General features: G+C 37.8%; 7 protein-coding genes, 2 long non-coding RNA genes, 1 other non-coding gene and 5 pseudogenes across 33 annotated transcripts; 5 read left to right on the forward strand and 10 right to left on the reverse strand.

Moving 5' to 3' along the window:
- Positions 1-19,210: 19,210 nt before the first annotated feature.
- Positions 19,211-67,590, forward strand: DLD (dihydrolipoamide dehydrogenase). Of its 5 annotated transcripts, XM_077165992.1 has the most exons (15): positions 21,776-21,863; positions 22,305-22,383; positions 45,072-45,143; positions 51,279-51,358; positions 52,159-52,227; positions 52,898-52,967; positions 53,977-54,077; positions 55,388-55,531; positions 55,979-56,080; positions 63,938-64,128; positions 64,748-64,918; positions 65,122-65,311; positions 65,749-65,886; positions 66,734-66,823; positions 66,909-67,590. In XM_077165992.1, exons 3-15 carry the CDS (start codon positions 45,122-45,124, stop codon positions 66,972-66,974), a joined length of 1,434 nt encoding a protein of 477 aa, XP_077022107.1. In that variant the 5' UTR covers positions 21,776-21,863; positions 22,305-22,383; positions 45,072-45,121; the 3' UTR covers positions 66,975-67,590. The 5 variants fall into 5 exon arrangements, with proteins under 5 accessions (XP_077022335.1, XP_077022031.1, XP_077022107.1 ...); XM_077166220.1 differs by lacking the exons at positions 21,776-21,863; positions 45,072-45,143 and adding an exon at positions 19,211-19,290; XM_077165916.1 differs by lacking the exons at positions 21,776-21,863; positions 45,072-45,143 and adding an exon at positions 20,472-20,705.
- LOC143688412 (replication factor C subunit 2 pseudogene) lies at positions 56,277-57,687 on the reverse strand (annotated as a pseudogene).
- LAMB1 (laminin subunit beta 1) lies at positions 66,561-160,986 on the reverse strand. Of its 3 annotated transcripts, none has more exons than XM_077165639.1 (34): positions 160,597-160,758; positions 159,403-159,578; positions 156,776-156,911; positions 153,413-153,486; positions 148,026-148,214; positions 147,875-147,938; positions 144,247-144,449; positions 140,852-140,972; positions 139,173-139,361; positions 138,739-138,918; positions 138,466-138,578; positions 135,785-135,864; positions 127,512-127,647; positions 126,971-127,129; positions 124,835-124,962; positions 124,487-124,610; positions 123,863-124,067; positions 123,060-123,203; positions 122,624-122,855; positions 118,134-118,297; positions 116,838-117,062; positions 115,624-115,838; positions 114,776-114,872; positions 99,388-99,757; positions 96,404-96,588; positions 95,052-95,293; positions 91,222-91,425; positions 90,435-90,579; positions 88,296-88,503; positions 87,940-88,081; positions 79,095-79,268; positions 70,595-70,754; positions 70,234-70,406; positions 66,561-69,972 (listed from the first exon to the last, which is right to left on the reverse strand). In XM_077165639.1, exons 1-33 carry the CDS (start codon positions 160,631-160,633, stop codon positions 70,270-70,272), a joined length of 5,358 nt encoding a protein of 1,785 aa, XP_077021754.1. In that variant the 5' UTR covers positions 160,634-160,758; the 3' UTR covers positions 66,561-69,972; positions 70,234-70,269. The 3 variants fall into 3 exon arrangements, with proteins under 3 accessions (XP_077021754.1, XP_077021915.1, XP_077021830.1); XM_077165800.1 differs by lacking the exon at positions 66,561-69,972 and adding an exon at positions 160,964-160,986 and having other exon boundaries at positions 69,981-70,406; positions 160,597-160,719; XM_077165715.1 differs by lacking the exon at positions 66,561-69,972 and adding an exon at positions 160,854-160,940 and having other exon boundaries at positions 69,981-70,406; positions 160,597-160,719.
- A 16,268-nt stretch (positions 160,987-177,254) lies between these two features.
- LAMB4 (laminin subunit beta 4) lies at positions 177,255-328,272 on the reverse strand. Of its 3 annotated transcripts, none has more exons than XM_077166424.1 (34): positions 328,165-328,272; positions 302,705-302,762; positions 297,572-297,635; positions 290,361-290,518; positions 278,200-278,335; positions 268,929-269,002; positions 267,694-267,882; positions 266,793-266,856; positions 266,409-266,623; positions 265,180-265,300; positions 263,628-263,816; positions 258,585-258,764; positions 256,889-256,998; positions 253,774-253,853; positions 253,041-253,191; positions 249,773-249,904; positions 233,980-234,165; positions 232,561-232,670; positions 228,767-228,887; positions 218,547-218,724; positions 217,316-217,459; positions 215,552-215,783; positions 213,285-213,442; positions 211,625-211,849; positions 203,798-204,173; positions 201,739-201,899; positions 198,241-198,446; positions 196,787-196,990; positions 193,406-193,550; positions 189,849-190,056; positions 187,952-188,090; positions 185,652-185,825; positions 181,558-181,711; positions 177,255-177,864 (listed from the first exon to the last, which is right to left on the reverse strand). In XM_077166424.1, exons 3-34 carry the CDS (start codon positions 297,603-297,605, stop codon positions 177,725-177,727), a joined length of 5,094 nt encoding a protein of 1,697 aa, XP_077022539.1. In that variant the 5' UTR covers positions 297,606-297,635; positions 302,705-302,762; positions 328,165-328,272; the 3' UTR covers positions 177,255-177,724. The 3 variants fall into 3 exon arrangements, with proteins under 3 accessions (XP_077022539.1, XP_077022631.1, XP_077022718.1); XM_077166516.1 differs by lacking the exon at positions 328,165-328,272 and adding an exon at positions 308,668-309,547 and having other exon boundaries at positions 302,705-302,809; XM_077166603.1 differs by lacking the exons at positions 268,929-269,002; positions 290,361-290,518; positions 297,572-297,635; positions 302,705-302,762; positions 328,165-328,272 and having other exon boundaries at positions 278,200-278,280.
- On the reverse strand, positions 312,934-328,277 carry LOC143688576 (vacuolar protein sorting-associated protein 26B pseudogene; annotated as a pseudogene). Its single transcript, XR_013178155.1, has 4 exons — positions 328,165-328,277; positions 318,004-318,783; positions 317,809-317,890; positions 312,934-314,238 (listed from the first exon to the last, which is right to left on the reverse strand). The product of XR_013178155.1 is annotated as a vacuolar protein sorting-associated protein 26B pseudogene (transcript).
- A 5,226-nt stretch (positions 328,278-333,503) lies between these two features.
- NRCAM (neuronal cell adhesion molecule) lies at positions 333,504-664,637 on the reverse strand. 9 transcript variants are annotated; one of them, XM_077167345.1, is made up of 30 exons: positions 664,099-664,637; positions 553,657-553,803; positions 482,260-482,337; positions 413,168-413,234; positions 410,701-410,900; positions 405,537-405,642; positions 403,346-403,542; positions 401,003-401,125; positions 396,906-397,076; positions 396,329-396,385; positions 394,328-394,439; positions 390,262-390,446; positions 388,799-388,930; positions 378,919-379,062; positions 377,537-377,648; positions 375,286-375,452; positions 375,044-375,191; positions 373,428-373,552; positions 371,318-371,419; positions 366,354-366,551; positions 366,186-366,256; positions 364,900-365,125; positions 364,392-364,507; positions 362,749-362,953; positions 360,341-360,463; positions 359,515-359,691; positions 352,980-353,105; positions 345,897-346,028; positions 344,986-345,064; positions 333,504-335,999 (listed from the first exon to the last, which is right to left on the reverse strand). In XM_077167345.1, the coding sequence occupies exons 5-30, from the start codon at positions 410,804-410,806 to the stop codon at positions 335,762-335,764; spliced, it is 3,678 nt and encodes a 1,225-aa protein (XP_077023460.1). In that variant the 5' UTR covers positions 410,807-410,900; positions 413,168-413,234; positions 482,260-482,337; positions 553,657-553,803; positions 664,099-664,637; the 3' UTR covers positions 333,504-335,761. The 9 variants fall into 9 exon arrangements, with proteins under 9 accessions (XP_077023460.1, XP_077023079.1, XP_077023003.1 ...); XM_077166964.1 differs by lacking the exon at positions 352,980-353,105 and having other exon boundaries at positions 359,506-359,691; positions 664,099-664,636; XM_077166888.1 differs by lacking the exons at positions 352,980-353,105; positions 664,099-664,637 and adding an exon at positions 554,685-554,826 and having other exon boundaries at positions 359,506-359,691.
- LOC143681455 (U2 snRNP-associated SURP motif-containing protein pseudogene) lies at positions 499,793-502,214 on the reverse strand (annotated as a pseudogene).
- Positions 541,854-541,960, forward strand: LOC143652473 (U6 spliceosomal RNA). The gene has a single exon (XR_013160707.1). It is a non-coding gene; the product is annotated as a U6 spliceosomal RNA (small nuclear RNA).
- Positions 664,638-678,836: 14,199 nt separating the features above from the next.
- LOC143686832 (required for meiotic nuclear division protein 1 homolog pseudogene) lies at positions 678,837-680,033 on the reverse strand (annotated as a pseudogene).
- A 4,012-nt stretch (positions 680,034-684,045) lies between these two features.
- Positions 684,046-769,597, reverse strand: PNPLA8 (patatin like domain 8, phospholipase A2). 4 transcript variants are annotated; one of them, XM_077167600.1, is made up of 10 exons: positions 769,551-769,597; positions 739,083-740,268; positions 738,777-738,926; positions 732,220-732,371; positions 728,942-729,036; positions 726,302-726,473; positions 720,159-720,216; positions 714,827-715,021; positions 693,907-694,102; positions 684,046-685,969 (listed from the first exon to the last, which is right to left on the reverse strand). In XM_077167600.1, the coding sequence occupies exons 2-10, from the start codon at positions 740,172-740,174 to the stop codon at positions 685,695-685,697; spliced, it is 2,385 nt and encodes a 794-aa protein (XP_077023715.1). In that variant the 5' UTR covers positions 740,175-740,268; positions 769,551-769,597; the 3' UTR covers positions 684,046-685,694. The 4 variants fall into 4 exon arrangements, 3 of the variants coding, with proteins under 3 accessions (XP_077023715.1, XP_077023649.1, XP_077023819.1); XM_077167534.1 differs by lacking the exon at positions 769,551-769,597 and adding an exon at positions 761,156-761,280; XR_013178513.1 differs by lacking the exons at positions 684,046-685,969; positions 769,551-769,597 and adding exons at positions 711,954-712,636; positions 761,156-761,280 and having other exon boundaries at positions 693,997-694,102.
- A 53-nt stretch (positions 769,598-769,650) lies between these two features.
- On the forward strand, positions 769,651-832,007 carry LOC143689637 (uncharacterized). Its single transcript, XR_013178881.1, has 3 exons — positions 769,651-769,711; positions 831,066-831,139; positions 831,685-832,007. It is a non-coding gene; the product is annotated as an uncharacterized LOC143689637 (long non-coding RNA).
- Positions 832,008-834,645: 2,638 nt separating this feature from the next.
- Positions 834,646-842,338, reverse strand: THAP5 (THAP domain containing 5). Its single transcript, XM_077167773.1, has 3 exons — positions 842,088-842,338; positions 837,805-837,997; positions 834,646-837,299 (listed from the first exon to the last, which is right to left on the reverse strand). The coding sequence occupies exons 1-3, from the start codon at positions 842,165-842,167 to the stop codon at positions 836,409-836,411; spliced, it is 1,164 nt and encodes a 387-aa protein (XP_077023888.1). The 5' UTR covers positions 842,168-842,338; the 3' UTR covers positions 834,646-836,408.
- Positions 842,339-842,368: 30 nt separating this feature from the next.
- Positions 842,369-847,846, forward strand: DNAJB9 (DnaJ heat shock protein family (Hsp40) member B9). Of its 4 annotated transcripts, none has more exons than XM_077167797.1 (3): positions 842,369-842,519; positions 844,318-844,544; positions 846,227-847,846. In XM_077167797.1, exons 2-3 carry the CDS (start codon positions 844,328-844,330, stop codon positions 846,676-846,678), a joined length of 669 nt encoding a protein of 222 aa, XP_077023912.1. In that variant the 5' UTR covers positions 842,369-842,519; positions 844,318-844,327; the 3' UTR covers positions 846,679-847,846. The 4 variants fall into 4 exon arrangements, with proteins under 4 accessions (XP_077023912.1, XP_077023902.1, XP_077023960.1 ...); XM_077167787.1 differs by having other exon boundaries at positions 842,373-842,515; XM_077167845.1 differs by lacking the exon at positions 842,369-842,519 and adding an exon at positions 842,674-842,817.
- Positions 847,847-892,524: 44,678 nt separating this feature from the next.
- Positions 892,525-894,042, reverse strand: LOC143686843 (phosphatidylinositol 4-phosphate 5-kinase type-1 beta pseudogene; annotated as a pseudogene).
- Positions 894,043-987,369: 93,327 nt separating this feature from the next.
- LOC143686855 (uncharacterized) lies at positions 987,370-995,108 on the forward strand. Its single transcript, XR_013177281.1, has 3 exons — positions 987,370-987,517; positions 992,655-992,705; positions 995,027-995,108. It is a non-coding gene; the product is annotated as an uncharacterized LOC143686855 (long non-coding RNA).
- Positions 995,109-1,089,437: the final 94,329 nt, after the last annotated feature.

Raw genomic sequence — 1,089,437 nt, forward strand, 5'->3', positions numbered from 1 at the left:
AGTTTGAGAAGAGGGCATGATTTCAAGAAGATATAAAACGGGGTAACTGACTGGGCTGGAGACTACATGTGATAAATGTAAACAGGGCGTCTTAGTACAGAAAAGATTTGAAATCCCAGGCAGAACTAGGAAAAGGATAATCTTTCCAACAATTGGGCTGGAGCTCAGAGGCAACAATCCCCAGTAAGGCTTGCCAAGAACAGAAGATTATCAAGGCAGAAGCACACGAGGAGGGGAAGACAGTGGAATGCAGTGGACACTGTGGCACACACAGATTCTCATTCGAGATAAAGTACTTATTCTTTCTTCTGCTGAGCGTGCTGCTGATAGCCCTCACCAACCAACCCTCTCCGGAAGTCGCCCCAGGCTGAAGAGAGCTGCCCAGCCTAAGATCATTGCCCACATCCCGTGACTGTTTGATGTGGGGGTATAAAAAGAATTGCAAATAACTTAATAAGGTCACTAATAAAAGATTTATGGGGCAGGAGAGGTAAGAAAGACCATCCCAGATAGAAGAAATCCTATGTCCTATGAATCAGCATGGTGTTCAGGGAATTAAACTCTAAGTTGTTTATCTCCGGAGTGTGGTAGGCTAATAATGCCCACAGTTCTTTGTCATTCCTTCCATCAAGATGCAGAGTCCATTTCCCCTCCCATGGGGACTCTGGGCTCATCTTGTGACTTTGTTTACTAATAAACTGCAATGGAAATGATCTTATGTAATTTCTTAGGCCAGGAAATTGGGTTATCACCTCTGTAGAGTCAGACGCCATAGAAAGAAGCTTTCTGCTAGACTGCTGAATAGACTGCTGCTGAATGGTGAGGGATGACATGGAGAGAGAGGCCGTGTGGAGAAGCTGTCGAGGCAGCAGTCAGGCCCCAGACATGGGAGCGAGACCCAGCTTGGACGTCCCAGCCCCAGCCAAACTCTCAGCTGAATGTAGCTGTCTGAGTGATACCATTCATTGTGGCTGAACCACCAAGTTAGGTCCAGCCAACTCACAGAACCATGACAAATAGGGCAGGGTTTTTTAAAATCACTTTGTTTTGGAGGGCTGTTACACAGTAACAGATAACTGATGCTTAGAAATCTCAGAGTAGGAGAAGGCATTGGTGGAAAAAGAGAAAAAACCAAACAGATGCTATTTCATACAGGTCCTTACAGGTCATACTAAAGAATGTGGGATGTACTCCTCCTTCCTGATCCTCAAACATGCATCCTCAACAAACATCTTCACCAAACAAATCCACCTCAAATAAGCATCCTCAAACCTTTCTGTCTCGGGTTCTTTGCATTGTTGGTCTTTCTGCCTGGAACGTTCTTTTCCCAAGTTTGATTCATTCATTTATCCTAGCCCACAAGTGATGGGAGCACACATGAAGAAACCAACATTCTGAAGAAAGCCACCAAAAAATATTGTGAGATTCTTTCTGGGGCATTCACAGAGGCAGCATGAACAGTCCTATCACATCAACCGTCTTCTTTACAGTGCTCACCCTCTAAATAAGGAGAGACCTGGGGAGGCGAAGTGTTTTGTGGAGAGCAAGAGTTGAGAGTTCTTGGCCTGGTGGTAGTGAGTTTATTCTTCTAGCCATTGGGAAATTTCTTCTCAACGCCACTCAAAGCAAGTGGGTCTCCGAGAGAATCACTCACAGGCCTGGGTATTGCATAAGAAGAGAATATTGGCTTCTTGACTGCAGGCTGGAGACTTGCTGGATGGCAGTCCCCCCTGGTGCTGCTGTGGGTGGAGAGTTAGTCCAGCAGTTCCTGGGGGAGCTTGATGAGTGCTCCCTGAAGATGAAGGATTTCTTCTATCATAGAGACTAGTGTCCAATTCTTATCTGGACTTTCCTAAAGGCAGAGGATTTCTTGGAATAGCCCTTTTGGCAGGGAGAGAAAGGATTATAGTGTAGTGTGACTGGCAAGAAAATGTTAGGGGGTATCTGTACCTAGTTTCCTGTGGTCTTTGGAAAGCACAGAAATGAATGAGTATGTCTGATATGCTCCCTGTCATATCTGCTCCCCATCCCATACTTCCTTGTAGGTGAAAGACATCACCATAATCCGTCAAGTCTCCCAAGCCAGGAAGCTGAGGGTCAGCTTGTTTTGCGCTTTTTTTTTTATCCTCTACCTCCAGTCAATCACCAGTCCTTTAATTGTGCATTCTCATTGTCTCCTCAATCTCTTTTGTCTCCATCTCTCTGAACATAATTCATGCATTCATCACTTGTTCCCTGGGCTACTTCAAAAGGTCCCTTAACTCTCTTCCAAGGTAAGAAAAGCCCAGACTTTAAGGCTACACAGTTGAGAGGGTGATGGAAAAGTTCTCCTTGTTCTTTTTGATCCCAAAGCCAGAGAAAACTATGCAGTTAGAATATTCCAATTCTTCCCAAATTAGAAGAAATAAAATGCAAACTGACTAACAAACACACAAACAAAAGCCCGCTTCCCTGGATCCATTTCATCTTTGAGCAGACCCTGTCCTACTTTTCTTTTTTGCCACCAAATGTCATGTTTATATTTTTTGCCTATATTTTCTTACCACCCACTTAGTTTTTAATCCCTAGAATTAAGACATTCCCCCTCCTTTGACTGACATCTGCTCTCCAAGACCACCAATGCAAAATCCAAAGGTGTACCCGTTAGGAACCTTTCTGTCGCATGTGATAAAAAGTCTAAACCAAAACTGGTATAAACAAAAAGGGAATGTTTGACTCATAAAACCAATCAGTTCAAGGACAGAACTAAGAACAGACATGGCTTCATCCAGAATTCAAGTAATATCACCAAATCGTCATTTTTCTCTTTTATTTCGTCAAATTCCTTGATGTTTGTTCTATCTTAGGGCCAAGAATGGGGACAAAATGACTGCAATGGCTCCAGTTCCTCTATCTATTTACGTGGACATCAAGAGGGAACAAAAGTGTGTTTCATTCTAATTGCGTCCTAAGTCCCGGCGTCACTCACTATAGAAATGTGTTGCTCTGATCGGCCAGGATTGTCACTTTCTCTATCCCCAGTCTGTGGGCAAGATGTTCAACACAAATATAATGGGGGCCATAACTGTGAGTCAGAGATGTAAGCCCCATATGTAATTTACATTTTTCTGATATTCACATTTTAAAAAGTAAAAAGAAACAGGTGAAATTAAATTTAATATCTACCTTAGTTAACCTACTAGATCCAAAATATTATTTCAACATGCAATCAATATAAAAATTACTGAGATGGTTTATCTTCTTTTATTCAAAAGATGTACTAAGACTTCAAAGTCAGCATTCTAACAAGGCTCTCAAGTGATGATAATAGAGAGTGGGGTCTGTGAATTATACTTTGACAAACACTGTCCTGTAGGCTCTTTTAAAGCTTCTGTGTTCCCCAAATCACATTTAGAGCGGTTGGAGTACTGAGAGCTGTGATAAAATGTATTTGAGCACTTGAGAGTGGACGGCAGGCTTGTTATTTGCAAGAGCGAGATTAGGTAGTGGTAGCGCCATTTTATATTACTGGCATGTTGCTGCCACCTGTTGGTTACAATACGTACTGCAGACACACAAACCGAACCAGTTTTGATCATTTAGCTTTCAACGTTTCTGGCCACACACCTCCTGAACTTCATCTTGAAATGACTGTCCTTTGGAATTTTCATTTATTCTAAGAGCATGAGATATAGGAATAATTTGTATTATGGATTCTCAGACCCATGTCTGCTTAGGATGATTTATTTTCTGTCTGCTGCAGCACACATAGATTTTCCCCCTATTATAACCTTGTTATCCATATGTCAGTAATCCATTTTAATTGTTCCTGTTTTCTGTTTCTGCAGGCTTTATCTTTCTCGCTACAGTTGTGCACTTTCTGAAGGCAGTGACCAGAGCATATGTCTTAACATCTTTCAGGCTTCTTTCCTTCAGCTATCAAATATAGAATAATTTTACTTTCTTCATAGAGTTATTGTGAAGATTAAATTGCATACAGTTTATAGGTTAAAGTATTTGGTACAATGTTTAACATATATGTAGAACTCTATAAAGAGTAACAATACTAATTGAAAATTTGAACGGTGACGGGATATTGGAAGAGATTTTAGGAATTTAAATTAATATTCTGTTTTTAAAATCCTTATGTTAAAAAAACAATCCTTATATTTTAGAGATACACATTGAAATATTTACTAATAAAATGATATTACTACTGGGATTTGCTGGAATAGGAATAGGGAGGACATGGTCAGTGATAGAGGCAAAAAAATATGTGGTCTGTGATCTGGATGTGGTTGACGCTGGGTGAAGGGTAGATGATATGGGTTTGTCTATTTTGTGTGCATTTGAAATTGTCCATGAGAATTAAATTTAAAAAGATAACACACTTTTGTATCCCTCACAGTGCTGTGTATAGTGCTGGACATACTGTGGACATCACTTTTTGATTTGCTAATTAATTGCTACTATGTAGTAGAATTTTGGTTGGGGGGGGCAAGAGAGTTATTGCTGTCTTTTCAAAAAGATGAACTTAAAAGGATTGGCTGCAAATGCTTCCAGAAAAATGTTAGATGGGAGCCTGTTTAAGCCTAACACTTAAGTATCATTTTGTCAGAAGAATATTGATAAAATGTAACGTCAATAAAAGGAATGTTTGCAGTTCTTCCAGAGAGGCAGAGAGGATGACTTGCAGAGATACCTCTTTGAGCTTTGCATTTCTTGATTCTGATAAATAAATGAAGAGAGTGAATGAAAAAGAAATGCCTGACTTGTGGCCAATCATCATTATGTTTTTTAGTTTGTCTTTTGTTATGGTTCATCAAAGAATCCACTAAATGTTGGTTTGGTAGGGACAGCCATATTCCTAGAGTAGTTACATCGCTCGCATTCACACTTTATTTAATCTCATTACATCTAGTTCATTCTTAAAGCCATAAACCTGCCCCCGTGCCCTTCTTCACACCCTGTCAGCTAAGAGCAAGGTCCAAGTCCTTTCTGCTTAATGGATTTACTAATACCCTGCCACAATTGTCCCTTCTTTACTTCTTTCTCTTTTAGTCTTTGGATAAAGCATTGCCCTTCTCACCTCAATGTGTATTTATTCACTTATCTTAAGTGCTTTGGTCATTTATCTTCTTTTTCTTTCAGTTTCTTAATGGTATGATGAGCTCCCTCTTAACAGAAAATGTTAAATGAAATATGTTGAATGAGATAAAGTAAAGAGTATTTCCAACTCATTTCCCCTCAAGTACCATTTCCACTTGAAGGGGTTTAAATTCTGTGAGATCAAAGACTATAAAGAGGAAATCTTTCATAAGCTGGTAGAAAGTGGCCTTAAAAGATACACTCCAGTTCTCCAGTTCCTCTTATCTCAGTCTCAGTTAGAGGAGGCGGTTTAGGGATGGAATAAAGTCCAAGAAGCTATGAGTTTGAGAGTCATGAGGAATTCTTCAACTGATCTAACAGATCAACAATATAATTATGTGGTTCAAATTCCATAAAAACCTTTAGAGATAGAGAAGCATTTAATGAAAAGCGCAATGGATTTGGAGCCTGAAATCCTGCATATGAGTTTTGCTTTTGTAACTGAGAAGTTAGGATTTAAGAAATGATTATGATTACTGAATCATTATATAGAATTTTTTTTATTTTCTAGTATATTAGAATAGACAAAGGCAAATACCTGAAACTACTTAACTGTAATCCAGCTGCCTTGATCCCTGATAATGATTGTGTAACTATGTAGCCTTTATCTTATGATTATAAAAACCTTGTGACTGACCCCCATCTGTACCCCCTTATCTGTTTTTCAAATTTAAGGTGTTATGATCACTAAAGACAGCCCCTAATGTTTATTAATGAAGGGCCTTGCTTCAGCCCAGAGCTAACCCACCCCAACGCCTAAACTGTTTTGCTGAATGAAACTGGATCTAACCAAAATCGGCCCACCTGACATGCGCACTAGTTTAAATTTTAACCTATAAGTGATCTATACTTCATTATAGTACTACAAATGACACCTGTTATCATATTAAGGCCTCCATATTCTTACAGACCTTCTGTGACTAAACGTGTAAGCGATTCGTGCATGCTCAATAACTAGATCATATCTAATCTCAACATCTGGAGCTATAGTGCTCATTATCCTAAAATCTGCCCTTCTTTTGATACTATGAAACTATCAGAGTTACTGCAGTATGGGGACACAGATTTGTAGGTCAATAGGCCATCTGGTCTTCTGCTTATCACTCTATTACTGATTAAACTCTGTTTGAAACACTGGTATCTCATGAGTCCACCAGGTGGAGAACCCACCACTTTTATTGGTATCACTTTAATCACTTATTAGACTTGTGAGCTTAGACGAGGGAGTTAATCTCACTAAAGCAGGCGTTAACTCCCTTATCATCAGTCGTTATGACACTGACAATATTGAAGATCATCACTCTGTTAAAACGTGCTAGTGTGCCTAGGACACGATTTTATAAACTGTAAATGCCATTCACATTTTCACTGTTAGAGCTCCTAAAGACTCACGCTTCATGAGCACAACCAGAATCCATTTTATGGAGATGCTTGAGTCAAGTGACCCAAAATGTGCTTTGAAAGTGAATTTCAAAACAAAAATAAAGACAAATAATAATAATGGGTGGCGGTTAAGGAGTATGGGGTATTTGGGAATTTCTTTTTTATTTTTGTTTCTCTTTTTGGAGTAATAGAAATGTTCTAAAATTGATTGTGGTGATGAATGCACAGCTATAAGATGATACTTTGTACACTCTAGATGGATAATGTGGTGTGTGAATACATCTCAATAAAATTATATTGAAAGATTAAAAAAAAGAAAGTTAATTCAACTTGTTAAGTGCACCAGCATGTTACAAAAGTGTAATAATTTTACTTTTTAATAACCTGCTATGTGCCAGCTGTATTATTTAAGTTTTGTCTAACGCTTTTAAACAACATTCAATGTAAATATCATTTCCTCTATTTTTCAGCTGAGGAAACAATTTAGAGAGATTAGCAAATTTGTCCAAAGGTACAAACAAGTAAATTGCAGAACAAGTATTCAAACCCATAGGTCTGACCCTTTTCCCTCCACCATGCCGTATGTTATTATACCTTTACCCTTTATTCCTATTTAACCAGATGTCTCCATGCTCTGAAATTATGTTCTCCCTGGATTTTCCTCTTCTTTCTATTAAAATCCTACTCACCTTTCAAAGCCCAATTTAAGTAATTGTGTCTTGCATGAAAATGTCCATCCATGCCACAGACCATTATGATCTTTCCGATCTCTAAATTCCTGCAGCACTTATCATCAATTGAATTTACTTTCAATCATTCAACAATTTCTTCGAGAGTCTATTGAGTGCAAGGCACTGGCGTAGGCTTTGGAGACACATTACTGAACAAAACAAACAGAAATCTTAGCTCTGGTGGGCTTAAAATCCTAGCGACAGCAGAAATCTTTATAAAATAAATACAATAAATTACACAATATGTTATAAGGCGATATGGGCTGAGGAGACAAAAATAAAGCTGATCAGGGACAATGAGAGGGGAGGGCAGAGGTGGGGTGTATTGCAATTTTAAATACATGGTCAGGGCAGGCCTCATTCAGGAGGTGATCTTTGAGCAAAGACTTGAAGGAGACAAGGGAATGAGTCATTCTGGCTAATGGCTGCTGGTGGGGAGAGAGGTGCAGGGAGAAAGAAGGCCCAGCTCAGGGGACAAATGTCTCATCGTCTGGCACTTTACTGCTCCCATGCGCGCCTGAGCTCCTCAAATAAATTGTGAGCTTTCTGAAATTGGGGAGGTTTGCTGATAACTTTTTTGCATTCCCTTCAGTGTCCCCACAGTATTTTGTACCTAATAGGAATAAATAATTAACACTTGGAAATTATTGATTTATTGACTATGGCGCATCAGTGCCCTAATACTTTTCTTAATATTGTTTAAGCTTCAATAGTGAACCCTCCATTACGACCCCAACAGCCTATTTGCTTTTTTCAAAAAATATTTTTATTGAGAAATTTTCATACATATACAGCCATACATTGTGTACAATCAATGGCTCATAATATCATCACACAGTCTTGTATTCATCACCATGATCATTTTTTAGAACATTTGCATCACTCCAGAGGAAAAAAAAAAAGATAAGAGAAAAAGCTCATACATACCATATACCTTATCCCTCCCTCTCATTGACCACTAGTATTTCCATCTACCCAGTTTATTTTACTCTTCATTCCCCTTATTATTTGTTTATTTATTTGCCATTTTACTATTTTTTAAAAATATTTTTACTGTAAACAACAAACAGACATTCTTGGCATACAAACATTCTTGATGTGGTTAGGAATCAACGGCTCACAATATCATCACATAGTCATGTATTCATCACCATGATTATTTTTTGAACATTTGCAAAATGAAATTTTTGCAAATTTTTCTCCAGCAAAAGAAAGAAAAAAGAAAAAACTCATACATGCCATACCATTTACCCCTCCCTCACATTGGCCACTAGTATTTCAATCCACTCAATCTATTTTAACCTTTGTTCCCCCTATTATTTGTTTATTTCTCATCCATATTTTTTACTCATCTATCCATACTGTAGATAAAAGGGGCATCAGACACAAGGTTTTCACAATCACACAGTCACATAGCAAAAACTGTATCATTATACAATCATCTTCAAGAAACACGACTACTGGAACATAGCTCTACGGTTTCAGGTACTTCCTTCTAGCCACTCTAATACACTAAACTAAATAAACTAAAAAGGGGATATCTATACAATGAATGTTTGTAAAATTCCCCTGTGAAGCCATCTGGCCCTGGGCTTATCTTTGTAGGCAGATTTTTGATGACTGATTGAATCTCTTTACTTGTGATTGGTTTGTGGAGATCTTCTATTTCTTCCTGAGTCTGTAGCTTGTTTGTGTGTCTCCAGGAATCTGACCATTTCATCTAAGTTGTCTAGTTTGTTGGCATATAGTTGCTCATAGTATCCCCTTATGATTTATTTTATTTCTTTAAGGTCTGTGGTAATACATCCCTTCTCATTTCTGATTTTGTTTATTTTCATCCTCTGTCTGTTTATCTTTGTCAGTCTTGCTAGTGGCCCATCAATTTTTTTTATTTTTCTCAAAGAACCAACTTTTGATTTTACTGATACCTTCTATTGTTTTTTTGTTTTCCCATTCATTTATCTCTGCTTTAGTCTTTGTTATTTATCTTCTTCTATTTGCTTTGGGGTTAGTTTGCTGTTCTTTCTCAAGTTCCTCCAGGTATGCTGTTAAGTCCTTGATTTTTGCTCTCTCTTGTTTTTTTAAGAGAGGCATTTAAGGCAATAAATTTCCCTCTCAGCACAGACTTTGCCACATCCCATAGTTCTGATAAGTTGTATTCTCATTTTCATTCATCTCCAGATAGCTACTGATTTCTTTGGCAATTTCTTCTTTGACCCGCTGGTTGTTTAAGAGTATGTCATTTAAACTCCGTATATTTGTGAATATTCTCATTCTTTCATGGTTTTTGAGATCCATCTTCATCCCATTGTGATTAGAGAGAGTGCTTTGAATAATTTCAATATTTTTAAATTTATAAAGACCTGTTTTGTGCCCCAGCATATGATCTATCCTGGAGAATGTTCCAAGAGCCTTAGAGAAGAACGTATGTCCTTGTGCTTTGAGGGGCAATGACCTATATATGTCTGTTAGGTCAATTCATTTATCAAGTTATTTAATATCTCTATTTCTTTGTTGATCTTCTGTCTGGTTGTTCTATCTATAGAGGAGAGTGATGCATTTAAGTCTCCTACTATTATTGTTGAAACATCTATCACTCCCTCCAATTTTGCCAATGTCTGTCTCATGTGCTTTGGATCTCCTTGATTGGGAGCATAAACATTTATGACTGTTATATCTTCTTGGTGAATTGACCCTTTGATTAGTATATAGTGTTCTTTTTTGCATCTTATGATGTCTTTACATTTAAAGTCTATTTTGTCCGATATTAGAATAGCTACTCCTATTTTCTTTTGGTTACAACTTGCATGGAAAATCTTTTTCCATCCTTCCGTTTTCAATCTATTTGTATTCTTGTGTCTAAATGAGTCTCTTGTAAGCAGCATATAGCTGGATTATGGTTCTTAATCCACTCTGCCAGTCTGTATCCTTTAATTGGTAAATTTAGTCCATTAACATTAAAAGTTATTACTGAAAAGGCGTTTCTGAAATCCACCATCTTGTCTTTTTAATTTTGTCTGTCAGATCTATATATTCTTTTCCCTCTTTCTCTTTGTATTCTTTAAATTACCCTTAGTGGTACTCTTCAGTTCTGTGCCAGACCTCCCTCACCTGTCTCTTTTTTTCAGCCGGCAGAACTCCTTTTAGTATTTCTTGTTGGGCCGGTCTCTTGTTGACAGATTCTTTCAGGACTTCTTTGTTTGTGGAAACTTTAATCTCTCCCTCAGTTTTGAAGGACAATTTTGCTGGATACAGGATTCTTAGCTGGAAGTCTTTCTCTTTCAGGATCTTTAATATATCATACCACTGCCTTCTTATCTCCAGGGTCCTAGTTGAGTAATCTGAACTCAATTTTATTTGGTTTCCCTTGTATAGTAGATTGTTTTTTCTCTTGCTGCTTTCAGGATTTTCTGCTTCTGTTCAACATTTGACAGGCTGATTAGTATGTGTCTTGGAGAAGGCCTATATGGATTTATTCAGTTTGGAGTTTGTTGGGCTTCTCTATCTTATATATTTATGTCCTTTATGAGGGTTGGGAAGCTTTCTTCCATTATATCCTCAACTACTCTTCCTAGCCATTACTCCTCTCTTCTCTTTCTGGGACACCAGTGATTCTTATATTTGCGTGCTTTGTTTTGTCTATCATTCCCCTGAGATCCAACTCAATTTTTTCCATCTTTTTTAGCCATTTGCTGTTTTGAGTCTTCAAAGTCAGTTATCCTGTCCTCTATATCACTTGTTCTTTCTTCTGTCTCTTCAAATCTGGTGTTGTGTGCCTCTAGTATGTTTTTTATTTAGTCAACAGGACTTTAATCTCTGTGATAGCTGCTATTTTTCTATTTATTCTCTCAAATTCCTCTTTATGCTCTTCTACTTTCTTTTTGACCTACTTTATGTCATTTGCTATCCCACTTATTTTATTAAGTAGAGTTATATGAACATCTTTGATCAGTGTCTATATCTCCTCTGCTGTTTTAATTTGGTCATTAGGCAGGGCTGTATCTGTCTGCATTGTGATATGCTTAGTGATCTTCTGCTGTCTTCACGGCATGTAAATATCTTGACTGATTTACTTTGGGAATTGATTTCTTTCAGTAGTCTACTGAAAATAGTCTAACTGTTTGCAGGATGATTGTACAGCAGGGAGCAGGGTACAGGGTGGAGCACTCAGTACAGTGATCTGTTTCAGGGCAGGGATAGGCACAGGTTGGGATGTTACACTGATGCTTGTGAACGTGGGTGCCCAGTGGCCAGGGAGGATGCAGCTGTGTCAGTGCACTGGTCTGGGGGAGCATAACCCTGGTGTGCGCTGGTCTATGGCATGGGGCCCCTTGTGTGCATGCATAGAGCTGTGGCAGCAGGTCAGCGTTATGCCTTCATGAATTGGGTGCAGATGTGACCCAGCTGTACAGGTCAGCACTTTCTCAGAGCTGGGAAGTGAGGCTGAGGGCTGTGTGCATGAGCGGTTCTAGGACTGCTGTAAACGGAGGTTCCCAGAGCTGAGTGACCTGATTGGGGCCCATGCACATGCATGGGCCTAGGAGTGCCGTAAATGGATGCACAAAGCTTGGGGCGGGAGGGGTGAGGCTGTGAGACACTGTGGGCAGGGGGCAGGGGGGCACTGGCAACAGCCTACAGGGAATAAGGAGGGAGAGGTAGTGTTTAGGAGGGGTGCAGGAAAGGTGGGTTGGACTGCACTTGGGGTGGGGGTGGGGGACAGGTATGTGACTGGGGGCTGGTGGTGTAGGGGTGCCTGGAGCACAGTGATGGGGTTCCGGTGCAAGGGGTGTGGGGTGAGTCGTCGGTCATGGGGCTGCACCGGTGAGGGTAGCGTACCCAAGGAACACAGCCTGGCTTACTTCCTAGTCCCCGACTCCCATCCATGCACTCCCACAGGCTCCGCACTTCTGCGCCAGGCTCTAGCTTTCTACCATTCAGTGCCTCAGCCTCTGCTACTAGAGCTGCCCTATGTGGTGCAGGAGGCTCTCCCAGGTCAGCCGCACTCCCAAATCACTACCTCAGTAGCCCTCCTGTCCCTTCTCTAACTTTTCCATGGAGCAGGGCTCGTCTCAATCTTCTCTACTCATCCATATTCCCAGAAGTCTATTTATTTACTTTTTATCCATATTTTAAAATTCATCTGTCCATTCCCTAGATAAAAGAAGCATCAGACACAAGGTTTTCACAATCACACAGTCCAACTGTAAACATTCTATCTTTATACAATCATCTTCAAGAATCAAGGCTACTGGAACACAGCTCAGCAGTCTCAGGTACTTCCCTCTAACCACCATAAACTTAAAAAGGGATGTGTACATAATACATAAGAATAACCTTCAGGATAATCTCTTGACTCTGTTTGAAATCTCTCAGCCACTGACACTTTATTTTGTCTCATTTCTCTCTTCCCCCTTTTGGTCAAGAAGGCTTTCTCAATCCCTTGATGCTGGGTCCTGGGTCATCCTGGGATTTCTGTCCCACATTGCCAGGGAGATTTACATCCCTGGGAGTCATGCCCTGCATAGGAGGGAGGGCAGTGAGTTCACTTGCCAAGTTGTCTTAGAGAGAAAGAGGCCACATCTGAGCAAAAATAAGTTCTCTTGGGGTGACTCTTAGACCTAATTTTAAGTATGCTTAGACTATCCTTTGCAGGAATTAGTTTCATAGGGGCAAACCCCAAGATTGAGGGTTTGGCCTATTGATTTGGCTGTCCCCACTGCTTGTGAGAATGTTAGAAATTCTCCAAATGGGAAAGTTGAATATTTCCTCCTTTCTCTCTAGCCCCTCAAGGGGTCTTTGCAAATACTTTTTTAGTCACAGTCGAAATTACTCTGGAATATATCAGGGCATCACACTAACCTGGACAATCCAACAAGATCTCATGCCCTATTCAAGAGTCCATGTAATTATACTGTTCAACTAAACTAACCATACAAGTTAAATTAGGAAATGCACTACCCAAAATATAAATTTTGCACCCAATAAACATCTCCCTTTAGTCTCACACAGAAGTTGAAGTTTTAAAATATGGATGATCTCATCCTTTGCCCCGTCTTCTGATATACTTTAGTCCTGTCCAGATCAGCTTTATTCATATCTCTACTTAAAGTCTGATCACTTTTTTTTTAAACTTTTTAAACAGTTCCTATGGGGTATTTCTGACTTTCATAGCTCCAGAGCTCTTATTCTGACTCTCTTGTGTCACATAAATACTCGAAGTTTCTGGGAACGACCACATTATATACAAACAGCTTAGTATCTCAGGCATAAGAATTAACATGTTATACCTCCTGAATATATGTGACTGCTGTAAGAGCTTAAAATCTAGGCCCCAACCTGATAACCCCTGCTCTTGACTTTAGTTCACCAAGTTTTTATATTATAGTTAGTCCATATGATTGAGGCATGATAATATTTGCTTTTTAAAAAAATTTATTTCTTAATTTAAAAAAATTAAGGGCAAACAAAAACATTAACATATACTTCCATTCTACATATATATTCAGTAATTCTCAATATCATCACATAGTTGCATATTCATCATTTCTTAGAACATTTGCATCAAGATAATATTTGCTTTTCAAGTTTCATTCTTTGTTGAAAATAACCAAAAGGTGAGTGACTTAATGAGAGAACACTGCCCCCTTCTGGGCAAACAGCTGCTTTTGACTAAATTATTCACTAAATACTGTTAACTACATTGTAATTCATTAGTACCTATTCAATCCACTACAAATGCTTAGACTAGCATTTTGATTCAATTTCATTGTTACTGTCATTTAAGCAGCACCTAAGAGTGAAATGTCTTAGGAGAAAAAGAAGTTGATAAAGGAAATGAAGCACAGTTAATAAAACCACGAAGTACCTAGTGGAGAGGGCTGCATGGCAGTAATTCTAAAAATCATTTGGACTGATTTATCCCATAATAGATAGTGAAACTCAGCCCCAGAAAACTTGGGTTAAATATTTAGGGCAGGTAAATGCGAGAGGTGGAGGCTTCCACTGCAGGAGGTGTGACATAATAGAAAGAGAGAAAGAGAGAGAGCTTGAGAGAGGGAGAGAGGGAGAGAGAGAAAGGGAGGGAGAGAGAGAGAGAGAGACAGAGAGAGAGAGACAGAGAGAGTGAGAGAGAGTGAGAGAGAGAAAGAGAGAGAAGAGACTCTGTGCTTACCAATTAGCACCATGGGTGTCATGAGCAGAAGCAGCATAGAACTGCAGAAAGAACAGGAGCAGATAAACTGGAGTTATCCATTTGTTGGTGTTTGCCCTTAGGTATGTTATTTAAAAGCCCTGAGCTTCTGTTTCCTTTCCTTTAAAACAGGGTTAATAATTCCTGTCTTGCAGAGATTTTTAAAATAGTTCATTTAAAGGGCAGGCCGTGGTAGCTCAGCAGGCAGAGTTCTCGCCTGCCATGCCGGAGTCCTGGGTTCCATTCTCGGTGCCTGCCCATGCAAAAAAAAAAGTAAATTTAAAGTGTCTGGTTCATAGTAACTTTTCAATAAATGGTATATGCCAGTCAGAATTCTGGGTCACGAATAATCTCTGGTTCACTTGTGTAGAAGAGGATTCTATTGCTAGGCTATCAGATAGCCATAGAATCAATGTGAATTTCAAGAAGCCGGCTTGGGCAAACTGACAGGAATCTAGATAGCCCAAACCTCAGCTGAGATTTGCCATAGGACGAGTCTGGCCAGGACACTGCTGTTGGCAACATTGGCCACCATTACCGGAGGCCACTGCTGTTGCCTGTGGGGTAGATACTAAATTGTCCCAGTTTCTCTGTGGCACTCATTTGGATTCATGTCCTGGTGAGAGCATCTAATTGGCAGAGCTTAGACCCTATGCCTGATCTAGCTGCTGGGGCCAGGACAGCAAGGGTGGCCAAGTGGGTTTCCTAGTAGAGTTCGGTCTCCCACTGTAGTGGATCCCTCAGACATGGAACGGGGGCTCAAGGGACGACGGCCCCCAAAGTAACAAGCATCTACTACCAGTAGCTACTGTGACTAGTATGCCATTCTCCATAAGCGAACTCAGTGTGAAGGCACCATAGACTTTACAGTCAGAAGGAATCTTGTAGCCCCTCATTTTAAAGTTCGGGAAACCAAGATCTCAAGAGATGACCTATGCTAGATTACATAGGAAGTGAAAAGCAGTCAGGCCTAGCACTTAGGTCCTTGTTGTCAGCCGGTTCTTCTTATGACATCCCATTCTTTCCTGTCTGTGAAATGAGGATGATGATGATGATGCTTGCTGCCTGGAATATTCTTCCCATCCTCCCTGCCCAGGTGACTTCTCAGGCTTTAGATCTTAACTCAAGCTTCATTCCCTTGGGCAAGACTTCTTTCCCTGACTTGCTCAACTGGGCGAAACACTGTCTTAGATCACCATGCTCCTTCATGGCACTTATCAACATTATGCTTTAAAAAAATTCATTATGAAACTATTTGATTAATACTATGTCCCCATTAGAATATAAATTTCATGAGGGCAGGGGCTGGTTCTGTTTTTGTTCCCTTGCCTCCCCAGCTTTAAGCACAGAGCCCAGAACATAGTGGGCTCTCAGCAACCACTGGATCAGCGAAGGAGTGAGTGGATGAAGATAGCTTGTAAACTAAGAAGCACCAGTCAGGTTATTATTACAGCTGTTACTACTACTGCAGTGGTTATGACTATAATGACAAGGAGAGTGTCAGGTGGCCCTGAGCCAGAGAGAGGCTTTCATCAATCCTGTCTCTTTGATTTCACCTCTATTAGGCTCCTCTCTTTATTCTGCCTATGCCCTTCTCTTATGCACTTGATGCCCACTTGTCATACATTCTGCTCCATTTCCCACCTCTCAGGTATGCCCACTTGGGGAAGGTTCCTACCCTCCAGAAAAATCCCCCCCACTCAGACAGGCATCCAGAAGAAAATTCACTTGGTGAACCAATTCACAGGGCTGCCATAGGAATTGAATGGAGAAATTATTCAAAGCCTCCACTATAGTGTTTAATACATGTGCTCAACAGATTTTAATTCCCTTACAATCTTTTCCATACAAGAAGAATTATAGCCAGCAACCATTAGCTTATTTTGATATAGAATCCTTGGAAAAGAAACAATAGAAATGGATCTCTTCATGGGAAATTTTCAGGCCAGGAGTTAGGGTAGTGGTTGGATATGGTAGAGATATTTTGGGGCATAGACCTTTAAAGGACCCCTCAAATCCCACAGTGTAGGTATCACCAGTTTTGCTTTTATCTGAGGCAGTTTGGAATAGGTTGGCAGTACATATGATGGATTCTTAACAACAGCCTCTTCTAGAGGGCCACAGAGTTCAACTAAAAGTAATTTAAACAATGACAGGGACTTTGCTCCATGCCTGACACTGTGATAGGTGTACAGTCTCTTTGACAACTTCTTCTCAGTTCCCCTCATAAACTCTTTTTTTCAGGTGTTCTCCTGAGTCAGTTCATCTACTCTTATATGTGTGAACCACTATACGTATGCAAGCAAACTTCAAGTTCTTTGTCTAGAGTTTCTAAGCTCTAGACTTGTGAACATCTCCACTGGGTTGTCCAGTTGATATTCAATTCAATGAACTTAACTCATTTTCTTTTCCCCAAATCTGCTCTTCTTCCCATGTTACGTATTTCTGTACTGGTTTCATTATCTACACAGCCATCTTAAACTGGAAGCTTTGGAGCCATTTTCAATGTTTCCTTCACTCTCATTCTCCAATCCAGAATTGATAGGACTTGGAAATTATAGCAGACCTCATTGATACCTTGCCTGAATCCTCTTGGCATTCACTGGTTTTCTGCATATCCATCCAAGATCTTTCTACTATAAGCACCAGACGCTCTGCCTGAGGACTTTCTCTGGCTGCTGGTGCTCTCTCAACCCACCCATGTAGCAAGCCAGAAGTGCTAGAGAATTAAAGCCCCTGGAGCAACCCTTAACCAATGAATGCTGGAAGCTGATGTATATATTTTGGGTAGAAAAAGTCTGAAGCATGCTCTATGCAGTCTCAATGAGGTTGAGCCCCAATTGCCAACAGTGGTAATCAATTCATTAATATACTTGTATTAGTTTCCATCCCTTTTCCACCCCCTTCTGATGCTTCCTTAGATCACCTCTCAAACTACTTGTACTCAAGTGCTTGCCTCTGGGTGTGTTTCTAGGGAAATGCAACTAAAACAGTGATCAGTTCAATATTGGGATAAAGGAAGGAGTTGAAAATGGCTATAATGTTTTAACTGTGGGTGAGTGGGTGAATGGTAACATTAATCAAAAAATGTAAAAGAGAGAATATGAATTTTTATATTTTACATTTTAAATGATTAAAATGGAGAGCCTGCAGGGCAGCCCCGTTGGACATGTTTGGCAGACAATTGAAAATATGGAGTTGGAGATGAGAAGTAGAGATTACAGATAAGAATCAAGGCATTATCAGTTTATGTAGGTATGTGCTAAAGCCAGGAAAACGAATAAGATGGCCAAAATTCTGCACAGTGGGAAGAACAAGAGGTTACGCTTATAAGTGGACATGGCTTCTAAAGCAATTCCGGGCAAGAGAGTGGAGGTCAAAAGCTGCAGAATATTCCAGAAAGAATTTATGACATTTGGTCCATAACTGGAGATGACTACTAAGCAGATGTCAGGTCTGACATAGGCCTGGGGAGAAAGGAATTCTCAATACCTATTTAGCGGTGCTGCTAGCTGTCCCCAATATCTCTTTGTCCCTTCTTGATTATTAATACATTTTTAGCTAGGCACTCAGCTGACCAGACCATGATTCTCAGATTCCCTTGCAGCTAGGTGTGGCTTTGTAACTAGATAAAATGAAGAGGTGATTGCAGAGACTAAAGCAGTGACCTTGAAATAAAACATGCAAGTCAGGCTTTGATGATGGCAGAATCACAAGATAAAAGGAGCCAGGGCTCTGTTATAGGACAGAGCTGCCAGTAATACCTGCTTGGATTTTTTACATGAAAGAGAAATGAACTTCTATCCTGTTTTTTTGGGAAAATTTGTTACAGCAGGCAAACTTACGTGGTAGCTAATGTACCTTTTTTGTATAGTCAGTTTCATTTTGATAGCCAAATGGCAATATCCAGGGTGTGGTAGTTAGATTCAGGTGTCAACTTGGCCAGGTGAAGGTGCCTAGTTCTGTTGCTGGGGACATGAGACAATGGCATGTTAACATCATCTGTCGCTGATTACATCTGCAGTTGGCTAGGAGGCATGCCTGCTGCAATGAATGATGTTTAATTGGCTGGTGCTTAAATGAGAGAGCTCAACATAGCACAGCCAAAGCAGCTCAGCCTAGGCCTTTGGAGATGCAGAAAGAAATCACCCCAGGGAAAGATGTTGGAACCTAGAGGCCTGGAGAGGCCAGCAGAGACCATCCTGTGCCTTCCCACGTAAGAAAGAACCACAGTTGAAAGTTAGCTGCCTTTCCTCTGAAGAACTGTACGTTAACTAAATAAACCCCCTTTTATTGAAAACCAATCTGTCTCTGGTGTGTTGCATTCTGGCAGCTAGCAAACTAGAACATAGGGAATACACGAACATTGCTGTTCTCATGAGGAATAACAACAGTGTAAGTCTTTTTCAAATGACTATGAGAAGTGGACGTAGGGGGCCATGTTGGAAAGAAACAACAGTTTAGTTAAACACCTGAATGTGGAAATGTGAGTGTTCCTATTGCCTATTTCTGTTTAACAAGCCACTTCCAAAACTTAGTGACTTAGCTGTGATCATTCTTATTTTTCTCATAATTATGGAAGTTGTGCAGTGCCTGAGCTGGGAGCTCTATCCTCTGAAGGCTTACTCCCTCACACATGCGGTGGTTTTGTTGGTTGCTGGCTATTGGCTATGACTGGAACACTTACACATGACTTCCTCATAGCATGGTGGCTGGGTCAAGTGTCTTAACAGAGGGAGTACCAGGAGGAGGGTGTATTGCCTATTATGATCTAGCCTCAGAAGTCACTCAGCATTACTTCTGCTGCATTCTTCCATTACAAGAAGCACTTCACTAAAGACAGCCCAGATTCAAGGAGAGGTGAGTTAGGGTCCACTTTTTTTTTTAAATCATGTTTTTTTATTTTATTTTTATTTTTTTTACATGGGCGGGCACCAGGGATCGAACCCAGGTCCTCTGGCATGGCAGGCAGCCATTCTTGCCTGCTGAGCCACCATGGCCTGCCCAGGGTCCACTTTTTGATGGGAGGGGTATCAAATAAATTTTGGACATGTTTTAAAGCCATCACAATTTAAGTTATCCCTTTGACGACTATCAGAATTAATTTAACACATGTTAAATGAGGAAGGGCATTCAACATGGTCAGTGTTTATTGACATGGCCATATATAGCTGCATGGGAGGCTGGAAAAGGTCACCTCTAGTCTAGGCAGCTATGTGTCCAGCTGAATATTCTATACTAGGTGAAAAAGGGAGAATGGATACAGGATGACAACCATCAGTCTCTATAACTAATACAAAGTATCATTCATCTCCTCTCTCCTGAAACTGAGCATGGTTAAGTAAGGGTTAATTTCTAATTAGTGTTTATATTCACAGCACCCAGCATAGTGCCTGGGCAGTAAACATTCATGCAATGTAGAATTAAGTTTTATCCACACCATATAGAGCTATCACAAAACAAGAATCAAACCTCAGACTTGAAGACAATGATTAAACCTAAAATCTCACCCACTACCCCTCCCATTCTAATTTGCTCTACCAGGGAGGTGTGTTTCCCAATTGAGGAGATAGAAAGTAGTGTGTTTTCTACATATTGCCAGTTAGCTCAGGTACTTAGAGCTGATGCTAATGATGCCAATCTGTGCCATTCCTTACATGATATTTAACTTGAGGGTAGAAAGTAAATAGTTACGACCAAGAATTTTGGACTCAGGGATGCAATCATCTTCTCCTTGTGAAACCCTGGGAGTACTGTTTAACTTTTCCGGCCTCTTCCAAGAAATGGTAATACTTCGTAGGGTCGTTTTTTTTAAGGATGACGTGAGATAACGCTGTGGAAAGTGTTGAGGAATACCTAGCACATTCAAGAGTTTGCCAACTTTACCTTCTGTAGCTTGCATAAAGCAAATGGAGTTTTATTTACTTCATCTTCCATGTATCAAATGCCACTACATCTCCTGATATGTTGACGCCACCTCCCCGCGCCTTCCTTCTCCCAGAAAATCCCCCGACGCCCCGCTGCCACAAAGCACTACACTTCTTACGACAGCGCACGACGCCGAGCTGGAACGAATGTGTCTGCGGAGGGCCCGGATGACGCAGGCCAATCGCGCTGCTCCCAGGCAATGAAGTAAACTGCACTCGTGCATGCGCAGGGCGGGGAGACCTTGGCGAGGCGGCAGGGTTGCTCAGCGGAGGTGAAGGCGTTTGCGGAGAGGAGAGTACAGGGCAAAAATGCAGAGCTGGAGTCGGGTGTATTGCTCCTTGGCCAAGGTGAGGGCCGGTTAGGTTTGCTCGTACTGAACCAGAAGCAAAGAGCAGCCTGCTGACAGGGTCCGACAACTCTGATGGGGGTAGGAGAGGCCGGCGGCCTGGAGGGGGCCACCCTCGGCCCCGCCTTGTATCCTCTGGGTCCTGGTCACAGCCCGAAGGCAACCGCTCATTCTCCCGCACTGGCAGCTGCAGCCAAGCGGCGGGCCCGGGCCGTAGTTGTGGAGAATTCTCTCTGCCCTCACCCTTCTCATTGTAGCCATCACTGCCAACAGTCTTTCACGCACCACCTCCAAACTCCGTGTGAGGGGCAGGCAGGCCACATAGAGGCCTCTCCGATTTGGCGGAGGAAGTGTAAGCCGTCCTTGTTTCGTATGGTTTTACTTTTCATACCCTTTACCCTTTTCCTAATCCAGAACCCGGCCCTGGAATGATCCAACTACAGTGGGGCAGGTAACCTTGGGTCAAAGCTTGAAAGATCCAGACCTAGTCAACGCTGATACATTACCCTCGGAATTTCTCTAAGGTCCCTCAGTGTCTGCCACTTTAAACTAGGGCCCGTTGCCATCCCTCAGCTCGTCCAAATGGCTGGTATTTTAAATTGCAGCGGGTTATTATCAGGACAGTTTTCCCTTTTCATCAGTGTAGCAGTAACAGGTGAATTCTATGTGTGTGGGGTCGGGTGGGGGGTACTGTATTGATGGAGAGTTTGAAAGATAATAAAATGATCTAGCTTACTTGTTTCAAAAATGAGCCCGAGTTCCAAAAGTAACATGCTAGAGGTCATGTTTTAAATGAGCGGCAGAATTGGGACTAAAACTCAGGACTGAGTCTACTGTTGTTAGATGTGCTGTCCTGACCTCAGGTACAAGTATTGCCTTGGAATAGAGAACGTTATTACACCAGTGTTATCTTTTGTTACTGCCTTCCTTTGCTGTGATAGGAGCTGTTTTTTAACTTTTACTTATTATTTTTTTTTGTGGCTCACTGGTGTAAGAAAATAGTAGCCATCATATTTACAGATTATTGTGAGGATTATGATGTAAAATGTAAAACGTAGTAACTCCAGAATGAGTACATTACCTAATGCGTTTTCCTAACTTACCTTGTCTAATTTTCTGTTTCTACTTGATGGCTAGGAAACATTCATAGATTTGTTAGGTAAATATGGACTATAGGTACCTGAGAGGATAGTTAGGAAACAGTGATTACAAGAGGATTGTCATAATGTAGGATTATTCAGATACTTAAGTTAGAACTTTAATTTATGACATTTAAATTATGCCTGGCACTAAAAATTAGCCATGTTTTTTGTGAGAGTGATAATATTTACACTATTGAAACTGCTTTTATTAGATTAAGTATGAAGTGGTTTGTTGAATATTCATATAAAAAAGATACTGTCTAAGCTGAGACTATAAAAAGTTTAACTGATTGTTACTGAGAATTGATAGTGTAACCTCCACATGGCAATGGAAGATACTTTAACAATCATTGTTCAATATTGTTTGCCTAAGATTGTCATGTTTTCCTCAACCTTTAGTAGTTTTTTGTTTTGAATTCAGATATTACATAATAGAAACATCTTTTTCTCTCTTCTAGAGAGGTCATTTGAGTCGAATATCTCATGGCCTAAAAGGAGTTTCTGCAGTGCCTTTGAGAACTTACACAGATCAATCAAGTAAGTTAATCTAGTAAAATAGATTTTCCTCAAATAAATGCACAGTCGCATTGTGTTAAAATGTAAAAGAAATGAATGTTAAAAATACTAATAGTAATCTGTTTTAGAATTCATTTGTTCATATATGCACTTAGATGCTTATTGAGTACATAGTGTGTTCCAGGTGGTGAACAAAGCAAAGCCCTACTCTTATGGAACCTATAGTCTGGTGAGAAAAGACAATCACTTTTGGGAGTGATAAGTGAAAATTAAAGCAGGTAACTGGGAGGAAGGGAGACTTTAGATAGGGTGTCAGGGAAGGCCTTTCTTAGGAGATGATATCTGAGTAGAGGCGTGGGTGTAGGAAAGAGTGAGATTTTTCAGGCAGAAAGAAACAGCACTGAGAAGGGTCTATGATGGGAGTTAGCTTGTGAAGTTTTTAAGAAATAGTAAAAAGGATGGTGAGGCTAGAGCAGTTACCTATAGAATGAAAATCAGAAAAGTAGGCAGGGCTTAGATTATAGAGGGTGTTTTAGTTTCCTAAAGCTGCCAGAATGCAGTATACCAAAAATTGCAGGGCATTTAAAAAGAGAATTCATTAAGTTGCCAGTTTACAGTTTTAAGACTGTGAAAATGTCCGAATTAAGGTACCAACAAGAGGTTACCTTCAGTCAAGATAGACTGATGCTGTCTGGAACACTCTGCCAGCTGGGAAGGCACCTGACTGGTGTGTGCTGGGGACTTTTTCTTCTGGACACCTCTGTCAGCTGGGAAGGCACACCTTCTTGTTTCATGAGGCGCCTCCAGGGGTGTATTCCTTCTTCATGTCCAAAGGTCTCTCGCTGTGTGGGCTCTACAGCTTTTCCCAAAATGGTTCCCTCTTGAAGGACTCCTTTAAGTGCCCACCTTGAATGGGTAGAGACACATTTTCATGGAAACCACCTAATCAGAAGGTGCCATTCACAACTGGATGGGTCACATCTGTATGGAAACAATAAAAAGATTCTACCTGTCAGTATTGAATGAGGATTAAAGAACATGGCTTTTCTAGGGCACACAAGTGTTAGACGCACAGAAGGCTTTGTAAGCCAGTGCAAGCAGTTAGGATTTACTCCAAGTGTGATGGAAAACCATAAAGCGTTTTTAGCAAAGAAGTGATTTCATATGTGTATAGTTTAAGAAGTTAATTCTGCCTGCCGGGTAAGTATGAGTATGTTGGTTATTTCATGCTGTGTTATTTCACCATCTCACACAGAATGGTAAGATGATCTTTTTTTTTTAATTTTAATTTTTTTTAAGATGACTTTTTTTTGACATAATGAAAATCTTGATCTGTTTATTAACAGCATGTTTTCAAAGTATCCTGAAAAGAAGCTATTGAATATGGATATTTTGTTTATGTTTTTCTCTCATTTTAAAATTTTCTATAAAGGATGTGTATTTTATATTTTAAGTTTTTAAAACAGGAAATTAATGGACTTGTATTGAGGTATTTTGGACTTCTGATATCAAGGATATTGATTTAAAAAAAATTTTTTTAAGGATATTGATTTTTAGAAATTAACTGTTTTTACATTCACTAGACTCGACCATGTGGATTATCAGTAAAAATTGCATATGATGTCTTAAAGCTTCATTTTAGAAACTATGTTAGATTCAGTTGTCAACTTGGCCAGGTGAGCATACCTAATCTTGTTGCTGCAGACATAAGCCAATGGTACGTGAACCTCATCTGTTGCCAATTACATCTGCAGTCGGCTAGGAGGCATGTCTGCTGCAATGAGTGACGTTTGACTTAATTGGCTGGTGCTTAAATGAGAGATCGCAACATAGCACAGCCTAGCAGCTTGGCATTTGTCATCTCAGCACTTGCAGCTCAGCCCAGGCCCTTGGAGATGGAGAAAGAAATTACCCCGGGGAAAGTTGTTGGAACCCAGGGGCCTGGAGAGAAGACCAGCAGAGACCATCCTGTGCCTTCCACGTAAGAAAGAACCTCAGTGAAAAGTTAGCTGCCTTTCCTCTGAAGAACCAACAAAATAAATCCCCTTTCATTAAAAGCCAATCCGTCTCTGGTGTGTTGCATTCCGGCAGCTAGCAAACTAGAACAGAAACCATTAACAGTGGTAAACCATCCCTGACCATCAGAATTACTACAATCTATGAAATAATTTTACCCTGTATCCTTAAATGTTAAACCATTATCACTTTGGATATTTTACTCCTAGAAGAAGAAAGGGAGAGGGATTCTGATAACCAGTGAGCAGCAGTGAGTGAGTGATTTATCCTAGCTTTGAACAGGTCAGGATATTCCTTAAGAAAATACTTGTTTAACTGTGGGGTAAGGAAAGTTGGACCTATTATATTCTTTGTCTTCAAGATGTTTTTGTTAAACAGAAATGCTTTTTTTCTCAAGAATGCAGGCTTCATTAGGCAAGGACTGTGGATTAGCTTATTTTTTTAGCATGGGCAGGGAACTGAACCTGGGTCTCTGGTATATATTAGCTAGTGTTTTAAGCTGCCAGGATGCAATATACCAGAAATGGAACAGCTTTTAAAAAGGAAATTTCAGAAATGGAACAGCTTTTAAAAAGGGAATTTCGAAAGTTACAAATTTACAGTTCTAATGCTGTGAAAGTATCCAAATTAAGGCACCAAGAAGAGATTACATTCACTCAAGAAAGGCTAATGCGGAGACAGGGAAGATGGCGGCTTAGTAAGACGTGCGGATCTTAGTTCCTCCTCCAGAACAGCTACTAGGGGAGTAGAAACGATACAGAACAGCTCCCGGAGCCACGACAGAGATCAAAAAGACAGCGTACCCCATCCTGGAACGGCTGACTGTCTAGGAGAACCAGCTCCGGTGAGATCGCCGAGGGGCGCGGGGTTCCCCGGGCGGGGGGGCAAAAGCGGCCGGAGTCCATCCCTTCCTCCTTCCTGGGCCAGCTGGCAGAATTGGGCAGGCGGTCCCCTCAAGCTGCGGCGGCTGGCGCCCCCACCACGCGCAGCCCCCCAGACCAACTGAGAGAATTGGATCGGAAATCCCCAGGCCGCAGAGAACGGTGACCGGGGGGGGGGTCCCTTCCAAACACGTGACTCCCTGGTCCGGCTGGGAACGGTGCACTCTCCCGGGGCCGCGGCGGCTGGCACCCTCCCGCCACGCTTGGCGCCCCGGGCCGACTAGGAAATTCGGACGGGCGCTCTCACGGGCTGCGGCGGCCGGCGACCCTCCCCGCGTTCGGACCCCTGGGCCGGCTGGCACTCTTCCAAGCCGCTTCGGCTGGCGAACCCCCCCCCCCACAGCGAGAGTTTTCCAAAGTTAAAGGACCCACAGCACCTTTTACTGGTGGGACCTGCAGACAAACGTGTGCCACGAGCGCCACCTACTGGGCAGGATAAGAAAAACAGAACCTAGAGATTTCACAGAAAAATCTTTCAACCTGTTGGGTCCAGCACCCACGGAAATATGACTAAATGCCCAGACACCAGCAGAAGATAACGGATCACGCTCAAAAAATTGAAAATATGGCCCAGTCAAAGGAACAAACCAATAGTTCAAATGAGATACAGGAGCTGAGACAACTAATGCTGAATATACGAACAGAAATGGAAAACCTCTTCAAAAACGAAATCGATAAACTGAGGGAGGACATGAAGAAGACATGGGCTGAACAAAAAGAAGAAATAGAAAAACTGAAAAAACAAATCACAGAACTTATGGAAGTGAAGGATAAAGTAGAAAAGATGGAAAAAACAATGGATACCTACAATGATAGATTTAAAGAGACAGAAGATAGAATTAGTGATTTGGAGGATGGAACATCTGAATTCCAAAAGGAAACAGAAACTATCGGGAAAAGAATGGAAAAATTTGAACAGGGTATCAGGGAACTCAAGGACAATATGAACCGCACAAATATACGTGCTGTGGGTGTCCCAGAAGGAGAAGAGAAGGGAAAAGGAGGAGAAAAACTAATGGAAGAACTTATCACTGAAAATTTCCCAACTCTTATGAAAAACATAAAATTACAGATCCAAGAAGTGCAGCGTACCCCAAAGAGATTAGACCCAAATAGGCGTTCTCCAAGACACTTACTAGTTAGAATGTCAGAGGTCAAAGAGAAAGAGAGGATCTTGAAAGCAGCGAGAGAGAAGCAATCCATCACATACAAGGGAAACCCAATAGGACTATGTGTAGATTTCTCAGCAGAAACCATGGAAGCTAGAAGACAGTGGGATGATATATTTAAATTACTAAAAGAGAAAAACTGCCAACCAAGACTCCTATATCCAGCAAAATTGTCCTTCAAAAATGAGGGAGAAATTAAAACATTCTCAGACAAAAAGTCACTGAGAGAATTTGTGACCAAGAGACCAGCTCTGCAAGAAATACTAAAGGGAGCACTAGAGTCAGATACAAAAAGACAGAAGAGAGAGACATGGAGAAGAGTGTAGAAAGAAGGAAAGTCAGATATGATATATATAATACAAAAGGCAAAATGGTAGAGGAAAATATTATCCAAACAGTATTAACTCTAAATGTTAATGGACTGATTCCCCAATCAAAAGACATAGACTGGCAGAATGGATTAAAAAACAGGATCCTTCTATATGCTGTCTACAGGAAACACATCTTAGACCCAAAGACAAATATAGGTTGAAAGTGAAAGGTTGGGAAAAGATATTTCATGCAAATAACAACCAGAAAAGAGCAGGAGTGGCTATACTAATATCCAACAAATTAGACTTCAAATGTAAAACAGTTAAAAGAGACAAAGAAGGACACTATATACTAATAAAAGGAACAATTAAACAAGAAGACATAACAATCATAAATATTTACGCACCGAACCAGAATGCCCCAAAATACGTGAGGAATACACTGCAAACACTGAAAAGGGAAATAGACACATATACCATAATAGTTGGAGACTTCAATTCCCCACTCTCATCAATGGACAGAACATCTAGACAGAGGATCAATAAAGAAATAGAGAATCTGAATATTACTATAAATGAGCTAGACTTAACAGACATTTATAAGACATTACACCCCACAACAGCAGGATACACCTTTTTCTCAAGTGCTCATGGATCATTCTCAAAGATAGACCATATGCTGGGTCACAAAGCAAGTCTCAATAAATTTAAAAATATTGAAATCATACACAACACTTTCTTGGATCATAAAGGAATGAAGTTGGAAATCAATAATAGGCGGAGTGCCAGAAAATTCACAAATATGTGGAGGCTCAACAACACACTCTTAAACAACGAGTGGGTCAAAGAAGAAATTGCAAGAGAAATTAGTAAATACCTCGAGGCGAATGAAAATGAAAACACAACATATCAAAACTTATGGGACGCAGCAAAGGCAGTGCTAAGAGGGAAATTTATTGCCCTAAATGCCTATATCAGAAAAGAAGAAAAGGCAAAAATTCAGGAATTAACTGTCCACTTGGAAGAACTGGAGAAAGAACAGCAAACTAACCCCAAAGCAAGCAAAAGGAAAGAAATAACAAAGATTAGAGCAGAAATAAATGAAATTGAAAACATGAAAACAATAGAGAAAACCAATAAGACCGGAAGTTGGTTGTATGAGAAAATCAATAAGATTGATGAGCCCTTATCAAGATTGACAAAAAGAAGAAGAGAGAGGATGCAAATAAATAAGATCAGAAATGGAAGAGGAGACATAACCACTGACCTCACAGAAATAAAGGAGGTAATAACAGGATACTATGAACAACTTTACACTAATAAATTTAGCGTGAATTTAGATGAAATGGACGGGTTCCTGGAAAGACATGAACAACCAACTTTGACTCAAGAAGAAATAGATGACCTCAACAAACCAATCACAAGTAAAGAAATTGAATTAGTCGTTCAAAAGCTTCCTAAAAAGAAAAGTCCAGGACCAGACGGCTTCACATGTGAATTCTATCAAACATTCCAGAAAGAATTAGTACCTACTTCCTCAAACTCTTCAAAAAAAATCGAAGTGGAGGGAAAACTACCTAATTCATTCTATGAAGCCAACATCACCCTCATACCAAAACCAGGCAAAGATATTACAAAAAAAGAAAACTACAGACCAATCTCTCTAATGAACATAGATGCAAAAATCCTCAATAAAATTCTAGCAAATCGTATCCAACAACACATTAAAAGAATTATACATCATGACCAAGTAGGATTCATCCCAGGTATGCAAGGATGGTTCAACATAAGAAAATCAATTAATGTAATACACCACATCAACAAATCAAAGCAGAAAAATCACAGGATCATCTCAATTGATGCAGAGAAGGCATTTGACAAGATTCAACATCCTTTCCTGTTGAAAACACTTCAAAAGATAGGAATACAAGGGAACTTCCTTAAAATGATAGAGGGAATATATGAAAAACCCACCGCTAATATCATCCTCAATGGGGAAAAATTGAAAACTTTCCCCCTAAGATCAGGAACAAGACAAGGATGTCCACTATCACCACTATTATTCAACATTGTGTTGGAGGTTCTAGCCAGAGCAATTAGACAAGAAAAAGAAATACAAGGCATCAAAATTGGAAAGGAAGAACTAAAACTATCACTGTTTGCAGAAAATATGATACTATACGTTGAAAACCCGGAAAAATCCACAACAAAACTACTAGAGCTAATAAATCAGTACAGCAAAGTAGCAGGTTACAAGATCAACATTCAAAAATCTGTAGCATTTCTATACACTAGCAATGAACAAGCTGAGGGGGAAATCAAGAAAAGAATCCCATTTACAATTGCAACTAAAAGAATAAAATACCTAGGAATAAATTTAACTAAAGAGACAAAAAACCTATATAAAGAAAACTACAAAAAACTGTTAAAAGAAATCACAGAAGACCTAAATAGATGGAAGGGCATACCGTGTTCATGGATTGGAAGACTAAATATAGTTAAGATGTCAATCCTACCTAAATTGATTTACAGATTCAATGCAATACCAATCAAAATCCCAACAACTTATTTTTCAGAAATAGAAAAACCAATAAGCAAATTTATCTGGAAGGGCAGGGTGCCCCGAATTGCTAAAAACATCTTGAGGAAAAAAAACGAAGCTGGAGGTCTTGCGCTGCCTGACTTCAAGGCATATTATGAAGCCACAGTGGTCAAAACAGCATGGTATTGGCATAAAGATAGATATATCAACCAGTGGAATCGAATAGAGTGCTCAGATATAGACCCTCTCATCTATGGACATTTGATCTTTGATAAGGCAGTCAAGCCAACTCACCTGGGACAGAACAGTCTCTTCAATAAATGGTGCCTAGAGAACTGGATATCCATATGCAAAAGAATGAAAGAAGACCCATCTCTCACACCCTATACAAAAGTTAACTCAAAATGGATCAAAGATCTAAACATTAGGTCTAAGACCATAAAACAGTTAGAGGAAAATGTTGGGAGATATCTTATGAAACTTAAAATTGGAGGTGGTTTTATGGACCTTAAACCTAAAGCAAGAACACTGAAGAAGGAAATAAATAAATGGGAGCTCTTCAAAATTAAACACTTTTGTGCATCAAAGAACTTCATCAAGAAAGTAGAAAGACAGCCTACACAATGGGAGACAGTATTTGGAAATGACATATCAGATAAAGGTCTAGTATCCAGAATTTATAAAGAGATTGTTCAACTCAACACAACAAAAAGACAGCCAACCCAATTACAAAATGGGAAAAAGACTTGAACAGACACCTACCAGAAGAGGAAATACAAATGGCCAAAGGCACATGAAGAGATGCTCAATGTCCCTGGCCATTAGAGAAATGCAAATCAAAACCACAATGAGCTATCATCTCACACCCACCAGAATGGCCATTATCAACAAAACAGAAAATGACAAGTGCTGGAGAGGATGCGGAGAAAGAGGCACACTTATCCACTGTTGGTGGGAATGTCAGATGGTGCAAACACTGTGGAAGGCAGTTTGGCGATTCCTCGAAAAGCTGAATATAGAATTGCCATACGACCCAGCAATACCATTGCTGGGTATCTACTCCAAGGACTTAAGGGCAAAGACACAAACGGACATTTGCACACCAATGTTTATAGCAACATTATTTACAATTGCAAAGAAATGGAAACAGGGAAAATCTCCATCAACAGACGAGTGGCTAAACAAACTGTGGCATATACATACGATGGAATATTATGCAGCTTTAAGACAAGATAAACTTATGAAGCATGTAATAACATGGATGGACCTAGAGTACATTATGCTGAGTGAGTCTAGCCAAAAACTAAAGGACAAATACTGTATGGTCCCACTGATGTGAACCGACATTCGAGAATAAACTTGGAATATGTCATTGGTAACAGAGTCCAGCAGGAGTTAGAAACAGGGTAAGATAATGGGTAATTGGAGCTGAAGGGATACAGACTGTGCAGCAGGACTAGATACAAAAACTCAAAAATGGTCAGCACAATACTACCTAATTGTAATGTAATTATGTTAAAACACTGAATGAAGCTGCATGTGAGCTATAGGTGTTTTTTTTTTTTTACTATTATTATTACTTTTATTTTTTTTCTCTATATTAACATTCTATATCTTTTCCTGTTGTGTTGCTAGTTCTTCTAAACCGATGCAAATGTACTAAGAAACGATGATCATGCATCTCTGTGATGATGTTAAGAATTACTGATTGCATATGTAGAATGGTATGATTTCTAAATGTTGGGTTAATTTCTTTTTTTCTGTTAATTAATAAAAAAAAAATTCGATTGCTAAAACAGGAAAAAAAAATAATAGGGGGAAGAAGTGTTAAAATAAATTTAGTTTGAAATGCCAGTGATCAATGAAGGCAAGGGGTAAGGGGTATGAAAGGTATAATCTTTTTTTTTCCTTCCTGTGTTCGTTTCATTCCTTTTTCAATTGTTTTTTTGTTTCTTTTTCTGAATTAATGCAGATGTTCTAAGAAATGATGAATATGCAACTAGGTGATGATACATTGCGATTTACTGATTATGTATGTTGTATTTTGTTTCTTATTTTTTAAATTAATAAATTAATTAAAAAAAAAAAGGCTAATGCCATCTGAAACACTTCTGACAGCTGGAAAGGCATGTGACTGGCATCTGCTGGTTCCTTGCTCCTGGGCTCTGCTTTCAGCCTCTGTTTCCTGTGAGGATTCCTCTCTTAGCATGTATGCACCTTCACCTAGCTGTTCCAGGACAAAAACTCAGTTTTATCTCTTAGCTTAGTTTCTGCTGGGGCCAGAGATTTCTTCTGTTTGGGTTCTGGCTATTTCTGTGAGTTCTTGTTTAGCACTCTTTCTGTCTCAATCTCCAAACATCTGCATCAGCTCTGTCAGCTTTCTCTAAAATGTTTCCTCTTTTAAGGGACTCCAGTAAACCAATCAAGACCCCCTCTGAAATGGGTGGAGTCACATCTCCATCCAGTCAAGGTCACACCCGCAGTTGGGTGCACCACATCTCCATGGAGATAATCTAATAAAAAATTTCCACTATATGATATTGAATTAAGATGAAAAGAAATTGCTGCCCTACAAGATAGGATCAGGATTAAAACATGGCTTTTCTGGGGTACATAATAGATTGGAACCAACACAGACTGTGACTTTGGTTCAGCACTGTATTAGCTAGGGTTCTCTAGAGAAACAGAATCAGCAGGAGATATCTGTAAATATAAAATTTATAAAAGCATCTCATGTAACCATGGGGATGTAGAGTACAAGGTCTGTAGGGCAGGCTGTAAGCTGGCAGCTCTGATGAAGGTGTTCTATGAACTCTCAGGTGAGGCTGGCTGGGCAACCGGGGGATGTAAGGTCCAAGATCTTAGGGCAGGCTGCAAGCTGACAGCTCCAAAGAAGGTCCTCAGTGAACTCTCAGGAGAGACTGTGCTGGCTAAAGCAGGAAGAGGGACTCACTCTTCTGAATCCTCCTTCAAAGCCTTTCAGTGATTAGATTAAGCATCACTCATTGCAGAAGATACTCCCTCTAGCTGACAAACACAATCAGCTGTGGATGCAGCCAACTTTGTCATGATTTAAGTCCATGAAATATCCTCATAGCAACAGACAGGCCAGTGCTTATCTGACCAGGCAGCCGGGCACCACTACCTGGCCAAGTTGACACATGAACCTGACCCATGACAAGCACCTAAAATGCTATCTGGTATACAGTAAGTTCTCAGTACATACTTAGGGTATAAATGAGACTTGGGATGATGTCTGTTTTAATTAGTGCTCTATTGCAAGCATCCAGTATGGTTTCTGGCACAAAGTGAGTAATCTGCAATGATAATAATTACGGATGCATTGAGGGCTGTCTTTCTCTCATGCACAATCTAATTCTATAAGAAATGTGGTACTATTTCCTCCATTTAACCGAAGAAGGAGCTGAGTCTTAGATTTCCCAGTTAGTAAATGACAGCTGGGACAATCCGTCTGACTCTGAAATCTACTCTTAATCACCATTCTATGATGTTTGCTTTCCTGTGTGAGTGTTGGTTGACTGGCTTGAGGATTTCAAAGCTTATAATACAGAAACTTGAACCAAAATCATCACTATTTGAAAACTTGTTGATGCCACCTTCCATTTCATGACAATAGACTTGTAGCGCTTAATCACTCAAATTTATTTTCATGTATTCATTCATTCATAATTTAAATAAATATTGAATGTCTACTACATGCTAGTTATTGGGCTAGGAGTTGGGATACAGCAATGAATTTACAATATAGAACAAATAATTACAATTATGATGACAGATTCCAAGGCTAAGTCTAGGGAGCAATGAAAAGTACCTGAATTGGGGATGATAACCAAATTGTTAACCAAGGAAATGATGTTGATATCTGAAAAGGTAGGGGTAGTAATGGAGGGAGGTGTTTCAGGCAGAAGTAAGAGCATGTAGGAATTTTTTTTTTTAATAATTTCAAACTTACAGTACAGTTACAAAGATAACACAAAACCCACATAGAGAACTCCCAACATGTCCCTTACCCAAATTTGCCTTCTGTTAACATTTTGCCAATTTTGTTTCTCTGTTTTCTCTGTCTGTTCCTCTGTTTTCTAAACATTTGAGGGTAATTGTGTACATCACGCTTCCTGAACACTAAGAACAAGGATATTCACTTATGTAAACCTTAAATACAATTGTCAAGTTAAAAAAATTTAACACTGATTTTAGCTTACAGACTATATTCCAATTTTTTCATATGTCCTAATGTCCTTTTGGACATATTCTCCTCCATTATTAGATCCAGTCCAGTATCATGTATTACATTTAATTGTTATTTTCTCTTCAGTCTGTCTTTTTTAAATTGTGGAATTATATGTACAATGTAAACTTTCCCATCTCTGTTACTCCCAAGCATAAAATTCAGTGGAATTAATTACATCCACATGTCATATGTTTTAATTTGTAAAAGCTGCTGGAATGCAGTATACCTGAAATGAAATGGACTTTTAAAAAGGAGACTTCATTAAGTTCTAAGACTGAAAACGTCCAAATTAAGGCGTCCAGGGAAAGATACCTTGGTTCAAGAAAGCCAATGACGTTCACTGCTTCTCTCTCAGATGAAAAGGCACATGGCAATGTCTGCTAGCTTTCTCTCCAGGCTTCTTCAATGGCTTCCCTTGGGTGCTCTCCTTTCTGTTAGGTCTTTTGGTTCTGATGGCAGTAGAGCTTTTTCCAAAATGGTTCCCTCTTAAAAAGGTCCAGTAAGCAACCCCACCTTGAATGGGTGGAGACACATTTCTGTGGAAACCATCTAATCAAAAGTTACCACCCACAATTCGGTGGGTCACATCTCCATGGAAACAATAAAAAAGATCCCGCCCAGCAATACTGAATGAAGATTAAAGGACATGGCTCTTCAAGGGTACATAATAGCTTAAAACTGGCACATCGTGTCACCATTGCTTCTGTCTAGTACCAGAACTTTCCCAGCTCCCCTACGTGGTAACCTGTACCCTACTTCCTGACTCTATGAATTTGCATTTTCTAGTAATTTCATATGAATAGTACAATATCTGTCCCTTTGAAGTCTGGCTTATTTCACTCAACATGGTGTCTTCATGGTTTTCAGCTCATAAACAGGAGTTGACTACAACGTCCAGATGAGTCCCTCGACCAGGTAAATCCTGAAATGCAGAGGGGTCAGCCTTTTCCAGAGCATCAACTAGTTCCATCCCCATCCCATATTATTGTCAGCCCCTTCCGACATGGAAAAGTTAAAATGGGCATAGCCCAAATACCCCTAAAGAGTGAGAGAAAGATCAAAGGTGATGGAGTTATACAGAGAAGGTAGGGTTTAATAAATGTGTATGAGTGCTGAATCATTATATTGATATTTCTTTTAGTCTCCAGTACCTTAGAGCAGCTAGAAGTAAAAACCTAAAATTGTGGAATTATAACCCATACCAAACTCTGAAATCTGTTCTACAGCTAATTGTTGCAATGAACTTTGAAATTTATTGCTTTTTTGTGTATATATTATTTTTCACAAAAAAGGAAAAGAGAAGGAGTATAACAGAGAAGATAAGATTTAACAAATGAGTATGACTGTTGATTCATTATATTGATATTTCTTTTAGTCTCCAGTGTCTTAGAGCAGCTAGAAGAAAAAATGAAAAATCATGGAACTATAACCCATACCAAACTTTAAAATCTGTTCTATAACTGTTTGTTAAAATGTGCTTGGAAATTTTTTGCTTTTTTACATATATGTTATATTTCACAATAAAAAAAAGTTGAAAGGAAAAAAACAAACAGGAGTTGGACACCATGTTCTAAAGTGTATTAGAACTTCATTCCTTTTTACAGCTCAATTATGTTCTATATTCGTACCATATTTTGTCTATCCATTCATCTGTTTATGGATACTTGGGCTCCTTTTACCTTTTGACTATTGTGAATAAAGCTGCTGTGAACATTGCTGTACAAATATCTATCTAAGTCTTAACTTTCTTTTGAGTATTTACCTAGAAGTGGGATTGCTGGGTCATATGATGGTTCTATGGCTAACTTTTTTGAGGACCTGCCAAACTGTTTTCCACAGTAACTGTACCATTTTACAATTGTACCAACAGTGCTGAGGTTCCTATTTCTCTGTATCCTCACCAGCCTGTTAGTTTCTGTTTATTGTTTTTTTTTAATAATAATCATTCTTCTGAGCATGTGGTGATATCTCACTCTGGTTTTCACTTGCATTTCTTTAATGGCTAATGATGTTGAGCATCTTTTTGTGTGTTTATTCGCTATTTGTATACCTTTGGAGAGATGTCTGTTCAAGTTTTTTGCCCAGTTTTTATTTTTATTTTTTGTCTTTTTGTTGTTGAGTTATACAAGTTCTTTATATATTTGGGATATTAAACCCTTATTAGATACAGGTATACCTTGTTTTATTGTACTTTGCAGATAATGTGTTTTTTTTTTTTTTACAATTAAAGGTTTGTGGTAACCCTGTGTTGAGCAAGTCAGTTGGCACCATTTTTCCAACAGCATGCATGCACTTTGTGTCTCTGTGTCTTGTTTTAATTGAAGTATGTACATTGTTTTTTTAGACATAATGCTGTTGCACATTTAATAGACTATACTGTAGTGTAAATATAACTATTACATGCAACGGGAAACTAAAAAATTTGTGTGACTTGGCTTTATTGTGATATTTGCTTTCTTGCGGTGGTCTGGAACTGAACCTGCAGTGTCTCGGAGGTATGCCTGTATATGATTTGCAAGTATTTTCTCCATTCTCTTCATTGTCTTTTCACTTTCTTGACAATGTCCTTTGATTCAGAAAAGTTCATAATTCTGATGAAGTCCAGTTTATCTATTTCTTTTATTGCTTGTGCCTAGGTATAAATTCTGAAAATCCATAGCCTAATACAAGGTCCTGAAGATATTTTCCTCTGTTTTCTTCCAAGAGTTTTATAGTTTTTGCTCTTACATTTAGGTTGGTATCTGTTTTGAGTTAATTTTTATATATGGTCTGAGGTTCGAGTCCACTTTCATTCTTTTGCATGTGTATATCCAGTTTTCCCAGAATCATTTGTTGAAGAGACTATTCTTTCCTTAGTGAGTGGACTTAGTACCTTTGTCCAGAATGAATTGGCCCTAAATGTGTGGGTTTTTTTCTTCACTGTCAGTTTGATTCCGTTGGTCTGTGTATCTATCCTTGTATCAGTACCAAACTGTTTTGATTAATGTAGCTTAGTAATAACTTGAAATCAGAAAGTCTAAGTCCTCCAACCTTGTTATTCTTTTTCAAGATGGTTTTGTCTGTTTGGTGCCCCTTGCCCTTGATATACATTTGATTATTGACTTTTCCATTTCTGCAAAGAAAACTGTTGGAATTTTGCTTGGGATAGCATTGAATCTATATTGTTTTGGATTAGTGATATTAAGTCTTCCAGTCCATGAGCATTGAACAGCTTTTCATTTATATAGATCTTTAATTTCCTTCAGTAATGATTTGTGGTTTTCTGCATACAAGTCTTTTACTTCTTGGTTAATTTTACCCCTAGCTATTTGATCCTTTTAGTTATTATTGCAAATGAAATTGTCTTATTGATTTCCTTTTTGGATTGTTTATTGCTGGTGTGTAGAAACACCATTGATTTTATATATTCATCTTGTCCCCTACCACTTTGTTGAAGTAATTTATTAGCTCTAATGGCTTTCTTGTTGATTCTTTGGCATTTTCCTGTAGAAAGAATCATATCAACTGCAAATAGAGATGTTGCTTCTTCCCTTCCAATTTGGGTGCCTTTTATTTTTCTTTTATAATTACTCTGTTAAGAACATTCAGTGCATTGTTGAATGCTGAAAGCAGGCGGCCTTCTCCTGAGGTTTTTTTTTTTTTTTTTTGGCTTTGACAAAGGGGATTTATTAGGTTACAAATTTATAATTCTGCGGCCATAAAAATATCCAAATTAAGGCATCAACAAGAAGATAACTTTACGCAAGAAATTCCAGCCATGTCCGGGGTTTCTCTGTCTCATCGGAAGACATATGATGTCTGCTGGCCCTTGACTCCCAGTTTTCTTGCTTTCATCTCCTCGATCCAGTGGCCTCCCCTCTGAGCTGTCTGTCCAAGCATCAGAACCCTCTCAGCTTCTGGCTTCAAATGGCACTCTTAGCTCTTGTTTCCACTGGCTTTCTCTCCAAGCATCTCTGGGTCCTCACTTAGCTTCTCCTGGGTAGGTCTGGGTTTCATCTCTTAGCTAAGTGTCTCTAAACATCTGTCTTGATTTCATCCATCTGCTCTCTGTGTCAGCTCTCCGAGCATCCCTTATCCTGTTCTTGATCTTAGGGAGAAAGCTTTCAGTTTTTCACTGTTGAATACTGTGTTAGTTCTGAGTTTTTCTTAATGGTTGGATTCAGGTGTTGACTTGTCTAGGTGATGGTGCCCAGTTGTCTGGTCAGGCAAGCACTCGCCTAACTGTTACTTCAACAATATTTCATGGCTGGTTGATAAACCAGAGACTGGCTAATTAAATAATCAGTCGGTTGATTGCATCTGTGACTGATTACATTTATGACCAACTGAGGGTGTGTCTTCCACAAATGAGAAAATCCTATCAGTTGGATTTGATCCACTCAGTTGAAGATTTTTAAGGAAGAAGAAAAATTTCACTGCTTCCTCAGCCAGGTAAAGTGTTCTGTATATGCGGAGTTCATCTAAATCCTTCATTGAAGTTGCCACCCTTGCAGCCTGCCCTATGGATTTTGGACTCTTAGGTTCCCACGGTTGCATGAAACACCTTTATAAATCTTATTTACGGATATCTCCTGTTGGTTCTGTTTCTCTAGAGAACCCTTACTAGTACATATGCCTTCATTTTGTTGGGAATTTCCCGTCTATTCCTAGTCTTCTGAGTGTTCCATAGGGTACTGGATTTTGTCATATACCATTTCTATGTCAGTAGAGATGATTGTGTTTTTTCCCTTTCATTCTGTTAACAAGGTGTATTATTTGACCGCTTTTCTTATGTTGAACCACTTTTGCTTTTTTGGGACAGATTCCATTTGATCATGGTCTGTACACTGTTGGATTCAGTTTACTAGCATTTTCTTGAGGATTTTCACATCCATATTCATAAGAGATAGTAGTCTAATTTTATTTTCTTGTGGTATCTTTATCTGGTTTTGGTATTAGGGTGATGTTGGCCTCATAAAATGAATTAGGAAGTGTTCCCACTTGAAACACTTAAAAGAGTTTGGTAAGGATTGGCATTGGTTTTCTTTGAATGTTGGGTAAAATTCACCAGTGAAGACATGTGGTCCTAGACTTTTTTCTTTTGGGAAGGTGTTTGATTACTGATTCATTGTCTTTAGTTGTTATAGGTCTGTTGAGTCTGTTTCTTCTTGAGTCAGGTAATTTGTTTTTAGAAAAATGTCCATGTCATCTAGGCTATTTAATTTGTTGGCATAAAACTGTTTTAATACCCTCTTATAATTCTCCTATTTCTTTATGGTAGGTACTCATGTTCCCTCTTTCATTTCTGATTTGTTATTTCCATCCTTTCCCTTTTTGTTTTGTCATGCTAGCTAAAAAGTTGGTCAACTTTATTGATCTTTTCAAAGAACCTTTTGATTTCATTGAGTCTCTGTTTTTCTATTCTGTTCTTCATCTCTAAACCTTAGTTTCCTTCTGTCATCTAATTTTTTTAGTTTTTCTTTGGGTTAGCTTCTTGATGTATTTCGTCTCTTGTAACATTAGTCTTTACAGCTGTAAGTTTCCATCTGTGCACTTCCTTTACAGCATCTCATAGGTTTTGTTACATTGTATTTTCATTTTCATTTGTCTCAGGTTATTAACTTTCCTTGTGATTTCTGTTTTGACCTGTGGTTGTTTAGGAGGGTATTGTTTAATTTACACAAATAGGTTAAAATACCAATTCTCCTTTTGCTTTTGATTTCTAGCATCATTCCATTGTGGTATGAAAAGATAACAATGTATATTGTCAGGTCAGTCTTTTAAAATTTTTTGAGACCTATTTACTGACCTAACATGGTCTATCCTAGAGAATGACCCTTGTGCACTTCAAAAGAATGTGTATTCTGCTGTTGCTAGGTAAAGTGTTCTATGTATGTATGTTAGGTCTAATTGGTCTATAGGGTTGGTCAAGCTTCTCTTTCCTTATTGCTCTTCTGTCTAGATGTTATATCCATTATTGGAAGTGGGGTACTGAAGTCTCCTGTTAATGTAGAACCATCTGTTTCTCCTTTCTAATCTGTTAGTGTTTGCTTCATGTATTTTGGGGCACTTTTGTAGGTACATATCTGCTTATAATTGTTAGATTTTCTTGATGAATTAACACAATACATAGTGTTCTTTTTTTGTTCTTTGTGACAGTTTTTGATTTAGTTTAATTAGTCTGATATTAGTGTAACCACCATTGCTCTCTTCTGATTACTATTTATTTGCATGGAGTATTCCCCTTCCTTTCCCTTTCATCCTCCTTGTGTCTTTGAATTTAAAGTGAGTGTTTTGTAAACTGCATGTAATTGGGTCATGCTTTTTTTTATTGTCCGTTCTGCCATTCTCTGCTTTTTGACTGGATAGTTTAGCCCATTTACACTTAAATCTACTGATAATGCAGGACTTAGTTCTGCCAAGATGCTGTTTGGTTTTTGAAACCTAATACCTTTTTGTCTCAGTTAATCTTTTGCTGCTTTTGGGGGATTGAATTCTATACCCCTCAAAAGATAGGTTCATATCTTAATCTGCATTTCAGTGGGTATGAACCCATTTATAAATAAGACCTTTGAAGATGTTATTGTTAGTTAATATGTAAACTGATGTGTGACTAAGATCTTCGAAGATTCTATTTAAGTATGGCCAAACTGAATAAGGGTGGGCTTTAATCCTCCTGACTGGAGGCCTTGTAAAGAGTGGAAATTCAGACCACTGTGCAGGAGATTCCAGAAGCCAGAAACTGATAAAAGTCTGAACTCGGAAGAAGCCACATAAAAGTCTGCCTTCAGTAGAACGCTATCAACTCTGGGAGAGAGCATGACCTTGCTGATATCTTGATTTAAACTTGCAGGTTTTAAAACTGTGAGTGGTAAGTGCTTGTTTAAGCCCACACATTGTGTGGTGTTGTTTTAGCAGTTCCTGGGAGACTTAGTTTTGGGTTATGGAAAGTGAGGTGTTGCTATGACAAATATCCAAATATATAGAAGTGGCTTTGGGATTAGATAATGGGTAGAGGCTAGAAGAATTTTGAGATAGTTGGTAGACAAGCTTTGATTGCTTTGAAGATATTGACCATAGAAACATGAATATTAAAAGCGTTTCTGATGCAGTCTCAGAAATAAATGAGAGCAGAGAAAGTATCTTTTGTCTTAGAATATACACTCACGTATCCTCATGTCAGAATGTTGGTAGAAATGTGGACATTAAAGATGCTTCCAGTGAGTCCTTAGCAGGAATTGATGAATGTTTTATTGGAAACTGGAGGAAAGATGATCATCATTGTTATAATGTTACAGAAATTTGATAAAACTGTGTTCTGATGTTGGTTGGAGGGCACAACTTGAAAGTGATAAATTTGGAAATTTATCTGAGGAGATTTCCAAGCAAAGTGTGGAAGGTACAGTGTGGTTTCTCCTTGCTTCTTGTAGTAAAATGTGAGGAGGGGAAGAGCAACTAGAGTCTGAACTGTTGAACACAGAGGAACTAGCAATTGAGATTTGGAAAATTCTCAGCCTATCTAGATAGCTTGCTTTGAGACTAGAAGTGGAATCATCTGTATCAGGGCCCTCCCTGAGGTCCTAGGAGGTGAGCCCCAAGAGAACAGGGCCTACAGGAGGGTGTGACTGACTGAACAGCTATTTGCTAAGGAAATTAGATGTATGACTTGTAGATCTGGTCAGCCGTCTCAGAGGAGGTCAGAATTGGAAATGTATTTGTCTAGAAAGTATCTGTGGAAAATCCTTTTGTCTCATGATTTGGACCCTTTTGAATGGTATGGAAAACCAACCCAGTTTTTAAAAATTTTCTATGAGCAGAAGCACTGACAGTCTGGAATGAAAGGGACAGAGATAGGATGAAATGACAGGTGATTTTGGGAGCAGGCACATGGAATCAGAGATCTAGACTGAAGAGATCATCTTTGTCAGAGGAAGGGGCTTCTACCCTAACACTTGTAGGTGGAAGGCTTTCCTCCCTGATGTTAGGGAGAGTACAGCAGCGACCCAGTGTTTGGAGAGGAGGGGGCCTATGTCCCAGCATCCGGGGAGAGCCTGGCTGCCAACTCAGTGCTCAGAGAGGGTGGGGCCTGTGCCACAGCATTTAGAGAGCAAGTCCCCACTCCCCTGTATTTAGGGAGATCATGGTTCCTGCTCTAAGACTGGAAAAGGATGGGGCTGCTACACTAGTAGGCCTGCAGAACAAAGCATTCATTCACAGATGGCTCTCAGACTCTGGAATATAATGTAGTTTGCCCTGCTGTGTTTCTGACTTGCTTGAGACCCATGATCTCTGATTCCTTCCAGTTTCTCCCTTCTTTAATGTGAATGTTTGTCCTCTGCCTATCTAATTATTGTATTTTGGAAGCAGATAACTTGCTTTTTTAGGTTTCACAGTTTCCCAGATAGAAAGGAATTTTGCCTCAAGATAACCCATACTCATAACTTTTCATAAGATTTTGAACTTGAGTTTTTATTGAAATGATGTAAGGCCTTAGGGATATTGGGATGGGTGAATGTATTTTGTACATGGAAAGAAAATGTCATTTTGTGGTCCAGAGGATGGATCATTAGGGATTGAATCATGTACTGCAAAAAAGATGTTCAGGTCTTAATTTGCAGTCCTGTGGGTGTGAACCCATATGTGAAGAGAACTTTTGAAGATGTCATTATTAGTTAAGGTGTGGACTCGTTTGTGAATACCTCTTCAAAGATCCTATTTAGGTATGGCCCTTAATCCTCATGACTAGAAGCCTTATTAAGAGAGGAAATTGAGGTAACTGAATAGGAGAGGCCAGAAATAGAAGCCAGAAACCAGTAGAAATCTGAATTCAGAAGCCAGAGAGGAGAGAGAAATCACAATGTGATGGAGGACTACCATCAGCAGTGTGCTATTGCCTCCAAGAGAAAGCATGCCCTTGCTGACATCTTTTTTTTTTTTTTTCAATTCTAGCTTTCAAAACCAAGATATGATAAATGTTTATAGTTTAAGCAAACCCACGGTATGGTGTTTGTTATAGCAGCTCTGGCAAACTAAGATACTGCTTATTTTTGTATTTAGTTGATTTTTTGTAATGAATCCTTTGGAATCCCTTCTCATTTCTGTGTATGCTTTTCCGATATTTTCTTTGTGGTTACCATGGGACTTAAATAATGTCATTTGGTTTATACCAAATTAACATCAGTGGAATTCACAGTCTATGTCCTTATACCCCTCCGTAACGTGACTTTAATGTAGGTTCTTATCACAACTTAATATATATAGATTATGAATTCAAAATCATTGATTTTTACTACATTTCATGTATTTGCATTTTATAAATCCTGTAGGAAGTAAGATGTGAAGTTAAACAAAACCAAAATTGCAATAGTACTGGCATTTATATTTACTGATTTCATTAACTTTATCAGAGTTCTTAATTTCTTTATCTGACTTTACTGTATTGTCTAGTGCCCTTTCTCAACTGGATGAACTCCTTTTAGTATTTCTTGTTGGGTCAGTTTAGTGGTGATGGACTGCCCAGCTTTTGCTTTTCTGGAACTAAATTTCTCCCTCATTTTCAAAAGATAAGTTTTGGAGGATATAGACTTTTTGTTGGAAATTTTTTGTTTTCAGGGTTTTAAATGTCATCCCACTGTCCTCTTGCCTTCATGGTTTTCAGTGAGAAACCAGCATATGATCTTATTGAGGCTACTTTGTACATGATATCTTAATTCACCCTTGTGGCTCTCAGAATTCTCTCTTTGTCTTTGGCATTTTGACTTTTTTATTATAATATGTTCTGAGTTTACCATTTTAGGAGTTCTTTGAGTTTCTTGGATGTGTTTACTCATACCTTTCCTTATGTTTGGGTAGTTTTCTACAATTACTTCTTTGAATATTCTCTCTGCTTGTTTTTTTTTCAGGGACTCCCATGATGTGTATATTGGTATGCTTGATGGTGTCCCACAGATCTCTCAGGTTTTGTTCACTTTTTTTCTTTCTTCATTTCATTTGTTTTATCTTCAAGTTCACTGATTGTTTCTTCTGCCAGCTCCCATCTGCTATTGAACCTCTGAATTTAAAAATTTGTTACTATGGTCATCAGCTCTTTTTGGTTCCTTTTCATGATTTCTATCTCTATTGATATCTTCATTTTGTTCATATATTATTTTCCTGATTACCTTTATTTTTTTTGTCCATGGTTTCCTTTTCTCTTTGAGCATGTTTAGGAGTATTTTTTTTTAAGTGTTTGGTATGTTCCTCATTAATGGTTTCTAATTCTTTATCCTCCTGCTTTGCATGAGCAACAATTTCTTGTTTCTTTGTATGCTTTTTAATCTTTTGTTAGAACCTGGACATTTTAAAATTTTGGTATTTAATGTGTTATCTCTGTAATTTAGATACTGAGGCACCTGTTCCTCAAGTTTGTATCCCTCTAGGAATTTCCTTGAATGCCAAGAGTTAAAAAAAAGAAGGAAAGGTGTTTTGGTTTGCTAAGCTTCTGGAATTCAGTATACCAGAAATGGGTTGGCTTTTATAATGCAGCAGACTGAAGACAGGCTGCTTGTATCTGGAATACTTCTGTCACATGGGAAGTCACATGCCTGCATCTGCTGGTCCTTTGTGCTGGGTTTCATTGCTTTCAGCTTCTGGGGTCATTGGCTTCCTCTTTTGTTAGCTTTCCACAAAACTTCTCCCTCTTAGCTTCTCTGTGTGTTTTATCCTCTTATAAAGGATTCCAGTAAATGGATTAAGACCCACCTTGAAGGGGGTGGGTCACATCTCAGTTAAAGTAGCCTAATTAAAAGGTCCCACCCACAATAGGTCTACACCCACAGTAGTGGATTAAAAGAACTGCTTTTCTGGGATACTTGGCAGCTTCGGACTACCACAAAAGGAAAGGAAAAAAATACTTCTCCCAGTCTTTTCAGATTGGCCTGTGTGACTGCTCTCTTCAGAGTTTAGCTTTAGCTAACAGTAAGTATAGTGAACACATGAGGTAAAAGCATAGGGTCTTCTCTCTATAGTCTTTTCTGATCATGCATCCTGTCCTGGACAGTCCTGGCCCCAGCTTTTCCCCAGTTTAGGGGGATCTGAATATCCCTTTTCCCCTAGGAAACAATGTTTCCTCTCATTCCTGGTTGCTACACTGTATGTTCCAAAGCTAGCAATCCTTTACCCCATTTAGCTGCATTTTGCCTTTGAGGTTATTCTAGACGGTGGGCCTGCAATGAGTTTTTCATGCTGCCGTCAGACAGATTGGGATAGGCATCCATGCACCTTAATATTTGTATGAGGTTACTTTGGTCCCTCCAGAACTGGGACAAGGGACCTATGAGCTAGTGCTGTGCTGAACTAGCTGAGGGCATGGATAAGGGCCATCAAGTGCACCATGGGATTTCCTGCCATTTTTAAGTTGCTTTTTTCTTAATTCAGTGCTCACTCTATTAATGTAACCCTTTAACTGTTTTCTGAAACTCTGAGAAAGATAATTCTTCTAATTCTTGTTTATACTTAAAGCTTCTATGGGGGACAGAGCCCTGCAGTGAGATCTGGTGACATCTGCCAGCATGTGGGACTATTTTGATATGGGTAGGTGTATTCTTTTTTCTCTCTAATCAGACTGTAAGAACCAGTTCTGTGCCATTTATCTGTATCCGAAGTGCTTAGAATAATGCCAGTAATACTGAAAAGCATGTTGTCAGTATGTAGTTAACTCTAAGTAATGGAACAGCATCTACAGAAGTAGACCAGAGTAATTCTGTGGTTGTAAGCTAATAGTAATTCATTATTGCTGAGGCTTAAAGTGTGTAGTATTTTGGGGTAAGCAGAATGTTTAGTAAAGGTTACTGAAAATATTTGGATGCTGTATTTGGAAACTTTCTTAAAAGAGACAGGGAAACCAGTGAAGAGCGAGAGAATAAATTTGACTTGGGTTTTGTGGTGTATAGCACTAGGGTATAGCAGTGTGCAGAGTTTTGTGTAAAATGGGTGTGAGACTAGACACTGCAAGACATTAAGTTGGGGAGTGGATCTGTAAAAGGAAGTAACATTCTTAGTGTGCTCTGTAAGTACCTGGCACCCGGCCAGGGTCTTAACAAACATTGTCTCTGGTCTTCACAACTCTGAAATTTAGGTATTATCCATATGTTACATTAAAGTTCACAAATATTAAATCATTTGCTCAAGGATTAAGGAGGTGGTAGAGCTTGAATTTGAACCGAGGTTTCTTTTACTTCAAATCCTTTCCTTACTATATTTCTCCTTCATTATGAACTAGTAGTTTGGGGGAAACAGAGTGGAGTATTAGCATTTAAAATTTCAGAGACTGAGCCATTCTTTATATATTGTAGCAGTTTTGTGGTTCAAGTACAGGGAGAAGGTTACTGAGAAAGGCTGAAGATCAAGGCCATTGATAATTCACCCTCCTCCACACCCAAATAAAACCAGAACAAATAAACTTTACTAGGTACCTCTAATCTTATTTCATGAATTTGATCATTTATGATTACTGCCTTAGGATATCTCTTTTCTGATTTTGATATTTTTTTCTTTTAAATAGTCTTGACTTACATATAGTTTGGTGTATGCCGGTTTTCCCTAGTTATATTGTAGGGCTATTGAGGCTAGTGATGATTTGTTCATAGTTTATGCAGTCATGAATATTTACTGATCCCATTTTCATAATAAAGGAACTTCTTATCATTTAGTTGTAATTCCTGATTGCCCTGCCTTGGCGATTATAGGGTCATATGAGTGTTCTTCAAAGGCAGTAGAACATAACGTAATAGGAGGATAGGCTTCATAATTTAAAGGACCTGGTTTGAACCCTATCTAGATTGTTGATTGGTTTTGTAACTTTATACAAATTATTTAGCCACTGCTAGCCTTATTTTCTTCCTCTATTAAATGAACATAATAACCATGCCATAGAGATGTGTAACGAGTCTAAAATGAGACAATACCTACAAAAGCATTTAGTTCGCTGTCTGGCAATTAGTAAATTACACAGATCATAGCTAGTTTTGCAGACTGACTTCTTGAGATACGTCATGTAATGTTTTTATCATGATTGGTTTATAACCTGGCACCTTTTCTTTCAGTGGTAGGCTTGAAACTGTGGTGTCCATATTTTCCTCATAATTATATAATAAGTAACATTTGTAGAGAAACTTTTTTTTGCATGGTCAGGCACCAGGAGTTGAACCTGAGTCTCCAGCATGGCAGGCAGAAACTGTGCCTTCTGAGCCAGTGGCCCGACCTCAGTTCATTTTTAAAGCATTTATTGCCATATCTGTTTTAAGTGGATCACCTCTTATTTTACCTTAGTAAAGTGTCAACCTGATAACTTCTGTTGATATTTCACTGCCACCTGAAATGCTGATTGCTGTGTAGCTGCTGCTATTTTGGCATATCATCTCTTATCTCTCATGCTATCGATTTGTGTATCCTGTTAAGTTTTTCTTTTTTACTCTTAAATTCTGGTGCTATTTTTGTAAAATTTTCCATCAAATTAATGTATTTGATTTAATGCTTTTCTATACCCTGAGTTTATTTTATTTTTTTAACTTTCTTCATATATGGGCAACTAATCTGTAGTGTTTTTTTTTCACCTCCTGATAATTTTTATTTTCTTTAGAATATTCTAAGTTTTTAAAAAATCAAGAGGTTAAAAATTTTTTTCTGACCAAAAAAAATGTTTACTTTTCCTTTACTATCCGTGTAATCTTAGGTCCCTCTGACTCAGTTTCTAATTGGTAAAATTGGAGCTGGTCAACAATTATTTGAAGGCCGTTGATGATTAACTGAGAAATTTGTTCTAAAAACACTGAAGCAGTGGAGACCCAAGTTCAATTCTTGGTGCCTACCCATGTTAGAAAAAAAAAAAAAGAAAGAAAGAAGAAGAAAAACAAAACACTGAAGCACTATCTATCATACAGATTATGATTAACGAAAACCAGTTTATCTCTAACTGTGCTAAGATTTGTATGTATAAAGAAGATGGGTTGAGTCTGAAAATTCTTACCTAGCTCTAGAAATGGGCGCTGTCAGGTCCTGATAGACAATAACAAAGGCAGACAGTCACTGTAACATAGTTGTTAGCTGGCCCTAAAAAGTGGCATCCTCAAGCCCTAACAGCAGCTTATAGATTGGCAAACAATTGCTGAGGGTTCTGGTGCTGTGATATCCTGTAACAGTTCTTTCTCCAAGTGAACGGACTGCTCGCATGGCTCTTATATGAACTTTTTCCTCCACCAGTGGACGGTTTACAAGTGTCGCCAGTTTCCTTTCATTGGGTGGCTCAGTGCACTCTGGTTCAAACTAGCTACACCTTTTCATTCACTTAGTGGTTTTAAGTAGAGTGCCAAATCCTTAACACATTTCTTTGCAACTTCATAGTGTTCGTTCTCACCTGAATTACTTAACTTTATCGACTGATGATCTGGTACCTGGGCTCCAACTAACTGGAGAAGTGCAAAGTTGGCAGAAAGCACATCAATATCTGTGTTGATGGCAGTCAGATCAAAAGGACAAGCTTTTTGGTGAAGTTTATGAAGCAGGTCTTGCGTACAGTGTATGAACAACCTAATTCTGTCCATTGTTACTTTTCACTTGCAATGCAGCCTCTGGTACAGGTGAGAGGTAGTTAGTTTTCCCACTATTTTAATATGAAAATTTGCAAACCTTTAGAAAAGTTGAAAGAATTTCATAGTGAACACCCATTACCTCTTCCAGTAACATTTTACTATATTTATCACTTACTTTATTCATCATATATCTGTCCACTCCTTTATCCATCAATCCATCTGATTTTTTTTTGATGCATTTCAAAGTATATTGCAAATATCTATATACTTCCCCTAACTGCTGGCTTATATTTGAAAGTTTGTCATGAATTATATCTTCCCATATTCTCAGCTGATAAATAAGACTCTTGTTTCTCCCTTAATTTCTGTACTTCCTAGAACTTTCATAGTATTGTTGATGGAATGGTACATCTAGTATCTTCAGTGGCAGGTGAACTGTTTTGAGTTTTGGGTGTTTTCTATAGTTTACCAAAATCCAAGATCACATTGTAAATTGGAAAATAAAACTCCAATTTCTTGTTCACGTCTTTTGACTTTACTTACTAAAATAGGTTCTTTTCTAAATCAAATTTATTTCTCATTTTTATATCATGGATTTACTATATATATTGTTACATATCTATAGCTAAAAATAAAGGTACATAATCAAAAGCTCAAAATCTAAAATACTTGATCCAGTTATATGGGCTGAAGAATTATAATAAAATATGTAAATTAGGATACAAATATGTAGTATGCTCATTATATAAAAGTGAGGAAATAATATAAACTTTTATATGACATCTTAATTTTATAAAAATTTACATGGAAAAAGATAAGAATATATAAATGAGGTTTTCTTTGGTTTGTAGAACATTATGAATGATTATATTTTATTTTCCTTTTCTTTGTTTAGAGTTCAGTAAACTAGGTTTTTAATCAGGAAAGTTCAGTTCAGCAAAGTCTGTTTAAAATAATTTTAATGCAGTTTTATTGCTATATATTATATATTCACATACCATGTAATCATCCAAAGTGAACAATCAGTGGTTCATAGTATCATCATATAGCTGTGCATTCATTATCACAGTTGACTTTTTTTGTGAAAAATAACATTCAAAAAAGCAATAAATTTCAAAGCACACTGCAACATTTAGTTGTAAAACAGATTTCAGAGTCTGATATGTGCTACAGTTCCACAATGTTAGGTTTTTACTGCTAGCTATTCCAAGATACTGGAGACTGAAAGAAACATGTATATAATGATTCAGCAGTCATACCCATTTGTTAAACCCTACCATCTCTATATAACTCCACCATCTCCTTTGATCTTTCTCCCACTCTTTAGGATTATTTGGGCTATGCCCATTTTAACTTTTTCATGTTGGAAGGGGCTGTCGATAATATGGGATAGGGAGATGAAACTAGTTGATGTTCTGGAGAGGCTGGCAGAAGTCCATTTTTGTAGCTGTACTTATATTACTGTCAAATTAAAAATTAGAGCCCAAAGGGGTATTGTGTAAATCATCATTTGGTTCAAGATTTGAAAATAGAAATACGTTTTCAAATATACTTAATTCTAAACATAAATAAGTGAACAAAGCAGGGTGGTCAGAAAGCACAAATAGATAAGTAAAAATTGAAGCAATGCTATTTAGACCAGGAGATAATTTTTGAATAATCCAAATCTCTTCTCCCCTAGGTGTGTGTGGAATATTTGTGCATGTGTGTGTATGCATGTACATGTGTGTGTACAAAATTAAAATTGTCATCTTTTTAGGTCAGAATATAACCATTGTATATTGAATGTTTAGTATGAATGTTCCAGGTACCTTGTTATTTATATATATTACCTTATTTAACCTTTAAGATAGATTTTATTGTAGTCTTTATGTTTTGCAAATGAGAAAACTGAAAGTGAGACATGTTCAATAACTTGCCTAAAGTCACATAGCTAGTAATTACAAAGTTTGATTATTGCTCATGAGGATTTTAGTTTATAATTATTGAAATTGAGGAATGGATAAGTGTTGAATAAAGTAAAGACCACTGGAAGTAGAATCAGAAAGCTTGGTTTTACCTTGTTTCTGCCATTTGCTTTGCTAGATGACCTGGGCAAATTAATTAATTCTCTGAAACTCATGTTTTTTCCTCTGTGAAATAGTCACATTTATGCCATGCCATCTTTACCTTCCTTGTGGGATGTTCTGAGAGGCAAATGTGAGAATGTATGTGAATGTGTAATAAACTACTAAATGTTAGACTTATTGAGGTTATAAGGATAGTGGAAGCAGAGAAGGGAGACTGTCTCAGCTCTCACAAGATGTTGCTATATTTGGAATTGAAGAGAATGGGTGTAATTTTACTTATTTGTACATTTGAATTACAATTCTTTTCCTAAGGCTGCTGATCACAGTTGATTTTCATTTTTCTCTTCATATAATAAATATCCAGAATAGTTAATTGAATGCTCTGGTTAGCCTAATATCTTAAACTATATAAAATTGATCAATATTCAAAGGAGAGTCAAGACAAGCTTAATTTCTAACATTGGGAGACTGATTTTTTTCATGGTAGTTCAGAAGTTAAGGACCTGAAAGGGAAAAGTAGTCTTAAATTTATTGAAAGCACTAAAATATTATACAAAATTATCTTATTTCATCCTAACATCAATCATTTAAGGCAGTGTTATTATCATTCCTGCTTTATAGAAACATTTAGTCATTTGGCCAAGTTCACACAGTTAAGTGGCAGACCTGGGATTTTAAGCCAGATGTGTCTTATTCTAAAGCTCAGATTCTTTCCATCATACAGGCTGTTTTCCAGAGGTTTACAATCAGTGAATACCTGCCTGTTTTCATTAAATAAAACTACAGAATTTAGCAAGATCAGTGGATACAAAGTTAATGTACAGACTTCTGTTGTTTCTCCATATGTGAACATATTGAAAAAGAAATTTAAAAATCAATGCCATTTTTCAGTAGCATCAAAGACCATTCAATACCTAGGAATAAAATAGCACTGTGTAGAATATGCTGGTTTTGTGATTTCTTTCCTGGAGGTTTAACTATCAGAAAAATTTTTGTTTGTTCTTCTAATGAGCTCTTTTTGGTTGATATTAAGCAATTTGCTATTTTATATCAATTTGTTTTTGTTGTAGTTGATGCTGATGTAACAGTGATAGGTTCTGGTCCTGGAGGATATGTTGCTGCTATTAAAGCTGCCCAGTTAGGCTTCAAGGTAAGGTCTGGATTCAAATTAGGTGTTAATTCATTTTTATTTGAGAAGAGTTGATCAAGTCCACAAAATGCTTTATAGATGAAAGCTTGATAAATAATTACTTTTTAAAAAATTATTTATTTTTTACTGATACATAGTCCCATACCAGTTATCATCCAAAGGATACAATCAGTGTGGTTCACAGTATCATATATAGCTGTGCATTTATCACAATCGACTTTTGTGTGTGTATGAAGAATAACATATATACAGAAAGCAATACATTTCAAGGTACGTTGCAACAGTTAGTTGTAGAATAGATTTCAGAGTTTGGTATGGGTTACAGTTCTACAATTTTAGGTTTTTACTTCTAGCTGCTCTAAGATACTGGAGACTAAAATAAGTATCAGTGATAAATAATTTCTTAACTCTGTAAATTATATTTAACCCTAAGACTAATGAAGAGAAGGTTCATTTGTTTGTAGTATTCTTATGGAATGGAAGGTGAAGTCCATTATATTCCCCTCTCCCCAATACTTTTCATTTTGGCTTCTAATCATACTTTGAAAGTTACAGTGAGAGAATTAAAAGCATGTATTTAGTAATGCTAAGCAAAACTATCTGTTAGGATCATTGACTTTCAGGTTAGGCTGAAAGATTTTAATATTATTCAAATAATAAATTATAAAGGACTTTATTTTATTCTCTGTAAAACAATTTAATAAGCATGGGTTTTCTAGAAGATAAGCCAGATTTGAAATTTTAGTGTACTGAAACGTTGCAGATTATGTGCAGTTTAAAAATGTTTTCTTTGGTTGTAGACAGTCTGCATTGAGAAAAATGAAACCCTTGGTGGAACGTGCTTGAATGTTGGTTGCATTCCTTCTAAGGTGAGCATGTGTTTTGCACAGTTCAGTTTTTTATTAGGTACCAACTGGAAGGATTGTTGGGACTAGATTATTAGTTGAGACTAGTATAGAGTTATTTAAAACAAAAAAAATCCACAGGTGATAAACACATTGTTTTCCTTTATAAAACTTGGAGTGCTTGCACCAGTCCGCCATATACATTCCTGAAATATATGTCTTGTCTCAAAATGCTGAGGTTATCCATTCAGACAGGTACTGGCATTCCATTTTTATTTGCTTTCTTTTACTAAAGAGACAGATAACGGGTAGTCATTTCTCCTTTGGAATCTCCGCTTCACTACCCCCTCCCACCCTGAAATGTCTACCCTTGATTTGACAGAAAGAACATCTGTTGGGGTTTTTTTGCATGGGTAGGCACCAGGAACCGAACCCAGGTCTCCAGCATGGCAGACGAGAGCTCTGTCTGCTGAGCCACCATGGCCCATCAGGACATCTGTTTTTCATTTTTGTTTGTTGAACATTGTTACTGTTTGTCTTAGATTAATTACATAATAGAAACTGATTTGATATAGTTCTATGTACTACTACAAATAGAGAATGTCATTTTATAGGTGCTTTTAGATTGGATGTAATCTGCTTATGAACACTTGATGAATGTGAAAAAAAGATGAAATTATTTTATTTCCTTTAGGCTTTATTGAATAACTCTCATTATTACCATATGGCTCATGGAAAAGATTTTGCATCTAGGGGAATTGAAGGTAAGTATACTTTTTGTATTCAGCCATCTTAGCAGACGTACTTGACTTGACTCCTCTAGCTAAAACTTGTGTGTGTCTAGTGTGTGTGTGTGTATTATATGTTCACTGAGAAAAGATTAGGTTAAAAATCTTGAAAAGATAGAGAAATTTACTTCAGAAAGAAGATTTAAATCTGGATTTCTACCATTACACCTTCTGTTCCTTTGACACTTTTACTTTAAATCCCCATTTTGTGTGTGTGCATGCATGCATGCCTGTGTGACGAGTCAGTTTTCATTTCTCTGAAGCCTGGATATTACTAGAGAGGCTGGGTGCCTGGGTACAATGGGCAGATAAAAGAAGAAAGGAGGTCCTGTCTAGATTAATGGTAGTGAAAAGAGCAGAAGAGAGAGAGGGGGTGAGACATATTAGAAAAGAAGTAGTACATTTTATAATCTTTTAATTTGATATGTCTATCTTCTGCCATCCTTTTGAGCTTTTTTTTTTTTCATTTCTGTCTCTTCTCTCTAACTGTTGCTGTTGACAGACTTCCAGCAGGGCAGTCTGTTCTAAGGAGGGCCTGAACACACTTTTGGGTTATTCACGTTTTCTTCATTTGTTTCTTTGCAGCAGTAGGTTTCTGAAAAAAGAGGTTGTTGTGTAAGCAGTCTAGTGGATATAGAACAGATGTATATACACTAAAGCAAATATATTAAACTAAATGAAAAGTACAGTGATGGAAAAAGGAAGACATAAGGGTGGTCAGGAGACCTGAATGGTAGGCAAGGCTCACTTTCAAGCTGTGACCTTGAGTAAAGCAGAAATCTCTCATCCTCTCTATTTTCTCATCTCTAAGACATGCATTGGTTGTGTGAGCTGATTTCTAATATATCCTTCTAAAGCTCTTTTGAGTCTAGCATTTTTATCATTTTTATTATTGTTTCAGAGTTCTCTTCTGACTTAAATTAAACATTTATATTAAGCTTCTCTGTTTGAAAAAGACTATAAAGATTTATATAATAATTTACAGTGCCTGAAGTTCGCTTGAATTTAGAGAAGATGATGGAGCAGAAGAGTACTGCAGTAAAAGCTCTAACCGGTGGAATTGCCCACTTGTTCAAACAGAATAAGGTCAGTGTGTTTAATGTTCATATTTCTGCATTATTTTATATACACAATAAATGTTGCTGTATGCTAATAAAGCAATGATATTTGACTTGGCTACTGGAGGATATTTATATATATAAAACAGTATGCTTTGGAAGATGACTCCCAGAGATGAGCCTGGTCCTGTGGGATTCACAATACTAGTGTGATCAAACAGGGGAATGGAAGTGTAACAAATAAGGTATCAGTGGGTGAGAGAGTTCAATTAGAGTTGAGAGGCTACTCCGGAGGTCACTCTTAAGCAGTTAAATTTCTATCTAATCTAACTAATCTTAAGTTAAATTTGCGAAACTTCAACCAAAACTGTTCCTGCCAATTCTAAAGAACCCCTGGGACATTATATGAGATTCTACAAAGGTTTCATGCAGTAGGGTAACTTCCCAGAAACCTACAACCTCCAGATGGGTCCCTGGACAAGTCCTGAAATGCAGAGCATCCAGCTTTTCCAGAACATCACCTAGTTTCATCCCCCAACCCCATATTATTGACAGCCCCTTCCAACGTGAAAAAGGTACAGTCGGCATAGCCCAAATACCCCTAAAGAGTAGAAGAAATATCAAAGATAATATCAAAGAGTTATACAGAGAAGGTAGTGTTTTAACAAATGAGTGTGATCACAGAATCATTATATTGATACTTCTTTTAGTCTCCAGTATCTTAGAGCAGCTAGTAGTAAAAGCCTAAAATTTTGACATTTTAACCCATACCAAAGTCTGAAATCTGTTCTACAAGTAATTGTTGCGCTGTGCTTTGAAATTTATTGCTTTTTTGTATATATGTTATTTTTCACAAAAAAAAGAGGAAAAAAAATAAGCTTACAGGAAGCACTTCCCATTTGATTGAAATCGGCACAGGAGATAAACTATTTGTCTTCCTGGCACTAGACTGTTTTTCCTGATAATGACTTTTTCTTCTTGCAGAATCAATATGTGTTCATTTAGGCAGATTTAAAAAGTCGATCCTCAAAAATAAGGAAATGAAAACCATCCATTAACATACCACTATTGTTAGCTATTGTTAACATTTTGATGTGTATTTTTGTGTTTATATAGACTTTTTTTAAATGTGGGGGTGGGGTGTGGACAAAACAGTACACTAACCTGAAATTGGTTTCTCAGACATAGATAACAAATTTTTTGCTGCTCCATGTGTAACATTAGCAATCGTGGAAGCATTTTATATTTGATAAAGTTATTTCATAGTGATATTTTTCCATTAATCATTTTATCCAAAAATTTTTTTAACATTATGAATTTATAAACACTTTTATAAAGGTTGTTCATGTAAATGGATACGGAAAGATAACTGGCAAAAATCAGGTCACTGCTACGAAACCCGATGGCAGCACTCAAGTTATTGATACAAAGAACGTTCTTATAGCTACAGGTTCAGAAGTTACTCCCTTTCCTGGAATCACGGTATTTATACTTTATAATTACAACTGTTATAACCTTTTTTGGAAATATAATTTATAGTTTACTTTATTACATGTTATTTATGAACTTTGAAAGATTTTTTTTACCAAAATCTGTGTTTTGACATCAGCTTTTAAAATTTGGCCATCTTTATTTTACAGTAAATTTGAATTACTTTATAGAATAAAGATATAGAAACTTTATATTAAGAGATATGTGACTTTAATATAAAAGTTAAAATTTGCCATTTTGATTTGAATTGCTCAATGATAAAATTGTAAAGTGAGCATTTTACTGGGATTTGATGAAATCTGAGGTATGGATAGAAGTCATAAGATAATTATATGAAAACAAATAAATGACAGTTTTAGTGATTATACTCAGGTCACTGTCTATAACTCATTATGTATTTCTAAGTAATTTTGATTGTATCTTTTGTTTTTCTTATAGATTGATGAAGATACAATAGTGTCATCTACAGGTGCTTTATCTTTAAAAAAAGTTCCAGAAAAGATGATTGTGATTGGTGCAGGAGTAATAGGTGTAGAATTGGTAAGTCTGTCTTTCTGTCTCTTATTACCTCCATTGGTGTGCAAAGAACTTTAAGGTCCCTTGTTGAATTCTTTGTGTAATTTTGCAGACAGATCGATATTTGTTTTTTTGTGTACGTTCAGTTCTCTACCATAACCTTCTTTCCTCTGTTCCTCAGTTATTTGTAGTATACAGGTTCTTCTAGTTTGCTAGCTGCCATAATGCAATATGCCAGAAACTCAATGGCTTTTTTTTTTTTTTTAAGGCCTCGTGTTGTCACTTTATTGGGGACTCCAAATTGTTAGGATTATTAGCTAAAATCCCTCCCCCTACACACACACACACACACACACACAGAGGGGTCAGGTGCCAGGCCCCCAAGGTTCTCCGGGCACTCCCAAGTCAGAGGCTGAATGGGGACACTCGTAACACAGTGAGTGATGTGCCAGAAGCAATGGAAAACCCATGGAAGTTCTACAGGAAGGTGTTTTCCAGCACCTGGCTGAGGCAGCGTGGTTCCCAACTGGAAGGCTGTGCTACCTGCCTCGCAGGAACCGACAAGGACTCCCCTCTAACTGGCCAGAGGGGCCATTGTCTTTTGATACAGCCTGGCCAGGAGCCCTGCCATCTGCAGAAGGGAGTTCACGCCTTCAGCTGTCTTCATGTGAGTGTATCCAATTTCCTTAATAAACTCCAGTTTCAAATATTCTGCCATTTGGAAGGTTTTACACACTCGAAAAATGTTGCCAATGACATCTTATGGTGAATAGCCCAGATGCCACAGGTGAGCAAGAATCTTGTAGGCTTCATCAATATTGGCGTTCACGCAATGCTGGATCATCTCCTTCACAAGTAAGGGATGGGGCTCGTCACAGACCTTGAACACATTCTCACTGTTAATAAAGCCAAATCCTGAGAAGGTAGACTGCAAGTTGTTCAATGCCTGCCGCATGTCTCCCTGGGCGGTGAAGATGATGGCTTCCAGGCCATCGTCCATGTGCTGCACTTTCTCCTTCTCGATAGCATTCATCAGCCTTGCAAGAATCTGCGCATCCGTCAGCTTTGTGTAGCGGAGGACTGCACACCGCGACTGAATTGGCTCTATGATTTTATCCGAAGCATTACATACAAGAGCAAAGCGAGTTGTTTTGGAGTAGACCTCCATAGTTCTCCTCAAGGCTTGCTGGGCTCCATCAGTCATGCCCTCTGCTTCATCCTGGATGATGATCTTATGTCACCCTCTGGGAAGGGTGACCTTCTGCTGGGCAAACATTTTTATTTTATTCCTAACCATGTCAATGCCCCTGTCATTTGAAGCGTTGAGTTCTAGCACAGCATCCTTGAGTGCCGGGCCCAGCAAGGCTCGTGCCAAACACAGGATGCTGGTAGTTTTGCCGGTTCCTGGGGGGCCTGCGATAATAATATTGGGCACATTCCCTTCTCTTGCAAAGACCTCCAGTCTTCTCACAGTATGTTCATTCCCAGCAATTTCATTCAACTTTACTGGCCTGTATTTTTCAACCCAAGGCAGCTCGTAGTGGCTGACGCTGCCGGGGGTTTTGCTGGGGGCTGGGGAAGGGTCCTGGGTCGCGCGCTCGTCAGCGGCTGCTGAGCTCGCCAGGGCCTCCATTCTCAATGGCTTTTAAAAATGGAAATTTAATAGGTTGCAAGTTAACAGATTTTAGGCGTGGAAATGTCTGAATTAAAGCAAGTCTATAGAAATGTCTAGTCTAAGGCTTCCAGGGAAAAATACCTTGATTCAAGAAGGTTGGTGAAATTCAGGGTTTCTCTCTCAAGTAGAAAGGTACATGGCAAACACAGTCAGGGTTTCTCTCGTCTGAAGGCCATATGGTGAACATGGCATCACCTGCTAGCTTCCTCTCCAGCTCCCCAGAAGGCATTTTCCTTCTTCATCTTCAAAAGTCGCTGGCCAATGGACTCTCTGCTTCATGGTTCTGCGGCATTCTATTGTCCTTCTCTGCTCTCTCTGAGTCTCCCACTTTCTCCAAAATATTTCCTCTTTTATAGGATTCCAGTGAAGTATTCAAGACCCACCTAGAATGGGTGGAGACATGTCTCTACCTATTCCAGTTTATATCCACTCTTGAGTGAGTCACATCTCCATGGAGATAATCTAATGAAAGTTTCCAACATATACAGTACTGAATAGGAATTAGAAGAAATGGCTACCTTTATGAAATGGGATCAGAATGTCCTTTCGAACTGTCACACAGGCTCTGTGGCTTTACTGGATTTTCTAGTCCATTGATCCCTCTACATTTTCCCTATTCTACTATTTCCTGTCTTGACTACCTTCCTGATCATCTTAGATTCCACAGTACATCACTTTAACCACTTTCTTAAAAGTGACCATGAGTCCCTTACTTTCACTCATATGTCATACCTACTTGGCAAAACTCTACCTTGTTAAATTCAGCACTCTGTCTTTTTTATGCTATGCCCAGGCTATTGATCACATCTGGAGAAAAGTATACACTCTGCAGATTGGTGCCAGTATAAATTCTCAGTAACAAACCTCAACGGGAATTTCACCCTTGCTGGCAATCCCATTATTTCCCTAGCTGGTAAACTCTCCTGCTTTCTGCAATAATTATTTTATTTCTCATTCTACTCAAATCTCTGCTGATAAATTGTGTTCTCCCTGCAGATAACATTGTCTTCTAAATATCATGTAAAATAATATAAGAATGCCTTCAACTAATGCTATTGGATTAAAAATGTTCTTACCATTGTTACAGTTTTTCTTTTGAGTTTTCATTCTGTTGCTGCGGAAATTCTGTTTTCCCTAGCAAAGACAAACTCATTCACCTGTGCTTGGGGAGCACATCATCTCTTGCCTTCTTAGGGACTTGGTTTTGTGGCTTATATTCTTTTTTGTTGTATTTTTCAGTCTTCAAATTCTTCTTACTTCTGTTTCCTTCTCAGTTGCATTTAAACACATGCATGTTTGTGCACCTATCTGTTATGTACACATTCTTAAATGCCTTAGCACTGGCTTGAATACATAAAAATATGCCTTCCGTTGACCTCATGTTCTCTTCTCATTACTAATTTTCCTCCTTCTCTTCACATTCACACCTCTGTTTTATCAGCACCCACTCATTCCTCATGCCATTGTTTCTTGTGCCATTAAATTACTTCTTAACAAGGACATAAAGGATTTAACTGCTCAAACCAGTAGACTCTTTCTTCACTGCTTTATTTGGCAGCAGTCAACATTGCTGATATTCTTGATTTCGAATTTGTCTCTAGCTTCTTTGATTCTGTACACTGCAGGTTTTATATCTGCACTTTGTGCTGACCCCATCTCTATCTTCCATGCAAGTTTCCCTTTCTCAGCCCTTTAATTATTCATGTTACTTTAGATTCTGTCACAGGGTTGTATCTCAGACCCATTTTGTCTTCCCATCCTGGTTACCCAAGGACTCACAGATACCTGTACCCTAATCCTCCTTGCCTTTGGAGTGTTATATCAGCATCTCTTCTTATATGTCTTAACAGGTGCTCAATTCTTTATATGTATAATTTAACTTTTCCTTCCTCATCCTTCCACTACCATCCCCCAAATTAATAAACAAAACCTATTTTTCTTCTAATATATCCCATCTCAACAAGTATTACTGCCTTTCACTAGAATCCTAAGTGAGAAGTATGAAAGATATCCCATATTCAGTCATTCCCTGGGTCCTGTCCTAATGTGATTCTACTTGATATGCCTTTTTCCCCCTCATTCCTGCTACCTAGATCCTTGTTCAGACCAGCATCATATCTTGCCCTAGGTCTCCCTATCTAGTTTCATCTTTTTCTGATCTCTTCTTCCCAGAGTAGCTGAAGTGATCCTTCTCTAGTAGAAATATAATCATGTTTCTTCCTGATTAAAAGTCTTCAGTGTGGCTCATTCTAAGGTTGTTAGGATAAATCCAAACTCTTTAACATTGCTTAAAGGCTGGCATGATTTGGCTCTAGCTCATCTTGCTAGATGACAACCTTATTGTTAACTCCTCTTCCTTTCAAACTAGGTTCTGGTCCTCCTTATTTGCAGATTCTGTATTTGCAAATTCATCTACTTGCTAAAATTTATTTGTCCAAAATCAGTACTTGTGACACTTAGACAAGTATGCACAGACGTGCAGAATGTCGGAAAATTGGAGTTGCCCGACTACAAGTTCCCAGCTGAGGTGCTGGCTCTGCCATCGTGTTTCATTTCTCATACAGTAAACAGGTATCCTTTTCATAGTATATTTAGTGCCATATTTCTTGTATTTTGGGGTTTTTGTTAGTGATTTCACTGTTTAAAATGGTCCTCAAGCATAGTGCTGAAATGCTCTCTAGTATTCTTAAGCATGGGAAGGCTGTGATTGTGATATGCCTTATGGAGAAAATACACGTATTAAGGTAAGCTTCATTCAGGCATAGAGGTATATTGTTGTTGGTCATGAATTCAATGTTAATGAGTCAATAATATATATTAAGTAAGGTATATATGTTTAATATATATTAAATAAGAAATATACCGAAAACAAGATTATGTATTGATGGGTTGATGAAAATGTTATGACCAGAGGGTCACAGGCAGCTAATGTTACTGTATTCCCTAGGGGAATTTGTTCAGTGTTCAGTTATTCAGTGTTTGCTACCACTTTATAGACTATAACCACTGTGAATAATGAGAATTGACTGTATATAGAAATATCAGTTCCTGAACAAGCCTTGCTCTGTTTGTTACATGTAGGCCTTCCTTCTACTTCAAATGCTTCCTCTTTCCACCAGTCCTTGCACTCCTTTGAGCCCTTCCTTGAACACCCTAGATGTCATTAGGTGCTTTTTTTTTTCCAGTGATTTTTTTTTTTTTATTGAGATATAATCATCCAAAGTGTACAATCATTGGTTCACAGTATCACCTTAAAGCTGTGCATTCATCATTACAGTCAATTTTTGGACATTTTCATTATCCAAAAACAATAAAAATAAAAGTAAAAAAGAACACCCAAAACATCCCTTATCCCCCTCCCCTGTTGTTCATTTTTGTCTTTTTTTTTTTTTCTTACTTATCTGTCCATACACTGGATAAAGGGAGTGTTTATAAGGTATATACACCTCACACATTCACAACTTAAGAGCTCTGTGGTTAGTCACCTTCAAGATTCAAGGTTATTGACTTACAGTTCAGCAGTTTCACTTATTTCTGTCTAACTACTCCAGTACCACAAAAACTGGAAAGGGATATCTATGTACTGCATAACATCCAAAAAGAGTTCTCAACTTTATTTGAAATCTCTCAGCCACTGAAACTTTATATTTTATTTATCTTTCCCCTTTTGCTCAAGAAGACTTTCTTACTCCCATGATGCCAGGGCCAGGCTGATCCGTATGAGTCATGTCCCACATTGCCAGGGAGTTTTACACCCCTGAAGTCATGCGCCCCCATAGTGGGGAGAGCAATGGGCTCACCTGCAGAGTTAGCTTAGAGAAAGAGCCCACATCCGAACAACAAAAGAGGTTTTCTAGGGGTCTTAGTCATAATCTAAGAAGGCTTAGCGTCTTCTTTGCAGGAATGTTTTCATGAGGGAAAACCCCAAGATCATGGTGGGGCACTCCCCAATGCTTGAGAGAATATCAGGTCAGGTAGGGAAGTTTAATATTTTCTCCTTTTCCCAGTCCCTTAAGGACTTTGCAGATACTTTTTACTTCTGCCCAGCTTACTCTGGAATGTTTTGGGACATCAACCTGTAGAAATCCGTAAGATCTTACTCCCTATTCATGGTTCCATGTAATTATGGTGTTTGAACAAGCTGACCATACGAGTTAAATTAGATAGTGTGCTACCAAAAATATAAATTTTGAGCAAATAAACATCTCTCCCTTTGGTCTCACACAGAAGTTGAAATTTTCGAATACCATCAGTATCATCCTTTACGCTTTAGTCTGATTTATCTTAGTCCTACCCATTATCAGCTTCATTCATATCTTTAAGTGTGATCACTTTTTCAGTGTTTTTAACGGTTGCTTTATTAAGTACTTTAGCTATGAGTACCATAGCATCCTGCACTTCTGCTTATTTTAATATTTATCTTACTTTTTTGATATTATGTTCACTTGCCTCTCTTTTATTAAATCATAAATTCCATGAGGGCACAGATAATAGCTGTCTGCTTCACTCTTGTCTTTAGCATCTGCTACAGTACCTGGTATTATAAGTATGCATGTTAGGTTTTATTATTACTCAGTAAACATTTGTTGATATAATATTGATATAATATCCTACAGACATCTGCTTAGAATTAACTTTTTAGTAAAGACTTCTGTTTTAAAGTTTGAGTCTTTCTTGAAGCATTAGTATTCTGTGTCTACATTTCTGTAGCTAATGACAGTACACTGTGTTTAAGTCTGTTCCTTCTACAAGACCATGACCTTCTTGAAGGCAGGAACTGAGTTTTACTCATATTTAGATCTCTATTCTATTGCCTTACTTAATGCTAAGTACTTAGGTCTCATAGAAATCAGATTCATTATTTTGTCGTCATCCTTTTGATCTAGTCTAGTCTGACAAGATCATTGGTATAGTGTTTAAAACTAAACATAATAATCGAGGTTATGGAGGGGACTTCTTTGATATACATAATATGTTTCTTTTCATGTAAGATCAGGTTAGTTTTTTTTCTAACTTTTTATTTTTTTCTCTACCCCCTTTTTAAAAAGCACACATTGAGTTCGTGGTCAGTTGAAAACTCCACATTTTTGCATGCAGAATTTTAATTTTTAAAACCTAAATTAAGGACAAACCGTATCCTTGCTTTAATCTTGTTCACTTGTACTCATCCCAATCTATTTCTTAGTCTTGATTCTGTCACTTTTATTCTTTTCCAACCTTATCAGCAATATGAGAGTTTCAGTTGCTTTATTTCCTCATCAGCACTTGTTATTGTTAATTTTTTTTTTATTTGAGCCATTCTAATGGGTGCGAATAGTATCTCATTGTGGTTTTAATTTGCATTTCTCTAATGAACTATCTTTTTATGTGCTTATTTGTTATCTCTATATCTTCTTTGGTGAAGTGTCTCTAGTATTTTGTCCATTTTTAAAATTGGATGAGTTTTGATAGTTCTTTATGAAGTCCGATAGATTTTCTCCCAATCTGTAGCATTTTTTTGTATTATTAATGTCTTTTGAAGAGGAGTTTTTAGTACTGATGAAGTATACTTTATCTTCATCTTATATCTAAGAAATCTTTGCCTCAGAGTTGCAAAGATTTTTCCTTATGTTTTCCTCCAGAAATTTTTATTGTTTTAGGTTTTACATTTAGCTTCATGATCCAGCTTGTGTTAATTTTTGTATTTGGTGGTTCTATATGAATTTTTGGTGTCACTATTGCATCTAGTAAATTCAACTCTCATCCCCCAAATTCATGAAATATTTAAGATGAATGCACAGACCTAATTTAATTGGAAAGGTAATGCTTATTGGCAATTTTAAATTCAGAGATGATTTTCATATAAATTCTTTCAAAAGATATGTATTCATAGTTTTTCATATTTAATGCTATAGAATTATGTTCATCTTGCCTGTCATATTGTTTATACAATCGTTCAGAAGTTATTGTTAAAATGTAAAAAATACAATTTAAAAATCCATTCTTAATTTAAATTATAATTTGAGTGAAAAAATAAAACATTTCTCCTCCCTTGAGAAAATACAAAACCAGTTTAATGTTTTACAAATATCAGTAATTAGTAGCAAAGGAGCGTACTTCCTCCTCCTTTGGGAAAGGAAGAAAATTATCTTTTAATAAAAAATATGTAACATAGAAATCCTTTTTTTTAACAGTTATTGGTTTATTTTTTGGATTGTTATTTGCAGGGTTCAGTTTGGCAAAGACTTGGTGCAGATGTGACAGCAGTTGAGTTTTTGGGTCATGTTGGTGGAGTTGGAATTGATATGGAGATATCTAAAAACTTTCAGCGTGTCCTTCAAAAACAGGGATTTAAATTTAAATTGAATACAAAGGTTACTGGTGCTACCAAGAAGTCAGATGGAAATATTGATGTTTCGTAAGTATGATACATTTGTTTTTGTCTTTGTTTCTTTAAGAAAACCATTCACATTTCAAAATCATTGTAGCAAATTTTGGTTTTTGTGAAACTCAAGACTATTTTATTGCTTATTAAATTAGTTTATTGAAATTCATGATTAAGTTGGCAATAGAAAAATTAATCTAATGTCCTTGTTATTATAAAATACCTTTTCACAGTGTACATTCAGAAATTTAAAAACTCCCAACATTTAGTAAGCTTAAATTTTTATGTGTATATATGAGGAAATCAATAACCACTATTACTTGAATTGAGGTTGTGCCTAGCACTTTATATAAAAGCATTATTTAGTGAAAAAACTTGCCTAAGGTCACACTGTTCGTGAGTGGCAGAGTTAGTACTGAACTTGGGTCTCTATGACTCCAAGACCTTCTTAACCAGTGTTTTTGTGAGGTTTTAACAGTAGACCTTTACTGAGTGTGTACATTTTCCACCGTTTACCCTGTTATGGATGTTTATAATTAAATAAACTTGTTAGAAATGTAAAAACTTCAGAAATCTCTGGTCTTAAATTTTTCATCATATCAACCATTTATTTAGATCTGTGTTTAACAGCTATACTCTATTCATTGTCTAGAATTGAAGCTGCTTCTGGTGGTAAAGCTGAAGTTCTCACTTGTGATGTACTCTTGGTGTGCATTGGCCGACGACCCTTTACTCAGAATTTAGGACTAGAGGAACTTGGCATTGAACTAGATCCCAGAGGTAGAATTCCAGTCAATTCCAGATTCCAAACAAAAATTCCTAAGTAAGTTGATAATAATGTGCATTTTCAGTAATTAAAAAGTTTACATCAAACAGCATTTTGAATTTTTTTATTAACCAAAGATTAAAACCTGAACTCATAGATATTGAAGTGCTTGTATTTGATATATTTTTGTTACTATAGTATAAATTAAGTGAATCTGAGATTTTAGAAGTTCACTTTGTTTCTTTCAATCTCTGCGGTAGTATCTATGCTATTGGTGATGTGGTTGCTGGTCCAATGCTGGCTCACAAAGCAGAGGATGAAGGCATTATCTGTGTTGAAGGAATGGCTGGTGGTGCTGTGCACATTGACTACAATTGTGTGCCATCAGTGATTTACACACATCCTGAAGTTGCTTGGGTTGGCAAATCAGAAGAGCAGTTGAAAGAAGAGGTAATCCTAAAGTTGGGTTGATTTACATCAATATGTTAATTGAGGTAATGATAAATGAGAAAAAGCCTTTTATTATTGTATTAATGTATTTTAACTGTGTATAGAACATAATTTTTTCTTAGCACAGAAATCATTTGTCAGCAATAGAGAAGTTGCCTTTAGTTCAGAAATTAATAATTTCAAAGCTTTTATATTTGCCTTTGAAATATAAATAGATGGACAGACATTTGCTTTTGTTTGTTTATACCCCAAATTTATTTAATGAACCTTTTGGTCTTTCCATTTATATATATATAAAATGTTTTTTTAAACTTTTTTTATTGTATAATATAACAAATACAAAGCAAAGACACCATAATATATTTTTGTAACAAATTGCCTTCTTGTGATTGTCTGAGCAAATGGAATTTTCACAACACTCATTCTCTCTTTCACAGGGTATTGAGTACAAAGTTGGGAAATTCCCATTTGCTGCTAACAGCAGAGCTAAGACAAATGCTGACACAGATGGCCTGGTGAAGATTCTTGGGCAGAAATCCACAGACAGAGTATTAGGAGCACATATTCTAGGACCAGTGAGTATTGTAAAACCAAAGAAGTCCCATTAGGATTTCTGGATAGTATTGGAATTTATTATTTTTAAATTGGTGTTTATTGTGCTGTTCTGAGTTACCATTTTCATATGGCCTCTCTGTGCTTTGTTTCGAGTAGGGTACCAACAGGACTCACCATCATCACAAACCCTCCAATAGTGCTTTTCAGCTTCTGATTGCTGCTTACACAATCCCACTGAATCTTGTCCTACCTACCTTTCTTATCTCATTTTTACTGCTCTCCACCTTTGCTCACTAGTTCACACCCAGTGGTCCTCTCAATTTCATTAACTGGCCAAGTGTGTTTCCATAGTAGGGCCTTTGTGCTCATAGTTCCTTTTGTTAGGATAGCTCTGTCCAGATCTCAGGTCTCAGCTTAAATATTAGTTTCTAAGAGAAGCCTCTCCTTACCACTCAATCTGAAGTATACCCTTGTCTAGTTATTTGATTTAAGAGTGATAATAATAGAATATTTATGTGCTAACTATGTAATTTTTACTAGGTACCTTAGTTTTATTACACTTTTATAACAACTTGTGAGATAGGTGCTGCTATTATTCCCATTTTACAGGTGAAGAAACTGAATGAAGTAGAGTGGTTCGGCTAGTAGTGAGTGGTAGGATTTGAATCCAGGCCATCTGGCTCCAGAGTCCAGAGTTTTTAATTTCTGTGATACCTTTTCTATTAAGCATTTCCTGAACCGTATAACAACAAAGATTAAAGACAGTTTTAAAAGCTAAGAACCTGATCACTTACTCATCTGCTTATTCCATTAGCACAGAGTTGTTTTTGACATGGAAATGAAATTATTTCTTGGCTTATTTTAAAGGGTGCTGGAGAAATGGTAAATGAAGCTGCTCTTGCTTTGGAATATGGAGCATCCTGTGAAGATATAGCTAGAGTCTGTCATGCACATCCGGTAATTAACACAGAATTAATGGCTACTTATATTTTCTTCTGACTCACATACTTTTATTTTTAATTTTCATTTCTTTCTCTTGTAGACTTTATCAGAAGCTTTTAGAGAAGCAAACCTGGCTGCATCATTTGGCAAGGCAATCAACTTTTAAGTTTTTTTTTTTTCCTGAAGTTTCCTGGGAGCTTTCATAAAGGCCATGTTTCTGAACAGGAAGTGTTTATAGCTCCCAGAATTTTTCGGACTGAATTAAGAAACTTTTGGAAGGCATTTAATAGGTCCAGAAAGAACGGGATAATCTCACATATATTAAGAAAATTTGATATTGTTCAGCACATCAATATTTCAGGAAAATAAAAGCTACTTATAGTAGCATCCTGGACAATTTTCATTAGTTCATGCTGTTCAACTTCACTGAATTTATATTAAGTCTCTTTTACCCCCAATACAGTAAAGTTGAATTTACTTACATGGATTTTTAACTTTGGTTTTCATATTGGAAACAGAAGTCAAGCCATTAAAATGAGATTCACGTATGTATAAACTGAACAGATGTAAATAAAAAAGTCTCACACTTGCTCTAACCTCCAAATTGTTATAGTTTAGAGGCAGAATTTATTTAAGAGATTATTAGGTTCCTAAAGCCTAGAAGTATGTGAAAGATATTTACCTTAATTAATAGGATTTATCTATGAAACTCAGATATTAAATGGAGACTCAAACATATTACAATGGAATGAAGATACAGAAATAAACATGTCAAGCATTCATTTACTGTTTTCTTTTCTAAGTGGATGTCATAAAGGTCCTACCTAGTTTCTTTGACTACCTGTAGTGTGCTTATTCTTTATTGTTGCTTTTATCAGCCTAAATATAATTCTCAGATCGTTTAAATGAACAATTATTAAAAGATCATTACCCTTTCTGTAATGTTTAGCATATAATGTGGGGAAATATATTTCCTTATGTTTAAGGGACTCTTGAAGCTTTAGTCTTTTGTGCTTGCCCTTGTATCCTTGGCCAGATAAATAATATCTTTAGAGAGTACTAGAAAACTAGGTATTTATCAGTAAATAGCTAAGTGTTTGAATAAATGGCCTTTTTACACATCTGAGAGTAACAAAAAGTACAAAGGCCTGAATAAGCTTTTGCACATTATACCCAGATTGACAGATTCATTTCTGATTCATTATGTGATCCTCAAATTTGAGATAGATATTAAGCATAAATTTCTAAAGAGGAAATACGCATTTTAAAATCTTAAATTAGCAATCTGTAAACTAGATGTTCATTTGGTTGCAATTTGAAGGTTACAATCTTAAATTTGGGAAATGTAAATCTATCAGCAAATAGTTGTATGGAGTAAGATATTGTCTGTTGGTCATAGCTAACACCTGTTTAGCAACTTTTGGTTTTAATTGTATTATATATGGGTCACTTTCTGTAAAAGTACATTGATCTTGGATTGTATTGTCATTATGAATGATATATTGTAAAGACTCTGGATTCCATTACATACCTCTGAAGAATTTTGAATTTTTGATTTAGTGGGCAACGGCTGAAATCTCTTTTCACTTGTTTTAGCTTTAGTTGGACTGCCTGAAGTCTGCCTTGTACATGTGTAGTTCAAGAGTCCACCAAGAATTTGGAGGATCTCTTTTTCAGAATTTTTCCCATGTTCCAGCTGTTATGGTTGCCCTGAAATGTCTCACAGATTCCTCAGCCAATAAGATTTGGTTTCTCTCCAACTTTTTTTGGGATCTCCCCTCAACTGACAAGCTGTTTAAAAGGGGACGTTCCCTAGTGCTTTTCCCTTCTTCACATAGTATCAACTATTTTCTGCCTGCTTTTGGTTGCTCTCCAGTGGTAAGTGTTTGTTTAGTGTAGAGTTTATAATTTTTATCAATAGGAAGGTTGATCTAATGGGTGCATCTTTGCCATTATTGGAAATGAACTTTGTAAAGTCTATTCTGAAATTTCAGTATTAAATGAAGTTTTAATTTATTTAGACCTTAAACATATCCTCGAAAACTTTCTAAGTAGGGAGTAGTAAAATACAATTTAATATGAAACTCTAGCAAGAAAGATAAAATAGTTAAACCCAACTTTAAGAGCACCCTTTCAGCATGAAAATGCAAATATATCTCAATGGGGAATAAAATCCGAGCAATAAACAATTTTTAAATGTTCACTTAACTGGTTTTAGCTACTAAGCTCTCAGTATTTTCTTTTATTTTGAAGGGTAGTCTGAGTTAGTTGGTCAGTTCACTGAGCTGATTAAAATTAGTAAAACTTTCAAAGTGAGATCTTTGTTATTTGCAGAAAAGAACAGGTTAGTCATAAAGAAAAGCTGAAAAGAATGTATAATCACGTGGCTTCTACCATTTATAAATCAAATACTTAAAACTGAGGAAAAATATGTAGTTCCTTTGTAGCTGATGAGGTATGACCATTTTGCCAGTTAAGCTTCTTAATCCAAATTAAAATGATGAATAATTGGCTTGGACTAGAGGGACGCTGCCTTGTTTAAATTACAGCTACTTAAATCACTTTTCTCCAGGCCCAGCTTCAAGAACAGCTGTGTTGGGTGGGTGGGTAATTGTTAAGTGGTATAGTCTTGCTCTTAGAAAATGCCTGAAAACACCTTTAGGGGCTGTTATCCAGCTAACTCAGATATAAACTTGATACAGGCTTGATAATTGCATTCCAGCTCTTTATCTTGTACATAAGTGATTTATGTTCACTCATCTGCAGATTATAATGAAGAAACTTAGTAGAGAGCAAATACAATACACTACAAGAGCTGAGAAATTATAGTGTCATTCTGTATTCTTAGTACTGCTGGATTGGCAGAAACAGTGTCTTAAACTCTGGCCTAATTTAAATCTTCCCATCAGCAACTCTGGCCTTATTTTAGGGGTTATATTTTTCAGTTACAATTCACCCACCTGATTTTGAATTAGTTGCTTCTTTTTATGTTCTCTTTCCTACAGCAAGGAATACATGTGGGAGTTTTAGAGATTGGAGCAACTTAAGCAGTCATTGAAATAGTGAAGGCAGCTCAGACTTGAATCCTTTCTCCTTCTAAACTTCAACCTGGGAATCCCACTGGGAGGTGATATTTGGGAGGTTGATTGGTACAGGATGTTAACCTAACAAACAGATGAGTAAACTTTAAGGCAGTACACTTGTTTATAAATGTATCTTTACAGTGAAAATAACATTCTTTGATAAAAAGGACTCAGTGAAAGTTACAGTGGATTTAAGAATTAAACTAAAGATATTAATACAAAAGCACTGTATTTTATTTAACTATACAAAATTTGATAATTAAAAACATTAAATAGGCAATGAGTGTTTTAATTTTGAGGACTTTTCAGTTTTAAAAATGTAGCTATTACTACTTTGGTCACCTCAGACATCTCAAACTTAGAGCACTTCCTCTTTTGTTACAAACAGGTGCTATAAACAGCCACTTTCTGGCTTATGTCCTTTAGGAGTGAACGGACTTCTCCTTCCAGTCGCACTAATTCTTGAGCTTTATCTTCTAAATATTTTTGATTGTCTTCATATTTTCTTTCTAAATCTGTAGGATATAGAAAGGAAAATTGAGCAATTTATACTATGATCTCAAATTTTTATACTGATTTTCTTTGCCTGAAAGGCCCTATTTAAATACCTATGACAAAGTGTGATTTTACCTTAAAAGTAAACTCTGGATGCCTTAAATTTATTTAAAGTTTTATACAAACATGAGCTTAAGTGAATACCTACCTTTCAGTAGTTGCAGCTTGCTGTTTGCTTGAGCCAAAAGTGTTTGCGCCTCATTTTGTAGCATTTCAGCTTTTCTTCTGGCATCAGCAGACTCTTCAGTTTTCTTGGCAATTAAATTTTCTACTTTCTTATACTTTTCATCAAGTTCACCATCTAGAGTCTGCAATTTCCACATTTAGACACAAAGTGGTAATAAAGTTAATGTCAGTAAACATATATAAGCAGTAGTATAATTGGCAAGTTCAGATGACATACATATTAATTTATACATCAAGCATTCTGGATTAAGGACCAATATAGGGTATTCAAGCCTCATCAAGTTATCCAATGGAAAGTAATTTAAATATCCTGAAGCATATATAGAGTGGGATTGAACAAAACATTGGCATGATTTTTTTTTTTTTTTTTTTGCATGGGCAGGCACTGGAAATCGAATCCGGGTCTCTGGCATAGCAGGTGAGAATTCTGCCTGCTGAGCCACCATTGCACTGCCCTGGCATGATTTTTTAAAATAAGATTTCAAATATATTCTGGAGTCACAGCAGGTCTTATTAGCCCTCATACTCTTCTGCTTAGCACTTTACTGTGGAGAAGAATGGTAGTGTTTTAAACTGAAGCAAGGCATCTCAAAATATGCCAAGATCCAAACATTTAGAATGACCTAAAAAGGCACTGTTTGGGTTGCTGTTAGCTCCTGGCAGTCAGTGAAATCTGTCATAACAGTAGCTGGATACGAGCTTAAGTAACAGACACTCCAGTTACTAAATTCCAGTAAATTATTCAGATGTATAGTTTGCTCCAAAAAATTAACAAGATATACAAAGAAACAGCAAACCATGGCTCTTTTAAAAGAAAAAAAAAGCCATCAATGAGAAGATGGTATTTTATGGTATGGTCATAAATTGTTTTTTAATTGTCTTAATATGCTCAAACGGCTAAATGAAAATACACAGAACTAAAGGAAATCAGGAAAATGATGAAAAAAATGAGAATTTCAATAGTGAGAAGTTATAAAAGGGAACCAAATAAATAATAGAGCTGTAAAACCACAATAACTGAGATTTTTAAATCCCTAGGGAGGTTTAGCAGCAGATTGGAGCTGGAAGAATATTCAGTGAACTTTAAGTTAGAACAATTGAAATTATCCAGTCTGAGGAACAAGAAGAGAAGTAAACAAAGCTTGAGAGACCTATGGGACACTGTCAAATGTACCAACAAATGCATTATGGGAGTTCAAAAAAGAAAGGGGAGAAAGAATATTTGAAGAAATAATGGCTGAAAAACTTTGCAAATTTTGGATGCATATATACATCCAACAAGCTCAATGAACTCCACAGAAGATAAATTCAGAGATCCACAATGAAATGTAAACACCAAATGCCAAAAACAGACTACTAAAAGCAGTGAGAAAAGTATCTTGTCATGTATAAGGAAACCTCAGCAAGATTAAGTGCTGATTTCTCAATAAACACTGTGAAGGTGAAAGGCAGTGGGATGACATTATTTTAAGAGCTGAAAAAGAAACTGCCAACAAAGAATTCTGTATCCTGCAAAACTGGCTTTCAAAAATGAGGAAGAAATTAAAGACATTCCCTGATAAAAGCTGAGAGAATCCAGCCCTATAAGAGAAGCTATGGGAGCTCATCAGGTTGAAAGTAAAGGACACAACATAATACATCATAATGTTACATACACCGGGAAGACAAAGTTCTCTAGTAAGGGTAAATACATAGGTAAATGTAGATGTTAGTACTATTGCATTTTTAGTTTATAACTCTGCATTTTAATTGTTACAGAATGTAAAATGCAGATACATAAAGAACAGTGATACATCTATGGTTTTGGACATAGAATGTATAAAGATGTAATTTGTGACAAAAACAACATAAATGGGAGGGTAGAGGAGTAGGATCATTGTGTGTGTGTGTACGTGTGTGTGTGTGTGCGCACGCGCTATTAAGAGTTAAGTGGGTATGAATTCAAATGCGATTGCTATAGATTTAAAATTTTAAATTTAAACTCTATGGTAACCACAAAGAAAATATCTGAAAACACACACACACATATACACACACAGGTTCCCTACACTATATCAACTTAAATACAGAATTAGGCAGTAATAGAATAGTTGAGGAACAGGCTAGTGGGGAAGGAGGGGTGGGGGTGAGGATGGGGGCTGGGCCAAGTTGACCCCTCAGAACAAGGAGATGGGTAATAACTCCTTCTGACTTCTATTCTGATCTGCTAGCACCTCTGGCTCCAAGACAAACCTTTGGGCTTAAATAAATAAAATACCTCCTCCCGTCAGGTTTTTGCTACTGATGAGTTTCCTTCCTGGTCATCCCTTCTGGCCTGCTGCTGTGCCCTATTTCCTAGACTACTCAGCTTTGGAGGTGAATTTAAATCTTTATAGACGGACACGCTGAGTTTGTTAGTATAGGCACGGGGTGTGTGAAGAGTCTGTTCCCACGCGGCCTTTTCCCTAAATCTGGTACTGAATGAGTCAGGGAGCAGGGTGCATAGCATTAGTTTCAGTGTGATTACGCACCGTAAATGTAACATCAGAATGAAAATGAAAGGTTTTGATTTTGGTGTTTTCCTCTATCCTGTCCAACCCCTCCCCTCCCCTCCACTCCCCTCCCTTCCCCTCAAATAGCTAAAGGCTCTTTTATGAAGCAGACAAGGGTTGTTGACATCTAACTCCTTCCATTAAATTAGTAAGTACTGACCTCCTAATATTTAAGTGTTTACTATCTATTGCTGTAAAGTTTTGTATATTTTGTAAACTTTTTTCCCCAAATAGTAGATGTCTAAAATCGTTGTACATCTGATTCTTTTATATTCCATTGTTCAGCACAAACTGTGGTTTTTATTTAGAATAAAAAAGGAAATTTGAAAAAAAAAAAAAGAATAGTTGAGGAACAAAAAGACACAAGACTTAGAAAAGAACAAATAGCACAAGACTTTATCTATCAGTAGTTACCGTGAATGGAGTTAAAGTTCTCTAGTCAAAAGGCACAGATTGGCAAGATAGATAAGAAAGCAAGCTTGATCTAGCAATATGCTGTCTACAAGAGACTCATCTCAAACTCAAAGACAAAAATAGGATGGAAGTGAAAAATCATGGGGAAAATATTCTATGCAAATAGTAACAGTTGAAATAGACTTGAAGTCAAAAACCTGTATGTACAGAGGAAGATACTATAAATTGATAAATGGATCAGTTTATCAAGATGTAATAGTTATGAACAGAAGTGTACCTAGCAAGAGTCTCACTGACATATGTGAAAGGGAAATAGCATTTCCTACTAATGTATACCTGTAATTCATCACTTTCAATAGCAGAACATCTAGACAGAAGAGCAGTAAGAAAAGGAAGGACTTGAATGAAACTATAAACCAACTAGACCGAACGTACATATATAGAACACTTCACCCAATAGCAGAATACACATTATTCTAGTGCACATGGATAATTCTTCAGGGTAGAACATACGTTAAGTCAAAACAAGTCTCAATAAATTAAAAAGTAATGAAAACAGTGGTGCAGAGGTAGTTCAGTGGTTAGAATGCCCGCCTTCCATGTGGGAGACCTGGGTTCAATTTCTGGACCATGCTCCTAAAAATTAAAAAAAAAAAAAAGGATAATGAAAACATACACTGTAACTTCTCCAACCACAGTGGAATAAAGCTAGAAATCAATAACAGGGAGAAATGGGAAATTCACAAATATGTTGAAATTAAATAAGATACTCTTAACTAATGGATTAAAGAAATGATAAGGGAAATTCAGAAATATCTTGAAGTGAATGAAAGTGAAAACAAAAATTTAAGGGATGCAGCAAAGAACACCGAGAGGGAAATATACAGCTGTAAGTAAGTACATTACAAAAGATGAAAGATCTCAAATCAGTCAGTTAATCTCACACGTGGAAGAATCTGTAAAAGAACACACTAAACCCAAAGTGAGCAGAGGGAAGGAGAGAAGATCAGATAATAAGTAGATAATAGAAAAGCAGTAAAATCAATGAAACCAAAAATTGCTTTGAAAAGATCGAGAAAAACTCTGACAAACCTTTAGCTAGAAAAACAGAAAAGTTGCAAATAGCTAAAATAAAAAATGAAAGTATGCATTACTACCAACAGTACGAAGTAACAACTATATGCCAAAAATTAGATAACTTAGATGAAATGGACAATGTTTTAGTTCACAACGGCTACTAGAATGCAGTATACCAGAAATGGAATGGCTTTTCTAAAGGATTTATTTAGATACCAAAAAAGTATAGTTACAAAAGTTTTCAACAAAATACAAACTTAATCTAGCAGCACGTTAGAAGGATTATATACCATGATCAAGTGGGATTTATCCCAGGCCTTCAAGGGTAGTTTAACATAAAACAGTTAATGTAATACCCTATGGAAAGAAGGAAAGTCACATGATCAGCTCAGCACAAAAAAAGACACTTGATACATTCCAGCACCCTTTCTTTAAAACACTCAGAAAACTAGGAATAGAAGAGAAATTCTTCATGATAAAGGGCATATATAAAAATAGCTAACATGATTCTCAGTGTGAAGACTGAAGTCTTTCTCCTTAAGATCAGGAACAAGACAAGGACGCTTGCTTTCAACTGAAATTTCTAGCTAGAGCAATTAGGAGAGAAAAAACTAAAAGTCACCCAAATTGGAAAGGAAGAAGTAAAGCTCTATTTGCAGATGACATAATCTTATACATAGAAAATCCCAAAGAATCTATAAGAAAGGTACAAGAGTTAATAAATGATTTAAACAAAGCTGTGAGGTACAAGAGCAATACACAAAACTCAGTAGTGTTTGTAAACACCAAAGAACAATCCAAAGAGGAAGCAAAACATTTCCATTCACAATATTAAAAAAATAAAATATATAGGAATAATTTAAGAATGTAAAAGACACATACACTGAAAGCTACAAACATTGCTGAAAGAATAAAAAGACCTAAACAGATGGAAAGGTATCCTGTGTTCATGAATTGGAAGATATCAGTACTAGTCAAAGTGATTTACAGATTCTTTTAGTATGATTTATTGTAGAAATGGTAAAACCAATCATGAAATTCATATGGAAGAGTTAAGGGTCCCCAAATAGCCAAATCCATCTTGAAAAGGAACAAACTTAGAGGACTCACAACATCCCAAAACTTACTACAATACAGGAATTCAAAACAGGGTGATACTGGCAAAAGGAGAGATATATCAATATAATAGAATTGAGAATTCAGAAACTTACACATCTATGGCCAATTGATATTTTGAAAGGGTGTCAAAACCACTCATTAGGGAAAGAACGGTGTCTTCAACAGATGGTGCTGGGAAAACTGATATCCACAAACAAAATAATGAAAATGGATCCCTACCTCATTCCATATGCACAAATTAACACAATGAATCAACAATCTAAATGTAAAAGCTAAAACTGTAAAAGTCTTAGAGGAAAACATAAGTCAGTATCTTCAGGATCTTGTACTGAACAACAGATTCTTAGATTTTCAAACAAAAGGAAAATACATATATAAATCATAATTATGTACTTTTGTGCCAAGGACATTATGAGGAATATGAAAAGACAACTTACAGGATGTATCTGATGAGAGTTTAATGTCCCAAATATAAAAACCACTTCTACAACTTAACTAAAAGTGCAACAACCTAATTATAAAATGGGACTTTGTGCTGGTTTGAAAGGAAGCATGTCCCCTAAGAAAAGCCATGTTTTAATATAAGTCCCATTTCATAAAGGTAGAATCATCCCTATTCAATACTGTATATTTGAAACTGAATGAGATCATCTCCCTGGTTGATGTGGTTTAGTCAAGAGTGGTTGTTAAACTGGATTAAGGGACGACATGTCTCCACCCATTTGGGTGGGTATTGATTGGTTTACTAGAGTCCTATAAAAGAGAAAACATTTTGGAGAAAGAGATTCAGAGAGATTCAGAGAGAGCAGAGAATGCTGCAGCACCACGAAGCAGAGAGTCCACCAGCCAGTGACCTTTGAAGATGAAGAAGGAAAACGCCTCCCGGGGAGCTTCATGAAACCGGAAGCCAGGAGAGAAAGCTAGCAGATGATGCCGTATTCACCATATGCCCTTCCCGCCGAGAGAGAAGCCCTGACTATGTTCGCCATGTGCCATCTCACTTGAGAGAGAAACCCTGAACTTCATCGGCCTTCTTGAACCATGGTACCTTTCCCTGGATGCGTTTGATCGAACATTTCTATAGACTTGTCATAGTTGGGACATTTTCTTGGCCTTAGAACTGTAGACTAGCAACTCATTAAATTCCCCTTGTTAAAAGCCATTCCGTTTCTGGTATATTGCATTCCAGCAGCTAGCAAACTAGAACAGACTTCAACAGACATTCTCCAAAAAACATGCACATATGGCAGTAAGCACATGAAAAAATGCTCAACATCACTAGCTATTTGGGAAATGCAAATCAAAACCAAAATGAGACAATATGAGGGTAGTCAGTGGTAGAATTTTCGCCTTCCATGTGGAAGACCCAGATTCGATTCCTGGCCCATGTACTTCCCAAACAAAAACACAGACTCCAACAAAAACAGTTTAAAAAATGGTGCTGCATTAACAGGATACTCACATGGAAAAAGAATGAAATGTGACCCCGCCATACAGCATACAAAAAACAAAACAAAACACAATGAGATACCACCTCAACCCAGTAGAATGGTTATTTTTTAAAATATGGAAAATAAGTGCTGGCAAAGATGTGAGGAAACAGGAACCTTAGTAGGTGTTGGGAATGTAAAATGATACAGCTGCTTTGGATGACAGTTTGATGGTTCCTCAAAAAGTTAAACAGCACCACCATATTTGACCCACTTCTAGGTACATATTCAAAAGAATTAAAAGCAGGAATTCATATTTGTACACCTGTGTTCATTATTCAGAATAGCCAAAAGGTGGAAACACCCCAATGCCCATCAAAAGATGAATGAATAAAGTGTGGTACAATGAATGAAATATTATTCAGCCATAAAAAGCAATGAAGTTCTGGTATGTGCTACTACATAGATGAACCTTGAAAACATCATGTTAAATGAAGTAAGTCAGACACAAAGGGACAAACACTGTATGATCCCAATCAGACGAAATAACCAGAATATACAAATTCATAGAGACAGAAAGTAGATTATTTGGGGGTGGAGTGGGGGTTTACTGTTTAATGCATAGAGTTTCTGTTGCAGGTGAAAAACAGATGGTGGCAGTGGTTGCACATTTTGAATATGACTAGTGCCATTGAATTGTAGACTTAAGGTGGTCAAAATAGGAAATTTTGTACTATATATATGATACCACAATAATTTTTTTAAAAACAAATTGCTCCCTTTTTGAAAAAATGGAAGGGGTATCATCTGAATCTTTAGTAATTTAGTATGTTGGAAACTTGATATCAGATAGTGGAAAAGGGCTGATTTGTCAGAAGATTTAGGAAGGAAAGGCAAACTTGTAATATGCAAAAGATGGGTGTGGATGGGAAAGATTTTTTTCAGAAGCATGGTTCAAACATAGCTATATATATGGAAAAACTTAAGGGATTTTGTTGCTTATTGTCATAAAATATATTTATGTAAAATGCTCTGCCAGAAGACTACTTATGAGATTATGACTTTAGGACTGCAAGAAAATAGACCACAGTGGAAAAACACAGCTGTTTAATATAATACTGTGGCAGTGAACTCATTGTTTTGTTCTCTTCCCCCCAACACAGATGATTAGATTACCATTATGTGATACCTAACCTAAAAACTACAAGAATTTCCAGGAATAATTTTGAATAGTACAGCTATAAGCTGAAATATTTAACAATTTTCAACACACACCTCTCCTAAATTCAAAAAAGTCTGTAAATAAACATTTGCCCACATAAACTCAAATTAAAATTGTGATTCAGTAATTCTTTGGCTTCTAGCTAAAATTTGGGTGGTATGTAATTCTCTCTGCAAAATATTCTATCATCCAATAAGCAGGGAGTAGCTAATTCAAAATCAGTTTGTAAAAGGTAAGATTTCTTTCCCTATTGACTATTTTCTGTAATGAACTCAAAGCTTTTTCTACCTTGCGTTCAATGTTTTCAAATGGCCATGTAACTACTATATGCCATAAAGATCCTCTTTGAAATACAGTACAAAAATACAAGCTCAATATGCTTGTCTTAAGACTTTCATTGCTAAGTTAAATTAATTTCTTTTAAACCCTTCTTTCTCTATGTTTGAATTTAAGGGTCTTAGGTCATCCATACTGGATGCTTGCATATCCAGTCCCAGTCCTTTTCATCTGTCTCTAAAGACTGCTATTTCAAAACAGGTCATTTGAGATGTTTCTAATGAATAATGAAACTATTTTTGTTAGGTTCATGTCTCTTTTTGATCCAAGAAAGGCAATGAGGACGAAAGTTCCTATATCAACATAGCTGAGAAGTTACAAAGATCTACTTACCGTAACATCCTCTGCGCTTTGTTTCAGAGTATGTACTACTTTTTCAATGTATTCTGCTTCCCCAGAGTTCTGAGCAGCCTTCTGCTTAAGTTCTTCAACATTCTTCTCTAGCTCATTGATGCGTTGGGAGGCGTTGTGCAAGGTTTCCTCAGAAGCTGCAGTTTCAGACTCAATCTAATATTAAAGTATAATGTCAGTCACCCAGCAAGCCATGCATTTAAGAAACAGTAGGAAGTACTATAAGTTTGGAGATAGATTTAAAAGGCTACTGTGCTATTTTACTCTAGACTTACTAAAAAAAAAAAGTAATTATTAAACATTTTAATTTCAAGAAAGCTTATATAAGTGCCTAACTAAATAGCCTTTGTTACATCCCCTATATTCACTTTATTCTTTTGGTACTTCTGATGATTTAGGTTGCACTCATGTAAAAAAAAAAAAAAAAAAAAAAAAGCTTATTGATGGGCAGGAACCACCCAGGCAGCTTGATAATGTTGAGAAGGTATTTTAAGGACACCTGCAAACCTTGGCTACTGTACAATGTTCACAGATGTGAGATGGGGGATTTCCACATAACCTTTTAAATTAATGTGGGCGGGAACATGATTTATAACTTCCAATCATTTTTTTCCCCCTTTCAACTCTAAATATTAAATTCTAGTAGTGGAGGTTACGGCACTTCAGAAATTATGTGAAAAGTTAATTTGGGTGTTTTTATCTAATTACTGAAGACATAGAGACCAGGAATGGTCCTTAAAACTGATAAAGTGACTACAGGATTTTAGATGCATTATGGGCTTAGAAAGTTTAGCTGAAAACTATAAATATTCAAAGTTATTTAGGGAAAAAGTAATTTCTTGATCTGGGCAAATGGTGAAGATCTAGATTTGATCTCAAAGTAGGATCAGTAAGTGTTGATCTTTAAAAATCAAAATAAACAGTCTGTCCCATGACAGAAGAATCAATTTCACTGACTACTCAACTTTTCTTAAAAGTGAACTTTGGAATGATTATATGCCATAAAATTAACTTTGAATAACCATACATCATAATGAAACTAATGGATCAGTATAGACAGTTGCTAAACTCCAAATATTTCAATCCAAACGATTCTTGACTCTATAACTTGACTTTTGACCCCATTAATTAACTTTTAAAAATTCTTAGAGAACAGTTATAATTCCTAGAAGATAAGTACTATAGTTTTATTTTTAAATGAGTGAACAATTTCTGACAGGCTTTCATTAGCATTGTTTAATTATAAGTTCTTTTTATTATTATTATTAATAACCTGAACATTTCCTGCCTTCCATATCCTCAAAAAACAAAACTACTGTATTAACTTACATTATTAAGCCAAACATCCCTCCTGTAATTTGATTAATATTTTCAAATTTGCTTTTCAAGACATAATTTTTAAAGAGTCACCAAATGGTAAAGTTCATTAAATGTTAATAGCACACTGAGAAATTTGAAAAACTTAGAGGTAGAAAGAATAAAATAATTAAGGGGTTAGAACATATGGTCCTGTGGAAACAGTTTTTTCTAAACTTGAACAAGGCCTGAAGGTCTTAAATATATGATCAAAATTTAAGAGGGAAAAGGTATGGGGCTTCATTTCACTGAGAGCAACAGAATAAAAGACAGGTTTCTGTCAACTAAAGGTAGGGAAAACATGTTACAAAAACATCTCCCAGGTTTTAAATATAAGAGGTTGTCAGCCTTCTCAGGCTGACAGCATTGAGTACTGAGGGAATCTAATTTCAAAGTGTACTCTGAGAATACAAATAGGAAATGGATGAGTCACCAATTTCTTTCACCCATTTTTTTTTTAACACAAGAACTTTCCTAAAATTGGGGAGAAAAATTTTGCTTATAGAACTGGATTTTGAAACTCAAGAATGAAATAGAATTATGTTTGAGTTATTTAAGAGATGAAGATTTTTAGAATAAAACACTAAATCAATATGAAAAGTTTTCTTAGTGCTTTTACTATCTGGTAGTCTCTAAGTATATTTTTCTCAAAAATTATTGTTTTTCATGCATTCTAAACAAAACTGCTAAAATATCGATATCTATTAAGGTACATCTAGAATTGTGCATTGAAAGCAAGTAGATTTTTTTTTTTTTATTAACGGAAAGAAAAAAAAAAAGAAAGAAATTAACACATTTAGAAATCATACCATTCTACATATGCACTCAGTAATTCTTAACATCATCACATAGATGCATGATCATTGTTTCTTAGTACATTTGCATCGGTTTAGAGGAACTAGCAACACAACAGAAAAAGATATAAAATGTTAATATAAAGAAAAGAAAAAAGTAGTAATAATAGTAAAAAACAACAACAACAAACAAACCAACAAGCAAACAAAAACAAAAAAAACCCTATAGCTCAGATGCAGCTTCATTCAGTATTTTAACATGATTACTTTACAATTAGGTATTATTGTGCTGTCCATTTTTGAGTTTTTGTATCTAGTCCTGTTGCACAGTCTGTATCCCTTCAGCTTCAATTACCCATTGTCTTACCCTGTTTCTAACTCCTGCTGAACTCTGTTACCAATGACATATTTCAAGTTTATTCTCGAATGTCCGTTCACATCAGTGGGACCATACAGTATTTGTCCTTTAGTTTTTGGCTGGATTCATTCAGCATAATATTCTCTAGGTCCATCCATGTTATTACATGCTTCATAAGTTTATCTTGTCTTAAAGCTGCATAATATTCCATCGTATGTATATACCACAGTTTGTTTAGCCACTCTTCTGTTGATGGAGATTTTGGCTGTTTCCATCTCTTTGCAATTGTAAATAACGCTGCTATAAACATTGGTGTGCAAATGTCCGTTTGTGTCTTTGCCCTTAAGTCCTTTGAGTAGATACCTAGCAATGGTATTGCTGGGTCGTATGGCAATTCTATATTCAGCTTTTTGAGGAACCGCCAAACTGCCTTCCACAGTGGTTGCACCCTTTGACATTCCCACCAACAGTGGATAAGTGTGCCTCTTTCTCCGCATCCTCTCCAGCACTTGTCATTTTCTGTTTTGTTGATAATGGCCATTCTGGTGGGTGTGAGATGATAGCTCATTGTGGTTTTGATTTGCATTTCTCTAATGGCCAGGGACATTGAGCATCTCTTCATGTGCCTTTGGCCATTCGTATTTCTTCTTCTGGTAGGTGTCTGTTTAAGTCTTTTTCCCATTTTGTAATTGGGTTGGCTGTCTTTTTGTTGTTGAGTTGAACAATCTCTTTATAAATTCTGGATACTAGACCTTTATCTGATATGTCGTTTCCAAATATTGTCTCCCATTGTGTAGGCTGTCTTTCTACTTTCTTGATGAAGTTCTTTGATGCACAAAAGTGTTTAATTTTGAGGAGCTCCCATTTATTTATTTCCTTCTTCAGTGCTCTTGCTTTAGGTTTAAGGTCCATAAAACCGCCTCCAGTTGTAAGATCCATAAGATATCTCCCAACATTTTCCTCTGTTTTATGGTCTTAGACCTAATGTTTAGATCTTTGATCCATTTTGAGTTAACTTTTGTATAGGGTGTGAGAGATGGGTCTTCTTTCATTCTTTTGCATATGGATATCCAGTTCTCTAGGCACCATTTATTGAAGAGACTGTTCTGTCCCAGGTGAGTTGGCTTGACTGCCTTATCAAAGATCAAATGTCCATAGATGAGAGGGTCTATATCTGAGCACTCTATTCGATTCCATTGGTCGATATATCTATCTTTATGCCAATACCATGCTGTTTTGACCACTGTGGCTTCATAATATGCCTTAAAGTCAGGCAACGCGAGACCTCCAGCTTCGTTTTTTTTCCTCAAGATGTTTTTAGCAATTCGGGGCACCCTGCCCTTCCAGATAAATTTGCTTATTGGTTTTTCTATTTCTGAAAAATAAGTTGTTGGGATTTTGATTGGTATTGCATTGAATCTGTAAATCAATTTAGGTAGGATTGACATCTTGACTATATTTAGTCTTCCAATCCATGAACACGGTATGCCCTTCCATCTATTTAGGTCTTCTGTGATTTCTTTTAACAGTTTTTTGTAGTTCTCTTTATATAGGTTTTTTGTCTCTTTGGTTAAATTTATTCCTAGGTATTTTATTCTTTTAGTTGCGATTGTAAATGGGATTCGTTTCTTGATTTCCGCCTCAGCTTGTTCATTACTAGTGTATAGAAAAGCTACAGATTTTTGAATGTTGATCTTGTAGCCTGCCACTTTGCTGTACTCATTTATTAGCTCTAGTAATTTTGTTGTGGATTTTTCTGGGTTTTCTACATATAGTATCATATCGTCTGCAAACAGTGATAGTTTTACTTCTTCCTTTCCAATTTTGATGCCTTGTATTTCTTTTTCTTGCCTAATTGCTCTGGCTAGAACTTCCAACACAATGTTGAATAATAGTGGTGATAGTGGACATCCTTGTCTTGTTCCTGATCTTAGGGGGAAAGTTTTCAATTTTTCCCCATTGAGGATGATATTAGCTGTGGGTTTTTCATATATTCCCTCTATCATTTTAAGGAAGTTCCCTTGTATTCCTATCTTTTGAAGTGTTTTCAGCAGGAAAGGATGTTGAATCTTGTCAAATGCCTTCTCTGCATCAATTGAGATGATCATGTGATTTTTCTGCTTTGATTTGTTGATATGGTGTATTACATTAACTGATTTTCTTATGTTGAACCATCCTTGCATACCTGGGATGAATCCTACTTGGTCATGATGTATAATTCTTTTAATGTGTTGTTGGATACGATTTGCTAGAATTTTATTGAGAATTTTTGCATCTGTATTCATTAGAGAGATTGGTCTGTAGTTTTCTTTTTTTGTAATATCTTTGCCTGGTTTTGGTATGAGGGTGATGTTGGCTTCATAGAATGAATTAGGTAGTTTTCCCTCCACTTCGATTATGTTGAACAGTTTGAGGAGAGTAGGTACTAATTCTTTCTGGAATGTTTGATAGAATCCACATGTGAAGCCGTCTGGTCCTGGACTTTTCTTTTTAGGAAGCTTTTGAATAACTAATTCAATCTCTTTACTTGTGATTGGTTTGTTGAGGTCGTCTATTTCTTCTTGAGTCAAAGTTGGTTGTTCATGTCTTTCCAGGAACCTGTCCATTTCTTCTAAATTGTTGTATTTATTAGCGTAAAGTTGTTCATAGTATCCTGTTATTACCTCCTTTATTTCTGTGAGGTCAGTAGTTATGTCTCCTCTTTCATTTCTAATCTTATTTATTTGCATCCTCTCTCTTCTTCTTTTTGTCAATATTGCTAAGGGCCCATCAATCTTGTTGATTTTCTCATACAACCAACTTCTGGTCTTATTGATTTTCTCTATTGTTTTCAATTTCATTTATTTCTGCTCTAATCTTTGTTATTTCTTTACTTTTGCTTGCTTTGGGATTAGTTTGCTGTTCTTTCTCCAGTTCTTCCAAGTGGACAGTTAATTCCTGCATTTTTGCCTTTTCTTCTTTTCTGATATAGGCATTTAGGGCAATAAATTTCCCTCTTAGCACTGCCTTTGCTGCGTCCCATAGGTTTTGATATGTTGTGTCTTCATTTTCATTTGCCTCTAGGTATTTACTAATTTCTCTTGCAATTTCTTCTTTGACCCACTTGTTGTTTAAGAGTGTGTTGTTGAGCCTCCACATATTTGTGAATTTTCTGGCACTCCGCCTATTATTGATTTCCAACTTCATTCCTTTATGACCCGAGAAAGTGTTGTGTATGATTTCAATATTTTTAAATTTGTTAAGACTTGCTTTGTGACCCAGCATATGGTCTATCTTTGAGAATGATCCATGAGCACTTGAAAAAAAGGTGTATCCTGCTGTTGTGGGGTGTAATGTCCTATAAATGTCTGTTAAGTCAAGCTCATTTATAGTAATATTCAGATTCTCTATTTCTTTATTGATCCTCCGTGTAGATGTTCTGTCCATTGATGAGAGTGGTGAATTGAAGTCTCCAACTATTATGGTATATGTGTCTATTTCCCTTTTCAGTGTTTGCAGTGTATTCCTCACGTATTTTGGGGCATTCTGGTTCGGTGCGTAAATATTTATGATTGTTATGTCTTCTTGCTTAATTGTTCCTTTTAATAGTATATAGTGTCCTTCTTTGTCTCTTTTAACTGTTTTACATTTGAAGTCTAACTTGTTGGATATTAGTATAGCCACTCCTGCTCTTTTCTGGTTGTTATTTGCATGAAATATGTTTTCCCAACCTTTCACTTTCAACCTATATTTATCTTTGGGTCTAAGATGTGTTTCCTGTAGACAGCATATAGAAGGATCCTGTTTTTTAATCCATTCTGCCAGTCTATGTCTTTTAATTGGGGAATTCAGTCCATTGACATTTAGAGTTATTACTGTTTGGATAAAATTTTCCTCTACCATTTTGCCTTTTGTATTATATATATCATATCTGACTTTCCTTCTTTCTACACTTTTCTCCATGTCTCTCTCTTCTGTCTTTTCGGTTCTGACTCTAGTGCTTCCTTTAGTATTTCTTGCAGAGCTGGTCTCTTGGTCACAAATTCTCTCAGTGACTTTTTGTCTGAGAATGTTTTAATTTCTCCCTCATTTTTGAAGGACAATTTTGCTGGATATAGGAGTCTTGGCTGGCAGTTTTTCTCTTTTAGTAACTTAAATATATCATCCCACTGTCTTCTAGCTTCCATGGTTTCTGCTGAGAAATCTACACAGTCTTATTGGGTTTCCCTTGTATGTGACGGATTGTTTTTCTCTCGCTGCTTTCAAGATCCTCTCTTTCTCTTTGACCTCTGACATTCTAACTAGTAAGTGTCTTGGGGAACGCCTATTTGTGTCTAATCTCTTTGGGGTGCGCTGCACTTCTTGGATCTGTAATTTTAGGTCTTTCATAAGAGTTGGGAAATTTTCAGTGATAATTTCTTCCATTAGTTTTTCTCCTCCTTTTCCCTTCTCTTCTCCTTCTGGGATACCCACTACACGTATATTTGTACGGTTCACATTGTCCTTGAGTTCCCTGATACCTTGTTCAAATTTTTCCATTCTTTTCCGGATAGCTTCTGTTTCTTTTTAGAATTCAGATGTTTCATCCTCCAAATCACTAATTCTATCTTCTGTTTCTTTAAATCTGTCGTTGTAGGTATCCATTGTTTTTTCCATCTTTTCTACTTTATCTTTCACTTCCATAAGTTCTGTGATTTGTTTTTTCAGTTTTTCTATTTCTTCTTTATGTTCAGCCCATGTCTTCTTCATGTCCTCCCTCAATTTATCGATTTCGTTTTTGAAGAGGTTTTCCATTTCTCTTCGTATATTCAGCATTAGTTGTTTCAGCTCCTGTATCTCATTTGAACTATTGGTTTCTTCGTTTGACTGGGCCATATGTTCAATTTTCTGAGCGTGATCCGTTATCTTCTGCTGGCGTCTGGGCATTTAGTCAGATTTCCCTGGGTGTTCGACCCCACAGGTTGAAAGATTTTTCTGTGCAATCTCTGGGTTCTGTTTTTCTTATCCTGCCCAGTAGGTGGCGCTCGTGGCACACGTTTGTCTACGGGTTCCAGCAGTGAAAGTTGCTGTGGGTCCTTTAACTCTGGAAAATTCTCGCCGTAGGGGAGGTTCGGCAGCCGAAGCATCTTGGAAGAATGCCAGCCGGCCTGGGGTTCCGAATGCGGGGAGCATCGCCGGCCGCCGCAGCACGGGAGAGCGTCCGGCCGAATTAGCTAGTGGGCCCGGGGCACCAAGCGTGGCGGGAGGGCGCCAGCTGTCGCAGCCCGGGAGAGTGCACTATTCCCAGCCGACGGGGGAGTCATGTGTTTGGAAGGGATCCCCCGGTCACTGTTCTCCGCAGTCTGGGAATTTCCGACCCAACTATCTCAGTTGTTCCGGGGGGCCTCGTGTGGTGGGGGCACCAGCCGTCGCGGCCTAAGGGGACCGCCTGTCCAATTCTACCAGCTGGCCTGGGAAGGTGGAAGGGAGGGACTCCGGTCGCTTGCCGTCCCACCCAGGAAAGCCCGTGCCCCTTGGTGATCTCACCGGAGCTGGATCTCCCAGATAGTCAGCCGTTCCAGGATGGGGTACGCCGTCCCTTTGCTCTCCCTTGTGGCTCTGGGAGCTGCTCTGTATTATCTCCACTCCCCCAGTAGCTGTACTGGAGGAGGAAAGGTGAGGGCGGCAAGGCTGTAGAGGCTGGTGGTGGAGGAGCCGGTGAAGGCGGGGGAAGAGGACACCGTGGTGGTTGGAGAGCGGCCGGAGCAGGAGGGGGAGGAGGGGGGAGAAGGAGGGCGGGCGGGTCGGCTGCTGCGGGGCGTGGGCGCCGCGTGGCGGGCCGGCGGAGAAAGAGAGGGGAGAAGGAGGGCGGGCGGGTCCGCAAGTAGATATTTTGACCTTTAATTTTTTCAGTGGTTTTCAAAACAAGTTTTTGTGAATTATCACTTCATATATCTTGAGGAACTAGTCTTAACTATGTAGGTTGTATTTGGACTGGTTTATAACAGCAAGACAGTTTTTAAAACTGGATTTTGAAATATATATTATACTTTATGCTACTGAATGGAGTGTGATTTTCTGAACAGGAATCAATTTCTTAGGCTTTTTGAGGAGAAGAAAATGAATGGGATTTAATGTTTCAGTATCTTCAGAGTCCTTTTTTTCCCCTTGAAAACATTTCCAGTCACTTTTAACATCTATGTTAATGAAGCAGTTCAAACTTATATAAACTAGAGGAATTCTTTAATGTTCAGTGGTAAGAATTTCTGTTCATAGATAACTATTTCATATGCATGCACTTTTCTTATAAATGACTGTATGTAGGCGTTTTCTTCTACCAATAAGAATTGTAACATCTTACTGAAGTTAGTAGGTTCTGGGTTCCTTGGATATCTTCATCTGCTTGTTTAATTGCTTTCTCTGCTGCAATCTGGGCCTTTTCAGCTTCTTCCAGAGCTTCCTTTACCATGTCAGCAGTGACTTTAACATCTGTTGCACTTTTGCTGAGTGAAAGAATGAGACAATATATTATGTGAAAGCAAAAAAAGTTCTTCCTCTCAGTGTAAAGAGCATGTCTTTTAAAGAACACTTCCTGAAATGACCCCGAGAGAATCACACAGGTCACTCTTAAAAATTTCATTGGTTAAAGAAATATACTTAACTATTCATGCTAGCTATTCAAAATAACCCCCTAAATGTCAAAACATCCTCAGATACCTGGCTCTTTTAGCTTCTTCTAATAACATCTCAGCTCTGGCAACGTCAGCAGCACTTTGCTGTAGAATAACTTCTACTTGAGAAAGACTTTCAACTCGTTCACGAATGTCTTCTGTCAAGTTCTGTAACTGCTGTGGGGTGCTAGGCATTTCCATTTTCAATACTTCATTAGCAACTGCTTCAATGCTGTCCAAATCCGCACCATCCTCTGTGAAAGGCAAACATAACCCCATAAAGAGATGAAAATCATAGATGGGTTCACTCATTCAGCTGCTTGCTGGTCATCAACTATGTAAACAGCACTGTGGGGTTACACCAGAGATGTGCACTTTCTGATTAAAATTTATAATATATCAGGTGGGGAGATGAGACCTACTCACACAAAAAAATAACTACAGACAATGAATACTACTCGGAGTTGTTGTCAAGTTGGGGACTGAGGGAAGACTTCATAGATGATGAGGGAACTGGTCAAGTTTTGAGTGATAAGAAGGATTTGAAAGAAAGGATGTATTTGGATGGAGAGAGTGTGCAGGTAGAGCATGAGAGACTGTGGAAAACCATAGAGGTCAAGGTATAAAAGCTGGGGTTTGATCTTAAAAGGCAGTGAAAATTTTTCAGATTGGAAGACTAGCTAAGGAACTATTGCAAATGTAGATACGAAGAAGTGATATTCCTTATAAATTATCTAGAGTCAGGAAATTACAGAAAGGGAGAAAATCCAGTCACAGGGACAGGAGAACCAGGATGGTGTATTGTCAAAGAAGCTGTAGTTATCAAAATAAATGACAGAGTTTGAGCTTCAAATACATCAGATCCACATTCATTTTTTTATTTCACTTTTTTTTGTATGCTATATGGCGGGGGGTCACATTTCATTCTTTTTCCATGTGAGTATCCCCTTATTGCAGCACTGTTTGCCAAATTTTTGTTTGTTTGGGAAGTGCATGGGCCAGGAATCAAACCTCGTTCCTCACTGAACTACCCTTGCACCCCCCACATTCATTTTTAAGTTTTTATTTTTAAACTATCAAATTAAAAAATGGACCCCAAGGAGTTTAATCACAGGAAAACATGTTATTGAGTGACAGCTCCCACAGGATATTCCATAAAATTTCCGTAGCAAATACTGTTGGCGTCTTACTCATTAGCCATTCCCTCTTTTCCTTGCTAACAAAATCCTTATTTTGTTCAGGCATCTTCTTCTATAATAAGGTAAAGTTTCATCTCAGAGTTAAATCCTGATTAGTTTGCCAGTTATAGTAATGTCATTTTCAGTGACATTTATGTGTAGGCCTGTGACGTTTCTGGCCAAAGAGATTTATGGGGATAACTGAAGGGTTCTGCGCAAGATTTCCTCCTTTTTAAAAAGGCACAAAGGAATTGGTGCTCTCTTCTTGCATTAGATACTCTTCTGTTTTTATGGAAAGTCTGGAAATTTGGCAGCAACCATGAGGAACTACCGTGAGAAGAAAGATAATGTGCCTAAGATGGCAGAGCAAAAAAAAGATGAGAAGTATGTGAATCTCTGAGCCATGGAGAGGTCCTCCTGTTGGACTTCCTGATTAGGTTAACTTCAATTGAGCATTTTTTGTAATCTGCAGTCATAATCATCCTTACTGATAATACTCAAATTGACCAGTAAAATCTCATCTGGACCATGAATTCCAGAGATTTTCTTTTTTGTACAGGACACTTAAGGTACAGAGCTGTTTAACCACAGTATAATATCCTATAAATAATAGGATTACTAAGCTTTAGGGGCAACAACAAAAACTAATCCTTTGAGCTAAGGTTCTAACGACATTATATATAATCTCCCCAACATAAATTCCAAATTCAATTCTCACAGTAAATGTTTGACTTCCTGATTTGCTACTTGGGCATCTGATCAGTTGTGTCTGTATCTGCATAACACTGGAGAAGGTTATTTGCATATGCATACATAAGTTTAAGAAATGATCCATTTTTTAATGTGGAAGTTTTACAGCTTATCTGGATGTTCTACTTTATTCCCTTCCAGAAATGATTTTCTCTAAAATGTAGACTCATTATAGCCTCTCACTCAGAATCTATGTTAGCATTACTATATTCCAAGATAGGAATAGATATCTAAAAGTAAATGAAAAATTTCCTTACGGGTCAAAAAATTTCTGATTTGCTTGATTAAGTTTCTCAGATCCTCATTGCTCTTGTCCACTTTTTCTTTGGTAGCATTTGTTTTCAACAGAACATCTTGAGCATTTTGTTTTGCCTCATCTGCCTTCAGTTTTGCTTCAGAGACCTACATAGGAGGAACAAATAACCCATGGAATAATTTCACCCTTTCCAAAGCAGACCAGAATATTAGAAAAGGTCCAGAAAATCATATTGAAAAACCAAGCATTTGGATTCATGGCTTTGGAAGCAAATTTCTCCTACTCAAAAGTATTATGTTCCTAAACAGACTGAAAGTATTTGGTACACAGATTCCTATATAAATTGGATTAGCATATAATTTTTTTTAACTTCTCCAAAACATTTGGTTGTCTATCAAATGCTAGTATAAAAACTTCAGTGTGTGTCACTTAAGAAATAAATGCTTTTTTAAATGCTTAGTACAGAATTTTGGTAGATACAGCTAGATGTATTCATAACACTGGATCCATGATAATTAATGCATGGTTATCCCATACTATCAGTCTAAGATTTAAGCTTATGGTGAAGCACGTGTATTATTACACTGAGAGTGAGGAAAAAAGCAAATTCTTAATCTATTAATTAAATCTCACCATCTCTTTTCCTAACCTCACAAAAATATGAACTTCAATACCAGAGTGTGAAATTCTCTTTTCATTTTCGTCAGCATTTAGAATTGCTTTCTCCTTTTCAGATCCTCTCGTCTACAGCTTAAAGCAAACAAACAGCAGGTCGTCCACTGACTTACCGTCTTGGAGAGATGTTCCACCTCAGCCAGGGCACTCAGGACATCTCGATCAAAATCCATGGCTTTCTGCCAGGCACTGTGTGCAACAGTGACCAGACCACCACAGCCAGGCCCCCCACACTTCTTCTGTCCTTCATCAGTTCTGCAGTTTGGGCCGCCACATTCAGTCTCAGAGCAGGAGGCCCCTGGAGGCGTTCCACAGGTCTGTAACAAGCCAAGGGTCAGGCACAAGGGTTCAGCTTATGAGTCTGCTGCAGTACAACAGCTGTGCAGGGCTTGGGTGGCCCCAGAGAGCATGCAGGTGGTCCTCATCGAGGCTGCTTGAAAAGTGTTCAGGATGGAGAAACAAGCATAGAGTTTAGGAATAAGCTAACCTGGTTACCAAGGAAACAATGAAAGTTTACAACTCTTCAACACCTCCTTCCTGCCCTAATGAATTAAAGTGTCATATGGGCTCTGCTTATATTATCTGCTGTATCAAATTGAATTCTGCCAATGTGGGAGCCAAAGAATGCCTCCATTTTCTTTTAAACAAGTTCAATTTAAAAAATAGGTACTGAGAACCTTCTTTGGACCCGGCATATTAGCTGCTCTGATAAATATGGTGACCTAAAAGGCTCACTATCTACTCTTCAAAAATTCTCATCCGGTCAGGAAGATAGAAAATGGCCAAGAACAAGTCAGATGCAGTAAGTATACAGGAAAACAGACTAATGAGGTGGGAGTAGTTGGGGAAGGATTTGCAGGCTGGTAGAATTTAAGCAGGGAAAGTAGGAGAACATTCCAGTGTGAAAGAAAGAGAGAAAACAGTATAAGCAAAGGTGGATGTTACTCTTCCAAAAACCCCATTTCTTCTACTCTCATCCTTTTTTATCTTCCAGAAACTTCATAAAGATCACAGCACCTTCTTGGTATACAAGCACAAATTCAGAAATGACAAGTGATCTATATGCTCAAGGACTGAACTGGAATAAAATTACACTTTGCTATCCTTTTATGGAAAATGCCCGTACTGAAAAGAGGCAGAGGGTTTACTGTAATGAAAATCAGTTAAGAGAATATCCCCAAATAAGGAAAATACCGTTTTTAAGAAGAAGTAGTCTTTGAATAGATATCAACTTTAATAATTTTAAGATCTGTATAAGCCCATTATATCTCAATAACTACAATAATGATCTTTCATATATTGTAATTTAACAGTACATAAAAAGCTTCAGAAAATAAAGCTCTTCCCTTGTGCTACAGGAGAACATGAGCCCTAAGAAAAGTGTAAGGCCTAAGGGATACTTACTAAAACAAACTGACAGCACACTCGATCTGTTTTATTTCAACAGACCCTTGGAAAAAAACAGCATGTTCCAGCTAAATATAAACAAAGATAAAAAGGGACAAAAATCTATCTCTACACAAAGAAATGGTGATACGGAACCTGTAAGGGGAGTTCTCATATGATAATAAATAACTAAAACATATAAGAGAACTGAAGAAGCTGGCTGTTATTCCTTGGTGGAAAAGGAAGCCTGGAAAGAGCACCCTTCACATGGCAGAGGTACTCCTGCCTCCGTGCCACCCACTCCATTACAGGATGCCTTCTGTTAAAAGCTGAAGTCTCCTAGTATGCTTAAATTGCCTCTCATCTTACTTTGCCAAGATTTTGTTTGATTACTGATCTTTAGTAGAACTTGTGAAGAAAGATTTGATACTGAAAGGAAAGAAGATTCCAACAATTTTGTCTGTTGTTAGGTACAACTTGAACATCGCTCTGGACCTCTGACTTCCTTTCTATTAAATGCTGACAAGAGACCTTATTCCCATTTCTACCAGATGGTGTCAAGTTTCATGAGATTATGAATATAAAAACTCACAGGCATCAATAACTCTGGTCACAAAACAGTACAGTTTTCTTTATCTCAAAAAAAAGAGTGGGGGGTTCGATTCCGGGTGCTTGCCCACGCAAATGAAAAAAAAAAAAAAAAAGAGTGGGAGAGGCGGAGAGACAGAGAAGTATTAAGTTTGAACTCTTCAAAGAATCTTATGCACCTTCCCTCATCTTTTGTGTTCTCTCAGTTCCAGAACACAGAGGAATAGTAACCTACAAAAAAATTACCATCCAAATTCTCTGATACTCTTCGGAAAAAAACAAAAAGAAAGCAGGAGGAAGAAATAAGCTCAGTTTGGCTTTTTTTGGCCATCTGCCGAATTTTCATTAATCTCACTACTTAATTTCATTTGGCTTCAGGGTTACTTTTTAAAAGCTTCTGGGAAATGAATCCACTTTCTAGGCTGGTCTCAGGATTAATGTTCACCAGGTAAAGTTACTAGAACAAAGGAACATTTTAGCTGACACCCATAAAAATCCTTTGCTCCCTTCAGTTTTTTTTTAAGGGAGTTCCTCCTCAGAATAATTCTCAGAATTCCTACACTGAGCTGAATTTTGCATTTTGAATCAGAACAAAGTAAAAAAAAAAAAAAAAAATGTCCAGGGTATAAAAAGGATCGAGGACTTCCTGGAAGATGGCGGCTTAGTAAGACGCGCGGATCTTAGTTTCTTCTCCAGGACACCTACTAGGGGAGTAGAAACGATACAGAAAGCGCCCAAAGCCACAACAGAGATAAAAAAGACAGCGTACCCCATCCTGGAGCGGCTGGCTGGCTGAGAGCAGCAGCTCGGGTGAGATCGCCAAGGCGCGCGGGCCTTACCGGGCGGGGTGGCAAGCGGCCGGAGTTACTCCCTTCCCCCTTCCCGGGCCGGCTGGGAGAATTGGAGAGGCGGTCCCCTGAAACAAAGACGGCTGGCGCCCACACCACGCGCAGCCCCCGGACCAACTGAGAGAATTGGATCGGAAACCCCCAGGCCGCGGAGAACGGTGACGGGTGGGGGAGGCCCCTTCCAAACCCGTGACTCCCGGGGAACGTGCACTCTCTCGGGCGGGCCGCTGCCGCTGGCGCCCTCCCGCCACGCTTGTTGCCCAGGGCCGACTAGGAAATTCGGACGGGCTCTTTCCCTGGCTGCGGCGACCAGCAACCCTCCCTGCGTTCGGACCCCGGGCCGGCTCAAGCCGTTTCGGCTAGCGAACCCCCAGGACGGCGAGAGTTTTCCAAAGTTTAAGGTCCCACAGCACCTTTTACTGGTGGGACCCGCAGACAAACGGGTGCCACGAGCGCCACCTACTGGGCAGGATAAGAAAAACAGAACCCAGAGATTTCACAGAAAAATATTACAACCTTGCTGGGTCCAACACCAAGAGAAATCTGAATAAATGCCCAGACGCCAGCAGCAGAAGATAACTGTCCACGCTCAAAAGATTGAGAATATGGCTCAGTCAAAGGAACAAACCAATAGCTCAAATGAGACACAAGAGCTGAGACAACTAATGCTGAATATACGAACAGAAATGGAAAACCTCTTCAAAAATGAAATCGATAAATTGAGGGAGGACATGAAGAGGACATGGGCTGAACATAAAGAAGAAATAAAAAGGATCGAGTTTAAATAAAAAGCCACCGTTAATACAACAGTATGGGGAAGTAGATAATTCTTTGGCAATACCTCAGAGAAACAGCTAGAAGAGAAGGAAGGTTGGGAACACAGATGCTGTGTTTTTAACCTGTCTTGGTCAGGGATACCACATCTTTAGTTATTAATTATCCTAAGAAAACTCCCCTTACAGGCCTCATATCACTAATTCCTTGCGTAGAGACAGTTCAGACACCTGAGCCTGTGAGTAATACTCCTGCTGATTCATTTGCAAAGCAACCAATAGGAGACAAATCAGGATGTTTTTCCTATTAGAGCACCACAGCAGTGAGACCAGCCCCTCAAACCTTACCATTTCAGCTGCAGCTGAAAGGTCTAGACTTTGTAGTTTGCCTGCCAGTTCATCAAGAAGGCGAGACTGTTCCTCTTGTTTTTCCCTGAACTGGGACTCCTGCTCTAACATCAAGTCTTCTACTCTGTCTCGAGTGAGAGCTGACTGTTCCACAGTGCTGTTGGGATCAGTGGTGGAGGCATTCACCCTCTCCTCTGCCTCCAGAGACATCTGGAAATACTTGGTAATGCTATCCAAGGCACCTATGACATGAAATCAAATTGTCCACAGTTAATCCCTTTGTACCTGATCTCCTCCCCAAGCAATATCCCTTTTTGGTGCTTTTGGCCCTAAATTTACTGTATGATTTTGTTTCAAAATCCGAGAAAGAAAATTTTGATAAAGTAGTATAATTTTCTTCTCATGATGAATGAATATATTTTGCTCCCTTTATCATTGAGTTTGGGTCTGAAGGATGCCAAACATCTACATGAGAAATGGAAACTTAAGTCAATCATGCAGCTGTTTCTACACACAGCCAGACACCTAGTTCTTTCTAAATAGGTGGTGTCTGGCAGCCTGTAGATAACTTATCCAGATGTTTTTCCTGTTTCTTAGTCATTTAACTATTTAGAGCCACCCAACTATCTGGTATTATGTACATAAAACATGACATGTGACCTACTTTGGCTTTAGGGATCCAGGCTCACCCCCCACTAGAAAAAAAAAGGGGGGGATTGTACACAAAACAGGGAGACTGTGAACTGACATATTTCTGTTTTCTTTTTTCATGGGGAGGGTTAGAGAGGTTGGGGGGATAGGGCCAAATTTGGTCTATGATATCAGTAAATGAAAGATTTAAGAAAGTTATTTCCTGACTAAGCAACATTCTTGAATGTAAAAAGATTTTCATAAGTATTGACTTAATTCCTAAACTATTCAAGGGGGCCCCCTTCCAAGAAAAACCCAGAGGGCTAAACCACTAACTAGAAATATGAAAAAGTGAAAACTTTACTATGTACTTAGAGGCTCTGTGACCCAGTTCCCACATTTGTAAAATGGGAAGTTCAATCCTCATTTGTTCCAGAGACTCTGAGAAAAAGTTAAAAAATTCTAAAGCATTTAATCTTTTCCTGAAAGTACTGTATTAAAAGATTAGACATATTGTTTCATCAATTATAACAAAAACACCATACTAATGCAAAATGTTAATGGGGAAACTGCATGTGGGAAAGTGGTAGGTATATGAGAACTCTGTACTTTCTGCATGATTTTTCTGTAAACATACAGCTGCTCTAATAAAAATTTTTTTTGAAATGCTTATATGATAAAATCCATTGTCCAGGCTTGAATATTTGCACAAAAATGCTTACCCCGAATATCTGAATTTTTGATAAATTCCAGTTGTTCAGCAAGTTCTTTCACTGTTTTGTCTAGGTTTTCTGCTTCTGTCTGCAGAGAATCCAGTCCTTCAGTTGTGCTATTGCTCTGTGAAGCTGTATCAGATAGTTTCACTTCTATTTCAGCCATCTTTCCTGTAACATCTTTGGTTAGCTTCCTGTGAAGGGAAGGGTTAAGTTTACCTATGTAAAATAAACCAAATAGGAATTTTTAACTTTCATTTTTACATTTTTCTACCAATACTGTATTCATCACTTTCTGTAACTTCAAACCAATTCAGTAATTTGTAACAATTCATCTCTTTTTAAATTCTGGTTTTATTCTCTATCATAAAAGATTGTATTCAATCTAACAGTTTTCTTTCTTCAAAGACATTGAGGAAAACACAGAAGTACGACTCAGCTATGTTGTGTGAAGACATGCCACTTGATGGATTCCAAATCTCTGCTGAAATATGTATATCAGGACACAGTGTGGAATTCCAGCTCCATATATGAATAGCTTCAAGTCAACATAATCGCATAAACTCAGAAGACATAAACAACTCCAGTGCCTCCCTCCCACCTGCCAAAAATTTTCTTCTCTGAGTCTCAGGGATCTCCTTCAAGATGGAACATGTAGATACGAAGCCCTATAGACTACCACAAAGATGTCAGGGTACTGTCAAAAATCAGCTTTTAATATATTCCCCTTCACCTAAAATTTCATCAAAGGAGCCTCATTCTTTCAAACAACTATTTTATTTTCCATAGGGGGAAAAAACTTATTTTCCATATTTCATATCTACTGAGAATGAAATATGAAAGATGTTTAGTTTGTACAGTATTTCATTTTGGAATCTAAATCCAACTTAATGAACAAAATGGTTCTGTATTTTCATATCTCCAAAGCTGTATTTTAGGCACTTATTTATAAGTGTATAGCTAGTGTATGTATACACACAACATATCTACTTATTTGTATACAGTATAGATATAATCACAAAGAAAGTAATATTTGTGAAGACCTAGCTCTATGTATTTATTGGTTCACCTGATAAATATAATTGTTTTCTCAGTATAAAAAAAAAAGCCCCAAAAAACTGGGAAAGTCTGAAGATGCTAAAAGATTAGAGGCCTTTAGAAAAATGATATTTAAGGCTGAGCTATTACCATGACTCAATTCAAAGAAAAAGCATGGATCATTTGCTTTGGTAGATTGTTACTTTAAAAAAAAAAAACAACCCATTTTTTTTTCCCCTGTGGATATTATAAGCGTAATTTCTTTTTGCTTTGTTCTTCTGTTAATTCACAGAAGGCTTTCATTATTTTTCAGCTCTCATGAAAATGTTACAATAAAAAAAATCAAATTTAATGTATAGTTTTTAGTTTTTATAAAAGTCGCTTTGCACCCTAAAACACTCATCCTTGGGTTTTATGTTGAAGAAACTAGTTTTCTTGAGATGATTACCATCTATCTAGTTAAATGAATAGCGAGGATAGAAATAGAGCTGTTTCAGAAATGTAATCTCTCTTCTGGCAGCCTCTCAAAGGTCACCAGATGTTTTTGTTCTAGAGGTAGATAGAACCAGGCCAAGAATCGTTTCCTTAAGGGACTTGCACAGACTACGGCCTTCCAAAACTTGTGATTGCTGTGTATTAAAAGGCCTATTTATTAAAAGACCTTAGTCTTTTTAGTGAGGCAAAATTCATTAAATGCATTATCAGTTCACGTCAGAAATTTTCTAACACCCTGGTCAACAATGTGGCCTAGGGCACAAAGCCTGGGGCTTGAAATCAAGAGATCAGGTTGCCTTAAATCTAGTTACCTGTGGAAGGGCCTCCTACTACAAGTCACTTAAGGTTAGCTGTTCCCTTCCTACTTTTCACATAGTTTTGAGATGAAAAATCCACCTGGCTTCTGAGAAATGTTGAGTTGTTTCCCATCACACAAAAAATATTATTGTAATTCTGTCATAATGTAAAATCCTTCTCAAGGTACAGAATTTAGCTATGAAATGGTCCCACTGCACATGTTTATATAGTAACTTCGCAATAAAAATAAAATAGCATTTAGGGAAACATCTTTCATTTCATACCATTTTCTGTTTGGTCTTTCAGCTCTAAGATCTTATTGTGCTGTTTTGGGGTCCTCTTTTTAGAAAGGTAGTTGGAATGTTTGAGGACAGCAGAGATGAGTAGAGGAGAAAGGATAGACAAATCCTCAAGGAGTTAAGCACCACTCAATTCTCTCTGCTTTCATTGGCAAAACAAGCATTATCCAATCAGAGAGGCGACTACCCAGAAAAGAATTAGGAAGAGGATTTTCCATTGTAGAGAATGTTTCATTTGACGACTAAAGCACTGGTCTAGTTGACCAATGGCTGAGCAGCTGGAATGATCAGAAATAAGTTTTATTGGTGGTAAGACAATTTCCCCAATACTACCAATACTTATATCAAAAATTTATATTTGTAATGTTCTTTACAGCTACATTTCACACACCAATCCTTTAGATACTCTGTAAAGGTTTATTTCATTATCCTTTCTCTCATCTCCCCTCTACAGGAGAGAAAATGGAGGCTTAGGAATTAAGCAAGTTATCCAAGTTCACAAGCCTAGCGCAAACAGCAGAGCTAAGACTTGATGATGGTTCTTTTATCTCTAAATCCAGTGTTTTTGCATTCTACTGTCCAGCAGACCTTTACAAAGAGGAGCAGTGAGTATAACATACATACATTTTGTACTGTAGTCTCCAGAATTGTATCTTCAATGATGTGCAAGTACATGTTCACTCACCCAAATACCCAAAGTAAAGACTGTCAGAAAATAAATGGCCCAGAATTTGTTTTCACTCACAGGGCTAACCAAGCCTTGTGATGGAAGGAAACCTAGTTGGTATCATAACAGGAAACCTTTGCTATTTATTTGTATGGTTAAAATTTAAAAAAATAAATAAATAACTAAGGAACACTTACTCTGCTTCCTCAAAGAGATTCCCAATGTTTTTCAGTGGCTCTGTTGCTGGGCTCTGGGCCAGGATGTCCTTTATCTCATTGATTTTCTTCTCCACTGAGTCCACAGTCTCCCGGTAAGGGCCAATCACTCCACTGATCTTCAAGGCCTTGGCTTTCTCCAGAAATTTGTGGGTCCTGTTGGTCAACTCGGCAATGATCGTGTCCCAAAGAGCAAAGCACTGGTGGCAGGGCATGCAATCAGGGAAGACTCCTGAGTACCCACGAGTACACTTGTCACAGCGTGGACCCTCGACACCCTCAACGCAGACACACTGGCCCGTGGACTGGTCACATTGCGGCGTCTCAATGCCCCTGGGGTCACAGTCACAGGCTAGAAGGGAAATGGCAATGTTTGCTGACCTCTAGATCACAAACCTTGGTGACAAGATCAGTGTTTAGAATCCTAAGACACTGTTTCAATGTGAAGATGTCAATGACATTTACCAAAGGCTCCTTCCTACACTATAAGCATTCCTTCAACTCTTGCTAACCAATTCTTAACAGTCTGATAGTAACAGTATGCAACAACAGCTAACAGTCATTGATGCTTACCATGTGCTGGGCACTGTATAATGTTTTACCTACATCATCTCATTTAACCTTCACAGTTGCCCTGTGCAATAGGTGTTAGAATAAATATTATACAGATGTGAAACTGAAGTTTGGAGAAATTATGTGACCTTCAAGGAAATGGCAGAACCAGGATTATAATTCAGTACTTTGCAACTCTAGAGCCTGTGGTCTTTGCCTTTCTTCTTCCTTGGCGTCCCTTATTGGCTTTCCTCTTACTTTGACACAGATCACACCGGTATAGATAACTTAGGTATAAATCCCAAGGACACCAACAGGCAGCTCCTAAGATAACTGACCCTACCTGATTCACAAAACAGAAGAATAAATGCTTGGTGAGATGCAATAACTTGATAAAAAAAAAAAAAAAAAAAACTAAACCAGAAAAAGTCGTAGGAATTCTAAATATCTAGTTTACTGGCTGAGCCAGTTTGAATCTATTGCGTACCCCAGAAAAGCCATGTCCTTTAATCCTCATTCTATATTGCTGAGTGGTATCTTTTGTATTGTTTCCATGGAGATATGACCCACCCAATTGTAGGTGGTAGCTTTTGATTAGATGGTTTCCATGGAGATGTGTCTCCACCTATTCAAGCTGGGGTTGCTTGCTGGAGCCCTTTAAGAGGGAACTGTTTTGGAAAAAGCTTTAGAACCACCAGAGCCAACAAAGCCCACATGGCCAGAGACCATTGGAGATGAAGAAAATGCCCCCAGGGAAGCTACTGAAGATTCCTAGAGAGAAAGCTACCTGGCATTGCCATGTGCCTTTCCAGCTGAGAGAAAAATCCAAAACATCATTGGCCTTCTTGAACTAAGGTATCTTTCCCTGGATGCCTTAGTCTAGACATTTTTACAGGCTCACCTTAATTTGGACATTTTCACAGTCTTAGAACTATAAACTTGCAACCTAATCAATTCCCCTTTTAAAAAGCCATTCCATTTCGGGTATATCACATTCTGGCAGTTTACAGACTAAAACACTGGTTTTTAACTAATTATAATCCAATTTGTAGGTACCTGCTTTTGTGATAATCCCCACTTTACAAAACCATAGGCTTGGAATCTTATGAAGAGTCAAGCGGCAGAGTGTAATATCAGTATTCTTAGCTAATGGCTATGGCTGACATTACTTACTATGGTGCCTGTATCATTGAACTCAGCTCAGATTCTCAAATATCAGGTGATCAAGCCATTTTTATATCAACACTTGACATGTCATGCTATTTGTATAATGTTTGAATAACAAAAGGCCTGTATGTAACCTTATCTCTAGTCTTAAGAGATATGGTTAACCACTTATGGTTAAAGGTAGGGGTAAATAAGTAAGAACTCAAAACATCCTATCTTATTTGCCTAACTAAACTGTGGACTCCAAAGGCAGGGGACACATCTTAAACTATTTTTCAATTCTCAGCATCCAGTACAGGGTTAACTCGCAATTTGAGGTCAACAGTCTTTGCCGAATGAGGTAACCCAAAGCTCATTTCTGGCATAGGCAAGCAAGGAACTGTTACTTAAAAGGAAAGACTCCTCCTAAGCATGCAATGTCAATTGTGGCAAAGCACAAGAAACTCATGTTATCTTTATAAAATGGCGGTCAACTGTTGCAATTGCCTCTGAAAGATACTCTAAAGAAACATCTTGAACCAGTCTCACTAATGGTCCTAAGAGCTGCTCACCATTCCTCTTTTCTCTAAACCCACAGAGATGTTTTCAGCCTATATCATTCATGTAACTTTTACCAGATTCTGCATCATATTGTTTATCTTTTCAGTGCCTTTGTTCACCAACTCCTGTAAACCCCACATTTGAGGGGTACAGCACTGTGACTAAAAGCACAAGCTCTGGACTCAGGCTGCTTGGTTTTGAATTCTAGCTTCTCACAGCCCAGCTACATGCCCCTGAGCAGTTAGGAAACTGACTTTTGGTTTCTGCCTTGGTAAGAAGGAGTAATGATTTTATCTAATGGGATTGCTTTGAGGATGAAATCAGTTATAAAGTGCTTAGAAAATGTCTAGCCCATAGTAAGCACCTAATAAATGGAAGCTGCGTGGTTTCAAGTAAATTTTTCTATAAACCTAAAACTGTCCCATAAATTAAAATCTATTTTAAAAAGAGAGAGAACCCTAAGAGATATGTAAGTGGTGAATACTGTACTCATTTCATGGATGAAATGGAAAGCCCAGAGGCAAACACTAGCAAGTCACTGCCAGAATGGGCACCATTAGTCTATGCAGCTATTTATCAGACATTAACTTTTCTGCTTTCTTTATATTCCTCCCTCTCTACCTCCAGACCTTCTCTGCCCATTGAATAAACTTTACCCTCAATGATACCAACCTACTCTCGAAACCATGACTCCCTAGTTAGACTGTTTCCTGAGGGCCGTTCTCATAGCCTTGCCCCTAAATCATGTCCTTATCATCTTCTAGCCAGAACAGCGATTCCCTCCGTCTAAATACCAGCTGTCATTGAGGATCTGCCAGGCCTCTAGAAAGAGTAAGGATGCTGGGTCCCACAGGCCTGGCTTCAGATCCATCTTGCCTAAGATAGGGGTTTGCCTTTGAGCTAATCTCTCGATCTCTCCGAGAATTAGATTTGTCAACCATGAAATGATGATATTAGGTTCTTCTATGTCAAGATCAAATAAGACCCAGGAGTGTAAATCTCTCTGGCAACGTGGGACAGAAATCCCGGGATGAGCCAGGACCTGGCATCAACGGATTGAGAGAGCCTTCTTGACCAAAAGGGGGAAGAGAGAAATGAGACAAAGTGTCAGTGGCTGTGAGATTTCAAACAGAGTTGAGAAGTTATCCTGGAGGTTATTCTTATACATTATATAGATATCCCTTTTGGATTATTGTCTATTAGAGTGACTAGAGGGAATACCTGAAACTGCTGAGATGTGTTCCAATAGCCTTCATTCTTGAAGATGATTGTATAACTATATGGCTTTTATAATGTGACTATGTGATTGTGAAAACCTTGTGCCTGAGGCTCCTTTTATCCAGGGTATGGACAGATGACTAAAAAACAAGGATGGCTGATGAACAAACAGGGGGGACAAAGGTTAAAATAAATTGGGTAGATGGAAATACTAGTGGTCAAAGAGAGGGAGGGGTTAGGGGTATGGTATGTATGAGTTTTTTTTTACTTTTTCTGGAATGATGCAAATGTTCTGAAAAATCATGGTGATGAATGCACAACTATGTATTGATATTGTGAGCCACTGATTTATAAACCATGTATGGGATGTTTGCATGTTAAGATTTATTGATAAAAATATCTAAGAAGAGGGAAGATGGCGGCTTAGTAAGACGCGCGGATCTTAGTTTCTTCTCCAGGACACCTACTAGGGGAGTAGAAACGATACAGAAAGCGCCCAAAGCCACAACAGAGATAAAAAAGACAGCGTACCCCATCCTGGAACGGCTGGCTGGCTGAGAGAAGCAGCTCGGGTGAGATCGCCAAGGCGCGCGGGCCTTACCGGGCGGGGTGGCAAGCGGCCAGAGTTACTCCCTTCCCCCTTCCCGGGCCGGCTGGGAGAATTGGAGAGGTGGTCCCCTGAAACCAAGGCGACTGGCACCCACACCACGCGCAGCCCCTGGACCAACTGAGAGAATTGGATCGGAAACCCCCAGGCCGCGGAGAACGGTGACCCCGTGACTCCCGGGGAACGTGCACTCTCTCGGGCGGGCCGCTGCCGCTGGCGCCCTCCCGCCACGCTTGTTGCCCAGGGCCGACTAGGAAATTCGGACGGGCTCTTTCCCTGGCTGTGGCGACCAGCAACCCTCCCTGCATTCGGACACCCTCCCTGCGTTCGGACCCCGGGCCGGCTCAAGCCGCTTTGGCTAGCGAACCCCCAGGACGGCGAGAGTTTTCCAAAGTTTAAGGTCCCACAGCACCTTTTACTGGTGGGACCCGCAGACAAATGTGTGCCACGAGCGCCACCTACTGGGCAGGATAAGAAAAACAGAACCCAGAGATTTCACAGAAAAATATTACAACCTTGCTGGGTCCAACACCAAGAGAAATCTGAATAAATGCCCAGACGCCAGCAGCAGAAGATAACTGTCCACGCTCAAAAGATTGAGAATATGGCTCAGTCAAAGGAACAAACCAATAGCTCAAATGAGACACAAGAGCTGAGACAACTAATGCTGAATATACGAACAGAAATGGAAAACCTCTTCAAAAATGAAATCGATAAATTGAGGGAGAACATGAAGAGGACATGGGCTGAACATAAAGAAGAAATAGAAAAACTGAAAAAACAAATCGCAGAACTTATGGAAGTGAAGGATAAAGTAGCAAACATAGAAAAAATAATGGATAGCTACAATGATAGATTTAAAGAGACAGAAGATAGAATTAGTGATTTGGAGGATGGAACATCTGAATTCCAAAAAGAAACAGAAACTATAGGGAAAAGAATGGAAAAATTTGAACAGGGTATCAGGGAACTCAAGGACAATATGAACCGCACAAATATACGTGTTGTGGGTGTCCCAGAAGGAGAAGAGAAGGGAAAAGGAGGAGAAAAACTAATGGAAGAAATTATCACTGAAAATTTCCCAACTCTTATGAAAGACCTAAAATTACAGATCCAAGAAGTGCAGCGCAACCCAAAGAGATTAGACCCAAATAGGCGTTCTCCAAGACACTTACTAGTTAGAATGTCAGAGGTCAAAGAGAAAGAGAAGATCTTGAAAGCAGCAAGAGAAAAACAATCCATTACATACAAGGGAAACCCAATAAGACTTTGTGTAGATTTCTCAGCAGAAACCATGGAAGCTAGAAGACAGTGGGATGATATATTTAAAATACTAAAAGAGAAAAACTGCCAACCAAGACTCCTATATCCAGCAAAATTATCCTTCAAAAATGAGGGAGAAATTAAAACATTCTCAGACAAAAAGTCACTGAGAGAATTTGTGACCAAGAGACCAGCTCTGCAAGAAATACTAAAGGGAGCACTAGAGTCAGATACAAAAAGACAGAAGAGAGAGATATGGAAAAGAGTGTAGAAAGAAGGAAAATCAGATATGATATATATAATACAAAAGGGAAAATGTTAGAGGAAAATATTATCCAAACAGTAATAACACTAAATGTCAATGGACTGAATTCCCCAATCAAAAGACATAGATTGGCAGAATGGATTAAAAAACAGGATCCTTCGATATGCTGTCTACAGGAAACACATCTTAGACCCAAAGATAAACATAGGTTGAAAGTGAAAGGTTGGGAAAAGATATTTCATGCAAATAACAACCAGAAAAGAGCAGGAGTGGCTATACTAATATCCAACAAATTAGACTTCAAATGTAAAACAGTTAAAAGAGACAAAGAAGGACACTATATACTAATAAAAGGAACAATTAAACAAGAAGACATAACAATGATAAATATTTACGCACCGAATCAGAATGCCCCAAAATACGTGAGGAATATACTGCAAACACTGAAAAGGGAAATAGACTCATATACCATAATAGTTGGAGACTTCAACTCACCACTCTCATCAAGGGACAGAACATCTAGACAGAGGATCAACAAAGAAATAGAGAATCTGAATATTACTATAAATGAACTAGACTTAATAGACATTTATAGGACATTACATCCCACAACAGCAGGATACACCTTTTTCTCAAGTGCTCATGGATCATTCTCAAAGATAGACCATATGCTGGGTCACAAAGCAAGTCTTAACAAATTTAAAAAGATTGAAATCTTACACAACACTTTCTCGGACCATAAAGGAATGATGTTGGAAATCAATAATAGGCAGAGTGCCAGAAAATTCACAAATACGTGGAGGCTCAACAACACACTCCTAAACAACGACTGGGTCAAAGAAGAAATTGCAAGAGAAATTAGCAAATACCTCGAGGCGAATGAAAATGAAAACACAACATATCAAAACTTATGGGACGCAGCAAAGGCAGTGCTAAGAGGGAAATTTATTGCTCTAAATGTCTATATCAGAAAAGAAGAAAAGGCAAAAATTCAGGAATTAACTATCCATTTGGAAGAACTGGAGAAAGAACAGCAAGCTAACCCCAAAGCAAGCAAAAGGAAAGAAATAACAAAGATTAGAGCACAAATAAATGAAATTGAAAACATGAAAACAATAGAGAAAATCAATAAGGCCAGAAGTTGGTTCTATGAGAAAATCAATAAGATTGATGGGCCCTTAGCAAGATTGACAAAAAGAAGAAGAGAGAGGATGCAAATAAATAAGATCAGAAATGGAAGAGGAGACATAACTACTGACCTCACAGAAATAAAGGAGGTAATAACAGGATACTATGAACAACTTTACGCTAATAAATACAACAATTTAGAGGAAATGGACGGGTTCCTGGAAAGACATGAACAACCAACTTTGACTCAAGAAGACATAGATGACCTCAACAAACCAATCACAAGTAAAGAAATTGAATTAGTCATTCAAAAGCTTCCTAAAAAGAAAAGTCCAGGACCAGATGGCTTCACATGTGAATTCTACCAAACGTTCCAGAAAGAATTAGTACCAATTCTCTTCAAACTCTTCAAAAAAATCGAAGTGGAGGGAAAACTACCTAATTCATACTATGAAGCCAACATCACCCTCATACCAAAACCAGGCAAAGATATTACAAAAAAAGAAAACTACAGACCAATCTCTCTAATGAATACAGATGCAAAAATCCTCAATAAAATTCTAGCAAATCGTATCCAACAACACATTAAAAGAATTATACATCATGACCAAGTAAGATTCATCCCAGGTATGCAAGGATGGTTCAACATAAGAAAATCAATTAATGTAATACACCATATCAACAAATCAAAGCAGAAAAATCACATGATCATCTCAATTGATGCAGAGAAGGCATTCGACAAGATTCAACATCCTTTCCTGTTGAAAACACTTCAAAAGATAGGAATACAAGGGAACTTCCTTAAAATGATAGAGGGAATATATGAAAAACCCACAGCTAATATCATCCTCAATGGGGAAAAATTGAAAACTTTCCCCCTAAGATCAGGAACAAGACAAGGATGTCCACTATCACCACTATTATTCAACATTGTGTTGGAGGTTCTAGCCAGAGCAATTAGACAAGAAAAAGAAATACAAGGCATCAAAATTGGAAAGGAAGAAGTAAAACTATCACTGTTTGCAGACGATATGATACTATACGTCGAAAACCCGGAAAAATCCACAACAAAACTACTAGAGCTAATAAATGAGTACAGCAAAGTAGCAGGTTACAAGATCAACATTCAAAAATCTGTAGCATTTCTATACACTAGTAATGAACAAGCTGAGGGGGAAATCAAGAAACGAATCCCATTTACAATTGCAACTAAAAGAATAAAATACCTAGGAATAAATTTAACTAAAGAGACAAAAAACCTATATAAAGAAAACTACAAAAAACTGCTAAAAGAAATCACAGAAGACCTAAATAGATGGAAGGGCATACCGTGTTCATGGATTGGAAGACTAAATATAGTTAAGATGTCAATCCTACCTAAATTGATTTACAGATTCAATGCAATACCAATCAAAATCCCAACAACTTATTTTTCAGAAATAGAAAAACCAATAAGCAAATTTATCTGGAAGGGCAGGGTGCCCCGAATTGCTAAAAACATCTTGAGGAAAAAAAACGAAGCTGGAGGTCTCGCGCTGCCTGACTTTAAGGCATATTATGAAGCCACAGTGGTCAAAACAGCATGGTATTGGCATAAAGATAGATATATCGACCAATGGAATCGAATAGAGTGCTCAGATATAGACCCTCTCATCTATGGACATTTGATCTTTGATAAGGCAGTCAAGCCAACTCACCTGGGACAGAGCAGTCTCTTCAATAAATGGTGCCTAGAGAACTGGATATCCATATGCAAAAGAATGAAAGAAGACCCATCTCTCACACCCTATACAAAAGTTAACTCAAAATGGATCAAAGATCTAAACATTAGGTCTAAGACCATAAAACAGTTAGAGGAAAATGTTGGGAGATATCTTATGGATCTTACAACTGGAGGCGGTTTTATGGACCTTAAACCTAAAGCAAGAGCACTGAAGAAGGAAATAAATAAATGGGAACTCCTCAAAATTAAACACTTTTGTGCATCAAAGAACTTCACCAAGAAAGTAGAAAGACAGCCTTCACAATGGGAGACAATATTTGGAAATGATATATCAGATAAAGGTCTAGTATCCAGAATTTATAAAGAGATTGTTCATCTCAACAACAAAAAGACAGCCAACCCAATTACAAAATGGGAAAAAGACTTGAACAGACACCTCTCAGAAGAGGAAATACGGATGGCCAAGAGGCACATGAAGAGATGCTCAATGTCCCTGGCCATTAGAGAAATGCAAATCAAAACCACAATGAGATATCATCTCACACCCACCAGAATGGCCATTATCAACAAAACAGAAAATGACAAGTGCTGGAGAGGATGCGGAGAAAGAGGCACACTTATCCACTGTTGGTGGGAATGTCAAAGGGTGCAACCACTGTGGAAGGCAGTTTGGCGGTTCCTCAAAAAGCTGAATATAGAATTGCCATACGACCCAGCAATACCATTGCTAGGTATCTACTCAAAGGACTTAAGGGCAAAGACACAAACGGACATTTGCACACCAATGTTTATAGCAGCATTATTTACAATTGCAAAGAGATGGAAACAGCCAAAATCTCCATCAACAGAAGAGTGGCTAAACAAACTGTGGTATATACATACGATGGAATATTATGCAGCTTTAAGACAAGATAAACTTATGAACCATGTAATAACATGGATGGACCTAGAGAATATTATGCTGAGCGAATCCAGCCAAAAACTAAAGGACAAATACTGTATGGTCCCACTGATGTGAACGGACATTCGAGAATAAACTTGAAATATGTCATTGGTAACAGAGTTCAGCAGGAGTTAGAAACAGGGTAAGACAATGGGTAATTGAAGCTGAAGGGATACAGACTGTGCAACAGGACTAGATACAAAAACTCAAAAATGGACAGCACAATAATACCTAATTGTAAAGTAATCATGTTAAAACACTGAATGAAGCTGCATCTGAGGTATAGGTTTTTGTTTTGTTTTGTTTTGTTTTGATTTTACTATTATTACTTTTATTTTTTTTCTCTATATTAACATTCTATATCTTTTTCGGTTATGTTGCTAGTTCTTCTAAACCAATGCAAATGTACTAAGAAATGATGATCATGCATCTATGTGATGATGTTAAGAATTAATGATTGCATGTGTAGAATGGTATGATCTCTAAATGCTGGTTTAATTTCTTTTTTTCCGTTAATTAAAAAAAAAAAAAAGAGAAGGGATAATTGGAGATGAAGGGATACAGACTGTACAACGGGACTGGATATAAAAACTCAGAAATGGACAGCACAATACTACCCAATTGTAATGCAATTATGTTAAAACACTGAATGAAGCTGCATGTGAGGTATAGGTTTTTTGTTTTTGTTTTTTTTGTTTTTTTTCTTTCTATTATTGTTTTAATTCTTATTCTGTTGTCTTTTTATTTCTTTTTCTAAATCGATGCAAATGTACTAAGAAATGATGAATATGCAACTATGTGATGTTATTAAGAATTACTGATTGTACATGTAGATTGGAATGATTTCTAATTGTTTTGTTAATTCTTTTTTTAATTAATAAAAAAAAAGAAAAAAAAATATCTAAGAAGAGATCAAATAAGAATATGTATATAATATGCCTCAGTACTCTGTAAGTAGCCACTAGGGCTTTGTTTAATCTTTCTTTGACATCTTCCCTAATGACTCCACTTCTTCCTGATATTGCCTACTCTGATAACTGAAAAGGTCTCTGCTACTTGTTTCCTACTTCTGCTGCTATTACATTACTTTATGTACATCATTTCTCCAAACAGCCTGCAAGTGCCTCCTGTTCTGGTATCAGCTCTTCTCTGCTTCCTATGTCCCCCTCCCACTATGCACCAATGGGCAGTCACTGAATGTTATGTTGGTTATCCATCTTTCCTTTGAAATTTGAATTTTCCTTGGAACAGGGGAAGTACAACCTAAACTTTCAGAAAACCAGATGACAAATGGCTTTTATTCTCTGCCATGAACCTTGCCTCAAAGTAACATGGTCTCTTGGATTTTGCTATAATACATGCTAAAAGATTTACTGATACTTTATTTGGACATTTCAATTTTACTATAAATGAGGGAAATTTAAATATTTTCTCTTAAATGTGATTTTTCCATTTCTTGATATCCTCTCCTGCCTCTACCTCACCCCCCACCTTTTTGTGGCCTCAGAAATATAACTTCAATTTTGGAATGATCGTTGGAGGATGAATGATTTCACCTGCAGAAACAGGCTGGCTAAGTAGCCCAGGGGTCGGCAACGTTTTCTGTAAAGATCCAGATAATAAAATGTCTAAGGCTTTGCAGGCCATACCAGTCTCTGTCATAACCACTCCCCTCTGGCACTGTAGCGGAGGAGCTGCCATCGACAATAAGTAGAGCAAATGGATGTGGCAGCATTCCAGTAAAACAGGCAATACAGGCAGTGACTGGACTTAGTCCATGGGTATAACCTACCTACCTTCAGTCTAGCCCACCACTTTAGAGGACATATTCTGTTATTAGGAGTATAAAAGACAAGCTTTTACTATACTAACAAGAATATTTGTGATTACAGAATCAAATTAAGTCTGATTTCCTGAGTCACACCAGGAATAGATAAAAATAAGGTAAATGAGTAAAAGAAATCCCAGCCTAAGACAAGAATATAAATGCATTCTAAAGGTTAATACCTCAGCAGGGGAATGTGCTTTGTTTTCTAATTAAAAAAAAAAAATTTGAAATAAGAAACAAGCATGATAGGAAAATGGCCAGGGCCTCTCACTTATGCCCCAGTTCCCATTTGCCTGGGCTTAAAGATTTTGAGACTGGCCTCTTCCCAAAGCCAGAGAATCCCAAAGAAAAAACTTTCCCTTCCCTTGGCTATCTATGAATCAACAAAAAGATTCCTCATGCCGACCCTTTGACTCCTGAAGGGCACAATGCAGAGCTCCAAGCTGAGGTTTACTCCAACACAATCAGCGGTGGGTGGTTGAGATTCTTTCTCCATCCCAGCACAGTGGTGGGCTTGTTCAGATTTGCACAACTGGTCAAGAGCCCTAACCCGCATGGACAATAGGAACATTCAACAATTTGTAAGTTCAAGGCTCAACACATTTGTCTTTTATGTAATCACATTTTTTTTTTCCATAAGGAACATATTTAGCTATGACTTAAGTTTTTCTATAAGCATATTGTTAACTAGGTGGCACCAGAAAGTCTAACTTTGTGCCCTCCAGCAAACCATTTCAAGTGAAATGAGGACTTGAAATTGAAGAAATATTCGGTAGTTATGCAATTTGAGAAGAGTTCACATTCTTTTCCCCACAGTTCCACATAATTTGGGATGACACCACCTCTTGTCCCTACTGATCCCTGGATCCAGTCCTTTCAAGTTCTTATCCTCCCATTTCTACTTAAGACTATATTCCAGTACAAGGAGAATTCTGAATTCTCCATCTTACGCATTTTTACCCTTCCCTTCACCAGGCAGTGCTGGACCTGCTTCTGCCATCCGGTCTCCACAGGCCCTGTGGCTGGCAGAACTCCTGCTGTCAATTCAATCACACTCTCTCTGGGGGCTTTATAGGGTAGGAGTTTCCTCCACAGGGTGTCAAAAGCATCTGGGCAAAACATGTTAGGTATAAATTAAAACAATAAAATAAAAAGTGGGCACAACACATACTTTGAGTGCTGCATGGCATTTAGCCTCCTTGGCTTCTGGGCTCTGAGAGCCCTTAGCAACTGCCTCATGGTGTGTTGAGCCAAAACATTCCACCCCATTTCCAAATGCCCCGGCCTCAGCCAGAACAGGAACAGAGGAGACATGGGGCAAAGCTTTACATGGCAAAAGCTGCAACACAACATTTCATAATTTTTAACTGCCCAAATTAACAACTAGGGTTGAAGAAATGACAATCTGGTAGGAAAGCAAGGGGAGAATGGAGCTCTTTTATCTAGAACCTGATGGATTTCCAGAAGCATTTTTGTTTCTAACTTGAGTCCACATTCTTAGAGAAGAATATCAGACCATTGAAGGACTTGAAACTAATTTTTTACTTGCTCTGGTTGGGCTGAATGGATGTGAAGACTCAGATTATACTCTTAAGGTCACAAATATGGAAAGGTCTGAAAGATTAAGTTAAAAAAGAAGATTCCTGCGTTTGCATATTTTTTAAAACTACATATGTATATGTACAACATATGCATGTAAAATCACAGAAAAGGATTAGTAAAAAATCATACTAAACTGAGAGATAAAGGAGGACTCTGTTTATTCTAATCCTTTAGCATTGCTTGATCTGAACAGAGAGAGCTATGCTCTCTACAGTGGGACCCTTTTATCTGCCCACAGCCTGCTGCCCTTGAGCCACTGGGACCCAGCAGGGATAATAATGTGCAAATCACAAGTCCAGATGTTCTTTATCATTTTTTCATTAAATAAAATTATATTATCTTTAAGAAAAAAATGAAATATTAAAGGAAAGGTGTTGGATGGGGCCTATTTCTACATTCTTCTTATACACAGGCCATACTGCTTCTTTGCAGGATACTTAGTTTTTCTTTTTATTGCTTATTTTTCCTGATTGCGAGTTTCTTATGTAATGAGCTGACCTTTCTTCCAAATAAAAGAAACCAAAAAAGTTGGCAGACATTATGTCATGGATCTCACTCTTCACAAAGTTTCTAGAAGAGGATCTAATTGAGACCCAACAACTTGAACACTGTTCCTATAAAAGCCACAATTCCTCTGACAAATTTGGAGGTGAAAGCTTAAAGAAAAGATAAAAGGGCCAAGGAAGGGTAAAGTTCTGAGTACAGCGTGAAAAGTTCTCTGACTGAATTTGACTCTGGGTAGCACATGCTAGCAAAGCTAAGACGGAGCAGAAGGCCAGAAAGCTTTGGCAGCCAAAGCTAATTTGCCAATGAAAAATGCTGAGAGAATCAGGAATAGGCATGGATAGAACCATTATCTGGAGAAAAACCAAGCCCTTGGGACATTTCTAAGACAAAGGATTTAACAGAATAGTGATTAGAGCCCTGGAGAGACCAGGATTCTGGCAGGGTTTTCCTTTCAAGGGACATCCTGGAGTAACTGGCCCACTGGATGACATGTACCTTCTACTGGAAGTGGTTACTCAATATGAGTAAGTCAGATCCCGTTAGGAACCAACATCTGGACTGAAGAATGATGAATGAAAAAATACTTGTTGACCGAGCAAACATTGCCCTCTCCCTGAAACAAGCCTTAATCTAATCTGAACTCCTGGTACAAACCCTTTTGGCTAAACCTCAATTGAAAAAAACAAAAAACAATAAACAAACCAAAAGACAACAAATCATACACAATTTGCTCTAGTCTTCTGTTTGAATTTTCTGCTGTTTAGATGAGTTCAGACTGAAAGAATACATAATATCTAGGCTTCTGACTTTATAGGGGTTACTGAATAAGGTGCTAACTTGAAGACCTATATTACTTCCTGCTATAAGAAAAAGGTTATTATTTTTTTTTTTACATGGGCAGGCACAAGGAACCGAACCTGGGTCTCCAGCATGGCAGGTGAGAACTCTGCCACTGAGCCACTGTTGCCTGCCCAGAAAAAGGTTATTTTTAATTTAAAGCCCAACAGGGACCTATAATTTCATCATTGAATAGATTATAAAGAAGATATATCAAAGAGCAAATAAGAAACTATGGGAAATTTTTATCCGCAGTTATAAAATGAAAAAAAAAAAAAAAAAAGGAAATAATCCAAAGTGGGAAAGAAAGTATAGGAAGACAGCCTATTAAATCTTTTCTATAAAGGCTTCTACTTTCAGATTTGAAAAATAACATGGCAATTCTAGATATTGCCACAACATAAAGATTAAATAACCATTATGTCACGTGACTTTAAATTTTTAAGAAAATGTCAAGCTTTCCCTATTTTGTCATAAGCCCAAGTGAGAAGCTACGTTTTATTCACATTTAACAGACTCAGAGCTCTGACCACACATCCCCTTGCAGGAAGGCCCTCTGTCAACATCACCCTCCGCTTCTCACTGGCAGGGATGTGATTCTTGTGCACACATGCCAAGGGCTGCAACTGCCAGCCTGTTCACCTCGACACACTGGAGTGAAATCCTCACGCGAGAATAACCATCCAGTGCTGCATATGCTGTCGAGGAAGGAGCTGGCCACAAGATACTGTTCAGTGAAGAAGTCCACTTGCAGAAATATGATTGAGATGAGCCATTCTGGTTTGTAAAACCTTTTTTTTTTTTTGCATGGGCAGGCACTGGGAATCTAACCTGGGTCTCCAGCATGACAGGCGAGAACTCTGCCTGCTGAGCCACCATGGCCCGCTCTAAAGTGTTTTAAGGAGCAACAGTGTATTTTGGGTGTGGAGGTGTGTGTAGGCACAGAGACAAGTGAGTCTTCCTCCTGGGGAGTAGGGTGAGTAGCCCCACTTTTTTCTACCTACACTTCTCTAGGACTAGGCTTCTTGTTTTTTTTAGGCAAGGAACAGGAATTTTATTTGTAATTAAACACAGGCTTTATAAGCAAGTCAGATTTGGACCGCACTTAGTGTTTATAAAGAGCTCTTGCACACGTCTGTTTCCCGCACTCTGATCAAATCCTGGGCAATGCAACACTCACACAGCCTCACCTCGGCATTCCACGTCGGGGTCTCCCCAGAAGAGCTCCTGGCACTTGCTGCAGGTACGGCCTCCAAACCCGGGCATGCACTGGCACTGCCCTGTGAACTGCAGCCAGAAATAAAACCTTGGTCAAGCCGGCTTTAGGGCAGAAGCCAGTTTTCATTTCTCCCTTTTGATTGCCAGTTAGGATAAGAAGACTGGGTTTTGCCTGAGAAGACCTCTACATCCTAACTAGGGAAAAGGAATGTTATTTTGACCGTAGGCACCTCATGCCAGGATCTCCAAACCGCTCTTCTGCAAAAGGAGGTCGGAAAGATCTATAGTATGTCACACTTTGTTTTCATGTTTCCTCATTCTCCTCCTCACAAAACAGTAACAATCCCAAAGCCAGCTTTGGCCCACCTGACCCTGGAAACACTTCATTCTTAGTGTGTCAGGGAACAATGGCACTTTTTACAATGATAGCTGTGGCTATTTGGTTCCTTTCAAGCTGTGAACTAAGGAAAAAGTGTGATTCAGTGGCCAGGTGTCAAAAAGAAACACCATGGCCTTATCCATTCTAACGTGAGTCTGCATTTGCAGCTGGGGCAAGAGATTGAAATGCTTTGGATGGATCAGATGGGACCTCTGTGCAGAGTTATGTAGTCCCAGCCCAGAGGGTCAAGGTGGGGCTGAAATCCAGGGCATGCTGAACTTTCCAAGCTGTGTGCCGGGTGCAGGACTGTGTCCACCAGCAGAGGGTGCTCTTCTCTAATTCAGGCAAAGCCACCGCATAGGCTAGCGAGCAGTCACCTGGGCTCATGAAGTCATCATTCCTTATGCCATAAGGGCCTCAACCCCAGCTACAGTCCCTCACCTCATTACAGGATGGCCCGAAGGAATGAGCAGCATCACAGTTGCAGGGATCACACCCCATCCCGCTGGCCAGCTGCCAGGTGTTGGGTGCACAGCGGTCACAGTTCAGCCCAATCACATTAGGAAGACACAAACACTGGCCCGTGGTTTTGTCACACTGGCAGTCAGAGCCGTTGCAGTGCTCCTGCATAGTGCCCAGGGAATTGCAGACACACTCTGAAACAGAACGTGATCAGATCTTCTTATATTCATAGTCATACAATATAGACAAAGCAAAATTTAGCTACATCCAGGCTGCTAAGATTTTCCCTTTCCAAATTTTGACCCTGAAACGCAAAGTAGCAGAGAAAAGAGGTAATTAAAAAATAAAAATACACAACTCCATAAGATTATTCTTCTGAAGTCCTTATGATATGCTCACAGTTCTGATATTTCTGAAACAGATTTGCACAATGATGTATTTTGCCTAACAGTATTTTCAAAGCACGTATTTAATAAGCTGCTGGTGAATCATTTTAAACCCTGAGGATATGACTAGAAATAAAGGATTCCAGTGGGAATTGAGATACATAATTATAGTTCTTAGAAGGGCAGGGCAGTAATGAATATGTTGGACATGGCAGGCAGAAGCCCTTTAAGCCAGTAAGGCTTTAAGGAATCCAGTCCTGCTGGTCCCCAACATTCCAGGCATGTTTGTATAAACAAAGACGGGGGCCTGGGAGCTTTGCAACAACAGGAGGAGGAAATGCAGGCTCATCTATTGATGAGAGAGAAGTAATGAATTCTGAAAGAGGGATTTCAGAGATGTTATTTCTTTCTTCTTCTTAAACTGGAAAGTGCCACTCTATCAATGACATTAGCAAACTTAGGGCCCCAAGGGGGTCTTTAGCATGCAAGCCCCCCTGACCGGCAAGTTCATAAGCAGAACATAAATACACTCTATTTGGATGGCATTTGTCACGCTGACAGCTACTCGACTTTTCCAATACCTAGTAGGCATCTCCCCCAGGTATTGAGCCAGATCTTGGGACTCTGGTCCTGCTAGAAAATGAAAATGTAAAGAAAAAAGTCAGTCTCATCTTTCTTTTGTTGAGGGAGTTCTCTCTCTCTGAACGAGTGTCCAGATTGTTCCCAAATGAAAATATATGGAGGGAACTGCGGATGATGAAGGCGGAAATCATCCCAATAAACGGGCAAAACAAGTCTGCATCTTACTTCTGCAGTCCTGCTGGAGGGCATCTCCATAGTACCCAAATCGGCAGAGCTGACAGTGCTCCCCTTCCGTGTGGTATAGGCACTTGAGGCAGCTTCCCGTCTCCTTGTCGCAGGCTTCCGGGTCTGTCGTGTCAATGTTGCGGTTACACTGGCACGGCTGGCACACACCCCCCACCTCCAAGGGATTGCCAAAGAATCCTGAGGCACAGTCATCACATCTGGAGCCTATTGGCCAATAAAACCAAGCACAGCATTTTTCGCTTGACTTAAAACCCCCCCAGTCAACTGACATTCCTGCCTAGAGAGAGCCAACCATGGCAAGGAAGTGGTTGCCTATTTACTTCCTTGCCATGGTTGTATTTACTTCCATGCCTTGCCACTATTTACAAAGCCAGATGATCACATCTTAAGGAAATGGACAGGCTTTTAGCTGCGAGGGGGAGAAGTATCCTGCAGTCTTGCAGACTGCCGCGGAAGCCCCAGTGTGGTGTGGACAGTTAGTGTTAAATTGCTAGCACCTGGGAATTTTGCTTCTAGCAACAGATGGAGATTAGGAGCTAAATAATGATCTGACAGTATAAAGTTCAGCTTGATGTTAAAATCCTAATCCAAGGATTAAATAAACTGAAAAATCACTATTTCTTCAGGAGCAACCTATAAAACAGGGTCCTTAAATGATGATCAGTTTCTCTTTCTCTAAGAAATCCAAAAATCACATGCAAGTAGTTATTGAGCTCCTAATTAGTCAAACAAATATCTGAAACATGAAGGACAGAATACAAGGGAGTTTATTTTCACAACTAGATAAACTCATGAACATTGATGGATAACATGAATATAATGAACAATGAAGAGTATGGCTAGCTTTGATGGATTTGGCTACCAGGTGACTCCCTGGATTCTTTTTATCTTTCTGCCCATACCTTTTGGCTACTTCAACTATTCAGACACTTCTGCTGTGAGTTGGATAAAGAACGGGAGAATCCAAATGTAAATTAATCTTCCTACCGTTTAATAACAAATAAAGGTTTTCATAGGGTTTTGATTGTGAATTTAAATGAGCTTGCTATCCTGTTCTGTATTACATTATCATTTTAGACAGTCAAGAATTGCCTCTACCCCATATGGCATGTAGGAAAAGAACCCTCGTAATATTTTAGATTCCTTTACCTTTTAACTAAAGATTATAGAAATGAAACGAAGTTGGCTAGCCCTTCGTCCTTTTTCTTAACAATTACCTCTAAAGGACACGGCTTTTCCTCCCTATTTGCCTTCAAAAGCATGCACTTTACTTACCAACGTATCCGGGATTACAGACACATGCAAGCTGTAACGTAACAGGGTCTTGATAACAGCTAGTGGCAAACTGGCGTCCACTGTCAGGGCCATCTGGGCAAGGGCAAGGGCGGCAGTGATCTCCTGACCCAATGATGGGGTCACCATAGTAACCAGCCAAGCACCTACATCAATTGCAGAAGACAGAGAACCATGCACCATCGCTGTGAAAACCCTGCTACAACAAAAAGTCCTAGCAACTGTCTTCTGTTTGGGAACATTCACGCCCCACACCTCACAACCCCAGGTGGAGGCTGTCAGCAGTGTTTTCCAGCTTTAGCTCCCATCCCAGGCACCTGGAAGGCTTGTTAAAATACAAATTGTTGGAGACTGATCTGAGGTTTTCCCCTCTGTTCTCCTTGCTAGTCGACTATGCAATTAACTTCTCTTCTTGAAATCCCAGTGTCATGGCATGACTTCTGTGTGCATCAGGCAGACAAATCCACTTTTGGCAGCAACAATTTGGCAGCCCAGATGGGGATGGTCACAGAGACCCCTGACTGAGGCTCCATGGCCCCTACAGGATGCAACTCAGGCCCAGATAGGCTGTGACAAAATCGTTCAAAACTGGTGAACATCTGCTTTGGAGCTTACTGCTTAATAAATGTTTGAGGGATGAATTAAGTCAGCCTGATGCTGCCATCTGATTCCACTTCTGTCACTGTGTGCAACTAGAGTCTTCCTGTGAGAGAGGGGTCTAGTTCCAGAATCCGCAGCTGAATCTGCTATGCTGAAACTATTTAGCCTAAGAGAGAGAAAATCACAGTCCAGCAGATCCCAAATCACCTGGAGGGATTAGTAAAGCACAGATCACTGGACCCCAGCCTGAGAATTGCCCATTCGGATGGTCTGACGTGAGCCGAGAATTTGTACTTTTGACAAGTTGCTAGGCACCACTGGTGAACCTGATCTGCTTTGAGAAGCCCTGGCCCTGAGAGTTGTCTGAAGGCTCTGGAGTCATTTCTTGGTCATTTCCCAGCTGTTTCTAGTTTATTATTTCTGTAAGAATGATAGTTTACCCTGTTGCCTTGGCTTTGTAATACTACTTTGTCTTTCATTGTTTTACTATATTTGAGTCTACTTCAACTGGCTCTTATACTTATTAAGTACAACAGCTTGAAAGATGGAGAAATAATAATCCTTTATCCTTTGGGATATGATTACTTCCATCCTGGGTTTTTCATCTGGATTTTGCATTCTGTGATCTTTCCTAGAATGTTTGCAAGGGTGCTATGCCACTTCTTTTGTCTTGTTGATGCTTTCTTTGCTATCTCTTTGCCAGAACTCATGCTAATGTCTTCTTCTTAACCTGTTCACACCCTACTCTAAGCTACAGCCCAGGGTAGTTCCTTCTGATGGTTCCCGGAGCCTCTTTTTATAATCTCCATGACTACCTTCAAATGGGATTGGTTTTTGCAACCAGGTCTCCTGGGTTCCAATAAACCCTGCAGAAGAAAGACATGGAGACCAAAGCATCTTATGAAAGAGGAGACATTTACTTGCTAAGCAGGTTTGCAATGGAATCAAGACTGGCTGGTGACCAAGAATCCTTACTTCCCTTTAGCTTGAGTAAACTTTAGACAGACCTCTCCCTAACTCCAGGACTCTGATTGCCTCCTCCTTATCCAGGTGGCTGAGAGGATCCTAACTAGGTAGATCCTCCGGCGCTTACAGACTCCAGATGGCCTAATTTAGGCAAAGGAAAATATTCTAAACTAAGTGTACCAATTGCAACCTCGGTAAAGCCCTCATCCAACCCTGGCCCCCAGCCCTTAAAGAGCTTGCTGTCTTTTGTTTCAGTGGAGTTCAGTTCTTCTTTCTCCCCTGCTATAGCATCCCCTGAATAAACCTGTCATTTCCTGTACAAAAACAAAGCAAAACCAAATTGCCAGGCTCTACCCCAGAGAGGCCGACTCAGTAGCAGCTATTGCTGCTGATCTGGGCATCAGGCTCACAGAGCCACTGCAGTAGAGGAACACCCCTTGCTCTGCCTGGCTCCTCACTCGCTCCCCTCCAGGGGAAGAGGCATTGTCTCCACATCTGTATTCTCTTGTGCTATCAGCCTGTTGTGAGCAGCTGGTCTGGTCCCTTCTTGCATTAGGGAGACTGTACTTGTGACAGTGGCTTGTCGCTGTCTGATTCTACCTGCACCTGGGAAGTGTCATGTTTGATAAATCCATGGTGACCACAGATCTAAAGATATGATCTGTCACCCAGCTTTTACCAGTAACAGAGCTGATAGGAATAACCGACCGCTGTTTGACAACTGCTTGGGCAGGGAAGAGGGATGCTATTCACCACCCCAATCCAACAATCTCCTCCCTGTACAGATAATTTAACCTTAACGGATTCCTTACTTGTAAAACTCACACAACTAGCTAATAATGAGCCAGAGTGTGAAGTCACGTTTCTGACTTCAGCAAGGAATTGTTTTACTCTGTCATGCAGCTCCTCAAGATGAATAGTAATTAGGTTTTTTGATTATTTCCTTAATATAAGAGCTTGAAGGAATTCTGGAGATCTAATTGAACCTACTTATTCTACTGACAGCTCACCTCTCTGAGTATCCAATATGCTAACTTGATCAAGATTATAAAGCAAGTTAGAAGCAAAATTGGGCCTGGAACTCAGGTCTAAGCATTTCCAATTTAGTTAGTTAGTTTGTTTTCCCTTTTAGGCCAAGGTAGTATTTTTAAAAACCAGGGGAAGCATCAGGAAATAAATGGGGAAAGATGGTCAGAGGAAATTAATCTTCTATTAGAATTTCTAAAGAAATTATTAGCAGTTCTAAGATGTTATACAAGAAATATCCCTTAATTATGTGCTGGGGAAATATGCAGCGATGAAGCAATTTTGTACAATCATTTCTGAGAAAGTTCTGAGGTTTTTCTAGGTGAAATAAATCCAGACACATCACGATAGAAATTTAGCGTTCATTTCCTGCCTGTCCCTACACTCCCTCCCTTGGGAACAATCTGATCCTACTGCTTCTTTTTCAAATTCGCAGGACTGAAACTCTGATCATCTTGGAACAAAGAAAAGAACGAGAAATTGGCTTCAACTAGAGAGCAGAATTCCAAGTACTTTAATAAACTTTTGTTATCCAAATCTAAGGCTAAAACTCTTTCTTCTTCCCATGCCATTTCTTATGTTCCTGTGAGAAATCAAAATTCTTTACATGTAATTTTATAAAAGGCAGCTACCAATATCAATCAGGCCATGCTCACGGGATATTCTTTAAGTGCGTCCCATAGTGAGACCGATTTGGAGCCAGCATGGCGGACAGCCACCTTCTGTCCCCGCGTGCTGCCCGCCCCACCCAGCCCCTCCCCGCCCCCACCCTTGTTCTTTCAATCTGATTTCCTCACCAGTCTTTCTCACTCCTATTTATTCTCCATATCCCATTGAAACAACAATGAAAACCTTATGGACAAAATGACAAAATGATGCCAACATATTCTTTTCCTTTTTTACAATCTTTTATAACTACTTCCCTGTTCTTTTTACAACATATCTTGGGGTTTAGGAAGGAGAATTTAGTAAAAGGAGTAGTCAATGGAACCTCCAAATTCTTGCATACCACTCCCAAATATATCTTTAGCCAAAAATTAACTACCAAATTCAATTTTCACTAACAATTTCTCTGATGTACAACTTTTGCACTGATCGAAGCACATACTGAAGTGTTTCACCATCTCATTATATGCACGGATTTGATATTAGAGGAGATAAAAATTTGTTGACATGGAGAGAGGGAGACAATTATCCCCCTCCCCAAAGTAGTTCTAACAGTGTATCTGCATTTCTTAATTAGTAATGAACAATATAAGTCTGAATATAATTTCTTCACATTGACTAATTCTTGTCCACCGAGCTAGACAGTCACGTTACTGGAGCACATTCTATAAGCTGTTCTCACTCTACCTAGTGCAGTGCTTTGCACTCATAGAAATTATCCAAGTAACACTTGCTAATTAGAGAACAGATCTACTTTTACATCACTTTATATGGTCTCCTAGACATTTTCGTTGCATAAAATGTTTTGAAAAACAAAGCTGTTTAACATGACTAATCCCATGTGGATTTGGTTTCTACTTTGACCCAAATTAGGCATTAACATTTCGCAACTCTCATCCTAGGCCAGAATCTGCTGAGACAGAGAGATGATTTCTATACGGATCTGTGGTGACCCCTAGAATGAATCTCCAAGAGGGCAGAGATTCAGGTCAGTTTTGTTCTCTGCCATAACCCCAGCTCAAGAAGAGGGCCTGGCACATAGAGAGTGTTAAGTATTTAGTGGATTTAAATGAAAGAATTACTAAAAAAAGTCTGAGGTGGTCAGAAATAAAACATCTGAAGCCCAGAGAGATTAATTTTCTGGTTGTATGAAGATGCACAGCCAATGGCCATCTCAGACATCAATTTGATTTCAATAGGCAGAGACCAGGTACCTTTCACAGTTATGGCCTGTGGTATAGTCCTGGCAGCTCAAGCATTCCCCCGTCACCGAGTCGCAGTCATCGGCATGGCCATTGCACTGGCAAGGCTGACAACTTGGAAAGCCCCAGTACCCAGGTAAGCACCGGTCACACTGCCGAGTGTACACCCCCTGGAAACAGTGGCACTGGCCGGTGATAGGATCGCAGAAGGTATTGACAGCTCCTTGCAGATGGCATTCACAAGCTGGAGAAACAGGCAAACCAAGGAACCATCTTGAGAAACTCAGTGAATGGAACAACACCCCTTTTATAAGCACCCCCCCATTTCAGTGTTGGTGGGATCATGTGATCAGTTTCAAAAGCAAAACCTCTTTTGCAGAGATGGAACCGACACCACTTTCTCTCAATTAATCTGAATGCACACATCATACTTCTCTGATCAACTTACATTTGCATCCGCTAGGGCCAAAGCCAAAGGTGCCAGGAGCACATCTGTTGCAGGTTCTTCCAACCACGTTCAGCCGGCACTGGCACTGGCCTCCGCTGGGGTCACAGACAGAGCTTAGGGAACCCTGAGGGTCACATTCACAAGCTGTAGGGCAAAGAGAGAAACTGTGACACTGGCAGGGAAATGAGCCCAGCACATCACACCTGTTTCTGGACTGCTCTTTTGCCTTGGGCTCTCCTTGGTTCTTTCTCCTTTACTACTTTGGCTTATTCAGAGTTCCAATTTAAAATATCATCCCTCTGAGGAGTGGGTGGGAAGAAACAGGAGATGGGGTTAGCAGATAAAAGCAGTTTCTCTACACAGGTGGTCACTAAGGTTTTTCTCTTTATGCTGTCAAAGCTCAAATATCACAGGATATTAGACAAAAGCCCAGTGACCTTTGGGGATCTGTCTGAGCTTTCAAAGCAAAACAAATTTCAGTTATCTGATGCTCTTCTGATTTTTTTCCCCCCTGACTCCCTCCCTTGCCTATGGAAAGGCTATAGTCGCATGGGCTTTTTTGTCCCTAGTCACTATTATCTGTATATTTCTTGAAAATCGATTCTAATTTCAGTGGCACTCAAGTGCTAAAATATTATATGAAAAAAATAAACATAAATTCTAGTCAAGACACTATTGCTTCTGTGTTGGTTACCTAACACACAACGATACCACATGCACTCCTCGTGGTGCCAAAGTATCTGGGCTTTCAAGAAAGAAGAGGCAGAAAGTAGCAGAAGCTGCAGCTCCTGAGTAACACCTACCCAGGCCTGTCTGGTGTAATAGGGCAGAAATACTGAAGATTATGTTTCTGCAAACATCTGTCATTGGAGTTTTCACAACACTTCTGCTATTTTCCAGACATCGGTATCTTTGAAAGGTTTCCCAGGCACTGTTCGTGACTGACCCATCTCCTGATCCTCCAACAGTAAAGATGTCCAGTGATTTACAGTATGGCATGAGAACAAGCTAGGAACAAACAAGAACATCAGAATGTTCTTACGATGTTGTCCCACATCACCAACTAAAGCAAATACATAAACCCCCAAAGTCTTACGCTGACAGCTGAAAAGAGAAAGTTAGACTCATTAAACAACAAAGTGAGAACCTCCCTATTCTTAAATACTCTTGCCAGAATGAAATGTCAATTTCTTTTAAAGGCATTTCATGTTTCCAGAAGGGATCCAACTTGAATAAATCTTTCTTGCAGCTTGAAGTTATTAAATAAGCCCTCAGTGGCCTCTGATGTAAGGAAGAATGATTGTGCTCACTCTCTCGATGTTACCCCTCGACAGAACACCCGGGGATGCAGAGAATGCTTTCTTCCCCCACCCCCACGCCCACGCCCACGCCCTTTCCTGCGCTGTGGGAAAAGACCTTCCACTTACTGAATCGATCAGCGTGTAGGGGCTCTCCACATCGCTGTCGGATGACGTGTACTGGGGCAGCTCTAGCCTCACTGTGTAATTCACACCCCTCTCAAAGCACACAGGGCGTGGAAGGACAACATATCTGCCCCAAAACAAAACAGAATGACAACCTTTAAGCATAAAAGAAAAAAGGAAAAGAAAAACAACAACAACAACAACAACAAAAAGCTCTACATAGATAATTCCAAAGGAAGAAAGTCAATGCAATGTCTGGCTCTGGAGAGGAACCTCTACAACTCACAAGGCAAACAAAAAAATTAATCTGCCAATGAGCTCTGCAGAACTGCAAACCACTGTCACACTGACCTTGAGCCTGGTGATAATGACACCACCTGGTTGTCGTCATCGGGAACAGTGTTACCACATCGGCTGCTGGCTGGGATCCTTCCAGGCCGCTGCACCGTGATGACAGCTTTCTCCCAGTGGTCAGGTAGCTGGAAGAAAAAAACAAGCAAACAAAGCTATCTGCATTAACCTACCTACTGCAGCGCGCCTGTTTCTATGGACTTCTCTGAATTGACCATTTGCTAGATTTAAACAGAAAACCTTGGGGTGCCTTTACCTTCCCTCTTTTCCACTTCTGCTGCTGTTGCACCAGCTCAACCTCTAATCCCTTCTCTGAACAGCCTCCCAACTGCCCTTCTTGCCTCTCCCAGTGCCCCTCTCAGGCCATCTTACAGCATTTCCCAAAGGAACCAGGATAATGACAATCCCCTGCTCAAAACCCTTCAACAGTTTCCTGATAATGAGTCCAAATTCCTTTATGGACCCTAGCATTTTTCCTAGCATCTCCCAACATCTCCCTTACCTAGCTATGAGGCACCACTCTCAAAACACTTCCTTCTCTGGTCATTCAGTGTAGCTCAATGTAATACCCTGATATGTTCCAGAGTATTTTGGGTAGATAATAGAAAAAAAGTATTTGCAAAGTCCCTTGAAGGACTGGAGAAAAAATATGGAACTATTAAACTCTTTCACCTGGGAAATTCCTGATATTCTCTCAAGCACTGGGGACTCCCAATTTAATAAACCATGCCCGCGATCTCGAGGCTGGTCCCTCGGAAACTTATTTCTGTAATGGTGAAGTTAAACCTACTTATAAACACGCCTATGAGTCACTCCCCAGAAAACCTCTTTTGTTGCTTAGATGTAGCCTCTCTCTCCAAGCCAACTCAGCAAATAAACTCATTATCCTCCCCTCTATGTGGGGGCATGACTTTCAGGGATGTAGGTCTCTCTGTCAATACAGGATGACTCCCAGGGATGAGCCTGGCTCTGACATCATGGAATTGAGAATGCCTTCTGGATCATAAAGTGAAAAAGAAATATAACAAAATAAGGCTCAATGACTAAGAGATTCCAAATAGACTGGAGAGGTCATTCTGGAGGACTCTAATGCAAGCTTCAGCCAGACATTACAAATTGCCATGGCATGCCAATCTCTAACCAACAGTCTTCCTGAAATCATAAAAGAAAACTCAGGGCTCTTAGACTTTATAAAAGTTTTACTTAAGGTTATTTTTCAGAAACTTAAACCTCCGGATTGTTCCTATGCCAGCTAAGCCCTGAAACTTGGAAGTACCAGTCTCTCCAAGAACATCAACCAGTCGCATTCCCCTGTGCCATGTCAACATCCTCTTTCAACATGAAGAAGTTGGAAAAGTCACTGCCCAGATATCCCTGAAGATGTTACTGAGAGAATGATCAAATGAGAGGGAGGAGTTTTACAGAGAAGTCAGGATTTAACAAGTGATTATCACAACTGAATCATTATATGGATAGTTACTTTTAGTTTCTAGTGTATTTGAACAGCCAGAAGGAAATACCTGAAATTGTGGAATTGAAACCCAAACTATACTTTGAAATTTGCGCTATAACCACTGGTTAAACCAAACTTCGAAATTTATCACTTTTCGGTATATTTATTTTACAATAAAAATAATATTAAAAGAACACTCTTCTTCTATGCTAATGCTGTTTGTCACTTCTAGATTTCTTTCCATCAATTTATCAAAAGTCCGACTACACTTTCATGCCTAGATCTTATTCTTTATAAATCATCTCAAAAGCCCCCAGCCTGGAACAGCCAACGTGAGCCTTTCCATCTTCTAGCGCCATTTCTACCTCTGTGGCTTCATGGCCCATCTTCTGCCTCACTGCAGGCAGGGATATGTGCCTGGTGGTTGGATGGTGCAATCCACGAGGACATTCCCACTCCGCCCTGGTCCTCAGCACAGGTAAGTGCCTAGCAAGAGGTCACTAAAAGTGTGTAGAATGGAATTCAAGAACAATGTAAGTTTTAACTACCAGGGAGAGGACAGGAAGTCAGAGGTTGATCTGTTCTGATGCAAGTCCCAAATTTCACCCTAATATGATCAGTCCGTTAGAAGTAAGAGTCTTCCACTAACACCCTCCTAACTGTCCACTGAGAGGTTTCTTCACCTGTGGCTCATAACGAATCAGGATTTCGTACTCCATGGAATAGGGTATGTTGTCAATGAAAAACTCCAAATAAGCCCCTTCAGGCACTCGGACGAAGCCTGCTCCAGTCCAGGAAGGTGTCCGGTCTTGGATGTACTGCCGTTCCACTATGCTGACACCCTGAGGACAAGGAAACACAGCTGTGAGGTGGCCTGCTACACAGCAATAGATAACTGAAAGCATCCTCATCTGAATATCCATGCTGCTCATTCAACAAGAGGACTTTGGAGCACAAGTAGAGAGAAAAACAGAAGTTTTTTCTTATTGAAACAAATTTCTTAAAACCAAACCAAAAGTCTTATTAATGAATGCATCAAAGTCCATTTTCAGGCTATAGATTTAGTTTTAGATTGCTTTTCAAGGAGGCATGATCCTGATCATTTGTGCTCCCTGAGAAAAATGACAAAAATCCTTCTGAAGTGGCCTCTTTACAAAGCATGCTTATGCCAGTACTGCCCAGCAGATGCTGCTTTACCAACCTGCCAAGTACTTGCTTACTTACAGGTCCCAAATCAGCTTCTTCTGCTTCATAGATGTAGTGATCCAAGGTGGTAAAGTAATAGCCAGATTCCACCTCATTGCACTGACGCCCGATCAGGTGGGTCCGACACCAGCACTGACCTGACTCTGCAGAGCAGCTGGAGGGCAAGAGGAGCCAGATCAGCTGTGCCCACCATGTGCACCAGCTGACCCACTGGAGGCAGTTCTCCACTTTCCATTCAACATTAAATAGAAGAAAATAGTCACACAGAACTCTCATTTTTTCCTACGAACTTATTTTCTGAAGGAAGTATGACCTATGAAATAACCCCTACCTTCAAAGCAAGACATCAAAAGCTCTCCATGGTCTGGTCTTTTCAGTTTGACCTCCCTCACCCCCCTCTTCCCTTGTGCTCCATCTACACGACGTTGAGGTCTTCTGTGAAGGTTATAAGCTTTCTTGCTTTGATATGTTATATCTTGTGCCTCATTTCCAACCACGACCTCTTCTCCTAGGATTCACACCAAAACAGCCAACTTCCTGATGGTCATCTCTACTTTAGCTGCCCCAGGGGCACCCAAAACAACAGACACACAGTGTTGGCCTACACTCCCTCCTGTGCCTACCTGCTCTTCCCTCCCATGTTCTCTGCTGGGGTGAAGGCACCACCACTTCATCAAGTCAACCAGGTCAGAAACCAAGAAGTTATTTGTTAATTGCCTTCATCATATCTAATCAAGAACCAAATCTGTGATTTTTACCATTTTATATCCTATGGATATATTTACTCCTTTCTATTATGTATGCTATTGCTTTATTTCTCTCTCTTGCTTATGGTAAAAGCAATAAATCTTCCAACCGGAATTCTCATTGCCAGCCTTCTAATCTCCCAACCCAAACAGCCATCCTCCACACAGCTGCACAAATGACTTTTCTAAACTAACGGTATCTTTGCCCAGCACACTGGCCCTGGCGAGGCGGCCAAGGTCTTCCATGCCTTTCCAGCTTCATCTCTGGAATGGCTCCACTGAGCCATTTCTCAAATGTCCTAGGTGATTTATGACTCCTTGTCTTTGCTCCTGTTGGAGTCCCTGCAGCCTGGAATGCCCCTTTCCCTTATCTACCCAGCAGGAATCCATCTGTTCTTTTAAAATTCACCTCACAACTGACCCCTGCTGTGACATTTCCTGACCACCACCCCTCACTCCATACAGTGAGAGTGACCTCTGCCTTCACGCCACCCCCTCTTAGAGGGAGAAACTTTCATCTACTCCTGTACTCTGAACATCTGCAGCAAATCTTGTCTCAGAGTAAGTTTTGATTAAAGTGGAGGCACTCCATCTTCAAATCCTACTTATTCTTCAAAGCCCTCCTCAACTTTCATCCTCTTAATGAAATCTTTTTTTGGTTACACTCCTCTACTGAGACCTCAACTGTTCCTTGTCTACATTGTTCTTATGACATTTATCACTTTCTCCCTTGAATTTTAGTTATCTCAAATTCTCTCTAATCCCCTACTAGACTGTAGACACCTCAAGGGCCTAGACTGCCTTATTCATCTCCGTTTCTATCCCTTACTCTCCTCTTCCCCCCTCCCCCACCCCATAGGGCCTGGACCAGAACTCTGCAGAGTATACTCAATAAACATTGGTTGGAAAAATAAATGTGTGAAGGATACGCATTCAGAATTTAAAAAAAAAAGGAAAAAAGGGAAGATTTAATGTGAAAAGAACTTTTTATTTTTAGTCACTGTCACTTTAAGGAATAATGTCCTCTGGATAGATGATAATGTATTCATTTTATTCTTGGCCTGCTTTGTCTCTTTTTTTTCCCTGAGAATCACGACCTTGTTATAAGGTAAAACCGAATGCATCCATTTTTACTTCATTAAAGACAAGATCTGGTTTGGAATTGTCACTTCAAATCCATTCCCAAAGTTCTATTTAAACCAAGTACCTAAGGCAAGTTACAACTCACAGGAAGACTTGAAACTCAGAGAGTTATTAAAAATGTCCTAAAAGACTTATTATGGTCCAGCTGTAGTCCTTGCTGGATAACATTTAAGTGGTTCTTATCCTACAGGAATATAAATCCTTAACATACTGCAGCCAATTTCCAGGAGAGGAAAAAGCTTGTTCCAATTAGACCCTAGGTCTCTTTTGGCACAGTTCACCAACAAAAGCCATTTTCAGAAATTCATTTAACAGAGATTACATCACATGGACAATAGAAAAATCCTTTTTTCCTCCTCAGCAAATGTTTACTAAGGGAACAAATATCCAAAACATGAAGCAAAGAAGAAAAGGTCTAGATTTGCCACGTGATATCACTAGAGAACAAGCCAGTGGAATTGGGCAGACTCTAGAGGCTATCTTTTACCTGCAGCAGGATTCTCAACAAAAGACAACTAACTCCATGAGAAGCTGCTCATGTGAAAGGAATCTCCTAACATCAGCCCTGGCAATCACATTGTGTGCACAGAGACAAGAATTGTCGTCAGCGATAGATAGGCTTAGCTCCAACTCAACATTTACTCCTGCAGTGAACTCATTCTCGTAGCTTTACCTGCCCCCGTGCAGAAGGTCCTTGCACCTACACAGCTCCTAGCACCGACTCATCAGTTGTACTCTGGTTTTGTATTTCCTGCTCTCAATGGCACATCTCAATAGTCTGTCCTGCTGTCATCTCTGGTCCTTCTTGCCCCATACAGCTTCTTACCCTCTTACAACTGGCTTCTTATCCTCAAACTCTGCTATATCTATCAGATGTTAAATTCTCCTCCTGTTTTAGGTAGGACATAAGCTTTCCTTTCCTTTATCCCCTATACCCAAATCTTATTCTTTCAAAATTTCCTATCCATTATCATTAGTACTATCCTAATCCAACATCATTATCCCATGTCTGTTCCTCTTCACCCTCCCTTGCTTAGTCCATCCTGCTTATCACAGCCAGATCGACCAGATCAAAAGTAGGGGAAGCTACTTTCATCATCACCCCAAACTCCACCAATGATTTCTTCTTACGTATTATATCAAGATATTGAGTTATGATGCCTCTGTGCCTGGCCTTTAGCAGCCTCCATAACCCATCTTCTGAAAACTGCTTCCTCTTCTAGTGCCCACACCTGGCTTTCAGAAGAGACACAATCCTCATTCTCTTTGATACATATTTACAGAGCGAATACTGGCCCTGGAAGCTATGCTTTCTGATGTCAATAGGCTCACATTTTACCCCATTGTCATTTTTTTCTTTTGAATCGATTCTTACTTTCTTGGTAAATCTATTAATTCTAGGTAAAGATATGGAGAAAAAGAAATGGAAAGAAATACTCTGTCCTAAAGAACTTGTTGAATTGATTAGATGAATGATCAAGAAACTGGCTGATGCAACAAATCAAAATGAATACCTACCTACATAGAGCTATAAGTAAAGACTCCAGGATGTAGAGGAACCCAATATTCACCTGACTGAGGAGGCTAAGGGAGGTTTCATGAAAGAGATGGCCTTGCAGGTTAGAGAGGATTCTGAAGACAGGAAGAGGACAGGAATGGTCGGAGCAAAGAGGGACAGTCAAGGGATGGAGCAAGATGGTGCTAGAAAGTCAAGCTCAAGGAGGGGTTTCTGTGTAGAGAAGGGGAAACCTACACGGGTTTTTGAAAAACAGAGTGGCATGGAATAGCCAGAATTAGCGAATGTTAACCCTGGAAGCTTGGGGAAGATGGACCCAAAATGGCCTACACTAAATGGCTCTAGGCCACAGGGGGAACCATGAAGGTTCTGAACTAGGGACCCGAGAGTAAAAATCCCCAAAATATCACCCTCCTTCCCATTTTTGTGCCTTTACTCATCTTTCCCCCATCAATTAAAAGGCCCTCCCAGCCACCCATCTCACCTTTTCAATCTCTCACCCACCTTTCAGTTATAAAGCTCAACTTCTACCTTCTTTAGGTGGCACAAAAGATTTGTTACCTGTAATTCTTCCTTGTGTTCAGGTAAAAATCATATCTGATAGACACAGTTTACTTTACGATTTTATAGGTACCCTCCACAAACTTCCCTGTAATGAGACACAGATTCAACTCATTGAGTTAAGAAGGTAGAATCGTGATACCCAGAACTGTGATAGGCAGAATCATAGCCCCCGTTCCCTGAAAAGATGTCCACATCCTGCTCAGTGGAACCTAGATAAGTTACCTTACGTGGTGTGATTAAAGTTGAGAGTCTTGAGAATTGAGTTTGATTCAGGATGACCTGGGTGGGGGGAGGGAGGGGGCCTAATCACATTCATTCTTAAAAATGGAAGAATAAACAAAAGTGGGTGAGAGAGACGCAACTTGAGAAGGGCTTAACATGCTGTTGCCAGCTTTGAAGATGGAGAGAAGAGCCAGGAGCTAAGGAAAGCAGCGGCTTCTAGAAGCTAGGAATAGCCTTTAGTTTACAGTCAACAAGAAAATGGGAATCTTGGTCCTACAACTGCTATGAACTAAATTCTGCCAACAACACAAATGAGCAGGAAATGAATTTCCCTCAGAGCGTCCAGAAAGGAAGGCAGCGCTGCCAACACCTTGATATTAGTCTGGGGAGATCTGGGTCACACTTCTGACCTACAGAACCGTAACGTAATAAATTTAAGTTGTTGTAAGCCATTAATCGTGGTAATTTGGTATAGCAGCAATAGGAAACTAAAAGCATGGGTGTTTGATAAATATAGAAATGAACTCAGTCTATTGGATGGAAAATTCTATTTCATTTAAGCATTAAGAAAAATATTGCAGAGTCAACTTTTCAATTCTAAGGAGTTAGGCACAAAAAAATATGTTTAAGGGTAAAATGATTAAGCATAATAACCAACTTTTATGTTCAGTGCCGACATTGCTCCATAATTCTGATTACAAATGAAATGGTTCTATGTTGATTAGAAGCAAGCACCATCCATTTTTTCCCTAGGCTTGCCTTCCCCTTCCCTCCTATAACTAGGATACTTTCTTAAAGGGTAGGGACTATATTCTATAATCTCTTTATGTCCATCTGTCATAGTAACTACCAGAGGATTTGATACATCATAATCATTCAATATGCTGGTAAAAATATCTATTAACTTCTGCTCTGGTTACCAAGTATAATAAACTTCATTCACTCACTTAATGAGCACCTCCCAGGCCCACTGTGCTGGATGCAGAGGGACATAAAATAAGACAAGAAAAAATCCTATTCAAATAGAATAGGATTCTATTCAAATAGAATAGGATTTCATACAGCCAACTTTAAGACAAGGCAGAATACAATAGGTGCTGAGCGATGAACCAACAAGAAAGAGTGGAAAATTTAAGTCTAGAAAATGAAGTTTTCAAAAAGTGGTGGTTTTAAAATGAGTATGACTGCTGAATCATCATATTGGTATTCTTTTAGTCTCCAGTATCTTAGATCAGCTAGAAGTAAAAACCTAAAATGGTGGAATTGTAACCCACACCAAACTCTGAAATCTGTTCTACTGCTAATTGTTGCAATGAGCTTTGAAATTTATAGATCTTTTGTATATATGTTACTTTTCACAAAAAGAAAAAACAGTCGATTGTAATGATAAAAAATAAAAATTAAAAAAAAAATCTAATTGAAAAGGGGGGAAAGAGTGGTGGTTTTTAAAGCCAAAGTTCTAAGTTTGACTGATAAAATAATTTGGAAGGAAGCTGTAAGTTTATATTTTTCAAACATTTATAAATAGCACTTACATAACAACGATTGCCACTGATTCTTATTTTACTCATTAAAGCAGGATATAGATGAGACAAAACTTTGCTAACCTGATTTGAATTGCATTATTTAAATTAAGTAGGCCTTACTTCTTTAAAGGTATTCATAACAAGAAACAAGCCTGTGACCTAATAAACATGGATTACTAAGCTTGTATTTTACTACCAAAAGTCTATTCAGCTCACTACACAACATTTAAAAAACTTTTTCCACTTTGAGTGATTTTTACACTTAATTATGTCCCTGACTGACCAAAAGGCATGTCTGGGATCATATTTAGGGGTCATCTCTTCTAAGGAGTGCACATTTACCTTCTAAAAACCTTTTGTTCCTCAAATTCTTTTATTCAATCAACATTGACTCAATTCTTCTTACATAGCTAAGTCAAAGGCCAGTGACATCAAGTGAAAGATATTTACAAATGATTGCAGTGAATCAACAATTCAGCAAATCTTTGCTAAGTGCCATGTGTTCAGCAAGGATTCTCCTAGTAGGGTTAGGGCTTCAGAAGACCCGACCTTTATCACCCCTAAACTACTAGAGACATTCCTCCTTGGAGAAAATAACTTTGGACAGGATCAACATAAAATAGTATAAAGTCACAGGATGAAAGGCATCTTTAAAGGCTTTTCCCCCTACCAATGATGTCCAAACTAGAAAGATCACGATTACCTGCTTTAAAATCTTTACTAAAGATTTGTGTTTCACAAACTCTTTCAGTTAAGACATTCTAATCAATTCTTACAGAGATTAGAGGGCAGACTCGGGGATTGTGTGAGGTAGAAAGAGGAAAGAAGAGTATGGAATAAAGATAAGGAGGAAGGGAGTGTAAGAGGCAGGAACCATTCAGGATAAAGGAACAGAGGACATTCCTGAGTCTATTACATGGTTTGGAGAATTACATATGCCACTTTCATCTAATCAAGAAGGATTTTAGGAGTGATGGTAGCTTTGAAGAGAAGCATCAATTACTAAAAGAATCAACACGTGTTCTGGGAGTCACAAAGGAAAGTCAAGAGGAGTGGTTCTGTGATCAGACTAGCTGTTTGTCTCTCTTCCCTGCTTTTATGGAATTATCTTAGCCTCTTCCGCTCTGGAGGTTTTCTAAGAACAGAAACTCATACTGAAGCTTCAGAGGCTACATGCTGTACTGAATCTATTCTACAATCTGGAACAGAACAAATCCAAATGAAGAGGCCAAATAGAACATGTTCTTACTGCCTAAAATCTCATTCCTTCCCAACAGACTACTATGACGTTGGGAAATAATCTTGAAAGGGAGTCAAATTTTGAGTATGTGAAGCTTGCTCAAATGAATTCAGTGTGTTCTCTCAGGAAAGATTCAGGGCTACAAGGAAACATCTGTCTATTCTCTCAGCAGTCACTTCCATTAGCTTTACCAGATGTTCCAACTCTGATCCAGGAACAGAGACCAAAATTCTCTTTGACTTAAATGTAGTTAATTCAACTCTCACAAATTGAACATCTTACCAAATGTACATGTACAGTAATTTTTGCTAGAGTACTCATGTTTCATCTATTCATAATAAACATACTTAGGTAACTAAAAACTATTCTATATAATTTTTCACTAATGGATTGGAAATTGCAAAAAAGAAAAAAACAAGAAGATCATCAACACTCAGTCAAAATGAGAATCCATTTTCCATCTTTTAGATTGGCAAAAAAATCCAATGATGATGCTACCTGCTAGTGGGATGGGGAAAAGGTACCTACCTCTGTAACCAGTGGTGGGAAAACAAACAGGTACAACAATTCTGGAAAACAATCTACATCCTTTATCAAAATAAAAAAACGCACATACATGCACACTTTGACTTCACTGCAATAGTTTTAAAAAGCGAAAAACTGGAAAAAAAGAAGTCATGATATTTTCACACAATACCAAAAAGCTCTTAAAAATAAAGAGGCATATGAATATGTGCTGACATGAAGAAAGATCTCCAGATGATAAAGGCAAGTTGCAGAATAGTGTGTACTCATATTACTTTGATTTTCACACACACAAAAATGTCATAAAGCTAAGTGGGGAAATCACGGGTTATGTATTAGGCTTTTACTTTGTGCTGGTCTACTTAAAAACATAAAATCTAATGTGTTATTTAAAAAGAAAATTTTACTGAGCACTACTGATTATATTGAGACCTGTTATTAACTTCTAAAGAGACACAAGGAACCTAACATGGGTACTTCTAGGCAGTGGAAGTTTAAGGCAGGAGAGCAGAAGGAACACTGCTCTGTACTTGTTTGTAGCCTTACAAAAGTACTGAGAAGTAAAACTGCAAAAGCAAGTAATAAGAACAAAGAAATAAACATAGTAGAAAATTTTAAAGCAAACTCTCAGAGCGGATACATTTATGAAAACATTGAAATCACTGGTAAGTGATAATCTAGAATTCTAACAAAGTTGAACATATTTTGCATATCTTCCTGAGAGACAAATGAATGTCATACCTCCACTAGAGGTCATCAAGACGTTGCATGGGGACTGAGCACAAGAGTATAAGTGAAGCTCCACTTACTTATTGTTTAATGCTCCCCCAAGGTCACAGTCACAAGGTCGACATCCGTCCAAATCATTGCTTAAACCCCAGTGCTCTGGCTGCAGAACAAAAGATGAAATATCTAAAAGGTGGGTTCCTGTAATTATACAATAGACTCAGCAAGAAACAAGTTACAGCGTGTTTTGGTTGCTCCACCAAATGTTCATTTTCCTGTGAAAGCAGAAAGCCCAGAGAGGGAATTATCATTCTGAAGTAAGAAAGCTAAATTGTGGGTCAGGTTTACATATTCATATAATGCTAGATGACAGAGTGGTTTATTTGCCCTGCAATAGCCTTCATCTAATAATTAATAGGAGCAAGCAGTAAAGAAGCTGACTCTTTATTAGAATTACTCTCGCAGCAAGAAAGTTTTGGCAAATCTTGGCAGAACTTCAAATTTTCCCTTCATTCAGCTTGTCATAAAACTGTCAAAGAAAGCCCATCAAGGATTTATCTGTGTGGAAACAGCACAAAGTTGGGGTTATTCTCACAACTGAAAGGTGAGGAGATTGCCAAGTCTCAGGAGTTTAAGAGACAGAATTATTAAACAATGGAACAGAATGTATACAACAGAGATGACTTTGCACCTCAACAAATGCATTTCTCCTAATGAGCAGTTGAAGTCAGGTTCACCAGTCTCCTTGGGGGAACGGTGAGAAAAAGGAAAAATTCAACTTCTCCATTTGGAGAAGGCCTGATATTCTTGCAAGCAGTGAGGACAACAAAATCAATAAGGCTTAACCCTCAATCTTGGGGTTTGTTCAGATGAAACATATCCAGGCAAAGGATAGGCTAAGCTTACTTAAAATTAGGTTTAAGAGTCATCCCCAGAGAATCTCTTTTATTGCTTAGATGTGACCTATCTTCCAGCCAACACTGCAAGCAAACTCACTGCCCTCCACCTCTCTACAGGGGACCTGACTCCCAGGGGTGTGGACCTCCCTGGCAACGTGGGACAGAAATCCTCATATGAGCTGAGACTCAGCATCAAGGGATTGAGAAAACCTTCTCAACTGAAAGGGGGGAAGAGAAAAATGAGACAAAATAAAGTGTCAGTGGCTGAGAGATTTCAAATAGAGTCAAGAAGTTATCCTGGATGTTATCTTACATATTATATAGATAACCCATTTTTAGTTTAAGGTGTATTAGAGAGGCTAGAGGGAAGTGCCTGAAACTGTGTTCCAGTAGCCATGTTTCTTTAAGATGACTGTATAATGATATAGCTTTAGCAAAGTGGCTATGTGATTATGAAAACCTTGTTCTGATGCTCCTTATATCTACGGTATGGACAGATGAGTAGAAAATATGGATTAAAAATAAAGTAATAGGGGGAACAAATGTTAAAATAAATTGGGTAGAGGGAAATACTAGTGGTCAATGAGAGGGAAGGGTAAGGGGTATGGGGTGTATGAGTTTCTTTTTTCTTTTTATTTCTTTTTCTGGAGTAATATAAATGTTCTGAGAAATGATCATGGTGATGAATATACAACTATTTGATGATATTGTGAGCCAGTGATTGCATACCAAGTATGAAATGTTCATATGTTAAGAATGTTTGTGTTGTATGTTGATTGGGTTTATTAGTAAAATTTAAAAAAATCAGTAAAATATTTTGTTATAAGGTAAAAAAAACTCAACAAGACAAATGATCCAATTTAAAAATGAACAGAGATGAATATATAACTATATGATGATATCATGAGCTCTTGATTGTAAACCATGTATAGAATGTTTGTATGTCAAGAATGTATATGTTTGTTAAAGTTTGACAATAAAAATATTTTAAAAAGAAAAAAAAAAAGCAGGTTCGCCAGTTTTAGCCAGACTCCTAGAAATCTACTCTGAGAATCAGTCTAAGACTATAAAAGCAAATACACATTTTAATGGTTATAAACATAATTTGAGAAAATTCTTATGAAAGCAATAAAAGAATGTTATAAAAGATAGATTACTCCATCCAGAATCGTTTGAGCGAACATTCTGGTGTATTTCCTTCCAGATTGTTTTTTAATGATTTCCTACACAAACCAAGATACTATTCACAACCTGTGTTTTTTTCCCCCACCACAACATCATGAGCATTTCCTCATGTTGTCATTTTCAATGGCAACCAAATATCACATGTATAGAGGCCCCAAAATCTACTTAACTTTCCCACTGTTGCTTCCAAGTCTTTTGCTATGATTAATAAAAGATGCAATGAGTCTGTTGGTGAATACATCTTTGTCCAATTATCTCATTATTTCATTAGGATAGAATCCCAGACGTGGGATTACTGGGTCGAAGGGTATGTACATTTCTAAAGGCTACTGGTACATATTGCCAAAATGCTTTTCATAAAATATGAACCTTTGCATTTCTATCAGCAGCATAAGATACCAGAACCTGATTATAGCCTCACTATTAATAAGCATTATCAATTTTTATACTCTTGTGAATTGCCTATAAAAATAGAATCGTAAATTAAATATGTAGTGAAATAGTAACATTGATGGTGGATTTCTTGTCAAATTACTAGCTAGTTCCCTTCTGTGCATTGTCTGCTCATGTCTATTAACATTTACACCTAAGGGTGGTGCATTTACGGTGGCAAAAGCATTCTCTATTAAACCGTGCCAGGTTCACAAACTACCTGTCCCATGTAATTAAGATCTACCTACCAGACACTGGTCACAATGCTGTCCTGTCACCAGACGCTTGCAGTAGCAGAAACCGGTCTCAGAATCACAAGGATTCCCTCCAGGAATTGTTCCCAGAGGGTTGCAAGCACAAGCTTTATTAAAGACAAAATGAAACACAAACCAAGTGAGTCCAAAGTAGTTTAGATTGAGAAAATTTTATATATTGAGAGAAATATTAACGATGGAAAAGCATGCATATTATATACAGATATAGATATATCTCCCCCAACATTTTTAGCAAAATGTACTTACATTTACAACCAAATGGATCTTCAGCATTTAAGTCATAGAAACCCTCTTTGCAAACATCACAATGCTCTCCTTCCACGTACAACTTACACCGACATTGACCAGCAATGAGACCAGAAGAAAAGTCTGTGTAACTGTCACAAATTCCCCCATTATGAGAACCAGCTGGGTCACAGGTACATGCTAAGAAGAAAAGCACCAGGAAATACAATGCATATGTTAATACAAATATATGTTCCATTCATCCCTCCAAATCTCCCAAAAATAGACAAAAGAAGTCTATACACCAAGTTACTTCCACCCTCAGCATCCTCTATGGCAATTAAAAATAGTGCTGGATTTCATTAGGTTAGACTCATAGAAAAGGATGTTAACTGCCAGACTACTTAATTAGAGAGATCCTAAACAGTCCCACACAGTGGCCCTCCCCAACTTACGTTCACAGATATTGGGATCTCGGGTGTCCCTCTCCGGGTGCTGGTAGTAGAATGGTTTGCACTGCTCACAATTGTGCCCCATTGTGTTATGCTGGCAATTGTCACACACTCCTCCACTGACATTTCCAGTTGCCAAGTAAACAGCCATGTCAAAGTGGCATGAGCTGGAATGTTCATTGCAGTTACACTCTGTGTGAAAAGACAAACATCAAGAGCTCTTTTAAAATCTATTTATCAACGTGAAGGTTGGGAGCTTATTTTTGAAATGAGGGCCAAAGTTCCTGAAAAAGCAATTAACAAGAAGTACTCATGGTAAAAAAGGACCCATCTATTTATGGCATCAGTTCAAACCCCAAGTCATGTTAAACCTTAAAAATGTGAAACATATTAAGTAAATGCAGTCATCTGGCATCTTTGGAAGAGGACCTTCAGAAGGAAGGCTGCCATTGCATGGAGGATGGCCAAGTCCCACTCGGGGTGGGAATAAAGTACATTACCCAAAAGAACTTTCTGGGCAATACATTCCTCAGAGAGTCTGTTTGAATTCCCCGCTTTGAGGAAATGTGAAAGGACTGCTTCTCTTCCCCATTTCCACCAAACTTGGCCAGGCTCTCTATAATGAAGTCTACTTCTCAGCCATCTAGCCAGCCTTCTTGACTGCTGTCTTTGCCTCCCCTAACCCATTTGGCAGTCATCTTGGTCCAACTCTGCTTCAATCATCTCAGGCACCCACATTGATTCCTCATCTCTTCTAACAACACATCAGAACTCGGCATGACCATCAAGGGGCTCTATACTCCAGCCTTCCCATCTTGTCTTTCTCTTGCAACCAAACATCCTGCAGAAGGACTGCAAAAGATATGACTGTGCCTCACCAAGTACTTCCTCATAGGTTGGTTGAATTTAAGCCCCTGAGTTATTCCCCAGCATGTACTGTGTGATGGGCACGAGAATGTCCTTGCAGCCTCATTGCCTCATGTTGTTCTCCTAATTAGAACCCCCTTCCTTCCTCTCTTTACCTAAGTCACCTGAGCTGTTTATCATGGGCTAGCTTGGTCCTACATCCTAACAAAGGTTTGAACACTCCAGCCCTCACTGGTTTCTGAATTTGTAGCACAGTTGTTCTTAGTGGTTCCGTGGGGACAGAGGCAGTCATGCTTCTCAGAGGGAGGAGAGTATATCATGTGTGGTGGGGAGGGGTGGATGACAGCGTGATAGTATTTCAAATTATACCACTGCCCAGAGAATATCACCAATACAGATGGATAGAAAGGAAGGAAATATGACAGAGGCCACAGTTATGCTGGCTTGGAAATAAAGCCAAAAACTCTTGTTGTCTACTTCATATTCCTTAGAGCATAGCGGTCTGCCATGTCATATTTCTTTCATTTCTCCCATGGTCATGTTGCCTCAAAAACAGGGATAATGTTAGGGAGTATCTCAGTCTGCTATATTCACCAAAGTGTCAGGACCACATAGTTGACGCTCAATAAATATAAGTTTATTAATTTAATTGAAGGGATATTGTTGGCCTCCTAGGAGCATCAGGGTAAAGCTGGGAAAAAGGCAGTAACTTTTATTTCCTCTGCAAAATGGTGTATTGCTATAGAACCTCTAGACAGAAGGTGGACACTGGGGTCCCAACTGGTTCAAAATGCTCCCACACTCCTGAGACTTACTTTTACAGGCGTTGCTATTTCGACCTTCAGCAGGTCTCCAGGGTAAGTCATGGTAGAAATCCATGCACAGCTCACAGTTTAAGCCCTTGGTGTTATGCCTGCACATGCAGTGTCCGTGTACCTTGAAAGTTATAAAAACAAGAAAGAGCAACATAAGAGATAATAATGACCAGATTTTCCTCTCTCTCTCTAAGCCCAAATGTGCAAGTGAAACCACTGCCCTACCCCTACATGGGACATGATATCTAGGGATGAAAGTCTCCCTGGCGGTGTGAGAAATGACCCCCAGGGATGAGCCTGGCCCCCCAACACCATAGGATCAACAATGCCATCTTGACAAACAGGAGGAAAAGAAATATAGCAAATAAAGTATCAGTGGCTAAGACAGTTCAAACAGATTCAAGAAGCTATACTGGAGGGCACTCTTATGCATGCTTCAGTTAGACATTGTTACCTATCATAACTTGCTAACCCCAACCAAAACCATTCCTACCAATCCTAAAGAATACCTAGGGCATTATATAACATTCTACAAAGGTTCCATATACTAGGGTAACTTCTCAGAAACCTACAACCTCCAGATGGGTCCCTGGACCAGATAAGTATTGAAATGCAGTGGGGCCAGTCTTTCTAGAACATCAACTCTTCCATCCCCCTATCCCATATTATCGATAACCCCTTGCAACATGAAAAAGTTAAAATGGGAATAGCCTAAATACCCCTAATGAGTGGGAGAAATTTCAAAGGCGATGGTAGAGTTATGCAGAGAAGGTAGGGTTTAACAAATGAGTATGAGTGCTGAATCACTATACTGATATTTCCTTTAGCCTGTAGTATCTTAGAGCAGCTAGAAATAAAAACCTAAAATTGTGGAATTGTAAACGATACCAAATTCCAAAATCTGTTCTATAACTAACTTTTGCAATGTACTTTGAAATTTATTGGTTATATATATATATAACATATATATACATATGTTAAAGAGAAGGAGGAGTAAAACAGAGAGGATAGGATTTAACAAATGAGTGTGACTGCTGAATCGTTATATTGCCGTTTCTGTTGGTCTCCAGCATCTTGGAGCAGCTAGAAGGAGAAAAAAAAGCCAAAACAAAAATCGTGGGACTGTAACCCATACCAAACTTTTAAATCTGTTGCATAACTACTTGTTAAAATGTACTTGGAAATGTATTACTTCTCTGTATATATATTTCACAATTAAAAAAACGTTAAAACAAAACAAAAATTAAAAAATAACACCAGCCAGATTTTCTCCACGATCACTGGAAAACAACCCCCTTTTTATACTAATCTCTAGCTTACATTAAAGGATTTTTTTTTCCTATTGTTCTCTCCATCTTCCTGCCCTACCCCTCAGTGAATTTTATGCCTTCTCTATATCTATAGTCCGTCTTTGAAATAGTTCCTGCTACATAATAAACACGCAACACATATTTTGTTGAAGAACCTATGAAAAATCCCCAACAAAAAAATTATCTGCTTAAAGAGTTCTCAAAGCAAAACTAGTTACTACTTAGGAGTTAAAAAAAAAAAGAGGATTTATTGTAATAGAAGTCTACAAAAGTTATAGTGCAGAACTGAATGTATACACACCAGATGGGAACAAACTTACATTACTGCAAGTTTGATCACTATGCCATATAACAAAAGGGGTTTTTGTTCATGTCTATGCCATAAAACAGAAAGGGTTGTTCTGTGGTTTTTTTTGCATCTTTTAATTTTCAGGAACACATCAAAAAAAAGTTACCAACTTTAACTTTTAATGAGATTAAAAAAGAGAACCATTTACTACATTTAGTTTTTCCTCTAAGTGAGGAAATATAAGACTCTCAGAAAAAGATACAGGTTAATTTACTGTATATAAACCTATGGTGTGGGTGCACAGATGGTTCGGTGGTAGAATGTTTGCCTTCCATGCAGGAGACCCAGGTCCGATTCCTGGACCGTGCACCTAACCTCCCCCCCACCCCAAAATAAACCTATGATCTACTATTTTGCATTGTGCCACTCCAAGACATGCTTAAAACCCCTAAGGCATATAATGATAAATAAATTCAACCCATCACTGTCCTTTAGCACTCGTTTCTACAGAACTAAATTCAGAAACAAGACAGATAGGTCCATCCTGGACCCACCTCTACAGGAGTACAACGGGAAGATTAAAGTGCTCTCTACAAGATAAACATTACAACACTCTGACAGTAACATGACATTTGCCATTACCAGACTGGTTACAATGAAAAGAAAATATAATCTGCCGAGCATTCTCTGAGAGGTGTAGCAATGTATAGAGAGAACAACCATCCCTTCAGCCTGTTAAAAATTCCAAATCATCTATACAATAAAAATTCTAACTAGCCTAAAAGTCAAAAGTTTTAGAACAGCTGAATGTACCCAGGTCCATGCCTTCTTTGACAAGCACTAGCAATCTCTGGAAAGGCAAACAGCAGGTTAGCAACACACGTCTCTATCAAGGGGGCAGGCCTGATATTCAGTGGAAGCCACAATAAGTAGAGTCAGAAGAGCTAGACTGAGTTCTGTCTGCCACTGATTTAGTTAGGACCCTTTGGCAAATTACTTAATCCCTGCTCTCCTCTAATGAGAATGGCTGGTTTGCAATCTTACAAAATCCTTTCTGGTTTTAAAATTCAATGGGGCAGGTCACAGTGGCTCAGCAGGCAGAGGTCTTGCCTGCCATGCCGGAGACCAGAGTTCAATTCCCGGTGCTTGCCCATACGAAAAAAAAAAAAAAATTAAAAAATTCAATGGGTCTATGGGAATTCACCTTCAAACTGGTAAAATACCTTAGTTCTATCTGGTTAGCAAACTGTTCAGATAAATTTTTGAAGCATATAAATTGGAAACAATACGTGGGTAAGAAATGAAATTAGAAGGAAAAGACAGATTGGAACAAAGACCATTTGATTCCTAAATGATAGCCCATGATCCCATGGGTCTGGTTTAAAATTTCCAGGGTTTGGGGACTGGGTTAATTTATGACTTCTAGTACCAAGAATGGAATGCTTGTGGTTTTTAATCTTCATGAGCATAAAAGACTGACACAATTGTCATCTAGACAACCTTTTAATCCTTGTTGACTAAGATATGTACTTTAGCAGCAGCCAGCAGAAACAATTTCCAAACATTAATTCAGTGTCTGTGAAGTGACTAGTCCTTACGTTCTCATATTCAAAGGAGTTTAGAAAAAAAAAAGAGAGAGAAAGGAAGAAAAATCAACCACCAGTAATGGGTACAAATTACTAAATGTAAATCTGGAAAAGTGAACACCTTGAAGTTGAAGATAAGACCAGACTAGCTACAGTTTGGTTTTTAGAGTCATCTGTATAAAGGAGACAGCCTTGGGGCCACTTGCTTACCATTCCTTCTACTTCTTCACTGACTCCATCCACAGGGGCACATTCACTGGCATGGCCATAGCAGAAGCAATTTCCTCGAACCACCATATCATAAACTGCATAATAGTATTTTTCTCTGATTTCCATTCTGGAATCCAAAAGATTATCTCCCAAAGTATGCAGTTTGACAAACTTGATTCTCAAGTTGGTGATTCTTAATAGATCTATGAAGTTCACCAAGAAGATGAAAAGTCTGGTCAAACAAGCAAGAATTCTTTTACAATATACAACAGCATTTTTCTTTATGAGAAAGCATGACAAATGAAAATGGCTTATGTAGAAATAGAAATCATACCCCTTGTATGATTTCGATGACCTTAAGTAAAGCTTAGGGTCATGACATAATTTAATAGCTCCTGGCAGAAGAAGAGGCCACTATCTCATCAGTTTAATCAGAGTGTCCATCCTGTGATGGGTTTGACTGCAGACCAGTGTTTTAGAGGGAAGGGTACAAGTGAAGAAATTATCATAATGCAGTTGCGTGACTGCTGGAACCCATCAGCATACAATAATCTAAACTATGGCAGCATATCTGATTTCCAGAACAGTTTCATTCTTGAAATCAGAAAACTGTATTCAGATGGGAAAAGGTTTAATCAAGGCACTCCAATTCTCATTATTATTCTAAGAGTTAGAATCCCATTTTTCTATCGATTTTTGGAGTGGAAAATACAGTACTATGTGAGGTTTCCTACCACTAAAAGGATATCCAAGTTATTAAAATAATTTATAGAATAACTAAGGAGATAGAGCACATCCAAGTTCTTAAACAACATTTCAACCCATAACTCTTTCATTCCAGTTTTACAGAACATTTCCACATTTACCAATATATATAGTGACATATAGATGAAGGAGCTTAGCACTAGGACATTGGGACGTGTCATTTTTCCTAAATAGATTTTACCTGAAGATCAATTTCTCTTGTCTTGTTTTTCCTTCACCTTCCTGGACCTATAGATCTACACTCATTACAGAAGCTGAGTTATCAAATAAATTTTACAGAGCCCTGATAAGCCTTTACCAGTGTTTTCGTTAATTACTAAGTTGCTCTTGCTTAAGTGGGCCTCCCCAAATTGATTAGTCTACCTGCCCTCTCATTTAGCTCTGCAGCTGGAAATTGCTCCAAAGCATTACTATTATTTGTGTTCATGTGTCCCAGTAACTTACAACTCGTGTAAGACAGCAGGGTGGTGGCCTAGGGCACCAGATACTTTCAAAGCCCAGATACAATTTTAAAAACTTATAATATATACATAGCTTACAACGAACGCTCTAGAAATGGCTGTGGGTTAAAAGGGAAAGTCCATGCATTAAACTTGGGCTCTTTGTAAAATAAAAAACTGAACAGAGAAACTGTGGTACAACTTAGCTGAATGGCATTTCTGAATGCCAACATTTCCTCCTGCACAAATCCTCTTGTATAAAATGAGCACAAGTGCCTATTGTCAAAAGGCCAAACAACAAACTTGAAGAGCAGCTGGAGTATTTAGAAACCCTTGAACTGATCTTGGTGGAAGCTCTCAGAAGAGCAAATGGGCCTCCCCCACTCTCTCCCGCTGGATTTAATGACAGTTCAAATAACAACTAAGCCTCACATTGACTGCTGTTCTCAGAGGCAAAATCACTTTTGAAGTGAGTTTCAGAGGTCTCAATAATAAGGACAGCCACAAAGATGTTGTTTTCTTGATTACAAGGTAAATCAAAAGCATGATCAATTAAACTTTTCCTTAACAGACTTTCTGACACCATCCAACAAAAGACAAGAGAATTATTATGGCAACACATTCCCAAGTCTCACAAAAATCTACCTGCAAAAAGGAACAGACAGTGAGTCCCAGGAAGTCCACGTGGACGTTTCTCACAAATGGATTTGGGGAACATGGAAGGCAGGGCTCACAGAGCTCACTTCAGAAACTGGCACAGGGCTGGGCACACCATCAAATACTTGTTTTACAGTAGAATCAATGAGTAAATGATGGATGAGAGACCTTCTGGGCCCCACATAAAGTTAACTTAAATGGGGAAGCAGTACTTTTCCAGAAGTATTCCCTGGACTTGACTCTCATCTTCCATATTTCAAGTGGTTCCATGGAATCTTGGTTAAAAATAGGGCCATGCAAAGCTCAAAAGATCAGCAAGATCTTTCCAGAGTCTGCTCATCTGGTTGTACCCTAGTAGCAATGGAAGCTCATGTTTTCAACCTGACTTACAGGATCAGTTCTACTTTAGGAACTAAAACACAGCAGATGGCAGTGACATTAATAATAACAGTAGCAGCAGCTTTGACTTATCGAACACCCTCTCTGTGCCAGGAAATTTGGTAGGTCGTTGAAATATGTTAACTCGTTTTCCCTCCATAACAATACTAAGTTAATATTATGAACCCTATTTACAGATGGAAAATCAGAGATTCAAAAAAAAAAAAGTCTAGGTAAATTACTTGCTCAAGGTCACACAGCTGTAATACAATGGGACTGGAATTCAAACCCAGATCTGTCTGACTCCAAAATGCACTCTTTAAACCCCTGTACACTCTGCCTCCCCCGATCAAAAAGTAATTCTGTGATAACATAAATACAGCTGTTGAATGCTAGAAAGAGCTTTGAATGGAGAATCAGAACACAAAAGTTTAAGATCTGACTCTTATACATGTTATCCCAAATCTGTGAACCTTGGTTTATTCATCTGTCAAATGGAAATGCAACCCCCATCTTACTGAGCCTTACTGAGACTTCTAGTTTTCCTTCTTCCTTCTCCCTTTGACAATAAGAACTTTCATCAAGACCTTTAGCAGAGCACATGGTTACCTAGTTACTTCCCAGCATCCCTTGCAGTGTAGCCATATGACTAATTCTGGCCAAGAGATGAACAGATGTGTACAACTTCCATATCTCCTGTCTAAATGGGATCTGCTCACCATCTGCTTCCTCCCTCCCTACGGGTTGGGACAAGAACGTGGTGGATGTCCCGCTCTGACTATGCAGAATATAAGACAAAATGAACCTGGGTCCTGGACCCCTGTTTGCCCAGATTTACAGATTGATTTACTAGATTTAGAAAATAAAAAATCAGGACACTCAGTTTTGAATTTCGGGTAAGCGATGAATAATTTTTTAGCGTAAGTACATCTTACACAATATTTGTGATTAACTTAAGTGTATCCCATTCAATACTTGGCATTAGGACTGTCAACCCTACTTATGGCAACAGAGCTACATTTCTTTTCTGAAGATCGCTCTGAAACTATTGTATCTTGAGCCACTGTATTTTGGGGGACATATGGAAACTAATTAATCACTGTACACAATAATTAATATACTGAGCAATACAATAAATAACGTATTATAATCAGAGTAAATTGTACTAATGTTAAATCTTTTACTCTCACCAAAACTTATTTTCCCCATTAGTGAGGACTTCGGTTACTGCTAATTTCAAGAACTTCTGGTAGGATATTACAGAGGAAGGAAGAAAACAAAGATAGTGGATTTGGCAATGATCATTTAGATTCTGGGTAGTAGAGCTCTGGGTAATAGTTCTTCCATGACTGCTGCTTCCCATCAAAAGTTATTTGCAAACAGCTTACTCTGTATCCTTGGACTATAAGGATCTTCTATTCTGAAAGCAGGATCTAAAGCACGAAATATCACCTAAAAACAGATAAGAGTAATTGGTATTTTTGCAACAATCAGAAAAATGGATGTATACAAATGGAGTATGAAACAAAAAAAGCAAACCTCTCCTTCTGTTGAGGGTTCAATGTCAGAATATCGGGAATCACATATTATATCATCGACTTTTTTCATGGGGCCAGTTGAAATACCCGGAAATGAGCTCTCACAGTCATAGGCAAAGTATCTGTACACACCCCACGTTTTCCCAAAGTCAGACGATCGTTCTATCAGCATAGCAGCTGGACGGAATGTCTAAAGGCAGGGAGGAAGTCACATTTATTTTTCATTGGTAATCTGTAGTTTAAAAACCCTAAGAAAATATTATTTAACTGTGTGCCACAACCTTGACTGCATGTGGTTGGTATTTCAGACTGCAGCTAGATTTCAAATATTTCAAACTGTTCCATGGAGCTTCTTCATGTAAGGAAAGTGTCTAGCCTCTGAGTTCGGCGCTTCCTCCCACACTATCAGATTTGTCAGGTCTGGTTCTCTTTAGAAGCTGATTATAACCAGGTCTTAACAGCATGCAATTTTGGGTATCTTCAGTTACCATTCCCATAATATGGCTGGTTAGTTTGAGCATTCATCCATTTGTTCATTTAATCACTCAATAATGCAGTAACTGCCTACTTGATACCAAACACTGGTTTATATGCTGTTCACACGCTACAAACAGTCTAATGGAGGGTAAAGACAGGATATAAGTGATTTTCAGTACAACATAAATACTACAGAAGAATCACACACTGTGTACTCTAGGAAAGCAAGAGTAAATAATTATTAACTCAAGTAGCTCGGGAATGCTTTGCAGAGAAGACAGGCTCTAGTTGGACCTTAAAAGGATAATAAGTGTTTTCCAGGCAGGGGAGATCACGGGGTGGGGGCGGAGGAGCTGCGTACGACAGAAGAGGCCAACTGAGGATAGGGTAGGAAGGAATTTGTTAACTATGCTAAGGGATTTATTATATCTTTAAGTGGACAGGATGTAATAACCAGATTGTATTTTTGAAAAATAATTCCTGTGGCAAAGTTTTTGGACATGGAAAAAAAGATTGTAATAGAAAAAAAGATGAAGGTATAAATACTCAACAGGGATGAAATTGACTGCTCTGAATATACTGAATTGTATTTGGCAATCAGTTAGATTTCAGTGGAAAGGAAGGGGGGGGAAAGAATCACAGGCACCTTAGATTGGGTAGTTGGGTGACAATGTTGCCAAAACAAACATAAGGGAGAAGAGCAAAGGCTTTTAGTTAAAGACCTATTATATGTGAGGTGTACAGAGGGTATCGATGTGGAGATGCCTCCAAATAACTGGAAACAGTGATCTGGCACTCAGCTGAGAGAAGGAAGTTTGAAATATGGATTTGGAAATCACTGTGTAGAAACAGTATTTGAAAGCTGTGATTTCCCCCGAAAAAGCATAGAGCAAAAACAAAAGAGAGCTAAGGTTAGAGCTGCATAAGAACACATCAATGAGGGGCTTGACGAGGAAGCTAAGAGAGGACTGTCAGGAATTTTCATTACATTATTTCATTTAAATCCTCATAACACATCTGTCTTGCAAATGAAGAAACTGAGGCACAGAACCATGGAAAGACCTGCTTAGATTCACAAACTCAGGCTGAATAAGACCAAATTTGCTTCTCCCTCAGTGGCTCAGTAGTAGGAAGCCATGTAAGACGACTTATCAAGGGGTGTCAAAGAGGAAGGAGAAAAAAGTAAGGAATGCAAAAGCCAAGGCAAGAAGGAGATTTAGGAGGGTGCAGGAAACAGGATCAACTGGAAAAGTTGAAGCAGAAATGGGCACTAGCAGTAGACAAATGGACAAATGCTTCAACACTGATGAACATAGCACATTTGGGGCAGAGAGAAAACCAGGCCACAATAGAAGAAAATCAAATGGCTGGAAACCAGAACTTATATAAAGACATCTACTTTTGAATTAAAACCAATGCTTGATAGAAATTTGGATGAACGTTAATGGTGAAAATTAGTACATCCTCAGATTTTCTTTTTCCTTTCTTATGAATCCTGATGAACTTTTTCTCTGATCAAGGGATCAAGAGCAAGAAAATGGAAGACCGCATTTTGACAGATTCTTAGATATACATAGTTTTCTAAAAATTTTCACCTATTCAAGAATAGAAGAAAAAGATACTTGGTTAAACTCAAGAGAACATTAGACTAAGAATTTTTAAATAAGGGGGAATAAAACCCCAAACAATAAATTGAACCATGTGTGCAAGAAAGTGTGGCAAACTTCCCATTAGACCAGCCTTCCGGGTGGGCTCCTTGGGGAGTGGCAAGCCTTGCCTGATGTCTTTGTGTCAAAGGGGAACAGAGAGGAAAAGCGTTAGAGCCAGTCCTGGCTGTGCTTCTTCCCTCTTCTGGAGACTTCCAAGTCCCATAGGGCCACTGGCAAAGTGACTCAATTTCCTGTGGAATTAAGCTGCTGGAAACTAGAACAACACATCTCACCTAAAGAATGGAAGCCTTTCCACTCGTTGCTTAGTCATCAGTCTTCTTAGGCCTCAGATTTCTGCCCAGTTGTTTCCAAATTTATAATAAGTGAATTTGAAAACATCTGGCTACTGCACAAAAACATACTGTGTGTGCTAAATGAGTTTTGCTAGCTTAGAAGCCCAATCCACTTAGCAATCAAGCACGTCCATGACAAGCACGGGTAAGAACAAACATGTTCTTAATTTTTGTACCCAACCTCAGCTCCTTCCCGGCCCTCAATCTTGTTAGTGGCGTTACCGTCCTAATTACTCAGCTTAGACACCTAAGTAATCTTTGACTCATTCCTTTATTCTTCTTTCCACTGTTCTGCTTGTACTCTTTCTCCAGTTTATGGTTCAACCTGATTCTAAAAGATCCCAATAAATGCCCCTAGAAAACAGAGGCTCCTCACAACAATGATTCTCAGAGACAGTTGTAGCAAAGGATTCAGAGCATGGCAGCAAGGGGAGAAAGTGGGACTTGGGAAAAAAAAAAAAAACCCAGGTAATACCGATAGGACTCCTCAGTTGCAAGGGCTGGTTCCTTCTCATGCAAGAATCACAGCCAGCCTTTGGCATGGACATCAGTGCTCTCCTAAGACCTCCGTGAGCACTTCCCTCAAACAAGACCCTCCTGGTTTGCCCTCTCTCCTCCCTGTCTCAGTTCCTCCTTTGTATTTCCTTTTGGGTCATCTTCCCGAAACACAGCTCTCGTTGTCTTGCCAATGGCTTCCTATTTGCTCTGGAAGTTCAGACTCTGCAGCAAGGAATCAAGGTTCTTCTGACTCAAATCTGTTTTTGTGCTTCCTTCCCATCACTACCCCACACTCTAGGTAAATCTATGTAGCATTTGTTGAACAAACCCTTCCCCAATTATCCCCTCTGCTATGACTCTGCTCTCAGTGTTTCCTCTGCTAAAAATGGTTTTCCTTCCATCTCCTCCTACTGAAATCTTGGGCACCTTTCCTGGCCCATGTCAAATGTGGCCCTCTCCTCTGACCATGAGGCTTTCCCCTTTATTCCACGCTAAAATTAATCTCGCCCTCCTCCGTGTTAAAGCATGTTGTCTGAACATCTACTATTAGATGTAGTTAGCACATTCTGACATGTATGATAAGTTATTTGCAAGTATTTCTTTCTCCACTAAAAGACTGGAAGCTTCTAGAGAGAATAGTAACTATGCCTATTTCTATGATCTCTCATAGGACGTAGAGCAGTTTATGGTTATTTGTTTTTAAACATAAACAAGAGAGTTGTTCAATTCATTTATCCACTCACTCATTTAGTCAAAATTTGTAAAGCAATTACTACATGCCAAGCACACCCACATATATAAAAACTATCAAGTTCCCACTATATGCCCACTATTATCCCTATTTCCAGAGTAGAGGCGTGTGTCCCATAACCCTACAATGTAGGTGTTATTCCCATTTTACCAAAGGGGAAACCAAAGCACTGGTTACACATACCAGTCAGGAGGTAGATTGGGGATTCACATCAAAGTGAGTCCAACCCCAAAGATGCTGCTTTTCACATATGCACTACAACCTAAAGAATCAGTTTCTTTCCACAGACTAAAGTTAAGACAACTTTTACCCATTCATCTCAATTCAATCACTGCCTCCTCTAATTGACTATATGTATTTATGGGCAGAATTTGATCTTTGGCCCATCGTATTCACTCGAATGAACATTCAACTACAGAACATGTGCCCAGAGGACTTTTAGATATAAATGAGCTCCGAGCAACCCATGTATGCAAACAGATGCCTGTTTCCAAACTAAAAGATAGGACTAAAAGGATTAATAAAGATGATTTTGAATATCCTTAGGCCTCATGTAACATGAAAATCCCCATGCATGGCTGATGAGCTTGCAGGCAATGGGTGGGTCCGGGATCTGGGTGACAAGGAATGGATGACCAGTTGTTTAGTGAGTCCTCCCCAATGTGCTCAACATCAGGAATCCCAGCTATGGTGTGACTGTCCCATCCTGGCAGTGACAGTGGGTCACTGGGGAGTTGGCAAGGGCAGAAAAAGCTCAAGACTGGGAACTGCACAGCTCAGTGTTTCTCCTGGTTACCTTTTGACTGAGACTCTGATGAGCTCTTTGTCCTCCCAGGGACTGGCAGAGGACATCAGTGAGATTTTCAACAGGGCTACTTGCCTATACGATACCTATTCCTAACCTGAGAGGGCACAGACAAGGCTCCCAACTCCAACTGAAAACTCTTCTAAAATGATTTTAATCTAGAGAAGCAATAAGTCAATGATGGGTTTTATGTGCACCAACACGTATTTTAAGCCATGGGCAGTCTGTCATTTCCAGGCAGCAGCTTAAGAAAAAACAAAGGAACTTTGTACAGAGACATTCTCTAGTCCTGGGGTCATTTTACATTTCTAAAAGAAAAATAAGAAAATCTACATTTAAGAAGATATACACAGGGCGGGCCATGATGGCTCAGCAGGCAGAGTTCTCGCTGCCTGCCCATGCAAAAAAAAAGATAAACACATTTTATAAAGAACCACAGAAGCATTCCCCCCAAATTTTGCAAAATCTTGAAAACTAAAAATAATGTACTTCCTTTCAGTCACCAAACTCAGCATTAAAACATAAACACAAGGGATCAGAGATTTACCCTCCAGATGTTTTATTGTGGTTTGGGAGAGTCAAAGCTGCTTCTATCCATAGGGAAATAAGAAACCTAATTAAAAATTTACAGTTGAATTACTTTAGAATTACTTCTCTACTTACTGACATGGAAATAGTGGATTTGTTAAATGTAGTTATTCATGCCTCTGTTTAAAAAGTTGCTCAATTATTCTAATTTATGGTAACAATAATATTTAAGTTCCTACTTAAGTCAACGCACAACAGACACCTTTTTTTGAAAGGGAAATTATAGTGTTCTTAGTGTCATTTGTGAGAAAGTTATGGATTCCTTACCTTGAAAGTCATTATGAGATGAGTAAAATGGAATTCTGCTTCCAAATCCAGTTGTATGGTTACGTTTTCCACGCCTATAAGAGATTTTAAAAATAAACAGTGAGGCAAACAGGAACATCTGCAAAGATTTGAGGCCAGGTGCTTAAATTATCTTGATGCTCCCTATAGAAATCCTCTTTGCATTCTATCTTATGTTGAAGATGAAAATAAGGTAACAAATCTTTGTACTGATTTAGCTGATAAAACTCAAGGTAGATCATTCTTCAATCAAAATATTGATTCTACTCACTGCAACAAGACATCTGGTAGAATTCCTCTAGTTGCTGTCAAAAGAGAGACATCTTTTGCTTAGGAAGAGGTGAAACATCTTCCCAGCTCTCTTGAGTCAAGCAACTCTCAAAGGGGGGAGCGAGGGGGGTACTTCCTGTGCACAGTAGGGGGTCAACTTGCAGTCTGAAGCACAGGGACACAATCCTCCAGAAGAAACACAAATGTTCTTTCTTTTCTATGCAGCAGCTAGGAGAATAAGAGTCTAACACATATGTTAGTTATAATGTAATTTTAAACAACTTATTCATGTTGGGAAAGTCTTTGGATGCATTTCTACAATTGAAAAACAATGCCAAAGAAACAAAGAGTCTGTCAGATAAATAAACTATCCCAGAACAAATACTAACATCTCCCCTTTCAGGCCAAAGCCTGAACAAACAAATGTGCCTTTTGCACCAAGCCCTGAGGGTCAACCAGCCTCAGCTTTAAAACACTAAAGACCACAGGAATTCCAGAGCTGGAAAGCACCCCTCCCCAACCCCTACAGCTCTCAAGCGTGCCTGTTGTTAAAGGAGACCTTTCCACATTTCCTGTGTTTGAGAGAGCTTCTGGAGTCCATCTCCCAGCAAAAGAAGTCTTAGACACAGAAAGACAGGAATGTGTCAGAATGAATCATGTCACTAGATGGTGTATTTTCAGGAAATTAGTAGGACCTTTTTTTTTTTTTTTTAAAGGAAAGACAGAGAGAAGGAAGGAAGGATAGAAGGAAGGAAGAGAGGAAGAAAGGGAAACATCTTTTTAAACATTTTCTTGTTTTATTGTATTTTTGTTTCTCCGTTTTCGTTACATGGGCTGGGGCCGGGAATCGAACCGAGGTCCTCCGGCATAGCAGGCAAGCACTTTGCCCGCTGAGCCACCGCGGCCCGCCCCAGTAGGACCTTTTGAAATAAACTTTCCCGCTGGGAAACTGCCAAGTCCATTGTGGGGGGGTGGGGGGTGGAGGGGAGGTGGTCACTGGAACGGATATGAGTTAGTTGGAATGTTAAAGAAAAACATTAAAATCATACTAACTGAACTTATCTAACTTATTTTAAGAAAACCATATTACAAACCTACTCTGGACATTTATTTTTGAGTGAAATGTTAGCTAAGCAACTACGTCTCGTCTTTGCTGGGCTTTTAAAACCCTGCAATATTTGTTCAAAATTAAGAGATAACGAAATAATGTAAAGTGCAAAGCAAGAGTGGCGCCATTTCTGTAACATAAGAACATATGCTGCGATGCAGAAACCAAAAGTACATTCCATTTTAGATTTACAGCCTGATAAAGGACTAGTTTTAAAAAAAATGAGTGGGAAGAAAAATACATGGAGGGAAAAAAAAAAATCATTCTTCGATGGTATTTGATTTATGTCAGACCTGAAACAGATAATCATAAAAGTTAAGTTAAAAACACCTATACATATATTCCAAGCCCATTACTGAGCCTGAGCATTGATACTTTAACGTCACCATGAATAAACACAACTTGTATACAACACACAAAGATAAAACCAAATTCATTAAGAAATTTAACTTTAACTTTAATTGAAAACTATCAAACAATAGAGCGCTGATAGAATACAAGAACAATCAGTCTGACTTTCTAAAGACTAAGCCCATCAGTCTAATCTCACTTAAACCGTGCCGGTAGATTGGCCCAGAACTCAAGCCTTCTATTTGAAAATCTCTTCTTTCCTGCATTTGGCCTTTCTTGTCCCCAAAACTCAAAGTTGTGGAAATCGATACACTCCTGACATAACTAGGTAGGAAAAGCCTTCCTGCAGAACTATAGCACATGACAGTGTTTTACTGTCTGTCGCCTAAAATGGGAACAGTACTGATTTTTACATGCAGGCATCCTTCTTCCGATTGACTTGCCTTTTCACTGGAATAATGTAGGCAGTCAGGAACTGCTCCCTGTCCATGCTCACAAAAAACTCTGTACTATTTCAAAATCCTCTGATTCAAATGCAGGTTTATAGAAACTTTTCTTTCACACAGAACTATCAACCAAGGCATTCTCCTGTAAGAATTAACACCACTGTAAATGATAATTATTTTTGAGGACCAGTCTATCGCAATCAAATTTGTAACCAGTGGATTTCCCAAAGCTGACCAATGAATAAACCTCTCTGAAAACTGAGGGTCTTCTAGAAAATATGTGCAATTTAATAACCATTGACAAGGAAGTCTATTGAGGGAGTTTCTCGCTACAGGATAAATGACTACAAGCATTCAAAAGCTTTCCACACGTATAAATTATAATCTTTTAGAGGTGTCCAGTGCATTTTATGGCCAGGCTTAGTTTTACTTCGAGAGCCTTTAATCTCTTCACCTACACACACACATTTTTAGAAGACCTAATGATACCTATTAACAAGCCATCTATACTTTCATTCCCCAAATTTCAGCATTCAAGCTTGAAACGAATGTGAAACTAATCTGGGCTTGGTATCAGAGCATCAGTAACTTATAGTTAGTGAATTTATTAAACCAAAACCCAAACAGCAAAGAAAAGGGGTTGGAGTCACACACCACTGTTTGACTTGGGATCATGTTCGCATTTACAAAATCTTGGAAAAATTACATCACAGTGCTTATTCATAGTACTTTATTAAATTTTCTCTAGATGGAAAGTAGGGGTGGGTTTGAGGGGTGGGGCTGTCAATCTGCCCTTTCCTTTGGGTTAATCAAAATGAAAGATCCTATTTTTTGTAGATGAATCAGGGTCTGAGATAGTACAAGGACCTGCCATGCCCTCCCCACACTGCCCCCAGCACATATACACACTCCCCCAAAGACTTCCTTAAGGACAAAGGCTACTAAATACTCCTTTGGTCTAGCATGAAAGACTGCTTTCTTATAGAAAGTGCATTCTTCGGGAAGAAAGATCAGATTTTACCAAGTTAGTGCTCCAGGCAGTAAATCTGTCAAAAGCCATGATTATAGGACAGAGAATCCAACTGTAATTACAAACACCCAAGAGCCCGTAAATCCCTTCCAGGTTACCAATCAGACTCCATGAAAACTCTTCCCACACCAGCCACATACCAGTTTCAGATTGCCACCAGATCTTCAGGCGGTTGGGAGCAAATGTAGTGACCACGTTTTCAATGAGATGACTATCAGGATTGAGGGTCTCATGATAAGGGTCTTGCGAATTGCATATGAAGCACTTTTTGTCCTCCTGAAAAAATTTCATGAGTCTGGTCAGCAATCTCACAAAAAAAGAAAATAATCCATCAGGTCCACAATATAGAAGTCAAACCTACTCGTTTCAAGAAAAATAAATGTGCCAAAATTACTTATATAACTTCTATCACATGTCTTCTACTTTTAATTTAGAGAGTCTAAATTCTGCTGAAAATAATTTCCTACTCTCCTGCAAATTCAAGGCCAAAAGTCAAAGAGGGCATTGTTCCCACAAGCTAGTCATTGAACGAAAAAATTTTTAAAAAATCAAATTTCTAGGCTTAAACCTTAATCTCCAACACTAGGGAAGCTAATTCTGAGGTAAAAGCAGAAGGGTATTAGTGAATTCTTGCCCATATAAAGCAAACTGAAAATGAAAGAAAACAAAAACAATTCTTTGGGCTAGACTGTCTAAATCTAAGGATTTCTAAATCTAAAATCTAAAAAAATCTAAGATTTTCTACTCTGCCCAAACAGTCAGCTGGGGGTGGCATGCAGGCTAATCTACACACTGCTCAGAATATCTGGAGAAAGGGGTACTAGGCAGACCCATGAGTTGGGGACCACTATAAACTGGTGACAACCACAGAACCCAAAATGGGCCCACACTCCTGGAATTGAGGTAAACTTATAGATTGCGGGGTAGCTTTGAGTTTCTCTCTTCTCATTTTCGCTCTCCATAAAATGGAAGACACAGCTGGATCAGAAGTGATTAGAGAACCTTTTAATCCATAATGGCAAATTATAAACAACATGGCTTAAGAGTTCCCTTTTACATACAGAGCCTTGTTCTGTGCCTAAGTTTTCCGAAAAGCAGATTTTTGAGTTCAAAAATAATGCTAAGGCTGGAAATAAATAGGCACAATACATCTTAAACAGAGTTGGGCAAGGATAATATTCTTATAAGAAAAAAAAGATCAACTGACTGTACCTTTAAATTTTTATTTAATTATTAGTTATTTCTTTCCTCCAAAAAGGATTTGGAGACTGGCAGTATGTGTTAACTAAAAACAATCAAGCAAAAAACAGAAATCAAAAGTCAGGGATGCAGTGGGACCAGGGAAAACCACTTAGCCTGCTGCCTCAATTTTTAAACCATTAAATGTCTGGGAAAAGTGCATATTCAGTCCCTTCCTTTAGGGCCCTGATAACCGTAAAAAATTATTCCCCAGTTTTTTAGTTAGCGCTTGTTTGTCTTTAAGACAGTCCAATTTTCATTCTGGTCAAAATCGGTTTCAAACTCTGGTGATTGGTTTACAGATGTTCTGGCCTCTGTAGTACATGTTAGCACAACATTTAAGGTAAATTTTAAATGCTAATATTAGAAAAGGTAACATCAACTGCCTTCACCAATTTGTAGTCAAGGAAACTAGTCCTGGAGAACAATTACCAGAACTTCAAAAAAAAAAAAAGTGTAATTATAGCCTCCCTTCTAATCAAGAGGAAGCAGTCTAGACAGCTCTGCATAAACCTGGAAGTAAATGAGTAGAATCCACTTTACCACATTCCTTCAGTTTAATTTATCAGGTCTCCAAACAGGTTCACTTAATGTTTTGTAAAAGTGACTCATTTTAAGGCATCTGCTGTGCAAATCACACAATACTCTGTCCTGCTCCTAAAGAGCAGGTACATAGGTGAGCAATGACCAAAGTCAGAGCAGGTGGCGTGCAACTTGCCCTGCATCTGAGACTAACATCTTCTGCTTGTGGTAGAGGCCAGAGGTTTCAGCCTCTTTAAAAAGAAAAAAAAAAAATCAAGGAAAGGGATTCTGATTCTGAATAGTGAGTACTTTGTATTTCTTTAAAAAAAAAAGCTTTGACCTTGAAAAAACATGACCTCTGATATCTTAAGTCTGGGTCCGTTTTTAGAAATGGCTAACATCCTGAAATTTAATTTTCATCCTCCCCTAGCAGGTACTATGACAGCCAGGGCATTTTGAAAAAACAAAGCATCTGATCCTGATATTTAATTGATATAGACGGGAACATTATTTAAATGAAAGAGAAACATTAACTAAACGGCTAGAATCACTTGGCACTGCCCAACCTGTCTTCTTGGTGCTGGAATACACTTTAACCAAGTGATTGATTCTGGGATAAATTCAAGATTACTGCCCAGGATTAGAAAGAGGTAGAAAAACGAACTTTAACGCACACTTCCCAACAGAAGAGAGGAAAAAAAAAATCCGGGACTTTTGGGAGTCCCTGGACCAGGGCAGGGTGCACGGCAAGAGCCAAATCTGTCTGCAGCCGTGCCTTTCCAGACAGACCATGGCTGGCGTTGGCGGCAGGAAACATTTGGCGGATACAACTGTGCAAACTGAGCTGGGGTGAGAGGGCGAGCTACGAGCCCAATCCCGGGACTCCCTGGCTGGCTGCACTTCCTATCTGGATAACTGGCAGGATGCTGAGTCCCCTGGGCCAGCCCCTCAGGTCTGGACGGAGAAAGCGCGCGCAGGGTTTCGAGGTGGGGCTCTGCGCCCTCACCTGGAGGTGGCTGACGATACAGTACGGCTCGGGCTTGTGGAGCCCGCACGTCGAAGTCACCGACAGTTTCTCCGCTCGGCCGATGAGAAGGTCGCCCGTAGCCGGGTAGCAACTGCCCTCCGCGCAGCCATAACTGAACTCTGGTTCTTGAGCGCACACTCGCGCTCCGCACAGGGCTGCAGGAGGGCCAGGTGACAGGGCAGGGGCACGAGCAGGGATCAGGGACCAAAAGAGAGGAACAAGCCGGAGTGGGGGTAGAACAGATTCAGAAGGCAAAAACGCATAGAAAAGAAACACAATGGAGATGAGGGAGGGGAAGGCAAAGAGGCAGAGAGGAGGGGGATACAGAAAAGAAGCAGATACATCATTAGGGTGCCCAGCAGCCGAAAGCATCACTCCTGGGAGACCCACTAACGCTCTTGCCCACCCAAATATGCCCTGGGGCGGCCACATCACAAAACATGAGTGAGTGCAGGCCAGTCACTTCGACGTGCCTGGAGCTGGGTACAGGGATGTTGGTCGCCCAACGACGCGCGCGCGCGCGCGTGTGTGTGTGTGTCTGCAGCAATGCATCCTCGGGTGTTGGGTGTACACATGGTGAACGCGCATATCTGAGTGTGTATGTGAACATGTGCGGGTTGCTGGCGCTTCACCCAGAGCGAGATAGTCGACTCGCTGTTGGGGCCGCTTTTCCGAGCAAGGGGGCTAATGCACAGTCTCTGCACCTTTTGAGCAGTTTAAATGCTTCACCAATCCCTGGAAGCTCCCACTCCAGCAGTTCTGAGTGCCATCCGTAGGCTAACAGTTAATTAATGCCACATGGCCAGGGTCCGTTCCCAGAGTGAAGCCTGCGCTCAGCTTAGGGTACTTCCCTGGGAAACGGGTCCCCAAGAGCCCTCCACCCCAGGGAACGGACACCCAGCAAGAGGAATCCAGCCTGAATGGGGTGAAGGTACAAAGCCCCATCAGCGGTCATGGGAGCTGGGGTTCTGGGCGTAAATCCCCGGGAATAAGGGTCCGCATTGCTCCACGGGTACCACCTCTAACTATCACTGAGGTGAGGGCGGTGGCATTTAATCCCAGGGACATAAATTCAACCCCAGTTCCTCTCCCAATTCCTTGGATTCCCTAGAAGCTAGAGCAAAAGGTTTTCTTCCCCCATGTCCAATCCCACTCACGACTCCCTGGACTTACCTAAGAAACCGAAAGAGAACACCTGGAGCAGCCCCATGTCTTGTCCCTGCAGCCGAGCAGACACTGCAGCGGAGAAGAGAACACAGCCGCTGAGCCGCCTGCCCTTTCTTCCCGTCTTCCTTTCTGGAGAGGTGGAAGCAAAAAAGGCAAATGTTCAGAGAGAGGAGAGGGGCCCTTCCATTTCCTGCCGCTCCCACGGAAGCGGAGGAGGGTGCGGGGAGGGGGGAAAATTCGCACAGCCACTTTGTTCCCCTCACCCTGCAGTGTGAGAGCCCTCCCTGCTCCAGACAGCCCCCGAGCCCAAAGAAGGGAATTAGAAAGTTCAGCCTTGGGAGGAACCGAGGGAGGTGCCTCTGCTCATGCGCACAGGAGAGTGGGGCCTGAAGGGACAAGCGGCAAGACGCTGTAACTTGTGAGGAGGGAGTGAGGTCTAGGTCCGACTCTTCAGGTGACCCTCTTCTAAGCGCGCCTATGCAGTCGCTTTGGGGTTTGGCTGTGCCAGTTCCCAGGGAGAGGCTGTGGGGTGGGGGTGGGGGCGCCCTGCACTGAGGGAACGGACAGCACCGCACAGGGGGCGGGATGCTTTGGGCTTGGTCTGGGAGGTAGGTGTTCAGATGGGAAAACTGAGAGTCTGCCCCAGACCAACCGAGCACTCCTACATTTACATATGTAAGAAGTGAGTCAGAGAGGTGCTCCAGGCTAGAAACTCTAGTTCTGAGTGCTGGGAGAGCAGATTAACCCTTTAGGAAGGGAGAAGAGCTGCGGGCTCATTCCTGCTAAGAAATGAACTCCCGGCTTCACAGAGCTTGGGATGGGTGCGACATCTAGTGTCTTCACGCAAAGGAAGGGAACTTCTCCCTATGCTTTCTTTGCGAACACATTCATCCAGGACTTGTACCCTGCCCCTACCACTCAGAAAGCCAGGGCATTGAATTATCCATCTATTTGGTTTTTAAGAATTACCTTTCACCTGAATCTTGTTAATGGCTTTAATTCAGATTTTTCCCCCCTAAACGACACTAATAACAGTTTGTGGCTCCTTTTCTCATCTCACCTTGTCATGTTAGACTCAGCCATGAGGCTGGGAGACTCTCAATGTACACACATCTTCACAAAGAACAGGTTGGACAATTCTATAGAGAGACTCCATGTTCTGTAAATGTTGAAGTCTCCAATATAAATGTCTAGGTGGGAAAAGAGGGTCTCAAATAGCACAAATTGGCCAAGAAATGGAAGAGGTCAATGCTTGAGCTTTATAAAGTCCTGCAAAAATGCCTAGAATGAGGGAAATATACTTAGTTGTTTGTCCAGTCAGTAGACTTTGCTTGTTTTCTAATTAATCAATCACCCCAAGGAGAAGGATTTAAGTAGGTTGTTTGTCAGTTTTTAACTCAAATGCAATGAAATAGGGCCTAGGGAAGTTTAATCATTATCCCAGAGAGTAATCTGCTTTACGTTTATAAACATTTGCTTGGCTGAGAAAGGCTAGACCCTCAGGTCTCGATAATGCATTAATTATTCACCAAACTAGCATTTGCCCTGTTGCAGCCCCTTGAGATTTTTCTTCTACTCAAGATCTTTGGTGCTGGTTGGGCAGCCTGGAAAGCACTGTGAAAGTATTGCTGTTGTGATGGTCTAATAAAGCAATGGAGGGTCCTCAGAGTTTAATTAAAGGAAAATTAAAAGCTTAAGAAGAGAAAGATTTGCCTTTTAATACCCTGGGCTAAAGTTGCATATTACCCCTTTCATCCTTACAAATTGCAAGCATCAGTTGGGTCTGCCTCTCTCTGAGACTAGCCTCTGCTCTCATAGCATCTGGGTCCTTGATTTGTCCTCTCCAAGAGTACAAATGGGTTATTCAACTTCGGTACTTTTCTACGGCCTGCTGCTCTCCTGGCTATATCACTCTTAGTAGGTAAACTCCACTGAGAAAAGTAAATATGGTTCAAACATTTTTTTTGCACATGTATGTTTACACACCTCCAACCATTCCATCTATGAATTTGTCTATCTCAATTCCCTCATCATTTCCATCCTAGAAGAATGTCCTCCTCTCATCTGAGAACAATGCTCTTTCTTCAAGCATCTCTATGTTCTCTCTTCCTTGACTTCCCCCACTCAGATACATACTTGTTCAGTTTCACCCATCTTAAAACAAAATAAAAACTTGCCTTTATCTTGCATACCCTCTACTATTGTCTCTTCGGCTCCATAAGCCCAGGTACTTGAAAGTATAGCCTGCTTTATATTCTCTGCTTCCCTTGTTCTCTCCTTTATTCCATTGCAGTATAGCTTCCACCTCCACTATTGCTCTCAGTAATTGCCTCCGATCTTCTAATTGCCAAACACAATGAATATTTCCTGCCATTTTCTTTTTTGATCTCTTTGTGGCATATGATTCAGAGGAATACTCCGGCTTCCTCCTTGACTTCCAGGACACAATTCGCTCAGATTCCTCTACCCACCCCCACCGCCCAACAGGACCCCGATTCCTTTCCCTGGGGTTTTATTTAATTAATTTATTTGCCTTCCTTAAACACGGGTCCTCCCGAAGGCTCTTTCTCCAGGCTTTTTTCCCCCTCTACACAACTTCATCCATATCCAGGGTATCCTCCACCATCAGCTTGGCCTTGGTGGCCCCCACATCTGTATGTCCAACCTGTACTGTGCTCAGAATTTACATCAAATATATAACAACCTCTTTGATATGTAACTTTGATGACCCACAGGTATATGAAATTAGTGTGTGCAGAGTAGAATTCATCTCTCCACCCACTTCTCACAGAACGCGACCTTCTGTTTCCAATTTCAATTATTGTTTCCATAATCCACCCACTAGTTCAGACAGAAATGTGGGAACAGAACCAGCTACACGATTTGCACGGCAAAATGAAAATGTGGGCCCCTTTCCAAAAGTTGAGAATTTCAAGACAGTGACAGTAGAGCATTTAACAAAACACAGGACCCTTCTGAGTGGGGGCCATGAGCACCTGCACGCATTATACAGGCATGAAGTCAGTCCAGCCTGGGAATCATGCTGGGTACTTCCCTTTCTTTAACTCCCCCTCTTCTCTTCGCGCATCAGTCTTATTTCTACTTCTCTAGCAACTAGCTGACAAGCCACATTGCTTTAACCTTGCTGCTCTTCTTCAGTTAGCATCTCCTCCTGTCTGGTCTGAACACCCGCAGGAGTTCCTAGCTGCCGTCCCTGCCTGCAGACTTCCCCTCTCCCTTTTAATCTCCATAATACTGTGAGAAGGACTTTCAGAAGCACAGCTCTGGCCATGTCACTCCCTTGTTCAAAAGCCTTCAATGGCTTCCTCCTGAAGTTCTCTAAACCATGCCTTACTTTTTAATGCCTTCATGCCCTCCCACTCTTCTCTCAGCTACATGAGCCTTACCTGACCCTGTCAACTTAGTAAATTAATATACATCTTCGAAAACATTGCTTAAACATGACTTTCTATGTAGCCTCTCTCCCCAGCACCTTTAAAAGTCTGCTGCAGCATATATGACCTAATGCTGCAACTATGCTTATGCCCTTATCTCCCAATAGACAGTGAGACAAGGCCAAGTAATGTGCAATATTTTTGCATAAACATCAGCTAACATGGGGCACACTGTAGATACTCAATGTTTTTCAAATGAAAGCGAGGTCTAGCCTCTATGTTTTTAAAAGCTTTAAATCTTCAATGTCTCCCTTCTACCCAGCATTTCTTTTTAGCCAAGGAGAAAGTTTATCTCCTATTATTCTATACAACTTCCTCTGGTTTCTGAAGACATTACAAGTTTTGTTATTATAGCCTGCCCAGGGCTTCACTCCTGGGGAGAGCGGGACCCCCTCTCACCTCACTTATGCTTACTTGGCCCCATCTGCTTCAGAGTAAGACAGTCTTTAATGGAGTGTTTGGCAACGCTTTGAATGGCAGATGGGATTTCAAATTGTTGGCTGTTCCTTTCAAATAAGGTGTGACAGTTATCTCCTTACAGCATTTTTTTGGTTTGAAAAAAACAAGAAATAGTTTCAAAGATCACTTTAACTTTAACAGTCTTAGAATGCCGCTTGTGTCTCCCTTAAATCCTAGATGGATAGTGAAACAAGGTGGTGGCATCCTAAACTTTTATCTTTAGGCCCTAAAACCTGGCTATTTGCAAAATATTGCTCTCACCAAAAAATATTACATCTTTCATTTTTTTAAAGTTAGACTTAAACGTACATTGTGAGACTGAAGATTGAAAGCAATATGATACAGGAAAAAATGTCACAGCACTTTATACATGCCTCTTTTATAATAGGAGGCACAGATTTGTAATTATGTGTTAACATATCCTTGTCCCCAGGAACTCTTTAAGGACAGGCACTATTTTTTTCCAACTTTGTATACATCAGGTGGCAGAGTTTCCAGCATCTTTTAGGTACTTAATATCTAGTTGTTAAATGAATAAAATGAGATTACCCTTCCTTGCAGCAGTTAAGGGAGCACTTTGGGGCCATTATTGTCACCCTGTATGTTAGAGAGACCATCAGGGCCTATTATTGGGAGGGAGTCTTGGTATTTCAGATTTTGAGCCATAAAATAGGATTTTTGGCCTGCCAAATATCCACTCCCCCCTCAACTGGTAGTATCACCTGGATTTCCTGGAGGGGACAACTACTTTGCTCTCTTCAGCCCTCATAACTTGAATGAGGCTAACCCCCCTGTCAGCTCCACTGCTAATTAGTACATTTCCATCTTCCTTCTTTCATGAATGGGTGTGTGACTCAAATTTTCCAGTGAGGGAGACTTCTGAATTTGTGGAAACCATTGGAAGAGAAACTCTTCCCCCTGGACTTAGTTATATGAATACTAGCCTGGAATTTTAGAGTCTGCTCGAAAAGGGAACCCATACTCAGGAAAGCAGAACTGAGGGGTATAGAAGGGCAGATAACTAAGGATGACCTTTGAATATCTTGATCCAGTTAAGCCTGCAGCCAGCCACATGGCCTTAGCCAATAATTTTCTCTGGACAGGTAGCATGAGAAAGATATAAACATTTGTTGTTTTTAGCCTGAAATTTTGGATGCTTTTTTTTTTTTTAAGTACTATGGCATAATCTAGTTTATCCTGACTGATACAGGCAGGTTTTCATCAAGACTGTCGATCTACCCTTAAATACCTCAGAAGAGATAGAGGTGAGAGAGTACCCAAGTGTATGTATTTTTAAATAACCATTAAAATAGGCGTAAGAAAGTCTCCAAGCTCTTCACATGCTTTCTGTAAAGCTGCATGCCCACTGCATTTCACAAGAAGGTGGCAAGATGCTTTAGATGCAGTGGGAGATAGAACGACACATCATTTCTACCCATGTATGCCCATGTAACCTCAATACTTTTTAAAGTCATAATTCACTTTTCTTTACTTTTCTTCCCAGTCATAATTCATTTTTAGTGGGAATGCCACAGAAACACCCTGGATGGGAAAGGTTTTTTTCCGTTCACTATTTATTCTTTGTTTTTGCATTTTAGCATCTGGTTGTTAAGCCGGCACTTTCAAAGTGAACAGGAAAGAGATTCATGTCTGAGGTAGGTCTAGAGAGCCTTCAGAAAGTTCTTATAAAAGTTTCATTAGATTCATAACAGGACTAACATAGATGTAGGCAAACACTTTAAGGCTTGAACACTACTCATGAACCCAAGTTTCATTTTTCTGGCATATTATATATTCACCTTCACTGATAAGTGAGTCACCATGTTTGAAAAACACTACTAATGTTAAATTGAATAGGCAGCTGACAATCAGTGGTTGTTAACTTTAAGCTTTGGAAAAATGTTTCTTAAACTCAGCTTCTCTCTTACAGCAATCCACCTAAAACTGCATTTTAAATACTTTGAAAGAGTCACTTCAGCTAATGGTAGTTACTTTCCCCAGCTTTATAAGGATGCTGACATTCAGTAAAGCCAGAGGGCGGCGGGGGTGGGTAGGGGGGGTGGGGGTGGGGGGTGGGGGGCAGGGTGGGAGTGGAGGTGGTGGTGGTGAAGGACTACATTCCAATATTTAGTTTAAGTACTTCTTCCTTTACTCTTTTTAATCCAGATTCCTTCTCCCTCCATTAGAAAGGCCAAATTCAGCTCCCAGCATGCCCCTGAAGTCCCCACCACACCCCTTAATGAGATCCTAGTCTCATGCCTGGAGTGTCTTAGATACTCAGGAAATGCTTGTTGGGCATAGAAAGTTTAACCTACGGTTTGAACCTATTCAGATTCAGGCAGTATCTTTACCAGAGGCTCAAATGGATTTGTAGGAAAGGAGTAGATTAGACTGTTTCCATATTTCTGGGTTAATCTTTACCTAGGGTGACCCAGGAAACTTGACTTAAACTAGGGGCCCATCTGCTATTCATGGTTTATATTGGGAATGGATCCCAGTTCCCAATCCTGTAATCTACATTCAATGTCTTTTTATCCTGGGAAGGCAAGCTCTTCGATATGAGCATATTTCAGAAGTGATAGATACGCTAGTAAGCCATCTCTGTTCTCAAAATAGCAGGCATCTTGCCTCATTTTCTCCAATCACAGTGCCCTTGGCTTCTAGATGAATTAACTCTATAACTGCAGTTCCTCTGAAAGAATTACACTGTCTTCTAGAAAGAGCATTTATTTCATTTTAGTTGTGCTTGCTGCCAAGGCTGCTAATCAGATTTATGAAGGCCAGCCTCCCCAGGACCCAGTGGCTGCATTTGTCACATCAAAAAAAAAAGTTGGCACTAAATTTCACTCCAGAATTAGGTGTTCTTTCCAATACTAAGCTGTTTGCCACATAGATTTAACATGTTTTTGTTCTTTTAAGGATGGATGGCTAGTGAAGTGCCTCAGTTATCTTCCATTCTGACGGGAATCTAAGAATTACCGAAATTTAGCCTATTTGGAAATAATGAAATATGGTGCTGACCATTTTGTCACTCATCCAGAGGGGTTTTTAATCCAGGTAGCAGTATTGCCACTATTGGGTCAACCCTTGACTTTGTCAAGTCTACCTGTCATTCTCATCAGTGCCTTACACTTCAACAGCAGCATTTCTAACCTCAACAAATATTTTTTTACCTTCTCTATACATCAAGCCCTATGCTATGTAGTAATGGTATATATTCCACATTTAGGGAGAACTAAGGTTGTCTTAAACGTATGCACTAATGGTGAAGATCAACAGGGTTACTCTAAGATGAGGGAAGAATACCACAGTTTTGTATCTTCTGTAAACACACATATATGTGAACAAACAATGACAAAGTTCTTGAAGAAGGCTAGCAGATGAGTGACAGCGGGTTTAAGTCCTGAAGTTGGGGTGAAGTTAAAGGGGACTTTTATCTGTAATATCTTTTTTTTTTTTTTTACAAGGGGAATATAGTTCTCTATAAATGGTATAATTAAAAACAAGTTTAGGCTCAGCAGGCAGAGTTCTCGCCTGCCATGCTGGAGACCTGGGTTTATTCCCGGTGCCTGCCCAAGCAAAAAACAAAACAAAACAAAAAAACAAATTTAAACTGAAGGTCTGTTTTCAAGTATAAATAAGTATCACAGTTTGGATAAATCAGGCTATAAATGTTGACTAAGTCCAGATTCTTACTTTGAAATACAAATTCAAAGGCCTGGGAAATTAAAATCAAATATTCATAGTCACTAATGGATTTTCTAAAAGGCTCTTAAAATAGATTGGGACGATGGTAAATCACATCACTTCGGTGTGCCCTAGTTTGCTTGTGTGTGAAGCAATATATAGTTCAGGTGTCTTAGCACAGTATCCAAAGCTCTTTGAAATCTGATTCCATATAATAGTTCTCTGCACTACAGCCCAGTAGCCATCTCTCTCTCCCCCAATGCCTTAGCCTCAAAATACCCCCCAATCTTGAACTGTATTTTTGTTCATACTTCCTTCGGCCTGGAATTCCTTCTCTGCCTGGCAAAGTTTTACTTATTTCAAAGGCCAGCTCTGATAACACTTCCTGTGTGAAGCCTCTCAATCCCTCCACCCAGGTACACTCCCTGGACATAAACCTATTGGAAGAGCTCCTGCTACATTGCTCTAGAAAGGTGCAATATGAGGGCACGGACTGCTCACTGCTTCATCCCCAGTTTAACCCAGAAAATGTTCTAGGTGTACAGTGAGCATTTGTCGAATAGATGGTTAGTGTCTGAATATAATTCCTTGTAAGCCTGATTGCCAGTTCCTCAAGCATACCTTGGTTTCCCCAGCACCAAGCACAGAGCTGGGACCTGGCAGATGCTTACCAGCTGCTTGTTGAAAACATTCAGGAACAAGATAATAAATGTCTAGAACTGTGAAAATTGTGTTCTCTGGGGGAGAAATTCAGATCTTAGCCAGAATAAGTCATATCCAAATACATAATAGTACTTTAAGAAAACTATAGCACATTTCAGTTTAATTCAGTGGAAAGTCTTCTGTGATTGATACTCGAAGTGGTACAGTTCAGTTAATGCCACATAAACTTGTTCAGTGACTCTCTCTACAGAAACTAATGAGGATGTGATCTGCATCAGCATCACCAAGATCATGTTAGAAGCTGCAAATTCAATTTAAAATTTTGAAATTTTAAATCACTGTCCCCATGTTTGTTTAATCTGTAAAATGCTTCATAAGGGTATTAGCATAAGTGATTATTATCAGGAAGATAAAATCTTGCCTTTCTGGAGGGAAATCTGAAGTATGTATTGGAATGTAAAGAATATGATTTTGACTCCGGTTCTACCTTGAGGTATTAATCCTAAGGAAATAACTGGGAAAACAGGCCAAATGATGCACATGGCAGCTTACAATATTGTCTGTAATGAGAAAGATTGGAAAAAACCTAAATGTCCGTCAGTAGGGGGTTAAATTGTTAGATCTGTGTAATGGAATACTAAATTTTCACTTAAAAATATGGGGCTATTTCCATGATAAAAACAGGGTAGGGGATAGGCGTCAATTATGACAAGATGAGGTACATAATATGTACCTACACAATTCTTGGGATATTAAAAAGGGGACCACCTAGAAACTGTGTATATATACCTCCAAGATATTAAGTTTTATTTTATGGTTTTTCTATAATGAAAATGTTTGTTCTATCAAAATATTTCAAGATTAAAGGCATTTCCTCTGGTTGTATTTTCAAAAGTGACACTTTATGTTTAGTTTACTTCTAGACTTTGTAACCCAGATGGGGGTATTAGGCAATGTTCACATCCCAGAGAAAAGAATGTGCCTTCTGGCTAGCTAAATTGATGTGTGCGCACGCATGTAACACCAGTCAAACTTGCCCATATCCCTGGAAACATGCAGAAACCTTATAGCAACTTGACTTGGGTAGGAGGTGTTACCTGTCAGTTTAAGTCTGAATGCAGTTGTTGTTAACTACTTCCTTTATTCCTACATTGTAATCAAAGAATTACAATTCTGTGTTCAGAGTTGAAAGTTCAGTTTTTACAGAAATTTTGTCTAAACATTTAAATATCTCAAATTGTTGGCCTAACAGAGTTGCTTCCCAAAGTGGGATGAAAGAAAATTGGTTTGGGAAAACTAATATATACATTTCTATCTGCTGTAAAGAATGTATAATGGTTGCCTGAAGAGTTGAACAGAACTGAAATTTAGAAAAAACGCCTAAGTAGATTGATTTTACATTTGTCATAATTTTTAGACTCCCTATTTCCAACTTAAAGCAATGTTATCTTAATCCTAAACATTCGATCTTTTCTATTTATATTTTGTCTTACCTAGATGAGTCATAACGCAATATGATCAACATGAGTTGAACCTAAATGTCACAGATACCCCCAAATGTTTATCTCTAGATATGGGATGTTTACATAGCTCTTCTAAGCTTTGAGCCTCTTCCCATGGTACTCCTCTCTGGAATTCACAAACTTTGTTAGATTTGCAGGCTCCATTTAACTTTCATTTCTAACCCTTTCCAAAAAGTTCACAGCAAGGTGATACTTTTAATTAGCTCAAACTGAGACTCAAGAGAAAGATTTAAATTACAATTAGATATTCACTTTAAACAAAGCTAATCTGGGTTGCTGTTCTGTTATTACATAGTCTTGGAAATTGGTTGTATATCATATAGAACTGATTTTATTTCTTTAGTAAACTGTATTACATAATCAAGTGAATTTTATAGAGTAAATACATAAAATAAGCTTAATATCTAAAAAGTCACCCTACTTTTTGATTTTAGGAACTACAGAAAGTTGAGGGCTCAGTTTTTGCCGAATGTGTTTATAACAAACACTTTGTACTTGGTTATCTTCAAAGGACCTAGTAGTCCCATAGGATTTATATTTTGTTCAATAACATCTCAAAAATAAAGTATTTCTATTTGGTTGGCAACTTTGTTCTTTGTTTCCCTTCAAGCAGACTTTCTGTGAAAGTTTAACACATTCAAAATATTTAGCCTATAAATTAGAGCATTTATATACAAAGTTAGTCACTTTAAGAAAGTAATCTGCTGTTTGAAAGCCCCTTTAAATAGGGCCTAAGAGCAGTTAAAAAAAACAAGTCCTCTTGAAAGAGTTTGGTGCAATCAAATTCTTGTCAACAAATATATACTTTCCATCCCAACTGGCTTAGCATTTCTGCCAATGAGCTGTGTGAGCCTGATTGCCACCGTCAGCATTCTCCAGAAAGCAAGGGGGTGGGATTAGGAATTCTTCATCTCTTGCATTTTTTGGGAACTTTGAAATTTCTTAAACCTCTTTTCTGAAGAGGAGGCAACATTAGGGAGTAAACATGAGAGCCCTGTGATAACCTGGCTTCATATTATGGCTGGAAATTTTGAGTTGACCCTGACTTGTGACTATTTAGAGTCAACTTATGACACTAAGGGAACAAATGTCTTTTTAAAGTGCTTACGATGGTGCTAAATTCTATAAAAGACAAAAGTGCCTGATTACATGCCCGATATGCTCATGGAACTTACAATTTACTGTATGGTAAGACAAGACACATCAATCAACTGGCAATGTAAGAAGGATGGGTCAAACTAGAGAGAAGCCCTCAGGGTAAAGTGAAGCTGTCCTTAACAAAACGTTCAATTTGCTGAAGAGATGGCCCTTGGGAGGTGGGAGCAATGGCCCAGAAGGAAAATGCAGGTAACTTACACAATGTAATAATAATCATAATGTCTTGAAGGATTTCTGTAAATATTCACTCCACTCAAAGCCATTTTACTTGAACTAACTCAGTAACCTTAGCTGGCCCACCTGGTATATTTATTTGTGCTTTATAGCTGAAAGAAATAAGGCCCAGAAATTTAGAGAGGCTGTGAATTGCCCAAGGTCACGTAAAGGACAAATAAGGACGTGGTCCTTGGCCCAGTGCCTCCATGCTACCCCACTGTTGTCAGCAGGCTGGAGATTTGACATCCCCTTAGTGCCCCAAAGATATTAGTGAGGACATTGATTGAGCTGCTTTACAAAGACTACAATCCTATTGATTTAGATGAGAGGTTTCTTTTTCTTTCACATACAAGTCCACATTGGTAAGTACCCCAGGAAGTGAGGGACAGGGAGCTTTGATCCACAAGATGCCTCTTCAGATCTACTAGCCCCCTCTTCTGTGCCCCAGGAGGCTGATCTATATGGGAACATCAGCCAGGTCCCTTGTTTTAACCAATGGGAAGCATCGCAAGAAATTGGACTGGGGAAGGAGAGTGATATTGGGATGTTTATTCCCCAATATCTCTGCAGGTTTATCATGGCCTGGCTCCTCACATGACCAAGATTTAGGTTCCTATTGAATTGCCTTCCTACACAATACGTTTTCAGTCATTACCCTCTCACCTCATCCCTCAGGCCTAGGGGTGGAGATGGGCCCCAATCTAATGCTGGCTTCTATTCCTTTTAGTTTTCCTACACCATGCCCATGTCTTTGTAAATAGACCCCTTATTCAATTTCCCTCAGATTATTCAGCTCATATCCTTTGTTTCCTGCTGGAACCCAGACTGGTACAGTTAATCAGGGACCTAGTTTATTCTGTCTAGTTTCACCAGCATTATCCTAATCTCACCATATTTTTGCCCAATTGAAGAGGAAACAGAAAAACATGCACACACAAAAAACATATACATATATTCAAAAGCTCAGCATTCTCAGGAAAGAAGGTTTGGGTTATCTTATGTGGTAAAGTGATCCTTTCTGAAGGCAGTGGGAACATGGAATGAGTAGTAAAGAAAGAAGAACACAAATCTCAGATACGGCATATATATTAGTTTCCTAATGCTGCAACAAGTTATCACAAACTTAGTAGCTTAAAACAACACAAATTTAGTAATTTACAGTTCTGGAGATTACAAATCCCAAATGGGTCTCAATGAGCTAGAATCAAGCGCTGGCACTGACGTGTTCCATTCTGGATGCTCTAGGGGAGCACTTGTTTCCTTGCCTCATCCAGCGTCTAGGGGCCACCTATATTCTTCTGCTCATGGCTCCCTTACTCCATCTTTAAACACCAAAGTCCTTCTCCTGCTGCCATTTCCAACACGTTCTTCCACATCCCCCTTCCACTTTTGAGAACCCTTGGGATTACATTGGGCCCAGCCGGATGATAACTCTCCCATCTTAAGGTCAGCTGGTTGGTAACCTTATTTTCCTTCTTCCATGTATTGTAGCATATTTTCAGGCTCTGGAGATTAGGACATGACAACTTTGGAGAGGCAGATTCTGTCTACCATAGAGGGGACAAAGCTTTCACTTACATCCTCTTGGCCAGAGCCTGTTTACATGGCTACACTGAGCTGCAAGGGAAGTGAGAAATATGGTCTCTCTAGCTGTGAAGGCATGTACCTTGTTAAAACATGGAGGAGTTCTATTACCAAAAGGGAAGAAGAAGAGAACAGATATTAGAGAGCAATTTCCAGCCTGTGCACCGTTGGGCTCTCTTCTTCTTCCTAGTATCTGCTTTCAGTTTTCTTTTGCTTTGTTTTGCCACCTGGAAGCTTTTTCCTACTTGTGCTCACCTGCTAGCTCTGAGCTGCCTTTCACCTGGAATTGCTTTCAAATATGGAAGAAAGCATAGAATTGACTTGTCAAGGGGCCAAACCAGCTATCTCATGATCACTTGTTTCCTGATCCTTATATTGACTTTTCAATGTGACTGTTTCCAAATGCTTGTACCTGGCCTGTGGTAACAGGGTTTCCTACAGTCACTGGCCCACCCATATCATTTGTGACCTACCCAGTCCAATGTCTATTTTCCTGCTTCATCTTCCCCATCCACTGGCTTAGATCCTGCTTGCTTGCCTCATAATTGAATTTAGCCAGTCTTAACCTCATTGTCAACAGGCCTAGTCACTATTTTTGCGCCAAACCTTGGCATTCTCACTTCTGCCTTTCACTCAACTCCTGCTCCAAGATACTCAGAATTCAGTCAGATTTCTCTGTGTTGGTCCCTCATACATCTTATCGGACCTCTCAGTCCTAGGTAGATGTGATTTCAGTTGGCTTAAGTTTGGAAAACAATTAGAATAATTATCATTAATTATTTGCATGCTTTAAGTTATTCAATTCCTTTCTCTTTTTTGGGGGGGGGGGCTTCTCTCATCAAATCCTCTTTCAAAATAAGATGAGAGGTAGGACCGTGCCTTCTACATCCTAAAGGCAAAAATACATTAACCTATAAGTCAAGAGTAGGGAAATATGACTCCGCTCACAGTTATACCCAAACAACTCATAGGCATAATTTTACTTCCTATAACTGTGACTTTGGACTCCGGATTCTAAGGAAGCATGTTTTCACTAGATGATGTAATAGTTGTTCCATTGATTAGGATATGTAACCAATACTCAGCTATTTCAGGCTCTTCCTGCTAAAGATTAGATGGGCAAGAAAGAGGGATTACAATTTTGGCAGAGGTCATTGATCCTATTAAAGGGAAATAGGGCTGCTGATACCCAGTGGGGTCAGGGAGGATGTGACTGAAGTCTAAGAAATCCTAATACTGCCATGTCCAAGGGAAAAATGTAATGTAAGGGTGCTTACCCTTAAATATGTAGGATGTTCAAAAGCTCAGCATTCTCAGGAAAGAAGGTTTGGGTTATCTTATGTGGTAAAGTGATACTTTCTGAAGGCAGTGGGAACATGGAATGAGTAGTAAAGAAAGAAGAACACAAATCTCAGATACAGCCTCTTTAATAGTTGCCGAGATGAAGTCTGCGGCTTCAATCTGTTTTAACTTGTGCTTTAATTTGTACATATATAGAGATTTTTACTAATTTTCTTTCCTTTCTCCACTATTCTATACTTGATGTACATTGGTGGTTAAAGTTTCAATTTAGATCAGAAGTTTTACGGTTATCAAGACAGAAAAGTGGAAACAGAACAGACCTCAGCCTTCAGGCTGGATCCCCTCAGTGACTGATGAGACTTGGGATTGATCTTCCTTGAAGACAGGGCAGACGAGTTTTTAGTTGTCTGTGTGATTGTTATATCATGGTTGGAGGAAGCATTTATTTTCATTTTGAGCGAATGGGATGAAGAATGTATTATGATATTGGGAATTCAAAGAAGTGGACTGTAATAGAGTTTTTTTTTTAAAACATAAGAATTTTTATTTGAAAGAAAAATAGTGCAATTGAGAGAAGACTATACAGCAGATTAAAAACACTAAAAGGTAAGAGCTGTTTTCTTAAAATCCAAACATCTTTATAGAGTTTTGGAAGCTCTGAATGAGGCAATACATAAGTAGCTTACATACCACAAAGTGTGTGTATACAAAGGGATGCCTTTGAATAGGACACATACTGAAAGTTCTCCTAGATGTCACTGCCAAAAACAAAGGAGATGGATGTTTGCTGTCCTCATTCCTCAGCAGTGTAAGCATGAGGTAAGACTCAGCTAACTGGATACTGAGTCACGAGAGAGTGACTAAGTTGCAGGGACAGCTGGACGTTATGGGGATGGCGGAGGGTGCTCAGCAGGGCCAGCATTGGCATCCCACCCTGAGCGACACTGAGGCGTGACCTTAACCATATTGCCAGAGGCGAAGTTGTCCTTACTTACATCTTCTCCTGCCATTTCTTCAATTTTGTGTACCTTCAGTTATCCTTTCATTTCCTGATAAATAAGCTATAATTGTTTTTCAGTGTTTGTAGCCAAGAACTCAGACTGGTAACATCATAATATATCACTGTTATTTTTTTACTATTTGCTATTTAGATTTTTTCCATTTTTAACATAGGAAGTATGGCAATGGGTTATCCATAAAGCTTTTATTTCATACTTAAGATAATTTTCTTGATATAGAGGATCAAAAGTAGAATTTCTGTGTCTTAGGACAGCTCTTGATATATATTGTCAAATTATGTTGCAATGTATGTGAGATACTGTTTCACTGAATCTTTGCCTTGGTCACATCTTGAACTGATACAGCAAGTAATAGAAGTTAGAGTGATTTATCAGTTATTACTGAGGGATGAGGTTTTTCGTAGATGTACTTTTTATTTTTAGATAACCAAAGCACATAATTTTGAACATCAAAGTTCAGAAACCGTAGCTGTAATCTTTCTAAACCACAATCTTTCTGAAGTACATTACATACTTCCAAAATGCCTCAAACTGCGATGCTGCAGGGCCTGCTGGGATGGGGCTTACCTTGCCCTTTCACTCAATTCTCCACATTACTTGGCTCTCCTAATAGCTGGGCACTTCGCCACCCCCCCAGAACTGACCAGCAGTTATTCCTTGCAGTTTGCTGACAGAAACCCTTTCCTCTTTAACCCTTCCAAGTTCCTTGGCCTGGAACTTCAATATGGTCTCTGACCACTGAAAAGGAGGAACAACTAAATGTTGCTATTTAAAGCAGATAACCCAGCTTGTAAATTTAAATCTATCATTTGTACATACAAGTTTGGACTCCATATCCTGACGGGAAAACTGGAGTGTGGTTCCAACCTCTACTTTGGAGTAAAGTACTTAGATTTTGTGACAACTATATTTTTCAACTCTCCAGGACATTTTGTGTACCACTGATGGTGATTTCCTGAAATTTCAGAGGGGGATTTGTGGGCATTACAATAGTATGCTTGGAGAAAGACTTCTGGGATTGTCCTTCCTATAGAAGAGTTTCATTCTATTTTTTAGCATCTCTACATAAATAGGTTCTGCAATTTCCTTAATAAGCTACATTTGAAAGAATTCCATATTTATGTGTATAGAATTTATGTAATAATTCAACAAAGCCCCTTTGTTGAATTTTCAAATCCGTTTCTTCTGATTCAGTCCTTACTAGAAATGATGCCAGCTGCTTTCCCTCTTTCACACATCAGTGTTGATATATATTATTTCTTATTTTAAAATGTGGGACCAAAATCCTTGAAAATTACCCCTGTGAAGGATAGATTTCACAAACAGAAGGCATGTGCTCTATTCTGTAACATACATGTAACAAGTTAAATGTGAAGTCACAGACCAATTTTGAAATAAGATAATCTGATCTTTTATATTAAATAATAACTTGATTGCTAGGTTTTTAAGAAAGTAGCAGATTTTACAGCAAAGTGCCTGCAGGCAAATTACGAGAAGTAGTTCAATATTTGTCTTTTAGAATATTTTTCTAATGCCAATTGGGGAAAACAGAATCCTCTGGTTGAGAGAATGAGTGTGTAGGAAACTGGGTATAAAAGTTACATTTTGAATTGTACATATTTTATTACAAATAGAATAGTAGTTTGCAAATAAAAATAAAAATAGGACAATGCTAGTACATGCCACCCATATTTAGCCCATCTTAGTATCAGAGATATATTTATTTAAATGTTTAAGTTTGTTTGACTGAAAGGAGTGTCAGGAAATAAAATTATTCAAATTTATATTTCTTTAAGTTATAAAGAAAAAGAAAGAGAAAGGCAAGAGCAAAGATTTCCGAAATCAGAGACAATCTTTTTACCTTCCTCTTTCTGCTACACATGAAGTGGCATTTCCTTAACCCCAGTTCTGCCCTCCAGCCACATTGAGCTGATCTGCAGTGAGAGGGTGTCAGGGAAAGGAAAGTAGAAGAGGCTGGCATTTTGTGTTCCACGAGTTCAGCACAGCCCTGCATGTTTGTGCATTGGAAGCAAATAAGGGAGGCATAATCTATAGTACTTAACTTTGCCTAACTATAGCAGGTAGCATATTTATTTTCTTGCTCAATAATTTCATCTTTAATGGCAGTGACCTGATCTTCCAACTGTCTCAGTTGATCAGCTTTTTCTTGTTTACTTAGATTCAAATCTCGGATCTTCTTTTCTAAATCTGAAAGAAGAAAATGAGAGAAATAACATATTTCCTGTTTGTTGGATTCCTCCTGAATTCTCATATCAACATAGGGATTCATGTATCTTTTAAAGATATATTTACTGTTGTAATTTGATTCAATGGAGAAACATCTATTTTCACCAGATTCTAAAAGTTTTCACACAGATCAGAGCTGACAAATTGATATTTTTTGTCTAGAAAATATTTGATATCTAAAGTCATTTATCATTGTGAGTTTGTATCTAGTTAGAATTCATGAGAAATGAAAAGCTATATGACAAGCCTTCATTGGATTTGGTGAAGTGCTGTATTTCCAAAGCTGTGTTCTTGGTATTTTAACCTCATCTTCTAACATGTGTTCTTCCCTTTAGGATCTCCCATTCAGTTAAAGGATGGACATTTTCATTTCTTCAATCTCCTCTGTTGATATTGAAGTCACTGGATAGTAAAAGCAAAGTGATATTTTTCTTGGCTTCACTCTTATCCATCTATCTATCTCTCCATCTATCCATCCAAAATGTATTCATTTATTCATTCTTCAACAAATATCTGGGAATTTTAATAAACCTTAATAAGGGGGCCATAGAGTAGTGGATGGAAAAGACATAGAGAACTGTAATTAAAAAACGATGTGGGGTGACCTTCAGAAAAGAAAGTCTGATCTTAGGTTGAAGTGGAACATCTCGAAGAAGGAAGGTGATTGTCCCACTTCACTTGGTCAGATCACACCTGAATACTGAGTTGAGAGGAAAGGACCAGCAGCTGAAGAAATTAAAAACTGACCTGAGAACAAATGCTGAATTAATTGGTGATGTTTCATATGAAGATAAGAAGAATCAGGGCATGTTGCTCTTTTCAAGTGTTTGTAGGGCCAGCTTAGAAAATCAGAGTAAATATGTTTTCTGTCATTTTGAAGAAATAGAATGATAACCAGCAGGTGAAAGCTCCCTGTCTGAATATAAAAAAGAACTTTCTGGGAGTCACAGATGTCCAAAGACTAAATGACTGCTGTAGAAGATGATGAGATTTCTGTTACTAGAAACTTTCAAATATAAGTCATTTGAAGTATAGGGATTGAAAAGGGGATTCAGCATTGGAAGTGTGTTTGGATCCCCTCCTTACCCCTCCCCCCAAGAAAAAAGACCCCTGTGTTCCTACCAGGTAAGCTACTGTGATAGTGCTGGTTACTTCTCATTTGTCCCAGATCCGTCCTCCACCCTGCTTTGTGTCCTGGAAAGCTAACCTCCACGGACGAAGTCACCTGAGCTCCCTTGCCCCCTGGCTTTCATTCACATTTGGCAGATGGGTGGTGCAGACAAGTGATGAGAGGGTGGGAAGGGTGAGTGGTCTCTGTCCCTGTTTAGCATCAGGCTTCTGGCAGTCATTACATCTCTCAGCTCCAGCTCCTGCCGGGTGGCCTCTGCTTTAAGGCCTTGATAACAATTCTTCCCCTTCAAGCACAGGGACGCTTAAGGTTCATCACCGCTGCTAGTCATCCAGGATCTCAACACCCCTAGATGGTTCCCTTCACTCTTGTGGTAGATTAAAAGTGTCATACATCTTTGTGTTTCCTCCCATCAAGAAATGGAATCACTTTACCACCTTACCCCCTACCCCAGGCCGGCTTTGCAACTTGCTTTGACCAATAGAAAGTGGCAGGAATGATGCTGCAGGAGCCTTGTAGCTTTTGCTGTCATTCTTGGGGGACCCTGTGACGAAAAGCAGCCTGGGATGAAGGCCCTGAAGAAAGAGGTCTGGCATCCCTGCCAAACGTGGCCCCCAGTTGGATTCAGCTGCTTGAATAACCCAGGTGAGCTCTGCAGAACTACCCAAGCAGCCCACAGAAGCATCAAAAATAATACACGGCTGTTTCAAATCATTAAAATTTGGGGTGGTTTTTTTTTTATGCAGTGAATGGATAACTGAGACAACTTGGTTTATAAATACATTATTCAGAATTCTATCCAAGTATAGTTTTTTGTTTTTTGCTGGACTTTAATTGACCCAACACTCAATGGAGAGAGTCCTAGATGCAGCTGAGACCCATTCTCCACTCTCTCAGCTCTGTGCTGCCAAAGATTCCTTACTAGGATTCCTTCGGCATCTCTTCCTAACAGACAAGAGAGAAACACAGTCCATGTGATTCAGCCCCTTTTCAAAAGCAAGAGTAGGGAAGACCAGTCAAATCGATGTTTTATCTTTCTATCATGTTGATTTGTGAAATCAGTCTTAAAGTGTGAAGAAAAAAAAGAAGTGGAATGCTTTATTTTATTTTTAATTTTTTTTTTGCATTACTTTAAACCTTTCTGAGAAGTTCCCTAATTTGTACTTCTCTTCCAACCTAATTTCAATCACTACAAAAATTTTAGTCAATGGGGATAAATGGAAATAATTTGGACCCTGATGTGAGGCATAAGACAGAAATAATCTCCCCATGTTTTGCTTCTATGTGTCTGGGAAAAACATGAACTGATTTTCATGATGTAGTTTTATGGAGTATAAGTTAAAAAGCATTCTCTGACTGTCTTACTGAATCTTTCCTGGCATTTCTTTTTAAAAATTATTAGAAAAATCCCAAATAATGAAACAAATTTTACTTGCATACTCACTACCTTAAAAAAAACAACTATGCAAAATTAAAAAGTAAAGGTTCCCTCCTCACCCATCCCTGCCAAGCCTCCCAGGAGATAACTAACGTGAACCATAGTTTGGTCTTCCTTTTCCCTGCCCATACGCACGTTGCATTTTCATGTCCTATAAGTGGTTGTGAATCCAAAAACTCATTTTATAACAAAGGAACATTTATAAGTGAGGAATTTGTTATTTTAACATTTTGAGATTTCCTTATATTCCAAATGAATATAATTAACTTAAAGTTTTGGGAGATAATATAGCCAAGAATAAAACCATACCACTTGTCATTTGATCTTTTCTTTGTGGATTAGAGGCAATGACATGATGATTGCCCAGAGAAATTACTATGAATTTTAATTTTGGGGAAAAGATCCTGATGAACTTTCTGGTTGTATGTATTCTGTACTTTATTTGATCAGAATTTCAATTTTGATCAAAATCCTTTTCCAGAATATGGTTCCTTTTAGGAACCTAGATGACTCATCACCCTAGACTCTAGATCATAGTGCCCCCCACAGAGTAATGTGCATAAGAGGAAAAATATGCAGCATAGTTTAGGACAGGGTCTTTTTTATCTTGGCACTACTGACATTTTGAGCAGGGTAATCATTGTGGGGGCTGCTGTATGCATTGAAAGATGTTTAACAGCTTCTTCGCCTCTACCCACTAGAGCCAGTAGCACTGCTGAGATGTGACAAGCAAAAATGTCTTCAGATTTAGCCAAATATCCCCTGGGCAGAGGAGAGGCAACGTAACCTCTGGGTTATGTCTAACCACTGGGTTAGGACAAAGCATTCAAAGTGGCCAAAGGTAAATTCAGTTTTTTTCTGATTAATGCAGAGCTGATGTTCCTTCTAGGTAAAACCAAGCAAAAGGTCTGTTACTCTGCAGGCCCCAGAGCACAAGGCTGGTTCCTACTTCTCTTTCCTCAGTTGATTCATATGTGGTTAAACTGGGTCAATGGCACATTCGAATTTAGTGTAAATTCTACCAGGAAAGTAGAGTGTTATGATGCCATTGTCAAATTGGTGGGGTGGGTAAAAAAAGAATAGATACCTGTTATTCTTCTCATCTTGTCCTCTGTATCTCCAGCCAACTTTTCTGCTTCATCTTTTAGCTGTTTCATTTTTCCTAAAGCTTCCTTTGTCAATCCTGTAGTGAATGTCTTATGTTGAAGAACAGCATATTGTTTTTTTAGCTCAACAAACTCCTGCAATAAAGTAACACTCCCATCACTAGAAAATATTTATGCAGCATGCACACATGTATGTTGATTCTCCTGCTACCATTATAAAAGGAAGATGGGGGAAACCATGATCCAGTCAATATGCTTGAATCTCTCATATTTCTAGTCGGGCTTTTATTTGCAAATTTATTTTCATAGGTTGATAAAGCTCAGCTTTAGTTAATTTTTAAAAAAGCGCAACCTCCTTGTTGCAGAATATCAATCATTATTCCATGATAAGGCAACTATTTATGAAGCACCATTTTTTTCCCTGTACTATGTTAAGGTGGGAGATACAAATGACCCAGTCCATGCCCTCGACAAATTTCTGGTTCAGTTGGGTCAAGAAGTTGCAGGTGCAAGATGAAGGTCAGAATGGATAAAGAATTAAAAACAGCAAGGATACATTACTTGGTTCACAGAAAGATTAAGGGGAAATCAAGTAGGAAGGAAGGTAGGAAAAGAAGTGTAAGGTTAGGTATGAAGATCTCCCTTGTGCCCATGTGAAACTGTTGCTTACCCAAGAAAAGTCATGTTCTTTAATCCTTATTCAGTATTGCTGGGTGGGATCTTTTTTATTGTTTCCATGGAGAAATGTGATCCAATATTGCTGGGTGGGATCTTGTTTATTGTTTCCATGGAGATGGGTGATACCTTTTGATTAGGTTTGACTAGGTGGTTTGATTAGGTGTCTATGGATATATGTCTCCACCCATTCAAGGTGGAGTTGCAACAAACCTAATCAAGTTGTAGCTCTTTAAGAGGGAACCATCGTGGAAAAAAACTTAAGTGCTGAGAGAGCCCACAGCCAGAGATTTTTGGAGATGCAAAAGAAAATGCCCCCCAGGGAAGCCTTATGAAATGAGATAAGAAAGCTAGCAGATGTTACCATGTGACAGAGGTGTTCTGGGCTCCTCACCAGCCTTTCTTGAATCAAAGTCTCTTTTCCTGGATGTCTTGGTTTGGATATTTTCATGACCTTAGAACTGTAAACTTACAATTTAATAAATTCTCCTTTTTAAAAAGCCATTCTGCTTCTGTATATTGCATTCTGGCAGCTTTAACAAACTACAACAGATTTTGGTACTGGAGAAGTGGGTTGCTGCTGCAGTTTGCAAATACCAAACATGTTGGAACAACTTTTTAAATGGATAAGGGGAAGATTCTGGAAAAATCATGAGGTGCTTGATAGAGAAGGCCTAGAATACTTTGAAGAGACTGTTGATAGAATGTGGACTTTGATAGAATGTGGACTCTAAAAATACTTTTGATAAGGTCTTAGACAGAAATGATGCATGTGTAATTGCAAACTGGAAGGAATGTGATCCTTGTTTTAAAGTGGCAGAAAATTTAAAAATTGACTGCTGATTTAGATGGAGGGCAGATTTTAAAAGCCATGAACTTGGATATTTAGCAGAATAGACTTCCAAATTAAATGTGGAAAGTGCAGCCTGGTTTCTCCTTGCAGCTTATAGTGAAAAGCGACAGGAAAGAGATAAGCTGAGAACTGAACTCCTGGATACAAAGAAATCAGAAGCTGATGGTCTGGAAAATTCTGGGTTTCCAGAAAGGGAGACCCCAGAGAATAGTGCCTCACATTAAATAGAGGATTTAACCAAACATGGAAGCAGTCAGCCATTACAGGACAAACGAGGATTTGAGATGGAGTTATCCAGAAAGGATTTGTGAAAAGTCCTTTTGTCTGATAGGCATGATCTCAGTATATTAGATAGAAAACCAACAAGAGTGTTATGGGATCTGTATAAATGGAACCACTTTCAATCTGGACTAAAAGGGATGGAAAAGGGACAAATTGAAGGAAAAATAACTTCAAAGCAGAATCATGGACGCTAAGTCTGAAGCCAAGAAACCTTGGGCCAGGAGAGTGGACCCACCCATGTACTTGGAGAGGATGAATTTGTCCCAAAGGCAGAGTGCAGGAGTTTCAGTGCCTCAGGCTGTGGAGAGGGTGGAACACATTCCGTGGGGATTGGGGAGAGCCTGGCTGGCACCACATTGTTCTGAGGGGGTTGTGAGTGTGCCCGGAGATGGCAGAGAGCCTGCCTGTTGCCCTGATGCTTGAAGAGGGTGAAGCCAAGAAAAAGATGGTCTCTCTAGTCCTTCAAGGTTGCAATCTGACCCCAGCATTTGGAGGGAGTCAGGCAGCTGCACAGGCCCTTGGAAAGGGTGGGACTGCTGCTTTCTAAGGCCTGGAGGATAAATGACTCTCAGACTTTGAAATCTAATGGAATTTGCCCTGCAGTTTCTCGAAACTGTTTGGAACAGGTTTCCCCTGTGTCCCTTCCAATTTCTCCCTATGGAAATGGAAACATTTATTCTATGACTGTCCCTCCTTTGTATGTTGGAAGCGGATAACTTATTTTGAATTTTACAGGTCCAGGAGGAGAATTTTACCTTAGAATAGACCATGTCTTTAACTGACCTTGATGTAATTTTGAACTGTTTCTTACTTTGTATTGTTACTGAAATGGTTTAAGGCTTTCTGATATTGTCATGGATGAATGTATTTTGCATATGGAAAGAACATATCTTTTTGAGGTCCAGAGGGTAGAATGTGCTGGTCTGAAACTGTTGTATACTCCAGAAAAGCCATGTTCTTTAATCCTCATTCAATATGGCTAGGTGGGAACTTTTTTATTGTTTCCATGAAGGTGTGATCCACCCAATTATGGGTGGTAACTTTTAATTAGGTGGTTTGATTAGGTTCCCATGGAGATGTGATCCACCCATTCAAGGTGGGATTGCTTATTGGAACCCTTTCAGAGGGAACCATTTTGGAAAAAGCTTTAGTGCTGACAAAGCCCTCATAGCCAGAGGTCTTTGGAGATACAAAAGGAAAATGCCCCCAGTGAAGCCTTATGTAAGGAGAAGAAAAAGCTAGCAGACATTGCCATGTGCCTTCCCAGCTGACAGAGGTGTTCTGGACCCATTGGTCTTTCTTGAATTAAGGTCTCTCTCACTGGCTGCCTCTATGGACATTTTCATGGCCTTAGAACTGTAAACTTACAACCTAATAAATTCCCCTTTTTAAAAGCCATTCTGCTTCTGGTATATTGCATTATAGCAGCTTTAACAAACTAAAATTTCCCCTGAAATTAGAAGAGTATCTTCAGGGTTAGCCTGTGTAGTCAACAACCTAGAAAGTCACAAAGATGGATAAAGCCCAGAGCCAGGAATGGGGATGGGCAGGAAGCACATTTCTCAACCTCTGTTTCATAATGTATGTTCTCAACCCTCAAGTTAGTGGAAAATTTACCCAGAACATTAGGAATTAAAAGTAAAAGAATGGACCAACTGTGAAAACACTACCAGTTTTACTTTTTTTTAAGATACTGCTATATTAATGAGACCAACCAAAGATTTCCTGCTAAGAAATTGAATTGATAGTTTCTCTCAGCAAACTAAATTACTGGGCCACTTTCCAAAACTGTTTAATTACCATATTCTGATTATTGTAAGTTGATCTACACTCTTTCACTAACTGTTTTCTCTATAGATTTTGTGATTTAATTTGAGTAAAGGGTAAATACATACAACAGAGATAAATGACAAATTTTGAAATTCAGCTAAATTTGGAAGTTGAGGAAAATTTTGATTTATGAACTATTTGATCAGGACAGCATAAAGAATACTAAGTTGGGTAGGTGGCAGTAGAAATGTTCAACCACAATTTGGCCAAGAGAAGTTCTTCCTTCTAGAGAGAAAGAGAGTCTTCCACTGAACAATAATGTTCATCTCCATTAGATTTCTTAAGGGCAAACACCATTAAGTCATGGACTGGTACTAAAGGAAATGCTGATAAATGGTAGAAAAATCTGGGCTTAATGGTTTGCCTAAATGTCAAATATTATCCTTCAAAGAAATACTTTAGTCTACTTGTAGTGGCAATGGTAGAACAAATGACCTTCTCAATGCCCCCAGCCTGGTGCTGGGCAGATTCAGCCTGAGCTTTTGCACTCATAGCTTGGTCTCGATTCCTTTGCAATTTGGTATGAAGCAGGGAAAATCCATCCTTCAGCTCTGACTGCTGCTTGGCTCGGTCCAGCTCCTTCTTAGTCTCATTGGCTTGACTCTCAGCCTGTTGTTGAAAAGGAAAAGTCTCTTTATGTAACAAGAAATAAATATAAACATAAATGATAAAGTAATCTCCCAGAAAATAAGCTAGGAGTAAAAGAGAAGAAAATAATGCATTTTATTTTTCTGTTCCAGATATTAAACACGTGATAATAAAATATTTTAGCTATATAAAAGGGTCTGAAAGATAATATGGTAAGTATCCATGTACCTCCAGCCAGTTTAAGAGTAACACTGACAGGACTGTCAAAGACCCCAGCTAACCGCTCCCATCATATTTCCTCCTTTTTCTCTAAAGTTAACCACTATCCTGAACCTAATATTTGTCACTCCCATGTAGTATTCCTGATGATATATAGTATTTTTTATTTTTTGACTTTATATAAATGTACTGTGTATTTTTGCAACTTGATTTTTTAGTTCAAAATTATGCTTGTGCAGATTATCTAAGTTAATTGTGATTTAATTCGAGTAAAGGGTAAATACATACAATAGAGATAAATGTCAAATTTTGAAATTCAGCTAAATTTGGAAGTTGAGGAAAATTTTGATTTATGAACTATTTGGCTAGGACAGCATAAAGAATACTAAGTTGGGTAGGTGGCAGTAGAAATGCTCAACCACAATTTGGCCAAGAGACGTTCTTCCTTCTTCTCTTAAACCATTAAGTCATGGACTGGTATTAAAGGAATGCTGATCAATGGTAGAAAAATCATTTTAAAGTTCATTTTTACCAGTGCATTAAAGCTTTCCATTTTTGAATACACAACAATTTATATTTCTGTTCTCCAATTGATACACATGGCTTGCAATTTTTTCTCCCTATAAACAAAAACGAACATCTTACACTTGCTTATTATTTCTAACTTTATTACTATGACTACACAACAGGCAGCAGTGGGTGGATTTGGCCAATGGGCTGTAGTTTGGTGACCCCTGTTCTGGAATATATGCATAGAAGGGGAAAGCCTGGGGACCCTCTTTTTTTCATTATAGTATTAATTCAACCTCTTAATATCCAATCCTTTCATTTCCTGGTGTACTACTCCTTGTTCTGTTGCCACTTTTCTTTTCAGCATACACGTAGTTGGATATGGAAAACATAAATGTAGTTGTTTTACATACCAACTACATATTAACTAGATGCAGTCCTGTTCTGCCAGACTTCCTCTCCTCTGGTCCATCACATGGATTAAATCGTGGCTTTGCTTCCCCAGAATTCTGGATGGAACATTTTCCTTTAGATAAAATATTCTTTCAATCTTAGGATAGTTGATGAGATTCATGCATATTTAGTTACAAAATCCTTGCAATTATTAACTCTTTATTTCTTTGATTTGTGAGCTTTTATAAAGTCTGTTCCTTTGTCTGGTAGTGAGTTGAATTGAATTGCCCAGAAATATATGCTCAAGTCCTAAATCTTAGTACCTCTGAATATGATCTTATTTGGAAATAGGGTCTTTGCAGATGTAATCAGATGAAATCATACTGTATTAGGATGGGCCCTAAATCCAATGACTGGTATTCTTATAAGAGAAAGGAGAGAGAGAATTGGACACAGAGAGACACAGGGGGAAAAGGCCATGTGAAGATGGAGGCAGAGACTAGAGTTATGTAGCTATAAGCCAAGGAACATCTGGGGCCATCAGAAACTAGAAGAGGCAAGAAAGGAATCTTCCCTAGAGTCTTCAGAGGGAGCATGGCCCTGCTGACATCTTCATTTCAGATTCTAGATTCCAGAATTGTGAGAAAATAAGTTTGTTTTAAGTCACCAAATTTGTGGTGACTCATCCTAGGAAATTAGAATGAACTCTAGCCTCAAATCTACCATTTATTTAGCTGTGTTACCTTGGGAAAGTCACATAACCTCCCTAAGTCTTAGTTTCATCATACATAAATTGGTAGTGGTATTTGCTCTATCCCCCAGGATTGGTAGACAATTAAATGAAATGATGTTGGGAAAGCTCCGTAGTACATTAATTAAATGTATGATACTACCAACAATTTTATTTTGTCCTCAAAATAATGTATCAGACAGGTAAGGCAAGCATGACACTGACATATATAAAAACTACTATGCTATCTTCATACTTAAAATCTATTTCAGGATAGTTCTAAGAAGATAATTACCTGCAGTATATTGTTTTCTATTTTTGCTATCTCAGCAGTCAGCTGCGTGATGGTAGAATTCGCCCGTCCTTGAGTGATTTGAACTAGCTGCAACTTGTTCAACATTTTGTCAAGATTTAATAGAACATTTGCTGTTTTCCTAAAGTAAGTGACATATCAGATTAGATAAATACAAAATCATTCATTTATTTCACCTTAGGGGTTCATTCAATTCAACCAAAAACCTTACTGACTCATTTATAAATTAAATTTGAATTACTTTTAAGTAAGTCAAAGTGCTGAAGTGTTTATTTTGAGAAACACGTGTATTTAAATGCCAGTAGAAACACACATATATAAGCACACCCAGTAGATAAGATTTTGCCGGATATGGAAATGAAGGGCACAGGTGTTGTTTCTTCTTAATTTATCATAAGCAGAGAGATTTGGGGGATATAACTAACACCTTTAAAAGTAAAAACTATCCTCAGCCAATTTCAGTTCCCTAGTTTCTAAAAATTTCAACAATATTCTCTATATCCTTATCGGAGTGGGCGTTGGGAGAATCAAGAATCCACAGAGAGAAAAGAGAGAACTAAAGGGGCTGCATTCTCAGGCTGTGTTTAGTTAGGTTTATTTAAGCTTCCTTGGCATTCCAGACACTCAGTGGCCCAGTCAGAGGTTAAAATCACAAGCATTCTAAGTGATACAGTCTATTTTAGAGAGACAAACTCACCTCAAGTCAACATTCACCAGATACTTAGATTTATGGGTTCAAAACCACCTTTGGAAGAAGTGTACTGAATGAATGAAAAATCAAATTGTCTTTGCAGAGGCATAATTCGAAATGTTTAAGCCCAGTGTAATATTACCTAAATTGAAAAGCACACCCTTCCTCACCCAACCCATTCTCTCCTACCAGTGGTAATATCTTTTTCCACTTCTAAGCTTCTTCCCTTCCAAGCACTGTGGGGTTCCAGAAGCCATCCCGCCTCACAACACCCCCATTTCTGCGTTACTCCTTGGGCAGTAGTATTCATTACTTCCATTTCCCCACAGTTATATATTTTATTACTGTTTTTTTAAAGTATTTCTCATTATAGTAAATTTATAAAGAACCAAGAATAGGTAAATAAGAAGAGGAAAAAGTCACTAATATTCCCACTGCCTGCTAAGATACTGGTGTACTAGTCAGGGTTCACTAAGGAAACAGAACCCACAGGATATACCTATAAATATTACAAGACTTTCATAAGAACTGTCCTACATGACTGTGAGGATAGGCAAATCCAAATTCCATATGGCAAGCAGCAAGCTGGGAACACACCAGTGAAGGTTTTTCATGAATTCTCTAGGAGAAGCCTGAAGTAGAGATGGAAATTCTCTCTTCAGACTACTGAAGTCATCACTTCTGCTTTTAAAGCCTTCCACTGATTATGAGATTTCTCTTATTGAAGGCAATCTCCTCAGTTGATTGTAGATATAATGAGCCACAGATGCAACAGACTTACTGATGATTTAAGTTCACAAAATATCCTCACAGAAACAATCAGGCCAGTGCTTGCATGACCAAATAAATGGGCACCATAAACTGACCAAGTTGACACATGAACTTAACCATCATAGTTAGCACATTGTTAGTATATGGCATATATTGGCATTTGTTGGTGTAGAGGTAACTGACCACTGGAGTTTATTCAGAGTCTAAGAACACAAGAGGCAAGCAAAACTGTATCCTACCTTCCAATTGCCCAGCTTCCTGAGGCACCTCCAAAGGCAGCTTAGCTCTCAGTATGGCACTGAACTATTGGAAGGTAATTTCATTTGAATGTTATAGCTCCCTAGGCAAGTATTCTTCAGATGGTCCTTTAGTAGATGATATGTTAGAGCAAGATAAGAATATTAATATCATACTTACTCAGCTAATGTTGCCTTCACCAAAAGTTTTTGACTTCCAACTGCTATTTTATTTAGCCTGTTTTCATCTGTCCTGTAGTCCTCACAGAGTTGCTTAAGTTTCCTTATTTCGTCAAGTTCTTGAGTTAGATTTTGTGAAGTTATTGGTAGGTGGATGTCAAGAACGCGGTTTGCAAGCTTTTCTATGTCCTCCGGAGGTATGTTTTCCTCTTAAAATAGAAGGTAGGTTTAAGGAAATCATGTCTTCTTATTAAACACTATTATCTCATAAATATAACCACAACAAATTCAAAGTTGAATGAATTTGCGTTTGATTATGTATCCCTACAACGCAGGTATTAGATTGTACATACCCCTTAGACTCTTCCTTTTCAACAACCTCTTCTATCTAAAAGAAACACTGCTTGTTTAGTGCTGAACACTTGCTGAATAAATGTTTGTTAGAAAATGAAAAATAAAGATTTTGAATAATGTGCATGTTCTACAAAAGCGTCCTCCCAAGATTTATTATTATAAGTACACACTCAAAAGCAATTAGAACATTGAGATGGCTGTTATTAAAATTTCAACACATTGAATGAGACAGTGGGGAGGCACTACTTTTGAAGTCAACAAAACTCGATTCTAATCTTCCATGACATTAAAAAAGGCTCACAACTTTGCTCATCTATATAACTGAATAACTATATCTGAGGCTACTAACTCAAAGGCCTGTTTTGAGAACAAAATGAGATAATACAGAGAAAAGTATGAATAATTGAAATATGAATGAAGTATTATAGAGAAACCTTTAAACACATCTATGCCCTACTTTTTGAAAAAATAAAATTGGCCCCTTTTCAAAAGTGAAGCTGAAGAAGAGCTGTTAGTATTTAGCTTCTAACTGCGTACCCACTATGCACAATGCTAAGACCTGTGGGGGAAGTTGGGGTGGATCAAACATGGATTTTATCCTCAAGAGGTTTACTGTTAAATCAGGAAATAAGTTATTGTATACAAATACTGGTAACATAAGAACAAAAGTAGGGTGCCTGGGTGGTTCAGTGGTAGAATGCTTGTCGTCCATGCAGGAGATCTGTGCTTAATTCCTGGCCATGCACACCCCCACCCCCCAAAAAAGGAGGAGTTATAACAGAGAAGATAGGATTTAACAAATGAGTAAGACTGCCAGATCATTATATTGCTATTTCTTTTAGTCTCAATGTCTTGGAGCAGATAGAAGGAAAGACCTAAAATTATGCAACAGTAACCCATACCAAACTCTGAAATCTGTCCTATCACTATTTGTTATGATGTACTTTGAAATTTAGTCTTTTCTGTTAGATTTCATAATAAAAACTGTTAAAAAAAAAAAAAAAGAAGTGGTAGATATAAGATGAAATACCATGGGATTCAAAGGCATTCTAAGCTGAGGGAAAGGTAAAAAAAAAAAAAAAAAAGCTCAGGGTCCAAGAAACAAGCATGGATCACTCATGGCTGGAGCGTGGTGTTTGTCAATTGGAAGAGCAGGAGTTTGGAAAGCCTGGGAGTAGATCACACATGTCCGTAAATGTGAGGCTAAGAAACAGATTTCATTCAGGAACCATGGAAGGTTTTTAGCTGTTGAGTGAAATGACATGGGTATATGGCTTTTCAGTAGTCATATTTTGCTTTAGCTATTTTATTTAATATAATACTAATCTTTCACTTTCTATAGTGTTTTTGGAAAAAAATGTGATTAGAGTTTTGTGAATAAATTATAACCTTACTTAAAATAGACTCAAGAAGTTGGCTATAAAGAAATAGTAACTCTGTTAAAAAAATTCTAATAAAAGTGAATTTAATTTAATTGTTTATTCATTGCATCAGACATTTATTATGAGATTATAAATTCAAAGTTTTATATATGGGACTTTCAGGAGAAGTGGCACATAACTTTGTCAATAAGGAACTGAAATCACAAAGAAGATTCTAAGGTCAAAACGTTATAGTTGTTTTTGAAGGACAGCCAAATAGTGTGGGTGTCATACAATTTAATGGCAATTTTATTTGGGCTTTATAGCTGGTAAAAGAGGAGAAGCAATGGGTGGGGGAAGGGATCTGCAAGGCAGGAAAGCTTCCTATGACCAACGGTCCTGGGACCCTGAGCAGGGAGACATTTCTTTTATGGAGTAGAATTTTTTCTGTCTGTGCTAACTTTTGTTGTGATAATCTGGACAAAATGTTTTCAATTCCTCAGGTTAAAGTGAAATTTCTATTAGTAAATTATTTAACAGCAATATAAAAAAAGAGGAATAATAAGGGGGCAGGCTCCGTAAAACAGTAAACAAGGCAGAAAGCAGTTTGTATGGGACCGTTTCTGGGGCTTATGAGTATATTCCCACCATTTTCACTCAACCTGTTTGGCAATTTTGATTTTGTTTTTGTTTGGTGCCTGAACTGGTTTGTGGCTGCAGAAATAGCTAAAGTATTCCTCAACTCAACCAGTTCCTGGCTCTTGTCCAGTCAGTACCACTCTATCAACTAAATTCACTGAAAATTGATGTTTAAATAAACGAACAAAATGTCCAGTAGACTGATTCCACTTGGTCAAAAGTAATTTCTGCCGAAGTTCTTCTCATCTTGGAAATCAGTACTAGATTCTGCTAATACAATCTCTAGACATTGAGATAAAAAATACTCGGCCACAGGAGTCTCCTATAAATCTTAAACAGATTAATGACAAGATTGTAGAAATTATAATAGACATCAGGATGGTGATTCATTCATGTGGAGAATGTATATGATTGATTTGGAAAATGGCTATGGAAATGAAAGACTCTTGCATTGATTCCACGTAGTGTTATACCCAAACTGCATTATCTGTGGGGAAGAGGCTTCAGATCAACTTCTAGTTGGATTATTTTATTTTTATCTTTAACTGATACTCCACTGGAGTTTAAAGCACCATTCTTTTAGAACAAGGCACACTGAATAATGAATCAAATGGTTCCTTTTGTTCAGTCCCAGAAAGCCAATAACAGGCTTGTTTATTAGTCAATAGTAGTTAATAATAGTTAATAGTGACTTTTTTTAATGTAATTTCACTATAGTATCTGACCTACTAATAAAAGGGTGGCAAATTTTGATTTCATATTCTTTGTCAGTAGTGAAAATTACTGAATCCTGAAGTTGGGGAATCTGATACAGTTACTATGTTGGATGGACTTTTAAAAATATATAATTGGTATCTAATATCTATTTACTTTTTAATATATGTATAATTACATCATTATATAATGTTTATATAACACATATAAAGTTATACAATAGCTTAAATATCCAGTTCATTCGTTTGGATGTTCAACTAAATTCTGGGATTTATTATTAAATTAATATTATTCAGTGAGTCACATTTTATTTGGCACACAGTTAATATTTTAGGATTATTCTCATTAAGAGATTTTAAACCAAAGGGAACATCATGTTTCTGATTCAGGCATATTTCCAATTAATGTAATTTAGAACTGGTTATGATGTTTGAGTATACATTAAAAAAATAAGAAACAAAAACTAGTCCTACTATTTTTTTTTAAGTACCTAACAAGAAGGTTTTTGTTCTTTTGATTAAAAGATTCATTTTTTCTTCTTCTGATGCACTTTGATTTTTCATATGTCCCAGTTTCTCACTTAGTTGTAGGGCATTAGTCATAGAAACTTCTGCCAACGTGCTTATGTTTTTTATCTAGAACAAGAAAAAAACACAACAATGAGGAAAATACAAAATAACTAGGCTCACTTGTGATGTTTAACTATTTAGTTGAACCAAATAAAACTGTTACTAAAAACAAAATAGAAATATAGATACTTAGACCATAGATTCATTTTAAAAGACTCTTACAATGTGACTATAATCTGTTTTCATGAACATTTTTCCTAGTGTGACGACCTTTTAGAACATTATTAGTGATTAAAATTATTTGAAAACAATATTGACGTAGGATTATTGACTTTTCCTGATACAAAGCTAAAACACAGATTCTGTTTTAGTGAGAGTTCAGCATTCTATTATATCAATAATTTTCATAAAATTACCTAGGTCTACTTACCATGATCATTATGTTGAATAAGTTGAGAGCATTTTTTTTTACATAAGTTAAAATAGTTCCTCTTCAAAATATTCCTCAAATTCAAGTAATGTATTTTCTTTGAGAGCTAACAAGAAAGCTTTCCCCCTTTTAATAAATGAGTTTGAACTGAGTGTGGGCTACAAAGATAAATTCCAAACACTTTTTATACTTGATGAAAGAATGATAGGACTAAAAGGTTTGCAAACTAGAAGTGCAAATTCTTAATTGTGTGATTTGAGAAAGGTTATGGACTTTTTCCTGGGATTCCAACAAAGAGGGAGAGAGAGAGAGAGAGAGAGAGAGAGACAAAAAATAGAAAGCAATAGGACAATATCTCCAACAAGCTGAGCTTGTAACTGAATGAATGAATTGTGACAGAAGTAGGGCTAATTAGGACCAAACATAATTGGGAAAAAATATCCCTGTTTTCCCAGAAAGGATGTCTGGTTAATTTGAGCCTACAGGTTTTGTGAAAAAAGGATTTAATTATAATCACTGGCAAATGATAAAGCAAAAAGAAATATTTATATGATTAAAAATATGTATCTTAATTCTGCTTTAATTTGTACCTTTACTTTCCTAGAACTTAATTAACTTTAAAACAGATAGCAGTAAAAGTAGATAGCAGTAAAATAAAAATTCCAGAAATAAATACTCTAGACAGAAAAGCACCAAGTGAAATGTCAGTGTAGATTACACAATGTCATGCTCAGAAAGAGAGAGACTGCTAAATTACTTCACTCTTAAGGCATCTCTCTGCTATCCATCCTCTGTCACAATTGACTCCTGAGAATTCTCTCGCAATCTCTTTTGGCCCTCTTGCCTTTCTAAGCAAGAGGAAAATAACACACTATTTTATCAGCATGACAACTTACTCCACCACTTTCCATCTTTTTCTGGTTTTCCATTTATGTGCTGATTAAACCAGATTCTGCTAATATAGGCAGGGGATATCTTTTAAAACTGATAACAAGTGGCAAAAAAAGGGCTGATTTAAATGGTGCAAGAATTCCTATTTTCTGAGATGGGTCAACACAATTGCTTAAAATTTCATTAAACAATCGACCAGGATTTGCATCTGTCATGTTTATGCTGTAATCCATTCATCTAGATCAATGCTAGGTCCATAGTAGGTATTCAATCAATATTTATTAAAGCAATGAAAGATCACATATAAGCGAAAAACTGTGTAGCAAAACAGAATTGTAACTATGTAAACAAAACTTCTCAACATTTAGTATGTACAGGGACACTCACCAGCTTGTCTCATCAGAGGCTTGCTCCAAACTTGGACTCTGGAACAAGTAGAGCAAGGGCACAGAACCAGCTGGTGCTCAGACCTAATTTGCTAAATATCTTGTGGCAGACTGCTACTGCTTGTATGTATGCATGAACACGTGCATGTATGCATGTGTGCATGCATGCATGCATGTATGTATGGTATGCATTATCTTGGCTGTGATATTCATCTCAAACTTGGCTTTCTATCTTGGCTGCGATATTCATCCCAAACTTGGCTTTCTATCCACCTCTTGATTCCCAAATGTTCTTGCATACATTTCCTTTTTGTTCAGGAGTTTATTTCTGTTGCTTGCAAACAGGAATGCTGACCAATATATAATTCAACTTATATTGGTAAAAAATTAAGCTCTTTTAAAGTTTTTTCTTCTTTGTCAGAGGCTCTATGAATATTGTCAACAAAAGGAATAGACTGGGGAGCACGTTGTTATCTTTTTTCAAAGCTAGAAACGACAATGTTTTTTCAAAAATCCTAAACAAAACTAGCTAATTGAAAATGATACTCATTCATAAATATGACCAGAAAAGTAAATGAAATCATTTAAAATTATTATAGATATAATTATCAAATACTCAATTAAAACAGCATCATCATATCTATCAACATGGTAAGGAGTTAAAGGCATAAGGGCATATTCCCATTAAAGTATTTTCTAATATTAAATTAAATTCTAACATTAAAGTTGGTAAGTTAGTGGAATTTAAAATATACCCTAGAATTTAAGAAAGTTATTCTTTACTTTGAGAGAATTATAGTTTTCAAAACTTCAAAGCTAGGATTTCTGACATTTCTATATGGTGTTTGCTATAAAAAACATCCACACAAGTCTGTGACTAATGATACACTTTGAGTTCTTTCCTTTCTCCCACCTCTCTTTCTTCATCTCCATACACACACCCATCCATACCATGTAGATAGGGATATGTAAAATAGAAAATATATCAATATTCCCATCTATTTCTAAATCTTAGATTATATGCATTTTATATTCTTAGCCTACATTTCTAGGAATAACACATCTAATATATAGAATCTATTCTCTTTTGCTTAGAAGCTGATTTATGATTGAAGTAGATTCAATCATGTGTCCCACAAAGACATGTTCATTTCTAACCCTCAGTCTTGTGGGTTTGGATTCATTTGTAAATAGGATCTCCAAGTATCCTGTTTTTGATGAGGCCAAATTGAATCAGGTTGGGCCATAATCCATATGACTGAGGTCCTTATAAATAAGCAGAGGAAATTTGGATGCAGTCTATAGAAGCCAGAGGAGGAGACACAAGGAGACAGATAGCCATGTGACAGAGATGGAGAGCCATCACCAGAGTGCTAAAGATTCAGGGAGAAAGCATGGCCTTTTGATACTTTGATGTTGGATTTCTAGCTTCCAAAACTGAAACAACACATTTCTATTTTTAAGCCAGCCAGTTTGTGGTATTTGTCATAGCAGCTCTGGGAAAACTAAGACAGAAGTTAAATGGCAGTTTTCAAACATGATTGCTTCTTTATTGCTACAACTTTACAAATAAAGCAAGAGGAGACATTGTTCACCTGATTTTTGAACTCCACAGTCTGGTTGTCCAAATTATGAATCAGAGATTCTGTTTTTTTGGCTTTCTGGAAAGCGTTACTCGAGAGCGCCAGGGACCCTTGACAGTTTGGGCCTCCACAATGTCTGTGCCCCTTAGGGCCCTTGCAGAGTGCTCCACCACAGCGTGCCAGCTCACATGGCATGTTCCCTGGTCTTCCACACACCTTTCAGGAGAAATCTTTTAGGTTAAAAAGCAACATGTTGCAGAGTTCTTTTCTTATGCCTCATAGATCTTATGCCACAATATAGCATGCTAGCCATTCCACTAAATAATGAATAAACATATTCATCTCAAAGGGAATCTTGCCTGTTTTCCATAAATGCTATACTCTAACAATGGCATTTTTGTCTATTACATGAAGTATTTTTTAAATGTATTTTCACAATAGTGAAAATAGTAGATAATCAACTTTTTCTACATGTGGGTTTTCCCATTAAGGCTCATTGAGGCAAGGCACTACGTCATTCATATGTGTTTCTTTAATAGTTGTTTATGCTTAGTATATGGGGGTAACCCATTAAATGTTTCCAAGGTGACTGAACAAATATCTAAATTATGTTCTATCAGTATTGTGCCAATCTATCATTTTTATAGTGGTAGTTTTGGGGAAAAATATTCAAAATTTTAAGGCGTCCATGTTAATTTCATTCTTTAAATATTGATTTTTTCTTTCTTTGCTTTGTATATATGCTATATTAAACAATAAAAAAGTTAAAGAAAATTATATTGTTTCACCAGTTGTAATAAAGTACCACTACTAATCTAAAATGTTAATAATAGGGAAAATTGTGTAGGTGTGTGGGGGTGGGGGCGTGTATGGGAATTCTACGGTCAGCATGATTTTTCTTTAAACCTAAAACTACTATAATTTAAATACATATATGTATATATATATATCAGAAAATAGAAATAATTTAAAAAGAATAACATTAAAAAAAAACCATAAGAACCGTGCAACACAAAAGTGAATCCTAAAGTAAACTACTTAATATCATTCTAGTAATATTAGTTTATCAATTATAACAAATATAGCACACTAATGCAAAATGTTTAATAAGAGGGAAAAATGCCTGTGGGGCTGGATAGGGGAACTGTGAATTTTCTGCATAATTTTGTTGTAAACCTACAACTGCTCTAAAAAATAAAAAACACAGAGAGAAAAAAATAGAAATGGACTTTTACTTATTGGAGCAAGAGGAGTAAATGTCTAAAATCTATACCATTTTGGAAATAGTAAATAATATAAAATAATAATAAAAGTAACCCAAATATGAACTCTTCAATTTTGATTGGATCTTGATTCAAGAAAAACTTTTAAAATAAAAAATGAAATATGAGACAGGGAAATACATTTGAAGAAATATTCATACCAAGTAGAACTCACAATTTTACTATGCAACCATTAATACTTACCTTCTCATTCAATATTTGGATACTTGGTATCTCAATCTGCTTTAATTTTTCCAAAGACATGTTTCCTTTTTCTGAGAGGGTATGTAAGATCGTAAGTAAGGCATTCCTGGTATTTTCAGAGTTATTTAAGATGGAAGTAGCTTCTTTTGATTTCTTTTCAGCAGATGATGATATCTGATAATGCTTCTTGATGTTCTCTGAGTAATCTTTATTAATGAAAGTTGAATATGAATTTTGTGAAAAAAATAAATAGAATTACATACCATCAAGATGATTACTCCACATATTGATTACTCTCTTGATCTCAATTGTCAATACAAAAATTCAATACCCTCTTCCTTGAATTTGCATTTAAGGGAAGGGGAAACTAGGTGTAGCATTGTAGATGTGATAGCTGCAGAGCACTGTGATTTAAATCCACAGACACGGGTCCGAGTCTGGTTTCACCTCTCATTGCCTGGGTATGCTCTTTAGCAAATCAGTTAAACTCTTAGATTTTGTTTCCTTATTTGTAAACTGATAATTTGTGCAGATTAAATGAAACAGTATGAAAACACTTGGTAAACTATTCTAAAAAATATAAAGTAGTAATTATGAATACCTACATGAACTCTAAAATGATAAGCCAACTAACTTTATTTAACTATATAGCTGGGCCTGATAGTAAATGTTAGGCTTTTGGGTCACAGGGTTTCTGTCACAACTGTCAACTCTGCCACTGCAGAGTGAAAGCAACCACAGACAATATGTAAATGAAACTTTATTTACAAAAACTAGGCTGTGGGTAGACTTTGGCCTACGGGCTGTAGTTTGCAAACCCTTGATGTTGAAGCTGATGACAATAGCTAACTTCTAGGGACTATTTTCTATGTGCTTGTACTTTTCACCAATTTTCTTTCTTCCTCAATCTTTATAAAACACTGTGAAATGTGCATATCTAATCATCCTCATCTTAAAATTGTGGAAACCGAGACTCTGATGAAATAAATGACTTGCCTGAGGTGTCATTAAAAACAAGAAATGGAGCCTGGATTTGAACTCAAGTAGTATGATATAGCACCTGCTTTCTTAAGTACTTTACTTTCCATATTTTTATTAAAATACAAATTCAAAAACATAATATGGTTGGGGAATTAATGCTTGGTTAATACAGTTTCTGTTTGGGGTGACGGAAAAGTTTCAGTAATGGATGGTGTTCATGGTAGAGCAATACTGTGAATGTAATTAACACCACCGAATTATGTACTTGAAAGTGGCGAAAATGGGAAATTTAATGTTATATCTATGTTATGACAATAATAATGGGAAAAAGCCTGCTATTTCCCTTCCTGTGGTTTGAAACTCTTGTGTACCCCAGAAAAGCCATGTTCTTTAATCCTCATTCAGTACTGCTGGGTGGGATCTTTTGATTAAGTTGTTTCCACGGAGATGTGACCCACCCAACTGTGGGGTGGAACCTGTTGATTAGGTGATTTCCATGGAGATGTAGCTCTATCCATTCAAGGTAGGGTTGTTTACTGGAGCCCTTTAATGGGAATCATTTTGGAAAAAGCTTTAGTGGTGACATAGCCAGAGATCTTTGGAGATGCAGAAGGAAAACACTCCTGGGGAAGCTTTATGAAATGAGAAGAAAAAGCTAGCAAATGTCTCCATGTGCCTTCCCAGCTAACAAGAGGTATTTCAGACCCATCGGGCTTCTTGAGCCAAGGTTTTTTCCTGGATGCTTTAGTTTAGACATTTTTATAGCCTCAGAACTGTGAACTTACAACTTAATAAATTTCCTTTTTAAAAGCCATTCCATTTCTGGTATATTATATTCCAGCAGCATTGACAAACTAAAATATTCCCATTGATAGGTTTTGTGGCAAACATCAGTAAAGACTGAATGGTTTTAACTACAAAAGAAAAAACAAGTGATATGTTGTGTTTTAATGTAATTTATAGTTTATTATGCATTTAAACAATGGCTCCATATTTTAGGAAGCAGAGGCCCAGCATCTTTGTCTTCACTCCCTACATTTCTACCACAACCCAGATGTGAGACAAATACCTTATCTTTTAAATCTTTCTGGTTCTTATACTAGATTATCTATCATACTCTGAATATACCCTGTTTTTTATATATCATTAAAAAAACAAAAGATGTTCCTATGACTTGGAATCATTTCCTGCCTTTATTTATCTGGAAAATTTATCTTCATCCTATGAAGTCCAAGTCTTTTGTCACCTATTCTCTGAAGCCTTTTCTAATAAACTGTGGAAGAACTAAGATCTCACTACTCTGTTCCACAAGCAGCTTGAAGATTATCTAATATAGACTTTCTGTTATTTGGGGCTTTTTATATGCCTGTTTTCCCTAGTAGATTGGAATAACTGTGGGTAGGAACTTGGCCAGGTTCATCTCCCTTTCTCTGTTGCCCAGCACAGGGTCAGGCACTAAGAAACAGCTCAGTCACTGCTGTTGTACTGCAAGTATGGGAGGATTATCATGAAGACAACTTTGCTTTATTCTACTTGGCTTGAGGGGATATCTGATGGATTTTGAGGTCTCTCAGCAGGAACCTTCTTTTAGATCACAAATCAGACTAAATTCCTTACTCTACATGGCATTTATTGAGCATCATCAGTAGATCTTTGCTAGACTTTGCTGTATGAAATTTAGGGCTCTCTTTATTGTCCTAATTACCATCTATTTTTTTCCAGGTCAGAACACAAATATGGAATAAAGAAAAGCAGCCAATATTTTTGTCTTGAGATGGGTTTCATGTATACTTTCCCTTTTCCTTCCCAGTGGATCAGTTATGCATGAATAAGCTCAGTGCTGCCTTTCTTGGTAGTAGCAGGTTGTAAATTTCCAAACAACAGAGATCTCATCTTTTAAATTTATTTTTATTTTTTTGAGATCACATCTTAAACAAGAGATGAGCTGATCAAAGTTTTGTTTTAGAGTCCATTTCTCTTCTAGGTTGGTCTTGGGTTTGGTATAGCTTACATTCATTTTAAAAAATTAAGTAACATGAATTGAGGGTTTCTAGTATGTGGCCTGACTCCAATCCCTACAAGGTTCTTATGGAAAACACCTTTAATTCTTTTTTGCCTCACATTCCTTTGCAATTGCTGGATATGAACAAGCTTATACCCAGGAAGGGATGGAACATATCTCTCATTTCCTGATGGCCACATTAGGATTTCTAACTTGCTGATAATCCAAGATTCCTTGCATGGTTTAGCATTAGAAGATTACTTTGGGTTTTAAAATTTGTTTAGTATTAGATATTATAAACTTTACTTTACTTGTTATTTTGAGAAAATGCTAGCCAGGCTCTGTAATATTTTAAAAGTTCAAATATTCATTTATAAATAATACCTTTAGTGGGAGTATTTTCATATTCTAAAGCTTTCACATAGTATGTCGGTAAGCAAGAGGACTCTAATGGACTGTATGGTAGATTTCATCACACTTTATGCAAAACAGCTAAAGTGCATTTTCTCTCTTACCCATGATGCTTGCATTATAGGCACTGGAGTGGAAATCAATTTCTTCCTGAAGGTCTTTAACCAAGAGCTCTGCTTCATTCCTTATTCTTTCTATGGTTTCTTTCAGACCTTGAAATTCATATACTGTTTTCATTTGCTCACTTAGCTGTATGATTTGTTTCCTATAGAGGAAAGAAGGGTAATAATGGTTAACCTTGTATTATATTTGATAGGTTGGGGGAAACACACACACAGAATTGTTATCATTAGGTAGCTTCGATTACAAGGGATTTCCCCCCAATTTTCCATTTGACAGTTTATAATTCTGTTTATATCTCTTAACTCTCGTTCCTGTCACTTCTGCTTCCTGGAATATTTTAGCAGGCTTTTAAAATATGACCAGCATAGAAGTTCTGGTTGAATAAAAGCATAAATTTTTTCCATTTCAACAGTTTATCTTTTTCTATCTCCCTTTGTTTTGGGTTTTAAAAAACATGTATTCAGACATGGATCATTCATATCAGGCTAAGAGGGCTGGTCTATGTTAGGCTGTGAACACAAAATAAAGCAGACCCCCTCTTTTGTGTTACTTCTGCACAGGGGTTTCATTTGTAAATGTTACCAGAGGATTTCCTTGTTGGAAAGTACAACCCTAAGTGTGTGCTTTTTCATCCGCCTTCTTTGTTGGCACACACCTTTGCCCCGCTTCAGTATGCTGGATGCAGCACACACCATGGATGGAAGTGAACAATTAAGGTATCCTTCCTGATAGGGAAATTGGGTACAAATCCTGCAAGGTATAGTTGGGGGAAACTGTAATGTGAGTTTACAGAGCTAATTTATCCTGGCAGAGGTGCAAAGCATTGACTTTTGCTTCTTGCATTTTCTCCTCTAACTCTTCCTTCTTATTGAGAGATTTTTCCTTCAGGCTCCAACTGTTAGGGCCATGATTCTTCAACCTAATCACAACAACAACAATAACTGTTATTATAACTGGTATTCCTTTAGCATTTATTATGGGCCAGACATCATTGCTAAGTGGAGTATCTTGAGTAATTCTTACAAGAAAGAATCTCATGAGTAGACAGTATTGTCCCCTTTTTTGAATGAAGAAACCAAAGCTTGGAAAAGTTAAATAAATTGGCCTTATATTTACAAATGTGTTACATACATCATAAAACTCTGGTGCTTCAACTGTTCCTCAATTGAAGCTATTTTCTGGGGGTATAAGGAGTATTTTTTTATATAACTACAGATTTTGGTCTCTTACTAAACTGTGTGCTCTTACAATGGTAAGTTTATTGGGTAGAGTTCATCAATATATCCCAGAAAACTGCACCCAATTTATTCTGGTGTTGCCCAGAGTAGGTTGGCAAACTTTTTCTGTAAAGGACCAAATGGTGAATGTTTTATGCTTAGGGCCATAGCATCTCTCTTGCAACTACTCAACTCCGTCATTACAGAGGGAAAGCAGCCATAGATGATTCACATAAATAAATGGGCATGGTTGTGTTCCAATGAAAGTTTATTTACAAAACAGTTGCTGGTTTGGATTTGCCCTGTGGGTTGTGGTTTCTTGACCCTTGGCCCAGAGTAATGAACATAATCTCAAGAAATGTTTGATGAGTGCAAAAAGGATTCAATAAAATATGATAAAAATGACCTTGCCCTTTAAAGGATTTATCATACTTGTTAATGAATAGGTTTCTAAACAGTTGAGGAATTGGGGAAGATTTAGAAAATTTTTCCTGAGTGCACAGTTGGAAAAAAAAGTTTGTATTAAAAACTACTATTCTTTATGTCCAACTTCATGTCCTTTAGCTGTGCTGCATTTGGGCTTTCTAATGACCTTTTATTGATTGTCTTTTTGTTAGAATCAGTGACATCTGGAAAAATCACATACTATACTACCAGGTAAGAAAGAGACAGACTAACACAATTCCATCTGGTTATTAACTGAATCTTTGCCCTAAAGTCAATGTAGATACAATTCTAAGTTGAAGACAGAGGTTGTAAAAGCTCAGCAGTAGTTAAGGTAAATCAGGAGCTTGGCTGTCTATTACTTGAGCACAAATCTTACCGGACAGAGTCCTGATAATCCTTGACTTTTAAGAACTCTTCAGATGAGAAAACAGAATGTCTCAAAATCCTTTCTATTTCAGAAATGTTCTCTTGGAGGCCTTTGAAGTCTGCCTCACAGACAGGTAGAATTTCTCTTTTATCTTCCATGTTAGCAGCAAGCTTCATTAACCCTTGCACTGCTTCAGAGAGGGAAGAACTCGTGTGGTCCCATTGATCAAAGCACAAGTGACACCGAAGACAAGAAGGGAATTCCCGGCTGTGCCCCTGGGCGCAGCGGTCACATCGTTGGCCACTGACACCTGTCCGGCAGTGGCACACGCCTGTGTCCTGGTCACAGATGGGCTCCTGGGTACCTTCTCTGTTGCAGTCACATGCTAAAAAAGAAGAAAGGAGGAGGTGACAAGGTCACCTGGTCTTTTGTTTATGACTAGCTTAGAAATAATGCCCTCTCTTCTGAGAATCTCCCCAACTCACATTTCTAAGGTAAACATTTTAAACCTGTATGATTTCAGAGCTCTATGCAATGGCCATTTAAGTGTAGCATTCCTGTTTTCATTCTACTAACAAATCAGTTCATGGTTTATATTTGGAAAATGATGTGCCATTTTTATCATGTGGATGTGTGCCTATGCATGTGGGTTCTTCAGCTATTCTAGTGAGGGGTGAGGACCACGCTCCAGAGACTTGCTGCAACTGCTTCCCAGGATGAATCAGGTGTCACAGACTTTCCAAGACTTCCCATGATCACATTCTTTCTTAGTCAAACCCAGAAGGCATGTGCTGACTTATAATGTCTTTCATTATTTTAAGGAGCAATATTCTATTCTCAAAAAAGGGGGCATAAGTGAATTCATTTTGTCTGTATTAAGATAAAGTAACTGATACTACACAGCACTTTGAGTAGTTTTCTAATTAAGCCTGAGATGGAGGATGGGGAGAGCAAGTGAGTTATTGCAATTTCCAAAAAGGATAGGTCATCACCTGTGTAGGTCTTAATATTAATTATGAAGAATTAGTGATTGAAAAGTGCATTTGACAGCTTATCTAAAAATAATGCCAATTACAAGTAAAAACCTATTAGCAACCTAAGCTCCTCAACCAGGTACCATCTATCCAGCACTTTTGGCTTTGATCCAGAAATTTCAGCAGGGGGCCTACAGGGTGGCATTATTTCACTTCACCAGCTGGAGGCCAAGTTTGCCCCTCATTAGTAGCTCTTCCCCAGGTGCTTTAGTACAGCTGTGGCCTGAGCTGACCATTTACAAAGTTTTCTCAGCTGCATGAATACAAAAAATGAGGCATTTTATGACATAAGACTGTTGTAATATTAGAAAGACAGAGCGGAAGCAGCTCTCAAAGACAGATTTTCCAAAAGCCAACATTTCTTCATGGTTTTTAAAGTGGCAATTCCACTTAGCAAACTGAATAGGTAGGACTTGGGAAAATTCATTGAGAATATGCATCCGAATGAGACAAGGAAATGGCAGCAATGTGTTGTGCCATAAAGGCACATTTATAATGGGAATGGAGAGGAGGAGAGAGTTTCCATGAGGGCTATGTAGGGGTGACCATGATGATAAGCTCATCATATCTGATATTTCTTTGGATTCACTTCTTTTGGCATCTGACTTCAAATGGAAATTCAAAACTCCTATCTCCGAGAACCAACCCAGATCTTAAATCTGCACTGTTCAATATGGTAACCACTAACCACATGTGTGCTATTTAAATTAAAATTAATTAAAATTAAATACATAAAACATTCAGTTCCTCGCTTTCTCTAGCCACATTTCAAGTAGTCAATAACTGCATGTGGCTTGTGGCTACTGCTGTGGATAGCACAGATACACAACATTTCTTGCATCCTTGCAGAAAGTTCTATTGTATAGCATTTTCTAAATCCCATAACTAGAATTAAAAATGTGGAATGGAAGATACTGGAACAAAAATTCCACAAGGACAGGGTTCTTGCCTTACTCATTCACTACCTAGGTTAAGTATATTAAGCCTAAGGACATTTATTAAATAAATAGATAAGGGAATACATGATAGACCTGGAGTCATGAGAGACCCTTTGAGGAAATGTCCTCTGTGCTGACTTCCTATGAACCATTTCCCAGTCTATATCTCAATCAAGAGTAGTTGTTTTTCTCAACAGGCTTCCAAATACCAGTAAATTGGCTACCAGGCATGACCTCAGAGGTCAGTTTAATTGTAATGACTTTAAAACATTTAATAGAGGTTAAATTTAAATATTGGCTTAAAGTGCTAATATAGACATAAAAATCTTTTTTTATTGGGCTACAGAAAAGATTATCTTCAAAAGTAGGATTAATTTTTGTGAATTTTCAACTTGAGTCCACATTGTTAGAAGCAACAACTGAAGAATTTAATTCAGTTGGTTCATAGCCTTTGGTAGACCCATTGGTTGTACTCACGTGTTTTTAAAATTATCGATACCTAAAAATGCATTGCCCTAGTGAATCACCATAATAGTTTTCCTTTTATTCTTTGCAGAATTTCCCACCATAGCCTAAGTTACATGGACATTGGCCTGTAAGCTGTGAGAACAGTCATGGTTGAGAAACTAACAAGCTTTATGGTCTTAAAAAATGCATTTTAATCGGCAACATTTTTCCCTCCAGTGATTTAGACCATACAGCTGTGCAAAGGCAGAGGAAGGATGATTCCCATGGCCAGTAAACACCCCCAACAATACCCAGGATCAGCAGTTAATGTTTTTTTGGCTTAAGGCTCTACGATATACCACCTGCTTCCAGCTGTTCAGGGACAAGTGGCTCCAAACGGGAAACATACACAGATGTAAATGAAAACAAAACACTATGGGAAATGAGCCACATTCTTTTCCTCTACCATTATGAGAATTCTCATAAGAAAGAGAGGCCAAAGACCTAGTCTAATACTCATCAATTAATCTGGGAAATAATTTTTGCAATTATGGAATGTAGGATACAGTTTCTACCAATTGGGCTAGTGTTTTATTAAACAAAACAGCATTTTTTTTTTTAAACTCAAGGAGTAATCATTTCATGACAGTCAATTAACTGTATTTTTAGGAGAGAACTAAACTTTTGGCATCCTTCCAACTGGGATTCTTAACTAGCTTTTCTGAAAACCAGATTAAAAGCAAATCACTACTGCTGTAGTCTTAAATTACAGATAACCAAATCTTCTTAGATAACAACTGCATAATTAAGTTTTCAGTGATTGAGTAATTGGATTCATAAAGTAACAGAATCATTTCCACCCATCAACAGAGCCCCTCTAGAACAGCTTCTGCTCAACACAGGGAGTTATAAGGAGCATGTTGCCCCTGAGTCCGTCACATCGCTTGTGGTCTTTGATTGCTGGGCAGTGTTTTCTTATAGTGATGCTGAATCTGCCACCTTGCAACTTGTTCCATTGTCTGAACCTTGTCTTAGCAAGTTGCACAAAACAGGTGGCCTCCCTCTTTCCCCTGTTAGTCCTCCCTATTGGAGATGACATTTTAATTTGTCTTTGTCAGGACAACAATGCCTAATTCCTTCAAGCTTTCATCCTAGAATAGTATAGTTTTTATCTACTAATCCTGGTTGTCTTCTTTTGGACACACTAGTTTGTCAATATAATGTTTAAACCATGGTGCTCAAAAACGACAGTGATACTCCTAGAGCTATCTGGTCAGTGGGACAATAATGCCCCCTGACTATGGATCTGTCACTTCACCTGCACCAAGCTGAACTGGCATCATCCCCTTGGCAGCGCTGACATACTGCTGGATCACTTAAAGCTTGTGTACAACAAAAATCCTCAGATGTTTTTCACAGAGATGGTGTCAAGTTATTACTCCCACCCTATATTTATGCTATGAACTTTTAAAACTCAATTGCAAAACTTTACTTTTACCCTGTTAATTTTTCATTATCTCGTTTCCAGCCTAATGACAACCTCTTAGGATATCTTGAATTGTGTTCTGTCTTTATCGTATGAGCTTACAACTTTGCAGTTTCTGTAAATAAGCATATTTCTCCAACTCCATCCAAAGTGTCGGTGAAAATATTGGCCAGCACACTTTGATCTCTCTGTGGGAATGCACTTGGGAGCACTTTCTGGCTTACACAGAGACATCTATCAGGAGTTGTTTAAACAGCTGGAAATCTGAATGTCCACAGGTTTCCTTTGCACTCTAACGAAAGTGTTTCCTGATCACAGAGAGGAAACTTCTTCAAGAGGTTGCTTAAGGACTAGACTATTCAAAGTGCCATCTGATTTTCAGCTTCATGGGCTGCCCCTAGCCTCCATGACTGTACAGTGTTCTTTGTTGATTATTGCTGCAAATATGATTCCTAAAAGGTCTAAGAAGCATGCCAGGTAGTGAAGTCATGAACACTAAGGGTCCCTCTTGAATGAATTAGGAAGCCAAGAAATTGTGGAGATCTATGAATTTCTTCCATGATTTGTAGCTACAGGTGTGAGAAGAAGAAGGGAGCGTATAAAAAGGGCATATCCACCTAGTACCCAGATTTTGTTTTCCAATAATATCCTCCAATAAAAGGATCCAGGACTCCATGGAGAAATGGCTGTTTCTAGAACTTGGGCAGGAATGAACCAGAAGCATCATATAGTGCCAGAAAATGAGGAAGTGCTCAAATAACAAAAACAAAGAAATCTCACAATGTTAGGATACTATCAAAGGGACACAGGAGCCAACTAAAGGAGCTCCTAATGGCCCAAATTGAACACTTTGAACAAAAGAATCAAGTAGTATTACTTTACAATCCAAACTCTAAATATCCAAGAGTCCATACTGACATAAATATATGATTGAATAAATTAATAAAAGAGGGACAATAAACAAATCTGTGCAGAAGAATTCCAAATAACTTATGTAGACACTCCATTCTCAAATAAGTGTTGCAGAACTTCCCACTCCTTAAGTGTAGGCTGCACAGAGTGACTTCCTTCCAAAGAATACTGTATGAAAAGAGGGGGAAAAGTGTGACATTAAAGTAGAGAAACCTGACAAACACTACTGTAGCCAGGTGGTCTAGGTAACGAGATATGTGCTGGAAATCTAAATGTCCACAGCTGGAAATCTAAATGTCCACAGGTTTCCTTTGCACTCTAACAAAAGTGTTTTCTGATCACAGAGAGGAACCTTCTTCAAGAGATATGACATTATGAAAATGAAACTTTATCTCTGTGGTCTTCCTCCCAAAAAACCATATCCCAGTCTAATCATGGGAAAACAACAGACAAATATCAATTGAGGATATTCTACAAAATATCTGCTCAGTACACCTGAAATGGTCAAGTTATCAAAAACAAGGAGAGTCAGAAAAACTGGCATAGCTAAGAGGACCCTAAGGATTCATGATAGTTAAATGTGTATGCTATATGGGGTCTTGGAACACAAAGAGGAAATTAGGTAAAAACTAAGGAAATCTAAATGAAGGAAAACTAAGGAAATCTAAATGAAGTGTGGAGTTTAGTTAATAGTGACATATCAATATCGGTTCATTAATTGTGACAAGTATATCATATGAATGTAAGATCTTAATTAGGGGAAACTGGGTGTGGAGTACATTGGAACTCTATCTTTTACAACTTTCCTGTAAAACTAAATCTATTCTAAAAGACAAGGTTTATTGAAAACAAAAAGGGGGGAGTGCATGGTGTTTCTCTGTGTGGTTTGGGTTAGGAAGGAGGGTTGGAAAGAAAGGAGAAGAAGATTTGGGAAAACATATACCAGATTTAAGAACTATCTTCGAAAGTTTACCTGTGTAAGATCTGCTCTTTGAATAATCAGTTGAAAGTGGAGTAGAAATAAGAGGTGAGCCACACGTGTTTCGTGAAAAAACTCCAGCTTCTTAAGTTAGCCTTTTAATTGCAATTAAATCCTGATATTTATATTGTGGATTTGATTCTTTCTAAAAAGTCTTGTCATGTTTTTTCAACCCTACCCATCCCCCCCAATTTTTGTAATATGAAAATATTTCAAAGAACATATCCATTAAGCCAAAAAACTAATCATGACACTAACAAATAGTTGTTTCCATAGTGTTATATTCTCTTTAAAAATTCCATGTTCATGTTTGGTTTTTTCTTTTTTTTTTTTTTTTTTGGCAAGGGCAGGTTTCATGGATTTATTGACTAAAAATCACATGCAAGGTTGAGTAGTGTTAGCTGTAATTAAACAGTTTAGTTTGGTTGACAGTACACTATCCTGCAGTCTTCAGAAACAATTGATGTAGGTCTGGTAGTAAATAAGACATCCTATTTTCCCCATATGTAAGGCAATTGGTGAATCACAGGGGAATGATATCCGACTTTTACAATCAGAATTGTGGATTCTGAAGACCCCTGTTTATTTTCATTCAGATTAATAATCAATTGTGTTAGTGATCTATTTCATGGGTCTTCCCTATGATTATGAGTATGAAATAGTGAAAGTTAAGGTTGTCTGTGTTTTGCGGTGCATGACTTTTTACTTTCCCAGTCAACAGGGAGGCCTAGAGAAAACCGAAGTAGACAAAGCTTAACTTTGAGATTCTCAGTCTCTTTTTTAGGTGTTTTTCATTCTTTGACAAATGCTGACTCTCTGTATAAGGCTGATCCTGACTAAAATGTAAAGCGTTCTTTACATATTTGGAAAATATTTCTCACCATTAATTCATATTCTGAGCACACTTATTAGTGTGCTTGGTCAGAACACTTGGTCTGACCTGTCAGACCAAGAGCCTGGTCAGAGTGGCTACTTGAGAGGTTTGGAAGTCATAGTGACATAACTGACACCCTCTACCAGGGACCAGATTCCAGGGTCCACAAGCACAGTGGTCACAGGCCAGGCTGGGACACTCAACAGACATGTGTCCAGTGGCAGGGTCACAGAGGCAAGCTCCCCTTCCAAAGGGTGACACGCAGTGAGAATCATGCCTGAAGGATGGCCAGAGCATCCAGGGACAACAGTGCTATGCTTAGAGAAAAGTCAATGATGATCTGACATTTAACAAACCATGCAGTCAGCATTTTAGACCAGGATATATCATTTCTCCAAAGGGCTCAAGGAAGGAACATCTTATATAAGGAATGTAAGACAGATGAATCCATCCAACTGTTTTTGACCTCCCCAAAGAGCAATTTGACATGGTTCAACTTCCTATGCTTCAAGCGCTCACAGTAAAGATCACCTCATTGCTTACTTTTTCCTCAGGGCACTCACCAAAGCTCCATTTATTTAAATGAGCTGAAAAAAAGAATAGTGTACTACATTGACATAGGTGAACTGAAATTGGTAAAATATCTCCTAAAAGCAAGCAATTTATTCTCCCTCTTTCTTCATCATAGAATCAAATCCTTGTCTTCTTTTAAAACAGTGATTCATACATTAAATTCACTTGGTGAGTATCTTACAATGCAGATTCCCGGGCCTCCCTCCTGGCAATTCAGATTCAGTGGGTCTGAGTGAGGTACAGTCCAGGAAGCTGCATGTTGTTACCCCCTCCCTGACCCTGGTGACTCTGGCACAGAAGCAACGTGGGCCACACTCTGAGAAACAATGCACTGAATTCACCAGGATGGTGAAGGCAATGGCCATAAAAGGCAAATTAATAACACCAGTGAGCACAGTGTGGCTGCAGCCAGAAATACCTAGGGTGGAACTGCACCCAGCGTTTCTACTAATGAGTTCAGTGCAACAGCCCTATCACCCACTGGACCCTGCTTCAGCTTATAGTTTAACCTAAATGAGCACTGGGGAGCTGACACCAGATTTCCGAGCTGCACTCAGCTGCCATACTTCCCGCGGGGAGCTCTGCAGACTTACTTCTGCAGGTCTGATTGAAGGCTGATCCAAAATGACCTGGTTTGCAGAGTTGACAGTTCGGCCCCTCGGTGTTATGCAGACATCTCAGGCACTCGCCTGTTACCTGGCTACAGGATTCTGGATCAGTTACATCTATGTTGTTATTGCAGGCACATGGACGGCAAGGTGCTCCTGAAATTCTTGGATTTCCATAGAAGCCAGAAGAGCATTCACCACAGTGAATACCTGAAAGAGGAGCAGCAGAAAGGAAATGGGGTGAGAGGAGTATGCGTGTGTTTTGGTGGGGGGTGGGGATGGTTTGATGTTGTAAACAGAGAATAATTGGGCTCCTCTAGGCATGATGAGATGCTGTACATTTGCGCTGAAAGAGGAAAAGTACACTAAATTAAAACAAAGTATATGTATTTATTATCATTCAAAAATAAAAAGATTATTCTGAACTAAAAAGACCTTGATGAAGAATGGATCCTAGACTTTCTCCAAAAATTGTGGAGTTGCCTTCCCAGCATTCCTAAATCTTTGTATAACCAGGACGACCCTGTGCCCCAGGACCCAAAACTGATCTCAGACCCTGTTCTCCCATTCTGCTTCCCAACCCTCTCCCATTCCTAGAGGTGAAACATGGTTCAAGTGAACCCCCTGGAGAGCCTAGAAGGGACAGCTTCAAACAGCAACATGCTGGGGTAGGTATGTGTCTTGAAATGAAGATGGGGGCATGTTGCTCTCCTGATGTAAGAGCTCTTGAGGGGATAATTATTAAGCAGCAGATGGAGCATCCATCCCTTCTCCCCAACTCTCTCTGTCCTTCCAGTTACTAGGTAACCACAACTGTTTAAGTCCAAACTACAGGCCGCTCTCCACAATCTGGTTCATCCCAGAAGAAATGCTTTTATAGGCCCAAATATGGTCTCAGTTCTTAGAATCTGACCAATCAAACCAAGCTGTGCATGGAGAAGAGACTACAGGGGAGAGGTAAGAATTATCTAGAGACGTGTAACCTTAGACTTAACAAATAAGATAAAATTAGCCATGTAATTGATTATCATGATGGTAATTATCATGGAAGAAAAGAATATTGCCATATTTTCTAAATGTGATTAAATCAAGAAGACTATGTTTTCTCATTTGCATTACACATTTATACTTGTGCTTTTAAATCCTTCAAAATAAAATTTTGATACAAAGTTTGAATTAAGATTTATTCAGTTCTATACAATGCTCAAATCACTGCTTCAAGACATCAGAAAAAATGTTAAATCTGTGAAACATCAAATTGATTGTTTGGCATTACACAATGAAGGCATTTGGTTGACTGACGTAAATTTTTACTTTTTAATTGCTTATGTCATATAGCCTTATTTAAGATGTGAATGTTTAATTTTAAATAAATTAAGTTAATCTCATTTGGTCATTTGCTTTCCCAGAACATTATTATAAAACAATTACAGTAAAATGAGTTTTTAATTCAGTCATTGCATTTTGAATTATTCAAATACTTTGTTCAGTAAAGTAGCAATTCAGCAAATGGTGCTTGCTACCGTTAGTGATCTCACATTCTGCACCACTCGTTTGCCCAAGGCAGGTAACTTACGAAAAGTGATCATTTTCAGATAGCAATGTGCAGTAGAGGAAAAAACCCCCGATGAACCATACTGCATACCTGCATAACCGTGAAGACAACTGCAGATTACATCTGAGCTCCAAGGATTTTGATAACAGGAATGGGCAAAATATTGATTGCTTGAGGGAACATCTGGACATGGGCAAGGATGACAGGACTGTCCCAAAGAAGGATTTCCATAGTAACCATTGATGCACCTATCAAGGCAATTAATTTCCTTTTACCAGAATATTCCAGGAAAAGCTCACACTAGCTAATATGGATTTATTATGCCTTAAGATGATCATTTATTTGCTCTGTAAGAGGACTCTTTTATTGTTTTGTTTTATATTGAGGGTTCTAAAATATAGTCACTACACTTAATATAATAGCTCTTGATTTATATATCTCATTTTAGGAACACAAAAAGCAAGGTGCTAAGTAACTGTCTGATTTCATCAGACATTTTTCTAGCCCATTAGATTTTTTTAAAACTTTTTTATTGTATAGTATAACCTATATACAAGCAAAGAAATAAAAAAAAGCAATACTTTTCAAAGCAATCTCCAAAAAGTGGTTACAGGACAGACTCCAGAGTTTGTCATGGGCTACTATACAATCCTCTCATATTTTTCCTTCTAGCTACTCCAGAATATAGAAGGCTAGAGGGCTTAAATACTTTTTTATCATCACAATCGACTTTTTTTCCTTCTTTTTTTGTGAACAATAACATATATACAAAAAAGCTATAAATTTCCAAGCAGAGCACCACAATTAGTCATAGAACATATTTCAGACTTTGACATGGGTTATAATTTCACAATTTTAGGTTTTTACTTCTAGCTGCTCTAAAATACTGGAGACTAAAAGAGATACCGATTTAATGATTCGGCATTCATATTCATTTGTTAAGTCCTATCTTCTATGTATAATTCCACCATCACCTTTGATCTTTCCATACCTCTCTTTGGGGTTGTTTGGGCTATGGCAATTCTAAATTTGTCATATTTGAAGGGTCTGTCACTAATATGAGGTAGGAAGATGGAACTATCTGATGTTCTAGAGAGGTTTCAGGACTCATCTGGAACAGGGACACATCTGGAGGTTGTAGGTTTCTGGAAAGTTACTCTAGTGCCTGGAACCCTTGTGAAATCTTATATATTGCCCTTGGTGTTCTTTAGGATAGGCTGGAATGGTCCTGGTTGGGGGTTGGCAGGTTATGATAGGTAGCAAGGTCTAACTGAAGCTTGTGTAAAAGCAACCTCCAGAGTAGCCTCTCGACTCTATTTGAACTCTCTGCCACTGATACTTTATTAATTACACTTCTTTTCCCCTTTTTGGTCAGGTTGGAATCGTTGATCCCTTGGTGCCAGTCTGGATTCATCCCTGGGAGTCTTCTCCTACGTTGCTAGGGAAACTTTCACCCCTGGATGTCATGTCCCACCTAGGGGGGTGGGCAGTGATTTCACTTGCAGAGTTGGGCCTATACCTATAGGCATGCCTATAGGTAGTCTAAGCTTCTATGCTACCTACAGAAGCTTCACAAGAGTAAGACTCATGATCAAGGGCATGGCTTATTGATTTGGGTATCCCTAAAGTTTGACACAGTGTCAGGGGATTCCCTGATGGTAAGGTTTAATAGTTCCATAGTCTTTCTTCGCTCCCTCAGGGGACTCTGCCAATATTTTTGATTATCTGGTTAATATACTCTAGGATGTTTCCAGGCATTACAATAATCTATACAGGATTAAAGGACCTCTTTTTCATTCTGTGCTCTCTACGTTTCAGGTATTCAAATGAGCCATACAGATAGGTTGAATTAGAATATACACTATAGAAAATTTCAGTTCCAGATCAAATAAACCTTTCTTCCATTGATCTCAAAGAGTATGTGTGGTTCTAAAATATAGACACTGTCTTCCTTACCCCTATGTTCTGAATTACTTTAACCCCAACCTGTTCGGCTTGGTTCTTATCTCTAAATATCAGGTTATATATATAAAATAGGCTCTCAAAATCCAGAAATAATAATCACCACTCCAGACTTCTGCTCTAAAAACTTACAATCTAGGCTGCTGTTTTCTTATAAGTATTTTCTAAAGGTGACCATACCATTGTTATTTTTGGCTTATTCTACCTCACTATATATTCCACTGGCCCATTAAATTTTGAAGGATGATGAGATGATCTCTATTTTTCCCTACCCAGTAGCAGTCATTTCACACTAAATTATTGTTGAGGCTCTACTGAGCAGCCCTCCAGAGAGGGTAGTGTGGTCAAAATGAAAGATAAAAACTTGAAACTAGAATTGCACGTCAATTCTGTACCTTTCACAGTTTTCCCCAGCTGTAAAACCTCCACAATTGAAGCAGGACCCTGTCTCTGGGTCACACAGTTCAGCAAACCCATTACAAGGGCAAGGGCGGCAGTTGGGAAATCCAAAATAGCCTGCCAGGCACCGATCACAACGGCGGCCGGCCACCTCTCCGTGGCAGGAGCACTGTCCGGTTATTTGGTCACATAAAGTGTTCTGTGAGCCTTGAGGATTGCAGTGACATGCTGGAGAAAGTAAAAAGAAGGTATGTTGGTGGTGAGGTGCATGTCGTTGGTTGTGAAAAAGTTACAGTTCTGATTTTGCATTCCCCTAACTTACTATATCTTCTCAAAGTGAATAAAGGAAGCCCAGTCTGTATGGTGCTTAGAATTGAAACTGAAATATAATAAGTACCATATAAGTGTTTGTTAAATGACAATTCATTGATTGATTCAATAAACTGCAGTAGAACAGCACACAATGAACAACTGGGCCTTATAAACGTTTGTTGTTTTACAGACAAACTGAACAAAAAACAGGCATTTAATGACTTAAATTCCATTTATCTTAGGATTCAAAATTTGAGATTTAAAAAATAGAAGGAACATAGGACTGTACAACAGTGAACCCTATTATAAATGATGCACTATAGTTAATAGTACAATTACAAAAATGTTCTTTCATGCATTGTAATAAATATACTACACTAATGTATGGTGCTAATAATAGGGTGCTATATGAAAACTCTGTATCTTATGCATGATTATTCCGTAAACATGCAACTTCTCTAACAAAAAAATGACAAAAAATAAAAGGTCAGATTCTTAAAATATATAAATTAGGTCAGATTTGTCTTTTTCCTAGACAAAATAATAGTAGTCCAGGCCTTTTCTGATAAATTATTGAATGTCTTGAGCCTCCTACCATATACAAATATTAAATGCCTGTTGGTTTGAAAGTGTGGCACACAGAAGAAATGTTTGATACTCTGTGTATCTTGATCACTTCATACTTGTTTTTTTAAAAGAAAGAGAAAGGAAAAATGATGCTGAATTTAAGTTTGCTGGGTGGGTAATCACATCCAGGAATTTCATTGACCAGGAGGTTGAGCTATCTCTGAATCATGACTGAAAAGATATGGTTCCCTACTTGGAAGCAGATGAAATATCTGGGCGTTTTCATGGTTCCTAAGGCAGGATTCAGTGGGGAACAGTGTTTTTTTTCTAATTATTTACCACTGTGAACAGATAGGTATAAACCCTGAACAATACAATCTAAGGGCCTAAATCATCAACTATGAATGAACCCTATCTAAGCCCTTTCTAAAGGATGGCTTAAGAAATGAGCTCCAAGCCTGCTTGTAACCCCAGCATCAGAATGGGTAATATCCTCAGCAGGGAACAGCTTACCTGTGATGATAACATTATCCCTTTTCTCAATTTACCAATCTCATCCTTGTGTTAGCCTTTCCAGTGGCAGGGCTTATGTGACAGACAGTAAAGTTTGTTTAGCACAGGCAGCACCCTACATGGCGTTCCTACATTTTATCCTGGATCACAATTTATTTTATACAAAATGCTCTGTACATGGGCAGTGCCCATTGTATGGATGAAGGAAGTATGGTAGAAAATTTTTCAGTACATTCCATTATTATAGACAGACAGTCTGAATAACTTAGTTCAAATTCCCACATTCCCTTCCCCAATCATTTTGCCTGCCTTAAAAACTCCAAGGTTGTGAACAAGCATGTTTTCTCCAACTGTGCTTTGCTACGTACAGTGACAACCATGCTGCCCCAGACCGTAGCTTCCTGCTGAGCACCTGTCACAGCAGCGCCCAACCACGCCAGGTCTGCACTGACACTGGCCTCCAAGCCGGCTGCAGCTGGGCCCAACTGAGCCCTGTGGGTGACACTTGCAGGCTGCAGGGAAAGAAGGAAGGCAGTGAGAGCTCAAGGAAGTGACCAAGATCTGCAAAGATCAACAAAACACCCTCCTCCCTTAGTAACTTTACTTCTTCTCTCTTTTGTTTGGTACATCTCTAATCCTTTATCTTCTCATCTGTGAAATGGGGATAATAATAACATCTGTCCCATGGGATTGTTGTAAAGATTAAATGAAATAATGCCTGTAAAGTACTTAGAACAGTGTTTGGCATCTAGGAAGTGCCCATAAACGTTATTTAAAACAAAAGGCTTAAAATAAATAGTTTTAATAATTACTTGTTTTGATGTTATTATTGGTCTTATCATCACATCTTATTTTTAAAATTTTCTTCATTCCATATCTTTCATGAGATTGTGAGCATCCTGAATCCATAATCCTATTTTGCAATGGAAAAAGCATTTGCTTCATAAAAGAAGCCCAGACTCTCATTTCAGCTGTCATCTATAGAAGTGGTTTTCAACAGGTGGTGTGTACATGTGTGTATATGTGTGTGTGGATTCCTACCCATACCCCTGGGAGACATTTGTCAAAGTTGGAGATGTTTTTGGTTGTCTCAATGGGGGCGGGGTAGGGGATAGGGTATTAATTGGCATCAGGTGGGTAAAGGGCAGGGCTGTTAAACATCCCACAAAGACAGAATTTTTTAGCCCAATAGTGCTGAGGTTGAGATACCTGGCTTTATAGCTAAGTAACATTGACAAGTTATATAACATTTGGATCCTAACAGCATCATTTATTAAACGAAAGGTTGGGGATGAAGGGTGTTGTTTAGACTTCATTCCAGCCCTAAAATTCTAGGATTCTAAACATACATTTTTTTTTTTTTTTTAGGACCAATGTTCTAGCATTTCAGTACTACTGTGAGGCTCCTGTTTCATAGGTATATTGTGCATTGTGATTTAAACTCATTAACAGATGGCATCTAATTATTACTGGGTGATCGATATTTAAATCAGTCCTTTGGCATGCATACTAAAATGAATTAAATCGATTCATTCATATTCCAAAAGCCATTTGTACAGGCAGGCGTTTTGCAGTACAATCTATTAAACAGATACTCACCCACTGCCCCATTGTGGAGCATGGCAGACATGCTGATTACAAGTCTCTCACATGCACCAGGGAGAACTTGAGGTCCTGTTTCAGAGGCAATGTCAACACAGTTGTACAGCTGGTACTCATCTAAGTCCTGCTTGCTGCAGAAATTCTCCAATGAATTGATTTGGGGAATAAGACCAAGCTTTTGAAATAATGAGAAAAGAAGACAGCTGTCGGGCGGGCCGCGGTGGCTCAGCGGGCAAAGTGCTTGCCTGCCATGCCGGAGGACCTCGGTTCGATTCCCGGCCCCAGCCCATGTAAAAAACAAAAAACAAACAAACAAAATACAATAAAACAAGAAAATGTTTAAAGATGTTTCCCTTTCTTCCTCCCTTCCTTCCTTCTCTCTGTCTTTCCTTCCCTTCCTCCCCAAAAAAAAAAAAAAAAAAAGAAGACAGCTGTCCGTTTTGGTAGTAAAAGAAGAAATATTTATGATCTATGATGAATAATGGTTCAAAAAAGACTCAATCCAATCCTTTAAATTGCTTAGGGCTGCAGGTTTTAAGACTTCCAATTTATTTAAGAAATATTTAAATGTTTGTATTTATTAATTTACTGTAAAGAAAACGAATAAGCTTTTATTTTTTACTCTCATCATTATTATATTGTTTACTTTCTAGTAAATTTATCTCAGATTTAAAAAACTTTAAACTAGGTTATTTGTAATAAATTAAGAAATTATGGCTCTGATGATGCATCCCAAAGTCTTACTGTGGAATTCTAATTTCACAGTATCTTCCTCAAAAATGTTTTGCTTTTTTCAATTATATATAGATAGTGGTGCTCTAAATCAAACTATACCTGCCTCTTGGATATTCACAATATAGATTGATGGTAAAGACTCTGAGAGCTCCTGCAGGGAAGGTACTTTTTAAACCCAGGTTTCCACACTTAATTTAACCATTTGGTCCTATATCCAAATAATACTAACAGCCCATAAACTAACATTTGCCAGATACATTTTGGGAATTGCTGACTTTAACCATACAGCTATCTGGGGATAAATGTTTCATTATAAGCTTATTCACAAAGAGGAATAACCTATAGTTTATATTTATGTGTAGAAAAGCAATTCCACCATATTTTTTGAGAAGAGATTATGAACGTAACTTCATGAAGAAGTTATGACCTAATACTACTTAAAATCTTTATTAGTGACTTGGATGTTAGAGTGAGAGTGTTGTCAGTGAAGCATACTGATCCACACCAAGTTGGTCATTTTGAACACTGGTGGAAAAAAATAGCATTGAAAAATTGGTGTTAATCCCCAAGTCAAATTAAGAGACTGTACCTGGCACAGATAAATCCCCTCTGGTAGTCCCCCCCTTTTTTTTTTTCCCATAAAGCAACTGGTTTCCATAACTCCAACCCTCCCCAGTCTTTCCCTAATTGTCCTTTGACACACCCAGTTGGCAGGATATCATACCTCGATGACCATTTCAAAGTGTCTCTTGCTCCTCAAACTTCTAACCTCATTTTCCCTGCACTCTCACATTATGTCATTGCCTCTTACTCCTCTTACTTCTCAGAGAAATAGACCCAAAGGGACTGAACCTCCTCCTGTCTGCTTCCAAAGCTGCAGTCTCACAGGGATTACCTCCTGTTCTTGATGTTTAGTGCTTACTAAAGAAAATATATGATGCAAGAAGCATCCTGCTGCCCCACTCGCCTCAGAAAATTTTTCTGCAGATTATGCTTTCTTTCTTCAATCTCTTCCTCTCAACTGGCATTTAACCATGCTTAAGTCTCTTGCAAAATCTTGCAAAATCCTCCCTTTGATCTCATTCATTCCTTATGCCACAGCCCCCATCTCTGCCCTTCACTCTTTAAGCCAATGCAATTCTCTTTCCCTGCTCTCCCCCCACCCATTCCTCAGGGGTCACTCATCGACCCTTCATACTCCACAGTTCCTTCGTGGGTGACCTTCACATTGCTGAGTTTCAGTTACCATATGTAGGTTGATGACATCTGAATCTACTTCTGCTCAGATCGCAGACAAGAGCTCCAGATCTGTGCAGATCTACTTGCCCACTGGTTGTCCCACAGGCACCGGAAACCAAACATATCTGATGACTGCTTTCCTCAGTAAAGAACTCCAGCAAGAGAATTAACATCAAGAGACTGAGAGAACCTTCTCGACCAAAAGGGGGAAGAGTAAAATGAGACAAAGTGTCAATGGCTGAGAGATTCCAAACAGAGTCGAGAGGTTATCCTGGAGGTTATTCTTATGCATTAAGTAGATATCACCTTGTTGTTCAAGATGTAGTGGAGAGGCTGGAGGGAACTGCCTGAAAATGTAGTGCTGTGTTCCAGTAGCCATGTTTCTTGATGATGATTGAACAATGATATAGCTTTCACAGTGAGACTCTGTGAATGTGAAAACCTTATGTCTGATGCTCCTTTTAGCTACTATATCAACAGAAGAGTAGAACATACGGAATAAAAATAAATAATAGGGGGAACAAATGTTAAAATAAATTCAGTTTGAAATAGTGGTAAATGAAAGTGAGGGGTAAAGGGTATGGTACGTATAGTTTTTTTTTCTCTATTATCATTTTATCTCTTTTTCTGTTGTCTTTTTTTTTTATTAATGGAAAGAAAGAAAAAAAAAAGAAATTAACACAACATTTAGAAATCATACCGTTCTACATATGCACTCAGTAATTCTTAACATCATCACATAGATGCATGATCATCGTTTCTTAGTGCATTTGCATCGGTTTAGAGGAACTAGCAACACAACAGAAAAAGATATAAAATGTTAATATAGAGAAAAGAAATAAAAGTAGTAATAATAGTAAAAAACAAAAAAAAAAACCCTATAGCTCAGATGCAGCTTCATTCAGTGTTTTAACATGATTACTTTACAATTAGGTGTTATTGTGCTGTCCATTTTTGAGTTTTTGTATCTAGTCCTACTGCACAGTCTGTATCCCTTCCGCTCCAATTATCCATTATCTTACCCTGTTTCTAACTCCTGCTGGACTCTGTTACCAATGACATATTTCAAGTTTATTCTCGAATGTCCGTTCACATCAGTGGGACCATACAGTATTTGTCCTTTAGTTTTTGGCTGGATTCACTCAGCATAATATTCTCTAGGTCCATCCATGTTATTACATGCTTCATAAGTTTATCTTGTCTTAAAGCTGCATAATATTCCATCGTATGTATATACCACAGTTTATTTAGCCATTAGAGAAATGCAAATCAAAACCACAATGAGATATCATCTCACACCCACCAGAATGGCCATTATCAACAAAACAGAAAATGACAAGTGCTGGAGAGGATGTGGAGAAAGAGGCACACTTATCCACTGTTGGTGGGAATGTCAAATGGTGCAACCACTGTGGAAGGCAGTTTGGCGGTTCCTCAAAAAGCTGAATATAGAATTGCCATACGACCCAGCAATACCATTGCTAGGTATCTACTCAAAGGACTTAAGGGCAAAGACACAAACGGACATTTGCACACCAATGTTTATAGCAGCGTTATTTACAATTGCAAAGAGATGGAAACAGCCAAAATGTCCATCAACAGAGGAATGGCTAAATAAACTGTTGTCTTTTTATTTCTTTTTCTAAATCGATGCAAATGTACTAAGAAATGATGAATATGCAACTATGTGATGATATTAAGAATTACTGATTATATATGTAGAATGGAATGATTTCTAAATCTTTTGTTTGTTAATTTTTTTAATTAATAAAAAAATAAAGAAGCTGAGATAAAAAAAAAAGAAAAAGAACGCCAGCAAATGCTAAGAAGAAAATGACCCTCTTTGATTCCTGATTGTTCATCATCATCACTCCCCACCTACCCCACACTCCACACAGATCAAATCAATCACAAGTCTGCTCAATTCTACATCTTCCATGTTATCTAGGATGAATTTATTGCTCCTCATTCCCCTGCCACGACTAATTGAGGCCACCTAGATTACCTGAGTGGTGGCTAACCAGACATCCCAGCTTCCACTCCTGGGAGCCCCCAATTTTCTATATTATAGTCACAGTGATACTTTTAGATGCATTTTGTTCCTATTAAAACTTTTCAATGGCTTCCAATTGCTTTGGGATACAAAGTTTCATCTCTTAATTCTGCTACTCCCCATCTCTCCCCACCTCAGCCCACTTGTTCTCAATATGGGAGGCACTATCCCTTTTGGGGCATTTTGGAAATTCGCGTGGATAGCTTTGGTTGTCATAGTGACTGGGTCCGGTACATTACTGATATGTAGTAGGTGGGGGTCAGATATGCCAGACCTCATGCAATGCTCAGGGCAGTCTCACAAAATGGAAAATCCTCCGTGCACCTTATAGCTTTTTTGTTACACTGAACAAGCAGGAAGGTGAAAACCTTCCTTATAACGATCTGAGTTGAGAGTCTAACTCTATGCTTTTTAAACATGTAAAATTATTTTCTTTTCACAGTTTTTATTTTAACTGAATTTTTTCAGGGAAGCAATTACCATCTAAACCAAGGGGAGACTATATTTAATTTTGTTTTGAACTTTACTAAGATATTTTTATCATTTCAGAAAATTGTATCACCAATGGCAATGCTGCTCCAGATACTTGTCAATACAACACAACTCTCTTAACCTGCTTTGCTACCTGTCTCACATACAGTGAGTCTACATGTATGAGCATCCACCAACTTCATTGTGCCTTCTGATGCACATAGACACACTGAAGTACATAAATAATTATTTATTTATTTTTTTCCATAGTCTAAATTAATACAAAGGAGAAATTAAAGGAAAAATAAGTTATATTATTTTTATTTATATTATTCTTTATAACTTATTAATATTAGCACATTACACTGATATTATTTGGAAGTTTTATGAGCAGGTAGGTTAGAATGTCTATGAACTTTATTTTCAGATAATATAGGGTGTTACAAAATATTTGTAATTGAAAGGGGAAGTCAGAGTAGATGATGTTGAGAACCACCGTTTGAGCTTCAGGCAGGCAGGGATGATGTTTGTCTTGTTTACACCTGTCCCTACCACAGGGTTTAATTCGTAGTAAGTGCTTAATAAACATTTTGTTCAATAAAGAAGTATATATACATTTCTACCATTGTATCTATAAGCTGATATTGACATAAATCTGCATTCTCCATACACAAACCATGTGGGAGGAGGTGCAGAAGGAACCTAGATAGGACAGGGCTCAGAGTGAGAACAGCCAACTAGGGACAATTATTTACAGCTATTAGTCAGAGCTGGTTGAGAGTTGGCCACTCCTAAAATCGAGCAGCTGGACTAGATGACAAAGAGTCCCTGTCAGTGAAGTCCCTTCCACAGTTTAAAAGGAGAATGGCAGTTTTATGTTCTAAAATGTTTAATATACTTTTGAGTCTAAGCATATTTTTATGGAAACATGTCATATAACAAAGGTAACTGAAAACAAATTTAAACTATGCTTGCCAGATAAAAGGCATTGGTGCAGAAGGAGCATACAGGATTAGACATAGATTTCATGCCTAAGGTCTTCTTGTCAAGGCATCCTAATATTAGATGTGAATGTTAATCTGGGTAGAGAGAAGAATAAAGTTTGAAACTAAGCTCCAAGCAGTCAAGTATCTAACAAAATTGATGATGTGGAACTACATTAATCTGCAATAATAAAATGTGCAATGACTTTCTCCTATGGACATCCTTGGCCAGGGATAATAGTAGATACTTGGTGCCCTGCCAAAGCTGGTATACCCAACCTCCAGCTGCCATGAACACTGGCTGCTAATGACTCACTGCAAGCTGTCCCCTTCTCTAGAAAATTGCATTGAGTTGCCTTATCCAGGAGTTTATGTACCTCCCAGGGGTAGGGTGGGGGAATGAGCTTGCAGCCAGCAACTTGAGCACAAATAGGCCTACCCCTTTGGCTCAAGGTGGAAACACCTCTGTGTCTGAAGCTACAGTTCAGTAGTTACTTTCTCGTTTCCTTCCCCTGTCTTATCCTATTTCCTTCACTCCTTTTGTCCACAGAGCATACCCTCAATAGAGCATGTGTACCAGAGTACCTGTCTTAGCTTCTGCTTCTAGAGAATCTGAAACAGGGATCTAGAGCCTGTTCTAAGGTTTCTGCTAGTTTGACAATATCAAGTTGCTCTCTTAATTTTCATTAGGTTTCAGGGTGTCTTATAACCATATGTAAGGGAATGATTACTTGAAAACTGATAAACTGGTTATATATATTTTCTTTTTTTACAAGTGGACATATTTTTTTACTTAATTTAAAATTATCCACTTACATTACTGCATTTATTGAATATCATCGCAATGATTAAAAACAACAACAACATCAAAACACATCTGTCTTCTGCACCAGGCTAAGAATTCTTTGAGGGCAGGAACCAGCCCAGTGACTGGCGCGTATACTCTCAGTGAATGGGTGATGAACAGACAATTTGGATGGATGCACGTAATACACCAAGTGATAATCCTTAGAGTATATGGCGTTTAGAAAGATTTAGTATACGGATTCAAAATGAGGAGTATCTTGGTTCTTATATATATGTGTTTCACAATTATTATAATAGCATTCCTTGGTGATAGAACTTCCTTTTTTTTCTCCCTTCCCTCCTCCCCTTTTTTAATGTGCCCAGATTGTAGCATTCATTTCCCCCCTGAAGTAGCCCTGTTACATTAAATTTTCTTCTTTTTCTAACTCATATTTTGGTTCATGAGCAGTTTCATTTAAAGCTCCTTGCAGAGAAGGTAAGTATAGATAAGGAAATAATGATAGTGTTGGGGAAATATAATTAAAATAAAATCTTCTCCCACCCCAGGAAATCCTCCCACAAAGTTAAAAGAGAAAGAAAAATAATTTTATTATTTAATAAGCATTAAACCAGATCACAGGCAATCTGCTAAAGAGACTGAAAAGAAAGAAAGAAATCTCACCCTTTTTAATAGATAAGAGGATACAACCCATTAAACATGTGTTCTCAAGATAAAAGAAAACTAACCCTCCAATAAGAGAATTTACAGTACCATTTGTCATCTACAGCCCATCTTAAATTAATCTGATAATGGGTGGTTCATTCTGTTTGCCAATTGCCTCTATCCTCTATCTGAAGGAATAATAAAATCTCTCATCTCTAGCTGGAGGGAACTGCCTGAAAATAAATGTAGAGCTGTGTTCCAGTAGCCATGTTTCTTGAAGATGATTGTATAATGATATAGCTTTCACAATGTGACTGTGTGATTGTGAAAACCTTGTGTCTGATGCTCCTTTTATCTACCTTGTCAACAGACGAGTAGAACATATGGAATAAAAATAAATAATAGGGGGAACAAATGTTAAAATAAATTTAGTTTGAAATGCTAGTGATCAATGAAAGGGTGGGGTAAGGGGTATGGTATGTATAAATTTTTTTTTCTGTTTTCATTTTATTTCTATTTCTGAATAGATGCAAATGTTCCAAGAAATGATTATGATGATGACTATGCAACTATGTGATGATATCATGAATTACTGATTATATATGTAGAACGGAATGATCAAAATAGGAATGTTTGCATTGCTTTGTGTTTTTTGGTATTTAAAAAAATTAAATTAAATAAAAAAAAATCTCTCATCTCTATATAATAGGAAGAAAGCCACAACTGGGAGCCAGACATCTAAGTCAAACTCCCATGGAGACGGGGTCATAAGGGGGCTATCTTCCTTGATGTTGCATTTCAGAGAGATAGTTTCCAGGTGCTTGAGAGAGACATTCCTGGGTTGTAAAGCTGGGAAAAGGCTTATTTATATTTCTTTCTTTCTTTTTTTTTTAAAAAGGCAGGGATGGTGAGGGCAAAGACTTTTTCCCTTTTTGTACCAGGGAAAATTGATAATTGGGTTGTGGACTTTAGACCCTCTTTGGTTAGACTTGTTAGATGTAGAATGCCCACTTAAATCTGATTTTCAGATAAACAACAAATATTTTTTAGTATAAGTATGTCCTAAATATCGCTCTCAAATAAATGAGATAGACTTATTCTAAACAATTATTTATTATTCATCTGAAATTTGGGTTTAACTGGGTGTCCTATTTCCTTTTTTTGTTCTTCTTGCTAAATCTTGTAACAATACCTTTGGCAAAATAATCTTAAAGCCATGCCTTTTTTATATTGTTGCTATGATAGTTGAAACTTGTAAATCCTTTATACCTGCCTCATATTGAATTCTATAGTAAATGATGATATAACAAAGTTCTAGCACATAAATTTAAAATACTTGATGATTAAAAATTGAACTTAGAAGATGCAATTCATCAGAAATGGAAGTACAACTAATTCAATCAGGGGTTGGCAATCTTCATCTCTACAGGGCCAGATAGGAAATGTTTTTGGCTTTATGGACCGTATGGTCTTGTCACAACCGCTCAGCTCTGTCTTTTTAGCTTGAAAGCAGCCATAAATAACATGAAAACTGATTGCCAGGGGTATAATAAAATTTTGTAGGGATACAGTTTACTAATTAAATCATAATATGAGGAAATTCTTACAAATATTTAAAATAAAATTTTTTAACCTTTTACTGTAGTAGCATATATATGACTCAAAATTTCCCATTTAACTACTTGCACTTGCAAGTGTTCAACTCAATAATATTAATTACATTCACAATATTGTGCTACCATCACCAATATCCATTACCCCAACGTTTTCATTACCTAAAACAGAACTCTGCACTCTGTACCAATTAAGCAATAACTCCCACTTCCATCCCCTCAACCTCTGTAACCTGTAACATACTATCTTTCCCCATGAAATTTGCTTCTTCTAGGTATTTCACATAAGTGAGATCATACAATATTGGTCTTTTTCAGGCTGGTTTATTTCACGCAACACAATGCCTTCAAGTCTCATTCATGTTGCAGCAAGAATAAGAATTTCATTACTTTTTTTTCCCATTATTTTTTTATAATGTGTATATAAACCACATTTTCTTTATTCATTCACTTGTTGATGGGCACTTGGGTTGCTTCCACCTTTTGGCAACTGTGAGTAATGCTGCTATAAACATTGGTGTGTAAATGTCTGCTTGAGTCCCATCTTTCAATTTTTTGAGGAATATACCAAGAAGTGAGATTGCTGGGTCATATGGTAGTTCTATTTTCAACTTTCTGAGGAATTGCTAAACTGATTTCCATAGTGGTTGTTACATTTTAAAATGCCAAAAATGAAATTTTAAACAAAGCACAATTTTATCCACAAAATTATCTTTTTAAAAATGCTATACAATTCTATACAGTTTTTCTGAAGACGGTACTTTCATATATCCCTGATGATCCTGACCATAGTAATTGGTGAATACTTTCCATAAGATAATTTGGCAAGTTATTTTAAGGGCCATAATCCCTTGGATGAAATAAAAAAATATTTTGAAACATTTTAATAATATGTACCATATATACATAGTAGTTAAAATTAGAATCAACTTAAAATAACTATGAGTTGGGTAGTTAGATAAGTACATTAAGTAAATTCACTATATGTCAAACTCTATCCAGTGACAAGCCTGGGCCCAATGGGCTACACACAGTGAGGGCTTTGGAAGGAATTTGGAAGAAATTCTGTGGCTTAACAATGGAGGGGCAAGATACTTCAAGGAGCCACCCAAGGGGATACTAAAATGATAGGTATCATAAAAATAAGTATGAAGACTATACAGCAATAGAAGAAAATGCATATGATAAAAGGTGAATTGAAAAAAATCCATGTATTTAATTATAAGAGTACTCTCGTTATGATACAAAAAGAATAATGTATATAAAATAGGAACATACAAAATGATAATAATTAAGGAGGTAGGATTTCTTCCCCAAACTTTCTATAATGTCAGTGTAGTATAATGACACAGGGCAAAGACTCTGCAACTAGGCAGTCTTGCTCTGCTTCCTCACTCCTCACACACTAAATCTGTGGCCCAGGGCCTTAGTCTTGTCTGCAAATGGGCATAATGGTTCTGTGAAGATGAAATGATGTACTATGTAAAACACTTCAAACCCTTTCTGACACAAAGTGTTGTATAGATTTGCAATTGTTATTAGGAGACTTTAATAATGAGACGTTGGTGATTTATATAATCATTTTATATTTTTCAAGGAACTTTTTACCAGCATCTACAAGGAGAATTGCAGTGAAGCTTAGTTTAGAAGGAGGTACCCATAACGCTACTTACAGAATCAACCAGGATATGTGAATGAGCGTGGGACTGTCCTTCCAAGGTCTGAGAAAAATAGACATCTATGAAATATTGTATGTCTGGTTCTAAACAGATGGGTGTGGGAAGCAGCACAATTCTGTATTAAGAGAAGGAAACTAAAATTCAGCAACAGAAGGGCAGTGCGCCAGTCTGAAGCCATTATGTACCCCAGAAAAGCCATGTTCTTTTTCTTGATCCAATCTTGTGGGGGCAGCAATGTTTCTTTTAATCCAATTCAATATTGCCCAGTGGAAACTTTGATTGCTTTCAGTATGTGACACAACCAATTGCAGATATGACCTTTTGATTAGATGGAGATGTGACTCCACCCATTCAAAATGGGTCTTGATTAGCTTACTGGAGTCTTTTAAAAGAAGAAACATTTTGGAGAAACCACAGAAGTGACAGGGCCAACAGGGGACCCAAATCTTTGGAGATGCAGAACGTAAATTCCCCTGGGGAAGCTGTTTGAAACCAGAAGCCAAACACGCCAGTGGATGCCAGCCACATGCTTTCTCAGCCAACAGGGGTGTTCTGTACCCATTGGCCTTTCTTGAATCAATATATCTTTCTCTGGATGCCTTAGTTTAGACATTTTTATGATCTTAGAACTATAAACTTGTAACATAATAAATTCCATTTTTAAAAGTCATTCCATTTCTGGTATATTGTGTTCCAGCAGCTTTGGCAAACCAATACATACAGTTGTATAACCTAAGTGGTGATGGCATTTGGTGGCATTCCAACTGTGCAGTGAGGTGGGTTCCAGTGTTGGGCTGAGACCAGGTCTAGATCAGCACAGGTGGGTTGGCTGGACACTCAATTCACACTCAGATTCTTGGGGCTTTTCCTTAAGATTGTGCCAAATAGCAAAGCCTCAGAAACTGTTGGCTATGAGTTGCCATGACAGCTCCGGAGAAAGGATGGGACAGGTGTCCTTCATCTTACCTGCCATACTAATATCAACAGGGTCTCTGTTCTATTTTGTCATAAATCTCTGATGAGGTATAATTGATGGCCTTAAAATTAGTAGCTTTTTACCTCCTAAACTCTCAGATGCTTGAGATAATGCAAGCTGAATATTTTACTCTTATTATTCATGTAGCAATTTACTTTCCCACATTCCACGTTCAAGGTCATTTGGGGGATGCAAAAGTAACCTTCAGGATTTAGAGTCAAGAAATCTGGGTTGCAATCCTGGTTCTGCTACACACTAGTTATAAGACTTGGACAAGTCATTAAAACATTGTCTGGTGTTTCCTCCTTATCAGAGGAAGATAATAGCTACCTTTTCTAATTTGCTAGCTTCTTCTGGCTTCCTGTTTCATGAAGCTCCTGGGGAGGCATTTTCCTTCTTCATCTCCAAAGGTTGCTGGCTGGTGGACTTTGCTCCTTGTGGCTATGTCATTCTGCTCTGCTCTCTCTGAATCTCTCATTCTCCAAAATGTTTCCTCTTTTATAGGACTCCAGAAACTTATCAAGATCCACCCAAATGGGTGGAGACATGTCATCACCTAATCCAGTTTAACAACCACTATTGATTAAATCGTATCTCCAGGGAGAAGATCTGATTACAGTTTCAAACATACAGTATTGAATAGGGATTATTCTACCTTTATGAAATGGGATTTTGATTAAAACATGGCTTTTCTAGGGAACATACATCCTTTCAAACCAGCACATTCCACCCTCTTGACCCTAAAAAAAGACATGTTTTCCCCGAATACAAAATACATGCATTTCATAACAATATCACAAATCCTTAAACTATTTCAATAGCAAAACCAAATGAAATACAAAGTTAGAAACAGTACAGACTTCTATCAAAGTTAGTTACAGGCATGGTCTGTTCTTAGGCAAAGTTCTCCTCTGGCTTTGGACCTATAAAAATTCAAAACAAATTATTTGCTGCCAACATACAAAGGAGGAGCATTCTTAGGATACATATACCCATTTCTGTACAGAGGAAGGAACACAGGGGTCACAGACCTAAGCAGTTTCGAAAACCTGCAGGGCAAAGTCCATTACATTTCAAAGTCTGAAAGACATTCATCATCGGGGCTTTAGAAAGCAGCAGTCCCACCCTTTCCAAAGGACTATGCAAAGGCCTGCCTCTCTCCGAATGCAACCTTGAGGGACACTAGGGAGACCACCTTTTTTCTCGGCTCCACCCTTTGGGGAGGAGCCAACTTTGGGGCTGCACCCGGGCTCTCTGCCATCTACGGGGCACATATTCAACCCCACCATGTGGTGGTAGCCAGGCTCTCCCCAAACCCCAAGGAATGTGCTTCACCCTCTCAAGGCCTGAGGTGGCATGACTTCCACTGCAACAAGGTAGAAGGCCCATCCTCTGCGTTCAGGGTAAAATCACCCTCTTCATGGGTTTGGGTGGGTCCGTTCTCCTGGCCTGAGGCTTCTTGACTTCAGACTCCAGCCCCCATGGTTTTGCCTCTGAAGTTATTTTTCCTCCAATGTGTCCCTTCTTTGAACACCCTCAGTCCAGGCTGGTAGCAGGTCTGTTTATACAGGTCCCACAGCACTCTTGTTGGCTTTCTATGCAGTAGTCTTAGATCATGCCCATCAGACAAAAGGAGTTTCCATAAGTCCTTCCTGGTTAACCCCATCTCCAATCCTGGCTTTCTCTGAAATGGCTGACTGGTTTCACATTTGGCTAAATCTTCATGTAGGGCACTATTCCCTGGGGTCACCATTTCTAGAGGCCCAGAATTTTCCAGAACTTCAATTTCTGGTTTCTTTGTCCTTGAGAGTTCAGTTCTCAGCTTATCTCTTTCCTGTCGCATTTTACTGTAAGCTCTGAGGAGAAACCAGGCTGCACTTTCCACATTTAACTTGGCAATTTCTTCTGCTAAATATCTAAGTTTATGGCTTTTAAAATCTGCCTTCCAGCCAAAGCCACTCATCAATTTTGCCAGATTATCTGCCATGTTAAAACAAGGATCGTCTTCCTTCCAGTCTATAATAACACGTACCTCATTTCTGTCTAAGTTTCATCAGAAGTGTCTTTAGAATCCACATTTCTATCAACAATCTCTTCAAAGCATTCTAGGCCTTCTCTATCAAGCTTCTCATAACTCCTTCAGATTCTTCCCCTTATCCATTTAAAAAGCCATTCCAACATGTTTGGTATCTGCAAACTGCAGCAGCAGCACCCCATTCCCTGGTACCAAAATCTGTTCTAGTTTGCTAGCGTCTCCTGGCTTCCTGTTTCATGAAGCTCCCCAGGAGGCATTTTTTCCTTCTTCATCTCCAAAGGCTGCTGGCTGGTGGACTCTGCTTCTCGTGGCTATGTTGTTCTGCTCTGCTCTCTCTGAATCTCTCATTCTCCAAAATGTTTCCTCTTTTATAGGACTCCAGTAAACTTATCAAGACCCACCCAAATGGGTGGACACATGCCGTCACCTAATCCAGTTTAACAACCACTCTTGATTAAATTGCATCTCCAGGGAGAAGATCTGATTACGGTTTCAAACATACAGTATTGATTAGGGATTATTCTACCTTTATGAAATGGGATTTTGATTAAAACATGGCTTTTCTAGGGGACATACATCCTTTCAAACCAGCACACTACCTCATAGAGTTGTTATGAAGATATTAAATGTAAAACATAGTCTAGCACATAGTAAGCCCTCATTAAATGTTATAGTCCCCTTCAATATCCCTCTTCTCCAATTTAGTTTCCAGGTAAAAATTATTGATACATGAACAAAATTCTAAAAAACTTTCAAAGTGTAAGGTCCTAGTCATACCTGGCAGCCACTGGTAAGGCAAAAGACCGAGGCTTTAGGGTCTTGGGTGGACAGTGCCTGCTCCTTCCTGGGGAGTTAACCACGATCCGAACAGTCCAGTCAGCTGTTGACTACATAGGCAAGAAATAAGAATATGTCACTGTGACCATGCATGTTTGGTGCAACACACACATACATAATGGATAGTACATGGAACTGAATGTACATAAACTTATTTGGAAATGAGAATTTTGGAGATGAAAGAAGTCTTAGAGGGTCACTCAAGTGCAACTTTTGGTGTCTGAATTGTGATCCAGGCAGAAAGGATATTGTTTCTGGCTATAGCTACAGCTAATGGCTTGGAAAATCCCTGGCACTACTGACAGGTCTAATCTTTAATCCCTGTCTCCAAAGACTCCACATTTGTCTTTGGATCACAGAACAAAGACTGACAATTTGGAATCCTTCACAGAAGGAGATATGTACATGTGTGTGTACACACCCACACCTACACACACTAATTAACTATACTCTGGAAGCCTTATAATTCGGAAAATCTTTTAAGGCTCTCAGAGATATGTCTTCTCTATGGAAAAGTTAATATATATTTTTCTTTTTAATGGTTTTTATTTTTTTCTATCACACTCACAGGTCAAAGTTCACTGAAGTCCCTTGGCTTCCATTTGTAAGTGAGAAATAGAGAACTATCATAACAAGAGTTTCAAAATGGAGCTGCAGTTTTAGTCATATCATGCACAGTGAATTCCTGCAGAATGTGGTCCCAAAGGGTTTCAGAGGCTCTGGGATCAATCCTGGGCCATATAAAATATTTTTTCAGGGAAGATGGTCCATGTTTTTTCAGATCATCAAAAGGATGGGTATGTAAAATAAAGGTTAAGAACTAATGCTCGAGATCAAGTATTTTTAAACTTTGTTTTTTATTCTGCCTTAGATATTTCCGTAAAGGGAGGAAAGTTGTAGGATGGTAGTAGGAAGCAAGAGAAGCAGTCAGCTTTTAGTCTCTCTTTTTGTTACAGCATAAAATTCAAATGCAAATAAATACATCTTCTGCATAATCTGGGAGTCTGAATATCTATACATGTATTGATTTACTAAATCAAACTATAACTCTCAAGTGGCTAGGGTATGTGTTTAGTTTTTAAAATTGTTCTCATACATTCAATTTCCATTTCCTTTAACCTAGTAACTTAAAAATATAACACCAATTTAGCTTCTCTGTGGGGTAAAGTATGTGTGCACATAGCTCACTGTGATGCTTCAATATCTTTAGGGATCCCTTTAGTTTATAATGCTTTCCATATGTTCTACTTTTGCACATCATTTTATGATGAACCTATCTAGTAAGGCTGAAATAGAAACAGTTGGAGAACATAGTTCTATCCACTTTTTACCATTGAAGAAGTAGGAGTTAAAAGATACCTGAATTTCATAGCCAATGACGATGGTGAAGTTCATGGGAAAGGGAATGTTGTTGATGGAAAATCTCAAGCCAGCCCCAGGGAGAACCCTGGCAAATCCAGGTCCAGTCCATGTAACTGGGCTCCCAGGAACCAACTCTCGGAAAACAATGTGAACAGCAGGTATCTGGCTGGAAGTCGCTGTACCCTAAAATAGGAAAGAAATATATATGGCTGTGCCTACAGCCAAAGCCCAGAATAATTCAGAAAAAAAAGCATTTCTTGATGTGTGTATGACACATCTGAGCCCTGGATAAATTGTTCCAACCAAGATGCTGTCCAGAATCCTGCTAAGGATAATGTGTTGGAACTGCAGCTTTGGGACATCTGTTACTATATAGAAAGACTGATTTAGAGCAGTATCACTGAAAGTCATTTTAATTTTAAGCACCCCACCTGCTAATGAACTGAGAAAATTCCACATTGATGACTTTGGGTTTTCTTAGATATGACTGAGGAGTTCTGGACAAAACATCAGGGAAAGAGAATATTCCTATGCCTAAATAGCAGAGCTTGCACACTTGTGCATGACAATGAGAAAATCCACATGGATTTATTCACATATCTCTTCCATGAAAATATGAGAAATGTTCTTCTTCTGTCTGCTTGGAACATCTAAGCACAAACCCCTAACCCACACTTGATTGACTAGAATCCCTGATGTCTCTATTGGATGTTAGCCTGGGGACATCTGGACCATGTAGATAATAACTCTTTAATTGCTTTTGCATCTGCCTCTCCAAACTCACAGCCTCCACCCTAATTCTGGCTCTTGTCATTTTTTGTCTGTGTTGCTTGAAGTCTCCTGGCTATTCCTTCTGCTCTCTCCCCTGTCCAAGTCATAGTACACTACCACCCACAACACATTTCAAACTCTTCCCAACTATTAAACAGAATAGTGCCCAATTACCCCCAACTAGCTTAGGGTTCAAGTTGCTCTGCGATCTACCTCAAACTGCCCTTCATTTGATAAATGTTTATTTAGTAACAAGTAAGTGTCAATTAAGTGGATAAGGAATGCAAAGATGAAATGGACAGAACTGCTGCCACATTGAAGTTTAGAATCTTGAATTCCAGACAGAAATGCAAACAAGTAACTATACCACCACGTGCTAAGGTTTAAACACATGGAGGTATGAGTAAAGCCATCTACATGCAAAGTTTTTCAAACATTTAAAAAATACCTCAAAATTGCAGCAGACACTGCAGGGTACCCTACACCCTCATCTCCTTTACTTGGCGGGTACATCCCATCCAGCTGCTGTGTGTGTGTGTTGATGGTAACAGCTCATAGTTGTCCCCTTCTTCAGAAAACTGTTCTTCCGTAATCCCCTGTTCCCAGGGTACCTCACAGCCAATGATCATCTGATCCAAGGGTATAAAAGGGCTGGCCCTGTGTCTCATAGGGTGGGACAACCCTGATTGCAATTTATAAACATGAGATGCCCAATGGATCAATCTAAGCTTTATTATACCCAAGACCACATCATTAGTCTTCTCTTTCTGCTTTTCTATCTTGTTTGCTTCCCCATCTTTAAGAGTTTTCCTGAAGAGCACTTCCTTAATAGCAACAATCTGAGTCCCTATCTTAGGCTCTGCTTCTAGGGAACCTGAACTGAGATAGTTGGTACCAGTCTGCTACCTGAGGAGACTCTAAGATGCTACTCTGAAGGTGGATCATTTGCTATCTAGCTGGCAATGAGGACCCCAGGGTGATATATATATTGATGGTCCCTGGCCTACAGTAGCAGGGCAATTTTTAAAACAGTCACCTGTCAACTGAAAAGGATAAATGGGGAAAGGGAGGCTCCGACTTCAGTAATATTTTTGGTATTGAGAGACGTGGTGGGAAATAGTAATTATAAGGATTGGGAAATTGAGTGGGAGGCCTTAACTGAATGTCATTGATGCCTAAATGAGAGAAAATAACAGACTTAGAGCAATCAATCACCAAGGATTTACTTGGCAGCATTTAAAAAGACTCTCATATTCCTCAGATAGAAGGAAAGAAGAGCTAAAGACCAGGCATAAGGTATAATTGTAAAAGTTGCAGAACTTCAGAGAAGGATGAATCCTTAGTCTAGGTAAGTCACCTATGCCAAGCCAGGGCCCTATTGGGAAGCAGTGTGCTTCAGTTTCCTTGGCTTCTTAAGCAAAAACCATGCAATGGTTCAGCTTAAACAATGGGGATTTATTTGCTAACAGTTTTGAGGCTAAGAGAAATTCCAAATCAAGGCATCATCAAAGCAATGCTTTCTTCCTGAAGACTGGCATTCAGGGACTGGCTGCTAGTGAGCTTTGGTCCTGGGCTTCTCTGTCACATGGCAGTATACACGGCAGCCTCTCCTGGTCTCTCTGTTCTCTTCCAGGTTCTGCTGAAGTTCAGCTTCTTGCTTTCTGTGGCTTTCTCTCTCTCTGCCTGAATTTCATTTTCTTATATAGGACCCAGTAATAGGATTAAGATCCATATTGACTGAGGTGGGCTACACCTTCACTGAAGTAATCTCATCAAAAGGTCCTACTTACAATGGGTTCACACCCACATGAATGGATTAAGTTTGCGGACATGTTATTCTGGGGTATGTATAGCTCCAAATACTGTACAGTGGGACCCTGAAACATGGGTTGACACACTTGAACACCTTGAACCTCCAGAGTCTCCTTAACCATCTGCAGATACAGAAATAACATATCTGCCTGTATTGAGAAATTGAGTCCCTACCTTCCACCACCATATTTGAAGACAATGCAGAAATCTTAAGTGATGCAGATACTGTACTAGAAAATGTGTCTTCCTTGAAATCTGTCTGTTTTACCTCTCCTGACTATTTGACCAATAATTAGGGTCAAGTCTTGGCATGACCTGACTTGGAAAGTGTAGGACCTGGAAAACATGTACTAACCAGTAGCAAGTGGGAGAGATGACTTGGTGTGGAACCGGAGGGTACTGGCCGCACCAAGGAACAGAATATGAAGCTGGAGAATTTGTTGATTTTCGACCACCCATGATATAGGATTTAATATCCTGGCAAGGTCTTGGGGGGATGGGTCTCATATGTTGTTGGGATGGCTCTTGGAAGATTGGCAAAAGCCATATCCCAGAGTAAATGAAGCAGAGATGCAAGAACTACTACAGTAGGCTGTGGAGGGAGGGATAAAAGGCTCAGAGATGTTGGCATGCTAGAAGGCACCTAAGATATAAGACCAGAAACCCACATAGCTGATTTAGGGGGTCTGGAAAACATTCCATATACCAAAGCAATAAAGTGTGAACTGGTAAAAGGGACACTGGAATCAATAAGAAGCAAAATATTAGTTATTCTCTGTTGGCCAGTAGGATATACTATTACAAAACTGGGCTAATTAGTATCAATGTGGATTATCGGATCCTGAACTATCAAAGGCTGGGTAACAGCTCTTCACCCTCAAAAGCAAGGGGATATAATTATTATAATGGGCAGCAAGGTTGCAATGGGAGACAAAGTAGCCTGGCCCACAGGAATCTATGGAGATGATTAATAGAACACGGTGTTCTTAGGAGTAAGATAGATGAGCAGCCAACTAAAGTAACGCTTAACAAATATAATCAAAAGAGCTCAAATATGAATGAACAGAAGTCTGGGGTCAGCTGTCTCAGTGGGAAGGCATGATCTTTTGCTCAGTGTCCAGAATTGAGCCACTTCTCAGACCCAAGACCCACTGAGTGAGTGAGAGGGTAGGTCCTCATGAAGAAGGACTTTTCAACACCATGAAAAGTATGATTCTTTCAGTAGATCCCCAAAGAAATCTATATTATTTACTTGAGTAACTGTCTATTGGGGGAAGGGGGATACTCAGATGTTTCAAGGGCTAGTGGAAAAAGAGTCTAAATTGAAACTGATGAGGCAGTTCCAAGATGGCAGCTTAGTGAGGTAAGGAATTTAGTTCGTACCTCCAGAGCAGCTAGTAAATATCTAGGAATAGTACAGAACAACTGCTGGGGCCACACCAGTGACCAGACACACAGTGTACACAAGTCTGGACAAGTTGAACCAGCTGCAATCTTACACAGAACCATAAGTCCCCCAAGCCATGGAGTCCAGTACCCCACCCCCACAGGCTGGTTCCTGGAGGGGAAAGGAAAGAGACTACTAGCAGCTTGGGTTTAGCTCAACCAAGTTCTAATTGCAGAATTAATTAAAATATTCTGACTACTGAAAATAGGCCCCCAGCTCAGATAAACCTCAAATAAGAGTATAGGTACTAGGAGTTTTTGCTCCAGCAGAGAAGGGGCAGGGCTGACAAACAACAACAACAACAACAGCAAAACCTAGAGGTTTTTGGACTGGACAGCACAAAATACTTGAAAAGGGCTGGACTGTAAAAAAAAGGGGGGGGCACATAAAATCTGGAGATACATAGAGCAACATACCAATTTATGCTCTTGATTAACAAACCCGAGGAACGGGGGTCCTGCTCTGAAAAGGATTTTTTTTTTTGCTTTTTTTCTACTACTTAACAACTAATTATATAGAACTACAAGGCTTCTCAGGGTCCAACTGCCCCAGGCAAGGGCAGAATTAATGTTGTCTGAGAGACTAAGAGGCTGGTCAGGTGAAAGGAGTTAATTCCCTGGAGGTTGTGCCTTTCCAGGAGAGTGGTAGGGCCCAGCTCAGGTGGAATTCCCCCTCAAGGAATTCAGACCCCAGGGAATAGAAAACTAAAGCACTTAAAGCCAGTCTACAACCTCTCCTCTGTCTCAACCACACCCCCAGCAGGGAGAGTCAGATGAAGTTAAAGGCACCACATCACTTTATGCTGGTGGGAAACTGCAGGTAGACAAGCACCACATACTGGGCAGGAGAAGAAAAGCACAGAGTCTAGAGTCTTCATAGGGAAGTCTGTCAATCTGCTTGGTCTCACCCTCAGGGAAAACTGATACAGGTGACTCTTTCCTCCTATAAGGAAAACAGTCTGGTCTTGGAAAATCTGACCAGGGTCTATAATATCTAAGTAGACCCCCCTAAAAAAAAAAGGCTCCATATAGGCAGGGCAAGAAACAGAAAAACATGAACTGAAAAATTCTGATCCGTTAAACAAACCTATGCTAGAGGTCTAGAACATGCTGAACTGAATGTCAACACATAGAGAACAAAAAAGCCACCCAGCAAGAAAATCCTAGGTAAAAGAGTGAAAACAATCTCCAGAATAAACTAATTAAGGAAATTAAATGCCTAGACACCAGCAAAAAATAATGAGTCACACTAGGAAAATTGAAGATATGGCCTATCAAAGGAACAAACCAATAATTAAAATGATATACAGGAGTTGAAACAACTAATTCAGGATGTTCGAACAGACATGGAAAAATCCCATCAAAAATCAAATAAACAAGTTGAGGGAGGATATAAAGAAGGCAAAGGGTGAACAAAAAGAAGAAATTGAATGTCTGAAAAAGCAAATCACAGAACTTGTGGGAAAGGCACAGTATAAGAGATGAAAAAACCATGGAAACCTACAATATTTAGATTTGAAGAGGCAGAAGAAAGGATTAGTGAACTGGAGGATGGGACATCTGAAATCAACTTGCAAAAGAAAATACAGGGAAAAGAATGGAAAAGTATGAGCAGGGATTCAAGGAACTGAATGACAACATGAAGTGCATGAATACATGTGTTGTGGGTGTCCCAGAAGAAGAAGAGAAGAGAAAAGGAGGAGAAAGACTAATGGAGGAAATTATCACTGAAAATTTCCCATCTCTTATGAAAGACATAAAATCACAGATCCAAGAAGTACAGCATACTCCAAACAGAATAGATCCAAATAGACATACTCCAAGACACTTAGTAATCAGACTGTCAGATGTCAAAGAGAAAGAGAGAATTTTGAAAGCAGCAAGAGAAAAACAACCCATCACATACAAGGGAAACCCAATAAGACTATGGGTGGATTTCTCAGCAGAAACCATGGAGGCAAGAAGACAATGGTATGATATATTTAAGATCCTAAAAGAGAAAAACTGCTAACCAAAGAATTCTATACCCAATAAAACTGTTCTTCGAAAATGAGGGGGAAATTGAAACATTTTCAGACAAAAAAAATCACTGAGAGAATTTGTGACCAAGAGATCAGCTCTGCAAGAAATACTAAAGGGAGCACTAAAGGCAGATAGGGAAAAACAAGAGAGAGAGGCATGGAGAAGAGTGTAGAAATGAAGACTATCAGTAAAAGTAAAAAGAGAAAAATATTAGATATAACATATAAAATCCTAAAGGCACAATGGCAGAAGAAAGTACTGCCTTTACAGTAATAAAACTAAATGTTAATGGATTAAACTCCCCAATCAAAAGACATAGACTGGCAGAATGGATTAAGAAACAGGACCCATCTATATGCTGTCTACAGTAGACTCATTTTTAGACACAAGGACAAATACAGGTTGAAAGCAAAAAGTTGAGAAACAACCTGTTTCATGCAAACAACAATCAGAAAAGAGCAGGAGAAGCTATACTAAAATCTGACAAATTAGACTTCAGTGTAAAACAAGTAAAAGAGGCAGAAAAGGGCACTGTGTATTAATAAAAGGAACAATTCACAAGAAGACGTAACAATCATAAATATGTATGCACCAAGCCAGAGTGTGCCAAGACACATGAGGCAAACACTGAAAACACTGAAAAGAGAAATAGACATCTCTACCATAACAGTTGGAGACTTTAATTCCCTGCTATCATCAGTGAATAAGAATATCTAGACAGAGGAACAGTAAGGACACAGAGAATTGGAATAATACAATAAATGAACAGACATTTATAGAACATTACACCACACAATAGCAGGATACACCTTTTTCTCAAATGTTCACGGAACATTCTCAAAGAGAGACCATATGCTGGGTCACAAAGCAAGTCTCAATAAATTAAAAAAGACAAGTCACACAAAACACTTTCTCAGATTATAAAGGAATGAAGTTGGAAATCAATAACAGGCAGAGAGTCAGAAAATTCACAAACATATGGAGGCTAAATAACATACTCTTAAACAGTCAGTGGGTCAAGGAAGAAATTACAAGAGAAATCAGTAAATATCTCGAGGCAAATGAAAATGAAAACACAACATATCAAAATTTATGGGATGCAGCAAAGGCAGTGCTAAGAGGGAAATTTATTGCCCTGAATGCCTATATCAAAAAAGAAGAAAGAACAAAAATCAAGGAATTTACTGTCCACTTGGAAGAACTAGAGAAAGAACAGAAAACTAACCCCAAATCAAGCAAAAGGAAAGAAATAGTAAAGATTAGAGCATGTTCTAAGTTTGCTAACTGTCAGAATGCAACACACCAGAGACAGATTGACTTTTAATAAAAAGGGATTTATTTCACTATTCTTCAGAGGAAAGGCAGCTAACTTTCAACTGAGATTTTTTCTTATGTGGGAAGGCACAGGATGATCTCTGCTGGTCTTTTGTTCAGGCCTCTAGGTTCCAACAACTTTCCCTGGGGTGATTTCTTTCTGCATCTCCAAAGGTCTGGGCTGAGCTACGAGTGCTGAGATGAGGTATGCTGAGCTGCTTTGGCTGTGCTATGTTGAGCTCTCCCATTTCAGTACCAGCCAATTAAATCAAACATCATTCATTGCAGCAGGCATGCCTCCTAGCTGACTGCATATATAATCAGCAACAGATGAGGTTCACATGCCATTGGCTCATGTCCACAGCAATAGAACTAGGCACCTTCACATAGCCAAGTTGACACCTGAATATAACTACCACAGAGCAGAAATAAATGAAATAGAAAACAATAGAGAAAATCAACAAAAACCAGAAGTTGGTTCTTTGAGAAAATCAATAAAATTGATGGACCCTTAGCAAGGTTGACAAAAAGAGAGGATGCAGATAAATAAAATCAGAAATGGAAGAGGGGACATAATCACTGACGCCATAGAAACAAAGGAGGTAATGAGAGGATACTATGAGCCAGTTTATGCTAATAAATTAGACAACATAAATGAAATGGACAACTTCCTAGAAGGGCATGAACAACCATCATTGACTCAAGAAGAAACAGATGACCTCAACAAACCAATCACAAGTAAAGGAATTGAATCAGTCATCAAAAAGCTCCCCCAAAAGTCCAGGACCATATGGCTTGACATGAGAATGCTACCAAGCATTCAAGAAAGAATTAGTACCAATCCTGCTCAAATTCTTCAGAAAAATTGAAGAGGAGGGAAGGCTATCTAACTCATTCTCTGAAGCCAACATCACCCTCATATCAAAGCAGACAAAGATACTAGAAGAAAAGAAAATTACAAACCAATGTCTCTAGTGAATACGGATGCAAAAATCCTCAACAAAATTCTTACAAATCAAATCAAATTAAGCACATTAAAAAAAATTATACACCATGACCAAATGGGATTTATTCCAGGTATGTAAAGATGGTTCAACATAAGAAAATCAATTAATGTAACACAACATATCAACAAATCAAAGCAAAAAAACTCACATGATCAATCATCTTGATTGAAGCAGAAAAGGCATTTGACAAAACTCAACATTCTTTCTCTATGAAAACACTTCAAAAGGTAGGAATAAAAGGGAACTTCTTCAACATGATAAAGGGAATATATTAAAAACCTACAGCTAACATCATCCTCAATGGGGAAAGACTGAAAGCTTTCCCTTTAAGATCAGGAACAAGACAAAGATGTCCACTGTCACCACTGTTATTCAACACTGTGTTGGAAGTTCTAGCCAGAGCAGTTAGATAAGAAAAAGAAATACAAGTCATCAAAACTGGAAAGGAAGAAGTAAAACTCTCACTGTTTACAGATGATATGATACTGTATGTTGAAAACCCTGAAAAATCCACAGCAAAACTACTAGAGCCAATAAATGAGTACAGCAAAGTGGCAGGGTACAAGATCAACACTGAAATATCTGTAATATTTCTATACATTAGTAGTGTGCAATCTGAGGAAGAAATCAGGAAAAAATTTCCATTTACAATTGCAACAAAAAGATAAAATATGTAGGAATAAATTTAACTAAGGATACAAAAGACCTATCTATACAAAGAAACCTATAAGAAATTGTTAAAAGAAATCACAGAAGACCTAAAGGGTATACTGTATTCATGGACTGAAAGACTAAATATAGTTAAGATGTCAATTCTATTGTATTAGTTAGGGTTCTCTAGAGGAACAGAATCAACAGGAAATATTTGTAAATACAAAATCTATAAAAGTGTCTCACGTAACCATGGGAACATAGAGTCCAAAATCCATAGGCAGGCGATTCCAATGGAGGGTCTGGATGAACTCCACAGGAGAATCTCGCTGGCCAAAACAGGAAGAGAGCCTGCCTCTTCTGAATCCTCCTTAAGAGGCTTCCAGCGATTAGATTAAGCATCACTCCTTGGCTAATTACAAATGGAATCAACTGTGGATGTAGCTGATGTGCTCAAGATTTAATTCTATGAAATGACCTCATAGCAACAAACAGGTCAGCCGTTGCCCAACCAGACAAGCAGGTACCAACACCTGGCCAAGTTGACACATGAACCTGACCATGACATCTACCTTAATTGATTTATAGATTCAATGCAATACCAATTAAAATCCCAAAAACTTACTTTGCAGAAATAGAAAAACCAATAACCAAATTTATCTGGAAGGGCAGGTTGCCCTGAATAGCTAAAAATATCTTGAGAAAAAAAATGAAATCAGTGGTCTCATACTACCTGACTTTAAGGCATATTACAAAGCTACAGTGGTCAAAACAGCATGATACTGGCATAAATATAGATATACTGACTGTGATAGTTAGACTCAAGTGTCAACTTGGCCAGGTGAAGGTGTCTAGTTCTATTGCTGTGGACATGAGCCAATGGCATGTGAACCTCATTTTTGGCTGATTACATTTGCAGTTGGCTAGGAGGCATGCCTGCTGCAATGAATGATGTTTTGATTTAATTGGCTGGTGCTTAAATGAGAGAGCTCAACATAGCACAGCCAAAGCAGCTCAGCATAGCTCTCATCTCAGCACTTGCAGCTCAGCCCAGACCTTTGGAGATGCAGAAAGAAATCACCCCAGGAAAAGTTGCTGGAACCCAGAGGCCTGGAGAGAAGGCCAGCAGAGATTGTCCTATGCCTTCCCACATAAGAAAGAACCACAGTTGAAAGTTAGCTGCCTTTCCTCTGAAGAATTATACTTTAACTAAATAAATCCCCTTTTATTGAAAGCCAATCCATCTCTGGTTTGTTGCATTCCAGCAGCTAGCAAACTAGAACACTGACCAATGGAACTAAATAGAGTGTTAGATACAGACCCTCTCATCTATGAACAATTGATCTTTGATAAAGTAGTCAAGCCAAGTCTTCTGGGACAGAGTAGTCTCTTCAATAAATGGTGCTTGGAGAACTGGATATCCATATACAAAAGAATGAAAGAGGACCCATATCTCACACCTTATACAAAAATTAACTCAAAATGGATCAAAGACCTAAATATTAGAGCCAAGACCATAAAACTTTTAGAAGAAAATATAGGGAAATACCTTATGAAACTTGTAATAGGAGGCAGTTTCCTAGATCTTACACCCAAAGCACAAGCATTGAAGAAAGAGATAAATGGGAACTCCTCAAAATTAAACACTTTTGTGCATCAAAGAACTTTGTCATAAAGTAAAAAGGCAGCCTATGGAGTGGGAGACAATATTTGGAAACCACATACCAGATAAGGGTCTAGTATCCAGAATATATAAAGAGATTCTTCAACTCAAGGCAAACAACCCAATTAAAAAATGGGCAAAAGACATGAACAGACACTTCTCAGAAGAGGAAATACAAATGGCTAAAAGGCACATGAAAAGATGCTCAACTTCACTGGCTATTAGGGAAATGCAAATCAAAACTACAATGAGATATCATCTGATACCCACTAGAATGGCCATTATTAATAAAACAGAAAACGATAAGTGCTGGAGCAGATGTGGAGAAAGAGGCATATATCCACTGTTGGTGGGAATGTAAAATGGTACAACCACTGTGGAAGGCAATTTGGCAGTTCCTCAGGAAGCTAAGTAGAAAACTGTCATATGATCCGGCAATACCATTGCTAGGTATCTGTTCAGAGGACATGAGGGCAAGGACACAAATGGACATTTGCACACCAATGTTTATAGCAGCATTATTTACAATTGCCAAGAGATAGAAACAGCCCAAATGTCCATCAACAGATGAGTGGCTAAACAAGCTGTGGTATATACATACAATGGAATATTACACATCTGTAAGACAGAATAAAGTCATTAAGCATGTAACAATGTGAATGGACCTTGAAGATGTTATGCTGAGTGAAATTAGTCAGAAAGAAATGAACAAATACTATATGGTCTCTCTGATATGAACTAACATTAATGAGTGAACTTGGAGAATTTCTGTTAAGAACACAAGTTATTAGGAGATAGAAATAGGGTAGAGATTGAGTAACTGGTGCTGAAGGGATACAGATTGTGCAACAGGACTGATTGTAAAAATTCAGAAATGGATAGCACAACACTACCTGATTGTAGCTCAATGTAAGTACACTGAACGAAGCTGAATGTGAAAATGATAGCGGGAGAAGGCCTGGGGGCACATATGAAACCAGAAGTAGAGATAGACGATGAAGACCGAGATGGTATAATTTAGGAATGCCTGGAGTGTACAATGATAGGGACTAAATGCATGAAATAGAAAACGTCTTTGCATGTGGAAGAACAAAGGAATGTCAATATTGCAGGATGTTGAAAATAGATGGTCATTCATATTTTAAAACTTCAACTTTTGTGTGAGACTGAAGCAAGAGATGTTTATTTGGTGCAAAATTTATATTTTGACTAGTGCATTTCCTAATTTAACTTGTATGGACAGTATGCTGGTTTGAAAGGATGTATGTCCCCTCTAAAAACCATGTTTTAATCTAAATCCCACTTCATAAAGGCAGAATAATCCCTACTCAATACTGTATGTTTGAATCTGTAATTATATCATCTCCCTAGAGATATAACCCAATCAAGAGTGGTTGTTAAGCTGGATTGGGGGGAAATGTGTCTCCACTCATTTGGGTGGGTCTTGATTAGTTTCTGGAGTCCTATAAAAGAGGGAACATTTGGAGAATGAAAGAGATTCAGAAAGAGCAGAGAATGCTGCAGCACCACGAAGCAGAGAGTCCACAAGCCAGTGACCTTTGGAGATGAAGAAGGAAAACGCCTCCCAGGGAGCTTCATGCAACCGGAAGCCAGGAGAGAAAGCTAGCAGATGACACCATGTTCACCATGTGCCCTTCCAGCTGAGAGAGAAGCCCTGACATGTACTTCCTTACTTGAGAGAGAAATCCTGAACTTCATCAGACTTCTTGAACCAAAGTATCTTTACCTGGATGCCTTAGATTGGACATTCCTATAGACTTGCTTTAATTGGGACACTTTCTCGGCCTTAGAACTGCAAACTAGCAACTTATTAAATTCCCTTTTTTAAAAGCCATTCTGCTTCAGGTATGTTACATTCCGGCAGCTAGCAGACTAGAACAGACAGTTTAATTGAACACCGTAAGTACATGGAACCTTGAATAGGGAATGAGAGTCTTTTGGTTTGTCCAGGTTAATGTGATGCCTCAATAAATCCCAGAGTGATTTGAGCAGTGAATAAAGAAGTACTTGCAAAGTCCCTTTGGGGGAATGAGGAGAAAGGGGGAAAAATTCAACTTCCCCATTTGGAGACTTCCTGATATTCTCACAAGCAGTGGGGACAACCAAATCAATAGGCCGAGCCCTCAATCTTGGGGTTTGCCCCTATGAGACTTATTCCTGCAAAGGATAGGCTATGCCTACTTAAAATTAGGCCTAAGAGTAACCCCTAGAGAACCTCTTTTGCTGTTTAGACATGGCCCCTCTCTCTCACCCAAAACGGCGAGTCTTCCCTCCCATGCTCTACATGGGACATGACTCCCAGGCAACATGGGACAGGAATTCTGGGATGAGCTGGGACTCAGCATCAAGGGATTGGGAAAAGCTTTTAAATCAAAAAGGGGAAGAGAGAAATGAGACAAAATGAAGTGTCAGTGGCTGAGAGATTTCAAACAGTTGAGAGGTTATACTGGAGGTTATTCTTATATATTACATAGACATCACCTTTTTAGTTAATGGTGTATTAGAGTGGCTAGAGGGGAGTACCTGAAACTGTAGAGCTGTGTACCGGTAGCCATATTTCTTCTTTATTGAAAAAAATCTTCACAATTTTTTTCACAATTAGTGGCTCACCATATCATCACAGTTGTGTATTCATCACCATGATCATTTTTTAGAACATTTGTTTCACTCCAGAAAAAGAAATAAAAACTCATACATACCATACCTCTTACTCCTCCCTCTCATTGACCACTAGTATTTCCATCTACCTGATATATTTTAACCTGTGTTCCCTCTATTTTTTTCTATACCCCTTACCACTCCCTTTCATTGATCACTAGTATTTCAAGCTACTCAACTTGTTTTAACATTTGTATGTTCTTTATCATGAGGATAAATACCCTTCTATTCTTGTTTTTTCTGGTGTGGGTTTTTTTTTTTTTTTTTTTTTTGCATGAACAGGCACCGGGAAATGAACCCTGGTGGCCGGCATGGCAGGCCAGAACTCTGCCTGCTGAGACACCATGGTCTGCCCTCTGTTTTTCAAATCATGAAAGCATGTTGGATTTTTTCAATAATATGTTTGAGATGATCACTTGATTTTTCCCTTCATTCTGCTAATGCTGTGCATTACATTGATTTTCTTATGTTTAGCCGCCTTTATATTCCTGGGATCAATCTCACTTGGTAAGTGTGATAGGTTGAATAATTTAAACCCTCCTTTACAAATAAGTATGTTCTTACTCCCATTCCTCTGAATCTGAACCCATTTTAAATAGTACTTTTTGAAGATGTCATTTTTAGTTAAGGTGTGGCCAGCTGAATCAGGAGGCTTTATAAAAGAGAAAGTCAGGAAGGAACCAGAAGCCAGAAGTCAACAGAACCTGGAATAGAAAGGAGAGGACATCGCCATATAATGGGAAAGCCAAGGAATCCAATGATTGCTGGCCATCCAGAGCGCTGCCGACCTCAGGAGGAAGTATGCCTTTTAGGCTCTGAAATCATGAGATAATAAATCTCATTGTTTAAGCCAGAAAACAAAAAAACAAGGTCAAAGTTAAAATTATTTAAACGTCAAGATGGTGACAGCAGGGCATTAAAGCAAGCAGAGGGTCTTCTAAACTTGGGACCCTGTGCAACACAGTTTGCATGCTCATGAAGCCAGCTCTGCCCATTTGCTTCTCTCATTAAGTTCACTCCACGTAGATACAGCTTCATATAACTGATATGATGACTGATCCATATCTTGGTGGGGGGTGGGGGTTGGAAGGAAGTGATTCATCTCCCACTCTTCTCTTTCAGGTGGACTTCGGATTGAGGAGAGCTATTTTCAACCTCAAGAGTCATAGGAGGCTTCTTGAATTTGTGACATGGGAACAGAAATAAGTAGAGAAAGAACAAAACAGTAATGCTTGGTATGTATGGACCTCCTAGGAAGAACATGCCCCATGAAGCCTTCTCTATCCCTCTCAGCTGTAGGTAGCAATCCTCAATTTGAAGTCCGTACCATGTTGTGTGTACCTTTTATGGTACTTAACCCATGCTGCCATGTACTAGTAGTTTGTATAAAATTGCTCATTTCTCCTACAACAGTTTTAAGGGCAGTCTCCATGTCTAAGGATCTCTGTTTTTATTCAGTTGACTGAAGATTAGATAATATCTCTGCTTTCATTCACTTCTCCAATGTACCAGTCCTTGCATATGCACATAAGAATATTCAATAAAGATGTCAGAACAAATGCATGAATGAACAAACAGGGCTAAAATGACCCAGACTTTGAAGGACTATTAGGCAGGTGGCTGCCAGGCCTTCAGTTCTTCTCTGGCCTTCTGAAGGCATCAGCAGGGCCCTGAGGCAGCCTGCATGTCCTGGTGTTCACACCTGTCCTGACCAACTATGACTGCATCAAAACCTGGAGCCTATTCCTGGTGCCATCACCAGGGTTCCTTAACATGTCTCTTTTCTTCTCCATCTAGGAGGTCAGCCACTGATCAGCTATATACTTCTTACTGAAATGAAAAGAAACTATGAATTCACAAACTTTCCAGCATCCAGCTTTCCAGAAATTTTTTCCATTTTGAAAAGGAATAAAGCCATTTAAGTTTTCCCTAGAGGCACTAATTACTCTGAACTTTGGTGCTTTCTTTCCCCCATTTCTATTCGTGAGGATAGTAAAAGCTTACGTTGCCTGAGCACTTCCATGGACCAGACATGGTTTTGAGTTCTTTAAGCCTATTATTTTGTTTACAGCATAACAGATAATGACCATTAAAGAAAGTTTATTAACAGCAATGAATGACATATTTGAATGTGGGGAAATTCAAATAAGAGGGAAATTTTAGGTTGCATAAAAAACAAACAAACCAGGACTGTACAACACAAACATGGAACCCTAATATAAACTATGGACCAGAGTTAATAGTACAATTATAATAATATTCTTTCATTAGGAGTAATAAATGTACCACACTCATGCAGTGTTAATAACGGGGGGTGGGGGGAAGAAAAGGGATATATGGGAACTCTGTTTTCTGCATGAATTCTCTGTAACCCTTCAATGTCTCCAATAAATATAATAAAAATTTTAAAAAGAAAATAGTTTACCTCATTCTGCTTATCAGCACTCATGCTTTGCCTGTGATTTCTCTTCAGTATTATATTTCCTTTGTCAATTGTGAAATCATTTCCTTGTTGCTGAAAATACACATCACATTCAGGCCAAGCTGTTGCTAGTATCTTAAAAAGAAAAGAAGAAAGACATGGCAATTTAATTAATCATCAAAAATTCAAATTATATCACAGTTCAAAAGTTTCAGATTATACCATAATTTAAATGATAGTCAAGATTGTCAATTAATATCCAGGACTCAGCTTTGCCACAGAAGTGATCTATTTTTGTTTCTCTGTGAAAATGGGAAATTTTTGATGGTTCTAATACCACATGTTGGGTTTTCTTTTTAAAGGATGATCTAAACTGAGAAAATATTTCATTCTTATTCACTTTTTCATGATTTTTTTTAAAAAGTGCAAATTCCATTCTTTAATGTGAAATCTCAGGAGGAAAGTTAAAGAAAATATACAGTAGACATGGCATAAAGAGTCAAAGGTTAGGTAACTTTTGACATAGTCCAGATCAATTGCTCATAGTTCTTGCAATTTGTAAGATTTGGTCTTATCAGTCTTCATAAGAGATTATACAAAAATAGCCAGATTCTACCAGCCACACTAATGCAGAGGAATCACACATTCAAGGATCTCATTTCCTTTTTAAAACTCTATTTGTTTTTCTGGGGGGAACTCCTCTCTTTTATTTCACTTCCTTAGTCATTCAGCTGCCAACTCAGTTAGAATCTCCTGGTGTTCCATTTTTCCAAATTTTTACTGCACTCTGGACATTGGTGTTTGCTTGGTTGATGGTCCATTGTTTGGTCTATAAACTAAATTTCAATTTCACAGATGCCCAGGTTGTTCTTTGGGAATCCCCTGTAATCTAGATTTTACTATTTAGACACTCAGCCATGGGCTCCAGTCAACTCTTGGACCTCTCTATGGCTAAGGATCTTGCAAATGGGCCAATTGGGATTATGTCTATTTGTCATTCTTTCCCTTAACCAATTATGCTCATCTTGAAGGTTAAACACAATTATTTTACTTATTTTGCATCTTCAACTATTTTACTAATTTTATATAGAAAACATATTATGGAATTAACTTTCTCATACTATATTAAATTCAGATAATATTAACTTGTGACTTCAGGGAGTCCAGGGGCCAAGCTGTTCCCTGATTCTTTGTGAAACTCTAAAGCACACAGCCACTTGTACGAACTGGGTCAGTTAATGTTTAAGCTAATCTCTTTATGAAGGAAGAATGCACAGATGAGTAATGTACACAAGAAACCAACTCCCTCCCTGCATAAGATGTTAATGTATACCCTACCTCCCCCTTCCCAGAATCATGTTTACTGTTAACCTATAATCTTTTTCATAAGATCCCCCTGCTGTCTTTGTCTTGGGCCCCTATAACTGGCCCTGTTGATTCTTGCCTAATTTCAGAACACTTTCATACTGGGCTCTGTACCAGCCACCATCAGAACAGCTTGATTTCTGATTGACTGTCTTTATTATAGGTAAGTAAATGCCTATAACAAAGGTTCATGTTACAGTCCATGTCTAGTGCTTTCTTTGTTCTCTCAGCTTGAAAGTCTCCTGTGGGCTAGGACAATTGGCAAGCCAGCCAGGAGGGCAAAGAAGCCCCCAATTCTGACGGCATGAACTTGGGAAAGGGAGATTCCCTGGTCAGGATATTGGGGTAGCCTACAACATCTATGTGGGGAAGGGTGGCCACCCTCCTAGATGAATGGAGTCTGCCAAGAGAATATGGAGATGCCCTCCCCAGCTGAACTAATAGCCCTCCTGGGAACCCCAGGGTAGATTGCAATGATTTCTCCTGTATGTAATTTCCCTCATACCAGGGAGGGAAACTCCACAGGGGTAATTCCAGGGTGGCTGACTTGTTTAACTATGTTGCAGCGGCCATTATATGCAATACAGCCAATTACAGCAAACTGCCCCCAAAAGACAGAGAAATCCATAAGTTGAAAGAAGTGTTACAGTTATAAAAAGATATGTAGACTTCCACCTGTTTAGTAACAGGCCTTTCAGAGCAGTTAGATAAAAGAAATGACGATGACATGGAAGTGCTGGTGTCAAATCAATACAAAGTCCTTTCAATAGTCCCATTTGCCCAGTAAAGAAACCTAATAGAATGTGGCAGATGACAATTGAGTATAGAGAGTTGAACAAAGTAACTTCTCCCTTGTTTGCAGATGTGCCAAACATTGCTACTTTATTATAAGACATAAATAGTCACTTAGGCCAATTTCATTTAGTATTAGACCTTGTTAATACTTTCTTCATTATTTCTTTAGATCCCTCCAGCGAGCCTGCATTCACATTCATGTGTGGAGGACAACCATGGGGCATAGAAACCCCCCAAAAATGTCACTCTATTTCATTACGTTGATGATGTCATGCTAACCAGTAATTCTCTTCCAGAACTAGAAACTGCTGCTAGCACAGTGGTGACCCACCTTGAAAGCTGGGGATGGGCAGTAGACTGAGATTAATTACAGAGGCCTGAATGCTCTGTCAAGTTTCCTCTGCTATCTTTGTCTCAGGCCCCTATAAGTGGCCCTGTTGATTCCTGCCTAATTGTGGAACACTTCCACATTGAGCTCTGTACCGGCCACCATCAGAGAAGCTTGATTCCTGGATTGACCACCTTCTTTCATTCCTGTTAGTAAATTCTTATAATAAAGTTCATATCTCAGTCCAGGCCTACTACTTTCTTTAGTCTCTCTGCTGGAAAGGCCCCTGTGGGCAGGGACATAACTTTAAACTCTCTTGACTCCATAGATCATTTCTGTAAGAAAAGTAGACCAATATTTCCCAAATTGCATGAAACACCTGGGAATCTCATTAAAATGCAAGATTTTGATTCTACTAGTGCTTCTGTGGGGCCTGAGATTCTCCAGGTCTAATGAGCTCCAAGAAAGGCCAACATTACACATATGCACATCACATTTTGAATAGCAAGGACACACATACGCACATACACATGCTTTTGAAGACTCACCAAGAAAGTTAATCATAATCAACGTTCACTTGCCTTCTTTCCTAGAGACTATCTGTTTCTTTACCACATTCTCTAATCTGCAATTCCATGGCATTGTAAACTCTACTCTGACCTACATTGGGGGCAAAAGCAATCTTTTCTAGGTACCTTACCCATGATCTCAAAGGCGTGCTGTAAGTATTTAACTGATGGTCTATCAAATGACTTCTGTAGGGAGAATAAATGAAATACCAACCAAAGGTGCAAGTCCCTGGAGTGGCATGGCTTCCTCTGCCTCATAGAGATAGAAATTCAAAGAAGCAAAGAAGTAGCCAGGGGCTGGTTCAGTGCAGCTGCGACCAGAGATGTGGGGTCGGCATTCACATTGCCCATCCTCAGGTGAGCACCTAAAGGGAAAATGTTCATCATGAACAAAAGCAGAACACGCAGGTGAAAAGTGAAGGAGTGAGGGTGCTTGGCTAAACACTCCCTAATGTTGGACCAATTCTCTTCCTGAATAATCAATCACCCTGTGAGAGGATGCTGAGAGGCCATGGGCTCAACATAACTGATTTTGAAAACTGAAGCTAGATCCATGGATCCCAGGTAGCCACTTCTTCCCCAGTGGCTCTCTAATTCTGCTCTAAAAATTGTGAAAAGGAGAGGGTAGGGATTCTCTTCATGGGAAGGCCAGAGGTTGGTGCTTTAGACAGGTTGAGTCATACATTTTCAGGCATTTACCCCACCAGCCCGTGGGATTCCCAGGCAGTCGGACTGTTTACTTCACCGTTGGAAATATCTGAAGTAAAATACATCAATTGAGCTGTGGCTAATGTCTCTTGATTGTGGCTTTTCAACATTATTTGCTTGTCATGTAATAAAACCCTTCACTTATTCCTATAAGCAAATCAGAAGAAAATGTGCTTTTATGTGGAAATGTGATTGTGGAAGGGTTCAACAAAATGTTATCATTCAGGCTCCTGACTTACACATTAGAATAAGCACCTCCAATGTCACAGTCACAGGGAGAACATTCGTGGAGGTGATTTCCTAGTCCCCAGTATCCAACCTACAAAGAGAACATACTCAGTTGATTACAGCTGTGAAGATAGTTGCTGTTCTGAAGGGCAATATTAAAATTACTACAATTCAATTGATGTACGTCAAATAACCAATGATCTGAACTTTCACACAGAAGCCTTTCTTATCTGGTAATGGTCTCCACAGACACACATCCCCTGTCCCAGGGGGTTAAAATAATAGGGACAGGACAGTTGTCCATGAATTGTTTCAAGCGGAGACACAATGGAAGCCATACACTTCCTCTGACAACAACAATTCATTCTGAAGCTGGATTGTTTAATCCCAGTCCGATAATAAATTTTTCTACCAGTCTGTTTGTAACTACTTTCATAAAATTGATAGATTTCCTTACCACATTAATCCTAGAGATTTTACTCACATAACACTGAAATGTTTTTGATAAAAGATCATCAACTGATTTTGATATGAATGTCACAGGTTAGTAGAACTTTTTGATTTTAAGCCACTTGCTTTGGCATACTATAGGCCCAGCTTGAAAAAGCCAACTCTGTTCAAGACATTTTCCAACACTGCAGCACCTTGACCTTTATTTAATATAAACATCTGGTAAAATATAAACAACCATTTCTTAAATCATTTAGTATGAAATGCTCTGAAAATACTTCCCCCTCAAATCTCAATTTAACACGCTCTGATGATATTTAGATTTATGATAGGCATGAAATTGTCATTTGGAAAAGCTTTAAGTATCCATTTTGTTTTTGTTACCTTATTTTAAAAGTTAAAATGTTACAAAATGCGGCCAAGGACTTTTGATGTTTTTTTCAAAACCAAATTTCAGTTTGGTGAGGGATGGGGGTATGTGAAATGAACTGCTCCACTCAAGATGTGGTTGTGAAATCCCTCTAGGGCAGGCTGTGCTGCCAGATTGGCCACCTCAGGACAGGTCTAGGGCACCATGGGATACAGGGAAGACAGGGAGCACCTGGTGGATCATTGAGCCCAGCAGTGATGGACAATTTCCCCATGGGTAGCCCCTGCTCAGTTTCTGCCCTCTTCTAAACACAGTCAAGCCCCCATTGCACACATAGCATTAATTTGCCAATGAAAAAATCAGCCTGGAATATAAAGTTTGTTCAGAAATATCTGACCTGTTGTTTATTGGTTTGGTTAACCAACTTGCACTCTTCTTTGTGTTGCACACACACATGGCATAGAGCTTGGCAAGGCTGACCCTGGAGTTACCATGTTTCTAGATCTCTTACTCTCTCTCTTATATAAAATTTCTAAATTTCTTGACTTGTCTTATATAAATTTCCTTCTTCATATTTACTTCCTTGCCTTTTTCCCCACCCCTTCCACCAACATGTCCCCTCGTAATATGTTTTCAGTAAAATGACTTAAAATATCAGCACAACTATGCCAAATTGGCATATGTTTCACATTTATCAGCTATATTTCTTCAAACACATCAAGGCCACTGTTCTCTTATTAGGTTGAGTTTTCAGTTTTTCTTTTTAAAAAGGCATGGTGGGCTGCCAAGATTGAAGAAAAAAGGAAAGAGCTGGAAATTGCATGACACATTTCTCATGGAGTGAAAAATGTTTTATTCTACTAATTTTCAAATAAATACTTATATATTACATGCGGTCTATGAAAAATCCAAGATGTTTATTTCCCACAGTAATCCACATTATATTTAAAGCTAAGTTTTTGTTTGTTTGATTTTTAAGAATTTTCATCCAAAATATTTTTTAGATTTGGAGTGGCAAGAGTGGTGAGGAGATCATGTGTAAGAGCTAGAAGTAAGACTCCCTGGTCTGATGGGCCAAAAAGGGTAGATAAATGCTCTTTTATCCCACTGCTCAGCCCTGCCAGGAAAACAATGGAGAAACCTATTGACATCTGGTCCCTGGGTGGGTTCAGTCCAATCCAGTGGTGTGCTGGGAAATATGTAACAACTAGCTCTCTGGTGCAGGGGTTGGGGGGACAGCTCTGATTTATAGTGCTTGCTGATTTCTGGGGTGTAAATACTCCTTTCATAGCCAATTTCAAGCTACCAATACAATGCCACTGAAACTCGGACTTGGGAAGACATGTACAGAAGCCCACCATTAAATAGTCTTTCCACCATGCAGATAGAACGGAGGAAAATAACCTCAGAGCAAAGAAGAAAGTAAAATGTAACAAAATAATCGGGGAGTGATGGGTTTGAACATTTGTTACCTTTTAAAAATAGAATCTATTTAATTATAAACTTTAGAGTTTAATTTTTAGTGACTGTTGTGTTTAACTCTCAAAATTACTGAAAAGTTAACAATCATCTCTAGCAAGCTGATATGCACCATCTGAAGCATAGCACTGGTCCAAGATGGTTCAATTAAGCTGACATGTATATATATATATATTTTCCTATTATGTTCAATGATCTTTGAAAGGTATACCTTATCTTCAGCATTTTCATAGATTTATTAATTTAACAATTATTATTGAGAGAATACACATAAAGTAATTCATGATGTTAAGGAACACATGGTCTAATACCGTGGGGACATAGTGTTGACAGAAATAATGGCAACACAGTGTGTAAAGCAGAATATGATACTTGCCAAAGTGCTATGGGGAGAGATGGAACAATCACATTTCATCGAAGGGATGGGAAAAAGGTTTGTGGAATAAGGCCCATTTGAGATGGGCCTGGAATGATGGGCTTATTTTGACAACAAGATCTGGGAGATAAGCTGTCATCGCCCCAATTTATGTACTTTCCAGTAATGGAAGTCCTTCAGAAATTTTTCTTCCCATCACACTATCCAACCAAGGCCAAAACAGCCTCAGCCAGGGATAGGAAGTACTATTTTTGCTCACTTAAAAGCTGCCAATAAGGTTTACTCAAAGTGGAAAAAACACCAAAGCCTTCTAACAATTGTTCTCATCAGGCATCAAACTGAAACACAATAATTGGACAAGGAAAGCAATTAAGACCAAGTCTATTCTAGGTAATGGCAATAGAAATCTACATCACTGGATATAAAAGGGAAATCGTAGGTAAATACATACAATGCATTCTTCGCAGTGTGGCCCAGTGGCAAATGACTGGCATAAGCATTGGCCTGTCTCCACATCACAGGTTGACGACGTCAGACTCCCAAGGGAGTTACAGTCACAGGCTGAAAGCACAACATACACAATTCTTATTATCCCACTGTTGCAAATGTTTTTAATAGCTTACACTGAGCAAAACACGTGGGCCAAAGAATACAGAGCTGCTTCCCCTGCCAAGTTCATTGTTTGAATGGTGTTGGGTGATTACTGTATTGCATAAACTCTGCACAGGAAATCCAGTGCCAGACAATCAAGTAGTTCTACTGGATGGCAATTAGGAGGAGACAAGTAAGTGCAGGAATTTGTGCAGGCTGGAGAGCCTGGTACAGTTAACCTGAGTGATGATGGCTAGGTCGGGTGACTTAGAGTAGGGCTACTAAGTGTCACAATTATTAATGATGGCTCCTTCTCTGGAAGTACATCTATTATATTCCCTTGTCTTCTCTCTTTTTCTGCTGTTTTATTACTTTTTCCTTTCATTTTCCCCTCTCATTCTCCTCTACTTTTTCCTTTGCCTCAGATATTTCTGAGTCCTGCTTATGCTGTGAAGGTTAAGAAATTATGCTACCAGAATAAGACATCCAATTTCCCTGCTGATTCTACTGCAGGAAAAAACAGTGTTCACAGAAACAACCCAAATATTCTCTCCACTGATGAATGGAGAGATAAAATGTGGTATATTCCTATGTTGGAATACTAGTTGGAATAAAAAGAAATGAAATACTGATACATATGATAGTATGGATGAACTCTGAAATATTATGTGAAGGAAAGAAGGCAATCACAAAGACCACATACTGTATGATTCCACTTATATGAAATGTCCTTAATAGGCAAAACCATAGAGACAAAAAATAGATCGATGTTTATGTAGGGTGAGCAGGGGCACAAAGAGGGTAGGAATGAGGGTTTGAGGGTTGATAGGAAAAGGTATGAGATTCAATTTGGGGAGAGATGAAAGTGTACTAAAATTGATTGTATTGATAGTTGCACAACTCTGTGAATATAATAAAATACACTGAATTGTACAATTCAAAGGATGAGTTATATAGTACATGAATTATACTTCAATAAAACTATTTCAAAAGAAGAAAAACAAACAAAAAACCCCAATGTTCCTGATAACAATGTTCCATATTTCCTTTTATGGACAAAAATATGGAGCATGACGCTGTAACCAAGTGGAAATTATTTACTTGGGTTCTCTGACAAATTTGCAGCTAGTGCTACGAGGTCCAGGAAGCTCTAAATTTCTGTGATCCTATAGATAAGAATCTGCCCATTCAGTCCCAGAAAACTGCTGAGATCCTTTCTATTTTCCCTCAATCCCTCCATTCACTCTTTAATTTTTTCTTCTCTTTGTCAGAGAACATATGAACTAATACAAGGAGGGGTGTAAGAAGAAAGGGGAAAAATAATAAAAAATAAATAAAAGAATTCACTGCCTGAAAATTGCCTAGGAAGCCATCAATTTAATTCAGAAATGTGTAATGCAATTTAATGAATTTGAATATGCCTCTCAGGAGAGTCCTAGTGGAGGCCATTTATCTAAAGGTTTTGCAACATGGCATTACATTTTTTGGGCATTGCTCCCTGTTTGCTGCAGTCACAGAATTTTAGGGCTGAGAGAGATCAGTCCCTATTGACTTACGCTGGCAGCCCAGGGGATCCGTGGCGCTCAGTCCATAGTGATTGGGCTTGCACTGGTGGCACTTGGCTCCTTCTACGTTCTCCTTGCATAGGCATTGACCAGCCACAGACCCTAAGGCACTATCAGAGTGGCTTACACAAATGCCACCAGATATGGTTCCATCAGGGTCACATTCACAAGCTGGAGACACAGACATGCATTTAATTAATTGCAAATGGTGGGAAATTCGAAACATAACCAGAGACTTTTATCACACTACAATTCTTTTATTTTGTTTAAATCATTCAATTTGCTTAAGCAATTAGACTAATAGACAAAGGCTGTTCAGAACTGTCTCCCAAATCTCTTGACTTGGAAAATAAATAACTGCATATATCATATACTTTAAAAGATTCTAAAGTAGTTTGATTCCCAGACCATGCACCCATCCCCACTACACCCCCAAAAAAGATTCTAAAGTAAAAGGAACAGAGGAAGACTGCTACTTTGAAAATTAGATATTAAGAATAGACTAGTTCCTTTTGGAGTGATGAAAATATTTTGGAGCTAGATAAAAGTGGTGGTTGCACAATATTGTGAATGTAATAAATGCCACTGAGTTGTTCACTTTAAATTTGTTATTTTTATGTGTATTTCACCTCAATAAAAAGTAGAAAAAAAGACTCTAAATGTGAAAATAATGTCAAAAGAAGTAAGAGTGGGATGCTATACTGACACACACATTTATATAAAGTTACTAAAAGGCATCAAGGGACATGAGAAAGAAAGAGAAGAAAAATCACATAAAATGGCCACCAAATCTCTTTAACATAGTTTTAAAATAAGTCTGTCTGTTGCCATCACAGAAAAATATTTCACAGGATAATTGCTACCATTATTTATCTATTTATGCTTTCATGGGCAGGCTCTGGGAATTGAATCCAGGTCTCCAGCATGGCAGGCAAGAATTCTGCCACTGAGCCATCGTTGCCCGCCTGTACCATTATTTTTTATTCTTCCTGGAAGGAACACTTACACAAAAAGAAGGGAGAGAACAGTAAGATATTAACAAATGCTCAAATACTTGTTTCTTTTAGAAATCTTCTGGCGGGGCAAAATCTCCGATGAACAGATTCTGGAAAAGAGGATGAAGGGCCAGCAGTAGCAAAGGAGCAATGGAAGTAACAACCTTTTCCTTAGTAAAAACTTAAGCAACTCAAAAAAGGATGCTGATAGTGTGAATAATTCCAGACTAAAATAAGGACCAGAAGTAGAAGTAAAAGTAAAGCTTGATTTAATATAAAGAAGAAATTCCTAAGATAGGGATGTTCAACTTAACAGCAAGCCCCTTGTCACTGGAGGCATCCCAGTAGATGCAGACTAAGCACTTAACTGTGGATTGGCATAGGGGACAAGCGCACTGGTAGACGTTACATGGCCACCAAAGCTCTTTAGTTTTGTAGTGCTGTGCTTCCAAGGGACTCCACTTTTATGAAAGGCAAGAAACATAAGTGAATATCATGACTTTGAGAGCAATCACGTTCACATTTATGTTTGCCCTGATTAACAAAAACAAAATCCCTATGTCCAAAGTCTGGTCTACACAACAATCATTTACTTTACTGAGTTCAGTGGAAAAAATCCAGTCAAATGAGTTATTTGGTGTCACTGAAACAAACAGTTGTCTGAGGGAATCTTCCCATTTTCAATTGTTTGTAATTGCATTGTGACTGGTGATAAAATCACTATGGAAAACAGCATCAGGTTCTGTTTAGTTTGGAAAATACACAGTCTTCTTCTAATTTAAGCCATTTGCTTCTAGAAAGGAAGGAGCAAACTAGATTTACTTTAGAAGCAGCCAAAAGGAAAGAACGCAATGTTATTTGAGAGAAACCTCAAAAAGTCAGCATTGAATCCCAGAGTATAATTTAATTATGCACAGACACATCCTTTGGGAAAAGGATATGGGTGAGTGGATAGTACTTTACTTTGAAATAACCCTCTGTCAAGGCCTTTAAGGGTTGAAGTCTAATAAAATCTCTGTGTCACACAAATTATTTCCAGGGAACTTGTATCAGTTGGTTGAGACCACTAAATCTTTGTTTTCTGTATCATATTCGAATGTGTTTAATTGCAGAAGAGTTAAAATTAGTCAGCATATGTCTGGAATCTATTTATGTAAATATTTAGGCTCAAACAAGAAAGACATAGAGAAACTTCATATGAGAAAGCTAATTGGTCTCCTTAAAATATGTTATTTGTATATACACATACCAATGTGTGTTTAGGTAAAATGGGAGAAGCTGGGAGACTCATTATGGTTACAAGTTTCTCATCTGCTTTCATGGAAAAATACCTTGTTTAGAAAAAATGACTTCCTACTTTCATGTTAGGGGCACTAGTTTACCTTCCTTGGCTTCCTTCAAAAGTTCCATCAGGGTTACTCCTAAGTGGTTCTTAAGTAAGGCAACTTGGTTGATATGTTAAAAAAATTTCAGATTCCAAATTATGTTTCATAACACTGTAATTTCCTGATTCCGCCTAAGAAAACAACTTCTTTTACAAACACATAGCTTTAAAAACATCAATAAAAGTTGTGCATGTGTATCCATGTATGTGTACATGTATGACATCACAGGTTCTGGTAAAAATCATAGGACAATTGGGAAATTTGTTTAAAGAAGTATATTTTCTGAGATCCAGTTTTTTGTATCATTTTTGAACAGGTCATGCAAAGTAAAAATGCTGTACAATCATATGCCTACTGAGGCATCTTGGCAAAAACTTCATTTATGCTTTTTCCACATAGTTTTGATTTAATGTTTGAAATCTAGGGGATTTTATGTATTCAGGGGGCTCCTGTGTCAGTTTTAAAAAATACTTTGTTTTATGTATTACAATGATTTAAAGTTTTAAGTCATGTTTCATAGCAGATATATATTTTTCCTTTCTTACATTGATTACACAGCCTAAGAAGCAGGATTTCTGTATATTAGGAGAAGCAATCTTCCATGTCCTGAGCATCCTGAATGTTGTTAATGAGTGTGCCAACAATGCAAGATCCTGACTGCTCTTTACCAGGTTATTTTTTCAGGGTTATGTTTGCAGCAAGTAACCTTGAGGGATGAGATAACATCTTCCCCTGGACAAAGAGCAGGCTATAAAAGCAACGAATCCTCCAAGGTCAGAGTTTCTTGATTATAACAAAAAACTCACTGAGTGTACAGGATTCAACTGGGCTCCTCTGTGTTGTCTCCAGGGAATTATGGTTCAAGGGGATTCCATGTCAACATAATGTTCTTGCTGCTTGTTATGCCGTAAATAATAGTCTTTTGTCTTTGACCCAGGAGTCTCGTATCTCCCACCAACATCCATGAAACAATTAACAGACCAACTTATTATTTGCAAGTAATGTAAAATCTCAAATCCAGTTCCTAACACTGGATATTTGGAGTCAGGTTGGAATGTATCTGTGCAATAATATATAATAGTGCTGGGATTAGAATGAGGCAAGTAAAGAGCCTAGAGTGTAAAATTTAAGGAAATACTCACTCTTAGGTTTATGTAAGTGTTGAAACTGCATTTACATGATCCTGAGATTGAGAGCTTCCTTAAATCTGGGTCTATAGCTAGTTGCTTCACATACCTTACCCTATTTCTAGTTCAGCAGGGAAATATAAATTTAAACCCTGATGAGGTACCATTTCATTAGCAAAAATTTAAGTTCTACACACCAAGTGTTGACAAGTTATAGAGCAACAGGAACTCTCACACATTGTTGGAGGGAGTGTTCATTGGTGCAACCACTTGGAAGACAACTCAGTACTATTTAGTCAGTTTGAAAAAGTACATACCCTCTGGCCCAGCAAAGTCAGTTCTTCTAAGTACAGATCTAAGTTTTTGCGCATGCACACAAGGTCACATACGCAAGAATGCTTATTGCAGCATCAAATGAAGAATGGACAAATAAATTTTGTCATATTTATAGGAAGGAAATCTATACAGAAATTAAAACTGAAGAGCTTGGACTACCTGAAATGGACAAATCCCAAAAATCTAATGCTGAATGAAGAAGTCAAGTCACTGAAGGATACATACCTGATAATATCATTTACGCGTATTATGTACAGCTTCAAAACATGTCAACATATACTGTTAGTGGATAAAAACATGGGTGAAAGTATAAAAATGGCAATGATAAATGTCAAATACATGACAGAATTTATCCCTAGGAAGAAGCGTAGACAAATGGGATAGAGATACACCTGGGGTATCAGGGTATCAATCGTGCCTTTATGATTTCATAAAGCTGTGTGGTAGGACAGGGCTGTTTATTATATTATTCTCTATTCTTTTGTATATGCTTGAATTATTTCATTATACAGGTTGAGAAGAAAGATAAAAATATCCTTAAAAGGTCAAAAAATAAAAAGAAAAGAAAAAAGCAAGGTGATCCCTTAGCTCATGTGTCTTAATAGTGAAAGTGAATTGCCTATAGTCAGTCAAATGGTTTAACCAATGTCACTACCTTAGCTGCTTCCCTGAGCTGACCTCCAGGATACTCAGGTAATTTGCTGCATTTTCTAAAACCATCTGGCCCCTTCTGCTCGAATCCAGGATAGTTTCCTGATTCACCTGCTGCAGGACTACCAGGTAGAAACTGGATTATTTGGCTCAGTTGTCGGGAGAAAGAAAAGCTCTAAACACTGAAGTGTTTTTGTACTCCCCTTTTCCCAAAACAGGGCAGTTTGGAGATGCTGTTAGGCAGCAGGATCTGGCACCCCTGGTGAGACCTGTCCATCAGATTTCTTTCTTTCCTTTTTTTTTAATATTTAGTAAAATATTGACTTGATTATACCTATTTACGAAAATTAACAGTATCACAATTTAATGGGAAAAAACCCAAAAACTTTCACAATGTTTTGCGTTATCCCAAGAGGTTTTTATATGCTTTAGTATTTGGAATGCTAAATGCTCAAATTATTTCTAGACATTTTTCTTACATCTACTTTCCATCAGAACTTGCTCAAAGGGAAAGGGTAGGGTTAGAGGCTGGAGACTCACGAATGCACGCGTAAGGATTTGAGATGGCCTTGAGGGGGTCCCTGTAGAAGAAGGGTCTGCAGGCGTCGCAGTGTTGCCCCTCGGTGTTGTGCTGGCAGTCTTCACACACGCCCCCGCTGCGGCCGCCGCTCGCCAGGTATGTAGTCATGTCGAAGTGACAGCGCTCAGAGTGGCTGTTACAGTCACACACTGAGAAAGGAGAGGCGCTTTATGAGACTTGGCAGAGGTCTCGGGATAACCGAGCCGGTATCCACCATGGCTTTCACTAATCCCAGATATTTTCTAGCTAGTACACCTTCCTTTTTACAGATACAAGGTTAAATAGGCGATTTAAAACGCCCCTTCTGGCACTGATTCTGTTCACATGCCCTCTAGAAAATGTGTTCCTGAAACATTTAATATGTCGTTTTTAAAAATCAAGTAAATCAAAATAAGCCTCTTGGGTGGTCTAGAAGCCTGTGCAATATTGTATAAAGAATACTTTTACTGATTCAGGTTTTGTAAATCTGATTTTTTTACATCAAATTTTCTGTTCCCATTGGGATTCTCAGATAAGAATTTAGAGCTTGCAAAGTACTGGGATTGTCATGTTTCAGCTTCCTCAGTGTACAGCGGAGGAAACTGAGGGCCTTGGGAGGAGGTGAGTGGTGGTGTCTGGGAATCAGCCAGACCTGGGCCCCCTGCCTCTCTCCCTCATTATGGGCAGGAGGGCTGGAAAGGAAGCTGCAAGGTCTTTTTCTCCCATCTGAGGCTCAGCCTGGAGAATAGAGGGAAAGGACCTCTGTTTGGAGGAGTTTATTTGTCTTCGTGGTGATGTCTGTGCTGTTTGATTTTGTTGTATAAACAGCCTAAGCTCAGGCCGAATTTTGCTGGGGCTTGTATAATGTAACTCCTTGGGATTTTTTTTTTTTTTTTCTCTCATAAGAGTGCTTCTAATGGCCTTTCATTCCCTCGAAACTTACTTGGGAAAAGAAACTGAAGGACAAGTTTGTTTGGAAGTTCATCAAAATTCAGAGGTACCAATTATATTGTAAAAAATTCCTTATTAGACAAAATATTTTATAAAAAAATACAATAGACTTTCAAATTCAATGTCCTGAGAAATGAGAACACTCTCCTATTACCTGACATATTAACATCAGCTTAATAAAATGTATTATTCAGGAAAATAGTATTAAGATCAGCTTAATGAAACATACTATTCAGAAAAACAGTAGGTGTCTCTGTAATGAATCTAGTGTTCACCAAATTCTGGGTGTTGTACCATTCACATGGATATTATCATTACATGGCTTATGGCTATATCCCTTCTCTGAAAGTGCACATTGTTTTATTTTTTAAATTAAAGTTAAGTTTTTCATGTGAGGGTTTGATAAGTTTGTGATTCTTCCATGTGAGCTCACTGAAACCATAAGGATGTCACAAAATTGGATCTGGGAACCACAGGTTCCCATCTTTATTGCCTGCAGCCCCCAGAAACAAGCTAAATTTCCTTCAAAATAAGCAAATGCTGAGCACCCTTAGTCTATGCCAAGGGCTTATTTTCACCCACATCTGCAACTGCTGTCCTGGAAGCCTTCAGCTGGCCTCCAAGGAGCATCCTGGAAGAAGTCCTTGCATCTCTCACAGTTGGGGCCATCTGTATTGTGCTGGCAGACACACTGACCATGAACCTGCATTGTGTGATAAATAGAAAGAGTGTTAAAGGAGAGCTTATTTTTGAGAACTTTGGGATTCTTTAAATGTAAAATGAAATACCAGGCCGGGGACCTCACTGGGTTTGCCATATGTTAAATTGCATATTTGCCATATGTTAATTACAATTTTAACTATGACTGCTTTATTATTTGCTTAACTAGCATTAAATTTTTTTAAAATTTAAGATATTCAGTGAACATTTATAATACCTTTTCATTTCTAAATTCTAGCTTCTGAGAGGCACTTGGCAGCCCTTGCTAAAATGAGGGATCAGATGAGGAGATGTGAGTATGTGGGGTTGTAGTTTAGGAGTATAAAGGAAAATAGAAAGTTAAAAAAGGAAAACAAGCTGGAGATAGGTGTGTGACTTTCTTGGATTTCTACAAAATTCCCTAAATGGCCCAAGTTCAAAAGGGGTAGCTCTATATCTAATGAAAAAGAGAAAGCTGAGTGTGAAGGGGCAGTAGTCTCAATATCAAGCCTTGTAGAATTATGCCTAATAAATAGTTTTAAAGTGTTAGTAGCCACATCCCCTGGGGGCTATACATAAAAAATACAATCCTTCTACTGTGTCAATCTTTTAAGACTAGTCCCAAGAATAGGAGCCATCTGCACTGTGAAGACACAGTCATCAAGTGTAAGATTATTGCTTGGATTGACCATTTTTATGATATCAGATATACTGAAACACCTTAGTAGTGAGTATATCATCTTGCACACTTATAGGCCTGCTGTCAATTTCTGTGAGAGAATGAATGAAAAATTATGATTTCTCTTCACCAAATCTCCAGTCCCTAAAATACAAACTAAAAGGAGCAAGAGAGGGAATGGTGGGCTATTTTGAAATCATTAATCCTGCTTATTAATTCAATGATGCCCAGTATAGGGCAGGAGCCACTTCTGGCTAGAAAGCTGGAAGGCCCCTGGATGACTTGTTGGGCCAAATAGAAAGATACCTGCCCCAGCATGGATGCTGGCACTTTGATTTGCTGGCCTCCATGTAGAGTGCCTGGTCTAGATTCGGCATCAGGACAGGGAAGGGAAAGAAAGAAAGCCAGCTGAATTTGGGGATTTGTAACTCACCATTCCAGGAGGGCTGAAAACATCTCCCCGCACCTTCTGCACTGGGCCACATTCACTAGCATGACCATTGCAAAAACAGCTTCCCCGAACAACCATCTTGTACAGAGCATAGTAGTATTTGTCAAGGGAATCTTTCTGTTTCCTTCCAAGCAAAGTATCCCCAAGGGTATGGAGTTTGGTGAAGTTTATCCTCAGATTTGTTAGTGTCACAAGATCTAGAGACAGGAAAATACTGAGTCAAAGTGCACTTAAGTTGCATTTCGGTTCAAGTGACCCTCTTTGATGGATATACCCTTAGTGCACAGAAATGCATTGAGGACTACATGTCCCTACCATGAAAAATTTTAAAAGGTGTTGAGGTAAAAAATATAAAACAATTCTTACCTTGGATGTAGGGACTGTAAGGGTTTTCTATTTCAAAGTTCGGATCCAAAACTTTTAAAACCACCTGTAAAATAAATGTAGAAAAATTTATTTGCCTGAAAATACCTACAAATGCACATTTAGAGAGATCCTGGCTTTATAAGAAGGCTGAGTTGCATTCCAGTAGGTTTAGGATACAAATTACAATAATATTTATTGCTATGAATAAAAGTATCAAAAGAGAAAGTGAAGGAAAGCTGTTAAATAGAAATTTCTTTTGCCTGTTTATCTTCACCTGGTCCACACAGACAGAAGTGGTCATCCATTCATGAAACAATCTCTTGACTTATGTTGGGGAGGCGTCAAGTGGTCATAATTCAGCAAGCCAGCTTTTAAGCTGGATCTGGTAAGGGAATTCTGAAGCTGCCTTCTGCCATCAATTCTGTCTGATCTACTTGATAAAATAATAACCCCACTCCCACCCTAACCCTCTGCTGGTAATTGGCTTTGTTCAAAAGGGCATTTCTGACAGAGCCTCCCTGGATGGCAGCTTACACAGCATGGGGATTAAACTGCCAGTCCAGGGCTGCTAATAGTTTATATGGCTTCTCTTCAAAGGTTAGAAACAGGCACTCTTTCCCGTGGGTGCCAGGGTGCCCAGAGTATGAGTGGGGCGTGCTGGATTTCAGCCCCCACTCACCGTTAGCTGAGTCTTTGTGAAGGACTATCTCTTATAATGTATTTATTATTTCTTCGTATTTCAGATAATTCAGAACTCTTTACAATTAAGCACTTTTTATTCTTAAAGAACCAACAGCTCAGGTTGTACTTCAGTGAAAACTGTCTAAATTTTTTCATCTAATTTAACCATATTATTAAAAGATCAACTTAAATAAAAGAAATTCAAGGAAGGAAATGTTACCTCACCACCAGTTGAGGGTTCAATATGTGAATATTTGGAGTCACAAACAACATCTCCCACTCCCTGGGCCCGGCCAGATGTTATGTCAGGAAAGGAAGTAGCACAGTCTTTTGCAAAATATTTGAACACTTTCCAGGTGCGTCCATAGTCTGTGGAACGTTCAACCAACATTGCAGCAGGCCGAAAACTCTATGAAAAATGAGGAAAGCTTGTAATGTTTCACAAGGTAAATTTATAAGTCACAAGGTAAACTTATTAGTCACTTCAGGTTGATATTTATATTTTCCAATTTTATTTCATTTTGAATTTTATGTGTATCTTTTAAAAATTTTTATGATACAACAAATACACAGAAAGCTCTTTCCAAGTGGGTACTTATTTATGAGCAAATACTTTGACCTCAGAATCTAATTCCATTTTTAAAATGTTCATGGCTATGTGAATTATCAACTGAAGATGGAAAGACAGCATATAAACAAAAGTGCTAATGCAATTAATATTTTACATGTTTCTCTTTGCTTGGCATGCTTTTTCTCTGACAAATCCTACACATCCTTCAAAACTGAACCCTGACATTTACCCTGAAACTGCAGAGCAGAAGTTAGTCTCTCTGCCTAAGTTTCCCAGCATTCTAATCATACCTCTACTTCTGCACTTACCACTGTGTATTATAATTTTCTATTTATATGTTTGCAGCCATGACTAAAATGTGAGCTCTTTGAGGTCAAAGATTGGTATTTTCATTTTTTATTACAAAAAATCAAGTTTTTTCCCTGACATCTCCTAGATTGAAATTAGAATTTTTATGAATGATTAAAGACTGACTATGGCACTGTGATTTGCTTTGGCATCTGATTAACTTTAGTAAATAGCCTTTGATTTTTTTCCCCCTCTTAATCCCAATCTGCCCATATTCCCTTGCCCTTTTCTCCTAAAATTTATCTTTCAAGCTCTTGTAGTCCCTATTAGCCTCATGCTTGGAATTTTCCTTTTGGATGTGTCCTCTAAGACTGTCTTGTTTGTTTGTTTGCTTAATCATATAGTCATTGACTAACAAATAGTTTTGTGTGTTTTTTTTTTTAACTTCATTTTAGGAAAAAACTCCACATGACAAGTATGAGTCTGGATTTATGTAGCTTTCTGTCCTCTGCAAGGAAGCAAAGAAGTGAAATACCAGGTAAACTCTGACCATTTTGTATGTAGATAAAGGGGCCAATAGGCCTATATATATGTACCTTAAAGGTCAATATAAGATGGCTAAACTGAAATAATGCCTCTAGATCCAATCTGATGCTGACATGATCAAGACCTAAAGAAAAATCCAGAAAAGAAGAAAATCAGTGATTTTTGAGAGACTCCTATTTATCCTATGAACCCCCTGCTATTGTTTGTATGTCATAAAACCCCTCGGAAATCATGGCTGGTGATTACCACTGATTCCCAGTCTGTTGAAGTGAGTGGTTTTCCATGCCCCTCTATGCCCAGGAGATCCATGTGAGAGCAGTATAGGCTTTACCCTGACAGTGCCCACCACGCAGCAGCACTGCGCACCACCAGGAGAGTTCCAGCAGAGGAGAGTTTCCCACAGGTGGAAAGCAAGGGGTCACTTCCTTGTACTCAAATGTTGACTCCATATTAACTGAGCTAGCAAGTCAGAGCATTGCAAAAATCGACACACCCTTTTCTTCCAACAGCTGCTCACAGTCATTTGAACTTTACTGGCATAAAATACAGCTTGAAATATCCCCCTTGGAGTGGGGATTGGTGGGTTTATCTATGACCCAGGAGAAGACAGAATTTTCCTGACAAAGACTTGCACTGAGCTAGTTAGCTGCCATCTATCTCTTGCAAGCACGTGAAGGATCAACCCTATTCTGGATACAGTGGAAGCCTAGATCTCTTTTGAGGAGCACTGTTCAGCCGAAATACAGATCACATAAATAATTTAAAAATTTTTAGTAGCCACATTTTAAAAAAAAAAGAAAAAAATTAAATTAATATATTTAACCTAGTATATAAAAATATTATCATTTTAACATGTAATCAATATTAAAACATTAGAAATGCTTTGTATTAGTTAGGGTTCTCTAGAGAAACAGAATCAACCGGGAACACTTGCAAATATAAAATTTATGAAAGTGTCTCACGTGACCGTAGGAATGCAGAGTCCAAAATCCACAGGGCAGGCTGCGAAGCCGATGACTCCAATGGATGGCCTGGATGAACTCCACAGGAGAGGCTCACCATCCAAAGCAGGAATGCAACCTGTCTCCTCTGAGTCCTCCTTAAAAGGCTTCCCATGATTGGATTTAGCATCACTAATTTTCAGAAGACACTCCCATTTGGCTGATTACAAATGGAATCAGCTGTGGATGTAGCTGACGTGATCATGACCTAATCCTATGAAATGTCCTCATTGCAACAGACAGGCCAACGCTTGCCCAATCAGATGAACAGGTACCACAACTTGGCCAAGTTGACACCTGTCCCTAACCATGACAGTCCACCCCTTGTCAGCTTGGCACATATATATATATATATATATATATATATATATATATATATATCACCTTAGACCATACTTAATTTCCAAATGAAAACAAATAAGCACACATTTTTTCTTTTACCTCACAATACTCAACTGTCCTGCATATAACTGGAAACACATTAAATCTCTCCAGAATAGCGTGCAAATCCTTGGGCAACATTCATTCTTAAACTTGATATCTTACAACTTAAATAGTATAACACAAACAAAACAGCATTACAGTCCTCGTTTCTGTAACTGATCACGTGGTCGAAGTTCATATTTATCACTACCTTCTTCCACTACCCATTCCATGTTCCCTTTCCCCTCAGCAAGCACTTCAGCTGGCCGTGGTTCTTTGCCTGGTGGGGTGACCCAAACCTTCATTCCTGAAGTCTCAGAGCCATTAGTGGTCCTGCCTGGATTGTGTTGTTGCAGTTTTCCATTGATTTTAATCACAGGGCATGGTAGTACTAATAGACGCCCCAGGGGATCTCCTATATTCCAAGAAAACTCTTCTTTACCTCCATTATGTAGTTGCAGTCCTACTTCCTTCTGATAGTCAGGGTCAATTACCCCAGACAATAATGTAATCCCCTTCTTGGTGTGTTGATCCAGAGGCATAAGTAGGCCAAAGTGGCCAGGTGGCAATCTTAACTTCCAGTTCAGTGGTATCACTGTTGTTTCTCCTGGAGAAAGCACACCCCGTTTTGGAACTAAAACCTGTAGACCAGCAGAACTCAGGGTAGCACGGACAGGAAGCAAAAATTTTCCTAGTGGATCACTAGGGGTAATAGTGAGTGGCACCACACCCATTTCCACCCCTTGGTTCCTGGACCCATGGATCCTGGCTATGGGAGAAACAGCACCATATAGCGGACGCTGATTCAGAGCATACACAGCTTCCTGGAGAACATTACCCCAGCCTTTCAAGTTTTTGCCACCTAGTTGGCACCGTAATTGAGTTTTCAAAAGGCCATTCCACCGTTCTATCAATCCAGCAGCTTCTGGATGATGGGGAACATGGTAAGACCAGAGAATTCCATGAGCATGTGCCCATTCCCGCACTTCATTTGCTGTGAAGTGTGTTCCTTGATCCGAAGCAATGCTATGTGGAATACCATGACGATGGATAAGGCATTCTGTAAGCCCATGGATAGTAGTTTTTGCAGAAGCATTGCGTGCAGGGAAAGCAAACCCATATCCAGAGTATGTGTCTATTCCAGTTAGAACAAATCGCTGCCCCTTCCATGAAGGGAGTGGTCCAATGTAATCAACCTGCCACCATGTAGCTGGCTGGTCACCTCGGGGAATGGTGCCATATCGGGGGCTGAGTGTGGGTCTCTGCTGCTGGCAGATTGGGCACTCAGCAGTGGCTGTAGCCAGGTCAGCCTTGGTGAGTGGAAGTCCATGTTGCTGAGCCCATGCATAACCTCCATCCCTACTACCATGACCACTTTGTTCATGAGCCCATTGGGCAATAACAGGAGTTGCTGGGGAAAGAGGCTGACTGGTATCCATAGAACGGGTCATCTTATCCACTTGATTATTAAAATCTTCCCCTGCTGAAGTCACCCTCTGGTGTGCATTCACATGGGACACAAATATCTTCATGTTTTTAGCCCACTCAGAAAGGTCTATCCACATACTTCTTCCCCAGACCTCTTTGTCACCAATTTTCCAATTATGGTCTTTCCAAGTCCCTGACCATCCAGCCAAACCATTAGCAACAGCCCATGAGTCAGTATACAAACGCACCTCTGGCCAGTTTTCCTTCCAAGCAAATGAACAACCAGGTGCACTGCTCGAAGTTCTGCCCACTGGGAGGATTTCCCCTCACCACTGTACTTCAAGGACACCCCAGAAAGGGGTTGTAATGCTGCAGCTGTCCACTTTCGGGTGGTACCTGCATATCGTGCTGAACCGTCTGTAAACCAGGCCCGAGTTTTCTCTTCCTCAGTCAATTCACTGTAAGGAACTCCCCAAGAGGCCATAGCTCTGGTCTGGGAAAGAGAAGGTAATGTGGCAGCAGGAGTGGAAACCATGGGCATTTGTGCCACTTCTTCATGTAACTTACTTGTGCCTTCAGGACCTGCTCTGGCTCTATCTCGTATATACCATTTCCACTTTACAATAGAGTGCTGCTGTGCACGCCCAACTTTATGGCTTGGTGGGTCGGACAACACCCAACTCATGATAGGCAACTCAGGTCTCATGGTAACTTGGTGGCCCATGGTTAAGCGTTCAGTCTCTACTAAGGCCCAGTAGCAGGCCAAAAACTGTTTCTCAAAAGGAGAGTAGTTATCTGCAGCAGATGGTAAGGCTTTGCTCCAAAATCCTAAGGGTCTGCGTTGTGATTCTCCTATAGGGGCCTGCCAAAGGCTCCAGACAGCATCTCTATTTGCCACTGACACTTCCAGCACCATTGGATCTGCTGGATCATATGGCCCAAGTGGCAGAGCAGCTTGCACAGCAGCCTGGACCTGTCGCAGAGCCTCCTCTTGTTCAGGTCCCCACTCAAAATTAGCAGCTTTTCTGGTCACTCGATAAATGGGCCGGAGTAGCACACTCAAATGAGGAATATGTTGTCACCAAAATCCAAAAAGACCAACTAGGCGTTGTGCCTCTTTTTTGGATGTGGGAGGGGCCAGATGCAGCAATTTATCCTTCACCTTAGAAGGGATATCTCGACATGCTCCACACCACTAGACACCTAAAAATTTTACTGAGGTGGAAGTCCCCTGTATTTTTGTTGGATTTATCTCCCATCCTCTGACACGCAAATGCCTTACCAGTGAATCTAGAGTAGTTGCTACTTCTTGCTCACTAGGTCCAATCAACATGATATCATCAATATAATGGACCAGTGTGATGTCTTGTGGGAGGGAGAAACGATCAAGGTCTCTGCGAACAAGATTATGACATAGGGCTGGAGAGTTGATATACCCCTGAGGTAGGACAGTGAAAGTATATTGCTGACCTTGCCAGCTGAAAGCAAACTGTTTCTGGTGGTCCTTACTAATAGCTATTGAGAAAAAAGCATTTGCCAGATCAATAGCTGCATACCAGGTACCAGGGGATGTATTGATTTGCTCAAGCAATGATACTACATCTGGAACAGCAGCTGCAATTGGAGTTACCACCTGGTTGAGTTTACGATAATCCACTGTCATTCTCCAAGACCCATCTGTTTTCTGCACAGGCCAAATAGGAGAGTTGAACGGGGATGTGGTGGGAATCACCACCCCTGCATCTTTCAAGTCCTTAAGAGTGGCAGTAATCTCTGCAATCCCTCCAGGAATACGGTATTGCTTTTGATTTACTATTTTGCTTGGTAGGGGCAGTTCTAGTGGCTTCCACTTGGCCTTTCCCACCATAATAGCCCTCACTGCACGAGTTAGAGAACCAACGTGGGGATTCCGCCAGTTGCTCAGTATGTCTATGCCAATTATACATTCCAGAACTGGGGAAATAACTACAGGATGGGTCCGGGGGCCCACTGGACCCACTGTGAGACGGACCTGAGCTAAAACTCCATTGATCACCTGGCCTCCATAAGCCCCCACTCTGACTGGTGGTCCAGAGTGACGTTTTGGGTCCCCTGGAATTAATGTCACTTCTGAACCAGTGTCTAATAATCCCCGAAATATCTGATCATTTCCTTTTCCCCAATGCACAGTTACCCTGGTAAAAGGCTGTCGGTCTCCTTGGGGAAGACTTAGAGGAAGGTTAACAGTATAAATTTGTGGCAGTGTAACAGGTTTCTCCCCCATAGGGACCTGGCCTCCCCTTCATTCAAGGGGCTCAGGGTCTGTAAACTGTTTCAAGTCTGGAAATTGGTTAAGGGGCTGTGACTCTGTGTTTTTGTAATTCAGGTTAGACTTCTGTTCCCTTGACCTAGAACTCTTTTGTTTATACAGCTCCAACAAGAATTTAGTCGACTGCCCTTCTATTGTATTTCTAGGCACCCCACGATTTACTAGCCAATGCCACAAATCTCTGCGTGTCATATAATTTTGATGCCTCCTTTGAGTTTGTTGTCTATTATAATACCCACGTCTACCCTGTCTTTGGTGATTAAGTGCTGCCACCTGGCTTCTGCCAACTCGGGATCCTGTCATCCCCATTGTGTTTAAGGATTCCAGCTCAGTGACAGCAGTTCCTACAGTAATATCTGACCTACAGAGAAGTGCAACCACAGAGCTCTTGAGGGATGATGGTGCTAGTCTCACAAATTTATTTCTCACTGTTCTGGTAAAAGGTGCATCCTCTGGACATTCCTGGGGTGTAAGAGCAGGCTTTGCATGATAAATCCACTCTAACATCCCAATCTCTCTAAGCCTCTGGATCCCCTCATCTACATTATACCAGGGCAGTTCTGGCATTTCAACCTCAGGTAATGTTGGCCACCTTTTGATCCATGTTTCAACCAACCACCCAAACAAGCTGTTAACACCTTTTCTAACTGCTCTAGCTATAACATTGAATGCAGAATCTCTGCTTAGTGGGCCCATATCAATAAATTCAGCCTGATCCAGCCTTATATTCCTCCCACCATTATCCCACACTCTTAAAATCCATTGCCACACATATTCCCCTGATTTCTGTCTATATAAATTGGAAAACTCACACAGTTCTTTTGGAGTATAACGTGCCTCCTCATGTGTGATACTTTGTACCTCACCTTTAGGGGCCTGTTGGGACTTTAGTCTAGTTATAGTTCTAGAAGAAATGAGGGGTGGTGGGGGTGGGTCATGAAAAGAATTAGAAATATCTTCCAAGCCATTTGCTTCAGGGCTTTCATTTGCAGGTTCATCTGGTGAAACAGGATTAATAACTCTAGGGCTAATCCCTTCAGGAGGAGGTTGGGTAGCCAATTCCTCAAGGCAGGCTGGAGGTGGGGCGGCTATGTCCTCAGGGCAGACTATTACAGGGTTATCTAAAGAAGGCTCAGCATGGTCTAGGGTTTCAACCTCACCCCCAACATCATTATCAATCCATATGTCACCATCCCATTTTTCAGGGTCCCACTCCTTTCCAATCAATGCCCTCACTTTAACGGCAGACACCATGCAAGACTGAAATTTCAGTTTACGTTGTAAAGTTGCTACTCTAACAATAAGATTCTGAGTCTGATTTTCAGAGATCTCAAGTCTACGGCTACAGGAAATAAAATTTTCCTTCAGGATACTCATAGAAACCTCTACATCTTTCAGACGGCACTTAAGCTTCTTGTTTGAAGCCTTAAGCCCATCCCTTTCATCCTTTAATGTAGACAGTGTATCTAACAACAACCAACCAACATCTCTATAACTCTTATTTCCACAAAACTCTGTAAAGGTGCCAAAAACATTATCCCCCAGAGTCTGGCTTCGTACAAGTGAAGCATTAGGAGAATCGAATGATGATATTTTGACTATCTCCTTTGCCAACTCAGTCCATGGATTGGGAGTGTCATTCTGATTATGGGAATCAGAGTCCTTAGTGTCTCTGAGCCCAGTCAGAGTAGAAAACCATTCATAAAAACCCATTTTTAAGATTCTGTTCCTTAAGAACCACTCCCGGTACCAAGATGTATTAGTTAGGGTTCTCTAGAGAAACAGAATCAACCGGGAACACTTGCAAATATAAAATTTATGAAAGTGTCTCACGTGACCGTAGGAATGCAGAGTCCAAAATCCACAGGGCAGGCTGCGAAGCCGATGACTCCAATGGATGGCCTGGATGAACTCCACAGGAGAGGCTCACCATCCAAAGCAGGAATGCAACCTGTCTCCTCTGAGTCCTCCTTAAAAGGCTTCCCATGATTGGATTTAGCATCACTAATTTGCAGAAGACACTCCCCTTTGGCTGATTACAAATGGAATCAGCTGTGGATGTAGCTGACGTGATCATGACCTAATCCTATGAAATGTCCTCATTGCAACAGACAGGCCAGTGCTTGCCCAATCAGATGAACAGGTACCACAACTTGGCCAAGTTGACACCTGTCCCTAACCATGACATGCTTAATTTTACTTTTCTTTCAAGTTAAGTCTTAGAAATCTGGAGTGTGCTTATGCTTACAGACCATCTCAATTTGGATTAGCCGTATTTCAGGTACTCAGTAGTCACATGTGGCTAGGGGCTCCCATATTGGCCAGCACAGTGCTAGAGAATAGTGGCTGGATTACTACAGTGAATTAGTTCTGGGCTGAATGGTTGGAGAATGGCCTTTCCAAAGAGGGCAGCCATGTTCCAGCTTGGTACAGTGTCAAGGTCTCCTAGCCCTTTCCACAAAGGGAGCTACTTTCCCTTTCTCTGAAATGCCTGGTCGAGAAATCTTGTTTTATGTAATTGGCTCCGAAGGAGGGATGTTCTGTTTGTGAAGAGACATGGAACAAATGTTTGGCATGCAGGTCAAAATAAATGTTAAGCTAAAATGTTTTTACAATGAAGATAAGTGATTGTTTATCTATGAAGATAAGTGATTGTGGTAAAAACTGCATCGTTTGCATTAAGGAGATTCCAACAGGAAATCAAGAATTAATATCCCAAATGAACTGGCATTTAGTTAGACACTAATTGTATATTTGTATATTGTATGGATGTGATAGAAAAGAAGCTTCATTATACTTTCCCTAAACTATCTTGTGTTATGGGAATAATCATATTACCTAAGATAGAGTTTAGGTATCTGAACAGAATAGGGGGATTATAATATACAGAGGTGTAATGAATGAAATAATTTTCTGGGGGGTAAAAAAACTGAACACATTATATATGAGTATTGAAGACAGGCCATCATAAGTGACAAATTTGTTTTGGGGAATCTGACCTGGTCGTAAATGCATTTAGGTAAATAAGGCACGAGGCCAAGGGTGGGACATGAGAAATACCTGGTTCAAGTCCAAATTTAGGGGGCCGTGGAAATATGGATGGTCAGGACCAGTGTGGGGTTCAATATTACAATTGTTCATGAATACAGAAAGACAAATATCCAGGAAGTAAAGAACTTCACTCAGGAACTGTGGTAGTTAGGTTCAGGTGTCAACTTGGCCAGGAGAAGGTGCCTATTTCCATTGCTGTGGACATGAGCCAATGACATGTGAAGCTCATCTGTCACTGATTACATCTGCAGTCAGCTAGGAGGCATGCCTGCTGCAATGAATGATGCTTGTTTAAATTGGCTGGATGCTTAAATGAGATAGCTCAGCATAGCACAGCCAGAGCAGCTCAGCATACCTCAACTCAGCACTCGCAACTCAGCCCAGGCCTTTGGAGATGCAGAAAGAAATCACCCCAGGGAAAGTTGTTGGAACACAGAGGCCTGGAGAGAAGGCCAGCAGAGATCGTCCTGTGCCTTCCCACATAAGAAAGAAATTCACTCGAAAGTTAGCTGCCTTTTCTCTGAAGAACCATACATTTCAACTAAATAAATCCCCTCTTATTAAAAGCCAATCTATATCTAGTGTGTTGCATTCTGGCAGCTTTGGCCGACTAAAACAGGAGCCAACTACCCTTTCAACTGAATTTTTATAGTAAAGTCCTTGGCTTGCAACAAGAAGTTAAATGTCCTTTTTCTCCCTCTTTACATGTGTTGAAGAAAGAAAAATCACATGCTGCTAACTCTCAGACTTCTATGGCATTATTCACTCAGTTTATATCAGTATGTTTTATATTAGGCTTAATACATTAACACCCCATAAACTTGCTTATTTTTCACAAAGAAGGACAAAAAGATTCATGGACATGTTCTTCTCCCAGATGGAAACAGTGAAATATTCTGAGTTATGAAATATGCTTTGATTTCTCTAAAGGAAAATATTCTTTCATGAATTGAAAATAACTTTCACTCCTATATGGGGCTCTTTGTTCTTGGTGGATACTATTTCTTTCCAGTAAAACTCCTTGCTGTGACATTATTAAAATCATACAGGGAGAAAGATGCCTTATTAAAATATGAAGAAATAAAAAACTGGAAAGGGACTTAATCATACCGTTTTCAGACTGCCACCATTTCTTTTCTTTAGCTGGTTCAAAACTTGTAATTACATTCTCAATGGTGTGGCTGTTGGGTTGGGTATATGGATCATATGGAAATCTGGAGTCACAGACAAAGCATTTTTGTTCCCCCTGAAAAACACCATCGTTAAAATGAAAAAGAAGGAATTGTAATTACTTATTGTTGATCTGAATTTAAAAACAAGATGTACTTACTATATTTGTCTTTCAATCTGGCTAAAAATAAAAAGCAGAGGAAATAACAAGACATCAATTTTTCCATCAATAGGTGCTTAAATACAATAGCAACTTAAATTTAAATATGACCTAGAAATTTTATAAATTTATACATTTGGGGCAAAACCACACATTTATATGCAACTAATGTTTTTCATGTAAGAGGCAGATGATTTGGAACTTATTTTAAACTGTACAGAAATAATTAGGATGTATTTTTTTGAGTTAGAGTTGTTTCCTAAAGTAAAAAAGAGGAATATTTGGCAAAAAATTTAATGAGGCTATCTGCAACAGCTGTGCTTTCTGTCAGATTTTTTTTTTTACAGCATTTTTGGTACAAAAGATTTTGTGAAATCTTACACATGGATTTTTTAAAAGGTTTTCACTGAATGTAAAACAGAGCGGCCCACCCTCTTGTCTCACAGACTAGAAAGTTGTAGCAAATTGGAGCTTTGCTTGGGATGGCTTTTCAAAGGTAACAGCAAACAAGATTGGCCTGTTGATTGCTTAATTTACTGTGCCCATTTGTAGCAATACTCCTAAGGAATTCTCCAAAGATTTCCAAAGGACTGCCAATGGCCTGCACACTTGTTCCTGACTAGTATGTGCAGGACCCTAAAGGGGCATTTTGCAATGCTCTCAGGAAGCAGGGACTGTTTATTACATTCCTTTGATTTAGAAATTGCCCACAACAGCATAATGTGCCGGTAGGTACAAGGTGAATGTTGTTTGATTGTACATCCTCTTCTTGACTTCTAAAATCCTGCAGATCTTTGCCTTTTTCTCTGCCTGTCGTCCCCTCGTTCACTTGGCTCAAGCCACATTCTCTTCTTGCTGCTCCTGAGGCACATCACGAACCATCCTGCCTTTGGATTTTGGTGCAAGCTGTCCCCCCCTCTGGAATATTCTTATCTCTTACTCCTTTCTTTCTTCTAGGTTTCTGTTTAAATGGCTTTATCTTGGAGAGACCTTTCTTGGCCACCCTATAAAATAGTACTATTTCCTCACTCCCTTGGCTTTCTGCTATTCTCTATCCCTTTGCCCAGCTTTATATATTTTCTAAGTCCTTATCACTACATGAGACAATATTATACAGTTGCTGGTTTATTTTCTATCTCTATTATTAGAATTTAAGTTGAATTAAGTTGAATGCAAGGACTTTGTTATATTTATAGCTGTTTCCCTATTATCTACAATAGCGTCCGGCACATAGTAGATGCTCTATAAAATTTGTTGAATGAATGTATGATGATGACTTTACTGGTTATTTCAGGTAGAGACTGTCAGAGCAAACCAGTCATTCAAGAAATCCATATGATCAATGCATTTTAGAATCATATTATTGGCCATCAAGAGCCTTATAATTGGGAGAAAACCAAAGTGCTCCTTGGAAATTAAGGAAAAATGGAAGCTAGATCAATTCTGCATGTTGGTAGGGTTGCCCCAGACCTGTCTTAAAAGTAACTTGTGGTTCCACAAAAAGAGTCCAAGGGAAAAATGTTTATCTTCAGGGCTTCTTGGCCATTAGTTTGCAAACATTTTAGTAGCACAGAATTGATGGAGCTAGCCACAGAGCATGCTTTGATGTGGCTACTAGATGTAGAGTCACAGTTTAGGGAACATTATGGGTCAATGTTGACTTGAAGCTTCTGAAAAAAATGTTTTGTTTGGTAGTATTTTGGTTGAAAGTGGATGGAAAAAAAAAATCCATGATCCATGCTGCATGAATGTTTATCTACTGGTAGCCACACATAATATTTTGTCAGCCTGAAAATTTTTTATGCATTTTTTCCTTTATTATAGAAGTTATAAATTTATAGAACAATTAAATTCCATGTTTTAACCTAGGGTCTAGGTTTGTGTAGTGTGGTTCCATGGATATTTTTAAAAACTTTTATTCTGTTACCATAGGCACAATCTAACATTTCCCCTTTTAATCATATTCAGACATATATTTCAGTGCTGTTAATTGTGTTCACAATGTTGTCTTACATCAACACAATCCATTACTAAAATATTTCTATCATTCCAAACAGGAACTCTGTACACTTTAAGCCTTAACTTCCCATTTCCTACCCCCATATTGTCACCTGGTAATCTAAATTCTAGATTCTAACTCTATGAGTTTGCTTATCCTAATTATTTCAAATCAGTGAGATTCTACAGTATTAGTGTCTGGCTCATTTCACTCAACAAGATGTCTTTAAGATTTATCTGTGTTGTCACATGTATCAGGACTTCATTCTTCTTGTTTGTTTGTTTTGACTTCATTCCTTTTTATAGCTAAATAATATTCCATTGTATGTATATATCACATTTTATTTATCCTTTCATTGGTTGATGGACACTTGGGTTGTTTTCATCTTTTGGCTGTGAATAATGTTGCTATGAACATTAGTGTGTAAATATCTGTTCAAATCCCTGCTTTCAATGAGTAGTGAGATAGCCAGATCATATGGTAATTCTATACATAGTTTTCTGAGGAACTGCAAAACTTCCACAGAAGCTGCATTGTTTTACATTGCCATCTGCATCCTCTTCAACACATTATTTTCTAGTTTTCTAAATAGCAGCCATTCTAATGGGTGTGAATGGTATCTCACTGTGGTTTTGATTTGCATTTCTCTGATGGCTAATGATCTTGAACATCTTTTCATCTGCTTTCTAGCCATTTGTATATCTTCTTTGGAGAGATGTCTTTTCAAGTTCCTTTGCCCAATTTGTAATTGGGTTGTTTGTCTTTTTGTTGCTAAGTTGAAGAATTTCTTTATATATACTGGATATTAATCCTTTTTCAGATAGTGGTTTCCAAATATTTTCTCCCATTGTGTAGGTTGTCTTTTTACTTTCATGATAAAGTTCTTGAGAAACAAGAGCTTTTTATTTTGATGGGGTCCCATTTATCTATTTTTTTCTTTTGTTGCTTGTGCTTTGGATGTAAAGTTTAAGAAACCATTGCCTAACACAAAGTCCTGAAGATATTTATTTTTCATAAATATAAGTATTGAAGATATTTATATTTTCATTTAGGTGTTTTGTAGTTCTAGCTCTTATATTTAGGTCTTTGATCCATTTTGAGTTGATTTTGTATATGGTGTGAGGTAAGGGTCCTTCTTCTTCTTTTTCTTTTTTTTTTGGAAATGGAGAGCCAGGTTTCCCAGCAGCATTTGGCCAAAAGACCATTCTTTCTCAATTGAGTAGTCTTTGAGACTACTTGTCAAAAGTCAGTTGGCCATAAATGTGAGGGTTGATATCTGAGCTCTCAGTTCCATTCCATTGGTTTATATGATTGTCTTTGTGTGAGTATCATGCTGTTTTGATTACTGTGGCCTTGCAATAAGTGTTAATATCAAGAAATGTGAGTCTTCCAACTTCATCCTTGTTTTTCAATATGGTTTTAACTATTGGGGTCACTTACCTTTCCATATAAATTTGATTATTGGCTTTTTCATTTCTGGAAAGAATGTCCTTGGACTGTTAATTGGATTGCACTGAATCTATAAGTTGCTTTGGGTAGGACTGATATCCTAATGATATTTAGTCTTACAGTCCATGAAAATAGAATATCCTTTCATTTATTTAGGTCTTATTTAATTTCTTTTAGTAATGTTTTATAGTTTCCTGTGTACAGCTCCTTTACTTTCTTGGTTAGATTTATTCTGGATATTTGATTCTTTTAGTTGCTATTGTGAATGGATTTTTTTCCTTGATTTTTTTCTTCTGATTGTTCATTTCTTATCCATAGAAATACTACTGATTTTTGAGTGTTTGTTGATCTTGTAATCCTGCCACTTTGCTGATTCCTTTATTAACTCAAGGAGATTTGCTGTATTTTTTTTCTTCAGGTTTTTCTGTGTATAGGATCATATCATCTGAAAACAGGGATGATATGCATGTCTTTTATTTCTTTTCTTGCCTAATTGCTCTGGCAAGAAATTCCATACAATGTTGAATAACAATGGTGACAGTGGGCATCCTTGTCAAATTGCAGATCTTAGAAGGAAAGCTTTCAGTCTTTCACCATTATGTAGGATGTTAGCTGTGGGCTTTGCATATAATGCCCTTTCTTATGTTGAAGATGTTTCTTTCTGTTCCTAGCTTTCTAAATGTTTTTATCAAGAATGGGTGCTATATTTTGTCAGATGCCTTTTCTGCATCAATTGAGATGATCATATGTTTTTCTTTCCCCTTCATTCTGTAAATATGCTATATTATATTGATTTTCTTATGTTGAACTAACCTTGCTTACCAGGGATAAATTCCACTTTGTATAGGGTATAATTCTTTTAATATGCTGTTGGATTTGATTTGCTAGTATTTTGTTGAAGATTTTTGTATTTACATTCATAAGAGATATTGGTCTGTAGTTTTCTTTTCTTGTGGGATCTTTAACCAGCGTTGAAATAAGCATGAGGTTGGCTTCATAGAATGACTTAGGGAGTATTTATTACTTTTTAGTTTTTTGGAAGACTCTGACCACAACTAGAGTTAAATCTTCTTGGAACATTTGATAAAATTATCCTGTGAATCCATTTGGTCCTGGGCTTTACTTTGTTGGGAGGCTTTTGATTACTTTAATCTCTTTACTGCAATTGTTTGTTGAGATCTTCTGTTTCTTCTTGAGTCAATGTAGGTAGTTTGTGTGTTTTTAGGAATTTGTCCATTTCATCTAGGTCACCTAATTTTTTGGCATACAGTTGTTTATAGTATCCACTTATAGTCCTTTTTATTTCAGTGGGGTCAGTAGTAATGTCCTTCTTTTATGTCTGATTTTTGTCATTTGTATCCTCTCTCTTTTTTTGTCAGTCTGGCTAAAGGTTTCTCAAGTTCCTTGATTCTTTCAAAGAACCAACTTCTAGTTTTATTGATTCCTGCTATTTTTTTTTGTTTTGTTTTCTATTTCATTTACTACTACTCTAATCTTTATTATTTCCTCCCTTCAATTTGCTTTGGGTTTAGTTTGCTCTTTTTTTTGCATTTCTTCCAGTTTTTAGATTAGGACTCTAATTTGAAGTCTTTTTTCTTCAAATATGCTAAATAGTTCTATTTGTCCTACAAGACTTTTTAAAGAAATCACCTTCTCTGATAAATGTTCCTGACTTTCTTCTTTTTCAATGTAAGCATTTAGAGCTATAACTACTTCTCAGCACTGCCTTTGCTGCATACAACAAATTTTGGTAAGTTGTATTTTCATTTTCATTCACTTCAAGATATTTCCTAATTTCCTCATTAACCCATTGGCTATTTAAGAGTATGTTATTTAATTTCCACATATTTGTGAATTTTCCCTTTCTCCCTTTGCTATTGATTTCTAGCTTCATTCTGTTGTGGTTGGAGAATATACATTGCATGATTTTAATATTTTTTAATGTATTGAGAATTGTTTTGTGACCCAACATATGATCTATCTTGGAGAATGATCCATGTGTACTTGAGAAGAACGTGTACTCTGTTTTTGTTGGGTGCAGTGTTCTATATATGTCTCAAGTCTAGTTGGTATAGTCTACCATTAAATCCTGTACTTCCTTCCTGATCTTCTACTAGATTTTCTATCCATTATCGAGAGTAGTGTGTTAAAATCACCTACCATTAATGGAGAATCATCAATTTCTCCCTTCAACTCTGTCATAATTTGCTTCATAAATTTTGGGGCTCTGCTGTTAGATGCATATATATTTATAACTGTTATATCTTTCTGTTAAATTGTCTCCTTTATCAGTATGTAATAACCATCTCTGTCTTTCATAACTGTTTTTGACTTAAAATCTATTTTATCCAATGTTAGTATAGCTACCCCAGCTCTCTTTTGGTTACTACTTAAATTATATATATTTTTCCATCCTTTCATCATCAAGCTATTTGTAACTTTCTTTAAAGTGAGTCCCTTATAGACAGCATATAGGTGGGTCATGCTTTTTTATCCATTTTGCCACTCTCTGCTTTTTGATGGGAGAGTTTAATCCATTTTCATTTAAAGTCACTTTTGATAATATAGGCCTTTTATGCCAGTTTGAAGAGTTGTGTACTCCAGAAAAGCCAAGTTCATTAATCCTCATTCAATACTTTTAAGTGGGATCTTTTTGATAAAGTTGTTTCCATGGAGATGTGACCCACCCAGTTGTGGGTGAGACCTTTTGATTACGTGGTTTCCATGGAGATGTGCTGCTACCCATTCAAAGTTGTGTTGCTTACTGGAGTCCTTTAAGAGGGAACCATTTTGGAAAAAGCTCAGAGCCAGCAGAACTGACAATGCCCACATAGCCAGAGACCTTTGGAGATGAACAAGGAAAATGCCCCCAGGGATGCTTCATGAAATAAGGAGCCTGGAGAGAAAGCTAGCAGACATCATTAAGGGCCTTTCCAGCTGAAATAGAAACCCTGAATGTCACTGGGCTTCTTAAGCCCAGGTATCTTTCCCTGGATGGCTTAGTTTGGACATTTTATAAACTTGCCTTAATTTTGACATTTTCATTGGCCTTAGAACTGTAAACTTGCAACTTAATAAATTCCCTTTTTATAAATTGTTCCATTTCTGGTATATTGCATTCTGGCAGCTTTAGTAAATATACTTTTCCTATACTCCACTGTCCCCCCACCATTTTTTTTCATTTGTTACCACCCATATCTTTGCATACTGTGTGTCAAAAAACCTAGATTTATCATTACTTTTATGGATTTGCATATTTAGCAGCTGTAGGAAATAAGAAGAGAAGTTACATACCCATACAATACAATAATAGTGGTATCTATAATTACCCAGGTGGTTACCTTTACCACAGATCTTTATTTCTTTATGCTGCTTTGATTCACTGCCTAGTGTCCTTTCATTTCAGTCTGAAAATTCCCTTGTAGGACAAGTCTAGTGGTGATGTACTTCCTCAACTTTTGTTTATCTGGGAATGTCTCAATCTCTCCATCATTTTGAAAGAGAGTCTTTCCAGATAAAAAATTCTTGGCTGGTAGTTCTTTTTCTTCAGCTCTTTAAGTATTTCAGTGCATTGTCTTCTTGACTCCATGAGTTCTGATATTTATCAGAAATCAGCACTCAATCTTATTGGGATTCCCTTGCACATAACATGTTGTTTTTCTCTTGCAGCTTTCAGAATTCTCTCTTTGTCTTTTGCACTTGATAATTAATTGGTATGTCATGGGATATATTTTTCTTTAGGTTTATTCTGTTCTGTGTTCTCTGAGCTTCTTACATGGGCATATTCACATCTTTTTGCTAAGTTTGAGGAGTTCTCTGTCACTATTTCTTGACTATTCATTCTGCCCCTTTCTCTCTTTCTTGGACTCAGAAAATGCATATATTGGCACACTTGATTGTATCCCATAGCTGTTAGGCTATCCTTCTCACTTTTTTTTTTCTTAGTATGCTATACGGCAGGGGTCATATTTCATTCTTTTTCCATGTGAGTACCCCCTTATTGCAGTACCATTTGTTGAATTTTTTTTTGTTTGGTTTTTCATTTGTTTGTTTGGAAAATGCATGGGCTGGGAATCGAACCTGGGTCTCCCGCATGGCAGGCAAGAATTCTACCACTGAACTACCCTTGCACTGCCCCTTTTCACTTTTTATATATATATATATATTTATTTCTGCTCCTCAGCCTATCTAATTTCAAATATCTTTTCTTGAAGTTCAGTGTTTCTTCTGCCAATTCCATTTTACTCTTGAAATCCACCTAGGCATTTTTTCATTTCATTAAATTGTGGTCTTCAACTCCAGTAGTTGTGTTTGGCTCCTTTTCCAAATTTTTGTTTCCTTACTTAGATTCTCATATTGTTTTCCTGATGTCCTATAGTTCTTTCTCTGTACTTTCCTTCATCTTCTTAAGCATTTTTTATTCTTTTATTTTTATACTCCCCAGTTTATTTTGAAAACAATCATTTCTGATATATGTCTACATGAATTTGAAATTACAGTTATCTAAAAATATACTGAAATGATCTATATTATCCAAAAATGAAACACTGATAAAAGATCACTTAACATATTATTAAGGACTGCAACATAATAGAATTCTCTCTTTTTTTAGATTTTAAAACTATTTTTTCCATCTAGCCAATCCGTATTTGACATATGTGTCATATGTGCATAAAAAAACAGACACATTTGTCAAATAAAAGAGCATACAGTGAGCATAAAATGAAAGAGCATGCAATGTCCTCTCTGGATATAATTAAATTTTCAGAGTCAAAGAGGTCCAAATGGGAGTAAAAAGCTGACTTCCTTATGAAATAAACTAGATAAAAGTAAGAATAATCAAAGATGTTAAAGATTAATTCCATAAATCATACTCTCTTATCCTTTTAACATACAAGTGTGTACTTCAAGACTGTGAACTCCTATGACCAAGGGAAGTAATTCAATAAAAGGCCCTGGGGTAAAAAGATGATAGGTAGTATTTGTGACTAGAGGGCATTTGTCCATCAAGTTATACATGTCCACTTCTGTAGAGATAGATTATTTAAACATCCCAATTGGGCTTAGATTTTGATTTGGGCTTTAAAATGATGTTTTAATTCAATATTTATTAAGATAATTAGATTAGAATGTTAGCCATCAATGGATTAATACTTTAAGGTTAAACATTGGAAAGAATGTTACAAAATGCACACAAATATTTTATGATGCTACTATTTTATTTGTTCTACTATTTTTGTAACTGAGGTAAGATAAGAAATCCAATTTGTTTAAGAACATTTAACGTACCCTATAAACTGTCTGAATCAAAGATTTTTATTAATTCATTTGCTAAGCACAACATTGATTTCCATCTACAATTTTTTTAAAGATAAGAAACACTAAGTCAATTGAAAAAAGTTGTGGCCTTGAGCTATGAAACATTACACCTCAACACATTGATTGATTGAAAAACCTAAAATTTCGCTGTAAAGATGCTAATCAGTGTTGGCCTTCAGCAATGCGTGGATACAGCTTTACGGTGACTTCTCCAGAAATGCTCTGCAGTACACTGCTGATACATAGTCTCAAATTTGGAGCCTTTCTCATAATAGGGATCCTCAGAAGTTTTTTTTGTGTGTGGGTCATAGCTCCGAAGTAGTTCAATTTTAACTTTGTATTTGAAACTTCATTACCTTTTTTATTCAAATCTCTCAGATTACTTTCATCCATGCATAGTATATAATTAAATGTGGTAAAGTCTTCCTTGGTAACATGCTAGGCAACGTGATTCATAGGAATATCATGCTTCTTCCTGTAATTCTGCCCTCAATAATCAGGAGGGTTTCCTGTCTGTGTATGTTGTGGCACTGATTATCCTCCAATTATCTGAAATATTTTGATCAGTTACAAGTTTTCTAAAAACTGCTTCTATAATGAGTGATCAAAAAATGTTACCCAGACATCCAAACAGCACTGACTTGAGCTCCTGTACTTCCATGTTCTCAGGTGCAAAGAGAAGCAGAATGAGCTCTTTAAGCATTTTAAAAATCAGTTTTTGAAAGGCTTTGCTCAGTATATCCACATTCTTAACTTTTTCATTGGTGTTTGTATATTTTTATCCTCTTCCTTTGGATAGGCCATCATTTACTGTTTATCTGATGATCTTTTACTCTTGTTGCACACTGTACATTTAAATACTTTAAAATGTTAATTCTGGGATTTACCCCCTGAGGTATCTATTTCGTGTTTGTTTTTTTTTTGACTAGCTGATGATAGGACAGAAATTTTCCTGATTTCAGCCTTCCTATTAGGAAGGTCTGCCCAATGTGAATGCACTGTGCATGGTTTTCCCTGTCTAACTGAGCATCTGCCTTGTCCTGGGCTTTTGTGTGTCATTTGTTTTGGCGTTTCCCTGTTTCCAGGGGTTTGATTGTCCCCTCTGTTTCTCAGGGGACAAACTTCATTTTCCCAGCATTTGAAGCTGGCAGTCCATTGTCCCAGACTCTCCACCTCTATAGTTTTTTACATTCCTTTTGCTGTCTGATGCTGCTTTTACCTGGAGGGCGAAATCTGGGAAGAGAGTCACTGTGGGGAAGAATTTCCAAATTCAGTCTTTCTCAGCCAAAACGGGGCCAGGGACTCATGAAGGAGGCACAGACTGGCTCCAAAGTGCCCTGCGGAGGGGTTCAGGAGTTTGCCATAACTTCTCTGATCGCTCCCCAATGCTGAGCTTTCCTGAAGAGCTGCATTTGCCTGCCCAGCAAATGAATGAAACCCTTTAGCTAGCTTTCCTCCTTAGCCCAGAGGAAGCACTGTGTCTCTAAATCTCTACCACCTCTGCCCCTGTCCAAGGCAGACTGAAACAATGCCACCACCTTTGTCCCTCAGAGCAAGAATCCAGCATTATGAATTCTCTTATCAAAAGTGATTGGTTGTGTTCTTGGGGAAAAGGATTTTTATGTCCCTTTCTGTTATCAGCTGCTAGCCAGGGACTAGACCCTGTGGCATTCTGCCATGAGAATGGAGAGTGGATGTTGGTAGATATCATACAGCAAGCAATTGACAGTTTTGACCATAATTTATCAGCCTCTTCTTCCCACTCTTCCCTGGATGCTGTACAGTGTTATTCTGGCCTCTGGAGTTTCAAAATAATTGTTTCAGATAGTTCCTGCCTGTTTAATAGTTGTTCTGGTAGAAGGACTGAGTCCTGGAGCTACCCACTTGGCAAGAAGTAGAGTCTGAAAATATTTTGAGTTTATTCCTAGTTCTAAGATATCTAAAATTTCTGTGATTCTGTGGACAAAAGAAGCCTCTGCAGTTTGATTTATTTTGGTGAGTGGCATAACTGAGATTTAGGAACACCAGTGTCTAATCACTGTCAGAATATGTTGGCTCAAGATTACAGTAAGCCAGTAGTTGAAGAACAAGATGGGTGATGCTAGTATTAGAAAGTTTCTAATATTAGAGTTAAGAATCACTTCTTCTGTCCAGTGAGCCTGAACTTGTATACCCACAGGGTGGGTGGGTATACAAATGCAGCAGCAGGCTAGAAAAAAGCAAATTTTGACTAAATGGTGTAAGACCTTGATTTTTGTGCTGAGGAATTTGAACCTCCTTCTGTAGACATTGCAGAAGAAGGGCCATCTATTCCACCTGGCCTAGAGTTGAGGAGAATTTCTATGTGCGATTCCACAGCACAGGTAGATAATTTGCTTTCTCTCCAAACTTAGAATGGTGCTAAGCACCCAAGAATTGTCTCCTTTTATTTATAGTCATCATCCTTTACTAGGAACCAATTAGGATGCAAAGCATTTCCTAGAGACTTAAACAAGTTGCCTTAAATGAACAATACATGGAAAAGCCTGGGCTACTAACATTAGGCTTATGTCCAACTTCCTTCCTGCACATCCTCTCATTTAAGTGGTTGACGTGATTACCTCAAGCATTTCAGCAGGTAGGATATCCACATGAAATTGGATGCTTGTTCTGCTCCAAGGGCCAAGGGAAGAAAAAAAAACTCTGTAAAGCTATTTGTCCTTTTATAAAACTGTCTTTTAGAGAAAAAAAGCTAAAGTCACAAAATACATTCACGTTATTTCCAAGTGGTATTGTGAAGTCAGTTTATAATGAATTCAAAGTCTTTCACCCCCTCCATCTCTGTCTAAGGCAGAACAATGATAACTCATGTTCAGCATAACAGCCTTGAGGCCCTGAGGGATGGCTGACCTTCACTTAAAGAGTCAATTATGTTCACTCTATGGAAATCACTAAAGCAGCTCAAAAGACCAAGAGATTTTATAGTAATCCTCCTTTGAATGGCTTTTTCTATCATAAATGTTACAAGAAATATAAATTAAGCAAATTTCTTGATTTGTCAAGATTTCCTGGACTCTGAATTATATTACCTGTGTATCCTTCTTTACTGTTGTCTGGGTTACCCCAGATGTACTTAGAAAAATATACATCATTGGTTAAATATTGTCCTAACAAGTAAACAAAGAACCACCTCACCTCCAGGTAGCTGAGGATGCAGTATTTCTGGGCTCCATTCAGCCCGCAAGTAGAAGAGGCCGTCAGCTGAGCACCACGCCCCACCAGGAGATCACCAGTGGTAGGGTGGCAAGCACCTACACTGCATTCATCTTGAGCTTTCAAGTAACTGAGCAATCCTGGAACACAAGAGTGACAGTTTCACAGCAAGGCAGCATAAGGTCTGAAGAAGCACCTGGTTACCTTGGAAAGTTAACAGTCTGTTTATTTTTAATACACTTGTGTTCATCATTAAGACCATGACAGTGGATACAATTGGTGCCCTTACCCTGATGGAAATTACCTATCCTGGGAGGTTATACCATCTGCATTCTCCCATCCTTACCTGGGGCAACTTGGAGTCAAGGACTGATGGACACAAGTTTCAAAATGCTGGCTTCCTTGCATTATGCTAGATCAAGTCTGCGGTACAGTTCATGTTCAGAACCTCCCTGGGGGGCTCATTCTGAATCTCTGATCCATCCTGCAGTCTCCACTTCCCTCATTCTATTACTCCTGCAAGTATGCTCTCAATCACTTGTACACAAACTCCTGTCTCAGGCTCTGCTTCTGGGGAACCTGATCTGAGACAGCTCCCTATTTATTGTCAATTCTTTAAGTGTTATTTTAGTAATGAGGACTAATGCATAGACTAAAGGAAGGAGAATCCTAATCCTGCTTGCTATAACTATTGTCCCTACTGGTACAAAATAAATTAGAGAATTTAAGAAAGACTTAGGTAATCATTTTCTCTTAAAATATGTAAAAGCAATTGAATCCCTTTATAATCTGGATTGTTGGGTTCCAATACACCATGGAACAAATCATGCCCCCCTTGGAATAGAGGGAGGGATAAATTCCCATCTGATATGGCACACTTTGTCCATAATGCCTGCTGCCCAACAGAATGGTCATGAAGGGATTTGGCCACAAGTGAGAAAAAAATCATTGCCGGGACAATGCTGTCTCAACTTTAACTCAACTATCCACTTTACTTTTCATATGTAGTCCCTGAAATAATGCCCTTAAATCTCAGTTTTAAAACTTGGCTTAAATTAAATTTGGGGAATTGATTTGGGGTATAAATCATTTAATTGGGCCTCCAACCAAATGACTGGAAAATTCTATATGCTTCTTATATAGTACAGCATATATAGTTTTGGGTACACAGACTCTGAACATAACGTTTGGGAACCATTGAGTTAGACAAAAGGAAGAGTAAAAAAGGAACTTTTATGTGCAGATAAATGGACATTCAAACCATTCTTGTTTAAGTATTATATCTCTACATGTGAATGTGGGGTAAACTATTCCTTGCCTGCAGAGTTTACTCCATTATGTTACAGCATTATATTTCTGTAACCTATAACATATTAATAGATTTGTCAGGAAGATTAAATAAAACAAAGTAGACTCTTATTCAGGTGAAGGTCTAAAGTTAATACATGTTCATAGCACATATAATCTGAGTCCCTGTAATTCTTTTATACGTAGATATTTAAAGAATTAATTGTTTTTCTTCTTTTAAAAAGTAAATTTGAAAAGAAAGTATATTTGAACAGAAAAGTATATTATTTTAAATTCAATTAGAGGGTTAGAACCCTGTTGGTTTTCAAGGTCAAAATTTTGGTACTAGTTTCTCTTGATTGCAATTCAAATTACAGACATGGTAACTCTGAGGAAATAAAATAGCCTATAGATAGAAAGACACAGGACCTAAAATAGCTAAAACAATTATGAAAAAGAAAAATAAAGGAGAAGTAATCAATTTCCTTGATATTAAGACCTACTTTAGAGCTACAGTAAACTAAACAGTGTAATATTGGTGGAGGGGTAGCCATGTAGATCAGTGGAATAGAACAGAGAACTCAGAACTACACAAATATGTCCAACTAATTTTTGACAAAGGTTCAAAGGCAATTCAATGGAGGAAAGATTGCGTTTTCAACAAATGGCCCTAGAACAATTGGACATCCATAGGCAAAAATAAATAAATAAATAACTGCAGTCAAAATCTTATACTTTTTTTAAGAAACTTTTTTACTGTATACTACAACATATATACAAAGCAAAGAAATAAAAAAGTAATAGTTTTCAAAGCACTCTTCAACAAGCAGTTATAGGACAGATCCCAGAGTTTGCCATGGGCTACCATATGATCCTCTCATATTTTTCCTTCTAGCTGCTCCAGAATATAGAAGGCTTAAATATTTTTATCATCACAATCAACTTTTTTTCCTTTTTTGTGTGTGAAAAATCCTATATTTACAAAAAAGCAATAAATGATTCAGCATTCATATTCATTTGTTAAATCCTATCTTCACTGTATAACTCCACTATCATCTTTGATCTTTCCATCCCTCTCTTTAGGGGTGTTTGGGCTATGGCCATTCGAATTTTTTCATATTGGAAGGGTCTGTCACTAATATGGGGTAGGGAGATAGAACTATCTGATGTTCTGGAGAGGCTGGGCCCTCTAGGTTTCGGGACTTACCTGGACCAGGGACCCATCTGGAAAGGTTTCTGGAAAGTTACTCTAGCGTATGGAATCCTTGTGGAATCTTATACATTGCTCTAGGTTTTCCTTAGGATTGGCTGGAATGGTCCTGGTTGGGGTTTGGCAGGTTATGATAGGTAGCAAGGTCTACCTGAAGCTTACATAAGAGCAACCTCCAGAGTAGCCTCTCGACTCTATTTGAATTCTCTCTGCCACTCCACTGACACTTTATTTGCTCCACTTCTTTTTTCCTTTTTGGTCAGGATGGAATTGTTGATCCCACGGTCCCATGGTGCCAGGGCTGGATTCGTCCCTGAGAGTCATCTCCCACACCACCAGGGAGACTTTCACCCCTGGATGTCATGTCCCATGTAGAGGGGAGGGCAATGATTTCACTTGCAGAGTTGGGCTTAGAGAGAGTGAGGCCACATCTGAGCAACAAAAGAGGTCCTCCAGAAGTAACTCTAAGGCATGCCTATAGGTAGTCTAAGCTTTTCCACTACCTACATAAGCTTCACAAGAGTAAGCCTCAGGATTGAGAACATGGCCTATTGATTTGGGTGTCCCTAAAGTTTGACACAGTATCAGGGGATTCTCTGATAGTAAGGTTTAATAGTTCCATATTCTTTCTCCCATCCCTCAAGGAACTTTGCCAATATTTTTTGATTATCTGCTTAATATATTCTAGGTTGTATTCAGGGATTACAATAATTTTTACAGAACTTAAGGATCTCTTTCTTATTCTGGGCTCACTGTGTTTCAACTGTTCAAATGAGGTATACAGATAGGTTGAGTTAGATTATGTGCTACAGAAAATTTCCATTCCAAATCAAAAAAACCTCATACCTTTTACAAAAATGAACATAAGATTTTATAATATAAAATGATTTTAATATATTATAAATTTCTCTATAAAGGATAGGAGAAAATCGTCAAGATTTAGGACTACACAAGAGTTCTTAGATTTGAAAAAAAAAGGAAAACAGATTTGACAATAAAAGGAAAAATTGATATAACTTATCAAATTAAAAACTTCTGCTCTAAGAAAGACCCTGTGGAAAGGTGAAAAGACAAGCTAGAGATAATCCCCATAAAACACACACACACACACACCACAATAGCCTCTGAATGGTGAACCAAGTAAACTCTACACTATAAAATAATACACACAGGAAATGTTTCACCTGCTTTTATGTACTTTTCCTTTGAGACATGAAATTTTATGCCAACCCCTTATTTCAGCAGGGAGGAGTGAGAGTGATGGGCCTATAATAAAAATAAATAGCATTCTGTGAAATAAGTTTGGTTTCTCCTCAGTTTCTTCAATTATAAACAATAAAAAGAAAAATTTTTCATGGCCTGTTTTACATTTAATGGGTTTCTTTTCTGTAACTTGCCCTCCAACAATATAGACTATTAAAAATAATTTTCTTTCTCTTATGCATACAATCCCCATATGAATTATTTTGATTATTAATCACAAAATGACCAGATTGGGTGTACAGACTGGGTACACAGATTGGATACACAGATTGGGTACCCAATGGTTAAAATTGCTCTTTAACCTCTGTCAAGAATCAGTTGGACATATTTGTGTAGTTCTGAATTCTCTGTTCTATTCCACTGATCTATGTGGCTACCCATCCACCAATATCACATTGTTTACTTTACTGTAGCTCTACAGTAGGACTTATTAACTGTAGGCCTTATCTGTGATTATTAACAGGCACAAAACACACATAGACCATGCATTCTACAACTAAGATATGATACTCAATGTCTCCTCCCCCAAAGGTTTCTAAATGGCCATTGAACAGGGAGTTTTCTATACTCAGTCTATATCATTGCAAAGATCATTTTTCTAAATCAAAGGTACAAAATCTTTTCTTTTTATTTTAAATAGGTACATGAAGAAGTTATTTCCATCATTGTCGTATTTTGTAGTATAATAAATTATTCTAGATTGGCTAATATGGATTTTTTCTTTTATTCATACAACAATCCACATCCTGTTTTCCTTTCCTTTCCTAGAATTTACATTTAGGAAAAATAATTATTCAGAGGTTTGGACTCCAATAGACAGAAGTTTTCTAAACAAAGTCAAGTACAAATCTTTGCAGATGCTACATATGATTAACTCAGACTTGTCTTCCAGGGATTTATCCTCTTAGACAAGTTCCATCCTGAGGTTTTTTATTGAAATTGTTGCCTTAGAGATTTCACATGTTTTTACAACTTGACTAGGCCAAACTTGTTTTGATCAGATATGTATTTTTCAGATAGAAAACTATTCCAGTACTAGGGAAATATAATATTATCAGCGAAAATATGAACTTCTGTTCCAAAATACTTCGTAAAAAGTAGCAAGAAACATAATCAGTTGAAGATTCATGCCTGAACATAGACTCAGCAATATCCTTAAGCAGAAGTTTTCAACTGCCAGATTCTCACATTAGCAATAGGTTGGAATTGATTCAAAGGATACAGATGGTTATATTTTTATACAATAAATGTTTTCCTTAGAAAAAAACCTGCAACTTGAAAATGGAGTCCTATTAAAAATGAATTTAGGCAATTGGTCATTTAAAGAAAATCTGGAGTAAATTATTTTATAAAGTGGAAGATTATTTCACAGAAATTAGTATTATTTCATAATTTCCATTTAATAATATTATATATTGTTATATTAATTTTCTTAAACAAGTTTTCACATACTTTAGAGTTCAGTTCAAAGTTTTAGAGGATATAAATGCACACATCTATTTATGAACTCATGCAAATATTCAGTTATTACAGGTAAGAAACAATACAAAGCATGCATGTCAGATAAGATTTGCACTGTGCATTCAGTTCTCAAAACTCATTGGGTCAATGCATTTTTTTTTTGGCATGGGCAGGCACCAGGAATCGAACCCGGGTCTCTGGCATGGCAGGCGAGAATTCTGCCACTGAACTACCATCACACCTCCCTGGGCCAATGCATTTTTAATGATTCTTTTTCCTTACCTTCCTCAGTCAAAATGCAGGATAATGTGTTTAAATAGGCCCCTAGAATTTTTTTTATTATACCATAGATATAATTGTTAAGCACACATCATCAGCTTGGGCATTTTCCGGATTGGTTAGTTTGACCATGGGCAACCCTAGAGATTCGGATTAGATGAGGAAAGACTCAGGTTTAGAAATTCAGCATGTACTACACTGGGCCTTTTCTGTTCAAGTTAATTTAGTTTTGAAGATCTTCCCTCCAAAGAGGGCTGGAGTGAAGTGGGTTATAAGGTGTGAATAAGTGAAGTGGGTTATAAGGTGTTTTGGAAGGTGTGAATAAGGTTTCCTGTGTAGAGATTTGGGAGGAGGTGCAGTGTCCCTTTGGGGTCCCTCCTGGTTTGGGATATGGTTCAGTCTCAAAGAGACTATTCAGGGCAGATGTAGATCACGCCAACTTTTCTCTGACTTTCAGAGGCCAGATCTAAGCCTCACAATGCTGGGGTGTGGTGTATAAACTGAGGGCCCCATATGGATCACAAGTCTCTGGTCCACTGGCTTGTGGCTCACCCCTCCGAGGCAGGGAATTTTCTACAGAGAACGAATGAGCATCTTACTGGAGCCATTCTTCTTTCCTCTATTACCAGCAAAATTAATTGCGAAATTACCTTAGGGTTGGGAAATGGCAAAATTGCAAAAGGCAAGATTCTTAAAGTGTGCTTAAATGAAGAGACTGAGCATGTATCTGTGAAGAGAAGAGTCTAAGCAATTCCACTAGTACTCAGTAGCCAAAGGCAGGGCAGATATAGAAGAGTCAAGATCAAAGAGAGCAATTGTCAAAACCATCTTCTCTATGACTAATGCAAGTTATATTCTGCTTATTAAGGACAGCAGAGGCGTGGAGAATTTAGCCTTTTAGCATAGGGCTGCTGCTTACTTTGAAGAGTGAATTTTGCCTATAAAATATTCTTTTGTTTTTGCATGGGCAGGCACTGGGAAATGAACCTGGGTCTCCGGCTTGGCAGGCAAGAACTTTGCCACTGTGCCACCATTGCCCACCCTATAAAATATTCTTAAGAACTGAGCATTGGGACAAGTGCTACATTCAAAACAGAGCTATTATGGCAGTGGCGGGGGTGAGGTGGGGAGGGGATAAGGGAAAAAAAAATGGGTAGATTGGAATACTGTGGTCAATGCAAGGGAGGGGTAAGGGGTCTGGGATATATGAGCTTTTTTTTTTTCTTTTCTTTTCTTTTTTTTTTTTGGAGAGATGCAAATGTTCTAAAAATGATCATGGTGATGAATACACAACTATGTGATGATATTGTGAGCCACTGATTATATATTTTAGATGGACTGTATATATATATACATATATGAAGATATCTCAATAAAAATATTTTTTTAAAAGCAGAGCTATTTAAAAAAAATCAAAACACATTATACCTGTAAATTAAGAACCAGAGACTATTTTACTAGCATTATCTGCTGGTAATATTCATTGAAGAGTGAAAAAAATACCTATGTGTGGATACTAAAACACTCGTGTGGAATTTCTAGTTGCTTCACACAGTTATACAAGAGAATAACCCTACAAATCTACAGTGGTACATATAAAAAAAGAAGTGGATGTCTTTAGAAATTATTTCTACTAAATCTTTTAAGAAAATTCAAAACAAGCAGGAAACGGATTTTGCCAGCTAATACTCACCAAGGTGCAAAAAACCGATCAGTTGAAATTCCATTATTTTTCCAGGAAATGATTAACTCCAATTCTACTAGGTTAAAAAAAAAAGTTCAAGTCATGTAACTTAGAGTCAATAATTAACATCATCACATAGTATTTATAAGCCCTCAAATCTGTCTGATGGCTCTTACTTTTAGGGACAGAAAACCTACAATACCTTGATTGTAGATGAGTATATAACATATTTGTAAGTAGAAATATAGCTTGCTATTAATGTTTTCCAAGTTTTAATATCATGTAACTCAATATTTGTGTGAATTAAATATTAATTTCCTTAGAAACACCTGGGGAGATTTTAAAACCTACCAGTGCTCAGGCCCAACCCAGACCTATTAAATCAGAGTTTCTGGTTGTGGGGCCCGGGAGACTATGTGTTTAAAGCACTTCTCCCCATTCATTCATTCTGATACCTGATATGTTGTCTGGGTAAGAACCACTGGCAGTTCTCCAACATCTAAAACTCATTATTCCCCACCCTCCGCCCCCTACTCTCCTCCTGGATTTCATTCTCAGAGGGCATAACCCAGTGTAGCTCACCCCTGAACTTTGTTGTACCTTTGAATCACCTGGGAAGTTTTAAAAATTCTCGTTGCCTGGGTCACATTCCATACCAATGAAATGTGAATAAGTGGGGGTGGTGGGGCCCAGCATCAGTCTCTTTCAAGGATTCCAGTTGGTTTCAATATGCAGAAAAGTTTTGGACTCACCGGCATAATCATGGACCTACCTGAGGGTCATCTTTGATTCCTCTTTGTCTTTTTAAATCCAAATTCTCAGCAAAGTCATTTTATCTTCTTTCATTAAAAAGTGGTTCTCAAAGTGTGGTCTCTGGATTTATTAGGGTGACCAATTCATTCTTCCTTGTCTGGGACTTTTCTGGTTTTAACACTGAAAGTCTGGGATCCTGGGAACCCACCCAGTCCTGAGCAAACCCAGATGGTTAGTTTCCCTAGTGGATCAGCAGCATAAGCAGCACCTGGAAACTTGCTAGAACTATAACTTCTAAGGCCCTGCCTGGGACCTGCTGATTCAGAAACTCTGGGTGTGGAACCTAACATTCTGTGTGTTTTTGAGCCCTCCAGCTGAGTCTGACGTCCGCCCAAGTTCGTCCTAAGTAACTCCAAGTCCATGCTGTGAAGATCGGTGCTGCCACTCCTAAGCATGGCAGTATATATTTATTGAGAACCTACTGTTTTGTTCTTGTTGCATTCTCAGCCCAGGTCTGTGTGCCTGGGCAGTCCCGTAGTTATACAGTACAGGTCCCGGCTGCCATGTTTGTTGTCAGCAGAGCAGGTGGGTGTGGGCATCCTTTGCTGAGCTCTGCCTTAACAAGACCCATTCCTGTCAGAATGTGTATGTGTTTCCTAGCATTTGTTCAGTATAGGGCATCTTTTTCTAGCCCCTCAATATCCAAAACTGATTTTCCTATTAGAATAGGTGCTTTTTATATGACTGATACCTTTCTAGGGAGAAAGTAGAAAAAAAGAATGAAACTAATCTCTCTGAGTGGGGATATTCTGCACAACTTTTATTATCTTTCTAAGACTATAAAATATGTTCTGCTTTTTAAAAAAATAAAAAAATAAAATTATATCTCTGCTTTTTGAGATATAATGCCCTTACCATAAAGTTCACCATTAAGGTATTCAATTCAGTGGTTTTTAATACATTTTTAATATTCACAGAGTTAGGCAACCATCTCCACTATCTAATTTTAGAGCATTTTCATTACCCCCAAAAGAAAATTAGGCTCCTTTTAACAATCATCACCCCCACCCACCATTGTCTTAGCAATGACTAATCAACTTTTTGTTGCTATGGATTTGCCTATTTTGGACACTTCAAACAAATGGAATCATACAATACATGGTTCTTTGTGTCTGGCTTTTTTCAGTTAACATTATGTCTTCTAGGTTCATCTGTGTTGCAACATGAATCACTAATTCATCCCTTTTGATGGCCAAATAGTATTCCATTGTTATGGATATACCATATTTTGTTTATACATTCATCAGTTGATGGACATTTGGGTTGTTTCTGCTTTTTGATCATTATTAATAACACTGCTGTGAACATTTGCGTACACATTTTTGCATGGACATAGGTTCTCATAGGCTTTTTAAAAAAAATTGTATGATGTTGTCTAAACTTCCCTAATAGTTTATAAATACTTGAAGGCAAGTATTTATCTTTTTGTCCCCACAAGTACTTAGATACATGTCAAAAACATTTGTTGATTTGATTTGCTGTGGGTTGCATTTTGTGGGTTAAAATATGTCAGTGTCTAATCTTGATATCAATCTCCTGCACAGTGTTTTCGCTCGATTTTAATTTGCTGACTATTCTACTCACTTCACCTCACCTGCCCTCCCTTGAAGGCCTTGCCTGGCTATGCTCTGGAATTGGCGCTCCCTACCAGGGCTGCTTTTGCCCTCGTTTCAAGCTCTCTGTATCAAATGCTGATCCTGGGGTGCTCCCTGCTGCTGACCTTTGCGCTGCTTTCCCCCCCACAGCCTTGTCTGGCCTTATCACTCATATTTGGGGACTTACCAGCCCTTAACTTTCTCTCAGTCTCACAACCTTTTCCTTCCAGAGCCCCAGTGCGAAACTAGGGCTGTCTTGAAATCTGAAGACTTGAAGATAAGGAGGGCTATAGATAGAGTCGCTCGTCATTATTCCTGAAATTTCTTCTATCATACCTGGGAGGAGCTTGAAAGATCACTTATTCAGGGTCTCCATTTAGAGCTGTTGTTAAAACTCCTATGTGAGACAATCTGATCCTGAACCACTTCCAGGGAAGGATTTATATCTTTCATATCAGAAAAACTGGCTTGTGATCTGATTTATTCCTGCTATGGGTTTCTGCAGGGACCAAATGGAATGATGAAGGGAAAATGGCTCCCTGTGTTCTTTTCCTCCACTCAAGTAGTGGGAGTGGCCCAAAGGAATGCCAACACTGTGGTTTAAACTCCCTTGTACCAGCTATCTCTGCTTTTGAATTCCCTGAGGCACAGGGAAATGAAGTGCTGGATGATTCTGGTTAATACAAGCCCCTAAAAATATTCTCTCTTAAATGGTCCAATAAAGATAGAAAGATGAAAAGTGATGGTGGAATTATACAGAGAAGGTAGGGTTTAACAAACGAATATGATTACTGAATCATTAAATTGATATTTCTTTTAGTCTCCAGGATCTTAGAGCTGCTTGAAGTAAAAACCTAAAACTGTAGAATTGTAACCCATATCAAACTCTGAAATCTGTTCTTCAACTAATTGTTGTGGTGTGCTTTGAAATTTATTGCTTTTTTGTATATATGTTATTTTTCACGAAAAAGAAAAAAAGTTGATTGTGATGATAAAATATATTTATTCCTTGTAGCCACCTATGTTCTGGAGCAGCTAGAAGAAAAAATCTTAGAGATGGTATGTAACCCATGAAACACTGGGATCTGTCCTGTAACTACTTGTTGAAGAGTGCTTTGAAAACTATTGCTTTTTTCTTTCTTTGCTTTGTATATATGTTATATTATATAATTAAAATATTTTTTTTTAAAAAAGGCCCAATAAAATGTGGTCAAGGGACTTAAATCATCCCTGATTTTCTTATTTCTTCTTTTCACCTTACAAATAGACTTTGTAGGCTTTTCTGTTACCTAGTAATTCTTTGTGTCCTCCCTCCCTCAGTTCTACCTCCTGAAGAATGGTCTCCTTCTCAATGAGATGGATTGTGTCCGATCCCTAAAAATACCCAGGTATATATCTGCTTTCCTACTTCCCACTAGCCCAGTAATTCTTAACTGGTGGGGGTTTGCCCTACAAAGGATGCTTGGCAATGTCTGCTGACAATTTTGGTTGTCACCAAAATTGATAGGGGAGGGTGGACACTACTGGTGTTTAATAGGTAGGGACCAGGAATGTTGCCAAACAAACATTTTACAGGAGAGTCCCCACCCCCCAAATAAGGAATTACCCAGTCCAAATTATCCAGCCCTGGAAGTGGCTTCAGTGCCCTTAGCCAAAAGCCTTCTCATTCCACCCTTCATTTCCAAAAACTGCTGATCTCTACTCTTCCTCCCAGTTTTTGATGTCACATTTTGTATATTCTAAGCCCCAAACTAGATGAGTGTTATATTATGCCTGGCAACCTTGAGAAGTTCTGGTATATGAAACCACCTACTCAGGCATTATAAAACCTATAGCTGCACACTTAATACAGTTTCAGAAGTTGTGGTAATCCCGTCCATACCTTTCCTTCATCATTTAATTGGTGCTGCTTCTCTGCTTGGTTTGCTAGAGTGACATTTGTGAAGCCTTACAGGGGCTATGTGAAATTTTTGCCTTGCTAAATTCATTGGTCATATATGTACATGGATAATGATAATAAATACAATTATTTTAGTCCTTAACTCTTTACTTGGTGTGCTTAAAATGGGTAGTTTCATACGTCTGAATGACAATTTTCATAGACCTCTTATGTTTAACTTCTCTTATGTGTATAACACATTTTTCGCACGTGACATCAGGAATCATTAAATATTTTGACTGTGTTTTGTCTAAATTGTATCACAGTAAGGATTGTAGAATGCAAACCTATAAAATTTAATTTTCTTGCAATTACAGGCAGAAACCATGCTTTCCTTAAAATTTAATATTTATAAATATCTATGATACTAACAGAAGTATTTTGAAGATCTAGGTAGTTCTATAAATTTAAGCCTCTTCTAACGTTGTCATGTTATATTACCTTGACAAAAATAATGCTCACCTAATACACAATTTAAAATTGTGCATTTCAACACTACCTCATTTGAAGCTTCCTTCAAGGGACAGAAATACTCAATTCATTGACTGCACCTTATTAATGAACGAAACATCATTTTTGCCAATGGACAATGCATTTTGCTGCAATAACCTTATGTATAAATGCCATCTGATTATTGTTTTGTAAAAGTAATGATTATCTCTATACTGTAATATATTATATTCTATTTTCACCTTATCTTGATTTTCCACATACGCCCCAAATAATACCTTCTTTTAATATTAAAAAAAAAAAACAGGAAGCCAACTTGCTAGGAAGGGAAAAGGCGAGACTTACCGGGTTTGAGAGTCTGTGTCGGAAGCAGAGGCAGCAAACATGGCATGTAAAGGCACACCTGAAAGTGAGAGTCAATTTAAGCAGAAAGTGTTTTCCCTGAGGCACCTACAGGTAGGAAAAAAATGATGAGAGGTATTCCAAAACCTGCCAAAAAGCTGATTTGTGAATTTACTTGCCTTAGGATTTGGCTTTTACACACACCCATCCTATATACAGAGGGATAGAGAGCTCGATTTTACAGTAAATTTTTTTCATTTACATGCAAAACTTCAGAAGGCAGTGATTAAAAGGAGTTGAGATCAGGGCTGCAGCAAACTACAACATTCCTACTGTATTTATAAGAAAAGTTTAGGGTGTAGTTGCTTGAACAGTGAGAAATAAAGGAGAAAGGCTCACAAAGAATAAAAGGCTTAAAATGTATTCACAAAAGCAACCGAGGTGCAATGTCCTCTCAAGGATTGAATTGTTTGTTTTGGAAGAGACACTCTAAGTTTACCTGGGTGAAAGATATAGGTATATTCAGATTAAATAATGCTACTTCCAATAATAATGTTTTGCTAAGTATGTAGACTCTCAACCTGGAAAACAGTAGTTGATCAATGTAGATGTTTTCATTATTCACTAATTTGTATAGTTTTTTTTTTTCTTTAACATGGGCAGGCACCGGGAATCGAACCCGGGTCTTGTGGCATTGCAGGCAAGCATTCCTGCCTGCTGAGCCACCGTGGCCCACCCATCTTGTATAGTTTTTTGAAGGATATGCTTTAGCATCTAAATTTGCCTTTACAAAATCAAGTTTCTGGTCATCTGGAGAAAAAAATTTCTATCTGATGGAATTTACAGAGAGCAATGGAATATTTGGATTTTAGAATTTGAATACATTTATCCTCAACAATTACAACATTAAGACAAAATTAATGAACCCATTTCACGGGTTTAAACTGGTATCTGTCAAAGAGAAGACATAGGTCATTCAAACAAAAAAAAAAAAAAGAGAATTGAGGAGGCTAGATCACAGCTGGGCCATGCACTCTATAAACCTTGCCTATAACTCCTACCCACAATACAACGTGTGCTCATTCTCAATGAGAAAAGGTCAGTCTTTCAGGTTTCACCTAGCCTTGAAAACGTCTCTCTGCTTTTACTGTTTGTCAGATCCTTTGGCACTGCATACTCTTGTATAGAAGTTCTGGAAATTGTACTAATAAGTACCTTCTGGGCTGAGCAGGATAGGCTTAAGTGCTCCATGATTCAACTGGAGTTGAATACCAGTAAGTTAAGGAGCAAACAATTGTTGTTTAGGTTTTCATATCCCAGAGATGAACTAGAAAATATTTGCTTATTTTACTTTCCTTTCAAATGTTGTTACTTCCTCTGGGCTTTATAAGCTGGACATTTCTTTCTTCTTTCTATGTGTGTGCCTTAGGCAAACTCATCTGGATAGTACCATAGCTTAAGGCATTTCTTTTCACAATCTCTAACCCCAACTACCTTCTGAGTTTTGGCTCCATATCTTCCTATTGTCTATTGACATCTGTTTTAGTTTCTTGGCTGCTAAAACAAATACCATACAAGGGGTTGGCTTAAACAATGGGAATTTATTGGTTCATGGTTTTGAGGCTAGGAGAAGTCCAAAATCAAGATATCAGCCAAGCAATGCTTTCTCTCCAAAGACTATGGTATTCTGGGGCTGGCAGCTGGCAATCCTTGGTCCTTGGCTTTTCTCTTACATAGAATGCACATGGCAGCATCTTTTCCTTTTTCTTCTGGGTTCCACTGGCTTTCAGCTTCTGCTTACTCCCTGTGGCTTCTCTCTCCATCAGACTTTCACTCTATTTATAAAGGACTCCAGTGGTCTGGATTAAGGCCCAACCTAATTTAGTGGGGCCACACTTTAACTGAAGTAACATCTTAAAGAGATCTTATATACAATGGGGCCACACCCACCAGAATTGGGACCAAGACCAAGAACTTGTCCAAACTGGGGTACACATCTCAATCCACAATTGAACTTCCTGTTCAAACCTATTCAGCTTCTTCATTTTCTTATCACCTCAGTTAATGTTACATTTTTCCACTCATTTGTTCAAGGCAGGAACCTCATTTATGCTTAATTTCTTACTCTCTCTTTCATTTCCCTGAAACATACAATCAAAATCTGTGAGGCTGGCTACCCTAACCTACTCCCATGGACCATAAGTCCTCAACACCAGACACTTTAAAAGAAGAAAGGGGGTTATTGGTAGGGTCCAGTGACAAAGAGGTAAGTGGCGTCAGCTGTCCCTTCAATCTCTTCCCCCTGGATTCCTATGTTTTTTCCCTCAGGACAGACATGGCTGGTGATTGGTGCAGAATTAGTGACTTCTCTTGCCTGACTTGCTGAGATACCTCTAAGGTCCTTCCAGTGGTCAGTCTGGGTCACAGAGCCTTCTCTAACAGGAAGACTCGGGCTCAGTCCTTATATCACTTCCTTCTTGCCTATATTCTTGAAACTCTATTTCTGCTCCCTCAAGTTTGTTAATCAGAAATACTTCTAAGAGAATTTCAAGAAGAGTGGGGGCTTTTAAAATGCAGATAATAATAGTACTTACCTCAGAGGGTATTGTGAGGATTAAATGTATTAATACTTAGAAAGGACTTGGGAGCCAGCCTGGCACATGGCCATCACTATCATTAATAGTATGCATATTTTGGTATTAGTTATTTAAATAAAATCTAATTATTATTCCTCAAAAAAAAAAAAAAAGAATAGTGGAGGCTTAAGTATTATTGCCCTAACCGCTTCATTGTGTTTAGGAAGACACAATTTAGTATTCTATGGCCAGGTTTGTATGATCAAAACAAAGCTATGTCTACCTCAATTATTTAAAACAGGACATCTTAAAACATGACATTTTCGGTGTGACTCTTAACTTAGCTTTTCCCAAGGTGAGATCATTAAAAATTATAATGAAGGAAATTCCCCAGTTTCCTCCTATCTTACGAATCCATTTATTCTTTCTTCTATAGCTTCACTGTCTATAGTCATTTGAGCTGTCATTTTTTTTTTAACACAGGCTTTCTAACATGACTTTAGTTGCCTTCCAAATCATATTCTCTGCCTTTTCTGAGCCATTATTCTCAGAAAAGCATCTAAGAACAGATTTATACTTATCACTTTGCCTACAAACTTTTCCTGGCTCCCTATCAATTATAGGATCCAAATTTCTCAGTTGCTTTAGTTACGCCTCTGCTAAATCAAAAGCCATATAATGGGGTAGCTTAACAACAGGATTTTATTGGCTCATGATTTCAGGGGCTAGAAGTCTTGCTTCTTCCCAGAGTCAGTATCTTCTGTCTGTCTGGCAATCTTTGGGATCCCTGGCTTTTCTGTCACAAGGCAATGCACATGGTGATGTCTTTTCCTTTCTCTCCTGAATTCTATTAGCTTGCAACTTTTGGCTGGTCACCATTAACTTCTTCGGTGTACACATTCCTTCCTTATAAAGACTTCAGACATATTGGATTAAAGCCCACCCTCATAGAGTTTGGGCACACCTTAACTAATAACATATTAAAAGGTCCTATTTTACAGATGGGTTCCCACCACAGGACCAGGGGTTGGGACCTGAACTTCTCTTTTGAGGGGGCCATGATTCAATCTTCAACATTGTTGCATAAGAAAAAGTTTTTACAATTTGGTCCTAACATCACTTGTGCTGTCCGCATGATAGTTGTGCACTCATTCTGATACCATAAAAATCACTGCTTTTTCAATGGTTGGATCCACTCTATCCAGCACTAAACAGAGAAACGAGTCTCTTTGGTGAGAAGATGAATTTTATTACAGGTGCACATGTACAGAACTGGAGGAAATCTTTCCAAGACCTGTTTGAAGAGAGAGGGGACTCAGGCTTTTGATAATCCAAGGAGACAAAGAAATGGCAAGGGTCCAGAGGAATCCAGAAAATAAGAAAAGAGAAGCAAACTGAGTAATAGTCATAGGATTCATTAAAATTGAGTAATGGTCATTTGCTTCATTCTTGTTTGCTCAGGCCCTCTCTCTTTTCTGACTATTCGGGGGTCTCAGATCTCCACGTCAGGAAGGTACTGACTTATTAGTTCATATGGTGTTTCTGGTGCCATTTCATTCTGCTTTAGGATTTCTCATTCCTGCAAGTAAGTCTGAGGAGGTCTGGTTAATGTAACTAGGAATAGAGAGTAAGCTTTTGAGATTAGATCAACACCAAGCTCTTCCATTAAGAGATTTGAATAAAAAATATTTGAGTAAAGACATTGTAAGAAATACTTTCTAGCTACCAAAGGCTATACTGAGTATTTTCCAGCTAAAGGAATAGTTGACATTTTCCCAACCATCTAGCTAATCATTTCTGACCATGGATATATCATGCAATGTTTTCACTTTAGCCTTCTCTATTTATCTTTTACTTTTGTAGAGCTTTTCTTGACTCCTTCAGGCAGAGTTAGTGGTTCCTCCTTCTTTAGAAGTACTCTGATGAAATGATTTACCTTATAATGCAGTGTTATCAGTATATACTTATATTCATATCAGCCTAGTCCTCTTTACTCTGAGTAATTTGATGACAAGGACCAGAGAGAAGATTCATCCTTATTGCTTCTCTTCTGACCCTGGTCACTGAGCTGCTCATCTTCCTGGGCCCAGAAGCCAATGGCCCAGTTCCAGCATGTGAGCTCATGTATGTCCTTCGATCTCCTTCATTATCAACCAGATCTCCAGGCCCAGTGCTTTAGGTGAGGCCACCAAAGGGCAGCACTCGTCACCCCTCAAGCTTACTTCCCACTTTCACTTGTGCTGGCCCATTCTACAGAATTGGGCTTCTTTCTAGGACTCCTTTCTTTATTGTAGGTAGCCTGGAGCAGTAGCAGGAGGCTTCTTCTACTTCACACCCCCTGAGCCTATCTCCTCTGATTGGGGCCCTAGTACTTGGTCTTCTCCTTTGAGGCTGGATCCCTTTCTATGTCTACCATGTGAACAGATCCTTAATATTGAAGGTCTGTGGATTCTCCACTGCTGGATCTTATTTAATCCCCATAGAGCTGCCCATAACTAGAATTTAGACTGAATTTAGTCTACTCCACTTCTGTCTCCTCCTCTGGTCTTAGAGTATGGACTGATTCTTCTTATGAAGCTGTTGTTATAGCTAGGACAGCTTATCCCCTACTTTTCTATAATGAATAAACTTGAGTGTGACCCTCCACACCACTAGTTTTTTGTTTGTTTGTTGCTAAGGATTTATAATGTTACACTTTAATTAATATCCAGTATCTGGCTTAATCCAGTGCATAGAGTAGGCCCTACCTTTTTGAACAAGCTGACATTAAATTTCTATATGGAGAGAGAAATTTACATCAGAAAAATCTGAATTTTTAAAACTACATTCTAAAATTCAGGGGCATATGATTTGAACTACACTAGATCAGCTTCCATTAGGCATGAGAAATTACCAAAGAAATTATATGGTACAAGAAGATAAACCGGGTGGATTTCCAGGGAGTAAAATGTTCAAGACAAGAGGGTGGCAACTTTCTCTAGTGTCTAATAATTTTGAGCAACCAGAAAATTCTCTTCTGTTCTCTAATAAGGGCTCCTGTGATTTAAATCAACTGTTAGTCCTCCTATCAATGGCTGTCTGCCTTTGTTAACAAAATGTAATTTTCCTTTATTTTATTATTATTTTTTCTTCCCTTAGACCTTCTCAGTTTGCTCAGTTTCTCATTTTCTGTAAAGCCAATTTTAATTGCCAGGGATAATGCAGGGATATTTTGTTCTCTGTTTTATTTAAGATTTTTTTCTGGTTCATGCTTCAGTGGTCATTTTCATGTAACTTGATTATTACCAGCTATAAGATGTGCTAAATTAGAGCGGTTATTTCTGAGAAACAAGAGACTAAACTTGGAAGCAATTTCTCCTACTCACCCCAATTCCACCCAGATCTACTTACATGAGGACCAGGTGGAATATTTCTTTTTACTTGGCTTTCAATGCCCTGTCCAGTCCCAACTGGCTCAGGCTCATCTTAAAAGCTTTCTGTATCTTCTATTCACCTTGTGATTCAGCAGATATAACTATTGTGGGATTGTAAATTTAAGTGGGAAAGCCTTGTGGTTTGGAATTCCATTCTTCTGAAAAACAGATTTATAGGATAGGAATGAAGCAAAAGCTGAGTCTTAAATTCTACTTACCTGTGATTGTATTAAATAATCCATTTCTAATCTCCTGTGTAGGTTCAGTGGGTGAGTTTATTTTCGCTTGAAAGGAAATATTTGGGATTCCTACTAGTTCATGGATAACACCCTCATAGAAGAATAATGGTTGTGAACTAAGCTGAACTAAGTTTACATCTTTACACTATGACAACATTTACAAATTTAGGGATTGGATTTGACAAAACATTCCCCAATCACTGATTTTGTAGACTTTGAGGTGCTTTCAGAAGTATTTTAGAAAGATTCCTACCTGCTATTTAGTTGTGTGCTTTGGCTGATTGGTATATTTGAAATTGATGCAAGTGTTGCTTAAAAATTTTGTTCCCTTCAGGTCAGATCGATCACTTCTGATGCACTAGAAAACAAACTTTTGGAAGACAGAAACTATGTCTTTTCCATTTCAGGACTAAACACAGAGGAAGCACACATCAATATTTGCTGAACTAACTTGTTTCATATCTTTATAAAAGCTAACCACTTCCACAAAGCACCAGGTAACTGAGCAGACCAAAAGTAGCATTTTGTTTTTAAGCAGGAAGTTCAGTGGGGAATTTGAGAGAAATTGAGGAACTTTTTAGTTTGTTCAGTTGATTGGCTGGTGATGTCTTCTTAATCCAATACTATTTTTCCTTAGACTTTTAAATTATTGCACAGATCAAAAACCCTAGAGGCTAAATATTTATATATATTTTAAGCATTTCAAATACTGGAAATTCATTAAAAAGAGTTTTTTCTTTTGAAGTACATGAATTTAAAATGCTTGCTGCATTCTTGAGCAATTTGATTATACCTTGAATGCACTTTTCCCTGATATCTGCAACTCCATTTTTTTTTAACTTTTTTTTTTTTTATAAAATAACACATATAAAAAGCAAAGAAAGAAAAAAGCAATAGTTTTCAAAGCACTCTTCAACAAGTAGTTACAGGACAGATCCCAGAGTTTGTCATGGGCTACCATTTGATCCTCTCAGATTTTTCTTTCTAGCTGCTCCAGAATATAGGAGGTGTCACTCCATTTTATAGAGAAAATCAAAGTAACAAAATATTTCAAATTTCAGAAATTTGTCTTCAAATAACTATGAAAAGTTTAACATAAGCTATTTTCCTGTAAATTAATGCTGTATTCTTAGAATATCTGCCTCCATTTCAGTGTGGCTTAACTAGCTACCTTTTAGCGATTAGGGAGATGTCAGACAGGAGGTATTTTCAAGAAAAATAACCTGTCCATTAAACTAAAAGTTCATCAGAAGCAGTCTCTCAGGACTTGACATCTTTTTTTTTTCCCAAAATGGAAATAGTTTTATTCCCTTTCCTAAAAAAATAATATATGCTTATTTACCAAAAATCAGACAATATATAAAAGTATGAAGAAGAAAGTAAAAATTGCCCCCATAGTCTATCACACAGAGCAACCATCAATGATTTGGTGAGCATTTTTCTAGATCTCTCCTCTTCCTCTCTCCCTCCCACTTGTTTACTTTTTCTTCTCTCAGAAATAGGGGGAGGTAGGAGAGCAGGAGCAGACCCAAACTCAGCAGGGTAGAATCCTAGGTCTATTTCTTAAGTCATAGAGTCCTCAAAACTGGCAAAATGAAGACATTCACATTAGCTATAATTACACACCAAAAAACTTGCTTATTTTCAATGTATAATTCAATGCATTCAGTTGAGCTAAAGTTAAATGTGAGCAAAATGAACATTTCATCTCGTCTGGAGGTCAGGGTATTTCCTCAAGAGTCAGCCTAGGAAGAAATCCCTTGGTGCTGCCTCATGTCAACCAGAACTACTTGATGAGCCTTTTTCAGCTATGGCCTCACCTGCCTTTCCTCCTTGGTTTTCTACCTAATGCAGGCTGAGGAAGCAGCACCTAAAGAGACTTACCCAGACTAAAGGAGGTTTCACAGGGACTAAGGAGTCTTCACTGTGCACAATGAGCCTTGCAAGTCCTAACGGGATATGTGGAGGATTACTAAATCTTAGGAAGACAGAGACGGCTAATCAGGCTTTAATAAGATTCAGTGAACCTGTATGACGCTAAAATCCCAGTACTTAATGGAGCTGACATTCTTGCTAAAGCTCTGAAAGGACAGATGGGTGCGGGCTTGCCTACAATACCCTCAGGCTATGAGGAAGGAACAGAACTCTCCCTGACAGGATTGATGTCAACTACCTTGTGTTACATCAGTGTGACCTGAGGCCAGAGGATTCAAATCCATCAATGAGTTTTTATAATTTCTTTAAGAATTAAAATAATGCATTAAAAGTGACAAATACACGCATTAAAATGCATTTAAATATTTATAGGGAAATGTTAAGATGCACCAAAATTTTAAGTTGTTGATAAATGTGGAAACATGTCATTTCTAAGCAAAAGTTGCTAACCCAGAGTCATGTGTGAGATCCAGCAAGAATTTTAGAGATAATTGCAGCTCCAACCCTTTGTTCTCAAGAGGAAGAAACTAAAGAGTTAAATGACTCATCTAAAGCCATACACTAGTCTATAGCCATCCTCCATCTGGCCATGTTTCCTTATTTTGTTTTTTTGGTTTGGTGGCTTTGTGGCATAATGTCACACCAGCACACCTAAGGTTTCAGTGAGTCCAGGGAAATGGGAGTGTTTTGTAGGAGATTGAGGCAGATTAATAGGCATCTGGCTTAAAAATGTGAGTCATAGTACCTTTGGGGATTTAAGGAGGCCTGAAACTGTTGAAGGAGGCTCTGTAAGTCTTACGATACTGATAGAAATGCAAACTATGTCTTCTGGAAATGCAATTGATTATTGCTCTATATTTACAAATTCGTTTTAGCATTCCTGATGGCCTATACATATGTGTGTTTTAATTCTTTTTTGAATAAGTTGCAACATCTTACTGAATACATTACAATATCTTACCGAAATGATTTATTCATTTATTAATGAATTAAATAAAATATTTGGCACATTTCATTTTATATCTATATGAGAGTCAGTTATGATTTTACATTTTTAAAAAATTAACCTTTAACAATTGTTTGTAGTTCCTAAGTGTTCCTGTGTACTTTTTCAAATACTGCTTTGACTTCATGTCATGCTTTATCTACTTTATCCTGTTCTGTGGTGGGCAAACTACAACCCACATCAAGTCCAGCCTACCATTTCCTTTATATACTCATGAGATAAAAATGGTTTTTACTGGGTGGTGCTACAGTGGCTCAGTGGCAGAATTCTTACCTGCCATGCCAGAGAACCGCATTTGATTCCCGGAGCCTGCCCATGCCAAAAAAAAAAAAGGTTTTTACGTTTTTAAAATGGTTAAAAAATTTTTTTAATATAGTATTTTGTGATAATAAGAAATACAAATTTTAGTGTTCATCAATGAATAAATGAGCCATGTTTATTTGTTTATACATTGTCTATAGCTGCTTTTGCATTGTAATTGCAGAGTTGAGTAGTTGTGAAAGAGTACATACTGCCTGTAAAACCAAAAATATTTATTATCTGTGCCTTTTTCAGAAAAATTTTACTAACTCATGATCTACTTCATTCCTCTAGTTTCTCATCATCACCTCTAGGACACTTTTCCTAACCCTCCAGTTTGAGTTGGTGTGCCAGTTTTAAACTGTTGTATATCCCAGAAAAGCCATGTTCTTTAATCCTATTCAGTAGCTGGGTGGGATCTTTTTGATTGAGTTGTTTCCATGGAGATATGACTGGCCCAATTATGGGTGGGACCTTTTTATTAGGTGGTTTCCATGGGGATATCTCTTCGCCCATTCAAAGTGCATCTTAATCCACCTACTGGAGGTCCTTTAAGAGGGAATCATTTTGGAAAAAATTTCAATATGAGACCTAGATGTTTGGAGATGTGGATAGAAAATGTCCCTGGGGAAGCTGTTTGAAACCAGAAGCCAAAGACTCCAGCAGATGCTTTCCAACTGACAGAAGTGTCCTGGACCCCTCCTTCCTTCCCTCCCTTCCTTCCTCTCTTTTTTATTAAGAAATCTTCAACACACATACAGTCCATACATGGTATATACTCAGTGGCTCACAATATCATCATATAGTTGTGTATTCATTACCATGATAATTTTTAGACCATCTGCATCGCTCCAGAAAAAGAAATAAAAAGAAAAAAGAAAAAAATTCACACATACCATACCACTTACCCCTCCCTCTCATTGACCATTAGTATTTCCATCTACCCAATTTATTTTAACCTTTATCCCCTAATATTTATTTATTTTTAATCCATATTTTTTTACTCATCTGCCCATACTCTGGATAAAAGGAGCATCAGCACAAGGTTTTCACAATTACAAAGTCACATTTTAAAGCTATATCATTACACAATCATCTTCAAGAATTAATGCTACTGGAATATCTTACTTTTTTTTTTCAGGTTGCAAGTAATGGGTCAGCAGAGTGGAGTGTCCCACCCTCCTCCTCTGCCCCCTCTAGCAGCTGGTATTGGTAGATTGGGGTGCTGAGGTTGGAAGCTCAGCCGCATATTGGCCCTAGGGGCCTCATTGCCTGCTGTTGTTGACAGACAGCTGGCTGGGGGGCCCATGCTTCACCCAGGGATGTTGTGCCCTTGAATTGCTGGGAGGTGATGGCTGCCTGATGGGACGCACTCTTGCGTATGATATCACCCTTCCACCACAATACCACTTCCTGCTGTTTGAAGTAGAGCCACTCCTCCTCATAGATCAACATGAGGTTGAGGTTAATAGCTCACAGAGAACTTCTTGTTGATGTCCTGCATGGTGGGTGTCAGCTCATAACCCACTAGGGATAGCTGGATCGGGATGGACTCTCCCCTCACAAGTACCCCATCCATGATCTCATACTTGGCTATGGTGTTGTTCTCGTGGTAGACATTGGGGCCTATTCCTGTCATTTCCTGCTTGATGATATCTATTTTCATGTGCTTGATTTTGATTCTCACTAGAAGAAAGTATATCTTCCCTATGATGACATCTTTCAAGTGGTATTTGGATTTATCACACTCAAACTCAATGTGCAGGCAGTCCTCTATCCCAATCTTCATCTTGATGGAGGAGTTCAGCTCTGGGTACATGCTGAGCCTGTGAACTTCAATGTCCATCCCTTTGACAATGTCATTGAGACAGCAGCTGATGGTGGCATGAAGGAAATACTGTAGCTTCACATTCTGAATATGAGTAGGACTCATATTCTCCACTTGGGTAAACTCAAAGTCAAAGGCCTGTGACTGGGTGATTTCTCCCGGCTGTGCCAAGTCCTTCACCAGGGACACAAACTCAACAGTTTCAGGTTCTTCTCTCCAGCCATACCAATGCACCATAAACTAAAAAAGAAATATCTATATAATTCATAATAATAACCTCCAAGATAAACTCTTGACTCTGTTTGAAATTTCTCAGCCACCAAAACTTTGTCTCATTTTTCTCTTCTCCCTTTTGGTCAAGAAGGCTTTCTCAATCCCATGATGCCTAGGAGTTCTGTCCCATATTGCCAGGGAGATGTACACCCCTGGGACTCATGTCCCATGTAGGCAGTGTGTTCACCTGCCTAGTTGGCTTAGCGAGAGAGAGGCCACATCTGAGCAACAAAAGAGATTCTCTTGGTGTGACTCTTAGGCATAATTATAAGTAGGCTTAGCTTATCCTTTGTAGGAATAAGTTTCATAGGGGTGAATCCCAAAATCAAGGGTTCAGCCTATTGATTTGGTTGTCCTCACTGCTTGTGATAATATCAGGAATATTATCCTGATAATAATAATAACTATCCCAAATGGAGAATTCAATATTTCCTTCTTTCTCCCTAGTTCCTCAAGCGGACATTGAAAATACTTTTCTATTCACTGCCCAAATTGCTCTTGAATGTATCTGCCCATCAGCCTTTCTTGAGTCAAGTTATCTGACCCTGGATGCCTTAGTTGGGCATTTTTATAGCCTTAGAGCTATAAATTTGCAACTTAATAAATTCCTTTTTTAAAAGCTATTCCATTTCTGGCATATTGCATTCCAACAGCTTTAGCAAACCAAAACAGTTGGGTTTCCCCCTCTGTGTGCCTATAGCCCTCTGTGTGTATGCCTCCTGCAGCACCTGCCATCTGTGCTATGATTGTTGACTCTCCCTATGCCTCCAGACCTGGTAAGTTCCTTGAGGTCATGGACTGTGTCCCTTCACCCTCATATTCCCAGTGCCTAAGGTAGTCCCTGGCACATTAATGGACAGTTAATAGTTGTTGAGTGAATGCTTCTCTCATCCTGTATTGGGTAACAAAGGTATTCGTGTATCACAGCATTCATACAGAATAAGTATTTAACATGTTTTAAAATAAAATGACAAATCAGTATTTCTTTTAATTCTGAAATGAAATGATATAGCAAGGAAGCAGGTAAGTGGTAGCACCGAAGACCAGCTTGTTGGGGTCTATCACAGGTTACTGTGCTCTGACAAAGTGGAATATACCTGGGAGAAAGCAAAGGTGTAAAAAGTTTTTGGATGACTGTCCAGTCTAACTGACATCCCAACTAGGGTAGGTCTACCTGCCTGTAGGCAGGTTGCATAACTTCTGGGAAGACCTTTCTCATTGTATTCCATTTATGTCCTCATCCATAGGTTTTAAAGCCTTTCCTCCATCTCTCTGCCTCCATTAATTGTTTTGGATTTTCTGCTTTGTCTTTCTTACCATATCTAGAAAACATTTACTCCCTCACTCCTATGGCATCCTGAATCACTCAACATATTTGATTAAAACGCTCTTCAGAGTTCAATTCTATTTTTTTATGGTAGCTCTTTCTGCTGCTCTGAATTTACACTCCCTGAAGGCTCTATTAGTGCTAAGAGATAAGGGGTAGTGTTAAATAATCAATGCAAGATTTAAGTCATTAAAATAATTTAGAGAATTAAACTATGATTAGGAACAAGATTTGCAGAAGACTCTAAGCACTTTTAAGGAGCTGAGCTTTACTGTTGCAGGTGCCTCCCAAATCAGCATGGCCTCTTTCCTGAATCTGTGGGTTCTCTTCTTCAGCCTTCAGGTTGTGGCTCTCTGCCCTTATCCTTTCCAAGATTCACCATGACTCAGATGATCTGGGAGTTCTCTGGCCCCAGCCCTGAGACCTATGTGGAATGTGATGCTTCCTCAACCCTACTTTAGGCCTAGTAGGTTCCTTAAAAGCAGTGATACCTCTTCCATGACCTTTGCAATCCTCAGACATCTAGTAAATCACAGAAGCTACAGAAGTGGTGACCTTGGCAAGAATCAATCCCCATTATTCCATGGAATGGCATTTTTTCATCTTCCTTCTCCCAATCCCAATATTTGGATTGTGGAACTGTTATAACTTAGAAGCTATTACCTTTTGGGTTTTTTTGACCTTGCTCTTTTTCCAAATTGAATGCTTCCCTGTATTAGTTTTGTATTGCTACTGGAACAAATTACCAAAAATTTAGTGGCTTCAAACAACACATTTATTATTTTATGGGTCTAGAGGTTAGAAGTCCAAAATTGGTCTCACTGGACTAAAGTTAGGTGTCAGCAGTGTTGGTCTTTCTGGAGGCTCTAGGGAACAGTCTATTTCCTTGTGTTTTTTTTTTCAGCTTCAAGAGGCTACACACATTCTTTGTCTTGGCATCCCTTCCTCACATCACTACAATCTCTTGCTTCCGTCTTCATATTTCTTTCTGCTCACTCTGATTCTCTTGCCTCCCTTTTATAAGGGCCCAAGTGATTACAATGATCCCACCCAGCTAATCTCCCCATTTTAAGATTGTTACCTTAATCACATCTGCAAAGTTCCTTCTGCCATGTGAGGAAACATTCACAGGCCCTGGGGATCATTAGAACGTGAATATCTTTGGAGGGTCATTATTCTGCCTATCACACCATCTTTCTGTCCTCTTCCTTTCTACATCCCATTCATCTTTCAAGGTCCTCTTCTGGGACTACTCTATTTCAGCTCATATTGACATCATGTTTGCAGCTATAGTCTATATACTATCACAGGAATTGATTTTTTAGATCACTAATTGTTGGACATGTGGTCACCTAATTTTTCTAATTGTTCTGGGTACTGTAAGTGCAGAGATGATTGTTTACACTCCTCTGGTTTTCTGTATATTGAACCTTGGCTCTGTGCCCATAGGCATAAAAAATCGACTGCTCAATGGAAGAATTCATTCTTACATGATGTACCTAGATGAAGAGCAGCAAACCCAGACCTCCAAATTTGCCCCATCTTTTTCCCCTATTTGCCTACTTTAGTCAGCTGAGCTTGGCCAAGCAGAGTAGAGTGCTGAGGTCCTAAAGTCATTGTCTGCCTGTGAGCATGCTCCCCAGAGTGGAGCTGGCAAGCAGTTAAGCATGACTTTCTTATTTTCATTGTATTCTTCCCATTTCTATGGAAACAGTAATCATGACACACCCCTGCCAATCACTAGCGAGTCCTAACAATGTATAAAGAACTTTATGAAGTGCTATCAAATCTGGGGAAACTTGAGGAAGATTTGGTTTGCCTTTAGGACCATTGGCAGTCTAACAACCATTACAGTTAGGGTGATTCTCAAAAATGGACTGTCCTCAGGTCATGCTCCATGTGCTAAAATCTGAAAAGAGCAAGATGTGGGGCTCTGCTCTTTAAATGTTGGTCCAAGCCTGGGTAGACAGTCTCAAACCCAGGCACCCAGGGACGGCTGTGTTTGTCTCTTTCTCAGCCTTTGAACTGAGATTCTATTGTCTTTAAAGAGAAAAAGACTTTCTTTTCTTTAAAAAAAAATTGGCCTTTCAAAAATGGGCAGCCTTCCATATAGACCTATTCTGTATGGATTTTGTACATCAGACTGTTGGTTTATGTAGTTTAGGTTTAAGGAGAAATAACTTAAAGAGGAAAGGAGCTTAGTCAGATACCTGAGTTCACATACTGGATTTCCTCAATGGCTGTGTGAGCTTTGCAAAGCAACATAAGCTCACTAAACTTCAATTTCTTAATCTGTGAAAGAAAAGAAGTGTTACCTCACAGGATTGGTGAGAATATTAAACCCTCACTGTCTTGTATAAATGAGGGTTATTATGAGTATGGCATCATGATATAGGGTATTTTACCTCCTTGTTGTCCTGCTCCCTCAGGGGATTTCACAGACCAGTTTTTCTTAAAGGGTGGTCCTCAGACCAGTAGCCGCAGTATCACCTGCTGGAAATGTGAATTCTTGGTCATCCCCAGATCTGCTGAATTAAAAACTCTGGAAGTGGGGTCTACCCATCTGTCTTTTAGCAAGCCCCTCTGAGTGATTCTGATTCAGGCTAATGTGCATCTATATACCAGCCACTCTCCTCTCCCATATGCAGGAAGAGGAATAATAAATGCCTGACATTTAATAGGTAACAAAGCCTTGTTAGTTATTTGCTTCTCCCTCCCCAAATTAACATAGGAATTCCCTATTAAATAAAGAAGTTTCAATGGTGAAAACACATATAAAGTTAGGAAAATTCAACAAAGATTGCTTGTATGAATTGCTCAGCATGAGCATTTGAGAGACAAAATGTAAAAGAAAATTAAGTAATTTGAAAAGGATTAAATGTTCATTTTTACCCTTGGCATTTTTTTTTCATTTCAGATTTTATGTTGGGGATTTTAAATTGTCATATAAAATTGCTTCTTTCCTTACTTCTTCTTTCTGGAATTGGCCAGGATAGGAGACCAGAAGGCTGTGGTAGCTTCATTCAACACATTCAACTTCATTTCCCACAGCACTGGAAATACAGGGAGTCTTCCCAGGTCCTCTGATATGCCCGCTGGCTGAGTGAGAGTTCCCTTTGCTTGTTGCAAATAGAATGGAGCTTCTGATGTTACCTCAGAGACCTCATATATACCAGAAATCAGCCCTGGAGAGTTTGGAGAGAGAAGCAGAAAAGAAGGAAGGAGTGAGAAAGACAATAGACCTGGAATCCCCATGTCACTTCCCCTCCGGATATTTTGTTGTCTCTCTATATATCATGCCCTCCCCACTCTTTCTCTTTACTGAGCTGTTAATTGAAAGCATAAAATTCCCAGTCTCCTCTGCTTTTATTTTCATGCTTTTTCAGATATCTATGTAAAAGTGGGTGGGTCAGGGGGCTCAATTTAATGCAGCAGTGCCCAATTCTGAAAACACATTTGATCCCCCTTGCATGGTCAGACTTAAGACTTCTTGTAGCTACTGTAGAAAGTTACCCCAAACTGTATAGCTTAAAACAACAGAAATTTAGTGTCTCACAGTTCTGGAGGCTAGGAGTCTGAAATCACGGTGTCATTAGGGCCACACTCCTTCTGGAGGCTCTAGAGGAGAATCCTCTCCTTGCCTCTTGAAGGTTCTGGCAGCTCTAGGTGTCCCCTGGCTTGTGGCTACCTCACTCCAACCTCAGCCTCCATCTTTACACTGCTTTCTCCTCTCTGTGTGTCAAATCTCCCTTTGCCTCACATGCAAGGATACTTGCCATTGAATTTTGGCCTACTGGTTAATCCAGGATGATCTAGTAATCAATGAATTAAGAATTAACAAATAATATGATTACTAAATCTATATATAGATGCTCTTACTTTCTAGTATATTAGAATAGGCAGAAGGAAATACCTGAAAATACTGAACTGAAACCAAGCTGTCTTGATCTTTAATACTGATTAACTATCTTTTTATCCTTTATCCTTTTAACTATCTTTATCCTTTATCTTGTGATTGTAAAAACCTTGTGATTGAAAAAACCTTGTGACTGCACCCATTTGTACCCCCTAATGCTGTTTTTCAAATTTAGTCTTATAATCCATAAAAGACAGTTCCTAATTTTAATTATCAAAGAACTTGAGTCAGTCCAGAATTAATCAATCACCCCAATTCCTAAATTATCTTACCAAACAACATAGGCTGTAACCAAAATTGTCCCATCTGACATGCGAAGTAACTTAAATTTTAACCCATAAAATGGGTTAAATGTAGGTTTAACCTATACCTCATTATAATACTAAAAATCACACACATCAACATATTAGGCCACCATTTTCTTACATACTTTTTGTAATTAAACATGTAACTGATCTGTGCATGCTTAATAATTAGATCATCTCTAATTACGTCACCTGGAGTCATTGTGCTCATTATTCTGAAACCTGCCCATCTTTTGATACTATAACACTATCAGAGTTACTGCAGTTCAGGCAGACAAATACTTTGGCCAATAGGTCATCTGATCTCCTGCTATGCACTAAGCAATAAACTCTTTCTCTCTTTGAAACCTGTTGTTTCAGGAATTGGTCATTTCAGTGCATGGGGCAGAGAACCCCCTCCCCAACCTCCTCCCCAATCCCCTGTGTTTGATCAGTGTCAATCTCTTCACCTCAAGATTCTTAACTTAATTACATCTGCCAGACAATACACCTTTTTTTAATAAGGTAACCTCACAGGTTCTAGGCATTAGGATGTAGACGTATCTTTTGGGGGTTACCATTGGACCCACTGCAAAATCATTCACATGGCTTTCTGGGGCTCTTGAGCTAAGGTGAGAATGTAAAATTCCCACCCTGATTAAGGGGCCCCAGCAATTAGATGGAATTGTCTGTTAAAATGTCAATATAGGGTTCACATCCTACCTTAAGAAGGTGAAGGGAATATAAAGGAACTGCTCTTAAAATGCTAAAGTATATGGAAAAATGGTTTCCACCTTATAAAAAGAATATGAGCATGGTTGAATTCTTTTATTTTTCTTCCTTAATTCATGAACCTAGAACAGGATCTGGCACAAAAGAGGGATTCAATAAATATATATGAATGAATAAGAGAATATATGAGACTTGGATATTTTGTTCTAGGCTCTAGGTATATGGTGGTGAATATGAGAGCCAGGTCCTGCCATATTCGTTGGGGAATACAGATACTTAGCAAGTAAATAAATAAATGTACAAGTAAATTACAGACTCTAATAAGTGCTATAAAGAAAATAAACAGGGTGATGTGTATGTGTGTACATATGTGTATGAGAGAGAGTGAGGGGGTGGAGCAAAAGAGAGAGAGAGGAAGAGAGAAACAAAAGAGAGAGAGAGAGAGAGAGAAAGGAAGAGAGAGTCTTGTAGACAGACTGTTACGGAAGGCATTATTTTTCTTGCCTAGAGAATAAGGCAGTAGAGCCACACAGAGATCTGGAAGAAAGACCTCCAGGCAGAGAGAACAGAAAACACAAAGCATTTGGGGCAGGAAAGGTCATGGCTGTGTGAGAAAGGGGCCAGAGTGGCTGGACATAATGGGAGGGAAGGAGGGACATTCAATTCAGCTTTATCTGGACCTCTAGCTTAAGTTTTGTTTAACAGAGGAGAATTTTTCAGTTCTTGTTTTGTTGTTTCTTGCCCTGCTTGTATGGTGCCTTCACACCCCCTCCCCTCCCCCTCCCCCGTCTTCCTCCCCCCCAACTTAGGAGGGTCTACTTAGGTATTATAGACTGCAGCCAGATTTTCCCAGACCAAACTGGCCTTCTATCAGAGGAAAGAGTCACCTGCGACGGTTTTCCCTGAGGGTGAGACCTAGCAGGTTGAAAGACTTTCCTGTGAAGTCTCTGGACTCATTTTTCTTATCCTGCCCAGTATGTGGTACTTGTCTGCCTGCAGGTCCCACCAGCATAAGCTGATGCGGTACCTTTAACTTTGGCGGGGGGGTGTGGTGGAGACAGAGGAGAGGTTGTAGACTGGTTTTAATGGCTTCAAATTACCAAGCCCTGGTGTATGAATTCCTTGAGAGAGGGATTCCACTTGAGTTGGGCTTCACCCCTCCCCCGGGGAAGGCACAGTTTCCAGACAAGCCCTCAAATGAGTTTGTTTCTGCCTGTGCCTGGGGCAGTTGCAGTCTGAGGAGCCCTACTGCTGTATCGAAAGGCAGTCAAGCCTTTGTAGAAACACAGCCACAAGACCTCTGTTTCCTTCTTTTTTTTTTCTTTTTCCGTCAGCCCTGCCCCCTTGGCAATGGAGTAAAAATGAGCAACCTCTGCTTTGACCAGGTTCACCTGAGCTGGGGGCCTATTTTTAGTAGTTAGAATTTGTTAATTAATTCCACAATTGGAGTGTGGTTGGGTTCAGCCCCTGCTGCTGGTAAAGTCTCTTTCCTTTCCTTTCCCCTCTGGGAAGCAGCCTGTGGGGGAGGGGCATTAGCTGCTGTGGCTTGGGGAACTCACTATTCTGGGGGAGCTTGCAGCCTGTCCGGCTGGTCCAGATTGGGGTACGCTGTGTGTCCGGTCACTGATGTGGCCCCAGGAGCTGTTCTGTACTGTGTCTGGTTATTTAGTAGTTGTTCTGGAGAATGAACTAAAATGCGCACATTGTTAAGCTGCCATCTTGGTCCGGAACTACCAGCCATTTGTTTTTGCAAATGAAGGCTTATGGGGATACAGCCATGCTGATTCATTTAAGTATTGTCTATGGCTGCTTTCATTCTAAAATGGCAGAACTGAGTAGTCATGACAGACCCATTATGGCTCACTGTTTTGGTTTGCTAAAGCTGCCAGAATGCAATATACCAGACATGGAATGACCTTCAGAAATGGAATTTATTAAGTAGCAAGTTTTCAGTTCTAAGGCCAAGAAAATGTCCAAATTAAGGCACCAATAAAAGGTTACCTTCACACAAGAAAGGCTAATGCCATCTGGAACACCTGTATCAGCTGGGAAGGCATATGGCTGGCATCTGCTGGATCCTTGCTCCTGGGCTCCATGGCTTTCAGCCTCTGTTCCTATGCGGCATCCTCATTTGGCTTCTCCAGGGCTGGGTTTCATCTCTTGGCTTCCCTTGGCTCTCTCTGGGTTCTGGCTTGCTTAGCATCTCATGGGAAGGCACATGGCAATGTCTGTTGAGCCCTGCATTCTCCAAACATCTGGGTCTTGCATTGGCTCTGTCAGCTCTGTTCTCCAAGTGTCTGCAATGGCTCTAGGCTCTCTCCAAAATATTTCCTCTTTTAAAGTACTCCAGTAAAATAATCAAGACTCACCTGGAATGGGTGGAGTCACGTCTCCATCTAACCCAAAGGGCACACTCATGATTGAGTGTGTCATCTTGGTGAGGATAATCTTATCAAAAGTTTCCACCTTACAGTGTTGAATCAGAATTAAAAGAAATGGCTACCCCCACAAGATTGGATCAGGATTAAATATGGCTTTTCTGGGGTACATAATAGCTTCAAACTTGCACACCCACTAGGCCCAAAATATTTACTATCTGGCCCTTTTGTGCCAATCCTGCTCTATTGTGTGGAGGGCAAGAGCAGAAGCAGGAAATCGAGTTGGGAGACTAGAGATAAAGAGATGTGGATGTATTCAACACATATTTTGGAGATAGACCTAAAGAAATGACTTATGGTTTGATGGAGTAGAGGAAGAGAAAAGATGACTCTCAAGGGTTTTGACTTGAGCCAATGTGGTGCTTGCATTGAGACGGCACCTCAATAGGGAATAGTTGGAGAGAGTAAAACAACTCAGGATTTAAACTTTGAGCAGGTTAATTTTGAGATGTCAATCAGACATCACTTGGATTGTAGAATTGAAATGTAGGAGAAGGGTTAGACACAGGAGAGCAAAAATAAGAGTGCTATCAGGAAGGAGTAAGAAAGGTAGTGAAAATCTTGATAGAGAAAAATAAGATGGAGAAAGAGGGATGGCACAAAGTAAGCTGGACACACCAGCAAGTTAAGACTTCAGAAAAGCACCAGCAGTGGCCTTCTCCCAGGCCTGGAGAGCACAAAGGGACTTAAATTAGGAAGGAATTGGCTCTCAGTGCCTTGGCAACTTTTTCTGCTCTTCCTCCCTCTAGTGGTGGAAGGATGGAATAGACTTTGCTCTGACTGAGGCTGTCAGGTCTTAGATGCCTGTGTGTTTGGAAGCAATTTGAGGACACAGAAGCAGGAATTGACAGATGGAGATCAAACATTGCTTTATTCCTGAGATGGGTTTGGGGTCTGTGGATTTGATGGTAACCATATTTGACTAATAGCCTCCTCCACCCCACCCCCCGCCCCTCCACTGCTAGATCTTGGGGAACCCATCTATGGAGATCTGGGTCTGTACTAGAGCCAGCATAGACATACATACTCAGAATGCCTGACACCAGGCATTGACCCTACTACTGAGTGGGGTGGGAGAGAGATGGACCTCTCACAGACGTTTCTGTGACAGGGAGGACTGGGCCCTGACCCCCTGAGTGTATCACATGGAGACAGGAGCAGAGCTGAATGCGCTCCTCTTTGGCCAAACAGACCAGAGAGAAAGAGAAAACCAAGAAGGAGATGAGTTGCTCATTCCCAGTTTCATCTTATTCTTTCGAAATCAACTTTATTGAGATGTACTTTATATGCAATAAAATACACACATTTTAAGTATATATGTATATATCTGTATGCTGTATGGTAGGGGTCACATTTCATTCTTTTTCCACGTGACTATCCCATTATTGCAGCACCATCTGTTGAATTTTTTTGAGGGGGAAGTGCATGGGCCAGGAATCGAACCCGGGTCTCCCACACGGTAGGCGAGTATTCTACCACTGAGCTACTCTTGTTTCCCTTGAGTCTACATTTTGATGAGTTCTGACACAGGTACTCAACCTGTACCCACCACCGTAATCAAGATATGGACCATCTGCACCATCCCCCATGAGTTCTCTTAGCTCCTTAGTAGTAAATCCCTCTGAAGCCCCAAGCAATTGTTGGTCTATTTTCTGCTATTAAAGATTAATTTAGCCTGTTCCAGTGTTTCATATAGACGAAATGCTTTTGTTTGGTTTCTTTCACTCAACAGAAAGTTTACCACTTGTATCAGTAGTTCATTCCTTTTTATCGCTAAGTAGCATTCATTGGTGTGATGAGCCAAAATTATGTTTATCCATTTACCTGTTGAGAGGCATTTGGTTATTTGAGGTTTTTTTTGATGTTAGGAAAAGAGCCTAATTCATTCTTTAAATTAGAGGAGAGGGACCAACATGTAGATTAAGTGCAGTGTTTCTCACACGTTAGTGTGCATCAGAATCACCCAGAGGGCTTGTTAAAGCACAGATGGCTAGACCCCACTCCCAGTTTCTGATTCAGTAGATTTGGGGATGACCAAGAGTTTGCATCTCTAACAAGTGATGCTGCTGCTGCTGAGTACCTACAGTATCACAGATTTGTGGAGCCTTTTTGAGGGAACAGAAAGTTAGGAAGGTGTAGTGCCTTATAATATGGTGCTATATTCATCATAAGCCCCATTTATACACAGCTGAACTCTGTTTCCAGAAAAATACAAGCCCAGGGATGGTTTCTTTTAACAGCTTTACTGAGGTATAATTTATACACAGAAATTTGATTGTTTTAAGTACACAATTCGATGATTTTTAATTTACCAAATTGTGCAATCATCACCAAAATCAGTTTTGGAATATTACTATTACCCCAATAAACTCCCTCATGCCAATTTATAATAATCCTCATTCCCATCTCCAGCCCCAGGCAACCACTAATCTACTTTCTATCTCTATAAGTTTGCCTTCTGTGGACATTTCAAGCGAATGGAATCATATTAACACATGGTCTTTTTTGTCTGGCTCCTTTCACTGAACATCATGTTTCTGAGATTCCTCCACGTTGTTGCATGAATTAGTACCCCATTCCCCTTAAAATGCTGAATAGAATTCCCTTGCGTGGATACACCATATTTTGTTTATCCATTCATCAGTTCATGGATAATTGGGTTGTTTCCACTTTTTGGCTATTATGATGAGTACTTCTATGAACATTTGTGTACAAGTCTTTGTGGGAACATATGTTTTCATTTCTATTGGGTATATAGAAAGAGACAACCTAGTAATGTATATACCTAGGAGTGTAACTTCTAGGTCATCTGGTAAATTTATGTTTAAGATCCTAAGAAACTGCCAAACTGTTTTCCACAGTGGCTGCATCTTTCACATTCCACTAGCAATTTATGAAGGGTCCTGTTTATTGGGACATGGTTTTTTTAATGAGAGGAAAGAAAAGAAATTCATATCAACCAGTAGGCTATATGAAGAAATGTATTCAAAATACTGTATGTTAAAATTTTTAAGTGCTCACACAGTAGCGTGGTAAGTTTTTCTACATTGGTTTCTATCTTGGCTACACATTAGAATCATCTGGGGAGCTTTAAAAAATTCTGATTCCCAGGTCACATTGTGACAATTGCAACAGAGACACTGGGGAATGGAAGCCATGCAGCAGGGTTTTTAAAGCTCCTCAGGTGATTCCAATGTGCAGTCATGGTTGAGAACCACTGCTTTAAAAAGTATTGAGTCACTTACCAAGATAATTAGTTAAATAATTACAGCTGAAGAAAGACAGCATGTGTAAGACAAAATGAGTGAAACTGGGGATGTTTTATGGCTGGAGAAGGAACAAAGAGAGGACTGCCTGGCAAACAATAGTATCTATATTGTCCTCTTGTACTTTTCCTGGTTTATTTCAACTCTTAACCTTTTGACAATGAAGGGGAGGAGATATAATTCAAGGGAGTGTATACTGTGGGCAATCAAAGGTTTCAAAGGTTTTTTAATATAAGGAAACATTTCTGAAGCTTTTATTTAGAAAAACTTCAAAAACGAATAATACCCTTTGTTTTGCTTAAAAAGGACCACCCAATTACATTATTGTAATATCATGAATAAAGAATGTATAAGTGAAACAAACTAATGCGGCTAAAATTTGGAGATTTGCTAATATTACTGATAACATACATCATAACTTGTAGTCCGTCATTTCAGGATAGAGCTAATGATTACCAAAAAAATTTTTCCACGCATGCTTTGGTCATATTTTCTGCATGACTAAATAATTCACAGTCTCTTTTGTCAATATATATAAAGTAGATTGCAAAGCTATACACAAAAAATAAACAAATATTATACTCCTGAGGTAATTTTATCAGTTATCTATATTAATATCTATTTCTATATTTATATTTATCTTTATGTCTATCTGTCTTGTATTTTTTTGTACCAAACCTATCCATTATTTATCTTTGTAGCAATGATGATAGCACAATATTTTTCTTATTTAACGTGAATTTTTTTCTTATTTAACTAAAACTTGCTATCTCTGAACTTTAATGAAATCAAGAGCATTGTAAGTATGGGTATAAAATAATTTAAAAAACATAAACAGGGATAGACAAAAAAAAAAGAAGAAGCAGATCAAGAGACATGTGCTACCATAAAATAACTGCAGCTTCAAATCTTGGATAGAAGGTTTCCCTGCAGATATTCAAAATCCAATCACAAGGGATGCGTAAAGCTGGTTTGAAAAATTCTTCTGTCACAGATCAGCCTACACATGCCAATTAGAAACTGATAGACACTCAGTGTGCTTGGAAGATTAAATACTACATACAGAAACAACAGTTACTAAGCTCCTCAGTAGTTTCTTGTCTTTCTAACGTTAGTCTTGCTGAATCAACCATTCACACAATGCATGTGCTGTATTTGTGGGTCAAAAACAAGTAAATGCCGTATAAAATTGGCAGATGGTTATTTTTCTAACTAAAAGCAAGAAAACCCAAAACCCCAAATTTTTGATAAAAGAGGATTATTTCTCAGATCCCATTCTGAAGCGCAAAATTGATGATCCATAATCCGAAATAGCTAAAACTTCTACAGAATGGAAGGGAGAAACAAGAAAAAGAGAACTAAATTATAGCCAGTACTAAATAATTTAGGAAAGGGGAAAAACATGCCAACCCCAAGTAGGTAAAGTTTATCAAAATATTCAGTGTGATATAGTTTCCTCCACTCTGTCACACATGCTTGCTAACAAGTGTATTCAGTTAACGCCCAATTTAGTCTCAACGCTTTTCTATTTATTAAAATCTCAGATAAATGGTCATATTTAGTACTGAAAAGCAGAAAATAAAATGGGCTATGAAAGCAAAAAAAAAAAAAAAGGTACTTCAACCAAAGATAAAACCTACATACAAGCATGTGTGAAGCTATAAAATTAAAATAAAAAGGTTATTTTATACTTTACAATACTGCTTATTGGCTTCCTCTTGATATGCATTCCCTGTGCCATTCTGCACAAAGGATGAACCAGAACCAAGGCCATAAAAATGGCCACAATATTTGGCATCACCAATACGATCTTCAAAGAACATTTCTTTCATTTTGAAAAAGGCCATCCCTGTAAGCAATGAATCAGATTCTGCCTGAAGCGGTGCTATCGGTTCCCGCTCTAACTGCCCAGCGACTTCCTGTAACCCACCTTTGAGATTTCTGCAACTCTTCATGAGGTACTTCACATCATACATGACAGGAAAAAACAACTGAAGGATCTCAAAAGAAGTCAAGTTTTTCTTCAGGCAAGTTAGAGTTGGTCAGAACTTTGATTAAACAGTCAAAGTCATAACTTCTATGAAATGATAACCATTTGACCCCTTCACAGAGGACTATTCCATATGTCGTGTAAGAAGTGCCCCAATGTACTGGATACTAAATGTTGTTAGTAGCGCTAGAGTCCTGGACAACTATGACCTCCTTCAAATCAAACTGCGACGTCGAAGCTTCTGGAGGATATTCTCCTTGCTCATTCATAAATGTCAGTCCTAGCTGAATAATCTTTAACACGTCTACATTTCATCCCAAGAGTTGGTACTGATAGCATTGCTCCTGAATTCTCCATTACAACCACCCCTGGAAACTCGATGTCCATAGCAACGTAATTATATTTTCGGATAAGTTGGACGAATTTCCTTCATCTCTTCATCCAGGTTGTAAGCCCAAACTTCACACATTCTTTGGCTATGATCTATAGTTGCTGCTGGCATAGCGAGGGCAAAAGGGAGCATCAAAATGTTATACTTGATTGGAGACTTGTTTCATAAAATACTTTATCCTGTATTTGTGTGCTTGTGTCGCTGAGCTCCCGCTCCACCTCCTCTTCCTCGCCATTGAGGAAGCGCCAGCCGGCGCGGGTGGTGGCGGGAGCCCCACAGACACCGCGGGCACGACGGGAAAACGGGGCCTGAGCGGCGTCGCGCCGCGCTGCGCGGTCGCTTATCACACGTCCCGGCGGGGGCGCCAGATGATGACGCCACACGGTTTGTTTTCGATGGGGTAGACTTGAGCACGTTGAAATGTCAATGTGAGCAATCCAGTGGAGCTGGAGAAAGGATAACTTGAGGGGTAAGAATCCACCAACAAATAAGGAGGCTCCTAGGAGCAGATAGAAGGATTGGAGATAGGAGGAAGGATGGCTCCTCTGTTTTAACAGGAGGAAGGAGGAGAGGATGGAAACATGGAAGCAGACATTTTGGCTTGGTAGCAGGAAGAGGAGGCAATCACCATTGATGGCTTTTTTTTCGCCCACTGAATTATGATGTAAGGCCATTTTTCAGAACGTGTTTGTAGGGGTGGATGGGATGAGGGAGCAGAGTGTTCTAGGGGAGCTGAGATGACTTCAAATAGCCATTAATGAGTGTGAGAATGGTGCGTTCACCTGAAAAAGTAGCAGGCCTGCTGGACAATGTTGAGAACTGAACTCTGAAGATGTTTATGAATTTATAGTGATATCAGTCTTCTCCATTCCATCTCTCAGCTGTTAGAGAACAGGTGGGAGAAAAGTGACAATTGACTTTTTCCTGATTCACACCTTCATTCCACAGGTATTTAGAAAAGACAGAAAGAGGGCAGTCAGCGGCGGCTCGGTTGCAGAGTGCTTGCCTACCATGCCGGGAGACCCGGGTTCGATTCCCAGAGCCTGCTCATGCCACAAAAAAAAAAAAAAAAAAAAAAAAAAAAAAAAAAGACAGGAAAGGATTTTAGGGTAAAGAGGAGTATCATTAAAAGTGATGGACTAGGGCGGGCCGCGGTGGCTCAGCGGGCAAAGTGCTTGCCTGCCATGCCGGAGGACCTCGGTTCGATTCCCGGCCCCAGCCCATGTAAAAAACAAACAAACAAACAAAATACAATAAAACAAGAAAATGTTTAAAGATGTTTCCCTTTCTTCCTCCCTTCCATCCTTCCTTCCTTCTCTCTGTCTTTCCTTCCCTTCCTCCCTCTCTCTTAAAAAAAAAAAAAAAAAAAAAAAAAAAAAAAAAGTGATGGACTATAGAATCCATGCTAGAGAAGGTTTGGAATAAAGGAAGGATTGGAGAAAGTATGGACAATGGATTGAAGGATAGGTTGTGGGCGGAGAGTGGGATGCTTGGATTATGTTATTATGGAGGCAGAGCAGTTTGGGTGGCAGTGGGAGACTGAGTTGGACTTAATTAAGTCTAGGTATGGCTTATCCACGGGAGTGATTGTCTCCATTCCCCCACCTTCTACTCCTCAACTCACTCCATTCTGTTACCACACTGTATCCACTAGTTTTACCAAGGTCTCAGATGACCTCCATGTCTTCAAATTCATGAAATATTTCTTGGTCCTCATTTTACTTGATCGCACTGTATTATGTGACACTGATCTTGAAATAGTCTTTTTCTCTGGCTTTCAAGACTACACACTTTTCTAATTCTTCCCAGCTTCCCTGGTTCCTGTTTTTTTGATCTCCCTTAAAGGTTCATCTGCCACTATATAGGGGGTTTCTTAAGGTGGAGTCATCAACTGTCTTCTTGTCTATATTTTCTCTAAAGCAATCCCATTCATGCCCCATGGCTTAAATTATTACTTATCATTTTAGAAGCTTCTTTAAGCCCATATACCCAATTCCCTCTAGTCATTTCCACTTGGATACCTCAGAGGCTGTTTGAACTCATCATTTATTTATTAATTGTTTACTGTGGCAACACATCAAATTCATCATTTATGAACCCAAACTTATAACTTACAGCCAAATCTGGTCCTTTTGCAATGTTCCCACCTCAATGAATGGCAGTCCCATAAAACCAGTTAGGAAAGTCAGAAATCTAAGAGCCATTCTTGATATCCTCCCCATTCTTTTAACTTACTAAACCCAATCTATTACTCCTATCAATGCAGCTTCCTAAATATCTTTAGAATCTTCCAGTTCTCTCCATCTCCAATGCTCTGATCTGGATCCAATTTCAGTCATCTCTTGTCTAGACTACTGTGTAGCGTCCCAATGGTCTTTTATTCTCCTTGGCTTCCTTCTGATTGATTCTCCACACTAAATCCCATAACTCCTCAAACACAAGTCTAAACAAAAGCCCCTTTATTTAAAACGCTTTTATTATTTTTTACTTGAATAAATACTAAAACATGTCCTGTGGTCCACATGATTCATTATGGTCTGGCCCCTCTGCCTAGTGCTTCAGACACACTGGCCTTTATCTGTGCAATGTTTTTGCCCTGCCTTCTTTCTCCTTGGTTCCTATTTATTCCCCAGCTCTCAGTCCAGACATCAATTCCTCCTTCCTCAGAGAAGCCTTCCTGACTACCTCATTCAGGTCAGAATCCTCCATTATTTGCTTTCATGGAATGGTATGCCTTCTCTTCTTAGCTCTTATCTCAGTTTTGGATTACATATTCATTTAGTTGTTTATTTTATTAATATCTGTCTTCTCACACCAGACTCAGGCTCCACGAGAGGTATCACATCTAGTTTTGATCTCCTTGTATCCTCCCTACTTAGCAAATACGTGGCTTTTGGGGTGCTCAGAAATATTTTTGTTGATGGTATTGTTAGGAACTATACTGGTTTGAAAGGATTATGTACCCTAGAAAAGCCATACTTTAATCCTGATCCAATCTTATGGGAGCAACCATTTCTTTTAATCCCCATTCAATAATGTAGGTTGGAATCTTTTAATTAGATTATCTCCATGGAGATTTGACTTGCCCAATTGTGGGTGTTAACCTTGGATTAGAGGGCGATGTGACCCCACCCATTCAGGTGGGTCTTGATTAGTTTACTGGAATCTTTTAAAAGAGGAAGCATTTTGGAAAAAGCCATGAAGACAGAGTCCATCAGCCAATGACCTTTAGAGATAAAGAAGGAAAACACCCCTGGGGGAGCCTGGAGAAGAAGCCTGGAGAGAAAGCTCGCAGACATCGCCATGTTCACCATGTGCCTTTCCAGTTGAGAGAGAAACCCTGAACTTCATTGGCCTTTCCTGAGTGAAGGTAATCTCTTGTTGGTGCCTTAATTTGGATATTTTTTATAGACTCGCTTTTAATTTGGACATTTCCATGGCCCTAGAACTGTAAACTAGCAATTTATTAAATTTCCTTCTTTAAAAGCCATTCCATTTCTAGTATATTGCATTCTGGCAGCTAGCAAACTAGTACAGGAATCATAGAATTTAAGTGGGTAGCGATCATAGAAATAATCTCTTATTTTTATTTTAAAGTTAAGGAAATGGAGGCCTAGAGCGGTGGGAGATTAGGGGGCTTCACTTATACACAACCACAAAGCTTGTTAATGGGAGAGCCAGAATGAGAATCCTGGTCTCTTTTCAATCCAGTGATCTTTCTGTCTTAACCTAGGAACTATCTATTTATTGAATATAAATTTTCTGGTAATATATATATATATATTTTTTTGCATTAAAAATAAAAGCTTCCATGCCTAAACTATGTTCGTGTTGTCTAATCACAAAACATCAAACACTTGGTGCCAGACAAAATTGCATGCTCTGGAGAAGGGTGGGGGTGGTGGAGTGGGGGGCATTTTAAGGACATGCCCTGTCCTTCCCTATCAATTTGTAGCAGTGAAGAAGATGCCCAGTGGGACCCAGGGGGTGTACTCCTCCTGCTCTCTGCTGATCAGCCATGCAGCTGCACAGTCACAACTAAGCTCACACTGTCTCAAACTGACTCTCTGGAAGCGGTGTACTCATAAGAAAAAGTTGCAAATCCCATTTGTTGCAGCAGGTAATCATTTTCTGCACTTTCAGACCACAGTCTGATTATCAAAAGTGTTTCACAAGGTTTTGAGAGGCTTCTTTTTCCTGCAATAACGTGTCCTTTATATGGACAGGAAACAAGGGAGCCCTCTGGTGGGAATTTGTAGGAAAAAACCTCATAAGAGGGAATGATGAGCTTAGTTTAGGTGAGAATTCTCACTGAGTTCCTTGTGCTCCTTTATCTTGTCTACATAGCCACCCACCTGAATCAGTCACTAAAAGAAAGCCAGGGCTATTATAAACCATCCAAACAAGAAGGCATCAACGGACTCGTGTTTTTGTGGTTAGGCTTACATTTTTGCCAGGCCCTGTTGATAAACTGAGCTGTAACAGATGGTAGTCTTAGCCTGTGGACAGTGAGTCTGGCCCGTGGAGCAGAGGCGAGGAGAGGCCCAGATTTCCTGCTTTGAAGAGCTTCTGGCTTTTCGTTAAAAAATTTTTTTGTTGTGCTTTTATTAGCTCTGTTTTACAGTGTATTTAGTTTTGTGTTATTTTTCTCTGCATACAACAGGTAGCCTTTTAAAAGTAAATAAAAGCTCTCTATATTTTACAGTGTGCTCTTATGATGTTAGAGTAGCTGTGTTGGAAAGGGAGCTGAGCTGTGTGCCAGCTGAAGACCTCCATTGAGTGGACAAGTAAAAGCATTTTACTTTTAAAACTGAAAAACTAAATTGACAGCTTTTAAAAATATTAGAAAATATATGTTTGAAAAATTAAGAATCATGAGGAGATCAAAACTGTTTAATTTTTTTTTTTTTTGACGGAAAACCATTCACATTTGCCTGGAACATTACATACACAGTTATTTGGACATTCACACCCCACTAGGAACATGATAAATTACAGAAGAGAAAAGAGCTTTTAAAACCACATTTAATTTATAATACAAATTCTGTTGCACTATTACAGAAGTGACCCCTTCATGCACAGATAAATTTAGCATCTACCATTACGGAAGAGTAAAAACTGTACTTTTGCCTTCCCCCAAAACATGGGCAAATTTATAGTAACTTTTATTTTTGTGCTCTCAGGTACAAGGCAAGACTCTTTTGTCTTTTTGTGTTTCCTGTAGGCAGGTTGATCTATGAAAAGCAAATATGGAGACACAAAAGTATTTTAGGGCCATCTTTACCTGGAATTATTTCAAACTGTGCTTTACCAACATATATCAAAGGTGCCAAGTGACTAGGCCTATTGTGCCCCATAGGCAAAGCTCTGAAGATTTCATCTAGAAACCTGCAATCAATATGTAGAATAGTTCACTATTTCAGTTTCACAGCAAAAAAAGGGGGGAAAAAACCCAAAAAGTATTTAATAAGTAGATGCTTTCCAAACCCATGCACTCCATTAACTAGCTTACATCTTATACAGTACAATATAAACATTGTTTGCATGTTTATTTGTATGTAACACCTATACGCATATAGCATCTACATTTTAAGTGTATTTACAAATTCAACAAAATATCTACATATAAAAAGCTTTACTTAAAATTAAACTTGATGCAAGTTATGAGAAACCAATTTATTGGCAAATGAAACTGAGTATTCTTTCAACCATAGGTTGGTATAGAATTTCATATTTGGAGGTAAACCATTTGATAGATACCATTTATGAATATGACAGAATATAGATTTATTTTTGAAACTGCAGATATAATCCCTCTGACTGTTGGCCTTGTTAATATTTCTCAGATTTCTTAGATACTGAAATGTGTCCATAGCAATTTGCATACCCACTGCTTAATGCTGCAGAGAGTTTCAAAGCTAGCATATAGGTAAAGACTTACAAAAGAATGTATTACTGTTGGCATGCTGTTGTATGCTTTTACTTTTGGAATAATTTTTTTTTTTAAGTTTTCCTACCAAGTTGACATCTTTCTTACTGAATTTAACTTGTTTTAATAGAAGCCATAAAAGACCACAACATCATTATGTGCTTCAATTGCTGATAAAGCTTTTCTTCTTGTAATTGTGGGGGAAATGCTTCTTAAAACAAATGTCTTTTTATTGTTCCCACATTCCCTTTTCTCAGCATTGTGTTTTTCATCTCTGCTTTTTAAAAGTTACTTTTAGACAATGACAGTATCCTAGGACTCAGAGCTGTCCATACCGGCTAATGCAGAATGCAGTATATTATGGAATGCTTCTTGTCTGAAGGCACTGCATGTATTTTGCCTTGTGGTTTTTGGAATAATTTTTGAAATTCAGTTTTAATGGTTTGCTTTCAATCCTTTCTGTATGGCACAAATGCCAAAATGCATTGCAATGCACATTGTTTATGCCTAAAAACAATTGAGCGTAGAGATGATATAAAAAGTAGAACACTGTACTGCTGTAATACCTGGCAGATTAAGAAGGCTATTAAAGTAACAGGAGCAAAGAGCAGGTAACAGAGTCTCAGTAAGCGTCGGCAAATGCAACTGTCATAATTAACTCATTTAGCAAACATACTGTATGTACTGTTCCTACCAGTCTCCCAAAAAGACTAACGACAGCTAGACAGAGTCACCAATTTCACAACAATGTCCACAAAGACATTGAAGTTCTAGAAAATACTACAATAACACTCTTGACAATGAAAACGGAATTCATATTTAGGGGTTCAGCTGAGGACAGTATAAACAATGTATCAAACCATGTTTTGACAACATACACAAGTATGTCCTTTAAGCGTGTAGCATTTTTCATGCATTATATTGAACTGTATCCTTAAGAGGAAATAGCATGATTTGTTGATGATGTTGTATAATTTTATCAGGTCTGAGGAAAAAAAGAACACCCATTATTGAACAAAAAGTATGCACTTTGCTCTCTAGTTCACATTAACTTATCAGTTGACCGAGTTATGTTCTTGTTCTAACTGTTCTCATTATATTAACATAAAGCAGAAAATATGCTTTCTGCCTATATGTTCATAGTATGAGAGGTCTGACAAACAAGTGCTTAAGATAAACATTGTAGAGAAATGGGGTATTGGCAAAGAGCTTAAAAATTAAACAAAGGAATTCATGGCATTGACAGGAGAAGGTGCTTCTGAGCTTTCATTTCCTTCAGCCGGTTCTTTCTCTTTCTTACCGCTGTATTGTCCAATAAAGGAGCCATCCTCATTGAACTGGCCATTTACCCCCTCTCCATAGTCAACTAGGCTATCATCACTGTCTTCTTTTTTCACAGTCCTGTCCGAAGGTGTTCGGCTTCCTTTTTTTAAAGGCTTATGGTCTTCTGCATCACTAGAAAAAGATAGAGAAAATCTTTTTGCAAGACTGGCCTTTAAAGTTTTTATTTTTAAAGATCACGCATGCAAACTATAATAAATTGCATAGAGTTTTGAGTTCCTCTAGCCAAATCTAATTGAAAATGAAATGAAAATCAGGTGCAGAAATGGTTTAATCATGAAGTCTTCAGTAGAGTGGGTGGTTTCTTATTGTGCATGTCAGTTTCAATGACAGAGTCTGACTCTTGATTTGAAAGCAATTCAGAAATAATCACAAGCATTAAAAAAAGGAAGAATTGGGAAAAGTTGCAAAAAATCACTATTTTGAATTCAAAAGGAGGGGGATAAAAGCTCATGACAAGTAGAGAAGTTAGCATGTTAAACTGCTTAATATCTCTGATTCCTTAATATGAATGGAGAATGATTTTGGTTAAATGTAAAACATGGATTTTTCTTTTTGAGCCAGGAGAAGCACAATCCTGTATTTCAAATAATTGTGTTATTGAGTGCAGGCTAGACTTGTAAAATTCAACCTTACCTTTCAAGAGACCTACAAATTCCATTAAAGGGATGCAGAAGAAACAAATGAAAATAGCCTAAGAAAAAAAGCAAAATCCTTATTCTGATAGTATACAGTGTTTTTTTTTGGTAAGAATTTTAATTAATGGTAGATTTATTAACTTGGAAAGAGAAACTGTTGGACTTAAAAGCACTAGATTTGTACTTAATGGCATTTCAATGTAGTCTACAAAATGTGAACAGTTCCCAAAATATAAAAACATCTTTACCCCACTACTGCTCCCTTCTCTCATGTGTGTTATGCATAGAGCCTATTCATGTTGGATGGGAATCCGAGGAGTCCAATTTAATAAAACTTCATAGGGCTCTATTTTTTCATATTTCTCTGTTGAAGCCCTCAGCACAATCTTTGGAAGTAGAAGAGTAATCATTATGCTTACATTACACTTAGAATGGCCACTTGTAGGGTCATGTAACCAGGTATGCACATCAAACTACTCCTTAACAGATAACATTTGGTAAAAAAGAAAAATTAGGGAAAAAGACAATTCAAATTTTGTTTCAAATAACAAAAATGCAAGACAAAGTAAGAAACATATATAACATTAGTAGAAAACAAAAGCCTTAATGCAAAAAAGAGACAGAAAATAATGCTAGCTTAATATAACAATGACATATGCTCTTGGAAATTCACTGTTTTAACAACACAAGTTCTTGTCACAAACTGAATAAACTATATTATCATCACTGCTAATAAGTGACTGGGGATGTATTCCAGACAAAGCCTCTAGTCTTCAGCCTGTTACCAGAATTGCTTGTATAACATCCTTGAGATTTAATCATTATCTTCTAGGTTTTGCTTGAAATTTTTTTTCTGTGAAATAATGACCATGACTTGGTAAGAGAGTTAATTCCAATGAAGAGTTCAATGATGAGCAGAATTTTGCCACGTGGATTCCAACTATTAGTTTTATTCTGCTTTGCAGACCTAGTTTCCCAAGGAAGACATTAAAATCTAAAATTCTAGTCTATTGCATTTTTTTTTGATCTGGTTATCTGTCTATCATCCATCCAATAAATGTTTATTGAGTGCCTACTCTAAGACATTGGGTTTTGAGGATATAGCAACAAAGTAGACTAATTCCCCTGCCCTTATTGAGCTTACATTCTAGGGGGAGAGAATACAGACAATAAATAAGCAACACACAAAAATAATTTATATAGTATGTTAAGAGGAGATTAGTTCTATGGGAAATATAGAATCTGAGATTTAAGGTGTCAGGGGAGGGGATAAAGTGCTCAAGTTAAAATAGAGCTTCATTAAGAAGTGAATTTGATCAAAGACTTTAAGACTTGAATTAGTCAGGTGGATAGCTGGAGGGAGCGCAATCCAGGTATGGGGAACAACCAGCAAAATGACACAAGGCTGGAATGTTTTAGGAACAACAAGGAGCTTGGTATGGCTGGAGCTGAATGAGGAGCGAGAGAGAGAGAGAGAAGTAGGAGTTAAGCTAAAAGGTAGCAGGTTAGATCAGGGCCTTGTGGGACTTTGTAAGGCACAGGAGAGTTTTCAGCAGATGGATGACATATGATCTGACTTACATTTTAAAGGGATTACTCTGTCATCAGTGTTGAGAGTAACTTCTGGAGGGCAGGGGTTGGTAAACTACAGCCAAATCTAGCCTTGCTCATTTATTTACACATTGTCTGTGGTTGCTTTTGAGCTACAATAGCAGAGCTGAATAGTTGCAACAGCGGCTGTATGGACCATTAAGTCTAAAATATTTACTGTCTATCCCATTACAGACAATGTTTGCTGAACCCTGCTCTAGGGACCCAGGGGTGTCTACTGCAATTATCCAGGAGAGATATAACTATAATTGGACCAGGGTAGAACAGTGGGGGTAGTACAAAGTGGACAGATTATGGATACATTGTGAATGTGGAGCTGATAGAAGTTTCTGATGGATTGGATAGGGGATGATAGAAAAAATTAGAAATCAAGGATGATGTTAAGAGATTTGTTCTGAGTGATGGGAAGGGATGGAATTGCCATTACTATTCAGTGGGGCATGTTTGGGGTGGAAGATAAGTAGTTCGGTTTTAGACATGTTTGATATGTCAGAGGAAATACTCCTCTAATTATTTATGAGGTTAGTAAACATTGATATCCAAACTTAACAAGAACACTTAGAGAAAGGAAATTTATAGGCTAATCTCATTCATGAACATAGATGAAAAAAAATCCCAAATTATGAGCAAATAAAATTTTGCAGTCTGCCTAAAAGATAATATATCAAAAAGTTGGCTTTACTCCGGGAATATGTTTGTTTAACATTAAAACACCAATTCATGTAATTTACCATTTTAACAGAAGAGAACAGAAAAATCATATGCTCATTACAGTAGATTTAGAAAAAATATATGGTAAAATTCAAGACCTATTCATAATAAAAACCTTAGCACACTAGGAATAGAAAGTGTCTTCAATAACCTGATTTAGGGTATCTACAAGAAACCCAGAATAAGCATCATCCTTGATAGTGAACGGTGGGGAGAAAATACGGATAATAAATAATAATAATATATTAGTTATATAGTATGTTAAAATGAGATTAATTCTATGGAAAATGTAGGATCTGAGTAAAGATTTAACGTGTCAGGGGAGGGGATAAAGTGTCAAAATTAAAGCCTCATTAAGAAGCTACTATCACCACTTCTAAACAATAATGCACTGTAAGTACTAAACAGTGTGATAAGGAAAAGAAATAGAAGCCATGAGCATTAAAAAGAAAGCTCTCGTTTATAAGTGACATGATAATGTATGCAAAAAACCCAAAAGAATCTACAGGCAAATATTAGAATTAAGACGGTTTAATAGTGTTTCTTGATACGGTTTATCATAAAAATCAATTATATATTTATATGTACTTGTAGACAATTGGAAAATTAAATTTTAAAAATGATTCCTCTTATGATAGCATAAAGTATGAAGTATATAAGAATACATCCAATAAGATGTGAGACATTTTTTGAGAGTTATTAAAGAAGATCTAAGTAAATGGAGGAATATAATTGATCTACAGAATGGAAGACTCAAATGTGGTAAATATGTCAACCTTCTCTATACTGTTATTTAGATTCAAGTTATTTCCAATTAAAATCCAGCAGATTTTTCTGTGGCTCTTGGCAAGCCCACTCTAACATTTATATGGAAATGAATGGGGCCAAGGATATCAAAGAAACTCTTGAAGAGGAACAAAGTGGGAGGATTTGACTTACCAGATATGAAGTCTTATTATGCAGCTATAGTATTAAGAGTGTGGTTTTGGAACAGAGAGAGACAAATATACCAGTGGAATGGAATACAGGGCACTGAAACAGACCTATGAATATATGGACAGAGATGGGAGATATTTTTGTTGGATTTATTCTTACATACTTCATATTGTTTTGCTATCATAAATGGAATCATTTTTTAAATTTCACTTCTCAATTGTTAGCAGGTACATAGAGATATAATTGACTTTTATGTTAATTTTGTGCAAAGTAACATTACTAACCTCTCTTATTAATTCTATAAGAGAGAATAATAAATTCTCTGTAAATTCGTTTGGATTTTTACATAAACAATCCCCTCAGTTATGGTAATAACCAGCCAAGAAGAGGCACCCTGGAAGTATTCATTCCAGCTTACTGGCCACAGTAGATGAGAGAGGATCTGACAGCAGCACAGGCCACCCTTGAAAGAAGAGTAGGAAGGAAGAGGAATGGATTCTCCACAAACAGAGTCTTCCAGGAAAAGCTGTTTGAAGGCAGCAACATATTTTTAAGACTAGTTTTTTTTTAATGGTGTGCTATGCTATAATACTTCAATAATTAGAATCTGCTTAAATGAGAAAAAATTATATAAGGCCCCAGCACAGTGCCCTGGCACATGGTTTGTGCCCAACAATATGTGTCTAGATCCTGTCACACCTCCTCTCTTTATACCAGGCCCCTACCTCAAAAAGGTTTTTTCCCTAAGAAGCACCTTTTACAATATACATACTTAGAACTTTCCAGATGTGATCAGTGGTTACTAGTCTGATGAAGCACTGTATTAGTGCTTATCTATTTCCACTTCAAAGATGGATTTTATAATGAAATAGTAATTGAACTGCTTTTGGCATTGTGCCAAATGAGGTTGCCCTGTCATTTCAGTGTGATAGAACAGTTTCCCTAGTGAGAGGCATTTGAAAGTTATAGATGATTTAAAAGTCATATACTTAGCAGTATTCAAAGCTTATAAAAAAAATTCACCCATGTTTTTATGAAGACTTAAGGACAGCATGAATAAAATGTTAATTTTAAGCCCAGAATGTCAAAAGAGTAAACAAATGTCAAAATTAATCATAATAGTTTATACAGCTACAAAATATATTCTTAATACTTAGATTCACAAGTAAAGTTGGTTGTGTATGGAAAGAAATGATCACTTCACCATGGTCATTTCTCCCTCTGGGAGGTCTTCCTGTGCTACCTTCCTTCTACTCTGCCCACTTGGCTTTGGCTTCCTGTCCCTGCTTTCATGGTACCTTAGTTTATCCCTTTCATACCACTTTTCACATTATGCTCAAATTGTTCTTTCACTTCTCTGTACCCCTAACTAGACTTTAAATCCCCTAGTGGGACTATGTTTTATTGTTTTTTTATATCCCCAGAGCCTGGCATGGAGTAGGCACTCAATAAATACTGGTTGAATTAATTAATTAGAAAACAACAGGAGAATTTTAGAAATTCTTCAGAATTCTAACAAAAAATTGCATTTCTCCTAATCACTTGTGATGTCAAACAAAATACTGGAATATATTCTTTTCCTTTTTTTCCACTAAGAATGAATTTTAGGGATCCAATTCTTTTATTCAACAGCCACCTGTTTCAGGGTTGTACACACGGAAGGTATCCGTTACAGACCTACTGAGTAAAAGTTCAGCATAACAGTAGATAAATCGGTGCTAATTTTGTCTGATATTTCTGTAGGCACCACCCTACCACGGCCAAACCATGCTATAGTTTTATTGATTTCATGGCCCAAACACACTTTCCAAATCCCGTCTCTAAAAAACATCATAATTTATTCTGCTCACAAACCAGCTAAAAAATCATGTTTTTTTTGCAGAATAAATCTAAAGTATATAACAAATGTGACACATTTTAGCATCATTAAAGCTTGATGAGCATGGGATAGCATGCAATAGGCCATGTTCACATGAATGAGAGGATCCCCATGACAAGAGCCTCCATTTATGCATCACGTTATGAGTTCAAGAACCGTGGTATATGGCTAATGACCTAGGTTCATTCTGATTTTAGAAAGAATGGATCTAAAGAATTAAAAATACTTACACGATTGGTTGCATTGTTTCTCTGATTTTTCTATATGCTAGTAAAGATGCAGATCCTACTGTCTGTATAATTAAAGAAACAAACAAACAAACAAAGCTGCAGGCGTCTACCAGAGGATAACTGCTTAGGGGTGGGTATTGGAGTGAGGGCATAGGATTATAGCATATAAAAAAAAAATGACAATTGGCCATTGAAGTTCCAACCCTCTGTGCACTATGTAAATATTCCCTGGCACCAGAGCCAACCATGTAGAAACTGTTTCATTCTCAGACTGGAGAATGAGCAAATGATAAAAAGAATTAATTCATATTAAGGCAGTGGCTTTGATTTTGTGTATGTCTGTGTGTGATCAGCATACCAAAATGTTTTTGGAATGAAAAAGTATAGGAACCAATAACACAGAGTTTAAAAATTCCAGAAGGTGCAAACTAGTGAAGGGATGCTGGCAATATAAGGAAGAGAATGATACATGAATGTATTGTTGAAAAAAAAAAAGATTCTGTAAAAACCAGTTGGAACTGTTTTCACTAATTGTGACATCTAGGAAACTAAAGGTCTTCTTATTTCTTTAAATAGAAAAGAAGCCAAAGGGGAAAAATTCTGAGATTGTGTCAGGAAGTCACAGGATGAAGGGTAGCTGGGAATCTCGGAAGTAATTCCACTTGTGGGATTGTCTTTATGAATTTAAACTTCATTAACAAAACACTGAAACTGTGTTTTAAGTTTAAGACACCCTTGAAGACCTTCTTTACCCTGGCACATTCCAGATAAATGTAATTATAGGTAAGACAAGTATTTTTGTCTTCACACATGAAGCAATTGGATTTGCAAACAATGGACCCAGATGAAAAGTCATTCTCTTTTGCAAAATTCAAGGCAGAAGCTAAAGACAGCCATTTGAAAATGCTTCACAAACACATTACATGCACATTAACATCAAGACAAAGAAATATGACCAAATAGGTTTAAACACAGTGATCACAAGGCCAGTACCCAAATACTTGCTATGTACTGCTCTAGACTCAAAATCATATTAAAAATTATTAGTAGATAGCATGTAGAGAAGCACAGATATCACAGAAGTAGAAAAGAAACCTTTAGATACCGTCTAAGAGTTGAACAACTGTCTAATTTTATAGATTTAAAAAAATTGAGATCTAGAGAAGTGCCATATCCAAAGAAAATATGGAAATGGCCCAGTCAAGAGTAAAATTAACAGTCTCTTGATTCCAAGCTAGTTCACATTCCACATTGATTTTAATCAAGTTTTAATGGTGTAGGTAGCACAGTTACCCTGAGATCACATTTTACATTAGATCATGGTTTTGCATCACTATAATAGCAAGTTGATGTTTGAGATGCATGAGGTGAGAAGTACATTGCCAGATTCATTTAAGCAGGATAGTGTAGAATAGGAACCCATCAGCATGTGGAACATGTACATGGTTTATTTTTCACTACATTCAAGTAAATGGTTTATTTTCACTACATTCAAGTATATACTTTTCTTTCAGGCTATAATAAAGATTTAGCTTTATCACAATAAATAAGGAAATGGCATGCATATCCTGAAGAATTCTAGCCACAAGAACCAAGAACTCTCAAAATATAAGTTATTTAGGAAGTATCAGCTCACCTGCCTTATAGGAGAAACATGTAGAAGAGTGAATTAAATAGTGAAGATTTGTACTCATTCAGTGCAAGATACAGCTGCCTTAAGCTGTGGGCATATACAGGCTGCTCTATGGTGTTAGGAAAGACTTCTGGGTGGATGGGGGAGCCTGCATAAAGTTTTCATAAACTTTCAGCCCCAGAGCTCAGATTTGACACCAAGGTAAACTTCACTAGACACTTTTCTGTGTCGTGAAGTAAGTACAGACATTCTGAGAATTTTAGAAACCACAGTCATCTCTGTTGAAGAGACAATCAGAATATGAACGTGTCGGTCTAACACACAAAAGCATGACATCCTGTATTTACAAAAATGGTATGAAACCAATTTTGTTGAAAAAGTACAACTTTTCTCAGTCAGTTTTATATTTTTCACTCTCGGCATTATTTCATCTTTTGTGATATTGAAATGGAAATACCAAAAGTGAGCTCTAGAGATAAGTAAAAATTAACACAAGTATCTTGTTATCTACAAATGTCATCTGGCAATCACAAGAGTGAAATATTTTGTTTCATCCTAAAGTCTTCTGTGTAAAAAAAGCACCTCCGTAGGGTCTCAGTATATTTTTTAAATATTATATTTTATATATTCAAGAGACCTATAGAAAGAAAAAAAGGTATCAAGAGATTTTATGCATAGACGTATCCTTTGGAACACCAAAATCCTAATCCTAATCTGTTTTTAAACATACCTAAAATAATTATTATTTCTCTTTGAAAAGACCTATTATACTTAGGCAAAAATATCTTTGTTTTAAGAGAAGGTTGTGTTTTCTATGTTTGTTTGTTTGTTTTTTACTATTTAGCACATAGGTTATGTTAAAATATTCCCTTAATGGTGGAGGCATGCCAAGCATCTATTATCAAAGTTCTGTGGGTTAACACATTGCCTAGAGGCCTGTGATAGTTCTTAATAATTAACAGCTTCTAAAATAACCTAGTCATCAATTCATCACTAATGGAAGGGTGTAGGCATTTGTTTTAGAGAAACTAGCTTCAAATTCGAGATTAAAAAGGCTGGTAACACCGGCTAAAAGCACTGCTTAGAAAATGAAAGGTATAGCTTCCTTTACAGGTTTGGTAGGGTCAATTTTAATTCTTATTGTAACATGCCAGTTTTGCTAGGTTGATCAATATATCAGACTCCCCCTGGAAAATATAACAGGGTGGAAAATATTCCACCTCCAAGTCAATGACTAAAATGGAAATTTACTTCTTAATGAAAAGCAAGAATGTTTTAACCATGAGGGACGTATAAACATTTAAATATTGAAGTGTCTCTAATGAAATTTTTGACTGATAGATGAGGAAAATATCAAATGTCAGGGAGAGTGCTTTGCTAGCTGATTCTTACTTTATGAAGAGTGTCTGACAAGTGTTTACAAGGCAGAGAAGGCGGTGAGCAGATGAGAAGCACAGCTAACCTGTATTCTCCAAAAGTTCCATCATCTTCCTTCATGGGTTGGATTTCAGGATCAGCATGAGCATCTTCCTTTTCTTTTACTAAAAATTTCAAAATGACATCATCATCTATTGACCCTGTGCTTCTTTATTCAGTTTTAAACAGCCCACTCTTAGAGATATATAGCAATTGAAAATAAGCCTATACATAGTAGGTGTTATATAACCACTACGTACATATTTTGTGGTCATGCATATATTTTGATGTTTTAGTCACTTTGGGGCAACCTAACACAATGAGCATTTGTTTACACACAAAGTTGATTTCATTTAACCATTTTGGCCTTACTCTCCTACTCACTAGTTGAAGGAATTATTCTAAGTTGCTAAGATCCCTCCCCACCCCATTTTAACAATCTATTTATTAAGTATATTACTTGTAACAAATTATTTTTTTGGTAAATCTGTGGTTGTTGTTGTTTTCATATTTCTTCTTGTATCTGAAGGGAAAATAGATAGATAAGGAAAACATAAATTCACTGGACCCATTAAATGGCATGAACCATTAATGTCAAGGAAAACAAGGTCACACATCACACTATCACGCACTGCTGCCTCTGGGAAAACTTCACGCACCTCCCTCCTCTCCCAGTTGGATTTAGGTGCTGCATTGGCATTCTTATTTGGAGCCAAAGGGAGCAGAAACATTACTATTTTCAGAGAACAGTTGATTTACCCCCCTAAATGCCTTACAATCCTTATCACTATTTAGGTGGCCATTATATTAAAAAGGCTCAAAATTTTGAAGTGAATGTCAAATTTATGGCTCTGGGAAGATATACTTATTGCAATCTACATGATTACCCTCATGCTGTCTTGTCAGTTTAATGGATAATTATTAAATAGTAAAAAAGCAATTTTACTTTTTATTTACCTGGATATTTACCACCCTTGTTTCTTCTGATGAAGCAAACAATCAGCAAAATTAAGATAAGGAGAGCGACAGCACACATTAGACCAATGAACCAGCCCTGAGTTGCAATGTCCACCTGTCGGCTTGCCATTGCTGGAAAACAAATCAATGGTGTCAGTGGGAATGGGTCAAGGAGGAGATGGGAACTATTACAATATCTTGAAATTAAAAAATTGCCATACTATGCATGCTTTTTTATATACCTTACATTCAGCCCCAACATGGTGGAATCTGTCAGTTATCAATGAGGAGTTATACAAATACTTAACTTTGAAAAATATTCACTAATTAAAAAAAAAATCAAGTTTTCCAAACAGAGAAATCTGAATGCTGATAAAATCAAATACTAATAAAGCCTGCTGAAAATTGTGTTCACAATTATTTTAAGTATTTATTGTCAATAAAAACACAGTCCCAAACTAATTTAAAAATTTATGGTTCATAGGATAAAATGTACATTGTTAAATATAATACAAGTATAAAACTGAATTTTAAACAGAACAGAATGTATACATCTAATAGAGTATTTTTCCTTCAAAGGAACCACTTTTAGAGGCTAAAATATCATTTCAGTGATACTGCCATTTTCCAAAATGTTTTGAAAAGTAAACTATCCATACAAGAAACCTGTCCCACAAGAAAATCATCCTAATTATGTTTTATAACACATCAAATTGCACCAAAAATGATATTACCTAGATTTGTTACTCATTTCATTTACAAGAGTTAGCTTGAAATTTCTGAAAAATCAAATCTATCCTTAAAGGATCAATATTTATTATTGCTTAGAATTCATTCAAAAGACTTTAAAACATATCTTGATCAGTGGAAGCATTATGGGAATAAGTGAACAGTTTGAGGAGAAAATACTCATTCAGATGCATTTGAACTCTTTAAGTCTTCATCTATTCTATTTGAGTAAGTAAATGTGAAGCCCCTTATCCAATCAGTCACAGTATGCAAATCTTCTATGAAAATCACAGCATAATTAGCATTTCTGATATCATTCAAAAGTGTCAATCAAAGAGGAATGGGACAAAGTGCAGCATCAATGGCTATTCAGACATGCCCATGCGGATTTGTTTAAATAAACTGGTGTGAATCTTTTTTAAAAAGACCTTTTGTTTTCTCCTCTCTTTTAACCATAAGCTACTTAAGAAAACTAAAAGGTTTTCTGCTTTTGACTTCACAAACATGCTTATATCATGCTTTTAATTTGATTGAATTTCTTTTGAATATGTTTAACACTGTTGTGTAAGGCTTATGTGGTCTCCGGGTGTAATAAGTATGGCAACACGTATCCCAGGTTCTGCTATATGTTACAAGAATAGCATTTTCTTGTTTCATTTTCTCCATATGAACTATAGGGAGAAAACTGAAAAGCTTAAAATGAAGTATGAATCAGAATGCGAGAAATGTGTATGTATGTTTTAAAGAAATAAAATGAGAAGTGGAGATACATTATCTGGAATAAAAATCAAAGCCAGTAGCTTTCACCCAAAGCCCCTTGTGCCTCTGTTTGTGAGAAAGGTCTTGAGTTGTACCATAACTGAAGTATGAGTATAGGTAGTTTCATCTTCCATACATACACCAAAATAATCATGATGATGATGAAAGTGAAGATGATGATCTTCAAAACATTAGTGTTTTGAACCTTTATTATATGCTAGGCTGAATGCATAAATCTTTCATTTTCACAATACTCTAGTGGGGTAGGTATGAGGAGTAAATCCAGAGACGGTAAACTAGAGAGGATAGAAAACTTGCCTAAGAGTTGGGATTTGACCAGGTCAGTTTGACTCCAGAGAACATGTTACTAGCTATTATGCTGTAATACTGTAATGCATTCTTGAAAACATGTCCAGATATAAAATCTGCCAAAGTCTGAACAAAGAATAAAATGTTATCGGGACTTTCAAATCTGAGCCAGGTAAAATTATTTTTAAAAATCCATCACTACATACTCTTTGACAATATATTTCTGAAATTTCACACATGTTGTCTTGCTGTATTTTTTTTACAAAACTGAACCAAGAACCAAGTGGTGTAAGTCTATTGATCACTTGATTGAAGTCAAAGAGTCCTTGTTTTTAGCATGCTTAAAAAAAAGAGTCCTTGTGTTTAGCATTACTACATCAATAAGGGCAAAATACAATGAGATATATTCCAGCGCTAGCACAGGCATTTTCCTACAAAGATCGTGACTACCAAAATTGTACTGTTGCAACACAGTACAACATAGTTGGAAGCAACTATGCAAAAACTGGAGAAGTTTCTTTAGACAATTGATTTAAAAAATCCAATTTGTATTTGAACTTTTTTGGCTCTATGTCTAAAGAAAAAAGTATCTAATGTTTCACTATCACATTATGATGTTATATTTAAGACACAGTCACAATACATAAGTATGCACACGCACACACGCACACAAATGCACCAGAAGTTGATATAAAACAAGAACTGTGTAAGTGAAAATAACAACTTCTATTGACTTCCATCCATATAAGAAGGAACCTAAAGCCCAGAATGAATTTAAGGTTTCACATCTTCTCAGAATAATTTGAAATTATCTTATTTGTTTCATGCAGATGCAAATACACCCCAGGGTCTGAGCATCATTTTGCATTATACACACACCCGCCTCAAATGAAACCTTGGGGTGGGGATGGGGCTTTCTTTCTTGAATCCAAACTTCAATGGATGGGAATTAGGGTTGGGTAGGAGAGTAAAAGGGAATTTTCACTGTCTGAATTGTTTACAATAAAATTATATTCATGCATTGCTTGAGTAATCCATAAGGTAATTGATCACACAAACAAATATAAGCAATGTAAAAAAGGAAAATAAGCCAGAGTTTTGAAATTTGCCTTTTTTCCTAGAAATTATTTTTAACGGTCCTCTGCTATTACATTGCTTGTTGTATCCTGGATAACCTCACAGAAGTGACAAGGTGAGAGAGATGAGTATTCTTTGTATATCATTTGTGAAGAATCCACTATGATTAAAAATTTCCCTTTCACAGTTGAAATAGAAATGCTTAGAAAGGGGAATAAATTACATTGGCCAAAGTCTGGAAGCAGTTAACAAAAAAGCTATTAGGAGGCCTACTTCAGTAAAAACACATCTGCTTAAATCCTTTGTGATAGAAGGGAAGAAGGGACAAAGAGATGAAGGAAAAGAGGCAGGAAAGGAAGGGAAGAGAAGGAGGTGGGTGTGGTGGATGAGAGGACCTATCGGGAGGGTGGGGAAGAAGCACAGCACCAGGACATTATCTATTTTCTTATTCGATTTTTAATTTATGCCACAGGTAGAAATTAGATGAATTTTAAAAATCTAGAATTTAAAAGTCCTATAATCTGTCATGCTAAAAAGATTCATGATTACAAGCACAGATAAAAGTCGAGTCTGGGTTCCTGGAATTAGCAGCATTCAGAGAGAAGCAGTTCATTAATGCAGAGTTAAAAAATCAGCAAAAAGGTATGCTCTCATGCCAACTGCTAATGTTCTTATGCCTCAAAATTCAGAGTGAAGGGGAGGAGGAGCAAGAGTAGTATAATAATTTAATGCTTTTACACTGGAGTTAATCTGCAGCCCCCAAGGATAGAACATTGTAAACTGGGAGAACAAGGGAGTAGGATTGATGTTAAATTGAGGCATTTTGGAATGCTAAGAGTATCTGCTCTTGGAAATAAAATGTCACCTAAGGTCATTTGGGTTTAATAAATATTTATTATTTATTTGATAGTTAGGTTTAGATGTAGAAAGTGATAATAAACTTTGTCCTAGCTCTCCATCACTGACGCATGACAATAGCCCACTCATGATGACTCACCAAGCAGTATACCTATCAGTTCCCGCTGGAATCAAAGTTATAGCAGCACTGCAGGACAGCTAGCAAATGGCCTTGCCAAAAGGTAACAAAAATGCTACTGCTTGATTTTGTGGGTGAGTCAAATTTTAGCTAAACCCACAAGTCAGGAATACATGGCAGTCTCAAAGGGTCCGGAATAGCTGAATGGACCTACCAAGGGCTGTCTGCAGTGGTCATTTTGAAGACTAACTGATCCCTTTGGCTTCACACCCCTTACAGAGGGGTGTAGTGAGATTAAAAGACCTACCTTTCAATCTCACCTCTACCATGTTCTACCTGGGAGACCTGAGCAGGTACTCCAGTGCTCTGAGAGCATTTATTTAGGTGGAAGAGGGGTAATGACAGATTGCTGTAAAGACTGAATAAGAAAACCCATGGAAAGCCTAGTGTAGAGTAGAACTAAATAAATGCTAGTACTTTAATTATTATTAGCATTCTGGAGCTAATAGCATATGGACAGGATATCTACTTGAGCGTTTAATATTTTTAAATCAAAAGATTATTAATAATAGAGCATGTCCATGCCCCCCCAGAGATTATTAATAATAACAAACAAAAGCCTTGTAACAGTAACTGTGGACATTGATTAGACCTTTCCCTTCTAAGTTTAATATAGTGTTTTATCTAGAACTATATACATAAATGGATATGAAGCTACAAGGATTGAAATAACAGAAAAATGCTTTTTTCTTAAGGAATTATGATTTTAGCAAGTGAATACTTAAAAATATAGTTTAAGGATGGGCCTCAGTGGCTCAACAGGCAGAGTTCTTGCCTGCCACGCCAGAGACCCGGGTTCGATTCCTGGTGCCTGCCCATGTGAAAAAATATATACGTATATGTATGTGTATATATATATGTATATAGTTTAGTAAGTTCCTGAATATTATCTTTGGTTTCATTCCTTTTTAAAAATCAATCATGATTGTATATATTCTAAACAATAAGAAATGACTTTAAAAATAAAAATGCTTGGGTAATGAAAGACAAAATTTTGTTGAAAGACACATTTTGCCTAAAGTTCTACAGGACACACATCATTTTCTGAAGAATGCATGAAGTGACTGAATATAATATGTATGTATGAATCACAAAATGAACATGTACCATACAACTCTTATTTAATTTAGAGATTGTTTTCAATCTTGTGAGCAAATATGAATATTCCTGTAGTTGCATGAACATTTTTCTTTATTCTAGAAATTTTGTTGCTTGTATATTTTGATAATGTTCAAATAACTAAAATATATACCAGCAGTCAAATTTGGTATGATAAAAACATAATGTATAAATTGTATAATTTCTTGTTCCATGAAAATTTAATATTTATATCAGTTGTCTAACCAAACTGCAGGGTTCTGCTGGGTTATAGTCCATTTTGATATGGCAAATTGTGATTTTATCAGGATAATTTATTTCAGCTTTAAAAGCCTTTTAAAAATTCCACTTAGTTCTGAGGTAAAATGTATACAAGTAAATAATATGAAAAATTATCTGTTATAGAAGTTTTAAAAAACATTTTTACATCCGTTTTGTAATTTTTTTTGGCAATAATGTGGTTGGAAGATGATTTGCTCAATTCTGTAATTCATTTGGTATGAAAGGCCAAAGACAAAAACCACCACTCCCAACTTAACAGGGCCCCATAAGACATTTGCGGCCCAGACTATAACTCAGCTCTGCTACCCTGTCTTTTCCCAGAGCCTTGGGGGCTTCCACCTCTGAGCAAGTGAGCATAATGTATGCCTCATCTGGGCCTGTCTCAAACACATCCTCTGAACTCACAAAACCAGAGATCCCCCCCCAACTCGAAACTTTGTATGTTGTTCTTGGCATTAGACCCTTTAGCCCAAAGAAGCTTCGGGAACCATTTACGATTTCTTTCCTCCATTTTTTGCCTATGGAAATTGTGCAAAAACAACAAATTTGAAAATTTTAAGAGACCATAAGTCACATAATGCTTCAGAGAGGAAAATTCTTTATAAACTAAAGACAAAATCTAGAATATTTAGGTTTATCATTTAGATTATTATAAATCTGGTCAAGTTAAATGAATCAATTAAGATGAAGAACTGCATGAAAATATCCTCGAAGAAAAACTGACCAAATATCCAGCTAGCATGTTAATTGCATTTATTTCCATTATAGTAAGCCTTATTTATAATACAAAGGAAATTCTTTATCTGTACCTTACTCTACACAACTGTTGAGTTTCAGTAAAGATATTTATAAAAAGAACTACTATAGGGCAGGCAACGGTGGCTCAGAGTTCTTGCCTGCCATGCCAGAGACCCAGGTTCGATTCCCAGACCCTACCCACGCAAAAGAAAAAAAGAACTGCTATACATTAGATAGCTTAAATGAACTGTAGAAAGAATCATTCTTTTTTCTTTTTTAATGCACAAAATTAATCTTTTGGTTAATTTAATGCCTCCAAATTTATCCAATTTATAGATTTACCCTTTCCCAAGCATTGGTTTTCCTAATGGGAGAGTTATTCCTAAAAATATTTGTTTTTATGATAAAGGCCTAAACAGAAAGTTGGACTATGTTCAATAATACGACACAGACATTCATTGGCAGCTAACTTATTATCTGCATTAGGCTGGTCACTGGGTTTTCATAAATTGCTGAAAATTAAAGCTGCCCCATCCTCTGGTAAATGTGGCCAGGACGTAAGCAGAATCCCTGCTTTGGGAATGTACCAAACTTTGGAACATAATGGATACTGACCTAAATTGTCAATTTCCCATAATTTTTGGGGACAAAATGATTACTTTCAAAGTCTGTTTTTTTTTATTTGTGCTACTTCAAGGTCTAATTTGAGCAAATTTTTCTTCTTTTTTATTGTATTTAGTTATAATTACTCATTATTACTATTTCTTACATCCAGTGAATTTTAAAGCCAGTGGTGATATGAAAATAACACAGGCTATGGAATGTATTATGTCCCTTGTTTTTAGTAAAATGCAAAAAGGGAATTCATAGATAAACACACACACACATACACACCATATAGCTGATAAGTCACATCATTTTTTTAGGTAAATCTGATTCATTTAATTGGGTCAAGATATTTTTCAAGATGATACCTAGTAAATCCTTAACAATGTTTTTAATCTCTTGAAACATATCTCCCAAATTAAAAATTGGGTAATGAAATGGTTTCTTATTGCCTGCTACACCATATTCAACGCAGAAGCTCACATGCTCTGGTCCCTCATATTTGCAACTGATAATAGCATAGATTTCAGCAGTTGTAGCAGTAATATTGCTGATTCTAGGCCTTACTGCTTGAACTAAATATACACTAGAATACAAAACAAAAAAGCAATCAAATCTCAGCACTATACACACACATATAAAATAAGTTTAAACTGTGAAATTTTGCAAATAAAATTAAATTGGGGGCGGGCCATGGTGGCTCAGCAAGTAGAGTTCTCGCCTGCCACGCCAGAGACCCAGGTTCGATTCGCAGTGCCTGCCTGTGCAAAAAAAAAAAAAAAAAAAAAAAAAAAATTAAACTGGAATTTACTGCTGAAATTTACTTTGTCATTACAGAAAGTTTTTTCATTTATTAAATTCTAGCATGAAATAAATTAATAATAATAAATAATGATGTATAATATTAAAACTTATGAGTTCTCTTATATGGGTCCCAAGTAATATCAACTATCATCCAGTACATATGGCCCTGGGGAATATTAGTCTTCATTTACTGGTATTTGGCAGGGAAGGGGATTGTTGAATGATGCAAGGACAGTGGTCACAGAATATCAGAGACTGTAAGGTAAAACCCAAAATAATGTAGTTGCTTTTCAATTCTATTTGTTACATCAGTGTGGGTCTTTAAGGAATTTGTATTGGAGTGAGAGAGAATGCTGCTTAGAATGGTGGCTTTTGACCTGTTCTGGGTCACAGACTTCTTTTTGAGAATCTGACTGTGGGGAGTTCATGAACCCTAGGTGAGGTACTCCTGCTTTAGAGAAGGATGGATGGATAGGGTATGCTAGAAGAGAAGCTGCAGAATGAACTGCCAAATATTTTATCAGAAGATAAGAAAGAAGAAAGAAAAAGGGAAGAATGATTTCACTTGTTATATTGCAGAGAGCAAGACAATCTTACTTGCTCATGATATGTCATGTTCTGAAAAATCAGTGCAGCCTAAACAGCTTCTTTAAAAGACCAAATTATGGAGATTCTATGATGCTTGCTATTACCTAAAGACATCTAAAGTCATTAAAAAATATTTGAGTATCTGAGGCTGACAATTCTGTCAGCCCTACCTCTACAGCCTAAACTAAAAAGGACATATTTGCAGACATATTAACTTGGGTAGTTAAAAATAAATGAAAAGGTCACTTTGTTATCTCAGAGAAAATGTCTTAGGAGAATAAATCAGAAAGGGCAATGTGTTTACTCGGACCTAAAATTAAATCTCAAAGTATTTACTCTAGTTTAAAAGCTAAATGCCTCTACTGAAATAAATTTAATGAAATAGCATTTCTTCAGATCAAAAAGAAAAATATATTAAAGAAGTTAAAGTGATATACCTGACCACTGAAATATACTTCAATAACACATGTGCATTATGTGCTCTTTTGTGCGAGGTCACACAGAAAAAGCAGAAACTAAAACTGATTATCAAGTTATATAGAGTCATTTTGTACAACTAATTAATTTTAGTTTTCTAAGATTTTCCTGTTAATGGAATAGATATTGACAAGAATATGGTCAATCAATAGAGGCAGTAAATATGTATACATGTTAAACATCAGTGGCAAAGAACCCAGGTAAAAATTTTTTGTAATCACGGAATTGAAGACTTTATCCTGGAGTAATTACGGATGATGTTCAAGGCAGAAACATAGTAAAATACTTCCAACAGAAGAGCATTTTGCTTATTCTTAAGCACATCCAGAGAAGATATCCTGATACCTTGGGATTGTGCTATTTGGCCACTTTTATCATAAGTTCTAAATTTCCTTCCTTTTAATCCCCATTCATCTACTTCCTCATTCACTGAACAAATACATACTGAGTACCTGTGCCTGCGGGACAAGGGAACCACTGCTGTCAGTTCTCATCTGGACTTTCCCAGCAGTCTGCACCCAGTGTCTCTTAACAAGACTTTCTCTGTTGATAGCCATCAGTGCAGTTTTTAGTTTTCTGAGCTACAGATCTGATCCTGTCACTTTCCTGCTTAAAACCTGGATGACTTTCCTCTGCCCACAAGCAAACCCAAATCTCTGAGTAAGGCATTCATGGCCCTTGAGGGTTGTTCACATCTACTCCACCCACCTCCTCAGTCCCATCCAGGGTTCTCTTTTCTAAGTACTTTCTACATTTCAGTCAAATTGGTTTTGTGGTTATAACCCAATCATCCTGTGGGATTTCAAACCCATGGCTTTGCTTATGCCTCTTAACCAGGAACTCACACTTCTCTCCCCACCACCCTGACAAAATTCCATTTGTCCTTCAAGGCTCAGTTCAATGTTACTTCCACTAGGAAACATTTTCTCATCCCCCTTTATGTTTTGACCACATTTTGTTCATATTACTGGTTTAGTACCTCTAACTCTTTTTATGTGTTGGTCTTTTTTGCCAGATTTTGATCACATCAAAGGCAGGGTCTAAGGCAGGTATGTTTTACATGTTAGATAAACATCTGCTGTTTAACCCAATGAATCTACTATGCAGTCTTATCTCATCAGTCCCTGTGCCCCTCCTTTTTCTTCTTCTTCTTCAGGCCAAATAAGCATGTGATCTTTAAACTTGATTTACTGGTTCTTCAGCTTTTCCTTGTTCTTGGCCTATTGTAGCAATGGACTCAACTCTAGTAGAATAATAAAGTCAGAGTCTGACCACAGGGAGCTTACATCACCAGCAACCTAGTGCCTTCCTCTGCTGGGTCGTAACTGTTGACCACAGCAGGCTAGTAATTAGGACGTCAATCCAGATTCGGTTCCTGTCTAGCCATTTAGTTTCTCCCTATTCTCCTTAGTTTCTCCCCATTCTCTGTATTCCTACACTCCAACTAGTCACACCCAGTGTTCTGACAGTTGGTCCCAAAGGCAAGAGAGTAAACTGCTAGGAAACAGATCTAAAGCCCATTATCTACATGCTGTCTGTTCATTTTCACTGATGCTTTCACATTTCTATTGATAATTTCTCCAGAATTCCAGAACCTGAAATGACTTAAAGTAACACAAAAATTCAACAAAGTACAGCCAAACTACTATGATTCTTAAACAAATACGGAGGGCTCGAACTGAACAAGTGACTGGATCAAAATAAATGGCTCCTGAAGATGTCAAGACCATTCTCATGTTCGATACAAATATATTGAGGAGAATGCTAAATAAAAGGATTAGTACAGTTTAATGAAGTTAATTGAATTATTCTGGCTTCTACTGCCTGGCTTAAATAATGCCTTTGTAATTATATATTTAAAAGCTTGGGTTTTCTTAACATCTCTTAAAATTCTGTAAGAAAGACGTAAAACAGTGAAGCTCAGGTGCATCTCTTTTTTCCTCTTCAATCAGATGTGAATGAAAATCATATATTAGAGACAGATGCTCCATGGCTAAGGCTAGCACACATATTTTCTTGCCATAATTCATTTCTAATTTATTACCTTTCTTGCTGTTTTAAATTAAAATATAAAAGATATATATAAAATACTGAAATTTGGAAGAACGGTGGAGATTTTTTTCTTCTCTCTTACAGAGCATTTAAACTTTGCTTGGAGGTGAGAAATAGAGGAAAGAATTCATTCTTAGAAAAAACAGTATTTTTAAGGTAGGAAACCCTGGCTAAGAAATTATTCTTGAAAAGTTTAAATTCTTACCATGGTCAAATGTCATCATTTTATATGAGCAATATTTAATTATTGCTATAGTATTAAAGAAACAATATAGAAAATAAGATCATATTTAACTTTTTTTAAAATTTAAATACTATTTTCTTACTTATCTGAGAGTCATTGGATTTTAACATTGGGGGCTTAAAGAACTTTTAGACACTCTATTTTTACTTGTCTCTATAATCATAAATCACAATTCAGTAACATTAAACAGTAAAACCGAAACCATTTTAATAATAAAGATTTCTTTTAGTTTTAATTCATTAAAAATGGGGTGAGTGTGGGGAGAGGATGCTGTTTTCTCCAGTGGAATGTATATTCTCTTAAAATCAATGGAAAAGACTGAATTTTGCATTACAGTATAAGTACTCTGTAACCATCTCTCAGGCAAAGACATAGTGATGTGTTCACAGCGATACAAAAACAGCCAGGCTTTTACTGGAATGCTTCAATTAAAGGGTATGAGTGGAGCACAGGGGTAAAACAACCAAGGATTTTAGGTGATATCTAATCATTCCAGGAAAGAAGTATGCATATAAAATAAAGGTTTCCAAGTTTCTAAAATATCATGGCTATTTTGAATTTCAACAACTTTGTCCTTTCAAGTCTAAAAACATATACAATTTATTATTAATTGTGCTGAAAATGCCTACAGCGCTTATTCAGCCACTCCAAAATATGTCTGGTCTGTGTAATTTCCAAGGCTCTGAATAAGAGTAGATTTCTAAGAAAAAGGAAAAGATGCATCAGGCTTAATCTCAGAAGATTTGATTAATTTAGGGTAAAACATTTATTTCTCTTTGCCTTTTTTTTTCTCCTTCATTCCTATTTGTACTCATTTAGTCAGTCTAAGCCCAAGAAAACCCTTGAATCCAGGTACTCCATGTAAAAATCGTGCCCAATCGTGGGGACGCTACTACTCCCCAAAAAGCTGGCTGATCAACATAAAGCCAAATGTCAAAGATTTTAGGCACTCTGAGATTGCCACAAATAGAAGACATATTACAATTTAGTTAAGCACTGTTTTCTCAACAAATCTTTATCACCCAGAGAGGTGTGAAAAATAAAAGGCGACAAAAGTCATCAATTGTGGGATATTGGCTATAACCCAGAAGGAGGAGACTTGAGCAGTTTGGTGAAGACAGGATGAAATAACACAATTGAGCAGAGCATACAGGCTGGCTGGAAGACTCACTCATTGCAGATCCCAGCTGGGAGAATTTTAGTTCCAGGCCAGTTGGAAGGTATTGTTAAACTGAAATTCCAAATGAACAGTGTAATGTAATGCCAGCAGAGTGTACACTGTGTCTATGAGAATTGCAGCTAAATTGGATTAGAATGGGAAGCTCGGGTGATCTGATTTCTCACAGGATGTTTTTATCACAGGACAAATATTTCTGAACACTTAATTCATGGCATTAACATATAGAGGATCTGTGACAAATCCACAGTTTTGGTCCTGTCTGATCTAGCCACAATTATATTATTAAAAGCTAAGATTAGGATTTGTACTAGGGATAAGTCTTGGGTGAAATTTTTGGAAGAATTCCACATGTGGCTTTAAAGAACGATGATGAATCAGTTTTAAAACCAAGACCTGCCAAGATCTTCTCATTTTATTATCTTTTGTTTGGTGTTAAAGTATATTGTGTTTTCTCTTTTTTACCCATGCTGCACTTCCCCATATTTAACATTGTAAATTTCACACATGTATAAAGTCATGCAGATGAATTATTTTACCTTTGCCTGCACCTACATCAGGTGGAAGAATACCAGCTTTAATGAAGGGAAACAGAAATAGGACACTATATAGTTAGATGTAACATACCCACAAGCATGTATAGTGATATAAAAACACATTAAAATGCTAAAGCATGCAAGAAGAATAAAGTTTGTTTGCCATATCAGGTACAGGAGACAAAGATATGTTGGTGTCCCCAAACTTACCTAGTAATCAAATCCACACATTAATCATGCTTATCTATTATCTAAGAAAGCTTAGGATATTTCAAACCAACTTTTGGGAAGAAATGCCAATTTCTTATGCCATGGAAGATTAACAAATGAATAAACAATTCTACAAGTCAGAGACATGCAGGAACAGAAAATATTTTACAACATTTTTGATCATTTTCACTGAATCAAAAATTTCCAAAATGATATTTAAAAGTATGAAAGTATTTATTCCTTTTTAGGGCCTTTAGTGAGGCTATTTTGCTTACTCTGTAAGATGATATACTAAAATCATCATCTAATATACTAAAATACAAATGATGATATACTAAAATACAAAGACTCTTGCTCAAACACAAAATCAGAACATCATTTAGTAACTGTTCTGCTTTCCTTGCTACAAAACCTAAATCAATATGTGGACTAGCAAATTATTTTCTAGCAAATCAGGACTAAAAGGAAAAGTACATATATTTATGTATATAAATGTATGTGTGTCTATTTGTGCATGTATATGTGAATTATATGTATGCATATATATGTATGTGTGTGTGCCTGCACATATATATAAAATTTAAAAAACCTATTGCCTTGAACTTTGAATTCAAGTGTGGCAAAATTGTACTTTTCCTTTCCCACCCCAATATTTTAATTTAACTTTAAAAGTTTCACATGGATGGGAAAAGCAAATATCAAATAGCTATTTTAATATGAATTAAATAATTGACTTTAAAATATATGCAAATGAGAAATTACAAATAAGTGTTTAATTGGGTAAGCTGTATATTCCATGTTGAAGAGGAAAGAGAAAGTGTAAACAACTTAAATTAACTTTAAAGTTTTTGCTTCATGGTTCATAATTATATGAATTTTATACATACCCATCTTACCTTCGTCCACAGTTGTCACTGCTTCCTCTGTTATTTGACTTCCAGATCCTGCTGACGTTTGTGCATAGAAATAAAATTTATATCGAGTACTGAAATTTAAATTTTTTAAAGTCCAGCGTGTCTTGTTGGCAGGAATTTTTAAATCTACCAGAGGTCCTAATTCATGTGTGCTGTTAACTGTAAAGAAAAAGTAACAAACAAGTGCATTCACAATTAATTGCTATAGGAATATTACTAAAACTAAGAGCATCAATCCAAAACATCAAACATGAATTACAATGATTTACAATCCTAGTCACTCTTTGCCTGGCATAACTTAGTGATAATCTTTTATAGCCCCTATATTATGGCATAACAAGGGGAAATATTTTCTTGGTTTATAAGCTGGGGGAATTTTATAGTCAAATCATTATATTATTTCTTATCACTCTGTATTTGCTAGTGGAGATGTATATTGTTAATTAATTCCAAAGCTTATTTTCGGAGGCACCATGCCAATGGAATTCACTTTCTAATCATTTTCTAGTTACAGATACTGCCTAGCTGATCAAATGATAGCACCCACCTTAACTCAAAGGTCTGTTTATTATACAGCCTACTTAATTTTGAATAGCACATAGGACAAACCAATTTTCTTTACAAAGTAAAATTTGAGGTTCTTTCTGGAACAATGCTTGAAGTATATATATATATATATATATATGCATTTATATATATGTATCTTATACACACACACACACACAAGGAAATAACCAGCTTGTATTTTAAGATAAGTTTTTTCTTTTTTTAACTATGTTTCCATTTTCCCTCCTCCAAATTAACTTACTTGGCTGATATTTTAAGGTGTACTCCGTCAAAATGCCATTCGGGTGGCTTGGTGGATCCCATTCCAAAGTGAGAGAGTCAAGAGTTGGATTAACAATCTTCAAAGAGGATGGGGCACTAGGGACTTATAATGAGAACATACAGTCAACACAAAGATTTTTGAAATGTTTCAAAATGTGTTAAAATAATATATTTTACCATATCCACACAATTCCTCATGGCTTTTGTTTTTTGTAACTTATTCTGTTCTCATTCAACTAAAAATACATTAATACAAACCTGCGATGTGTACCCATTTAGCCATTCTCTTCCTCTTTTTTTCTCAAAATTTCCATTAAAAACCTTCCTTTCAAAATACAGAGACTGCTTTCATATAGACCCAAACCAAATATTTTTGCTTGACGAGTGGTGTTTTATTAAAGCAGACTAGTCACCAAGTGAAACTGTTTTAACCAGGCCTTTGAGGGGATGCAGCTGTGTTCTGGGCCATTGAGGCCTGTTTTCCCCAACAAACCAGGTGTCTTCCAAACAGTCAGCGGCACTCTGCCTGCTGGGCATTGGGCAGGGGCCAGCCTGCCCAGGTGCGGTGCTGTTCTAATGTCGAGAGCTGACAGCTGCTCAGGATCTGGATGTGGAGAACAAAAGCCTCCGATGCTGGCACAGCCTTGACCCCGGGGAAGGCCTAAGAAGCATCAGGTTCTCTATGGCAGAGGCTGGCAAATTTCCAGAGAAAAACATGCCCAGTCTTCTCTTATTTACTTCCTCATGAGAATGACAGATGCTGGCAGCTCTCCCTTGTGATGGTCACCCCAACCTACCATATTCCCTAAACCCATCCATGGCACGATTGTCCATCCTATCACTCTGTTCAGAAATCAGGACATCAACCTTAACTTCTCCTTCTGCTTCATTTTCACCAGGTCCTGGGACACTAAATCTTGTCAATTCCACCTCCTTAATAGCACCTGTATCTATTCCCTCCTCTCCACTCTTGCTCCATTTCAGGCCCTCAGTGGCCTCTGCTGGGCCTAGAACAGTGCTTGGCAGAAGGCACACGAGAACATTTTGTAGAATTAACACTCCTAATGTTTCTCATCCCAAGTAGTGGTTCTTAATTTGGGGGATCATAGACCTCTTTGTTAATCTGATGACAGGCATAAACTCTCCCAGAAAAATGCACACACATTTTATATACAATTTTAGGGAATTCATGGAGCTCCAAATTACAAGCCTGTGGCCTCCAGGTTAATAGCTACAGCATTCAAAACCGTCCATGACCTTCTCATCTGGCCCTCCTCTCTTTTCTCCTCATTTCTGTGCATGACTCACAGTTCCTTGAAGGAGCCATGCTGTTTCCTACCTTCACTGAAAGTGTAGGTCTTCTCTGAAATACACATTCCTCTCATTTCTATCCTTTAAAACCCTGGTCATCTCTTCTATGATACCTAAAGGACCAGTGTGGGGTCATACTAGTAAAAGCCTCGAGTGGAAGGATCCCTGATTTTCCATCGAGGCAGGAAGACCAAGGACAGCAGATGTAATGGGATGGGAGCTGGGACACAGGATGACTCTGAGAGACTACCAGGCAGGTGCCAATATCATGGCCCCTTTAACCAGGAACCAGAGCAGGTGGCATCTGTGAGCTGCTTTTATCAAAAATATCTGAGGCACCCCTAGAAGTTAGCTGGCTCTTTTTCAGAGCTGGGCTGATGGAAAATGAAAATAGGTAAAGCCCATTTTAATGCCACTTCAAATCTTTATCTTTCTTACTGTATGGCACCTTCACTCACTCACTCAAGTTCCCCATATCCTTGTGACCAAACACCTAAACTCCTACATCAATGTACATCTGATCCTATCCCTCTGTCAGTGGCCCATACTTGCAATGATTTTTCCCTCCTCTTCCCCACCCATGTTGACAGGTCTTCCAATCTAAAGCAGCTGAACTTCGGAATAAGCTATGAAAATGCCCTGAGAAAGAAGCATTAGAAGTGAGCTACAAGTTATAGAAAATATTCCTTTTCAAGGTATTTTTCTTTGGCTATCACATTTAGTTCTCACATTTTTGAGATAATGACAGTAAGGTATGGAGTTTATATAATTTTCCCCAGGTAAAAAAGTTAATGACCCAAATAAATATCAAATTAGTGAGGTTCAGAAAGTCTAAGTGTACGAAGAAATTTAAGTCAAGGGAGAGAGGATTTTAGCATTTGTGTTCTAAAGTTTTCAATGTATATCTGAGGCCACACGTGAACTGACATTTTGCTAGCTCTATGGGTGCAGTGCTCATCTATGGGGAGACCACATTGGTTTCCAGAATATAATTTATATGGAGATCTTTCTGTCATGTAGAGCCCACCCAGGCTGTGCCATAGGCTCCTGGGACCTCGAGATGTGTCCATCCCATACCTCCTTCTGGAGTGTTAAAGACTCTGTCAGGGCTGGCTGGACCCTCCCCTTTTCCATTGACCACGCGGACGTTCACTGCATAGTGGCTATAGGGCTCTAGCCCAGGCAACATGCCATGAGTCTTGCTGCCTTGGAAGGTGAGGATCTTTTTCTCAATGTGACGCCTGTTTCTTTTAGATGAACTCTGTGCCTTCCAGTAGTAAATCTGAAATGGCAAGAATGAACTTCAGTGATGTGCATAGGAGCAAACAGGATTCTTCATACTCACAAAATTAAAGTTTTACTGTCTTGCCAAGAACACTCCCTTAGTGCATTTTAGATGAAAATTAGTCACAGAACTAACAGATTTTGATTTTGAAGCAAGAGGTATAATGTAGGAGTAGCACAGATAGTAAATAAAATTAAATTAGGAATACATGACAAATTGGGCTATAATATTTTGGAGGAAGAGTATACATGACATAAATACAACAGCATAACACCCCACTGTTCCCTCCAGAACATGAGGCAAATGGATGGCAATAAAAGGATTTAAGTGCCTTTGACTTGCATAAAACACTCAAAAAATGCAAATTAACACCCAATATTTACTTAATTTTTCAGAGTTAAAACAACTTCATATGCAGTATTTCATTTGGTTTAATCCTAACAACCACAAAGAGGCTGAATTATTATTATTATTCCTAAGGTATTGATGAGGCTCTTGGTCACTGAATGAATTGCCAAAAGCCACAGGGCAATCAAGAGCCATAGGGGACCCTCTACTTCCACTCTAGGGCTTTTCCACTAGACCAAACTCCATCACTAAATTTAAAATAATATGCTCTTGGGTGGTGCGACAGTGGTTCAGCAGGCAGAATTCTCGCCTGCCATGCCGGAGACCCGGGTTCGATTTCCGGTGCCTGCCCATACCCCTCCCCCCTCAAAATATGCTCTTGTATTAAATTGTAGCATAGTTTTTGAAGAGATTAACTGGGTAAGCAAATTGTTGATAAACTCTGGTTACCAAATATAGAATTGTTTAAGTTCTTCTTAGAAATTTAAAGATATTTTCAAGAAAATCTGGCAAAGCTATAAAAAAAAATGAACATGATAAAGTGGAAAAAGTGACCTCTAAGGGTCAGGTTTAAAATCAAAGTATTGACTTTTTCTATGTGCAAAACCAGTTCTTGCCAACCACTTGAAATCTCTATGCACCAGTCTTTCTGTGCTTCTCCTAAACAAAGATAATTGATGTTCATAAACATAACCCAGTTGAGATTTATGTGATCTTGAAGTGTAATTTCAATTATTTAAAAAATAAGTCTAAATTACTCTTAGGATAATTTTGTGTTCAACACATGGTCAGTGTTGCTTTCAAGCTAAGTGCAATTTGTTATACTCTAGTTCTTTAAAAATTAGTTTACACGATTTGGGGCACAAACTAATTCTTTAATTAGTAGGATAATAGATCATCTGTGGGGAAAATGGAGAACATTTTTTTTTTCCACTTTGGATGTACTGAGATTTTGATTCATACTAGCTGGGCTCCTTTAGATGTGATCCTGCCTAAGGCTATAAACCAAAGGAACTCTCCAACCTCATGTTGAGTGCCTGATGCCCCATTAGTAAGGAAAAAACAAGATAAGTCTCCCTTCACTTGCCCGATAGCCTTGCAGGTGTCCTCGGATGCTCTTCAGAGGCACCGCGTCCCAGTGCACCTCGGCTAAGGTGCTGTTCACCACATTCACACGCACATTCCCAGGAGCCACCATTGGGACTAGAAGAGGACAGGGAAGGGGTAGGAGCATCAATGTCATTTTGAATTCCATGCAAAAATGTCACTGTCTCTAATTCCTTTGGCTTGAGGCATGCCCAACCCAATTCTATGGACTATAATGGACGGAGAGTAGGTTTTTGGGGTATCTGTTCTTTGGGCTTTCTTAGAACAACATATATTTTAAGTGATCACCTTTAACTTCCTGAACCTCTCTTTCCTACATAGCGGGCTGTTCAAACTAAGAGCTATTAAAGCAAAATAATTGTTGCCTCCGTCTCTCCCAACCTAAGCACCCTTGAAATGGCCTTGGCATGAAACTGGGTAAGTCCATTTGACTTGGGATAAACTTGGTTTTTCATAACAGTATAAATAAAACAGCATCATTTACTTACGGTCTTCTCCAGAATGTCCCATGACCACAGCTGGCTCTGGAGCAAACCCCATGTCATTCAGGGACTGTACTTTTATCAGGTAGGGAACAAAAGTTGGCGTGCCTGAGACAATATATTTGGATACATTTGCCACAACCACAGACGTCCATTCATCATCACCATCTTTCTGGCGCCAGCTAACTTTGTACTGAAGACCTGGCCCATTACATTCGAAACCATTCAAGGGCTACAAGAAAAGCCAAATACCAGAGCTTGTAGAACAGATCCTCTCACAATCTTTTACTAGAATAGCAAATTCAATTCTCAGATCTAAAGAAAGCGGATATTGAAACACTAAAATACAAGTTATTAACAGTGTTCTCCAGGGACCTTTTATGTTATTACATTTGTGATGAAATTCAAAGCTTGTTTTGTAATCAGCGTTTCAAAGTATGCAAATTGCTATCTTGAACCAGTAAATACCACATAAGCCTCTCTAATTCTAGCTCCACAACTAAGAGTGCATGACTCTTAAAATATTTCAGTATAGTTTCCTTTATGTATAATTTTAAATGTTATTATATATAGCATATATTTTGGTATATATACTATATATACATATTTCTTTTATATATGATCTGTGATACATAATTGTCTATTTTACTGGGAGACAAATTGTGAACTCTTTCTCTCTTTATTAAAAAAAATAGTTGACCTATTATTATCCTCTTTCCACATGTATATAATTATGCACATATATGCATGCAATCAGTATGTATGCATGGATTTATCCAAAATAATTTTTAAAATCAACACCACTAAATATATGTTAATTTTCAAAATCTAGACAATGCAGACAAGCAAAAACAAAACGAAACAAAAGTTACCTACTGGGAATAGTTTGGTGTATGCCCTCCAGATGGTTTTCTACTATGATGCTAATATTGAGCACATGTATGTCTCTGGCACTGTTCTCAAAGCTTCAGATGTATTAGTTCCTATAATTTTATGTGGTTGGTTCTATTATTATTATTATTCCCAATATATAAATGTATAATGGAAAGGTTAATTTGCTAAAGATCATGCAGTTACAAAGTGGCAGAACTGGTATTTGCCCCTATGCATTGTGGCTCCAGAGACCAAGCTTTTAACTACCACATAATACTACTCTTAAATATATACAGATAAATAACATTTTTTTCTAACAAATGGGCCAAATGAGATTTAAAAACACACATCATTTTAAAACAACTTTTTTTTTTTCACTTTAAAATATATTGAGGAAAGTGGAAGGCACCATAGCTCACCTTCCACGTAATCACCAAATTATCAGGCTCTGATCCTAGTCCTTCCACAGCAGTGGGATTTTTTTCTGGCTCTAGAAGGTAAACAGCCACATATGTGTAAAGTTTGTTCTTTTTCAAATCGTGGAAAACTTTTCTATTTTATTTCATATCCCAGAAGTCTTACTTTACCTGCTGCTTTAGTCAAATACTGTTCAGATGCCTCACTGGGCAAGCTCCTGCCGATGCTGTTCTCTGCCACCACGCGGAAGGAATAGCTCACATATGGGGACAGTTTCAGCTGGGCTGTGGTCTGGGTTCCTGGAACTTCAGTTTGGTGGTGCCACAGCCCGACCTCGTGCATCGCATCTTCATATTCAATGATGAATTCTGGCCAACACATACAATCCCCAAACAGTGACTTTGGTTACTCAGGGGGTTGATGGCTAGGGATAACTATTCAATCTAACAAGAATAGACAAACATCAATTGTTTTAATTCCCAGAAAAATCCCATTACAATATTTTGATTTCTGAGTTCCACCACATCCCCCAAATTAATGAACACCTAATAATATTTAGCATTCTTTCTCTAGTATCCTGAGAAAATAAAACTGCAATGGAGAAATTAGGATTTAAGGGATGATTTTGATTGTTGAATCATTATATAGATACTCCTTTTTACTTCCTGGTATATTGAAGTAGAAAGAGGGGAATATCTGAAATCTTTAAATAGTAACCCAGTTGCCTTAACCTCTGATAATGATGGAATAGCCTTTATCTTGTGCCCTTATGATTGTAAAAACCTTGTGACAAACCTTCACTTGTGCCCATTTATCCAGTTTTTTGACTTTAGATTCTTGCGATTACTAAAGACAGCCCCTAATGTTTATTAATGAAGGTTCCTAGGTCAGCCCAGAACTAATCCTCCCCACGTCCAAAGTTATCTTGATAACCAAAACTGTGTCTAACCAAAATGGGCCCACTTGACATGTGCAGTAGCTTAGGCCTTAACCTATAAGTGACCTATACCTCATTATAATACTAAAAATCATGCCCATCATCATAGTATGGGCACCATTTTCTTATAAACATTCTGTGACTAAGGATGTAATCATTCTGCACATGCTTGGTAATTAATTCACCTCTATTTACATCAACTGGGGCCATTGTGCTCATTATACTAAAACCTGCCCATCTTTTAATGTTATAAAACTATCAAAATTACTGCAGTTTGGGGAGACAAATTTTTTGTGCCTGGTAATGAACTTTTTCTCTCTTTGAAACCCCAGTGTCAGAAATTGGTCATTTAAATGCATGGGCAAAAGAATCCACCACCTTTGTTCAGTAACAAAACTCTTTAGAAGTGAACCATATATCCCTAGGAAAGTTTAAGTATATGAAAAAATAGTCAATTTTTTCACAATAGAAGAAATTAGATACAGTGAGATGCCATTTTCTTCTTAGACTGGCAAGGATCAAAAAAAATTGTTTTTTGTATGCTGTGTGGTGGGGGTCAATAAATCAACACACATATCATTTAACCATAATCTTAGGTAATCGCTAAAAAGGTATTTAGTCTTCCAGCAGTATCTACCTGAAGGTAATAAAATACTCAAGGCTTGGGACTTGATTGTGTCTGCTCTTTTAAGCATCTCTTCAGTTTTACAATAAAAATTCCAAGAGACCTATAGACTAATTTTATTAAGGACTTCTAGCATTCCGATGGGATGGTCCCTCACCTTATTTTTTTCTATTCATTCTTTTTCCGTGTGACTATAAAATGAACACCATTAACATGTCTTATTGACTATGAAATAGGGAAACATGGAATTTTCCTACTTTGTGAGAAGTATAACTCAGTACAATTTCTACAGAGAACATTTCACGAACATCTAACAATATTTACTGTCACATGCTATTCAACTGAAAAATGTACTTCTAGCAATTTACTCTGAATATAAATGCTTATGCATATGCTCGAAGACACATGAAAAAGAATACATACTGCAAAGTAAGAAAATGCCTGTTTCCCTATGTCATCATCATCTAGTCTGTGAATTATTGCATAATCTCCTAATTCAGAACTTTCAAAACTGTCAGTTCATGTGACAGTATATAATGTACCAATAGGCTCCCATAGGCTAAAAAGAATTGCCTGATGTTTCCACTTAGTAAGTAGTTGGGTCCATACACCTTAATTGATGTCTTAACACTTAACAACCTATTGGGCACTGCACAACTTCTGAAACTTTGTTTGGATACTATCCAACAGATAGATACTATCTTTATTTCCTGTTCCACCCTGATTTTTGCGTGGTACTTTTTTTTTTTTATCACAGCAGATGCCTCACAGAGATATGATGCCACCAAAATATAATGCAGAATATGATGTTGAATTGTACACTGCTTCTAGCTAATAGTTCATGAGGTATCTAATAGCTGTCACTGTTTCCCCCCAAATTTAAAATATCCGGAGGCACCCGTGTGAGTTTGCTGCAGCACCACAGGGCACATCAGCACACAGTTTGGAAACTGTGGTCCTGATTAGTCTCTCTGCTTCTGCTCTTGCCCTTCTGTTGACCATTTTCAACAGAATAGCCAGAGTGATCCAATCATCACATCTCTGTTTTGATCCCTCCAGTGGCTTCCCACTGGAAGCTGAGATGGCCTGCAAAGTTCCACACAATTTACACCCTCAACTCTTTATCCTTTACCTCTTCGACCTTTTCTCCTACTTGACTGCTCCTTGCCCACTTCATTCTAGCCACACTGGCCTCTTAGCAGGAATCCACTTGTTTCAGGGCCTTTCTACAGTACTTGTTCTATGTTCTCCCTGAAACTTCTTCCTCCAGATAACTGCATGGAATGCTCTCTCACCTTCCTTCTTATATCTTTACTTGCATATTCAAATGTTACCTACTTAGTGTGGCTTTCTTTTCCCACCTTAATCACAATTTTATTTTCTCCAAATGATTTATTGCCTCCTCCTGCTATGTTTTTTTTTAATAGTCTGCGTGCATACACACACACACACACACACACACACACACACACAATTTCAAGCCACATCTGTATGGATATTTATGTGTTTTGAGTCCTCTAGGAAGCAGAGACAAAACAGAATTAGAAATGAAAAAGATTTATTTGGGGAAATGTCTGTGGAAAATAAAAGGGAGAGCAAGCAGGAATAAGCAGGGAGTAACTTCAGACTACAATGCAGTTCTGATGTCTGTAAAAGGAGGGAGGAAGCAAGGAGGTAAGTTGGGTAGAACTTCAGCGTAACTCTGAGAAAGTATCAGCCAGGTCAAAAGGAAGCCCCAGAGTAAAGTTTGCCCATTTGTCCTGCATTAGGTGTAGCTCAGCTCCAGTGTTTCCACTGGACTCCATCACTGGCTGGGACTAGCTCAGGGAGAGTGCGGCCTCAGTGTGAAGACTGCAGTAAATGCCTAAGTGTCAGATAACACTCCATGCGGTGTATTATATATATAACTACACATGTGCACACCCACATGACATTATATATAATAATAAAATATACATTATTAATTTTATCTTATTTATGTCCCCAACTAAAATAAAAGCTCCATAAGAACAGAGATTTTGAATGTTTTGTTTTAGAACAATGTCTAGCACATAATAGGCGTTCAATAAATGTGTTGAATAAATGAATGAATGAATGAGTAGAAATGCTTTGGAACCTAACGGTAACCTTTTACCATAGGTAAAAGATTCTCCAAGCATCCTAGAAGACCAGAAAACTCTGGGTGATGTACTGATTTCATAGGAAGGCTTCACGTGATTCAGCGAATATTCTGAATCAAAGACACTGAAAATTCAGTTAAGAAGGAGCACTACTAAGTAATACAAAACAGAGAGGAAGCTGTTGTTTAATTTAATGGAAGTATTCTGCTTTACCAAGAGGTTCAATAAATCAACACACATACCATTTAACCATAATCTTAGGTAATCACTAAAGAGGTATTTAGTTTTCCTGCAGTATCTACTTGAAGGTAATAAAATACTCAAGGCTTTGGATATGATTGTATCTGCTCTTTTAAGCATCTCTTCAGTTTTACAATTAAAATTCCAAGATATCTATAGCCTAATTTTATTAAGGACTTCCAGTATTCTGATGGGATGGTCCCTCACCTTATTTTTTTCCTCTAAGCTGCTATTGAGGGGAGGAGCTGACAGTGTTGAATATGATGCTGCGTAGAGGGGGCTAATGGAAAGAAAGAGACCTAGGCTGGAAGTTAAGGAACATGATGTTCTGTTACCAACTGTGGGTTTGAAAAGTTATTTTACTCACTGTATTTGTTCCCAATTGCTTAAACAAATACCATACAATGGGTTCCCTTAAACAATGGTAATTTATTGGCTCATGGTTTCAGAGGCTAGAAGGCTTTTTCCCCCTGGGATCAGTATCTTCTGGCTAGTTGGCAATCTTTGGGTTTCCTTGGCTTTTCTGTCACATGGCAATGCACATAGTGGCATCTTTCCCTTTCTTTCTTGGGTTCTGTTGATTTCCAGCTTCTGGCTATTTCCCACGGCTATTCCTTCCTAGCGCAATTTCCTTTGCTTATAAGGACTTAAGCCATATTGAATTAAGGCTCACCCTCATTCACTTGGACACACCTTAACTAATACCATCTTCAAATGTCCTAATTACAAATGGATTCACACCCGTAGGACCAGGGGTTGGGATCTGAACATGCCTTTTGTTGGGGACATGGTTCAATCCCCAACACTCATTCAGTCTCAGTTCACTAATATATTAACTGCAGACTATACTACTTGGCCTTCTATCCTTTTCTCCCAGAAGTAATGGGCAAAATTAATAACTAAGGTTCATCTTACTCCCCTGGTAGAAATGAAAAATAGTCCTTATGGCTCTCAAGCACAAACAAAAGTATATTTGCTTATTTCATATCTCCATCAAATAATTTATGCCCCATACCAATTCCTATAGCCAGGAATAACTTTTGTTCCCAGAAGAAGAGAGCCCATATATAAATAGAAGTATTTTTGTTTTATCAGGAAAGAAGTAGAAAATGTCAGCAAATATCTCTATGATGAATTTAACTGGAATATGATGAGGTGCTTAAAAAATAGCCAATAAGTGTATCAATGATGAAAGTAAATGACACCACATACTTGTAATAGGGCTATTGTTGTCATTGCCTGGTGTCCATGACAGCTGAACACTTTTGTCAAGATGATCTGTCAACTCTAAGTCAAAGGGAGGATTTGGGACATCTGTAGACAAAACACATACAAAGTGGTTAACCATCATCTTCATGAGGTTCTCTTGTATTTGTGACAGTAGTCACAGAGGGAACACCTGAAAGACACACCACAATTAATGGTCAATGGCATGCAACTAAAGTGAAATAGAAACAACTGAGGTTGCTGGGAACATACAAACACACCCAATGTAACCCGATTATAAGTTCTACTTGCTTATTTTTCAAATGAGACTGTCTTTTTTTTTTTAAACCAAAATCAGTGAAATAGGGCGATGTGGTTCTCCAGCATTCTCAATGTGTGTCTCCTCATAAACATGAATGAGCACAAGCATAAAAAATCATATCAAAACTTAATTTCTAATAAATGGTAAACAGAATAGCCAAATGCTGAAAAACAAATATTAACAAATAAAACTTACTCTGAAAAAAAGATTCACATGTCTTTTCTTAGGCATGCTAAAGTATAGAGTTTGGGATTCCTGAAGAATATTTTTATTTTTAACAGAATTCTAAAATTGTTGCTATATAGCTAGCCCTCAGCGTATCTATTTAATGCAGAATCTTGGTAGAAGAATCAGTGGGGCACATAGGGAGGTGTGTTTACTCTCAGAGACACAGACAATCAATTAGAAGGTATCCCAGAAGTATGTCTGCCACTTCTAATGGTGGTTCTGAGATTCAAAGAGCTAATGTTCATCTCCGGGCCTTTTCTTGACCTTGCTCCTGGGAGTAACTCTGATTCTTTGGGGACCAGAGGCCATATAAAAATACAGACACTTATTTTCCTATCAATAAAGAAGCAGTGAATGTCTGCAAAGGATGCATCTTCTATAGGATAATTAATGATATATAAAATCCAGGTGAGAGTATGCCACAAAATTAATTTTTGTATTTATATCTGAATAAAGATGACGTTTCTCAAAGGAGAAATATTTCTGGAAATAATTTCTGATTCATTTTCAAGATTCATGAAAATCACACAATATAAGTGTACTCCTCCTCCTTTTGGTCTTTCTTAAGTGATTTATCATTTTGTTAACACCCAGTGAATTAGTTTTCTCAATATGAAGGCCAAATATCTAAATATTCATTTGTTTTTCCTATGTAAGTTTCTTGAAAATGGAATCCCAAAACAACTTTTATTTTTCCAAAACAACTTTTAATAGACTGAAGTAGAAACCTAATTTGTAAAATGATATTTTAAATAGTTTTTACATTCTGTAAAATGTGGATGATGGCTTTTGAAAAAACACCATGCTACTTTACAAAGAAATTACACTGATCAGGACTTTATCAAATGAAATGACTTTATAATAATGTGAAATGTTTAGAAACATCTGACAAGATATAGTCAGTGAAAAAATTTATAGTTATAATGAAGAAATGATTTATACCAGTAAATGGACAACACAACATAACTTTTGCAGAATGCTTTTCCTAGAGGCACAATGATGTGATAAAGAAAAGGAAGTAATAAATAAATAAATAATTTTTTTCTGCAAAGTGAAAGTGTTCGATAGAAAATAGAGAAAGAAGACTATGTTAGTTTTACCGTAAATGGGAGCTGGAGTTGGAGTAGGAGCTAGAAAGAACATTAATATAAAAGATTTTAATCAAAATTAGTAACGGAAAGATACAAGATAGCACAAAATGATAAAGATTTCACATGTTAAAATTATAAAAATAAGTTCTATGTTTAGCTGTGGAGACATGGTAGTGATAAACATGCAGTCATAATTTAGGGAAAAACCCTTGATTTTAAGTAAAAGTAGATTACGTCTTTCAATTTTCTATAAAAATATCACTAATGTCTATGATCACTATTTTATCCCAGTGCTGCCAATAGAGTATATGTACACTGAAATTATTGTCTCAAAGGTACTTTTTAAAGAAGAAAAACTCACTGATAAATTTAACTCACTGATGAAATTATAAAAATGTAATAAGCAAGCATTTAATATTTACAAATTTTTATTTTTTTAAACTAATTTAGGGAAGCCAGTTGTTCTAGTTCTTACCAACAACGCTGAGCACAGCGCTGGCCGAAACATTGTCCAGAGTTGTGTTGGCCACACAGGTGTAGGTCCCACCATCGTCATCACTCACATCATCTACCACCAAATGGTCCTTGTCAATTGTGAACCTGGGAATGTAGCATATTCAGAGACGCTGAAATGGGTACCCAACCACAGCCCAAGAGTGCTTTACCAGCACGAAAAAAATCTTTGAACCTGATGAAGAAGAAAGATGATAAAGATATACTGTATAACATGTACCATGTTAACAATGATTAAAACTGGAAAACAATTTAAATATTTGAATTAGAATCTTGGGTTAGAAGGGATATTAAGTCATCTGGCACCATGGCTTTCAACTGTGCTTCAGGGACATCTGGAAGTGAAGTGGGGTCAGCTTCACAGTTCCTCTTATTAGAGGGCTTCAGTAAGGCTGCTGTTGCTAAGAAACATTTGAAAAACACTTATCCAGTTCAATTTCTAACAAAGTCTACATTTTTAAGTAATTTATTATTTACTGCAGAAGTTTTGTATCTTTCTGCCACGTGCATAAAGTCTCATGGGAAGAAGTAAATGCCAAAAGGATAATCTGTTTTACCACGGAAATAGGAAGCTTTAGATTAGCAATTACCACTAAAAGTTTTCTAAAGGTTACTTATGGGTACGAAAAATTACTAGGTGGGTCAAAAAGTCTATGTATATGGGATTTACGTACGGGTTTTAACGAAGCTGCATAAATCATAAAATGCTTTCTCTGGTAATTTCCAAATCAAAGCTTTAGCAGACTTTAAACTTTTTAGCATTCTTCATATTTCCTTTTTGTCTTTATCAATGCGGATTCCAGAAATAAAACTGACCAATTGAAACATAGAACTAGGTGTAAACTCTAGACATTTAGATGAGAAGGCCACACACTTTCAGGGCCACTAACCAGCTATTAACAGGTTTAGGGCAGAAGCATGAGAAACCTAGAAAACATTTCTACCAGAAGATGACATTCATTCCACTAGGCGGCAATGGTTGTCGTAAACCTACTACTGTAAATTTCATATGTTCAACTCCTGTTGTCAAACTGAGGGTCACAAACAGAAAATGGTTATGAATTTTCTCCCATTCTACCCTATAGGACTGCAATGTGCTTAGGCTCTTTTAAATGCATTACTAGTTTTTTTTCTTTTCTTCTACTGGCTTTAGGTAAAATAAAAATAAAACTTCCTATCTAAATAAAACTAGTGTCTTTTGAAAGACTGACATGGATTCAGGCACATTCTGATGATTAAAGAGAGCATATTTCTACTTATTTGTAGAATGTTAATGAAAACATCTATTGAGACTCCATTGTACAAAGTACAAAACAATGGACAATGTCCAAGGTCTGAAGGGTTTTTCCCATCCCAAATTACACAGAAGACCAAACACAGAGACAAACATTCTTATGTCTTATTTCAACAACTTAATATCTAACATTTTATAACCAGGAGAAAATGAATATCTCTTTATTTTGGAGCAAGCAGGCTTTAGAAGCATTAAAGAAACCACTGTTGGGTCACTATACAATAAATCTTTAAAAAAACAGCAGCTTAAAGAGAATGAAGGGAAAGGAAAGAAATCTTCAATACCTTCCATCATTGGGCAGCTCACTGTTGTCTTTCAGCCAGAGGACAGTGGGGATTAAAGTGTGATCATGTTTCACTTTGCATTCAAAGGACACGGTGCCCCCTCTTTGCACAACTGCATATTCAGGCTGTTTAATGATCCTTGTTGGATCTGAAATTTAAATTTATTATTATCCATTGCCAAAGCTGGAGAATTTGCTCCAAGTCACATTACACTTGAAAAAAATTTGTCAACTGTATCTTACCTTTAATTTCTAAGTGAACTTCATTCTTCGTCATCCCTAACTTGTTCCTTGCAACACACGTGTAAGTTCCAGTACTGTCTCTTTGGGCCACAGGAATTTCCAAAGTTCCATTTTCATGTAAGACATAAATATCTTCATGAAGAGCACTCCCTTTAGTTCCTTTAAACCTTCATTACAGAAATTATCACCATGAGAATAAAATACATCATAATTTGAAATCAGACATAAAAATGCCACTTACATGGTCAACACAACCATGATCTGCTTTAGTCAAATTCAGAGACTCCTGGAACTCTCACAAGCATATTGCATCCTTCTAAGTCAGTGGGAAAAATGTAAAGCTAGAGAATTCAAAGATAAACAGAGCTTGTAGAATGGGGCTGACAGTAAGAAAATATTTAAATTGTAATTTCTGTTATAAGAGACCCATCATTTAATAAAAACATTGTTACCTAGTTAACTCTAAGTAGGTTGATAAAATAGGTAAAATGGAGATTGTTCTTTCTGACATTTTCCATTTTTCCCAGATTGTATCTGTAGGCTATTATTATGAAAGGAGATTTCAATTTCAAGGCCCAAAGGGTTGTACTTTTGAAATAGGAAAATAATCAGGGGAGAAAAATAAATAAAACATATATAGTACGTATACATTCCAATTCTTGGTTAGTGTCAAACAGCAGAGGTAAGGACGGATGAAAAGGGGTGATGGAAAGTCAGTTTAGAAATCTAAGCATTAACACTGTTTTCACTAGGAAATCATCTGCATGAGCATTAGTGGTTTTCTTTTCTGTGGTTAAGGTGGGGACCTGGGAAATTTTCCTTTAATCCTAAACCTGTCTGTATCTCACATCAGTATTTGGGGTGCAGTATGACACCTGGCGCCTGACAGATGATCAATAAATGAATGTTTCAATTTTCTTTCACTCCTTCTTTCTGCGCTATTGCCCTTCCCTGCTTTGACTCTCCCAGCTTGTGCTATTGCCCTTCCCTGCAAAAGTGAACAAGAGAGAGAATGTGGAGGACATATATCAGGAGTGGAATATGAACAGGATGGTCTACGGTGGGGAGAAAAAGGACACAGGAGAGCTTGACTGGATCTTAGGAAGATCAGGTGGGGAGATGTACTAGAGATAAACACTGGTAATAAAGTCTGTTTCTGAGGTTTCTTAGTGGAGGACTAATATTTGTTCTCCTACCCCCAACATTTTATTATCATGGAATGTCCCTCAACGAGTCTCTCCAACCACCATTCACAGAGTTCCTGGTGATGATGCCCATGGCACTGTAAAACACAGCAGCCTTAAAGTTTCATTTTTTCGTTTTTTAAAACATTTATATACAGCTCTGCTGTTGGCAAACAATGCTGCTAAACAGATTATGTATGTGAGAGAATTTGGCACAGAGTAAGTGGGTTAAAAAATATTTGTGGATGAATGAATGGATTTAATAATTAATAGTATGATGGATTCTGTACTGCCTTTCCCAACTCTGTTCTTCAACTAAAACACACAAATTTAGAAATTTGAAGCCTTCAGCAAATGTAAGGTGTGCTGGTTTGAAAGGAAGTATGCCCCCTAAGAAAAGCCATGTTTTAATATAAATCCCATTTCATAAAGGTAGAATAATCTCTATTCAATACTGTATGTTTGAAACTGTGATGAGATCATCTCCCTGAATGATGTGATTTAGTCAAGAATGGTTGTTAAACTGGATTAGGGGATGACATGTCTCCACCCATTTGAGTGGGTCTTGATTGGTTTATTGGAGTCCTATAAAAGAGGAAATATTTTGGAGAATGAGAGACTCAGAGAGAGCAGAGAATGTTGCAGCACCACAAAGCAGAGAGTCCACCAGTCAGTGACCTTTGGAGATGAAGGAAAACGCCTCCCGGGGAGCTTCATGAAATAGGAAGCCAGAAGAGAAAGCTAGCAGGTGACGCCGTATTCGCCATGTGCCTTTCCAGCCGAGAGAGAAGCCCTGACTGTGTTCGCCATGTGCCTTCTCACTTGAGAGAGAAACCCTGAACTTCATCGGCCTTCTTGAACCAAGGTATCTTTCCCTGGATGCCTTTGACAGGACATTTCTATAGACTTGTTTTAATTGGGACATTTTCTTGGCCTTAGAACTGTAAACTAGCAACTCATTAAATTACCCCTTTCAAAAGCCATTCCCTTTCAGTGTATTGCATTCCAGCAGCTAGCAAACTAGAACATAAGGTATGTGAAAAAAGAAAAAAAGAACCATTACTTACCATTCAATGGTAGGAAGAGGAGACCCAAAGAAGGCACAATCGAGTAAAGCAGGCCTGTCTGCAATGACCTGATAGAGTGTGTTTGCAGATGTGAGAATTCGCGGTGGCTCAGCTAAAAACATTTTTAAAAGGTAAAGTAAACATTAAAAATGAAATAAATATTTTAGGCCCATGGTGTATTTATCACACTTAGGGCCATGAGAGTTTATGGTAAGTGCAACCAATATGTCTCTCCCTTTATTTCCCATCAGGGATGACACTAATGGCAGAGAAATACAAATATCCTCCTTTTCCCTCACACCTCACAGCTTCCTTGGTAAGAGTACTATATAAGTAGTATATATAGATAAGTTATATAGATAAGTTAATCAACATTCTATGTTGATTAACTTATCTATATCCCCTACTATATTGTGAGTCCCTTGTGGGCAGCGAAAGGGCCTTTTACTGTTTTATCTCTTGAAACTAGCATAGTAGATGAAACAAAGGCCAAGTACATTCTACTAAATGATTGACATAATACCAGGGTTAAAATGGGGATCCAAGTGGGGGAATACACAAGTTGGCAGAAAAAAAGCAGAGTGCTGATTCGTGTGATTACTAAATAGAACTAGAAGTCAAAGTGCAGCTTAAGTATCTCCCAATACCTTAACTGCTCAGCTCTTCACATGATTTAATGACTTTCATTTCAAGCATGAAGGCAAAATACCAAGTATTGGTTGACTTCTGTATTTTGTTTGAAAAAATAGCATACTAATCTTTAAAATTCTCTGGTATGAAGAAAACAATTATCACCAATTTTTTTTAATTGGTATTTTAGTTGTTTCATCCAATATGAGAAATAAAATATTCATACTCACCATCCATTTCATAGTATCTTTAAGTATGCTATTTGTATGCTTTTCTAAATATAGTAGTGTATTACAAATTGATAAATAAATGTACATCTGTGACTTGGAAAAAGGCCAAGCAATATGATTAATGATGTATTTTTGAAAAAATTGGAATCATGAAATTATTATTCAACCTGTCAGTTTCCAAGGATAGAAATGGAAGCAATATTCAGACATTATCTCAGACAAACACTATTTTCCTTTTGAGGGTTTTAACACTTGGTTTAACCATCTGTGAATGGAACGAATCTATTTGAAAATTTTTCTATTATAAAAACTGTGTCATGAAAGAACATTAAGACCAGACTGTAATATCCTTTAGGGCAGGGTTTGTATCTTATCTTTCTTTGTATATCCTTTATAGTTCCAACTACTGTGCATTCCATGTAAATAAACTCTGAATATATTTTTGCTGAATGAATGGAAAATAGCAGTCATTAATTTAATTTGCCATGTTTTACAGAAAATGTTAGGGATTGAAGAACTTACCCAACACATTTACAAAAGCATTTGCCAATAAATATCCATATTCATTGGAGGCATTGCACTGATACACAGCACTTGATCGTTCTTGAACATTTGAAAAAATAATGGTATCGCCATCTATTTTTCTGCTGGGGTCATCAGGGGCAACTGTTGGGGTGTAACAACAAAAAAGTATATATTTAACTCCTTTTTGCTTAAAAGTGCATATTAAATTTGTAAAGCTTGATATCAACATGGCAGTAAGTAGCACAGAAATACAGATTAATCTAGGTAAATGCAGTAAGAAGAAGATGAAGAATCCAGGCAAACACCATAGATCAGCATGGGTTAGGGTCCAATATTCATCTCAAGTGGATTGATTTTGCAAAGCTGAATATTATTTTGAGAGATGTAGATAATGAAAATAACAAATCTAGGTGAAAATTGCAATACAGATTCAGGAAAACACTGCCTCATTCGCAAAAAAAACTGTGATCATTTATAAAGGAAATAAGTTAATTATCACAAGAAGCACAGCAAAAGCTACTCTCAAGAATACAAGCAAGCTCATCCAAACCTGCTTTTTAAAAGAGGCTGTTATTGAAAGAGAGAAATACGTAAAATAAGTAAGTAAATAAATAAAATAGGGCTAATAATTAAATGTGAAAATATTTATTTTTCTACTTTGGAAATTCCTGCGTCTGAATTAGAAATAAATTGTCTAAAATTTCTCGTAAAGATAGTTCTTTAGCTAAATCCTTCAAGGACTTAAAAAAATGTTAAGACCAGGGTTGATCCTTATTAAAATGGAATGGAACTGGCTGGGTAATATTATATACAAGAATTTAGTCCAGGGCATGCCAAACAATTTGGATTTGCTGTGCTTTTGGAAATAAATTCCTTTTATGGTGAAGGATAGACATTTGGTTGTAAGCTTACATTGATCTAAAAGTACACTAAATGGGGTATATGTATCTGTCTTAACACGTTGGTCAAAATAAAATCTAAATAGCACCTTTTCTCTTTAACTGCTCTTGCAATTTGAACCAGTTAAGTAACATTTACTTTCATTATAAGCAAAATTTCTTTCTCTTTGGTGAGAGAAAATGGATGTACTTCGAAGACACATTTACTGCTACATTTAGTCTTCTTTATTATTTTTGCATGGGCAGGTACCGGGAATTGAACCCTGGTCTCCGGCATGGCAGGTGAGAACTCTGCCACTGAGCCACTGTGGCCCACCCTAAAATCTCAAATATTTGATTCATCCATGGTTTATTTACCCACTTTAATAAGAACAAACCACATTATAGTTATTCATCCTTGTTTTATTATACATATTCAATATTATACTCATTCATTCCATATTAGTTTTCCACTGTTGCTGCGACAAATTACCACAAACTTACTGGCTTAAAACAATGCAAATGAATGGTCATACAACTCTGTACAGTTTAGTCTCCCTAAACATAAAATTAAAGGCTGCACTCCTTTCTGGATGCTCTTGGGGAGAAGCCATTTCCTGGCCTTTTCAACTTCTATAGGTCATTTACATTCCTTGGCTTAACACCCCCTTCCTCTGATTGGAATTGTGAAAGACAGTAATGTTGCATCTTTCTGAGCATTCTCCCATAGTCTCATTTCCCTCTGATCATAGCCAGAAAATGTACTCCACTTTTAAGGACCTGTGATTTGATAGATTGGGTTTAACCAGGTAACTCAGAAATATTTTCCCATCTCATGGTCCGTAACCTTAATCACATGTGCAAAGTTCCTTTACTATGGAAGGGAACATATTCACAGGTTCTAGGAAACATATTCAATGGCATCACTGGGAGACCATTATTCTGCCCACCACACATTCTATCATATTTACAGCCTAAAAGTCTTTAGATGTTTCAGATCAATATATTCTAAAAATGCAACATAAATTGAAGCATTAGAACATGTTTTAACATATAAAACGTGGTTTTATATGTTTATCCTACTTGTGGTTACCCCTCATGGACTGATTAATACCTTCATTACTGAGCTGGCAATATAGATGTTCTTGCAAAAGTAATTGTTTAACATTCTGATCACAATCAATAGCTAATTTATGAAATCATATTTGATACTCCAGTTAGTTCAAGTGATGCCAAGTGATGCCAAGATATTTTGCATACTTCTTAGCTCACATTTGCTGTTTGTGGCTCCAATTTCAAAACTGCCTTAAGGAACACATTCTTCCAGCCAGAAGACAAATACTACTCATTGTTACCTCAATAGGAGACAGATTTCATCAATAAATGACTTCAGGTGACAGAAATGCTACAAAAAAGTCCACTGTCCCAGGTTGTGAACTATAGTTGTGGCTGGCAGCTGTGTATCCCGAGAGTGTCGTGTACTCAGGGCAGCCCATGCTCCTTGTGTCAGATGCCAAGTTTAGCAGGCCTTCCTGAGTCACACAATATCAGAATAATGTCCACTGACTGCCTCTACAAGGGGTGCTGGACCACAGAACAGCACTTGGGGAGTCTCTTTCTCTGTCCATGAATCTTAGCACATTTGGACCCAGTGTTGGGCACTCAGAGTTGGGACTCCTCTGGGGTCTCTTGGCACCCACCATGTACCTGCCCTGATGGCATCTCTGTGGATGTGCCAGGCAGGGAGAGACCATGATTGGGCTGGATCCTTGGATGAGTGAAAGAAAAGGTTTCTTTGATGTTTGAGAAAAGGTCCTCAAATTTTTTGAGTATTTGGAGGTGTTTAAATTAACACCACCATAGATTAAAAATTGGGATGCAGTAGTGTGTAATTTACTGAGAATACAGAAAAGAGTCAGAAAGTGATGAAAAATACAAAAGAAAATAAGAGTTATTGAAGTTATCTCTAGTGATTCATGCCACTAAAAGAAGTTTCAGAAGGGTAGAATAGAGTGAGTAACAGAGAATTCAAATTTGAAGGAATGATGTGGAAGAAATTTACTACATGTAAACTAATTTTTCTCACTTTAAAAATGTCCAATAAAAAAAAGCAAGATGAAGAAATGAAAAAACCCAAAGATAAGTAAATAAATATGTCCAATATGTGCTGAGTAAATAAAATCATTCCAAGCATAAAAAAAGTTACACCACCATAAAAATGGAAGACAAACCTCAATTAACTAACACAGCCAATAGACAATATTCCCCCCATAATCCATTTTAAAAAGTGTTTACGTAGCCTACCATTTTGGTTTGCAAGCTGCTGAATGTGATATACCAATAATGGAACAGATTTTAGAAAGGGAATTTAATAAGTTACAAGTCTACAGTTCTAAGCCTATGTAAATGTCCAAATTAAGGCATCCAGGGAAAGATAACCTTAATTCAGGAAAGGCTGATGAGGCTGGAACACCTCTGTCAGCCAGGTCACTACATGGCTGGCATCTGCTGGTCCCTAGCTCCTGGACAAAATTGCTTTCAGCCTCTGTTTCTGTGGGGATTTCCTCACTTTGCTTCTCTGGGGCTAGCCTTCATCTCTTGGCTTCCCTTGGTTCTCTCCATGTTCTGGCTTGCTTAACATCTCATAGCAACCTCTTCTGGGCTCCAAGTATCTCCAAACATCTGTGTCTCTCTTCTCCAAGTGTCAGCATTTGCGTCAGTTCTGCTCTGTCATTTCTGAGGTTTCTCCAAAATGTTTTCCCTCTTAAAGATTCCAGTTAATTAATCAAGACCCACCTGGAATAGGTGGAGTCCATCTCCATCTAATCAAAAGATCACACCCACAATTGGGCGCGTCACCTCTCTGTGGAGATAATCTAATTAAAAGTTTCCAACCTACACTATTGAATCAGGATGAAAAGAAATGGCTGTCTCCACAAGATTGAATAAGGATTAAAACATGGCTTTTCTGGGGTACATAATAAATTTAAACCAGCATACCTACAGTTACACATTCCCTTGGTTTCAACATTTTGGGATGCTATTCTTCACTTGAAAGGCATATGACTATATCTGCAAGGCATTTAGGAATAAAATAAACCCTTCTGGTAAGTTTAGTGAACAAGCAGGCCTCTCCATGGGGCTTTGGACTACATTTTCCTTAGGCACTTACTAAAGAAACTCTACTAATCACACAGACACAGGAACTACCACAGTGACACATGGAAGCTCAGTTGTACCTGGGCAAAGAATGAAATATCCAGTGCAGAGACATTTAAAGCCTTTGGATGCTACATGCAGGCTACTAGGTTTGAGTAACTCTCTAGCAAAGAGAGATAATAATCCAAATTATCCAAAGGACTAATTAGTTCTGGGAATAATCAATTTCATTTGCTATAAATGAACACTGGAGAAATAAATTTAGGAGCATAGGATCAATGCATAGAACTTAAAGCCCAAAACTGGGTTGACAGCTTTCAGAAAATACTTTCTTTTTACCTAACTCTCCTAACATGGCTGGCCCAAACTACAAGTGTTTCTAACATTTGGATAATGATAATGATGATGATGATGATACCACTTTACATTTGGAGAGTACTTTCAATTTTTAAAATGTTTTTATATCCAATTATATACGTCATTTTATTTAAAAAAATCTTAACTAGATTCCTAGATGTTATTATATGCATTTTGGAGATGAAACACCTAGAGGTATAAGCACTTTAATGGTATGTTTAACATGAGATTAATGCCCAGGTTTTCTGGATTAGTCAATAATGTTTCCCGGAATCTAAATATTTGAACATAACGTGGAGCAAATATCTAGATGAAGAGCTAAATTTTCCCCCTTGTTTGCTAATTCCATTCCCTACAAAAGATGCCAACTGGACACCTTACTTTAAAGAAAAGGAAAAAGGACAATGCCTTGGTGGAACCTCGGCAATGTCCTGGAGGAGGCCTCCATTTCCTGTGCATCGTGTATTACTGTCTTTCGCTCTCTCCCTCTAATGTGTGCACACCATGTATTTGTGGCAAGATGAGTCTAGTCTCAGACCCTTTATTCCTTCCCTTCCTCATCTGTGAAGGAAAGGGTACTTTGAACACAAAAACGGTATAGTGTCATATATGATCCATTGGGAAGAATTTACAGAGTAGAAAGATCTAAGGTTCACTACAACTTTCACGGGGGACAAATATCTGCTAATACTAGACTCTCCACTACTTCCACAGACAATGACAGGAGTCGGGGTGTCCTTGGCCTTGGTCTCACGGAAAACTACAGGACAGGGAAGGTAAGGGGAGGGGAAGGGACTTCTGGACAACCATTTAAGGCTGGCTATGTGGCCCAAAAGGTGACTTTCTGGGAAGAGCAGAGAAATGTTTTGCCCCATCCTGCTGATAGCAAGATCACTTTCTTTCTTGCCCTGGATTCTTTCTCCCAGACATTGCAGGTCACATAATAAAATCAAAGTTCTCTTTTGATGCCAGTTATTTGCAGCAGCGTTCTTTTTCCTGGTTTCTGAAGATTACTTAAAAAAATATTTCAGATGGTTTCAGACAAACTTCATATTTAATACAGCCTGTTAATTTACTTAGAGCAACGTTTAAAGTAATCTGGTCAGTAATGGGGAGACAGAGCTTCAGAAGACAGAGAGGAAACAGCCCAGATGCTCTTTTAGTTAATTCTTCCAATGTTTTAAAACAGAAGGTTATAGGTCTGAATTGCAGTTGCAAATCAATAACGTATATTGCCAACAGGGAAAGAGTCTTACCCCTCCCTTTCCCTGAATCTTTCTCCTTTTACAGTATTTATGGTGTACTTGGCAGCTAGAGCCTGCAGTGAGGAAGGAGGGAGTGTCCTTAAGTGATTGCCCAAAAGTCAGAAATGAGGAGGCTGTGTATTTAGTAGCACAATCCCTTGACAATATCTCTGATGTGTGATAGCCCTCAGGCACCTGGCAGGGACAACGATACTGCACAACAGTGCTGCAGATGGAGAGCTGTTCCCTCATTCTTCCCTCCCATCAGCTGGTTCATCCATAGTTTCTGCAGCCTTTTGGGTGAAGGTGTGTTGTCAAGTCAGTTCATGTTTCCAGCTAACAGAACTGGCAGATTTTGCTCTCTGTTGTCTTGCCTTGCCTCTCTGCAACACTCTGCCATCCTACCCCCGTTCCCCAGCATTGCTGGTTGCATCTGTGATAAGCATAACTCAGCAAACTGCATATGAAAATCAAGCACTGATCCCTTGGTACTAAAATCATCACTAAACCTCAAAGGCAATTCTTTCAGGGGTCTCCAAATTCATGAGGCAACTACCAAGCAAAGTGGGAAAGAAAAGGCAAAAAGCTCCTCAATTTTATGGCTATTTTTCCATAGTTCTTCATTAACTCCTTATTTGGGGTCAGGATAGGTCAACACAAATTGGGGGCAGGTAGGGTTCACTCTAAAATAGGTTTTTAAGATTTAGTGTCCACCAAAGAGACTACTCAGCATAATTTGTGGGTGGACCAGCTGCTAAGGGTGTGTGGTGAAGAACAGCTGTGTCTCTACAGTATCATCTTGTGGGAAGATATGCTGAGTCCCTGAAAGGTCTTTGAAGTCCATCCCCTTTTATCATGCATGGTCCAAACAGTAAGTGATACACTTTTAGTTTGGCCAACAGATGTGGAGAAAGGTACCTTTCCTGAAAGGTACCTTTATATCACTTTGGTATAAATCTAAAGGTATCTGCTCTTAGCACCATTTCTTGCCATGTCATGTGATATTTTTGTCTTTGCCGGTCCACCAGAATGACAGCTCTGAAGCACATCAGAGATCAATGGACCCTGGATCTGTAGAAGCCATGGAATTTTTATTACATCTTTACTTAACCTCCTTTTTTCCTTCCCAAGGGACTTAGACAATACTTTTGTGATAGAAGAATTTAACTAATTTCAAACCTGATTTGGAAGACTTTGTTTCAACTCTTTCTGCTCTGGGCCTAGTCAGATGACTTGAGTTTACAATAGAAGGGCCTAACTTTTCTCCCAGAGACCAGTGCCCACTACAAACATCCAGGGAGAAAGTGGTCACTATCCCAGAGTTTGGAAAGGGTGGGGCAGCTGCTCCAGCAGGCCCAGAGGACAAAGCACCGAGCTACAGATGACTCTTGCATCTTGGAATCAAAGAGTTTGCTCTGCTGGGTGTCAGACATGATTGGGACTTTTTCCTCTCAATTTCTCCTTTTTGGAATGGGAATGACTATCCTATGCCTACCCCACCACTGTATTTTGGAAGCAACCTAGAAAACCTTATTTTCTAGGTTATACTAGTTCACAGATGGAGAGGAATTCTGCTCCAGAATGGACATATATAACTGATTATTTTTTTCTATAACTGATTTCGATGAGACTTTGATGAGTCATTACTGAAATGACTTAAGGCTTCTGGGTTATTGAGATGAGGTGAATATATATTACATGTGAAAGATTATGCCTTTTTGAGGTCCAGCAGGCAGGCCACTGAGGATTGAATTATGTCCCCTGCAAAAGACTTGTTCAAGTCATAATCCCTGGTCCTGTGAGTATGAACCCAATTATAAGTAGGGCCATTAAAGATGTTATTATTAGTTAAGGTGTATTCTCATCTGGGAATAGGCTTTTCAAAGGTCTTACTTAGCTGTGGCTGAATTAAATCAGGGTGGGTCTTAATCCATTATAAGTAAAGGAAATCTGGACACAGTAGTCTGTAGAAGCCAGAAGTCAACAGAAGACAGAAGGCAGTGGAAACCAGAGGAGCAGATACAAGGAGAGGCCTCCATGTGATAGAAGATTGCCAGAATGCCAAAGACTCTAGGAGAAAGCAAGCCCTGCCAATACCTTGAGGTTGGACTTCTAGCCTCCAGACTGTGAGAAAATAAATTCCTGTTAATTAGATCAATCAGTTAGTGGAATTTGTCACAGAAGCCCTGGCAAACTGCAAAACCATTAATGCACTTTCAAAACCCTTACTGTAACTAGAGTTACATAGTTGTTTGTGAGGTACTGTCTGTGCTGAATTTCAAAAAAGGCAAGAAGACCAAATCAGAAGGAAACAACATCCTCATTATTTTATCTCCCCTTATTCTTGTGTTACTAGCCCATCTGTGTTTCAGTTTTCCCCAATTAGTTGCATTCTGGCTGCCGAGCTTGAGGATTTTTATTTCCAACATTCCCTGGCTCTCTCATTTTTCCTGTTGAGTGGCTAGATGAACGTTCTCTCCCATTTTCCAGTTTTTCTGATCCTAGATCTCAAGGCACATTTAGCTTCTCATGAAGCGACATGGAACCTCTGAGCTGAAAAACATGGTGCTGAAGTGCTGAGCATTTCCATCATTTATTACATTCTGTATGCATTCCTAAGAAAGTTATGCATTGTACTATAAAACTGATTTTTTCATTATGGATTTTTTTCCATTTTTTTTCTCCTCATTTTTCAATGGCAAGAACTTCCTGATGAACAACCTCAACATACCCTTTTTGGTCTTTCCTGATTCTAATAATGGTTAAAGTTGGGCATGGAAATATCCAAACCTCATTTGCTGGCCTCTTCAGAATCTGTGTTCTCTTAAGGAACATTTTCTTTTACTATAAACACAGACTGTCTATTAAAGTATCTGACAACCGCTGTGCTACACAATGCAACAAATTCCCAAGAAATATTCATGGATCAGGGAGCTATTATTCAGATTAGACCTGCAGTTGTAAAACCTTCACGGTAAGAAACAGGGACGTGTGCCCTTTTAAATCTGCCAGCAGTATTCAGATCCCTCTTAGGCGGATGATATACTTTAGCTCACAAAACAGAATTTAATAAACCTTTTGGTTATGTCAACATTTAATTTTGGCTTGGAGGCAATGAAGAGTTAAGCTACTTTAAAGTGTGTCCAAAGTCTGTTTTTACTGTGAGAAAGAATAATTTTGCAAATTAACATCACATTGATTGGTAGGGTAAACTTGAGGCTGGGTTTAAAGCAGTAACTGTTTCTTTTTATTTTTTTCCCTCTTTCTCTGCATCTAAGGAAAAGTCTGATCTTCAACAAGGGGACAATGCTCAAAGATTCTTCTTTTGGCAGCCACTGGTAGTGGGTGAGGTCTAGGAAGAAGAGACCCAGTATATTCTTTGTGGATGGGCTTGGCTTATGGAAGCCCAAAAAAGTGAGATGCAATATTCTGTTTTTAAGGTTTTTCCCTCTTTACTATAACTTTCTTCTAGTATCTCCAAACCTTTAAATAAATTTTGTTACACTGGCCATTGCTATGATTTAGAAAATCAACCGAAAGGCCTGTGGCCACTCTTCCAGGGATGGTATGGACAGCGTGGTGGCAGCCTGGAGAAGGTAATAATGAGAATGAGGGGGAAGTAGAGCAGTGGCTCAGGGAAGGTGACTGGGTGAGGTGACAAACAGCACCCAGGGGCATGTACCAATTGCTCAAGAGTGATGTAAACAATACTCAGGGAGGAAAAACTGGTAAAAGATTGGGCTTCCTGCATACGATGGGGGTGAGAGGATGTGCTGTTTTGGAGAACTTGGAAACATCTAGGCAATATTTAGGAATGAAAACTCCTTAAAGTAAGACAGCGATGTTTCATCTTGTTACATTCATTGGCACTATTTCTATTTCCCACCCAGTTCCTCTGACCCCCAGGATGTTTCCACATCACCTTATACAATGAACAAAGAAGATAATTTGAACTTTTCAGTGGTCTTTATTTCTGACTCAATCATTTTCCCCATGATCTATGCAAAAAAAAGGAAATATTTTTCAAGTTCCAAACAACACATGCCATTATGTTCATAACATAAATAAAAAATTCAAAGTCATAATAAAAACAGTATCATCTAATGGTAATTTGGCACTTTTGTTCAATTTATATTCAGCTTCTTTCCTTAACCCAGATTATTTTATCACTTGTTCACTGCTCACACATAGATATGTTACTAAAATATACTACAAATGGAGCCAATCAAGGAAACTTACTTTCTATTGGGACCCCATTTGTTAACCAGCTAATCACGGGTTTGGGGTTGCCATTAGCTCTGCAGGTCAAGGTCCCATCCTCTCCTGGGGACAGCACAAGATTTTTAGGTGCCATGATCCAGTATGGAGCCGCTTTATTAAGGGAAGAAAAAAACAAAAACATCAATCAGAATCAAATAAGTTTTTTTGGAGAAGAATTTATTGAGCTATATTAATAATAAAATAAATATTTTATAAATCAAGTAATAAATCAAGTCGCATTTCTAAACATGAATAGACTTATAAATGATGCTTCAAAGGCCACTTTGGATTTTCAAAAGAATGTTCAAAGGGACTCACTGAAATATATATACATATATATCATCACCTTGTTCTACATTAAAATTAATCAGACATCAGAAAGGTAATAGACTTATCCAAGGCGCAGAGCAACTTACAGGTAGAGGTAGAGCTAAGAAATATGAATTTAAATTTTTCTGAGCCCTGTAGAATACATATAAAAACGGGGCAATTAAAAAAAACTTTTAAGTTTTGAAAAGTTCCTAACTTCACCCGGCTTTCTCTAATGGTATCATCTTACATAACCAACTACAATTATTAAGATAAGAAATTTGCATTGGTATTAACTAAAATATAGACTTTATTAGGATTTCCTTAGTTTTTCCACTAATGTCCTTTTCCTGTCCCAGGATCCTATCTGGGATACCACATTGCGGTTAATTGCCATGTCTCCTTATTCTCTTCCAATCTGATAGTTTCTAGGTCTTTGCTTGTCTTTCATGACTTTGACACTTTTGCACGTAATTATTCAGTTTTTTTTTTTTTTTTGTAGAATGGCTCTCAATGTTTGTGTGATGTTTTCTCATGATTAGATGAGGTTACGGTTTTTGAGAATACAAAAGAGATGATGAATGCTTCTCATCACATTGTAACAGGGAGTACACGACCTCAATATTTATTATTGATGTTAGCCTTGATCACTTGGTTAAGGTGGTGTCTGCCAGGTTTCTCCACTGAGTCACTATTTTCCCCTTCTCATATTCTATGTGGTAGAAGTGAGCCCAGCCCACACTGAAGGAAAGGGGAATTGAGGAGGAGTATCAAAGAATTTGTGGACATGTATTAAAACCTACACAGTAACTAAGAAATACTTGATGCTATGCAAATATCCTGTTTCTCCTTAAAGTTTTAGCATTCATCAGTGGATCTTGTGTGTAGCAGTTGTTTTTGTGGGATTCTAATGGTGATTTTTTAATTTCCTTCTACATTTATTAATAGGAATTCTTCTGGAAGAAAGATTTGAGGAAGTACATTTTAAACCTGATTAAATAGAATGAGAAGAGATTCAAGGTATCACATAAACTCACACTGACAATTATTGAAAAATAAAATCAAAGTATATTTAATTGAAGCTATAGAGCCCCTCATGAAGGCAAGAGCAACATATCTTAAACAAGATATACCTTTAACTGTGACAGAAATGGTATGATGAATGGCTCCTAATGCATTTTTTGCTATACACTGGTAATTTCCAGAGTCTGCTTCTGAAACGTGAATGATCTGCAGAGTTTTCTTGAAGTTCTTATAAAATGTCCGGTTGGCAGGCAGTGTTCCATCTTTTTTCGTCCAGTAAATAATGGGGGTAGGCCTGATGGAATAAAGAAATAGTGATGTTACAAAAACAGAAGTTCACCTGTGACTGCTTTAGAAGGTGAATTTTCATGCAAGTTCATATGTAATTCTTTATATAGAGAACAAGAAATGTAGGTAGATGTCTTAAATAAGCATCATACTTATATAAATAATGCTCAATTCATATAATTATCAAAATATTTATAATTCTTAACAATTGCTCAGTGGAGCAGGCCAGAAAATAATCCATGGCTTTGTGAGATGTAAAACATGATGTTCATGCCCTTATCACATTTCCCTCAGATCATATGAGATGCAGATTAGCATAACTATAAGAAAACATATATTATCAGATTCCATATGTGTTTAGCATCTCCAATTTTTCAAAATGATTTTACATCTTCTATCTCTTCTTATACATCTAGCATGTTTAATTTTAGAGACTATTTCATGAAGTATCTATGTTCGATCACTTTCATTCAATCAAACAAATCAAAACCCATTCTATAATTAATCCCATTTGCATTTATTTATAATATTTCTGAGGGTCTAGACTATACTTTTTCATATTAATCTTCTCAACACAGAGCTTGCTTTGGTATATAATTCAATGCTTACTTTTATTGAATGATTTTTTACTTTACCCTCAGGAATACTTCCTTACAGTTGGGTCTGTAAGTCAGCATTCTCACATAATCAGAACCATACTAATTTATGACACATCCTATACTGGTGCAGCCAGAATCCTAACATCAGTTCTTGACTGAAGGGATCTAATTATCTTCTTCAAAGTTCTGACCAATGAGGAACTCTTGGAAAATTTTAAACAAAAGGTATTATGCCAATCAAAAGAACGGCCCTGATATTAACTGAGGCATAATTTTTCAGCAGGTTGAGTTAAAAATTTACAGAGAAAGAGCTGATATATATATCTGTGCCCATAAATCTTTTACATACATTTCCATATCAAATGAAAAAACTTTTCAATTTTAATCAGAGGCTATGTGATGATTAAGTAATTAGAGGAAGAACATTTTCTCCCTTAATTTCATTATTAGTGATATTTAAAAATATTATAATAATTGACAAAAATAGGTTGAATTCATATGTTGCTCACACTTTCTTACTACCTATGTTTCTTGTTACGTCTTAAGTATGGAGACAGTTGAAAAGCCAGATCACAAGCTAGGGGCTAGAAAGCCTGCTGGAAAGGCCAGCCCTGTCTCTAAGCTGCTCTCTGATCTTGGATTCCTGATATATTAGGGCCTCAGTTTCCTCATCTGCCTAAATGGGGATAATAATGTTTAACTAGATCCTATGACTTCAGGAGGTATTCATGGGGGTAAAAATGCATTCAACACAAAGGAAGCATCGAATTATATACCAAGCAAGCTCTGTGTTGAGAAGATAATATGAAAAAGTATAGTCTACACCTTCAGAAATATTAGAAGTGCAGATGGGATTGATTGATTGTAGCATGGGTTTTGATTTGTTTTCATTTCATTTCAACTGAATGAAAACAACTGAACTTATATACTTCATAAAATAGTGTATCTAAAATTAAACATGTAATATATATAAGAAGAGGTAGAAGATGTAAAATCATTTTGAAAAACTGAAGATACTATACACATATGGACTCTGATAACATGTTTTCTTAGAGTTATTCTAATCTGCATCTCATATGATCTGAAGATGAGAGGAAAATGTGCTAAGGGCATGAACATCATGTTTTACATCTCACAAAGCCATGAATTATTTTTGAGGCCCGCAGAATTATAAATATTTTAATCTATGAGTCTAATGCTTATTAGATAATGGGTGATAGAATCCCAATCATGTTTTACAAAAGTCCAAGGTTTTAAAAATTCTTTCAGTGGTTTTTAAAAATTTTCTAAGTATGACTATATTGTCATGTTTTTTAATTAAATTTTTAAAAAAGTTTTAAAGTACTTTAAAACTTACAGGACAGTTACAAAAATAATGCATACCCTATACAGAGAGCTCCAAGATAACCCAATTCTCCCAGATACCCAGATCTACTAATTTTAACATTTTGCCACAGTGGCAAATTCTTTCTTTCTTTCTTTCTTTCTATCTATCTATCTCTATCTACTATCTGCCTATTTATTTATCAATACATTTTTGGAACACATGAATGTAGGTTGTATATATCATGTTCCTTAAACATTTAATACTGCCACGTATAATTTCTGAAGAACAAGGATATTCACTTATGTAATCATCTTAAGTGCAGTTATCAAGTTCAAGAAATTTAACACTGATATAAAGCTTACAGTTTATACTCCATTTTTTCATATATCTCAATAATGTCCCTTTGAGCCTTTTTTCCTCCCTTGATAGATCCCACCTAGGATTGTGCTTTAATTGTCATTGTCTCTGTAGCTGCTTTTTTCTTTGTTGTTTAAGTTATAGGAATATATATCCAAGATAAATTTCCGAATCTCAGTCATTCCAGAGTATACCACTCTGGGATTGCTCATATTTACAATGTTGCAGCACCCTCACCATCTCCATCACTCAAACTTTCCCATCATCCCAAACAGAAACTCTATATCCATTATACGTTAACTCCCATTCTCCCTGCCCACCACCCCTGGCAACCTGCATTCTACTTTCTGTCTCTATAGCATATTCTCCGATATTTTCTTTGTAATTACCATGGGGTTCTATATTTTTGGTTTTTTTACACAACATATCACTAGTGGGAAGGGAGTCACTAAATTGTGAGAATGCATAACTCTGAACCAAAAAGCTTGAAAGTAAAAAGATTAAACCACTTTCTAACACAATAACCATGACAGCGGGAAACTTCTGTTTGTTTGTTTTTAAAATCTGGCTTTAACATACCTTTAAAAGGAGGTTTGTTAGTTTTTAGTTACTTGAGACTAAGTAATGTGGTGTGATTTTCTATCTCGGCCAGCAGAGGCCTCCACATACCTCCTGCAGTAAAGTTATCGGTGGAGGACTGTTGTAAAGAATAGGAGACCAGTGGCTTCGTATCCACAACAGGTCAGGGATTGCACAGATTACAACTCGTGAGGGAAGCATGTTTCTGAGATTCCCTTCAATGCTTTCAGCAGAGGGGTCCAAAGTAGCTGCTCTGTGCCAGGCATAAGAAGGGGACAAGGTGGAAGCTTATTGCTAACATGTACCTAACACAGCATATTCGGTGTTCTTGGACCTGATCTGAGGCTTCCCTGCAACTTCTGTCAAAGGTACATCTGTTCTAAGGTGTACACAGATGAGACGTTTGCAAAGAATCTGGGCTTGGTCTTGTGACTTGTCAGTAGGAAGTAGTGGGAGGGACAGTGTGCCGATCTGGAGTCTGCTGTCATGAAAATAAGCCAGGGCTGGTCTGCTAGAAGGATGTGAGAAACTCACAGGCAAGTGCTCAGTTGCCCCAACCCATAGCCAACAGACCCTCAGAATTGTAAGCTTTTAGCTGAGGCTCTCTTAAATCAGCCATGATCAGCCACATAGCATTTGCATGAACAACCAGAATTAGCTAAACCTAGGCTATTTCAGCAGAACAGTTCTACAGATCTGCAAACAATCAATAATAATAGCTATTGCTTTTAAGCCACTAAATTTTGGGATGGTTTGTTATAAAATAGCAAAATAATACCTCCTGATTATAATTATAGTAATCATAAGGTGATTACTGATGCTTATTTCCATAATGACAGTACTACAACACAAAATATTTTAACAATAATATGAGATTCATATTGCTTACTTTGGAAGTTAATAAATTTTTCTGGATTCTTAAGAAATTAGTATAAGACGACTCTCTTCCTATGACATTAAGGCCTTTCTATCAGTCTATTATATTTTTATATGAAATGTACATCGAGATAGAAAGTATTAACTCACAATCCTTCTGCAATGCACTCTAGTGAAAGGACATTTCCTCTTAACTCTTCTTTGTTACTTGCATTGCCTTCTGGAGATAAAAATGTTGGTGGCCTCTCTTTACTTGATTTAGCTGCAAATAAGAAAATCAAAATGCATGACAAATTATGAGTATGTATTTATAAGAAACAGAAATACATATTCTGTCAAAATGGCAGCCTAAAATTTTAATCCCTTTTTAAAGTCATTTAGCATTGAGTGTGAAATTTGTTAAGCTATGCATACACATTTTGCCTTGCAAATAGCTGTCACTCACAGTTAACCAGGATTAGAAGCAATTCAGATTTCATGAGCACTAATAATAAAGACTGTTTTCCTTTTGTACAATAACTTAATTTGAATTAGGTTTTATGAATTTTATGTGGGTGGTCAAATTTTCAAAATGTAGACATAGAGAGGAAAATCATGTTATCCAGCTACATATCCCTTAAAGAAATGTTCAGGTCAAACCAAATTAACTGTCAATCTTCTGGAAGATACTAGGTTTTACAGAAATATGACTATGGAAGGGGTATTTTCAGCTTACACTAGAGACAGCGATTTAGCCAAATTTGCCGAGTAATCATGGAGATAAATCTGTGGTGGATATCTAACATATCAAGACCCTCAAACTGCAAGATTTATGGAAACCGAAACAGAACTATAGAGTTACTGACAGAGAAATGTCCAACTGTATGCCATAAATTAAGGATAATGGGATCACTTTTCAGCCTTTTGGCTAAGATCAAGAATAATGGTGAAGTCAAAGAAACTGAAATGACTTTCCTCAATGAAAAAGCAAAAAGGGCCCAAGTTATGAAGAAGCTAACATTTTAGAAGTCAGAGTTCTCAGGGAGATTTATACTGGCAACCTTCTTTTTTATGGAGCCCTTTTCAAAATATGGCCTTATCTCTTGGAGACCTTTCAGCAAAACCTGAAGAAGTGATAACATCTTAAGGTCCTATAGCCCTTTACAGGTTTTAAGATACTTTAAATCATGATATACTTGATTCTTATAAAAATTGAATGAAAAGGTTATCTATGAATTATTCTTAGTTCTCAAAAAGAAAAAAATGAATATCAGACAAGGTTATTTGAGAGAAATTAGAGTTTTCCTAAGATCTTAGCGATTGTGGGGAAATCTTACCCCATTGAAACTACTTTTGGAATAGTTGAGGCCAATATATTTTGTTGGGGGTATATTAAAATGAAACAAACGATGAGAGGGGATGTGACATATCTACTCTGACCACTAAAGATACTTTATGTTTTTGTTTTTTTTTAACCTTATATCTCAAGGGTAGAAGGTATTCTGCCTAATAATAATTAAGAGGATCCATATCCAAAACCCATCATTTTCATTAAAAGACTATACTTTAGAGCCACTTTTCCCTAAAGAAATCAAATTGTTTTGTCTTTAAAAGGATGAAATTAAGTCCTATCTTTTAAAAAGGATGATCTCAACTTAAGATAGTTATTAGTTCTAAAGATAACTGAAAGAAATACTATTGCTAGGTATATTGAGAACGCTATGTGAAAATGGATGGTAATGTAATGACTTACTATGAAAATTTACTTAATGTTAGTGGCTAAAAGTTAGTTGTGTAAATTATCCAACAAGTTAATATACTATGCCAATTGTTATTTAGTTCACAAGAAAATATTTATGAAAAGGACAAAAAATGAAAAATTTAATTCTGAATATACATGAAAATTCTTTTCAAATTATATGAAATGGTTTTTAACATGAAACAGTTAAAATAATTTTCATTATTATACATATACCATGGAAAATGTTTTAGTGACATACGTTTCAAAGTTTATAACTACAATTTAATAAAAACATACATTTATATTAGTGGTATTAGACATGTAACTAGAAATTTCATAAAGAAATAAGGTTAACTAGCCATGGAGGTGATGTTAGTGAACTAAATTCTACAATGACGGAGGGAACATCAGTTACAATCACCATAACTCACCACCATAAAACTCAGTGTCACTCAAATTAGCAGCTATAGTGTCATTCAATTCATCCACTGAAATAAACAGAATATTATGAAGAATGTGCAAAAGTAGGGGAGAAGAGTCAAAAAGTATTGGGCAACAAAGTAAACGTATATAGCTATGCTGATGAAGTGCCATCCCTACCAAATAAAAACAATGCTTTACATTGTACATGATTAACTCATTAATTCACTCAGCTACCCCCAACTAGTATGTGAACATATAACTTAGGCTGCAGGTGGCTAATTAAAAGGTTTCATGTGACTTAAAGCACACTCAAAATCTCAGGACACTAAGTATATTTAAAAAGTTAATAAGAAACAGTAATGACAGTAAAAGATGACGTATGTACAGCAAAAGATGTAAAATACAGTATTTAGCATATGCCCGCTCTTTATAATATACACTGCCAACACTTCAGTGATTATTACAAGTTAGTTTCCTGATCAATGAACCTGTTTACTTCAAGATTAGTATAATTTAATATTTAATATATTTCACACATATTTGTAAACATCATTGAGAGAGAGATGCAGGAAGTAGAACTCCTACCTGAAATCACCTTCACGGAAATAGGTTGCTTCTGTTGTATGGTTTGAGTGTGATTAAATCTGGCATAACAGATATAGTCTTCACGGGTATCCTCTGGGAGGACATTGGAAAAATAAAGATCTCCATTTAGACCTTGGGAAACCCTCTCACTTTGTGGAAGTCTCTGAAAGGCTGGAGAAAGGCAAAGAGATATCCAAATCGTTCCCCATTATTTACTGCTCACTTTCCAAATTACAAGATGAATGTATCTATATAAACATTTCCATAGCTAATTTTTCAAAACATTCAAATATCTTGAATATTTTTCTCTCAATAAATCTCTCTGAGCAAAAACAAGTAATTGTAAAAAAATGACACATTAAAACTCCTACTGTACTTGCCCAATTTCTCTGGAGGCATTACATTCTGTAAACGTTTTACAGAAAAGGTTTCTGTGGCTTTCCTAATATTTAAATTAGTCCCTAGCTATTAAACACATGCACACATATCTTAGAAAACACATTAAAGAAACTTTCAAGGATGTTTAACAGGGGTAGCATCCACACACACAGAAACCCAATCCTTTGAGAGCATCTCACTGTGAGCTCGGCTCTCTGCTAGGTATCAGGCACAGAGGGTCCCTGCCCAGTTTGAGCTCATGATCTAATTGAAAAGTCAGGCTGTAAAGGGGCAATTAATAATAGGGTATGCTAATGACACTTTAATGCTGCAACCTGCCTTTCAGAAGCCCCCTCCTTCCTCATCTCTTTCAACCTGCTCCTTTTTCTTTTCTGGATTACTTATCATTTTCTAAGTGCTGTATATTTCACCGGTCATATGTATGCTTATTGCCTGTCTCCCTGCACTAGAATTTAAGTTCCAGGACGGCAGAGACCTTGTCAGCTTCTTCCACTGTTGTAGCACTGGAACAGCACCTGGCTCTTACCATGGGCTTCATAAATACTTGCTGAAGGAGGTCTGTATTTACTCTGGCGTCCCAGTTTTAAAACATGACAGTTTACTTAGGCTCAGGTACATTGAAAAGGAAATGTCTAGTCTTTATGATGAGAAGTGGATTAACAACACAGGGAAGTAGGGCCACTTATCTGTACAAGAATTTACGCCTGGTTGGCTAAGAGGCAGTGAGAAAGTATGGCACTTCACAGGGCGCTCTCCAGCCCTGAAGTGGGAGAACTAGGAAGAACTGCACATCCCGGTGGCCTTGGGATGGTTTTGTCTCTTGGGAGGATTTCTCCAATTTGAGTCAAGAAGTCATGCTCCTCCTGCCACAGGTATGCTGTCTACATATCATAAAATCCATAATTATGATTAAAAGCCTGCAGCTCCCTCTGGCAGGAAAAGGTCAGGAAACACGGAGCCAGAGCTTGAAAGCACATTGACCAAGTTCTAGATCAAGATGGGGATTTAGTCGGTGGTTGTGAATCCCTGGTTTTAGTCCATTTGATCCCCAGAGAAAGAACAATTTTTAAAAATAATTCAGAAATATAATATACATTTGTTGAATGATTATAAAGAGTTACATAAGCATACATTTATTCTCCTTTGTTTCTCCTGTTACAGTTTATTGTTGATGGCTGTAAGGTAGATCAAATGAAAGGGAATGGAACCTAACCAGGGCAGTGAGGCTTTTGAGTTCCTCTGCACTATATTAGAAAAAGTGCATGGGGATGTGAATAACTTTATAATGTCATCTTGCAAGTAGAATGCTATACAGGGCATTCTTTTTCTCATATTCTAGATGCAATTCCATTTGAAAGGTACAGACGCTTTGCCAAAAGCCTAAAATATATATAAATGACATAGCCAACTGTAGAATGTGGAAGAAATTAGTTATATATCCAGAAGACACTGAGATTTTTACATGTGATATGTTTCTTTATTAAGCTGAAAGGTCTTCATTCCTGAGTAAGAACTAAGGATTAAATATTGGGCCTCATTTGGCAATGACATTTGTATTATTATTCTGGGAAGCCAGAATAAACTCATTTGTACTTGGTTCGTTATTTATTCTTTCAAAATCTGTAAAAGCTTCCATGTAACAATAGGAAAAATATGTTTGTGCATTCATTTATTTATATATTTATTTTTCATTTCTTTTGTGATACTTTGAATGTTTTCATATAAGAGGGGTTAAAAAATGAAAATTAAATTTTAGGGGCAAAATCTCTTTTTAATAACGTATATAGCCTGTGATTTCTGAGGAAATCATGTCACTGAAAATATAACATATTCCTCATAAATATAGTGAATTTCTTCCCAGCATTTCACCTAAATAACTCTTGTCACAGTCATAGTGGCATCATGTTGCCAAATCCAACAGTAACTTCTCAATCCCCAAGCTACTGAATCTGTCAGGGGCAAACAAACCAGTCATTGTTGAAACCCTCTGGAAACATTTCCTGCGTTTTGTCTCTGGGACCTTGCCCTCTCTTGGTTCTCCTTCTACCTCAGTGCCTCCTCCTTCTCAGCCTGCCTTGTTGGTTCCTTCCTGGCCTCAGTTCCCACCTGCTCTTCACCATGGCACTCACTCCCTGCGTTCACACCCTGCCCATTGCGCTAAGGAGCGCCCATGCACTGAGGATTCATGCAGTGCTAAGTACAGCCCCGAGCCCTCCTCCTGACGCATGTATCTCAGCGCTGCCCACCATCTCTACGTGGAATTTCAACAGCCTCTCAAACACAACACACCCACAAGCCAGGTTTCTTAGTCTGCACGAACTATGTGCTTTCTCAAAGGAACATGCCAACCTATTAGCATGGGGAGTCTCTGAAGGGTAAGGAAAGGCAAACAGGACCCTCATGGACAGGGATTAGGGTGGGCAAATTTGAATTTGCCTAATGGATAACTTCATCTCTCTGAGCCTCAGTGTCTCATCTGAAAGGTGGAAAGAATACTAGAACATACGTCTTAGGGTTGTCATAAAAAAATTAATGAGCTAATCCATGTAAACCCCTTACAAGGGGACTTGCACTTGATAAATACCTAAGAAATGTTAGCTGTTGTTGAGGATTTAAAACAAAAAACATAGCACATCCCAAACAGCTTGCTTTCTACCCCTGGTAAATGGCAATTCCCTTCTACCTCAGTGACTACTGAGGTAAGCACTGCTTCAGTAAATGGCAATTTCCTACCGCCAGCTGTTCACTCTCCAAACCTTACAGTTATGATTAATTCCTCTTTCTCATGTCAACCCACAATGTGTAGGCTCTACCTTCAAAATATATCCAAATTTGACCATTTCCTACTTGCTCTATTGCCCTATCCCTGTCCAAGTCATCACCAACTCTTGTCTAGATTACACCAATGGCCTTTTAACAGGTCCCTCTACTCTCTCTTTTGTCCTCTATATTCTCTACACATAAACCAAAGTGATGCTATTACTATTTAAGTCAGATAAAGTCACATCTTCAATCCTTTATTGTACTTACAGTAAAAGCCTAGCCCTTTCTATTGAGCGTCCACATATTTCTGACCTCTCCTGCTCTCCCCCACTGGCTCACTCAGACTGGCCACATTGGTCTACTTGCTGTTTTTTTTTTACACATACCAGGGATTTACTCTGGTTGTTCCTTTCCACCTAGATATCTATGGGACCTTGGCTTGCACTCTCATTCCTTTAGGTCCCTGCTCAAAGGACATTTTATAAAAGATCTTTCCTTATCACCTTACTTAAGACAGTATTCACTGGCACCACTCTTTTTCTCTCTCACTGTTCTATTTTTCTTCATAGTACTTATGGCCAATAACACATTTTCTGAATGCATTTAATGTCTGTCCCTTCCTCCCACCCCATGCCCCACTGCCTAGACTGTAAACTCAGTGACAGCAGGAAATTAATTGTGTTTATTTACAGCAATGCCTGACACCTAGTAGGTGCTCAATAAAATTTGTTGAGTGAAATGACAGGCTTATCTCAATGACATATTTATTTTTGTTGAGTGAAATGACAGGCTTAGTCTCAATGACATATTTATTTTCCTGAGCCATCTCTAAAACATTCTATAATGTACAGACTCACCAGAGGTAGCAATTTATTATAACAAGTAAACAGTCATGAGAACCTTGAAGAAAGCAAGTTCAAAATTTTAAAACTTACAGTTATCCATCCAGAATATGATCGGTGGTGGTAATCCAATTGGAGGTCTGCAGGGAAGTACTAAAGACTGACCATTTTGAAGTGTTATTGGTTCAAGTTTTTCTTTGGTCCACAATGGTGACCCTATTAAATATAATATTAACTTCTAAGTTATTTCTGCATTGGAAAATAAAAAGCACACTAAAAACAAAGATAAACTAAACTTTTGGGGAAACAGTAATTCAGAATTTATGTACATTAAAATAACTGCAAAACTGTTTTTAAGCACAGTATTGAAAAATTTTAAAAATGACTGCTCATTCAGTAAATTCTGAGTCAGCAATTCTGTGTCTAGGAATTTATACTAAGAAAATCATTAGAAAGGTAGATAATTTCACTACAAGCATGTTCTTTACAAAAAATGGAAAACACTTAAATGTCAAAAGAATATTTGTTAAATAAATAATTGTACATCTGCACATTTTAATGCTCTATCATTCTGTATATACTATAGAGTTATACTTATTGATAGGCTTGCCATGAGAATATACATGATATTTTGATGTCATAAAAGGTTAAGGGAAAAATATTTGAGCAGTAATTATATCTTTGAATGGAAAGAATCATGAATAATTTAAAAATTTCTTTTTGTTTATTTATAATTAATTTTTCTACAATAAACAATATTACACATGGAATTTAAAAAGTTTCTTAAATGACCAGAATTGTAAATTGTCACTTTTCATTGTGTATGTGTGTGTGTGTGTGTGTGCATGCCTTACAATGTAATTTATTGAAAGAAAAGCCTGTCACCTATATATAATTATTTGAAATGATGGTGTGAACAGAGAAGCAACTAAAAGAAGACTTTTTAAACAAAATCTTCATTGTAGAAACTTAGTAATTATTTTAATCTCTTCTGATAAGGTGGCTTTTATACTGCCATGATATCAATGAAATTTACAGACAATAAAGCAGAAAAATTTAGCTGAAGAAAATAATTTATCTAATATACAGTAAAGAACTCCCAAATGATTGCCCTCAATTTGGGATTTTTTATGCTAAAGGAACAGTCAAAGCCTTTGGATAAGTTGGTTTTATATGACAAATTTAGAAGAAATTAAGAGCTTTTGATTTTCAAGCACATCAAGGGCCATAATGGTGCAGTTCTCAGGAATTCACCTAATTCTTCACCAAGTATTTTCAATGTTCTTGAAGGCAACAAGCTTAGAGGAGTCTAGAATGGGAGAGTCATGCACAGCATGATTTGTTGAGGATAAAGCCAAATGGCAGAGGGACAGCACTGAGCTGGCAGAACTGCTGGAAAGGCTCGTGGTAGAAATGGGCTGATCGTGGTGCACCATTCTCACTGTGCACTGCTGTGCTCTCTCAGTTGGGAATGGCTGTATTTGTTCATTCCGTGACGTTCCTCCAGATATGGGTGGCAGAACACTTCTTTCTGGGCATGCTCGGCTTCCAGCGGGAGTTGGTTGTATTCGTTCAGTCTCAGAAGGTGTTCAGATTGAGCTGCTAGCCTCTTTTTGTGGAGCGTGCTTCTTAGTGTTACTGGAGCAAATTCCTCACTCGATGACCTGCTGCTAGATTTCCTTTAGGCATCTGCCATGTTCCTCATTTACTTCCTTCTTGGTATCCCTGAGTTCATCACTTCCTTTTTCTCTTAGAAGTTCTCCCTGCCTTTTGCAGTTCATTAATGTATTACTTTATTAATGCTGTTTGTGTAAGCAAAGCAAATCTACTGCTGTTGGGTTCATTTTGAGTTAGTTCTGGGTGTCCAAGAGGGAGTTTAGGCCTGGCAAGGGCAATTGCCACAAGGAAGGTGAGGATAAGAAGCTTCATGTTTGTCAGGGCAATTATAAAACCAACCAGAAGAAGATACACATAGGATGGAGGTGGGGGAGATCACGATTTTAAAATATATTCTTTTAAGGATTTTGGTACTGACCAATGCAAAGAAAAAAGCCACTACAATATCTAGCTATTGAAGGCATTCTATTTCCAATGAAATTTTAAAACAAATATGTTCAGAGAAACTATCCATTTCATACTGAATTTATTTCCATCTGACCGTAGAAGTTTGCTCATGCATAAGATACATGAGGAACAGCTAATCAGCTCGATTCTGGGAAGAAACATTCTCAGTAGCTGTACGGAAGACATACTGGACTGGCAAAGCATTAGGTTGAACTTGCTGGGATAAGTGTAATAATTTTCAGCAAAAGTAAAGTCAAAACGTGGAAGCAATGCCATCATTTCCCAGTAATAGTATTTGAATGGTTTCACAGATGCCAAGTCTCAGAGAAATTCATTAAAAAGTGTCATGTTTGGCTGACAAATTTCACTTACTGGATGGACGGATGACGATATTATTAGAGATTGCAGCCCCGCGTTCATTCCTTGCTGTGCACTGATATATTCCTTCATAAGTCTCTGCTTTCCCTTCAGTCATGATGTTGATTATGAGGGTTCCTGAGCCAGAATTCATGGTGACTAGAGGATCTTTATCAATGTCAAAATGAGTCCCATTGCGTGTCCAGGAGAAACTGTCGAACAAATAAAGGGTTAAGCTTATTAATGATCTAGAAAATTAGGCTTACTTACACTTGAACAAATTCCTGCAAATTATTAGTGGATGTCTAGAAATAATTACTAGATTTTAATATTCAGTAAAAGAGCAATAGGCCCATCCCTAAAATGTTTCATTGAATCACAACTTAGAAAATAGTGCTGGCTATACATTTTAAGATGCATGTCTTCATTTGAACTTGCCCAAGTCTCACTCAATAAGGAAATCATGCCCACAAATTGCCTGTCAATTTTTCAAAGGAAATACAAGTAGCAGGTCGCCCAGGCACACACTCTTAGAGCTTTATTAGCATTTTTATTGTAAACTCCATTGTTCATTGAGTTGATAACCTGTCTATAAAGATTTGCTTTGGGCTGAAATGTGACAAGAAAGGCCTTTGCAAGAACTATATATATATATACACACACACACACACACACACTTAAAATCAATCAGACAGATTTTGAGTTTCCAAAATGCAAAACGTAGGTTGGGAGTAGGGGAAGAGATATGAGTTCATTGGTGTTTTAAATGTTGGTTAATAAAAGTGATTATATTATATAAAATATATTTGGAGAATTTTCAATTCTGAGATAGCTTTGTGAATTCCTTAGGAAGATTCCAAATTGCTAACTGAGACTATTCTTTCTCTGCTTTATTCAAATAAAAGGTTGTCTTCGGAATGACAGTGTTCGTGTAATTAGCTTATAACTAGTTGCAAATGAACAATGGTCATGCGCATGCAGAGGCGGGGTCTTTAAACTTCCCAGTTTTCCAGGCCCATTTGAATTTCCCTACCCACTGCTTGTCCTTACAGCAGTAGCGGTCACAACACGGAGGACGGGGCTTGTGGTACCTAGTGCGTAGATCCCAGGGATGCTGCTATATATACTACAGTTCACATGACAGCCTCCCACAACAAAGAATTATCTAGTCCAAAATATCAATAGTTTTGAGGTTAAGAAACCCTACCCTACAGAGAGGGAAGAGGTATTAAATGAAATGTGAAGCTGAAGAGGAACTCCATCAAAGGACACCACAGCAGAGCTTGAGTGATAGAGGATTTCCAGTACTAACAGCAGAATGTATTGCTTTGAGGAAACCTTTCATGGGAGTTTCTGACATACTTAGGTATTCACTACCAGTTGATTCTTTCTCAGGTGCTAATCTGTAATAGCTTAGCAAGGTCTGTAACAGACAAACTCAGAAATAAAATATTTAGAAACTTTTACTTCTTTACTGCTTAACAATCCATACTACTTATTAATAGCAATCCCACTCTCCAAAATTCCGGCACATCATTGCACAAATTAAAGATCACCTACTAATTACCTGTGTGACCTTGGATAATTTATTTAGCATTACTGGGCTTTAGTCTTCCCATTTGTAAAGTTTATTGGTTGGAACAATATATGTCCCTCTCAACTCTAAAATACTCTGCTGTGCTCATGCCAAGATCCATATGGAGAGTGCTGAATACTTAACTCTGCCAAGTTTGGAAAACCTGTTAGAACAATATATAGACCATTCTGGAGCTAAAAGAGATCTTAGACGTCATCAAATTCATTTTACAGACGAGGAAACAGGCACAGATAAAAATGATCTGTTCATGTTATAAGGCCTCCAATGTCACAACCAGGATTAGAAGACTCTTTCCACATCTCTCACAATGTTTTAGCACTTTGCAGAAAGATATGAGTATAGAAATGAAATAATCAGGTTTTTTAAGAAGAACAAACTGATGTTAATTAAGCAGATAGACAAAACTTAAAAATGATACTTTAGAGATATACAGGACCTGAGAAATTAACTTCAGTGCCAGGGGAGATGCTTAGAGGCAGCCAAGAGTAATCCAGTCACATGCTGGGAATTATTCAACCAAGAAATAAAGTACTCTATATGTTCTACCTTATTCTACAGAAATCTCCTAACTTAATTTCAATACTATAATAAAGCAAAAAGCACACCCACCTTGGAGGAGGTTTCCCTTTTGCCTCACACTGGATTACAATGTTTTCCCGAGGATCAATAATATAATCTTTTGGAGACTGTTGAGTGATGGTTGGAGGTTGAACCACTTAATTGTAGAAAGAACAATATAAAGAAATAAACCATTTAATATCATAGTAACAATAATTTTTTTCACTTGCCCTAGACTAAATATGCTGTATGTTTTTAGTAGTTTCTACTGTGACGGCACACACTTCAGTAGATTTTCAACTTAAAGACTTCTAAAGCTACTAAGTTAAGGCAAAACTTCCTTTTTAGTAACTTTATAGGCACTCAAAAAGTCCATATTTCCATATTTCCTTAAAGTTTGAGGAAATAATGACCAGTTCAAGCCTAACACTATGATAGTTTCTTTTCTGATGTAACAATGAGAAATTCTCCTGAAGGATACTTTGGTTGAATGAAATTTAAATTAGGAGGTAAGTTTGCATCTTACTTATAAAAGAGTAACTCACTTGTAGTTCATCATTGAGAAAATGTTAAGATAACATACTTTGGGAATTAAATTTGAGAAGTTAATATTTAAAAGATTGAATGGGAGACTCGACATGTTTTATTAGAGGTAGGTAAATTAGAAACAAAGATAAAATAATATTATTTAGAAGATAAATGCAATTGGGAGTTCTTTATTATAGGAGTCAAAATTTCCATTGTACTCTCCAAAGTGATATCTGATCGTTCATTAAGAAATGAGGGGGAAATCACTCTGATGCAGAAAAATGTAGTCTGAAGAGATCCGGTATGTATACTTCTAACATCTGCCAAATGTCTCCAAAATCAACGTATCCTTCTCCTTGTGAAATCAGAATCAGAGAGTGTTAGAGAAGGAGGGGACTGAAGAAATAATGTGGCTCTCAACTGGGGGTAATGGTTGGAGACATTTTTGACCTTCACAGCTTGAGTGACGGAGTGCTACTGATATCAAGTAGGCAGAGGCAGGGATGTGTTAAACATCCTTTGATGCTTAGGACAGTCCCTCATCAAAGACTTATCTGGCCCTCATTATCACTAGTGCCAAGCTGGGAAACCCCAGCATGGACCACAATGGTGCAGTGGCCTTGCTCCAGTATGCTTTCCCCTGCAACATGCAACTTTTCCCAAGGTGCTCTCTCCATCTCTCACTCTCCCATCCTTTACTGCTGCATCTGAAATGCTGGATCATCTCAGTTTTTCACTTTCTGGATCATCTCTTTTCTCTTCACCCACTTTCTGTGTTTCCTTTGTGAAACCTCTTATACGTGCCAACCAAGCATTTCCCAAAGGTTAGTCATTGCTCTGTACTCTTTGTCCCTCCTTACTGTCATTAATGGTTGCCAGGGCTAGTAACCTCCATGTTTAATGTCTTATAAATCTGCAAACGTGGTTCTGTTCTCTTGCCTTCTCCAGACATCTCTTACTAAATATCCAAATTAACACCCGAAGTATAGATCAGAAGCTAAACTCATTACTGTCATCATTTATTGTGTGCCTATTATATGTAGGATACCGGACAATATCAATTTCCTATCCCTGCAGCAATATCTGGTCCTCTCCTCATCCTCCAACTAAGCCAGCTGTTCTTCACAGCCTCCAGGACATGCAGGAAACCCTCATTCTTCTAGCCTCTTCAGTTTCCAGTGCTGGCTAGCAGTTTGGTCTGGTGGCTAAGAATTTATCAGTTTGTTTCTTCCTAGCTATGAAACCTCAAGTTAATATGTGTAAATCTTAGCTTTCTCAGGGGAAAAATGGAGTTTAAAAATACTACCTACCTTCTAGGGTAGCTGGGTAGGTAAAATAAACAGTTTGTGTAAAATTCTTAGTACATGCCAATGCTATAATGATTCAGTGATCTTAACTATTCTTTCATTATTATTATTATCATTTTTATTTGGCCTTCTTTCAGCTTTATGTGATTCTTAAAACCCTAGGAATACAAAGTTTGGTCTGAAAGAAAGAAGCCTGGCATTCCATGCCCTGGAATGGTGGCTATCAGTGGGTGGGTTAGGGGAATCTTAGGAGCATCTCAGTCCAGTTTCTTGCACTTTGATAGGAGTGCTAGCGATGCAGACTTGGCGGTTTCAAATGCAAGGCTTCTATCCATGTGCCTGCGGCAGAATTAGTTTAGACGCAGCTCCTCACTGCTAGCAGTTGACAGCCTGCAAGTACCCTTTTGAGCGGTGCTTAGGTCACCTGACTACTAACAAACGCTTTGCAATAATAAAGGGAACAAGTGATTTTACATAGTTTTCCTGGTGAATCCAATATAAAAGAAATTTCAAATGCCTGAAAACTGACTACTTTGTAGTTAGAGGGGATGCTACCCAATTGTCAGGGACAGCAGAGAATTTTGCTTGGAGTAAGCCACTCAGAAACGAAGGGAATGGAGACTGCTTGTCTTTTGCACACTTCAACGCAATTTTCAGATTCACTGGGCTGTTATACAGATGCCATCTAGACAAATAGTGGTCTAAATAGTCATTGTGCATGCACCCATCTTCTAAAAGATTCCAAAAGATGTCTTTATTACATCATTTAATAGCATTTAGAATCAGATTCTAATTCTCCCTAAATGTTGTGAATTTTCTCATTGAGTTACATCAGATATGAATGAAGCTTAGGAGTTAGTAGAGCAGTGTATCAGTAAAAGAAAAAGAGCAATAACCAAATATTCAGAATTCATGCAGGTGATGCATTAAATTTGCTTCTTGGTATAAAAATGCAATGTTAAGCCACAGTAAATACACATGCTTAAAAAGACACCAGCCACAAAACATACAATTGTGTATTTAATTCACAGTATTAATAAACAAAGACGTGGTCAATTTTTCACACTGCCTAGTAATTTATAGGAAGACACTTACAATCTTCAAGAAGTTTTGCTTTTTCCCCATCAATATCAGCAGGTGAGTGGGCAAATAGGATTAAAGAAAACCAAATGTTAGTAATAAGAATGTTAGAACTCTAAAGATCAAAGGTGCATCTGTCTATCTGATTTGACTGCCTCAAAAAACAGTATGGTGTAGGTTCAGTTGTGAATTTATGAGAGAAAGAAACTTGCATTAATGGTTTTACTTCCTCCTGCAGCAGCTATTCACATAAACATATGGAACAACAATAGTAATGCTGTAGGCAAAAATGGTTCTTCCAAGAATAGGAATGGCTAATCCATTCCATACATGCATTGGACAAGTAATTATGTTCAATTTGAAAAATTGCTGAAATCTACAATTAATCTGAGTTGTCACTTACTGAGTAGTGTCTGATCCTATTATCTCAGACATCACTATGCACATGATAATAATACCTAATAATAGGACATTACTACAATGCTTTATGTGAGTAAGCCCAACAATGATTTTAAATTTTTATATTTCCATGGTTAATCACAAAGTCAGCAATTGAACTTTTCAAACTGTTATTACGTTTCTGCTTCAGAATTCCTCAGTCACCCAGGGGTTGCTGGTGCCCTCACTGAGAAGTAGCTCATGTGCTAGAGAAGGGGTGCAAAGAATAGGGGCAGGGAGGAAATTACATTAGCATGCAATTCAAACGATTCCACAGTGCTGCCTGTCATTACTGCTTGCAGAGGTTAATGTAGGAGCGCTGGGTTATCCATGACTTTCTTTTCATTGTCGTTATGCCTCTTCCCCATTAGCAGCGATAATTGAGTTAGCCGTAGGTGACTGTTTCCCTCTGATTGTTAGCTTGAGCAGCCAGATTAAGGGAGAATATATTTAACACAAGAGAAAACAAAAGAATTTCTCTCCAGTGCTTTCCTTTCTCCCATGTATCTTGTAAGGCAAATGCTTACTTAGGCAACCCCACCCCAATGAACTTAAGCATTGTGTGTGTGTGTGTGTATATATATACATACACACACACACATATATATATAGTTGAAACCATATGTAGTTTCATAATATATATGGTTGAAACTACATATATGTATAAACATATAAAGAGTTGAAACTATATATATATATATGTTTGAACATTGAAATTAAGGTCATTGTATTCATATTTTTTAAAAATAAGATATTGCATTTTATTGTACTTTAGATTATAATGGCACAACAAAAGGAAGTCTGCAAAGTGTGGAGCAAACCATAGCTCTTTTTAATGTCTCCCCCACTGGCAGTTGCAACCTCTATAGCAAAAAATGACATCCCTACAGTTGAATAGCCCCAGGAAAGTGCTATCTTCCTTGCACCTTGGTAAGCTTGCCAAACAGATGTTCTATTCAGGAAGCTAATGGATTTAAAGAGGTCATGCAGATTAGGGATAAAGGATAAATCAATCCTAAAGTACAGTAATTGTCCAGATTTGAAATTCTGCTTTCCATTGCAGGATAAGTGACCAGTTGGAACCTAGAATTATCTTTATTGTTTATGAAGAGGCCGCTCAGACCAGAGAGAGTACAGCATATAGTTACTATAAGGAGAAAGTGGGCTAACATAGCTGTTGTTTGTTCTATTTTAGCATTTTTGAAGATTATTTGCCTTAATCTCAAAATTTGCATCTTGGTCTTTGATGATTTTTTTTTTTTAAATCAAAGACGACTATTCAATAGGCTTTAGATTTAGACACACTTCCTAGTTCTTGACTCACATTTAAAATTCATGATTAGAAAGTAAAATTTTCCTTGTCTGAGTCCAGAGAAATGAGTTTTGTATGGTTTGGGGATAAAAAGGAGATAGGCTGGTGGAATGACCATCCACAATCTTTTCTAGGGCACCCTCCGTATATGAAGGGGGAAGGTGGAGAAGTGGAGAGGCCATGACTGGGGAATTCTCATTTATCATTTTAAAGTGATTCATATTATTTTCTTGAAAACTATGGAACTATTGGGAGGATCCGGGCAGCAGCAAAATTCACTCCTTCTCAGGCTAAATCCCCCATGGTACACAAAAGGCACCTGATGGGGAGAAGGATAATGATAGGGAAAGGACAATCTGTCTGTTTCAATAGCCATTTCCATGTGGTGATTCTTTATAAACACCAGGTGCTGAAGGTAAAAGCCAAATTAAGTTTGATTTGCCTTTCAGTATCACACAGACTTTCTCCATTCACATGGTTGAGAGTGATGGTGAATGCCGGGGGAGTTTTTGACTCCTAGGCCCAACAGCTTCAAAACGCTGATACTTACGATCAAGAGGTACTTCCAGTGCACTCATCATCTGGCACAGGAAGAGAATCAGGGGCACTGTGCCTGCAGATAAATGCTTCTTTCTCGACATTATTTTTAGTTGCATTAGCTTAACTCCAGCTGAGACCCACAAACTGAATTTCCTTTATCTCTTTCTCAAAAGATTTTGGGTGAAGTTTAAATAATCTTCATGCAGGGAACTGAAAAAAAAAGATAGAAAAAAATTAATAATTATAATGTATTAAAAAGAAAGAAATGGAGAGCAGAAGTCTGTAGAACAGAAAATCAGCCCTGTATTATACATGAACTCTAAAAGGGAGCTAACTTTTAAACATTTAACTCTCAAGACTGGAATAATCATTTATTCATAAATCAGCTAAAACCAGTTCAGAAATATTTGTTGCAATGTAAAGCAAAAATCTTTCTACTTAACACCCTCATGTTTTTCCATTTTAAATACATCTACGTGCTCTAGGAGGCCAAGATATTTTTCCTAATAGATCAGGAAAACTTGGCTATTAAGCCAGTTAGACAGTGATCCTTGTCCATTCTAGAGTTTATTTCTGGGACATTCAGGGCTTTGTTGCAAATTTGCCTCAAACCCAAAACACTGGTTTACTAGTTGAACCATTGACAATTCAGACTTCTCTTCACTCTTCACTTAGACCATGGAAATAGACAGAGCTGGGCTCTGAGTGCCATGGTTTCCTCTACATAGTTATCGATCTTAACATTGTGGAATTAATTTTTTTCTAAGGTGACTTCTTTGGTCAAATATTGTAAATAGTCATAATGGGACCTACCAAATATAGTTTGATATATCCTTAAACAGATATTCAACAAACCTCAATGATCTGGCCTCATTTATATTACCATTCATTTCTCCTATATTCATATAACTATTTTGTTTGATGGTTTGTTTCTGCTTTTCTTTCTTGGATTGATCAATTGATCTGCTTTGAATTCTCCTACCTTCCTGCCTCTGTCTATTCTATTCCTTGTACTTCAAATGCCTTCTCCATCATATTTCTTTCTTTCTTTTTTTTGGGTGCATGGTCCAGGAATCAAACCCGGGTCTCCCTCATGAAAGGCGAGCATTTCTACCACTGAACCACCCATGCACCCTCCATCATATTTCTTTATCAAGATTCAACCTCTCTTTTATACATCAGCTAAAAGGTCATCTCTAAGAAGCCTTGGCTGATCACCCAAACTAAAAATCATCTCATCCCCATAAGAATTCCTAAACTTCCTTGTTTTAATCATCACCTTTATTAGATAGATAAGCAGACAGATGAGTGAGTATTATTTTTGTGCACATGCTATCTCCCCCGTCCTTCAGGCACTTGTTCTTGTGTCCCTCTCCTATTGCCTAATACATGCCTTGCTCATGGAAGTGCTCACTGTACACTGGAGAGTATGAGACCAAGCAAAGAATATAAAACCCTGTCCCACAGTAAACTCCTACCTGGAACAGCAAGTTTAATCATGTCTTCTCATTGTTCAGAGAAGTGGGGGTGACAAATGGCTCTCACAAGGAGACAGGAGGTTGTTATTATCATGCACTGGGGGAGTTCCCACAAGCTTAATTACTGAATTATTTGGGTAATTATTTTATAATGTCCATCTTTCCCATTAAACTACAAGTCTTCTAAGGACAAATATCCTGTTCACCACTGTACCTCCAAAGTCCACTGCAGTGCCTGCTGCATGGTAGGTAGTCCATAAGTGTTTGTGGGGAAAAAAATGAATGAAGGCAGGAAAGGGAAAAGAAGGGGACATATAAGATCCTGAAGATTAGGTTGCATCCAAATAGGCAGTCTGACTGCAATCTTCCAAGGCTATATTTATATTTATACTACCTGGTTTGAAAACCAAACTCTACTGTCAGTATCGTCAAATTGGTTATAATAACATGTCTGTGTATGGAATAAAGCTTAGATATGTAAAAGGAAAATGAAACAAGCTTGACAACGTGTTTTACTAGCAATTGAGTTTTAATTAAAACTGGTTAAAAATTTAATGGGACACTAACTTGCCAAACAAATACAGAAAAAGAACTTAATATACTAAACATAAACATTATACTAAAATAAATATTATTTTGTGAGTGAAACATCCAGTAGACTATATGCTATGTGGTTTCATTTAAGAGCCAGGAAATCTGTTCTTTCACAGTATAATATATTAGCCTTTATGTCCATTAGAATCAAGAAGCAGGTAGAGAAGCTCGCCCAACCACTGCTGACCAAAATACACAACAGACTTTCTATGTATGCATAGCACATTTATATCATTCACCATGATTTACTTAGGTTGCTTACGCTCGTTCTGTGAAAACACTAATTCTGAATTCACACATAAACTTCAGGAAAATACAATAAATGACAGCGATGTAGATCCCTTGGAAACAAGTTACAATTAATGCAAACATACTGCACATATTGAGAGAAAATAAATGGCATACCTCTTTGATTTGTATGTCACACAAATTGAGTGAATTCAGTTTAAGTGCCTCACTCCCCTAATACCTGCTGGAGAAATAAAATACTTTCTAAACGATGTACTAATAAATTGTAATGTCTGCAATATTTTAAACAGCTACATACAATTCTATGTTATAAGTTCTTTATTGATTACTTATTTTGCCTGGATGACTTAACTGTTCATCCTTTGAAATAGAGAAAACTTTTAGGCAGCTTCATATCAAAGAAAGCATCCCTCAACCTGTGGTACCTTTTCAGAAAACACATGGGATAGAATATCGCACCTTAAACGACAGTGTTTTGTAAAGAAAAAAATGCAAAATTTGAGAAAGCACTTACTTAAAAAGACATGAATAAATCCTCACAATGTTGGGAGGGCATGAACTAAGACAAGTAAAGCTGTGATTTCTCTTCAAAAGCTGCAAGTTAACTGCAAGATTAGCTTAAAAATCATCTCCAGTGTAGGTTCTGTTTGGGGAGGACAAAGCAAAAGCCCAGCCCATCCTCAGACTCCTGCCTGTGGAAAATCACTCACTCCTCCTAGTGTGCCATTGTGGGGTAAGAAATGAATGCCCAAGGACAGGATTAGGTCCCCAACACTCAGTCAAACTGAAAATCAAATATAGCCAAAGAAAATTGAGCTTTTGCTCAGTAGGAGTAATGTACTCTGCACATCTCACAAAGGAAAACCATTGCTTTTGCACTCTCAATATTGATGTCAGAGCACTGTCTTTGAGGAGCCAATGTGCTTGTACTTTACCCTGGAAAATGATGGCCACTCTCCCTTAAATGAAAACCACTCACTAAAACTAAATTGTGCAATTATAGTAAAATGAATAGCATTCCAGTTTGAAATAGCAGCATCATGTTTAGCCAAGGCTAAGAACTGGTTAATGAAGTATAGCTTATAATTTGCAAAAATCATCACAGAAATTTTAAAGTATATCTGAATGAGACAAATGGTCAGTTTACTTTCTGAATATAAATCACCCTGATATTTAAAACCACATATATTATGAAAAGGATCCATATGATGATTTAAACAGTACTGGTTGTTAATATTTCATTTCACTTTACTTCCTTCAAAGAAAATTTTCAAATGTTTACCCACAGAAACTGTAAAACAGAAGGGGAAAAATACCTTCCTTCTTAGTAAGCTTTTCACAATTAGAAAGGAAATGAAATTCAAAGTTTCCTTATTTCTTTTTGCCTAAAATTACTATTAAACCATAGGGTAACTGTTCCTTGAGCTATTTACTATATATTCCAAAAGAAAACCTAAAGTTTTGGCAAAGGATTAATACCAACTGAGAAAGACAGCTCTAATGTTGATTACTTTAGAGGTCTTGTCATTAGAAAATAAAATAAAATCTGTTTTTCTCTCAAGTGAAAGATGAAGTTATTTTAATTTTAAAAAGTATCAGCTCTTTAGCAGAATTGGAAGGCCATGCATTACTTACCAATTCATTCTTCTCTGTTTGTGCTTTTCAGCATCCCAATACCAGTGATTCAATGCTGGCCTCACCACGTAACATGATCTACAGACTCTCTCAGCCAATAAACAAATATGCTTATGTGACTGGACACCCTTTGACACATTAATTATTGCTCTGAGACCCATCAGTGGATGGCTTCTGACTGGATAATTGAATGTGACATCATTTAGACAGTGAAAGAAATCTTTCAGCAGTTAACTCGGGAATGGTCATCTTTTATATTTTATGAATATCTATCACACACATTAACACCCATACCTGACCCATCCTTGTGTTTTTCAATCACAGATTTTGAGTCTGATATTATGGAGGGAAAGTTAGAGAGAAATGGACCATGACTAAGCATAATTGCTGTATCACAAAGTCACAATTACAACCACACAAATACACAACCACAATGCACCCCAGAAAGAAGCAGTCTGGGATTATGTGACTATGGAGATTGTGATGATCTCAGTCCACAAGAAAAACTGTGTGAAGAAGAATCAAGGTATGCATTTGTAATTTCACCCTAATGCAAAGCACTACTGAACAGTGGTGCTTCTGCAAGGAATCTGGTAGCTGAAACCTGGAAAAACACTTTAGGAAAAGTGAACAACTAAGAAGGGGTTTTTACCCAAATAACAGATAACAGAACACACCGATATTATTTCAATCATCAATTGTCAGAGGATTATAATAGTCAGTTATAATATAACTATCTTATCTGATATTCATAAAAACTATAGGAAATAGGAAAACAGTTATTATTAGAATCATTTATTATCCCCATTTTGTTGACAAAAATATAATAGTCATAATGGCTATATTCACTGAGCGCTCTCTGTGCACTAGGAACTGGGCTAAGTGTCCTCTATTTATTAATTTATCTAATCCTTTCAACAACCCCAAAGGTCAGTTGTATCATATTTACCAATTTACTGATAAGGAATCTGAGGGCAGGATGTAAAGCCACCTGCAATAGGATATACACAGACTGTGTGAAGAACCAGAGCTCTAGGTCTGGAAAGTTCTGGAGCTTTCACCTCACATTGCCACAGCAGAGAGGATTCTACCATTTCTCTCACTCCCATATCTTCTTATTTTGAATTTAGCCAATAAGCTATCTGAATTACCAAATTTAGCTACCAAAGCTAAAAAAAAAAAAAAAACAAAGGCTAATGGCTTCTGAATATCTACAGTGACCCTTTTAGTGCTGCCCACACCATAGTTTTGGGGGTCTCTGTATATTAGTCTCTATGGGGAATAGTGCTCCTGGAGTTGTACCATATGCTGACCATAGCCTTTCAAAGAAACAGCAAGTTAGGACAATGTAGACAAGATACACTTTTCAAAAGTTAATTTCAAAAATACACTTTCAGAAGTTAGTTTCAAAAGGAGGCAATATACATATATGGGACAACATTCAAAATGTACAAAAACCATATAATGCAAAACAAGCAACCTAGTTTCTCCCTTGGGAGGCAGTTACTACTACCAAATTCTTGTGGATCCTGCTAAAGATATTTCATGCAAAAAGAAGCGTAAATACATGAAACAATTAATATTTCAAGGATCTTTTGGATTTACAAAACAATTTTAAAGTTTTTTTGACATTAAAGTTACAGCATAAAAATGCTAAGGTCTTTAAAACAATTTATAAATTGCAGCACATGAAATTATATGGATACTGATTTTTTCAAATCTCTTTTACTTAGCATAGCAATTACAAGAAAGGAAACAGTATGATATGAGACAATTAGTTTAACTGAGAGCTTTAAGACAAAGGAAAAAGCATATTAATAAAAAGTCCATATGTGCGAGATGAATGGTGACCCTACCCAAGGATAGTGCCTGTTCCACACTTGTCCAGCCAGTTGTCTGGTGATTGCTGTCAGGATTACCTTCAGGGGAAGAGAGCTGATTGGAAAAGGATGGTTGGAATAAGAGAGAAAGGACTAGTTCCTATTAAAGGAAAGCGAATGCCCTTCCTCATCCCCACTACCAAATGAGCTAAACAGAATGGAGAAGAGACTACTGCACTCTGAATGCCTGCCATGCACATGGTCTCTTTTTAAGGAAGGCAGATTGACCCCACCATCTTGACCAAGGCTAAAAGAATCGGGAGAGGGATGTGACCCAAAGGCAAGCAGCCATCTAGAGTCTGGATGATGAGGAATGACTAAGAGGTAACAAATTCCTCTTATGGGGAGAGTGAATTGGAAGCAGAAAAAGAGAGTGAGTCAACAATTTGGAATGGGAACAAAGGCCAGAGATCACAAAGAAGGAAGGAAGCATGAGAAACCATGAGTAAGGAGAGGATGCGAGATGTCGAGAGCAGCAATAGAAGCAGCAGAAGCAGAGCCAGAGAGCAGACGTGTGACCCCAGCATTGGCGGAACACCTGACAAGTGATAACAGGCATCTGATCCTCTGGCATTAATATAACCAGTCTCCAAAACTCTAGGTATCCCCCAACAATATTCTACTTCTCTATGAAGTTTGCCAGAATAGCGGCTGTAGTTGAGATTTACTCCTGTCTTTCTTCCTTCTTGTGTATTCTAAAACAAACCTTCATAAATGTGGGAGGCAGGCCCCCGACAAAGCACCTCCTAGTATCCATACCTTATGTCACCCCTCCCCATAATGTCTCTGGGTTTGACCATGTGATTTGCTTTGGCCAACAGGATGTTAGCAAGTATTCTGCAAGCAGTGGCCTGATAAGTATTCACACACTGGGGCTTGTCTTCTTGTAATGTTTCTCTGCTAAACTCGAGTTAGATACTGAATGATGAGAGGCCAGTGGAAAGAGACCCTGGAAGACCATCTTGGACTTTCTGGTCCAGCTGAGCTCCCAGCTGAATGCACCTGAATGAGTAACCTCAGTTACACCACAGGAAACAGAATAACCATCTGTCAACCCTATGAATCATGAGAAATGATAAATCATTGCACAAATTCATTTAAGCCATGAAGTTTTGGGGTAGGTTATTACACAGCAATAGATAACTGAAACAATTAAACTGAGATTGGCTCTGTTTTGGGCAAGGTAAAAGATCAATATGCACATTTAAAAGGATTTATGACCCAGTACAGAGGTTCCTTAGCACGATTATGGCTGGAACCACAAGAATTCTAAATGAATAGTTGGGCAATGCAATTTCCCAACTAAATTCATCTATTTTTTTCTAGATATACCTCCTTGTATATATGTTGGTGTGCCTAAAGAGCACATACTTAAATTACATTTCTCGCACAAAATTTAGACTAAATAAAAGACAGTTAACACTGAACTCAAACAAATTTGTTTATACTAAAAGATTGTGGATTATGCCTAATTTAGAGTCTTAGCCTATATATCCATTTATTTCTATAGCAATAAAGCAAAAATTAAACCAGAACACATGGTAAGATACAACTTAATATCACTCTATTCCTATCCTCCCATCTTCATAAATCAGTCTAGAATTCTGACTGAGTTCAGTCCCGCTTTATTCTGGGACCTCTCACTCTCCTACGAAACAGGTCGTCTCAAGAAAGGCAGGGGGGAGACAGGGGAGGGCCAAGTCATGCCGCCAGGTGTACTTCTGCACAAAGCCCACTTTCCAAATGCTTTACTTCAGATTACAAACCAGAAACAAAAATCCCATTTTAAAAGTGGAAGTTAGGGAACTGCTCTAAAGCTGAAATCTGAAAAGTAGAAATTTAATTTTGAATATAGGTCTTGACAGTAATTTATTTGGAAATATTATACAGCCATTGAAACAAGCTTTGGTTGGCTCTATTTACCTCCCTGTAAACTGAAATTTCTACAGATATCAGTGAAAAGATATAAGGATGAGAAATAGTTTATTTAAAACTTCAGCAAGAAAGACCATACGGGATTCTAAATTTGCTATTCCTTACCCGCTTGTCAAAAAAAAAAAAAAAAAAAAAAAAAACCAACAGCACATGGCAAAATGGCTTTTAATAGCAGATAATAGCATTCTGGAATACTTGCCATGCTAGTCAGTTTGAAAAAAAATTTATGACACCTTTCAAAGATAAGAAGCCAGGATTTACAAACCCTATATTCTCGCTGAGCACTGAGCGGTATGAGCCATTCAGGGTGAGGATGCCAGGCACTTGTCAAAACCTCAGTGTGTACGCCTCTCCTAACGTATTTATGGGGGGGGGGGAGGAGATATAATGGGACAGATAATTAGCCACAGTGGTCTGCCTGAGGCTGACAGAGGCTCTATCATTTTGTGATGTTGCCATCTCAACATGTGGCTTTCAGAGTTCCCTTGTCCTCCTCTTCTGCACTTCTCCACCCAGAAGTGATGTACACATCTTTTGCCCACAATCCACTGACCAGAAGTAGTCAATGACTCCAACAGTGGATGTAGACATCAATGTGGAATATTTAGTGAGCGCTACTGTCTCTGCCATAGAGAGCACTGTTTCCTGTAAACTGAAAGCACCTTTTTCTGGGAAGAGTTTCAATGGTGACATTCTACAGGGCACTCTAATTATTTCATTTCAGTGATGAGTCAGGGAGCAGGATGATGGCAGTGAGTAAGGGCTAAGGGATTGCGTGGAGGCTGGTGGGTTGAAGCCACCTCCTCCATTTTCCTTACAGCTGCATTTATGAATTCTTTTTTCCTATAACTGGTTTTTCCCCAGACATGGGCCTGGGCATGGGGGTGGGTGTGTGAGAATGCAAAAGTCCCAGATTTAACAGACCCCTGGGGATGTCACTCCTTCCATGCTGCAGATTACTATATTCTTCACAGAAACATTTCAAACTATAGCTAAGATATCTGGACTCAATGTAAACACAGCAGGACCATGAAAATGAGAAATGGAGACTGACATGACATGAAGAATTGTATTTCCCCGTTATCAGTGCTGGGGAAGATATATTCTAAATAGCTGGAAATCCACCCATTCCAGCCAGAGGCTATTTTATATAAAGAACAAATCTCTTGCTTATATGCATTTTGCATTACAAAGGATTTAGCCGCAAAAACAGCAGAGTAGTGAATTAAATTTTTAACTCTTGGTGCATGTAATTTTCTTTAAACAGGCCATATGAAAATCTGCATTCAATGAAAAAACAAATCAGTGAATAACCATTTGCTTCCAAGATAGTTTGTCAGATTAACTCTAAAGAACTCTCTCCTTGTAAGCATTTAGAATATAATTCAGTTTCCAGGAAGTTGAATATTAACTCCTCAGGAGTCTACATTCTTTATAATAGCTAAGTATACAAAAGTGTAAATGTTAGCAACATTCTCTGTAACGTGAAATGTAATCAACAGTCAAAGCTTTAGGACATTTTGCTGTTTGTGCTAAAAGAGAACTTTCAAGAACTGCATTTTCTGTGAGAGGATCACACTCTATGTCTACTGACACTTAAGTGGACTCTATAAAAGGAATATAGTCCATTGCTGTGGTGTGAAAGCAATGGAAATTCGAAGAGTGGTTTAGGAATGCCATCTGGGAGAAAGTACTCTTGGTCTAGGTGTCCAGTCCAACAGAAGAATTCAGGACAGAAAAGCGTCCGGTTTTCATCAGAGTTGGATGTAAAAACATTAACTATGGAATAATCTATCTCTTGTAATCTATCTCTGTCTCTTCAGCTGAATTTTTTTCTTTATTAGAGAAGTTGTGGATTCAGATAACAATCCTGCATAAAATTCAAGATTCCCGTGTATCACCTGTTGCAGTGTGCTAAAGTGGCTGAAATGCAGACACCATAAAATGGGTCAGCTTTCACAATGAGGATTTATTGACTTATAAGCATACAGTTCTGAGGCCATGGAAATGTCCAAATCAAGACATCGTCAAGATGTGGCTCCTCGGTTCCTCTGCCACATGGCAAAGCACATGACGGGTCTGCTGGTATCTTCCTTCTTTCCCAGGTTTTGGTGCTTTCATTTTTTTCTGTCTGTTCCGTCTATGGCTTTCTTTCTGAGCTTCAGTGTGTTTCTCTCCTTTAGCCTCTGTACTCTCTATTTCCTACTTTTATAAAGGGCTCCAGTAAGAGGATTAAGACCCACCTGGGGCATGCTCAATGGATCCTGCCCCCAATAGGTCTACACCTACAGGAATGGATTAGCTTTAAGAACATGATATTTTCTGGGGTCCATAAAACCTCCAAACCATCACACCACATTATTACTAACACCTTGCACTGTGTAGAACATTTGTTACAATCGATGCTAGTGCATTTTTATAATTATGCTATCAAATATAGCCCATGGTTTCACTTAGAGTTCACTGTGAAGTGTAGTTTCATGGAGTTCTTAAAAAATTTTATTCTGTTATCACATATGCAATCAAACTTTTCTCTTTTTAATCACATTCAGATATATATTTCAGTGCTGTTAATTAAATTCACAAATGTTATGTTACCATCACTACCACCCATTCCCAAACTCCATCATTCCAAATAGCAACCCTTTTAAGCTTTAACTTTCCATTCTATAACCCCACCCTTTCCCCAGTGTGCTGGTTTGAAAGGATGTATGTCCCCTAGAAAAGCCACGTTTTAATCTAAATCCCATTTCATAAAGGCAGAATAATCCCTATTCAATACTGTATGTTTGAAACTGTAATCAGATCATCTCCCTGGAGATGTGATCCAATCAAGAATGGCTGTTAAATTGGATTAGGTGACGAAACTTTTCCACCCATTTGGGTGATAAGTTTCTGGAATCCTATAAAAGAGGAAAGACTTTGGAGAATGAGAGATTCAGAGATAGCAGAGCAGAACGACATAGCCACAAGAAGCAGAGTCCACCAGCCAGCGACCTTTGGAGATGAAGAAAGAAAATGCCTCCCGGGGTGCTTCATGAAACAGGAAGCCAGGAGAAGAAGCTAGCAGACGACATCATACTCGCCATGTGCCCTTCCAGATGAGAGAGGAACCCTGACCGTGTTCACCATGTGCCTTTCCAGCTGAGAGAGAAACTCTGACTGTGTTTGCCATGTGCCCTTCCAGTTGAGAGAGAAACCCTGAACTTCATCGGCCTTCTTGAACCAAGGTATCTTTCCCTGGATGCCTTGATTGGACATTTCTATAGACTTGTATAATTGGGACATTTTCTCAGCCTTAGAACTGTAAACTAGCAACTTACTAAATTCCTCTTTTAAAAGCCATTCCGTTTCTGGTATGTTGCATTCTGGCAGGTAGCAAACTAGAACACCTGGTAACCTAAATTTTAGATTCTAACTCTATGAGTTTGCTTATTCTAATTATTTCTTATCAGCGACACCATATAATATTTGCCCATTTATGTCTGATTTATTTCACTCAACATGATATCTTCAAAGTTCTTCCATGTTACCGCATGTATCAGAACTTCAATCCTTTTTATGGCCGAATAATGTATATGCCATATTTTGTTCAGCCATTTGCTTCCAGCTTTTGGCGATTGTGAATAATGTCACTTTGAGCTTGGTATACAAATATCTGTTTGAGCACCTGCTTTCAATTCTTTGGGGTATATATCTAGAAGTAGGACTGCCAGGTAAAATGGTAATTCCATACCTAACTTTCTGAGGAACAGACAAACTGTCTCCACAGCAGCCGCATCATTTTACATTGCCACCAGCAATGAATAAGCATTCCTGTTTCTCCATAACCTATATACTTTCCATTTTTTGGTTAGACTTTTCCGTTTTCTAATAGTAGCCATTCTAATGGGTATTGAATGGTATCTTGTTTTGGTTTTGATTTGAATTTTCCTGAAGGCTAATGATATTGAGCATCTTTTCATGTACTTTTTGGCCATTTATACATCTTCTTTGGAGGGATGTCTATTCAATTTCTTTGCCCATTTTTAAATTAGTTTGTCCTTTTCTTGTTAAATTGAAGGATTTCTTTATATATTCTGGATATTAAACCTTTATCCAATATATGGTTTCCAAATATTTTCTCCCATTATGTAGGTTTTTGTTTTACTTTCATGATAAAGTCCTTTAGGATACAAAAGTTTTAAAATTTTGATGAGGTCCATTTATCTTTTTTTTCCTTTTGTGGCTTGTGCATTGGGTGTAAAGTCTAAGAAACCACTGTCTAACAGAAGGTCCTAAAGATGCTTCCCTATGTTTACTTCTAGGAGTTTGATGAATCTGACACTTATATTTAGGTCTTTTATCCATTCTGAGTTGATTTTTGTTTTTAATGTGAGATAGAGGCCCTGCTTCGTTCTTCTGCATATGGATATCCAGTTCTCCCAGTTTGTTGAAGAGACTATTGTTTTCCAACTGAGTGGTCTTTGCCCCCTTGTCAAAACTGAGTAGGCCATAAATTTGAGGTTTGATTTCTGAGCTCTCAATTCTATTTTATTGGTTTATATGTCTGTTCTTGTGCCAGTACCATCCTCTTTTGATCACTGTGGCTTTATAATAAATTTTAGGATTGAGAAGTGTGAGTCCTCCAACTTAGTTCTTCTTTTTTCAAGATGTCTTTGGCCACTCAGGGCCCCTTACTTTTCCATATAAATTTGATGATGCCTTTTCAACTACCACAAAATAGGCTGCTGGGATTTTGTTTGGGACTACATTGAATTTATAAATTGCTTTGGGTAGGATTGGCATCTTAACAATATTTTAGTCTTCCAATCCATGAACATGGAATGTCGTCCATTCATTTATATCTTCTTTGATTTCTCTTAGCAATGTTTTCTAATTTTCTTTGAACAACCTGTATATACCATTGGTTAGATTTATTCCTAGAAATTTGATTCTTTTAGTTGCATTGTAAATGGAATATTTTTCTTAATGTCTTCTTCTGATTGTTCATTGCTGGTATACGGAAACACTACTGAATTTTTTTTCTGAATTCATTTATTAGCTCTAGCAGCTCTGTTGTAGATTTTTTAGGATTTTTTTTGTTTGTTTATAAGATCATGCCATTAGCAGATAGGAAGAGTTTTAGGTCTTCCTTTTGAATTCAGGTGTTTTTATTTCTATTTCTTACCTTTTGCAAGACCTTGCAGCACAATGTCAAATAGCAAATGGTCATCCTTGTCTTGTTCTTGATCTTAGAGGGAAAGATTTCAGTCATGATTAAGTAGGATGTTAGCTGTGAGTTTTTCATATATGCTATTTATCATGTTGAAGAAGTTTCCTTCTATTCTTAGCATTCTACATGGGTTTTTTTTTTTATCTAGAAGAGATACTTGATTTTTTCAAATGCCTTTTCTGCACCAATAGAAATGATCATGTGTGTGTTTCCTCCATTCTGTTATTATAGTGTATTACATTAATTGATTTTCTTATGTTGAATTATCCTTGCATACCAGGGATAAATCCCTCTTGATTGTGGTGTATAATTCTTTTAATTTGCTGTTGCATCTGGTTTGGTAGTCTTTTCTTGAGGATTTTTCTGTTTATATTCATAAGAGATACAGGTCTGTAGTTTTCTTTTCTTGTGATATCTTAATCTGGCTTTGGGATGAGAGTGATGCTGACCTCATAGAGTGAATTTGGGAGTGTTCCCTCCTTTTCAATTTTTTTGAAGTTTCAGCAGAATTGGAGCTAACTCTTCTTGGAATGTTTGGTAAAATTCCTCTATGAAACCATCTATACCTGGACTTTCCTTTGTTGGGAGGTTTTGATCACTGATTCAATCTCTTTAGTAGTAATTGTTTGCTGAGATCTTTTAGTTCTTTTTTTTGCAGACTGAAAATATTTTAATTACATTAGTGTTAAATATGCAGATGTACTCATATATTCAGTTTTTTTAAGCATTTTAATTTTTTTTCACAATCACACAATCACATTGTAAAAGCTACATAGTTATACAATCCACTTCAAGAATCAAGGCAACTGGAACACAGTTCAATGGTTTCAGGTACTCTCCTCTAGTCACTCCAGTGCACCATAAACTAAAAAGGGATAACTATATAATGCATTAGAATAACCTCCAGGATAAACTCTTGACTGTCTGAACTCTCTCAGTCATTGAAACTTTATTTTGTCTTATTTCTCTCTTTCCCATTTTGGTCCAGAAGGTTTTCTAAATCCTATTATGCTGGTCCCGGCTCATCACAGGAGTCCTGTCCCATGTTGCCAGGGAGATTTATACCCCTGGGAGTCATATTCTATGTAGGGGGGTGGCAAGGGGGTAGAGAGTGAGTTCACCTGCTGAGCTGGCTTAGAGAGAAGAACAGAATTGAGCAACAAAAGAGGTTCTTTGGGGGGTGACTCTTAGGCCCAATTATCAGTAAGTTTAGCTTCTCCTTTGTAGGAATAAGTTTCATAGGGGCAAACCCCAAGATTGAGGGCTCAGCCTATTGATTTTGTTGCCCCCACTGCTTGCAAGAATATCAGGAATTCCCCAGATGGGGAAGTTAAATATTTCCTTCTTTCTCCCAAGTGCCCCAAGAGGACTTTGCAAATACTTTTTATTCTCTGCCCACATTACTCTGGGATATATTGGCATGTCACACTAACCTGTACAAACCAACAAATTCTCATGCCCTATTCAAGATTCCATGTAATTATGGTGTTCAAATAAACTAACAATAAAGTTAATGTGTTGCCAAAAAAATAAATTTTGCACCAAATAAACAATTCTCCCTTTGGTCTCATACAGAAGTTGAAGTTTTTAAATATGGACCATATCATCCTTTACTCTGTATTCTGATTTACCTAGTCCTATTCAGATCAGCTTCATTCATATCTCTAGTCACTTTTTCAACTTTTTAACAGTTGCTGTCTGGGGTAATGCTGACTTTCATAGCTTTAGAACTTTAATTTTGAGTCTCAGGTGTTACATAAATACTCGAAGTTCAGGGAATGACCAGGCTATGCATGAACAGCTCAGTATCTCAGAATTTAGAAATAACAGTTGTAACTCCCGAATAGATGTGATTGCTGTAAGAGCTGACAATCTAGGACTCTTTACAACAGGCCCCAATGTGATAACCCAAGCTCTGGACTTTAATTCTCCGAGTTTGTATATTACAGTTAGTCCATATGAGTGAGGCATGATAATATTTGTCTTTTTGTTTCTAACATTTCATTCAACATACTGCCCTCAAATTTCATTCACCTAGTTTCAGTCTCACTTCATTCTTTCTTGCAGTCACTCAGTAGTCCGCTGTACATTATACCACAGTTCTCCCATCCGTTCCTTAGTTGTTGTTCCCTTAGGCTACCTCCATTCATTGTGAATCTCAAACACCACCACCATAAACGCCAGTGTGGAAATGTCCATTCGTGTCCCCACTCTCAGTTCTTCCAGTTACATACCTAGCAACGGGGTTGGAGGACCATTTGCAACCCCATCCCTGGTCTCCTATTCATCACACTGCCAGAATGGCTGTCCCTCTCAACTTCCCTACCAACAGTGAATAGGTACATCTCTTTCTCCACATTTTCTCTAGCACTTGTTTTCCTCTGTTCATTTTTAGAGTTTTATTCGCACATCATACAATCCATAAGTAAATAGCCATGCCTTAGCCAAGATAATCTATATGAAGATATTTCCTTCTTTTCTGCAAAGAGTCTGTTCCCCTTTCCCATATCCCATGCTTGGTGACATTTAGTTTTGGCATAATGCCTTCGTTACATTCAGTGGAAGTGTCCTATTTTTCTTGAGTCAGTATAGGTAGTTTGTGTGTTTCTCAGAATTTGCCCATTTCATTTAGGCTATCCAATTTATTGGCATACAGTTGTTCATAGTGTCCTCTTATAGTCCTTTTTTATTTCAGCAGATTCAGCAGTAATGTCCCCTTTACATTTTTGACTTTTGTTATTTGCATTCTCTGTTTTTTTTTTGTCAGTTTAGCTAAAGGTGTCATGTATTGACAGTTTCAAAGTATCTACTTTTGATTTTGTTGAATCTGTTTTCTGTTCTCTATTTCATTTATTTCTGTTCTAAACTTTGTCATTTCCTTCCTTCTGTTCACTTTGGGTTTAGTTGAGGCTAGGTTTCTGATTTGAAGTCTTTCTTCTTTTTTAATGTAAGAATTTGGAGCCATAAATTTGCCTCTCAGCATTCCTTTTACTGTGCCCCGTAAGTTCTGGTATGTTGTATTTTCATTTTCATTCACCTCAAGATATTTCCTAATTTCTCTTGTGATTTCATCCTTAATCTATTGGTTGATTGAGAGCAGCTTACTTTCTATACATTTGTGAATTTTTCATATTTCCCCCTGTTATTGATTTCTAGCTTTATTCTGTTGTGGCTGGAGAAGATACATTGCATAATTTCAATGTTTTTTAATTTATTGAGACTTGTTTTATGACTTAACATAGGTCTGTCCTGAAGAAAGACCCATGTGTACTCAAGAAGAATGTGTCTTCTGTTGTTGTTTGGTAAAGTGTTTTATATATGTCTGTTCATTCTAGTTGGTTTAGAGTATCATTCAAGTCTTGTCTCTCACATTGGTCTTCTGAATAAATTTTCTATCCATTATTGAGAATGGTGTATTAAATTTGCCTACTATTAATGTGGAACCATCAATTTCTCCTTTCAAATCTGTCAGTATTTGCTTTGTATATTTTTGGGACTCTGATGTTAGATGCATATATGTTCACAATGATACTTCTTGTTGAATTGACCCCTTTTATCAGTGTATACTAACCATTCCTGTCCCTCATAAGCATTGTTGCATAAAGTCTATTTTATAGGATATTAGTATAGCTACTCCAGCTCTCTTTTGGTTACTACTTGCATGGTATATATTTTTTCCATTCTTTCACTTTCAATCTATTTGTATCTTTGAATTTAAGATGAGTCTCTTGCAGACAGCATATAGGTGGGTCATGCTTTTTTTACCCATTCTCCCCATCTCTGCCTTTTGATGGGAGAGTTTAATCCAATTACATTTAAAGTCGCTACTGAGAATGCAGGACTTTTGTCTCCCATTTTGATATTTAGCCTTTGTAAGCCATATCTTTTTTTCTCCCTCAATTCTTCCAGTAATGCCTACTTTTATATTTATTTGATTTTTTTGTGTTGTGCCATATCAGGTGTCTCTTTTCTACCTAGATATATTTTTCATAAATTTTCCCTGTGGTTTCCAGGGAGTTAAAATTTACTCTTAATGTTATCTTAGATAGATAACAATCATATTTGGTTTGATACCAACTTGACTTAAACAGCATACACATGCACTGTTCCTTTAGCTCTCCAACCCCCGCCTATTTTTAAAAGTCTAACCACTTATATCTTTGTGCATTGTATGTTCAAAACTATTGACTTATCATTACTTTTTATACATTTGCATTTAGCACCTGCAGGAAGTAAGGAGTGGAATATATACGAAACAATACAATTATGCTGGCATTTATAATTACCCAAATAGTTTCCTTTACTGTAAGACTTTATTTCTTTATTTGAACCACTGTCTAGTGTCTTTTCCTTTAAGTCTGAAGAACTCCCTTTAGCATGGCTTGTAGGACAGGTCTAATGTTGATGAGCTCAATTAGATTTTGTTTATCTAGGAATGTTTTAATCACTGAGTCATTTTTGAAAGAAAGTCTTACTGGAAACAAAATTCTTGGTCAGTAGTTGTGTTCTTTTAGCACTTTAAGTATTTCAACACACTGTTTGCCTCCATGGTTTCCAATGAGAAATTCAAACTCAATCTAATTGGGACTCCTCTGTACATAACATGTTGCTTTTCTCTTGCAGATTACATAACCCTGCCCTTGTACTTGCATTTAATAGTTTTGTTCTAGTCTACCAAAGCTGCCAGAATGCAACACACCAGAGATGGATTGGCTTTTAATAAAAGGGGATTTATTTAGCTCAAAATGTATAGTTCTTCAGAGGAAAGGCAGTTAACTTTCAATTGAGGTTCTTTCTTATGTGGGAAGGCACAGGATGATTTCTGCTGGCCTTCTCTCCAGGCCTCTGGGTTCCAACAACTTTCCCGGAGTGATTCCTTTCTGCATCTCCAAAGGACTGGACTGAACTGCAAGTGCTGAGGTGAGAAATGCTGAGCTGCTTGGGCTGTGCTACATTGAGCTCTCTCATTTAAGCATCCAGCCAATTAAATTAAACATCATTAATTGCAGCAAGCATGCCTCCTTGCCGTCTGCAGATGTAATCAGCAACAGATGAGGTTCACATGCCATTGGCTCATGTCCACAGCAATAGAACTAGGCACCTTCACCTGGCCAAGTTGACACCTGACCCTAACTATCACAAGTTTGATCAGTGTATGACGGGGTGTAATTTTCTTCATGTTTATCCTGTTGATTTTCTCAGGCCTTCTTGGATTTGTATATTGAGCCAGTTTGAAACTATTATGCACCCCAGAAAAGTCATGTCCTTTAATCCTCATTCAATATTTCTGGGTGGGATTCTTTTGATTGTTTCTATGGAGATGTGACCCACCCAATAGTGGGTAGTAACTTTTGATTAAATGGTTTCCGTGGAGATGTGTCTCTACCCATTCAAGGTAGGGTTGTTTACTGAACTCCTTTAATGGAAAGAGTCACCAGAGCCCACACAGCCAGAGACCATTGGAGATGAAGAAAGAAAATACTCCCAGGGAAGCCACTGAAGAAGCCTGGAGAGAAAGCTAGGAAAGGCCATGTGCCTTTCCAGCCGAGAGAGAAAGCCCGAACATCATTGAACTTCCTTGAGTTAAGATATCTTTCCTTGGATGCCTGGATTTGGACATTTTTATAGCCTTGCCTTAATCTGGACATTTTCATGGCCTTAGAACTGTTAACTTGCAACTTAATAAACTCCCCCTTTTAAAAAGCCATTCTATTCCTGGTATATTGAATTATGGCAACTTACAAACTAGAGCAGATTTTGGTAACAGAGAAGTGGGGTGCCACTGCAGTTTGCAAATACAAACCATGTTGGAACAGCTTTTTAAATGGATTAGGGCAAGATTCTGAAAGAACTGTGATATACTTGACAGAGAAGGCCTAGAATGCTTTGAAGAGACTGTTGGTAGAAATGCAGATTCTAAGGATGCTTCTGATAAGTCTTTAGATAGAAATAATGAACGAGTTGCTGAAAACTGGAAGGCAGAATTTGAGAGTAATGAACTTGGATATTTAGCAGAAAATATTTCCAAACTAAATGTGGAAAATGCAATCTGGCTGCTCCTTGCAGTTTACAGTAAAATGTGAGAGGAAAGATATAAGTTGAAAAACTCTTGGGTACAAAGAAACAAGAAATTGATGGTCTGGAAAATTCTGAGTTTCCAGAAAGTGAGACCCGAGTGAATAGGGACTCATGTGAGGATTTAAGGGAACAGAGAGGCAACCAGCCATTTCAGAATAATCCAGGACTGGAGACGGAGTTATCCAGAAAGGATTTATGGAAAATCTTATTATCTGATGGGTATAATCCCAGCATATTCCATAGAAAACCAATAAGAATTTTGTGGGATCTGTATAAACAAAACCACTGCCAGTCTGGTCTAAAAGGGACAGAAAAGGGACAAAAAAAGTCTTCAGAGGCAGAACCATGGATACTAAAGTCTGGAGCCAGGAAACCAGAAGCAGAGGGTGGGCCTTCCACTCGTTACTCAGGAAAAGTTCTGTCACTTTAGGCCTTGAAGAGGGTGGAGCATTTTTCTTCAGGATTGAGGAGAGCCTACCTGCCACCCCATTGTTCTGGAGGGGTTCAGCATGTGCCCCAGAGATGGCAGAGTGAATAGGTGCAGCCCTGATATTTGGAGAGGGTGGAGCAGAGAAAAAGGTGGTCTCCCCAATGTCCTCCAAGGTTGTACACTCCACATCAGCACTTGGAAAGAGTAGGTCTGCTGCTTTCTAAAGCCCTGAAGATAAATGACTCTCAGACTTTTAAATCTGATGGAGTTTGCCCTGCAGGTTTCCAGAACTGTTTGGTCCTGTGACCCCTGTGTTCTTTCAAATTTCTCCCTATGCAAATGGGAATATGTATACCATAACTGTCCCTCCTTTGTATATTGGCAGCAAACAACTTCTTCTGAGTTTTACAGGCCAGAGCGAGAGGAGAATTTTGCCTTAGGACAGACCGTGCCTGTAGCTGACTTTGATGAGATTTTATATTGTTTCTGACTTTGTATTGCATTTGTATTGTTACTGAAATGGTTTAAGTCTTTCTGGTATTGTTATGGAATTAATGCATTTTTCATTTGGAAAGAATATGTCTTTTGGGGTCCAAAGAGTAGAATGTGCCAGTTTAAAGCTATTATGTACCCCAGAAAAGTCACATCCTTTAATCTTCATTCAATATTGCTGGGTGGAAACTTTCTAATTGTTTCCACCCAGCAAAAGAGAAAAAGGTGGTCTCCCCAATGTCCACCCAATTGGGTGGAGATGTGATCCACCCAATTGTGGGTGGTAACTTTTAATGAGATGGTTTCCATTGAAATGTGTCTCCACCCATCCAAAGTGGGGTGGCTTACTGGGGCCCTTTAAGAGGGAACTATTTTGGAAACATCTTTAGAGCCTCAGAGGCAACAGAGCCCACAAAGCCAGAGATCAGACCATTGGAGATGAAGAAAGAAAATGCCCCCAGGGAAGCTACTGACAAAACCTGGAGAGAAAACTAGCAAAAGCCATGTGACTTCCCAGTTGAGAGAGAAAGCCTGAACATCATCGGCCTTCTTGAACCAAAGTATCTTTCCCTGGATGCTTTAGTTTGGAAACTTTTACTTGGACTATAAACTTTTAACTTATTAAATTCTCCTTTATAAAAGTCATTCCAGTTCTGGTATATTGCACTCCAGAAGCTTGCAAACTAAGACACATATGCATGTCTTTTGCTAAGTTTGGGAAGTTCTCTTTCATTATTTCTTTGAATATTGTTTCTGCCCAGTTCTCTCCCTCTTCTCCTTCTGGGTCTCCCATAATGCATTATTGGCATGCTTGATGGTGTCCCAGAGCTGTCTTTTGCTATTTTTGCTTTCTATAATTCTTTGTTCATTCTGCTCCTCAGCCTAACTCATTTCAACTGTCTTGTCTTCAAGTTTGCAGATTCTTTCTTCTGCCAATTTCAACCTGTTGTTGAATCCCTTCTGTGAATTCTCACTTCCATTTTTGTGGTCTTCAACATCAGTAGTTCTGTTTGCTTCCTTTTTAAAATTTCTATTTACTAATATTCTCATATTGCTTATTCATTGTATTCCTGTTGTTCTTTAGTTCTTCTCTGTATTTTCCTTAAACATTTTTAATATATTTTTAAAAACTTTTCTTTAGTATATCTGCATTCTGGTGTTCTTTGTTGATGTTTTCTGGATTTTTAATCCTCTTCCTTTGGATGGGCCATCATTTTCTGCTTGTTTGTCCTGTACTCTTTCGTTGCACACTGTATATTTTTATATTTAAAAGTGTGAACTCTGGGATTTATTCCTCAAGATATTTGTTTTGTGATTTTGTAATTGTTTGGTGATAAGAAAGAAATGTTTTTGAGTTTCAGGAAGGTTTGCCCAAGGCAAATGCAGGGTCCTCCCCATCTTTTCTGACCCTGTGTCTTGTCCTGGGCTTGTTCTTGTTAGTTTTTTGGAAATTCCCTGTATAGAGGAGTTTGAATGTCCCCTCTATTTCCCAGGAAACAGACCTCCCCTTCCTGCATCTTTAATGCAGACAAGCCTTTGCCCCATACTGTCCACCTGTACAGTTTCTTACACTGCTTTCATTGACTCAAGCAGCTTTTGTCTGGATGATAAATTTTGGGAGGTGGGGATGGACTGGAGAGGAGTTCCCCAAATCAGTCTTTCCCCATGGAAACTGGGCCAGGGACCCAGAAAGGTGGTGCAGACCGGCTGCAAAGTGCCCTGGGGAGTGGATCAGGAAGGACACCAAGAGCTTCTTCCTCAACTTCCCAAAGCTGAGCTTTCTGGCTGCCCAGTAAATACAGCCCTTCAACTAACTGTGCCCTGCAGCCCTGAGGAAGCACAGTATCTTTAAGTCTCCCCCACTGCCACCTTTGTCCGGGGTGGGTGGTAACAATGTCAACCTCAGAGCTGGGCCATTGGTGATCTGAAGTCGCTAATCAAAAGCCATGTCCGCCCCTGATCTTTGGGAAGAGGATTTTTATGTCCCTTTCTGTCACCAGTGAGCATGTAGAGAGCAATTTAATGGTCTTTACTGTAATTTACCAGCCTCTTCCTCTAGCTCTTGGATGCTGTATAATGTTGTAAAATGTTCTCTTGGCCTTTGGAGTTTCAAAATAGTTTACAGACAATTGTTCTGGTAGGAGGACTGAATCCTGGAACTCTCTATTCCACCATCTTCCAACAACCCCTACAGTTGTGTTTTCATGAAAAACTTTTGTGGGTAAACTGAGCATTCATTTCCTAAAGACTTATATTTGAACTTTTCTCTAAAGACTGTTGTGGAATAAAAGGGAAAATGTGAACTAGAAGGACGAAGACAAGAGTAGAAAATGTAGGAGAATATCTTTGTGACTTTTGGCAATTCTTTTAGCTATGATATCCAAAGTATGAGTCATAAAAGAAAAAAAATTGATAACTTAAATTTCATCAAAACTAAAAATATTTGAACTTCAAAGATACCAATATGAAAATATGAAGACAAACCACAGACTAAGAGAAAATTTGCAAGTCAAAGATTTCCAAATCATATATCTGATAAAGAATTATATTCACAAAATAAAATTTATAACTAAAAAAAAAGAAGAAAACAATAAAAATGGGCAAAACATATAGTTAGAAGATATCTTCTGCCTCAGAAGATACAGACACAGCACATGAGAAGTTGCTCAATATCAGTTATCTTTTGGGAAATGCAAATTAAAACCACAATGACATGCCACTACACACCATTTGAATGGCTATATTCAGAACAACTGGATAATACTACGTGTGGATGAGGACATAGAAAAATTGGAATCCTCATACATTGCTGTGGGAATGCAAAAAGGTAAAGTCATTTTGGAGGACAGTTTGACTATTTCTTAAATGTTAAACATAGATTTACCATACAACTCAGCAATTCCACACTTAGGTATTTACCCAAGAGAAATGAAGATATATGTCCACACAAAGACTTGTCTGCAAATGTACTCAGCAGCATTATTTGTAATAATGAAAATGTGAAAACAATCCAAATGTCCATCAACTGGTGAATGGATATTAATTTTCATATTCATATAATGGAATTATATGTATATTCATATAAAGGAACATGACCCAGTAATAACAAAGAATAAACTACATGCAACAACATGGATAAAACCCCCAAAATTATGCTAAGTGAAAGAAGCCAGACACAAAAGACCATATATGATTCTATTTATATGAAACTTCTGAAGAGGCAAAAATGTAGAGTCACAGACCAGAACAGTGGCCGCTTGGGGCAGAGGGTGGCAGAATTGATTGCAAAGGCAAGAGGGAACTTTTTTAGGTGATAGGAGTGATTTAAAATTACATTGGGCTGGGGCCACAGGTAGCTCAATTCCTGGCTCAGGCACAACCACCTCCCCCCCGCCCCCCCAAAAAAAAGTGATGAACAAAATTCCCTATTGTATACATACCATATATCTGCCTCTGTATGTGTATATGTATATATATATATAGAAATACAAATAGAATTTGTATTTGTAATTTGTAAATTTTATATTATAAATTTATAATTTTTATTATAAATCTTATATTATAAATTTATAAATTTTTATAGAAATATAAAAAATTATATTGGGGTGAAGGTTTCACAATCATATAAACTTACTAAAATTCATTAAACTTTACTGTTACAACGGATGAATTTTGTGGTGTGTAGACTATATCAATAAAACTGTGGAAAGGGGGAAAAAGCACTTGGGCATTATATTTTTCAAATCAAGGCACATATGACACCTGAGGATACACCCCTGGTCTTTTTTACCCTGCTAAGGGCTTTCACAAACAATATTCAGTCTAGTTCCTGTAATATGTCAATAAATCAATTTCCAAATAAGGAACACTAATCAACGCAGGGGGAAATGGCAGAGAGTTAATTAACTCATGAGTCTAATTAAAAGAGCGATTCAAGAGAAAAAATTTAGAGATAGGAGCTTATTCTAATAAAAGATAAATAATGCCAATGAAAACAAGTTACACTTGTCATTTTCCATGAAAAATATTTCTAACACTATCTGTAAACCAGTTTCCTTAAAAAGAGTTCATAATAGTTTGCAGTATTTCTCAAAATGGCTTTTATGATATATTCTCACTTCTATATCACCTTGATTTCAAATCAAAAGTACTTTTAACCTCACATGCACTTCCATTTCAGGTAAGGCATTAAACCATAGTATAACCTAAGCCAGGCAGAAAGTATTTGCTTCATCAAAAATCTCAGATGAGTGCTTTTGTCCTCTTCTCTACATGCCGCAACTCCTCCTCCTTCCTTCCGGGCGTTTGGCATGGTGAAGATTATGAACACTTTTATAAGTCAATGCTACTTATTTCTATCTCATTAAACTAAAGTAGATTGAAAAAAATAAAATATCAACTCAGACTCAATTTTGGAGACGCTTTCTTCACAAGGAGGAGCCTGGAAGAAGGAGGTGGTTGTCTGTGTGCCGTGATGGGAAGTTTGCCAGAGGCGTCTCCACCCTCTAACACTCTCGGCCAAGGACTGAAAAATGACTGATGCTAGGCTTTGGCGGGAAGCCCTCTAAAATGGGAATAAACCCCTCTGAGAGTAGTTCTTCCTCTTAATTATTTCCACCACCCCCCATCTTCAACCCCATCCTTCTGTCACTCTCTAAGCACTCTCTTCTCTTCCCTTCCTTTCCTTTCCTGTCTAGATGCTGGGGGCCACCTTCATTTTTCTGACCAATCCTCTCATCTCCTTTATCCCCTCATTTTTACATTATGCCTGCCTAGGAAAAACCCCAATTTAGACCAGCCTTGCCTATAATGACATAGAGCCCGAACTCCTCCACCTGGCATGGAGAAGTGAGGTAGAGAGAGAAAGTGGAAAAACCAGCAGACTCGAGTTCAAATCCTGGTTCTGCCACTTAGAAGCTGTGTTGCATTGGTTATGTTAAATAAACTCTCTGTGTCTACATCTCCTCATGTGTAAATAGGGCTACCTTTATGGCAGTTGAGAGGATAAGTAAGATAAATGTGTAATGTGAATAGCAACCTACCTGGCTCTTCATGGATCCTTAGTAAATGGCAATTATTATAATTACAAGGCCTATCATGACATTGCCTCAGCTTACCTTTCTAGACTCCTTTCTCTTTACGCTGTCATGAGCCTAGTGAACAGACACGCTGTCCTCCATGCCTCTATACAGTTGCACCCTCTGCCTGGAACACCTTTCCCACATTCTACTCGATTTCGACTCTTCTCATGGCCTGGATAATGCCTATTCATCCCTTGAGACTTGGGTAAGTTGTTATCCTCTAGACCTGTGCTGAGCCACAGATTACTATTTAATTTTACAATTAATTAAATTAACTAAAATTAAAAATTCAGGTTCTCAGCCATACTATCCACATTTCAACTGCCCAGTAGGCACATGTGGCCAGCTATTGGCTGCCATAACAGACAGCATAGAATAAGACATTTGTATCATTGCAGAAATTTCCTTTGGGCAGCATTGTTCTATAGGAAAATGCTGTGCCAACCCTCTTCCAAAGAACCATGCATACTTTTAAAACAGCACATATCTCTTCATGCTTTGTTTGTTGACTATTTTTCTCTGAAGTCTGCAAGCTTTCTGAAGTATCATCCAAATCAGTTAGAGTTTGCAGGGTTACTGACTGACTGCTTGAAAGCCCTTTTTGTTTGGTTGCTTTTCTACCTTTTAATTGTCTTGGGGAGCCAAGCCCATGAGGAAGAAGCTCCTGATTTCCTAAATTGTTCTGTCTCTCCCTTTATTTCTCAACCCAACCCTAATCCATCTCAATTCTGTTTCTGACCTCACTGACTTCTGACCCTTTGCCTTCTCTGATATATATCCTCCCAGAGCAGCTATCATTTCCTGCTCTAATTAATGTTCTATACTGGCGTCCCTCATCGGGAAGGAAGGAAGCCTTTCCTTGGGTTCTGTTGTCAGGTTACATTTGTTTCTGGCTCCTCTGGTCCTTGACCTGTTCAGACAAGCCAGGCTCTAGATCGTAAGGCCAGGATTTCTATTGTGTGTGTGTGTGTGGGTGTGTTCTGACCTCCAAGAAAGGGGATTAAACAATATGGTTTATGGGAAAACATTGTTTGATATCAGATATGCCATTGAATGTAAAATTCATCCCTGCATTCACAGTGCCTCAGGAGGTACCTAATTATGATTTGTCAAATAAATCAATGAGCTTTTATTTTATTAAGGAGTGCATTCTCAGGGAGCAGCAGTGTGGTGCAAGGGCAGTGAAGAAAGGAGAGCAAATCTGGAGAAGCTTGTTCAGCTGGTTGCTAAGCATGACTGACTGTGAAATCTACAGATCATGCCCTCCACAAGTTTTATAAACTGCACTCAGAACCAGCCTTAGGATGGAGTGAGGAAAGGGGGAAAAACTTATCCCTAGGCTCCTCTGGATCAAAGGGTCATCCCTGCCCCTTTGGGTTTTGCGTTGCAAGGCCTGGACACCTGTTGGGTCTGGCTGTGGTGTCAAAGAAGAGCCATGGGTGGGAAATGAGAGCCCCATTGGTGTTAAATTGGTTAGAGCACACGCCACACAGGAATAAGAGACAGGGAGGACAAGAGGCTCTCTGGTGGTGCCTGAAAGTGTCTGGCACAATGTATATAAATTAATCTTTCCAAATATCTATCCTTCAAAGGTAGGACTTGGAGACCACAGGATAGGACATTTGGGAAAGTTTACATGCAGGGTGTTCTCACACTTGATTCTAACAAGGTTCTAGGTACACCAGAGGTGTCAATGAAAACCAACTGGTTGATTGCAAAGGGGGATCTGAGCAGTCCAGTAGGGTAGGAGGTTCCTGAAGTATGAATGTGATGGAGGGGAAGTGGGTGTGAGATGTTAGGTGGGTAGAATAAGGCTGAAAACAATCTTGATCCATTTTATAATTTTGCCCGAGGTCAAGCTTATTTTAAAAGATTCCCCATATTCATGCCTTTGCTGTAAATCCCAGGCTAATAAAAATCACTCTGGCACTGCCTCCAAAGTTTCACCTTAATAAGATTTTGCAAATTATTATTAAAAAAACACTTTAAGGCTCAGGTTATGGTAGTAGCACTAAGGATCAATTAATTTGACTTTTTATCAGTTGTACCACAAAGCCCAGCAAAACTGCTTCCTCTGTTTTCAGCTAACATGACAGCTATCTAGTTAGATGTGACATTCTCTGAAGAGACACTGGGTATAAGGCTATTTTGCTTCATACATATTTTGCAGATGTCATTTGGAGAATAAAAATAGTAAATGATATTGCTATGATTTTCTGTATCCATTTATATATATATATATTTTAACATGGGCAGGCACTGAGAATTGGACCCAGGTCTCCAGCATGGCAGGTGAGAACTCTGCCACTAAGCCACTGTCACACCACCCCATATTTTTTTATCAAGAGATTTCCAGCAACTTTTGTTTCATCTTCATGGCTCACAGACTTGAAAAGCCAAAGATCTGCCAAGAAATTTACTTTAGCACCTGCTTTCTAGGCAGAAAGACAAAAAGGTATGTCCATAGAATTCTTGCCTGCCATGCCAGAGACCCAGGTTCGGTTCCCAGAGCCTGCCTATGTCAAAAGAAACCAAAAAAAGAGGCATGTCCATGAGAATGATGCATTGGAACCTTTTGTGCACCTCTTCCAAATCCTCTCAGTCGATCCTCTTATTCAGGCCACAGCTGTTAATGACTAGTTCCCCTGCAGGCTTTAAGCAACTTTGCACAGGTGCCACTAGACAGTGGCCTCTCATTCTTCTTCAGGACTCCCTTGCATCCCACCCTGGGCCTCTCTGATCCATGGTGAAGGAGGTCCAGGGATCCAGGCTGCACTAGGGTATGCACAAGCTAGCAGAGCAGGGGAGTGGCGCTATGGGGCCTCTCTCAACCAATGGGGATCTGGAGCTGAAAGATAAATGCATTCTCCTATTACGTCCCACACACCCACACCCACTATACACACACGTGCTGGTGGGATCAAATAGCCAATATAATAATACATCTTTGTGCTGGAGTTTCCTCCTTCCCTGTTTCACTCCTTGTCCTGCATCTTTGGTCTGGGATCATATTTCCAAACAAACTACCTATGCAGAAACCTTGGTCTCTCATTCAACTTTTGGGGGACCCCAAGCTGAGACCAGTGAGAAGTAGTCTTAGACTGGATTTGAAAAGTCTCATATACTGGGTTCATGCCCCAGGTGGAGAGCACTGGTTACTGGCCCTCAACCAAGGACTCCTAACCTGAAATGATTTGTCTCTTCCCAAGGCCAGATGGAGAAAGGGGAAAGAAAGTCACTTTCCTCTAGGTAACTCTTGGAGACTGGCATTATCGTCTTCATACAGGGAAGAAACAGGCTCAGAGAGGCCAGCTAACTCATCCAAGATCACACAGTGAGAACTGAAACTAGGATTTGAACCCATGCTTACGGGTTCAAAACCCTTATTCTTTCTCCTATATAGGCTAAGAGTAGATGAATTCTAAGTACTACAAGTGCTTGAGCACTTTTTCGTCCACATTTATTCTCTAAAGATTTGTAGAACAAGTTTTATGCAAGGCATGCTTAGAGATATACAGTTCCATTCTTTTTTCCTGGGTGATTTCTTCTCAGGACTCTGCATTTAGTTCTACTCAGTTGCTTCAGGGAGCACAAGATGCCAAGATTCTACAGTGGCTCATGTTGATTCTCAGCGTGAAAAGCCTTTATGCTCTGTTGGTTAGAATTATTACCCCTTTTCTTCCTCCTTTGGGTTACATTCTTCCACAAAGGCGCCTGTTGCTCCAGCTTTTTATTCTAACTTACTGGAAACATAACTACACACTCTCATGACACAAATTCCTTCATTCTATGCAGGAGGGCTTCCCCCTGTCTTTAAGCCATAGCACAGAGGAGCATATCTCAGATACATTCAACTTCTCCTCAATCTTGGCTACCAGCTTACTTGGGGGAACACATTGGAAGGAGGATAAATACAACACAGACCATGATGACCACTGAAATAATCCTCATCTTCCAAGGTCTTTAGAGTGAGCTCCTCATCTCTTTAGCCCTCAGGAATCACTGTGATGACTTGGCTGCAGCAAATTCCCAATTTCCTCTCAGGCTCTAGACTCTGTGAGGAATAGCAAAATTACTATTTTTGCTATTCTGTTTGTATCATTTCACAAGCATCTTCACCAAAGAGAATTTCATTGCCTCCCTTGCCCCAGTGTATTTTTGTGGAAATGTTAAACAGTGTTCCTTCTCCATAAGTGTGGAGACACATATAGCCCTGCAAGTGTTAAAAAGAAAGACATCCTTTGCACATGAATGACATAGTCATTCACTAACAGGTGCAAAGCTGCAGAGGAGCCAATTGCAGTTTATTGCCTTCACCCTGAGCTTCCTCTCAGGCAGCTCTGAAGTGGAGACTGCAGGATATGTGTGCTTCCTGCCAGCATCGTCTGGCAGGTGCTGGTGCTTCTCAGCCATGAGGCAGGCTATGTAATTGTTTCAAATGATGGGGTATTTCTCTGAAGCCTTTACCCCTGCCATGAGCACAACTGTCATACAGAAACCACTTAGGAATCATGAAGTCATTCATCTCCACGAACGACCCACTCCACAGAGTCCATCTCAAAGACTTAATCAGAAAAGCTCTTTCCATGTTGGGTGGGTGCCACCAGTAGGCAGCTGAACGTGACCCATTGCAGGCTTCATACTGGTCCAGCAGCCTGGGGCTCCTGAAATTTGTTTACCTTATAATATATTCAGGTCTTATCCTATATAGTCTTTCCACATCGCATTTCCTGCTGTTGTTAAAATTTATCAGCATTTTCTACTATATTTAATGGTCTGTATATGAAAACATAATAATGCATTGCATGTTTTCTATTTCTTGTATAAAGCCCTTTTTTATTTATCTAGGAAAACATAATTAATGCTACATTATTTCATTTCCAATTATGCTTATATTCTTTGCAAACTGAGTTATCCGTCTTCTTGGCTTAAGGCAAAATGACAATCATGGAGAAATTAAAAGAATCTCAAGGTCATTGGTCTCACAGACAACCAGGACTATTCTTCTTCCTGTACTTGAAATCATCACTCCAAAACTGGTCCAACCATTTTGACAAATCGATATTTTGGAGACATATTCATGCTCAATATTGACTGATTCATTACACTTAACTATAACCAGCATCAATTGTCTATATAGTTGTTAACTTTATTAGTCTCTTAACGGCAACCCATTGCTTCTCATCTTTTTAAGACCTCTCAAGGGCCATTTCTCTGTTCCTATGACAATACATATATTCTTTTCCTGGGCTGTGCTCTCCTAACCAGAAATCATAGAGCTTGTTTCCAGTCTTAGTAATTGATCAAGCCCTCATTCAGTTTCTAGGTTTCCAATTTAATGGATTTTGGGGGAAAGAAAAAAGTTATTTTCTTTCCCTGGGCAAGGTATGAAGAAAAAGCAATAATCTCAACACCTCCTGCTCTCTCCTGCTGCAGATGAACACTGAGGTCTTTTAACACATAGGTAATGAGTGCTGACCTTACTGATGCTTAAGAGGGCCTGAGACCTCTGAACCTGAAGCTCCAGCAGTTGTTCCCAGCAGCAATGGCAGCACCCATGTAACCTCCAACTGCTCATCTCAGTTCCATCTTCTGAAAGGTGTGCAGAGCAGAGTGGATGGCAGCCATGGTTTACACAGGGGCTCAGGGGTAGAACTGCAGTGTAAACCTGTGTGACAGTAACCATGCCATGCTCCCAAATGTCCCCTCTATCATTTGTAGAACATGGTGCCTTGCACAGTTCTCCTGGACCCTGTAGTAAATCCTTACAGCTTTGGGATACAAGCTAATGAAATGTTCCTTCCACTGGTGGAAGGTGTCACCAGTGATGGCAGGTTATCTTGTGGATGGCTCCCAATGTCCCTCTGTGACAAACATAATTCCACAGAATGTCTTTGTTGGGACTTATTCTATTCTTAGTTTAACAAGTGGTAGAGGATCCCATATCATTTCCCCATCACTTTTAGGAAATAGTTTCACTTCTCACCTTTATTTTAAACTTTCCAAATTACACCAAACGAGGCTTCCTTCTGGAAACTCTTGATGTCCAATCATTCATGCTTTTACCTGTTCCCTCCCCTATAATAACAGTTAACATCTATTGATTACTTACTATGTTCCAGGCTCAGTCTGTGCTAAGAAATTTGCATACATTACTTTATTTGATCTTAAAGCATTGTCATTTTCTTTATTTTACAGAGGAGGAAAGGGAAGCTCAGATGAGTTGGGTTATTTACCTACAGTCAAAGATCTAAGAAGCAACTAAAGCAGGATTTGAGCCCAGAGTCTAAAGTCAATTCTGTTCTCCTGTCAACTAGGACATACAGTCTTCATTCTGAAGGTGACCTAGGAGGCTCCCTCCCCACTCCTTTATAGCATCTCTTATCTTTCCATATTTGCCTCTTAACCATCTTTTTAAACTACCTTACTTATCTTGCTAGTGCTGATTCCAGATAAATGTGTCATACCCAACTTTTAACCCAGCTCCTTTGGAGCCATGCTTTATTCATACCGCCTATTTCAATCAACTCTGGGACCACCTCTGGACATTTTATGTCTCCCTTGGCCCCAATCCCACTTCCGGCCCCAGCTTCAAAAAAGCCTTAGGCTAGGCTTGAGCCTCAAGACCCCTGCTTGCTCATGAAGGGCACCTGACATGCCCCACAGTACCACAGTGCTGATTATCCTATTTATGTTTGCTCAGGCTGCGATAGTGGCCAAATGCTAGAACTCCTGGAGTTTCATTTGGCTTTTAGCCAGCATCAGAATCTGTATTGGGTTGTTGGGCCCTACCCCTACAGTTTCTGATTCAGTAGGTCTGGGGCGGGACCTGGAAATGTACAGTTCTAACAAACTGCCAGGTGATGCTAATGGAGTTGGTTCACGGACTGCACTTTGAGAACTACTGTTTTAAACACACAAAGAATTGTTAACATAAAGTTGCAGAGATGCTTAGCAGAGTTCCCAAGAATCTACACATATTTTCTTCTCCAAGAGTTAACTGGCATGTGGTACTCTGGTCAGTTTTGAGCAGTCTCTTTGAACCATACCTTCCCCATTTGGAACATCTTTTTTTTTCCTCAATATTTTTTATTGTAAAATATAATGTATACACAAAAAAGCGATAAACTTCAAAGTACATTGTAACAGGTAGTTATTGAACAGATTTCAGAGTTAGGTATAAGTTACAGTTCCACAATTTTAGGTTTTTCCTTCTAGCTGCTCCAAGACACTGGAAACTGAAAGAAATATCAGTATAATGATTCAGCAGTCATACTAGTTGTTAAATCCTATCTTCTCTGCTATAATTCCTTTTGCTCCTTTGATCCTTCTCTCAATCTTAAGCGTTATTTGGGTTATGCCCATTCTAACTTTTTCATGTTGGGCAGGGTTATGGATAATATGGGATAGGGGGATGGAACTAATTGATATTCTTGGAGAGGTTGGCCCTCTGGGTTTCAGGATTTATCTGGCCTAAGAATCCATCTGGAGGTTGTAGGTTTCTGGAAAGTAATCTTAGTGCATGAAACTTTTGTAGAACCTCAGATAAAGCCCTAGATGATTTGTAGGGTTGACAGGAATGGTTTTGGTTGGGAGTTGGCAAATTCTGGTAATTAGCCAATATCTAGCTGAAACTAGAATAAGAGTAGCCTCCAGAAGAGCCTATCAATTCAATTCTACTTGAATTCTCTCAGCCACTGATCACTTATTTTGTAGCATTTCTTTTTCCCCTTTTGGTCAGGAAGGCGTTGTCAATCTTACAGTGCCAGGGCCAGGTTCATCCTTGGGACTCATGTCCCACGTTGCCAGGAAGACTTTTGCCCCTGGATGTCATGTGCCACACAAGGTAATTATTTTACTTGCAGAGTTGGGCTTAAAGAGTAGGTGAGGCTACATCTGAGCAACAAAAGAGGATTTTTGGAAGTAACTATTAGGCATATCTATAGGTACACCTAGCTTCTCTGCTATAGAGATAAGCTTCACAAAAGCTAGTTCAAGATCCAGGTTTTGGGTGGGCCACGGTGGCTCAGCAGGCAAGAATGCTCGCCTGCCATGCCAGAGGACCCGGGTTTGATTCCCAGTGCCTGCCCATGTGGAAAAAAAAAAAAGATCCAGGCTTGGCCTCTTGACTTGGGAGTCCCTAGTATTTCAACATCTTTTACAGTAAAATGTACCACTGAAAGAATACAGAAGAAAATTTGTGAGAGAAAAATAACTGTCCTCAAAGGGCTAGAATCATATGCAGCATTTTGGATAGTTCTGCCTTATTTAATCACGTGAAATATCCCTTCTCTATACATCTAATCTGGTTTTCACTGCTCTTCATGAAATTTCCCCCTTTTAAAAGTCTTAACTTACTGTGCACATTAAAAAATTTTTTTCCCTCTGATATATGAGAGATGCCATTCTGTCTTGCTCTCTGTAATGTTTCCCCACATTTTAAATGCGGCTTTAAATTCCCAAACTTAAGGAACCATCATAAACATTTACAGAGAGGAGCAAATAGCTTTAAACCTCTCAGCAGTTACTAGTAAATTGGCAGTGGCTTCATGGAGGGCTGAGCAGAGAAGCCAGAGGATCTGTTCGATGTAATCAGAGAAAAGGCCAGGGTGAATCAGCTGTGACTGCCATGGGCATTTATAGGGAAAGTGCAGCACAAGTGCTACATGTTGCCCAACCTCAATTAATAACAAAGATAAATACCTTTGGCTCCTTGTGAAGAAAAATATCATCAAGATTCCTGGATGTTTTCTTGTTAGTATTTCTCTGTCTCAGGTGAAACCTCATTATCTCTTTCATCATTTGTTATGTCAAAATCCACAGAAATGGACATTTGGGCCTTCATCTTAATGGTAAATAAATTATTTAGCATTCTTTTTGGTGAAATAACAAGCAATAGAAAGGCCACATGCTGGCTTCCCTACTTAAGCTGATGTGGCCTCAACTCAACCATGTTAAGTGAAGGAAAAGACAGTTCAGTTTAGTCCAGCAGAAACATTCCCTAAAGATGTACCCTTACAAGGAAGGCAGATACTAAGAATTGCTGCTACGATATCATGCTTAACAATGTAGATTTTGAAATCCTGGCCTGTTTAGGCCTGGGCATGATGGGTAAAGTGAGCTGTTACTCCCAGGATGAGGCTATGGTCATCTGCTCTGCCTCTAAGAGTAAGCAGTCCTTGCACACTAGATTTGCCACAGGTCATGGATGCCTTCTAGGTAAATTTAGATGATGCTTTTCTTGGGCGTCTAAGCTAAAAAGACAAAGTCCAAATCAGATCCAGTGCGCAATTTGTCCTTAGGTGCAAAAAGTCTTCATAAAGAGACAAACATCTACACTCTTTAAGAAATGTTCATTATTCTCTTCAACTCATACCACCTTATATATTTAGAATTGGGTGTCCTGCAACCTGATTTAGTAATCTATCAAAATTTTACACTCAGGCCATCTTATACCTACACCCTACAAACACCTACAAACATCCACTTCAGATCGAGCACAGAGAAAAGAGAAAGGGCCATCTTCTTTATCTTTCTTTTAAAAGATATACCTGTCAATAACTGAGAAAAGTCTGAGATTTTACCCTATTTACAAGCTAATAAGTTAACCTGCTACAGTTTTATAGATGCTAGGAGGAGATATAACTTCTGGGTCAAAGAAAAGAGATTTATAATTCACAGCAATAGCAATAGCCAGAATTTTCTCGCACTGTTTCTGCAGGCCCCAATTCCCATGAGGTGATACATAGAGGGCCTGGTAACACCTGCACACACAGTGGGCTGCATTATATGAGTGGAGCCCTGAGCTTAGGGAATCCTAATCTTTTATAATGAGCAGTAAGTATTCCTTCCCTGTGCTCTGGAGGGAAACACTTTGTCTTCCAAGACTGTTCACTAGATCAACATCCTCGAAAAGAGAATTTAGAATAAAGGTCAATCAGTGCCTCTGCTAGTAAGATATACATGGAGAATTTTATCTTGGTTCATTAATATTGCTGCTGCTAGCACAGGCAGAAAGGCATGTGTTGTGTCTATGTAATACAGCAATATTCTTTCAATAGGCATTTACATGTTTTCAGTGAAGGCTCTTAGCTTTAAGCCCTGAGTGCTCCATAATACCCCAAAGAGAACGTAAATCTAAACAATAACATTGGGTTACATTTGTACATAAAAAGGTAGTCTCCTTTAAAAAGTATAGGGTTTTACTGTAACTGCTCTAAACTTAATAAGTGTGCATCTTCAAAGCGAAAAATTTCATGTTATGCTTTATTATTTGAATTGGAACACTGCTTTTTAATTTTAGTTTGTTTGGGTTCTTTTTTAAGAGACAGAACAATTATACTTACATATAATCTTAGAAAATAAAAAGAATTCATCAAAAGAAGATACTAATTCCAACCAAGTGGCCTCTTTTTACAAATTGCTAATTCAAAGCTTGAGGGTAAAATAGGAAAGAACTCATTTATTCACTCTGAGATAAAGCCATGCCATACATGTTATAACATTTTTTTCCCTAGAGCAGTTGTTATATTCATACATAAAATCCATTTTAGAAAAATACACATAATTAAATTCCTGCTTATCTCATAGAGTTGCCCCAGAGTCATGAAATAAATTAGTTCACATCAGGGTTTTTAATTGGAATTTGTATTTGGCCATCATTTTCATATTAATATTTTGAATTACTAAAATGCATTTAAACTGTGTTTCTTTACTTTTTATATTAGGAATTTTTCTGATTACTTTTTGCACTATTAAGGCATAAACACAACACCCTTGCCATGAGACATAAGGTGATGATATTCTCTTCAAAAATGCTTTAATATGAATAAAAATAGGTATATTAAATTTTGCAGAATCATAATTAATAACCAGAAGTTAAAATGGCACTAGAAATAAATATGCCATAAAGCTGGATTTCTGGTGTCTGGCTTTCCCCACAGACACAGGAAAAGGAACACTGGATTATATCAATGGGTAGCCTGACCATGGACTGGTCTGCTTAATCATGCACAGCCTCTGAAAGTAGTACATAAGAAATCCATCAATCAATGTAGGTAGGAATCTAACATACATAACACACACCATCACTGCAATGGTGCAGAAACCTCCCATGGTTGGCATAACCTCAGTGCAAGAAAACCAGAGAGGCAGTAGTCCATGCTTCTGAAACAGCCTAAAAGATGCAGGTGCTGAGGATGATGGTGGACCATAATTCTACCCCATCTTCCTGGTTATCTCATAATAAGAAAATGAGAGGGAAAAATAGGAAATGCAATGAGCAAATTTATCTCCTTTAAACTATATAACCAAATTAGATATAGGATTACCCTGAAGTGTAAATGGAGATTCAGTAAACATGCCTGGGGAAAAAATCCAAAACAGCTTGGTGAATTCCAAAAATTGGAATCTAGTTCATACTGAATCACTTAGTACTTCAAACAATCTAGGGAAGCATTCATTGCATTTATTAACTAAAGATAGAGAGCACTTTGTGCCCGGCATAACTCTGCTGCTTTACAAATATCACTTACTTGAATCCTTGTAACAACCTTGTGCAGTACGAATACCATCCCCACTTTACAGATGAGGAAACTGAGGCACATAGTATAAGCAACTTGCCTAAGGACACAGTGCTTAGTAAATGGCAAAATTAGGACTTGAACCCAGGTAGTTTGTCTTGGTAGAAAGGCTGGGGCTATAGCTGAGTGAGGCACTTACCTTGGGTGCAAAATTTAAGGGGGTGCCAAAAAAAAACTCAGTAATCAAGGTAATTAATATACTACTGCAGTATCTTGTAAAACAAATTTAATGCAAAATATCCATTTGAACAAATTATCAGAAGTTTAAACAAAGGATAATATTAATGATTTTTGAACAGGCAGAAGAAAGAATAAGCAAACCAGATAGGACAATTGAAATCATACAGTCAGAAGAACAGATAGAGAAAATAAAAGAAAAAAATTGAGCAAAGTTTCAGGGACTTGAGTGACAGCATGAAGCACACAAACATATGCATCATGGGAAAAGGGGAAGAAAGAATATTTGAGGAAATAACGGTCAAAAATTTTCCAACATTGTGACATATAAATATACACGTCCAAGAAGCATAACACACTCCAAACAGAATAAACCCTAGTAGAATTACTCCAAGACATATACTAAACAGAACGTCACATGCCAAAAACAATGAGAGAATTCTGAAAGCCGCAAGAGCAAAGCAATTCATCACTTACAAGGGATCCTCAGTAAGACTAAGTAAGATTTTTCATCAGAAACTATAGAGGCAAGGAGGCAGTGTTATATTTAAGGTATTGAAATAGAAAAACTGTCAGACAAAAATTCTTTATCAAGCAAAATCCTTTAAAAATGAGGGAGTATTTAAAACATTCACAATTTGTCAACAAAAGCCCTGCTCCACAAGAATTGCTAAAGGTAGTTCTTCAGGTTGAAAGGAAAAGACAGGAGAGAGTGGCTTGAAGCAATGTGAAGAAGTGAAGCTCTTCAGTAAAGGTAAACAAAAGGATAAATGCAAAACCCAATAGTACTGTATCCTCAACATATAACCCTAATAGTCAATTCCTATAAGAGTCAGGATACAATTGAATAAATAATCATATTTCCTAGTTATGGATAATCAAAATATAAAGAGGCAATGTGGAACAAACAAACAAACATAAATGGGGAAACAGGCAGATATTCAGTGTGTGTACGTTGAAGTTAAGTTGGTATCTTCAGATGACTAGGTTACAGATGTAGGTTGTATAATACAAGCCCCAGAATATAGCAAAGACAATATTTTTTAAAATACAGAAACAGAAAAAGTGATCAGTCCGATATATCACAAAAGATCAACTATACAGAAAAGGAAGCTTGATTAAAAAAAAAAAGACAAAAAAGACATGATAGAAAAACTCCGAAGGACAAAATGGCTAAAGTAGGTACTGTCTTTACAGTAATAATACTGAATGCTAATGCATTAAACTTGCCAATTAAAAGAGTTCACAGGGTGGAGAAAACAGCACCATCCAGCTATATGCCTTTTACTAGAGACCCAAATACTCTGAATCAAAGGATGGAATCAAAGACACAAATACTCTGAAAGTGAAAGGATGGAAGAGATAATCCCATGCAAATAATAACCAAAAGAGAGCTGGGGTAGCTATACTAATATCAGACAAAACGGACTCTAAGTAAAAAACTGTTACAAGAGACAAAGAAGGACACTATATATTAATAAAAGGGCAATGAACCAAGAAGAAATAATGATATAGTCATGCACCTATGATGCCGCAAAAAAACATGAGGCAAAAGCTGGCAAAACTGAAGGGAAAAAACAGACGTCTCCAAAATAATAATTAGAAACTTAAATACACCACTTTCTTTTTTCTTTTTTTTTTTTGCATGGGCAGGCACCGGGAATCGAACCCGGGTCCTCTGGCATCGCAGGCAAGCATTCCTGCCTGCTGAGCCATCGTGGCCCAAATACACCACTTTCATCAATAGATACAACATCTAGACAGAAGATCAATAAGCAAAGAGATTAATTGAATAATATGATTAATGAACTACATCCAACAAGACATACTGAACATTGCACCCCCAAATAGTAGGATACACATTCTTCTTAAAGATCATTCTACAGGATAGACCACATGCTGGGTCACATGACAAGTATCAATAAATGTTAAAATGTTGAAATTATACAAAGCTTCTTCTCTGACCACAATGGAGTGAAGCCAGAAATCAGTAATAGAGAACTGGAAAATCCACAGATATATGGAAGTTAAATAACACATTCTTAAACAATCAGTGGGTCAAAGAAGATGTTACCAGGAAAATTAGTAAATATCTTGAGATGAATGAAAATGAGAACACAACATAAGAAAACTTATGGGATGCAATGAAGGCAGTTCTCAGAGGGGAATTTATAGCCTTAAATGCTATAAAAATCAAGGAATGATAACAAATGTACTGTACTGTATTATATTATTTATGCTGAATTTCTGCTATTGAGACTTCAAATAGCTAAATTAGTATGTTAATACTTTAAAGATAATATAAGCACCTCTGAATACTGAAATTATAATTATACTTATTCAAGAAAAGGCAGTTGCCAAAAAGAAATTTAAAAATTACTATTTCCAAATGTAACATAAAATACATACTTAAAAATATTAAAATCTAAACATTCTATTAAGAGAACAGGGTTCTCAAAAGAAAAAAAATTTCTCCTGCCAGGATATGATGTTTGACATTTGCTTAACATACACATACCTGAATAGTACTCTCCCTTTCTCTTCCATTTAAAAAGATACATTAGAACCTAAGGACCTAAGAGTAACGGTTTCATAAGGCAACCTGAAATTCTCACTCGTTTGTTTCTCAATTAAATATTTAGAAATTCTGGTACTTTTACATTGCTAATATTTCCTGTGAGATGCTTTTTCTTGATCCTGACACACCAGTGTCAAGCATAAACTACCAAGTAAAATTTAGCATATATAGCATACATTACTTTAGGGGGCTCTAGACATACTAGCTAAGCTAGAAGTGATGGCTTTTACCCCCTCAAATAAGAATAATGGTGAAAAAGAGAAAAAGCTATGAATGTCTTTGTACCAATTTTAACTGCATGTTATGGGAATCTCATTTCCTCCTCTGAATCTATTAATTCTGATCTTATCAGTCATCTCAGAGCAGAGTATCATCATTCTGAATCAAAAATTACTCAAGAAGGCATTTATGCTCTCTTGTGAAAATTTTTTAAAGAGTGAATTTCATTACCGTTTTTAAAAGTACCTTTATAGAATCCAAGGAGAATTACAGGTGTGTGTTAAATAGAATTCCTTAATTCACATTATAATTTGTGTATGAGACAAGATCACTTGATTTGCCATTAATTCAGCTACTGTTGGTAGAGAGACGCCATTTTCCAAACATACACATCCTCGAAGCAAGGGTTAGTATAGGTTCACATTCATTTATCCAGAAGATCCAAAAGGCAAGTTTTGGTGACAAGCCTGACCTGTGTATTACGTTCATTTAGCCCACTCAGTGTGAATATCTGCATGATTTACTGCAGAATTACTAATGTGTCTGGTTACAGAGCAGTGCTCCAACCCCATGGGGAGTTATTATGGAATATTTGTATATACAGTGGGTTACCCTTCTAAAATCAAAACTAACTAATTAAACAACTAAATAAATCTGAATTCCAAAATTTATCTCACCCCAAGTTTCCGGAAAAGGAATCATAGGCCTTTGTTCCCACTTTACATAGGAAGCTAAGAAGAAATACATATGAAGAAACGAAGAGGCTCAGAGAGTCAGTGTCTTCTAAGGTCATATAGAAAGAGGCAGACTCCCTTGAAGAGGGGTCTGCCTGCTTTGAATGTCCCCTGTGCTCTTTCTTTATGCCAAATGATAATACATTTCTGAAAAAAGCTCACAGGGTAACAGATCAGATGTTTGGTGTGAATCTGGGTGTGGGCTTCCTGGCATAAGTCTAGCATGACTAAAGAGCTAGAAAGACACTGGTTACTTGGACGAGATAGTGGTAGGATTTTTCTCAGCATCACTCATAGTTTTTTAAAAATTCATTTTGCTTTTATTTCTTATCTTGAAATAAATGAAAATTTTACATACAAACTAAATGGAACTCTGTATTATGTTTCACAATTGCTTCAGTTTGTTTCACATGCTTTTAGACACATGGTTAAAATATTTAAAATTATGCATACGGCACTGGGTAGGCAGAGAGCATTTTAAACTGAAGCACTCTGGGCATTGACAGAGAATGGATGGTTGGGGTCTCACATTTTCTGCTGCACAGTCAGTTAGCTTCAGCAGCAACAGTAGCAACTTTACTATCAAAAACAAAAGTCTTCTGTCTTTTCAGATAATATTTGTATTCACACAACTGAAGAGTGAATTAATAAAAGAAAAACCAGAATGAAAGTTGTTCAGCTGGTTGCCAATGGAACTGTCTGGACTAAGAGCTGGCCCCTCTCAACGTATTTTTTCTTTGACAGCTCAAAATAAAATGTTCTTCCCCTTGGGCTGCTGAGTCTCCCGAGGCCCAGCAAGTCTGACCCTTCATCAGAATGAGGGTAATCGGCCAAAAGCAGGAAGAGGCCAGAGTTTGCATACATGAGGAAGAAATGAGACATTTAATACATGGAATAAAAACTTCTCTTTTTTGTCCCAGAGAATTAGTGGGTTGGGCAACAGCTATCAACCCTCCAGCACATCCAGCATGCTGTCAGTCCATCCTATTCCGTTGTGCTGCAGATCCCTTTTAGAAAACTATTAAAATTACAGACTGTTAAGAGCAGGGAAGCGGCCCCTTCACTGAGCAATAACAACAAATGCACTCAGCCCAAATTCTATCTCGTTAATTTTTTTCATTGAACTGCCTCAAAAATCATGATGAGGTCAACTTAGAACTCCCAGATTTAGTGTCTCTCATGCTACCGGGAACGGTTTGATCTTGGTCCATTTTTAACTGGATTGATGGGAATAAGGAAGTCATTGTATTTTACATAATAAAATATAGTATCTGGTGCTACAGCCAGCAGCCGACATAAAGAAAACACAAATGTCACCTTAATATGATTTCTTAAATATTTAATAAGCTGGAGTTTAGTCTGTGTCTGTATGACCACTAACAACGGGCCAAAAAAAAGAAAAAGATGATAATGAATTTTCTCTCAAGCAAAGACAGGGAATGTAGAGAGGGAAGGAATGGGCCTATTACACTAAAAGCTCTTAAAATGGAGACATTAAAAATAATTAAATATTGAATGATGGAAGACCCACCTTTCAAAAATCCCAATAGTCTTTAAATAGGGTTTTTTTGCCAAAGGAAATAAGTAATTTGCTGCCTGATTTTTGGTATAACACAATAAATATGATAATTACTTTATGGATCAACTTGAATTATTTCAGATAAATTGCTTTAAATGACTGCATTTGTTTCCATCTTAAAAATACGTAAAAAGGGTGAATGACAAGAGTTCTTCAGGTAAGGGAAGACAACACAAGAGGCTAGTACCTAAATAACTGTAATGCAAGGAACAGAGGGATAAATGGTACAGGAATGGTACAACATGCTAGGAGAGTTCAGAGAAAAGGCAAGTTATTTGGGGATTATGAATCAAAAAAGTTTCATGGGGTAGGAAGCATTTGAACTGGGGTTTGGCAAGGATTGGAAAGGATACTGGAGGGTTTCAGCAGGCTGCCCAGGGAGCTGAGGGAGGTTAGAACCTGCTCTTCAGAAAACACTGGTGAAAAAGCCCCAGTGGCAGTTGGAGAACTCAGGAGAGATTAGGATGATCTGGGGTGGCTCTGCCCACGCTTAGCAGGCTTGGGCTCGGGCAGGGGAAAAGCTCTGGTTTTGAATAAGTTTGGCAGGTTTAATGATTAAACTAAACTGGATATAATAATAATTGAACTGAGAAGGATTCAAATGTCTGGAAGACTTTTGATTAAACACAAGTGAGTGGATAAGTGCCAAAGATTTCTTCCAAGAGCAGGAGAGCTGCCCCTACAAAGCAGGTGTGCATGGGTAATCACGAGAAAAATTTAAGTTGCTACATGATTGTACCTTTTAAGTCCTGATCCTTCTGTATAACAGCTACATAAATATGAAAGTATCTTCAGTAACCAGCAGCCATGCATGATCAATTATTGAGTACTTTAAAATACACCTAGCTTGTCATAAAGGAATTATATACATACAAACTTAGTAGTGTAACAAGGTACTGTATAAATAACAAATATATTACTATATCATTTCTAATAAATGACCAAAGTTAAGATTTTTAACAGAGAAGGTAAGAAGGAAATCATTGTTACTATTTACGTTAGGAAACAAAAGTTGGAATATGTATATCTTTACGGATGTGCTGGTCAGTACCTGACTGCTTATCTCTCATTCTCTCTCTTTTCTTCAAATAAATGAATTTTTTATACAATTTTTTTTCTGGGGACTTGATTACCAGAAACATATCATTTTTGGGCAGAGGCATTAAATCGACCTATTTTTATTAGATGTTTTTCGTTAGCTAGAGGTTCAGAAAACAGTTAATAAAAAGCATTAATAATGTTAATAATATTAATGCACCTCAAAGTTTTCTATAATATCAATGTACTTTTATCAAGCTAGATATGAAAATTTTCTATATTCAAGTCTTGTCATTTGCTAGCAACTAGCCAAAGAAACTCATTTATAAAAGAGATTGGTATTTTTCTTCTATAGAGATAAGAACTCTTTTATTTAACAACCCTAGTCATCTTTTGAAGATTGTTCTCTCATGCGTTGGGAGCATCAGAGAAAAAGAAAGAGAATATATTACAATTAAAAACAAATTTCTGCTTTAAAACAACACACAAATTTCCATGCTGAATCAATAAGGCTTCAACAGTAAAAGATGTTGCGAGCTTCAAATGCAATTCATTTAGGAAAAAACAAGTGTTCTCAAACTCTACTGCATATTAGAACTACCTGGGGAGATTTTAAAAATTGCAATGCCAAAGCGATACTACTTAACAATTAAAGGTGAATCTCGGGGTGGGACCAAGGGCATCAGTATTTTTTAAATTCCCCAAGTGATTCCAACGTGCAGACAAGTTTGAGAACCAGTGCTTTAAAATGCTTCTCTGTTTCCTACCCTCTAAGACCACTAGTCTTTTATGATCAAATATAAAATTGTCTACAAAAATGAGCAAACAACATGAGAACATTGTAAGGAGTCAGCCTTACTGATTTCATATCACAAATGATTAAATTTTGTTAAAGTAAACTGTGGTGGAGTGTTGGTTTTAGGATTCTTTAAATTGTCATTGAAAGACCATTGCATGTGTTTAGTATGATACTCAGCTTCCTCACCAGTCTTTTCCTTTACATCCTAGCTGTGCTAGAGACAGACAGACAGACAGATAGATAGATAGATATAGATAGATAGATAGATAGATAGATAGATAGATAGATAGATAGATAGATAGATAGATAGATAGATATAGATAGATAGAGAGCGAGCTCTGGTGTCTTTTTCCAACCCTCTTTAGACTTATCTTCCATACTGAATATGTCTCTCGGTCCTGGAATTCTATGACATTTTGTATAAGTCTTTTGTCCCCAAAAGTCTATCCTATCCTGTCTTTATCTACAAGTGTCCAGTGCTCTAACTACTCCTGTACTCTAACCTGGAATCTACACATCATCCACTATCCTCTCTCCTCCTCCCACATTAAGAGGTTATGCAGTTCAGTAGAGTCTCTCTCTCTCTCAAATTCTCACCTTTTTTAGGTGGCAGCAGCCACCTGACTACTTTAATAGCTCTGACCAGCTTCCTGCCTCCAGCAGTAATAATACCCTCTACACAGCCAGTAGAGCGTCATGACAAAATCGCGATCGCATGATTCCTCTGCTTGGGTCCCAAGGCTTCCCAGGTTAATGTCCAGATTTTCTGCTTAGCACAGGAGGTCCCTTACACACGTACCTGTGGTTCTGCCACCCCAAACCACCTGCAGTTCCTACAGCATGCCATTATTTTCATGTTTCGATGCCTTCTTAAATATTGTTCCTCCTGCCTGGCTCACACTCCTCTGCTTCTCATGCATCAAGTCTCAAATCCTCTCCCAGGCCATCTTTTGGAACTCCTGGCCCTGAGTTAGATGCTCTTCCTCTGTGCCCAGGGCCTGATTTATACTGAACCACAATTGCTGGTTTACTTGTCTGTCCCCAGGATGAGATTTTCACTCATGCAGACAGACATCTATTACTAACCCACCATACTTCACTACTTGTTGACACTCGTCTCAGCTGGGGGCCTGTAAGCTCCTCTCTGGAGAGAGGTAGGTGGGGTGGGGGGCAAGATGCATTTCTTGTTCTGCTTTGTGTTTCATACACTTAGCAGAGTGCCTGGCATGTAATTAGCACTCACTGAGTGAATTGCTGATTAATCAGAGTTGTGCTTTAGAAGAGCTAATTCATCTGTTCATTGAATGACTGAAGCAGTAGTGTAAACAATAGACTAGGGTAACATTTAGAGAGAAGAGAAGAATTCAGATGCTACTACTAAAAGTCTAGAGAGCCAGGCAATTGACAAATGGTATTCTTTGACTTATTTAATTTACTGGCAGCTCAGTTTGACCATCTGAGCTTTAAGTCCACCTAATGGTTTTATTCCTCTATCCTCTCACTCAGTGTCAGTCACTGGATACCAACCACATCACGTCTTACACATGTCTTCTACCCTTTCCTTTTCATGCAGTCCCATTCCTTTAAAGAAAAACACTATACCACTAATCCTCACAGGAATAATTGTAAGGATTTTAAAGAAAAAAACAATAGGCTTTTATTCACAAAACCAGGACTGGCTCCATCAGGGGGTACTATCAGGGAATATATGATCAATTTCAAGCAGTTTCTAAAAATAGCTTTAGGATGGGTTTCAAAATGGAATTCGATCCGGCTAGCACTTCTCCTAAAAAGATACAGTAGAATTCCCAGCTTGTTCAGAGGAGACAGAGGATTTCCCAAGGATAAAAGACTGAGGAAGAAAGGGAGAGGGATTTACATTGTTATTAGATATCTTCTCAAAGGCCATCCAAATTGTTCATAGGGATTGTTTCAAGTGAAACCTTACTGCACCAGCCTCCCCTAGGCAAACACCTTGAATGTTTCACAGATAAAATTGTCTAAAAAGCATTGGGTGACTAGTAACAAAACTCCTTGGATGCATTTATCATTCACTAATTTTTGTCGGGAATTAATGACATGATGAGAAGAGCAGAGAGATGGATTTTTGTCTCTATATATGAACAATTATATCAGAAATTCCATCCTCTAGCTCATTGAATGTTTTCTTCCACATAGTCACCTTGGGAAGTTCAATACACATTCTAACCCTACAATGGCTTCTACCATGGAACTCCCCTTTCAGAGCTGTCTTTACCAGTTAAAATTCACACATGTCCAGTTCCTATAGAATAGGAGTTGGCAAATTTTTTTTTGTAAAGGGTCAGACAATATATAATACAGGCTTTTGGAATATACATTCTTTGTAACTACTCAACTCTGCCACTGTGGTATGAAAGCAACCATAAACAATATTAAACTAACAGGCATAGTTTTGTTCCAATAAAATTTTATTTATGGACACTGAAATTTGACTTATATAATTTTCAAGGGTCATGAAATATAATTCTCTTAATTTTCTTTTGCCATTTAAAAACGTAAAAACCATTTTTAGCTTTCAGGCCATATAAACCCACGTGGAAGGTCGGATTTGGCAGTAGTTAACAGGCCATGGCATTAGCACAATACTCAGCTGCCTCATAGTTTTGAATGGCATGAATCATTTTCCAGAAATCAAATTCAATTTTAATAGGTGAATATCATGGTAGATATTTGATGAGGACAGAGACATCTTACAAAATGATTCCTTTGATCAGGATGATGCTCACTGGCATAAATAAAGCAATGGGTAAAAAGTTAAAAAGGAAGGATTAGAGGTGGGAGGAAATATTCATTGAATGCTTATTACTAGACACTTATAATTCTGTATTAGACACTTTTCTAGGTGTTTGTGTACCTAATTTTATTCAATCTTCATGAAATCCTTTGGCGTTATTCTTTCCATTTTCCAGATGGGGTCATTTAGCTTTTTAACTAAAGAAGCATGATTCAAAGCTAGGCCTATGTCACCCCCTGGCCCACAGTGTTTCCACTTCACTTTAGCATCTCTAAGATTTTTTTATATATATATTATTTCTAGGCACACCTGACATAATGAAGTTCCAATATACTGAGTTTTTAAATCTTAAGAAATCCTAAACAGGTGGGAAATCTTAAGAAATCCTAAACAGGTGGGAAATCCTAAACAAGGTACAAAAAGAGGCTTGTTCACTCAAGCTTTTTACTAAGTACATTTTCTCACATATTTTAATGTATGTGCAATGACTACTCAATGGCACATGAAAAATGTGTATCAGTACAGTATTTTCAGAACTGTGACTAAACTACTGTGAACGTCTCTACATGCTAAATCTAATTTCTGTAAGAAACTTTTATTTTTAATTCACTTCACATATATTCACACATTTATCACATTCCCCTCTCTTTCCTTAACAGCATATTTTACTTTCTCAGATTGGTAGGTAGTTTAATATTACATTAGAGTTTGTCCTTACTGCTAGCTCTACTCTCTAAACGCTCCCCAGCATAAGTTAGCATAGCGGGAGCCCAGGGAAGTTCTCCATTAGCCTTTTGCAATAACAGTAGGGAAAATGTCTCCTCTGCTCATAGAGTTGCCAGATAATTAACCCTATCAGCCATCACTACTGAATTTGCTTGTTATTTTCATCTCTGAGACAGGTATAATTTTCCTTTTCTGCAGGAGAAGATATGAGTTATATCTTCAGCCAGAGCTCATGAAGCAGATCTTGGTCTCTGCTTGCCAACAACAGCTTTCCTTAATTTGGGATGAGGAGAGTGCTGGTCAAGAGCAGATGTTCCACTCTGAGGTGAGATCAGCTTGCTAGGAGTAACATATGAGGTGAATTTGGCCCAGACTTTATTGAAAGAAATGTTATCATGTACTCTGTGTGATCACAGGACATACTCTGCTTGTTTCAAATAATAATACTGAATAACCACTGGAATAACTGGAATAGTATAATCAAAGTAATCTTTTATACTGTTAAAAATCCCTTATATACTAGTGACACTATGGCATGGTAGCATAAACAGATTCTGTCTTGTCAGTGAGGTTATTTAAGTACCTGATACAAGTTTGTAAACTTTTTAAGAGCAGTCTTTGTCTGATTCATCTTGTTTCTCTTCACAAATAGTGTCTGTCAGTGCCAGGCACATAGCAGACACTCAAGAAATAACTGTTTAATTAAATGAATCAGCAGCTAAACCATAGAAATTAAAGTTCAGAGCCCTGTTTAGGAATTCCTCACTAGCAGGAATCATGTTCTAATCCAGTGGTTCCCTAGTGTGGTCTCCACACCTGTTGCACCAGCTTCACTAGGGAATCTATTAGGCAAAATCCAAAACATATGTTGTAACAAACCTTTCAGGTGATTCTGATGTATGCAAAAGTTTGAGAACCACTATGATCTAAACAAAGAGTTATTCTGCGGTTCCTCCTTCCTTGAAAGCAAGTCCATCAAGTAGAATAGATTTGCAGCTCAACATCTGGGGCAAGCTTTATGGTATTCCTAATGATAAATTTGGAAGGTTAGATAATAGGTAGGATTATACATCAATCTCATCAAATTTTTTTTTCTTTTTTTTTTTTTGGGGGGGGGTGCATGGTCCAGGAGTCGAACCCAGGTCTCCTGCATGGAAGGCGAGCATTCTACCACTGAACCACCCATGCACCCTAATCAAATTTTGAAGGCACCGCTTCATCTCACAGTCTTCAAAGTCAATCTTCAGTGATAAATCCTAGAAATTTATCCTGTAGAAAAATAAAACTGTCATGAGACATGTACCCTTTTGCCCTTCCCCATCTTCCTGCATAAAATCTGGGCCCTTTGAGCCACCAAACTGAAAGAATGAAAAGAAGAGGCAAAAAGCAAGAACGATCCTGGGTCCTGACGATAATCTGTGGAGTGCCATATTTTCCTGTGTTACTAAGCACTAGACTTCTTCGACCTGAGAAAAAGTAATATTACCTTGTTTAATTCCCTCTTTTTCAGGCTTCTGTCAGCTGAACAACATTTCTATCTGACTGAAAAGCCAAAAACCATTTACCTCAAACCTTTAAAAAGGCATCACTGATACCCTTAAAAAGTTGAATCAGCAAATATCCGAGTAGGACAGAGCAGGGTCAACAGCACTGAAAAAGCAAGCATTTTTACTCTTTGTGATGACAACTGCCTAAACATTTCTGACAGATTTCACATGGTAATGTTTTTCTGAATGCCATCTTTCAGAAGTTAAACAATAAAGAATCAAAGTCAAAACCTGAAAAAGCTAATCAAAGAAAATGAACTGCCATCATTTCTTTGGAAAGTAAATTACATCAACATTTGAATGTCTATTATTTCTTTTGTCATTTCAGCATTGTGCACTGTCATTATCTATTCTTTCAGAGTTCTAGAAAATCAGCTTTAGAATCTGCTGATTGTCATCAACTAGCTACTGAAGCCACAAAGCTCTGTAACACTGATGGACCATGGCAAATGTAAAAAAGATAGTTAACAACTGCAAATGGAGTTTCTGTTGCCAGATAAACAGCATTACAAAGCTGGAGTTACAGTGCTCACATCTGGGCACTTTCAGAGATCATTCTGTACAAAAGCGTGAACAAAACTGCCAAGAATCAGTCACATTTCCAATGATCCACCATGAAAACAGGCAAATGCAGACTCCAGTTGCTTAGTTGCTGGCAGATGAAATATACAAAATCAAAAGAAAAGGGCTGTGTTTCTAAGCAACTCTTTCCTCTATAGACTCCTAATCCAACACCAAATTAATTTGTATAGAATGAGTGTTTTGAATTAAACATACCATGGAAATATTTTGTTATCTGCTGCATTTACTTTGGGTAAATACTACTTAATTTGACTCCCTTCTGAGTAATTAAAAATACATTATCTCAACAGAGAAATAGAATTAGCTTCACTATGCAATTTATTTTTGAATTAAAAATAGCCAGATAGCAGGCGAATGTTTAAATGTCATAAGTCTGATGATGCATAATTAGAAAACAAGAACTTAATACAATTTGATGATTGGCATAACAACTCAGAGAGAGAAGTCCCTAACAAATAGTTTATTCTTTCTCAAATCTGTCTTTCTTGACAGGAAGCATGAGTCCTTAAGGACTGGCTAATGATAATACCACTGGTTTATTAATATATTTGGTGTACATGCATATATTTAATATATTAAAATGAAGAAATTGAATCAACATTTCTTTTGCCCTTTCAAATTCTCTAACTCAAGGAGAGTAAAAGAAAGAAAAGGAAATCTTAAGGAAGAGACACAATTTTATCATCCCATAAGAAGAGCTGCAACCTGACTATATTCTGAGACTGTATCATCTTTAAAAGTTTATCTTAATTCTAAATGACCAATAATTTTTGAGAAACAATTGGTGTTATAGAAGAATAGAGCTGACAGGAGTTTCAAGACAGTGTTCTCAAAGACAAACGCCTGAGGGTGAGCAGTTAAAGAACACATCCTCTCCTTGGAGGCACAGAGACTTGGTCTCAGCTTAGAGGCTGCAGCTACTCAGGTCCAGCTGGCTGTAGTAAGGGGAATACAGATGCAGTTGCTGCCAGACTACCTGATTTTGCTTTTAAGCCCAGAAATTTAAAATACGATGTGATATCTATTGTTTTAAAAAATGTTAACAACTAATTTAAATGCACTATGTTATCTCAAAACGCTGTGGGCAAAAGAAACATACCCAGGCCCAAATGCCATCTAAACCTTGTGCTTTCACTAAGCAGCTATGGCTCTCTTTGAGACTGCTTCTTTTTCTGTAAAACACATGTCCAAGTTTACCACTGGCACCAGATTCCCATTCCTAGTAAATTTCTTCACTTGTGAGCCTATTTAGAAAATTCAATTCTTGGTAAGCTGGAGCACTGGAATAATAACACAGTCAAAAAAAAAAAAAAGCTAAAAACGCTGATGCAATCTAGCTCTTAGAGGCTTGGTAGCTAATTCATGATATCTGATTTATGTTGCTAAATATGCCATGTGTAATTAGGTGAGCAATCATTATACATGAAGGCGCATGAAAGAAGTTCCAATTTTTGATAGGCAGTGTTGCCTAGAGGTCAAGAACACACTTTGGAGAGCCAGCCTGGCTTTAGTTCGAAGCCTGGTTTCCTATGAACTAACTGTGACCTTAGGCAGTTGCTGAAGGTCTGTGTGCCTCAATTTTCTCATCTGTAAAAGTGAAGATCACAATTCCTACCTCATAGGGTTACTGCAAAGATTAAAGGAGTAAGTGCAAAACGCTTGGAACAGTGCCTGACACAAAGTCAGCATCAGAAAACAGTTATTTTTATTGTTACTAATGTAAAACAGCTGGAGTGTTAAAACCACCCATAGACAGGTAAACCTACCAAATCTACATATGATCAATCAACAGAATGTTGATTATATAATATGTTGAATAGAATGTTGACTATAAAATATCTAAAAGAAACTAAACTTAATCTTCATCTAATGGAAGCCGAAACTGATGGTTTGCTAGAACAACTGCACTGGTGTCTTATAAACGAAGACCTAACATGAGACAATTCGTAGAAATCTAACAGAGGGTCAACTTAGAAAATGCAGGTCAATGCAGTGGAACAGGAGCCTTGCAGAATCAAAGGGTGTAAACGCCTCATCGTTGGTTTCCACCCCCTTGTGATTAATTAACAGCCTTACTGCATCCACCCACCAGCTGTATCCTAGCTCATACTCCTGACCCCAGCCGAGGACTACAACAGTATAATGAAAACTGTGCTTCTAATTGTCCAGCAGGCGATCATGGCTTGGCTAAGAAAGGCTCTTTTCACTCCCCTCCTTTCTGATTAACTAGATGGCTTTATAAATCCCCTTAATAAGTTCATTTGTGTAACCCAAGGCTAGCTGCCCTTCCTTCCAGCTGCTAAGAGGGCTCAGCTGCTTATCTTTGGATGTGACCCATCAAAAGAGAATTGTTGAAAAAAATTTTTAATCTGCTAAATTGACAAGTACCACTGATCTCACATCTCCCCCAATTTAACAGTGTTTTTCTGTGTCATAAAGGAAACCTAAGTGCATGCATTAATTTGTTAGACTGGCCAGAAATCTTTTCTACTTTATAAAAAAGCAAACAGAATTGTCTCATAAGCAGTGGATTCAATAATTGCTTACAGGTATGTATAACGTAACTAATGGTCAGGCAGATCTTCATTGTTTCTAGATGGCTTCCATATGCATTATCTTATTTAGTCTTCCCAGTAACTTTGTGGAATACTACTGTTATAATTCTCATTTTGCATGTGAGAAAGTTGAGGACCAGAGAGGTTAAGTAACTTGCACAGGATCGCATGACTACTGAGTGTTAATATGGTCTTAAATTCAGGTCCTATGATTTTAAAATCCAGTACTCTTTCCATTAGAACATCTGTCAATTGTTCATCGTCTTTCAGTTTGTCTATACTTTGGACTGCTGGGGCAAACTAAATTTCCCACACTCCTTTGCCAGTTGGCCTCCCATTTGGTTATGCTAATTGGAGGTACTGGTAGGCAAAAAGAAAGCACATAAAGAGAGAAGATTCTTGGTTCTGGATCTTAAAATGAGGTAGTTGATGACTGTTAGCAGTTTATCTCTGGGTATCACCTCTTCTGCCTTTTTGCTTCTTCAACCCACTCCCCCTTCTCCTGTTAGTAGTTCTAGCCTATCCAATACATTCTCTTGTTTGGAATACATACAGTGGCTTCCATTTTCCTTTGAACCTTGCCTTACACATCAACCTGCTATGTGGCAACCCTTTAAGAGACTGATCTGAAGTAGAAGAAATTGTCCCTGCCCTGAAGAAATTTATAATCTGAGTGATAGAACTAATATATTTTGAATGGAGTGTAAACAAGATAAAATAGATACTATCATCCAAGGACTACATTAAAGGACACCCAGACTATTAGTGCATTAGGAAAGCAAATGGGTATCCCATTACAAACCCTATTTGCTTGGTAAAAGGAGGGAGACCTGAGCTTATGTTTTTCCTTTGGCATGTGATCAAGTCCATTCTCAGGCAGATCAGAAACAGTCTCTCATCCCATTTACCCCCTGCTCTTACGAAACACTTCCACTTTTCCGGACATGCTTGGTTTTTACTTCCTGCCCCGCAGCCATCTCTGGTGCCAAGTTGTCTGCCCCATTCTTGTTCATTTTCCTGTTCATTAACTTTAGGCTCATTACTACATTAACATCCCTAAAGTCTACATTTGCATCACCATACATAAGAAACTTTTTGTCTCTAGCAAAAAGAAGTACAATTACTATACATATATAATTTGGTACAGGGGTTAAGAATGGGAGAAAAAGTGATTAAATGATTGCTGAGCTATCAAAGTTTTTCAGCCCTCATTAAATCTATTAATTTTACTCTTTTCTCTTCTAAAATTGAAGAACTCTCTATTATTTGGATACTTTGCATCTATTATGTCAATTATACCTTTCCCAAACTAAATATTTTACCGATGAGGAAACTAAGTCAAGTTCCTTCTCCAAGTTATTGGCAAAGCCAGGACCCTGGAGTCTAACTGGGTTGTATGACTTCAGAGTCTGTACACTTAAAGCAACAATATCACTAAGCTGCCCCTATCTCTACAGATGAAAAGCACCATGTGTGACAATCACCAAAGTACTTTGCGCCTTGGGGCAGAGTCTCTATGGGTACAAAGGAGAGATGTAAGAAGCAGGGCTCTGGAATAACTTGGCTTTTCTCTGTTTTGTGTTCTGGGATTCTGCATTCAATTTTATTTGAAAAGGACTCCACTGAACTTGCTGAAGGAGTGCACTTCAGCACTTGAGTTCCCAGGGGTGATTTGGAAGAAGAAAAAGGTTAATTCTTGGTGTCATATGGTTATAGATGGACAGGATACACTTCTCCCTGATGCGCTTTCACACACTTCATAGTTTTAAGTGGGATTGAGAACACATGACAACTACTCAGAAAACCACAGATTTTCAAGCAATTGGCATCCTTCTTGTCTATAACTGGTGGAGAAGCCTGGATCTCAAAGTTGTGACTTTGGACATTTTCTCTGTGGTATTCTCCATTTGTGACCCTTTTCTTAAACAGGTGCTAGCCTTTCCATTCTCCTTAGGTGTTCAATATCCTGATATTTTTTTAATGAAAGAACTGAAATACTGACTCACTAAGTATTACAAGTGGATGAGGTCACTTCAGTGGCAATCAAAGCTTAAAGTCCCTGATATATGGGAGATTATACAGACAACTCAGGTGCTGATGCCATGCCTGGCACGTGAATGAAGCAGCAACTGCTCAACAAATATAGAACTGAATTAAGGAAAACAATCTCTAATGGGAGAAGTTCAGGCATTAGTCAGTAGGTTGGGAACATGAATGCGAAGTCTTGGGGAGGCCTTGAAGATTGAAAAAGATCTTTAAATATTTACTGTACTGATAGAAAACACACAGTTTTCAATGTTACTATGATAAAACAGATCCAGTAACTGGGAAGCTATTGGGAATATTGTTTTGGTTTATATAGTCTATTTCAGCAGTTTTTACCATAAGAAAATTGAATGAATTATATATAAAAAAAAACAATTCCAAGAAACAAATAATGATAATTCTTCTCACCAAATAATGTAAGTTTTTCTCTGCCATTAAAGAAATACCTGTGACTTTGGCAGAATTCTTATCTGAAGAAATGCATTCTTTTAATCCAAAAGAGAGCACTAGCAAAATTTGAATTCCTTGAGAACAAGGGAACTTAAAATATACGCGGTTGGCCACTTAAGAGATTGCTCTGTGTCAGTGCCAGAAATAACTCACAAGCCAAATGCCCAATCAGTCTTTATAAACTTATGATCAACTTTCAACTGAGCAAGGCCTGTGTTGTCACTAGGATACTTGCTTTTGCAGATACTGGTTAAAGGATCAGTGACATACTTCAAAGATTTTGGGAACAGTTTCTGTTCTTTGTGAAAAGCATTTGTTCTCTGAAAAACAAATGCTAGATTTGTTCGTTTGCTCAAAGTAAAAAAAATGAGAGGCACATTTCTTTTGATAGTTTCCCAACACCACCTCCGCGTTTTAACAATAGAAAGCTACAGTACCCTTTACTCCTACTAGCAGAATTGTAAAACAGCAGAGTTCTAAAATATGCCATTTAAACACTGAAACCTTGGAAAGTCAGGGTATTACGCAAAATGAAGGCACAACCTATTTTGCTAACTTGACATTATCTGACAAAGAGCTTAAACTTAATGTTTCCTGAATCTACATTCAGCCATTCATTTACTGAGTAAATATTTATTAAGCACCTACTACATGCCAGTGTTGTAGGTGGCGTACTTGATGCTGAGATACATTAATAAGCAAAACAGAAAAAATTCCCTCCCTTCAAGGATCTAATGTTCTACGGGGGGACAGGGGAGACAATAATAATAATAATAAACAGTAAATTATATGGATTGTTAGATGGCAAGTACTATGGAGAATCATAAAACAAATGAAGGGAGTGTGGCTTCTGAGTGCTGTGTTTGTATGTGTGTGCACTTGATTGTGACATGGTCAGGGAAGATGGCATCAGAAAGTGATATGTGAGTAAAGACTTGAAGGAGAAGTAGTGAGCTATAGGGACCCTAGAGAAAGAGCATTTGTGATCATTAAGTTCATGCGTCACCTTGGCTAAGTTATGTTGTCCAGTTGTTTGGTCAAGCAAGTACTGACCTGATTGTTAATGTGAGGCTATTTCATGGACTTAAATCATCAGTATATTGATTGCATCTATGGCTGATTACATCTAAAATCAAAGGAGACTGCCTTTAGCAATGTGAAACATCTCATACAATCAGTTGAAGGTCATAAAGGGAGAATTTTCTGACAGTTTTCAGCAATCAGAGAGAAGAGTTTCTATTTTTACTTCAGCCAGTCAGCTTCTCCTGGGGAATTCATCAAAACCCTCACTGGAATTCCCAACTTGTAGCCTACCCTATGGAATTCAGATTTGCCAATTCTCATAGTCTTGGAAATCAATTCCAATAATCAATATCCTAGCATTTATATAAACATGTTCTATTGGTTCTGTTTTTTGGAGAGCCCCAACTAATATAGTGCTCTAGATGGAGAGACTCACAAGTGCCAAAGTCTGAGGTGGGAGTGTGCCTGGCTTGCTCAAGGGGCATCAGGAAGCCAAGGTAGCTAGGGCAGAGCTGGGGAGAGGAATAAGATCTAAGATGAGGGTAAGGGTTTTGGCTTTGTACAAGTTTTATTAGGATAAAGCACAAGTAAGTGATCCAGAATGAAGCACTTGATAATTAGAAGAGATTAATAAAATTTAATACAAATTTAACTAAAACTCATGGTACAAAGTCATACTTTATTACTAATGACTATATTTAAAGAAAAAAGCACACATTTGTCATGATCATTGATGACATCACTGAACTTGCTATAATCTATGTAGACTGGGGGTTTCTGAGTAGATGGATTTATGTGTAGTGATTTAAGGGGCTCATGGGACCGAGACTCCCTGTCCAAAAAAAGATAAACCTTCTGTGCTATATTCTACTACCAGAGTCTAATGATAAGGACTTAATTTCCCCTTTGTAGGTATCTTAAGGTAAGTTATTTTCCAGAATCTTCTATTAAAGTACAAGCACTGGGTGAGGAGGGAGCAGGGAAAGATGTAGGAAGTCACATCTACAGCAGTTCTAAGTTAATTTCTTTTGAGAACTGGTAGACCACTAGCTGGCTTCAAATCCTGTAAGACCTGAGAATTTCTTTTGTTGCTCAGATGTGGCCTCTCTCTCTAAGCCAACCTGACAGGTGAACTCACCGCCCTACCCCTCTATGTGGGACATGATTCCGATGTAAATCTCCCTGGCACCATGGGACAGAACTCCCAGGATTTGCTGGGATCTGGCATCATGGAATTGAGAAAGCCTTCTTGACCAAAAGGGGGAACAGAGAAATGAGACAAAATTAAAGTTTCAGTGGCCAAGAGATTTCAAACAGAACTGAGAGGTTATCCTGGAGGTTATTCTTTTGCATTACATAGATACCACTTTTTAGTTTATGGTGTATTGGCATGGTTGGAGGGAAGTACCTGAAACTGTTGAGCTGTGTTCCAGAAGCCTTGATTATTGAAGATGATTATATACAGATATAACTTTTACAGTGTGATTGTGAAAACCTTGTGTCTGATACTCCTTTTATCCAGGGTTTGGACAAATGAGTAAAAGACTTTATATAAAAAATAAATAACAGGGGAGATAAGTAAATAAATTGGCTAGATCAAAATACTAGTGGTCAATGAGAGGAAGGGGCAAGGGATATGGGATATATATATATATATGGGTTTTTTCTTTTTATTTCTTTCTCTGGAGTGATGCAAATGTTCTAAAAATAATCATGGTGATGAATGCATAACTATGTGATGATATTGTGAGCCACTGTACACCATATGGACTGTATGTGTGTGAAAATTTATCAATAAAAATACATATTTTTTAAAATCCTGTGAGAATAAAACACGGCTTCAGTTCCTGGAAAAGAGCTCTAGGAAGTGGCGGGATAATGTGGAGGCAACAAGGTATAAAAATCAAGCTTTAATTAAGACTATTTCCATTAAAGTGAAAATAGCAGTTTACCTGTGAGCAAACCACACTGACAATAAATTTCCCAAACCTTTTTTTTCCCAGATATTATCAGTCACACAAAGAGATCAGCAGAATACTTAACACTACTGAAAGGCCAACTTCATAGCAGGCAAGCATTCTTAACAGACTTGAATTGTCTGGCCTTGAATTTATTTGTCTCTTTCTGGAGCACCCATCTATTCTACACAATACACACAAGCATGGAGAGGATATTTAGAATCACATGTGCTGTGTAACAACCTTGACAGCCTTTAGATTTATTATCTGATGTGAATGAACAGCAGAGAAGTAGCTTTGACTTCCATATGAGACCTTATTTGTCACGTATACATAGTACACTGACATCCCTTATTAACCAATTAAGCATTCTGGTGGGTACATTTCTCACTGGAGCAGTAGTATGGTGTCAATCACATGCACTCTGAAACCTGCCTTATCATTTACTAGCTGTGTATCCATGGGCAGTTTGTTTAATTCTGTACCTCTGTTTCCTTCTCTACAAAATGAGGATAATAACAGGATAATTAATTATGAGGATGGCATGAAAAACTACATATGAAGTGCTTAGAACATGTCTTGTACATAGTACGTGTCAATAAATGATGATTCTTATTACAGCTGAATATAATGGTTTCCATGTAGGTATCACAGGAAACCTCCAATTTCACTATTAAGATATTAGTACCTATCTACATACATAGTCCTTCTCCAAACTGCTGTTGATATTTTCTATAGGCATGGGTGAAAGGAAGAGAGAGAGTGCAAGAGAGTAAGCAAGCAAACAAGCAAAAGAGCAAGAAAGAGGGGGTGGGAAGGGAGGGAGGGAGGGAGGGGAAAAGGGAGAAAGGGAAGAAGGGAATGAGGGGACGGGAGGGAGGGAAAAAGAGAAGAAAAGGAAAAGAAAAGGCAAGGCAAAATACAATGCTTAGGGCATATTTTAACTGTTCGCAATTGTTATTTCAACACTATGATAATTTTACCTTATTAAATATTGAAGACCAGCCATCACCATTAGGAAGACATGTTCAATTATTTGAAATTAAACTAATTTGTCTTTATGGAATACAGCCTTGGAAGATATCAGATGTTATTGTTACATTTAAATCTTTTTTCTAAAAAGGTCTTCACGCCATGCATACATACCAACCAAGGCAGAGACATATAAGACAAACACATCCTTGAGTAGGTTGAGCTCCTTGTGGAAATAAATTCGCCTCCATACTGAACTGAACTGGGACAATACTGAACAGAAATGGTTCTAACAAGCAGTTCTAAGGAAGAATGGCAAAAGTCTAACTTTCTTGAGGCATATAGGCCAGGAGGAAATATGAATTAATAATAAAGGGACTAGGTAAAATTTGTTTCAGATCTGGCTTTACAATCTGGAATTTCTCCATTTTCTTTTCTAATTCTTTCTAAGATTGAATTTGGGGGGCTGGTTTTGGAGCATTAGAAGGCTTTACAGATCAACAGAAGCTCAATCATGAAAAGGATTGTTTTTTAATTCAAATATTTTTTATTAATATATAACGCTATCAGTATATTGAAATATCAGTAACAAAAAGTCTTTTTTTTTAAAGAAGTTCTGTTTTTTTCATATTTTGTTCAGGAAATAAATTTTACTTACATTTAATGTTTTTTAGTGGAACTGGATTTCAGTGACTCATAAAAGCTCCTTAAAAATAATTCTTTATAAAAAGAAATAGGAAATTGCACAATATTTCTGTATTCTATAAATAAAGGTAAAACACCCAATTACAATGAACAAGCATACAAGGCGCAACTATATAATGCCAAGAAAAGAAAGGATAATTTGGATAAGAAGATGAATTTAAATTGTAACGAGCTCTCTATTATCTGCAAAGAATTCTATATAATTTGAATAATTTAAAAATAGTGCTATTGTATATCCTAACAAATATTTCCCATTCCTTTTATCAGAAAGCAAGTTAATGACAGCTGATAGACTTAGTTTCACTACAGATGCTAAAATGTGTTATATGCCAGCCAGACTAAGAATAATGCAAGTACAAGTGTGGGAAAAAACTGTAAGGCTTTTTCCCATAGATAAATGTACTGAAATTAAAATAAGCAATATTTTTCCAGAAAATAGATAGCATGGCCCACACAGCTCACCAGTATGACTTCTTGGACAACAGGAATTAATGAGCAATTGGTACCTGGGCAACTGGGAGGTCATTAGCACCAGCAAGACCTGGCTGCTGTGACATGCAGAAGGAAACAGGCAGCGCTCCCCACGGCATGAGTCAAACACCCACTTATTATCCCTTCCCATGTTTCTGTGGTAAATTAAAGTAGTGTCCACTCAGACATGAGGACTTTTCTGCTTATCCTACGTAAACGAGAGGTAGAAGAGAAATCAGTATTTTTCTATTTTCAAAACATTAAGGTTCTTTTCTATTTGACTGGTTGAAGAGGAGATGAATGAGCCGTGGTATGAATTTTGACTAAGAAATACCTAGGAGTGCAAGATAAAAATTTTATGCATACGAATTATGATTCGGGCATTTAAAATTACGGTTTGGGGCATTAATTATGACAAATTTGTTCAAAAGTACACATGAACTCCCTCTGCAACCAACGCATCACTTTATGACAATATTTCTGAGACTTGTGATTTAACTTAGCACATGTCCGGATAAGCAGTCTTTTATCCAGAAATCTAAAAGAATTATTAAGATGGAAATGTTTCACGGAAATAATCCCCTCAACCATTTTGCATCACCCTTTACAAATAGCAACCATAAGGACAAAACAACAACAACACCAAACTAACAATATTAAAAACAATGTGGGAGTGGTGGTGCTAGGGTAGTTCAGTGGTAGGATTCTTGCCTGCCATGAGGGAGACCCAGGTTCGATTCCTGGCCCATGCACCTCCCAAAAACAAACAAGCAAGCAAAGAAAGAAAGAGAAGAACCCCAAAATTAGACAAATGGTGCTGCAATAATGGGATATTCACATGGAAAAAAGAATGAAATGTGACGCCAGGCATGTAGTATACAAAAAAACAAACGATATGGTTCTTTCCCTTTACATTTGCTCAAATTTGTCTGCTTAGTAATAATGACATATTGTCTCATGTATTGCTTCAAAAAATGTTTCCAGTGGCCCTTGGGAATGCTATGTGCTGTTTGTCTTCATTTTTTTGCCCCTGGCAAAGTTTTCTCTATTCAGATCACTCTTCGAGAAAATCATTTCAGTCAGAATTGTGTGCATTCTAAGTCCCTCAGTTAATAGTTTTTGACCTTTTGGTTGCTACAGCCAGTCCTCCCCTTGGTGATGACTGATGGCATTACTTCACCTCAGATGGGATCCTTGGGAAACCATACCCTCTCTTCAAAAAAAGTGCAGTAATTCTGAGGACAAACTGGGATGATCAGTTATCATTGTACAACCTCTGCCTGTTTAGTTCTCTGAGTTCCAGAGACAGAGGTGTCTCAACTAAGATTGCACACACAGGATAATGGACAAAACCTCTGAATAAATATAAACAAACAATGGGAGCAAGAGCCTTCTGTTCTCCAGAACTAGCTTGTTGGGCTCCTGGCACCTTTCAAAGCCTCTCCCGTGGTCTGGGGTTTTCAGGACTTATGTATCTACCAAAACAATAGATTCCTAGCTTTCCTCATCTTCACTGTCCTTTCATCCTACTTATTCTAAAATACTGATGTCAAATTAACCTTCTCAAAACAACATTGGGCACACATCACTTCCTGCTCAAGAACTTAGGTACATACTGAACATAACTCAAATTCAGTACAGTGTATTCATAGTCAGATATATTTCAAACTCAACATATTCATGACTGACTTCTCTGTTTTCCTCTCAAAAGCAGACCTCTTCCCATCTTCTCTGGTCTATAACACCATCATCCACCAGTTTTTAAAGCCAGAATAGGCCTTGCTCTTTTCCTCATTCTTCATTCCCAGTTAGCACATAGGTCCACACAAATAGACATGCCTCCTTCTCGTTAGCACTCTGGTAGGAACTTGGTTTGGGGTCTCTTGATTCTTATCAGCTCTAGCCTCTTTGGTTTCTAGCCTTCAGTTTTATCTGTATGCCAAGCCATTCTACATAGGGCTGTCAGAGTGTTTGTTCTAAACTCAAATATGATCACATGACTCCTCTACTAAAAACCAGAAGGGAATTCCATAATTTACAAGATAATGAATGCCCAAACTCCTGGCCACAGACAACCTCTCCAGCCTGTCTTCACAGTATCTCCACTTCTGACCTTAAGTCCTACCAAGGTGCTCAGAGTGTTTTCATCTCTTGGTTTCAAGTGGTATCTACTGTACCTCTGCTCTCCCACAGTCTGGAATGTATTTCTCTTTTCTGTCTGACTGGTGTTTACCTACTCATTTCTGATGCTTTTTCTCAAGGATTTTCCTGACGTCACCATGCAGACTTTTGTATTTATCTTTCAACCTCTATTATATTCACACACACACATACATGACTAATTATAGTGTATTGCAATTATTGTTCTGCATACATTCCTTGCATGACTTGTTCACTACTTTTAAGGATGCCTGAAATATAGTAGCTTATTCATTCAGAAAAGCAGGAAGGAAGGAATGAACACCTCTCTACAGTTATTTTTACCACTTCTGAGGTCTTCCTTCTGCTTCAATTGGTCTCCCCCCCCCTTTTTTATCCCTTTTATCTTGCAAATACCATACTTATCCCTCTCTCTCTCTCTCTCCTCTCAATACCTGGCCATTTTCCCCAAAGTAATTTTTACTCTTTTTAACTTACTTCTCCTGAACTACTTTTAGAACTATTCTTCCTTTAGTGATCAGTTCAAATTCTAACCAGCCATAAACCTTTGTCTTCCAGTATCTAGTTATCACCACTTCTTTGAACTCTTGGAGCTCTTTTAGTCTATACCCCAAATTTAATAGTTGGTAATGCTATGCCTTGCTTTCCTTTTTATAAACGTTTACACCTAGAACATACACATGCATGTGAAGTCAGTTAAATGGACATAATTAAAGAGTGTGCATCTCTGAAGGGCAAGAGCCACGTCTTTCGTCCTCTCTGTATTCACAGACCCGCTTACGGTCTCCTACATAGCATAATCGTATATACATGTTCATGAATGATGATGGCCACCACATGGGCACCAAATGCAGGTTCTATACGTTCGTATTTCATTTGTATTAATGAAACCAAATAAGTTCATAATAACACTGATCTATTTTAAATAAAATGCTGAGATTTCGGGTGCAGTACAAGCAGTGATCACACCACTCATTAGGTGATTATTGGACATATTACCTGTAAGGAACTGAACTTGACTCTTAACTGAGGTAAATCTATTTTATAGAAGAAGGTGTTTCAACTGTTAACTATGACAAAGTTCTATACTCTATATGTTGGCTCACTTACTGAGTCAAGGTAGCTAAACTTCAGTAATAAAAAGCAATTTGGACAGAACTACTAAGTCCATTATAATGTAAATATTTGGTATATACTTCCTCACTGAACTTGGGGACTGCTCTGCACAAGAAAAATCACTGTATTCAAAAGGACTGTTTTAAGAAAATGAAAATGTCATTTTACCACAAAGCTGCTGTGGATAACCAACAACTGACAGCAGCACAAGGGAAGACCCAGAGAAAATATTAGGGAGAAAATTTTCCCAAGGAATGACTTCTGGTTTCAATATATCACAGGTATTCATTGCAATTCGACAAATATTTACAGGGCATGAACTAGGTGACCAGGTGGTGCCAGGGACTAAGCCATATTTAATTTTTCTACTCCTCTATGACAAGAAAGCATTTGCATTTGAAAATACTTACCAATGAAATAATTAATTTTTCACACCAAATTAATTTAAAGCAGTTTTGTATTGAATCATATTTGTAGTTAGATATGGAGGGAAATGTTACATAGTGTAAAAATATTTTACTTTGTGGTAAATTGGTAGACATTTTCATTTTCCTAAAAACAAACCTTTTGAACACTAAGATTTTTCTTGTGTAGAGCAATCACCAAGTTCCCTCTAGAAGAGGGAAATATTGTATAATGAAGAAATATTTTATAGGAAACTTAGAACTTGGATATATAGTCCAGGTTATTTGAATCATTTAAATATGGTAGTTTTGTGTAGTTATATTGATCAAATTCTTCTCAGGTTTTTTTTTTTCCCCAGGGAAGAAACAAAGCCATTTTGGAAACAATATTAACTACCTCTTTTCTGTGCTTATTGACAAAATAAAGAAATAGTAACTTGCATAAACCATTTTCGTCATTCTGTTCTCTATGCTGGACTGCTCTACATTCCATTTTCTCCTTTCATAACCTGTTTCTACGGTCTTTCCTTCACCAGACTGACAGCTTCTGTCAGCAAGGCCTTTATTCAGTACAGTATCAAAAGCTTTGCAGAAAAACGGATTAATCATGTTCACTGCTTCTCTTTGTTTACCCCTTCAATTCTTGCAGAATACAAGCAAACCAAGAAAATGCATGTCTAATCACAAATGTGAACTCCCCTTTAGCTAGTTCTCTTATGCATTTCTCTTTTAAACATATCATATAATTAAATGTTCTCTGAACGTCAAATAAGAGGACTTTTCCCAAATATATCTTATACCCAGTTCATAATGATTTGAACACATATTCTGCATATTTCAAGTTCCAAAAGAGTTTATCTCTAAACAGGAAAATACCAAATAGGTATTTCACTATTTCTCTTTTTTGATTTTTCACAATGATTCTTTGTGAAGCAGACCTAACTAATCATTTTAAGATAACAGTAAATTTGATGTTCAAATAATAAAAGTCATACATTCTACGAACCCCCAAAGTGGACCTTTGAATGATCTTGTCAGTGATAAGCCTAAATGGAAAAAAGAATCCTAAACTGAAGTCTTAGTCCTAAAAATATCAAAACATTATCCTTCATGGTTAATCTCCTGTCAATAACTAAAGCATAAATATTGGTAACATCACCACTTTTCCATATAATAGTTTTATACATTAATTCTATAATATATGGCAATTTTCTCTTGTTCAGGATGAACCTGTTTGCTTTGTTTTTCCCAATACTAAGTGTAGCTTTTCTAGGGTGGTGTGATGGTGGCTCAGTGGCAGAGTTCTTGTCTGACATGCTGGAGACCTGGGTTCGATTTCTGGTGCTTGCCCATGTGAAAAAAATAATAGCTTTTCTAGATAATTAAAAAAAAATTTAAATAATGAAGAAACAACAAATAACAACAACAAAAGTAGCTCTTCTGAGAAGCACTGATGGTTTCCTTGGTTGAAATAGTGTAGATGGAGCCTCAAGGCACAGCAGCACCATTTCTCCAGTATCACTGGGCTATTTCTTCTATGCAAGGAAGCCCTCTCACCATTTTAGTACATGACTTTATTTTTTCATCTTGCTGAGAATTCTACAGTCAGAAAATTTGAAAGTAGCAGTAGAATTATTATGGACAAATAACAAGTAAAAGATATAATTAAATAACTTTTAAACACTTTTCTTCAAACCATTAGCCACTTGGAACCACATCACGATGAGTCTTTTTGGGACCCAGGGATGAAAAACAGTGTGATTTAATGGGAATTCATAATATAGCAAGGAAAATCACAATGCTGAACAAAGCAGACTGAAAATGGAATAACTCGCCTGGGCTGATAGGAATCCCTGCTTCCAGGAATAGTGGGTTTCCATCTGAGATGCCAAGTTCACCAAGTGTCTAATGGCACATTTGCCTTCCTGTATTACTCAAGTGCAAACTGCACTCCATAAGTATTTTCAGCTTTTTCTCTTTACAGAAACTGTGACTGACAAGAACAAAAATGAAACTCAGGGAAGGATCATCCATAGAGGACACAAATGTCATCCAATGTTTATACTTAGCTGGAAGAACATTTCCTCCTATGGATGTAATAGTTTATGAAGTCCTTACTAAATCGTGGTAGACATATAGTGAGAGAAGAATATTTATGCAAAAGAATTCTAGAGCCATGGTTTTATTTATAAAAGGCACTAGTGTGAAATACACACACAGAAGGCCCATGTGTAAATACGACCACGTGAACAAAGCAGCAACCAGAGAGGAGGCACCTTAGACACACCTCAGGTGCAGTTGTGGCTTAAGGAGGTATCCCAGGAAACATTAATCAACACATTCAAGGAATGCATTAATCAATGCTGCCAAGTCGGCTGGCATGCCCCATTGTTTAACAGTAGCATGCTAAAGAACACGAAGCAGCAATCTGAATGTGAATTTCCACCATGCTGCAAGAAACAAAACCCTTTTCAAGACTTGCCCCATGCACCATATCCTACTCAACGTTTCAATAGAAATCATTCTCTCCTGTATGCCTGAGAGTTTATGGACTTGCTTTCTCTAACAGTCAACCAGAAACAAAGAATCTTTGCAGAGCAACTCAGTTTGACAAAAGCTGTAGAATTGCCTTCTGCAGATATGAAAACGTGAATCTTTCCAAGACATTTTTTTCTTTGCCTTATAAAACTCATGCTTTTATGAAAGGCAAAATAAAATAAAATATAACAAAGCAAAGCCAAAAAAAAAAGAAAGAAAGAAAGAGAAGAAGAAGAAAGAAAAGTGTGTGCAGTCAGATATGACAGCAAATTTCTGCATTACTAGCAATGGCCTGTTCCTGGCCTCCGGTGCCACACATGGCTTCATTTTCCTCCTAGGTAGTTCCCTAGATAACCCTCTTATCGGGATTCCACTCCTTCAAAGAGCAGCCAGGGATGAAATGTCCAGATGTTGGAAGGAAGGGATATGAGAAAGCTTCCATGCAACCTATGCACACATTCTCCCTTTGTGTACCCAGGGGATATAACACTTAAGACGATATTCAGTATTTTTTGTTGTGCGTCGACATTCAGAGTATCTCATTTAGTAAGTTAGGGTACCCAATTAAAGTTCAATGAATATTGATTTTGGTGAAGACAATGCTGAACTTGAAGACCATAACACTAATGAATAAGGGGTGTCATTTTTATGTATCACTCTGTATAAGCTCTGCTTTAATTTCCTGGGCTGCTCAAGCAAATACCGTGAAATGGGTCAGGTTAAACAATGGGAATTTCTTTGCTTATGGTTTTAAGACTAAAGGAAAGTCAAATCAAGGCATCAGGCAATGCTTTCTCCCCCCAAAATGGTGTTCCGCTGGCAGATCCTGGGTTTCTCTGTTATCTGGCCAGGCACATGATGGTGTCTTTCGGTCTTTCCCTTTTCTTCCAGGTTCCATCAGTCTCCACCCTCCTGCTTCCTGCAACTTTCTCTCCCTCTCTCTGAATTTCATTCTCTAATAAGTGACTCAAGTAGTAGGATTAAGGTCCACTCTGATTGAGGTGGGATACACCTTAACAGAAGTAACCTCATCAAAAGATCCTACTTAATAGGTTTATAACCACAGGAATGTGATTAAATTTAAGAACATGCTTTTCTTGGGTACATACAGCTTCAATCCCATCCCTTCCTCCAGCCCCTTCTCAGGGACTGTTACTTCGTGAGAAGTACAGAAGTACAGGGACTATGTACTTGCTGGTAGTGAGTGCCACAGTTCAGTTTCATGGCACTGTTCAAGTAATTTCAGCGAGTCCCCAAATTACAGTCCATTACCCTCTGATTTAACCTTATCTCATTACCAGCTATAATTCTGGTCACCATAGAAAGCACTTAAAAACTACAAGCCATAAGTGAAGCAGAGAAAATAAATCTGATCGAGTAAGTATTTGCAAAGGTCACTGCACCAGCCCTTTGGTGTATAAAATGTTAAGTTGCTACACACTTTCTATACTGTAGTGACGCAGGCATTTTTACCCTTCCAGTTTCAAAGTGGCTATTTCACCCCACTAGACCCACTGTACGAGGGAGGAGGAACATATGTAAGTTGCAGAATTCCTTCTGTTGATTACTGGCACTAATTGTTGCTGCCACTAAAAATATAATTCCACCTCCTCTTCATCCTCTCACCCTGGCACCACCTCACTAGACCAAGGAGAGAATGCTGATGCCCTTCTTCAAATATCTTTCATCATTTCTTTCTGAGTCTTCAGAAATTGCTAGTACACTGAGCAGCCCAGAGAGGTGGGACTCGTGGGAGGGAATGGAGTGGGCTGACGAGAGAAAAATCATTGTGTCCCATAAGAATTACAAAGACAGGATGCAATGGGCAGAATAGGCTTAATCAATAAAGGCATCTCAATCGTGGGTGTCATAACTCAGTGGAGAATATCAGGAAATATACCTGAACCTCCCTAGAGAAATATGAAATTTAATACATGAGATTTAATGTGTTTCTACTGAACCTCAGGGTGCAGGGCATCAATCAGACTCTACAGAGAAATGGAAATCTGGGCAGCCCACCAGGATGGGAGAACAGAACATTCCTTCTCATTCTGTCATCCATCGTCCAGGAATGCTGTACTTTGACGGTGAGTCATTTTGTGAAGAAATTTGCCTCCGTCACATTAGAGGGACTATCCAAGTGTACTCAAGTTTCAAGAGACGTTGTCACTGAGTTGAAATCTGGAGCTTGTCCTCACGGGATGGCAGGATGAAGAGAGAATAAGATAACAGATGTAAGAAGAGGCTGTTCTGGTTTTCCAGCTGATCAAATAACCAATCCATCTTAGCTGGCATAAGACAATAAAGAGTTAAATATCATTTGTTTAGATTCATATCCCCCTAGGTTTCCCAGGCGTCTTAGTTTGTCAGGGCTGCTATGACAAATACCACATTAATGGGTTGACTTAAACCACAAGCATTTATTGTCTCATAGTCTCGGATGCTAGAAGTCCAAAATCCAGGCATTGGCACGTCTGTGCTTTCTTCTGGGGTCAGCAGCATTCTGGCAATGGCATTCCTGTATCACATGGCAAAGTCCCTGGTTTCTCCCTGTTTCTTTCTCTGACCTCTGGCTTTTGGTTTCTTCTCCTTAAAAGGGCTCCAGTAATATGAATTGATACCCACCCAATTCATTTGGGCCACAACTAAACACAGTCTTATAACATCCTGTTCACAAACGAGTCCATACCTTAGCTGATAACACATCTTCAAGAGGTCCTCTTTACAGTGGGTTCATTCCCTCAGGAACGTGCATGAATGTTAAGGACATGTCTTTGTTGGGGTACATAATTCAATAGTATTTGTACTACTCACCTGGTTAACTATTTTATCTATGACCTCTATTTTGTGAGGTGAATATTCCTTCCGTGGATAGTAGTGTTTTCTAGATTTGACTGGTATGAAGTAACATGAGATAAACTTTAAAATTAAACTTTAAAATATAAGATAGTTTTAAAATTATACCATGGGACAAAATTTTGATAGATCTTTTTACTGCTAAATAGAGTTAAAAATCATAATATTGGGCTTTTTCATAAAACATTGGTTCAATTTACAAATCAACTTAAGAGTTATATGATAATGCCTTTTTACTGCTATTAGTTTGCTACTCAGAATATAAATACCATTCTTCTAAAGTATATGCACAATTTTTAAAACTTAGTACTACGAGTCCAAGGGAAAGAACAACTTTTAAATCACCAACCAAAAACAGTCAGTAAATAACTCCAATAACCCGTACGATTTTTCTTTTTACATAGCTTGCAAGTGTGAACATGCTTTAAAGTGTCACTTTTTCTTCATGTTCGTTATGGTTTCCACCAGGGCCAACTTACAGGAATGGTGCCAGAGAAGAAAGCCATTTATACAGAGTGCCTTCAGGGATGTCCTTCCTCACTCCGGCTGATCATCGAAATCTTACCATTTGCTGTCCTACATTTCAGTTAAATGTTTTCAACCCAGGTTGAAGGCATATTTTACAAATGAGTGATGAGGAATGTGAATAGTTTTTCTGTGCAACACTGGACACCTGTGAAGGCCAAGCAGCAGCACTTCCTAGAAGGACGGATGGGGGTGGAGATACCTAGTCCACAATTCTGATTGCTCACATCATTTGGACACCATAACACAATAGTAAACGTGGGAAATGCTACTGAAAACTCCAAGTAGTTACAAAAAACTTTCTTACTGTAATGTCAGAGGCTGAATTCTTGAATAGCCTGGGGACATTCTCAATACAAGTGTGCTTTAGAATTCAGAAAGTTTCAGCAAGTCTTTGTGAAGCAAGGGAAAGAAATGGGGAAGACATTCTGTATTTAGTTTCAAACAGATTAAGCCACTTTACCAAGATAAGATGGGATATTTTAATGGTTCTAATGGTGCCTAACAACTAAAAGTTCACTTTAGTCACTTAACAAAAGGCTAGCCAAAAAGACGGTCAAGAAGTACATATTGAGAAAGGTGGAACTGAACCTTTTCACTTGTTGCTTTAGAAGACAGATTTTAAATCAAATACCTCTCGTGCAACACATAAAGGAGAAAGCGATGCACTGAGCCAGGAAAGCTCCCTTAGAAACCACCAGTGTGTTTCCTCAAATGTGGGAAAGTATCTGTTTCTAAGCCCCATCACTGCTCACTTTGAAGGGCACCGTGCACTTCTTCATTGTGGTCCCTTTGCTTGCCTTCATCTTCATGCATTTTACTCTTTTACTAGAAACCACCATTTATAAATAAGCTCCTACTTGCTATTTCTCTACCTCTCTAAGGTACCACAATATATTATCTACAGAAAAACCTGCTCTAACTTACTATAGATACTAGTATTTTATTGGTAGGCCTCTTTGCTTAACATCATGACAACTATTCCTGATCCCTAACAATTGAAATTCTGTATATACTTACTTTCATGTTCCTGTCTGAATGGATGAAGCTTACCATTGCCTTGCTTTACCTTACAGGTGCTCTTTATATTATGAAATATTGGTACTTGGGAGTGGGGAGTTAAGATACATCAAAGCATTACAATATAAGTTAATATTACATTAACTAAAAGAGCTTTCAAAGAAAAGAGCCATTTATACAAAATTAAAGCTCTTTTGGTATTGGACATAATTACTCAAATGATCAATTTTGATAGTCTTGTTAATTTTCAGTTTTCAAGGACTCTTCAAGCAGAACAAAACATGTGCTGTTTGATATACAAAGCAACATTCTTAGTTTCCAGGCTACTGATTTGGGGATTGCAGATGGTATTTTGAAACACCATAAGAACTAGTTAGTCATATGAAATCTGTTTCAATACAACACAATAGAAGCAAATGCAACAGAGGTATGAATCATTTCCTTTTAAATACAAAATGACATCTGAATGGATCGACTAAAGATTCTCAGGGACATACTCAGAAGATTTTACCAACACAAAATCTTGCAAACAATCTTCATTTTTCATTAAAGTCCATGAGAGTTTCTTTATATGTGAAATGAAACCGACGAGGTAGAGGACTAAGTGTCTGAACAATCATGCTCTCATAAATTCCTTAAGAGTCATTATTGGTTGAGATACAGTTCTCTGAACTGTGTTCAAGATCTCCTAGTAAGATCTTTTTCATCAAATTCAATGCTATAATTGATGGCCTTTCAGAAGCCATCACCAGCCTGGCATGGTGGGTTCTAGAGCTGATAGATCTGAATGAAATAAATGGGGTTGGGGTAGGGGGTGGGGTGGGAAGCAAGGGGAGGGAAAGGGATTTACAGATCAGAAAGCACATATCAAAGTAAAATGTAAACTTTTAAACACAGTTTTATATTATTTGACTTTCATTGTGAAAGAACAAAAATCATGTACGGCCTGTATATCCTCAAGAGATTTTTGATATGTGATTGGGTCAAAAATAACATGCTTCTTGTAAATGATTCACTATAATTTTTAATCTTTAGTGTCTTCAGAATTTTGCTCTTTACTAGTAATGGTTTACTCTGCTGTCTATTTTCTGAGCTTTAGGACTCATAATTTAGTAAAACAAAAATCCCATTACTATGAAAGGTCACAAAGGGTTGGTTTTCTTCCCTCTGTATTTGATGCACCCTCCTTGACAAGCGGTATGATTAATGTTTTGCATCTATAGTTCTGCTCCCTGTTTTTTATTTTTTAATACTCTCTGCATTAAAAAAAAGAATAAATATGGGAATCATATTACATAACCACATCATTTTATTCCATTATTTAACTATTAACTAATTTAAACATTTTAAGGAGACAAATTCCTACCTCTGGAGAAGGGGTTCTTATCCGGAAAAGCTGTTCTTCTGTCTAATTCTTTAAACCAAAGGTCTTCTCAGCATTGATCTATGAGTGAAGAGTGGGGGGGGGGGGGGGGAGGGATGTTAACAAGACAATCGTCATCGTCAATCACAGCAGAGTCAATACATTAACTCTGACTGACTCCCTGATGGGAAACACAATTACAGAGGGAGCTCTGCAAGAAAGACAAATTATGAATAGATTTGCCAAAACATATCTCGCTGTCTTCAATCAAAATTGACAGCACAGAGGTAACTGGGGCTCATGGACATTCCTTTTATGGCTCCCAGCATAAAGAGTCATGTCTGATTCTGTTTTCAGTTTAGGGAAATAGCAGATTATGTTTTTTTAGTGAATATATCCAGTGTGGCTAAAATGCTTCCTTGCTATGGTTTTAAAATTTTCTTTATTTACATTTTTTTATTTAGCAGCACAGGAATTCTTTTGACAGTATTTGAAAGACCCCTTGTTTTCATTGAGGACCCTGAAAAGATCATGGGAGGAGCCAAGATCTGAGGAGAGAGCCTGACCTGGGCTATGACAGAGGATCAGCTATCCACCACTCCAGAGCTCTACAGTCTCCAACCCTCTCTCCTCAGCCTCAATGTTCCTTTGCAAATATTCCAGCTGAGAATTTAGCCAGAAAAAAACAGCATGGATAGGAAGTAGAATAATCACAGCTGAGCACATTAAGTTTCATTCTTAGACAACCAATTCAGTAACACCCAGGGTTTTCTGAACGGAGGATTTGTGATTTTGGGACTTTAGATTTTTGGAAACAGAAGTCGTACTATGAACCTCTGAGAAATCTTTCAGAAAGAAAAACAACTGTCAATTTAGGAAGTTAGCTACTGCCTAATATCAGAACAACTATGAGATGCAAAATTATTACTAAAATAAAAAGATGTAATAATACCAGATGTGTTTGTTTATGCATGTGCTATAAAATATTTTCAGTGTTAAACTGAAAATATTTTATTTTAATTACATATACAGCCTGTGCTAATAGATTTTTATTGCATTTGATGCAATAGCATTTTATCTGGAAAAAATATTAATGTTGTTGAGGTTAGTGATTCTTCTTTGGAATTGAAGTCAACTTTATGGTAATAAAAATTTCTTTTCCTTGTCATTTAATACCTACTTCCAAAAAAATCTCTAGAGATGTATAGGAGAGAGTTTACAAGAATTTTAAGTTATATCTGCAATAACAATCGAAACTGAGCATTTAATGTGTACATGTCAACACAATGAATAAATATCAATAAGGAAAACAGAATAAAACATAAGTAAGACATATTTCCTACCATAAAGGATCTTAGTCCACACTGATAGGAAAAACAGCCAAAACTACCACTCACTACCATTGAATGCAGTATTATAGAGTATTGGGAGATGAGAGGGAATAACAATTAATTTTACAAAGAGGGCAACAAGGAAGGCCTCTCACAGGGAATAATACTGTAACTGAACCTTAAAGATGGATAGGAAGGGCATTCCAGGTAAAGGGCAGGGCACAAGCAAAGGAATGGCAATGGCAAAATGTGGAGGATGACCAGATAACAGCAAGTGAGCAATGAAACCACAGGCATGGGGGATAAAAGAGAGTGGAGATATGGAAGAGGGGAGGCTACCAAGGTCATTTTGAACCAGAATAGGAAGGGCCTTGAATACCAAGTCTGGATTTGAACTTGAGAGCAACAGGAACCCCACAAAAGGTTTTTAGGCAAGAGGAAAGAAAACTCACTAGTGTGGGTGACTGAGTGAGGAAGGGTAGAAATTGGAAAGAGACACTTTTTAGGGGGTGTTTCAGTAACCAAAATACAAGATTCTTGGCTGCTAAGGTAACCTCTGCCTCCTGCCTAAGCCCACTCCCAGTGGGTCCACATTTGACTCTTCCTCAGATGAATCAGAATACACAGAAGGGAATAATATAAGGTTAAGGGACATTGACTAGACTGTAACACCTGACATTACTTCATATCTTTTTTTCAATGGAACAATTCTGTGGTTGTTAGTTGTCCTACTATGTGACTGCAGCTTTAGGGGTGGAACTTGATACCATAAGCACGTGGTATAGCCATCTCTCATCTCTCTTTCCATCTTCTGACTCTCTCTCCCCAGGGCAGCTCGACTCTGTGCTTCTAGTCTTGCCCAGGACCTGAGGCAGTTGGGTTAGCCCCATGCAGTAGTATAGTACTTGAAGCTAGGTAAAACCCTCTCTCAGGGTCCTTTTACTCCATTATTGGATCCATGACTTGGACCTTTCTCATCACATTGCAGTGTCCAACAATAGTAACTCCTTTGCCTCCAGGCCATTCAAACTGACCCCAGTTAGAGAAAGGAGCCTAGTATCTGATCCAGCCTAGTATACTAGAGAGTGCTCCATCAGGAGCAAAGCCTTGACTGATAATACATTTTTATCTTATCTTGCTTTACCAATGTTGCTATTAAACTTATCTCCTTTGGGAACCTCACAGGTAGAGCAGAATTCTTGGATCCACTGGCCAAAATATACCACAGCCCTTCGTCTTCAAATAATTACTGTATGGCCAACATGGAACTCAAACGGATCACCCATTCCTTCTTCCTTAAAGCTGCTTCTAAAGCCAACCACAGAAACTGAATGAGTGCTTTAGTTTTGCTGGCCCAAACTCTTTAAGGGTGTCTTTATCCCAACTATCATGGCACCCTTTTCTTAGTATTCTTGGTGTCTGAAGTATCGACGACACTACATTGCTGTGGAGGTGGAAGCTATTGCTGAAAATTTGTATTGCAGAAGACTAGAGGCTACAGCTAAGTATCAGGGAATTAATCAGAGGCAATTGTAACTTTTACTTGGAGGAGGTAAGAGAACGAATATTTAATGAGCTTTTGCTATGTCCCAGGATCTGTACTATATAAACGCATATATATGCACATGTATATAATCACAGGTGCTATGCAAATTTAATGAGATAACGATTATTACATCTTTGACACAGACAGATATCTAAGCAGAGAAAGGTTAAGCAAATGACCCCAGTCACACAGTTAGCAAATAGTAAAGCTAGAAAATAAAACACTTACGTCTGAATCCAAAGCCTGTGCTTTTTCTGTTTCACCCTATGGTTTCTCAGAGAGAGCAGGGATAAAATTTGTTGTGGTTGGTACCACTGACATTTAAAGGGAGAACAGCAGAAAAAGCAGCTGTTGGAAAGTTGCTAGATGAGAGAGAGGCATCAAGGAGGCCAAGAAGAAGAGTGTCAGGAAGGGAGGGTGATTCAGAAGGTCAAAAGCTAAGAAGGACCAATTATAGAGAACTCTGAAGCTGTCAGTGGAGAGTTCCCTGCAGCCCTGAGCTGGCATTTTCAGTACTACTGTTATCATCCATGGCCTATGGTTTAAAGCTTTCAGGGACTCCTACCACATTATCATGTCAGCATCGCCCCTGTTAAGGGTCCTCTGTATTAATAATGTATCACAAAAGGGGAATCCATGCTTTTGAACATGGATTTCAAAGGGAAGTAAAAGGAATATGGTTTTCTGATAAGTTTTAATAATTTCCATTATAATTCAATTCAGACCAAAACGCTCTGAAAAGAGCACATACATAATTTTGCATAGGTTCCCTAGCATATGGGAACACTACTTCATCCTTGCTTACATGCATTATTGATAGATCACTGCCACAATTTTAACCTCCTTGTGACGATTTGAACCCCTAAACTTTTACAAGGACTACCAGAAGACTATGGATTAATCGTATTGCCCTGTCAGCAATTATGTCAAACATTTCTAGGGAATGAATTTTTGTTAGACTCATTACTCTTGCTTTGACAACTGTGTCAATGTACTTTCATCATGCTGAAACACATTTACGTTGGCAGAATAGGGTAATACATCATTGTTAAGGGTTACTTTTCCAATAACAAAGAATTTAATTTTTTAACCAAAACACAATCAACTTATCCCATTAAATAAAACCGGTCCTAAGTCAAAAGGTCAAGGTGAGATTGATGTGTTTTAAAAGTAGCCGTCAGAAAAGATGAATAACATCTAGGCGAAAACTGTAAGAAACCCAAAGGCCATGGTATATATAATAAACCAATTATAATAAAAGTAGTTCAATGGTACACAAGTGTAAAATTAAAAATTCAATAATTCAAAATAGTAAGTACTTACTTTGGGCGCTCATGGAAAAATAAAATAACAAACTTCCTAACTGCCCCAAAGCACAAACTATTGACTGGCATGAATTCTTTTGCAGGTTTTTGTGGTCTGGTTTGTCTTTGTGTTAAAATGAGAAACCACAACATAATACAACTGAAAATCTGCTATTGTACACACTATTAGGTCAAAAGTATATGCAAGAAAAGAGGTTCAAAATCTAATTTAGTTTATGCATTCTGGCACAACTGTAAAGATATTCAAAACATTTCACTTTGATTTCTGAGGTAGATTGAGTCATGTCCCCCACAAAGATGCACTGAAGTCCCAATCCCTGGATCTATGAGTGTGAACTCAGTTCAGATAAGATCTTTGAAGATTCTATCATGAGGTCAAACTGAACCCGAATGGGCCTTAATCAAGGTATGGCTGGAAGACTTTATAAACAAAGGCAATTTGGACATTGAAGTAGAAACCAGAGGAGGGGACAGAGGGCAGATTTCCTTGTGATGGAGGCAGAGGTGGAGTTATGGATTACCAGCAAGCCACCACCACAATACTAGAGACTTTGGAGAACTCCTGATCCTTTCAACATCTTGACTATGAATTTCTACCTCCAAAACAGTGAGACAGTGAAGCCCTGTTATTTAAGCCAACTAGTTTGTGGTATCTGTCATAGCAGCCCTAGCAAACTAAGACAGTTCCTGTGAGGCCACTGTCTAAAAAACTGGCCCTATAGACAATACAGCAAAAGGTAGATTACATCAAAACATCAAGCATTGGACCCCTTGAGCCAATCCCATTTTCAAAAGTGCCAATTTTCTCTGTGTTTATACTATTTAAAAATTAATATATTTGAGAAATACTTCTAAAACATCAATTCAGAAAACTTTATCATTTGAAAAGAATTATATATATGTACTACTATATTTACAGAGCATGAAAAATTGCTCTGCTCTTTTACCACTACAAAATAATAGTAATTTACAAACTTCTTATTTTCAATCTTTGGCCTTAACAAATCTTTATCAGAAGCAAAATCACAGACTAGGCCAAAAACACTTCTTTTTTTCTTAACTTCCTGCCTTTGACATAATCCTTGGACTGAATCTGGGCTCCATTCATAATCATTAACTGGATAAAAAAAGGGATAAATAAACAGCCCTGTTGAAATTGGCATTTATCTTTGGTTCCTTTGGGGTATGCCTATCATCCAAAAGCCTCATTCAGTTTGGCATGGCAAAAAGCCAAAATCATCTTGGAACCTAGTTCTCCCCATTACAGCAGCCTATGAAACAAAACGTATTTCAAAAAGCAGAGTATGACCTGAAATAACAAAGTAGGTTCTCTTATTAGTCCCTCAACCAGAGAGCATCAGGAGGGGAGCCACCTCGACCAAAAATTGGCTGGCTGGGGTCCAGGAGACACAGGGCCCTGGCTTTCAGCACCTAGTTTAACACCAAGTTCAGAATACTCTCCAAGACTGGCAAACTTTTTAGGACTTGGGATCAATTCCATAATATACACCTCTTAAAAGTCAGAGTTGAAACAAACAACAAAATAAAAGTCAAGGTGGGAGCAAGGCAGGGATCCACTGTGATGGAAAACTTGCTGTGAGCATGCTTCCCTTTCGAAGACATGAAACCACTGGTCTCTTAATAAAAAAAAATTAAACAGACTGAAGGCTTGTCTTTCTAGAAGATTTGGATTGCATCAAGTGACACCATTATTTGCTACCTTGTCGATGGATGTAAACATGCAATTGTAAGCAAATTACAATGATCTATGGCATATTGGATATATACCATCTTACTTCTCCGTGCATTAGCAATCGTTTTGTCGTATACATCATTACTGTAACATTTCATGGTACATAGTAATGGTATGTTTCATGCTTTTATAAGAGGAAATAATACAATTGCAAAAACTTGGAAATTCAGTGTGTCAGCAATGGCTAGTTGTCCACCACAGTCCTGCCCCTTCTGTCCTGAGTGGCTCTGGGGAAGAGGCTTCTGTCTGAGGTCTACATTTCTAGGTCTCTTTGTTTCTAGGTGGGGCCATAAGATGAAAGGGAGGCAATATATATCACTTAATTACCCAGATGCTTAAAAACCAAGTGTGTGTTTTCCATCCTCTCTTCTCTCTTCATGACTGGCTGGATGTTGGGGCCACACAGCATGGCTTGAAGGCCACACAGCATGGCCTCGGTCAGCATGTGTTCCCAAAGGTGAAGAGCAGGAATCTGTCCTGCCACACTCCTGGCCCAAATCACCTGCACTGAACTGTTACGTTAGCTGGAAAGAAACTTTAATTGTGTGAGTTTCTAAAATATTGGCATTTGTTACTATTAAAATTCATGGTTATTACAACAGCTAGGTTTATCCTATCTTATGGCATCAGCATGTAGTGAACATAATAGAAACTTTAAGTTAAATCTAGTCCCCATTGGTCTTTTTTCTCCCTATAATGCAAAAGGAACGGATTTAATTTTAAAACATTAGTGTATTCATTTCTCTCTAACCCTCTGGATCAAGAAGGTTTTCTCAATCCCTTGATGCCAGGTCCCAGCTCATCCTGGGATTTCTGTCCCACATTTACAGGGAGATTTATACCCTAGTAGTCATGTCCCATGTAGTGGAGAGGGCAGTGAGTTTACTTGCTGTGCCGACTTAGAGAGAGAGTCTTGCTTTCACATTTTTGTGAAAATCTTGTGTCTGATGCTCCTTTTATCTCGGATATGAACAGATGAGTAAAAAGTATGGATAAAACATGAATAAGCAAATATCAGGGGGGATAAAGATTAAAATAAATTGAGTAGATTGAAATACTAGTGGTCAATGAGAAAGAAGGGTTAGGGGTATGGTATGCATGAGTTTTTTCTTTTTTCTTGTTTCTTTCTTTTGCTGGAGTGATATAAAGGTTCAAAAAAATGATCATGGTGGTGAATACACAACTATGTAATGATTTTGTGAGCCACTGATTGTACACCATGTATGGAATGTTTGTATGTCAAGAATGTTTGTATGTTAAGTTTTTACAATAAAAATATTTTTAAAAAAACATAAAAAAGTTAGTGTATTCAGAGCATAGAATAACCATCATTAAAGAATATTAAATATGTCCTATTAGAAAAAATTAAAGTAATAGTGTTTTCATTGCTTACAGAAGAAAAAAGCTTAAAAGAGGCTAAACTATCAACGAATATATGAAGGTCCTAAAACTATTATATAGCAGATAGTGAAACTATATTTCAACTTCACTAAATAGAAAACAAATATAAAAGGATTTATGTGATGGTATATAAAATAACACTGTACTTAAGACTCAACAGGGATGATTAAGAATATAAACCTGGGCAGGCAACAGTGGCTCAGCAGGCAAGAGTTCTCACCTGCCATGCTGGAGACCTGGGTTCAATTCCCAGTGCCTGCCCATGCAAAAAAAAAAAAAAGAATATAAACTCCCAGAGAATTTGATTGAGCAGGTATAGGCAGGCCCTGGAAATCCAATTTTCTAACAGGCAACTCCAGAGGATTCTGCTGCAGCTGGTCATGGGCCACACAATGAACAACATGGTTAAAGAATCTCCCCATAATGATGATGTTTAAACAGTGAACTAAGCTCCTCTGCAAGGGTGTCAAATGTTCTTCCTGGAAGAAAGTAAAATTAGAATAGTGTCACAGTTTTCCAGGCTGCTTGGACAGATACCACACAATGGGTTGGCTTCAACAATGAGATTTTATTGGCTCATGGTTTTGAGGCTTGGAGAAGTCCAAAACTGAGGTATCAGCAAGGCAATGCTTTCTCCCCAAAGCCTATACCACTCTCGTGCTGGCTGCTGGCAGTCCCTGGTTTTCTCTGGATTGTATCCCTGCCTTGTTCTCTCCTTTCTCTCCTGGGTTCTGTTGACTTCCGATTTCCAACTCCTCCCTGCGGCTTACTCTAACCATGTATGAATTTCTTCCACCTATAAAGGTCTTCAGTAATCTGCATTAATCTCACCCTCTTTCAGTTGGTCCACACCTTAACTAAATAACATCTTCAAGAGATCCTATTTACAATGGGTTCATACCCACAGAAATGTGGATTAAGTTTAAGAACATGTCTATGTTGCTGAACATAATTCAACTTACTACAGATAGTTCCTCATTGACAGGATGGAAAACATACTCTGTCTACAAACATCACTGAGCCCTAGAATTTAGTTAAGTAAGATGTGATCCCAATCCTTAAGCAGCTCAAAGTCCTGGGGCAGGGACTACAAATGTCTATCGGTGTGTGTGTGTACATGTTTGTTTGTATGTATATGTATGTGGGGGTATGTAGAGGAGTTGGTGATGAGGAGAAGGAGGAAACAAAAATGACCTCCAGATTTGATTCCACAGAAATGAGATCTCATACACGGGAAGCAGATGTACCTCAGCATGGCCCCAGATGCTCCTGTCCTCGCCTGGATCCTTGTGCTGGAAAACAGTCTCTAGATAACACTACCACCAATCGAGATCAGAATGAAAGCTGAGGAAGGGGAGGCACCCCCCCTACTCAAGGAGCAAAAGAAACTCATATTTATTTACAGACCAGGCTTCCATGTAAAATGTTTGGAAAAAAAAGATTTTAAGTCAAATAAAAAGACGTTTTATAAAATCACTGCTATAGACTCCTTTCAACTCTGTAAGTTAATATATACAATAGGGTATGCAGGAACAGAAGTTCAATGTCAACCCTTTTCTCTCCCATCAATACTTATTATGTCCTTGGGAAGTCAGGAAAACACTAATTTATTCAGCAAACATTTAATCAGCAACGATGATCCAGGCACTATTCTCAGCACTGCAGATACAGTAGCGAACAAAGCAGAAAAAAGTCCCTGTCCTCACAGACCATTTACTTATTCATCCCCTCATACATTCATCTAATATTTATTAAATCTCTACATGTGCCAAGCTCTGTGCTGGGTGCCAGAAATACAGTGGTGAAGCAACAACAATGTAAACAGCCATGAACCAGGATCTTCCCTGCCCTCGTGAAGCTGCAAGAGAAAGGTATTGATCAAATAATCACAGAAATGAATCTAAAATAACAACTTTGAAAACCTGTTTAAGCAAAGCTGGTGGTACCCTTAGAGTGTGTGATAATGATAAGTGGCATAGTCTGAGAGTTGGTAGGTCAAGGAGGTAGGTCCTTCCTAAGGAAATGGTGACTGAGCTGGAGGCTGATGATTAGGAATGGGGAAGGGACCGTGTGGCCTGAGAGAGAAGGCAGAATGGTCCAACGAGGCCAGAGAAGCAAGCAAAGGCCTGGTCAGTCTGGGCCTTTGATATTTATCTTCAGAGCAATGGGAAGCCATCGGTGTATTTTAGGGAGACGGGATGGAAGAAGGATGATTTAAAAAATAATAATACTTAACCTAATTTAAAAACTGCCAATTAAAAATGAAGGCAAGAACTATAAGTAAATGCCTATATAGTTATAAAAATAGGTCAAAACATCAAAAACACTTTGATGTTTTTACATGAAAGGTAGTGTTTAACATATCAAAGAATTACCGTAGCTTAGATAAAAATTAATAGCACTCCAATTTTTAATTCTTTGGTGTTGATTAAAATATGTAGTCTCTCAAAGTCCTATTACATAATCGACTAATGAAGCTGAATTTGAATAAAAGTGAGTCACCTGAATCGTCAAGTCTGGCAATATTGCAATAAAGTGAAAATAATTCAATCAAAGAAATAAAATGCATTAAATTTTACAAAATGTGACTCCTTAAATGTTTTTCATTGACATATAAGGTGAAAAGGGGAAATTTAACTAAATATTATACTTAATTTGTTTAACATTTAAGAACTGGGACAAAAGAACCAAATACACACATATTTCTTCCTTTAAAAGAGGCCTGGGGGCACAAATGAAATCAGGAAAAAAGATATATGAGATGGTATAATCTAAAATATATATATATATATGATTACCAATGCTAACATATACTGTTGAACAGTAAAAAATTTCAGACTAGCATAATGCTGTGGGTTTAGCCTTTATATATATGGAAATAAGAAAAACCTCACCTTTTGTGTATAATCAGGTGGGCCACATGTTCACTATGCTAGTTTACGCAGACTAGAACTTCAATGAGCAGGTGATAGACATTACTGTGCATTTCAAATTTTTGGACAAGAATTAGAGTAGGAAATATCAAACTTTTAATTGTGTAGTGAACTAATGTGACCTCTGAATAACACAGTACAATTCCAGACTATCTTTCAAAGTTCTGAAAAGCTGTATATATTTGACCCATATAATTTGTACAAGACACCTTTTCCCTATATTGTCATTTATACCATTCAGATCTGCCAATTTGTTTTTCTGCTTAAATTAATGTAAGACTGCAATGCATTTCCAGATTTTGGTACCAAAAAAAAAAAAAAAAAAGAAGAAGAAGAATGCAACGTACACAGACAGAAGAATGCTAATAAAGATGGCTTAGCTACATTAATTATAAACTACTAAAGCATCCTTGGTTTCCTAGGTCCTGGGAACTACGGCGTACTGCAAAGAGGCCTCTATACCATAGCTTCTTGAAATTTAACCTCACAAAGTTCTTAATTTTAAAGTTTAATCTGATTTGATTTACAACATAGCACTTATATGTGCTAGCAATTTACATGTCTGTCTAATTTTAATACAATTTAAAAAATGCATGCACAAAATTCTTCTGATCTTTAAAAACAAAGTTTTAAAGACCCAATAAGTTGCCATCTTTATCAAAACGTAGTTATATTCTAGGAACAGTCATAAGTAACAAATCAAATTGTAAAGGAAGGGATAAAAATACAGTAAATCAGATTCAGAAACTGTGAAGAGGAACGTACGTATTTCCTTTTACAGGAAGTGGAAGCAAACTTTTAAAAAATTAAAAGTATAATTTGGCTGCACATTCTTTCTTTGTTGGCAGTAAACATATATTATAAAGATGAAATGAGAAAATGTTTTTGAAAAACTTCCAAATATTTGGATAAAGAATAGCTATCTTTATCTTTTTTTACTATCAGTTTTCAAAGCTAGCCAGTCATTTTTATTTCAAAATCTTCTTTAGAAGTTCTAGTTTTCGAGTCTCTTCTTGATACAGACATGAACTCACAAGTAGTCCCCTTTCTTTTAATTTTCCTCACAACTTCCTGAGTATTTGACATGCTCATTGAACTGAATTTAGGTCTTTTCACAATACTGCTCTGGAAGGAAAAAGGAACGAACCACAACAAAAGTGAAGTAAAGTGGATTCCAAGTACAGCAGCTCTGTTGCAGCTTCAATGATGTTTATTCTGTGGTTTCCGTAATATTGGTTGGCACCTATGACAACCTAATGATGATTTTGTCTTTATTTCTTAGTTGATTCTGCAAGCAATAAGTTTCAATTTTAGTTACACTGATTTTTGGAACCAAGAGGAATTTTCCAAGCATAAAAACAAAATAAAACAAAAACTAAAAAAGCAAGGGAATCCAAACAGAATTTAAATTATGGCTTAGGAGGATCCCCAGTCACACCTAAGCCTACATAATGGATTTTTCTAGAGTACTATCTGAGCAGGGTGGCCTAAACATGGTCAATATCAAAAGGGCTTTGGAGGTCTCAGATCTCTTAAATCAGTCTCCCAATTTATGATTATGAAACCCTAGAATACTATTAGTTCTGGGTCACTAAATGTGGATAAGTCTGAATATGAAGCTGTCCATTTAAAAAGATGTCATCTTTAATGCAACATGATCTATATTAAATAAACCATTATTTATAAATAAAGCAATCAAATCATGAATTCAGTAGCTTACCAGGTGACATTAAGCAAATTATTTCTTCTCTGTATACAAAATGGGGTTAATAATCCTGACCTATCTCTTAAGGTCTCTGGGGACAATTCATTTAGGAATTGTCAAAGTGCTGTATAAATGCTACTGGTGTTATGAGAGTTGGTTTCATTGTCATCAGAAGGCCACCATCATAATAAGGAATTTAAGAGGCTTAGTCAGAGGTGAAATAACAAAGCGAGGCCTATGCTAATACAAGTACCCTCTGACCTTGGATCACTGAGCTTGAAAGATCGCAGAGAGCAGAATGTGAGTGAAGTTTGCATTTTCACAGACAGTTTTTGTTAATGTATCGCCTGTTCAATTGCCTTTCTTTGAAGATCATTACTTTGGAAGCAAAACAGTCAATTTCTATTTCCACCTATATTTGTTTTTGTATTATTCTCAGTATCAACATTTAAGCATGATATTAGTGGCATCCTTTCCTTCTGAATCAACCATGCAGCACACCCAGGAAACAGGCCTGTTAATGGACACGGGCTGTGTAGACACAGCTTCTTTCATTGTAAGGTTAGTTTATTGTGAGGATTCCAGACTTTCATTACTCACAGAGAGAGTAAATTCTCTGTCCCCAACTAAATTTCCACATTTCATTCATTTATTTGACAAATAATTACTGAATACTGCCCTAAGTGTTGGCGATAATAGTCAGGAAAGCAGGCAGAAATCCCAGCTCTAATAGCACTTATAGTTTAGGTGAGTGAAGACAAACAGTAAATAAAATAAATAAGCACAAACATATAGTATGTTAGGATGGACAAAGTATGGTGAGGGCATAAGAGTGAAAAGAGGAAGAGGGGCTGTAATTTTACATGTGATAGGAAACACGTCTTGAAATGATGTGATTTGATAAAGAGTTGAGAGATGTGAGTGCAAGAACACTCACATCTCAAGAACAATTGGGAAAAGTTTTTGCTGGGTGATGTTCCTCACAAATGCAAAAGGCTTGAATTTTCCTGCGTGTCTGGGGACAGCAAGGAGTCCTGCGTGATTAAGAGGAGTATGTAAGGGGAGCATAAGCAATGACTTCAGAGATGGAATGGGGTACCAGATAATCTAGGGCTGGTACACTGTTGCAAGGACTCTAGCTTCCACTATAAGTGAAAGGGGAAATCATTGAGGGATTTTGAGCAGAGGCTGACATGATTTGATATGTATTTTAAAGGATGGAGGAGGCTGAATTGAGAATAAGCTGCAGGTGAGCAAGGCTGAGACAGGAAGACAGGTAAAAGGCCACTGAGGTAGCTCAGAGGATATGTTGGTGTTTGAACCAGAACGGTGGCAAATGGGCAGTTTCAGAGCTTTCAGTTACTAAACACATCCTTTTCTTCCTCTAGCATAGTTTCTTATTTGAATTCCTTCATTCTCTAAGGGATTTTTTTTTCTTTAAAGCCTTTCCTTCTACTCTCTACCTATCAAAAACACTACTCCTTACATGAGACTATTTTACAAATGGTCAAAAGATACTATATATGGATGAAGTCAATCAGCCTGTCACATGTTTTCCAAAAGCACAAATATTTGAGAAGATTCTACTGAAGTTCTCAGTAAAGGTACCTTGCCACTCTTCAATAGGGACTGTATGACAACATAGAAGAATAAGGAGTGACAGATTTTCTCTACAGTGCAGGGAGGAAGGATTGGCTCGGGTACGGGAGTCTGGTATAAGGCCAACAGCTTTGGTCTTCAGTAACCTCTACAAATCCACCTGCATTTTTTAATTAATGAAGCCCCCACTGCTAGTACACAAAATCATTTTAAAGCAAATGAAGTATTCTGTTTCCTCATGCTCTTGTGTTCAAATTAATCAAAGAAATACCCATCACCTTTTAACTCTCACGTGTGTAAAATTTAGTATTTTTAAATCTTAACTGGGGCCCATATAATCAAACACAGATTATGTACCAGGTGAGCTCTGATGAGGCCCTGACTGGCAAGAAACAACAAGAGCAAACACTCCCTTCAAAGAATAGAAAGGATGGGACTATATTCCAGCACAAGGCCATGATCCCTAGGTAGTGGGTGGCAAGACAACTATCCAAAAGTAAGATTCCATAAAATAGCCTTCGTGGGAAAAAAGAGAGAATTAGTTTTTACAACCAACCTAGAAGAAAAGTTCTTGGCAGCTTCAGGGCCAAAGGTGAAGGAAGGCTGCATAACCTTGGTGACCAAGGTGTCTTCTCCAGGAGGTGGAATGACTCTCACTCTTTATCTGGGTCTCAGTTTCCTCAGAATAATTAAGAATGAGAATTTCCATTTTATAAATGAAGTGATATATGACCTTTACTAATAGATTATTTCTTTAAATTATCTCTCCTTCCTTCATCATGGGAGACTTAATAGAAATAAATATGCCTTGACATGTAGAAAAAAAAATTTTTTCCCCTGAGTTTGGATTTCTAACTCAGGGCTCCAATTCCTCCAGTTATCTGCATTGCCCGCTCCCTCATCTCCTGTAGGGCTTTACTAGAATGTCATCTTCTCAGTGAGGCCCTGACACCCACACCCAAGTTTCTCTTTCCCTTCCCCATTTGTTTTTCCTCCTTAGCCTTATTACCACAGAGATTTTGCTATTTGGTTCATGCTATATCCAAAGGCATAGAACTATGCCTAACACATACAGCACATCAATAAATACTTCTTGAATGAGTGAATTAGTTCCACAAAGTGATCAGATACCAATGTTAACTTGAAATGTCATATTTAAAGGTCAATTTTGTCTAGTACATGCCTAGACAGTATTTCTGGAAGGGTACATATAAACTGATGTCAATGTCTGCCTTGAAGGAAAAAGACTTGAGGGGAGAATTTCATATATAATTCTACAGTACTAATAATATCTTTAATTCATTGAGATTTTTAAAGTATCTCACAGAGATGTTCAGGTGGTATAAATTTTGAGCTATTTAAAATTCTTTTTATATTATTTAATAGCAAAAAAACTAAAAAATGTTCATTAAAAAGTGGTTAGCTACATATATGTGTAAAATTCTACAAAGACAATATATGTATAGTTTCCTATTATATGCATTGATTTTATATCAATATAAAAACATATATCTCATAACTATTCAATTTTTAAAAAACTTTTTACTTAGAAAAATACTTTCAAACTTACAGGACAGTTACAAAAATAATACACCCCCATAGAGAAAACTCCAACATACCCATACCTCTCCCCTGATACCCAGATACCACATTTGTCAATCTCTCTCTGTATATATATATATATATTTTGAAAATTTGAGTGTAGGCTTGAGTGTAGGCTGTATACATCACGCTCCTTGAATACTTAATACTGCCATGTACACTTCTTAAGAGCAAGGATATTCACTTATGTAACCACCCTAAGAGTAGTTATCAGGTTCAAGAAATTTAATATTAATATAAAGTTTACAGTCTACATTCCAATATTTTTTATATGTTCAAGTGATGTCCCTTTGAGTCTTTTTTCCTCCCTTGCTAGATCTCACTCATGATAATGTATTACATTTAATTGTCATTGACTCCTTAGTTACCCTTGTGTTTTTTTTAACTGTAGGAACACATATATAACATAAAATTTACAATTTCAACCGCTCCCAAGCATGTCATTCATAGCGATTAATTATATTCACAACATTGCAGTACAGTCACTACCTTTCATTAATAAAACTTTCTTATCTCCCCAAACAAAAACCCAACATACAATATGCATTAATTCTCCATTCCCCCTGTTCCCTGGCAACCTGTACTCTAATTTCTGTCTCTATGAATTTACATATTCTCTGATATTTTCTTTATAGTTAACATGGGGCTTAAATTTAATATTCCAAATCTATAACAATCATATTTGATATCAAGTTGGCTTCAATAATATACACAAGTTATGCTCCTATACTCTTACCTTTGTGTTGTTTTGTCATAAATTACATGCTTATATATTTTTAAGTCCCAAACCACTCATCTCTCATTACATTTTATGAATTTGCCTTTTAGATTCTATAGGAAGCAAAAAGTGAAGTTAGAAAGCAAAACACAATTTTGCTTTTTTGTGTACTGGCATTTATATTTACCCATGTCATCATTTACACCAAAGATATTTATTTCTTCACGGGCATCTATCAGTTGTTTATTTTCCTTTCCTTTCAACCTGAAGAACTCTCTTTAGCACGTCTGGCAGGGCCCATCTAGTAGGGAACGAACTTCCTCAGTTTTTGTTTATCTGAGAACGTATTACTCTCTTCCACATTTCTGAAAGACAATTTCGCTGGATATAGAATACTTGGTTGACAATTTTTTGCTTTTGGTGCTTTAAATAAAAAGTCATCCCCCTGCCTTTTTACCTCCACTATTTCTGGTGAGAAATAGGCACTTCATTTTATTGAGTTTACCTTGTATGTGCTATGTTGTTTCTTTCTTGTGGTTTTCAGGATTCTCTTTCTTTTGCATTTGACAATTGATTATGATATCTGTGGTATGAATCTATTTTGGTTTATCCTACTGGGAGTTTGTTGAGCATCTTGGATGTGTACATTCATGTCTTTCATTACATTTGTGAACTTTTCAGGCATTATTTCTTTGAATTAGCTCTCTGCTCCTTTCTCTCTTTCTTCTCCTTTTGGATGCCCTACAATGCATATATTTGATGGTATGCCACAGATTTCTCTGTTCACTTTTCTTCATACTTCTTTCTGTTCCTCAGACTGAATGACTTCAAGTGTCCCATTTTCCAGTTGGCTGATTCTTTCTTCTGCCAGTTCCAATCTTCTGTTGAACCACTCTAGGAGATTTTAAATCTCCGTTACTATGGTCTTCATCTGTGTTTAGTTTCTTTACATAATTGTCATTTCTCTATAGGTATTCTCTCAGTGTATATCTCTCTCCTTTATTTCTTTGTCCATGTTTCCCCTTAGCTCTTTGAACATATTTAGGACAATTTTTAAAAATATTCTTTGGTATGTTCCAAGTCTCTTTCTCCTAATGATAGTTTCTTTTTTTTTTTCTGTTCAGATGCTTCTATTGAAATCTAATTCAAATTGTCAAAGCTACAAAAAAGGGGAAGACATCCGTATTATTTTTGCTAAGGTGCAACATCTTAAAACAAAATACTGCTTTTACCAGGAAGGAGATCCTTTATACACATTTATGATTACATTCATTGGCACAATAAAAATTACACCTTGATAAATAGCCACAACAAAAGTAATTTGTACAACATAAAACAATTTCAAGTCTACAGATACAGTTACTTGTGAGTTTACACGTGCATTCACAACAAACAACAACAAAAAACATAGGAATGCTCTTTCATTTGATTAAAAAAAAACCCAGACTGTTTAGGTCCAAAACGAAATTTTATTTTTAATAAGTAACAGCATGTTAAAAGCTGTGAGCACTATGCCAGTGTTTGTTCTACTTTGATTTTTATGAGACTTGTATGGAGAGAGGACTAGGATCTGGTCTCTTCCATGATTTTTTAGGGGATCTACACTGTTATCGCCTAGACCATTTACAGCAATCTTTTGGCCTTTTGGCTAACATCTCTAGGAGAATTTTTGTGAGATGACCTGGACAGAAAGTTCTCTTTATAAGATATTTCTGAATGCTCTGATCATTCTGATTTTGGCAATGGGGATTTCCTTTATCTACCACTGCTACCGAGAGATGGAATGGGGGATATACTGTGCTGTCTTGAGCACACTCATCTTTTTCTTCTTGTCTTTGGACTGAGATTCCAATTTTTATTTATCCTTCTGGTCTCTTTCTCATTTCAATTTTTTATATTTCTCTCATTGAAGAAGTTTATCTCTGTAGTGCTCTACTTGTTCTTCAAAGCTTTGGCCTAGTTTTTTAGGTCTGTTTCAGATTACAATTCATCCTGAAACTTCATAGCTTTGACTCAATTTCATGAAGTTTAGCTTGTTTTCCTCATTCATTTCAGAGTACTTTGTCTCAGTCATTTCTTCTTTGATTGGATTAGAGTACAGATGATGTTCTTCAGATTTGGAACTGGTGCCAATTTAAAAGTATTATATACCCCAGAAAAGCAATGTTTTAAATCTTGATTCAATCTTGGGGGGGAGGGGTAGCCATTTCTTTTAATCCTAATCCAATATCGCAGAGCAGAAACTTTTGATTAGATTATCTACACAAAGGTATGGTTCCACCCATTCCGGTTGATTAGTTTACTGGAATCCTTTAAAAGAGGAAACATTTTGGAGAGAGTCAGAAATGACAGAAGACTCAGAGCCAACAAAGAGAGAAAATGTAGACGCTTGGAGAACAGTGGCTTCAGAGAACAGACACAGGGATGTTTGGAGATGCTTGGGGCCCAGCAGACATCACCATGAATGTTAAGCAAGCAGAGCCTGCAGAGAGCTGAGGGAAGCCAAGAGATGAAAAGCAACCTCAGAAAAGCAAAGTGAGGAGCCCCCACAGGCACAGAGGCTGAAAACAATGAATCCCAGGAGCAAAGGACCAACAGATGCCAGCCATGCAACTTCGCAGCTGACATAGGCAGGGCCTTCCTTGAACTAAGGTATCTTGCACTGGATGCCTTAGTTTGGACACTTTTAAAGGCTTAGAATTATAAATTTGTAACTTATTAAATCCCCCTTTTAAAAGCCGTTCCATTTCTGGTATATTGTATTCCAGTAGATTACAAACTAATACAGAAATCTAAGTGTCTTCTTCATCTTCATTTTCTTCTTCTTGGTTTTGATTTTCTTCTTCAGATTCTTCATTTCAGTCAAATAATTCTCATTTAGAAATTGTTATAGCCACTGCTTCCATTTCAGATTCACCTACAGTTTCCCATTTTGATGGGGCAACTTTAAATATATGTCCATTCTACTTTGAGTCTTCAGTGGCATCTAAAGGTACTCTATCAATACCATTATGAAGGTTCTTTACAGGGACTCCATCCCTGTATCAGTGGGCATAGCATCAGTTGGAATTGCATCCCCATCTTCATGGGCTGCCCCAGCAACCTCTTCCTCGATGGGAGCACCATTGATATCATCTGGTACATCTTCTGTTTCCTTTTCTTCAATCTTCCCATACTCTGAAGCAGGTCATTAACTTTTGCTTAAAGTTTTCAGAACATAAATGCTCTTGAACAGCACAATAGGTAAGACTGAGATCTGAAAATACTTGGCATAACTTAGCATGAAACATTTTTCTATAATATGAGGCATTGGCAACTTTGGCTGAAAAGCTGTACAGAGCATCAGAAACCAAACATAATCTGAATATCTTTTTAGAAATGGGCGTCTTTAAGATGGACAATGAATAGGTAATACAATCCAGTGTGTCTTCAGCAGATTCAGCATTATTAAGATAGAGAACTATTGCATTTCCAGTGTGTTTTTCCTGGGAGATAATACCTGTAAGAGTTCTTCTAATTGGCCCAGCTGTTTTTCCTTAAGTTCTCTTTTTACCAAGCTCCTCTACAAAAGCTTCTGTTTCTTGCTTTTCTGACATGCCAGGAAAAACACATTGGAGATGCAATGGTTTTCTATTTTAATAATGCTGAATCTGCTGAAGAAATAGTGGATTGTATTACCTAGTCATTGTTCACCTTAAAGACACCAATTTCTAAAAAGATTTAGTGGTGGTGGCCTCCAACAGGATTCATTTTTGAACACATGAAAATCTTCAGTCTACCACTTAGTTGGAAAATCTCCCTAAAGAAAGGAATAAAATGTCCACTTATAGTAAATATGGGCTGGTGCCTGCTTTTCAAATAAGAACTTGAATGTAGGATCACTGATTTCTCTGTTCATAAACAGCTTCATACATTGGCTCTTCATGTACAATAAACTCTGTCATTCAATGTATCAGAGTGAACAAATTCCTTTCTGTTGGAATAATAACTTTGACTGTGGCTTGCAACATAGTCTTCTTAAAATCCTCCTTGTTTTCAGGTGGTGGTAACATGGCAGCTTGGGGGTTCTTTAGTGGCTTTATAGGCTGCACATTAAAAGGCAGTTCTAATGGAGGTGGGGGAAGCATATGTTCCATCATAAAAGGCAGAGTGTATATTGGATATGGAGGAATAGGTTCAGCTTTACCCCAATCTAATTTCATTCCAAAACACATAATCATCTTTCCATTCAAATTTTTAAAAGCACTATCAGTATTTCTCCTATTGAGAAAAAAAAGCCACAATTTCTATCTCTTCATAAGTTCTAAACTACATAATTTTGACACTAGCTAATGGTCCAAATCTTCCAAATTCTTGGGAAGAATGATATCTTGGGATATCATATCTTTATTCATCTGTGGATTAATATTTCCAAGGTATAAATTAGTAGTTCTTGGATATCCTACACCATGTAAGCCAGATACATAACCATCAAGAATACTGGGTGATATATTTCTCCTTAAAAGTACTTTCATAGAATGATACTGATCATTAGAATCTGACTTTGGCAGCTTACATTGCTTTAACCAACCTTTTGTTTTATGTCTATCATCACACTCTGAATTTGTTTTAATTCTTCTTTGAAGAGATCCAAATTGCTTTTTTTTTTTTTTTCTTTTCTTTCCCCCTTTTCTTCAAGGTTTTTCTGGTTTCTTCCACATGAAGAGATGGTGGACTTTCCTCATTGGAGGATTTTCTTACCTGCAAATATTGACAATGGCTTACAGATACTTTTTTCCCTCATGTTTCATGTTCCTCTTTAGCTGCATTGACAATACCTCCTCATGCGAATGTTTTACTTTATTAGCATCATTTCCTTCAAAAACAGCAAGAAATTCCTCATAGATCTCAGCAGCTGCCATTTCATCCTCCTTCTTCTTTAATTCTTCTTTAAAGAATAATTCTTTCTTTAAAGTTCCTTTAGCTGTACTCATTTTCCTGCTTTGTCTTGTAGAAGAGATTTTGAGAGATTCTGATAGGAAGAATTATAAAGGCTTTCACAGACACTTCCTTTACTTTTGGGGGGGGGGGCTGGGGTGCATGGTCTGGGAATCAAACCCAGGTCTCCCACATGAAAGGAGAGCATTCTACCACTGAACCACCCATGCACCCACTTTCATTCCTAAATGATATTTTCTTGGTCTCTAAGATCATGTCTGACTTGGTATATCACCATATGAGGATCCAGATGCATCCATATGTGCATCTGAAGATCCATATGAATGAACATCTGATGATTTGGTTTTTGAACTGGCTTTCTGAGAGCCACCTGGCATTTTGTCCATCGTCTTGAGCTTTACCCGTCCTTCAGGGGCATCAATGATTTCTAAGCTTTAATGTTCTCCTTTGCCTGTACCATCATTTCCTGTTTCTTTGTATGCTTTATTATCTTTTGTTGAAACCTGGATATTGTGATATTTTAGTCTGTTATAACTGGAATCTAGACTGAGGCATTTGTTCCTTATGCTTGAATGTAGTTAGAATTATGAAAGAGCTTTCCTTCAATGCTAGGAATGAAAAAGAAAGAAAGAAAAAGGAGAAGGAAGAGGAGGAGGAGAAAGGAATAAAGAAAATACCTTTCCCAGTCTTTGCAGATTGACTAGTGCAAGTACTGTCCTTCAGAACTTATCCATATAATGAGTTTAGAGACCAAACTCAGGGACTTCAGACCAAAGCATAGGGACTGCCTTGATTTTTTCTACACAGGTAACTTCCCTTAGGCGTATGTGTGTGGCTTTAGGAATTCCCCTAATTACACTGATCCAAATGTCCCCATTTCCTTAGGGAAGAATTTCCTCACAGTCCGAGGCACTGCACTGTATTTCCTATAGCCAGCAGTTCCTTGCCCCAGGCAGCCACTTTACTACCTTCTATACACAGGGCAAATTCCACAGAGCTTCCTTCAATACACAGGACAAATTCTGGGACAGTGAGTTCTCAGGCCACCAGCACACAGAATGGGCCAGACATGCTCCCAGTATGTGTACAAGGGTTACTCTGCTCCCTCTGGAACTGGGACCAGGGATCTGTACTGGGAAAGCCAGGTAGTGCTGTCTCAAGCCACTGAGAGGTAGGAGAGGACCAGCCAGAGCTCCATGAGATCTGTTCCTTGATTCTGCATTCACCCTGTTACTGCAGTCTTTTTAACTGTTTTCTGGAGCTTTGAGAAAGATGTTTCTTCCAGTTCTTTCTGGTTGTTCAAAGTTTCTATGGGGGACAAAGCCCTGAAGTTTATCACTCTGCCATCATGAGCCACACTATTCTGCTTTTGAGCGTTTAAAGATCTCAGACATCGCAGGGTCAACAGAACTGGCCTGAGTAGTTGGTACCAAAGGCCACTCTAGCTAATGAAGACTCTCCAATAATCAGAACACTTAGAACAGTGGAAAAGGAACCAGGTAACAGCATATTATTACAATCTTATTTATCCTAGTGACATAGTAGCAAGTATTTTATTTGGTACTAAAACTTAAAAATAACTTCAGTCTTCCTTAGAATTTCAGAGCAAGGCTAAATATTGTGCAGTATAGTATCCATAATGTGATTTCCTGGGAAAAACGTGAAGAAACCATGAAGACCAGAGTATAATCAGGAGAGTCAAAGAGAAGTGGGTTGACAAAGTAGTAGAATTAAACTCTAAGAGCAGTTATTTAAAGAGTTAAAAAAAAAAAAAAAGGAACTAAAAAGAATGTCTACATGGCAAGGGAGTATAACTTCTTAGTAGCAGAAATGAATATTATACTCAGTGTGAGACCTAGGCCATTGGTATTATATAGTGAAGATTTGTAAATTTGCTAGATTACTTTGTGTAAATGAAATAAAAACACCAAGATTGGGAAAAGTGCCCTAGATTCCTCTTTGTAGTTAACAGTGGCCTATGGTGACTAGGCACAACTAATTTCTCAAGAGAACCCAGGGACAAATGAAGCAGCACTGAAAGGATGGGGAATTTGTTCTAAAGGAGGGGGAAGGAGAAAAGCATGACCTGCATGAATCACGCCACCTTCATTCCTCATTTTAACAGCACTCAGTTATTTGGGTATCTTTCATTCCTTCTCTCTCACTCTCTCTATTATTCTCCTTTCCAACCAAATGAACTTCAATTTTATTTTTAATCTACCTAACAACAGCTGTTGCCAGATCGGTCCTATTAAAGGGCTTAGTACAAATAGTCTGATCATTAAAGCAAACACAGAATACATGGAGCCAGCACAGTGTTTGGAAAGGACCTGGTCCCAAAGCCTGGGTCGACATTAGCTCTGTGTGTTCCTAGCTCGAAAGCTTTGGGCATGCCATTCATTCTCACTGAATCTTACTTTTCTTGTCCTTAAAATGGGGATACTGGGACCTGCTGTATCAACAGAGATCAAACTAAGAGGATCAAACTAGATCATGCAAACCGGAAAGCACTAAAAACAAATACGTTATTTTTAATGGTGGTTTTCATGCTATTTTGTTAACTGTCCTTGAAAAATCTGAACAGAAAGGGAAACACTAGGAAAACAGCAGAGTGTCTTTCAATACACTTGCTTCATATCCAGCTGTAATGAAAGTTAGATAATGTGTATTTTCAGGACTGTCTTCAAGAATGCAAAACTTTTATTTCAACAGGGTAGCTTTAATGTAATCATAGATTGAGCCACATCAGGTTTCATAACATGAGGTCAAAAAACTGAGACTGAATATATTCATTAAAGATATTTCACAAGCTAAAGCCAACAAATCCAATTATGGTATTTAAAAACTGTGTCACTAATCTAGCTTTTTTCAACCTCTTGATCACTAAACTTTATGGACTACAAAAGAATTAATACAGAAAAGTTGGGGGAGGAAAGGGTTGAAGTTAGTACAGAGAGAATGACAATAGAATACTCTTTTAATTAAGAAGGTGCATGAGAAAGGTTTATACTATACTTTGCACACAGCAAATATTACATTGCAATATACTTTTAAAACAGCAAGAATATAGCAAATAGAGGAGAATAAAGGGCTACCTAGAAAATTATTTTAAGATAATATTAAAATGGTCCATGAGGAAGGATCTACACAAAGAATGACAAATATCTCAAAATTACAATGTTAACTCATTCAATTACCATACCCTTATAGCAAATATAAACTATAAGCATTTATTTTCCTTGAAAATGTGTTCACCTTAAAAATACTTGAACTACATCCAGTACCCACTGCTCTACCTAAATCCTTCTTTTAAGCATTTAACAAGCCATGTGGAAAGACACCAAGTTTTGATACAAACTCCACTAACCAGAAAGACACACTAAATAGCCAAATCAATAAACAGAGAACATAAAGCTTCAGATAAGCTTTTACAGTTGGAATACAACTACAGTATTGGCTTCACTTTTCAACAAATCATTAAAATGCTATCTGAGAGGAGGAACAAAAATCAATCAGTCCAAGTAAGCACGACTGTCAAACACCACTCTTCTCTGCATATAAATAAGTGCAAATATTACCTTGCAAAGGAAGTTATCTTACTGATTTCAATTCCTTTCCAGTAGCAATAAAGAAATTCGTAAACAAAGTACCCCACCCCAGCACATTTCTGCAGATAAAAGCTCTGGCAATTGAACCCTGCTGTGGCTGGGCCATGTGCAGTAAAATGTTAAAAGTCCTGCTCTCAACAGCCAATCCAAAGCAGCTCAGACCTCCCGGCCTCCCAGGGGGATCAGCCTGGCTTTGTGGCAGTATACAATGGGGGTTAAACATTTCCTCAGATCCACTTACGAGCAAGAAAAATCTGTTTAGTTGCTCAAAATTGTTCAGCAAAAAGCACAATACGTTATGGTTTGGTAATGTCATTGTTTCAAATAAGTAATGCTATATTTTCACCTACGGTGGGGGGAAGGGTATGCAATAGTATCATATGGTTTCTTTCTTTTTTAACCCATTATTAACTTGAAGTAACTTTTTTGAATTGCTACGGATTCTTTTTAAAATATTCTTTCTTTATATAATATAATTACTGCTTGAGACTTGTTTCAACATCAGAACCTACCTCACATTCCTATATAAGCCACCATCGATATGTCTCACAGCAGCCATTATTGACTTTTCTTTTCACAGGAGCCTAGAAATTTTTCTTTCCTCTATTACTTTAACATGAAATCTTAGTAAAAACAAATATAAGTACTTCCCTTTATTTCTTTCCCCTTTCTTTTATTTTCCAATTCATTCCTTTTGGGGTTCTACAGTACCCACTGCCATTAGCATTCACCTATCCAAGATGGAAGAATTTTAAAATATTGGTTATTATTCTTGTAAGCCAGATATCATTGGTACAAAATGCACAAATAAAATTAAAGTTACCCAATATTTCATTTTGAGCCTTAATACATTAGGATCGTATTTTGTATGAGGTAGACCTAAGGAAAGTAAAGGGAGATGTTCTAAAATGTATAATGTAGAGTGTGATATCTGTTGTTGGAATTGTCATGAATCCTAAAGCCACCTTTTCTTTTTCCTTGAACTTCTAATAATTACTTTTTCATGTTTAGGGTTTTCTAGAAAAACTTCAAGAGAAGTAGGTTCAATAATCATTCATCAGCTATGATTCAAGTTTAGAAAGTGTCCATTTACGTACTTTCAATGACAGTTGTTCACTTGCTAAGAACAAATCCAAAAATCTCCCCGTTTATTGTAGTCACTGCTGTGAGCAAAGGGTGGGTACATTTCTGTGAAGTTCTTTTCATCACTCCTTAAGACTTGCTTAGAATATTGCTTTTCTTCGCAAAAGCATAACCAATACGTAACAATCTCCCCACAGTATATTGTCAAGGAGATCAGCAATGCCCACCATGCCACGCCTCTGAAACCCAACCAAGTAGAGACATCAGAGGGTCATGACTGGGTCCCACCCTGCACAGCTGCTTCTCTGCTTAAAATGTCCTAATTAGCTTTGAATTATGCCAAAAGATACTTGAAAAATATACAATTATTTTCTGATTTAGTGTTTGCTCTTTAAAAAGACAGAACAAGTATGGGGCGGGGGGACCTTTCATGTTATTTCCTTTTGGTTACCTATCTGTGTTTGTTGTGGTGTGAGCTGATAGGAAATAGAAAATAATCAGCTGCCAAGTCAGCTCTACAGCACATACTGCTGATAACCAAGCTAGAAAATATGATTTATGGTTGTTACCATTTTTGGTCATTTTCGATCATTTCTTCGGAGTGAATTTTTAAAAATTTAAATAAATGTTCCCATTGGAAAGCAGAATTTACCTGTGCTTTTCTATTACGTTACCACAAACTTTTCTCCCCCTGGTTATTCCCACAGGTATAAAAAAGGCTCACATACAAATTTGAAAGAAGGCTGTATTTTAAAGAAAAGTGTAAGGGCTACTTGGTTTGTGTTTGAAACCGCAATTGGGTTCTGCAGAGTGAAACCTGAATGGAGGAGAGCTTAGAGTGATTATGTGGCTTGACTGACCGAGCCTAATAAGAATTATTTCGGCACACTGCTTCACTACAGCCACAGACCCGTTAAGTGCTAAATGCTTCTGCAGGCCCATTTCTTGCTGTGTCTCCCACTGTGATCTGTTACTTTTCAACAGTGGTTACTCCATAGGCTACTCAAAACATTTTTCCAAAAATAGAAATACTGGGTTTAACCAGCTCCTCAAAATCAATTGTCAAATCTGTCACTTTGTTACAAGAATGGGCACTATCTCTCTAAAACAGGACTGTTGGGAATGCTGTGCAGAAGCGGGATCTTTGAATGAATCTTTCGTCTTGCCATATATTTTTTTTTTTTTTTTTATTTTTTTTTTTTTTTTTTTTTATTTTTTAAATTTTTATTCTGGTACTATATGTGCAGCCTAAAAGTGTCCCCTCCAACCACATTCAGACACACACTTCAGTGGCATTGCTTATGCTCACAATGTTGGGCTCCCCTCAGGGGCATCTGACAATTGGGCTTTAATTCCCCCTTCCCCAGCCCTTCCCAGCCCCAGGTAACCTATATTCAAAGTTTCTGACTCTGTGGATTTACTTATTCTAATTATTTCCTATAGTGAGATCATACAATGTTTGTTCTTTTGTATCGGTCTTTTTCACCCGATGTGATATCCTCAAGGTTCATCCATGTTGTCGTAAGTATCAGAACTTCATTCCTTTATACGGCTGAGTAATATTCCTTTGTAAGGATGGAGTGCATTTTGTTTATGCGTTCATCTCTTGATGAACATAAGGCTTGTCTCTTCCTTTTGGCGTTTGTCCATAATGCTGTCAGTATGCAAACATCTGTTTGAGTCCCTGCTTTCAGTTCTTTTGAATAGATACCTAGAAGTGGGATTCCTGGGTCATATGGTAATTCTGTACTTAACTTTCTGAAGAAACGCCAAACTGATTCCCACAGTGGCTGAACCTTTTACATTCTGCCAGCAGTGAATGAGTGTGAATGTTCCTATTTCTCCACATCCTCTCCAACATTTTTTTTTCGTTTTTTTTAATAGTAGTCATACTTGTGGGTATAAAGAGGGAACTCGTGGTTTTGATTTGTATTTCCCTAATGGCTCATGATGTTGAGCATCTTTTCATGTGCCTTTGACTGAATATTTTCTTTGGAGAAATGCCTATTCGAGTCTTTTGACCATTTTTGGATTGGGTTGTTTGTCTTTTTGTTTTTGAGTTGTAGGATTTCTTTGTAGATTTGGGAAATTAAATACTTCTCAGATATGTGGTGTCCAAATATTTTCTCCCGTTCTGTAGGTTGTCTTTTTACTTTCTTGATGAAGTCCTTTGATACTCAAAATTTTAAAATTTTAATGAAGTCCCATAAACCTATTTTGCTTTTGGTGCCTTGTGCTTTTGGTGTAAAGTCTGAGAAACCATTTTCTAACATAAAGTCCTCAAGATGCTTCCATATGTTTTCTTCTAGGAGTTATAGACCTGGCTGTTAATATTTAGGTCTTTGTCCCATTTTGGACAAAGTGTGTGAGGTAGGGACCCTCCTTCGTTCTTTTGCATATGGAAATCCAGTTCTCCCAGCACCATTTGCGTAAGAGACTGTTCTGTCCCAGTTGAGTGGACTTGGGGGCCTTGTCAAATATCAATCAGCCATAGATATCAGGGTTTGTATCTAAACTCTCAATTTGATTTCATTGGTCTATATGTCTGTCCTTGTGCCAATACCATGCTGTTTTGATCACTGTAGCTTTGTAATAAGTTTTAAAGTTGGGAAGTGTGAGTTCTCCAACTTTGTTCTTGTCAAGATGGTTTTGGCTCTTCGGGCCTGGCTGTGTCTTGCAGCGCCTTCCTTTCAGCCTTGGTTCAAGAAGGCTGATGAAGTTCAGGGTCTCTCTCTCAAGTGAGAAGGCACATGGCGAACACAGTCAGGGCTTCTCTCTCTGCTGAAAGGGCACATGGCGAATACGGTGTCATCGGCTAGCTTTGTCTCCTGGCTTCCTGTTTCATGAAGCTCCCCGGGAGGCGTTTTCCTTCTTCATCTCCAAAGGTCGCTGGCTGGTGGACTCTCTGCTTCGTGGTGCTGCAGCATTCTCTGCTCTCTCTGAGTCTCTCTTGCCATATATTTTTATCAAGAAAAGTTGCAGTCATGATAGCTATTATACTTGTAACAAAAGCAACTTTGTCTTGGAAAATGTCATTTTGGACTTCTCATGTTAAACTCCTCAGGATATTAAACTCTATCGCCCTACTTAATTCATCATTCTCAAACAGGGACCTCTACTACAGGGACATGCTAGGTGACCGTTGCACCAACTACACATTCTGCTCTATGCTTCCCATATACGATCTCTCAGACTGTCCAGACCTATCTATTTTTGGTATGGAGCTGATCTGCTTCATATGCCTTGATGTGCATTTTAATTAAACATGTAAGAATATTAGATATGCTTTTTTAACAGATATACTTCTTCATTTAAATCTGAAAATATTTATCAAAATTCTGATTTAAATAGGTACAATCAGAAATTACACTTTTAAAAAAATAGTTTCTATCAAGTTTTACAGTTTATAGTATATTGCAATGCTAAATTCAACCTCCTTTCCTCAGTTTCCTAATCTGAAATGAGGATAACATAGCACTTCAAAAAACTTTATGAGGATTAAATAAGTTAATATTTATAAGTCACAACAGTGCCTGGCATATCATAGGTACCATGCAAGTGTTTGTATTAAATAAATAAATAAATAATCAAAATAATAAGTAAATGTAGGAAATAATAAAAATAAATCAGATACCATCTATGAATGAGAAGGCGAGCAAATGATCTTTCAGGCACTCCTTCAGGATGGAAGAGCTCCAGCTTATACTATTACTTTACCTTCATGATCTATATATATTTTTTATTATTTAGCAGGCCCAAGTTGACATTCACTGACAATTTTAAATTTTCTGCCGTGTTGTGGGGGTTTTCCATATGTGAAAATGATGGATTCTTTTGTTTTTAATTCCCTTATAGGAGAAAAAAAGGATGTCAGTTAGCTGGATGAACATGAGATAAAGAAGTTTTGCTAAATTAGCCCATAAACAGAGCGGGGGGGGGGGGGATAAATTAATCAAGTGTTTCTTTCCTCCACCCTGAGGTGAGATGCAATACCCAGAAGCCTACAGACAAGGAAGGACATGTTTTTCAAAGTAGCAGATCTGCATAGTGGAGACAAGTTAAGTGCCATGTAATTTGGAGAAAGTGTCATAGGAGTCATCTGTTTCTGTAAATACAGTACAGCATCCCAGGAACCCCACAGATAATGTGATGGCATAGCAGATGGGCATCCTAGTGCTTTTTCATAATTTACTGATAGGCAAAATGCCAAGATTCTAGGAAGTCATTGTGATGCTGAGTTCAGAAGGAAGAATGAAAGAGAGAACATGTTTTTGAGGCAAACTGGTACATTTTAAAAATATTTTCTGAAAACAACAGAGAGCAGTTTCTTTTTGAATCTGTGCACGATCAAAACACCCAAAAACCGAAATTTGCTTCTTTGTGACAATTATCTCAAATTTATTAATTTGTATCTCTGTCTTTCTCTTTCTCTCAACCTCCACCTCTTTCCACTTTTCCTCGCTCTCCTGCTACATCTTGTTTAGAGTGCATGTAGATTTTACGAGTCACTGCTTTTTAAAAAAAGGAACTCCAGTACTATTAAAATCAAGAATGATTTTCAAAGAAAACAGTCTTTGCAAATGGAAGTGGTCAAAACACTGGATACCTCTAACAAAAAAAGTACTGAAATGGACCAGAATTTCTTGTACATCATATCTTTCTAGCTAAGAGTATTCATAATTGTAATTTCAGGTTAACACATAATATTCCTGAAATGATGTACTACAATTTTTATCACTTGACATTAAGGATTTTCAAACATTTTTCCTTAAAATAAATAGAAGTGGAAACATCTTTATGAATGTGCTATCCTACATTATTTTTTTAGAGGACTGTACTATTATTTCCATGTGACCAGAAGGGTAAGAGGTTACCATTACATATTATGCTACTGGAAATTATTTTAAGATATTTTGGCCAGTTTAATTGAAGGAAGACACGTTAATCTTCCCAAATATCAATTCACATCTATTACTGGCACATAAGAGATTTCCATTGCTTACAGAATAAAATCCTAGTTCTGTTAATTCAAAATCCTTTACAATCCAGCCCCTACCTATGATTCCAAGCTGATGTTCCATGACTCTAACATATATGGCTGCTCCAGCTAAACGGGTTAATGACCCTGCCCCAAATACACTAGACCTGTTCCAGTTTTGCACCTGTGTTTACTCTTTTTCCAGACACCACTCTTGGAACGCACTCACAGCCATCTCCCTTTGTTGAAATGCCTCCTGTCCATCAATACCAAGATCAAGTCCATTTGCCCCCACGGCGATTTAACTGAGGGACACAGCTATCAGAGAACTCTTCCTCTGACCTCAATCCTCACCACCTAGCTCTTATTATCTTATATCCACTACCTTATTTTGTAATTCAGTTGTTTTTTTAAAAATCTAATTGTCTCCTCTTTCCGACTTGAATTATAAACTACTTCTGTAACTCCACCACCAAGTACTGATTTTTCACATGGTACTTACCTATTAACAGGTGGACCAGTCAGTGAGTGTCTTAGTATGGTTATGCTTTCCTGCACGTGATTCTGTATGCGGACTCGTAAATAATTTGAGAACAAATACTCATGAAATTCAAATATGAGGCATCTTTACATCCTTACATGTTAATTAACATGAATAATTAGCTCTTGGCTATATGTCCCACCACCCATTTTGTCATTTGTCTTCTACACCTCCTGTCCTTCCTTCCACCCATTCTTATCTTCCATTATTTTTCTTCTTTCCCCAGAACTCTCCTCTTGCACAGTAGTTCTGCTGGGTTTCCATTTCCTTTTCAGTTCATGTATTCAATATGAGGCATGGTGGCTTAGAGTTCTGTGGTTAGATAGTCCTGGATCCCAATTTTGGTTCTGCCTCTTTTAAGGGTGTGACCTCATAACTTTTGCCTTTTGAAAACTCATTCTCTGCATTTGTAAAATGGCCATAATGGTAGTAACCTATATTACAGAACCTCAAGGAATAAATATTATAATACATACAATACATGCAAAGTATCATCTCAATTATTAGTAAATGCTTAGCAATGTAACTTTTAATAAATTTAGATCCCAATCTCCTGATTTTATAAATTATTCATTAAAAAATTTTGTCACTTCTCCCACTCTTATTTTACTATTTATCATTCAAATAGACTCCAACTGATCTTTCCTTTCATTATTAATTGAAAAAAAGAAAAGCCAGTGTAATTAAAGCAGTGCTATGTAATAATTACTAGAAAAAAAAGTAGAAACTATTTAGTGTACTTATATCTTGTTTTATCAGAACTTTCCCTGAGATTTTTTCTTTCCAAGTTCATTGCATACCTCCCATTTCATATTTATACATATATATGCACACGTATATATATACATGTATATAATGCCTGTAAAGCTATCACAATTCCTCAACTCCTTTTATTCATAACCAAATTCACAAATGTAATGTATGCTTTAGTAAGTATTTTCAAAGCACATAACTATCAAAACCATCCTTTTAAAGGAGTACAATCTCCAATGAATAAAGAGGAAATCATGAGATTTTTGCCCATCTATTTTAAGCAGGGATGGATCTCCCAGACGGGAATATTAGGATGAGCAAAAGTGAGGGACAGAAGTTTTGATGTGGACAGAATCTAGCCTGACTGGAAAATAGCCCAGACACATGGGAAGCCAGATGACGGCTGCTGGATGCTGGGTTTTTGTGTCCATGGTCATCCTGGGATGGGACAGGCACCGCCAGGTCACAGCGTTGCCTGAGACAGAGAAGTCGGAAAGGAGGCATGACCTGCTGGAGATAGTGTACCTGGGGTGGGGGTGACTCAGACACACCTGAAGGAGGGTACTGGCAACCAAATGTCACCCTCCCTCACTTGAGTTTTTGCAATTATTTTTAAATAAAAATAAAATAGTATCTGGCACTCAAGGAATGATAAAATGGAGTGCCCCAAGAGATTTAATATCTTATACAAAATGAAGAATGAGAAATGATGTGCTAAATTAGAAAATGGAAAAAATCAACCATTTTGTCATTTATATTAGGGCATAGTTATATAATTATAAGTGCTAGATTTACTGAGCACTTCTTAAACAGTTTTAAGAACATTTACTTCTATGAACTAATCTAATCCTTATAATAACCCTGTGATGTACTTCCAGTTACTTTTTCTTCAAGAAGAGGACACTAAGGATCAGAGAGGTTAAGAAACTTCCTAAAGTCAAACCGCAATTAAATTGTTGTACTGGTATTTGTTAGTGTATACACATCGAATCTGTTAGCATGCGCTCCTTAAAAAACACAGATATCATCACATCAGAATTTGTATTAAACCTCATGTTGATCATGCCATGCAAATCATATCTTATAACTGGCTTTATAAAGCAATACATGTTTCTGCCACTGATTCATTATTCTTCAGTGAATAGATGGTAAATTCTCTATTTTTTCCTCATAACACACACAAAAAAGGTAAGGGAGTGAAAAATGTCCCCTTCCAATTCCTCACTGGCTGGATCACCACTAGCTTTCTTTCCTTTTTTTTTTTTTTTAAGTTTCCATTGCATAGACAAGAGGCTGCCTGGCTGGCTGCCAAGTAAGGAAGAGTAATTTTGAGCATGCTTGGGGGTCTCAGATTTAACTATTTTGATCTTTCTTCTATCCTTTAGATGCAGAAAGTGCTTAGCTGCTTATGTCACACAGAAGTCTCCAAAACTGTGGGTGGGTTTTTGTTCCCTTACAGCTATTTCCAGGGTAGTGGAGTGAAAAACACTTTCTGGTGGTTTTTCAGATTTATTTATTTTTTCCCTCTAGGTGAAGCACGGAAATCTCACAATTGCTATAAATCGACTGCACACTGTCCTCCCACACTTCAAATTACATTCCTGGGAAAGATCACAGCTTACAAATAGGACAGATGGATGACTCAATATCTCCCAGTTAATAGTGCACTGTTTCCCTTTTCTACTTAATTCTTTTTATTCCCTCTTTCTATTTTCTACAAGCAGAGGAAGGTATCATCGAATGGAATTAATATCAAGAACACAAGCATATTTTCAATCATCAAACTAATTCTGAAAACGCCTCCCTTCCATATGTTTGATTTGCAATGATCTTACATACAAATACAACCCCACAAACCTGTTTTGTTCTGGTCTATATGAATTGTGCATGGCCCACAACTACTGCTTCACTCAAAGGTCTCTCTCTAGTTAAAGGTTTTGTTGACCTTATTTTCTATAGTTAATTACTCATATTTAAAATGTGGTCTAATACCACCCAACTCATTTGCATCACTGAGGCAGGCAAATCTACAACAGGACCTTAAGCTTCTTCCACCAGCCAAGTGTCCCTTCCCGGCTGTCTAATCCAATTTGAAGCTTTTGTTATAGAGCTTCTGTCATTTGGTATGTGTGTGTCCATTTGTTTTTACCCAAGAGAGTGAATACAGTGTTTAAAAATATATAACGAAAAGCACAGAGGGCTTTTTAAGAGGATGCAAATCAGAGATTAACTGCAAAACACTTTAAAATTCAGGTAAAAAAATGAACCGTAGCTTGTTTTAGCTGAACAAATAACAGCTTTCACATTTCTTAAATAATTAATAATTACAAACAAATAGATTCCTTTATAAAATAGGGGACAATTTTAGTTAAAATAATTACATAAGATATAAAATCCTTAAAAGGTAGTTTTCTCCAGTAAGTAATTAATAATAAAAGCAAACAGTAATAGCAATATTTTTATTATAGAGGAAAACTAGTTGATGTTCCCATAACTCACTTTCTGCTGTTATGACATAACACAGATTGCTCTCCTAAGGCTGAAGCTTCAGGTCAAGAACAGTAAAGTTCAAGGAACTATTCATACTCCCCAGTACCAGTGACATTTTGTTCTATTAAATACCAATTCGCTAAATGCCAATTCACTAAATATTTAATAATGACTATTGTTTGAATGGTCATTCAAAGTATCCAAACTGTTAAAAATGACATGCACAGCATTCCAACTAGTGAATATGTTTGAGTTTTTGTAAGAGCAACCTCTACCTTGGGATTGGTCTAATTATTCCCAAATCTCTTCGAATGCAGATCTGCTGAGTTTTGGAAGATATGTTCTACTCTGGCAGCTGCACCAGCCCGATGGAGCTAGAACCAGGGGAGCCCAGGAATTCAAGGGGAGCAGATATGGGCAGGCCACCCCAGCTCCTATGGACTGTAGGAGTCACTGGTGGATTTTAGACATGAGATGATTAGACTTTTATCTGGAAATATTTCTTTGATGGCAGTGTGGAGAACAGAAGTGATACAAGGAGTTGCAGGGTGACTGTTCAGGTGAGAAATTATGTAGGCTTGAAGTAAGACAGTGGGGGTGCAGAGAAAACAATGTATGGGATTTATTAAGAGGCAGACTAAACACAACTTAAGAGGAGTGAATGGAATTTAGAGATATCTGATTCACTTGCTTTATTTTATAGGTGAAGAAACTCAGGGCCAGGTAGATTGGTCTATTTGCTTAAGAATTTATATTTAACTTGTGGTAGAGACAGGACTAAAATTTGAGTCTCCTAACCTTCAGTGCTTATCCTTCCTTCCCCAATACAGGAATCCTTCTTATACATTAAAATGTTTTTCAGGTAAAGAAGGTATATTATCTAGTATTAGTTTTCTTCATTAGGAAAGATATCTGTATAGACTACGTATTTTGTCACCATTCTTTTATCCATACTTTCACATACTACATGGTCAATTAGCTGGTTAACTCACTACATTGACATTTTTTTTTTAAATTCAAAAATCTATTTTAAGATTTAAATATTCTTTCCTCTCACCTTGTACTTAATTATAAGTAGAAGCCAAGAAGTGCTGAACTTGACATCATATTTTTTAGTCGTTTATATATGCTACTAGATTCTCACAACAGTCGTGGTCATCATACATGAGATTTGGAAAGAGTTAACTGATGGAAAGACCAGAGATGGTTCTCCAGCATCCAGATTTGCACTATCCAATAGGTTAGTCACTAGCAACATATGACAATTGAGCACTTGAAATGTGCTAGTCTGTATTGAGAGGTGCTGTATGAGTACATACATGCTGGATTTTGAAGTTTGGTAGGAAAAAACAGAATGTAAGATGCCGTATTAATTTTTAAATATTTATTAGGTTGAAATAACATCTTACATCCATTGCATTAGATAAAACATTATTGACATTAATTCTGCATGATTCTTTTTATTTTAAAATGTGGCTACTAAAAATTTTTAGATTACATGTGTGGCTCATATTATATTTCTATTGGACTCTGCTACTCTAGAAGTCTACAATGTGTTTGAGAAGGCAAGGCATTTGTAAATAGCATCTTATTTGCCAGGTGAGTGGTATAGAAAAGGCTAGAAGATACATTCTGCCAGGGATACATCAGGAATCACTTTCCAATTCCCAAAGCCTAAGAAAGAAGCCCACAAAAAAAATAAAGTGCTGGCTTCTAACCTTAAATTCTAGAATGATGGGCATCCCCTGAAGATTTGATCCAAGAGGACCTTCTAAGAATATAAATTCCTCAACTAATCCTCAAACCTTGCAAGTCATATTTTCCTACTCACAGTGATTCAAGACACACCTAATGAGGGTTTTTTAAGCCAGAAACTCTTGCTTGTAATGATAAAGCCTAGCAGAAAATTTTGAACTTCCAAAAGATTGAGGAATTCCTCAAAGCTGGGTACTTAGGGCGCTCTCCTTGGTACTAAGACTTCTGCCTTTGTTTGCGTTCAGTCTTGCCTCTCTGCAAGTGATTCTGCAAGCTGAATCACTCAACCTTGGCCTGCTTTTTTGTTCTGCCTGATCTCCCACAATATATTGTGTGTACCTCAATCATTGCACTCACCACGTTTTAGGAGAGAGTATTTATGAATGCATCTCCCCCACTTCTTCGAGGCTAGAACAGGGTTCTATATTCATCCTTCTACTCCAAGCAGAAGTTGGTACACAGTATTATACCAAAAAATGAATAAATGCATAGTTACATCTATAACTGGGCTACATTATGATCTCTATATCTCCTCTTCTGGGCTACATCAAGCACAGGGAAGGCTTTAAGAAAGAGACAACCTGAGATATACTTGGGGGTGGGGGAGCTGAGATTGTGTGTGTGTGCATCTAGGAGACAAAGTGAAACATCCGGGGAAAAGCAAGAGCAAAGACCTGAAGACCTTGTAATAACAAGGTATTTCAGAGCACGACAAGGATATAAGTTCTTAGGCTGAAGTTAAGGGTTGAGTGGGAGGAGTGGAATGTCAGCCTCATGTGGCAACGAAGGAGGTTGATTGTTATCCTTAGACAAGGAACCATAGCCTCAGAAACATTTTTCAGGGGACTGATAGGATAAAAAGGGTATTTTAGGGAACAGTGTGCTATGGCATTGAGGATTGAAGGCAAAAATAGCACTTAAGTAGCTGTTGGGGTAATGAATGAGGGGGAAAGCTCCTTGGGTTTGATTATTTGAGCAAAGAGAGTTTGCAGGAGTTTAGAATTGGGAAGAAATGTCTTTAGGGGGCAGCCAAAGAGTGTAAGAGCTATCAAGATGGGAGAGTTTATGGGCAAAAGAGCATTTGGGAACATTTTGCCATATGATAGGCTCTGCAAAATCCCTATGTAAAACCTAAGTAAAATCTGCATTATTTTTCAGGGATTTTACAGTTGGATTGATAAGTCATTGAATGTGATTCTACAGCTTAGAGAGAAGCCAAGAAAAGCAGTATCTTACCAGGTTTTAGGTTGCCTAGGTTCTATTTTTATTGTTGCTCTGAGCCTTTTGGCTTTTTTTTTTTTTTACTTTTTGGTTAAGTCACTGTATTACTCAGGGTTCCCTAGGGAAACAAAACCAACAGGAGATACTAGTAAATATAAGATTTTATAAAAGCATCTCATGCAAATGTGGGGATGCATGGGTCCAAGTTCTGTAGGGCTGGCCGCAAGCTGGCAACAATGATGACAGTCTTTGATGAATTTCCAAGAGAGGCTGGCTGGCTGAAGCAGAGACAAAAGTTGTCTCTGAACAACTGAACTTCAGTTGTGCTGAAGTTGTCAGCTCTCCCTTAAAAGCCTTCAAATGATTGAATTAAATCCAACTGACTGGATTCTCTCATTGCAGAAGACAAACCCCTTAGCTGAGCGTAGATGCATTAAATCATTAAAAACTGATTAGTTAAGTCCATGAAATATCTTCACAGTGATGGTTAGATCAGTGCTCGCTTGAGCAGACAACTGGACCACATCACCTGCCCAGGTTGACACATGAACCTAACCATCACAGTCCTTATCCTTGTTATTATTTAAGAACTTTTACTTACTTACTATCCCTTAAATCTTATTTTTAATGATCCAAGCTATTTTTAGATCTTACTTCCTGGATCCCTTTTATTACTAATGATTGGATACCACTTTTGCATGAATTGTGAGAACCTTTCTCTAAAACATAATAATCTCTATCTTGCCCCTGGATTATTACAATAGTATCCAGACCCATCTCCCTGTTTCCACTTTTGTTCCCATAAGGAGGCCAGAGAGATCTTTTCAAACAAAAACAGATCATGCATACTATTCAAAATTCTCATCAGCCTCAGAATAAAATTCATATTCCTTGTTATATGATTTCCTGTCTCTCTGACTACAGTTATGCCCAACCGTTTTCCCTATATTTGGCTATGCTTCACCCATAATGGCTTCCTTTGGTTCCCTGGACCTCCCACCACTCTCCCATCTCAGGGCCTTTACACTTGTTCCTTCTACTGGAGATCTTTCCCTCAGATCTACACATGCTTCAGTCCTCCTCAACAGGTTTCTGCTCAAATGTTACTTCCTCAAGTGCCCACCTCCTCCACTCCACCACACTCTCCAAAATGACACTTCCCCCATCCCCACCCCAATATCTCACTCAGCTTTACTTCCTTCTTGGTATTTATTATGATCTAAAATTTTCTTTAAAAATCCTAAAATGCTCACTGTAGAGACACTGTAGGTGTCCCTCCAGTATCCTCTTGGCACTCATCATTCCAGGTATGCTGATGGCTTTCCATTGTAAGTATCAGCATCCCTGCACCTGATGACTTTCCCTGGAGCCCTTGGCCTATGTGTGGGGGAGGTCTGAAGACCTGGGAGGTGACACCATTGGGAGCAGCCTTCAGTCAATGACCAATAAGAGTTAGTTGCTAAATATTCCAGCTTATTTACCGGTGGGGAGGACAATGCTGAGGCAAGTTCTAAAGCATCTCCCCCAGGTCCCCACTGGAACTGAGTTTCAGATGCCCACAATGACTACCTGGGCATTAATGTACGCTGATTGATTTTCTTCCTAGTCTGTCTCATGTCCCCACTAACTATCAGTGCTTCCTGGGGTTCAAATTCTTCTTTCAGTAACCCAGCTAATAAACTTTAAAAAAAAGACATTTCAACATTAATGAAGTTGGAATCATCTTCCAATAAACGGATTGTCGTAGTATAATTGGTAGCATCTTTCCTTCCATGTTGTCACATAAAATAACAGGTTATGTGTCAACTGGGACTCCAGTCAGTTCTGGGGTTAAATGCATGCTACATGCAGCAGCTTGTCTGTGTTGTTCTTCATTCTTTACTCTGTACGTAGCATACCGAATAGTTCCGTGCACAAAGTAGATGCTTAAAACAGTTGAATCAAGTGTGGTGTGGAAGGAATAGGATAGTCCTGCCTTCAAGAGCCACAACTCTCTCACCAAGGAGATGGGACATCTAGGTCCTTTATAGGATAGACTAGTTGGATTATAGAGAACTAACTAGCAACACTGGTAGCTGCAAGAAGCAACAGCATTATTAGATTGATTGGATTAGGGCTCTCTCCACTGAATGCAGAATTTTAGACAGACTTTGGGATAGGAGCACCAAAGATAATGTGTTTGTTTTACTCTTTTTTTTGACAACTTAGAAGGATTAGTGAATCCCTGGAAGGAGACACTGGATTTCTGCTAATATGACAGACTTAAACAGTTAATTAAAAATTTATGGAGATGAAACATTAATTGTACCTCAAGATTGTAAAGCAGATCTTACTTTTAAAAAAATAAGCAAGGTTATTTTAAGAACAAGATGGAATATAAGTTTAACAAAAGAAAATATTTGTCTTTTTGCATTTTCATTGCAAACGCTGTAGTGCAATTATGTGGACTGAACAGACGCATTAGTCATCCATAGTGAGGCTCCTAAAAGACAATTTCACAGAAAGCAAGGACAGCTGGGCCATCGCCCCGGGAGTGCCTTTGGGCCTCAGGGACCCCTCTCAAAGCACAGATTAAAAGACTCCCCACTCCCTGGCTGTGGAGTCATCAGTGCTTGAGTGGCACTAATAACAAAGTCACCATTACAGTGATTTTCTTTTTTTTAAGAATAGTTTGTCCTCTAGGAACTGATCTGAGACTTATTTCTACACAGTTCATCAAAGCTTGCAAATTTAGGTTGCCCAAAAATCAAAATTGTGAGGCTTGCTACCTTGGGATACTAGATGCTGCATCCTATTATCAAATCTCTAGAGCCCACCAGTCCATTAAAATAATGAGAATTATAATATTTCCCTTGCAATATTAAGAGCATCTTAATTACTTACTCTCCAGTGAGTGACATACATATAAATTCTATGCATAACTTAATCAATGGCTACTGAAGAGTACTCTGTGTTAGAGTCAAAAAGAATCTTCCCGCAAAGATGAGACTTGGTCTACCAGTGTCTGCAGAAATACTGGTAAATATAGAGTGTCGGTTTTGCTTTGACATCATAAAGGTTGCTCTGCCTAAAATTTATGGCTTTGTATGTATAGTACTATCTAGGAAAGATTTTTCATGTGAGATTATTCATAAGCATTACATAAAAAATAACCATATACAAATATTTGTAAATTTTTAACAAAATTTTTACTGAATTTCAAAATTTTTACTGAAATGTTTTACTTGACAGGCACTAACAGTAAATATGAATCACATTTTGAAGCAGTGCTTAGACAGAGGACTGATAATTAATAGAATGCCAACATTTACATATAATTTATTAAAAACAGTAACTTAAACATTTTGCAATGCCCACATATTACAGAAATTTTCCTTAATACATAATCAGAAATGTAATATAAAATGAAAAGAGAAAAATTAACTCGTCAAAAAATATAGTTCTCCTTGTTTTTTATATTTAGTTTTAGCTAAAATAAATTTTATTTTTGGGCATTTAATGCAAATTTATAAATATCTTTAGCTCATGAAAAGATAAGGAGGCAATGAGGCTCAGAACAAAATCCAAAGATTGAAATAATGGTAGCTTATTTTTACTGAAGATCATCTCTTGTTTTCCCTTGTGGGAAAAACATCTGTTCCTCCCCTAAACATTCTGATTTCAATAAAGAGCCTGACCTAGTGGAACAAATTAAAAAACCAGGAGTCATCCTAGTTTATCTTTCCCCACAAACAGTTATAAAATGCAAGATGGGAAAAGTCATAACATCCATAACAACCTAATACTTTATCAGCCAATTCCCCGATTATGCTTTCAAAATCTCTAATACCCCCATTTCTCTCCAAGTCTGCTATCACCTCGGAGAGATGACACTCCAAGCCACTATTGTCTTTTGCCTTGAAGAGTGTAATTGCCTCGTAACTGCTTCCACTGCTTCCACTTTGGCCTCCACAAAACATTAAAGTAATATCTATCTTTCTAAAATATGTCAGGTCATGCCTTTGCCATGCTGAAAACCCTTCATTTGTCCTCTAGTTTCTTTTGTATGAATGTATTCCTGTCCCCTCATTCTAAAATATAAGCTACATGAGAGCAAGGACCTCTTCTGTCTTATTTTCTGTTATCCCAACTCCTTGGATACATGGCATGTGTGCAACAATTATTTGCTGAAAGGCAAAAAAGGAAAGAAGGAAGGGTGGGTTCATTTTCCATGTGCTAGGCATGGTGCAAAAAAAAAAACTATACATGCCATGTCACTTTTATTACACCAACACTGCATAAGGCAGGAACTATTGTTATCTCCATTGTACAGAAGAAACTGGAAAGCACTGGGTTCATGAACTAGTAAGTAGCTGCGTTGTAAAAATCCAGTAAGTCCAATCACTTCACATTATTAACTTTCTAATTCCAATGTGTGCTGCTGTTTTGGTCATTTCGCTTTTTTAGGTTCAGTTTCTTCCCCTGAAGAAAAACACATGTCCTTCACAATTTCTTATATGTCAGATAATCAAATCATAAATCAAAATCATTAAACCACAAGTTACTTTAGGAAAACTTCAAGTCTAGCCACCAATTCCACTATATGCTGCTGAATTAAATAGCCAACAGTGCATAAAAATAAAATTGTTTTTCCAAGGAATATAAAAATTGTTCACAATAGAAATTACAGTAAAGCAACTTGACTTATTAAAATATGAAAAGAGAAAACTATATTCTCATCTCATTAAGTACAGAAAAAGTACTCAACACAATTCAATACTCATTAAAAATAAAACTTAAGGGCGGGCAACGGTGGCTCAGTGGCAGAGTTCTCGCCTGCCATGCTGGAGACCTGGTGCCTGCCCATGTTAAAAAAAAAAAAAAGAAATAAAAAAAATTAATAAAGCTTTAAGAAAAATAGAAATAGAAGGAAATTCCTTAACCTGATAAGAGATATTTATCAAAAATCTACAGCAGTGTCACAGTTAAGAGTGACACATTAGAAACATTTCTTTTAAAAACAGGAATGTGACAAAATGCCCATTATCACCACCTCTATTGAACAGTGTATTAGACTGCTTAGCCAGAGCAGTCAGGCAAGAAAAAGGAATTAAAGGCAGAAATAATGAAAATTAAGAGACAAAGCCAGCAATATTTATAGATAATATGTTTATCTGGAAAGAAAACTCAAGAGAATATACAGTCATATCGACAGAATTCAAATCAAATTTTGGATATAAAAAATCTCTTTATTTTTATCAGCAATAAATCATTAAAAATGTAAATCAAAATGACATAATATACAAGATACCTAGGAATAAATATAATGAAAGATGTGCGGAACAGTTACCATTGTGGAGATTATAAAACTTTACTGAAGGGTTTTAAAGAAGACCTCTGTTCGTCGATTGCCTTTTTATTATAAAGGTATCAATTATTTATAAATTAATCTATAAATTCAGTACCATTCCTAACAAAATCTCATCTAAATTTTCCATGAAATTCTACAGCTGATCCCAAACTATATACATTGAAGAGCAAAGGGGCAGTGTATTTCTAACTGTACAGACAGGGATGTCAAGGTAAAAAAAAAGATCTGTAAGAAGAGATTCAAAATCAGTAACACTCATCTCTGGGAGGAGCATGAGTCCAAAGAGGGTGAGGCAACATGGGTGAAAACTTCTATTTATTATCAATATAATTATAGATTAAAATTTTAAAATAATGAGAACATAGTTACATATAGCCTGAGTAGTAGACAAAAGAAAGGGTAATGAGAAATGCTTGTGTGATTTGTAAAGAAATCAGCTAGAAGGCATAACATGAAAAGGATAAATGATGTGTGTTCCCTTTTTACAAATGGCCCAACAGCAAAATGTTATGTGGCTGTTGTGTGGAAATTTGTTAACCAGAAGCTGCAAAAAAAAAATTCATTGTCTTTTTTAAAAAAATGATCATGACAGCCTGCCAAAATATAACTATATAGATGAAAGAGGAGCCAGAGGGCTTGACTTAGATTAGTTTACAAATCACATGTACAAAACAGTGAATTAGAGCTCCACAGAGGTTGAATAAACCCGGTCAGGAAGGGGTCTACTTGGTCAGCCTGGGGTTCATGGAGAGAGCACGGTTCTGCAATGTAGGCATCACTATTTCGCTATAGTGAACAAATGATAGCTGGAAAAAGAGAGGGGACAAGTCTCAGTCAGGAGCTCTACTTTTCAAATAAGATTTTAAGTATAAAGTGTATACTTCCTGGGCTTTGGTTTTGTTGCTTTTTTTTTTAAGCTCTTCTGAGAGTTTCGTTGTTCTTGCATCTTTTCAAGGCAAGATAGGATTAAATAGTATTCTTTAGTCAGGTGAGACCAACATTTTAGCAAAACAGAAATTCTTTTATTTTAACTTTTAATTAGACTTAGAAGTTTCCATTTAGATTAGCCATTTTATGGGGAGGGGGCAGGTAGAGGAAGCTCATTCCCCTTTTCTCTCTCTTTTCAGTAAGTGATTGTTGCAACTCTTCAGATGATTAAATCAGATTTAAGTATTCTGACCAAGGCAGCTCTCTGAGAATTTGAACAGAATACTCAAATTTCCCTCTCCCCCTGCTAAGGTGGCCTATTTTAGGCTGAAACATTGTTCCTTTGGCTATCCATGTCCTTCTCTCCGCCCCAAACCTGCTGCAAGAAAAGAGCATGTTTGGTGCAGAAGGGCGGGGCAGCTTCAGCAGCCACAGGATCAGTTAGTTGTAATGACCTGTAAAATCTGAGGAAACAATTTCATAAATGAAGCCAATGCAGATAATCCCAAGTATTTCTCAGGCTGCTGTTTATTTTTTCAAATTTTCTTTGGCCTTGAGTGCTATTCTTTTCGAGGCTTTAACAGATCTCTGCCCTCTGCCCAATATTCCTCAATAATTTTTTTAAATAGGAGGAAAGGGAAGTTGGCTTTAGTTTGGTAAATTTCACGTGGAAACTTTTCCCAATGTCAGGTGATATCCAATTAGCACTCACATACAGATTCCCATGATCCATAACACAACGGGCACCACCTGAAAGCTTGCATCTCTGAGCTCCAGCCAGGCTTTCATGTCCTATAAAGCATGAAAGCCTTGAAACATGAAGCATAACCACCACTGCTCTGCTTGCTTTAGCGTCACTGCACAACCTGAACATTCTAAGTCACTCTCGTCTGTGAAGGAGAGTTTGTTCTCCCTACTAGCAGAACCAAAGTGCCAGCTGCTTGGGTTGGGAATTACCGCCTGAAGACAAAACCTGAAGGCACTGCCAGAATGAGCATATCACAAAAACTCCAGGGCGCAGAGGGCTGTGGTGGGGGAAATGACTTAATAGACTGCACAAAACTGCTTAAAAATCATTTCAGGGGCTGTCATGTCTTTCAGATTTGCATAGATATAATTACAAGTTCAGGACTTGCCTGACAGCCACAGAAGTTTTATTCAACCCCTGTGATATTTGGTTTAATTCATTACACCTTTAACACAGGCCTCTCTAACTTATGTTAGAAGTTTTGAAAGATACTGAGATTGCCCCCTTACCAATACACCCTATTGCCCCCTTCCCTCTAATTAATTCATCCACCATCCATACTTCATCCATCCCTCCAATCATTAAACGCTCTCTGGTACCTCTATGGGTAAGAACTTGTGCTAGGGCTTGTGGGTGATAGAAATGAAGCAGAGGTGAGTCTGCCTTTATTGGAGCTTTCGGTCTGGAATGGGGATGGGAAGTTCATAATCCATGCCTGCCTGGTACATGGTAAACACTCCACAAATTTAGCAACATAAATAATTACAATAAAACCTGGTGAAAGTAAAGAATCCCATCTGAGAAGCACAAAAGGCTCCTGGAATAAATGTTTGGAGAGAGAGAAGATAACCCTTGATATGGAAGCTGAAAGAAGATAATCTTGACAGATGGGGATGGGCAATGGGGGGAGATGAGAAGGACAGTTGTGACCGAGAGAAAGTAGAGCAAAGACACAGAAGGGGGAGAATATGGTCCTTACAAAAGGAAGAAAGATAACTCTGCTTTCCTGGAGCACAGGTTACAGAAGGGAAATAACAGGAGAAATTTGGAAAGGTATGTAGGTGTCAGATTGTCAAAATCCTCAGATAAAAAGTTAAGGAGCTTAAGTCAAAGGCTCAATTACATACAATAATATGCATAAATCTTAAGTGTTCAGCTCACTGGGCTGTGGCGAATGTCTGCACCCACGATATAGAGCATTTCCATCACCCTAGAAAGTTTCCCTTATCTTATTCCAGTCTTTCTCCCTCCATACTCTCCAGAGGCAATCACTATTTTCATGGATTAGTTTTGTCCATTTTTGAACTCCCTAAAAATACAATCATATAGTATGTATTCTTTTGTGTCTGGCTTCTTTCATTTGACATGATATTTTTTATAATGACCCATGTTCTAAAATGTCTGAGCTTTTTTAGCATGGGGAGAAGGTTTTTCACTTCTTTTAAATACAATTTGAAAACATAAATAGCTTCTACGATGCTTCTTTTTCTTCCATTTTATTGTAGCACCATATATAACATAAAATGCCATTTTAACCATTTTAAGTGTACAACTAAGTAGCACTAATTATATTCACAATGTTGTGCAACCACCACCACTATCTAGTTACAAAACTTTTTCATTATCCCAAACGGAAACTCTGTACCCATTAAACAGTAACTCCATATTCCCCTCCCCACAGCCGCTGGTAACATATTTTCTCTAACATATTTTCTGTGTCTGTCTCACGTGTATGTGCAAATACCTGAATACTAAACTTTGAACACTGCATCTGTGACTCAACCCCTCTCTAACTGAAATTGATAACAGTGACATGTTTAATAGCATTAATGAATATAGATAAATATATGTAGACTAAGGAAAGTAAAATTAAATCTCAGGAATAACAAGTGCATAAGTAAGATACAAAAACCAAGGAGAATTAAATGTTTGCTAAGTTGTGGTATGGCAAATGGCTGATGTGGAAAAGGATTACTTGCTATAAAAGAAGAAATAACCAGAAAGAAGTAAAATGTTTGGATAAAATAAATCAATAGAATATAAACTAAGCAAAAATGTAAGATTAAGTGCGAGGCAATGGCAAGATGTTACAAGTTGTCAGGACTCCCAAGCTGTCTTAAACAAATCTTGAAAAAAGAGTACAACATTGGAGGACACATACTGCTCAATTTCAAAACTTACTACAAAGCTACACTACTCTCAAGATGTGGTACTGGTAAAGTAAAAAATTAAAGATCAATGGAACAGAATTGAGAATCCAAAGGTAAATTCTTACATTTATGATCAATTGATATTTGACAAGGGTGCCAGGACAATTAAATGAGAAAGAAAAGTATTTTCAACAAATAATCCAGTGACAACTGGATATCCACTTGGAAAAGAATGAAGTTGGACATCTACCTCATACCATACACAAAAATTAACTCAAAATGGATCACAAAGCTAAATACAGGAGATAAACCATAAATGTCTTTAGAGAAAAGCAGGAGTAAATCTTCATGTCTTGCATTAGGCATCAGTTTCTTAGACACGAAAAGCACAAGCATCCAAAGTAAAAACAGATAAATTGAACTCAAAATTAAAAACTTTTGCCATTCAAAGGACATCATCAAGGAAATGAAAAATAACCCATGCAGGAGGAGAAAATGCTTTCAAATTATATATTTGGTAACGACGTGTATCCAGAATAAATAAAAATTCTTACAACTGTGTCCATGGATAAATGAAAAGGAATTATTGCAATGGTTTTGAGGAGGGATGTGATATACCTAATCTAAAATGTTTAATTAAACACCAACTTTATTCAAGTTCTCACTAGCCTGGGAAATGGCAATGAGAAAGACGTTTTCTCAACCACTGAAAGGCAAATGCCACACAGATTACAGCACTAGAGACACCATAAAGGTGACTGCTTGACTCCAATAAAATATTTTGACTATCATACCCAAAAAAGCAACTTCTATGAAACAACATAATGCTAAAACTCTAGGTTCATATTTTTAACACATAAAATTAAATAACCATATTAGGTACAAAACACATATATAGCATTTTGCACTAATACCTATTTGAAGCTTGAAGAAGGTATTTGATTTTACCTCACAAGACATCTGAGTTTTTAAGGCTGATTGATTCTAAAATTAATAATGGATTTCTCCCTATAGGGCTCCACCAAGACTTTGTTATAGAATTCTTTGTTTGCTTGGTAATACAATTATCCATATTGGAACCCTATAGGAGATTTGGGCAGATATTTCATAAGTGGAGTTAAGCTGAATTTGCTGAAATTTTTCACATTTTAACATTATTTGCAAAACATCATCTTATCTCTAAAATCAGTTTTCTTTTCTTTGTCTAGATCTAAAGAAGATTCTAATCATTTCCAAATAGAGGATCCTGTGAAAGAAAGATATGTTATTAGTGAAGATGTCTTGAGGAGTAGAGTGCTTATGCCACTTCAAAGTGTCACATAAATATCCATGTGCGCAAAATGGTTGGAAAATCTAGTTAAAATAAAAACGTTTCATCACCAAAGTTACCGTATAAACTGCACATTGTTTCTCTATCAATATCAAACAATTTCATTTAAAAAAAGACTCAGTATTAACATACTGTGTTTTTTTTTTCATGCTTTCGGCAATACTTTGGGATATTTATAATGTCTTAGTATCACTATTATGCCTTTTAATCATTATTACATATGGATATACATATACATATATGGTTAAAATGGCCTCATTTTTTTAGCTTTGAGGTTGACTTGATCCTACATAGAGGGGGCTTAACAGTATTGTTATTTTTATCAGGGCCTCAACAGGTTTTTGATGTCCTGCGTAGATCCTACTGTGATATATTTAGCACCAGCTCTTCCTGCAACAGTTTAGGCTTCATGGAATCACATTTTCACACCCCCTCATTACTGCTGAATACATAATCTAAAACCTGAAGCATGGTTTCCAGAAGATTACGTTTTAGTCACATAAATGTGGACTAAAAAAATTTAATGTGACTTGACTTACCAAATGAAATTTATTAAAGCTTGTCAAAAGCCATGTGACTTGCTAAGTATAAATACATACAATATAGAACGAAAAGAAAGTAAAAAATATTCTCCATAGAAACAGAGGAAAGATTTTAAAGGAATAGATGAGCAGTGTGTGTTTCAAATGTGTGTACACTTGCTAAATGTACATACATACAATATTTATCTAAAATGAAGTAAAAAATATTCTTCATAGGAAAAAGAGGAAAGATTTTAAGGGAATAAATGAGCAGTGTGTGTTTTAAATGGCCCTCTACAGATCACCCTTATGGGTATGTTTAGTTTGCAACAATAGCAGCCCAGTAAATGTGAACAGACATATATCTCATTCAAATGTTGCTATGGAATCCTTTCCTAACTGAAAATTAAATTTCTCCATCTGTTTGCAAGACTTTGTATTCACTGCAGTACCAAGGACCAGCTGATCTAACAAACATGCTACTGAACAGATTCTCAAACCAGAAAAAAACAAGCACAAAGTAGAGCAAATACCATGAGAAACCTCCTAATTCTAAAAGAGTCAATCTCCAAAAAGCACACTAGTGTTGATAAAACTGGTGGAACTTTATTTAGGGATATAGTATCACAAGGGCAGCTTGTGATATAAACTTCTCAACAGCGCAAGGAACATGACCTGTTTTAAGAAATGGTATAAATCTAGATATTGAATTTAATTGTGGTCAACTAAAAAGGGGGAATTTAACAGACAATTTGATCCTCAGTTTGGCTATATTTTAGAAGTATCAAAAAGATAATAAACCATATTAAAAATAATTAATGTATTCAACTTACTGTCCCCTATATGAAGCCAAACTGAAGATTTTTCTATTAAAAAATGAAAATGATATATAGTCAATGAATATAATTTTAGCTCTATTTTAAATGTTTAATTTCTCAGCCATGTATAATGTAATTCTTGTTATCAAGTCCCAGATTGTTCAAAGGCTATAAGCCCTATTCCAATTAAATCTAATAATCTGACTAGCTTTATATTTATGAGATTGATAATTACCAGACAGCCAAATTATAAACTTACTTACACACAAACACATACAGTTTATATGACATCAAAATATTTTTTGATTATTTACATTAGCAAATTCATAAATTTAGCAAAACCCTATATGTATTACCAATAACATATTCTTGAAAATTTAAAAAGTTTTTTATGAGTATGGTCAAAGAAAAGACTTTAAAAACATTTTTTTCTAAACAGAATTAACAGTTTTTTAAATTGATTTAATTAAATTTCATTCTGAAAGAGAAATTGACATATCTCACTAACTCGTTATTTTTCTCCTCTCCAAACAGTTTTTGTTCTTAAATAGCTTTTCAGTTATTTGTTCATACCATGCTTGTAGGTTTGTCTTCTTCCCTGAATCACAGATATTTTTGTTAAGGAACAAGTTTTTCCTTTCCTCATAGACTAAGAAGTCCTTGAGAGCAAGAAATTGTGTCTCACCTAAAATCACTGAAAAATGAATTATTCATCTTTGAATCCTCCCACGTCAATTAACAATTTTATTGTTAACCTATTTTCTTATAATAAAATATCTGTTTACTCATTAGTTTTAACATACAGACTCATAATAAATTTTCCCTTTAAAGTATAGTGCTTTAGCTATGTTCAAAAGACGGTATACAATTTTTTCCAAGTGCTGAACTTTTACCTTTTGCATCTTTTAGAGAAAATGCTGTCTGATTTTCAAATCAGTCTTATTTGGTAATTTTATGGTAATGAAAATTCAGCATATTTTTTAAAAACTTCTTAACCAATTGTAAGGATTAAAAGTCTCATTCCAACTCTTTGAAAAATGTAGAAATAGAGTCATTCGTTCCAGTGGGACTGCTAAATTAGTTTTTAGGTGTGGTGAGGAATGTGATCATATTTCTCTATGCTTTACTGTTCTTCATACAATATGAAATTATCTGAAAGTTCTTCCAAAGAGATGATGCAATTGATGCAAATATAATTACTGGAAAGGAATTCAATATAATATTTTACTCTTGAGAAAGATCCAACTTTGAGGCAATGTTTTCCAAAGTCCTAAGTCGAATTAAAGCTGTTCTTGACAAGCTGGGCTTGGACTGCATTGTTCTGTTCTAGGAGGGCTTTTCTGCTCATTTTCTATGTGAAGAAATAGAACCAGAGAGTCAGCCTGCAGAGAATATTTCCATGTGCAGCTGAAAGATTCTGGCTGTTTTCACCACAACCTCCAGATGGGTTCCCAGGCCAGTTAAGTCCTGAAACCTAGAGGGGCCGGCCTCTCCAAACATCAGCTAGTTCCATCCCCCTATCCCATATTCCAGACAGCCCTTTCCCAATGAAAAAGCTAAACTGGGAACACCCCTGAAGACTGGAAGAAGGATCAGAGAGGAAGGAGGGTTGTAACAGAAAAGATGGGAGTTAACAAATGAATATGACTGGTGAATCATTATATTGATATTTCTTTCAGTCTCCAGTGTCTTGGAGCAACTAGAAGGAAGAATCTAAAATTGTGGAATTACAACCCATACCAAGTTCTGAAATCTGTTCTATAACTAGTTATTACAATGTACTTTGAAATGTATTGCTTTTTTGTAAATATGTTATACTTCACAATAAAAAAAATTCTGGCTGTTTTCATGACCTGAAAATAATTACCATAGATTGTAAACAAAAATTATTTGGGTAGAATTTTTGCCTGCCATGAGGAAGACCCGGGTTCATTTCCCAGTCCATATACTTCTCCCTCCCCCCACAAAAAAACAAATAAACAAGCAAAACAAACAAACAATTCAACAAATGGTGCTGAAATAATAGGATACTCACATGGAAGAATAATGAAATATGACCCCACAGCATTAAAAAAAAAATTATTTTGATGAGTGATTTTTGATGTGATTAAATAAATTAATATGATTAAATAAATATAATAAGGATATTTTGTTGAAACTTTATAGGACAATAAATTCATGATCATCATAACCTTTCTGAAAATAGTAGAAAAATCATAAAATTTTCCAGATTGCCAAATATTTTATTTATTAGCTCCTTTTTTCTTGATATTATAATATCATATAATAATAAATATGCTTTCTATATGCTCTGAAGTAGCAGCATAAGTAGAATGTTTACTTTGGTAGAAGTACAGTTTTTAAAAAATTTATTTCTGTAATAATCTCCCACATTATACATGCATTTTAAGGCTTCAAGACTGTGGTTAATTTTAAGTTTAGTCAAGATGGCAGCACACCCACATATCCAGGCTTAAAATAAAACATCTTTGAGTTTGGTTCCCAGTGCCTGCCCATGTAAAAAATAAAAATAAAAATAAAACATCTTTTATAACTAATTTCTCACACTGTGCAGAATTCATATATACTTGCAGTCATAGTAATGATATTTCTCTAACCAGGTACTGCTTACATCCACCACCAAAGATTTGCTTGGTTTTTATGCACCGATATTATCCACCAGAAGTGGACTTTCTCCTTAAAAAACTGAGAAATTTGACACAGACTATAGATTTGAATGAGATAGAATAAGGAAAATGACATTTTGCATTTAGTCTATAAAGACTAAACTTCATTTTTCAGATTTAAACAAAAGTAAATTTAAGGATAAGTTAGATTTATTTGTTTTTGCGGAGACTCAGAAACATTAAGCAAGCTTAAGTTATAAGAGGAGACCTAATTTTACCTACTTAGAGGCTAGGCTGATTGGTATAAAAATACCCTCAATCAAATAGTTAGGGTAAGAGGGTGAGGTAGGTTGAATTATGTACCCCAGAAAGAATTGTGTCCTTAATCTTAATCCATTCCTATGGGTGTAAACCCATTTTAAATAGGATCTTTTGAAAATGCTATTTTTAGTTCAAGTGTGGTCAACAGAATCAGGTTGGGTCTTAATACCATTACTGGAAGCCTTACAGAGAAGGTCACAGGGAGAAAGCTGCCAGGGAGTCAAAGCTGGAAGTCAAGGGAACCTGGAAGAGAAAGAAGACATTGCCACGTGCAATGCCATGTCACAGAAAACCCGAAGACCAAGATGGCTGGCAGCCAGCCCCAGAATGCTGCAGTCTTCAGGGAGAAAGCATTGCCTCGCTAACACCTCAATTTTGGAATTCTTTGAGCCTCAAACACTGTAGGCCAAAAAATTCTCACTATTTGAGCTAACTCATTGTATGGTATTTGTTTTAGCAGCTGGGAAATTAAGGCAGACGGCAATGAAGAAAGGAAAAAATTGAGCTAAAACTTCATGTTCTTGGACATTTCTTGAGGAAGTGGGAAAAGGCACCTTGTGGTTTTAGTTGTCGATCAGCAATCTCCCTTCCTTCCAGCCATTCAGCTATTATATCTATGGAGGGAAGAGAGAAGAGGAGATGAAAGGTTCTTCATTTCCCTTTCTCAATCTTCTCCAAGAGAAGGGAACAGTAATCTAAACAGCTAAATTTCAGAATATCAATTGAACGATTTTACTAGCAAATGGGGTAATATATTTGAAGGCTTGAATGAAGTTTAAAAAGGATGAAGTTCCTGGGGATGAGGAATTAATGTTTAATTGGTACAGTTTCTATTTAAGGTGATGGAGAAGTTTTGGTAATGGATGGTGGAGATGGTAGCACAAGTGAATGCAATTAAGACCAGTGAACGTATACTTGAAAGTGGTTAAAAGGGAAAATTTTATGCTGTTATGAATATGTTAGCACAAAAAAAAATGAAAAATAAAAAAGAGGAGACGGGCTCCAAGGCTAGAAATGAGGGAAATGAGCATCCCAGAGGAATAAGCCAAGAAGGATACGCAGGAGGAAAGCTCTAAATATGAACCAGAATCAGCCACGTGCACTGAAGGTTATTACCACACCTCGATGAGGAGTTGCTGACAAGTGATCATAACCAAGCATGTAAAGTCAGTGTGCTGGTTTAAATCTATTATGTACCCCAGAAAAGACTATGTTCTTTTAATCCATTCTTGTGGGGACAGACCTATTGTGGGATCTTTGGTTAGGTTATTTCAATTGAGATGTGACCCAGCCCATCAAGGCGGGTCTTAATCCTCTACCAGAGTCCTTTGTGATAGCATAAAAGACAGTAAAGGCCCAGAGAGAGAAAGAAAATGCCCCAGGAGAAGTCAGAAGGACCCACAGGAGCTCAGAAAGTCAATCTGAAGCCAGAATCCAGGAGAGAAGGACAGCAAATGTCACCATGTGCCTTCGCATGAGACAGAGGACCCCAGATGCCAGCAGCCTTTCCGAAGAGAAGGTTTCTCCTACTTGATGTCTTAATTTGGAGATTTTCATGACTTTAGAACTGTAAATTTGTAACTAATAAATCCCCTTTGTTAAAAGTCAATAAAGTTTTGGTATATTGCATTCTGGGAGCTTTAGCAAACCAAAGCAGTCAGAGTTTGTTGTATATAGTTAGCTATATCATTCCAATTATAGAATTATCATCAACAAATCCTTTTGTTGTCTTCATAAAATCCCAAGCAAAGAGCTTAATAATTTAATGTGGTGATATCTGGAGCAAGAAGAAGACCCTACCAGAATACTATAATTGATGTTTTGTCCCCAGAGTGAGCGACAACAGGTCATCTGAAAATATTATGGAGAGCTTTCATTATGAGGTTCATTTCTATCTGAGTTTGCTCAGATTAAAGGAGATAGTAAGCATGGATAGAAAGATTATGCATTCAAACTACCTAGTTAGATTTCTATTCAACAACCATTTATTGAGCTGTGCGAGATGCTTTGCCAAATGCAGATGAAACAACCTCTTTGCTCCAAATGTGAGGTAAATCCATAGGCAAAAAGATTCCATGTGATGAAGTAGGTACCATAGTAGAAGTAGAATGCAGAGCACAGTGTGGGTGCAACCAAGCAAATTGTCATCAAAGAGAGCAGAAGGTGTTTATGGGCCCACCAAAAAGGTATGAATTATGAGTTTTTGCTCAGCGGTAGTCTCAGGGAGGAGATACCTTCGTGTTGCTTTGTTCCTTACTGATTCCCAAGAATGAAAACTCTCAGCTTTAGATATCAAATATTTATTAAGAGTCCGAATCAACTATTTTGAAAATATATATATATTTATCGAGAATCAGGGCATGAACTAGTATAGATGCCAGGAATTAAATGTATTACACAAAATGTTATTATAATATACAAAATATCAGAAAAGCCAGAAGGCAAGAAACCTAGTCATGCAGCCCAGACCGTCTGTCTGCATAGGTTTACTTCTCATTTTCAGCTGAGATAAAATGAGGCCTCTCTTTTTCACTAAGGAGCCCCTAGGTAGTGGTACACAGAGCTGCTATGTGCCTATTTCCTCTTAGGAGTTCACAAACTACTTAAGGCCAGTGACTGTATTGTTCTTCTTTGTGTCCCTGGGTTTGAACAGTGCTTGACCCTTAGAAGGCATTTTATATCTGAGTCTTTCAAGAATAAATGACTCAGTATTTAAAATACCATTCCCTCCTCCCAAATAATTAGTACCTATTCTTAATGTCCTTCAAGGGAGAATTTGTCACAACTTCTAAGTTATCAATAAGTTCTTTCATACGAAGAATCTGCAAGAAATATTTAATGCTAACATTAGTGCATGTCCTCTTTGTTCGACCTGTGAAGGGGTAAAACTACTCAGGATAATCTGGAAATCAAAAAATCATAGACTTAAAGATACTAGTTAAATCACCCCTTACTCTTATCCATTCTAAATAGGCAATTCCTATAGAAAAAGGGATGGGAGATTTAAAAACAATGGAAAAGCTGTAAAATCTGTCTCTGGAGAAATTTCAGATTTATTAATCAACCCATAGCCAATTTTTAGACATATGCTGATCTGGTTATACAGTATAAGCAAGAGTATAAAAACTAGTTAACCCCATAAATATCATCACACTCAATAGCGTCTTCATGCCATTACACTCAATAGCGTCTTCAAACAAATTTTTCTGTTATCTTTGATACGTACAAACATATGGAGTTTAAAGAATGACATCTGTCCAGTCTCTCGTAGAGGAAATAATGTGAGCTAAAATGGCTAAAGAGCAAAAGAAATAAAAGGAAGAGAAAACATACCTGAAAGCAATGAGAAATTACTAATATATGCCAGAAACATTTAGAATTAACTGTATAATAGCAGATGTATTCTAGATGGCTAGTCTGATTTCAATATAAACTGCCATTGCATCAAATGCTCCTCTGATCCATAGTTAACCTGATTTAGACATCTGTTGGTGTTTGGTTGTCTAATATCCAATCCTCATTTCTAAGAGCATGGCAAATTACTCTTTGGAAGTTACTTCCATTTTAGATGTAATATGGTGTTTACAATCCAGTTCTCTGCCTTCTCCAGCCAAGGGGAAGCCATGTGACTCCAGCTAGATCAATTAAATAGCTCCCTAGAATTCATAGGCTGAGCAGGATGCTTAAGAGACTAGAAAGGCAGGGGGTCATCAATTAGGTCACTGTCAACCTGACCAGATTGTTTTTGTTACAAGATAATACCTATTTTTCCTGCTTCCTGATCTCTGGAGGTAATCTGGTTCCTGCCCATGTCCAAGTCTGGTCTCCCAGTTATGCTGAAAATTCTGTGCTCTCTTAGCTGCCTTTCAATAAATTCTCTCTCCCTGAAGTCAGTCAAGGCTGATTTTTGTTGTGTGCAGGAATACAACTGTGGGCTGGTACTTCTGACCTCTTGAGCAGGGGTCAGTGTTAAGGAGCCATGGGTGGAGAGGCAGGATACCAATGAGTGATTTGGTCACTTCTCTTGTTTCTATAACATCTTCTGGCAGCTTGAATCTACAATGAGTATATGCAAACAATACTGGGGAATATCTGCCTTATTCTCTTCTGCTTTCTTTTTCTACCTCATTCCCAGTTAAGGCTCAAAGATGAATATTAGGTAGGTCAGTATTGGGAAGCTAGTGGAAAGAACATCTCAATTTCTTTCTGTACTCTCTCCTAAACTCTAACAAATACCAGTGGTTATACATGCTACCATTGAGCAATTCTTTCCAAAATAATGTGACGAGAGACTCACAATAGTAGCTCGATCAACGGCATTTTCAACAGTTAATAGAGTGACATTAATAGAAAGTGAATGGAACATAAAAACTGAAACCATTTTTGCATATCATCTTCTCAAAATGGAAAATTTGAGCATCAGGAAGCTCCAAGTCAGGATAAAAGGAAAAAAGTCACTTAGCAAACAAAACAAATCCCAGAGCTACTACAGATCACTTTCCACTTGGGAACGTGGCTTCCAGTCTCGTGAACAGAAACACACATGAAAAGAATAATTAAAAGACGTCAAAGACTATTGTCAACAGAACAGCTAGAAATATCCTCAATGAGAATTCTGAATTTCCTATAGGAAATTATTAAATTGACAGCAGATAGTGACAGTTAAGAATGGGAAAGATCCAAATTTTTAAAATGCAGTAACTCATTGGATATATGGAAAAGCCCTTGGTTGTATGGATTATTTCTGTGCATTAGCCCAGTACAGAGCAGGAGTCCCATTCCTTCTCATTACTTGCCAACATCAGAGCAAAACAGCTTATGAGGTCATTGTGAATTGGTACCATTTTAAATGCCAGAATTTCCATTCCCAACAATACAGCAGGCTATATAGTCTGAAACACAACTTAACATCTAAACCTTCTGGATAAAGTATAAAAGATATGCTTATAAAAATAGCTCAGCTATAGTAATGAAAAGAGAAATATATGACAATAACAGTAAAGTGGAAACAAGAATTCAAAGAGGTTGAGCCTGAGCTGAAATCATTTTCCCCATTGCTAGTAACTTAGAGTTTTTGGTTTTAATAACTTCGTGGAGTCAAGAGAAAAGGTTTTGGACCTACACCAGGAGAATGTCAGAACTTCATGCAGAGGCAACTACATAATACCTGGCCTCTTAAGGTAATGCCCTTGGTGAAGTAAAAAAGAAAAAAAAAACCCAACAGCAAAGGGAGATGGCAAGGAAAGTGTCCCTCTTAACTCTGATTCTGAATGAAGAATAAAACAGTTTCCTTGACAATCTGTAATCAGAAGCCACCCCCGCCATCCACCATGTGAATTTTGGATCCAGATTTACACTTTCTGTATGACATCACAAAATCCCAAACCAACAAATTAATTTAAAGCAGTTCTGTTTCCCTAGGTTTTTATAGAAACCAATATAAATCTGCTATGGAGGAATGCACCTTCAAACCAGACCTCATAGAATTCTCACAGATAAAGTCTCCCTGAAATACGATCTAACAATAAATTTATTTTAATTATGTGAAGAAGCAAGACAGCATGAGTGAGAGTAAGCAGAAACAAAACATTGTAGACCTGTCAAAATGTTATATACTGAAATTACTAGAATCATAACATAAATTCAGTGCGCTTAATATGTCAAAAGATAATAAAGAGGGAATTGAAAAGATAAGCAAAGAATAAAAGACACTGAAAAATATATCATTTGAAAAGAACAAAATAGAACATCCTAAAATAAAATATGTAATTAATTAAATTAAAATGTTCTGGGTGAGTCACCTAGCTAATCAAGACACAGAAGAAAAGAGTGTGGGGTGGTTTGAAAAGGTATGTATACCAGAAAAACATGTTCTTAAATTTAATTAGTTCCTGTGGGCATGAACCCATTGTAGGTAGGACTTTTTGATGAGGTTACTTCAGTTAAGGTGTGGGCTAATCAAATCAGGATGGGTCTTAATCCTATAACTGGAGTCCTTTACAAGCAGAATGAAATTCAGACAGAGAGAGAAAAAGAGCCACAAAACGCAAGATGCTGAAATTCTACAGAACCTGGAAGAGAATGGAGAGGCTAGAAGAGGCTACCATGTGCATTGCCATGTGACAGAGGAGCCCAGGACCAAAGATGGCCAGAAACCAGCTGCTGAATACCAGTCTTCGGGAAAAAAACATAACCTTGATGATGCCTTGATCAGGACTTTTTCTCAGCCTTAAAACTGCAAGCTAACAACTTTCCATTGTTTAAGCCAGCCCATTACACGGCATGTACTTGAGGAACCAAGGAAACTAAACTGGAGCGAACTGGAACCCAGAGTTTGAAAAATGACTAGACTGCCATAAAGAGACAACAAAGGGAGAATATATTTTTAAAAGGCTAGGAGATATAAAGGATAAAATAAAGGATTAATATATATTAATACATAAATACAATAGGGATAATAGAAAGAGGTAATAGTGAGGATGACAAAGAAACAGTATGTGAAGAAATAATGTCTAAACGTTTTCCATAATGGATGAAAGGCACAAACCCACAGATCAGGAACAGAATAACAAGAAGGATTAAAAATTAAAAAAATAAAGCAAAGATAGACTACTAGACAGTGAAACGTCAGAATTCCAAAGGCAAAGGTGAAATCTTAATAGCAGTCAGTTCAGCTATTGTCTTGAATGTGGAGGAGGAAGGAGGAAGAAGGAAAAGGAGGAATAAGGAGCAGAAAAAGAAGACGGGAGGAAGAGAGGGAAAAACAGAGAGCTGAAACCAGAAAGGGCTAATTAACAAACAGGAAAGCCAGACTTTCCTTAGGGGTGAATACTGAAAACAGTCTAAATCCTCTTGGGAGGTGGGAGCTGAACTTGAAATTCCAACGTAAATTCTAGACTCTTCAAAAGGTAAAGTGGTTCCAGACTGACAGTGCCACCGACTCCTGACAGAAGCAAATTAAAATCTTAAAACTCCCAGATATTAAGGCCATTCAAATACAACTTCACACACACAAAATTACCAAGCATCTATGGAAAAAGGCTACCATGAAGGAAAATCAATAGGCCAACAACAGCTCTAGCAGCCCGAAGACTTCAGATGTTATAATCATCACATACTAATATAAAATTACTATATATCTGGTATGTCTAAAGAAATAAATATGGTAATAAAAATCAAAAGGATTAAGTGTTAGACAAATAAACAGATTTTTAAATAAATTAAACTTCTGGAAATAGAAAATAAAATAATTTAACTTCAAAAAATAAAAAACGAATTTCACAATGTATTTTGATACACAAGATAAACATCAGATCAGACAAAGCTGAAGATAGGATTATGGAAAAGAAGATAAAGACTGAAGAGATTATCTACACTACAGCATAAGGAAAAGGAAAATATGAAAAGAGGCAATATTCAAAAACACAATGCCTGATATTTTTCCAGAACTGATGAAAGACATGAATCCATTGATATAGGAACTACAATATACCAAGAAAGATTAATAATAAGAATTGTACACCTAGTGCTTGTGTCGGCAGTACATATACTAAAATTGGAACAATACAGAGAAGATTAGCATGGCCCCTGCACAAGGATGACACACAAATTTGTGAAATGTTCCATTTTTTTTAAAAAGAAAAAATATACATAAAAAAAGAATTACACAGCTAGACATATTATTTAAAAACTTCAGACAAAAATAAGATCTTAAAGGAACCAAAGAGAAAAGACATCATCTACACAGAGCAAAAAATTAAATTTTCTAGACTTATCATCATTTATATACTTCTGGTTTAAATATACGTGCAGGGTGGGCCACGGTGGCTCAGCAGGCAAGAATGCTCGCCTGCCAGGCCAGAGGACCCGGGTTCGTTTCCCAGTGCCTGCCCATGTAAAAAAAAATAAAATAAATAAAAAATAAAATAAATAAATAAATATACGTGCATCAGTTGTGATGGTTAATTTCATGTGTTAACTTGGCTAGGTTATAGTGGCCAGTTCTTTGGTCAAGCAAGCATGGAACTGACTGTGACTGTGAGAGTAATCTACAATCAACAAAGGAAATTGCCCTCAGCAATGACAGGAATCTCCTCATTCAATGAGCTGGAAATCTTAAAGGCCAGAACTGAGAATTTCAGAAGTCAGAAGAATATCTGCCTCTACTTTAGCCAGCCAGCTTCTTCTTGGAAACTCATCTTTACCTTCATCAGAGTTTCCAGCTTGTGACCTGCCCTACAGAGTTCAGATGTACCAAGTTTCAGAATTACTTTTATTCTGGAATGCAAGGGAATGCAAGCTTGCAGCCTGTCCTACAGAATTCAGACTTGCCAATCCCCACAGTTGCCTGAGCCAATTCCTATATATACAATTCAGAGGAACCGAATGGACAGGATATATATATATATATATATATATATATATATATATATATATCTGTCTAATCCGAAGTTTAATCATTTCGGAAAATAATTCACCAGTATCTTGAAAAGCTGAAGAAATGCATACATTACTACCTAGCAATAAGACTCCTAAAAGAAAGAAAAAAAGAAAAACAAAGAACAATGGCAACAAACCTTGCCTGTATGCACAAAGATACATGTAAAAAATGTTTACAGCAACATCACCTGTAATTGCACAACATTTTAAAATAATTCAACAGGATAAAAATATCATGCTACAGTCATAAAATGGAATGTTATCTGGTATTAAAAATTAATGAACAATAGTTATGTATATTACCTTAAATAAATATTACAAAAATAATACAAACCACACACTCTTCCACACCACACACACGTGTGCGTGCACACACACACACACACACACACAGAGCAGGCACATGCATAGCCTGGGCCTTCTGAGAATGATGCAGCCTCAGAAAATGGTTTTCACAAAGTCAGAAGAATTTAATATGATATCAAATTTACGAACTTCAAAATATGTAAACCCAAACAACGATCTAGGGTAACATTTACCTCTAGGAGAAATGGCAGGGGATGTGATCAAGGAGGAAGACACAAGCAAAATAGTAACATTATCCTTATTATATTGGTCAGGTTTGTTTTTATTCTTTTTATCTTACATATATGTTTTATTCATTAAAGAATAATAATGGCTAACCTTCCTATTTAATTCTAATAATACCCCTATTATGATGCATTTTAATCCTATTTTATAAATGAGGAAACTGAAGCACAGAAAGGCTAAGTAACTTGCCCAGGGTACTAGGTTAGCAAACTGTAGTCAGGACTAGAAACTAGGCAATCTGTCTACAAAGCAAATGTTCACAAGTGCCACGTTATTCTCCCTCTCTTTTGTATGCATGTAATATTCCCTTCTAAAAATAAGAAGAAAGGATTGAAAAGGAGAAAAACTTTCAGCATTAATGTTTCAAGGATTAATGCCTTGCAAAGGGTGGGCCACGGTGGCTCAGCAGCCAGAGTTCTTGCTATGCCAGAGACCCGGGTTCGAGTCCCAGTTCCTGCCCATGCAAAAAAAAGAAAGAAAAAAACTGCATTGCAAAAAAAAAAAATACATATGTGCATCTACATATGTACATGAATATAATGAGAAATAAGCATGAAAAAGTTAACACTTAATTTAGTCTCGGTGACTTTTATTTTCTTCTTCACATTTTTATTCATTTTCCAAATTGCCCATTATGAATATGTATTACTTTTATACTCAGGGAGAAAATAAATATTATTTAAAAGTATTTATTATTTAAAAGACTCCAGTTCTTAGCTGTTTTTTTTTTTAATCACATATCCTAAATTGCATGGTAAATTGCTTAGGAAGTCTAATTACATCTTGCCTGGCAGAGAACAGACAGCTAGGAGGGTTATTCAGTTCCAGAAAAGGGCCATCACTTCGTATTCAAAAGCAAATAGTGTTTTAAATTTCAGCAAAATTTTTAAGAGATAGGTAAAGAGGTGCTTCAGGCTGGTCTTAACATGTGTTTTGGGCACATGTATGTGGCTTCAGGGAACTCACTCCTATCCAAGTTAGAAACATACCCAGGAGCTCCTCCGTCCATAGCCACAAAGCTAAATAAGGAGAGAGAAGAGGGAATTTTAGGCAACACTCAAGAAACGAACTCAACACACAAAGAGATTAGTTTCTGCCTGACTAACAAGTTTAAAAAAACAGTCCATAAAAGGGAGTGTGAGTTTCCTGCTGGCACTGAGGAAAACATCTGAGGCAGTGAAGGGGGCACGTGGAAACAGCTAATTGTGGAGTGCTGAACCTGTGGGGGTCTGCATCTATTTTGCTTTACAGAGGAGGGGAAAGGAACAAGGTTTTGGAAAACAAAATTCTTTTTCTAGTGGGGGTAAAAAACCTCTTTAGACACAGATCATGGTCGAGCTTCGTAATATTATACAGTAAAGAAAATACTAACTAAAAGGGCACTCCCTAGAGATTCTGGGACAATCACATAACACTGAAGTACTGGAATGGAGATTCAGGTTTAGGTGGGAATGCAGGCTCATTTTTGAGGAGCTCAGATATAGTTAATACACCAAATATAATTGACTCTGTAAAGGCAATTCCCCTGCCCCTAAAATTACCCAGCTATCAATTTCTATTAAAAAAAAATAAACAGAGGAGCACTGTGGAGCATCCCCTTTTCAATGACTTCTCTCATCATCTGTCCCTTCATTTTCAGCTTTGTGTATTGGAGCAAATCACTTTCTTTGTCTAAGCTTCCATTCTTGGCCTAAGAAATGGATATAATATTATCTGACTCCCAGTGTTGCTGTGAAGATAAGGTGAAGTGGTGGATGCAGCACCTTGCACATGCCCCTTCACAGATGCTCTGTAATTATGAGTTACACTCCCATCTACTCACCCACCATGCCACAAGCCACACACTTTTTCACCACACACACGCACACACACAGCAGGCACATGCATCGCCTGGGCCTTCTATGAATGATGAAGCCTCTGAAAACAGTCTTCACAAAGTCACCCCTGTCTGACCCAGGCCCTCCAAAACCAAGACTAACAATCCAAATGTATTAAAGTGAAAATTGGGAGTTATTTTACACTTCAGATTTCATTTAAAAAAATGAATTACAAAATAGTAGTTGGAAAGGGAATCTGCTAATGAATATTTATAAAGACTGCTAGCCAGAAATAAATACAGAAGCTGCCTTTTCTTGTCACATTAAAGTGAAAACAAACAAGACATGGAGGAGAGAGCAGGAGAGCCAAAATGAAACTTCCATTTCCGGGAGGAAGACAAGACACTGGAAGTTTGACGTAACATATGGCTTGGACTCAGTGGTACAGGACCCCTAGGAATGCCGACGAGCACACACCCCCAGGGAGTTTCATGGCGTTCAGAATTGAACATCCAAGGGCAGTTATTTGGCTCATTGTGAATAGAGCTAACTCTCGGCTTACTAGCCAAAGACTGAAAAATTTAAATATTAATTCAGAACAAGAGATTTAAAAATGTTTCTTTTTAATGAAGTGTAGTCTCGAACTTCATGAACTTCGGTTTAGTCAAAAACAATCATACTTAATCCTTGAGCCAATAACCTGGTAAAGTGTAATGAATAAAGACTGCAAGTTCTTAGTTGGTTTTTTGTTTGGTGTGTGTTCTTGGTTTTTTCACTTCTGAGTTTCAATGAGGACTGAGTGAGGGGCAAATGAGCATCATCATGATACCTTGCTCAGAATCCGGGCTCAGAATTGGTACATTTGGTTTAAGAGCAGGCAAAAAAATAATGTTGAAAGACACAAGCTGGGCTTGGAGGTAAGGAAAGCTTTTATTTCCATTTGAGCTTGAGATTTAATTTAAAAAATGAAGTAGGCTATATTAAATTTTTAAAAACTTGAAAGCAGATAAAAATCTATCAGCTATTCTTCAAAGGGAAGGGGAGATTTGACAGTAGAGATCTGAAGGCAGTGATAGGAATGAAAGTCAACTTCATTCCTCACAGACTTAAAATATTCTTAGATTATGGCACCTGTCCAATTTTAAAGTACACATGAATCCCTGAGCATTCTGTTCAAATGCAGATTCTGAATCAGTAGGTCTGAGATTCCGCATTTTTAACAGGCTCCCAGTGATGGTCTGCACACCACACATGGCTATCGAACACTAAAATAGGAGCCTGAATTCGAGTTTTTCATGCCTGTTATCAGTTTATTATATTAGGATTTGGGGCATGTCCCCTAAGCTCAGTTTTCTCATTTGCTGAGAAACTTTGGTTGAAGTATGGCTGACATTACACATGAAAAACTGGAAAAGGTCTTAGAAGTTATGTAAAGCTCATCAAACAAGGGAACTGACACCCAGAAAGATTGAGTGGCTTGCTCAAGGTCTCTCAGCTAGTACGTAGCTGAGATAAAATGAAAGTTAGACATTTTGGCTTCTGCCCCAGTGCTCTTTCACCTATATTACACTGTCTGCCTATGAATATTTGACAAGGCTTGCCAAGGAGAAAATGTAAAATCCAATATAGTTATTAGTAACTTGGAAAATTCTTAGTGGTTTCTTCTTATCATCTGGCACTGAGGCCTCAACAGAACATTTAGTCTAAAAACCTAGGCCCATATCCATTCTTTTATCTTATCTCTAAGCAATTAATTGATTGAAAAATAAATTCTTCTTCAAAGTTCCAGAGTACTTGTTGTTGTTCTAAAGCGCTTCAAAGTAAGTTAACACTCATGAGTATTTTAGCAATGTCACCCCAAGATCATAGTTATAAAAAAGCTCACACTGGGTACAAATAAATAGCCAAAGATGGTAGTCTTTAATTTATAGAATACAAATAGATGGCCTACATGAGATTGAAAACTATGATATTGAACAGATTTAAAAATACAGATTTAAACACAACTATTCAATAAGAAAGACTTGTTACATTTTCAGAAAAGCATATCGAGGCATATAAAACATTTTCAAAGATACTATAAGAAGTTTAGTTAAATAGAAAATGAATGCAGATAAACTAGTTACTTTCTTATATTTGCAAAACAGAACATATATGTTTAAATTTCTGGGAAACATCATTTCTGAATTCACAGAAGCACAGAGTTCAAATAGTTCTCCATAAAGTCTCTGAGAAGAATTTAAGTGCAAGATTGAACGTTGTCTTTTACTTTTTCAAAAATTTTAGAATATATATTCTACAAGCTCCTTCCAGTGTTTTATCATGCAAGAACAGAGAAGCTCCTTCGATAGAGATCCAACTATCTTCCTCCTTTAATTTATGTCTTTATTAATTATGTTCTGTCGTTTTGATCATGAACAAAAAATGCCCAACATCCCCTTCCCAAAAGACCTTCATTTTCGTTAATAGAAAAAGCAAGTCATGCCTCAGTCTTCTTATCTTCAACAATTCCAGGTTCTTTAACTTTTACTAATAGGCCCTCCTTTAGGTTTTTCTTTGGAACCCTGTCCCACTTCTCCACATACTTCATAAAAGGGGAATAACAGTATGGAAGAATTATTTAAATGTATAGGTAATGCATCTTTTATTAACCTCCATACTCCAATAAAGTAAGTGTTGTAATAAAAATGGCATCCAAAAGCATTCTGTATTATAACAAGTTGTTCAGAACTAGTGCATTATTTATGTATTATTTGTAGACAATTGCTGATAATTATAATAATAGCTATAATTTAATGATTGTTTCCTATGTGCCAGATACTGAATACTTTACTATCAAATTGTGGCAACAATTGGAAGAGGTAGGTATTACTATTCCCATTTTTCACAAGAAGGGCTGGGCTAAATTGTCAGAGTTTGATTCTGATTCCAAAGCTAGCACCTCATCATAATGCTATGAAAATACACAGTCACATACTCATGCCCATGCTCATTACATGGTTCATGCATGGTGACTGTTTCGCAGGTGAGGTTTCCTGGGAAGCTGACTCTGAAATGGGGATTTGTAGGCAGGAATTTTAATGGTGAAGACTCTGGGAATTAACACCTGTGGGGAGTAAACAAAGCACGACAAAGCATGGGAGATAGTGGGTTGTGTTGCAGCCCTAAAAAAAGCCTCAGTAGATCCCATAGGCCCTGCTGAGATGTCCCAATTTGTTCAAGGACCTTTGTATCCCTAAATCAATCAGTCATTGGATATGTGCCGCCCCGGGGCAAGTGGTGAGGCATCTCTTTGGCTAAGGCCAAGGGCAAGCGCTAAAAGGAGGGACTCAGCTGTGAGCTATCAGCTGTCAACACTGCTGGCAGCAGGGGAAATAAATGGTTCATTCTTTAAGGTGGGGAGTCACTATAGTGACTCTATTTTCTGATTTCCAACTAAAGGTTTGGCTCTGTGTACCTGTTTATAGGTTTGTAAGTTGCAGAAATCACATAGCTTTAATTACCAAAGAATCAACGGACTAAGATTGAGGGGGGAAAGATTACTGCTTTGATTTATGTGCAACATAAGAAATATCTCTCTTTCTCCTTTTAGTCTCTTTCTCTTGGCCTCCTCTTTCTCTCTTTCTTCTCTCCCTATCTCTCCTTTTTTCTGTTTCATATTTTCTGTCTGATACACACACTAATATAATTTTCTAAAGAAAATATGAGACCCTTGGCTGCACAGAGAGGAAATGGAAGGGAAGAGGGAATAATTTGAAATATTGGAAACAGATAATTATTACTGGAGTAGATACTGCCATTTCTGAAAAGTTCTGACAATAATAATCCTCTAAATTCACTGTCTATAGCTACCTCTAAATGAAAGGTGTATATTTAATAATGTTTTTATCCTCAATCTTTTCTCATAAGTTTTATTTCCTAAACCACATTAAAAAGACAATTGCCTCTGGAAGGTTCTTACCTAAAAAAATAATAGTACATACATATATCTAGTGATTGTTAAGAGAAGTTCTATTTCAGTATTCCATTTTATAATGAAAATAGTAAAAAATGTTTTTAAAGCTTAATATCAAAATTATTTAATATTTATTATCTATTTATCTATTATATAGATGCTTTTAAAAAGCTAGAAAGTCAATAAATAGCACTAATGGTTTATAAGGACATGAATTTAAAGTAGATTCCCCAGGGGACAAAGAATCCAGCTTATATTAAGGGAAAATGTGAAGAGTCATTAATTCATATTTTGCTACTGAGTTATTCTATTAACTTAAGCAAAAATAAATTCTCTAGTCACCATTCTCATTTTCACATGAGTAGTAAGATAGTACAATAGCTGGGGTTCAAAAAGTTAATAATAAATGAGTCAAGAATAATTTTTGAAAGCACTTAAATAGCAAAGGCACTGGAGAGTGAAAATTCAAACGTAGCAGGATATTATCTGATTAGAAATCCACTGTCATTGTCTTCTGCCAAAATGGACTACAAATCGCTGATGTGAAGTCTATGACCTCTATGGTGGGACTGAATTTGTATCAGAAGTTGGTGGCTCAGCATTTACTCTTTCCTTTCTTTATAAAATCCCATGCCACAGAAGGGCACAGCCTACCACATTCTGTTGATAAATATGATTCAAGCCTGTTGGAATACTATCCATTTAAAAGTGTCACCCTGGCTACTCACACATGGCTTCTTCTTTCCAATAGGAACCTTCGCTGCACAACCCTCCTCCTGCATAATTGTGTGCTCTAACCACAAGGTAGAAGGAGAGCAGTCTTGAATGCCATTTCAAACTCTAAATACTTTGAAGTGGCAGACCTACAACTAAAAATGAACTCTATCCACTATTTTGTTTGCAGAATGGCACTTGAAACTCACTTTGGAAACTGAGCAGAGAGCAGGCCCCCACCCAATATTGTTGCATTTTGTATTTCACCCATCGTAATGGCTCAGAAGAAGACCCCACCAACATGCCAAACAACTGTGGAGCATGAAAGGTGACTTGCTCTTTTGCAGCCATCACATCATCTTTGCGTTCATTGTCTGTATAGTTTCCTGTCTGTTCCTCCCTGTGTATGCTGCTGCTCTGCCCAATGCAGCCAGGCCACCAATACAAAGGGCAAACACTGAGCACACATCAGGCAATGTCTCCCCACCACTTTCCCCCTTACCAAATGTAGGGTGCTTAAAGCTGCTTCACATATCCATAATAAACTGTCACTACTGCCAGTTTCATTAACAGAAACTGTCAAAAGTCTCTCTTTTTCTCAGGAGTCATTTAGAGTCATATTCTCTAACACACAGAGAATATGAGTGAAATAGAAAGAGTCACAGAAGCAGACAGAGAAAAAGGGAGACAGAAAGAGGCAAAGGGGGACCGAAAAAGAGAGTCCTTGTTTCCTGCACATAAATGAGTAGAAATTCCTAAGTTATTGGCAGCTTTCAAGATGAGTGAATCATGTTTTGCACATGCACCCTGACAATTCACAGCCCACCGCTTTCACAGCAATGACTGACCATACTGTGAGTTTCAGAGAACAATTCATTGTCTTCAAAACCACCTACAGCTTGCATGCATATGTTGTCATTCTAAGTTACACCAACTTAGTATTTCCATAAATTCATTTTCTATACTATTCACAGGAAACTGAAGTACATTTGACCAAATCATACATATCTGTGCTTAAAGTTTTAAAATCCTTGATGAGTGTCTTTTTTTAAACTGGAATTTAAACACAGGTGATTTTGGTTCTATACAAATCCTTCATTTTAGTGGTGAAACCAATAAAGTATAGATAAAGTAAAGGAAGCCAAAAACAAAGTTCATGTTAAAAATTTTAAATAATAATAATAAAACCTTAATCTGAGCCTAAAGTATTAAAGCAAAATGTGTTGGTTGAATCTAGAGAGATTAACCAAAGCAAATATCATTGGTGTGAACTGATTTACTTAATTCAATTCCCCTATTTTAAGACATATAGCCAACTTCACAGTTCAATATGGATTTAGAAAGAGAGAAAGAAAAAATGATGTGGAAAGGATATGAGTTTCAAGAAATCAGGGCTCTGATCTCAGCTGTTAATGTTAAGTACAGTACTTAATGTCACTTAAAATTAATTCTTTTGTGTATAAAAATTAAAGTGATAGGGTGGTGGGACAGTGGCTCAGCGGGCAGAATTCTCGCCTACCATGCCAGAAACCCGGATTCGATTCCCGGTGCCTGCTCATGCAAAAAAAAAAAAAAATTAAAGTGATAGATTATCTTGATCTTTATAGTTCTTGGAAAGATGGTAAGGAAATGGGCTATAAAGTATGTAAAGGGAGCATTTTGTAATTTTCCAACTAGTCTTAAGGAAAAAGTCAGTAAGCTAATTAAGGTCATATTAATTAAATAAAGTTCACTCAAAATAGTACTATTGTAAGTAATTTTTGAATTTAAAATTTTTACCCATGACATTCCCTCAAAGAAGGCTCTGAATAATGTATTTGAAAAGTCTATCTCTGGCAGACTTGATTTCAAACAGTGCAGCCTCTGTTTTAACAGGTCCCTGACAATGTCCTGAGTGGATGCTGGGAAGATCCAAAGGGAGGGGCCCTGGTACCACCCCACTAAAGAACGCAAGAAAGACCCTGCTCAGTCTTCTACACACAATGCTAAAATACTGGGCAGAGCAATGAAAGTGAGGACTTGACAGGGAACCATGATTATGCAGTGAAAGAACTGTGCTTTGGAAAGCAAAGCACCTTTCTTAAATTTCTGTAACTACTATGAATTAAAATGGAGAATGGCACTGACTTGTAACTCTCCTAAATTTTAGTATTTACATTATTTTTAAATACCGGTTTAAAAATGTCCTTTAATTAAAACTAAAACAGCCACCACATGTGTCCCTAGGAAACATCCTAATTTATTATGCTAAGTAAACAAGGCTAACATCTACAAACATAAATGAAATAGGCAAGAATGACAAAATAAACTTGGAATTGAGAATGTGGTACGTTGGGTCTAAAGTATATGCATGGTTAATTGGTTATTGAAGACATAAGTAGAAAATAAAATAACTGATATTTTAAAAAATATTTTCCTCTACCTCCTATAACTCCCAAATAAATTTTTCTAGCTCTGACCTCTCCTGTTACTTCCAGACTTATACTTCCAGGTGCCTGGTGGACAATTCTACCTAGATGTCTCATATGTACCTCAGAGTACTACCACTACCCCTACTCCAGAATAAGCCTGCTTCCCTCCTAGATTTTCTTTATTCAAGTCAGTAACCTGAGAATCCCAAGTCCAGACTTTTATTCACTTCCCAGGCCTAATCAACCATATATTTCCTTCTCTCTATTTCTCACTGCTTATGCCTTAATTCTAGCCTTCCCATCTCCCCCTCCCCCCGCCCCACACACCCCACCCCAGATAATTTCAAAATGAATCTTCCTTCCTTTAGTCTTGCCCACCTCCAACTCATTCTCCACACTCCAGGGTAATTCATCTAAAAAGCTAATGACATTTTCCAGCTTAAAACTCCTCAGTGCTTCACCCACCCAACACATACCATGCCAACACCCATCAGACGCTGTCCTCACTGTGGAATAGTATAGAAGCATCTATGTAATTTGGCTCTAATTTATTTCACTCACAGCATTAAACCTTACGGTTCAACAATCCTGAACCACTTGTCAATTCCATATGTGGGCTTCACACCTCCAACCCACTGCTCCTGCCTTCAAGGACCTCTTCCAACCCACCTCGCTCTTTACCTGGCTAACTCCATGCTCTTTCAAGGATCATTTCTGGGTCACTTCCTCCAGGAAGCCTTCTTACTCTTAGACTCCTCTAGTCCCAGGCTACATTCATTTTCTTTTCTTTCTTCAGCACCCTCAATATACTTTGTGATATTGGAGCCGATCAAATCTATGTATTTGTCTGCCTCTTCTATTAGACAGATATTCCTTGCAGGCAAGGACTGCTTCCAGAGAGTCTAGCAAAATTTATTGAATGGAACTGTGAATGAATGAGAATATTTGAGAGGATTATAAACGCCTGGGAATAGTAGTAACTGTTTTATCTTACTTATGCAAACAGTACTTCATGGTTCCCAAAGTGTTTTCACACCAACCCTAGAAGACAGGGTAAAGCTGATATTATGGCTGATGGAGACCCTGAGAAATTTCTCTTCAGTAAGAATAAAAATTTTATTGACTTTTTTTGGTGTGTGTGTGTGTGTGCATGTGCTTGAGGTCAAATATGTCTTCACAGATCAGAGCTCCACTTCAAATAAATTTCTGTTAGGTCAAAGTTGCCAATTGATTTCCTTTATAACTATTAAAAATTTTTCCTGTAAAAGAAAAGCTCTTAATCGTTTATAGAGAATTTTCAGTAACCTATTCCCCTATTCGCTTTTCTAAGAATCAGATTCTAGAAGACAGAACCAGCTGATTTTGACTTCTTAAGAAACACAGAAACTTGATTCTACTCACCTTCTGAAGGTTGAAGCCTCCTAAATGTTTCTCTGATTTCCAAAGCTACCCTTTTTCTCAGTTTGATGCCAACAGTTGAGAGCTGTTTTGGTCAATGCCTTCAGCAAACAGAGGCAGGGGTGATTACAAAGAAGCTCACAAAAATTCCTGAAAAGGGAAAAAAAACATTGTAACTTATTATATTCGTTAATTATATTAGGCTGAGATTTCATTTCACTATCCTACAAAAATTAACAAGGGGAACTTAATACCTATGAAATTCCATGATTAATTTTAAGGATTAAGGACATCAATGTCTAAGAAAGTTTAAACAACTTCATGGAAACAGGAAATGAAAAGGTAACATAATTCCAATCACATTTAGTTATAAGAAAGAACTGTATGATCTCTAAACAGCAGGAAACAAACTGTGCACCCAAATCAAAAAGGTAAAAAAAAGCACTTGATCTTATGCTACTCTAATATTTCATGGGAATACATTGTGCCTTAAATCACATCAACACATGGGCATGGCTGGGAAGAATTTAATACAGATTGAAGAGAACAAACAATGAAAAACTAAGTATTTGATCAAGGCTGAGGATGTCAGAGAGGAACTCAGCAACGAAATTACATTTTAGAGGTGGCTTTGAAGGTGGTAAGAAAAAGGGATTATTGAACACATCATTGAAAGCAAAAAAGTATAAGGTTAAGGTAGAACTAAACAGAATAAAACCTTAATTAAACAGAAGCAAACTAACAGAAGTGATCGAATACTGCGTTTATTTACAACTTTTATGAGAAAGGGATAAAATCACGAAAGGACTGTTCAGAAAACCTCTTCTAAAATAGAACTTGGGGTCAGTCTGGAGTGAGAAGTGGAGGTGCTGGGAGTTCTAAATCTGCCTCCACCGCTACCAGTATGACTTTGGGTTTGTTCCCTGCTTCTCAGTTCTGCCTGCACATTAGCATCTCTGGATGAGTTTTTACAAAGTATCCCATGGATGGCTGGGCCTCCACCCAGGCCAAATAAATCCCTGACAAATTACATTAGAGTCCCAGGCAGGACGGAGCCCAAGCATCAGTATATTTTCAAAGGAAAGAAAGTCAAAGAAGATATTCATAGTTCCCAAACTTCCAGGGTTGGAATGTCCTGAGGCTCTGAGCAGGAAGTAACTTATGCAAGGTCAAAGCTGGTTAAGTAGCAGCACCAGAACAGAGCCAAGTTTTCTGGGACAGGGTGGGGGTAGAGATGGGGAAATAATGCCACATTATGAGATGGGACCTAGAGCAACTCTAGTTCAGGCTGGGCTGGGTATGATGGGATGATAAGGAGCCACACCACTGATTTGACTCTCTGGCTAAGGCAAGCTAACCTCAGGGTTCCCACCCCTTAAGAATAATAAAGAAAATACCAAGTCTAGTAGCTAAAGTACTGAGCCCTTTGTATGAGCTAGACACTGTGCTAAGAAGTGCTTTAATCTTCACAACAATTCTCTGACCTAGGTATTATTATTATCCCCAATTCATAAATGAGGAAACTGAGGCCAAGAGAGATTATTCTTGACCTCAAAACGGTGGATCTAGACTTTTAACAATGCTGGTCTCTAGGAAATGCAGCTATCAGGGAGGCTGGAGGCAACATTACTTGCCACATTGTCTGCTTCGACCTTTCCATCACAATGCATTCTTACACTGGAAAGTGGAAATGGAAACATCTTGGAGTTTCTCTGGTGCTTTTAGAATATTCTCGAGTAAAAAACTAAAGTCTACTGTTTGGGGAGAGGATTAAATATTTATGGAATAGTTTTTATTTTCCCTTCAGCACACACATATACACACATATGCATACGTGGCTCCAAATTAGTAGTTTGAATGGAGAGATCTGGTTACACCATTTCGGAGACCTTTCAGGCACCTATCAGAAGAGTCATCACTGAAATGCACCCTGAAGGATTCAGCCTATCTTGACATCTATGTTTGAAAGCCCAGCTGAAGTCTGGAACATCACTGACAATTCATTTGGGCAAAATTTTGTAAACATCCTTATACTCAACTCTAATCATCTTATAGAAGTATCTGTAACAGAGAAATTAAGATTTAAGGGATTTTGATTACTGAATCATTGTATAGGTTTCCCTTTTTGCTTTCTGGTATATTAGACAGAGGGAAATTCCTGAAATCTCCAAATGGTAACCCAGCTGCCTTGATGTCTAATAATGATTATATAGCCTTTATCTTGTGCCCCTGTGATTGTAAAAACCTTATGGCTAACCTTCATTTGTAACCATTTATTCAGTTATTCAACTTTAGAGTTTCATAATCACTAAAGACAGCCCCTAATGTTTATTAATGAAGGGTCTTGGGCCAGCCCAGAACTAACCCATCCCACGTCCAAAGTTATTTTGATAACCAAAAATGGATCTAGCCAAAATGGGCCCACTTGACAGGTGCAGTAGCTTAGACTTTAACCTACAAATCACTATACCTCATTATAATACTAAAAATCACACCCATCATCATATTAAGGCAGCTATTTTCTTGCATACATTCTGTGAACACGGATGTAATCAATCTGCCACATGCTCAATAATTAAATCACCTCTAATTATATCATCTGGGGCCACTGTATCCTAAAATCTGCCCATCTTTTAATGCTACAAAACTATCAAAATTACTGCAATTCGGGGAGACAGAATTTTGGGCCAACAGGCCATCTGATCTCCTTATTGCTGCATGCTTAGCAATAAACATTTTCTCTCTCTGAAACCCTGGTGTCTCATGAATTGATCATTTGAGTGCATCGGCAAAAGAAACCACTGCCTTTGTCATGTTAGCACGTCCTTGTTGTAGTTTGCAGCTCTATTATATTCACAATACACAAATTATTTTCTTGGAATAGCATTGTTATTGACTATAATAAAACCAAATTTACAAATATTTCACAAAGAAATATTTTATTTATGAGGCTAGTGCAAAAGCATTACTGTTTCCGACACCTTAGGTATATCCTAATTATACGGTGACAGAATTATCTTCAGGCTCATTTCAATAATAATGCAAAAAGATGGTTTTCATTAAACACTTATGAAAGAAATAAAAGAGTGATGATAAAAAATAAAGACAGTTTGGAGAGTTGGACAGGACCTGGGAGATCATCAAATCCAACCACCTATCTGCCTTATAGCCTATCCCATTTTTATAGAACTCTATATGGAACTGAATCTTTCTTCCTGTAGCTTTTCCTCATCGGTTCCTATATCGATTCTTGAGCCACATCTATATTCTCATTCTAGTGTAAACTTTCCCAAGCATGCCCTCTGTTTAGAAAAAAGAAGGGATCAGCTATTGTCTTAGCAGAGGTAGTCACTGATTAGACATGAGGTGATATACGGGGCCCACAGAGGCTGGTGGATGGCCCATGATGCGGTTTTGTGCAAAGGTCTCTGTCCTAGAGAGACAGTAATAAAGCAATTCAATCAAAACCAGTTCCCTTGGGGTTTGGATTGGGGATCAGGGGAAAACCTACTGGCATGCAGAGCCAAGCAGAAAAACCAGGAGAGGGGCTGTGAAAGAAAGGAACCAATCCCTAGAGGTTGCCTCAGACCATAACAGCTTCCCACTTTCCAGATCCAAACAGGGGAACTGTACAGTAAATCCCTCTTTCTGAGGGAACCCCGAGTGAGTTTCTGTCCCCCACAGTCCAAAGCGCTTAATACCTACATTTTAATATTACATTATTATTTCACATCAAGCCTGTTCTTAATGCTACAAATCAGACTGACAATGTCTCCCTTATTTTTTTAAGTCTCTTTTTTAGAACCAAAAGAAGGTTTTATTTTTACCCCATTAGTATTTTACCTTCTTGGATGGGGGCCCATTATGTCAAACTTTCCAAAAACTCTTATCTTCTCAATTATGCTCTTCCAAAACATTTTTCATGCTCTCCAATTTCATGTCATACACAAATTAGGCAAGCATGCTGTTTTCACTGACACTCAGACTACTGATAAAAACACTGACCCAGTCTATTTCCAGAGTAAACAATGGTGTAAAGACAAACTGAAAACCAAATTGTTAATAAATAAAAATGAATTTATTTTACTGTCTGGGCCATTACTAATTAATAATTACCAATTCTCCAAACTGATTGTAAATCATCTTGAAGAGATAAATAGTTACATACACTAGCATGAGCAAGCAATTCATTTGCTGGATAAAAATTTTAAAATTCACTGAGTAGAGATTACAAAATCAAGAAAAAATAGGTTTTGATATCATTAGAGGAAATTAGGCCATAGTTGACATAATTGGCAACATGAACTTCGTAGTTAGACTAATTATCTGTGCAGCAGACCAAGAAGTTATGTTTGAGAAACATATTTCAAAAATGGAGCCAAGTTAGCTTTATCCTTCCCTGAGGCAATCATGGAAATTAGCATAATCTGCCATTTTAGATCATTTGTTCAACCTCTGCCAAAATGAAAAAGAGATATCAACTCTTTTGCCTAATTCAACTTTCAGTAAGCCCCATGGGAACTCTTCTTTTGGTAAAAAGTCCCAAACTGAAGGACTTTTTACGTTCTTATTTGCTTTTCTTAGTTTTTCTGACTCCACCACTACTGCTAGGCTGTCAAGCTGTTACTTCTCACAATGGTCAGTATGCCAGCCTGGGGCATCCTATCCCTTCCTTACTTCTCTAATTGGATGCTTCTGGTCTACCCAGAGCTGACACTGTGTGAGGTAAGACAGGAGCATTTGTGAGGGACAGGTAGATGGGAAAGCTATACAGAAAGAACATGAGGCAACGCACAGATTTCACACTATCTCTTTTGACCACACTATCTCATGTCTCTTTTGCCTTCCTGGTTGACTTCTTTTTTCTCAGCTGTGTTGAACTGTTAAACTGTCCATTCAACAATTATCACCGTAGGGTCAAGATGCTGTGCTGGAGACATGAGAAACACAGGTGACTAATACTCAGCAGCTTCTACTCAAGGGCAGATGTGAAATAGCAATGCCATCTAGACGGCCTTTTACAATTTACTTGCACAGAGATAATCTCATTTAATACTGAAAATTAAGCATTTTTTCTAGTTATTTTACAAATTAAAAAAATTAAGTATCAGTCAGGGTAGGTGATATCTCAATGATTCATCATAACTAGCAAGTGGCAAAGCCAGGACTCCAGCCTAAATTTGGGGATTCTTAGTCCATGTTACTTCTATCAACCCATAGGTTCACTTATTATTTATGCAGATATCACTACGTAGCCAACATATATTGACTGCTTTCTTGGTGCCAGGTACTGTCCTAACTGGTTGACATATATTTTATCTTCATAACTACTTTATGAAGTGAGTTATTATCCCCACTTAGCAGAAGAGAAAATTGAGGCACAGAAATGGGACATAATGGGCTAAGACTGTATAACTAGTAAGTGGCAAAAAGATCATAAACACCATGAGAACAGTGCCACCAAGAAGAAATGTAGAGGAAGTCACTGGATTTGTTGCTAGGAGGAACTCTAAGCTAGTTTTGGAACGTTTTCTGGCATTTCTAGAACAGTGAGACTTTTCTTCGCTTGTGAATCCTGTGAGAAGACACTGGCATCAGAGATGAGAAAAAGATGGCAATTCCAAGAAAAGAAGGAAATGTTATGTTTCCCCTTCCTCTCCACTCGGGCTATGGATGTGTAAGTGACTTGGCAGCACAAAGAGCTTCAAGCCCAAGAATGCCATCTGCTACTTTAATACTTGCTATGTATATTTTCTGTTATTTCAGATTCTTTGGACAGATCACACTGGTTGAGTAAAGCAGAAAGAGTAGACCCTTGGCATTCATGGCTTTTTATTTGTGGTTTATGCTTTTACAGTGAATGCCTGAAGAGGCTCATGAAGTATAGTGGTTGGGCACTTCACCAGTTTGAATTCCACAAATTCACTGACTGCTCATCACTCACACCTCAGGGCAGCTTTTTTCTTCTGAGCCTGCTTTCAGGTATAAAAAGAGGGCACCAAGGAGAAAGGATGAGCACCAACACACACTAACTACCAAGGACCAGAAACAGGGCTGAGAGCTTCCCAGACAACACCTCTTTTAATCCTCACAATAAGCCCATAAGGTAGACATTATTATGCCCATTATCTACATGGGAATATTGAAGTACAGAGAAGTCTAGCAATGTATCCCGAAATCAGAGAGCTTTTTAAAGTGAGAAATGGGCTTTTAAACCAAGTCTACCTGACTCTGTCTAACTCTGGTACGGCCTCTTATATTTCTGCTGAGTAATTAAGCAAACAAGCAAAAGAACTTTGTGACAGGGCAGAGGAATTCACTAGATGAGAGATAAAACTTTAGTTAAGTTTAAAAAGATAGTTGACTGTAAATGTGAGGTATTCACCCAAACACACACACACAAACCACAGGGCATTGAGTGGAAATGTATTCCAGGTAAGAGCCAGAGTCTCACAAACTCTGCCATATCCTTGAATAAGAGCTGCCCTAAAGTCTCAGAAACCAGTCATAGGACTGCTGTGTTCCTAGGAGTTCAGAGGTCAGAAAAGAAATGTATTGAGGACAGTATACCTGAGCAAGCAATGGGGAAGTGTGTACAGACACACATACTGTAAATAGCAGAGGAGGGAGAAATTACTTCCCATTGGGGTCAGACAGCAAATACTGACAACCTCATTGACACTGGCAGTAAGAGAAAGGAGATACAGAGAGGTTACTCTAAGGAGCAGCAGAGATTTGAGCACATGTGTAAGCTGAGGAAATATGCAATAAGGAGAGTGCTGAGAGAACGAAGCTGCAAGTTGGCCAATGTAGTAGACAGATCTCATGAGGTGGGGAGGGAATCAGAGACACATTTCTTTAGCTATACATCATGCATGACCCAAACATTTAAGCTACCTCAGCACGATGCATAGACTCATTTCTTACCTTTTCACATACCTGAGTTAACAGTACTAAGATTGAAGCTTTCCTGAAATGGGCAAGAATTAATGCAATGGCCCATGTGTAAAAATCTGTTTATTTGCATATTGCCCAGTCGTCTTACTTAAAAACATTTGGTCGGTCAAAATGAAATGAAATGCCAACACACTTCAACAGTTATACAAACTCCTTGATACCTCAAACTGGAGTTTAATAGAATAAGCAAAACACATTTGCTTTGATGACTCCAAAAGCAGCTGAACTGGTTCCAAACTGAAAATGGAGTTGTTTAAATGGCTCTGGTCATTTATTCAAATCGCTCAACAAACATTAGTGAATTCCTACTGGGTAATGCACACTATGTTAGAATCTGGAATTCTAATGATTTTCAAATTCTTCCCTCATTTTGACTGTTTTAGGCAGGACTTCATTTTGAGAACTTCTTACAGCTGACTTTTAATAGCATTTATTTTTTCTGATTAGGAGTGTGTTGAAAAAAAAAGAGTGTGTTCATTTTAAAAAATACAAGAAGTATGAAAAAAATTTTTAAATTAAAATAAAATGTTTTATTCCACCACCAGAAATAACAATTATTAATGTTTAATTCTTATCTCCCAAGTCTTTTATTTTTCCTGTGTGTCTGTATATACCTTTTTCAAAATAGAAGTGGTATACTTCAATGCCGAATTAACAGACTACTGTTCTCATTTAATAATAAACAACTTATATTTCCCCAAGTCATTAAATATTCAACAAAATTAGCTCAAGTGTTTGCATAATATTTTATAAAACAAACTATTTAACCATTTCCCTAATATTGGACATCAACATTATTCCAGCTGGGAGACTTCATATTATTTTCTAAAAATGCACTATTTTACGAGTGCCATTTTATAACGGCTATAAAACAGCCAGTAAAATTCTTATGCAGCTGTTACATGAAGCACTGTTCAATTAACAAGTTATAGTTCTCTCAACTGCATTTGCTTTCAGTTGAACTGAGAGGATTCTAGAGCCTACTCAGAGGAGCACCAGCACACATTCCCACTCGGATCCCACCTTGCCCCATCACAGACCTACCTCTACCTGCAGTTGACACTGCACTTGACAATGAGTAGTAGCCTGCCTGATTATGTGTGATCAGAGACACTAGTGAACTTTAAACTCAGTCTACTGTTAAGTGTTTGAAGTTTCCAAAGAATTTATCAGAGCAGGATAGATGGACAACTTAGCCCTGAATCTCAGATCATTATGCACAGACAATCCTTCCCAGGGCAGTAAAAGGTAGTTTAGGGGAAACACGAATAGCCAAACATAAGAAATGATGATGCTTCCTCCCTTTTGTCTTACATGGTCATATCATTCTGCTAAAAGTGACAATGGGCTAGACTGTGAAGTTATAAGTTACTCTTTCATTGATGTTTTGTGACTATTAAAGATCAGATGGGAAGAACACCTACAAGCTGGTAATTCTGAGGCCTTATGGCAACAGAGCTCAACCTTGGTGGTACTTAAGAACCACTGAGGAGTTTTTAAAAACACAGATATGTTCACTACCTTGTTTGTGGTGGTGTTTTCAGAGGAGTATACATAGGCCAAAACTTATGAAATTGTCCACTTTAAATATGTGCCGTTGATGGCCTATTAATTAATTATACCTCAATAAAGCTATTAAAAAATTAAACCCAGATGTCCAGAGCTCATCACCAAGATTCTGATTTAATTGGGCTTGGATTGGGCCCCCTAGATGATTCTAACATGAAGCTAAATTTCAGAATCATTGATCTAATAAACAATAAATCTCCCCAAATTTATATTAATTGATAAATTGATCTAATTTATATGAAATTTATAAGAAAATATTTTTAAAGAAATGATTTTATCATTTTCAAGAAAAAACAATACCAAATTTTAAAAATCCTACCTAACAAAGAAATGCAGAAGCTTGCCTTAATTATTGATAATAATTCATTAATCAAACTTTTAAGAGCCAATTATCATGTGCCAGGTATATGCAAAAGAAAGCATAGATGATTTATATGTATGGAACTGATGCATTTTAATTTCCCAGAATTCGAATTGGGTTTAAATTAGATCAAGCTCACAAACAAATTTGACACTGATTCATCTAAAAAAACGACACACACAAAATGCAAAAATGAACTGGTATAGTCCCAATAGAATGATCATGGATTCTCTATGAGTATGGTTCAGATCTATGAGGTTTGGCTCTATTTACCAAGCGTTTGAGCTGGGCACAGGCTTTTAAGCAAGAATGTGGGAAAAGCTGTCCCAGGAAATGAGAAGCTTCCTGCCAGAGGGGACCATCATCCACTCCTGACTGGTGAGGCTCTATGCCAGTCTCTCCACATATAGGTACCAAGACAATTTCACATCCATAATAAAATAGCAATAAATTAGGCCCATTGCTAGAGAAAATTAATATTGAATATTCACTCACATATGTCTTTGCTCTGTGTTATCAAAAAGAAACCTTGAACGTAATTAGCACTGGCTTTGAGTATGTTTTGGAACTGCACCCAATTGGAAAGGGGCCACGGAGCTCAGGGTTTCATTACTCACCAAGGCTGAGCACTCTCTGAAAAGGATTAAAAGGAGAGAAAAAAAAAATGGAGCAAACTCCCTTTCAAAAAGAAAAGTTTTCCTTGAGTTAACTGGAATGACTATCTGGTGGCTGGGGCAGAACTGCGGCTGGCCCTTCTCGATTCTGTCACCTTCCACCTCCATAAGGCACCATGAAATAAAATTCAGGGGGATTGGGACTGGGGAATGAGACGCATGACATATTCAGAGAGCTGTTTGTGGGGAGGCAAGATGAAAAGGAATGTCCAGAAGATAAAGGTAGATGAAGGAGCTGTAGACTACCCCAGCGGGACAAGTCCCCTTTGGTCAGAGAATGGAAGCCATGCAGGAATTCAAGATTAAGGTCACAGTAGACAACATGCAGAGTATTAAGAGAAATTAAGCTGCAAGAAGGTAAGATTTCCAGACTGCTGATCGCTATCACTTAAAGACAGTTAAGTGATAAGTTAAAAAGAAGCAATGTTGAAATATTTTTCTCAACAGAAATGCTAAAATATTTTATATTCCTACATGAAAAAAAGTAACGCCAACCGATAATTTGTTCTCAATAATCAGCCCAATGTCTCTCGTTGTTTCCTCCTAGTAGTCGTCTGCTATGGCCACACTTCAATAATAAAAGCTCAGCCTCCTCTCAACACTTCTTTCCCAAATTTCCCCATTTGCTGTAACACTGCCTGCTGACTTGTATTCAGATCTACCACTCTGCAGAACCTCTTTGGATGGACGCCTGAGTCAGACTTCCATTCCACCTGCATGCCTGATGCCATCTCTCAGGTCACCCCCGCCCCTAGGCACCACATCTGCAGACTTGGCACCCCATCCTCCTCCCAGTGACCATCCCAGGTGTTCATCGGTAAATAGAACACCTCCTCCCCATTGTTCTAGTAGTTTGGGTAATATCTTATGAGTGACCTGCAATGGATCCCCATGTCAGCGGTAAGAAACTCAACTTTAACTAAATTTCCCCAGGCCAGAAACAAACAAAAATAAATTAAAAAAAAAAAACTAACAACAATAAAAAACACCCTCATGCTCCATAGAAACTGTGAACACAAGGCCATGTTTACATTAACCTACTAGATAAAATATGCACATACTTTTTGAGGAAATCTAGGTTTTAACACTGCCCATATTGTAATTTCTAATTCATAACACGACATGGAAATTAAAAATTTTACATTCTGCCCAATATATCTTTCTTTTTAAAAGCTACATTTGATTGATTTCCCTTTAAATAAAGCCAGGTATAAATGTCCCACCTTTGACTTATTTTTGCCACCACCTTGGGTTTGTTTTTAAATCATTACAAAAGCAGAATACTGGGCCATTAAAAATCAAGTCCACAAGAAACTGCTCAGCACATAGATTGCTGATTCAAGAGATGTCCAAATCCTGTATTTTAGTGTTGCATTTTAGTCCAACAGCTCCAACTGAGCAGACTTTAAATATTAAAGCTAATAAGCTTCATTAAGGTATAAATACAAAATTATAAGTCGTTGTATATACATTAAGTAGTCCATGATTAGATTTTGGTCTCTTTCCTTGTAATACGATTCTAGTCACCATGACTGCATTTCACCAAATTAACTGAAAAATTAACTGTAAAAGTCCTGTTAGAGTGATTTGAGTATAAATTGATATTCATCACGCAGACTTTTAAAACACCGTAAGTCATTTCATCTGGGGGGTGGTAATTTTCTTAGAGAAGAACTGAGGTGAAACATGAGAGCATACTTTAAAATTTTGATGGCCTTCTGAATATACAATGCTTGGCAATTCTCACTGTACATAAAACTCTCTGGGACTTTAAAAAACATGCTGATGCTTGGGCCCCACTCCCAGGGTTTTAATTGGTCCGGAGTAGGGATTGAGCCTTTATCAATTTTTAAAGCTCATCTATTGTACATTAGAGGCATACTTTCTCCGGAGATAGATTTTATCTCAACAGAGTGCTAAGAAGAATTGGTAATAAACAGAGCTTCCCAAGGAAAGAACAGGTCACCTTGTGAGGGGGTGAGTTCCCTGCCACTGTAAATGTGAAATGAGGGGTTACATGACAGAACCCCATATGGGGAGGAAGAGAAAGAGGTCCTGCACTGGGTGTTCTAAGATTCTTGAAACTGATTTTTTCTTCTATACCAATTATACCCAGGATCAGCGTTTAAGTTAAAGTAAGCAAAGGAAAATGTCCCAGTTGCAGTGTCATCCTTAGAACAAAAGAATATGTATAAAATTCTTCATATTGTCCATATAAAATTTGTTAATCTGCACATAAAATCAAGTGAGCACAAAATTTTGTTTGGTTTTCAGTATTACTCTATTTTTAAAAAGCTTTCCTTCCACGATGAATTGAATTATTATACCCTAATTTTCATGCTCCTTTCCAAATTCCCACTAATTTAATTTAAAGTCCTTTTAAACTCAGTCAGCATTTAGTGTTTATTCAATTCATAAGAAGAATTCCTTGCCCTAAATGTTCCGTGAGATAAATGTCTGGTACAGAATTACCGATGGTGTCCTTCCTAATTTTCTTTGCATCTTTTCTTTCTTAAACATTAACAAGAAAATTTCCTCGGATTTTTTCTGGGAGACAATTTTGGTTCTCATTTAAATAGTGATGCCTTTGAGTTTTTCCCCTTAAATTCAGACAAAGTAAACTCATGCAGAAAAAAGTGAAAAAGAAAAAAGAAAAAAGGTCCTTTCATGTCCCAATACTTAGATTTGAGATTTTCTTTTTCTTTAGTTTTGCTCTTGGTTCTTTCTTCTATAACAGGGATGATACTATCATGCTAACTCACAATTTGCTTTTTCAGAGTAAAAACATGTATTGAGATCTTTCCATTTAGTTCATATGGATCTCCACATTGTTTAACAGACACAGCATGGATGTATTCATTCCACTATCAATGAATATTTAAGTTGAATCAATTTCTTACTATTAGAAACAAAACTGCAGTGAAAAATCCTATAAATACATTTACGTATAAAGGTAGATTCCAAACAAAATGGAATTTCTGTGCATCAAAAGTTTATTTTCATTTTAAATTTTATTTAAAAAACATAAAATTGACCTCCAGAAAGGCTGTGATGATTTTCATTTTCACTAAGAATGCATAAGAAAACCAGATTACCCACCTCCTTGCCAAACCTGGACACAATTAACTTTAACTTTCCAAATCAACGGTAAATCCAAAAATTGGATTTTGCCAGAGTTTGGAGTATAAGTATAAATATCAATTTTCTTACATTAAAAAAAAAATGATGAAGCTAAACTATCACTGCAGATGTCTAAAATCCACCTCCAAACCTAGGCATTTTGCTCAGAATCTAAGATTCCATGAGACCTTTGCAGACAACTCCTTCCTCTTCATAAATCTTTATGACCACAACCTTCCTAAGACAACTCAAAACTTACCTCCTCCAGAAAGCATTTCTTGATTAATTAACGCTCTTTCACAATTCTTTATTCTTCCATTACTCTGATCCCTCAACACTTAATTTAGTCTGGATTGATGTTTAAATCTCCCTTCTGAATTAAAAAGACTGTTTTTTCTGCATATCCCATTAATATTAGTTAGCTAGGAACATAGGAAGTAATTAATCAACAGAAGTGAATATAGATTTATTACATATTTATGTTTTATATATTGTCATATATTGTATACGATATGTTATTACACATGTATTATTTAGCTTATATTTTTATTTTTTATATTTAGTTATTCAGCCAATATCTATCAAATAGGTTTTGTATCAGACTCAATTTATGTGCTTTCTCAGATTTGTCTGCCTTTCCCCACATTGTTCCCCTGGCTTCTTGCTCAATGGAAAGTCCCTGAATTTGCTGCCACCTTGTTTCCTAACACCACTAGTTGTCTCAGACTTCCTGTGGATGATCAGTAGGCTCTGGCTCAAGCCTCTATTGTGTCCACTGTGGCAGAAAATATAGACGCTTTGTCACCCTCAACCAATGAACCTGGTCCCATGGAGGCTCGGCATCTCCCATCACTTCCAAATTCAGATAAAACACCCTACTATGGTGTATAAAATCTGACTTCCCCAGAGACTGACAGGGACTGGATAACACAACCTGGGAACGGGAATTAAAATCCAATGGAGTAGAGGCAGGGCAAGATGGAGGTGTACTAAGAAGCGGAACTTAGTTTGTCCTCTAGGGCCACTAGTAAATAGCTAGGAACTGTATGGAACTCTTGTTTGGGGGACCTCAATGACCAGACACACATCCTACACCAATATGGAGCAGTAGAATGGCTGCAATCCCACAAAGAAATTTAAGTTCCCCAAGCATCAGAGGCTGGCAACCTTCCCCTACAGGCATGGCAGGCTGGTTCCCTGAGAGAATGAGAAGCTCCACTCTGCTCACCAGGACCATCCACTCCATTGGGTGCCATGAATAGCTGCCTGGCCAGGCACGATAACAGCCCCCATGGAGGTTACAGAGAATAGCCACCTCGATGGGTGCCAAAAATAGCCTCCCTGCCAGGCACAAGAATAGTGGCCTTGTAGGGCACTGAAAACAACCTCTAGGTACCAAAAATAGCCACCCCACTCAGTGCCATTTTGCTCAGCCTATCAATGCAGCCAGGGAGAGGTGAGACTGAGGGTAAGAGGTGCCTCAAGAACACAATCTGTTGGTAAACCTTAAATAGAATTGCACCCCCTCCATGAAATCTGGGTCTTGGTTCTGTGAGTAATTACTGACAAATCAAGTGAAAAACGGGACCTTCAAGGCAAACCCAAGCAAATACAAAAAGATGAGTCGAGGAAATCAACTTGCAAAATAACCTCAGCAAGATAAACAAATACCCTGAACATAAAAGAAAATCACAGACGGTTCAGAAAGATATGGCCCAGCCAAATGACCAAATTAAAACATGGGAGGCGACACGGGATTTGGAATAACTAATCAAAGACATTCATAATGACATCATGGATATCAAGAAGACATTGGAGGAGCATTGAGAAGAATTTGAAAAAAAAAAAACAGAAAAATAGAGGATCTCACAGAGTGAAAGATACTGTAGATCAAATAAAAAATATACTAGAGACACACAACAGCAGATTTGAAGAGGTGGAAGAAAGAATAAGTGAGTAGAAGACAGGATGATTGAATTCAAATCTACAAAGAAAAATGGCAAGAAAGATGGAAAAATGCGACAGGATTTCAGGGAAATGATGATCAACACAAAGAGTACAGATATAAGAATGATCAGAAGGAGAAGAGAAAAGTAAAGGGCTAAGAAAATTGGTTAAATAATGGGGGAAAACGTCTCAAATCTTATAAAAGAAATAAATATGCAAATCAAAGAATCAGAACAAACCCCAAATAGAATAAATCCACATAGACATACCCCAAGAAATATATTTAATCAGACTGCCAGATGTTGAAGAGAAGTAGAAAGTCCTGAAGGCAGCAAGAGAAAAGCAATCTGCTACATACAAGGAAAGTCACATAAGACTGAGTGTGAACTACTCAGCAGGCACCATAGGAGGTGAGAAGGCAGTGGTGTGATATATTTAAGATCCTGAATAAGGAAGACTTTCAGCCAAGAATTCTTTAACTGGTCAAGTTGTCCTTCAAGATTGAGGGAGAGAGAGAGAAAAAAAGAAAGCAAAAAAACAAAACAAAACAAAACAAAAAACCCAACAACAACAAAAATTGAGGGAGAGAGTAAAATCGCCTCAAATAAAGGCTGAGAGAATTTGTCAACAAGAGATCTGCCCTACAAGAAATTCTAAAGGGAGTTCTACCAGATGACAAAGAAAAAAAGAGACAGGAGAGGGAAGTCTGAAGGAGGGCACAGAATTGAAGAGTATCAGTAAGGGAATGTAAGGATAAAAAAAATAGAGGGAAAAGAATATATAGATCTGACAAATAACAACTAAAAGGATAAGATGGTAGATTCAAGAAGTGCATTTATAGTATTAACTTTGAAATTTAATGGGATAAATGCACTGTTTAAAAAAAGATTGATTGGTAGAACTTAAAAATGTGATTCATCTATATGCTGCTTAAAAGAGACTCATCTTAGACCCAAGGATATAAATAGATTGAAAGTCAATGGATGGAAAAAAATCTTCTATGCAAGCTTTAATCAAAAGAAAACAGGATCTGGACCAAAAAGGGTGAAAAAAGTGTAACAAATAAGGTATCAGTGACTGAGAGAGTTCAAATAGAGTTGAGAGGGTTCTCTAGAGGTTATTTTTATACACACTTCAGTTAGACATTGCTACCTACCATAACTTGCTAAATCCCAACTAAAACCATTCCTGCCAATCCCAAAGAACACCCAGGGCATTATATAAGATTCCACAAAGGTTCCATGCACTAGGGTAATTTTCCAGAAACCTACAACCTCTAGATGGGTCCCTGAACCAGATAAGTCCTGAAATGAAGAGGGGCCAGTGGCTCCAGAACATCAACTGTTCTATCCCATATTATCAACAGCCCCTTCCAACATGAAAAAGTTGGAATGGGCATAGCCCAAATACCCCTAAAAAGTCGGAAAAAGATCAAAGGTGATGGTGGGGTTATGTAGAGAAGATAGGGTTTAACAAACCCTATGATTTCTGAATCATTATATTGACTTCTGAATCATTATATGATTTATGGATTATTATATTAATATTTCTTTTAGTCTCCAGTATCTTAGAGCAGCTAGAAGTAAAAACCTAAAATTATAGAATTGTAACCCAAACTGAACTCTAAAATCTGTTCTAAACTAATTGTTGCAATGTGCTTTGTAATTTATTGCTTTTTTGTATATATGTTATTTTTCACAAAAAAGAAAAAAATTTCTTCTAGCCTCCAGTGTTTTGGAGCAGCTAGAAGGAAAAATCTGAAATAGTGGATTGGTAACCCATAACAAACTCTGAAATCTGTTCTGTAATTACTTGTTGAAGTGTACTTTGAAAATCATTGCTTTTTTTCCTTTCCTTTGTATATATGTTATATTTAACAATACAAAAGTTTTTTTTTAAAAAAGAAAGAAGAAAATGGGAGTAGCTATACTAATTTCAGATAAAATAGACTTTAAATGTAAAGATGCCATAAGAGACAAGGAAGAACACTACATAATAAAAGTGACAATTCACCAAAAAGAAATAAAATTATAAATGCTTATCTGCTCCCAATCAAGGGTCTCCAAAGTATACAAGGCAAACATTGGCAAAACTGAAGGGAGCAATAGATGTTTCAACAATAATAGTGGGAGACTTCAATACACCACTCTCCTATATAGACAGAATAACCAGATAGAGGATCAACAAGGAAATAGAGAACTTAAACAGTGTGACAAATGAATTGAACTTGACTGACATAAATAGACTGCTACACTCCAAAACAACAGGATATACATTTTTTACTAGTGCTCATGGAATGTACTCCAGGATAGATTATATGCTGGGGCACAAAACAGGTCTTTCTAAATTTAAAAACGCTGAAATTATTCATAGCATTTTCTTGGATAACATTGGAATGAAGCTGGAAATCAATAATCACCAAAGAACCAGAACACTCACAAATACATAGAGATTAAATAACACACTCTTAAACAAACAGAGGCCAAAGAAGAAACTGCTAGAGAAATCAGTAACTATCTGGAGATGAATGAAAATTAGAATATGACATATCAGAATTTATGGGATGCAGCAAAGGCAGTGCTGAGAGGGAAATTTATTTTTTTCCCTAAGTGCCTATATTTTAAAAAAAGAAAGCAAAAACCAAGTACTTAACTGCTCACCTGTGGGAACTAGTAGAAGGAAGAGCAAATTAATCCCAAAGCAAATAGAAGAAGAGAAACAACAAAATTTAAAGCAGAAATAAATGAACTAGAGAACTACTACAACAAAAACAATAGAAAGAATCAACAAAACCAAAAGTTGGTTCTTTGAGAAAAATCAATAAAACGAATGGACCCCTAGCTAGGCTGACAAAAAAAGAGAGAGGACACAAATAAAATCAGAAATGAGAAGGGGGTTGTTACTATGGATCCTAAAGAAATTTTAAAAATTATAAGAGGATACTATGAACAACTACACACCAACAAAGTAGGCAATATAGATGAAATGAACAAATTTCTAGAAACACATGAACTACCTACACTGACTTGAGAGGAAATAGATCTCAAGAAACCAACTACAAGTAAAGAGATTCAGTCATCAAAAATCTTCCTATAAAGAAAAGCCCAGGGCCAGATGGTTTACAGGGGAATTTTATCAAACATTCCAAAAAGAACTCACACCAATCCTGCTCAAACTTTTCCAAAAAAATTGAGGAAAAGGAATGCTACCTAAATCATTTTGTGGAGCTAACATCATTCCAATACCAAAACCAAATAAAGATGCTACAAGAAAGGAAAACTACAGACTAACCTGTCTAATCAAAACAGATGCAAAAATTCTCAACACAATACTAGCAAATCAAAATCCAACAACACATTAAAAGAATTATGCATCATGACCAAATGGGGTTTATACCAGGAATGCAAGGGTGCTTCAACATAAGAAAATCAATCAATGTAATACAGCACATCAACAAATTGAAAGGGAAAAATCACATGATCATATCAATTGATGCTGAAAAAGCATTCAACAAAATTTAGCATCCTTTTCTGATAAAAACACATCAAAATGCAGGAATTGAAGGAAATTTCTTCAATATCATAAAGGGCATATATTAAAAAATAAAAACAAAAACACAGCCCCATCATATTCAATGGCTGGAAGTTGAAAGCCTCCCCCTAAGATCAGGAATGAGTCAAGGATGCCCATTGTCACTGCTATTATTTAACACTGTTCTAGAAGTTTTAGCTAGAGTGATCATGCAGGAGAAAGTAATAAAAGGCATCCAAATAGGAAAGGAAGAAGTAAAACTTTCATCATTTGCATATGACATGATCCTATACTTGGAAAATCCTGAGATATCTATGACAAAGCTACTTGAGCTAAGAAATTCAGTAAAGTGGCAGGATACAAGATTAATGTACAAAACTCAGTAATGTTTCCACACAATAACCTCACTGAGGAGACAATTAAGGAAAAAATTCCATTCAAAATGGCAACTAAAAGAATCAAATATCTAGGAGTAGCTTTAACAAGAGATTTTAGAGACCTGTACATAGAAAACTACAAAGCATTGCAAAAAAAAAAAAAATCAAAGAATATCTAAATAGATGGAAAGACATTCTGTGTTCATGGATAGGAAGGTTGAATATTGTCAAGATGTCAATTCTATCCGAATTGATCTACAGATTCAATGCAAAATCCCAATTAAAATTCTGACAATCTAGAAAAATTTGTTATCAAATTTATTTGGAAGAGAAAGAGACATTGAATAGCTAAAGATATCCCAAAAAAGGAAGAGCAAAGTGGGAGGACTAACACTTCGTGACTTTAAAACTTATTCTAAAGCCACAGTGGTCAAAACAGCATGGTATTGGTACAAAGATAAAAGTATGGGTCAATGGAATCAAATCAAGAGTATGGAGACAGACCACCAAATCTATGGTCAATTGATCTTTGACAAGGCCCCCAAATCCACTGAACTGGGACAGAAAAAGTCTTTTCAATGAATGGGCATCAAAGAGGTGGGCATCAATAGCCAAAAGAATGAAAGAAGACCCCTACCTTACACCCTATAGAAAAATTAATTCAAAATGGATCAAAGACCTAAATATACGAGCTAGTACCATAAAACTCCTAGAAGAAAATATAGGGAAACATCTTCAAGATCTAGTAATAGGAGGTAGCCTCTTAAACTTTACACCCAAAGCACAAGCAAGCAAGAAAAAAAATAGATAAATAGGAACTCCTCAAAATCAAAAGCTTCTGTGCCTCAAAGGACTTTGTCAAAAAGGTGAAGAGGCAGCCAACTTAATGGGAAAAAAAACTTTAGAAACCACATATCAAATAAATGCTTGATATCCTATGTATATAAAGAAATTATACAATGCAACAACAAAAAATAAACATCCCATTATAAAATGGGCAAAGAATATGAATAGACATTTCTTTGAAGAGCAAAGACAAGTGGTAAAAAGCACATGAAGAGATGCTCATCTTCATTAGATATAAAGGAAATGCAAATCAAGACTGCAATGAGATATCGCCTTATACCTATAAGAGTGGCTGCTATTAAATTTATAGTTTGGGTAGTGCATTACCTAATTTAACTTGTATAGTCAGTTTAGTTGAACACCATAAGCACATGGAACTTGGGTAGGTTGAGAGATTTTGTTGGTTTGTCCGGGTTAGTGTGATGCTCTGATATACCCCAGAGTAATTTGGGCAGTGAATAAAGTATTTGCAAAGTCCCCTTGGGGGAGTGGGGAGAAAGGAGGAAATATTCAGACTCCCCATTTGGAGAATTTCTGATATTCTCACAAGCAGTGGGGACAACCAAATCAATAGGCTGAGCCCTCAATCTTGGGGTTCACCCCTATGAAACTTATTCTGGCAAAGGAGAGGTTAAGCCTACTTAAAACTATGCCTAAGAGTCACTCCTAGAGAACCATTTTGTTGCTCAGATGTCGCCTCTCTCTCTAAGCAACTCAGCAGGTTGCAGCCCTTCCCTCAATGCAGGACATGACTCCCAAGGGTGTAAGTCTCCCTGGAAACATGGGACAGAACTCCCAAGATGATCCGGGACCCAGCCTCATGGGATTGAGAAAGCCTTTTTTACCAAAAGGGGTAAGAGAGATATGAGACAAAATAAAGTTACGGTGGCTGAGAGATTTCAAACAGAGTCAACGGATTACCCTGCGGGTTATTCTTATGCATTGTATAGATACCTGTTTTTAGTTTATGCTGTATTGGAGTGGCTGAAGGGAAGTACCTGATACTGCTGAGCTGTGTTACTGTAGCCTTGATTCTTGAAGATGATTGGATAAAGACATAACTTTTACAATGTAACTGTGTGATTGGGAAAACCTTGTATCTCATGCTCCTTTTATCCAGGGTATGGACAGATGAGTAAAAAAAATATGGATAATAAATAAATAAATAACAGGGGGAAAGGGGATAAAATAAATTGGGTAGATGGAAATACTAGTGGTCAATGAAAGGGAGGGGTAAGGGGTATGGGGTGTATGAGTTTTTCTCTTTTTTCTTTTTATTTCTTTTTCTGGAGTGATACAAACGTTCTAAAAAATTATCATGGTGATGAATACACATCTACATGATGATATTGTGAGTCACTGATTGTACACTGTGTATGAACTGTATGTGTGCAAACATGTGCCAATAAAAATATTTTTTTAAAAAAAAGAATGGCTGCTATTAAACAAACAGAAAAGTACAAATGTTGGCGAGGATGTGGAGAAACTGGAACACTTATTCACTGCTGATGGAAATGTATAATGATACAGTCCTTAGTGTTGTCAGTGGCCATTTAATTCAAAGTTTCCTGTCTTCCTTTGAAATATACTGGTTGACTCATGAGTTTCTGCTTTTGCAGCACAAGTTTCCCAGAACTTGATCAAATAATTCTAGTGTTTCTAAGGCTACTTTAGGCTAAAAGCCAAAAGTAACCTATTATAATTATTATGGAGAAAATGATTTTATGATAATCAAGGTAAATATTCCATCATTTCAACTGGGAGTTTACATCAGAATTGCCTATCGACTTTTTTTTAAATTTAGATGTCAATCTAGAATCTCTCGGCACAGGGTAGGTGGATATTTGCTTTTTTTGATAGGTTGCAGAGGTGACATTCATTTGTATATCTTGCTAATAAAACACTGGCTGACAGTCACTGCCCACCTTTCTAATACTATGGCAGCTCTTGAGCCACAGTGACTTCCAGCAATGTGTACACAAAGCAGGGAGCAAGTCTAAATGTCACACACCAAATGGCAACCTCAGCCTTTTAGCCCTGAAAGCAGCTTTTAGTACAGGAATAAAAGCATGGCCCCCAGGAAGCCCCTCTGCTCTTATATCCCATCCACAGGAACTTCAGCTGTGACATACAGAACAAGAAACAACCTCCAGGTGACTCGATCACCCAATTCCTTGAGAGTTGTGGCTACCACAGATCTGCACTTTAATGATCCCACAGTTCAAGACCAGCTCAAAAGGACTTGCTAGCTTCTATTTCTGAACTAGAGAGTCTCTCACCAAACAAAACATGTTTGTACTACTATGAGACACACTATCAAAGCATATTTTGGGAAGAATGAAAAGCCCACTCACAGAATACCCATTGAGCTACTCCAGGGACACCAAGGCCTGCTGTGATCTGAGGACATACGTTTTACCAAAAAGTGCAGGGTAAAGATCACGGCAATACAAGGGACCACCGATGCTGGTCAGCACCGCAGCATGTCCTTACACCCTGAAAGCCATGCTAGCTGACCGCACACTGGCTGAGAAGAGAGGTTTTTATCTAGCATTTATTTACCCATATGTAAACACTTATTGAGCACTTAAAAACTTAGAAAATATACTACCATCATCATTTTCAAATTGTGATAAAGTCCAATTGTTACCTTGATTGTTTAAAGATGTTTAATAGCATTTCAATATTTTTCTATAAATATGGTTATAGAAATAATATAGTATAAAGATGGTGTTTTTTTCTGGCTGGTGCTCCAGCATGGAAATTTATCTGATCTCAGTGTAGCGGCTTTTGAACATGACAGATACCATTCCAATACCTCAGTGGCAAGAAACTATCATGAAAAACAATTCTGTTTCGAATTTAAAAAATTACTATAGGAGTTTTTCAGGAGTGATTCTCCCATTCCTGTAACCTCCCCAAATCCTTCCTGGCCCTTCTGATAATGAGAGGCACTATAGGATATATGTATGAATAATTGTTTCCCTCCTCCAAATTGCAGTGCCCATCAGAGTTAACACTTATCATATGGATTTCCTTTCATTCATCTCCAATTCGTTGCTTCATTTTTACTTCAAGTAAAAGAACTGCCCTAGGGCCACGGTGGCTCAGCAGGCAAGAATGCTTGCCTGCCATGCCAGAGGACCTGGGTTCGATTCCTGGTGCCTGCCCATGTAAAAAAAAAAAAAAAAAAATTCAACAAATGGTGCTACAATAGCAGGATACTCGAATGGAAAATAATGAAATGTGACCCCGCCATACGGCATACAAAAAAAAAAAAAAGAAATAACTGCCCTAATCCCCATAACTGTTCTAAAAGATAACATTAGTCATTGTGTCCTTACAACATGCTTTTCATCTGGCAGTTAATTTCCCAAGGGGGTGTTGTGAATGTTTTATTTTCAGATAATCTTCAAATGGCTTCTTCTCTTCATTATCCTACCCAGTTCACTTGTATAATTTTCTCCTGTACATTCTCCTCCTCTTAACATATTTTTTACATTTCAATGAAAGATGCATGATTTACATTGTTTTTCATTCTACCTCACTATTTGCACATACACCTACATGAAAGAGACTTTAGATCTCCATGCCTATATATCCGAGAAAAAATAAAACTGAATGTTCCATCTGAACTTATGCAGCATTCCATCTTTCTTTTCTTGAGTCTAGCAAGGTATTTCTGATCTATAACCATATTATCTATATCTGTCTATCTATTGATCAATATAAATAATATATTCCTGATAAATAGGATATGCCTCAGGCATAGAAGAATGTGAGAGCACCTAGGTGCTGTCATTTCAAAAATATCCTTCCCTTCAAAAATATTACATAACTCCACTTCCATGCCAAACCCAAAATTCCTGTGCATAAGGTAAAGACCTTTTATGCCAAAATTATAGGTATAGTTTAAGACAATGCAGTTAAATAATAATTTAAATTCATGTTACTGGATTAAAGTTGGAGCCTTTCTTGAGAATAGGTTTAGATCATTGGGACAGGGTTTTTTATGGTTATTGAGTCCCTCCAGCAGCACAGCAGAGAAGAGAAAAGATTATAGAATAGAGAAACTGGGGCCATTTGAATACACTTCTATTTGTTTTCCTTTTTTTATGTTAAACAGAACCGTCCTCCAGTCACTTCATACCAGATCAGGGAACCTGACAGTTAATGACATTGAAGTATTTATATAATTTTCTAAATTCCTTAATTATATATATATATATATTTAATTTGTAGGTACCTACATCCACAAAAGGCATATACTTTTAGAACATCTGTGCCAGATTAAAAAATCTGAGGAAAAGAACAAGTAAATAAGGCCAATACATTCAGTAGATACTACTACAAAGATTCTGCTTTCTGGACACGCACACAGTAACTGTTTGCAGACACTTGATGGGTGGTGAGCATCCCCTTTAAGCATTGCTACTTCTAAGAACACTCCCAGAGTGAACTATACCTTACTAAAAAGAGTAAATAATCAGTGCATTTTGAATGAATACAAAACTCTTATCAATACATGAATTGCCATTTCTTTCTTCAATGCTCATGCTTTGAGTGTAAAATCTAGGAAACTGCCTCCTCTTATAAGTTTTATAAGATATTTCCCTACATTTTCTTCTAAAAGTTTTATGGTCTTAGAGCTACTGTTTAGGTCTTTGATCCATTTTGAGTTAATTTTTGTATAGGGTGTGAGATATGGATCCTATTTCATTCTTTTGCATGTTTTCCAAGCACCATTTATTGAAGAGACTATTCTGTCCCAGATGGGTTGGCTTGACTGCCTGATCAAAGATCAATAGTCCATAGATGAAAGGATCTATATCTGAACACTCTATTCTATTCCATTGATCAGAATATCTATCTTTATGCCAGTACCATGCAGTTTTGACCCCTGCAGCTTCGTAATACACCTTAAAGTCAGGTAATGTGAGACCTCAAACTTCATTTTTCTTTCTCAGGATATTTTTAGCTATTTGGGGCACCCTGCCTTTCCAGATAAATTTAGTTATTGGCTTTTCTATTTCTAAAAAGTAAGTTTTTGGGATTTAACTGGTATTGCATTGAAACTATAAATCAATTTAGGTAGAATTGACATATTAACTATATTGTCTTCCAATCCATGAGCACGGTATGCCCTTCCATTTATTTAGGTCTTCTGTGATTTCTTTTAACAATTTCTTGTAGTTTTCTTTGCACAGGTCTTTTGTATCCTTAGTTAAATTTATTCCTAAATATTTTATTCTTTGGTTGCAATTGTAAATGGAATTTTTTTCTTGATTTCCCCCTCAGATTGCTCATTACTAGTACATAGAAACACTACAGATTTTTGAGTGTTGATCTTGTAACCTGCCAGTTTGCTGTACTCATTTATTAGCTCTAATAGTTTTGCTGTGGATTTTGGGGGGTTTTCGACATATAATATCATATTGTCTGCAAACAGTCAGAGTTTTACTTCTTCCTTTCCAATTTTGATGACTTGTAAATCTTTTTCTTGTCTAATTGCTCTGGCTAGAACTTCCAACACAATGTTGAATAACAATGGTGATAGTGGACATCTTGTCTTGTTCCTGATCTTATGGGGAAAGTGAAGAAAGAAACAGATAAATGGGAACTCCTCAAAATTAAACACTTTTGTTCATCAAAGAACTTTGTTAAGAAAGTAAAAAGACAGCCTGCACAACGGGAGGCGATATTTGGAAATGATATATCAGATAAAGGTCTACTATCCAGAATATATAAAGAGATTTTCAACTCAACAACAAAAAGACAAACAACCCATTACAAGATGGGCAAAAGACATGAACAGACACTTCTCCAAGGAGGAAATACAAATGGCTAAAAGGCACATGAAAAGATGCTCAACTTCTCTGGCTTTTATAGGGAAATGCAAATCAAAACCACAGTGAGATATCATCTCACACCCACCAGAATGGTCATTAGGAATAAAACAGAAAACGACAAGTGCTGGAGAGGATGTGGAGAAAGAGGCACACTTATCCACTGTTGGTGGGAATGTAAAATGATACAACCACTGTGGAAGGTAGTTTGGAGGTTCCTCAGGGAGCGAAGTATAGAACTGCCACGTGATCTGGCAATACCATTGCTAGGTATCTATTCAGAGGACATGAGGGTAAGGACACAAATGGACATTTGCACACCAATTTTTATAGCAGCATTATTTACAATTACCAGGAGATGGAAACAGCCCAAATGTTCATCAACAGACGAGTGGCTAAACATGCTGTGGTATATACATACAATGGAATATTACACAGCTGTAAGATAGAATAAAGTCATGACGCAAGTAAACATGTGGATGGACCTTGAGGACATTATGCTGAGTGAGTTTAGCCAGAAACAAATGGACAAATATGTATGGTCTCACTGATATGAACTAACATTAATGAATGGATTTGGAAAACAGTTAAGAACAGAGGCCATCAGGAGATAGAAATAGGGTAGATATTGGGTAATTGGAGCTGAAGGAATATAGATTGTGCAACAGGACTGACTGTAAAAATTCAGAAATGGATAGCACAGTACTACCTAACTGCAGCAGAATAATGTTAGTACACTGAATGAAGCTGAATGTGAGAATGACAGAGAGAGGAAGGCTGGGGGCACAAATAAAATCAGAAGGAAAGACAGATGATAAAGACTGAGATGGTATAATCTAGAAATGCCTAGAGTGTACAATGATAGTGACTAAAAGTACAAGTGTACATTTAGTCACTATCAAATGTACAAATTAAAAAATGTTTTTGCGTGAGGAAGAACAAAGGAATGTCAATATTGTAGGGTGTTAAAAATAGATGGTAATTCATATTTTAAAACTTTAACTTATGTGTGAGACTACATAAGTATATTTGGTACAAAATTTATATTTTGACAAGTACATTTCCTAATATAATTTATATGGACAGTTTAATTAAACACCATAAGTACATGGAACCTTGAATAGAGCATGAGATTTTGTAGGTTTGTTCAGAGTGATGCTCCGATAAATCCCAGAGTGATTTGAGCAGTGAATGAAAAAGTATTTGCATAGACCCCTTGGGGGAACGGCGAAAAAGGGGAAAAATTCAACTTCCCCATTTGGAGAATTCCTGATATTCTCGCAAGCAGCCGGGACAACCAAATCAGTAGGCTGAGCTCGCAATCTTGGGGTTTGTTCATATGAAACTTATCCCTGCAAAGGACAGACTAAGCCTACTTAAAATTAGGCCTAAGAGTCACCTCCAGAGAACTTCTTTTGTTGCTCAGATGTGGCCCCTCTCTCTCAGTCAACATGGCAAGCAAACTCACTGCCCTTCCCCTCTGTATATGGGACATGACTCCCAGAGGTGTAAACCTCCCTGGCAATGTGGGACAGAAATCCTAGAATGAGCTGGGACTCAGCATCAAGGGACTGAGAAACCCTTCTCAACTGAAAGGGGGAAGAGAGAAATGAGACAAAATAAAGTGTTAGTGGCTGAGGGATTTCAGAGTCGAGAGGTTATTCTTAATGCATTATATAGATATTCCCTTTTTAGTTTAAGGTGTATTAGGCCAGAAGGAAGTGCCTGAAACTGTAGAGCTGTGTTCCAGTAGCCATGTTTCTTGATATGAAAAAATACACACACACACACATACACACAAATAAATCCTTATCTGCCTTTCTTCTGGCCACATAATTTACAAGCATTTTAAGGGAATACTCATGCCTTGCATAGGAAGAGGAGGAGTTTTTCAGATATCCAGGAAAAACTGAGAAAAATTTCCCATTCACCATACATTTAAGACCCCTTGTAGTACCAACTGATACTCATTTATATATTTTCTGTGTGAATTTATATTGTGACTTGAATTTTTTTAGATGTTCATGGTGCTTTGCCCCAGTTGTCCATTAACCAATTAGATTTCTTTGAATTTCTCAGAGTAGAAATCCAAGTAGTAAACACTTAGATAACTGAGGTGTCTTCATATCCTCAGTCTGATATTCTTTCCAAGACATGACATTGTCTCAGAGCTCTCTAAAGAGGCAGACTGCAGCAGCTCCCACCTCCATTTGTAAATCTGTTCTGAAACCATGTCCAAAGAAGTTAAAAGCATATCCTGGGACACCTGCAACGAGGACTAGAGATGGAATGACGCATGACCCCCAAAGGTGTCAAATGGTTATGGGGAGTTTACCCAGTAACTTCTTTCTTCTTGTGTTGAGTTTCACAGGAAACCTTGGAGAACGAATTAAGCAGAGCTGCTATTTCAAGATATACAGGGAAAACAAGTCTTATTGGCTTAGGAAATTTAATTTATGAAAGCTACTAGAAGACTGAACATCATGGGGTGGTAAAGAGTAAGAATCAGTCAGAAAATGTAGCTCAAATTGTGCTTCAACAAATGGCTTGGCTTTATGTCTGTAGTTGCTAAACTTATCTGAGCAGAACTTTTTAACTGTAAAATGAAAATGCTAAAAATACCTGCTTTCCTCCTAGGGTTGCTATGAGTTCCATATGAGTGTGACATTAGTAAGAACAATCTAGTAGTAAGTGCAGCATAGTTCTGGAAAGAGATAAACTTTACCACAGACTGCAAGGAAGGCTGATGTGAACTAATTTACATTTAACAAGTACTTATAAGGACTTCAGCATATTATAGAGGGAGATGTAAAGAAGTCCTTGTCATAAGAACTTAAAGTATTTTCCTAATTACCTAAAATAATTGTTCAGAAATGGTGGTGGTGGATTTTTTTTTTTTTTTAATGTATTAACAAATGATATTTTTGGATTGAGAATCTTTAAATTCAACAATTATTTTATATCCTTAAAATCAACCAGCTTTTATACATCAATCGCATATTTTAATTCTAAAATTTTTAAGCTTAGATATTACCTCTTAAAACGTTATTGAAATAACAGATAAAACATTGCCATAATAGCAGAACAGAAATTAGATGCATGAAAAATCTAATTTTATATTCGTTCACTCTGTTTCTCATATCTGTCTTGGCATCCTTTCTGTATAATACAGATTGGTACTTTTTTTTTTACAAATACCAAATAAATTAATCAGCTGTAAATCATATATAAATGTTGTAAGGAATAGTATAAAGAAATTAAAACTCTGGTTTCTACTAAAAACTGCCATTCACATGTCTGTCAATTAAACTTACACTTAACTTTTTAAATGGGCATTATAATATGTTATACGATATAATTCCCCTACCAGTGGAGGAGTGAGACATTTGCATTTACTTTGATTTTAAAACAGTCTCCAAATAAAATTATCAGTGAGCTTCCATTTATATGAGGGGAAAAGGTAAATAAAAGGTAAAAGAATTGAGTGGAATAAATATACATATAAATGCAATCAAGTAACCCAAGGGGTTTATGTGGCAATATTTCAAAATTTCAATTCAATAATAAAATTACTAAAGATAAAATTAAATGCTAAAGACAAATTTTGAAAAAGATTATTTAAAAAATAAATGAATTAATTCAGATGGCTCTTATTTTAAAACAAAAATAATCCTGTAGCACAGAAGGTATAATAAAAATTAAAATAAAATACTATTATACACATAAGAACTGAGATGGAATTACATACCCCAAGCTAATTTTTTTAAGTAATACAGACTTCTTGTGGTCCTAATTATAGATTCTATAAGTAATAATATTCAGCAGTAGTTTAGTCATAGTTAAGGATATTTCAGTAGTAGTTTAATATGTACAAGAGAAATTGCTTGTTATGGTGCTAAAGGAAATTACTGAACTATTTATATGGAAATGAGACTGTTACTTTTCCTGAAACATTAACTCATATCATTCATATACCAAATAATGAGGAAAAAAATGTCTCCCCAGCTTTTGAAGGTCATTTCCCTTCAACCTACCCTACCTTCACACCTCAATGTTGTTAATACTATTCAATATCATTCAAGTAAAGAAAGGCATGAGAATTGATATATTGATTTGTCCCTTTTAGATACTATTTCACTATTCCTCTTTTCTAAAACCCTTCTCCCTGGGCAAACTCAGGTGCTGTACCCCAAAGAAGAATCTTCCAGAACTGTGAGGAAAGAGAATAGGAAGGAATTATTCATAGTAAGTATCTCAATATAACATGAGCCTGTTGGTAAAATAAATGTGGCTGTTACCTAAGAGTTAAAGAAAACACAACTGTTTGAAAGCAAAACCCTAACTCCATTCCCCCACACACATCCCAAAATAACTTATACAGAAAAGCCAACCCTACACAGCCAGTTAGGAAGGATTCGTTATGCCTCTACTATGAGCTCAACATTATGGTAGGTGCCTAGGAAACAAGATTTAGTGTGTGTGTGAATTAAACAGTATAAAAGAATAATAATCTTATATTAGACTGGGTGGAACAAACTAAAAGCATTATGGGAGAAAATAGTGGGACCTAGATATCAACATGCTCTGGTTTAATTTGCAAAAACTCATCTTTGACATGTCATACTAATGGTAATAGCACATTGCCTACTATATTAATGTTTTACATATTCAGATGTTTGTAAGCACCCCATAATAAAAACCATTATAACTTTATTTAAAAAATACAAATGTTAATTTTAAAGGGGTTGAAAATAAATATGAAGCTTTGTAATAGAATTTCCAAAGTTGTGATCAAGTATTTATCAAACTTCACCAACAAAAAAGTGTCGAAACATTCCAGTGAGAATCTTTCTATCCCTGTAACACCACTAAAAGCAAGGAATATGCAAAACAAAACAAAAAAAACATTTTCCCCATTATCTTCCTAGTGAATTTTAAATCCTTTACAGATTCTATACCATTTTAGAGAAAGAAAAGAATGCATTTATGAAATTTAATAGAAAAACTAGGTCTCCCTTAATGAGAATTGTAATTAAACATGTAAACATCTGGTTTTCTCGAGATGATGTGAGATAAAGTATGTAAAAACATTTTCTAGAAGGAAAATCATTATGCATGAATTAAGTGTTATAATCATCATCATTATAGCATCTTAGGTATGACATTACTTGAAGAAAATAGCAGAACATAAAATTAATATATAATATGACTCCAATTCTGGTTGCCGCTTTCTTTCTTTTTTCACAATAAAAGAGTTGGGCCTCATTCCACCTATATTCCAGTCAGAGAATGGAAGCTTCTTAATCCACAACTCAGGGTAAGTCAGTGGGGTAGGAACCACTGACGAGTAAATCACTTTGTTCTTCAGTCATCTTCCTTTTCTGAACAATCTGCACAGTTCATTTTGAGAACTACATGATTTCAGCTACTGTTAGGACTGTGAGAGTTTACAGAGTCTTCTGACCTGCCCTGTGGAGATTAATGGCCTATTTAATCAAAGTCTAACAGCAGGAAAAAGATTTGCTAACAGAATGGGGGTGGCTGCCTCCGTTGAAACAGGAGCTGTGTTTATGGCATGCCATAGCTATGGACCAGCAACAAAAACAGTCTATGGGAAGTGGGGACTCCAACCTGCTCCGCAGCAAGATGACATTTCACAGATAACACCTATTCCAGGAACCACTTCACAAGTTCTTGGATCAAAAGAATGTCTCCGATACCTGTAGGCTCAGAGAATGTTTCTCTGCTCTCCTTTCATAGCTGCAATACCACTTAGCCTTCAAACCCTATGTCCCATTCTAAAATATAGGTTTTGAATAAATTACATTCTCAAACTTAATTTCTAAGCTCAAAATGTTATGTTACAATAGTTGGTATTTATTTATTGATTTATTTATTTGGCAAGGGTAGGCACCAGGAATCAAACTCGGGTCTCCGGTATGGCCGGTGAGAATTCTGCCACTGAGCCGCCGTTGCACCACCCGTAATGTTTATTTAGTGTCATCTGCCAGGCTCTTAGGTAAGGATTTTTCATGCATTATCTCATTTCATACACAACTTTGGAAAGTGGTAATATTATTATCCCCATTTTTACATATTAAAGAACCAAGACTTGGAGAAACTAAATAATTGATACAAGGTCATGGTCCCAGCTCTTTAGTGTGTGTGTGTGAAACATTTCAAACATTTTGAGGCGCAGAGAGTAAAATAATATAATAAAAAATCACCCAGTCTTGACAAAATACACTTAAATTGAAAGATAGAGATATTGTTTTACATAAAAATACATTATATCAGTGGTAGGATTCTTGCCTGCCATGCTGGAGACCCAGGTTCGATTTCTGGTACCTGCCCATGTGAAAAAAAAAACAAACATTATAAGGTATAATGGAGTCTCTTAATCCAAAAGAATAAAGGCAATAGGGAGACAAGGATAGAGATAAATCCACTGTCCCATAGAGACAGCTCTTACAAGCACAGTGCTGGGCATGGAGAAGCAATTTAGTCATGTTCTGCAGTGAAGAGCTACCCGCCTGCCCCAACCTCTGCCCCCACCCCTGTTGCAGTGGGGTGGTCCTCTTACTTCAACCCCAGCCCTAGGCTCCAGCAACCAAGAGAAGGGGCTGTTAGAGAGGCTGAGGGAAGGGGAGGGCATCTCCTCCTGCCCAGCACAATCAGAATAGTAGGTAAAAGAGAGTATAAGACAATAGTTACCTCTGGGGGAAGTGAAGGAATTGTAGTAGGGGACAGTTCCATTTCTTAAACTGGGTGGAGAGGATGATGATGCTTATATCATCTTTAATTTTTTCTATGTATGAAATTATTAGTTTAACTATATACATCATTGAGGGGGCAGAAGTAGCTGAGGGGAGAACGGAATTCGCAAGGAGTCAGAAAAGGATTAAATGAGATCCTAAAGGAGAGGAAGGTAAGAAGAAAGAGTAATATAAAAAGAAGGCAGGGTGGGAAGGAGGCTGAGGCAGCGGTCTCTTAACAAAAGGGGAAATAAAACAGTCATTGTCAGGGAGGAAAGGAAGATATAAAGGTGTAAAATGCAGAAATTTTGAGTGAATGATTTATTTTATACAAATAAAAGGGCATTTCAAATGGGACTATATGCTTTAAGCTTGTTTCAGAAGAGAACTTCAGAAATGTTGACATGAGGCACCAAACCAAAATCAAGTCAACTTCATTGCACAGGAGTGAATTTTCCAGATAAACAGAGATTTATCATATTAAGCTCTGACCTTTATTTTTGATGTTAATCTTACTTCAGTAACCGGACAAAGGCAGTAAATTCTTTTGGCCATGAACTCAAATGACTAATTCTTGATACACAGGGGTTTCAAAGAGAGAAATAAGTTTATTGCTAAGTGGGAAGCAGGAGATTAGATGGCTTATTGGCCCAAAAATCTGTCTCCCCGAACTGCAGTAATTTTGATAGTTTTATAACATTAAAAGATGGGTAGGTTTTAATATAATGAGCACAATGGCCCCAGTTGATATAATTAGAGGTAATTTCATTATTGAGCATGTGCAGATTAATTATATGGTTATTCACAGCATGTATGTAAGAAAATAGTGGCCTTACTATAATGATGGGCATGATTTTTAGTATTATAATAAAATATAGGGAACTTTGTACAATAAAGTCTAAGCTACTGCACATGTCAGGTGGGCCTGTTTTGGTTAGATCCAGTTTTGGTTATCAAGATAACTTTGGACTTGGGGTGGGATAGTTCTGGGCTGACCCAATGGCTGACCCAAGACCCTTCATTAATAAATATTAGGGGCTGTCTTTAGTGATCACAAGAATCTAAAGTAAAAAATCTGGATACTTATAAGGTTTTAACAAATCACAAGGGCACAAGATAAAGGCTATACAATCATTATTAGAGATCAAGGCATCTGGATTACAGTTCAGAGATTTCAGGTATTTCCCTCTGTCTACTACAATATATCAGAAAGTAAAAAGGAATGTCTACATAATAATCCAATAATCATAATCATTCCTTAAATCCTAACTTCTTGATTACAGCATTGCACTTCATTGCCTTCTTCACCAGAATTCTACCTTTGCTCTAACACTCAGGAGCATTACCAAGAACATGAGTGACATTCTCAGGGGCTCCTGCTGAGGGAGGGCTGGAGCTCCCTTCTCTAACCAGGCAAGGGTGAGAAATACTGGACAGTGACCACATCTAGCTGCAGAGAAGTCAGATGATTGATATATGTTGACATCAAACTGTAGGAGTCCCTTCCAGGAAGTTGATCTTGAAAGGCTTCCCCTACTAAATGTAGTGACAATTTACACATCCAAATCTACTGCTGTCCCCTCCTCTCTCTACACCTCCCCTCAAGAGAACAGCGGCCACTGTACATGTCTCAAACGTGCCCCCGGGCAGTTGCTCTGATTATCAATCTCACATGCCACTTTAAGCATGTCAGCCTTGAATTCACACATTCATAAAAAAGAAAAGAATCATAAATTTTAGGACCCCAATTTGGCCCAATGTTGATTGGCCAGGATAAGGGGATCATATATTTCCTATGGGGAGTAGAGCATGAAAGAAGAGAGTCTGATGAAAAGAGAGTGAGCCCGAAACTGCCGCTTCAGCCCCACGTGGCCTTTTCAGCGAAATAACCAAGACGGTAGCCATTCTATTCACTAAGACAAATGAGGTACTGTGCTATAGCTTCCTCAGGGCCCTGGAGAGAATGAAGTCAGTCAGATGGACAGTTCTCAAACTGACAATTACAGCATGTCTACTAAGCACTTGAATAAAAGGATGTGTAGCCTGTCAGGCAAGAAGACAAAGATTTGTGGAAGCAGAAAGGGACCTTGCATGGTACACATCATTTTCAAACTTCATAGCTTTTCTCAATGGGGCTTACACTATTATTCCTGATTAAAAATTGAATATATAGTAGTATTATCTATAACAAGTATACAATGGTTCTCAAAGGTGCCTGGGTAAATTAATCATTTCAATGAAATTGAACATGATTTATTCCAACATGAAACTATCAGGGAGAAATGTACATACTGGAAATGGATTCTTTCTGGATACATACGTATGCAGTTATTAAATAATCCCAAATTAAACATTGTTTTTGAGCAGCAATATAGCGCTTCTACAGATCTGGCATATACACTACATTAAGGTTTTCTTTTTCTAATTTTGTTTCACCCACAGCTTTTCTTATCAGGATTCTACTTATTTATGAGAGACTCAAGCCCTATGGAAAATGATTTCCCTGATTATTTTCTCAATTATCTCAAGGATAGTACATAGCTAGTGCATAGATAATAAGTTAAGCCATTACATTCAATGAATGCCTTAGGACATTGGGGGCTTGAAGAAGTCCATGAACCCCCAAAATTTCTTGGACATTTTGTGTAAGGATTACACACGAGCAATTTTCCAGGGCAAGAGGTCAGAGCTTTCATTCAATTCTAAAAATGATCCATGACAAAAAGGTTATTAGTAACATTATAAGAAAATTTAGTATTTATGGAAAAGAATAACTCTGAAGAAATGAAACATTAAAAGATAAAGTTTTATTCTCCTGAAGTTAATTTCATATATCTTTTCATCTTCATTTTTGATTGGGGATTGAGATGCCTGTATAGCTCTAAACCGTCAAATTCCTCTCCTTCCACGACAATGCAAAGTGGGACTCTGACTTAGGAAGAGCTGAGCACATGTGCAGTATTTTAGATCAGTGGGATTTTATTTGCGGTGGCGTAGCAGGGCTTTGAGATTCAAATTTACAGTGTGCTCATTATCCTCATAATCTATCATGTGAGTCTGTCAAGATACACAAGCATAACACAATTTTGTTGCCTCAACTAATTGCCCCTGGATCAGAGATCTTACATATATTTAAACATATTCCCTTCTCCTAATCAAAACTTAAGGACTTAAAAATAAATACAAAAGAGTAGTCACCCATTAACACAGAACTGTCACATCAGCCAGACCACTCCACTGACTGTGTTAGCAAATTATGTGTCATTCTCATTAATGTGACAGGTTAAATAAACTATTGTCACTGAACATTATCTGGCACATCATGAGCAGAAACGGGTGGAGAGAAATGCAATGACTAAGGAAAGCCTCAACATCCCCACAGGGAAGAGAAAAGCAAAGTTCTGCACTCTTTCATAGCCACTACTGCTCCTGATTTTCTTTGGGGTCTATAGCAGGCAGCCTCAATTGTTGATTTCTTTATTTGTGAGGGAGAGATTTTAAAATTGTCTAACACACAAGAATGGCACTGATGGATTAATGATTTTAAAGTGTTAACTCAAATCTTCAAGGGGGCAATGGATGACTCCAGGCATTTCTAAAGTAGAGTTGATTATGTCCATCTGCTCAAAAAGATGGGGACAGTTCCATCATCAGGACTAGACACTAAGTAAAATGTGGTTACATTTCTGTTTGGGTTTGCTAACGCTGCCAGAAATGCAATATACCATAAATGGGTTGGCTTTTATAAATGGAATTATAAAGTTACAAGTTTACAGTTCTAAGGCCATATAAATGTCCAAACTAAGGCATCCAGAGAAAGATACCTTGACTCAAGAAAGGGCCAATGAAGTTCATGGTTTCTCTGTCAGCTGGGAAGGCACATGACAACATCTCCTAGCTTCCTCTCCAAGCTTCTTGTTTCAAACAACTTCCCCAGGAGCATTTTCTTTCTGCATCTACAAAACTGCCTCTCTCTGTTGGCTCTGAAGCTGCCTCTCTCCGTTGGCTCTGAAGCTTTTACAAAAATGGTTTCCTCTTAAAAGACTCCAGTAAGTAACCCACCTTGAATGGGTGGAGACATATCTTCATGGAAACCACCTAATCAAAAGGTCCCACTCACAACTGGGTGGGTCACATTTCCATGGAAATAACAATCAAAAAGATCGTACCAATAATAAGTCTGCCCCCACAAGACAAGATTGAACTAGGAAAAAGAACATGGCTTTTTGGGGGTACATAACAGCCTTAAACCCGCACAATTTCTAATTTTATGTTCATTTGCGAGCTGACGCTCATATTCTCTTTTGAGTATCTGTGCACCTATCTGTCTCTCCTAAGACTCTAGCTGCTGTTTGTGGACATTGGAACCTAACTTAGTTATTGCCGTGTCCTAGGCACAAGGCTTAAACACAGTGAGCATTCAGTACTTCTTTCTCTGCATTTTAACTGTATAAAATAAACATTTAACCAAATGCATTCAACTGCATGGTGCCCATATGGGAGTGCAATTTTATTCTGTTTAGAAGCCAGCACCATTTTTCCTTCCTGAACAGAAGCCTACTTATAAAACTAGAAGGCCCCTAACGGGTATGGAATACCTGCTACACTGATCAGAGGAGGTCTCTGGCTTCTTTCCCCATCAGCAGACTGAAGACCACCTGTTATTTGGTCTAAACAAAGAGCACACAAGCTTATTTCATTATGCAAATAGAATATGTAATCATTTATGTAACATATAATACACATACTTTTGTGTTTTTTGTTGTTTTTAAAGTATTTGTAAAACCACACTTTACTTCAAATATTTACTGGGTGGAAGGGCGACAATGTGTAAAACACTGAGATGTTTAAATTACATGTGGATCGTGCTTACACATGGCAGTTTAATATTGCTCAAATAATGTTTTCGTGGCCTCAGTTATTTACACAAAATCATCACTGGTCTCTATTGTTCAGTGGTATACCAACTCAACTAGAGACTAGAGTTCATCATAATTTGGTCCATTTACTCACCCGATCTACTTCTCTGTATTTCTAGCACAAAGGCTCTGCTCTAGTCCAGCCAATATTTCTTACTGCTTCACAAATAGCCCTTTCTTCTGGAATTTCCACTCTCTCTCCTCACATCAAATCCTAAGGCCCTTGTCCATATTTTTTCCTTAGCGAAGTCTTCTCCAACCATTTCCATCTCCAGGGATTATGCCCTCCCCTGAAGACCCACGTGTAGCATACATAGTCTCAACTCCACAATTTAGCACTTAATTAGTGACCAGCACAAGAAAGAATTGTTTCAGGTGTGCTACTCCTCTCTCCTCAACCAGAAGAGTTCCTAGAATACAAACACTCCTGGGTCTCCCTCAAGGCACCACTAATGCATAAAGAGACTGCTGCTCACCTCACTTAACGTTTTAACTCACCAAGAAATGTGTTAAGTTCAGTGGTTCTCAAGCTTTGAGTGTGCATCAGAAACACTTGAATGGCTTATTCAATGCACATTGCAGGGTTCTACCCCCAGAGTTTCTGATTCAGTAGGTCTGGGTTGGGGTCCAAGAATTTGCATTTTTAACAAATTCCTAGATGATACTGATGCTACTGATCCTGGGATTGAACTTTGGGAGAACTACTATTATGGTTCATTCACTTGAGTGGCAGATCCTAATTTGCAGTAGAGAAAACGTAGCATAAAATACCTGGAAGAGCACAGGACACGAAGCCACAAGAGCCATCTTCTTATTAACCACTGGCCTTGGCAAATCAAGATTTTAATTTACTCTCTCATCTGTAAAATGGCCATAACACTGCCTACACTATCACTTAAGACTGTTGTGAGCCTCAAATGCAGTCAAATAAGAACAATGCGGATTCAAATATGAATGAAAGCAAATGGAAAGTAACTATTTTACTAGCCTAGCACATAAAAGGAGCTCAATAATATTTATTTAATTTAATTACTGTTTGGCCCAAGGTTTCAATTCTAAGTTTTTTGAGACTTGTGCAAATTTTGTTTATTCAGTACAATTTGGCTGGTTATAAAGAAATTTTTATGAGCATTACTCATTGCATGTACCACCAATTTTACCTTTGGGAGAAAGTGAGAAATTCATTTATGATGACCATGCTCATTTTCCTCAAAATATCTCAACTCTACCATGTTTTCTGTCTATATACAAATATTTCAAAAAAAAAAGAGATCAGAAACTTGAAATCCTTTACTCAACAGCAAGATATAACCACTGATGCAAAAAGTTTGCCAGGTCTTTGTCTAGAAAGAAATTCTTGGCTGGCAAAGAAAGTGGTTACTTAAAAAATAAACAAGAAACCCTACAAAACAGAGTTAATCCAATCTTGCTCTAGATTTATTGCTCTTAACTATTTTACTGCCATATCTCATTTTATTTGAGTGATTAATCATCAGTCAAATTTTAAGGGTCCCCTGTGGTCTCACAATCTATAAATTAGGAAAACGAAATGTCTCCTTTACCACAGAGTTAAGACCCATGGCCTTGTTAAGTATGTATAATAAAAAGGGGTCATGGGTCATTAATGACAAATGGCCTTTGTGATGGATGACTATAACCAGAGAAAGGACAAGATAAAGAAAAACGAGAAACACTTTAAAACTTTGCAGAAATAGAAAGGGTATAAAATCTCTAAGTAGCATAGTTATAATTAGTAACAGCCTCATGCTATTACATATTCAAATCCATTTGCAGTTTTTCTCCACACAACTGAGTAAAGAGAAAGCAAACTTTAAATATTTGAATTTAGATATATTTTTCACTAATATAGTTAGAACAGGCAAAAATTAATTGATTAAATGTGTGCATCAGTTATGCCTGACTATATTAATAAAAGTTTATAATGTTTCTACTTTTCCTTCTTCATTTTCCCCATGATGTATATTTTAATGTCCTCATGAAGAAGGACCAACCAGCTTCATTGGACCCCTTGTTGTCTTAAGGGGTAGAGAACCAGGGCTTCTGGCTTGTGAAAGGTTACATGTTATTTCCAACAAAATTCACCAAGGATGCAAATCAAAAGAGGCTTAAATCCTTGGACAAAAGGGAAGCAAAGCATTGGAGACAGGGCAAGAGAAATTAAAAATGAAATGGACCTTAGCAAGATGGTCATTACACACTATGGCAGGGCCAAAAAATGTGCCCCCCACCTCTGTGGGTGAATCTGTAACACACACACACAAAATAAGCTCTTACAGAAATTTTCCTTGATAGCACTGTAAATATTTCTATGCAGCCTCTAATAAGAATTTTAAAAACAGTTCAGAGATCCATTCCTTTCTGATTTAAAATTTTTTCATACTTTTTTTTTTTACCCACTCATATCATATTCACCTGTTTCACAGTTCCTGTTTGGTTGACAGAAGAGAAAACTGATGACATCTCTTGAGAAGTTGGCAGAACACATGCTATATAAATATGTATGCATATTTTGAAAAAATTAATTCTTGGCAAAGACAAGAATAAGAAGGAAAAATTTAAATTTGGCATGCTGTTTTGACCTGAAATTTGTTCTTCTTTTCTGAAAAAGAGTTCAAGGATTTAAAGTAGCCCAGTTTTCCAGACTATAAAAAGGAAATTCATTGGCTCCACGCATGCTTCGTTTCATTCTGAGGGCCTAGTAAAATATGCATTATGTTAGTGCTCAATTGATAAGATTTATATATGTTTATAATTTGAATTGCAAAATGAAACGAAGTAGTTAATTTGAAAGAGGCTCCTCCTTAACACAGATATTTCTTTTTTAAAATACACATTTTTCTCTACATAGAAGAAAGACTATAATTCATTTTTACTTCCCCTTATTGCAGACCTTTTATGACTCTTGCAATTAAGAACAATTAAGTGCAAACAATCAAAAACGGCAGATAAATATTTCAGGGATGCCCATCATGTTGTCTCATATAATAAGTTCCTCAAGGGCAGAGACAATGCCTTTTTTCTTCTAATTATTCAACAAATATTTACTGGAAACTTAATATGTACTGGGAATTCTAGATGCTGGGAATTCTCTCCCACCCTGTAAAACTTAAATTTCTAGTGACAAGAGATGGACTAAATAAGTTAATTACGTAGTATGTGAAAGGGTGATAAGTATTATGGAAAATGAAACAAATAAATTAAGTTAAGGGGAATCAGGAGTAAGGGGGAGGGTGGGAGACTGGACTTTGAATAGGGTGATCAGAGAAGGCCTCATTAAAAGGTGACATTTGAACAAAGACATGAAAGAGATGAGGGATTAGTGGTGCAGATGTAGGAAAAGAAGGTCCCAGGTCTAGGAAATAACCAATGCAAAGGCCCAAGGCAGCAGCATGCCTAGTATGTTCAAGGCTGGACAAGTTAGTCAGAGAAGCTGTAATGGTGCTGAATGAGGGGACAAGTAAAAGACAAGACTAGAGAGGTAGCAGGGGTCACATCCTTTTGGTCCTTTGTAAGAATCCTGCTTCCACTTTAAGAGAAAATAGGTGGCTATTAGAGGTACTGAGTAGACCATTAACCTGATCTGACTTTTACTTTCAAAGGATCTTTGGTGTGTTATGTAGAAACTACTCTATAGTGGGCAAAGACGGAAGTAGGGAGAAGAAGAAGAGGCTATTGCAATAATCCAGGCATAAGATGATGATGTCTGACCCAGGGCGGGCAGAAGGGGTGGTGGTGGCGAGAAGTGGTTGGATTCTGGATATATTTAGTGGGTAGAGCCAACAGGAATTTCCTGACAGATTAGACGTATATGGAAGAAAGAAAGGAGTCAAGTATGATTGCAAGGATTTGACCTATGTAACTGGAAGTTGCCATCAGCTGAGCTGAAGTATGTATGGGGTAAGGAGAAGAGCAAGAGATCAGTTTTGGATGTATTAGATAAGAAATACTCATTTTTTTAATCTATCTACTTCTAGCACATACGTGAACACAGACATCAACCAACCATCCAAAACACCAAGGTGTAAGCCTGTAATAGCAAGGAGCTCATTTAGAGTTCATTTTACTTATTGTTGTTTCACCAGCACTGTATATTTCTTTACCCAGCAGTGTTTAGTAGAGAGTAGATATTCAGTAGATATTTGTTGAGTTAATTTTTAATTTGATAACAATGTTACGCACACATATACCTCTATGCTTTGAACACACTGCTCCCTTTCAGTCTGGCAAACTTCTAAGCATTATCAATGAACCAGCTCAAACGTCACTTTTCTCTGTGATGAATTCAACAATACCCCTAAGCAGAATTACCCATGGCCAATGGCATTCTGTAGGTGCTAAAACTAGCACCCTATCATGCTGTGCTACAAGGATTTGATGTCCATCTCTCCACTACACTGAAAATCCACAAGAGGCAGCTCTTGATCATCTTGGTGTCTTCTAGTATATTGGTAAGGATAACTCATGGCTGGCACATACATGTTTGCTGAATGAGATACGTACATTTGCCACTGTTTTTCATTTTTTCAAGGCACTCTGGGGACTTACTATTTTATCACAATAATAACCCTGTTAAAGAGGACAGTATTGCTTTTCTCAATAGGAAAAAGAAACTCAAAGAGCTTGACTTGCTCAAGGTCATGTTATTCATGGCAGACTGAATTCTAGCCAAATACTCCTGACTCCTCACCCAGTGCTCTTTCCATCAGTTTGTACTAATTCTACTACCACAGGATCTGATCAGGCTGCCAACATAAGCATCCTTTTTGTACTGTGTTTTGAGAAATTCAGACCTTGTTACCACTTGGCCAAAGGCTGCAGCAACTCCTCAACAATTGTTCACTGTCTTTATTGTTTATCATGACTCATAATTCCTGACAAAACATTAGAGTACAAGAGTAGTACTAAATTCATAGAACCAAAAACAAAAATGTATAACCCCAAACTAGGCAAGGTAATATTGCTAAAGCCAGTTTTAAAGGACCTATTCCAGGCCATTCTAGCCAAACCAAGAGATAGAGGTAAAGATAGCTTGGCTTTAGTGAGTCAAGCTGTTTTATGTTCCTGGAACTTCTTTCCCTCAGCTGACAAACAATTTTGGAGTTAGCTGATAGGTGCAAGTCTTGACAGATTAGCAGGGGTGGGAAGGAGACAGGCAAGAGGAGGTACTGCAAAGAAAGGTTCGAAGTTCTAGAGGCTAGTCACTAGTATCAATCGTGGGATTTGTTGGACTATTATTTTGCATATGCTGTCTTTACAAAATTGTTTACCATCTTGTGATACTTAGGTTCTGGTGTCAACTTGACCATTGATGATGCCCAGTTGTCTCATCAGGCAAGCACTGGCCTGACCATTGTCGCAAGGATATTTCATGGTGGTTGATAAATTGGAAGTCTGGTGTATTAAATTATCAGTCAGCTGACTGCATCTATGGCTGATTACACCTGTGATCAACTAAGGCATGCCTCCCACTGAGATAATCCAATCAGCCGAGATTTTGAGGAAGAAGAGAGACATTTTTACTGCTTCTTCAGCCAGCAAGCCTCTCCTATGGAGTTGGTCCAGACCCTTCATCAGAGCTGCCAGCTTAACAGTCTGTCCTATGGCTTTTGGACTCTTCCATTCCCGCGGTTGCATGAGACATCTTTACAAATCTCATATTTACAGATATCTCCTGTTGGTTCTGTTTCTCTAGAGAACTCTGACTAATACATATCTCAACCAGTAATATCTGTCTCATGATACTATGTTAGCATTTCTACAAGCTTTAAAAAGTATAAGAAATGAAGAGAAGGTTAATGGCTTTGACCCTCTAATATGGATTTACTTAGAGTACAACTAATTGTAATCACTGGCTATTTCTACCCAATGTTCAGACATATTAGAATCCTTTAAGTTATGCCAAATAATATGCTTCTTCTTTCTCAAAGAGTTGTTACAAAAAGACTACCAAGTTCCACCAAACATCATGAAATATGGCACATCCTTGCGCCAGCACTAAGTAGCCAACTAGAACACTAAAAGATGCTCAAAGTTATCAAAACACAATGAATGAACCTGTGGAAAATGCGCTGACATACTTTAAATATTTAGTGTGCATGCTGAAGGGAAAAGAAAAATATTCTTTCATATGCAATAGCAACTTTAGAAAAAAGACTGGAATCTGTCTATTTTGTGGTTAGACTCAGAGATAAAATACTTAGAAAAATTCTTCTGAGAGGCCCATATGAAACTTGGGTCAGAAATAAAAACAGAGACTCCCTTTTCTTTCCACCCCATCACACTCCTGCACCATGAGATGCCTTTTGTACATGCCTTGATACCAGCCTGAAGGTCTAAGTTCTTTTAGCCACCCCATTAACACATATATATACCTCTGACCCCTAGCTACGCAACAAGTCTGTGGGCATACACAGCTGCAGTAGTCAGCCCTCAGAAGCCCATATAGGTCCTAGAAGTAGGATTTGGCTCTTTGGGCAGGAAATCCCAGAGTCCCAAGCACTTGGTGCAAGGTTGAGAATATTGCTAACTGAAGTGTGGTCTGGGAACCAGCAGAATTGGCATTGCTTGGGAGCTTATCGAAATGCAGAATATCAAGCCTTACCTCAGATCTACTGAATCTGAATCTTCTGAATTTTAGTAGGACTCTCAGGTGAAGCAAAGTAGAAGGGGGAGAAGTAGGGGCTATAGCTGAAGACATCCACTTGTCTTGTGGACTTCTCGTCCATTGGGGAACGACCAGGCCTAGGAGAGGCAGAGCAGAGCCCTGCAATGCATGGGCCCAGGGCAGGGGTACTGGCTGCCTGAGCCTCACAGCTGTAATGCCAAAATGCCCACAAAGTATTCTCCTGATATATACACTGGTAATCATACATACACTGATGCTGTCTCTTAAGTTTAAGAACTGTCACAGACTTCTCAGGAAATGGAATACCTGGTAAGTTCAATGCTCTTATTTATTATTTGGGGAAGGATAGAAGGGTGATTATATGTTAGCACTTAATCCCTGACCTGCTGCTGTAATTCCACATTCAATCCCTGGAAGGCTCATCCCATTGGCATCTAAGTGACCTCAGTCTGTCACATTTATTGACTGTCTTGTCAGTGTGTCTATGACACTATAATTCTTTTCTAAACGCCTTCAGTTAACTAGACTGTCCAGGGAACTAAATAGTCTATTTAGTTTGAATTTTGTGAAATACTGTTTGTCCTCATATTGTCTGTTGAATTCTACTGAAAATCTTTCTAAAATTCATTAGCGCAGTTTCCTAACAAATAAATATACTGTTCCAAATATAACCTTTCTTTGAGAAGGAACGAGCTTACAGAGCCTCGAGGGCATCACTCTGAATAACTATAAGAGTATTTAGACCTGCTGATAAATATCGTGAAAGTCCAGACAGTTAGGTAAAATGACCTGGATCTGAATGCTGGCTCGGCACATTCCAGCTCTGTCACTTTGGGCAAGTCACTTACCTTCTCTGGGCTTTGGTTCTAATCACTAACATGAGAGGCTGCACCAAACATCTTTCCTATATCTAAGTGTCAGTATATCTGTGATAATAATAAAGTTAATAATTTAATAAATCCTTCTTTCTCTATGAGGAGAGAAATCAGGCATGCAGGCTGGACTAGCCTCTGAATACAGTGGCACTTTTCATCTCTGGGGCTTATATGGGGATCAATATTAGTGAGAACTCTGCTGAACACTTCAAGCTAGAGATTACATGTATTCTCCTGATATATACACTGGTCATTATATATACACTGATGCCATCTCTTAAGTTTAAGAACTATTATAGACTTAAAAGAAGTCCGGAAAAGAAGCCTAAGGAATGAGGGAAAAAGGTGCAGGGTAGGAGTTGCTTCCTAGAGTACATGTCGAGTACCTCCCCTGAGCAAAGCACTGGGCAGGTAGTTCTGTGAGACAAAGACATAATGCACAGTCCTTTTTACTAGCATCTCTCCATTCTAGGTGGAGCCAATGATGTGCTGGCAGAGATTTGACACTTGTCTCTCTTCCTTGGTCTAGATTCTTTGTTTTTCTTCACATTTCAACAGCCATCTCCATCTTAGTGTTACTTCTATGTATTCCTATTTTTCTTAATTCAATATCATTTTATATTGGGTTTAAGTCTCTTCCAACTTCTAGGGTTTTGTGTGTGTGACTCAGTCCTAATTCCTTTACCCTTTCTTCTAACAGTTTAATTTTCCTATCATTAAAAGATATTTGCCAGAGTCTCTTTCTCTTTCTTAAAGAGAAAGACACATGCCAAACATGCTGTTGTTAATCGCTTGATAATGGTATGAGAAGTGGTATTTATTGAGCATTTACCTTATGTTCCAGGCTCTGTGTTTAAGTGTTTTAATTATCTCATTTATTTCTCACAGATACATTATAAGGTAGGTATTAGAATCCCTACTTTACTAATGAAAAAAGCTGAAGGTCATAGAGGTTAACTAACTAGTCTGAGTTCATAAAAGTAATAGAAAGCAGTAGAGATGTGGTTGAACCAGGTCTATCTACCTTCCAAAGTCCTTTTATCTCCATTCTTTATGTGCCAGGCACAGAAATATGCATTTCAGAAACAAATTTATTCTTCATGTAAGAGTACCAGGTATGTGGCTTAAATTTATTCCTGGGTTCATTCTGATGACTAGCCCTTCAAAAGAAAAAAAAAGATCAGTTACAATGATGACTTCTTGGCATGATAGAATAAGGAGTTTGAAAAATATTCTTCCCAAATAGCAACTATAAAACTGGACAGAACTGCCAAAAGCACAACAATTCAGTATTCTGGAATACAATCAAAGACAAATAACCATCTAGGAAGCATTTATTCATGATATTGACTGAGCTCAGCAAACAAACTGAGTTTATAACAGTGTTCTTGCCTAGAGTTGCTTCCATCCCTACAAGTCCCCTAGCTTTGCCACGGTAGTAATTCAACCAGGGCAGAACAGGTTGTGAAAGCTGCTGCCAGAAGGGGTTCACTTGATTTGGAGCATTCACAGTTCAATTAGAAATTCTTATTGGAAAGCAAATAGGGAGTACTGTTGATTAAGGTAGTCTGAGGGTGCAGTCTTCCTTAGGGAAAAGAGGACCAGAGGACTAGTCAGGGATTTTAAAAGGTATTCCAGGAGGTGAAACAGCCATAGGGGGGGATTGACAAGCTCTTCACAAACACTGGGTTTGTGAGAGCTGTGCACAGCAGAGACCAGAGTGGCTCAAGCCACCCACACGTCCATGGCCAATAGAGCTTACACATGCACACGGGAGACAAAAAGGAGTTCAGGAGAATGCAAAAGCTGGTGGCAGACTTGATAATGGAATGAAATTTGAATGCACTGTCCAAGCTACACACAAATACACATGGAATGGTAGTCTTATTGACTATATAGATACAGGGGTGAACCCTAAAAGCCAGGGGCAAAAAAGAAAGGAAAGAAAATTAGTAGAGATGCAGTTGCACACTGCAAGGGAGACAGACTACACAGATTTAATACAAACAAGTAACTAAACAAACAAACAAGATAACTCCTTCAGGTAAAACAAAAAAGTGGAATCCACAGTTTCTGAAACTGAGTATCTAAAATGTCAGCATTCAACAAAAATTATGAGACAAGTAAATAAAAAGAAAGCGTGACCCACAGACAAGGGGAAAAAAACTGGTGTCAACAGAAAATGTCCCTGAACGGTCCTTAAAGTTGGACTTAGTAGACAACGACTTCAAAGCAGCTATTATAAAAATGTTCACAACCTAAAGAAAACTATGTTTAAAGAATTAATGAACAACAAGATAACAATTATTCAATGATTAGAGAGTCCCCATAAAGTAAAATATATTTATATTTTTATAAATATATGTGTGTGTGTATATATATATATAAATGTATGTGTGTGTATATATATATATATATACATGTATGTATGTATGTATAACCAAATGAGAAATTTTGAAGTTGAAAAGTTCAATATCTGATAGGAAAAAAATCAGTAATGGGAAATCATGAGAAGGCAGAAGAGAGAAACAGTGAACTTGAAAACAGACCAATAGATATTATTCAATCCAAGGAAGAGAAGAGAAGGATGAAGAAAAATAAGCAGAATCTCAGAGACCTATGGGACAACATCAAGCCAAACAACATAAATACAATGGTAGTCACAGATGGAGAAAAAACAAAAAGGGGGCAAAAATAATGGCTTAAAATTTTCCAAATTTGATGAAACATATTAATCTACAGATCCAAGAAGCTCAATGAAGCACGAGTAAGAAAATTACAGAGCTACACCTACATCACTGTCAAATGTTGAAAATCAAACACGCACAAAAAAATCTTAAAAGCAGCAAAAGAAAAGCAATGTATCACCTAGTGAAGCAACAATTCCGACAACCCATGCCTTCTCATCACAATGGAGGCCTGAAGCTAGTGGAAAACATGATCAAAACACTGAAAGAAAAAAATCTGCCATCCAAGAGTTCTATATCCAGCAAAATTATTTCTCAAAAATGAAAGACTTTTCTTTGTACAAAGACTGTCAAGCAATAATAATTATAGCACTGAACGGAGAGTTTATAAAATGTATATATGACAATAATAGCATAAAGGAGAGGGGAGGAAACTGAGATACATTTAAGTAAGCTTACACATTTTACCAGAATTAAGTTAGTATTATTCTAATGTATACTACAATAAGGTAAGATGCTGCTATAATCACTGAAGCAATTATTAAGAAAAAACTCAAGAAAAAAAAGTTAAAAATTGATAAAGGAATTTAAATGATATGCTAAAAATTATTAATTTAACACAAGATAAATCAAGTAAAGGGGAATCAGAGAAACAAAAAACAGAATAAAACAAATAGAAAAATAGCAAAATGGCATATGCAAATCCAACTAATATAATTTTATTAAATATGAATGTATCATATATCCAATACAAAAGACTATTGTCACACTAGATTTAAAAAAATCAAGACTGGTGGAAGATTATGGGAAGATGGCAGAGTAAGACGCTCCGGGAATCAGTTCCTCCACTGTTCTAGTTCACTAGCTGCCAGCATGCAACATACCAGAAACAGACTGGCTTTCAATAAGAGGGGATTTATTTAGTTAACGTATAGTTCTTCAGAGGAAAGGCAGCTAACTTTCAACTGAGGTTCTTTCTTACGTGGGAAGGCACAGGGCAATCTCTGCTGGCCTTCTCTCCAGGCCTCTGGATTCCAGCAACTTTCCCCGGGGTTATCCCTCTCTGCCTCTCCAAAGGCCTGGGCTGGGCTGAGCTGCGAGTGGTGCGATGAGGTATGCTGAGCTGTTTGGGCTGTGTTACGTTGAGCTCTCTCATTTAAGCACCAGCCAATTAAACCAAACATCATTTTGCAGCAGGCACACCTCCGAGCTGACTGCAGATGTAATCAGCAACAGATGAGGTTCACATGCCTTTGGCTCATGTCCACAGCAATAGAACTAGGCAACCTCGCCTAGCCAAGCTGACGCCTGAATCTAACTACCACATCCACCAAAACAATTATTGAACTGGCAGGTGCTGTCTGACCCAACTGTTTGGAACCTCCAGAGTGTAATGGAAACTTGCAGCATCCAGGGAGGAGCAGGAGGAAGAGGCTAGTAAATCGCAGCTAATACTGGTGAGTTTCACCTTCCCTGCACCAGCTACATACCCCTCCCTCAAGCATCAAGGCAGGAAGCACTAGGGCCTAGAACTTGAGCTTAGTTAAGATAGGACCGTGCACTTCACATTTGCCCCAGGCTGATCTTTGGTAGAAGAGCTAAGGTCTGAAGGGGACCACAAGCCAAACAGTAAATTTGCAAAGACGGTGAAAGGCACATTTTGCTTTGGTTTGTTCATTTTGTTTCAATCCAGGCATTCAAGAAAATCTAAGTCATATCACCAGCTCAATACGAACTTATAAAACAGATAGCTCAGTGACTAAATCTTATACCTAATACCTTAAAATATTAAAATGTATGTCTTAATATGTTTTGTACTGTATGTGCCACAAAATATTACAAAACAAAGAAACAAGAAATGATGGCCCATCCAAAGGAACAAGATTTTAAAAAATCCAGAAAACATCAATGAAGAGGGCCAGCCTTTGGACTTACTGGACAAAGAAGTTAAAAATAATAAAAGATCCTCAATATCTCAAGGAGATAAAAGAAAACAGAGAGAGAACAAAAGGACACGAGGAAAACAATGAATGAATAATATGGGAATCTCTTTCAGAGGAACAAACAGAAATAAAAGAGTTGAGGAACGTAATAAATGGAATGAAATATTCACTAGAGGGTTTTAACAGCAGATTGGAGTTGCAGAATAAAGAAGCAACGATCTCAAAGACAAGACAATTTAAACGATTCAGGCTGAAGAAAATGAAAAAAGAATTAAAAAGAGCAAATAGAATCGAAAAGACCTGTGAGATACTATCAAGTGTACCAATATTTTGCATTATGGGAGTCCCAAAAGTAGAAGAAAGACAGCAAAGGGCATAAGAAATATCAAAATAATAATGGCATAAAACTTCCCAAATTTAATGAAATGCATGAATATGCACATTCAAGAATCCAATGAACCCCTAAAGGGACAAACTCAGAGAACCATTCCCTGACACGTAGTAAACAGACTGTGATGCCAAGGAGAAGAGAGTTCTGGAAGCTGCAAGAGAAAAGCAATAAAGCTTTTTTTGTTGCTTTTCTCCTGCAGCATAGCAAAGTTACGCTAAAGGGAATTCCAATAAGATTATTATGATGATTCCTCATCAGAAACCATGGAGGCAAGAAGGCAGTGGTATGAAATATTGAAGGTGCTGAAAAAAAGGAACAATTTCCAACCAAGAATTTTATATTTGGCAAGAATTTCTTTCAAAATGAGGGAGAAATTAAGACAATCCCCCCAGAAGCAAAAGCTGAGGAATTCATTGCTACTAGACCTGCTCTACAATGATAAAGGAAGTTCTTCAGACTGAAAGAAAGGACAGTAGACAGTGGATCAAAGAGGAATAAAGAATAAAGACAGTCTGGTAAAGGTAACAATATGGGTAATTACAACTGCCAGTACAATTGTATTGAATTTGTTTTGGCTTTAACTCCACTTTTTTCTTATAGGTGGTAAAATGGAAATGCATAAAAAGTAATAATAAATCTATGGCTTTAGACTTACAACAAAGATATAATCTGCAACAAGTACAACAAAAATGTGGCATGAAGGGGTATACTTTAAAAGTAAATGTTTTAGGGCAGGCCGTGGTGGCTCAGTAAGAGACTTCTCGCCTGCCATGCCGGAGACCCAGGTTCGTTTCCCAGTGCCTACCCATGCCAAAAAAAAAGAGGAAAAAAGTAAATGTTTTAAACTCACCAATTGATTGGCAGAATGGGTAAAAAAGACTTAACCAAATTCCATTTACAAAGAGCCCACCTTAAATTCAAAGACACAAGTAGGTTGAAAGTGAAAGAATGGAAAAAAATATTCTATACAAAAGTAATGAAAAGTGGGGTGGGATAGCTATATTAATTTCAGATTAAAAGACACATTAGTTGAAAAATTGTTGCAAGTAACAAAGAAGGATACAATATATTAATAAAGGGATCAATTATCAATTGATAAAGGGATCAATAAAGGAGATTCAGCAATTACAAATACATATGCACCTCAAAGTAGAGCCCCAAAATATTCACAGATTTGAAGGGAGAAATAAACAGTTCTACATTCATAGTAGAAAACTTCAATACATAACTTTTGACAACAAATAGAACATCTAGACAGAACATCAATAAGGAAGGCATTGTTCTCTTCTGTGCATTGATTTGTCATTCTTCTGGATAGACCACATATTCAGTCACAAAACAAGTCTCAATAAATTTTAAAATATTGAAATCATACAATGTGTCTTCTCAGACCATAATGGAAGAAAGCTAGAAAACAGTAAGTAGGGAAAATAGGAAACTTCACAAGTATGTTGAAATTTAAACAATCCACACTTAACCAATGTGTCAAAGAAAAAATCACAAGGAAGTTAGGAAATATCTTGAGGCAGATGAAAATGTAAACACAGCATACCAAAACTATGGGATGCAGCAAAGGCATTGCAGAGAGGGAAATTTATAGCCCTAAGTGTTTACATTAAAAAAAAAAGAGTGATCTCAATTCAGATCCAACTTCACAACTGGAAAATCTAGCAAAAGAGGAAACTAAACCCAAAGTGAAAAGAGGGAAGGAAATGTTAAGATCAGAGTGTAGATAAATGAATAAAAGAGAATAAAAACAATAAGTAGAATCAACAGAACTAAAAGTAGCTTCTTTGAAAATTGCAATAAAAACAACAAACTTTTAGATAGAATGACAAAAAACAGAAAGGAGGCAAATAATTAAAATAAAAAATTAGATGCGGGTTCAATTCCTGGTGCCTGCCCATGCAAATAAATAAATAAAATAAAATAAAAAAGAGGGTGGGATGCAAGAGTCGTTTAGCGGTAGAGTCCTCGCCTGCCATGGAAGAGATCAGGGTTCGATTCCCAGTCCATGCACGACGTCCCCCCAAATAAATAAACAAGCAAAAACTCAACAAATGGTGCCATAATAACGGGATACTCACATGGAAATATAATGAAATGTGACCCCGCCATACAGTATACAAAAAAGAAAAAAGAAAGGGAAGACATTACCACCAATTTCACAGAAATGAAAAGGATTATAAGAAGATGCTATGAACAACTGTGCATGAACAGATTAGAAAACCTAGATGAAATGGATAAACTCCTAGAAACACACAAACTATTCTGACTCAAGAAGAAAGAGAAGATCTCAATGGACCAATGACAAGAGATTGAATCAGTCATTAAAAGCCTCCCAACAATGAAAAGCCTAAGACCAGATGGGCTTCAAGGTGATAATTACCAAAACATTCCAAGAAGAATTAGCACCAGTCCTGCTCAAATTCTTCCAAACAATTGAATATGAATATTTTCTTCAGCAAATGGTACAGGGAAAACTGGATATCCATATGCAAAAAACGAACGTGGCCCTCCTACCTCAAACCATATATAAAAATTTTAAAAAATGGATCAAAAGACCTAAATATAAAGCCAGAAATATAAAGCTCCTAAAAAGAAACATAGGAAAGCATCTTCTTGACCTAGCCATTAGGCAACAGTCCTTTTGATATAGACATATCAAAAGCATGGACAACAAAAGAAAAAAATAGTTAAATGTGTCTTCATCAAAATTTAAAACTTTTTGCATCAAAGGATCTCATCATGAAAGTAAAAAAGTATTCCATAGAATGGGATAAAATCTTTGGAAAGCAAATATTTGATAAGGGTTTAATATCCAGAATATATAAAGAACTCTTAGAGCCTAACAACAAAAGGAAAACCCAATTTTTAAAATTGGCAAAAGATCTGAATAAACATTTCTTCAAAGAGGATATACAAATGGCCAATAAGCACATGAAAAGATGCTCAACATAATTAGCCATCATGGAACTGCAAATCAAAACCACAATGAGCTACCATTTAACTACCACTAAAATGGCTACTATTAAAAGAATGAAAAAATAACAAGTGTTGGAAAGGATGTGGAGAAATTGCAATTCTAGTGCCTGGTTGGTTGGAATGGAAAATGGTGCACCAATGTGGAAAACAGTTTGGCAGGTCCTCAGAAAGTTGTGTAGACTTACCAAAAGACTTGGCCATCTCACTTCTAGGTTTATACCCAAAATAAATGAAAGCAGGGATTCAAATAGATATTTGCACACTCATGTTCATAACGGCATTATTCACAATTGCCAAAAGATGGATGCAACCTGAGGGTTAGTATCTCCTGGCTGGTTGGAAATCTTTGGGCTTCTCTGGCCTTTCCATCACATGGGCATGCATATGGCAGCATCTTATCCTTTTTCTTCCAGGTTACCTTGTTTTCCAGCTTCTGGCTGCTCCCTGTGGCTTCTCTTTCTCTTGGTCTGAATTTCACTGATTCTCTCCAGTAATCCATATTAAAGTCCAACCTGGTTCAGTTAGGTCATACTGCAACTGAAATAACATTGTCAAGAGATCCTAGTTACAATGGATCCACACCCACAGGACCAGGTGTAGGGACCTGAACATCCCTTTTGTGGAGGACATGGTTCAATCCCTAACTCCATCCAGTGGAGAATATAGCAACAAAGTGTGGTATTTGCATACATGGAATATTACTGATATGTGCTACAACACAGAGGAACCTCAAAAATACTACGCGAAATGAAAGAATCATAGTATGTGATTCCCTTAACATGAAATGGTCAAAAAAGCCAATTTTAATGGAAAGTAAGCAGATTAGTACTTTCCTGTAGATGAGACCAGGGTTTGACTATAAAGGAGCTCAAGAAAAATTTTGAAGGGTGATGAAAATGTTAAAAACTGGATTGTGGTGATGGTTATTGTTATTGCATTTGTTTTCTTTGCTGCTTAACAAATTATCACAAACTTAGGGGCCTAAAAAGCACCCACTTATTATTTCACAGTCAGAATTTCAGGGATGGCTTAACTGGGTCTCAAAAAGCTGAGAGCAAGGTGTTGGCTGGGCTGCTTTCACATCTGGAGCTGTGGTCCTCTTCCACCTCATTCAGGTCATAGGAGGTTTCAGTTCCTTCCAGTTGAGGAACTGAGGCCACTCCTTTTCATTCCAACTCACAACGTGGATGCTGGCTTCTTCAAAATCTCTCTCATAAGGAAGTGCCCAGACCCTGTTCAAGGCTTATATCTAATAAAGTCAGGCCTAGCCAGGATAATCTCCCTTTTGATTAACTTACCATCAACTGATTTGGGATCTTAATTACATTCTGCAGGATCCCTTCTTTGCCATAAATCCTAACCATATGGGAGTGACATCCCATCATTTTCATAGGTCACCCCAACACACACTTTAAGGAAAGGGTTATTATACAGGGTAAGTACAGCAAGAATAAGGATCTTAGGGACCATTTTAGAATTCTGCCTACCACAGGTGCACAATCTGTAAATTTATTAAAATCACTGAATTGTATACTTACAATGGGGGAATTTTAAGATATGTAAATTATACCTCATTAAAACTGTGAAAAAATGCCATGAAAAAATGTTGTTCATAGTACCATATTTTTTTTTTTTTGGCTTCATTTTTTCATTAAATGAACTACACCTAGGACTATTTACTCTGTCAAAGTGATTTGACAGAAAATGTTTTCTACATTTGTTGCCTGTACCCTTTATCATTTGTTACACCAATGAATCCACAGTAACCACTTCATATGAACACAGCAGTCAACTTTTCCATTAGTTGGATTTCATTCCTTTTTCAGCTTTCTTGGTAATGAATGGAAGTTTGCTTAAATTCAGTGACTTCAGATTTCCAAAGAGAGTAGGATTACCTTCAGACAAGAGTTTCCACTCTCTGATTTCTCCACCAGGGAGTGGCTCCATTTGAGCTTCTCTCAAACAAAGCGTGAGCAACAATGTTTAGTCACATGAAGCCAACAATTTTGCCAGCTGCATACTTTCTAAAATTTCATTCACCCAAAGGTCAGGAACTTAGAGTTCTGAAGCTCTTTATAGCGTTCCAGGAACATCTTTGAAGTTTGGCTGCTCATGGTATTTTTTGTGTGTTGAATGAACTGTTGTCTAAAACCAAATGTTTCCCAACTTCAGTCTACTCAACCTTTAAAGAACTTGCTGTATGCGAAACGCAGCAAGCCTCTGAAATTCTATTTCAGGTGCTATCTTGACACCATGAACATTACAAATTCCCTAAGGGGATGCCCAACAATGTTAACTGGATGGTTATCTTGTAGTTTTGTGTTCTCTAGCCGAAACTTAACTGTTACCATGGAAATAAAATACAAAAGGAGCTCTCCATCCCAGACCAAAAAAAACGCTGTTTAGAATTCTCAATTAAAGGTCTGTATTATTAAATTTGGAAGAAATTCCTCTACATAATTTATTTTTGTAAAAATAAGAATCTTGACTTTGGAATCTGCAAATGTTATCTTACCATATAACACGTGAACCACCAATGTACAAGCATACAATTGTGCAAATAAAAAAAGTAATAATTTATATACTTTTAAAAATTGGGGTCATTTGCTTTCTGCAATCTTACTGATTAAATGGCCACAATATCAGATCATTTGGAGAATTTTAATAGCTTCATTCAATTAGTTAGGGACTAGAGCTTACACTCTTCTCTACAAAAGATGTTCCCTCTAGGAGTTTGGATCATAATCCATAACTCATACATGCAGAACTAAAATTCCATTTCCTTGTCGTTTCTCATAACAAGATAACATAGTAGCTGATAGGAGTTAAGACTGAGGGCTAGAGTTTAGACTGCCTGGGCTAAAATCCCAGGTCTGTAACATTGCAACTTTGCTATTTTGACCCATTACTCAAACTCTCTGAGCCTCACTTTCCTCATCTATAAAATAGGTATACTAACATAAAACAGGGATTGGCAAACTGCAACCCACAGACCAAACATGGGTCACTGCTAATTTTTGTAAATAAAGATTTATGGGCACATAGTGATGCCCATTCATTCATGTATTGTCTGTGACTGCTTTTGCAGAGACCATAAAACCCACAAAGGCTAAAATATTTATTATCTGGCCTTTACAGGAAACGCTTACCAACCTCTGACATAAAGGGCTGTTGTGAAGATTAAATGAGATGATTCATGTAAAGGGCTCCACACAGTTAAGCAACCAATAAGTATCAAGTATTGTTATTTATTAACAGCAGTAAGTTTAAAAATCCTTGTGATCTCATTTCCTAAAACTCAGAGATGTCTTCATACTTAATCACATGTAGAAAATACCCTCAAGAGAAGACTGCCTTATGAAGTAATGCCTGGGGATCAATAGGTATAGCCGCCTTTTTTTCAATATACTGGTCATGGAGGTGGCCGAGGTGGCGTCGCAGGATGTGATGTGCAGCTGTCAGTGCAGGGCAGTGAGCCCGGTGGGCCACAGCCAGCAGCTGCCATGAGTCATCCATTTCCAGTAACTGATCCTCTGCTGTCGCAGGTGTGTAACACATGTATATTCGTCACTGGCCTCACTCCTAACTGCGTAGAGGAGGTCAGAGAAGGAGCGGGAAGGGCGGGAATTATCCTTGGGAAGTCACCAGAGCAGATCCACACAGCACAGAGCCAGAGAAAAGGAGTTATCAACTTTCAGTGTCCGCTTACACTTTCCCTGGCATTAACTGGATTTCCCAAGATGTATTCTGCTTGTTTGGAGTAGAAAATGAGGAGAGTGGTCTCGTACATAAAATTTTTTAATGTGAGTTTAATGTAACAAAATCTAGATAAACAATTCAAACTAATACAATTTTAAAGCTGATAATTTATCATAGAACTGACACTGCTGTCTCCCTATGAGTATATTTGCAAGTAAACTTTAGTCAATTACCAAACATTACAACCGTCCCCATAAATCATCCAAAGAATCTTCAAAAAATTGTCTTTCAAGGAAAATATTTAAAGATCTAAAGGTTTCACACCAAGACCGTAATTTTCAAATACAACCTGCTGCCTGTATTCTCTGCTCCTGTCTAGGGTCTTGGACATCCCATTCAATCAATCTGCCTTGCTGCCTTGTATTAAAGGAAAGCTGTAAGAACCTGTAAAATTAAAACATCCATGATTCAAAATTCTGCTCTGCTGGGTGCTGGTGCATTTTCATTAGCTCCTCCTGACAGCATCATAAATAAACCTGAGTTCATGGCAAGGCAAGAACATTATCACCAGGAGGGAACTCCAAATTGGCAAGTGGTTTACATATTAAAATGGAACTACTGAACCATACAAAGTTAGAGTTGTAAAGTCCTCAGTGTTCATCCCAAGAACCCTCCTACCAAATCATCTCACTGGCATCACTTAACACAATTAGACCCTTCTTTGGATGTCTAATTTCATTAAATGCTGTACACACTAAATTAATAGTCAGGGTAATTGCCCTGGAGGGGCTTACAGTCTAAGAGAGACAAGTCATGGATGGAAATGAAGAACAAGCATTCACACCCAATAGGCAAATATCATTAAGGATTGAAATGGTTTGAGAGTTTACAATCTAGTCATACCAATATTCAAGCTGATTAAAAGCTCTTGGCAGTCCTGATTCTTCAAAGAGACAGTAATGCTGCCTGATAGAGTAAGCTGAAAATTCTCCACACCGTCATTCTTCACTTTAGCATTCAGATTCACATGGTCTGAGAACTAATTTAAGGCTTTGCTCTCCTCAGCATGAGTAAATATCAGCAGCTAAACCATTTTTCAAGTAAAAAGATACCTTTTGATTAGTAAGGAGCAGCAAGGGCCCCTGCAGAGAAGCTTCCAACAAAATACACTCCCTTAAGTCCCCAGGTAATGAGAATTTATACTTGATGAAGGCAGCAAAGTTGGAATCTACTTGATTATGACTAAAAAGAGTAATCAACTGATTAAACTACCAACTTTATACATGTGTACAGTTAATAATACACTCTCCACCACTTCCAGCATTTCTGTGCTTTAATTCAAAGTATAGAGGCTTTCTCAATAACTAATTTATATATATAAACTCCTCTGGTACAGGAAGTAGACACTGATAGATTATATAGATGTAGACATAAATGTAGGTACAGGTATAGATATAGATAAATATTTGCACATATAGATATAGGCAAACTGAATTTTCCGCCTTTCTTTTTCTGTAGGAGACAGAATTAGAAATAGGTGAGCTTTTTGCTGCATTCCTGTTTTTAAAGCTCTGTGTCTATACCCAGTGATGAGAGCTTCTATTTCTATGTGCCTATTTCTTCTCTGAGATACAGAGGAACAGAATAAATGCAAAAAAACACAAACAATGATATATACAAACCTGCTCACAAGATTCATTGCATGTATTTCTTTTTATACCAAACCTCTAGGCACATGCAGTTTGTAAGCTGGCTGCATTTAATATATTAAGATGGTTTCATGCTTTATTGGTTTATGGGCTACTAGCTAGACATAGTCATGGCTGACATAAAAATTACTGAATGCCCTCTTGAAAAATATTAATAGGATTATGGCTTGAAATAAACCACAATTAGTTTTTTAAACACTATTACTGACATTTAGGAAAAATATTATTTGCTGAATTTACACTGTTATTTTAACATAATGATGCAATCCGACTTTCACATATATTACCATATGTTGAAGTTGAAGAGTCTAGTTTGAATTTCAAAAATAATCCCACCATGTGGCATTAATCTCTCAGACTGTAGCATGAGACCACTTCATTTATTCAAATTCAAGCAACTACATCTACTGCTAAGGATGTATGATTTGTATACATCACTGAACCAGATTTCGACAGATTATTAAGGTGAAAAGTATATATTCCACCTAATGACAAAATAGATTTATTTTGTGTTGTTCTCAGCACTTCCATTTTTATCATCATCTGTCATAGTAACATACTCTTGTGAGGTCAGGTTTGGTGATGAGAAAGTTTTTGTGTTTAGTTAAAGGAAGAGAAGTACCTAAATAGCCTTTTCAAAGCCATATATTATATTGAGGTTTCATAATCTATGTAAAGTAGCCCAGTACTTCTCAAAATTTAATCACAGATTTCACAGAAACTTTTACTCTAGGTGTCTCCGAAATGTGACATCACTTCTTGGAACCTAATTTTCAATTCTCACTTGAGAAAGGCCATGCTGTAGCTTCACTCATATCTTGGAACAAGAAAACAACAGATAGGAGTACTTAATAGCTAATCAAAATGGGGGAAGGTGAGTTTTTTAAAGCCGCGGAATAAACACTACTGATCTATTTTACATGCCAGCCTTTTCACTGTTCATTTCAGCCCTGTGTGCCTCACTTCTGATTCAGATAGTAGAAAGCATTCTCAGAAAGTGTTTAGCTCAATCAGTGTGCAGCCACCCAAAGATTTCCAGAGGGAAAAGACAAAGTATCAGCTTCTGACAGTGACGAAAAAGGAAAGCATCATTCAAATCCTGAATCATCTGTTACCAGCAAAAGTACAAAGTTACAGAGGAATTCTTTTGGGTCACAAGGATATCATTTAGGGCTTCATAGCAGCAATTTAAATAATGGTACCCTTCCAGATTGAATGATTTCACCTGCCTACTCAACTGCTAACTGAAACCCAGAAGCAAATTGTAATCATACAGAGTTCAGGCATGAAATTATGAGTGTTTGATTTACGATGGTCTAGACTTGGTCTATGTCTTCAAACCAGAGCTGAGAATAAAGTTTTCCAATTTTTCTCCAACTAAAGATCCACCTGACACCTTGCAGCATTCACGTATTCAGTAATTCATTCTTGCATTTGTTCATCAAAAATAGGGACACTTACATATATACACCATGCATAATGAGAAAAACAGCTCAACTCATACTGGAACAGAGTAAAGGATTGGATTTAAACAGAGTTTTGGGGAAGGTGGACAGAATTCTATTATAAGCAAGGCCAAAAATACCTGTGTTACCTGGACTACTATTTAGTTTTCTGCTTTCCTTTATCATAGAGAGATTTGACACCTCAATGTTATTGAGAGAAAATATAAAATATTTTCATATAATTGAGGTACTCTCATTTATCTTCTGTTCACCTCCTTACTGATTTTTATGTACCCTTATTTACTTAGGCTTCGTTTGGTATCTATTAAGCCATATTCTTTCAGTAGACAGAATAATTTGTCTACTTACATATCCCTGAAAAGTTGTTTCTGAATTGAATTCACTTATCATATAATCATTATGTAAAGTAGATAATTCCTGTTTGATGTGAATAACCACCCCAAATATGCTTGGCAAGTTCACATTTTTCAGATATCTTTCTCAAACTGGGGCCACCTCTACATAAAGATTAAAATAGCTAGAGAGAAGAGATTATTTGGCTAAGAATTTTACTGCATTATGCTGAAATAACTTGACTTCTTAGTACACTCTTCTCAGCCCATCACTTTTAAATGTAAATCTGTGTACTTCATTTTGGAAGAGTGACTTATGAGTTATTTGCATTTTATAATGTCAAGTCACTTCAGTGGCCTATACCACAATAAATTCTATTTAATGTACTGAGTGTTGGAAGAGTGTTCTCCATTAGCCAGACAATCACCATAAAATTGTTATTCTCCTCCCATTCTCTTTCTTTCAGATTTTAAATTATTACCTTTACAGTGCTCTGTTCTTCACTCTCTCCTCATTATTTAAAGATTTTTTTCACTTTTTTTTTGCCATAGGACACTTCTTGGGGATGTCACAACTCTCATTACCCACTGAGCCTTACCTCTATCGAACTTTCTCATACTCCCTGATCACTGCTCTTCCATTCCCAGTCCCAGCAAATGAATATGACCATGAACTCACCCCCTGCTGTTTAATGAACCCTCATAGTTCTAAGACAGCAACTAACCCTTGATATATTTTACCTTCTACTACAATTTTACATCAAGGTAACTGTTACTAGGAGCATATATACATACATATATATATATATATATATATATATATATAGTCATCGAATTTTAAAAAATGCATTCCATCTATTAAAAAATCCATTACCTTAAAATTTTCCAGACATATAAAGTATACATCAAGATTTATGTAAAATATGTCATGTGATAATAAGTTAATATAATCAATTCTGATGTAATTTGGTATTCATTTAAATAGCAATATTATCTCTGAATTTCCAACTTTGCTATTTTGCACATCTTCTTATTACCCTCTCATGCTAGTTCCCTAAATCAAAAGTAGAAATATTCATTTGAATGTATTAAATGTACATCATAATGACTTTTACCATCAAGCTTTCTAACATCAGAACAAAAGATTGTGTCATTAAGTCATAAATGGCCAAAGATACCCAGAGAAACTTTTGGTAATTTTTTCAATTCCAATTGCAGTTTTATGGACCACCATGAAAAGTTTCAAATTATCCCAAATTATTTTTTTTAATTTCACTAACATTTTAATAACCTTTACTTCCCATTAGCAGTCTTATTAGTCTAGTTACACACACAATTGACTTCTCCTCTTCTGGAATGTTTTAACTCAGGTACTGCTTACCAAATGAATGGGGAACCGTATGTCATATTAAAAACTTTAATAGTAAATATGTGGACTCCCACTTGAAGCTGCTAACTGAAATCACTCTTCATAAAAATACTCACACAGAAAAATCCTAGTTGGTCAATATTTAGGACAGATTTATCTTGTCATATATCAAAACAATCTGTGGGCAACACCAAAACACTGTAATGAGATTTTACAAGGGAAGCTGTTGGGCAGTTCTCTATTTATTCAACCAGATACTAGAGAAGAAAGCTGCAGAGCAGTTGGAAGAATATTTGCAATGCAATTAGGGGAGACAAGTGCATCTGAGTGAATGCCAGACACAGGGGCCTCCCCTTAATTCACACAATCCCATGTCTAAATGCAGCATACAGCATCAACCTGCACTTCCTACAGTTTTAAAACTTTTGTCAGTTAACTAGATGTTTACCGAGTGCCTCACTTGGACACTCAACACATCTCGGGTATGACATCCAGCTCTATGTACGCTGTTCCAACACCATCTGTCACTTAAGCTTCCACAGACTCAAAAATTTCAATTCAACCTAATCTACTCGGCACTCAAACTGAAGCTATAATTCAAATTTCGACATGAAGCTTGAATTCCTTTTCAGTGTTCTTCAACTTTGACCCAGCTCCCCCCCACTCCTTCACTGAAAAGGGCCAAGACAACAGCCCAGCAAGTGGGGCAGGCAAAACAGGCCTCCTTTGTTCACTTTTGTCCTTTCAGCTCTCTATTGAGGTAAGGGACTGAAAAGCTGCACCAGGGCTTGGAAGGCAGCAGCATACTGGCTCGCAGGCCATCCTTCCTCAAAGAACCAAAAAACTCCAGGATGAAACTTTTCTGACAGTATAGTTTTACCTTAAGGCATAATTAAGGAGGGTTCATACTTTTTCCTTTCCCTTTCAGTTGCAAGAGAATCTGTTAATGGTGTTTAATGTTGACACCGTAATGTTTGTCAAAAATGCGTACAATTCAAATTCCCAAAGCATCTAAAAGCAGCATGAAATTAGCTTTAAAGTTGAAATTTAGAGAAAAGATCACTACATACCAAATACATATACTGAATTTTTTGAATGCTCCCAGCCCACTTGAGAAAGATAAATCAAATTCATTGCATATTAAACAGTTGAAGACTCCTACATGATTCCCTCAGATTTCCCTGGGAATGTCTTTTTCTTGTTATAGTGGGTTTTGAACCATTCGTATCATAAAATTTACACATATATTTAAAATATGCATATATGTTCAAAATATTGTTTCCAGCCCTTCCTACCATCATTTAATAATAATAATAATAATAATAATAATAATAAAGGATCCTCTGTCTAATAGTAACTGTCATTTTCACTCTTGTGTAAATTAATCTGCTTTAGTACAGGGAAATATGGAAGAAAATTAGGGACCATGTAGTGCAAAATAAGATTTATTTGTCCTTCCTGTTTTTAAAACAAATAAGTCATTTGGACAGTATGCACAGTAGATGAGCATTAGTGGTTGCAGATTTGTTCCCTTTACTAATGACATTTCTTATATTTACTAACTTTTTAGTCGTTAGAGAGAAAACCTCCATCAGACTTTCAAAAATTACCTTTTTCTAATCTGAAATTCTAATCTTGTAGACCAGAAAAATAGGTCAGTTAAATTGACACCACACCTCTTTTACTGGCTCAGCTAAGCAATTATAATTGGGTGGGGAGGGTTTATTCTGTTATCTTTGCAGATTCTGTGGTAGGGAGAAATGTCCAATGCAGAACCATACTTTATAACTTCAGCAAATCTACATAAATAAACTATCAACATCAAATATTTCTACCTATTTCAAGATATGAGACAATTTTGCTTCTGTCTGTGCTAATATCAATAATATCACTCTTGGCAACAAAATAAAAGCAAACTAATTTAATCTATCCTCATGGCAAAATCATTTTTCACAACTGCTCTATAGATATTTGTACTCTATTTCAACATTTAAAAACTAATATGAATGCTTGTCGCCAGTGCTGGCTAATCTTGGACTTTGACACACACGCTCTATTGCATCTGTCTTGTGCTTAGCACAAGGTATGAGGGCAATGAATATTTGCTGGAAACCATACATCTCCTTATAAATAAAAATTAAACCAACAAGTTAGAAAGTATTGTGATTGCTTGATCATAATCATAGAATATTAATTTGTAGCTTTAAAGAAAATAACAGTAAAAAACATCATATTTTCTATAAATGTATTGCATTTGCTATCCACCTGAAGACGGCCTGATATTGAAAAATTTATAGTTGCCAAAACTGGAGGCAGAACCATTCCCCAATTTCTCTCCCTCATGTACTCCTCTCCTTTACATCTTGAGAGGAAAACTAAACATTCATTAGTGCATTTTTCTATACTTTCCTATTTTTAGAAACTTTACTACCTCCTATAAAGCCTTTTTAAACCAAAGGGGTGCTTTTCATTTGCTCGGACAGACAAAGAATTCAGTAAAATCAGCCGCTAGATTCTTGCTTCTAACATCTGGTAGATCCTTTTCCCCACCTGGGATGAAAGTTCACGACACCTTCAAGTGGGAAAGCATGAAACATAAAAGGAAAAATGTAATTAGCAATCTTGAATAATTTCTAAATCATCTTCTCCTCACTGGACATCTCAGCAGTTGAAGGTCAACCTAAAGCAGTCCTTGGATCAAAACACACAGAAGCATTCTAGAAAAGAAAATACTAGAAGCTGTATATTCTAGTTAAATGTGCTCTAGGCTTCCGTGCTTCTCAGATGGACACTGTTCTTTGGAAATGGCAATAAGGCTACTGATGGAGATAGCAAATCAGGACTTTCTTAATCTATGGTGAAAATATCAGGAAAAAAGCCTGGTATGTCACTGTGATTATCCTTATGGGCAGATAATGACTGGTAGGAACTACAAGGGTATTTTCTAGGGCTTTTAAGATGTTCTCTTTCTTGGGTGGCGTGCTAACTACATGGGTGTGTTCAGTTTGCACACGTTGATCAGACTGTGTATTTATAAGTGAAAAAAATCTGAGTGTGGAGAAGTATGTAGCCACAGATGACAAAATAAGAATTAATCTCTCCGAGAGAAGGAACTCTGTTTTGCTCACCTTTGCATCCCCAGCTCCTAAAACAGTGCCTAACATGAACTCAGCAAATAGGCACTGAATGAATAAATGAGTGAGTGAATGAATGAATAAAAGTATCTCTTTACCAGAAAAGCTTTCTGTAGAATTACATTAAATAGCCCCTTTATACATATACAATATAATATCTGAAAATTTTATTTATACTTAACCAATTAAAGAATGCAAATTATACCTACACAAAAGCATTATCTAAGTGGCTCTTCAGTTCAGAAAATTTACCAAGGCCCAGGTGCACACATTCTGTGTCCTCTCACTCACTCTTCTGAAGCCCTCACATTCTCATCCAGTCATTTTTTTTACCATCATTGTCAAATTGGTCTTCACAGGAAGTACAATTTATAAAGATGACTTGTTTTTCATTTTCTGTCACTGCTGCAATAACAAAAATGATGCGGTGCAAGGGCACTGGCCTTGTGTGCAAAGACGAGGTCACCACCCTGCATTAGAGGGCTGGGTGGCCTCTCCAGGCCCTACTGTATTCATTTTGAAACTCCAGGATTAAGCACAACGTTGCCTGCCTTCTTATATATCTATAAAATTCTTGGATTATGTAAAATATTTAGCAACTTTCCTGTAATAAAGTTGATTGAAGGTGAAAACAAATGAGCCAGCAGAATGAACAATACAAAAGAAATCCTTTCTGCCAGATGATCAATTAATTATAATCTTTCTAAATGCTATCCCAGGAATAGGTGCTTTCACCTTATTTCAAATTCTTCTCTTTCCACTAGATAACATGGATGATCTTTGTAAGTGCACCATACATTCTGATGTGTTTAAGATAATAAATGCTTTCCTAAGATATTATATTTGGGCCATTTGACTAAACAATCCACTTTGAGGAGTAATTTTGCAGGCAAAACATTCTACGAAGGACATTCAGGGCTGGGGGACTATAGAAAGGTTTGCCTTTACAGAAAAGAAAGAAAGAAAAAGTGTACTTTAAAAATGTGATGTGTCAAGAATATCCCATTATCTGTGCAATTACAGTGAACACTTTAATTTGTGATGTGTCAAGAATATCCCAGCATCTGTGCAATTACAGTGAACACTGGTCACTAAGAACTGTCCAGTGACTGAAATGGGTTGGACTGTGGGCTAATATCCATTAAACGCTAGCAGGAATAAAGGGTATTGTAAAGGCATGAAAGCACAATACAGGGAAAGGAAAAATTATTCAACAATACATTTCTCTACATTATGTATTATGTTGCCTGCTACTGTTAGGTTTGCAGGGGTTATATTCAAATAGGTTTATAATATATGCCCCTGGATTTGAACACTCTGAGGTTTTAGGCTTCCTCTAAGCTAATAAAGCTCCAGAAAGTCACGTTTTCACAGTCTTGGATGGTAAAACACAGGGGCTGAAAACCAATCCCAGCTACCCGTACCCCCACCCCTTCCCAGCTGTGTGGCCCAGTGAAAATTATTTGACCTCTCTAAGCCATTGTCTCCTTATTTCTAAATGGAGCTGTGGAGATTAAATGAGATGATGTATGTAACATGCACAGTGCCTGGCATATTCGAAACTCTCAAAAAATGTTTACTATCACTATAATTAAAGTAAAAAGCATCCAGTTGTCTAAATCCACTTTAGCGTTTCCGGAAAATCTCATTCACTCACAAATTCTTACGTTATTTTAACCCGGCAGGTTTAGCATAAAGTAGTCCCAACCAAAGCGGCCCACCGTCCCTAGGTTTGCTTTGGGTAGCTTCCGTGTTCCTTCCCAGGACAACCCCAGGGGGAGCTCCTGGTGCAAAACCAATGCATCCCTGACCCATACACTCAGATCCATCTCTTCTAGCAAGAGCCTCCGACAAGGAAGGTCCCAACCTCTCTGACCACCCCTCTGAGCGTTAACCATCCGAGATTGGAAAAGCAAATGAACGCTTCCCTCTCTGGACAGACAGCTGCGCGCCTGGTGTAGCCCCCTCGCTCAGCTGCTGAGAAAAGGGCAAGGAAGGGGCGGAAAGGGAAAGAGAGCCACTGCTCGGCGCCGCCATCCCCAGCCCCTGCTCCCGCCGAAGAACAGGAGAAGACTTGGCCCGCTAGCCGGGAGCCGGCTGGAAGGGGAGACGGTCCCAAGGAAAGGGAAGCGGCCTGCTCGCCAGCCCCACCACCACCCCCGGCTCAGGGAACCCTGCGGCGATGTGTGCTGTTCCGAGTGTACTGTCCCGGGGGGAATGATGATGTTCTGTCTCACCCGACGGCGGCGCCCCTCTCCGCCTCCCACCCCCACCCCGGCAGGTGCCCGCCGGGAGTGGCTGAGCCCGCGGAGGACGCGAAGACCAGAATGCTGCGGCGCCCACCCGCGCGGCAAGGGGGCCGGGGGCGGCTCCCGGCGCAGATGGCGCTCGCAGCGAGATGGATGCCCCAGCGCGGGCAATCACTCCTGGCTCAACACTGCATCCTCGGGCCGCGCCTGTGCCAGCTCCCACGGCCAGGAGTCTGGGCAGGGAAGAGGCTTTTCAAAGTCAGCCCCAAGCCCCGGCGCAGCAACCGAGACAACTCCCAGCTTTCGGAGGCTGGGCGGGGCGCCGGAGAACCTCAGGACCCGCACCTGTAGGGCCAACAAGGCCTACCCCCACCCCAACCCCTACAAAATCCCCCCACCCTGCCGCCTTCAGTGTCTTTTCCGTGCCCCATCCAGATCTCCTACTCCTCTACAGGACAACAAGAGTGGGGAAGGGAAGTCGGCCAAGACCCTTAAAACTCCCGGGATCCGCGCAGGTGTGAGCACATTCGAACAAAGCCCACGCCCAGATGTGTCCGTGGGGACCGGAACGCGCGCACACCGTGCGCGCCCGGCTGGGCACTGAGCTTTTCGCTCCGCCAGCTCTGTGGCCATGACATCCTGCGCCCTCCGTGCTCCTGCCCGGAAAGCCGCAGGACCAGGCCCCAGCAGCCTCTCCATGCCCAGACTGCCCACAGACAGGGCTTCCCGGAAGCGTGGAGCGCAGACGCGGATGCACAAGTTGGTCATAGACTTGAGGAGGTGGTGGGTACCCGCCGGCGCCGACCGGGGACCTGCGATATTTCAGCTTTGCCCTCACTCGGGCGCCGGTCCCCCTCCTCCAACTCGGCTCCCGCAGCTGTGCGGCGGCCTGCGGGGAAGAAGGGAGTTGGGGAAAAAATTTCATCCCTGTCGCAGGGAGAGCTGGCGCGGCGCTGCCAGCCGCGAGAACGCTATACTAAACCCTGAGCTGGTGTGCCAGTGACAACGCAGCAGCTCCCCCAGCCCTCCTCGGTTCCAGTCATCACCCGGAGTAAGACCGAATGTCACCACCAGACTCACGTTCTCGCGCCGCGCCCACCGCTCAGCCCCGGCGCCGCTGTCCACGACCCTGGAGCGCAGACGCCGCTCGTTCTTGGTGGAGCTGGACTCGCGGACCGAGCTCTCGCCTCTGACTGGCCCCGCCGGGCGGCCACTGCGCTGTCCCCCGCGCCCGCGCGTCTGACGCTCAGGCTGCGGCGCGCGTCCGCCGACGACCCTGGAGAAGCGAGGCTGGCCCCGCGCCGGCGCGCGCCCTCGCCTCGCGCTCTCCACCCCCTACCCCTACCCCTGCTCTTCTTCCAGCTCGCTCCCCTCCTCACTCCTCCCCGGCGTCCCCTGCCCCTTCTGGTCCTGGCCGACCCCTTTCTGTTCCAGTTGCGGCGGCCACCGAGAATGCACTCCAGCCGTCTGCGCTTGGGAAGACTGGGTGGCCCCCTCACCTGAGTGGCCACGCCGCCACCACCCTCTGTTATTCGGCGAACATATATGGGGGGTGGAGGGGGTGGGAGGGGGAAAGATGGAGGGCGGGGGCGTTTGGGGAGATAAGGGTGGCTGGGATTTGGCTACAAAAGATATTCCTGAAAATGGGTGGCTTTTAAATGCCATTCTCATGGGTTTAGGTTTCTGTGGGAGGTCTGTGATCTTTCTTTTTCCTATTTTTTATTTCTTCTTTTAAAGCATTTACTTTCTTTGAAACTCATCACTTGGAGTGGTTGAGATTGGACTGTTTTTTTTTTTCTTTTACAATCTTTGTTTCCAAACACCCCTCAGAAAGGAATCCTTTAGCGTGAGGTAAATGCTGTCCAGTCGCAGTAAACATTATGTTTACCAGTCCCAGAGAAGACGGTTAGTTCAAATTTGTTTATGTTTATATTTGGGAGCAATATAGAGAATTATTTACAATGTAAAAAAAGAACCAAGATTTTCTGAATTTGCAGTGTTTTAGCAAGCACCTTGCCCGCTGAGTTGCTCAGGCTGTGGAGCCTATTTGACACTGTATTCTGGATCATGTCCAAGCCCCTTAGCGGGACACTGAAGGTCCTCTGTAATTTCCTTGCGAAATTACCCGTCTGCAACCTGATCTCTTAGTTTTCCCCACCACTGGGTATCACCTATTTGGCCATTTTGACAGCAAGCTCCAGCTCACAGGGCTCAGTTGCCTTTTGGAGCCCCTCTTCTTTCAGTTCTCTAGTTTAATTCAAGAAAATGTTTTCGGAGCCTTGCCCCCTTCACCTCTTTTCACCACCACCACCACCCCACCCCCACTTCCCCAGGCTCAAGGCACCCCATGCTAAGGCTGGGATTCAGGAATGAAAATGGCATAGGGGGTCTCCCTTCAGAACTCTGGCAACTGCTCTGCTCTAATTTCAACTTGATCTTGTCACGTCAGTCCATAGCACTCTGCCTGCAAGAGCACAGCCTTTTTTCTCCTAATGTGTTATACTCTCCTTCCTCTCCCACCATCAAATATCTCCAGCCAAGAAGGATGCACTGACTTGAAGTAGAATGGCAAATGATGGTGTATACATATGATCGAATACTGTACTACTACAAAAAAAGGAATGAAGTCGCGAGGTATGCAACGATGTGACTGAACCAGTGGGACATTTGGTGAGGAAAAGTAAGCCAGAAATGAAAGAATAACTATTGTATGGTCTCCTTTCAAAATGCTTAGAAGAAAACAGGGGCTGAGATTGTAAGCTCTTATAGCAAACGCATTTAGTCCGGAGTGGTAATTATTATTTTTGGATTTGGAGAGGCTGTTTTATATATCTATAACCTGGTATTTAGAGAGAAGAATGAAGACAATCAGGTTGGGATTAAGGTAATTCAGAACACAGGGGTAAAGAAGACATTACCTATATTTTAGAACTGCACCTAGTCTTTGAGACCAAAGGAAGAAAGGCTTATTACGTCGGGAACCTAAATTTCCTGTAGCACATAATCTAACTCATTCTGTCTGGATAGCTCAATTGAAACATAGGGAGCCCAGAATAAGAATGAGGGCCTTTAATTCTGTATAGTTTAATATAATGCCTGGATACATCCTAGAATATAGTAAACAGATAATCAAAAGGTATTGGCGGGCGGGCCGCGGTGGCTCAGCGGGCAAAGTGCTTGCCTGCTATGCCGGAGGACCTCGGTTCGATTCCCGGCCCCAGCCCATGTAACAAACAAACAAAATACAATAAAACAAGAAAATGTTTAAAGATGTTTCCCTTTCTTCCTTCCATCCTTCCTTCCTTCTCTCTGTCTTTCCTTCCCTTCCTCCCTCTTTAAAAAAAAAAAAAAAAAAAAAAAAAAAAAGGTATTGGCAAAGTCCCTTGAGGGATGGGAGAAAAAATATGGAACTATTAAACTTTACCATCAGGGAATCCCTTGATAGTGTGTCAAACATTGGGGACACCCAAATTAATAGGCCATGCCCTTGATCTTGAGGATTACTCTTGTGAAGCTTAGGAGCTTGTGAAGCTTAAGTAGGTAGTGGAGAAGCTTAGCTTACCTATAGATGTCCCTACAAGTTACTTCTGGAGGACCTCTTTTGTTGCTCAGAAGTGGCCTCACTCTTCTATGCCCAACTCTGTAAGTGAAATCATTGCCCTCCCCACCTCCATGGGACATGACATCCAGGGGTGAAGGTCTCCCTGGTGACGTGGGAGTTGACTCCCAGGGATGAGTCCGGCCCTGGCACCATAGGTTCAACAATTCCATCCTGACCAAAAGGGGGAAAAGAAGTATAACTAATAAAGTATCAGTGGCTGAGAGAGTTCAAATAGAGTCGAGAAGATACTCTGGAGGTCACTCTAATGCGAGCTTCAGTTAGACATTGCTACCTCTCATAACTTGCCAAATCCCAATGAAAACCATTCCTGCTAATCCTAAAGAACACCTGGGGCAATATATAAGATTCTATAGAGGTTCTATGCACTAGGGCAACTTTCCAGGAACCTACAACATCCAGATGGGTCCCTGGACCAGATAAGTCCTGAAAGCTAGAGGGCCCAGCCTCTCCAGAGCATCAGTTTCCGTGTACTAGGGTAACTCTCCAAAACCTACAACCTTCAGATGGATCCCTGGACCAGAAAAGTTCTGAAACCTTGAGGGGCCAGCCTCTCCAGAACATCAGCTAGTTCCATCTCCCTACCTCATATTACTGATGGCCCCTTTCAACATGAAAAATTTAGAGTGGCCATAGCCCAGAACTCCCTAAAGAATGGAACAGAAAGATCAAAGGTGTTGGTGGCGTTATATAGAGAAGCAACAGTTTAACAAATGAATATGATTGCTGCATCATTATCTTTTAGGTTCAGGATCTTAGAGCAGCTAGAAGTAAAAACCTAAAATTGTGGAACTGTAACCCATACCAAACTCTGAAATCTGTTCTACAACTACTTATTGTGCTGTGCTTTGAAATTCATTGCTTTTTCGTCTATATGTTACTTATCACAAGAAAAGAAAAAAAAGTCATTGTAATGATAAAAAAAAAGTTTATTCCTTGTAGCCTCCTATATTCTGGAGCAGCTAGAAGGGAACATCTGAGAGGGTGGAATGGCAGCCCATGACAAACTCTGTGATCTGTCCCATAAATATTTGTTGAAGAGGGCTCTAAAATTATTGCTTTTTTCTTTATTTGCTTTGTATATATGTTATATTATACAATGAAAAAAAAAAGTTGAAAAAAAATGTGTTCCAGCCAATGAGAACCTCCTTCAATTCCTGAAGCAGTGTTAGGATCTCTGGCTACCAAGTCTTGGAACAAGTCATTTCTTCCCTCCCCATCACTCCTCACCTTTGCCATTCACACCGTTGCCGCTCACTCGGGTACCTCTTACCTCTGAGATTACTGTCCGAATTTCTCCCTGAAATATCTTTCTAAAAGGAGGATATGATTCCATGATAGCACTACCTAAAAGTGTTGCTGGTTCCCTGTTGCCTATAAAATAATTTCCAGATCTCGGGCCCCTTCACAGTCTGCCCCTAACTTATCTCTCTGTCCTGCAGCCAGGATAATTTTTATGACCCTAAGCCTCTGCATGTGAGACTCTTTCTGGCTAGAATTTTCCTCTTCCACGGTGTCATGGTCAGGTTCCTGTGTCAGCTTGGCCAGGTGGTGGTACCTGTTTGTCTGGTTGGGCAAGTGCTGGCCTGTCTGTTGCAATGAGGACATTTCATAGAATTAAATCATGATCACGTCGGCTCCATCCACAGCTGATTCCATTTGTCATCAGCCAAGGGGAGTGTCTTCTGCAATAAGTGATGCTTAATCTAATCACTGGAAGCCTTTTAAGGAGGATTCAGAAGAGACAGGCTCTCTTCCTGCCTCAGCCGGCGAGCCCTCTCCTGTGTAGTTAATCCAGCCCATTCATTGGAGTCATCAGCTTCACAGCCTGCCCTATGGATTTTGGACTCTATGTTCCCATGGTTACTTGAGACACTTTTATAAATTTTATATCTACAGATATTTCCTGCCCATTCTGTTTCTTTAGAGAACCCTAAAGCGGTAGTTAATACACACCGCTTCTCCATCTGGCAGTCTTGTTCATCCCTTAGAGTCCTGCTTAGTTGTCGTCTTCTTTGTGAAGTCTTTCCAGAGTAACCTGTGTATTTTGTTATAATAATGCTTGCAACATTTTAATTCTCCTTTTGCGTGTCTGACCCCACAAAATTTTCATCCTTTGAGGACAGTTTGTCTAATTCGCTTTTGTGTAACCTCACTTCCCACCAACACAAATGGGAGATACAATAATCATAACTCAACTGTTACTGCCTCATCATTTTAACCCATGAAAAGGACATCAGTCTCCTCAGTTCCCTCCCCACCTCAGTCATTGTGAGAGTCCTAGGGATGGCCTGCATGTGCTCTGCTGCCTCTTTCTTCAAGCCACTATGAGATCAGTGATTTCCTAACCATGTGGTTTTTTGCAGGGCATCCTGCCGAGCAAATCTGTGAAGTTCGAAAATGGCACATTACTATCTTCAGTTCTTGTCCTGATTCTGTGTAGCAGTTTGCTCCTTTGTGCCTCAATGTGTTACACTCTCATAAAGACCTTTCTAAAACAACTAACTCCTTCCTTTTTTGCTTGAATTTGCTCTTTCTCTTCAGACCCTAGCCCTGGCCCATGAAGTCACATTGGGGCAGACGCCACATGGTCCTCCTCCAGGTAAGTCCTGCTGCCTTGGAGAGGTTTCAGGATTTATTGAGGGAATGAGTATAGGGATAGAATCTCAGACAAGTGATAATTTCTCTAGGTTTAAGTTTCTCCCATATCTACAGGTAGAATAACAATACTTAACATGTGGGATATTTGCAAGGCTCCATTTGAAGCTTTAGGACATGATATGCCTAGAACATGACAGGTGCTCAGCAAATTCTAGTTTGAAAACCAATTGTTTGATAAGATGTTTGTCAGACGAATACATGCTTGAATGAAAAGAACTCGCTCTGGGGGAAACCCCTGCCCTGTGGTCAGCTACTGAAGGTGGAAAGGGGGAAAGCTCTGGAGGAAGTGGGAACCACATGTTAGTGGCTGTACCAAATAAAAATTAAATAACAGGACGGTAAAAAAATAATAATAATAGGGTGGGCAATGGTGGCGTAGTGGCAGAGTTCTCACCTGCCATGCCGGAGACCCTGGTTCAATTCCCGGTGCTTGCCCATGTAAGAAAATAAGAATTAAAATTAAATAACATTAATACTATATAACATGAGTAATACTACAATATTTTGTATAGTTTTGATTTCCTGCTTATTACTTCAGGTACAATTATCTCTTTTTTAGAAAGAGGCAAGAGAGGTTAAGTAACATGCAGAAGTCACACCGTAGTCACAGAGCTGGGATATAAGCCAGGGAGTTCTGTCTCCAGATTTCATGACCTTAACCACTGTGCTATGCTTCCTTTAATGACAGCACACAAGAAGTTTAATTACTTGTTTTGATGGATGCATTAGGTCAGTGCGTTAAAGCGGCTGCATCAGAAAGTCATTGGAGCCCCCCAGTGGTGCCTAAAGAGAACATGTTTTCTCCTTCCCTCTTCTTTTGCAGTCCTCAGTTTCTCAGAATCCCCCCTCCTTTTTACTTCTCAACTATTTCTTCTCTTGCTCTTATTTCCCTTCCTAATTTTTGAAATCTCTGTCCATGCCTCAGGCCTCCCAGGAGAAGCACTGTAGTTGTCCATGCCCTAAAACCTGAGGCTAAATTCACCGAGACCTAACATAGACCCAGCTATGCTAGGAAGAAGCTGTGTGTCCATGAACCAGTTACTTTTCCTCTCAGCTTGTTTCCACCCTGTGAAATGAAAAGGTTAGACTGAGCATGAAAATTTGTTTTTAAACTGTGTCATTTTGTGGTTCTGCCAGTAACCAAGAGTATTTCTAGTAAAACTCAGATGAAAAGCTGGCTGAACTCTATGTGAGAGAGTGAAGCACTAAAAAACGTTCCTATAGTAGTATAACAAGGTTGTTTTCTACAGCAGTGACTTACCCCAACTGTCAACATTGTCTTAAGATAGTTTTCTATGGCTCAGCAACAGTCACACAGATTAAGTTTCTGTCAGAGATGTGGTGAAATTAGTAATTTAAAGAGCCCTTCTATTTGAAAGGTTATTATAATCCAATAGTGTTGAAAAGAATAGTTGTTATAGCACGTAGCTTCTAAGATGGTTCTCAACAATCCCTTTTCCTGGTGTAGCCCCCTCCCCTTGAATGTTGCCTAGACATAGTGATTCACTTCTAATGAACAGAATATAGCAAAAATAGTGGGATGTCACTTTGAGATAAGGTTACAAAAAAGCTCTGGCTTCTATCTGGCTTACTGTCCTGCTCTTTCCCTTGTTCTCTCCAGGGGAAGCCCCTGCCCTGTTGTCAGCTACTTAATGGAGAGGCTCACATGGCAAGGAACTGAGGGAAGTCTCTGGCCCACAACCAGTGAGGAACAACAGTCCTCTAGAAGCCAATTCCTGACACTGCCATAGGAGTGAGCTTGGAGGCAAATCATCCCCCAGTGCAGCACTGAGATGACTCCAGCCCAGACTGACCCCTTGGTTACAGCCTTGTGAAAGAACCCAGGGTCAGAGTTGGTTGTTTGAAGTTGCAAAATTTTATGATAATTTGTTACACATCAATAGATCAGTTGTCCAGTTAAGTGCATTTCAAATGCTGAATTTGCATCTGTCCACATGGATCAAATCTATTTCCTGGATAGAAAAGGGATAACTGATGAGGTTGTAGTTGTTACACAATGCAGATGTGGTGTTAGGTAAAGAAGCAATTGTAGAGCAGATGAGACATCAGTATGACATGTCTTCAAGCAGTTTGACCTCAGCAGCTCTTAGTTCCATACCCCAGAGTCACACCTAGATCCCATAGCCAAGCCTGAGGTTGACCCTCCACTGTTCCCCACCCAGAGCTCCTCTCTCCTTTTGCATAGTAGCCACAGTCTCAGCTGGCAAGCAACTCCTGAAGCTTTATAGTGGGTGACTATTACAGGAAGTGCCGTTTCATATAACATCTGACCAGTGAAAAATGGAGAGTTTCCAGAGTTGAAAAACACTTATTGTTTTCCCATGCTTTCTTTCTTCACCATCTGCCACTCAACCACAGAATTCTATGTGCCAGTCTTGTGCCACTTAGGTATGTGTCAACCAGAAACCAGAAATGTACAACCCATTCTTGGTCTGTTGCTTAGCAACACAGTACCCCTGAACATCCATCCAAAGCATATAATGCTCAAGCAATTGGAGGGGAATGTGACCTTAGTGGCTGCCATATGTGGAATTTTTTTATTCTCTGAGAGCTTGTGAGTCATTAGGATCTTCTTGGCTCAACCCACACCATGCTTGGGGGACCAAGTTGGAAATAGGAGGAACATTTACAGTGATAATAAGCATATTCCTTGTAGCCAACTCTTCCATCTGTTCCTACCGTTTCTATCTACAAGAATGTATAAAGGTTCTGTTGATTCGATTTCAGACTAGCCAAGGTCAATGTGCAATCAGCCATTGCAGATGGGGTCATCAGGGTCAGCCAACTGCAGCTCTGGAAGGCAGACATGCTGAGAAACATCATTGATATGTGCCCTTCATTTCTGGCTTAAGGGGGAACAGATGACAGGTATAATGAAGATGAGTTTACTGCGAAAGAAAGGAAAAGTGTCAGATATAATACTCTCAGGTCGAAATAATTGGTTTATTCAAAGACTTTCTTATTTGGCTGTTTGTTGCATGTTTAAGAAGTAAAGAATCTTGGGTTAACACACAGACGTTGTGTATTGGTTTATATTCTCTTTTAAGCTTTGTTTTAAATTTCACTTTAAGATCTTTCAATGTTTTAAAATATTAGCTAGCCATAGGATGTAAGCACGTCCAGTAACACCCTGTCCCCTGGGCCTTGTGTTTTAGAAAGTCTTGCTGTAGTCCTCCCTAGCCATGCACGGTGTCCATGAAGCGGGATATGCCCGCCTCAAGTCCATGCCACCACTCTGCCCCTTCATACCACATCTCAGTCCCCAGGATGCCAGAATTGCATCATAAAGATCCTGACCACTCATTGAGAGGACCACACTCCAGAAAGATGACTATGCCACAGGTGTGCATAACCCAAGGCCTAACAGATGGCTAATGGAGTGGCCAAAGAGTGGCTGTTGCAGGAGTATGGACAGAGCTTGGCTATGCAGGTAGGGAGATTCTCCGTGGTGGGCTCAGAGACCTTCAACGTTCAGAACTAAACCAGGGCTGGGCCCATGGCAATAGTTCTGGCACAAAATTCTGAAAAGAACCAGAATTCCAACTTCAAACCTAGGCATCCAAGTCTTTATGAAAGTATCTTTATCAAAGTAGGAAGACAAAACATAAGTTTTAAATATTTAGACATACGGTATTTAGGTCACCAATTGTATTATTTCACCAGGTTCTGTATTTGTTAGGGAAAGTCCTAAATGAATATATTTCATAATGTAGTAAATGTTTTACTGACATATTAAAATATGGTATTAGATTAATAAATTACTTCCAAATTGAAGTGATTTTGCTTTAGTAAAAGTTCATACCAAAACAGACCTAATCTAATTTTTTCTGGTGGGGGGGCAGGGCGGGGGTTGGCATACACAGTGGGGAGGACAGGAAGGCAGGGTTATTGGTACAATAAAATTTGCTAGATAAGTGTCTCAAAAATTTCTACAATTTTTATATTAATTTCATTTGTAATACCTTAAATAGCATTGTATCATCATAAAATATTAGATATTGAATACTAAGAGTATATTAATTATACTATAGTTTGAAATGATAATTTAAGAAGACTGAAGAAATATGGAAAATGTTTATAGTCTATTATTTAAGTGGAAATAGAACACAAAATGATATGTGCACTATTATTGCAATCCTCTAAAATGCATACAATAGGAAGATAATATGCAAATAAAAATAGTTCTATTGAGATGACAGAATTAGGGTGATTTTAAAATAAATTTTCTAGATTTTGATTAATCTTTCCAAACACACACACACACACACACACACATATATATATATATATATATATATATATATATATATATATATAATTTTATTATTTTTTTTTATTGATGATGCGCAATTGGGGAATCAAACCTGGGTCACCTGGGTCTCCTGAGTTTCCCACATGGCAGGCGAGAATTCTACCCCTGGGCTACCCATGCACCGCCCCAGATATTTATTTTAAATCTCTGCCTATTTTTCTATTTTTTCCTTCCTTTCTCTACTACTGTGCCTTGGGCTGGACAGTGGCACCTGGTGGTCCTCCTGGGCATTGCTCAGCCTTGGTACTAAACCTTGGAGCAAAAGCAGCTAATGTTTTGCTCCAAAGCCCAGGGATACGTGTTCTATGAATGTGTGCCGTGGGGTAAAGGGGCCTTTGCATTCTGGTGATCTTCAAAGGACTGTACAGAAATTAAACACACCACAGTCATTTGACCGTACATTGATGGAGGCACACATCAGTGAGGCAGACTCTATGCACTTCTCTGAAGAACTGCTGTACTTCAACCTTTCAGTGATTCTCTTTGGCATTTTAGTATAGAGAGAGCCAAAGGCAGAAATCAAATCCAAAAATCTGGAACATTCTGATATACTTTTTGCCTATTGCTGCATGCATGTTCCCTCATTTGGGTGTGCTACTCATTTACCGAGTGACCAGAAAAGCTGGTAGTTTTGAGTGGGGACTGGAACAAGAGGAGGCTCTGTGACATGTCCAGACTGCTATGCAAGCTGCACTGCCACTTAGGCCATATAATCCAGCAGACCCAATGTGCTGGAAGCGTCAGTGACAAATAGAGATGCTGTCTGGAGCCTTTGGCAGACCCCTATGAGAGAATCACAACACAGGCCTTCAGCATTTTGGAGCAAAGCCTTACCATCCACTGCAGATGACTACTCTCCTTTTCAGAAACAGCTTTTAGCCTGCTACTGGGCCTTAGTAGAAACTGATTGCTTAACCATGGGTCACCAAGTTACCAGGAGACCTGAGTTGCCGATCATGGTGGGTGTTGTCTGACCCACCAAGTCATAAAGTTGGGTGTGCATAGCAATACTCCATCATAAAATGGAATTAGAATGTGCCAGTTTGTATCTATTATGTACCCAGAAAAGCCATGTTTTAATCCTGATCCAATCTTGTGGGAGCAGCCATTTCTTTTAATCCTGATTTAATGTCGCAGGACAGAAACTTTTGATTAGATTATATCCACAGATGTGGCATGCCAAATTGTGGGTATGACCTTTTAATTAATGAAATGTGACTCCACCCATTCCAGGTGGGCTTTGATTAGTTTACTGGAGTCCTTTAATTTTGGAGAGACAACAGAGACGCACAGAGAACAGTTGCTTCACAGAACAGAGATACAGACGTTTGGAGATGCTTGGAGCCCAGCAGACATAATCATGAGATGTAAAGCAAGCCAGAACCTGAAGAGAGCCGAGGGAAACCAAGAGATGAAAGCCAGCCCTGGAAAAGCAAAGTGAGGAACCCCCACAGGAACAGAGGCTGAAAGCAACAGAGCCCAGGAGCAAGGGACCAGCAGATTCCAGCCCTGTGATTACCCAGCTGACAGAGGTGTTCCCGACCCATTGGCCTTTCTTGAATTAAGATCTCTTTCTCTGGATGCCTTAGTCTGGACTTTTCCATAGACTTAGAACTATCAACTTGTACCTTATTAAATTCCCCTTTTTAAAAGCCATTCCATTTCTGGTATATTGCATTCTGGCAGCATTTAAGAAACTAATACTTGTATGTAAGCACATAAAAAGTCGGTGTGATATAGAAGGTATTTCTGATTAATAAGCAATGTGACTGAAGTTTATTTTAGAAAATAGTCCAGATAGATTTTTGTCAAACAAGATGGATGTTCAATGTCACTGATTTCATTTTGGGTTAATTAAATAATAATGGTAAAAGCTATCATTTATTGAGCATCTCTTTTGTGTCTATCAAGCAAACATGGTTACTAGGAACTTTACATTATCTCACTTCATCTTTTCAACCATATGATATTCCAGTATTTTTATCCTAGTTTTATAGGTGAAGAAATTCAGCCATAGAAGTGTTAAAGAGCTTGCTGAAACATAGGATTTGAACTCATCTGTTTTGCTCCAAAGCTGGTGCTATTCCCACGACATTATTAGTACAGAACTTGATTTATGTTATATACATGTATATAATGTATATAACAGAAATTACATATTATACAAATAAAACAAAGATGTTTATACAAATACACAATTATACACACATATAAATTGGTTCAGGAAGACAGTTCCAGAAGAGATGTTCCAATTGGAAAATCACTGAAATAAATTGCAGAGCTCCCCAGAGTGATGCTTTAAAGGTCAAGTCTGCAAACCTTGGATGCAAAGGTTTGATACCTCTGTGTTTTCATCAACCAGCCTCACTGCTTTATGATACTTTCTTGAAAATGCCTGGCACATATTAGGCACTAATAAATATTTTCTTAATAAACGATTGAGATGCCAGCATAGAGAACTCATAGGGCTCAGGAACCACAGTGTGTGTATATCAAGAGGAGGGGGAGAGGTATGGCAGGAGGCTCAGTGAGGAAACTCCACATCCATTAAGTAATCACAATAACTTTAAAAGCACACTAAACACTAATTTAGCATAAAGAGCATCTTATTTATTAAGTTACAAAGGAAAAGCAAATTCCCAGATTGAGGATAACAAAAATAAATGTCATTCTCTGGAAATTGTCGCTTCCCTGCCTGCCGAAATACCTGCTATGAAGCCTAGAAGAAATGTGAAGCTCCTCCTTCTTGTCCACATTTCTCAACAGAGTAACCGCTGCAGGAAGGGAGTGGACTTTGCAGCCAGGATTTGAAGTGGTAAAAAGAGTAGGCTTATGATATATTGCTTCGCATGTCACTGCTTTCATTTCAAATGGCATCACCTACACACTTAGTAACTACTGCATTAAGGGAAATATAATTTGTTAAATACCTTAAATTTCCTTTCTATACATAAATAAAACATGTAAAGTCTACAATTTTTAAACTAAGTCTCATTATTAATGATATTTTAAAAATTAATTTCAGGAACAGGGCATTGAAGCAAATAACAAGGAATGCCCTAATTCATGTACAAAAAGATAATTCTTCCCTAAGATCTATTACATTTTTTCACATTATGAACTTATGAATGGGCATTATCAATATCCTCAATTTAGATTCCCAAACCAATACTAGCAATAATATGTTTTTAGCAGTGGATTATATTGTACAATAGAATAAAAAAGATAATGCAGAAAATATAAGATATTGATATATAACCATTGATATCAAATGGTTCCATGATCCTCTCAAAGACTAGAGGGAAGGAGTGTGTTGCAATTTACCTCTGTGATGTTATATTTTAGAAAGAAATGCTTTGGTTAAGAACTATATATTTCTATGAAAGTTATGAATTTAATACACTTGCCTTCAATACTTTAATTTCCCCAGAATACAAAAAATAATGGCTACTATTGAGCATCTACTATATTCCAGGCACTCTGACCGACATTATTGCTAGTATTTATAACTGTAATTTTCAAGTGACAAAACTGTCTCTGAGAAGTTAAGTCACTTATCCAACGCTAGACCTTGAACCCAGAGAGTATCTCCAAACACCATCTTAACACAAAGCCTTTTACCTCCCATGGACACTCCTTGACCAGGAACCTTAGAAAAACTAGACACCAACTGGACAACAATGCATCTACTTTGTTCCATTTGCATATTCACAAAGTATATAGGATATTACTCACTACGTTGTTTTAATTTTCTCTCACCCAGACCTCTGTAGAATCTTCAGAGGACAAATCAATTCGTTGATAAACTGAAATCTTGTACAGAGTAAGTTTAATAATACAAATGGATACTGAACAAATGTCACTTAGAAGATGTGGTATACCCATTAAAAAAAAAAAAAACAAATCTCACAGAAATACAACCTTAGTGTGACATCACTGGGAAAGAACACAAATCACCAACATGATTAAAAAATATTTATTGCATTCAATCTCCCCCTCCTGCCTACAACTACTCTTTGGAAGATAGTGGAAAGAGCCTGGGCTGGGGATCCAAAGCACAAGTTGACAAATGTAACAGAATGAGGTCCTGCAAGCCTTTGGATGTTTTAGTGCTATACTTTTTGTATATTCCCCGTGGGATAACAATGCTGGATTTGCTAAACCCACTGGACAGTTGTTAGAGTAAAATAAGGAGGAGTTCTGAAGGTATTTGGGAAAGCAAATAAATGCTGTATACAACGATAATTAAGTGTTGTATACTTTAGTTATCGATGGCAGGTTACAGAGCCTCCTTGCCCATGAAGGTGTGAGTTTAAGGATCTAGGCAACAAAGTGGCCCAACAAAAAGACTCAATCTGACAAAATGAAAAAGATCCCAGCTTAGGCAGGGCTGTGTTGAGGAATAAGGATATGGTTTTAGAATAAGCAGAGGTATTTGTCAGAAAGAGATAGGAAAATGTTCACATTTAAAACAAAAAGAAATCCTTTATTCTGTGCCTGGAGGAGCTGTGTCCGAGTCCCTGTCACGATACAAGGCACAAAAGGTCTGAATGATGTTTACCCTCAGGCGATGGATGAGAAGAAATGACAGATTCTGTAACCTGTACAGTTTTTCTCATCTAAGAAGGTTTCCGATTCATACTGATGGAAATGATCCCAACTGAGATTCTCCCTACCAGTATGGGGAACAAACCCCATTTTCATATTTTATAAGTATATATTGGGGTTGCAAGGGTAGTTCAGTGTTAGAATTTTTGCTTGCCATGTGGGAGACTTGGGTTCAATTCCCAGTCCGTTCACATCCCCCCACAAAAATTCAACAAATGGTGCAATAACAATACTCACATGGAAAAGGAATGAAATGTGGCCCCTATATTATAACATACAAAAAAAAAGTAAACTGTTCAAAAAGTACTTTTCAATGCATTTTCATTTTTCCCACAATGGTGTAGAGAGATCATTCAATTAAACCTACCTTAAGAAAAATATTTATTGAAGACCTATGATTTATCTAGCAGTGTACCAGAAACTGTGAGATATTCATAAGAAGCATAGAACAAGTTAAGTTAGGAATGTATAACACAGTGAAAGAAAAATAAAGAAAACTATGTTATTTCAATTTTATTACATATTAACTTTTTCAGTATGATTTACATAAACTATGTTATTTCAATTATTTATTGCCCAAGGAGAATTTTCCTTCCTTTTTCTCTCACGCTTCATAAAGAAGCAAATATAAATAGTTTTATCTACATATTTTAAAATTGACTTTTTCAGGTATTTTCAAATGATTGTAGGGTTTACCAGCTAGTACATACAAGATAAACTTTCTGGTTGTGAAAATTACTCTAAGTTACTTCAAAGAAGCTGGAGTTAAGCTCATCATTCTTATTTGAACTGATGATGAACTGGACGCAGCAATTCTTTTCCCAAATGTTTGCAGACAGGTGGGACGCTGTGCTTGAAGATCAGCACACAGCCACTTCCCCAAGCTCGAAAAATGAGAATAGTAGAAGCCTATTTTATGAAATAAATACTATCGAAACTTTATCAATACTTTTGAGGCATTTATTTCCTTATGCTCTTAATGCATATGTACAGATATTTGCATTAAATACTAAACAAAAATACAGCCTAAAGTTCTACCACTTCTACAGTTTTGAGTATCAGCAGTGGACATTTTTCGTATAATCCAACACAGGAAATAGATGCTTAAGGGCATGTTTAAATGTGTATGGATTAATTTTATCTTGATTTCAAGTATGTACTCACCCAAAATTAGCAAAGTAATTGTACCTGTGAATTATAGGAATGTGGTTTAATGGTTGAGGAATAGGGAAAAAATGTGATTTTAAATGGCTCTTAATTCCATTAGCATTATTTAAAAAAAAATAAAACTTGTTTTTATTAAGACCAAATCTAAAAGGCAGTGTATAAATTATACTGGTTTTGTTTAACTTTTTCAATTTGACAGGCTTTTCATTAAGAATTCCTTAACGTGTTCAAATCTGTTTCCACAAACAAAAAGGCACAATGATTGGTTTGTTACCCTAGAACATGTGTATTTTAAAATGTTATCCAACTGCATAAAACTGAAAGCAAAAAGGAACTAGCTTTTGTAAGATTCATATAGTAAATGCCAAGATGTTTAGAACCTTTGTGCCTTTTTTTAAAAAATCTGTTCTGTTTGGGGGAGGGTATGGGTTATTTTTAATTGCATTCACAGTTATTTTTTCTTTATTTTGACATTTGATTTCATTAAAATGTCCAAAATATTTCTTCAGAGCAAGGTCTGCTGGAAATAGGATGCAATATAATTAATATAGGATGATACAGCTTTTCTTTCTTCTCAGATAAGTGATGGACTTTTCAATTGCAGTTAATCACTTCTGTCTTTTATAAACAGTATATACTGTAAGTACATGCTAAAAGTTGCAATTGTTCATTTATTTTTTCATTCTTCTATAAAATGGGCACATTTATCTTGGTTTGATATTTGAGATTTTTTTAATAATACAAGTCAGGCATTTAAATGTATTGCAAACATTTGTCCTGAAATTAGAAAAGCTAAAAGCAGTATCATTATTTTAGATACTTAATTTAGGAAAACAGCTATAGAGCCATGTTTATTTTATGGTCTATAACTTCCCATAGATGAGAAGGCTTTCTGCCTCTTTGTGGAAAGAATAGTCTGAACTTAATAGCAGTTAAATATGCCTTTTTTAAAAAATCATCATGATCATCATATATATAAATCTATCATAATCTCAGTGTTACTGTTAAATAAAGATAATGATAACACCTAAGTCATAAGGTTGTTGTGAAGATTACAACCATTGCTAGAATCTTCAACCATCTCATACCATGTAACTTGCTCAAATTCAATCAAATTGAAATGTTTAAAATATATCTCACACTGTATATTGTTTAGAGGCAAGGAATTTCTGTGTGGTAAGTTAAAGTTTTTTATTATGAAGGTAAGTCAATATGACAGTCAATAATTTTATTTTTCTAACAAATTACCCAAACTAATAATTAATATATGTGAAGTGTGATAAATTTAAATCCATTAGTATCAGTTGAATAAAGGTTATAATTTTAAAAATACTCAGTGTGACTTCTGAGAGAGACACATTTATCAAATCCTTGGACCAGCACATGCTAATAGTTTATACCAGGCACAGCTGTACTCTATGGCCCTTTTTTTGGATTGAGGATAGCCCCTGCCAGGATCAGAACAAATTGTTTTTAATTAACCCCTCAGCCCCTTCCTATCTCCTAGCCATGAAAACATAACTGCCATAGATTTGCTTAAAATGAACAAACAAGAACAACAACAACAACAAAAAAAAACAGATTAAGTGAACAATTCAGTTGTATTTAAACATGGCAAAAAGAGAAGAACAAGGAGCAATGCATGTAAAAACAAACAAAAAAAACAAAACAAAAAAACAACTCCCATTGGGATGGAACCAAATGCAATTTTACAAATGATTTATACACCTTAATTCTGGGTAAAGTATACCCTCGATTTCTTTGGAGGAAAAAAAACAGTATTTGCATTTTGTGGGTAGGAAGCTCCAAGTTGCTCAAAGGCATATGGCAATGCTGGCATTTGGGATGGGAGAGTTCTTCATTATGAGTTGCCCTATAATCTGCACATCTCTGGCTCCTGGGATACCAAATGCTGGTAGTCCCCTGAGACAATCACCTCCCCTGCCCCCAATTTCCAGATACTTCCAGAGATATGGATAAGACCACTTCAAGTTAACCATTATGTTAAACAAAGAAACAGAGAATGTTCACATAATCTGATGTTGGAATAATTTTTCTTTTCAAAAAAGAAATTTTGAGGTTCTGGAGATTGAAATGACATTTATTAAGATCAGTGCATTTCTTCACTGTTTAAAGCCAAGATTTCACAGGTTTAGTTTAGTAAAGTAGATTTGAAGTAACTTCACAACATTACAGCAAAGGGCGTTCTAGGAAAGAGAACTAGAATGAATTATGGTTAAGAGAATGGGTTGATCTCAGCTCTACACTTATTAACTCTGATATCTGGGACAACCTTTTCTTTCTAAGGCTCATAGGCTTATCTGATAATTAAATGAGCTAATGTGTGTAGACTCCTTAGGTCACTCCTGATAATAAGTACTCAAATATTAGCTACTGGCTGCAAGGTGGTAGAGAAGTGGGAATTTATGCGTTTAACTATGGTCACTCATAAGAACCAAGATTTTTATCAGAATAGCTGTATTTTGCAAGAATTAATGGTAAATTATGGCAGTCTCAAAATAAACATAAGGCAAATGGTAATTTATGCTAGTAGAAAAGTCTGATTTGTTGAACTGTTAACTGCTAAAGGAAAAGTAAGAAAGTATACGTTTTTATATATTCACAAAGCATGAGATGAACTTACATGTTCATGTATTCGTTTCACATTTTAAATGCATCACTGACTCCCTTTTTAAATATATACGAGTCAAGGACTTCTATCCTTGGTAGTTCACAATGTTTCAATCAATGGGAAAAAATTTATGTTTCATTAATTATTTATTCGACACAGACATCCCCAGTGTTTTCCCTTTGAGCACAAGGAAAGCATGCTAAATCCCAAGTCTTAATCAAACAAATGCATTGAGCCCCTAGCATGCTGTTTTCTTCTTTAAAATAGTCTCTAATTTATATTTTTATTGATTTAGACTGTTCTTTAGTCCTACTCAATATATTTAATAAGAAATAAACTCAAAACAATTTAGGTGAGAACAACGCAAGAAAATACTTTAAAAGGTATTCATCAATTCATCAGTTACTGAGGGCCTGCGAAAATAAGCAATTGTCTACTCCAGAATCTAGAACCTGACTTTTTCTATATGAATTATATTTCTAGAGGTTTAAATACCTCAGTGACAAAATAACAGTTATGTAAATGTGATATTTAATATATATACACACATATTGGGGCAAAATTAGAACTAGACAAAGTATAATAACTACTCTTACTGACCAAAGACATAATAAGTAATCCAGAACTATCAGTCATGCACTATCTGTGAGACCATTGTGGCATCACTGCAATTGTTTTTCACAATGTGCAACACTTTTTCCATGCTTTCTTGGGCCACAGTGACATTACTAAGTGATAATTCACAAGCTGGAAGATCATACTATACCAGAGTTGCAAGCGTTATATGTATGTATTTCTACATACTAGTAGTGAATAATCAGAAAATGAAATTAAAAAAAAAGTTCCATTTCCTGTGGATCCTCACATTCTTTTAACTATATATCCTATAAGCTCAAAAATTGTCATGTAACAATACTCATTTTCAAACCTTACCACATTTTCATTGCTCAATCCTGTTTGTACTTTCTGGAAAAGCTGCAAACTCTGTTTGAATTATCTGAATGCATTATGTTTCTGACTTATATTAAAGAAAAATTAGTCTTTGTTCCCTTGGGAAAAAAAAGACACCATTGAAAAAAATGAAAAGACATGCCACAAATTGAGAAAAACATTTGCAAGTCATTTATCTGGTAAGGGACTTATATCCAGATATATAAAGATCTCTTACAACTTTATAAAAAAAAGACAAATTCAAACATGTGCAAAAGATTTCAATGGACATTTCATCAAAGAAAATTTAGATTATAGGTATGAAATATATAATAAAATATGGAAGCATAGCTAATAAGCACAGGAAAAGATGCTCAGTATTATTAGGGAAATGCAAATTGAAACCACAATGAAGTAACACCACATATCCACAAAGATGCAATAAGCAAAAGGCCCAACATTTTCCAGGATTGACAAGGATGTAATAAAATTGAAACTCTCATACATTGCTGTTGGGAATGTAAAATGGGACAGTCACGTTATTATTTTATTTTAAAGCAATTTTATTGATATACATTATATATTCACACACTATGCAAACATTCAAAGTGTACAATCAATGGTTGAGAGTATCATCATATAGCTGTACATTTATCATTATAATCAATTTTTCTTTTTTGTGAAAAATAACATATATACAAAACAATAAATTTCAAAGCACACCACAACAATTAGTTGTAGAACAGATTTCAGAATTTGGTATGGGTTACAATTACACAACTTTACTACCAGCTGATCCAAGACATTGGAGACTAAAAGAAACATCAATATAATGATTCAGCAACCATACTGATTTATTAAACCCTACCTTCTCTGTATAACTCCACCATCACCTTTGATCTTTCTCCCACTCTTTAGGGGTATTTGGGCTAGACCCATTCTAACATCTTCATTTTGGAAGGGGCTGTCGATAATATGGGGTAGGGGGGCTGGAACTAGTTGATGTTCTGGAGAGGCTGTCCTCTCTGCATTTCAGGACTTATTTGGTCTAGCAACCCATCTAGAGGTTGTAGGCTTCTGGAAAGTAACCCTAGTGCATAACCTTTGTAGAATCTCATATAACGCTCTAGGCATTCTTTAGCCTTGACAGGAATGGTAGGGGTTTGGCAAAAGCCCCTAATATACCTAATATAAGGTATAATTATATAAAACAGCATGCTAGGGGCTCAATACATTTGTTTGATTGAGACTTGGGAATTAGCATACTTTCCTTGCGCTCAAGGGGAAAACATTGGGGATGCCTGTGTCGAATAAATAATTAATGAAACAATTTTTTTCCCCATATTAGGTATATTAGGTAGTAATGTCTAATCGAAGCTTGTGTAAGAGCAGCCTCCAGAGTAGCCGCTGGGATCTATGTGAACTCTCTCAGTGACTGATACCTTATTTGCTATACTTTTTTCCCCCTCTTCGGTCAGGATGGCATTGTCGATCTCATGATGCCAAAGCCAGGTTCATCCCTGGGAGACTTTCATCACTGGGTGTCATGTTGCCAGGGAGACTCTCCCATGTTGGCATGGAGATTTTTACCTCTGGGTGTCATGTCCCACTTAAGAGGGAGGGTAATGTTTTCACTTGCAGAGTTGTGCTTAAAGAAAGAGAGAGGCCATTTCTGAGCAACAAAAGAGGTCCTCTGGAAGTAAATCTTAGGCATAACTATAGGTAGGCTAAGCTTCTCCACTACACAAATAAGGTTCACAAAAGCCTCAAGATCAAGAGTTTAGCCTATTGATTTGGGAATCCCTAATGTCTGACCCAGTATATGCGGTTTCCCCAGTGGTAAAGTTTAATAGTCCCATATTTTTTCTCTCATCCCTTAAGGGATTATTCAATACTTTTTTTTTATTGTGAAATATAACATATTCAAAAAAGCAATACGTTTCCAAGCACATGTTTTACAAGTAGTTAGAGAACAGATTTTAGAGTTTGGTATGGATTACAGTCCCATGATTTTTAATCTTTTCTTTCAGCTGCTTCAAGACACTGGAGACTAACAGGAATATCAATATAATGATTCAGCAGTCATATTCATTTGTTATATCCTATCTTCTCTGTAATACTCCTCCTACTCTTTAAATATCATATGTACACAAAAGCAATAAATCACAACAATTAGTTGTAGAACAGATTTCAGAGTTTGGTATGGGTTATAATTGAACAATTTTAGGTTTTTTATTTCTAGCTGCTCTAAGGTACTGGAGGCTAAAAGAAATATTAGTATAATGATTCAGCATTCATACTCATTTGTTAAACTTGACCTTCTCTGCATAACTCCACCATCACCTTTGATCTTTCTCCCACTTTTTAGGGGTATTTGGGCTATGCTAATTCTAACTTTTTCATGTTGGAAGTGGCTGTTGATCATATGGGATAGGGAAAATGGAACTAGTTGATGTTCTGGAAGGGCTGGCTCCTCTGCAATTCAGGACTTATCTGGTCCAGGGACCCATCTGGAGGTTGTAGGTTTTGGAAAGTTACCCTAGTGCATGGAACCTTTGTAGAATCTTATATAGTACCCTAGGTATTCTTTAAGATTGCAAGGAATGGTTTGGTTGGGAGTTGGAAAGTTATAATACAGCAATGTCTAACTGAAGCATGCATAAAAGTGACCTTCAGTGTAGCCTCTCCACTCTATTTGAACTCTCTCAGCCACTGATACCTCATTTGCTATGCTTCTTTTCCCCATTTTGGTCAAGATGGCATTGTTGATCCCACAGTGCCAGGGCCAGGTTCATCCCTGGGGGGGTCATCTCTCACATAGGGGAGAGGGCAATGATTTCACTTGTAGAGTTGGGCTTAGAGAGAGAGAGGCCACATCTGAGCAACAAAGCAGGCCCTCCATAGGTGACTCTTAGGCATATCTATAAGTAGGCTAAGCTTCTCTACTACATGCATAAGCTTCACAAGAGCAAGCCTCAAGATCAAGGGCTTGGCCTATTGATTTGAGTGTCCCTAATGTTTGGAACAGTATCTGGGGTCTACCCGGTGGTAAAAGTTAATAGTTCTATAATTTTTCCCCCATCCTTCAAGGGACTTTGCCAATACTTTTGGATTATCTGCTTAATATACTCTGGGAAGAATCAAGGTATTATATTAAGCTATATAAGATTAAAGGTGCTCATTCTATTCTGGGACCCCTGTGTTTGGATTGTTTAAATGATCTACTCAGACAAGTTGAATTAGATTATGTGCTACAGAAAACTAGGTTCTGGACATAATAAAGCTTTCTTTCTTTGGGCTCAAAGAGTAGGTGAAATTTTAAAATACAGGCAATGTCTTCCTTCCCCCTGTGTTCTAAATTACCTTAATCCCAACCTGGTTGGCTTCATTCTTATCTCTAAATACCAGGTTATACAGATATAAAACAGCCCCTCAAAATCCAGAAATTACAATTACCGCTCCAGTCTAAATGTGACTCCTATACAAGTTTACAGTCCAGACCCCAGTTTTCTTATAAGTATTTTATAAATGAGATCATATAATATTTGCTCCTTTGGTTCTGGCTTATTTTGCCTTACCAAATGTCCCACAGGTTCATTCACATTGTTGCATGCCTTACAACTTCATTCAATACTTTTTGATTATCTGCCTTACATATTCTGGGATCTAGCCAGGCCTTACATTAAACTATACAGGATTGAATGTGCTTATTCTTATTCTGGATTCCCTGTGTTTGGGTTGTATAAATGATCTATCTAGACAGCTTGAGTTAAAATTATGTGCTATAGAAATTAAGTTCTGGACAAAATAAATCTTCCCTCCTTTGGTCTCACAGAGTAGGTGAAGTTCCAAAATACAGACAACATCTTCCTTACTCCTGTATTCTGAATTACCTTAGTCCTGAACTGATCTGCTTTATTCTTATCTCTAAATACCAGGCTATACATATATAGTACAGCATCTCAAAATTTAGAAATAACAATTACTGCTCTAGATTAAATGGACTGCTCTAAGAGCTTACAGTCTAGGCCCCAATTTTCTTATAAGTATTTTCTGAATGAGACCATACAATATTTGCTCTTTTGCTTCTGGCTTATTTTGCTTCACCAAATGTTTCACAGGTTCATTTACAATGCTGCATGCCTCACAACATCATTCCTTTTTTGTAGCAGCACAATATTTGATCATATGCGTATACCACTGTTCGCCATTGTATTTCGCAGTCTCTGAATCCTTTAGCCACCTCCAACTATTGGGCATCATGTGCAGTGTCTAAAGTCAATAGTTGGACAGCCACTTTAGTAAATGATTTGGCAGTTTCTTAAAAGGTTAAAACTAAAATGGTAAATATGACTCAGCAATTTCACTTCCAGGATCCAGGCTCAAGAAAAATGAAAACATATGTCCATATAAAGACTTGAAATTAATTTCAAAATAGCACTATTCATAATAGACAAATACTGAAAAAAGTTCATGAACTTGTAAATGGATAGATAAAATATGGTTAATCTATAAAGTGGAATACTACTCACCAATAAAAAGGAATCTACTACAGATAACAACATGAATGAACCTCAGAAATATCCTACGTGAAAGAAGCCTGATGCAAAAGACCTCATATTGTTCGTGTGATCCCATTTATAAGAAATGTACATAAATTGTAAATCTACATGAACAGAAAGCAGACCAGTAATTTCATGGGGCTGGTGAAAGGGGCAGAAATTAATTGCAAATGGCCAAACAGAAGTTTTTTGGGAGTATAATAATGATCTGAAACTGTTTTATGGTGATGGTTATGGCACAACTCTGTAAATTTACTAAAAATCATTGAATTGTACAGTTGTAAAGGATGACTTTGTATGAAAATTATGCCTCAACAAAGCTGTAAAAAAAAAGAATAAGGAAAAAAATGACATTTCAAGGAACAATAGGAATTTATAAACAAATACAGGTAATGGAAAGAATGGAATCCAGTTGGAAAGAATGGAATAAAGATGGCAGGCAATAAATGTTTGAACAATGAATAATGAAACTTTGAACTTGGATAATAGGAGAAATAAAGTTTAAGATTAAAATAGTTTGCATTATCTTCTTTATTTCACTATTATTTAACTTTCTGTTATCCTTGGTTTCCTAGCTGGAAAATTGGAATAACAGTATCTTCTTCACAAGGGCATTATGGAACACAGCGAGATAATGAACATAAAACACTCAGCACAGTGCTTAGCATGTAAGTGCTGATATTAGCTATTAACAATCAAGCTTCCTCCTTAGATATAAAACTTCTTGGCAAAGCACATTTATCTTTCCCTACTAAAATTAGTTATAAAAATTCACTAAATGTAAAGTGGAACCACAATTTAATCAACTTTATTTCCTTAGAGATTTAATAAAAGTATTGAGCATGAATAAATTTTGCTTTGTCAACCAGGGATTTTTTTCCCCAAAATACAGCCCATTTTTGAATGATGCATTACATACTTTAAAAGTGAAATAATTAACAAAATGAGATATACTAATTATCATGAATGAAAATTAGTTGATTTTGTGAACTTATGGGGAAGATGGCAGGATACAGAACTACAGGACTCACTCCTCCTCTAAAAACAGCAAATGGACAGGCAGAAACTGTCTAAAACAACTGTTGTGGGGTTCCAGAGGCTAGGGGAGAACTGGATATCATTGAGGGAAGACATGGATGAAGACACTGAAACTGCCATGAAGATCTATGTTACCTACTCTGTGGCAGCAGGTGGCATACATTCTCCATCCTGAAAGCAAACTACTTTGGATCCGATCTCAAGCTGGCTGATGCAGACAGAGAAGGGTGTAGAAACCCTCCTCAAGAATGGGGACAACAAAAAAAATAAAATAAAAAAGACTGGGGGTCATGGGGGAGCAGAGAAGTAGTGATTACAGCTTTTCATCAGCAAATTTAGACCACCAGTTCCTGGCTCTGAATCACAGTTTTAGCCCACCCTGAATAGGAATTGTGGCCACTGCTCAAACCTGCTTCTGACAGAGGTGGAGTCAAAGGAGGTTCAAAGACACACTGCCCGTCTAGGGCTATGGGGAAAGCTTACCAAAGAGCACCATATGCTAGGCAGGCTGAAAAAAGCACAACCTATGGGAGCCAACAAAAAGGCTTTTTGGGCATCTTTCCTGACCCTCTGCCCAGGGTCTTTGGGGCCGGTCTGAACTCCTTAGTGGGTTCCTGGCCCTGTTTTGGCTGGAAAGTACTTACTTGGGAAAGACCTCTAGGGTCATGGGGACTGTCCTCCCAGAATCTGCCCTCCAGGCAAAATCAGAGTGATGAAGTTAAAAACAAACAAAAGACTATAGAGGCAAAACAAAAACAAACAGATCAAGATTCCTGAAGAAGGACTTCTGCCCAAATAGAGTAGCCTGAGATGAGCCCTGCTCCATGGAAGAGTTAGAGAAGGGACAGGAGGGCAACTGAGGCAGCGATTCGGGAGTGTGGCGGACCTGGGAGAGCCTCCTGCACCACATGGGGCAGCCCTGGTTGCAGAGGCCGAGGACCTGAGAGGCAGAAAGCTGGAGACTGGTGTGGAGGTGTGGAGCCTGCAGGAGAGCACAGAAGTGAGCCAGGGACTAGGAAGTAAAGCCAGGCTGTGTTCCTTGGGCACGCTACCTTCACCAGAGCAGCCTCGTGACCGGTGACTCACTCCACACCCCACGCACCTGAACCCCATCACTCGCTCCCATTCTCCATGCTCCAGGCACCCCCACCCCACCAGCCCCCAGTGCAGGTACCTGCCACATACTCCCCCCCCCAAGTGTAGCCCAACCCACCTCTCCTGCACCCCTCCCGAGCACTACTTCCTCCTTTACAGGCTGTTGCCAGCGCATAAAGGCTGCAGCACTAACCTCCATATGTGGACTACCCCTGCCCCCCTGCCCACAGTGTTGAACAGCCTCACCCTGGCCCCCTGAGCTTCATGCATCAGTTTATGTCACTCCTAGGCCCATGCATGTGCACAGGTCCCCAATCACATCATTCAGCTCTGGGAATCCCACTTGACAGCAGTCCTAGAACTGAACATGCACACAGCCCTCGGCCACACTTTCCAGCTCTGAGAAAGTTCTGACCTGTGCAGCCAGGTCACATCTGCCCCCAATTCACAAAGGCATAACACTGACCTGCTGCCAAAGCTCTGCGTGTGTGCACAAAGGACCCTGTGCCTTATACCAGCACATATTACCAGGGTTATGCCCCCGAGACCGGTGCATCCACACAGCTTCATCCTCCCTGGCCACTGGGTGCCCACGTTCACAAGAATCAGAGTAACATCCCCAACTTGTGCCTATCCCTACCCTAAAACAAATCACCACGCTGAGTGTCCCATCCTGTACCCTGCTACCTAATGTACAAACATCCTGCAAACACAAGGCCTTAGACTACTGAAAGACATCAACACCCAAAGTAAATCAATCAAGATATTTACATGCCATGAAGACAGCAGACGGTCACTGAAATGCTGGTTTGAAAGGACGTATGGACCCTAGAAAAGCCATGTTTTAATAAAAATCTCATTTTGTAATGGCAAAATAATCCCTATTCAACACTGTACATTTGAAACTGTTATTAGATCATCTCCCTGGAGATGTGATTTAATCAAGAGTGGTTGTTAAACTGGATTAAGTGGAGGCATGTCTCTACCCATTTGGGTGGGTCTTAGTTTCTGGAGTCCTGTAAAAGAGGAAACATTTTGGAGAAAATGAGAGATTCTGAGAAAGCAGAGAATGACATAGCTATGAGAAGCAGAGAGTTTACCAGCTAGCAGCCTTTGAAGATGAAGAAGGAAAATGCTTCCTGGGGAGCTTCATGAAACAGAAAGCCAGGAGAGAAAGCTAGCAGATGATGCCATGTTCACCATGTGCCTTTCCAAATTAGAGACAAACCCTGACTATGTCTGCCATGTGCCTTCTCACTTGAGAGAGAAACCCTGAACTTCGTCGGCCTTCTTTAACCAAGGTATCTTTCCCTGGATGCCATTGATTGGACATCTCTATAGACTTGTTTTAATTGGGACATTTTCTCCACCTTAGAACTATAAACTAGCAACTTATTAAATTCCCCTTTTTAAAAGCCATTCTGTTTCTGGTATATTGCATTCCAGCAGCTAGCAAACTAGAACAACTAAGCATATCACAATGCAGACAGATATAGCCCTAGGTAATGATCAAATTAAAACATCAGAGGAGATACAGACATTGGACCAACTAATCAAAGATGTTCATATAATTCTACTTAATAAAATAAGTGGGATAGCAAATGATATAAAGCAGATCAAGAAGGCACTAGAAGAGCATAAAGAGGAATTTGAAAGAATAAATAGAAAAATAGCAGATACCACAGAGATTAAAGTCTCTGTTGACCAAATAAAAACCATACCAGAGGCATGCAACACCAGATTTGAAGAGACCAAAAAAAGAATAAGTGACATAGAGGACATGATATCTGAAGACTCAAAACAGCAAGTGGCAAAAAAGATGGAAAAAATTGAATTGGGTCTCAGGGAAAGGATAGCTGAAACAAAGCGCACAAATATAAGAATCACAGTGTCCCAGAAGGAGAAAAGTGGAATAAGGAGCTAGGAAGAGTAGTTGAGGATAAAGGAAAAGTTTTCCCCCATAAAAGACATAAATATACAAATCAAAGAAGCCCAAAGACCTCCAATCAGAATAAATCCAAATAGGCATTCCCCAAGACATATGCTAATCAGTCTGTCAAATATTGAAGAGAAGCAGAAAATCCTGAAGGTGGCAAGAGAAAAACAATCTACTACATACAAGGGAAACCAAATATGACTGAGTTCAGTCTACTCAACTAGCACCCTGGAGATGAGAAGGTAGTGTAATGATATATTCAATATCCTGAAAGAGAAAGACTTCCAGCCAAGAATTTTATACCCAGCCAAACTGTCCTTCAAAGTTGAGGGAGAGAGTAAAGTTTTCACAGACAAAGAAGTCCTGAAAGAATTTGTCAATAAGAGACTGCCCTACAAGAAATACTAAAATGAGTACTGCTGGCTGAAAAAAAAAAAGACAGGGGAGGGAGGTCTGCAGGAGGGCACAGACTTGAAGAGTACTACTAAGGGTAATTTAAAGAATACAAAGAGAAAGAGGGAAAAGAATGTGTAGATCTGACAAATAAAATAAAAAAGATAAGATGGCAGATTCAAGAAATGTCTTTTCAGTAATAACTTTGAATGTTAGTGGACTAAATTTACCAATTAAAAGATACAGATTGGCAGAATGGATTAAGAAACATAATTGAGCAATATGCTGCTTAAAAGAGAGTCATCTTAGACAAGGATACAAATAGATTGAAAGTGAAAGGATGGAAAAAGATTTTCAAGACAAGTTGCAACCAAAAGAAAGCAAGAGTAGCTATACTAATATCAGACAAAATAGACTTTAAATGTAAAGATATCATAAGAGACAAAGAAAGACACTATATACTAATTCAAGGGTCAATTTACCAAGAAGATATAAAAAATCATATATGTTTATGCTCCCAATCAAGCAGCTCCAAAGTACATGAAACAGACATTGGCAAAATTGAAAGGAGCAATAGATTTTTCAACAATAATAGTAGAAGACTTCAATACACCACTCTCCTCTATAGATAGAACAACCAGGCAAAAGATCAACAAGGAAAAGGAGAAGTTGATAAATGAATTAGACCTAACAGACATCTATAGGTCATTGCACCCCAAAGCACAAGGATATACATAATTCTCTTGTGCTCATGGAACATTCTCCAGGATAGATTATATGCTGAGGCACAAAACAGGTCTTTATACATTTAAAAACACTGAAATTATTCAAAGCATTTTCTCTGATCACAATGGGATGAAGTCTGATCTGAATAACCACCAAAGTATGAAAACATGCACAAATATATGGAGATTATGTTATGCACTCTTAAACAACAAGGGGTCAAAGAAGAAATTGCTAGAGAAACAGTAGCTACCTGGAGATTAATGAAAATGAGAATACAACTTATCAGAACATATAGGATGCAGCAAAGGCTGTGCTGAGATGGAAATTTATTGCCCTAAATGCCTATATTAAAAAATAAGAAACAGCAAAAATTGAGGACTTAACAGTATATGTAGAGGAACCTGAGAAAGAACAGCAAACTAATCTCAAAGCAAATAGAAGAGAAATAACAAAGATTAAAGCAGAGATAAATGAATGGGAGAATAAAAGAACAATTCAAAGAATCAATACAACCAAAAGTTGGTTCTTTGAGAAATCAATAAAATTGATGGGCCATTAGCAAGATTGACAAGAAAAAAAGAGAGAGGATGTAATAAACAAAATCAGAAATGAGAAGGGCTGCATTGCCAGAGACCCTGAAGAAATAAAAGAAATCATAAGAGGACACTATGAACAACTATACAACTACAAACTAAACAAGTTAGATGAAATGGACAAATTACTGGAGACACACAAACAAGCCACATTGACTCAGGAAGAAAGAGAAGATCTCAACAAACCAATCACAAGTAAAGAGATTCAATCAGTCATCAAAAATCTTCCTACAAAGAAAAGCCCAGGGTGAGATGGTTTCACAGGGAAATTTTATCAAACATTCCAAAAAGAACTAATACCATCCTGCTCAAACTTTTCTAAGAAATTGAGGAAAAAGGAACTCTACCTAATCCATTTTATGCAACTAATATCATTTTAATATCAAAACCAAGTAAAGATGATATAAGAAAGGAAAACTACAGGCCAATCTCTCTAATGAATATAGATGCAAAAAGTCTCCCCCAAAATTAGCAAATCAAATCCAACCACACATTAAAAGAATTATACACCATGACCAAGTGGATTTTATACCAGAAATGCAAGGATGTTCAACATAAGAATAAATTAAGGTAATACAGCACATTAACAAATAGAAAGGGAGAAATTACATGATCATCTCGATTGATGCTGAAAAAGCATTTGATACACCAATCCACTTGGTCATGGTGTATAATTCTTTTAATGTGTGGTTGGATTTGATTTGCTAATTTTGGGGGAGACTTTTTGCATCTATATTCATTAGAGAGATTGGCCTGTAGTTTTCCTTTCTTATATCAGCAGCCTTTTCTGATTAAAAACACTCCAAAAGATAGGAATCAGAGGAAACTACCTCAATATGATAAAGGGAATATATGAAAATCTGATAGTCAGCATCATACTCAATGGAGAGAGACTGAAAGCTTTCCCCCTAAGATCAGGTACAAGGCAAGGATGCCCACTGTCACCACTATTATTCAACATTGTGCTAGAAGTTCTACCTAGAGCAATCAGGCAGGACAAAGAAATAAAAGTCATCCAAGTTGGAAAGGAAGAAATAAAACCTTCATTATTTGCAGATGACATGATACTATACTTGGAAAATCGTGAGAAATCTGCAGCAAAGCTACTTGAGCTGATAAACAAATTCAGCAAGCTGGCGGATATAAAATTAATGTGCAAAAATCAGTAATGTTTCTATACACAAGCAATGACCTAGCTGAGGAGTCAGTTAAGGAAAAAATACCACTCAAAATAGCAACTAAAAGAATCAAATACTTAGGAATGAACTTAACTAGGGCCATAAAGGACTTCTACAAAGAAAGTGACATAACATTCCTAAAAAAATCAAAGGAGATATAAATAGGTGGGAAGACATTCCCTGCTCAAGGATAGGAAGGCTAAATATAGTTAAGATGTCAATTCTACCCAAATTGATGTACAGATTCAACACAGTACCAAATAAAATTCCAACAACCTATTTTGAAAATTTGGAAAAGCTATCTACCAAATTCATCTGGAAGGGAAAGAGACCCCAAATAGCTAATAGCATCCTAAAAAAGGAGAACACAGTGGGAGGATTAACATGCCCTGACTTTAAATCTATTATAAAGCCACAGTGGTCAAAACAGCAGGGTACTGACACAAAGACAGAAACACTGGCCAATGGAATTGAATCAAGAGTGCAGAAATAGACCACCAAATCCACAGTCAACTGATTTTTGACATGGCCCCCAAATTCTATGAACAGGACAAATAGTCTTTTCAATAATTGGGCATGGAAGAATTGAATATCAATAGCCAAGAGAATTAAAGAGGACCCCTATCTTACATACTACACAAAAATGAACTCAAAGCGCATCAAACACCTAAATATTAGAACTAGCACCATAAAACTTCCAGAAGAAAATGTAGGGAAACATCTTCAAGACCTAGTAATAGGAGGTAGCTTCCTAAACTTTACACCCAAAGCACAAGCAACAAAGGAAAAAATAGATAAATGGGAATCCTCAAAATCAAATGATTCTGCACCTCAAAAGACTTTGTCAAAATGGTGAAGAGACAGCCAACTCAACGGGAGAAAATACTTGGAAATCACATTCAGACAAAGATTTGATTTCCCATACATACAATGTACAATTTTTCTGAAGAGCAAATACAGATGACTCAAAAGTACATGAAGAGATGCTCATTTTCATTGGCTGCAAGGGAAATGCAGGTCAAGACTACAATGTATACCACCTCACACCTATAAGAATGGCTGCTATTAAACAAACCGGAAACTATAAATGTTGGAGAGTATGTGGTGAAATTGGGACACTTATGTACTGCTGGTGGGAATATATAATGGTACAGCCACTATGGAAGACTGTTTGGCAGTTCCTTAGGAAACTAGATATCGAGTTTGGTTTGTTTCCATCTTTTGGCAATTGTGAACAATGATGCTATGAACATCGGTGTGCAAATGTCTGTTGAGGTCATTGCTTTCAGTTCTTCTGGGTATATACCAAGTAGTGCTATTTTTGCTGGGTCATACAGAAATTTGATATCTAGTTTCCTATTGTGAGCTGCTGACTGTTAACCATGTATGAAATATTTGTACACTTGTATGTTAAATTCTATCAACAAAAATATTTTTAAGAAAAGATGCTGTGGACCAAATAAAAAATATACTAGAGACACACAACAGCAGATTTGAAGAGGCCTCTAGAGGTGAACTAGAGGACAGGACAATTGATTTTGAACACACAAAAGAGCAAATGGCAAAAAAAAAGATGGAAAAATTTGAATTGGAATTCAGGGGAATGATTGACAAAAGGAAGCACAAAATATAAGAATCATTGATGTCCCAGAAGAAGATGAGAAGAGTAAAGGACTGGAAAGATTAGTTGAGGATATAATGGGGGAAAACTTTCCAACCTTTATAAAAAATATAAATATGCAAATCAAAGAAGACCAACAAGCCCCAAACAGAATAAATTCAAAGAGACCTACTCCAAGATTTATACTAATCAGTCTGTCAAATGTTGAAGAGAAGCAAAAAAATTGTGAAAGGGGCAAGAGGAAAAAGATCTGCTACATACAAGGGAAACTATATAAGATTGAGTTTGGATTACTTAACAAGCACTGTGGAGATGAGAAGGGAGTAATATGATACATTTAAGATCCTGAAAAAGAAAGACAAACAGTCAAGAATTCTGTCCCCAGCCAAACTGTCCTTCGAAACTGAGGGAGAAATTAAAATTTTCATAGGCAAACAAATGCTGAGAGAATTTTTTAACAGAAATACTAAAGGGAGTTCTGTCAGCTGGAAAAAAAAAACAACAGAATAAAAACAAAACAAAACAGGGGAGTGAGGTCTGGAGGAGGGTGCAGAATCGAAGAGTACCAGTAAGGATAACTTAAAGGATAAAAAGAAAGAAAGGGAAATGAATATATAGATCTGACAAATAAAATCTACAGGATAAGGTGGTGGATTCAAAAAATGCCTTTACAGTGATGACTTTGAATGTTAATTGACTAAACTCACCAATTAAAAGATACAGATTGTCAGAATAGATTAAGAATTTTAAGATCCACCCATATGTTGCTTACAAGAGACTCATCTAAGGCCACAAATAGACTGAGGGTGAAAGGATGGGAAAAGACATGTCATGCAAGCTGTAACCAAAAGAAAGCAGGAGTAACTATATAAATATCAGGGAAAAAAAAGAATTTATGTTTAAAGACATCATAAGAGACAAAGAAGGGCACTACATATTAATAAAAGGGACAATTCACCAAGAAGAAATAACAATCATAAATGTTGTGCTCTCAATCAAGGAGCATCAAAGTACATGAGGCAAACAATGGCAAAACTGAAGGGAGTGGTAGATGTTTCAACAATAGTAAGAGAGTTCAATACACCATTCTCCTCTATAGATAGAACAACCAGACAGAGGATCAACAAGGAAATACAGAACTTAAACAATTTGATAAGTGAATTAGACCTAACAGACATATATAGGTCATTATACCACAAAAAACCAGGATATATATTCTTCTCTACTGCCCATGGAAGATACTCCAGGATAGATCATATGCTGAGGCACAAAACAGTTCTTTATAAAATTAAAAAGACTGAAATTATTCAAAGCACTTTCTTGGATCACAATGGAATGAAGCTGGACATTAACAACCACCAAAAAACAAGAACTTTCACAAATATATGGAGATTAAATAACGCATTCTTTAACAACCAGTTGGTCAAAGAAGAAATTGTAGAGAAATCAGTGACTAGCTGGAGATGAATGAAAATTAGAATTTGACATATCACAATGTATGGGATGCAGCAAAGGCAGTGCTGAGATGGAAATGTAATGCCTTTAATGCCTATATTAAAAAAGAAGAAAGAACAAAAATCAAGGACTTAATTTTGATTAAGTCCTGAAGGAATTAGAGAAAGAACAGCAAACTAACCCCAAAGCAAATAGAAGAAGATAAATTACAAAGGTTAAAGCAGAGTTAAATGAATGGGTGAACAAAAGAATAATATGAAGAATCAATAAAACAAAAAATAGATTCTTTGAGAAAATCATTAAATCAATGGACCCCTAGAAAGGCTGACAAAGAAAAAAAAAGTGAGAATGCCAATAAAGAAAATCAGAAATGAGAGGTGGGTCATTACCAAGGACCATGAAGAAATGTTTTAAATAATCATAAGAGGACACTATGAACAACAATACACCAACAAAATAGACAAGTTAGATGAAATAGACAAATTTCTAGAAACACACATGCAAACTACACTAACTCAAGAAGAAACAGAAGATCTCAACAAACCAATTATAAATAAACAGATTCAATCAGCTATCAAAAATCTCCGTACAAAGAAAGGCCCAGGGTCAGATGGTTTCATGGGCAATTTTATCAAACATTCAAAAAAGAATTAACACCAATCCTGCTCAAACTTTTCCAAAAAAAATGAGGAAGAAGGAATACTACTTAATTCATTTTATGAAGCTAACATCATTCTAATACCAAAATTGTGTAAAGATGCTATAAGAGAGGAAAACTACAGGCTACTCTCCCTAATGAATAGAGATGCAAAAATTCTCAACAAAATAGAGCAAATCAAATCAAACAACACATTAAAGAATTATACACCATGACCAAGTAGGGCTTATGCCAGGAATACAAGGGTGGTTCAACACAAGAAAATCAATTAATGTAATACAGCACATCAACAAATTGAAAGGGAAAACTCACACGATCATCTCAACTGATGCTGACAAAGCATTCAACAAAAGTCAACACCCTTTTCCGATAAAAAACATTTAAAAAGGTAGGGATCAAAGGTAATTTCCTCAATGTGATAAAAGTCATTTATGAAAAGCCATCATATTCAATGGTGAGAGATTGAAAGCCTTCCTCCTAAGATCGGGAATGAGCCAAGAATTATTCAACATTGTACTAGAAGTTCTAGCTAGACCAATTGGGCAGGAAAAAGAAATAAAAGGCATCCAAATCATAAAAAAGGAAGTAAAACTTTCATTATTTGCAGATGACATAACACTATGCTTGGAAAATCTGAGAAACCTGCCACAAAGTTCTTGAGCTAATAAATTCAGCAAAGTGGTAGGATACAAGATTAATGTGCACACATTAGTAATGTTTCTGTGCACAAGCAATGACCTAATTCAGGAGAAAATTAAGGAAAAAATTCCATTCAAAATGGCAACTAAAAGAATTAAGTACCTAGGAATAAACTTAACCAGGGATGTAAAGGACCTATTCGCAGAAAACTACAAAACATTGCTAAAAGAAATCAAAAAAGATCTAAATAGGTGGAAACACATTCCCTGCTCATGGATAGGAAGTTAAATGTAGTTAATATGTCAATTCTACTGAAATTGATCTACAGATTCAATGCAGCACCAGTCAAAATTACAACAACCTACATTGAAGTCTTGGAAAAGCCAGTTATCAAATTCATTTGGAAGAGAAAGAAACCCTAAATAGTTAAAAATGTTATAAAAAAAAGAAGAACAAAGTGGGAGCATTAACACTTCCTGATTTCAAAGCTTAATATAAAGCCACAGTGGTCAAAACAGCATGGCACTGGCATAAAGATAGAATTATTGACCAGTAGAATTGAATTGAGATGCAGAAATAGACCACCAAATCTACGGTCAACTAACTGATCTTCGGCAAGGCCCCCAAATCCAGTGAACTGGGACAAAATAGTCCTTTCACTAAATGGGCATGGGAGAACTAGATATCAACAGCCAAAGGAATGAAAGAGGAACTTTACCTTATACCCTATAGAAAAATTAACTCCAAGTGGATCAAACACCTAAATATAAAAACCAGTACCATAAAACTCCTAGAAAAAAATGTAAGGAAATAATTTCAAGACTTAGTAATAGGTGGTAGCTTCCTAAACTTTACCCCCTTGTGCTTGCAGCACAAGCAATGAAAGAAAAAAATAGATAAATGGGAACTCCTCAAAATCAAATGCCTTTGTGCCTCAAAAGACTTTGTAAAAAAGGTGAAGATGCAGCCAACTCAATGGGAGAAAATATTTGGAAATCGCCTATTGGATAAAGGCTTGATATCCTGTGTACATAAGGAAACCATACAACTCAACCACAAAAGAACAAGCAACCTAATTATAAAAACGGGCTAAACATATGAACAGACATTTTTGCAAAGTGCAAACAGATGGCTACAAAGCACATGAAGAGATAAATGAGAATAGAAATAGTTCCCATTTATCTATTTTTTTCTTTCATTGCTTGTGCTGCAAGCACAAGGGGGTAAAGTTTAGGAAGCTACCCCCTATTACTAAGTCTTGAAATTATTTCCCTGCATTTTTTTCTAGGAGTTTTATGGTACTGGTTTTTACATTTAGGTGTTTGATCCACTTGGAGTTAATTTTTCTATAGGGTATAAGATAAAGTTTCTTATATCCTATAGAAGTGCAGATCAAGACTACAATAAGATACCGCCTCACACTTATAAGAATGGCTGCTATTAAATAAACAGTGAACTACAAATGTTGGAGAGGAGGTGGGGAAATTGGAACACTTATGTACTGTATAATGGTACAGCCACTATGGAAGATAGTCTGGCATTTCCTCAGAAAAATAAATATTAAGTTGCCCTATGACCTGACAATACCACTCCTCGTTATAAACACAGAATAGGTGAAAGCAGTGACACAGACATTTGCACACTGGTATTCATAGCCGCATTATTCATGGTCACCAAAAGATGGAAACAATCCAAGTGCCCATTAACAGATGACACTACAATTATAAATAAATTCTGGCATGAAGTACTTCAAAGGTATGAATCCTGTACAAAGAGTGTATAATATTGGGGTATAGGGGAAAACTGCTATTGCATGCTATGGGATATGTTTAACAGGAAAACATCAACAAGTACCACAGCAATACCAGGGGTAAATAATGTGGGGGTAGGGGCAAGAGTTAAGGGAAATTTTGGATTTTCTATCTGGTGAGGGTGTGTTTATTAGTTATTTTTCTCTTGGGAACAATGAAATTATCTAAAATTGAGAGTGTCGATGGACTGTTGAATTTGGACTTATACATGATGCTCAATGGTTGGGGTTGGCTGAAGGATACAGTGACTGAGAAGTAGAATGGTTAACAGTGGTATATACATATAACCAAATACTGTGCTACTCAGAAAGGAACGAAGTTGTGAGCCGTGCAATGTAATGTTGTGAATGAACCTGCGGGATATCTTGCGATGCAAAATAAGCCAGAACTAAAAGAGCAAATGTGGTATGGTCTCATATAGAAAATACTTATACAAAAACTATGGCCTAGATTGTAAGCTTCTATAGCAATTACATTTGGTCTGGCATAGTAATTGTTATTTCTAAATTTTGAGAGTCTGTGATATATATGTATAAATACCTGGTATTTCCCTGGAACTTTTGTGCCTGTGTGACATCTAACACTCAGAGTTGGAGTTCTCCAGTTCTGAAGGTCAGCATTACCACCTACAACTGTTAAAGAAACCAAAAAAGAAATCAAGTTTCAATTAGAGATAAGAATGAAGCCTATCAGGTCAGGATAAGGTAATTCAGAACACAGGAGTAAGGATGGCATTGTCTGCATTTTAGAACTTCATATATTCTATGAGACCAAAGGAAGAGAAGTTTATTTTGTCCAGAACCTAAATTTTCTGTGGCACATAATCTAACTCAGCCTATTCTGGTAAGATCATTTCAACAACCCAAACACAGGGAGCCCAGAATGGGAATGAGGCCCTATAATCCTGTTAAGTTTAATGTAATGCCTGGATACATCCGAGAGTATGTTAATCAGATAATCAAAAAGAATGTGCAAATCCTTAGAGGGATGAGAGAAAAAATATGGAACTATTGAACTTTACCACTGGGGAAAACCCAGATACTGTGTCAAACATTAGGGGCTATCAAGTCAATATATCAAGCATTTAATCTTGAGCCTTGCTTTTGCAAAGCTTATTTATGTAGTGGAGAAGTTTAGCCTACCTATACTTATGCCTTAGAGTTACTTGCAGAGGACCTCCTTTGTTGCTCAGATGTAGCTCTCTCTAAGTCCAACTCTACAAGTGAAACCATTGCCCTCCCCCCCATATGGGACATGACATACAGCAATGAGTCTCCCTGGTGACATGGGAGATGACTGCCAGGGATGACCCTGGCCCTGGTACCATGTTATTGACAATGCCATCCTGATCAAAAGGGGGAAAATAAGTGTAACAAATAAGTTATCAGTGGCTGGGAGAGTTCAAATAGAGTTGGGAGGCTACTCTTAGATAACCTTCAGCTAGACATTGCTACCTATCCTAGCTTGCCCAGTCCCAAACAAAACCATTCCTGCCACCCCTAAAGAACACCTAAGGCATTATATGAGATTCTACAAATGTCCTATGAGCTATGATTACTTTCCAGAAACCTACAACGACTAGATGGGCTCTTAGACTGGACAAGTCCTGAAACACAGAGTAGCCAGCCACTCCAGAACATTAACTAGTTCCATCCCCATATCCCATATTATTGACAGCCCCTTCCAACAGGAAAATGTTAGAATGGGCATAGCCTAAAATCCTTAAAGAGTGGGAGAAAGATGAAGGGAGGTGGTGGAGTTATACAGAGAAGGTAGGGTTTAACAAATGAGTGAGATTAATGAATCGTTATATTGATATTTCTTTTAGTCTCCAGTGTCTTGGGGAAGCTAGAAGGAAAAATCTAAAATTGTGGAATTGCAACCCATACCAAACTCTGAAATCTGTTCTACAACTAATTGTTGTGGTGTACTTTGAAATTTATTGCTTTCTGTATATATGTTATTTTTCACACACACACAAAAGTCAATTTTGATGGTCAACGCACAGCTATATGATGATACTGTGAACCAGTGACTATACACATTGGTTGATTAGATGGTATGTGAATATGATATATATCAATAAAATTGCATTAAAAATGAAAAATACATATATACTGGGTGAACATAATGAAGCATTTGGAAGTATGAAAAAATAACAACAGAACTTATGGGAATGAAAGACACAACAGAAGAGACTAAAAATACACTACAGGCATACGACAGCTAGATTTAAATAGGCAGAAGAAAGAATCAGCATCTAGAAGAGCAGACGTTTGAAATCTTACAGACAGAAGGACAGCCAGAGAAAATATTGAAAAAAATTGAGCAGGGTCTCAGGGAATTAAATAACAGCACGAAGCACTCAAACATTTGAGTCATGGGTGTCCCAGAAGAAGAAGAGAGGGAAAAGGGGCAGAAAGAATATTTGAAGAAATAATGGCTGAAAACCTCCCAACTCTTATGAAAGACATAAATATACATGCCCAAGAAATGCAATATACTTCAAAGAGAGTAAATCCTAATAGACCTACTCCAATATTCATACAAATCAGAATGTCAAATGCCAAGGATAAAGAGAAAACACAGAAAGCACCAGAAGAAAAAGAAGTCCTAACTTACAAGAAAAGAGCAATAAGATTAAGTGCTGACTTCTCATCAGAAACTATAAAGGCAAGAAGGCACTGCTTTTATATTTAAGGTACTGAAAGAGAAAAACTGCCAGCCTAGAAGTCTTTTATCCAGCAAAACTCTCCTTCAAAAGTGAGGAAAAGTTTAAAACAGTTACAGATAAATGGAAAGTGAGAGAGGCCGTCAACAAGAGACTTGCCATACAAGAAATACTAAAGGGAGTTCTGCAGGCTGAAAGGAAAAGACAGGACAGAAAGATTTGGAGGACAGTGTAGAAATTAAGATTATCAGTAAGGGCAACTAAAAGGATACAAAGAAAGACAAAAGTAAAATGTGACATAAAAGCCAGAGGATAGGAGTTCTGGGAAGATTGTTGAATAGGGTGGATTGAGTTCAGCCCTGCTCCAGGAAAAGTTAGAGAAGGGATCGGGGTGGGGGGCAACTGAGACAGTGATTCAGGAATGCAGCTGACCTGGGAGAGCCTTCTGCACCACATAGGGTGGCCTAGTTGCAGAGGTTGAGGAACTAAGAGGCAGAGGACTGGAGCCTAACTGCATTCCTTGAACGCGCTACCCTCACCAGCGCAGCCCCATGACCGCCACTCACCCATACCCTATGCACTTGAACCCCGTCACCCGCCCCCACTCCTACACTCCAAGCGCCCCCCACCAATCCTCAGTGTGCATACCCCCTGACACCCCCAAGCCAACTGCAGCCTAACCCACCTCTCCTGTCCCCCTCCCCCTTGCTAAGCACTACCTCCCTCTTGCTGCTCCCTGGAGGCTGTTGCCAATGTATAAAGGCTGCCAGCACATACCTCCATACTCAGGCTACACTCGCCCCTTGCCCACAGTGTCACACAGCCTCACCCCACCCTCACTGAGCGCTGTGCATCAGTTTACAGCACCCCTAGACCTGTGCATGTGCATGGCCCCCAATCATGTCCTTCAGCTCTGGGAACATCAATTTACGCCAGTCCTAGATCCACGCATGTGCATGCCTTCAGACATGCTTCCCAGCTGAGAAAGCACTGACCTGTGCAGCTGGGTCACATCCACCCCCAGTGGATGAAGGCATGATGCTGACTCACTACCATAGCTCTGTGCATGCACACAAAGGGCTCTGAACCCTAGACCAGAGCACACCAGGGTTACACTCCCCTCCTCCCCAGACCTATGCACCCACTCAGCTACATCATCCCTGGCCGCTCAGCACCCATGTTCACAAGCACCAGCATAACACCCAACCTGCACCTATACCAGTGCTGCAATGCATCACCACATTGTAGTGCCCTGCCCCATACTCTGCATCCTGCTACACATCCACCCTGCAAACACAAGGCTTTATACTATTGAAAGAAATCAACTCCCCAAGTAAATCAATGAAGATATTTACACACAACAAAAACAAAAGATCACTAAGCATATCACAATGCTGACAGATATAGCCCAGCTTAATGAGCAAATTAAAACACCAGAGGAGACATGTTGGAACACCCAATCAAAGATGTTCATACAAACTCTACTTAATAAAATATGTGGAATGGCTAATGGCATAAAGGAGTTCAAGAAGACAGTAGAAGAGCATAAAGAGGAATCTGAAAGAATAAATAGAAAAATAGCAGATATCACAGAGATTAAAGACTCTGTTGACCAAATAAAAAACATACTAGAGACACACAACAGCAGATTTGAAGCGACAGAAGAAAGAATAAGTGATACAGAGGACAGGATAACTGATTTCAAACACTCAAAACACAAAAAGGCAAAAAAAAAAAAAAAAAGATGGAAAAATTTGAATTGGATCTCAGAGAAATGATAGACAAAACAAACTGCAAAAAATATAGGAATTATTGGTGTTCCAGAAGAAGAAGAGAGGAATAAAGGGCTAGGAAGAGTAGTTGAAGATATAAGGGGCAAAACTTCCCATTATAAAGAACATAAATATACAAGTCAGAGAAGCCCAATGAACTCCAAACAGAATAAATCCTAATAGGCCTTCCCCAAGACACATACAATCAGTCTGTCATATGTTGGAGAAGCAAAAAATTCTGAAAGCAGCAAGTGAAAAAAAATTAACTACATATAAGGGAAACCACATAAGACTGAGTTCAGACTACTCAACTGGCACCATGGAGATGAGAAGGCAGTGGTATGATATATTTAAGATCTTGAAAAAGACTTCTAGCCAAGAATTCTGTACCTAGCTGTTCTAGTTTGCTGGCTGCCATAATGTAATATACCAAAATGGAATGGCTTTTTAAAAGTTGCTAATTTATAGTTCTAAGGCTGAGAAAATGTCCCAATTAAAACAAGTCCATAGAAATGTCCAATCTAAGGCATCCAGGGAAAGATACCTTGGCTCAAGAAGGCTGATGAAGTTCAGGGTTTCTTTCTCAGTGGAAGGGCACATGGTGAACACAGTCAGAGTTTCTCTCTCATCTGGAAGGGCACATGGCGAACATGGCATCATCTACTAGCTTCTCCTGGCTTCTTGTTTCATGAAGCCCCCTGGGTGGTGTTTTCCTTCTTCATCTCCAAAGGTTTCTGGCTGGTGGACTGTTTCGTGGTGCTACAGCATTTTTTGCTCTCTCCAAATCTCTTTCATTCTCCAAAATGTTTCCTCTTTTATAGGACTCCAGAAACTAATCAAGACCCACCCAAATGGGGGGAGACATGCCTCTACCTAATCCATTTTAACAGCCACTCTTGATCAAATCACATCTCTAGGGAGATGATCTAATTACAGTTTCAAACATACAATACTGAATAGGGATTAGAAGAAACGGCTGCCTTTACAAAAGGGGATTAGTATTAAAACATGGCTTTTCTAGGGTGCATACATCATTTCAAACCAGCACACCAGCCAAATTGTCCTTCAAAACTGAGGGAGAGTTTAAAATCTTCACAGACAAACAAATTCTGAAAGAATTTGTCAACAAGAGATCCGCCCTACAAGAAATACTAAAGGGAGTTCCGCCAGTTGGAAAAAACAAACAAACAAACAGGAGAGGAAGCCTGGATGAGGGCACAGAATTGAAGAGAACCAGTAAGGGCAACTTAAAGGGTAAAAAGAGAAAGAGGGAAAAGAATATATATATATTTTCTGACAAATAAAATAAAAAAGATAAGATGGTGGATTAAAAAAACATCTTTTCAGTAACAACTTTGAATGTTAATGGACTAAACTAACCAATTAAAAGATACAGATTGGCAGCATGGATTAAGAAATATGATCCAGCTATATACTGCTTCCAAGAGACTCATCTTAGACACAAGGATACAAATAGATTGAAAGTGAAAGGATGGAGAAAGATTTTCCATACAACTTGTAACCAAAAGAAAGCAGAAGTAGCTATACTAATATCGGACAAAATAGACTTTAAATGTAAAAACATCATAAGAGATAAAGAAGGACATTATATATTAATTAAAGGAACAATTCACCAAGAAGATAGAACAATCATAAATGTTTATGCTTCCAATCAAGGAGTTCTAAAGTACATGAGATAGACATTGGCAAAACTGAAGGCATGATAGATGTTACAACAATAACAGTAGGAAACCTCAATACACCACTCTCCTCAATCGAGAGAACAATCAGATAGAAGATCAACAAGGAAAAGAGAAGTTAAACAACTTGATATCACATGAAAGGCAATGTGACTTATAGGTTTGGATTCGTGAACAACACAGACTTCAGTGACATAAAAACAGATTTGATTAGGAAAGTAATTAAAAGAGCTTTTAAAAATAAGGCATAATTACGTTACCAGATAAGATAGCACCAACACCTGAAGAGAAGTGCTGAAAAGTCTTGGAAGCAGCATTTCAAGTCTCATTAGTAAGAATCCACAGTAATCTTGGAAACAGCATTCAGAGTCTCTTGGTAAAAATCCACAGCAAAGCATTCTTTTCCCAGCTAAGATTTTGATGAAATGCTCTCTTTCTCATAAGATTCTCCTCTCTCTTTCTTCTTCTTCTCCTACTCTAATTGGTTGCATGTAGTTTTATGATATCTTCACATAGTAGTGGTCAAATTCCAATTAGCTTATGGGACCAGGCCCAGTTTGGTCTTCTGGGAACTGGCTAGGGACTGAGAGGAACTTCCTGGGACTCAGCTATCTTTATCAAAGTACACATCCTTCCAGGAGGATAGCCAGTCCTCCCAGCTAGAGTGCACATTTCCACTGTTTTCTTACATTATGGTCACATAATGGTTTAACAGAACAGACTCTACAAATTTATCTTTCCCCTACACTTGAAAAATGAATTAGACCTAACAGACATACATAGGTCACTGCACCCCAAAACACAAGGATATACATTCTTCTCTAGTGCTCATGGAACATTCTCCAGGATAGATCATATGCTGGGACACAAAACAGGTCTTTATAAATTTAAAAACATTGAAATTATTCAAAGCACTTTCTCTGATCACAATGGAATGAAGCTGAATCTCAATAACCATCAAAGAATGAGAAAATTCACAAATATATAGAGATTAAATAATGCACTCTTAAACAACCAGTAGGTCAAAGAAGTACTTGCTAGAGAAATCAGTAGCTATCTGGACATAAATGAAAATGAAAATACAATTTATTAGAACTTATGGGATGCAGCAAAGGCTGTGCCAAGAGGGAAATTTAATGCCCTAAATGCCTGTATCTTAAAACAAGAAAGAGCAAAAATCGAGGACTTAACTGCTCACCTAGAGGAACTTGAGAAAGAACAGCAAACTAACCCCAAAGCAAGTACAAGAAGAGAAATAACAAAGATTAAAGCAGAGTTAAGTGCATGGGAGAACAAAAGAACAATACAAAGAATCAACACAACCAAAAGTTGATTCTTTGAGAAAATCAATAAAATTGATGGGCCACTAGCAAGACTGATAAAGAAACAAAGAGAGAGGATGCAAATAAATAAAATCAGAAATGAGAAGGGATGTGTTCTAGTTTGCTAGCTGCCAGAATGCAACACACCAGAGATGGATTGGCTTTTAATAAAAGGGGATTTATTTCATTAGTTCTTCAGAGAAAAGGCAACTAAATTTCAACTGAGGTTCTTTCTTATGCAGGGAGGCACAGGGTGATCTCTGCTGGCCTTCTCTCCAGGCCTCTGGGTTCCAACAACTTTCCCCAGGATGATTTCTTTCTGCATCTCCAAAGGCCTGGGCTGAGCTGCAAGTGTTGAGATGAGGTATGCTGAGCTGCGTGGGCTATGCTACATTGAGCTTTCTCATTTAAGCATCTAGCCAATTAAATCGAACATCATTCTTTGCAGCAGGCATGGCTCCTAGCCAACTGCAGATGTAATAAGCAACAGATGAGGTTCATATGCCATTGGCTCATGTCCACAAGAACAGATCTAGGCACCTTCACCTGGCCAAGTTGACAACTGACTCTGACTACCACAGGGTGCATAACCACAGATCACGAAGAAATAAATTGTAAGAGGATCCTATGAACAACTGTATGCCAACAAACTAGACAAATGAGATAAAATGGACAAATTCCTGGAGACACACAAACAAGCTACACTGACTCAGGAAGAAAGAGAAGATCTCAACAAATCAATCACAAGTAAAGAGATTCAATCAGTCAACAAAAATCTTCCTACAAAGAAAAGCCCAGGGCCAGATTGCTTCATGGGGGAATTTTATCAAACATTCAAGAAGGAACTAACACCAATCCTGCTCACACTTTTCCAAAACAACTGAGGAAAAATGAACTCTACCTAACTCATTTTATGAAACCAATATTTTAATACCAAAACTGGGTAACAAAGCTATAAGAAAGGAAAACTACAGGCCAAGCTCCCTAATGAACACAGATGCAAAAGGTCTCAACAAAATATTAGCAAATCAAATCCAACAACAAATTATAATTTCTTATAATTAAAAGAATTATATACTACAACCAAGTGGGGTTATACCAGAAATGCAAGGATAGTTCAACACAAGAAAATAAATTAATGTAATACAGCACATTAACAAATTGAAAGGAAAAAAAAATCGACATGATCATCTCGATTGATGCTGAAAAAGCATTCAACAAAATTCCACATCCCTTTCTGATAAAAACACTCCAAAAGATAGGAGTCAAAGTTAATTACCTCAATATGATAAAGGAAATATATGAAAAACCGATAGCCAGCATCATACTCAATAGAGAAGACCGAAAGCCTTCCCCCAAGATCAGGTACAACACAAGGATGCACACTGTCACCATTATTATTCAACATTGTGCTAGAAGTTCTAGCTAGAGCAATCGGGCAGGACAAAGAAATAAAAGGCATCCAAATTGGAAAGGAAGAAATAAAACCATTATTTGCAGGTGACATGATACTATACTCGGAAGATTCTGAAAAATCCGCAGCAAAGTTACTTGAGCTAATAAACGAATTCAGCAAGGTGGCAGGACATAAAATTAATGTGCAAAAATCAGTAACGTTTCTATACACAAGTAATGATCTAGCTGAGAAGTCAGTTAAGGAAAAGATTCCATTCAAAATAGCAACTAAAATAATCAAGTACTTAGGAATGAACTTAACTAGGGATGTGAAGAACTTGTACACAGAAAACTATATAACATTGCTAAAAGAAATCAGAGAAGATCTAAACAGGTGGAAAGACATTCCCTGCTCATGGATAGGAAGGCTAAATATTGTTAAGATGTCAATTCTACCCAAATTGTACTACTGATTCAAAACAGTACCAATCAAAATTCCAACACCTCCTTTGAAGACTTGGAAAAGCTAGTACCAAATTCAACTGGAAGGGAAAGAGACCCCAAGTAGCTAAAAGCAACCTAAAAAGGAAGAACAAAGTGGGAGGATTGACATTCGCTGACTTTAAAACCTATTATAAAGCCACAGTGGTCAAAACAGCATGGTACTGGCACAAAGATAGGCGCATTGACCAATGGATCAAATTGAGAATGCAGAAATAGACAACCAAATCCATGGTCAACCGACTTTTGACAAGGCCCTCAAATCCTCTGAATTGGGACAATATAGTATTTTTAATAAATAGGCATAGAAAAGAAAACTGCACCCTAGACAAAAATTATCTCAAAGTGCATCAAACACCTAAATATAAGAACTAACACCATAAAGCTTCTAGAAGAAAATGTAGGGAAGCATCTTCAAGACCTAGGAATAGGAGGTAGTTTCCCAAGCTTTATACCCAAAGCACAAGCAACAAAAGAAAAAATAGATAAATGGGAACTCCTCAAAATCAAATGCTTCTGCACCTCAAAAGACTTTGTCAAATGGTGAAGAGACAGCCAACTCAATGGGAGAAAATATTTGAAAACCACATATCAGACAAAGGCTTGATTTCCCGTACATACAAAGAAATCATACAACTCAACAGCAAAAGAACAAACAACCCAATTATAAAATGGGCTAAAGATATGAATAAGCATTTTTCTGAAGAGCAAACAGATGACTCAAAAGCACATGAAGAGATGCTTATTTTCATTGGCTATAAGGGAAATGCAGATCAAGACTACAATGAGATACCACCTCACACATATAAAGGCTGCTATTAAACAAACAGGAAACTATAGATGTTGGAAAGCATGTGGTGAAATTGGGACACTTGTGTACTGCTGGTGGGAATGTATAATGGTGCAGCCACAATGGAAGACTGTTTGGCGGTTCCTTAGGAAACTAAATTTCGAGTTTCCGTATGACCCAGCATTAATAGCACTGCTTGGTATATACCCAGAAGAGCTGAAAACAGTAACACAGTTACTGCACAGCAATGTTCATAGCAGCATTATTCACAATTGCCAAAAGATGGAAACAAACCAAATGCCCATCAACAGACAAGTGGATTAACAAAATGTGGTATGTACATGCGATGGAATATTATGCAGCAGTAAGATGAAATGACATCTTGAAGTACATGAGAAGATGGATGAGTCTTGAGGACATAATGCTGTGTGAAATAAGCCAGACACAAAAGGATAGGTACTGTATGATTCCACTTTTATGACCAAGGTAAAATCGGAGGCTTATAATACAAAATATAGGGGACTTAGAGATAAATAGAAGCTAGAGACGGGTGAATGGTTAGCTAATGATGTTGAACTCCACTGTAAGGGAATTGATAGAAGTTAAGACGGTTCTCTAGTGGGTACATAGGTAATATTACCATATTGAAGATAAACAAGATTGAAAGGGGTTGCATAGACCTACGTGTCCCATGGATTAACACTAGAAATATAAACTAGTTCTTGTAAGAATTACTTCAAAGGTATGATTCGTGTAAGAAGAGTGTTTAAGTCTGTGGTATGGGGGAAAACTACTATTACATGCTATGGGCTATGTTTAAAAGGAAAACCTCAGCACTACCACAGCAACAGCAGAGGTAAATAACAGGGGTAGTGACAGGAGTTAAGAGGAGGTTTAGATTTCCTATTTGGTGAGGATGTGTTTATTGGCTTTCTTTCTCTTGGGAACAATGAAATTATCTAAAATTGAGAGTGTTGATGGACTGCGGACTTTGGGTACTATACATGATCCCTGATGGACGCAGTTGGCTGAAGGATGCACTGATTGAGAAGTAGATTGGTGAATGATGGTGTATAATTATGAAGAAATGCTGTGCTGCTATAAAAAAGGAACAAAGTCGTGAGGCAAGCAACGATGTGAATGAAAGTGTGGGACATTTGGTGAGGTAAAATAAGCCAGAAACAAAAGAACAACAAGGGTATGGTCTCCTTCAGAAAATGCTTACAAGAAGCAGGGGCCTAGATTGTAAGCCTTTATAGCATTTATATATTTTATATAAATAAAACCTGATATTAAGAGATAAGAATGAAGCCAATCAGGTTGGAGTTAAAGTAATACAGAACACAGGGGTAAGGAAAAAAGTCTGTATTTTAGAACCACACATACTCTTTGAGACCAAAGAAAGAAAGGTTTATTTGGTGGGGAACCTAAATTTCCTATAGCACAATAATCTAACTTAACCTATCTATATAGCTCATTTGAACAACTGAAACACAGGGAGCCCACATTAAGAAATAGGTCATTTAATCCTCTATAGTTTAATGTAATGCCTGGATACATCCTAGAGTATAGTAAGCAGATAATCAAAAAAGTATTGGTAAAGTCCTTTGAGGGATGGAAGAAAAAATATTGAACTATTAAAACTTTACCATCAGGAAATCTCCTGATACTATGTCAAACTTTAGGGACACCCAATTCAATAGGCTATGCCCTCAATCCTGAGGCTTACTCTTGTGAAGCTTATGTAGGTAGCAGAGAAGCTTGGCCTACCTATTGGTATGCTTAATAATTACTTCTGGAGGACCTCTTTTGTTGCTCATATGTGGCCTCACTCTCTCTAAGCCCAATTCTGCAAGTGAAATCATTGCCCTCCCTGTTATGTGGGACATAACATTCAGGGGTGAAAGTCTCCCTGGCAATGTGGGAGATGACCTCCAGCGATGAATCTGGCTCTGGCACTATGGGATTAACTATTCCATCCTGACCAAAAGAGGGAAAAGAAGTGTAACTAATAAAGTATCAGTGGCAGAGAGAGTTCAAATAGAGTCAAGAGGTTACTCTGGAGGTTGCTCTTACTCAAGCTTCAGTTAGACATTGCTATCTATCACAACCTGCCAACCCCCAACCAGGACCATTCCAGGCAATCCTAAAAAACACCTAGAGCAATGTATAAGATTCCACAAGTGTTCCAGGCACCAGATTAACTTTCCAGAAACCTACAACCTCCAGATGTATCCCTGGACCAGATAAGCCTCTCCTGAACATCACACAGTTCCATTTCCCTACCCCATATTAGTGACAGAACCTTCCAAAACGAAAAAGTTAGAATGGTCATAGTCCAAATACCTCTAAAGAGAGGGACAGAAAGATCAAAGGTGATGGTGAAGTTATACAGAGAAGATAGAATTTAACAATTGAATATGATTGGTGAATCATTAAATTGATATCTCTTTTAGTCTCCAGTATCTTAGAGCAGCTAGAAGTAAAAACTTGAAACTATGGAATTGTAACCCATGTCAAACTCTGAAATATGATCTACAACTAATTGCAATGCTGTGCTTTGAAATTTATTGCTTTTTTGTATATATGTTATTTTTCACAAAAAAAGAAAGAAAAAAGTCAATTATGGTGATAAAAATATATATAAGCCTTCTAGCCTACTATATTCTGGAGCAGCTAGAAGGAAAAATCTGAGAGGATCGTATGGTAGCCCATGACAAACTCTGGGATCTGTCCTGTAACTACTTATGGAAGAGTGCTTTGAAAATTATTGCTTTTTTTATTTCTTTGCCTCATATATATGTTATACTATACAATTAAAAAAGTTAAAAAAAAAGGCAAAGGATGAAATTGTTGAAGTAAGTACTGTCTTTAAAGTAATATCATTAAATGTTAATGGATTTAACTCCCCAAGCAAAAGACATTGATTGGCAGAATGATTAGAAGATTAAGAGCATAAATTTGTGGCAGTGTAACAGGGCTCTCCATCAAAGGGGCCTGGCCTCCCCTTCATTCAAGGGGTTCTGGGTCTGTAAACTGTCTCAAGTCTGGAAATTGATTAAGGGGCCATGACTCTGTGTTTTTGTAATTCAGGTTAGACTTCTGTTCACTTGACCTAGAACTCTTTTGTTTATACAGTTCAAACAAGAATTTAGTAGACTACCCTTCTATTGTATTTCTAGGTACCCCATGATTTACTAGCCAGTGCCACAAATCTCTGCGAGTCATATAATTCTGACTCCTGCTTTGAGTTTGCTGTCCATTATAATAGCCATGTCTACCCTGTCTTTGGCAATTAAGTACTGCCACCTGGCTTCTGCCAACTCGGGATCCCTTCATCCCCATTGTGTTTAAGGATTCCAGCTCAGTGACAGCAGTTCCTATAGGACAGCAGTAATATCTGACCTACAGAGAAGTGCAACTACAGGGCTCTTCAGGGATGATGGTGCTAGTCTCACAAATTTATTTCTCACTGTTCTGGTAAAAGGTGCATCCTCCGGACATTCCTGGGGTGCAAGAGCAGGCTTTGCATGATCAATCCACTCTAACATTCCAATCTCTCTAAGCCTCTGGATCCCCTCATCTACATTATATCAGGGCAGTTCTGGCATTTCAACCTCAGGTAATGTCGGCCACCTTTTGATCCACGTTGCAACCAACCATCCAAACAAATTGTTAAATACCTTTTCTAACCCCTTAAGCTATAAAATTGAATGCAGAATTTCTGCTTAGTGGGCCCGTATCAATAAATTCAGCCTGATCCAGCCTTATAGTCTTCCCACCATTATCTCACACCCTTAAAATCCATTGCCACACATATTCCCCTGATTTCTGTCTATATAAATTGGAAACCTCCCACAGTTCTTTTGGAGTATAATGTACCACCTCATGTGTGATACATTGTACCTTACCTTTAGGGGCCTATTGGGACTTTAGTCTAGTTATAGGTCTGGAAGAAATGAGGGGTGGTGGGGGTGGGCCATGAAAAGAATTAAAAATATCTTCCAATCCATTTGCTTCAGGGCCTTCATTTGCAATACTATCTGGTGAAACAGGATTAATCACTCTAGGGATAATCCCTTCAGGAGGAGGTTGGGTGGCCAATTCCTCAAGGCAGGCTGGAGGTGGGGCAGCTATATCCTCAGGGCAAACGATTACAGGGTTATCTAGAGAAGATTCAGCATGACCTAGGGTTTCAACCTCACCCCTGATATCATTGCCAATCCATATGTCACCATCCCAATTTTCAGGGTCCCACTCTTTTCCAATTAATGCCCTTACTTTAACGGCAGACACGATGTAACACTGAGATTTCAGTTTACGTTGTAAAGTTGCTACTCCAACAATAAGATTCTGAGTCTGATTTTCAGAGATCCCAAGTCTAGGCTACAGGAAATAAGATTTTCCTTCAGGATACTCATAGAAATGTCTACATCTGTCAGACAGCGCTTAAGCTTCTTGTTTGAAGACTTTAGCCCATCCCTTTCACTCCTTAATGTAGCCAGTGTATCTAACAACAACCAGCCAACATCTCTATACCTCTTATTTCCACAAAACTCTGCAAAGGTTTCAAAAACATTATCCCCCAGAGCCTGGCTTCATACAAGCAAAGCATTAGGAGAATAGAATGGTGATTTTGTGACTATCTCTTTTGCCAACTCACTCCATGGATTGGAAGTGTCATTCTGATTATGGGAATCAGAGTCCTTAGTGTCTTTAAGTCCAGTCAGAGTAGAAAACCATTCATAAAAACCCCTTTTTAAGATTCTGTTTCTTAAGAACCACTTCTGGTACCAAGATGCATTAGTTAGGGTTCTCTAGAGAAACAGAATCAACAGGGAACATTCGCAAATATAAAATCTATAAAAATGTCTCACGTGACCACATGAATACAGAGTCCAAAATCTGCAGGGCAGGCTGTGAAGCAGACGATTCTGATGGGGGGCCAGAATGAACTCCGCAGGAGAGGCTCGCCAGCCAAAGCAGGAAATGAGCCTGTCTCTTCTGAATCCTTCTTAAAAGGCTTCCAGTGATTAGACTGAGCATTGCTCATTACAGAAGACACTCCCCTTGGCTGATGACAGATGGATCAGCTGTGGATGCAGCTGACTTGATCATGATCTAATTCCATGAAATGTCCTCATTGCAACAGACAGGCCAGAACTTCCCCAACCAGACAAACAGGTACCACCATTGGCCAAGTTGACACATGAAGCTGACTATGACACTTAGCATCTCATAAGAAGGCACATAGTGATGTCTGCTGAACTTTGGTTCCTGTCTAGTGTCTGTTGGCCCTCTCGGCCTCTGGCATCTCTTGGACTTCTGTATTTCCAAACTCTGTGTCTCTGTCAGCTCTGAGCTTTCTCTAAAATGTTTCCCCTTTTAAAGACTCTACTAAACCAATCAAGGCCTACCTTGAATGGGCGGAGGCACATTCTATCTAATCAAAAGTCACATCTACAATTGGGTATATCACATTTCCATGGAAACAACATAATTAAGAGATCCCACTCTACAATATTGAGTCAGGGTTAACAGAACATGGCTGCCCACACAAGACTGGATCAGGATTGAAAGTATATGTCTTTTCTGAGGTACATAACCAGTTTCAAACCATTTCACACCACCAAAACAGCAAGATATACATTCTTCACAAGAGCTTATAGATCATTCTTCAACAACATGTTGGGTAATAAAACAACGATCAAAAAACGTCAAAAAATTGCAATTACACAAAGCACTTTCTCTGACCACAATGGAATGAAGCTAGGAATCAGTAACAGGCAGAGAAATGGGAAAATCCAAAAATATATGGATGTTAAACAACAAACTTTTAAATACTCAGTAGATCAAAGAAGAAATTTCAAGAAAAATCAGTAAATATCTTTAGACAAATGAAAACAAGAACACAACATATCAAAACCTATGGGATACAGCAAAGGCAATGCTAAGAGGGAAATTTACAGCCCTAAACACCTACATTAAAAAAGAAGAAAAAGCTAAAATCAGAGACATAATTGCACACCTGGAGGAACTAATAAAAGAACAGCAAACTAATTCCAAAGCAAAAGGAAAGAAATAACAAAGCAGAGAACAGAAATAAATTGAGAATTAAAAAATAGAATAAAAAATCCAAAAGTTGATTCTTTGAGAAGATCAATAAAATTGACAAACCCTTAGCTGGACTGACAAAAAAAGAGAAAAGATGCAAATAAATAAAATCAGAAATGACTGTGGTGGGGGGGTGGACATAACTACTGACCCACAGTAACAAAAAAGATTATAAGAGAATACTATGAACAAATGTTTGCCAACAAATTAGACAACTTAGATGAACTGGACAATTCCTAGAAACACATGAACAACCTAAACTGACTCTAGAAGAAATAGAAGATCTCAACAAACCAATTACAAGAAAACAGATTGAATTAGTCCTAAAAACTTCCCAATAAATAAAATTCCAGGACCAGATGGCTTCACAGGTGAATTCTATCAATCATATCCAAACGAATTAATAGCAATCCTGCTCAAACTCTTCCAAAAAATTAAAGAGAAGGGCACACTATCTAAATTATTCAATGAAGCCAACATCACCTGTGGTACTTAGTTTCAGGTGTCAACTTGACTGGATGATGATGCCCTGTAGTTCTGTTCCTGTGGACTTGAATCATTAGCATGTGAAATTCATCTATGACTGATTACATCTGCAGTTGGCTAAGGGATGTGCCTTCCACAATGAGTGATATTTAATTTAATTAGCTGGAGGCTTAAAAGAGAGATCTCAATGCAGCACAGTCCAAGTGCTCAGCATACCTCATATCAGAACTTGCAGCTCAGTCCAGATGTTTGGAGAAGGAATCAGCCTTCAGAAAGCTGTTGGAACCCAGAAACCAGGAGAGAAGGCCAACAGATGTCATGGTGTGCCTTGCCTTATAATAGAAGACCTCAGATGAAAGTTAGCTGACTTTCTTCTAAAGAACTATAAATTTTTAACTAACTAAATCCCATTATTAAAAGCTCATCCATCTCTGGTGTGTTGTATTCTGGCAGTTTTAGCAGACTAAAACATCACCTGAACAACAAAGCCAGATAAAGATGTTACAAGAAAAGAAAATTACAGATTGAAAGTGAATATAGATATTCACTTATGGAATATAAATTCAAAATTTTTCAACAAAATATATACAAATTAACAGCACATTAAAAGAATTACACATGATGATTATTTGAGTTTTATCCTTGGAATGCAAAATGGTTCGACACAAGAAAATCAATTAATACTAGTATATAACATTAACAAATTGAATGAGGGAAACCAACATTATCATCTCAATTGATGCAGAATAGGCATCTGTTCTAGTTTGCTAGCTGCCGGAATGCGGCACACCAGAGACGGATTGGCTTTTAATAAAAGGGGATTTATTTCATTAGTTCTTCAGAGGAAAGGCAGCCAACTTTCAACTGAGGTTCTTTTTTACGTGGGAAGGCACATGATGGTCTCTGTTGGCCTTCTCTCCAGGCCTCTGGGTTCCAACGACTTTCCTCAGGGTGATTTCTTTCTGCATCTCCAAAGGCCTAGGCTGAACTGCGAGTGATGAGATCAGGTATGCTGAGCTGCTTGGGCTGTGCTACGTTGCACTCTCTCATTTAAGCACCAGCCAATTAAGTCAAACGTCATTCATTGCAGCAGGCACCCCTCCTAGCTGACTGCAGATGTAAATCAGCAACAGATGAAGTTCACATACCTTTGGCTCATGTCCACAGCAACAGAACTAGGTGCCTTCAGCTGGCCAAGTTGACAACTGAATCTGACTACCACAGCATTTGACAAAATCCAGCATCCTTTCTTGATAAAAACACTCTGAAAAATAGGAATAGCAAGGAATTTCCTCAATACAATTAAGGACATGTATGGAAAAATCCATGCTAGCATCATAATCAATGGTGAAAGACTGAAATCTTTCTGTCTAAGACCTGGAACAAGACAAGCATGCTCACTGTCATCACTGTTATTCAACATTGTGCTAGAAGTTTTAGCTAGGGCAGTTAGGCAAGAAAAAGAAATAAAAGGCATCAGAATTAGAAAGGAAGAAGTAAAACTTCATTATTTACAGATGACATGTTCCATATATAGAAAATCCTGAAAAAATCTACAATAAAGCTACTATAGCTAATAAACAACTTCAGCAAAGTGACAGGTTCCAAGATCATTAAGCAAAAACTAGTGTTTCATATACTAGTAATGAACAATTTGAGGAGGAAATCAAGAAAAAAATCCTATTTATAACGCAACTAAAAAAAAAAATAAAATATCTAGCTCTAAATTTAATCAGGGATGTAAAGGACTTGTACACAGTAAACTATAAAACACTGCTAAAAGTAATCAAAGAAGACCTAAATAAGGGAAGGACATTTCATGTTCATGGATTGGAAGATTAAGTATCATTAAGATGTCAATTCTACACAAATTGGTTTACAGATTCAACACAATCTCAATAAAAATTCCAAAAGCCTTCTATGTAGAAATGGAAAAGCCAATCATCAAACTTATTTGGAATGTTAAGGGGCTCCAAATAGCAAGGACCATCTTGAAAAAGAAGAATTGAAGTTGGAAGCCTCACACTTCCTGTCTTCAAAATGTATTCACAAAAACTACAGTGGTCAAAACAGCATGGTACTGGGTACAGTAAATGTATAAAGCACATATTTACTGACCAAAGGAATAGAATTGAGAGTTCAGAAATAGACCCTCACATCTATGGTCAACTGATTTTTGACAGGGCTGCCAGGTCCACTCAATTGGGACAAAACAGTCTCTTAAAAAAAAAAAAACAGCATGGGGAGAACTGGATATTTATGGTTAAAAGAATGAAAGAGGACCTGTATTAGCTAGGGTTCTCTAGAGAAACAGAATCAGCAGGAGATATCCACTGATACAAAATTTATAGGGTGCAAAGTTGGTTCAGTGGTAGAATGCTATCCTTGCATGCAGGAGATCCGTGTTCAATTCCTGGACCATGTACCCCCCCAAAAAAATTGATAAAAGTGTCTCACATAAACATCGGGATGTAAAGTCTAAGGTCTGTAGGGCAGGTCACAAGCTGGCAACTCTGACGAAGATCCTCAATAAACTCTCAGGAGAGGCTGGCTGCACAACCATGGGAACGGAAGAGTCCAAAATCCATATGGCAGGCTGTAAAGCTGGCAGCTCTGATGAAGGGTCTGGACAAACTCCACTGGAGAGGCTCACTGGCTAAAGCAGGAAGAGTAACTGTCTCTTCTGAATCTTCCTTAAAAGTCTTCTGTTGCTTAGATAAAGCATCACTCATTGCAGAAGACACTCCCCTTAACTGATTACAAATGCAATCAGCTGTGGATGCAGCCATCGTGATCACGATTTAAGTTCATGAAATGTCCTCATAGCAACATACAGGCTAATGCTTGCCTGATCAGACGAGGCACCACCACCTGGTCAAGTCAATATATCAACCAGTGACAGGACCCCTATCTCACATTTTATTTGACAAAAATTAACTCAAAATGGAACAAAGACCTAAATATAAGAGCTGGGACCACACATCTCCTAGAGGAAAATATAGGGAAGCACCTTCAAGACATTGAGGTAGGCAACAGTTTCTTAGACTTTATACATAATGCACAAGCAGCAAAAGGAAAAAAAAACCAGAAAACTGGGCCCTCCTCAAAATTCAAAACCTTTGTGCTTCAAAAGAGTTTGTCAAGAAAGTGAAAAGGCAGCCTACTCAAAGGGAAAAAGATTTGGAAGCCACATATGGATATGGGAGTTTTTTGTCTTTTTTTTTTTTTTGCATTTCTGAATGTGTTTCTATGGGGCACAGGGTAAATGTGGTGATGTGGGGGCAAATGAGGCTGAAAAAGGGATAAAATATGAAGGGCCTTATATGTCTAGGGAAAAATATTTGAATATTTTGTTTTTGCAAAGAGGAAAATGGAAGTATTAAAATTAGTTACAGGGAATGAGAAAAGACAATCTACAGATGCCAACACCAAGATAAATCAGATTTTTGGATTATCTGATAAGGATTTTAAAGGAATCATCATAAATTGCTTCCATACAGAATTATAAACATGCCAGAAACAAAGGGAAAAAAACAGATAGTCTCTGCAAAGAAACAAAAAATGTAAGAAGAACCAAATGGAAATTTTAGGACTGGAAAAAATCTCAAAGGATGGCTTGACAGCAGAATGGAAAAACCAGAAAACTTGAAGTTAGAAAAATAAAAATTACCCAGTATGAACAACAGAGAGAAAATAAAACTGAAAACAGTAAACAAAACCTTAAAGACCTTTGGGACCATAACAAAAGATCTAACATTCATAACACTGGGGAGCCAGAAGGATAGAAGAAAGCCTGAAAAGCATTCAAAGAAATAATGTCTGAAAAATTCCCAAACGTGGCAAAGGACAAACATAGATTCAAGCAGCTGAATGAGCCTTAACAGGATAGACGCAAAGAAATCCATGCTAAGATATCTCATAAGTAAACTTCTGAAAACTAAAGACAAAGACAGCATCTTAAAACCTTTGAGAGAAATGAGAGAAAAGCAATTTGAATGACTGGGGAAATTTTCTCATTAGAAACCATGGAGGCCAGAAGGAAGTGGCACAACAGATTTCAAGGCTCAGAGAAAAGAACTGTCAAGCAGAATCCTACACTAGGATGAAAACATCCTTCAAGAATATAGGGGAGTAAAGTCTAAAAGACCATTGCCTAACACAAAGTCCTGAAGATGCTTCTTTGTTTTCTTCTAGGAATTTTATAATCTAGCTCCCATATTTAGGTCAGTGATCCATTTTGATTTAATTTTTATATATGGTGTAAGGTAGGATTATACCTTCATTCTTTTTGAAAATTGACATCCAGCTTTCCCAGCACTATCTGTTGAAGAGACTATTTTTTCCCAATTCAGTGACTTAGCACCCTTCTCAAAAAAAACAGCAGGCCATAATTATGAGGGTTGATTTCTGAACTCATAATTCAGTTCCATCAATCTATATGTCTGTCCTTGTGCCAGAACTGTGCGATTTTGATTACTGTGGCTTTGAAGTAAGTTTTAAGATCAGGAAATGTGAGTCCTTCAAGTTTGTTCTTTTTCAAGATGGCTTTGGCTATTCAGGGCCCCCTTAACTCTACAAGTAAACCCAAGATACTGACAGGTTTTATCATAAAGTTCTTCCAGGTTTTCTCTGTCCCAGTAGAAATAAGGGGTGATAAAGAAGTTTGAACTCAAGTTTATATGGTGTCCTAGAGCATAGATTTACCCATTTTCTGCAGTTTTTTTTTTCATGAGATAGATTCCCTTTCTTCCCAGCTCTTAAAACCTCTAAATGAACCAGATAGATTCAATGAATTTATCCATTAATGCTTCGCAAACAGTCAGTTTCACCAAAAGGCAAAGAACATTTGAGAAAGCAAATTTCTCTAGAATGGTATCATCTAAATCTAGCTCAGAATTTAACTTGATGTCTTCTCTGTGAATTTCTGACTACCCCTCCATTTTTATGTAGTTAAGCTCTTCATTTTCTCAGTGTACCAATGCGATTTCATAGGGCTGGATTTTGTATTTCTCTAGAACTTATATCACCTGCTTCATAGTTTTATCTTTCACATTCCAAAATACAGCAGCTCTTTCCCTGAAGAATATTGTTTGAAGATTACCTTCTTTTGCAGAATTTTCTCATCCATCACCAAAATATTTGTTGCATCTCAAGGCAAACCTGTTACTTCAGCACAACCATGGAAGACCAAATCTTGCCATCAAAATGCTGTGCAGTGTATCAGGTCCTCATTCAAAGACAGAACTGTAAGGTTGGTGCTGGATGGCTGCTTGGTCCTGGATGGTTTCAGTGTTCTCTTGATTTGTGGAAAGTCATGTTTTGCAGCAAGAGTTTCAGTTGATATAGATGAGTAATGCCTTTTTAGGATTTTTATAAACCACATAGAGCCCACCAGATTGGTTTGCGAGTCACTTTCCTATGAGTACCGAGACTTCACAGTTGGAAGGTGTGACTGGCAATGCAGAACATTTACTGGTACTGTGCCAGTTTCTGTACCCCAGTAAAGCCACGTTTTAATGTTGATCCAATCTGTGGGAGCAGCCGTTTCTTTTAATCCTGATTCAATACTGCAGTGTGGAAACTTTTGATTAGATTATCTCCATGGAGATGTAGTGCATCTGATTGTGGGTGTGACCTTCTGATTAGGAGAAGTGACTCCACCCATTCCAGGGGGGGCCACATTACTTTACTGAAGTCCTTTTAAAAAGGAAACATTTTAGAGATAGTGGAGCTGACACAGATGCCAACACTTGGAGAACAGAGACTTGGATGTTTGGAGATGCTTGGAGCCCAGCAGATATCGCTATGAGATGTTAAGCAAGCCAGAACCTGGAGAGAGCCAAGGGAAGCCAAGAGATGAAAACTGGCCCTGGAGAAGCAAAATAAAGAGCCCCCACAGGAACAGAGGCTGAAAGCAACAGAGCCCAGGAGCAAGGGACCAGTAGATGCCAGCCACGTGACTTTCCAGCTGACAAAGCTGTTTCATACCCATTGGCCTCCCTTGAATTAAGGTATCTTTCCCTGGATGCCTTAGTTTGGATTTTTTTATAGGCCTTAGAACTGTAAACTTGCAACTTAATAAATTTCCTTTTTAAAAGGTGCTCCACTACTTGGTATATTTCTTTCTAGCAGCTTACAAATGAAAACAGAAACAATATATTTGTATTTGATATTTTCTGGTTCATTTGCAGTTTCTGTGATTTATACAATCCGCTGGCTGCTAGAAAGTACTAATACAAAGTTTTGATTTATTGTCTGTGTGCTGCATGTTGTATTTCAGATTCATGTTTTGTTTTTGCATGGGCAGGCATGGGGAATCGAACCTGAGTCTCCAGCATGGCAGACAAGAACTCTGCCACTGAGCGACCATTGCACCGCCCCAAATTCATGTGATTTTAATGTTAGATGAACAAGTCTTCAGTACAGATGTACTTTAGATGAAATAGCGAGATTCGGCCAAGGCTTTGAGGAATCTTACTGGCATTACCACAGTCCAAGATCTTTGCTAGTAGAGAAGATGGAAGCATTGAGGACCTAGCAGACTCACAGTGCAGCCACCCACAACCTGAGCCAAGACTCTGATATAAGTTTAATATCCAGAACATATTAAGAAATCTTACAACTGAACAATAAATAGGCAAATGATCCAATTTTTAAAATGGGCAAATTACTTGAATAGGCATTTTTCCAAAGATGATATTCAAATGTCTAAAATCCACATGGAAAGATGCTTAACATCACTAGCTATTAGGGAAATGCAAATCAAAACATTTGGATATCATTCCACACCTACTAGAATGGCCACTATTTATAAAACAGAAAACTACAAGTGTTGAAGAGGCTGTGGAAAAATAGGAGCACTCATTCACTGCTGGTGGGAATATAAAATAGTGCAACCACTGTGGAAGACAGCTTGATGGTCCTCAGGAAGTTAAGTATAGAATTGTCATATGATTTGGCAACCCTGCTACTAGGTATATACCCAGAAGAACTGAAAGCAGGGACACAGGCATTTGCAGACTGATGCTCATAGTGGCATTATTCACAATTGCTAAAAGATGGAAGCAACCTGTATCCATCGACCAACGACCAGAAAAACAAAATGTGGTATATATAAATAATGGAATATTATTCAGCTGTAAGTGGGAATGAAGTCCTGATTCATACAACATGGAAGAAACTTGATGACATTATGTTAAGCGAAATAAGCCAAACACAAAAGAACAAATATTGTATGATCTCATTAATTACAATAATCAAACACATAGAGTTAGAATATAGGTTACCAGGAGATGGAATGGGGAGTTGAAGCTTAATTTGTGTAGAATTTTTAATTAGGTTGAATTGAATGAAATGTTTGGAAATGGCTAGAAGTGATGGTAGCACAATATTGTGAGTATAATTAACAGTGTATTTATGTGTGTGAATGTGGTTGAAAGGGGAAGTTTAGGGTCACGTATGTCACTAGAATGAAGTTCTAGAGGATAAAATATGGGACGATCTAAGACAGTTGAATGCTGCTGTAGATGATGACAGTGGTTAGTGGTACAAATATAAGAAAATTCTTTCATGAATTAGAACAAATGTACATCACTATTACAAGGTGTTAATAGGGTGGTATACAGGAAAAATAAACATAATATAAACTATGAACTATAGTTAACAGTAATATTTTAATATTCTGTCATTAATTGTAACAAAGTACTATACTAATGCTAAATGTCAACAATAGGGGGGTATAAAGGGTATAGGGTTTTTCTTTTTGGAGTAATGAAAATGTTCTAAAATTGATTGTGGTGATGAATGCACAACTTGGTGATTATACTGATAGCACACTCTGGATGGATTATATAGTGTATGCATATATCCCAATAAAAATTGATTTAAATACATAAGTGTATCAAGAGGAATAAAACGTTTGCCAAGATATCCATTGAGTCTTATAGAATAAGCAATATAAATAGACAAGAAAGAATATAATCAGGGGTGGGCCACAGTGGCTCAGCAGGCAAGAATGCTTGCTTGCCATGCCAGAGGGCTCAGGTTCGAGTCCCGGTGCCTGCCCATGTAAAAAAAAAAAAAAAAAAAAAACATGGCTTTTAGGGCCACGGTGGCTTAGCAGGCAAGAATGCTCGCCTGCGATGCCAGAGGACCCGGGTTCGTTTTCCGGTGCCTGCCCATGCTAAAAATATATATATATATATAATCAGGTGTATCCCACTTTCTTCTTCAACAAATATTTGACTTCTCTGATCACTGTTCATTTTTATCAAAACCATAGAATGATGATGCTGGAAGGAACCTGACCAGCTCTATATCTCTTTCAAATTTTTCTCTTATAAACAAATTGTAACAACAAAACTTACCTTGCTTTAAAAAAAGTCCAAAGAACAGTCTGTAACCTACCCTGGTAGCAAGTGCACATCTTCTTCAAAAGAGTTTTATTTATGTATGTTCTTCCCTGAAACAAATCTACTCTGCTTTTGGACAAAGGAAATCACTGATCTCATAAAATGTGGGTTATCTCATGCAAATTAGACAGTTCTTCAGATAACCAGTTTCAAGTACAAATGAGGTCAAGAACCAGACTGAAAACCTTGTGCCACAAAATCAGATGTATCTTTGGTTGTATAGTAAAAAGAGCTGAAGAAACAAGGACAGGGCTATAGGCATGTGCCATGCTGAGTGGTTTAAGAAGAAGCTGGAGGCAGAGTACACTTGTGTATTACAGTGTTCAAGAAGGAACTAATCAAACAAGCAAAAACAAGGGACAGAGTCAATTTCAGCTGTAAAAAAGATGAAGGAAAAGAATTAGGAAAATAATTACCTCATAATAAGGTACAAATATATAAATCCCATAAGTATTACTTTAATGCACTTATAAATTACTTTATTTCAGACTGTCCTAAAAAATTCTGAATTCCAATTATTTTTATTTTTGTTACATTTACAACATTGTTCTAGTTGAATATGAATGAATTTTCAGAACAAAAGATGTATTATACAATTTCTTTAGAATCATTAATAGCTTCACATTTATTTATACCATGTCTAAAAACTGCTTTTATGCTTTTTAGGCACATTATTAGCACTAATACTTGTGAAATATTCAAAACTGTAATTAGAACTAATTCTAGGGCACAGTAGGTTAGATAAAAATTTGAGTTTTGAATGTGATTGGCAGCTCAGCAGTAAGTAAAAAGAGGAGGCAGCTGTCATTGGTTGCTGGGGAGGGGAAGCCCAAAGGGATTCCCTCACTCCCATGATGGAAACAAAGCTGTAAAATAACTTCTTTTTCCCCTCAGATTTCATGCTAATCTTTTGTGACTTCCATCCCTCTTAAAGGATTTGATATCTACTTTTTCCTGGATAAAAATGTGGCATAGAAGGGGAAGAAGTGCATAGTGTAATTATAACCTGAACTAGGTTCTCTTCACTCATCAGGGGAAATCCCCTTCAACCCAGCCTGTAAGCCTCTAGTGACAACTCCATCTGAAGTACTATTTCTTAATAAACAATAATATCTGCAGCAAGACAACAGAATTGAAATACTGTCAGTATACCATTATAGAAATAATTCTGAGACACCCAAAAAGGTCTGAGAACTAAAGCAACTTTTATTATTTATATTATTATATAACTGATGAGTTGCAGAATTTATCCCTTCCCCCCAAATAGACTATTCTTCCTCTTTTGTCTCTGAAAAGGGCAGATTTATTTTTTACCTGTTTAAGACTGAAAAACTCATTTTTACATTTCTTCCCATCTTTCTCCTGTACAGTTGTAGAATTTATGTTGAGGATTGCCATAAAAGTAGAGTAAAAACAAACAAAAAAAATCAATTTTCCTTATTCTACAAACGAAAGATCTGAAGCCCAGAGTGGCTAACTGCTTCCCTCAAAGTTACACACATGACTCTGCAGCAAAGTCAGGTTTAGCATCCAGATCTTCAACTCCGTCAAGCACTCTTTGAACCATATCCTACTGCCTTTAGGAATCTATATTGCAAAGAAACAATGTCACAATTTGGGCCAAATGGTTTACTTTTAGTCTATGTGAAATTGTACAGAAAAAAGGATTTATCTTTTTTTTTCATTTTTCTTGAGAAATCCAATCATGATATAAAAATTTATATAGCAAATGGAAAGATAACATAACAAAGATGATTTGCGTGTATATGCCATTAACTTCTGTGAAATCCAGAGGGTTAAAAGAGTTTTTAAAGTAAAACACATCTAATTTTTTTAAAGCATATTGCAGACAAGTGTATTCATCTACAAAGAAATGGGATGCTACATAATAAGGGAAAATAATTTTTTTTAAAAAATGTTTCTCTCTTTTTTTTTATTTTTTTTTTACATGGGCAGGCACCAGGAATCGAACCTTGGTTCTCTGGCATGGCAGGCAAGCGTTCTTGCCGCTGAGCCACCATGGCCCGCCCAAAGGAAAATAATTTTTAAAAATGACATTACTCTTTTAATGATAGATTATTCCAATAGTTTATTTTCATTAATAACAAGTATTTTTTTCAGTTAAGTCAAATAATTTTATAACTAGCTAGAGCTAGCCTAGAAAAGTTAACATGCACTATTATCTTGAAATTTCAGGAGGAAAAAGTAGTTGATAAGAACACCACCTACCTTTTTGAACCAATGTTATAATAAGCAAATTTTGAATAAGAAATTGTATCTGGCTCTTTCTTATTTCAAAGTAAAAGTATTTTGATAGAGAAAATTCCATTTGTTGGTTGTATCTATCAGTTTAGATGATATTACAGTAAAAGTCATTATGTGGCTTGCATAATATAGCTAGTGAAAACTTAAGTAATGTAAATTTAGAAGAAATTAAGTTTTCCACATGAAAGAAAACCAATGATCAAATAAATTGAACATGATTATGGTGACTAAAACAAAAATATAAAGTACAATATGACATTTTTTCAGTTTCTTGTTTGGCACATATATTAACAAATTGTCAAATATTCTAACAATATAATACCAATATCTACAAAAACCAACACTTACAATAGTAAGAACCCTAAATTAGCTCAGGTAATTATTAATGTCATAAAAACCAATTTCCATAAGAATTTGTAACTATGCACATCCTCTATATAGTACACAGTGGTTTAAGCACTGAGTTTCCAGGAATCCCTACAATTCATAGGTAATGAACTCCACAATTCCTTACTGAATTTGGTTGATCTTCTGATGAAACCTTCATTTATAAGAATACATGCATACACTTGTCACAATTTTGAAAAGAATGGAAGGCCTTCGTACATGTCAGATTTTAATTTTATGCAATCATTAATTTTTTGAAGAGTGGTTTTTTCTTGACTTAATATTTTTGCAACTTTTTTTATTTTTTCTTCATTTCTCTCTATGTATTTCAATCCTTCCAACTGCAGTTGATCCAGCTTTTCATTTCGACTTTCATCTAGAGGTATATTTTCACATATTACAGGATTGAATCTAAAGTAGGTGTCAGGAGGTAACAGACTATCAAGCATTATATGGACTTCTGTTAAAAAAAAAAAGGAGATGAGACGATAAGAAAATTGAGTTATTCTGCAGCGATCTATTAATTTTAGCTTTATTATCTTTTTTGGCAAATTACAAAGCCTTGGTTATTTCACCACTCAAACTAATTTACAGAGTAAGGAATTCATAATAATGACTACCACTACCAAATGAAATTCTCTTTCCAAACTACTTCATATAATTCTGCTATATTAGGACACTTGGTCCAGTACTTCTCTCTGAGCTTTTGTTCATACTGTTTGCCACTGATAAAATGCCTTCCCAACCTTCCCTCTGTTTTTAATTTTTCTGGATCATCTTTATTGAGGAATAATTTATATGCAATAAAATTTGCAAATTTTATGTAATTTGACTTAAATATATACACTCATGTAACCATGACAACAATCATTAACAGAACATTTCCATAACTCCAAAGAGTTCCTTCATGCTTCATTTATTGTTCCCCATACTCTCTGCCTTTCCTAGAATTTCAAATAAATGGAAATCATACAGTATGTAGCTTCTTTCACTTAGTAAAATGCTTTTGAGATTCATCCATGTCATATAGTATGTATTAATAGTTCCTTCCTTCCTTTTAATTGCTGAGTAATATTACACTGAGTAGGATTCCAATTTGTTCTCTCCCATTCTGGTTCACTTCAGTTTTTAGGTATTAGGAACAATTTCATAAACAAATGTGCATAAATCTTTGTGTAGATATGATTCCATTTCTCTTGCATAAATACCTAGACACGGAATAGCTGGATCATATGGTGAGTGTAAGTTTATTTTTTTTTAAGGACTGCCCCAATGCACTCCAAAATCGCTGTAGCATTTTGCAGTTCAACCCAGCAGTGTATTAGAGATCCAGATGTTCCACATCTTTGCTGAAATTTGGTTCTATTAGTCTGCATCTTAGCCATAGCCAACCTAGAAGCTGTATATCACATTGTGATTTAATTTGCATTTGCCTAATAACATATGATGTTGAGAAGCTTTTTTAATGCGTTTTATTAGCCACTGTATATTTTCTTCAATGACGTGTCCAAATCTTTTGACCCCTTTTTTTTCACTAAGTTGTCTTCTTCATTATATATTCTTTATATACACATTATAAGAATTCTCTATATATTTTGGATCTGACAATGGATCCAATAATGTTTTACAAGTATTTTCTTTTAGTCTGTGGCTTATCTTCATTTTCTTAAAAGTACCCTTTGAAGAGAAAATTTTGTAATTTTGATGAAGGCTAACATCAATTTTTTTCTTTGATGGCTCATGCTTTTTGTGTACCACCTAAAAAGTCTTGACTTAACCCAAGGTTATTACGATTTTCTCCCAGCCATTCTCCTAGAAGTTTTAAAATATTAGCTCTAACATTTAGGACTATATTTCATTATGAGTTAATTTTTACATATAGTGTGAGGAAGTCAAAGTTCAACTTTTTGGAAATAGAAATCCAATTGTTCCAGCATCTGTTATTGGAAAGTTTATCCTTTCCTCATTAAGTGTCCTTGACACCTTTGTCAGTAATCATTTGAGATTTTATATATATGGATCAGTATCTGAATACTATTACATATCATTGCTCTACATGTCCATAAATACCAGTCTCTTAATTATTATAGCTTCATAGTCTTGGAAATCAGAGGCTATATCTTCCAACTTTGTTCTTTTTCAGAATTGTTTTGACTATTCTAGGCCTTTTGTCTTCCCAAATAAACTTTACAATTTCTGCATCAAAAATTGTAAATTCTGTAAATTCTGCCTGCCTCTTGGAATTCTGATAGGAATTGCACTGAATCAAGAGAATGATTTGAAAAGAACTGACATTCTAATAATACTGAGATCCCATTAATGAGCACAGTATATTTATCCATTTATTTAAGCATTCTTTAATTTCACTCATTGTTTTACAGTTTTCAGTGTTCAATTATTGAACATAATTTGTTATATTTCCCTTAAATATTTAACATTTTTGATGTTCTTATGAATTATGTATTCAATTTCCAATTATTCAGTGCTAGTATGTTGAATTATGATTGATTCTTGATTATTGACCTTGTATTCGCCAACCTTGCTAAGTTCAGATTTGTTTTAGCAGATTTTTAACAAATTCCTTAGGACTATCAACATATACAACCACTATACAACCACACTGTTTATAAATAAAGAAGTTTCTTTTTAATCTATATGCCATTTATTTCCTTTTTTGCATTACTATATTAAATGGCGTCTCCAGTACAATGTTGCCAGGGAGTAGTGACCACAGACACCCTACTTTCTTTCTCTTCTTAGGTGGGAAGCATTCAGTCTTTCATCATTAAGTATGATGTTAACTGTAGATTTTTTTTTTTTGTAGATGCCCTTTATCAGGTTGAAGAAGTTCCCTTCTATTCCTAACTTGCTTTTTTTTTTACCAGTATTGGATGTTGAATTTTATGAGGTGCCTTTATATACTGAGGTGATCCTATAATTTTCTTTTTTAATCTGTCAGTATGGTAATTGTACATTGAGTTTTTCTTTCTTTTTTTTTTTTTCTTTTGCATGGACAGGGCACCAGGAATCGAACCCAGCTCTCCGCAGGGCAGGTAAGAATTCTGCCACTGAGCCACTGTCGCACTGCCCTGTACGTTGATTTTTGAATGTTAACCTAAACTCATTCTAAGATGACTCCTACTTGGTCATGATGTACTATCTTTTTTTCATATAGCTGAATTCAATTTATCAATAGATTTTTAAGGATTTTTGCTAAGTATATGCATGGGGAATTCTCATTGGTTGTTTTCTGTTTTTAATAACATTTTTGTCTGTTTTTAGTATCAGGATAATGATGGCCTTATAAAATGAATGAGCTGGAAAATATTCAACTATTTTCTGGAAGTGTTTGTATAGAATTGGTGTTATTTTTCTTAAATGTTTGGTAAAATTCAAAAATGAACCCAATTAGATCTGAGTTTTCTTGAGTTAAGGTTTTTTTAAACTACAACTTAAATTTGTTCAAACTACAAATTAAAATTGGTAAAGGATGATTCAAGTTATCTATTTCTTAGCTTTTGGAAGTTTGTCCATTTTATCTAAGCTGCCAAATTTACTGGCATAGTGTCATTTATACTGCTCCTATTCTTAGCCTTTAATGTGATAATGGTATTCTCTCATTCCTGATATTGGTAATTTGTGTCTTCTCTCTTTTTATTTCTTGAGCAATTTAGCTAGAAGATTGCAAAACTATTGTTTTTAAAGAAAATAGTTTTTTATTTCAATTTTTTTCTACAGATTTTCTGTTTCTATTTCTTTGATGTCTCTTCTTTTTATTAAATCCTTTCTTCTGCTTGCTTTTATTTAATTTGCTCTTCTTTTCCTAGTTTCTTAAGGTGGAAGCTTGGGTCATGTATTTGAGAACTCTCCTCTTTTCTGATTTGTATGTGTCTTGGGGAAGGCCTATTTGGATTTATTCTACTTGCAATTTGTTAGGCTTCTTTGACTTGCATATTTATATCTTTTAGAAGGGCTGGGAAGTTTTCCCCCATTATATCCTCAACTAATCTTCCTAGCCCTTTACTATTCTCTTCTTCTGGGATACTAATGATTATTATATTTGTGTGCTTTGTTTTGTCCATCACTTCCCTGAGATCCAATGCAAAATTTTCCATCTTTTTTTGTCATTTGCTCTTTTGTGTGTTCAAAATCAGTTGTCCTATCCTCTAGTTTGCCTTTTCTTTTTTCTGCCTCTTCAAATCTGCTGTTGTGTGTCTCTAGTATATTTTTTATTTAGTCTACAGCATCTTAAATCTCTGTGATATGTTATTTTTCTATTCAAATTCCTCTTTATGCTCTTCCAGAGTCTTCTTGATCTCCTTTATGTCATTAGCCATCCCAGTGTTTTTATTTAGAAGAATTATACAAACATCCTTGATTAGTTGTTCAAAAGTCTGTGTTTTAATTTGGTCATTAGGCTGGGCGATATCTGTCTGTATCTTCATATGGTTAGTGATCTTCTGTTGCCTGTATGGCATGTAAATATCTTGACAGGGTTATTCTGGAAGTTGATTTCCTTCAGTAGTCTGAAGCTCTGTATTTGTGGGATGGGTGAGGAACAGGATGCAAAGCGAGGGGAGAGGGACAACAGTGTGGTGATGGGGTGTGGTGCAAGTATATGCACGGGTCAGAGATGGTACACTGATGCCTGTGAGTTTGGGGTGTAGGTCACTAGGTTGTGGTGGCATGAAGTCGGGGCGAGGGGCAGCTCAGGCAGGCCTTGGACCTCAGGTGCAGGGTGTGGTGTGGGGGACATAGAGCTAGGGTATAGTGGGAAGTGGATGGGGGTTGCTGAGCAGTTGTGCTGGGGTTGGTACATAGGCAGGATGCAGGTGGGCACATGAAGCATATGGGTCATGGGTATCAGGGTGTGGAATATGGGGCACGGAAGTGGGGGCACAGGGAGAGCAGAGCATGGGTGTGTCCCTGAGGGGAAGAGGTTCAAGGGGGGCCGGTATGTGGATGCACTGAGTGTGCAGGGGTGGAGCACAGTCCTGGAGGTTGCGGGACATGGGTCTGTGGTGAGTGATGTCAGATGCCCTGGCATGGATGCACAGGTGTGGGGTGGGGTGGGGCAGGGGTGCATTTGTGTGCAGGGCTGGGGCTATGTGGCACAGAATGCACGTGAGAACCTGAGAAGGGATTTATGCCTGGGGGTGAGGCAAGGGTGTGCAAGTGTGTGGGTTGGGGGTGCGGGGTGCAGTGGTCAAGAGGTCACTGCACAGATATGGTGGGTGCCCGGTGGGGAGGATGTGGCTGTGCATATGCATGGGTCTGGGGGGCAGGGCCCAGGTGTGTGTATGTCTAGGAGGCAGGGACCTATAGTGTGCGCATGTGCAGCACTAAGGGGCAGCAGGGCAGGGTTGAGTCTGCATGGGCTGGGGGCAGGTGTGGTTCAGATGCACACTTCTCCAGAGCTGGGGGGGGCATGGCAGGAGTGAGCACGTGTGCATGCACAGGTCTGGGGAGGGTGCTGGATGCTTATGTATGCATGTGCAGAGTCATGGGGGGGGGGGGGAGGTGGAGTTGTGCAACTGTATAGGCCGAGGGCAGGTATGGCCAGGACATGAAGGTGACCTCCTGGAAGGGGCAGGGAGGGGGAGGGGGGGATGAGGGGCTGGACATGGGTGCATGGTTCTCAGGATGGGCGAGGCGAGACTGTGCGCTTGCACAGGAGAGATAGGTCAGGCTGGGACAGGTGTGCACACTATGCACAGGAAGGGGGGTTGGTGTGGGGGTGCTTGGAGGTGCGGGTGAAGGGTTCAGGTGCATGGGGTGTGGGGGGGAGTCATGGGTCACAGGGCAGGGCAGTGCATGTGGGTGTAGAACGTTCAAGGAACATAGCTTGGCTTACTTCTTCATCCCTGTCTCCCCATCCATGCATTCCTGAAGGCTCAGTGCCTCTGTTTAGAAAGTGGTGTGTTAGGCTGTTGGCACTAGCTGGATGGTCTTTGGTTCTCTGCCTCTCAATTCTTCAGCTTTTGAAATCAGGGCCTCCCTATGTGGTGCAGGAGACCCTCTCAGGTCACTTAAACCCTGGCTGGAATCACTGTCCTGGTCATTTTTCTTTAGCTGTTTCTTGGAGCACGGGTGAACACAACCTATCCTATTCTGCCAGCTTTCCAGAACTCCCCTCTTTTCTAATGCAAGTTTTTATGCATTTCTAAAGATTGCTTTTGCTGCATCCTATAAATTATGATATGTTATATTTTCACTTTCATTCAGGTCAAAATATTTTTATAAATTTCCCTTGTGATTTCTTCTTTGACCCATGGATTTTTCAGAACTGTATTTACAAATATTTATAAATTTTCCAGATATCTTTCTGTTAATAATTTTTAATTTAATTCCTTTGTGTTAAGAGGACATACTTGCTATGATTTCAATACTTTTAAGTCTCCATGACTTCAATAATTTTAAATTTGATGATACATGTTTCATGTTCCAGAATATTGTCTATCTGGGCAAATGTTATGTGTGCACTTGAAAAGTACATACTTTCTTTCACCGTCAGGTGGAGGGTCTATAAATGTCAATTTGGTCAAGCTGGTTGTTCAAGCCTTCTATTTCTTTACTGATTTTCTATTCTGTCAATTACTGAGAAAGGGGTGTTAAGTTTTCTAATTATGATTATAAATTTGACTATTTCTCATTTCATTTCTATCAGTTTTTGTTTAATATACATTGGAGTTCTGTTATTAGGAACTATTAGGAATAGTTCTGGTACATAGGATTGTCTAGCTTACCTTTCTCATTTCTACTCTTAACTTATAGTCTTAATAATTTACAACCACGCTAAACGGATGATGCACCCAACATCTGATTATATATTAAATTGGAACATGAAACTGCTGACTTTGGAGGTCAATAAGAATCTGTATCAGCAATTACATATGGTTTAATCCAATTCTTGTTACATCTTTTGCAAAGCTAACTAATATTTTTGTTTTCTATGTTTGTCTTTTCATGTGCTATACAGTGTAAATACGAAGTGATAGCATTTCACGTTTCTTGAAAATTCTAGTGGTTTGCACATGGTCTGCACAAGGTATATATATATTTAAGTATTATGAAATTTGCAGATTTAAAATATCTTTGACTCAACAGATGTCTTGCAGTAAAAATATTTTATTGAGTTGACAACAAATATTGAGTTGACAACAAAATTTCAGATAGTAAAAAGTCGATGTATTAGCTTTACTTGGGTTATAATTTAATGGTGAAAAGTCCTTAATAGGAAGTTTAAGATTCTCACTTAGTTTAATGACTTGGCCAATAACATGCTCATATGAAAAGAATGAAATCAGAAAGGGGCTTTTAAGTGTTAACAGTTACAAAAAAAAGTTAATGATAGCAGATTTCATTTAGGGTCTAAAAATAAAATAGTAAAAAACTGATCTAAACCTCAAGGTCAAAACTAGAAATTCAAATATTCACAGAGTGGCATATTCTGTGATACTGAGGCCAATATAATAAATAACAATAAATAGATAACTTCTTGCCTTAAATTCTTGGAGGATAGGAAGACAAAATACAAGCAAATATGTAATACATCTGTAACAAGATTAATGCTATAAAAGGGGGGAAAAAGCAGCATAAAAGTTTAGAGTGAGATAGTAGAAAATTGGTCAGAAAAAGTCTCACTGAGGAGGTAACATCTGAGCAGAGACCTGAATAAAACAAGGGAATGAGTCAAGCATATCTGAGAGAATGGCCTTATAGACAGAATACAGGAACTTTAGAGGCTATGAGACAGGAGAGTTCTTGGAAAGCTTAAAGAACAGTAAGAAGTCCAGTATGGCTGGAAGGAGAGGAGGACAACATGAAGTAGGTTTTATAGGGCCTTGAATTAAGTTTTTCAATTTCGTTCCAAGTGTGACGGCAAGCCGAGAGGTTCTGACCAGGGAAAGGCATGATTTAATTTATATTTTAAGAGGATTGTTTTGGCCTTTGTATGGAGACTAGACTACAAGGGGACAAAGAGTAGAAGTAGTGATTTATTCTAATGTCAGTTTGTCTCCACATTACTAAATAATCTAATCCCCTAAATTACCTAATTTTCACATCAAATCATGTACATATTAAAAGCAACCTGACTCTGTTGCTTTTTCCTGGTTCTTGAGAGTCTCCAAATCTTTGTGCTATTCCTGCTTTAGACACTTCTCCAACCCTATGTAGGCAAAAAAAAATAGTACTAGCTGCCAGATGGAGAAGGGTTTCTATTCTAGGGTCACATGACAAGAAAAGAATACAAACAAATACATGATCCCATGTGCTTCCTAAGACTACAATATTGACATAATATTCTCTTTTGCAGTTAGGATCAGCATTCTTGGCCAAAAATTGAATTCTAGAAGTCAAAATGCTTTAAGGTAGCAAACAAGCAAGAAGACTAACCTTCTGTATCTGTAGCACTGTTGATAACATTAGACAGTTTAGCTTTCAAGCTAGTATATGTCATGGTGTTTCTCACATCACTCTCATAACGTCCAGTACCCAGGGATACTATGCATTCTAATGGTACATTTGGCCAAAGACATTTACATTCGTGCATTGCCAATGCAGAAGGATTATTCAGAAGTAAACCTCCATCCTGCAAAAACGAGAGTTAAAAAAAATAAAGTAAAAACTTTTAAAAGTGAATTTGGATTTTACAAATACAAAAAAAAACCCTGTACTTTAAATGGTTTGAAATTTACTCAGGGAAAGCTAAAGAAATTAATTGAAAATGATGTTCCTTTGAGGTGTATTTACTTTATATACTACCACTACAATAAAAAGCCATATGAGAAGTTCCAATTGACCAAGACAGTGGCATATGATGCTCCAGGATTCTGTCCCCCACAGAATCTTTAAATAACTGGCAATAATTGGTAAATATGTCTTACTATAAACTCCAGAAAACAGTTAAAGGGTTGCAGTAACTGGGCAAGTGATGAATGAAAAAAAAAAAAGCCACTCAAAAAACAGGAGACAAAGCTCATGGCAGCCTTGCTTGACTCTCCCCTAATCCTTCATCTACTGTAGAGGTGACCTGCACTCCCATTGAGGATCCATAGATTTGTTCCAGAGGGAACAGAGTAACACCTTTGCATACACTTGGGTACCTGTATATCAGTGCCAATCAGGTAGAAGCCTGAAAGATGGAACTAGGAAACTTGTCTCAGGCTCACTCAGCAGAATTTGTCCTGTGGGAGAGAAGCATCTTGCAGACAACTAAAGCAGTCAAAGAATTAATTAAGATAAAGTGATATTGGGCAAAGGACTGCCTGCATTAAGTCATATACTACAGCATCGAGGAGGGATGAAAACCTATTTCAAAGAAAGTAGAGGGGGAACTCTAATTGCTATAAATAGAGGAATTCCTAAGGCCACTGGCAAAGACAAGCCAAGGGCAACAAAGAGGAACCACTACAGATTCAGTGAAGGCAGAGTGGATCTGCACTTCATATTCGCCTTATGATGATTCTCTTGATAGGAGGGCTAAGCTCTGTCAGAGACCACTAGCCAAAGAAGAGCAAATTTTCAGAGACTATGAATGATGTTTTTACTTTAATTTGTTTCTTTTTGTTGGCTCCTAGCACTCAAGAAAAATCTTGTCACATCACTAGCTGTATAAAAATTTACAGAACGGAAAGCTCAGGGACTAAATCCCACAGATAATATTTTAAAATATTAAAATGTGCAGTGTTCAACAAAAGATTTGCAAAACAAAGAAAGAAACAGAAAATGATGCCCATCCAAAGAAACAAGACTAAAATCCAGAAGAGGACCCAACTATGGATATATGGACAAAGGCTTAAAAAAAAATTATCCTCAATATGCTCAAGGAAATAAAGGAAAGCACAGAAAGAGAACTGAAAGATGAGAACATTGAAAGATTGTTCAATGAATGAACAATATGAGGAATTTCACTAATAAGATAGAAATTTTAAAAAGGAACAAAACAGAACTGCTGGAGTCCCGAGAAGTTTTCAACAGCAGATTAGAGCCGGCAGGTGAAAAAATCGGTGATCTTGAAGAAAAGACAACTGAAATGATTGATTCAGGCTGTGGAGCAGAAAGAAAATGTAATTTTAAAAAGTAAACAGAGTTTAAGAGACCTGTAAAACAACATCAAGTATACTAATATATGCATTACAGAAACTCCAGAAGGAGAGAAAGAGGAAAGAGGCAGACCGAATATGCAAAAATATGATGATAGAAAACTTCCAAAATTTAATGAAAGGCAAACAGTGCATATTCAAAAAGCCCAACAAACCCCAAACAAGATAACCTCAAAGAGACCTATGCCCAGACACAGAATAATCAAATGCCAAGGACAAGGAGAGAATTCTGAAAGCAGCAAGAGAAAAGCAACCAGTTATGTAAAAGGGAATCCCACTAAAAGAAAATGCTGATTTCTCATCAGAAACCACGGAGGCAAAAAGGCTGTGCTACAAAATATTTAGGATGCTGAAAGAAAAAAAATTGTCAACCAAGAATTTTGTATCCAGCAAGACTTTACTTCAAGACTAAGGGAGATGGCATCATGGGATTGAGAAAGCCTTCTTGACCAAAAGGGGGAAGAGAGAAATGAGACAAAATGAAGTTTCAGTGGCTGAGAGATTTTAAATAGAGTCAAGAAGTTATTCTTATGCATTTTATAAATATCCCTTTTCAGTTTCTCATGTATTAGAATAGCTAGAAGGATATACCTGAAACTGCTGAACTGTATTCCAGTAGCCTTGAGTCTTGAAGATGACTTTATAACTGGATAGCTTTTACAGTGTGACTGTGTGATTGTGAGAACCTTGTGACTGAAGATAAATAAATGATGGGTGGGGGATAAGGGTTTATAAAAAATGGGTCAACTGAAAAATTAGTGTCAATGAGAGGAAGGGATAAGGGGTTATGGGATATATAGGTTTTTTTTTTTTCCTTTTATTTCTTTTTTGGGATTGATGCAAATATTCTAAAAATCATGTTGATGAATACACAACTTTGTGATGATATTGTGAACCACTGATTGTATACTTTGGATGGATTTTATGGTGTGTGAAAATACCTCAATAAAAATATTGAAAAAAAAAAAGTATGAGGAAAAGATTGTGACATGCCCAGATAAACAAAGCTCAGGTATTTTATATACACCACTAGGCCTGACCACAGGCAATGCTAAAGGGAATTCTCCAGACTGAAAGGAAAGGACACTAGTCAATGGTTGGAAGCAGCATAAAGGTATAAAGACATCCAGTAAAGGACATCATATGGGTATTTATAAATACCAGTATGTTATATTGTGTTTTTTTGGTATGTAACGCCACTTTTTACTTCTTATAGGATCTAAAATGCAAATGCATAAGAAGTACCAATAAACATATGGATTGGGATATAATTTGTTGCATTAAGTGCAACAAAAAAGAGAGGGATAGAGGAGTATATGAAAAGCGTATGTGTATGCTACTAAAATTTCATTGGTATTAAATCAAATGTGACTATTATGGACTGAGAATGTTAAATTTTTCCATAATAACCACAATAACAATACATGAAAAATATACACAGGAAGAAATGAGAAGGGACTCAAATTTTTCAATATAAAAAAATTAAAAAAATTTAAATTAGGCATTAGTGGAAGAACTGAGGATCAAAAAGGTATAAGAATTACAAAGATAAAATAGCCAAATGGCAGAAGAAAGTTCTGCATAATCAATATTTACTTTAAATATAAAAGGATTCCACTTGCTGCTAAAAAGGTAGAGCTTGGCAGAATGGATAAAAAAAAAGCATGACTTAACCACATGCTGTTTATAAGAAAATCATCTTGAACTCAAAGACAAAAGTAGGCTGAAAATGAAAGACTGGAAAAAATTATATGATACAGATAATATTCAAAAGAGAGCTGGGTTAGGTATAAGATAAAATAGGCTTTATGTCAAAAACTTACAATGGACAAAGAAAATATCAATCAAATCAAATCAAATCAAATCAAATCGCTAGACTAACAAAGAAGAAAACTAAAATCATGAATGAAAAGAAACACTACTGACTCCACAGAGATAAAAATAATTGTAAGAGGACATTATGCACAATTGTACACTAACAAATTAGATAACCTAGATAAAATGGGCAAATTATTAAAAACACATACTACTTACAGTACTCAAGAAGAAATAGAAGAACTCAATGGAGCAATAACTAGGAAAGGAATTGAAACAGTAATCAAAAACTTCCCAATAATGAAAAGCCCAGAACCAGATGGCCTCACAAGTGAATTTTACCAAATACTCCAAGAAGAATTAAAACCAATCCTGCTAGAACTCTGTTGCAAAGAATTGAAGAGAAAGGAACATACTCAAACTCAGTCTAGAAGGTGAATATCACCCTATTATAAAAACCAGGTAAAGATACCACAAGAAAGTTTCAGACTAATATCCCTTGTAAACATACATGCTAAAATCCTCAACAAAATATTAGCAAACTGAATTCAACAGCCCAATAAGAAGAATTATACATTATGATTAAGTAGGATTTACCCTAGGTATGCAGGGTGATGGTTCAACATAAAAAATCAATGTAATACATTACATTAACAGAACAAAGGTAAAACAACACATGGTCATTTCAATTGATGTGGATAAAACATTTGACAAAATCCAGCATCCTTTCTTGACATAAGCACTTAGAAAAACAGGAAGATAAAGAAACTTCCTCAACATGATAAAGGACATATATGAAAAACCCACCGTTAATATCATACTCAATGGTGAGAGATTCCAAGATACAAAACAGAAAAGAATGCCCATTGTCAGCATTTAATTCAAAATTGAACTGGAAGCTCAATCCAGAGCAATGAGAGAATAAAAAGAAATATAGGGCATCAAAATTGGAACAGAAGAATTAAAACTTTCCCCATTTGCAGATGACATGGTCACATATATGGAAAATCCTGAAAAATCCAAAACAAAGCTCTTGGAGGTAACAACTAATTCAGCAAAGCGGTGGGATACAAAATCATGCAAAAATGAGTAGTATTTCTATACACTAGTGTGATGGTTAGGTTCATGTGTCAACTCAGTCAGATGATGGTGCCCAGTTGTCCAGTCAAACAAGCACTGGTCTAACCATTACTGTGAGGACATTTCATGACTTAAATCATCAGTCATTTGTATCTATGGCTGATTACATTTACGATCAACTAAGGAAGGGGGCAGTCTTCTGCAATAAGAATTGTTTAATTCAATCAGTTGAAGGCTTTTGAGGGAGAAGTGACAACTTCAGCAGTCAGATGAGAATTCTGGTCTTCACTTCAGCCAGCCAACCTCTCCCGGGGAATTCATGGAGATTTTACACGGAGTCCTAGCTTGCAGCTTGGCCTATGGGATTTGGGCTCCTGCATCCACATATTTGCATGATACACTGTGCTGGTTTGAAAGGATGTATGAACCCTAGAAAAACCATGTTCTAATCCTAATCAAATTTTGTAAAGGCAGCCGTTTCTTCTAATCCCTATTCAGTACGGTATGTTGGAAACTTAAATTAGCTTATCTTCATGGACATGTGACTCAGTGTGGGTATTAAATCTGATGGGTGGAGACATGTCTCTTGACTGGTTTACTGGAATCCTACAAAAGAACTATTTTGGAGAAAGGATGAGAAGCAGAGAACAACAAAAAAGAAAGCCAGAGCAGAACGACATAGTCACAAGAAGCAGTGTCCACCAGCCAGAGACCTTTGGAGATGAAGAAGGAAAATGACTCCCAGGGAGCTTCATGAAACAGAAAGCCAGGAGAGAAAGCTAGCAGATGACGCCATGTTCACCACATGCCTTTCCAGATAAGAGAGAAACCTTGACCGTGTTTGTCATGTGCCTTTCCACTTGAGAAAGAAACCCTGAACTTCAATGGCCTTCCTGAACCAAGGTATCTTTCCTTGGATGCCTTAAATTGGACATTTCTATAGACCTGTTTTAATTGGGACATTTTCTCAGCCTTAGAACTGTAAACTAGCAACTTATTAAATTCCTCTTTTTAAAAGCCATTCCATTTCTGGTATATCGCATTCTAGCAGCTAGCAACTAGAACAAACACTTAAATAAATCTCATACTATTTACAGATATCTCCTGTTGATTCTGTTTCCCTAGAGAACCCTGACTAATACAGATTTGGTACTGGGAGTGGTTCTTGAGAAACAGAAAAAAATGGGTTTTTGTAATTGGTTTTCTACTTTGATTATATTCAAATAATCAAGATGGCACTGATAGTCCATGGCATGAGTTGGCAACAGAGATACACAAAGTATCACCATTTGATTCTGCTAATCAAACACATAAATGAGAAAAGGCTCTGGGTGACAGTGCTTTTTACACCTTAATGGAGTTTTGTGGAGCAAAAGGCATAATGATATTGGCTATTCCTAGAAAGGCTGGATACTGTTGTAAAAGAAAGGGATGGGGGGTACAAGGCTATTCAGTGCTAGAATTCTTGCCTGCCATGCAGAAGACCCAGGTTTGATTCCCAGTCCATGTACTTCCCAAAAACAAACAAACAAGCAAAAACCAAACAAACAAACAAAATTTTAAAATTCAACAAATGGTGATGCAATACGAAATACTCACATGGGTAAAATAATGAAACGTGACCCTGCCATACAGCATACAAAAAAAAAAAAAAGAGAGAGAAAGAAAGAAAGAAAAGGGATGAACTGAACACTTTGAATTTGCAGCTTTAACACCATATGAAAGATATAATTTTCTATGTGGGCCCTGAAAGAAAATCTTATTTTGTGTAGTCACAGCCTTGAAATCTCTGAAAACCAGACCCAAAGGCTCATTGTGCAAGCAGCAGACTTACAACATAAACTAAAATCTCAACCTTGCAGAGTGTCTGCTGTTGAAAGTGAGGGCATTGATTGGAAAGGATGGGATCCTGAAACTTGGGATGGGGACATATGAGTTGATAATGATGGCAGTGGGGATACCAAAACCCTAGATTCTGCTGAGTCTTTGCTAGATAAGCCTGTGACAGTCTGCCCTGGGGATATACCCAACTAATCTCTAGTCTTCCTTATGGAAACAGCTATTCGACCTTTAGCCTGACTTGAGGAAACAGCTTCCTGATCTCTAGTCTTCCCAGAGGAGTCTGCCATCCACCCTTCTCCTGAAGAGATTAATCTTTCAGTGCCTGTCAAACCTATAACTACCTTCCCTGGGGAAACAGCCTTCACTGCTCTCTTAAAAGAGATTAATCCTGTTTTACCAGATGAAACTGCAATGGAATACCCTGAAGTAACTGGCTTGAAAGACACTTCTAATTCTTTTCATGACCCACCCATACTACCCCTCTTTTCTTCCAGGCCTATATCTAGACTAAAGTCTAACAGGCCCCAAAAGGTGAGGTACAAAGTGTGACCCATGAGGAGGTATGATATACTCCAGAAGAACTGCATGAGTTTCCCAATTTATATAGACATAAATGAGGCAAATATGTATGGGAACGGATAATAAGGGTGAGGGATAATGATGGAAGGAATATAAAACTGGATTGGGCTGAATGTGTTGCTATGGGCCCCCTAAACAAAGATTCTGGATTCAACATTGAAGCTCAAAGGGCTAGAAAGGACATTAATTTGTTTGGGTGGGTGGCTGAAATATGAATCAAAAGGTGGCCAACATTACCTAGAGCTAAGATGACAGAACTTCCCTGGTATTATGTAGATGAGGGGATCCAAAGGCTTAGAAAGACTGGAATGTTAGAGTGGATTTCTCATGGTAGGTCTATTCACACACCCCAGGAATGTCCAGAGGGCACACCTTTGACCAGGACTGTGAGGAATAAAGTGGTGAGACTAGCTCCACCATCTCTGAAGAGCCCTGTAACTGTTGTGCTCTGTAGGTCAGATATTTCTGTGAGAACTGCTGTCGCTGAGCTGGAATCTTAAACGCAAGGGGGTGATCAGATCCCAAGTTGGCAAAAGCCATGTGGCAGCACTTAATTGCCAAAGACAAGGTGGGCATAGCCATCATAATGGACAATAGTCTCAAAGCAGCAGTCAAAATGACATGACTCTCAGAGACTTGTAGCATTGGCTATAGATCTTAGGATACCTAGAAGTAAAACAGATGGGCAGTGTACTAAATTCTTGTTTGATTTGTGTAAGTAGAAGACTTCTAGTTCAAGTCAACAGAGTCTAACTTGAATTACAAAAACAGAGACAACACCCCTTAATCAATTTCAGACGTGAAACAGTTTACAGATCCAGAGTCCGTTGAATGAGGGGAATAATCCTATTCCACCACCAAAAATTTATACTGTTAATCTTCCTCCCAGCCTTCCAGAAGGAGATCTATGGCCTGTTACCAGCGTAATTTTGCACTGTGGAAAAGGAAATAATCAGATATTTTGGAGATTATAATACATTGTCTCAGAAGGGACAGTAATTTCCACAGACCCAAAACATCACTCTGGTCCACCAGAGTAGGGGCTTAAGGAGGTCAGGTGATTGATGGAGTTTTAGTTCAGGCCCATCTCACAGTGGGTCCATTAGGTCCCCAGTTTCATAATGCATAAATGGAATAGACATACTCAGCACACAGCAGAATCCCCACATTGGTTTCATGACTCATGAAGTGGGGGCTATTATGATAGGAAAAGCCAAGTGGAAGCCCCTAAAACTGCCCTATCCAGCAAAATAGTAAATCAGAAGCAATACGATATTCCTGGAGGGATTGCAGAGATTAATACCACTCGTAAGGACTTGAAGGATGCAGGGATGGTGTTTCTCACCACATTCCCATTCAACTCTCCTATTTGGCCTGTGCAGAAAACAGATGGGTACTGGAGGATGACAGTGAATGATCATAAACTTAACCAGGTGTTGACTCTAATTACAGCTGCTATTCCAGATGTGATATCACTGCTTGAGCAAATCAACACTTCCCCTCATACCTGGTATGAAGCTACTGATCTGGCAAGTGCTTTTTTCTCAATAGCTGTTAGTTAGGACCACCAGAAACTGCTTTCAGCTGGCAACACCAGCAGTATACCTTCACTGTCTGTCATGGTTAGGGACATGTGTCAACTCGGCCACGTTGCGGTAGCTCTTTATCTGATTGGGCAAGTACTGGCCTGTCTGTTGCAATGAGGACATTTCATAGGATTAGGTCATGGTCACGTCAGTTGCATCCACAGCTGATTTCATTTGTAATCAGCCAAAGGGGAGTGTCTTCTACAATTAGTGATGCTAAATCTAATCACAGGAAGCCTTTTAAGGAGGACTCAGAGGAGACAAGCCCCATTCCTGCTTCGGCTGGTGAGCCTCTCCTGCGGAGTTCATCCAGACCCTCCATCGGAGTCGTCGGCTTCACAGCCTGCCCTGTGGATTTGGACTCTGCATTCTTGCGGTCACGTGAGACACTTTTATAAATTTTATATTTCCAAGTGTTCCCTGCTGATTTTGTTTATCTAGAGAACCCTAGCTAATACTGTCCTACCTCAGATATATAAACTCTCTAGCCCTATGAAATCATCTTGTCTGCAGGATCCTTGATCATTGCTCCCTCCCACAAGAAATCACACTCAACCATTATATTGATGATATGTTGATTGGACCTAGTGACCAAGAAGTAGTAACTACTCTAGACTTATTGGTAAGGCATTTGTGTGTCAGAGGATGGGAGATAAATCCAACAAAAATACAGGAGCCTTCCACCACAGGGAAATTTGTATGTGTCTAGCATGTTGGGGCATGTCGAGATAATGAAAGATAAGTTGTTGCATCTCGCACCTCCTATGACCAAAAAAGAGGCACAATGCCTCACTGGCCTCTTTGGCCTTCGGAGACAAATATTCCTCATTTGGGTGTACTACTCTGGCCCATTTACCAAGGGACCAGAAAACCTGCTACTTTTGAGTGGGGACTGGAACAAGTGGAGGCTCTGCAACAGGTCCAGGCTGCTGTGCAAGCTGCTCTGCCACTTGGGCCCTATGATCCAGCAGAACCAGTGGTGCTGGAAATACCCATGGCAAACAGAGATGCTATCTGGAGTCTTTGGCAGGTCCCTATAGGAGAATCACAACACAGGCCCTTAGGATTTTGGAGTAAAGCCTTACCATCCTCTGTTAGACCTTAGTAAAGACTGAAGGCTTAACCATAGGCCATTAAGTTACCATGAGACCTGAGCTGCCTATTATGAGCTAAGTATTGTCTGACCCACTAAACTATAAAGTTGGGCATGCACAGAAGCACTCCATCATACAAAGGAAATGGTATATACAAGATAGGACTTGGGAAGGTCCTGAAGGCATAAGTGGTCCAAATGCCCATGGCCCCTAATCCTGAAACATTACCTTCTCTTTCCCAGTCCAGAGCTATGGCCTCTTGGGGAGTTCCTTACAATCAGTTAGTTGGCCAAGGAAGAGAAAACTTGGGTCTGGTTTACATATGGTTCTGCACAATATGCAGGTACCACCTGAAAGTGGACAGCTGCTGGACTAAAGCCCATTTCTGGGATGTTCCTAAAGGACAGTGGTGAGGGGAAATCCTCCTAGTAGGTAGAATTTCGAGCACTGCATTTTGCTTCGAAGGAGAACTGGGCAGAGGTGTGTTTATATACTGACTCATGGCCTGTTGCTAAAGGTTTGGCTGGATAGTCAGGGACCTGGAAGGAGCACGACTGGAAAATTGGTGACAAAGAGATCTTGAGAAGAGATATGAGCATAGAGCTTTCTGAGTGAGCAAAAAACATGAAGATATTTGTGTCCCATTTGAATGCTTACCCGAGGGTAACTTCAGAATTGGCAGGTTTTATATCAATAAATAATAAGTCGACAAATAATCAATGGCAAACAGAGATGCTATCTGGAGTCTTTGGCAGGTCCCTATAGGAGAATCACAACACAGGCCCTTAGGATTTTGGAGTAAAGCCTTACCATCCTCTGCTGATAACTACTCTCCTTTTCAGAAACAGCTTTTGGCCATTATCAACAATTAATCAACAAATAATCAAAAAATTATCAACAAATAATCAAGTCGATAAGATGACCTGTTCTGTGGATACAAGTCATCCTCTTTTCCTAGTTACTCCTGCCATTGCCCAATGAGGTCACGAACAAAGTGGGCATGGTGGTAGGGATGGAGGTTATGCATGGGCTCAGTAACATGGACTTCCACTGACCAAGGCTGAGCTGGCTATGGCCACTGCTGAGTGCCCAATCTTCCAGCTGCAGAGACCCACACTCAGTACCCGCTATGGCATCATTTCCTGAGGTGATCAGCCTGCTACCTAATGGCAGTTTGATTATATTGGACTATTTCCATCATGGAAGGGGCAGCAATTTGTTCTAACTGGAATAGACACATACTTTGGGTTTACCTTCCCTACATGCAATGCTTCTGCCAAAACTACCATCTGTGGATTTATGGAATGCCTTACCCACCACTATGGTATTCCACACAGCATTATTTTGGACCAAAGAACCCACTGCACAGCAAATAAAATTTGGTAATGGGCACATGCTCATGGAATTCTCTGGTCTTACCATGTTCTCCATCATCTAGAGGCAGCTGGGTTGACAGAATGGTGGAATAGCCTTTTGAAGACCCAATTATGGTAACAACGATGTGGTAATACCTTACAGGGCTGGGGCAATGCTCTCCAGAAGACTGCGTATGTTCTGAATGAGCATCCACTGTGCAGTGCTGTTTCTCTCATAGCCAGGATTCACAGGTCCAGGAATCAAGGGGTGGAAATGGGAGTGGTACCACTCACTAACACCCGTAGTGATCCACGAGGAAAATTTTTGCTTCCTTTCCCTGAAACCTTAAGCTCTGTTGGTCTACAGGTCCTAGTTCCAAAAGGAGGAGTGTTCCTACCAGGAGACACAACAATGATTCCATTAAACTGGAAGTTAAGACTGCCACCTGGCCACTTTGGGCTTCTTATGCCTCTGAAACAATAGGCAAGGAAGGGGATTACTGTACTGGCTGGGGTGATTGATCCTGACTATCAAAGGGAAATAGGATTGCAAGTACACAATGGAGGTAGAGAAGAGTTTTCCTGGAATACAGGAAATCACCTAGGGCGTCTCTTAGTACTGCCATGCCTTGTGATTAAAGGCAATGGAAAACTGCAACAACCCAATCCAGGTAGGACTACCAATACCCAGAAACTTCAGGAATGAAGGTTTGTGTCATCCTACCAGGCAAAGACCCATGGCTAGCTGAAGTGCATGCTGAGGATAAAGGGAACATGAAATGGGTAGTGATAAACATGAAGGACTATGACCACATAACCAGTTACGGAAAGAAGGTCTGTGATGGTGTGAATATTTCCTTCATGTTTTAAGTATGTTTATATTTGTACATAAAGCAAACATCTGGTTTTCTTTTATATTATACGATATAAGTTGTATTGCTCATCTATAGTATTTAAGTTATAGGATATGAAGTTTATGAGTGAATGTTACCTAAGAATCTACTTTGAAGCATGGCTGGTAAAACTGTTAGAAACCTGGTGACTTTTTAATGTGGGATTGACTTTGCCATTATTAATTCTTTTTAAACTTTGACCCTTCTCTTTTCTCCCCTTTTTTGGCTTTTCTGCTTCTCCTTTATAGGCTTTTATAATAGTGAAATAGAGCTTTATCCAGTTTCAGTAGATTAGAAGTTAAACAGGGTGTAACAACTATAGAGTTTTAAGATAAAAACAGTTGAATAATAAAAGAGATAACTTTCTTTACTTAATTAGAAATTAAATTTGGCATCTCTATAATGGGATGTGTAACATTCCAGTATACTATTAATTGAGAACAAAGGAAAAAGCTGAAATGGTTAAATGAAAATCTGTACTTCAGAAAAACTTGAGGGAATAACTTAGTTCTACCTACATGAAAGGGATCCACATAGATTTTTACAAAGTCAAATACAAAAACATAGCCACTTTGTGACTTTGTACAGATCTCTAAAGAGAACTAAAGTTAAAAATAGTTCTCAACTTCTTAGATAAACTGTGATTATTCTGTATAATAGAATATTACTCAGCAATAAAAAGGAATGAATTACTGATACACACAACAACATGGATAAATCTCAAAAGCATTATTCTAAGTGAGAGAAACCAGACCTAAAAGACTATCTACTATGTTTTCCATATTTTGACAACAAGGTCTGGTGAGTGATCATGGAGAACAGAATGGGAGAATAGATTTCTGAAGATAAGAGGATTGAGGAATTGATAGTCTAAGATGTTGTAAAGATGTTGAAGTCACACAGGGTAATATAAAAACTTCGGGTAGAAAGGAACTCTGTGTGCCAGGTGCTAACTAACTTGGATGGATAAGAAGTGATTAGAGGTTGACATATGACAATAGGGATGAAATGGTGGCATAGCTGAGTGGTAGAGTCTTTAAAGAGCAAGGATTTTCTAAAAGGATTGGAAATAACAGGAGAGACAATAAACAACAAACATGATACCAACCCCTTCCTAACTATAAGACACTTGAGATATGAGAGAATTAACATCTAACTGGGAAGAACCACATAAGTCAAACAGGAAGAGAGAGTACTCTGAGAGGAGTGTGAGATTACACTGGGAGTTGTAACTATGGTACAATTTTTTAGAGCACAATGGAAGTAGTTGGGAGAAGGTAGAGGAGTGGAGGGGTATATCAGGGGAAAGGAAACACAGAAAACTGAATGCCATTATGGGAAAAAAGGCACAGTGAAGTTTAGAATATGGTGAAATTAGCCCAACTTGTCCCAGTCTGTCCATGGTGATCAATTCCATCAGAGATAGTCTCAATTCACCTGTTTCTAACACAGCACATACAAGGATGGTAGTCACCAAAACTGCAATCACTACATGTTTTGTCACCTGACAGAGTAGATGGTAATTAAGTTTTAAATGAACTGAAGTAATCTACTAGTATCAGAGAAGGCTTACTTCTCAAAATCTTACTTGCACTTTATATGTTTATTTTAGAATTCTGATCTTAGTTGTGTATTTTTTGCCATACTTCATTGCATTTAGGAATAATAAGCACTTAACATTACTAAGATGTACACTGCAATTTAACACTACTGAATTCATGATGAAGGTAAGCATAATACCTAGCATATGTGTACTGACATTTCCTCATTCTTTTCCTGCTACAAATCACCTTTTGAGTCTAGACAAGGGAGAAAGGTTTCACCCTGCTCATGACAACCACTGCCTGCCAGGTGGCAAAGAGAAGAATCTTTTGATTCCTATCCGAATCCTGGACCAATCACCAGCTTTCTGTAATCTTCAGTCTTCAGAGATGATCACAATTTACCATTTCTCAGCCACAAAGGGGCATTTATGAAAAGAGCCCAAGACCCAAAACTGATGGGTTAATGAATAAAAATGCCCCTGTTGATAAACGTCTTTAAAAGGACAGCTATTTCTCATGAAATCCCACAAGTGTGGAGATATAGGACATTCTTTCAAAGTAATGTAGTTAGAGAATGGTGAGATTGGCATCTCAGGGTAAAGTAGAGGTTGGATTGGAAGTGGCAGCAAAAAATCCACACTACAATGGAAAATAGAGCAGGCAATGGAAAGATCTGACAAACAGCTTTCCTGAGAGTTCAAACAGCCTTGTATTATCACCACTATTTTAAGGTCACAAAGCTACATATTGGTAATGAACAATATAATGAAGGGCCATTAGCCTCAGACAGGCTATTTCTGAGAGTAAGTTGTTGTGACTTTAATTGGTATTACATTGAATCTATAAATCAATTTGCGTAGAACTGACATCTTAATATTCAGTCTTCTAATCTATGAACATGAAATGCCCTTCAACTTATTTGTCATTTTTTGTCTATTTTAGCAAAGTTCTGTAGTTTTTTTTGTGTAAAAGTTAGATTTATTAGTAGATATTTTATCCTTTTGGTTCTGATTGTAAGTGTAGTATTTCCTTCATTTCCCCTCAGACTGTTCATTACTACTTGGGTTCGTCAAGGTTCTTCACAGAAACAGAACAAACAGGAAATATCTGTAAATAGTATGAGATTTTATAAAAGTGTCTCATGCAACTACGGGGATGCCCAAGTCCAACTTCCAGAGTGAGGGTTGCAAGATGGCACTCTGATGAAGGTCTTCGAGGAATTTGCCAAGAGAGGCTGGCTGGCTAAAAAGTAGAAAGACAGTTCTCTCTTCTGATTGTTGAAGTTGTCACCTCTCCTCAAAAGCCTTCAACTGACTGAACTAATATCTCTCTTGCAGAACACACTACCCTTAGTTGAGCACAAATACAACCAGCCATAGATGCAATCAAATGACTGATGCTTTCAGTCCTTGAAATGTCCTCACAGTAATGGTTAGGTTAGTGCTTGTTTAATCAGATAGCTGGGCACCATCACCACCAAGTTGACACATGAACATAACCATCACAGTCCACCCCTTGTCAACATGGCAGCTACATACATCACCTGAAACCATACTTAATCTCTAAATAGAAAACAGTAACAATACTCAATTGTCTTAAATACAACCTGAAACACACTAAATCTCTCCAGAATAAGGTACAAATTCTTAGGAAACATTCACTCTTAAACTTGGTATCTTATAACTTAAATACTGTAACAAGAAGGCTCCAAACAGCATCTATTTGTCACAGACACTTTCAGCACTATTGGATATGCCAGATCATTTGGCTCAAGTGACAGAGCTGCTTGCACAACACAGTCTCCTCTTGTACTGATCCCCACTCAAAACTAGCAGCTCTTCTGGTCACTTGGTAAATGGGCCAGACAGAGTAGCACATCCAAATGAGCAATATGTTGTGTCTAAAATCCAAAGAGGCCAACTAGATATTGTGCCTCTTTTTTGGTCAATGTAACAGCTTATCCTTCACCTTAGAAGGGATATCTCAACATGTCCCACACCAATGGACACCTAGAAATTGCCCTGAAGTGGAAGGCCATTGTATTTTTGTTGGATTTATCTCCCATCCCCTGACATGCAAATGCTCTACCAATAAATCTAGAGTGGCTGTTACTTCTTGGTCACTATGTTCAATCAACATATCATCAATATAACGGATTAGTGTGATGTCTTGTGGGAGGGAAAAATGATCAAAGTCCCTGCGGACAAGATGATGATCTGTATACTGTCTCAAGTTTGGAATTGTTTAAGAGGATGCAACTCTCTGTTTTTGTAAATTCAAGTTAGACTTCATTCACTTGACCTAGAACTCTTCTGCTTATACAGTTTGAACAAGAATTTCATAGACTGCCCATCTATTTTACTTCTAGGTACCCCACAATCTATAAACCAATGCCACAGGTCTCTGCAAGTTAGATTATTTTGACAGCCACTTTGTGTGTGCTGTCCATTATGGTGGCCAAGCCCAACTTTTCTATGGTGATTAACTGTTGCCACATGGCCTCTGTCAACTTAGGATCCAATCATCCCAGCTGTGTTAAAGTATTCCAGTTCAGTGACAGCAATTCCCACAGTAATATCTAATCTACAGAGAGAGATGACTACAGAACTCTTCAGGGTCGATGGATCTAGTCTCACAAATTTAGTCCTCAAAGTCCTGGTGAAAGGTGTGTCCTCTGGACATTTCTGGGGTGTGTGAAATCTACTGTAACACATGAGTCTCTCTAAATCTCTGGATTCCCTTGTTTACATTATGCCAGGGCAGTTCTGGCATTCTGACCTCAGATAACATTGCTACCTTTTGGTCCGTGTTTCAGCCAATCATCCAAACTTTCTAAGCCCCTGAGCTACAACACTGAATGCAGAATCTGTGTTTAGTGAGCCCGTATCAATAAATTCACTTGATCCAACTTTCTACCATTATCTTAAAGCCTTAATATCCATTCCCACACATTTTCCCTTAATTTCTGTCCATATACATTGGAAAAGATCATGCAGTTCTTTTGGAGTGTAGTGTACCTTCTCATGGGTCACACTTTGTACCTCACCTTTTGTGGCCCGTTGGGACTTTAGTTTAGTTACAGGTCTTGAAGAAAAGAGAGACTGTGGGGGTAGGTCATGAAAAAAATTATTAGTGTCTTTCAGGTCAATTACCTCAGGGCAATCTGCTGCAGTTTCATCTGGTGAAACAGTATTATTCGCTCCAGACAAAGGAGTGAGGGCTTTCATCCCAGGGGAGGTGGTTATAGGTGTAGCAGGCACTGATGGCTTAATCCCTTCTGATGGAGGTTGGATGGCAATCACTCTGGGTGGCCTGGAGACCAGGAAGCTGTTTCCTCAAGGCAGGCTGGGGGTCAGGAAGCTCGTTCCCCGGGGCAAGCTGGAGACTATTTTCTCAGGATAGGCTGGAAATGGGGTGACTGTTTACTCAGGCAGACCATAACAGGTCTATCTATCACAGACTAAGCAAAATCCAGGCTTTCCATGTCCACACTGCCATCATTATCAAGCCATATGTCCCCACAGGATCTCATTCTTTTCCAATAAAATCCCTTACTGTAACAGCAGACACCCTGCAAGGTTGAGATTTTAGTTACATTGTAAATCTGCTATTTCCACAAGGAGGCTTTGTGTTTTTCAGAGATCTCAAGTCCAAGACCACAGGAAATAAGATTTTCTTTCAGGGCAAACATGGAAACTTTTACATCTTTTATGCACACTTAAGTTGCAAATTTGAAGCCTTCAACTCATCCCTTTCCCTCAATAACTATATCCAACGTATCTAACAACAACCAGCTAACTTCATTATAACTCTTAACTCCACAAAACTATGTTAATGTGTCAAAAACACCAGACCCTTGCCTTGTATAAGCGTGTGATTAGCAGAATCAAATGGTGATATTTTGCCTATCTCATTGCTAAATCACGCCATGGACTGTCAGTGTCATTTTGATTTTTGGAAGCAGAGTCCTTGGCGCCTTTGAGTTTAATCAGAATAGAAAATCAATTGTTAAAATCCATTTTTAAGATTCTATTTCTCAGGAACCACTGCTGGTACTAAGCTGTATTAGTCAGGGTTCTCTCGAGAAACAGAACAAACAGGAGGCATCGTAAATATGAGATTATAAAAATATCTCATGCAACCAGGGGAATGCAAGAGTACAAAATCCAGAGGGCATGCTGTGAAGCTCGCAACTCCGATGAAGGGTCTCGAACTCCACAGGAGAGGCTTGCTGGCTGAAGAAGAAAACTCTCTCCCTTAAAGTCTTCAACTGGTAGGCTCAAATCCAACAGACTGGATTATATTGTTTGTAGGAGACATGCCCTTAGTTGGTAGATGTAATCAGCCACAGCTGCAATTCAACCAACTGATGATTTAGTAAACCAGCTGTTCTAGTTTGCTAGCTGCCAGAATGCAATATACCAGAAACGGAATGGTTTTCAAAAAGGGGAATTTAATGAGTTGCTAGCTTACAGTTCTAAGGCCACAAAAATGTCCCAATTAAACAAGTCTATAGAAATGTCCAATCACAGGCATCCAGGGAAACATACCTTGATTCAAGAAGGCCAATGAAGTTCAGGGTCTCTCTCTCAAGTAAGAAGGCAGATGGCAAACATAGTCAGGGCTTCTCTATCAGCTGGAAGGGCACATGGCAAACACGGCATCATCTGCTAGCTTTCTCTCCTGGCTACCAGTTTCATGAAGCTCCCTGGACGGGGTTTTCCTTCTTCATCTCCAAAGGTCGCTGGCTTGTGGGCTTCGTGGCTATGTTGTTCTTCTCTGGCTCTCTCTGAATCGCTCTCATTCTTCAAAATGTTTCTTCTTTTGTAGGACTCCGGAAAATTCTCAAGACCCACCCAAATGGGTGGGGACATGTCATCATCTAATCCAGTTTAACAACCACTCTTGATGAAATCACATCTCCAGGGAGATGATCTGATTGCAGTTCCAAACATACAGTATTGAATAGGGATTATTCTACCTTTTAGAAAGGGGATTTTGATTAACACATGGCTTTTCTAGGGTCCAGACATCCTTTCAAACCAGCACACCAGCCTTCTGGATTTACCAACCAGCCACAAAATATCCTTGCAGTAACAATTAGATCAGTGCTTGCCTGACCAAACAACTAGGCATCATCACCTGGTCAAATTGACACCAGAACGTAACCATCGTAATTTATATGAAATTTCATAATTCCTTTTAGGTTGCTATTCTCTTAGTTCTGAATAACCTTTTAAAATGCAAGTAAAACATAAGAAAAATAATACATTAGAATCAGTCATCAAAGCCTTTAGTGAAAACTAATTTATCAGTTTTCACTAACTGAAAAAAGATAAGACTGAAGGGATAATTTTGTATAAAAAGTACTACTTCTAAATAAATATGATAGTATTTGGGTAAGGAGGAGAAAAGTAATATACTGGAAAGTGCTCAGAAAAAATACTTCCTACTCTAAATTTTCTAGGACATGTAAAATATCTTATAAATGGTATAATACCAGTCTTTTCTTTATAGTCAAAAGAAAATGAAATCTCCCCATCCATCTCATCCTCTTAATTACAGCACTACTTTGAGTAATGGCTCAAATAGAATATTAGCCTAGAATTTATACTGTATCTGATTCCAGTGAGAACAGAACCACTGAATTACTTGAGTTTAATATATGTATTCTACAGACTGAATCAAACTTTAGTAGTACTTCCTCAAAGATGAGGAATAAAGAGTGAATGAAATAACTTGTTTTGAAGACTGAGAATATATGGTCTTGAAATGGTTAACTCATCAAGTTAAGACTTTCACTAATAGTTTTGCGTAAGTGCAATTTTGTAGCATCACACCATAAAAAAATTTAAGTTGTAAACCTAAGCTATTTTATTTTGAATATATTATTTCTCCACTGATGACATGCTGAGAATACTACAAGGAGAGAGAGCTATTAAAAACAGCAAGCTATATATTAAAACAGACATTTTATTTTGACCAGTACTAAAATCAGTGTCAGAAAGAGACTCTATAGCCAGCACTCTCTGTCCCGAGAGGGTGGAAGAAAGAAGAAAAATACAAGAAGGGGAAGTATTTAATATAATTCTACAATAACTGACTCAACAAAGAAATGGCTTGATTGGACTACAAAGACAAAAGGAGGGTGCACAGGTGGTTCAGTGGTAGAATGCTTATCTTCCATGTGGGAGACCTGGGTTCAATTCCTGGACCATGCAACACCCTCCCCAATAAATAAATAAATACACAGACAAAAGGAATCCTATTTTAATCTCTACAAAGATTATGGCACTGCTTTTAGAAAGGTAAAAAGAAAATGTGATAGCTGATCACAACATTAAAAAATATATCTAAGATACTGTATCAAAATATAGGAGAGGATAAAAATGATTAAAACGTTTGTTACTGTAATATAGATACATACAAATTTAAGTTATTCATTAAAAGCTTTTAAAGCGTATATTGTTGATATGTAGTTTATATAGAACATATATCTGAATACCAAATAAATACAGTACATATACTATAATGATTAGATAATGAAGTTAAAGTTACTGACTCCATCAAATGAAACCAATTTTAGGTAGGATACAATATAAAAAATTAAGTACATATAAAAAATGTATTTTGGAAGTGTCGGTTCAAGATTTCATTGACTTTACTTTTACCATCTAGCATAAGAATTAAGATTTCCATAAATAGTAGAGAAAAACTAAACTAACAGAGAAAAAAATTGGTAAGATAAGCAAATGAGTCTAGATAACAGAAGGAAGAATAAGGAATAATTACCAAGAATAAATACTCAATTTTACAGATCACGTAGTCATAAATTTTAAAACAGTAAAATTAAAGATAGCATCCTAATTCTGTCACTTAACAGTTGTGAGCCTAATCCAACTGCTCCTAAGACTCTAATTTCTCATTTTTAAAATAGAAATAATGTTATCTACCTCAAAAGTAGTGGTAATTAAATGAGATAATATACATAAAGGCCTTGGTAAGTGTCTGACACATAGCTAACTTAATAAGTGTTTACTATTAACATCATTTTATTATATCCTTTTCTTCAAAATATGCCCACCAAAACTATCAGACTGGGTTCTGTATTTTCAGGAACTGTGTTTCATTTTAATTTTTATAAAACTTAGAAAGCCAATCAGACATACTACTTCATTTTTCTATCAAAAACATTATCATAATTGGCTAAAAATCACATAACATAAAATACAAACAAAAAAATCTTTCCTAAAGTATATTCTCAAGCCAGGTTTGTTAATTTAAGGAAAACAAGCAACAAATAAAATATCTTGGACTGCACATTTTTGTCATGTGACAATATGTGAAGAAAATCTTAGGACTCTTTAAATCGCATTTAGTAAATGTTTTCCATAGATGAGAAAAAGCCATACAATCAACTTACTTGATGAAGATCATTTCCCAGCGGATATTCTGCAAAGTAGCCTGGGGCAGCAGATGAGGCTCTAATGGCCTGCCACATTTTATACTGACAGCCTCCCAAATAGTGAGAGCTGATTCCAGGAAAATGACCATAGTTTCTGAACACAAATGCTTTTGGCATTATCCCTCTGTTCACTAAGGTACTTACTGCAGCTACCTAATGAATTAAAAAAATGAACAGTACCCATTATAAAGCAGCAATCTTTAAAAGTTGAATACTATTTAGCAGTGAGGGTAAACAATCTAAAACTCCATCCCAAAATATAAATGTATGATATGAATATAACATTGAGCCAAGCAAACCAGGTCAAATAGGTGTTTCTTTGTAAGAAAATAAAGACAAAGACTAAGAAAATTCTGAGGAATGCTCTATAAGAAAAAAAACATGAAAAATATTTTTGAAATTTGACTAGTTATTTAAGAAGACATTCAAGAATGCATAAATTTTCAGACCCTTATGTATTAATTGATAGAGCAGTAACAGCTATGAATAAAAACTACACAAAAACAAATAAATACATTATTTGCATAGTATCACTTACAAATTAGTCTTTATTTCTATGCTCTTTGAAAGTATCATGACTAGTAAAGCTAAAACTCTAATACTACACAAATTGTCAGTACTTTCTGATTATAGTTATTATAACTAGATAGATGGGTAATTTTTATTAAAAAACTATAATTTTAATTACTCTGGGTCTCAGATTTCAATGTCATTTGAATTTACATAAAATGTGTTATATTTGTTAGTGATTTGCAATATAAACTCAAGAGCCAAATGGTATTAATGACTCCAAAATCGTTAGTGCCTTGTGCTAGTCTATCCTAACAAATAGGTCCTGCTATGGGCCTGCTTTTTGTTGTTGTCGTTGTTGAACTTAGATAGTCTGATTTCAATATTTTTTAATTTATTGAGACTTGCTTTGTGACCCAACATATGGCCTATGCTGGAGAATGATCCATGTTCATGAGAGAAGAACGTGCGTGTTATTTTTGTTAGGTGCAGTGTTCTAAATATGTCTGTTAGATATAGTTGGTTTAGTGTATCATTCAAGTCCTGATCATCTGACTAGATGTTCTGTCCATTACTGAGATTGGTGTGTTAAAGTCTATTTACTAATGTAGAACTGTCAATTTCTCATTTCAAATCTGTCAGCACTGCTTCATAAATTTGGGGGCTCTGCTGTTAGGTCCCTATATGTTTATCATTGTTACATCTTCCTGTTGAATTGTTTCCTTTTATTATTTTTAATGACTATCTTTGTCCCTTTTAAGTATTTTTAGCATAAAGTCCATTTTATCTGATATCAGTATAGACACACAAGGACTCTTTTGGTTACTACTTGCATAGTATCTATTTTTTCATATTTTCACCATCAACCTACCTGTGTGTATATATATATATATATATATATTTTTTTTTTTTTTACATGGGCAGGCACCAGGAATTGAACCCCGGGTCCTCTGGCATCGCAGGCAAGCATTCCTGCCTGCTGAGCCACCATGGCCCACCCCTACCTGTATCTTTGACTCTAAGGTGAGTCTCTTACAGGCAACACACAAATTGGGTTAAGTTTTTTAAATCCATTCTGCCAATCTTTGCCTTTTGACTGGAGAGTTAATCCATTTACATTTAGAGTCACTACTGATAATACTGGTTTTTCTTGTCATTTTGCTGTTCAGTCTTTGTTAATTTATACCTTTTTCCCCCTCATTTCCATTAAAGCCTACTTTTATATTTATTTGCTTTCTTGTGTTATACCATATGGAATGCCTTCCCATTTGTATCTGAATATATTTTTCATCTGTTTTCCTTCTGATTACTGTAGGGTTAAAATTTAACATCCTAAATATGTAACAATTATATTTGTTCTGATACCCCCTTTCACACAGACTTTTCCTTTACAACTCTGTTTTTTTTTTGCATGGGCAGGCACTGGGAATCAAACCCGGATCTCTGGCATGGCAGGCAAGAACTCTGCCACCGCACCACCATTGCCCACCCTACTCCTCTGTGTTATAAACCAGTTATCACACCTCAAATTTCTGTGAGTGAACCAAGTGTATCTCTAGGCTACTATGGATAAGATTTCACTGTGTACTAAAACGCAGAGGGTCTTTCTATTAACTGATATATAGATAGGGCTGGATTTAAGAAACATGCAGGTGCCTGCTCCATTTACCATAAGTAAGTTACTTTTTGCAGTGGCTAAAGTTCCTCCATAGCCACTCTACTTTTTCACTCAAAGTTGACAACTCCCAAAATATAAAAACAAGCAAAACAAAAATGGTAGCCCTGGAAACAGAAAAGAACAAGCAGGGGGCAGGAGGTACACGTTAAGATCCTCTATAAAAGAGCTACGTGCATCTCATTACCACGGCCTATAAGGCTCTGCATGGTCTGATCTGCCTCTAGCTTCATCTCACATGCTGTCTTTAGATACTTGGGCTGTAGTCCTAGTGGCCTTCTCGCTGTTCCTGGAATTCTCTGTGACTCTTCCTGTAGAAGCTGTTCCCTTTACCAGGACTTCTCTTACTCAACAACTCATACTGAGATCTCAAATCTTACTTTCTCAGAGTAGATTCCCCCCATATTCCCTTAAATATATGCTTTCAGAGAACTGCTTTGGTGTTCCACAGCACTTATTTCTGGAAAACTGTGTCTCATTTGTGTGATTATTCTATTATTATCCCCCTCCCCCCTTATTTTCCATGTTTGTGTTTGCTCACCAATGTCTCCAAAGTGCCTAGCACAGACCTGGACACATAATTAATACCTGCAGAACCGATGAAAAAATGAGCATGCAGAGGTGAAAGAGGAATAGAAGGAGCTGTGTTTGCTGTTTTTCAGGGTTATACCTTGTCTTTAGTGAATAAACACAAACTTCACGGGACTCCTAGGGTCACAATCCTATTCCTTAATCAAAGGACCAGTCAGGAGAATAGGAATAAGTCCTATTTCTGCAGAGTGGACCTACATAATCATCCACTAGACATTTACTTAGAAGCAGGCGAAAGCCTTTTATATTTTCCAGTTCAAATGAAAAATGGGAATTCTCCTACCATACAAGTAAATGGTGAGGGGCATTAAAAAAATCCTCAAATTGTTTCCGGATACTAGGTATGGACAACTCTTATTCAAGGATGAATTTTTAAAATGCAAAGCCTGTTCAAAAATGTGTGTAGTCAGCATCTAAGTAAAGGGCTACTGAGGAAAGGTTTGGGCCCAGTGAAAACCATTTTATGGGCTCCCGGAAAGGGTGGATTTGTATAGATAATAACCCAGGCAGGGTCTACGACCACTTCCAGACCACAAGCCTAATAAATTTATACCAGTTTCTGCTCCACACTCTGTTAGGGTACCTGGAGAGCAGGAAAATATCCTAGGATTTTAGGAGAAAAGTGCTCCTGTGAAACACATTTGCAACACCAAGCATGAACATTCTTAGACAATATCTGCTTCATGAGCTTAGTAAGTAACACATGATGATATGTCTATCAAACAAAAGGAGTTACGTGGCAAGAGTGGGCCAAGATGAGAAAATAGGAAAATTAAGAAAAAACTAAGAGGAACAAAAAAGCAAAGCCAAAATAAAATCGGCACTGGAAATTATACAGCGAAAATTTGTTACAGTGAAATATGAATAACTGATGCAGACGAAAATCTTAATCTTGATAATACTTCCAAAATAAAGTGAAATGAGGTATGTATGGAGGATGATAGAGAAAACAGATACGTAAATATTACAAGACAATATATAACAGCCTGTAAATAACAAATATTATTAAAGAAAATAGAACTCAAGCAACATTCAGATCATTGGGTTTCATACAAAATAAATAAAAGAGAAGCTACATTGAGAAATAGCCTAGTGACATTTAAAAATTTCAAGGATAAAGGGAATTTCATACATCTGAAAGCAAGAAATAAAAATTATTATTATTATTTTTTAAAGAAGGTCAGATTGACCTCAAACTGCAAGTTGGAAAGCTTGGTTAAATTTTAGAATGTCTGCCGCTATCAAATGAAGATTTAAGGGAATAACCTGAAATTTTCTTGTTTACCTGCTTGTTGTCTGACTCTTTGCCTATGCATTATTGCAACCCTACTGCCTAAAATAATGTGTAGCACACAACAGGCATTCAGTAAATATTTACTGAATGATAAACACTGTGAGTTTAAAAACTATTGTTTTTTTACTTTATTTCCATCTCAGTCTTCCAAAAATATTTCAAATAAGTTACAGACCATCTTTTAATTTTAAAATAAATTCCACAATTGAGCCAAAATTATTCAATTATTTATTATTTGAATATCTGCATGTGTTATAAACATTAAATTTATACTAGTTCTGTGTTACATAATACAATATCTCCAGCAACTTACGTATTCAACATTAAATCAAGTATTACCTAATTGAAATGTAAATATCTGTGCACTGGCTTAGAACCATAGTTTTAAAATAAATACGGATATTAATATTATACTACCTAAAGTAAGATATAATTAGGATTCCTTAAATATTTTGATAGTTAATAAGTGATAGCAGCATACATAGAATACTATATCTGAAAGTGCTCTCAGTGGTCATGTAGTCTAGTAGTTTTAAAAAATATATTTTTGCAACAGAAGCAAGATCTTATTTATATTAAATAAAACTTAAAAATTGAGTTGCTCTTGTTAGAGTATATGAGAAGCCAAAAGACCAATCTGTTTGCTTATATATTTTGGTTTTTCATCCCCAGAGGTGGTCTCTGAGGAATCTCATGTCTCTCAGGGGCCCAAATACTTGCTCGCAAAGAAAATGCAACTGAGACACAGTTTTACGTCTTCGGCATTCACAATTACAGTCCAAGGATCTTGCTTCTACCCTATGATTTTCCCAAGCAATTCTTAGTGTCATTAGAAGTTTTACAAATGAGATTCTATTTCAACTTTAATATAATCTAATATTTACATAGGAGGCATATAAAAGTTCATTTAAATAAATCTAGGATATTCCACAATTTTCCTTAAATCACTAGATTTGATTAGCTCTTATAAAATAATTCTTTCTTATAAAGTTCTAGTCTTCCAGGTTCTTAAATTTTTGTTATACTTTTATTGGCTATAGAAAATGTCTAATGATCACATCCTATATTTTCATAGAATGACTCTTACCTAAGGAATTTATATAATGTATTAGATGATATTCCCAAGGATTTCTTTGCTAATAAAAAGGCCTCCAAAATAAGTGTTTTCACCTGACCTTCAGTTCTAACCAGGTGTTATGTTTAAATCAATTGAAACTTACCTTAGGACATGTGGGGTTTCTTGCAGTTTCAATCATTAGTGCAGATCCCATTTTATCCCTTTATTAAAGGAGAAAAAATAAATTACATCAAAATTATATTATCTCATAACAATAAGGGAACATACATTACGCAATTACTGTTTGTCCAATGGCTTTGTGAAAGTGCTATGAGGGTTAAAAAAAAAGAGTAGTACTGTAAGAATCTTCCCCTCTAAGAAGACTTACAATCTACTTAATGTAAATGAGCAACATGTATTTATTTATCTCTGATTGAAAGCGCAAATATTTATAGTTCTGAGAAGGGGTAATCAATACAGGATGCAGTAAATTAGGAAGATGCATGGAGATACAGCTTGAGAAGGACACCAAATGATGGCAAGACAACACATTCAAAGCTAGGAGATACACAGGGTAAAGACACAGGGGGCAGAATAAATCTGTTGTTCACAAAGCCATGCTGACAGGACAAAGGAGCTATGTGAGATAAGACTGAAAAAGTGTAGGTGGACTAATTACAGAGTAACCTAAAAACCAGGTCAGGATATTTAGACTTCAAACTTGTTTTATTACATAAAATAGAACCAACACCGATGAAAAACTGTTTTTAAATCATCTGAGTTTGCATTTGAATTATTACAACATTCTACAAGCTAGCTTTCAGCAGCAATTTTCACAATTCTATTTCAACATGAAATTTTGTTTCAACACATTTACTAGATTTAAAAAATTATGTGTTTTTTCCCCTGGATTGAAAATAAAGACCATAGTTTCATCAATGTGCCTTAACAAGAAAAATCATTTTCCTAATGACAATTTTCAAATAATACTCATGTTGTCAACCAGAATGTTAGTGAATTTCACATAAAGGTAATATTTACAAATTGATTAGTGCTCTACCCTTGTAAACTTTTAAAGTGGACAAGATTCCTGTCTATCCCAATCTGATCTATAAAGTTTATTCTGCATTAAGAGCGATACGATTTTTCTTTTAAGGGTCTTTTGCTTTATCTTTTCATAGAATTCTGCTGTAAAATTGGTACAAAGATCTGGGAGGATGCTGTTTTCACATTTTAAGCCAAGTCCACATTTATTTTTTCTCAAACCTTCATCTTATGAACTAAAATGCTTTAGTGACTTAAGCTATGAATATAAATAACTTTGAAGAGAAAGCTAGGGAAGTCATTGCTTATTTCAGAGAGAAGCCAAAGTATGAAAATATCCTCAACATTCTTGGATTTATTGACGCCATAGTTTAAAATAATGCTCTGAAAATAAAACAAAATAATTATCACAGGAAAAAAGGACATAAAAGTACTCTCAATAAACAATAAGGAGAAAATACCTGATGACAAAAAAGGCTAGACGGTAGGTGTGGTACATAATAAGAAAGGCTCCTGATAAATCCTGCTTCCTAGCATCCATACCTTGGTATATAGTCCCTTCCCCACACAGACTCCTTGGTTTGACAATTGGAGTGACTCAAGTCAATGGGACATAAGCAAACATGCCTTAAACTGAGTTTGATAAATGTTTGTAAACTGGAGCTTTCCCTTTTGAGACAAACCCCAGTATGAGAGTAACCATATGAAGAGAGACCCAGATGTCCCAGCCATCCCAGCTGAGCTGAGGGCTGACAGCTGATAGCTGACAGCAATTGCAAGAGTGAGCTCACACAACAAGAACAGAAAAAGCACCCTGTCAAACCACAGAATTGTGAAAAAAAAAATCATTGTTTTAAGCTACTAAGTTTTGGAATGGCTTGTTTTGTAGCAAAGTCTAAATGAAAAAGTTGAGAAACAACAACTAACCATACTTATAAAGTTTATCGATGCTGAAACTGAAATTAAAGAAACCTCTGAAAGAGCAATATATAAATACATGAAGACACTTTAATAAGTAAAAAAAAAAAAAGTCATGTCATAGTAAAGAGGCTGGTTTTACAACAAAATTTCAAAGCTTCAATAAAAATAACTTAATAAATAGTAATATGATTTTATGATTCCATGAGAATTGATACAGTTTTTTCTAATGCATGCAAAAGACAAACTGAAAAATAAGCAACACTGATGGATGGGAAGATTTCACAACTGTAAAAATGTCAAGATTCCATAAAATAGCTGCCAAATTTTAAGTAATTTTGAATAAGGCATCATTAGAATTTTTTTTATGTGACAAAAGTCAACTATGATTCACTTTGAAGATTAAATTAAGATAGCTAATGCAATTTGAAACAGAAGAGCTAGCAGCAAAGAGTTGTGATACCAATTTAAAAATCAATCTAAGAGGGGGTGCAAGGGTAGTTCAGTGGTAGAATTCCCAACCGTCATGTAGGAGACTCAGGTTTGATTCATGGCCCACACTTTCCCATAAAAAAAGTATGCAAAAGCTCAGTAACTAAACTTAAAAATTTGTAAATAAATAAACAAATCAATAGAGAAAAACAAAAACATGGAAATAGACCCTAAAGTAGTTAAGAATTTAAAATATGTGTGGTATTTCAAATCAGTGGAAAAAGGCAAAAAATACTTGGTAAATGGTGCTGGATCATTTGAATTAACTATGGGGGTAAAAATAAACCTATACCTCCTAGAATATATATGTCAAATTCCAGATGACTTAAGAATTCAATATAAACTTTATATAAACCCTTATAACTAGAAAATAATATAGATAAATATTTACCTGATTTCAGGGTAGAAATGACTTCCTAAATATGAAAATAAAGTTAAAAGTCATTGTTCTAGTTTGCTAGCTGCCAGAATGCAATATACCAGAAATGGAATGGCTTTTAAAAAGGGGAATTTAATAAGTTGCTAGGTTACAGTTCCAAGGCCAAGAAAAAGTCCCAATTACAAGTCAATAGAAATGTGCAATCAAAGGCATCCAGGGAAAGATACCTTGGTTCAAGAAGGCTGATGAAGTTCAGGGTTTCTCTCTCAAGTGAGAAGGCACATGGTGAACACAGTCACAGTTTCTCTCTCGGGTGGAAGGGCACATGGTGAACAAGGTGTCATCTGCTAGTTTTCTCTCCTGGTTTCCTGTTTCATGAAGCTCCCTAGGAGGCATTTTACTTCTTCATCTTCAAAGATCACTGGCTTGTGGGCTCTCTGCTTTTTGTGGCTATGTTGTTGTTCTCTGCTGTCTCTGAATCTCTCATTCTCCAAAATGCTTCCTCTTTTACAGTAAACCAATCAAGACCCACCCAAATGGGTGGAGACACATCTCCCCTAACCCAGCTTAACAACCACTCTTGATTAGGTTACATCTCCAGGGAGATGAGCTAATTACATACAGTATTGAATAGGGATTATTCTGCCTTTACGAAATGGGATTTTGATTAAAACATGGCTTTTCAAGGGTACACACATCATTTCAAACCACCACAGTCATTAAAAGAAAAGATCTAAGTCAAGATTCTAAATTTCTCTATATTTATAGAAAAAACAATTAAAAACTACATTTTCAACATATAATAGTTAATAGATTTGCAATGTCATGAGGAATATCTTAATAGAAAAATGAGCAAAGACTATCCTCAAAATTCACAAAAACATAATCAAAACTCATAAAAAATATTCAATTTCACCAACAAAGTGATACAAACATGAGTTAAAAAATCTCTCAAACTGAAATTTTTAAACCATTTTTTATTATGAAATATAACATACATATAAAAAAGCAATAAATTACAAAGTACATCGTAACAAATAGTTACAGAACAGATTTCAGAGTTTGGTATGGGTTACTGTTCCACAATTTTAGGTTTTTCCTTCTAGCTGTTCCAAGACACTAGAGACTAAAAGAAATATTAATATGATTCAGCAGTCCTACTCATTTGTTAAATCCTATCTTCCCTGTTATAACTCCTTCTCCTTTGACCCTTCTCCCGATCTTTAGGGTATTTGGGCTCTGCCCATTTTAACTTTTTCATGTTAGAAAAGGGTGTCCATAGTATGAGATGGGGGATGAAACTGGTTGATATTCTTGGAGAGGCTGGCCCCTCTGGGTTTCAGGACTTATCTGGCCTAGGAACCCATCTCCAGGTTGTAGGTTTCTGGAAAGTAATCTTACTATGTGAAATTTCTGTAGAATCTCAGATACAGCCTAGGTACTCTTCGGCATTAACAGGAATGGTTTCGGAGTCAAACTGAAATAGTTTTAAAACTTAAAATATTTAGTGTTCATGAGTATTTCATGAAATAGAAGCATAAAATGCTAGCAGAGGATGAGTAAATTGGACAACTGTTTTGAACAATTCCACTATATATATTAAGACCCTTTATATGTTTTTACCCTCTATTGGGGATTGAATCATGTCTCCCATAAAAAAAGGCATATTCAGGTCCCAACCGCTGATTCTATGGGTGTGAACCCATTTGTAAATAGCACATTTGAAGACGTTATGAATTAAAGTGGTGTGTTCAAACTGAATGTGGGTGGGCCTTAATCCAGTATGGCTTAAATCTCCATAAACAAAAGAAACTGGACACAGGAGGGAAGCCACAGGGAGCAGCAAGAAGCTGGAAATCAAAAGAACCCAGAAGGTTCCCAGTATCTGCCCATGAGGGAAGAAAAAAAAAAAAGGAACCCAGAAGAGAAAGGAGAAGATGCCGCTATGCACATTGCCATGTGACATGTGACAGAAAAGCAAAGAACCAATGATCACCAGCAGTCAGCCCCACCATGCCAGTCTTTAGAGAGAAAGCATCGCCTTGCTGATACCCAGATTTTGGACTATTCCTAGCCTTGAAATCACGACCAGCAAATTCACATTGTTTAAACCAACCCACTGCACGGTAATTTTTAAGTAACTGAAATTAAAATACCCTCTGACTGAAAATTTCCCTTCCTGAAATTTATCTTAAAGATACATTCAGAGATTTAAGTAAAGACTTGGAATTTCCATCTAAACATTTTTTTGAATTGCAAAAATATCTGGAAGTAGTTCACTTTTCCAATAGGTAATTTGTTAAATAAAAAATCATAAATCTATAAAATGGGATACTGTACAGTCATTAAAGTATATTTGAAAAATATATAATAATATATATAATTTAACAGGAAATCATTCATGGTAAAAATGCAGGATGCAAACCTACATGTGCATTATTGTCACAATTTTGTGAAGAGGATGAATATATACACAAATACACTTATTTATCTGTAGCAAATTCTAGAAAGAAATATATCATCTTAATAGTGCTTTTGTTCTTAGTGGGATTATAAATGATTTTCATTGTCTTATGTATTCTCCATTTCTTGCATAATGATTATTTTTAAAAGACATCAATATTTGATCGAATAATTATGCTTCTTATAAAACGACCCACTGATAGAGTCTGAATATTAACAGAAATTTAAGCTTAATGTGTCCTAACACAGCATTGTTCATAATCAGAAAAAAATAACGAACATACATTTCCCAAATGTCCATAAATGTCCTAAATGGAAATGTTTAAGAAAATATGGTACCATCACACTGTGGAATATTGTGCAGTCTTAACAATGTGCCAAGAGAGTTTAATAGAGCTGGAAAACACATAACATTTAAGGGAAAAAGAATACAAAATTACAACTACAATATAATTTCAGCCATATAACACGTTAACTAAAATGTAAGTAGCCTAGGAAAAAACTAGAAGGAAATACACTGCAAGGTCTACAGCTCTGAGTATTAGGATTGTGGGTGATTTTAAGTTTCTACTGTATGCTTATATTTTGGAAAATGAGTATAATAGCTATGTAATGCTTTGAAAAGAAATATTTAAAAATTAATACATTTTAGAAGAATATGTGTTAATGACTTGAGAAAAGATTAATACGTCAAATTAAAAAAACAGATGCATGATGGTCTATTTACAGTATGGTCACATATTTTTAAAAAGGCAATTGTGACTTTTACACACAAATCTCATACACATGAATGTATGCAACCCAAGAAAAAATTAGAATACAATTCACCAAAATATTAACAATCCTCTAATTAGTGGATTAATAAGTTAATATTCTTCTTTATAGTCTTCTTTTAGTGTCTCATATAGTGCCTCTTTAGGCACACATATGTGCATATTATAACTTGAACATGTTATCACATATTATCTACATAATCAGAAAAATTTAAGAAAGGAATAGTCACAACTTACTGAAGAATCTTTTCCCACATCTGACTGTCATAAAATGCATGGCTCCAACTCATTTTGACTGTTCCAACAATGACATTTTGTGAAAACACATCTGATCCTAATTTTCGATAAAGTTCCTCACATTCATCCAAGGGCAAATGAAATAATCCCAACATGAAAGCTAATATGGCACCTGAAAGAAAGAACTCTTAGGTTTTATCAACATTGACATAGCACTTATTATTAACTTATGATCTCCTGAGTCATGAACCTAGATTAAAGTCCAGCTGATACTTTCCAGCTATGTCAACTTAGATAAGTTACCTGACCTATCAGGGCCCTAATTTTCTCATCTGTAAAATGGGTATAATAACAGCAATTCACGAAGCCCTCATATTGTGATAACAGATGTAAAGTGTTTTACTAGGCCTCAATAAGGATTAAATAATTATAATGGTAATTTAAAAATATATAAAAATGGATTGTTATACATTAAATCAAATAATATATAATAAAGATATTGTGGTAGATAATGTTCTTCTTAACCTTAAGTAATTACTTGGTTTTAATCACAAAATACAGTATATATGACAATTCACCAATTCATTAAAATATTTACTCCTTCAGGTAGGTCCTGGGAACCAATATAATTAAATAAATTAAATACTCTGAATTTAATTAATAACTAAATATATAAATTAGATGCAATTGGTAGGATATGTTGCCACTTAGTGTGACTAACTGGCGTAATACTAAACTAAAGATAAAAAGGGGTAAAGAGAGCTTTAAGGGATGGGAAGCAGGCAGGCTGGACAAAGACCTGTAATGTCATCATATTACTAAAATGTAATATCATTTTATCATTGTGATAAAATATAAAGAGAAAACAGGAAATAGCTACTATAATATATTTTAAATATTTTATTATATTTGGTCTTACTCAAGTAAAAGATCAAATAGGTTATGTTTCAAAAATGCATTGTTACAGCATGATTATATAATAGAAATTAATGTGCAGAAATTTTCTAATTAACATAACAAATAATCTGCAAAAAATTAAAGTCTTCTCTTCTTAAGTAGACCTACTAGAAAGACTGCCAGATTTTTTTTAATGAATTAATTTTATTTGAATTGGTAAGGACATTATCCTTATGTAAATATGTATCAGTCAACTTCATAAAAATTATAAATGGAAACAAACTTTTTAATTAGAAAATACAAAATGGAAAAAAGAAAAGTATAAGCATTATATTAAAAGCTAAGGTTATTATAAGCTAGAAGACACAATGGACTATATTGTGATAAATTCCACTTCATAGACGAATTTCTGTGATATGAGATTCTCTTTGAGAATCAAAAGTGGTGCCAAAGCAATAAGTTAATTCGTTGGGGTTTAAATGTTTGACGTGCTAGGACCATTCCAAAATTTAACAGAAATGCTCAGGTAATTATTTCCAAAAGAAGTAGCAAAAAAAAAATCAATTTGGGATATACATATTATTTTCCTACCTTGTAGAGTTCACATTGTATTTGCAAAATGCTAAGCAATCTTAGAAGTCCCTTTGTAAAGAAATCTTTTAACTCCACATTTTCCAAATTTGCTCATATCCTAAGAATTAGTGTTTAATAGAAAAACATGGGAATCGCTGAGATCCATAAACTTGGGAATCATCCCTGCAACTGCTCTCATCATTTAGTTGTAGCAATTGAACATCGACTAATATGCCCTTTGGAATAATGGCCATTTTGACACGTATCATAGAAAAATAGTTTGATTTTGTTTGTAGTTGTCTTTAGAGCTATTATAATTCAAAAGAATGAGACAAAGAAACAGAAACAAAAGTCTATGAAGAATAAACAAATGTATAATGAGAAATTATCAGGTCAAACAGTAAAATACATAGAAAAGATCAAGACAAATACTCAGTCTTTGAGTATTACAAGGAAGGCAAGCGAGAACTACGATTATACTCCAAAACAAACACACAGGGGGAAAAGGAGAGTAAAACAAATTAGTGAGAAAGCTTAATTAAGGAAATATGGGAAAAAAAGGAAAAAACAGAAACAAAAGTTCATCTAATAGTGAGTCAACGAAAACTTAGTTAGTTATGACAACTGTATCCTAGGTTACCAACTTCTTCTATATAAAAATGAAACTATAGTCTTAAAAACTGACTAGCATAAAAGTATTAAAAAGTAGGTTTATAAAAACAGTTTCTAAACCTGTAATATCATCAGTGCTTAACCTAGAATTGTGATAAAATATAAAGAAAAACAGGAAGTAGTAATCATAATATATTTTAAATATTTTATATGTTTTATTACTCTTGGTCTGAATTTCTCAATTTAAACTCTGGCTCCAACCAAACAGATGAAAAATAATATAGGAAACAATTTCCTCAAAGATGGACGTCCCATAAAAATGTAAAATCTTATTCATCCTTAATTTTCTATTGAACGACATGAGTGACTACCTTCTTTTCATCACTCTCCTTGAGGTGAATATATATCATAAAGCAACAATTCATCATTTGTACTTGTGACTGTGGCTTCTTTAAAATATATTAGAGACAGCACTTTAAAATCTATTTTTAAATGTTAGCTTTACTTATAATGAACATTTTAAAATTTTATTAAGCAATTCAAAGGATTATTAATTACCTGTGCTTACACCACAAATGTAATCAAAGAGCTGATGAATTGGCTTCTGAGTAAGTTCAACTAATTTTCGTAGTGTCTGAAGCGCAATCACACCCCTGCAGAAATTATTAAAGGCCAAATGAGAATCCTGTTTCAAGGATAATTTTGGTTATTGAATAAAACAATTCTACAAATTGCTTGAGGCCTAATTACTAACATGAAAACTAACAGTATAAATTAGCAGCAGTAAAAATTGCCAATATACATTTTTAGAATACTCTTGAAAATTTAGTATCTAAATATTAGGATAAAACCTGTGCTATGACAACAAGTTTTTTGTATTTTCACTAGTATTTCTCTAAGCAAGAATACAAAGATATGCCAATGTAAGATAACTTTTGAAATACCCCAACTCAGGAAGACACTTATAAACTCAACTCACTGTTTTGGCAATACCACATATATATATATTCTTTTCTTACCAGTATAGTAAGTATAGTTGTATGCATCTGTGTTTTATATATTTCCCTAGTCATATTTTAAGCTCCCTTTTATTTATTAATTTTGTAAAACTCTCAACAACCTTAAAATAATGCTCTGCACTAAGAATGAATAAATTAATGCTGAGTACTTTGTTTAATCCTGGATCCTTGCCAAATGTAGTAGACAGCTTCATGGAGGACTGTTAAAAATGAAATAGCTAACAGGGTGTAAGCCAATTCAGGGTGTACATCACATGGACAACTGCTAATACTGGGACAGTATAAAAATAAAATGAGGACCTCTAATACCAATACTAGGTGCAGGGATGATAAATCTTGGAACACAATGGTAGTATGAACCACAAGATAAAACACAAAGTGTTGAATTGCCTTGATTTACACTTCTAGGAAGTCATCAGAGAATATTGTAAGATTAAAATGAAAAACTATCAAAATGTTGATTCTTTAGATAGCAAGAAATAATGTGATTTGATGAGAGGTAAAAGAAGATAAACTTGTAAGACAGATACACTGAGTTCAAAGTTAGACGTAAGGAATTAAAGATAATATAGGATAAAATGCATTTAACAATGTGACCTTATTACATAAATGAGCCAAAGACAGCCTCTGTGCAGTGACCCTGTATGTTGTTTACTTCTTCAGAAAAACCTGAAAAATCCAACAATACTAAATACAAATTCTTACATATCCAATTTCCAAACAAATAACTTTTACCCATTTAGAGCTAACCTGTTTTCTGTACCTCACAAAACTGGCCCAACATCGGCTTTCCAGTGATAACACCCTAAACTTCAGCAAAACAGCCTCTAGTGAAAACCACAGACCTAAACCTACCTTCATCCTAACCCACCTCTAAATTTTCCCAAATTGCCTCACTCCAATACCCTCCCTGTATGACTAACAAAACTCCTATTCTATAATATCTATAACATTTAATGGTCACAACCTCTTTTTCACCATACCTCCCCCTCACTCTAAACAGACACGTGAATGTCTTCTAATGGTTTTAATTCTTTCAGATCTCTACTGAAACGTTAGTTACTTCCTCAAAAAGAAGTCATGATTACATCTTCTACAATAGTACCATTATCCTCTGTCCTTTTATTTTATTTCTCTTCCCGGTAAACATTATCACCAAATTACACAGTTTTGTTTTTTGATTTCTCTCTCTCCTCTTCTAAGATGCAATCACCACGAAGACTAGGATCTTGTCTGATTACTGAGTGTCTCCAGGAACAAATTAGTGTTTAGAACATGGTTGGAACTGAATCAATATTTGCTAATTGACTCAATGAATGACCATTCCTCTCAACTCCCCTGAACTTAATGGCAGAGAGAACTGGCCACCTCCTGCTCTTCCAGTGTAACTACTTACTCATTTAACTACCACTTTCCCTATTTCTCCTCAGCTAGCTCCAATTCTATGAGCTAGAATCAGTTTTTCCAATCACCACCACATTATCTATCCTTCACACAAGTGATGTTCAACTTCTTGAGTTATTTCCCTTATCTAAGAAATACCCACAAAGGTTTTCTAAGACTTTTTACTCTTTAATCAATTCCATTTCTATTTGCCAAGTGAGCACTTCTATAAGGATGAATGTAACCTCATAGTCAATTGTTCAAAAGAGAACTGTCTTTCTCAACACCAATCATCTCTACTGCGTCTGCAATTCTATTCCAGTTACCCAGAGTGTTTATATTTAGGTGATCTCAATCTATTTCTATGATATCCAATTCCCCTTTTCTTCAAAACTTTCTTATATTTTTCCCTTACTCATGCTTGCTACTGCCACCATCCGAAGTTGGTACTTCATTACCCCATTCCTAGATTATTAAATAGCTTCCTTCTCTCATCTCTCACTCGTTCCTTCACATTGCTGTCAAAGTGTAGAAGACCTGAGTGACATCCAGGACTGACTGTGGAATTTTTAAAAAAGATAAGGTTAGTGCTTGATAAGGCAAGTATACCAGAGAATGAAATCAGAGATATAAATTAAAGCTAAGAACAACAGGCAGAGCATATACCATGAATTTAAGCAGGTAAGAATAGAGGTAGCAGAGAACTGGAACCCAAAGTAGAAAACCTGGATGGAAAGGTTTGAGAAGTCAAGCCAAAGAATCTAAGCAACAAGTAGGTAGGACTAGTATGCTAAGAGAGAGTAAGAAGCATGAATGTATTGCTGGTAATAAGAATGAAGTCTGATGGTGAAATTATCTCTGTCTGAGATAAGAAAGCATTAATTTTTGTATAGTACCAGAATTGGTATCTGCAAGTGAAGACATAGGGAGGCAGGAAGTTACTAATATCGAGTCCTTTCCTAATCATCACTTTATTAAGCGATTAGTTAGTTGACAGATATATTCAGGTAAGATAAATATAGTAAAAGACAGTTAAAATTATAAAACATTGCCAAGATTTTAAGCGAATAACGGTTGATAAACTGTCCTAAGCTACTTAAAGAAAGGACCTGAAAAGACTGAACTAAAATATGAATGTTGATTAAATTAAAAATAAAAGGGGGCGGTGTGACGGTGGCTCAGTGGCAGAATTCTTGCCTGCCATGCCGAGGACCTGGGTTCAATTTTCGGTGCCTGCCCATGTAAAAAAAAGTAATTCGGGGGTATGCTCAAGTAACTCTTAGACTGATAAAGTAATAAATTAAGAAAAACAAATCTCATATTTTATTTTCAATTTTTGATTTTATAATAATATAATTACAAAATCAGGTAAAAAAGAAATTCCTATAGCTGACTTTAATCTATAGTTTAAAAAAATTTTTTCTCAAGCCTTACCTTGTTCCTCCACCATCAATTGTGAGAATTCGAATTCCTCTCCCTTTTACTGGATCCACATAGCCAATTAACGCCAAAATTTCTCTAACTGCAGCCTGAAGAGCTTCATCCTTAATTTGTCTCAGTCGTAATAAATATGGAATAATTTTTTCCTGTATTGAGAGGAAAGACAAATTGTTGCTTTTTCAAATCAACAGTGAAAACGTATGATTACTTTTAGCCAACACATGTAGATCATCATACATAATCAGGGTGCCAGAATTTATTATTTTCTTAGTGATCTTCACAGAAAGACTATTTTTGACATACTGTATTATATCTAGAACAATTAAAATGAACTGCTACCCAAGTTATTTTTTAAAGGTGTAACACAGCAATTAGAGAAAATATAATTTTCTCATTAACACAATTTTACAAAATACTGTTACAACAAAGGATTAAGTTAACGTTACAGATGTTACACAATACTTTGTTCACTGTCCATTTCCACTCTTGGGAATTAAAATATTGTTAAAAGAAAAAAAAATCTCATGTACATTGTACATGGGATGCAGTGGTACCTCATAAAGAAATATGAACATGCTAATGAAAAAATAAAATTGAAGCAGAAGGAAAAAGCTGACCATCATGAAGAAATTAGTTTAAATAAACCTGGGAATTCAAGATTCTAAGCATTTAACTTCACATTTTTATGCAGAAGTAAGGTCTTTAAATCTTAGGGTTCATTATATACGGATATGTCTTATCTGATCAGTACCCTAGGATTTAAGGAGAAATCTGAGTGGCATCTTTATTTCTGCTATTTAACTTTCTGTGAATCAATAATTTCTCAATGTATCACTCATTTTGTTTCATTTTTTAAATGATAAATAAAACCTGAAATACTATTGCTCTAAATTGCTTCAATTTTTTTTGTCCTGGCTAATGTTTAATTAACTCTAAGACCCCAAGAGAAAGACCTTATCAATGGTCAAGACGGAAATGCAAATTTCTACTTCTGATCAGGATGGAAGATTTGATATGGAAGATTAGAGTCCATATCAAGAACAACTAGAGCTGTATAAATTTTTTTTCAATTACCCATCTGTTTGAAGGCATCAGAGAGCTACTGAAACAATGTGAATAAGAGGGGCTACAAATCTGGAGAAGGGATAACTGAGCTGAAAAATGAAAGCCTACCTCCCCTTACATGCCCCCCACCCCCCATGAGACTATTGTTGCTTCTGGGAATAAGTAAGGGACTGAAAAATTCTGCTTGGGCAACAGAGAACTAGTTAAGGATTTAGAGTCTCATGAATTTGGAGATAAGAAACTTTAGACTTAAGGGGGGACCTCAATCATACTGCTGATTTCTTCTCAAGACATTTGCCTGACTCTGAAACTATGTGATGTGGGAGGCTAAAAACTTAAATTGAAAAACCTCTTAAAATCAGAGTGGAGTCTTCTAATCTTGAGATTCCAGGACTCAAATGGGTGGTGGTGGTAATGAATATACCAGGCTCTCACTGAAACCCCAGGCCTTAGGAATAGGGTGAACTAGAGGTAGACTCTTACCCTAATGTAACCCAGCCTTGATCCAATTCTGAACCTAACTGAAACAAGGTTCCACTTTATTTGCCAAGAAGAGGAAAAGACAAACTCTCTCTCAAAAATGTGATCTGGATCTCTACAGGCTTTTTTTATTCGTAAAATCCAGCATCCAGAAAAATTATAAGCCATGTGAAACCAAGACCAAATGACCAAAAGCCAAGAAAAAAATAACAGATTATAGAAACAGACTCACAGGTGGTCCTGATATTGGAATTATGAGTAAAAGGATGTTAAAATAAAATAATAAAAATGAAGTTTTAAAAAGTTACTATCCAAAAACATAACATACCCAGGAATTAAACAAAATATTTCTATTGAAAGACGGACAAAATAGGCATATTCAAAATTTTTTTTAAATATTGAGAGAAAATAAAGATGGATAAAAGAAATGGAAGAATATTTCAAGTTCATGGCTTAACAGACTCAATATTGCAATGATTCAAGTCACCCCAAATTGCTCTCTAGAGTAAACATAATCCCAGCAGGATTTAAACATTTTTCTTCGCAGGTAAACTGATTCTCAAATGTATATGGAATTATAGCAAGTCAAGAATAACCAAATCAAATTCTTGATATTCTCACAAGCAATGTGGACAACCAAAGCTATAGGCTGAGCCCCCAGTCTTGGGGTTTGTTCATATGAAACTTAATTCCAAAAAGGATAGGTCAAGCCTACTTAAAATTAGGCCTAAGAGTCACCCCCAAGAGAACCTCTTTTGTTCCTCAGATATGGCCTCTCTCTCTCCAGCCAACACAACAAACAAACTCACCACTCTCCCCCTGTCTACGTGGGACATGACTCCCAGGGATGTAGACCTTCCTGGCAATGTGGGACAGAAATCCTAGAATGAGCTGAGACTCAGCATGAAGGGATTGAGAAAAACCCTAGAATGAGCTGAGACTCAGCATCAAGGGATTGAGAAAACCTTCTTGACCAAAACGGGGAAGAGTGAAATGAGACAAAGCATCAATGGCTGAGAGATTCCAAACAGAGTCGAGAGGTTATCCTGGAGGTTATTCTTACGCATTAAGCAGATATCACCTTGTTATCCAAGATGTAAAGGAGAGGCTGGAGGGAACTGCCTGAAAATGTAGAGCTGTATTCCACCAACCATATTTCTTGAAGATGAATGTATAATAATATAGCTTTCACAATGTGCTATGTATAAACCTTGTGTCTGATGCTCCTTTTATCTATCTTGTCAACAGACAAGTAGAACATATGGAACAAAAATAAATAATAGTGGGAACAAATGTTAAAATAAATTTAGTTTGAAATGCTAGTGATCAATGAAAAGAAGGGGTAAGGGATATGGCATGCATAAATTTTTTTCTGTTTTCATTTTATTTATTTTTCTGAATAGCTGCAAATGTTCCAAAAAATGATCATGATGATGAATATGCAACTATGTGATGATATTGTGAATTACTGATTATATATGTAGAATGGAATGATCAAAATAGGAATGTTTGCGTTTGGTGTTTTTGGTATTTAAAAAAATAAAACAAAAATTATCAGAAAAAAGAATAACTAAATCAATATTAGGAGGAAGAATCAAGTTTGAAGATTACAGTACCAGATAGAAACTTATTATAAAGCTACAATAATTTAGACAGTGTAGCACTGGTGCAAGGATAGAGGAATACACCAATGCAACAGAATACAGTGTATAAAATACACCCAATAAATGGTGCTGGGTCCACAGGATATGTGTATTAAAAAATAAAAGCATCACTCCTAATTCACATGGTACAACGAAATCTATTCCAGATGGATACTAAGTATGAGTGTAAAAGGTAAAACAATAATAAAGTTTTAGAAAAAATATACAAAAATATTCTTATAGCATTAAGATTTCTTAAATAGGACATGAAGTGAGAACCACAAAGGAAAATACTTATCAACTGGCCTATGTTAAAATTAATACCTGTTCAACAAAAATCAACAGAAAGGGTGAAAAGGTAAGACACAGAATGGGAGAATATACTTGCAAGACATATATATGCCCAAAGATTCATACCCAGAATATATAAAGAACTTCTATAATTCAATAAGGTCAAGTCAATGGAAAATGAGCAAGACTTGGAATGGGCTCACAAAGGAAGTATGCAAACAGCCAATAAATAATAGGAAAGGTGTTCAACTTCATAGTTACAAGAGTAGTACAAATTAAACCAACAATTTAATATCACTAAACATACAACAAAATGGCTAAAATGGAAAACATAAAAAATACCAAGTACTGAAGAAGACATGGACAACGAGAAGGCTCATGACTTCTGAAGTATAAATTGGTATCTCAATACTTTGCAAAAACATTTGGCAGTATCGACTAAAGATGAATATACGCATACTGTATGACCAACAATACTACTCTTAAGTTCATATTCAAAAGAAATAAAGACACGTTTTTCAAAAGACACATTCTAGAATATTCATTGGAGCATTATGAATTACCAAATGTCCACTGGCAGTAGAACGGATAAATACATTGTGGTATATTCACATCATGGAATATACAACAATGAAAACAAATTTTCTACACTACAACCAACAATATAGATGATCCTCAAAAACATACTGTTGATTAAAAAAGAAACAGACAAAAGCGCATGTGATTAAAAAAGAAACAGACAAGAGCACATGCTGTATCATTCCATTTACAAACATACAGAAAGAGGCAAAACTAATCTATGCTGCCAGAAATCAGTAAAATCAGTTAACCTTTTTGGGGATACTAACTTTAAGTAGCCATAAGTAAGGTTTTTGGATGTTTTGTTAATATTCTATTTCTTACTTTTGGTGGTGGTTATATAGATGTGTTCAGCTTGTGAAAAGTTATGGTGCTGTATACTTTTGATAAGTGCACTTTTCTGCAAATCATGCTTTTATAAAAAGTTTAAAAAAAACACAAAGAACACATGAACTAGAGCTTGAAGGGCCCCTACTAGTCAAAGTTATACTACTCGTGTAATGGTAAGTTTAGTATGGGGGGGGGGGGGAAGATTATAGAAACAAGCTTATTATATGAAAAACTGAGTTCATAATCATAACCAAGAAAAATAAAAAAGGCATAACCAATTCATGTCACCACTTGAGGAAGCCATTAAAGAAATTCATTTCTTTGAAAATTGGTAACTAATTGCCTTTGTCATAAATTTACCTTTAGAGTAACCAAATAGTGCCAGCTGGTGAAAAAAAGCTGTACTGTACAGAACAATGCAATTAAAATTTAGAAGGAGAAAAAGAGAATTAGAAATTCATCATTCTGCAACACTAATGAAATGATTCATTCTGTAAAGGATTTGGCCAATGGTGATTGGAAAGTGGAAACTGGACATTCACAGAGTATCAGAGAACACTATTCAGATTACCTAGTAAGCTACATGCTTGAAAATAATGAAAAATTTAGATAGGAAAGTTAACATGAAAGTGTACAAACTGACATGTCTTGGGCAATGTATATGCCATACATTATTTAGGCCAAAGGTGAGAACTTTTTTCAGACTATCTAGATTTTCATTCAAAATTAATTTAAATATATATATATTCCTATATCATGCTTCTCCTTACTAGTTAAGAGTTCCTAGATTTGGGATTGGTTATGTGACATAAGAGCCTTCAAAGTTTCTATTAGCAGTATTGTTTACAGTAGTCTAAAATTTTGAAAATTACCCAAATGTCCATAGTGAGAAAACTGAGTAAATAAAAGCAACGAGAATAAATGATCTGTAACTACTCACAGCAACATGAATGATTCCTACCAACACAATGTTGCGTGAAAGAAGTCAATCATACAACAGTTTATATAGTGTACAAAAACAGACAAAACTAATCTATGACTACCCTTTTAGGGGATAGTAACTAGAAGGAGCACAAGGGAAACTTCTGTGTTGCTAGTAATGTTCTATTTACTCATTTGGGAGCAGGTTACACGGATATGTTCAGTTTGTGAAAATTCATTGGATTTTATACTTAGCTGTACATATATTAAAGTTTTTAGATGTTCTATAAAGTAATTCTAGTTTAGATCTTAGCTTTCAGTTATTACACTGTAATGTGACATATATTTAAAAGCACATGTATATTTGAAAAACTCATCTTTTAGGTAAGAGATTCTATAAATACAAAAGATCATCCCAACTTTTATCAACATGAAATCCTTCACAATATAAAATTAAGAATGGCACAGATGTAGAACATTTTTCAGCAAGGTCAAAGAGTGGAATAAATGTAAACTAAGTTAACTTGAAATTTCCTGAATTGGAAGCTGAAAATAAGTACTAAGATAGTTCCAATGAGACTCTAACAACATCTAGTCATTATACTATCTTTTCAAACAGTTCATTAAATAAAACATTACAAAATAATCTTAAGAGTATAGATTTAAAGACACCAAACCATATTATTCATATATTACAACCTTTCTCTGAAAAGAAGCTATTTAAATGGGTCTAAATTATTCTCACTACTTTATATTTGAGAAAACCAAGGCAAAGAAAAGTTAAGTGCTTTACTTAATAAGATTATCAAATCAATTATCAATAAGTTTTTAGATGTTCAATTATAAAAGACCATGAAATAAAATCTAGCAGTGGTTTTGCTTATGAATTGTATTTTCTATCTTAAAAGCAGGGTTGCATACTGTAAATATATACATTGCATTTAAGAAAAATTTGACAACTGCTGGATAATCTAATACACTCACATTTATTTTCCATTTTATAAATGTTTAATCTCAAAGAACAGATATTAGTAATAATAGCATAATTTATATCAGAATAAAAGGAAACAATTGGCATAATTTATATCAGAATGGGGCAAGTACTGAATATAGAATAGATCCACGCATGATAAAAACCAAAAAAATTAAATAAAAAAATAAAGGTCTTGCCTTCTCCATTGTAGAGAGCTTATTAGTATTTGTATTTCAAGACAAAATCAGATTAAATCAATTTGAAATTACCTTGACAGCCACTCCTTTTCCTTCAGGAAATTCTAGAAGATGAAAAGTCAGTTCTTCAACCCTATTGATGCAGAGCTTTGGATGAGTTGTTCTCCTTAATGCTTGAACTAATGCTCGAGTTCTGTTATCAATACTCACTCTTGCAATAATCTACAAAGATATATTCAATATATATGATTTGGAATATGAAACTCTTTTGGCAATACAAACAAACGACTAAGGTTTCAGGTCCTTTTAGGAGATGAAACATATTATAAATTTGACAAAAAGTAATACAACTTAAATTCACAATGAATGATGACTTGCCTTTTCTCTCTGAAGAGATAAATGCTTTTTCTCTTCCGCAATTTTTTCTTTGCTGATATCCTGCTCATCTTTCACAGCTTCTTCCTGGTCATCTGACAGAGTTTTTGAATTATACTTTAATTTGGGAACAAGTCCACCAATGTAACCACCTACTAAGGCTTGTACACCTTCAGTGGGATGAGAAAGAAAGTTAGTAATGCTTTGTTTACCAGAAACTGGGAGAACCTTAGATGTCTCACTGTGATCTTCAGGCTCCTTGACAGTATCTAAAGAAGATTCTGAGCCTGGCCTCTTGTTGGTCTCGATATCAGGAACTGGAGAACTGAATTTCCCATCTTCATCAGTCTTTATACCTTCAAGTTCTGATTTATCCTGGAAATGTTTATCTTCTGATTGATCTTGGAAATGTTTACTTTCCTTCTTCTGAGCCATTTTTTCTTCACGTTTAAAATATGAATTAATATGGGTTGATAAAAAATTGAATGACTCTCCAAATTTTGTAGTTACACTACTTGTAGAATGAAAAAGGCTTTGTTTACCTATATCCTCGTCTTTATCTATGACGTGACTTTTATCTTGTGGAAAAGAACTCTTTTCTGTTGACTTGTCACTATAGTTTTTCAGAGTTACGATGGCTTGTTTAATGTTTTTCTGTTTTAACCAGCTGCTATCTATTATTTTTTTTAATATTCCATAACTTGGTTTAAATTTCGTTAAATGTGAAGTCATTTCATTCTGTTTGCCAAAAACAGCCTTTGAAACAGAGTGCAAAGTACTTTTAATACGGGACATACGAATGCTCACTTTCGTAAGTCCCTTAGGAGTAGAAGTGCTAAGTTTCAAAACTCCAATATGTAGCCCATGGTTACTTGGACAGTAACAGTGCTTACTCCAAGAACACGCTTCACTTCTGGTCCATTTACAGCTTATTTTGTCTGAATGAAAGCCCCTTTGTAGATAGATGTGGCTTATCCTCCAGTAATGTTCAGGTGAGCACAGGAAATGCAGATGCTTGCTTCTCTGCTTCCCACAAAGACTTCTTGTATTACTAAGGAGGTAAATATATAGATCTATAGTGAAATTAATAGACATAACGTAAAAGTTATTTCTTTTCTATATGTTATGACTTTCTCTCACTTCACTCCTGAATGCTTCATTTTAAATATGCCATAATTCATGGTCTTACCTGAAACGGCAAGAAAAAAGATATTAGGATTCAAGGTAAAACTGAAACCAGATATAAGATAAAAACGCACAAATATATGAAGTAAACACAGTAACATGTCTCGAAAGAAGACAAAATAATATATTTTTACCATGGGTGATAAAAATTTCATTTTAAGCTAATACAGAAAAATTCACATTTCAACATAGAAGTCAATGAAAAACAAACTGAGTAGGATATTTCACTAGAACTAATTTGGGAAGGTTTCCCAAGATACATATTTTCCTACAACATATAATTTAATATGCAATTTAGATATTATGCCATTTCTATTCCTTAATGTTAAATTCTTGATTAGGTAATGTGATGTTAGATTTTTAAGCTCCTTGAAGGCAAGAATCGGGTCTTGTACTTTACTCACTACAAAGCATATAGCAGCTAGAGCTAATGCAACAGAGATAAATAGAATATTAAGAAACTTTCTGCCTAGAGCTAGAGATAGCTGTGTGAGGAGAGATTTCACTAGCTAAGTACTCATGAAATCAAAGAAGGCAGACTAAAATAAACCATGTGCAGCATCTAATAAAGATAACCAAAATATAAAAAGAACACTTAACAATAGGAAAAGAAAGAACCCAATAGACAAAGGACATAAATATGCAAGTCACAGAAATACAACAGTAAAATTATGAAAACATGTTTCACCACATCAAAGAAAAATGCCGATGAAAATATAATCTTTTGTACTTTCCATAGGCAAAAAAGTAAATGGTTGATGATATGCAGTGTTTACAGTGGGTGAGGAAATGGGACACAGAAGCTATCTGCCAGTATCTAATGAGATTTCAAATGCCATTTATCAAAAATTTAAATGCACATATTCTTTGATAAGCAATTCTGGGATTTCGAAGAATTTATCCTAAAGAAATACTTGCACAAGAACACATGGAATAAATCCATTCATTCTCTGAAGCACTGCATGAACCACTGGAAAAACCTTACGTGCCTTTTTGGCAAAGGATGGCCAAGGAAATGATACATATAATGGAATGAGTTACCATATAATATTATTTAGCAATTAAAAGGAACTAGATGGAGACTTCTGGGAAGATAGCCAAATAGAGTGGCTCGAGATGAGCCCTGCTCCACAGAAAATTAGAGAAGGGACAGAAGGGCGACTGAGGTGGTGATTCAGGAGTGCAGCTGACCTGAGAGAGCCTTCTGCACCACATGTGACAGTCCTGGCTGCAGAGGCTGAGGAACTGTGAGGCAGAAAGATGGAGCCTGGGGCAGAGGTGCGGAGCCCGTGGGAGTGCACAGACAGGAGCCCCGGACTAGTAGATAAGCCAGACTGCGTTCCTTGGGCACACTACCCTCACCAGGGAAGCCTCCTGACCGGTGACTCATCCCACACCCCACGCACCCAAACCCCATCACCCACTCCCATTCCCCACATTCCAGATGTCCCCACCCCACCAGCCTCCAGTGCACGTACCTGCCACACACCCCACCCCAAGTGCAGCCCAACCTACCACTCTTGCAATGCTCCTGAGCACTAACTCCCCCTCCCTGTTTCTGCGAGGCTGTTGCCAGCGCGTAAAGGCTACTGGCACTAACTCCATACCTAGGCTACCCCTGCTCCCTGCCATAGTGTCACACAGCCTCACCCCGTCCCCATTCCCCACACCCAGCCCGAGCTCTGTGCATCAGTTTATGGCACTACTAGGCCCACACATGCCCACAGGCCCTCAATTACTTCATTCAGCTCTGGCAACCACACTTTACAGCATGCCTAGAACTGCATGCTCTCAGCCCCACTTCCCAGCTCTGAGAAAGTGCTGACTTGCACACCAGTTCACATCTGCCCCCAATACACGAAGGCATAATTCCAACCTGCTGCCACAGCTCTACGCGTGTACACAAAGGACCCTGTGCCCTTAGACCACCACATACCAGGGTTAAGTGCCCCCCCCCCCCCCAGACCAGTGCACCCGCATAGCTACATCCTCCCTGGCTGCTGGGTGCCCATGTTCACAAGCATTAGTGTAACATCCCCAACAATGCCTATAACTGCCCTAAACAAATCAACGTACTGAGTGCCCAACCCCATACCCTGCTCCCTGCTGTACAACCATCCTACAAACACAAGGCCTTAGAATACTGAAAGAAATCAATTCCCAAAGTAAATCAATCAACATAATTACATGCCACAAAGACAACAGAAGATCACTTAGCACATCACAATGCACACAGATATAGCCCAGCCTAATGACCAAATTAAAACGCCAGAGGAGACATTAACGTTAGAATAACTAATCAAAGATGTTCATACAACTCTACTTAATAAAATAAGTGGGACAGCAATGTACATAAAGGAGATCAAGAAGATAATAGAAGAGCATAAAGAGGAATTTGAAAGAATAAATAGAAAAACAGTAGATATCACAGAGATTTAAGACTCTGTTGACCAAATAAAATACTTACTAGAGGCACACAACACCAAATTTGAAGAGACAGAAGAAAGAATAAGTGCTATAGAGAACAGGATAAATGACTTCAAAGACTAAAAAGCGCAAATGGCAAAAAAGATGGGTAAAATTGAATTGGATCTCAAGGAAATGATAGGCATAACAAAGTGCACAAATGTAAGAATCATTGGTGTCCCGGAGGAGAAGAGAGGAATAAAAGGTAAGGAAGAACAGTTGCAGACATAATGGGGGAAACTTCTCAACCCTCATAAAGGACATAAATATACAAGTCAAAGAAGCCCAACATACTCCAAATAGAATAAATCCAAACAGGCCTTCCCCAAGACACATACTAATCAGTCTATCAAATGTTGAGGAGAAGAAGAAAATTCCAAAAGCGTCAAGAGAAAAACAATCTACTACATACATGGGAAACCAAATAAGACTGAGTTCAGACTATTCAACTAGCACCCTGGAGGCAAGAAGGCAGTGGTATGATGTATTAGAGATCCTGAAAGAGAAAGACTTCCAGCAAAGAATACCACCCAGCCAAACTGTCCTTCAAAACTGAGGGAGAGATTAAAGTTTTCACAGGCAAAAAAGTCCTGAAAGAATTTGTCAACAAGAGACTGGCATTACAAGAAATACTAAAAGGAGTTCTGCCGCTGAAAAAAGAAGACAGGAGAGGGAGGTCTGGAGGAGGGCACAGAATTGAAGAGTACCACTAAGGGTAATTTAAAGAATATAAAGAGAAAGAAGGAAAAGAATATATAGATCTGACAAATAAAAAAGATAAGATGGTGGAATCCATAAAAGACTTTTCAGTAATAATTCTGAATGTTAATGGATTAAATTTACCAATTAAAAGATACAGATTGGCAGAATGGATTAAGAAACATAATGAGCTACATGCTGCTTCCAAGAGACTCATTTAGATACAAGGATACAAATAGACTGAAAGTGAAAGGATGGAAAAAGATTTTCCACACAAGTTGTAACCAAAAGAAAGCAGGAGTAGCTATACTAATATCGGACAAAACAGACTTTAAATGCAAAGACATAAGAGACACAGAAGGACCCAGTATACTAATTAAAGGGTCAATTCACCAAGAACACATAACAATCATAAATGCTTATGCTCCCAATCAAAGAGCTCCAAAATACAAGAGACAGACATTGGCAAAACCGAAGGGAGCAACAGACATTTCAATAATAATAGTAGGAGACTTCAACACATCACTCTCCTCCATAGATAGAACAACCAGACAGAAGATCAACAAGGAAAGAGAGAAGTTAAAGAACTTGAAAAATGAATTAGAACTAATAGACATATATAGGTCATTGCACTCCAAAGCACAAAGATATTCATTCTTCTCTAGTGCTCGTGGAACATTCTCCAGGATAGATCATATGCTGGGGCCCAAAACAAGTCTTCATAAATTTAAAAACACTGAAATTATTCAAAGCACTTTCTCTGATCACAATGGAATGAAGCTGGATCTCAATAACCACCAAAGAACGAGAACATGCACAAATATATGGAGATTACATAATACACTCTTAACCAGTGGTTCAAGAAGAAATTGCTAGAGAAATCAGCAGTTATCTGTAGATGAATGAAAATGAGAATACAACTCATCAGAACTTATCGGATGCAGCAAAGGCTGTGCTGAGAGGGAAATTTATTGCCCTAAATGCCTATATTAAAACACAAGAAAGAGGGTGGGCCAAGTGGCTCAGCAGGCAGAGTTCTTGCCTGCCATGCCGGAGACCTGGGTTCAATTCCCAGTGCCACCCATGCAAAAAAAAAAAAAACAAGAAAGAGCAAAAATTGAGGACTTAGCACACCTGGGAGAACTTGGGAAAGAACAGCAAACTAACCCCAAAGCAAATACAAGAAGAGAAATACAAAGATTAAAGCAGAGACAAATGAATGGGAGAACAAAAGAACAATAAAAAGAATCAATAAAATCAAAAGTTGGTTATTTAAGAAAAATCTATAAAATTGATGGGCCACTAGCAAGACCGACAAAGAAAAAGAGAAGATGCAAATAAAATCAGAAATGAGAAGGGGAGTGTTACCACAGACCCTGAAGAAATAAAATAAATCATAAGAAGATACTATGGCAAGTAAACACCAATAAACTAGACAACTCAGATGAAATGGACAAATTCCTGGAGCTACACATACAAGCTACAATGACTCAGGAAGAAAGAGAAGATCTCAACAAACCAATCACAAGTAAAGAGATTTAATCAGTCATCAAAAATCTTCCTACAAAGAAAACCCCAGGGCCAGATGGCTTCACAGGGGAATTTTATCAAACATTCCAAAAAGAACTAACACTAATCCTGCTCAAACTTTTCCAAACACTGAGGAAAAAGGAACCCTAATTAAATCATTTTATGAAGCTAATATCATTTTAATACCAAAACCAGGTAAAGATGCTATCAGAAAGGAAAACTACAAGCCAATCTCCTAATAAACATAGATGCAAAAATTATCAATAAAATATTAGTAAATCGAATTCAACAACACATTAAAAGAATTATACACCATGACCAAGTGGGGTTTATACCAGGAATGCAAGGAGAAAATCAATTAATGAATATAGCACATCAAGAAATTGAAAGGGAAAAAGCACATGATCATCTCAATTGATACTGAAAAAGCATTCAACAGAATTCAGCATCCTTTTCTGATAAAGACACTCCAAAAGATAGGAATCAAAGGAAACTACCTCAATATGACAAAGGAATATAGGAAAAACTGATAGCCAGCATCATACTCATGGAGAGAGACTGAAAGCTTTCCCTGTAAGATCAGGAACAAGACAAGGGTGCCCACTGTCACCACTATTATTCAACATTGTGCTAGAAGTTCTAGCTAGAGCAATCAGGCAGAAAAAGAAATAAAAGGTATCCAATTTGGAAAGGAAGAAGTAAACTCTCACTATTTGCAGATGATATGATACTATACTTGGAAGATACTAAGAAATCTACAGCAAAGTTACCTGAGCTAATAAACAGATTCAGCAATTTGGCAGGATATAAAATTAATGTGCAAAAATCAGTAACATTTCTATACACAAGCAATAACCTAACTGAGGAGTCAGTTTAAAGAAACAATTCCATTCAAAATAGCAACTAAAAGAATCAAGTACTTAGGAATGAACTTAACTAGGGATGTAAAGGACTTGTACACAGAAAACTACATAGCATTGCTAAAAGAGATCTAAATAAGTGGAAAGACATTCCCTGCTCATGGACAGGAAGGCTAAATATAGTTAAGATGCCAATTCTATCCAAACTGATCTACAGATTCAACATAGTACTAATCAAAATTCCAACAACCTGTTTTGAAGATTTGGAAAAGCTAACTACCAAATTCATCTGAAGAAATCCCAAATAGCTCAAAGCATCCTAAAGAAGAACAAAGTGGGAGGATTAACACTCCCTGACTTTAAAACCTATTATAAAGCCACAGTGGTCAAAACAGCATGGTACAGGCACAAAGACAGAAGCACTGACCTACAGAATTGAATCAGGAGTGCAGAAATAAACCATCAAATCTACGGTCAACTGAATTTTGACAAGGCCCCCAAATCCTCTGAAATGTGACAAAATAGTCTTTTCAATAATTGGGCATGGAAGAACTGGATATCAATAGCCAAGAGAATAAAAGAGGACCCCTATCTTACACCCTACACAAAAATGAACTTAAAGTAGATCAAACACCTAAGTATAAGAACTAGCATCACAAAGCTTCTAGAACAAAATGTAGGGAAACATGTTCAAGACCTAGTAATAGGAGGTAGCGTCCTAAATTTTACACCCAAAGCACAAGCAACAACAGAAAAAAATGGATAAATGGGAGCTCCTCAAAATTAAATGCTTCTGCACTTCAAAAGGCTCTGTCAAAAAGGTGAAGGGACAGCCAACTCAATGGGAGAAAAATTTGGAAATCACATATCGGACAAAGGTTTGATTTCCTGTACAGAGAAGTCATACAACTCAACAACAAAAGAACAAACAACCCAATTATAAAATGGGCTAAAGATATGAATAGGCATTTTTCTGAAGATCAAATGCAGATGGCTCAAAAGCACATGAGGACATGCTCATTTCACTGGCTATAAGAGAAATGCAGATTAAGACTACAGTGAGATATCACCTCACATCTATAAGAATGGCTGCTATTAAACAAACAGGAAACTATAAATATTGAAGAGGATGTAAAGGAATTGGGACACTTATGTACTGCTGGTGGGAATTATAATGGTGCAGCAACTATGAAAGACTGTTTGGTGGTTCCTTAGGAAACTAAATATGGAGTTGCTCTATTACCCAGCAATAGCACTACTTGTGCTATTGTACTATTATTGCTGCTTTTCAGAAGTTCTGAAAGCAACGACACAAAGAGGCATTTGCACACCAATCTTCATAGCAACATTAATCACAATCACCAAAACACAGAAACAAACCAAATGCCCATCAACAGTCAAGTGAATTAACAAAATGTGATACATACATACAATGGAATATGTTCTAGTTTGCTAGCCCCCGGAATGCAATACAGCAGAAACAAAATGGCTTTTAAAAAGGGGAATTTAGCCCTCCTCTTCCTCTTTCTCCGCCCGCGCTCCCGCTGTCATCTAGCCCTCCTCTTTCCCCTTCTCCGCCGGCGCTCCCGCTGCCATCTAGCCCTCTTCTTCCCCCTTCTCTGCCGGTGCTCCTGCCACCAGGTTGCCCTTCTCTTTCCCCAACTGCTTCGGCGGCTCTCCATCCGCCATCTTGTCCTTCCCTTTCTCCTCCTACTCCAGCGGCTCTACAACCACCACCGTGCCCTCTTCCGCCTTCACCGGCTCCTCTGCCACCGTCCTCGACAGCCTTGCCATCCTCACCTTTCCTCCTTCAGAACAGCTACAAGGGGAGTAGAAAAGATACAAAACAGCTCCCGGAGCCACAACAGGAGATCAAAAAGACAGCGTACCCCATACTGGAACGGCTGACTGGCCAGGAGAACCCACTCTGGTGAGATCGTCGAGGGGCATGGGCTTCCCCGGGTGGGGTGGCAAGCGGCCGGAGTCCCTCCCCTCCTCCTTCCCGTGCCAGCTGGCAGAATTGGGCAGGCGGTCCTCTCAAGCCGTGGCAGCTGGCGCCCCCACCACGCACGGCCCCCTGGACCAACTGAGAGAATTGGATTGGAGGACCCCAGGCCGTGGAGAACGGTGACCGGGGGGGGTCCCTTCCAAGCACGTGAATCCCCGGTACAGCTGGGAACGGTGCACTCTCCCGGGACGCGGCGGCTGGTGCCCTTCCGCCACGCTTGGCGCCCCGGGCCGACTAGGAGATTCAGACGGGCGCTTTCCCGGGCTGCGGAGGCCGGTGACCCTCCCCGTGTTCGGACCCCCGGGCAGGCTGGTACTCTTCCAAGCCGCTTCAGCTGGCGAACCTCCCCCACAGCGAGAGTTTCCCAAAGTTAAAGGACCCACAGCACCTTTTACTGGTGGGACACGCAGACAAATGTGTGCCACGAGCACCACCTACTGGGCAGGATAAGAAAAACAGAACCCAGAGATTTCACAGAAAAATCTTTCAACCTGTTGGGTCCAACACCCAGGGAAATCTGACTAAATGCCCAGACATCAGCAGAAGATAACGGATCACGTTCAGAAAATTGAAAATATGGCCCAATCAAAGGAACAAACCAATAGTTCAAATGAGATACAGGAGCTGAGACAACTAATGCTGAATATACGAACAGAAATGGAAAACCTCTTCAAAAACGAAATCGATAAATTGAGGGAGGACATGAAGAAAACATGGGCTGAACAAAAAGAAGAAATAGAAAAATTGAAAAAACAAATCGCAGAACTTATGGAAGTGAAGGATAAAGTAGAAAAGATGGAAAAAACAATGGATACCTACAATGATAGATTTAAAGAGAAAGAAGATAGAATTAGTGATTTGGATGATGGAACACCTGAATTCCAAAAAGAAACAGAAACTATAGGGAAAATAATGGAAAAATTTGAACAGGGTATCAGGGAACTCAAGGACAATATGAACCGCACAAATATACGTGTTGTGGGTGTCCCAGAAGGAGAAGAGAAGGGAAAAGGAGGAGAAAACTAATGGAAGAAATTATCACTGAAAATTTCCCAACTCTTATGAAAGACCTAAAATTACAGATCCAAGAAGTGCAGTGCACCCCAAAGAGATCAGATCCAAATAGGCGTTCTCCAAGACACTTACTAGTTAGAATGTCAGAGGTCAAAGAGAAAGAGAGGATCTTGAAAGCAGCAAGAGAAAAACAATCCATCACATACAAGGGAAACCCAATAAGACTATGTGTAGATTTCTCAGCAGAAACCAAGGAAGTTAGAAGACAGTGGGATGATATATTTAAATTACTAAAAGAGACAAACTGCCAACCAAGACTCCTATATCCAGCAAAATTGTCCTTCAAAAATGAGGGAGAAATTAAAACATTCTCAGACAAAAAGTCACTGAGAGAATTTGTGACCAAGAGACCAGCTCTGCAAGAAATACTAAAGGGAGCACTAGAGTCAGATACGAAAAGACAGAAGAGAGAGGTATGGAGAAGAGTGTAGAAAGAAGGAAAGTCAGATATGATATATATAATACAAAAGGCAAAATGGTAGAGGAAAATATTATCCAAACAGTAATAACACTAAATGTTAATGGACTGAATTCCCCAATCAAAACAGGATCCTTCTATATGCTGTCTACAGGAAACACATCTTAGACCCAAAGATAAACATAGGTTGAAAGTGAAAGGTTGGGAAAAAGATATTTCATGCAAAAAACAACCAGAAAAGAGCAGGAGTGGCTATACTAATACCCAACAAATTAGACTTCAAATGTAAAACAGTTAAAAGAGACAAAGAAGGACACTATATACTAATAAAAGGAACAATTAAACAAGAAGACATAACAATCATAAATATCTATGCACCGAATCAAAATGCCCCAAAATACATAAGGAATACACTGCAAACACTGAAAAGGGAAATAGACACATATACCATAATAGTTGGAGACTTCAATTCACCACTCTCATCAATGGACAGAACATCTAGACAGAAATCAATAAAGAAATAGAGAATCTGAATATTACTATAAATGAGCTAGACTTAACAGACATTTATAGGACATTACACCCCACAACAGCAGGATACACCTTTTTCTCAAGTGCTCATGGATCATTCTCAAAGACAGATCATATGCTGGGTCACAAAGCAAGTCTTAACAAATTTAAAAAGATTGAAATCATACACAACACTTTCTCGGATCATAAAGGAATGAAGTTGGAAATCAATAATAGGCGGAGTGCCAGAAAATTCACAAATACGTGGAGGCTCAACAACACACTCTTAAACAACGAGTGGGTCAAAAAAGAAATTGCAAGAGAAATTAGTAAATACCTCGAGGCAAATGAAAATGAAAACACAACATATCAAAACTTATGGGACGGAGCAAAGGCAGTGCTAAGAGGGAAATTTATTGCCCTAAATGCCTATATCAGAAAAGAAGAAAAGGCAACAATACAGGAATTAATTGTCCACTTGGAAGAACTGGAGAAAGAACAGCAAACGAATCCCAAAGCAAGCAAAAGGAAAGAAATAACAAAGATTAGAGCAGAAATAAATGAAATTGAAAACATGAAAACAATAGAGAAAATCAATAAGACCAGAAGTTGGTTCTATGAGAAAATCAATAAGATTAATGGGCACTTAGCAAGATTGACAAAAAGAAGAAGAGAGAGGACACAAATAAATAAGATCAGAAATGGAAGAGGAGACATAACTACTGACCTCACAGAAATAAAGGAGGTAATAACAGGATACTATGAACAACTTTACGCTAATAAATACAACAATTTAGATGAAATGGACGGGTTCCTGGAAAGACATGATCAACCAACTTTGACTCAAGAAGAAATAGATGACCTCAACAAACCAATCACAAGTAAAGAAATTGAATCAGTCATTCAAAAGATTCCTAAAAAGAAAAGTCCAGGACCAGACGGCTTCACATGTGAATTCTATCAAACATTCCAGAGAGAATTAGTACCAACTCCCCTCAAACTCTTCAAAAAAATCGAAGTGGAGGGAAAACTACCTAATTCATTCTATGAAGCCAACATCACCCTTATACCAAAACCAGGAAAAGATATTACAAAAAAAGAAAACTACAGACCAATCTCTCTAATGAATATAGATGCAAAAATCCTCAATAAAATTCTAGCAAATCGTATCCAACAACACATTAAAAGAATTATACATCACGACCAACTAGGATTCATTCCAGGTATGCAAGGATGGTTCAACATAAGAAAATCAATTAATGTAATGCACCATATCAACAAATCAAAGCAGAAAAATCACATGATCATCTCAATTGATGCAGAGAAGGCATTTGACAAGATTCAACATCCTTTCCTGTTGAAAACACTTCGAAAGATAGGAATACAAGGGAACTTCCTTAAAATGATAGAGGGAATATATGAAAAACCCACAGCTAATATCATCCTCAATGGGGAAAAATTGAAAACTTTCCCCCTAAGATCAGGAACAAGACAAGGATGTCCATTATCACCACTATTATTCAACATCGTGTTGGAGGTTCTAGCCAGAGCAATTAGACAAGAAAAAGAAATACAAGGCATCAAAATTGGAAAGGAAGAAGTAAAACTATCACTGTTTGCAGATGATATGATACTATACGTCGAAAACCCGGAAAAATCCATAACAAAACTACTAGAGCTAATAAATGAGTACAGAAATGTAGCAGGTTACAAGATCAACATTCAAAAATCTGTATCATTTCTATACACTAGTAATGAACAAGCTGAGGGGGAAATCAAGAAACGAATCCCATTTACAATTGCAACTAAAAGAATAAAATACCTAGGAATAAATTTAACTAAAGAGACAAAAAACCTATATAAAGAAAACTACAAAAAACTGTTAAAAGAAATCACAGAAGACCTAAATAGATGGAAGGGCATACCGTGTTCATGGATTGGAAGACTAAATACAGTTAAGATGTCAATCCTACCTGAATTGATTTACAGATTCAATGCAATACCAATCAAAATCCCAACAACTTATTTTTCAGAAATAGAAAAACCAATAAGCAAATTTATCTGGAAGGGCAGGGTGCCCCGAATTGCTAAAAGTATCTTGAGGAAAAAAAACGAAGCTGGAGGTCTTATGCTGCCGGACTTTAAGGCATATTATGAAGCCACAGTGGTCAAAACAGCATGGTATTGGCATAAAGATAGATATATCGACCAATGGAATCGAATAGAGTGCTCAGATATAGACCCTCTCATCTATGGACATTTGATCTTTGATAAGGCAGTCAAGCCAACTCACCTGGGACAGAACAGTCTCTTCAATAAATGGTGCCTAGAGAACTGGATATCCATATGCAAAAGAATGGAAGAGGACCCGTATCTCACACCCTATACAAAAGTTAACTCAAAATGGATCAAAGATCTAAACATTAGGTCTAAGACCATAAAACAGTTAGAGGAAAATGTAGGGAGATATCTTATGAAACTTACAATTGGAGGCGGTTTTATGGACCTTAAACCTAAAGCAAGAGCACTGAAGAAGGAAATAAATAAATGGGAGCTCCTCAAAATTAAACACTTTTGTGCATCAAAGAACTTCATCAAGAAAGTAGAAAGACAGCCTACACAATGGGAGACAATATTTGAAAATGACATATAAGATAAAGGTCTAGTATCCAGAATTTATAAAGAGGTTGTCCAACTCAACAACAAAAAGACAGCCAACTCAATTACAAAATGGGAAAAAGACTTGAACAGATACCTATCAGAAGAGGAAATACAAATGGCCAAAAGGCACACGAAGAGATGCTCAATGTCCCTGGCCATTAGAGAAATGCAAATCAAAACCACAATGAGATATCATCTCACACCCACCAGAATGGCCATTATCAACAAAACAGAAAATGACAAGTGCTGGAGAGGATGCGGAGAAAGAGGCACACTTATCCACTGTTGGTGGGAATGTCAAATGGTGCAACCACTGTGGAAGGCAGTTTGGCGGTTCCTCAAAAAGCTGAATATAGAATTGCCATACGACGCAGCAACACCATTGCTGGGTATCTACTCAAAGGACTTAAGGGCAAAGACACCAACGGACATTTGCACACCAATGTTTATAGCAGTGTTATTTACAATTGCAAAGAAATGGAAACAGCCAAAATGTCCATCAACAGGCGAGTGGCTAAACAAACTGTGGTATATACATACGATGGAATATTATGCAGCTTTAAGACAGGATAAACTTATGAAGCATGTAATAACATGGATGGACCTAGAGAACATTATGCTGAGTGAGTTTAGCCAAAAACTAAAGGACAAATACTGTATGGTCCCACTGATGTGAACCGACATTCGAGAATAAACTTGGAATATGTCATTGGTAGCAGAGTCCAGCAGGAGTTAGAAACGGTAAGATAATGGGTAATTGGAGCTGAAGGGATACAGACTGTGCAACAGGACTAGATACAAAAACTCAAAAATGGGCAGCACAATAATACCTAATTGTAAAGTAATCATGTTAAAACACTGAATGAAGCTGCATCTGAGCTATAGGTTTTTGTGGTTTTTTTGTTTTGTTTTTGTTTTTTGTTTGTTTTGTTTGTTTGTTTTTGTCTGTCTGGTTGTTTGTCTTTTTTTTTACTATTATTATTACTTTTCTTTTTTTTCTCTATATTAACATTCTATATCTTTTTCTGTTGTGTTGCTAGTTCTTCTAAACTGATGCAAACGTACTAAGAAATGATGATCATGCATCTATGTGATGATGTTAAGAATTACTGATTGCATATGTAGAATGGTATGATTTCTAAATGTTGGGTTAACTTCTTTTTTTCCGTTAATTAATAAAAAAAAAAGGGGGGGGGATTTAATAAGCTGCTAGTTTACAGTTCTAAGGCTGAGAAAATGTCCCAATTTAAAACAAGTCTATAGAAATTTTCAATCAAAGGCATCCAGGGAAAGATACCCTGGTTCAAGAAGGCCGATGAGGTTCAGGGTTTCTCTCTCAAGTGAGAAGGCACACAGTGAACATAGTTAGGGCTTCTCTCTCAGCTGGAAGGGCATATGGTGAACACTACATCATCTGCTAGCTTTCTCTCCTGGCTTCGTGTTTCATGAAGCTCCCCAGGAGGCATTTTACTTCTTCATTTCCAAAGGTAGCTGGCTGGTGGTCTCTCTGCTTCGTGGTGCTGCAGCATTCTCTGCTCTCCGAATCTCCAGCTTTCTCCAAAATGTTTCCTTTTTTATAGGAGTCCAGTAAACCAATCAAGACCCACCCAGAACGTCTCCACATAATCCAGCTTAATAACCACTCTTGATTGAGTCACATCTCCAGAGACTGGTTCCACATTTGGCCAAATCCTCACATGGGTCAATATTCTCTGGGGTTTCCCTTCCTGGAAGCCCAGAATTTTCCAGAACATCAATTTCTGTTTTCTTTGTACCGAAGAGTTCAGTTCTCAGCCTCTCTCTTTTCTGTCGCATTTCACTATAAGCTGTGAGAAGCCAGGCTGCACTGTCCACATTTAATTTTGAAATCTCTTCTGCTAAATATCCAAGATCATGGCTTTTAAAATCTGCCTTCCAGCCAAAGCCACTCGTCAATTTTGCCAGATTATCTGCTATTTTAAAACACGGATCGCCTTCCTTCCAATTTGCAATAACACGTGCCTCCTTTCTGTCTAAGGCCTTATCAACGGTATTATTAGAGTCCACATTTCTACCAACAGTCGCTTCAAAGCATTCTAGGCCTTCTCTATCAGGTTCCTCACAACACCTCCAAAATCTTTCCCTTATCCATTTAAAAAGCCATTCCAAAATGTTTGGTATTTGCAAACTGCAGCAGTACCCTACTCTCCTTTGGTACCAAAATCTGTTCTAGTTTGCTAGCTGCCGGAATGCAATGTATCAGAAATGAAATGGCTTTTAAAAAGGGGAATTTAATAAATTGCTAGTTTACAGTTCTAAGGCTGAGAAAATGTTCCAATTAAAATAAGTCCATAGAAATGTCCAATCAAAGGCATCCAGGGAAAGATACTTTGGTTCAAGAAGGCTGATAAAGTTCAGGGTTTCTCTATCAAGTGAGAGGGCACATAGTGAACACAGTCAAGGCTTCTCTCTCAGCTGGAAGGGCACATGGCAAACACAATGTCATCTGCTAGCTTTCTCTCCTGGCTTCCTGTTTCATGAAGCTCCCTGGGAGGCGTTTTACTTTTTCATCTTCAAAGGTCGCTGGCTGGTAGACTCTCTGCTTCCTGGTGCTGCAACATTCTCTGCTCTGTCTGAATCTCTGGTTTTCTCCAAAATGTTTCCTGTTTTATAGGATTCCAGTAAACTAATCAAGATCCATCCAGAATGTCTCCGCATAAACCAGCTTAACAACCACTCTTGACTGAGTCACATCTCTAAAGAGATGACCTAATTACAAATTCAAGCATACAGTACTAAATAGGGATTAGAAGAAATGGCTGCCTTTACAAAATGGGATTAGGATTAAAACATGGCTTTTCTAGGGTACCTACATCTTTTTAAACCAGCACAGAATATCATGCAGCAGTAAAACAAAATGACTTCCTGAAGCACATGACAAGATGGATGAGCCTTGAGGACACAATGCTGGGTTAAATTAGCCAGACACAAAAGGATAAATACTATTTGATTCCATTTTTATGACCAGCATAAAGGTATAATCAAAGGCTTATAATACAAAATACAGGGAACTTAGAAATACATAGAAGCTAGAGACGGGTGAACAGTCGGCTAATAAGGTTGAACTCCAATGTAAGGGAATAGATAGGAGTGAAGGTGATTCTCTAGTGGGTCTACAAGTAATATTACCATATCAAAGGTGAACAAGATTAAAAGGGGTTGTATAGACCTATGTGTCCCACTGATTAACACTAGAAATATGAATTAGTTCTCACAAGAATTACTTCAAAGATATGATTCTTGTACAAAGAGTGTTTAAGTCCAGGGTACAGGGGGAAAACTGCTATTGCATGCTATGAGCTATGTTCAAAACGAGACCATTAGCACTACCACAGCAACCACAGAGGTGGGGTGAGGGACAAGAGTTAAAAGGAGGTTTAGATTTCCTATTTGGCAAGGGTGTGTTTATTGGTTTTCTTCCTCTTGGGAATAATGAAATTATCTAAAATAGAGAATGTTGAAAGACTGTGGACTTTGGGCCATCTACATGATGCTCGATGAATGCAGGTGGCTGAAGGATGCACTGACAGAGAAGTCGTTTGGTGAACGATGGTTATACTTATCAAAGAAGTTTATGCTGCTACAAAAAGGAACAAAGTTATGAGGCATGCAACAATGTGAATGAATATGTGGGACATTTGGTGAGATAAAATAAGCCAGAAACAAAAGAACAAGAATGATATGGTCACGTTTAGAAAATGCTTATAAGAGAACTGGAGTCTAGATTGTAAGCTTTTAGAGCAGACACATTAAGTCAGGAGTGGTGATTATTATTTCTGGATTTTGAGAGGTTGTTTTATATACATATAACCTGGAATTCAGAGATAAGAACGAAGCCGAACAGGTTGGGGTTAAAGTAATTCAGAACATAGGGTAAGGGAGAGAGTGTCTATATTTTAGAACCACACATACTGTTTGAGACCATTGGAAGAAAGGTTCATTTGGTCTGGAACTGAAATTTTCTGTAGTGCATAATCTAACGTATCTTATAGCTCATTTGAACAACTGAAATACAGGGAGCATCAATAAGAGGTCCTTTAATCCTGTATAGATTATTGTGATGCCTGGGTACATCCTAGAATATATTAAGCAGATAATCAAAAACTATTGGCAAAGTCCCCTGAGGGATGGGAGAAAGACTATGGAACTATTAAACTTTACACATACCCAAATCAATAAGGCATGCCCTCGATCATGAGGCTTACTCCTGTGAAGCTTATGTAGGTAGTGGAGAAGCTTAGACTACCTACTGGCATGCCAAAGAGTTACTTCTGGAGGACCTCTGTTGTTGCTCAGATGTAGCCTCAGTCTCTCTAAGTTCAATTTGGCAGGTGAAATCATTGCCCCCCGCCCCAAGTGGGATATGACATCCAGGGGTGAAAGTCTCCCTAGTGACGTGTGAGAGGACTCCCAGGGATGAATCCAGACCTGGCATTGTGGGATCAACAATTCCATCCTGACCAAAAGAGGGAAAAGAAATGTAATTAATAAAGTATCAGTGGCAGAGAGAGTTCAAATAGAGTCAAGAGGCTACTCTGGAGGTTGCTCTTATGCCAGCTTCAGTTAGACCTTGCTACCTATCATAACTTGCCAACCCCCAACCAGGACCACTCCTGTCAAGCCTAAAGAACACCTAGGGCAACATATACGATTCTACAAGGGTACCATGCACAAGGGTAACTTTCCAGAAACCTACAACTTCCAGAAGGGTCTCTGGCCAAGATTAGTCTTGAAACCTAGCCCAGCCGCTCCAGAACATCAGATAGCTCCATCTCCCTATCCCCTAATAGTGATAGATCAGTCCAATATGAAAAATTCAGAATTGCCATAGCTGAAACACCCCTAAAGACACGGGTGGAAAGGTCGATGGGTGATGGTGTGGAGTTATACAGAGAAGATAGGATTTAATAAATGAATATGAATGCTGAATCATTAAACTGATATCTCTTTTAGTCTCCAGTATTTAAGAACAGCTAGAAGTAAAAACATAAAATTGTGAAGTTGTAACCCATGTCAAACTCTGAAATATATTCTACAACTAACTATGGTGCTGTGCTTTGAAATTTACAGCTTTTTTGTATATATATTATTTTTCACACACACAAAAAAGTTGACTATAATGATAAAAAAAATTCAAGCCCTCTAGCTTCCTATATTCTGGAGCAACTAGAAGGAAAAATATTAGAGTAGCGTATGGCAGCCCTTGACAAACTCTGGGATCTGCCCTGTCACTACTTGTTGAAGAATGCTTTGAAACTATTGCTTTTTTATATCTTTGCTCTGCATATATGTGATACCATACAATAAAAAAAGTAAAAAATTAAAAAAAAAAGAGAGAATGAACAAAAAAAAAGGAACTAGATGATCTCTAGATGATCTGTGTCATACACAGTAGAGTCAAAAAAGGCAGTACAATATACCATACATACATGGAGATATAGATATATATTTATTAAACAAAAACCCTATATATATATATGATTTAATTCTGTGACACTAATATATGTACATACACACGCACACATATATGTGTATGGAGAGAGAAAGATTGATTCTGAAAAGATAAATACCCAGTGGTTTATTTATTCTTGTGAACAGATAAACAAACCAAAAGAGAATGAAGAGAAGGCCTTTACTTTTTAGTTTTATAATCTGAGTTATTTAAATAAGCAAGTATTATCTCTGTAATTAGAAAGAGCAAAAATGTAAAGAGAGAAGGTGAAAGCAGATATGCGACGTGAAAAAAAGGTGAAAAACTGGGCAAAGAAAAGGAATTTGTTATGTGATGAAGATGAGAAGGGAAGGAAGGAGAGAATTCTAAATACACAGTATGTGCAGAAACTGCAGGATCTAAACCGATTTTTATGAGGGAAAGGCAGATGATACTAAAAAGATATTTTGGGCCAAATGATGAAGGGTCTTATAAATCTTGCCTTTAAGAAATTAAAGATGAAACTGTCAATAATGTATTTTATGAAAAGGAATGAAGAGAAAAGAAGCAACCAGACCTGAGCTGAAGCTGTCCGCCTTCCTTACTGTCTCTTCAAAATTTCTTAGAACTTGCAGTAAACGTATTAAACTGAGCTAACAGAAAAGCCTCTCAATCCCCAAAACACAAAAATTCTTGATAAAATATAGTTTAAAGTACTTTTGGATAAAAAGCCATCACTCAAAATCAAAAGCAGGTAATCTCCAAGTTCTAGAGGAACTCCAGGCCTGGATCTCCAGTCATACTACCCTCATGGTACAGAGACCTTATTAAAAAAAAAAACTGGTCAGAACTGATGAATCCCATGGGCCCCCCCAAGACAGTCAACTGAAACCACCATGTAAGGATACCCCCACAATTCAGGGCAACCAGGACTCCTCTAGTAAGCAACCACAACTGATGATAAACTCACAGTCAAAGATTACAAAACATGCAAAGAAATGAACCATCACCTTGAGAGAGCATCAGCAAATATGGTCAACAGGAAAAAATATAACCAAGACGTAGAAATAATAGAAAGTAAGTAGGTTTAAAATATTCAAAGACATAACAGAAGGAACAAAAATAAAGAAATCAAAAAGAGTAGGGTACCAAAGAGTGAACAGAGAAGGCAAAATTTTAGAAATGAAAAATCCAATCACATGCTAGCTATGACAAAGAAAGGTTGAAATTAAAGGGATGGAAAAATGATATACCAGGCCTACATTACTAAAAGAAAGGAAAGAAAGCAATTTAAGACATTCAAATAAGAAGATATAAATATAATTATATATAATGATAAAAGGCTCAGCTAAAGTAGGAAACAACGAATATATAGAGGACTTGATTTAGTTATTGCAATAATGCAGGTCTAAGATGACCTGGGAATGAATTCAGGTAATACAGACTGGAAAAGAGGGCTACTCTAAGCCACACTTTGAAAGTGGGGGAAAATAACAAAAATAAACAACAACAAAATATGGGACTTCGTGACAAACAAGAATTAGGGAAGGAGAGAGAAGCCTCAGGAAAAGTGTAAGGTTTTAAATCAGACACAGAGAGAAGGACATTTATGAATATGATGTAACTGGGAAGGGGGCTAATTTAACCTAAGAGAAAAATGAGTTGCCTTTTATATTTTCCATGAAACTTCAGGATATTTGAAGACATACAAAAATGACTTGGGATTTAAATTTTAAAAACCTGGTTTAGAGGGAAATAATGTAGAGGCTTGAGGGTCACCCAGAAAAAGAAAGAAAAATCTTCCAAGGAAACATAGTATAGGAGAAAAGACATCCTGGAAAAAAATTCACATTTATGGAAACCAACACAGGAGCAAGTTTTAAGAAGCAATAGATGATCTACAAAGTTAAATACAAATTCAACAGGATAAAGAATGAGGTGAGGAAATGACAGGCCATGAAAATGTCTAGGTTTAAGAGTTCTGACCTTTCACAAATACATGTCCCTCAAACTGAAGCAATATGTATGATTCAGCAGAATTCCTCTATCATTAGTGGGGTATACTTGTATTAACTTTGCAATGAAGCAAGTGACAATATAAACTAGTGAAACTGATCCTTTCATTCAACATCATGGGCCCAAATGGACATTGTTTACAAGATTTTAATTTAGCTTTGACAGAGAAAGCCAGATCGATGTAAGAAAAAATTTTCACTGAGTAAAAGAAATTATAAAATAAACAAGTTCCTATATTGAAATACAAAATAGCTACAATAACTGCCTCACATATGTAAGAGACATAAGCTCTCAGTTAATAGTTTATTATATTTTCTAAACTTTTAATTCTTAATATTTCACTACACTAATATTTCTTAATGCACTGAAAACACACTTTTCTCATTTCTGCAATCCTAACAATTAAGTAAAACCAGGATCCAAACTTTACTGAAAGTAAAAACACTATTTTAAATAGAATTATATGATATTCTCTTATGCCCCATCTTTTTAAATTTTCTTCCTAAGAGTCACCACTTTTCATTAAAGTTATCATTATATTAGGCGTGGAAACCAAGTTTCTCCCAGGATAATGACAGAAATGATAGAGATAGGGGCAGGAAACACTGCAACACGATGATTCATGTATCTTCATCTTTCACAAAGAACACACCTGAGTACCTTAAGCAACAGCAATCAAGGACAGGATTAAGTATGAGTGGGATGAAAAAAAAATCGCTGATAAAAATATCAAAAAGTGTACTCAAGAGGAGCACACAGACAAAAATAGTCGAGAATGAAGTAGAAAAGAGAAACCGGCCTGAGACCTATCACAATGAACTGCTGGAGAACCTGAAGCTCAGGAAAGCCAGCCAGACGGTGGGAAACTGGGCTGGGAGTCAAGCGGGTGGAAAGGAGGGGCAGGGCGGGACTAGAAAAACCAAAACAATTTGCGCTTCCGAGACAACAAAACTCACGCGGGTGGAAAGGGCGGAAAGGGCTGCCACTCAGCGCGGCACCCGAAGGTCTTGAGACCTCCTCCGGGCCGGGTGAAAAGTGCTCTCAGAACAGGTGAACAGAAATAGGAAGACCTGGAGGGCTAGACATTTGCCCCGAGGGCCCAGGCTGCCTCGTATCGCCCCACCCCAATCCATAACCAGAATACAGGCCACAAATACTTCGGTGACAGTAGGGTCTCACCTCTTTCCGACTCCAGCAACTACTCCTGCCAGACTACATCCGCTGAGCTTCTAACCCAAACAGAAAAGCAGCGACCTAGGCACCACCTCCTCAGGCCGCCCCGCCCCCAACGGAAGTGGCGCACAGGAAGTTCGAGTCCACTGGTTCCCAGGAGCGCAGTTCCTCCGCTTACCCTTGGCTTCTACGTACCTATCAATCGCCGTTCCAACTACTGCCGAGGCATGCGCAATAGTGCGTGACAAAGGGCGAGGCAGGAGGCCAGTGGGAAACTAACTTGGGTGCACGGGCGTGCGTCAGAAGGGGCTTGGCTTGATGGTGGCGAACGTTAAGCGTTTAAGGTCTCTCCCGGGCGCTTAAGCTAGTGAGCTTGTTTATGTTCCGGGTTCCCTGCCTCAAAACGAAATGCAGGCCTCCTTGTTTGCGAACCGCCAGATCATTTCAGCTGAGCTAAGCCTCTGTCTCCTCGCCGTTGAAGACTATACCGGCGCTTAGCCCAGCTCTCAGAACTGGGGGCTGCGCGCTGCGGGCTGTGGCCCGAACCATTGGCTGTCACCATTCCTAGGCGTGGTCACTCAGACTATTACAAAAAAAGCACCATCACGTACATTATATTGAAAGTTAGCTTGTGAAAATAGCATTTACCGCCACGCAAAATGTCATACACTTTATTTTTGTTCTAATTCTGACATTTTCCGCTAAGTTGTGGTCAGCAAACTAGCCCCTGGGACTTCTGTGAGCTAAGAATGGCTTAAATTTTTAAATAAAGTTACATATTTCGTGACACATGGAAATATGATATTCAAATTTCAATGTCCATAAATAATGTTTGTTGGAACACAGCCATGCCCATTCCTCTGCATATCGTCTATGGCTGCTTTCTACTACAATAGCAAATTTGAGTAGTTGTGATAGAGACCTTAGGGCCCACTAACCTAAAATGTTTACGATCTGGCACTTTTCAGAAAACGTTTGTGGACCCCTGCGCTATACTGTCATGAAAAATTTTACTATCCTGGCCTTCCATGTTGCTGCTAGTTTATAATTATTCCCATTTGCTCTGTGGCTTACTTAGCTCACTTCCTCTCCTTTCCATTATGTTGAATAACAACTAGAAGGAAAATAAAATGTATTCCAAATTTAATAAACAAGTTAGCCACTTCTTGCTTAATTTTAAAACTTCCTTGACTCTCTTGACATGTATTTGCAATTGAGTTGGGGTCAGGAAACGTACAAAAGTAGTCGTTGCTAGACTGCAACCTCAAAAAACTACGAAGACTTTTATAGGCTTGCCCTTTAGGCTCTTCTTCTAACTCACATAGTCAATGCTTTAGCCCCTGTAAGGTTGTTGTAAAGTCCTCAAGGAAGGGAATTATGTGAGTCGCCAAAGATGTTGGGTATTAGACTGATACTATTAAATTTTTAAAAATAAGGAGTGACACCAGCTTGCTAAACTCTGGAGGATCGAGTGAATAGATTGTGTACATTATAATGTGGGTAAACTTTAGCAGTACATAATCCAGGCATTACGTATTTAACTACATGACAGTTAAAAGATGTATGCCCAAATTATAATTTAGAGTGAGGAATAAACTTAAATCTTGAGAGATGTTCCTCCCCATCCCTTTCCCCTTGTTTTCTTTTATTCCCTAATTTAGTCAATCATTGCTAATACACAGATTTTCCTCCCATGGCAGAAATTTTCAGGTAACTTTCAAGTCCTATGTACCCTCTTGCCCTACCTCTTCCCCACGTCACTACCTCCAAACCTTTAATCAATCATGAAGTCTGACAATTCTTACTGCAAATTCTCTTGAACCTTTCCTCTGCTCTACATTCTTACTTCCACTCTAGGTTCAGGCTTCCATCTTTGCTCCTCAAGAATGGAAAATCAACAAATTTTCAGGCCTGTAATTAGCCATCAACCCCAAGTCATTTTCTTCTGTGCAGCCAGTCATCCTTCTAAAGTGCCAATCCAATCATGTCTTTTCCCTGCTTAAAGAGTTTCTCCTGGCACTTCATCTCCACAGAAGAAAACACAAATGATGATTGGTTCTGTCCCTGCCAGTAATCCAGAATTCACTTTCATACTTGCTCCTTGCTCTTTACCTTCCAGCAATACCTGTAATTCCCCACAATACCTTATGCCTTTTCATATTCAGTGCCTTTACATATTCTATTGGCTCACCCTGTCTTTCACTCTGTCTTCTTAAAGATTTGTCCTTCAAGATGCAGGAAAGCCTTACTGTTTTAGTTTGTTAAAGCTGATGGAGGGCAATATATCAGAAACAGAATGGCTTTTAAAAAGGGAATTTATTAAGTTGCAAGTTTACAGTTCTAAGGCAATAAAAATGTCTAAGGCATCCAGAGATAGATACCTTGGTTCAAACAAGGCCACTGGGTCTGGAACACCTCTGTCAGCTGGGAGGGCACATAGGTGGTATCTGCTGGGGTCATTGGCTTCTCACTCAACATCTTTCCCAGGGCCATTTTGTTTCTTCATCTCAGAAAGTCTCTGGCTGTGTAGGCTCTGATGGCACTGAAGCTTTTTCCAAAATGGTTCCTTCTTAAATGGCTCCAATAAGCGACCCCACCTTGAATGGGTGGAGACAAATCTCCATGGAAACCACCTAATCAAAAGATACCACCCATAACTGGGTGGGTCACATCTCCATGGAAACAATCACAAACTCTTACCCAGCAATATCGAATGGGGATTTAAAAACATGGTTTCTCTGGGGTATATGACAGTTTCAAACCAGCACATTTACCTTACTATTTCGGAGGGTAAATCAGTTCTTCCACCTGTGCATGTGTCTCATACTGCCCTTGCTTCACAGAAGTATAATTTGTTAATACGCCCATGAAATTCCTAAGGGCAAGGAGTGTAATGTAACTATAATTGTACCTTCAGAATCTAGCATGATGACTAGCAAATAGTAGACTCTCCAAAACTCTGAATGATTGAATTGATTTTTAATTTTAATGAGAATACTAGTCTGACAAGCTATATAAAACCCATTCATGATTCTTTGACATTGGGCAAACATTTTAAAAGAAAGAGCATTTGTGTTCATTTCAAACAAAATAGAAGACTTATGCCTTGAGGAAAACATCCAAACCTGAAACTATGTCAAATACAGTATTGTTCAACTCAGTATCCTTCTGCAACTGGATAAAATAGACATCCACATTGCTCCTGTATCATTTACTAGCTGTGCTCAGTCCATTTACAAGATTTACTAACTTCTTTATACAATCTATTTTAGATCTTTCCTTTCTCCATCCATAGTCAACCTATCCATCAAGACCTTTATGTTAAGGTCTGGTTCATAATAACTTATTCAAAGAACTTCCAATCTCCTCATTGTTCAAACCAACTAAAAGTTATAATGAAAATAAATGTAGATATATTGCTTTGAGGTATTTATCCAAATCACCTGAGGTAAGGGATGTATCAGAATATAATCATAGAACTCAAATTACTGTGGTAAGCAGAATAATGACCTCCCCAAAGTGTCCACGTCCTAAACCCTGGAACCTGTGAATATGTTGCACTACATGGCAAAAGAGATATTGCACTTGTAATTAAGATTACCGACTTTAGAAAGAGCAAAGCATAAGACGGAGTTAGAAGATAGGATTTAACAAATGAGTTTGACTGCTGAATTATTATATTGATGTTTCTTTTAGTCTTCAGCATCTTGGAGCAGTTAGAAGGAAAAATCTAAAATTGTGGAACTATAACACATACCAAAGTCTGAAATCTGTTCTATAATTAATTGTTGTGGTGTGCTTTGTAATTTATTGCTTTTTTGTGTATATATTATATTTTTCACAATTAAAAAATTACCAACTTTAAGATAGGGATATTATCCTGGATTATCTGGGTTGGCCCAGTCACCTGAGCTCTTAAAAGCAGAGACCTTTCTCAGGCTGGAAACAGAAGAGACGCAGCAGAAGGGAACTTAGATTTGAGGCATGAGCATGACACTATGCATCTTTGCAGGTTAAAAGATGGATTGGGAGGTGTGTGTGTGTGTGGGGGGGAATGTAACAAGGAATTCATGTGGCCTTAAGGAGCTGAGAAAGGTCCCTGGCTGATAGCCAGCAAGGAAACAGTGACCTCTAGCCCTACAACTGCAAAGATGGAATTGTGCCAGCAAAATGAATGAGCTTTGAAACACATTGCCTCCCAGAACTTTTAGATAAAAACCCAGGCCAACTGATACCTTGATTTGTGAGACCTGAAGAAGAGGAACCAGCTGACTCCACCTGGACTTCTGACCTACAGAACTGTGAGATAATAAATTTGAGTTGTTTTAAGCCACTAAACTTGAGATAATTTTTTTTGGCAACAATGGAAAACTAATAATTACCTGTATATAGTTTGAAAATGTGAAGATGTGGACTTTATGTTTTGTCCACTACTGGATCCTTATCACCTATGCCTGGCATTAGAGGGTACTCAGTAACTAGTTGATGAGTGCATATTGAATGAGTTAGTCAGATTCATTGATTAAATGTCATATAATGAAAACCTAGTCTGTACCTTACACCAAGCTATTTACTGGAGGTAAAAATATTAAAGAGATCTCATGGAGCTAGCTCATTGTGTAAAGTTAGATAACTATGGTACTAGAGTGGAAAGAACACAAATAGAGATATGCCCAAGGTAATATCAGAAGTAGCTTCCTGAGAAGTATCAGAAGTAGCTTCCTGAGAAATAGGACTTCTAAGCTGAGTCTTAAAGGATGAATTTATTAGCAAGGTAGACAGTGGTAGTAGAGGTGATAGAGGTGAGAAGAAAAAGCAAGAGTGTTTTCCAGAGAGCAGGTGCATCATAATCAAAGGCAATAAAGTAGGAAACAATATAAATAAAGCAGGCATCCTATAAGGCATGAGAGCAACTATGAACTGTACTTTTTGTTGGTACTGGAAATGTGACACAGAGTTGGATAAGAGCTGAAGCTGAGCTTAGACTTGAACCTCTAAATGATCAGACACCCTGTCAAATTTTAAGGCAAAAGCATAATATGGTCAAATTTAAGATTTGAATAGATTCCTTCTTGCAGCATGAGGGGGTGATATTTGAGGGAGATAAGGAGCCCTGTTGTGGTTATATTGTTTTTTTCCCTATTTAATCTGTTGTGTTAGTCAGGGTTCTCTAGAGAAACACATCCAACAGGAGAAATCTAAAAATATGATATTTATAAAGGTGTCTCACACAACCATGGGAATGGAAGAGTACAAAATCCATGGGGCAGGCTGTGAAGCTGGTAGCTCCAATAAAGGGTCAGATGAACTTACCCGAGAGGCTCACTGACTGAAGAAGCAGTGAAAGAGTCTCTCTCCTTCCTTAAAAGCCTTTCATTGACTGGATTATATCACTGTGGGAGACACGCCTTAGTTGATTGCAGATGTAATCAGCCACAGATGCAATCAACTGATGGATGACTTAATATATAACCCTTCTGGTTTATCAACCAGCCATGAAATATCCTTGTAGCAACACTCTGGCCAGTGCTTACCTGACCAGACAACCGGGCATCATCATTTGGCCAAGTTGAAACCAGAACCTAACCATCACAGTCCACCCCTTGTAAACTTGGCAGCTATACACACCACCTTGAAACATGCTTCATTTTCAAATAGAACACATTATCAGACATGTGTTTCACCTAACAATATTCAATTGTCCTGCATACAACCAGAAACATATTACATCTCTCCAGAATAGGGTACAAGTCCCTAGGTAGCATTCACTCTTAAACTTCATATCCTATGATTTAAATACTAAAACATGAACAATACAACTTATGTCATATGATAAGAGGAAACAAGATATTTGTCCTGTACAAATGCAAACATACCCATAACAAAACAGGGAGGAAATATTCATACAATCACAGTCTCGGTTCTGTAACTAGTCGTGTGGTCTTGGTCCATATTTAGCACTGCCTTCTACTACCTATTCCATATTCCCTTTATCTATAGCAACCACTTCAACTGGCCATGGTTCTTTGTCTGGTAGGGTGACCCAGACCTTCATTCCTGAACTTTCTGGACCCTTTCTGGATCTTGCTTGGATTGGGTTGTTGCAGTTTTCCATTGACTTTAATCACAGGTCATGGCAGTACCAAGAGACGCCTAGGTTATCTCCTGTATTCTAGAAAAACTCTTCTTTATCTCCATTGTGTAGTTGCAGTAATACTTCCCCTTGGTAGTCAGGATCAATCATCCCAGACAGAATAGTAATACCATTTCATGCCTGTTGATTTAGTGGCATGAGAAGCCCAAAATCAGCAGGTGGCAGTTTTAACTTCCAGTTCCATGGAATCACTATTGTGTCTCCTGGAAGGAACACTTCTTCTTTTGGAAATAAGACCTGTAGAAGAGCAGAGCTTAAGATTTCAGGGACAGGAAGGAAAAATTTTCCTAGTGGATCACTATGGGTGATAGTGAGTGGTGTCACTCCCATTTCTACCTCTTGGACCTGTGAATCCTGGCTATGGGAGAAACAGCACCACAGAGTGAACGCTGATTCAGAGTATACACATCTCTCTAGGGAACATTGCCTCAGCTCTGCAACATACGGTCACCTAGCTGGCATGGCAATTGGGTCTTCAAAAGGCCATTCCACTATTCTATCATCCCAGCTGCCTCTGGATGACGGGCAACATGGTAAGACCAGAGAATTTCATAAGCATGTGCTCATTCCCGCATTTCATTTGCTCTGCAGTGAGTTCCTTGATCAGAAGCAATGCTGTGTGGAATACTACAATGGTGGATAAGGCATTCTGTAAGTCCACATATGATAGTTTTTGCAGAAGCAGAGAATGCAAACCCATATCCGGAGTATATATCTATTCCAGTTAGAACAAACTGCTGCCCCTTCCATGATGGAAATGGTCCAGTGTAACTAACCTACTACCAGATAGAAAGCTAATCACCTTGAGGAATGATGCCATAGTGGAGACTGACTGTGGGCTCTGTTGTTGCCAGTTTGGGCACTCAGCAGTGGCTATAGCCAGCTCAGCCTTGGTGATTTGGAAGTCCATGTTGCTGAGCTCATGCATACCCTCCATTTCCATCACCACTCCCACTTTGTTCATGAGCCCATTAGGCAATGGTAGTAGGGGCTGAGGAAAGAGGATGACTTGTATCCACAGGCAGGATCATCTTATTCACTTCATTATTAAAACCTTCCTCTGCTGAAGTCACCCTCTGGTGAGCATTCACATGGGACATAAATATGTTCAAGTTCTTTGTCCATTCAGAAAAGTCTACACATACCTCTTTCACAGACCTGTTTTCCAATCATGCTCCTTCCAAGTTCCTGACCATCCAGCCAAACCATTAGCAACAGTCCATGAGTTGGTATACAAAGACACCTCTGGGCAGTTCCCCTTACAAGCAAAATGAACTACCAGGTGCACTGCTTAGATCCCCCACTGGGAGGATTTCCCCTCACCACATCCTTTAAGGACATCCCAAAATGTGATTGTATTGCTGCAGCTGTCCACTTTTAGGTGGTCCCTGCATATCATGCAGAACCCTCTGTAAACCAGACCCAAGTTTTCTCTTCCTCAATCAACTGACTGTAAGGAACTCCCAAGAGACTATAGCTCTTGTCTGGGAAAGAGAAGGTAATGTGGTAGGAGTGGGGGTCTTGGGCATTTGGAACACTTTCTCATGTAACTTACTTGTGCCTTCAGGACTTGCTCAAGACCTATGTCTAAAATACCATTTCCATTTTATGAGTGAGTGCTGCTGTGCATGAATGAGACAACACCCAGCTCATGATAGGCAGCTCAGGTCTCAAGGTAATTTTGTGGTCCATGGTTAAGCATTTAGTCTCTACTAAGGCCCAGTAGCAGGCTAAATGCTGTTTTTCAAAATAAGACTAGATATCTGCAGCAGGTGGTAAGACTTTGCTCCAAAATCTTAAGAGTCTGCTTTGTGATTCTCCTATAGGGGTCTGCCAAAACTCTAGACAGCATCCCTATCTGTCACTTACACTTCCTGCACCATTGTATCTACTGGATCATATGGTCCAAGTGGCAGACCAGCTTGCACAACAGCCTGGATCTGTCTCAGATCACCTCTTGTTCTGGTTCCCACTCAAAACTAGCAGGTGTTCTGGTCACTTGGTAAACGAGCCAGAGTAGCACACCCAAATGAAGAATATGTTGTCTCCAAAATCCAAAGATGCCAACTAGGCCTTGTGCCTCTTTTTTGGTCACAGGAGGGGCCAGATGCAATAGCTTATCCTTCACCTTAGAGGAATATCTCGAAATGCTGCACACCACTGGATACCTAGAAATTTCACTGAGGTGGAAGGCCCCTGTATTTTTGTTGGATTTATCTCCCATCCCTTGACCCACAAATGCCTTACCAACAAATGTAGAGTAGTTGCTACTTCTTGCTCACTAGGTTCAATCAGTATGATATCATCAATGTAATGGAACACTGTGATGTTCTGTGGGAGGAAGAAACGATCAAGTTCCATGTGGAGAAGATTGGTACACAGCGCTGGAGAGTTGATATACTCCTGAGGTAGGACAGTGAAGATATACTGATGGCTTTGCCAGCTGAATGCAAACTGTTTCTGGTGGTCTATACTGATAGCTATTGAGATAAAAGCATTTGACAGATCCATAGCTGCATACCAAGTGCCAGGTGATGTGTTGATTTGCTCAAGCAATGATATTTTATCTGGAACAGCAGCTATAATTGGAATCACCACCTGGTAAGCTCAAGATCATCCACTGTCATCCTCCAAGTCCCATCTGTTTTCTGCATGGGCCAAATTGGAGAGTTGAATGGGGATGTGGTCGGAATCAACACCCTGCATCCTTCAAGACCTTAAGAGTGGCAGTAATCTCTAAAATCCCTCCAGGAATACAGTGTTGCTTCTGATTCACTATTTTGCCATGTAGGGACAATTTCAGTGGCTTCTACTTGGCTTTTCCCACCATAATAGCTCTTACTTCACAAGTCAGAGAACCAATGTGGGGATTCTGCCAGTTGCTGAGTATGTCGATTCCGATTATGCATTCTGGAACTGAGAAATGACCACAGAATGGGTCCAGAGACCCACTGGGCCAACTGTGAGATGGATCTGAGCTAAAACTCCATCGATCATCTGACCTCTGTAAGCCCCTACTGTGATTGGTGGACCAGAGTGACATTTTGGATCTCCTGGAATTAGTGTCACTTCTGAGTCAATGTCTAAAAATCCCTGAAATATCTGATTATTTCCTTTTCCCCAGTTCACAGGTGCCCTGGTAAAAGGCCATAGGTTTCCTTGGTGAAGGCTGGGAGGAAGGTGTTAATTTTGTAAATGTAAATTTTGGGCAGTGTAAAAGGGTCTTTCCCCAAGGGTAACTGATCCTCCCCTCATTTGAGGGGCTCTGGGTCTGTAAACTGTCTCAAGACTGGGCATGGATTAGGGGCCGTGACTTAATTTTTGTAATCTAAGTTAGATTTCTATTCACTTGACCTAGAATTATTTTGCTTATACAGAGCAAACAAGAATTTAGTAGACTGCCCATCTATTTTACTTCTGATATTAGCCAATGCCATAAGTCTCTGCAAGTCATATTATTTTGACAGCTGCTTTGAGTCTGCTGTCCATTATGGTGGCCACACCTAGCTTGTGATTAACTGTTACACATGACTTCTGCCAATTTAGGATCTGCTTATCCCCATTGTGTTTAAGGATTCCTGCTCAGTGATAGCAGTTCCCACAGTAATATCTGAGTTACAGAGAACTGTGATGGTAGTGCTCTTCAGGGATGATAGAGCCAGTCTCAAGAATTTATTTCTCAAAGTGTAGATGAAAGATGTGTCCTCTGGACATTCCTGGGGTATGTGAGCGGGTCTTTCATGATAAGCCTCTGGATCCCCTCATCTACATTATACCAAGGCAGTTCTGGCATTTTGACCTCATGTAACGTTGGCTATATTTGATCCATGTTTCAGCCAACCACTCAAGCAAATTAACACCCTTTCTAACCCTTTGAGCTACAATGTTGAATCCAGAATCTCTGCTTAGTGAGCCCATATCAGTACATTCAGTCTGATTCAGGTTTATATTTCTTCCATCATTATCCCTTACCCTTGATATCCATTCCTATACATATTCAGCTCATTTCTGTCTATATAAATCGGAAAACTTATGCAGTTTTTCTGGAGTATATTGTACCTCCTCATGGGTCACACTTTGTACCTTACCTTTTGGGGCCTCTTGGGATTTTTGTATAGTTATAGGTCTTGAAGAAAAGAGGGGTGGGTCATGAAAAGAAATAGAAGTGTCTTTCAAGCCAATTACCTCAGGGCTTTCCATTCCAATTTCATCTGGTGAAATAGGATTAATTGCTCCAGACAGAGGAGTGAGGGTTGTTTCCTCAGGGGAGGTGTTTACGGGGTTAGCAGGCACTGAAGGGTTAATCTTGTTAGGTGGAGGTTGGATGGCAGACTCCTCTGGAGAGGCTGGAGGCCGGGAAGCTATTTCCTCAAGGCAGATTGGCTATCAGGAAGCTCCTTCCTCAGGGCAGTCCATTATAGGTCCATCTAGCCAAGCTCAGCAGATTCCAGGGATACAGACCCCCGAACCATTGTTATCAAGCCATACATCACCATCTCACATTTCAGGATTCCATTCTTTTCCAATCAAAGACCTTACTTTAACAGCAGACACCCTGCTGCAAGGTTGAGATTTTAGTTTATGTTGTAAATCTACTACTTGCACAATGAGGCTTTGTGTTTAGTTTTCGGAGATCTCAAGTCTGCAACCACATGAAATAAGATTTTCTTTCAGAGCACACATGGAAACTTTTACATTGTGCATACGGTGCTTAAGGTGCAAATTTGAAGCTTTCAGCTCATCCCTTTCCCTCAATACCGTATCCAGTATAACTAACAACAACCAGCTAGCATCGTTATATCTCTAACTTCCACAAAACTCTGTAAAGGTGTCAAAAACATTCTCATCCAGAGCCTTGCCTTGTAAAAGAGCACAATTAGCAGAATCTAATGGTGATATTTTTAGTATCTCTTTTGCCAACTCACCCTACGGATTATCAGTGCCATCTTGATTAATGGAAGCATTAGTGCCTCTGAGCCTAGTCAGAGTAGAAAACCAATTGTAAAAATCCATTTTTAAGACTCTATTTCTCAAGAACCAATCCCAGTACCAATCTGTGTTAGGATTCTCCAGAGAAACAGAACCAACAGGAGAGATCTGTAAATATGATATTTATAAAGGTGTCTCACACAACCGTGGGAATGGAAAAGTACAAAATCCATAGGGCAGAATCTGAAGCTGGTGGCTCCGATGAAGGGTCTGGATGAACTCCACCAGAGAGGCTCACTGGCTGAAGAAGCAGTGAATGGGTCTTCTTCCTTAACTGCCTTCAGTTGATTGGGTTATCCCACTTTGGAAGACATGTTTTAGATGATCACAGATGTAATCAGCCACAGATGCAATCAACTGACTGATGACTTAATATATCAGACTTCTGGTTTATCAACCAGCCATGAAATATCCTTACTGCAATGGTCTGGCCAGTGCTTACCTGACCAGACAACTGGGCATCATCATTTGGCCAAGGTAACACCAGAACCTAACCATCACAGGGCCAATGGAGGCTTGAATATCCCAGGCATGCAGCAGAGACTTTTTTCTCCAGGATTTGAAAAAATGCTTTGACATAGTTTGATCAACTGATTGAAAAAGGTATTAAAATGTAGTGGAGAAAGGTGATCAAATTTCTCTTTGATTCCATAGACATAAGTTATTGAATTTCTTCCTACTCCCCTCTTCATCTCACCTCCTCCTTATCTTATAGCACTGAGCAAATACTCATAATATTAAAGCTCTAAGCAAACTCACACAAATATATTTTAAGGGAATAGAAATATAAAAATCAAATGAAAACTTTTTCTACTTCTTTATTCTGGTTTTCTAATAAAGGCTTGTCTATTGCAATATTTTTTATTTCTTTTTGAATTGTTGGAGAAAGCTCTGAAGAAGCGGTAAAATGAGATCAGGTTATCACTTCTGGCTACAGAAATGATAAATATAGACAGGTAGATATGGATATAGATAAATATAGAAATAAAGGTTTCTAAGATACAAATAACTATTAGATTTTTAAATATTCATTAGTATATTTTAAAGGATTATTATGTAAATAGTGATTCAGAGGATAATTTTAATAGTAGTCATTGTTTCCTGGAATACTCCTACTCAGAAAAACCCACATTTATTAAACATGTTAAAAATCTTTTAACTATATAGTAGTAACTTCTAACTCCTGCTTTATTTAAAATCATGTCAATACAAAGCTTTACAAAAAAACAAAAAGGAAAAGGGCAAATATGTCCTTTTTTTATTTATTGTGGTAACATATGTATAATAACACAACATTTCCCATTTTAATTATTCTTATTTGTACAATTCCGTGGTATCAATTGCATTCACAATATTCACATACCATCACCATCATCCATGATCAAGACTTTTTCATCACCCCAAAGAGAAAATTTGTATCCACTAACCAATAACTTTCCATTCCCATTTCTCTCCCTAGTCCCTAGTAAATTCTAATCCACTTTTTCTCTATATAGAGTTGTTTATCCTAAATATTTCATATAAATGGAATTGTACAATATTTGTCTTTTTTTGTCTGGTTTATTCCACTCAACTTTTTCAAGGTTTATCCATGTTTGTTTTTTTTATTTTAACACTAGATGGCAGTTCAGAGTGAGTAATTGAATCTGCTTTTTGAAAAGCAGATACTTGAGTTTAAGTTTAATTTATTAAAAAAAATGAAGGAAGAAATAAAATAAAATAGGAATAATAATCTTTTAGTTTTTTCGTAACTTTGCGCGAGAGTATGGTATTTGTTTGAGCTGGAAAGAATATTTCATATCAATGCTATTTTCCTGTGGAAAATCTGCTGAGATCATTAAAATAATTCTCGTTAGCTATAGGAGTAAAGGTAATTCTGAAAGCAAACTTTTTTGGCATATCTACTTAACTTATGTGCTGGTTTGAAATGATGTATGTATCCTAGAAAAGCCATGTTTTAATCCTAAACCCATTTTGTAAAGGCAGCTGTTTCTTCTAATCCCTATTCTGTATTGTATCTTTGAAACTGTAATTAGATAATCTTCTTGGAGATGTGATTTAATCAAGAGTAGTTGTTAAACTGGATTAGATGATGACATGTCTCCACCCATTTGGGTGGGTCTCGAGAAGTTTCTGGAATCCTATAAAAGAGGAAACATTTTGGAGAATGAAGGAGATTCAGAGAGAGCAGAGCAGAACGACATAGCCACGAGAGCCCACAAGCCAGCGACCTGTAGAGATGAAGAAGGAAAATGCCTCCCGGGGAGGTTCATGAAACAGGAAGCCAGGAGAAGAAGCTAGCAGATGACACTGTGTTTGCCATGTGCCCTTCCAATGAGAGAGGAACCCTGACTGTGTTCGCCATGTGCCTTCTCAGATGAGAGAAAAACCCTGAACTTCATCGGCCTTCTTGAACCAAGGTATCTTTCTCCGGATGCCTTTGATTGGACATTTCTATAGATTTGCTTTAATTGGGACATTTTCTCGGCCTTAGAACTATCAATTAGCAACTCATTAAATTCCCCTTTTTAAAAGCCGTTCCATTTCTGGTATATTGCATTCCGGCAGCTATCAAACTAGAGCAACTTGCATTTATAGGAAGAGATTTGTTGTGGGGCGCACCGAAAGAGAGACCACATAATTCAAAACTGCAAGCCAATTTGAAGTCTTTATTAGCCGGCTGGAGACTGCCTCAGAAACCTCCAAGAAAGAGGATTCAGAGAGCAGCACCCAGAGATTTTCAAGGTTTTGTTTATAAAAGCTAAAATCATGCTGTGGTTTTTTTTGCAGTTGCTAGCAAGCAAGCGGTTTATAGAAGCAGAAGAATGCTGTTAGCCATTGCCAAAACATATCCCATTCCCACAGTTATTTAGCATTGGTTATTGTTTAACTCTCGGGGACGTTCCGCCCCAAAGGTGTTGGGATTTTCCCTGCTTGGGCCTGATTAATTGCTCCTGGCCCTCCACAAGATTTTCTACTTTATTTCCATAATGGTTTATTGCAACTAATTTTTGAATCCAAATTAAATTGAGTATGCAAGTAATTTGTAGATTACAGTGATTTTTGCAGGGGACTTGGATTTAATTTAGGTGATTCCCAGTTCCCCCACACACACCATTTTGTTAATGCTCGCCAATTAGCATAAATTTTGAATGCCTGAATGCCTCAGAAAATCTCCCTAATTTTGAAATTCTGAAAAGACTAAAGTTTATCAGGAGCAAACCAGTTCCTTATTTAGGTCTTCCCCTTCAATGACAGCTTTTAGTTAGCTCTCAGAAAGTTTTATTCTTCTGATTTTTAGATTGTGTGATAAAATATTACTCCAAACTACCATTATATATGATTTACAACTGCACAAATCAATATCAGCAAAAAAACACAGGAGAGAAAAAGCTAATTATGTTATTCTATCCTCTCTGCCCAGAAGAATGAAAACCTGGTGGCCTCTGGGTGCCAAGGAGAGAGGTGTTCAGGGGTATTACATATTGGGATTACTAATGTAGGAGAATCTTGTTTTTATGCTTTTAAAAAAATTTTTTGAAACAATCTCAAGCTTACATGAAAGTTACAAGTAGAATACAAACAACTTATTTTTTCCTGAACCACTTAAGGGTAAGTTATTGATCTGATACTCCATCACCTCCTAATATTTAAGTATGAATTTCCAAAAGCAAGGACATTTTCCTACATAACCATAATGTAACTATCAAAATCAGGAAACTAATGGTGATATGTGACAACAATATATTTCTAAGACCCCATTTAATCATCACATTTTTTTAGTCTCCTCCATTATCTAATGAGAGTAAATATAGTTCTTCTTTCTTTCCTTGTATTTCATGAATTTGACACCAGCTACAAATTTTGTACTTTGTTCCTTAATTTGAGTTTTCCTCATGATTAAATACAGATTATGTATCTTTGTCATAATACCACAGAAGTGATGCTGCGTTCTTCTCTTTACATCTTGTTTCTATTAGGTGACACACAATTTTCATGTGTCCTATAGCAGATGATATTCACTTTGGTCACTTGATTAAGATAACGTCTGCCAGATTTCTCCACTGTGAAGTTCTTCTTTTTCTCTTTGTAATTAATAAATATTTTGGGGGGAGCTATTCTGAATAGATGTATAATTCCATTTCTCGCCAAGCAATAGCCAATTATCATGAAAAGACAGATGCTCAGCATTGCTAGCTGTGCTGGTTTGGAAGGATTATATACCCTAGAATAGCCATGTTTTAATCCTGATCCATTTTGTGGAGACAGCTGTTACTTCTAATCCCTATTCAGCACTGTAGGTTGGAGCTTGATTAGATTGGAGCATGAAGATATGACTCACCCAATTGTGGGTATTAACCTTTGATTAGAGGGAGATAAAACTCCACCCATTCCAAGTGAGTCTTGATTAGTTTATTAGAATCCTTTAAAAGAGGAATAATTTTGAAAATAGCAACAGAGCCACAAGAACAACAGAGCCCATGCAGCCAGAGACCTTTGGAGATGAAGAAGGAAAACACCCCTGGGGGAGCTTCATGAAACAAGAAGCCTGGAGAGAAAGCTAGCAGATGTCACCATGTTTGCCATGTGCCTTTCCAGTTGAGAGAGAAACCCTGAATGTCATCAGCCTTCTTGAACCAAGATATCTTTTCCTGGATGCCTTAGGTTGGACATTTCTATAGCTTTGCTTTAATTTGGACATTTTCACAGTCTTAGAATTGTAAACTAGCAACTCAAAAAATGCCACTTTTTAAAAGCCATTCTGTTTCTGGTATATTGCATTCTGGAAGCTTGCAAACTAGAATACTGGCATTCAGAGAGAAGTAAGAGAACAAAAATATTTTTATCAGGATATTTTAAAAAGGCTTATCATATCTTTTGATGGCAAGGATGGGAGACACTGCTGTTTGAAGGGATATTAATTAGTACTACTTTGGTGGGGCCAATTTGGAAATATCTTGGGTGACTTAAAGATATATTCTTCTTGGCATAGTCACTCTATTTTTATGTCTTTAAGAAATCCACATGTGCACAAAGATGTATATGCAAGGATATACATTGCAATGTTAATTGTGTTAGCAAAAAGCCAGAAACAACTAAATGTCTTAAAGTGGGGATATGAGTTAATAAGCTATGGTACATAAATCCACGTTACAGAATTCTATAGAACAATTAAAAATAAGAAGAGGTATATATTTGGAAGAAGATCTCCAAAATTAAGGGAAAAACCAAGTTGTAGAATATAATAAACTATTACACTTTTGTGTTGAAAAAAGGAGCATGCTTCTTATATACATGCATTTATATCTGCAAATTCATAGAAAAAGGTCTGGTAGGATATACACAAACTATTAACATTTTACTCTATATCGTCTGTATTATTCTTCTCTACAGTTTTTCATATATTTGCAATTTGCAATTTAGTGTCTTATTTCTTAAATAACAAATTATCACATCATATTGTCAGATTATAAAAGAGCATTTTATAGGGATTGTAAAATAGTTTTATCAACTTTAACACTCATCACTGGTGGGATGCCCTGATACATCCCAGATTAATCTGGGAAGAAGATTAAAAAGTAATTGAAAGTCCCCTTGAGCAATAGGGAAAAAAGGTGAAACTATTAAATTTACCCATCTGGGAAGGACCTGATAGTCTCACAATCATTGGGTGCTGCCAATTTGATGGGCTAGGCCCTTGATCTTAAGGCTTGCCCTTATGAAACATATTCCTGCAAAGGGGAAACTAAGCCTACTTATGGTTATGCCCAAGAGTCACCCCCAGAGAACCTCTTTTGCTGCTCATATGTGACCTCTCTCTCTAAGTTAACACCACAGGTGAGCTCACTGCCCTCTACCCTACATGGGACATGACTCCAAAGGGTGTAAATCTCTCTGGCACATGAGATTCCCTGGGACATGACTCCAGGGAATGAGCCTGGCCCTGGCATTGTGGGAGTGAGAAAGGCTTCTTGACTAAAAGGGGAAAGAGAAATGGAATAAAATAAAGTTTCAGTGTCTGAGAGATTTCAAATAGAACTAAGAGTCATTCCAGAGGTTATTCTTATGCAGTATATAGCTATCCCCTTTCAGTTTTGGTGTACTGGAATACTAGAAAGAAATACCTGAAACTGTTGAACTGTTATCCAATAGTCTTGATTCTTGAAGATGACTGAATAACTATAGAGCTTTTAAGCTGTAACCATGTGATTGTGAAAACCTTGTGACTGATACTCCCTTTATCCAGTGTATGAACAGAACAGTAAGAAAAAAAAAAGACAATAAATAAATAATGGGAGGAGAAGGGGGTTGGGATGTTTTGGGTGATCTTTTTCACTTTTATTTTTACTTTTATTTTTATTTTATTTATTTTTTGAGTAATGAAAATATTCAAAATCTATTGTGATGACAAATCTACAGCTATATGAAGATACTGTGAACCATGATTGTACAATTTGGATGATTATATTGTATGTGAATATATACTATATCTCAATAAAATTGCATTAAAAAACACTTATTACCTATCATCACTAGAAGGAGTGCTTTAAATGTAGGAGATGGGAACAAACAGAATTAGAATAAGACATTAAAAAAATGTGAGAGTTCCAAGAGACTCTTGAAGAAGGTGCTTCATATAAAAACTCTCCCTAAGTAAAGAACTATTAGAAACAATAGCCACATGGACAAATGAATCCTGATTCACTGTAATGGAACAACATTTTCAGGGTTGAAAGGAATTGGAGTGATGGGAAAGTGAGGAGTTGAACAGAGAAGCTGAGACATGGTTGATTGTATCCCCACCTAAGCAGAAATGATAATAGGAAGCTGGGAATACATAGCTACCATCTGGCAGCAGTAACTACTGGGACAAGCCTGCATTATTGAACTAGTGTCTCTAAGCCCATGGCAGTCCTCAGACTGAGGACATCTTAAGAGATGTGCAGATGCTACACGGTTTATGAATTTCATAGGAGTTGTTTTGGTTTGCTAAAACTGCTGGAATGCGGTACCAGAAATAGGTTGACTTTTACAATGGGGATTTATTAACTTATAATTTACAGTTTTTAGGGCATGAAAATGTCCAATTCAGTGTATCAACAGGATGATACCTGGATTCTGAAGACTACTAGTGAGCTTGAGCTCCTCTTTCACATGGAAAGGCACATGTGTTGTCAGCTGGTCCTTCTCTCCTGGGTTTCATTGCTTTCAACTCCTTGCTGCTTCAACTCTCAGTTTTTCTGAGTGCTTCTCTGAATCTCATCTCTTAGCTTCTATATGTATTTTATCCTCTTATAAAGAACTCCAGCAAGGGGATTAAAACCCACAGTAGGATAGGATTCAACTGAAATAACCCAAACGAAAGGTCCCAACTATAATAGGTCTACACTCACAGGAATGGATTAAAACAACCATTTTAAACCATGACCTTTCCCCAGTTACATAACAGTTTCAAACTACCACAGAAGTCAAGTGAATTCTCAGAGCTCTGAGATGTGCTAGTCCTTTCTAGTCTATCTGCAGGTTTCAGGCCACAAGAGTTATAGGATACCTAAGATACAGGATATTCTTACAAAGAGGAGAAGGAAACATGGAGCATTATTTCCACAATCCCATTTCCAAAAATTAGAGCTCAATCATTCTCAGAGACACCACAATCCTTGGTAGAATGTTTGCAATTATATCCAAGGTATAGAGCTTGGGCACTATATTGACTCTGAAGAGAGCATTATTATTTGATGCCTAGCTCTTTACATAGTAGTATTGAGGGCATTAAGCCAAGTCCCTGTGAAACTAGAAGGGACCTGGACAGCATCATGCAGAAAACATCTTTAACCTTTCAGAACTCCCCTGAATCTGGTCAGTCATGATCTTGTTCCCTATGACTTATCTGGAGGCAATTGTTACCTATCATGGGAAAAAATGAAGGCCCAAATGGGTTACAATTGGTGCTACTGACATATGGGCAATACTGAGGTTCCTACCTCGTATGAGCCAATATAAAGGCAATGTATTCATTTTACATAAATGAAGCTAAGGAAATTCATGTTAGACAGGTTAAGTAATTTGCCCAAGATTACAAGCTAGTAGTAAGAAGCAAGTTGGATCTATAGGCAACACTCTAAACTTTTGTGTGCTATATTTCTATCAGACACACAACTTAAAATTATTTTGCAATTTTTATGGTATTGTCTTTTTAATTAATGCAGTTAAAATTCCAGTGAGAAAATGGGTGTTCTAGTTTGCTAGCTGCCAGAATGCAATATACCAGAAATGGAATGGTTTTTAAAAAGGGGAATTTAACAAGTTGCTAGTTGTTCTAGTTTGCTAGCTGCCGGAATGCAATATACCAAGACGGGATGGCTTTTAAAAGAGGTAATTTAATGAGTTGCTCGTTTACAGTTCTAAGGCCGAGAAAATGTCCCAATTAAAACAAGTATATAGAAATGTCCAATCAAAGGCATCAAGGGAAAGATTCCTTGGTTCAAGAAGGCCAATGAAGCTCAGGGTTTCTCTCTCATCTGGAAAGGCACATGGCAAACACAGTCACAGTTTCTCTCTCAGCTGGAAGGGCACATGGCGAATACGGCATCATGTGCTAGCTTTCTCTCCTGGCTTCCAGTTTCATGAAGCTCCCCGGGAGGCATTTTCCTTCTTCATCTCCAAGGGCCGCTGGCTGGTGGACTCTATGCTTTGTGGTGCTGCAGCATTCTCTGGTCTCTCTGAATCTATTTCTCCAAAGTGTTTCTTCTTTTATAGGACTCCAGTAAACCAATCAAGACCCACCCAAATGGGTGGAGACATGTCATTACCTAATCCAGCTTAATAACCACTCTTGATTAAATCATGTCTCCAGGGAGATGATCTAATTACAGTTTCAAACATACAGTATTGAATAGGGATTATTCTGCCTTTATGAAATGGGATTTTGATGAAAACATGTCTTTTCTAGGGGACATACATCCTTTCAAACCAACACATTGGGTAACATTAAAATCAGTTCATTTGGTAAAAGTGAAAAGATTATTGTATTATTGACACTTGCTGATCTATACCATTTTAAAACATATTCCTCAGAGCTAACAAAAAGGGAATTTACTTGAGTAACTTTCCTTTCAAACTGTTTGAATATATTACTCTGTTCCCTCATTATTTTTAATAGAGACTTCAGTAATATCATCTTTATTGCTCTGCTATTCTTTCTGTCACTGTAAGCTTTACCTGAAAGAAAGCAAATGCTCCCAATAAAACAAAATACATGTTTTAAAAAAATTCTGATAAAATTAAGTCAAATTGAGTTACAGTTCTTCAAGAATATTACAGATTATAAACCCAAAGCTGTTACATTTATCTCTTGAATATGCTTTAACATTATATGAAAAATTAAATTTGAAATGCACCATATTTTACTAGCAATGCTAATCTCATTTCTGCTTTTACATTTATCTTCATATCTTTTCTAGTCTTTCAGGAATGTTACTCTTTGTCTTTATTCCAATTTAAAGCTCATAACCCAATTCCCCTCACTGGTCCTAATTTCCCACCCCATGTAGCTCTCACAATTGTGCTCTATGTCACCATAATAACATTTCCTAAAATAAGTTCTATAGAGTGCTTACTTTTCCACATGATGTTCATAAATTTAATTCCCTCAAAAAAAAAAAGCATTCGATTTGTGGTAAAATAGTATCAAGAAATACTGCATAATGTAAAGGTCCCAAAATTTCTGTTGTTTAGCTCTTTTGATATCGTTAAACTCAGACAACCTTCCCAAATTTATTTGGCTAGGGGACCCTTCTTGGTTGAAACCAGAAAGGGAAACTATGCAAATATTAATTGTTTATGCTATTCCAGGGTGTGTGACTAAGCTGAGGCCTATGTTCTTGGTATCCTCAAGGGAAATGGTACCATTCTTAATTTCCATGCAGGGAGCACTCTAGGTTGAATGTACAAGCTCAGAGTCAAGGAGATGAACTGAGCCATCAACCCTTCTATGATACTAATTTAGGACAATAGGTATTTTGGAAAAAATTTCCACTTTCTTCATTCACAAAAAGAAGATAGATTTGAGGAAGTAATGCTACAGATGACCTATCCAGAGCCATGTTGCCTTTAGCTCAGCACCATTTCCTATGCAAGGTTATTCCAGATGATTGTAAGGAAACTCCACTGTTGCTGTTACTGGGCTGCAGAATTGTATTCTAGGCCTCCGGACCATAACTGTCATTGCCATGGCATAAGATAAGACCTTGAAGAGCCTCATTCTCACCTGGCTCCCAGAGCTACACAAAACAAGGGAGTAAGGCAAGTGCTCAATCAAATGTATATAGTTTCTCCTCTTTTTCACTTATCTCAACCCTACAAATCCTTCCAGATTACTTAAGGCTCACTTACTTCAGAAGGCCTCCATTACTCCAGTTAGCTTCATGCTTCCTCTGTCTTCTTCTATAGAATTCACTGGTAGTACTGCTCTGTAGCATTTGATATTCAGTTTATAATCTTCTTTCATGCAATTTTAAGTTAATTATCATAGTGTCATGCATATAAACTTTTTACCTGAACATTTTTAATGCATTGAAGAAAAAAATGATACCATACTTGATACACCTTTTGAATTCTTCACTATGCTGGAGAAATCCTGATTGGACTTATTTTTATGCTGTAAAAGGGTATGATTTGTAAGAAAAATATAAATAGACCCTCAATACCTCAACTGGATTATCCAAAGGAATCTTCTGGTTTAATCTCCTTGTTTTATAAAAAAGGAAACTGAGACCCAGAAAAATGAATGGATTTGTTCAAATTGTATACATTGTGTTAGTGGCATAAACTGAACTAGACTTTTTGGTTTCCTGATTCCATATTCACTATTCTTCCATTATTCTACTTTATTCTCCACAAATATTTGATCCATGATTCTGAACAGCAGTTCAGAATCTATAGGCAACACTCTAAACTTTTTAGCAGGGCTAAACCAAAACAGTTCAGTCTTTGGATCTTGGTATTGAAGTTTACACCAACTAAAATTCTTTTGTCAAACTTGGGGAAAATGTCCCCAAACCTGCTACCTATGTAATGTTCTCCATGTCTACATTGCCCCCACAATTTACTCAGTAGCACAAACTAAAAAACAAAACAAACATGCACACAAATAAACCTGCAGACTCCTCCTTTTCCCTTCTCCTTACCTGAGACTCATCTTTCTCCATTCTCCTTATCTCAAGCTGCATGATGCAAGCTGCATGGTCATATTGGATTAAGGGCCCACCCTACTTCAGTGTGACTTCATTTGAATTTGTCTAATTTTATCTATAATGATCCTATTTCCAAATAAGGCCACATTCTAAGTCAGTAAGGATGAGAAAGTCATTTTTTTGGGTGGAGGGATCCCATAAGAGACAGATATACTTCACTGCTCAAAACTCTTTAATGGATTCTTATCACACAATAAAATCCAAAGCTACTGGCCACCTCTACAGCTTCACTGCTGGCCATTCTTTCCAGGTCACTTCACTCCAGCCTCTTAAGGCTTCTTGCTGTTCTTGAACTTACCAATCAAGTTCCAGCATCAGGATTTTGTACAAGTTGTTCCCTCTGCCTGGAACCTGGAATGCTCTCCCCTCAGATATTTCCATGTTTTTTTCCCCCTAAATTTCATTTACGTCTCTACTAAAATGTCACCTCCTCTAGGAGATGCTCCCTGAACATCCATACAAAAATGTACCCCCATAATGCTCCATATTAGTTAGGGCTCTCCTGTTCTTTATTTAATCTGATATTAATATAAGTACCCTAACTCTCTTTTCATTTCTATTTACAAGGTATAAATTTTTCCCATCCTTCCACTTTCAATTTGTGACTCTGAATTTAATGTGAGTATCTTTTAAGCAGCATTAGTTGGGTAAAACTTTTTGACCCATTCTGCCAATTTCTGCCCTTTAACTGGAGAATTTAATCCATTGACATTAAAGTAACTACTGATAATGCAAAACTTTCTTCTGTCATTTTTCTATGGTTGTTGTAAGTTTTATACCATTTTGCCCCTCATTCCTTCTGTTAATGCCTATTTTCATATTTATTTGATTTTTGTATTGTAGTATTTTGAGTCCCTTTTAACTTCTTTCCCTCAATATTTTTCAGATGTTTTCCTTGTGGATATCATGGGCTAAAATTTAACATACTAAATCTTTAACAATCACATTTTATTTGTTACTAATTTAACTTCAATAGCATACACAAACATTGTTCCTATACTATCCCATTCCCCCACCTCTTTGTTTTACTTTTTATAGATTATATTTTTATATAGTATTTGTCAAAAATCATAGTTCTATCATTACTTTTCATGCATTTGCATTTTAGAACCTTGTGCTGGTTTGAAAGGAAGTATGCCCCCTAAGAAAAGCCATGTTTTGATATAAATCCCATTTCTAAAAGGTAGAATAATCCTTATTCAATACTGTATATTTGAAACTGTAATGAGATCATCTCCCTGGTTGATGTGATTTAGTTAAGAATGGTTGTTAAACTGGATTAGGGGATGACATGTCTCCACCCATTTGAGTGGGTCTTGATTAGTTTCTGAAGTCCTATAAAAGGAGAATGAGAGATTCAGAGAGACACAGAGAGAGCAGAGAATGCTGTAGCACCACAAAGCAGAGTCCATGAGCCAGCAACCTTTGGAGATGAAGAAGGGAAACGCCTCCCTGGGGAGCTTCATGAAACCAGAAGCCAGGAGAGTAAGCTAGCAGATGACACCGTGTCTGCCATGTGCCCTTCCAGCTGAGAGAGAAGCCCTGACTGCGTTCGCCATGTGCCTTTCCAGATGAGAGAGAAACCCTGAACTTCATCGGCCTTTTTGAACAAGGTATCTTTCCCTGGATGCCTTTGATTGGACATTTCTATAGACTTGTTTTAATTGGGACATTTTCTCGGCCTTAGATCTGTAAACTAGCAACTCATTAAATTTCCCTTTTTAAAAGCCATTCCGTTTCTGGTATATTGCATTCCGGCAGCTAGCAAACTAAAACAAACCTGTAAGAAGTAAAAGGTGATACTACATACAAAAAAAATACAATATACTAGTATTGGCACTAAAATTACCCAAATGTGTATCTTTCAATGGAGGTCTTCATTTTTTTATGCTGCTTGAACCACTGTCTGGTGTCCTTTCCTTTCAAACTGAAGAACTCCATTAGCAATGCTTGTGAGCCAGGTCTAGTGATGAAGAATTCCTTCAACTTCTGTTTATCTGGGAATCTCTTATTCTCTACCTCTTTTTTAAAAGACAGTCTCACCAGATAAAAAAAATCTTGTTTGGCAATGTTTTCTTTCAAGCACCATAGCTATCAACCTATTGTCTTATTACCTCCATGGTTTCTGATGAGAAATTAGCATTTAATTTTATTGGGACTGCCTTGGACATAACACATTGCTTTTTCTCTTGCAATTCATAGAGCTCTTTCCTTGTCCTTGACATTTGACAGTTTGATTACCATGTGTCTGGATGTGGTTGCCTTTGAATTTATCTTGTTTAGGGTTTGTTAAGCTTCTTAAATGTACAAAATCACATCTTTAATTAAAATGGCAATTTTCTGCCAATATTTCTTTGAATATTCCTTCTGACACTTTCTTCTCATTGCGGCACTCCAAAATGCATATATTGGCATGCTTGATAGTGTCCACCATATCTTTTATTCTCTGTTTGCTTTAAATTATTTTTTCTTTCTGTTCCTCAGTCTGAATCATTTCAGGAGTTTTATCTTGAGTTCACTAATTCTTTGTCCAATATTCTGTTGAAACCCTCTAGGGAATTTTTTATTTTGATTATTGTGGTTGTTTTAGTTTGTAAACTGCTGGAATGCAATATACCAGAAATGGAATAGCTTTTAAAAAGGGGAATTTATTAAGTTGCAAATTTAGAGTTCTAAGGTCACAAAAATGTCCAAATTAAAACAAGGCTATAAGAATGTCCAATCTAAGGCATCCAGTAAAAGTTACCTTGATTCAAGAAGGCCGATGACATTCAGGGTTTCTATCTCAGCTGGAAAGGCGCATGGAGTAATCTGCTAGCTTTTTGTTCAAAGGCTTCCCTGGGGCTCTGTCCATTCTGTAGGCTCTGTCAGTTCTGGTGGCACTCATGGCTCCAAAGCTTTTTTCTAAAATGGTTCCCTCTTAAAGGGCTCCAGTAAGTAACCCCACCTTGAATGGGTGGAGACACATCTCCATGGAAAACATCTAATCAAAAGTTACCACCCAAATTGGATGGGTCATAATTCCATGGAAACAATAAAAAAGATTCCACCCAGAAATATTGAGTGAGGATTAAAATGGCTTTTCTGAGGTATATAAAAGTTTCAAATCAGTACAGTGGTCTTCAATTCCAGTGTTATTGTTTGGTTCCTTTTTGAAATTTCTATCTCTTTATTGATATTCCCATGTTATTCCTTCATTATTTCCTTATATTCTTTAGTTCTTTCTCTCTGTGTTTTCCTTTATCTTCTTGACTATATTGAAGATCATTTAAAAAAAATCTTTGCCCTGGGACTTAGTCTGAGCTCTGTTCTTTCAGTTTATAGCCAGCTATTGAAATAACAGATTATTTCCTTGCACTAACAAAAACAAATAAACCTGTGCAAAAACACCTTTCACCTTTTCACAGTTTTCACAAATTGGCTCTGCATTGGCAGGTGCTCTCCTTCAGAGTTTCATTCTCCTTTTAAGAAGATCAGCCCAAGGTAAATGAGAAGTGCAAGGTCCTCTCTGTCTTATTTAAGGCTATGTGGAGGCTGCTTGCTATCCTAGACTTGTGTTAGTTCCTGACCCTTAGAAATTCCCAGTTTACAGGAATTGAAATGCCACTATTGTCCCTTATTCATCCCTTCCTGGTGGCATATTCTTTTTTTCTTTTAGAGGTGATTAGGGGGAATATGGGCTTCATTTTAAGTTAATTAGCTCTAACTGTTCTAAAAATATCAATTTAACCCTTGAATTGTTATACCTAGAAACGACAGCATTTAATATGCAAAAATTAGCCTGATTGCTGTATTTTATTCTTATCTTATAGATTCAGATAGTACTCATTTCATGATCTTGGGATTTAATTCTTCATGTTCCTCCCTCTGTTTTTTAATCAAGTATTTAATATTTTTATTCAACAATTTCACATGTATTAATGAACCATGAGCAAGCAGTCTTGCAAGACAGTATTATTCGATTTCATAGCAAAGGAAACTGAAGTAGATTAGTGGTAAGTGGTTCCCTCAACTAAAAGAAGGATCAAGTGTCTAACATTCAAATACTTCTGTTCCTTGGGCCTTTGTATGAAAATGCTTTAGCAAATAATTACTTTTGAATTTAGTTGGCTAATTTTTTTTTATTTGCTCTGTTTTTTTAAAGCTTAGCTTTATTGAAGTAATTTACATATATTAAAATTAATAGATCTTAAATTTGAAGTCTGATGAGTTGTGACTTGTTTTTAAACTTATTTTTATAGCAAAATTTGTTAAATATGTGATAAAAATAAATTTAATGCTAGAGACCTGGGTTCGATTCCCAGTGCCTGCCCATGCAAAATAATAATAATAATAAGTAAATAAATTTAAGAGGCATTGCAGCATTGTCATACATGGAAGGATTAACAGTTGTTCATATATACCAGTAAAATCTCACTAATTTGGTCAATTGGAACAATTTTGAATTTTAGGATGCTTGTTAAAGAAATGTAATTTTATTATCTTTTAGGAATTAGGGGGCTCTGCCATGAAATCCCAATGTGACATCAAATAGCTCACATTACCTTTTTGAATCTCAATTTCTTCATCAGGATAGAAATGGGGGTCATATTAAAAGATTTCTTGGCTTCCTTCCAGCTCAAATGTTCTGTGACTTTCAGCTTATGCTCTTGGTACTAACTCTGCCTTCCATTACTCCCATACTCCTGTTTTTTCTCCTGCTGATCTTTCTTGATCTTCTCAACCTCCTCTTTTTTTCAAAGGAGGAAAGGCTCTTTAATAGCTGGGTTAATCACTCTTAGTTTATGGCACTGCACTCCCCCTACCATTAACAGATTCGTTTGCTTATCTGATATTCCCCAGCTGGGGCTAGACAAACCTGCTTTCCCTATTGCTCTTTTTTGTGAAAAATAATATATACATATGTTTTTTTTTTAATTTTTTTTTTTTATTTACATGGGCAGGCACCGGGAATCGAACCCGGGTCCTCTGGCATGGCAGGCAAGCATTCTTGCCCGCTGAGCCACCGTGGCCCACCCAATATATATATATATTGAAAAGCAATAAATTTCAAAGCACATTGCAACAATTAGTTGTAGAACAGATTTCAGAATTTGGTATGGTTACAATTCCACAATTTTAGGTTTTTATTTCTAGCTGCTCTAAGGGACTGGAGGCTAAAAGAAATATCAGCATAATGATTCAGCACTCATACTCACTCATACTCATACTCATTAAACCCAACCTTCTCTGTATAACTCCATTACTTTGATCTTTCTCCCACTTTTTAGGAATATTTGGGCTATGCCCATTCTAACTTTTTCATGTTGGAAGGGGCTATCAATAATATGGAATGGGGGAATGAACTAGTTGATGTTCTGGAGAGGCTGGCCCCTCTGCATTTCAGGATTTATCTGGTCCAGGGACCCATCTGGAGGTTGTAGGTTTCTGGAAGTTACTCTAGTGCATAGAACCTTTGTAGAATCTTATATAATGTTCTAGGTGTTCTTTAGGATTGGCAGGAATGGTTTTGGTTGGGGTTTGGCAAGTTATGGTAGGTAGCAATGTCTAACTGAAGCTTGCGTAAGAGTGAACTCCAGAGTAGACTCTGACACTATTTGAACTCTCTCAGCTACTGATACCTTATTTGTTACATTTATTTCTCCCCTTTTGGTCAGGATGGCATTGTTGATCCCATGGTGCCAGGGCTGGACTCATCCCTGGGAGTCACATTCCATGCCACGAGGGAGGCTTTTACCCCTGGATGTCATGTCTCACATAGAGGGGAGGGCAATGATTTCACTTACAAAGTTGGGCTTAGAGAGAGGCCCACACCTGTGCAACAAAAGATATCTTCCAGAAGTAATTCTTAGGCATACCTGTACATAGGCAAAACTCTGTTACATATATAAGCTTCACAAGAGCAAGCCTCAAGATCAAGGGCTTGGCCTATTGATTTGGGTGTCCCTAATGTTTGACACAGTATCAGGGGTTTCTCTGGTGGTATAGTTTAGTAGCTTCATACTTTTTCTCCCATCCATCAAGGGACTTTGCCAATACTTTCTGATTATCTGCTTAATATATTCTGGGATATATCTAGGCATTACGTTAAGCTATACAAGATTAAAGGCCCTCATTCTTATTCTGGGCTGCCTGTGTTTGGATTGTTTAAATGATCTATCTAGACAGGTTGAGTTAGATTATATGCTATAGAAGATTTAGGTTCTGGACAAAATAAACCTTTCTTTCTTTGGTCTCAAAGAGTTGATGAGGTTCTAAAATATAGACAATGTCTTCCTTACCCCTGTATTCTGAATTACCTTAATCCTGGGTATTCTATTTTATGACAATGCAGGTAGTTCTATGTTCCAGGATGCTTAAGACTTCATTGTTTCTTATACTGCTTCACCTATCAGTAAGCTGTTTCTGCCTACAGGGCAAGTTCCTGGAAGTTGATCCTGATAAAATTTCCTGGTTCAGTCTTTTAGGCTGCCACCTGATAGAACGTAACTGACACTTAGGTACTCTTGTGTGCATATAAGGGTTAATCTGCTCCCTTTAGAACAGGGCCATGGACCCACAATAGTGAGTGAGTGAGCAGAAACCTATTGTGTTATATATACAGAGACCAGAAGGCTGCCACAGACGGGAAGGGGAGGGGGGGTCAACTCTGCTGAAGCAGAGGGTGGGAGAGTTTTTAAGGACTGGGATGAGCTAATGAAAAACTACTAAAAATTGAGGTGAAACACTGGGTATGTTTTAGCATTCTAAGTTGTGTAAACAAATGAAATGGGTTGGGTTAAACAATGGAAATTTATTTGCTTACAGTTCTGAGGCTAAGAGAAAGTCCAAATCAAGGCAGCAACAGGAGATGCTTTCTCCCCCAAACCTGTGGTAGTTTGGGGCTGGCTGCTGGTGATTCTTGGTCTTCAGCTTTTCCATGGTAGTGCACATGTTGGCCTCTCCTGGCTTTTCCATTCTCTTCAGGGTTTTGTTTATTTCAGCTTCCTACTTTCTTTGGCCTTCAATTGATTGAGACTTTGCTCACTGCTAAAGGCAATCTCCACAGTTGATTGCAAATGTACTCAGCCATAGATACAATCTGCTTATTGATTATTTAAGTCTATGAAATATCCTCACAGTAACTATCAGGCCAGTGCTTGCTTGACCGAACAACCAGAACCTAGCCAAATTGTCAAGTGAACTTAACCATCACAATGACTAATTGAAATTTTATTTAAATTTGGAGACAACTTTTCCCATGTCAAACATTATTTTTAAAAATCAGGATGCACAAAAGATGGTGGAATAGGATAGGCCGAGTTCACCCCTCCTCCAAGGAAAAATTTAAAAAGTGACAGAAAATGACAGGGACAGTAGTTCCAGGGTGTGAGTTACCTGAGAGGGTCTTCTATAATATATAGTGAGGTCCTGGATGAAAAAAGTGAGGAATAGGGATGCAGAGAATGGGGTGAGTAGGCTAGTCAGGGGTCCACTGGGACAAGAGCCCATGACCAGGAAGGGCTGCCCCCATAGCTAGCTTGGGATATCTGCCCTCTCAGCTCTGCTTGGGGAACCCAGAAACCAGTAAACTTGTTTCCTTGCTAATAGAGACCATCCAACTAGTGCATAGAGCCTGTGGCTGCCCTACCCATTCGAAAGCCTGGAGCCCTGAGGAGTGCATGGACAGGGAGGCAGGGACAAGGAAGCAAGCCACACAAGGGCCCATGCCTTCATGCCCCATGCCCTGACCAGGCACTCCCACTCACCATGCCCATGAAATGTGCCACTGTGACCCAACCCCCATGACCCACACCTCCATACCCTGTGTGACGCCCCTTAAACTTTGTGCTGTGTTCCACCCACTATGCCCCAACCCATGCTGGTGTGCCCTGTGCCTCTGTAATACCCACCCACACAGTTCTTATCGATGTACTGCACCTCATGCCTCTGCCCCCATGCCCCTACACCATACCCTGAGTCCTTACACTGAGCTCTAGGCCCCCATGCCACCATGCCCCTGCACCCACCCCATGCTCTGCTCTGCCTCTGCACTATGGTGTCACACCCTGTGCCCCATCCCATGCCTCTGTGCCCAGCACATCTGCCTGCAACATACCCTGCACCACCACTTACTGCACCATACCCTGTGCCCCATGCCTTCTGCCACACCTGGCTGTCAGGCATTTGCAAGTTGGCTGCAAATAGGGCTTGCAGACATACCCATTCCCACAGCCCAGATCATTCCAGGAGGGGACCTGGGGGTCACCAGACCCATTGGACCCACAAGTGGAATCTTCACTGAGGTGCACACTACCCACCTCACAGCCTTGGGGTTGGTGGCATTCAATGCATAGCAGGACCAGTGGTCCTGGCTGGAATTGCACCAGGTCTGGAATTGAGCCTGGCTGGAATTACACCTGGCTGGAATTGGGCCTAAGGGGAAATGGAGGCCCAAGAGCGAAATTTTCTGGGAAGAAACAGAAAGTGCAGTCTGGCAAACTACTGATCTGTTTAGCTTCAAACAACATCAAGTAGAGTTGCATCCCCTACATGAGGTCTGGCCCTTAGTTTGGCAGGGAATTACTGATGTACCAAGTACAAAAGTAGATCTTCAATGCAAACCCACGTTTTGATTCACAAAACCTTAGATGACCAAGGGAAATAAACTTTCAAAATAGTCCTGTCAAGACAATCAAATGCCTTTAAGCCAACAAAAAATCACAAAGCATATGAAGATTCAGTAAGATATGGCCCAGCCGAATGACCAAATCAAAACACTGTAGGGGTCGAGAGCCCATGCAACCAGAGACCTTTGGAGGTGAAAAAGGAAAATGCCTCATGAAACAAGAAGCCTGGAGAGAAAGTTAGCAGATATAGCCATGTTTGTCATGTGCTTTTCAGTTGAGAGAGAAACCTTTGTTCAAGCCTTGGTTCAAGCCTTCTTGAACCAAGGTATCTATCCCTGGATGCCTTAGATTGGACATTTCTATAGACTTGGTTTAATTTGGACGTTTTCACAGCCTCAGAACTGTATACTTGCAAATGATTAAATCCCCTTTATAAAAACAAAAACAAAAAACAAAACAACAACCCACTTTGGAACAAATAATCAAAGAGATTCATACACCTCTCCTAAATAAATTCAATGGGTTTGCTAATGACATAAAGGATATCAAGAAGACACTAGGAAGAGCATACAGAAGAATTTGAAAGAATAAGTAGAAAAATAGTGGTATCTCAGAGATAAAAGATACCATAAACCAAATAAAATATATATTAGAGACACATGGCAGGAGAGTTGAAGAGACAGAAGAATGAATAAGTAAACCAGAGGACAGGACAACTGACTTCAAATGCACAAAATAACAAATGGCAAAAAAGATGGAAAAGTTTGAATTGGATCTCAGGAAAATGATGAATAACATGAAGCACGCAAAAACAAGAATCACCAGTGTCCCAGAAGGAGAAGAGAAGAATAAAGGGCTAGGAACATTAGTTGAGGAGATAATGGGGGAAATCTCTCTAATCCTTATAAAAGACATAAATATGCAAATCAAAGAAGCCCAACAAACCACAAATAGAATAAATCCAAATAGGCCTACTCCAAGATGCACACTAATCAGACTGGCAAATGTTGAAGAGAAGCAGAAATTCCTGAAAGTGGCAAGAGAAAAGCACCTCACCACATACAAGGCAAACCACATGGAGGTGAGAAGGCAGTGGTATGTATATTTAAGATCCTGAAAGGGAATGACTTCCAGCCAAAAATTCTTTATCCAGCCAAGTTGTCCTACAAAAGTGAGGGAGAGATTAAAATTTTCACAGACAAAGGCTGAGAGAATTTGTCAACAAGAGCCCGGCCCTACAAAAAATACTAGAGGGTATTCTGTCAGCTGAAAAAAAGACAGGAGAGGCACATCTGGAGGAGAGCACAGAATTGAATAGTACCAGTAAGGGTAACTTAGAAGACAAAAAGAGAGAGGGAAAAGAATATAGATCAGACTAATAAAAACCAAAGGATAAGATGGTAGAGTAAATAACTGCCTTTACAGTAATAACTTTGGATGTTAATGGACTAAACTCACCAATTAAAAGATATAGATTGGCAGAATGGTTTAAGAAATATGATCCTTCTATATGTTGCTTATAGAAGGCTCATCTTAGACCCAAGGATACAAATAGATTGAAAGGGAAAGGACGATGAAAGATGTTCCACGCAAACTGTAAACAAAAGAAAGCAGGAGTAGCTATATTAATATCAGAAAAAATAGACTTTAAATGTAAAGACATCATAAGAGACAAGGAAGTACGCTACATATTGACAAAGGGACAATTCACCAAGAGGAAATAATAATCATAAATCCCAATCAAGGAGCTCTAAAGAACATGAGGCAAACATTTGCAAAACTAAAGGGAGCTATAGAGGACTTCCTGGAAGATGGCGGCTTAGTAAGACGCGCGGATCTTAGTTTCTTCTCCAGGACACCTACTAGGGGAGTAGAAATGATACAGAAAGCGCCCAAAGCCACAACAGAGATAAAAAAGACAGCGTACCCCATCCTGGAACGGCTGGCTGGCTGAGAGAAGCAGCTCGGGTGAGATCGCCGAGGCGCGCGGGCCTTACCGGGCGGGGTGGCAAGCGGCCGGAGTTACTCCCTTCCCCCTTCCCGGGCCGGCTGGGAGAATTGGAGAGGTGGTCCCCTGAAACCAAGGCGACTGGCGCCCACACCACGCGCAGCCCCGGGACCAACTGAGAGAATTGGATCGGAAACCCCCAGGCCGCGGAGAACGGTGACCCCGTGACTCCCGGGGAACGTGCACTCTCTCGGGCGGGCCGCTGCCGCTGGCGCCCTCCCGCCACGCTTGTTGCCCAGGGCCGACTAGGAAATTCGGACGGGCTCTTTCCCTGGCTGCGGCAACCAGCAACCCTCCCTGCGTTCGGACCCCGGGCCGGCTCAAGCCGCTTCGACTAGCGAACCCCCAGGACGGTGAGAGTTTTCCAAAGTTTAAGGTCCCACAGCACCTTTTACTGGTGGGACCCGCAGACAAACGTGTGCCACGAGCGCCACCTACTGGGCAGGATAAGAAAAACAGAACCCAGAGATTTCACAGAAAAATATTACAACCTTGCTGGGTCCAACACCAAGAGAAATCTGAATAAATGCCCAGACGCCAGCAGCAGAAGATAACTGTCCACGCTCAAAAGATTGAGAATATGGCTCAGTCAAAGGAACAAACCAATAGCTCAAATGAGACACAAGAGCTGAGACAACTAATGCTGAATATACGAACAGAAATGGAAAACCTCTTCAAAAATGAAATCAATAAATTGAGGGAGGACATGAAGAGGACATGGGCTGAACATAAAGAAGAAATAGAAAAACTGAAAAAACAAATCGCAGAACTTATGGAAGTGAAGGATAAAGTAGCAAACATAGAAAAAATAATGGATAGCTACAATGATAGATTTAAAGAGACAGAAGATAGAATTAGTGATTTGGAGGATGGAACATCTGAATTCCAAAAAGAAACAGAAACTATAGGGAAAAGAATGGAAAAATTTGAACAGGGTATCAGGGAACTCAAGGACAATATGAACCGCACAAATATACGTGTTGTGGGTGTCCCAGAAGGAGAAGAGAAGGGAAAAGGAGGAGAAAAACTAATGGAAGAAATTATCACTGAAAATTTCCCAACTCTTACGAAAGACCTAAAATTACAGATCCAAGAAGTGCAGCGCACCCCAAAGAGATTAGACCCAAATAGGCGTTCTCCAAGACACTTACTAGTTAGAATGTCAGAGGTCAAAGAGAAAGAGAAGATCTTGAAAGCAGCAAGAGAAAAACAATCCATTACATACAAGGGAAACCCAATAAGAATTTGTGTAGATTTCTCAGCAGAAACCATGGAAGCTAGAAGACAGTGGGATGATATATTTAAAATACTAAAAGAGAAAAACTGCCAACCAAGACTCCTATATCCAGCAAAATTATCCTTCAAAAATGAGGGAGAACTTAAAACATTCTCAGACAAAAAGTCACTGAAAGAATTTGTGACCAAGAGACCAGCTCTGCAAGAAATACTAAAGGGAGAACTAGAGTCAGATACAAAAAGACAGAAGAGAGAGATAAGGAAAAGAGTGTAGAAAGAAGGAAAATCAGATATGATATATATAATACAAAAGGCAAAATGTTAGAGGAAAATATTATCCAAACAGTAATAACACTAAATGTCAATGGATTGAATTCCCCAATCAAAAGACATAGATTGGCAGAATGGATTAAAAAACAGGATCCTTCTATATGCTGTCTACAGGAAACACATCTTAGACCCAAAGATAAACATAGGTTGAAAGTGAAAGGTTGGGAAAAGATATTTCATGCAAATAACAACCAGAAAAGAGCAGGAGTGGCTATACTAATATCCAACAAATTAGACTTCAAATGTAAAACAGTTAAAAGAGACAAAGAAGGACACTATATACTAATAAAAGGAACAATTAAACAAGAAGACATAACAATCATAAATATTTACGCACCGAATCAGAATGCCCCAAAATACGTGAGGAATATACTGCAAACACTGAAAAGGGAAATAGACTCATATACCATAATAGTTGGAGACTTCAACTCACCACTCTCATCAAGGGACAGAACATCTAGACAGAGGATCAACAAAGAAATAGAGAATCTGAATATTACTATAAATGAACTAGACTTAATAGACATTTATAGGACATTACATCCCACAACAGCAGGATACACCTTTTTCTCAAGTGCTCATGGATCATTCTCAAAGATAGACCATATGCTGGGTCACAAAGCAAGTCTTAACAAGTTTAAAAAGATTGAAATCTTACACAACACTTTCTCGGACCATAAAGGAATGATGTTGGAAATCAATAATAGGCGGAGTGCCAGAAAATTCACAAATACGTGGAGTCTCAACAACACACTCCTAAACAACGACTGGGTCAAAGAAGAAATTGCAAGAGAAATTAGCAAATACCTCGAGGCGAATGAAAATGAAAACACAACATATCAAAACTTATGGGACGCAGCAAAGGCAGTGCTAAGAGGGAAATTTATTGCTCTAAATGCCTATATCAGAAAAGAAGAAAAGGCAAAAATTCAGGAATTAACTATCCATTTGGAAGAACTGGAGAAAGAACAGCAAGCTAACCCCAAAGCAAGCAAAAGGAAAGAAATAACAAAGATTAGAGCACAAATAAATGAAATTGAAAACATGAAAACAATAGAGAAAATCAATAAGGCCAGAAGTTGGTTCTATGAGAAAATCAATAAGATTGATGGGCCCTTAGCAAGATTGACAAAAAGAAGAAGAGAGAGGATGCAAATAAATAAGATCAGAAATGGAAGAGGAGACATAACTACTGACCTCACAGAAATAAAGGAGGTAATAACAGGATACTATGAACAACTTTACGCTAATAAATACAACAATTTAGAGGAAATGGACGGGTTCCTGGAAAGACATGAACAACCAACTTTGACTCAAGAAGACATAGATGACCTCAACAAACCAATCACAAGTAAAGAAATTGAATTAGTCATTCAAAAGCTTCCTAAAAAGAAAAGTCCAGGACCAGATGGCTTCACATGTGAATTCTACCAAACGTTCCAGAGAGAATTAGTACCAATTCTCTTCAAACTCTTCAAAAAAAATCGAAGTGGAGGGAAAACTACCTAATTCATTCTATGAAGCCAACATCACCCTCATACCAAAACCAGGCAAAGATATCACAAAAAAAGAAAACTATAGACCAATCTCGCTAATGAATACAGATGCAAAAATCCTCAATAAAATTCTAGCAAATCGTATCCAACAACACATTAAAAGAATTATACATCATGACCAAGTAGGATTCATCCCAGGTATGCAAGGATGGTTCAACATAAGAAAATCAATTAATGTAATACACCATATCAACAAATCAAAGCAGAAAAATCACATGATCATCTCAATTGATGCAGAGAAGGCATTCGACAAGATTCAACATCCTTTCCTGTTGAAAACACTTCAAAAGATAGGAATACAAGGGAACTTCCTTAAAATGATAGAGGGAATATATGAAAAACCCACAGCTAATATCATCCTCAATGGGGAAAAATTGAAAACTTTCCCCCTAAGATCAGGAACAAGACAAGGATGTCCACTATCACCACTATTATTCAACATTGTGTTGGAGGTTCTAGCCAGAGCAATTAGACAAGAAAAAGAAATACAAGGCATCAAAATTGGAAAGGAAGAAGTAAAACTATCACTGTTTGCAGACGATATGATACTATACGTCGAAAACCCGGAAAAATCCATAACAAAACTACTAGAGCTAATAAATGAGTACAGCAAAGTAGCAGGTTACAAGATCAACATTCAAAAATCTGTATCATTTCTATACACTAGTAATGAACAAGCTGAGGGGGAAATCAAGAAACGAATCCCATTTACAATTGCAACTAAAAGAATAAAATACCTAGGAATAAATTTAACTAAAGAGACAAAAAACCTATATAAAGAAAACTACAAAAAACTGCTAAAAGAAATCACAGAAGACCTAAATAGATGGAAGGGCATACCGTGTTCATGGATTGGAAGACTAAATATAGTTAAGATGTCAATCCTACCTAAATTGATTTACAGATTCAATGCAATACCAATCAAAATCCCAACAACTTATTTTTCAGAAATAGAAAAACCAATAAGCAAATTTATCTGGAAGGGCAGGGTGCCCCGAATTGCTAAAAACATCTTGAGGAAAAAAAACGAAGCTGGAGGTCTCGCGCTGCCTGACTTTAAGGCATATTATGAAGCCACAGTGGTCAAAACAGCATGGTATTGGCATAAAGATAGATATATCGACCAATGGAATCGAATAGAGTGCTCAGATATAGACCCTCTCATCTATGGACATTTGATCTTTGATAAGGCAGTCAAGCCAACTCACCTGGGACAGAACAGTCTCTTCAATAAATGGTGCCTAGAGAACTGGATATCCATATGCAAAAGAATGAAAGAAGACCCATCTCTCACACCCTATACAAAAGTTAACTCAAAATGGATCAAAGATCTAAACATTAGGTCTAAGACCATAAAACAGTTAGAGGAAAATGTTGGGAGATATCTTATGGATCTTACAACTGGAGGCAGTTTTATGGACCTTAAACCTAAAGCAAGAGCACTGAAGAAGGATATAAATAAATGGGAACTCCTCAAAATTAAACACTTTTGTGCATCAAAGAACTTCATCAAGAAAGTAGAAAGACAGCCTTCACAATGGGAGACAATATTTGGAAATGATATATCAGATAAAGGTCTAGTATCCAGAATTTATAAAGAGATTGTTCATCTCAACAACAAAAAGACAGCCAACCCAATTACAAAATGGGAAAAAGACTTGAACAGACACCTCTCAGAAGAGGAAATACGTATGGCCAAGAGGCACATGAAGAGATGCTCAATGTCCCTGGCCATTAGAGAAATGCAAATCAAAACCACAATGAGATATCATCTCACACCCACCAGAATGGCCATTATCAACAAAACAGAAAATGACAAGTGCTGGAGAGGATGCGGAGAAAGAGGCACACTTATCCACTGTTGGTGGGAATGTCAAAGGGTGCAACCACTGTGGAAGGCAGTTTGGCGGTTCCTCAAAAAGCTGAATATAGAATTGCCATACGACCCAGCAATACCATTGCTAGGTATCTACTCAAAGGACTTAAGGGCAAAGACACAAACGGACATTTGCACACCAATGTTTATAGCAGCGTTATTTACAATTGCAAAGAGATGGAAACAGCCAAAATCTCCATCAACAGAAGAGTGGCTAAACAAACTGTGGTATATACATACGATGGAATATTATGCAGCTTTAAGACAAGATAAACTTATGAACCATGTAATAACATGGATGGACCTAGAGAATTTATGCTGAGTGAATCCAGCCAAAAACTAAAGGACAAATACTGTATGGTCCCACTGATGTGAACGGACATTCAAGAATAAACTTGAAATATGTCATTGGTAACAGAGTTCAGCAGGAGTTAGAAACAGGGTAAGACAATGGGTAATTGAAGCTGAAGGGATACAGACTGTGCAACAGGACTAGATACAAAAACTCAAAAATGGACAGCACAATAATACCTAATTGTAAGGTAATCATGTTAAAACACTGAATGAAGCTGCATCTGAGCTATAGGTTTTTGTTTTGTTTTGTTTTGTTTTGTTTTGATTTTACTATTATTACTTTTATTTTTTTCTCTATATTAACATTCTATATCTTTTTCGGTTATGTTGCTAGTTCTTCTAAACCAATGCAAATGTACTAAGAAATGATGATCATGCATCTATGTGATGATGTTAAGAATTAATGATTGCATGTGTAGAATGGTAAGATCTCTAAATGTTGGGTTAATTTCTTTTTTTCCGTTAATTAAAAAAAAAAAAAAAAGAGAAGGGATAATTGGAGATGAAGGGATACAGACTGTACAACGGGACTGGATATAAAAACTCAGAAATGGACAGCACAATACTACCCAATTGTAATGCAATTATGTTAAAACACTGAATGAAGCTGCATGTGAGGTATAGGTTTTTTGTCTTTGTTTTTTTTGTTTTTTTTCTTTCTATTATTGTTTTAATTCTTATTCTGTTGTCTTTTTATTTCTTTTTCTAAATTGATGCAAATGTACTAAGAAATGATGAATGTGCAACTATGTGATGTTATTAAGAATTACTGATTGTACATGTAGATTGGAATGATTTCTAATTGTTTTGTTAATTCTTTTTTTAATTAATAAAAAAAAAAAACTAAAGGGAGCTATAGACATTTCAACATTAATAGTGGGAGACTTCAATACACAACTATCCTCTATAGATAGGATAACCAGAGGCTCAACAAAGAAATACAGAACTTAAACAATTTGATAAATGAATTAGACCTAACTGACATATATAGATTGTTACACCCCCAAACACCAGAATATACATTCTTTTCTAGTGCTCATGGAACATTTTCCAGGTTAGATCATATGCTGGGGCACAAAACAGGTCATTATAAATTTTAAAAGGTTGAAACTACTCAACCTTAGCAACTCATTAAATTCCCCCTTTTAAAAAAAGTCATTATTCACAATTGCCAAAGATGGAAACAATCCAAAGCATTTTCTGTGATCACAACAGAATGAAGCTGGAAATAATAACCACCAAAGAACTAGACCATTCACAAATAAATGAAGAATAAATAACGCACTCTTTTTTTTATTAATAAAAGAAAAAAAAGAAATTAACCAAACATTTAGAAATCATTCCATTCTATATATGCAATCAGTAATTCTTTATATCATCACATAGATGCATGATCATCATTTCTTAGTACATTTGCATCGATTTAGAAGAAGAACTAGCAAAACAACAGAAAAAGATATAGAATGTTAATATAGAGAAAAAAATAAAAATAATAATAATAGTACAAAAAAAAAGACAAACAGTCAGACAAAAAAAAAAACCTATAGCTCAGATGCAGCTTCATTCAGTGTTTTAACATGATTACTTTATAATTAGGTATTATTGTGCTGTCCATTTTTGAGTTTTTGTATCTAGTCCTGTTGCACAGTCTGTATCCCTACAGCTCCAATTACCCATTATATTACCCTATTTCTAACTCCTGCTGGACTCTGTTACCAATGACATATTCCAAGTTTAACTTGAATGTCGGCTCACATCAGTGGGACCATACAGTATTTGTCCTTTAGTTTTTGGCTAGACTCACTCAGCATAATGTTCTCTAGGTCCATCCATGTTATTACATGGTTCATAAGTTTATCGTGTCTTAAAGCTGCATAATATTCCATCGTATGTATATCCCACAGTTTGTTTAGCCACTCGTCTGTTGATGGACATTTTGGCTGTTTCCATCTCTTTGCAATTGTAAATAACGCTGCTATAAATATTGGTGTGCAAATGTCCGTTGGTGTCTTTGCCCTTAAGTCCTTTGAGTAGATACCCAGCAATGGTGTTGCTGGGTCGTATGGCAATTCTATATTCAGCTTTTTGAGGAACCGCCAAACTGCCTCCCACAGTGGTTGCACCATTTGACATTCCCACCAACAGTGGATAAGTGTGCCTCTTTCTCCGCATCCTCTCCAGCACTTGTCATTTTCTGTTTTATTGATAATGGCCATTCTGGTGGGTGTGAGATGATATCTCATTGTGGTTTTGATTTGCATTTCTCTAATGGCCAGGGACATTGAGCATCTCTTCATGTGCCTTTTGGCCATTTGTATTTCCTCTTCTGAGAGGTGTCTGTTCAAGTCTTTTTCCCATTTTGTAATTGGGTTGGCTGTCTTTTTGTTGTTGAGTTGGACAATCTCTTTATAAATTCTGGATACTAGACCTTTATCTGATATGTCATTTTCAAATATTGTCTCCCATTGTGTAGGCTGTCTTTCTACTTTCTTGATGAAGTTCTTCGATGCACAAAAGTGTTTAATTTTGAGGAGCTCCCATTTATTTATTTATTTCTTCAGTGCTCTTGCTTTAGGTTTAAGGTCCATAAAACTGCCTCCAATTGTAAGTTTCATAAGATATCTCCCTACATTTTCCTCTAACTGTTTTATGGTCTTAGACCTAATGTTTACATCTTTGATCCATTTTGAGTTAACTTTTGTATAGGGTGTGAGATACAGGTCTTCTTTCATTCTTTTGCATATGGATATCCAGTTCTCTAGGCACCATTTATTGAAGAGACTGTTCTGTCCCAGGTGAGTTGGCTTGACTGCCTTATCAAAGGTCAAATGTCCATAGATGAGAGGGTCTATATCTGAGCACTCTATTCGATTCCATTGGTCGATATATCTATCTTTATGCCAATACCATGCTGTTTTGGCCACTATGGCTTCATAATATGCCTTAAAGTCAGGCAGCACGAGACCTCCAGTTTTGTTATTTTTCCTCAAGATGTTTTTAGCAATTTGGGGCACCCTGCCCTTCCAGATAAATTTGCTTATTGGTTTTTCTATTTCTGAAAAATAAGTTGTTGGGATTTTGATTGGTATTGCATTGAATCTGTAGATCAATTTAGGTAGGATTGACATCGTAACTATATTTAGTCTTCCAATCCATGAACACGGTATGCCCTTCCATCTATTTAGGTCTTCTGTAATTTCTTTTAGCAGTTTTTTGTAGTTTTCTTTATATAGGTTTTTTTGTCTCTTTAGTTAAATTTATTCCTAGGTATTTTATTCTTTTAGTTGCAATTGTAAATGGGATTCGTTTCTTGATTTCCCCCTCAGCTTGTTCATTACTAGTGTATAGAAATGATACAGATTTTTGAATGTTGATCTTGTAACCTGCTACATTTCTGTACTCATTTATTAGCTCTAGTAGTTTTGTTGTGGATTTTTCCGGGTTTTCGACGTATAGTATCATATCGTCTGCAAACAGTGATAGTTTTACTTCTTCGTTTCCAATTTTGATGCCTTGTATTTCTTTTCCTTGTCTAATTGCTCTGGCTAGAACCTCCAACACAATATTGAATAATCGTGGTGATAATGGACATCCTTGTCTTGTTCCTGATCTTAGGGGGAAAATTTTCAATTTTTCCCCATTGAGGATGATATTAGCTGTGGGTTTTTCATATATTCTCTCTATCATTTTAAGAAAATTCCCTTGTATTCCTATCTTTTGAAGTGTTTTCAACAGGAAAGGATGTTGAATCTTGTCAAATGCCTTCTCTGCATCAATTGAGATGATCATGTGATTTTTCTGCTTTGATTTGTTGATATGGTGCATTACATTAATTGATTTTCTTATGTGAACCATCCTTGCATACCTGGGATGAATCCTAGTTGGTCGTGATGTATAATTCTTTTAATGTGTTGTTGGATACGATTTGCTAGAATTTTATTGAGGATCTTTCATCCATATTCATCAGAGAGATTGGTCTGTAGTTTTCTTTTTTTGTAATATTTTTGCCTGGCTTTGGTATGAGGGTGATGTTGGCTTCATAGAATGAATTAGGTAGTTTTCCCTCCACTTCGATTTTTTTGAAGAGTTTGAGGAGAGTTGGTACTAATTCTTTCTGGAATGTTTGATAGAATTCACATGTGAAGCCGTCTGGTCCTGGACTTTTCTTTTTAGGAAGCTTTTGAATGACTGATTCAATTTCTTTACTTGTGATTGGTTTGTTGAGGTCATCTATTTCTTCTCGAGTCAAAGTTGGTTGATCATGTCTTTCCAGGAACCCGTCCATTTCATCTAAATTGTTGTATTTATTAGTGTAAAGTTGTTCATAGTATCCTGTTATTACCTCCTTTATTTCTGTGAGGTCAGTAGTTATGTCTCCTCTTCCATTTCTGATCTTATTTATTTGCATCCTCTCTCTTCTTCTTTTTGTCAGTCTTGCTAAGGCCCCTCAATCTTATTGATTTTCTCATAGAATGAACTTCTGGTCTTATTGATTTTCTCTATTGTTTTCATGTTTTCAATTTCATTTATTTGTGCTCTAATCTTTGTTATTTCTTTCCTTTTGCTTGCTTTGGGATTCGTTTGCTGTTCTTTCTCCAATTCTTCCAAGTGGACAGTTAATTCCTGAATTTTTGCCTTTTCTTCTTTTCTGATATAGGCATTTAGGGCAATAAATTTCCCTCTTAACACTGCCTTTGCTGCGTCCCATAAGTTTTGATATGTTGTGTTTTCATTTTCATTCGCCTCGAGGTATTTACTAATTTCTCTTGCAATTTCTTCTTTGACCCACTCGTTGTTTAAGAGTGTATTGTTGAGCCTCCACGTATTTGTGAATTTTCTGGCACTCCGCCTACTTCATTCCTTTATGATCCGAGAAAGTGTTGTGTATGATTTCAATCTTTTTAAATTTGTTAAGACTTGCTTTGTGACCCAGCATATGGTCTATCTTTGAGAATGATCCATGAGCACTTGAGAAAAAGGTGTATCCTGCTGTTGTGGGGTGTAATGTCCTATAAATGTCTGTTAAGTCTAGCTCATTTATAGTAATATTCAGATTCTCTATTTCTTTATTGATCTTCTGTCTAGATGTTCTGTCCATTGATGAGAGTGGTGAATTGAAGTCTCCAGCTATTATGGTATATATGTCTATTTCCCTTTTCAGTGTTTGCAGTGTATTCCTCACGTATTTTGGGGCATTCTGGTTTGGTGCGTAAATATTTATGATTGTTATGTCTTCTTGTTTAATTGTTCCTTTTATTAGTATATAGTGTCCTTCTTTGTCTCTTTTAACTGTTTTACATTTGAAGTCTAACTTGTTGGATATTAGTATAGCCACTCCTGCTCTTTTCTGGTTGTTATTTGCATGAAATATCTTTTCCCAACCTTTCACTTTCAACCTATGTTTATCTTTGGGTCTAAGATGTGTTTCCTGTAGACAGCATATAGGAAGATCCTGTTTTTTAATCCATTCTGCCAGTCTATGTCTTTTGATTGGGGAATTGAGTCCATTAACATTTAGTGTTATTACCGTTTGGATAATATTTTCCTCTACCATTTTGCCTTTTGTATTATATATATCATATCTGATTTTCCTTCTTTCTACACTTTACTCCATACCTCTCTCTTCTGTCTTTTCGTATCTGACTCTAGTGCTCCCTTTAGTATTTCTTGCAGAGCTGGTCTCTTGGTCACAAATTCTCTCAGTGACTTTTTGTCTGAGAATGTTTTAATTTCTCCCTCATTTTTGAAGGACAATTTTGCTGGATATAGGAGTCTTGGTTGGCAGTTTTTCTCTTTTAGTAATTTAAATATATCATCCCACTGTCTTCTAGCCTCCATGGTTTCTGCTGAGAAATCTACACATAGTCTTATTGGGTTTCCCTTGTATGTGATGGATTGTTTTTCTCTTGCTGCTTTCAAGATCCTCTCTTTCTCTTTGACCTCTGACATTCTAACTAGTAAGTGTCTTGGAGAACGCCTATTTGGATCTAATCTCTTTGGGGTGCGCTGCACTTCTTGGATCTGTAATTTTAGGTCTTTCATAAGAGTTGGGAAATTTTCAGTGAAAATTTCTTCCATTAGTTTTTCTCCTCCTTTTCCCTTCTCTTCTCCTTCTGGGACACCCACAACACGTATATTTGTGCGGTTCATATTGTCCTTGAGTTCCCTGATACCCTGTTCAAATTTTTCCATTCTTTTCCCTATAGTTTCTGTTTCTCTTTGGAATTCAGATGCTCCATCCTCCAAATCACTAATTCTATCTTCTGTCTCTTTGAATTTATCATTGTAGGTATCCATTGTTTTTTCCATCTTTTCTACTTTATCCTTCACTTCCATAAGTTCTGTGATTTGTTTTTTCAGTTTTTCTATTTCTTCTTTTTGTTCAGCCCATGTCTTCTTCATGTCCTCCCTCAATTTATCAATTTCGTTTTTGAAGAGGTTTTCCATTTCTGTTCGTATATTCAGCATTAGTTGTCTCAGCTCCTGTATCTCATTTGAACTATTGGTTTTTCCTTTGACTGGGCCATATTTTCAATTTTCTGAGTGTGATCCATTATCTTCTGCTGGCGTCTGGGCATTTAGTCAGCTTTCCCTGGGTGTTGGACCCAACAGGTTGAAAGATTTTTCTCTGAAATCTCTGGGTTCTGTTTTTCTTATCTTGCCCAGTAGGTGGCGCTCGTGGCACACATTTGTCTGCGGGTCCCACCAGTAAAAGGTGCTGTGGGTCCTTTAACTTTGGAAAACTCTCGCCGTGGGGGAGGTTCGCCAGCCGAAGTGGCTTGGAAGAATGCCAGATGGCCCGGGGATCCGAACGCGGGGAGGGTCGCCGGCCGCCGCAGCCAGGGAGAGCGCCCGTCCGAATCTCCTAGTCGGCCAGGGGTGCCAAGCGTGGCGGGAGGGCACCAGCCACCGCGGCCCGGGAGAGTACACCATTCCCAGCCAGACCGGGGAGTCACGTGTTTGGAAGTGACCCCCCCGGTCACTGTTCTCCGTGGCCTGGGGATTTCCAATCCAATTCTCTGAGTTGGTCCGGGGGGCCATGCGTGGTGGGGGTGCCAGCCGCCGCGGCTTGAGGGGACCACCTGCCCAATTCTGCCAGCTGGCCCAGGAAGGAGGAGGGGAGGGACTCCGGCCGCTTGCCGCCCTGCCCGGGGAAGCCCGCGCCCCTTGGCGATCTCACCGGAGCGGGTTCTCCCAGCCAGTCAGCCATTCCAGGATGGGGTACGCTGTCTTTTTGATCTCTGTCGTGGCTCCGGGAGCTGTTCTGTATCATTTCTACTCCCCTTGTAGCTGTTCTGGAGGAGGAACTAAGATCCGCGCGTCTTACTAAGCCGCCATCTTCTCCAGAAGTCCTAAGTAACGCACCCTTAAATAATCAGTGGGTCAAGGAAGAAACTGACAGAGAATTTGTAAATATCTGGAGATGAATGAAAATGAGAATGCAAGCCACAGTGTTCAAAACAGCATGGTACTGGCACAAAGAAGTATTGACCAATGGCATCAAATTGAGAGTACAGAACTAGATCACCAAATTGATGGTTAACTGATTTTTGACAAGGCCCCTAAATCCACTGAACTCGGACAAAATAGTCTTTTCAACAAATGGGCATGGTAAAACTAGATATCAATAGTCAAAGAATGAAAGAGGAATCTTACCTTGCACCCTATACAAAAACTAACTCAAAGTGGATCAAACAACTAAATATAAGAACTAGCACCATAAAGCTTCTAGAAAAAAATGTAGGTAAACATCTTCAAGACCTGGTAGTAGGCAGTAACTTCCTAAACTTTATACCCAAAGCACAAGCAACAAAGGAAAAAATGGATTTATAGGAATTCCTCAAAATCAAATGCTTCTGCACCTCGAAAGACTTTATCAAAAAGGTGAAGAGGCAACCAAATCAATGGAAGAAAATATTTGGAAATCATGCATGGGACTAAGGTTTGATATCCTGTATACATAAAGAAATCATTCAACTCAATAACAAAAGAACAAACAACCCAATCATAAAATGGGCTAAGGATATGAATACTCATTTTCCTGAAGAGCAAATACAGATGACTTAAAAGCACATGAAGATATGCCCATTTTCATCAGCTGTAAGGGAAAGGCAGATCAAGACCTACAGTGAGATACCACCTCACACCTATAAGGATGGCTGCTATTAAACAAACAGGAAACTATGAATGTTGGAGAGGATATGGAGAAATTGGGACACTTATGCACTGCTGGTAGGAATGTATAATGGTACAGCCACTATGGAAGACAGTTTTGTGGTTCCATAGGAAACTAAATGTAAAGTTGCTTTATGACCCAATAATAGTGCTGCTTGGTATATACCCAAAAGAGCTGAAAGCAGTGACACAAACAGACATTTGCACACTGATGTTCATGGCAGCATTGTTCACAATTGCCAAAAGATGGAAACAATCCAAATGCCCATCGACAGACAAGTGGATTAACAAAATGTGGTATGATGGAATATTATGCAGCATTAAGACAAAATGATGCCCTGAAGAACATGACAAGATGAATGAACCTTGAGGACATAATGCCAAGTGAAACAAGCCAGACACAAAACAATAGATACTATATGACTCTACTTTTATGACCATGGTAGGGGTAAAATCAGAGGCTCATAACACAGAATATAGGGGATTTAGAGATACATAGGAACTAGAGATCAGTGAACGGTTAGTTAATGAGGTTGAACTACAAAGTAAGGGAATAGATAGAAGTGAAGGTAGTTCTCTAGTGGGTCTATGTACTCGTTTGAAAGGAAGTATGCCCCCTAGAAAAGCCATGTTTTAATCAAAATCCCAATTCATAAAAGTAGAATCCCTATTCAATACTGTATGTTTGAAACTGTAATCAGATAATCTCCCTGGATGATGTGATTTAGTCAAGAGTGGTTGTTCAACTGGATTAGGTGACGACCTTTCTCCACCCATTGGGTTGGGTCTTGATTAGTTTATTGGAGTCCTATAAAAGAGGAAATGTTTGGAGAATAAGAGATTCAGAGAGAGCAGAGAATGCTGCAGCACCATGAAGCAGAGTCCACTAGCCAGCAACCTTTGGAGATGAAGAAGGAAAACACCTCCCAGGGAGCTTCATGAAACCGGAAGCCAGGAGAGAAAACTAGCAGATGACGCCGTATTTGCCATGTACCCTTCCAGCTGAGAGAGAAGCCCCAACTGTGTTCGCCATGTGCCTTCTCACTTGAGAGAGAAACTCTGAACTTCATCGGCCTTCTTGAACCAAGGTATCTTTCCCTGGATGGATGCCTTAGATTGGACATTCTATAGACTTGTTTTAATTGGGACATTTTCTTGGCCTTAGAACTATAAACTACCAACTCATTAAATTCCCCCTTTTAAAAAAAAGCCATTCAGTTTCTGGTATATTGCATTCCGGCAGTTATAATATTATCATATTGAACTTGAACAAAATTGAAAGGGGTTGTATAGACCTATGTGTCCCACTGATTAACACTTAGAAATATAAATTAGGTCTTGCAGGAACTACTTTAAAGGTGTGACTCATGTAGAGAGAGTGTTTAAGTACAGGGTACAGGGGGTAAACTGCTATATGGGTATATACCATAGCTATATGCTATGTTTAACAGGAAAGTATGAGCAATCCCACAACAACACCAGGGGTAAGTTATGGGGGGAGTGCCAAGGGTTAGTGGAGGTTTAGATTTCCTATTTGGTGAAGGTGTGTTTATTGGTTATCTTTCTCTTGGGAACAATGAAATTATCTAAAATTGAGAGTTAATGGACTGTGGACTTTGGGCATTATACATGATGCCTAATGAATTCAGGTGGCTGAAGGATACACTGACTGAGAAGTAGATTGTCGAACAATGGTGTATATATATAATCTAATTTTGTTCTGCTCCAAAAGGAACAAAATTGTGAAGCATGCAACAATGTGAATGAACCTGTGGGACATTTGGTGAGGCAAAAAAAACCAGACACGAAAGAACAATTATTGTATGGACTCTTTTAGAAAATCCTTATAAGAAAACAGGGGCCTAGATTGTAAGCTCTTATAGCAGACACATTCAGTCCAAAGGGGTAATTATTATTTCTGTATTTTGAGAGGCTGTTTTATGTATCTATAACCTGGTAATCAGAGATAAGAATGAAGCTGATCCAGTCGGGATTAAAGTAATTAAGAACACAGGGGTAAGGAAGGCATTGTTTATATTTTAGAACCTCATCAACACTTTGAGACCAAGGAAGAAAGGTTTAATTTGTCCAGAACCTAAATTTTTTGTAGCACATAATCTAACTCAACTTGTCTGGATTGATCATTGAATAATTGAAATACAGGGAACCCAGAATAAGAATGAGGGCCTTTAATCTTGTATAGCTTAATATAATGCCTGGATACATTCTAGAATATATTAAGCAGAAAATCAAAAAGTATTGACAAAGTCCCTTGAGGGATGGGAGAAAAAAGATGGAAGTACTAAACTTTAACATCAGGGAATCCCCTGATACTGTGTCAGACATTAGGGACAACCAAAACATTAGCCCAACCCCTTGATCTTGAGGCTTACTCTTGTGAAGCATATGTAGGTAGAGGAGAAGCTTAGCCTACCTATAGGTATGCCTAAGAGTTACTTCTGTTGACAAGGATGCAGAGAAGTAGGAACACTTCTAATGCCACTGTGGAATGCTGCAATGTGGAAATCGGTTTTGTGGTTCCTTAGAAAATTGAAAATAGAATTACCATATGACCCAAAATTCCACTTCTTTGTTTATACCCAAAAGTACTGAAAGCAGATTTCTTTTTAACATCTTCTTTCAAAAGAAAAAATAGAATAAATTTTAATGCATAAGATGAAAATCATATTTGTCATTAATATTTAAGTCATAATGGACATTTATTGATAGTTTTCCACTACAATTTTTGTAATTATTTATTACATGTTTTCTCTTAAGTATCAAATAAGGCAATCTGTTTTAAATATAAAGAAAAAATCTACATATATACTGATATCATAGCACCTCTGTATAGTTATCAGAGAATAAAAAGTAGTTTTATTCAGCCCTAAAAAGGAATGATGAAACTTGAAAATATTTGTGAAACAAGTCAGACACAAAAGGCCAAATATTGTATGATTCCAACTTACATGAACTTTCTAGAATAAGCAAATTCATAGAGACAGAAAATAGATTAGAGGATACCAGGGACTGAGGGTAGGGAATTATTGCTAAATGGGTACAGAGTTTCTGTTTTGGGTGATGAAATGTTTTGGTACTGTTTGGTGTTGATAGTAGCACAACATTGTAAATATATTTAATGCCACTGAATTGTGCACTTAAAATAGAAAATTTTATATTATATATATGTTATATATATATTAAAAATAAACATAGTTTTAATATTTTTATCCTCTAGGAAATTTGGTTTATTTACAAAGAACTCAAACAACATATTAAAAGTGTGCCTAACATATTTTGCTCCTTTATGTTGGAATGATTTAAACTAAATCAAAAGCACTTAGTTTAAAAAGCATCTAGAAGGACAGACAATATAAGTTTCTAAAATATAAACAATGTCTTCCTTACCCCTGTGTTCTTAATTACTTTAATCCTGACTGGATTCTGTAGTGAAATACTTGCTATGTTTCTATAACTTAATGTATGCAATCAAGCCCTTCTAAAATGTAAGGTCCTTTTTCAATGAAAATTGAAAATATAATACTGTATCACAGTGCCTAAAAAGAAGTCAATACACAGATATACACAGTCATAGATGGAAAAACTAATAGTTTAATAAGATTAACAGCACAAATACATGAAATAGACTCAGCAGCATAGCCAACCTGGATGTGAAAGCATGGGGCAAAGAGGGTCAGAGGAACCGAATGGGAGATTGCAATACTCACTTATTGCTGGTGGGAATGTAAAATGGGCAGCTGCTGTAGAAAGTAAGTTTGGCACCCAGGCTCTCTGCCATCTCTGGGGAACATGCTCAAGCCCTCCAGAAAAATATGGTGGCAGCCAGGCTCTCCCCAATCCCCAATCTTCCACATTTGCCAAGGCCTGAGGTGGCACAACTCTTCCACTGCCATGAGATGGAATGCCCACCCCCTACTTTCTGGACAAACTTACCCTCTCCACGTGTTTGGGAGAGTCTGCACTCCTGGCCTGAGGCTTCTTGATTTCAGACCTCAGCTTCCATGGTTCTACCTCTGAAGTTACTTTTCCTCTAATTTCCCCCTTTTCTGTCCATTTTTGTCTGGACTGACAGTGGTTCTGTTTTAAACAGATCCCATAACACTCTTGTTGGCTTTCTATGCAGTAGGCTCATGTGGAAAACAGACCTTTTAACCTTTAGGCTAAATCTTGAGATGGTGACCGGGAACACTGGGTCACATAGTTCTTGTGGAACACCACAGGTGGCTCATCTATTACAAGGAAGCTTTGAAGGGTAAAAGGGCTGAGGGCTAGAATGTGCTATTCTTTGAAGAGATTTCACAGATAAACAATTTAGCTTAAAAGGTTTTGCATTTTCTTGCATTTTACATATTGGTGTAATTGTAATTAACATTAAAGATTAACTTGATGTTACTTCCTCCTGCCTTTTGAAATAACCACTAATAAATAGCTGGAGCAAAACTAGCAAAGGGCTCTTGGCTCTAGAAGTTCAAGAGTCCTCTGCTCCCATTTTCAGAAATCTGTGTCTGTCTTAATTCCCGCGTTGCCCTGTCAGCAACAGGCTCATGCCCATCAGAATTTTTTTATCTGGTGAGATTTTCTTTCAAAAAATGAGGGAGCAGTTAATATATTCTTAGATTTAAAAAAAAAAAGAGGGAAGATTTTATCACTTGACTGACCCTCCAAGCTATGCAAAGAAAGTCCTTCAGATTGAAATGAAGACACTACCCAGGATCAAAGGGAGAAAAAGAAATAAAGACTTCTGGTAAAGGTAACCATATGGGTAATTATAAATGCTTGTATTGCATTTTTTTTTCCTTTAACTCCACTTTTTACTTCTTACAGGTTCTAAAGTGCAAATGCATAAAAGTAATGATAAATTTGTGGTTTGGACATACAAAGATATAATCTATAACAAGTACAACAAAAAGCAACAGGATAGAGAAATATAGGAAAAGGATATGTGTATGCTACTGAAGTTAAGTTGGTATAAAATCAAACTTGATTGTTATAGATTTAGGATGTTAAATTTTAGCCTATAACTACAAAGAACATACATGAAAAATACATACAGAAAGGAATGAGAAGGGCCTCAAAACGGTAAAACAAAAAATCAAATAAATATAAAAGTAGGCATTAATGGGAGAATTGAGCATCAAAGAAATATAAGCCTTACCAAGAAAAAAAATCAAATAGAAGAAGAAAGTTCTGCATTATCAATAGTTATTTTAAATGTAAATGGATTCAAGTCCCCAGTAAAAAGCAGAGATGGGCAGAAAGGATAAAAAAAACATGATCCTTCTTGTGAAGTTTATGTCGGTAGCAGAGAAGCTTAGCTTACCTATAGGTATGTCTAAGAGTTACTTCTGCAAGACCTCTTTTGTTGCTCAGATGTAGCCTCAGTCTTTCTAAAGTTCAACTCTGTAAGTGAAATCATTGCCCTTCCCACTATGTGGGACCTGACATCCAGGGGTAAAAGTCTCCCTGGCAGCCTGGGAGATGACTCCCAGGAATGAGTCCAATCCTGGTACCATGGGATCAACAATGTCCTCCTGACCAAAAGGGGGAAGAGAAGTGTAACTAATAAAGTCTCAGTGACTGAGAGAGTTCAAATAGTCAAGAAGCTACTCTGCAGGTCACTCTTATACAAGCTTCAGTAAGACATTGGTATTGCTATCTATCAAAACTTACTCTCTTATACAAGCTTCAGTAAGACATTGGTATTGCTATCTATCAAAACTTACCAAACCCAACCAAAACCATTCCAGCCAATCCTAAGGAACACCTAGGGCAATGTATAAGATTCTACAAAGGTTCCTGCACTAGGGTAACTTTCCAGAAACCTACAACCTCCAGATGGGTCCCTGGATTAGATAAGTCCTGAAACCTAGACGGCTCAGCCTCTTTGGAACATCAGCAAGTTTCATCTCCCTACCCCATATTACTGACAGCCCCTTCCAACATGAAAAGTTAGACTGGCCGTAGCCCAAAACCCCTAAAGAGTGGGATAGAAAAATCAAAGGTAAAGGTGGAGTTATATAGAGAAGAGAGGGTTTAACAAATGAATATTATTGCTGAGTCATTAAATTGATATTTCTTTTAGTTTCCAGTATCTTAGAGCAGCTAGAAGAAAAACCTAAAATTGTGGCATTGTAACACATACCAAACTCTGAAATCTGTCCTACAACTAACTATGTGGTGTGCTTTGAAATTCATTGCTTTTTCGTATATATGTTATTTTTCACAAAAAAGAAAAAAAAAGTCAATTGTGATGATGTTCTAGTTTGCTAGCTGCCAGAACGCAATATACCAGAAATGGAATGGCTTTTAAAAGGGGGAATTTAATGAGTTGCTAGTTTACAGTTCTAAGGCCGAGAAAATGTCCCAATTAAAACAAGTCCATAGACATGTCCAATGTAAGGCATCCGGGGAACGATACCTTGGTTCAAGAAGGCCAACAACGTTCAACATTTCTCTCTCAGCTGGAAGGACATATGTCGAACATGGCAGCATCTGCTAGATTTCATGTGGTTCTACCAAAAAGGGACTCTCTCCAAAATGTTTCCTCTTTTAAAGGATTCCAGCAAGCAACTCCACCTTCAGTGGGTAGAGACATGCCTCCATGGAAATCATCTAATCAAAAGTTACCACCCACAATTGGGTGGGTCACATCTTCATGGATACAATCAAAATGCTCCCACCCAGCAATATTGAATGAGGATCAAAGGGCATGGCTTTTCTGGGGTCCACCACAGATTCAGACCAGCACAGATGATAAAAAAAAAATTATTCCTGGGTGGGCCACGGTGGCTCAGCAGGCAAGAATGCTCACCTGCCATGCCAGAGGACCTGGGTTCGATTCCTGGTGCCTGCCCATGTGAAAAAAAAAAAAATTATTCCTTCTAGCTTCCTATATTCTGAAGCAGCTAGAAGGAAAAATCTGAGAGGATGGTATGGTAGCCCATGACAAACGCTGGGATCTGTCCTGAAACTACGTGTTGAAGAGTGCTCTGAAAATTATTGTTTTTCTTTCTATGCTTTGTATGTATGTATATTATAAAAAAAATGTTACCCCCCCCAATTTATATACATCAAAATGTACAAATTTCAGCTAAATGGTTTTGACAAACGGATACAACCATGCAATACACACACTTATCATTGTATAAAACTTTTCTATCTTCCCAGAAAGATTGTGTTCCTTCCAAATCAGTTCATGCCAGGCCCCAAAACCACTGTTCTTATCAGTTTGTCTGTTTTAGAACATCATATAAATAGAACCACACAGTTAAAAGAAAAAAGCATGACCTAATTATATGCTATTTACAGGAGACTCACCTTAAATTCAAAGATACAAGCAAGTTGAAAGTGAAAGGATGGAAAAATATACCCTGTAAATAGTAACCAAAAGAGAGCTGGGGTAACTATACCAATATCAGCTAAAATAGAGCTTAATTTAAAAATGGTTATGGGCTAAAGATATTCTAAAAAAGAAGAGTGAAGTGGGAGGATTAACATTTTCTGACTTAAAAGCTTACTAAAAAGACACAGTCATCAAAAGAGCATGGTATTGACACAAATACAGAAGTACTGATCAGTGGAACTGAATTGGGGGGAGATTGACCACCAAATTTACAGTCAATTGATCTTCAACAAGGCTCCCAAATTTACTGAATTGGAGCAAAATAGTCTTTTCAATAAATGGGCTTGGGAAAACTGGGTATCACTAGTCAAAAGAATGAAAAAGGACCCATATCTTACACCTTATACAAAATTAACTCAAAATGGATTAAAGACCTAAATATAAGAGCCAATACTATAAAACTCCTGCAAGAAAATATACAGAAACATTTGCAAAACGAGGTAGTTTCCTGAACTTTACACCCAAAGCATAAGAAACAAGAGAAAAAATAAATGGCATCTCCTCAGAATCAAAAGCTTCTGTACCTCATAGGATTTTGTCAAAAAAAGGTAAAGAGACAGCCAACTCAATGGGAAAAAAGTATTTGGAAGCCTAACATTAGATAAAGGTTTGATATCCTGTGTACACAAAGAAATTATACAATTTAACCACAAAAGAATAAACAACCCAATTATAAAATGGACAAAAGATATGAATAGACATTTTTCTGAAGAGCAAATACAAATGGCTAAAAAGCATATGAGGAGTTGCTCATCTTTTTTAGCTATAAAGGAAATACAAACAAACTACAATGAGATATCTTACACCTGTAAGAATGGCTGCCATTAAACAAACAAGAAACCACAAATGTTGGTGAGGATGTAGAGTAATTGTAAGACTTATTAACTGCTGGTGGGACTATCACTATGGAAGACAGTTTGGCAGTTCCTTAAAAAACTAAACATTGATTTGGCATATGACCTGGCAATATCACTACTTGGTATATACCAGAAGAGGTGAAAGAAGTGACATGAACAAAGATTTGCACATCAATGTTCATAGTGACACTGTTTGCAATTGCTAATTAAAGATGGAAGCAATCCAAGTGCCCATCAACAGATGAGTGGATAAAGAAAATGCCATGTTTACATATAATGGAATATTATATAGCAGTAAGATGAAATGAGGTCCCGAAGCATATGACAACGTGGATGAACTTTGAGGACTAATCCTAAGTGAAAGAAACCAGACACAAAAGGATAAATGCTGTATAACGTCAATATTATGATTCTGGTAAAGATGACAATGTCTTGGCTTCAGGTGAACCGAATGAGTTGCTCTGACTAACAGGTCAAGAAGTGATCAGCTCCAAGATGGAAAATCAGAGCAACTTCCTCTAATATTTTGCTCTAGTGTGATCTGGATGAAGATTTTGGGGACATATGGGGAATGTGGTGCTCTCCCTGACCACATTACTCTCCCCCCTTCCCCCTTCTTTTCTCCCTCCTTTCTCCCTTCTCCTTTCCTCTCTATTTCTCTCTCTCTGTCTCTCTCTCTTCTTTTTCCCTTAAATAAACAGTTTATTCCCATAAAATAAACAGTTATGAGGGATAAAGAAGGTCATTATATACTACTAAAGGGGTAATTTCAACAAGAACACATAACAATAATAAATGTTGATGATATATAAAGCAAATATTAACAGAGTTATTATTTACATTAAAAGTAGGAGGATTCAATACATCACTTTCAATAATGGATAGACTCGAGAGAGAGAAGATCAATAAGGAAACAGAAGACATGAATAATATCATAAACCAACTATACCTAACAAGCATATATTAAAACTTGACAAATGGCAGCACAATACACAATCTTATTAAGTGAATATGGATCATTTTCTAGGATAAACAATATGATAGATCACAAAACAAGCCTCAATAAATTAAAAAAATATTGAAATCACACACTGTATTTTCTCTGAGCTCAATGAAACGAAGCTAGAAATCAGTGACAGAGGGGACCTGGGAAACTCACAAATTTATGGAAATTAAATAAGAAACTATTAAGAATCCAATGAGTCAAAGAAAAATCACAAGGGAAATAATGGAATATCTTGAGGTGAAAGAAACGAAAACACAACATACCAAAATTTATGCAGCAAAGGCACTGCAGAGAGGGAAATATATAGCTCTAAATGATTACACTAAAAACAAACAAACAAACAAAAAAAACCCACCTCGAATCAGAGAACTAACCTTATAACTTCAGAATATAGAAAGAGAAGAGCAAATTAAACTTAAAGCAAGCAGAGGGAAGGCAGCAAAAAAGATTAGTACAGATATGAATAAAAAAGAGGGGAAAAAACCAATAGAATTAACAAAACCAAAAGCTGCTTCTTTGAAAAGATCAATGAAATCCACAAGCTTTTAACTAGACTGACAAAGAAAAAAGAGAAAGTGCAGAAATAACTAAAACCAGAAATCAAAGGTAGGACACTACAACCAACAACACAGAAATGAAGATTATAAGGGGATACTATGATCAATTGCATCCCAATAAATTAGATAACCTTGATGAAATGGACAATTTCCTAGAAACCCAGAAACTACATACAATGATTCAAGAAGAAATAGATGATTTAAACAAACCAATTACTAGTGAAGAGTTTGAAACAATAATAAAAATCCTACCAACAAAGAAAAGCCCAGGACCAGATGGCTTCACAGGAGAATTTTACCAAACATTCCAAAAAAAATTAACACTAATTCTGCTCAAACTCCTCCAGAAAATTGAACAGACAGAATAATCCCTAACTCAATCTATGAGTACAACATCACACTTGTAACAGAGCCAGATAGGGATATCACAAGAAAAAAAAATTACAGATTAATATCCCTTACAAAAATAACTCAAAATTCCTTAAAAAAATACTAACAGATTCGGCAGGGAGAAGATGGCGGCTTAGTAAGGCGCACGGGTCTTAGTTCCTCCTCCAAAACAACTACTAAAGAACTAGAAACAGTACAGAACAGCTCCTGGAGCCACAACAGAAACCAGACACAGCGTATCCCATTCCGGAACGGCTGGACCAGCTAAGAAACTCCACTGCGGTGAGGTCCCCGAGAGGCGCGCGCTTCCCCAGGCCGAGGCGACTGGCGACTGGAGCCCCTACCACCCTCCTTCCCGGGCCGGCTGGGAGCTTTGGATCGACGGTTCCCCAAGCCATGGCGGCCCTCCCACACGTGGCTTCCCGGGCCGGCTGGGAGCTTTGAAGTGGTGGTTTCCCAAGCTGCGGCAGCCGGCGACCCTCCCCCACACACAGCTTCCCAGGCCAGCTGGTAGCCTCGGAACAGTGGTCCCCCAAGCCGCAGTTTCCGGCGACCACAGCCCCTTCCACACACGCGGCTTCCCGGGCTGGCTGGCAGCCTCGGAACAGCGGTCCCCCAAGCCGCGGTGGCCGGCGAACGCAGCCCCTTCCACACACGCAGTTTCCCGGGCCGGCTGGGAGTATTGGAACAGCGGTTCCCCAAGCCGCGGTGGCTGGTGACCCTCCCCCACAGGCAACTTCCCAGAGGGAAAGGAAAGAGTCTCCAACAGTAGTAGAGACTGAGCCCAATGTAACACCAATAGTGGCATTAAGGAACAACTTCTGACTACTAAAAATAGGCCCTCAGCTCAGGTGAAACTGATCAAGGCGGAAGTCGCCAATTGGGCTAACTGAAAAAGAGGAAAGGGGGCGAAATACAGCCTTCTGCGGCTGTTTCTATGGAGGCTTCATTGCTTCTGGGCTCAGCGCTGGGATTACATAGGTTACAACTGCCCCAAACGCAGAAACAGGCTGCTTTTAGGGCTCTCTACCACCTGAACCTTCCCCACGGGAGGGGTGAAACGCAACTCAGGTGGCATCCCTCTCTCAAGGAATTCAGATCCCAGGACTTCACAATTTGAAGCCATTAAAACCAACCTACAACCTTTCCTCTGTCTCCACCACACACCCAGCAGCAAGAGTCTTCCAAAGTTAAAGGAGCCACAACATCTTTTGCTGGAGGGACCCGCAGACAGACAAGCACCACGTACTGGGCAGGATAAGAAAAACAGAGCCCAGAGAACTCACAGGAAAGTCTTTCAACGTGCTGGGTTCCACACTCAGGGAAAAATGATTAAATGCCCAGGCGCCAGCAAAAAATAACAAATCACACCAGGAAAACTGAAGATATGGCCCAGTCAAAGGAACAAATCAATTGCTCAAATGAGATACAGGAGCTGAGACAACTAATTCTGAATACATGAACAGAAATGGAAAACCTCTTCAAAAACCAAATCGATAAATTGAGGGAGGACATGAATAAGGCATGGGATCAACAAAAAGAAGAAATGGAAAGTCTGAAAAAACAAATCACAGAACTTATGGGATTGAAAAACACAGTAGAAGAGATGAAAAAAACAATGGAAACCTACAATGGTAGAATTAAAGAGACAGAGGATAGAATTAGTGAACTGGAGGATGGAACATCTGAAATCCAAAAAGAAAGAGAAACTATAGGGAAAAGAATGGAAAAATTTGAGCAGGGGCTCAGGGAATTGAATGATGATATGAAGTGCACAAATATATGTGTTGTGGGTGTCCCAGAAGGAGAAGAGAAGGGAAAAGGAGGAGAAGAACTAATGGAAGAAATTATCACTGAAAATTTCCCAACTCTTATGAAAGACCTAAAATTACAGATCCAAGAAGTGCAGCGCACCCCAAAGAGATTAGATCCAAATAGGCGTTCTCCAAGACACTTACTAGTTAGAATGTCAGAGGTCAAAGAGAAAGAGAGGATCTTGAAAGCAGCAAGACAAAAACAATCCATCACATACAAGGGAAACCCAATAAGACTATGTGTAGATTTCTCAGCAGAAACCATGGAAGCTAGAAGACAGTGGGATGATATATTTAAATTACTAAAAGAGAGAAACTGCCAACCAAGACTTCTATATCCAGCAAAATTGTCCTTCAAAAATGAGGGAGAAATTAAAACATTTTCAGACAAAAAGTCACTGAGAGAATTTGTGACCAAGAGACCAGCTCTGCAAGAAATACTAAAGGGAGCACTAGAGTCAGATATGAAAAGACAGAAGAGAGAGGTATGGAGAAGAGTGTAGAAAGAAGGAAAACCAGATATGATATATATAATGCAAAAGGCAAAATGGTAGAGGAAAGTATTACCCAAACAGTAATAACACTAAATGTTAATGGACTGAATTCCCCAATCAAAAGACATAGACTGGCAGAATGGATTAAAAAACAGGATCCTTCTATATGCTGTCTACAGGAAACACATCTTAGACCCAAACATAAACATAGGTTGAAAGTGAAAGGTTGGGAAAAGATATTTCATGCAAATAACAACCAGAAAAGAGCAGGAGTAGCTATACTAATATCCAACAAATTAGACTTCAAATGTAAAACAGTCAAAAGAGACAAAGAAGGATACTATCTACTAATAAAAGGAACAATTAAACAAGAAGACATAACAATCATAAATATCTATGCACCGAATCAAAATGCCCCAAAATACGTGAGGAATACACTGCAATTACTGAAAAGGGAAATAGACACATGTACCATAATAGTTGGAGACTTCAATTCACCACTCTCATGAATGGACAGAACATCTAGACAGAGGATCAATAAAGAAACAGAGAACTTGAATATTACAATAAATGAGCTAGACTTAACAGACATTTATAGGACATTACACCCCACAACAGCAGGATACACCGTTTTCTCAAGTGCTCATGGATCATTCTCAAAGATAGACCATATGCTGTGTCACAAAGCAAGTCTCAACAAATTTAAAAGGATTGAAATCATACACAACACTTTCTCGGATCACAAAGGAATGAAGTTGGAAATCAATAATAGGCAGAGTGCCAGAAAATCCACAAATACGTGGAGGCTCAACAACACACTCTTAAACAACGAGTTGGTCAAGGAAGAAATTACAAGAGAAATTAGTAAATAGCTCGAGGCAAATGAAAATGAAAACACAACATATCAAAACCTATGGGACACAGCAAAGGCAGTGCTAAGAGGGAAATTTATTGCCCTAAATGCCTATATCAGAAAAGAAGAAAAGGTAAAAATTCAGGAATTAACTGTCCACTTGGAAGAACTGGAGAAAGAACACCAAACTGACCCCAAAGCAAGCAAAAGGAAAGAAATAACAAAGATTAGAGAAGAAATAAATGAAATTGAGAACATGAAAACAATAGAGAAAATCAATAAGACCAGAAGTTGGTTCTATGAGAAAATCAACAGGATTGATGGGCCCTTAGCAAGATTGACAAAAAGAAGAAGAGAGAGGATGCAAATAAATAAGATCAGAAATGGAAAAGGAGACATAACCACTGACCTCACAGAAATAAAGGAGGTAATAACAGGATACTATGAACAACTTTACGCTAATAAATACAACAATTTAGATGAAATGGACAAGTTCCTAGAAAGGCATGAACAACCTACTTTGACTCAAGAAGAAATAGATGACCTCAACAAACCAATCACAAGTAAAGAAATTGAATCAGTCATTCAAAAGATTCCCAAAAAGAAAAGTCCAGGACCAGACGGCTTCACATGTGAATTCTACCAAACATTCCAGAAAGAATTAGTACTAACTCTGCTCAAACTCTTCAAAAAAATTGAAGTAGAGGGAAAGCTACCTAATTCATTCTATGAAGCCAACATCACCCTCATACCAAAACCAGGCAAAGATATTACAAAAAAAGAAAACTACAGACCAATCTCTCTAATGAATATAGATGCAAAAATCCTCAATAAAATTCTAGCAAATCGAATCCAGCAACAACATTAAAAGACGTATACATCATGACCAAGTAGGATTCATCCCAGGTATGCAAGGATGGTTCAACATAAGAAAATCAATTAATGTAATACACCATATCAACAAATCAAAGCAGAAAAATCACATGATCATCTCAATTGATGCAGAGAAGGCATTTGACAAGATTCAACATCCTTTCCTGTTGAAAACACTTCAAAGGATAGGAATACAAGAGAACTTCCTTAAAATGATAGAGGGAATATATGAAAAACCCACAGCTAATATCATCCTCAATGGGGAAAAATTGAAAACTTTCCCCCTAAGATCAGGAACAAGGCAAGGATGTCCATTATCACCTCTATTATTCAACATCGTGTTGGAGGTTCTAGCCAGAGCAATTAGACAAGAAAAAGAAATACAAGGCATCAAAATTGGAAAGGAAGAAGTAAAACTATCACTGTTTGCAGACCATATGATACTATACGTCGAAAACCCAGGAAAATCCACAACAAAACTACTAGTAGCAGGTTACAAGATCAACATTCAAAAATCTGTAGCATTTCTATACACTAGCAATGAACAAGTTGGGGGGGAAATCAAGAAACGAATCCCATTTACAATTGCAACTAAAAGAATAAAGCACTTAGGAATAAATTTAACTAAAGAGACAAAAGACCTATACAAAGAAAACTACAAAAAACTGCTAAAAGAAATCACAGAAGACCTAAATAGATGGAAGGGCATACCGTGTTCATGGATTGGAAGACTAAATATAGTTAAGATGTCAATCCTACCTAAATTGATTTACAGATTCAATGCAATACCAATCAAAATCCCAACAACTTATTTTTCGGAAATAGAAAAACCAATAAGCAAATTTATCTGGAAGGGCAGGGTGCCCCGAATTGCTAAAAGTATCTTGAGGAAAAAAAACGAAGCTGGAGGTCTTATGCTGCCGGACTTTAAGGCATATTATGAAGCCACAGTGGTCAAAACAGCATGGTATTGGCATAAAGATAGATATATCGACCAATGGAATCGAATAGAGTGCTCAGATATAGACCCTCTCATCTATGGACATTTGATCTTTGATAAGGCAGTCAAGCCAACTTACCTGGGACAGAACAGTCTCTTCAATAAATAGTGCCTAGAGAACTGGATATCCATATGCAAAAGAATGAAAGAGGACCCGTATCTCACACCCTATACAAAAGTTAACTCAAAATGGATCAAAGATCTAAACATTAGGTCTAAGACCATAAAACAGTTAGAGGAAAATGTAGGGAGATATCTTATGAAACTTACACTTGGAGGCGGTTTTATGGACCTTAAACCTAAAGCAAGAGCACTGAAGAAGGAAATAAATAAATGGGAGCTCCTCAAAATTAAACACTTTTGTGCATCGAAGAACTTCATCAAGAAAGTAGAAAGACAGCCTACACAATGGGAGACAATATTTGGAAACGACATATCAGATAAAGGTCTAGTATCCAGAATTTATAAAGAGATTGTTCAACTCAACAACAAAAAGACAGCCAACCCAATTACAAAATGGGAAAAAGACTTGAACAGACACCTCTCAGAAGAGGAAATACAAATGGTCAAAAGGCACATGAAGAGATGCTCAATGTCCCTGGCCATTAGAGAAATGCAAATCAAAACCACAATGAGATATCATCTCACACCCACCAGAATGGCCATTATCAACAAAACAGAAAATGACAAGTGCTGGAGAGGATGCGGAGAAAGAGGCACACTTATCCACTGTTGGTGGGAATGTCAAATGGTGCAACCACTGTGGAAGGCAGTTTGGCGGTTCCTCAAAAAGCTGAATATAGAATTGCCATACGACCCAGCAATACCTTTGCTAGGTATCTACTCAAAGGACTTAAGGGCAAAGACACAAACGGACATTTGCACACCAATGTTTATAGCAGCATTATTTACAATTGCAAAGAGATGGAAACAGCCAAAATGTCCATCAACAGACGAGTGGCTAAACAAACATATACATACGATGGAATATTATGCAGCTTTAAGACAGGATAAACTTATGAAGCATGTAATAACATGGATGGACCTAGAGAACATTATGCTGCGTGAGACTAGCCAAAAACTAAAGGACAAATACTGTATGGTCCCACTGATGTGAACTGACATTAGAGAATAAACTTGGAATATATCATTGGTAACAGAGACCATCAGGAGTTAGAAACAGGGTAAGATAATGGGTAATTGGAGCTGAAGGGATACAGACTGTGCAACAGGACTAGATACAAAAACTCAAAAATGGACAGCACAATACTACCTAATTGTAATGTAATTATGTTAAAACACTGAATGAAGCTGCATCTGAACTATAGTTTTTTTTTGTTTGTTTTTATATATATTTTTAGTATTTTTTATTTTTATTTTTTCTCTATATTATCATTTTATTTCTTTTTCTGTTGTCTTACTATTTCTTTTTCTAAATCGATGCAAATGTACTAAGAAATGATGATCATACATCTATGTGATGATATTAAGAATTACTGATTGCATATGTAGAATGGAATGATTTCTAAATGTTGTGGTAGTTAATTTTTTTTTAATTAATAAAAAAAAAATACTAACAAACTGAATTCCACAGCACACTGAAAGAATTAAATACCATGATCAAGTGTGACTCATCTAAGATATACAAGGTGGTTCAACATAAGAAAATCAATTAATGTAATATCCCACAGGAACAGAATGAAGGTAAAAAATATCATAATCCCAATGCTCGGCACGCCGCCTCTCCCGTCCTCTTTCTGCCATCTTTTTGTGCTGCCTTATATAGTGGTGCCCATGAACGTCCTGGCCAATGCTCTCAAGAGCATCAACAATGTAGAGAAGAGAGGCAAATGCCAAGTTCTTATCAGATTGTGCTACAAAGTCATGGTCCACTTTCTAACTATGATGATGCAGCATGGCTACATTGGTGAATTTGAAATCATCAATGATCACAGAGATGGAAAAACTGTGGTGAATCTCATAGGCGGGTTAAACAAGTGTGGAGTGATTAGTCCCAGATTTGATGTACAACTCAAAGATCTAGAAAAACCTGCTCCCATCCCATCAGTTGATTTCATTGTACAGACAATCTCAGCTGGCTTCATGTATGATGAGGAAAAATCCTGGGGTTCTTTTTCTAGGGATGTAATACATACATGCAAATAAAATGCCTTTTTATGGACTCTGGTGCTTCCACTCAATCATTTTGAACTTCTATGATAGAGGAGCAAGACCATCTATGGCAGCATATAGCTTTTCTGATAATCAGGTGATGCTGTTCCCATAGGAAATCTTAACTTAATCTGACACCATCATGACTCCCCAGAGAAGTTGTCTCTACTCAGGTAGTTGGATCCGGGTTGGGGTCAGATGGTTAAGCCTTTTGAATCTTAGCTACTCCTTGCCAGAGTTGTACCTTTCGCTTTCAGCTTGACAATACATATTCATACACTGCTGTTAATGGTCCTAAAAATATAGTTACAGTTAGCTATGTTAGTGCTCTGTAAGAAAGCAGGCAAGTAGCAAACAACTGGAGCCAGATGTGGTTGGGATGAAAGATTTATCTGTGTAGTATATGTCACTAAGTGTGCTGGTTTGAAAGGAATTATGCCCCCTAAGAAAAGCCATGTTTTAATATAAATCCCATTTTATAAAGGTAGAATAATCTCTATTCAATACTGTATGTTTGAAACTCTAATCAGATCATCTCCCTGGATGATGTGATTTAGTTAAGAGTGGTTGTTAAACTGGATTAAGGGACGACATGTCTCCACCCATTTGGGTGGGTCTTGATTGGTTTATTGGAGTCCTATAAAAGGGGAAATGTTTTGTAGAAAGAGATTCAGAGAGAGCAGAGAATGCTGCAGCACCATCAAGCAGAGAGTCCACCAGCCAGTGACCTTTGGAGATGAAGAAGGTAACGCCTCCGGGGAGCTTCATGAAACTGGAAGCCAGGAGAGAAAGCTGGCAGATGACGCCGTATTCGCCCTGTGCCCCTCCAACTGAGAGAGAAGCCCTGACTGTGTTTGCCATATGTCTTCTCACTTCAGAGAGAAACTCTGAACTTCATTGGCCTTCTTGAACCAAGGTATCTTTCCCTGGATGCCTTTGATTGGACATTCCTATAGACTTGTTTTAATTGGGACATTTTTCTCGGCCTTAGAACTGTAAACTAGCAACTTATTAAATTCCCCTTGTTAAAAAGCCATTCCATTTCTGGTATATTGCATTCCGGCAGCTAGCAAACTAGAACACTAAGCCATAGGCAGACAGCATGGAAGCAGCTGTAGTAAGTTGTTACGCATTGCAATAACTTCTGACACCAACCACAATGCAATTCAGACTAACTACTCAGGTCAGACTTACCAAACTGCTCCTGTGAAAGCATCTCAAGAGCCAGGCTGGGAGATTCAATGGTTCTAAAAAAATGAATCTCCATCCCCTGCCACCACAGAAGAGTAAGCCATATATGGACCAGTTGGTAATATTTTTCACAGAACCTGCTTTGATGATTCCAAATGATTTATTGGTGATTCCAAAATGTTAGTGAAGACGTCCTTCAGTTGGATGCGTTTTCACTGTGGTAAAATCCACTGGGGTTATTTCTAAAAGCAGTTGTCCTAAATTCCACATCTAATTTCAGTATATCTGGGTAATATGCCAATATTTTAGCATCAAGTGGTCATAAAGTGATCAATTTAAAAAATAAAACATCTTATTTTTTTAAACAATCAATCAACATATCATCTCAATTGATGCAGAAAAGGCAATTTATAAAACCCAGTACTCCTTTTTCATAAAAGCACTTAGGAATAGAAGAAAATGAAAACCCCATCGCTAACATCCAACTTAATGGTAGCAGACTGACAGTTTTCCTTCTAAGATCAGGAATAAGACAAGGATATCCACTGTCAGCATTGTTATTCAAAATTGTACTGGAAGTTCTTGCCAGAGCAATTAGGCAAGTAAAAGAAATAAAAGCCATTCAAACAGGAAAGGAAGAAGTAAAACTTTCCCTATTTTCTGATGGTATGATTCTATATGCAGAAAATCCTGAAAATCCACAAAAAAGCTCCTAGAGCTAATAAATGAATTCAGCAAAGTGGTGAGGTATAAGATCAACGCCCAAAAATCAGTTCTGTTTTTAAACACAATTGGAAGAAAAAATGAAGAAAAATTCCATGCACAATAGAAACCAGAAAAAATCAAATATCTAGGATTACATCTAATCAAGTATGCAGAGGACTTGTCCCCAGATATATAAAACATTAATAAAATAAAACAAAGAAGAACTAAATAAATGGAAGGACATTCTGTATTCATGGATTAAAGACTAAGTATTGTTAAGATGTCAATCCTACTCAAAGCAATTTACAAATTCCATACAATCCCATCCAAATTCCAACTACATTCTTTGCAGAAATGAAAAAACTATTATCATATTTATGGAAGGGTAAGGGGTCCTGAACAGCAAAAGCCATCTTGAAAAAAAATGAAGTTAGAAGACTTATACTTACCAGTCTGAAAATTTTTACAAAAGCCACAGTAACCAAAACAGCATGGTTCCAGCACAAGGACAGAAATACAGACCAATGGAATCAAAATGATAGCTCAGAAATCAACTTTCACATTTATGGCCAACTGATTTTTGACAAGAGGGCAAAGACCACTCAATTGGAAAAGAATGGTCTCTTCAACAAACGATGTCAGGAAAACTGGATCTCCATTTGCAAAAAAAAGTAAGAGGACCCCCATCACATATTTGGAAACCACATATTTAATAAAGGTTAAATATCTATAATATATAAAGAAATCCTATAACAACAAAAAGGCCCAATATATAAATTGGCAAAATATTTGAATAAACATCTCTCTAGTGAAGATATACAAATGGCTAGAAAGCACATGAAGATGCTCAAAATCATTAGCAATCAGGAAAATGTAAATCAAAACCATAATGAGATATTATTTCACTGTGAGCACTATAATTCAACATTTCACTGGAAGTTCTTGCTACAGCAATTAGGCAAGAAAAAGAAATAAAATCCAAATAAGAAGTAAAATTTTCCCCATTTTAAGATGATAGGATTCTACATACAGAAAACAGAATGGCTGCTAAAAAAAAAAAAACAGGGAATAAATGTTGGAGAGGATGTAGAGAAATAGGAATACTCATTCATTGCTGATGTCAATGTAAAATGGTACAGCTGTTCTGTAAAACAGTTTGGTAGTACCTCAGAAAGCTAAGTACAGAATTACCATATCACCCAGCAATCCTACTATTATTTTTGCAACCCAAAGGAACTGGAAGCAGGGACTTGAACAGATATTTGCACACTGCTGTTCATAACAGCATTATTCACATCTGCCAGGAGATAGAAGCAACCCAAGTATCCATCAACCAATGAGTGGAAAAATAAAATATGGTATATACATACAATGGAATATTATATAGCCATAAAACAGAACTAAGTCTTTATTCATGTGACAACATAGACGAAACTTGAAGGCATCATGTTGAGTGAAATAAGCTAGATACAAAAGGACAAGTAACGTATGATCTCACTGATCTGAAATAATTAGAATAAGCAAACTCATAGAGTCAGAATCTAGACTATAGGTTACCAGGAGACAGTGTGGGGATAGCAAATAGAAAGTTAAGGCTTAACATGTGCAGGGTTCCTATTTGGAATGATAGAAATGTTTAGTAATGGATGGTGGTGATAGTAACACAGCATTGTGAATATAGTTAACAGCAGTGAAATTTATAGCTGAATGTAACTAAAGGAGAAATGTTAGATTATATTTATGGTAACAGAATACATTAAAAAGAATCCATGGAACTACATTACACAAACAACAAACTCTTAAGTTAAACCATGGACTATAGTTAATAGTATAATTATAAAAATGTGCTATCATTAATTGTAACAAATGTTCCATACCAATGCATGTGTTAATAGGATGGTATATGGAAATCCTATCATTTATTCATGATTATTTTGTAAACATACAAATTCTCTACTAAAGAAAAAATAGACATAAGACAAAAATTGTTATTAGAGATAAAGAAGAACATTTTCTAATGACAAAAGCATCATTCATCAGGAAGACATAACAATTTTAAACATATGTTTACCTAACAACAGAGCCCCATAATACATCAAGCAAAAACTTGAAGAATTGAAGGGAGAAACAGGCCATTCAATAATAAGAGGTGAAGAGTTTAATACCCCACATTTAATAAAAGATCAGTGAGGAAATACAAGACTTAACCAATATTATAAAGCAATGAGATCTAATGGACATCTACCCATAGAAAACTTCATCCAACAGAAGGAGAATGCACAGTCTTCTCAAATGCACAGAAGCAATGTTATACGTACTGTGAGTAAAACAATGCAATGATGAGAAGCAATGTGAGATGATGTTCTGTCTACTACTTAAAAATAAGTCAGAAAGAAATTTAGGTCATTTGGTAGGCACATTTGTTAGCACCTAAGACTTCCCTGAAATGTATGCAATGAGAAATGCAACTCCATGGAGGGAAGAAAAGAAAGTTATCTGCTGGTTTCTGCTCTACTACCTTGCCCCTGTCAAGAATTCTTTTCATTACATCCATCCATAGAGAGTTAACTCCCTTCCATTTCTAACAACCATTCACGAAGCTAGAGCCCAAGTTATTCAGAGTGTCACTTCATCCAAGTCCTTAAAAAAGGCTTGATACAGCTCAAGGGCTCTAACTCAAAATCCAGCCAACTCAGGAAACTTAGCAAAGGCAGCAGGGTGTGTCAGAGAGGTAAGTGATATATTAGGAAGAAATTGGTCAGTTGGAGGAATCTCAGTATTCATAGAATGATGAGAAGATATGGCTTCTGTTATAGCTTGCTAAATGCCAGAATGTAATACACAAGAAACAGAATGGCTTTTAAAAGGGGGAATTTATTAAGCTGCAAGTTTACAGTTCTAAGGCCATGAAAATGTCCCAATTAAAGCAAGCCTATAAAAATGTCCAAATTAAGGCACCAACAAGAAGTTACCTTCATTCAAGAAAGGCCAATGAAGTTCAGGGTTTCTCTCTTAACTGGAAAGTTACCTGGCTAACATGGTAACATCTGCTAGCTTTCTCTCCAGGTTTCTTGTTTCATGAGCTCCCCTAGGGGTGTTTTTCTTCTTCACTTTCAAAGGTTTCTGGCTGCATGGGCTCTGGTAGTTCTCATGGCTATCTTGTTTTTCTCTCGTGGTTCTCTCTCATCATTCTCAAGCTTTCTCCAAAATGCATCCTCGTTTAAAGGTTTCCAGTAAATTAATAAGACCCATCTAGAGTGGGTGGAGTCACATCTCCCACTAATGGCAGGTTAATCCCCATAAAGGGGTGAGTCACATGTCTGTGGAGATAATAAAAAAACTCCCACCCAATTGAATGAGGATTAAAGCACATAGCTTTTCTGGGGTCTACAGATTCAAACCGGCACAGCATCCATGTAATGTCGCTTAAGCATTTTAAAAGGTGCATTTGGAACTCAAAAAACAGTTCTTGTAAATATGACAGGAGAAAAATCATAAATATTCTGAAGATAAAGTTGGAGGAAATCTTCTAGAATGCAGAATTTAAAAAGCAAGAAATGCAAAATGACAGGAAATACAAGAAAAGTAGATTGGTCCAAAAGGTCTAACATTCAACTATTAGGCATTCCAGAGAAAGAGGATAGGGAAAAATAAGAAATTATCAAAGAAATAATTTAAACACACTCAGCAGAACTGAAAGACAACAAATATCAGACTAAAATAGTCAATGAAGCATCTACCATTATGGATAAAAAAAGACCCATGCGAGGCACAGCACTGTGAAATTCTAAAATATTTCAAGGAGTACAAAGAGGAAGGTACACAAGGATGAGGGATCCAAATACCATTGGACTTTGCAACAGCAAAAATGGAAACTAGAAGGCAGTGGAACAGTGCCTTCAAAATTCCGAGGGAAAATGCTTTTCAAACTTTAATTTTATAACAAATCAAACTAACAATCAACCATGTGGGTAGATAAAGAGATTTCCAGATATTCAAGGTCACAAATTTCATCTCCCTTTTCTTAACTACTATTCAGTTTTACCCCACCAAAATGAGTGTGTAATCCAAGAAAGAAGATGTGAGATCCAGGAAACAGAGGGTTAAAGAAAGGTAAGGATATTTTCCAGAGTGATGATAAAGATCACGAAATGAGAGCTATATGACAGGTTATGGGATCAGTCAGTACAGATTAGAGAAAGGAGGGATGTTCTCAAGAGAAAAATGAAAACAGAAAATACTTCATTTGGGGGATTTATTAGAGCCTAACCATCTACACGGTCAGATGAAAAAATACATCATAATATATTGTTAACAATATATACTGATCTATCAATTTTTAAAAATTAAGTGTTTTTGGAAGATGGGGAGAGTGTGATTTTTTAAGTAGTCAATGAATCACATAGAAAAATGGAAAGATCAAGGTATAGCAGAATAGCACATATTATTTTAAAAATTTAAAGTATATCAGAAGAATTAAAGAGTTGAAGGTTGTTGCTATAGGGGATTGAAAACAAGGGGTGTGGAAGGGGATTGCTTTTTTATGTTGTAAGACTTGAGTACTTTTCCAACATAACTTTTATTTCAAAAACATTTAAAAGTAAATTAAAGATGAAAAAGAGAAGTCAGAGAATACATGTTTTTTATATTCTGTGCAGGGAGGAAGACAGATGAGTGAATGAGAAGATAACTGGAGGTAGAAGGAGAATCCAGAAGAACCACTTTCTATCTCAACTTAGGAGAATCAGAAGATAGAGTAGTTGGGCGTATTTGGATTTGGGAAAGTAAGGATGTTTGTACTTGCTTTGATTTTCTTAGTGAAGCATGAGATGAGATTCTCAGCTTGGATGAGCAGGAAGGGGCAGCCAGAGAAGAAGAGAGGACTGTGAGGAAGAATTTGAGAATGGAGATGTGAACTTACTAGAGAAATACAGTAACACTGCTGTGATCATTTGAGTTTTATAGTCGTGAATTGAGTCATCTGTCCATTTGTGTGATTTCCACTAGCCATGTCTAGTTGCTCTGATAAAGAACAGAAAAGGCAAAAAATAATTGGTTCAACCACAGATGGCATTTAGGCAAGTGAGAACAACAAAGATAAGAGTGACATAATTGAAGGTTTTACAGGAGAATGATATGATACATAGCATAAGAGTAAGGATGGATGCAAAATACAGAAGGATGGTGGTGGTGGTTTGGGTTTACCTATTCCTTTCAAGTAAAAATTTTCTGGCTTAAAACAACTATTTTATTTTGATCACAATTTTGTGGTTAAGAAATTCACCAAGAACGTGGCTAGTGGTTGGCTCTACTGCCATCTAGTGTCATCTAGGGCAGCTGGAGCTGGCAGATCCACTTCTAACGTAGCTTTATTCATGTCTGTTGTCAGTTCTTTAAGCTTCTCTCTTTACATATGGTGTCTTATTCTCCAGTCTTTCATTGTGACTTGGGCTTTTCCAGCATGACCTCAGGGTAATAACACTTCTTACCTGGCATCTAGCTGTCCAAGAGGAAGTTTTCCAAACAGCAACGACGTGGAAGGTGCCAGGACAAAAAAGGGCTGGATTCAGAAGTAGCAGTGTCATTTCACTATATTCTATTAGTCAATGCAGTCATACAGTACACCCGAATTCAAAGAGGTAGAGAAATAAACTTCACCTCTTGATAGGGAAATAGGAAGGTTACACAGTAGAGAAACATACTTTCTAAATACATATATCCTATCACAGGAATTATAGGGAGAAAGTGGTGACTTGAACTGGGAGCTTTTTTCAGTAACTGATAGAAGAATAAAAAGGTGGTGCTTAGAATGAGGTGCTTGAAATGGATATTTATGAAGGGGATGTAATTATTGATGAACATGGGAATTGATGAACAAGGTCTATTGTTGAACATGGGAATGGGATGGCTGAGGATGGATGGAGAAAAAGTCCATTGGAGACAAGTAGGCCATGTAACAAAGACGACTGGGGTTAAATGGATCATCCATGCATACGCTGAATGCCAACAACATGGATGGAAGATACGGTGTGGAAAGGTAGCCAAAGATACAGCTTAATCGCACAAAACTTCAGACATAACTAAAACTGCTATTGTTAGAACGTCTTTATTCTTTTCAGGATCAAAACCTACAATTACCTGACCTCATCATGGTACTGTGGTATTTTAGTTTAAGGATACCTTCACACTCAGTAAGAATTACTCATTCAACCAAAATCATTATGATTCAAGGTACTATTCCAAAATGTTGTAGGTTAAAATGATGACACAAGCACCCTTCCTTGAAGGAATTAAATGTTAACATCTCTCCCTCCTTTTCATACCTCTGTGGCTTTTTACCCCAGCAATTGTGAATAAGTGTTTTTACCACTCCCTGCCCCCCCCCTCCAAATATTACATAATATCAATAGCACAATTTAAAAGGCAAAAAAGTATGCATCTGAAGACCAAATAAACTGGCAGAGCGATGCCAATTTCAGCTGGAAATAGAAAAATTCATGTGTACATTAAAATTCCAACTCTAAATACATGGCTGATTCCTCTTCCCCACCCCACCCCCATGGAACAAAAGCATGCATACAATAAAAATTTCCTTATGGAATCACATACTGTTTGATGCTTAGATCAATGACACATTACTTATTTAAACTGATCATTATCTTTCTAAATCTGACTTACCTATCTCCCTAACATGTAGGCACAGAGAGAGTGAGCTTTCTTGAATTTATTTCTCTTTGAATAATCTAGGATAGAAAGTAGGGAATAAAGTCTGGGCGTAGGGACAAGAAGCCTTCCAAAACATCAATGGGGTATTAGATAATTGGTAAATTGTACTGTCCACTGAAGAGTGTATGAAGATTCATATCCTACCTTAACTATCCTCAAGGTATCAAGGACACATTTTGTTAAGAAGGTTCTTGATTTTAAAGGGCAAGAACCAAAAATGGCAAATAAGCAAATCCAGAATATTCATCCATTTATTATAGTCAAAGAAACAAAAAAAAATTAAAATTATGCTTTCCAAAAGTTTACAATCTAGTTAGACACAGGCATAGATATCATCACGATGCAAAAAAAGCATAAGGAAAATGCTGTTAGAGTGCTATAAAACAAAGTCCTTCAGGAACAGACAGGAAATAGTTCTAACTCGAACAAAGGGATAAAATTCTAGCAAAACTGCATTTGGGTTTTAAATTCAGAATATAATTTTAACAGGGAATAATACGAACTGACATTAAGACTGGTACCTGTCTGATATGCTTTGGAAATGCAAAATCTAATGTTGTTAAAGCACAAGATGGACAGAATCACAGAGGATCATATATACAATGGTAAAGGATTTGGCTTTATTTTCTAGGTAATTAGAGATTTCATTCTAGAGGATGCTAAGTGGTAGGTGGGCCATGGTTAGTTAGACTATAGTTTAGGTAAAAAGCTGACAACGGAGTCCAGGATGATACGGAGATGGGAAACTGAAAATACAGGCAAGACCAGCTAGAAGTTTCCTATAATAGTTCAAATGAGAAATAAGGGTGGCCTTAACCCCTAAATATAATTTAGAGGTTAACTGGGTTAGATTGAGAATATCTTGAACTGAATATAGACAAGCCAAGAAAATATCTTAAACACTTAAAATTTATTAAGTTTTAAAAAATAAAACTATGTTCATAGTTTAAATTATTCCTGAGTAAACTATATTTTTAAGCAAATAGAAAATTACTATGATGAACACTACTAAAACTGAGTTCAAACTATGTATCATTACTGTGACTTACAAAGGATCTTATTTTCATCGGTATTATTTAATTACCAGTATTAACAAAATACAACATGGGGATACTTAAAATAGTATATGAACTCTACCAATTATCTGCACATAATTTGTGCAAAAATTTTAAATTCCCCCCCCAAAGTCACCCAATAAGGACACCTCTAAACAACTTCTATATAACTAGAAGACAGACATTCATATAATAGCAATTTTATTAGCCTAAAGAAAATGAGTGCAATCTGGCCAAAAATAATAACCATGCATTTAATGCATTTATAAAACAATTAATATTCTATTTGTTGTTCAGAGTCAATATTTATTGAGCACCTCCTATTTTCCAGATTGAAAACATATTAAAGAACTCTCAAATCCACCCTAGAAGATAGGTAATAGTATCTTTTATTTTGTAGATGACAAAAATAAGACTAACAGGAACTTGCCTATAAGCAATAGGACAACCATAGGCTATTTCATTGTGCTGCGAGTTTTAAGAGAACGCCTCACCTATTTTTCACATTTTTGTTACTACCACTAAGTCTTTGCTTTTATATTCATTTTTCTTAAACTCTTGTGGCCTTAAGCAGTATTTTTATTTTCGTCATATCACTTCTCTTTCCTACTTTCCTCCCTAAAGTCTTTGCCACTTAGCTGTAATTTTTTACTTAAAAATTTCATTAAAATAAGCAGAAATGGGAATGTAGTTTTAGGTATTACTGTATCATTCTGGAATTCAAAAATGACATGAGCACAAACTTTTAGAAAAGGTACAGCTATTAAGGAAAAGATACAAATAATGATTTCTAAAATATACTTTTATATATTTTTCACCTTTTTGATTTATAAATATAACCTCATGAGTACAGAATGTTAAAAAGCTTAAATGACTATATATTAAGATAGACAATCACATTTAAGGTACTGAAAGAAACATCTTTTAAAGTTTAAAGTATCCCTAAGAACTGGGCTAATGAGTGGTTCCTTATTTTAGTTTAACTGAATAAAATTATAAAAGGAGTGTTTTCCTTTATAGTACAAATGTATAAGTAGCCAAATGATCAAACACAGAATTCAGTAAATACTGAGGATATTCCAATAGTTACTAATATTGAATTATAGTCAACTTCTAGTAATATGTAAGAACACATTATCTTATACAAAACCTGTTCTGTTAAAAGTATCCTCACAGAAAGGGAAAGAACAATAAAGAAACGGACTACATCAGATATCTACTAAATGTCCTTAATTACAGATTCAGGGACCAAGACTCAAACTTGTTAAGTAAGATATATGCAAAACATATATCTTAGATTCCTCAGCTTGGCTTTTATTCTGGGCTCTTTTTTACCATATCACAGTGTCTCTCATCTTATGACTTAAATTACTTACTATATTTTAATTTGGAAAATTATCAAGAGATAGAACTGTTCTTCACAGTTCAAGAATTCTCATTTTTTCTAAAAAATAACATTAGAAGAACAGAATGTAGTTTATAACATTAGAGCACTTTTGTAGCTTCATTAAAATGAAAAATTTATACAGGAAAAAGTTCACTTTACAGATAATTTATTTTGGTTTGGCTGCAGAAAACTTAGTTATAGCTTCAAAACCTTTTCATATCATAGTAACTTCATATGTTGTAAAATGATTTTCTATAATCTTGACATTTTCTTCAGATAGCCAATTTTCCTGTTTTAGCTGCCTTATAAGAGCTTCCAAAGACTTCAATCTTCCTAGAGTTTGTTGTTCTTGTAACTCAAGAAGTGTTATCTTTGAATGCAGCTTAGAAACTTTCTGCCATAGATGCTCCTTATTTATGTCTTGCCTGCAATAAGAATGTTCAATTTGTAAAACTTCTGTTCCGTAGTCTATATCCTTATATAAGGAGTCTTCAATGTCTATGTCTTCCATTTCCACAGTTTCTGTTTGGGTGGGTATAAAAGAATTAATCGTAGGTCTAGGATTTTCAGTGGGTATAAAAATGGCAATAACAGATTCCTTATTTGTGTTTAACACTTCAACTGCTTGAGTAATTGTGCTGAGTAAGACTGGGTTTTCCTGTGCTGACTTAATTTCCATGGAGTTATTTGTAAAATTTGGATTAGCAAAATGATTGGTAGCTATTTCAAGCACTTCTTGAGTTTCCAAAGATTGCTGAATACCTTCTGAATCTGAAGTTGTCAAAGTAATAGTTGTAGAATTTAGACTGTCAAAAGCTGTGTGAAAAACACCTACATCTATATCTTGGTTAAATGATGTTTTCAAAGTAGATTGTGGTTTGTCAATATCTTCTTTAACTAGGTTAAGAGTTAGTATGTTATTTGGCATATTTTCTGTTTTTGGAGCTGGTGGCTGTGCCAAAGCAGATGAATCAAGTAATTCTGCACATTCAAGGAGCACATCCTTATTAGCTGTATTTTTTGTAGGCTCAAATGACACAAATGCTTCTTCTTTCTCACCCTCCAATTTTCTCTTCTGAGACTTTTTTTTGGAAGCGTCTTTTCCCTAGAAAATAACATTTTCAAATTCTAAAAAAGGATGCCCTTTCTATGCGTATTCTCTCATTAATTCATTCTGATTATTTAGTTATAACACTGAGCAGTAAATTGGCCAAGTAGGTTTATTTGGTTAAGAACATTTGTTCTAAATATGTAACAACACAAATATACCTTAAAGTGGTTTTTAGAAAGTATTAAGCATATTCAATATACAATGGAAAGTTTGAGACCATTCAAAAGACCAGTAAAAAAGTCTTACTCATTAAGTTGTTATTAATAACTTGTGCATGTGTTTTCTTTTGCTTACTTGTTTTAAACTATGCTTCATAACCATTTAATTACAATTGTTTAAAAATATTATTACTCTTTTGGTGAAAGCACAAATTTTTCTTTTTTTCTCAAGTATTTGTTTTTACAACAATTATCTTTCCCTCTCATCCCCTCTATCTGATCACCTGTCTGGTAATCTGGCACTATGCTCAACATTAACCCCTTCTCCCTGTCTGCAATACCTGATTGTCTTCTGGCAAAGAAAATATTGTTGGAATTGCAGTTTGTTTCAAATATCGAATACCCCATCTGATGTCAAGAGAGTCAGGAGTAAAATGGTCGCTACATAGGAACTGGTATTTACTGGGAACCCATGAGTCACGTTTCATATTCTTTAACCATTTTTCAAGTCTTTCTTTGTCATGCAGAGGAAACCTGAAATAAAAAAATAATAATAAATAAGGACAACTTTGCTACATTTTCAGTTTTGCCAGATTCTAGGTTTTCATATATATGTAACTGTGGCAGATTGAATTATGTATCCCCCAAAAGACATGTTCTTAATTCATATTCCTATGACTGTGAACGCATTTATAAATAGCACCTTTTGAAGATGTTATTTTCACTTAAGGTGTTGTCCAAGAATCAGGGTGGCTTTAATCCACATTACTGCACCATAACTCTACTGACCACAGAAGGGAGTAAGCCCTACCAATACCCTGATCTTGGCCTTCTAACCTCTGAAACTATGAGATAAATTATTGGTTAAGCCAACCCATTGGTGGTAATGAACATAGCAGAATGGCCAACAATCTATGTCAACAACCTATGCCTCAGTGCTACAAAAGCAAGGCAACCAATATAAAAGCATCTTCATGACAACTGCTATCATACTCATCTCACTACAGCAAGAGGACAAAGATATAAGATGTAGCAAAAGCTTCTAAGAATGGCTTGTAAAATATAATTCAGAGTCCCTTCAGGTTATATATATATATTCGTTCCTACAAAGTATAAATTTATTACTTTTTATGGACTAATATCTATTTTTATTTTTGTCATGTAATTTACCAAGCACTATTAACTACAAAGTCCTATACAAATGTATTTCATACTAATACCACAAGTCAAATGATTTCTTGTCTATAATTCAAGGTGGTCTTCATCTTTAGGCTCCTGTTTATTTTATTATCTTTTAATACATTTAAATGAGGTTCCCTAAACTATGATTAAAACACATTGAACTTTGTCTCTTAACAACAACAAAAAAATGTAAAATAGGGAGACCTAACTTAAAAGGTTTAGCTGGCAATAAAAGGTATATTAAACCTTACAAAAACTACTAATATTCCTTTCCTTTTACTAGCATCAGTCTCTATTCTACCCAGATGGAATTTAGTCCAATATTCTAGACTTCAAACTCCAAAATTCAAGTTCTAAAAGAGCAACTCTGATCCAAGAAAAGAACTAAACATGTTAAAAAGGACAGAATCATGGTTTATATTTAGAAACAAATCAAACAGAAAAGATTAAGGGAAGACAGCTCTTAATATGTTTTGTTTCTGTACTGACAGTTAAGCTGTATTTAGAGTTCGTATTTTCTGGGCAAAACTGGATTATTGGCAGAATCTGATATTAAACTACAATCTATTAAATCTAATAGGTTTGGGATCAACAAATGAAACATATTTCATTTGATGATTTTCCGAGACATATACCATCTAGTAATTTCCTATTTTTTATAAATAATGTTTTCTCTTACAAAGAGAAATAGGATTTATCTCCAATCCTAACCCTTTAGTTAATACTTTTTAGTAGCATGATTCTTTTCTAAATTTTAAAAAGTTTATAAGATGCTAGGGGAAGAAAAAAGTCTGGGTACTTGGTAGGAAATAATTTTTTTCCCTGAAATTCTTATATGGAAAAATCAGACAATATTTGACCTTCAGAAGTTATACCACAGATACAATACTCACACAAGATTTGAAATTTTTTAAATCTTGTACATATCCACAATATAGGTTATAAGTATGATAGGCATAGTCAGGTACAAGTACCTTAAAGACAAAATGAATTCTCTTTTTAGAGGATTTGGATTCCACTACCCACAGTTAAATTTATACCCTTTCTGTAAGATCTAAAAGAGAATATATGCCTTTTACAATAATGCATATTCATGTAATTTCATGAATAAGCACACTGCCAATTATATTTATATTTATAGGCTATGTTATCAAACTATTGAAAAAAATAAAATTTATAAAAACTTTTATTGGTAACTGTATTCTACTGTTTCCTTACAGGTAAATAAGAAATCTACTGGAATATGTCTCCAGAACAACTTAGTTTCTATGCTGATTCAATTTGTTTGTTTGGCTTACTCTCTTATTCCCAAACTGCATCAGAAAACAGTACAAACTGGACACTACATGCATTTATTTATTAAATTCCAAAATTCATAACAATTTTTACTATTTTCAAAGAAAATTATATTGGAAAATAATAAACAGGCAAGGATGACTTTAATTAAAGTGATATTCAGTAGAGAAGAGAGAGACCAGAAGGTTTTTGTGATCGAGAGTAACCAGAAGATTATCACCCTAGCAGGGAGAGAGGGCAGGGGCTGGTACTCAACTCCACTGAAGCAGTGAGCAGGAGAGTTTTTAAGAACTGGGATGATCTAATGGAAGACTGCTGGAGAGGGAGGTCAGGTAATGAGTGTGTCCACTACATGACAGCATCTACAAGGCCAGGTGAACATTCTCTAAGGGTCAACCTGAGAGAGATCAGGGATCTAGAGGTAGGAGAAGCCTGTCTAAAGTTTAGTCAAGCTAAGGAGAAGTGAAGGCTGTCTTGGACAGTAACAAAAAGGATGGGGGATTTCTTGACCTACAATGTTTTCCAAGATTACAGGATTCAGGTAAAATTCAAAACTGTCACAACAGATTGCTGTAATATTAGCATGAACTAATTCAGTATGTTGTTGGTTGTGATCAAGAGAATAAAAATAATTCCATTTTAATTTTGTGTATTACATATGGAAATGAAACAAACCCATCAAAATTAAAATCCCTACTTTCACTAAATTCCCATTTTGAAGAAAAAAATCTTTATAATTGATTCACCTGGCACTTTTTCTTCCCTCCTTAAAAATAGTAATTCGAGGCCCACAAAGATCAGTTAAATTTTTTAGTCTGGGATCATGCCCCATTCTAACCCCAAATCCAAGATCAAATAAATCTGGGAAGTATGAAGCTAAATCAAGTTCAACGAGATCATCCTTTACTATAAACCTCAGACCCAGGCCCATGAATATACTAGCATTTCTCAATAAGCTGGCCAGTATTAACCACCAACACCACCACCTCCTACTCCCAAACATCTCTTTGCATCTTCTGGAAGGGTTTCAAGGACCATATTCTGGAGTACTGTCATGCAGTGTGAATGACTGGGATTACTAGTTCTTTTACTTTTGTCTAAAATAATGGAAAGCAGCCAATCGGTGGAGAGAGTGCTGTCGCGTCTAAAATAAATGAACTTCAAAAAGTAACTGTTGTGAATATTCAAAGGAAGTAAAAGCTAGGTTAAAGCTGAAAGAACGATTTTTAAATGCAGAAATGTAATATTTAAAATATGCTGACTTTCTCATATATTAAATACTTTGTGTGAGCCGGTTCCTGGTCATGGCTTTAATTTACACTCTAAACCTAAATTACTATTAATGTGGGGGCATTAATAATAATGGGCTGTTAATATTAACAGTAATAGGCAACGAAGTGTAAATAATTTGTGGAAGGTCACTCAGCTCCAAAGTAATCGGGGCCAGGATTTGAACACACTAAGTCTGGATTTAGAACTAGACTCTCATAAATAATTTCGGAAAACTGCCTCCATTCTTCTGAATAAAAATGGGTGTTTGTGTAGCTTCACGGAAATATTTCTTGGCACCAGTAATTCGCAGAACACTCACCATCCCTGTTCTGTGCACGAATGAACAGTGTAAGAGCCCTGAGCTAGTAGAAATCTGTAATAATTCTGTATCTGCCACAAAACCTTGAAGCCCTTAACTAATCTGTCTGGCCCTCAGACTCCTCAGGAGAAATGCGGAATTAAAAAAGATTTACGCAAGCTAACTCGCAGAGAGGGTAAGTAACCCTTGACTGCTCCTTACCGCCTCGCACTTCACATGTTTGTCATACCTTAGGTGGTGGCTAAAGAAATGAAGTCGTGAGGTGGGGACGCTCTAGGAAAAACACGGAGTACCCCACAAATTTTCCTGTTCTCACTGCTCTATCACCACCCAGGCAGGCCCCTATGCCTCGCCCTAGAGCGCAATCCTACATCTGGAAGGGATTGCCAGATATTCTGAATTTGCGCCTTCGCGCCCTCCCGCCGCGCGGAGACCAACCACGCCCTGTGAGCTGGAGAACGAATATATACAGCAGATACGTAATACCAAGTCCCGACCCCAAAAGGACGGCGGCCCACAGACAAGCCTGACGCATCTGCTCTAGGGACAACTTACGGGTAGAAACTCAGCTTCCGGTCCTTATCATTCCGTCCCCGGCGGTTCTTACAGCAAATGGCCGCACAGTAGCGAGGCATCGCTCAGGTGATGCCCCGGGAAAAGGGTCTCGGCCAGGGGCGCAGCCCAGCCTTTCTCACTAAGGCGGGGCAGCGGGTCCAAGCCGCTGAGGCACCGCGCCTGCGCTTCCGTTCGCCATAATCCCGCCTTTTCGAGGGGTTGGAGCCAGAAGTGACGTACTGGCTGAGCGGCAACAACAGTCTTCCACGTGCGCGTTGGGCGCCGGGGTCAGGTGGGGAGTCAGGAGCCAATGGGGAAGCGTTTCGTGTAGATCTTCTTTGGAGGCGGTGGCGCTGGTTGCGGTCGCTCGCCAGTAGAGAAGGGGCTGAGAGGAAGCTAGGCGGCCGAGGAGGCCAGAGGAGCGGGAGGCCGGTATGCAAGCGGTATTGGGGTGCGGAGGCAGGGGTGAGGGGCTGGGAGTGAGCAGCCGTGCGGAATCCATCGTCAGCCTCGCGGGCATAGCCTCTTCTGTGAAGGAGTAGCGGGTGCCGGAGGGGTAGGGTGAGGGAGGAGGTCGGGGTCGCGGGAGGCGGACTTGGAGCGTACCCGGAGGCCCTGGCTGGGCTTTGTGGGCAGGCTTAGCCTCGGTTCCTGCCGCGCTCGCCGCGAAGTTTTCCGGTTGCTTTGGTGTTGCTGACGGAGGGAATAGGAGAAACGGCACGGCCAAACCGTAAGAATAGTGCGTTTTGTATTTAGAGGGGTGTCATTGGCTTTCTCGGGAGTCGGACGGTCAGTCCGGAGAATGGATCCGAGGCCACAGGATCTCCCATGGCAGGGCCTGGCCAGGCAGGGAGTGTGTTCGTCGCCTTTGGACAGACCAACCCCTCAGGCCACCGGCGCTCGAGAGTGAAGCCAAGGCCGCGGTCTGCTGGGACCCTAATGGCAAGGAGAATTCGGAAAAATACGAAAGTCAGTCTACTCAGACATAATTAGGTGTTGTATTTGAGCCGGTGGAATAACGTTTATTAAGCCAGCAAGGTGGCTGTCTGTCAGTTTTAGACCCGGCGCCCTGACTAGGGAGCAACCTGCAGTGGTTGCAGCGTCGACAGGACACCATTTGTGTTTTCTTGAAACTTGGAGGTTGTATTTGATGCTTGGTACCCGTGACTATGAGTAACTCTCTGGAAAGAAGAAATCCACCTGCTAATTATGCTTAGAGAAGGCCACAGGAGAGGAAGGCAGGAAGTTTCCACAAACCATAGCGTGTTTTCGTCAGCCTTGTTATTATGTCATCATTAATTATTATTAAGGACTTCTGTGGTACAGTATTCAGAAAACAAGATCACTTCGTTTTGAATCTTAAATCATTAAATCTATATTATAAAGAAATTGTTGAATTCTGAATTAAGACGTCTTTAAGTTTAGAGGAATATTTTAGTGACTACTGATAAGTTTAAAAATAAGAATTTAGCTTATATTAAGTACAAACTATGAAAGTTCATTTTTTGGCAGCCTTAGCAGAAATCTTGAATTCTCTTATGAGTTTTAAACATTACTTAGTTACCCATACTTCTTTGTTAAATATTTAGAAATCTTACATTAAAAAAACAAAATAAAACATTATACTCTAGGTTACAGTTCCGGTATTAGTAATGTGCTATTAAGATTCTCTTTGCAGTCCTTGGCTCATCTTTCTGAAATGAAAGCTGAAGTTGCTACTTGCTTAGTAGCAGGGCATATCACTGCCAATTTAGACATACTGGGCCATTTATCTTGGTAATGCACTTTTTTTTCTCATGAAGTGATCCATACAGAATATGAATCATTGAAAATAAGATTAGAATCCTTAAACATTTGGATTTTCCACCCTTTCTGCAATGCTTGCATATGATGGGTCTTCAGTATTAACTGATAAAAATCAGTTATTGAATATTTTTATGTCTACTCTGTATGTGGCCAGAGTATTAGTGTGAAATGCAAAGCCAAGGAAGATTTATTCTCAATTTGGTAGATAAGTGTTTGTTCTCAAGTAGGTTACAGCCAAATTGAAGTAATAAAACCTATATATAGATGAGGTCACATGTCAACAGTACAAGATGCTGTAAGCCTAGCATTTTGCTATTGCATTAAAAATATACCTGATACCTAAATGTTCATTGGGGTTCTTTTAAAAGAAAAAAAGTTTGAAGACTAGCTCTATAGTTAACATTTTTTTTATTTTCTTTTTTAGGATATTAGAAATGGCTACTCCCCAGTCGGTTTTCATCTTTGCAATATGCATTTTAATGATAACAGAATTAATTTTGGCCTCAAAAAGTTACTATGATATTTTAGGTGTGCCAAAATCAGCATCAGAACGCCAAATCAAGAAGGCCTTTCACAAGTTGGCCATGAAGTACCACCCTGACAAAAATAAGAGCCCTGATGCTGAAGCAAAATTCAGGGAGATTGCAGAAGGTAAATAAGTGAATGATTATCTCGGAAGTCTCACAAGTATTAAGTAGTAAAGGTAAACAATAACTAAGAAGTGTGTATGTATTTAAAGGTTTTATGAAGGTTGGAGGAGGAATGGAATCTATGGTTTAAGTGAAATGATCTGAGACTGTTTTCTTATTATAGATACTTTGATTCTGGAATGAATGAGTGGGTGAATGATAATAGATTTTTGTTGTTAAACAGATCTAAAAATGTTGAAGATGCATTATTTCATTCTCTCATTATTTATAAAATTGCTGCTTATTGGGCAAGCCATGGTGGCTCAGCAGGCAAAGTTCTCGCCTGCCCTGCCAGAGACCCAGGTTGGATTCCTGGTGCCTGCCCATGCAAAAATAAATAAATAAATAAAAAATTGCTACTTGTTGTTTGTATGTGAAAATGAATTTTGGGTATCTGAAACTGACTTATAAACTAACTATGAAATACAGTATTTTACTAAGTAGGGTGATGTTTTAGTTTGTAAAAGCTGGGAATGCAATATACCAGAAATGGAATGGCTTTTAAAAAGGGGAATTTATTAAGTATACCAGAAATGGAATGACTTTTAAAAAGGGGAATTTATTAAGTTGCAAGTATACATTCTAAGGCCATGAAAATGTCCAAACTGAGACATCCAGTATACCTTGATTCAAGAAAGGCTGATGGGTCCAGAACACCTCTCAGTTGGAAAGGCATATGGTGACATCTGCTAGCTTTCTTTTCTCATTTCACAAGGTTTCCCTGGGGACGTTCTCCTTCTCCATTTCCAAAGATCTCTGCCCATATGGGTTCTTTGGACACTGTGGGCTTTTAAACTTTTTTCAAAAATGGTTCCCTCTTAAAGGAGGGAAGCAACCCCATCTTGAATGGGTAGAGTCACATCTCCTTGGAAATCATCTAATCAAAAGTCACCACCCACAATTGGGCAGTTCGCAGCTCCATGGAAACAAAAAATATCCCATTCAGCAATATTGAATGAGGATTAAAGAACGTGGCTTTTCTGGGGTACTTAATAGCTTCAAAATGTCACGGGAGATTTAAGGTTTTTAAAAAAATAAAAGTACTGAGAAATGCCTTTTCCACCCCACACCTTCCCCCCACTAACATTTTATTTATGCTTCAATGCCACATTTGTCTTTAAAGAAAGAAAATTATGAAACATTTTGATTTAAGACATAGTAGAACAGTCAGCAATTAATGGTGGGTAGAGGTAATTGAGTAGGGAGAGGTGGTATCAAAGCCACCTCTAAAAGCTGAATATTGCTCAATTTTTACTAGCTATGTGAAAAATCTGCATTCCTGTAAGTTAATTACATATGACAATTTAATTCTTTAATAGAAGTACGTAATGGTTTAAAGAAGCCTGAAATTGTTGTCCACATGTTTATTTGTAGTAATTGTAGACTTCATTTAACAGATATTTATTGGTTATTTAGTAGGGAATAGGCATTTTGCTAATTGCTGATTATATAGCAGGGAATAAGACAATCCGTGTATTTTGTGTAACTTTCATTTTAACTTTATTTTTATGTTTATATAATTGGTCATATGGCTGATGCAAAATCCTTCCCTGGAATATAGAGTTGAAATTCATTTATTTGAAAAGGTTTGATTATATGTAATTTTGAATATTTTAGTTACTAAAATATTTTTATCTCTTTTAGCATATGAAACACTCTCAGATGCTAATAGGAGAAAGGAGTATGATACGCTTGGACACAGTGCTTTTACTAATGGTAAAGGACAAAGAAGTGGTGGAAGTTCTTTTGAGCAGTCATTTAACTTCAATTTTGATGACTTATTTAAAGACTTTGGCTTTTTTGGTCAAAACCAGAACACTCACTCTAAGAAGCATTTTGAAAATCACTTCCAGGCACGCCAAGATGGTTCCAGTAGACAAAGGCATCATTTCCAGGAGTTTTCTTTTGGAGGTGGACTATTTGATGACATGTTTGAAGATATGGAGAAAATGTTTTCTTTTAGTGGCTTTGATACCCCCAATCGGCATACAGTACAGACTGAAAATAGATTCCATGGATCTAGCAAACACTGCAGGACTGTCACTCAACGAAGAGGAAATATGGTTACTACATACACTGACTGTTCTGGACAGTAGCTTGTTCTTTTTCTGTTTTCACTAAAGTCAACTAGTGGACACTTCTTCAGTATCTTTGATTCACAACAATTTTCTGTGAACTGTTTTTGACGAGTGCATGATTTCACTTACTTTAAACAACATGATATAGCTATTAAGTTTATTTAAATTGTTCTTGAAAAATTCAGTTATATTCAGACAGTAGAGAAATGACTAATTATTAATTTCTCTGATTAGGAAAGGTGTGTGTGTGTGTGTGGGTGTGTGTTTTAAAAGACATAAATCTGTCTGTTTTTTCTCTGTACCTGCCCTTGAGCTCATTAATGTGGCCAGTTTTATTACCAAGAAAAGACTGAGTTTGCCTGACGTATGTTTAAAGATTAAACTTTAAAAGTTATTGTAGATCTCAATTGTGTGAATTTGAATGATTATTGCAGTGAAACCTTTACTAATTTAAAATTGCATGCTATGTAGCATCTCTGACTTGGGATTGCTAAATGTATGACAGACTGTATGATTTAGTCATTTAGCAAAGGAGAGTAGTATTTTAGTTAATTGCTACTGAAAGACTTAGAAATCTGTTAATTTTCAGAGAGATTATTTAAATTCTTTTGATTTGTTCTAATTAAATTTATTTAAAGTTAGACGAATCAAGGGATAGGTTTGATACTACAGCACCATCCCTTTTTACAGTGGAACTGTTGTAAATCATATGATTGTACCTCCTACTCATGTAGGCAGAAAGAAAGTTGGAATTTTATGGAATATTGCCAAGAGATTGTTACATGTTTGGTCCCTGGCTAATAATTTTGTAGTGTTGAAATCATAGCTACTTTATACATCTTTTCACATTTCTTTCTTAGTTGTTGGCACTCTAGATCTTAATATGAATTTATGTATTTTGTTTTGTGGTTCCTTTTCTTTGCATTCATCTTTTTCTAGAGAATGACTAATACCTCATTCTGTTTGTAAAAACAGCCAGTAATTTCAGTGCAACCTTATTATGTGCAATATTTTTAAATCTTAAGAAATGTGTGCTTTTGTTTTCAGATAGCCTTGTTTCTTTTGTTCTGCACTTTTCCATGTTATACTCCATATGAGTATTAATCCTATGGATACATATTAAAACTAGTAAATGTCTCATACAACATTGTGTGTGAGTGAGAGAAATATAATATTTACAACCTGATATTCTCTGTTGTTATTTTATTTTTCAAAATTTATTATGCAGTTCTATAGATAGGTTGTGTTATATAACAATGGGACTCTATATATATACTGATCAGAGGACATACCCCAAAATTATTTTTAACTCACTGAATACGCTGATGTGACCTTGTTTGCTTGCACAATTTCTCTTGCTTTCTCAACAGCCTTCTTTCCTTATAAATTTTGTTGGTTTGAAGATTGTATTATAATTTTGGTATATTTGCTTGGTAGGAGCAAGTGTTCTTGCCTCCAGTCTCTTCCAGTTTAGGCTGGTCGGGAAAGAGCAGACTTTGCATAAGGTTGTATTTGTTAATCATTGTTAATTTGAAAACTGGAGAAAATAATTTTATTCTATTATATTTAAGCATCCTAATTATTCCCAGAAAGTCATTCATACTACTTTCGTTTGATAATAAGGAGATAGCCCTATTTTGAATTTTTGGCTGAGGATTGTCTGTAGACTGTCAAATAGAACAAATGAGTCAAGAAAGAAGAAAGAGTCCCGTTTTAAAAACTGGGTTAACAACTTTAAAGTTCCATTATTTTTATCCTCTGGCCATCTGTCTCCTTTTTCTCCAGGTTCTGCTTGTCTTCCTTATTTTCCCCATTCTGAATATTTGTTTTGATCCGCTGTTTTTTGACCTCCCTTTTGGCTCTTTGGCATAATTTTTGCTAGCAAAGATGGACCCTGAATCATACAAATTTAAGATACAAACTAAGTGTCAAGGAAGATACTTAGGTAATCTACAGAGATGTGTGATTTATGATAGGAGCACCTGAAAATTAACCAGGGCTCAACAGTATCCTTAAGTTAAATTAAACTTAATTTTTTTCCTTTATTATTTTTGTGGATTAAATGTATAAAGATCACAAATGGAAAACTTCAATACATGGAGAAATGACCAATAAATGAGCTTAGTTGACATTCCCTACACAAATGAACATATATGAAGCCTATCAGAGTATTTTATTCCTTCTGGGTAAAAAAACAATTTATCATGATTTTAATCTTTTTCTTAAACTACAGTCTATAACTCTTAATAGTTTTCTGGGAGATCAGATGTTTAAAGAAAAACCAACAGCAGGGAAGAGAAACCCAACAACCAACCATGAAGGAATGAAATATAATTCAAGGACTAAAAGATAAGTAAATTTTTTAGTTAGTATACTCAACCTTTGAATAGAATATTGCAATAAGAGATTAGGTACAGGTTCTTATCTTATATGACTGACCTGCAAACTGGGGTTTCCCTCCATGTAATCATGGAATTTGATGAAAGATGAAGCCATATGGTCCACTATTAGTTTACATTTACAATGACTACAATCAAAGTCAGAGATACAGTAGACGTGCAGAATATATGTTCCCTACCATGCAGGCTAATTTTGATTCTCATACAAAATTGAGATTTTTTCCTCTTACTATCTCAACTTTGCTATCCAAACACCTCCCCAAGTTCTTCCCAGACCTTGCCCTAAGGGGGAGCCACCTAGCTAATTTGTGTGCAGCTGATGCTTGTTGTTATATCATAAGAGGTAGAAAAGGAAAATGTGGTAAGGAGAAGCCATCTTCATTTTTCAGGTTCTCCACAGGTTCTCATATTCTGTAGACTTTTTACTGAATGTACTAGTTCATTTTATTTCTGTTAGTTACTTGATATATTTTTCCAATAATTTCCTTTTCCATACTGTTCACTTAACACTTAAAATGAGCAATTGGAAAATAAGAATAAAATTTAAAATGAATACTAAAATCATTCAAAAGATTAATAATAAGTTTTCAATTAATGACCAAATTGATTATCTGGAAAATGAAATTCACTAAAGTAGAGTAAAAAGATGAAAAATACGAAAGAAAAGTTAACATTCAATACATCTGGCTGGTTTATATCAGGAGTTTCAGGAGGGGATTGAGACAAAGAAGAGGAAATAAGCTAAGGAATAAGGGAATTTCTCAAGCAAAAGAGGAGCCAACTGAGTATTAAACAAGATTACTGGAACCAAAACAAAGAACTTCTAGCACATAGAATCACCCTCGTGAAATTTCTCAAATCTAAAGATAGGAGAAAACTCTAAAAAGTTTCCAAAATACTAATTCATTCAGCAAATATTTGTTGAGTGCCTAATGTTTGCCAGGCACTGGTCTAGATGCTTGAGATTAATCAACAATGATGGAGCTTGCATTTTCATGGAAGGAGACTGTGTCGGTTTGAAGCTGTTATGTACCCCAGAAAATGGCATTCTCCTTTAATTCCATTCCTGTGGGTGCAGACCTATTGTGGGTAGGACCTTTTGGTTAGGTTATCTCAATTGAGATGTGACCCAACCCATTCAGGCGAGTCTTAATCCTTTTCACTGGAGCCCTTTATGAGAGCTTAAAGGACAGGAGAAGCTGAGAGTGTTTAGAGAGAAAAAAAGCCCTGGGAGGAGGTAAGAGGAAAGCCTAGCAAGGACCCACAGAAGCTAAAAGGCCAGAACCTGAAAGCAATGAAACCGGGAGAGAAGGATCAGCAGACAACAACCATGTGCCTTCCCATGTGACAGAGGAACCCTGGATGCCAGTGGCCTTTATTCAGAGAAGATATCGTCCTGTTGATACCTTAATTGGGACATTTCATGGCCTTAGAACTGTAAATATGTAAATTAGTAAATCCCTACTGTGAAACCCAACCCATTTCTGGTATATTGCATTCTGGCAGCTTTAGCAAACCGAAACAAGCAAACAATAACCATACAAGTAAATTATGATGTAAGGCGACAAACTATGGAACTAGAAAACAGACCACAGGAATGGAGAAGTGGGAGGCAGGCAGGTTCAGAGTGTGTTGGTAAATGTAAGCATCATGAGAAGGTGAACTTCTGCAGACTTGAAGGGAGTTATTCCTATGCAAAGTGAGGGATGTGTGGTAAGTTCTAAGAATAGCAAGAAGCCAATGTAGCTGGAGCCCTGTGAACAATGAGGAGAGTAGAGGGAGATGAGCACATAAAGGTAATGGAAGCTAGTGGCAGAGCAGATCACGTAGGGTTTTGTAGACTTTTTAAAAGGGTTTGGTTTATATTCTAGGAGGAATGTGGAGTGATAACCAAATTTTGAGCAGATAAAATAATTGAACTTCCATACATATAAAAAGGATTGTGCTGGCTGCTGTGTTGATAATAGGCTATAGAGGAGACAGGGTGGAATAAGGAAAATTTAGGAGGTTATTAAAATATTCCAAGTTGAAAAATCTTTGCAGTTCTCATCAGCATGGTAGCAATGGAGTTGGTGAGAAGTGGTCAGATTTCAGTTGTATTTTAAAGATAGAGCCAGTGGATTTGCTTATGGATTGGATGTAAGAATGAAAGACAGGCGTAAAGGATGGTTTCAAGCGTTGTGTTCTGAGCAAATGGAAAGATAGAGTTGCCATCAGCTTAGATGGGGAAGGTTGCAGGAGGAAGATATTTAGAAGAGAATATTAGAAATCCACTTTGGACATATAGAAATTAAATGCTAAATAGATGAGTGGAGGTTGTCTTGAGTTTGGGGGAGAGTACTAAGTTGGAAATAAATATTTTGGAATTGTCAAAATATAGGTGACATTGGAAACTTTCAGACAAGATGAAATTACCAAAGGACTGTTTGTAGATATAAAAAGAAGCAATCTAAACTGGACCCTGGAGTGCTCTAAAATTAAAAGTACAAGGAAAAGATGAACCCTCTAACGTGCCTGGGAAGAGCAGCCAGCCAGTGAAATAGGAATTTTGTGTCTTGGAAGATAGTGAAAAAATTATATCAAGAAGTAGCAAGTGTTTTCATCAATTTTTAACAAAAGTATGACTCTAATGCAAGTTAATAATATGGGGTTATATGGGAACTCAAACTTACAAAATGCTAATTGCTGCTAAATCAGGTAAGATGATGATGACTAACCAACCACTTTTTCTTTTTTTCCAATGCAGATGTCAAAAATGACCTTGGCAAGTTCAGTTTCCATTAAGAGGTGGGTGGAAGTGCACCTGATTGGAGCAGGTTTAGGAGAACACAGCAGCAAAGCCAAGTGCTTTTAAATAAAATATTTGGAAAATAACTACATTGAATACAATCTCAATAGAATTTTTAATATGGGAATTTTAGTAGAAAATTTAGTAGAAACTGCTTGTTCTTCGGAATGGTGTATTACAGAATGTTAGTAAGTATGCTGTGAAAAAAATAATCATGTTTAAGTAAGTTTTGGAGACTCTGGAATAAAATCCGAAATGTGTTAAACAAGTTTCTTCACAAATGGCTTCTCAGACCTTCAATATTGTAAACAACATTGTGAATCCCTGGCATAGATACCAAGTATTGTTTGCCAAATGTACTGTATCATGGAACCATTTTTATCAAGAATATCTGTGCCGGTCTGAATCTGTTGTGTACCCCAGAAAAGCCAAGTTCTTTAATCCTCATTCAGTCTTGCTGGGTGGGAGCTTCCTGATTGCTTCCATGGAGATGTGATCCACCCAGTTGTGGGTGGTAACTTTTGATTAGATAGTTTCCATGAGGATGTGTCTCCACCCATTCAAGGTGGGGTTGCCTACTGGAGCACTTTAAAAGGGAACCATTTTGGAAAAAGCTTTACAGCTCATATAGCCTGAGAGACCTTTGAAGATGAAGAAGGAAAACACCCCCCGGGAAGCTTCATGAAACAAGAAACCTGGAGAGAAAGCTAGCAAATGTCGTCATGTTTATCTTGTGCCTTTCTAGTTGAGAGAGAAACCCTGAACGTCATCAGCCTTCTTGAACCAAAGTATCATTCCCTGGGTGCCTTAGATTGAACATTTCTATAACCTTGGTTTAATTTGGACATTTTCATGGCCTTAGAACATGTAAACTTGCAACTTAATAAATTCCCCTTTTTAAAAGCTTTTCCAATTCTGGTATATTGCATTACGGCAGCTTACAAACTAGAACAGTACCCATAACCATATTCAAGTGTGTCATAGTAAAAGTTTGGCAAATATTGGTGTCTTAATTTGCCAGGGCTGCTATGATAAATACCACACAGTGGGTTGGCTTATCTAATGAGCTTTTATTATCTCACAATCTTGAGGGCTAGAAGTCCAACATCCAGATGTTGGCAAGGCCATGCTTTCTGCTGGAGCGTTCTGGGGATAGCAGTCCTCTGTCACATAGTGATATATCTTTGGCTTCTACTGGCTTCTGGCTTTTGGTTACAACGGAATCTCCTGTCTGTATAAAGCCTCCAGTGATAGTAATTAAATTTGGGCACACCTTATCTAAAAAGATCTTCAAAAGATCTTGAAGGTAAATCTCATTTACCAAATGGTTCACACCCACAGAAATGCAGATAAAGATCAAGGACATGTCTTTTGTAAGGTGCATGATTCAATTCATAAGAAATGGCCTAAATAAAACTGAATAAAAAATCATAGTGAATCTTCAAACATGTGCATGAACAAATACCAATGAAAACTTCAAAGTAGTTCAAATATAGCATATATTATCCTAATACTTGTACTCCTATTATCAAGAAAATAATATATTTGAATTAACTATGATATGAAAGAGATTATTCTCTCAGAATTCATTATAATTTCTTTTAGTCTAGCATACATTTCATCAACTAGCTTTCCTTCTTTTGAGCACAGCTCTAGTCACTTGAATAACTTATTTCTTCAGGGTGATTTTAGACTTCTAATAGCCAACATCAAACAAATATGAGTACAATTTAAGTAAATAAAAAACTCATTTATTATTCTCCCAAGAAAATAAAAGTTAGTATGGTTACTAAATTATATTTTAAAAATAAAGCAGTATTTGAGGACAGAAAGATAAAAATAGAATTTTAGGATAAAGGGCAATTCATTACTACAGTTTCATCATTTAAGTCATTGGAATAGTATTAGCAGCTTGTGGTATCAAAGAGGTTCTAATACTTGAGTTGTGAATTGAATATCTAGTCAATGAGGAATAGAATAAAGACACATATACACACACCTGTATGTATTTTTCTTGGTGAAATATCTCTGAACTGTGTCTGCAAAATAATGGGGTGAATTGAAAACGGAGCAAATACTAATAGAGTTGCTAATACTAATAGAGTTGCTAACTAATCAGAGACACTAGAGTTATCCAATTGTTATTAACTTTAAATTATGCCTAAGTCAAAAAACTACTGACCTTTCTCCTAATGTAAACATCTATAATAAAGTTTCTGGCAAGCACCAGTAATATGTTCTATTTTGTGTTCTCCTCTCATCTTTTTCCTCCCAACCCCCAACCACACCAAAAATTAAATCATTCTAAAAGAGTGAGAGGGAGAGAGAGAAAAAAAGGTTGAGAATGTAGCAAAGGAATGGAAGACACTAAGGTTAAAAGAGCCATTTATAGTTGCAGAAAAGTTGCAGAAAATTTGAACAGTATTTGGTGGGATAAGTGGAGTCAAATGAAGTTTCCCTACAATGTAGCAACATTAAACTAACAGACTTCTGTAAAGTAATACTAAGCTAAAATGTAACAAAGCAATGTCTTCAAAAATCTTAAGGAAAAATGATTTTGAACCTAGAACTTTGTAACTAGTTAAATTATTAATAGAAGATGAGATAAAAATAAAGACGTTTTGAAAATGCAAGAATGCAGAAAATTACCACCCACACACTCTATAAAAAAAATTACAGGTTTTTCTTCCAAATTACAATGTATGAGAAAAGGTCCAACATGGGAAAAAAGAAACAATAGCAACTGAGCGTATACCCTCTAAAGAAATGAAGAAAGCTAGAAAGAAATTGAGAGTGCATATTAGAATTTGACACTTAGTAATTTCTCCTTTGCAAAAGAAGTATTTTCTTTCTTTTATGGATCTGATTTTACAAGAAGTTGTTTACTTAATTGTACTATATTGTTCAATCCATCTATAGAAAAGCATAAAATCTTCATTATATTTATAGAATAATTACGTAAAATTGTACCCAATATATTGGGAATTGGAAGGAGAAAGAAGAGAGGAAGGAGAGGTGGAAGAAAAGGTAAGTGTTAATTCTGTCATTTTTCATGGTAGGTATTTAAATTTAATTCTGTCTGAAGTTGATAAATCAAAGACTAGTGATTTAAACATATTATTTTAAATTTTAGTGACAAGTATGAGCAGATCTGAAAGCAGACATTGGTAATGTGATAACTTGACAAGGAGGACTAGGAGAGGGTGAGACACTTTTCATTTTGCATCTATCTGTAATGCTTGAATATTTATTTATGAGTACATTTTTCTATGTTAACATATTCTTAAAGAAAAAAAAAACCCAAAATCTAGTGTATCATTTAGGATGCAGCTGCAGGGAGCAGGAAAACCCTAAATTAAATTAACCCAAGTAATAAAGTAACTTAATTTCTTCTCTAACAAGAAGTCCAGAGGTCAGGCAGCTCCAATCTGGCTTTCCCTCTTTGTACCTCTCTTGGCTCTGACCTCCCTGTGTGTTGGATTCATTCTCCGGCTGATTACAAGATACCTGTTATAAACAAAGAAACCTTTTCTAGAACGTCCTCAAAAAACTTTCCCTCACAGTTCATTGGCCAGAAATGTTATATTCTATTATATGTCCATGCCCAAACCAATCCCTAACAAGGAGAATGTGACTACTATGACTCATTTAGACTAGTTGAGACTCACCTGCTGCAGCTGGGGTTAGATCTGATCTCCCCAGTAGCTCAAAGTCTTGTGAAAAAGGACGGATAATTGGGGAAGAAAGGTGTGCTATTAGATGGGAGGCTAGAAAGACAGGATGCACATGCTGCAACCAGTTGACTACTAAAACTTTTACAACAGACTTTAGAGGTCCTGAACATTTCTCTTTCCTTTATAAATTATTCTTTACCATTTGATTACCTATACTTTTGAAAAAGAAGATTGTTTTTCTCTTTATACCCCAAATGGTGGCTGAGTTTCTGTTTCAGTTAGGAACTAATGTCACCTTAAACACAGTAGAAACTTGGAATTTGTAGATTTAATGTTTATGGTTTCAATTATTTGGGACAGATCCCAAAGTTACATGATGTAATAATATAACTTTTCTGAGGCACAAAAGTGAATTGCATGCTTTGCTAGTCTACTATTCAGGATATAGTCACTTAGATTGTATATGAACCTTGCTGTCTATGTGAATCTAAATATAGAAGTGTCTTCAGGTGATTTCAAAATTTATCCTCACACACGCACGCAAAAAGAACTTAAAAAAAAAAGGTAAAATTTATCATCACATAGGCATTTTAAAGGGGAAATTATTTGCCAAATGGTGTTCACTAATTTAGAGATGTGAGTTTCTCCCCAAGTCAAGGTTATTCTTTTTGCTGGGAAATGGTGTGCTATCAAGGCCCAACTTTTCTGATCTAGTTTTTTCTACCCACCCCATCCCTATTTCACTCTGCCCTATCCTGGCTCAGACAGATTACAATTTTCCTCATTTATTTGAATGCTGACTTCAAATTTTTGACTGCTGGCCTGTAAGGAGTCAAATCTACACCCAGATTATTTTCCTTAGTCTCAGCTGGCTAACTCCTCATTTTCACTCTTTCCCCACCAACCTATGCTGCTGAAATTCCAAGGATGCCTCATGGTAGACTTTTTTTGGGTTATACCACATTATATAATCATCACTCTCTAAATTACCATTTTAAATCAGTATAACAAACACTTTCGACTATTCAATTTTTAAAGCTTAATTTCCTATAATTTTAAACATAATTTTACATGTTAATAATCACTTGAAGAAATGCATGATTCATTTCATACATTAAGGGGACGTCATTAAAATAAAATTCCTTGCTGCTATTTCACAATTTACTTTTAATTACAACTAAATGTATTAATTCATAGGTAATTATTTAAAAGTGCTACAAAACTGTCTTGTTTTAAATAAAGTTTTATCTTAGCATATTTTAAATGCTTATCCTAGGAGGGGTTCTTTCTTTAGGAATTTCATAATTAGAAATGGAATGACCTTGTATCTGTAATGCATATTATTTGGTTGTTTGTAGTTATTCTTATGATTTAGATAATACTGATCCTTATTCTCTGACACATAGATCAGGAGACTCATATAGTTTGGTTGTATGAAATAGGAGGAAAAACATTTTTCTTTGCTTCTCAGGGAGATTTATGATCTCTATTGCCTTCTCTGAACAGGTAGAGAGAATATTAATTAGCATACACTAGTCTATGATGCTATAACAAATAGCCCCTGAAATCTTAGTGGCTTAACACTACAAAAGTTTATTTCTTATTCACACAAAATGTGCTGTGAGTCCAGGTTTCCTACTAGGGTAGCTGTCGTCCAAATGACACATCAATACCAACTTGCCAATTATGGCAGGAATAGAGTAAAAATATCACACTATTAAATGCTTTGGCCAAAAAGCTATATACATTACTTCAGCCTTCTGGCCATGTGTAATTGCATGGCTCCACCTAACTGCAAGGGATCTGGAAGTATTTTCTTTCATGTATTCAGGAGTATGATGAGAACTAGTATATGGTAAATATTGATCATATCTGCCTCAGAGAGGTATTTTGTAGGGCACACGGAATTCGTTAGGAGATAAAGTGATTTCCGATTTTATAATACTCAAAATATTCATCATCAGAGTGATTATGTGAAAGTAAATAGGAATCCTCCAGTGAAGTGTGTGTTTTCCATGTAAGAAAGAATATACAAGGGGAAAACAACATATTATAGTCCAGAATATTAGAAGAAACTATAAAAATAAAATAAAGATTTTATTATGGAATATAGTCTTTTTGCAAAGGCATAGCTGTAAACTAGCGTTTTCCATGGTTTGTTATGTGTGTGTTCAATGACATTAAGGATTGTATGATCAAGGATGGGAAATACTGAATTACAAAAGTTCCTTTATTATCCTAAGACTCCTCAAAGTCTTTAATGGTAATTTGTTCACTGATGTGTCTCAAACGTCTAAATCTGTAACTGGTATAGAGTGAACACTCAATAATTATTTATGAATGAATAAACTAGAGGTTTTACAAGACATAATTTAGCAATACAATACTCTGAAACATTACAAAATCCTTTCTCTTTCTGATGAAATGTTAATCCAAGTTGAAATATCTTGATTATACCAAATAAATGAAACCTATAATCATACAGATATTGCAATACTGATTTAGTTATCCAGCAAATGTTTTTTTGTAATCCCAAATAAGAACAACCCTTTTTTCTACTAGTTTTCCTTTATTATTTTTCTTTCAGACATTTTAATGAGAGACAATAATTTTCTGTTACAAATACCAATGTTCAAACTATTAGAGATACTATCTTAAAAGAAATTATTCTTGGAAGGAGACAAAGTCAGTTTATATATTGATACTGGTAGATTTTTAGATGCTGGGAAAACCAGAACACAGCCCCTTAATTATAGGAGGAAAGGTGAACTTAATAAAATAAAACAACTTTTATTGGGTTAAGAAGTTAAAATCAAGTATTAAGCCTTTAGACTGTATAGACACCTTTTCTTGAATAAGGATGTGTGAGCTTATCTTTTAAAGACATTTAAAAGAGTTTATCCTTCCTACCTCCACCTCAATCCCTTTGAGCTTATTGTATTGGCACAGTGACTTAAACTTGCAATTAAAATTTCATTTTAAAATTATTGAAGCTAAAATAAATGGTATATTGCAAATTCCCCCCTTTGGTAATCATAAAAAAAATTCTGTATTTTCCAGAATTTTCAGAATGTTTTCAAATTGATCATATAGTGGACCAAAAGAAATCTCAATGAATTCATATATGGGTAATATATAAGGTATATTTTTAGTTGGTTCTGTTAACAGAAAGGCTGATGTAAAGCTGGTGCTGCTTAGGATGACTTTATGGAACCCAGAAAGAGCTTCCAGAGAGAACTTCGGAGCCATTTAGCTGATTGGATCCAGCTGTACCTGAAGCCAATACTCCCCTCAGACTCTTTCGTTATATAAGCCAAAAAATATCTTAATTTTGCCTAAGTCAGTCTGAATTGAGTTCGAGTACTTGCCACTCAAGTGAACCTTTCATCAAACATCAGGAACAACATGAAATTAAATTAAGTTGCCCCAGAGAAGGAAGGGGGAAGACAGATGCACATGGGAAGCTAATGCTTAGATAAGAACATGGAAATGAGCCTACCTAGCAGAGAGATGCATCCCCTATGACCTGGAAGAGTAGAGGTGGCCTATTAATGGAATGACAAAGCTTTCCCTTCCATTCAGCTGCCCAATGGATTCCTTGGAATTAGTGCATACATGCCTGTGGTTTGATCCCTAAGGGTTTAAGCCTTAAGATAGTAGCGTGAAACCTGTGATCAATCTTGTGGTCAGTGTAGGCTGCAGGACTTTCTAATTATTATGCTGTGACATAATAGAACTGCCCCATTGTTCTGTAAATTTTTTAATTTTTACTGTACACCACAATGTAAAAAAGAGGTTGGCAAGTACTAGAAGAGGACTGCCATATGGGGCTTCTATCATAGCGCCCATGGTACGCAGCATATACATCACCCTCTACCCCCGAGATGTCCAGGTGTTAATGCTTGGAACCTGTGAATAGATTAGTTACATGATGAGGAATAATTAAGGTTGCAGATGGAATTAAGATTGCTAATCATAGTACTTTAAGATTAAGAGATTATCCTGGATTATACATTTGGATCAAAAGTAATCACAACGGTCCTTAAATGGGGAAGGGTGAGGCAGAAGATCAAAGAGTTGGCATTGAAAGAAAGCTTCAGCTTGCTCTTGCTGTCTTTGAAGATGGAAGGGGACCATAAACCAATGAATGTGGGCAGTCCCTACAAGCTGGAAAAGACAAACTAACGGATTCTCTCCTAGAGCCTCTACTAAGGAAAGCAGTCTTGCCAACACTGATTTTAGCCCATTTTGGACTTTTGATCTCCAGAATTCTAAGATAATAAGTTCATTTTGTGCTAAACCACTAATTATGTGGCAGTTTGTTACAGCAAGAATAGGAAACCAATACAGTGCCCCATGGAGATCAGAGGCTCAGAGATCAGATCCTCAGCAGAAAGAGGACAGTAACGACAGTGATGGAAGTGGATTAATCCAGTCCCAATCCATTTTGCTGTCACCAGGTTTGCTCCAGGATTTTGTACATTTCTTGGAGGGGTATGTTAATAATGATGATACTGAACATCCCACCCACAGGCACCTGGGAGAGCCAAACCAGATTTAATTTTATTTGGGAAATTAAATTCTTGCACTTGAATGTTATGGAACAAATTTGTAGCCAATACTATTCCTTATCAATTATGTAATATAAATTTTGAATTTCATTCATTTATACTTTTTTCAAAGTCACGTTTTGAACCAATTATCAATATCAAGTCTTTATAACTGTGCCTATAAACCCCCAACTGTTCTTTTCCTGGAGGATTGCTACTATTTTAAGATCATGGACTTCTCACTTTCGATGTTATCCTTACCAGCAACAGCACTACTTCATCTTTGTTGACAACCATCCCTAGACTTTTGTGATCTTTTTTTCTACTTTCACCTATTCTGAGCACTCCCTAAGTAACATAAAGTTTATTTCTTCTGTTCTTGACCACTTCTCTACCTTAGTGAATATAGTTAGACCCTAGCCCTGCCAATCTTTGCCTATCATTCCATCCTCCTCAGGACATCTTGCTCTCCTGCCATCTTAAAGGCACAGATCATCATAAAGTTATACTCCTTTAGGGTTTAATGAGTCTTCTTACTTTAAACCTCCCCAGTTACAGTTTTTTCACGGCCTTTTTATTCTAACTTTTTCTTCTGATGACCTTTCCACTGAATTCTAATCTCCACATTATTAAAAATAAAAATAATTATCATTTGTCTATCAGAGTATATATTCAGAGGTGGATTTGTAACAATTTATATAGTTTCTGTTGTATAATAAAAATGTAGGAACATTCAATTCAATTTCATTTCAAGTGGAAACATACTTATAATTGGGCTAATAAGCTCTTATATTGGTAGTACATGATCACATTTTTGCCCGACTGGTCCTTTCTCTCTTTATAGCTATTCTGAATAGTGATGGGATGGTACAGACTAAACTCTCAGATACTTAATTAAATTTTTTCTTAAACCTTTTCTTTAGGAATAATTTCAAATTTATGAGACAGTTGCAAAAATAATACAAATCCCATACAGAGAATTCCGAATACCCCACCTGAATACCCAGATCCACCAATTTAAAGATCTTTCATCTTTGACCCCCCTACCTTTCTTTCTTCCTTTCTATAAGCATCATCTCTCTCTATATATCTATCATATTTATCTATCTATCTAATCTGTCATCTGTCTTCTGAACCTCCAAGATCAGCTGCACACATCATATTCCTTGAACACAAAATGCTTACAAGTACCTTCCTGGTGAAGAAGGATATTCACTCATGTAATCACCTTAAGTACCATTACCAAGGTCAAGAAATTTAACATTGATACAAAGCGTACATTCTATATTCCAATAATTTCTTCTGTCCGGTAATATCATTTCAAGCCTTTTCTCCTCCATTCTTAGATCCCACCCAGTATCGTGTATAGCATGTAAGTGCCATTATCTCTTTATGTTTTTTGAATTGTGGAAACATATATACAACATATACCTTCCCATCCCGACCCTTCCCAAGCATACTATTCAGTGGGATTAATCACATTCAAAATGTTGTGATACCCTCCCCACCAAAGTGGGTGTAAGTTTTCTATTTGGGGTGAAGGGAAAGTTATAGTAACTTCTTCTGCCTCTTCAAATCTTCTGTTGAACCCTCTAGGGAATTTTAAATTTCTATTACTATAGTCTTCAGCTCTGTTTGGTTCTTTTTCATCCAGAATTTACATCTCTGTATTGACATTCTCTTTGTGTTCATTTATATTTTCCCCGATATCCTTCCGTTCTTTGCCTATGTTTTCCTTTAGCTCTTTGAGAATATTAGGACCATTTAAAAAAAGCCTTTGTCTAGTAGGTCCTAGGTCTGCTCCTGCTTATGATGGTTTCTAATGTTTTAATATTCTTCTTTTCCTGGACCATTGCTTCCTTTTCCATTGTATGCTTTATAATCTTTTGTTGAAGCCTGGGTATTTTGGTGTTTTAATGAGTTGTAGTTGGAATTTAAATTTTGAGATGTCTGTTCTTTAAACTTGTATACCACTAGTTGTATGACAAAGCTTTTTTGAATGCCAGGAAGAAGAAAAAGGAGGAGGGGGGAGGGGAGGGAGAAGGAGAAAGAAAACACCTTTTCCAATTTTTGCAGATTGACCTGTATGAGTGCTCTCCTTCAGAGCTTATCCTTACCAAAAATTTAGAGAATAGCTCTAGACCAGTGCATAGGGGCTTCCCTGATTCATTCTTTGCATGCATTTTGTTTGGGGCATGCATATGTGGCCCTAGGAATTCCCCTTGTTTACATGGATGGTAATGACTCCTCTTCCTCAGGAAATAGTTTCCTCACAGTCTGGGTATTGCACTGTATTCCCTACAGCCAGCAATCCCTTGACCCAGGCAGCAATTCTATAGGAGACATGACTGTTCTCCCACAGCATTCTGTAGGAGACCTCTGTATGCTACCCTCTACACACTAGGAAAGATCTGGGATGTGAGTCCTTCAGGTTGTCACTAGACAGTTGGGCCAGATGTACCTGCTCCCAGAATGTGCACAAGGATTACTTTCCCCTCTGGAACCAGGACCAGGGATCTGCTCTGGGAGTGCAGACCAGATATAGGCTGAGCAGGTGAGGGGCAGGGCAGTGACCAGCCAAGGTGCCTGGAGATCCTATCGTTTTCCAGCAGCCGTTTTCCTGATTCAGCGCTCTCCCTATTACTGCAGTTCTTTCACTGTTTTCTGGAGCTTTGCGATAGATGTTTCTGCCAGTTTTTACAGATCCTTCAAAGCTTCTGTGAGGTGGGAACAAAGTCCTGAAACTTCTCACTCCACCACCTTGATCCAGGCCTCAGACATTTAATTTTACTTGTTGTCTGTAACTGGGTGGTCAGATGCTGTTTTCACATATCTTGGAGTATTGAAAAAAAACCTACAACGTAATCACTTTGCAGTCTTCAGTGGTGCTATTATATCTTATAAAAATTCACTTGATAATATACTGGTTGAATTGCCATTTAAGACATAGTATTTGTTTTCATCAAATGTCTTAAAAAATAGAATGCCCAAAGGTGAAGACTTTTTCAAAATGGTTAGATTCTTCAATTTTCCACTCTTCCTAGGAAAGAAGACAAAATTACTCTTATTCTATTTAGCATACTGCCTAAGGGACAGGTTTTTTTCATTTAGTTTCACTGATACATTAGCATTCGTGACACAGCAGAAGCTGGAACATTACAAATGTCTGTACTTGTTTGCAATGCTGTAGGGAGTATGATGTTGTTAATATCTATTACTGAACTAAATGAATGAATTAAGTAGCCAGATACGAATATGACTGTCAAGCATGATTTAGTTGGCGTATAGCTTTGGAACAGCTGCCAAATTTAATGTGGAGGGTGGGGCAGCATTTCATAGCACTTCCAAATACCATTGGCGGACACCTCCGTTTCACCACGAGATGGCGCCCTTGATCTGCATTAAAGCAAAGCCCGGGCGTCGCCCTGTGGTGCAAAATAAATAAAATTCTGCAGATTTTTCCCCTTATCTTTCTATGATCTAGCGCTCTATTTCTATTGTTAGCTATCATTTGTGCCTCCTGTATACTTTTGCCCTTTGAAGTGGACTACAAAAGGACTAGGGGATCAAATCAGAAGCAGGGGAAAGTTAGAAAATCAGAGGGTAGAACCTGCACGTCCCAAGCTTCGCTGTGAAGGAGGCGGAGGTTTCACTTTAGTTTCTCCTCCCATTTTCCCCGGTAGTGTGCCCCACTCTAGGATATACAGAGCTCTCACGTTGCGGGTGGCAGCCTGGGGCCTCTTTTCGACCGATATTACTGAATTACATAAAAATATACCTGTTCGGTGTCCTGTTTCCTCATACAGATTCAGATTCATGTTTGGGTTCGTCTACTACTGTGCTTCCCTGAGCACTTTTTATGTATTAGGTCTGGTGCTGTGCACATCTCATCTCATTCTCACAGATTCCATGGGGCCAAGGTTTATGATCCATCTCTCAGCCAGGTGCTGTTCTGCGAGGGTAATGTGTTAGAAGTGTTTCCCAAACTGGTGTGTGGTGGACATTTCTAGAATATATCAGTATCGCAGTCCAGTAAATTTGGAGTACGGACTGTTAGATGTTATGAAAAAGGATTGTTTATTGCAGGATTTCCCTGGGTCTTTAATAGTGATTTCTAGTCTGAGAAGATCTCCTCATCCTTCAATGATATTTCTGCAATCATAGGGTTCAAAACACTCGCTATGTGTCTGACTGCCTAGGGATCTCCTGCCAGAGAACAAACATTCTTTTGGGGAGACTGCTCTTATTAAAAATGCTTCTCAGGTTACGTTTAGCTCTAGCTAGTGCTTCCATAGTACTTGTGGGGAAAGAGGTGCGCAGAACAAGTTAAATTTACAGGACAGGAGATGAACTTTTACTGTCCTTGGCAGGATAGAAGCAACCACAGTTTCGCTACTGTGTTACTCTGCATTACCTGAATGTTGGGAAGTCATGAGCTCCTGGTACTTCATCAGTTTTAAACCGGTGTCATTACCTGAAAGTTCCTTTACTCTGTTATCAGTTCCTGCATATGGCTTTTAGTTGTACCAGGTTGTCCCAAATCTAATGGCTAGATTTATTGTAGACCATGGATTTTAAAGCATACTTTTTGATCTAAAGCCTGAATTATGTGAAATATTAATAATATATCAGCAAATCAAATATTCTAGTTCACAGTGGGACTTATAGACATGGGTTAAATTAAGCCATGAGTTTTCCAATTCTCCAAGAATTAAAGTTCTTTCAAATTCTATCACCAGAAACGTTGGGAGACTCTGGAGTCAGATTCAGATAAGACCTAAGGTCTCTACCCTCACTGATTTGATGCTGAGGTCAGTTTATTGTTCTTTTCCTACCTCTTTTGGCAATTTTTAGAAAATCACAGAGGTTTGGCTTTCTTTGCCCTCAGGATTTAGTCAGTGCCAGTGCAGTCCACAGATTTCCATGGCTAACTCTAACCGTGGAAGAGAGAGACAACAGGGTTTGATTTCTTCTCTCCTAGAAGGCCTCCGAACTACAAACTTGTTCACACCCTCCAGCAAACTTCTATAATTTCTTTTACTATCTTTGCCATGGATCCCATAATATACATGTGTATTCATTACATTTCTGCCTCATTGGACTTCAAATTATCAAAAGCCCCAAACAAAAGCAAACAAAAACCTGTGGTAACAGGACGCTCAGTGCAACTTTTCCTGTTGCCTCAGAGGAAAGACTAAGGCCTTGAAGGCTGGAAGCAATACAGGAGGTGCCAAATAACTCCTCGTTTTAAAGCAAAGGGCCAGGCATGATAAGACGTGGTGAAGTCCAGCTCTGCTGCTATTAGTCCATGTCTGGACTATGAAAAAGAAGGTGAGGACGAGACACAGTGAGGATATCGTTCCTCAACAACCTCCCACCCCCAAGAAGAGGTCAGCTTCAGGGTAACTGCTGGGATTGCTTAACATGTGCCTCCTAGAGTATGAGCACCACCGAACTGAAATCTGATTCAGATTTAGTCTAAAGGAAGAGGCTGTGGTTAGCACTGCCCTGAGTGCTGTGGAAGAAAGAGACAAGGCTGTGTTGGAAATGGCCTCCACTTCCTGTTATGAGACCAAGGATGTGTGCCTCAGTACTTGGGAAGATATGGACCTTGTGGGAGGCAACTGGACTAGGTTATCTTGAGAGGGTCTCTGTCCTCGAGGACTGCCTTCAAGGTTACGGCCAGCCCAAGAGTGACCCCCGAGGAGACAGGGGGCTGAAGAGCAATTGAACACCACGTGTTGGGGGAAGAGCTGCAAAGGAGTCTAAGGAAGAGACACAGTGAGGATGCTGGTGCAGAGAGTGGACTACCAATCTTCCTCAACAACCCTCCACCCCTAAGCCGCAAAGGGACCTGAAGAAGAGATCTCGGAGGTGTGTGTTTATGCATGTGCATGAGTGTGTGGGGGTCATGGGGAGTAGTTTCTGAAGAACTTACCAGAGTCCTCCTGGAGAAAGAGAATTCTCTTTGGCTCTCTTCTAAGCCCAGGGGAACCAAAGCAAGATGACAACTCTACCTAGTCAAGTAAGGACCTTCCTTTCCTCCTGCTGCTCCTCCTTCTCTTGTGTTGACCCCACCCAAGGGACCCAGCGTGGAAGAGCAGGTGCAGCAGGGAAGGAAAAGAAGTCAGACCTACCTGGGCTTTCTTATTGCAGATTTTCTGGCCTGCCCTCTGGATGGAGCGGCATGGGATGACGATGGAGTAAAACTGGATAAAATATTGAAGTTTCAGCATTAAATTTGGTCAGTATTTTATTAAAATGTTTGGAGGATTTTTGTTACCTGAGACTGATCTTAAAATCCACAGGATCTGTCCAGGATTTCCTTCAAGGCACAGAAGGGCAAGCTGTGAGAGTCCATGTGAAGCTGAAGGGGCTAAGGATAGTGACTTTTCTTCTTGTACTTTTCACCCTGTGGGGTCCAAACTTCCCAGCCAATGGGTTAACTGGTTTTCCTGGGAGAAAGCGGGCAGATGGCAGCGACTGTTAGGAAGGGGCTGAGGCAGGTACTATTTCTCTGTCAACAGCGTCCTGAGGCAGGGGCCCCAACACTGTGAGTCATGTATTACCTCTTATAGTCTCTCCGAGTGGGCAAAGGGAATTGATCTAGGGCCTGGAATGAGTTACTAACTTTCTATGATTTGATCTTTCCATTATTCTTGGAAATTAGGATTTTAAGATTTAAAGTTTCAGAGCTTATCAGCCCTCTTCTTCTTTGAGTGTATTTTCCCCCCTCTTTTATCATATGGCCAGGTTTAGGGGCAGAATGAAGACTACTAAAATCTGCAACTTAAATAAATGTTCATGGTTCCTTATCCTCTCCTTGTCCAACTTTTTCTTCCTTGGAGCCTCCTGTTAAATACTCAGTGGTATATTGAGAGTCATCTTCTATTTCCTCAGCTTTCTCAGTGGTGAAATTAGTTCTAATTTAGTCCTTTTTATGAACTTACTAATTTGTTCATAAAATGTGTTCATAAACTTCTACAGTCATGGTCCACACTTAAGCAATTAAAGGCAGATAAAATGAACATTTTCTGGCTGATAATTACTGAAGGAGTAGTTAAGAGCCTAAGGTGAAACTGAGGCTCTCTTATCCAGCATTAACCAGACACATTAACTGATAGTTCTGAGCTGTTACCCTTAGCATTTTGCAAACATGAATTAAACCTCACAACAATTTTGTGAGGCTGATGTTGTCATCTCTGTCTTCATAGATGAGGAAATTATCTTAAAAAGACTAAGAAGCAATTTGCTAAAAGAGTATCTGTCTAAGTCTTTGGTTTTTCATAGACACCTAGTTGGGAGAAATGCAACTAATACAAATCATCTCTTCTCCTCTAATCTGTCCCCCACCCCCAACTGAAAGACTGCTAGGGATTTCAAGGACATTTTTAAAATAACACTACTTTTTTCTTCCTTGGTGCCCAGGTTTTTGAAGAATTTAGAAATCAGGAAAAAATCTAGCTATGTAATTACACTGTGAAAACAAAAACTGTTTGTAGCAGGAAAACATCCTAGTAATGTGATTTTCTTGTGGTGGATTAACAAGTTCAAAGCTGTAATGTATGTTGCCATGGGCACCAGCGTCTGTTTGCTGTGCTGTTTCATTTTACTTAGCTGCTGAACAAGGAGGGTAGCACTTAGCCAGGAATCACTGAGCATTGAATAGATTTGTAATTTTTATGTATTGCCTTCTCTTTAGAGATCTATACACATAACTGCTGCAAACTGTTCACACTCACTTTAGGGGCAGAGTTTCTAGAATCTCTTAGGAATATAAATGGCAGAGGGCAGCATTGGGGGAGTACCTTTTCTCCCTTTACGAACATCTCACCCATTAACAGTCCGTAAATAAATTTTTGTCAAAAAAGATGGGTGAGGAATGGAAGGATGACTCATTGACATGCACTAGCTGCCTGAGTTAAGTTTTGGGTTTATGAGGAGGGGGGTTGGAGACAAATCGAGATGTAGGAGGAAAAGAAGGGGTAAGGAGGAGTGTTAGGAGAGAGAATCAAGTGGACATTCTAGAGTGGTTTGTAATCATTCAGATGTAGGTCACGTAATGAAACTGTCCTTCTGAAGAGACAGAGGGAAAGAGTGTGAGAGATATGAGTGCTAATTTTCGTAGAATCACCGAAGTCAAACACACAAAAACTAGTTATATTTTATTCGGATGCTAATGTTTCCACCTTCATCTAACTCTCTTCATTTACTAGGCACAGAGTGTCTAATAGGAAGTGAAAAAACAGGGGGAAAAGCTGCCCTATCTGGAGGAGCAGGAACGGTTTCCTGGTGCTGAACCAAAGAATGAAGTTTTGCTTCATTTGTTTCAAGTTATCAGGGCAAGTGACTTTCATTTTGAATTATGCATTTTCTTTACTTGACAAATGAAGCCTCCTGCCAATACCTTTGAATCCGTAAAGGGTCCTGTCCCTGGTATGCAGCAGCAAGCATTTCACAATTTAAAACGATAGCTTCAGAACTGCAAAGGAAGTGGCAATATTTCATAATGATTTTCTCCCTTCTTTCTTACTCCTGCTTCTGTTCAGTGTTGTCTAAGCAAATTCTGGCTGTGCCTTTTGTATCTGCATGATGCCTAGGTAAGCAAAAGGCAGGATAAAGCAAATGTCTTCCACATCTCCATTTATTATGAACATGAATTGTAGTTTCAGCTCTTGCTTGATGCAAATAAGCTGAGAGATGTATATCATTCGGAGCAAATCTTCTGACTGACATGGCCCTGTCTGCTGCTGAATATACATTTGTATTTTTCCTCGGAAGGGATAAAATTGTGATGTAAAAACAACTGGTGTTAATGCTCTATAACCTCTCTGCTTCAGTCTCCCTCCCCCAATAACCTTTGCAGAGCTCTAGTTCCCAGTGGGCTAATGATCTGGCTGCCCCCAGGTTCAGGGCACCCCTTCTCAGCTTACTCCTGAGTTCCAGACTATTCTTCTCCCACATGCATGTCCTACTCAACTCCCCCAATTTCCGACTCCCACTGGTTTCTCTGACTCTTGTAAGTAATTGTTTGATGATAATTTCTGATAAATCAATTCACAATAAGCATTAACAGCTGATGATTACTCAGGAAACAACTTTTCCACCAATCCCACTAAAGTCTTTCAATTAATATAAACAAGTGGACAAGTATCTACAAAGGGGCTGAGGATTTTAGGTTGGGAGAGGGGGAAGAATAGGATGGGAACAGAGGGAAAGTCCTTAAAAATCTGTTTTAAATTGCTTACCATTTAAATTATTTAATGCCTTAACCTATCCAAATTTTCCAGTTAAATTCACTCTCTAGAGAGCTATGCTTTGCTCATACACTGCTTTTGCAGTCCCCCTGGCACACTGCTATGTACTTCTGTCCATGTTCATGGATGCATCTTTAATGCAAATAAATAATCCTTCCATCCCTTTAAAACATTTTATTAGTATAAATTTATATTTCAAAAGCAATATTTGCTTTTGTGAAAATTCAAATTATGCAAGAGTGGGAGGAATAAAAATTCCCCTTTCCTAATTCTATTCCTTTGGAGATAACCACTATTAATGGTTTGCTAGTTAATTTTTTCAGACCTTTTTTCTATACATATCTTTATATGGTCTATAATTTATTATAGAATACTTAACTGTGTGTGTTTTAGCTTTAATCAGTACCTTAGGGATGATTAATTAATCTTTGCCATAATCCTAATCAAGGGCAGGGATAGTTATTTACCACTTGAAAGACTAATCAGAATCCTCCACTCTAGAAGAAACTACTACAAGCTGTCCAGTTACTGCTTTTTTTTTCTTTAAGTATAAACGGATTTTTCTTTAGAGAAATGATTAGTGTTCATGATGTGGGAATTGGCTAGAAAGAGTGTTAAGATACTCTTGCCCTTGGTAAATAGGAAATAAGAATCTGTTAAATCCCATGCTATACCCTTTGCATGGCATAGTAAGTCTATGATTCTATTCTGTCCTGGGTACAGTTATAGGGGAGAATTTTATCATTTGTTTCCAATTAGAAGGTCAGCTGAGTAACATGGATAGAATATTGTTGTAATGGCCTATGGTGAACTTTTAATACATGTTCAAAGTGTCTAAAGGAACAGAGACCTGGGCACTTCTTTGAGCTAAGAGAAAAGTTGGTGACTATGTTTGTGCCTGCCTCTGATACATCTTGGTCTCTGCAGCAGAAGTCCATCTGACACCGACTTTTATTGTACCAAATACTTCTTGATGGGCAGTCATGGAAGATGATTCCACAGCTATGACCTACTTCTAGCCTCTGAAGGCTACAATCTTTGGAAACTAATGATTGTGAATAAATGGACTTGGGTCGATTTCTAATACATGTATAATAATATTAATGAATAATGATACATAGATATTAAAATAAATGTTCACTTAAAAAACACAAATATGATCATATAATATATGCTGTTCACTCCAAATATGTTGTTGAGCAAATCCCTAATCATTGGGATTTTTGGTTCCTGCAGGAAACTAATGGAAGAGACTTTTGGATAAGATGGACTTTACCAAATCTTATTAAATTTCTATCATGTAAGTGATCATTTATTCTGCTCACAGAGAGTTGAACTATCTCCTTAAAGCACGTCAGGCATTTAAAAATATTTATATATTTATTTATTTTCTGATTTTAATGGAAAGCATACTCTATGAAAAGATGAGAAAATGGAGAAGAAAATTTAAAACCATCTCTAATCCCTCCATTTGGAGACAATAGTTATTAAAAATAATGTGTTTCTTTCCAGGGTGTGTGTGTATATTTATGTGTAGATATCCATACACATACACTCAGAAATAGAATCATATTTTTGGTGCAGTTTTAAATCATTCTTTCAGTTAACATTATATAGTGAGGATTTCCCCAGATCATTAAAATTTCTTTGAAAGCATAATTCTAATGGCTGTCTAATAATTCCACCACTAACATATACTATAACTAAACTGCTTCCCTGTCATTGAACACTTAGAGATGCACATTTTTTGTTTTAATATTACAATATCATGACATATTTTATACCTAAAGTTTTGCTCTCGTCTCTGATGCTAGCACGCTAGGTATTGTTTGGAAAGCATAGTTTATAAATGACTGATTTCATCCTTCTCATTCATCTGTCATCCTCCCCAAACAAACAAAGAACCCCGTGACCTCATACCCTGCCATTTAAACATATGTGAACGATTTTGAGAAAAAAATGGAATGTTTAAAATCGGAGTACTGTTAGTGTTACAAGTTCTGTTTTTTGGGAGGGAAAATGTCTCCTTATTGTTTCTGGTGCTAGTTCTATTGAGCTTTTGTGTTTAGGATTCCAGTCTGACTTAACCTGCAGAGCATCTCTTTGCTCAGAGTTCTGTTCTGGCTTCATTCTCTCCGAAGGGATCTGGCTTGTTCTGCTGCCATGGTGCCATCCACTGAAACACCATCCCTTCAATCACTTAGTTCAGACCATTTCTCATTCCTTTAGCCCTGTTTTCCTGAGGGTAAATACATAGTTAAAGCACACAGTTGGTGCCAACAGTACCCAAGGGGCACCCCAGCACCTGGCTCTACAAAGCAGGGGTGAGGCAGAGCTAGCCGTCCTGTTTACAGCGAGGCAGCGAGAACTCACAGTTATTCTCTGCCAGCCCTCTCATCTCATCTCTTGCATCTGTGAAGGGACAGTTTCCATCGGCCGCGTGGAGTAGCTTTCTAGAGTTCTTTGACCCTGGAAGCTGCTCATTTAAGTGCCACTAAGATGCTTCCATAAGCTTTGAACTAGTTACACATACATTTTAAAGAGCTGACCTTTCCCCTTTGGGTCTCTTGTACCCCATTGTGAGTGCTGTGGGTGGTCAGCAAATAATAACAGATAATAACCCTCTCCCATTCTTTCAGACCTCTACAGAAATGCAAATTGCTGCCTTCAGAGGAAGCACACAGGCATACGAATTTTATGTCAGCAGGGATTACCAATGAGTCATGTTTGATGTTGTAAAAACTATTCAGGTGGGAAGGCTAGAGCTGCAATAAGAATACGTTGGGAAGTGCCTCTCTTTCCTGAATGTTCAATTATCCGAAGAGCACACAGCACCCACACAGCCACACACACATCCCAACCCACGAAAATAGACAATTTTATAAAATGCATGCCACAATCTCCACAGGAAGCAAAGTTAAACTCTTCAAAATCGAATGGTTATTACAATATGGGAGAGATTAAATCTGTAAGGTGGCAAGGCAGTGTTAATATGTGGGCGAGTGCCAAAATTTATGCAGATATGTGTTATTTATGCCCTTAATTGTTATTTCCAGTAGGTGCTTAGCTGCCAGTGCACATGAGTTAAGTACTGTAAAATAACAGATGTCACACATCACAAGAACAACAGGGAGTCAACATAAGCAGCATAAATCTGATTACCTTAGATACTAGGGAAAAGAAGAGAAAACACACAAAAACAGATGAGCCTGTGACTGTAATTTACAAAACAAATGATCTCATTCAAATATGTTCTATAGTAATTACGTGTCTGCACCGAGTACACTAAGAGAGAAAAGTCATCTTGGAATAACAGAGCCTATTTGGGTAACAAAGTGTCCCTTCATTCTTTTTTTTTTTTTTTACACATGGGCAGGCAACAGGAATCGAACCCGGGTCCTCTGGCCTGGCAGGCAAGTGTTCTTGCTGCTGAGCCACTCCTTCATTCTTAAAAGGGCAGTGAATGAGAACAGGGAGAGAAAGAGAATGAACGAGAGAGAAAAACGGGACAGAATCAGCCAACTAGTGATGTTTTGTAGTGAAAGGTGTGTTGGATCCAAGAAAAAGCCTTGGATATAAATGTTAAAATCATCATTAATGATCGGGAAGAGAGAAGACGTCAATGCCGCATAAAATATAGCACCGAATGATGGTGCTGTGAACACACAGGCTGAAATACTTTACAAAAACTTAAGGAAGCTAAAAGATTTGAGCAAAATAGAACAAAACCAAAAAGTCTACCGAGAAAGTAAAGACAGTTACATCTAGGGAAAATAATCTTAAATAAAGAAAACCAGTCAGAGAAGAAATGTGTAAAACTGTCCACGAACCTGGTGTGAAAGCAGATAGCAAAGGATATTTGAATTGCAAGGTATTACAACAGCTGAGAAAGGTGAGAATTCCCTTTTGGGGTTTTAAACACAGAGGTGTCTCATTATGAAGCACTGACAAAGAAATTTGCTTCCCTCTTCTTCATTACATGTCTGAATAAAAGAAGCCTGTTCACAATGTTGAATACATTTGGGGGCTGAAACTGTTCTACTCCAACTATTATTTCTAGACGAGCAATTTTACGGAAGCCTGTCTATACACTATACTGCCAGCCTGGCAGAAGGAGTTAGCATAAAGTGGCCATGTGTTGCTATTAGCATTGTGGTAGCTTTTGTTATTGTTTGGTCAACCAAGATTCATTCCTTCTTCCTAATATTACATCAGTTCCCTTTTGGGGAAATTACTTCTCTGCTTCTCTGTGCAGTCTTACTGGTATTGCACCTTACTCTAGCCAAAGATTTGGCACAAGTCATAGAATGAGACACTCTTTCCCTGGACTTTGAATCTTGAGAGGAGTAATACAAAGATAGTTTAAAAAAAAATAAAGATCGGGGTGCATTAATTTCAGGGGCAGAGCCTAAAAATGATGGTCGGGTAGTATCCACTGTCCAGCTCCATCCACCTGCCAAGCTGCCCTGCTTGTTGTTCTTATTCACATTTCCAAGCATATCCATTGCGTGATGTAAATTCTCATTTTGTTAGAGTTAACAAGAGCTACTTTAGGTTGCTTACAACCAAAGATCCCTGATGATTGATACACTTCATAGCCTTTATAGATGACAACAGAAAACTAAGTTTAGAGACCTACATAGTATTTTAACTGTAGGGCTTAGCCAGTCTTAAAAATGCACACACACCACACTCACACACAAAAGATATGTTGAAGTCCCAATCCTCAGTACCTCAGAATATGACCTTATTTGGAAATAAGTCTGTTAAGGATAGTTAAAATGAGATAATAGTGTGTTATTAAAATGAGATAATAGTGGATTAGGGTGGGTCCTTAATCCAATATGACTTGTGTCCTTATAACAAGACGAGAAAAGATGCACAGAGAGAATAAAACCATGTAATGGTGGAGGCAGAGACTGAGTTATGCCACAACCCTAGAACACTGAGCTTGCCAGCCATTGCCAGGAATCAAAAGAAAGGCATTGAACATATTATTCCCTACAGACTTCAGAGGGAGCTTAGCCCTTATGACACCTTGAATTCAGAGTTCAAGCCTCCAGAATTGTGAGACAATGACTTTCTGCTGCTTTAAGCCACCCATTTTGCTACAGCAGCCCTAGGAAACAAACACTGGACACGCCTTTTCTCTTGACTGTCGGCTTTACGATTCCAGAAATCATGAAATTCTCATTTTCACCACAAGGGGGAAGTAGAGCCCTAAAATTGTTATGAAAGAGTAGTAAGTGTATTTGTTAGAGAAAAAACGTACTCTGTAGAAAGAAATAAGAACTATAAAAAAGATTGACTAGAATTTAATAACCTTGGTGGCCTCCTGTTCTAAAATATTAATATCAGCTTCTTCATAGTTTATAAATTTTCTTTCACCTTCAAACTAAGCATGCAGTTTACAAAATGGACAAAGAACGAATATGAATTGTCAGTGAAGGGAAATACTTCATATTTCATCTTGAGTGATAACATGTGCAACCTCAAGGATTTTGGGGTGATTATAAAATTTTCTCAAGATGGCTGGTTCCTGATGAGGGTTAGTTCATGATATAGTTGAGCATTTAGATAGGGCCTAAACTTATTTGAAAAGGTAAATATTTAATCTGTTTTTCTTGTCTGGCTTATAGCACCTTTCATCAATAGAGAAAAACACGTAAACCATCTAGTTCTTTTCAAGTTTGACTCAAGATTTCCTTCTTTCAGGAAACGTTTCTCAACTCCGTTCCACCTGGTATTGATGCGTCACCCTCTGCCTGCCTCAGAACTCCCTGGAGAACTTGTGAAAACACAGATTGCTGGGCCCAGACCCAGAGTGTATGGTTTGGTAGGTCTGGGGTGGGGCCTGAGAGTGTATGTTTCTCAGGCGATGAGGATGATGCTTCTGATGTGGGGACCGCTCTTTGAGAAATCACTCATAGGCTCACGCCTCTTATGCTACCCAGTACTATCACCACTAAGTCTAAAGATTGTTCATGATGTGCTTGTATGCTGGAATGTGGTTTGGCTAAATATTGTGACAATTCGAAACTAGGTGGCTGTTGACTGTGGCTGAGAAAGGATTCTTTTGGGACAGCTGTGTTTATTTATTAGGATTTGACCTGAATATTGTTTTGCGCCTTTGGGTACATTGGCTTCTTGGGTTATTTTAAGGGGATGTGTTGTATCTCGCTGAGCACACTGCAACTTGAGGTGGGCCAAGGAGTTGGTCTTTTGAGCTCCCCTTCATCCCCCCCAGAGTGATTACGGTGCTTGGTCTCCAACATGTGTGCACTGGATGCTTAATAACTGAAGACAAATTCGTCTACCAGTTCACAGACTGTTTAGTATATAATTCTTTCCAGAAATACTAGTACTGTTGTAAAATGAGGATTAAGGAAGGATTTGGCCTGAACCATTCTACCTATACAGCTACAACTGCTAGTTAAATGAAAATTGATAAATTGTCCATCTATCTTTATCTTTTACCTCAGTGAAAGAAAAAATGGACTAAGCACCGTGCCGGGTGTTAGCTATGACTTCTAATTATTTTGGTCACTAATTTAGTGGGTAAATTGTAACAATATGTTCTCCTTCTGCCTTTAGGGGTTGAAAATAGCTACTCACTTGTGCTACAGATCCATTGAGAAAGAAACTAGCAAAAGAAAATCCTTTGTAAGCAAAAAAATGCTGTAAGTATTTTTAGTAAAGATAAGTCCATATTATGGGTTTTGCTGGCCAAATCTATCACTTCATAAACCATGCTTTATAATTATTAGAATTATAAGCAGAAACACATGGACCTACTGAGGACAATATAACATAATGGCAACAACTTAAAGACATTGAAGATTAAAGCTGGCTATTTACCAGCACAGCATAATGGGTATAGAACTTTGTGTGGTACATGTTCTCAGCACACCTGCCCACTTGTGCTGGCTGTAGGGATCTGCACAAGAGGATAAAGAGGTAAGGTAAAGAGGATCCTTTACCCCTCACTAGCTGCTTGCTGATTTATTTCAGTTTCATGCTCATTTTCACTATTCCCTCAGTTCTAGCCAGGGCGGCAGAGTGCTTCTGGCAAAGCATGAGCTGTCAAATCTGATCACTTTGGTTTGATTCTGGTTGTACCACTATCTCTCAGTCTCACGTTTCTTCTCCCTTACATAGGGGTCTTGGTTTCCTGGCTGCTAAAACAAGTATCCCACAATGGGTTGGCTCAAACAATGGCAATTTATTTACGGTTTTGAGGCTAGGAGAAGTCAGCAAGGTGATTCTGTCTCCCTGAAGACGGACTTTCTGGGACTGGCTGCCAGTTCTGTCACACGATAACACACATGGCAATATCTTCTCCTTTCTCTTCTGGGTCCCCTTGACTTCTAGCTTCTGTCCTTCCCCATGGCTTTCTCTTCATAAAGCATCCAGTAATAGGAGTAAGACCCGACTTCATTCAGTAACTAAAAATAAGTGTAGCTCCTGATAGATATCCACACTCAATACGTACTAACTGCGGTCATTATTAATTTTTTGCTTTTAGCTCAACCTTATGCCACTTCAGTTCCATGACGTGGTGCTGCTTTGTCTTGCCTAATTGTGTGGCTCTGATGTTGAGTTCCAGGTTTTTTTGAGCTGGATGCACCTGCTGCTTCTCATACAGCCCCTGGCTTCCTCCCCTGGGGCAGGGCCCCACGTGTTCAGAGAGCTCCTGCTTTTCTACTAGCACTGGCATCATTGTGCGTCCATCTCAGGCAGCTAACACTCCTCAGATCTCACCTCAGAAGGGGCCAGATGGCAGTGGAACCAACCTGCTGCTTTTGCCATTTGAATAAACAATACAGATCACCCCTGAATGATTTGGCTTTAGAAATCAATATTCATTATCAGAGTCACAAAAGTGACTGAATCGGTTAGCTATCGTTCCAATCATTACTTATTGATCAATTGTAGGCGTGACCTCAGAATCCCCATGCCGTGAACAAATAGTTCAGCTCCAGCAAAGTGGGCATTAAACTTCTTTTGTCTCCAGCCAGGTTTTACGTTGGACCTTTACTTGTTTTAATTCCTTATGCCCTTTCTTAGGGAAACCTCATTCAGTCGTTCATTTAAAATATTTACTGTTATGCAAAAGCTAAGTATTTTTGCTACTTTGTAGGTTAGAGGTGAAATTTCTGGAAACCTGGGAAGGAAGACCACAAAACTCAGCATATTTATTTCCTGTTCATAGAAATCTAGTATTTGGAGGATTTCTTCCTTTGTGAGTCTTTGCAGGACACATTTTGGCACTCCGAAGAATTGGCAGGGGAAAAAAGTAACATAAAGAAATACAGAAAATTGTTCAACGTGAGCAAAAAAGCTTTACAAAAGACTTTAACGTGTGGAATAAGGAAGGTATAACAAAGTGGTTCTATTTTCAGATGAAACAATCTCATTCTGTCCTTTAATAATAAATTAATGAGTAAAATGAATCTCCATTAATTTGAATCCTTGTGCTACATCATTTGAACCAATGTTTTTTTCTTTTATCCCACGAATGAGCTGAAGACAGGGCCTTACCATAATATGAAATATACTGGTTTTGTTAGATTCTATTGCATTCTTATAAAAAATCTTTTCATGTTTAAATTCCACTGTGTTTTCAATGTCAGGTCTTTTTCTTTCAAAAGGAAAAGGGTCCCCTGTGGAAGTTTATGAAAGCTGACACATTTTCTTGTAAAATATCCTTCTGAGACCATATGGTTTATCGGTAAGCACATATTTTTGGACCTTTTAAAATGTGTATTACGAAATTAACGTGAGATGCTTTTAGAACAGTGAATGCTATTGACTCAGCAGGGTAGAATGCCTGCCTCCTTTGTTGTTACTCTTTAAAATTTCCTGCAAAAGGCATTTTCAGATAATTAAAAAAGGTATTTGGTCTGTGGAGCAAAAATACTTATCAAAAGAGGTTATATAACACACGGACTGCAGCCACTTGTCAAAGTTAAATATACCCATTTCTTTCCACCCAAAGCCATTAGATCTATTACCACCTAATTGCTTGGAAAATTCATTTTCTTTTTCTCAAATCACAGCCTTAATTGAGGTCTGAAAGCTCACCAAGTGCCTCTTAAATCAGTAAACCTAACTTTTTTTTTTTTAATTCTTCCATAATTTAACTTTGTGGCTGAGACCATATTTTTCTTCTGAGACAGTTATGGCAGTTAGTTCTAGTAGGAAACCTCTTACCTTGAGAAATAAGAAAACTGGAGAACATGTCTCACTGTTTCTGATAATTGACGTTCAGGCCAAGAGTTCACGGCAAAGTGAAACAGATATTAATGCAAGAATATTATCTGATCAGGTTAAGCCAAAAGATTTTTAATCGGTTTATGTTTGTGTTTTATCCTAAATGTCAGGATGAGGAATAAAGACCTATTTTCATTCCGGTTTTGGAAACATGCCCTTCACATGATCATTTGCAAGAGTACCATATGTGCACAATACATAGCCTTATTCCTTGTTATGAAAACCCGAAGAATTTACACAAGAAATATTTTTTAACCTTGGTTTATGACATGTCAGAGTGCTTCCAAGCATAAATGGTGATTAGAAGATCTAAAATGATGTTTGATATCAGAATTAATTTTAAGTATATGAAAGGGATTAGAATATATGTTTTCTTTTTTTTTTTTAATGACCTTAGAAGCAATTATTCAGGTTAGGGCTGTTATTGCAAGGAAACAGCTTGGGAAGCTGTGAACTAATCTCAAAGATTCTATCATTCCTCAGAATGGTTTTGACACTCCCCTGTTAGAATTGCCTCAGAGTTAGTTTGTACCTGCATCTCTTCATTAGTGTAGAGCTAATGTTTTTTACTACAGATGGTATTTCCAGGCTAGGAGGACCCACTTTATTTGCCAAATTTGACTCAAAGTGAATACTCAGTTGTTTCTAAATTTAGCAGGATGTGGTGCAAGAAATTCCAAGTTATTTTGTGCGGTAACATCCTCTCTTGAACAGCTATGTGCCTCCTCCTTCCATGACAGGATAACTTAGATTTAAAGGTAGGAATAAGTAAGATGGGTGATTAATATGCATTATTCTCATTTAATCCTCACAAAAGTCCTATGAGGGAGGAATTATCCCTGTCATAAAGATGAAGAAATAGAGTCCAAAGGTTTAAGTGATTTAAAATCCCTTAGAACTAGTGTAGAATTGGGACTTATTTAGCACTCAATTACTACTCTTTCTTCTACACCACATTATCTCCTTCCAAGGTGGCAACATTATTTTGGAATATACATCCTGTGGTGTTTGTAAAAATTCACTCACATTACTTTTTAGTTACATTGTCCATGTACATATCTATGTAAGCTTGAGCCAGTACATAAGAGATATTTTAAATATTCTGTTAGTGTTATATAGCCTTTAATGATGAGGAAAGGTGAACAGATATCATTTGTTTATGCATAGCAAGCAGTGTCGATAGAAAGCCAAGTAATATTGGGTGCTGTCAACAATAATAATGTTTTACTTCTAATGTTGCAAAATCTTACCTCCTTAAAAAAGATAAAGCAAATGAGCCATTAAGAAGAAAGCTCATGCCTTAGTTCACCAGGCTGCCAGGACAAACACCACACCATGAGTAGAGTTGAACAATGGGCAAATATTGGCTCATGGTTTTGAGGCTAAGAGAATTCTAAAATCAGGCACCAGTAAGGCAATGTTTTCTTCTTGAAGATGGAGTGTTCTGGACTGGCTGCCAGCAATCTTTGGGTTCCTTGGCTTGCATCTCTGCGTCACATCTCATGGTGGTGCCCTCTTCTTCTTTTTCTGCGCTCTGCTGGCTCTTAGTTTCCAGCTCCTCCCTGTGGCTTTCTCTCACGCTGGCTTCTGGATTCTGCATGGGCCAGGCGAAGTGATCAGCTTATCCTGATTCGCCTGGCACTTTCCTGGGAATCCCTTCTGTCCCAGGCAAATCAGAAGGCTGATGCCAGTTTTTGTTCTTAACGCTTCATATTTAGTAACATTTAATCCTCACAACAACACTATGAGGAAGGTACATCATTATGTCCATTTTACAGATGAGGAAATGGTTGATCAGGGAGGTTAAGAAACTTGCCCAGGGTCCACACAGAAAGTAAGGGACACAGTCAGAAATTGAAATTAGGCAGTCTGGTTCAGTGTCAGGCTGCCTCTTAGTGTCCTGCTCTGAGATGGAGGAAGGAGGAGTGTTGGGGATACGATGATGGATAAAAACACAGCTCCTGTATACCTATTAGAATGGTGAAAATCCAAAACACCAACATCACCAAGTGCTGACAAGGATATAGAACAATAGGGACTCTCATTTGTTCCTGATGGGGGTACAAAATTTCCAGTAATTGCACTCCTAAGTATTTACTCAAGTGAACTGAAACCTTATGTCAGCACAAAAGCCTGAAAGCGATTATAGCAGCTTTATTCATAATTGCCAAAAATTGGCAGCAACCAAGATGTACTTCAATACATGAATAGATATACAAACTGTGGTACATCCACACACTGGAATATTATTCAGAGATAGTTAGAAAAGATATGGAGGAAACTGAAAACATATTCAGTTAAAAAAAGAAAAGCAGTCTGAAAAGGCTACATACTATATATGGTAGTTTGAAGATTTGTACCCCAGAAAAGGTCATGCTCTTGTAATGCATTCCTGCAGGTGTAGAACTATTGGAGGCGGGACCTTTTGATTAGATTATTTCAGTTGAGATGTGACCCATCTTACTGGAGCTGTTACTGGAGCCCTTCATAACAGGATAAAAGCCATGGAGAAGCTAAGAGATGAAAGTCAGAGAAGCACACAGAAAAAGGCACAGAAGCAGAGAAAGGAAGCCACAGATAGAGAAGCCAGAAGCTGAAAGCAATGTCCACTACAGGATGCTGATATGTTAAAACAACATGAACAACAAACCCACAAACCCAAGCAAAACCATAACTCAATAAACAAAACTTGGAGTCATCTTTCTGGAGGGTAGAAACTGCACTGTGTTGGTATCGTGCACAGACTAGCAGGCTTCAGAACTCTTCCCTGATTTGGAGAACAGTAAGTTCCATCATTTTGCTGTCAGACTGATCCACAAGAGGGTATTACTAGTAGGCCCAGCACTGTCTTGTTGTCAGTGTTGGAAGTCCCAGGTTTGGGGAGCCCCCTAGTCCCAGGCAAACCACAGCGGTTGGTCACCCTCCTATCTGGAGCCCATTGCCTACGTTTTAACCACAATTCAATTGCTCACTCCAAGCTATGTGACCTGTAAAATGGTAAAGATAATAGTAATTACCACTCTGGTTATTGTGAATACTGAAAACTACCTGTAAAGTCTTTATTACAGGCACATGATTTAAGTGCTCATTAATTGTGGTGATTTTTAGGAAATGCATACATTCTACAAAGAGAAGCGTTTGTCTTTATGTCTAATTTACTCTGCCCAAACCTCCCTCTAGTGTGTTAAGCCAACTAACACAATGTGTAGTAGTCAGTTTTGCTGTTTGACAAGTATCTCTGGTTTTGTGTTTGGGCACATGGTGGAGTTAACATTAGATATGGCCATGTGAGAAGACATGATGTATGTAGCATCTTAGCAGAAGCTTTACAAACAGCACATGATGCACCATGGTCCCTTTCCCAGGAATGTCCCAGGTAACATCTGCCCTGCCAGCCTGGCTTCTGTACTAAGAACTAAGGGTTGCAGAACCCCGGGTCGATCTGTGACAGACATGAACTGTGAATGAGAAATAAACCTTCATTGCTTTATGCCACTGAGGAATTTTCCGTTTATTTGTTACCACAGTGTAAACAAGCCTACATATGAAGGAAGTGACTGATCATTCCAAACTGCTAAACATGCTAAAGTGTAGTTAGGCCAAAGCTGACTGGCTTAACAAAGTTACAATCCAACTAATTGCAAACAAATTTATTTTTTGCTTTTACTTTGGTTTTCAGTTTTTCTAAACAAGGAACAAGGTGACTCTGTGCATGCTTTAGTGCGTTTGGATTTGCTTTGGCAATGATGTCTATCTTTAGCACACTGCTTCCACTCTGTTTTGCCTTGCATTTGCTTGCTATCTATGTGTAATGCCCGCAGTTGGACAATCATTCTCAATCCTGACTGCACATCAGACTCTGATGGGGAGCTTCTAAAAAATATCCACATCCATGTCCTTCCCCAGACTGTGAGACTGAGGTCCCAGTATTGATATTTTTTTCAGAAGTTTCCCGGGTGATTCCAATGTACTGCTGGGGTATGAACTCTGAACCAGATCATTAACTTCTTAATGAGGCACTATGAACTGTAATTGCAGGATGTCCTTGTGGTGTCTGCTGCAAGCAGGATGGAGCCCAGGACAAAAAGAGGGCCTTGGGGCATCATGAAGAGGCATGTTTGATGCAATTTAGTGGAGGGCAACAGACCGTTGCACCACAGTTTTAAGTGGTATTAGCCAACCCAGAACAATTACTCAGTGGGGGTCTTGCATAATCTTTCTGGAAGAGTAATTCACTACTGTAGGTGCTAATCAAATGCTTGTAGAATTTAGCATGTTAGGAATATCTTCTTCCTCAAGAGGGTGCAGTCTTTTTAAGAAAGGAAAGGAATGCCTCTTGATTGGGGTACTCAGGTGGTTGTTTGCTTGCATACAATAGAGATACTGATCTACAAGCACTACGGGAAGGCTCACCTCTTGGGAGGTGATAACTTGCCTTTCTACCATTCCTTTGGCTTCTCTCTAACTGGCCTTGGCTCTCTATTATATTAACTATTTGTTGTTTATTTGATACTGCTGATGTGCATATACATGTATAAACACTAGGATTTTATTTCTGCCTTTGTACTCATTTGTTCTAAAAAATGCCCCTTGGTGCTTTGGCTCTTCTGACCTTAAATCCTGGTGGTCATGTGCAGCCAGGGCTTGCTGACCCTGGAGAGCACTGGTCAGGCTCTTCTCTTTTGTGCTTTGCCCACCTGGAATGTTTCTATTTTTCAGCTCAACCTACCTGCCCATGCACAACCCAGGCTCAGTATTGGCAGATCCCCTGCTTTGTGCAGCCTTTGTCAGCTGTCTTGTTCTTATTGTTCTATAAACCTATTGAGAGCTACCTTATTCCAGGGAAGGAATCCTTTAGCCTTTTTCTGACTCCCTACCCCTCCCACCTTCTCTGAGGGTTTAAATAGATCATAGGCAGAAGTTAATTGGAGATAAAAGTTTACACTTAAGCAGGCAGGTTGTAGCACAATAGCTATATAATCTAAAGTAACTGGAGCTCTCTCAGGGTCATTGAAATGTACAAAGGTATTCTTCCAATGCATTTTTAAAACCTAGATAAATTGTATGTCATATAAAATGCATTATAAAAGGTTCCTATTGAGTCATTGGATTAAATGAACCTTTCAACACCTTTCACAGGAAAAGAGATGGTATTTCGTGTGATGGAATAGTCAGTGCTTGGCTTCATACTTAACGTGGTGTAGCAATCTTCAGGGAAGGCTTTAATTTTTTTTTTTTAAGAAATAAACCAATGAACTCCTGACTCTGTATCACATGTAGAATATTCTTTTTCTTTTAAAGAATATCTAGACTATTCCCAGGCAGGAAAATTATATCTAAAGCTCCTGCCTTCCTTTGATGCTTTACAAAAATAATATCAAATCCCTCTCCCCTTCTACCATACATTATCGCCCACTAAATGATTTACTTTTATGCTAAAAGCTGTCTATATTTCTCTCTTCCATTACATAGCAAGTGTTATATTATGCTAATGCCAAAATTAACAGGAAGCCAGAAGCCAATCTCTAACCAATGAACTAATGCAGAGAACAGAAGCAATTAACATATTACAAAGGAAGAAATCTTTGATCTTAATTTTCTTTATTCTGTATCTCTGTTTTAGAATACTGTTTAAATGATTCTATCAATTTGGAGTCCATTTAGACAGTCTCCCATTTGGAGAAGAGGTTAAGAACACTGTTAGAGATGCTTAATTTCATTTGAATTGACATTGTACTGTTACCTCTGTGGGGATTGACTAAAAAAGAAATTCCCTGACCCTACATAATCTAAATTCCAAAGTCCACTTCTCTCATGCCTTTCTTGCACTCATCTCACTTTCAAACGCATTCATCTCTCACTGATTTGTCTGTAATGGCTTGAGTTTGCTTTGCAACATAATAGTGGTATTTAGTTTGAATATTTTTGTCTGCTTGTTCTTCATTTGTATATCTATACCATGGTTATATTTCTTAGAGTTTGAAGTATCTGAGGATTGAGGCTTCTTTAGCTCTTGCTAAAATGATGCTCTTGGATAGTGATGATAACAAGCTAAAATAAGTAAGAAATCAAATTTGTATATGTTACAATGGTTATGAAAACACTGAAATTCACAGATAAGATTGTATTATTTAGAGCAGAGTTTCTTGAAAGTAATATCATAAAATTAAAATTTATAAAACTGATTTTTTTTTCCTCAGAGCTCTTCATTTATTCATCAAATTTTTATTGAGCAACTATTTGTGCCTCATACTGACTTTAACTTCCCCTGGCTATTGTTCATTCCATTTGTACTTGGATGGGGTCACAGATTTTATTGCAGGCCCCAGAGGGGAGAGGGGAAGAGTAAAGTAGCTCAGATCTGGCTTGCAGAGAGCTTGCTGTGGTGGAGTAGAGCTGGCCCCGTAACGAGGGGTTGCAGGATGAACCATCTGGACCAGCTGCCTAAATGAGAGATAAAATGGGTAAAAATCAGACCATGGGACCTTAACAAAATTGAGAAAGGTCAGACTATGAATTCCACCAGCTGCTAAATTCAAAAGAAGATGCCAGCAGAACTCCCAGGGATAGGCTCAATGGCACTTCTATAGTAGCCACACAAAGAAAAGTATAAGATCAGAGAATATAAATCTCATATCTCCTCCACCTATGGTCAGGATGACACACTAAGCACATCTCATATACCCAGATATCCTCTTGGGGAAGAGAAAGGAGAGAGAAGACATCTGAAAGATTGAACATTTATCCCCAAAAGACTGAGCTCCCTAGAGAGCCTGTTAAGTTACAGAATTAAATTAATTTACAAGAGAGGAATACATTCAGTTTGTATCTTCACTCGGTAAGTGGATGCTAATGAGGAAGAGCAGATCTGTTATAGAAGAAATAAAGAAGCTGAATTTTCTCTGCACATTCCTATGAAGTGAGAGAAATTTTGGAACCCTCTGCTGCGTTTGCTGGGGGCAGGGGATGTTGTGGGGAAAGGCTGATCTCAAAACCTAAAGGGACAATGGTGATAATGAGGAAAAGTCTAGAATTGGTACTCAGGTAGTTCTGGAACATAGTGGTCAGTGTTTCCTGTTTTACTTGAACTTGTTCCTGTTACACATGAACACTGCCCTTTGTTAAAATAATATGAAATAGGGCTAGATAGAAATGTAAGCAGTGTAGATTGTAAACAGATAAGCTGTTTTGGGAAGAAGTGGTCTTTGATGTGTTCCTTGAAAAATTCTTTTTTATTGAAGAAGTGGTCTGTTCTAGTTTGCTAGCTGCTGGAATGCAATATACCAGAAACAGAATGGCTTTTAAAAAGGGGAATTTAATAAGTTGTTAGTTTACAGTTCTAAGGCCGAGAAAATATCCCAATTAAAACAAGTCTCTAGAAATGTCCAATCAAAGGCATCCATCCAGGGAAAGATACCTTGGTTCAAGAAGGCCAATGAAGTTCAGGGTTTCTCTCTCAAGTGAGAAGGCACATGGCGAACACAGCCAGGGCTTCTCTCTCAGCTGGAAAGGCACATGGCAAACACGGCTTCATCTGCTTGTTTCCTCTCCTGGCCTCCGGTTTCATGAAGCTCCCTGGGATGTGGTTTCCTTCTTCATCTCCAAAAGTCACTGGCTCGTGGACTGCCTGCTTCGTGGTGCTGCAGCATTCTCAGCTCTCTCCGAATCTCCCATTCTCCAAAATGTTTCCTCTTTTATAGGACTTCAGAAACTAATCAAGACCCACCCAAATGGGTGGAGACATGCCTCCAGCTAATCCAATTTAACAACCACTCTTGATTAAATCACATCTCCAGGGAGATGATCTAATTACAGTTTCAAACATGCAATACTGAATAGGGGTTAGAAGAAATGGCTGCCTTTACAAAATGGGATTAGGATTAAAACATGGCTTTTCTAGGGTACAAACATCATTTCAAACCAGCACATGGTCTTTGAGATGTAACCTGAAAAATAAATAGAATTTCAAAAGGAGATTGTTCAAGAGCTCAAAAACAAGGGAATATAAAACATGCTTAGGTGTGGAGAGCCGCCTCCCGGGTCTGGCCTAGTGGACACGCTGCGGCCTGCTCTAGAGTTCCCCCCACCCATCGAGTGAGTCAAGATGGCGCCCGCATCCTGTTTCCGCGTATGACGTACGCGCCCACCAACCCTATCTTCCAATCACCTCTGTATACGTGGCACTAACCTATTGGGTTTGGGCACAGTATATAAGAGGTTACCCGGACAGGGTGGGTGGAGACGACCCATAGGGAGCCGTACCTGACGGCCGCATAGAGGTTGTTCCCCCGCGGGGTACTCTGTCCCGCGCGGAACCTGTTACAGAGAATGCAAGCTTAGCTCCAGTAAAGGTCTGTGCTCACAACTGCAGCGTGTCTCGAACCTGTGTCTGTCACTTGAGTCGGTTTGTCTGCGTCTGTCTCTCTCTCCCTCCTGTTCCCTCCGCCGGCCGGGGACCAGAAGCTGAGCGAGACGGCGCCGGACAAGTGGTGGCCCGTACGGGGACCCTCCTCTCTCGACACCTCTTCTGCAAGGAGAGCCGTACTGTCTCTTCTTGAACTGAGAAGGACGTGCATCCTGAGCTCGCAGCGGACTTCCCGCGCCTGATCACCGTGAGAAGGTGAGTACTTCTTATTACGTGAGAGTTAAGGCCCGCGGGCTTTTCAGGTAGCCCCGGGGACTCGGAAGAGCTCTCCGAGTGATTAAAGTACAGTGCCGACTGCAAACATGGGGCAGTCCGGAAGTTTACCTTTGTTAGCTCCCTTAAAGACCCTTTTAGCGGACGGCTCCTGTGAAAGTGAGCCGCCCACTTGTAAGCCGCCAGAGTCTGGCGCTAGTTCAGACGACTCTGACTCAGAGTCAGATGGTGACGAGGCCGAGAGTGCAGGCGCACCTCTGCTGATCGATCTGGGGGGGCTCCCGGTCTCGCCCCCGCTGCCCTCCGCCCCGCCCGCGCCTACCGCTGCGCCCCTAGAGACGCGGCGCCTTCCGGTGGATGGTAGGCAAGGGCTCCCCCGAGTGGAGCAGGCGCTCAGCAGCGCTACTCTGAAAAGAATAAACCCCAGTGAGCCTTTTGAAGCCTGCGTGCTGCCGACAGAGTTACAGCCCACGGCAGTGCTATGGCAGCAAGAACCATTACTCTGGGTTCACCCTGGAGTTTCCCCAAAAAAGGTCCTAGAGCACTATCCTACAGCTGTTGCAGATCTGGCCTTAGAATCAATTAAAAGGGCCATACAACATTTCGGCCAGCAACCTGAAAACCTCAGAGTACCTTACTCTTCCCAGCAACTTGAGATACTCACTGGGTGCATAGATCAATGGGCCATCCTCCGGTGTACATTTCTAGGAAGCATTAACAATCAATTCCCAAAAGCCCCCCTTTTGCAGTTTGTTACTCGACACCCAGTAATTTTTCCTAAAGTAACTTCGCCTAAGCCACTAGCGAGCGCCCTCACCGTGTACACGGATGGCTCCAGCTCCGGTACAGGGGCGTATTGTGTGGAAGGGGACACTCCCAAAACAGTATTTTTTCAACCACAAAAACCTCAGTGGGTTGAATTGCAAGTCATTATTACAGTCCTGAAAGAGTTTCCTGGCCCCCTGAATATTATCTCTGATTCCATTTATGTCGTAAATTCTCTACAAATTTTAGAAACTGTGGGCATTATAAAATGTTCCTCCACAGTGAGCACATTCTTTCTCGAGCTTCAAGAGACAATACGTGCTAGACAACATCCCTTTTACACAACTCATATTAGGGCCCATACAGGCCTGCCTGGTCCCATGACACAAGGAAATCACATAGTAGATGTGGCCACTCGACAGCCACACGTCTTCCCCGCGCTGACACCATATCAGCAAGCCCGAGAGTTCCATGCCAAATTTCATATCAATGCAGGTACCCTAGCTAAGCGGTTTAGTATTCCGCGTGCAGCGGCTAGAGATATAGTCCGAGCCTGCAGGGATTGTGCAGAACAAAGAGCAGTCCCTTCGGTTGGAGTTAACCCTAAGGGCCTCATCCCAGGAGACATTTGGAAAATGGATGTCACTCATCATTCAGAGTATGGTAAAATTAAATACCTGCATGTGTCAGTAGACACATGTTCTCAGATATTATTTGCCTCTGCTGAGACAGGAGAAAAAGTCCACCAAGTCATTGCACACTGCCTTGCCGCTTGGGCAGCGTGGGGTAAGCCAAAAATATTAAAGACAGATAATGGACCTGCTTACACCAGTAGAACCTTCCAAAAATTTTGTGATAATATGGAAGTACAATTAAAACATGGCATCCCTTACAACCCTCAAGGACAAGGAGTCATTGAGAGAGCTCACAGGTCTCTCAAAGACTTACTAAAGAAACAGAAAGGGGGAATAGGTCACGGCCTGTCCCCAAAGGCTCAACTGTCTATAGCCTTGTTTACGTACAATTTTTTAAATGAAAATTCACAGGGAATGACACCTGCCCTTCAACACACCACTCCGAGTCCTCCACATAGAGGTCTAGTCCGTTGGAAGGATGTCCTGTCGGGACAGTGGCAAGGCCCTGACCCAGTGCTCAGCTGGGCCAGAGGCTCTGTTTGTGTTTTTCCCCAGGAGCCAGGACGTCAACCAGTGTGGGTTCTGGAAAGACTGGTGAGAACCGTGACACCGCCCGGGGGCGCCGAGGAACTGCTGCCCAACAAATCAGCAAACCTTCAACCTGAACCGTCCGACCTGGCCTCCAACTCTGCTGATGATGGCGGCGACCGACAAGATGACAACAAAAGTGCAAGTCACCCTCCGACCGTTCAGAGAGGGGACCAGTTTTAATACCCCCCGCTCTCCCAACAGGTGGAATCAGACCTTAAAGTGCTTGGGAAGATCAAGTTAACCCCCGTTGCCTTCGACCTTTCCAAACTGGGCGAGACTGTACAAAGTCTGTGGAACCGAGTCACCTCTTGGTTCTCTTGGCCCAATTTGACTACTTGGATTCTCGTAGCGGTGGGACTATTAGTGGGATTAGTCACTGTTAAATGCTTGTTAGAACGCTTGTTCCAGACACAGTAGCAATTGCGTGTTACTACCATGTTGGCTATGTCACTCGCCCCTGGTGCTCCTGACAACGACCGCCCTGCTGCCCAGTCCCCCATTTCACTGTATGACCCATCCCGGCCACTCAGGGTGGGACGCTCGAAAGCAAGACCCGCTGCAAGGCCCATGGCTGTGTCCCGGGTATAAAAGGCGGCACCAGCAGTCATAATTTTGGTCGTAGGCTGATCTCTTAGGCGAAGTCGCAGTCCTGGCCAGACTAGACTCCAGCCATTGCACAGAGATGCCTAGTGACACTTTCGACCCTGGTTGCCGCTCTCCTGCCCCCCTCCTAACCCAGTTGCGAGGCGAAGCACTGCAGGGAAAGTCACGTGGTTTCCAGCTCACGGGCTCTCCGGTCTCTATATGAGGTGGCATTCTGGTTGGTGACTAGCAAGCCTAGTCCAGACTCCCCAAAGCACCAAAACATGTAGTGGGCCACTCAGGCCCACGGGAGCACACTCATCAATGGAGACACTGGGTCAAAATAAATAAAAAAAGGGGAGATGTGGAGAGCCGCCTCCCGGGTCTGGCCTAGTGGACACGCTGCGGCCTGCTCTAGAGTTCCCCCCGCCCATCGAGTGAGTCAAGATGGCGCCCGCATCCTGTTTCCGCGTATGACGTACGCGCCCACCAACCCTATCTTCCAATCACCTCTGTATACGTGGCACTAACCTATTGGGTTTGGGCACAGTATATAAGAGGTTACCCGGACAGGGTGGGTGGAGACGACCCATAGGGAGCCGTACCTGACGGCCGCATAGAGGTTGTTCCCCCGCGGGGTACTCTGTCCCGCGCGGAACCTGTTACAGAGAATGCAAGCTTAGCTCCAGTAAAGGTCTGTGCTCACAACTGCAGCGTGTCTCGAACCTGTGTCTGTCACTTGAGTCGGTTTGTCTGCGTCTGTCTCTCTCTCCCTCCTGTTCCCTCCGCCGGCCGGGGACCAGAAGCTGAGCGAGACGGCGCCGGACACTTAGGGAATAGTGAAGTGTCTGATTTGTTTGGGGTAGAGGGAAGGAGTTGAAAGTTGTAGCCAAAGAGGCAGGATAGGGGCAAACTGGAAGTGCAGGAGCGAGAGGTTTTGATTTTATTCTATAGGACACTGGGGTACACAAGTGGATTTTGTCCATCTCGCTTTCCTGCTGAAATTCTTTAATAACTCCTTGTAGCCAGAAACCTAATTTCTTAGAGTGTCTTTGATGCGTGTCCTGCCAGGTGCTCCATGGAGAAATAAGTTCCATGGTCATATATGTTTGGGAAATATCTTGCACCAAAACTTGTTGGCGTTCATAATACACATTTCCATACTAAAAGCTTTAAGATATCCTGGAGTCAAGAAACCTGTTTATCATTGTTTACTTAAACCAGCATTTCCTTGTGCCTCTTGGATTATGGATTCTCTCTCTCTCTCTCTCTCTCTCTCTCTCTCTCTCTCTCTCTCTCTTTTAACATAACCCCTATTAACATTGCCTAAAAGTAGTGTTTTGTCTCTTTGGCTTACAAAGCTAAGATTTCTAGCATGACAGGTAGGATCTCTTCTGGTTTTTTTTGTGAAATGAACTTCCTTTCCTTGAGCATTTTCTGAGCTGTTATATTCCTCTAGATTTCCCTGTTACTTCCTGTTTAGAAACTTCTTTTTTGACTGGAGGAGAATTTGTTCTTTTATTTTGGTTCCAATGCACTTTTCATGGTATAGATTTATTATTGTTTTTCTCTACTGTCCTTTGAGCCCTCTGGGGGTTTTTAATTTTTGTATGTCAATTAACTAGGATGGTGTTTAGCACATAGAATGGACTCAATTTATATTAGATAAATGAGTAATTCAAATTGGGCTTTACAAATAACTCTGGTAGAGGTGTGGGAGATGAATTTGAACAGAGAAGGCAGGAAAGATGTCTTGTTGGGAACCTATTGCAGTTGTGAGAGAGTATAATATGGAATAAAATGGGTGTGGGGAGGCTAAGATTTATTGAGCATCTTTTATATGCCAGGCACTAGGCAAGTTGCTTATTCATCTTATCTTGTTCTCACAGGCACCTATACTGGATAGGTCATGCAAGTAGGTGTTCAATTACACTAATCCCTTCTGAGAAACCTCAGAGCACCCATCATGCTGACAGCACTTTTTTTTGGAGAACAAAATATTTTATTTCTCTCAATAAAGTTAAAGTTTACAGTAATTGTATAAAGGAATTATATAATTCCTTTTTACAAGCAATAAACTTAATCACAAATATTTCAAAGACAATGTATGTACGCAACATAAGGCTTTTTATAAATCGCTTTGCTTTTCTCATTGAAAAGGTGTTTGGAATCTAGTTTTCTATAAAGTATATGCAGACCTATTACCCTGATCTTTATATGAAACCAATTTAAACTTTCAATCACAGGGGTTATGATTATAATTTTGCAAAAAAGAGCAGATTTATATTTTATTCACTATTTTGCATGGATGGATTTAAAAAATATATAAGCAGATTACATATGTTGCTTATGATAATCACTGGGTATATGCAAACTGAAATAATGTGAGAGTCAATAGGAAAATAGTACTTCCAAGTCCAAAAAGGTGATTGGCAATGGTACAGAAAGCAGCTTAAACATAGTTCATGAAGTTCTTCACAGTTCAGCAAGCAACAGCAAATGATAGGGTAGTGCGGTATTTTTCACATCACATCTGTTGATCAGTCTATGGATCAAGGCTCCTCTGACATCTTGCAAACTCTCAAGTCCAGCTGATTATTACTCAGTGTGAGTGGGTCTCAGCCGATTTCCTCTGGGTGATTCAGGAATGGAGAAACTTCTTTTCCACAACGTGTACTTGTGTCTTATCCATCTGCTTAGGTGATCACCATTTTATAAATAGACATCAAGCACTGAGGTTTTATCAGCCTGCATTTCTGGAGCATTTGGCTCAGAAGTCAAATAGATGGCCCCGTCTTCCAAGGTAAAGGTTGAACTAGAAGGTAACCTTTTACTGTTTGAATAAAGCAAAATTCTGTTGTGTGGATAATGTCCATTGACGTATAAGGAGGAAAAAGAAATTGTGGTTGCCAAGGAAGCAGTTTCAAATAACTATGGATTGCTGGGCACCAGGTCTGGCTGGTGTCAGGACCTGAGTGCTTCTTGGTCAAGGCTGCTGAAACTTTGTCCTTTGGTCAGCAAATCAAGCTTCTCATCCTTTCATTCCAGGCTAACTAAGGACTCACTCTCCTGTCATGTCAACTTCAAGGCAGCAATGGAATTGCACAGTTTCTTAGAAAGTGAAGACTTCAAAGCTTGAATTTTCTTGAAACTCTGGAATTCATGAACTTCAGAAATCTGTCTGCAATAAAAACTTCAACTGTGAACTGAAACAGCATCTCTATCATAAACAAGAGCTTTCAAGGACTGTTCTAACTTCTTCAACGACCTATATAATTATAGAATATCAATAATGCCCATAAATAAAAGTAGATTTTCTCCTTTATGGCTTTTAGCTGGAATACCTTCCATTGTGCCCAGGTTCTTTGTGATGATCCTGTCTCCAGACTTCCCTGGACCCTGGAAGGATTCCATTGCTGCTGAGTAGAGAATCTTCTGCATCCCAGTCCACTTAGCATCAGGCACATTTTGTGAAGTTCCTTCTTCAGAGGCAGTACCTCTGGAGCATTTTTATTAGCACATTATACATTTCTGTATCAAAATACAGCTCTTCATGCATGTCTTACAGGAAATATAAGTCCTTAAATGTGTGGTTTTATTTTTCTCTCTCCTTTCAGGATACTCTTCATGTATAGGTTGAGCCTTTCAAGTCATACATAAAATGCATTTTCATTGAACATGGCAAGACGTGGTTCAATACAATCCTGATGTTAATGCCCCTGACTGCGTGTGATATAGTCCATAAAACTTTGACAAAAGAGTCATGGGTTATGGTTTAAATTCATGTAATAGGCTGGTAGTAGCCTCTGAAGGAACTCAGCTTCTTTATGCTACATGGTTTTGATGATAAAAAGCAAGGATCTGCTGGCCCCAGGGTTGAACAGTTCTATTAGAGGTTCACTGTAGATGGAATTCAAGTAATCATCAAGCTTGATACTAAAAAGTTCTCTGAAATACTGGAATGCTGGTGAAGCATATGTCTTAAATCTGAAGTCTGGGTAGTGATGAGCTCACGTCAGATTGCTCCCTTCGCTGGGTAAAAAATATACTTCCCACCACATAAAAGACTTGCCTGAGAACATCTCAATTTGGCTTGGAAGTGAGATTACTCACTGTGTATCCTATTCCCACATGAACAGCACCTTTATTAGCAGATGATGCAGTCTTCTTGTAAGTTTTTTTGTTTTGTTTTCCAGATGCTACATCTCCATTTTCAGCAGCTGATGACATCTTTGCAAATGAAATGCAAGTCATCTGTAGTAGGTAGCAGTCGATGGCTTATTCACTGTTGAGACCGTTTTCCTTCCCAGGTTCCTTACCCAAGCAGCCTCCGCTGTTGAGACCAGTAGCACCAAGTCTGGACAGCACTTTTTAAATAGATTCTGTATGCAGATGCAAATGTGACCATCTTTTGCCCCTTGTGACCTGGCCACTTTAGTGACACTTGAGTGCATCAAGTATGGGCATCACCTGTCAACAAAGCCATGCACAGGCTGATCAGTGGTCTATAAAGACTAGCATCAAACTCTGTTCCAAAGATTTGTTTGATCCTGAATAGTAATATGGCATGACCTTGCTTTTTGGGCAGCTTAAAAATGAAATACTTTAAAAAGGTGCAGGGTGTATGAAAATAGAAGAGAAAAACAACACAGGAAAGGCAGTAGACAGATGGCAGTAGAAGTAGGAAGTTAGTAGGAGTCAGCGTGGAGGATAGAGTAGAGAGAAGATAGTTGGTAGTAGAATAGAGTAGAAAGAAGCAGATGGAGAAAAAAAGCAGAGAGAGAGAGAAGAGAGAGACAGAGAGAGAGAGAGAGAGAGAGAGAGAGAGAGAGAGAGAGAGAGAGAGAGAGAGAGAGAGAGAGAGACTGTTCCATTTTGGCAGAGCTGCTACTCTAGGGATAGTAATGAATTTTCATTTTTGAATGGATTAGTTCTAGTCCTGTTGGGTCATTAGAGCTGCAATTGCCCCATTCTGAAACATGATCAACAATATCCAAGTATCTATGAGTCGGGGCTGGGTGGATATTGAGATAATTCCTTTTTGTCCTGATTTATCTTTATAATATCTTATCACCTGAGGTTACTGGAACATATCTCTCCTACTTGAACCTGAATGGGCCCAGCACAAAATGATTATTCTTATTTTTTTATAGGTGAGAAAACCAAGGCTCAGAGAGACTAGGTATTTTGCTCAAGCTTATAAAACTAGTAAGTGCTAGAGTCAGAAGCTGAAGCCAGATTTGTCTGACTCAGAGCTGATATTATATCTAATTCAATATAAAGCTTCTACCAGCTGGGAAGCAGAGAATGGATTCAAGAAATACTGCAGAATTAGCATCCATGGGGCTCTGCGACCTAGTAACTGTTTCATTTGCATATCATTAAATAAAAGATCTTAGAGTGTTTTTTTTCATCTTCCACATTTTTCAAAGCTCCATTTGCACTGTAGGAAGGTGCCACATAGACTCGCACACTCACAGGGCTGTGATGCTGTTGAGTCTACTTCTTTTAGTTCTTTTTAAAAACTTTCTGAAATGTGAATTTGCTTCCACTGAACAATAGAGAATTCTTAAATATAATAGTACTTGATTTTTGGAGTCATAGAATGTCTAATTGATAAAAACTGTTCTGTTTACATACAACTCTAACAGCCCAATGATATATGATTATTCTAAAGCACTTGTTTTTTGGTACAGAATAGAGTTTTTCTGCTGACCCTCAGTCTAGTTGGGTGAAAGAGGCACAGCAGCTATCTCCGTAGAATTCTCTAAAACAGTCCTCACCCTCCACCATTGCAAAACACCGTCTCTGTTGGCAAGACTTGGCCTAACTCTTTGTCTGTCTTCAGGAAGAGCCCATCTAACTTTCCTTTGAGGGGATTTTCAAGTAAATTTTATTAACTCACAAATTTAGACAGTCTAAAGAGGACACAAAGTGATGTACAGGTATGTAAAAGTAGTATTTGTTTTTTACTTTCTAAGCAAAAATCATAATATAAAGAAGAATGGGGTAGACACTGTGCCTCTATAAGTAACGTGGTGTGAGGGAAAACACATATATGTTCAGTGTCTGTTCTTTCTGCTATAGCATAAGCTATGTGAAGGCAGGGACCACATCCTTCTTGTTCATCACACATTCCCAGTCCCTAGTTTAGCATCTACCACATAACAGCTACCCAAAAAGTATTTTTGGAGAGAAGGAAAAGAAGGGAGGAAGGCAAGTAGGAGAAGAAATCTGCCTTTTCTATTGACAAGAGATATGGTCTTGTTCTCTGCATCTTTTTTGAGCTTCTATTTCCTAATGGAAATAAAAAAGAATGAACTGTAGCTAAACACAATAACATGAGGAGTTTCAAAACAATGCTGAGTGAAGGAAGCAAGACAATAGAATAAAGGTTGATTCCATTATTAGACAAAAAGAGATGAAAATAAGATCTACTTCTTAGCATTATAGGAAGGAATAAATAAGATAGTATTTTCCTTGTATAGTTCTTTGTAACCCAAAAAATACTGTTCACATATTAATTGCTCTTGTTTAAGAAACTATTTTTCCCTAAATGTTAAGGTCACTTCAGCAAAAGCACTCATTCAATGATTTTTTAAATTCTGAGTTAATGAAGACTGCTGGACTGTGAGCTCTAGGGAGTGTACCTCTTATTTTTGACTATGGAAATAATGAACAAACACCAAAATCTGTATTAGATGATAAAGGAAAAATATTTTCAAGGAATAATAAGACGATTATTTCTCTAACATTTCTACCTGCTTCTTTTTATGCTTTTCAAAAGATAGTATATGTACAAAAGCTGTAAGATCATTTCATCTTAGGTTTGAGTTGTATCACACTAAGATTTATGGGACTCTCCCAGGCTTTATGTGTTGTAAATGCTGTTGACAGTAAGGGGTGGTGCGAGCCACTCTTTTCCATCTGGCATTGATGGCTTTCTTCTGTTCCTACATCCCTGTAAAAAAATGGCAAACTGCTCTAAACTATTGATGGACTTTCAACGAAGCTTTATGAAACAAGGAGTGGTGCAATAGTGCAAATGAGTCTTACTTTGTCATAAATAAATTCCTTTTTTTATAAGAATGAATTACAATATGAATGGACCTTGAAAATATGTTAAGTGAAAGAAGCCAGAAACAAAAGGAAAAATACTGTGTGATTACACCTTTGAAATATCTAGAATAAGCAAATTCATAGGGATTGAAAGCAGATTAGTAGTTGCCGGAGACGGCGGCGAGAAGAGAATAGGAAGCGACTTCTTAATGGGCATTGGGTTTCTTTTTGGGGTGATGAAAATATTCTGGAATTAGACAGTGGTGATGTTGCACAATATGTGCTGGAATCACTGAATTACAACCCTTTAAAATGGTTAAAATGGTAAATGTTATTGGGCTAGTTTGAATCCATTGTGTACCTCAGAAAATACCGTGTTATTTTAATCCATTCTTGTCGGGGCAGACCTTTTTGGGTGGGACTGCTCGGTCAGGCTATTTCAATCATGGGTCACATTCAAGGTGGGTCTTACTCCTTCACTGGAGTCCTTTGTAAAGAGGATAAAAGACAGTTAAAGCCCAGAGAGCTTAGAGAGGTGTGCCTGGAGGAGCAAGAAGGACCCACAGAAGCTCAGAGAGAAAACCACTGGAATCAGAAGGTGAAAGCAAGGCAACCTGAGAGCCAAGGAACAGCAGATGCCAGCTCTTCTGGCATCTGTCATAAAAAATTCCCATATGACAGAGGAGCCCCAGATGTTATTGGCCTTTCTTCAGAGTCAAGGTTTCTTTCTCTGGATGCTTTAATTTAGACAATTTCATGCCTTAGAACTGCAAATTTATGTACTAATAAATTCCCTTTGTAAAAGCCAATCCATTTCTGGTATATTGCATTGGCAGCTTTAGCAAGCCAAAACATTTATGTGAATTTTACATCAATTAAAAAAAAGATTCAGTTTTTTAAAAAGTGGTACAATGGAACCAGCTTATACAGGCTTGTAATAGCCAATTGTTATATTTTCAGGAATTTTTGACCCTGTTATTAAAACCCAGCATTACCAAAAATTGAATTATATAAACTTATAATTAAATAAATAAAAGTAAAAAGAAAGGAAACAAATACTCAAAACTCATATTTTACTACATTTTCAAATTATCTGTACTCTTGAAGTTATTTACGTCTATTGTGTATGGGTGGTGGAAATACTATCTAGAGGTGCACTACTGCACTATTCTTTCCAACTCTCTGTTCAGTGGCATCAAATTGATAGCTTGAAATTGGCCATGGTGGGCATATTTATACCATGGAAATTGGTGAATGCTCCAAACCTAGAATATGCCTACCTCTCCCCTGAAGACCTAGTGGTTAAACATTTACTAGCACACCTGGAGGCAAGGATCAGAACTGACTGCAGGAGACCAGGGAGCTCACTAAAGTTGGTAGACGGACCATGAGCCAGTTAGGGCCTAGAAGAATGCTTCTCCCAATGGGGGAAAGGGGAACTGTATAGAACTCACCTCATGAGACCTTGGACTTTCTCTGTCCAGCAGAGGGATGGCAACAGAGGGATGACATCATATCATATGCCTCAAAGTCTCCAGATGCTGCATCACTAGTATCTCCAGACAACTGTTCTAAAGAGCTGGCATCCCAAAACAGATTGCTTGGGAACAGGAGCCTGTGTGTCTTTCCATTGTCAAGGCTGCTTCCTCATGTTGGCCCTATAAGAAAACATAGACTAACAGGCAAAGCCCCTGCACTGGAATTCAAACCCACAATAAGGGTCCAGCAGAGCCCTGGTGTTGGCATGACTCTTTGTGGAATAACGGGAGAAACAGTGGAACCCACACTTTTGCTTCACTTCCTGCAAATCCTGCTTTTTCCTTTCCTCAACAAAGGCCTAACCCATACCACATGTACTAGTTTGCTAGCTGCCAGAGTGTGATATAGCAGAAATGGAATGGCTTTTAAAAAGGGGAATTAATAAGTTTCAAGTTTACAGTTCTAAGGCCATGAAAATGTCCCAATTAAAGTAGGGGCGCTGATTTGAAAGGATTTATTATCCTAGAAAAGGCATGTTTTAATCCTAATCAATATTGTGGGAGCAATGGTTTCTTCTAATTCCTATTCAATACTATAGGTTGGAAATTTTATTAGGTTATCTCCACAAAGAAGTGACTCAATCAGTGGTGGGTATGAAACATCATTGAATGAAAATGTGTCTCCACCCATTTGACATGGGTCTTGATTAGTTTACTGGAATCCTATAAAAGAAGAAGCATTTTGGAGAAAGCTTCAGAATGCCTCAGAACCATGAAGCAGAGACTCCACCAGGCAGTGACTTTTGGAGATGAAGAAAGAAAATGCCTCCCAGGGAGCTTCATGAAGCAAGAGGCCTGGAGAGAAAGCCAGCAGATGCTACCATTTTGCCATGTGCCCATCCAGTTGAGAGAGAAACACTTAATGTCATAGGTCTTCTTGAACCAAGGTATCTTTCCTTGGATGCCTTAGATTGGACATTTCTATTGACTTGTTTTATTTGGGACATTTTCTCAGCCTTAGAACTATAAACTAGGAACTTGTTAAATTCCCCTTTTTAAAAGCCATTCCATTTCTGGTATAATGTATTCTGGCAGCTAGCAAACTAGAACAGTAAGTATATAGAAATGTTCAATCTAAGGCATCCAGGGAAAGATACCTTGGTTCAAGAAGGCTGATGAAGTTCAGGGTTTCTCTCTCAAGTGAGTAGGCACACGGTGAACAAGGCATCATCTGTTAGCTTTCTCTCCTGGCTTCCGGTTTCATGAAGCTTCACCAGGGACATATTCCTTCTTTATCTTGAAAGGTCTCTGGCAGCATGAACCACTGCTTAGTGGCTCTCTAAAGGGACTCTCTCCAAAATGTTTCCTCTTTTAAAGGATTCCAGTCAAGCCCACCTAGAATGGGTAGAGTCACATCTCCGTGGAGATAGTATAATCAAGTTTCCAATACACAGTACTAAATAGGGTTTAAAGAAACGACAGCCTCCACAAGATTGGATTAGAGTTAAGGCATGGCTTTTCTAGGATACATAAATCCTTTCAAACCATACACGATGTAACACCATGCAAATTGTCCTGGATTCTGATGCCTATATGAGGGGACACAACTTTGAAAGTCATATTAACTTTCAAATATGTGGAACCTAGCAAACCACACAGCATCCATTTTATTTTTGAATCATGCTGTAAACATTCCTTACTTATTAAGTTTTTTTTGTTCTTATATCACATTACTACAAAAAAGATTGTTTGCCAAAAGATATACCTTACAACCTGTTGGAAAAGATTAAAAATAACTGAGGGTATTAGGACAAATGAATTTGAGTAAAAAAAGAGAAGAATCCATGAATATACAAATGCTAGCCCTGGTATCTTACCTTTGCCAGAGGTAGTCCACGAGTTTTCTCAAAGCTTTTTGGCAGTCAACATTAAGAAAACACAGCCACAAAATTTGCAGGATCTTTAAGGCACAAACAGAGAGACTATTTTAGGAGAAGTACAACCATTTCTGATAAGGAGACAATAAGACCCTTTTTGATATAATGAGCAATTTTCTCAACAACAACCTGAGTTAATAAAACATTAATTTTATTTGATGGCTCTATGTAAGCTGGTAGTAATTTCCAAATGTTTCTTCATTATTGATGAATCCCTCATTATCATTATTGATGGCTAGTCTGGGTTATATGTGTTTTGTTTCATCATCCCTAGTCTGTTTGATTTTCTTTGAGTTCTATTGTTGTTTCTGTGTCTTTGTTATGGTTGGTTCATGTGCCAACTTGGCCAAGTGATGGTGCCCAGTTGTCTGGTCAGGCAAGCATTGGCCTAATTGTACTGAAAGGATATATCGTGGCTGGTTGATAAGCCAGAAGGCTGGTTTATTAAATCATCAGTCAGTTGACTGCATCCGAGATTGATTACATCCAGGATCAACTAAGGGCACACCTTCCACAACTGAAATAATCCAATCAGTTGGACTTGTGACAGTCATGACTTCTAAGGGAGAAGAAAGAATTTTCACTGCCTCTTCAGCCAGTGAGTCTCTCCTGTGGAGTTCATTGAGACCCTTGATCAGAGTTGCCAGCCTTGCCACCCGCCCTGCTGATGCAGACTCTTGCATCCCTTCGGTTGTGTGAGACGCTTTTATAAATCTCATATTTATAGATATTTCCTGTTGGTTCTGTTTCCCTAAAGATCTCTCACTAATATGTCTTTATCTGATATTTATTGCAAGAATTGCTTTTTTATATTAGGACTTTTATTACTAAATGCAGCAAGTTCTGTCTGTTGGAGTGCTATTTGTTTAAAGTTCAGATGTGAAATAACAGTTTGCCCTAACAATTTACTACCTGGGAATGCTGTCTTTCAGTCCTGATCCTTTGGTATGCCATCTCTCTTTCTTATCTCTGTGTGCCTTAGGTATTTTGAGTGGTCAGAGTGAGTTTTATGCTTATTGGCATGAGTAATAACCTCTAGATTAGGTCCAACTTTATAGGATTTACTTGGGCAGAGTACAATGATTAATTCCTGCCATGTGCCAGGTACTGTACAACATGCTTTATATATGTTATTCCATTTAACCCTCACAACACTGAGGATACGTATTTATTACCTCCATTTTACAGATAAAGAAGTTGAGGCTCAAGGAGGTTAAATTAACTGGCAGATGTCACACAACTAGGGGCAGTGTCAGGATTTCAACTAAGGTCCATCCTGGAAATCTATTCTCCAGTGAAAATGTTTTTGATTTTGAACAGTGGGGCAGTCAGGCTAGTTGGAAAATCAGTCCACTGTATCTTAGAAGCTCAAGGATACAGTTTTCCTTAAACATGTCCCTTTTGAAATTAATGAAAAATTAATCTTTCCCTTTTCTTTATTCACTAAGCCATGCTGGTGCAGACAAAAGTGTGCCATCCTTCTAAGACTCTCCTCTTCTCCTTAAAATGCAGGGTCAAATTAGAACTGTAAAAATGACGGTCAAGAAAATAGTCTGTTCTTTGCTTTTGCCAGAGGAAGGGTTGTAAGTAAACAATGGAGAGCCCTGTTCTTTGAATAGGATTTCCCTTGGGTGTGTTTCCCTCCTTGTGAGAAATTACTTGAAGTAAATCCCATTTCACTCAATACTGCATGGATTAAGGAAGTTTTTCAAAGGACCAATTTACATAAAGTAAGCTGATGTGAATAGTTGGGGGTGATTTGTATTGCAAACAAAATTGCAAACTAAATGCTCATCTGCAATTTTGTGAAAGATTTTGGCTTGATTGACACTGACTCAGGTGTTTCTTTTTCTGTCAATGAGCGTAAGGTTTCTTACTATATTTATGGGTCATTGGAGAGGCCTGAAAAGAAATTTACAAGCAGATACATTCTTTGGCAATGATTTGTTATTTTGCCTAAAAGTCTTTACTGCCTTAAATTTCAGAAATATGAGACCAAAGTTAGAATGGGAAATTAATTCTTATGAAACTAAGGATTTAGTGTTTACTTTTATAAAATCCCATATAGTGTCTAGCAATATTTAGTTCTATTAATAAAAAAGGATAAAACCACAAACTTCTTTATATTTAGAAATTGAATACTTTTTGTAATAACAAAATAAAATTTTATGAAAAGTGTTTCATTTAATTTTGTGAAAGCGCCAAGATGTAATAATAATGTAAAGTCTATGTCTCATTTCACAGCATTTAGGCAGAATTTCCCTAACCTTCTTCCTTCGCAGCACCCTCAGTGTCTGGTAATCTTTTCTTCACGGTGTCCATAGGCTAAAAGAAATATACTAACAGATCTGTTCATTAAGGATTTAGGTTCAAACAACTTAATAAATACTTATGTCCTACTAACTAGGTGCCAACTGTAAATATATATAATGTAAAAGAAAAGTATTTTGTTTCATCCTTAACCACAATTATTTAATATTGATATGGTATGTTTATGCTTGTTGGGCATTCACTGTACACGTTCTCAAACCTTGGAATCAGACAGTCCTGCTCTAATTTCTTTTTCCATATTAATTTTTGTTTAATGATTGTTATCATAGCAGCTGCTGAAAATTTTTCTCAAAGATATGACATCATTGAAAGGAATGTAAGGAGACGGACTGTTGAAACCAAACTACCTCAGAGCCTGTAGTTTTTCCAATTTCCTGCAGATGTCAGTGTATTTCTCTTGAAAATTAAAATGTCCACTGGTACCCTTGAATTTGCAGGGCTCCCCTGGGTGGCATTTAGGGCAAAATATTTTAGAAAGTTTTATACATGCACCTTAATAGTTTATCAATTACCTAAAGCTAAACCTATTTTCAGTGTTCTTAATTCTTGGTGCTGAGGTTAATCATTAACCCGCAAAGAAGAATTGGCTGGATTAATATACTCAATAATCCTTTTATCTATTTCAGTGATAATGGTAACCTTTTGCAAGAGAAATATTTTCTGGAAATGTTAATTGATTTTAATATTCCAGAAAAGCAGTAAGCAAGTATCCCTCGGATGTGTCGAAGACCAGGAGGGACCTGGTTGTAGGTTGTAGTAAATGGCCAGACAAATGAAGGATGCCGTGGCATTCCTCTCTTCTCCTTTGTTTGAAATTCCCATCCTTGGGATTACTCCTTAGTGGATACAAGGAAGACAGGAGGGTGGGATTCAGGAAATTGTGTTAAAATAGGCATATCATCTTGGAGAAGAGTAGAGAGCATGCAATGGGCCTGGCCTTCTACCAAATGTTGTTACATGCCCTTGAGGATCAGATTCACAGTCTATTACCTGAGGAGAAGAGTTGTGAGGACTGGATGAAGAATGTGGAGGTGAAGTTCAGAGTTTGGAGCAGTTCTTCGTAGGTGCAGGACTGGGTCAAACATCTTTATGAGGCATCATGAACGCAAGGATAGGATCTGGGTTGGGAGGGAGAATGAAAGGGATGAAGAAGGACCAGCATTTGTGGGTTAAATATGCCCATTGAAATGGGGAAAGCTGGATGAGTAGGGGACAGGTTAATCAAATCCACTGGGTAGCCCCTGGATTCTCCACTCAAAACTAATAGGGAACTAGAGATCCTCATACCTAGATCTTTGTATACGTCTCTGACAATTTCCTTGACAAATTTCCTGAAGGGGACTTGCTGTATCATAGAATATAAATATGGAAAGACTTTTGCAGCCCAAGTATTCTTTAGAAAGGTAATAATAACTGAAAGTCTAACACCAGTGTTGGAGAATGGATACCAGAAATAGCACTGTAACTGTCTGGCAAGGTCTGCTCAGAACAGTTACATCTGTGTGAAACAATAACTAGAGGGACTTCCACCTTTAAAAGGCTAGGAAATTGTTCATTGAGAAATATTAGATTTACACTGAAAAATAGGAACAAAGTTTGGCTTAGTAATAGTGTTAATTTATAAATTCTTATAACATCTGGGAATACTCCACAGTGAGATTCTGGCAGCACGTTCTAACACTTCCTCAAGAACGGGACTACACTTGGCAGAGTAGCTAAGGCAGTGGTCTCTCCTTGGTTTCTTCTGGATACTTCTTCCCAAGCTAACATTCTTCAAAACTGGCCTCAAAACCCTTTTCTTCTTCCTGAATTTCCTGTATTTATTAAGTGACCCACCACTCCACATTTGGTTTGGCAAAACATTCTAGATACAAAAATATGACCATGAGTACCCTATCCCACCCCAACAGACAACTGTGACCAATACCTTTCGATTCTGTTTTTTCAATATCTTTCAAACATGCCTCGGTTTTAGTGCCGTAGTTTACACCTTTGCCATGTATTATTTTCTAAATGTTCTTGCAGCCTGCAGCTTTATTCTTCTCCAATCTATCACAAGACACTAAGGTGAACTTTCTAAAATGCATATTAGATCATGTCAAATTCCTGTTCAAGATTTTAAGTAGATTTTTATTGCCTACAGAATGTAATTTTAAACTTATGTTCATTCTAACATGGCCCCATTAGATATAAAGGCCCTTTTCCATTGTTACACAGCATCATAGGATACCCATACACTGGTTTTTGTTTTCTTCCTGAAAACTTATCTCTCTCATCAAAGGCACAATGTCCTGATTTGACCTGATTCCTCAAGCTTTTTAAAATTTTTTCATTTATTTATTATTGATATATATTATATATTCACACACAATGTAGTCATCCAAAGTGTACAATCAATGGTTCACAATACCATCATATAGCTGTGCATTTATCATCACAATAGACTTTTTTTTAAGAAACCTTTTTATTGTGAAAAATAACATATATACAAAAAAGCAGTACATTTTAACAAGTAGTTATACATCAGATTTTACAGCTTGGTATAGGTTACAGTTCCACGATTTTTCATTTTTCTTGTAGCTGCTCCAAGACATTAGAGACCAAAAGGAATATCAATACATTGATTTAGCAGTTCTATTCATTTGTTAAATCTTATCTTCCTGTTATACTCTCTGATCTCTTTCTTTTCTTTTTTGTGTAAAATACCATATATACAAAAAGCAATAAATATCAAAGTACATCACAACAATTAGTTGTAGAACAGATTTCAGACTTTGGTATGGCTTATAATACCACATTTTCAGGTTTTTAATTCTAGCTGCTCTAAGATACTGGCGACTAAAAGAAATATCAATATAATGATTCAGCACTCATATGCATTTGTTAAACCCTACCTTCTATGTATAACTCCACCACCACCTTTGATCTTTCTCCCACTTTTTAGGAGTGTTTGGGCTCTGCCAATTCTAACTTTTTCATGTTTGAAGAGGCCATTGATAATATGGGATAGGGGATGGTAGTGGTTGATGCTCTGGAGAGGCTGGCCCCTCTGCATTTCAGGACTTATCTGACCCAGGGACCCATCTGGAGAGTGTAGGTTTCTGGAAAGTTACCCTAGTGCATGAAACCTTTATAGAATCGTATATGTTGCCCTAGGTGTTCTTTAGGATTGGCTGGAATGGTTTTGGTTGGGGTTTGGCAAGTTATGGTAGGTAGCAATGTCTAACTGAAGCTTGTGTCAGAGTGACCTCCAGAGTAGCCTCTTGACTCTATTTGCTCTCCCAGCCACTGATACCTTATTTGTTAGACTTCTTTTCTCCCTTTTTTGTCAGGATGGCATTGTTGATCTCACGGTGCCAGGGCCAGACTCCCTGGGAGTCATCTCCCATGCTGCCAGGGAGATTTTCACTCCTGGATGTCATGTCCCATGTAGGGGGGAGGGCATTGATTTTACTTGCAGAGATGGGTTTAGAGAGTGAGTCCCTCAAGCTTTTGATATATGATTTATCTTCCTAAGCACAGCCTCTCTTTAACCTTACAACCTGATGCATAGCAATGTTTCTGGTTTGACTTCTTGTATCCTGTTGTGGCTATTATTGAGAATCTCCTTTTGTCCATATTATCTTCAGTTATCATGAAAAAGATATCAAGAGTTCTGCTGGAATCAGGGCATTGGTTCAGAGCAAAACTAGAAGTAATCTGATTTAATACCTATCTGGTGCTTCCTAAATTCATCCTTACTATGGGAAGAACTGGCCCACAGCAGGGGGAAGGCCTGAAACTGCGAGAAGGGGCTAAAGAACCTGAGTGATGGGACTGAGTCTGAAGTACCAGAAGGAAGGCAGACCTTCACACCTCAGGAAATGGTTGGAAGTATATTCAGGGGATATTAGAGGCAAAATTTTAGGTCAAATTTCCATCTTATTCACCATTTTTTCTAGAAAGCTATCGTAAGAGTGCAGAAAAGATAATCAAGCTTTTAGTAAACCAAATTTCTTCCGCTGGATTAGAAAGAAAGGTTTCTTTCTACTGTTAAATTATTTGCAATGGAGAATAGTTCAGGATTTTAAAAACGGGAAGGCTTGACTTTTTGCCTGATATCTCAGTCCATTAATAAATAATAGGTAAAGTTTGAGTAGTTCAGCTGGCTATCCTAATTTTAATATTTTCCATGCTGAAATGCAATTCGTTAATGAAAGAAAATAAAAACATTTTGCTCATATAAATAATACAGACACATTTATTTTATTAAAATACTTTTTCCTATTTCTGGATGAAGGAAAATATCCAGAATTAAGGCATTTTAAACAAATAAAAAATTGGCATTACTGTTACTTATCTAATAATACAATATGATTAAAATATTTATGTTTTATCTGTTAAATCTAAAGTGCTTAGCTGCTAAAAATTTTATGAGAATTTACTTTTGATTAGCTTTTCCATGTAAAATTATCAAACTATTTGATTTCCTTTTGTGCGTAGAAAATTAATACACATATTGAAATAAAGCAGTGCAATAAAATGTGTGAGTCTTACAAAAATGTAACTTACATTTTTATTTGTTATAATTTTTTAAAATTATGTTATATATCATATATAATAATGACATACTTTAAGGTTGCAATGACCTTTATTGGTCTTCAGTCTTGTAGTGTATACAGGGACCAGAGAGGCTTAATTGTGCAAGTATTTGGGGCCCAAAACAGGATCATAGAGTCTATTTTGTTAGGGCGGTGTGGAAGGCCAAGGGTCGGGGGTCATTGAATGGAGAGAGAACATGCAAATCCAAATCTTAGCAGCCTTTCTACCAGACCAGATGCTCTCAATGTTTTCTGAATGTATGGTCAAAATTTTTGTTGAGTATCAAATAAATATTCACAAGATTATAGATTAATAAAAATGCTAAGAAGCAAGAGATTGCAAGGCGCTAGATTCCATTTCTTAACAGAAAAAACAGAAATATTTATGTTTAGGTAAATGTTGATTATCAAACGTGTTGTGAGCTTTCTCCAGATCAAAATAATTGCCTCTCAGTAAGGAAAGCTTTCATTGACATCATATCTGAGTAATAGCAAACATATTGCAAAACCAATCCAACTGATTAATAGTTTTTGGCTTTTAGGAGAGTTTTCAATAAGATAAAGAGATTGGAGTGAAGTGGAAAAGAGGCCATCTGTTTCAGTGCGGAATTTAAATTTTCTGTTGTTAATAATTAGCGATTCATAATTATTCCAGATAAAAGCTGCATTCATAAACATTTAAAACAAGAGAAGATAAGTAGATGATTTGGTTGGATGATTATGACTTGGATGGGACAATCTGGAATTTAGGGGTTATATGGTTTGTATTTCTTGTTAAATTCTGAAATAGTACTGGGATATAGAAAAGCATTAAATTAATTTCTTTTTCACTCTCATTTTCATGTAATTTCCCACATCATACCCTTTGCTATAATATGTGCCATGTTCAATTAAGGTGTGCTAGTATGTTGAAGTATTTTTCAACAACTCTGTTGAAATCTCATGAATGAGGTCAGCTCGCAAGGTCAAACTAATACATGCTAAATGCTTGTATGTAATTTTTTAGCTTGAGGCAGCCAAGGCGGCATTTATTTGACGAGCTCCCAAGAATAATTGGTTCTCTAAGAACCTCGACAAAATAGATTTTTTGAGAATAAAATAGGTCTTCTTTCATTCCTTTTCTGTAGCTCAATTTAAGTAGCATCTTATAACAATCTCAATTTTACAGTTACCTCTATTCGTCCAATGAAAGCAACTTGTTTTTTTTGATCCTTTTGGTTCCTGGGTCTTTAAAATTGCCTAGAGCTGTTCTCTCAAACTGTCATTGTTAATCATGCACATTTGTTTTACCTTATACTATTAGGAGGATGGAATTTACTAACTTCTTTGCATGATCTTGTTATACTGATACATTTAACATCTGCCATAAATGATTTATTAGGATTTAGTGAAAATTATATTTCAACATATTTAAAAGGAGCAAACTTTGTTGAAAATATAAACTCACATTTCAGTACTCTGCAAATCTTTCTAATTATAGTTAAGATATAATTTCACATCATTATTATTTTGGACTCAAAGATGTCACAACTTATCTTTTCCTTTATGCACAATCATAAAACCTTTATTTCATCCACATAAGTACAGGCCTTTGGTTGTAACTTCTTTTTCAGGTCAGATGTATGTTTCAAAGTAAGGAAGATTTTGTGATTCTTAGTGCAATAAAAAAAGTCTAGGCTACGAATTTAAGCTAACAGAGGGACTATATCATTTATACATACACACACATATATAATAAATGGAAATTGTTTTTTTTTTTATAGCTCACACCAAAGGTTATTGTATTTAAATGGTCAAATCACTTGGGTCACTGAAGCTAATGTAATAAGTCTGGACGTTTATATCAAAGCATTAGCTTAATGGAGTAATATGCCTTTTCTGAATAAACAGCCCTCTTGAGACTGTTTCAGCTTGTGAGTTTAATAAATTTACACCCCCAAAACACAAGGCTTAAATAGGGTTCTACTCTCTTGGGACTTCTGCCTCACCTACTCAAAATCAAACTTGATAAGAATCTCCAGATGCATTCCCTTTCCCCATGTTCTTGCTTGTTATGGAAGACCTTGCAGCTAAGGAGGTTCTCTTCTATACGTGTACAGACATAGAACAATTTTAGCTCTATAATTAGTCATTAGAGGATGCTGCAGTCACTCAAAGCTCGAAGCACCATTTAACTTTGGGCGATTAATCTCTTTGAGTTTGTCACCTCATTTTTACAATAAAGATGGAACCTATATGTTTTTGTGGGTAAAATGATTGAACAGTAACATCTCCAGAGCTGCTATTGAGGGGTGAGTAATGGGGAAATGCCTTTTCAGATAAGATTTTGATCTGGAGTCTGTTGTCCTGGGTTCAGTAAGTACTCAGTAAATTAACAAATGTTATTATTATCAAAGTAAACTTACAACTTGCCACTGCCACTGTATGGAGAGCATCAATGCTGTAGTAAGGTAGAACACAGACATAGGACAGAGGCTCATATTAGAAAGAAATTCCCATTTCAGCGCACTGAAAGTGGTGCAAACATCCATAGAAATTCTTTGATAAATGTTTGTTACCCAAAGCATGTTTTTAGTATGAGTATAGTATGAGTAAACATTACTATGAGTAACAGTAATGACTCATAGACTGAGAATAATCTACATGTAGTATTAAAAAAAGCAAGCAGGGTTTGCATGAGTGAAATTTACCTCTCATATGCCTATGGTTGGTTTATAAAAATGAATTTGACTTGCCTGCCATGTGGGAGACCTGGGTTCGATTTCTGGTCCATGCATTTCCCCCAAAACAAACAACAAAACAAACAAACAAGAATTCAACAAATGGTGCTACAATAATAGGATACTCACGTGGAAAAATAATGACGTGTGAGTCCCCGCCATAGAGCATACAAACAAAACAAACAAAACAAAAAACAGACAAACTAACAAACAAACAAAAAAAGAATTTGAGTTACTTTAGGCAAGACAGACTTCTTCCGCTTTGCTATAGACTCCACTGCTCCCTAACGTGTTGAAATTGGCAATGCTTATGTCTTGACATTACCTGCCTCGGCTTTGCAGCCAATTGAGTGTGTGCTCTTTGATAATCAGACGTTTGTATTTGCGTCCTTCTATCCTATCGCAGAGCTGTATAGAAAACAGTGGTGTGAAGCACTATCAGCAGGCTCTGTAAGCCAGGAAGAAATATCCAGACCAAACCATAGAGGGACCACTGCTTTAGCTACACTTCCTCAGTATTCCCATCCTTGTGGGGGAGCTAGAATTTGCTGCCAGAGTCTCACTGTGCAGTAACCACAGACGCTTCTGTCTTAAAAAATTAGCATTCTTAATAAGCTACTTAGTTCTCATTTTTTTGGTATAAATCTAATATTTTTCAATGAACCAATTTCTAGCCTTTTAAAAGGTAGAAGAATCCTTCTGGTTATTGCCATGTGCAAATATATCCATTATGCATGGAACTTGCCAGGTGATTACAGTGCCATTTCTTGTATTCATTTTCATTTACTGATGGCAGAATTTCAATTATTATTACCTTTCTGTAGAATAATTTGGAAAAGTGTATAAAATGTCTTAACATATTTATAATCTATGATCCAGCAATTCTCCTTTTAGGAATTCTTCCTAAGGAAATCATTGGAGATGTGCACAAAAATTTATGTATGGGGATAAATAGGATGTAGTACCTTATTAGTGAAAAGAATGAAAAATCAGAAACAATCTAAGTGTCCAAAAATGGATTGTTATATAAATTCCAGTGTGGAAAACTGGACTTCACTGCAACCTTAAAAAACTTCATTTTATTAGACTATTTGGTAGCATAAGGAAAACATTTACAATCAAGTATTCTGTGAATAAAGCATATATAGAGTCACAGAATAAGTTTAGAACTGTGTCCCAAAATGTTAACAGAAACATGGTTGATTTTTATTTTGTTCTTTATAATTTTCTATGTATTCCAAAATTTTATTGTTTGTAGTGAGAAAATTTTTAACTATTTTTAAGAAGTACTTTTGTGTTCTGATGGGTGACAACAGGCACACAGCACCCGTCAGAGGCTGAGTCTCATTTCTGATTGGATGTGCTAAGTGCCTTGCCTATACCACAGGGCTTGAGCATCAGATCTCTGGAGGGCCCTTTCACTACATGGCCTAATTCTCTGATTTTAAGATAATCATGATTTGTAGAGCTCTTGTCATCTCAAGCAACTTTTCATTTGTAAAGGAATTGGAAGTTTTTCACTATTAGAGGTAATGGCCCATACCGGTACTGCCACCCTGTAGAATAATTATGCTTCTAAAGGGGAAAATTCTCTAATTCTCTGCTATCCTGTGACAGTTAAGTGCCAGATTGTTCTCTTCACTTGAAGAGGAGTGGCTCCAATTTAATGCCTCTGAATGACAGTGAGGGGAACGTATGTACATTATCAGAGGGTCTTTTTAATAGAATCATTACCTTGGAGTAATGTTCCCTTGGAAACTGCTTGATGTTTGCCTTTGCAGCAGGGATATTAGGATTTAGAAGCTGGGTATATGTGTGTGTATGTGTGTGAAATGGCAGAAGATAGTATGGAAAAAAGAAAGGCACGTGTATCCAAAAACTCAAATTAAATAAGAAAATATACACTTTTTCCCTCAGAATAGCGATACGATGAAGAGAAGAAAACATCCAATTACTGTATGTTATTTAAAGGCACATTTGGCAGAGAAATTTTTAATCTAAAATACAACAACTCCCAAACTCACACTAGTTTTTAAATTCTTTCTTAGCTTCTATGTCATAAATTATATAAAGAAATTAATGTTTGTTGATTGAATTTTGTACTCCAATTTAGACATAAGCTTCGTCTGTATTCCTGTGGGTGTGAACCCATTTTAAATAGGATCTTTTGAGATGCTATTTTTAGTTAAGGTGTGGTCCAAATTAATGAGGTCTTAATATGGATTACTGGAGTTCTGTAAGAAGAAGAAGAAGAAATTCAGATAAAATCAGAGAAAGCCATGGGGAGGATCCAGAAGCCAGAATTCAACAGAACCCAGATGCAAAAGGAGAGGACATCACTCTGCAATGTGAGTTAGAGATGCAAGCCAAAGAACCCCAAAGATTGCTAGCAGCTGGCACCAGAATGTTACAGATCTTGGAGAGAAAACTTCAGCTTTCCAAGATTTTGGACTTCTAGCCTCAAAACTGTAAACCAATAATTCCCATTGTTTAAACCACCCCACTTTGTGGTATCCATCATAGCAGCCTGGCAAACTTACACAATTACTGCAAAGTCACTGATTTTGGCATAAGAGCCTTTGCATATATGGTATTTTTGACTGTGAAAAGATAAATTAACATAAATAGTGTTTATTAACACTTAGTATTTTGATGGATATTGTAAAAGAAAAACCAGAAAGTTTGGGTTTACAAAGACAAATCTTTGTTAAATGACAGCAGATTAGATTGCATTAGAGATATAAATCATCACTTCAGTAAACACATTCAGATTACAAACATACGTAGTAAGTATTTGCAGGGATGGTGAGGAACATTGAACTCGGCGGTTCCAAATGGTCATTGTGTATTTGTGGCAGGGGACAGGAAAGGGGGTTTAAGAAGATCATTAATCAATAATTGAGTATTTTCACACAGCCAAATTCCACCCTACCCTTAGGATCAAATCAGTGTGGGATGGGGTAGCAGAAAGTCTACAACTTAATTGAATTCTGAAAAATGTCCAGGAATCTCTGCTCAAAACCATATAATTAACTTCCTAAATTTGTGGATGATGAAATAAGAGTCCAGAGAAGTTAAGTGACATTCATAAAATTACCAAACAACTAAAACTAAGGGGCTGATTTTTCTTTCAGAGGGTGAATGATTTTAATTTGCAATATACAAAGTGAAAAGGGAGCAGTAGGGAGAAACATGAATACATTGAATAAGAAGAGCTTCTCAAATTGCTTTCACTGTCCATTCCAACGTAACCCAACTCTTTCTTTGTCATTTATTGATGAACTCAGTTCTCATGCCTGCTACTGGCCCAGCTCTGTGACATATCTGCCCGCCAGCTCATTCAGCAAACCAATGAGTGGACTTTGGGAAAGCGATCTGCATAATGGTCAAGATGCAAACCTGATTACAGAGATTAAAATATGATTGGGAAATGAGGAAAAGGGGGCAAATATTAGACTATTGCTTTAAGAAGTTATCACCGAAGAAGAAAGAGTGATGGTGGTAGTTGGGTATAGAGAAAGATGAAAAGTGACAGGGTAAAAGGATTTACAAGGAGTATGAAAAAATCAATGGAGAAAGTGTTGTAGAAATCTTTATAAATGGTATTGATATTGTGTATGAAAATACCATTAGATTTTAGTTGAAATAATGTTGCCTAACAAGCACAAAATTTAGTGGCTTTCAACAACAAGCATTTATTTCTCACTCATGGGCTTGAGGGTCTGATCTGCTTGCTGGACTTGGCTGGGCTTGGGCACTGGCTGCTGTCTGTGGATTCGCTCAGGTATGATTCACATGACTGTCATTCAGGGATCACAGGCAATATAAGGCAGGCTCTTTTCAAGGCAGATAACAGAAGCACAAGAGGTCAAGTCACAATACTCAAGCACATTAAAAGCCTCTGCTTTCATAATATTCTCTTATTATCAATTGGCCAAGGCAAGTCATGTGGCCTACTCAAAAACCTGTGGGTCAGGAAAGTACATACCTCACACAGAAAAGGGCGAGCCTTTGGTAACAAATTTCAGGGTTATACCTGTTAAGGTATAATGTCTGACTATTCTTCATTGGCACCTTCCTGCTGTACAGGGACTTTATATATTGACTCAGCCTGGTTTGGGCCTTCCTCCTCTGGGCCCCTATAGCAGTACTTGCTTACTTCAGCATAGCAATAATCTCTATGGTATGCATTTAGGGTGTTCAGGGTGTCTTTACTGAGAGGGTAACATTTGAATTAAGTCCCGAAAGAGACAAGGGAGAGAGCAATGCAGATAGCTGGGGAAAGGTCTTCTAGGCAGAGAAATAAGAGCAAGTACATAGGCTCTGGGCAAGAATGTGCCTGTGATATTCAAGAATCATGAAGTGGGCTTGAGTGGTAGGAATGGAATGGGGGGGAGAATAGAAAGAAATGAAGTCAAAGTGATGAAGGGAATTGACGGTGGATTTAAGCAGAAGAATGTCATGATCTGACTTACTTTTTTTTTTCTGACTTACTTTCAAAGGATCATTCTGACTGCCTTATTGAGAGAATATTACAGAGGGAAGAGAGTAGAAGTATGGATTCCATTCAAGAGGCTATTTTTATAAGCTTGAAAAGAGATGTGCTGATATGAACCAAGGTATTAATGCTGGAGGAAATGAGAAGTGCTCAGATCTGGACATATATTGAATAGAGCCAAGAGGATTCAATGTGGTGTATAAAAGAAAGAAATTTAAAGATTACTTCAAGGCTTTTGGAGCAATTGGAAGAATGGATAATATGAGAATGGATAATATGAGGAAGATAGGAAGAAGCAGGTTTCAGGGGGCGAAAATCAGATGTTCAGTTTCTTTCATGATGAGCTGTTTATTGGACATCTATGTGAAGATGTTGAATTGAAGATGTTGAATAGGAAGTTTATTCTATTATCTGTCCACAATTCTTCTTTCCCTTCCCATCTTTGTTATGGCTTAAATGTACTTCTCTAAACATTGATTCTGGGCTTGGCCACATGACTTGCTTTGGCCAGTTAAATATGAGAAGTGACCATGTGTCAAGCCTCAATTGCTGAGGCTTAGCACAGCTCTGGCAACAACCCAGCAGCAACTTGTAAGACTGCTGCCTGCCATGAAAACAGCATGCTCTGAAGAGCTGCCAGTCCCATATAAGGGGTATATGGAGCAGATCTGAATTCAACCTGACCGCTGAAGCACAGATGCCTCAGCAAACCCGCAAATAAATGAGCAAGAAATAAGCCAGAGTTATCATATGCTACCATGACTTGTAAGTTGTTTGTTATGCAACATTATTAAAGAAGCATGACTAATACAGCTATATATTTGAGACTGGAATTTATGGGAATCATCAACTTATAGATAGAGAGGGAATTCACCAAGGGAATGAGTATAGATAAAGAAGAGTTTCACAGACTTATCCTTGGGGCCCTCCAATGTAATGTCAGAAAGGTGAGGGGGAGTCAGAGAAGAAAACTTCTTTTAAGGAGTAGCTAGTGGGTGAGAAAAAAGACTACAAGAATTTGGGGTACAGGAAATCAAATGAAGAAAGTATTTCAAGGAGTAGGATGTGATTAAGTCAAATTCAGCAGACACATCAAGTAGGTTGAAGATTGAAACTAGATTTAGCAACATGGAGGTAACCTTGACAGCAGATTGGTCATTGTATGCTTAACAGAATGATCTAGTAGAGATAAAAAAGTGATTAGGAAAACAGAGAGGGGAGAATTTCTGGAGCAGAATAATTTACTTGATGAGAAACTGGATGGTCCAGTTCTCAAGTAGTGTTGTTCTAGATGAAGGCATAGAAAATTCATCTATAGTAACAGAAAGGGAGGTGGAAAACATGCAGCTGGTAGGAAGAACTGCTGAGAGAAATAGGAAGCAGAAATAGGAAGCAAGGTCATTAACTGAGAGGGAGATGCAGAGGTACTGGAGTTTTGATGTGAAAGAAAGTATAGAAGAGTCTTTTAGGAGAATGGGAAAATCAAATGGAGTAGGGAAATGCAGTCTATTCACTGGACAACACTAAAGGTCTATCTGAGATTCATGATCATGATTTAAAGATAGAGCATCATTATTTTTCTTCTGCCATATTTAGCTTAATGGATGCCAGGCTTTGGATTTAATCATGGTTAAAGTTTATCCAGGTTAACTTCATGATGTACGAGAGGGACAAGAGAACTGAGGTTTTATGCAAAAGAGTTTCCCTGGATTCTAAACTAGGAAAGATGGATAATAAATACATGAATGAGATGTAAGAAAAAGTGACAGGTTGTAGTTGGGGTTGCAGTATTAGAGGGAATTACATGGAAAGACGAGGTGATGATGGGAGAGTGGGATACTTGATACTGAACTTAAAGATGGAATTGTTGCTGCTGGAAATGAAAAGGTGGCTGAGTTAGGGTACAAGACAAGATCATTAGAGGAGATGAGTTCCAATGTATTTGAAGGATCATCCAGGTAGATAATGAAGTCACCAAGAATAACAAATATAGTGCTGGAGGGAGCAACAGTCAGCTAGGAACTCAGTTCTTCAAGGAATGAGGGCAAGGACCCAGGCCTGTAGATTGCAACAAGAAGGAGGTATAGGTTGACAGTATGATGTGATGAAGGGAAGCCATGTCATAAGGGAGGGCTAGATTAAGTTGAGAGCATTAAGGATACAGGGAATATTGTTGATGATTCAATTTGGCTTCCAGAGAGCTGACTGAAAGGATTTCAGGATTTCGGAATAGGTGGGAGAAGATGTCATAAAAGAGTAAGCTATTTACTCACACAGCTATCTGGGGAGAAAAGTCGGGAATGAAGGCCTACCTGGGAAGTCTGGGCTTCTTGAGGTGATCACTGAATCAGTAATAAGGGGCACAGGTTTGCCTTAGTCTTAAGACAGCTAAAGGAATGCATGGATAGTTCAGTGGTAAAATTCTCGCCTGCCATGTGAAAGATGCGGGTTCAGTTCTTGGCCCTGCACTCCAAAAAAAAAAAAAAAATCAACAAACCGTGCTGTGATAATTATTCACATGGAAAAGAGTGAAATGTGACCCCTACCACATAGCATACAAAAAAATCACGTAGCGAGGATTAAGGTAGTGAGAGTTAGGGCATGAGCTTATCAGCAGCACAAAGAGTTCAAAAAAACCTCCTTTTCATTTGTGTCAACTTTGGTGGGAAAATGGGGAAGAGTGGTTTCACCTGGGGATTTTAGAGCTACGCACATGGAATTAGGGTGGTGTAGTGTGGCTAGCTGAGGTAATAGTTAATAATAGAATCACCTGGCAAAGTAATTAACCAAGGCACTGTGTTTTTAGGGCCTTTAGGTTCAAAATAGAGGAGTCTTATTCCCTAGTATAATGAATTTTTTGATGATTATGTAAAAAAAATCCCTGATTCTGTAGCCAGACGTTTGCCAGTTGAGAGCATGCATACAAGAAACAGAGTTAAAGGATTTGCTTATTTTGTCTATCTATCCTTCATTTCTTTATTGATTGAATGGAGTGCAGTTGGGTGTGACATTGTCCAGGCTTCAAAGAAATTTAGGAGAGGATAAAAAAATTATATAATATAATTTAAAAATATTATATTAATTAAATATAAAACAATATAATTTTTAAAATTATATTAAACACAATATAATTAATTAATATAAAAACAATAAATTAATATAAAAATGATAAATTTAGGGCCACGTTGCTACTTCTTTCTGTATCTGACCACGCTGTGACCTGGGGTCAACAGAGGAGGAGGATGGCATCTGGAAAGTTATTCATTATTTTTAGGGACTGTGCATGGAGTTCTTCATAAGATCCTGTAGAATAATATTCTTGAGGAAGATTAATTTCACATACTTCTTGATGCAAATATCCTCTTTTCCCCCAATAGAAGGCTAAAAAAGATTGATGCAGTCATTTTAGCTGTTTCACAAAATGAATTTTTTTTATTTTGCTTAGCAATTGGGATATAAATATAGTTTATTTTTATAAAGTACATTTTAAAGCTACTTCACTTACAATTGTTAATTTTTTGATAGAATTCAAACTTTTTGCCAACTTTAATTTATGGTGTTTAAAGTGTTACATTTGAGTACTTTGCTTAATTGGCTTCCAGAGGATGACTGGCGGGCATAACTTACGATAATCAGTTCTAAGTCTCTATAGTAACTTTTTTCTTACCTACTATATTAATTTTATGCTTAGGAGCTGTCAGGAAATAGTATATATTCCTCTGGGAATCCCACATTCCAGAGAAACAAAAGTGTGAAACGACGTAGCCATGCAGCTCCTTGGAATTTGTGCCCCTTAATGATGGGAGTCTAGAAGAAAATTATACCTTGATCTGTTGGGAAGCACCAATCTATTATATTAAAAAACAAGATACATTTAAGCTCATCAATAGCATTCTTTGTTTTGGAGGCTTGAGGTAGAGGTTGTAAACTTCTTATTTGTTTTTTTGCCTTTTTGAGAAAAAAACACTTCAAATTTTGATTTCTTCTAAATATCAAATAGAGAAAAAAAAGATTACTGAAAAAAGAACATAACATAAGTTGTATCCTGGAGTGGGTATAAGTTGCTTTGCATAATTTCATTTTCCAGGTAAAAATGTTAGTTGACTATAGTATACAACATAGTTTCTACTATGTAGAAACTTGGTTACAGTTTATTTGATAAAATGAAATAGGAGGCTAAAAAATGTATAGGAATTTTATCTGTGAGATTATTATGTTTTGGCTAAAGCTATGTAAATATTCTTGAGGAATTTAAAATTTTAAAAATCGGGGAGGAGTCCTGGGAAAGATGGTACAGTAGAGAGCTCCCGGACTCGGTCCTCCCACCAAAACAACTATTAGACAGACAGGAACAACTGTCTGTCTGAAACAGCTATTTTGAAACCTCAGAGGCCAGAAGAACACTGCACAGCATTCAGGGAAGGGCAGGAGGAAGAGGCTGGTAGATTATGGGAAAGAATTGTAAACTGCTCTCTTCATACAGTGGCTACCAGCACCCATCACCCACTCCCATGGCAGGTTATTGTAGGGTCCAGACCCTGGCTAGTGCCTTTTTGTTTTTTTTTTTTTTGGCCAGACACTGGCTAGTTTTCGAAGACAGAAAGGAACATAGGAGTCTTCTTCCCCCAACTAATCACTGATCATGGCTTTTAAAATTTTTAATGTTTCTTTAAAGTTGTGAAATATACCATACATGCAAAAAAGCAATAAATTTCCAAGTACATTTTAACAAGTAGTTATAGAGCAGATTTAAAACTTTGGTAAGGGTTATAGTTCCACGATTTTATGTTTTTTTCTTTTAGCTGCTCCAAAATACTGGAGACCAACAGAAAAATCAACATAATGTTCAGCAGTCATACTCATTTGTCAATTCCTATATTCTCTGTTATACTCCTCATTCTCTTTAAGTAACATATATACATAAAAGCAATAAATTTCAAAGTACATTGCTACAGTTAGTTGTAGAACAGATTTCAGAGTTTGGTATGGGTATTTCCACAATTTTAGGTTTTTATTTCTAACTGCTGTAAGGTACTGGAGGCTGAAAGAAATATCAGCATAATGATTCAGCACTCATACTTATTTGTTAAATCCAGCCTTCTCTGTTTAACTCCACCATCACCTTTGATCTTTCTCCCACTCTTCAAGGGTATCTGGGCTATACCTATTTTAACTTTGTCATGTTGCAAGTGGCTGTTGGTAATATGGGATAGGGGAATGGAACTATTGATGTTCTGGAAAGGTTCTGCATTTCAGGACTTATCTGGTCCAGTGACCCATCTGGAGGTTATAGTGGAAAGTTACCCTAGTGTACGAAACCTTTGTAGAATCTAATATTACACCCTAGGTGTTCTTAGGATTAGTAGGAATGGTTTTGGTTGGGGTTTGGTGGTCAGTTATGTTATCTAGGTAGCAATGTCTAAGTAGCCTCTCAACTCTATTTGAACTCTCTCAGCCACTGATACCTTATTTGTTATACTTCTTTTCTCCTTTTTGATCATGACTTTTGATAAGCAAGATCAGATTGCTGGTTTCCAGCTCTGAGGGCAGCTATTGCTTCAATCTGCCCTGGAAAAAGGTGGCAGTGGCCATTGTTTCAACTCTCCCCAGACAGGGGCAGAGGCAGTGTAGATTTATAGACATAGCACTTTATCAGGACTGCAGGGGACAGTCAGGTGAAGGGCAGCATTTGCTGGGCAGGCTAGGAGAGCTCTTTGGGGATGTGTCAGAGAAAATTTTGGCACCCTTTCTGATCCCATCCTCAGCACACTTTGGAGGTAGTTTGCGCTCTCTTCGTGGATCCCTGACCCTGAGTTATTGGGAAAGACAAACCAGGGAAAGTTCTCCTGGGATGACTCTCCTCCCAGAATCTGCCTTCCAGGCAAAAGCATCTTGAGACAACAAAAGGAATGTAACAAACTATAGAGTCAGACAGTCAGGGAAAAAGCCCTGATGGCTTCAAATACCTGGGAAAAGGAGACTGTATCCTGGGAAGCAAAGGGGACAACAAAAGTCCTGTAAATAGGGGAACTCCAAAACAACTAACAAGCAAAAGCGCAGGACAAGACAGAGGTACAGAGAGATAGGGAAAACCCTGCACACTGTATTGGCCTTGGGCAGACCTTTCTGGTCAGAGGGTTTAAGCTCAAGAAAATCTCTGTCTTATCACCAGCTGGTTAAAAAGTAAGAATCAGACACCCTAGAGAGTAATTCCCAGAATTAATATTTTAAAATATTAAAATGAACAGCATGCAATAAGAGTATAAGACAAATAGGAAATGATGGCCCATCCAAAGGAAAAGGATAAAGATACAGAAAACACCAATGAAGAAGATGAGAATTTGAAAAACAATCTTAAAAATGCTCGGGTAGATGAAAGAAAACACAGAGGAAGAACTAAAGGATATCAGGCAAACAACGAATGAGCAATATGAGAAACTTAGTAAAGAGATATAAATATCAAAAAGGAACCAAACAGAACAACTGGCACTGAAGATCACAATAGCTGAAATGAAAAATGGCCAGGAGGAGTTCAAGAGTAGATTGGAGCTTGCAGAAGAAAGAATCAGTGAACTTGAAGACAAAACACTTGAAATGAGTCAGACTTGGGAGCAGAAATGAAAACAAAATATTTGAAGTGAAAATAGCCTAAGACAGCTACGGGAAATGAACAGTGCACCAATATAATCACTGTAGGAGTCTCAGAAGGAGAAGATGGACAGAAGGGGGTAGAAGGAATAGTGAAAGAAATAATGACAGAAAACTTCCCAAATTTAGCAAAAGAAGTGAATATCTACATCCAAGAAAATAATAAGTGTTGAAGAGGATACACAGAAACAGGAACACTCATTCATTGCTGGTGGCAATATAAAATGATGCAGTCGCTCTATAAGACAGTTTGATGGTTCTTCAGAAAGCTAATTTTAGAATGATCATATTACTCAGCAATCCCATTACTAGATATAAACCTAAAAGGATTGGAAGCAAGGTCTTGAACAGATATTTGCACATTGATGTTCATAGTGGCATTATTCATAACTGCCAAAATATGGAAGCAACTCAAGTTTCCATCAATAGATGAATGGATACATAAAATGTGGTATATACATACAATGGTATATTATTCAGCCATAACAATAATGATGGAACATTTAGTTAGAAGATCAATAAGGAAGTACAGGACTTGAATGATACACTAAGTCAACTAGACCTAACAGGTATAGAACACTGCACCCAATGAAAATAGAATACACATACTTCTCAAGTGCACACGGAACATTCTGCAAGATAGACAATATGTAGGATCTCAAAACAATTCTCAATAAATTGAAAATATTGAAAAAAATCAATGTATATTCTCTGACCACAATGGAACGTAACTAGAAAGCAATAACAGAAGGAGAAATGGGCAATTCATAAATATATGGAAGTTAGACAACATACTCTTAAATAATCAATGAGTTAAAGAGGAAATCACAAGTGAAATTAGGAAATATCTTTAGGTGAATGGAAATGAAAATAGAACATACCCAAACTTATGGGATGCAGCAAAGGCAGTGCTGAGAGAGAAATTTATGGCTCTAGATGCTTACATTAAAAAAAAAAAAAAGAATGACTTCAAATCAGAGACCTGGCCTAAAAACTGGAAGAAATAGAAAAAGAAGAACAAACTAAACTAAAGTGGGCAGTAGGAATGGAATAACAAAGATTAGAGCAGAGATAAATGAAATAGAAAAAAAACAGAATCAACCAAACCCAAAATTGGTTTCTTGAAAAGATCAGTAAAATTGACAAAACTTTAGCTATACTGACCAAGGAGAAAAAGAGAGGATATCAGTAACAAAAATCAGAAATTACCAGTGAGGCTGCTGAAATAAAATGGACTACATAAGAAGATAGTTTGAACAATGGCACATCAATAAATTAGATAACCTAGACCAAATGCGCAAATACTAGAAACATACAAGAATGTACATTTATTCAAGACAAAATAGAAGAGCTCAGCAAAAAAATTACTACTAAAGAGATTGAATAGTAGTTAAAAGCATCCCAACAAAGAAAAGCCTAGGACCAATTGGTTTCACAGGGGAAGTCTAACAAACATTCTAACAAAACTTAAGTCCAATTCTGCACAAATTCTTCCAAAATATTGAAGAGCAGGGAACACTCCATAACTCATTCTACAAGGCCAACACCATCTTCATACCAAAGCGGGATAAAGATACCACAAGGAAAGAAAATTACAGACCAGTATCTCTTATAATATAGTATTCAACAAAATACTAGCAAACTGAATCAAACAGCATATTAAAAGAATTATGCACCATGATCAAATGAGACTTATTCCTTTTAGGCAAGGTTGGTTCAACATAAGAAAATCAATTAATGTAATAGACCACATTAACAGAATGAAGGAAATTTTAGTGGACTTCATAGTTCAAAGTACAATAAAAGTAGGGGATAAAAGAGAACTGAGAAGAATTGCAGGTAGCCAGGGGAAACTAAAAATGGAGCTAAGAAAAATGGTAAAAGGGTTAATCTTGGAAAGGATTGATGGTTTGTTTTCTAAAATAAGGGAAAACAAAGAAAAGATAGGTTTAGGTATTGCCAAATTTTGAGGTAGAAGTACAAGAAAGCTGCTGCTGGTGTTATCCATAAACAGTGGGAGTATTTAATCCTGACATTGAATTATTTGGGTACAGAGGAGAGAAAAGCAGTTCCAGAGCCACAGGACTTCAGCATGGTTGTGGGATTCACAGACTCTAGATGATGGCCACAAGTAGGGATTTCCCAAAAGCATGCAGCTGTTCTGGTGCAAGACTATCATTACCAGCGGAGCAAGTGTTACACAGTGTTCAGCAGGCTGTTTCTTCTCTTTTAGGCTGTAAATTTTTTACAGAAATGAGTGCTGCATTTTCCAGTGCCCTATGTCCCTGTTCTTCATAAGAGCTCGATAAATATTTGATACATGATCACAGTTTGTTAACAGCTATTTTATTTCCAGAAGAAAAAGAATGAATATGAGTTGCTAGGATATATATTCCAATACTTTAGTTAGTAGGAGGATACAGTAGAGTATCCTATCTTTTATTTCTGCTTAGAGGTATGAAATGCAACCTGGTGATAAGTGGGGCTATAAGTTGGAAGGTACTCTCCTGAACAAAAATATCCTCAAAATCCACAAGAGGGGGGTATATTGCCATTGAAATAGAGAGTAGAGCTAATGAGATTCCAATTCCTAACTTTTCAGACCGGGATATTTTAGTGTATTTCCCTAGCTGAAAATGAGAAAATGATAGACTTTCTAAAGTTTGACTTTACAGTTTTCTTTTGGGACAGATTAGATTTAGGGATGCTCATTTATTTGTAGACTCTTGGAATATGCATGATATATCAAGGTTTGTGACACATCAGCAGCTTCAATGAGCATATCTAAAGGCTTTAAGGATTTCTGTTTGTTTTTGAACTGACTGAGGCTCTTTCAGAGATGGATTGCAAAGTTGCCTTTGCTCTTTCTCCCTGCTTCATTTTCTTGGCAGCAGCAGTGAAGAGTTAGTGCCACCCAAATTGGGTTTATAATCCTTGCTGGGAAGTGCTCTCACTAATCTCATTGTCTCCTTTGGGCAAGACAATGTTCCAGCAGAATAAATCAGTTTAGTTTTCAGTGGACTTTATCAAGAGACAAAGTGAACTTCAGGTGACTGTTCAGGAGGAGGATAGAAGGAAACTTCATTCTAAATAGCTTGTGTCTGTACTTTGAAATAAGAATTCATTGCCTGGCATCATGTCTATGAGGCAGAAATGATTTATAATTTCAACAGAAACATCTGCAAAATTATTACCAGATCACTTGTAAATTTTATTTGGTTCCTTTTTGGAAAACTTTCTTTTCTTCTGTGTTTACTAATGCTATCAGCCAATGGTATATTTATTGTTTGAAATTTCTACCTCTCCCTAATTCTTAAAACCATTTATCCCTGGGCTATTCCATTCTCCCATTAGCTTCCCATTTTTAATATCCTTTAAGGGATCCTTTTTATACTGGGTTCACATCTCAGCTCCAGCGATGATTATGTGACCTCAGGCAAGTTGCTTAAATTCTCTGTGCTTCAGTCTCAGAAGCTGCAGGACGGGTATAATGATAACGTCCACCTCATTGAGTTTGTGTGAAGAAGAGATTGGTCAAACAGAAAGGGATTAGAACAGGACCTGGCACATAGGAAGTACTCTTTAAATGTTGGCTATTATTTTTATTGTTATTATTAATCTTGTTTTAGTCTGCCAAAGTGGCCAGAATGTAACACACCAGAGATGGATTGGCTTTCAATAAAAGGGGATTTATTTAGTTAAAAACGTATAGTTCTTCAGAGGAAAGGCAGCTAACTTTCAACTGAGGTTCTTTCTTACATGGGAAGGCACAGGGCGATCTCTGCTGGCCTTCTCTCCAGGCCTCTGGGTTCCAACAACTTTCCCCAGGGTGATTCCTTTCTGCATCTCCAAAGGCCTGGGCTGAGCTGCAAGTGCTGAGATGAGGTATGCTGAGCTGCTTGGGCTGTGCTACGTTGAACTCTCTCATTTAAGCATCCAGCCAATTAAATCAAACATCATTCATTGCAGCAGGCACGCCTCCTAGTCAACTGCAGATGTAATCAGCAACAGATGAGCTTCACATGCCACTGACTCATGTCCCCAGCAATAGAACTAGGCACCTTCACCTAGTCAAGTTGACACCTGAATCTAACTACCACAAATCTCTTTTACCATAAATGCTCTTTACAGGATCTTTTCAATATCCAAAATCTCAACAATCCCTCTACACCTTTCTGAGTTCTAGACACATTTCCTAGAAATATACAAATGCTCTTCCTACAGGTAGCTCAGACTCCAAATGTTTAAAGCTGAATTTATTGTCTAGTTCTCTCCTCTCCTTGCAAACTTGCTTCTTTGTCTGTTCCCTCTTTCAGCCAATGTACCACTTCTTATCTAGTAGTCGAAGCTCAGAAATGAGTTATTCTTGCCTTATATCCTTCAAATCCTGGTCATTTGGTTACCAAATTATGGTCAAGGCATCTATTAAAACTTCATTGGTTTGTCTCTTGGACCATGCATCCCCTCCCTGCCAAAAAAGCAAGATAAACAAACAAATAAATAAAAAGTTTCACCCACACTGGTCAGACACTTCATTACTAAAGGGGCCCCAAACCCATCTCCTTTCCCCTATTTGTACCCTAATCTTTCCACTCTGACCAGAATGATCTTTTACAAACGTAAATCTGATCCTGTACCTCCCCCAATTAAAAACCTCCTGTAGTTTTTATAATTTTCAAAGTTATGTATGATCTGATAACAAGATTCCTTATGATCTGACCTCACCTGGGCTGCTATTGGTGCCTGTTACAACTCTCTGTCACACAGGAAATGCTGCTCTTATTTTCACCTAGGGGCTCAATGGGAGATTGCATTGTTCATGCAGTAGAGAGAGATGGATATCTAAATTTCTTGTGTTTGATACAATCCTAGCACATAGTTGGTAGTAAATACATATTAAATACCTATAAATAAAGCCCTGAACTCTATATGGGTGGGAATTCTTTCTTGTTCATAGACTTTAAAACTGTCCTCAATGTGTTGATGGATGTTTCTAGCACATCAGTAATATATACACTTTCAAATTATGTCTGAGGAAATGCAAGCTCAAACTTACAAATAGCCTTTACGTAAACAACATTCAGTGGTGCATTTAATGCATGTACAGTAGGACCTCATTTTACATGAATGCAACGCATATGAATTCAGGTATTCATAATAGGTAATTAAAAAAACAAAGGCAGAAAGAGAATTAAAATTTTAAAAATTATTTCTATGATTAATTTTGTTTCATTATTATTACTAGACTGTTTGCCTTGTTTATAAAACATGTGGAATAGGTATGTTCATAAAAGAAATACTTATTAAATAATGGGTCTTGCTATTATGCATGATTTTCAGTTTATGTGACGGGTCTTGAAATGTATTGGTTGAATAAAATGAGGGCCTACTGCATATAAGTTCCATTAACATTCTTTGACTCATGCTTAGCTTTTATTTTTATGTCTGTGGTATAAATCTGAGTCTTGACACTTTAATGGAAAGGTCTTGGTTTGTGATGATGTGCCTGTTTGAAGCTATTATGTACCTGAGAAAAGCCATGTTTTATTCCTGACTCAATTTTGTGGGGGCAGTCATTTATTTTCATTTTGATTCAATATTGTATAGTGGAAATTTTTGACTAGGTTTTCACCACAGAGATGGCAAACCCAACTGCGGGTGTGACCTTTTGATTAGATGGAGATGTGACTCCACCATTCAAGGTGGATTTTGATTAGTTTATTAGAGTCCTTTAAAAGGGAAAACATTTTAGAGAAAGCTCAGAGCTGACACTTGGAGAACAGTTGCTTCAGAGCTGACAGAGACATGGATATTTGGAAATGCTCAGAATGCCAACAAAGAGAGCAGATGCCTAGACATGGGCAGAGCCCAGTGGATGTTGCCTTGTACCTGCCCATGAAATGCTAAGCAAGCCAGAACCCAGAGTTGTGTTCTGGAGGAACTAAGTGAAGGCCCACAGATGCTTAGAGAGGAAACCACTGCCATCAGATGCTGGAAGCAACGAACTGGGAACAAGGACCAGCAGATGCCTTCCCAGCTGACAAGAATAATCTGGACAGCATCAGCGTTTCTTGAATGAAGGCAACCACTTCTGGTGCCTTAATTGGACACTTCTATGGCCTTAGAAATGTAACTTAGAAAGTAACTTGCCACTTATTAAATTCTCTCTTTAAAAGCTGTTCCATTTCTGGTATATTGACTTCTGGCAGCTTTAGTAAACCAATACAGATGACATCATATCAAATGTAAAATAGAGATGGTTAGATTGTTCGGAGAATTTTCATCTCAGACCATCTATAATCCTGTAGAAACATTACTTTAATGTTTAATTGTATTCCGTTTCTCAAGGGAGCCCCTCAAGTCCATAGGTCCTAATAGCTACCTTCACCTATCCAAATTATTCCTCCTGGATAACTTCTTGTGGATGCCTATAGAGAAAATGGCTTGATGTGGCTCACTCCCACTTAGAAGGCAAAGGGAACAGGCTGTAGATGAAAGACAGAGGGTGTATGGCTTCTGCAGGGGGGCCTGAGGTGGTGTAGAGATGGCAATAGGGAGAAATAGGTCATGAGAAGTGAACAACTGTGAGTCATAGCTCATTCTTTAGTAAAATTTTTTTCGCAGTAGTACTGTGTTTGGCACATGGCAAGTGTAAAAATAAATCACTCTGGTGAGACTTCATTCCACATCCTATAATCTAAATCCTTTCACACTCAAGTCTGGGGCAAGTTAAAGACGTAAAAGTACCAGGTCCTCTTGAGTTTTCTTATGTTGTTCTGAGACCCCCAAAAATTGGAGGACAGCATCAATCTTTGATTTCCCTTATAACTCCCTTTTAGGCCTCTGAAACAGATTGCTGCCATGGGATCCTGCTTGTCATAAATGGAGGCAGAAGTCTGAATCCTAGAAGTCTTTCCAGGTTACCTTCGCTTACTTCCCACCACATCTTCCCTTATCATGATGACTGTCCTGATAAATGGTGTGTAGCTTTGACCTTCATGCTGAATGTGACCCTTGCTTTTTATTCTCATACTTTGTTTGCTAGATCAGACAGAAGCAGAAGTTTTTTTGTTCCATGGACATACCACTTCCCCAAATGTGAATGTTAATGGATATATCAAGGATCACAGGATGTTGAGCTGGAATTTAGGCTGCTGTCCTCATGTGAAGGAAGAAGGAACTGAGGCTTATAGAACGGAAGTAACTTACAGAAAGTAGACATAGTGCCGCAGCTAGAATAGGAGCTTAATTTTCCAGGTGTTCAACAAGGATTCTCCTTCCTTCGCTCCTTTCCAAGTTTCTTTTATCCTCTCTATTTCTTTCTTTCTTTCTTCACTCCTTCCCACCTTCCATTTCTATTATTTTTGTTATATGGGAAATCAATGTAGAAGGCATAATTTGTTTACATCATAAAAATCCTAAAATTCTTTTCTTAAATGACCATGTTGTGTTACTAAAAAGGCATGAAAAGATGGGCTTTATTTATTTTTGCACAGGCAGGCACTGGAAATCGAACCTGGGTCTCTGGCATGGCAGGCAAGAACTCTGCTTGCTGAGCCACCGTGGTCCACCCTGGGCTTTATTTTTTTGAGGTTTTTATTCACCATTAACTTTCCCTAATTTGGAGAGTTTGCTTTCAAACTGCTCAGTGATGTTTGTTTGTTTATACCCTTTTGTGGCTCAATTTTTTGTACCTGGCATGTCTATAAGGGTAATGTCTTGTTCTTAGCTTAGAATGCTCTTTGTGTCACTTAATATTGCCATGATATTGCTCTCTGCTGACAATCACAATCTAGCTACAGTAATTTTTCTTTTTAATGTAAAAATATTCCAAGCATACAAATAAGAACAACAGAAATATAAGAGATATCCACATTATCCACCATCTAGATTTAATGCACATTAATATTTTGCCATAACTTCTTCAGATGCTTTTAATGAAATAAAATTTTACTGATAAACTAGAAAGCCCTTCAGGGATAAGCATTATCTTAAAGTTAGGAAGTATCCGTCCTCTTTATTTTATGCACTCATAAACAATGTTGTGATTTTCCTTTTTTACTAAAAATTAGTTTATTTAGATATATTCACACTGATATGCCAATTCATTTTCACTGAGCTATATGTTACTCATTTAGACTGCTATGCATGATACCATTTTATGAAAAAATACCATAATTTATCTATCTCTATCAATACTGACAGACAACGAAGTTGCTTTTGAGTTTTTCAATTGCAAACATTCTACAGTGAACATCTTTGTATGTCTTTTTTACTTTACTTGTGTGACAGATTCTCTAGGGTACCCCCTCAGGAGTGAAAATTTTGGTTTGTGTGATATATTTAATTTTTCTGTTTGTGGATATATTATTCCCCCAAAGTGATTTTCCAAGTTGCATTCATTCCAGCAGGGCATGAGAGTCCACATTTCCTCACATCCTCTCTGTCATAATGATCATTATTCACCAACTGTTTCTAGGTCTCTGCCTGCCAGGGATACTGATATGGTAATTTATTTTCTATCCCCTTTGAAGATAGGCATAGCCATGTGACTTGTTTTGGAGTAATGACATGTGAGCAGAGCCTTAAGAATCAATGAAGAATTTACCATGTTCACTCTTTGCCTTGGTGAACATTAATGATCCAGATGGTGGTTGCTTAACTACAGTGGTCTCTAGTGAGGATGTCATGGCAGAAAGCTGACTTGCAATAAACATTAGGTATGAGCTATAGATTAATCATGGATATTTTAAATCAGAGGTTGACAAATTATGGCCTATTGGTCAAGTCTGGCCCTCTGCCTTTTTTGTAAAGTTGAACTGGAACACAGCCATGCCCATTCATTTATGTATTGTCTAAGCAATGTCAAGTAGCTGTGACAGAGAACGTGTGGCCCACAAGCTGAAAGTATTTACTATTTGACTCTCTGAAGAAAGAGTTTGCCAATTCCTTTTTGAAACCACTGATATTTCTGGGGTTGTTTGTTACCACAGCATAACAGCACATCTGGACTGATATGCTCGCACTATGTGGTATTATCTGACTACAAACTTTTTCCCAAACTGATGAGTATCTGAAGTATTTATCAGAGAATGAAATGTCCTTTTTGAAAGGACATTTTGAAAAGCCATACATATATCTTGCTGACTTTCAGGGACCCAGAAGCTCCTATTTTTAAAAGTTGTTTCTAAAAACAGGTTTATTGGGGGTCTAATTACATACCATAAATCCATGCATTGCAAATGTACAATTCCATCATTTTTAAGAGTTGTGCAACTAGTGCCATAATTCTATCATCCCCCAAAGTTCCCTCTTGCATATATGCAGTCAATCCCCATTCCCCGCCCCAGCCCTAGACAGTCACTGATATTTTTCTGTCTATAGATTTATAGTTTCTGAACATTCCTTTTAAAGGGAATCAAGCAAAATACAGTTTCTTTTTTTCTGTAGAACAATGTTATGAAGATTCATCCATGGTTTAGCTCTTGTCAGTAGTTTGTTTCTTTTGATTGCTGAATAGTATTCCATTATATGGGTGTTTATACACTTTGTTTTTCCATTCACAAGTTGATGGATATTTGAATTGTTTTGCTTATGAATAATGCTACTATAAACATTTGTGCCTGTCTTTATGTAGACATATATTTTCACTTCTCTTGGGTAAATTTTTAGGAGTGGAATTGATGGATAAAATGGTAAGTTTATGTTTCACTTTTCAAAGAAAAACTACAAAACTGTTTTCCAAAATGTTTTGGTTTGCTAAAGTTGCCAGAATGAAACATATTAGAAATGAATTGGTTTTTATAAAGGGGATAAGTTACAAGTTACAATTCTAAGGCCATGAAAATGTCCAAATTAAGGCATTGTGCTGGTTTGAAAGGATGTTTGTCCCCTGGAAAACCCATGTTTTAATTGAAATCCCATTTTGTAAAGACAGAATAATCCTTATTCAATACTGTATATTTGAAACTGTAATTAGATCATCTCTCTGGAGATGTGATTTGATCAAGAGTGGTTGCTAAACTGATTAGGTGACGACATATCTCCACCCATTTGGGTGGGTCTTGATAAGTTTCTGGAGTCCTATAAAAGAGGAAACATTTTGGAGAATGAGAGATTCGGAGAGAGCAGAGAATGCTGCAGCACCATGAAGCAGGCAGTCCATGAGCCAGTGACCTTTAGAGATGAAGAAAGAAAATGCCTCCCAGGGAGCTTCATGAAACCAGAAGCCAGGAGAGAAAGCTAGCAGATGACACCGTGTTTGCCGTGTGCCCTTCCAGCTGAGAGAGAAGCCCTGACTGTGTTTGCCATGTGCCTTCTCCCTTGAGAGAGAAACCCTGAACTTCATCGGCCTTCTTGAACCAAGGCATCTTTCCCTGGATGCCTTTGATTGGACATTTCTACAGACTGTTGTAACTGGGACATTTTCTCGGCCTTAGCTGTAAACTAGCAACTTATTAAATTCTCCTTTTTAAATGACATTCTGTTTCTGCTATATTGCATTCCAGCAGCTAGCAAGCTAGAACAGGCATCAATCAGAGGATACCTTCACTCAAGAAAGGAAGGTCAGGCTCAGGGTTTCTCTGTCAATGGGAAGGCACATGGTGACATCTGCTATCCTTCTCTCCTGGCTTCTGGGTTCAAACAGCTCTACAGCAACTTCTGCATCTCCAGACATTTGTGTCTTGGTTTCATCTCTCTGCTCTCTAGGTTGGCTCCCCAAATATCTGTGTATGAGCTTTCTCCAAAATGTTCCCTGCTTAAAGGACTACAGTAAGCTAATTAAGACCCACCTTGAATGGGCAGGGTCACATCTCCATGGAAACAACATAAACAAAAGGCCCCACCCACAACTGAGTGGGCACATCTCCATGGAAATAACCTAATGAAAAGTTACCATCCAACAATAGATATGCCCCCACAAAATTGGATTAAAAGAACATAAGCTTTCTGGAATACATAACAGTTTCAAACTAGCACACAAAGTATCTGTGCCATTTTATATTGCCACCAGCAATGCATGAGGTGTCGAGCTTCTCTGCATCCTCACTAACACTTGGTGCTATTTTTTTTTTTTAGCTATTCTTTCTGGGTATACAGTGGTACGTCACTGTGATTTTAATTTTCATTTCACTAATGACTAATGATGTTGAACAACTTTTCATGTGCTTATTAACCATTCATATATCTCGTTTATGTAATATCTATTCAAATTGTTATCATTTTTAAAGTGGATTTTTCTTCTTATTGAATTGGAAGAGTTCTTTATATATTCTGGATACAAGTCTAATTAAATCACATTTATTAGAAATGTGATTGGCTAGTATTTTCTCCTAGTCCAGGGTTTGTTTTTCATTTTCTTTCTTTTTTTTTTGGTTTAAATTACTCTCTTTTATTTATTTATTTATTTATTTATTTATTTATTTATTTATTTATTTATTTATTTTTTACATGGGCAGGCACCAAGAATCGAACCCGGGTCCTCTGGCATGGCAGGCAAGCATTCTTGCCTGCTGAGCCATCGTGGCCTGCCCTGTTTTTCATTTTCTTAATGGTGTTTTTTAAAGTGCAAAGACTTTAATTTTGATTGAGTCCAACTTATTAATTTTCTCTTTTATAGATTACTTTTTTGAAAGGTTATGTTTTAGAGTTATATCTAAGAATTCTTTGTCCATCTCAAGGTCATGATGATTTTCTTCTGTTTTGTTTTTCTAGAAATTTTATCATTTTAGCTATTACATATAGCTTTGTCATCCATTTTGAATTGATTTTTGTGTTTAGCAGGCTCTTACTTTGTACTTTTGGGGTGACTTGCAGTGGGGGAGGAAACATCACTGCAGGAACACTGGTGCCTCATCAGTATCTGGTGAAGAAGCTGGCACAGTCAGAATCTAGAGAACATGTTTTTAAACACGAACATGTTTACAAACATATGAAAATATGAAACTGTTCAAGCCTGAAAATAAGTTCCTTTTGTGAAAACACATTCTAAAACATTGTAAACATTTAATTGCACGCAAGTAATAATACGAGCTGGTCTTGTGTCTCTGACCTATTTAGAGTTGTGGATGTTTGAAAAGAAAATGTAATTGAAACTTATATAACCTAATCCTTTCAGCTTATAGACTTCAAGTTTTTTTCCCAAAGATTTTAGGACATAATTTAACTCAGCAAGGAATATTTTCATAATTCTTTTACACAACAAGAGGAACACAGATGTCTTTCATTAGGACTAACTCTGCTCTTTGTAGCGATTTAATTGTATACATAGATATAAGCCTTTTTTCTTTCTTGCTGCAGCCCCTTGGAGCAGTGGGAAGTTACGCTGTATTCATTTCGCTGCAGAATTACATAGTTATATAGCAGCTATTTTCCCCAGGCCCCACTAGCCAGAACTACAAGTATCAGAATCACAGTAACAGTAGCAACATAAAGAAAGATCCTCATAATCTCTATCCACCAGCAAAATGTTCTACCTCTCACTCTTCCTGTGTCACTTACCTCCTGGGCAGAGTCCAGGGTGCTTTCTCCTCTGCCCATTCTGTGGCCCTTGACTGAGTTCACTGTCGCTCTGCAAGCCAGAGCTGGCAGTAGCTTTCAGTGACAGACTCCATCTCTCAGGCTTCTCCACCCTCTGCCCATAACACCCACAGGCACTAGAGTCACCAACATATGTTTTGAATTCTGAATTTGCTGGTGACTCTGCAAATATGGACAAATCATTTGTCTTCTTTGAACTTCAGTTTCCTCACTTTTGAAAAAAAGACATTATAGCATCCAACATTCTGGATTGCTGAGGGGATTAGAGACCAGAAATCATCTAGCACAGTGCCTACCTCTTCACAATACTTCTAGTATCTGGAAATATCTTACTGAGTATACCCCATAAATGGTAGCCATAAACAACAACAACAAGAACAAAACTAGTTGTGGCTGTAGTTCTAGTAGTTCTCTTTCTTCCTCTCCTCTGTCCTCTCTTCCTCCCTCCCTCACTCCTTGTTCTTCCTTTTTCCCCTCACCTTGTGGCAGATGACATTAATGCTCCAGATGTTTTGATGCGCACCTCTGTGCCCTGAGCCCCAACCATTGTCATGGCACCAAAGTCCCCTCCTTTCTGGCTAGCCATCATTGCCATTTCCCCTGTGACACCAAGGATGGGGCCATACCTACCAGGTCTAGCAGTACCTTTCATTTCAGGGTAGCGTGGCTGAAATGTTGCTAGTGTCATGGGGGTAAGCTTTATCTGGAACCAAGGGACCTCTGCTGCAGCCCAAGTTGCTTTTCTGAAATGTGGAGTATCTGGTGGCTGCTTTATATGAGGAAACCCAGGGTCTTCAAACCCGACTGCAGTTCTTCCTTGTCTTGGGATTGTAACTTCCTGTATTTTTATTAATTCTTCACCTATGAGTCATTCCTATAAGCACAGGAAAATGCTCTAGTATTTCTTATCCTTAAGCCTTTTCCCTACCTACACCTTCCTCCAGCTTGTGCTCTATTTCTCTGTCACTTCTGAGAAATAATTCAGTGCAGTCCAAGTATTACTGCTAATCCTCACTGTTTTGTCTTTCTTATCACCAGTCTTTACATCGTGGACTCCAAAAGTACTCTTCTCCTTCTTCTCCACTGACATTCATGCTACCAACCTCAGCTGTAACCTCTCTCTTGCCAAACTCAATGGGCACTTCCAGCAGAGCCAAGACTAGTGTGAGGCAAGTGAAGGCATTCAGAATGCAAAATTTAAGGAGACACTTTTGCTCAGAGTCTGCAGTGCAGGGCTGTAGTGCACCCTAGTCTCTGCCCTGGTTACTTCTTTGTTCTCCGCTTACGCATTTCAGCAAGATTTGACAGAGTTGAACTCTGCCTTCTTGAAGCATTTTCTTCTCTTGGCTTCTGTGGCATTCTCTTTTCTTATTTTTTTCTTCTACTTCATGGGCTGCTCTTTGTCAGGCTCCTTTGCTGGCTCCTCCTTCTTTGGACCACCTTCGCCTGGTGGGTGCTCCAGAGCCCAGCCCTAGACCATCTTCTGCTTAGTTTCTTTCATCTAGTCTCAGGTCTTTACATCTATATGTTGGTGACTCCAAACTTTATACCTGTAATTCCAACCCAGGGAGCTCCAGACTCACATATCCAATGGCATTTTTTGTCCCCTGATAGGCTGGAGCATATTAAACTAATATAGCCCAAAGAGAATTCTAGATTTTTTGCCCTCAGACCAGTTTCTTCCCTACTCTTCCCATATCAGTAAATGACACTTTATTTAGCAACTGGCATCCAACACATCAGCTGAACTCTCTGCACCCCATTAAAAATACACTGATAGCTTTGACTTCTCCCCCTTGTTACAGCTGCAAACCCCAATTCAAGTCACTGTCATGTCTCTCCTGAACAAGAGTCTCCTTACTGCTGTCCCTGCTTACACAGTTTTTCCCCCCCTATACTCTTCGTTACATTTTTTGGAGCAGGAGAGATCTTAAAATATAAATCACATCATGCATTATCCACATAAAACCCTCTAATTGCTTTTCATTGCTTTTAGCATAACATCAAAACATTTTACCATGCTTTTACAAAGTCCTAGATATTCTGTCCTAGTAATGCCTCTGCCATCACCTACTACTCTTCTCATTTGCTGTGTTGTATCCACACAGAATATATTTCTGTTTGTAACCTAGTCAAATGATCACACACCTTAGGATCTTTACATGTTCCCTTTCCTTGGTCTGAAATCCTCTTATCAGGTATCTTCCCATGACTATCTTCTCTTAATTTAGATTAAACTCAAGTACTTGTCATCAGAGAAGCCTTTCCTGCCTGCCCCATATGAAGAAATGCCTCCTCTAGTCATTTTCTATTGCACTATCAGTTGTTTTACTTATGCATTTATTTGTGTATTTGTTTTTAGTATGCTAGCTCCAGAAGAAGAGAATTTTCTGTCTTAGTCACTCCTTTATCCTCAGTGAATACAACAGAGAATAACACATGAAGTCTCCAATAAATATTTGTTAGATAGGTGAATGTAACTATAGTTATGTTTTATTCCTCAGGACATCACACGTTAACTTTCCTGGTGGCGCATCAGTGCCTGGAGTTGTCTCTGTGGAACACGTGCTGTCTCTCCCCAGGACATGGAAGCAGACCCCTGTGGCAGGCGTGGGACGCCAGTTCCACCACGAGGAGCCGGCCGGCGGGCCCAGACACAAGGCTCCTCTCCGCGGTCTCGCCAGCAAGCTTTCGGCCTGGCCGGGGCACCCATTCCATCGTGCGTCCTCCCTGGCGCAGCGGCCTCAGGCGGACCCCTTAGTGGACAGCAGCAGCCGGTTGATGGACTCCAAGTCCTCGAAGTCACACTGGTCTGTCCTCTCCATGACGTCCTCGTCGTCTGGGATCAGCTGCACCCGCTCGCTGGGGAACGAGTCGAAGCCGTCCAAGCTGGAGTCGTCGGTTTTCTGCGGCTGGAACCGAGCGAAGGACCCCGTCTGCGCTGAGGGAGAACGCCTGGGATGTGATGTCTCAAAATCCCGCCCGCGGCGGCCGGCAGTCAAGCCTCTCTCTTGAATTTTGGATTCATTCAAAACTTTTTTTTTCTTCAGGATCTGGGAGGCTTTCGTGAAGAGGAACAAGGAGATCTGATGGGCTTCTCCAGGGTAACTTGGAGTACATCTGTTCATGCCGGTGATAATGTCGAACTAACTTCTGCTCTGTCAGAAATCACTGCTGACCACTTTCTACTGCTCAGATGTTTCACTCCATAATTTTTCTCTTCGTTTCTGAGGAACATCTCATTGTCCTCTTCTCTAGGGGAGCTCCTGGGAAAGAGTGGGCCTGGCCAGTTGTTCCTTCAGGGTCTGAGGTAGGATTCCAACTTGTTGGAAACTTGCTTTTTCTGTCCTTAGTCGGGATGTAACCACAGCAGAAATGGTGATAGTCTGGTTCTAGAGAGTTCTGGAGGCAAGGACAGATCTGTGGGTCAAAACTGAGCTACTGATCAATTGAGTTAGGCCGGAAAGCATAGTTTAAATATGGAGTAAAACTGGGTTTGGGATTGCAATTGGTGAGAAGCTGTGTGAAAGAAATAAAGGTGTGAGGTGGCCCAATGAGAGTGGTCTAGATGAATTCTAGAGCTGGAGTATCAGATTTGTCAGACCACTTCTTTTGGAAGCAGAGCATTCATTTAATGTGGCTGATGTAGTTTTGTCTAAGGAAATGTAATGCAAAAAGTTTTTTAGGTTGTTGAGAATCCCTGTGGGACCTGCTTCAGCCAGGTTGTTCATGTTCCTTCTTGCATCTTCCTTTCTGAGGAAGCTGCCCATACTCCTTTCCCCTGTAGTACTTATGTATTTTCTCTAAAATGCCCATTAAATTTTCCTTCTTTGGAACTGCAGAGAAATGTACAGTTTTGCCATCAGATTTTCAAGAGTGAGCTTTGGGCTTAGTTTCCAGGCATACTTAATCTTTCATACCAAACATTGCTTGCTTGTGAGGGGAGATCTTTGCCTGGCTTTATAGGATATAATTAGTGATGTAATACACACAGATATTGTGTTTTGAAAATCCATTTCACATAAAATCCAGGACACCAAACACACTTTGCTGAACTTGCTGAACTTCTTAACATAGAAGAAATATGAAATATTATTTATGAAATATTAAACAATGGATACTCCTAATGATTCATAATAATATTTTCATTACTTTATAGGTACACATTAAATTGAGGACATGTATACAAAAAGCTATCACTCCTCCTAAAGTAAGATATTTATGGGCTTCTCTCAATTATAAAGAGTGTGAACTCTGACTGGATTTGTTACTTAGCAAAGTCTTTTGTTTCTCAAGACAACAGTAGAGGTACAAGCTTTCTTCAACTTTCACATCCAAAAGTATATCCAGAAGTAACAGTCCCCCAAAGTTACTTTCTCTGCACTAGGTTTTTTCATTTGTGCTTCATAACAACCATGCTAGGTGCGATTGTTCCTGTTTTACACATGAGGCAATGGATAGAACAACTTAAAAACGTGTTTGAAGCCTCATAAATTAAATTTTTCATTAATGGCTTATATGCTTTACTTCAAATCAGAATTCCAGCAGGCTTTTAATTTCACCAATTTTCTCAGTGAGAAAGGAGCTGAACAATGATGTGTCAATAAATGTATGAGCAAGAATTGCTTACCCTAGAGTTTTGTGGAAATGGAAAGACGCAACAACACTGATTTCTTTCTTTTTGTTCTTGACATGTTGGGAAAGCCTATAGACAATTTTGGGTGTGAAAGAAGTTACTAAGAAGTGTGAATTTACTATGCTCTTTTGGCCTCAGAAACGTGTTTGCACTTCATTTTAACCTCTTTCTCTCTCTTCTGTTTTTTCATGACTTTGCTCTTTTACTATTAGCTGTTTGGCTGAAATTCTGCAGCAATGATTATATCAGAATTAGATTATTAAAAAAATGACACCCAGAAGGAAGACTAAAATAGGATGACATTAGTTACTGTTAGTTACTCTTAATGTTCTAATAGTGACTTGTATCTAATCAAATGAAAATTCTTACAGGATTCTCAATGACTATTGAGAAGAAAGATGATTTTTTATAATACAGAAAATACCCGTTTAAACCTCCTGAACTTTCTAAATATTTGATAGAAATTTAAATCCCTAAAATGATAGCTCAGGAAAGTATTTTAATAAATAAATCTAATCATATTTTACACCACTGAATTCTTTAAAACATGTTAAAGAATTCTGGAAACTTTCTGGAACCAATAGTATTTCTTATAGTTATAAATTTGGGGGAAAATAGATATTGGTCTTTTCCTTGGAATAAACTTATCACACTACTGTTTAAATGCTGTTGGATTCTTGTAGTCTGAGGAGGTAGAATTTGCAAATGTTGAAAAAAAGAGTGGTTCAAGTTTTAAGATTACATCCCATTGGCTCAGTAGAGAAAATGTTGGATTGTGTTTGTTCTGGTTTGCTAACTGCCTGAATGCAATATACCACAAACGGAACAGCTGTTAAAAACAGGAATTTATTAAGTCGCAAGTTTACATGTTCTAAGGCCATGAAAATATCCAAATTAAAGCAATTCTATAGAAATGTCTAATCTAAGGCCTCCAGGGAAAGATACCTTGGTTCAAGAAGGCTGATGATGTTTAGGGTTTCTGTCTTAACTGGAAAGGCACATGGCAAACATGGTGGCATCTGCTAGCTTTCTCTCCTGGCTTCTTGTTTCAAGAAGCTCCCCTGGGGGCATTTTCTTTCTACTTCTCCAAAGGTCTCTGGCTGCATGGGCTCTATGGCTCTTTCCAAAATGGTTCCCTCTTAAAGGGCTCGAGTAAGCAACCTCACTTGAAGGGGAAGAGACACACCTCCATGGAAACCATCTAATCAAAAATTACTACCTACAATTTCGTGGGTCACATCTCCATGGATAATCAAAAAGCTCCTACCCAGCAATGTTGAATGAGGATTGAAGGAAATGGCTTTTCTGGGGTACACCAATATTCACACCAGTACAGTGTTGTTATTAATTTATGGCATGTTTGGTAGACTCCAGGTATGGGAATGTGGTGAGAGAATAGTCAGACACTTTGGATGTCTGGATGTTAATTGAGTCTGTTTGAGTTCCTCCTGAATGGAATAAATGCGAAGCAAATCTACCAGGGGCCAGGGTAACTAGGATAAGCATCAGAGATAATATAAAAAAAGAGCCCAACAAGATTGTAGATTACTAAACTCATGACTTGAGGGTAAATTAAGTCTCTATGCATGATGTTAACCCAGGCAGTGAATTAAATATAAAACTTGGGACCTGCAATATGAATTCAGGACTATAGCTCCAGTGAAAGTATTTCTTTGTAGCTGAGATTTGGGTGAATTGTGCTAACCTTCCAGAAATGCTTTGAGGTGTATTATGCATAAATATCAAATGATAATAAGAAAGTGTCACCTAAGAGCTAACCAATTGTAATAAAATATAAGCGAATATGGTGTATAAATCTTTGTTTTCATTTTTTTATGAGCCAAGATTTCAATTCCATGCAGAAGAGGAGCTGAAATGATCAATTTACTTTTAAAACCCAATGATTAGAAAATGTTTCTTCCTTCTTATAATTCATCAACAACACTTATAGATGCTATCTTGGCAGGTTGTCATGATATTTTCTTCTTCTTTGAATTTTTCAAAATCAAAGTATTGATTTTATCTTTTAACAGTAGTATCTTGTTGAAATGAAAAAGGGATTAATCTCATGGAATAGCATAAGGATGTGATTCAGCGACCATACTGAACTAGAGTTTTAGGATAGAAATATAGTGAAAAGGTTTCCTTTACTAATAATAGTTGCAAGGAGGAAAGAGGGAAGACCTGCTACTATCCAACTTAAAACTCTACAAATAAGTAAAGACAAAGAAATAAGTTATTGTTGAGTTGAATAATATATATAATAAATGTATATATATGCACACATATAACATTCAAGTAAATAATAATAGATAATTCCTGTTATATGTCCAGCATTTTGATAGGAACAGTGAGAGCTATAAATAAATACTCTACATTTCATGTTTTTGTCCTTAGTAGATCTGTGTAAATTGAATTATCATTATTTCTGAATGCATCCTTTCTACCTCAGTTTTCTGCCTTATTCCCAATTCTCTCCTACAGCTAACAAAAATTAAAGTTTCACCAGATGTCTGAGAATTAAAAATAATAAAATCAATATGTAATGATTAGAGATATATCTCCCAAGCCCAAATCTGGAAGAATAAGACAAGTTTAACTATAAAATAACTGTTGGTATTAAAATACCTATTGGAAGAATATGCCAATGGAAGCAGACAGTAGCATGAAAACAAAGAAAAATGAGGAGTCAGAACATCATGTAGAAGAGTTGCTCTGAAATTGTGTGACTCTCTGGTCTCCATGAATCAAATGTGTATACACAAAGGAAAAGAAGCATACAGCTCTCCAAACTTGCTATCATAGCCTCTGAAATTGTAAAATTATTTCCCCTTGGTCTGAATATTTAAACTACTTTCTGATTATAATTTGGCTTTCCATGTAACTCTTCCCTAATGTCAGTATGATATCTGATTCACCAGATTTTTATGTCTCTTATTGTAAGGTCATGCTTTGGCATTCTGACTTATATTTCAATATTTTCTGAGTCCAGTTAATGAGCCAAAGTTTCTGAGAGACTAATAATCTGGTAATTGATATTCTCAGTGTGTAAAACTGAAGACCTTGTTCTATACTGGGGGGCCCTCACTAATTAAATGCCATCGTAGGAGGCTGTGACTGAGCTGCCAGGTGGCTGGTGCTTTTCCAACATAATTTTCTTCTAAGCTCATCTCTCATTTCAAATTTCAGTGCTAATTTTTGCACTTTCCATCCCTCCCACCCCATTTTTTTTTCTTCTAACCACCCAACCTTAAGAGGCAGCTCAAGGTTCACACTGTTTGGAGTATTGGTTCTCAACTTTGGTTGTACATTAAATTTACCTGGAAAACTTTTAGAAATCCCAATGGCAAGGCTGCACCTTATACTAATTAAATCACGGCCTAAGTGGATGGAATCCAAGGTAATTCCAATGTGCAGCCAAGATTGAAAGTCATTGATTTAGAGAGTCTCTATTAATTTATCCAGCCCACTGAATTCTCCCTTCTCTGAATTCCTTTTACACTCAACTTGTTTTCATGTCTTCATATTTCTTTGTCTTTCTAATATGAAAATATACTGCTTGTGAGCATGTGGGTATTTCTTAAAGGTACTATATGTAAAATTTATTAAATTTTTTTCTGATAAACATAAAATCTTGGATAAATACCAGGCTGTGGTCTACCATAAATGAACCATTCTCTTCCTAGATGGCTTAAACATATTTCAGAGTTATAGCATAAAACTCATATTCCTTCTAATTTGGTACAAGATATATGTAGAATGTGTATCTCTGCATATATACAAGTTGTGTGTGTGTATGTATAACCAATTGTACACATAAATTTAATTCTGATGAAATTCCAAGGCTGCTTATAAAATAGAAAACATAGCCCCTTTTCATGATCCTTTTTTGTTTTTTCAGTCACTAGAATCAGAAACTTATGTTTTTATTAAAATGTATTAATATTGCATCATCAGTATGCATTGCTTGGTAACTAGGCTGATGGTTTAATTATATGGTTATATGCTTTTACATACCATATTTGAAAACCAAGATGATGACATTCTCAGTTTATAATTGGACAACATAAGACTGTCACCTTTTAGTGAATATATCTATCTCCAGATTTCAGCCGAGTTCAAATAAGCTCAAATGGTGACTTGACCTACATGATTCTTGCTAAGTGTAAAAGGAAAGGTTTAAAGAATCTTTTTTGAACTGTTTCCCACTTTCATTTTTTACTTTGAATACAGAATCGAGTTTTTAGGGGTGTGACTACAGGGAGATTTTAAAAAGCTTCACAAGTAATTAAGGTATTGAAGGATAAATGTAGTTCAACCTGCAGTTTTTATCCTTTGTTTTCCCTTTACCATGATTTATGGTGAATCATAGTTTGAAAAACTACAAGATTAACCATTTTTGGTTTGAATTACATAAGCCAAAGTTATTTATTTTATCATTTTTCTGGAATGGGAACCCTAGCAAATTAACCAACTAAGACTTTTGAAAGTAAAACTGGAAGAAGATGTTTTACCTCGTAAAGTTTTGTCAGGAAGCTGGCACCGACTTTAGTTCTATGTACCACGAGCTATGTAGTATGAGCTACGTAGTTGCTGTAAAATGTCAGAGCCTGCTTTTAAGGAAAACATTCTTTCAGAATGAAAGGGTTAAAGAACTTGGAGTTGCTCACCTGTAACTGTGACAAATTGCTTTAACTTTTAAGTACATTTTCTTGTTTCTGACTCACTGAAGAATAGCTAACCCCTCAGAAGGGACTCTGTTTTATTCTTGAAAGAAGTGATTATATGTGAAATGCTTTAAAGTTTAACAATTATGAATATTGTTATCAGATGTCAGGCAGTACCTAGAGCATCTGGATTCCCTTTATGATGAAGTCTGACATTTCATACTAGAACTCAGAGGATCCCTTTTCTTAAAAGCTGGTCCGCTCAGGAGTCATTTCTCTAGCACACACCAACAGGTGGTACCTTGAGGAACATTTTGTTCTTTTCCATTTGTACAACTCATGCAACAGCACTTTTGTTGATTTAAGATAATTTGACAAATGGAATTTTAAAAAGGATTATTAAAGCAGCTAGCAAAAATGCAGCATCAGAAATTCTAGAAACCTACAGAAATGACTTTTTAAATATATACTTTAATAATTTATATTTGACATTTTAGATTCTTAGCATCCCTTGAGAAAGAAAAGAATTGGAATAGTGAAAGTATGTTGCCTAAGATTTTACTTAAGTAGAAGTATCTACATAGATATGTTATACAGTCAATTCCAGGGGTTTTCATGGCAATGAGGGACCCTAAACTGTAGAGACACCATATGTTAATGGAAATTGTATTTTAATCCTATTTAAGTGTTGAGATCAGTTTGATTTAAAAATTTAAGTGTTTTTTTAAAAATTATTATTGATTGTTTTGACTTTAAGAAACAGAGACTCTTCAAGTGAACTCTACTCAAAGAGCAGGAGTCAGAAGAGGTCTGGACTTCAGTGATGCAGCAGTTCAAGGCCATGCTGGGTATCTCAGAGGCAGGATTTCATGCACCTTTCCTCTTGTGCTCCACCATTCCTGGGACTCAGCTGCAAATGTCAAATGCTGCATCTTTCTGTCCCCTGGTCCAATAAACTATGCCAGTGGAGTAGGAGGCATCAATGCATACCATCCACATACAGCTACAAGGAGGAGATGATTCTCTAGTAATATGGCTTAAGTATGATCCCCAAGCATGTTGTTAGAAAAAACATGATTGGGAAGAAAGGAGGAACGAATGCAGAGAAGGATTTTGGGAAGACATTAAATTCAGGTTTGGTTGTACTGAACAGAAGTTGACTATAGATCTCTAAGTAGATATATCTAGAAGGTATTTGATGGGTGAGTCTGAAGCTCAGTGCAGAGACCAGGGTTGTAGATCTCTCTGGTTGTCAGCAGCATGGAGTGAGAGTTCAAATCGTTAGCTCAGAGGAGATTACCTAAAAAGAACATATATAGAGAAGAACAGTGTGTAGAAAAAAATGAGAAAATAGCCTTGTGGAACACAAACATTTGGGGAACAGGCAGAAGAGAAACAAAACTATTCATATCGAAGTGAGTAAGAGAATACTCAAAGTGGGGCCACGCCTAGGAGAGAATAATGCCGTGGAAACCAAGGATATACAGTTTTAGAAAGGGGTGAATTTTCTCCCTTCTCAAATGGAACAGGAAAGTCAAACAAAATAAGGCTGGACAATTGAAATATTCTTTTTCATAGTGAAGTAATTTGAATCTGTTTATTAGCCAGGTGTAGGAGGATGCAAGAGGCCTGAAGGTTAAAAGAAAGTTATGGTCTAAGCAAAGTTAAGAGGAGATGATTTCACATTGATAGGTAGTTTCCAGTCTATTAGAGTTAAATTCTGTGTGTTGGCTTCCAGAAAAACTATGTTTAGTTAACCTTTATTTATTTATTTTTATTATTATTTTTGGATACATGGTCTGGGAATCAAACCCGGGTCTCCTGCATGAAAGGCGGGCATTCTAACCACTGAACAACCTTGTACCCTTTAGTTAACCTTTAAACTGGTTTATTAAATCATTGATATCTGTGTCAGGTCTTTCTTTCTCTGAACTCTAATTGCAGGTGATCTCTTTCCTTTACCTTTCTCTTGTTTATGATGGTGCTCAGGGATGGCATGAACAATTAAAATCCCTGGATAATTCATTAAAACTAGTTTTAACCATACTGATCTGCTGAATATTTAGTGAAATTCAAAATGTGATGCAATTGATTGTCCTTTCCAATTTACTCCCAGGCAAAAATAATAATGAGAAAATATTCTAACATTTTCTTTAGCAAAAAGATTTAGCAAAAATACTGATCTCCCCAACCCCAATCAAATGGTTTAAGTAACTTACAATGAGAAAATTAAAAAAGGTTTTTGTGATAAGGAGCTTTTTGCTAATTAAAAAATTGTAACTACTTCCTTATGGCATCGGTGATTGAAGACTTGGAAATGCCTTGGAACTGCCACTGGTGCACAGTCATACCATGTCAACCAGGTTAGAGAGCAGAGATAGGGATTCAGAAAAGATTGAACATGGGACATTTATACAGAATGAATTAAGGAAATGTAACCAGGTGCCATTTGTCTCATCATATTGCACAATTTCAACACGTTACTAATATTGCACCTTGTATTCCTTGAGTTGTGAAGTCAGATATTACAGTTAATTATTTTTTGAAGTGTTTGTCATTAACAGCCTTACTCAGCTGTGCATGTTGTAATCAGCACTATGAGGGCATTTGTAGATTTGTAGCAGCCAAATATTTCTCTCTTTCTGTTAAAGGAGAAAAAAGAACTCTGTAGCTCTACTTGACATCCTGGGAAGATCCAAAGAAGTTCCCAACTACTTTGTTTAGTCATTCTGACTTCAAAATTTAGCGATAAAATAATATATGAAATGTTGCACTGGGAAATATATCGAGCTCCTCTATTTTACATATGGACTACTCAGAATTAAAAATTTAAACTGGGGAAAGATAAGAGCCTAAAGTAGTAGTTGAGAGGGAGTAGAAATTGTTGAGAATACAGGAGGCAAATAATAAAGCCATGAGATATTCTGCAGTGTTCTTAAGAGGAGGAAAGATTAAGAAGTAGATTTTTGAATCAGAAAATTTGAATCAAGCTCTGAGGTGTGAACTTAGTCATAGCGAAGTCTCAGACACCTGCTAAGCAGCCATCCCTCAACCTCAGCTTGCTTCACCGCTTTCTCTGGGAAAGTTATGAGCACACACTAAGCAGCAAATCCTCTTCTATTATGTGCTGTTCTGTAGCCATAGAAAATGTTAAGTCTACTGAAAAAGCATGGACAGATCTTAAACCTGGAAACCGGGAACAAGGAACCCCAGATGCTAATCAAGACAAGAATTCTCAGTGGCAGCCTCCTCTCCCCCAACTTGAGATGGCTGAAACTACACTCAAATGCACCATGGGTAGTTTGGAGCTGCCATCTACCGAACCCAAACCAAGCAGTTTTGGCCACCCTGAGGGACTGGCCATGATGGGCTTTCTTCCCCTGATCTCTTGGATTCTTTGTGCTGTGTAAGTACAGATGTTACTTGCTCTTCTGGACTCTTTAAACTGTGGAAAAGTTTAAAAGATCATGTGATGAAACTTTTTGTTGTGCCCTGAACCTGTGTTTCCAGGATGTGCTGTTGTCCCAACTCGTTCTACACCTAGGTTCTGGTACTTACTAGCCCTGTGACACTGAACAAGTTATAAACCTCCAAAAGCATCAGTTTACCCATATGTGAGTGGATTGCTGTGAGTGTTAAATGAAATATGATGTGATAAGTGTGATACCCAGCATATGGTGAAGCTGAATAAAAGCAACCATCATAATTAAAAGAGGATACTTAAGGAATATATGAAATGGAAAGTAGATCTAAAAACTACACTGAAACTTTTTTTTTCTATGTTAGAAACAATCTAGGTGTGAATAGACTGTCAGGAATGCAAGTTGACACTGAGTGGGGAAAGCTAATCACCAGAGAGATGAATGAAGACTGAGCGGTATCACTCTCTTTAACAAGTGATGTACCTGCTCTGTTTAGCTTAAGCTGTAAGGACAAGGGATGTTTGGAGAGCTTTTAAAAATACACATATTCCCAAACTGCCTAATATCTTCCCCTTCTCTATCTTGATTGTCAACCAGCGGGGCTGGTGTGGGGTTCTAGAACCTGTGGATTCAAACTGGTCTACGGTGGGACTGATCTACACTAGTGGTTTCTAGTCTAGGAACCACTGGGCTAGAGAATGGAGTTGAGAAGGGCATCTCTGTTTGGCAATGATTAATATATATTTGGGGGAGTTATGAAGACCTCTGAGAATCTAATATAAAACCTATGGAGGCTTTTTCAAAAAGAATGTACCTATTCATGATAATTTGCACTTCTAAGTTTCCACACGCTTTTGAAGCTCAGTCACATTGGGTTAAAGAAAACCCACAAAAGTGATTATTTCCAAAACAGAACTCTTTGTGACACAGATAACAACTAGTCAAATCAAAGGTCATTCCATGGGTTCTGGTAGAGAGAGCAAGCTTTTCATGAAAAGCTTGTGCCCTTCCTTTCAAAATGTAGAGCTCCTGCTGAGAAGTAACTCCACAAGGTTGCATTTCCCAGCCTCCCTTACATCTAGATGGGGGCATCCAAACAGTCTTGCCTATGAAATGTGAGCAGAGGAGACATGTGTCACTTGTAGACAGAGATAGTCAGGAATGAGATATGCCTTCTTCCTCCCACTTTTTCTCACCTGTTGTTGGATGAATACTCCCAGAGAAAACTTGGGAATTACATGTTGAAAGAGATTTATGAGATTTTATGTATGAGAGATGTATATATAAAATGTATACATAAAGATGTATACTGATCAAATCATAAAATGGATGGAGCCTGGGTTTTGAATCACTGCTCAGAGATGAGCTGCCAGCTGATCAGGAATACCTATTTTGCTTTATATGAGGGAGAAGTCAATTTATTATGCATTAAGCCACCGAAATTTCAAGATTTTAAGCAGCTAGTATTATCTTAACTAATCACTGGAAGTTATTGGAATTGCTATAGAGGGGCTAACCCCAGGTCGTTACTTGAAAAATAAATAGCAAGTGTGTAGTCTTCTGTCATAGAATCAATAGGATCAATTTCCCCTGTTGCAGAAAGTGAATTTCATAGATGGTATGCTGGGAAGAAAAGCAATGAATGAAGTCAATATTTTTCTCTGAGCTATTAGTGGTGTTAGGCCAGTTACTTCTCTTGACTCCTTTCCCTAAATACAAGCCGAGTCTTCAGCTGAGAGTATTTCATTTTGGCAGTATGGTTTGGAACACCAAATACTAAACTTAGCACCTTCTTCTTTCTACTAAGTCAGTCATATTGTCTGCACTTTAGCTTTCCCATGTATAAAATGGGTATTTTTCCTGTTTCTTAGGTGTATATTTTGTGGGTTGAATGAAAAGTTCAGTGAGCAAGAGATTTTAGGATTCATAAAACAAATGTATGGTTCTGTGTAAGGTGATTTCTGTGGCTGACATTTTTTTTAACTTTTTTTATTGTATAATATATATACAAAATAAAGAAATAGAAAAGCAATAGTTTTCAAAGCACTCTTCAACAGGTAGTTACAGGACAGATCCCAGAGTTTGTCATGGACTACCATATGATCCTCTCAGATTTTTGCTTCTAGCTGCCCCAGAATATAAGAGGCTAGAAGGCTTAAATATTTTTTTATCATCACGATAGACTTCTTTTTGTGAAAAATAATATATATACAAAAAAGCATTAAGTTTCAAAGCACAGCACCACAATTAGTTGTAGAACATATTTCAGAGTTTGGTATGGGTTACAATTCCACAATTTTAGGTTTTACTTCTAGCTGCTCTAAGACACTGTAGATTAAAAGAGTTATCAATTTAATGATTCAGCATTCATAATTCATTTGTTAAATCCTATCTTCAGTGTATAATTCCACCATCACCTTTGATCTTTCCATCCCTCTGGGTATTTAGGCTATGGCTATTCTAGCTTTTTCATATTGGAAGGGCCTGTCACTAATATGGGGTTGGGAGATGTAACTGTCTGATGTTCTGGAGAGTCTGGGCCCTCTAGGTTTCAGGACTCATCGGGTCCAGGGACACATCTGGAGGTTATGAGTTTCTACAAAGTTACTCTAGTGCATGGAACTCTTGTGGAATCTTATATATTGCCTTAGGTGTTCTTTAAGATTGGCTGGAATGATCCTGGTTGGGGTTTGTCAGGTTATGATAGGTAGCAAGGTCTAATTGAAGCTTGCATAAGAGCAACCTTCAGAGTAGCCTTTCCACTCTATTTGAATTCTCTCTGTCCCTGATACTTTATTAGTTACACTTCTTTCCCCCATTTTGGTCAGTATGGCATTGTTGATCCCATAGTACCAGGGCTGGATTTATCCCTGGTAGTCATCTCCCACATCACCAGGGAGACTTTCACCTCTGAATGTCGTGTCCGACGTAGCAGGGAGAGCACTGATTTCAGTTGCAGAGTTGGATTGAGAGAGAGTGAGGTCACATCTGAGCAATGAAAGAGGTCCTCCATAAGTAACTTTAAGGCATGCCTATAGGTAGTCTAAGCTTCTCTTTGACCTACATAAGCTTCATAAGAGTAAGCCTCAGGATTGAGGACACGGTCTATTGATTTGGGTGTCCCTAAAGTTTGACACAATATCATGGGATTTCCTGATGGTAAGGTTTAATAGTTCCATATTCTTTCTACCATCCTTCGAGGGACTTTGCCAATAATTTTTTATTATCTGCTTAATATACTCTAGAATATATCTAGGCATTACAAGAATTAAAGGACCATTATAGAATTAAAGGACCTCTGGGCTCCCTGTGTTTCAATTGTTCAAATAAACTATATAGATAAGTTGAGTTAGATTATGCGCTACAGAAAATTTCAGTTCCAGACCAAATGAACCTCTCAAAATCCAGAAATAATAATCACCATTCCGGACATAGTGTGTCTGCTCTAAAAGCTTACAATCTAGGCTCCTGTTTTCTTATAAACATTTTCTAAAGGTGACCATACCCTTGTTCTTTTGTTTCTGGCTTATTTTGGTTCACCAAATGTCCCACATGTTCACTCACATCATTGCATGCCTCACAACTTTGTTCCTTTTTGTAGCAGTACAACCTTCATTCATAAGTATACACCATCATTTGCCAATCTACTTCTCAGTCAATGCATCCTTCTGTGGCTGAGATTTTATTAGGGTTGATTTCTTTGGGAATTCAGTAGAGATTTTAAAAAGATGAGATGAAGGCAGATTTTATCTATTAGAGCAATAAAAATATTTTTAGTTTATAATAGAAAATAATTGACAGTATAATAATTTTAATGAAATTAAGTCATCAGGTATCTGGCAGAGATTTACTTAAGCCCTTAATTTTAGACCATGAAAAAGCATCCAATGTTCTAGTTTATCATTTAGTTGTAGAAAAATAATATTTTTAGATATATGAGTATGCATTTGTATTTGCCAGGAATCATTAATTTACATAAATGCCACAGTAGCGAGACTGCTAAATGTTCCCAAATTCCTCTTCTCCTTTCCACCGTGAGTATGCAACTGGACTAATTTCCTAGCCTCTCTTACTCTTAGGGGTAGCTGCTTGATGAGTTCTATCATGAATTGTGAGTAGAAGTGACATATACCACATTTTTTTCTGACCTTGAAAAATCTTCCAAGTGAACCATCTAACTATTTTCTCTTTTAGCTGGCTAGGAGGGAGAATACCGTGATGGCCTTGGAAGCTACAGACTGATGCTAGCAGAGCCTCTGTCACCATGGCTCTCTGACATTACTGTGAGGAGGACAACCCCACTGATCAATTGTCCAACAAGAAATAAGGCTCTGTTGAGTTTGAAGCAATATACATTTTTGGGTCTATTTGTTATGGCAGCTGGTATTACCTTAACCAATATAGCAAGATATATATATCCTTTGGACCATATAACCTCCTAAACTAAAGGTCCTAAAAAGTTTACGTTCTTATGTAAATCTGGAACATCTTGGATTAGATGAGCTCTAAAATTTCTTCTGGATATAACACACTCTTGTCTTCTTGGAACATAACAAGATTTTCCATTTTTTGTTTCCAACTGTGTTTAGTTGACAAATAACACTAACTTCTGCTTCTGCTTTCCTTTTTGATTAATAAACTGAACTGACGGGAATCCAATGATATTTTATCTTCTTTCCCAATGAACCTGCATTTGAAAACAGCAAGTTTCCAGGAGTTTGACCAAATTGCAATCTCAGGTCTGTGTCAATATACTTGTAATTACTTTTGGAGAAGAACATTTGATATCTATTTTTTGTTTTATTTTTTCATATGCTGCGTGGCGGGGTCACATTTCATGCTTTTTCCATGTGAGCATCCCATTACTGCAGCACCATTTGTTGAATTTTCTTGTTTGGTTGGCTTTTTGTTTGTTTACTGGGGGAAAGTGCATGGGCTGGGAATCGAACCCGAGTCTCCAGCAGTGTGGGCGAGAATCTACCACTGAACTACGCTTGCACCTCAATATCTATTTTTAATAATAGAAATAATGTTACTGCCCTTTTGAGCTTTGAATTGAATTTTATCCCTGACTCTCTCTTTGTATTTGTGTGTGTATGGTGTGTTTTTGTGTAAAGTGGCTAATATCTATAGTAGTGATATTATAGGGCTACATTTAATTAGGGCTCTCATTTAGTTCTGTAGTAAAATCTATTTCTTTATTAATTTATGGTTTTAAACCTTATTTGCAAATATTACTAAACAAAATATTTGCTGTCAGTGTCTCAGCAGCAAACAGATGGGCTACTCAAACTGCCTACCAAAGAGGGCAAGTCATATGGAGCAAGGAATAGTTCCAGTGAGTACCCTGGAGCTAGGAACAGTGTGGTGCCATCACTACCTGTGGATCTGAAGAAGGACAGGGAAAGAGTAGTTATCAGAACTGAAGATGGAAAAGGCATTTGGAGATGGCTGCCTGAAAGGAGCTGTGGCCTATGGTTGAGGGATATTGTTAGCCCACAGCTAGCTTGCAGGATGGAAACAGGGTGTTATGTAACAACATTGCTCTGCTCTCACCCGTCCGCTTTAGATGATTCCCAGTAACCAAACCCTGGAAACAGAGGACAAAGGAGTCCATTTACATAATCCATATGTGTCAGCCTTAGAAGTTGAAGAGAAGAGGGAGATTGGATATGGAAATGCTAGCAAAATATCCATCCCGTTGACCATGGATTTCTATTATGAAATTCAAGAGTATTTGTAAAAATCATAGTAGTTAGTACTCATGGTCAAAAATTTAATCATTTACTTAAGATGCTCTATCATAAGTAAGACTGTTCTTAATTCTAAAACTACAAAGACTTTAGTTCTCTGTTCAATACAATAGCAAATAGTAACATGTGACTAAATTTGAAGATTGGTTAAAATTAAATAAAATGATAAATTAAGCTCTTCATTTACACTAGCTATGTTTTAGTTCCTCACTAGCCTCATTTGTCTAGTAGTTGCTGTACTGGATAACAAGGGGCACATTTCCATCATCACAGAAAGTTTTACTGGATAGTGCAGCTCTATTTATTTCATTACTAATTGCCTGATTTCTTTCTTTTGTTTTGACTCAAGATGGAAGTAAAACGACTCATACGACTATTATTTTTCTCTCTTTAATTCTAGACCCCCAAAGTAATATATTACCATAAGAAGTTAAAATATTGTGTCTGATTGAATTTGAGTTTTTGGATGCTTGGAGAAAAATCAGTTCTTGTCAACTGAAGCAAAAATGGAAAAATAGTGAAAGGATCTTATAGAGCCCTGGAAGTATAGAAGGGGGTGGGGGCTGAAAAACAAGGGGAACGGGAAAAACAGCCCCAGGAATTAAGGAAGCAAAAACTTCTAGGTAGTATCATTGATGCTAAATGAAACTCTAGCCTCTTCTCCTCTTTTTTTTTTTCTCTGAGAGATAGTATAATTGACTTTGCTTCCATCAGATGCCTGCCCCTTCACTAAGGGAAGGTAGGGCATCTTGGTATATGGGTCCATTAAGGCTGCACACAAAGGAGAAAGGGTCATTCTACAAAGGCAAACTAGTACCAAAGAAGGTAGAATGGGATGCAATTGTCCTTTAAAGCCCAAAGCTGTTCAGTACAGTCTATCCTTTGACTACTTAACATATTTCCTGCTTTCTATATATAGTGCATTCTCAATAGGAGTGATATTAACCTCGCAGGGGTGGAAATTGGTTCTTGGAGGGATCTTAGATATTGTATTCGCCTGAGTAATGGCTCTCCAAAGATATCCATGTTCTAATCCCTGAGCCTGTTAATATGTTACCTTACATGCTAAAGGGATTTTGCAGATGCAATTAAATAAAGCTTTTTGAGATGAAGGGATTAGCCTGGATTATCCAGTTAGGCACAGTGAATTATAAGGGTGCTTATAAGAGAGAAACAGGGGAATCACAATCAGTAGTAGAAGATGTGATGATATATAAAAGAGATTGGAAGATGCTACATGGCTGGCTTTGAAGATGGAGGAAGGGATCATGAGCTAAGGGTGCAAACGGCCTCTACTGGCCTCTAGAAGCTGTAAAAGCCAAGACAATGGATTCTCCTCCATGAGCCTCTAGAAGGTATACAGACCTACCTACACCTTAATTTCAGCCCAGTGAAGCTAATTTTGGGCTTCTGATCTCAAGAACTGTAAGGAATAAATGTGAGTTATTTTACGCTTGGTTTAAATTACTAAGTTTTTAAAGTTTTGTGGTAATTTTTTATAGGGGTAATAGGAAATGAATACAATATTCCATTGGTTTGTGGCTCTCCAAAGCTCAGCTCTACCCAACAAAATCTTATTTCTTACTATTAAATTAATCTTATCAGGGAGAATTAAATTTAATAATAATAATAATGAAAATAAAATTGATGACAAATGATAGAATAATAATAAAAATTAAAATAATAAAGTAGTTTGAGAAACACTGATATAGAATTTCAAAGTGCTCCTACCTCTTATACTATTTACAGTCTATACCATGCTCACCCTTTTCCCAATGGCAAATAGCCCAAAGCTGTAATCACTTCTTGCATCTCGCACTATGCTGGGATATATGAGTGATATTTATTCCTTTTATAGTTTCCTTGTGATCAATCCTTCTTGATGTTCTCCATACTGCGGACTAAAAGGCAAGATTAATTACCATCACTAAACACTATTTACAACATTGGTGACAAATATTAGGAAAGAGAAAGAAAGTTACAATACTTACAGGAAAATGTTTTATCAAAGAAGGGTCTATGAGTGAAGATCAGAGTTTTTATTTCTTGCATTTATGATTTCTTGCACCACCTGTTCCAGTTGTCTTTGGTAGGGATTGTTTGTTCAATGATATGTTTCAACCATTCATTCTTAAATATCTGAGGCTCTGGTGGTCTTTCATGAATCTTTACTGCTATGCATGATTTTAAAAGACAGTGTCCCAGGAATTTTTCTCTCTGATTCCATTTAATAGCAGCAGCCCTTTTGGAGTATTGGCTAACACCATAACTCCTCCTTTTGCTTATTTTCCCAGAGGCATGAAGAGCACTGAGTGGTCCAAGATCAGTCTTAGCTTCCATTTCAGTTTATTGTGAAATATTGTTGAGAAATTCATTACTCCCTTGAGTAGGAATTTACTCCCTGGTGTGGTAAAACCCCTAAACAGCTCTGTTATATGGGTCTACCAGATAGAATAGTTTGCAGGTGGGTCATTAGGTATGATTGGGAGAAAACTGAGCTGGATTAGACTTTTGAAAGTCAATGAAATATTTTAAGCACTAAAGTGGACAAGGTCAGCTTTGTATTTAGAAAATAGTAACATATAATTTACCAACTGAATTATTCGTCATTCAAATAGTTGATGATCATTATATCTGAAAATAGGATTTGCATTTACTCTGCCAGTTGCCTTGGGCTGCTACCAATGTAGAGCCACCATAAATTAAAATATCCTTTTGAGGGTTTTTTCAGGTTGCACTGTTGCAAATATGACTTAGGTATGGCTTATGCTTTTGAATATTAGGGCAATTATGTATATATTTTTCCTTTCCACCATAGCTTTGGACAGCTGAGTTTCCTTTCTGTTCCATTCTGTGAAATAGAGTTTATGTCTTCTTCACTCTTGTGCAGTACATGTAGCATGGGCATTTTATTAGATTATCCATCCTTGAGGGGCCCTAAACCTTTTGTCATGACCCTTATCTTCTAAGCAGGTGTCAAAGTGGAGGCTCAAGTCCTCACAATATCAACACAATTTTTCATGTTGAAAGTCAGCTGTGGTACCCTTTTTTCTTGTAGGGTTTCTGGGTTACCTGAACTTTGAGGCTTGGCACATTTGTGTTAACTCTGTGATACTATTTTAGGAGACAGTCATCTCTTGTCCTTATGAGAGTTCAGTAACTCCCATGAAGAAATATGAGAGAAATATATTACACTACTAAGAATAAGTGATTGTATTATTTGCCAATATAGACACCATTCTTAACTAAAGCAGTGCCTGGCACAGTGTATTGCTGAGTTATTATGTTGCTGGATGAGTGAACAAGGTTTACGTTCTATTAGCTCCAAAGAGAACAAATGACTTGATACACTGGACTTTTTGTTTTATTTTCTGGGGTATAATCAGGTAAGTAAACTAAAAATAAATGCTATATCAACTTGATTTGTAATTCAGGCTAGAAAATCTAGATGTTTCTGGGTCATAAAATGGTAATTAAGATTGAATCTACATAATCTGCATTAAGTTCTAGTTTTTACCTGAAAACCTGTCCAGAGCTCACTGACATCAAAGAGAGCAAGAAGTATGAACTGCAGTCTTTTTGGATCACATAATTTATTTCCTTTCATGTGGCATTTACCTTGAATAGTGATGAGTATATTAAAAATATCATGAATAATAAGGCATATGTCTGTTTTGCTTTAGAATTTTAAAACTGAAAATTAAGCAGTAAGGGATGAAATAACTGAATGAGTTGGGCACCTAAATAACATTTTTTGAATCAAATTAAAATAAAATTTTAATTATGATGGAGGCCTCTTCATATTTTTCCCTCATATAATTAGAATTAGGAAAAGAGATAACTGATAATTTGGGATAGTTTGTTCTTGATAGAGTGAGTTTCTAAAGGGTAAGGATAATGTCCTATTCCATTTTGAATTCCCAAGACCTCACTTTCTCCACAGGGAAGTGTAACTAATAGTAAATGCTGTGTTAATCAAATAACCCGGCTGCAATAGGCCAAGAACCAACTAATTAAGACCTTTGTGAATAATTTATGAGTGGAAGCATTTCAGATTTTTCCTTGAGAAATCCACCCCAGACCATTTTCTTTACACTAATAAGTTGTTACAGTGTAGTGGTGCCTTAGAAAATGTTTGGGCCATCGGAATGGCAAGAATGTCACCAAAATACTATATAAAAATTCCATTTTCTACAGGGGCAAAAGGACGAAGCACTAAAGATAGAGGCTTACATTTCAGTTTTGAATTGAATGTATCTTGAAACATGAAGCAGTATATCCTTGGTTGACTAGGGCAATGTATAAGATAAAATACCTTTTACAGAACACATCTTGAAAAGTATAAGCCAATGACAGGCAATCTGTTGTTTTTCAAGAAAAGATAAGGACATAGTTAAAAGTCTTAATGTTGATGAGAAATGGGGTTGCTAGTGCTTTAGGGGATGGAATGGGTTGTTTGTGATAAAAGAGTTTTTAGGTTTCAGGAGAATTGTAAGTGCAATAAGATGTCACTGAAGCAAACTATTAGAGAATATTAAATCTCTGGTCAGAGCAATAAGCCAAAGGTAATTTTCTTGGGCTCATCTTTACCTGCCCCTCCAGATTAAAAAATGCTTAGTTCTGTCATTACCCTCTACTGTCACTTTTATGCTTTAACCCCAAGTATGCCATTGAACTCTGTAACCAGCTCTGACCTTTAGAATCATACACACATTCCTGGTGGACCTTCTCACTTGGCTGTCCTATGTGGCCTGAAATAAACATTATGATCTTCTTCCATGTCCCCAGTACCATTCAAAAATAACTTCTATACTTAATCACAGTTAATGACATGCATCCATTTGCTCAAAAGAGAGAACTGAGGAGTATCTTAGATATGCCTGCCACCTACCCATTCAGTACTTCTGTGAAAACTGGAAAAAATTGTCCTTCATCTGGGCATACAAGACTTTATTTGATAAGCAAAATGCAGGTTGTCTTTTAGCCATCACCTGCCCCCCTCCTCTGAGTGTCTTGTTTGGGACATGACAGCATAACTATAGGGGACAATCCTCATTCTAGATCTTTGTACTTATTTGTTCATATATGTGATCAATTTTCCACACCCAAATATACTATAATCTGGAACTCTTTTTACTTTTCCTCATCTTTTAAAATACCATATTTGGTATAGAAAAAGTATATATCCTGTGTGTGTGTTACAATGAACACCAGTAAAGCTAGCGTCTTTGCAAGAGCCAGAACCTTCTTGGCCTTAGTTCTTTCCTTCTTAACCCTTGTAATCCCTTGCGATAGCACCCTAGTTAGTTTCGACCTCTTCAGTATGTCAACATCGATCCAATAACCATATCACCACAAATTTAACCATTTCATTACATGCTTAAAAGTCTTAAGTGGATTTCCGTCCCCTACAAAATAGCTTCCAAACAACTCAGCACATAAGAGGAGGGTGCCTGAGGTCTGTTCCCTAAGAATTTATCCAGCCCCATCTTTTGGCACTTCATGTAATGTGCAGAACTGTTGGTGGTTCCCCAGATAGCTCACTCTGTTGCTGATTGCTCTGCCTGAGGCACTGTTTCCTCTGCCTTCCCTAGCCAATCTTTTCACGTTTTGTTAAAATTATCTTTCTTCTTTATTATACTGCTAACTTCTTGAAAACAGCAAGTATATCTCATTTACTTTTCTTTGTAATACAATTTCTGGCTCATAGTAGGATTTCAAATGTTTGAATCAAAGTGCCAGGAAGAAATTTATCTTAATATATGGGTGATGTCAACTTTCATTCTAAATTTTTGTTTTAAATTTGAATAGTTATCTAGACATTTATGTATATCTTTTAACATACATTGAATACATTTTTTTTTGCCATTGTGTTCGCATAGCCTCTGGAGTACTTTGGGAAAATCTCTTGTTCTGAACCTATGCAAGGAATATGACAGTTAAAACAGAGAGTGGTGTTAATGTTTTCTCCCACTTCAACATAATTAAATGATTAGACCCTACATTAGTCAGGGTTCTCTAGAGAAACAGAACTAACAGGAGATATCTGTAATTATGAGATTTATAGAGGCATCTCACACAATTGTGATAATGGAAGAGTCCAAAATCTGTTGGTCAGCCTGTGAAACTGGCAACTCTGATGAAGGGTCTGGACGAACTTCACAAGACAGGCTCTCTGGCTGAAGAAGCAGTGAAAAAGTCTCTCTTCTCTCAAAAGTCTCTTACTGATTGGATTATCTCATTGCTGGAAAGTATGCTTTAGTTGATTGCAGATGTAATCAGCCACAAATGCAATCAACTGACTGATGATTTAATACATCAGCCTTCTGTTTTATCAACCAGTCACAAAATATCCTTCCAGTAACAGTCAGCTCACTGCTTGCCTGACCAGACAACTGGGCACCATCAAAGTTGACACCAGAACCTAATCATCACAGTCCATGTCAACTTGTCAGTTATGCACACACATTGAAACACACTTAAATTCCAAATAGAACACAATAACAGACATGTGTTAAACCAAATAGTACCCAACTGTCCTGTGTACAACTGTAAATGTGCCATATCTCTCCAGAATAGGGTGCAAGTCCTCAAGTAACATTCACTCCTAAACTTTATATCCTATGCCTTAAATATTGTAACATGAACAATGCAACTTATGTAAAATGAAAGGAGGAAAAGAATGTATTTGCTGATGTACAAATGCAAACATATTCATAACAAAACAGGAAATATTCATGCAATCACAGTCCTCATTTCTATAACTGGTGACATGGTCATAGTCTATATTTATCACTGCCTTCTGCTACTCATTCCGTGCTCCCTTTATCCTCAGCAAGCACTTCAGCCAGCCATGGTTCTTTGCTGGGTAGGGTAATCCAGACCTTCATTCTTTTTTTTTTTTTTTAATTAAAAAAAAATTAACTAACACAACATTTAGGAATCATTCCATTCTACATATGCAATCAGTAATTCTTAATATCATCACATAGATGTATGATCATCATTTCTTAGTACATTTGCATCGATTTAGAAAAAGAAATAGCAAGACAACAGAAAAAGAAATAAAATGATAATATAGAGAAAAAATAAAAATAAAAAATACAAAAAATATATATAAAAAAACAAAAAAAAACACTATAGCTCAGATGCAGCTTCATTCAGTGTTTTAACATAATTACATTACAATTAGGTAGTATCGTGCTGTCCATTTTTGAGTTTTTGTATCCAGTCCTGTTGCACAGTCTGTATCCCTTTCAAAACTAAAGGACAAATACTGTATGGTCCCACTGATGTGAACCATTAGAGAATAAACTTGGAATATGTCATTGCTAACAGAGACCATCAGGAGTTAGAAATAGGGCAAGATAATGGGTAATTGGAGCAGACCTTCATTCTTGAAGTTTCTGGGCCATTCATTGGTACTCCTGCCTGGATTGGGTTGTTGCAGCTTTCCATTGACTTTAATCACAGGGCATGGTAGTACTAAAAGATGCCTTAGGGGATCTCCTGTATTCCAGGAAAACTCTTCTTTCCCTACATTATGTAGGTGCAGTCCTATTTCCCTTTGATAGTCAGGATAAATCACCCCAGACAGAACAGTAATCCCCTGTCATGCTTGTTCAGTCAGTGGCATGAAGAGCCCAAAGTGGCCAGGTGGCAGTCTTAACTTGCAGTTCAATGGAGATACATTACCATCTGTAACTCCTGGACAGATACCAGGAGTGCTGTCTCCTGGTATCAGCACTCCTCCTTTTGGAAGTAAAAGATCAGAGCTTAAGGTTTCAGGGACAGGGAGCAAAAATTTTCCTAGTGGATGACTACGTGTGATAGAGAGTGGTGCCATTTCCATTTCCACCCCTTGATTCCTGGACTCATGAATCCTGGCTATAGGAGAAACAGCACTATAGAGCGGACACTGATTCAGAGCATATACAGCCTCCAGGAGAACACTGCTCCTGCTGTGCAAGGTATTGCCACTTAGTTGGCACAGTAATTGGGTCTTCAAAAGGCCATTCTACTATTCTATCAACCCAGCTGCCTCTGGATGATGGGGAACATGGTAAGGCCGGAGAATATCATGAGCATGTGCCCCTTCCTGGATTTCATTTGCTGTGATGTGGGTTCCTTGATCAGAAGCAATGCTGTGTGGGATACCATGATGGTGGATAAGGCATTCTGTACATCCATGGGGATGGTAGTTTTTGATGAAGCATGGCATGCAGGGAAGGCAAACCCATATCTAGAGTATATTTGTATTCCAGTTAGAACAAATTGCTGCTCCTTCCATGATGGAAATGATCCAATGTAATCTACCTGCCACCAGGTGCAGGCTGATTACCTGGGGAGTGATGCCATATTGGGGACTGAGTATGGGTCTCTCTGCTGGCAGATTGGGCATTCAGCAGCAGCCATAGCCAGGTCAGCCTTGTTAAGTGGAAGTCCATGTTGCTGAGCCCATGTACAACTTCCATCCTTACCACCATGCCTGCTTTGTTCATGAGCCCATTGGGCAGTGGAGTGGCTGAGGAAAGAGGATGACTTGTAACTACAGGATGGCTCATCTTATCCACTTGATTATAAAAACCTTCCTCTGCTGAAGTCACCCTCTGGTGAGTGTTCACATGGGACACAAATATCCTAATGTTCTTTGCACACTCAGAAAGGTCTATCCAAATACCTCTTCCCCAGACCTGTTTGTCACCAATTTTCCAATTATGCTCCTTCCAAGTTCCTAACCATCCAGCCAAACCATTAGCAATAGCCTGTGAGTCAGAATACAAATACACTTCTGGGTGGTTCTCCTTTCAAGCAAAATGAACAGCCAGGTGCATTGCTCAAAGTTCCACCCACTGGGAGGATTTCCCCTTATCATTGTCCTTCAGGGACACCCCAGAAAGAGGTTGTAGTGCTATGGCTGTCCATTTCCAGGTGGTCTATGCATGTTGTGCAGAATCATCTGTAAACCAGGCCTGAGTTTTCTCTTCTTCAGTTAATTGACTATAAGGAACTCCCCAAGAGGCCATAGCTCTGGTTTGAGAAAGAGAAGATAATGTGGCAGGAATGGGGATCATGGGCATTTGGGCTACTTCTTCATGTAACTTACTTGTGCTTTCAGGACCTGCTTGAGCCCTACCTCTTATATACCATTTCCATTTTATGGTGGAGTGCTACGGTGCATGCCCAACTTTATGGCTTGGTGGGTCAGACAACCCCCAGCTTGTTAAGGCAACTCAGGTCTCATGGTAACTTGGTGGCCCAGGGCTAAGTGTTCAGTCTCTACTAAGGCCCAGTAGCAGGCTAAAAGCTGTTTCTCAAAAGGAGAGTAATTATATGCAGCAAATGATAAACTTTCTTCCAAAATCCTAAGGGTCAGCATTGTGATTCTCCTATAGGGACCTGCCAAGGTCTCCTGACAGCATCCCTGTTTGCCACTGACACTTCCAGCATCATTGGATCTGCTGGATCATATGACCCAAGTTTTAGAGCAGTTTGCACAGCAGCCTGGACATGTCACAGAGCTTCCTTTTGTTCAGGGCCTCATTCAAAACTAGCAGCTTTTCTGGTCACTTGGGAAATGGGCCAGATTTGCACACCCAAATAAAGAATATGCTGTCTCCAAAATCAGAAGTGGCCAACTAGGTGTTGGTCATAGGAGGGGTACGGGTAGTTTTGGCATTTTGGCATCAAGTAATGATTGAGGGGCTAGATGCAATAGCTTATCCTTCATCTTAGAAGGGATATCTCTGCATGCCCCACACCACTGAACACCTAGAGATTTCACTGAGGTGGAAGACCCCTGTATTTTTGATGGATTTATGTCCCATCTCCTGATACGCAAATGCATTATCAATAAGTCTAGAGTAGTTACTACTTCTTGCTTACTAGGTCCAAGCAACATGATATCATCAATATAATGGAACAATGTGATGTCTTGTGGGAAGGAGAAATGATCAAGGTCCCTGGGTATAAGATTGTGACATAAGGCTGGAGAGTTGGTATACCCTTGAGGCAGAACAGTGAAGGTATACTGCTGGCCTTGCTAGCTGAATGCAAACTGTTTCTGGTGGACCTTACTGATAGCTGTTGAGAGAAAAGCATTTGCCGCATAATAGCTACATACAGGTAACAGGTGATATGTTGATTTGTTCAAGCAATGATACTACATCTGGAAACAGCAGCTGCAATTGGAGTCACCACCTATTTAAGTTTATGATAATCCACTGTAATTCTCCAAGACCCATCTGTTTTCTGCACAGGCCAGATAGGAGAGTTGAATGGGGATGTGGTGGAAATCACTACCCCTGCATCCTTTAAGTCCTTAAGAGTGGTGCAATCCCTCCAGGAACATGGTATTGCTTCTGAATCACTATTTTGTTAGGCAAGGGCAGTCCTAGTGGCTTTCCCTTCACCTTTCCTACCATAATAACCCTCACTCCATGAGTCAGAGAACCAATGTGGGAATTCTGCCAGTTGCTGAATATGTCAATTTCAATTATGCATTCTGGGGAAATGACTGCAGAATAGGTCTGGGGACCCACAAGACCCACTGTAAGACAGACCTGAGCTAAAACTCCATCGATCACCTGATGTCCATAAGCTCATACTCTGACTGGTGGACCAGAGTGATGTTTTGGGTTCTTGGAATTTGTGTCACTTCTGAGCCTGTGTTTAACAATTCCTCAAATAGCTGATCATTTCCTTTTCTCCAGCGCAGTCACCCTGGTAAAAGGTCTCCTTGGGGAAGGCTGGAGGAAGGTTAACAGTGTAAATTCTGGGCAGTGTTAAAAGGTCCTTCCCCAAGGGTACACTGCCCTTCTCTCATTCAAGGGTTCTGGGTCTGTAACCTGTCTCAAGTCTGGGAATTGATCAAGGAGCCTTGATTCTGTTTTTATAATTCAAGTTAGACTTCTGTTCACTTGACCTAGAGTTCTTCTGCTTATTCAACTCAAACAAGAATTTAGTAGACTGCCCATTTGTTTTACTTCTAGGTACCCCATGATCTACTAGCCAATGCCACAAGTTTCTGCAAGTCAGATTATTTTGACTGCTGCTTTGAGTCTGCTGTCCATTATGGTGGCCATGCCCACCTTGTCTATGATGGTTAGCTGTTGCCATATGGTTTCTGCCAACTCAGGATCCAATTACCCCCATTCTGTTTAAGAATTGCAGCTCAGTGACAGCGGTACCCACAGTAATATCTGGCCTAAAGAGAAGGGCAACTGCAGAGCTCTTCAGGAATGATAGAGCTAGTCTCATGAATTTATTTCTTTCTGGTGAAAGATGTGTCTTCTGGACATTAGCACAGGTCTTCCATGATAAATCCATTCTGACATTCCCATATCTCTAAGCCTCGGAATCCCTTCATCTACATTATACCAGGGCTGTTCTGGCGTTTTGACCTCAAATAATGTCAGCTACCCTTTGATCCATGTATCAGCCAACCATCAAAAAAAACAAAAACAAAAACAAAAACAAAACTCTGGATGTCCTTTCTAATCCCACGAGCATTGGGATTAGAACAACATTGAATGCAAAATCTCTTAGTGGGCCCATAGCAATTAATTCAGCTTCATCCAACTTTATATTCCTTCCACCATTGTCCCACATCCTTAATATCCATTCCCACACATATTCCCTTGATTTCTGTCATGCAGATTAGAAAACTCATGCAGTTCTTTTGGAATATACTATACCTCCTTATGGGTCACACTTTGTACTTTGCCTTTTGGGACCTGTTGGGACTTTAGTTTAGTTATAGGGTTGAAGAAAAGAGGGGTAATGGGGATGGGTCGTGAAAAGAAATAGAAGTGTCTTTCAGGGCATTCCATTGCAGTTTCATTTTATGAAATAGGATTAGTCACTCCAGGAAGAGGAGTGAGGGCTATTCTCCAGAGGAGGTGGTTACAGGGTTAGCAGGCAGTGAAGGGCTAATGTTGTTGGGGAGGTTGGATGGCAGACTCCTCTGGGCAGACTGAAGGCCAGGAAATGGTTTCCTCAAGGCAAGGTGGAGGTTCGGGAAACTCTTTCCTCAGGGCAGTCCTTTACAGATCTATCTAGCAAAGGCTCAGCAGATTCCAGGGATTCCATCTCCCCACCAGCCATCATTATCAAGCCATATATCCCCACCCCACATTTCAGGATCCCATTCTTTTTCAATCAGAACCCTTACGTTAACAGCAGACACCCTGCAAGGTTGAGATTTTAGTTTATGCTGTAGATCGGCTACTTACACAATGATGCTCTATGTCTGTTTACAGAGATCTCAAGTCTTTGACCACAATAAATAAGATTTTCTTTCAGTGCAAACATGGAAACTTTTACATCATTCATACAGCACTTATGTTTCAAATTTGAAGCCTTTAGTTCATCTCTTCCCCCTCATCATTGTATTCAGCATCTCTAACAACATCCAGCCAACATCATTATACCTGCTAGTTCCACAAAACTCCATAAAGGTGTCAAAAACACTCTCACCCAGAGCCTTGCCTCATATAGACATATGATCATCAGAATCTAATGGTGATATTTTGAGTATCTCTCTTGCCAACTCACCCCATGGACTGTCAGTGCCAACTTGATTATTGGAAACAGAGTCATTAGTGCCTCTGAGTCTAGTCAGAGTAGAAAACCAACTGTAAAAACACATTTTTAAGATTCTGTTGCTCAAGAACCACTCCTAGTACCAACCTGTATTAGTCAGGGTTCTCTAGAGAAACAGAACCAGTATGAGATATCTGTAAATTTTATATTTATAAAGGTGTCTCATGCAACAATGAGGATGGAAAAGTCCAAAATCCACAGGGCAGGCTGTGAAGCTGGCGGTTCCAATGAAGGGTCTGGGAAAACTCCGGAGAGGTTTGGTGGCTGTAGAAGCAGTGAAAAAGTCTCTCTTCCTCCTTAAAAGCTTTCAACTAATTGGATTATCTCATCATGGGAGACATGCCTTAGTTGATCACAGATGTAATCAGCCACAGATGCAATCAACTGACTGATGATTTATCAACAGCCATGAAATATATTTGCAGTAATGGTCACTCCAGCATTTGCCTGGCCACACCACTGGGCATCATTACTTGGCCAAGTTGGCACTAGAACCTAACTGCTTGACATCATGTAAATTTAGCTTACAGTCAGCGCTTTCCCAGGACACTCTCGTGTAAAGTTTTAGAAATTTCATTAATATCCATCTATCCTTCTTAAAAGCTGTTCTGTTTCTGGTATATTGCATTCTGACAGCTATAACAAACTAAAACAATGCATAACTGTTATTTAATTTAATCTATGGACTGTTTCCAGTGAATCTTAATTTTAAAAGCAAGTAGTATTTCCCCAAAAGAATGAAGCTTGAATGACATATTGCATTTCGTGGGAAGTAGATCTTGATATTATTCTAGTCATACCAAATAATGCATAGGCTTATTCCTTTCTCACAGATAAGCCTTGCTTGAATGTATAAATGCCTAAATTGATCCCTTTGTAAAAGAAGTGATATACTTTATAAATATTATGTAGTGGCAAAGTCAAACATATGAACAAAATGTTTCAAAATCATCTTGAGTGATTATTATCTGTGGATGTCAGCCGTCAAGAGCAAAGTCTTAGCCTCTCTATGTTTAATAGAAACAGGTTTATAAGAAACTTATAAGAAACAGGTTTATTTTTGTCTCTCTACTTCCACAACAATCTCACACTGTGAGAAAGCTTGCTTAGTAATGTGAACTATTCTCCTTTTTTCCAGTCTTAACGCACACCATGGTGATAAGAAATGCTAAAAAACTTTAGTACATTTTTCAAAATGACAAATATTTATTGGAAATTTACTATTTTCATGGTAGTGTGCAATGAATAAGACATGATTCTTGTCCTCATACAGCTTATTAGAGACACTCGTGCCAGGAGAGAAGACAGGATATGATAAATCTTACATAAGAAGTACAAATAGCCTCTCTGAGCTTCAAGAAGAAGATGAATTCTGAATGGCAAAGACTGAAAAGACTATACAAATATCTGAAAAATAGCTACAGTCACAAAATGTAGAGATGGTGAGCAAAGGTGGTCCAGATGAAGGAAAGAGTGTGAGCAAAAATAGCAAAGGTCAGGAAAGGAGAGGATATGCTTCTTTGCCTGTTGATTCAGAGGCATAAGGATCCCAAAGTGAACAGGTGGCAGTCTTAACTTCTAGTTCAATGAAACTATTATTGTGTTTCCTGGTGGAAGCACTCCTCCTACAGGAACTAAAACCTGTATATCAGCAGAACTTAAGGTTGCAGGGACAGGAAGCAATTTTTTTCTGGTGGATCATTAGGGGTAATATTGAGTGATGTCACTCTGATTTCCACCCATTGATTCCTGGACCCGTGAGTCCTGCCTGTGAGAGAAACAGCATCATAGAGTAGGTGCTGATTTAGAGCATACACAGCCTCCTGGAGGACATTGTCCCAACCCTGCAAGGTATTGCCACCTAGTTGGTGCTGAACTTGAGTCTTCAAAAGGCAATTCTAACATTCTATCCATCCAGCTGTTTCAGAATGATGGGGAACATGGTAATACCAGTGAATTGTATGAGCATGTACCCCATTCCCCACACTTTATTTCCTGCAGAGTAAGTTCCCAGATAAGCAGCAATGCTGTGTGGATTATCTTGATGGTGGATAAGGGATCCCTGGTGACTAGTGCCACCATCAAGGTTTTGAAGGATCCATAGGAACAGTGATTCCCACCACAATCCCATTCAACAATCCTATTTGGCCTGTGAAGAAAACGGATGGATCTTGGGGGATGACAGTAAATTATGATGAACATAACCAGCTTGTGATTCTAATTGCAGCTGCTATTCTGCTATTCCAAATGTGGTATTGTTGCTTGAGCAAATCAAAATATCCCCTGGTAACTGGTATGTAGCTATTGATCTGGCAATTTTGCTTGGTTCTAAATTTCTTTTTTTATTGTGAAAAATAGTATATATACAAAAAAGCAATAAATTTTAAAATATTCTGTAACAATTAGTTTTAGAACAGATATCAGAGTTTCATATGGGTTATAGTTTCATAATTTTAGGTTTTTCCTTCTAGCTGCTCCAAGATACTAGAGGCTAAAAGAGATATCAATATAATGATTCAGTAGTCACACTCATTTGTTAAATCCTATCTTCTCTGTTCCAACTCCTCCTTCTTCTTTGATTCTTCTCCCAATATTTAGGAAGTATTTGGGCTATGCCCATTCTAACATTTTCATTTTGGAAAGGACTGTTGATAATGTGGGATGAGGGGATGGAACTAGTTAACGTTCTGGAGAGGCTTGCCCCTCTGGGTTTCAGGACTTATCTTGCCTAGGAACCTGTCCGGAGGTTTTAGAGTTCTGGAAAGTAATCATAGTGTATGGAACCTTCGTAGAATCTCAGAACCTAGCTGTTCTTTAGGTTGGCAGGAATGGTTTTGATTGGGATTTCACAAACCCTGATAAATAGCAATATCTAACTGAAGCTTGCATAAGGGTGGCCTCCAGAGTAGTCTCTCAACTCCATTTAAACTCTCTCAGCTACTGAAACCTTATCTGTTACAATTCTTTTCCCCTTTTTCAGGAAGGCATTGTTGATTCCATGGTTTCAGGGCCAGGTTCATCCCTGGGATTCATATCCCATGTTACCAAGGAGACTTTCATCCCTGGATCTCATGTTCCACATAGGAAGGAAGGTAATGATTTTACTCTCAGAGATGGGCTTAGAGAGAGCAAGACCACATCTGAGCAACAAAAGCGATCCTCTGAAGTAATTCTTAGGCATAACTATAGGTAGGCTTAGCTTCTCCATTACATAAATAAGATTCATAAGAGCAAGGTTCAAGATCAATTACTTGGCCTATTGATTTGGGAGTTCTGATTTGGGAGTATCAGGGGTTTCCCCAGTGATAAAGTTTAATAGTTTCATATTTTTACTCTTATTCCTCAAGGGACTTTATATTTGCCCATTGTCTTCTTTATATCCTCGCTCAACTTGTTGGTTAGATTTGTTATGAGATTTTGCATGTTTGTTTGAACATCCTGAATTAGTTGTTTCAACTCCTGTATCTCATTTGAAATATTGGTTTGTTCTTTTGGCTGGGCCATATTTTTTATTTTTCTAGTATAAATCATTAATTTTTGCTAGAGTCTAGCATTTTATTTTCTTAATTTGTTTGTTTTCAGGCATTTACTTAGGGTTTTCTTGTTGGATGGCTTTTTTTCTCTGTCTGTTCTTTGGTTTTCAGTTAGACTTATTTTAGACCTCTAGCATGGGTTCTGTTTAACTGATCAGAAGTTTTCAGTTCTTATTTTTCTATTTCTTGTCTTGCCTATATGGAGCCTTCATTGAGAGGTTCTCCTTAGATGTTATCAACCCCAGTCAGGTTTTCCCAGATCAGACAGGCCCATGTCTCAGGAGGAGAGAGTAGCTGGTATCAAATTTACTTGAGGATGAGACCCACCAGGTTGTTACATTTTCCTATGAAGCCTTTAGACTCTGTGCTTTTCCTAGCCTGCTCAGCTTCCCACCAGTATAAAGTGATGCAGTGCCTTTAATTCTCAGCACCTCTCCTGGCCAGTGGCATGGTTGAGATGAAGGCTGGCTATTTACTAGTTGTTCTGGAGGACAAGCTAAATTCTATACCACGCTATGCTGCCATCTAGCCCCACCTCTCTCAAGCGACTTTGCCCATACTTTTAAATTATGTGTTCAACAAGCTCTGGGGTTGCTTCTCAGTTTCTATTAGACCATCAGAAACAGTTTTCTTTCAGCTGGAAGGGTCTGCAATGCCCCTTCATTGTCCAACCTCAGGGGTATATAAACTCTCTAGCCTATGTCATAATCTAATCTGCAAAAGATATCACACTGATCTATTATATGATGATAGCATATTGATTGAACTTTGTGAACAAGAAATAGCAACAATTCTAGACTTATTGGTAAGACATGTGTATGTCAGAGGGTGGGAGATAAATCCAACAAAGATAAAGGGGCCTTCCACCTCAATGAAATTTCTAGGTGTCCAGGGGTGTGGGACATGTTGAGAGATCCCTTCTAAGGGAAAGACAAACTGTTGGAGCTGGCCCCTCTTACAACCAAAAAAAGAGGCACAACACCTAGTTGGCCTCTTTGTATTTTGAAGTCAACATATCCCTCATTTGAATGTGCTACTTCAGTCCATTTACCTAGTGACCCCAAAAAAGTACTAGTTTTGGGTGGGGGCACTGCAAGAGGCCCTGCAACAGGACTAGGCATCTGTGCAAACTGCTCTGCAACTTGGGTCATATGATTTAGCAGATCCAGTGGTGCTGGAAGTGTCAGTGGCAAATAGAAAAGCTGTCTGGAGCCCTTTGTAGACCCCTATAAAAGAATCACAGCACAGACCCTTAGGATTTTGGAGCAAAGCCTTGCCATCCTCTGCAAATAAATACTCTCCTTTTGAGAAACAGCTTTCGGCCTGTTACTGGGTCTTGGTAGAAACCAATTGCTTAACCATGGGCCACCAAGTTACCATGAAGCCTGTATAGCATACCATGAGCTGGGTGTTATCTGACCCACAAAGCCATAAAGTTGGATGTGCATGGCAGAATTCCATCATAAAATTGAAATAGTATACAGATAGGGCTTCAACAGGTCCTGAAGATATAATTAAATAACACAAGGAACTGGCCCAAATGCCCATGGCCCCACTCCGGCCACATTGCCTTCTCATTCCCAGCCCAAACCTGTGACCTTTGGGGAGTTTCTTACATTAGAGGAAGAGAAAACTCAGGCCTGGTTTACAGACATTCTGCACGATATGCGGGTAACACACTAAAGTGGACAGCTGTAGCACTGTAGCCCCTTTTTGGGATGTCCCTGAAAGAAAATAGTAAAGAGAATTCTTCCTAGTGGGTGGAACTTTGAGCAGTGCATCTGCTTGTTCATTTTACTTGCAAGCAGAAATGGCAAGAGGTGCATTTGTATACTGATTCATGAGCTGTCACCAATGGTTTGGCTGAGCAGATTGCCAGTGGTTTGGCTGGATGGTCAGGTACTTCAATCAAGGAACATGATTGAAAATGTGGTGACAAAGAGATCTGGGAAAGAGGTATGTGGATAGACCTTTATGAGTGCACAAAAACCATGAAGATATTTGGGTTCCACATGAATGGTCACCAGAAGGTGACTTCAGCAGAGAAAGATTTAAATATTGAAGTGGTTAAAATGACCCAGTCTGTGGATACCAGTTGGCCTCTTACCCCTGTCACTGTTGTCATTGCTCAATGGGCCCATGAACAAAATGGCCATGGTGGTAGGGATGGTGATTATGCATGGACTCAACAACATGGACTTTAACTCACCAAGACCAACCTGGCTACAGTCACTGCTGAATGCCCAATCTGCCATAACAGAATATATACATATATATATATATTTACATGGACAGGCACCAGCAATTAAACCTGGGTCTCCAGCATGGAAGGTGAGAATTCTGCCACTGAGCCATCGTATATATATACACTCTGGGATGTATCCAGGCAATACATTAAGCTATACAGGAGTAAAGGCTCTCACTGTTATTTTGGGCTCCGTGTTTGGATTGTTTACATGATTTATTCAGATAGGTTGAGTTAGATTATGTACTACAGAAAACTCAGGCTCTGGACATAATAAAACTTTCTTCCTTTGGTCTCAAAGAGTAGGTGAAGTTCTAAAATACAGACAATGTCTTCCTTACCCTGTATTCTGAATTACTTTAATCCTGACCTGATCGGCTTCATTCTTATCTCTAAATACCAGGTTATACGTATATAAAACAGCCCCTCAAATCCAGAAATTACAATGTGTTTTTGAATAGTCTGAGCAAACATAAAAAGTTGTGGAGGGGAAAGAACACTAGACTTGGTGTAAGAAGATCTTTCTTATTCCAGAGTCAGCTTGTTAAGAGGTGTTTAATTTAGGACATGCTGTTTGATCTGAAGTTTAGTTTCAATAGTTCCAAGAAACACAAAAATTAATGCATAAATAAACAGATAAATAAACAAATGGATAGGGAATGATGCCTATGCCATATAATATGTTAGAGAATTAGCTGTAAAAGGAATTCATATAAGAGACAAGCAGTCTGTGTAGGTAAGCTTAGATTTCTTTGCCTTAATATGATTATTCATTTGCATTTTTCAAACAGATTTTCTAGATAGAGGAAGTTCCTAAGTTGTGCATTCTGAAGGTGATAACAGTGGTACCGTACTCCTTATTAATTCCCCTAGATTCTTACATAAACTATCAATGTTGTTTGTCCCAGTCTCCAATCTCCAAGTGAGTGCACTTGTTGGGAAATGAAGAAACTGCTGAAGCCAGAAGTTTTTCTCAGCGTGTATTTATGATATACGTTCTTGGGAGTCATCCTCTTATGGGTTGACCTGTATGCTGCTGCCAGGGATAAGAGATAGTACACCATGAGCCTTATCAGTTAATAGAGCAGTTAAAGTGAGTCACTTTGCTTGTAATGGAGTGATTAAGCCATTGTTTTGGTGAAAACACCTAAAATTGAATTGAGCTGTCAGGAATTTGTGGGTAATGTAGCAATTTTTCAGACAGGGTTCTGGCATTTTCTGATAACACCACTGTTTTATGTCTAATTAATACTGTTACTGTTTGGCTGGTGTTTTTGAGACACGAAATTCAACTACTTTATGAGTCTAGGATTGGAGAGAAAGGTGACACTTTCTCAAACATCTGAATTTGTTTTTCTCTGACCGAAACCGGTCTTCATAGATGTACTACTGCCACTCATTATGGTGGAAAGTACAAGAGGTATCCCCCAAGTAAAAATAAAACTATTTCCAGTTTGTACTTCCTAAGAAAGATTCAGCTAATTCATTCTCTATACATTTTTACAGCTTAGTGGTCACAACTTTGAATCATCTTAAATAATCACAGTGTCTATATGTATCAGTCAGGCTCCAGAAGAAAAGTCATGCAACTCAGTGGGTTTAAGAAGTAACTCAGTTGGCACAAGGGCACAGTCACGGAAAGCGGGAAACATTAGGGAAACCCTCGAGGGATGTTCAGACACCCAGGAACTAGTAAAAAGGGAAGCCATTACCACTTCCCGAGTTGAGGGAGAAAATGACCTTACTTGAGCCTGGTAGAGTTGGAGGCTTGGAGGAAAGACTGGCTGACGGTAGCTGAAGACTTGGAAGAATGTTCCTGTCAGAAATGTAGCCCAAAGCATGGGTTAAGAGAGCAAGACATACTAACCCCTCTCCTTTCAACTGCTTTTTTTTCCCTTAAGCAGTTTTATTCACACACAGTATAATACATACTAAATGTACAATTCACGACTCTTGGTATAATCACATAGTTATGCATTCACCACTGCAGTCAATATGAGAACATTCTCATTTTTCTGAAGAAAAAATTCCCATATCCCTTTTATTCCCCTATTATTGACATTTAGCTTTGGCATAGTGCCTTTGTTATAATTAATGAAAGAATGTTACAATGTTGCTATTAACTATAGACCTCAGTTTATGTTAACTGAATTTTTTCCCATATAACACCCTATTATTAACACCTTGTAATGGTGATGTACATTAGTTCTAGTTTGTGTAAAAACTCTCTTATATTTTTACAATTAACTATCATCATGGCCCATTTTGCTAAATTATATAGCCCTCCCAGTTTTTATCCTCTATCTTTCCCTCTGATGACATACATGACTTTAACCTTCCTCTTTTAACCATATTCACACTCAGTTTTGTTAATTACACTTACAGTATTGTGCTAACATCATAAAACATTGTGCTATCCATTTTTGAACCTTTACAATGAACTTTATTGAACATTCTGTAATCCTTAATCATCGATTGCTCAATCTCTGCCCACTTTCTACCTCCTGGTAACCTATCTTCTCAAAGTTAATTCTCAGAGTTTACTCGTTATAGTTAGTTCATACTAGTGAGATCATACAATATTTGTCCTTTAGTTTCTGGCCTATTTCACTCAACATGATGTCCCCAAGATTCACTCACCTCATTGCATGCCTCACAGTTTCATTCCTTTCTGCAGCTGCACAATATTCCATTGTATGTATACACCACAATTTGCCCTTCACCTCAGTGGTTGATGGACCCTTGGGCTGCCTCCATCCATTGGCAATCATGAATAATGCTGCCATAAACATTGGTGTGCAAAACTCTATTCATGTCCCTGCTTTCAGTTCTTCTGAGTATATACCTAGTAATGGGATCCCATTTATTGGTGATTGTGAATAATACCATATAAACATTGGTGTGAAAATGTCTGTTCGTGTTCCTGCTTTTAATTGTTCTAAGTATATAACTAGTAATGGCGTTGCCGGATCATACGGCAATTCTCTACTTGGCTTTCTGAGGAGCTGCCACACTGTCTTCCAGAGGGGCTGCACCATTCTCATTCCCACCAATAGTGAATAAGTGGACCTGTTTCTCCAGAGCCTCCCCAGCACTTACAGCTTTCTGGTGTTTTGTTAATGGCCATTCTAGTAGGTGTGAGATGGAATCTTATTGTGGTTTTGATTTGCATTTCTCTAATAGCTAGTGAAGTTGAACATTTTTTCATATGCTTTTGAGCCATTTGAGTTTCTTCTTTGGAAAAGTGTCTATCCATGTCTTTCTTCTCAACCTTTGATTTCCTTGTGGTGATACCCTTTGGGCAAGCCCTACTGAAGCCTAAACAAAGGAGTTTAGATGACGTGGGCCATCAGAGAGTTTTTCTGTGACTGAACAGGAAGGAGGAGAACTGAGGATAATTTTGGGAACTAAATGAATAAAAACCACCCAATTTATAATTCTTAGCTGCTGTTTTGTACCCTGGAATATGGTCCTAGTTATATGAAGAGGTTTTAAATTTTTCTAAACAATAGCTTGTCATCCTGGGGGTAATACCCAAAAGGCAAATAATAGTAAGCAACACTCTAATTGTGGAAATCACTGGGGCATGGAAAACATTTCATGTATGTAGTTTTGACTTTTCCACTATATATGCTGAAGAAGGGTTTGAGAATTTTGGACTCTGTCTCCATCACCAAATAAGCATGGAACCAAGGGCAAATCTGTAGGTTTCTGTTTTTTAATCTGTAATATGAGGGAGATTCTTCATTGTTTTAACATGCTAGGATTAAAGTACCCACTGCTAAATTATTGATAACTTTTGGAATATATTCATAGGGAAGGCAAATCCATAACCAAAAGTTATGTAATAATGAAAGCCATGCATTTGTGATTTTAGCATTATCACTGGCATTATCTATGAGATCACAGTTAAAACAGTGAGGTTATAGTTGAAAGTTGACATGCATGTAGATGTCACATGTGGTCTGTTACAGTTTGTGAAATGAAATTAAATGTAAATGCTTGCAACCAGTGAAGAAATGAGGGATTGCTGGGATTCTTAAACTGCAGATATGGCAATGTTTTTATGCTTCTTTTACAACATGTGCTTGCAAATAAGCACCTGTGGAAGGTCAAAGATAACATTAGTGAAGTTATTGGTTGTTTCTGTATTATGGGGTCTATATTTTTAGACCAGAGTTGTGTTTTCATCTCTTGATTTTCATGGGGTATGTTTTCATTTTCTTCCTATTGCTGATCTCCCCTTTTTATGTTCCTTTCCATTTTAAACTTCTTTTCTTATTTTTGACATTCTACATTTTGTCTGTTCTTCATGTTTTTGTCTTAAGTCCAACCATCATTTGGCATATCGCAGAGGCTGTGGGGGTCTCAATAGTGTCTCAAAGTATAAGGAAGAAAGCAAGCACTATCAGTGTTTTTACTGATACCCAAAAGATCAAAGGTAATAGAGTTGCTTGTTAATATTAATGAAGAAATTATTTTTCATATACCAAGAGGCATCTCTGGTAATTGTCCTTGTTTTCAGAATTGTGAGAAATAAAGTGATGCTTAATCATATGATAAGATGAGTTAGGCTTAGATGACCTTCCTTTTCTCCCACAAAGCCACTTCTCCTGTAGCATCTCAGGAGGTAGTACCCAAACACACAAGACAGTAGCTGAGGAGTCACTTTCCCTAATCTCTCACACCCAACCAACCACTACTTTCAGAGAATTCTTTTGATTATGTCTCTTAAATACCTCCTGATGTGTCAATCATTCATTGGCTTGTTCATTCATTTGACAAATATTTAGGTATCAGTACTGTGTAGATTCTGGAGGTACAGAGGCGAATAAGTCTTTCTGGCCTGTCCTCACAAAGCTGACAATCTAGTGAGAAATACAGGTAAATACACATATGTATTAGTTTTAAAAATGGTGTCAGAATGCAATATACCAGAAATGGGATGAATTTTTAAAAAGAAATTAAATAAGTTGCAAGTTTATATTTCTAAGACTATAAAACATTCAAACTAAGGCATCCAGGAAAAGTATCTTAATTCAAGGAAAGCTAATGGGTCTGGAACACCTCTATCAAATGGGAAGCATGTGACTGGAATCTGTTGGTCCCTTGATTCTGGGCTCCATCACTTTTGACCTCTGTTCCTGTGGGGTTCCTCACTTTGCTTCTCCAGGGCTGGCTCTCATTTATTGGCCTCCCTCACTTCTCTCCAGGTTCTGGCTTGCTTAGCATTTCATGGGAAGGTACATGACAATGTCTGCTGGGCTCAAAGGATCTCCAAACACCCATGTCTCTGTTCTCTGAAGTTTCTGTTCTCCAAGCGTCTGCATCTGCTCTCTCTGTTGGCTCTGAAGCAATTGCCCTCCAAGGGCCCGCATTTGCTCTGAGCTCTCTCAAAATGTTTCCTCTTTTAAAGGATTCCAGTAAACTAATCAAGACCCACCCTGAATGTGCAGAGTCACATCTCCATCTAGTCAAAAGGTCACACCGATGATTGGGTGTGTCACATCTCCATGGAGATAATCTAAAGTTTCCAGCCTACAGTATTAAATCAGTATTAAAAGAAATGACTGCCCCCACAAGATTCGATCAGAATTAAAACATGGTTTTCTGGGGTATATAATAGCTTCAAACTGACACAACATACAAATGCACATTCATAAATTTCTGTATCCCTGGGTACTATGGTAGAGAATAAGAAAGGACCACTAGGGACCTCTCCAGGAAGGTAACATTTAGTGGGAGGCATGAAGAGTGAGAAAGATTCAGTTATACAAGAGTTGGAGTACAGGAGGGTGATTAGGGTGGTGGTAGAGGGCTTGTGTAGAGGCTCTAACTAGAAAGAAAAAGAGAAAAAAAGACAATATGAAGAATTGAAAGGCATCTGGTATGACTGTAGAGAAATGGATGAAGTGGAAGGGTTGGGAAGTAGGAGAGGTAGTCAGGGATAGGAGTTTGAATTTTATTTTCATGCAGTGGGAGGTCATTGAAAGTTGTGAGTAACATAAACAGTCTCATATTTCAAAAAATATAGTTCGGGTTGTGTGGTGGAGGATGGGTTGGGAGGGAACAAGAGTGGCGACAGAGAAATCCAATTCAGTCTATCACATTATCTAGATGAGAGAAGAGAGTGGCTTGGGATAACATTATTAGTGATAGAGAAGAAGATAGGTAGACATAGTGATACAGGGAATACTCTGCTCTGCCACCCAAATGCACCCTCTAGGACTGAGACACTTCATTTTTCAGCTACTGAGAGTGTTGGCCACTAACAACTCAGATCTGCTAACAACTCAGTCCTCTCTTGAATTTGTCCTTTCCCAAAGAAAGTGCCTCAACTGAGATCATGCCTCTGAGTTGGCCCATTCCAGTAACTTATCCATAGTGGGTAACTACAAAAGGCATTTTCTGTTTCTGTTTTCCATAACTAATGGGAGAGAATGAGAATACCTTTTAGTGACCTTGGAAGGAAGAAGATCATTAGTAGGGGGCTTTGAATATGCTATATTTCAGAAGATTCCAAGATTTGCCTGATCAAGCAGGAGATGGCAAACATAGTTAAATATGCAAGGCATCCCCTTCTTCATATCTCCATTGCCACTTCCCTCGTACTGGTCCTCATCTGCAACAGCCCTAGGTAATCTTCCTGGTTCCATCATATCCCTCTTAAAACCGTTTTCTATTCTTTAGTTACAGCAACACTATAAAACTTTATTATTTAAGTTTCATACTTAAAAGTATCCCATGGTTTCCCATTGTCCTGAGGATAAAGTCAAGATCCCTTCATCTGACTTGAAAGGCCCTCTTCCTGGACACCACCCAAATTGTTAGCCTCATCTCTTTTCCCTCTCCTGTCATTTGTAGTACACTGAACTTTTCCATTCCTTGAATACGCCTGGCTCTGTCTTATCTCATGGTCTTTGCACATGTTTCCCTTGCTGGGACATTCTTTCCACTGCCTACTCTCCCTTCAAAAGGCCAACTGCTACTGATCTTTCAGGACTGAGTTTAAATGGTATTACCTCAGCAGGAACTTTCTACCTTAGAAGATATATTTCCAGAGATAGCTATACTTTGCTTATCATAATCTTCACTACCCTTTTGTTTTGACAGGGTGCCTGGCAATTTATTCCTATGTTCAAGGAAAGAAAGCCTTGTATAAACTCCATGAAATTCTGTTTCATTTTTCCATAAAGTCCTGTCCTTTTTCTTACTATCCTTTTATCATCAAGTAAAAAAAAAAAAAACACGTATTTGAAGAGATTTGCTCCAATTAAAACTTGGATTCCCCATCTGAATATTGAGCTGCATGTTTCCATTAAAACTGACTTCTGGGTCAGATGAATCTCAATGAACTTGTCTCTTAACAATTTACTACCCCTGCCCCCGTCCTTTCCTGGTCATAGACATGGTAGAACCAGGTACCCTAAAGGCAGATTTTCCTCCTTGTCCAAATAAGACAGAGGAGTTTCCAGTACCTGCATGCTTTGTTCTACTTTGCTAAACTTTGATCTACATGAACATGTTATCCTAGCTATAAGTTTCCCAAAACTGTCCCTAATTATTATCGTTATTTTTTTGCATGGGCTGGGTCTGGGAATTGAACCCAGATCTCTGGCATGGCAGGTGAGAATTCTGCCACTGAGCCACTGTTGCACTGCCCTGTCCCTAATTATTTTTTTAAGTTGTACTCCTTCTTCTATATAAGATCCTCTGTTTATAATGCATTGCATTAATTTTTTTTGCCATTCTTTAGGAACTTCCTCAGAGGCTTCATCAGAGGCCACCCAGCCAAGACTTTTATTCTCTAAAATGCTGAAAGGGTGGGGATGAGGTCAGAGCATCAGGGATTCTGGCTGTTGAGTTTGTACCTGAGTGTGACTTTCAACGTCAAGCACATTATAGATTTCTCAGAGATCTCCATGGCTTTCCTCAGAGGAAACTCATGGTGGCTACGGCCTTAATAATCACAGACTTGACTTTAAGCATTGAAAATGCCATGGGCCACATGTTGGCTTCCTATCCTTCAGTTCAGCTTAGGAAGGCAAGTGATGTGCATAGAGGCAAAAAGAGTAAATAGTGTTTGGAGTTAAGTGCTGGATCAAAAATCCTGTTTCCCTTCCTTGTCTTCACAGAGATAAATGACAAAGGCAGGCTCAGCATTGGGTTCTGTGAATCTTCCTGTCCACCAGTGGCATGCTCTGCCAAGGATGAATGGTGCTTCTTCTCCAGTTCCTGCCCTGTCACTCTGTGCTGTTAGCAATCTGACCAATTAGTGTCAATTTTAATGATGGCTCTTGAAATCCAAAGAGAATTAGTACTTTGGCTACTAAGCTAGGAGTTTGGTTTTTCTATTCAAATCATGAGAAAAATGAAAATTCTACCTGGGACTGCAAATGTGCATGAAGAGTAAATGAGGTAGTCACGACCATGAAAAGTATTTTTGCCTAGGCATGTGTGTTGTATGAATAGTTACTCCTTATTTTGTTATGAATATGTTTGTATTTGTACATAAAGCAAATAACTTGTTTTTCCTCTTATAAGTTGTATTGTTTGTGTTATAGTATTGAAGTTATAGGATATCAAGTTTAAGCCTGAATGTTACCTAAGTACTTGCACTCTATTCTGGAGCTAGTTACTGCGTTTCTGGTTGTACACAGGACAGGTGAGTATTGTTAGGTGAAGCGTATGTCTGTTATTGTGTTCTATTTAGAGATTAAGTATGATTTAAGGTGATATTTATAGCTGCCAAGTTGACATGGGTTGGACTGTGATGGTTAGGTTCAGGTATAAACTTGGTCAGGTGATAGTGCCCAGTTGTCTGGTCAGGCAAGCACTGGCCTGTTACTGCAAGGATATTTCATGGCTGGTTGATAAACCGGAGGCTGGTTTGTTAGATCATCAGCCAGGTGATTGCATCTGTGGATGATTACATCTATGATCAACTAAGGGTGTGTCTCTCACAAATGAGAGAATCCAATCAGTCAAATTTGACCCAATAAGTTGAAGAATTTTAAGGGAGAAGAGAGAATCTTCACTTCATCAACCAGCCAGTCTCTGTTGTAGAGTTCCTTAAGGAACTTCATTGGAGTTGCCAGCCTCATGATCTGCCCTAGAGATTTTATACTCTTGCATCTCCATGATTACATGAGACACTTAAATAAATCTCATATTTACAGATATTTCCTGTTGGTTCTGTTTCTCTGGAGAACCATGATTAATATAGCATGGTTAATATATATTCTTTGGGAAAGTGTTCTGGACCTTCTCGGGAAAGAATTCTTTGGTCTGAGTCTGCATATGTGTTGGAATGGCCCCAAGTGCATTTATTTTCTTTATAGTTAAAAATGATGAACCAAGGAAAGGTGCTAGATTAATTCTCTCCTTTTGCACAGATTACTTACATTTTCAGTGGTTTGGGCAGAGTTTATGTAAAAGTCTGTGGCCACTGGAAAAGATGTCTAGGGTTTCCATTTGTGAACTGTGTCTCTTTAGAAATGATTCTAAATCATGCAGCTGGCTGATGTGTTTTTAATACAGTCTAGATTCCTTGGCGAGGAGGTACTTGCCCTGGACATATTTCTTTCATGTTTGCCTTTCTTTAATTATCCTTCTGTTTAGGGAAGGAACTGAACTGCTCAAGTGGCAAAAACAGGGAGCATTATTTCTATCCAGCACAGATTTCATATCAATGCTGATGATCCTGGTAGCATAAAGAAGGCTACAGTTATAATTTCCCACAGAAAAACACTTTTGTAAGCAAAGATTCAATATTGGGATGAGAACCAGTTCAAGCCATGACTGGTTTACCCTCGCAAGTCAAGCTAACATAGAAAACTGACTATGTATTTAAAAACCCATACATTTTTTGTCTAACCCATATGAAAGAATTTAAGATGTTATTTTCTGGTTAAAGGGAAGTCAGCACTTTCTCATCTGCCAAATTTAGGGTGATCCATCACTATACATTTCTCTCTGTTTATAGTAATACTATATGCTATCAATACAACAGTCTGCTCTTTCATTGTAAGAATATTATGGGTAATTTTTGAAGTCTATATGATGATTGACTCCATCCAGACTTTACAAAGAGTCAGGAAACATATCCATTTTGCCATATTATGTATTATTATCCATTTCCTGCATTGTGACAGATTCTTAAAGGGTTTGTAGGAGTGTTTCAGGATTACACACTTCCCTATTTTATTGCCTTCAGAGGTGAGCATGGCATAGTTTTCAACGTTCTATTGAGGAGTGTAATTTGGGTCTTGGGATGGAATTTTAAGACTTGAACTAAGACACTTGAAAATATTCAGCCAACCAAAACTTTCTTTAAATATAAAAATGAAGTAACATCAGCAATTTGAAGCAAATACCTAAAGCTATGTTGAGGAATTATACATTCTTAGGTGAAGAAAGGAAAGAACATAATAAACTCTTATTTTCAACTTAATTTACAAATAATTAATAAATACTGTTATATCTTATTCACAGCTGTATTTGAAACAATCTTTGTATAATTCTACTAACACTACCATTTTCCTCCCTATTCAGGTCACAGTGTGTGACTAACAGGGTACCTAATAGCAACTGCTGATAACTATGAGGTCTCATATATATCAGGAATGAATGACTAGGATTTCTGGGGTGAGCAGAGCAGAAAGAAGTAAGAATGATAATGAAGAAGATAAATTAGTACCTATTTTTTGTCTTGTTCCAGGGACTAAAATTTTGAGCTTCTAAAGAGAGGGGTTGAAGAAGAAGATTTTATGAGATTTTTGGCTCAAACAAAAATGTTAGGGGACAGACATCGTATGGTGGCACAGTACTGAGGAAGAATAATGTACCCTAATACCTTGGGTGCAGGAGCTCTGGTAACAGAGCAGTGGCAGTGGGCAGTACCTTAGTCTATACATTGGCATGCTCATGATACTGCTGATAGGCACTCGGGAACTTGTTTTGTGGTCAGAAGCTGAGGAAGAGTGCCAGTTTATTTAGTGGTCAGAGGCTATATTGAGAGTAAGGGAAATAATGTATGTAAAATTGTTTGATTGGCTTCTTATTCAAAATGACTAATTAAGCATACATATTAATCTCCTTTCCCTCCCAAGACCTGACGTTTGGTTTGCTAAAGCTGCCTGAATGCAGTATAACAGAAATGGAAATATACTTGTTTTTAAAAAGGGAATTTATTAAGCTTCAAGTTTACAGTTCTAAGGCCATAAAAATGTCCAAACTAAGGTGTCCAATAAAAGATACATTGACTTGAGATAGGGTTAATGATGTTCAGAGTTTCTCTTTCAACTGGGAAGGCACAAGGCATTTGCTAGCTTTCTCTTCTGGCTTTTTGTTTCAAAAGTCTTCCCCAGGGGCATTTTCCTTCTGCATTACCAAAGATCTCTTGTCTGTGTCAGTTCTGAAGCTTTTTCCAAAATGGTTCCCACTTAAAAGACATTAGTAAGTGACCCCACCTTGAATGGGTGAAGACAGATCTCCATGGAAACCACCTAGCCAAAATATCCCACCCACAACTGGGTGGGTCACATCTCCATGGAAACAACTTAATCATAGCTCTCCCACCATAAAATATTGAATAAGGATTAAAGAATATGGCTTAAGAATATGATTTTTCTGGGAGACACAACAGTTTCAAACCAGCACACACAATAAAATGTTGAAGGCTAAGAAATGGAATAATGAAGCAGTGAAGAGAGAGCCTGTAGAAACAGCTTGCAGATTTCAACCTTTATCTGAATATGTAAGCAGACAGAGTCTGCCGTATGCTGGTGTACCCAGATGGGATTGAGAATTGAAATCAGAGGCCAGAGGAGCTAGGAAAAACCATTCAAAAGGCTCTAGAATGTTTGTGGGCCAGTATAGGAAGGTGAGAATGGGAAAGTATACTTAAACTAGTCTTGGGGGAATTAAAATTTTGTCCATTGGGATAATAAGTTGGTTTCTATACCTCCCTTTCTCCAACCCCCCATTCTCTGGGATGCAGAGCCTGGACAACACAATGTTTAACTCTAGACAAGAAAATTCACAAGATTATTCTCCCCAGAAATTAAATAAACTACCTGAGAAGAGTTAGGGATACCAGTCTAACGTGTGGGGCTCATTTGCCTATTGGCTGTTTCCTTATCCCTTTCCCTAAACTGAAGTCTGTCAAGTGCTTGTCTCTGTCCACATATACAGTTTCTGGTCAAATTTCCTATTCAGGAGAGACCTAATAGGAATCTATTCAACACCAGAGAAAACATCTCAGAGGAAAAAGAACTAATTCAGAGGATAATATGTAATATAAAACAAATGCAAGCAATAAATTGCAAGCTTCTAATTGGTATACTCAGAAAGAATAAAAAGATAAGGACTGAAAGAACAAAGGCTGACATCTATTGAAAACAAAATCAAGAACAAGACAAAACTCTTAAAAAGTAAAAACATTGCTTTAAAACTAATAACAACATGGTAAATAGGTAAGACGTTGAAGTCATAGAAATCTCCCAGAGTAGAAAGAGAAAGATATGGAGGAGTGAGAGAGGCAAGGGGGTGGTGGTGGTGAGAAAGCAATAATATTTCATCACTCTAGTAAGGTCAGTATAAACAGTCACCTAATAGGAGTAGAGAAAATAAAATAAAATGAGGAATTGAGCCAACCAATAATAGAAAAAGAGTCCAATGTTTTCAGATTGAAAGGGTCTATAAAGTACAAAGTATAGTGAATGAAAGCACACATGCAGATACACACACACACACACACACACACACAACCACAGCCACTGTGAAACAATTTTAGAGCACTAAGATTTAAAACACATATCTTACATTCAGAAAAGAGAAAGTGGGTCAGCCAAAAAGAAATCAAACTTCTCATCAACAATCCTCAATGTTAGACGGTCCTCAATATTAGAAGATTAAAATTAAAATTAGCAATTAAAAAATGGTAAAGGACTTGAACAGACATTGTTCCAAAGAGGATATACAAATGGCTAAAAAGCACATGAGAAGATGCTAAACATCCCTAGCTATTAGTGATGTTGTTAAAACCACAATGAGATATCATTTTACACCTACTAGAAAGGCCACTATTAAAACAGAAAACTGCAAATGCTGGAAAAGATGTTGAGAAATAGGAACACTCTTTAGTTGCTGGTAGGAGTGCAAAAGGAGTACAGCTTTCTCCTGTATTGGCTACTTTGCAGAAATGGAAAAGTTAGTTATTAAATTTATTTGGAAGGGTAAGGGTTCCAAATAGCCAAAAACATCTTGAAAAAGAAGAATGAGTTAGAAGATTCAACTTTCCTAATTTTAAAGCATATTACAATGCTTCAGTGGTCAAAATAGCGTAGCGCTGATGTCAATAAGGGTAGATATATTGAGTAATGGAATCTAATTGACAACTCAGAAATACACCCACAGATCTATGGTCAATTTATTTTTGATAAGGCTGCCAAATATAGTCAACTGGGAAAGAATAGTCTCTTCAACAAGTGATGCTTGAAGAACTGGATATCCATATGCAAGAGAATGAAAGAGGACCCCTGTTTTGGTTTCTTAAGCTGCCAGAATGCACTATACCAGAAACAGAATGCTTTTAAAAAGGGAATGTATTAAGTTGCAAGTTTACAATTGTAAGGCCGTGAAAATGTCCAAACTAAGGCATCTACAGGAAGATACTTAACTCCAGAGAAAGGGTTGATCAAGTTCGGGATTTCTCTTTCAGCTGGGAAAGCACCTGGGGATGTCTGCCAGCTTTCTTTCCTCATTTTATAAGGCTTCCCCGGGGACGGTTTCCTTCTGTATCTCCAAAGATCTCTGATTATGTGGGCTCTGTCGGCACTGTCACTTTTTTTCAAAATGGTTCCCTCTTAAAGGACTCCAGTAAGCAACCTACTTCGAATGGGTGGAGACACATCTCGTTGGAACCATCTAATCAAAAGTTACCACCCACAATTTGGTGAGTCACATCTCCATGGAAACAATAAAGAATATCCCACCCAGCAAAATTGAATGAAGATTAAAGAACGTGGCTTTTCTAGGGGTACACGTCAATTTCAAATAGCACAACCCCTATCTCATGCAATACACAAAATTAACCAAAAGTGGAACAAAAAGTAACCATAAGAATCAGTGCCATAAAACTCCGAGGGATGCATCTCTAAGATCTTGTGGTAGGCAATGGTTTTTTAGACTTTATATCCATAGCACAAGCAACGAAAGGAAGAAGAAATTGGACCTTCTCAAAATTAAAAACTTTTGTGCATAAAAGATCCTCATCATGAAAGGGAAAAGACAGTCTACAGAATGGAAAAAAAAGTATTTGAAACTATTTATCTAATAGGGGTTTAATATTCAGAATGTATAAAGAAATCCAACAACTCAACAATAAAAAGTCAAACAAACCAATTAAAAAATGGTAAAGGACTTGAACAGACATTATTCCAAAGAGGATATACAAATTGCTAAAAAGCACATGAGAAGATGCTAAACATCCCTAGCTATTAGTGATGTTGTTAAAACCACAATGAGATATCATTTTATACCTACTAGAAAGGCCGCTATTAAAACAGAAAACTGCAAATGCTGGAAAGGATGTTGAGAAAAAGGAACACTCTTTAATTGCTGGTAGGAGTGCAAAATGGTGCTTCTGCTGTGAAAGGCAGTTTGGCACTTCCTCAGGAAGCAAGTATAGAGTTACCAATTTGACCTAACACTTCTGCTACTGGGTATATACCCATAAGAACTGAAATCAGGAACTCAAATAGATAACTGCATGATAATATTCAGAGTGGCATTATTTGCAATTGCCAAAATATGAAAGCAACCCAAGTGTTCATCAACCAATGAATGGATAAACAAAATGTGGTATACACATGCAATGAAATATTATTCACTCATTAAAATCAATGTAATCCTGGTGCATGTGACAACATGAATGAACCTTGAGGACATTATATTCAGTGAAGTAAATGAGATGCAAAAAGGACAAATACTGCATGATCCCACTCTTATGAATTAATTATAATAAGCAAATTCTTAGAGTTAGAATCTAGAATATAAATTACCTGGAGATAGATTGGGGTTATAGAATAGGGAACTGATGCTTAACTTGTACAGAATTTCTGTTTAGTCTTATGGTAAATGTGCTGGTTTGAAATCGTTATGTACCCAGAAAAGCCATGTTCTAAACCAATCTTGTGGGTGCAGGCCTACTGTTGTTGGGACCTTTTGATTAGATTGTTTCCATGGAGATGTGACCCACCCAATTCAAGGTGGGTCTTAATCCTTTCATGGAGCCCTCTATGAGAGAGAGCCCAGAGATGTTTGCAGATTGAGAAAGAAATTTGTGATCTAATAAATCTCCTTTGTAAAAGCCAATCCATTTCTGGTATATTGCATTCCAGCAGCTTTTGCAAACCAAAATAGTAAAGCTTTGGAAATGGATTGTGAGTATAAACAACAGCACTAAAATATATAGATAAATGTGGTTAAAAGGGTAAACTTCAGTTTATATGTAGTACTAGAACAAAAAATTAAAAGATAAAACATAAGACTGTACAACACAGCAAACTCTATTTTAGATGACGGACTATACTTAATAGTACAAGTATAAGAATGTTCTTTCGGGTACTATAACAAATGTACGATACTAATACAAGGTGATAATATTAGGGTGACATATGGGAAAAATACACCTAATGTAAATAATAGATGATAGAACTATTTTATTAAACTTTCACCAACTGTAATAAACGTTTCACAAATTGTAACAATAAAAGGTGGCATAGTGGGGTACAGGAGCCCTATATTTTGTGCATGATTGTTTTGTTAACTCACAACTTCTCCAATTAAAAAAAATACAAATTTATGTAAAATATCAGACACAGTATATGCTCATGAACTCTGTCGGAATTGGAATCCATGAGTTACACTGAATGCAATGAGTTATTTTGAAATGCAGTATTAATTACTCATGTTTATTCAAGAATGAAAACTTGTGCCCTTTCTGCATATTTTCCATTATGGGAATTCATTTGTCTGAAGGTCCCTGTGTTAGGGTGAATTACATACCCCAATGAAAGACACGTTAATCCGTGTTCTGTGGATGTGACTTTATCTGTAAATAAGACTTTAGGCAGATATTTTTGTTAGTTATGGTATAGTAAGCTGCCTCAGGGTGGGTCTTAATCCATATTACAGGAGGCCTAAAAAAAGAGAAGAATCCAGAAGTGAAAAGTCAGAGAAAGTGAAGAGGCAGAAGCCAGAAGTCAGCAGAAACCAGAAGAGCAGGCTCGGAGTGATCACCATGTGATGAGAATTAGAGATACAAGCCAAGGAAGTACAAGGATTCAGGCAAACCAACACCAGAATGCTAGAGACTTTGAGGAAAAGGCATGGCCATGCTGTTGGGACTGATATTCTTCCAAAACATGAGCCAATAAATCCTTGTTGTTAAGAAAAAAAAAAATTCCAAACAGTAGATAAGAATTAATCTCAAGAGTAGAATAACAAGTTCTGTGACATAAATGCTATTACAGAGGAGGCAAATTCCTTTTCTCAATATGAAAAAATAAAGGCAAATTTGAATTTCAGAAAAATCAGCCAACAACCATAAACATATGCAAAAACCCACTGTAAGAAAACCATAATCCAAATATGAAACAAACAAAACAATTAGGCAGGTTTTGAGAAATTAGTGGAGTGTAAAGAAAACATCAGACCTGGATACTAGGAAGATAACAAAGATTAATCCTAGCATACTTCTTGGCCCTCAGTAAATAATAATTAGGTAAGATGGCAGATTGGATTATGTACCTGTGATGGTTAAATTCATGTCAGGCTTCATTATGGTGTCCAGTTATGTTGTCCAGTTGTTTGGTCAAGCAAGCACTGACCTGATTGTTACTCTGAGGGTACTTCATGGATTTAAATAATTATTCAGTAGCTCTACTTCAGCCAGCTAGCTTCTTCTGGGGAATTCATCAAAAATTTCACTGGAGTCCTCAGCTTGAAGCCTATCCTATGGAATTCAAATTTGCCAATCCCCACAGTCAGGTGAGCCAATTCCTACAGTAAATCTTTTAATATTTACAGATATGTATCCTGTTGGTTTTGTTTCTCTAGAGAACCCCAATACAGTACAGCAATTTAGACGTGCTCATAATCTTAATCCGCATTCCTGTGAGTGTGAACCCACTGTAAAATTGATCTTTTGAAGATGTTATTTTAAATTAAGTTGTGGCCTAACTAAATGAGGTTGAGTCTTAATCTAGGTGGGTTCCTGGAGACTTTAGAAAGGAATTGGAAGCCAGAGAGAGAAAATCCATGGGGAAGAGTTGGAATTCACAGGAACCTGGGAGAAAAGGAAAAGGACGTAGCCAAGTAATGTGAGGCAGAAATATAAGCCAGGGAACCCCAAGGATCATGGGCAGACAGCACCAGCATGTGTCCCAGACTTTGGGAGAAATCGTTGCCTTGCTGACATCTAGATTTTGGAATTCTTGCTTCAAAACTGTAAGCTAATAAATTCCTGTTGTATAAGTCAACCTGCCGTGTGGTATTTGTCATAGAAGAATGGCAAACTAGGATAGGTAGTCAGAATAATATAAGTGCATGGAAACTTTTGATTGGATGCCAAACGCTGTGAATGTTACCTGTTGAAAGCAGGATACTTTTGTAATCTTATAACTATTCTTGAGCTTTGTTCTGGGATGCAGTTAAGTTACTTGGAAACAATTCTATCCTTTTGAGGCTTGCTTCGAACCTTCGTCAGGTGGGTCCAGAGCAGTCTTCGTGGCTAATTTTTTCCTTATTACTGAGACAATACACTTCTTAGTACTTTAACCAATGTTCCATGAATTATTAAACTTTCTACTCTGGCTGTTGGAAACATAAACTATTCCTTGCCCTGTATGAACTCCAGGATGGTCATTTTCTCTGCCTTTGGTAGTTTTCTCTAATACATGCACTGATTAGTATTCAGCTGAAGACCTAAGGGGAATTCTCTACAGATTTCTGGAGTTCTTGCTCTCTGTACAGCTCCTTCCTCTCCTATACTCTGTCTTGTAAACTCTAGCTGTTCTGGCCTCCCTGTTTTCTCCACTCTCTCTTTAACTAGGGAGGCTTCTGGGACTTTCCTGGGTTCCCCCTTCTCAAGGTCTGGAAACTCATGCAGGCACTTTGTTTTTCCTCTCTCAGAGATAAACATCCTATATTGCCTAATGTCTAATGCTTGAAAACCATTATTTTGATATATTTTACCCAGAATTTTAGTTTTTTTAAACATGGGGATAAACTTGACCACTCTCCACCTTGACCAGATGTAGAAATTCCTGGATATCCTTTTCTACTTTGATAGGCTTTGTCTATTTGATTTAATGCTAAGAACTGTGAAGGGTCTGAGATTTTACCTTGCTTGTAAATTAACAGGTTTGTCTGCCACAGTTTTGTACAGCTGGCAGGAGATATGAGACTCCTGGATTAGAGACAAAAGATTTATTACTCATGGCATAGCAATTAGCATGAGTTTTATGTTTCCATTGGCTTCTCTTGTCCCCATAGTCCTACAGGATAAAGTGAGTGAACTACATGAATTGTGTGTACACAGTGAGGCTATGTCACAGCTGAGGAATCCTGAGCTCCTATCTTATAAAGAAGTTGCTAGCCAATTTACCAAACCTTTGTTCCAGAGGGAGAAGTTTTCTTTATTACCCTGGTTATTAAACAAACTGTCCTCTTGCTCACAGGGAGACAGGCTCTCCCTCTCTTTCTTTTTTCCGGTTGTTAAAACTGTTTTATTAGCCCTACAAACACAGGGATTTAAAAAATTTCATACAAACTTCAGATAACTGTATAGCATATAGGTGTGTAATATACCACCAGCTTTATCTCACAAGACTTTTTGCCATATACTCATCCTTGGAGAGATAGTTTAGAAAAGCTGTCACAAGACGTGTTGAAATACTGTGGAGAACAGCAACCCCAAACTGAGCTTTGCTAACTGATCAGACTGAGGGTATTAGTCACTTTGATTACCTCAATTATTTTCAATCAGCTATTCTGAGATGTGGCTCAGTTTGACAATGAATAGCACTTAGGACACGCACGTTAATTATTTAGGATGTGTTCAATTTCAGTAAATAGAATTCTTTATAGGCATTAGAATGCACTGCATTAGCACACTCAAGGCAAATTACCAAGCAAGTTAATTTTTTTGGTTCTGATAAAATCTGATTTTGTGGTTACTGATAAAACCTCAACTTCAACATGGGCACATATTCACAATGCAGATTAAAATGCAATGCATACTTGTCAAACATTTTCTGTGAGGTATAAAGATATTGTTGATCATATAATGTGATCATTTCCTATTTAAATTTTAGATGTTTTAACATCAAGCTGACTATCTGCTAAACCAAAAAGTAAGGCTGAGCCAGATAAGGTTTTAAGATACAGTGAGGATCTTGTCCATTCTTTGGAGAATTTTTTTGGGTTTGATGATATATCCCGTGATGTTGTCTGAAAGAAGCAATTCTAATTATGTGAAGCAGAGAGTAGACATGCCACAGTTAGACCAGATTAAGAAAACAGAACTGATTATATTGACTTTATTGTTAGGAAAAATCCCACAGGAATTATTGGGCAAAAGTATCTTAACAATGTCATAAGCAAGTCTTCAGAAGCTACCCAAAGCATAGCTCGTATATATTTAGAAATTTTTTTGTATTCCCTAAGGAGCTACTTTTTTTTTCTGGTATTCAAGACAGACTCATGGCAGATGTGTTGACATTCTGCCAATCAGAGGGCCTTATGTTAGAGCAGAATAGAAAAGGCTGATATTTGTAAATGACTTCCAGGGTTACCATGGAAAACTCCATAACTTCTTTCAGCCAAAGGCTCTTGCCTTTGGGTGTGAGGACAATAGGGAATATTTCAGGAAACCTTTAAATCTGTGTGTAAAATTTGCTATGTACCTATGGGTTGCTATTTTCTGGGAGGGACTCAGTAGCTTTCGTGACATTCTTGAAGGAGTTATCTATTTTATTTTTTTGCGTGGGCAGGCACCAGGAATCAAAGCTGGATCTCCTACATGGCAGGCGAGAACTCTGCCTGCTGAGTCACCGTGGCCTGCCCTTGAAGCAGTTATTGGTTCAGTGATTAAGAACAGAGTTCCAAATAAAGATATCTGAGTAACCAAGTACCAAAGAATAAGTCAGAGACATTTAATTGGGTACTTTGCACACTCTCAAGTAATTCTGAATGCAGTATGTGAATTGCTTGTTAGGTTGTTAGTTGGTAGACTGAATCAAGTGGCAAAGGCAAAAACAGGATTATAAAAGAGAAGGAAGAAGGAAAGGAAAAAAGACACAACTATATGGTTGATCTGAAAACAGAAAATATTGTTTGCATATATTTCTGATAAAGTGATTATTTGGCTGCTAGTGGAGAGGTCAGTCTGGGCAGTCTTTTCTTGAGATAGCCATTTAGGGTATTAAAAAAAAAATTAGCTATTGATGAATTTTCCAGAAAACTTTGAGAGCTCTGCTATGGAACACACATGATTTGTGTGTGGAACACATAAGCTTTCTATGGAGTCTTCTCATGCTCTTCCATCAGCACCTCCACTGTACTTAGTCTAGATCAGTACTGCTTCCCACATTAGAGTTTCTCAAAGCTCCAGTTGGATAGGAGACGACTGCATGGCAGTAAAAACATACGGAGGCTTTTCTGAGTGATGAGCTCTCATTTTTGCCAAACTTTTAGCTTAATTTAGTTCTATATTTATACTTTTCTCAGGATGAGTATCTCTTTATTACTTCCAAATTATGGACAAACGGTTTTGAGACACATTTTCAAATGCTGTTAGATTAGAAACAATTGAATTGTCATTTCTCCAAATTGTATTTTAAATGAGAAGCAAGATTCAAGAACACATGTTTTATTATTGGTAATTACACAAAACTATTTCACCTTATTAGTAAAGTTGTCAGGAATGGTTAAAGGCTATTTAATAATTAATTGGCCTGTCAGAATCCATTTTCTAATTCAGGAACCATATATTGGTTCATTATTCTCAGGGAATTGATCCCAGGTTATTATTATTTCTTCAGTCTGTTTTAAAACATTGCTGTCAAAACCCAATTCAAGAGGAAAAATATCACAATATATGGAATTCTGTTTATCCTTAGCCTGATTTATACACTAGACCCTTTTCTAATCTCCTGCCTCAGGACTTTGGAATGTGCAGTTCTATCTGCCTGGAACACTCCTTCTCTAGATATTCACATTAAGGTTATTCCAAAGTGTCCTCCTTAAAGATGCCCTTCTTAGTTTCCCTGGAAAATATTAATCTAAATTATATAAAATGCTATAATAGCTACAATATTACCCACATGTCTCTCTTTCCTCTACTCTGCTGTATTTTTCTTTGAGCATTTATCTCTAAATTAGATTTATTAGAGCATTTATCTACCATTAGATATGTGATCTCTAACAGATAATATGTCTGTTGCCTATATTATCCACTAGAATGAAAGGAAGTTCCATGCAGGCAGCTTTACTCTTGACTCTTTTGCTTCTAGGATTGTGCCCAGGACACCAAAGGTGTCTAATGAATATTTGTTGAGAGAATGAATACATGGACCTTTATTTAAATATTTTGGAATAGTGTCTTTAGAAGAATTATATAACTGTCTTTCAGCTATATAAAAAACGACAGCAACTTCTTTGCCTATGCTGAATGCAGAGCATGTTGCTTTTTTCTAGAGGCAGTTTCTAAGAAGATTGATTTCATGGTTAGCAGTTACGAAAAGGAATAACTAAACATTGCTAGCACAATCTGAATTGTCTTATTTATCACTTACTTATGAAATATAATTGGTCACTTCTCAACCACATTCAGTAGTTAAATGTAAATGCTATCTTTTCTATTATCCTCTGTCTATATATGACATCCTGACCTATCATTAGTTTAAGAGGTTAACGACTGAAGATATAAATTATCTATTTATTATTGTTATCCTCAATCCCAAAAGCAATGTGGGAAAGTTTATAGTACAGCAGTACAAACAGGACTTGAAATAATAGAAAGTTAGGAGAGGAGCCATATAAAATATGAGGGAAAGGATGGTATGATTGACTAACAATTAATGAGTGACTGCAATTGTTTGTTATTTTTATTCCATGATTCCAGGAACTCAACATCTAAATTCAGGATTGAAAAAGCTTAATCATCTCAACCCAGGTGTGTAAAAGCAATATTCCATTTGCATTCTTCAGATAGTCTGTTCAACTTTTATCCTTAAATATCACATTTTACCTTCTGTGGTAATCTTTAAATTGCTTCAAGACTTAATTAAAACGGCACAGAGTCAACTTTTTTTTTCAAAAAACATGTTTCATTTTCAGAATAGCTGTGTATTTGACTCTGTATCGCATATTTTAATGTTCATGGTGATAAATTGTAGACTAATTTATGAGCATCTCAATGTAGAAGAAGGAACAATATCTTTACAATATGGAGTTGTAATAATTTATAGCCATTTTTAATCTAAAAATATCAGATTTTGAATAAAGTTTTCTTTATCAGTTGCCCTTCATTTTGATGAAATGAGGTAAAAGTTGAAAAAAATAATTAAGGAAACAGTTAAAAATGACTTAGTCAAACTGATCCAAATCATCTTAGCTTTGCTATCAAGGTTTGCTACTGAATTTTTTTCCATTACCTGTCATTGAGAAGAGGAGAAGTATGGTCTTTGTAAAATATGTTGCAGAGCAATTGCAGTTGAAAAATGACAGCCATTATTTTACCAAATTACTTTTTATCTTCGAGAATGCTCTCCTTGCTGCCAAGGTATTATAAATTAGGAGGTAATATTTGAAAAAGGGAGTTGTTACTTAGCTTTTAATTTTTATTTCTATTACTGACAAAATAACTTTGTTTTTTAAGTAAACCCTGTAAGACCCTATTGAGTCCTTTGAGGTTGAACAATTGCACTTGTTTGGTAAGAGCACATTCTCATGATAAAAGTCAGTTTAAAAAGATTTCATTTCATTAGTATTATGGGACCATGAGTTGGCCAAGAAAAATATAATCTTAAAGAATGGTTAATTTAACACAGACTACCTAAAATCTTTTGATATCCCAACTTCCAGTACAACTTACTTTGATGAGCTAAAATTGTAACACATTCATTTTAAAGGTAAGCAAATGTGCCCTAAATCATACAGCTTGACAACGAGAAGCAAACTCGTTGGACTCTAAGGTTACAATTTTATACTACCTTATAAATTATCATACACTTTACATATAGAGAACTATGGGGAAGGAAAGGATAATTATGCTTATTTAGTCAGAAGAGAAGATTGCATATGTCTTTAAGAAGATATAATGTTTAGGGGGCAGGGTTATGTGGAAATAGTCCTGAACCTAAAACTGAGGAACTGAGTCCTTGTTTTAGGCACTAACTATCCTTCTCTGTAAGATCAAAGAGTTGATCTCATTTTTTTCAAGTTCTCTTTTAAGTCCAAATTACTTTCAGTCTGTGGAATTGAAAGACTATTATTGACAACTATCCTGATTTTAGATGAAAAGAGAAAAGATGCCTTGGAGTAAATTTACAAGAGGCACAAAGGGAATTAGTGTTTGCTTTAAGGCACAGTTCTAAATAGAGATAATGAAACACTCCTTTAGGATTTTTACAAATTTGAAAGATCCACTTTCTTGGAGTGCCTTGAGGCAAGAAAACCATACATCAAGAACTTGTCATTCAACAAATACATTTCTGAGTTCTTTCTGTGTGCAATGCAGAAGAACTATGGAAATGCATGAGATATAACCACTGTCTTCAACTTTTTATCTAGTTGGGGAGATAGATGTGTGAAAAGCAAGAGAACCTAGTATTTTATTGCACACTCCAACCCTATTGAAGTAGTCAGAGGAACAATTTAGAAACCGAAAAGTCATTTCAGAACAGCTCACTCTTCTTATTTGCTTAAGCACCATGAAATGCATTACAGAATCTAAAGCAGTATTCCCTTCAATACTTTCTTTTTCTCATCCATTTTCCTTACACACTGCCAATTGTGTGCCTTTCTATTTCCAAAGTCCCCCCAAATCACACCCCTACATACCTTGTATCTTTCTCTTTTCTCCCTCCTTATTCTCTCCTCTACTGGTTCTGTATGACAAATTCCAAAAGAAACAGTCTAGCCAGAGGAAATCAATCTGAGGACAGAGAAGATGATAGGACTACAAAGACAGAATGCTCCTTCAAAGGCCTATGATAGCTACAACATGGCTTCTATAGGCTGTTATTTTTTCCCTTTATCTCTTATAGAACTTCTTCCTTTAGGGAATCCATTCCAGGTGGTTGGGTTGGGCTTACATCATCCCTCACATGGAGATACAGGGGCTCCAGGTCTGACTATCAGAGTACCTCATTTCCTTGGCTGGGGTGATTGGTTCAAGGACATGTCCAAAGCTGAGTCAATCAGAAATCCACCTGGATATTGGATATACGGATGCTAGGAAATAGTCAATCTTTCTTTCTCTGTGTATAACAGGCTTTAAGGAACATTCAGTATGGACCTGCTAGTATCTGTTTCCTGGATAGATGCAACAGCTTCCCTGCAGAATGAAGCTGACTGAAGAGGAGAGCAGGACTAGTAAATGGAGAGAAAGATAGACTGTTGGTGTCTGAGACTCTTGGTCCAGCAGTGTCTGAAGGTGATGGACCTCTGAATTTTCCAGTTACATAAAAAATAAATCCCATTTTGTCTTCAGTTAGTTTAAGTTAATTTTCTGTCCTGCAAAATGTATGCCAGACAAACTGTACTGGAAGATTCTGAGCTTCTTAGCCTCATTTTAGAGCCCTGAAGTGACCATCCATTAGAGTTTTTTCTCAGATGATGTGGGGAGACAAAGTATAGCTGCCATATTCATTGACATTTGTTGATGAATTTGGCATATCCAATAGCTTTACATGTTGTCATACACTTGTTTTGGGGGCAATGAGATACTGCTGCATGGATATATTAGCTTTTTTTTTTTTATGGCTTGAGTCCATCAACAACCCTTAGGACAGGGACTTGCAAACCGTTTCATAGATAGAGGCATGCCTCTGTCTCTTATCCATCCTTATATTTTGTTATGGTAAACTCCAACAATCACTTAAGTTTTTTTCCTTAAAATTCTGTGATAGTGCTTCCCATAACTTTCTCAAGTTTCTGGTGGTAGGTATCTGTCTACATTGTTCCAACACCTGTGCTTTTTCCTTGGGATCCGATCTTTACCTGTAGAGCCAGGGTAGTGCTTTGAACCAGTCGAATGTGATATACTAATTACCTCATCTCAGGTTTCAAAATTGACTCCACCTTTTTTAAGAACTTAAATGTTTATGGAATGTTGAGATGAAACCAACTTCTAGTATGCTCTTTTCTGAGATTAATATTTAGACAGCCTCAATTTATTAGACTTGTAAAGTTTGGTTTTCTGGTTGAAAATCATTCTTAAATAGTGCTGTTGTCCATAATTTGCAACTCTGATGTTAGTGTAACATACATGAAGGTTCTTAAAACTTTCAATGTTATAATAATGTTCATGCCTTAGATATAATTAACCTTTTAACTTTTTTTTTGTACCATAATTTCAACAGTCTGACTTTTGTGGTGAAGTTGTCCTTCTGTATCAGATCTATGGTGACTCTTAATCCAGTGTAGAACAGGTATGCATCTTGAGGTCCAAAGACCTGATTGGGATTTCCCAAAACTATAACCCTGTTGAACTTATCAGCCATTTAGTCTTGTTGCAGAGAAGTGTCACCATCAAAGAAACATGGTCCAAAAAACTAAACATAATTTCAAAAGCTCCATGGTAACTCAAGTTATATAATGGTATTTCCTAAGCATTATGAATCAGAATCATAGTTCACAAAACACTTTCTTTTAAAATGTCCCTACTTTACTTTCAGTCTTTTCTCAACATCCCACAGCTCTTTTGACAATCTTTTTTGTCCGAATTCCTCAAAACTCCCTCTCCATGACCCAGCCCAAGACCTTCTTGCCCTTCTCCTTTCACTTATTTTTTCCTCTTGATTTTGTATCACAGAAGTTCCCACATATCAGTCTGCAAATGAGTGGAAGTTTGGGTTGTAGAAGAGGCAAAAGATAAAGACGAATCATCTTTAGAGGCCAGAATGATGGGAAAGATGGGGATATTGATCCATTAATAATTTTTCTTCATCAGACAAGATACTAGTAAAGGGTTTTATGAGTCAGGGATTATAATTGACGATCTCAAGGAGAATTCATAAAGGAGATATGCCTTGAAGAATGAGCAGGATTTTTACTGGAAACATGAATTTAGCCATGCATTGTGAATGTATTGTATTGTAACTGTCAAGACCTGGAGGTGAGAGAAGCACGTCCAGTTCAAGATTCAAATCTCAGAATTTGAAGCTGGCACTCTAAAAGAGGAGGATGAAAATGTGGAGGCCATGATGTGAGGGAGGAGTTTGAAGTTTTTCCTAATTAGGCAAGAGGATGTTTTTAAAGGATTTTAGGTAGAGGACAGTCATTTATTTTGAGTAGATCTCTCATACTGTTGGGGAGGGGAGACTTGGAAGTAAGGAAATCACATGGGAGGAAGTAGCAGAAACCCAGGCAGAGGGATGGTGTCCTGGATTATGGCCAGAATTTGTCTGAACATTTCTTGGCGTCAGCCTGTATCAATTTTGAATACCTATCACTGTTGAAGAGTTCTTTCTTATAGAGTCAATCCACCATCTTGGAAATCCCACCACTTTATTTTAATTTTAATTACATGGGGCCAATTAAATCTGCCTCTACCTGACAATCTTTCACATATTTGAAGGGTGTCATCATGTCTCCTCTTTTCCTATTTCTTTCTATAATATGAATGTCTTCCTTTCTTAGTAAATATCCAAATTTCTTCAATTCACATGAATTTAACGTTCCCATATAAAATAGTTTTGCTCCCTCTAAATATTCTTGTTGCTTTTATCTTGATCAGTTCTCAGTGGTCAGTGCCTGTCTTTGAGAACACCACCCTACAGCCAAGAGAGTGGTTATTCCTTCCCTCTTTCTGATTATTATATTTTACAAATAACTAATGTTCCCTGGACTTTTCTGATGATGTACAACACTACTGAGTTTATACTCAAATAAAATCATCCTTTTCTTTCTTTATATTTACTTATTTGTTTGTCTTTACCATTTGGTATACTGTGATTTTTTGGATGGATTCTAGTTTTGCTCATGCATATTTTAGCATGAATAAAGTAGTGGTGAATCCTGACCAGGATATCATGTTTAAAACAAGTGATTAGATTGGTGGCTTTGTTCTAAGGAACATAATCCTTTGTAAAGTGATCCCAGGTTCATGATAATTAGAGAAGTGCCATTGACAGATTTTTTTTTTTTTTACCTTTTTTTGGTGGCTTCCTATGCTATTTAATCATTCTTTTGTTGACAAAGCTGCCAATGAAGAATCACATGAATATGAACTATGCCATAAATTTCTAATCTTCCCTGCAAACTCTGCTATTGCTGCCAAATCCTAAGCATTCTATGTCTTATGTGCATATATGGCAATGAGTGTAATTAGTTAAACATATCTATCATACTGTGTTAGCTAAAGTTAATTTTCCCTTAATAAGTTCTTCAAGGATACTGAATTCTTAATGCTATAAGATTCTGTGCTATAGGAAAGCTGTTGGGAAATAGACTTTTGAAAAGGAGAACCTTTTTTAGAGTTTGTGCTGGTTTGAAAGTATGTGTGTACCCTAGAATAGCCATGTTTTGATCCTGATCAGTCTCGTGGGAGCAATGATTTCTTCTAATCCCTATTCAGTACTATAGGCTGGAAACTTGATTGGGTAATCACCATAAAGATGTGACTCAATCAATTGTGGGTATTAAACTTGATTAGACCGAGATGTGTCTCCATCCATTCTAAGTGGGTCTTGATTAGTTTACTGGAATTCTATAAAAGAAGAAGTATTTTGGAGAAAGCTTCAGAATGACATAGCCATGAGAAGCAGAGAGGCCAGTAGCCTGTGACTTTTGGAAATGAAGAAGGAAAAGGCCTCCCGGGGAGCTTCATGAAACAAAAGGCCTGGAGAGAAAGCTAGCAAACACTGCCATGTTCACCATGTGCCATTCCAGCTGAGAGAGAAATGCTGAATGTCATTGGCCTTCTTGAACCCAGATATCTTTCCCGGGTTGCCTTAGATTGGACATTTCTATAGACTTGTTTTAATTGGGACATTTTCTTGGTTTTAGAACTGTAAACTAGCAACTTATTAAATTCCCCCTTTTAAAAACTGCTTCATTTCTGGTATATTGCATTCTGGCAGCTAGTAAACTAGAACAAAGTCATATCCACATTTAGGCTGGATCTAGGTATTTATATCTTCTTTCTCAGCCCTGGGAGCCAAATTCATTCCTCCATCATTTGTTAACTCATTCCTTCCTTCCTTCAATAAATATTTTTTTAGTCCATTCTTCATATTAGGAAATGTTCTTGACACTGGTCATATTGCAGCTGACAAACAGGACACCATCTTAGTGGCATTTACATTCTACAGGATGAAACAGACCATTCTAGTTTGCTAGCTGCTGGAATGCAACACACCAAAGATGGATTGGACTTCAATAAAAGGGGATCTATTTAGTTAAGGTGTAGTTCTTCAGAGGAAGGACAGCTAACTTTCAACTGAGGTTCTTTCTTACGTGAAGGGCACAGGGCGATCACTGCTGGCCTTCTCTCCAGACCTCTGGGTTCCAACAACTTTCCCTGGGGTGATTCCTTTCTGCATCTCCAAAGGCCTGGACTGAGCTGTGAGTGCTGAGATAAAGTTTGCTGAGCTGCTTGGGCTGTGCTACGTTGTAATCTCTCATTTAAGCACCAGCCAATTAAATCAAACATCATTCATTGCAGCAGGCATGCCTCCTAGCTGACTGTAGATGTAATGAGCAACAGATGAGGTTCATGTACCATTGGCTCATGGCCACAGCAACAGAACTAGGCACCTTCATCTGGCCAAGTTGACACCTGAACCTAACTATCACACAGACTATGAGCAGGTATATATTATATATCAGGGAATAATAAATACAATGGAGAGAAACAAAGAAAGGTAAGGGGGAAAGGGAGTTCTGGAAGCTAGAGTTGTTTTATATAGGATAGTCAGGTGTGGTGGTTAGGTTCTGGTGTCAACTTGGCCAAATGATTATGCCCAGTTATCTGGTTAGGCAAGCACTGGCCTGGTCATTGCTGCAATGATTGATAAACTGGAAGGCTGGTATATTAAATTCTGAGTCAGTTGGTTGCATCTGTGGCTTATTGTATCTGTGATCAACTAAGGCATGTTTTCTACAAGGAGACAATCTGTTTTCAGTTGAAAGCTTTTAAGGAAGAAGAGAGACTCATTGCTTCTTCAGCCAGCAAGTCTCTCTTGTGGAGTTCATCCAGACCCTTCATCAGAGCTTTCCAGCTTCATAGCCTGACCTACAGATTTTGGACTCTTCCATTCCCATGGTTGCGTGAGACACCTTTATAAGTCTCATATTTACAGATCTCTCTTGTTGGTTCTGTTTCTGTAAAGAACCCTTACTAGCTCTTCAGGGAAAGCTGCTTTAAAAGGTGACATTTGTTCAGAGACCTAAAGGAAATGAGGAAACAAGCCATACAGATATCAGGGGAGAGTTTTCTAGGTAGAGGTACCAACATGTGCAAAGGACCTAAAGTTGAGGCATGCTAGGGATATTTCAAACCATTGTTACTGGAATTGATCAAAATAGCAGAGAGGACAATGGAAGAAGATGTGTCAGAGAGGTGGTGAGAAGGGGGAGGGATGTATGATCTTGTAGGGCTGTGGTTCTCAAATTTGAGTGCACATCAGAATAACTGGAAGAGCGTCTTAAAACACATATTGCTGGGTCCCAGATCCAGAGTTTCTGATTCAGTACATGTGGATGAAGTCTGAAAATGTACATTTCTAACAAACTCTCAGGTAGTATTGATGCTATGGTTGTAGGGAATTTGAGGTCATGGTAAAGATTTTGACTTTTATTGAATGATGTAGGCGTGGAGAATTAGAGTGAAAGAATGACAGCATTTTAAAAGAATGACTCGTTACTTTGTAGCAAATCGATATAGTGGACCAGAGTGTAAATAAGATGTCCAAATGGAGAATAAGAGGTCATTGTAATAAGATGAAGCAAGATAGTATCTTAGTTCAGGGTGGTAGCAACAGAAAATGCAGAAAAAGTTGTTTGAATTCTGGATATATTTTGAAGGAACACCCCTCCATATTTTGTACTCCCTGGTAAATATAAATAATAGTGGCACAAATAATTTATCTTTGCTATATTTTTTCAGATTATTGGCCCCATATTTAACCCTGATTACATTATCTGAATTGAAACTTTTAATTTAGTGCATGTTTTACGTGCTCCAATATACATGAAAAGAATGTCAGAATAATTGAACTTCTGTTATCAGTTGCAATTTTGTACTTTTAAAATACTAGGCATATGCTTTAGATTTTTATTTTGTTTCACCTTCATTATATTGATCTAAAGTATGCTATATTATGAGACTGTTACTGTCAACTTAACATTTCATTAAATCACTCATTATAATAGAAGACACTGACAGAGGGCTGGTTACACTTGTGTCTTTTATAGGATTCCTAGGAAATGTCATGATTATATCTTTTTGTGAAATGAGATTTGTAAGAACTGTCTAACCTTTATAGAGGAGATGACAGCCACCTCCCATCCCAAACTTATCTCTCAGCACTATACCTCTAAATCCCAAGCTTTTGCTTGACAATTATTCATTTTTACTATGTACTGTGATCTCAGACTTCAGTTTGCTCTCTGCAAACTGGCGAGACATTATCAGCTTGTCTTATGCTATATTCATCTGTCCTTTGAACCACAGCTTGTGCTATCTCTAAATGGTAACACTAGGTAGAAGGTCATTCTGTATGACTGTGCTGCTGACTGTAACATTTGATGTGTTTTCAAATCATGGATTCATTGAGCCAAAGAAACTTTATAAATCACCTTGTCCACTTTCTCATCTTACAGGTGTAGCAAAAGAGACTAGAGTGCTAAGAAGAAACTCCCCTTCCCCCCCATTATTAGAAATGATATGGTGTGCTTTGAAAACAGCATTATCTAGGGTTGAAGCTTTGATACTTTTAATGAGAAACCTTGCCCAAATGTGATAGCAATCATTGCGGTGCCAAAGTCATGGCATGGGAAATGTGACTTGCGAAAATATCTTTGGATCAACAGCATATGGGAGCAGCTAGAAGTGTCCCTACCGTAGCTGAGTATGTCTGAATCTCAACCTGAGCAACAGGTATCTTGAAAAATAGGGGAGGAAGGAGCTTCTTGTTTGTTTTTGAAGATGCTATTTTTAGCTGCTCAGAATTTGCATGTGTGTATTTGTGACATATTGCTTTTTAAATTTTTATTTTGAAATAATTTTGAACTTATAGAACAGTTGCAAAAATAATACCCCATACAGAGAACTCTAAGATACTCCAATCCCAGATACCCAGATCCAATTTTAACATTTTGCCATCTTTGTCCTTCCTTCCTTCCTTCCTCCCTCCCTCCCTTCCCCCCTCTCCTCTTCCTTCCTCTCTTTCTCTCATCTGTCTTTCTCGTTCCTTCTCCCCCTCCCTCCCTCCCTCTATCTTCTTATTTCTTCATCTGTCTCATCTTCTGAACATTTGAGAGTAGGTTGTGCACATCATACTCCTTGAACGCATTTCCTACCAACAAGGATAATATATAATCACATAAAATGCGGTTATCAAGTTTAAGAAATTTAGCATTGATACGAGGCTTATAATCTATATTACAATTTTACTTACGTCTCAATCATGTGTTTTTGATCCTTTATGTCTTCATTCTTAGGTCCCATCTTGTATAATGTATTGCATTTAATTTTCATTATCTCTTTAGTATCTCTTTCTTGCTTTTTTTTTTAATTGTGAAAACACAATAACATAAATCTTCTCATCCTGATCCTTCCCAAGTATGGCATTTGGTGAGATTAATCACATTCACAATGTTGATTACAACCATCCATTATTATAACTTTACCTTCACCCAAACAGAACCCCTGCATGCATTTTCCTTTAACTCTCATTGCCTCTGCTTGGGGACCCTGGTAACCTGTATTCTGCTTTCTGTCTTTATGAGTTTGCATATTCTCTGATATTTTCTTTGTGGTTACCATGGAGCTCAAATTTAGCATACTAAATCTATAACAATATCATTTGTTTTGATACCAATTTATGTTTTGTATCCCTCTAACCACCCACCTTTATGTAGTTCTTGTCACAAATTGCATGTTTATATGAGTCCAAAGCCACTGATTTATCATTGCATTTTGTTCACTTGCTTTTTAGAGTCTATAGTAGAATTAAAAACGGAAAGTATAATAGAACTGATATTTATATTCATGCATGGCACCATCATTATTGGAGATCTTTACTTCTTCATGTGGCCTTAGTAAATTGTCCAATGTCATTTCCTGTCAACCTGCAGAACTCTCTTTAACATTTCTTGTAGGATCAGTCTAGTGATGACAATGCCCATCAGCTTTTGTTTATCTGGAAATGTCTTAATTCCTCCTCATTTTTGAAATTATTGTTTTGCTGGACACAGAGTTCTCAGTTGACAATTTCTTGCTTTCAGCACTTTAAATGTGTCTTCCTCCTGCCTTTTTTTCATCAATTGTATTCGCATACCATATAATCCATCCAAAGTGGCAATCCAAATTGCCCTCATTATTCCAGTGAGAAATTGGCACTTAATCTTACTCCGGCTCCCTGATTGTGGCATGTTGCTTCCCTCTTGCAGTTTTCAGAATTCTCTTTTTCTTTGGCATCAACCAGTTTGATTATAACATGGCACTGTATGGGTCCATTTGGGTTTATCCTGTTTGGAGTTCATTGAGCATCTTAGACATGTGTATTCGTATCTTTCATTAGTTTTGGGATGTTTTCAGCCATTATTTCTTTGAATAGTCTCTTTGTACCTTTTTCTCTTTCTTCTGCTTCTGGGATTCCTGAAGTGTATATATGGTACTCTGATGGTATACCACAGGTTTCTCAGGCTGTGTTCACTTTTCTTCATATTTTCTTCTTTCTGCTCCACAGACTGGAAGATTTCAATGATCTTATCTTCAAGTTATTTGATTCTATCTTCTGTCAACTCCAAATTGCTATTGAACCCATCTAGGAAATTTTAAATTTCTGTTACTGTGGTTTTCAGCTCTGTTTGGTTGCTTTTTGTAATTTTAATCTCTCCACTGATGTTCTCTTTGTGTTCATCCGATGTTCCCTAATTTTCTTTAGTTCTCCTGTCCATGTTTTCCTTTAGCTCTGTTAGCATATTGAGGACTATTTTTAAAAAGTCTTTGTCTGGAATGTCCTAGGTCTGATCTTCCTCCTTGATGGTTTCTAATGCCTTAATTTCCTTTGCTTGGACCGTGGCTTCCTGTTTCTTTTTTTCATCGCTTCCTGAATGTTTTTTTAATCTTGTTGAAAACTGGGTATTTTGATATTTTAATGTATTATTGCTGGAATTTAGGTTCTGAGGTTTGTGTTCCTTCAGCTCATACCTAGCTAATGTTATGAAAGAGCTTTCCTTAAAAGCCAGGAGTTAACAAAAATTAAATATTAAAAAATGAAAGAAGGAAAAAAAGAAAACACTTTGTCAGTTTTTGTGGATTGACCTGTGGAAGTGTTCTTCTTCAGGGCTTATCCACACAAGAGGTGTAGAGAATAGCTCCAGGCCAAAGCCTAGGGACCTCCCTGGTACTTTCTGTGCATGGGTCCTGTCTTGGGCATGCTTGTCTGTTTGGCTCTAGGAATTCCCCTTTTTGTGTGGATAGGAATACCCCCTCTTCCCTAGGAAACTTCTTCCTTATGGTGCAGGGTACTTCACTTAAGTCCTACAGCCAGGAGTCCCTTGCTCCAGGCACCACCTGACTGCTCTTTAGGAGAGCTTTGTGACCTGCCATCTACAGGCAGGGCACATTTTGGTACAGCAAATCCCTCAGGCCACCATCAGACAGATTGGGCCAGACGTGCAGCTCCCAGCTATGTGTGTGAGTGTTACTCTGCTCCCTTTGGAACCAGGACCAGGGATGTGCACTGGGAGCAGAGCCCAGATCTATACTGAGCTGGTGCAGAGTTGGGGAGGGGCATGCCAGTGCACCATGAGATCCTATGTCTTCTAAGCAGTCTTCTTGATTTGGCACTTACCCTGTTATAGAAGTCCTTCAACTGTGTTCTGTAACTTTGAGAAAGATCTTTATGCCAATTTTTGCTATGGGGACCTGGACCTCTGACATGTCTCACTCACTGACACTGTGATCAAGGTTGAGGTTCCTGATCAGAATCATTTTCTTAGAGTTAATTCTATTAATAACAGTTAATAAACTGCTGAGCAGGGAAAAGCAAGATTAGCAACCAGTTAATACAAAGGGAAAAATAACATATAACTGTGATCTGTTCTCCTTAAAATCATATCACACCTTAAAGCAGTTCACATATACCTCTCTTTAGTCAACAGCCAAGCAATGTTCTGTTTTTAAACTGTAAGCTAATGTCCATGTTACATAAACAGATGATCTTAAAATGTAGATATTGGCAAACCAAGTATCACATTCTAATTTCACTATCATATTTAAATAACATTTCCCATATAGTACTGACATAAACCCTGATGTATAATATGATAATATGATGTATATTGTTTTAGACATAAATAGTAAGATGTTATTAATTATTTTTATACAGTAAAGTAAAATGATTATTTTCTCATTTCTGTTGCTTGTGCTCCAAATTTATGTGCAATAATGATGCTGACTGCTTTCCCTGTTGACATATAAGGTCAATGTGCTGCTCCTGCTCTCCTTCCATTCTAGCACTTTCCATTCCCAGCGAAGCCCAACAGAAAGACTTTCAAGCAGAAGCCCTGGAGCATAAAACTGTACACAGCCAGCTCAGCCCACAGGAATTGGAAAAAGTGAGGCATAGGGACATGAACTAGACCAAGGATAATGACAAGAAGACTCCATGGACTCATGGATTTTATGCTGAAAGCAGCAAAGAGCAATCAACACACCTTAACATTCTGGCTCTTTCTAAGCACCCACTCCCGGGTAAAGGACAAGAGTAACTCTAAGAAAGCAGAATCTATGGTGGCAAATGTGATAACCAAGGAGCATACTTCACTGCGAGGGTAGGGCGTCTTCATCATTCCTGCCCAACTGCCTTTGGTAACATCTGAAGATTAGCGAGGACTGAATGTTTCCAATTCTCCCCTTTTCTAGTAGGGAGCATTTATTATAGTTATCCTGGTCTGGCTCCACTCGTGTTTATGGGGTATGCCTGAGAGGAGATAACTTGTCTTTTAGCTTATGTTACTGAACCATGTGAAACCACATTTGGACAAAAAGGATTACACACTTCCTAAGTATTTCAACTTTGACCTAGATGCATTAACTAGATGGATTTTGTTTTTCCTTCCTTGAGGAGATGACCATGTTTCATGTGTGGGAAGAAGGTGCACACAAATATATGGGTGGTCAGAAGGAAGGATTATAGAGGACCCTGCTAGTTGTCCAACAGAATCCATTCTCCTCCTCTTCAAAATAATTCAAGCCAGACACATGGCTGCTCAGCTAGATACCCTTCCTAACCTCTGTTGCCATTGTCCAGGCTGTGTGATTTAGTTCTCATGGATGGAATTTGAGTACAGATGATGTATATACTTCCGTGCTTAAGACTAAAGATCATAAGCATAATCAATATTTCCTACCAACTAGAGCCAAGACATAATGGTGACCAGCTTCAATGATACAGATAAAATAATGGCTTAGCAGATGGGAGAATGAGGACTTGAAGGGAACTTAGGAACAAGAATGACCCTGAAGATTAAAACTGTTGACTACATTAGTTTTTGATTGCCTTCAGCTCTAATATCATCCCTCTATTTTCATCTAAGAGATACTGGGTCTGGGCTTCAAAAGCTACATTTCTCAGATTTGCTTAACAGCTCGGTTTCTGTTAGTTTTGGCCAATGGGTAGCACTAGAGCAGAATTTCTTGGAAATCCTATTTTATATAGTTCCTTATTATGGGGGCTGTGCTGTGCATTATAAGATGTTGAGCAGCGTCTGTCTCTACCTACTAGTTTCAAGGAGCATACCCCAGGTTGTGACAACCAAACATGTCTCCAGGTCTGGACAAATGTGCCCTAGGGGGGAAACTGCCCCGATTTAGAACCATTGAATTAGAGGGATAGAAGAGACTTCTTTCCTCTTTTCAACTTCTAATCAATGACACTCCTGCATTAGTAAGAGGCAGGTGGCTACAGTCCCCAATATCATTGGGACCCCAGGTTGCAACAGCCTATTTATATCCTCTTGTCAGTGGGTACACTAACTTTACTGTTCTCCTTCATTTGCTGGGCTGCATCTCTGGGACCATCCAAGCAACCACCCTCATTGGTGGATTCCTTAGAATTCTGAGTTCTCACCAGACCTGTCCCCTTATCATTGGCCCTAGTACCAGCCGCATGGCATCCCCTTCTTAGAAGTCTGATCACCATGTTTGCAGGGTTCACTTCTAAGGTCTTAGCTTCTCATAATTCCATCACTTTTTTTTTTGATCTTCCAGTCTTAGGGACAGAACTGTTGGTACATCAGTGTTCTCTTTTTGTTCTTTCAGTTTTTCAATATCTGTGTAACTAATTCACTGTATTATATTCCTATCAAGATTCAATGTTTTTCTGAACACAGCCTGACTGATCCAGCTTCCCTCTGACCATTTGCAACAGTAGTGTTACATGAGAGAGGAAACAAAGTTGCTTTTCCTTCAAGTTACTGTATCCTCAGATTCTTTGCATGCAACTTCGGCTGAAAACTTAAAACAGAAAGAATCTAATTAAAAGGAACCTTAGGAAAAACCAGACCTCAGAAAGGATAGGAAACAGAACATCGCTTGAGTTCTGGGAGCAGGAGCCGATGGACTCTTCCAACTGTTATTGCTGGGATAAAGTGGCTCCAAGTAGTTTCCATCTTTGTTACAAGATGACAGGCACAATTAGAGAGAGATTTCCATTGGCCTATTGTCGTCACACACCCACCTGTGGCCAAGGGAGAGCAGGTAGATGTTGGTTGACAGCCTTGCTAAGACTGTCTCAGATGGGAGAGATATTTTCTAGAAGGCAGGCTGTTTCTAGAAGAAAGTGGAAATTGATTCTGGAAGAGAAAACAACAGATATTCTCTACAGTGAGGGAGCAGGGAGAGCAAAGGGATTCTCTGAGGGCTTCTTAAGGTTGAACTAAAGCTTATGTACAGACCAAGTTTGCTTCCCTCCCCCACCCCCGCTGTCTCACTTTTTATTTGTTCAAATTAGGATACAAATAAGGTCAAACTGTTTCAGTTTACATCTCCTCAATTTCTCTTAATTCATAGATTGTATCCCCATCTCTTTTTTCCTTTATAATGCATTTGTTGAAGAGACCACCAGGTCGTTCGTCCTTTAAAAATTCCATCACTTTAGATTTCACTGATTGTATCCTCTTGCTTTTTCAAAACTAAATTTTATCTTTTAGAAGTTTTACGTTTATAGAAAAAAATGCAAAGTCAGTACAAACAGTTTCCATATATCTCACCTAGTCTCCCTATTACTAACATCTTACTTTAGTGTGGTACATTTGTTACAAATAATGAGTCAATATTGAGACAATATTATTAACAGAAGTCCATATGTCATTCACATTTCCTTAGTTTTTAATCTATTGTCCTCTTTCTGTTTCAGGAGCTCATCCAGGATACCAAATTATAGTTAGCTGTCATATCTCCTTAGACTCCTCTTGGTTCTGACAGTTTGTCTAAAAAAGATGAACTTGACAGTTTAAGAACTGATGAAATGTTTTTGTAGAATGTCCCTGTACTGGAATTTTTTTCCATACATTTTTTTGGAGGAAGACTACACATAGGTGCCATGCTATTCTCATCACATTATATCCAGAGTACAGTCTATCAACATAACTTACAACCACTGACGTTGACCTTGACCTGGCTGAGGTGGTGTCTGTCAGGTTCCTCCACTGTAACGTTAATTCCCCTCCCCACCCCTGCCTGTTTCGACACTACTGTGCGGAAGAAAAGCACTAGGCACAGTCCACACTTACAGAGCTGGGAGTTGCGCTTCACCCTCCTGAGAGCAGAATATCTACAAGTTTTTGAATTCTTCTGCACGAGAAATTTGTCGCTTCTCCCCCACTTCATTATTCATTCAAACATTTATATCATTATGGACGTGCACTCGTGGCTATGTATTTTATATTTTGGGTTATAATCCAGTACTACTTTATTTTGTTACTCAAACTGTTACGATTTGCACCAATAGGAGCTTTCAGCTGGCTCCAGTGTCCCTTTGACATACTTCATCAATGTTTTGTTTTGCTTTTGTGTGTATCTTCTTACTTTCTGACACTACAAGATGCTCCTGGCTCGTTCTTTTTATTTCTTGCCCCGATACTAGAATCAGCTCTGTCTCCAAAGAGTTCAGATTCCTTTTATTAGAAACCAAGACCTGGGCACTAGGTGTGCTTCTGGTCATCACTGCTTCCAGGCCTTCCAAGGTGACAGACCAAGGACATATGTGTATATTAACCCATGTATATAGATATATCTATAAATATTTATATATGTAGCCATCTGGATCTCTATTAAGCTAATCACGAGTTCATACTGATGTCTCCAACTCTAAATCACTATCATAGAGATCAATGAGCCTCTCCCTGGTATTTTTAAGAATGTGTTCCTTTATAATTCTTATAAGTTGGTAGATCTAGAATCAGGTTCAATTTTTTGGCAAGATCCTTTCTTAGCAGATGGTACATTCTCCCATGATGCGGTGTAATATATCTGATTGTTTCTCTTTTGGTGATGCTAACAGCCACTGATGATCATTCCCTCGGATTCATTCATTCTTTAAGATTTAAAAAATCGTGAAATTTGTATTGGCTCCTTACTTCTTCTTTGATTAGCTGGAATACTTCTATGAAAAGAAATGTCCTCTCATCAACTACTTGGTAGTCCTGAGGGACAGCCCATACATAAGAAAGGCAGGATAAATGCTTAATTCTTTCCCCATAATTTAAAAAATAACGAGCTTCTTCCCTAGCATTCTCCAGTGCTAACCACTGAGCTATTACTTATTTTTGAGGATTGTTATGGGCTTGGAGTGGCTATTCAGGCACATAGCACTGCTCAGCTCTCCCCAGACTCCTGGCACTTGATCCCTTGAGGGTGGGGTAGAGGAGCAGAGGTTCAGCTCTCCTGGCAGAGGCAGAGAGCAGTTTCGGGAGGGATGTCAAGGCCTCTAGTCGTTCATCCTGAAAAAGCTCTGGTCTCCAAAGTCATTGCCACTTTACCCGTGGCCTTGGTTTTATAGTGCTTTTCCTCATGTTGCCTTAGAAATCACTAACTCCATCTTTAAAAACCTTCTCGGACAATCGGCCTCCCAGGCCCGGGCTCCGGCCACATGCCGAGCCCCGCCCGTGGCCCCCCTGACAGATCCAACCCGGAAGAAGCTCCCAAGTTTGCTTTTAAACCAGGAGGAGGGTGGAGTGGAACCACAGTTTTTTTTTCAGGTCAGATTAATATTTTGCTGACCATTATGTCTTGGCTCTAGTTGGTAGGAAACATCGAGCTTATAGATGCTCATGTTCTTTAGGCTTAAGCATGGAAGTATACACATCATTTGTACTCAAATTCCATGGGTAAAAAGTTAATCATGCAGCCTGGGCAATGGCAACAGAGATTGGGAAAGGAATCTAGCTGGGCAACCACGTGTCTGGCTTCAATTATTTTGAAGAAGAGGAGAATGGATTGTAGTGGACAACTAGCAGTGTTCTCTATAATCTTTTCTTCTGACCACCCTAGCTCTTTATTTCTAAAGCCTTCTTGGTCAAGGTTTAAGTTTCTCTCTAGAATAGTCTTTCCCATGTTCCCATCAGTTTGCTGCCCTGGCAGTGTGCACTTCCTGCTGTGTACATCAGTGCTAGGGCTTCACTTCTAGGTGAGGAAGAAGGCTCCCAAGGACAGACAGAGAAGGGAAGGCTGAGGCTTATGAAGACAACTTTCAGCACTTATACTGAACTTTGTGGACATGGTTTTGCGTATTCCCATGGGAATTTATGAGGGATGTTGCCTGTGAGAAGGTATTTCACTGTACTCTGTACTTGAAGGAACATTTTTTTTTTAAAATTAAATCTTCTGTCCTCTGGAAGAATGAGGCCAAAGGAAGGAAGACAAAGTATAATTAGATAACTCTGGGCAATGAGCATTGCCACTACATTGGAGAGTGGAGAGAAGAGATGCATTAGAGCTTCTGCTGACCTTATGTCCTTAACCACATTGTACTGTTTGCCATCTCCTGAACATCCTGTGCGATTTCATCCCTGTGTGCATATCCTCCCATCTCTACGACCGTATCTATCAACTGCCCCAAAATGTCCTGTGAAAACTTGTCCTTGAAATCTGTCCTTTTCCATTTTAAATTCTAATTTTTCTGTGCTCTGACCATGATTTGCTTATACCTCTATTTTCAGCTCTTATTTCAATCTGCTTTGTGTAGTGCATTGTTGTATAGGCTTGTATAGTTTCTTGAACACCGGTATATTATCTTGTATATCTTTACCATGTTGCACCTACCAAAGTGCACTACTTACATGTCCATTTAATACATATTTGCTGAATGAATGAAGGTTGTGCAGTAGTTTTCCTTGTGATTTATTAGTGGAGGAGACCGAATGAATCCCAGGGACTGTATCTTATTCAAGTTTACATATCAAAGAATGAAAAATGGGAACCAGATGAAACGAGTGTCTTGTTTTGATTTAACAATATTTTTATATTTCTAATGCATGGATCAGAATTTTTTTTAAAGCATATTTAAATACACTTGCTTTGGTCTTGTTTTTAAGAAACAAGAAGAAAGGCCAAAAACAATTTTGTTTTCTTTTGTCATTCAGGGCTCTCCCTACCCATCATCACCATCAAATAACTGGGGTGGTTTCTGATTCATGGTTTTTTAGAGTATGATAAACTGAAGGAAGCATCTGGATCAGAGTCCAAATAATTGCTTTACTCTTTGTAGTGTCATATTATACTCTTTAAATTTGTAAGTATATAAATTAATGAAAATTACATATAATTATGAAACTCTTTAAAATCCTTTGTTCTTTCCAAAAGAAACCAATTTCACTCTCCTCCCCCCCTTTCTCCTCATCCTTCTTCCTTTCCCTTCTCTTCTTTCATCACCTCCTCCTTCTTCTTCACTTATAAATTATTTAGCATTCTGACAGTGTGGGTAGGTTGTTTTGCCTTTTTCATGGAACCAGTTATAAAGTCCCTAGCAACTAAAACCTAATGTTCCTTAGGGCAGAAGATAAGGTAGAGGGAATTAATTCAGAAGAAATATATCTTTGTAATATCAAAACTTAACCTGGAAACTATATGCTAAATACTAAAAAGTTATCCTTTTTATATTATATCAATTGGAATACTTGTCATAATAATAATGGTAACAATGCTTCCTGGAATGTGCATAAATAAGTGGTTTTAATAATTTTTCTTTGGTAGTTAATACACATCAATCAGAGAGTATCTAAGAATGGCCAGAGGAAAGTAAACAGAATCTATGCTGCTCAAATAGATGGCAGTTGCCTTGGCAGTTATCTGCTCACATATTATAATGATTTATAAAGTTTAAATAAGGTTGAACTATGCTGGAATGGATTATTTTCCTCTTAAGATAATTTATATTATAAATACCATTTTGATATGCTAAGAGAATTCAATAAGTTTAGCCAAATAAACACACATGTTCAGAGAGAAATCCTTAACAGAAAGTAGTGTTTAGAACTTTGCCATTGTTTAAATGAAATCTAAAGTGCACTCTTACCTTTGTAGAAATAATGTTAGGTACTAGGTCAAAACAACCACATTTTTTAGCTTTAAAAGCAGGAACTGGGAATTATATGCCGCAACTGAAATGCTGGGCAATGAGTGAAAGATATTTTCAAGTTCAAGTCACTGCAATTGAGTCTGGAGCAGGGAACCTGGTATCTTGCTTTTATTTTTATATATTTGGAATAAATATTATCAGTAAAGATGTGTTAATTAAAGAACACTTACTTTATGCCAAGCACTTTTTGAGGCACTAAATTTACAAATATGAAGAGACAAAGTGTCTTATAGCTTTTTAGGAAGTCAGACATACTGCCACCTTCTCCCCCAAATAAATAGGATTCATTGTGGTAAGTTCCTCAGAGGAGATATAAATAAGGTACAATGGAGGTATAATAGCAGGACCTCATAAATCATCATGGTTGGAACTTAGAGTTATATGAAGGACAATGACAGGAGCCAGATTTTGAAGTGTCATATGCCCTCGAGGGTAATTTAGACTTTAACCTAATGAGAACTGCTGTTTTGCCGACCAATACCCTTTCTTTCTCTGGGAGCAAAACCTCTTCTGTGGGAGATACTCTTCCAGAAGTTTTGGCCATAGGAAATGAGCAGGATGACACACAGAGACCCACACTGACCACAGTGACTGGTTGAGGGGGTGGAGCCCTTTAATAGGCTTAAGAAATCATTATCCCAGCTTGTCTATTAGTGATTTTTCCAAGGATGGCCTTATGGTACAGACTGGGCTGATCAGAATAATTTCATGGTCATTTTCTAATTATAGTTTGAGGATAAGTAATTCTTTATTCTTTAGGTAGAGGTTATTAGGATGTGAGCCAGAATTTTTAGCCTGCAGTTCTCTGCCTTCTGGAGAAGCTGATCTAAAAGAATGTAGTGACCTACAGAGAGAAGTAGAGGCAAGAGATGGAAGAAGAATTTCTTGACCATGCTTTAAATCATTCTTCTTAGTGTCCTCAAGACATACTTCACCCTGTCTTCCCAAAGTTTATTTACATGAAGCACTATGTGGTTCCTTTTATTTTTTTTTAGCTCAAGCTAAATTAAGTTGAGTTTCTATCATTTGAAACTGGAAAATCTTGGCTAACGCAAATGCCATGGAAGAATTTGAATTGGATTGTGACATGATCTCTGAATGTAGTGAAAGGTTATTTTGTGGTAATGAGAAAGATGGAATGGAAAGGGATCATAAAAGGTAGGGAAACCAGAGAGTTCAATTTTTCCCACGTGTGGCAATGAATGAGTCATTTGGATGAGAATCATCTGCAAAGGGGGAAGTAGTTAGTCAATAATGAAGATTCCAGACAACTGGAGAGCATTTCTGAAGAAGGAGCCTGAATATCTTCAGTTTTAATATGCACATCAAATCATTCTTATGTAAAACAAAGTTTTAGAATCATTGAGTTCAGTTATTATAGTTGTGAAGGTGAGAGTTGAAGTTGTAAGCCAGGGGAGAGGTTGTAGTGGTAGGAAAAAGAGATCTGAGATATTTTTGGTGACTAAAATGCATAAAAGTTGGTGGTTTTGCAGCAGAGTGATAGAGGTGATAGAGGTAGAGTTTTCCAACAGAGTTAAACATATCAACTTGTAATACAGGGCAAGAATCTGGGCTAGAAAGATAGATTTAATAGTTATGAGAATATAAGAAGAAGTTGAAACTATGGGTATGACTTGGATTTCCCAGAGAATAAAATAAGCCATTAGAAAAGTTCTGGGGCAGAATTGAGACCTGGGAACTATAGGAGTTTAAAATACTGTAACTGGGGAGTTGGCTGTTGGAACTCTTTGTTTCAGAGGTAGAAGACTTCTGACTGATAATAAAGTTCATGATATGATCTTCAAAGTGGAATATTGAAGAGGCGTGAAGAAGGTGATGGAATTTGAGCAGGTCAAGAGATTATGAGGCTGTGAATTGATACTGATGCCCTTTTGGATAAAGGCTGGAAGTAATTGGGGTGATCCAGATGCTAACATCTGCAGTGAATGTGCAATGATTGTGAAGTGACACCATTGGAAAGGGGGAGAAGTTCTTATTATCTGATGTTATGGGAATGAAAGGAAGCGGTTTTTTTTTTTTCTTCCTCATTTGGATAGAGTGAATTTATTTGGAAATGCCTGAGGGCAGTCAAGAAATTGCATATGCCACTATTTCCCTGGTGCAGAGGATCTGCCCTTGGACAGTTTCCATTCCAAAAAGTTGCAATAAAAAGCCCTATCCTAACAGAATGCCTCTATTTTTATTTAAGCATGGGATGGAAGGAGAACCCTGTGAAGCAACCAAGGAAATAGAGGAATACTTGGTAGAATTGGGAGCTCCGGAATTGGAAAGGGTTGAGAATATTGTCTTCTTTGAAATTATGAGAGCGGGATGTGGTGATTGGAAGGGGTGGTCCCTGGGCTATGGAAGCCGGTGTAGAAATACAGGAGAGGAAAGATGACTGGAGGGATATAAGACAACACTTCAACCTTGTAGAGTTAGGGAGAGGATATATCCGGGCGTTCACATTGTCATTCAGGATCCTACATGGAGTTGCACCCATGGACTGTGTATACAAAATGGAGTTCAAAATAGAACCAGAATATGATGAGAAGTGACTCTGAAAATATCCTTGGATGGGGTGGGACATAAATAAAGCAGGTTAATTTATATGTCATTCTAAAAACTGCAAAGTGCAGCATAACAGCATGAGGTTATGTAGGACAATGATCTAGAAATTTCCAAACTCCTTAACAAACCTCCTGCATCAGTATCTTCTGAGGTATGTTTGAATATTTGGGTCCCTGGGTTCCACTCTCACACAACTTGCTAAGTCACATTCTGAGAGTGAGGCTTCTTCTTCTGAGTACTGCTTGATTAGTGATATTATAGATCAACTTACATAGCAAAAAACATGCACGTGAATGACAAAGGAATCACAATGAATGAATCTCATGGATAACGTTAAAGGATGGTTGATAATTGGTTGGAAAAATCTTGGAAGGTACTTGATTTCAGAACTTTATTTTAAAGGCAGCTAAATACCACTCAGGAAACATTTTGAGCAAATAGTGATATGGTGAATGATGTATTATAAGAAAATTATTCTGGTTTCTGTTAATAATATTTAGTAATAAACTTCCAAGTGACTCAAAGTTATACTACTCATATATTTGAAATTAATATATTTAGAAGAGAATCATTGTAAATGAGACTTACTTAAAGTTTTGGTAGAAATGAAAACTCTAACCTGTAATCCTCTAAGCATTATGTTTGTCTGATGTTGAAAAATCTGACATTCATTACTATTATTTTAAGTTAATTCACACAGCTGTAATTATCTTCAATAAGAAATTAAGTGGAAAATTATTAGCCCTTGCTGTAATAAATTAAAAGTAACTGATTTCTCAAATCAGAAGTAAAACTTATCTTACAACCACTGCTTTTTATACTAAAATAATGATCACCTTTAACTTTGCTCTCGTAAGACTAGTGAATTCCTTGTGTCAGTTGAAATAATTAAAATAATGATTTGGTGAATTAAAAATATATAGTCTATTTTGCATTACTTTTGGGCATGTGGTGACTTGTTTTATACTTTACTGAAGTTGTGTATGTTTTCTGATGTTTTTTGAAGCAAGAATTGTATGCTACCTTTGCAAACTTTTCCTTACATTTAGGTCTGTCTTTGAAGCTACTTTTAAGAACCATATAATTCTGATCAAGAATTCTGTTTCTCCTTGAAAAACTTCCTTATTTATCTGATTTTTGGTGACATGATTGTGGTTACCTTTGTTCCTACCTAGATGTATTGAGATTGCTTCAAGGCTTTGAATTCTGAGGTTTAAAAAAAAGGTGAAATGAAAATATGTATGTGCTGTTTTCATATGGAAATGATATTCTAAATAAGAAATGCAATTCTTTGTTGGCATACACTGGGTCTTATAAATTAAAAGGGATTTGGAATGCAGACTCTGTGGTTTTCTTATATTTAAGCTAAGATACATTTTAATTAAGTAGTGGTGAAAATTTCTGGGTGTTTAAAGAATGAAGTTTAAAAATTTTAGAATTTGAGGATTTTGTTTATTGCTAGGTTTGGAGCGTGTATTCTTTCAGTTCCAATATACTTTTTTTTTTGTAAATAACTTTGTTTTATTATTTCTGGTTTTCAAAGCTGTACATTTCATTGTGAAAAAATCAGGTAATATAGAAAGGTTTATTGAAAATTACCTATTATCTCACCACTCAGGGTTAACTAATGTGCTAGTTTGAATCTGTTTGTGTACTCAGAAAAGCCATGTTCTTTACTCCTCATTCAGTATTGCTGGATGAAATCTTTATTTTTCCCATGGAAATGTGACCTACCCAATTGTGGGTGGTAACTTTTGATTAGATGGATTCCATAGAGATGTGTCCCCACTCATTCAAGGTGGGGTTGCTTACTGGAGTCCTTTAAGAGGGAACCATTTTGAAAAAAGCTACAGAGCCCATACAGTCAGTTACGTTTGGAGATGAAGAAGGAAAATGCCTCTGGGGAGTTTCATGAAACAAGAAGCCTGAAGCGAGAGTTAGCAGATGTTGCCATGTTTGCCATGTGCCTTTCCAGTTAAGAGAGAAACCCTGAATGTCATCAACCTTCTTGAACCAAGGTATTTCCCTGAATGCCTTAGATTGGACATTTTTATAGCCTTGCTTTAATTTGGATGTTTTCACAGCCTTAGAACTGTAAACTTGCAACTTATTAAATTCTCCTTTTTAAAAGCTGTTCTGTTTCTGGCATATCACATTCTGACAGCTTTCAAACTAGAACAGGTTTTCGTACCAGGAGTGGGATGCTGCTGTGGTTTTCATATACCAAACATGTTGGAATGGCTTTTTAAATAGATGGGGGAAGATTCTGTAAGAGTTGTGAGGAGTTTGATAGAGAAGGCCTAGAATGCTTTGAAGAGATCGTTGGTAGAAATGTGGACTCTATAGATACCTGATAAGGCCTTAGACAGAAATGGTGCATTTGTTATGTAAACTGAAAGGAAGGCAACCCTTGTTTTAAAGTTGCAGAGAATTTATCAAAACTGACTGATGGTTTTAGATGGAAGGCAGATTTTAAAAGCCATGAACTTGGATATTTAGCAGAAGATATTTCCAAATTAAATGTGGAAAGTGAGGTCTGATGTCTCCTTGCAGCTTATGTGATGGGAAAGAGATGAGCTGAGAACTGAACTCTTGGGTACAAAGAAACCAGAAATTGATGTTCTAGAAAATTCTGGGCTTCCAGGAAGGGAAACCCCAGAGAACAGTGCATGAGGATTTAACCAAATGTGGAGTCAGTCAGCCATTTCAGAAAAATCCAGTATTGGAGATGGAGTTATCTAGGAAGGATTTGTGGAAAGTCCTTTTGTCTAATGGGCATGATCCTTGTTTACTACATAAAAGGCCAACAAGAGTATTGTGGGATCTGGATAAATGGAGCCACTGACAGACTGGACTAAAAGACTCAGAAAAGGGACAAAGAGACAGAACCATGGAAGCTAAGGTCTGAAGTCAAGAAACCTCAGGCCAGGAGAGCAGACCCACCCAAGTACTTGGAGCTGGTGAATTTGCCCCGAAGGTAGAGTGGGCCTTCTATCTCCTTGCACTGGAAGAGTTGTGCCATATTGGGCCTTGGAGAGGGTGGAGCACATTCCTTGGGGATTGGGGAGAGCCTGGTGGCCACCACATGGAGGGGTTGAGCATGTGCCCCAGAGATGGCAGAGAGCTCAGGTGTAACCCTTATGCTTGGAGAGGGTGGAGCTGAGAAAAATGTGGTCCTCACAGTGTCCCCTAAGGTTGTATCCACAGACAGGCAGGCTGCTGCATAGGCCCTTGGAAAGGGTGGACTGTCACTTTCTAAAGCCCTGAAAATAAATGACTCTCAGACTTTGAAATCTAATGGAGTTTGCCCTGCAGGTTTCCAGAGCTGTTTGTGTCTTGTGACTACTGTGTCCCTTCCAATTTCTCCCTATGGAAATGGGGATATGTATCCTATGACTGTTCCTCCTTTGTATGTGGGAAGCAAATAACTTGTTCTGAGTTTTGCAGGCCCAGAGCCAGAGGGGAATTTTGGCTTAGAACAGACCATGTCTGTAACTGACTTTGATGAAATTCTGTACTATTTCTGATTTTGTATTGCATTTATATTGTTGCTGAAATGGTTTAAGGCTTTCTGATACAGTTATAGAATGAATGTATTTTGCGTTTGGAAAGAACTTGTCTTTTGGGGGTCAAAAAGGTGGAATGTGTCAGTTTGAATCTGTTGTGTATCCCAGAAAAGCCATGTCCTTTAATCCTCATTTAGTATTGCTGGGTGGAGTCTTTTTTATTGTTTCCATGAAGATGTCGGTGGTAGCTTTTGATTAGATGGTTTCCATGGAGATGTGTCCCCATCTATTCAAGGTGGGGTTGCTTACTGGAGCTCTTTAAGAGGGGGCCATTTTGCAAAAAGCCACAGAGCCCATGTAGCCATAGACCTTTGGAGATGAAGAAGGAAACTGCCTCCAGGGGACCTTCATGAACCAAGAAGCCTAGAGAGAAAGCTAACAGATGTTGCCATGTTCACCATGTGCCTTTTGAGTTGAGAGAGGAACCCTGAATGTCATCAGTCTTCTTGAATCAAAATATCTTTCCCTGGATGCCTTAGATTGGATGTTTCTACAGCCTTGCTTTAATTTGGGCATTTTCACAGCCTTAGAACTGTAAACTTGCAACTTAATAAATTCCACTTTTTAAAAGCTGTTCTGTTTCTGGTATACCACATTCTGGCAACTTTTAAACTAGAACAACTAGTATTAACTTTCAAGTATATAACCTTCCAGAGTTTTCCTTGTCTATATGACTCTTTAGAGATGTAACTCAATCTGTGTAGTCTTCCAATTCATGAGCATGAAATGTCCTACCATTTATTTAGATCATCTTTGATTTCTTTTAGCAATGATTTATGGTTTTCCATATATGTCCTTGATATTCTTGGTTAAATTTATTTCTAGGTATTTGATTCTTTTAGTTGCTATTTTAAATGGATTTTTTTCTTGATTTTTCTCCTCACATTGCTCAGTACTAGTGCATGGAAACACTACTGATTTTTATATATTGATCTTGTACCCTGCCACTTTGCTGAATTCATTTATTAGCTCTATTAGATTTGTTGTAGATGTTCCAGGATTTTCTATGTATAGGATCATGTCACCTGCAAATAGTGAGAGTTTTACTTCTTCCTTTCCAATGTGGATTCCTTTTATTAATATTTCTTGCCTAATTACCTGGCTAGAATTTTTAGCCCGATGTTGAATAACAGTGGTGACAGTGGGCATCCTTGTCTTGTTCCAGATCTTAGATGGAAAGCTTTCAGTCCTTCACCACTAAGTATGATGTTAGCCAGGGATTTTCATATATCCCCTTAACATGTGGAGGAAGTTTCTTCTATTCATATTTTTCTAGGTGTTTTTGACAAGAAAGGATGCTGGATTTTATAAAATGTCTTTTCTGCATCAATTAAGATGATCATATATATTTTTCCCTTTGTTCTGTTAATGTGCTCTAATACATTAATTGATTTTCTTATGTGAACCACCCTTGCATACCTGGGAAAAATCCCACTTGATCATGGTGTATAAATCTTTTAATGTGCTGTTGGATTTGATTTTCTAGTATTTTGTCGAGAATTTCTGCATTTATATTCATAAGAGAAATTGGCCTATTTTTTTCCTTTTCTTGTGGCATCTTTTACTGGCTTTGGCATTAGGGTGATGTTGGCCTACTAGAATGGTTTAGTTATTTTTGCCTCTTCTTCACTTTTTCTAAGAGTTTGAATAGGATTGGTATTAATTCTAATTGGTCTGTTTTGTACAATTCACCTATGATGCCATATGGCGCTGAGCTTTTTTTGTTGAGTGGTTTTTAATGACTGATTCAATATCTTTACTTGTAAATAGTCTTGTATGATGGTTCTCTAGGGGAACAAAACCAACAGATAATGTCCTATATTGCCTTTTTGTATTTTGCATGTCCATTATCAGGAAATATACCTTTTTCTTGTTCAATTGTATTTTGATTTTTACAAGATTTAAAGAGTAGAGTTATATATTCAAGATACAGTACTATTGGTTTTTATATTCACCTTTTTAGTAACCTTTACTGAAGAGCATCACTTCTTCACACTGCTCCATTCCACTCTCTCCTGTCTTTCCCTTTCAACCTGAAGAACTCCCTGTAGTGATTCTTGTAGGGTTGGTTTTTTGGCGATGAACTCTCTCAGTTTCTGTTTATCTTTGAAAAATTTAAACATTCCCTCATTTATGAAGGATAGTTTTGCCAGATAATACATATTTGACAGGCAGTTTTTCTCTTTCAATACCTTAAATATATCATACCAATGCCTTCTTGCCCCCATGATTTCTGATAGGAATCTGTACCTAGTCTTACTAAAGATGACTCATATGTGATGCATTGTTTTCTCTTGCTGCTTTCAGAATTCTTATCTTTCGAATTTTACATTCTGAATAGTATGTGTCTTGGTGTAGGACTCTTAGGGTTTATTTTGTTTGAGTACATTGTGCTTCTTAGACATGAATGTTTATGTTTCTTAAGAGTTGGGAAATTTTCGGGTATTATTTCCTCAAGTGTTCTTTCTGCCCCTTTTCCATTATCTTCTTTTTCTGTGATTCCAATGATGAATACATTGTTATGCTTCATGCTGTTACTCAAGTCCCTTAAACACTGACCCATTTTTCTATTCTTTTCTGTACCTATTTTTCTGACTATATGATTTTAACCATCCTGCCCTCTACTTCAGTGATTTTTTCTTCTTCCTGTTCAAACCTACTGTTAGATGCCTCTAATATATTTTTAATGTCATTTATTGTGACTTTTATCTTCTTATTTCTGTTATGTCTCATTTTATACTTTCTAATTCTTTTTATTACCCACACATTGTCCTCTTAATATCCTTTAATTCAATATTCACCATTAGTTTATTTCTATCCATATTTTCCTTCATCTCCTTGAATTGATTTAGGAGATTTATTTGAACTTCTTTGATTGGAGATTATAAATTCTGTGACTCTTTTGAAGTTTTAATATAGTTCTCTTGACTGAGCCATTGTTTCCTGTTTCTTAATATGGCTTGTAATTTTTTGCTGATGTCTGGGTATGAGTTTATATTGTTCCGATAACTCTGATGGTCCATTTGTCCCTCTTGCTTAGGTTATTTTAGGTCGACTATGAGTTAAGGTTCTTCTTTGAGGCATGGTTCAACTCATACTGGGTGTTTAGAGTAGTGTGTCTTTGTTCAGATTTTCTCAGGTCTTCTGCACTTGATTTATGTCATGGGCATTCATTATAACATTCAAGATTGTCCATTTATTTGCAACAACTTCAGGAGACTACTTCTCTCCTCTATTCCTTCTCTGTGAATCCTGATCTGTTCTGTTTTTTTTTAATGCAATTTCATTGAGACATATTCACACACCATGTAATCCATTCAAAGTATACTATCAGTGGCTCACCGTATTATCATACAGTTGTGCATTCATCACAATCAATTTTAGAACAATTTCATTATTCAAAAAATAAAGATGAAAATGAAAACCCCTTATTATTATTGTCTTTATTTTATTACTCATCTACCCATACATTGGTAAAAGGGAGTGCCAGTCACAATGTTTTTACATCACATGGTAACACAATGAAAGCTATATATAGCTATACAATCATTATCAAAGATCAAGGCTGGTGGATTACAGTTCAACAATTTCAGATATTTCCTTCTCGCTATTCTAATACACTAGAAACTAAAAAGAAATATCTACATAATGAATCAGTAGTCATAGTCATTTGTTAAATCCTAAGTTTTTTTTGTACATCATCCCTCTCATTTAATCATTTTCTCAATCTTCTGGGATATCTGGTCCATGACTGTTGTAGCTGGAATAGAGTGTTGACCTTATGGGGTAGAAGAATGAAACTGGTTTCTGTTCTTGGAGAAACAGATACCTCTGGGTTTCAGAGCTTATTTGGCACAGAAGCAATCTAGAGTCCTTAAGATTTTGAAAAAATAAATTTACTAAGGAAAACTTTTATACAGATTCAGATAGAACCCAGGGTATTCTTTAGGATTTTCAGGAACACTGTTGGGGCTTGGCATACTGTGACAGTTAGCAATATCTGGCTGAAGCTTGCATAACAGAAACCTCCAGAATGACCTCTTGACTCTATTTGAAATCTCTTAGCAACTGAAACTTTATTTTATTTCATTACTTTTTTCCCTTTTGATTAAGAAGGCATTCTTAATCTCTGATGCTAGGACCAGGCTCATCCTTGAGAGTCATGTCCTACGTTGCCAGAGATATTTACTCCCCTGGAAGTGAAGTCATGTCCCATGTATGGGGAGGATAATGAGTATATTTGCAGGGTTGGCTTAGAGAAAGAGGCCACATCTGAGCAACAAAAGAGGTTGTCTGGGTATGATTCTTAGGCACAATTATAAGGAGACTTAGTTTCACCACTGCAGAAATAAATTTCATAAAGCAAGCCTCAAGATTGAGGAATCTTTATTATATAAAATGCTTTAGAGAATGTCAGGAATTCTGCAGGCAAGGAAATTTAATAGCTCCACATTTTCTTCAGACCCTCAAGGAGACTTTGTAAGTATTTTTTTTTGTTTTCTGCTCAAAATACTCTGGTGTGTATTGGGGTATTACTTTAACCTGTACAGAATAGCAAGATCTCATTGCCTATTCTAGGTTCCAGTAATTATGTTGTTTAAATATACTGACCAGGCAGGTTAAATTAGATAGTGTGCTTCAGAAAATTCAAATTTTGGATGAAAGAAAAATCTTTTCATTTGGTCTTATACAGAGTTGAGGTTTTAAAACCTTAGTTCTAACCAGGTCCATTTCATTCATACCTTTAATTGAAGTCTGATCTCTTTTTTCAGCTTCTTTAGCAGTTGCCCTATGGAGTAATGCTGACATTCATAGTTGCAGAACTCTGAGCCTTAGGTACAACACAGATATTCAAAGTTCCAGGAAACTACTAGGTTATACACAAAGAGCACAGCATCTCAGAATTTAGAATAACAGCTGAAACTCAGCAATAGATATGACTGCTGTAAGGGCTTACAATCTAGGAACCTTCACAATGATCCTTATTGAATATTCTGTACTCTTTAATCATTGATTGCCCAATCTCTGCCCACTTCCTATCCCCTGATAATCTTTGCTTTTGAATTCAATTTTCAGAATTTACTCAGTATATTAGGACATACATTATTTGTCCTTTTGTTTTTGGCTTATTTCACTCAACATAATGTCCTCAAGGTTCATTTACATAGTTACATACCTCATGGCTTCATTCCTTCCTGCAGCCACTCAATATTCTGTCATATGTATATACCACTGTTCACCCTTCCGTTCATCAGTCCACGCATCTTTAGGCCACCTCCAACCATTACAAATCATGAATAATGCCACCATAAACACCAGTGTGCAAATGTCTATTCATATCTCTGCTTTCAGTTATTCCAAGTATATACCTGATAAGGAGGTTACACGATAATATTGCTTAACCCTTTATGCTCTAGTTTGCTAGTTGCTGGAATGTGATATACCAGAAGTGGAATGACTTTTACAAGGGTGGAATATATTAAGTTGCAAGTTTACAGTTCTAAAGCTTTGAAAATGTCCAAATTAAGACAAGGATATAAAAATGTCCAATCTAAGACATCCAGAGAAAGATACCTTGGTTTAAGAAGGCCAATGATGTTCAGGCTTTCTCTCTCAACTGGAAAGGCACAGGACGAACATAGTGAAATCTGCTAGCTTTCTCTCCAGATTTCTTGTTTCATGAAGATCCCCCAGGGGCATTTTCCTTCTTCATCTCCAAAGATCTCTGGCTGCCTGGGCTCTTGTTGTTCTTGTGGCTCTGTCCTATCTTGCTCTATTGTTCTTTCCAAATGGTTCCTCTTTCTAGGATTCCAGTAAATTAATCAAGACACACCTGGAATGGGTGGAGCCACATCTCCCTCTAATCAAAAGTTAATACTCACAATTGGGCAAGTCACATCTCTGTGGATGTGACTAATCAAGCCTCCAAACTACAGCACTGAAAAGGAACTAGAAGAAATGACTGCCTCCATAAAATTGAATTAGGATTAAAACATGGCTTTTCTAGGGAATCTAATTGTTTGAAACTGACACACTATACTTAGCCTCCTGTGGAAATACCACATTGCCCTTCAGAATGGCTGCACCATTCTACTTTCCTACCAACAGTGAATAGGTATATTTTTCTTTCCACATCTTCTCTATCACTTGCATCTTTCTGTTTATTTTTTAAACAATTTTATCCTCATAGCATACAATCCATCCTAAGTGTAAAACCAATGGCTCCTGACATAATCACATAGGTATGCATTTACCACTACAATCTATATGAGGACATTTCCATTTCTTCTGAAAAGAAAGAAGAGGAGGAAATACAAAGGAGAAACATCAACAACAACTAGAATCCCATACCCCTCCCTTATATTCCTTCTTCATTGATCCTTAGCTTTGGTATATTGCCTTAGTTACAAGTCATGAAAGAATATTACAATATTGTTGTTAACTATGGACCCTAGTTTGCATTAATTGTACTTTTTCCATATACCAGCCCATCTTAAATATCTTGCAATGATAACATTCATTTGTTCTCCTTCATGTAAAAAACTGCTTATATTTGTATTTAATTACCAGTATTATCCACTCTGTGTTTCCCTAAATTATATAATCCCAGTCTTTAACTTATATCTTTCCTTCTGGTGTCATACATATCCCTACCTTTCTACTTTTAACCATACTGTTCTAGTTTGCTAGCTGCCAGAACGTGATATACCAGAAATGGAAAGGTTTTTAAAAAGAGGAATTTAATAAGTTGAAAGTTTACAGTGCTTAGGCTGTGAAAATGTCCCAATTAAAGCAAATCTACAAAAATGCCCAAATTAAGACAACAACAAGAGGTTAACCTCACTCAAGAAGGGCCGATGTAGTTCAGGGTTTCTCTCAACTGGAAAGGCACATGGTGAACATGGCAAAATCTGCTAGTTTTCCCTCCAGGCTTCTTGTTTCATGAAGCTCCATGGGAGGTGTTTTCCTTCTTCATCTCCAAAGGTCTGTGGGTGGTGGGCTCTCTGTTTCATGGATCTGTTGTGGCTCTGCTCTCTCGAAATCTCATCATTCTCAAGCTTTCTCCAAAATGCTTCCTCTTTTAAAGGATTCCAATAAACTAAACAAAACCCACCTGGAATGGGTGGAATCACATCTCCCTCATAAAAGATTAATACCCACAAGTGGACGAGTCACATCTCTGTGGAGATAACCTAATCAAGTTTCCAACCTACATTATTGAATAGGAATTCAGAGTGGTTGCACCATTTTATATTCTCAGCAGCAGTGAAAAAGCATACCTATTTCTCCACATCCTCTTCAGCACATGTAGTTTTTTTTTTTTTTTTTGTTTTGTTTTTAATAATGGCCATTCTTGTAGATATAAGATAATATCTCATTGTGCTTTTAAGTTGCATTTCCCTAATAGTTAGTGAAGTTGAAAATCTTTTCATATGCTTTTGAGCCATTTGTATTTTCTTTTCTGATAAGTATCTGTCCATGTCTTTTGCCCATTTTTTAAATTGGGTTGTTTGTCTTTTTGTTGTTGAGTTGTAGGATCTCTTTAAATAATCTGGATATTAAACCCTATCCGATATGTGGTTTCCAAATATTTTCTCCCATTGCATAGGCTGCCTTTTTACTTTCTAGATAAAGTCTTTTGATGTGCGTAAGTATTCAATTTTGAGGAGATCCTATTTATCTATTTCTTCTTTCATTACTCATGGATTGGAGGTAAGGTCTAGGAATCTACCTCCAACCATAAGATCTTTACGATATTTTACTACATTTTCTTCTAAAAGTTTTTTTGGTTATAGTTCTAATGTTTAGGTCTTTGGTCCATTTTGAGTTAATTTTTGCATAAAGTATGAGATAGGAGTCCCCCTTCATTCATTTGCATATGGATATCCAGTTCGCCAAGCACAATTTATTTGAAGAGTCTGCTCTGTCCCAGTTGAGTTAACTTGATGGCCTTATCAAAAATAAATTGTCCATAGATGAGAGGGTCTATTTCTGAACACTCAATTCAATTCAATTCAATTCATTAGTATGTCTCTCTTCATGCCAGTACCATGCTGTTTTGACCACTGTAGCTTTGTAATTCACTTTAAGGTCAGGTTGTGTGAAAACTCCTACTTCATTTTTTTCCTCAAGATATTTTCAGCTATTCAGGCTCTGTGCCATTCCAAATAAACTTGATTATTAATTTTTCTATTTCTGTGAAGTATGTTGTTGGAATTTTAATTGGTACTGCATTGACTCTGTAAATCTATTTATATAGAATTGACATCTTAACTGTGTTTAGTCTTCCAATCCATGAACACTCTATGTTTTCTATGTTATATAATCCCAGTCTTTAATTTCTATCTTTCCTTCTGTGTCATACATGCCCCTACCTTTCCACTTTCCCCTATCCTTCTATTTAGCTAAGCCCTCTTGATTTCTTTTGGTAATTATTAAAAATATTTTTATTGGAAAATCTTCACACACATATAGTCCATCCATGGTATAGAATCAGTGGCTTATGGTATCATCACATATTTGTGTATTCATCACCATGATCATTTTTAGAACATTTGCATCACCCCTGAAAAAGAAAAAAGATAAAACTCATACATCCAATACCCCTTACCTCTCCCTCTCATTGACCACTAGTATTTCAATCTACCCATTTTTTACCTTTATCCCCCTTATTATTTATTTATTTATTTTTCTTATTGTTTAATTCATCTGTCCACACCTGGATAAAAGGAGTTTCAGACACAGGGTTTTCACAATCACACAGTTACATTGATAAGGTGTATAGTTATACAATCATTGTCAAGAATCAAGGCTACTGGAACACAGTTCAATAGTTTCAGGTACTTCCCTCTAGCCCCTCCAGTATACTGTAAACTAAAAAGGGATGTCAATATAATGCATAATAATAACCTCCAGAATAACTTCTTGACTCTGCTTGAAATCTCTCTGCCACTGAAACTTTATTTTGTCTCATTTTTCTCTTCCCCCTTTTGGCCTAAAAGTCTTTCTCAATTCCATGATGCCAGGTCCCAGCTCATCCTAGTAGTCCTGTTCCACATTACCAGGGAGATATATGCCCCTGAAAGTCATGCTCCACGTAGGCGGTAGGGCAATGAATTTACCTGGCAGGTTGGCTTAGAGAGAGAGGGCACATCTGAGCAACAAAAGAGGTTCTCTGGGGATGACACATAGGAATAATTATAAGTAGGCTTAGCTTATCCTTTGCAGGAATAAGTTTCATAGAGGTGAACCTGAAGATCAAGGGCTCAGCCTATTGAATTGGTTGTCCCCACTGCTTGTGAGAATATCAGGAATTCCTGAGACGGGGAAATTTAATATTTCCTCCTTTCCTCTCCCTCCAAGGGGACTTTGCAAATACTTTTTATTCTTTGCCCAGATTACTCTGGGATATATTGGGGCCTCACACTAAACTGTACAAACCAACAATATCTCACACTCTGTTCAAGATCTCATGTAATTATGGTGTTAGGTAAAATACCATATGAGTTCAAGTAGATAATGCACTACCCAAAATAAATTTTTCACCAAATTAACATCTCTGTGTTTGGTCTCACACAGAAGTTGAAGTTTTAAAATATGGATGATATCATCCTTTACCCAGTTTTTTGGCATACTTCACTCCTATCCAGATCAGCTTCATTCATATCTCTAGTTGATAACTGGTCACTTTTTCAACTTTTTAAACAGTGGCTGTATGGATAATACTGACTTTCAGAGCTTCAGTTCTCTAGCTTAGAGTCTAAGATGTCATATAAATACCCAAAGTTTCAGAGAATGACCAGGTTATACACAAATAGCTCAGTATCTCAGAATGTAGAAATGAAAGTTACAAGGGGGTGCAAGGTAGTTCAGTGGGAGAATTCTTGCCTGCCATGCAAGAAGCCCAGGTTCGAATCTTGGCCCATGCACTTTTCCCCTGCCCCCAAAATTCAACAAATGGTGCCTCAATAACAGGATAGTCACATGGAAAAAGAATGAAATGTGACCCCCACCATACAGCATACAAAAAAAAATGACAGTTCAGACTCCTGAATATATGCTACTGCTGTAAGAGCTTACAATTTAGGACCCTTTACAATAGGCCCCAACCTGATAAAACATGCTCTTGATGTCAGTTCACCGAGTTTGTGTTCTATACTTAGTCTGCATGAGTGAGGCATGATAATATTTGTCTTTTTGTTTCTGCCATTTCATTCAACATACAGTCCTTAAGGTTCATTCACTAGTTGCATGCCTCACAACTTCATTCCTTCTTGCAGTTGCTTAGTAGTCCATTGTATGTATACATCACAGTCCCCCTTCCATTCCTTAGTCATTGTACCCTTAGACAACTTCTATCCATTGTGAATTGTGAAGACTGCTGCCATATGTATCAGTGTGCAAGTGTCCACTCTCAGTTTCTCCAGGTATATCCTAGCATTGGGTTGCAGAATCATATGGCAACCCCACCCCAGCCTCCTGTGAAACCACCACACTGCCCTCCAAGGGACTGCACCTCAGATGCCCTACCAACAGTGAATAGGTACATCTCTTTCTCCACATTTTCTCTAGCACTTGTTTCTCTCTGTTCATTTTTTTAAATTATTAATTAAAAAAGAAATTAACTAACACAACATTTAGAAATCATTCCATTCTACATATGCAATCAGTAATTCTTAATATCATCACATAGATGTATGATCATCATTTCTTAGTACATTTGCATCGATTTAGGAAAAGAACTAGCAAAACAACAGAAAAAGATATAGAATGATAATACAGAGAAAAAATAAAAATAATAATAAAAATAAAAAATAGAAATAATATATGAAAAATAAAAAAATGGAAAAAAAACAAAAAACAACAAACAAACAAACAACAAAAAAAAACTATAGCTCAGATTCAGCTTCATTCAGTGTTTTAACATAATTACATTACAATTAGGGAGTATTGTGCTATCCATTTTTGAGTTTTTGTATCTAGTCCTGTTGCACAGTCTGTATCCCTTCAACTCCAATTACCCATTATCTTACCCTGTTTCTAACTCCTGCTGGTCTCTGTTACCATGACATATTCCAAGTTTATTCTCGAATATCGGTTCACATCAGTGGGACCATACACTATTTGTCTTTTAGTTTTTGACTAGACTCACTCGGCATAATGTTCTCTAGGTCCATCCATGTTATTACATGCTTCATAAGTTTTTCCTGTCTTAAAGCTGCATAATATTCCATCGTATGTATATACCACAGTTTGCTTAGCCACTCATCTGTTAATGGACATTTTGGCTGTTTCCATCTCTTTGCGATTGTAAATAATGCTGCTATAAACATTGGTGTGCAAATGTCCATTTGTGTCTTTGCCCTTAAGTCCTTTGAGTAGATACCTAGCAATGGTATTGCTGGGTCGTATGGCAATTCTATATTCAGCTTTTTGAGGAACCATCAAACTGCCTTCCACACTGTTTGCACCATTTGACATTCCCACCAACAGTGGATAAGTGTGCTTCTTCGCATCCTCTCCAGCACTTTTCATTTTCTGTTTTGTTGATAATGGCCATTCTGGTGGGTGTGAGATGATATCTCATTGTGGTTTTGATTTGCATTTCTCTAATGGCCAGGGACATTGAGCATCTCTTCATGTGCCTTTTGGCCATTTGCATTTCCTCTTCTGAGAGGTGTCTGTTCAAGTCTTTTTCCCATTTTGTAATTGGGTTGGCTGTCTTTTTGTTGGTGAGTTGAATAATCTCTTTATAAATTCTGGATACTAGACCTTTATTTGATATATCACTTCCAAACATTGTCTCCCATTGTGTAGGCTGTCTTTCTACTTTCTTGATGAAGTTCTTTGATGCACAAAAGTGTTTAATTTTGAGGAGCTCCCATTTATTTATTTCTTTGTTCAGTGCTCTTGCTTTAGGATTAAGGTCCATAAAACTGCCTCCAATTGTAAGTTTCATAAGATATCTCCCTACATTTTCCTCTAACTGTTTTATGGTCTTAGATCTAATGTTTAGATCTTTGATCCATTTTGAGTTAACTTTTGTATAGGGTGTGAGATACGGGTCTTCTTTCATTCTTTTGCATATGGATATCCAGTTCTCTAGGCACCATTTATTGAAGAGACTGTTCTGTCCCAGGTGAGTTGGCTAGACTGCCTTATCAAAGATCAAATGTCCATAGATGAGAGGGTCTATATCTGAGCACTCTATTCGATTCCATTGGTCGATATATCTCTCTTTATGCCAATACCATGCTGTTTTGACCACTGTGGCTTCATAATATGCCTTAAAGTCCAGCAGCGTGAGACCTCTAGCTTGGTTTTTTTTCCTCAAGATGTTTTTAGCAATTCGGGGCACACTGCCCTTCCAGATAAATTTGCTTATTGGTTTTTCTAATTCTGAAAAATAAGTTGTTGGGATTTTGATGGGTAGTGCATTGAATCTGTAGATCAGTTTAGGTAGGATTGACATCTTAATTTTATTTAGTCTTCCAATCCATGAACACAGTATGCCCTTCCATCTATTTAGGTCTTCTGTGATTTCTTTTAGCAGTTTTTTGTAGTTTTCTTTATATAGGTTTTTTGTCTCTTTGGTTAAATTTATTCCTAGGTATTTTATTCTTTTAGTTGCAATTGTAAATGGGATTCGTTTCTTGATTTCCCCCTCAGCTTGTTCATTACTAGTTTATAGAAAAGCTACAGATTTTTGAATGTTGATCTTGTAACCTGATACTTTGCTGTACTCATTTATTAGCTCTAGTAATTTGTTGTGGATTTTTCTGGGTTTTCTACGTATAGTATCATATCGTCTGCAAGCAGTGATGGTTTTACTTCTTCCTTTCCAATTTTGATGCCTTGTATTTCTTTTTCTTGTCTAATTGCTTTGACTAGAACTTCCAACACAATGTTGAATAATAATGGTGATATTGGACAGGCTTGTCTTGTTCCTGTTCTTAGGGGGAAAGTTTTCAATTTTTCCCCATTGAGGATGATATTAGCTGTGGGTTTTTCATATATTCCCTCTATCATTTTAAGGAAGTTCCCTTGTATTCCTATCTTTTGAAGTATTTTCAACAGGAAAGGATGTTGAATCTTGTCAAATGCCTTCTCTGCATCAATTGAGATGATCATGTGATTTTTCTGCTTTGATTTGTTGATGTGGTGTATTACATTAATTGATTTTCTTATGTTGAACCATCCTTGCATACCTGGGATGAATCCTACTTGGTCGTGATGTATAATTCTTTTAATGTGTTGTTGGATACGATTTGCAAGAATTTTGTTGAGGATTTTTGCATCTATATTCATTAGAGAGATTGGTCTGTAGTTTTCTTTTTTTGTAATATCTTTGCCTGGTTTTGGTATGAGGGTGATGTTGGCTTCATAGAATGAATTAGATAGTTTTCCCTCCACTTCAATTTTTTTGAAGAGTTTGGGGAGAGTTGGTACTAATTCTTTCTGGAATGTTTGGAAGAATTCACATGTGAAGCCATCTGGTCCTGGACTTTTGTTTTTGGGAAGCTTTTGAATCACTGATTCAATTTCTTTACTTGTGATTGGTTTGCTGAGGTCATCTATTTCTTCTTGAGTCAAAGTTGGTTGTTCATGCCTTTCCAGGAACCCGTCCATTTCATCCAAATTGTTGTATTTATTAGCGTAAAGTTGTTCATAGTATCCTGTTATTACCTCCTTTATTTCTGTGAGGTCAGTAGTTATGTCTCTTCTTCCATTTCTGATCTTAATTATTTGCATCCTCTCTTTCCTTCTTTTTGTCAATCTTGCTAAGGTCCTATCAATCTTATTGATTTTCTCATAGAACCAACTTCTGGTCTTATTGATTTTCTCTAGTTTTTCATGTTTTCAATTTCATTTATTTCTTCTCTAATCTTTGTTATTTCTTTCCTTTTGCTTGCTTTGGGATTCGTTTCCTGTTCTTTCTCCAGTTCTTCCAAGTGGACAGTTAATGCCTGCAGTTTTGCCTTTTCTTCTTTTCTGATAAAGACATTTAGGGCAATAAATTTCCCTCTTAGCACTGCCTTTGCTGCATCCTATAAGTTTTGATATGTTGTGTTTTCATTTCCATTTGCCTCTAGGTATTTACTAATTTCTCTTGCAATTTCTTCTTTGACCCACTTGTTGTTTAAGAGTGTGTTGTTGAGCTTCCACGTATTTGTGAATTTTCTGGCACTCCGCCTATTATTGATTTCCAACTTCATTCCTTTATGATCCGAGAAAGTGTTGTGTATGATTTCAATCTTTTTAAATTTGTTAAGACTTGCTTTGTGACCCAGCATCTGGTCTATCTTTGAGAATGATCCATGAGCACTTGAGAAAAAGGTGTATCCTGCTGTTGTGGGATGTAATATCCTATAAATGTCTGTTAAGTCTAGCTCATTTATTGTAGTATTCAAATTCTCTCTTTCTTTATTGATCCTCTGTCTTGGTGTTCTGTCCATTGATGAGAGTGTTGAATTGAAGTCTCCAACTGCTATGGTACATGTGTCTATTTCCCTTTTCAGTGATTGTAGTGTATTCTCACGTATTTAGGGGCATTCCGATTCAGTGCATAAATATTTATGATTGTTATGTCTTCTTGTTTAATTGTTCCTTTTATTAGTAGATAGTGTCCTTCTTTGTCTCTTTTAACTGTTTTACACTTGAAGTCTAATTTGTTGGATATTAGTATAGCTACTCCTGTTTTTTTCTGGTTGTTATTTGCATGAAATATCTTTTCCCAGCTTTTCACTTTCAACCTATGTTTATCTTTGGGTCCAAGATGTGTTTCCTGTAGATAGCATATAGAAGGATCCTGTTTTTTAATCTATTCTGCCAGTGTATGTCTTTTGATTGTGGAATTCAGTCCATTGACATTTAGTGTTATTACTGTTTGAATAATATTTTCCTCTACCATTTTGCCTTTTGTATTATATATATCATATCTGATTTTTCCTTCTTTCTACACTCTTCTCCATACCTCTCTCTTCTGTCTTTTCATATCTGACTCTAGTACTCCCTTTAGTATTTCTTGCAAAGCTGGTCTCTTGGTCACAAATTCTCTCAGTGACTTTTTGTCTGAAAATGTTTTAGTTTCCCCCTCATTTTTGAAGGACAATTTTACTGGATATAGAAGTCTTGGTTGGCAGTTTTTCTCTTTTAGTAATTTAAATATATCATCCCACTGTCTTCTAGCTTCCATGGTTTCTGCTGAGAAATCTACACATAGTCTTATTGGGTTTCCCTTGTATGTGATGGATTGTTTTTCTCTTGTTGCTTTCAAGATCCTCTCTTTCTCTTTGACCTCTGACATTCTAACTAGTAAGTGTCTTGGAGAACGCCTATTTGGGTCTATTCTCTTTGGGGTGCGCTGCACTTCTTGGATCTGTAATTTTAGGTCTTTCATAAGAGTTGGGAAGTTTTCAGTGATAATTTCTTCCATTAGTTTTTCTCCTCCTTTTCCCTTCTCTTCTCCTTCTGGGACACCCACAACATGTATATTTGTGCGCTTCATATTATCATTCAGTTCCCTGATCCCCTGCTCAAATTTTTCCATTATTTTCCCTATAGTTTCTGTTTCTTTTTGGAATTCAGGTGTTCCATCTGCAGTTCACTAATTCTAGCCTCTCTCTCTTTAAATCTACTATTGTAGGTATCCATTGTTTTTTTCATCTCTTCTACTGTGCCTTTCAATCCCATAAGTTCTGTGATTTGTTTTTCCAGACTTTCTATTTCTTCTTTTTGTTCAGCCCATGTCTTCTTCATATCCTCCCTCAATTTATTGATTTGGCTTTTGAAGAGGTTTTCCATTTCTGTTCGTATATTCAGAATTAGTTGTCTCAACTCCTGTATCTCATTTGAACTATTGGTTTGTTCCTTTGACTGAGCCATATCTTCAGTTTTCTTGGCGTGATCCATTATTTTTTGCTGGCGTCTGCGCATTTAATCAGATTTCCCTGGGTGTGGGACCCAGCAGATTGAAAGATTTTCCTTTGAGATCTCTGGGCTCTGTTTTTCTTGTCCTGCCCAGTATGTGACGCTCATCTGTCTGCAGGTCCCACCAGTAAAAGGTGCTGTGGCTCCTTTAACTTTGGAAGACTCTCACTGTGGGGGAGGGTTGCCAGCCAAAGCGGCTTGGGGGAGTGCCGCTCCAAATCTCCCTGCCGGCCCGGGAATCCGCGTGTGGGCAGTGCGCTGGCCGCCGTGGCTTGAGGGGACCGCCTGTCCAAATCTCCCAGCTGGACCGGGAATCCGCGCGTGGCGGGGGCGCCCACCACCACTGCTTGAGGGGACTGCCTGTCCAAATCTCCCAGCCAGCCCGGGAAAGAGGCAGGGAGGGGCTCCGGCCGCCAGCCGCCACGGCCCGGGGAAGCATGTGCCCCTCGGGGATCTCACCGCAGTGGATTCTTCCAGCCGGTTCAGCCGTTCCAGAATGGGGTATGCTGTCTTTTTGGTTTCTTTTGTGCCTCTGGGAGCTGTTCTGTACTGTTTCTGTTTCTTTAGTAGATGTTCTGGAGAAGGGACTAAGACCTGCGTGTCTTACTAAGCCGCCATTTTCTCCGGAACGATCTTTATTTACTTTTTCTCTCAGAATTTCTAATGTCCAAAAGTTCTTACAAACAAGTACTCCAGACCATCACATAGCAAGCATTGTGAGCGGGTCAGGGGGCAGGCCTCTCCGGCGGCAGTTGCTGGGAGTCGACTCCTCTCCGGGCGCAACTCCCTCTGTTCGTTTTTAAAGTTTTATTTGCACATCATACAATCCAACCTAAGTAAATAGCCATGTCTTCACCACCATAATCTATATGAAGATATTTCCTTTTCTTCTGCAAAGAATCCATATCCCTCCTCCATATCCCCCACTTGTTAATATTTAGTTTTGGCATAATGCCTTTGTTACATTCAGTGGAAGCATATTACAGTATTACTGTTGATTATATACTCTAGCTTGCATTGATTGTACTTTTTCCTGTATGCCAGGAAAAGTATTTTTAACTTTTACTCTCAAAGTACATTCATTATATTAGTTTATATTAGCAAGGTCATATAATATTTGTCCTTTTATTTCTGGCTAACTTCACTCAGCATAATGTCCTCAAGTTTCATCTACATTATTGTATCCTTCAGACTTTATTCTGTCTTACAGCTGTGCAATATTCCAATGTATGTTTACACCACAGCTTGTTTAGCCACTTGTCTATTGATGGACAGCTGGACCGTTTGCATCTTTTGACAGTCATGAATAATGCTGCTATAATTATCAGTGTGCAAATGTCCTTTTGTGTCTTCACCTTCAGTTTCTCTGAGTATATATCTAGTAATGGGATTGCTGGATCATATAACGATTCTATACTTAGCTTCCTGAGGAACTGCCTTCCAGAGTGGTTGCAACATTTTACATTCCCACCAACAATGAATAAATGTGCCTCTTTCTCTGCATCCTCTCCAGCAGTTTTTGTTTCTGTTTTTTTTGATAATGGCCAATCTAGTGGGTGTGAGATGGTATCTCATTGTGGTTTTTATTTGTGATTCCCTAATACCCAGTGAAGTTGGGCATCTTTTATGTGCATTTTAGCCATTTGTACTTCCTCTTCTAAGAAATGTCTGTTCATGTCTTTTGGCCATTTTTAAATTGGGTTGTTTGTCATTTTGTCATAGAGTTGCAGAATCTCTTTGTATATTCTGGATAGTAAACCCTTATCTAATATATGATTTCAAAATTTTGTCTCTCATTGTATAGGGTGCCTTTTTTACTTTCCTAACAGTTCTCTGATGTACAAAAGTATTTACTTCTGAGGAGATCCCGTTTATCTATTTCTTTTTTCATTGCTTATGTTTTGGGTGTAAGGTCTAGGAAACAACCTCCTATTACAAGATTTTTAAGATCTTTCCTTACATTTTATCTAAAAGTTTTATGGTCTTAACTCTAAGGTTTAGATCTTTGATCCATTTTGAGTTAACTTTTGTATAGGGTGTGAGATACGGGTCCTCTTTTCTTCTTTTGCATATGGATATCCAGTACCTCAAAAACCATTTATTGAAGAGGCTGCTCTGTCCCAGGTGGGTTGGCTTGATTGCCTAATCAAAGATCAGTTGCCCATAGATGAGAGGGTGTATTTCTGAATAGTCAATTTGATTCCTTTGGTCAGTATATCTGTCTTTATGTGAGTACTATGCTGTTTTGACCACTGTAGCATTGTAATATGCTTTAAAGTCAGGTTGTGTGAGACCTCTCTCTTCATTTTTCTTTCTCAAGATATTTTTAGCTATTAAGGGCACCATGCCTTCCAAATAAATTTGGTTAATGGCTTTTCTATTTCTGCAAAGTAAGTTGTTGGGATTTTAATTGGTAATGCATTGAATTACATATCAGTTTGGGTAGAATTGACATCTTAACTATATTTAGTCTCCCAATCTATGAATATGATATGCCCTTCCATTTATTTAGGTCTTCCATGATTTCTTTTAGCAATTTCTTATGGTTTTCCATGTATAGGTGTTTTGTATCCTTAAATTTATTCCTAAGTATTTGATTCTTTTGATTGCTATTGTAAGTGGAATTTTTCTCTTGATTTCTTCCCCAGATTGCTCATTACTAGTGTATAGAAACACTACTGATTTTTTGATGTTGATTTTTTGTGCTGTCACTGTGCTGTGCTCATTTATTAGCTCTAGTAGTTTTGCTGTAGATTTTTCAGGATTTTCAACATATAGGATCATGCCATCTACAAATAGTGAGAGTTTTACTTCTTCCTTTCCAATTTGGATGCTTTTTATTATTTTTTTTCTTGCCTAATTGCTATGGGTAGAACTTCCAGTGCAATGTTGAATAACATTTCTTTCTAAGATCAGAAACAAGACAAGGATTCCCTTGTCTTGTTTCTGATCTTAGAGTGAAAGCTTTTAGTCTTTCCCCAGTGACAATGATGTTAGCTGTAGGTTTTTTATATATTCCCTTTATCATGTTGAAGAAGTTCCCCTCTATTCTTATCCTTTGAAGTGTTTTCATCAAGGAGGGATGTTGAATTTTGTCACAGCCTTTTCTGCATCAATTGAGATGATCATATATTTTTTCCTCTTTGATTTATTGATATGATGTATTACATTAATTGATTTTCTTGCATTGAATCAAACATTCACAGCTGGGTTAAATCCCACTTGGTTATTGTGTATATTTCTTCTAATGTGCTGTTGGACTCAATTTGCAAGTATTGTACTGAGGATTTTTGTGTTTGTTTTCAATAAGGAAATTGGCCTGTAATTTTCTTTTCTTGTAGTATCTTTTTCTTGCTTTGGTACTATGGTGGTGTTGGCTTCAAAGAATGAGTTAGGAGACAGCTTCCCCTCATCTTATATATATTTTTGTAGACTTTGAGTAGTATTCATTTTTGAATGCTTGGTAGAATTTACATGTGAAGCCATCTGGTCCTGAACTTTACTGTTCTTGATGACAGATCAAGATGACAGATTCAGTCTCTTTACTGTGATTCATCTTGAGCCAATGGTGGTTGTTCATGCCTTTTTAGGAAGCTATCAATTTCATTTATGTTGTCCAGTTTTTAGCATATAGTTGTTCATAGTGTACTCTCATTACCTCTTGTATTTCTGTAGGGTCGGTGGTTATGTCCTCTCTTCCATTTCTGATTTTATTTATTTGTATACTATCTCCTTTTTTTTTGTTAGTTTAGTTAATGGTTCATTGATTTTATTGATTTTCTCAAAGAATCAACTTCTGTTTTGTTGATTCTCTCTATTCTTTCCATGTTCTCAATTTCAGCTGTAATCTTTGTTCTTTACTTCTGTTTGCTTTGAGGTTAGATTGCAGTTCTTTTTCTGGTTCCACCAGGTGAGCAGTATAATTCCTTGATTTTTGCTCTTTCTTCATTTTTAATGTAGGTGTTTAGGGTAGTAAATTTTCTTCTCAGCACTGCCTTTGCTACATCCCATAAGTTTTGATAAATTGTGTTCTCATTTTCATTTGACTCAAAATATTTATTGATTTCTCTTGTAATTTCTTCCTTGACCACTTGTTTAAGAGTGTCATTTATCCTCCATATATTTGCGGATTTTCCAGCCTTCCTCCTGTTATTAATCTCCAGCTTCATTCCATTACAGTCTGAGAAAGTGTGTTGTGTAATTTTGATCTTTTAAAACTTATTGAGAATTGCTTTGTGCCCACCATGTGGTCTATCCTGGAGAATAATCCATGAGCACTTGAGAGAAATGTATATCCTTCTTTTTGTCGGGGTTCAATGTTCTGCAAATTTTAAGTCTAATTCATTTGCAATATTGTTCAAGATCTCTGCTTCTTTACTGATCCTCTATTTAGATGTTCTATACATTGATGAGAATTGTGTATTGAAGTCTCCATCTACTATTGAAGAGGTGTTTACTTCTCCCTTCGGTATTGTTGGTGTTTGCCTCATGTATTTTGGGACACTCTGCCTTGTATATAAATATTTAAGATTCTTATGTCTCATTGATGATTTTTTTCTTTCTATTAATATATAATGTCTTCTTTGGCTCTTTTAATTGTTTTACATTTGATGTCTAATTTGTCTTATAGTAGTATAGCTACCCCTGCTCTCTACTGGTTGCTGTTTTTGTGAAATATCTTTTTTCAATCTTTCAATTTCAACCTATTTTTCCTTGGTTCTAAAGTTAGTCTCTTGTAGACAGCATATAGATGTGTTCCCCCCCCCCCCTTTTTTTAGCCATTCTGCCTATGTCTTTTGATTGGGAAATTGAATCCATTAACACTTAATATTATTATCATAAAGACTACCTTTCTCTACCATTTTTTATTTTGGATTTTATATATCATATCTTATTTTTTTCCCCTCTTTTTACCCTTTTAGTTACCCTTATTGATCATCTTCATATCCACAATCTTCTCCAAGCCTTTCTTTCCTATGGCTTCCTATCTGTCTGTAGTGTAGTGTTGCCTTTAGTATTTCTCGTGGAGCTGGTCTCTTGTTCACTGACTCTCTCAGTGTCTGTTTATCTGTAAATATTTCAATCTCCCTAATTTTTGAAGAACAGTCTTTTGAATATGGAATTCTTGGATGGCAGTTTTTCTCTTTTAGTATCTTAAATACATCATACCACTGCCTTCTCATTGCCATGGTTTCTGCTGAGAAATCCATACTTAATCTTATCAAGCTTCCCTTGTATGTGATGATTTTTCTCTTTCTGCTTTCAGAATTCTTTTTGTCTTTGACATTTGACAATCTGATTAGTAAGTGTGTTGGAGCAGGTCTGTTTGGATCCTGTCTGGGGTACATTGTACTTCTTGGAACTGAAATTTTATGTCTTTTCTCCATTATTCTTTCTTCCCCCTTTCCCTTCTCTTCTCCTTCTGGTACACCTATGACATGTGTATTTCATGCACTTCATGTTATCATTCAAGTCCCTGAGACCCTGCTCACATTTTTCCATTTTTTCTCTTTCTTTTGTATGTAGGATTTCAAATGCCTGTCCTCTAGTTCACTAATCCTTTCTTCTGCCTCTTCAAATCTGCTGTTGTTTGTCTCAATTGGGTTTTTCATATCATCTACTTTGCCTTTCATTCTCGTAAATTCTTCCATTTGTTTTTGCAAGCTTTCAGGTTCTTCTGCAAGGCCTTCTTTATATCCTTCACATCTTCAGCCACATTTTCCTTCCACTCATTGAATGGATTTAGAAGATTTGTTTTAACATCTATAAACAGTTGTTTGAACTCCTGTATCTCATTTGAAGTGTTAGTTTATCCCTTTGACTGGGCCATATCTTTGTGCTTCCTAGTATGAGTCATGATGTTTTGCTGGTGTCTAGGCATCTGATTTTCTTGATTAGCTTATCCCAGAGGTCATTTTCTCTCTTTGGCCTAGAGTTTTCTTCTTGGCTGGCTTTAACTCTGTTATTTGACATTTAGTTCAACTTATTGAGGACCTCTAGCATTGCTTCTGTTTAATCAGAATTTTTCAGCCTTTGTTTTTCTGGTTCTTCTCCTGACTATATGAAAGGCTTTCAAGATTGCCTTTTGTGTGTGTTTGTGTGCAGTTGTTCAGTTCCCAGGAAAAAGCTCTTTTCCTTCTTCCTTCTCAGAGAATTCTGATCTCCTCTGTTTTGTTTTGTGTGTGATTTTTTTTTTTTTTTTTTTTTTGCCTCTGTATGTTTTTAACATGCCTTCTGTTATCTCTAATAACTTTAACCTGGAGATCTGGCTCTGGGAGGAGGGTCTCCCCAGATAGAATTTACCCTAATCAGATTTTCCCAGACAAGACAAGCCCAGGACTCATGAAGAGGGTGTAATCAGAATCTAGGTTCCCTGCAATGAGACCTGTAGAGTGCCAGTCTTTCCTGTGAAGCATCTTAATTCTACCATACTGCCCAGTAGATGATACTTGTCAGCCCACTGAGACAGAGGCTGAGACAGAGGCTGAGACAGAGGCTGAGACTGAAGGGAGGTTTAAATTGTTTCTGTTTTCTAGCTCCTGGGGTCCGAATTTTCTTAAGAACAGTCACTGTTTTGTTCGGCCTTGCTTCCCTCTTTTTTGAGGGTGTGTGGCAGCTGTTCTTCAGCCCCTCTTCCCTGCAGACTGGAAAAGTCAGGGGTCTCTCCAGCAGCCCTCCCATCCCTCTGCTTCTGGAAATGTGTTTTTTGTAGGTTAAAACTTTTGCGTGTTTAAGACAGGCTGGTTTCTGCTTTTTGTAGGTTGAAACTGCTACTATCCCAGCCTTTGGTGTCTCTGAATGAGAGCAGCCACTTGTACTGGGCCTTCCCTTCATCACCCCTCCCCACCTTTTCTTGTGTAAAATAAGTCCTTTAGGAAACTATCTCCTTCGCTTGATTACTTTGTCTCTCAGTCATTCCTTAATTCCACCCTTGCCTGAGGCAGTGCTGCTTTCTTTAACGGGCTGCTAAAAAGTAAAAATCAAAAAGAAGAAGAAGGAAAAAAAAAGAACAAAAATTCCTTTTCAGAGTGGTTCCCCAACCCCCTGGGTTACCAGTCAAGAACCAGAGTTAGTACCTGGCACTGTGTGCTCCTTTTCTTTGGTAGTTCTTTTCTAGTATTCTCAGATCAGCCAACTCCAACAGCCTCTGTTCTTTTTGTTAGCCCCACCTCCTTGCCTAGTAGTTTTATCTGTGCTGAGAGCATTTTGAATTTGCTAATGAACTCCACAATTGGTTCTTGGTAGGGCTTTCCTTCCATTGCTCCTTGGAGAGACTGGCTTTTGTTTCTCACCAGGGAGATACTCAGAGACAGCCTGCTATGCCAGTGGGGGAGGTGCACCAGCCTCCAGAGTGAAGGAATTTACTTCCACCCATCCCAGGCTGGAGTACGATGTGCGTCTGGTATTCCAGACAATTCCTGGCTATTTATTGGCTGTCCTAGAGGAAGAACTAAATTGCCCCACCTCCTCTGTTCTCTTTGTTTTTGTGCAGAATTTTCTCCATAGCACCTATGATTTGTTTAATGTCTCTTCCTCACTCTGTGCCCCCTTTTCATTACTCTTTTAAGTTCTGGGATCCACACTGCCTTATAGCAATTCAGTTTTCCACATTTTTTTTTCTGAGAGGCTTTTCTGCCTCCAGTTACTTCCCCCTTAGGGTATCCTACCCTACTGAGCCAGGTGGAGCAAATGTTTTAAAAAGGTCCATTTTTTCGTTTAGGTGATCTAGCAATCAGAGAAGGAATTGAATGTGCGCACCTTTGCCAACAATTCTTCTGCAGTCTCTTTTATTTTCTGGGGGCCCTTTGGTTGAAAGCACTCACCAGCTACTTGTGTTCTACCTTGAGTCTCTGTGGAGATGGGTTCCTGTGCCTGGATATGCATGGGCTTCTATATCACTGCTGTGAGTGGCTCTATAATCTGAATCCATGGCATGAGGTCCCCGGGCCATGCTGCCTCTGTGTGACTCTTAAACTTTGTCTACCAAGTGAGGGGGTGGGGTCTGTACTAGCAGGTCTGGGTGGTAGATCTTCTACCTTTTTTTTTTTGTATATATTTTTCTTCTTCTTTAATTCAGCATTTATGAAGTCCTTTTTTATTTTCTATCACCATCTAGAGTTCTAAGCAAGTGAAATTTGTCCTTTTATTAGTTGTTTCTGAGGGAAGACTTTTCCAGGGGATGGCTTATATAACCGTATCAATGACTAATGTATATTTTTTGAGTTTGTACAATAATTTCTTGAATATATATTTTTAGTAACTGAAAAATGAAGTGGCTGTATACACATTTTGGAAGGGTAGATGGGTGACATATTTGGGTGTCTTTAAATTTTATTTGACTTCTACATATTTCAGGCTATAATTTGGTTGCCTTTTTTAAGGAAAAGACAAGTTGATTTTGAACAGAATACTTAGGTTATCATATTTTCTCCTTTGAACTCTATTGCTTTTGTTATGTGATATTGCAAGGGAGAAGGCTGATTCAGCGGCTTATTATTAATAATAATAATATTATTTGACTTTGTGTTGACATTTTATTCTTTTGGACTAGGATGAAGCAGTGGAGAAAGAAAAGAATGGTTAAAGTTTGGATTCACTTTTGAAGTGTATTCCATTTGAATTGGTCATAGATGGCATGCACTTGGTGATAGAGATGGAATTGACAAGGATTCTCAAAGAATTTTGACTTAAGATGGTGGCCTGAATCCAAGGGTCTTTCTCTTTTTCCACCTATGTGCCTTTTGAAATAAATTAAAGGATGCTTTTAAAAGGTATATGCAATAATAAGAGTGTTGGTAAATAACATGGAGTATCAACAATGTATAACATTTTTTGAGGACCTTTTGTAAATTGTGGGATTAGACTGATGGAAAACCAGGAGAAAATTGTAGCCCAGAACATCATAGATAAAGAGTTTTTCCTAGGGGAATGCTGGAAAAATACCAAAATCAGAGTAAAAAATATCAAAGAAAAGAATGCACTATGGGGTTATTTAATTAATAAGGTACCCTTAGGAAATACTGAGCCAATTTTGCTCCTTCCCTTCTCCATGTACATTACCCTCTTCCATTTACTCTCTTATTTTTGCTCTCCAAGAAAGTTTCTAAAATCTAAATAAAATTGTTGATCTGCTTTAGGATGGCCCCTGGTATGACCACTGAAACTGGAGAAAGAAGTAGAAGGGAGCTTGGAGAGATTCCGTGTCCTTTTAATAGACATTGAGGGGAAAGGGGAAGAACAATAACTCCCAGGAGTAAAAAACATTAAGTAATTTCTTCCTAGAGTAACATTCAGGTTACTTAGGCATTTATATGGGTTCCCTGCCTATCAACTCAGCTCTCTGCTAATGCACATTATAGGGAAGCCTACATATTGACACATCCTTCCACTTATATAGGGCTTATGGTCAAGACTCTCACTCACAGGAGAGTCCAATGAAGATACCAGAACAAATGGTAAATTTTATAGAGAAAGAAAGAACATATATACAGAGAGAGAGAGAAAGCCCTAGGGACCCCTCAGAACCAGAAAAACAAAAATAACAACAAAACACCCATTCTTTTTCTCCTTGAACTCCCTTGAGTTTCCTCTTGAAATCTTTTACAATTTGAAATCCCCAATAATGTGTCCAATCAAGCCTCTAGTTCGTTATGTTTGACCCAATACAAAATAAAGTCTACCTGCTTTAAACCTGCCCCTATAAGATGGACAAACCCCAGCCCAATCAATAGGACTCAAGTCAACTTCCTTTATATGTCTATACAAATTGCTTGCTATCCCTAGAAGTTTGAAGCTGCTTCTATTTTGCAGCTTCCTTGCTGCAACAAAACTTTGATATCCTGTAATCTGCAAACTCAGTTTTAATTTGTTTTGTGGCACAATGCAGAGGAAACCACACAAACCTGAATATTTATTCATTGCTATTGGTTTATAAATATAAATGGTAAAACAAGAATAACCAGACATTTGAGGAAAACCAAAAGATTAAAAGAGAAAGACCAAGATGACTAAACGTGATAAGAGACCCACCAGGAAACAGAGACAATTCAGAGTACTAAAAAAAGAATAAATTAATATTTTAATCAATACCTTCAAGAAAGTGCTGCATTTATAAAACAATAACAGGTCAACGGAGAAGAAATGATCTGTGAGATATAAAAGAATTAAAAAAAATTAAAGTATTATTGACAAATTTAAAAAATGGATGTGTGGTACAATCAAATGGGTTAAACTGAGTTGGCAGTGGAATGCTAAGGTCAAAAGGATTTGTTGGAAAAAAAGCAAAAAGAAAAAGAACCCACTAACTAATAAAGAGAGAATGTGAGATCAAACCAAAAAGTGAAGAGCGTTGGTTGAGATCTGACATATTAATGATAAGCATTCCCCCCACCACCCCCCACTGCCAAAAAAGGTAGACGGAGACAATCGAAAGGAAGAATTAATCAACAAATACTAGAAGGATATTTCCCAAAGTAAATAAAGTTTGGTTAAAAAGGCCCAAGGAAGAACGAACTGGAAAAAAAAAACAATACAACTATAAATGCTGGTGGAATTTCTGAATTCTAACTGAAAGTAAGAGTTCATAATTCCTCTTTAGAGAAAAAAAGGTAATATATAAGAGAGAATAATTGGTCAGAGGGCAGATTTCTCCACAGTAACAATAACATCATCTTGAAGACAACGGAGCTCTGTTTTCTTTTTGGAGAAAAATTATTTTGAATCTAGCCAAAATATCTAATATGACTGAAAAACAAAGATATTATTGGGCATGCAAGCACACCAAATTTACCACATTTCCCATATGAAAAAGTTATTTGATAAAGTCCTTTTAAAGCATTTACTTTCCTCCCTTTGCACTGAGAATTTTCCTCATTCCTTCATGAATTAAATTCTGTTTACCTGAAAGTCATGCCTAATTGTCTTATACACAATCCTGTATTTTTCAACTTCCATACATTCATAAGAAAGGAAGTAAAATTATTCTAATCTGCTTGAACTGTACCCTCCAAGAAACCTACAGGATTTTATTTCATTGTGTTATATCATCCTAACAGCTTTTGATCTTTTGTCCTGTCTGTCTGTAACCAAGTTTCTAGGAAGCCATTCCAGATAGTCATTGGACTGTAATATGTAATATTTTTTTAAGGTAAAAAAGTGACATCTTGTGCTTTTAAAAAATTATAGTAAAGAGTTTTGAAAATATATTCATTTAAGACTTTATTTTTGGGTCCTTTTTGAGAAGGGCCATATCTTGTCCAAGGAAATATTTGTTTTGCTCATGCAGTATTTTAATTAAGCAAAAATTTAAAAATCAGGAAATTGCATGTAGACATTTTGGATTTCTGTTTTCTTTTAGACATTTGGAATATCTGCCAGCATTGGACCTAAATTTCCCCATGTCATCAACCAGCTCTTTTTGAGAAATGGTTGTCCCATTTAGATGGAGTGTAATCAGTACAAGTTACCATAAACTCCACCACCACCTTCCCCATTTATGAGTACCCAATGTGCTTCACTTTTTTGTTACTTGCCTTGCTCTTATAAACATTATAGTTTGTAACATTTATTATAGATATCCTAAAGTAGATGTTCTGTATTATATAAACTTATCAATATGCTATTAGGCTAAGGTCAATATAATTTTATAAAACTTTCTTTTGGGAAAGGATCAGTTATCTATAAATAAAAAAAATTACATGATGTTGTGAGCAATAATTGATGGGGTGTGGGCTTTATACTGTTCAATATTTCTAACAGTATATTTGCTAATGGGTGTGTATTGAACCATCTTTTCCATGACCAACAGGGAGCAGTGTTTTGAGAAAGCCAGTTAGGGTTATGGCTGCTATATAAGATCAAAAGGCTGTCACAAGGAAGAGAAGTGAGACCTACTCTCACTGCTTGGATTCAACCTGCCTTATCCCTCAACCTAGATGAGAAAAAAAAGGAAAATTTTTATCAAACACGGTTTCATAAATACCTGTGACTCATTGTGTTGCCCACACTGGTGTGAGACAGCAGGTCGTCATCTTAAGTTTTGCCTCCTTAGTCTTTAGTTCTTTGCCTAAATAAGCCATAAGGTAGTTGAGACAGGAGCCTTGTTTTCACTGTGTTTTATCAAATGCCACATGTATACATGACATTTTGTAGATAATAAAAGCAACAATGATTATAGGCTGTTGGTAGTCCTCTGTTGATATCCCTGCTGGTAACAATATACTAAGATATCACTCGACATTCTCTTGAGTTAACAGAAATTGTTGTGTTGATTTTTACTGCTGTTAAGAGCAGGAAGAATATTGATTTTAATCAGAAAAAACAGGGGAAATTGCTTTGACACATGTTTTTTGCTTGATCTTTGAAAATGTCATGAAAAAATGAAAAGTAAATAATAATCTATGTGGGGTTCTTTCAAATGGGCTGAAAGATTGTTTGAAAATAGTGATCCAAGGATAGAGATTAAATTTTAGAAATGAAGTGTTTAATGGGCCATCTCAGAGCCATCTCTTGTATAGCTATTAAAAATCTTTCACTGGAATATTAAACAACTGTGCTTTTAGTCAAACTGTGATTGAAATATAAAGAACATAGTGTAACTTGTTCATCATTCCAATATTTATAAAATAATTTACTCATTCAAAAATTGATAATGTGCACCTACAAATAGCTGATGTTATCCTAAGTTCTGTAGATATAATAGAGAGAAACTATATATATATATATATATATATATATATATATATATATATGAACAAAAAAACAAAACAAAACCAAAAACCCTACCCTAATGAAGTTTATATTCTAGTGGAGGACTATATAGAAAATTAAAAAATGTTTTGAGGAACTCTTCTTTCAGAAAGACGTTTCATGGAGAAAGGGGAAGGAGGCAGGGGCCCAGTGACTGGGCTTCAAATAACTAATAAATCATCCTCATCCAGATTTTTCCACAGTAACAATAACATCATCTTGAAGACAATGGAGCTCTGTTTCCTTTTGGAAAAAAACTATTTTGAATCTAAGTCAAAATATCTAGTATGACTGAAAAACAAAGATATTATTGGACATGCAAGCACACCAAATTTACCACATTTCCCATATGAAAAAGTTATTTGATAAAGTCCTTTTAAAGCATTTACTTTCCTCCCTTTGCACTGAGAATTTTCCTCATTCCTTCATGAATTAAATTCTGCTTTTAATAATTTTATAGTTGGTAGTTCTTTAGATAAAACAGTTCTGAGGCTAACAATGTTTTGAAACAACTGAATTAAGTAGTTCTTGGCTGATATGGAAATCTAATCCCTACATATTGCAGGTTTTAGGGACAGACAAATAAACAGTCAAATTCCAGACCCTGGGCAAATCACCTAACCTCAACACACCTCTTATTTTTCATCTGTACCAGATTTCTCATCCTTTTTTTCTTAAAGTACAGAACCCTTCACCTCAACAAACCATTAAAAAATAAAATATTTTAATAAATATTATTGAGAGAAAAGTGGATCAGCCAGCACATGTGAATTGGTTGCAGCCAGTTTATAGACAGTATTAAGGAAAGCCTCTTTGGAGACCAAAAGAAGTAGAGAACAAGCCAAGTAAGAATCGGTGGAAAGAGTACTCCATGAAGCAGGAAGAATAAAGTTAAATGTCCTGAGAAGAGTGTCCTTAAGAGACAGCAAGAGTGCCCAGGCACCTGGGAGAGTACCAGATGTCAGCTAGGAGGTGGTAAGATTCAGATGTTTTAGGACTTTGGAGGAAATTATAAGGACATTGGCTTTCACTTGTGTGAGAAGAAAAGCTAGTAGAAGGTCAAGCAGAAAAAGTGACCTGATCTGATTTTTTTTTAAAAGGATTAATACGGATGTTTTAAGAATAAGTGTAATGGGGTCACAATGGAAGCAGATATTGTCCTATGCTAGTTCAAATCTAGGCAATAGGTGAGCTAATTTGGATCATGATGATAGGAATAAGGGACATGAAGAGAGATTAAATAGCGCTATGTCTTGGAGATAAAGCTGATGGAATTTCTTGATGGATTGGATGTTGAGTATGAGATAAAAAGCAAGCAGTCAAGGATTGTTCCAAAATTTTTGCCCTGAGACATTCAAATGGATAAGGCTGAGGAAAAAAGAACTCAATAGTTCATTTTGGGATGAAAGCTGTGCAGTGGAGCTATGAGAATCTGTAGTTCCAAGGAAGAGGTCTCGCTGGAGATGCAAATTTGAGAGTCATCAGCATAAAATTGCTATTTAAAACCGTTAAAGACAGAAAAGTGGAAGATATTATTTAGGGAGTAAATTTAGATAGAGAAGAGTTTTGAGGCATTTCAAAGGTTAAAGGTTGTAGGAATCACCAATTCCTACAAGACTGAAAAGGAATGAGTTAGTGAGGTGTAAAGAGAAACATAGGAGAGAGGTAGTTCAGAGGCCAAGAGAAGTAACAGTTTCAGGCAGCAGGGAGAAATGCAAAGTCAAAAGCTATTGCAAGGTCTAATAAAATGAGGACTGAGTTGGCACCTGGGAGTAATTGTTGACCATCCTCTGAGTTTATTCAGAGGAATGGAGGGGACAAAGCCTTTCTGGGCTGAGTTTGAAAGAGAATAAGAGGATAAGAGTAGAGGCAGTAAGTATAGCTAAGTCCGCTGAGGATACTTAGCTGTAAACAAGAACATGAGATTGTTGTTCTAACCATGTTGAATGAATGGCCAGACAGCACACACACACTGGGCCTGCTGTAGCAGTGTTTATTGGGGAAAACTTGTGGAGGCAGGACTGGTACTAGGACTGTGGATGCACATTGCCCGCTGGATTTCAGAGTAGTACACAGAAACCTACCAAACTGGATGTCAGACTCCACGAGAGCAACTCTGGACCTTAGGCTATGGGGCTTTAAAGCTGCACTAATAGTGAAGCACCATCTTCTTTGCTGATTTGAGGAGGAAAATACCTTGGCTCCAACCCCATTCCTTCAATTCCTGCCTTGACTAGTCAGAGGACTGGGGTCCGAGTCTGTTTGAGCAGGTTTGATTACCACAAGCAATAGTTCCCCAGTTTTCATGGGTGCACTATGAGAGGAGGAAATCTTTTCTAGAAAACCAGGCTGAGGGAGATGATTCCCCTCCCCACCTTCCTCCCTTCCTTCCTCCTCCTTTCCCTCCTTTCTTTTCTTCTTTTTATTTTGAAATAAATTCAGACATACACGGCAATTGCAAACATAATATAAAGCCCATACAGAGAACTTCAACATACTCCCTCCACCCCAGCAAATACCCAGATTCACTAATTTTAGCAATTTGCCATATTTACTGTATCATTCCATTTATCTATCTATCTATTTATCTATCTATCTATCTATCTATCTATCTATCTATCTAACCTTCTGAACATTTGAGTGTAGGTCATATACATCATGTTCCTTAAACAAAATAAATTCCATGCATATTTCCTATGGACAAAGATAAACAATGTGTAACCACCTTAACATTTATCAAGTTCAAGAATTTTTAACATTCCTATAAAGCCAACAGTTTCTATTCTAATTTTTTTCATATGTTCCAACAATTCCTCTTGGGCCTTTCCTTTTTTCTTTTTTAAAGATGTGCAATATTATAGACTTTTGTATGCCTAAAGGAAAAACATTGAAAATATAGGGGAAATAGTCATTTGATTAATTTCTGTTGAGTAGGTGAGAGGATTTGGATTCAGTATGAGTGAAAGTCTTGATCTTACAGAGGAGAGTGGATTGCATGACCATATTAAAGGGGAGAAGGCAGAGTTTATGAGCACATAGGCGCATATGCTGTGTCAGAGCTTGTGGACATTCTCTTAGGATTGCTTCTAATTTTTTAGTGAAATGTGAACTTGCTCTGAGAACAAGGAGAGAGAAGCAGATGTTGGAGTGATTATAACAGTGTGTGATTAGCAACCTTATTTTCCTAATGAAAACTAATTTCATTAGCTACATGCCATAAAAAAAGAAACTATTTTCCCTTTCTTACTGAGGACTAAATTTTGTGTCTTTCTGGGAAACAGTCTAAGCCACAAACATATCAGTTTAACTTATGGTCAAATGTTTATATCACAAATGTGTTCCAAGATTTAAGCCATGTTAGATGATTCTGTAAACATAATAGAGAAATGAGCAAAATGTATCTGTGGTTATATGACATGTGTATAGAAGAATCTGTATTGATTAAGCATACAAATATGTTTGAAATTCACTTACCTACATGTGGCTCACAGCAGGCAAAAGTGTGACATTTGAAATTGTATCGTCATTGCCTTTTGAGGGCACAGGATGATTGACATATCCTAACCTATTTATAGTGTGAAACTGAACCAGTTATCCACATAAATTCATTTTTTTCCCATTTAGGGCTTAGATAATTGGATTATATTATAGCAAAATAAGTTGAGCTTGCTATACTTACACTCCCTTTGATAGATAAGGAGATTAGTTATTCTGGCAAAATGCATGCTTTTATAAAATATCATTATTATGTATGATTCTTTAAAAAGCAAGCAAAAATGTCCTATTTAAAAATAAGTAAAGTAGCAAAGATAATAACTAGACTACTCCATGGTCTTTGATTTCCTCTACTTTAATACAGAGGTCAATTTAAGGTTGCATTAATTGACTTCTAGAGACCTGTCCAATTATAAGATTTTATGATCTCTCAAAATAGTTATAGCAGATGAGCCTCTGTAGCTGAATAAGTTATTAATGTGGACTTATTATATACTATTTTTCCCACATACCTCCAGTTGTTTCCCCTGAGATAGCATTCCTTAGCTCCTTTTGAGATTATTTTGCCCTTCTACTTCAAGTCATTAAGGTAAGGTAGCTTCAAATGGAATGGGGGAATAGGGGTTATTTTAAACCTCATATTTAAATAGTAGGAGTCTAGAGACACTGTGCTATGGAACTTGTTGAAAAATGCAGATTTCTGGGACTCATTTGCTAAGCTTCTGATTTAGTGATTTGAACCTGGGCCTGGGAATCTACATTTTGGTGAGCACTCTTTTCTGAGTGTTCTGCTGTCCTGAGTGAATAGCCAATGAAATACACTTTGAAACACTGCTCTAGTTAATATGCAGGACTTATGTAGTTATGTATATTTAGTGAAATGAGGGCCCAATTGCCATGACTTTTAGCTGAAAATCAAAAGATGCTTATTTGTGTTTGCTAAAGCTGCCAGAATGCAATATACCAGAAATGGATTGACTTTTATAAAGGGGATTTATTAAGTGACAACTTTACAGCCCTAAAGCCATGAAAATGTCCAAATTAAGGCACCAACTAGAGGATACCCTCTCAGAAGAAGGGCAACCAGCATTTGGAACATCTCTCTCAGCTGGGAAGGCATGTGGCTTGCATCTGCTAGTTTCATTGCTTTCAGCTTCTGATTCCGTGGCTTTCTCCCTCTAATCACCTGTGGGATCTTTCTTAGCTTTTCTGGGAAAACCCTGGATTTCATTTCTTAGCCTAACATCTCCAAACAACTGTGTCTGATTTCATTTCTCTGCTCTCTGTGTTGATTCTGAGCCCCCTCTCTCTGTTTATGAACTTGTTTAAGGACTCCAATAAACTAATTAAGACCCCTCTTGAATGGACTTGGTCACATCTCCATGGAAATAATTTAATCAAAAGTTCCTTCCATAATAAGCCTGCACCCACAAGATTGGATTGAAAGGGCATGGCTTTTCTGGGTTGATGACAGTTTCAAGCCATCACAAAGCTGAAAGCTAACAAACAAACAGAAAATAGAGCACAGCGTGGCAAGTTGACTCTTCCTTGATGACTGTCTTAATTGTCATGGTGATGGGAGAAGCTGAATCTGGGAAAGGGTTGTAAAATTTTGCAGTGGGAAAAGATGTCTTACCTGGATTTCATTCAAACATGTAACCTTTGGAATTAGTTGGGGGACATTTACACACTGAGTTAAAAAAAAGTAGCACATCATGGTGTAAAAAGTAACCCCAGGGATTTTATAAACCAGGTAACTTTTTCTTCCATTAAATCATTAATGATAAAAAGACATCTTTTTCTTCCATTAAATGATAAAAGGACAATAGCTTTGTGGTTCTAGAATCATGAAAATATGGTCCTTGAATTTGTACCATAATCTATTATATCTAATTCTGTTCATCCCTGTGTCATGTTGGAAGTTAAGAATTACATTGAATTTTATTGCCATACCCTTCTTTCCTTCCTCCCTATTTCCTTTTGTTTCCTTCCTTTTTTCATTCTCTCCTTTCTTGGTAGTTTTCCCATGTATGGATCATGTCTCTGTATCCTACAGTTGAGGGGGAAGCCTTGACCATTATTTTGTCTTAAAAGTTGTTTGAAATGACAAGTCCATAAAGTTAAGATTTATGGCAGATACTTATTTTATAAACCTCTTAGTATTTTCCACTGTAATTGGTAGTATTAGAATTGCAACTAATATTTTACTGAGCTCTGTGCTGTTTCCTTTGCTTGTAATATACTTCTCATTCTCTTCCTAGGGGTGATATCCTACTAGTTCTTTGAGATCCAATTAAAACGTTGCCTCTGGAGGTGCCCCTCATTCTGCAGCCTCCCCATCCTCCAAATTAATTGCTGTTTCCTCTGAGTTTTCTTAACATTTTGCTCATACTATTAATCAACATGTAAACTCATTAGGTAAGGTGACCATATGCTTTAATTGCTTGGATCCGGTTTCCTGGCATAAGTGTTAATAGAGCCCCCTTTCACTCTCAAAATGTTCCAGTTTGAATAATAAATGATATCTTGAAGGGATTTTTAGCCCTAGTACTTAGCACATTAACTGGTATTAAAGGTTATCCAATCAGAGTTTGTCAAAGTTTGAATTGAATTCATCATTTGATAGCCAGAAGGACTATTTGAGGTCTGACTGAAGGCTTTAGTTATTTTATAGATGTTATGATTAAAACCTGTTATTTATTAGCATTAGTGTTCAAAGATGGGCAAAATGGGAGCCCATAACGCCATTGGTTACTCTAAAGATGACAGAGATGACTGGACCGGGCTTCTGAGGAATTGGCTATAGCCTAGTCCAGTGGTTTCTAAATGATGATCAGGAGGAACATCTAAAAGAAAATAAACATCCTTCAAGAGAGTATTACTATTTCCTGGCATAAAAAGAGAAAAAAATTAAGGTTTAGGTCATGAGTTAAAACTAAAGTTTCTTATTGTATTGTTCTTTTTAAAGATTGTATCTAGTGTTAGACTATGGTTGTATGCTAGAACTTTCTTTTCTGAAATGTTAGTAATTAAAAAGACCTTTCCTTACCAAAATAAGAAGTTGACAACCCTAAAGTCTGGCAGTCATTGCCAAGAGAATGAACTGGGTATGGAGGATGGTCATGAGGTAAGGAAAATTGAAGGGCTCAAGCTTATCAATTTTTGAAAGATCCATCACCTTTCCTGACCTTTTCTAGAAAATTAGAAGGTTTATCTCTATTCTGTTTACTACTTTATTCCCAGGACCTACACATTGCTGTAGTTCTTAGTAAATGTTTAATAAACATTTGTTATGTAAGTGAATGCAAGGACTTCATGAATGAAATACTGTGTTGATAGCATCTGACTCCCAATTTCTCTTGTTTTAAATTCTGTGTTTTTAAAAATGTTTACCTCTCAGGTCTCATTTCTATTCACTCTGTCTATACTCTAGTCATAATAAAATATTTGTTCTTTTCGTACTTGTGATCTGCTTTCTAGTCTCTAAGACTTGGCAATTTCTAGTAACTTCTACTGATTTCTTCAGCATGGAATGCCTTACTTCATGTTTCTCAAACTTCATTTATTACCTTTGTGTTTTTTCCCTCATTCATTATTCATCTGTATTGTTATTTACTTATGATTTTTTCCTTTGGCTATATTTTAAGAAGTTCACTTTTTAAAATTTAGCCCCATTCTAAGCATATATATTTATGAAATATGGGTTTAAGATGGTCACATTAATTCTTCATGCACTTTGTTTTATTTCTATTAAAATTAAAAATGTCTACTCATATGTCACCAAAATATCTTGCACATCACCAGTTGTGTATGGACCACATTTTGTGAAAGACTGCTAACCAAGCTTTCCAGTCTGCCTGATATGTTCCAGTTAGAATAAGCTCATAATCAGTGGAGTGAATCACGGTATTAGTTCTGGAGTCAGACATATGAGTTCAAATCCTGTCAAGTCTCTAGTTGGGAGACCTTGACATATTATTTAACCTCCCTAAACCCCACATTCCTCTTTTGTAAAAGGGAATAAAAATCACTCCTTCATGAATGACTTGTGAGATGTTATCAGTATAATGCATACAGAGCTCAATATTTTCTAACTATTTTAGCTCTCCTTTTGCTTCCAATATCAATAAAGATGATCAACATTTATTTCAGTCAATTCATTCAAAGTTCTCCCATTATGAAATGAATGAAAAAAAAGTAAAATGGAATCAATTCAGGATACGTTTCCATGATTGTTCTAATATAAGGCAAGTATTTGTGATTATTTAAGTTTACCTTTCTGAATCCCTAAGATTATAATATTTCAGAGCCAAATGGAATGTAAAGTTGACCCTGAGGGTATTTTTCTACCCCTTTCAGTCAACATTTGCAGGAATTAGTCAATACAACTCTAAGTGGAATGTAGAGGTAGAGGGGGTGTGAAGGCAGGATTAAATAGCTACTTCTTACCCTGCAATCCCAATGGCTTCTAAGAAAACTAGAGAAGATTGAGTATTTACTTCAGTCTTCATTACGAGAGAATGCAGGAACAGTGTTGAAAGTGGTTCTATTTTAGCCTTGTTCCTTTCTATGTCTCTTCTGTCCTGGCTGAATTTTTCTCTTTTATCTATTGTGTTCTCTCATTATAACCAAAGCTCTTTCTGTTCGGAATGGTTTCCTTTCTTTATACTTTTGTCCTCAACATGCAAGATTTTCATTTACTCTGTCATAAAAGTCCTCTGTGGGCTGAAACTAAAAGAATAGGAGAAAGAAAATGAAAGTATAGAAGGAAGAAAAGAAAAAATAAATTAAGGGGTGCTTGAAGCCTATGTATCCTTAACTTTGACACATAACTGGTTCCTCATTTTATCAAATGACTTTGTCTGGATTTCTTAGCTAGTAAATCCCTCAGGTAGAAACTGTATCTCTGCCTTCCCTGATATTGTGCCAAGTATGGTGTGAGCAATCCCTAAGCAGTGAAACCATATTCTTCAAATTTAAGATAAGAGATGAGCAACAAGGAGAAAGCCAACTCTTTCCCCACCAGATACTTTTCAGTTGTAGTTATTGAATGTAAAAGAGACTAAATCTAAACCAAAGGAATTATTATTTCCATATTAAAAAATAAGGGGGCATGATTTTCTTTTGAAATGACCTCTTTTTGTCTTAAGTCAATAAAACAATAAAGATTTTTTTCCTTAGTAGCTGCTTAACCTATTTATGTATTCAAGACCTTTATCTTACAGCTTTATGCACTTCTAACATTTAACACACATGAACCTGACATTTAAGATGAAGTAGGTGGTGTGGCAGTATACTTAAAAAGCAGGCCCACATTAATTTTCAGGCATCTAGTTTCACGTTTTTATGATCCCCTCAGAGACATTAGAACTTTTGATCCCAATATAATATTTTGTATTTTAAAAACTAATTAGGCCATTTTTCAGTAATACACATTAAGTGAAAGGTCATATCTTTCAACAGAAAATATGAATTATGGATCACACAAGTAATTTTACTGGGAATTTAAATATATTTCTAAAGAAGTCCACATGTTTAAATTGGCAAATGAGTTCTTAGTGCTTTTAGATAAAATTAATCAATTCTAGCAAAATAATGATTACTTGAATACAAAAAGAGTCAGACCACAGTTATTTTTAATTGATTCATTTCTCCATAATTTCTACCAAAAGTTGCATGTCAAAACAAACTTTATTTTTATGTTGTCATAACAAAATCTAATAACAATTATTATTAAAAAAATTAACTTCTTGAGCAGCAGAAGAGATTTAATTATAGGTCTCCAAGAGAACAGTTATCCAATTTTATAAAATAAAATAAAATTAAAGCCGAGAAGTTCAGTTTGAGTTGCTGCAAAAGAGCACCTTTAGCAAAGAATGCGTGAATGACGTGATTTTGTTTCTTTCTCTTTTATTTGAAAAGAAATAAATCTAGATTCCTTATTTTGATTATCACTGGCTTGCTCTAAAGAGAACTGGGATTGGGAGGGGATCAGTTGTTCTGATATACCCAGGGACCAAGTCAATTGTTTTAGTCCTAGCCTGACTAAAATAGGAATCTGGGCTGCATGGCAGCTAAAGTTGTTTCAGTAGCAGATATAGACCATGGCTGAAATTTGGCTGAGGCAGAGACTACAAGGATCTTCTGAGCAGACACCAGTAAGTTTGAAAGAGATTCTAGTTTGGCAGCCACTGATGCTAGTTTGCTAGCTGCTGGAATGCAATATACCAGATATGGAATGGTTCTTAAAAAGGGAAATTTAATAGGTTGCTAGTTTACAATTCTAAGGTTGAGAAAATGTCCCAATTAAAACAAGTCTATAGAAATGTCCACTCTAAGGCATCCAGGGAAAGATATCTTGATTCAAGAAGGCCGATGAAGTTCAGGGTTTCTTTCTCAAGTGGAAGGGCACATGGTGAACACAGTCAGTTTTACTCCCATCTGGAAAGGCACATGGTGAACACTGCATCATCTGCTAGCTTCTTCTCCTGGCTTCCTGTTTCATGAAGCTCCCTGGGAGGCATTTTCCTTCTTCATCTCCAAAGGTCACTGGCTGGTGGACTCTGCTTCTCATGGCTGTGTCATTCTGCCCTGCTCTCTCTGAATCGCTCATTCTCCAAAATGTTTCCTCTTTTGCAGGACTTCAGAAACTAATAAAGACCCACCCTAATGGGTTCAGACAAGCCTCCCGCTAATCCAGTTTAACAACCATTCTTGATCAAATCACATCTCCAGGAAGATGATCTAATCACAGTTTCAAACATGCAATTCTGAATAGGGATTAGAAGAAATGGCTGCCCTTACAAAATGGGATTAGAATTAAAATATGGCTTTTCTAGGGTACATACCTCATTTCAAACCAGCACACTTGCTTAGAGGGAAAAGCAAGGCTGGAAAATGCCAACAAAATGAATATTAAGAAACACCATTTCCTAGAATAGGACACTAAAGGAAATCTTTGAATTATCACCTTGTATAGTTTCCTGTTTCATTCCTGTAAATTGGTTTAGTTCAAGTTCCTTTAATGTGATAGAACACTGCAAACATTAATCATTCAACATGAAAAATAATTTTCCCTTTATACAATGTATGATAGTTAGTGGCTTTAAAATTAACTATAAAAATGATCTTCCTGTCCCTCTAAATACATGATGAGGGAGGAGGAGTACCAGCTCTTTGATATTTTATAAATTATGAGTGATCTGATTGGTGATGATGAGTTATTTTAGATTTTGAAATGGTAGGTCTTTCCACAGAAAAAACACAAGGGCTGCCAGTTATATTTCACCCTTTTCCTCTAAGTCATTTTGTAAGATTAGATCTCTCACAGATGAAATGACAAGATTAATGAGCGTATATAATAATATTTGGTTATAATAAATGATGCCAAATGGAATTTCTGTCATCCACTCCAGCAGATCTGAGACTGACCATTATTCTCTAGTGAAAACTTTGAAAGTACAAATAAAGTCATAATGAAGTACCCTGCTAAGAAGTAATAAAATCTTGGCTAAAATTTAACTTTCCTCTTAAAGTCAATAATGTGTTAGTTGAGTCAAAGTGTGAAGTAAAACAAAACTTTTAAATCCTTTCCTTTTGGCTTGGTTACTTGTTTGGAAAGTGCAATATGGAGATTAATTTCATAATGCAATATCAATAGAACACCTAATATATGGAAGGCATAGTAGGGGCTACAAAGAAGAACAAGGCAAAGTACCTTTGACAAAGATTTTGCCATTTTTTAGGGAGATAAAACCTGCATATAAATGACTATAATATAAGGAGGGTTGTGATAAAACACATCTTTGAGATTAAGATTGGGAGACCTGGAGGTCATCACAACAATGGAAGGCAGGGCAGAGAAGATAATACATCCCTTTTTAAAAACTGGGTAGTTGCTGCCACTTATAAATAATTTATTAGATATTTAATGATGGTGCCTTGGTGTGGAAACTCTGTATCCTCTCCCAAAGTATAGGTATACTAATTTAATTGGCTAAATTTTAGAGCATTGATTGGGCACTATTTGTTATGAGGCAGGGACATTGTGCACTGAAAAATTACTTATGTGGACTTATGCTGTTTTCTCCTTCTTGCCCAATGCAGCTGGAACAAGGAATGATGTAATGCCTGCAGGGTCAAAGAAATCCTGGCCAGGTTCCATCATGTACTCCCTTTTCTTCTCCCTTGCCACAGATCCTTGTCCTAATCTCTAGGAGCAAGGTTCATTTTTTGCTCTCTAATGTGCCAACACGGTCTGGATTTTGAGCTTTGGCCATGTTTGAGTTAAGCAAACTTGGTACTAGCCTTGGAAAGAAATTCTTCCTCCACCTATCTAGTATTTTGCAATGTGTGGTAAATATGGCTTTCAGCATAATGAAGTGATAAAATCTTATACTTGGATCTGGGAGTGGGGCAGTTCAGGCATTACCCCTTTTCTAATAACCTGATAATAGTATTTTCTGGCTAAATGGGGATATATGCATGAAAACTTATGAAATAAAGTTCCTTGTAGCAAGATGGAGTTACCTGTATTGGGAGAGAAGAAATATATCTAATGTGGAGACTTCAAAATGTAAATAGAGTGGTAATCTGGCTTTGTGGAGCTAGAAGGGGAGGAATAAAAAGCTATAACTGGTAAAGGCATGCAATATCAAGGGCTAGTATTTTGGGATAAAATAAATTTTTATAGTATAAAGCACTATACAATTATAAGTTATTAAGTTATTACTATTATTTAGGAATTTCACGTAGCTTAACCAAGCAATGTGAGAAAGTGGGAAAATTAATTCCAGATATGATTTATTGATTGTATATCACTTGGCAACTTCATCCTCAACTTCTCAAACTCACAGCTCATTCTGTAAAATGGGAAAGATAAACCTTTCCCCATAGGGCTGCTGTGATATGGAAACCAATACCATACATAAAGCACCCACTGCAGTCCTTGGTGTATACCTCAATAAATTGTTGCCATTGGTAGAAATCTTTTGGCAGTTGGTAGGTGTATAAGTTAGGGTTCTCTAGAGAAACCGAATCAACAGGGAACACCTGCAAATATAAAATGTATAAAAGTGTCTCACGTGACCATGGGAATGCAGAGCCCAAAATGCGCAGGGCAGGCTGTGAAGCCAACAATTCCGATGGAGGGTCTGGATGAACTCCACAGGAGAGGCTCGCCAGCCGAAACAGGAAGAGAGCCTGTTTCTTCTGAATCCTCCTTAAAAGGCTTCCAGTGATTAGATTGAGCATCACTCATTGCAAAAGACAAATGGAATCAGCTGTGGATGCAGCTGATGTGATCATGATTTAATTCTATGAAATGTCCTTATCACAACAGACAAGCCAGCACTTGCCCAACCAGACAAACAGGTACCACCACTTGGCCAAGTTGACACATGAACCTGACCATGACAGTAGGTTTCAGATAAATATTAGTTCTTCTAACATTTTTAACCATTAAGTAGATAGTTGTAACCTAGATCTAGTAATAGATTTGCTAGATCAACAGTAAGAACATTCTCTCAATTTTATTCTATTGCATGTTTGGAATCTTGGAAATCTTAGTGAACTTTTCATTATATTAAGTATGCTGGTTTGAAACTGTTGTGTAACCCAGAAAAGCCATGCTCTTTAATCCTCATGTAATATTGCTGAGTGGGTTCTTTTTTATTGTTTCCATGGAGATGTGATCTACCCAATTGTGGGTGGTACCTTTTGATTCGGTGGTTTCCATGGAGATGTGTGTCCACCCACACACACAGGTAGGGTTGCTTACTAGAGTCCTTTGAAAGGAAACCATTTAGGAAAAAGCTTCTGAGCATACACAGCCAGAGATGTTTAGAGATGCAGAAAGGAAACACTCCTGGGGAATCCTTGTGAAACAAGAAACCAGGATAGAAAGCTAGCAGACTTCACCACATGCCTTCCCAGCTGACAGAAGTGTTCTGGACGGCATCAGCATTTCTTGAGTGAAGGTAATTGCTTATTGGTTCCTTATATATCTGGACATTTTGATGGCCTTAGAATTGTAAACTTGTGATATAATTCCCTTTTTAAAAGCCATTCCATTTCTGGTATATTATATTCTGGCAGCTTTAAAAAACTAAAGCAGTAAGGTAATAATGTGACATTACATTAGTCTATAGTTTCCTTTCTTCTGATGCCTTTATCTGGTTCTGGTGTGAGGGTAACATTGGCCTCATAAAATGAGTTAGGAAATATTTCATCACCTCTATTTCCTGGAAGAATGTGGGTAGAATTGAGATGATATATTATTTCAATATTTGTTAAAATTTACCAGTGAAGCTATCTAAGAGTTTTCTTTGTGTGAATTTCCCCCAAATTCAATTTCTCATGTAGATTCTGTGCATTTAGTTTATCTAGTAATTTTTGTGTGACTTTTGCTAGTTTGTGTCTTTCAAGGAATTTTCCTATTTCATCTTAGTTATAAATATCATTGGCATTGTGTTCTTCATAATATTCTCTTAATACCCTTTTGACTGTAGGTATGCAGTGATGTTAAATGATTGGTAATTTTTGTTTTTGCTTTTACTTTTTCAATCTAGTTAGAGGTTTATCAATTTGTCTGATTTTAAAGATCTTTGATCTTTGATTTTTTTTTTGTTTTCAATTCATTGTTTTCTACTATTATCTTTATTATTTCCCACCCAATGTTTACTTTAGATTTAATTAGTTCTTGCTTTTCTATTTTCTTAAGGTAGAACCTTCTGCTACTATTGATTTGAGATTTTTTCTCTCTTCTAATATAAGCAATTGATGCTATAGACTTCTCTATAAGTACAGCATTAATTGCACCCCACAAATTTTGATGTATGTGTTCCAGTCAATTAAACATTTTGATTTCCCTCCTGATTTCTTCTTTGACCCATAAGTGTATTTAAACTTGTGTACATTAATTTCCAAATCTTTGGGGAGTTTCTAGATAGATTTCTTTTACTGGTTTCTAGTTTATATCTATTCTGATCAGAAAACATGCTTTGCTATGCTTCAGTATTTTACGTTTGTTGAGATTTATTTTAAATGACCAAGAATATGGTTTATCTTGGTGTATGTGTTATTTATACTTGACAAGAATGTGCATTCTGCCATTGTTGATTTGAGTGTTATGTAGATGTTAATTATGTCAATTTGGTTGATAGTGTTATTTAGGTTTTCTATACCTCACTAATGGATGTTTTTCCTAGTTTTTCCATCAGTTACCAAGAGAGGAGTACTAAAGTCTCCAATTAAATTGTATATTTATCTATTTTTCTTTTCAGTTCTATCAGAATTTTGCCTTGTGTAAAATTTAATCTCAATTGTTAGGTGCATACACATTTAGGATTATTGTGACTTCATGAGCAATTTGCCTGTTTATTTATATTTAATATTCTTGTTTATTCCTGGTTGTTTTCCTTGTTTTGAATTCTGGTTTGTCTTTATTACTGTAGGTACATTAGCTCACTTTTATTAATGTTTGCAAAGAATAGCTTCTAAAATAGTTTTACTCTTAACCTATTTATATTTATATATTTCAAGGTTTTTTTTGTAAAAAATATAGCTGAATGCTGCTTTTTTTATTCAATCTGACAATCTCTACCCTTTAAAGGGGATGTTTTGACAACTTACATTTAGTGTAATTATTGATAAATTTGGGTTTAAATCTACCCTCTAATACTTGGTTTCTATTTGTCCCATTTGTTCTTTGTTTTTTGCTTTTATTTTCCTGTCATCTCTTGGATTAACTGAATATTTTTATGACGGCATTTTATTTCTACTATTGGCGTATTAGATATACCATTTTTAAAAACAGATGTTTGCTTTAGAGTTTGAAATATGTATCTTTAACTTATCACTGTCTAATCTCATAGAATATTATACCACTTACCATGTAGTATAAAAATATTATTGCAGTATACTTATCATACTTCCATTTTCTTCCCATCATCCTTTGAGGTATTGTTATATATTTTAGTTTTATATTTTAAAACCCTATGATTCATTGTTATTATTTTTGCTTTAAAGAACTAAATTTCTCTTGAGTAAATAAAAAATAAGTGAAAATGCCTTATATATTATGCTGGTTTGAGACTGTTGTGTATCCCAGAAAAGTCATGTTCTTTTGATCTTAATTTAAACTTGTGGGGGCAGAACCATTATTAAGGGTAGAAGCTTTGGTTAGATTGTTTCCAATGGAGATATGACCTAGCCAATTGTGGGTGGGGCCTTTTGATTAGGTGGTTTCCATGGAGATGTATCTCCACCCATTCAAGGTGGGTTGCTTACTTGAATACTTTAAGAGGGAACCATTTTGGAAAAAGCTTCGGAGTTGGTACAGACAGATGTTTGGAGGTACAGAAAGAAAATGCCCCTGGGGAAGCTGTTTGAAATGAGACACCAGGAGAAAGCTAGCAGATGTTGCCCTATGCCTTCCCAGCTGACAGAAAAACCCCAAACATCATCAGCCCTTTCCTGAGTCAAGATGTCTTTTTCTGGATGCCTTAGTTTGGACATTTTTATGGCCCTAGAATTGTAAGCTTGTAACTTAGAAAATTCTCCTTATAAAAGCCAACCCATTTCTAGTATATTGCATTTCTAGCAGCATTAACAAACTAAAATACATATTTGTCCTCATTGTTACCATTTCCAGAGTTCTTAATTTCTTTTATTGATCCAAATTCCTATCTGATATGTGCTTCTACTTCATCTTAAAGAATACTTTCCTATTTCTCATAGGAAAGGTCTTACAATGATGTCCTTCAGATTTTCTTTGCCTAAAATATCTTTATTTCACCTTCAATTTTATAGAATTCCAGGTTAACAGTTTCTCTCTTTGATCATTTTAAAGATGTCATTGCAAATGTTCTAACTTGCATAGTATCTGAAGAGAAGATATGTTGTAATTTCTATCTTTCTTTAGTATTTAATGTTTCACTTTTATGTATATGCCTTCAATATTTTTTCTTTATCTTTGATTTTCTGTTGTTAAACTATGATGCATCTCTCTTTTTTGTTTGTTTGTTTTTCCCCTGTTTGGAGTTCTCTTAGCTTCTTGAATCTATGATATACTGCTTTTCATTAAGTTTTGAAAATTCTAAGCCATTATTTTTTAAAATATAATTTGGGACATGTTCTTTCTCTCTTTTCCTTTGGGGCCCTACTTACATGTATGTTAGACTGCTTGATATTTTCCCATGGAGTTTGGGTGCTCTGTTTTGTCATTTTCTATTCTTATTGTTTCTTTGTATTTCAGTTTGCACAATTTATATTGGCCTATTTTTGAGTTTACTCATTTTTTTCTCAGCTCTGTCCAATCTGCTGATAGCCTGTTTAAGTATTTGTTAATTGTAGGCCTCATAGTTTTTTTTAATTATTAGCTTTACTGTTTAAAACTTTCTTATGGTTTTCATCGCTCTGTTGAAATCTCCCATATGTTTTTACATATTGTCCATCTTTTCCACAGATCCTTTACTACGTTAAGCAAAGTTATTTTAAAATTCTTCTCTAATCTCAGTTGTCTCTAGGTTCAGTTCTGTTGATTATTTCTTGATACTATCCTGCTTTTTCTTGTCATTTAGTCTGTAATATTTTTTATTAAATGCCAGACATTCTATGTAAAATAACATTGAAGATTGAGGTAAGTAATATTTATGCCTGAAAACAGGCATGCCTCTTTTTGTCAAGCTATTAATTTGTCATTGAATCAATCTACTCAAGAGTTGAACAGGGTTTGGATTTTTTTTTGCTTTGTCAGTACCCCACTGACTTCCAATTCTTCCAACAGTGGGCTGCTTTTACCTTGTGCTTAGAATAGGGTCTGGAGTGCTTTAGGGGTCTTCCCTATGACCTACTTCATTTTCAGTTTTCAGCAGTCCCTGCATTTCCTTGCCAAAGGGAGTAGGCTTCTCTTTCCATGCTCTTGGTTCTCCTAGCCAGCCTTAGTCTTATGCAAGGCCTCCAAACCTGAGTTTCAGGTTGGGACTTTCTCAGTGGTCTTTTCCTTCCCTCTCATGGAAACCAAACCCTCCTTTTTATATGTGGAAGGTCTTGTGTTTCTTACTCCTTCTCCAGCAACAGAAAACCTGTGCTATGTATTGGTGCAGGATTCTGGGATGAAGAGGGAGGCCTACACCTCCTCCAGAGACAGATATGCTTTTCTTCTACCCTTCTGTCAGAATGAGTGGATGTTTGGTTGGTCCTTGGATGTGGGAGGATTTTCTGATACTCCTTGACAGTTTAAGGTATTTTTTTTTATATATATGAGTGAAGATTGTCGGTAAATTGGTAGGGTTTCATGCCTATCCTCAAGGGACCACTCACCACCACATGCACACCAAGGAGGGAATCTCCTAGTTTTGTAGTGTTCCCCAATCATTTTGTTTTTGTTGTTATTATAAACTGTAAATATATCTCGGTTATTTTAAATCATCATGCTAGCCTTTAAGAAAGCATTGAAATTTTATCTATCCTCTTCTTACCTTCACTTAGAGCAGGTACTCCTTCCTCCATGTCCTGCCAAATACTTGTATCCTATTTCCTCTCCAAGTACCTTGTCATTCTTTGGAATTCATTTCACTGGGCTGCATGGTGGCTTAAGTTCTCTGACAGTCTCACAAAAAGTTGATTTTGTCAATTCAGTTTTTATTCTGTGTTAGAAACAACATCCTTAGTGAAAGCTAAACATCAATGGCTGAGATTTTTGGCATTTGGATTTTATGTAAATGATCCAAGGCTCCATAATTAACAAATGATGTTACATTTCAAGCCCCACTTTCCTTCCACCACTCTGAATTATTAAGCACTTAAGAATCTTGATTAATGTTGATATGTTATATTTATATAGCATTCGTTTTTCCAGTTAAGAACACTTTAATTTCAACATCTGGTGGCTAGTTGAATCTTTCCGGTCTTATGATCTGTACGTTATTAAGATCCTCAGTTTACAGGTGAAAAAAATCGTGACTTAGTAACTTAAGCTGGTTATGGGGATAACACTCAAATCTGCTTTCAAGCACATATAGCTTTTCTTTATTTCATACCTATGTGAATATTTTAAATGGATATAACCATAGTATTTTTGAAATGTTGAGTTTTCTCCCCCAAAGAGTAAAAGATTAAAAATTAATTGGTGAGTTTAGTTCCCTAAAAGGAAAACTAATCAGTGAAAAATGGCACATACTCCAATATTTATTAATTTCAGCGGTATTTTTAACCATTGATATAATTTCTTTTTTTAGAGGAAATCAAAAGGATGGTGATGTTTGAAACTGTTATTATGTTGTAGAAAAAATCAAAGGACAGAAATTTTAGAAATCAAAATAGAAGATTTTGCTGTTCTTATAATGAGGTATATCCGCTTCAGTAATAATGTCTACATATCTGCCCCAACATTTGTCTAACAGTGGGAGATCATTATTGGAGCATAAAATAGTTTCATTAACATTGTCATTTATACATTCCAGTTTTAACCCATCTATAATTAAACTGAAAAGTATAAAAAGGCATACAAAATTCTGCTTAAAGACAAAGAAAATACTATTTGTGAACTTACACACATTTCAACATTAAAATTTATAGGATGTAAAGTTGAGGCACATGATCAGATCACCCATGCCAAGCATATGCAATAGCACAAACTTGAAGAAGAAATTCTTACAATATGTTTCAAGTTAACTGTACTCTTTAAAAAGTCACATGAAGAGTAACAATAAAGCATTTAGTTTATAATATGGGAAAATTCTACCCCAAATATCCTAATATTTATTAAGTTTCAGGTCAAGATTCTAGAAATAGTTAGGAACTAGAAGAGTGTACACAGTACTCCATTCACCTGAAAATATATTCTTCAGTACCTAAATTGATGCTATTGAATTATCTTTATAAGTTTAATGCATTATATCTAAATGGAGCCTGAAATTTTACCTTTTATCCAAAGGAGAAAACAAAATGTCAGGCTAACCAGCTCTCATCTTGCAAAAAAGATGGCACTAAAAGAATGGGAATGTGGTCAGATAAGTTGAACAGGAGATAGATCAGAAAGGGTAGAGGGCTTGTGACACTTTCTCAGTAGGAGTGACCCTGATAAACATAAGACACTGAACATCTCAGAAGAGAGAATGGTAGCAAGGAGTGAAAGATTTCAACTCTCTGACAGTTTTATTTAGTTTGCATGTTAGTTCTTGCTACCTTGAATATTTAGTCGCCATCAACATCAACTTACTAAGCATACCTATTTACCAAATATCCACTAGCCAAAGGAACTATTCTGGGAGCAATGGGGTATAAAAAGAAGAATGTTTTCTCCTTTATGGAGAAAACATGATCCATATGGGACTATATTGGCATGGCAAAAAGCAAAGATAGGTAAAAGTAAATATAAATATCCACAGAAGGAAATGAGAATGCCCATTGAATGTTACAGAAAAATGTGATTATAATTCCTAGAATAAAACTGGAACAGTATTCCAATGAGGAATTGGGATTTGAGATGGTCTCTGAAGACTGATATAATTTTGGATGAGTGAAATGGAGTCTACTCATGCTCGTCTTATTCTGTGTATCCCTTGAATCTTGACATTGCTAGGGGCTTCAACCTCAAATTCTTTCTCACTCTACATAACCTCCCTAAGGTCTCACATCCTCTCCCAAGATTTTAGTTATGAAGAATATCAGTTGAAAAAATTTAAGCTTTTATCTCTAGCCATTGTATTTCTATACTGCCTACACTTCCATTTAGTATGTCTAACCTCTTATATAAGCTCTGTATTTGAACATCACACAACTGTCAGATTCCAAACATGCTCCAATCTGATCCAATAATCTCTCTCCACCCTCTTTCCAAACTCCTATTCCTCCTATAATTTTGTCTTTTCCTCTTCTACCTGAGTGACTTTGGCAAGTTGTTTAAATTCTTTGAACCTCAGCTGTACATTTGGAAAGATTAGGATAGAAATACTGCTATTTTCAAGAGTTGCTGTGAGGATAAAAACAAACTAATATAGGTAAATCTTTCAGAATATAGTTAAGAAGTGCCCAGCAAATGCCATAAGTAGGATGCATTTCTCTCAATATTTAATTGGTCACAGGTACTATCAAATATATGCATATCTTTTTCTTTTCTCAATCTACTCCAGCATGGTTTTAGGCCAGATGCTCTTTATTCCTCAACTAAATTGTTGTGATAATTGCAATATTCTGATAAATGCTCTATCTCCATTTTTATTTCTGCTCCCCTCTAACTTCCAAAATGCCACCATTTTGAATTTTTGTGTTCCACTGAACAGAATGCTCCAAGGAAAATTACTTGCATTCATAATAAAACCCAAATTCCCTTGAATGGCACACTAGGCCCTTCTTGATCTGGCTCTCTCTGGCAATCTGTTCTATTGCTTTCCCACTGTCTGAAACTTCAGACATGTAAAATATTCCTTTTCTCAACACATTTGCAAATGTAAAGCCTTCCACCTGCAAAGGAAATTCTCCAATTTATTTCTTTTCCTCGTCAACATTTGCTTCTTTATGACCAGCTCATGCTCTGTTGTCCTAAACATGATCCTTCCCAGTATAGTCTGGTTTGGGTGAGATGTCATCAAGAAATCAATAGGAAGCAAATGGCACACTCAAAGTGAATCATTTGAGGAAGGTTTAATATTTGGCCTGCTTACAAAGGTATAGATATGATCAAGGGAAATCTGCAAAGTATAGAGTCAGACCCCAGGTCTGGCAACAGTCAGGAGTTATTATCATCCCTAGGCCTGATGGGACAAAAGGAGGCAGTGCTTTATGGTTTGCTCTGCAGGGTGTCACCAAACAGGAGATGTGGTATGATACACAACCTATAGTAACCCCACAAAGAGGAACTAGGGGAATAAACACCAGGACTTCAATGTCTTCATACCTTCTGTCTCACCTTCAATGTCTCCCATGTCTGAACTCAACGTGAAGCTAGAAGATAAGTCTTCTTATTGAAATAAGAATAAAGCTTGCCTCCTGGGGACACTGAGTACCAAGGAGAAGGGTGGAAAGGGAATCTGAAAGGACAATTGAAAAACATTCAACAGCAGTGCTTTCTTCTGCAGCATCTAGTCTACAGAATATACCTCTGTTATGAAACTTACCATGCTATTTAATACATGCCCACTTTTGTTATAAATTGCAAAGTCCTTGATCACAAAGACTATCTTTTTTTTCTCAGCATTTATCTCAGGAAATTATTTTAAGGGACACGAACGAATGAATGAATGAATGAATGATAATAGCTACCTGAGGTCTGTGTCCTGTAAGCCATGGGGGAAGCATTGCTGTTTGAAGATAATTATCTAATTAACCTTCTAGAATAAAAGACTTATGCTATAATTCAGGATTTTTCTGTTAAGACATGATATGCGTATCACATATCTTTTATGTGATATGCAAATGAATGCAAGTGCGCACATGTGTTGTTTACTTCTTAATTTTTAAAAATGATGATGGGTCAGACAATTCACAAGCTTTAGACAAATATGAGAAGACAATTTCTCTAAGAAAATGATCTCCATTTAGTCATTTATTCACTTGATTTAACCCCATGCTGCTACCAGTTATACAGGGGAAATAGTGTTTTAATGACTTCAGAAAATGCTCACCACAAGAAGAAATACTGTATAACTGGAATAGGCTAGGCAGATAGTTATCTCTCTGTGCATTTTTTTGGTCTTAATACCCTCACACCTATGTGCTTAAGAAAGATATTACTGTAGAACAATCCCTAACAAAGGTGTGTGTAACTCATGTGGCAGTTAAGATTTCAGAATGAGAAAAGTTCTTTTGAACACATTAAGTGGTTTAAATATAAATAGAAATTATGTGATCTACCCCTCTTTTTAATAAGCGAAACTATGATTGCAATTAAAGGTAACCTAGAAAAGAATAAAAAGAGTTAACATAATTCTGCGTTTCTTGACTTTAAATAAAGCATTTTTGTCAAAGAATTGGTGTTAATTTGTTATGATGTGTATGATCACTCCAAATTCTTTTGTAACAAGAAAACCATGTTTTTAAGAGTTTGAAGGTTTCAAATTTTTTTTGACAGATAGAGAAACTAATTTTCAAAGAGATTATAACTCATATGAAAGCACTCTCTAGTTGGGTACAGAGATGTTTCTAAATTCTCACACCTAAATACTTAATGTCACATCCTCATGTCTCCCTAATGTCAAGCACTAGTGGAATAAGATATCATCTAAAGTTAAGCAGATTCCCACAGCATTGGATGTAGAGGCTGTGCCTTCTGCAAAGAACCAAGAACCTTGTTCCAAAATTCAGTGATTTATTCAGTAAAAACTTTCATGAAGAATGTGGAAGTCCAGATCCATTTATAGTACTATAGAACTGGAAAATGTCTCTGTTAAGGAAATTTTGTGGACAAATCCTTGTAAGATGCCATCATTAATTACTTGTCTTCATTAATTGCTTATCAGAGGAAAGCAGAAGTGATGCCTATGTTGTTTTTAGGAAAACAGTTTTGCTTATTTTTGCTCTATTTTTATAAACAGGGAGAACCATTCTTTCTAAAAAAGTTCTTGCAATGGTAACTTCTTATGGGAATTCCACTTCACTTTTGCTGGTGCACACCAAATTTTACCCCTTTTATGTTTTTATAGCTCAGGATTTACTATTAATTTTCTTGTCCTGTTTCTAGCCTCCTCTGTAGTCATTTGTATTAGCTTGAAGGCTGAATAAAGGAAAAAGTGAGCTAAAAAGAAACTATTTGATTAAAAGGAGTCCATTTATTCTCATCACTTTAATGAGAACTTATCTGAAATCTCATCACTATTTGTTTCTCATCTACACTATATTTTTCATTGCTGAGTGAAAATCTTCAAGCTTTTGAACTATTTTTTCTTATATTAATCCTTGGAAAACTAGCATTAATCCTTGTCATTTGCAACCTTGGGACCATGGAGTGCCAATTTGGAGGAAATAGAAGACAATGTTACTTGTGCCATTTTCTTCATCTAATGAAAATCAAGAATCTCTCCTACTTGAGAAAGGTGTTCATTTGAAGCTCAGAAAGTTACCTCTAGCCCTGGCCTTTTTTGTGAGTTTTGGAGTAGTATGTCTAACTCCTGGAAGTTAGCCTCAAAATCTTCTTAAACCATTTGTCTCTTCGTCTCCAAACTTACTCCTCTGCCAGTTTTTCCCATTTCAGTAACATGGACAGTAACCCTAATTTGGGTGATGGGTGAGGATAGTAGTCAAAGAAGACATCCATAGACCCAAACTAACACTTATAGCTTATCCTATGGTCTCAAGAATACTGTCAATTTTGCCCTGTAGGAGAAGAATTTGAAAGTCAAGCAGTCCATCCACCTACGCTGAGTTAGTGGCCACACCTAAACTCTCACTGATGTGAGAACCAATTCCCTTAAGGTATTTAGAAAACACATTCTGAAGTATATATTGTAATTTGTTTGTCAGAAAATGTACTGAAGGTTGAATTTGAATTTGAGATATGCCTCAAAAACAAGAAGAAAACCATTGGAGCCTATTTCAAAAATGGGGTATGTAATTGTCTCTTAGGGGAAGACTTTGTGCTATGAAAAAGGAAACTTAGGCTGCTTTCAAAGCTTCCTTTTCACTAAGGTTGCCTGTGAAATAATTGGGAACACAGAGGGCTCAGCACATTTTATATGAGTGTTTGGAAAGCATTCAGAGTGAGCCTTATACCTATAATGGGTAAAACAAAACTGCGTATCATAAATCATACTAGATTATTAGTAGAATGTGGAATAAGACCTTTAAATCCTGAAGGAAGTGAAGAGAGAATTAATGAGAGGGTGCTTTACTCTAATGCATTTTATAAGATATATAGAGAGTGAAACAGCTGTAAATAAAAGTGTGGCTAGAAGTAGAAGAGGGAGTGCACTGGGCAAGGTGCCATCCTCTGAAACTACAGGGTATGTGCCACTATACAGCTTGATTTGGTAACTGGGATTACTTGTTGCAAAAAATAGCAGGTTGTGTGCTTGAAGAGATTATAAAAAATGACTGCCTGAAAAGGGATAACTAGTGTTTTTAAAGGTATTTGTCTTCATCTCCTAGCATCAGTGAGCTGAGTTTCTCCTTTTGAAAATTTTGAGACCTGTAAGAGACTAACGAAAAACTAATATGTAAAATGAGAGCTTTGTCACTCTTAATGACTCCATACTGACCATTCTTAGGGGCTACTTTTATATCTCAGTTCTTTCATATCTTAAGAAATTTCCTCTTCACTAGCCCTTTACCAGCTTGTTAATATACAAATGTTCACATACTTAAAGCAATTACAGTTTCCTTTCAGTTTTAATGTCATTTAATATTATTCCTATCCTTTGTTACCAAATTTGAACGAAAAGTACTTACTGGGTCAGCTTTCCTCAACTTCAGCAGGATTCTTGCTCATGACTCCATAGAAGCTGCCTTCTGGAAGGCAGCCTCCTACTTGCTATAACTTCTCAGACTTTATCTTCCAGGACCTCTGTTTGGCATTTACTTTGGCTTCTGAATCTCTGTTAGTTTTGTTGATAGCATGTTAAAAGTAATTCTGGAATTCCCTTTCTCATCCTCCATTTTTTTCTGTCATTTCCCTCATTTGGGTCTCCTTTTTTTCCCCAACTAGTTTATTAAATAGCCCCCCCCCCAAATGTTTTTGTCTCCTAGCAATCTCAATGCTTCTCCACATTTCTGTCAAGCTACCTTTCTCTAAAATCTTTCTGTAATCATGTCTTTTTCCTTCTTAAAACAAGAAATGGCTCCTTATTATCAAAAGCGTTAAATTAATTAGCATAGCGTTTGTGCTGGTTTGAAAGTGTTGTGTGCCCCGGAAAAGCCATGTCCTTTAATGTGATCCAATATTATAAGGTAGAAACCTTTGACTAGATTGCTTCCATGGAGACTGACCCACTTAATTGTGAGTGTGTCCTTTTGATTAGATTGAGGTGTGACTCTACCCATTCAAGGTGGGTCTTGATTAGTTTACTGGAGGTTTTTAAAAGGAGAAACATTTTGGAGGAAATTCAAACACCTGGAGAACATTTGCTAGGGAGCTGACAGAGATACAGATATTTGAAGATGCTTGGAGTGCCAACAGAGAATGCAGACACCTAGATGTGGACATTTGGAGATGAAGAGCCCAGCAGACATTGCCATGTGCCTTCCTGTGAGATGCTAAGCAAGCGAGAACCCAGGACATATGGAGTAATGTCCTGGAGGAACTAAATGAAGGCCCATGGACACTTAGAGAGGCAAAGGAACTGGGATCAAGGACCAACAGAAACCAGCCATGTGCCTTCCCATGTAACAGACATTGGCCTTCCTTGAGCCAGGGTGTCTTTCTCTGGATGCCTTACTTTTGAACATTTTTATGATCTTAGAATCATAAACTTGTAACTTAATACATTCTGTTTTTAAAAACCATTCTATTTCTGGTATATTGCATCCCAGCAACATTAACAACTAAAAACAGGCCCTTTATAACCTATTCCCACTCTCATTTTCAGTTTCATCTTTTCCTGCACACTCCCAAACTCCTCTTGAACTCTCTAGCCATAGTGGACTACTTGTTATCACCAAAAAATGCTGTGCACATTTGAGCTTCAGTTCTTTTGCATGTGCTTTCCCTCCTTTTGGAATTTGCTGCTATTGCTCTTTGCCATCTGGTGAATTTTTTCTTCAAGCCCCAGATCAAGTGTTGCTGGCATTGTGAGGATTTCCTTAACTGACCATCCAGTGGCAGAATGAAGCACCGTTCTCTTCTCTGCTCTTCCTCACACTTAGTTCTCTGCTCTTCTCTTCTCTGCTCTTCCTCACACTTAGTTATTTAAGCGTAGGGTCCTTACCTGACAATGATTGAAGACTCAGTAAATGTAGTTAGAGAACCTGACTGTATTAGCTCCTTAGATAGGAAAGGTAAAGATGATAAAATACTGTAGCTGAAGCTCTTTGCATTACTTAGAGTGGGACTGGATCAAGACCAAACCTTTGTCCATCATTTTGCACAAAGTAGACGGTATCTGCAGTTACCAACTCTGTTGTTACCAGACAAACATTAATAAGGTTTGAGTCATTTTATTGCCTTCATTCAAATGATAGAATTGACTCTAAAAAATTTCCATTCAGTTTCTTGTGGAACACCAACATACAGGAATACGAAACAGATAGAGAGGATACTTTCAAATTGCTGTCTTATTCTTATTTCATTAACTTTGATTTATTAAATGAAAACATGTTTCCTTAGTTGTAGCAAACTATCTGTGCATCTCTCATAATGAGCAAAAATATCAAGTTTACTTTCTTATTTTTGGAATGTTTTAAAATGGAGGTGGGCCAAAGTTTTCTCAGTGTGTATACAGTGGTGATGTGCTGAATCAGCCACTAGATGTCATTGAGTTTTCAAACAAATGACTTTAAAGAACATTTCAGTAAAATCTAACTTGTTCAAATTCTGGATTTTTGTGTTCTTTTCCATGGAGTAAGTAATAATGCTATCATTCATCTTAACACATTTGGCCTATTTAGATTTTAGGATTTACTTAGCCTTATCCAGCCTATTGCATTGTAAATTGGTGCTTACAATGCATGAATGGTGGTTTTCATAATGTAATACTGATCTTGTCTCTACTTAAGGAGATGGGGAAACTATTCAGAAGCACAAAACAATATATATTTAATAGGGTTTCTATTACAGAGGGCTAATAAAAATTCCAATATGAATAGATTTTGCTTAGGAAATTGCATTTCCATTTCTCTTGGGAAAAATGAGTACTTTATTTTTTATGTTCCTCTGTGAATGACTAACAAATTATACAACTTCTGTGCATCCTAGAGTTGTGCAACAATTTCGCCTTTTAAGAAGTGATATTAAACTGTTATCAATTATAATCTTTTCAATATGAATTACATGAGATCTGTAAATGCATCTTCTTTTATAACAAAAATAAAAAACATTAAATGTGAGAAAAGGTAATAAGTGAAGCAATCTCTTACTTGCATATGTTGTAATCTCTGATCATAGTAGGAATAATAGTTATCTAGTTGCATACCTAAATAATAAGTTTTTAAAATCTTAAGATATGTTTAGTGCTATTATGAACTGAGGCATGTTCCTAGTTCATGATTTTTTAAAAGATTATTTAATAATTGGAATTCTTTGGAATCTCTTGCAGATGACTGATGCCTGGAATTGGAAAACTCTCATTTCTACCCAGTACACACATTTCATCTTTCTATTCATTTCTGTGCTAGAAAATAGAAATTTTCAGGTTTAATCCTGGAAAAGATCTTCCTTTAATATCATTGATTTATCAGATTTACCCTATTTTCACACTGTTTTTTTTTTTTTTCCTGGAACAACGATTAATACCACTAGAGATAGTAAAACCTCTGTAAAACACATAGCATAGCAAGACAGGGATTATTATGCATGGTTAGTGCCCTATAATTCACAGCTGCTGGCAAAGTTGATTAAAATTCCATTGAATAATACAGTCCTAGGCCTATACTGGAAACTTACTCCTGAAATGACCAATGCTCCTTCCTTTCTGTAGCAGGCAAGAGAGTCAGTGAAGTTGTTCACTGTTGAGGGACAAGTGTTTAAAGATAGCAATTTTCACCCATAACAAGAGTCAAATGAATGACAGATAAAAGTCTACAAATGAACAGACATGATCAAGATTACCATATTATACCGAGAGGATGATACCATATCATTGTCATCTAAGTATTGTTGGTGCTGGGAACAGAAAAGGGACTAGATAATGTTTATTTATTTGAATTATAAAAAAGATTTTTTAAGGTATGTAGAAGTTGCTTTGCTACTATATGAATAGTATGGTCTATGTTCCAGCCTATATAAATTATGCTGTCTTTTGAACAAGAAGCATAGTAGAGTGCTATGTTTGAATGTCTCCCAGTGTAGTTGAGCTTTGGTTATGGTTTACTGGTCATACTCTCTGGCCTGGTCTATCCTGGTCATCTGACCTTGACCACAGACAGAAGTCTGTGATATGGGGATACACCTTACTCCACCTGGCAGAAAAAGAGAAAAGGCCTTCAGAAAGAGCAAAGGGCCCTAGAAAAAGAATAGGGCTTTGCACTTGCAAGAAAGCTCACTATGATTAAAGGTGCAGTATTGGTAAGAAACAGACTGACATTAATGTGGCTACCACATGGAAAGTAAAAACATGGGTTTTACTCTTCTAACCAACAATGATTATTCATCTCTTGGGTATATAAATGACATAGTCATTACCTGCCCACATTCATGTAGCATTTATTGTACTTACAAGTAGTTGTTCTGGACATTTATTGTCTTTATGGGGAAATACCTGTTTCCTTTTACACTTCTGCTCCAGAATGGAGACTTCATAAAATTGATTATTGTCTTACTTAAACATGATTGTATCTTAGATCTGAGATTAGAAAATTAAAAACAAAGATATATCTGATAATATTGATGTTACAATGGGAAAGACATCTAATAAAGCCAATGACAATGACAGAGGAATTTCTCCAGATATCCATGTGTGAGATAAGTTGAGGGCAAATTTCATTAAGACCAGTAGGCAACAGTTGGGCAGAGGTCCATCCTGCTCAATCACTTTCAACCAGGACAGATCTGCTACTACTTTTGCAAAGAGTGTAGCTGGGCCCCAGGTCAGACTGTTCAACTGACTCCCTTCCTTAGGAGCTGGGTGAATTTGTCAATTTATTTAACCTCACTGTTGCGCAGATTTTTCATCTGGCATAAATTGAGAATAATAAAATTACCTACTTTTGTATGTTGGGAGATTTAAATGAATTAATACATACACACAGAACTGTGCCTGGCATATAGTATGTGTTCAATAAATATAGGTTATTGTTATTATTATTAACATTATTATTATATTGGACTTCTGCCTCATAATTCATTTGAAAAATGGAACTATTTCTTCAGCCAAAGTAATGTGAACTGTAGCAATAAAGGCTTTATTAATATCTGAAAACTCTTTTTTCTTCACTTTAAAAATTGTTTCTGGTAAATTGGAATGGTTCCACAGTTCAGAGCAATGAAACACTCAGGTCAGTGTTGGTGAACCCTGGTGAATTGTTCTTTGATGAGTTGTCATTTTCAATTCTTAAAAGAGGCATTAATAATTTATAACAATGTTCTAGTTTCATTGTCATTTGGAGAGTATGTTTATGTTAATTTCTACTGCCAATTATAATTACCAGTGGTTAAATTCATTATAAAAAGGATTTTTTCCAGACTCTTGTCTGATTCACCTAGCCTTCTAGAATATCTCAATTTCCTTTTGGTTCACTTGCCACAAGTGTCAAATGATTTAGTCTCCAAAATATATCAGAAGTGCTTTTATCTGTTCACAGGCAGTTATGCTTCTTGGATTCTTTGTGGGAATTCAAAATTTTTCCATAGAACTTTACAAGTCATTCACTTAGTCCAACAGATCATATATTATAAAATTATTTTTGCATGCTCAGGTACTGGTGGCTTATTGTTTCTCTGTTACTTGAAGGCAAGATCCTTGCTTAGGAATAGCTTACGCTGTAGCTGGTGAGAAACATCATGTAAAGCTTAGAGTAAAGTTACAAAGCCTTCACCTTTTTTATCTGAAGAGTGAAGCACATAGATATTACTTACTTGCCAAGTCACAAAACACACATTTATCATTATACCGCTTTGCTTAAAGCCATTTCTTCTTGCAAAAAGTCCTTAAATTGTGTTTAGAAATTTAGACAGGATGCCAAACTAGGCTTTGTTTAATGAAAAGAGTATTTGTCTTCGCAGTCAGAATTCGTGGATAAGAGAAAAGGCATTGCCACCAAATAGTTGGGTGGACACAGAAACTCTAGGAGCTTCTACTTTTTAATCTCTAAATTCATGATTATAATGCTTGTCCTATCCACTTAAAAGATAGTTCAGCATCAAATCATTCTTGGGTAACTCTCATTTCACTCACATACTTTTGTAAGAAGCTAGATATCTACATTTAGGAATACCCCATTCATTAGTATATCTTCTCCCAACTTTGTAGAACTATTTATCATCCTGGATAAAAGCAACATTTTTACCCTCACACATCTTGCAAGATCTTGATACAGTGTTGAAAGAAACTGAATTAGTTTATGTAGCAGGAATGAATCTGCATCAGCAGACTCAGTCTTTCAAGAGATAGCTAATTGTTCTCCAATATTTAATATCCCTTTCTCTCTGAGAAAGAGAACACCCAAATTTTAGCTTTGGCTTCTCAGAATAGTGGTTGCATTTCCTGGGTGCAGGACTTGATTTCGTGTTGCTGTGACTACATTCTGGCCAAAGGAATGTAAGAAATGGTAGGTGCAACTCTGAGGAATGTGCTTAGCTTCCAGTTTCTTTTCTTGCCATCTGTAGTATGGTTCTTTGTAAATTTTAACTTTCTTAATCCTTCCAATAACACTTTGAAAAATATACATTTGCTATTCTTACTCTGCAGATGAAGAATTTGAGGGGTCTGATTACGTTATTCAAAGTCACTTAATCCTAATGGAGCTGGCGTTTCTACCCAGCCAATCTGGCTGTAGAGACTGTGCCACTAACTACCACCCCTCCTAGGAAAGAAATTAATGTCCTGACCCCCACTCTACTGGCCTGGAGGGGAATACAACTCTAGTCATCCTTAGGCTTTTCTGCCCCAGATTCCTCAAGTGTTCCTCATAAGTACCAAAGTTTCAGATAGGCCCTGATGTTACTGCTCATCTTTCTAGGATGGTGTTTTACTTAGTAAGTTGCTGGAATGCAATATACCAAAAATGGAATGGCTTTTAAAAAGGGGAATTTATTAAGTTGCAAGTTTAGAGTTCTAAAACCATGAAAATATCCAAATTAAAGCTAGGCTATAAAAATGTCCAATAAAAAATGTCCAATCAAAGGCATCCAGGGAAAGATACCTTGGTTTAAGAAGGCCAATGATGTTCGGGGTTTCTCTCTCAGCTGGCAATGCACATGGTGATGTCTGCTGACTTTCTCTCCAGACCTCTTCAACAGCTTCCCTGGGACTCGGTCCATTCTGGTGGCTCTGTCAGTTCTGGTGGCTCACAAGCTTTTTCCAAAATACTTCCCTCTTAAACGGCTTCAATGAGCAACCCCACCTTGAATGGGTGGTGACACATCTTCCTGGAAACCATCTAATCAAAAGTTAACACTCACAATTAGGTGGGTCATATCTCCATGGAAACAGTCAAAAAGGTACCACTCAGCTATATTGAATGAGGATTAAAGGACATGGCTTTTCTGGGATATATAATAACTTCAAACCAGCACATTCCACCCTTTGCACCCCCAAAAGACTTGTTCTTTCCAAATGCAAAATACATTTATTCTGGCACGATATCAGAAAGCCTTAAACAATAAAAATACAAATACAATACAAATTCAGAAACAGTACAAAATCTCATCAATGTCAGCTACAGACATGGTCTGTTGTAAGGCAAAATTCTTCTCTGGCTCTGGACCTGTAATACTCAGAACAAGTTAGCTGCCTCTAACATCTAAAGGAGGAACAGTCATAGGATACATGTTTCCATTTCCACAGGGAGAATTTGGAAGGAACACAGGGTCACTAGACCCATACAGTTCTAGAAAACTGCAGGGCAAACTTTTCATTGATTTCAAAGTCTGAGAGTCATTTATCCTTAGGGTTTTGGGAAGTGACAGTCCTACCCCTTCCAAGGGCCTATGCGGTGGCCTGGCTCTCTCTGAATGCAACCTTGGGGGACTTTGGGGAGGCCACTTCTTTCTTGGTTCCACCCTCTCCAAGCATTGGGGCCACACCCGGGCTCTCTGCCATCTCTGGGGCACACGTTCACCCCCTCCAGAACAATGACGTGGTAGCCAGGCTCTCCCCAATCCCCAAGTAATATGCTCCACCCTCTCTAAGGCTTGGGGCACAACTCTCCCAGAACAGTGAGGTAGAAGGCCAACCCTCTGCCTTCAGGACAAAACTCCCCTCTCCAAGTACTTGTGTAGGTCCACTCTCCTGGCCTGAGGTTTCTTGACTTAGACCTTAGCTTCCATGGTTATGCCTCTGAAGTTGTTTTTCCTTCAGTTTGTCCCTTTAGTCTCCCTTTGAGTCCAGACTGGCAGTGGCTCTATTTATCCAAATCCACAGCACTCTTGTTTGTTTCCTATGTAACAGGCTAGGATGATGCCCATCAGACTGGGATGATGCCCATCAGACAACAGCACTTTCCACAAATCCTTTCTGGATAACTACATTTTCAACCCTGGCTTTTTCTGAAACGACTGATTGGTTCCACGTTTGATTAAATCCTCATGTGAGACACTATTCTCTGGGGTCTCACTTTCTGGAATCCCAGAATTTTCAAGGCCATCAATTTCTGGTTTCTTTATACCCAAGAGTTCAGTTCTCAGCTTATCTCCTGTCGTATTTCACTGTAAACTGCAAGGAAAAACCAAATCCAATGTCGCAAATGAAGCTGCCCCATTCCCCTGGCACCCTGCAGCTTTAGTTTACCAAACTAGAAGTCCTCATAGTTTAAAGTGGCCTTGGCAGGCCTAGTGTACACACACTGGTTGTATGTAGCATACTGTGGATCTGGGGAGGAGTGATTGTGGCACAAGTATTTGCACATATTTCCCTCTCTCCGTCAGCATCCTGCCTCTCTAGAAGACTGTCTGTGTATTAGTTTAGTGTACAGACTTGCAAACAGCTGCTTTCCTCTCAGCTCACACTAGTTTTCATATCCTTTTTCTTTTTATTTTTAATTACTCATTTGTAAAGTTGTCCTAACCTTTCCTAGCTTTTAACTATTCAGAACTCTTTAATAGTTTTCCTTTGAGTTTGTTAGCTCTTCTCCCTGTAGCCCTGAAGGGTCACTATATTCTGTATGAATGCATGGCATGATACAACTAATTTAAGACTCTTTTGTAAATAAAGTTTGCATTAACTATACCTGTCTCCCAAGATGCACCATATCTGGGAGAGTGGAGGCAAAAAAAAAAAAAAAAAAAAAAAAAAGGAATTTATCAAGTTGCAAGTTTACAGTTCAAAATTAGGTGTTAAATGATTTAATTGATCCTAGATATTTCAAAGCTGCTGGGCAAAGAGCATTAGTGATATTTCACTGATGATCAATCAAGCAATTGCAAGCAAGCCTACACTGTCTTTCCTATACTTCCCATCCATCTGTGGTCTGAAAGGGAATTTGCATACAAAAACTACCTTTGAGCTTGGCCAGGAACTGTCTATTGTCTGGATGGGCTTTTGCCCTTTACTGTTAGCCTGAGGTGTGTGCTTGCTTAGATGGGCAAGACATGCCAATCTGTCTTGCTCTTTAAATCAGGTGACTTTGCTGTTGCTATGCCATTCTTGATTTAAGGGATTCCTTAGTCAATCCAGAAGACTCATGGCTGGGATCCACTTTCCCTGAAGTTTTGTGTGAAAATGGATTGCAGGACTACTCCAGTCTACAGGCACTTAATTCAGCCTGGGAATATACTTATTTTTTCGAACTTCAGTCTTCCCAAGTGCTAAGCTTATGAAAAGAAGAACCAGCATGCTCTGCTGCAGGAGATTTCCCTAGCTCCCGCCTGGGGTCTTCCTCGCAGCGAGATGGGGGAACTCGGTAGCCGACCGGTCCCGGGGGCTTGAAGGTCTGGAGGGCGCGTGAGACGAAAGGACGACTCGCGGGAACTGGAGGAGCTGGCAAGGCGTGTGCACCAGAACGTTTATTAGAGGAAGTACAGAGCTTTGTATAGTGGTGAGGCGGAAATAAGGGGGGGGGGGCAGGGGAGGCGCGCTGCGTGATTGGTGAGGAGGCTAAGGGGTGGCAGCGAGGGATTGGGTGAGCTGAGAGCAGAAAGGTCCAATGGAATAGCTTGAATATGTTGCTAGGCAGAGAGCTAGAGGAACGGGGTCGAAATTACATCCGGCAATTCCTCCCTTTTGCTTAATAGGAGAGGAAGAATGAGTAAAAAAGAAAAAGGGGAGAGGCAAAGCCGGCTGCAGGTGCAGGAGGCCCGCGGGCACCCGTGGGGCTCATGCGGATGAGCCAGCATATGCATGAGCCACGCTCCCAAAGGGTGATCAGTCCTCAGGGTGGGCAACACTGCTAACCATACCTGTGCCTGTTGGCGATAGCCTGCATCCGCGAAGGGGTTTTGAAGTTCGAGAGCTGCTAGAGCAAGAAGTTTAGTTTGTTGTCTATGATGGGAGAGTTGTCTATATATGCATTTGAATATAATAAGAACGACAATTAGGGCAATTCTATGGAATAGGATTCCATAGAAGATGAGGTTAGAGGGTTTGAAGAAAGAAGAGAATTTTTTCGTTAGGTCAGAGAGAATGGAGGCAGAGACTTTAGGGATAATTGTTTTTTCTAGAGCAAGTATGTGAGCTTGGAGTTGGTGGGTATGATTCCAGAAAGATTCATTATAAGCCGTAAAGATCCAGTCACGCAAAGTGAGGTGGGGTTGGGAGTGATTAACAAGGACAGGGGTAACACAGAGGCTGGAAAAGGGGTACCGTCCATCACACGTGGAAGAAGCTATGTCGTAGAGGGCTTCGATGTCTTGGGCAATTAGGTCCATCTGCTGCTGTAGATTGAAGATGGAGTGGTGCATTAGAAGGTTTAGGTCCTCTTGACTGCCAAGTGCACTGCAGCGGTACGAGTGAGGTTGTTGATGACTTCTGAGGTAGTGGAGGTTCGAGTGAGGGCAACAGCAGCTGTAGTAGCAGCGGCTAGAGATGCGACGACAGCGGCAGAGATTGCAGCAGAAATCCCGAAGTCTCGCTTGCGGCGGAAGAATGAGGACAGCTCTTCTGTTCTGAAAGGATAGGGGAGTTGCGGGGCTACCCAGGTGGAGGCGTTCAGGGAGATCCATATCAGACGGGGCTGCAACACAATAAACGCATAAGGATATGAAACGTTCCAAAAGTTAGCGAGAACACAGTTTTGAAGGAGAGTTATGTTGGGGCAAAGATAGAAGAAGAAGGGTGGGGTGAGATGAACTGCAGCGGAGATGTTGATAGCAGATATAAGCAAGGGGTTATAGATTGGGCCGCTCGGTTGCTGCCTGTTTTTCTGGGCGCAAGTAGGGGTGGCATAGGCGGTACCCAATCTGAGCGGCTTGACGCCGGAGAGGGGGCGGAGGTCGAGGCAGGCATATTCGCCACATAAGTAATTGTCAACAAATGCAGGTAAGCCGAAACCTGCAAGATTCGATTCGTTAGCAGCATATGGAGAATAGAGGGAGAAGGAAGGATTTTGATTATAGGGGAGAGGGTAGTGACAGCGATACCAGGTGAAATGGCTAAGTGGGAGGGAATCGAAAGTGGTCATTTTAGTCCAGTGGGGTATAGGACAGGGATTAGTTGGCGGAACGGCGTGCTTGCGTGTGGCAAAATTGTGGTGTGGCAGTGATGGGTGTTTAGCCGTGAGGTTTTCCGGGTACCACCAAGTAGCATCAAGGGTGTAGGCTAAATAGCAGGAGTAAGGACACGTTTTATAAGTACACATTCGACACGTTTTGGAATTACACATTTTGTTTTTGATGTAGTCCACAATGGTAATTTCCTGTAAAAAAAAGACAGTTAGGGAAGGAAGGAGGGCAGATATCCACCTGGGAGTCCTCGTCCTTGAGAATGAAAAGGAGTGCTGAGTGGGGTAGAGAAAGAGAGACATTAAGTGGGGCTTGACTGGGCAGAAGATAGGGGTACAAGGGAGGCGGAGTGAGCAGTCGTTAAGCTGTAATGAGGGAAAGAGGGGGCTATCGGGGGTGATGAAAAGGACTCCGGGGGGGTTCTGCACTGCTGCCCAAAGTTCTCTGGGTGCTGCTGCGGATGCTGTGGGGAGAAGCGTAAGCATTATTAGAAGAATTTGCTTTAAGCTAGGGGAGGGGTTACCGCAACGCTCTCGAGCTCCGTCATATAGGCGGAGGAGTTGCCTTTTTTGAGCTCGAGGGCTGTTTTCTGGGTTGTCTTCTCCAAGGACTGCTTGCATCATTTGCCAAACCAGGCACCTCGCCCGATGGCGCAGGCGTCTGGTGGTCGATGACGGCAGTGACGGTTGTGAATTTTTCTTTTCTGAGGGCTGTTCAAGGTGCATTTTCTCCAACTTCTTCTTCAGGGCTCGCATTCTGCGTCGGTGGCGTCTGCTTGGTCGCCGTGGCCGGACGGATGTTCCTTCCGGGGATCCAGATTGGCTGCGGTCCATTCTCTGGAAAGACACAAGCAAAACCGCGCCCCTGGGCAAGGAGAGGGGCGGGCCCTTGCCATGTATTGGTGGCTGGGTCGTGCCAGCGAACCAGCGGGGCTGGCGTGGGCTTGTGAGAGGGTCCCCAGTGTTTATGTAGGGGAGATAGGCCCTCTTGATCAAATGTGAGGAGATTTAGATGTATGAGAGTAGCTGTGACAAGGTCGCTAGGGGGTGCTCGAGGGCTGTTAGTCTTCTCCTTTTGTATTTGAATTTTAATTAGGGACTAGTGGAAGACTCAATGTGACCAGCTTTTAACTGCTCTAAGACGAGGGTCGTAAATATTTCTAATTTATGGGAGGGTAAAGGCCACTGCTCCACCCAGATGGGCTCCTCTGTGTCCCATTGAAGAGGAGTGGGTGCCGGAGGTATTAAGCGAGCAGTGGTGCAACTTATTGGGGAGGCTGAGTGGTAATTATTGCCCCCGCGGCTGATAGAATGTCTCGGCCCCATAGGATTTGGTTAATAGTAGTTAGGAAGAGGGGCCGAAAGGTGCCTGAACGGCCTTCATCATCTTCCCATGTTAAGGGGCGAGCGGCGCGTAGAGAGGGGGCGGAGCCCGTGGCTCCGATGATGGAGGGGCCCTCCTCCACCTTTCACTGAGTCATTAGGCGCGCCGGTAGGCACGATATTTCAGCGCCATAGTCAATAGTGCCTGTATACCACTGCTGATTTATTTTAAGCATGCGGGCGGGTTTGTGAGGTGTAATGGGAACTGCCCACATTATGGCTTGGGGTCCTGCTTGGTTTGGGCCTACGCCTCTTGGGGGTGGGGCTGAGGCATGCCCCCCCTGGAGTTTAAAGGCGACTGCCGAGAGGAGGAGCGGCAGTCCCGGGCCCAGTGGTAGCCCTTGTTGCAATGAGGGCAGGGTGCAGGAGGTTTGCGCTGGGACCTGTGTGAAGGGGGGTCAGCATTTGGGCACTCTTTTGCAAAATGGCCAGTTTGGCCGCACTTAAAACAGCCCGAGGTGAGGGACATGGCCGTGGCGATGGCTTGGGCCAGGGAGGCGGTTTGGAAGTCCACATTCGTGCAAGCTAGAACCCAGTCATGTAACCCCTTTTCCTTTACCGGAATGAGCACTTGTTTACAAGCGGGGTTTGCTCCTTCGAAAATAAGTTCCTTGGCGAGTGCCAGCTGAGCTTGTTCGCCGGCAACCTTGCGCTCGCAGGTGTCGGTGACCTGCGAGACAAAGGAGGTGAAATCCTCGTCTCGGCCTTGAGTGAGTTTGGTGAATTTTTCCGGTTTAGCGGCTGAGCATGTACAGAAGGCTCGTAGAGCTACTTCCCTCAGCTGAAGCCAGAAGCCCGGTGGGGCTTGCACGTAGTGCGCAGGAAGGGTGAAGGGGCATGTCCCGGTGAAGGCTTCAGTCGGGAGGTCAATGCCGGAGGCATGGTCAGTGATCTATCTCTGCATGGAAATGAGCCCGCCAGTCAACACATTGACCGGGGATGAGGATAGCTCTGGCTAGAGAGATCCAGTCTCGTTGGGGTCAAAGGGATACCACGGGAGAGGGCACTGTGGAGAGGGTTGGATAGTCATGGGGAAACATGAAACTGGCTGCTGGAGAGGAGGCAGTGCGTGCACGAAGGGGTTAGTGTGAGAGAGGGGCTTGGGGCTTATAGTGCAGGCAGAATTGCGGGGGGGGGGGGGGGCAGGGGTCAGCCGAGATCGCTGCCGGTGTAGCGGATGGCCAAGGGGCTGGGTTAATGGGCGTGGTGCCATTACAAGATGGCGGACAGGGCGGGGCAGTGGGATTATAAAATGGCGGACAGGGCAGGGCAGAGGCGTAAAATGGCTGCTGGCCGTTTTTTTCAGCGAGGGCGGGGGGAGCGCACTTCCTGTTTTTGTTTATAGAAGAAAGAGGAAGTGGCTCGCTAGATGGCGGGAGGGAGGGGTAGAGGCAGTTCTTGTGTTTACCCGGGGAAGAAGGCGGAAGTTCGCCATCTTGTTCGGCCTCGACACTGCTCAGCCCAGGGGGGTTGAGTTCGAGCGTACCGCCCAGCTGCCCAAACAAGGACTCGGCATCTGAACCAGAGCTGATGGGAAAGTCCTCCGCACCATGGGGGTGCCGCGCAGACAAGGCCCCCAGCGGGGTGCAGTGGGACGGGGGCCGCGAGCCTTGAAGGCAGGAACGAACAGTGAGCGATGAGCGCAGGTAAGAGACGGGGTAAGGCTGCTAGGTTGTTATTTGGGGCCGGTCACCGGGCTTAAGTGTGGCGAGCGGTGAGAAAGAGGAAACGGGGCCGATACGGCGGGGGCCCTTACCTTGCGAGCGAGGAGTACGAGGCGTACGGGGCTGAAGAGAAGATGAGCGGCGGGGAGGTCCCTGTTCGGGCGCCAATTGCAGGAACTTTCCCTAGCTCCCGCCTGGGGTCTTCCTCGTAGCAAGACGGGGGAACTCGGTAGCCGACCGGTCCCGGGGGCTCGAAGGTCTGGAGGGCGCGTGAGACGAAAGAATGACTCGCGGGAACGGGAGGAGCTGACAAGGCGTGCACACCAGAACATTTATTAGAGGAAGTACAGAGCTTTATATAGTGGCAAGGCGGAAATAAGGAGGGGGCCAGGGGAGGCGCGCTGCATGATTGGTGAGGAGGCTAAGGGGTGGCAGCGAGGGATTGGGTGAGCTGAGAGCAGAAAGGTCCAATGGAATAGCTTGAATATGTTGCTAGGCAGAGAGCTAGAGGAACGGGGTTGAAATTACATCCGGCACTCTGCAGCACACTTTTCCTGAAGGGAATGTGGAGCTTCCTCTCTGCTTCAATAGAAAAAGGAAAGGAAGTAAAATATTGGACAAACCATAAACTATATACTGAAATTTTCCCTTTCCACATATATCACACATGCATATTTTATCTCCAGACTGAGAATGATAATCCCACAGAACAGTCAGTCTTTGAAATTTCCATTTGAATTGTGGTCATTGAGAGGCTTGGCCAATGAGTCTTTCTGCCCTAGACTACGTATTGAATGTTTTGCCACATGAGTCTCTTTCAGTTTTTAGGTGTTCATGGCCCCAGCTTCTTCTACCTTCCAGGAAATCTGTATTTATTTTCCTCTGGGATCCCAGAGATTGGCTAATTTCCACTGTGTTTTTTGTTTCCTGGATTCCAGGAGGCCCACTGCTGGCAACTCACCTTTAATCTTGGACCAGGGGACAGCGATGTTCTCTTAATTATTTTCCTTCAGGGCTACTATTTCACTTTTCTTTCTCACAACAGTGTGTGGCATCACTTGTAAACTTTCATTCCCAAATTCCCTAACCTAAAACTTGACTCACAGAGCATTTTATGAAGCTTGCAGTGCTCTATCATTAAGTTTTTTTCTTACTAAAACAATCAAGTTTACTAAAATTTTGATTTTCCTCAAATAGTTGTATTCAAGAAGTCAGTGTAAAATAGTGACAGGTAAAGCAAGTAAGCAATTTTGAACCTTTTCAAAAGCTTTAAAAATTTTTAGCTCTTTTTCTTTTTATGTTTCTTATGTTGGAGCTACCTGTGACAAAATACAGCCCAGGCTATTTTGCATGAACACATTCTTGGCTTAAGCCCCATAAAGTATACATGTCACTGAATGTAAAGTCTTCCTAAAAAATACAAAAATCTTAACTTTTACTTATAGATCAGGTTATGCTATTTCAGTTCTCCAAGATTTTATTCATGCTGGTCCCTCTGCTGGGAATCCTTATCTCCTCCTTCCTCCCCAACATCTTTCCACTTGGTAAATGCCTATGAGTTTATTAAACTTGGATAAATCATCATTTTTCTATGAAGCCTTTCATAGCATTATTTCCCAGCACCAGGATTACAAATTGATTCTGTCCTTTATACTCTTTTCATAAGTTCCTTAATGAGCAGGTTTTTTACATTTTATCCATGCTCCATGAATATATTGTTTAAGTTAGTTACTAGTTATCCTTAAATAACCATACAGTAGAGTGTCTAGAGAACTTTTATGTCATGGTTTCAGCCATTCTCAATAATTTATTTTCTTATGAGTTCCTCTCTGATGGTATGGATCCTCTGTTGTAATGCTTTCCCTATACTTCCTTTCTCCACACTTTGTCCTCCTCTTTAGGAGGCTGTGTGGTATGGTGGAAAAGAGTACAGAGTCATATAGGCATCCTGGCTTCCCTCACAAGTTGTATGATCTTGGGAAGGTAATTTAATTTCTATGAGATTCAGTTTTCTCTTACCTTAAGTAATAGTTCCAATTCTTGACATTGTCAGGAGTAAAAGCACACATAGTTAACAGCTTCTAGTCTAGGACTTAGCTACTAAGGTGCTCCATGAATATCAGCCTTGTGGTCTTCCTGCTTATGGTCTTCTAGTCTATGTGGCTTATTGGGTTTGTTGATTGCCTTTGACATGGTTTGGATTGTGCTGTCTTTCCTGGTCAAAGAGATATTTTCACCAAGGGCAATCACAGCTTTTTCTCAGGTTCCAGGCTATTGAGGCAGGTAAGGTTATTGAGAAACTGGGAGTTCCATATATAAATTTGCCTAATTAAAAAATATGTGCATGCTCAGAAGAACTGAAAGTAGGGATTAGAATAGACATTTTTACACTTATATTTATGGTGACATTATTCATGATACCCAATAGATGGAAGCGGCTGAAGGTTACATCAACTGAGAAGCAGAAAGGTGAACTGTGGTGTATGCATATGATAGAATATTGTATGGCTACAGAAAAGAACAAAGTTCTGAGGTGTTCTAGTTTGCTAGCTGCCGGAATGCAATATACCAGGAATGGAATGGCTTTTAAAAAGGGGAATTTAATAAGTTGCTAGTTTAAAGTTCTAAGGCCAAGAAAATGTCCCAGTTACAACAAGTCTATAGAAATGTCAATCAAAGGCATCCAGGGAAAGATACCTTGGTTCAAGAAGGCTGATGAAGTTTACAGTTTCTCTCTCAAGTGAGAAGCCACGTGGCAAACAAGGCATCATCTGCTAGCTTTCTCTTTGGGCTTCCTGTTTCATGAAGCTCCCCAGGAGATGCTTTCCTTCTTCATCTCCAAAGGTCACCGGCTTGTAGGCTCTGCTTCTTGTGGCTATGTTATTCTTCTCTGGTCTCTCTGAATCTCTCATTCTCCAAAATGTTTCCTATTTTTTAGGACTCCAGTAACTAATCAAGACCCACCCAAATGGGTGGAGACATGCCTTAACCTAATCCAGCTTAATAACCACTCTTGATTAAATCACATCTCCAGGGTGATGATCTAATTACAGTTCCAAATTTACAATACCGAATAGGAATTAGAAGAAATGGCTGCCTTTACAAAATGGGA

This window comes from Tamandua tetradactyla, chromosome 1 (genome assembly GCF_023851605.1).
Source record: "Tamandua tetradactyla isolate mTamTet1 chromosome 1, mTamTet1.pri, whole genome shotgun sequence".
Taxonomy (NCBI): domain Eukaryota; kingdom Metazoa; phylum Chordata; class Mammalia; order Pilosa; family Myrmecophagidae; genus Tamandua; species Tamandua tetradactyla.

Coding starts and splice junctions, on each gene's coding strand:
- DLD (XM_077165916.1), top strand. CDS start 20,667: ATGCAGAGCTGGAGTCGGGTGTATTGCTCCTTGGCCAAG. Junction 54,078..55,387: donor ACTTGTTCAAACAGAATAAG/GTCAGTGTGTTT, acceptor ACTTTTATAAAG/GTTGTTCATGTAAATGGATA. Junction 64,129..64,747: donor GATGGAAATATTGATGTTTC/GTAAGTATGATA, acceptor TTCATTGTCTAG/AATTGAAGCTGCTTCTGGTG.
- LAMB1 (XM_077165639.1), bottom strand. CDS start 160,633: ATGGGGCTGCTCCAGGTGTTCTCTTTCGGTTTCTTAG. Junction 138,919..139,172: donor AGATCCCAATATCTGTGAAC/GTAAGTTGGGGA, acceptor TTTTCTTCTTAG/CATGTACCTGTGACCCAGCT. Junction 124,068..124,486: donor CCTACACGCTGATCGATTCA/GTAAGTGGAAGG, acceptor GTTTGTTCCTAG/CTTGTTCTCATGCCATACTG.
- LAMB4 (XM_077166424.1), bottom strand. CDS start 297,605: ATGGAATTTCAACTGATCGGTTTTTTGCACCTTG. Junction 253,854..256,888: donor CACACTGCGAAGAATGCATT/GTATGTATTTAC, acceptor TTCTCTTTGTAG/GTTGGATACTGGGGACTAGG. Junction 211,850..213,284: donor TTGTCTTCACGGTTATGCAG/GTATGCAGTATG, acceptor CTCCTCTTTCAG/GTATTCACTGTGGTGAATGC.
- NRCAM (XM_077167345.1), bottom strand. CDS start 410,806: ATGCAACTAAAAATAATGTCGAGAAAGAAGCATTTATCTGCAGGCACA. Junction 366,552..371,317: donor CAACAATAGCCCTATTACAA/GTATGTGGTGTC, acceptor TGTGTTGGCCAG/AATTCATCATTGAATATGAA. Junction 336,000..344,985: donor GGAACTTTTGGAGAATACAG/GTTAGCTGTGCT, acceptor ATCTTTTTCTAG/TGATGCAGAAGACCATAAGC.
- PNPLA8 (XM_077167600.1), bottom strand. CDS start 740,174: ATGTCTATTAATTTCACTATAGATCTATATATTTACCTCCTTAGTAAT. Junction 694,103..714,826: donor TGGGAAATGATCTTCATCAA/GTAAGTTGATTG, acceptor TCGTTTTTGCAG/GATGGAGGTTTACTTCTGAA. Junction 685,970..693,906: donor CAGTGCTACAGATACAGAAG/GTTAGTCTTCTT, acceptor TTTTTTTAACAG/AAGTCCATATAATGCTTGAT.
- THAP5 (XM_077167773.1), bottom strand. CDS start 842,167: ATGCCTCGCTACTGTGCGGCCATTTGCTGTAAGAACCGCCGGGGACGG. Junction 837,998..842,087: donor CGGAAGCTGAGTTTCTACCC/GTAAGTTGTCCC, acceptor TTTTTATTTCAG/GTTTCCTCTGCATGACAAAG. Junction 837,300..837,804: donor CTTTGCCAGAAGACAATCAG/GTATTGCAGACA, acceptor GTTATTTTCTAG/GGAAAAGACGCTTCCAAAAA.
- DNAJB9 (XM_077167797.1), top strand. CDS start 844,328: ATGGCTACTCCCCAGTCGGTTTTCATCTTTGCAATATGCATTTTAATG. Junction 844,545..846,226: donor ATTCAGGGAGATTGCAGAAG/GTAAATAAGTGA, acceptor TATCTCTTTTAG/CATATGAAACACTCTCAGAT.